Source organism: Geotrypetes seraphini, chromosome 4, assembly GCF_902459505.1.
Source record: "Geotrypetes seraphini chromosome 4, aGeoSer1.1, whole genome shotgun sequence".
Classification (NCBI taxonomy): Eukaryota; Metazoa; Chordata; class Amphibia; order Gymnophiona; family Dermophiidae; genus Geotrypetes; species Geotrypetes seraphini.
In genome coordinates, this window is record NC_047087.1 from 57,643,022 (window position 1) to 58,796,454 (window position 1,153,433).

The following is a 1,153,433-nucleotide window of genomic DNA, read 5'->3' on the forward strand; positions in this document are numbered from 1 at the left end:
AGTTATTTATATACAGGTCAGTGTTACAACTAAACATGAATACACGAGTGATTAAAAAGTATTAACAGCGGGATCTGGACATGTCCGCAGTTGCCCTATAACCCAACTCCTTGATTCTCCCCCCCCCCCCCTTTCCCCCATACCCCATGGATTACTCCAATAACACTCAGACAACACTTGTTGGTAATTAACCGCAGCTCAATTTATTAATCATAACAATTAGCATAACAATTAGCATAATATAATTTCCAATATACATAATAACATTATAACATTATAACATGAGTTCACCTAAACTCCCAGAGCTCCTCCCGAGCTACCCATAAACTTTAGTGCCCTCGACCCTGCCACCACAGCAAGGGTCAGAGGGGTGGCATGGCCCTCATGCCCCATTGTCAGGTCACCTGACCCACCAGGCACGGCACCCCGCCGGCCCACCGCTCATCACCGGATGAGCCCCAATGACCCAGTAGCTCGGGAGATCCGCCCCCGAGCTACTCACCACTATCTGAAAAATATATGGGGTGGGAGGGAGGGAAATTCGCCTCAGGAGGACCCACGACGGTTGAGTCCTCCACACCTCCCCCTTTTATCAGGTCACTCGCCCCCCCCCCCACCGCGCGCTCCCGTTTCTGCCAATCCCTTTGAATCCCCTGCACTAATCCCCTCCAATCCGACCGCCCCTCCACTATCACCGCCCCTCCTACCGCCCCGGCCGATGGGCAACACGCAGGCCAGCCAGCCCCGTGTTATTCTACGCCCATCGACACGGGGTCTCGGGCTACTCTTAACAGCGGGATCTGGACATGTCCGCAGTTGCCCTATAACCCAACTCCTTGATTCTCCCCCCCCCCCCTTTCCCCCATACCCCATGGATTACTCCAATAACACTCAGACAACACTTGTTGGTAATTAACCGCAGCTCAATTTATTAATCATAACAATTAGCATAACAATTAGCATAATATAATTTCCAATATACATAATAACATTATAACATTATAACATGAGTTCACCTAAACTCCCAGAGCTCCTCCCGAGCTACCCATAAACTTTAGTGCCCTCGACCCTGCCACCACAGCAAGGGTCAGAGGGGTGGCATGGCCCTCATGCCCCATTGTCAGGTCACCTGACCCACCAGGCACGGCACCCCGCCGGCCCACCGCTCATCACCGGATGAGCCCCAATGACCCAGTAGCTCGGGAGATCCGCCACAGGCCTGTGATCCCACAGGCCACCCCCCAAGCAACCAAGCTACGGCTAACATAAACCCAGCACACTCTCGCAACACACTGCAAAGTCATCTAACAGCAAGTCCCACCCCACATCAGACAAATGCACCTTATCCTTATGAAAGAGCCCCGCACAACCGACTTCAACCCACCCGTGCAAAATCTGCTGACCTCCCCTGGACACAACCCACTTGCCTATCTGCCGATTAAATTTGGCCAAACCTCGCGTCCAGCGTCGAGACGCCAAACACCGAGGCCGCGGAATAACATCCGACCAAACAACCCGCGTACTCGGGAACCAGTCAAAAATAACCCGCAAGTCATCCTTAATGATGTTGAGCAACCGCCTAGCCGGCAATGTATCAACATCATTACCCCCTAAATGGAGGATCATCACGTCCGGACGACGAGGACAGGACCGCAAACGCGACAAAAACGGCAACAGCTGATGCCACCGCATACCCCGTTGCCCCCACCAGGATACCCGGATGCCCAAATGTCCCAACCCAAGATGTCGTCCTCCCGAGCGCAACAAGGCCCTCTCGCCGGCCCAGTGGATGAAGGAATGGCCAATGATCCACACCGCCGTACTTTTCCGCTCGGCATCTGCAAAGCAAACAACAAAATTCAACAGACCAAAAGCTAGGACTCCACCCCCAATACCACTGAACAATCCCCAAATTACAAAGTCTCCCTTCTCCCCCCCCGCCCTCTGCCCCAACTCAGCCGGTCTAATGTAAGAACGAAAGGCTCCTGAGGCCCAACGCCCCAACTGCCGGATACCGGCTTCCGGCATCCCAGCCGCACTAGCACTAGTGGCCGCACCTATCCGAAAAGAATGCGTGCCATAGCGACTAGGATCCTCCCCGCAACGGGCTAGCGCCAGGCGCAAGACCGCCAGAAACTGAAACCGGGACAGAGGCGCCCCATCCGCATGAACGAACAAAATCGGGGACTCTACCGTCCGCATCAACAAAAACTCTCGTAAACAAGACACCGGGCAAGAAATACAACCCTCAATCCCATGGAGAACCAACCATTGACCGCGTCCCGCCTGATCTGTCTTGGAGCTAACCACATGAATCTCCACCCTGCTGTCACCTAACCGCACATGGTGCACACACAAACCACGCCCCCTGGCCCTGTCAGCTGCACTCACCAACAACTCCCCCACTCTCAACGCACCGAAGAAAGCAAGGGAAAATGTCGCCCGGAACATGCTAGCTTCGTAAGGAGAGCGGGCCAAATCCGGCAAGACTGCCAACAACCGTACCAACAGGGCATGCCGAATAGGTAAACGAGTATCCGGTCTGCAAGGCACCACTCTCCCCAAAGCTCGAAGCAGGCGACGGACCAGGAAACCCGAAGCAGGACAGGACCAACCCAACGCCCGACAGAAAAAGGCAAACCCGGCCAAACGCCCTTGAACCACCCGCCGAGACAACTGGGACCTGTAGGAATCCAACACGAAATCCTCTAGCAAGGATTCGGCCACATCCCCAGGTGCCCAGCCCCTGCCGAACAGAAAAGTAGCCACCCAACGAAATCCCGCTAAATAATGAGACCAAGTAGCCGGCGCTACCGACAGGCGGAGCATGTCCCACACTCCTTCTCGACCAGGCTCCACAAATGCACCGGCATCGAAGCACCTTCTTCGTGAGCCCCGGGCGCCAGCCGACGAAACTGCGAGAAATGGAAACGAGAAAGAGCGTCAGCAATGCCATTGTGCAAGCCAGGTACATGTCGTGCTCTAAGGAACAAATTAAGCCGCAGGCAACGTAAAACCAAGGCCCGCACCAACCCATTCACCGCTAGACAACGCGCCACCTGTCTATTAACCACCTCCACCACTCCCAGGTTATCGCACCAGAACACCACCCTCCTATCCCGCAATCTATCCGCCCATAAGTCACAGGCCACAATGAAAGGAAACAATTCCAGGAGCGTAATATTTCTCGTAATACCCCTCTCCACCCAAGCTTGTGGCCAGCGCTCCGCGCACCACGCCCCCTGACAGTACAGTCCAAAGCCAACACCACCAGCCGCATCCGAAAACAGCTCTAAGTCGCAGTTAGACACCTCGGGTGCCTGCATAGGTAAGTAGCCATTAAAATCGCGTAAAAAACAAGCCCACATACGCAGATCCGCTCGGACTCCCGCCGACAGCCGCAAAAAATGCCTCTTATCTTTAACCCCCGCCGTGGAAGCCGCTAATCTACGCGAAAAGGCCCGCCCCATGGGCAAAACCCGACAGGCAAAATTAAGAGAGCCTATCAAGGACTGAACTACCTGCAAAGTAGATTTACGCGCCGACAAAACCCGCTCGATCAGACCTAGCAGCTGTCTGACTTTGCCTACCGGAAGACGAGTTACCAAATTCTCAGTATCCAACTCAATTCCTAGGAACACCAAAGACGACACCGGACCCTCAGACTTGTCCTGCGCCAAAGGTATCCCAAACTCCGCAGCCATGGACTCAAAGGCACCCTTCAGACGCGAACAGTCATCTGAATCTGCCGGTCCAATGAACAGAAAATCATCGAGATAGTGAACGACCGCATCCAACCCAGCCCGCTGAACCACCACCCAGTGGAGGAAGGAGCTGAACATCTCAAAATAAGAACACGAGATAGAACATCCCATAGGAAAGCAACGATCGTAGAAATAAGCACCGTCAAAGCGAAAACCTAACAACGGATAAGACTGCGGATGAACTGGCAAAAGGCGGAAAGCAGATTCAATATCCACCTTGGCTAACAAAGCACCGCGGCCCGCCTTAAGAATGAGCCTCAAGGCACAATCAACGGAGGAATAACGAACCGTGCAAAGATCCCTCGGAATCCCATCGTTCACAGAAGACCCGACAGGCCGGGATAAATTGTGGATGAGCCGGAACTAGGAATCACCGCCAGAGGAGATACCATCATAACCGGAAAAGGCCGCTCCCGAAAAGGACCCGCAATCCGGCCCAGCCGCAATTCCTCCTCCAATTTGCGACGGACCACATCACTCAAATGAGTAACCGAGGATGAATTACGCGCCCGAACCCCCAACAACTCCCCCCGAAATGGAATCTCAAAGCCCACAGAAAACCCCCGCTCCAAAATAAGAGCAACACGACCCGGCCTATAACCGCGAAGCCAAGGGAGCAGCACGCTAACCAGAACCGGGGTAGGTACCGCACTCGACCCATCCCTACTCGACCCACCTCTACTTGCCAACCCCCGGAGGACCCCCCGCTGGCTTCTTAGGGCACTTAAGGAGGGGATGCGGCAGCCCACAGTGCGAGCACGCATGTCGAAATCTACAGTCTGTGAAGGAACAGCTAGATTTGTTGAATCTCCAACACACATCACTGAGTCCCCCTCCGCCACTCCCCCCTCCCATCCTGGGCCGAAAGGGCCGCCCACCGCCCGGAGTAACTGCCGACGCACGACCCACGCCCAAAGGGGGCCCCACAGCTTTTGAGGACATATGGGCGAGCCAAAGATTAACATCCTGCGTGCCCCACGACATATGCGTGTTCTCTTCCATCTTATCCCTGAAAGCCTCGTCGTAGTTCAACCACGTCCAGCCACCAAATCGCTGATACGCATCAAGCACCGACTCGGCGTACGCTAACAATAAACCATAATCCTCGGGACGGTACCTCCCCCAAACACTAGCCAACCGCATGAAGGCCCGTATCCAGTTAAGGATGGACCGCGGGACTGGCAAAGGTTTAACTGCACTCCCCGCTCGTTTAGATTTTTTCCTACTACGCCGATGTGCCCTGCCTTCCAGGAGACGAAAAATGTCGATACAGTCACGGCGCCGAATCTTGCGCCGTAAATCGCGCGGTACTCGCTCCCATAATTCCGTCAAAGCAACCAACGCAGGCACTCCTCTACCATCCCCTTGGTGCACCCCTCCCCCCGTTCCCACCGGACCACCCTCCTTAACCGGCCCAGCCCGAGGGGAAGAAGACGCCGATGAAGAAGACGAGGACGAAGAGGAAGACCGGCTCGAAGAGGACGAATCCCTTCTGCGCCGCCGCTTCCCCTTACCCTTCCTACCCCCGGGTTTTACCCCAGAATCCCCAGCAGGCGCGACAGTACCTGACGTGGAAGGTCCAGCCTCAGCCAAGGAGAGGCCACTAGCAGCAGCCTCAGCAGACGCCACCGGACGTTGCTCCTCCACAGTGACGCCACGGCCAGCAACCACCACTCCCGACACGGGACCAGCGACGCCTCCGTCAACAGCCGCCGCCTCCGACGCTGACGACACCGATGCTCCCACGCCGCGCTGCCGATCAGGGACGCCATCCATGCTGCCAAGAAAGGGACCCGGAGCAGCTCCCGCCGCACTCCACTGGTGTTCCGGAACCATTGATGGACTCTGCGAAAAGAAACCACAGCCAGAAACAGAGCCCGGAACGCCACCCCCCGGCATACCCCAACCAGGACCTCCCACACCAAAAGGTAAGGAGCCACCCAACCAACCAGGATTCACACCACCCCCCCAGGACGGGGGGAAAACACCTGAACCCCAACCCTGCTGCCCGGAACACCAAGGAATCATGCCATAGGGAGACCCCCAAGGACCCATGTGACCCCCACCCCAACCACCAGACCCCCAACTAGCAGAAGGCTGAGGAGAGGGTTGAGACTGTCCCCGGTCCCCCTGGGATAACCTATCCGCCCCCAACCCTGGTGTAGCATGCAATATTTCTGCACTAGGCGCAGAAGCTGCTCCCAGCAACCCCGGCTGCACCAACCCTGTGGAAGGGGCTGGTCCTGCACCGTGTGCCTCCTCTACCGACTCCTGAGCAAAGCCAGGAGCCGCCCCGCTGCGGTCCACAGGCCGGGCCGACGCCTGCCTGCCCGACTTCGTCTTCCCCAAGCACTTTTTGGGCCCAGCCCCCTTCGCCGTCGCTGACCCAGAAGCCCGCCCACTCCCCACTCCCGCCGAGCAAGCCGAAGCGATCACCGAAAGCGCAGCAGATTTAGAGCGTCGCTTCGGCCTGCTCCGGTCTTGCTCGCCCACGACACCCACCTGCTCCGCCGGGTCCTCCACCAGCGAGTCTCCCGCCCGAAACGAAATTTCGGCCTCGTCGCGCTCCCGCTCCCTCGCCACCGCCGATCGATCCGCCATTACACCAGCCAGAAAAAGGGGGGCCCGGAACGCAACGCCACGTGAAATTCGCCTCAGGAGGACCCACGACGGTTGAGTCCTCCACACCTCCCCCTTTTATCAGGTCACTCGCCCCCCCCCCCACCGCGCGCTCCCGTTTCTGCCAATCCCTTTGAATCCCCTGCACTAATCCCCTCCAATCCGACCGCCCCTCCACTATCACCGCCCCTCCTACCGCCCCGGCCGATGGGCAACACGCAGGCCAGCCAGCCCCGTGTTATTCTACGCCCATCGACACGGGGTCTCGGGCTACTCTAGACAGTTACAAATAGCTCTGGAAAGTAAATGACACATATTCTTATCAGAAGATTAGGCAAAGTTTATGCAGGCAAAAGCTAGCTAGGCCCTGAAATTAAGGGCTGCTACTGGCACAGAGATGGCATACAGTTTTGTGATGATGTCTTCTCCTGTAGCAAGGAAGCTGGATACAGAAGACAGGACAGGCAGGCAGGAGCTTCAGCAGATCAAAGTGCAAAACAGGCAGCTGGTGGAAAGCTGAACGATGGCAGCTCAGGTTGAATGGAATAAACAGCACACATATTGGCTCCCAGGGCTCCTTTTATAGGATTCAGGGAGGCATTGTCCTTGAAGATAAGCAGGTTTCTCCCCCATGTTCTGACCCCTGAAGAAAAGACTGGAATTCAGGAATGTCCCCAAATTCAGATTATTTATTTATTTATATACCACTTCTATCCTAAGTGGTTTACATTCAAGTATTTTATCATATTTCCCTATCTGTCCCAGTAGGCTCAAACTCTATCTAGTGTTCCTGAGGCAATGAAAGGATTAAGTAACTTGCCCAGGGTCACAAGGAGCAGCGAGGGATTTTAACCCACAACCTCAGGGTGCTAAGGCTGTAACTTCAACCATTGTGCCAAAGTGGCCTGATCACTCTGACCTCTACCAAAGGCATAGGCAGTGGAATCCTTTTTTGTTTGGGGGGGTTCACAAGCTCTGCCCCAGACCCCACCCAAGCTCCGCCCCATAATAGTACTAATTGTAATACCATTTTTCCATTCATTTTTCATATATACACACACACAATATATAATCTTATTAACAATACATAATGGTTAACCACAAAATTAAACTACGCAAAGCACACTGTATGTTTCTCAACATTCATTTCTACCAGAACACCTGGCCTTGGTCACACATGCAGAACACAGATAATCCCTATGCAAATACAGAACCAGAAACTAAAGTACTAATATATACAAACAAAACCCTAAGATGCAAGACTCTGCATGCAGTCCTCCAGAGAAATAGAAACAAATGCATTTCTTCCTGAACAGTGCAAAATATAGACAGCAGATGTAATTTCTAAAAACTGACACAATTCAATCACTAAATTGAAAATAAAATCATTTCCCTTACCTTTGTTGCCTGGTGATTTTGGTTTTCAAACCATCTTTCCCAGTCTCTGGCTGCACTTCCTTCTTTCTGTCCTCATAACTGTGTATCCAGGGCCACCTTATCCATTTGCTGTTTTTCTCTCCTTCACTTTCTGCCATACATCCATCTTTCAAAATAGAACAAAACACAAAAGACCCCCCTCTCATCAGTACTGGCAAGTTTCTCAAATAATATCATCATATAACATTTATAGGCTTTTATTTATTTATTTAGATTTTTATCCCGTCCTCCCAGTAGCTCAGAACGGTTTACAAGTAAACATTCACAATGGAGTGAATTGGACATACAACATTATACAGTAGATTTAAATACTTGGACATACGAGACTGTGCAGCAGTGTAAATATAGGGACTATACAGCAAATTAAGAACAGTAGTTTAAATATAAGTAGTTTAGTTTAGATACAAGTTATTTGAGTATAGAAATTTAGGCAGAAGATTAGAATGGAGAAAGAAGAGTAGAGGTGGGTTTAAGGGGTTGGGTGTAGACTGAGGATGACCTTTATTTGAAGAGGAGGGTCTTTACCATTTTTCAGAATGTCGTTAGTGAGTTCTGTAGTCTGAGTTGAGAGGGGAGTTGGTTCCAGAGTTGGGGAATGAAGTGGCTGTAGGAACGTTTGCGGGCAGTTTCTGAGAGGAGGGACCTTCCGGGGGATTGCATAGGCGTATCTCCGTTTCTGAGCGGAGGGTGCGGGTGGGGATGTAGATGAGTAGCTTGGATTTTATGTAGAAGGGGGTGGTGGTATAAATTCTTTTGTGTGCTATTGCCAGGGCCTTCAATGCACAGCGTTGGCTAATTGGGAGCTAGTGTTCAGCGCGGAGTGCTGGGGAGATGGGATCATGGTAGTTGAGGCTGTGTAGGAGGCGGATAGCTGCATTTTGGACCCGTTGGAGGCGCTTAAGATCTTTTTTGGTTATTCCATTAAATAGGGAGTTGCAGTAATCCATTCTGGAGAGGACATATGCCTAGAGGAGTTGGGCTAGTTCAGAAGTGGAGATGTAGGGTTTGATCCTTCTCAGTTGGCAGAGGTAGTAGAAGGAGGTAGAGACTACTTGGGATATGTGGATGGATAGGGATAGGTGTCCGTCTAAGGTTACTCCTAGGCTGCGTACTTGATCTGTTGCCGTTAGTAGAGTGGAGTCCCATGATAGTGTTGGGCATGTGTATTTGGTGTTTTTGTTCTTGATCCGTAAGAGTTCGGTCTTAGAGGCGTTCAGTTGTAGTTTGTTGTTTGTCATCCAGGTTTTCATGTCAGAGAGGCAGTGTTGGAGGTTAGCAATTTGGGATGATCGGTTTTCGCCTAGTGGGAGGAGCAGCTGGATGTCATCGGCATAGGAGTGGATTTTAATGTTGTACTTTTGCGCTATATCAATGACAGGTCTGATGTAGAGGTTGAATAGGAGGAGGGATAGAAGGGCGCCTTGGGGTACGCCATATTTGATAGGCTTGGGGTTAAATTTGTGCGTCCCTAGTAGGACAGTTTGGGTCCTTTGGTGGAGGAACGAGATGAACCATTGGAGGGCAGAGTCCTTGATTCCAAGGTCATAGAGTCTGGATATAAGGAGGTGGTGGTCGACCGTGTCAAAGGCAGCACTGAGGTCAAGTAAGACTAGTAGGGCATCGCTGCCTTTGTCGAGTATTGACCAGCTGTCATCGATGATATCTAGGAGTACTGACTCTGTGCTGTGGCCTGTTCGGAAGCTGGATTGAGCAGGGGATAGAGCAGCTTGTTCTTCTATGAAAGGGTGTAGTCGACGAAGCACAATTCGTTCTAGGAGTTTGGAGTCAAATGGGAGGTTGGAGACCGGGCGATAGTTGCTGGGTTCATTAGGGTCAAGGGTGGTTTTTTTGAGAGTGGGTTTGATAATAGCTGATTTCCAGCTGAGGGGAACTGTCCCTGTGGAGAGGAAGGTGTTAATGATGGGGAGGATGATTCTGCCATGGCGTCTTCTGTGGACAGCAGGAGGCTGGATGGGCAGGGATCGAGGATGGTGTTGGAGGGATTGAGTTCTCTCAAGGTTTCGAGACCTCGGCATGGGTGGCCATATCAAATTGGGGGAGAGTGGTAGAGGATGGGGTATTTGGGTTAGGCTGCGGGTATGCAGGAGTGGGGTTGGTGTTGATGTCAAGATTATTGTGGATGGTTTGTACTTTGGACTGGAAGAAGTTCGAGAGAGTCTCACTATCAAGTTCATAGAAACATAGAAAGATGACGGCAGATAAGGGCCATAGCCCATCAAGTCTGCCCACACTATTTACCCACCCTCTTAAATCTACTGACCCCCTAAAGAATAATTGTAATTATACTGTCATTCTACTGACCCGCTCATTCAGTCCTAGTGACCCTAACCCTTGGCATGACCTCGTAGGGATCCCACATAGGTATCCCATTTGTTCTTGAAGTCTGAGATGCTGCGTGCCTCGACCACCTGCACTGGAAGCTCGTTCCAATGCTCAATCACTCTCTCCGTGAAGAAGTATTTCCTGGTGTCTCCACGAAACTTCCCTCCCCTGAGCTTGAGCGGATGTCCTCTTGTGGTCGAGGGTCCCCTGAGAAGAAAGATATCATCTTCCACCTCTACCCGTCCCGTGATGTACTTAAATGTCTCAATCATGTCTCCCCTCTCCCTACGCTCCTCGAGAGTGTAGAGCTGCAATTTGCTCAGTCTTTCTTCGTACGGGAGACCCTTTAGCCCCGAGACCATCCTGGTGGCCATCCGCTGAACCGATTCAACTCTGAGCACATCCTTACGGTAATGTGGCCTCCAGAATTGAACACAGTATTCCAGATGCGGTCTCACCATGGCTCTGTACAGTGGCATCATGACTTCAGGTTTCCTGTTGACGAAGCTTCTCTTGATACAGCCTATCATTTGCCGTGCTTTAGATGAAGCCTTCTCCACTTGAGTGGCTGCTTTCATGTCAGCACTGATGATTACTCCTAAGTCTCGTTCTGCCGTAGTCTTAGTTAAAGTTTCTCCATTCAGGGTGTAAGTTCTGCAAGGATTTCCGTTGCCGAGATGCATGACCTTACATTTCTTGGCGTTGAAGCCCAGCTGCCAGATCAAGGACCAACTTTCTAAAGTACGCAGGTCTTGCTCCATAGCATCCTGAAGATTATAGCCGTTTACTACATTGCATAGTTTGGCGTCATCAGCGAATAAGGTTACCTTGCCTTGGAGCCCTTGAGTCAGATCCCTAATGAATATGTTGAAGAGGAGTGGGCCCAGGACCGAACCCTGTGGTACTCCGCTGGTCACCTCTGACATTTTAGAAAGGGTACCGTTGACCACCACCCTCTGAAGTCTGCCACTAAGCCAATCTTTAACCCATGCAGTTAGAGTCTCTCCTAATCCCATAGAATTCATCTTGTTCAGCAGCTGTTTGGTTGGTGTGGCTTTTTCCTTGGGCGCTGGTGAAGAGTTGGTTTGTGAGGGTGAATAGTTGTTTGGATCTAGCAGGGGCTAATTGTAGGAGGCGAGAGTAGTAGGCTTTCTTCGCTTCTAGGATGGCAGCTTTGTAGGTGATGGATGTGCTTTTCCAGTGGGCTTTGGTTTCTGAATTTGGGTGTTTGATCCAATTCCTTTCTGCTTTCCTCAGAGATCGTTTTCTGGATCGGAGGTCACTGGTGTACCAGGGAGCAGGTGTTTTATTGGTGGTTATTCGAGTTGTTTTTGTCTGGGCAAGGCTGTTATAGAGGGATTGGATGTTGGAGTGCCATGTGGAGGCTGCTAGGTCGATGGAGTGGGGATGTTTCATTCAGGGTGCAAATGCCTGCGGCCATGGCTGGAGGGCTGACCGAGTTAGGGAGTTGGCGTAGGGTGTGCTCATAAGCTCTTCAGCAAAGCACCACAGCGCAGTACAACATCGCTGGAAAGGTGCTTAAATTTTAATCATAACACATTGCATGGAGCAAGGATTCTTGCTTCGACTGGAGTGACAAATGTTATGGCTCTACAAAAGCTGTTTAACAGTAAACCACTTATCTGAAAAGGTCAGTTCATGGCTCCAACACAGTCTGTGTTTCGCTACGCTACATCAGGAAGCCGGAAGGATAAGCTTTTTATATTGATTTTATTTGCAGTGTGCAGTGCCCGAGTCCTTTGGTCTGCACACTTAATGTTGAAAAAAGACGCCCTGTTATACGAAGATATTATTTGAGAAACTTGCCCAGTATTGTTTTGTTCTATTTTGAAAGTCTTGTCCCCTCAAATGGACTGTAATTTAAATCCCCAGTCTGTTTGGATACATCTATCTTTAGCATTAACTTTTAACATTCAACTTTCTTCCATTTTTCTGCTTTCTTCTCAAAATCTACTTTTCCATGTCTTCCCTGCCGCACCCATTGCTGTGCACCATCTCCTCTCACTGTCTCCCCTTCCCCTCTATCCCTATGCACCATCTCATTCCTCTCCCATGGTCAGACATCTCTATTTTCCCCCTTCCCCCCTCATATGGTCTGGCATCTTTCTCCTTTCCTTCCCTCCCTCTTCCCGAGGTCCAACATCTCTCTCCTCTCCTTTCTGCAGTCTGGTATCTCTCTCTCCCCTCCTTCCCTTCCATTCTGTGGTCTGGCATCTCTCTCTCTTTCTCCTTTCTATTCCAGTGGTCTGACATCTCTCCCTTCTTTGAGTCATCTCTCCTTCCTCCCAGTGTAACATTTATCTCTCCCTCCTCTCTACCACTATCATGTCCAACAATTCTCCCTCTTTCTTCCATTCCCCATATACATCATCTCCCTTTCCCTCTCATACCACACACCTTTGTCCAACAATTTTCCGCTCCTTTTCCCTCCCTCACCAGCAGCATTTCTTTCTCTCCCTTCCCACTACTCCACCTGTGCAGCATCTCTATTTTCCTCCTTTCCTAACACCCCCCCATGCATTTGTCCTTCCCAACCCTTTGCCAGTATGTGCAGTGTCTGTCTTTCCCAAACCCCCGAGCATATATCCTCCCTTCCTTCCCAACTCCCTACCCAATGCACCCAGCCTCTCCCTGCCAGGCTCTGCACCCAGCCCCCTTCTCCCCTTCCCTCCCTCCCCCCATAAGGCACTGCACCTAGCCCCTTTCCTTCCTCCTCCTCCCCTGTCATACTCTGCACACAGCCTCCCCCATCAGACTCTACTCCCTCCCTCCCCTGACTCTGCACCAATCCCTCTTCCTTCCCCTCCCCTCCTCTTCTCCTGTCAGACTCTGCTCCCTCCCTCAACTCTGTGCCCAGCCTACTTACCTACTTACCTCGCTTGCTCTGCACTCTGCCCCGTCCTCCTACCTCCTCTGGCCTGGTGGTCTAGAGATGCAATGGGCAGGAGCAAGATTTCCAGCTCCTGTCTCACTACCCAGTCGGTCACAGCTTGTTTTTCTGCCGCTGATCGGTAATGAGCAGGAATGCGCTCCTACTCGATGCTCAACAGCTTCTTTGAATGGCTCCTGCAAGTTCTCATGATTCACAAGAATTCACAGGAGCCAGTCAAAGAAGCTGTTAAGTGCCAAGCAAGAGTGTCAAAGCATGCTCCCACTCATTGCCAGTCAGCAGCAGAAGAAGACTGCCGTGACCGGCCGGGTAGCAGCGGGAAAGGAGCCAGAAAGCTCGCTCCTGCCCGCTGTACCTCTGGACCACCAGGGATGATGAAAGTGGCAATTTTGGGGGAGGCCACAGCCCCTGTGGTCCCCCCTGTTCCAACGCCTATGACCAAAAGTACGGAGCAAGGTCATGCACATGACATCAGCTCAGTGGTTCAGTTCCAGCTAATGAGCACATTTTAGGTGATAATTCATCACTGATGCAACACAAATTTAGCTACACAGCACTTCTCATTGCTGGCACAAATTATCTTGCACAATTTCAAATAGGCAGGCAAAGGTTAGGAGTTCAGTTTTACAAGATTGTCTGATCAATGTATTACAAAAGATTGCGGCCACACTCGTAATTTGTTATCTAGGCAGAGCCTATACTCCTACAAGTACTCCTAAATATTACAACAGCCCTAGCCTTTTCCAACACTGCCAGTTTCCAGTTCTGGCTATCAGCTTGGGACTAAGCTTGAGAGGCACTGCTCTACATACAACACAGCTCAAGACATGAGCAACCATGAATTCTTTCCTGTCTCTAACTATACCAAGCAGGTGATTCAAGATGCATGTACCACAAAATGTGGTAGAGCTGATGGCTATAGGCTGCAACCTATCCACATTATGGGTATTCTGTGGCCCTATCCTATCACATACACTTACATGGCCACTGATCAGCTACCCCATCTTTAACCAAGAATCTGGAGGTTGGGGGGTTGAGGTCCACAGGGTGTTTGGGGGTGGCAGCATGAGGGAGTGGGCATCCCACCTGCCGGGGTACATCAGGAGGGGAATGTTAGGGGTTCCAGGGGGATGTTGAGGTCCCCTGCCATAGCCGACTCAGCTGATCATCAACTGAGCCTTGGCTTTATGGAGGCCTGCCGGCTCAGCTGATTGAGGATTCCCTTGCAGTGATCAGCTGATGGCAATGGCAGGCATAATTCTGTAACAAGTGATGGTGACATGGGCACCAGTTAGAAAATCGGGGGGAGGGGGGGATAAGGCATCTATTTCTATTAAGATAGATACAATTCTGTATAGGACTCTGGTGTGTGATTCTTGGCTGCTTTGTAGGCAGCTGCTGAGATTGGTGTTCTATACAGAATCAGCCCCACAATGTAGATCTTTCCAATACTTCCAATGATGAATCTTTTAATAAAGCTTTTAAGTGGGGAATTCATCAATGTGTGCTTCTGTTAAAATGAGTTATTTTACCATAAGGCATGCTATTATAGCACAAGGTCCCATTTTATCTGATACCTTGTGCTAAAATAGCACAATTTTTTGTAAAATAACCCATTTTAACAGAAGCACAAATTGATGTAGTCCCTCTTAAATTGTTTAAATCTAAACCATTTTTTTTGTTCTTGTTCACATTTAGAAGAGTATTTCAAAATGTGTACCAAATATTTTTTAAAGCTATTTCTGGGGTATGACCTAATATCTTAGGAAAATTGAGCTAATATAGGTTCAGTCTTCAACTTGTAATTATCCAACTGTTCAATTTTCTTTAACTACTAACAATTTTATCTTTAACCAAGGCCAGTTACATTTTGAGAAGTTTTAACTTCATCTTTAAACATGCTAGACTTGGTTAAAACATTCTGTTTTCTTTGACAATAACAAAGTAAAAGGAACAGAAACCCCATGTAAAATCCAACAAAGAGAGAACAAGTGGAGAGTGGGACAGAACACATCAACCTTGGAACAAAAATTTTTATTTATATAAATTCAAAATACAAGAGCATATGAATAAAAACACATGTTTAAAAAGTTCTATGGATCCAGCCAATGACCCGACATGGTCTGCGTTTTGGCCCCCAGCGGAGGCCTTTTGGCGGGAGACCACCCTGTTTGTTTTTTTAATTTATTTATTCAATTTTAATTGAACATATAGCACTTACATGCATTAGGAAACAGAAATCAAATAGCTATATCCGTAATGTTCCAGACCATAAAACAATCTTCACAGAATATACTGTTAGGTAAATTAAACAGCAGATTCCTCTATAAGTCCTCAAAAATTAAGGGAAGAGAGAATAAGGGGGGAAAAGGCTCTTACATCAAGAAAAAGTTCTCATAATATGACTTAAAATTTCATCAGTTGTGACCAGGCGTGGCCAAAGCTAGAGCCTTGCCTGGAGCACACAGACTTCGGCAAAGCAGTTAGGTGAGGCTTGGAGTGTGGAATAGGGAATGTAGTAAACACAGACAGGTTTTAAAGTGGAAAAGAAAATGTGCTTTATTGCATAAATCAGTTCAGCACTTGGTATGGCTGTACACTAGTTTAACTGATGGTGCAAAACAAAGAAAAAAACATATCAAACTCAGTTCAACTTCACCTTTCTTCTACTGCTTCTGGTTTAGTTACACTATGCAAAACCAGGTAAGTCACACAAACGTTCCAAAACAAAACACAAGTTGTTTGTAGCTCAAGTTCTTTACCCAGTACTTAATTGCCAGTGCTTGGGAGGAAAACAGGAATAACACTTCCCCAAGCTTGGGATTTTACCTCCCATAAAGGAGCCCAATGTTTAGGTTCTCCACCCACAGAAATCCACAAAAATAAACTGGCTGCCTCACAAGTTCTCATGCAGGCAAAAGAAAAAACAAAACAAAACACAATTCAAAAATGTCTGGGTCTTAGCAGTCTACTTCAGCAGAAGGTGAGATAAACAAAATTATGCCAAACAATTCCTTGTGGGCCTCTAGGTTCTGGAAAGGTCTTGGATAGTGCTGCTGCCTTGCCCTCAAACCCTCTTCCTGCAGCACATCCCTGAAAGATCCAGGTGCAGGGCACATTGGCTTCAAATTACATTTTCTTCTTTATCAGCAAAGCTTCTAACTCAGCTCCATACCTTCCACATCAGCCCCTCCCCCCCACACTCTACAGACTCCATGCCCCAGGCATTTGCTTCTGCCAGAGCATCTTACTCCATTTCAATGCTCTCAAAATCAGTAGCTAATTTAGCATCAGAGGTTTTTACCTGGGCAATTGGAGAGTGGACTGCTTGCTGCTTTCCAGCCCTGTGCTAGAGTAAACTCTATTCCATGTCAATCAGTCTTGCTGTGGGAGATGGTGTAGGCTTCCTAGCAGCCACTCCCTTTTCTCCCACACTGTGCTAATTAGCACTCAACCCAACTACCTTCTGGGTTGTTCTCAGCTGAATACATCTCTGGGCTGGTTGTTCTAACAGGTCCAGCCCGGGTTGTATTCTTCCCATCCTAGGGCATGCTGGGACTGGTAGTTAATGACCTTTCCCTCATTTTAGTTTCTTTGGAAAATCTGAACAGGTTCTAGGCAACTTGTCAGTTTTAGAACTGGCATTTAAAGGAAGTTGTTGGTGTTGCAGTGCTCTGGAGCTATCTTTAGGGACAAGTATTTCATTCCTCAAAGTCTGACCCATATCTCTGTCCCTACTTTCTGGGCACTGCAGCATTTCCTTTAAAGGCACAGGGGTAACACTGTGACACAGCGTATCTTAAATCTTCACCTTGAGGAACTAATTTCCATTTTCTTCCCTGGGACCTATAATCTGGACCTGTATTTTATGCTTATTTTCAAGAAAAGCCTTTAGTTGTTTGGGGTCAAGGAAAAGATACCTATTAGACTCATAAAGAATTAAACATTTACAGGGAAAACACAAAAAAGAAATGTGCTCCTAGGGATAACACCTGAGGATGTAAAAGCAAAAACTGCTTCCTTTTTTCCTGTGTATCTACACAGACATCAGGAAATACCCATACTTTTCCACCCACAAATAACTTGTCAGAGTTATGAAAATACATCCTTTTCACCCAGTCTTTATCAGACTCAAATACAAATGAGACTAGGAGTGTTATTCTAATACGCTCTTCTTCTAAAGAAGTTTCTAACAACTGAGTAACATTCAAACTGTCCATAGAGAGTTCTTCCTGGGCAGGAGTCTATCGTTTATTCCCCTGCCAAAAAATAGACACGGGAAAACGGAGGCACAGCTTTTTTTGGAACCCCCAGAATTTCCATCAGATATTTCTTAAGCAATTCAATGGGGGCTAAGTTCGTAGATTGAGGAAAGTTAACAAAATGTAGATTCAACCTACGGGTATAATTCTACATTTTCTCCACTTTATTTCTCAATTCTATTAATCCTTGGCCATATGTCAAGGTGTTAGATTTAATCTTTCTCAGATCTTGTTGAGCTTCCTTCATTTTTTTCTCTATCTCTAAATTTTTTGCTTCCTGGGTGATAATTTGTGTTTTACAGACTTGTAAAGAATTATCCCCAAAGTTTTATTTTCTAAGAAAATCTTTTCCAAGCGAGCCATAGCATCCCAGCTAGAGTCTAATGTGACATGAGTAGGTTTAATTAAGGGAGTAAAGAAGTGCTCACCAACATTCTGTTGCTGACCAAATCCCTCGGTCTTGTAATTCTCTTGTGGATATCCCTCTACACCTCTCACTGCACCTTCAAGATCCAAGAGGAGCTCAAAATCTGCTCCCATGTCGGTGTTCAACACTCTTGTAACTCCCTCTATGTTCCGGTTACTCCCCTCTAATGATGACAGAGCCACAAAGAAGCTTGCTTCCTGCAGGGTCATTGATTGCTCCAGGTGCGTCATCATGCCTTGGTCAGAGGGTGGAAGTCTCTCCTCCAGGCTCAGCATTACATTGAGCTTGGGTAGGTCCGCCTCTTCACCTGCACCCGCTCCGTACGGTTGCACTGTTCAAACCACAAACCCCACCGACCCTCCCACCATATTATACCTATCTCTCCCTCCCATCTGTTGTTCACCAGAACCCCACCAACCCTCCCACCCTGTTATATCTATCCCTCCCTCCCATCCCTTTGTGCACCGGAACACCACCAACCACCATACATACCTCCGAAGCTTCAGAACCGGTGGCAGTGCTCTGAACGGGCTGCTTTGCAGCCTTCCCCGCCAGGGTCTTCCCTCTGCTGCATCACTGATGATATCATCAGTCCTTGCTCAAAAGAGCTTTCTTTTTTTTTTTAATTCTTTATTGATTTTTAATCAAAAACAGTGTCATACAAATGAAAGAACAAAAGATAGTCCACATATTACACTATTATCTATACAGGTAACATAAATATCATTCAATAATTTCATTTTCCTGCATATAATAATATCATAATATATCCTAATATACAATACAAATAAAGAATAAAGTTACCCAAATATCACTATCAATATTTATTCCCATCCCTCCAACCCCCCACCCCCCTGGATGTGTAAAGATAAATAAACCAAAGAAAAGAAGAGATATGATGAAAATACATTATTATGTTTTTACAAATTTAATCAATGGGCTCCAAATTTTATTAAATACCTCACTAAAACCCCTACAATCTGTGTTAATTTGTTCGTATCTGTATGTAGTATACACTAGAGCACAGTTCTTCAACCGCCGGTCCGCGGACCGGTGCCGGTCCGCGCAGGGCCGGCAAGATTGACTCACTTCAACTTCCTGCCGGTCCGCGCAGGGCTGGCAAGATCAACATCTGAAGCCTGCGCTGGGCCGGAGAGATCTTGGGGAGCCTCTGACAGTGGCTTTCTCCCCTTTCTGCAGCTCTCCTTTACTTCCCAGCGCAGCGATTCACGAAGGCAGCCTCGGGGCTTTTGCTAAGTCGCGGCTGCCTCTGATGATGCAACTTCCTCTTTCCTCAGAGGCGGCGCGACCCAACAAAGGACCCGAGGCTGCCTTCGTGAATCGCTGCCTTGGGAAGTAAGAAGAGCTGCTGGGAGGGGAGAAAACCACTATCAGAGTATGGGAATTTGCTGGGCAGGGAAAAAAAGGGACAGCTGCTACTGGAGAGGGAGAAGGAGAGATGCTTCTGGGAGGAGAGGAGGGAAAGGAATCTGGGAAGCTGCTGGGCAAGGAAAAAAAAGGGACAGCTGCTACTGGAGAGGGAGAAGGAGAGATGCTTCTGGGAGGGGAGGAGGGAAATGAATCTGGGAAGCTGTTGGGCAAGGGAAAAAAGGGACAGCTGCTACTGAAGAGGGAGAAGGAGAGATGCTTCTGGGAGGGGAGGAGGGAAATGAATCTGGGAAGCTGCTGGGCAAGGAAAAAAAGGGGCAGCTGCTACAGGAGAGGGAGAAGGAGAGATGCTTCTGGGAGGGGAGGAGGGAAAGTAATCTGGGAAGCTGCTGGGCAAGGAAAAAAAGGACAGCTGCTACTGGAGAGGGAGAAGGAGAGATGCTGCTGGGAGGGGAGGAAGGGAAGAGAGTTACTGCTGGACAGGAGGAGGAGGGAAGGGAGAAGGAAAAAAGGAAGGAAACAGCTGGCAGAGAGATTAGAGGAGGGGAAGGGAAGACACAGGCATGAGAAAGTAGAGAGATTGATGATAGGAACGGGTCAGCAGAAAAATAAGCAGAGAGAGACAACGATGATAGATCTGGTGTAGGAGAGATAAAAATGAAGAGAGCAGTGAAGCTGGATTGAATCATGTAAAAAGGAGAGAGGGGGCACAAGCTGGATGGAAAGGGGAGAGGGGCATAGAAAGAAGAGAGATACCATATGGAAGGGGGAGAGGACAGACAGTGGATGGAAGGGGCAGATGCTGGATTGAAGAGACAGAGAGGGCAGACGCTAGAAGGAAGAGAGTGAAAAGAAGATTGAAAGCAGAAACCAGAGACGACAAAAGGTAGAAAAAAATAATTTTATTTCTATTTTGTGATTAGAATATATCAGATTTGAAATATATATCCTGCTAGAGCTGGTGTTAGACATAACTGGGGACTGCAAAACCCAGGCAGTGCTTCTTTAGCTTCCAGCTGGCTTAGGGTGCTCTCTGACCAGGGGGCAGTTGCCCTAGTTGCACTCCCCTAAAACTATTCCTGTCATGTGTGACTGCAGTATTCTGTTAGCATGATATTTCTGTCTAGCATTCTGTAATAATTTGGCTTGTTCAGTTTTCTTGATAGTAGAGGGGATATATGTAAAGAGGAGGGGAGACAGGGGTTTTGTTGATCCTGCTCTGAATTATTTGTATTTATAAAATGACAATTGTACAGAATATTGTTTCTTTTTATACTTTAATAAAATACATTCAATATAAAATCATAACTGAGGCTTGTGTGGATGGGATCAGATGATTTGTGGGGACCGAGCTCGCGGAGATGGGGCGGAAACGGGGTTTTTAAATTTTAGTCCTAGTAGTTTGCCGGTCCACAAAATAGTTCTTTTTTTTCTGCCGGTCCACGGGTGTAAAATGGTTGAAGAACACTGCACTAGAGAATGACACGGGAAAAAACCTGTCCCCGTCACTGCCCCGTCCCCGTCCCACCGTCCCCTTCACCGCCCCGTCACCGCCATTCCCTTCACTGCCCCGTCACCATCACCACCATCCCCTTCACCGCCCCGTCACCGTCACTGTTATCCCATTCACCACCCCGTCACCATCCCAGCAGCACTGCAATATTTATCTTATACCTTCCTTATAAATCAAAGTTCTGGCTGCTGAACTAGAGAAAGAGATGTTCAGCTGGCAAGGCTTTGTTTATAAATTTTTATCAACACAACTAATATACTACTTTATCCTAAAGAAAAAAAAAAAGAAAATAAATAGAATTTTTTTTCTACCTTTGTTGCTGGTTTCTGCTTTCCTCATCTTCTCATTCAATTCCTTCCATCCACTGTGTGTCTGCTTTCAGCATCTTCCATTTGCTTGGTTACTGTGTCCCCCCCCCCCCAATTGGTTTGGCACCCATCTTCTTCCCTCCGCTCCCCCAGAGTCTGGCATCTGTCTTCTTCTCTTCCTGCATCTTCTCCTCACTCTGTCTTCCACAGTTCCCTTCAGGGTCTGTTCCTCTCCACCCTCCTTCAATGTCTGTTCTATTCCTTTCTACCACCATACTTCCCTCCCTTCTTCACCATCTGTTCCTTTCTACCACCCTTCAGCTCCTCTCATGCAGCCTATCTATCTATCTCCCTCCCTCCCTCCCTCTTACTTTCATGGCAAGTTACAATGTAATTTGTGCAAGCCGCTGGAGCCTGCGAGCTCGGTCTCCAAACAATCTCGCTTCTGTGTTCCTATTTTCCCCATTTCTAATATCTACCCTATGTATCTGGCATTGCCCCCCCTCCCCCCCCGTGTCCATGGCATGTATGTCCCCTTTATGTCTCTGTCCCTATGCCTCCATGCACATAATTTCCCTTGTTTATGTTACCTTCCTGTGTTCAGATTTCCCCTCTCTTCCTCTTCCACACCAATGTGTCTCTTCTCTTCAACCCCATCTAGCATTTTTCCCTCTTTCTTCCCCCCCCCCCCTGATTCCAGCATCTGGCTCACCTGCCTGTCCTCCCCTTTCTTTCCTGCTGTGGGTTTCTTTCTCTCCCTCTTCATCCCCTTGGCCCAGAATCTCTTTCCCTTTCACTCCCTCCTTCCTAATGTGAGCCGGGAACACGTGCGGTCCAGCAGCCTCCTCCCGCCCGAATGCAGCATTCTGTCATCTCCCTCCACCTCACCTTAGATGCTGAGTTTGCCGGCTTTCTTTTTCACCCAGCTGCACGCTTTCAAAGAGCCGTGCACGCGTGGCTGCTCTGTTGTTCAATCTTCTCCTCTGATGCAACCGAAAACAGGAAGTTGCAGGAGTGGAGAAGATTGATCAACTCCAGGAGCCGCGCTTGCGCAGCTTTTTGAAAGTGTGCGGCTGGGCGAAAAAGAAAGCCGGTAAACTCTGCATATAAGGTGAGTTGGAGGGAGGGAAATGGTGAAATGCTGCGACCAGGCGGGTGGGGCTGATGGACTGCGTGATCCGTGATTGCCTCACTGCAGAGACAAGACCATTCACCACTCCATGGGGCGGTGAATGGCTTTGTCCCCGTCCCCGCAGAGACCACTATTTTTTCTTCCCCGTTTCGGCGGGTTACCCGCGGCTAGCCGCGGGTAACAACCACCGTGTCATTCTCTAGTACACACATTCACCCACCAAAATGTATAATTAATTCTATCATGGTTTTTCCAATTACTTGTAATCAATTGAATCACTATACCTGTTAGGATCATAAATAGACAAATTATAGCCTCATATGACATTGGAACATTTGAATCTAGTACTAAATTTATTTGTCCCCAAATTGACTTCCAATATATTAATATAAACGGACAAAAATACAACAGATGATCCAAAGTCCCTATACCAGTATGACAATGCCAGCATCTATTAGACTTAGAACTATCTATTTTATTTAATCGAACTGGGGTCCAGAAAATCCTATGTAACAAAAATAACCATGTTTATCTCATAGATGCTGATGCTGTACATTTCAGTATCCAAGTCCAAATTCGTGGCCAATGAAACACAGAAATATACTGTTTTATCTTGATGCTCCAGATATCTCTAAGACTATTTTTTGGCTTTTTATTCAAAAATCCAGAAATCAATTTGTACCACTGAGCAGCCTGATGACCTACTAAATCAGTTTGGTAGCAAAGGATTTGCAGGCTAAAATATGTTTTAAAATTTTTCCATTCAGGGAACCCACTCTGAATAGCCTGCTTCAACTGCAACCACCTATATTGTTGAGATTTTAAAATTCCAAATGACTGTTGCAATTGTGAAAAATCAAGCAGATTTCCATTAGACATAACGTCAACTAATGTCTGAATACCTGCCTGCATCCAATTCTTCCAAGCGATTCCAGCACCGCCTATTTGTATCTTGGAGTTTAACCATAAGGACTGCAAAGTAGACTTTATTATGGGAACATCTGTTAACTTATCAATAAATTTAATTGTTTTCCATGTGTCCAATAAAATCACATTATCCTTAGCGTACCTAGGTATTTTAATACTTAATATATGAGACAGTCTCATCGGGGACATGATTTTCCACTCAAGATATAGCCAGTCTGGGTAATGTTCTAAGAGCTCAGGGAGGATCCAATACATACCTTGATGCAATATATAGGCTTGATGATACCTATAAAAATTGGAAAAATTTACCCTACCCTCCGCAATTGGTTTTTGTAGAGATACTAAAGCAATTCTTGCTTTCTTCCCTAGCCAAATAAATTTTGTCAATATAATATTTATCTTTTTGTAAAATGACCCTTGAAAATAAATTGGTAACATACCCAGTTGGAAACAAATTACCGGCAAGATCATCATTTTGACCGTTTGAATTCTCTCCCACCAAGACAAGTGTAAAGGGTTCCATTGCTCACACATCTCCGTGACCTTTAATAATAATGATTTTTCATTTATTTTCATCGTTTCTTCCAATGTATTTTTAATCAATATACCTAAGTATTTAATACCATCCTTCAAGACAGACAAATTGGACAAGAAGATGCATCTATACACAGTGCTCAGGTAGGGGGAACTACAGAGGGAATGATAAGACAGATATTGGTGCTTATTTTTTTTTTTTATTTTTTTTATTCAATTTTCTATACCGTTCTCCCAAGGGAGCTCAGAACGGTTTACATGCATATATTCAGGTACTCAAGCAGTTTTCCCTCTCTGTCCCGGGGGGCTCACAATCTATCTAATGTTCCTGGGGCAAAGGGGGGATTGAGTGACTTGCCCAGGGTCACAAGGAGCAGCGTGGGTTTGAACCCACAACCTCAGGGTGCTGAGGTCGGAGCTTTAACCACTGCGCCACACTCTCCCCCAGAAGGTAGGTTGGAGTTTGGAATTGAAAGCAGCTTCAAAGAAGTGGGCTTTGAGTCTGGATTTGAATACTGCCAGAAACAGAGCCTGAGGAACTGAGTCAGGCAGTTTGTTCCAGACATACAGCGCAATTATGCAACATTAAAACATAAAATTACTCCTATCACTCTATATCCTTATAAAAAAAGAAAAATATCAACAGGATCAAGATTACCCACTAAAATAAAACCAAACCTTCATTTTCAGTGGAGCCACTGAAGCAATTGCAGAAGCTAGAATGAACGGGAGACTTTTTCCATGATTCAGCTGTAAGCAAGACATGAATTAATGTTGGAATGAAATGTCTCTAGGGAGCTAAGGCTTTTCTTCAAATGTAACATGAGCTAAGTCTGCATTTTTAAGTCATGCATAAAAGCAATAACTTGCTACAATTGATGTGAAGTTTGCTGGAGATTGACTATAAACATTTATTTTGGACGTGATGACGAAGTTGGGTGATTTTCCTTCTCCTTTAGATTTTTGCATCCTGAAAACTGTACCTCTGAGGGTCAATTATTTCATTTGAAGTCTTTTCTTAAAAAAATATTTTAATAGCTATAATTTTATAATGCTTAATATTCTAAACACTTACTTGCTTAATGCATGCATATTGATTAGTACCTAGGGTATAGAATCTGTAAATCTTAGGTGCAATGATACCAGCTTACTCTAATATTCTTTCACAAAATCTGATGCCCAGGTGCCATTATAGAATAGGCTGACACCAAGTGGCATCAGCCGTGCCTAAACGGAGGCTCCTACTTAAAAAATTACCCCCTTAGGGCCTAGAATTAGCCATACATCTACTGTATTACCAATGTCTTGATTTTCTTGGTAGATGTATATTAAAACTGAAAAGGGCCTAACAAAGTCGTCATCTGTATAAAACACTAGCTTCCTCAATCTTCTTAACATTTCCTTTCAAAGATGATTCATTATTTCTTTAGCCGGAATAGTCTTTTCAAACTAACAGTACTTACTGTTAAAGTAGTTTTAACATTGTTAGGATACCATTACATTTCATTATGTTTTATGTGGGAACCTGAGAGGAAATCATTTCCAATACATTTCTTCCAGAATTAAAACCACAAGATGTAAAACTAATCCTAGAAGTGTCAGATGTAATGTAATGTAATCTCAGTCTTCATAAAGTTCCTCTTTATTAACTGCTACTGGAGGGAGCTACAGCTTTAAAACTAGAGACAGGATAGAATAAGAATGCAATAAATTATTCAAGGCTACTTACCCATCTGTGCTTCTGGTTAGTACTTTTCTTATTGAATGAACTAACTGCAAGTGTATTATAAGCAGAAATGGATCAACCATTGTCTATTAGTTATCAGCATTATACAATACCACAAAGGAGAAAATATTCATATAGATAGGTAATGACAAAGAACAAGAAGAAGAAGAATCTTTCTCCTTTTCTGACCCTTTAATTCTGATCATACTTAGGAAGTAAAGTGGGATGACCTTCAGAGAGGTCAGTAATGCTCCAAACCGGCATTTTCCACATAAGCTGCTTAAGATGTGAATTAGCACCTCATTTTCAGCACACAGCAATTTCTGCACTAAACAGCTAGATAAAATGACTTCATAAATAGGGTTCTAAATCTATAAAATTAAAATTTCAAATCTGCAGAAACCTTTGCCACCAAGTATCCATATAATAAAATTTTCAACAGAACTATTTATGAAAAATGCTTACCTGGTTTAAGGTGCAAAATTTCTAATGGACTATGGGGTTCATTTTCAAAAAAGAAAGACATCCAAAAGACGGCATAAACTAGCACTTAGTCATTTTTATCGCCAAAATGTCTACATGCCGATTTTCCTGTATGTCTTGCTAGGCTTTTTGTCGCAGTTCTTCCCAAATTCAAAGGAGCGTGTTGGAGGCATTTTATGGGTGAGCTTAGGGCGTGCTTAGTGCTCAGACATCTTGCAGCGATAATCGACATTTACCAAGGTATCCAGGATGCCATTTATACTTCTGGAGCTAGACCAGTTTTAAAGCATCTAAGGACCAAAAAGGTACCCCAAACTGACCAGATGACCACTAGTATGGGAAATCCTAGTACAGCAGCTCTACATTTATGGTGGAAAGTATGAGCCCACCAATACCCACAAAATTCCTACTGTACTGCCATATAGATGACACCTGCAGCCATAAGAGCTATTGGGCTAGTAGTCAAGTGAGAACAGTAGGTTTGGGAGGGCTCCCCATACATTATAAGGGGCTATGGTGAGATCTACATCTGGCACCCTCTAAGTGAAGTTTGCAGCAGTGTCCTCTAAGGTGCCCCACTACTCTGTTGGGATGTCTATGTGACCAGTGTAGTATAAATGGTGCCCCCACCTACATCCAAATGGCTTGGTTTTTGACTTTTTTTTAATAGCCAAAAAAATTAGATATCCAAGAAAAACAAAACAAAAGATAAAACATCTAGCTGTTTCAAAAAATAAATGTTTTCTCCAACCGATTTTTGGACACACTTCTCCAGACTTCCAAATTAGACGCACTAACAAAAATGCCCCTCCACATACTTAGGTAGTATGGTTACCAGATATCCTCAATTTTTGAGCATTGTCCCTTACTTCGGCTGGATGTCCTTGACTCTATTGAGAAGAAATACCTCCTGTCCTCAATTTATGTTCTTACCCCTTTCACCACAGTTTCCCTCCCTTAGTGCCTTATCTCCCCTCAAAGCTTCCTTCATTAAGTGACAATGAACAGCACAGCACCAAGAGAACCATTAATATGCCCCATGGAAGCATACAGTACCTGTGCTCAGTGGGCTTTACCAGTATCCCAAACCCATGGTGACAGGAAAGTGTAAGGAGGAAGGAAGCCAGATGCTAAGAGACTCTGCAGGACACCTTAATATTTCTCTGAGTATTGTGCATCATGCTGCACTGGCCTAGCTAGGTAAAGGAGCCACCAGTGCTTGGTTAACTTCTGCATGACTGCACTCAGCCAGATATTAAATGCCAGAGCTTGAATACAGCCCAACATTGACTATCTGGGCCTAATTCAAACTCAGTTAAACAGGCTTGGGCAGGCAAGCAGGAGGCAGGAAAAGAGAAGGAGAGAAAAGCAGAGCAGAGAACGGGAGAGGGGAAGAAGGAGCAATAGAAGCAGAAGAGAGCAAAGGGCATCGGCGAGAGGTAGCTCTGCCCATCCCCTGACATCATCCACTGGAGCTCCTCCTTAAAAGGGGAGGGGCCAATGGCGCTCAGCCATTCGGTGTACATCGAAGGTGAGCGTTAAAGGCACTCGCCTTAGCGAGAGCGCCTTTGTGAAAGGACCTTGAGAAGGGGCTTTAGAAGGGACGAGCCACGGCTAAAGGAGAGCAGAAGGCAACCACAGCAGGTGCAGAGGACACACAACCAGGCAGACACAGAGGACACAGCAGGTGCAGAGGACAGCCACAGCAGGTGCAGAGGACACAGCAGGCGCAGAGGACACACAGCCAGGCAGACACAGAGGAGAAAGTATCATGCTGATATACCAGGCCATGGTGCACCCTCACCTGGAGTACTGCGTCCAGCACTGGTCGCCATACATGAAGAAGGACACAGTACTACTCGAAACAGAGGACACAGCAGGCACAGAGGACACACAAACAGGCAGACACAGAGGACACACAACCAGTCAGACACAGCAGGCGCAGAGGATACACAACCAGACAGACAAAGAGGACACAGCAGGCACAGAGGTCAGCCACAGCAGACACAGAAGACATCCACAGCAGACTGGTAAGCGGGCAGCAATGGAAGCAGGATGTTGAGCTACCCAGTTTTCTACACCGTCTGCCATATGTATGACTACCTCCCCTCTGGGAGGCGGTCTTACATATGCTCTCGATACGGAGAACTGGAGAGCATGAAGAAACAAGTCAGACTCCTGGAGGGCAGAATACTGGAACTGGAAGCACTTCAAGAAATGGAGGAGGAAGACAGAGATGCAGAAAACATCAAGACAGAGGACACCATCGAGGAAGAAGTCTGAAAGCTGGAGAAGTTCATAGAGGAGGCATACAGGGAGGCCATGGAAAATCACCAGCAATAGTGGAACTGTCGAGATACACCTACAGAGAGTGTGGACCACCCAATGGACAACCACCAGGAAGAAATGGGTGACACAGCAGCGAGATCTGGAAACAGCTGAGGGAACCCACAAGAAGACGAGTCCGGTGCAAGCCGATGCCAGGATGAGATAAAATGGATGGGAACAAAGAACACGGACCTACAGCTGGAGAGATGGACATACACCAGGACATGAACCTAAGGCTGGAGAATCAAGAGAAGATAGAGAGGACAGCAATCGGCATGGGGGACTCCATCATCAGACAAGTCAACAGCCACATAGCGGGAAGAAGACTGCCTACTGGGAGCCAAGGTAGAAGACACAGTGAGCCGCATTGACAGGATCATCGACACTGTGGAAGAAGAAGTTATAGCAGTGGTGATCCATGTGGTGACAAACAACGTGAGCAACAGGAACTACAATAGGGAAGTACTGAAGGACCAGTTCTGGATGCTAGGAAGGAAGCTGAAGGCCAGAATGCAGAGGATAGCATTCTTGGAGATCCTGCCGGTACCCAGGGCCAACGAGAAGAGGCAGATGGAGCTGCAAGCAGTCAACACATGGATGCGGCGCTGGTGTGAGGAAGAAGGATTCCACTTTGTGCGCAACTGGATGATGTTCTGGGGGAAGAGCAAGCTATTCAGAAAGGATGGACTCCACCTCAGCAGAGACGGAATGAGGCTACTTGCAAGCAACATCAAGAGAGAAGTTGAGAAGTTTTTAAACTAGGAAGAAGGGGAAAGCCAACAGTTGACCAAGAGAATCGATGGTTCGGGAACCGATATACCCGAAGGATACCATGCAGGAAGATAGAGGGGAAGACTCACCGGATCACAGGCAAGACAGATCGAAAGAGACACAAGAGGGAAAGAAATGCAAGAAAGGAACAGGCCATAAACTCAAGTGTATGTACACGAACACAAGAAGCCTAAGGAATAAGATGGGTGAATTAGAAGCTATGGCACAAAAAGATAACATGGACATTATCAGCATCATGGAAACATGGTGGACTAAGGAAAACATCTGGGACACTGTGCTACTGGGATACAAACTATACCGCAGAGACAGAGTGGCTCAAAAACTCCTACTCTGTCCCCTAAATGTCTCTAATTCCATACCACTTTATACACACAGCTTGTGTCATATATCAGTTATATAGGCTGGAATTCAAAAACAAAAGACTTGCTGTGTAACTTTGAACGTACACAGGGAAGCCCTCTTGAATACTGACTTGGAAATTTTGCAATAAATTACAATTAGTATACTAATTCAGGATATATAACTCAAAATAAAATTTTTTAAAAAAGTAGCCTAGTGCTAGAATATACCAGGTCAGCTCTGTAGGAACAAGAATAATGGGGAATATCTCCACAGCAATTTTCAAACAAAGGGAGCCATCTTCACAATTTTCAAGAATAGCTATACAGCTAATTTCCAAAAATATTTGGGAAGAAAAGTAGTCTGTATTTGTCAACCATGTGTAATTGTCTCCCATCAACTTCTAAGTGCAGCATGCAAAGCATGCAATGCGCAAAGTGGCCATTAATTAGTTCACGCCAAGTAGAAAATGACAAACTAATCAAAGCAGGCGTCATGCAAGACATATGAAAGGCTTTTAGAAATTATATATGATTAACAGATTAAATACATGCGTAGGAGACTGCAATGCATTTCTGCTTTGATTTTCACAAAAAAGAATGTCAGGTCCAGACTGCTCATTTTTGACCTGATGAATAAATTATTTTTGCCCTGCTCAATGCACCTGCTGCTTGCAAAAGACCCCACCCCAGAAAAAAAATAAACTGTGAAATACCACACAATGTTTCCATTGCAGCTGATTACTGCCAGAGAAAATTACCATACTTCAACCAAGATAAACATCATATTACTTCATTACCCTTTTAAAACATATGCAAATGAAATCCATTATTCTCTTTTCTCACAGAAATGAAGTTTTGTTTGGCTGGAATTCAGCAGTTCCTTTTGTAATGTTTTGACCATGAATGGATGAACTACCTAAAGAGAATGCTCTGTTTATCATCTTTAAATCAAAATATTAATATCATTTGACAGTAATAAATAACTTTTATCACAATGGAGATATAATAAAGAATTTGCTACTACACTGGCTCATCAGAGTCTATCAACTGACAACTATATAAGTAAGATTAGCATAACAGCTGCCTATGACAAATGTATCTAAATCATTTTAATGCCAGTCAGTTCTTTGATCTGCCTTATTGTTGATGCCAAAATGAAACCCATGTTTCCAAGATACATGTTTATGATACAAATGTTCATACATTCATTTGTATTCTACACATTTGGAATAATGACATTTAAAACATCAAATACTGACTAGAAACATAGAAATATGATGGCAGATAAAGGCCAAATGGCCCATCCAGACTGTCCATCCACAGCATCCACTATCTCTTCCTCTCCCTAAGAGATCCCACATGCCTGTCCCATGCTTTCTTGAATTCAGACACAGTCTTTGTCTCCGTCACCTTTACCGGGAGCCTAATCCACGCATCTACCACCCTTTCTATAAAAAAGTATTTTCTTAGATCACTCCTGAGCCTGTCTCCTAACTTCTTCCCATGCCCCCTCATTCCGGAGCTTTTTTTCAAATGAAAGAGACTCGCCTCATGCACATTTATGTCATGTAGGTTGTTGTTTTTTTGGTTTTGTTTTTTTTTTGCTTAATCATTTTTATTAGAAAGGGTTCAACAAGATAACAGGAACAACACTGATACTGTTTGTATTTGCATTTTTGTATTTGCACTTTTGGTAGGTATTTAAACATGCCTATCACATTTCCCCTCTCCTGCCTTTCCTCCAAAGTATACATATTGAGATCTTTAAGTCTGTCCCAACACACCTTATGATGAAGACCATTGACCATTTTAGTAGCCTTAAATAGATTGTGAGCCCACTCAGACAGACAGGGAAAAATTCTTGAGTACCTAAATAAACTCTTGTAAACCATTCTGAGCTTCTCTGGGAGAACAGTATAGAAAATTGAATAAATAAATAAAAGAGAAAATGATTACAAAAGGAAAGTTTTGTGTAGAGAAATTTTCCTGCTGTCAGACTGGAGACTGGCTGCTGCCCAGCCAGTAGGCCAGGGGCCTGGGACTGAGGGTTCCTTTAAAATGCAGGAGTTTTGAATTGAAGTTCCTTATACTGTGAAAATACCATTATTCCTGTCATGAACTGCAAATATATAATGGCGCCTTGATCTGTGTTGTATCATAAAAGGAGACAATGCCTTCGATCTTTTGATGAAAAGGAAAAGTTAAATAATTTTGGTTTTTTGTGTGTTTAATAAAACTCAGAGACTCTTTTTTTTTTTTTTTTAGTTCAATCATTTTATTGACATTTTAAAGTATACAACAATCAGGCAGGAATGACTAACAATCTAGGTCGGTGGTATCAGCAATAGTTCATTCTGTCAATCCTGCCTCAAAAACTGGTTTCCATTTTAAAAGTGCTAAACAATTCGCTTGTGACCTGGGCGGGGCCTTGCCCAACTGGAAGGTCTGGTTCCTGGCCACACCTGTCTTTCTTTTCTTTTTTTTTAAGTTCAATAAATTTTTTATTAATTTTTTCAAGTATGAACAAATCATAACAAAAAAAGTTCACTGAAATAATTAGCAAAACAGATTTGATTACAAGAATCAGTATACAAATAATGACAGCACTAAAACTTAACATACGTTAACACAAGAAAACTAACAGCATGGATGTACATTACCATAAAGAAAAAAATGATATTCATTTTAAATGTGATATGTCACTATATTTTATGAGAGGATTCCAAATTTTTTGAAAATGTGCAAACATCCCTCTTTTTCCGCTCTTTCAAACTTAGCAGTTAGACTTACTAAATTCCACCATTCCATGTATTCAACTCTTGAAAAGTCATTCCAGTAAGCAAGAATTATTTTAATTGCTAAGTTGAGCAAAATTCGTACAAATTTGGCCTGTTCATCTGTAATTGATGTATTCATGCAAAGTCAACCCAACAAAATTATATTTAGGTCAACGGCTCTTTAACATTAATCAATGAACATATGGAATCCCAAACTTTTTGATTAAATTTTTTGATTGGAGAGATGGATCGAGGACATATGCTAGATGTAATTTACTTAGATTTCAGCAAAGCCTTTGATACAGTTCCTCATAGGAGGCTGTTGAACAAACTTGAAGGGCTGAAGTTAGGACCCAAAGTGGTGAACTGGATTAGAAACTGGCTGTCGGACAGACGCCAGAGGGTGGTGGTTAATGGAAGTCGCTTGGAGAAAGGAAAGGTAAGTAGTGGAGTCCCTCAGGGTTCGGTGCTGGGGCCGATCCTGTTCAATATGTTTGTGAATGACATTGCTGAAGGGTTAGAAGGAAAAGTGTGCCTTTTTGCAGATGATACCAAGATTTGTAACAGAGTAGACACCAAAGAGGGAGTGGAAAATATGAAAAAGGATCTGCAAAAGTTAGAGGAATGGTCTAATGCCTGGCAACTAAAATTCAATGCAAAGAAATGCATAGTAGTGCATTTGGGGATTAATAATCGGAAGGAACCGTATATACTGGGAGGTGAGAAGCTGATAAGCACGGACGGGGAGAGGGATCTTGGGGTGATAGTGTCCGAAGATCTAAAGGCAAAAAAATAGTGTGACAAGGCAGTGGCTGCTGCCAGAAGGATGCTGGGCTGTATAAAGAGAGGCGTAGCCAGTAGAAGGAAGAAGGTGTTGATGCCCCTGTACAGGTCATTGGTAAGACCCCACTTGGAGTATTGTGTTCAGTTTTGGAGACCGTATCTGGTGAAGGACATAAGACGACTAGAAACGGTCCAGAGGAGGGCAACGAAAATGATAGGAGGCTTGTGCCAGAAGACATATGAGGAGACTGGAAGCCCTGAATATGTATACCCTAGAGGAAAGGAGGGACAGGGGAGATATGATTCAGACGTTCAAATACTTGAAAAGTATTAACGTAGAACAAAATATTTTCCAGAAAAAGGAAAATGGTAAAACCAGAGGACATAATTTGAGGTTGAGGGATGGTAGATTCAAGAGCAATGTTAGGAAATTCTACTTTACGGAGAGGGTGGTGGATGCCTGGAATGCGCTCCCGAGAGAGGTGGTGGAGAGGAAAATGGTGACTGAGTTCAAAGAAGCGTGGGATGAATACAGAGGATCTAGAATCAGAAAATAATATTAAATATTGAACTAAAGGCCAGTACTGGGCAGACTTGCACGGTCTGTGTCTGTATATGGCCATTTGGGAGAGGATGGGCTGGAGAGGACTTCAATGGCTGGGAGGGTTTAGATGGGATGGAGTAGGTTTTAACGGAGATTACGGCAGTTGGAACCCAAGCACAGTACCGGGTAGAGCTTTGGATTCTTGCCCAGAAATAGCTAAGAAGAAAAAATTAAAAAATTTAAATTGAATCTGGTTGGTCTCTATCTGCCGTCATCTACTATGTTACTATGTTACCACAGAGCTCTGTGTATTTCAGTATAGAGCCCAAGCACTGTAACACCTCACAACTCCTTATGATAACATCTTTACACACTGTTCTTTGTAGACCGTTCCGAATTGACTCACCAGTCATTAGTAGCGGTATATAAGCTCTCAATAATCATAATTATAATATCTTGGACTTTCGCACCAGGCAGATAGCATACCTCCCAGGACATCATGTCTGGTCTGCAGATGGACACCTCTGTACCCCTCAGGAGGGAATCACCAACCACCTAGTGGTCACGCATCCAGCAACTTTGGGGATTTCAAGCTTTGGTCCTTCCTCTGCCTGACATGCTCTCATCTCCTCCACTTCCAGTGCTGCATACCGGTTCTTCAGTTCAATGGCAGTTGGAGTCACAGTATCGGTCCTGCAGGGTTCCGTAATCTGAGTCCAGCTTTCCTCCCTCAGCATGGCTTCATCTTCCCCACTGCTGGAAATCTTTGATGCATCAAGGAGCACAATCAATATAAGTTGGCACAGCTCTATACTTCAGTATACTTTTCTATATAATGACTTTAAAACTGTTTATTTAAAGGATTACATATTCTGCTCAGCCCCCACAACTTCTCAGGACACATTCCAACATATTTGGGAATTATCTAGGACCTCTCTATGGTTTAGGTCCTAGATATATTTTATGTGAATTATCCAATTGTACATTTTTGAATAAAGCCTGCATCTTGAACATCACCATCTCCACAGATTTTTTTTGTTCCCCACCCCCCCCCCCCCAACACACACACCTATCTGTACACCCTCTTGCATAGAAACAGTATAGGCTCACTATTACAGTACCTAGACACCCTACTGGAACTGTTCCAGATTCTAGACATTTATGCAAGCAATGGCTGCAAAAATGCAGGCACTTAGATTATAGAATTGCCTTTTAAAACTTTCTATAAGTGTTAAGTTAATTCAGCATGCACTCAGAAAAGAGACAGGAGACAGAAAAGAACAGAAATGGAAGAGAGGAAAAGAGTAAGAGATGGAGAAGTGAGTGCATTAGCCAGAAGGAGGACAACAAAATAACAGAGGGAAGCATGGAAGCAATTACAACCACAGGTGTTTATATTTTCTTTTTCAGATGTTCATTTTAAGGATCAACTTTTTAGTCTAGCTTAAAACTTGCAGATTTGCTGATATGCTGTTAGGGGCATTTTCATAAAAACAAAGATGTCCAAAAAACATCATAAGTCGGCACTTGAATGTTATAATTGCCAGGATGTCCAAGTGCTGATTTTTGAAACCTAATTTGTGGACATCTTGAGAGGCATTCTACCTGCTGTGTGTCAAAAACTAAAGGAATATGTTGGAGACGTGTTCTGGGCAGGCTTTAGGTGTTTAGACTTCAATGTCTTACAGTGATAATCGAACGTTTCCCAAGACATCATGGATGGAACTTAGACAGCTGAGGCTAGACCTGTTTTAAAAGTGTACAAAAAAGTACCCAAACTGACCATATGGTCACTGGATGGATAAAGTAATGACCCCCCCCAACCCACATACTCACAATGATCATTGCCCCTTCCCACCCACAAAAAATCTGAATGAAATAGTACATACCTCTCTGTAGAACAGCAGCATCTGGCATAGGAAAACCTAGTAGTGCATACAGGTGTCTTAAGTAGCCTGGTGAGTTGACTAGTGAGCCTTAGAGAGGAGGACCCAGGCCCATAAGCCACTCTAACCATTACATTTATGGTAGAAAGTGTGAGGCCGCCAAAATCCTACTATACTACCATATAGTTGCCATATACTTGAGTACCTGATTGTAAAACCGCTTAGATAGTCTTGATAGGCGGTATATAAAAACCTAATAAACTTGAAACTTGAAACCTGCAGCTATAAGGACTATTGGAGTGGTAGACAGATAGGTATAGTAGGTTTTAGGGGAGTTTTGGAGGACTCGCCATACATTATAAGGGGGGTTTGGTGAGATGTACATCTGGTACCCTTTATGTGACATTTGCAGCAATGCCCTCTAAGGTGCCCCACGACTCTGTTGGGATGTCTTTGTGGCCATTACAATGCTGGCCCCTTCCAAGTCCAAATGGTTTGGTTTGGACGTTTTGCACTTGGATGTTTCTGTGGTTGAAAATGGCGAATAAAGTTAGGCATCCTAAGGTTGGACAGGCATCCCTGTCAGCCAAGATGTCTAAATAGGCAATTAAAAAAAAAATAATAATAAAAAATTTGTAGACGTCAACTGGTTTTTCCAGTTTTGAAAATGGCCATTTCTTCGTCTCTGGCTTTGAACGTCTTGCAGTAAATGTCCAAAGTCAGACTTAGAGGTCTTATCGAAAATTCCCCTCCATATGAGATAAGCTTCAAGTTCATATTTTTTATTTAACTCATTGAGGAACCATCTGGGTGGTTTACAAAATTCCATTTAAGGTTAGAGAGTGAAAGAGATGAAGCACAGTTGGGTGAATGAGCCGATTACCATTCTTCATACAAAAGGCTAGATAAACAGGCCAAAAAAGGAATTCATTGATAGGAAAGATACAGCAAAGCACAAAATAAGGGGTGGGGGGGGGGGGTAGTGCAAACCCAGGCCGATCATATAACATCAAAGAACCTGTAGTTGGCCCAGTGGGATGCTAGAGGAAGCATTGCTAAGAAAAAGTGTCATTTAAAAAGGAGTGTTTTCAGATTAGCTTTAAATTTCAGAAGAGAAATCTCCAGATATAAGTGGAGATGCAGTACGTAAACTGAGGCCAGTAGCAGTGAAAATAGAGTGTCATGCTGTATCATACAGGTATGTGATCTGTCTGAAAGTGGAGATTACGGAATGGGATTACGGGTTGGGGATTATGGGTTGGGAAATTGGAAATCAACAATCATGAGAGAAAGTGGAAATCCTGAGTAGTGATGTTATATACTAGGACACAAATTATACACTTATCTTATGAGAGAGGGATAACCAATCTGCTGCTTTAAGTAAAGGAGTAAGTAACGTGGTCAAATTTTCTGGATCCATTAACAAGGTTAATAGCTGTGCTCTGTACAACATGAAAGCACTGTAAGTTCTTGACTAAGAGTGATTCAAAATGTGGAGTACCAATTATTAAAGCACTTGTTTAATGGAGCATATCATCCATAGTTTAAAGAAACATCAATTAACTGAGAAGATCTGGGACTGAAAATTGAGGGCACAGTCCAACGTGACACCTAGGATTTTAAGTGAAGCTATTATCAAAACCTTGGTTTACAAAGAAGAATTGGTGCCGGAAAGGGTCAAACTTCCTTGTTCTGACATCAAAAGGGCTCTTGATTTATCTGGGTTAAGTTTCATCCTATTGTCACTTAGCCAGTCAGTAAGGGACTAAATCTCAATAGGTCACCTAAAATTGGGTGTTGGGATGGTGACACTAAGGGCCCGAGTCTATTTTCAAAGAGAAACTATTAATGTAAATTCCCTCTGAAAATCTGCTAGCCTGAACATTATGGGTACAAATTGTGCCTGCAAACCTTTTACATGTATTGCAGCAAGTCCAAAGCACATCCTGGAAAGTGCAGTATGCACAGTTATTGAAAATCTGGATCTTTTTCCATACCAGTAGAAATAACTATATCCTTCCTTATAATGGGATGGGGAGGGATAAAATTCAAAAAGCAGTTTTACGCAGCTTAAACACTTCTCTGTTGGTATAAATACCATTAAAATGGTTGTAGAGCAGGGACGCAAAAGTTTAACCCTCAAGAGCCACAAACAGGTCAGTCTCTAGACCAGGGGTGCCCACACTTTTTTGGCTTGCAAGCTACTTTTAAAATGAGCACATCAAAATGATCTACTAACAATAAAATTTTTAAAAACACAAAGCACACTGTACGCAGAGAAAATGTTAATTATCATTTATATTCGGAGGGGTTTTCAAAGAGGTCGAGGCAGATGACTTTAAAATATGCAATGTTACCTCAGTAACAACTATACAAAAATAGACAAATATATCCCCTCCTTTTACTAAACCGCAATAGCGTTTTTTAGCACAGGGAGCTGCGCTAAATGTCGCGTGCTGTTCTCGACATTCATAGGCTCCTTGCACTAAAATCCGCTACTGCGGTTTAGTAAAAGGGGGCCATAGCGCAAAATATAGACAGCAGATATAAATTCTCATAACGGACACGTTTTGATCACTAAATTGAAAATAAAATTATTTTTCCTACCTTTGTTGTCTGGTGATTTCATGAGTCTCTGGTTGCACTTTCTTCTTCTGACCGTGCATCCAATATTTATTCCCTTCTTTCTGCCTCCTGCATGCTTCGTCTCCTCCAGATCGCATTCCATTCCCCAACCGAGATCTCTGTCCTTCCATGAGTCCAACTTTTTCTTCCTCTTTCCCTGCCTACCCCCTGCCACCCTACACACTCCTTTCCCTCCCCCAACTTTTTCTTCCTCTCTCCCTGCCCCCTCCCCTTTCTTTCTTTCTGTCTCACTGTCTCCCCTTTCTTTCTCCCCAAGCCACCGCCGAGGTTGTCATCTGGGAACAGGTCCCCAAGCCAACGCTGCCGCTGCCATTGCCGCTGAGTTCTCCCTGTTTCCCGATGCTGTAACAGGCCAGCAGCCTTCTCCCTGACGTCAATTCTGTCGTTAGAGAGGAAGTTTGGCTGGTCCAGAACTTCCTTTCCGATGTCAGAATTGATGGGGGGGGAAGGCTGGCGTGCCTGGCGCTTCTGTAGTTGCTGCTGGCTTGTTGAGGCATCAGGGAACAGGGAGAATGCTTTTCTGATCAACCTTTTGGGCACCCCTGGTCTAGACTTTCCTTTATGCACCACTATACTTTTCCTTCTCATTTATTCTTGAAGTAATTTTTTAAGTGGCATTATCCTCCTCATTCTATGACAGGTTGCCTAAATGTAAATGCTTTTTGGGCACTTAAATTTATACAAGTTAATATTCAAAGTGATTTAAGCAGGTAGGAGAGGCTCCTGCCTACTTAAATGGTCCATCACCACTCACACTCCCCGTGGTGTTTGGCGGCACTAAGGTGGGCAGTGCCACTGAATATTGCCTCTGTCCGCTGCCAAAAAAAAAAAAAGAGCAGATCAGGAATAGTATAGGGGGCAGTGCTAAGGAGGAGCCCAGGATTAAGCAGATGCCGACGATAGTCAGTGCCAGCAGTAGTCAGTGCAAGAACCCACATTGCTAAACAGCCTAATTAAAGATAGCTTTTGAACTGTCCTATATTAGGCTGCTTAGCTATGCATTTGCTGGCACTGAATATTGGCCAGGACCCACATAACCTTTTGTAGCTTAAAAAACATTCCCCTTCCAAACCCCTGCTGGAAAAACGTCCCATCCTCTTCCCCCAGCTTATGCCATGAAGAGGTCAGGGCAGCCATTTGGTATGAGCATATGGAAGAGGCAGGGTTGAGGGTGCTTTGCTCCTGCCCCACCAACCCCTTTGGACCACCAGGGAGCAAAACTAAACCCAGTGGGTCTAACTACTCTAGACTATGGGAGGAGGTTGAGGATCTTCTTCATGGCATGGGCTAGGGGAAAGGGGGGGGAACAAGAAGGATTTTCAGGGGTCTGGAATGGGAATCGGAGGATTTTCTTTTTTAAGCTACAAAGGTTATGAAGGTCCTAGCTGATATTTAGCGAGAGCCTGAAAAACTGTCTTATGCAGGCTCTGGCTGAATATTGGCTGGGTCTGCATAAACTCTAGTGACCAACCTGCCCAAAATTAACATTTGATATTTAATGCCCAATATTTAGTATTGATAACACTCCAAGGGTTTAGGATATGTTAATTTTATAGAAGAACATCTAGGCAGGGAAGGCACATAATTGCACAAGCTGTACCTGTTTAATAAAGGCACAATACACTTCCCCCTCCCCATTCACGGTTTCCCTACTCGCGATTTCACATAATCACAATTTTTTTTGTGGGGGGGAGGAGGAAAAAAAACAATCATATTTTTGTCTTCCCCCCGGCATCCTGGCCTTACCTGGTGGTCTAGCTGGTTTTCGGGGCAGGAGCAATCTTCCTACGCTCCTGCCCCATGCAGATAGCCATTAGGAAATGGCTGTGGAGAGTTCCTGTAGTCTCGAGAGACTACGCGAACTCCCCACAGCCATTTCCTAATGGCTATCTGCACGGGGCAGGAGCGTAGGAAGATCGCTCCTGCCCCGAAAACCAGCTAGACTACCAGGTAAGGCCAGGATGCCGGGGGAAGGCGGAAGGGAGGCGGGGTGGGTCAGAGCCGGATATTTGAGGTTTTTTGCCATTCGCGGTCCGGCTCTGCCCGTATCCCCCACGAATAAGGAGGGAGAAGTGTACTTCTAATTCTATAAAGTTGCACGCACAAATTTTGTGACTAGCTATGTTTGGTGCTAATTGGCAATTACATGTACAAGTCAGTATTCTGCAAATCGCATGCTCAAATTCCAGACTGCACAACTTCAAGATGTGCATGGACTTGAGAGAGGCATGTGTGGGTCAGGAGCATGGCAGGCAGTTAGACGTGTAGGTTATGGAATGCTCAAAATACAAAAGCAAAATACATTCAAATTATATAGCTGATGAGCGGGACAGTTACAATAAGTGGAGAAAAAGACCTCAGTGTCACACAGGATAAAACTAAATAGCATATCCTGGAGACAACCTAGCTTCAAAAAGATTTTGAAGTAGGGGACACACCCCTGGTCATAAAAAAACTCCACTTTACACTGGCATATTCATAATTCCAAAAACTGCAGGATTAGTCATTCCAAGAACTCATACTACAGTTAAATTGAATTAAACAAACAGCACTTATCTTCATATATGTGGTTCACTCAACACACAGCTCAAGGCAGAAAAGCATATAGGTACACTGGATGCTCTCAATGTCAGTATTCCTTACATTACATTACATTACATTACATTAGTGATTTCTATTCCGCTTGTGCCTTGCGGTTCTAAGCGGATTACATTAGAAGATGGCTGGACATTTCCATGTTGTACACAGTGTAGCTAAAATTCCACACATCCATCTAACGGATTCCCATGGAATGCTAGCATTAACGCACCTAACTACCTACAATTAGGAACTAGCATTTACACCAACCATTGAGTTAGAATAAGTGCTTATGGAAACAGTTAGGTGTGTAAATGAGGACTTAACGTTAGTATTCTAGAATGGCAGTTGTATGCATAATTGCCATTATAGAATCTGCACTTGGGCCCCAATGTCTATAAATGATGCCTAAAAGTTAGGAGTCAAGTATTATTTATTTCAAAAATTTATTTTAAAAATTTATATGCTATCTACAATTAGGCGGTTTACAGAGTACGAACATAAAAACTTAGGAATAAACATCACAAAGCAAAATCTTAAAAACAACTACCGTATATATATTTGAATATATGTCTATCCGAATATAAGTCGAGACCCCCCTTTCCCCAAAAAATATATGATATTGCGTAGATAACAAATCCCAATAAAACTTGAAACTTGACTCGAATATAAGTCGAGTGATTTAATATTCAAAAGTGTCCTGCTCTGCACCCAGCCCCTTTCCCTCCATCCCTCCCCTGACAGGCACTGCATCCAGCCCCTTGCCCTCCATTCCTCCCCTGTCAGGCTCAGCACCCTTCCATCCTTCCCATGTCAGACTTTGCACTCTCCCTTCCAGACTCTTCCCTCTGTCCCCCTCCCCCCTCCCTGCCCTATCTTCATACCTCTGCCGATTTTGTGGAGGTGCAGCGGGTCCTCTGCTGATCACTGGTGGAGGTGCAGCAGGTAGGAGCAAGCTTTACAAACTCCTGCCCCGCTGCTAACCGTCTGCGCAATCCAACTTTGCCATCTGAGCTGCACGAGCAGCAGCGCAATTTGGCACTGCTTCTTGGCACTGAGCGGCTTCCCTACTGGCTCCCGCAAATTCTCGCGAGAATTTGCGGGAGCCAGTAAGGAAGCTGGCTCAGCACCGAGAAGCAGTGTCAAATCACGCTGCTGCTCGTGCAGCTCATATGAAGGAATTGGATTGCGCAGCCAGTTAGCAGCGGGGCAGGAGTTTGGAAAGCTTGCTTCTGCCCGCTGCCAGATCGGCAGAGGTATGATAGGGCAGGGAGAAGGAGGGGGGCAGAGGCTGGCAGTGGCGGCCTTAAAAAATTCTGGGAGGGGGCATTGACCCGAATATAAACCGGGACCCCCATTTTTGGGCCAATTTTTTGGCTCAAAAATCACGGTTTATATTCGAGTATACTGTATATGGTACTCTTAAAATAACCTCATTGTGCCACTGAAAACTTTGGACATTTCACAAAATTGCTGTAACAATTGCGTTTTCAATAATTTTTTTAAATCTTAACCGGTCAAAACACAGCCATAACTGTCCCACCAATGCGTTCCATAGCTTAATAACTGCAATACAAAAAGAAGCTCTGGTTTCAGTATATCTACCTCGCATCATCAGTTCCAACAACTTTTGAGTTTCAAATCGCAAAGCTCTATTAGACTGATAAGGTATCACTACACTAGTAAAATACCATGGTGCTTGGTGGTAGACAGTTTGATGAATTACAGAAATCACTTTATGTTGGACTTGAAATGCAATCAGTAGCCAATGCAATTTCTTCAATACAGGTGTAATATAGGCTCTTCTTTCAATACCCATTACCAACCTTGCCACTGCATTTTGTACTTTATAAACACTGAGGTCAAGAACATTACAGTAGTCCAATTGTGATAATACCATCCCTAGCACAACAGTTCTGAAATTAAAATGAGGGACTAGCAACCTCAAACAGTATAACATGTGAAGTTGACCAAAACATCTCTTTACAGTCTTAACAATTTGCTATTTCATAGTCAAACCTGGGCCCAATACAGCCCCTAGCACTGTCATCTCTTTCTTCACTGGTAATTGCTCCCCCCCCTCCCCAAATGCATTTATTGTATCAGGTCATTTTTCTTCTTCACTCCGTCCACTTTATAGAATCGTGCTTAGTGGTGCCTAAAGTGGGCTTAAGCATTGATAGGCACCCTAACCTTAGGCGCACCCTATATATGCCAGGGTTGTCTAAATGAATGCACCTAATTTAGGTGCCTACCAGTGCCTAAATCCAAAATAGGTGACTACATGAAAAACATGCCCACAATCTGTCCCCTAACCATACCTACTTTCTGGTAGGCACTTTGAACAAGGCGTCTGCCTTAAAGTGGTAGGCGCCTACCAAGTTAGGCATCCATCTGTTTAAGTGCAATTAACGTGAATTGTTAATTGCCAACAATGGTGCCAACAACAATTAAGTTAGGCACCTAGATCAGCTAGGCATGCCGATCTGGGTGCCTAACTTACTAGGCATCATTTATAGAATCTGGGTCTGAATGCGCATTATCCCTGCACCTTACTTTAGGTGATCTATAGAGAATTACACCTAACTCCAAACCATACAGATCAAATTGTCTAGAAATATGCTACCTGTAAACTCCAACACAAAGTTCTCTTGCACGGAGGCAAAAGTAAGTTTGAATGAATATGCACATGTCTGTGTATTTTAAAAAGTGCCAATCCTATTCCCTCTGCATCCATTTTCTTTTCTTGGGACAGTCTACATATATTGCATAAAAACAGGTGCTGTATTTTCTGAGCACTTCCCTTTAGGAGTGTGTAGCCCAAAATAATGTTATAAGCACCTATAGTATTTCATTATGTAAAACACAATAGTGTAGCCAGAGCTCAATTTCTGGGTGGGCCTGGAGGTGGACTGGGAGGACATAGCCCTCACATTTCCTCTCTACCTGCTTTACTACTCCCCCCTTCCAAAGTGGTAAAAAAAATAATTTGGAAGATGGAGATTTCAAAGTCCCACCAGCTAAAGTCCTCTCTGGAGTTTCCCCCCAAACTGTCTCAGGCCCGGGGTAGTCAACAGTGTGCTTGCATATGCTGACACCAGCAACCCCCTGAGCATGCTCAGTTCATGTGCAAGGACTGTCTGGAGGCATAACACCAACTACCCTGAAGACAGTTTGGAGAGGCTCTGGGAAGAACTTTTCAGCAGGTGAGGCTTTGGGATCCCTGCCAGCTACACTGACCATGTGCATTGCCGCTGGGTGGCCCTGAATCGAAACTGAGTGGTCCTCTGCCTACCTGTGGCTTTGCCACTGGTTCTAAGATACTCTATTTATTTATTAAATTACCCTATTTGTGGTTAAATTGGCAAAATCCTTGGGGCCTAATCAAGACATAAGTTCTCACCCACAAAGAGTGGGCTTCACTTGCTTGAAAAATATAAATAAAGCAGTTATATTATTTGAGGGTTCACCCAGCTATGGATATCAATTTCTGATGTGAACCTTTCACACAGAGGCTTTTCAGTTCATTGATGAATGTTACATTCTGGATTTTAAGACTATGAATACTCAAGGTTTCCTATCTATGCTGTGAATGGGGATCACAAAATATGAACTTTGCTTTCCTCATTGACCATACTGCTTTGTGGCCTAGCTCATTTTTCTTTCATGAGCCTGCATTAAAATCGTTCAGTTTTGACAGTAGTTCTTGTCATTCCATCCAGTTATCGTTGTCACCTTTCATTATTTAATTCCAAAGTACAAGAAAATCCTATTCATATCCATAATGCATAATTAGAGACAGATGGCAAGTTTGGAAAACAGAAATATTGAATTTGCTGATAGTACTAAGTACCTGAATGCTTCCTGCTAGGCATGCTTTTGTCAGCAGGAAAAATAATTATTTTAATGTAATGCAACTCTATATCATACATTATGGAAGGCACAGAATTACAGAAATTGGATTTACTGTAGAAAGTGACTGCGGGAGAATTTACCTGTACTGGTGGAGTAAAGGGTTTGTTTCCTACTGCTGTGTAGCTCAGCGCTTTCATTATCAGCTTGGAAGGTGGCAACTTTGAGAGCTGATTACCAACAGGCACCTGCAGAGGCAATCGGCCCATATCATCGGGGCCTTTCACTTTTTAGTGAAAACGACGCCGAAACAGCAGCTGCAGGGCATGGCCCTATGGCGTGGCCAAAGGGGTGTGCCCTAAGGGGCATGCTAGGCCCCTTGGGAGCCTCTTGGAGCCATGAGGAGCCAGAGTTGCCAATAAGATCTGAGGAGACCCTTCATTGAACTGGGTGAGACTAATAATTTTTCCTAAAAGTGATTATGGGAAAAAGGAAGGTGAAGTCAAAAAATTTGATGTCAGTACCAGCTGGCCCTATAGATCATTACATTACATTAGGGATTTCTATTCCGCCTGTGCCTTGCGGTTCTAGGCGGATTACAATATAGAAAATATCTGGGATATTCCAGTAGAGTTACATTTCAGGGTAAGAGTAAGTTACAGGAACAGTGATGAGTTATGATACTACAATTTCACAGAAGATAATACTTATTACAGAAGATAATACATATAACAGAAGATCACCACCTATTGCCTATTAATGTGATTTCAGGACAGAGTGTAAATGTTGATGTCTTATCAGAGGCATCTTTGAGCCCTTTAGACTGAACTCCTCCTCCACCTCTAATAATATCTAATGGTTTGGGCTCTGAACAAGGACCCAATATGTCTCCTTCAGATTCCCTTGGTTTACATACATGTTCCTTGATTGTTTTCAAGGAGATGCCTAAGGCTATCTCCTTTCAAGAGGGAGTCTTAGTTACCCAGGGTATGCAGGAGATTCCGAATGATTTATCCCTTAAAGATTTATGGTAAGAGCGGATAGCGTAGCTGGTTTTAAGAAAGGTTTGGACAAGTTCCTGGAGGAAAAGTCCATAGTCTGTTATTGAGAAAAACATGAGGGAAGCCATTGCTTGCCCTGGATCGGTAGCATGGAATATTGCTACTCCTTGGGTTTGAGCCAGGTATTAGTGACCTGGATTGGCCACCGTGAGAACGGGCTACTGAGCTTGATGGACAATTGGTCTGACTCACTAAGGCTATACTTTTGTTCTTATGTTCTTATGGTTAATAAATTCAAGAGTAGAAGGGTTGCTAAAGTCAGTAGCTACTCAAACTGTTAATTTTTCTCAAAGTGTTGTACAAAAGCTGGAAAATGTTGATTCCAGTTTAAAAATATTGAATAAACATTTATCAGCAACTGAGTCTCAGGTTTCTACTATTCAAGTGGTTTCAATATCAGCTGTTAAGGATTCTCATATTATACATTCTAGACTTGAAATGATGGAAAATATGTCACAGGCCAAGAATTTGCATTTAGTCAATTTTCCTAAGACACATTTAATATGACTGGTGCCTAGAAGTTAGGTACGGTTAAGCGCTGTTTATAGAATCAGGCCCTCTGGATATCTTTATGTCTCAACAAGTAGTTACCTCTTCCCCTGTTGAGATTGCACTTATTGTGGGATCAGTGGAAAATCTTTTCTCATCCTTGGAAGTAGTTACATTGTCTTCCAGAGCAGCTGACAGCAGAATCACCAAAGCTACTGAGTGTGTCAGTACTTTCTGATGATATTGGGGTGCAAGTTGGATGGAGGAGGCTGCAAGACAGGTGGTGTTGCAGAGGGAGGATGCTGACATTGAGTGCTCCAAGATGGAAAGTGGAGTCCCAATTATTCTGGAACACAGAGCAGGCTGGTAGTATGGCAATAATACAAGGCTTTGCCTAAGATGAATGCTCCTTTACTTATTTTCTTGTATTTATTTTATTTATTTTATTTAAAATATTTATATCCCGCGCATCTAACAATACTAAAATAATAATAATAAAATAAAACATATAGTAAACACTAACATACCATCAAAAGACAACATTCAAGCCCATATAAAACAACACAGGAATCAAAAATAACATATGCTGTAGTTGCTAAGATGAAGCGTCCTATTGTTTTTAACATAGAGTTGATGTGGGAGGCAGTGCAACTATTACAGTATTTTCTATCAGGTCAGGCTTCAAGTTTGGCTCATCAGATCTGAGATCTCAGGAGATTCGTCTCAATTTAGACAAGAATTGACTGAAATTGATAGAAGGCTTTTGAAAGATAAGAAGAAAATAAAACAGCTTGATACTAATGACTCTTTACTGATGAAGGGCAAATTGAAACTTCATAGGAAGCTAGAAAATATGGAAAACAAAGCACACAGAAGATATCTGTGTCATAAATTTCCCCAGAATGTTTACACTGTATGTTAAGTTCTCTCTTTCCTCTATCATTTGAACCTGAGACTGCATCTTTTTGATGTCAAAGTTGTTTGTTTATTGAGAATTTCATATACAGTCCTTTGCAAGATAACAGAGCAGTTAATCAAGGATTTACCTCGTATAATCCAAATATGAATGATCAGATCCATTTATAGCTAAAGCACAAATAATGCAAGCACAAAAATAATGAAACCGACTTTGGCTGACAGACATTTCACCAAATGTTGGTCAAATGTCCATTCGGTGAAATGTCCAAGATCAGCTAAAGGGATAGAAGGAAAAGTATTTGCTTTTCTGCAATTGACACAATGGTTTGCAACCACTGTTCCCTCTTAGCTGATCAGAAGTCCTTCACCTACAGTCCTATCAGTGGAGGGTGATTCCTCCTTCGCCTAAAAGCTCTTGTTTTGGGCGTTTGGGAGTTAGGCTTTTTTTTAGGTTCATTATATGGTGTTAGTGTAGACGTAGTGGTGGTCTGGGCGTTTAAACAGCTGAACGTAGAGGCAGGCCATTATTTTTTTTAAAAACTCCTTTTGGACGTTTTTTTTTATAATGGACATTTTCCCTGCTTCTACTTTCAACGTTTAAGGCCTTAGGCCAAAAGGGGACTTAGATGGGTTTTTTTGATTATGCCCCTCCACCTATTTTTTTCTGAGACCCTCCAAGTACCTACAAATCCAAAATGTGGCCCTGCAAAGGGTTTGAGTTTGAGACCACTTCCCTAGAGGTAGCAATGCAGTTGGAGGACACCTGCTCACCTTAGAGGGAACAGTGTTTGCAACACAGTACATACCCCAGAGGGAATGGACAATATGAGAAGTGATCTATAAGCGCTAGTGTTTAGCAGATAAAATTTAGTGTGAAGAATTGCAGAGTGATACACCTGGGATGTACATAGAAATTCATAGAAGCTGTTATATGTGAGATGCTGTTATGCATGGACCAGGAGAGAAATTTGAGGCATTGAAACAATGTGGCAAGGCAGTGGATATAGCTAGAATATGCTAGGCAGCATGGAGAAAGGCATAACCAGCAGAAAAAAGAAATTGTTAATGCCCCTGCTAAATTCATTGGTGAGGACCTACTTAGCATATTCTGTTCAGGCTGTACAAGGGACATTCAATAATTTATCTTCCTATGAAAGAACGTAGCAAGTGTGTTAAAACAAGATTGTGCATGTTGTGACATGTCTCGAGGTTACTTATGCACATTTGCGGCTCAGTATGAGTCTAACATTCCAAGAGGCAGGATGTCAGGAGAGTCCTCATGCAAATCAAGTAAGAAATTGCTAGATATAGAGCACTGGTCAGTGATAAAATTTCTCACATAAGAAAGGAAAAAAACAGAGGAGATTCATGAGCAAATGACTGCAGTTTATGGTGAGTCTAGCTCATCATCCTACAAAGTAAAATTTTGGAGCAAGCAGTTTAAGTAGGGTAGAGAGTCCATTGAATATGACCCTCACACAGGATGGCCTGTGGAATCATTTTCCACAGAAATGTGCAAGAAAGTCAAGGATTTAATTTTCTCAGACAGATGAATTAAGGATTCACGAATAGCTGAAGAAATGAGCATCTTGGCAGGTACAGTTTAGAAAATAATGAAAAGTTGGACATGTCCAAAGTTAGTGCAAGATGGGTTCCAAGAATGCTGACACTGTGGCAGAAGGCCACGAGGTTCCAGTGCTGCCAGGAGAACTTGGAGATGCTCTGTGAAGACCAAGTGATTTTTTTTTTCCATCATTTGGTGCTTGGAGATGCGACTTGGGTCTATCACAGAGATCCTGAGTCCAAAATAGAGTCAATGCAGTAGAAGCAAAAGTCATCTCCCACCCCATGAAATCTGCAGGCAAAGTCATGACAACTGTCTTCTGGGATGATGGAATTCTACTTCTGCTGTTCATGCCACACAAGACAACCATAACCGGGAAGAATAACACCAACACAATGATCGCTTTGTAGGAGTCAATCAAGGAGAAAAAGACAAGGAAAACTCATAGCAAATGTGCTGCTTCTTCACAACAATGCACCAGTGCACATGTCACAACAATCACAGGCTGCCATTCGAGAATGTGGGTTTCAGCAGCTAAACCATCTACCCTACAATCCTGACTTGGCTCCCTCAGATTATTTCTTGTTCTGAGTTTTGAAGAAATCTCTCTATGGACAGTGGTTTTCAAGTGATAAAGATGTCAAGGAAGTTGTGATGTCCTGGTTTGAAGATCAAACAGAAGAATTCTTTTCAAAGGGGTTAAAGTCATTGCAAGAAAAGTGGATGAAGTGTATGGTGCTATCAGGAGACTATATTGCAAAGAAAACAAAAACTTTTTGAAAACCACTTTTCTTTCCTACTGAGGTAGATAAATTATTGAACGCCCAAGTGTAAAGAAACAACAAGGCAAATGGTCCACCAGAGAATCCAACGTGGAACAAAAGAAGATCAGCAGACAATATGGAGATTAAAGTCAGATTTATTCAAGGTGCTCCCAGGAACACTGCCCAACGTGTTTCGCTAAACAAGGTTGCCTCAGGGGCATATATCTATGATAGCAAAAAAATATATATGTATACAAATTTAATCATAATTGTTAAAACCATCAATAAAAACCTCAGTTAAAAATATCTGGTTCAAAGTAATTCTACTACTATTATCCATTCAGTCGTGTCCTACCCTTGGATACTCTGTAGGCCAGTCCTTTTCATGCTTCCCTGTTTTCCATGGCTTCTTTCAATTGATTGATGTTCATTCCCACGTCATTCTTGATGGTATCCAGCCTTTGGTCTCCCCTGCTTCCTTTTACCACTGACCAATCCAAGTAGCACCTCCTTTTCTAATGAATTGACCCTCATCACATGTCCAAATTAGGTCCATGTCTGTCTGATAATCTTGCCTTCCGGGGGCAACTCTGGGTTTATATGTTCAAGAACATCTTTGTTGGTGATCCTAGCTGTCCATGGGATTTGTAAAAGTCTTCTCCAGCACTACAGCTCGAAGGCATGAAAGCTATTCAAAACATATAAAAGGATGGCTTACCTAGCTGGGATAAGGAACAGCTTCTAGCAACATTAAAAAATAACTGGTGTAAAATATCAGCTTCCTGCAACATTGGAATCGCCTCAAAAGAAATAAGTTATGAAGTGCACCACTAAAACAGGCATGTCAAACAATGCTAAAAGAGTAAAAAGAACTTTTAGAGAAGTAATCAGAGATTTTAAAAAAACTGAGTAGGAACCACATGATTCCAAAGCAGATTATAAATGTGTTCCAAATTCACATCTAGAACCCCCCCCCCAAAAAAAAAATAAAAATAATAATAATAATACAGTATCTTGGGTCTGTGATAACTGACAAACAGGTGTATATGATGGAAGCCTGATGTCATGAACAAGACTGATGTAAAAAGCTATAAAAAATAAAACAAACCTTACCATGGATTATTACCCAGCACAAATTGATCTATATGCAACAGGTCATTAAAAAATACATCTCCTCCTTTTAACATGCTACCAGGTATTTACAGAGTTATTTCAAAAAGAAAGTAGCCCCCAATGCCAAAACATGCAACTTTCATGTGAAATTGTTTCTATCACTATTGGATAAAGCAGGAAACACTTTGGGGCCATCTGAATATGCTGACCACAGAATTCTTGCTCTATAACTTTGAAAATACACTTTCAGCCCATCGACTTATCCTTCTCAGCCACAAATAAGGCTAAAATGGTAGCCTGACAGATAATAATTGTATCTTGTGTGTCCTTCAAAAGTGCAGTAAGATCCTCTGCCAGAGAGCGATCCCCTGTAGCACCCTCATCTGTCTTCTTAAGATGAGAAGAAAATTTGGTCAGAAACATTTTTCAGAGGCAATATTGTTAGAATTCACACACAACCTCCCCCCCCCAAAAAAAAACAACAAAAAAAAAAAAAACATTCTTTCCTTAATATTTTTTTTTCCAACAAGGTTTCTGGAGCAACAAATATGTCATATGGAAATTTAGATACTGTATCTGAAATTCTTAATCAAAAAATTTCTAACAGGTCGACTTTATGATGTACACTAACGGTTATCCTTAATTGCAGAAGGGTGTGCTACCTTTAAAAACTGTCTGGCTGATATTCAAAGCAATTCAATTGGGCAAATCCTTAACAGATTTATTTGAACTTTTGGGGAATAAACTGGCTGCAAGAAGAAAAATTCAAAGACATATGTAAAACTGAATTGTCCCTTGGAATAGCACCATATTAGATGCTACAGAATTCCTAATCTCTCTTATTCGATCAAGGGGACTACCAGAGGCAAGGGAAGTATTCTTCCCCTGAACTTAGGGTGGCCCCTTCAGATGAAACTGAAGACACTGTCCCTTCAACTGCCCAAATTCAATCACAAGCTTATCCACCGGACCAAAAAGCACAGGAGTGGAAGCAGCAGGAATCTAACTTACTACTTATCATTTCTCTAGCACTATTAGATGTACATAGCACTGTACAGAAACTTCCATTCCATTTTATCCATCTCATTGAAGAAAATGAACATAAAATAAAAATTCAGTACTCACAAAGCAGGGGGAGAAAAGACAAGCCTGCAAAGAGCTCATCCCAGTAACAAATAGCTCCAATTTCACATCAAAATTGATCCAAAAGGGCTCCATAGGGACCAAATGAGCTCCTTTGCTCATATCCCTATGGGGACACCCCAGTGTCAGTATGCCATATTGCTTATTCCCTTAAATGCACATAGTATGTGGCTTCTCTAATGTCACACAGCATTTCAATTGGTCAGTGGGCTGGACTCACTACAGGTCTTTTCCAACTCCTCAATGCATTGGGCAACTAGCTCTCAGGGTTCTCTTTCTTCCAGATGTTTCCATTCTAACAAATTGACCGATAAAGGACATTTTGGCAGCAGATGCAAGTATAACAAGTTGAACAACTGTATTGATGACAGACCTTATACAAAGCAAATAACACCAGAAGATGACAGACTACATGATTGTAAAGTGTGACATTCATAAAATGAAATGAACTTAAGCAGCATTGACAGTGGCATGCAATAGACAAGGCATTGAAGCAGTGCTGTAGAGAAAAAACACTCATCTGTAAGCTGCTAAGCTGAAGCAACTGACAGAGCAACAAAGCATTTCCAAAATGCTGCTGTTATAGTGGACTAATAGAAGTGACATTTTCCCACCACAAATCCATTCAGCAAGCAAGTGCTACATAACAAGTGAAATGAGAATCTTTCATAGTAAAATGCCTACAAATGAATCCTTGATTATCACTACTGCTTTCACAGGTTTCCAGCCTAATTTTGAGTTGGACCTCAAATAGAAACATAGACAATGGTGGCACATAGATACCACATGGCCCACCCAGTCTGCCCATCCACATCATCCGCTATCTCATTCTTCCCCTAAGAGATCCGACATGCCTGTCTCATGCTTTCTTGAATTCAAGTACAGACCTTGTCTTGACTACCTCCACCAGGAGATAATTCCACATATCCACCACCCTTTTCATGAAGAAGTATTTCCTTAGATTACTTCTGAGTTTATCCCCTTCAACTTTCTCTTATGCCCTCTCATTCCAGAGCTTCCTTGCAGTTAGAAGAGACTCGACTCCTGTGCATTTATGTCAGGGACATATTTACAAGTAAATGGCTTCTCAACCAAATGGCTTCTCTCTCATCGTTCTTCTAAAGTGTATATATATATATATATATTGAGGTCTATGAATCTGTCTCTATATGCTTCATAGAAACATAGAAACAGAAACATAGAAATATGATAGCAGATAAAGGCCAAATGGCCTATCTAGTCTGCTGATCAGCAGTAATCATTATCTCTTCCTCTCTCTAAGAGATCCCACATGCCTATCCCATGCCTTCTTGAATTCAAACACAGTCTCTGTCACCATCACTTCTTCTGGGAGACTGTTCCACACATCTACAACCCTTTCTGTAGAAAAGTATTTCCTTACATTATGCCTGAGCCTATCATCTCTTAGCTTTATCCTATGCCCTCTCATTCCAGAGCTTCCTTTCAAATGAGACTTGACTCATGCACATTTATGTCACGTAGGTATTTAAATGTCTCTATCATATCTCCCCTCTCCTGCAAGAGAATGCAAGAGACTGCAATTGCAACACAAAGCGGTCTATGGCAAGAACTCTGAGGGACTAACTGCTAGCATTAAAGTTCCTTCCTCAACTCACATACATGCAAAGCTACAAACCATCCTCTCCATCTCCTCAACAAGTATGGTGAAAAAAGACATTTGAAACTACCTTTGAATACCAAGGATCTCTCATTTGGAACAAACTGCCAATAAGCCTAAGAAAACCTAACAGCTACCTTGAATTCCAGAAGAAACCAAAGACATACCTATTTTCACTATAGACACTTTCTTACACTTGTTCTTCCTAAATCAATATTTCTGTGAACAATGTAACTGATGGACATGTTTTAAATCTTTTGTAAAATGCATACATTCATTGCAGAAAATTGTAGTATATAAGACACTGTATTATATAATATTGTATTGTATTGTATTATATGCAAATATGTCTCATTCATATTCATAGTTATGATCCTGAAAAACTAATTGGTAAGGTTGTCTCCAGGAGAGGGTTGAGTATTACTAGAGTAAGGCATGATAGGATTCTTTTTAGTATGTATTAGGCATTGATTTATCATGCTATTGGTTGTGTTAATACATTTATAAAAACAAAAGGAATTGACCCCAAAATATCCACAAAGAAGAAAATCCAGAGAAAACAAAAAAAAACTCTGGAGTGATGATGTTCCTAAATGGACTTTATTTGAAAGTGTCAAAGTACCAAAGGTACACTGAAATCATCCACATAAAATAATTCCATCCACATAAAAGTAAATCATCCACATAAGAGCCTTAAAGGACCTAGTCCGCTAGGGATACAGGACCCAACATGGTCTGTGTTTCGCAAACAGTCTTCTTCAGGTGTCCCTAGGGGTCCTATAAAGGTGAGTATGTGGGAAACAATTGTGTGGTGAGCTGGAAGTGAGACACTGCTTGCATCGTCACTCCACAGAGTATTTTTTGGTTAATACATTTATATCAGTTTATGCGTTTTACTTGATAACATTTCATTTAAAAATGTTCAAAATAAACATTTTAGAATATTTACACCCTCTTTTACTAAGGCGTGCTAGCTGATTTAGCGCACACTAAACGCTAATGCATCCATAGAATATAATGGACACGTTAGCATTTAGCACACGCTAAATCAGCTAGCGTGCCTTAGTAAAAAGACCCCTTAGTTCATAGCTAATAAATGGCTGTACGAGTTGGCAAGCTTCCAAATATATTTTATATAGGGCATTGAGTTGAGGAATTTAGATGTCCAGATCAGGATATGCTCAGTTACCCCAATAATCTATGAAAGGCTCTGCGAAGCATTAAGCCTTTTATGAAATATGTATATAGATACCAATAAATATACATGTATTTGCCAGGCTATCCAACAGTAGCAACAATTTTAGAAATCGTCACATGTAGGAAAAGAGCAGAGTCACATGATGCTTTCAATATGTCAGTGCCATTACGTACACTTATAGGTGCAACATCCATGTTTACGTCATGGCAATTACATGTTCAAGTGCTCTATTTTACCAATTTTTTTTCATTATCAGTCGGACACTACATAGCAGCAGGACAGAACTCTACAGCACTTGTTGTTCCCACAAATCAGACCCCTGAGGAAGGAGTGTTTCTCCGAAACACAGACCATGTCGGGTCCTGTATCTTCACATATGAGAACCACCATTGGGATTACCATATTGTTTTTACTTCAATAAAGAATCCTGTGCTTTGTACATCGACTCTGCAGTTTTCTCTTTTTGTTGTCCATTGCTTGACTTTTAACTGCAGATCAGTTGGAATTTTTTTTTTTTTTTTTTTTTGCTTTGGCTATTTTACAAAGCTCCGGGTACAAGAGGATCCAATGAGTGAAACAAGTGAATATTTGAGCACAGTGCTGGTGTAACTAGAGTCTACATAGGAAATAAAGGTCATGTGCTGTGGCAAGGCTGGGGTCCGAGGACCCAATTTCCACCACAGGCAAAAGGAAAGTAGCAAACAGCTGGATCTTCAGAGGAGCTGCTGGTTCCAGATAGATGGCAGGACATCAACTCAATGGTACCCAACACAAGAAAGCGGTGATACCAGTAAAAACAGGGGTTTTTTGAATACTTTAATTTTGTGTGTGCAGATACACTTTTTGTATTTTATTGAACTTTGGGACTAACACTCTGGTTTTTAAAGCGTCACCTAGTCAAATATCTGTGGTTTTGGATATCCTGGAACAATGTTTGTATTAAGTTGAAAGGCATGACATGTTTGTTTGAGGTTTGAATATTATCCCTAACTTAAATATAATCAATATAAATTTGATCACTCATGAATGGTAAATTGGCTTTGCTATTCATTTATATTTTAATTTAATTTACCTTGTTTAAACTACATTTGTTAACAATTGTTGAATATACCTATTTAGTTTTTATTCTTTCACCCTCAATTGTTGTTTTTTTTAGTTGCAATAAATAAAAACAAATATTTAAATGTTTAATCTCCGTGTTGGTATGAATTGAAGGGAAAACCTATTAAAATATCTGACTGTGATTGTAACACCTCATACTTTTAATTCTAATAATTAAATTGTAATGTAATTGCATCACATTCACATCACAACTAGGGGGTTCTACATATGCTCCATATAACAAGCATGCAAGTTTGTCAGGAGCCTTAGGAAGTCAATAATCACAATTCAGAATTCAGTCATTTATACACCACACACAGAAACCCAATATGCCAAGGAGGGAAAGGAGTAAAATTAAAGAAAACTGTACTTTACAAAAACTTCATTTCTGATGGCCCTAGAGAATATAAAACAGTGACCTAAAACAAAGATATCACTTTATTTGTTTGGAATGGTTTATCTGACTAAAACATTTATAACAGATTTTGCTGTGGAAAATTTCAGAATTATTCCCATTAATGTTTATAAGATTAATAACAGAAAGTCTTGTTTACATATTCATCAATAACAGCATGTTCTCAGAATCAGAATACTCTCATTACATAAGAAATCTCAGTGATTATGAACTAGGTAAACAAGGCATAATAAGTGTCTCGCCATAGAGAAGAATTATTATTATTTATTTTGGTTTTCAACATTAATGACAAACTTTTTTCTGTGAACAACAAATATTGGACTCAATTTTATGCTATTCTACAAACGGTGTTCAGAGTTGGGCACTATTTATAGAATAGTATTTGCCCCCAGGATCAGTGCCCAACTATAATCTGTTGTAAATTAGAACATAAGAATAGCTGTACTGGGTCAGACCAGTGATCCATCAAGCCCAGTAACCCGTTCTCAAGGTGGCCAGTCCAGGTCCCTAGTACCTGCCCAAAACCCAAGGAGTAGCAACATTCCATGCTACCGATCCAGGGCAAGCAGTGGCTTCCCCCATGTCTTTCTCAATAACAGAGTATAGATTTTTCCTCCAGGAACTTGTCCAAACCTTTTTTGAAAACCAGCTACGCTATCCACTCTTACCACAACCTCTGACAATGTGTTCCAGAGCTTAACTATTCTCTGAGTGAAAAATTATTTCCTCCTATTGGTTTCAAAAGTATTTCCCTGTAACTTCATCGAGTGTTCCCTAGTCTTTGTAATTTTTTTTTTACTTCAAAATTTTTTATTGAGTTTATTTTTGACGGAGTGAAAAATTGATCCATTTGTACCCGTTCTACTCTACTCAGGATTTTGTAGACTTCAGTCATATCTCCCCTCAGCCATCTCTTTTCCAAGATGAAGAGCCCTAACCTTTTTAGTCTTTCCTCATATGAGAGGCGTTTCATCCCCTTTATCATCTTGGTCTCTCTTCTACATTAGGCATGGATCTCTCTTATTCAGTAAATCTATGTGCAAATTCCAAGAACATCCCTGATCTGCCCATGCCTCTCTCAGGGCTGCACCCCCTTTTGGGTTACACATGGATCCTGGCATCGAAATATGTGTGCTCAAATTTAAATGAATATGAATTATCCCTGATAATTGAGTGCCCAATTATTGGTGCTAATTGGGTCATTTATCAATTATATTGCATGCACAAATTAGGTGTGTAATAGATATGTGTTCCATTGTAAAATGAGAAATACATGTCTATTTTTAGACACCAGCCAAGCCACACTCAAGATATATCCTCACCATACCTCTTTTAAATTTCTGCTTCCCAGGAAATTTATTTGTGGAAATAGCAACTTTCTAAGGGGCCGATGCACAAAATTAAGACCAGCCGTCCAACTAATACCAGCTGTAAAATGCAATTAGCATCGATGTGAACACATTCTAATGTGCACTGAATGAACAGAGGGCTCAAGCATGGGTATGGATATATGCATAGAGGGCTCAAGCATGGGTGTTAACATCTGTGCTAAAGATGGATGCAAATTGTATTGAAATTTATTGAAATGGTTGGATATCCATGAGGTAAGTATTATTTTGTAATGCACAGATGGCAGCCCTGCAATGAACAGAATGATATGGCCTCTAACACTAAAAAAGTAATGCCAGATATGGGGCAGCATTATGGGTTTTGAGGAGAGGATTACTCATCAACGTTTCAGACTGAACTTCTGGTTTTGTCCTTTTCTTACAATCCAAAGAAGCCCATGCAAGTTTTAAGCAATGAAGTGAGAAGCATGCATATGTGCGAGTCCAGGCAAAGCCAAAAGTGAAGACACACATCCATGTTTGTTTACTTGTGCTTAAGTATGAACCTTTCAAAAATTTAAAGTGTAAACAATTTTTGAAAAGCTCATATTTTAAAAGCACAGAAAACCAGTACTGGTACATGCTTCCACTTCCAGTTTTATCTGGAAAGTGCCACACTTACCACAGAACCCTTGCGTTTGGTTTCTTAGAGCAATGTAACTACACATAAAATTTAAATTTTAGCTTTGAGCATCCCTTAGCTATTCTTTAGCTATTGAGCATCCCTTAGCTATTTGTTGCCTTGTGTACTGTTGCATTGTGGGTTTTAGTGCCCGGCTTTGAACATCTGCCCCTAAAATTGCTAGTTGCAAGTGTATGTGATAAAGACTTATAAATGTTATTATTCATAAATCTAAATAATTCTAAAATAGGTTATTGTAATGGTTTCTATTGCCTTGTTTCTACTATCAGCTGTCCAGTTTGTGAATTGCTCAAAATACTGCTGTTATGTTGAGTTTTAGATTAAAAAGATCAGATCATGTGACAGCTACCTTGATGAGACTCATTGGCTTCCAATGAGGGCTTGGTTCATTTTTAAATTGTGCCGGATTTATAACATGTTTGCTAGAAATTGTCCAGAATACATAATTTCTTTGTTTTCATTTCCTCAATCTCCATTAACTTATCATGCTAATGATTCTCATTTAAGGTATTTTCTGTCTTTTGTTAATGTTAAGTATAAAAAAATATATGATTACTTCATTTCTTTATCAAGCAATTAGTTTGGTGCTCTTTGCCAATTGAATTGAGGACCATTCCACCTTATTTATTATTCCGTATATCTTTCAAAAAATGTGCATCCCAATTGGTTGCCTACCACCGCCTACAACTGAGATGCCCATTTATAAAATTGGCCCCTTTTAGCGTAACAGGCACATCATTCCTGAATCTTCAGGTAGTCAATTTATTCCCGCAAGAATTTGTGTAGAAAGACTCATTAGAATTTTTGTTCTGCCTCTCATCTCTCTGGGCTGTGCTCCATTTCCTCAGATTGTCTCTCTACATGTGAGATGGCAGGAGCCTGTCTCATCTGTTTGTGTTTATTTTTCCTTTATTGTGGCCGGGGAGGGGGGGGGGGTTCTATCCGATCATGAGGATTTAGGTGCTGCAGAGGCTCCCACTTCTGGGCCATCTCAGGCTGCAGGAGAGTTCAGACTGAGGTCAGAAGCCTGCAGCCATGTCATGCCCCCTTGAACATCTGCAATTTGCACATCTAAATCCCAGCTTTCTTAAGTCAGCTCTTCTAGTGTGTACAAGGTACATATGTAAAGGCAAGGATTTGCATGTTTAAATCATGACTTGCACTTCTAAAATAACCACGATCATTTCCCTTCTAAAGCTGCCGATTATACATGTATCCAGTAGTAGAAGATGTGTGTATATATGTACATCCATAGCAGCCAGCTCTGTAGGTGCTGTGGGTGCTTGAGCACCTCCAATATTGAACAAACTCATTGACTGTGTCCAGGGAGATGTAATTTTCATTTGGTTTAACACCCCAAAGTGTACATCTATTACAGCAATAAGTGTATCTATGTATGTCTGCACATCTATGAATGTATATTTATGTATCTTGCAAAATAAACATGAAAAACCCTAGACTCAGCCCTTGCCCCCACGAATGCCTACTTCATACTCCATATGAATATATCTATATGATTGCTCCCTACATATACTTTAATATGTGCATATGATAGTAAATGTTGCATAGCTGGCATCATAAAAACCGGGTTTTACACATACAGTGCTTTCTAAAATTGTCCTCATAGCTACTAAGGGTAAAGCTGAGAGCACTAGGACCATAAAAGAAAAGATTCACTATATAATCATATCTTAATTTAAGCCATCCAAGTTCAAAGAGATAAGAAATGTATTAAGCCCAGTTACTGTTATCCTAAATTTCACTTACAACAAATTTCATGAAAAAAGTTAAACTACAGATAACCATAAATGCCAACAAATGTATATAAAACTGTATTGCTTTGGGAGACTTTTGCACTGTAATAAACAGCTTTACTTCAAATGAAAACATATTAAAGCAATATGTCAACAAGAGAAGAGCGAGAAGCCTACTATACTGGCCTATTTGAGTGAATTGTATTAGAGCAAAGAGCTGGCCAAATTCACGCTCTCCCAGGGATCATGACAACCAGTAATCCTGCTTCAAGGAGGTTATTATTTGATTTTTATATTTTCTCGTTGACAACTATGTTTTATGTTTTCAATAAAAGACAATAAATTTTAGATTTTAGATTATTTCTTTTCCTCATCCCCCTCCCTAAAAAAACACAAATTTGAACTTCCAATCTGTTGCTGCACACTTATGCGAACACTTTATACTTAGTGACTGAAAGACATCTAAGGCAAATTGTTGTTCTTAACCATTTTACAGATATATATTGAATTATTATTATTATAGTGCTACTAGATGAATGAGGTGCTGTTCAATAGCCTCTGATCCATGAATCCGTCATCTAGTTAAGACAAAGAGCCAAGGCAAAAAGAGTGTTTGGGGAAAGATGTTTAGAACTGAAAAGGGGGGGTAAATGGATCATTTATTTAATTAGGTAAAGATGCAGGAAATCAGTTTCTGCCTCACTAACAATCTATTTAAAGTGTAACCTCATTGCCCTCTTCTGCTACTGCAAAAGGGTATTGACTAGCTTGCTGCAGCCCTTGTGCTTCTCTCGTGGGTGAAACAATAGCTTCAAGGTCCAAAGGGTAAAGACACATGCACTACACAGGAAAATATATATTGCTCCTGTTAGCCAGGGTTGTTCCAAAAGTCGGACCATTTACTGAAGCGAAAAACAGATGTTACATATTCTGATATATAATCAATAACCCCAAAAATGTATGAAAAATCAAGAAAACCAAAATAAATAATATTAAGGCTGTGAACTAAATATCATCACACACCGCAAATATATTGACCAAATTATTAAGCAAAAATAGGTGTGACAAATATCTTGGGTGGCGGAAAAGACCTCAAGAGCCCAATGAAACAAAACCGCAAAGCCCAGAAGGCATTCATGTAATGTTCCCAAATATTGAGCAGTCATTGGTCAGAAAAACCTCCCCTGGTTTTTAAATGAAACACCCTTTGCAAATATTTTCACTATTTTGTTATTGTTTTTTTTGTCTTTAATTTTTAGTCAGTGTTTTTAATCAATAAATCCCATTCAAAGTCATTCCCATATGGAGAAAAGAATCACAAAATTTCAAAACCACTTAGCTGAATATTGTGGTTAGTCCGGTAGCTCAAGCAATTTCATGTACCACACAGATCTTTTCAAGTAGCCAATTCAGTACTCTACAGAGCTCCTCCATTTCACTCTGGAAGCCAAGCTTCATCAGGAGCAAGGCATCCTTAATGATCATGCGATATGCAAACTTAAAAGCTGGTCCAAAAGAAGCCAGACCAAAGTTTGAAATAGCAGCACAGGGAGGCACTTGGTTTCTTCCTCTCTCTAAGTGCAAATGCTGGGTAAGAAGTTCTGATATGCCAAATTACATTCACAGAAAAAAAAATTCCAGTCTCCTGAGAATTTTCTAGTATGAATAGACAGACTGTATAGGCCATAAGGTCTTTATCCCCTTTCATTTTCTCTGTTTCTACCCATTTTTTGCCCAAGCTCTTTCCCTATGCATGCCTACTATAAAAGCACGCACCATTAGGCTACTCCTCCATGCCAAAGAAAGATTATGATCAGGTATTCCATTCATTGTTGATTTAATCATAAATTGATAATGAGTATGACTGTTGGGCAGACAGGATGGATCAATCAGCCTTGTTCCTTTTAATCTAAGCAGGAGTGCCATTGCGGGGTGCTGTTTCACTGTCTCATTTTCAATAGTGAGGGACAGACAAGTTCTGTAGGACTCCGAGAAGCTTGCCTGTCCCCAGTGATTGAACACAATATTACAGCAATGAGAGCAATGCAGTTGGAGGACACCCACTCAACTTAGAGGGGGAATCTAGGACGATTCATCATGGCTGCTTCATCGCAGCCATTACAATGCGATAAACTGGCTATGATGAATCGAATCAGGGTCCTATTCAGCATTTGACGGGGGTGATGCCCCCCACACACACCAAAATTATACCATCTCCCTGTCTGTGAGGTTGCTGCATCTTTTATTTTTTTACTGTAGGAAAAGGCAATCATAAATCATCGTCCCATTCCACTCCTCCTACTCCAATTCAGTCCAGCATTTCTCCCTGATGCATCTTATTCAGGCCTCGATTCAAAGGGACGATTGGGCCCCCACCTCTCCTTGAAGTGGTTTATTCAGGCCCCGATTCAAGGGGAAGATTCAGTCTGGCACTTCTCCTGGAAAGGGATGATTTATCACGACTATTTCATCGCAGCCACGCTGAAACATCCCACGATGAAACAGCCGCAATGAATTGCCCCATTTGGCTTAGAGGGAACAGTGCCATTCAAATCTTTATCCACCATCATTTACTATGCTACTATTGATAATGACTTTAGTAAGAGCGCGGGTATTTTTGTAACTGAGTACCTATTTGAGAGCATTTTCAAACAAAAAACTATGCTCTAATGCAGCCCTGCACAACCCAGAAATGATTCAGGGCCTCAACGAAAGTCGGAAAATGTAGCGCGGGTCGCAGGTCGCATTAAATTTACAAAAAATAAATGAAGGTGGCTAACCTTAATATTTTCAAGAGAGCACCAAATAAAAACATGTTTAAAAAGTATTAGATAACTAAGGGCTCCTTTTACTAAGCTGCGGTAGTGTTTTTAGCTCGCGCTGCAGATTAGTGCACGCTAACCCCCGCGCTATGCAGAAAAACTAACGCCAGCTCAATGTAGGCAGCGTCTAGCGCACGCAGCATTGTAGAACGCGCTAAGCCTGCTAGCACAGCTTAGTAAAAGGAGCCCTAAATTTAATAGTGTTAACTTACTCATGCAGCTTAGTACTTATGCAAGTTCCTGTTCTGATGTCCCTACAAGAAAGCTTTGGGCTCTAGCTGCCAGTATACAGTAGATGGGTGGAACAAGTCAGCTTCCTTCACTGAATGGTGTCAAACCCTGGGCTTGTCTTATTTGGGCTCTGTACCCTGGACAGGGTTAAAGATTCAAGCAGAGATGTCGGAACGCTGCATAGTTTGGGGAGGCCCAGGAGCTCCGCACTAGCCCCGGTGGAGCCCTACAGCGTAGGTGCAGCTTCTCTCCAGCTCCCGACTCCCTACCTGCCTCCTCCCAGTGTTGCATTTGTAAGTCTTCAGGCAGCCACTGCAGTGAGCAAGCCTGCCCCGAAAGTAGAATGAAGTGCTCCGGGACAGGCTTGATCATTGACGCAGCATCTGCCTGAAGATTTAAAATTAGAACACCAGGAAGCGGGTGGGTGGGCAGTCAGTACGAGTTCACAATTCACGCGGGCCGCAGTGAGAGCCGCATGTTGTGCAGGGATACCCTAATGTATTTTGAGAATTCTCTTATCAGGTCAGTGGATACAAATCTAACTTTAGATTTTTTTCTGTGACGTAGGCAACTGAAAATTGCCCCAATGATATGTTTAGGAATCAATGTGATATTTGAAAACAAATAGCAGCAGGTTTATACATGGACCACATCCTCCAAAATTCATGCGGTACGGGATATTTTGAAAGCAGACTCTTAAATATAGAGAAATCTGTGTCTTAATCATTTCCATTAAAATAACCATTCTATGTGCTTTAATTCTGTTTCAAGGTTATGTTAATTAAATAAGTGCATATATACTCATTACCATAATTAGTATGTGATTTAAATGCAAATTCAAGTGTAATGAATAATTATAATACTGTGTTTTCAGCTGCTGTCTGCAGAAATTTCATTTCCTAAGTTCATCTGCAGGGGAAAAAAAAAGCAAAAAGACGATGAAGATGGCTTCAAGTATTCCCCAAACATCTTTGATAGACTGATTCGAGATGTAATTTGTGTGGTGCAACTCAGATACAGCCAATATAGGACTTTATATATGATGTCCAAACCAAACAAGCTTAGTGTAAATTACAATATAAGATAGCTAATAAATTCTAGCAAAGTACAAATCACCAATCGCTTACAAAAATATATTAAAATTGACTAAATTTACATTAATAATTTCTGAAAAGGATAAACTTTTAATAGTTTTCTGTTTTAAGTAACATTGGAGTCCTTTTACTAAGGCGCGCTAGCCATTTTAGCTGGCGCTAAACGCTAATGCATCCATTATAGTCTATGGATTCATTAGCGTTTAGTGCGTGTCAATATTTAGCATGCGCTAAAATGGCTAGCGCATCTTAGTAAAAGGACCCCATAGCTCAGATCTAATACTTAACCCCCCCTTCTACTAAACCGCGATAATGGTTATTAGAGCAGGGAGCTATGAGCATCAGGAGCAGCGCGGAGCATTCAGCGCAGCTCCCTGCGCTAAAAACTGCTATCTTGGTTTAGTAAAAGGAGGGGTTAAAGAAGGCGTATTTCTTCTAACATATCACAGCTTTCTATGTAAATGTAGCAACATGAAGTCTCGTAGGGCCCCTTTTTTACAAAGCCGAGGCAATGATGATGCACCAAAGCTCACAGGAATTGAATGGGCTTCAGTTCATTAACTGCAGCAACATTGATACCGCGGCTTTGTAAAAGGGGCCCTTAAATTTATCTTGTTTTATTGAGGGACATTGAAGACGCAAATTATCTTTTCAAAGCAAAGGCTTTTTGGACAAGAGAAATACAATCAGCTAGGTCAGATATGCCGGTACCTGACCTTGAGAAATCCTAAAAACTAAAATACAGAATTTAAAATAACATCATCCTTCTCCAATTGGGTGCCAATGAAGATCAATCAGAAATAGGGTGTTTCTATCAGATATACATTTCCAGCAGATTAATTTAGCTGCAGTGTTTTGCATCAACTGCAGCTGTTTCATTGCTGTATTAGTGCACCCTAAGTATAGCCAATTACAGTAATCTATCTGTAATAATTTAGTTGCATGGATACAAATTGAATATATTCTTGCAGGAAATACTTCTTAATACTTTGAAGTTGATGTAATTTAATAAATATATTTTTGATGACCTTTTTTTATTTGTAACATCACTGTCAAGTCTAATATAACTCCCAGTGTCTTCAATGAAGATTTCAGCATGAATTCCTTATTTTGGATTAAAAGCCTATGACAACCCAATTTAATAGAGGGCAGTGTGAACCATAAAATGTTATCGGCTGATATTCAGCCAGTGGCAGCCAATGGATTTTTTAAACATTGATCATTGATGGCTAAATTAGCTCTGGATATTCAGGGATAGGCCATGTCCAAACACCGATATTGAATATTCAGTTTTTAATTAAAATTGTGCTGGCCACCAGTACTTATGCGAGTTCTGGCTGATATTCAGCCAGGATCCACACTTGTACTTATACAGGTACCAGCTGTCTTGTCATTTCACAACCTTTGCTGATTCCGGCATCTCCCTTCTGAGTCCCCTCCTTGTTGATTACTATCTGCCTCTCCCCAAAAAATGATCCTACCTCAAGATGCCTTCCAAGGACCAGCCCCGAGAAAGGCAATTTATATGGCAGGCTGACCTCTAGAGGTAGTACTGTGATACTACGAATAGATGTTGCAGCCATCATTTTTATACATGCAGCCACTAGGGGCAGGAGAAAATGGTAATCACTCCTGCCTGGATGATCACCCTCTGGACTACCACATAAACCCCAAAGGAAGGGATCCATTTCAAGGGCACGTTTCTTATGGCTGGACCTATAGGGGGGATATCTCAGGGAGGGGGATGCTCATTTCAGGAGGCCATGTCACAGGGGGCAATCGTGGGAGAGTTGTTTGGACCACAATGGGAAGGAGAGCAACGAAACTGGTAAGAGGGCTGGAACACTGCCCATACGCCGAGAGGTTGGATAGGCTGGGGCTCTTCTCTCTGGAAAAAAGGAGGCTCAGGGGAGATATGATAGAGACCTTCAAGTTCATGAGGGGCATAGAGAGGGTGGATAGGGACAGATTCTTCAGGCTGAAGGGGACAACAGGTACGAGGGGGCATTCGGAGAAACTGATGGGAGTTAGGTTCAAAACAAATGCAAGGATTCCTGAGGGATAAAGGGATCGTGGGATACTGAGAGAGGTGCTGGGATGTAACACAGGTATAGAAAGCTAACCAGGTAATAAGTATAGAAACCCAACCAGGTCGTGCATGTGCAAGACCGGAGGGTTAGGACTTCGATGGGAAGATAGGACTCAATGGGAAACCAAGGTGGCAAGGGGGCCCCTTCTGGTGATTCAGACAGGTCGTGACCTGTTTGGGCCGCCGCAGGAGCGGACTGCTGGGCAGGATGGACCTATGGTCTGACCCGGCGGAGGCACTGCTTATGTTCTTATGTTCTTATGAAGGAAGGAATCATGTGTGATATTGGCTGCTACCCAGAAGCTATGTAGATGTCAGCCAATATTCAGTTCCAGCATCCAGATAACTCAATGACCAAATATAGATCTGCTATTTATATGGTCCTAATTGGTTTAGCTTTGCAGGCACTGGCACTGAGTTTTGCCAGCTAGAATACCCTTCTACCAGTCATAACTGATATTCAGCAGTACTGCCTGGTTAGGTGCTGGTGATATCAAGGGCCGTCCCTCTGATGGCAATTTAAGCAGCAGGAGCTTCTTCTGCCCTCTTAAATTGTTTTGAATATTGGTCTGTTCAATTTTTTTCAAAGTTAAGTTTTAAACCATATTGAATAGCCCAACATTTCATCTTCTGAAAGCACAAGTAGAGTAGGACATGACATCATCCTCATAAGATGTCAGCTTAGAACCAGAGTCACACTCGAGCATCAGAGATAACATGACCTTGTTTCTATTATACTTAACTTTTTTGGCTGGGTTTAGTGATATTCTATTGCCTGGAGAAATATTCTCTTGAATAAAATCTCTTTCTCCCAGAGGGAAATAACTGCAGGTAAAAGCCAGAAAGTGCCACACAAAGAGAACCATATGGCACCACCTGAATTGGAGGATGAGGACGACAGCATGGGATTGAACACTGACAGCATTCGCCAAACTATCAGTAGGGGCGAGATGCATAAAAGGCTTCCAGAACTTTAATCCTAGATCAAACTAGTGTGCCAGGACTTTCATAAAAACCACTCTAGATGATCTTATGAAAGATGTTGGACAAAAAGGAGGGACAAATGGAAAATCTCTGATCCTTATATGAAGCTTTATGGGACCAGGTGGAGGACCTTGAAAATGACAAAATATTCATATCTAAGAAGCCCAAGTAAGTGGCTTACTCTAATTGTTCAGCAGTAGTACTATTTATTTATTTATTTGTTTGTTTTTAGTACAGTATTTATATACCACTTATAGTCTAAGTCAGTGTATCGTAAACTGTGTGCCTCCTGAGATTTCAGGTGTGCCGCGGCACACTTGGGATGAGAAGAGGCCTCCTGAGATTTCAGGTGTGCCGTGGCACACTTGGGATGAGAAGAGGCCTCCTGAGATTTCAGGTGTGCCGCGGCACACTGGGGATGAGAAGAGGCCTCCTGAGATTTCAGGTGTGCCGCGGCACACTGGGGATGAGAAGAAGCCTCCTGAGATTTCAGGTGTGCCGCGGCACACTTGGGATGAGAAGAGGCCTCCTGAGATTTCAGGTGTGCCGTGGCACACTTGGGATGAGAAGAGGCCTCCTGAGATTTCAGGTGTGCCGCGGCACACTGGGGATGAGAAGAGGCCTCCTGAGATTTCAGGTGTGCCGCGGCACACTGGGGATGAGAAGAAGCCTCCTGATATTTCAGGTGTGCCGCGGCACACTTGGGATGAGAAGAGGCCTCCTGAGATTTCAGGTGTGCCGTGGCACACTTGGGATGAGAAGAGGCCTCCTGAGATTTCAGGTGTGCCGCGGCACACTGGGGATGAGAAGAGGCCTCCTGAGATTTCAGGTGTGCCACGGCACACTGAGGATGAGAAGAGGCCTCCTGAGATTTCAGGTGTGCCGCGGCACACTTGGGATGAGAAGAGGCCTCCTGAGATTTCAGGTGTGCCGCGGCACACTGGGGATGAGAAGAGGCCTCCTGAGATTTCAGGTGTGCCGCGGCACACTGGGGATGAGAAGAGGCCTCCTGAGATTTCAGGTGTGCCGCGGCACACTGGGGATGAGAAGAGGCCTCCTGAGATTTCAGGTGAGCCGCGGCACACTGGGGATGAGAAGAGGCCTCCTGAGATTTCAGGTGTGCCGCGGCACACTGGGGATGAGAAGAGGCCTCCTGAGATTTAATGTGTGCCGTGGCACACTGGGGATGAGGAGAGGCGCCAGCACCGGCTGACTGCTTACAGGACGTGCCTCTCACAGTGAGAGGCATATCCTGTAGGCAATCAGCCGGCACCAGCGTCTCGCCTTCTCTCTGGCCCTCTTCCATGCTGGCACCCCCACTGGCATCTCAGGGCCCATCTGGAGGATCTTCGTGTATGCACAGATGTCGACGAGATGATGTCATGCATGCGTATGATCTTATTTTGTTTGGGATCTTTGTTTATGCTGTACAGCATTCACACTGTATCCATCAATATAGAATGCTGTTATGCTTCTTATTGCTGTTTACTATTTTTTTGATATTTTTTTATGCTTTCTTAATGCTCTATATCTGGGCACATTGTAAAGAGTCTTTCACTCAATAAATGTTGTAGATATAGAGCATTAAGAAAGCATATAAAAAATATCAAAAAAATAGTAAAAAGCAATAAGAAGCATAACAGCATTCTATATTGACGCAAGCGTATGATGTCATCATGTCCATGTCCACACGTTTCTGAATGCCTCGCGCCGCGGCCACCGCGTTTAGTTTGCGGGACACTGGTCTAAGTGGTTTACATGCAGGTACTCAAGCATTGTTCCTTATCTGTCCCGGTGGGCTCCTGCACTGGGAGACTGAGCTGCCTAGAGTCACAAGGAGCAGCATGGAATCCGAACCTAGAACCCCAGGGTGCTGAGACTGCAGCTCCAACCAATGCACCACACGCTCCCAGTAGTAACCTAAATTTAGGTGCCATATATAGTATGTACAGTATATATAATCTGGGGCATATATTTTCCATTAAACTATACAATACTGCATAGGCAAGTTCCTTCAATGGTGTGATTTATCAAGATCTTTTCTTATATACATAGAACAGGATAAAAAGCCTGGTAAATCACTCCCAGAATGGAAGAAATTCCTGAATAAATCAAGCTCGATTGTTTATATGCAAAAATTGTTTGCTACATCTGGACGAATTCCTGCCATATACACTCTATTCATTGCACGTACTATTATATATATTTTTTTCTACTTGTAGTGAAAAAAAATGCTACAAACCCTGAACAATACAAAGATTTGTCAAAAGCTGTTATATTTATTTCTCTTCCAAGATGTTGTCATCTGTTACAACTAGCTTTCTTTATTTTTTTTCCCTGCTCCAAAGCACATATTAGATTTCACAGATTTCTTACAAATTGTTTCACAAGAGAAGAAAGTATTCCTTAGGGGAATGTTTCACAATTTATCATCTCATGATGTTTTCTCATCAATACTGCAGATTCAAAATAAATGGCATATGCCCCTGTACATGGGTCTGAGCACCATAAATCTAACAACATTAGGTTTGTATTTTATCCACAGAGTATTTAGGAATAGATCCTTGAAAAGCATATGGAGGTGTATTACTAAATCCAGTTCCTAAATGACTTGATTAGTCCAAAATGAATTTGGAGTCTGAAGAATGACAATCCCGCCTACAAAGACATCTTTTCCAAATATATGTGTGCCATTTGGTTCCCATCCAGAATCCTCAGACCCAAACACATTTTTTTCTGCCCAAGGGCAAATAATCCAGTTAGACTCTTGCTACTACCTTAAAACATTCATTCATTTCTACTAGCATTTTACGGCCTTTTTAAATCTTCATTCTGTTGGCTCAATACTCCTTTCAGTAATGCAACAATTCAGTAGCTTCTTACTAACATGGTAACATTGTAAATGATGGCAGATAAAGACCTAAATGGTCCATACAATCTGCCCAGCAGTCATACTCTCATCATCTAGTAAATATTCATTTTACTTGTTAAGTTCCTCTATAAGATGTCCTCCCCTCCCCCGATGATAAGCAAGACCTGCACTCAGATGATGTGAATGTGATATAAAATATGCATACTTCTTCCTGATCTGTCTTGCCATATATATAGGTCACTGACCGTAGAAGTCTGTCTGGCATTGGCCACATTGCCCCAGTGCCAGAGTCGCCGTCAAAGCTAACTCCAACTCGTCCTGATCTGTCTTGCCATGTATGGGATAAAGACCTTAGAGGTCCGTCCAGAACCATCTTCACTTCCCCTGTGCTGGGGCTGCATTTTAGCATCACTCCTGTGCATCAGAAACCAAATTATAGTTGTTAATCTGATGATTTTTTGTGTCGATACTATCCTCCTTTTTAGGGATCCTTGGTGTCTATCTAAATGGACTACGAGGACTGGCACAAGGTGTAGAGGTAGAAGGGACGCTGGGAAGCAGTGATCACAATATGATCCAGTTCAACCTGGACACAGGGGCAAAACATTGATCCAGAATGTCGGCCATGGCACTGAACTTCCGAAAAGGGAATTATGAAGGAATGAGACTCATGGTGGAAAAGAAGATAAGCACTGTAAAAACGCTAAAGCAAGCCTGGTCCCTTTTTAAGGACACGGTCACCGAGGCGCAAAATCTATATATACTGCGTATCAACAAGGGATCCAAGAGGAAAAAGAACAAGGAACCGAAATGGTTCACTGTAGCGGTGAAAAAAGCGATCAGAGACAAGAAGACTTTGTTTAAGGAATGGAAAAGGTCAAAAACGAATGAAAACTGGAAAAAGCACAAACATCAAAGCAGGTGCCACAAGGCAGTAAGAGGGGCAAAAGAGACTACGAGGAAAAAATAGCTAAAGAGTCAAAAAACTTCAAGCTGTTCTTTCATTATATTAAGGGGAAACGACATGTGAAGGAAGTGGTGGTGCCATTGGATGACCATGGAATAAATGAGTGCTAAAGGAGAACAAAGCCATCGCCAACAAACTGAACACATTTTTTGTGTCTGTATGTACCAAAGAGGATATACACAACATACCGGAAGCCGACAGGCTATATGCAGGATACGAAGACGGGAAACTGAAAGGGTTGACGGTCAGTCTAGAAGAGGTATGCAGGCAGATTGATAGACTTAAAAATGATAAATCCCTAGGACCAGATGGCATCCATCCGAGAGTAATCAAGGAACTGAAAGGGGTTATAGCTGAATTAATAGCCAATCTGTCGATCAAATCAGGAAGGATTCCGGAAGACTGAAAAGTGGCAAATGTTACACTGATCTTCAAGAAAGGTTCGTGGGTAGGTCCGAGAAACTACAGACCAGTGAGTCTGACATCGGTACCGGGAAAAATGGGAGAGGCGCTGATAAAGGACCACATCATGGACACAATCTGTTAAGGACCAGCCAGCACGGCTTCAGCAATGGAAGATCTTGCTTGACGAACGTGCTGTACTTCTTCGAGGTCGTACACAGGCAGATAGACAAGGGCGACCCGGTTGACATTGTATATCTGGATTTTCAGAAGACGTTCGACAAGGTCCTGCATGAACGACTACTTTGACAAATTGCAAGCCATGGAATCAAGGGTGAAATACTCATATGGATTAAAAACTGGTTGGAGCATAGGAAACAGAGAGTAGGGTAAATGGACAATACTCAGACTGGAAAAGCGTCACCGGTGGAGTGCCGCAGGGTTCGGTGCTTGGGCCTGTGCTCTTCAACATATTTATAAACGACCTGGAAATTGGTACGATGACCGAAGTGATTAAATTTGTGGATGATACAAAGTTATTCAGAGTAGTAAAGATGCAGAAGTATTGCAAAGTCCTGCAACGTGACATAACCACACTCAAGAAATGGGCTGCAACGTGGCAAATGAGGTTTAATGTGGATAAATATAAGGTGATGCATGTCGGTAACAAAAATCGTGTACACGAATACAGGATGTCCGGTGCGGTACTCAGAGAGACCCCTCCCCCCAGGAAATATACTTGGGAGTACTGGTCAACAAGTCAATGAAGCTGTCCGCGCAATGTGTGGTGGCTGCGAAAAGGGCAAACAGAATGCTAGGAGTGATTAAGAAGGGGATCACGAACAGATCGGAGAATGTTATCATGCTGCTGTACCGGGCCATGGTACGCCATGTACCGGGCCACCTGGAATATTGCGTCCACCACTGGTCGCCATACATGAAGAAGGACACGGTACTACTCAAAAGGGTCCAGAGAAGAGTGACTAAAATGGGTAAGGGGCTGGAGGAGTTGCCGTACAGTGAGAGATTAGAGAAACTGGGTCTCTTCTCCCTTGAAAAGAGGAGACTGAAAGGGAACATGATCAAAACATTCAAGATAATGAAGAGAATAGACTTAGTAGATAGAGAGAACAAGGTAGAGAAAACAAGAGGGCACTCTATAAAGTTGAAAGGGGATAGATTCCGTACAAACGTAAGGAAGTTCTTCTTCACCCAGAGGGTGATACAAAACTGGAACGCTCTTTCGGAGTCTGTTATAGAGGAAAACACCCTCCAGCGATTAAAGACAAAGTTAGACAAGTTCATTCTGAACCAGAAAGTACGTAGGTAAGGCTACTCTCAGTTAGGGCACTGGTCTTTGACCTAAGGGCCACCGCTGGAGCGAACTGCTGGGCACGATGGACCACTGGTCTGACCCAGCAGCGGCAATTCTTATGTTCTTATATCCCAAGCGTTTTTGAACTCGGTACTCTACACAAAACATTGGGGTCTTTTTACTAAGCTGTAGTAAACACTAACTGAAGTATCCCATGGTAAATTTGCCAATTTGCACATGCACACTATATACTAAAAAAATCATTTTTATTATCTAGGAAAAGGATGTGTTTGGAGATATAGTATAACTCAAGGGTGCTACCTACTGTAACGCAGATGCTATACTATCAAGCGTGTTTAGGCCTGTAATGTTATGTCTGTAACAGAGATGCTGCATTATCAAACATGCTAGGTCCATCAAAAACTGTATAATCATTTATGTCATGCCCTGACCTATATTGTGAATGTATTCTAGTAACCTGCTCTGGGCTCCTTTGGGAGGATGGGCTAAATAAATAAATAAAACAAAGCCTGGCATAAATAGGGTACGCCTAAGGCTCAGATGCCTACTGACTCCTAAGTCCATTTTAGGTGCAGCTAGGTGCAATTCTATAAACAGCAGCTAACTTACGATTGACATTGCATTCTTGGAGCCTATGTTTTAGGTGCTGCTTATAGAACCTAGGCCTTAGCACCTACATAATGGGTGGCGGTAAGGGCTCACGCAGTAATATTTTTAATGAGTGTGAACTCTTTGGGCATTTAGCATGTGGCCATTGTTCTGGAGATAGGAAAATCAGCCTATTTCCAGCTGCAGCAAAAGTAGCCTTGGCACAGTGGCATAGGGGGAGTGGAGGGGAGGACCACCCCGGTGAAGAGCCGCTGCCAAGCTCCTCACTAATTGACTCCAAGAACCATGTAGTTGTGTAATGTATTACCCAAAATCAGACAATATTTTATTTAAGCAGAATATGAAAATGTAACAGCACAAAATGTATTGTCTCAATTGGTATACATTGGAGGGATTGGTACAGGTAGATGCCAAGGCAAAAAATATTTAGCTGCGAGTGATCATCCCTAGATTACACAAAGGCATGCATCGATTTTTATAACCTTCTCTCAAGGTTACACCTTGTACTCTTATGCCAATCAAGACTTGTCTTGTCATATTGCAAATTTGCTCCTATATACCATATCCTATCATTTCCCAGTAACTTATCTATAACTGGCCAATCCTTACACACTTCCATAGTATTTTCTGTAGCTCTGTCTTGTCCTTATTTGGCAAATTAAAGTTGGGTTTTTTTGTGTTAGCTAGTGTCAGGTCCGGCCTAGGTAAAAAGTTCAGTACATTCCTAAGACCTGACACCTATATCTTTATATACAGGCTTGTTTTGCTGTGCTTCTCTGTACCAGGAACCATATATCTTCTTGCTCACATGATCCAAGTTCAAATACATGACAGGCCTGTGTTCTTACAGCAAAAGATTGGTGTCCTAAAGGGCCTCAGCCTGCTTCTTTAATAAATGAAACTTAAGCAGGTTGAAAATGAAATGCAGGGCAAACCTGCATATAAAGTCTTGACATCAGTTAGTTAATAAGAATTCCACTTCATGGGGGACAGAGGGCCCTTGGGGGACACAGGCCCTTCTTCACCGGGCACCGTCTTCATGGGGGCATTGGCAGCTTTCCAACTCCTCCCCCCTGCCACGCTTACACCCTTTTATTGAGAAAGACATGGGGAAAGCCACTACTTGCCCTGTATCGGTAGCATGGAATGTTGGTACTCCTAGGTTTTTGGCCAGGTACTAAGGACCTGGATTGGCCACTGTGAGAACAGGGTACTGGGCTTGATGGACCATTGGTCTGACCCAGTAAGGCTATTCCTATGTTCTCATGTTCTTCCTTCCCTGCTCCCCTGTACCTCTTTAAAATCTTTGCCAGTGTGAGCAACTACTCTAGCATGCTGCTTGCGACAGCCTGGCTCCCTCAGAAATCACTTCTGGGTCACAAGGCTTGGAAGTGACGTCAGAGGGAAACCCAGTGCGGGCAGCAGGCTAGAGAAACTGCTCGCACTGATGAAGATTTTAAGAGGTACGGGGTAGGAAGGGAGGGTAAGAGTGTGGTGTGGAAGGAGCAGGGGAGGCAGAGAGGAGGGCATAAGGCGGTTGGTGCAGAAGGAGCTGGGTGATGCCATTGCCCCGAGTGCCACTGCCTTGGCACATGGAAAAGACCCACGGTAAGGGCACACTGCAGCCACTTTTGTCATGTCTTTAGTATAAGAACCCCATTGATTTTTCTCAATTACTTGAATGGAAATAATTGTTAGAATGTCCTGTATTCTCCTATAATGGGATCTGTCTATTTGATGATTTCATTCTACCTGGCTAGCTTACATGAAAATCCACCTTTGTTCTATATCAAACAATTTCATCAAGCAGGTGTAGAAGTCAAACTGCTCTTCAAAATAAGAAAAAAAAAAAAAAAAACCAAACAAACTATTATCTCCAAAGGGATATATATATTCAGCAAATCCAGCTGCCCATCACCTTTACAAATCTTTGGATTACATATTTCTGGTTGCACTGATACATGTATCATCCTTACTTGAAGAAATTTTTCAAAGATGCTACATCTGACCCAAGAAACAGCATGCAAACTTCTTTGCACTGATGCACCATGGAAATCATTTTAGTAGCAAGCTATGGATGTGATAAATTATGTAGCCTGCTACTTTGTTTACAACAATTTACTGTTAAGGACAGCCACGAGAAAATAGGATGTCAGTTCATAATTCAAACACACCTTCTGAGAGATTTAAGGCCCCATTTTAAATACAGTAGAATTTGGAGAGGGAAATTGAGACATACTGTTAGAATGCGCTAAATTTCTCCAGTATTTTATAAAGAAATCTAATGAGCATGGATCCTTTTGTAAAACTCCAAGAAAAAAGCATGCAGGAACACATGCCATGTTACTACCATGTCCAGCTGGCAGCTATGATTTTACAAAAAAAAAAAAAGTTAAAAATTAAACATCCCAAATGACAGACATTATGGGGCTCATAATCGAAAGAGAAAAAACAGCCTGTCGGCACTTGGACGATCATAAACGAAAGGCATCCAAGTGCCGATAATTGAAACGGGTTTTGGACATGTTTGCAAACGACCTAGGCCTTCATAGTGCCGCTGAACAACTATAGCTAAATGGGGCATATCAGGAGGAGTGTCGAGGGCAGGATTTGGGTGGGACGTTGGCAGGCTTAGACTTAGTCTTAGGCTTAGACTTAATGCATGTATAACCGAAAGTTATAAAGCACAGGATCGACGGAACTTGGGCGTTGTGACTTAGACCATTTAAAACATGGTCTAAGTCACAAATAACCACCTAAAGTGACCAGATAAGCACTGCAAACACATAATACAGACCCCTACACACTACCCCAGTGATCACCGACCCCCCCTAACCCCATAAAAATCGTAATCATACCTTTAAAATTCAGCCTCCAGACCATCATCACTTGGCAGTCTGGCATAGGAAAGCCTAGTCGTCCTGCACAGAGGCGTCTTAAGCTGTTTTTGGGGTGGGTTAGGGACCCATGGAGAGGAGGCCCCATGCCCATAAGCCCCTGTAATCACTACATTGATACTGAAACATGTGCACTCCCCTATACACCCCCAAAACCCTTTTGTACTGGCATATAAGTGGCTCCTGCAACCATAAGGGCTATTAGGGTAGTAGACAAGTGGATCAAGGGGATTCTGGAGGTGGTTTGGGGGGCTCACCATGACCTATAAGGGAGCTGTAGTGAGATGATGACATGGCACCCTTTTTGTGAAGTTCACAGCAGTGCCCTGTAAGGTACCCCCTATTTAGATGCCATGTCTGGGTGTTCAGTCCATCACTTTGCAGACCCCTCCCACGTCCAGCAGGGCTTGTTCTAGGCGTTTTTGACTTGGACGAAAAGTTGGACTAAAATGTGGTATAAAGATGGACGATCAGATCGGCAGGACGTATACTTTTCGAAAGGGAAAAAAATTTGGACATATTTTTCGAAAATGTGTCCTATGCTGTTTTTTACTTTGGATGACTTGCGAGTCGCGACTTAGACGAAAACGGACTTAGACGTTCCTTTCGATTATGCCCCTCCAAGCATTGCTTCAGGCAGGAATATTCAGGAGTCTAGTTGCAGGAAAATAGATTGTGGGCCCCAAGTGAGGCCCACTCTCTAGTAAAGTGAATGAATAGCCTAATGGTTAATGCAGTGGCCTGAAAACCAGAGGAACTGAGTTTGATACCCACTATAGTTCATTGTGATCCTGGGCAAGTCACCTACTACCCCCACCCCCATTACCCTGGATGTAAAAAAAAAAAAAAAAATGACCCGAATGTTTGTGAGGCAGAAAAAGTACCAGTATATAATAATATGTTAAACTGCTTTCCTAAAGGAAACATTTATTAGACTTGAAATCCATTACCACCCTGATCCTCCTGGCACAAAAGTCACCCTATTCCTGATTCTGTTTACACAAAAGTAACATCCTTTTGAATCCCCTTCCTGTCTCCTACCATGAGGTCTTCCTGGATCTAGTAGCAGCACAGGTAGGGTTACCATATAGTTGCAGAAAAAAGAGGATGGATTGAGATAGCCATGTTTTACTTCCAGTGAAAGCAATTGAACTAAGGAGAATGGATATAGATATCTGGATTCTACTTCCATTGAAAGCAATGGAAGTAAAACCCAGATGTCTCGATCCATCCTCGTTTTTCTGAAGCCATATGGTAACCTTAAGCGCAGGGGATAGGGAAGGCCTGGAGTGACTGATCATCCCCTTTCTGCATTGCGGGATCAAATGTCCTCTGTTGCATTGCAGTATTTACTGAAGAAAATAGTGATGCTCATATTAGACTCTATGGTAAGCCCTTCAACTACTAGACAACCCCATTCAAGTTACAACTTCATATCTTTCTGCTAAATTTGATAATGTAAGTTCAAAGTTGTTGGGACAGATTTTAGTGCGAGGACAACAGACAACTCATTTGGATCTGCTGGAGGGACAAATTGCAAATTAATGAGAGAGAAATGTTTCAAAGAAAATTGTAATATAGTCGTATAGAATAAAACCTTCAACTTTACATGGTCTGCTTTTCTCTTGCTAATCATATTGGATCTTGTAAACCATTGGCGTTGCTGTTTCCTTGTACACCTTGTACATAGTGTACTGCAGTGGTTCTCAACCCTGTCCTGGGGGACCACCAGCCAGTCAGGTTTTCAAGATATCCCTAATGAATATGCATGAGAGAGATTTGCATATAATGGAAGTGACAGGTATGCAAATCTCTTTCATGCATATTCATTAGGGATATCCTGAAAACCTGACCGGTTGGTGGTCCTCCAGGACAGGGTTGAGAATCACTAGTGTACTGTATGTGTGCGCATATTTTTCTCCTTTATGAAATCATTCTTAGCGCAATCCCTGTTTGGGTATCTATCTGATTATTCTAGTCATTTTTGCTTTCTATCTTTTATAGAAGTACTTCCTAAATGGTTAAAGCTATGGTATACTAGGCAGAGTACATTTAAATGGAAAGTGGCAAAATTCAGCCACCATCCATATAACCTTGTGTGCTTAAGCAAACACATAAACAGTAGACATAATATGAAACAGATAAGTTATTGGATAGGTTCATGTATCAGTAATCTTGTATGTTTAGGAGCACTGATAATTCACATAACTTTAAATGGATAACATATCCTCATTTAAACTTGTGTAGCCCCTGTGTGGTTGAAAATTGAAATCTCTATCTTGGTATTCAATATCAATTTGCTGCTGAATAGCCAAGGAGAAATCTCAGTTAGCTACAGCTCAACTCTTGGACAAGTATAGACCTTTGAAACAAAAGAAAGAAGGCAGATATTTATTTATTTGTTCATTTTTATAGCCGTCCTCCCCAGAAGCTCAGAACGGGTTACGATAAAATAAAATAAAAATGAGGTACTTGGAAGTTTCCTAACTGTCCCGAAGGCTCACAATCTAACTAAAGTACTTGAGAAAACAATTATTAAATAGTAAAGATATAATAATTAAAATAAGAAAAATAAAATCCATTAAACATATTCAGATAGAGATTATATGGCCTATCTAATCTGGAATGGGACCATACATTGTGGTCCTTTAAGAGCCACCAGTTCAGTGTGGCCCTTTAAGAGCTGCCAGTTTAGCACGGCCACTTCAGTGCTGCCCTTTCATCATGGGACTGTTCAGCGCCACCCTTCATGCTGGATCGAGGTGAGGTGGACTGTTGTATCAGGAGGGTTACTGGATCGAGGTGAAGTGCTGGGGGCATGGGGGGGCTTAGGTGAGGTGGAGTGTTGGATTGGAGGGGTTGCCCCCCATCACATATGCCACAAGACATGTTAGATCGGAGGGGTGAGGGGCATCACCCACCACCACCACATGGACCATGAGATGCTGGTTCATGCTGGAGCCACGCTGAACAGTCCCGTGATGAAAGGGCCACGCTGAAATACCGGCTCTTAAACAGCTGCAATGTATCATCCTAAACCCTATCTAGTCTACCTATACATGCCATCTACTATTCCTTCCTCTCTCTTAGAGATCCAAAGTACTTGCAATAGTTAAGATAAGTTATTTAATTTCCTTACCTATTTTAACTATTACACCACATGGAATCTATAGATATTTCAGGGGAGGTTTTTTATGCCAATGAAGTTTGCGCTCGACCACCTTGAGACACTTTTGTGGGGTGGGAGGGTTTGTTTCTGAGGCTTTTCCCTCTGAATTTATTTTTGGCCAGTGTGTGTGTGTGTTTGCTTTCACCTTGCACTGCTCTTGTGAATGTGTTATATATTATTATGGCTGGCAAAATGATCACAGCTAAATATTAGGTGCATAAATACTCAGCTATGCTAGTTTTCAAGTTTTAAGTTTCAAGTTTTATTCAATATTTGATTAATCGCTTATCGTAACTACTAAGCGATTTACATTTACAAAAAATACATAATAAAAAAATAAATAAAATCTAAACATCAATTTAAAAACAAACTAGACAAATAGTCTTATATATAAAAGAATGTAGTCATTTATGTTCCTTTATAGAATAGGCTCCTTAACATGCGCACTCTAGGGGACCTGATCCTGTAAACAGCACCTAGGTTAGGTGCCATTAGGCACCCTATTCATAGATGCCTAATGGCGATGCCTAACTTAATTCCATGTGGAACTAAATTGTTTTGATTGGTTTAAATGGTGTGGTAATTGACCATGCCATTAAAAACTGATTTAAAAAATTATTCTAATGATCAATTTAGGTTTTTCGCAGAGTGCCTTGGAACGCCTAAGTTGAGGTACCCTGTGATGCCTACCAAAGCCTACCTGAAAGGTAGGCATAGTTAGAGGTGAAGAATAGGTGTGGTAGATTTAGGCGTCACTAGTAGTTAGGTGCCGGTAAATTAGGCCAACTGCTCCATCACAAATTTATCCACCGCAGTTTTTCCCATCTCTGACCATCAACTGATAATGTTCACAATGTATCACTGTTTCCCCCAGACCCAGCCAATCCCTACCAAAACATTTAGGAATCTTCAGGCTATTAACCTGATGTCAACAAGAAAGTCTGAAAAAATGGACCAATGAAGAGTAGAGTGAGTGATCTATATCATTTGAAATCCGCTCACATTCTTGAAGGTCCACAAAAATGTCTTGATAAGCCTTGTGAGCTTTATAGAGTTTAATTAGTCCATGATAAACTGGTAACAAGTAGTAGATTGTGAATTTTAATGGCATAAGTTTATGAAGGCAATTCCACATAACAAATGTTTTTAAATCATCAGCTGAGAGCTTATCCTCGTTATTAATAGTTCCATAGTTAGAACATAAGAATTGCCGCTGCTGCCACTATTACAAAAGCTGTATTATTTGAACATTCCTAAAGAGGATAAAGGAAAAGTAACAGTAGCAGGAGATTTGGATCTCCCTGGAATGTTGAAACATCTCAAGAAGAAGAAACACTTACTAGAGCTACCTTATTGATAACCTTTGTTTTTCTCCAGGATAAGGAGGCAACTCTTCGTCTATTCTACAGAACTGATAACGTGGAATTTCATGAATTCAAAATTTAAATGTTTCCGGAGGTTTCAAAATGGACGCAAGCCAGACGGAAGAAATTCCTGGCTTACAGTCAGTCAACGTTGAGTATGGCAGCAACTTTTCCGTTACGTTTTCCTTGTAAATGCTGCATTACCTATCAGAGTATTAGATAGATATATATAAGAAATGCCGCTGCTGGGTCAGACCAGTGGTCCAACGTGCCCAGCAGTCCGCTCAAGCAGTGGCGTACCAAGGGGGGGGCGGGGGGGGCGGTCCGCCCCGGGTACCAAGCCCTGAGGGGGTGCTCCCGGTCCGGTCCAGTTACCCCCCCCTGCGCCGGGTGTCGCGTCTGGAAACAGCCTGCAGCAAGATCGCGATGCCAGAGATCTTTGCCTGCTTCGACTGTTTCCTCCGCCACGGTCCTGCCCCTCCTCTGATGTCAGAGGAGGGGCGGGACCGCGGCGGAGGAAACAGCCGAAGCAGGCAAAAATCTCTGGCATCGCGCGATCTTGTTGCAGGCTGTTTCCCCAGGGCAGTAGCGTACCAAGGAGGGCGAGGGGGAGGTCCATCCCGGGTGCCGCCTTAGGGGGGGGGTGCACAGCTGGCCCGGTCCCTATCGCGCTCCTACCCTCCCAGCGAAAGCAGCATCGGCGCCATTATCGAAAAAGGTAATGGCGCCAGGCCTTGGAGCACCAAGGCAGACCGCTTCTCCCCCCCTCCCAGCCGAAACCCCGCTGACCATCCTATCTCTCTCCCCCCCCCCCCCAGTGAACCTTTCTGACCCTCCCAGCGAAAGCAGCAAACCTCCCTCCAGTAGCGTCGGCTTTATCCTCCCTCTGCCGCATCACTGATGACGTCATCAGTAACGCGGCAGAGGAAGGAGAAAGCCGCGAAGGAGGTTTGCTGCTCTCGCTGGGAAGGTCGGAAAGGTTCACGGGGGGGGGGAGATAGGAGGGTCAGCGGGGGTTCGGCTGGGAGGGGGGAGAAGCGGACTGCCTCGGTGCTCCATTACCTTCTTCGGGCAGCAGCAGCGTTTACAATTCGCTGCTGTTGCCGGCTTCAGGCCTTGTTCTCTGCCGGGTCCTGCCTACTTCCAGTTTTCATGAAGACAGGACCCGACAGAGAGGAAGGCCTGAAGCGGGCAACATCAGTGAATTGTGAATGCTGCTGCTGCCCGATGAAGTTCAGGACATCGGGGAAGGAGCAGGGAGAAATCGGCTGCTGGCTTGGGGGTGAGGGTAGGGAAAGAATCGTGGAAGTGGAGAAATCGGCACGATGGCTTTGTGCAGGCTAGGGGGAGAGAGAAAGAAAGGAAAAAATAAAGAGGGGGGGCCAGGGGGAGAGAGAAAGAAAGGCAGAAAGAAAGAGGGGGACCAAGGGGAGAGAAAGAAAGGCAGAAATAAAGAGGGGGACCAAGGGGAGAGAAAGAAAGGCAGAAATAAAGAGGGGGTCAAGGGGGAGAGAAAGAAAGGCAGAAAGAAAGAGGAGGGCCAGGGGGAGAGAGAAAGAAAGGCAGAAAGAAAGAGGGGGACCAAGGGGAGAGAAAGAAAGGCAGAAATAAAGAGGGGGGTCAAGGGGGAGAGAAAGAAAGGCAGAAAGAAAGAGGGGGGCCAGGAGGAGAGAGAAAGAAAGGCAGAAATAAAGAGGGGAGCCAGGGGGAGAGAGAAAGAAGAAGGATCAGAAGAAGGACCAGAGACTCATGAAATCACCAGACAAAAAAGTAGGAAAAATGATTTTATTTTCAACTTAGTGATCAAAATGTGTCCGTTTTGAAAATTTATATCTGCTGTCTATATTTTGCACTATGGCCCCCTTTTACTAAACCGCAATAGAGTTTTTTAGCGCAGGGAGCCTATGAGCGTCGAGAGCAGCGTGGGGCATTCAGCGCAGCTCCCTACGCTAAAAACCGCTATCGCAGTTTAGTAAAAAGGGAGGGGGAATATTTGTCTATTTTTGTATAGTTGTTACTGAGGTGACATTGCATAAAGTCATCTGCCTTGACCTCTTTGAAAACCCGCGGAATATAAATGATAATTAACATTTTCTCTGCGTACAGCGTGCTTTGTGTTTTTAAAATTTTATTGTTGGTAGATCATTTTGACTTGGCCACAAAGGTAAGGGGGAGGGAGGGAGGGGAACTGCTGAAAGACATCTAATAATCCTTGCAGGCTTGACTGCAGGGAATTATTTTTGTAAAATCATGTTTTGTTATGTGACTGGCATTATCTAGACTTTAATTTCTATGAATGAATAGAATGAAAATGATATAAAATTACTTGCTTGTTTTTATGTGCGTGCGCTGAAGGAAAGTGGAGAGAGAGTGGGCTGAGGATGCTGAAGGGAAATGGGGAAGAGAGTGGGGAGAAGACGCTGATTTATAAATTGACAATTGTACAGAATATTGTTTCTTTTTATACTTTAATATAAACAATTCAAGGCTTGTGTGGATGGAATCAGGTGGTTTGCGGGGATGGGGACCGAGCTTACGGGGATTAGTCCAATAAAATTGTATTTTTTTATATCTCATTATTTGTTTTATTTTTATTTGTTAATTTATAAAGTGGTGATTGTTATGTATCAGTTTTTTCAAATTTACATCTACTGTCTTTATATTTTGCACTGTATTAGAGGACATGTGTTACTGTTTTTTGTGGTGTTGCATTGTATCCAGGGTCTGGTTTCTTGGCGGATCAGTTTAACTTTTGTCTACATATTTCTATTTTTAGTTTGTGATTATTCCATATTGGGCGAGGGTGTATCTCTGTTCTGTGTGTATGAAAAGGACACAGTTTTCAGATGGCATTGACTACAGGACCAATTGACTGTGCGGGATCTGGCTTGTTTAGTTTTACAATGTATGTGTTGGTGTTCTAGTGCTCACTGCAGTGTTTAAGATGCAGCCTTTTCCTAGGTACACTCTTGTGGTGCGATATGTAGATTGGTACTAAAAATCATATTTTTCATATAGATGGGGGGGGTGTCAAAAAATGATGGGCCCTGGGTGCCACATACCCTAAGTACGCCACTGCCTGCAACTACTCCATATGTACTTCTAATGTCATGACAATTTAGACATAATTTATGTTATGTTATGTTTGGAATAATGGTTACATATATGAGGTTCAATAAAAGAAAATTTTCACTGCCTGTTTCTATTCTGACCATTTATTCCATTTCATGGTTATTGAAAAAAAAAAAAAAAAAAAAAAAAATTTTACATGGGGGGGGGGGTGTCAAAAAATGATGGGCCCCGGGTGCCACATACCCTAGGTACGCCACTGCGCTCAAGCAGCGGCCCTTAAATCAAAGACCAGTTCTCTAAATGAGACCAGCCTCACCTCACCAGTTTAGCAGGAACTTGTCCAACTTTGTCTTGAATCCCTGGAGGGTGTTTTCCCCTATAACAGACTCCGGAAGAGTGTTCTCGCTTTCTACCACTCTGGGTGAAGAAGTACTTCCTTATGTCTGTACGGAATCTATCCCCTTTCAACTTTAGAGAGTGCCCTCTCATTCTCCCTAACTTGGAGAGGGTGAACAACCTGTCTATATCTACAAAATCTATTCCCTTCAGTATCTTGAATGTTTCGATCATGTCCCCTCTCAGTCTCCTCTTTTCAAGGGAGAAAAGGCCCAGGTTCTCTAATCTCTCGCTGTACGGCAACTCCTCCAGCCCCTTAACCATTTTAGTCGCTCTTCTCTGGACCCTTTCGAGTAGTACCGTGTCCTTCTTCATGTACGGTGACCAGTGCTGGACGCAGTACTCCAGGTGAGGGCGCACCATGGCCCAGTACAGCAGCATAATAACCTTCTCCGATCTGTTCATGATCCCCTTCTTTATCATTCTTAACATTCTGTTCACCCTTTTCAGCACCGCTGCACATTGCATGGACGGCTTCATCGACTTGTCAATCAGAACTCCCAAGTCTCTTTCCTGGGAGGTCTCTCCAAGTACCGCCCCGGACATCCTGTATTTGTGCATGAAATTTTTGTTACTGACATGCATCACTTTACACTTATCCACGTTGAACCTCATTTGCCATGTTGATGCCCATTTCTTGAGCTTGATTATGTCACGTTGCAGATCTTCGCAGTCCCCCTGTATTTTCACTACTCTGAATAACTTTGTATTGTCCGCAAATTTAATCACCTCACTCGTCGTACCAATGTCCAGATCATTTATAAAGATATTGAAGAGCACGGGTCCAAGCATCGAGCCCTGCGGCACTCCACTGGTGACACTCTTCCAGTCCAAGTATTGTCCATTTACTCCCACTCTCTGTTTCCTATGCTCCAGCCAGTTTTTAATCCACGTGAGTATTTCACCCTCGACTCCATGGCTTGCAATTTTCCAAAGTAGTCGTTCATGTGGAACCTTGTCGAATGCCTTCTGAAAATCCAGATATTCAATGTCGACTGGCTCTCCCTTGTCTATCTGCCTGTTTACGCCCTTGAAGAAGTGCAGCAAGTTCATCAAACAAGATCTGCCTTTGCTGAAACCGTGCAGTTTGATTCTGCTGTCTGAATACTTCTGTTCCATCTGCAGTGCAAGCTTGTAAGCAAATTATTTGTGACAGAAGCCTAGATGCACTAAGAAGATCAGTAAGACCATGTGGGTCTGCACCAATCAGATTTTTTGGCCGATTTAAAAAGAGTATTGATGCACTAAAACGTTTGCATGCAAATGATTCACGTGGATGTTCATCATAATTACTCCGATTGATCACTGTTAGAGCGACTCACACATGCGCAGAGCCGGTAAGGAAAGCCTGCTGCCACTCAGCTGTTCGGGGCAGGAAACCTTTTTTTTTCTTTTCTTTTTTTAATGGGCACAGATGCACACACGCACAATATCTGCCCCATTAAAACATAAGAATTGCCGCTGCTGGGTCAGACCAATGGTCCATCCTGCACAGCAGTCTGCTCACACGTCGGCCCTTAGGTAAAAAACCTCACCTGCATATGTTCCAGTTTAGCAGGAACCTGTCCAACTTTGTCTTGAATCCCTGGAGGGTGTTTTCCCCTATAATAGACTCTGGAAGAGCGTTCCAGTTGTCTACCACTCTCTGGGTGAAGCACCCACTCCTCGCCGATAACAGCCCTCCAAACAAACCGGCATCATGAACCGACCCCCATCCCCCCTGGCAGTGAAAACAGCAGGTGGCATGCCAACCCCCTCCTGCCATGCCAACCCCACCCCTCCGTGAAAGAAACGTGAAAGAAAATTGGCAGGAGGAATGCCCATTTCCTCCTGCCATGCTGACTCCATTCCCACAAAAGGATATTGGCAAGAGGGAAGCCCACTCCCTCCTGCCAACAGAGACTCCCCCAAACCATCCCCTATACTACCCTTCCCCCCCCCAAAAAAAAAGAGCAGGAAAGATACCCATTCCCTCCTGCCACCAGATGCTCCCCCCCATAACTTTTAGCATTGGAAGGAGGAGGTAAGCAAGATCCCTCCTCCTTCAAGGTCTGTCGATCATAAATAGTGAGCCTTCCCTCCTCGGTGCATCATGTGATACATGAGGAGAGGACTAAGGCGCTGATTGGCTCAGATGCCTAAAACCCCTCCCAGGTGGAGGGGCCTTAGGTGTCTGAGCCAATAAGGGCCTTGGGTTCATCCCTATGCATCACATGGGAGGGGTCTTAGGTGTCCGAGCCTTAGGCCCCTCTTCATGCATCACATGATGCACTGAGGAGGGAAGGTCCACCATTTAAAATCAGTGGATGTTGAAGGAGGATGGACTGTACTTCCCTCCTCCTTCCAATATTAAAAGTTATAGGGGGTGGTTCAGGGGAGCATCCAGTTACAGGAGGGAATGGGCATCCCTCCTACCTTTTTTGGGGGGGAAGGGGGAGGGTAGGATATGGTTGGGGGGCTCCATTGGAAGGAGGGAGTGGGCATACCTACTGCCAATTTTCTTTTGTGGGGAGTGGAGTTGGCATAGCAGGAGGAAGTGGGCATTGCTCCTGCTGTTTTTACTGCCATGGTGCGGGTGTCGGTTCACAGTGCCGGTTCATGGGGAGGGCCGTCATCATTGATGGGATGATTTTTCTTTTTTTTTTCTAATGGGGCAGATATTGTGCATGTGTAACATGCAGAGCATCTGTGCCCTTTAAAAAAAAAAGGTTAGACAAGTAAGCAATGGTCTTGACCAGTTGCTTTTTTTTGGATCACTAAAAGCGATCACTTTTTTTAGTGCATTGATAAGCCATATTAGAGCATCAATCACTCTACTAGTATACATGGCATTTTAATATTAATTAGCTTATTTGCATGGTTGGATCGGGGAATGAGCGATTGTGCAGGCAACCAGGTAGTAAGCCATTTTCTGCATTCGGTCGGCAAATGCGATCATCGCTAAAGCTGTTAAAATAGGTTTAACAATGATCACTGGCTTTAGTGCATCTGGGCCTAAAAAGTATTTGTATTCTGTATATGAAACTCACTGCCAAATTCAATTAGATCTATTGCAGATTTGTTGGCATTTTGGAAGCAGGTTAAGATGTTTCTCTTTACACAGGTCTATGGAAGAAAATATTTATATAATATTTTTGTTTTGTTTTTTTTCCCTGTCATTAATAGTGTGTTTTATTGATGACATTGTAGCAAAACCAAAAATTTTCAACCTGAATAAATAAAAAAAATCCCATAAAATGACAAATGAAACTAACCAAGATGAAATTTTGGGGTTTACAAACACCTAGAGCTCAGTAAATTCACTTCAGATCATACTGGGCTCCCTTGTAGATTTGAATTACTTAAGGCTGAAATTCTCTCTACTTTCTCTCATATGGAAGTATCAAACCTGTTCAAAAGATTTTTATTCTTCTCCTCTTCCTCCTTCCTGTTCCAGGGGAATATATTAGGCTGCTTCTAGAAAAGGCTCCAACACCTCCTCACTTTCCTATAGGAAGCTTTCCTTGAATATCTCTTTTCATTCAAGACACTCAGGCAAAACTTCCTCTTCCTGGGCAAGCTCCAAATTCAAAACTGAATGTTCTACAATGTTTATGTATAGGTCTTTTGGGGACAGATGATTAGATGAACCAAACTTTATTTGATATGGCTGGCAGTGATAATATCCCATCATATTCATAATGTTTCATTGAAGGGTTTTGAATATAAGTATACTGTATAATGATGAATATAATAGTTTGTATATTCATGAAATGTATTTACAGCAGTCTGAGAGGAAATTAACTTGTTATATCAAGTGAAGAATTGCAACTTCATTATTCTTTATTCTGGTGTGCAGCATTGCTAAATGGGAGGATAGATTTTTTTTTTTCTTCTTTTTTTTTTTTTTTTTTGTTTCTTCCCGTGAGTTAATAACAAGGTTGTACTATTGTGTGTGCAAAAAAAAAAAATGAAGCAATGAAGCCATACTTTTATTAAAGCAAGAGAGCATTACATTCATTTTAAATTCTACATTTATTTTCAGATATATTGTATTTTCCTCTCTTTCTCACATGGTTGTAGCCTACTAATAGCTTTTTCCACAATACTCTAATTCAATACAAGTATAACCTTCCAGTACTAAGAAAATAGTGTAGAAAGCATACAAATATATATAGACAATTACAGAGTATTTCTAATGATGTTAAGAACATAAGAATTGCAACTGGGACAGACCAAAGGTCCATCAAGCCCAGTATCCTGTTTCCAACAGTGGCCAACCCAGGTCCCAAGTACCTAGCTAGATCCAAGTAGTAAAACAGATTTTATGTTGTTTATCCTAAGAATAAGTCAGTGGATTTCCCCAAGCCATCTCAAGAATGGCCTATAGACTTCTCTTTTAGGAAATTATCTAAAACATCTTAAAACCCCACTAAACTGATTTCACCACATTCTCTGGCAATGAATTCCAGAGTTTAATTACATGTTATGTGAAGAAATATTTTCTATAGTTTGTTTTAAATCTACTACTTAGTAGCTTCATCGCTTACCCCCTAATTCTAGTACTTTTGGAGAGAGTAGTCAAGCGATTCATATCTACCCTTTCCACTCCACTCATTATTTTATAGGCTCCTGATCCAGTTAATCACATCACCCCTGAGCCGTCTCTTCTCCAAGCTGAAGAGCCCTAGCAGCATTAGCCTTTTCTCTTAGGGAAGTCGTCCCATCCCTTTTCTTATTTTTGTTGCCCTTCTCTGTACCTTTTCTAATTCTTCTATATCTTTTTTGAGATATGGTGACCAGAACTGCACACAACGATACACAGGCATTATAACATTATCATCTTTCTTTTCCATTCCTTTCCTGATAATTCCTAACATTCTGTTTGCTTTCTTTGCCCCTTTTTCCAAGCTGTAGTAGAGGTTTTTAGTGCAAGCCAGCGCGGAAAATGCTCTGATGCTCATAGAATGCCTGATCTCTAACCTTGCAGGCCCATGTTAAAAAACCTCTAGCACAGCTTGATAAAAGGGGGGGATAGTAAATATGCACTGGGGGCCCCTTTTATAAAACTGCAATAGCAATTCTACCATGGTTTTGTAAAAGGGGCCTTATATCTTGCAATAGCTAATTCTAAAGTTCACACATTGCAAGTAATTCAGAACCTTGCTGCTAAGATGACTGCAGGAGTTTCAAGGTTTTGAACATGTGATGCCTTTGTTGAAATAATTGTATTGGCTAAAAAGAACATATCGAGTGCAGTGTAAAATTTTGTCAATAATTCATAGAGTTATGTATGAGAAATCACCAAGGTAGTTTTCGCAGGTTTTGACAATGTATCGACCAGACAGGCAATTAAGATCTGAAACAGCAATGAGATTATCTACAGAAAGAACGATAGGAGCAAAATATGCAGAAACTTGGTGACAGCATTCTCAGTGGCAGGCCCACAATTGTGAAACGCATTACCAGGGGACATTGAAGCTATGTGTGAGATAGCTTAAGAAGGTTTTTTTTTTAGCTCACTTTTTTGTCCAAGCATTTTATTGTTGAATAATATTATTAGAGACAGAAGGAGGAATATGAGATGGTGCTGATCCAGCAGATAAGTAGGCTTTTGTGTTGTTTTATTTGTTATGATCTATTATGTATGTTATTTGATTTGACACTCCTTGTAGGTTTTAGACGGAATAGAAATTTTTAAATAAATAAATTTTGTCTGCCAAGTAAGGTGGTTAGTGTTGGAATTGCTCTGTGCAAGGATGCCTTTGTTTTTAGGATAGTCCAATATTACTGCTTCAAATGTACTCTACACACAATCTTCCAAGACCTCAGCAAAACTAAGGTGGGTGGAATTGCAGAGTTCTCGAAAGATTGTGTGTAGAGTGAGTTTGAGGTCGTAATATTGGACTATGTGATTGCATGCACTGCTTGTAAGTTTGTCTAAAGAGCTGGCAGAGTGGATTTGTTTTTAGGGTTGTTTTTAGGAGTTATGTGCGCATCTGCCCTGCACCCTATTCTATAACATTCATGCCTAAATTTCATAGCACGCAACTCAAAAGGGGCATAATTATGGATGAGTATGGGAGGATCATGAGCATTCTCAGAAATTTGGCACAATGTTATAGAATAGTGTTATATCTGCGCCTATGTTAGGTGCCGACTTTATACCAGGTTTCACCAGGCATAAATTCAGCACCCATTGTCAGTCGTGAAATTCATGCTAAACTAGTATTTCGCCCTTTGCAGAATACTAGCTTAGCACAGACCTTTTTGGCACCTAACTTTGAGTATAATTTACTGAATCTGGCTCTCAATGCTTGGTTTGCATTCTCTTGTCTTGCGGGTATCTATTGTGTATACAAGTACTTCATTCACACTTTTTCAACAAATAGGGAAAAAGAACTTCTAATTAACAAATAGGAGAGAAACAGCCCAAGTTACCAACTAACTCTGAATGGCAACACCATAAAATCATCCATGGAGGGAGTGCCAAACCTATGAGTATGGCTAGACCTAAACCTGGACATGACAATATACATCCAACACATCATGTCAAACACTTATGGCAAACTCTAATTAATCCCTGCTAAAACCCTATCTAATCCATCAAGCAATATCCAAGGTAATAATATCACTGATACTCTCAATCTTTGACTATTGCAATGCAATCCTGCTGGGCGTTCCAAAGTGCATGATCAGACAGATTCAAATAGAACAAAATGCAGCAGCTAGATCTCTGCTGGGACAATAAAAGCAGACGAGTGCCACCGGCTCCCAATTGAAAGCAGAGTGAAATTCAAGATCATGTTGCTGACACACAAAATAATTCATCTGTCAGAACTGCAATACCTAGCAACTAGACTAGACAACCATACACCAACACGTGCCCTACGCATGAGCCAAGCATGCCTACTGGAAATCCCCTCCTTCAAAGACATCAAATACAAAAGCGTCAGGAAAGGAATGATCTCAGTGATGGTGGAACTCCCTTCTGAAGGAATTAAAACTTGAAAAGGACACCAAAAAGTTCAAGAAAGGAATAAAGACGATACTTTTCACAGAACACTTCAGCAAATAAAGAAACATTTAGGGGGAATAGCAACATGGAGAAAACAGCAGACTACCCCCCACTTGGAACGTGAAAGGGTGAACTCACAAATAATACAAAGAAAGGCAAGTATACAGAAACAATAATTATAGTATATGGATATGGATGGTATAAATAGGTAAGATTCACATATATTTAACATGTCATAAAAATATGTAATGAAAAAAAGTGGAAAATCACTGGACTAAAGGCTCCTTTTACTAAGCTGCATTAGGGCATTAACGCACGGAATAGCACACGCTACAATGCCACGCGCACTAGATTGAGCTGGCATTAGTTCTAGCTGTGTAGCGCGCGATTAGCGTGCGCTAATCTGCTGCAAGCGCTAAAAACGCTAGCACACCTTAGTAAAAGGAGCCCTAAGTGTATAGACCTCGATGGAGACTGCCCCAACTTTCTGGTTGGGCTGTCTCATACAGAAGAGTGCTTAGGTACCCTGCTGGCAGTTTCACCATTAAGTGTACACTTAACATGTGTAAGTGATAGTATTCTTTATATTTACCTGTATGATGGGTCACCTAAATGCAGGTGCAAGTTATATAATTGCCCTTTTGGCATCTACATCACTCTATGGATCTCTTCGGTGTTCAGCAATTTACATTCTGAAAGCCAGGGTGGCCAGAAATACAATAAGATCTTTCTGAGTCTTCTGCTGAAGTCTTTTATTCAGTGTGCCTTAGGAGGTTGAAGATGCTATTCTTTTTCAATACAATGACTGACTGACCATTCAGTTGCTCAGGTCCTTGTTAAGCACTGCTATATATTTGTGATCTATTTTCCTTCTTTATGTAACCCCAAACTGTTCTTTCAAATACAGTGTCTTTTGCAATGTTGCTTTAGCTAAGACGCTTTCAATTTCCTTCTTTCATTCAGTCTCGGTATTATGGAACGCTCCCTTGGGCACAATAGTTAGTTCTTCACTGTATTGTCATTGACTGTTGTCTTATATTTAACACCATATCTTCAATTTCTACTTTAGTTTATGCTAGTACATCTTAAAAGGCACAATGCTCTGCCGATCATAGGACTATAGCTAGTAAGCTCTTTATCGACTTCTGTCTTTTATTCATCTCTTTTTTTTTAACAGTGACCAAGACTCAAAGAGGTCCAGTGATAAAGAAATCAATGTAAAAAAAAAAAAAAAGAAAGAAAGAAAGCTTTCTGGTTTAACCTATATTCAGCAAAGGCCTAAAGTGTTTTAAATGCATTTTTTTTAAAAACCCTTTAACACTAAACTAAATTAAACAGGGTTTTTCGTGAAATTATAGCTACTACTCTTTATAATCTTGTCATCTAGTGACATTTTAATATTCTTCTCTAATATGCCCCAAACAAAACTTAAACTGGTGTTATGTCAGTCATCAAAATGGTTTCCTTTGATGCTCCCTGTTGTAATTCTTCATCAAAGTTCCTAATTTCTTCCTTTACCACCTTCTTAGACTGAGATTTCTACCGGGCTGTCTCAATTTACGTTCATGTAAATTAATTTGCCAGTCAGATCCAGTTAAAGAAAGCATTTGCTGGGCGTCTCTGTATAATTATATGTAACATTATGAGAAATTCAACAGGGTAAATCTGCCTGAATTCTCACTGTTGTTCCCTAAAATTCCACTTGGTGTCAGTATTCTCACTGCTGGCTGTGGTAGCAAGGACAGATCATAACATTACATTAGTACATTAGTGATTTCTATTCCGCCATTACCTTGCGGTTCAAGGCGGATTACATCCAAACTAAAACAAGAATTACATTCAAAATTTGAAGGAATAAAATAAGCGATGACATAAAATTTTTAAGGTAATAAAAATGTCGGGTAAAAAAGTTACCAACGGGAAGTAGAAGTCTTTAGGAGATAGGAATAGGGTGAATTATGGGGTTTTAGATAACGTTTGGTAAATATAAGAATATTAGAGAGTATTAAGGGTTTAGAGAGTGTTGGATATTGGGTTGGGATTGGTCGTGCTGGATAGGTTTTATGTATTTTTTGAAGAGTATGGTTTTAGTATCTCTCTTGAAGGTTTTGTAGTTTGTAGTTGAAGATAATAGAGTGGTGATTTGTCTGTCCAGTTTAGCTGCTTTGGAGGCTATTAGGTTGTCATAAAGTTTTTTTCGTTTGACATTTTTGGATGATGGGTGGGAGACTAGTGAGTGGGTTCTTCTGTGTCTGGTTGAGGAGGATTGATTTAGTCGGTTGTTCCAGTAGGTTGGGCTTTCTCCGTTGATAGCCTTGTAAAGTAAGCAGTAGAATTTGAAGTGCACTCTCGCTTCTATTGGAAGCCAGTGCGAGTCATGGAATGCCTCTGTGATATGGTCATATTTTTTTAGTGAATAGACAAGTCTTAGGGCTGTATTCTGTACTGTCAGCCAATAGGAGAGAGGGGCCTGCAAATTATTTCTATGCTCAGTGGCCTAGCAAGGGGGGCAGACTGCCCCAGGTGCCATCTTGGCAAGAGCACTGTCACCTCTCTTCCTACCCACCCACCCACCTACCTCTTCAATTGAAATTTTTCATCACACTTGGAAAACGGTTAATTTTCCATTTTCCAAATGAATGGCCATACACTAATGTTTACAATCACACAAAAACAACTCTCTTCTACTCTAGGAAGAGGTTGGTGAGTTATCAAAACTTTCAAAAGAGGAGAAAAAAGACCTCAAAACCACACAGCTAAAGTTGCATCAAAGTAAACCCACTGTCATCATAGGTCAAAAAAACTCCACAAGATAATGTAACCTACCAGTTCTCTCTTGAGTAGGTATATAAAGAACTCTGGCTGTGAGAAAGTCCACAATAAGCGGGAGGCAATACCCCAGAAGAGATTTTTTTCAATTCAATAGCCACCCTCAATATTCAATACAAAACAGCACAAATAAACCAGTCCAAAAAATTCACTTATCTGTGATCCCTTCCACCGCTAATAGTCCAAATTTGTAAGATCCCAACGGAAGACCCCGTTTCGCCAGAGCATCGTCAGGGGGTAACAATTCCACAGCGTCTCAGGCACAGATCCCCATTGTTAGGTAATACTGTGTGCATCTTTAGTGAATGTCTCTGACCTGCAAATACCCCTCCCATCACCATATCTCGTTTTGAATTGCACGCTATAAGATTTGTGTGTGGATTTTTATAGTATAGAGTAGATGCCAGCCAATGCTTCTTTTCTTTCAGTTTCAGCCAAAACTGAAACTGTCTAACCACTTTCGACCAAAACCGAAATTCCAACCGAAAGGAGGACGGATTGAGCCGTCTAGGTTTTACTTCCATTTCTTTCAATGGAAGTAAAACCCGGATGGCTCAATATGTCCTCCTTTTTCTGGAAACTGATATGAACTAATGTGCACACAGGTGATAACACACACTTTCTAACACTTCTCAGTGCTCAAAGAACCGTTTTTAGCTTATGAGACCCCTGGGTAAGCAAAATTTTTTAGCCCACTACTGATACGGCTCAATTCTCAATCATTGCACTGGTCCCTGTAGTATCTATAAGTAAAAACAGACATGGTGGAAGCAGAATTAAGTTCGTGTTGATGCGGGTTCTCTGAGGCAGCATGGTGAAACGCGTCAGAACCCGTTGAATCCCTGCATTAAAAGCTAAGTCTGTTTTGAAGTTGAGCATTTAAAAAGACAAAAAGTAATTTAAAAAGATCAAAAAAAAGTGAGAGAGTGTTATACTTATAGATACTACAGGAACCAGTGCAATGATTGAGAATTGAGCCGTATCAGTAGTGGGCTAAAAAATTTTGCTTACCCAGGGGTCTCATAAGCTAAAAACGGTTCTCTGAACACTGAGAAGTGTTAGAAACTGTGTGTTATAATCATCTGTGTGCACATTAGTTCAAATCTGTTTGCAGTTTAGTGCACTTGGGGCAATTAATTATTCCTGAATATGTATTTGGGTCTCATTTTTCTGGAGCCATATGGTAGCCCTAGTTATGCCAAAACCGAAACTGAAAACTAAAGTTTGTGTGAATATGATTTGATGAGGCCTAAAGGAGATTGTTGAAGTTTACAGTTGTCAGCCAACTCACAGGAGATTATTACTCTCCAGACTCAGGAACTGCAAGCAAAGGCTCACAACTCGGACAGTCATTTCAACAAAGACTTTTCCACAAGTCTGTCATATTTAGGTTCCCAAGTCAATGCAGATATAGTTATCCTCTGTGACAGGAACTGTGTGAGAAAACGTTTAAAAAAATCATGATTACCAGCTTTTTATGCTTAGCCAAACTAGGCCTAAGTAACAAGAGGAAGTAGCATTGATTAAGGACAAGCCTGATATAGATTCTTACTAAAATAAGATAAAGGAATCCAGACACTGGTCTACACTGCAGACACTCTACCAGCCTGATACACAATCTAGAATAAAAAAAAAAAAGCATATTGATGTCACTGGATGAGAGGACTCTATGCTCTGAAAAATTATAATCAAGAGCAATACATTTCTCAAATTATTTTCTAATATACGGTATAAACTTCATTTCCATGTAATATAATTTGCCTGCTAACACTATAAACTGACCAGGACTTGTGCTTGAAAACAATCACTGCAGGTTCCTTTCTCAAAGAATCTAGTTTCTGCCCACCATAAGTTCATTTAAAATGCTGCATCTTCATCATACCTTAGAAATTCTTTAGAATCACCCGAAAGCATCCAAAAAAGAATATACAGGAGCTCATTTTCAAAGTACGTAGACTACATAGTAATACAGTATATATGTAATTTTGTAATTTTTTGTGCTTTGAAAATGAGCCTCATAATAATTAATGTAATGAAAGAAAATATTTTACCTCCAAGCAAAATATCCTCTGCACACATGGGTCTCAGCTACTGAAAACTAAAACTAAAAGTATCAGTGCTTTTAACATGGCTGACTTGGCGCCATATTTGGAGTGGCAGATGTCATATCTCCACAGAGAGACTAATTCATAAGGAGGTTATCATCCCAAATTTAGGTCTTAAATTCCTGCTAAACCTTTGTATCACAAGCATTTATTTGGAGCAATCTATTTACCATATCAATTACTATGCAAGATTATAAATGCACTACTTGCAAACGCAGTACAAAAATAAATGCAAAGATTACCCCCGCACACACAGACCACCGTACAACCTCCCTCATTCTAAGGTTTATAGTCAGGGCAGGTGTGATCCTCAGTTGTTCTTGCCCGTGTCAGCTCTACTCTCAAAATGGCTGTTGAGTTCTCTTGCTGTAGTCTCTTGAGATTGCCACTAGAGGTCAGGGCAGCTATTTTGACAGCAGAGCTAGCAGAGCAGAGCTGGGGTTGCCAGATTTTGCCTTCAAAAAAAGAGGCTGTATGGCCTCGCCCTTGTCTATCTCTAATCCCGCCCCATTCCACTAATAGCCCAACCCCGTTTCACCCCCCCCCCCCCCTAACTCCAGCCCCACACAAACCCTATCTCTTTGGGACCGTGTTTAGAGGGCATCTGCGCATGCGCTGATGCGGCTATGAATATAAGAGCATAAGAATTGCTGCTGCTGGGTCAGACCAGTGGTCCATCATGCCCAGCAGTCCGCTCACGCGGCGGCCCTTAGGTCAATGACCAGTGCCCTGAGTCTAGCCTTACATGCATACAGTATCATATCACAACAGCTCAGATTCCTTCCAAATGTGGCCCTGAGTGAAATGGTTTTCAAAACCTGGACAAAGTGCCAGGTTTTGAAAACCCATTCAGATGCCTGGACAGTCCTCTGAAAAGAGGAAATGTCCGGTTAAATCGTACGTCTGATAACTCTAGCATGGGGCGAGAGTAACAAAGAATCACTCCTGTCATGACTACACCCCAACCGCCAGAGACTGCAATACCAGGGGGACATCAACAGGTAGGCAGAGGGGAAGAGGCAACTCCTTTTCGAAGGGAAAGGGAATGTAGGGAGACAAATCGGACAAAGCACAAATTTTCAGCTTCCACCGAAAGCACACAGTCAGTTTAGGCTGAAATAAAAACCACAGTAATAGCCTAATGACTGAAAATAGGCAACAACAACAAAAAAAAAGGATATTGGGCCAATTTCGGCACCATTACCAAAACCAAAACCAAAATTCAATCAGCCTGTAGAATAGCAAGATGCACATGCAAATCCAGATTGTTGCCAATTAACGCCTACAACTGATTGTTAGCACCCAATATTCGTATTGGTGCTTATTGGCTCATTAGCGGATTTAATTACACATGCATCTCAGAGTTGTGCACAATTTTATATGTGGACATTTCCATGCTGTTTATAGAAGTGATCTAATGAAAAGAAGGCGAACAGAATGTTGGGCATTATCAAAAAAGGTATCACTACCAGAACGAAGGAAGTTATCCTGCTGCTGTATCGGGCAATGGTGCGCCCACATCTGGAGTACTGCGTTCAATACTGGTCGCCGTACCTTAATAAGGATATGGTGATACTCGAGAGGGTCCAGAGAAGAACAACAAAAATGATTAAGGGCATGGAAAACCTTTCATATGATGAGAGGCTAAAGAAGCTGGGGCTCTTTTCCCTGGAAAAGCGGAGGCTTAGAGGGGACATGATAGAAACTTACAAGATCATGAAGGGTAGAGAGAAAGTAGAGAGGGACAGATTCTTCAGACTGGTGGGGGCAACAAAAACAAGAGGGCACTCAAAAAAATTGAAGGGATACAGATTCAGAACAAATGCTAGGAAGTTCTTCTTCACTCAGAGGGTGGTGGACACCTGGAATGCGCTTCCAGAGGAGGTGGTAGAGCAGAGTATGTTATTGGGTTTCAAAAAGGGATTGGACGTGTTTCTGAAGGAAAAGGGGATTGAAGGGTACAATTAGAGGGATATTAAACAGGACAATGTTAAGTAAAAGATCACTTACAGGTCATTGACCTGGGGGGCCGCCACGGGAGCAGACTGCTGGGCACGATGGACCTATGGTCTGACTCAGCAGAGGCGATGCTTATGTGCTTAAGAAAAAAAAAAAAATACAGTAATGCTCAAAGTAATGTGTACGAAGAAAAGGAACATCTCAATCAAAACATTTTAATGATCTGGCTGAACAATTACTTGACGAGGAGAAAACCTCATCACAACAATGGGAAAATGAAATCCTCAATGAGATGCGAAATAATGAAAATCAATTGAGTTAGAAGGATTGGGAACAGAATTGTGATATCAGAGCATGATTTACTTTTTAGTGAAGTGGGTGGCAATGGTTGAATAAATAAATGTAACTGTAAGAGACAAAACATAATGGAAAATTCTAGCCATGCTACATATTAAAGTGTGATGTGGAAAATGAGAAATTTAACATACTTGTTCTAAAAACAGATGACTGCTAAATTGGTGAAGATGAAAACAAGGCTATCACATTAGCTCAGTGGCATGCTGCAAGTGAGAGGTCAGAGCCTGAGAAATGGGTCCTTGGTCTCTATGCGCTAGCTGAATTTGGGGATTCTCTGTTGGAACCATTTACAGCAGAGCAGGGGTGTAGCTAGAAGTGTATGTGGGGGGGGGGAAGGTGAAGTGAGGGGGCCAGAGTTTCTTTCCCTCCCCTGCCATTGCAACTGCAATATTGAGGCATACCTTTGCAGGTGAGAATGCCAAGCCCCACCAGCTAAAAAGGTCTCATCCGTGAGTTCCATCTGTACTGCCACAGCAGCACTCAAGTCGGCAGTGCACTTCAACGGCTGACATCGGCACTCCTGCGCACACTCATTTCAGTCATTGAACTCTGAATGTGCAAGAGAGCTGAGCTGGCATTGGGGGCCGAAGTGCACCTACTAACTTAAGTGCTTCTTGGGACAGCACAGGGGGTGAGTCACAGAAGAGATCTCTTCAGCTGGCAGGGCCTGGCATACCCACTAGCCATTAAAGGAAGCCTGAGCCAAAGGGAAGGGGGCCCAGGCCCCCATGTTTATGCCACTGCAACAGAGGTGTCAAACTGCAATCCTAGAGGACTGCAAACCAATCTGTTTTTCAGGATAATGAGTAAGTATGAGAAATGTCTACATATCCTCTCCACTCCACCTCACAATCACATACGAATGCAGGAAAGCGCTTGCGTGAGGTTACAGCAGTGAGACAGGCAACGTTCCAGAACAATGGTAACATACCGAGAACCTCAAAATAGTACCTGGCGGGCTGCATGTGGCCCCTGGGCCGCCAGTTTGAGACCACTGCTCTAACTCATGTTATAGTATAGGGGGAAGAGGAAATAGTCAGAGCAGATTATGCAGCAGATGGGGAGCCTTGGCTCATAGCATTCCGTTTCAGCTGATGTAGGTCCCATTCCTCTTCTTCCTCTTCACTGTCCATAGATGGAAGATGCAACCTTATTTGATGCACATAATTAGGAAATCATGCCACACATGCTCACCCTATGGTCAACAAGAAGGTGAGGGGGTTCAGACATACAGGAGGAGGCTTAAAGTGGAGGCCAGAGCAGCATGTTTGATGCTTTCTTTTTATTTGGAAAGAGGAAAAAGAGGCCAAATATGTTATTAGAAGTGCAGCTAAAAAGGAAGGGTAAAAGAGGTTAACTAAAGGAGTATCGCACACTAGCTGTATTCAAGGCACTTAACAGCCAACCCTCTCAAAAGGTGGGACTTTGCTTTCTTGATGAATGACTTCTTAAACTTGATGGCAATACTTGATAGTGCTCCCTCTTGTAGTGTCCTGATTGTTGTCCTCTTATTTCATTTTATTTTATTTTAGAGTATCGCTGTATTTAATATGTGTTTAGTTTATTCTTTTAGTACCCCTGATGCAGGTGTGTTTCCTACACCGAAACACAGTACTGTGTTGGGTTTGTCTTATTTAACTTGGACATTAATAAACATCTTCGCAGCATCCTGTTGGCTTTGATCAACCGTTCGAAGGTCCATTGTCCCATCCCACATTCTTCTCATTTTTCTGTTTTGCCTGTGTGGGTTTGCATTCTGCTGGACTTTTGGTGGCTCTTTGTTTCCGCTTCCAGGCCAGACTCTGATACAGCATACCTTGTCTACTACCACAACCCACCTGCTACCACGCAATTCATCTGCCTATGCTCAAACTGACTTCAGTAGACAAGAAAAAGAAGCATAAAAACAATTGTGCTGTGACTGAGAACAAGAGGCGCTTCTACAGTAGGTGGTTTGCTCGCATAATAGACTCATTAGCCAGTGTATCTCTGAGCACAAATGAATGTAGCAGTATAAGGCTTGTAAGTTGACTTATCTGGTGTATATTTGGTTTTTCTTATATAGCCTATAAAAAGGGTGCCAGCTGTGTGTCAATAACACATGCGCCATTTACAGAATCATGCCTAAGAACGCTTAACAAAAAATTAGGCACCAGTAATGTAGGCCAGGGTTTTACTGGCACTCTACTCCTAATCACACCTGCTTAAGTATTAGGCACACTAGATAGATCTGATACTCAAGATGTTTTTTCTTGTGGCTATTACTTCAGCGAGAAGAGTCTCAGAGCTACAGGCTCTTTCTTGCAGTGAGCCTTTCCTCAAGTTCACAGAAGCCAGAGTTTCTCTGCACACCATTCTGTCCTTTTTGCCAAAGGTTGTTTCAGCTTCCATGTCAATCAAGTTAGATTGCTGGTGTTCTAGTCCACAGGTTCTAAGAAGTTGGATCTGAGAAGAGTGTTTCTACATATCTTGAGGTCACCAATGAGTTCAGGCTATCTGACCATCTTTTTGTGTTCACTAGGCTTCCATGGCCACAATATCCAGATGGATCCATAGGGCCATTTCGTCAGCATATATTGCCTGTGGAAAACAGTCTCTGTAAAAGTGCATGTAACTAGAAGCAAGACTTCTCCGTGGAGATTTGTAGGACAGAGACCTGTTCACTCTGTATACATTTTCCAAATTTTACAGAATGGATGTAATAGCAAGAGAGGACTTCACCTTTGGGTCCTTAGTGTTACGAGCCAGTGCAGTGGTCACACCCTAGATTTCTGAGACTGCTTTTGTACGTCCCATCCATCCAGAATGGCACAAGTATTGAACTAAAAAAAAAGAGATTAGGTTCTTACCTTATTAAAATCTTTTCAAGTAAATAGGTGTGTCATTCTGGAACCCCGTCCTGTCAGTTATCTCCTGCACCTGCCTACATCTCAATCAGAAAGTTCGAGTCTAAACTGAAATTTGGATGTCAGTCAGATCTTAGGAGTATAAAGAATTGCTTTAGCACATTGAGATATATATGAGCTCCATAAATGTTTCTGTTTGGCATGATTATTTCACTATTTTGATTGTTCAATGACAATGTTTAACATGTTTGTTATGATTTCAGAGTTTGTTATGATTTCAGAGTAGAACAGATTTGTAGTACAGGGAGTTTCCCTGTACCCCTCCTTCACATGTGTTTATGGGGCTATAGCTTACTTTGGTACAAACTGAAGGGGATAGCAGAGACCTCTAGTGAAGGAGAAGGATTCAAAAGCTGGAGTGGATTCCCTTTGCATGGTTTGTGAGCATGGGGATATTACCTGGTTGTCCAGAATGACACACCTATCTACTAGAAAAGATATTTGCAAGGTAAGAACTTAATCTCTTTTTAGAGACTTGTCAGCTTTACTCAGTCCATCATAAAAATCCAGTATGGTTTCATTGCCAAATCACTGTTTTTGAAGCCTGGCAGATGAATGGGACTGTATATTTTGTTGAAAATAGAGTTTATTTTAAGCCTCAGGGCTTTTTAGTAAAAGAAAAGACAACATGAGTTCAAAAAAAGAAAATCAATTTGTGGTAGATTTTTCCTTATGCTTCCCAGCTGGTTCCAGGACTGATTAATTGCACTGTCATGTTTTCATAAAATCCACATATGGAAAACCATTAAATCTTTAAGTTAAAAATGTCTGCTTTGAGATATTTAATGCAAATGTTTATATTTGCTGCATTTTCATCTTTAAGCCATAGCAGCATCACCTATAATAAATCTTTTAGGGCTCCTTTTACTAAGCTGCGATAGCGTTTTTAGTGCGCACAGAATTGCTGCGTGTGCTAAACCCGCGCTATGCAGCTAGAACTAATGTCAGCTCAATGCTGGCATTAGCGTCTAGTGCATGCAGCAATTTAGTGCGCACTAAGCGTGAGCTAAAACCGCTATCGCAGCTTAGTAAAAGGAGCCCTTACTAAGGCTTGCGCACTAGCATTGAAACTCCATGCATCCGTGCCTCCGCATGTGCAGTACAACAGAACCGCCAAACTTGCCTAGAAAAATGGCTGTGAAGATCCTCACGTCCACCGCAGAAACCGGAGCACTGCCAACATCCCAGGAGCCCAAAGAAATCCTGCAAGAGAGCCCTCCATGGAAGTCACTGACAGCTGACTCCTCCAGCCCCCAAACGAGGCTCCTGCAGTCCAGAACCAAAACTCACTGCACACACTTACCCGATGCCTCTGCTTACCACCACGGAGCGGCGAACCGCACAACACGGTCCAAAGGAAACACAAATACCAGCAAGCAGGTAACTCGGCCACAAGACAGGCACTCACCTCAAATCCCCCGACGAAACAACACCACACCACCCCTGCTATATCAAATCAAAAGCCAAAACCAATAAATTTAACAACTGATTGCATTGGACCAGAGTCCAAGCCACACTTCAGAGGCGAAAGGGGTCAAATAGGAGAAGAGAACTAGGGGCTGAAAAAAAAGGGGTAGGTGGGAGAAGGGGGCTGGAGCTGGGGTCGGTATTGTAAAAAGGGAACATGTTAGAGAAAGGAGCTGGGAGCTGACAATGGGGATGCGTGTGAGAAGGGGGCTGGGGGCAGAAAAGGGGATATGTGTGAGAAGGAGGCTGCAAAAGGGACATGTGAGAAAAGTGGGCTGGAGTCTGAAAGGGAAAAGATGGGAGAAGGGGGCTGGGGGACTAAAAATGGGTTTGGAGCTGGGGCTGAAAAAAGGGGACGTGAGGGAAGGAGGCTTTAAAGGAGGGTTCTTGGGGGGAAAAAAGAGACCTGGTGTAGGAAGATGTTAAAAGAAGACAGTTCAGAGAAGAGAGCTAGAGCTTGGGACTGCAAAAGGTGAGTTGTGAGAGAAGGGATCTGGATCTGAATTTGGGGGCTGAAAAGGAAGACAGGTGTGATAAGGAAACTGGGCCTAGAACTGAGGGCTGGAAGAGCAGGTATGAGAAGGGGGTTAGGATTGGAGGCTATAAAAAGGGAATGTGTGAGAGAAAAGGACTGGGACTGAAGCTTGAGACTGCAAAAGATGAGTTGTGAGAGAAGGGGTCTGGGTGTGGATTTGGAGGCTGAAAAGGAGACTGGGCCTAGAACTGAGGGCTGGAAGAGCAAGTATGAGAAGGGCGTTAGGATTGGGGGCTATAAAAAGGGAATGTGTGAGAGAAGGGAGCTGGGGATGGAAAAAATGGGGAGGTGGGAGAAGGGGGCTACAAAAGGGGACATGTGAGAGAAAAGGACTGGGACTGAAGCTGGGGGCTAAAAAGGGGGCATGTGAGAGAAAGGGGCTGAAGATAGGAGCTGGAAGAATAATTGTAGATGCAGAAGCAAAGGTTGATGGGGAATGGGGAAATGAAGAGGGAGTTCTATGGAGGTGAAGGACAGAGAAAGGGGACAGATTTTTAAGTTGGTGAAAAAAGGTAGAAATAGGGAATGTAAAAGGGGAAATGAGAGCCTGAATATGGGGGTAAGACATAAAAAGAATAGCCATACTGGATCAGACTAATCTATTCTAGCACCCGTTAATGTAACGGGCTAAAACAGTAGTGTATGTATATATATATATATATATATATATATATCTAGGAAATTATAGTGCAAATTTGTACTGTCAGGTCACTGCACATAGTACAGTATAAGAGTATACATGATTATCATAATAACTGCCAAACTGGGTCAAACTAAAGATTCATCAAGCCTCATTTCCATTAATGGAATACCCAGGTCAAAAAACCTGACAGGATTCAAAGTAGCAGCTTGATTCCATGTTGCTTACCCCCAGGGATAGAATATGGCACGGGAGTTAAGTCCGTCACAAGCACACCAGCTATTGTGTCATATTCAGCCATTTTTATAGACAGCATCTTCCCCTAACGAAGCTGTTTGGATGAAATGGAGCAAACTCCGTAGGGAATTAAGATAAGTGCTGTACTGTTATACATTTACAATTTTTTGTTGACACGTGATTCTTGGAGGTTTTTTGGCCAATGATTGAGGTGTTTCTCTGGGGGCCCGCTATATTTATTATTTTATTTATTTATTTTAAAAATTTCTATACCATTTTTTTCCAAAACAGTTTACAGAGAATTACATACATAAAATATTAAAAGTCATTACAAAATAAGAACGAAAACAGGCAGGTTCAATCTTACATAAAGTCAATTGCTCAAAGAAATGCATCTACAAATAGTTGAGTCTTTAACATTTTCCTAAATGAGTTCCTCTCTCCACATTTTCGAATCTGGCCAACCAGGCTATTCCACAGCTTGTCTCCTGCACATGTAAAAGTCATGGCATTCGTTTTCACATATTTAGGGTTAGCCTTTGTTTTCAGCAATGCAGTATTGTCTTGGCGGTCCTCCATTTGTGCTGAGGTCTTTTTCCTCCTTATAAACAAAAAAACAAGTAGAAAAATATTATTTGGGCATGCTATATCATATAGCTTTATTAAGACATAGGATCCATTAAGTTCCAATTGGTTCCACCCTGTAGTAATTTAATTTTAATGCTTGTTAATATTTACTACGCATTAAAACGGCTAGCACGCCTTAGTAAAAGGACCCCTAAATCTTTTTAAAACCCAACTATGCTAACTTTTTACCATACCCTCCAGCAATGAATTTCAGTGCTTAATTATGCACATGCATATTTGGGTGTTGGTGCAAATAGATATGAGGGACATTCAATAATTTATCTACCTCAGTAGGAAAGAAAAGTTTTCAAAATAGTTTTATTTTACAATATAGTCCCCTAATAGCTCCACACGCTTCATCCACTTTTCCTGCAATGACTTTAATCCCTTTAAAAAGAATTCTTCTGTTTAACCTTCAAACCAGGACTTCAGAGCTTCCTTGACATCTTTATCACTTGAAAACCGCTGTCAACAGAAAGCTGTAGGGTCAGGACTGTAGGGAGGACAGTTCAGCTGCTGAAACCCATATTCTTGGATGGCAACCTGTGATTGTCGTGACATGTGCATCGGCACATTGTCGTGACGAAGCAACATGCCTGCTGTGAGTTTTCTTCATCTTTACTCCTTGATTGACTCCCACAAAGCAATCATTGTGCTGGCGTAACTCTCCCTGAACTCCAGAAGCAAACGTCCTTCATCATCCCAGAAGACAGTTGTCATGACTTTGCCTGCAGATATTTCTGTCAAACATTTTTAGGGTGGGGATGACTTGAGCTTTCACTGCATCGACTTCATAGGTAGATAGAGATGTATGTATAATTTACACTTATACAAATTTGTATATGGTGAAGGCATAGGCATAGAAAACATTTATGCTTCCTAGTATGTCAACACCCAACCATCACCTGTATTCTACATGCCCACACAAGCACTCTCTACTGGCAACATATGCATACCGTCCAATCAGAATTCATTTTTCTTCCAGTGCAATATACCCATGAACATTTTCAGCTGAATTTTCTAATGGCAAAACTAGAACAAGCCTGGAGCTGGAATTGTGAGTACGAGCTCATGAGTTTTTCTTTAGTTCTTAGCTTCTCAGCAGTAAACCAACTAAAAGATCAGACTATATATAGAGAGATATAGATATAGATATGCAATAGCAAAATCACAGGGACATCTGTTCTGCTACTACTGTTTACAAATTTGGGGCCACAAACAGATCTGGTTTTTAAAGTAACCAAACTTTGCAAATTAGTCTTCTTAATATGTACATTTGATGAATATTCATTGTGACAGCCAGTAGTATAGTAATCGGCGGGGTGGGGGGCGCCTAAAGGCTCGGCACACCTCTTCTTCTCTGCCGCCCCCCCCTCTCTTTGCCATGCGTGCACACGCCCCTTGCCTTCCCTCGTACATTTTTTACTTCCCTGGCACAAGGTTGCTGCCCATGTCGACATCAGTGATTTCTCTGATGTCACTTCCTGGACCCATGCCTAGGAAGTAATGTCAAAGGGCGAGATGACACCAACATGGGCAGGCTGCTCAAGCCGGACAAGATAAAAAGGTACAGGGAAAGAGAAGGGGGCTTGCTTGCGCACAGCAGGGGGGGACAGGGTAGAGGATGGGGGAGGGGAGCGCCATTGCCCCAGGTGTCAATTACCCTTATTACACAACTGGTGATAGCCTGAAATCAAGACTTATCTAAAGCCTTCTTTCAGAACCTTTGGCCAGACTAACTGTAGATTGTAGTAGAGTTCTTTGTTCTTAGGCCTGTTCATGATCATAACATGGGCCCAGGAATATACATTTGTGTCAGAGGAAGAAAACCATGAATGTACAGTACTCCCCTGAAATTCACGGGGGTTACGTTCTCGGAGTGACTGCGAACATTGAAAACCGGGAATATCGGATGAGTACTGTAATCAGTGCAGGAGCTGGGAAAGAACAGCAACAGGTGAGAGGGGGGCACGTGAACACAGACCCAACGGCTCCCTCGGTCCTAGCTTACCACGCAAATTCTTCTCTGACCCAAGCATGCCCCCACAGTGTCTGGAGCGGAACAGTCCCAGTCAGAAAATGTGCTGTAACTTCAGACATCTGAAGTGAGGGAAAAACTGCAAATTAGTGAGTCCGCGAATTCATTACATTACATTACATTACATTAGTGATTTATATTCCGCTTGTGCCTTGCGGTTCTAAGCGGATTACAATTTATGAGACTGGACATTTCCAGTAGCGGTGCAGTACATAGATTCAAGAATGTGTCAAGATACAATTGTTAATCTGGGTTTTTCGGAAGATCTTGAAAGCTAATAGTAGATTGTGGTAAGTAGTTGTGATGAGTAGATATAATAAAGTCAGGATTCTGGTAGGTTGTTGTGATGAACAGAAATAATAAAAGTCAGGGTTCTGATGTATTGCTATGGTGGTGATGGTGGTGGTCATGAGAGTATTTTCTATTGTTGTTGAGGGGTTATGATGATGGAAAGTGTTTTTTGAAGAGATGAGTTTTGATTTCTTTTCGGAATATTTTGATGTCTGTTGAATTTATCAGTAGATTGTTGATGGTGGGATCAATCTTTGCTGCTTGTGTTGCTAAAAGGCTGTCGTATATTTTCTTTCGTCTTGTTCTGTTGAGAGGGGGGTGAATGAATAGGCTCCGAGTTCTCCTTAATCTATGAGATAGGTTACGGTGTAGTCTGTTATTTAGGTATATGGGTGCTGTTCCGTGTGTTACTTTGTATAGTAGACAGTAGAATTTGAACTGGGATCTTGCTTTTATTGGTAGCCAGTGTGAGTCTAGGTATGCGTTGGTGATGTGGTCATATTTGCCAAGGGAGTAGATGAGTCTGAGGGCCGTGTTCTGAACCGACTGCAGTTGTCTTAACATATAGTTTGGGCAAGACAAGTAGAGGCTGTTGCAATAATCTAACATACTTAGTACCAGGGATTGTACCAATAACTTATATTGATCTTTGTTGAAGTATTTTCTTATTTTTCTCAGATTACGCATAGTGAAGAATGCTCTTTGGATGATTTTGTGGATATGAGTCTGCATTGTGCAATTTCTGTCAAGTTGTATTCCCAGGATTTTGAGTGTGTTTTGCATTGGGTACTTGATTGTATTTAATTCTAGTTCAGTGAAAGATGGTTTTTTTTCCATCTCTAGAAGGAGGAATTTGGTTTTTTCCGTATTCAGTTTTAGTTTATGACTTGACATCCATTTTTCTACCGTTTCCATTATTATTTTCAAGTGGTTTGTGGGTAAGGGGTCTTGACTGTTAAATGGGAGGATGTAATTCAGAACCGCGAATTCGCAAGGGTTTCCTATACATTCAATTTTCAAATGTATGTGTACTATTTTACCTCCATTTGGCTGCTCATATATATGGCACAAAACATGCATGCTTTCTGCACACACATACTTTACCATTGCATGCACTATTTAAAATTTTAAGAGAAACCACAAAAAAGTAGCTCTATGAGGCTCATGGATTTATATGCCACCTTTCTTTGATACAATTAAAGCGATTTTTGTATTTTATATGCAGGTACCTTCTCTGTCTCTAAGGGGCTCACACAGTCTAACTTTTGTACCTGGGGCAAAGGAGGCTTAAGTGACTTGCCCAGGCTCCCAAAGAGGCACAGTCTGTGTCCCTCCAGATCTCAGACCATTGCACTAACCATTAGGCTACTCCTCCATGTGCACTTTGCAAGTAAGTAATCCATTAAAACTTATGCCCAAAAAGGGAAAAATCATTTAACATATGTGACTCAAAATATACTTCATTTGTACTCTATAAAATTTAAATTATTTTGCTTTGTCACTTTCATTCTCTATTCCCTCTTGAAAATGTATTGACTCCATCTGCTGGTTAATTATATTCTTTCTGCAATTACCAAATAATATTAGGCCCTGATGTTTCATAAAAAGGAGTTTGGAATCAAGTTATGGCAGAATCTGTGGGAGAAATGCTAGTGGGAATTTAGTAAAATTGGTTTGTACTGACATTGCAAATTAGCTACAGCTTGGCACCATGACTAAAAGATTCTACCTCATCTGCCTTTTATTCCAGTCTATGAACTCGTTTTGTAGTTTCTGAGAAAAAACTGAACCTATAAGTTCACAGATGCAATAGAGTAAAATCAGGTCTGGCTTAGTCGGCACACATGACATGGAGTTGGCTGGTAAATGTACAGTAGTTGGCAATAGATATATCTCCTGAATCATCTATATAGAAAATATTTATATTCTAGATTATGTCCATGTCAAATGCATGCTATTTGTATTAAAAGAACAAATAAAATAATAATATTTTAGGCTATAAGTAGAAGATAAACCTCAGAAAGATCTGGGTGAAAGTGCCATTCTGTATTTGGACTTAGCAATGATTTATTTCAACTTAGTGATGATTTATTTTGAGTAAAGAATTTATTTTCATTTGCTTTCAAAATTTTTACAGGATCCTCAAAGGCAAATGCATATGAATGTCACTCTTACACTCACTGAGGACTATTTACTAAGCCATGATAGCTGTTGGTGCAACAATTAACACTCACTGAGAATTCATGTGGGTCCCAGGTGTAAATGAGCACTTATAGGTCACACTTCAAGTTTAAGCAATTCAAGCCAATGTGTACTTGTAGAATTTGGTAAATGACGGCAGATAAAGACCCGGATGGTCCATCCAGTCTGCCCAACCATACATGCTCTATAAATTAATGATTTAATTTAAATGGTCCTTTTTGGTAGATATTTCTGGGCCAGAAACCCAGAGCCCTGACCGGTAGTGTGCTTAGGTTTTTTCTGCTGGAGTCTCCATCAAAGCTCACTCCAGCCCATCTTAACCATTCCAGCCATCGAAGCCCTCCCCAGCCCGTCCTCAACTGAATATCCATATATGGAACACAGACCGTGTAAGACTACCCAGTACTGGCCTTAGTTCCTTCAATATGGCATGGTAGTGGCAGTAGCCAGAAGGATGCTAGGCTGCAAAGAGAGAGGTGTAACCAATAAAAAAAAGGACAAGTTGTAGATGAGGCCCCATTTGCAGTATTTTGGTCACTTTTAGAGGCCATATCTCACTAAGGACATCAAAAGACTCAAGGCAGTTTAGAGGAAGGTGACAAAAATTCTATGGGGCTTGTGCCGAAAGACATATGAGGAAAGACTTGAAGACCTCAATATGTTTATCCTAGAGGAAAAAAAGGGATAAGGATGATAAGATACATTTAAAATTTTTAAAGGAATTAAACTTGTCACAAACACTCCTCAGAGCGAAGCTACCCTGTGACAAACCTTCTGTTCTGGCATGTCCCCTATAACCAGGGGAATCTTCAGGACTTTTGTTTGGCCCTAGATAACTGTCTAGGCCTGGGAGAAAACAAGCTAAGTACTGGTTTCAAATTACCACAACTCAGACCAAGTTCTTCAAGAAAGAATTGCGTATTTATTCTGACCTTAGAGGTCAAAAAGGTATAACACCAGGGCAAATATCTGTAGTATTTCATTCAAAACAAATTCAGTTGCAAAGGAAAAATAAAAGTACAAAAGCAAAAATCACATACAGATTGTCTTGCCTGAATTCTTACATTCTGCTTCAGCAATGAATTTCTAGGATTGTTCAAAACATATTCCAAACTTCCTCTCAGCAGTATTTGTCTTGGAGGAGAGAAACCTAGATTCTCAGCATTCATATAAAGTTCAAACCAAACTCTTATAACAGCCAAGGTTAGATACCCTGTTTCCACAATAGCAGGGACTGTGTAACAATAGAGTCAGAAAAAGTGTAAAATGGCAAAATACAGACTGACTCAATCAATATAGCCAACATATGAGGAGGACAAGCACTGCTATCTTCAGAGCTCAGAGACTTGTAACTCTGAAGAGGGGAAATAAATCCTCTCTTAAGGTAAGAGTTTTTCATCCAATCATAGCTAGACATGCAGTAAGCAGGTCCAACTCAAGAAGGCAATAGGTTTGTGATGTTTGCAATACTAATATCTGAGATAATTCTTTGTTCAATTATTCTTTTTCAAAAATTGGAAGATTGCATTCAGGTTGTACAGAAAATGAACTTATCTTGTAAGCATAAAGCTATATTCAGGGTCCCGACGCGGCCCCGTTTCGGCGTCTGCTTCAGGAGACCCCGCCACACACACAAAATGCTTGCAAAAAAGACACACTGATAATGGAGTTCAAACTGCGGTCTGAAATACAAAAACCAAAAGGCAAAATGAAATGCTACAGATACAGCCTCTGACTCTCAAAAAGCTACTGGACCTGTGCAATTTTCATAAAAGTAAACGGCTGAAGTACATGAAAGGCACATAAAGCATACATACCAGTCAAACAATAGAAAACTTCTGTGCAACAAGGAACGCCACCTCCCGCTCCAGTATTTAAAAACAGGAGGGGGAGGGGTACCCCGTGCGCACGAACGTGATGACGTCATCGAATCACAGCTGATACAAAAGAGAACTGTCAAACGTACTGCACGGGCAGCTGAAGTCAAAGAAAAGCAGCCCATTCGATTTCGCCATTAAGGCCATGAGGGTGCAACGTATTTAGATTGAAGATCCACTTCTGTTCTCTCCTCCACAACAGTCGAGCAATGTCACCACCCCTAGGACACTCCATGCTGTCCAAAACTGTAAAAGTCAGATCTTCCAATACATGGTGTGCTTGTTGCCAGTGTTGAACCAGAGGGGCTTCCTGCACCCCTGTACGAATGCGACTCATATGCTCCCCAATCCGTAATTTCAGTTGACGTGTGGTACATCCCACATACACCAGATGACACGGACATGAAATTGCATACACTACATGGTGTGATTTACAATTAGTGCTGAGACGAGTGTACTTCAATTGAGGAGGTAATGACATTTGATGAATTGGTACACTGAACAAACAAACCTTGCAATGTCCACACGGAGAGTGATGTCCCAGAGGAGATAGCTGGGAGGGTTGACTCAAAAATTGAGAATGGGTCAATCTCTGTTTAAGGTTCATGGTTTTAGAAAATGCAAACATGGGAATCTCATGAAAGGCATCATGAAACTGCAAAATGGGCCAATGACTTTTGATAATCTTTTTAATATGGAACGCATGTATAGAATATGGTAAGACACACACCAAAGGACGTGATATAGGAGCAGGATGCGACTGTAACAGTAGAGAACGGTTGGCATATAAACCTCGCTTGTAGGCCTTCTTAAGGACTGATGATGGATAACCCTTCTGAAAAAATCTGTTCCTTACTTCCTCAGCCCTGTACACATATTCTTCCACTGATGAGCATAATCTCCTAAGACGCAAGAACTGTCCAGTGGGAATGTTGTCTCTTAAGTGCTTAGGATGGAAACTGTCATACTGTAGTAAATTGTTTCTGTCCGTAGGTTTACGGTAGATAGATGTCTGAAAAATACCCTGATGTAGGGTGACAGTAATATCCAAAAAAGCAACCTGAAAACAGTCCCTGGTCATAGTGAACTGGAGATTCGAGTCACATTTGTTAAGCCAATCAACAAAAGATGATAATTCAAGCTCTGTACCAGTCCAAACCGCAAAGATGTCATCGATGTACCTTTTCCACAATAACAGGTGCTGCCAATGCTCTGAAGGGTACAAAAAACGATGTTCAAATTGTGACACATACAAACATGCTATGGAAGGAGCCATTTTTGACCCCATAGCAGTGCCTTTGACCTGTTTGTAAAAATCCTGGTCAAATTGGAAATAATTAAAACTTAGTGCCACATGCGCCACATCAAGCAAAAATGAAATCCTGGATGCTGAAAAATCCATCTGCTGTAGCTCTGCACGGATTACTTCAATGGCTTCTCGTTGTGGAATGTTGGTGTAAAGAGCTGCTATATCAAAGGTAAGTAATACAGCATCATGAGGCACATCCTGAAAAGCTGACAAAAACTGGATCATGCTGGTGGAATCCAAAACATAGGAGGGAGCCAGAGGCACCCTTTCTTTGAGATGAAAATCTATAAAAGCAGATAAAGGTTCAAGAAGAGACCCAATGCCAGAAACAATGGGTCTACCAGGAGGATGGGACACAGATTTGTGAATTTTTGGGACGAAATAGATTACTGGTATCCTAGGGTGAGGACAGCTCAAAAATCTGAATTCTCTCTCCGTAATTACCCCAGTTTCTAATGCTTGCAACAATAGCTGAGAAATGATATCCTGTATGGATTGTGTTGGATCCTGCTGTAAAAGTTCATAATATGTGGGGTCACTAAGTTGACGCTGTGCTTCAACAACATAATCCTGAGTATCTTGAATGACCACCCCCCCTCCCTTATCAGCTGAACGTATAACTATACTCGCATCCGTAGCGAGTGCAGAGACTGCCAAAAATTGTTGTTTAGATAAGTTGAACCGGGTAGATGGGGGCATCTGCTCCAAAGTACTAATATCCCTCAAAACCAAATCTTCAAATGTTTGAATGTGTGGGTCAACAGTGCCTGGAGGGCACCAAGAAGATTTAATCTGTAGGGTATGTGAGCTGTCATAAGGCTGTGAAGGTGTACCTTCATCTGTGTAAAAATATTTTTTGAGTTTGCAGGAGCGAATGAATTTGAACAGAGCTACTCTGGTATCAAACGGGACGTACAGACTTGTAGGTACAAAAGATAAGCCTTTATTTAATACTGAAGTCTCAACAAGAGACAACGGACGATGGGATAAATTGAAAATATTGGAAATTATGGAGGTGCTTTCGTGGGTCGGGCCCTTACTGGTCTTTTGCTGGTGATTTTGGTGCCCCCTTGAAAATGGCCTCTGGCTCCCTCCTATGTTTTGGATTCCACCAGCATGATCCAGTTTTTGTCAGCTTTTCAGGATGTGCCTCATGATGCTGTATTACTTACCTTTGATATAGCAGCTCTTTACACCAACATTCCACAACGAGAAGCCATTGAAGTAATCCGTGCAGAGCTACAGCAGATGGATTTTTCAGCATCCAGGATTTCATTTTTGCTTGATGTGGCGCATGTGGCACTAAGTTTTAATTATTTCCAATTTGACCAGGATTTTTACAAACAGGTCAAAGGCACTGCTATGGGGTCAAAAATGGCTCCTTCCATAGCATGTTTGTATGTGTCACAATTTGAACATCGTTTTTTGTACCCTTCAGAGCATTGGCAGCACCTGTTATTGTGGAAAAGGTACATCGATGACATCTTTGCGGTTTGGACTGGTACAGAGCTTGAATTATCATCTTTTGTTGATTGGCTTAACAAATGTGACTCGAATCTCCAGTTCACTATGACCAGGGACTGTTTTCAGGTTGCTTTTTTGGATATTACTGTCACCCTACATCAGGGTATTTTTCAGACATCTATCTACCGTAAACCTACGGACAGAAACAATTTACTACAGTATGACAGTTTCCATCCTAAGCACTTAAGAGACAACATTCCCACTGGACAGTTCTTGCGTCTTAGGAGATTATGCTCATCAGTGGAAGAATATGTGTACAGGGCTGAGGAAGTAAGGAACAGATTTTTTCAGAAGGGTTATCCATCATCAGTCCTTAAGAAGGCCTACAAGCGAGGTTTATATGCCAACCGTTCTCTACTGTTACAGTCGCATCCTGCTCCTATATCACGTCCTTTGGTGTGTGTCTTACCATATTCTATACATGCGTTCCATATTAAAAAGATTATCAAAAGTCATTGGCCCATTTTGCAGTTTCATGATGCCTTTCATGAGATTCCCATGTTTGCATTTTCTAAAACCATGAACCTTAAACAGAGATTGACCCATTCTCAATTTTTGAGTCAACCCTCCCAGCTATCTCCTCTGGGACATCACTCTCCGTGTGGACATTGCAAGGTTTGTTTGTTCAGTGTACCAATTCATCAAATGTCATTACCTCCTCAATTGAAGTACACTCGTCTCAGCACTAATTGTAAATCACACCATGTAGTGTATGCAATTTCATGTCCGTGTCATCTGGTGTATGTGGGATGTACCACACGTCAACTGAAATTACGGATTGGGGAGCATATGAGTCGCATTCGTACAGGGGTGCAGGAAGCCCCTCTGGTTCAACACTGGCAACAAGCACACCATGTATTGGAAGATCTGACTTTTACAGTTTTGGACAGCATGGAGTGTCCTAGGGGTGGTGACATTGCTCGACTGTTGTGGAGGAGAGAACAGAAGTGGATCTTCAATCTAAATACGTTGCACCCTCATGGCCTTAATGGCGAAATCGAATGGGCTGCTTTTCTTTGACTTCAGCTGCCCGTGCAGTACGTTTGACAGTTCTCTTTTGTATCAGCTGTGATTCGATGACGTCATCACGTTCGTGCGCACGGGGGTACCCCTCCCCCTCCTGTTTTTAAATACTGGAGCGGGAGGTGGCGTTCCTTGTTGCACAGAAGTTTTCTATTGTTTGACTGGTATGTATGCTTTATGTGCCTTTCATGTACTTCAGCCGTTTACTTTTATGAAAATTGCACAGGTCCAGTAGCTTTTTGAGAGTCAGAGGCTGTATCTGTAGCATTTCATTTTGCCTTTTGGTTTTTGTATTTCAGACCGCAGTTTGAACTCCATTATCAGTGTGTCTTTTTTGCAAGCATTTTGTGTGTGTGGCGGGGTCTCCTGAAGCAGACGCCGAAACGGGGCCGCGTCGGGACCCTGAATATAGCTTTATGCTTACAAGATAAGTTCATTTTCTGTACAACCTGAATGCAATCTTCCAATTTTTGAAAAAGAATAATTGAACAAAGAATTATCTCAGATATTAGTATTGCAAACATCACAAACCTATTGCCTTCTTGAGTTGGACCTGCTTACTGCATGTCTAGCTATGATTGGATGAAAAACTCTTACCTTAAGAGAGGATTTATTTCCCCTCTTCAGAGTTACAAGTCTCTGAGCTCTGAAGATAGCAGTGCTTGTCCTCCTCATATGTTGGCTATATTGATTGAGTCAGTCTGTATTTTGCCAAGGTTAGATACCCTGCTAGTCAGCAAGCAATAGCCACAGCTTTGCAAAAGGGCTCCCAATACCTGCAGCTACCTCTTGGAAGACTCTGCAGCTGTGGGAGATTAGGTACCGTAATTATGTTACCAGCAAACGGCAGTCACAGTAAGGTTTTTCAAACAGGAAAAAAAAAACCCATTCATCCAGTTCCTAAGTTTCTTAGCCACAAACTTCCCTTTAGGAAAACAAGCTATCCACATGCAGGTAAGTACACTTCTTGTACCCAAAATAATAGATAGCTCAAAGGCAGCAAAAATATTTAAAGCTTTTCTGGCTTAGAAAGGAACAAAACACCACCAGTTTTCCAGCTACTCACTGACTCTTAGTTTGTGTCCATGAGATCTGCCTGGCTCTCTGGTATAGGGCCAGTGTCTTGCACTTCCATTCCTTCTACACCTTCAGGAATCTGGAAGTCAGAAGTGGGGAGGCTTTCTTCCACCTCCTGCATTGGCCAATCTGAAAACTCTGCCTCTGCTGCTTGATCCCAAGGCTCTGGCCCTGCCTTGGGCTGCTGGAGTGACTCACGCTAGTCACTCGCTCCTCCCCCTGCTATTTGCTTCAGCCTGCTTTTAATCAGTCCACAGCCAATCCCCTTCAGCCTGTAGAGGGGGATGGGCTTTGGTGCTACTGCAGGCTTTCCTTGTTTGTACTGCCTGGGTTTCCTAGGCTCACCTAGTTTATCTCTGGCTGCCCTAGCTGACTTATGAACAGCCTGCTGTTGCTGCCAGTCTGCCTGACCCTGATCCAGATCACCACTGCTCTGGTCATATGGGCAATGGAAGTCAGCCTCAAGTTGGTCACCAGAATTAACCTGGTCAGCTCTTCTGCACTGGATCCTATTAGGGGCAAAACTAGTGCTGGTGCTAGGTTTGTCACAATATGCAAACAAATCTTTTCCAGAGATGGGAAAGCAGTAGAACTAGAATTCATGAGTTGAAGATGCAAAGTGGGAGATTCAGGGGGTCTTTTACTAAGGCACGCTAACCAATTTAGCGCATGATAAATGCTAATGCATCCTTAGAATATAATGGGTGCGTTAGCATTTAGGGCGCACTAATCTTTAACACAAGCCAAATCGGCTAGCACGCCTTAGTAAAAGATCCCCTTAAGTAGCAAGGTCAGGAAATACTTTTTTTTACAGAAAGGGTGGTGGATGCCTGGAATGCCTTCTAGTGGGATGCTGTGATGAGAAAAATGGTGACAGAATTCAAGAATGTGTGGGATAAAACCATTGGAACACTATATATAAAATGGATGGAATCCAATTAAAGCAAAACTGATATGACCATATAATTGGAGTGAGCTTTGACGGCAACTTCAGAGGCTAAAAATTAAGACCAATGCTGAACAGACTTGTATAGTCTAGGTTTTGTAAAACAGCAAAAACAGATCAGGATCAAAGCTGGAGTGGGTTTCAACAAATCCAACTCACACTTACCTCTAGCAGCTTCATGAAGTCAAGGTGGTAATTTTTATTATGAAACTGCTAGTAGTAGGAGTGAGTAGGGTTTGCTCTCTTTCTCCTTGTCAATTTTAGGCACAGACTGTAGGGTCCTGATTCTATAAAGGGTGCCTAAATCACGCCTAACGCTGAGCCTGACTTAGGGCTCCTTTTACGAAGGTGTGCTAGCGGTTTTATCACACGCACCGGATTAGCGCATGCGCTAGCCGAAAATCTACTGCCTGCTCAAAAGGAGGCGGTAGCAGCTAGTGCATGCGGCAATTTAGCGCACGCTATTCTGTGCGTTAAGCCCCTAGCGCACCTTCGTTAAAGGAGACATTAGGTATCCAAATGAACTGGATGAGCCATTTAAGAGCCTTAACGAGCAATAATTGGCACTTAGGCTTTCCTTGCTTTCAGTAATGAGCTGATTGGAGCACTATTTAGTCAGAAAAAAAGGGTAGTTTTTTAGCAAGAAACCTAAAGCTCTGGGTTTTTTTCATATGCTCTGCTTCAGTTAATGGATGTTTTCCTCTAATTAGCAAATAACATTAATGTTTGTCCACAAAAATAGAAAGTTTTGCATACAATATATCTGTTTTGATGTGCCATGTTTATGTGGTGCCTTATTAAATGTATTTTGAGCTTAATAAAGCAAAAATAAAAACTCAGAGAGCTATTTAGCAGATTGCATTAAGGACATCTAAACTGTGCCTAAGTTTCGTCCATGGAACTCAGGCCTATCTGAAGCCCAAACTATGCTCAAAAGTAGACTTCCTTTACAATGCCTATAGGACCTAGTTTTACAATTGCTATGCAACTTGCTAGCTCAATGGGTAGCACACTGGTTAAACCTACAGCCTTCTACCCTAATGTTGCTGGCTTGAATCACTCTGTGATGGAAGAGAAATTACTCTCTGATGGAAGAGAAATAAATAAAAGCATTAAACAGATCCAACTCCCAGTATTACAATTATAATGAAAAACACCATAAAATTGCCATTCTAATAATGTCATAATAATAAAATATTATAATATTAAGGATATATTAAGGATATTGTTTGGACATCTAACTCTCACCTAAAACCTGATTCTCTATAGGACGCCTAAAAAAATTAGACATCTAAACAGTGCTGAGCATCGCTGAGCGCGATGCTACAAGGGACGCCTATCTCGGACGGCTAATTAGCATCTAACTGTAGATGCGTTTTGCAGAATCAGGGCCTAGAAGTCTATCTGGCATCAGTCCTGCTTCCCAAGTACTGTACTTGCTGTTGAAGCCCACTCCAGTCTTGATTCCGATCTGTTTTTGCCATTTACAGGATCCAGACTACAGAACTCTTACTTCCCAACCTCTGAAGCTACCATCAAAATCTAGGGGCTGGAGTGAGAAGGGTTCCCTCCTGTCTCCATTTCACTCTTAGAAAACCAGAAAGTTTAGGTAGGCCTGAAAGGGCCTATTCTGACTGGAGGGGGGGAGGTCTTTGGTTATCAGGAGGTGGGAATGGGGTGTTTAGAAGGGTAGGAAGGGGCACATAGAGTACTTTGTCATCTTTTCCTGTTGGTTTTTTTCATTGATAAAAAAAACTGTATAGAAAAAAGCCATGTTGCAAGAGTGGAAGTTCTGGACTGTTAGGACCTGCCCAGAAGCAGAATACAACGAAACATATATGTCCGCTATGGTCCGGTTACTTCTGACAATACAAGATAAATGGTTGCATTTTTATAATTTAAAGTTTGGAATTAAATAATAATAATAATAATAATTTTATTTTTTATATACCGCCAAAGCCAAAGTAGTTTGAGGCGGTTTACAATAAGAAGAGCTGGACAGTCAGCGAAGACATAATAATGAAGTCCTTGATTCAATAAATTTTTATTGGGTATTTTGAAAAATACAGGGAGCAATTCAGATACATAAAATAATATAACTTTTTGTATATATATGGTCTATAAATGTAAAATTAACTATAAAGGATTATAGTATTAAGAAAAGCTCAGAGTAATGAAGTTGTTTATGAAGACTGTATGAGAAAAAGGTGAGAGAGAACAGAATAAAAATTAAAAGAGAAAAGAAAGAAAGAGAAAGAGTGAAGAAAAGAAAGGGAAGACAGGAGTGTCTACAAAGCAGAGCGTACATATGAATCTAAGAATGACCAGGGAGATTTCTTGCTTTTCAAATTCCTGGAGATTCGGAGTGTGAATTTATTCTCATATGCGTATGATTCAAATCTATGATACATACATAGTGAGTTCCACCAAAACGTATAATCTAATAACGAAAAAGATTTCCAATTTTTCAGAATGTGCATGAGAGCAGTCACAAACATGGTATCAATAAGTTTTGGAGGACATTTTGATTGCGCGAAGCAGGGATGTTGAGATCGAAGGATTATAATGTCCATAGAAATCTCTCCTCTTTCAAACAATTCCAGCAAACAGAGTCTAGTTTTAGGTTGGCTTTCCACATGCGGAATGGAGTCCATATTGCATTCCACATAATAAAGAACATTGATTGTGAAACTCTAGAAGATAAAAGCAGGCGGTTTGTTGAAGACCAAAAGAGTTCCCAGTCAATGTCAGAAAGCGGAGTGGTGAGTATATTATCCCAGTGTTTCATAGATTGATATGAAAAAGTGAAGAAATGATCTCTCAGAATATTATAGAAAAAAGATATAGCTTTTCCTTTTGATAGAGACCATAAAGACCAATGGCAGATAGTATTTTTGGACGACATGAAGTCATACCGTATATTCACAGAGGACAGCACTTCAATGAGTGAGATCCATTGTGAATAAGCAGAGGAAGGCAATAGGTATGTGGAGCAGAGTGTATCAAAAGGAATTGATTTATTGAGAGTAGATAATTGATGAGCAAACCATATACCCGCTCGCTGCCACCGTTTCCATGAAAGGGATTTGCCTTGGTTTTGGATTTTGGGATTATTCCAAAGAGACATGAGTGGGCTAACACTAACTGAGATCTCAGCTATATTATCTAAATGATGGAGAGCATGCTGCGTTGAATTCAACAGAGAATACTTTCTCAGATGTCTAGGTATTGATACCGTTAGTAAGCAGGAGATGTGTAGAGATTTGCATAGAAAACACTCTATTTCAAACCAAGTAGGAGGGTCTTGAGAAAAGGAGTCATTAACCCAGTAAGCTCCATATTTAGCTAATGAAGCAATATAATAATGGTAGAAATCCGGGAAGTTAAGACCACCGTTAATTCTAGAGGCCTTCAGCTTGGCTAGAGCAATTCGAGGTTTTTTCTTGTTCCATATAAATTCAGATAGCTTCCTATTTAGCCAATGGAAAAATGATTTCTGGCATAAAAGAGAAAGTATAGAGAGAATGTAATTAATTTGGGGTGCTAAGGTCATTTTGATGGATGCTATCCTACCCCACCAAGACAAATAAAGTGGAGACCACCGAGATGTAGTGTTAAGAACTAAATTTTTGATTTTAGATATATTAAGATCTTGAGCAAGGATCGGATCCTTGTGTATTAAAATCCCCAAGTATTTCACAGCTTCATTAGACCATGTAAATGGAAAGTTAGCCAAATCTAATTGAAGAATGTTATTGTTCAGAGGAAAGATTTCTGATTTTTCCCAATTGACAGAATATCCAGAAAATCGGGAGTATTGTTTGATGATATGTATAAGATGAGGAAGAGAAGATTGAGGGTTCCTAAGAAAAATTAAGACATCATCAGCATAGGCTGCTAATTTTAAATTTCGATCAGAAGAGGGAATTCCGTTAATTAAGGGGCATTGTCGAATAGCAGAGAGAAGAGGCTCCAACACTAAATTGAACAGTAGTGGTGAGAGAGGACACCCCTGTCTAGTGCCTCTGTGAAGGGGAAATTTATTGGATAGAGAATTGTTAATTAGAATGCGAGCGGTGGGACTGTGATATAATGTTTCTATCCATTTCGTGAAAAATGAACCAAAATTATACCATTTCAGGACGCAGAAAAGAAAAGGCCATTCCACTCGATCAAAGGCTTTTTCAGCGTCTATAGCTAGGCCTATTATTGGGTCTGTCAATGTTTTAGCGTGAGTATTAATATGGTGAAAGAGGCGCAGGTTATCTCCTATATATCTTTGTTTGTTAAACCCCGTTTGATCTTTATGTATAAGATGTGGAATCACTTTGGTAAGTCTTAATGCAAGTAATTTTGCCATTATTTTGTAATCTAAATTAAGGAGAGAGATAGGACGGAAGTTTTTGACCAAAGTGGCGTCCCTGTCAGGCTTAGGAATTACTGCAATGGTGGCTTCAGTGAAATTAAATTGTTTATCTGGAGTGGAATGGAGGAAATCATAGTATGTAAGGAGATGAGGAGCTAAGATGTTTCGGAATTGTTTAAAAAATTCGTTAGTGAAACCGTCTGGACCAGGGGCTTTCCCAGTCGGTAGGGAAGATATGGCAGCTTCTATTTCTGTTATGGTTATCGGAGAATCTAGTTCCAATTTAAGAGAGTCCGATATGGTTGGATGAGATAAGGAGGAAAGAAAGGAGTCTATGTTTGATTCAGAAGTCGCAAGTTCAGATTGGTATAATGAAGCATAAAAATTTTCAAATTGAGAAGAAATTAAAGATCTGGTTTTGACTAATTGTCCTAATGAATTTTGGATAGATGTGATATGTAGTCTTTTGGATTTAATTTTAAGGTATCTGGCCAAGGGGCGACCCATAAGATTATCTCCCATATAATGGCCAGATTTGGAGATGAAGATATCCCGTCTGGCTGTGCATGAAATTAAAGTATTATATTCATATTTAAGTTTTTGGATACTTTGGAGAATATTTGGGTCATGTAAGTGATTAGACATATGCTGTAGTTCTAATGTTTTAATAGAGTTTTCTAATTCTTTTTCCTTTATCATGGACTGTTTTTTTTTTCCAAGAGGCAATTTTTATCAATTCACCTCTAAGGGTTGCTTTGTAAGCTTCCCAGACTATGGAAGGACAAATTTCAGGGTCTTTAGAGTTATTTTCAAAAAATTATTTTCAACAGTTTCTTCATCTAAGAGTAGGGCGTTGTTCAGTCTCCAAGAAGGAGATTCTTTACGCGAAGCTGAGATAGAAATATATAAAGAAATGGCAGCATGATCCGTAAGAGAGATTGGATGTATAATAGCATTGGTAAGATCCTGAATTAGAGAAGAGGATATGAGAAAAAAATCAATTCTCGAGTAGGTATTATGTGGTGGTGAAAAATGTGAGTATTCTCTACCTTTCGGGTGAAATAATCGCCAGGGATCCACAAGTGAGAAGGCATCATTTAGAGCCTGAAGAGCTGTGAAAGACTTGGATTTGGAGGGTTTACAAGAAGAAGATCTATCAATATACAAGTTTTGGATTTGATTAAAGTCCCCTCCCAATATTAGAGAACAAGAACCGAATTCAATTAGCGCTAGCTGAATATCTCTAAAAAAATCCGGGTGATCTTTAACCGGGCCATTTATAGTGAGAAAGACAAAATCCACTGAGTGCAACGCAGCATGTACCAGACACCATCTTCCCTCCGTGTCTGTTTTAATTGAATGAATAATGGGAGAGAGTTTATCTTTAAGAAATATTGAAACACCATTTTTCTTTTGATGAGTTGCAGGGGAGTATAAAATGAGTAGAATATCCCTTTAGTTGGAATTTCGTGGCAGCAGCGGGTGGGAGATGGGTTTCTTGTAAGAAAATTATATCTGGATGTTTGTTGAACACATAATTAGATATCTTTTTTCTTTTAATGGGATGATTCAGGCCATTCATATTAAAGGAAAAGACATGTAGGTCAGCCATAATATATAATATGTAGTGGTGAAATATGAAGTATATCCCCTTTTTCAAGAAAAGATAACTGATATATTTGTATGGTTGGGTAGACACTCCTGTCTAAGGAAAAAAATAGAAAGAGCATTAAAATAAGAAAGAAGAAATCAGGATTGTCAGCATAATATATGATCAGAAGAGAGATAAACCATACTATCATGCATATCTTAAAATATTTTAAGGGTGCTCCTATGAGCACAGAAGAATAACACATGTGAAGCAACTAACAAAATCCACAACTAATCAGTAATATAAAATGTGAGATTAGTGTGCTTAACTTAGTAGACTATACAAAGTATGTATTTCATTACATAGCACAATGAGATAAAAGCTTTTAGGCACAGTCTGAAATATCAAAACTGGAATTGATTTTATCAGATAGAGACCTCAAAGGAAACTGCACGGTTGATGTCAAGTAGAATTGAATAATCTAATAACGAGTGTGCATGAGATAAGAGCTTATTGGCCCAATCTGAAATATCAAAACTGGAAATGATTTAATCAGACAGAGACCTCAAAGTAAACTGCTTGGCTGATGTCAAGTAGAGTTAAATCGTTGGGGTATTATTGATCATAGTCTCAGACATAGAGTCTATAAATAGTTGTGCGGCTACTTTGTCTGTGAATGTATGTGGTTTCCCATCTCTCCATATGCGTAAAGTCGCCGGGTACATAAGTGCAAACCTCACTCCCCAACGATGAAGCGTGGAGCATAGCGGCACCATAGCCTTGTGAAGGGTGGATACATGTAAGGAGTAGTCGTTAAATAATAGTAATTTTTGACTTTCATATTCAAGTCGACCATATTTCCGAAAGGCTTGCATGATGAGCTCTTTGTCTTTCCAGTTAATATATCTAGCAATTACTGTTCGCGAGCGGTTGTTATCCTCCGTACGTTGGCCCAAGCGGTGTGCTCGCTCGCATAGAAAGCCAGTCTCAGGGGTCACCAGGCCAAGTTGTTTTGGGAGCCAAATCTGAAAAAAATGGTAGAGATCTTGATCAGCACGGAGATCAGGTAGCCCCATTACTCATAGATTATTGCGGCGTTGACGGTTCTCTTGGTCATCCAAACGTATTGTCAATGTTGCCACTTGATTTTGCAAGGCAATCACGTTTTCGCGATCTTGCAATGTTGCATCTTCATTTTCAGACACCCTTTGTTCCACTGCTGCAATCCGCCCAGCATGTGATTCAAAATGATCGTTAATACAGTCTACAGCCAACTGTAATTTAAGAAATTTATCTTCCAGGGCCGCGGTGACCATTTTCGAGATTTCTTGGGCCCAATCACCCCATTGTGTCGAGGTTAGAATTGGAGTCGGTGACGTCGCCATTTTAAGCTCTGAGCAGGATGATTTATGTTTAGGCGTTTTCGCCGATCTTACCGGCATTTCTATCTGACGCGTACTTTAAAACTGCTACACATATATAAGAAAGCTCTGTAGGTGAGTCAGAAATATTTTGAATAAGATTTATTCTTAGGTACACTTTCTTTTACCCACAGCCGCTGGTGATATACAGGTTCAAAGGAATGCAGCAAGCTCCCTGCAGGGGAGAAAAATCTCTGGTAACCACTTCAATAAAGTCAAATTCACAGGTAATTTGGATAAACACAGTTCGTGTAGGCTGATTCAAAGTCACCTAAGTGAAGCTAATCTGGATGAGATATGGTGCTGAGCACTTCTGAAAATGAACTCATACTTCTGAGTAGCTCCAATAACTCCTGTATTTGAAGGGATGTTCGTGACCTCAGGCTTCTTAATGCTAAGCAGCGCTGAAGAAATTTTCCTTTCCCTTTTTTTTTTTTTTTTTTTTTAAGCTTCCAGGAGGTGTGAAGATGAAGGTCTCACATCTCTGGCGCACTTACGACTCAGCCATGACACAAGACTTGAACAACATGTTCATCCGGGACATCAGGTGTCTGGGTTACCACTGGCGCACTTGCGGTCTCGGCATGGCCCAAGATATGAGCGGCACCTTCATCCGTGACATCGGGTGTCTGGGTTGCTCGTCTGAAAGGAGTTGAGGGTTCCGGCAGCAAAAATATAACAGGCTATATAAAAAAACAAAAACAAATATAAAGCACAGTTTTATTTGAATTAGGCGTGTGCAGGAGGAGCCGTTACGCCATCCGTGTGTTCTCCGTGGCGATCAGGCCACGCCCCCCAACAATGAAGTCCTTGAATACAATGAATATTTAGAATAACAGTGATGATATCAAAATAAAGAAAGGATGAAAATGATGAATTAAGGATGAAAATTATGTTGTAAAAAATCAAATATGATGGTCATTTGGGCAAAATATATATTGTTCTAGAGGAGAGCCGATTATGAAGGTCCCAAAAATATTTTAAAACATTCATGAAAAATAATGAATTTACCCCCTTTTTACAAAACCGTAGCACATTTTTTAGCCCTGGCCATGGTGGGAACAGCTCTGATGCTCATAGAATACCTATGAGTGTCAGAGCTGTTACTGCCATGGATGGCACTAAAAACAATACTACGGTTTTGTAAAAGCGGGGGTTATTGAGAAATGCAATTGTAGATATTTTGACTCTCAACTTAGAACAGTCTGGTATGGATATGTTATTTATTTATTTTAAAATTTTCTTTCCCGCAGAACATGCAAAATTCATCAACAGACAAAACAGATAAAAACAGTATCAGACATCATCCCTCTCTTCTATTATCAATAACTCAACAGTAGAACTCGTGCACAAACAGATGAGTTTAAAGTAATCACCTAAATTGCTCAGTATTTTTACATAATTGTAATCTACCTGGCAAATGAGTTTCACAGTCTTGAGTCTCCCACTGAGAATGAAGCTTGGTCTGTTGACACGTGGAGGGGCATAATCAAAACTGTGCCTAAGTCTGAAATTGGATGTTTTATGCAAAACATCCACAAACGCAGCAGGAAAAACGTCCATTTTCAAAGCTGCCAAAAGTCTGTCTTTTATTTTTGAAAATGAGCAAGATATAAGTTTTGGTCCTTAGGACGTCTACCTTTTTTGCCCATTTTCAAAAATAAAAATATCCACGTGAAAAACATACAAAATAGTTTTATAGACGTACCCACCAACTATCTTGTCTGATCGCAGCAGAAGGAATCTCCATCAGCTGAGCCAATTTCGGGGGATTCCTGATGGCTCAGTTGATGGGGATTCCTCCTGCCAGGATCAGCTGAGCCACAGAGCCCAATACCCCTCCCCCTGACATCTCACACACATCCCAACATCCCCCTGAAATCCTGTACCTCCCCCGATATCTCTTCTCCCTCCATATCCCCCAACATTCCTGGGGCCCCTCCCATATCCCAGGAACCCCCCGTACCTTGGAAGAGCAAATGGTAAGAGGGAAGCTCACTCACTCCTGCCTACAGGGTCGCCTGCTGCAATAACTGGGGCTTTCCCCTCCCACTGCATCTAGACCAGGGGTGTCAAAGTCCCTCCTCGAGGGCCGTAATCCAGTCGGGTTTTCAGGATTTCCCCAATGAATATGCATTGAAAGCAGTGCATGCACATAGATCTCATGCATATTCATTGGGGAAATCCTGAAAACCCGACTGGATTCCGGCCCTCGAGGACCGACTTTGACACCTGTGATCTAGACTCTGAAAGTCATATTGTGAAACTAGTGGTTTTAACCTCTTCAGCATATGTAATTTAAAAAAGAATGACTGCACCATCTGTGCTACTTGAACACTCATAGTCAAATAATAGTCTAATATCACTCTCAACAGCTGCAACTCTCTCTGCATAGGGACTGCAAAATCTCCCAATTTCTAGGCCAAACCTCTTCATCCTTCGTTCCTACAAGCATAACTTGTGTTTTAGCAACATTAAAAACCAGTTTGTTCTCATTCATCCATCGACCAACTTCATTCATACATTCATTTAACCTCTTAACATACATTAATATGACTTACTATATTATTCAGGCTCTATGAATTACTGAACCTAGATAAGATACAAAATTAGGTGCAGTTTATAGAATAAGCTCAGTTATTGTTAGTTATCACCAATTAATGCAATTTGTTTACATGTATAGTTGACTCTATTCTATAACTATGTGCCTAAATTTGGGTGCCATTCAGAGAATTTGGGGGTGAGCTAGTATTCTATGATGAAACCTGGGTGCCCAGGTGCCAATATAGAACAGCCTCCTATCAAGCATTTCTGGGGTACCTAAATGGAGGTGCCCTGTTGAAGACTTGCCCCGTTTAATGTGATGTCTTAATAGTTAATATTTTATCTGCTGCCATTAATGGGACAAAGAATGAACAGGCACTGTACCTTACACTTACTATGAATGTAGTTACTACCCTGTTAACTTTAATGTGGCAGGTAGCCACCTCTATCAAAATGGCATTAAATTCTTCAAATTCAGATCCATCAAAGTGTCCTTGGAACACAGTAAGCCAGTCTGATTTTCAAGATATCCACATTGAATATGCTATAATTTACATACACTGTCTCTACTGTATGCAAATCAATCTCATACATATTCATGGTAGATGTCCTGAAAACCTGATTGGTTGGGTGTATTTTGAAGACTGGGTTGAGAACATCTGCTCTGGATTTACTTCCAATGAGTTGACTGGAACAGATTGTGCAGAAAACTTTTACAAAAGGAAATCCTTTAACTGGGATGTATCAAAGAATACATAACAAATAGTATCAATTTTTATGAAATATTTATAAGAACATAAGAATTGCCGCTGCTGGATCAGACCAGTGGTCCATCGTGCCCAGCAGTCCGCTCCCGCGGCGGCCCCTAGGTCAGAGACCAGTGCCCTGAGACCAGCCCTATCTGTGTACGCTCCGGTTCAGCAATAACTTGTCAAACTTTGTCTTGAATCCCTGGAGGGTGTTTTCCCCTATAACAGCCTCCGGAAGCGCGTTCCAGTTTTCCACCACTCTCTGGGTGAAGAACTTCCTTACGTTTGTATGGAATCTATCCCTTCAGACAAATTTATCATCACAACTCAAAACCTCATACTAACATTCCAGAAATAACTTTCTCCTCTTCTTTGTCTCCTTATGTAAGTCCTTATGTACTGACCTGAAAATGAAGCATTTCTACTTCAAAAGAATAAATGTAAAATAGAATATTTATTATTCTCAAAGACAGAAGATACTTTCAATTTTAAGAAGAGATACCACAAACTTATCAAGTACAATGAGCCTGTAAAAAGAAAACTGAAACATGGTACTCACAAGTGCAGCACCAATATAGTAAAACCTTGGTTCGCGAGCTTAATTCGTTCCGAAAACATGCTTGTAATCCAAAACATTCATATATCAAAGCAAATTTCCTCATAAGAAATAATGGAAACTCCACAACCCATAACCTTTAATACAAAATACTGTATGTACTCGTATTGCAAGATCTTGCTTGTTTAGAACAGTCACTACACTCTTGCAGTGTCAGAGAGAGAAGAACCATCAGCTCAGTTGTGATGATGTGATGTGTGTACAGTATACCCCCGTGAATTTGCAGTTCGCGAATTGCACACTCAGCCTTTTGCGGTATTTTCTGACCGCCTCTTCCAGGAACTAAAGTCAGGTTACACCAATCAGGAGCTGCTTTGACACGCCAGATAGCATGTCAAAGCAGCTCCTGATTGATGTAGCCTGACTTTAGTTCCCGGAAGAGGCGGTCAGAAAATACTAAGAATGATCCTGCACCTGCAGCCCTCTCCTGCCTCTGATCTGCTCCTAAACCACATTCATGTTTTTTTGAAATTCGCGGGTGCTCCTGGAACGGAACTACCATGAATTTTGGGGAATACTGTATACTGTATGTACTTGTATTGCAAGACCTTGCTTGTATATCAAGTTAAAATTTAATAAAATATTTTGCTCTTGCAAAACACTTGCATACCAAGTTACTTGCAATCCAAGGTTTTACTGTATATTTATTTATTCATTTATTCAATTTTCTATACCGTCCTCCCAGGGGAGCTCAGAACGGTTTACTTGCATTTATTCAGGTACTCAAGCAGTTTTCCATCTTTGTCCCAGCGGGCTCACAATCTATCTAACGTACCTGGGGCAGTGGGGGGATTAAGTGACTTGCCCAGGGTTACAAGGAGCAGCGTGGGTTTGAACCCACAACCTCACGGTGCTTCACAGGTTTTTATACGTTGTATTCAACCAACATAAGAATTATCCGAAGATTCTGAGCAGAAACTTCCAGGATCATTTAGGTCCCAGTCATCGGCAACATATTTGAATGACATTTATGTTGGACCACTTCATAGAATCCAGTTTTCTCCAGAATAAATACAGAGATAGAAGGACACTAGACTCAATAACATAGAATCTACATTAAGCGAGGAAGGCACCTCTCTAAGCACACTGTAACTAACTAACCTTATGATGTCGTGGTCCTGGTCATATGCAACGTATTTGAATAACACTTATGTTGAACCACAGTGAGATACCACTGTCTGCATAGAATCCAGTTTTCTGCAGAATCAATATAGAGGTATTAGGAAACCCGACTCAATAATGTAGAATCTAAATTAAGTGAAGAAGGCACTAACCGTGTGATGTCATGGGACAGCAGCTTTTAACAATACAAAAAGACTAAGCTCCTAAGCTTTGATTTGTAAAGGCTAAAAAAAGCACAATATGTACATTCTTGAGATCACTGAGCAAATCCAAGGTTACTTCTATTCTAACATAAAGCTTTAGAAAACAAAATTATTCTTTGCTCCCTAAAGCAGGATGGCAAAGTCTAGTCGAAATAGAGTAAATTTAATTTTCTTTAAGGATATTTCACTAGTAAAAGAGGCACATTTACAGCCTTAAAGAATTCTCAAAATTAATATTCCAATCACAGCCAACATTAAGCCATCTTTTGTTTTCTGTTTAATAAAGGATTTTCTTAAACTTAGGAACTGGTTAGACATTTAAACACAGCTTCATTTCTGATAACCAATGTAGATCCCAACAAAAAGTGTATTGTTATGTTAGCAACAGTTATTGTTTGTTCCTCCCAAGCAAAATAATACAAAAAGGTTGAGGAAAGCTAGCAATCTAATTATTATCACATGCTTTGTTTAATAACAGTGAATAAAATGCTTTGTAGGAAGAGTAAAAATCTATTCAGCTCCAAGCAATTGCTAGTTCAATATTTATCCATGACATGCTGTAGCTCTGAGTGGCTCCAAGGTTCTTCATAATTTAGACTATACTTTAAACGCCAGACTATAAGCAGCTATTTAGCATAAGCTGTTAGCAATCATTAAAACCACTGTTAGTAAAGCTCTGTGGCATGAATTTTACTCAGAAGATTAATTATTTCTGATAACTATACAGGAAAAGTAAAATCATTTCTGACTACTTAAGAGTTATATCTCAATACATTAAGGAAATATGCCTTCAGCAATAACCTAATGTTAAATGTGTTCATCAGTTAAACGGAGGCACCTTCCAGTTGGAAGTGCAAAATTAATTGAACTTATGTTTAAAAAATACATAAATAGGCGTGCATTTGTTTCCATTCGCATTGCTTTTCTAACAGTTATACCAGCAAATTCCTTCCCCTTAGCAAATGTTCTTCATGATCAGCAGGATTCAAATCCTCACAAGTTAGTGATATCTTCTGATGGAGTCCAGAGCATTAAGAAACACTTCCACATACTTTCCCAGGAAATTAAGGGGGTTAATGTGATATCAGAATTAAGGCCCCCTTTTATCAAACCGCGCTAGGGGTTTTTTTTATTGTGAGTTGCTGTGGTAAAAGCTCCAACACTCATAGTATAACCCCTGTGGGGTTAAAAACATTTTCTGAAGCTGCGGGGGCTCTGGTCTCATGAGGAAATTAATGACTGCATAATTATGAGAGATATAGCACAGGCATACTCTTGCCTGCTGGTTGCCTTGGTAACCAGGGTAAACATTCTGGTTGGTGCTATTGCCTGACATTGGCAGTTGGGACTGGTCTCAAAGAAAGTAGATGTTGCTGAGTGAGTGGGTATGAGAGAGAGTTGTTTTGGGTTAATTTAAAATAGAAAAGGGTTAGATTTAAGAAGTTTCAGGAGATTGATTAGAGAAAAGTGAATGTGGCTAAAGGGAAGATGTTTTAATTTTATTTTCCTCAGGGTTATCAGTTTTCCCTTAAGGACCTGAGAAGGATTATCTGAGTAACTTTGGGATTGTAGACTAAAGTGAAAGCTGGGATCTGTAGTTTTAAAATATTCTACTGAACTTATTTTGGTCAGTTTTTTTCAGAGAAGTTAGGAAAATTAGATAATAAAAGAAAAACTGGATAGAAAAAAAGCCATGTTGCAAGAGTGGAAATTCTGGACTGTTAGGACCTGCCCAGAAGCAGAATACAATGAATCATATATGTCCGCTATGGTTCGGTTACTTCTGACAATACAAGATAAGTGGTTGTATTTTTTATAATTTAAAGGAGCCCTGGTTTACCTGAAAAGAAAAACAGGGTCAAGCAATTTATTCACAAAGCAATTTATTCTTCTTTTAATAACACAACACTCATTGATTAATGAAGGAGTGAAAAATACTTAGCTGATAAGTCCTCTAGGAGGTTCACTGAGGTAACCAAATATACCCCCTCCTTTACAAAGCCACGCTAGCATTTTTAGCGCCGGCCGCAGCAGTAACAGCTCAGACGCTCAGATGCTCAGAATTCTGTGATCATCAGAGCTGTTACCGTGGCAGCTGGCGCTAAAAACGTTATTGCAGCTTTGTAAAGGAGGGATAGTGAAATATTTCTGTTGAGAAGAACAAAAAACTTTAGTTAATTGGTTAATTTTCATAGGCTTCATTGTCTTTGGAAAAAAAAAAAGAAACAATTTTATGTTAAACCATTTTATTAAAAAAAGAAATTTAAATTTGGCTTATATATTTCAGTGCAAATAAAATTGTGTTAATTGCTGATACTTATCTGACAGAGGTCTGATTCTTTAATTTATTTCATCTTTATAAGCAATTATTTGGGTGAAGTAAATCTTGATGTTAACCTGTTCTTCTCATAAGGGGAATTCTCACTGAAGAACCCTCGGTGTTATCACGACTACCTAGATAAAGGGCTCCTTTTACTAAGCTGCACTAGCGGCTTTAGCATGCGCTACAATGCCGCACACACTAGATGCTAACGCCTCCATAGAGCTGGTGTTAGTTTTTCCATGTAGCACAGGGATTAGCGTGCGCTAATCTGCAGCACGCGCTAAAAACGCTACTGTAGCTTAGTAAAAGGAGCCCAAAGTGTCAGAGAAGTTCTACTGAAAGAGATACCAGGTTTATATTAAGAATTCTATGAGCAATGGAGCTTTTACCGCAGCAGACGTCAATTAAAAACCCTAACATGGCTTGATAAAAGGGGACCTAAATTGGTGGGAAGTATAGGCAATACCCTTAAGAGAAGGGTTAGTATAGAACATAGCCCAAATGATGAAGATCTTTAAAACTTTATACAGTAGAATTTGGTTGTTCATCCTATCTATGTTCTATGTTTTCAGACAGACTCTAATGAAGCCAACATGGAGAAGGACATTATTTTTGGAAAGATCAAAGGAACCAGGCAAAGAGGGCAACCTGCAATCAGATGGCTGGACATGTTGAAAACAACCATAGGGATGACACTGGAGGACCTTACCGGACCAGCATAAAACCAATCTCTTTTTAGATCTATATTTCATCAAGTTGCTAGGACTCGAGCACGAGTTGATGGCAACTAACTATCATTTGATAACATTGGAAATCAGTCTTTTCTCCCAGTTTTCCTTTAATTGCTATTGATTAGGATGAAGGTGAATTTGTATAATATGTTTAATTTCTGGATTATTTTTATTTCCTTTGGAATTCATTCTTATTGACTTGGATTGTATTTTGTAATTATTAAAAAATTATAATAAATAAAACTAGAAACACTTTCACAGCTCAGGGCCTCTTCTACCAAACTGCGCTAGCAGTTTTTAGCACAGAGAGTCGCGCTGAATGGTCCGCGCTGCTCCCGACGCTACAAACTGCTAGCGCAGTTTGATAGAAGAAGCCCTCAGAATAACTTCTGAAAGCTTTTTGAGACTTCACCAGGCATATGTAACACTTCCTATGCTGAGCTTCCTCCTCATTTCCCATATGACTTATTTCAGGAGAAAATTTTATAGGAGAGGGTAGAGGGTATGCAAGGATTTGAATCCTACGCTCCACAGAAGATACCTCTTACAAGTAAGTAACTTGGATGTCCTTTGACCAAGTAGTACTAAAAAAAAAAAAAAAAATGGCCTGCGTCTTTCCTGTGCACTGAGGCCACTTTTAATGTGGCAATAAAATAGCCCTATTTTCATTTTTCCTATTAATGGCCACATGCTAATTTCTCCATTAGCACAAGGGTAGCACGTATCAATTTCAAAACTACTGTGAGATGTCTGAACATGCCCTGTGGTGGTGGTGCTTTTCAGTGTGCAGTAAGCATGCATTAATGTCTATCACAGCTTAGTTAAAGGATCACTAAATTAAATGCTCAAATATAGCAAAATACAAATCCAAGAAATATTAATAAATCTTTGTTAAATTAATCCTGTTTTCTGGCTATTCCCTATAACAGGGGTGCCCACACTTTTTTGGCTTGCGAGCTACTTTTAAAATGACCAAGTCAAAATGATCTACCAACAATAAAATTTAAAAAAAACACAAAGCACACTGTACACAGAGAAAATGTTAATTATCATTTGTATTCGGGGTTTTTATCAGAGGTCAAGGCAGATGACTTTAAAATATGCAATGCCACCTCAGTAACAACTATACAAAAATAGACAAATATACCCCCTCCCCTTTACTAAACTGTGATAGTGTTTTTTAACGCAGGAAGCTGCGCTGAATGCCCTGCACTGCTCTCGATGCTCATAGGCTCCCTGCGCTAAAATTGCTATTGCGATTTAGTAAAAGGGGGCCATAATGCAAAATATAGACAGCAGATATAAATTCTCAAAACGGACATATTTTGATCACTAAATTGAAAATAAAATCATTTTTCCTACCTTTTTGTCTGGTGATTTCATGAGTCTCTGGTTGCACTTCCTTCTTCTGTAAAGCCAATATTTATTTCTTTCAGCCTTTCTTTCTCTCTCCCCCTGCCCCCCTCTTTATTTCTACCTTTCTTTCTCTCTCCCCCTGGCCCCCCAGCCTCTTTCTTTCTGTCTTTCTTTCTTTCTTCCCCTGCCCTCAAACCATCGTGCCAATTTCTCCACTTCCCGATTCTTTACATACCCCCATCCCCAAGCCACCAATGCGATTTTTCCCTGCTGCTTCTCTGAGCCAGGCCTGGCGCATACAAGCACCGGACTGACAAAACTTAACTTCTGGCGTAAATTCTAACGTCGGGGAGGAAGTTCCAGGCCAGTCAGAATTGACGTCGGAGGTGAAGTTTTGTGAGTCCGGCACTTGTACGTGCCAGGCCTGGCTTGGGGAAACAGCAGGGAGAAAATGATCACAAAGGCAATGCGATCAACTTACATTGCCTTTGCGATCAACTCGTCGATCACTTTCAACCATTTGGGCACTCCTACCCTATAACATGACCAGACATCCTAAATACACAAATCTGTATAGAGAGAAATTCCATAAATCCAATTATTACAGAGGGATTTGTGTCAACGGAAACATCAGCAAATTTTTCTACAAATATACTCAAATGAATACTAAAATTACTAATGAACCACTAATCAATCACCATGTAAAAAATACTGCCTCCGAAGTATTTAAAAATAGTTGGACCATTAGATAGCAAACATGGTTGCCAAACACAACTTCAGATGGCACTGGTACATCTCCCAATTGCCATTGGTCCAAATAAGTACAGTGGGGCTGATATTTAGACCACAGGATGCAGTCCAGCTAAGTTCCATTTTAGGCGTTGAACCCGGATATTCAATTCCAGGCCGTTTCTGGTGACCAGCATTGAATATCAGAGTTTTAATGGGATGGCACTAACTTAACCAGCTAAACCCCCCTTTTACTAAGCCACAGTAGAGGATTCTACCATGGCCTGGAGCACTAAATGCTCCAACTCAGCTCTGGCACTCATAGAATTCCTTTGAGTGTTGGAGCATTTAGTGCCCTGAACCACAATAGAAACCTCTACCGTGGCTTAGTAAAAGAGGACCTTGTACGGTCTGTGTCTGTGCATGGCCGTTTGGAGGAGGATGGGCTGGAGTAAGTCTTAACAGAGATTTTGGCAGTTGGAACTCAAGCACAGTACCGGGTAAAGCTTTGGATTCTCGCCCAGAAATAGCTAAAAAGAAAAAAAAAAAAAAAAAATAAGTTAATATTCAGCGCTGGCCAGTTAATAATAGCTCCATTAACAACCTACATCCTAGATTTGCGCTTATCTGCATATTTCTCTGTAGGTGATATACAGTTTTTAATAGTCCATGATACAGGAGATCAATCATTTTGGGATAACCCTACATGGAGGAGAGTGTGATGCAGTGGTTAGAGCTACAACCTTAGCACCCTGAGATTGTGGGTTCAACCCCATGCTGCTCCTTGTGACCCTGGGCAAGTCACTTAATCTTCCATTGCCCCAGGTACATTAGATAGACTATGAACCCACCAGGACAGATAGGGAAAATGCTTGAAGTATCTGTATGTAAACCACTTCGAGTGTGGCTGTAAAAGCTACAAAAAAAAAAAGGCAGTATACATGCGCCAATCCCACCCTCAAATCTTGATAGAATTACATTTTGCATTTTAAATCCTATAAAGTCTGAAGCAGTATGGTTATGTAGCAATAATCACTATTATACCAACCAGATATAAATCATACTCCAACTCCTCCCCTAGGGGTCAAGCTGCCATATAAGGACTTTCGTAAGTTCTTATGCCTAAAATATAAGTGTATATTTGATCTGTTTTGCTAGTCTAAACCTAAACAAGAGTTTTGGGTTTTTTCCAGTCATTTGGCTACAGTACAGTGGTATTCATGCAAAGTTTGAGGCCCACTGACCCTAAAGTGAATAAGAAGGTGTGTGTTCTTTGCCATTAAGTATAGTATTTGGTAAGACATTGGGTTTATAGGCAAGCAGTCTTGTTAATTGTTATGTTTGTATTTTAATTGTTTATTGGTTATGTATATGTTATAATCCACCTTGTATAAAGGCAGGCTAGAAATAACAATAAACTAAACTAAAGAATATGTATGAGAGGGATTTTCATACAATGAAGGTAGAAGGCATGCAAATCTTACTCATGTCTATTCATTCAAGATATGCTGAAAACCTAACCCACTGACCGTCCTTGAAAATTAGAAATTAATGTTATTTCCTTAGTGGTTCATCCAGCTCTATCACTGCCATTCCCATAGCTACTTGCCTTTCACCGTCTGCTTAAATACTAGGGTCAAGAGAAAATGGATTTCTACAAGCTGACATTGACATCCTCTCTTGTTTGTCTGTGTGTCCTTTCATTGAACTATTTCTTCATCTCTGTTGGTTGGGGGGGGGAGTTTCTGTGCTATTGCTCTTCACTTGATATTTCTGTGACAAGATAGTTCACCTTTGCTGGAAGAAATGAGATATACTCTGAAGCCGAAGCATGTGAGCACACATACATCTTTCACTCAAGGAAGTAGACCAGATCCCGAGGTCTCAGTGGTGCTCATTTTCAAAAGAGAAAAACATCCATAAAGTGTTTTGTTTGCTAAAACATCGAAATTGCCATTTTCAAAACACATTTTTTAGACGGTTTTCTGTTTGCCTGCATATAATCTCAAGGAGGTGTGTTGGGGGCATGTTTTGGGCAGGCTTATGATTTGGATGTTTTTCTACAATAATCCAACATTGCAGAAAATATCCAGGACAAAAATTAGACATTTGAGGCTAGACCTGTTTCAGTAACAAATAAATACCACAAAGGTGGTCAATTTGACCAGATGACCACTGGATGCAAGAAGGAATGTGCCCCCCCCCCCTTTACTCCCTCAGTGGTCTCTGACCCTCTCCTACTAGCCAGAGATGTGAATGAATCAGTTCCTACCAGGCTGTATGACAGCGTCAGATGTTTTGGCCAGCCTTCATAAAGCAGCAAGCAGGTCTCTGGAGTAGCCTTGTGGTCAATACAGTGGACTACAGAGAAGAGGACCCAGGCCCCTATCCCAGTCTAACTACTAGACTTGTTTCCAGTTTTCCTGCTCTTTAATGCTGTTATAATTCTTTTTTTTATATATTTCTTTTTTTCTTTTTATTTATTTATTTGTTTATTTAAAAAAATGTGTTATCCGCCTATTCCTAGTCGATTTGCAAAATACAATCATAATATTAAAACAGACAGATAAGCATATACACTAATTTCTTGCGATAGAAACTGTGAGCCCACCAAAAACCTGACATATAGACATAAAGGCTATTGAGGTATACAGTTGGGTACGGTAGGTTTGGGGTGAGTTTTGGAGGACTCGCCGTACAATGTAAGGAGGTTATGGTGAGATGTGTACATGGGAACTTTTATGCAATGTTCACTGAAGTGCCCCCTAGAATACCCCACTGTTTGTATGACCAATCTTCTAAGAAAGCTGGCCCCTCTTACTTCCCCCTGGCTGTTTTTTCGTGTTTTTCATTAGATTTTTTTTTTTTTTAAGGTTCAAAAGATAGACACACTGAAGACATTTTCAGAACAGAAAGATAGATGTTTTTCTGTTTTGAAAATGGTTATTTTCTTTACTGGATTTTTGGGCATTTTCTGCAAAACATTTAAACTCTGATTTAGATAGCATATAGAAATTGCCCACGTAAATGTAATAATTGACACATCTTTCTTAAGAAATTGAAGAAGCTGGCTTTTATTAGTGGGTTCTGCTAGATATAGGACATCTCAGTCAACACTTTTCCCAATGTTTACATTTCTTCTTATCCGGAGTTTTAGAAGGTGAGGTACGGGAGTGAGCAGTAGCATGCAATCAGGGCCTTCGTGGGATTCACCGAATCTCCTGAAGGACTCCCCTTGTTAATGCAGTGCAGCAGTAGACTATCAGGCTGAGAGCTTGCTCCCAGCTCTATCCATCTTCCTGAGGACATTGTGCCATCAGAGATTCAGCATTAGAGAAGAGGCAGGTCTAATTTGTCCCCATCCCTACAGGATCTAATCTCCACTCCTGGCCTGTCCCTGTTAGTTCTGTCCCTGCCCCATCCTTGCAAGCTATAACCTCATCTGCACAAGCCTCAAACACTTTAAAATCATGTGTTCGAGGATTGTGCAGATGAGGACAGCACTAGCAGGGATGGGGCAGGGACAGGGACAAAACTCAGGGGGATGGGACGCTGATGGAGATATATCTCGTGGGAACGGGGACAAACTTGTCCCCATGTCATTCTCTATTTAGCATCTTTAGTGAACCCCCCTGATGCCTGCATACAGCACAGCAATCAGGTTCCTCCTCCATAGCAACCTCCTGCTATCTCAGCACAGGAGTGCATCATGCAATCAGGGGATTCAGAGCCTTTTAGTGAATCCCTGGAGGCTTTTTTTTTGGTTTTGTTTTTTATTTGATTGGTTGTGGGGCAGAACTTCCGAGCCTACCCAACCAATAAAATTAAAGCAAAGCAAAAAAATAAAGCCTCTGTGGATTCACTAAAGTGCTCTGAATCCTCAGACGGCGCGATGCACTCCTGTGCTAAGATATTTCAAAATGTTGGGAGAGCTGAAAAGCACCAGGCGTGAGCATATCTGATTTTTATTTTGAGCTAGCAGGTGAATTTACATGTTGTCTTAACATTAATTAAACATGTTCCTGTTTTCTCTTCTTCAGGTTTCCACTTTAATTAACATGGATTGGTTTCTTTTACTGGACAATGCCCGAGATCATTTTAATTGAAACTCTTGTTTGCATTTCTTTCCTCCTCCCTTCAGTTTTGCAGGGGCTTCTGGCCGATTCTTACAGTTGCCCTATAGATCACTATATTGAAAGGTCTGATGAGTTAATCAGCTTCAGGTTACTATATCTGATTCCTGTGAGCTGAATTAATTCGGGTAATCGGTTAAAAAAAAAGTATACTAATCTGTATTTCACTAGTATCAAGATTCTTTATGTGGAGATGTATCACAGATTTCTATGCCTATATATAGAAATTAAACTTTTGTACTGAAATATAGCATAATTTAATATTTTCAGTGGTTGAGCATGTTAAAAGACTGAGTGCTGGGTTTTTGTTCTAATTAAAACAAACACCTTCGCTTGCTGTTTCTGGATTTGTTTTATAGGTACTGCTAGTGATTTGTTTCCAGTTTTCCTGCTCTTTAATGCTGTTATAATTATTTATATTTTTATTTATTTAAAAAAATTTCTTACCTGCCTATTCCTAGGCAGTTTACAAAATACAAGCATAATATTAAAACAGATAGATAAGCATAAACAGTAATTTCTTCCAAAGAAAAACACTTCTCTTGAGCATCTACATATGGCGGTGCCAATATCCTCATGAATTTCCAGTAGTTAGTCATTTAAATGCTTCCACAAATAACGTAGTTTTTAATACTTTCTTAAATTTTTGTAGATCTAAAAGAGCTCTTAGTAGCCCTGTTAGTTTGTTCCATAATGTCACTCCAGCTAAAGAGATTGTAGATGTCCTTGTACTTTCATAATGTACTTGTGAAAATTCTGTCAGTGACAGTCGTATCGCCCCGTCAGACCTTAAAGTTCTCAACGATATCTTTACCTGTGTCAGATACCAAGGGATGTTTTGATGAATAACTCGAAACACCAGCACTAATATTTTAAAGGTGATTCGAAATCTTACAGGCAGTCATATTAGACGTGCCGTAGCATTTTAGATCATCTGTAAGGCCATACTTTGTGCTGACACTATCCTCAATTAAAGGGCAATACAATAATCTAACTTCGCGCCTTTCATTCTCAACCAGTAAAATGGCCCTTTAATTCTCAGGCAGTGCTGTCTGACAGCAGAAAGGTTATGAAAAGAGGAGGGACAAGCAAAGCTGACGTGCACGGGACACAGCAACTCATTGCTAAGAGAGCCAGAGCAGTGCAGGAACCTGATGGGAATAAATTACCCACAGCTGACAACTCTAATGAGCAGCTCAGATCTCTAAGGCAGAGAGACCTCAGAGAGACGGTAGAACGCTGTGGGGAGAAGCTGACTCTTTTACCTTTGCCCCGTAGAGTGTCTTTGCTGAAAGGAAATGGGAAAGGCAGAAATAAAACTTCCAGTCAGAAATTTTCCTGGAGGGAGTATGGTATATATTTGTTCCCACAGGTAGGGGTGGAACAGTGGTCCGAGGAAGAAAGTTACATGGAGGTAGAAGGAATTGAACCTGACCTGAGGAAAAGAGAATATGATAGGGAATGGTGTTCAGAGGCAGAACAGAATGCACTAGATGATTGCATGTATGAGTGAGTTGCTTTAATATAAAGCTTAAGTTTTGTTTTTGCAATATGATGATCCTAAAGAGAATGACCATAGAATTAAATCCTGTACAGAAATTTGAATGAAACCATGCAGTGCTTTGGTGGGGATGGGTGAATGAGTTAGCCTGCCCTGTGGAAGGAGGAATCCTAGCTTAAAGAAGAGAATTAAATCCCCTTTGAAACCCAAAGTCTGCCCATACCTGAAGCCTTAGATAATGAGAACATGGGTGGTAAGATTTCCTTACCTTCTGACCAGAGGGTTAGTGATAGGTCAGTAATGTGAAGGTATTATAGGAATACAGGGAAAGTTTGCTAAAGAGTGCTTGAACCATACTATGAAGTTCCAGCAGAACCTGTGAAAGAGGCACATGGAGGCAAGGGGCAGCCCAGCCCAGCCCCAGTCTACTGGCAAATATGCCCAGTCTAGGAACCAAGCTTTAAAAGCTGCAAGAACGGAGTCTAAGAAGCAGCTGTACTGTGCACTGATCACAGGTACCTTTTTTTCTTATTGTGGAACATTTTGATGAACATTTGAGAGTGGCCTAGCTATGAACTGAGAGGCTGAAAGTAGCTATTTGACCAGAGAATCATTTAACCTTTTTCAGTACCATTACTGGTGTGCTGGAAAGCAGAATAAATATTGTTCTTTTTTGTGGAAACTGATAAGAGGCTCAGAGTTTAATTACATCCCCTCAGCGTGCATCCAATGGCACTCTGGAGAGCGCTGGTCTATGCGCTAGTGGTGGAAGTCGGGCAATGAAATTGTCCATGGACTGATGCTACATGAGGATAAAAGGAAACATCTATTTTGTTTAAAATATGTGAATGTTGATAATTGTTAAATAGATTGCATATGAGCAAAGTACATTGTTAAAGTACTGAAATAGAATCATAGAAAACATGGTCCTCACTGGCATTCCTATTTAGCAAAATGTGTTAACATGTGTTAGTAAATAGGCCTCATTAATCTTAAAAGGACCTAAGTACTAACAATATACAATAAATGTTAACACATTAGCCTATTTTTATAACTAGACTCCTAGATTAGCAGCCTTGCATTAATTTCTGTCATGTGGATTTAGTTGTGAATGCAAAAATTGAAGCCACCATGAATCAGAAGAACCAAAACATCAAAGCAAAAGGAAAAAAAAGAAAAAGCATCTCCCTAAATTCCAGTCCATGGCACCATCGGTAGCCAATTTGTTAATCCTGGATTTTGAGAAACAGTGGATACTCAACAATCCATTTTCTTCTTCATCAAGTTGTGGGTTAGATATATAGACGATGTATTTCGCCTCTGGATAGACACTGATGAGAAACTGCAAGTTTTTTGATTGGCTAAATACACATCATTTGAGATTCTAATTCACTATAACTAAAGATCTCTGAAATTTGTTTGGACATTAAAATTGTAAAAAGAGAAGATTCTCCTTTTTTTTTTTTACTACAGTCTTCCGGAAAAGCACAGATAGAAATGCATTTCTTGATTTCAGCAGTTGTCATCCCTATGTAGTTAAGAAAAGCTTACCTTTCTCCCAATTTATTATTTATTTAATTAATTCGATTTCTATCCCATCCTCCCGGGAGCTCAGAACGGGTTACAAACCAACATCCACAGTATTTTTGCGGTATAGGAAGATTTGTTCTGACACAAATGAATATAAAAGTCAAGCTTATGTTTTGAACTCCTATCTAGTTGGACATGGGTACATAAGAACATAAGAAACATAAGAATAGCCTAACTGGATCAGATCAATGGTCAGTCTAGCCCAGTAGCCCATCCTCATGGAAGTCAATCCAGGTCACTAGTAGAAACCCAAAGAGTAGCAATATTCCATGCTACCAATCCAGGGCAAGCAGTGGATTCCCCCAAGTCTGTCTCAATAACAGACTATTAACTTTTCCTCCAGGAAATTGCCCAAACCTTAAAACTAGCTACGCTATCCGCTCTTACCATCCTGATAGTATCCTAATACTGTTGTATATGCAGCATGAACAAGTGCAAGGTTCATTGATAGAAAGCTTTTGTTTGAGCAACTGGTGATGTCAAACAATAAGTGGACCCCCTACTTGCATTCTGGCATCAACAGGTTTATTACTGTTTAAAAAAAACAATGGCACACTGCCCAGCTTCACTACTCACTTGTTTCTAAACCTCTACATATCGCATACAGTCATTTGCTCAATTTAAAAGATTTTCTCTGTCCTTCAGACTTCATGAGTCCAGCACAATTTAGTTCAATATGTGGTGGATATGTAAAATGTTTGAGATGTAAGACTTGTGAATTTACAGTTGAAATATCCTGCCCACCCAACAGGATATAGATTTAATCACGTTACTGATTGTAACTCTGACTGTCGTTTATGTGATTATCTGTCCATGTCCTAAATTATACATGGGACAAATGTCCCATCACTGTAGGACATGGTTTGGAGAATATCAAAGCAGTATCATTCATACTGATTGATGAGCCCACCATGGACCACTGGGTGAAGGCTAACCATATGCTTGAACATTTAGGGGTAGATTCTGTAAAGGATGCTTAACTGTAGGCGTCCACGAGTTGGATGTCCCACCGGTTTACACGTCCAAATAAAGTGGATAATAAGCCCAATTAATGACTTTAACAAGCATTAATTGGAACATAGACATACAAACACTAGACGCTATTCTACAAATAGATGTCCACAATTTTGTGGACGCCCATCGGAAAAAGCTGCACCTAAAAAGTAAGCATGGGCGTGGCATGGAAGAGGTTTTGATGTGGATGTCTCTAGTGCAATTAGCATATTTCTGAGCACCCGAGTGCGTCTACCTAACGCTACCTAACGCCTACATTGTAGGCGATTGAAAAACAGGTCTACTTTTGAGCATAACTTAGGTGTGAGTTAGGTGGAAAGGACTTAGGCAGGCTTTGGGCATCTCCAATGCATTCTGCTAAATAGGTTTATAGGGTTTTATTTTTGCTTTATTAAGCTCAAAATAAATGTAATAATGCACCACATAAACAGGGCACATGAACACAGATATATTGCATGCAAAATCTTCTATTTTTGTGGGCAAATAGCAATGGTACAAACATAATATCGGATTTTACCCATTCATGTCAATGGAAAAAATGTAAAAAGCTGCCATTCTCACAGTAATTCACAAACGGCTTGACCGATTTGAACGAAACTTGGTATGCAGATCCCTCACTACCTGGGGTGATATGTTCTGGGGGTCTCGCGGCCCACAACTCTATGTTGCTTGCTCAAGGGTGGGTTCACCCAAGAATTTATATGTTCTTGCTCCTGGAGGTGAAACTAAAATTGTTGTTTATAATCAAGTTTTGCGTTAGTTGTATTGTATTCATTTTGTCAAATATTTCACATTATAATTTGAATATATGTGTGTGTGTGTGTGTATGTATGTATGTTCCAGCATAACTCTTCAATGCATGGACAGATTTCAACCAAATTGACATACACATTACTTACTATCTGAGGACAAACACTGTGGGGGTGGGAAGGGGGGGATATGTAAAAATGATTGAAAATGACAGATTTTAGTATCTACCCCATAGTGTTTTCGGGCTCACACATGAATACTCAGCTTAACTCTGAAACGCATGGAGAGATTTCAACCAAACTTGGTACACATATGACTTACTATCTGGGGAAAAATATTGTGCAGGTGAGATGGGGTAAAATATTGTGGGGGTGGGAAGGGGGTGATATGTTAAAATTATCAAAAGCGACAGATATTAATGTCCAACCCATAGTTTTCGGGCTCGCAGAGATGAATACCGACACTCCCGATGCCGTTTAAGTCTAAGTTCAGCCCCATAGAGAGAGACATTCCTTTGGGACATGTGGAGGGTAGGGGGTTGGGACATGGGGGTGGGGCATATGGGACATGTGGGGGGGGGGGGTAACGTGGGGGGTGGGACATGTAGGGGGTTGGACATTTTGGGATAAATAAATATCCGGGCAACGCCGGGTTATCAGCTAGTTTTTAATATGTTCAAACAGACAAGAATGTTGATGTCTTGCCTTGATAAATATGTGCTATTTATATCCTTAAGAGTACCTGATTATTTTTCAATGTATTACAAACCATTTTGGGCAAATCTCTTCATGAAAAAGGCAGTTAATAAATCCCGATGCATAAATAAATATCCAATATTACAATTATTGCTGCAAAAAAAATTGTTCTAACTCATACACAAGATACTAATAAATACAGTACATAGCAATGATATTAACAACTAAGTACAGGTCAACCCCAAATGATACATGTCACCCTTTCTCCTATACTGTACATAGTGCACATCCCAGGAAACAGGTTGGTAAACAGTCCGCTAGTTTTATTTATTTATATTCGTATTTTAAGATTTTTATTTTTATTATTTATGTTTTTATTTATTATTTCTAGTATCTATGTATGTTTTTTCTAGACTATATGTACTCCCGAAGTAGGCTCTTGCAGCTGAAATACAGATTGTGTTGGGCCTAACTAATTTACATCAATAAATTACATTTAGAAGAGGAGAGAAATCCAAGATGGTGGATGCCATTTAGCTGAGCTCGGACAGCTTAGCTTTTTTTGTTACAAAAGTTTACTACTAAAAGTCTGGAAAAACTGCCATTTACCTTTTTCAATATGCCTCATACCAAGAGGAAGGAGAATGTGAGAGCAACACAGGTGCCACTGCTCACAGTCTCCAGGTCAGCAAACGATCCAGCGTTTCTTCAAGCTGCGAAGCTCAGCTGACACCTGGTTATCCCCACAGCGGCAGAGTTCCGTATTGGACACAAGTGAGGGAGCACTCGAGTTCATGGACTTACATTCATCGTTATCGCCACCAGTTCTATCTGCGCCTCCTTGTCCAGTGGGAGCACAGAGCGGTGAATTTGACTCTGAGACAGAGGAGCAGGAGATCCCGAAGCAGGCAATGGGAGGAGCTACAGCCTCAGCTGGAAAGCAGGGCCAAAAGACTGCTGAGGGAGAGGGAGTTTCAGCAACATGCCCAGCAGTGACACTGAAGGTACTTTTGGAGGCTATAAAGAAGATAGATGAGAAGGTGGAGAAGATTGCTTCAGATATGGAGGTATTAGTACAGAAAATAGATACCTTTTCGGTTAAAGTTGATAAAGTGAAGCAGGAATAATAATAATAATAATAACTTTATTTTTTCTATACTGCCATAATCTTGCGACTTCTAGGCAGTTTACAGTGAAAGAGAGCTGTACAATCAGCGAATTACAAGGTGAGAAAAGGTAGGAAGTCACTGAGTAATCAGTGTTTACAGGTTACAAATAGGTTACAGTATAATCTTATGCATTTTACATCAAAGGGGCTGGATGGTCAGCGAGTTACAGAATACAGGTGGTGAGGAAGACACTGAATAGTCAAGAGAAGAACAGAATACATTTGTGAAGAAGTGAAGTATCAGCATAAAGAGAAAGGTTTTAGGATGGGGGGGTTATCTGGCTGGGAAATAAATCTATTGAATAGAGTGGTCTTGATTTCTTTCCGAAAGGCGCCATAGGTCTGCCTGGCTTTGTCGGTGAAGTTGCCTAGCCAGGTTTGCTGTCTGGCAGCTTGAAACTTAAAAGTTCTATCCAGAAAGGTTCTGTATTTGCAACCTATGATCTTCGGGTAGGCAAAGAGGTTGCGATTTCTGGTTATCCTTGTGTGTACAATTATTTTTAAAACTTTATATAATAAGACCCCAGCATTTTTATTTAGATTACTTATCCCTTATTCTGCAAAGAGAACCTTGAGATCTAGCGAACAAAATCTTTTATCTGTTCCCTCTCTAAAAATTATCAATACAAGGAGACAATTTATTTTCTCTTGTACGGCACCGCAGACATGGAACGCCCTCCCAATGTTTTTAAGGGAGGAGAAAGAGTTTATAAAATTTAAAAACGAATTAAAAACTTTCCTTTTTAGAGATGCATTTGCAAGTTAATCTTTTATCTTATTGTTCTGCTTATTTTATTCCCCTCAATTGTCTTATTACCCTTTTGTATTTTTCCCTTAATGTCTCCTCTGTACTTTATAAATTGTATTTCATCCCTCCTTACCTTGTGTTTAACAATGTTAATTTTAGCATATTAAGTTTATTTATTAATTGTATGGACTGTTTTGTTACCCAATCAATGTAACTTTTTAAATGTACACCGCTTAGAAACTTTGTTTAAGGCGGTTAATCAAGCCATTAAATAAACTTGAAACTTGAAACTTGGGGTGTAAAGTTCGAAGTGAGGTAATAGGTAAATTGGGGCCATTCCCCACACCAGTTTATAGCAAAAGCAGGAAAACTTGAATAAAGTGCATGCCTCAATTGGCAACCAGTGCAGCAGTTTATAGTAGGGGCTAATGTGGTCACTTTTCTTTAGTCCGAATATTAGTCGGACGGCCATGTTTTGCACTATCCTTAATTTTCTCAAGGTTTTTTTGGGTGTACCCACATAGATGATATTGCAGTAGTCTAAGGTGGATAGGATCAGTGACTGAACCAGTAGTCTAAAAGATGGAGGGTCGAAATATTTTTTGATGGTTTTTAATTTCCAAAGTGTGTGGAAGCATTTTTTTGTCACCGAGTTTGTGTGTTCGATCAAGGTCAGGTGGGTGTCTAGGGTGACTCCTAGTATTTTTATAGTTTTGGATATTGGATGATCATGACCATTTAAGTGAATTGTTGTTGTGTTGATTTTGTCTTTTGGGCTTGCCATGAAGATTTTTGTCTTTTCTGAGTTGAGTTCAGTTTAAAATTAATAGACCATTGTTCTATTTCGGTCATGATGTGGGAGAGTTTTTTGAGGTGTCATTGGTCACTTTGGTCACTGGGATTAGGATAGAGATGTCATCGACGTATATATAGTACTAGTCTTTAAGCCCGTTACATTAACGGGTGCTAGAATAGATGTATGTGTCTGTCTTTCTTTCTTTCTCTCTCTCCCCTTGGCCACTGTCTGTCTGTCTATGTTTATTTGTTTTTCTCTCCTTGGACACTGGCTGTCTCTCCTTAGACGCTGGCTGTCTCTCCTTGGACGCTGCCTGAATGTCTTCCTTTCTGTCTGTCTCACTGGCCCCCTGTGTGTCATTGTTTGTGTCTGTGTCCTTGTGTCATTCCCCCCCCAGAGCAAAGATGTCTGGCCCCAACATACCCCTTCCCCCAAAGCAGCCCCCTTTCCCTCTCCCTGACCCCCTTGTGTCTTCCCCCTCCCCCCCCCCAGCAAAGCCGTCTACCCCCCAGCACACCTCTCCAACAAAAGCATCCCCCTGTACCTGCAGCACTGGCACGACACCCTTCAGCCAATTGTGAGTGCTGAGAGCGCGAGAGGGAGCGGGGCCTGCAGCTTCTTCGGCATCGGTGAGGAAGGAGAGGTTGGCCCAACTCTCCGCAGGGGCTTTGGGGACAGTCTTCTGCGTCTCGAAGCCCTCCTCCCAGCAGCCACTTCCAGCAGCACTCCGTACTGCCTTCCTTCCGCTGCCCAGAGTAGATGTCTGTACGTCTAGGTTTTTTAAATTTGTCTCTCTCTCTTTGGACGCTGTCTGTCTGTCATTCTTTGTGTCTGTGTCTCTCCCTGGTCCCCTGTCTGTCCGTCTTTCTTTCTGTCTGTCTCCCTGGCCCCCCTGCTTGCCAAAGCAGCTCCCTTTCCCTCTCCCCCTGTTCTGCAATGCCTACCTGCTCCATGGCCCCCTTTTGTTCCTCCCCCCCATGATTGCTGTCTGCACTCAGCACAACCCTCCCACCAAAACAGCCCCCTTTCCTGCCTGCTCCATGGCCCTTCTTTTTCCTCTTCCCCTCCAGCACACCCCTCCCCCCAAAGCAGCCCCCTTTCCTGCCTGCTCCATGGCCCTTCTTTTTCCTCTTCCCCTCCAGTTCTTCCCCTCCAGCACACCCCTCCCCCCAAAGCAGCCCCCTTTCCTGCCTGTTCCATGGCCCTTCTTTTTCCTCTTCCCCTCCAGCACACCCCTCCCTCCAAAGCAGCCCCCTTTCCTGCCTGCTCCATGGCCCTTCTTTTTCCTCTTCCCCTCCCTCCATCCATGGTTCCTGTCACCGCTGCCATTCCTATTTAAAACGGCCTGCTGAGGTTCGCGGCCGGCTGTAGTGAACCTCGCAGGCCGCTGTCCACCTCAGTAGCATGTTCCCTCTGACGCGATCGCGTCAGAGGGAACGTGCTACCATGTGGAGAGCGGCCTGCGAGGTTCGCTACAGCCGGCCGCGAACCTCAGCAGGCCGTTTTAAATAGGAATGGCAGCGGTGACTGGAGGGAGGGGAAGAACAGGAGCGGTAGTGGTTTTTGCGGGAGCGGGGGAGTCGGCGACGTGCAGGCCGCTGTGAACAGGAGCAGCAGCGGCGGCAGGACTATGAGCCCTCCTCCCGCCATCCGCCACTCCTGTCGGCCGCCTCAAGCCGCGGTCAAGGCTGGGGACTCACGCATGCACACTCCTGCGGCCACAGACCTACAGCGCACAGAACACGCAAAAAGGAGTGCGCATGCGCGGCTAGCTCTTTATTATATAGGATATTAGGTTTAACTTTTGTAGAAGATGGCCTAAGGAAGAAGTATAGATGTTAAATAAGGTGGGAGATAGAGGTAACCCTGGGGAACTCCCGATGGACTTTTCCAAGAATTAGAATATTTCCCGTCATAGACCACTTGATACGATCGTTTCGTTAAGAAGCCCTGGAACCAGGATTGTTTCCAATAAGCAGCTATGAGACATTTAATCACTGCTAACCCCATGCGTAATAGACGTGTTTGCCATCTTGTCATACAAATAGTAGATAGCCCCAATAAGCAACATTGAGGAGTGTTGGGGACCGGAAGCCCCAATAAGTGGGACAAAGAATTCACTACAATGGTCCAACAAGGTATTAACACAGGACAGTCCCACCATATATGAAGAAAACTACCTTCAGCATTGTGACAACGTCAACAACAGGCTGAGATCTGAGGGTACATCTTGTGTAGTTGTTCTGGGGTATAATATCAGCGACTCAACACTTTATAAGCATTTTCCTAGATTAATTCACAAACAGATACTCTACCCACCTCAGCACAAATAATATCCCACTCTAACAATAAAAATGCAATGTAAATCCCTCTCCCAGTGTTGTCGGTAAATCAAATTAGGAATTTCTCTCCCCCGTAGGTATTTATATATAACAGAGATGGTCCTGGGCACCTTCTGCAATGTCACCCATAATTGTTCTAAATGTTCAGTTTCAAAACACGATGTTTTATCCCAACCCTGAGCCCCCAAGTAATGTTTCACTTGCAAGTATGCCAGATAATCCCCCAGTTTTACCCCTGGAATGCGTAATAAGGCTTCAAATGAAATCAAAGTCCCAGTATGTAGAAAATCTCAAAAGGTGGTCAACCCAATCTGTCCCCATCTTTCAAATACTAGATTAGTTTTACCCACCAAAAATTGGGGTTCATCCCTCAAGGAAGCCAAGGTAGATAGGGCCACCCCATGGTTACATTCCTTCCTCAAATTACCCTCACAATGTAAGTAAGTGCAATATATAGGGATTATCAGTTTCCAATTTCCACTGTCGAATCATCTGCCCAAAGACCAAAGCCCAGTAGATAATCTATGTTGAGGTATCAGAGACTGCTCTAACAACACTGCCCACTTATGTGGATTCAATTCCTATTCCAATAACATCCATAGTTGCGCTGCATGATAATACCATCTAAGATTGGGAACCCCTTTACCGCCCCGAGCTCTATCTGCCCACATCACCCTCTGAGAGATTCTAGGCATTTTATTTGCCCAAATAAACTTTCTATACTCTGCCTGTAAAATCTTAAACATTCGAGTGGGCAAAGGGATAGGAAGAGTCTGAAACAAAAATAATAACCGGGGTAACACATTCATCTGGAGCTCAGCAATACGTCCCCCCCTGAAAGCCACAGCCCATTCCAACGTTATAAGTCCACCCGAATTTTCCGAAAGATCGGCCCATAATTAGCCTCTTATAAAGTATCCAAGTCCATTGATAAATAGATACCCAAGTACTTAATACCCTTGGATGTCCATTTAAATGGAAATAGGCGCTGAAAATCAGCAACCTGTATTGGCCTTAGAGTAAGATTCATTATTTCAGTCTTATCTAAGTTAATCTTAAACCCCGACACTTCTCCATATTCCTCGAAGATTTGCAACAAGGGTCCCACAGAACGATCTGGGTCTCCCATGTACAAAAGGATATCGTCAGCAAATAAGGCTACACGATGTTCAATGCCGTCTACCTGAATCCCCTTCAGTCGAGGGTGATTCCGAATAAGTACCGCCAATGGTTCTATGGATAAAGCAAAAAGTAATGGGGAAAGTGGGCAGCCCTGTCGAGTACCCCACGCAATGGAAAAAAATTCAGTATAAGTCTGATTGCGCGGGATACTCGACATATTACTGTTTTTTATAACTGTACATTTTTTTCTGGATTCTTCATTGCTAATATTTGTAGGAGTCATGTCTTCACTTTTAAAGCAAAATGCAATATTTGAATAGCATCTCCATCAACAGCATGAGTAATAGATTCTCTCCAATTCTTACTACAATACCTACAATAAAGGACAGATTTTTACTAGTTCATTTGAGCAGCTGGAAAATATTTTTTTCCTGATAATTACCAATTCACTGCCTCCTACCATAAAATATCAGTACTTGTTCAGTAAAAACAGCATGAAGCATCTACATTTCTATCACATTTTTAATTGACACAGTATTTAAAAATTATCCTGGAAATTCACATGGCTATTGGGTGCAGTAGCAGATAGAAAAGGTTAGCAACAGCAGTGTGCGTTTGCATGCATATAAGCATCACAAATCAGAACCCTTGAGGAATTATATTACCTATGATTCATTTATAATTCATGAATTTTATTATCTTTCTACCACATTTGGTGTGTGATAAAATTTATGACTTCATTTACATTGTTATATGACTAACAGAAATATACAGCTGCTTTTCTTGTGATCTTCAAGATCACTGATACGGCTTCGTGGAATTTCAAAGTAGGAAAATTGTGTAAGTTCCTTGTTGAGTTCTTTAACCAAAGTGCAGAATTGTTTTCTAGGTATACTCAATATTATCTCTAGTTTTATGGTAATTAGATATTATTACTGAACAGCTATCTGGTAAGGTTCACCTCTTTGTGGATGATACCAGAATCTGCAATAGACAACCCTGATGGTAGGACAATATGAAGAAGAACCCAGCAAAGCTTGAAGAATGGTCCAGAATTTGGCAGCTATAATTTAATGCTAAGAAATGCAGTATAATGCATTTGGTTTGCAAAAATCTGAGGGAATGGTATAGTTTAGGGGGTGAAGAACTTTTAGGCATAAAAGAGGAGTGTGCTTGTATGCGATGATTTTAAGGTGGTCAAAACAGGTTGGAAAAGTGACAACAAAAGCTAGAAGGAAGCTTGGGTGCATAGTGAGAGGAATGGCCAGTACAATAAAGGAGGTACTGATGCCCCTGTATAAGATTTTGGTGAGCTCTCATTTGGAATATTGTATACAATTCTGGAGACCGCACCTTCAAAAAGATATAAACAGAATGGAGTCCGTCCAGATGAAGACTATTAAAATAGTTAGAAGCACTGGTAGAGCTGCTGCCTCTGCACCCAGAGGTTGTGAGATCAAATCCCAGTACTGCTCCTTGTGACCCTGGGCAAGTCACTTAATCCTCCAGTGCTCACAGCCACAGTGCCAAAGCCACAAAAAGGCCGTCTACAAGTTCCCATTCCAATAACATTATAGTTAGCAAATGTAAAAGAATGCCGACTACAGAGTTCAATTATCAGGAAAATTATAAAGATGTCCTGTTAAAAGTCTATATGACTTTTGGAAGTCATTTCCCACATAAGAGTTCTTTGTAGCTGATATTTAAAATGCAGCTTTTCATTCACACACACACAACCACAGATGCCATTATAGAATAGGCTCTCATTGTGCAGCATCAGGACACCTAAAGGAGGCATCCAACATAAGAACATAAAAATTGCCACTGCTGCGTTAGACCAGTGGTTCATCACACCCAGCAGTCCGCTCCCGCGGCGGCCCCCCAGGTCAAAGACCAGAGCCCTAACTGAGATCAACCCTACTTGCTTACGTTCCAGTTCAGCAGGAACTTGTCCAACCTTGTCTTGAATCCCTGGATGGTGTTTTCCCCTATAACAACCTCCAGAAAAGCGTTCCAGTTTTCCACCACTCTCTGGTTGAAGGAAAACTGGAACGCTCTTCCGGAGGTTGTTATAGGGGAAAACACCCCTACTGGGTCAGACCAATGGTCCATCAAACCCAGTAGTCCATTCTCATGTTGACCAATCCAGGTCCCTAGTACCTGGCCAAAACCCAAGGAGTAGCAACATTCCATGCTACCATGCAAGCAGTGGCTTCCCCCATGTCCCCCATCCACTTATAGAACTGCCTCTACTAGGGTAAGTATATAATGAAAGTGCCAACACTATGCATATAAAACTAGAATACTGTCAAGGTGAAGAAAGGACGATGGAGAAGGTATATTCAGCATCTTCTACTCAGAAAAAGGCAGGAGTGGTACTATTAGTGCAAAAGGAGCTTACAGGTAGGGTTACTAGAAGACACACTGATTAGGAGGGAAAGTAGAGATGCAACTTTATGTGAGTCAACTTATACATGAATATATATGATACTTGTATTTCCAAAATCTTAACTCTGGTTCATGAGGTATATTACATTAATGTGTTTATCTATCTCACCTAATCATACATTACTCATCTTCTAGGACCCTTTGCTCATCTTAAGCAAATCTACTAGTGGTTCTGTCATTTATCATTTTGTAATTTATCATACTATCCATCACTCAGTTTTCATTGTTGTAGGCTTTTCCCTTTAGAACAACATTTCTTTTTATATAGACAAAAATCCTCTCATTAGGTTTAGAAAGGGACCTTATCTCAAAAGGCTCCTGAAGCCTAGCACTTCCTTTTATTAGGGGACCTGGTGATAGGGATTTGAGGGGAGGGGATTTTGGATTCAGCTTTCTAAATCGCTCTCTCTTTTATGATCTGCCTTTATATTTAATCAATTTTGTTGTACTTTCTATTTTATTTTTATTCTAGTATAATCGTAAACTACTTGGCACTGTTAAATAAGCAGTATATTAATTGTTATTGTTTAAACCACTTATGCTGGCTTTTACTAAACCACGATAGGGCTTTTTACTATGGGCCAATGAGGTAAAAGCTCTGCTACTCATAGGAATTGAATAAGCATTGGAACATTTACCTTGCCGGTCTGTGGTATAAAGCTCTACTGTGGTTTAGTAAAAGGAGCCTTTAGATATTATGCTAAATCATCAATATATCAAAAATAAACAAATGAATTTGAAACTTGAATTTAATATTTACATCTATTTTCAAACAGGCATAATACCCACATCTCATATGTAGGAATTGTTTTTACTTGTATTATATAAAGTCATGTAGAGGGCCATTTTCAATAGGCCGTCTAAGTCTGAGTTTGGACATTTTGGGAAAGACGTTCAGAAATCCAGTAGAGAAAATAAGAACATAAGAACATAAGCAATGACTCCAATGGGTCAGATCTGAGGTCCATCGTGCCCAGCAGTCCGCTCACGCGGCAGCCCAACAGGTCCAGGACCTGTGCAGTAATCCTCTATCTATACCCCTCTATCCCCTTTTCCAGCAGTCAAAAGCATTTTTAAAAAGAAAGCATTTCAACTGGCTCTTAAATCTATCAATATTTCTTTCTTCCCTCAAATAAATTGGCAAGGAATTCCACAATTGGGGAGCCACAACCCCCAAAATATATTGTCTCCATGTATTAATAGTTTTAAGTGTAGGAACAGTTAGTAGATGTTGGTCATTAGACCGAAGTATTCAAGTGGAAGCATAGGGAATTAGAATCCTATCGCTGAAAGCTGGGGACTTATAGAGCTGAGCCTTAAGCGATAACAAACTTAAGTGGTGAAACATGATCAAATTTCTTTGCTTTCAAGATGATTTTAATAGAAGCATTTTGAATTAGCTGTAAACGCCTGATCTTTTTTTGAGCAATACCCTTAAATAGGGCTCACAATCTAAGTTATATACCTGGAGGAATGGAGAGTTAAGTAGCTTGCTTAGCGTCTCAGTTCCCAAACCTACCACATTGACCATTAGATTGCTACTTCATTCTATCAGTTTAGAGCGCTAAATGCTAAGATACCCATTATATTCCTATGCGCTAATCATTAACAACACTAAAGCAGTTAACAGTCCTTCATGTTTTAAAGAGTGCTAACTCAGGAAGAGGTGACACATGGCCATATTGGACTACTGTCTATTATAACTGTAGCTTATTAATAAATATTTTTTGAAAGGACCTTCTCATCTGATCAGAGAAGAGCGACTAAAATGGTTAAGGGGCTGGAGGAGTTGTCATACAGTGAGAGATTAGAGAAACTGGGCCTCTTCTCCCTTGAAAAGAGGAGACTGAGAGGGGACATGATTGAAACATTCAAGATAATGAAGGGAATAGATTTAGTAGATAAAGACAGGTTGTTCATCCTCTCCAAGGCAGAGAGAATGAGAGGGCACTCTCTAAAGTTAAAAGGGGATAGATTCCGTACAAACGTAAGGAAGTTCTTTTTCACTCAGAGAATGGTAGAAAACTGGAACACTCTTCCAGAGACTGTAATAATAATAATAATAATAATAATTTTATTCTTGTATACCGCCATACCCGTAAAGTTCTAGGCGGTTTACATCCATTAATTAAGGTCCGTGATAACACTCGGATTTACAAAATTTTGACAAAGATACAGGCAATGAAGTGGGGGGGGGGGAACTCTTTGAAGAGATTAGGTCGAGGTAACGGTAATACAGGAGGACGGGTTGTAACTTGCAGTGTTCCCTCTAAGCTGAGCAGGTGTCCTCCAGCTGCATTGCTACCACTAGGGGGTGGAATATTTTCAGTCGCTAAGGACAGGTATGTTCCCTGGAGTCCTGCAGAACTTGCATGTCCCTCACAATTGAAAAATGTGACAGTAAAACAGCACCCTCTATTGGTGAGACTGTGGGTGGAGGACTCCTGCTCAGCTTAGACAGCCGAAGGGGCGGGGTAGAGAGGGAAAGGGGAGAAAATAGGGGGCAAGGGGGATTAAAAGGCCTGTTCACGGAAAAGGTGCGTTTTGAGAAGTTTTCTGAAGCTAAGGTAAGAGGGGGCCTCGAGTATCATTTGGGCAAGCCAAGGGTTCAGCTTGGCTGCCTGGTAAGCAAAGGTTTTGTCGAGAAATCTTTTGAAATGACATAATTTTAGGGATGGGAAGACAAACAGCTGTATTCTGCGGGATTTCTTGTTGGTGTGGTTCAGAGTGAAATGGTGATTGAGGTATCTAGGTAATAGGCCAAAAACAGTTTTGTAACAGAAGCAGGCGAATTTGAACAGGACTCTGGATTCGAAGGGGAGCCAATGCAGTTGGTGGTAGAAAGGTGTGATGTGGTCCCATTTGTTCAGGCCGAATATGAGGCGGACGGCAGTGTTCTGGATCAATTTTAGTCTCCTAAGGGTTTTCTTTGTGGAGCTCAGATAAATGACATTGCAATAGTCTAGTACGCTCAGGACAGAGGACTGTACCAGAAGGCGGAAAGAGGAGTCGTCAAAGTATTTTTTTATGATGCGCAGTTTCCAGAGCACCGAGAAGAGGGGAAAACACCCTCCTAAGGGTTTTCTTTGTGGAGCTCAGATAAATGACATTGCAATAGTCTAGTACGCTCAGGACAGAGGACTGTACCAGAAGGCGGAAAGAGGAGTCGTCAAAGTATTTTTTTATGATGCGCAGTTTCCAGAGCACCGAGAAGAGGGGAAAACACCCTCCAGGGATTCAAGATAAAGTTAGACAAGTTCCTGCTGAACCAGAACATATGCAGGTAAGGGCACGGGTCTTTGACCTAAGGGCTAACCCAGCAATGGCAATTCTTATGTTCTTATGTTTTCTCTAACTTCCTCTTTTAATCTGGGATCTAAGGTTATCTCTATTATTTTCAGAGGCATCACAATAGGGATCCAAGTTCCATTAATCAAAAGAGGACAGGAGAGGGCTGGAGTATCATTTTCAGAGAATAGGATGCCATTAGTTAGCATGTACTTTACATGCATGCACATGGAATTTATAAAGTGCGCACATAAATGGACACTCCACCCATACTCCATCCCAAACACAACTACTATAAAAAGTGCTCACTCCTTGAACTGTGTGAAATTTTAGATTGCCAACATTTGCCCCTCCCCACTTTTACAAAAGCACAGCACAGGTTTTAGTGCAAGCCGCGGTGGTAACAGCTCCGACGCTCATAGAATTCCTATGAGTGTAGGAGTTGTTACCACCGTGGTCGGCGCTAAAAACCATGCTACACTTTGGTAAAAGGGGGGTGGGGTTATATAGCTAGGTTTAGATAAAAAAAATTTGAGACAAACAAATCAAGCTAGTTACCATAGATTTTGCTTAAATAGACCCTAAAATTTTTGATTATAGAAATATACTTCCCTCTACAATTCTATCAAAATATATAGAAAATAAAGTCATAGCTATACAAAAGGTGCTGAGGAAGTCTAATTTTTCTTTCAGGCATTTTTTGTGTTTTGTGATCAAGTTCACAGTTTATAGCTAACATAAAAATAAAGAGAACCTCTCCACATCAAACAAGCATGGTTGTATGTCTCAATAACTTGGCAGAGTTCAACAGTAGAATGACCTTTGAGATTTGTTGTTATGTGCAGTTTGATGTAGCCAATAAAGGGCAGATCTTACAATCTTGTATATTTGTCATTCCATTTTTTTTTTTTTATAACTTGTACTTGTACTTTGTACTATGAGACTTTTTTTTCTTTTTCTATTTTTAAAAACTCTTGCTTGTATAATATTGAGTAAATAAGAACGTAAGAATTGCCGCTGCTGGGTCTGCTCACGTGGCGGCCCTTAGGTCAAAGACCAGTGCCCTAATTGAGTCTAGCCTTACCTGTGTACGTTCTGGTTCAGGAGGAACTTGTCTAACCTGGTCTTGAATCCCTGGAGGGTACTTTGTTCACAGCCCCCCCCCCCTGTATTAGCGGTTATTAATACAGGGAGCCACTCTGAATGCTCTGCACTGCTCCTGATGCTCATAGGAACTCTATGAGCGTCTGGAGCAGCGCAGAGTATTCAGCACGGCTCCCTGCGCTAATAACCAGGAAGGAAGGTTGCAATAATGGATTCAAAAAGTGAGTGGTGTGGTGATGAGGAGTTCAGTGGTTTGGGGTGAAGGGAAAGGTTAGGGAAAGTCAGTATCAGGAGAAGGGTACAGAAGCCATTGTGGAAAGGGAAAGAGGAACAATAGAAAGACTATGAGAAGATACATAGGAAGGTACAGGAATTTATCAGAAGGATTTACGCACAAAAGGCATGGATATGTCATTGTCTTAGGAAAGCTGCAGAGTTTAGATATGGGTCAAAATAAATCTGCGTGCACCTTTGGGCAGTGATGTGTTTCTTTTTAAATTATCTTGTCATGTGATCACTTAAGCACAGTGCCCAGAAAAGGAGGAGGGAGAATTAAGCAATTCAGTGCTAGATACACAAAACTGTCCGATTGTATACGGATGGTCGCTAAACCAGTTTGACTGGTTTAGTGACCAATGGAATTTGCTGACCCAATGCTCAAAATGGCTCACCTCGTTGTTCTCCATACAATCATATATTCTCCAATTCTGGCATGCAAATGAGGCCATTAATATTAAAATGAGTCATCTGATCGCTGGCCTAATGAGCCTTCTGATCATTGCATGCCATAATTGGATCGCTAAGACCGACCCAAAAAAACGACAGGTCTGCCGGTTTTCTCTTTTTTTTTCTATGGGCACAGATGTTATGTGAATGTAAAACATGCAATATCTGACCCATAAAAAAAAGTTGAGCCATCCCCCCTGATGACAGCCCTCCCCCCCTGACGACCCCTGGAAAAAGAATAGAGGTTGGAGGGATGCCGACTCCCTCTTGCCACAGTGAACCCCCACCCCCCATGCAAAGCCAAACCGCAATGTCCCCACCACACGAACCCCCTCTCCCGTACTTGAATACAAATTGGCAGGAGGGATGCCCACTTCCTCCTGCTGCCGTGAACTCCTCCCTGAACCAACCCCCCCAGGGGAGGGGCCTTAAGTGTCTGAGCCAATCAGGGCCTTAGGCCCCTCCCGGGTGCATCCCAGGATGCACCCGGAAGAAGGCCTGTCATATTAGAGTGGCGGGCCTGCGAACAGGGGGGACTGGGCATCCTTCCTGCTGTCTAATTCTTGAACAGGTATGGGGGTGTGAGGGGGCCGGGGGTATCCGATGGCAGGAGGGAGTGGGCATCCCTCCTGCTGTCTACTTCTTGAACAGGTACGGCAGTGGTTTGTGGGCCAGGTGGTATCCGATGGCAGGAGGGAGTGGGTATCCATCCTGCTGAATGTTTTTAGGAATGGGAGTGGGGAAGATTAGGGGAGGTGTTGGTGAGGGGGGGGTTCCTGGTGAGGGGGAGTTTGTGGCACAACATCTGTGCCATTAACAAAAATAAAAAAAAGCCCCATTTGCCGTTCAGCTCTTTGAGCTTCCCCAAACCGGCTCTGCGCATGTGTCAAAGTTGCTCTCACAGAGACCGATTGGATGGGATTACAGCAAACCTCCATACAAATCATTTGCATGCAAACTTGTTGGAGCATTGATTGCTGTTACAGAATCAGCCAACAATTGGACCACCAGTAACCCGCAGTGTCTTAGCAATCGTGTTTTGTGCATCTAGCCCTCAGTTCAGTTGGGCTGTTTAGGATAGGGGAATAAGCCCTTAAAATCCTTGTCATGTGATCACTTAAGCACAATGTCCAAGAAAGTAGGAAGGAGAATCCTCCAGTGCATCCTATTGGTCTACACGTGACTCTTTACTGGAATGCACATGTAAATGCACTAATATCTGTCTCCAGCTATGTTTAGCTAGTGTAAAATTTTATCTCAAAGACACCACTCATTTTTTTTTTTTCTCAGATCTTTCACTCCCTGAATAATACCATAACCAGTTCTGGCTATTTAGTCACATTGGATTTGTACGTTATTGTACACTAATATTCCTCAGTCATAGGCCTTGGCGGTCATTCATGAGTGTTTGGAGTGTTGCCTCAGCCTCATTTGGTTCGTACCTAATTTTTGGTTAAGTTAAAGTTGCTTTGACTCAGAATTCTTTCCTTTTTAATGCCTGTTTCTTCCAACAAATTTTGGGACTTGCCATGAGTGTGGCATTTGCCCCCACGATAGCCAATATTTATATGCCGATGTTTGAAGAAAAATGGATATAACCCTCTAAGTTTTGGGCCCATGTTAAATGTTGGGTATATTATATTGATAACATCTTTTTTTGCTGACAGGATTCAGCAGAAAGGTTATTGGAATTTTTGGATTATTTTTGGATTATTCTACAAATAAATTTGATATAACTTATCATTAACAAGTGAATGTTTTGGGATGTGCAAATAGAAAAGAGATAGAGTGAATTTTTTACCACAATTTTTTTCCAGACTGACTGGAATATGCTGGAATATGCTGTTACATTTTTCCAGTATGCATCCTCAGCATACCAGGATGAACATTCTATTTTCTCAATTTTTGAGGTACAGGAAATATGTGCTTCAGGTATGGAACACAAAGAGCTGACTAAGTTGCTCTATCAAAAATTGTGTGCTAGAGGATACCCATCTGGGGTAGTGAAAAGAGCTACAATTATGTCTTTTTATAATCCCCATGATGATTTATTGACTTGACTTATAAGTGCAAACAGGAAGCAGATGTCATCTATTTTGTAACTAAATATACTACTTAATTGGTTGAGTTGAAGAAAATAGTTCAGCGATTACAAATTCACTCTTGTTTTGCTAACACAAAATTTTTGTTTTCTTTTGAGAGGAATTGTAATCTAAGTGATAGGCTGAGTCAAAATGATGTGTGGTCTGTTAAAAATACAGATCCCATTGTCATCCCGGGATTTCATATATGTGGACAGTGGACACTGTTCTCTGTGTTCTGTCATGATAGAAGCATGTTTTATGTTTATCAATTAACAGGCAAGAAACGTGAGATATGTTGTTCTATCAAATGTTTATCTATGGGAGTTATTGTATATATCTGATAGAGTACCAATGTGGTTTAATACGAGTATTGGACAAACTTCCAGGTATCTGACAACTACCCTGTTTCCCCAAAAATAAGACCTATCCCGTAAATAAGCCCTAGCATGATTTTTAAAGATGCTCCTAATATAAGACCTACCCCAAAAATAAGCCCTAGTTAAGATCGACCCCTGAAGCCCCCCCCTGAATGTCCCCGACACTCCCCGACTCCATCTCTCAGATTAGTGCTGCCCGATTTGCTGTAAAAAATCGGACTTGTCAATTCAGCAACCTCCACCCCGATGAGACCTGATATACCTCTGCTCTGAGGCCTCCTAAAGCAGCAGCAGTGGCAGCGCTCTAAATGGGCTGCTTCGTGGTCTTCCCTGTTGGGGCTTTCCCTCTGCTGCATCACAGTGGAAGGGTTAGTGGGTTTCTGCTGCACAGGGGGATGGGAGGGATAGAAAGATGTTGCACAAGGGGATGGGTGAGAGGGGAGGAAAGATGCTGCACATGAGGGGGGGAGAAAGGAAAGAGGAAGAATTGTGGTGGAGGAGATGAAGGGAGAAATGATTGATGTACATGTGAGAAAAATAAGACATCCCCGGAAAATAAGCCTTAATGCATTTTTTGGACCCAAAATTAATATAAGACACGGTCTTATTTTTGGGGAAACACAGATTAATTGAGCACCGGTCTTGCATACAGATTGAATAAAGGAAGTATCCATGGTGGTGCAATGCAAGTTGAAAGGGCATAATTTCCTTACTTTACACTGTAATATACTGGAGCAGATACAACCTATCCAACATTTAGGCAATTTGTGAAGGAACAATTATAGATCTATTATTATAGTTCAATAGAACCATATGGATTGAATGCTCACCTGAAATGATCAGCATTATTATTATTTTTTTTTTTATTTCATTGATTCCCTCTTAAAGAAGGGGAGGAGTTGGATGACATAGCTGACTTTTTAAATCATGGCATCTTAGGGTGCCCGGTGCCATTGTGGAAGTTATCAGAGTGGATTCCCCTGAAGCAGTGGAAGTGAAACAGGGATTCCCTGTCAGGTAGTCAAGTTTGCTGTCAGTTAATGGCTTATGGATCATTGAAAGAGTGGCTGCGAGATGCCAGATACCGTATTTTTTGCTCCATAAGACGCACCTCACCTCGCCCCCCCTCCTAAACTTCCCCTCCCTTCTACCCTCCCTTCTCCATTCTGATCCCCTACTTAAATTACCATATAGTCCATTCTTAACCTGTACTTAAATTGCTGTATAGTCCATTCTTAACCTGTACTTGAATTGCCGTATAGTCCTTGTACTTAAACTACTATATAGTCTTTGTATTGTCCAAATGTACTCCACTGTGAATGTTTGCTTGTAGGCCGTTCTGAGCTAATGGGAGGACGGGATAAAAATCTAAATAAATAAATAAGACGCACCCCAGATTTAGAGGAGAAAAATAAGAAAAAAAACATTTTGAATCAAATTCTATACCAATATATACCCGGCACCTTTAAATTCTGTCCCAGCCACCCCTCCCCCCATCAATCATAATGTTTACTTACCCCCCAGCACCTATAAATTCTGTCCCAGCCCCCCAGCACCTTTTGTAAACTGCATAGAACCAAAAGGCTTTGTGGTATATAAATTAAAATTTATGTTATGTTATTTGTGCTGAGAATTTTTCAGAGTAGCAGTTTGTGGTCATGAATTTCCATGAGTTCTTGTGATGTGTAGATTCTCCTAAATTTGAATAATAATAATAATAATAACATTTTATATACCGCAGGACCGTGAAGATCAATGCGGTTTACAATTTTTAGAAATGTTACAGATTAAATGGAATAAACAAAGTACAGACTTAATTATTGGCAGTTCTAGCGATCATTTGTTGAGGATTGAGATTGTATTGGCGTTTATTCAGAACCCGCACAATAACTGTGCGGGCTCATTTCCTCCTCTGCCGGTGCAGGGCCCTGGCAATTTGCTCTATCACTCAAGATTTTACCATTACAGCCCACTAAGTTAAACTGATCAGGCAGTATCAGAGAATGCCATCAAATCTTTGCCTGTTATAGATTCTGGCAGTTCAACAATTCACATGTTGTTCCTGCAATTTCTGTTCTTTTGGTCTTTCAAATTCTGTCCTAGTCCCCCGCCCCCCGCGGTACCTTTACATTGTGCTGGTCGGTGGACGGCTGCCTTCTGATTATGTCGAGGTCAGTGACACACAAGCGCAGTAATGTCTGGGCCCGCGCACCTTCTTAATTGTGGTGTTCGCTGGTGCTTCGCTGGACTGTTGCCTGCTGATTGCCGGTATGTTGGGGCCAGCGGCGCACAAGCGCGCTGCTTCGTGGGGGCGCGCCACTTCCTGAATGGCTGCCAGCAGTTCTCATGGGACTGCCAGCAGCCATTCAGGAAGTGATACACGCCCATGCAGCAGCGTGCTTGTGCACCACTGGCCCTGACATATCGGCAATCAGCAGGCAGCAGTCTTATGTCTAGTATGAAAATATGAGGAGACCGCAGCAGTAAAACATTGCTGCCTACAGCATTTTAAGAAAATCTGGTATTTACTGGATTCTTGTTTTTTAAGTGATTAATGTTTAATATTGATACGTAAATGGAAATTCAGCAGATATTCATGAGTTTTAAGAGAGATATATTATACTATGATACTCTATACTGTATTGTTAAATATATTCAATAAAAATATTTTACCTAGGAATTGACCAGCTATTCAGCTTTCTTTTTTATAGCACCTTCAAAGTAGAATTCCCTCCCTGCTGAGCTTTCCTATTCCTGATTTCAGTCTTTCTTGAAGGCGCATTATTTTCTATAGTCTTTTCTGGTAATAATTAATTGAGCTGAAGTAGCTATGCTGTGGCTTGTTGGGGGGGGGGGGGTTTCTGTCCTTTCAATGTATTGTAGTTCCTTTCTTTCCTTAAATTATATTTCTTTTTAAGATTGTAAAACTGCTTTGATTTTACCTGAAAGGTGGTATATCAAGTCTAAATTAAACAATAAACCTACTTGTGTCAATGTCCTCTTACGGAATATAGATTAGTGGAAAATTATGCACCATGATTGACGGCATGCACTGATATAAGTGATCACACTTTAATCTGCATGCATTTTTGACCATTTGATCTAGCATTCTGCAAAGAAAACAAGGCACCTACTTGTCCTTATAGTACAAGCAGTCCCCGAGTTATGAACGAGTTATGTTTTTAAAACTGTTCTTACATCAGATTTGTATGCATCTCAGAACTTGTGGATTTTAAGATTCTTGCTGCTTAACTCTACTCCAACTGCCCCTACTAGTGTTCCCTCTAAGGTACAGCATTCACAATCACACGCTGTTCTTAATGTGGCCATGCATCATTCTTGAATCTGCTGCAGGAGAAGCGTAGGAAGCCACTGGAAAGACTGCTCAGTGAAATCAAATGAAGCCACGACCACTTTCTTAAGTATGAGTCATGCTTCAGTCAAGCATCTGTAAATTGGGGACTGCCTGTAATGGCTTAAAATATGTGCCATAATCAGAGCTTATAGTGGACACCTTAATATAGAATTGTCTTCTCAATACTGAAACAACACAATATTCAGCAGAAAATAGAAGCTTAAAAATGCTGACATTTTAAAAAGAAATCTGGCATACTCTTACACTTCATGATTATGGCTATTTTACTGGTATGAACTTAATATACCCCTCCTTTATAAAGCCGTGCCAACGTTTTTAGCACCAGTCCCCACAGCAACAGCTCCGACCCTCATAGAATTCCTAAGTGCCTGAGCTGTTACTGCCATGGCTGGCGCTAAAAACGCTGGCGCAGCTTTGTAAAGGAGGGGGATAGTGAGACAATTGTGTTAATCAAACATGAAGGAATCTGTAAACAAAAGACAATTATAGCATATGATTAAATTCATGCAACAGTATAAATTACAGCACAATGTGTCTCTTATGCTATCAGGGATTTGAGAAAAAGCACATTTTATTAGTATTGATAAGTAACTAGAAAGAATAACACCAATTGTTTCACTTGTTACAGAGGTAACATATCTAAATTCATCTTGTCAGACTGCTATATAAATAGATGAGGTAGAGTACAATAACATGGCATTTCTTGTACTGCAATTACTTTCTTGTATAATGTCATGAGGTAAAAGCCAACAAACCATAACTTTTCGTGACATTTTTCCTCTAGTGACCAATGATGGATTTGCCTTGAAACTGCATTCATCATTTTGAAAAACAACATAGACATTAGAGATTTTAGGAGTAATATTTCTACTGGAACATTTTCTCTCATATCTACAGATAGACTAATCTGGTCCCCATAAGTTTGGATACTTTTGAATACAAAGGTAAAAGAGTGTTAGAATCATAGGAGATAGTACAAAAAAAACCCACTAGATAATATCATTCTTTAATTTATTATAAGACCATGCTTATGATAACACTTGTGTAGTACTACAAGACTTGCCACAAGAGGACACAGTAGCCATTTTCCAATGTCATCCACAAGGAGCAGAAACGAGTGGGCTTTGCCCCTGCTCACATCTCCCCAACTAGGACCACCAGAGCTATCATGTAGGCCCGGGATAGAAGTCGAAGGGGGCAATGAGGAAGATTTTGAGTCTCATGGGCAGGAGGAAGAAGGAGGAAGGAATAGGCTTTTGGGAGGTTGGGACATGGATTGGCAGCACTCAGAAATTGAATCCCAGTTATGCGGACCCTAGCTGATTATTGGACGAGAGTCGCATAAGTTCTGGTAGGCATCCCCACCAGATTTAGCTCCCAATATTCAGTGCCAGTGCCCAGATATCTAGCAGCAATGGTTAGCATTTTAGAAAAATGCTGACCACTGCCAGATGAATCAGCCAGTTACTGTTTATGTTATGTTAATCAGTTTCTATTCCACCTTTACCTATTCAGTTCAAGGTCAGATTACGTTACAAGAAGTTGGGTCAGTTACCAAGGAAGTTACAATGGATAGTTTGACTCATTAAATATGGTTGCTGGTACAGGTAGATCAGTAGAAGTATTAATATAATTAGATTGTAGTTATAAATACACAGTTACAAGTACAAGAAGGTCATCGTTGGCTCTTCGTATTGTCCCAGGAGTTGCATTAGTCAGTTTTGAAATGGGTTTTTACAATTGCCATTCAGTTACTTTAGGGTTGGCTCCCTGTCCTGGTAGAGAAAAGTTTTCTGAACCTGAGATATTGGTCACAATATCATATTGTAAGCGGTAGTTGGTTCCAGCATTTTGCTAATTGATATTGAATGGATAAGATAATTTGCCTGGTAGACTTTATATTGTTGCATGCTGGGAATTTAAAGTGGAAAAGATTTCTGGTGGAATATCTGTTGGAGGCACCCTGGAGTATGAAGGTGAACTCTTTTAGGTAGGTGAGGGCATTCCCTCTTAGGATCTTAAAGGCAGTGATACCTAATTTAAATATGATCCATGCAGTTATGAGCAACCAATGTAGTTTCATATAGTAGGGCTGTAGGTATTCTAATTTCCATAATCCGTATATGAGTCTTCCCCCTTCATTTTGAGCATAGAACTAGTGTTACATTAGAGCATAGAGCATAGAACTAGTGTTACATTACAGTAATCTAGTCAAGATAGGATTAGGGATTGCACTAAGATTCAGAAGGCCTCCGTTTCGAAGTATTTTCTGATGAATCTTAGCTTTCTCGCAGCAAGAAAAGATTTTTTTTATTATCGATTGTACGTAGCTTTTCATGAATTTTAGGTGATTATCAATTTCTATTCCTAAGATTCGGGATTGTAATTCTAGTGGAAAGTCTGAATTGTCTGATGTAATTCTTTGAGTGTAGCATGAGTCACTCAAGGGTCCTAGCCAAAGGGATTTGTTTTTGTTCTTATTTATTGAGGTGGTGAGTTGAGGTCCAGTTTTCTATCATATGGACACATTTCTTGGCTTTGGTGAGGGTATTGACTGATGCAGCCATTACACATAGTATGATTATTATGTCATCTGCATAGGTGAAATGCTTTATTTGTGCAAGATTTAGGTCGACTCCCAAGGATTGTATTAGGAGGTTGAACACTGGGGTCACGTGATGAGGCTGGCTTGATAGGTCATGTATTTCTGAGCTCTCTGACCTCGAGTCTCTTAAAATCAGCTTAACTTCCTTTAAAGCACTGACTGGCTGTCTTTGTTCCCACCGGACCTCGTGCTAAGGTTGTGGGCGCGTGGGGGGTATCTTGCGCGTTTGATCGGACCCGGAATGCCGGTGAGATTGGCGAAGACTCCTAAGCACAAGTCGGCCTTGCCTGGATCTAAGATGGTGGCGTCCCCGACTCCTAGTTCGGCACCGGCACAGTGGGGGGAATGGGCCCAGGAGATCTCGCACATGATAACCGCGGCCCTGGAAGATCGCCTGCATAACTTGCAATCTGCTGTGGAGGGCATCACGGAGAGATTCGAGTCCCAATCCGCTCGTATTGTAGCGGTTGAACAGCGAGTATCGGATGGGGAGGATGCAGCGATACAAGATCGCAATAGGGTGCAGGCCTTGCAGGCTCAGGTGGCCACCCTGACCAGCCGACTGGATGACCAGGAAAATCGCCAGCGACGCAACAACTTACGGGTGGTGGGTCTTCCGGAGCTCCGGGCTGAGCAGGACCTGTATCATTTCTTCCAAGTCTGGCTCCCGACGCAGCTGGGTCTCGAGCCACCGACGGCTGGCTTCCTGTGTGAAAGAGCACACCGCCTGGGGCAACGCTCGGGGGATAACAACCGTCCCCGAGCAGCGATAGTGAAATTCCTTAACTGGAGGGAGAAAGAGCTGATTCTCCAGGCTTACAGGAAGACAGGTTGGCTGGACTACAAAGGAAGGAAACTGCTGCTGTTTAATGATTTTTCTCCCCACGTGGCTTCCCTCCGCAGAGAAATGGTGCCCCTGTGTACAGCATTTCATTGGCGTGGAGTGCGCTTCGCCCTTGTTTATCCGGCATCCCTGCGGGTCTGGAGGGAGGGGAAACCCCATACATTCCCGGATCGAGCGATGGCTCAGCAATATCTGGACTCATTGCCTGCGTGTATCGACGGAGGAGCCCCTGCAGCGGACCCGGAGGGTTGATTTGCTCGGCTGTGGCAGTCTGCTATCAGCACTTGGTCTTTCTGGCCTTATCGTCATGTGAGTACTGTTAGATACCGGCAGCTGGGATTTCTGGCGTTCAGAGTTGTGCTGTCTGGTTCCTGCTGGCCGGCGAGAGGGTGCTCTGCGGATCCAGGGATCTGGGGGGCCTGGTGTTTGGCTGTGACATTTCTGCTGTCTGGACTGTTTTCCCTGGATCCCTGGTTCCATTCATCCCTATGGTGGTTGTTGCCTTCACAGCCTGGACTGCCTGAGAACTGTTGTCTCTTCAGTGGGGGTTGACTTTCTTCGCTGTCTCCTTGCCAGTTTGTTTATTCCGGGAGACTCTGGGGAAGGTGAGAGCTCAGTAGGTACTTTTAGGTTGCTCCAGTTTTTGGGAGCGCAGTTTCTTGTTGTTTTATTTTTATTTCTCCTTTTTTGTTTGGGGTTGGGTTTTTTGGGGGGGCTTCTGGAGATGGTTTGCTCTGGGGGAGGGGGAGGGGTTGTTCTTCCCTCTATTCATCTGTATTGGGGGGCCATGGGGACAGCTCTGGGGCCGTTTCTCTCAGCGGAGAAGGTTTGGGGGGAGGGGGGAGGGGGAGCGGCGGGGGTGGGGGGTTGGGGAGTGCCTGTTGTGTTTGCTTGTGGGTTGGGGTGGCAGTTGGTTGGATGGGTTGTTGAGTGGGATGAGTGTGGGGGGGTGCAGCGTTCTGGGGGGGTGGATTACCTGGTTCCTTGTTCTGTGCTCTTTCTTAGAAGGTTTGGGTTCCTGAGTTCTTGGATGGGAGGCCTAGCTGGGGGGCTGCCCGTCTTTTGTATTTCACTGTTTTCTGTGGTCTCATCTGGGGAAGTTTTGCCTAATGACTAAGTTGACTGTCTCTACCCTAAATGTGGATAGGATTCATTCTCCCATTAAGAGGAAAAAAATCTTGACCTGGTTCTGATGTAGGGGGACTGATATAGCCTTTGTGCAAGAAACCCATCTCTCCGCTGCGGAACACCTCAAGCTGCGGCGGGATTGGGTGGGTGAGGTCTGCTCATCTTCCTTTGGTACCCGGAAGCGAGGGGTGGCCATTCTTATTCATAAACAATTGCCTTTTCATACTCATAAAGTTCTTCAGGACCAGGATGGCCGCTATGTTATCGTCTTGGGGGAACTGTGGGGGCATAAGTGGTTGTTGTGTAATCTGTATGCTCCTAATGTGTATAATCATAAATTCTTTTCAGCTTTGCTTGCCAAGATAGCCATGTATCCTGATTACCAACCGTTGGTGGGGGGAGACTTCAACATCACTGCGGATCCTGCCCTGGACTGCAGTCCGGCAAAGACAGGGACCAGGGATCATGGAGCCAAGGGGGTAAATTTTCTGCTTAGCCAACTGCAGTTGTTAGACATTTGGAGGATTCTGCATCCCACGGAACGCACTTATACCTTTTATTCCCATCCTCAAAATGTATATGCTACCTCTGGATTATCTGTTGCTCCCGCCCTCTCTGCTCCCCCGGGTGTCTGGGATCGCTATAGAGGAAGTTCCCTTGTCGGATCATGCGCCGGTCGTCCTGGAGCTTCGGTTTACGCCGGAACCCGAGGAGCGCCATTGGAAATTTCCGTGTTACCTTTATAGAGATCTTGATTTTCATAAATACCTTCGAGAGCAGTGGTTGGAGTATAGTTCTCATAATTCTACTGACGATGTTCATCCGGTGACCTTCTGGGAGGCTTCTAAGGCGGTTCGGCGGGGGTTCATTATTGCCTATCTTTCCCGCAAGCGGAAGGCACTGGATGCGGAGTTACTAACTTTATCGGGGGAGCTTCGACAGTTGAGGGCCCGTCACAGTGCCTCTCTTTCGGCGGCTGACAAAACTCGCTTGCTGACCGTCTGGCGGCAGATAGATACCATCTTGACGCAGCGGGCCTCTCGGGATATTTATTTCCAAAGGTATAAGTTGTACGCCTGGGGGGGTAAGACGGGAAGACTGTTGGCTAATTTGGTCCGGCCTCCGCGCACACTTCAGGTTATCTTGTCTATCCAGGACCTGAAGGGCACTTGTTACACGCAGGAACGGCAGATTCAACAGCAATTCGTTCTTTTTTATGAATCTCTGTACGCCAACCGCTCGTTCTCGGAAGCTGATAGGGATGCTTTCTTTCAGGGGCTCCAGCTTCCTCGGCTGACTGAGGCTCAGTTGGAGCAACTGAATGCCCCTTTTAGTTCAGAAGAAGTACAGCTTGGTATTAAGAAGCTTAAATTGACTAAGGCCCCGGGACCGGATGGGTTTGGCTCTGAATATTACAAGATTCTGTTGGATCAGATCTCTCCTGCTTTGGCTGGGGCATTTAATGCGCTCTCCGAGAATCGGGGTTTGGGGACTCCTAACATGGCCCACATTGTGCTGTTGCCTAAGCCTGGCAAGGACCCGGCCCAGGTGGGTTCGTATCGGCCTATTTCTCTCCTTAATCAGGATGCTAAACTTTTTGCTGCTCTCTTGGCGAGTAGATTGAATGCCTTTTTGCCGCTTTTGATCCATGAAGATCAGGCCAGCTTTGTGCCGGGCCGTTATGCGTCCATGAATCTGGTAAGGGCTCTGATGGCCCTTCATTCCAGGCGTGGTTTGGAGGGCAACTTGGCTATTGTAGGCCTGGACATGGAGAAGGCATTTGATAGTATCTCGTGGCAGTATCTTTTCTGGGTTCTGCGTCAATTTGGCATAGAGGGGTCTATTCATCATTGGATGAGTAGCTTGTATATACAGCCGCAGGCCAAACTTTTGGTCAATGGTTAGTTTACTGCACCGTTTGCTTTGGGACGGGGGACGCAACAGGGCTGCCTGTTGTCCTCGTTACTTTTTGTGTTAGCTATTGAACCGTTGGTTGCTCGGGTTCGGGGGGATCGGACTATTCAGGGCATTCGCATTAGGGGTCTGGAGAGTCGCATTAACCTATTTGCTGATGATATTCTTCTTTATCTGGATCAGCCCCGTCGGGATCTGGGACGGGTCCTTGCTTTGGTCCGCTCCTTTGGAGATCTTTCATGGTTGCGGGTTAACTGTGATAAGTCTGAACTTCTTCCCTTGCGGTCCACTCGGGTGGAGCCCTGGCATGTGAGTCTTGAGATTCCACCGGTGAAGGGGCCGATGCGTTACCTTGGTGTATACTTAAGTCTGGACCTTAAGCTTCTGTACCGCTATAATGTGACCCGTCATTTGGAGGCGATTCAGAAATTGTGTGATAAATGGAGAGACCTTCCGCTGGGTCTCTCGGGTCGGGTGGCGTTGACAAAGATGGTCCTTCTCCCCAAAATTTTGTATCCGTTGCAGGCGGTGCCGCTATGGGTTACTGCTAAAGATGTGCGCCTGTTTCGTTCGATCATCTCCTCCTTCATTTGGCGTCACAAGAGGGCCAGGATTAGCTATGCCACTTTGGCGTTGGATAAATGTAGGGTGGTTTGAATCTTCCCGATCTTCGATATTATAATGTCGCCGCTTTGTTTCGCTTCATTCATGAAGGATGGTCGGGTTGTTACAAATTCTCGTCTCAGGACAAGGGTGGAGTCCTGGTGTGCTCCGCACTCGGTCCTGTCCCTTCTGCACACTCCGTTGTCGGCTGTCCCGGGAGGAGGGGCTAAGTTTGCGTATCTTCTACCTGTGCGGCGAGCGTGGCGGTGGTGGAGGCGGCGGCAGGGGAAGACTCCAGCTGCTTCCCTCTTACTACAGTTGTTTGGTAATGCTGACTTTCCCCCGGGAATGGGTCATGCTTGGTTTCAGCAGTGGGAGCAGAGAGGGGGTAGAACTCTTCAGGATATCCTTATGGTGGGGGGGGGGGTCATTTGCCCAGTTGCAGTCGTATTGGCACCTGCCTCGGACTCACTTCTGGGCTTACCTGCAGGCGAGGCACTATTACTTGTCCCTTGACCGTCGTTGGGGGAATGCTTGGCTCTGTGGTCCCTTGGATGTCCAGTTTTTTCAGGTTTCTCCTGCCTCTAACAAATTAGCCACCTGGTATCGGATTCTGAAGAACGTCTCGGATCTGGGACCTATTGATAGACTGGTGTCCCAGTGGCAATCCGAGCTTGGCACTACTCTGGATCGTAAGGCCTTTCTTGATCTCTTTGCCAATGTGCACGCTATGGGGGGGATCCACGGATTTCAGGGAAATGCAATTTAAAATTTTGCATCGGGCTTATATTTCTCGGGTTCAGGGTGCTCGTATGGGCCTTTGGGAGGCAGCAGTTTGCACCAAATGCAATCGTTTCTTAGGTACCCTAACCCACCATTTTTTGGAATGCCCTTCGTCTGAATTATGGCTGCAAGTTCTTCCTTTTTTGGAGCGCCTTCTCCGGAGGGCTGTGCCCTGGTCTTATGGGTTTCTGCTCTTGTGAGATCAGCGTGCATTGATTGAGGGGGGGCTCAAACTTTCCCAACACAGGGTTCTCTACATGGCTGTCTTGGTGGTAAAAAAGCGCCTGCTGCAGCATTGGGTGGATATTTCTGTGGCATCCTTTCCGCAATGGAAAGCTCGTTTGGAGGAGGTGGGACGGTACGAGCTTCTACGGGTCCCTAGATCTGGGACTCTGACCCATCGATGCTATCGAGACCTGTGGCAGCGGGCGTTGAAGGTCTGTTCCAGCATGGAGACAGTGGGTACGGAATCCTCCCCATGAGTTTTTCTACTAGAGGGGGCTGTTGCTCTCTTTTTCGTTCCTTTTGGATTTCTGTTTTTGCTTTTCCTGGGTAGCTGCATCGGTGTGTGTGAGGGCATGGATTTTTGGGGGTGTGGATGTCCGGAGATTCGAATGCGGAGAGTTTGTTGTGGTCTGTGGTGCGGGTTTGGGGTTTGGATGTGTCTGTTTGGAGGGGTTTGATATCTCAAAATGCCAATTGTGATGGGCATCCACCCATGGGGGATTTGTATTGAGCACCATTTGTTGTCATTATCTCTTGTGCTGTTTTGGATGCTTTGTTTTCTGCTTGTTCTGCTCATGGTTGTATGTTCCATTGCAATTGTTAATAAAGATAATTGAAAAAAAAAAAAAAGAGGAGGTTGAACACTGATGGTAAGAGTGGGGATCCTTGAGGGACCCCACTGGGAAGGTGGCAACTTTCAGATAGTTCACCACACTTTCGTACAGCATAGTGCCAAGTGGTTAGAAAGCCTTGGAACCAGAAGAGGACCAGGTCATTAAATCCAAAATCACTGAAGGTCTCGCATACATGTGACATCATCACATTGACATCCGTTCATGCATGGAGGCCCTCTAGATGGGGTCCTGAGCCCCCAGTTTTGGAGAGGCTAGAAGAGGAGAGGTGCCAAAGAGGAGGAAAGGCACTGGCTGACTGCCTTCAGGAAAGGCACATCCTGTAGGTAGTCAGCCAGTGCCTCTCCTCCTCTCCAGCATCTCATGGCACACTGGGAATCTCACCACAGCACACAATTTGTGATATACTGCTATAAATGATGCCTTAACTTGCCCTACTGGTGCCTAAGTTAAGTCCAAAATGCCGTTTAAAACTGGACTTAAAAGAAAATTCAAGGTGCCTACTGGTACCTAAAAAATTGCTGGAATCGAACCTCCAGAGGTATTTTATGGCACCTAATGCTACTGTAGGTGTGGCTAATGCCAAAAGTGATGTTAGGCACCTTAAAGCACCAATGTAAGCACAGTTCTTGTAAAGGTAGGTGCTGGAAACATGGCCTTTGAAAGCCCTGGCCTACATTTCTGGTGTCCACTTTTGCTGGAGGTAGAGAATGACACGGTGACGGTTTACCCGCGGCCACCGAATTTAGACCGCGGGTCACCGCCGAAAACGGGGAAGAAAAATAGTAGTCGCTGCGGTGACGGGGACAAGGTCATTCACCGACCGCGGAAACGGTGAATGACTTTGTCCCCGCAGGCCAATGTCCCCCCTTCTAAGAACCGCTATTCACCCGTGTTTCACCGTGTTCGTGAACAGACACAAAATGGGACATATAGTTTAAGAACTCCCTTTCCCTTTCTTTCTCTCGCTCTTCCTCCCCCCCCCCATAGCACCACATCCCCCCCTCCATCTCAACCCCCACCAGCCCTACCTCCGAACTTGTTTTCGAGATCACCGGCCTGCGACGGCCCCGGAGCTTTCCCTCTGCCGCGCCTGCCCTCCCGGAAACAGGAAGTTCCGTCAGAGGGGGGGGGGAGGGCGGGAGGCGAAGCTGCGTCAGAGGAGGGCGGGACGTCGGTGCGGGACGTCTTCAAGGTTGGGTTTTAGGCGAGGTGTAGGAGTTTCGGCGACCCGCACGCTATCAAAGAGCCGCTGCTGCTCAGTTTCGGTGACAGCGAAGAGTACGAAGGTAGGATGTGGGGAGTTTGATAGTATGGAAACGTTTAGAGGCTGGGGATTAAGAGGGCGAGAGAAAGTTAATTTCCGGACTGTCCAGCTTTATTTTACTGTTTGGGGGTTGGTTTGTTTTTGCAATTTAGAATGCACAATTATGTACTATGGGTTTTAAGGAGGGAGGGTGGGAGGCAGTCCGTCTCCCCCTTACAGAACCATTGGTGCTAACTATTTAGGGCAGCTATAGCGCTGCATACTAACAGATAGGTGTGTGCGTAGCCCTTTCCACCTACAGGCAGTAAGATAAATTCAAAATTATTCTTAAACCATTTCTATTTAATGTATGCTATTGGAAAGAGTAGCTAAGCTAGTCTCTTTTAGTAAGCCATATTAGAGGTTTCAATTAGGACTGTTTTTGTGAAAGGAGAACTAGACTGAATCCAGAGATTGTGGATGATTTGTTGTTCATCCACGGGTTAAAAAATAAGAACTATTAAAAGTACATGTCGTGTTTTGTTTTTGTATAGTTTTTAAGTAATATTAAACAAAGTTTTAAAGTTTTAAAGTTTTTAAGTAATATTAAACAAAGTTTTAAAGTTTTAAAGTTTTACTGAATGTTTCCTTTAAACGTAAATAAAGAAAATTATATAAAATCGTACCCTTTTGAGGCTTTTATGTATGCGACGGTGACGGTGACGGGGCGGTGAATGGGGTTGCAGTGGCGGTGACGGGGCGGTGAATGGGATGGCAGTGGCGGTGACGGGGCGGTGAATGGAATGGCGGTGACGGGGCGGTGCAGAGGATGGTGAGACGGTGACGGGGCGGTGACGGGGACCAATTTTTTCACCGTGTCATTCTCTAGCTGGAGGTGCAGTTCTCTAAACAGTGCCGTCACATAATTGAAATGCGATTGGCGGCCACTTTTATGGCAGTCACTGACAACAGTGCCATTTATAGAATCTGGACCTTTATGTGTATATGACGTCACACAATTTTCTGAAAGCTCTTTCCTGCATGTAAACCAGGCTCTGCATAGGGAAAAAGCCTTTTTAAAATCCCTCCCCACCACCACCACCATACTGACTGTGGATACCTGGTATAGCAATGTATTTTTGTTATTAGGTATAAAATAGCAATAAAAGAATTACTTTACTGCACAACTGCTTCCTTTTTCTTACAGTACCTTGCTGCAGTGGCGTACCAAGGGGGGGGGCGGGAGGGGAGGTCCGCCCCGGGTACCAAGCCCTGAGGGGGTGCTCCCGGTCCGGTCCAGTTTCCCCCCCCTGCGCCGGGTGTCGCGTCTGGAAACAGCCTGCAGCAAGATCGCGATGCCAGAGATCTTTGCCTGCTTCGACTGTTTCCTCCGCCACGGTCCTGCCCCTCCTCTGATGTCAGAGGAGGGGCGGGACCGCGGCGGAGGAAACAGCCGAAGCAGGCAAAGATCTCTGGCATCGCGCGATCTTGTTGCAGGCTGTTTCCCCAGGGCAGTAGCGTACCAAGGGGGGCGAGGGGGAGGTCCATCCCGGGTGCCGCCTTAGGGGGGGGTGCACAGCTGGCCCGGTCCCTATCGCGCTCCTACCCTCCCAGCGAAAGCAGCATCGGCGCCATTATCGAAAAAGGTAATGGCGCCAGGCCTTGGAGCACCAAGGCAGACCGCTTCTCCCCCCTCCCAGCCGAAACCCCGCTGACCATCTTATCTCTCCCCCCCAAGTGAACCTTTCCGACCCTCCCAGCGAAAGCAGCAAACCTCCCTCCAGTAGCGTCGGCTTTATCCTCCCTCTGCCGCATCACTGATGACGTCATCGGTAACGCGGCAGAGGGAGGAGAAAGCCGCGAAGGAGGTTTGCTGCTCTCGCTGGGAAGGTTGGAAAGGTTCACGGGGGGGGGAGATAGGAGGGTCAGCGGGGGTTCGGCTGGGAGGGGGGAGAAGCGGACTGCCTCGGTGCTCCATTACCTTCTTCGGGCAGCAGCAGCGTTTACAATTCGCTGCTGTTGCCGGCTTCAGGCCTTGTTCTCTGCCGGGTCCTGCCTACTTCCAGTTTTCATGAAGACAGGACCCGACAGAGAGGAAGGCCTGAAGCGGGCAACAGCAGTGAATTGTGAATGCTGCTGCTGCCCGATGAAGTTCAGGACATCAGGACATCGGGGAAGGAGCAGGGAGAAATCGGCTTCTGGCTTGGGGGTGAGGGTAGGGAAAGAATCGTGGAAGTGGAGAAATCGGCACGATGGCTTTGTGCGGGCTAGGGGGAGAGAGAAAGAAAGGAAAAAATAAAGAGGGGGGGCCAGGGGGAGAGAGAAAGAAAGGCAGAAATAAAGAGGGGGACCAAGGGGAGAGAAAGAAAGGCAGAAATAAAGAGGGGGACAAAGGGGAGAGAAAGAAAGGCAGAAATAAAGAGGGGGGCCAAGGGGGAGAGAAAGAAAGGCAGAAAGAAAGAGGGGGGCCAGGAGGAGAGAGAAAGAAAGGCAGAAATAAAGAGGGGAGCCAGGGGGAGAGAGAAAGAAGAAGGACCAGAAGAAGGACCAGAGACTCATGAAATCACCAGACAAAAAAGTAGGAAAAATGATTTTATTTTCAACTTAGTGATCAAAATGTGTCCGTTTTGAAAATTTATATCTGCTGTCTATATTTTGCACTATGGCCCCCCTTTTACTAAACCGCAATAGAGTTTTTTAGCGCAGGGAACCTATGAGCGTCGAGAGCAGCGTGGGGCATTCAGCGCAGCTCCCTACGCTAAAAACCGCTATCGCAGTTTAGTAAAAAGGGAGGGGGAATATTTGTCTATTTTTGTATAGTTGTTACTGAGGTGACATTGCATAAAGTCATCTGCCTTGACCTCTTTGAAAACCCGCGGAATATAAATGATAATTAACATTTTCTCTGCGTACAGCGTGCTTTGTGTTTTTAAAATTTTATTGTTGGTAGATCATTTTGACTTGGCCACAAAGGTAAGGGGGAGGGAGGGAGGGGAACTGCTGAAAGACATCTAGTTATCCTTGCAGGCTTGACTGCAGGGAATTATTTTTGTAAAATCATGTTTTGTTATGTGACTGGCATTATCTAGACTTTAATTTCTATGAATGAATAGAATGAAAATGATATAAAATTACTTGCTTGTTTTTATGTGCGTGCGCTGAAGGAAAGTGGAGAGAGAGTGGGCTGAGGATGCTGAAGGGAAATGGGGAAGAGAGTGGGGAGAAGACGCTGATTTATAAATTGACAATTGTACAGAATATTGTTTCTTTTTATACTTTAATATAAACAATTCAAGGCTTGTGTGGATGGAATCAGGTGGTTTGCGGGGATGGGGACCGAGCTTACGGGGATTAGTCCAATAAAATGGTATTTTTTTATTTCTCATTATTTGTTTTATTTTTATTTGTTAATTTATAAAGTGGTGATTGTTATGTATCAGTTTTTTCAAATTTACATCTACTGTCTTTATATTTTGCACTGTATTAGAGGACATGTGTTACTGTTTTTTGTGGTGTTGCATTGTATCCAGGGTCTGGTTTCTTGGCGGATCAGTTTAACTTTTGTCTACATATTTCTATTTTTAGTTTGTGATTATTCCATTTTGGGCGAGGGTGTATCTCTGTTCTGTGTGTTCTGAAAAAGACATAGTTTTCAGTTGGCATTGACTACAGGACCAATTGACTGTGCGGGATCTGGCTTGTTTAGTTTTACAATGTATGTGTTGGTGTTCTAGTGCTCACTGCAGTGTTTAAGATGCAGCCTTTTCCTAGGTACACTCTTGTGGTGCGATATGTAGATTGGTACTAAAAATCATATTTTTCATATAGATGGGGGGGGGGGGTGTCAAAAAATGATGGGCCCCGGGTGCCACATACCCTAGGTACGCCACTGCCTTGCTGGTTACTTTGACAGCTTTTGAGAGACTAGCATCATATTGACTGTAACAGGAGAAAAGAAAACTTCTAAAATATCAGAATACACATTTTTGAATGTTGATCACTGCTGATAGTTTTCAGATATGAACCAAGTTAAACTTAACATGCTTAGGGCCTGATATGAGGAATTGTTTCCCCATTAAAGTGTCATTAATATTTTTTTTTCCTGTTTCTTCACTGGATTCTTTGTGACATTTTAAGGAGAAAAGCTTGTCAGTCTGTCGTGCCTTTTGATTTGCCCCATGCAACTGTTGCAGTGCCTTTGAGGTCAGTAAGGGAAGAAACTGTTTGTGAGAGAATAAAGGCATTTTAAAGCAGTATGTAATCAGCATTTGCACACTGCAACATAGGGAGAAAATAGTGAGGCAATTCCATTTGGCATTTGGAATCAATTACAATTCTGTCAAATGTTTGGCAGCTTTGTTGATGGGAAATTGGGTAGTTTTGGCAGGCAGTGATAACACTTATTGTCTCATCAAGCCTTATGCCAAATTAAAGTGTAGTAACATAATTAGGGCTTATGGTAATCATCCATTCCCTACCACTTCAAATCAGCAATTTGGATCTGACCATTCAATTGCCTTCTGAGATGTGACGAAGCTGTGATAAATACAGTATAGACTTCATTGGATTGTATGTGGCTTTGGCAGAAATGTAGGAAAACAGGTGCCAACAGATCAGCAAGGAATTTTACAGCGCTTGTAGATCTGAAGTAGAATAGGAAATGCTTGGCCATAAGCTGTAAAAAGAATCTATACATACACTAAGGGGCAATTCCATAACTGGGCACCATTCATTAGGTGCCCTAATGGCACATATTGACCCCCGAATTCTATAAAGTGTGCCTAAAGTTAAGCACCTAGATCAGCACACCGAGTCGATGTAGGTTCCTAATCTAATTGAGTAATAGGCTAAATCAGGGTTGATAATCGGCACTCAACGCCTCTTAATTTGCACTAATTGGAGTTAATTGAAAGTTATTTGCCTAACATGGTAAACGTGATTCTACCGCCTAGTGCAAAGTGCAACGTGATTCTAGGCGCCTAGTGCAAAGTGCATAATTAAAGTGAGCGTGATTACGGTAGATCGTGGGCGTGTTTTTCAGTTAGGCACATTTTTTGAGTTAGGAGCTGTTGGGTGCCTAACTTAGGCGCAGGCATTTAGGGCCCCCCAAAAAAAAACCCTGGCATAAATAGGGTGCACCTAAATGTTAGAATGTTTAGTACCACCTAAGCACACTTAGGCAGTACTAAGTGTAATTCTATCATGGGTGACTAACTTTTATGGAATCACACTTAGCACTGCGCAAGTCTGTGCTAATTTTTAAGTAACATGTATAGAATTGAGCCCTAAATGTCCACTCTATAATGGCAGGTGCATGCACAGATGTAGAATATAGACCTAAACCTGTTGTAGAATATAGACATAAACCTGCATTCACGTACACAAGGTTAAACATACTCATTTGTGCCAAGTCAATGGCAGGTATAACTTGGCACGCATAAGTGGTAGTGGTCACATGCAAAACTTAAACATGTAAATGGAAGACATGCCAAGTTCTGCACATTCTCTGCCCACATGTATGCTCTCAGTGCATTTACACTGTAATGCACTTTTGTGCAACTTTAAAGAATAGTGCGCAGGAAATATTCTGTAAAGGGTGCTCTGTGAGAAACAACATTTACTAGCTTAGCACCCATTTCATTCCGAGCTTTGGGTGCGAGCATTTACACTTGCTAAAGGCTGGTGTAAATGCTCACACTCAGCCGATGGCAGGCATGCAAATGCAAGTATTCTATAAAATTCTGCCTAATTTCTAGGAAAGCCATTGACCTGCCCCCTTTGGAGTTGCACACTATGAAATTTAGGCATGCATGTTAGGACATAGGGCAAATCCGCACGTAACTCAATTACTGCCAACTAAGTGATTGTTAATGGCAATAATTGATTTTTGTTACCTAGGTTGCTAATTAGTTTCTACAAGAATCTGTGATCCATGCCCAAAATTGCATTCCCAACTTTGGACAACCTATACAGAATCCAGGACATTGTGCACATACATGTGTAACTACCGCTAATCTCAGACGTTACGCACACATGGCACACATAACTAAAGAAATGAAGTTATAAAATCCCCCTTTTTAGCATTTCAGCTTTTCTGTAAAAGGGTGTCCAAGTTGGAATTTAGACCTCCACTTTGGGACATCTGAAGTTCTACTAGTATCTTAGAACAAGATCTGCTGACGGAAAGCCTGCTCTAAAATATGGTGATATGGACCATCAGGTACTGGTGATGTATAGTATGAACATCATTTTAGAAAAATTCATGTCGAAAATATCAATATGGAACAATAGATCGGCAGACAATATGTCTGTGAGAGTACACCAGAGGGGAATTTTGTTTAACATTACTTTAACATTTCAAGAGTTTCATTGTTGATGCCCCTGTACAGGTCGTTGGTGAGGCCCCACTTGGAATAATGTGTTCGGTTTTGGAGACCGTATCTGGCGAAGGTCACAAGAAGACTTGAAGCGGTCCAGAGGAGGGCGACAAAAATAATAGGAGGATTGCGCCAGAAGACATATGAGGAGAGACTGGAAGCCCTGAATATGTACACCCTAAAAGACAGGGGGAGATATGATTCAGTGCTGCTCAATGGGAGCACTGTTCTGAAACCTGGACACCCAAGGTAGCAGGTCTAACTCCTGATATCCATGGGGGGGGGGAGCATAGATGTTAATTCCCATTCTGAAATGAAGGAGATTTATTTATTTATTCAATTTTATATACCGTTCTCCCAGGACAGCTTAGAACGGTTTACATGAGTTTATTCAGGTACGCAAGCATTTTTCCCTGTCTGTCCCAGCGGGCTCACAATCTATTTAATATACCCGGGGCAATGGGGGGATTAAGTGACTTGCCCAGGGTCACAAAGAATAGTGTGCGTTTGAACCTACAACCTTAGGGTGCTGAGGCAGTAGCTTTAACCACTGTGCCACTCTAGAAATCAAAATGTAAGTCAAGTATAGGACAATCAAGCCATTGTGACATCACTGAGGAGGCTGGCTCTTAGGCATTATGATGTCATAATACCAGCTCTGGTAATCAGAGGCTGAAACTTTTCACAATATTCAATTTTCTATGCTGTTCTCCCAGGTGAGCTCAGAACATTTTACATTAATTTATTCAGGCACTCATTTTTCCCAGTCTGTCCCAGCAGGCTCACAATCTATCTAATGTACCTGGGGCAATTGTGAGATTAAGTTACTTGCCCAGGGTCACAAGGAGCAGCGTGGGTTTGAACCTACAACCCCAGGGTGCTGAGGCTGTAGCTTTAACCACAGCACCACACATCTACTGCTTGATATTCAGCACTATTTAACTGGCCAGGAATGACTTCTGGCTGTTAAAATAGTGCTAAGCTGGCTAACTGCGACTATTCAACAAGAGATAGTTGGCTTTCTCCACTGAATATTTGCAGTAAGTGGCTAGTCCAGTCACCTGCTATGTTGCACGGCATGGACAACACCAATATTCAATGGCTGACTGACTAAAAGCCTGCTTTACAAAGCCACGCGGCAACAGCCCCGAATCCCTTTACATCTCTATGGGCTTCGGGGCCGTTACCGAGCAGCAGCTGCTAGTGCAGCTTTGTAAAATAGGCCCTAAGTTTAACAGCCAGATAGATCCATATAAATAGCAGGTCCATCTTTGGCAGCCAAAACTTAACCAGTCAGCCAATGAATATCAGCTTAACCAGTTATGTTTCTGGCAGCTAAAAAAAAAACCCCAGAAATTCAAAGCTGGTTGCCAGACACAGGTCAACATTGAATTTCCGGGTTTTCCACTGACTGCAGGAGATAGCTAGGCTGCCTCCCACAGTCTGAATATCGAGCCTCTATTATTTAGCCTGCCCTTTTCCCAGCCAAAATACACCCACAAGCTGCTACCTTACCATTTGGACTTTCAGTTTTAGAAGTTCATATCCTGGCTTAAGACCTAATACCTTGGGATATAAATTTATAAGCAGACTTGCCCAACAAAAATTCCCTCCTGGAACAGTGTAAATTGGCAGCGGTACAGTATAAAAGTTTGTTGTTTTATTGAAATGCAGAGAACATAACAAAAGTAAGGTTGTAAAACACATAGAGGAGCAAAACAATCAAAATCTGCAGAAACATGATGAATACATTCTATTTTCCTTGTTTTAACTAAAGAAAAGATGTCATTTCCATCCCATTAAGTACCATTTTCACATATACAAGAACACAGTACATGTATAGTTATTTTTCTGTACTGTAAATGGTGGTAAAAAATCAGGTCACAAAGCAATATAGTCTTTCCTTACTATCTTCAATTATTTCTATCTGCACTGACAGGTTCCTAGAATTGTTTTGGTATTACAAAGCTATTATTCAGACACAGAGAAAAATGAAGGAAACTCATTTTTCTTTCTCTCCCTTCTTAGAAGAAAGATGAACATTATTAAAATAGCTCCAAATTGCTTTAACAGGACACAATCAAGTACACTTTTCCTGCTGATCAAAAAACCCCACATAGGAAACATTTCCTAAGCAAAACAAAGATTCAAGCAATTGGTTGAGCTGGATTGCTTCGTAGCTCAGCTATTTACATAGACAAGTCATTTTATTATGACCACCGCCTACTTCTGACGTCAGGGACGTACAGCCAATGAACAAATGCATATGCCACGTGCAGACTTCATGGGTTTATAAGGTGGGATATCAGCAAGTTGCCAATATAGCAACCGTGGCAGTCATGGGGAAAAAGCATAATTTATCAGACATTGAAAAAGGCATGATTGTTGGCTACTGGGCCAAGGGCAGTAGCATTTCAGAAACGGTGGAGTTTGTGAACTGTTCATGGGCAGCTATGATTAAAGTGTACCATGAGTGGATGAAAGGAACCTTTTCAATGGCCCGACATATAACTGTGGGGCAGCACGAGCCATCGATGTGAGAGGTGAATGTCAGCTGTGTAGGTTGGTGCGGGCCAATCGGCACAATTCCATGAAGCAACTCACTGTCCAAACGAACCAGGGGGATTCCAGATGTGTGTCCAAAATGACTTTGTAGTGAACCCTGTTGCAAATGGGACTCCGGAGCAGATGGTTGGTGATGCACCCATGCTCACGATGGTTCATCGCAAAAAACGGCTGCAGTTTGCACCAGAGTACCAACATTGGACTAGTATTGACTGGCAGAGGGTTGCCTTCTCCGATGAGTCATATTTTGAGCTCCACTGGATGGATAGACATTGGTGTGTCAAGCATGAAATCACTGAGAACACCCAGCAACCATTGTTGGACGTACACAAGCTGGTGGCAGCAACATTATGGTCTGGGGAATGTTATCTTGGTATGGTCTGGGTCCCTTCATACCTGTGGAAGGCACTCTTAATCAATGTGGGTATCTCTCCATCCTTGCTGATCAAGTACACCCATACATGTTGACGGTCTTCCCTATGGCCAATGGGATCTTTCAACAGGACAATGCAACATGTCATACTGCCAGAATTGTTTGTGAATGGTTCATACAGCATGACCGAGACTTCCAGCTACTTCCCTGACCTCCATATTCTCCAGACCTTAACCTAATCGAGCGCATGTGGGACCACCTCAATCAACATGTTTGATGACTGGATCCATCACTACGCACCCATCAGCAACTGTCAGACACACTGCAATCTGCATGGTTCCAGATACCCCTAGCAACTATCCAGCAATGAGTCACTCCCATGGCATCTGGCTGCCGTTCGTGCTGTCAGAGGCAGTTATTCTAGATATTAGCTGGTGGTCATCGTGTATATACTAATTTGTTCTTAAGAGTGCAATTTTATTAATGATGAGCAATAATGGTAGCATATCATATTTCTTTTTTCAGGTGGGACAACAAAATTAGAAAATAGAGGTTGTTTCATGCCTTATATGTTGGTCCTCTAGTTGTCAACTAGTGATAGATGTATATGGTTTGTCAAATATCTATCATAACAGGGATATTCGGGATCAGTCAACCAGTTATACATGTAGGAAAGAAAAACCCAAACTATAGCCATTTGATGCAGGGTTCCACGTTGGGACTCACTGAATAGGAAAAGGATCTAGGAGTTATGGTTGAGGATACTTTGAAACTTTCAGCTCAGTGTGTGGCAGCAGCTAAGAAAGCAAATAGAATTTTAGGAATTATCAGGAAAAGAATGGAAAACAAAGATGAGAATGTTATTATTGTATTGCTCAATGATGAGGTTGCATCTCGAATACTGTGTGCAATATAGCAGAATGAGATATAGCAGAATTAGAAAAGATACAGCAAAGTACAACAAAAATGATACGAGATGAGACAACTTCCCTATGAGGAAAGGCTAAAGTGGTTAGGGATCTTCAGCCTGGAGAAGAGATAGCTCAGGGGAGGTATGATAGAGGTGTATAGAATACTGAGTGGAGTGGAACGGACATGTGATGAAGATATTAAGTAGTTGATTTGAAACAAACCAGAGAAAATATTTCTTCACTCAACATGTAATTGAACTCTGGAATTTGTTGCCAGAAAATGTGGTAAAAGCCATTGGTTTAGCAGGGTTTAAAAAAGATTTTGAAAACTTCCTAAAAGAAAAATCCATAAGCCATTTTTAAGGTGGACTCAGGGAAATCCACTGCTTATTCCTAGGATAAGCAGCATAAAATCTGTTTTACTCTTTGAGATCTTGCCAGATACTTGTGACCTGGGTTGGCCACTATTGGAAACAGGATACTGGACTTAATGGACTTTCTGTCTGTCCCAGTATGGCAACTCTTGTGTTATGTTCTTATCGGTTTGACATGGCTTAGAAAAATAAAATTGAGTTCTCAGAGGGAAAAGTCATCATAGAATTTCTACTCTGCTATGCTTCTGAAATATCTTGGCAGGGGTAGACACCAAAACATAGTTCTGTGAAATTTAGCTAGAAATACAAACTGAGCTCTTGACTCATTTACATCAATAACTAAATTAGTATGAGTATTTTCAGGTCATAGCCAGAAGCTTCACATGTTCGAGATTGTGGCAACTCTTTTTTTAAAAAAAAATTCCCTACAAAATTAATTAAAAGATACACTGGCCTGAATGGGAGGGATCCTGGAACTCCTCCTCCAAAGGGACCTCTGAGCCCTAGTGGTTCAGTGAGTCCCATGCCCCCACCCCCAGCCCAGATGACCCTTTTTCCTAAAGCCCTGTCCTTTCTCAAAGTAAAGTGCTCATCCACATGCCTCCACACCTCCATCCCCTCCCTATCAGCCCACCCTGGAATCCTGACTCACCCCAAGAGGTCTGGAGAATGATAAAATCTTATCTGTTCCTTATAATGCCAAGGAAGTTTCATATAGTGAAAACTCTAACATCTGCTACTATTGTCTTGAGCTCTTCTTGATCTGGTGGAATTTTCTCTCAAAGGTTTGGTGAATCATTTCAAAATAAAGCCACATTTATCATATACTCTTTTGATTTTATCTTATATCCTATTATTGATTCTTTGTTAATGCCATAAAATGCATGTTGAGACAGATATATTTTGGTTTCAGCTAAACAAGTTTAAGGAATAGTTTCTTCTTTAAACTTGATATTGCTCGACATCTGTTCTTAAGGCTCTCAGAAATGATATACGTGTTCCTCTGACTTCATTAATCAACAAATCTTTAGTGGGATGTAATTTTCCAGATTGAAAAAGGCAGCAGTGTATTTGTTGTTAAAGATAAACCATCACCCTATTTCTGTTTCTAAAGTGATTGAGAAGTTGATTTGTTCATACCAATGAGATAATGAATCAGGATGTCCAAATTAAGCACATCATCTAATATAATAAAACGGTAAGCCGCGCATGCGCACTTCCTATGCGTGCGTCCATTTTCCGTGAGCTGTAGCACACATAGGAAGTGCGCATTTGCGGCTTACAGTCTGGCCTCACGCGAGGCAAGACAAGTGGCATGCGCGCTCTTCCCTGATCTCCACCGCTGCCGGCCGCTAGCACCCCCTGCCCTCCAACGGACTCTTCTCGGCCTTTGTAAGCGGTATAGGAAATGTATAGGCAGACCTACCGCTCCCCCAATTCCCCTTATCTCGGCGGCAGCAGCAACGGTGGCCCGGGCGGTTTTCACAGCCCTCCATCACCCTATGCGGGACGGGGTTTCGGGAGCCCTGTCATGCCGCCATATGGACAGAGACCTAGGCAATTAGGCGGAAGTGGCAGCCAGTCTCCCCGTTCTCAGGGTTTTCGAGGAGGCAGTGGTTGGGTAGAGAACCAGCTCCCAAGTCAGACGCCGATGCCGCACGGATCAAGGCCGAGGTATACGTCCCCTTATTCTAAATCCCCCGGACTCCAGCAGCAGCAGCACCAGCTCCAGCGGCGTAGGCAGCACTATAAACACGCTGCTTCGCGCCCTTCTCTGCCGATTTCCTCTGCCGCGTCTCTGATGACATCATCAGAGACAGACGTGGCAGAGGAAATCGCCAGTAGAAGGCCGCGAAGCAGCGTGTTTATAGTGCTGCCTACGCGGCTGGAGCCCCGAGGTTTCTCGGCGGTGGGAGGGTCAGGAGCAGGCCGGATCGACAACGGCAGTAAAAGAAGGGGGAGGGGCAGAACGGAGCAGGGTCAGGAGCAGGCCGGATCGACAACGGCAGTAAAAGAAGGGGGAGGGGCCGAACGGAGCAGGGAAGATAAGGTAGGGAAAGGGGGAGTGGGGGAAAATGCTGCTACTGCTTCTACACAGGAAAGGGGGGGATAGGAGGGAAATGCTGTTGCTGCTGCATAGTGAACTGGGATGGAAATGCTGCTGCACAGGGAAATGGGGAAAAATGACAGACAGACATCGGGAGGGAGGGAGACAGAAAGAAAGAAAGACACAGGGGCAGTGAGAGGGACAGAAAGACAGACAGAGAAAGGGGGCCAGAGAGAGAGTCAGCGGGAGAGGGAAAGGGGGCTGCTTTGGGGGGAGGGGTGTGCTTGGGGCAAACAGCTTTGCTCTTGGGGGGAAGACAGAAGGGGCCATGGAGAGACAAGGAGAGGGATAGGGGGGAGACAGAAGGGGCCATGGAGAGATAGGGAAAGGGGACAGACAGCTTTGCTCTGGGGGGGAGGACAGAAGAGGGCCATGGAGAGACATTTGGGGGGGAGGTTGGTGCTGGGGGCACACAGCTTTGCTCGGGGGGGAGGGGGAGACAGAAGGATACAGACAGCTGCCAAGGAGAGAGAGATAAAGAAACACAGACAGACAGACACATCTATTCTAGCACCCGTTAATGTAATGGGCTTAAAGACTAGTCCTTTATATTATCTCTGTTGTCTTTAATCTTCACTCAATACCACATACAGTCCAATCACACAGAAAAACATTTAAAGTGCCAGTGGTATATCAGATTACCTTCCAAGCAGCATAGCTCTAAAGGGTTACTTCCTCATATTTCCCAAATTCCTTTTCTTCACTTTTTTTGTTAATCTTTCATTTTTGTATAAATATTTTCTTTTAATAAATAGTTTCTTTCAATAAATATTCACTTAGATTAGCTTTCAGCCATTACTGGAAATCCCCTCAGCCAAAGCATTTCGTTCTCTTTCTCAAGGCAGTGGGAAGGCTGAAAATCAAAAACAACTCATATTAAGATTAAGATTAAACCATACAATCCTTGCCCTTCACTCACTAACGGCAGGAGCTTCTCTCACCTATTTTCTTTCATCTCACTCATACAGCCGTCGGCTCTCCAAAAGATGGCCGCGGTGTTCTGACTCTGGACTGAAATACTTTCACCCCAATGACGTCAAATCCAGACACCCAGGAATTTCAAAATCTATCAAATATTGATGTTCAGTCTATTCAATTCTTTAAGTTTGTAAAAACTCCCCCCACTTCAAAATCATAACTACTCTGGCTAAAGATCTACCTGAGATATCCAATCGGACGTTTCATTAAGTCCTCCCAGGGCCATAGAGTTCAATTTGAACATCCATCTTAGTTCTCGCAGGTTAAGCCAACGTTCAGTAAGAAGTAATCCTTTAGAGCTATGCTGCTTGGAGAGTAATCTGATATCCCAATGGCACTTTAAATGTTTTTCTGTCAAATTAAGCACACCCATAACACGCCTCCCAACACTTCCCCTGGAACTCTGGATGCACAACAGGCAAAACACCTCACTAATCCAGAAAAATGGCTTCAAAAATCGGCAATTGGACATCCCAGCAATTAGGACATCCAAGTGCCAATTTATGATGGTTTTTGGACGTTTTTAATTTTTATGAGTCCCATTATATACAGGTATTTTCTCTGCCCCTAGTGGGCTCACAGTCTAAGATGTTTTTTTTTACCTGGTGCAATGATGTCAGGTCAAAACCGCGGAAGACAAAGGCGCACACCGACAATTAAGCGCAGCGCAGAGGCGCGCGCCGAAGAAAATAACTGTTTTTAGGGGCTCCGACGGGGTGTGTGGGGGGAACCCCCCACTTTACTTTATACAGATCGCGCCGCGTTGTGGGGGCATTGGGGGGTTGTAACCCCCCACATTTTACTGAAAACTTCACTTTTTCCCTAAAAACAGGGAAAAAGTTAAGTTTACAGTATAAAGAGGGGGGTTACAACCCCCCAAACCAACCACAACGCCACCGCGATCTGTATTAAGTAAAGTGGGGGGGCTCCCCAACAAACCCCCCCGTCAGAGCCCCTAAAAACTGTCATTTTCTTCGGCGCACACCTCCTTCTTGTGCTCAGTTGGCACGCGCCTTTGTCTTCCGCGGTTTTGTCTATGAACCGGTGCAATAGAGGGTTAAGTGACATCACCAGGACCTCACTTTGCTGCATTAATAGGCTACTCCTCCACTCAGGTCTAAGTGACCTTTATAGAATAGTGTTTAGCGTGGATTCCCACTGCCAATTTTAGGTGTGAGGACTTACACCTGATGAAACCTGGTGTAAATCCTTGCACCCGGTGTAAATCCAAGTATTCTATAACATCGCTGCTAATTTTTGTGAACTCTCCTGACCTGCCTATGCCCCTTCCATGGTCATGAGCCCTTTTGAGTTGTACATTATTAAATTTAGGCACAAATGTTATAGAATAGGGCGCACGGCAGAAGCATGCAAAACTCCTAATTACTGTCAATTAACTAACAATCAAGTCCAATTAATTTCAATAATTGTTAGTGCCTAATTGACTAATTAGTTTACACACACATCTAGGATTTGCCCCCAATTTTGGGCACTCAACTTTGGGTGACCTAGATAGAATCAGGGAAAAAGTTCCAGAGAATTTCCCATCGGCATTTCCGCCTCCTATAATAAGAACCTGGCAAAGCCTGGGTACATTTTGGTCAGTGTTTGAAAGAAGTAACTGAAAGGACTATTGTTCTTAACCCTCTCCCTCCCAACCCAGTAGTTTTTTAGCCTTTAAAAATGTAAACATACCATATTTTTCGCTCCATAAGATGCACTTTTTCCCCCCAAAAGTGGGTGGAAATAAGGGTGCATCGTATGGAACGAATATAACCCCACCCATCGCCGGTACCTTTTTGAAAATCTGTCGGTCCAGCACTGAAAGCTCCTGCCCCTCTCTTGCTGGACAGCTGCCTCCATCTGTTGCGGCAGACTCAGAGCAGCGCAGAAGGCAGGCGTGAGCTTTTCACGATCCTGCTTGGGACCGCGCTGTTCCCTGAATGGCTGCTGTCAGTTCTCGCAACTCGCAAGAATTGACGGCAGCTATTCAGGGAGCAACGCGGGACCAAGCAGTACCGCAAAAAGCTTGCACCGCCCTTCTGTGCTGCTCTGAGTATGTCGCAACAGATGGAGGCAATCATCTAGTGAGGGAGGGGCAGGAGCTTTCAGCGCTGGACCGACAGATTTTAAAAAAGGTACTGGGGAGTTGGGGGGCTGGCTTGGAGCTGGCTGGCTGGCTGGCTGCCACTACATGTGCCTAACATTAGACTTGCCCACCACTAGACATGCCCTGGACCCTGTCTTGGCCTACCAGAGGGAAGACAGGGTACAGGGCACACCATTTGGTTCAGAATTTTTTTTTCTTGGTTTTTCCTCCTCTACAGCTAGGTGCGCCTTATGGTCAGGTGCATCTTATAGAGCGAAAAATATGGTATATATATTTCAGGGCATTGCTGCTTAATTGATTGTGCTTTTATAAAAGTGTCTCGAATATGGTTCTTAAATGTATTAATTGTCAATTCTTACACATGAAAGTAGTCATGTAGTGAAAGTCAGTACTCAGAAAAAACACATAGAGTAGTTTCATGTCTATATATGGGTTCATGACATTGTATGGCGTCTTTTAAAAAGAAATGGGATATGCATGTGGGATCTCTAGCGGGGTGAAGTTCGGAGGGTGGGCCATTAGCGTGGCAGACTTGATGGGCTATGGCCCTTTTCTGCCGTCATATTCTATTCTATGTTTCTATGTTTTTAATTTTGGCATCTTTTGTTGGTGTAATTGCCCAACCTCTATGCCTCCAGGAAAGATTTAAAGGCTATTTTTTGGATATGTGAATGTTTAAGTGTTTTTCTACTTTGTTATTGATTTTGACTGCTGGATTTTTTTTTTTTCTTATTTGTTATTTTTTTTCCACATAAAACTTGATTTTTTATTTTTATTTTTTGCAATTCCCCTGATTTGTGAATCATGGAACCATGTCAGGTATTTGAGTATTCTGATTAGCCAACAGTAGAAAGAGCAATTGCCTGCTTTGCATTTATTTATAAACTGGAGCATTTTGGAAGATTCAACGCAATACAGGATTTATCACAATAAGTGTTCTTCTGTCTGCAGGGCCTCCACAGACTGTTTATAATGTGTGCTGATAGAAAAGGTGTTGCCCTTGGCATATACAGTACATATTTCACTGTGGCACATTTTTGCTTTTTCTGAGCACATTTCAACATACAAAAATTTATTTTTATATGTATTTTTATTTTGTAAAGTACTTTTACTAAATCATTGTTTGGTTTTAAGATTATAGGGATTCACTTTAAAGTCATTTACTCCTGTTACATTTTTTTGTGAAAGTCAGTATTTCCAAGAGCTACCGGTAATACATGGAAGATGCCAAGGGATGCTGGTCTTTTTCTGCACATGTAGTTTCATAAAATCACTGCTCTCACAGTTCATGCCAGCAAATTCATGGGTAATTGGCAACATTCTTATACAATCTTTTACAAACATCTCTGCATTTGGCAGAGCCTTATGTAAAATCCTGATAGAACTGTGAATGCCCTGACTTGGGCATCCCAGTTTCTACTTCAATGTCCTGTACAAAATGAGATTTTCAATTTAAAATCCAAATCCAAGCTAATTTTATTTTTTACCTACAGGCATCTACCACAAATATATATCTTCTTTTAAGCTTCCTACTTTTCCTCATTTTAGCTCTTATTATCTTCTATAAGAAGAAAAATGTAAAATTCTATTTTCCTACCATGGAAAATCATGTAAGTGAGATCAAATTGCTTTTTCATGTTCCATTTGCATAAAATATAACAAGAGCTAGAAGACTGATCTTAGAAAAGTCACTTGTAAGCATTTCTCACTGACTCTACAAAAGACAATGGGGCTCAATTAAAAAAAAAAAGATGTCCAAAAAGTGACATAAAGGGGCAGATGGATGTTTTTCTCACCAAACCCTTCAAATTAGTTATTTTTGAAACGAATTTTCTAGACAGATATCTATGCTGTTCATCAGTAGTTCATCAGTAGTTAGTCCAAATCTCAAGGGAGCATGTTGTAGACAAGACTAGGGTGGGATTATGGGGAAAGGGAATGGTACGCCCCCACCTGGAATACTGCGTCCAGCACTGGTCACCGTACAAGAAGGACACGGTACTACTCGAAAGTGTCCAGAGAAGAGCGACTAAAATGGTTAAGGGGCTGGAGGAGTTGTCATACAGTGAGAGGTTAGAGAAAGTGGGCCTCTTTTCCCTTAAAAAGAGGAGACTGAGAGGGGACATGATCAAAACAGGTTGTTCACCCTCTCCATGGTAGAGAGAATGAGAGGGCACTCTCTAAAGTTAAAAGGGGATAGATTCCGTACAAACGTTAGGAAGTTCTTCTTCACGCAGAGAGTGGTGGAAAGCTGGAATGCTCTTCCTGAGGCTGTTATAGGGGGAAACACCCTCCAGGGATTCAAGACAAAGTTAGACAAGTTCCTGCTGAACCCGAACATACGCAGATAGGGCTGGTCTCAATTAGGGCATCGGTCTTTGACCTAGGGGCTGCCGTGGGAGCAGACTGCTAGGCATGATAGACCACAGGTCTGACCTAGCAGTGGCAATTCTTATGTTCTTATGGGACTTGTATACTGCTTTTGGCATTTCAAAGCGGTGGGCATGGAGGATTAAGTATCCAGGATCACAAGGAGCAGTACTGGGATTTAATCTCGCAACCTCTGGGTGCAGAGCTAGCAGCTCAATCAGTGAGCCACAGCCCTTCCTCCTGAAAATTTTTCTGCAATAATGAAACATTAAAGCATACTTTCAGGGCACAGTTTAGACGGCTGGGGCTAGACCTGTTTTAACAACAAATAAGTGCCAAAAAGATGTCCAAACTGGCCAAATGACCACTGGAGAGATAAGCATGGTGAGAACTCTGCAAATGTTAAAAAGCAGATACTTTTGACTCTGTTTGCTATAAGGTGATGTGCTTTTGTTAGTGAAAATGAACAAAATACTCATGAAGCAACAATAATCAAAACTGCCCACATATTACTTTTACTCGTGCATATTTTTACACTAACAATCAAAGAATCTGTAATGGCCTTTGCATTATTCTCCCTGAGAAAAAATACAGTTTCTGCCAACTTTCTCTGACGTAGGCCCTGTTTTACTGAGCCGTGGTAGAGGTTTCTACCGTGGCCCGGGAGTGCTAAATGATCCAACGCTGCTCTGACATTCTGATAGCATCAGAGCAGCTGCGGAGCATTTAGTGCTCCGAGCCGCTGAAGAATCCTCTACCGCAGCTTAGTAAAAGAGGGGGAAAATTTATACCTCCTAAATTCATGTGTAGTGTTGATTATAAACTACTGGTCTATGCCTTCCCCTGCTCAAGACCCAACTCTGCTATTCATGGGTAAGGGAATATACACTCTTGAACAATACAGCGACTTTCTACCTGTGGACAGCTTATGCAAAAATCAAAGCCCTGATTTCCATGCATGAAACAATGTTTTATCAGGCCAAAAGGTTTCATTATTGTCCTTCTCTTTCTCAAACACCACAACTAAGAGTATTCTTGCTGTAGTTTTTAATATAACCCTTTTTAATTTGAATATTATTCATAAATCCACAAGTTTTATCTTTACTTATCAATGTAATCATTCTTCCTTTCATTGTCATTATACCATTTTTAGCCAGAAGATCTAAGCAAGAGCAGAATTACTGGATTTTTCAATAACATTGTCAGTATCAAAGAACAATACACTGGCATGCATGAAAAAATTACAATTTATATTGCTGTGTAAGTAAAACCAATAAAACACAGGCCATTCAATAACTAACACTACGGTGTGGGAAGAAAATTCAAGAGAAGATTATTCATTTCTTTAGAATCCAATATTACTATAAAGGGGTTTGTTTAAATATATATTTTTGTATACTTAACCATTTTAATTCCTCAGCAACTTAAACCTTGTATGGGGTTTACATTTGACAAGTCATTTTCCCGGAAACACTAATGTTGGTTGTTTGCTATCCTAGACTACTGCAATTTCATGTACCTGGGCCTTCCAGACAAACAGTTAAAGAAACTTCAGATTGTGCAGAACTCAGCAGCCAGATTAATAAGAGTTTCCAAGCTTATTTATTTCTTGTTATACCGTCTATTCCAAATATCTAGACGGTTTACAATATGTTAATAGAAAAAAAGAATAGAATATTATCTAAAACATTGATGAGGGAAGACAGACAGACAAACATGACTGACAGAAGTCCAAGAGGGATTTTGGGGGAAGTAGGTAAAGATACAATAAAATTAGCTTTGGAAAAGGGTATCAGATAAGAAAAGAAGAGTAGGTGAGGAAATCTCTTTGTCAGAAAGGTATGAGATGGTTAACCTGCATAGAAAGTGTCTCGAAATAGGAAATTTTTTAATTTAGATTTGAATACCAGTAAGGAAGATTCAAGTCTTAGTTCGTTGGGCATTGCATTCCATAGTGTCGCTGCCATAACGGAAAAGATATATTTGCAGGTATGATCATAGAAAATTTCATGAATAAGGGGTATGCTGCAAGGATCATGTGCCTGGTAGGATCATGTGGCTCCATTCCTGGTAAGGTTGCATTGGCTGCCATGCAAAGCCAGAATAGAATCTAAACTTTTAACGATGACTTTTAAAAGTCTCTATGGGATAGCCCCCACACTATCTTCAAATTTTGTACAAATCTGTCAACCAAAAAGGGCCCTAAGATCGCTGACAGACATTAGGTTGGTACTACCGAGCCACAAAAATAGTTGACTACAAAAGACTTAATTCAACTTTCTTAGGTAAGGGGGGCTGAATTATGGAGCTCCCTACCATTAGAGCACAGAATGACTTTGGATTATATGCATTTCCACTTAAATTCTAGCTCTGTAAGAAATATTTCTAAGGAAGGATCTGATTTGGAAAATATTACCCATGTAAGGCACAATCCTAATAAAGACAAAGGGGGCAGGAGCCTAGAAACCAACAACGAACTATATCATGTTTGAATTCCTTACAGTTCTACAGTAATCCTATGGCATAAAACTCTCACTGCTTCAGGGGTACACACCCTGTAGATTCAGGTGGGTCAAACTCATTAGGGACAAATTCTATAAGAAGCGCCTAAAAGTTAGGCGCTGAAATAGGCACCATTCAGCGTGATTCAAGTAAAATTGGGTGCTATTTAGTGAATCACGCTGAATGGCATCTATTATGGAGGTGCCCAATAAATAGGCCAGGTCTAGGCATGACTAAAAGTTAGGCGGCCATGTGAACGCTGAAGCACGCTTAAGAGCAGCGATTCTGTAACAAGGCACCTAACACGAAGCCATGCCCACACCTAACATGCATAGCACCTATTTGTTTGAAGGCTGCCTAAATTTTTAGAGTCATCTTGTTACAGAATCGCTCTTTCTTGATAGGCACCTAAGTTTCAATTATTGCTGATTAAAAAGCTTAATTGAGCTTGTTAGTCAATTTAGATAGGTGCTTACCTAGTTGGGCGCCTCCAAAATAGATGCCTAACATTAGGTGTCGGTTCCAGAATTTAGGCCCCAATATCAACAGTTCATGGGGCTTTCATCCTATCAGCTTAAATTGCTGGGTTCCCTTCTAACATCATAACTGACTGTAATCATCTTTTATGTATGCTACTGAGTTTTATATAAATGTTTTTTTATGGCAGTTTTTTAAATGCTGTTTTTCAAATGCTGTTTCTAAATGCTGCCATTGCAAATATATCTTTTAATTATATTTAACTTGTAAGATTGTTTGCCTAGAACTTGATGTTTAAGTGGATTATAAATGCCAAAATTTAATTAAAATGTAATTAAATTATACAATACAGGGACATATGGGGTGGCAGTAGGGGTCATTTCCCCTGTTCTAGATTCACTAACCTGCCCGATCGTATCTGATCCATGTGCGATCCGTGGCAGGCTGACTGATCCACAACAGGTCCTTATTCAAATGAGGGCGATCGGAGGAATGCCCCCCACCGACCACACAGATCACTGGAGAGTGATCCTGATGCATGCGCAGACCATCTTCTTTCCTGTAGATGGTCTGTACATGCGCTGGCCCTCCATGCCTGGCAGAGCTAGAAACTTTTTTTTTATTTCACGAGCCTGTGGTTTTAACCCACAGGTTAAAACCATGGGCTCGCACTGCAGAGGTGAGCAGGAAAGTCGAGGCAGAGAGCAGGGCGGCCGAGAGCAGGAGAGTCGGGGCAGAGAGTGAGGCAGCAGACAGCAGGATAATCAAGGCAGAAAGCAGGGTGGCCGAGAACAGGAGAGTCGGGGCAGAGAACAGGGCGGCAGAGAATAGGATAATTGGGGCAGAGAGCAGGGCAGCCGAGAGCAGGAGTCGGGGCAGAGAGCGAGGTGGCAGATAGCAAAATAATCAGGGCAGAGAGCAGGGTCCTCAGCAGTCGCTTGTTTTTTGATTGAGCAGCCCAGTCGGTGTTCCTGAAATTGTTTTATGAATCACGTCCTTCATTTGCATGCGCGGATCGGATTGGGCGCGGATCGAGAGTACGGTTAATGAATCAGGTCGGGGTCAGAAAGTGGTTGCAAACTGGTCGGGACACGATCCTTAGTAAATCTAGCCCATAGTATATGCAGATGTTTGGGTTTCTGTCTTCATTAATCTTACTAAGGCACACTTTTATCAAACTGCGTAAGGGTTTTTTATCGCAAATCATTGTGATAAAAGTTCCAACACTCATAGAATTCCTATGAGCATTGGAGCTTTTACCTCAGCGATCTGTGATTTAAAAAAATTCCTTAAACAGCTTGATAAAAGGGGGCCTAAATGCAGGAAAGAAATCTAAAAATATGATTTATATCCTGATTTCAAAATTTATGACAATATGTATTGTCACAGGGTAGGCCCTGCGACGGAGCAGGGTAGTGAAAGGACGCCTATGCCTAGGGCTAGGCAAGGAAAAATACTCGCCCAAAGAGATAAAACACTACCCACACCAACACCTCAGCCCAGAACTACAGCCAGGCAGGGAAGGTTCAGTGAAGAGCAAAGAAGTACCTATTTGTTTTCGCCGGAGTTAGAGAAGGGAGAACAATGGGTGAAGGGAACTAAAGGTACTCGGGATAATGTTCCTAGGGGGAGGATGCACCACACATCACCTGACCTTCATGGGGAACACAATTCCAGGCAACACCAGGAACATTCCAGTACTCCAGTTAGGCAGGAACAAGCTACACTTGTTGTTCATTATCCTGAGGCTTAAAAGGGACCAGCAGCAGTGCTCAGAAAGGAGGCTGTCACTGAACCAACCTACGCTGTACCAGAATGGAAGGCCTGGGGACAGGAGACCCATTCCAAGAGCCCAGAGCAATGTACCTCAGCCTAACACACAGGTCAGATCTAATTGTTTAGAAGCTGAAATGTTAGAGGAGTGCATGAGAGAAGCTTCAGACAGTGAAGACTTTGTAGACCTGGAAGAAGCCATGGACCAGTGGCGTACCAAGGGGGGGCAGGGGGGGCGAGGCCACCCACTGGGGAATAGACTGCCGCCGGGGAAAGGCTTCCACTGCCGTCATCGGGAACAAGCCGGCCAAGTTCTCCCTTCTTTTCTTCCCTGCAGGGCCGACCAACTCTCGCCGCTCGACGTTAATTCTGACGTCGGAGAGGACGTTCTGGGCCAGCCAATCGCTGCCTGGCTTGCCCGGAACGTCCTCTCTGATGTTAGAATTGACGTCGGGCAGCAAAGAGTTGGTTGGCCCCGCGGGAAAGAGAAGCAGGGCGAACTCGAAGCTGGCATGTTCCCGATGGCAGCAGTGGCAACCTATTCCCCAGCGGTGATGGCAGCATTTTCCCAATGGCGGTGGCATAGGGGAGGGGAAGGAGAAAGAAAGAAATGGGGGGGGACAAGGATCCAGAAAGAAAGGGAGCAGGGTGAAACAAAGAAAAAGAAAAAATGGGGCACAGAGAGAGAGAGAGAGAAAGACAGACAGAGAGAAAGAAAGAGGGCATGGAGAGAGAAAGAAAGAAGGGGGTAGGGTGAAACAAAGAAAGAAATGGGGCATGAAGAGAGAGAGAGAAAGACAGACATACAGAAAGAAAGGAGGCATGGAGAGAGAGAGAAAGAAAGAAGAGGACAGGATGAAAGAAAGAAAAAGTTGGGGGAGGGAATGAGATCTGGAGGAGAGAAAGCATACAGGAGGCTGAAAGAAGGGAAGAAATATTGGATGCACAGTCAGAAGAATAAATTGCAACCAGAGACTGATGAAATTACCAAAGGTAGGAAAAATTTTCAATTTAGTGATCAAAATGTGTCCATTTTGAGAATTTATATCTGCTGTCTATATTTTGCACTATGGCCCCCTTTTACTAAACTGCAATAGTGGTTTTTAGTGCAGGGAGCCTATGAGCATCGAGAGCAGCGCAGGGCATTCAGCGCAGCTCCCTGTGCTATAAACCATTATCGCGGTGTAGTAAAAAAGGAGGTGGTATATTTGCCTATTTTTGTATAGTTCTTACTGAAGTGATATTGCATAAAGTCATCTGCCTTGACCTCTGGAAGCCCACAGAATATAAATGATAATTAACATTTTCTCTGCATACAGTGTGCTTTGTGTTTTTAAAATTTTATTGTTGGTAGATCATTTTGACTTGGCCACAAAGGTAAAGGGGAAGGAGGAATGAATAGAATGAAAATGATATAAAATTACTTGCTTATTTTTATGTGCGTGCGCTGAAGGAAAGTGGAGAGAGAGAGTGGGCTGAGGACGCTGAAGGGAAATGGGGAAGAGAGAGTGGGGAGAAGATGCTGATTTATAAATTGACAATTGTACAGAATATTGTTTCTTTTTATACTTTAATATAATAAGTTCAATATAAAACAATTCAAGACTTGTGTGGATGGAATCAGGTGGTTTGCTGGGATGGGGACCGAGCTTACGGGGATTAGTGCAATAAAATGGTATTTTCTTATTTCTCATTATTTGTTTTATTTTTATTTCTTAATTTGTAAAGTGGTGATTGTTATGTATCAGTTTTTTCAAATTTACATCTACTGTCTTTATATTTTGCACAGTATTAGAGAACATGTATTACTGTTTTTGTGGTGTTGTAGTGTTGCATTGTATGCAGAGTCTGGTTTCATGGTGGTTCAGTTTAAATTTTGTCTACATATTTCTATTTTTAGTTTGTGATTATTACATATTGGGTGAGGGTGTATCTGTCTGTGTGTATGAAAGGGACATGGCTTTCTGATAGCATTGACTGTACAGGATCAATTGATTGTACAGGATCTGGCTTGTTTATTTTTACAATGTATGTGTTGGTGTTTTAGTGCTCACTGCAGTGTTTAAGATGCTGCCTTTTCGTAGGTACACTCTTGTGCGATATGTGGATTGTTACTAAAAATCATATTTTTCATATAGAAGGGGGGGTCAAAAATGATGGGCCCCAGGTGTCACATATGCTAGGTACACCACTGCCTTGGACTATAAAGAAGGAAGTGATGATTCTGACCAGTGGGCTATGGAAACCAATGGGGTTTAAAAAAGTTAGGCTGAATTTGGGTTGTGCTAGTTAATGGGCTGGCTGTCTCTTTAACCTTCAAGCCAGAAGACAGGTTACTGAAAGTCTTAGTAGTTTGAGAGGGTTCCTTGCATTCTATTGAGCAAGAACCACAGAGTTTATAGGCTGAGGCACTTAGCACTGCCCAGCCTTGGCAATAGTGGGAGACCTTTTTCCTTTTGAAGTTTTGGCTTAGACTGGATTGTGAGCCCTAGTTGGGAGGGACCACAGCCAATGGTCATTGTGGGAGGAGGTCCCTTCTGCCCTGAGCTCTGCATCCAGAGAGCTCAGAGGCGGGTCCAGTCTAAAGCCGCCAGAAGTGATTGCCGGCAGAGACTGTATCCAACTAGGAGATAGTATTTGGAAAGTAGTTGGAATCCATGGATTATTATAGCCTTGATGCAAGGAAGAGTCAATTTGGACTATTATTGAGAAACACAAGTTTATTTTTCTTTTGGAATTGTGGAGGCAAATTGTAGATTTTGAAAGCTGAAGTTCCTAATGGAATAAAGAATTTTGTTTTGGAAGCAGAACTGGGTGTTTTTTCATTTGATCCACCAACTCCAATTAGTACTGATAATCCACTCAGTCAGCACCGGGTGCCCTGGGCTCTTTCGGTCACTCCCATTTGGGCGCTGCCCGGCCTAGGTGATATACGGAGACAGTATCCATGAAATTACTCTCAAAAGTAACTAGGGACAAGTAGTGCAAATTTTAAAAGGCTAGTGCCAGCTACTGGCATCAGAAGATAATGGGTACCAATTCAATGCTTATAGCATCATAGTTTTATTAATTTATTTATTATTTAAAAACTATATTTAGCACTATACTGCAACTCTGGGAGAATAACAATACCACATACATACATTTAAAAAAAACCCAAAATGGACTCTTAATCTGTTCAAATGCAGTGATAAAGAGCTAAGTGGGTTGTGATTATAAACCCTGTAACACCCTTGCTGAAAAATTTGGTGCAGTTGTAATGTCTGTAGCATAATCTGAGTTAATATCAAGTATTTCCATAATCAAGAAGTGGAATGATGAGTGTTTGAATTAGGCTGGCTAAATCAGTTAATCCAGTGAGCTACCACAGGCTCCTACTAAAACTGCAGTTGTTTTCTCTATTGCCCACAGGGCCATGGCTGTCTCCTCGGGGCAGCGAGGATTTTGCCACCTTTTTCCAGCTCCAGCTGCCTTTCTCCATTTTGCTGTGCAGCCACCAGTGGCTCCTTCTTCTGGTGCACAGGGTAAACAAGGCACTGTAGCTCCATAGATGTCCTTGATCACATCATTATCAAAGGCCATTTGGTGATGATAGGTGAGCAGCTGTATAGCTAAGAAATAGTGAGCCAGTAAACCACTTTGTTCACTGGAAGAATTTTTTTTATGATGGTTGGACTACATTAAAAAGTCTCTTGGATCAAAAGGGCTCTTGAGGGTTCTTTCTAGATCTGAAGCAAGGTTAATGCAAACTCTGTGCCACATTTTATTCAGTAATTGCATCTAGGTTCTGTAATTTATTACTAAATGAGGTATAGTCACAGTCCAATTATTTTAATTTTAGAAAAGGGATTTAAAGTTGGCTTGTCTAGCAGTATTAAAAGTGTTTTGTTATTTTGAAATAAATTGCATATCTTTGTCATAGAATGAAAATAAATATATTGGAGGTTTTGTGCTCCATTGTTTTTTTTTGTGTGTGTGTGTGTTGGGGGGTTAGTGCCTTATTTTTTTTAAAAAGATGTAAAATTAATTGTTTTATTTTATTTTACTTGTGTATGGTATTGCATTTTTATATTATTGTACATCAACTTGGACTTTTTAGTAAATACAATTTATAGATTTTGTCTGCATTTACCCCCTCCCCCTTTTACTAAGCCGCAGTAGAGGTTTCTAATACAGCCCGGAGCGCTAAATGCTCAGACACTGCTCACCGCGGTAGAGGTTTCTAATGCAGCCTGGAGAGCTAAATGCTCAGACACTGCTCCTATGTTCATAGAATTCTGTTAAGCATTGGAACAACGTTGAAGCATTTAGCAGCCCAGGCCACGGTAGAAACCTTAGTAAAAGAGGGTATTAATGCATTGTAGGGTTCTTTTATTAACGTGCGCTAACTGATTTAGTGTGTGCTAAAGATAGCACAGGCTAAATGCTAAGGCGCCCATAGAATATAATGGATGCCTTAGCATTTAGCGTAGATGCTATAAATTATGAAGCACATTTATATTCTGATGCCTCAGATATGTCTGGCACTTTTGCCTTTTGCCCATCGGAAAGCAAATTTCTTTTCTTTTCTTTCTTTTTTATTTATCTATTTAAAAATAATCATGACAAACTTACAGCATATGAAAAGAATTCAGAAAACAGTACTATCATTAAACTCAGGAAATAAAGTTCACAAACTGTGCAGGGCTTTGCAGGTGGTACAGAATGCTGTGGCTAAATTGATAACTGGAACATCAAGATATGAGCATATTACTCCATATCTCCGACAATTGCATTGGCTGCCAATTGCATTCAGAATTCAATACAAAGCAATTATGATATGTCACCAATTTTTATATGGTATGATCCCTGAATTATTTAAAGGTTTGATGTCTGAGTATCAACCATTAAGATCCTTGTGCTCTGAAAGTTAAGCATTGCTAAAAACGAAGGCTAACCCTAAATATGTGGAAACGGATGCCATGACTTCTACATGTGCAGGGGTTAAGTTGTGGAATAGCCTGGTTGGTCAAATCCGAAAATGTAGAGATAAGAGTTCATTTAGGAAGCTGAAAACACAATTATTTTTAGATGCGTTTCTCTGAGAAATTGATTTTATGTAAGGATTGAATCTGTTTGTTTTGTTCTAACATTGTTCTGAATTTTATAATATTTTATGTATGTAACTATTTGTAAACCATTTTGGAATAAAACGCTATATAAATTTTAAAAATAAATAAATCTATAATAATAAAATGCTAAGCGCGCATGTGCACTATCGCCGTGTGTTCCCTGAGATCTGATCTGTCGAGATGTGACCACAAGAGTGCGCATGCGCGCCAGACAAGCCTCCCTGCTCTCCACCTTGCGCCTGCAAGGATTCCGAGGAAGGCGCGATGGTGAGGGAAGCCGCCGTGGCAAATTCAAAATTAAATTGGCACCACACTCGCACCAGGCGGGGATCAACAGAGGAGCCGCGGAGTCTGCCGCCGCTGCACCTTTTCAAACCCTCCCCCAGCACTGCCGCCATCATTGGTAAGTTTTTAAAGTCCTGAAAAGCTGTCGGCCGTGAAGTATGCAGGTGGCATACTTCACGGCCGATGGCTTTTCAAACCCCCCCAGCACCGCCGCCGCTGTACCTTTTAAAACCCTCCACCTCCCCCCCCCCACGCACTGCCGCCATCGTTGGTAAGCTGTTTTTTTTAAAAAAAAAAAACCTGGTGGTCCAGCAGTATCCCTACCTTGCTAGAAGGCTCTCACGGCTGCTAACGCTGGAGGGAGCTTTGTTGTTAAGGCCTGGCTTCTTTGGGCAGCAGCAGCGTTTAAAATTTGCTGCTGTTGCCAGCTTCAGGCCTTCTCCTCTGGCGGGTCCTGCCTACTTCCTGTTTTCATGAAGACAGGACCCGCCAGAGAGGAAGACCTGAAGCTGGCCACAGCAATTAATTGTGAATGCTGCTGCTGCTGCCCGATGAAGTTAAAGGAGGAAAGGGAGCAGAGGGGGAGAGAATGGTAGGGCATGGAGGCATGCCAGACCAAGGGAAAAGGAAGGGGGAAAGGAAGGAGTACATGTCATATGGAAAAGAGAGAAAGAGAGAGGGCAGACACTGGATAGAAAGAGAAGAGAGGGTAGTGAATAGAAGGGGCAAGTCAGAGGGTGAACAGTAGATAAAAGGGTTAGAGAGAGGGAGACAGACACTGAATGAAAGTGTGGGGGAGAGGAGGGACAGCTGCTGAATGGAAGTTTGAGGGACAGGGGGAGCAGACGTTGGAAAGAAGTGGGGAGGAGAAAGAAAAAAGAGCACATGTGAGGGAAGAGGATAGAGTTAGAAATAAAGATAGACAGACAGGGGGCCAGGGAGAAGCACAAACAGAAAGAATGACAGACAGCATCCAAGGAGAGAAAGACAAATTAAAAAAAAAATCAGACAGACAGACATCTACTCTAGCACCCGTTAATGTAACGGGCTAACACACACAGAAAACAAACAAACACCAAAACAAACAGAGAGACCACAGGGAAGTTGGGGGGGGAGGGAAATGCTACTGCACAGGGAAGTGGAGTGGGGGAGAGAAATTGTGCTGCATAGGGGGCAGGGAGAGAGACAAATAGAAAGAAAGACAGATAGTGGGAGGGAGGGAGACAGAAAGAAAAGAAGAAAGAGACAGGGGCAGGGAGAGAGACAAAGAAAGAAAGACAGCGGCAGAGAGAGACAGAAATAAAGAAAGACAGACAAACATATATTCTAGCACCCGTTAATGTAACGGGCTTAAAGACTAGTAAAATTATAAAGAGAGAAAGGCAGAATAGGCAGAAAAAACGCAAATCAAGAAAAGATAAAGGAACCAAAAGATGTTGCCTGAAGATGGCCCAAGTAATTCAAGTTGTGGAGATCAGGAGGGCATTCATTGCGGAATACTAGAAGGCTCCACAGTTTTATTCAATACAAATGTTGTAAACTACACTGGATCAAAGAAACATACCGCACTCCCTGGAGAGTGATCACACATTTACAGGGGAAACGAAGGACAAAAGTTGTTCCCAACTGTAACAACTTGCAGTCTCAAAAGTTAAACTTGCATTTTCTTCTTTTGTGTCACTCTTAATGCATCAGGGTATATTTACTCCAGGTACCGTAGTTAAATTGTGAGCACACCGGTACAGATATGGAGAAATACTTAAGCCACTTTGAATAAAAGCGTCACCAGTGGAGTGCCGCAGGGTTCGGTGCTTGGGCCTGTGCTCTTCAACATATTTATAAACGACTTGGAAATTGGAACGACGAGCGAGGTGATTAAATTTGAAGATGATATGAAGTTATTCAGAGTAGTAAAGACACAGGAGGACTGCGAAGACCTGCAACAGGACATAAACACGCTCGAGAAATGGACTGAGATATGGCAAATGAAGTTTAACCTGGACAAGTGTAAGGTGATGCATGTTGGTAACAAAAATCTTGTACATAAATACAGGATGTCTGGTGCAGTACTCGGAGAGACAACTCAGGAAAGAGACTTGGAAGTACTGGTCGACAAGTCAATGAAGCCATCTGCGCAATGCGTGGAAGCGGTGAAAAAGGCAAACAGAATGCTTGGAATGATTAAGAAGGGGATCACGAACAGATCGGAGAAGGTTATCATGCCACTGTACTGGGCCATGGTATGCCCCTACCTGGAATACTGCGTCCAGCACTGGTCGCCGTACTTGAAGAAGGACACAGTACTACTCGAAAGGGTCCAGAGAAGAGCGACTAAAATGGTTAAGGGGCTGGAGGAGTTTTCGTACAGTGAGAGATTAGAGAAACTGGGCCTCTTCTCCCTTGAAAAGAGGAGACTGAGAGGGGACATGATCAAAACCTTCAAGATAATGAAGGGAATAGACTTAGTAGATAAAGACAGGTTGTTCACCCTCTCCAAGGTAGGGAGAATGAGAGGGCACTCTCTAAAGTTAAAAGGGGATAGATTCCGTACAAACATAAGGAAGTTCTTTTTCACCCAGAGAGTGGTGGAAAACTGGAACGCTCTTCCGGAGGCTGTCATAGGGGAAAACACAATCCAGGGATTCAAGACAAAGTTAGACAAGTTCCTGTGGAACTAGAACATACGCAGGTAGGGCTGGTCTCGGTTAGGGTGCTGGCCTTTGACCTGGGGGCCACCGCAGGAGTGGATTGCTTGGCACGATGGACACTGGTCTGACCCAGCAGCGGCAGTTATGTTCTTATAATAAATATAAATAAATAAATAGCTTCAAAAGCCATTCTCTTTCAGAGTCTAATGTCAACTGAACCAATAATGTGGCTGATACCAGAACCTCTGTATCCGATCACTCTAAAAAAAATTGGTCAAATCTAAACCATTCATAAATAAAATCTGTTGGTTAGGCCCAAACCACTTCTTTCCAACAGACAGGTAATACATTTTTGAGATTGGCAGATAAGGCTTCTGGAACCTTAAAAACTTCAAAGAGATATCTCTTGAAGAAATCTTTAGGAGAAATAGAATAAGCTTTAGGAAAATTAATTAGTCTAAGATTTTGATGCCCGACAGCATTTTCCATATTCTCAATTTTAGAGCATAAATTCACATTGTCCTTCAGCTAAGTCTCTCCTTGGGTTTTCAATGCCTCAAGCCTTATCCCATAAGATTCACATTTATTTTTCAAATCAGACACTTTTCTTTTCAAAGCTGACAATTCAGATACCATCAGATCAAAGTGTGAAGATAAGTTTTGCATTTGAGTTCCCAGAGAAGTCTGAAGGATAGAAATTGCTTCCTAAATGGTCTCTAAATTGAAAACTTGTAGTCTCAGTAAAAGGGTCACTTCTGCCCTAGTCCATGGTTTTAATAAGAAAAAAGTTTCAATATCTGCAGCTCCAGTAGGTTGAGAAGTTTTCCTTGAGTGCTCCATTCCAGAACACACTGATCTTTCCTGCTTCCCCTAAGCTGCAAGTTCTTCTCTCTCCTTGAGGTTCTGGCATGGATTTGCTAAGCTATTCATCTAGGCTTCATCCTCAGACAACGTTAGAGGTAGTGGCTCTGCCAGTGGATTCTGATTCTCAAAAGATAAGCTCATTGCTTCAAAGGGGGTAGAGCATGACTCTACCATGTTGCCTCCCCCAGCTGAATATTGCAGCAAGGAATCCACACTTAGGCCCCAAATCATAAAGGCATCTATCAGTCCAGGCAAAACAAAAGCTACTCTGAGATCCACAGGGAAAACCCAGGTCTTGGATATCCTGTTCACCACAAGGAAAAGAGGTAGTGCTTTGTGTTGCGATTAAGCAGGCAGCCACCATGGGGAAGCTTCTCACAGGGTAAAAAAAATTTCTTCAGAAAGCTATTTTGAAATTACCCATGTCATTATATACCTAAAGCAAATTTTCAAAGGGAAGCCATACATGATGCTTCTCTTTGAAAATTAGCAAAAGGCAATATACACAGGTTTAAAGCATCCAGCAATTTTGCATGTTGCATGGGCAGCTACAGGAAGTCAAAATAGCATGCCTAGTTTTTAAAACTGAATACACACATGCTGTTTTCCTCCCTGGTTAAAACAGGAAACTTTTTTTAATGTAACTATAATTAAACATATGATATAATTTGTGCTTACCTTTGCTGTACTTAAAGAGGGTAATTTTCAGTCAGACTATTTTACTTGGGGACTTATTTACCCAGGTAAATGCTTTTGAAATTGTCTTCTGAATATATTTATTTATATTCCATTGACAGACTTTTTTGCACAGGGCCATTTTTTTAATAACTCTCCTCCAATCTCTGTTACTTAAAGTTTATCACTGCTAACATCCATCAGCCTAACTTGCATCCATGAACATAACAACATAAAAAGAACTGCCACACTGGAACAAACCAAAGGTCCATCAAGCCCAGTATTCTGTTTCCAACAATGGCAAATCCGGGCCTGGTTAGATGCCAAAAGAGTTTGGTTTTGTTTCAATCAATAGAAATAGCAGAAATGTTAATGAAACCACCCAGAGGTTTATATAAAACACTGTAATACCTTCACCATCAGCTTTCTAACAGGAGAAAAGCTTGGAATTACTGTCATTGTCAAACTGTCATGAACATATGGCACAATCTATGATCCACAGCTTATATTCTAGTTTATCCAGTCATGTCCCAGTTTTGTTAGCCAATTGAGTCAGATATCTCAGTGTCTAAAGGATTTCTATTCCCTTATATTCTGATCCTCAGCTCTTACCTCACAAGAGTCCAGCTGTCACTGTAGTAGGCAAACAGGTTCTGTTCTTGTGGCTTATCCTTACCTATATTGCTTTCACAAGGTGGTGTAGATTCAACAGTTATGCGGAAAAAAAGAGTGCTAAGCATGTATTCTCTAACAGCATGGTTAGATGCTGAAGGCATTATAACAGTGTCTCAACCTTTTTTAGCTCTGGCATACTAAACGGACTAGATGATTTTCATGGCACATTATAACTGAAATTATAAAATTGCAAAACTAACAAAAAATTAAATTTGAGAATTATTTATTTAAAGTTTTATAAGCTATGTATGGGTGAAAGTAAAGCAGATAGAATTGCTAATCAATGCGAAGGATGTGCTTGTTTTGAGGTGCAAATTAACTCAAAACGCAGCTCACTAGTCGACAAGCAAACACGCATTTCATCATCCATCTGTATTCGTTCTTTTTTTCGATGTAATTTCTGTCATCTGTAAATCCAAGTTTGCAAAGATAAGAAGATCCAAACTGTAACAAAACGTTGATTGCTTTGTTGCTCGTTAGGATAACTACTGCATAAAAAATAAAAATAAAATTACTTGCCGTTAGTTTTCAAGAACCAATCGCATCAAAGAATGATGCTTGTCTGGTTGGTTGTATCCATATGCACACAGATGCTCATAACATTGACAGACTCTTGCGTATGCAATGTACATGTCATCTATTCTAGTGTATACTTATGAAGGGAATTTTAAAAAATAAAGTAAAATTCTGGAATCTCTCGTGGCATATCTGGTATCTCTTCAGGGCAAGAAAAACCAAGAAAACACTGTGGAACGACGATAATCCTGTATTAGACTTTAATGAGAGACTCAAAGTTCCATAATAGAGTTTTCTTCTTGTTATTTACATAATACTTCTTCGTACCCTATTATCCATAGGACCCCTGAAGAAGACTTTTGTAGAAACGCGGACCGTGTTGGGTCCTGCGCTATCAGCGGACTAGGTCCTTTAGGTTTTTATGTGGATTATTTTATCTTTATGTGGATTGTTTTATTGTGCATTTGGAACTTTTGAGTCTCTCATTAAAGTCAAATACAAGATCATCATTGCTCCATAGTGTTTTCTTGGACTTTCTTCTCTGTGGATTCCCTGGGGTCAATTTTCTCTGGTTTGTTTGGTCTCTTCAGGGCACACAACTGTGCCATGGCACAGTTTTACTAAGCTGCGTTAGGGCATTAATGCACAGAATAGCACATAGAAACATAGAAATTGATGGCAGAAAAGGGCCACAGCCCATCGAGTCTGCCCATACCAATGACCTACTTCCTGACTTTTACTCTCCTATAGATCCCACGTGAATATCCCATTTTCTCTTAAAATCTGATACGCTGTTGGCCTCAATCACCTGCTGGGGCAGCTCGTTCCAATGATCGACCACCCTTTCGGTGAAGAAGTACTTCCTAGTATCACCTTGAAATTTCCCTCCCCTGATTTTCAGTGAGTGTCCTCTGGTTACCAAGGGCCCTGTAAGACTGAAGATATCATCTTTCACCTCTATACGCCCCGTGATATACTTAAAGGTCTCAATCATGTCTCCCCTCTCTCTTCGCTCCTCCAGTGAGTACATCCGCAGTTTTTTTAGCCTTTCTTCATACGTGAGATCCCTGAGCCCCAAGACCATCCTGGTAGCCATTCGCTGGACCGACTCAATTCTCAACACGTCTTTCCGGTAGTGTGGTCTCCAGAACTGAACACAATACTCGAGATGAGGTCTCACCATGGATCTGTACAGTGGCATTATGACTTCAGGTCTTCTGCTGACAAAACCCCTACGGATGCAGCCCATCATTTGTCTTGCCCTGGACGAAGCCTTCTCTACATGATTTGCAGCCTTCATTTCATTGCTAATGATCACTCCTAAATCACGTTCCACCGCGGTCCTGGACAAGGTTTCACCATTTAGTGTGTAAGTTCTGTGTGGATTTTTTTTGCCTAGGTGCATTACTTTACATTTTTTAGCATTGAAGCCTAGCTGCCAAGTTGATGACCACTGCTCCAGCTGCCGTAGGTCCTGTGTCATAGAGTCAGGCACACTGCTTTTGCCTACTATGTTGCACAGTTTGGCGGCGTCGGCAAACAGTGATACTTTTCCTCTAAGCCCTTGGGTCAAATCTCCTATGAATAAATTGAATAGAATCGGCCCTAAGACGGAGCCCTGAGGTACTCCACTCGTCACTGCCGACGTTTTGGAGGGGGTACCGTTTACCATCACCTTTTGAAGCCTACCATCTAGCCAATCCCTTACCCATGTAGTGAATGTATCCCCTAATCCCATCGATTTTAGTTTGTTCAACAGCCTGCGGTGTGGGACGCTATCAAAAGCTTTGCTGAAGTCCAAATATATCACATCCAGGGACTCCCCGGCATCTAGATGAATGGTCACCCAGTCAAAGAAGTCAATCAGATTAGATTGGCAGGACCTTCCCCTGGTAAATCCGTGTTGGTGTGGATCACGTAAATTTTCCTCGTCTAGAATTTTGTCGAGTTTCTGTTTGATCAGTGTTTCCATGAGTTTGCACACTATGGATGTAAGACTCACCGGTCTGTAATTTTCTATCTCTGTTCTGCAGCCCTTTTTGTGGAGTGGAATTACGTTAGCTGTTTTCCAGTCTAGGGGTAATTTTCCCATGCGCATAGAAAGATTGAAGAGAACGGACAGTGGTTCAGCCAGAACTTCACTCAGCTCCCTGAGTACCCTGGGGTATAGATTGTCAGGTCCCATGGCTTTGTCTACTTTGAGTCTTGAAAGTTCGTGGTAGACGCCACTGGGTGTAAACTCATAATCATGAAACAGGTCATTTTGGCTGTCTCTTATCTGTAGTTGTGGACCAGCTCCCGGTGCTTCACAGGTGAATACTGAGCAGAAGTATTCGTTTAGCAGTTCTGCCTTGGTATTATCAGATTCTGCATAGTTTCCATCTGATTGCCTAAGGCGTTCTATCCCATCTTTGTTTCTCTTCCTGTCGCTAATGTACCTGAAGAAGGATTTGTCCCCTTTTTTAATATTCTGTGCTAGATCTTCCTCTGTTCGAAGTTTGGCTTCCTTGACTGCCTTTTTGACAGCCTTAGATCTGGCCAGATAGTCTTCTTTTGCCTCCCTTTTCCCAAGATGTTTGTAAGTGATAAATGCTTCTTTTTTCTTTTTAATGAGGTCCGAAATTTCCTTGCTGAACCATTGTGGTTTTTTGTTTCTCCGGCGTTTGCTTACTGTATTTATGCAGCGGCTAGATGCTTCGTTCAGGATGGATTTTAGATTTGACCACATAGTTTCTGGATTGTCAGTTTCTGCATGGTTTTGTAGCTCCTGATGGACAAAGTCTCTCATGTGGTCGAAATCTGCACCCCTAAAGTTGAGGACCCTCGTTGCTGTGTTTGATTTAGAGAAGCCTTTCCTGAGGTTGAGCCATACCATGTTGTGGTCACTGGAGGCCAGCGTGTCTCCCACCGATACTTCCGAGACACTGTCTCCATTTGTGAGTACCAGGTCCAGTATTGCCTTTTCCCTAGTGGGCTCTAATACCATTTGTTTGAGTTGTGCACCCTTAATGGAGGTTAGTATTCTTCTGCTACCACTTGTAGTCGCGGTGAGGGTGTTCCATCTGCATCTGGCATGTTGAAGTCCCCTAACAGTACTGTGTCACCACGCAAAGTGATGTTCTCTATGTCCTCAATCAATTCCTTGTCTTTGTCTTCCTGTTGTCTCGGAGGCCTGTATATCACACCGAGGTAAAGGCATTTTTCTTTCCCTCTGGCCAGGTTTACCCAAAGTGATTCCCCTGTGTATCTAACCTCTGTGATCCTGGTAGTTTTGATATTATCCTTAGTGTATAGTGCTACCCCCCCCTCCTAATTTGCCCTCTCTGTCTCGATGAAGTAGATTGTAGCCCGGTATAACCATATCCCACCCATGTGAGTCTGTGAACCAGGTCTCGGATATCGCTACTATGTCAAGGTCAGCATTCCTTATCTCTGTTTCTAGTTCCAGGATCTTGTTGCCCAAGCTATGTGCATTAACATACATTGCTCTCCAAATTTGTGATGAGATGCCTATCCCCGTTAGTGTGACTCCTGTTTTTTTGTGTATACTATGGGCACTTATCTTAGGCTCAGAAGTGTGGGTTTTACTTGTTTCCCCAGGGTGGATTCTTCCTGCTCTGGTATGTATGTGAACCCTCCCCCAACTTACCTAGTTTAAAGCCTTCCGAAGTAGGCGTGCTAGTCGATGTCCAAAAACTTTCTTGCCTCTCTTTGTTAGGTGTAGTCCGTCAGGTCCCTGTAGTCCTTGCAGCGCCTCTCCGTGGTCTAGGAATCCACAGTTCATCTCTAAACACCATTCGCGAAGCCACTTGTTGGTCCGATGGATACGCTCTTCTCTGTCTCTGCCTTTGTCTCTTACCGGGAGAATGGATGAGAAGACCACCTGTGCCCCTGTCTGTTTCAGCTTTCTTCCCAGGGCCTCGAAGTCTTCAGGGATGCTGTCTGATGTGTTTTTGGCAGTATCGTTAGTACCTACATGAATGAGAAACATAGGGAAATGGTCAGTAGGTTTCAGAAGTTTGTCTATACTGGTGGTGATGTCCCGGATCCTGGCTCCAGGGAGACAGCAGACCTCCCTCGCCTGCAAATCTGGTCTGCAAATTTGTCCTTCAGTGCCTCGTAGCATGGAGTCTCCGATGACCACCACTCTACGCTCCTTCCGAGGGAGGGGGGGTCGAGCAGCGAGAGCTGTAGTCGATGTTCTGTGTTCAGAATCCTCCTGAGCCCCCTCTGTTTCATCCTCGACAGTTCCTTCTTGAAGGACATGAAATCTGTTCTTCAGGGAAAGTTGTGGGGTTGGTGTAGAACTGCCCTGTTTGAGAGAAAGAGAAGAAGAATGTGAGAATGGGGGTGGGTTTCTTTGCTTGCCAGTAGAAGAGGTTACCAGCTGCCAGGGACCGGCATCTCCAATTATTTCCTGTATTCCGATCGTTGAATTTAGAGCTGTAGGTTTGGGAGTGCCAAGGATGGTCTTGTCGAGGCTTCGTTCTGTGATATGAGACAGTTCCTGGATGGCATCGTCGATGAAGGCCTCATCCTCCCTGATGCTCCTCAGGCGTTTCACCTCCTCCCTGAGGCTCCGCAGTTCCTGCATAATCTCCTCGTCCGCTTCTACCTGTCTCATCTCCTCTGTCTGCGTAGAGACCGAAGCATACTGTGGGAGGGGGGTGGCCTCGGTCAGCACTGAGACATCTGTTCCCCGCTCAGTGGCACTCTCTGCCTTCTGTGTAGAGTCCTTGGCCATCCCCCGGTCTCTCCAGATGCTGGAGTGTTGAAATTGATAGTAGTCTTGGCGCTCCTAGTTCTCCCTGCCATTTCAAAAAGAAAAAGAAAAATAAATAAATAAAGGAATGTGAGTCAAGGAAAGAGTGTGTTTGCCTGAGTGCTTGCTTGCGTGTAATAAAGGGGAATATCTGCTTTCGTGTGTGGGAAGAGAGGGGTGTTTCTGGCTCAAAAATGGAAGGGCTCTGTTTAGAGAGGAGTGTGTCTGGATGAATGTGGAAGGGCTCTGTTTAGAGGCCCTTCTTGAGGCCCTTCGCAAAGGCGCTCTCGCTAAGGCGAGCGCCTTTGCCACTCGGCTGCGCGCCATTGGCCCACCTCCTTTTATGGAGGGGCCCGGCGCCTACTGCTGATGCGTTGGGGGGGGGCGGAGCTACTCTCGCTGCTTCCCCGATGCTAAAAAGAAAAGAAAAAAAAAATCCAAGGCTTTTGCCGCTCGCCTCGCCTGCTCAGCACGCCTGCTGGGACTCTCCGCCTGTCCCTCTCAGCCCCTCGCCTGGCGTTTTGTGCAGTGGCGGACCGTCAGCTCGCCTCCTTTTATGGAAGGGCCCGGCGCCTACTGCTGATGCATTGGGGGGGCGGAGCTAGACGCATGTGCTAGACGCTAACGCCAGCATTGAGCTGGCATTAGTTCTAGCCGCATAGTGCGGGGTTAGCAAGCGCTAATCTGCTGCGTGCATTAAAAATGCTAGCGTACCTTAGTAAAAGGAGCCCTGTATTATAAAATAGTAGCATAAATCGGTATCTGAGTTCCTAACTTTAGGCACATTCATGCCACATCAAAGGCCAGGGTAAATGTTTGCACCTAAACACTGTCAATTGTGCACATAACCAACAGTATTCTTTCAACTTCATCAGTAATTGCGTGGAGCACCTTTGACCTTTGATGTAGCAGCGGGGGCGTTGCGAAACAGAGTACTTACTGTTGGGAGGATTCTGTTTGTGGCATCTGAAGAAGAAACTGTTTTCCGTCACGGACTCAGATAAGTGTTATTTTCACGCCGCTTGTGTGTTTGTTAAAACAGTGGACTTTATGTTTAAATGATTTTTATTATTCCAGCAGTAAGAAGCAAATACAAACAGTAGTACCATTCAGGAAATAACGTTTTCAACAATAAAAGCAGTTCCCCTCCCATCCCCCCCTCCCCAAGAATCCATGGCCAGTCCAACAGCTGAGAGTGGGAATAAAATCTTAACGATTCAAAAGTCTACTGCGAGCACGCGGTGTGAGGTCCTGCCAGAAGTGCTCCCACACCTGACAAAATTTGCCAAGAGTCAAGAGTCAAGTCTCCCACCATGAAACAGTGGACTTTAAACTAGACTGTGATTTACTCAGCTGTAGCTGTTTGTTGAAAGTGTTTTGCAGCGAACACATTTATTCATCCGGTTTTGGAAGCACACATTTTGAAAGTAAAAGTTTATGAATGTATGAGAAATCTAGAGCTTATCTATGTATGGAGATTTTTTTCAGACCAATGATGATACAGGCTGCATAGGGTACTATGTAGTCCCAACGGTCTGTGTATTAGGTCTGTTTTTCTCCACGTTTTTGTGCTCATGATTTTGTGATGTGTCCTGTTATGACTGGATGATTGCAAGAACAAATCAACAGTGTGTGTATTTATTTTTTGTTTTTTTTGTGAGGCACCTTTGATCCACCCATGCCCCTCCCACATTAATACCACTTTGCAGTAGGCACTAAGGACTAAATTCCATAAATGGTTCCCAAATTTGGATGCCAATAAAAATGACAGTTAAGCACTATTCTGTATACGGTGCTCAGAGTTGGCATCACTTGCAGAATAGCATTTGGCACTGGGATCCATACCCAGTATTGGGCTTGAGGATTCACACCAACTGAAAACTCAACTGGATTTTGGCCACCAAGGACTGTGGTTGCCCACCCCTGCTTTATATGGTGTGACAGAATCTCAATATAAACCCATCACTCCCAGGTCTGTAATACACTGTATATTCCCCAGTAATAAAACATACAAATATATATACATATATATATCAATATTAAAACCGTAGAATCATCTTGGGAACACACTCATTTATATTCATACATTGAATATATGATAATGCGTTTTAATCAAATTTATTATTAGTCTTCCGGTGGTGAGCTTTTACAAAGGTGTGCTGCCGAGCCACCCATAGGAATAGAATGGGTAGCACTGGAAGTTACAGGGAAATACTTTTAAAACAAATAGGAGGAATTATTTTTTCACTCAGAGAATAGTTAAGCTCTGGAAAGTGTCACCAGAGGTTGTGGTAAGATCGGTTAAAGTAGCTGGTTTTAAGAAAGGTTTGGACAATATCCTGGAGGAAAAGTCTGTTATTGAGACAGAAAGGGGGAAGCCACTGCTTGCCCTGGATTGATAGAATGGAATGTTGCTATTTGGGGTGGGGCAGGTACTAGTGACCTGGATTGGCCACCCTGAGGACAGGCTATTGGGTTAGATGGACCATTAGTCTGACCCAGTAAGGCTATTCTTATACACTGCTTGACACCGCATCTTTGTAAAATGATCCATTTGTGAAGCACAACAAAATCCTGCAAAAAAATAAAAAAAAAACCCCACTCAGAGTCTTTATAGCGAACACCATACCACTAATTTCCACAGCAACCCTAACTGTGGAAAGTTAATACTGTAAATATTGAACCAGGCCCTAGAACATCAGTACTCCTACTGAGGAGGTTCAACAGATCAAACAGTTAGAGATCCCTACATAGAAGTACACACTAGCTGAATCATTCAGCTTGATCACACATGCAGAAATACCCTCATCTGATACAGAATGGGGGATCACAAATTAGAAATAGAAACATGTAGAGAAAAACTTTAATAGAAACTCCTCAAAAAACTAGACTGAGACGTGCAGTACTGGAAAAATAAAAATTGAAATGCATTTCAACCTGTACCTTGCAAACATACAAAAAAATAGATGTGCACAAATCCCAGGCTGTCTAGCCATCTTATTTTTCTAACTGGATTGCCAGAGTATGTCCTCTTCTTCTGTTTTATTCTTCCAGCATCAATCTTTTTCTCCCACTGCCACCCACCAGTATCTTCACCCTTCTAGAATCTTCTTCTCTCAACGCAATCCCCAGTCCATGTATAAACCCTCAGTCCTTTCTCCATAAATCATCCCCAAACCCCAGATTCTCCCTCAGCCCCATCATCACACACCTTTTCTCTAAATGATTCCCTTTTATCCTATCTCAACCTCCAACCCCAGCATATGCCCTTACTCCCATTCCCAGCATTTGCCAGTCCCCAAGTCAGACCCTTCTCCCACCACAAAATGATCCCAGAATTTTTATTCTCTCCTCCCACCAATAGTTCAGCATCTATCCCCCTCTCTCTCTCCCTTCCCAGAATCATCCCTTCTTACCACCACCACCACCCTCCCCCCAAAAAAAACTTGCCTTCTTCCCATGGCTCCTTCCTGCTCTTAGGAATATCAGCAGAAAAAAAAGTGCAAACAAATGAAACTGCAGCCAGCACAGAGCCTCATGCTGAAGCTGTCCATCAGGCTCTGCCGGTCCTGCTTCCTCAAACACACAGTTCCAGATATTATGGGAGCTGGGCCAGCAGAGCCTGATTAATGAACCTCACCATAAGGCTCTGTTTGTTTGTTTTACTGTTGGCAGTCCTAGGAACAGGAAGGAGCTACAGGGGTAAAGCAAGTTTAAGGGTGAGGAAGGGTGATACTGGGAGGAAAGAGGAGAGAGGCTGAACCATGTGGGAAAGAGGAAAAAGAAGGGGAAGGAGAGGGAGGCACTTCATCCTGTAGTTGCTGGGAGGACAATATCCCCAACCCAAACTACATCCATGTTGTATCAGTGGACAGTCCAGCCTGCCCGCTCTCAGAACTTGCACTGAACAGCAGAAGCAGCATGTTCCACGGAAATGCAGAGAAAAAAATTGGGCCTGCCAAGAGAGCTACCTGGAGGCCCTACTTCTACATGTTCAGTGTAAGTTTAATATGAACAGGCAGGCCGGGTTGTCTGCGGGCTTGAATGTGCAATGCAAGGAGTAAAGCCCTAGGGTAGTTATTGCTTTAATAAAAAGCCTTTAGTTAGGGGTAGAAAGCCATATTTATGGGGTATAATTTGCCACCATATAGTGATGCCTATGTTCCTATATTACCCCTCCTGCTTCTCAGGATCAGGAGATCCTGTTGTTCTTTGTGTCTGATTACCTTCAAATAGTGGTGGGGTAATTCCCTTTTCCACCTCTGAGCAAATGCAGAAACCTCAGCAACCCTCTCACTGCTCACAACTTCTGTTCTTCTCTTGGCACTATGGCTAGGCTAACTAAAGTCCTTGACCCCTTCCAGAATTTGGTAAAATGGCCAGGAAATCTAAGACAAAAACTCCCCCCCCCCCCAACCTCCATCTTCCATTGGATGACCAGGGAAACCAGGCCAAATATAAAGAATTCAAATAAGGCCCAGGTTTTAAACTAATCACAGTTTTCTCCACAAGGGGCCTCCACCCACCATTACTTCACAGGTCAGGAGAGTCCTCCCATTCATCTAGAAACTGTGGGGGAAGAGAAGTATCCAGAAGTCCAGTATTTTAGTAGTCCCACTAGAGGACTCTGCTGGCTTCACAATGCTGAACCTTAAAAGGTTTCTACAATAGTGATGTGTATTTGAATAATTTGATAAGCAACTCTAATTTTGCAGTCTAACAGACTGATTTACAAAGTGTTATGTCAAAGAATTAGGTATAAAAGCTGCAGTAAAACAAACCCAGAAGGCATATACTCGTTATTCTGATCTGAAACCCTTATAAATTTGAGAGGTTTTATTAAAAAAAAAAAAAAAAATACATATATGGCATGATGGAAATGTACTGTAAATGTCAGCTGTATGTTTCATCATGCCAGAATGACCTTAAAATGCCATCTTATCCACTTTAATTCAGCAAGGATCATTCTCAAAAATATCAAATATTTGGTATGAAAGAATATATATTGACCTACTGGAAAAAATGCAGCTGTAAAATGTTTCAGTTGTCGTACTTAACGAAAACTGGATTTATGAAAGAAAGGAAAGGATTTTTTTTCCATCTTGAGCTTTGTTCACAAAGTTCTCCCAATTACACTTTCCTATGAAGGCTGTGCTGTCAGAATCCTAGTCAGGTTATTTTAACTAATGTAAGGGAGATTTATAGTAACTGCATTGGTCCTGGGGTAAACAAAATGGAGACATTTTGCAAAGAATCTCATTTAAGCACAGACTTTCAAAGCAGTAAAAAACAGATTGTTAGAGAATCGTTTCAGCAGGAAATTGAGACAGCATCTTCTGTTTCAGAAAATAATTCCTTACAATTTGGGCCAAATTCTCTAAAAGGCGCCTAAAGTTAGGTGCCTTGTACACACCTAACTTAGGGCCAGATTCTTAAAATTCACTGGTAAAATCTGGCCATAGTAGGAACAATTTTTATTTTATGGGCGATTCTCAGCATAATAGCATGCAAATTATATGCATGCTATTTGTGCGGAGAATCACTGGTAAAGAGTGGGCGGAACTGTGCCTGGCACATGCTCAGAAGAGCAATCAATAAACACAGCTCCTCCCTTCTGCTAAAGCTGTTCTCTCTACTCCAATCAACTGAGCTGCAGGTCTCCCTGATTCCTAATGGCTCGGCTAATTGACTGGCTGGGAGAGTAGCAGAGGGAAATGCTGCCCCCTCCTACTGACACACACACACCTCCCTCCTTGTCTGCCACTGCCCAGCCCATTTCCCCCCTACACACACACACACACACACCATGTACAAGATTGGCAGAAGGGATGTCCACTCTCTCCTGCAGCCAGGATCCACCATCCTCACTGACAATCCCCCAACAACCACCGATACCCCCACACCTTTAGCTTCAAGGACAGCAGGAGGGATGCCCACTGCCTCTTACCGCTGGGGTAACCTGCCCCCCCCCCCCCAACAACCCCCGCTCCACCCCAACCCCTGTACCTTTACAATAAAGGCCGGCCGGAGGGAAGCTTATTCCCTCCAGTCAGCAGGCCTGCCCCTTCAAAATGGTGGGCCTTCCACTTCTCAGTGCATCCTATTACACCTAAGGCTCCACCTATGGGATAGGCCTTAGGTGCTTGGGCCAAGCAGAACCTTAGGAACCAGCCTGGTGCATCCCAGGATACACCAGGAAAGGGAAGGCCCACCATTTTGAAGAGGCGGGTCTGCCAGCTGGAAGAAGTAGACATCCCTACGGCCAGCCTACATTGTACAGGTACAGGGTGAGGGGAGGCATCAGGAAAAGGGGACCCCAATGGCATGGGTGGATCTGAACTGTCAAGCCTTACATTCCTGTCAGTGCCTGAGCCAATCAGCGCTCTGGCACTGACCAGAAGGTAAGGCTATGACAGCTCAGACCCTGCCAGAAAATTTTGCCTACAAAGGTGGCACAACAAGATTAGGGAATCACCTGGCAATAATAGAGAATTGCCTGAAGTAATCCTTTAAATATTAATGAGTCTATTTTACTACTATTTTAATATTAATGACCTTGTTATACGACATGTGCATGACAGAGTCGGAGACTGCTAAATGCTCGATAAAAACCACACTGAGCCGTTCTGATAATCATCCAGTAAAATTCTGGCATGGAACTGGTATAGTAACCATCGTTATGGGCACAGAAAGTTTTGAGAATCTGGCCGTTAATTTGCAAAATCCCCTTAATAGCTTCAATAATTGAAAAAAATTAATTTAATTGGGCAAAAGGTGCCTACACAATGCTATAAAAGGTAGGCGCTTATTACATGGCGCTTAACAGCACCTAACAACTAAGTGCGCATTTTTAAGGGTGGAGCATGACTTTGGTACTGCTAAATGTGATTCCCCAAAAACATAGGTACCTGAAATGTAGGACTTCAAAACCCTGACCTACATTTCTGGCACCTACATTTTTACATCGGTGCTGCTAGGCATGATTCTGTTACTGGCGCCCGAGCATGATTGGTATACAGCTGGCGCCATTTTTCTAGCCACTGGCTGATTTAGTCACTGTTTACAGAATCCAAGCCATAGTATTTTCAGAAAACCATATTTGATGAATTAGCATTTACATTTATTATATCAAATATCATGTTTCCATATAAGGGCATCTACTGCCCATATAAGAAAATATGAACCTAGAGATAGTACCATGAGACTACCGCTGATTGCTGGTGCCATTTTGGGTGAAGACACCAGTGAGGGCAGGAGCAACTGGGAACCAGCTCAAATAGCAAATGTCGACTCACACATATATTTCTGCTCTGCAGTTGATGTAAATATGTTTATATGCACTCTACATATGTACCCATTTGTTTTATACAATACATATGTACATCACAACTCCTCTCTGCTCAAAATATACTTTCTCAAATAACATAGTAAATGTTGGCAAATAAAGACCTGTGAGGTCCATCTATCCAGTCTGCCCAACAGTCGTACTCATTATCAAGGCAATGTTGAACCAACAATCTACTATATTATTACATTTTACTTGCCAAGTTCCACTATAAGATGTCTTCTGCTCTCCCTGAAATATGTAAGACCTGTACTCATACAAGCTCCTGATTCATCCTCGCCATTTTCAGGGCTCAGGGCAAGAAGCACAAACACTCTCAACACCACAGTATAAAATACCGTGGTGGGAGCAATTTGTTTTTACCGGATTTGATGGACCATTGGTCTGATCCAGTAAGGCTATTCTTATGTTCTTATTATCCCAAGGTCCCTCTCCTGAACTGTGCATATCAGTCTCTCTCCTCTTAACTTATATATCTCCTTTGGGTTTCTGTACTTCTTTGCATTAAATTTTAACTGCCTGACCTTTGATCATTCTTTTAATTTTTGGAGATCTTTTCTCATGGTTTCTACTCCCTCTAAAGTATACAGTCTATTGGCTATTTTCTTGTCATCTACATAAAGACAGACTTTTCCTTCTAACCCTTCAACAATGTCTCTCACAAAGATATTAAACAGAATTGGACCTGGTACTGATCCCTGAGGCACACCACTATTCACCTTCCTTTCATCTGAGCAAGTTCCATTTACAATACTACCACCCTCTGTTGCCTGTTGGTCAATCATTTTCCAATCCAGTTTCAGCTCTCTCAGCTTATTCAAGAGTCTTCTGTGAGAAACCATGTAAAAGGCATTGCTGAAATCCAAGTAGAATTTCAAAAAAAGACCTAAAGACCTATCTATTTCAAGAATTTGTTACTAATAATTCCTAAATGTTGTAATATTTGTTTTAATTTGTATCACCATAATTACTTATGTAAACCGCTGTGAACTTCATGGAGGTATTGGCAGTATACAAATAAAAATAGTATTGTATTGTAATTTTAGGTGTAGCTATTTACACCATATAAAACATTAGGTGCAGATCTCCCTTATTCTATAACTGCATGCAAAAATTGCAGGAATGCCTCTGATCTGCCCATCACCCTCTATGTAGAGGCATGTTTTCTTTTTGGTACCACACACAAAATATACTCATGAATCCCACGCCTAAATTTATGTGTGTAAATTTCAATTAGAACCAATAATTTCTTGTTAAGATCTCAATTATCAGCATTAATTGGCTTATTATTCAACTACAGTAAATTGCACATGCAAATTGAGCGCACATCCAAATTTGCAAGCATAATTTTTAGCACTTTTTATAGAATTAGACTATTGATCTCAAGCAGGGAGGGAATATTGCTGCTGCTGATGATGATGATAATGATGTTGGAGAAGAGGCACAAAGAACATGTCTTCTCTAAGACTTTCTCCAAGCCTCCTGGCTAACTATGCTACTGTGGTAAGAGTAAAAAACAGGAGCTTTTGAGAAAAATGAGATTAAATTATGCTATAGTATAAGCAGAATAAACCTATTTAGAAATGCATCTCCCTCAACATTTTCTAGAACAAGGTTGGGACAGTATTCTGAATAAAATCATGTGCTAAACATCTCTCTGTTCAGTGACATATAATGTTAAAAACATATTTTAATTCTTGTGGTGATTTTTTTTCTTCACTGTAATTCAAAAAAATATATATATATATAAAATGTTACTCAACAAAAGCTATTTTAAATGGAGAAAATTAGCTTAGTTTATAAAAGAGCAAAGAGTACATTGACAAAAAGCAGCAGTGCTACGAGTTGTAGCGAGTGATTGTTATGAAAATGTATTGCTCTGTTCTGTTGTCATGGCAGCTGAAGACCAAAGGATGAATGCCACAGAATGTTTCCAGATTTAAAACCATGAAAAATCAACTGAAAACTTTCCAGTGATACACTCAACACAAGGAAAGTTCAAGTCAAACGCAAAGCAGTGTCTTGCCTTGCCTAGGGCAGAAGGCTATGAGGCTTTCAAGGGGCAATCAAAGTCTGGCACTGATATATGTAGGAAAGATCATGTATACAAGGGGCAACTGCTCCTGGGAACCAGTAAAAAGGTTTACCATAGCTTAACAGTGCTCATTATCACATGAAAGAAACCTTTGAATCTATTTTGCAACCCAATGCAAGAAACTGCAGTAAAAAAAGGAAAACTAAAGAGGTATGTAAAGAGGTGTACAGTTGTAAAGGAACTGGTTGTGGCACTGGGGGAGTAAAGGTGGTTATGGGAGACTGGAGATGAAGAAGTTGTGCGGATAGGAGAGATAAAGATGAGTAAAAACATTTTCAATATAGGGAATCATTTATTACAGAGAAACATAGAAACATGATGGCAATTAAAGGCCAAATGGTCAATCCAGTCTGCCCATCCACAGCATCCATTATCTTCTCCTCTCCCTAAGAGATCCCAAGTGCCTGTCCCGCACTTTCATGAATTCAGACACAGTGCTTGTCTCCACCACCTCTACTGGGAAACTATTCCAAGCATCTACTACTCTTTCTGTAAAAAAGTATTTGCTTAGATTAATCCTAAGCCAATCACTTCTTAACTTCATCCTATGCCCCCTCTTTCCAGAGCTTCCTTTCAAATGAGACTCACCTCATGCACATTTATGCCACATAGGTATTTATAAGAATAATCCAAAATTGGCTAATACGCCTAATCCCTGGGGAAGAAAAAGTCTGAGGAAATGAGGCAAAACTGCAAATAAATGAAATAAATGAATAAATATATAAATAAATAAATAATGGACATCAGTATGAGCCCTTCATAACTAGATGAACGTAGACCTCTGGCTCAGGCAATATCTCAAAAGGTGACCAGCACCAGACCGAAGTCTAAATGAGAATAGCCTCATACATCATGTAGTCCATATATACCAAAGACATGTATGTACAAAATTTCACACCCTCTCAAAACCAAAAAGACTTTTTTAACACCAGGGAGAAGGGGTTAAAAGGACATAACATATACCCTATGCCTGTGGGCACACCATGTAACCTTTACTAAAACATACAACCATACATATAATAAATACTATAAATGTGCATATAAAATGTAATGTATAATATATAATAGTGTCTGTGTGTGAATGTGCAAATGAGCAAAATAAATACCTAATAAATAATTAAAGAAAAAATATATATAAAGTGCAAGGTGCTTCATGAAATGCAAAATTTGTGGCAAGAATGAGGCCTAAAGTGCAATTGCAAAATTTATGGCACGAATACAGCTTAAAGTGCAAATGCAAAATCTATGGCAGAAATGAAGCATAAAGTGCAAATGCAAAAGAATCCCACTGCAGGTTCCTGGTAGAAATCAAATTTAAACTAAACTGCAAGAGAGATTGAAACCTAAAACACCATAATAACAATATAAGTATACATAAAAAATATCAGAAGAAAGTGCAAATGCAGGTCATTACTGACCTTTGAAAGTCCTATCATTCAAAGTATAAGTGCCATTCCTTACTAACCGTGCCTCATGTACTAACAATGAAAGGTTTGTGAGCTGAAAAGCTCCCCAAACACACACACATACGCACCAAGCTGAAATAATACGAAATAAATACTAAACATTCACACATATACAGACACACAAGAGGCACACATAGGTATTTAAACATCTATCATATCTCCCCTCTCCCACCCTTCCTCCAAAGTATACATAGTGAGATTTTAAGTCTGTCCAAATGTGCTTTATGATGAAGACCACCTACCATTTTAGCAACCTTCCTCTGGACCAACTCCATCCTTTTTATATCTTTTTGAAGGTGCAGTCTCCAGAATTGTACAGAATATTTTAAATTATGTCTCACCATAGTTTTATATAGTATAGAGGCATCAATTCCACCTTTTTCCTACTTGCCATATTTCTCCCTATGCACCCTTGCATCCTTCTAGCTTTTGCCATCACCTTTTCAACCTTTTTGGCCACCTTAAGATCATCACATACTATCATACCCAAATCCCACTACTCTTTCATGCACAAAAGTTATTCACCCCCTAATCTGTACTGCTCCTTCAGGTTTTTGAAGCCCAAATGCATGACCTTGCATTTCTTAGCATTAATTCTTAGCTGCCAAATTTTAGACTATTCTTCAAGCTTTGCTATGTCCTCTCTCAGATTATTCACAAATTCAGGGGTGTCTACCATTGTTCCCTCTAATTTTTCATAGGCTGTGTGCGCAAAAAATTTCATCTGTGCACATTTTAAAGAAAAACTAAATTTGTGTGCGCTATAAAAATGATTGCCAGAAGGCCCAGAGTTCAGTTATGGGCATTTATGGGCAGGTCTTTGAGTTTAGTCTGAATTAACGAAAACACGATGTAATTTTAGTTACACTTTATGTTAGTTACACTTTATGTAACATAAAGTCTCATTTCAATAAACATAAATTATGTTTCATTGAAATGTTTCATTGAGCGCTACCTATAAATAAGGTATCATTGTACTTTATACTTAAAATTTAGAAAATAACAGCAATTTAGTTTTCAAAGTTTTTCCCTGCGATCTTTTATATTTATCCAGTCCAAATAAATTATGTCAAGATCTGTTGAGCCTCCATCTTGAAAGTGACTCTTAACACACATCAGCATTTCCAAATGCTCTAAATGTAAACGATTCCTTTGTTTAGTCTTCAAATTGTTCATTAGAGTAAAACCACGCTCACAATCTGAACTAGATGCTAAGAATGTGACATCAATGTCCATCAATTTTGCTAAATCTGCAAATTGATCATTCTGAAATGCAAATTTCCTCATATCTGGAAAGCTGTTTATCAGATTGCTTTTGATTTTTTCTGCAACAAGGAATTTAAAGTCATTGCATTGCTGAATAATAACACTTTCCTCCAGAAGAAATTGTTTATACTTTAAACAAAGAGATCTGATATGTCCATTTCCGAAGTCAAAGTCGCATTGTGATATTGCTGTACAGTCAAAAGAAGACCATTCTTCAACTTCATTTTCAGGAAATCTTTCACCCAGATGCAAACATAGGATGTTGATGAAGATTAATATGGAATTAGTATCCACTGAAACTTTTTCTCCAGACCTCATCCTGTTGTCAAGAAGACTGTTGACTTTATCACTCCACTTAACCATGTCGTCTAAGTATTGCATTCAAAGTTTTTTCAATTTACCCTGTGCAAGATGATAAGCTTCCAATGGTGTCAAAACCATGTTTTTGAAATGCCATGGTTAAGGAAGCCAGTTCTGATAAGACATCATTCAAAACTTCAAGTATAATATGAAATTGTTCACTGTTCAGCTTCTTATAGCAGTACTTTGCAATAGGATCATTATCTTTGTCTTCTTTAAAATATTTTAACAGGGAATCATAATTTTGAATAATTGCTTTAAGTGCAAAGTGTCTAGATCAGTGTTCTTCAACCTTTTTACACATATGGACCGGCAGAAATAAAATAATTATTCTGTGGACCGGCATCGGTCCATGGACCGGCGGTTGAAGAACACTGGGCTAAGTCGTGGGCCAGACCCCGCCCATCTCTACCCAATCTCCACCCCCATAATAGTACTAATTGCACCTTGCATGTCCCGTGCTTCATCTGGAAGCCTTCCCTCTGATGTTGCAACGTCAGAGAGAAGGCTTCCGGTTCAGGCGCAGGATGCCCGTAGGAGCCGCTGCCCTTGGCTTTGTGCACTGAATCAGTTAGGAAGAGGAAGCTGGCTTGAAGATAACGCCGCATCGATTGCACTGTGGACCGGTGGTTGAAGAACACTGTTTTGGGCCTGATGCACGTGCTGGCCCTGTGGACCGGCAGGAAATTTCTGTGGACCGGCACTGGTTCATGGACCGGTGGTTGAAGAACACTGGTCTAGATAACCAGCGCACTTCATTCAGAGGTCTGAAAGCAATTGATTCACATTCAGTTGCATCTGCTATTTCTTGAAATTTGCATCGTTTAGTAGAAGACCGACAGAACACCGTGCACACAGTTCTCATTACAGTTTCTACTTATTTCATCAATTTTACTTCTTTCTATGAATCAGAAAGTCCCAAATCTTCCCGATGTGCAACACAATGTTGCTGCACTAAATGTGGAATGTCTTTTCTCAGCTGTGCTGCAACACCATCTATTTTGCCCAACATAATAGAGGCACCATCAGAGGTGAACATAACCATTTTATTCAGGTCAAGTTCATGTTTCCTATAGAATTCCCTAATTGCTGTTACTATTGATGTAGCATCACATGCTTCCAACTGTAACATCCCACCAAATGATGTCCTATACTCATTTGAATTGACTGGCCGATACTTAGAATATTAAGTACTTGCTGACAGAAATGTCTGTGCTTTCATCAACAGTTAACGTATGATACGTTGCTAATTTAATGTCTGCCAGATGATCATCTTGCACGATGCCATTGATAATTCCAAGAAATTCAAACGCATAGTTTTTGCTTCTCCAGCTATCAGGTATACTAACATACTTCGCCATGTGCTCATTGATATCTTAAACAGAGAGCATTGAGATATTCATCTTAATGGCAAGCACAACACTGTCGACAAGAACCTTAATTTCATCAGGACTGGACGCTTTCGTTCATTACTAATTTGCCTGTTTTCTTTTTTGGTTGGGCTTTCAAGCAACATGTTAACCAGTCCCCCTCTTAAATTTGGATTTTTATTTCTGAGTTTTTTAATACTGTGGGTATGAGACTTACTTGATAGATGGCGTTTCAGAAAGTCCAGTTTCCAAACATCATCCCATATTTTTCCAGTAGAGAATTTTCCATTTACTTTGGCATCTTGACAATAACAACACACAACTCCATCATCTTCGTCATAGGTAAATATTTCACACAGTCGAACACGCATTGTATTTTGAGATTCCGATGTCTCCGTTTCAACAATTTCTTCAAGCCATTCAGACCTAAAAGCTGTTGCAGCTCTCTTGTGTTTTACACTTTTCACCATTCATGGTTTAGACATTTTAAGAGTTATATCTGGTTGCAATTTAATAAATGAATACAGTTATTTAACCGCAGTACCACGCTGCACACTATGATTCCTCGAAATAAACAATATGGCAGAACGTCAAGTTCAACTGCCAAAGATAACGGAATCACGTGAATGACTTAAAATTTATATTATAGCGCTTCAATAAATGTGATAAATGGGAAATCGGAACAGCTGGTCTTCTGCAACATTTCATTTTAGCAGTGAAAATCATTAGGCAAAAATTTATTTTTTGTGCGCGCTATTTTGTGTGCACGGGTTCGGCAAGTTGTGTGCGCACGCACAACTACACAGCTTAGAGGGAACAGTGGTGTCTACTCTATTGCAGATTTTGGTATCATCTGCAAAGAGGCAAATCTTACCTGACAGCCCTTTAGCAATATCGCTTACAAAAATATTTAAAAAACAGGACCAAGAATAGAACCTTAAGGCAGAGTGATCTCCATTGACCACCTCCCTCTGTTGCCTTCTACTCAACCAGTTCCTGACCCAGTTCATCACTCTGGGACCCATCCCGAGGGCACTGTTTATTTATTAGACACCTGCGTGGAACAATGTCAAAGGCTTTGCTAAAATCTAAATATACCACATCTAACACACTCCCTCTATCCAATTCTCTGGTCACTTAATCAAAGAAATTGATCAGATTTGTCTGAGAAGACTTGCCTCTAGTGAGTCTATGTTGCCTTGGGTCCTGTAATCCACAGGATTCCAGAAACATCACTATTCTGTTTTTAAAAGTGTTTCTATTAATTTACCATAGAAGTCAGACCTACAAGCCTGAAGTTCCCTACTTCTTCCTTACTTCCACTTTTGTGGAGAGGGACTACATCCGCCCTTCTCCAGTCCTCCAGTACCACTCCTGATTCTAAAGAAGAAATGAAAAGGTCAGCCAGCGGAGCCACCAGAACTTCCCTAAGTTCCTTCGGTACCCTCGGATGTACACCATCCGGCTCATCCCTTTGTCCACCTTTAGTTTAGCTAGCCCCTCATGGCATCTGGAAGTTTTGCCCCCACATTTTGCCCTCAGGATCTTTCACCCACACACATTTCACCCCAACATTCTGTAACCACACCCCTCAGAGTGTAAGCCCTGCCTTACTTTACCTTTAATTGTTGTAGTCGCTAAACAGGCAGTACTTCACTCTAAGTAGCGTGGGCACAATTAAATATGGAAGGGGAATGGAAAACTCAATAAGTTTTTTTAAACAATGAGTTAGATGATGAAATCTTACTTTAATATATAATTAATAACATATAATAAATAAATAACTGTACAATTAGTTTGGTTTTATAATTATATTTTTATCTAAAAAAATAGCCCTAACTGGATCCAGCTCACATTTCTAGGATAAATACATTTTTAAAAAATTGATAAATTCTTTAAAAAAGAATTAAATTGAATGTTCCATATATATGTGCACAAAAATTAAAACTTATCTTCAAGTTTATTTTCTTTGTGTTGGCTGGCTTGCTTTTTCCTCCTTGTTCAGGCTCTCGGGCATTTTATCTGTCTTCTTTGTCTTCAGAGTTTCAGCTGCATAAAGGAAACTTACAGACCTAAATCAACTCAGGCTTCAACCATGATCAGCCTGCTAACCAAGAATTATCAACTTTCAGGCTTCCCTTTAAATAAGCCACAACTCTCAGGCTCAGCCCTTCCGTCCCTGTCTATGTTTAATCTATCTTACTTCTCAGATTGTTGTTCAGCTATACTATTCCTAATCCACTTACAACTTGCTCAGATATCTATCAGCGGTTTTAATCTACTCAGGCTATATATTAATTCAGCCTGTACTTACGTATTCCTTACCTAAATTCTATTATAAATACCCTTTTCCTTTTCTCTGTCAAAAGGAAATATCTTACAATACCAGCTTTCACACCTCTTATCTGTCTTTCATCTAACTCCTCAACTGACTTGGAATTTTCTTTATCCCTATAGTAACATCTTGGCTTGCCACCTAGTATCCAATCAGAATGAGTGATACAAAAATTGCAGTTGATGGAATCTCTACTTGCAAAGTTCTAGGCTCCATTTTGCCCCATTGACTATAATGGAGGGAAACTTTTTTTTTTTTTTTTGCAATTGTTTATTTATAACAAAAAACCTCAGACCACCACAGCAGTACAACACAAGAACAGTACAATCAGTCAAATTACAAAACAGCAAAACCCATTGAGGTCATCCCCCCCATCCTCCCAACCCCCACCCCCCTGGAGGTGGAGGGATTGGAAGTGGGGAGTTCTAATGTCAGTTGAATTGCTGGTCCTGGATTGGATTGGGGCACTGAGGGTTTGTCATATTCTGGTTCTGTGATCTTATTTGTTCGATTCTATGGAGGGAAACATTTTAATGATAATTTGGTCAAATTTTAAAGAAAACACTTCCCAGTTGATAAGATGATCAAGCACATCTTTCCCTATAGTCCTGTGCTTTCAAATTTTAAAATGGTGCATTCAAATGGGTGCTGGGCAATTTTCTCACAAAATAACACTTTTAAAATTATCCAATTAACTAAATGGTTCAAAAAACACCTTAACTAAGTCTGATAAAGCTTTTCAGGTGAACCCCAACTGTTGGAACTGTTGAAATCGACCTCCTGCAACCCAAAAATGTTCAATGAAACGTTCTGGAAGTCTGGACCAGATACCTCAAAAATCAAGACCCAGGTTTCATTTGTGGCCTACTGGAGGTCATTTCACTTACTGAGCATGTGCGAACTTTTGCACATGCTCACAGCTTCCCAGGAGCTCCGAAGAACCCCCAACAGACAGCAACCTAAAGGTGTTCCCAGAAGCCTCTCCCCTCCCCAAAGGAGATATGAATTAATTTTAACACTGGGTTACAATTCACTGCTGTACTAAATTGCAATATCATAATTATTACTGACCCAGCATTGACCTCTCATTTTGCAAATGTTTGTTCATCTGAACATGCTATTGTAATCTTTGTTCATTTGACCCAGAATTTTGACCCATTCATAATAAGGCCACAAGGAAATTTTATTTTTCATTTCTTGGGAGCATGAGAAGCATTAACCCCCATCACAATGAAATTTTATTTTTCATATCTTGGGGAGTGTGTGAGGTGTTGTGCTACTGTGGATGTTTCCAGTTTATCTCACTTCATCATCTTATGTACTTTGTTAGTGAGCATTGATCCCCCCCCCCCCCCCCACACACACATATACACATGACTGGGAGGGGTGCACCAGTGATGCTGCAATGGGGAGGGCAGGATGGAGAATCGCATTTATCATGGACAGCTGAAACAGCCACAATGAAACTGTTATAGACCCTAGATTTGAAATGCACACAATGAAAAAAGCTGTGTAGCCATAAAAATTTAGTTGAGTGGCATATTTAATGGCATATTCAAATGAGCGAAGCCAACAAAAATTGTAACGATGATAGTGCTTAATGATTATAATATTGAAATTTATTCCTGCAGTGAATGTTGGGAGCGAAAGTTCCTCGGGGGGGGGTGAAATGTGTGGGGGTGAAAGATCCCAAAAGCGAAATGTGTGGGGGCAAAAATTCCATAGGCAAAATGTGGGGAACAAAACTTCCTACAACCATTCCTTATGAATACAATCCTCTGAAAATCAATCAGGATCTGCCACAACTCCCGGTGCTACAGCTGTGAACACAATAGAAATATTTGTTAAGCAATTTAGCTTTGTCATTATTAGCTTCTATATATTTCGCCCTTTCACCTTTGAGTCTCACAATGCCACTTTCGCACTTTTTCCTATCACTAGTGTACCTTAAAAAATACCGTATATACTTGAATATAAATCAAGGTAACCTTTTTTCCTCCAAAAAAGGAGGAAAAAAGGTTGACTCAAATATAAATCAGGTTTGGGGGGGTTAATATTTAAGTGCAGTGCCTTGCTTTGCCCTGCCCAGCTCTGCACCCTGTTCCCCCTCCCTCACTGCTCTGCAAGGTTAGAAACATAGAAACAAAGAAAATGATGGCAGAAAAGGGCTATAGCCCATCAAGTCTGCCCATTCCAAGTATCCGCCCCCCTGAATTCACTCCCTTAAAGATCCCACGTGAGCATCCCATTTGCTCTTAAAATCCATCACGCTGTTGGCCTCAATCACCTGCAGTGGGAGCCTGTTCCACTGATCCACCACTCTTTCGGTGAAGAAGTACTTTCTGGAGTCTCCATGAAACTTCCCTCCCCTGATTTTCAGCGGATGTCCTCTGGTGGTTGAGGGTCCCCTGAGACAGAAGATATCATCATCTGACTCGATGCGACCCGTGATGTACTTAAACGTTTCAATCATGTCTCCCCTCTCTCTTCGTTCCTCAAGTGAGTACAGCCGCAACTTCTTCAGTCTTTCTTCATACGTTAGGTCCTTTAGCCCCAAGACCATCCTGGTGGCCATTCGCTGAACCGACTCGATCCTCAGCACATCCTTACGGTAGTGTGGTCTCCAGAATTGAACACAGTACTCCATGTGAGGCCTCACCATGGATCTGTACAGCGGCATAATGACTTCAGGTCTCCTGCTGACAAAACCTCTACGGATACAACCCATCATTTGTCTTGCCTTGGAGGAAGCCTTCTCCACTTGATTGGCAGCCTTCATGTCTTCACTAATGATCACCCCTAGATCACATTCCGCCGTGGTCCTAACCAAGGTCTCACCATTTAGTGTATAAGTTCTGCGTGGGTTTCTTTTACCCAGGTGCATTACCTTGCATTTTTTAGCATTGAAACCTAGCTGCCAAGTCGTTGACCATCGTTTCAGCAGCATCAGGTCCTGTGTCATATTATCAGGTAACAAGCTTTTGCTTACTATATTGCAAATTTTGGCGTCGTCGGCGAACAGTGATACCTTTCCCCTAAGTCCTTGCGTCATGTCTCTTATGAATAAGTTGAAAAGAATCGGGCCCAAGACTGAGCCCTGCGGCACTCCACTAAGCATGCTCGATGCTTCTGATGGGGTACCGTTCACCACCACCCTCTGTAGTCTACCGTTCAGCCAGTCTCCAACCCATGTATTTAGAGTGTCTCCCAATCCTATTGATTTCAGCTTGTTCAATAACCTTCGGTGTGGGACACTATCAAAGGCTTTACTGAAGTCCAAATACACCACGTCCAGTGACTCTCCGGCATCCAGTTGTCTAGTAACCCAGTCAAAAAAGCTAATAAGATTGGATTGGCAGGATCTGCCCTGGGTGAACCCGTGTTGGTGGGGATCACGTAGATTTTCCTCATCTAGGAATGTTTCAAGATTCCGTTTGATTAGTGTTTCTATGAGCTTACACACTATAGACGTGAGACTCACTGGTCTGTAGTTTGCTGTCTCTGTCCTGCAGCCCTTTTTGTGGAGTGGGATTACGTTGGCGGTTTTCCAGTCCAAGGGGACTCTTCCTGTGCGTAGGGAAAGATTGAAAAGCACAGATAATGGTTCTGCCAGGACCTCCCTTAGCTCCCTGAGCATCCTGGGGTGTAGGTTGTCTGGTCACATGGCTTTGTTTACCTTGAGTCTTGTTAGTTCGTTGTAGACGTCACTGGGCGTAAATTCGAAATCCTGAAACGGGTCTTTTTGGTTATCTCCCGTCTGAAGCTGTGGACCATCTCCCGGTGCTTCACATGTGAAGACTGAGCAGAAATATTTGTTTAGTAGTTTTGCCTTGGCAGAATCTGATTCTACAAAGTTACCGTCTGATTGCTTCAGGCGTTCAATCCCATCTTTGTTTCTTTTCCTGTCAATAATATAGCTGAAGAAAGATTTATCCCCTTTCTTAATGTTCCGTGCTAGAGTTACCTCCATTTGTGTTTTGGCCTCTCTGACTACTTTTTTGACAGCTCTAGATCTGTCTAGATAGTCCTCTTTCGCCTCTTGTTTTCCTAAATGTTTGTAGGTGTTGAATGCTTCTTTTTTCTTTTTGACTAGGTCTGAAATTTCTTTGCTAAACCATTGGGTTTTTTTGTTTCTCCTGCGTTTACTTATTGTTCTTATGTAGCGGGTTGTTGCTTCCTGTAGGATGGACTTCAGAGTCAACCACATATCCTCCACATTGTCAGCTTTTGCCTGTTTATGTAGCTCTTGATGGACAAAATCTCCCATGCGGTTGAAGTCTGTGCCTCTAAAGTTGAGAACCCTTGTTGCTGTGTTTGACTTAGAAAAACCTTTCTTGAGGTTGAGCCATACCATATTATGGTCGCTGGAGGCCAATGTATCACCTACTGAGACTTCTGAGACGCTATCTCCGTTGGTGAGTACTAGGTCTAGTATCGCCTGGTCCCTGGTTGGCTCCAATACCATTTTCTTGAGACGTGCACCTTTTATGGAGGTTAAAATTCTTTTGCTGCCACATGTAGTCACGGAGAGTGTGTTCCAATCTGCATCAGGCATGTTGAAGTCTCCTAGTATTACTGTGTCCCCGCGCAATGTGATGTTCTCTATGTCCTCTATTAAACCCATGTCTTGATATTCCTGTTGCCTGGGAGGTCTGTATATCACACCAAGGTATAGGCATTTTTCAAACCCTCTGGCTAGGTTCACCCAGAGGGATTCCCCGGTGTATCTAACATCTGTGATTCTGGTAGTTTTGATGCTTTCCTTAGTGTACAGTGCTACCCCTCCTCCCAATTTACCCTCTCTGTCGCAACAAAGCAAGTTGTAGCCTGGTATTACCATATCCCACCCATGCGAGTCCGTGAACCAGGTTTCGGATATCGCTATCACGTCCAAATCGGTGTTTATTATTTCAGTCTCTAATTCTAGAATTTTATTGCCCAAGCTGTGTGCATTAACATACATAGCCCTCCATATCTGTGAAGAGATTCCCTTATTTGATTGTCTACCTCTTAAATTATCATTGATAATATTCCCCGACTTATTGTGGATATCATTTGTACCTACTTTAGACCCAGAAGTGTGGGTGTGACCTGCCTCCTCAGGGTGGTTTCTTACTGCTCTGGGATATAAGTATGTACCCTCCCCCAACTTACCTAGTTTAAAGCCCTATGGAGTAGGCGGGCTAGTCGATGTCCAAATACGTTCTTACCTCTCCTGGTTAGGTGGAGTCCGTCTGGTCCTTGTAGTCCCTGGAGCGTCTCGCCGTGGTCTAGGAATCCAAAGTTCATTTCTGTGCACCATACGCGGAGCCATTCGTTGGTCTGTTGGATACGCTCTTCTCTAGCTCTGCCTTTGTTTCTTACTGGGAGAATTGATGAGAAGACCACCTGTGCTCCTATCTGCTTCAATTTCTTTCCCAGTGCTCCAAAGTCTCTGGGAATGTTCTCCGTGGTTCTCCTAGCAGTGTCATTTGTGCCTACATGGATAAGAAACATAGGAAAATGATCGTTAGGTTTTAGAAGTTTGTCTAAGCTGGTGGTGATATCCTGGATCCTGGCTCCAGGGAGACAGCAGACCTCTCTTGACTGTAAGTTAGGTCTGCATATTGGTCCCTCGGTGCCCCTTAGCATGGAGTCTCCAATGACTACCACTCTCCGTTCCTTCCGGGGGGGCCGGTCTGCAAGCCCAGGGTTCGAGGTTGTGAGCTGGGTATCCTCCTGAGCCCCTTCTGCTATTTCGTCGGAGGTTCCTTCTTGTAAGATCTGAAATCTATTGTTGAGAGTGAGTTGAGGTATTGTTATAGAAGTACCCTGTTGAAGAGAAAAAGAAGAAGAAGAAAGTGAGAATGCGGAAGGTTTTCTTTGCTTGCCCGTAGAGGAGGTTACCAGTTGCCAAGGGCCGGCATCTCCAATTATCTCCTGTACTCCATTTGTTGTATTTAGGGCTGTAGGTTTGGGTGTGTCGAGGATGGATCTGTCGTGGGTTCTCTCTGTGATGTTCGACAGTTCCAGGATGGCACCGTCGATGAAGGCCTCGTCGTCCCTGATGCTCCTCAGGCGCTTTACCTCCTCCCTGAGATTTAGCAGTTCCTGTAAGATATCTTCGTCTAAGTTTCCTTGTCCCAGTTCCTCTGTCTGTGTATAGACTGCATCCAGCCCCCTCACTCACTCCCTCCTCTGCCCTGCCAGTCTCTGCACCCAGCCCTACTTCCTCCCTGCCAGGTTCTGTACCCTTTCCCCTCCCCCTCCCTCCCAATGACTTGCAGGCCTCCAGCGGGCCTGCCATGAGATCTGGTGGTCCAGTGGTGGCCGGGACAGGAGGGATCCCTCCTGCCTCCTGTCCCAGACGATTCTAAGAATTTTTACCTCCCTCCCGCCTCCACTGTGCACCTTTAGTATCCCTGTTGGTCCAGCGGTGAATCGTGGCAGGAGCGAACTTCCTTTGTTCCTGCCTGTTCAGAGCCACAAGCTGATTGGCTGCCATGAGTTCACATCTTAACAAAGCTTTTTAAATAATAAAAGGACATCAAGTTTATAGGACTTTTTATACATGTGTTTTTATTCATCTGTTTCTTTATTTTAAGTTTATAGAAATAAAAGATTTGTTTGTCCCAAAGTTGATGTGTTCAAATCCACTCCCCACTAGTTCTTTCTTTAATATTAAACCACACCATGCGGTGATCACTGGATGTCAGATGTTCACCCACTGTAAACTATTAAACATTTTTGCCATTTGTAAGCACTAAGTCCAGTATGGCCCCTTTCCATTGTTTTCTATTAGCAACTGCTTGAACAGTTCTCCTCGTAGGGAAGCAAGAATCTCCCTGCTTCTAGAAGACCCTGCAAGAGGGATACCCCAATCAGCATCTGGCATGTTAAAATTGCCTATTAGTAATACTTCCCTTTTTACAGCTATATTCTGAATGTCTACTATTAAAATCTTTGTCTGTGAAGGAGGCCTTTATATCACACCATGTACATTTTCCATTTCCTCTTTCCAGGTTGACCATAGTGCTTTTCTTACCCTGCAGATCCTGCAATTGTGTGGCTTTAATATGATCTTTAACATATAACACTACTCCCCCTCCTGTCTTTCCTGAACAGATTATAGCCTGGTATAACTATATCCTAGTTATGGTTCTCCATGAACCACGTCTCTGTGATTGCCACTAAATCCAACTCTGCCTCTTCCATCACAGCCTCCAGATCCAGAACCTTATTTCCCATACTACAAGCATTAGTATATACTGCTTTCCAGGCTTTGCCACCTTTGCCCCCTTTTCAATTAACAGTGTTAGTGTGTACAAATGTGATTGTACACTTTTTTTTTTTTAATAGTAAAGATAGCCTCTGAATTATAGCCTGGAGCAATTCTGAAACCTAAGAGTCTTCTGTGAAGAGTAATTTTGAATTTTACACTACTGAAAGTATATTTCTTGCTGACATGAAACTATTAAGACCCAGAAACAGATGAAAGGCCTGGAATTTTGGACACAAAATAGATGAAAGTATGAAAACTGGTGCAGGGGGTGCTTCTCTTATTATATGCCTCTTTCATAGATAAAAGTACTTCCACATTTACATCAGGTCTATGGCTGGGTAGTAATGTGAACAAAGGCGGGCCTAGAATCTGGATAAAACAGAACCTCACAGCAGGTTCAGGGGAACAAAAAACAATACTTTATTAACAGTGCTAGGCACGACAGGGACCACTGACAGGTAAGGGAAAATTAACATAAGTTAGTCCTATGCAACAAAATCTTCCTGTGATCCTGTTCCTGCACTCCAGTCTCTTGTCAACAATATTCACTAACATGACAGTTAGATCAAGAATATCTTCCTTCAAGGTCCTAAGTTTAACTTTGCCTACCCGGCAGTCACAGTTATAGTTCTCAGACACAGGGTAGAAGCATATGCAGTGGGTCTTTTCTGCTTTACTCTGGGCCCCCTTAACCTACTTGTGCACTAGAGGTGTGTATGAGGACATATTCTGGTCCCCATCCCCGGTCAATTCTTTTACATCCCCATCCCATCCCTGTCATATTGGCACCATCCCCGCACCATTTCCGTAGTTTTGTTTCCGCATTTAACAGGTCTTGTAATGTCTTCATTTCTCCTTCATCCAGATCCAACTCTCTCCCCCTCCCGCTATCCTCAGGTCCAACTCTCTCTCCCCCCACCCTCCCTCCTTTACAAAGTCATGTTAGCATTTTTAGCGCTGGATACTACATTAACAATTCCGATGCTCATAAAATTCCTGCGAGTGTCCGAGCTGTTACCGCCACAGCTGGCACTGAAAACGCTGGCACAGCTTTGTAAAGGAAGGGGCAAGTTAGGGAAATGAATGGCAGGCCTACATTTAGGAACATAACCATTAATTTCCTAAATTTGGATGAATTTTCAGCAGAAACCAAGGCAGCAATTCAAAGGGGGTTTAATAAGACATAGAAAACACTGGCACCTGTTTTATGATTTCCCCAGTTTAATAAGACATGTTTGTATACTGCAGATAGGCTTCCAGTGGAAATGCATCTTTACTTGTTCTTCTTAGCATCCTCACTTCAGTGTGTGTGTGCTACAAGAGAAGGGTTCCAGCCATATACAAATTACTGAACTTACTGTGTGAAAAGGCTTTACTAACTGTGTCACAGAAGCCCCTCCCACTGGAACCCAACCCAACCCCTCCTCCACCTCTGGGAAATCCCAGAGGTAAAACCTTGGGGTCCAGTGACATGGAAAAGGAGTGGGCCCCCGCCACTCCTACTCCATAGGGCACTGGGTTCAAAATGGCACTGCAGTCCCTAGCAATACTTTTCTGGTACTACCGTAGGGGTCAGTCTTCCCTATAAGTGCATAGTTAATAAATAAACTCCACTACTCATTTAATGCAACTTAACACATAAACTGATTAGTGCATGTTAGTAAGTGGAACCCTAAGGGCTGCTTTTACAAAGCCGTTGTAGCGATTCCCCCCACGACAAATGCATCGAAGCCAATAGGAATTAAATGGGCTTAGGTGCATTTGCCATGGGGGAATCACTACCATGGCTTTGTATAAGGGGCCCTAAATTTTGTAACAACAGACAAAGGCAATTCAAATGTGTCTGAAAGTAAGGTTTAATATTGTAGGAAATTGGTTTTTCAAACCATGCACATAATTTATTTTAGTCAATATTTTTTATATATACAGTAGGTTCTCCGAGTTGTCTCAGATCCCAGGATAATAGCGGTGTAATTATTCATGCGCTCTGAAATGTATTCTTTTTAATCTTTATTTTGGCCTCTTGCCAGCTGAATCCATATTCTGGTCTACATGAATAAGAGAACAGCAATGCTTGTTCGTTGTTCATTTCATTTTAGTGTTACTTTAAGGTTGAATTAATTTTGTGGTGACCTAAAATGATTTAGAGTATGAAGAAATACAAAATTATTTTACCTCTGAAGAAAGAACAGTTCTAATTTATCATTTCCACTAGAATAACACTTTTTTAATTTATTTAGAAACAAAAGAAAATCTTTTCAGTTAGAGGGGCTTATTAACATGGCTATCCAAGTACAGAAAAGACATTTGATTTCTTTTAGCAGTGTTGTTTTACTAAATGGCCTACAGCAATCCTTGCAATACCCCCATACCCATCCCACCTTAACATATACCCCTTTTCTGACACATACACATAACCCCCCAACAGAGCTAATTTGAGGCCTTGCCACTTTTTCAAACTCTGCCACATCTAATTGAAAGTATTCAGCTCCTCTAAAGCCTCCTTCCTAATCCTGTTTATACAAGGATAGGCCAAGATCTTCAAGGACGAGCAATAGCCAATTTATTCCTATTTCACCAGCGCTGAAATCCAAAATTGAACTGGTTAATACACAGATCTACTTCACCCCTCACATAGGGGGCAAAAGTGAGCCTCAGGTCAGCCAGTGTCTATGGTCTTTTTAAAAAAAAAAAATGTATTATTTTATAAACTACAACAGTGTAATACATTTGATTGAATACAGAAAAATATTACAGAGATTACACCATTTTATACAATTAGTATATAGAACCACAGTGTCTATGGTCTAAAAAAATGGGAACACGTTACCCCTTACTATCAAAAACTTCATTGGTTGCCAGTGGAGTCTAGAGTTCTATTCAAATTTTCCTGCATCAGTTACAAAGCAGTTTTTGGGATGCTACCTGAGTATCTTGCCTCTCAGTTTTCTTTGAATAGTTCTAACAAAAGTACTCACAGAATAAACCTATTCCATTACCCTTCTTTTAAATCATGCCAATACAATAAGTTTTTTGATAAAATTCTATCATTCCAGGCCGCTAAACTGAATACATGGCTTGGAAAATGAATACTAGAGGCCTCTTCTTATTTTGATTTTAGAAAATCACTAAAAACACGCTTGTTTGACATATTTTCCTCCTTTTATCAAGCCACACTAGCGGGGTTAGCATGTCGGACATTTCATCATACGCTAACCCCCGCAGTAGAGAGTTGCGCGTGGACAGAAATCCCACCCGTCCCCGCCAAAGTCCCACCCGTCCCCGTGAGGAATCCCACACGTCCCCGCGAGGAATTCCCCCCATCTTCCCCATGTCCTGTCAGCGTCCTTCTCCCCCCTCTGTCTTCCCCATGTGCTTTCAGTGTTCTTCTCTGCCCTCTATCTTCCCCATGTGCTTTCAGTGTTCTTCTCCCCCTCTGTCTTCCCCATGTCCTTTCAGCGTCCTTCCCCCGTCTTCCCCATGTCCTTTCAGCGTCCTTCTCCCCCCCCTGTCTTCCCCATGTCCTTTCAGCGTCCTTCTCCACCCCTTTGTCTTCCCCATGTGCTTTCAGCGTCCTTCTCTCCCCCGTCTTCCCCATGTTCTTTCAGCGTCCTTCTTCCCCCATCTTCCCCATGTCCTTTCAGCATCCTTCTCCACCCCTTTGTCTTCCCCAGTGCTTTCAGCGTCCTTCTCCCCCCTCAGTTTTACCTTAAGCGTCTTTTCCTCTCCACTCCACCTTTCCTCCCTTTCTCCCTCCCTGCCCCTTACCTTTGTGGTGCTTACCCGCACGACTGACAACAGAACAGGCCCGGTCCGACAAACCTCCCTACCCTATAGCCGCAAATCTAAATTACCTTCTTACAGCAGCTGGAGTATTGAAGCTGCTGTAAGAAAGTAATTTAGATTCACGGCTACAGGGCAGGCAGGTTTGTCGGACCGGGCCTGTTGTCGGTCGGTCGGGGGACCTGGCCGGCTGTGCTGCACCCGGGGCGGACCGCACTCCCCGCCCCCCCCCCCCTTGGTACGCCACTGCCTTTTCCCTACCTTCCCTGCTGCAGCACACAGCCGACAGGGCTATTGGGGTGGTAGATAGGTGAGTCTTGTAGATTCTGGGTGTGTTTGGGGGGGCTCACCATGACCTATAAGGGATCTGTAGTGAGATGTTTATGTGGGACCCTTTTTGTGAAGTTCACAGCAGTGCCCTGTAAGGTACCCCACTACTCTGGTGCCATGTCTGGGTATCCAGTCCATCACTTTTCTGGCCCCTCCCATGCCTTTTTCTAGGTGTTTGTGACTTGGATGAATTTTGGGATGAAAATGGGGTATAAAGATGGACGACTTAGTGATCTGGGCAATCAGAAGGCTGGACATACAGCTGGACTATTTTTGAAAAAAAAAAAATGTTGGATGTATTTTTTGAAAATGGACCTTTTCCCATGTCCAACTTTGGGTGACTTAAGACTTAAGCCCAAAACTGACTTAGACGTTTCTTTTGATTATGCGCCTCCATCTGTTTTATTATGATAATTTTCTGTTTTGTTTTTGTTTTCTAGTTTTATTAACCCCTGATGCAGCCCTTAATGTGGGCAAAATACAGCCTGTGTCAGGTTTTATATGAGTCTTATCTGACATCTGCACAATAAAATTGAATTTTGTTTCTACACATCTTTTTGGCTGTGCTGCTTTTCATTGACTACCATTTTGGATTTTGCAGACCGCCTGCCCTGTTGTTTTCTAGGACCTTCCAGGTGTTGTCTGGGCAGGAGAGGTTGATGAATGTTGGACTGTCTCATGCAAGTGCACCCACAAAATGTGTCCGGTTGCCTTGTGGACTGGCTCCTAGGATAATATTTGTTTCCCTGGAGATTCAACCTCAAGTTCAGGGTTAAGAAATAGGGACACTACAAAGATGCATCATACCAAAATATATTATGACTCATATTTCTATAATGTAATCTAAAAAAAAAAAAAGATACATCTGGTGCTGTGACAGATTGCAGACCTTTTGGTCTTATGTTGGACTTCATCTACAGATGATCATGCAGAGGCGAGCTCCTCTGCGGGCAGATGTTATGCTCTTTTCTCAAAGTGTAGTGCAGTGGTTAAAGCTACAGCCTCTGCACCCTGAGGTTGTGAGTTCAAACCCACAATGCTCCTTGTGACCCTGGGCAAGTCACTTAATCCCCCCATTGCCCCAGGTACATTAGATAGATTGTGAGCCCGCCGGGACAGAGAGGGAAAACTGCTTGAGTACCTGAATAAATGCATGTAAACCGTTCTGAGCTCCCCTGGGAGAACGGCATAGAAAATTGAATGAATGAATTTCATCTTTAGGATTTTCTAAGAGTAATTTTATGTTATTGCAAAAAGCTTCTTTGTTGGCTAGGAAATGCATACTTTTACTATGGTGGCAAAAATGAACTGTTTACTTTGTTAAAAATTGAATATTTGGACATTAAACATTGTGGCCCTGGGCGTTGGAGAAAATTCCAGGCTATTTGGGCTCCTGTTTTGGACAGTTTGTCCCATAGAGCCCGAAGTGCTCTTTTGAATTTTTGACACTGGAGTGCTTGGGAGGGTGGGGGTGGATTTTGGTTTGTTCTTGTTGGGTTGTTTTAGTGTCCGCGAAGAAACCACACGGCAGACTTTCTTATCATTTAATTTTCTTTTCGATTGTGTTTTGTTTTCAGATTGTTGTATCTCTTGTATTGTACAAAAATTTCTAATTAAAAATTATAAATTAAAAAAATGATACATAAATGGTATGTAAGGAAATATCAAATTCTTAAAGATGTGACCACATTTGTTAAAATAAATAGCCCTTTTAACCCACAAAACATGAGTTGGTGGCCTTCTCAACCATTAATATTATATGCTTGAGAGATTATGCTTGTGAGTTGTATATTGACAACAAACATTAAGGGCCACTTGGCAAGTTTTGATGCTGATCAACATTAGCTCTCATGGCTGAGGGTGTGGAAGCTAGGATAGGGAAGCTAAGAGATTTGCCTCAAGGTGCCTCATGGTCTCATTGTGAGCACATATCTCAGACTACATTCCCTCCATAGCAAGAGTTTAGTGGATGTATGTGAATACAGCAGCAGGTCTCCCCCAGAGAGAGTCAAACTGCTACTGGACTACTGACACCTCCTTGTCTCTGGTGTCTCATGGTCATCACCATGTGCATCTGTATCGGGTGCTACCAGATCTAAGAGGGCATCAGCTGCAGAGGCACACCAAGACTAAAAGGTCTATGGATTGGCCCTTGGAGCTGATATTCTCCTGGATCCCCTGCAGGTACAGGTGTGATGGGTATACTCTCCAAGATTAGCCCCATAGCACTCCTCAACCCTTCCTTCCCTCCTCTCCCCTCCCCTCCTCACTTCCCTCCAACTCCAACTCTGGGGTGGAGGGGAGTAGCTTAATTGGGGGTCCTGACCCTTCATGCTGAAGTTGGGGTGCTGCAGTTCCCATTCTGTTACTTCTCTCCTCCTCCTTCTTGCTGCACTGCAACATTAGCTCTAGGGGTAAAAGGGGGTCAATGGGTGTTGAGTGTGGAATTCTGGGCCTTCAAGGTAGTGTTGGGGTGCTGCAGTTCCTAGCCCTGTCCTCTTCTTCCCACCTCCTCTTTTCCCTTCTCCTTATCTTCTTCTTCCTCATGTGGCTCATCCACAGGCATGCTTTCTACATGAGGATAGAACTGCCACCCCACATATTGCCAATATGTGGGATGGAAGAAACCTTTGTTCACTAAATTTTGTCCATCTTACCCTCCCATGCCTCATCCGAGAATTTGCGGAAGCCAGTAAGGAAGCCGCTGAGCACCGAGAAGCAGCGCCAAATCACGCTGCTGCTCGTGCCGCTCAGATGAGGAAATTTGATTGTGCAGCGGGGCAGGAGTTTGAAAAGCTTGCTCCTGCCTGCTGTACCTCCACCACAGATCGGCAGAGGTATGAAGATAGGGCAGGGAGGGGGGACAGAGGGCAGAGCCTGGGAAGAAGAGAGCAGAGTCTGGCAGGCGAAGGAAGGAAAGGTGGTGGTGCAAAGCCTGGCAGGGGAGGGGAGGAAGGAAGGGTGCTGGTGCAGAGCCTGACAGAGGAGGGGAGGAAGGAAGGGTGCTAGGTGCAGAGCCTAACCAGGGAGGGATGGAGGGAAGAGGGCTGGGTGCAAAGCTTGGCAGGCTCACTGTAGCGGTGAAGGAAGCGATCAGAGACAAGAAAACTTTGTTTAAGGAATGGAAAAGGTCAAGAATGGACGAAAACTGGAATAAGCACAAACAACATCAATGCAGGTGCCAAAAGAGACTACAAGGAAAAATAGCCAAGGAGGCAAAAAACTTCAAGCCATTCTTTAATATATTAAGGGGAAACGACCCGCGAAGGAAGCAGTGGGACCGTTGTATGACCATGGAATAAAGGGAGTGCTAAAGGAGGACAAAGCAATCACCGACAAACTGAACACATTTTTTGCATCTGTATTTACTGAAAAGGATATACACAGCATACCGGAACCCATCAGGCTATATGCTGGAAATGAAGATGGGAAACTGACAGAGTTGACGGTCAGTCTAGAAGTGACTATAGCTGAACTGCTTCAACTAATAGCCAATCTGTCGATCAAATTGTGAAAAATTCGGAAGACTGGAAGGTGGCGAATGGTATGCCGATCTTCAAAAAAGGTTCGAGGGGAGATCCGGGAAACTACAGACTGGTGAGTCTGATCTCGGTACCGAGAAAGATGGTAGAAGTGCTAATAAAGAACTGCATCATTGATCACCTTGACAGACATAGTCTGATGAGGACCAGCCAGCATGGTTGCAGCAAAGGCAGATCTTGTTTGATGAACTTGCTGCACTTCTTTGAGAGAGTAAACAGGCAGATAGACAAGGGCAACCCGGTCGACATTGTATATCTGAATTTTCAGAAGGCGTTCGACAAGGTTCCATATGAACGACTACTTTGAAAATTATGAGCCATGGAATCGAGGGTGAAATACTCATTTGGATTAAAAAATGGCTGGAGCATAGGAAACAGAGAGTGTGGGTAAATGGGCAATACTCGGACTGGAAGAGCTTCACTAGTGGGGTGCCGCAGGGCTCGGTGCTTGGACCCGTGCTCTTTAACATCCTTATAAATGATCTGGACATTGGTATGATGAGTGAAGTGATTAAATTTGCAGAAAATATGAATTTATTCAGAGTAGTGAAGACACAGGGGGATTGAGAAGATCTTCAACGTGACATAATCAAACTCGAGAAATGGGCATCGACATGGCAAATGAGGTTCAACGTGGATAAGTGTAAAGTGATGCATGTCGATAACAAAAATCTCATGCACAAATTCAGGATGTCCAGAGCAGTACTTGGAGAGACCTCCCAGGAAAGAGACTTGGGAGTTCTGATCGACAAGTTGATTAAGCCATCCGCGCAATGCGCAGCAGCAGTGAAAAGGGCAAACAGAATGCTAGAAATAATAAAGAAGGGGATCATGAACAGATCGCTGTAGCAGGCCATGATGCACCCTCACCTGGAGTACTGCGTCCAGCACTCGTCGCTATACATGAATAAGGACACAGTACTACTCAAAAGGGTCCAGAGAAGAGCGACTAAAATGATTAAGGGGCTGGAGGAGTTACCATATAGTGAGAGATTAGAGAAACTGGGCCTCTTCTCCATTGAAAAGAAGAGACTAAGAGGAGGCATGATCAAAGCATTCAAGATAATGAAGGGAATAGACTTAGTAGATAGAGACAGGTTGTTCACCCTCTCCAAGGAAACGAGAGGGCACTCTCTAAAGTTAAAAGGGAATAGATTCCGTACAAACATAAGGAAGTTCTTCACCCAGAGAGTGGTAGAAAACTGGAGCGCACTTCTGGAGGCTGTTATAGGGGAAAACACCTCCAGGGATTCAAGACAAAGTTGGACTAGTTCCTGCTAAACTGGAACGTACGTAGGTGAGGCTGGACTCATTTAGAGCACTGGTCTTTGAATTGTGCAGGATCACAAGGAGCTGCAGTGAAAATCTAACCCAGTTCCCCTGTTTCTCAGGCCACCGCACCCAATAGGTTCTGATTTCATCACACAGAATTTATCCAGACCCCTCCCAATAGTGTAGTAAGGATAGGAGATGCCAGGGGAGGGGGTACTCCCCTCCCCCGCACCCTTCTCTCTACACTCCCACTCCTTCCTGACCCCCACTCCCCACTCGCACTTTCCCTCCCCCCGTACCACTAAATCTTTGCCAGCGTGAGTGGCTTCTCCAGCATGCTCCTCGTGCCAGCGTTGGATCTCCCTCTGATGTCACTTTCTGGCCCCATGACTCAGAAGTGATTCAGAGGGGAACCAGGCTGGAGCAAGCAATAGGCAGAAGTTGCCTGTGCTAGCGAACATCTTCAGAGGTATGGGGGGAGAAAGATAGCAAGAGTGTGGTGGGGCGGGGCAGAGAGATACAGGCACCTCCACCGACATTGCCCGGGATGGTCCACCCCCTGCACCCTCTTACCATGCCACTGACCCCTGAGTGAATCACACACCCCTTTTATTCAGTGTGTAAATACGCTAACATTATTTATAGTTGTAAGCCTCATTTTTGCTGGTCTTTGAAACCTCTAATAAAAAGACTTATTCTTCAGCTAACAGCATGATCACATAAATTTCTTCCAATAATATTCTCATTATGAATTAAGAATTGTTAATGGCAAAGCACCATTTAAATTTGAAAATAATCATTTTATTCTAAATAAATGTCTTTTAAATGATGAGCTTTGTGATGAACAGCTCTTGAATTTTAAACACATAAAGTGATGTAATCATTAAAATATTTAATGGGCTTAATTAAACTTATGGCTGGCTTTCATGTCACATTTTTCATTTCAATTAACTGAACTGTTAAAATTATTTTCAAATTAAAAGTGAAATATCACAGCCAAGATTTACTTTCTCCGTGTTTACAAAGTCCCATGCAATGCCGAGATTAATCATATTATGAATATGCCATCAATATAACTGAATCATGTGTAACCATGTGTAACCACTTACCCTGGTAGGTTCCAGTAAATCCCATGCAGCGACAGCTAACACTCCAGACCATGGCTGATCCAGGCATCCTCCAGAGAGATCAGAGTGCTAATATTACAGTGTTACAGATAGAATGCTGAGTATAAGGGGGTTGGAAAGGAACTGACATGAAATAACAATTTAGCTTCTTTGCTAAGAGACCTAATGCTCGTGGGAAGAAAAATGTAGAACACCCACCATGGGGACTATGGGGCTCATTTTCATAAAAGATAGAGGTCCAAATGAAAACATAAACTGGCACTTGGACGTCATACTAATCAAAATGTCCAAGTGGGCATTTTCAAAACTGACTTTCCAGATATCTTTCTGGTTGTTTTGTCTCCAACGTATCTAAATCTTAAGGAGGCATATTAGAGGCCTGTATTGGGCGGGCTTAGGACGTTCTGCAGGGATAATTAAACCTTTAACAAAACCCACCCAAAATCTACTGTACCTACAGAAAGATGACACCTGCAGGCATAAGGGCTATTTTTTGTGGTGAAAGGTGGGTACAGTCAGTTTTGGGTGGTTTTTGGAGGGCTCACCATACAATATAAGCAGGTTATAGTGACATGTGTTCCTGGGACTTTTTAATGTGAGGTTCACTGCAGTACCCCCTAGAGTGCTCCTCTGCTCTGGCCAGTTTGCTAAGAATGCTGACTGCTTGGACATCCCAATAGCTTGTGTTTGTGCATTTTTCATGTGGACATATTTATATTCGAGACAGTATAAGGACCAAAACATGTAGACAGGTCTTATGATTTAGCATTTATCTTCAGGCAACATCCAGGGAAAACATGGCCGTTTGAGGCTAGACCTGTTTCACTATTGAACAAGTGCCAAAAATGTGCCCAAACTGACCAAGACATGCCCCCCTTTACTCCCCCAGTGATCACTGACTCCCTCCCAACCACCAAAGATGTGAATGAAACAGTACATACCAGTCTGTATTACAGTTTCAGATGTTATGGCCAGCACTGTGCTCTTTGGGGACGATGGAATATAAAACCAAATAAATAAATAAATACATATTATTAGAGCAGCAAACAGGTTTCTAGAGTAGCCTGGTGGGCAGTGCAGTGGACTGCAGTAAAGGGGACCCAGGTTCATATGCCACCCTAATTAGTACACTTGTGGTGGAAAGTGTGAGCCCACCAAAACCACCAAAATCCCACTGTACCTACATATAGGTGACACCTGCAGGCATAAGGGCTACAGTTGAATACAGTAATTTTTAATAAAGGCTTATATACCACCCTTCGTTTTATAATGCGCCTCCCGTGCACCCTCCCACAACACAGCGAGAGGGGAAAGCAGGACTACAAATTCCCTCTTCCCACCACCAACATGGCGATTGCATCACTCCCGATGTCAGCCTCTTCTCACGGAAATCTGGAGCGCGCGTCCCGTTCTGGGTTGTGCAGGAGGAGGAGGAGGTTGAGTACGCAGGAACTGGCAACGATAAAGCTGAGATGCCTCTGACTAAGGTGACCAGGTAAGCGCGCAGCTCAGACCGGAGCAAGAGAGGAGGAGGGGGAGTGCCAATTACAGTACTCTCCCGATATTCACGGTTTTTCAACAACATTCACAGTCACTCTGTGAACGTAACCCCTGTGAATTTCAGGAGAATACTGTGCATGTATATAGGTACATATATACTTCCAGAATGAGTGAATAGAAACAGGAGTCACATAAGGCTGAGGAGAAAGGACAAAGTTTTTGTTAAAGAATTGCTATACTGTATACATTTTTCTTTTATGCTGTCATATCAGTTCATAGCACTGAAGATCAAGGTAGCAAATCTTTATTATAATTTTAAAACAATCATCTGAAATTCCAAATGAAAAATTGAGATTATCTGTCATTAAACCCCGGTCTACCCAGAACTGTGAAGAGAAATAGTTTCAATTTAGTGTGAAGAGCTGGCTAGATTTGTGAATAATGCAGTATCTCTAAATCAAATTAATCATGTTATAGCACACAGATTTTGAAAGACAGATTTGAAAGAAAGACAAAATATTAATATTGTAAAATACATGTATTTTATATTATAAATGTACTGTGATGCAGTTCTGTTTTATCTACTGCCTACTGCACTGGATCATCATTGATGCAATTCTGCATGTCATATATGTTAACAGTACTTTTTTTTTTCCAAATAAATAAGAATATTGGTTGCATGCCAGTATTGTAAGGATTATTTTTTCTGTTAATATGAGACATTTCAACCTAAGAACAAATAACTTATACAGTACTATATATGTACTGTGCTTGATGTCCCCATATATCGACATAAAAAAGCTTTTGGGAATACAATCTATTATTCTGATTGTGTGTAGCAATCAGTCTGTAGCTGTTAAGTTTATAGATTTATGAGATTTTCACATGTTTGCACATTTTGGTCAAGGACAGAGTCAATTCTGTCTTACTTGATATCCAGCTTTGCGTGGCAAAACTAAGGTTGTTTATTTTAGAAGTTCTATCCTTGTTTTAGACATCTGAAAACTAGTATTTAGATGTGCACATTGCATGGATATCCAAATTTCAATTTCACAAAGGCATGTTTATTATGGGTTTGTTTTTTTATTTTTTTATAAATCGCTTTATCCAGGGCATGGACCAAAGCAGTAAAATATGAAAAGGAAAGAAATTCCATTCAATAATAGTAAAGAAAACCAATCACATAAGACAAAATTTTAAAAACTGCAGTACTGTACATCCATATAGGTATGTCTTGGGTTGGACTGGGGAAGTCCCAAAGTAAGGGTACCCATCTCTGACCACAGAGTCTAAAAGATGGACATTCATATTTAGGGCTAGATTCACTAAGCTCATCAATCAAGTTCCAACTACTTAGCGACCCCTGTGCAATCCAATTTCCCTCTGACCCGATTCACTAACCTCTATCCCTCCGATCTGCGCATGCAAATGAGGGGGAATGACATTCAAATGTAGGCAGGCAGCAATTCACAAAAAAAAAAAAGCAACACCGATTGGGCTGGCCAATCAGCAAACAAGTGACTGCTGGGGACCAGTCATTCAGTGGTTTCCAACTTCATATCCTGCTCTCTTCTCCAACTCAAGCCACAATTCTCCTGCCATACTGCTCTACCCCGAATCTCCTGCCCGATTCTCCCTGACTCTCCTGCCCTTCCCCGCTGTGCAAGCCCATGGTTTTAACTCATGGGTTTAAAGCAGTTTAAAACCACAGGCTCGTGAAAAAGTTTTTAAAAAGTAAAATTTAGCTCTGCCGGGCACGGAGGGCCAGCACATGCGCAGACCATCTACAGATGGACTGTGCATGCATTGTATAGAGCAATCCGAGCAGGCAGTTGGGGGTGTGATTCCAATTGCACTCATTTGCATAAGAGCAATTTGTGAATCAGCCCTCCAGACAAGGATCATATCGGATCCCTCATGGATCAGATCAGATCCGTGCCCTTAGTGAATCTAGCCCTTAGATCTGGTACTAAGCAAATCCAGGTTAAGCAAAAGTGCTCTGCTTGAGCAGCTCCACTGAAGGAATTAAGGCACAACACCTCCTTAATCCCCTAATGGTTTCTCCTCCCCTTCCTCTACCCTGAATGTGAAACCAGCAAGGGTTACCAGGCTGTTTGACAGCTTCAGGTATTATAATCATTCTTAACAGAGCTGCCTACAAGTTTGAGGAGTAGCCTAATGGTTAGTGCAATAGACTGGGAGTCAAGAGACCTATCATCAGCTCTTTTTTTTCTTTTAATTGTGAACCTTCTAGGGACAGAAAAATACTAACTGTACCTGAATATAACAGACATGTTGGAGCCTGAAGTCTATTGAAGTGGTATATATTTATGTATGCGCAGATAAACAGTCGAGATGTCCAAAGAAAACTGGTGCTCTTTATTAACTCAATGACTCGACATGTATGTGTCATGGCCTACAAGGCCTGCCTCAGGAGTCTGATAATGTGTCACATCAAATCATATAACACACTGTATGTCACTAGATGGGAACACAACTTCTATAACAAAAAACACCATTCCATGAGACACAGAAATGCAACATACGGAATGAGCCCAATGCAACAAGATGATTCACTATATGCAATATAACTAACTGTTTAGGTACAGTAGGTATTGTTCTGTTCCTATAGGGCTCACAGTTTATAAAAAAAAAATCACAAACAGCTGAAGTGGAACTTGAAACTGGGTACCCTTATTCTCGACTCACTGCATTAACTAGTGGGCTAACCCTCTACTCTGCATGGGCCTCTGTGTGACCATCCTATACAATGGATGTTCCTAACCTATCACACAGACTTCAGTGTAGAAACATGACTGCGAATAAAGGCCAAATGGCTCATCTAGTCAGAGTAGACACAGAGGAGGGAGTGGAAAACATGAAAAAGGATCTACAAAAGTTAGAGGAATGGTCTAATATCTGGCAACTAAAATTCAATGCAAAGAAATGCAGAGTAATGCATTTGGGGATTAGAAATCGGAAGGAGCTGTATGTGCTGGGAGATGAGAGGCTGATATGCACGGATGGGGAGAGGGACCTTGGGGTAATAGTGTCTGAAGATCTAAAGGCGAAGAAACAGTGTAACAAGGCAGTGGCTGTTGCCAGAAGGATGCTAGGCTATAAAGAGAGAGGCGTGACCAGTAGAAGAAAGAGGTGTTGAAGCCCCTGTACAGGTCGATGGTGAGGCCCCACTTGGAGTATTGTGTTCAGTTTTGGAGACCATATCTGGCGAAGGACATAAAAAGACTTGAAGCAGACCAGAAGAAGGCGATGAAAATGGTGGGAGGTTTGCGCCAGAAGATGTAAGAAGAGAGACTGGAAGCCCTGAATATGTATACCCTAGAGCAGGGATCTCAAAGTCCCTCCTTGAGGGCCGCAATCCATTCGGGTTTTCGGGATTTCCCCAATGAATATGCATTGAAAGTAGTGCATGCACATAAATTTCATGCATATTCATTGGGGAAATCATGAAAACCCAACTGGATTGCAGCCCTCAAGGAGGGACTCTGAGACCCCTGCCCTAGAGGAAAGGAGGGACAGGGGAGATATGATTCAGTCGTTCAAATACTTGAAAGGTATTAACGTAGAAAAAAATCCATTCCAGAGAAAGGAAAATGGTAAAACCGAGGGCATAATTTGAGGTTGAGGGGTGGTAGATTCAAGAGAAATGTTAGGAAATTCTTCTTTACAGAGAGGGTGGTTGATACGTGGAATTCTCTCCTGAGGGAAGTGGTGGAGAAGAAAATGGTAACAGAGTTCAAACAAGTATGGGATGAACACAGAGGATCGCTAATAAGAAAATAATGGGTATACATTAAAGAAACTAAGGCTAGTACTGGGCAGGCTTGCATGGCCTGTGTCCCATATATGACATTCAGTTGAGGATGGACTGGGGAAGGCTTCCATGGCTGGGATGGTTAAGATGGGCTGGAATGGAACCTAAGCACACTACTGCTTGCCAGCTTCATTTTTCCTCCCTCCCCCCTCAAGACGTAATTTCCGGTTTCGAGGAAAAGAGTCAGGAAACTGGCAAGCACAATGTTAGAGCCCAGAGCTTGGGTGAAGTCGCACATACACAGAACTCTCCGGACATTCAACTTAAGCAACTGCCTCTACTCCGAAGAACCGTCAAGATCTCCCAGTATCGGAAGGGAGACAGTCTGATTAATGTGAAAAGGCCACCTTGGGAAGGAAAGAAAGAGCAGAACTATGCATTCTTTTGAAAACTCTAGGAAGGGAGGTCAAGAAGAAAGGGCTTGCAATTCCAAACGCGCCTTGCTGATGTGATAGCCACTAAAAACACTGCCTTCAAAGTGAGGTCCTTAAGCGTCCATGAGCCCAAGGGCTCAAAAGAAGTAGCAACCAATATCGACAATACAAGATTAAGGCTATGGCTATGGCAGGAGATAGGGCAGCTGCCCCGTTTGCTTCCCCCTAATGCCCCGTTCAGACACCTATGCTTATATACCTTACAGGTTTCTCAGCAACTGATAGTCTCTCTATCTCTTCAAACAGTAATCCAGTCCCTCTATGTACTGGTGGATTACCCCACTCCAGAAAACCTGCTGAGATCTGAACATATGGTACATCAGTTAATATGATCCAAAACTGTGCTACACGTTTATGGAAGTGGTACATGATCTCTGAAAATGGAAATATTTCTATTTTTCACTCTTATTAGGCCTGAATAGTTAAAATAAACTTATGATGTTGACAAATATATGTAGCACTCACAGAGAAATGTAATCAAAAAGTTTTTGTTCATGGCAGCTCAGTCCTTAGAGGGGGGGATTGGGAAGGAATGGAAAGCCAGAGAAGAGAACAGGTGCCGGCACCCCCATCAAGACCGCACCCCCTTCCCCTCCCTCCCCCCCCCCCGATACTATGCCACTGCTCAGGTCCACACAATCTAGTGACCCATAAGGCCCCAGAATACCTCATTAGGGTGCCTTACTTTCCTCTCTCCCTCTCCATCCGTGGCCCAGCATTTGTCCATGTGTTTCTGAACCCACCCCAGTCTACCTCTTATGAATTGCACCCAGCAACATCTTTAAGCAACCTGTGCCAGTTCTGCAGGTGTCCCTCTACTATGTCCACACTCTCGATGATGTCACTTTCTGATTCTTCATGGGTGGGAAGACAGTAGAGGGAAGTCTACAGAGTCAGCGCAGGTTGCCTATAGGAATAGCCACCGGTGGCATCTCTGAGATACACCCGGAGAGGGAGCCTTAGAAAGAGATGGACAGATGCCAAGCCACAGACCCCTGGAGGAGCAAATGCCAATTTGAAGCAGAGGAGATGGAAGAGGAGTGGTAGATGCAGGGGCTGAAGGGAAGATTTTAAAAATTGCATGTATATGTGGGGGCGAGGGTGAGAAGGGCCCACCCAAAATGGCAGGTCTGGCTATTCCCCTGCCACAGATATTCAAGAGGAGATAGCTGGTTATCTCTGGTGGATTATCCACAGTTAGGTGCTAAAATGCTATTTAACCGGCCAGGAGCCATTCCTGCCTGGTTAAGTAGCTTTGAATATCAGCCTGAATCTGTTTTCAAGAGTCATCAATGTCTAAATCTTTACGGTGTGCAACACAGTATTGCTCTATGAGATGAGGAATGGATTGACACAAAATTGCTGCCACATCATTATGCTTCCATGCACCGTCTGATGTGATCATCACCGTTCTTTTCATATCAAAATCATTATCACAATAAAACTGCTTAATTGCTGAAACTATTGCAGTACTGTCACAAGCTACTAACTTAATAATTCCAGCAAAAACAGTGGCATGTGCAGGATCACCAGCTTTCCTAAATTTAATATACAAATCGGCATTTCAGAAACAGAATTATTTGTGCTATCCTCAGCTACTGTATGAGCTTGTGGAGAGCTAATTACCTGTTTGCATTGAACACTTCAGATATCAGAATCAGTGGCATAGCTAGGGAGGTTGGTGCCTAGGGCAGTGATGCTGGACATCGCCATGCAATGGACCCCCCTGCTCTTCCCACCTATTGCATACCTCTTGAGATGTTCATCATTACCCTGCTGCTCCCGCTGGCCTCAACTCCCTTCTGACATCACGTCCTGGTCCTGCCAGGACGTCCTAATGCCAATAATCAAAACTGTCTTTCTGTATGCCTAGTATTCCAGCCTCTGTACATTCTGAACATGAGGTGTGCTATGGGTGGGCTTTGGGTATGCCTAAGGGTGGGTTAGACATGGACATCTTGCAGCGATAATCAAACATTTTGCATGACATCCTGGACAGAACTTATATGTTTGGAACTAGACCTGTTTTAGAAGGGTCTAAGTGCCACAAAAGTGCCCAAAACTGACCAGATGACCACTGCATCAAGGTAAGACACCCAGTGCTCGCCGATCCCCTTCCACCATACAAAAATGAGAAGAGAAAGGTACACACCTGTCTCTAAAACAGCAGCATCTGGTATGGGGAAACCTAGTTGAGCTGCACACAGGTGACTTAAGTAGCCTGGGGGGTGGACTAGTGAACCATAGAGAGGAGGACCCAGGCCCATAAGCCACTCTAACCACTACATTTATGGTAGAATATGTGAGCCCATTCAAAACCTACTATACTGCCATATAGGTGCCACCTGCAGCCATAAGTTCTATTGGGGTGGTACACAGAAGAGTATAGTAGGCTTTGGTGGGGATTTAGGGACTCACCCTGAATTATAAGGGGGTTATGGTAAGATATACAGCTGGCACCCTTTTTTATGTATTTTTTTGTATTATTTTTTTCAATTATTAACAGTGCAATACAGTGCCCTCTAAGGTGTCCCATTGCTCTGTTGGGATGTCTATATGGCCAGTCCATTACTATGCTGGTCCCACACACATCCAAATGGTCAGGATTAGGACATTTTCAACATCCTGGATGTTTTTCTGATCGAAGCTGGGGTATAAATTTAGATATTCTGGTGAACTAGCGTCTCAGCAGATGATTTTCAAAAATAAGTATATTTGGACATCCAGCAATTTGCCATTTGAAAATGGCCATTTTTGTGCCTCCAACTTTGGACATTCAGCTGGAAACGTCCAAGTTGGACTTAAACATTTTTTTTTTTTTTTATATTGCCCCTCTATGGCTGATATTCAGTATTGTGTCGGGACTTCTGACCAGACATTACTAGGGCTACGTTATATGCAGTCCAACATGCCCAGTTAATTTCCCAGGCACAACGGGCTAGATTCACTAAACCTTCCGATCCCGTACCGACGATCGCAAAATCAGTTTTATTGGTTTTTCAATTGTTCCCCAACCCCGACCCAATTCACTAAACTGCTGTCCTATCAATCTGCGATCCGATCTGATCCTGCCATGCAAATGAGTAAAACCCCATGCAAAATAGCCAACTGATTGATTCACTAACAATTGCTTGGCTATTTTGAATCGGGTTTTACTATAGTAAAAACTGACTGCTGCAAACCTGTCGGTAACTGTGTTGCCGACAAGTTTGCCTGGGTTTTTTTTTCTTTTTCTTTTAATGGCACTGATATTTTGCGTATATTACACATGCAAAATATCAGCCCCCGATTAAAAAAAAAATAAGGACTCCCCCCCCCCCCGACAAAGTGCCCGACTCCCTCATGCCAACAGCCGCCCCTCCCCTAAGGAAGTACTGAGCGATTGAGTCGGGAGTTTGCATGCAAATGATTTGCATGCAATAAAGATAGTGAATCAATCGCTGTTTTAAAATTGGCCAGGAATCGGCCAACAGCGATTGAATCACTATCTTTTGTGAATCTGAGCCTACGTAGTATCAAATATCTGAAGTACCTGAAAAATTTCTGGGTTCAACCTTTTGAAGAAATAGAGTACGTTGTTACTTTTTGGACGTTTTTCTCTTTTTGAAAATTAGCTGCATAGTGTGCAGTTTTGTACTGCCTTTAGAGTTTCCATATGAACATTCAGGCTTGGGGGGGGAAATATGGTATTTTGCAACTATGTATTTTACACCTGCTTTTAAGTATTTATGAAAATAAAACCTTGCCTGTACGTTCACTCATGACCTAACTCCACCCCCTTTAGCATCTGCACCAACATTTCAGAATGATAAGGGCTGCCAGAAACAATGCAAATCACCCTTCCCTGGACACAGTGAAGGAGAATGCTTAATACTGAGAAAGATCAACTCCCACTGGCACAAAGTTTGCTCTTGTGACCTATGGGTAAAAGTGTGCTTGGTGTCAACAGCATATTTACTTCTACCTGTACAGAGAGAGGAAGGTGGTTTTCAAATATACTATATAACTTTCTGTTTACCCTTATAAAAAGTTGTGAAAATTACCTTCAAAATGAACAAGCTGTTAATGTACATCGCCTAGAAATTTTGTAATAGGCGATTCATCAAATATTCAATAAACTTGAAACTTGAACTTGAACAAAGCACTCCATAATGAGACCCAACAAATTGTTGTTTATCAGACACTATTTCATGACATTAAATAAATATTTCATTTCTTTGCATTATGAGTGCCTAGGGTTTTTTTTTAATTTTTGCTCAGCTAAAAGATGAAATAATGCAATATGACGATTATGTAATGCTCCAGCATAGGCGGCTTCTAGCAGAAAAACAAATGTGCGGTATATTTTACTATGAACACACTTCTCTAACCCTGTGTTATATGAACACATGTTCAGAAGATAGCTTCCTTTTCACGGCTGCTTAATTATTATTACACGGAAGACAATAATACTAAATTAAAGTGAAATCTAATTGCTCTTCTGGTTCCAACATCTGGTATAAGTATTCAACAGATAAAAACGATGTTCTGTGACTTGCTCCAAGCTGGAATTTGTTATTGCAGACAAACAAAATTCTTGTACATGTGAGCCCCGAAGCTAGAATAGCTAATAATAAAACCACCATAACAGCAAACTCCAAATTTGTATAAATGTGCAAGTTGAAGAGAAAACATATTTCTCACAATACATTATGCCCCTTGACACAATTTGGTTTCAATGAAACATTTGGCTGACTGGATCGTTTTAAAGTTTATTAAAGGTAATGAATTTTCTGTAGGGTTTTTCTTCTGTGAAATCACATTAAAGTTAATCATCAATTGAAGCCAAAAATTATATTGGAAAAATCATTCTTATACAAACGGAAACTATTATGATTTGAAAGGGTGCAAATAAAACCATACATTTGCAGAAGATCAATGAAAAGCACTTTATTAGAAAATATAAATCACTTTTTAATTTCAAATGCAGTAAGGGAAAAACCCATTCTTTTGGTTTCATTGAAATTGATTGGTCCACCTGCAGACAAAAGCACCTTTCTCATCTCATTATCAGTCAATTAATATGCAGGTCTAAATGTGAACACTATTCCAGTTAACTATAAATGGATGATTTTTATTGAAGTCTTAATAGACCAGGGAAAGCTGGGTTCCAGCTAGCTAAATGAGGCCATCTTAAAAAAAAAAAACCTGAAGTTAGTATATAATTTGCAGGATATTTGCAACTTGAAATGATTGTGTGTGCTCTCAAAGAGCTTAATTGATCCGCAATGAAATGTTTTTGTGTTGGACGTTTTAAAGAACAAACAAACCCAATGTGGTAATACATGAGATTTCAAGGCCTCGAAAGCCCATCGTCAGAGCTGAATGAAACTCCTGGCATACCAGACCACTTTTGTTGATCCTTTAAAAAACTATCATGGCTTACAAACACTACTGTTTTCTGTAGCATCATGCAAAACCAGAATTCTAACAGCACAATTCTATAAAGACAGCACAATTCTATAAAGCATGCAAAATCACTTAGCGACTGAGTCGGGAGCTTGCATGCAAATCATTTGCATGCAATAAAGATAGTGAATCAATCGCTGTTTTAAAATCGTCCAGGAATCGGCCAACATCGATTGAATCGTGTGAATCTGGGCCTATGTAGTATCAAATATCTGAAGTACCTGAAAAATTTCTGGGTTCAGCCTTTTGAAGAAATAGAGCAGATTGCTATTTTTGGATGTTTTTCTCTTTTTGAAAATTCGCTCCATAGTGTGTAGTTTTGTACTGTCATTTATGCTCCTCTTTTGTGCATAAATGGAATATTGGCAGTAAAGCATAAAGAAAGTAATTCTACAACTGATACCTGCACTCATACAAGTAAGTATACACTTAGGGCCTTATTCTATAAATAGTGCCTCAACTTAGATGCCAGTTGATATCCTACCAGCGTCTAAGTTAAGAGGAAAATACTGTTCAAAAGTACTTTTAAAAGATATTTCTAGGTGCCGGAATCACACTTACATAGCTGCTTTAAGATGCCTAATGCCACCTTAGGCATGGCTAATGCCAGAAGTGGCGATAGGTGCCATAAAGCGTCTACATAGATGCAATTCACATCAAAGGTAGGCGCTGGAAACGTAGGCCTTGAAAACCCTGGCCTACATTTCCAGTGCCTACCTTTGTTAGAGGCGTGATTCTCTAAATTTCTTTTATTTTTATTTATTTATTTTATTTTATTTTCTACACTGTTCTCCTAGGGGAGTTCAGAATGGTTTAATTAATTTATTCCGGTACTCAAGCAGTATTCCCTGTCTGTCTCAGTGGGCTCACAGTCTATCTAATGTACCTGGGGCAATAGGGGAGCAAGTGACTTGCCCAGAGTCACAAGGGGCAGCATGGGCCTGCACCCACAACCTCAGCTCCAGCTCTAACCACGGTGCTGCATTCTCGTATGTAAAAGATAGCATGGCAAACATTGACAAAGATGGCAAAAACATAGCTAACAAAGCATGGTAAAACATAATACAATAAAACATGACATAGCATAACGAGTATAGTTCAGCAAAACATAGCACAGCAAACATAATATTATAAAGCATAGTTAATATAGTATGACACACCTTGGCAAAAATGGTAAGGCAAGCATGCATGATGGTACATAGCATAGAAGACATGAAACGGAAAACATTGTGTGGCAAACATGGCATGAGAGATCGTGGCATGGCAAACATTTCCCCTCTTTTACTAAGGTGCGCTATGTTTTCTAACGCGTGATAAATATTAGCGCACACTAATCACACGCTGAACGCTAACACATGCATGTTATCCTATGGATGCATTAGCGGTTAGTGCACGCGTTGATTTAGCGTGCTAAAATGCGTAGTGCACTTTAGTAAAAGAGGGCCATAGTGTGGCAGACACAGTATGGTAAATATGGCGTATAGTATAGTAGTCTTATCTATAAGAGAGAAAAAGATCTCAGATGCATGCATTGATCAGTGTCAGTAATGACAGTCTGTCTTTATAGCAGGTCAAGCTCTCTTTCATCGATCCAAAACCTCTCATGGTGTGAATTCTTAGTGCTGTTGTGTTAAATTAAACTCATAAGTGATTGACACAAAATCATATAAAGTGATAAAACACCCGCACTTGTATATTCAGGTACTTTATCATATTTCCCTATCTGTCCTGGTGGGCTCAAACTCTATCTAGCGTACCTGGGGCAATGAGGGGATTAAGTGACTTGCCCAGGGTCACAAGGAGCAGCAAGGGATTTGAACTCACAGCCTCAGTGTACTGAGGCTGTAGCTTTAACTCCTGTGGCACACAACTTTAAGATATTTGGGTTTTTTAGATTAACCCTTTAATTGGCAGATGGTGAAATGGCTGCTTTATACAACTTGATGCTGAACGAGAGTAACAGTGCCAAGTAGCAGGCATTTGGAGATGTAGATTTCCCATAAGATATACACTACTAGGGATATAATAAGTAATATTCTGTGATGAATTACTATAAATATTTTATTATATCACAGCTCTCATTCACATTTTACAAAACATTGCATTAAAAACAAAATTATCCTTGCATATGCTGATTCAGTGTTCATAACATGCTGGAGACACTCTTGGGGCTAGTATATATTATTAGCCATATCTTCCTAATACCCCTGCCACAGTCCAAAAAATGGCAGGGAAATATCGCTATAAGAGTCCAGCGGAAAATAAAATCTAGTGCAAAATGTGCAATTTGTGCAAAAAAGCATATGGTGCAAGTAGTGCATTAAAGTGCCAAATATCACATTTGTTCAATGCCTGGCCCCCCGACCCGAGTTTCGTGTTCTTCTTCAGGAGGGGTCTGTGTTAAAGATAAGAACTAAGATTAAAAATACTAATTAAAACCTATAAAAAACTAAATATCTGAATCATACTAATACTAATATTAACTTAATGATACTATCATATAACACTAAACCTCAACCATAGGAGCCATAGAAGACACATGTTGCTTCTAAGCAACAATGCCAAATAAAGTGTTAAAGTTAATCAATCTGCAAGCCTCATTTTTAACTTCCAAAGTTGACTAAAGGAATGACACCAAATAAAGACCCTATGTTTTCAAGAATTCACATTTAATCCACTAAGGTTCACAGAGTGTCCCCTAGTAAACTACTATTCCCTAGCAACTTGTTCTATACAATTCACTATAATTTTATAAATTTTAATTCTGTCTTTTCTCAGTCATCTTTACAAAACCCTAATCTGTTGAGCTGTTATTGATAAGGGAGTCTTTCTTTCCCTTTAATAATTTCAGTTGGTCTTATTTCACCTTTTTTGATACAGGGGGCAATTTTACAACTGGACACCTCTATTTAGGTGTCCTGAGGATACAGAACTGCACACAATATTCCAAGTGCCATCTTACCAAGAATCAATACAGGGGCATTATGTATATATTCTCTTTCTACCAGAATATCCTTGAACTATTGATAAATTCCAGCACTTTAAAAACCCACCTCTTTGAGTGCTTTCAGCTCCTAACTCCTCTCACCTTGGATTCTGCATCTCCAACCCTATATGTCATGTCTGTCTGTCCAAGTTAGATTGTAAGCTCTTCTGAGCAGCGACTGTCTATAAATGTCAAAATGTACAGCGCTGCATACGCCTTTCAGCGCTATATAGAAGCAAGGCAACCACCCCCCCTTCCTTCTCCCTCCCCCATCCCCTACTCTATTCGTACCTTCAAGCCCAAACCCCCCTCAACCCTTAACAAGGCTACCTTCGATACCCAAGACCCTACACCGTCAGAGATCCCTATCCTAACTACATTCCACAGACCTTCCAGACCCTATAACAAAAAAAACCAGAGTACTAAAAAACATTGCTCCCTCCCATCCCCCCCCTCTACCCCTCTAATCTACTCAAACCTCAGAGGTTCCTACCTAAACATAAGATCTATGAGGAACAAATCCCAATTAATCCACAACTGGCTCACCGACACCAACCCTGACTTCGTCCTACTAACAAAGACTTGGTTACTCTCAGATGAAGACATTATCATCCAAGAATGCCTCCCCCCTAACTTCAAAATTCTTTCCTTAGCAAGAGAAAGAGGCAGGGGTGGGGGTCTGGCTGTAATCTTCAAAGACAACTTAAACTGCTCCATGCTCAGTTCTAAATCCTCCCCCACCTTGGAAATTCTCTCTCTAAAGCTTCAATCAGAACTGCTAACCGATTCCCTTACTATCACTCTGACATAAATTCCACCCAGAAAATGGTCAGCAGCCAAAGAAGAATTTCAGGAGTTCCTGTTAACCAATTCACTTTCGGGCCCTTACAACCTCTTATGCGGCGACCTTAACCTACATTTAGAGAATCCAGATTTACCGGAATCCATCGAATGCTGGTCCTTTCTAACCTCCCTAAACTTCCCTCACTCCCCTCCAATATCAACCCACACTAAAGGCCACCAACTGGACATTGTATCAATGACCAAATCACATTCAACAAACCCTACGATCCGATGGATATCAGAAACCTGGTCAGACTCACTTTGGTCTGACCACAAAATATGCAACTTTGAGTTGGAATGGCAACAGATGTCAACCACGACGAAAGCTAAACACAAACCCACACTATTTAAAACAAGCAGAGGCAAACTCAACCCCGTAGAATTCTGGTCTCACAATGACATTTCCCACAACCACGACGAGGACCCTAACCTCTTCATGAACTCCTGGATCTCCACCAGCACCTAAATCCTAAACATACTGGCCCCACTGAAGAAAAGAAGGTTCAGACCTAAAAATCTATCGGGCTGGTTTGACCCAGAGCTCCTTGGGATAAAGAGAGAACTTAGAAGATTAGAAAGGAAATGGACAAAGTTAGGAACACCAGAATCCAGAGACGCCTGGCGCCAAAAACTAGCTACCTACAAAAACACCATCTCTAAAAAGAAAAAAACCTTCTATGCCAACATTATAGGCAACATCTCCTCAAACAGCAACAAACTATTCAAACTAATCAACGACTTGTTCGACACCCACCCCTACACAAACCTAGCAGAAGATTCCACGATCACAGCAGACATCCTGGGCAATTTTTTCAACTCAAAAATATCTAAATCAAGACTTGCTCTTCCAAGCACACAAGACTCCCACTGGAACTACACCATCCTCCAGGACCCTGACCCCTCCTCTAAAGCCGACATGAGCTAGCCCTACTTCAAGGAAACTGACTGGCAAACATTCGTCAAGTACTACAACAAATATGCGAAATCTTACTGCAAATTAGACCCCTGCCCCCCAAACGTGATGAAATCTGCCCCCATTATCTTCAAAACCAAACTTCTAAACTGGATTAATCTACAATTATCCGCTGGGAAGTTCCCAGAAGACCTGGGCCAAATTATTATTACTCCTATAAAAAAGAACAAAAAAGAAGCAGCCAACAACATCTCCAACTACAGACCTGTTGCAAACATCCCTCTGGCTGTCAAATTAATGGAAGGCCTGGTAAATTCTGACCTAAACAACTACCTAGACAAATTCAACTTACTGCATACCAACCAATCTGTTTTCAGACCCGGCTTCAGCACCGAAACTGTAATGGCCTCCCTTCTAAACTTTCTACACTCCCTTCTAAGTCAAGGCTCCAATGCTTTGATCCTCCAACTGGATCTAAGTAGTGCCTTTGACCTAGTTGACCACTCCATCATGCTGAACTGTTTGGAATCAATAGGCATCTCAGGAAACACCCATACCTGGTTCCGGGGATTCCTTGAATTCAGATCCTATCAAGTACTCAAAGAAGATAAACTCTCCTTCAGCTGGAACAACAACTGCGGACTTCCCCAAGGCTCCCCGCTATCACCGACCCTCTTCAACATCTACTTCATCTCATTGGGTCACCTACTACAGAGCTTAAATCTCACCTTCCACATTTACGCTGACGATATCACCGTCGTACTCCCACTATCCAATATTTCGCCGAATTTCATCATTCACCTATCCAATATCCTAAACCAAATAGAACTTTGGATGAAGGCCTTCAAACTCAAACTGAACACAGAAAAAACCAAATTTTTCCTAGCCTCCCCCAACGAGCAGATAAAAGACAACAAGATCCACGTGAACGGCAAAGATTACGAAATTGCTCAATCTATTAAAATACTAGGGATTACCCTTGACAGACACCTAACACTAGAAAAACACACTGATCTAATGTTCAAAAAATGCATCTTTACTGTTTGGAAACTTCGCACCATCAAAAAATTCTTCGACGAATCATCCTTTCGTCTACTAGTACAAGCCTCCATCTTGAATACTCTGGACTACTGCAACATCATATTTTTGGGAGCATACAAAAAGTCACTCCACAAGCTAAGATTAATCCAGAACACCGCAGTCCGCCTCATCTTTGGACTAAAAAAATGGGAACATATCTCCCCTTATCTCCAAATTCTTCACTGGCTGCCAGTAGAATCCAGAATACTTTTCAAGTTCGCCTGCATCTGTTTTAAAGCGATCTTCAGAATGCTACCAACTTACCTAGCTTCCCAAATCCCCACCAACTGCCCAAAAAAGATCTCCCGCAGAGCAAACCTCTTTACTTACCCATTCCTGAAATCATGTCACTACAAGAAGTACCTAAACAGAATGCTTTCATTCCAGGCAACCAAACTGAACACATGGCTAGCAAAACCAATACTCGAGGCCACATCATATGCTGACTTCAGAAAGTCTCTGAAGACCCGTCTCTTCAACACCACCTAAGCTTTTCCCCCTCTACCAGTTATATTCCCCCCGAATGCCCACCCCCTACCTTTCCTTCCACCTCCAATGCTTATTGCTGTGTTCCTCTCTTACTCATATTGTATATCCTCCTGTAAACAGCATTGATCTCTTGTATCCTGTTCATATTGTAATATCCCGTACCTTGTTGTAAACATCCTGTACTGGTTCACTCCGTAATTTACTGTATCTTATTGTAAACATCCCCGGTACCTGCTTACTTTGTATTCCTGTATTGTATTGTAAACATCTCCTGTTCCTGTTCACTTTGTAATATCCTCTTCTTACTGTAAACATCCCCCAATATCACATGCACATTGTAATTTCCTATATCTTATTCATTGTAATATCCTACTTCTCATTCACATTCTCATTCACAAAGCTTATGTATCTCAAATTCCTGGTTCCAAGACCTAGCTTATATCTTGTTCCAGACATATGTATCTTGTTGTAAACATATGTCTCCTGCTGTAAACACTGCACTCTCTCTCGGCACGACCCTCATTGTAAACCGCTTCGAACTTAGGGTATAGCGGTATATAAGAAATAAAATTATTATTATTATTATATAAGTGATAAGTAGTAATAGTAGTATTTATCCAGCATAAGGCTCTGTTCTCAGCAACTCTCTCAATTAATCTGTGGATCTTTGTCACAAGATCTTGTTGTTTAGACTTTCATTATTTTTAAGATATCAGGTATAAGAAATTAATGATGCTACCTCTGAGGGCAGTTTTTAGAGCTTTCCATATAATTAAATCATATTCTCTAGCAGAATTGCATTCATTGTAATCAGTTAAAGCTTTCATAAGTATATTCTCAAAAGCATTATCCACAACAGGAAAATTAAATTTCCATGGCATTGTCTAAATGATCAGGTTAAAGTAAGATAGGCCAGTATCAGAAATAAATGAGATCAGAAGAACATATTTTATAAAATCAGTCCTCCTGTGGTAAATCATCCATGCCTAGATGCATAGCCTCACCAAGGGCTCCTTTTACGAAGCCGCGCTAGCGGTTTAATGCGCACTAAATTGTTGCCCGCACTAGCCACTACCGCCTCCTCTTGAGCAGGTGGTAGTTTTTCAGCTAGCGTGGGGGTTAGCGCGCGCTAAAAATGTATGTGCGATAAAGCTGCTAACGCGGCTTCGTAAAAGGAGCCCCGAGTGTATCTCCCAGCAGAGGGCAATTTTTCTCTCCATATTCCACAAAAATTATAAAATCTAGGTGGTTATTTCAGGAGGCATCTTCATGTGCAAATAGCTCCGTACTGGGTTTGACATTAAGAGCATAAGAATTTCCATACTGAGACAGTCCAGTATCCTGTTTCCAAAATTGGCCAACCCAGGTGTCAAGTACCTAACTAGATCCCAAGTAATAAAATAGATTCTATGCTGTCTATCCTAGGAATAAGCAGTGGATTTTCCCAAGCCATCTCAATAATGGCCTATGGACTTCCCTTTCAGGAATTTATCCAAACCTTTTTTTAAGTCCCACTAAGCTAACTGATTTCACCACATTGTCCGGCAATGAATTCCAGAGTTTAATTACATGTTATGTGAAGAAATATTTCCTTCAGTTTGTTTTAAATCTACTACTTAGTAGCTTCGTTGCATGTCTCCTTGTCCTAGTATTTATGGAAAGAGTGAACAAGTGATTCACGTCTACCCTTTCCACTCCACTCAGTTTTATAGTTGCTGAAGCTGAGCCGAGTGAAACAGTGGTGAGGCTTTGATCCTGGTGACTCAGGTCATTCCTCTCCCTATGGTACACTGCAGCATGAGGGACACTTTAGAATGAACCACTATAGCACAGTGCTTATAGGGGGCAATTCTACAACTTGACCCCTCTATTGAGATGCCCCAAGAATGCATGGTGGGAGTCTATGCCACAATGGCATCTCGTATGTGCCCAGACCATTAAAGAATATTAGCATAACCCAATATTGGTGTGCCATCATTTACATGCTCTGCACCCAGAGGTTGTGGGATCAAATCCCAGTGCTGCTGCTTGTGACCCTGGGAAAGTCACTTAATCCTCCAGTGCCCAACACTTTGAATGTATAATCACAAAAAGGTAATATGCAAGTCCCTTCCCCTTATATCAGTACTTTGGCACCCAGATGCTGTTATAGAACAGAGTTTCTCAACATAGTCCTGGATCACCCACTTGCTAGTCAGGTTTTCAGGATATCCACAATGAATATGCATGAAACAATTTGCATATAATGAAGGTATTGTATGCAGATCACATTTATGTATATTTAGGGTTACCAGACATCTGGATTTTGCCGGATGGCTTTTCAAAACCCTGCACTTTGGGTTTTGAAAAGCTTCTATCAAATCACCATTGGGCAGGAGGGCAACTGGGATATGGTGGGGCAGAGATGGGTGGAACTGGACGGGCCTGGGAGTGGTTCTAGGGGGGGTCCAGATTTTTTGAACAGAAAATCTGGTAACCCTATGCATATTAATTGTGGATATCCTGAAAACTTGACTGGAAAGGGGGTATGCCATCTCCAACCTGCTGATAACAAGCGATTTCAAATATTTTCGCAAAGAAATCAAAACTATTCAAAAAATTTATACAGATGTCATAACTCCAACCTGGATTCCCCTCAGTGTAACTCCCCCTTCCTCCCTCCTTCACCAGTTACCCTTCCCCTCAAAGCCCAAGCTTGTCAACTGCTTCCCTAACTGTATATATACTGAAACTGCACTATCTCCTATCTGTACAGCATCCCAAATTGTATATCCACTGGAATAGCCCAATCTTCCTTGCCGTATCCCATTCCCTAAACTATACTACACCATTCTTCTTGTAACTCTTCTGGAAATGTTCCTCTTCATGTAACTCTTTTGGAAATGTCCAGATGTCTCTTTTGTAATCCGCCCAGAACTGCAAGGTTGATGCGGAATAGAAATCAGTAATGTAATGTAATGTAAGGTATTCTAGGACCAAGTTAAGAAACACTGTTATAAAATACTAGCATAATCCACTATCAGGGTGCCTTCAGACTAAAGCTTAATTCAGAAAAACAATATTTTTTGTAGCTTCGCCACACCCGCTTGACACTAAAACATCAATGTACATCAATAATCTTAGCTATCCTATTCAATCTACTATGAAGGTATTGGGTGTAACATTGGGCCAGAGCCTGACCATGAAAGACCAGGTGGACTCCTTGGTTAGAAAGAGTTTTCTCATCCTCTGGAAGCTTCGGTCCATTAGAGCATATTTTGATGTTTCACCATGTAGAATTCTGGTACAATCCCTTATACTGAGCCAATTTGATTACTGTAATATCGCCTATTTGGCAATTTCTCAGAAGAATATGCGGCGATTGTAATTGGTACAAAATGCGGCGGGCAGGCTACTTTGTGGGTTGAAGAAGTTCGATCATGGAACACCTTCCTACCGACTTCTACACTGGCTGCCGATGGAGACGCGTGTGAAGTTCAAGTTTGGATGTTTTTGCTTTAAGGTACTATTGGGTTTAGCCCCTAAATATATAACTGACCTTTTCTCTATCACAACCAACAGACATAAAAGAAGTTCACATCTGAATTTTATTTCTCCACCGGTTAGAGAATGTAAATTTAAAAGACATCAACATCTTTTCTCACATCAAGCAGCATTATGGATTAAAGATCTGGAACAATTGCTTATGCCTACTATTTATGGGGAATTTAGGAAACACCTAAAAACACATCTGTTCCTGAAGTATTTAGGTAACTGACCTATACAATCCTAGTCCACAACAACTGATCCCTAGAGCTGTTAATCACTAACCCTTAACTTTGTTAATTCTACTCAATCTGTAACATCTTTTACTCATTGTAAACCGCATAGAACTTCACGGTCCTTGAATTTATAGACTGGGTCATCTTCATATAATAAAGCTTGACTCGATTTACAGCAGATTAAAAAGTTAAAGAAGTCAACAGAACTTACAATTTTGAAAATAGCCAAGTTTAAGTTTTTATGAAAGATTTGAAGTGAACCTAATTCTCTTAAGCTTAGGGAAATATTTGTTCCATATTTCCGTTAGTTTAAATGAATAGGATTTCCCTAGTTTACCAATGGAAAAATACCTTTAAGGGCATGAACAGACAGTTTAAGTTTTTGCATAGTTCTGACCAGACCCAGTGTTTGAGAGTTCCATGAAAGAGGTACAAGTAAAGAGCATATGCCAAATAGAATCTTAAAAGTTAAAAAGGCACATTTAAAGTGTATCCTGGAAAATATCAGAAGCCAATGAAGTTTGGCCAATGGCGAAGATACGTGCTCAAATTTACCCTTGCTAAAAATCAACCTAGCTGCAGTGTTCTGAATTAACTAGAGCCTCTGCAGGCTATTCTTGGTTAAATTTAGATTGAGTTACAATAATCTAACCGAGAAAGGATGATAGATTGAACAAGAACAGAAAAATACTGCTGATGAAAACAGGACCTGACTCTCCTCAACATGTGAAGGCTGAAAAAACATTTTTTTACTAGAGAGTTAATTTGTTCTTAGAATGAAAGGGATGACTCTACGATGACACCCAAGATCTTAGAGAAGAACTCAATCTGTAAGGATGTTCTTGAGGGCAAGGAAACAGTAGAAGGGAGATTATCCAGTTTTGGGCCAAGCCATATATTTTACTGTAATATCACTCCTCACTGTGGTAGCTGTCTCCCAAACCCTCCCCCAAACTGAATTCTCAGTACTGCTCTAAAAAACAACAGGGCAGGCAGTCTGCAAAATCCAAAATGGTGGTCAAAACAGCAGCTCAGTCAAAATGTAGTAACCAAGGACAATTTATTGTAGTACAACACAGGCTGTATTTCGCCCACACTAAGGGCTGCATCAGAACTATAAAGCAATAACAGAGTAAAATTATTAAAATCATAATAATAAAAAAGAACATAATTTAAATCAAATCAAAATTAAATGCAATTGTTCAAACCAAAATAATACAGATCATTCGTAAGTAAAAGAAACATAGGGACTACACATAAAAGACTAAATAATGTGTAAAATATGCATATAAAACCCACAACTAAAACATATTCAGAATAGAGGAGCAGGCATCTAAACATATTGAAAGGTTAGCTGTGACAAAAAAAAGATTCTTAATCAGGCAAGCTGTTATCTGGGATTAAAAAAGACAAAGGGCTCCTTTTACTAAGCTGCAGTAGTATTTTTAGCGCGCGCTAACCCCGCGCTATGCGCCAAAAACTAACGCCAGCTCAATGGAGGCATTAGCGTCTAGCACGCAGGCGTGCGCTAAAACCGCTAGCGCAGCTTAGGAAAAGGAGCCCAAAATAAGGGTACATACCCAGGTAGTGTATAAAAACTGCATCACCAACTAGGTAAAAGCTATAAGAAAATAAATGTTAAAAATAAAACCAGAGACAATGTTCTAATATGAAACAATATGAAAGGAATGTGAATAGCACATAAGTCCTCCTTACCAGCATAAAATCTAAAGAAGGCAGCACTCAATAGTCTGTCTCTGCAGCAACCAGCAGCATAAGTGCCTGACCACAGATGCAGCTCTTTTGAGATGATTAGCAGAGGTCAAAGGTCAGAACAACAAATACTAAACTAAAACCTATTAAAATCTTACAAAAACCAATTAGAATCTTAATTGATGAGTAAGATTGACTTTAAAATGCCTTTAGGTGTTACAAAGTGCACACAAAAAAATGACCCACGGAAACCCGAAAATATCATGAAAAACTGTGATAGAAAATAGGCTCAAAATCAAATATAAACCATATCTTCTGATAGAGTATGCTCTGGGGAGTGAGAGTATCTAATTTTTAGCTTAAGAATAACTCAGGAACATTGAAAAAAATGTTTAAACTTGCAATTAAAAACCATGAAATCATCACCTAATTTGCATATGATAAGACCTCGGGTGGACCCAAAGGCCCAAAATAAACTACAGTATTTAAAAACAGCAACTGAGTCAAGGAGGCAAAAAAGCTAATGCTGCCTCGTTAAATAAATAACCCCCCTTTTACAAAAGCGCGCTAGCGTTTTTAGCTCTGGCCGTGGCAGTAACAGCTCTGACGCTTATAGGAATTCTATGAGCATCAGTGCTGTTTCCGCCACGACTGGCGTTAAAAAAAACTAGTGCAGCTTTGTAAAGGAGGGGGTAAATGAATAAATAAATACTGCCTAATGAATAACCACCCCCCTTTCCTTTTACAAAACCATGAAAGCGGTTTTTAGCACTGGACGGCGTGCTGAATGCTCTGCACTGCTCCCAACGCTCATAAATTTCCTATGAGCATTGGGAGCAGCGCAGAGCATTCAGTGCGCCGGCCTGTGCTGAAAAGGACAGGGGTATATAAATATGCATACAACTGGACCAAGAAAAGTGAATCAATAAATAAATACATATGCAAATAAATAATCCATACATATTCAAATGGAAAGGGACAACCTGAAAATGATTAAGGGTACCCTCATTTTAGCTCAATAATCAAATCAATCATTTTAAAAAAAGACCCGAAAAACCAATCTCATTGTTGAGGTCATCTGGAGGAAATGTTCCACACTGAAAAATAAACCTCTGTTCCATCTTCACTAGAAGATCATCTACAGCAATGGTTCCCAACCCTGTCCTGGAGGACCACCAGGCTAATATGAATACCCATGCAGCAGATTTGCATGCCTCTCACTTCCATTATATGCAAATCTCTCTCATGCATATTCATTAGGACTAGCCTGAAAACCCGATTGGCCTGGTTGTCCTCCAGGACAGGGTTGGGGACCACTGATCTACAGTATGTAACCACCTCTCCAGGACCTCTTTGGTACAGCAATAGCACAGAATCTACGATCTTCAAAGATATAACCAACTTCCAAGTTATGTTCCACAAACAGTTTCTATACGGCATGACGTTTCAGAGCACTCTTATGCCCAGTCTCCATTTTGTAACATTTTTCTAAAGGGGGAAATTCTGTTATTTTCTGAGACCTCTGTGATAATCCAGTAGAATGAAGGATATTTCTGTGGACAGTGTTTAACTCAAGAAACAGTCTCAGTTAAATCTAGTGCAAATGCAATTATTTTGCCACAGTACTGAAGGGCAACAACTCATTATTGTTTAATCATTCCATCAATATTATACTAGTTTATGACTGAAGATAACAAATGTAAATAAGGCATATCTGTGATCAGAATAATACAGTGATTTTACTTCTAATTAAAGGAGAATACATTCAATTTGATTTTCATCAAAAATGAATTTGTGAATGTACATTTGTGTTTCAAAAGGAAAGGAAACTAGTTTTTCAAAATCTTAACAGCTCATTTCCAGCTTCAGCTTATGTCAATTGCATTTATTTCTTTTCTTTCAAATGTATGACTCATGGCACTGTGGACATATGTCTTGCATTGTAGAATGAATCAAATGTGTTATTCCTATTTCTTGAGCTGGAATCACCATATTCAGGCAAACAAAAAGAATTCTCTCTCCTGGGCTGAACCAATATTATAAAAATAGCTAAATACCCTCTACTCAGATCATTACAAAGCTAGCTAGAACCTCAGTGGTACTACTCTGCCAGCTCAAAATATCATAGCTACCAAACTTGATGTACCAAATCCTCATCAGTTCACCAATCATAAAATTATCTAGTTGGGTTTTTTTTGGGGGGAGGGGCCTGACCAAGAAAGAGGAAGATTAGCATACAATTCTATAACTGTTCAACAGATGGCATTCCCAAAAGTCCATGGCTAGATTTTTAAGTCAGTCTGACATCTAGTTTTGTCGTGTCAGCCTTTTAAAGTGAATAACTGCTCCACTTAATGAAAATGGACAAAATTGGGTATAATGCCATCATAAAATTCCTTTATTTGAAGGGGGAATCGCCTACTGAAATTAAATCTGAGTTAGACATGGTGAAGCATGGACTGTTGAGTTTAAACATGGCTGGACAAGTATTGTTGATGAAGAATGCTCCAGACATCCAAAAACACAACTGATGAAATGGTTGATGAAGTTCAATAAATCATGATGGAAGATTGCCAATTGACCCTAAATGAAATTGCAGAGGCTGCTGGCATTTCATCAGAATGTATTCACACCATCCTACATGAAAATTTAGCCATGAGGAAGTTGAGTGTGTGATGGGTGCCACATTTGCTAACCGTCAACCAAAAACAAGTTCGATTGGACATTTCAAAAACGTGTCTTGAACATTTTAAACGCAATGGGAATGACTTTTTGCAGCATTTTGTGACTGTGGATGAGACTTAGATTCATCTCATACTCCTGAGACAAAAGAACACTCCAAACAATGATAAACCAACTCTGAAGAAAGCGAAAACAGCTCTGTCAGCCAGGAAAGTGATGGCAACCGTCTTATGGGATGTCCATAGGATAATTTTTATTGATTATCTGGAAAAGGGGAAAAACATTAATGGTGAATACTATGCTGGCTTATTACAATATCTAAGTGCCAAAATCAAGATGAAATGTCCTCATGTGGCCAAGAAGAAAGTTCTCTTCCACCAGGACAATGCACTGGTTCACACATTAACAATCGTGATGGCAAACTTTATTGAATTGCAGTTTGAATTAATTCCCCATCGACTGTACTCTCCAGGTTTGGCCCCATGCAAATTCTTTCTGCTTCTGAGCATGAAGAAATGACTGTCTAGGAAAAAACCTTATAGAATTCTGTGGTAATAGATGCTGTAAATAGCTATTTTTCCAATTTAGATGAAGGCATGAAAGGTCTGAAAAATAAATTTAATTTCCCCCCCCCAAATAAATGTTGCTTTCTTGATTAGGCCAGAAACTTTTCAACTGACCCTCAACAAATATATCATATTTTTTGCTCCATAAGATGTACTTTCCTCCCCCCCCCCAAAAAAAAAAGGGGGTGGAAATAAGGGTGCGAATACCCCCTGTAGGCAGCAAAGGCACCCCTCATAGGCAGGCACCCTCCCCCCACACACACACCTTTTTTAAATCCGTTGGAGCATTCTGAGCTCCTGCCTGTCTCCCTCACTTGATGGCTATTTTTCTGTTCGGGCAGAGCAACGCAGAAGGCAGGGAGGTGCAGTTTGCATTCCTGCCTAGTCCTGTGCCGCTCCCCGATTGGCTGCCGTCAGTTCTCACAAGTCACGAGAACTGACGGCAGCCAATCGGGGGAGCGGTGCCAGACCAGACCAACTGTTGTGAAGTGGATCAATCGACGCTCATTTCCCTGAAGAAGTGGAAAGCGAAACAGGGGGTCCTGTTGGAAATGGATATTTGAGAAGACGCTGCGGTTTGTGACAAATCTAGCTCTCCTCCTAGCTTTGTCACAGGAGTAACTAGGAAGAGCAGGAAGCCCCTATGCAGGAGAGCTGACCAGGTTGGCTCTACTAAGTGTGAGAGCGCTGACCTCCCTTGCACCGAGATTGTTGAGTCAGACAGTGACTGCCAGGGAGAGTACAGACCAGCTGCAGGTTACTCTTCCAAGCCTGCTGTTAGAGCTAATAAGACCTCAGGGAACAGGAAACTACATCTCCCAGAAAGGCAGAGACCTAGTAGGAAGCTGTCATGTGACCAGTCACAGCTGCAGAGGGAGCTTTCTCCCTTCCCCCTCTTTAGAGCAGGGAGGGGTGATTTGGAGCCTGTTAAAACGAGGCAGATGAGACCCAGAGGGGGAAGGAGCAGAGAAGCTGGGAACATGAGCCTGCAAGGCAGCACAACTCCACTCCCCAGCTGAATGCTAAAGAGCTGGGATGAGACTGATATGGTGGACATGTCAGAGGTGTCTGAACCCACCAGAGAGAGACAGTCAGAGAGTTGGGAACCCATGGACACTGATATGCCAAGTATTCCTAGTGAGAAGTTTGAAGTCATGGACACCAGCTAAGAGGTTGGAAGTGTTATGATACTTTGTTGATGCTTACCTGTTTTTGTGAAGTTTTGGGACTAAGTTTATTTAGTGGGCAGAATTGTCTCACTTTCCAGAGCTAGGCTCTGAGGTATTCTCTCACACTGTTTAGTGCTTTAAACTGCTGGGACATTTGCAAACCGACAGAGCATTTTTGCTTGCTCTCATCTCCTCACAGCTGGAAGCTAATTAACTACTGATAAGCTACTGCAGGGAACATCAGCCACGGAGGAGCTCTGTTTTGTATAGTTCCTAGCTGCAGTCAGCCTGTGCGAGAGTTCCAGCTTTAAGCAGTATTCTTTTTGATTTTGGAAAAGTTTTATTTTCATATAACCAGAGCCTTGTGAATTTTTCTTTACTGCTCCTCCATAGAAAGAGAGCACTGCTAAACCTACCTTTGTCTTTTAAGGCTGGTGAAGAGGACTGAGTCGCAGAGATTGAAGTCCAGCCATAATTCTGGTTTTGTGTTCTTCTTTGCTTTTGATTTTTGTTATAACATTCAGTCTAGTGTTTGTGAAGCCAGTGTGACCAGGTTGGCCCTGTTTTGCATGTTTTGGTTTCTGAACATCTGTACTGGAAAATATCACAACTTACTGACAACATCAGAGCAACCCGACTCAGGGTCAGGAATAAAAGGTTACCTTTATTGTTGATTTTCCTGGGTGTGTGTGATTTCCTTGCCTGCTTTTACTGTGATCATTTTACCTGTTGGTTTCCACCCTAGACCGGTGCCTAGGGAGCCTGAAGGATTCCCTAGCTGGAGGAAACGCGCTGGGAGAAGTATCAGTCACTGGGAACCAGGCTCGTTGCGCTTATCAGGAGCCCGGGTTGTGACAGGTTCTGGTTTAACCGCTTTTTTATATTAAGCATTGGCTTCATTTTGGTGATTTTTTTCTGCTTCAAAATAAGTCCAGCACTAGGAAACTTCTAAAAGATAAGTGGGCATCTGTCATAACTTATTGTGGAAAACTGCACTTTAGACACTTTATGAGACTATGAACTATGCACTTTATATGATTAAATGTTTTGTTTAGACAGTTGCCCTTTGGAGTTTCAGACCGAGGATTTGTCTCCCTGCTTCAAAATTTATGCAATATTGAAGCAGGAAAGTCTATGTGGAGAGATTGGTTTATTTCAACCCCTATTAGACACTGAGGTCTTTTCTCCAATTTTTCTGCCATTTGGATATAGTACATAGTGCTGTGAATAATATTGGATGTTTTTTGTTATTGAACGACTATTAGCATCTGTACTTGAGTTTTTTGGTTTTTTTAATAGAAATATGATGACAGATAAAGGCCAAATGGCCCATCTAGTCTGCCCATCTGCAGTAATTATTATCTCTTCCTCTCTCTAAGAGATCCCAAATGCCTATCCCACGCTTTCTTGAATTCAGACAGAGGAGAGGAAGGAGGAGAGAATTCTATACATTATAGTCACACCATTTCCTTTGTTATATTTAGGGGGCACTGCTCTCATGCTCCCCCAAAATATACCCATATGAGAATGCTCCAGTTTACCTGCAAAAGCAGGTCAAATCTATGTGCACAGAGGGTCAGCAGCAACTGTGTATTCCTCCTCCTAATGTGATCTACCTGATAGAAACTCATTCTAAAGCATTTTCAGTGGTTGCCCTTAAACATTAGAATGCATTCTTCGCAGGACCTATGAAGTGAAAAGAATTGCTTGGCTTAGCAGACAGCATTAAAACTTACCTGCCTCAACAAGCATATGCACTTACATAGCAGTGGGTTAAGCTTTTTGAATGTGTGGTCATGACCTGCTAGATGTATATATGATACCAAATACAGGTCCCCTTTAATCAAGCCATGTTAGGGTTTTTTTTTTATCACCGGTTGCTGCGGTAAAATCTTTGACACTCATAGAATTCTTATGAGCGTCAGAGCTTTAATCGCAGCGGTTGGTGATTAAAAAAAACTCTAACGCAGCTTGATAAAAGGGGGCCTTAACTCTCAGGGGGTGTTTGTTTGTTTTCTTATGTATATTTTCATATATAAGGGTTCTTCAAAAAGTTTCCGCAATTTCATATTTTCGCGCTCAACCAAAAAACATTCTTTTCTGATGGCATTAAGAAGTTAGATATGCAATAAATAATGTTTTAAAGAAATAAAAGTGCAAAAGCTTTTTGAATATCCCTCGTATTTTGTTTGTTTTCTTAGGTTTTGTTTTTATTTTTAATTTGTTTTATTGAATTGTGTTGTGTTTCGTATAACATAGTAACATAGTAAATGACAGCAGATAAAGACCTGAACGGTCCATCCAGTCTGCCCAATAGTCACACTCATTATAAAGTATTTTCATGGTTAAATTGTCTTTTCTTTAATATTTCTGGGCAATAGACCATAGAAGTCCACCCGGTACCGTCTTTAAGTTCCCACTGCTGGAGTTGCCATTGAAGCCCAATCCAGATTATCCTAATCATCCTGTTACTGGAGCTTCTATCAAAGTCCTCCCCAACTCATCCTAAACCAGACAGTGTAGGATTGCCCAACATCGGCCTTAGTTTGTTTCATACCATTCATTTTCTAATTAGAGATGCTCTGTGTTCATCCCACGCTTTTTTGAATTCTGTCACCATTTTCATCTCCACCACCTCCCTCAGGAGGGCATTTCAGGCATCTATCACCCTCTCCTCTCAAAAAGAATTTCTTAGCATTACTCCTAAGTCTGTCACCCCGCAACCTCAATTCATGCCCTCTAGACTATTTTGGAGTCCTTTCACTAAGCTGCAGTCCAAAAGTGGCCTTACCAAGCCCTTAGGTTGGTTTTTCCCAGGTGCTAAAGTTGTTCTTATCACAGCAGGAAAATGGCCAGTTTTCCATTTTCCGATTTAATGGCCATCTACTAATGCTGCAATTAGCACTTGAACTCAGAAAAATAGTGCACCAAGGTTCAAAGACTAATCAATAAAGATTAATAAAGTTTAAATTAGCCACAAATTTTTGAAGATATATAGAAAACTAACCACTAGTTCCTCAGTTTGCCACACTATGATAACGTATGGTAGCTGTCCTCATAGGAACTTTATAACGTGTATAGTTTTCATTATTTTTATACTTTTCATTTCCTTTATTTTATATTTTATTTGCTTATGAGATACTTGTGCCTAGTATAATAGCATTTATAGCAGAAGTGATGATAATAACAGTCACTTAGCTTTTATCTAGCTCTGGGTCTAGCTCAATCCCCACCGACGCGTTTCACGATTTCATCAGGGTCGGGGAAGGAGAACGCTGAAAAAAACAACAACATCAAATACATTAAAAAGGAGAGCTTTGAAAGTAGAAAAGGGGTCACGTGATGCTGCCTATCTGAGCGGTCGCACGCCGGAGAGCTCCTGCCTCACCCTCACTCAACCCTGCAAAAACCGGCAAAACTACCGACTCCTTTGTGTCCCCACGGCAGAAACGAGCAGGCGGGACAGGGATTGACACCCCGCTTTTCTTTTTTTTCCTCTCTTTGATCATCGGGAGTGATTGCAGCGGCGGGGGGGTCACGTGGTGCTGCATGCCTGGACGGCCGCGTGGCGGTGAACTCCGGCCTCATCCCCTCTAAACCCGGCACCCATACCGATAATCCCGAGTCCCCGCGGCAGAAACGAGCAGGCGGACCGGGGACTGATATCTCGCCTTTATATCCCTGACCCTCGGGGGCGACTGCAGCGGCGGGGGGGTCACGTGGTGCTGCCTGCCTAGACGGCCGCGTGGCGGATAGCTCCGGCCTCACCCCCGCTAAACCCGGCACGCATATTGCCTGTTTTAAGATCCCACGGCAGAAACGAGCAGGGAGGAAGGGGACTACCACCCAGTTTCTTATTCCTCATCGGGGGAGACTGCAGAGGCGGGGGGGGGGTCACGTGGTGCGGCCTGCCCGGGCAGTCGAGCGCCGGAGAGCTCCTACCCTGCCCCCGCTGACAGTGCCGGACGCTGCAGGCCTTTCTGCGCCCTCAAGGCAGAACAGAGCAGGCGGGACGGGGATCAACAGCCCGCTTTTCTTTACCTGGTCCTCGGGGGCGACTGCTGCGGCACGGGGCATGCCCATAAAATCGGCGAAAGGCGCCCGGGACAGACCCTCCCTTACCCCCTCCAAGATGGCGACGGAGCAGGCCACATTCACTATCCCCGCTGGCGACTGGATCACAGACATCACGCGGTCGGTCACGGCGGCGCTGGCAGACAAACTGAATAAAATTCAATCAGCGGTGGATGAAATGCACGAGAAGTTCGATTCCCACAGCCAGCGCCTAACAGAGGTAGAGCAGCGCGTGTCCGATCAGGAGGACACGTGTGTGACGCTGACGGCACAGGTAGAAGAACTCACGCGAACGTCTCGGGAGTTGCAGGCGGCCCTGGAGGAGCAGGAGAACAGGAGCCGTCGAAACAACCTGCGGCTGGTCGGACTTCCGGAGACGGTGAGTGACCAGGACCTCTATATGATTTTCAGCAAGTGGCTTCCTGAGACCTTAAATCTGACGGGGGGAGCGGAGGCCTTCGCCTGCGAACGGGCGCACCGCATTGGAAACCGACCTCTGGAGGGGGGTAGGGCGAGGACCGCCATAGCCCGCTACTCTAACTGGAGGGAAAAAGAACTCATACTCCGGGCCTTCCGAAAGGCGGGCACCTTGGATTACAAAGGATCCCGAGTGCTTCTATTCAATGACTACTCTGTGCGGGTGGCGGCCCAACGCAAACTTATGGCGCCCTCCTGCACTGACCTTCACAACAGAGGAGTCAAGTTCGCGCTGGTTTATCCGGCGAAGCTCCGAGTCTGGCATGAGGGCAAAACTCTCACCTTCAACAGCGGAGACGAGGCCAAGGCGTTTCTGGCAACTTTACCCGCCTAATGCTACCCTAAACCGGAGGTTGCTGCTTTGAGGCTCACCTGCAGATGCGGCTTAGTACTCCTGGGAGCTGTGTTGGAGTCCTTTTGAAACTATCCTCTGCGCGTTCAGCGGAATCGTGAGACCAAACCGCTATTGCGGTGGTGGGGCTACCTTCCTTGACTTGGATTTGATTCCCGAACCCGAGCGGCTGGTGTGACCTGAGTGATACGCGCTTGGCGTTGAGGGGCTGCGGTGCTTTCGACTTTCCAGTGGACTCCTGTATCTCCGCCGGCTACACCAACCCTTGAATGACTCTCTTGGATCTTGGTGCGGGCCGCCCTGGCTGGAGGGGATCCCTTTCGATGCAGCATGCGGCAGCTCTGGAGTACTTTCTTGGACTTCTTGGTATCACCTATTCACGGTTCACTGTTTGTGTTTCACTTCCTGTTTTTGCATTAACTACGGGGACTATATGTTAGGGGTATTGTTCAGTGGGGGGGGGGGGGGGGGGGGCTCCGGGTAGGTTGGGGGAACTTTATGGGTTTGTATGCTGATGGAATGGGGTCAGCTTGGGGGGCAAGAATGGGGGGGGGAGGGTGGAGGGAGAGTTTAGGGGGGGGGAATGATTGGGAGCGTGTGGTTGTGTATGGGATGAGTGAGCAGGGGGGAAGGGAGGGGGCCTGGGGGGGGGGAACTGGAGGGCCCAGAGATATCAGGGCCAGCGGAGCTTAGCTGGGAGGCTTCGCCTGGGCCCACCTATTCTTTCTGTATTGGACGAATGCGTATCTGGCTGGTGGAGAATGGATGAGTTCACATACTTTGGGAGGGGTGTTTCCTTCTGGATTGCTGTGCTGCATAGAGCTACTCTCTCACTGTTATGGCTGATTTAAGAGTTGTAACCTTTAATGTCGATGGCATCAGGTCCCCGGTAAAGAGATCCCGTATTCTTACCAGCTTGCGACACCTGAAAGCGGAAGTAGCGTTCTTGCAAGAAACTCACCTCACTCAGACCGAACACTCTAAGTTGCGGAGAAATTGGGTTGGGGATGTTTATTCCTCCTCCTCCGGGGGCAGGAAACGCGGGGTGGCGATACTGTTGCACAAGAGTCTACCTTTTACCTTGCATAAACAATTGACCGATCGGGAGGGGAGATATGTACTTGTGCTGGGGGAGCTTTGGGGTTTAAAACTGTTACTCTGTAATTTGTACGCCCCCAACTCTTACTGTCATAAATTTTTCTCCTCTGTTCTCTCCCTAATTTCGGCTTACCCGGATTATCAGGTGGTCCTGGGGGGGGACATGAACATCACTGCAGACCCGGGGGTGGATTGCAGACCTCCCAGGAGCAGTCTGAAGGATCATGATAATAAGGGGGTGGGCTTCCTGATGCAACACTTAGGTCTGGTGGATGTATGGCGGACACTACACCCATATGACTCGGAGTTTACTTTTTACTCTCATGTACACAAGGTATATGCCCGCCTGGATTATATACTATTAGACCAACGGCTGTTCTCTAGGGCTACTAGATCGGAGATAGTAGATTCCACGATCTCGGATCATGCTACTGTGGATCTCACACTGACCCTGGCAGCTGGCAGGAAGGCCTCCTCTTGGAAAATGGCATTACACCTGTACCAAGACCGGGAATTCCGGACGTTTCTTCGGGCACGATGGGCGGACTACCAGGCCACAAATGACACCCCGGATATTGGACCAATATCATACTGGTATGCTTCCAAGGCAGTCCTGAGGGGGCATGTGATCGCATACACTGCGGCTAAACGCAGGGCCCGGGGCGCTGAACTCCTCTCACTCACGAGACAGCTGCATGGTTTTCGCAGGGCCCACATCTCCTCTCTCTCAGATAAGGAGAGACAGGAATACAAGACTATACGTGATCGTATTGAGACTCTACTTCATCAAAGAGCGGAGCAGACCCTTGCGTTTCAACGGTATAACCTGCATAGATGGGGTGGGAAAACGGGGAGACTTCTGGCGAACCTAGTGCGACCTTATAAGAAACGTCAAATTATTACGGCAATACGCGATAGTGGGGGCACTCGACATGAAGGGGAGGGACGAATTGCGGAACAATTTGTTAAGTACTATGAAACTCTATACGGTAGGAGACCTCTGGATGAGATGGCCCTTCAGGATTTTTTCAGGGGGTTATCGCTACCCTGCCTGGAAGAGGATCAGGCGGCATCTTTGAGCCAGCCGATTACCGAGGCTGAACTCCGTGTCACCATTCGGTCCCTTAAATTGGCAAAGGCGCCTGGCCCGGATGGGTTTGGGCCCGAATACTACCGCATTCTAGAAGATCTGGTGGCGAAGCCCCTGAGTGCAATGTATAACGAAGTGGCGACATCAAGGGGCTCCTTTCCGGATAATATGGCTCATATAGTTCTACTCCCTAAGCCGGGCAAGGACCCGGACCTGGTGGGGTCGTTCCGCCCAATCTCCCTACTAGATCAGGATATTAAGCTTCTGGCTGCGACTTTGGCGAGACGTTTGAATGGCCTTCTTCCCGATCTCATTCACCCAGATCAGGTTGGGTTTGTGCCGGGACGATACGCCTCCATGAATTTAATGAGGGTCTTGGGAGCGATCCATGACAGGGTAGGCAGGGGTGGACAAGAGGCGGTGGCGGGACTGGATATGGAGAAAGCATTCGATAGCATCTCTTGGGATTATCTCTTTTGGGTCTTACGTCGGGGCGGATTTCAGGGTGACTTTCTGGCCTGGGCTTCTGCCCTATATCACAATCCCAGGGCGCGCCTAATGATCAATGGGGGTTTGACGGATGATTTCGGCCTGCAGAGAGGAACTAGACAGGGGTGCCCGCTCTCACCGCTCCTCTTCCTCCTGGCTATCGAACCCCTTGCGGCGAAAATCAGGCAGGATGTGACAATTCAGGGAGTTGCGGTACGGGGACAGGAATGCAAAATCAGCTTGTTTGCTGATGACATTTTACTCTACTTGGATCATGTTTCCGTACATCTGCCTAGAGCTCTGGAGGTGATCCGAGCCTTTGGAGTACTGTCGGGATTACAAGTTAATTGTAGTAAATCGGAGCTTCTGCTACTGGCTGGGGGCCGGGCGGAGACCTGGCACGCGGGGTTGCCTATCGCACCCACGACTAAACCAATGAGATACCTCGGCATATACCTCAGCACTGATCTTCCCACGCTTTACATCGCGAATATCCGCCGGCCCCTTGAGGCCATCGCAAAACTGTGCCAAGCTTGGCAGGACCTGCCGCTGGGGATTCTGGGTCGAGTGGCCTTAGTGAAAATGTGTCTGGTACCGAAGCTCTTGTATCCCTTGCAGGCCATGCCACTTTGGCTCACCAGGAGGGATGAATTTGTCTTTAAATCTACTATCTCTCGATTTGTTTGGAGGTCTCGCACTCCTCGGATAGCGATGTCCAAGCTTATCTTGGATAAATCACTGGGGGGACTCAATGTCCCGGATATTCGGCTTTATAATGTTGCCTCTCTCCTCCGTTGGATTCACGAGGGCTATAGTGAGTGCCCCCGCTACTCCCCTCGGGGATGGTTGGCGAGTTGGAGTGCCCCCTTTCAATTTATGAACCTCCTACATCGACATGATGATCCTGGGAGGCGCTATACGGTTTGTTCTCGTTTGCTGCGCCCGTTCAGACTGGCATGGCGCTGGTGGAGGCGACGACAGCAACTACCACCGGATATATCCCCTTTTGTGAGCCTGGAGGGCAACTCCAGGTTCCCCCCAGGCAGGGGTAGATCTGTATTTCAGCATTGGTCGGCCCAGGGTTGTAGGTTGATGGAAAACGTTCTTGACCTGTCTCCGTCTGGATTTCCCTCCTTCCAGCAGGTCCGGGACGCGTGGGGCCTTCCCTCGAGCTATATGTTTTCTTATTTTCAGGTTCGTCACTACTGGGAGACGGAACGTAGGGGAGTGGCGGGGGCCTGGGTCAGGGGCCCACTGGACATCTTGTTCTCGGCCACCCAGCCCGCGCTAAATTCCCTGGCGCGCTGGTATCGCGTCCTTAAGTTGTCTCTCGTCACGTCGGTACTTACACCGGTGCGTACATCCTGGGAACGAGACCTGGGGCAGGATATTTCTGAATCACAGTTCACTGCCTGCTTTACGACACTATATTCCTACACTAAATCAGCTGACCTACAGGAACTCCAGTATAAGATCCTTCATAGGGCATACTTTACGGCACAGAGGGGAGCGCGACTGGGAATATGGGAGAGCGGTCTTTGTATTAAATGCAAGAGCAGTGCTGGTACATATATACATTCCTTTTTGGAGTGCCCACGGCTGGATGTGTGGAAGGAAGCCCTCCCCTTGCTGGAACGGGTGGTGCAGCGCACTGTGGAATGGGACTATGGGTTCATACTCCTGGGTCTGCAGTCATCCCTCCAGGACCAGGGATTCACCACACCCCAATGCAGGTTTCTATACAATGCTATTTTAGTAGTAAAGAAACTGATCTTGACATACTGGATGTCTGAGGAGCCCCCTCCGCTGCCGCACTGGAGGTGTCGGCTTCGAGAGGTAGCTCTGTTTGAAATTCGATCCCAAGCGAGAACAACGAGCGTATTTAAGCAACATTACGCTGGCTTATGGGCGAGACTGCGGGACCTGGTGCCGTCGATCGCACGAGAGGGGGACCAGGGGCCTTCTTAGCAGGGGACTGATTTTCTGTTTCTTGGCCGGCCCTCGGGGGTTTGCCTTCTTTAACTGACTCTTAATAGCCTTCTTTTTCTCTCTTTTTCTTTTTCTTTCTCTCTCTCCATACTTTAGTGCCCTGGGAGGGGGGGGGGGGGGGGCTTCCTGGGATATGAATGAATGGTTTGCATGAATGGATGATGATGAGTGTGCTTGATGATCTGAGTGTTGCGTGGGTTTTTGGGGGTTCTTCTCATGGAAAAATGGCGGGAGCTCACTGCTCCAGACGGGCGACCTACCTTTCCGAATGTTCCTCTCAGCTTATGCCCTCAATGCTCTTTTTTGTCTTGCTCTGTTTTTTGTCTATTACATGCATGAGGGGGTACCCTGGGGGATGTATTGCTATTGTTGATGCCTGTTCAGAGTGTTGGACTGTTATTTGTCTTTTCAATGGTTATTGTTGCGCCCTGCTGGGCGGTGTATTCTCTCTCGCTGTCAATAAAAATATGTTTAAAAAAAAAAAAAAAAAAAAAAAAGAAAGTAGAAAAGACCCAGCAATAAAAAACAACTTGTAATAAATGCTACTAAGTTTACCAGAGCAGAATCTTTTCCTAGCAAAACGCTAGATCCATAATTAGAAAGCCGGAAGTGTAACCATCCCGATTTAAGGGGGCTAATAAACTAAAAAAAACCCGGTCACATGACCCAACCTTAACCTATGAAATCACCCCAAATCGATCTTAGAAAACTAAACCCAGTCTGTCCTGAAATCACAGTCATATGCTCGCTGTTAACCAATCACTAGATTGGTTCAATCCATGAGGATACATAGTGTTGAGATTATGCATCCATCGAAGTTCTTTAATATTTAAACTATGCTCATGAGTTTCTCGGAGGAACAGAGAACTACATTAACTAACAGACCTGTCTTGTATAATATACAAGAAAATACCTCCTCTTCGTCGTGGAGTGAATTGGAAACGTTGCACCAGAGACTAATCAGAGCAGAATTACATGCCAACACCTTAGCTCAGTATGTGACTTCATCGATGATTCCTAGAGGTCTGCGCATACAGAAAGCCCCCACACTGTTCGCTTACGATCCTGACTTTTTGGACAAATGGTGTGCTATACTGAACAAGTGCAGTATTGATTTGATGTTGCTGATCATCGAGCAAACAACTAAGTTAGAAACTGAGCTTAAAGAGAATATAAACCAATCAATATTCAAGATAAAGAATTCTGGTATCTCTGAACCTGATGCTACTAAACAAGAGGAGGATTTAAATTCGTCTTTGGAATTATACAAGAATAAGATCAAACAAACAAAGATAAAAAAATATAAACGAGATGAAAGGGATTATTTTACTAACAAAGTATATCTTTGGATGTTTAAATCTACTAACGGTACACGTCCTCAACAACCTTATGCTGATGATCAGGGGTCTTCAAGTTCTACGTCTGGTAGTGACAGCTCGGGGTCTACCTCAGTTTCAAAAAACTACTACCCACAAGGCAGTCGGGGCCGTCCAAGATATCGCGGCAATCGAGGAAAAAGGGTAGCATTTCAGTCACAAGGCCATCCAGGTCCCCAGACCAGGTCCCAGAAGAACTTTCAGCCATAATCAATTTATCTGATTTTCAAATTACTCCTGAATGTTCTTCTTTATTGGAATTGGGTTTAGGATTTGTTCCTTCCAAGTACTATGATTCCTTTGAAACACGTCTGGCTTTATATAAATTCTTACGTAAATTGCACATCAAGTATTACTTTTTGGATAAGGAACCTACTATAGATTCTTCCTTGATATCCAGTAAATCTAATTGGCATCCTCCCTTACCTCTCCATCCGAATTTGACCACATGGATGGATTTAGTACTCCACGATGTGGAAATTCTGGAAGAAAATCAGATTCATCCGCCTGACAATCTTACCAAACGACAAAGACAAGCTTTGAGGGAAATACGTCATCATCAGGATATAGTAATATCCCGCGCAGATAAAGGAGGGGCGATAGTATTACAATCCCTCTCTGATTATTCAAGGGAAGTTGCCAAACAAGTTGATGACATCCGTTTTTATAGGAAATTACAGGAGGATCCAGTACATGAACTCAAGCAATGTATTTCTCGTTTAATCTCAGGTGCTCTAAAAGAAAAAATGATTACAACTAAAGAGGCTGCTTTTCTCCGTCCTCCATTTCATAATACACCACGGATAAGATTTTTACCGAAAATTCACAAATCTTTATCTCATCCCCCTGGACGACCAATCGTATCTATGAACCACTCTGTATTAGAACCTCTGTCCAAATTCCTAGATTTATTCCTACAGAAGGAAGTTTTGAAAATAAAATCTCATGTCAAGGACAGTACGCATATGATCAACATTCTGAATACCATTCCGCATATGCACACTGAAGGGTTACTAATAACTCTAGATGTCAAGTCATTGTATACCATGATACCGACACAAGGTGCCTTAAATTTACTGCAAAAGATATTTGAAAATCAAACTTTTTGCCATCGAATTTCTCCATCCTTTTTGATGGAACTAGCAACACTGGTTCTCACCAAGAGTTACTTCTGGTGCAACGGGGAGTTCTATTTACAGACTCACGGTATTGCCATGGGGGCATCCCTGGCCCCCGCAGTTGCTACCTTATACATGGCGCAACTGGAGGAAGAATATCTTTACACGTCTCATTGGTTTCAACACATCACAGTATGAAGACTTTATTTGGATGACGTTTTTTGCATCTGGAATTCCGACATTCATTCCTTCAATTCATTTCTCAATTGGTTAAATCTAGTGGATCCAAACATTCAGTTCTCAGCTACCACCAACCATCAAGAGATACCATTTTTGGACATGATTATTTTCAAATCCCAGGGTTTATTATTAACAACCATTTTTCGTAAACCCACTGACCGAAACAGTATGCTCCGTTACCACAGCTTTCACCCAGTACAACTCAAAAACAGTCTACCTCATAGTCAATTTCTACGTTTAAGGCGATTATGTTACTCTAAGGCTGAATATAAGATTCAAGCCCGAATACTCAAAAATCGATTCAAACAACGTGGATATCCTAGACACATAGTACAGCAGGCATATACCAGAGCAAAATATGCTCACAGATCATTACTCCTTCAATATAAACAAGATTCTGAAGAAATAAAATCAATGGTTTGTGTTCAGCAATTTTCTCACCTGGCTGTCGACATTAAGAGGATTATTCTCAAACACTGGCATATTATTCAACTCACCATGGGAGCACAATGTGACCCCCCCATTTTTGCATTTAAAAGAGCTAAAAATTTAGGGGAACTCATTGGGCTTAGTCACCATAAACATATTGATTCCTCTATTACCAACGGCCACTATATATGTGGCCACTGTCAATGGTGTGAATATGCTCTTGAGGGGGAATCTTGGTGTCACCCTCAAACAGGCCAAATATACACTGCTAAATCTAGGACCAATTGCAAAACGGATCATGTTATTTACATGATCGTCTGCCCATGTCCAAAAATCTATGTTGGGCGCACTAGCAGACCCATGAACATTAGACTAAACGAACATAAATCACGTGTTAATACGGGAACTGAAACGGCCCCATTAGTTCGCCATTGGGCCCTAATGAAACATAAAATCTCGGACCTCAAGTGGCGTATTATTGACACAGTTCATGTTGGGTGGGAGGGTGGAAATCATGAGCATAGTTTAAATATTAAAGAACTTCGATGGATGCATAATCTCAACACTATGTATCCTCATGGATTGAACCAATCTAGTGATTGGTTAACAGCGAGCATATGACTGTGATTTCAGGACAGACTGGGTTTAGTTTTCTAAGATCGATTTGGGGTGATTTCATAGGTTAAGGTTGGGTCATGTGACCGGGGTTTTTTTAGTTTATTAGCCCCCTTAAATCGGGATGGTTACACTTCCGGCTTTCTAATTATGGATCTAGCGTTTTGCTAGGAAAAGATTCTGCTCTGGTAAACTTAGTAGCATTTATTACAAGTTGTTTTTTATTGCTGGGTCTTTTCTACTTTCAAAGCTCTCCTTTTTAATGTATTTGATGTTGTTGTTTTTTTCAGCGTTCTCCTTCCCCGACCCTGATGAAATCGTGAAACGCGTCGGTGGGGATTGAGCTAGACCCAGAGCTAGATAAAAGCTAAGTGACTGTTATTATCATCACTTCTGCTATAAATGCTATTATACTAGGCACAAGTATCTCATAAGCAAATAAAATATAAAATAAAGGAAATGAAAAGTATAAAAATAATGAAAACTATACACGTTATAAAGTTCCTATGAGGACAGCTACCATACGTTATCATAGTGTGGCAAACTGAGGAACTAGTGGTTAGTTTTCTATATATCTTCAAAAATTTGTGGCTAATTTAAACTTTATTAATCTTTAGCAATTAGCACTTGGCCATTAGCAAAAATTAGTGTGTGAACCCTTACTGCCACATATATTTAGATGATAAGGGCTCATGTGCTAGTCAATTAGCACATAGCAATGTGGCTATGCCAGCAGATTCACACTGTCATGCCCACTCTATGCTCCCAGACATGGCCCTCTAAGAAAAATATTTTATTGCGTGGTTATCATGTGCACACTGGGCTCAGCGCCTCCCGCAGTAAACCTTTTATTTTGGCCCATGCTAGAAAAGAATATTTGTTTAGATGGACAATAGAGACATTTCCATTAATAAATACATTTGTGTATTCTAGTTGTTTCTGGAAATGCAATCTGTGAAAATAGTAGCATAGGAGCAGTTAATCAGAAATCTCCCTTGTCACAGTATTTTTTAAATCAGATTCATTACCATTCAAGTATGTGTAAGATCAATAGTGTTAAAATTAAGTATTATCTTGATGGTATTATAGATATCCACATTCAGAAGACTGTAATACAATTTTGAAACCCTGAAGACATAAAATTTTTAAAAATGCTTCCTTACATGAGAACCGATTCCAAATTCTGCACTGATGTGCCAGCCCGGTAATAACTGTATATCCTTATTTATAATTAGCTGACACTATTCCAAGAAATGCTGTAGATTGAACAAGAACTTAAAAATTAAAAGCTACTGGAATGTTGTGATTTGAATTATGAATTTTCATGGGCTGCTACAGAAGGCTTATCTACTGTGAAAGTCTGTTAATATAGCATTTATCTTATGGCGTACAGCACATAGACAAAATGCAGCATGAAGGTAATTTTTTAAGGCATTTTTTGTGCACATATTCCAAAATGAAAAACTCGGATGAAATTTTCTCATGCACCCATGTGTAGGTCCATAAATGCCTAAAGTGAGGAATAGCCCAGTGGTTAGTGTAGTGGCCCAGGGAACTGGGTTCAATTCCCAGTGCAGTTTCTTGTGACTCTGGGCAGGTTACATAACCTTCCATTGCCCCAGGTACAAAACAAGTACCTGTATATAATATGTAAATTGCTTTGATTGTACAGTACTCCCCCGAAATTCGCAGGGGTTCTGTTCCGAGACCACCCGTGAATTTTGAAAATCCGCAAATGATAATAATGTATTTTCATCATATCTCTTCTTTTCTTTGGTTTATTTATCTTTACACATCCAGGAGGGTGGGGGGTTGGAGGGAGAGGAATAAATATGGATAGTGATATTTGGGTAACTTTATTCTTTATTTGTATTGTATATTAGGATATATTATGATATATGCAGGAAAATGAAATTATTTAATGATATTTATGTTACATGTTGTGACCACCACTGTGGTCTAACCGGGACTCCACAGCACCTCTAGTGGTTACAATAACGGAACAGCCATAGCATGTGACCCGGCCTGGAGTCACCCTGCAGGCCTGGACTGACACCAATAGAAAATCAAAAACAGAAAAAACCCACAATCTATTCAAAAGGTTATAAATCAGGATGTCTTGGTTTTATTCCTCCAAACAAAGAAATAATCCGGAAAATCATGGATTCTAACAATAGGTAAGTGGGTCATAAATCTTTAAGCAGTCCAAACTTCAAAAGAAAGCACAGCAAATAGTTCAAAATATAAAGTATCAACTGCTTTCTTCTTATTTCCTGGAACTATCCCACCACTGAGGTTTGGCTCACCTCAGGGTTTAAGGCAGCCTGCTCCCAAGTAGGTTATTCAGTTCCTCTATGCAATAGGGTTCAAGACACTGGATACCCTATTCTCAGTGCTTCAAAGTGAAGCCTCTGGCAGCCTTTCACTAAACTGCCAGGCAATGGAGAGTGCCTTAGGTTTGCTTTCATTTAGCTACAATATAGCCTACAAAATGCCCTCTCAGGTAACAGCAAACCTCTCCCAAACAGACACTATCAGCTTCACAGAAAATGCAAAACAGTAAAGAAAAGAAAAGCAAAATCCCAAAAAGGTTCAGCTTCAGCAAACAGTCTTTCTCAAACAAAGCAAGCTGAAAACACACTCACTGTTTCAATCCAGTTGGGACTTGCAGCTGGTGGAAAGACCAACCTCCATGGCTTCTTCAGCAGTACTTATTTCCTCAGGCAGGTTGTCCAGTTCCATATGAAGATCAGAATCAGGAAAGACTTCCTCCAGCATTTCGCCGGCCTCCTTCACCTCCATAGGTGAGGCTGTATCACCCTTGCTTGGCCCGAGGAGACTCTCAGGGAGGAAAGGTCTGAACCTTCTCCCTAGCCTGCCTGTCTGTTTGCTCTCAGCTGCTGGTTTTTGTACTCTAGGGGCACGCTCTATTCTACATGAGTCAGCAGACCTGCCTGAGGCTCTTGGGCTCCTCCTGTGGTGACCCAGATACTGTTCATCCAGGAGGTCCTTGGAGATTTCAGGCTCCCCCTGGTGGTCAACCTGAAAATCATCCCTATTTCCCTTAGGACACTCTTTATACAATCCCATCCGGGTTTTCCTATTAACTTTTTCTCCGGGCTTAGCTGGGACCTTGGCATGCTTCGTGTCTGCCTGGTCACAATGTATAGATCAGTGATTCCCAACCCTGTCCTGGAGGAACACCAGGCCAATCGGGTTTTCAGGCTAGCCCTAATGAATATGCATGAGAGAGATTTGCATATGATGGAAGTGATAGGCATGCAAATTTGCTTCATGCATATTCATTAGGGCTAGCCTGAAAACCCAATTGGCCTGGTGTTCCTCCAGGACAGGGTTGGGAATCACTGGTATAGATAATAGTAGAATATGTGGAATATCTTTTGTTCTTTCATTTGTATGACACTGTTTTTGATTAAAAATCAATAAAGAATAAAAAAAAAAGAAAGAAAATCCGCAAATATCGGAAGTGGTGCTAAAATGGCTAAATATGCCCTCCAAATCAAATTTAAATAGAGTAGAATGTGTGTTCTCACCAATAATGATGAAGATATGGACAGGAAAGCAGCAAAGCAGAGGATTTACAGCTCCTCGGGTGGCGTCTCTTCTTCGGGCGCATCAGAAGGAGTCATATCTTCTGGCGGGTCTTCTTCTGGTGTGGTTTTGTGCTGGCTTTCCTTCATAGGTTTGAGGAACATTGTGATGGGAAGTTGCTGTCGTTGTTTCTTCATGGTGGTAAAGAGGATCTTATATATCTGAATGGAAGCATCGATGCCATTATTAACTTTGAGAGCCCGAACCATATAGGGATCATATGCTTCAATCATCCCTTGCAGCTCCCTTGCTGTCCTAATAATCTGGGACAAATGTTCTAATGTCAGACCATGCTCCTCCTCCTCCTCATGATCAGTCGCTTCCCCCTCATCTTCGCTGGCAGACTTTGTTAACTAGAACAAATCCTCATCCATCAGGGGCTCAGAGTGGGCATCAGTGAGATTGCTGAACTCATCTTGAGTGATGTCATCAAAACCTTCGCCACCTAGTATTCTTGCTAGTCCCACAGCCTTATCGACAGCCTCATGCTGAATTTCTTCTGGTGATAAGCCATTGTAGTCATGGACACACTCTGGCACAGCTTTTTCCAGCATGCGTTGAGGGTTTCTTTTTCATCTCCTTAAGAGCAGCTTGGATGACTGACAGGCATGTTGCAATTGTAAAGTTACACCAATAACTCTTTAATGTAAAATTATCATCTGTGTCCATTGCATCCACAAGGTGTTGGAGAGAATTTCTTGTATAAAGAGCCTTGAAGGCACGGATCACACCTTGGTCCAGAGATTAGATTAGGGAGGTAGTGTTGGCAGGAAGGAACTCAATCTGGACTCCCTCATAATACAAATCCAAAGGGTGTCCGCCAGCATTATCCAATGAACAACACTTGGAAGTCCATGCCTAAGTCGTGGAGGTAATCCTTGGCTTGAAGGATGAAGCACTGGTGAAACAAGTTTGAAGCTAGGATTTTGGTAATCCAGGCCTTTGGGTTATGCATCCAGTGGACTGGCAGCAGGTTTTGTTTTGTTTTTTTGAGGGCTCTAGGGTTTACTATATTTTGCACTATGGCCCCCTTTTACTAAATCGCAATAGCATTTTTAAGCACAGGGAGCCTAAAGCTATTGCGGTTTAGTAAAAGGGGAGAGGGTATTTGTCTATTTTTGTATAGTTGTTACTGAGGTGACAGTGCATAGAGTCATCTGCCTTGACCTCTTTGAAAAAAACCCCGAATATAAATGGTAATTAACATTTTCTCTGCGTACAGTGTGCTTTGTGTTTTTTTTTAAAATTTTATTGTTGGTAGATCATTTTGACTTGGTCATTTTAAAAGTAGCTTGCAAGCCCAAAAAGTGTGGGCACCCCTGCTGTAAACAGTGGTGTCTGCGTCCCAGCTTGTGCTCCCTCCGGTGGTTGTTTCACTTCTGGCCGGCTCCCCTGCTCAAAGCCGTGTGCGTCGGCTCCTTGCGCAATCTGCAGCTGCGTCGGAAGCATTCCCTCTGATGTCACGACGTCAGAGAGAAGGCTTCTGACGCAGACGCAGATCGTGTGAGGTGTAGACCACCGTGGCTTTGAGCAGGGGATCCAGCCAGACATGCTGGGCAGGGAAGAGATGTTGCTGCTGCACAGGGAAGGGGGGAAGAAATGCTGCTGCTGCAAAAGGAAGGGGGGAGAAATGCTACACAGGGAAGGGGGGAGAAATGCTGCTGCTGCAGCACCCAATTGGGAAGAGAGAGAGGGAAAGAGGGAGAAGGAAGACAAGGTAGAGGAACCAGAAATGCCAAGTCCATGGGAGGGAAGGAAAGGAAAAAAGGAAAGGAAATACCAGACCATGGAGAGGGAGGAAGAGATGCCATGGCATGGGGGGAGGGAAGGGAAGGAGATAGAGATAGAGATACCACACCATGGTGTGGAGTAGGAAGGAAAGAAGAAGAAAAAGAGAGAGATGCCAAAGCATAGGGGAGGGGGTGGAGATAGAAAAATGGAGAGGGGGTGAAGCTGAAATGAATCATATGCAAAGGAGAGAAGGGACCCCAGATATACAGTTTATTGAAGGGACATAGAAAGAGGGAAGATGTCATATGGAAGAGAGAGAGGGTGGACAGTAAATGGAAGGGGCAGAGAGAGTGTGGGCAGTAGATGGAAGGGGTAGAGAGAGGGCAGAAGTTGTGTGGAAGGGGCAAATAGAGGGCAGATGTTGCATGGAAGGGAGAGAGGACAAACGCTGTATAGAAAGAAGAGAGCAAAGAGAAGATGATTAAAGCAGAAACGACAAAAGGTAGAAAGATTTTTTTGTTGCTTTACTTAGAATCAAGTAGTACTGTAACTGTATTGATAAAAGTTTATAAATAGGAAATGGAAATAAGGCAATTTTTTGGACTAAACCCTTTTCCTCAGGTCAGAACAGGATACCATAACAGTATTGTTGTGAAGAAAGATTTGGCCTCTGAAAGCTAATTGAAAAGTGGATTAGTCCAATAAAATGGTATTTTATTATTTCTCATTATTTGCTATATTTTTATTTGTTAATTTGTAAAGTGGTGATTGTTATGTATCAGTTTTTTCAAATTTACATCTACTGTCTTTATATTTTGCACAGTATTAGGGGACATGTCTCTGTTTTTGTGGTGTTGTGGTGTTGCATTGTATGCAGAGTCTGGTTTCTTGACAGTTGTTTAACTTATATCTACATATTTCTATTTTTAGTTTGTGATTATTCCATATTGAACGAGGGTATATCTCTGTTCTGTATGTATGAAAAGGACATAGTTTTCAGTTGGCATTGACTACAGCAGGGGTAGGGAACTCCGGTCCTCGAGAGCCATATTCCAGTCGGGATTTCAGGATTTCCCCAATGAATATGCATTGAAAGCAGTGCATGCAAATAGATCTCATACATATTCATTGGGGAAAACCTGACTGGAATATGGCTCTCGAGGACCGGAGTTCCTTACCCCTGGACTACAGGATCAATTGACTGTGCGGGATCTGGCTTGTTTAGTTTTACAATGTATGTGTTGGTGTTCTAGTGCTCACTGCAGTGTTTAAGATGCTGCCTTTTCTTCTTGTTGTGCGATATGTGGATTGTTACTAAAAATCATATTTTTGATATAGATGGGGGGTGTCAAGAAATGATGGGCCCCGGGTGTCACATTTGCTAGGTACACCACTGCATCACTCTGCCCTTATGTGCCTTAAACCCTGGAGCTTTGGCTTCGTCCATCATGATGTAAGTTCTGGACGGCATATTCTTCCAGAACAAGCCTGTCTCATCCATGTTGAAAACTTGATCTGGCTTATAGCCCTTCTCCTCTATGATGTTCCTGAATGTCTTGGGGTACTTTTCAGCGGCTTCTTTGTCAGTAGATGCTGCCTCTCCATGTAGAGAAATACTTTTAATATTGAATCTTTTTTGAAAATGATCAAACCATCCTTTGCTGGCTTGAAAATCTTCAGGCTCTTGTGTTGTAGATGATCCGGGTTGCTGTTCTATGGCATCAGTTGCAAATTGCTGGTACACTTTCCTAGCTTTTTCATGGATGATGTTACCGTCCAAGGGGCTGTTCTTTTTCCTGCAGTCAGTGATCCGCAATGCCAAGGCAGATTCCATCCTAACAATAGTCTTATTTCTTACTGTCGTTACCTTTTTGGCAACATCAGAGAAACTTACTGGTACGGTGCTCCTGATTGCTGCCTCGTTCTTCTTTATGTAGTGTTCGGTGCTTTCATTAATGCCATAATGGTGCACTACCGCAGCATAACTTTTTTGTTCTCGGAGCATATCCAGCAGTTCAACTTTCTCCCGGAGTGTCTTACACTTCTTCTGGCGCTTTGGTTCATTGCCATAGGCCTTTGAAGGTACAGGGCGTTTGAGTGGCATCTTAGGGCTTTCACTGGTTCGTGAAACACTCAACTGGCTACACTCTGACTGGCTACTTTCAAAAGTCCCGCCAAACATTTTCAATCATCCTGATTGGCCACTGTGCTTCCAGACATTTTGTATATATAAATTTAGCTCGCAATGGATGATTGAAGCATGGGATCCCTAGACAGTATGGTTCGGACTCTCAAAGTTAATAGAAATGGCATTGATGCTGCAATTCAGACATGTACGGTAAAACCTTCCTTGCTACCATGCAGAAACAATGACCGTACGGTACATGAGGAAGAACGAGGTAGCGGGAGTACAGTATCAGTAAGTTTCTGTAACGACAATAAGAAATAAGAATTACTGTTCAGTATATGGTTCTAAATTAATTCTCATCAGGAAAATACAAGAAAAACCACGATTAAGTGAGGGAAATTTGCAGATGAAAAACCGCGAATGACTGGGGGCGTGAAATCTGAAACGCAAATAAGTGTGGGAGTACTGTATATCAAAACCCATCCCCTTTCCCTAAATGACTTTAGTGTAGGTTTAGTGTAGGTTCTGGGTTGATGTTTGGGCAGATCTCAGACAGGGTTGCTAGATTTTGTTTTAAAAAAAAGTTGGACATATGAATAGCTTTACTGGATCAGAGCATTGGTCCATCTAATTCAGTAGCCCGTCTTCACTGTGACCAATCCAGGTCACTAGTACCTGGCAAATACCCAAATAGTAGCAACATTCCTGATCCAGGGCAAGCAATAGCTTCCCTCATGTCTTTCTTAGAGGAAAAGTCCATAGTCTGTTATTGAGACACTATCCAAACCTTTCTTAAAACCAGCCACGTTAACTGCTCTTACCCCAATCTTTGGCAACACGTTCCAGATCTTATCTATTCTCTTAGTGAAAAAAATATTTCCTCCTATTGGTTTTAAAAGTATTTCCTTGTAACTTCATTGAGTGTCCCCTAGTCTTTGTAATTTTTTATTTATTTATGTATAATTTTCAAGTTAATACAAAGCATAAACTTTAAAAGAAAAAATATATATAATACAATAAACCCAATTTTTCATTGGGTATTAAAATATAATTAACCAAAAAAAAGAAAAATATGATACATAACCTAGTACTCAAGCTGACTGGAGGCAAGTTACAAATCCTCCAGGGAGAGAAATACAAAAAAAGAAAAACTTTCAACTAAAGAAATTGAGCAAAAACCTTTCAACTTTCATAACTGACTTGGTCCTTACACCATTTTCCTTCTAAGCTGCAAACGAAATCCCCTTTCCCTCTAAAAAGAAACAGAGCTGAACTGGATCATAAAAAATATATCTAACATCCTGGTAGGAAATAAAAAATTTACATAGAAATCTCAATTGAAATGAAGCACCCAAAGAAAGAACTTTATCTCAATAAACTAAAAATTCCTTTCTCCTAGCTTGGGTCCACTTAGAGGCATCCGGGAAAATGTATATTCTTTCACCTAAGTAGGAAATTTGCTTCAGGTTATAGTACAACTTCAAAACCATATTTTTATCATGGTGAAAGACAAAAGTAACCAACAACATAGCATGACCAGATAATTCAATATTTGATGATCCCATTAAAGCTTTAACATCTTGGTCTTCCCCAGCTTCATTCTTTGAATGTCCCAACTAAAATTGCAGAACTTGTCTTTGTAATTTTTGATGGAGTAAAAAAATCGATCCACTTGTACCCATTCTACATCACTCAGGATTTTGTAGACTTCAATCATATCGCCCCTCAGCCATTTCTTTTCCAGCTGAAGAGCCCTAACCTTTTTAGTCTTTCCTCATATGAAAGGATTTTCATCCCCTTTATCATCTTGGTTGTTCTTCTTTTTCTAGTTTCGCTACACTTCTCCCTCTGGATTCGCGGGGGATAGGGGCAGAGCTGGACCGCGAATGGTGAAATATCATGAATATCTTCTGGTCCGGCTCTGAGCCACCACCGCCTCCTTCCTGCCTTCCCCCTGGCATCCCGGCTTTACCTGGTGGTCTAGCGGGCTTTCGGGACAGGAGCGATCTTTCTACGCTCCTGCCCCATGCAGATCGCCAATAGGAAATAGCTGCCGTGAGTTCCCATAGTCTCTCGAGAAGGCTAAACTGTGGGGGGGGTTCTTTTTTTACCCCTACCCAATAAATCACGAATATGTGATATTGCGGTTGCTGAAACCGCGAATGGGGAGGGGGAAGTGTATATCTTTCTTGAGATAAGGGGACCAGAATTGAACACATCCTCAATTGGGTCTCTACACCATCATATATATTGTCTGTTATCAGTCATGTTCATCAAATTATGATAGAACAGCAGACAGTGGCTCGCTGAGAGTGATTTGTTGATGGCATTCGCCCAGTCTCAGGGATGCTTTTCTCATCTCCAAATTGCCCAGAATGGGGTGCAAGTCTCAAAAGAGTCTTGAACAGCATAAATAGTACTCCTTCCACCAAGGAGGAATTAAGGAAAGTCACCCCCTTAATCCTCTGGTGATTACTGCTACCCCTCCCCCACACACATACATATCTTTCTCCTGAATGTGAAACTGGTAGGGGAAACCGGGCTATGTGACAGCTTCAGGAATTATTAGATCTTCATGGTAGTAAAATTTTATTTTAAATTAACTTCCTAATAAAAGTCCATGGAGAGTGGAAGAGTAACTTAATGATTAGAACAATGAGCTGAGAACCAGGGGACCCTGGTTCAATTTGTACTTCAGCTTTTGTAATTTTTTTATTTTAATTTTAATTGTGATCCCTCTATAGGGTGCCTATGAAGCAGTTTAAGCTCCATTTCTAGAATTTCCCCCTTACTATCTCTGAATGTATATGAGGGGCCTCTGAAAAGTTTTCAGCCCAACCTAGAAGAGAATGATGTGGAGCCCTGAAACTTACACATTATTTCACACATTTTCTTGACACTTTTCTTTTCAATGATATGAAATGAAACAAAAAGGGTCAAGAAAAAAGTGTGGAATAACATATAAGTTTCAGGGCTCCACATCATTCTCGTCTTGGCTGGGCTGAGAACTTTTCAGCAGCCCCTCATGCTACTTCGATAGCCTTTGAGCTTATGGGTTTAATAATGCACCACCTGCAAACCTAAAGGCTATTGAAGAAGTGTACATTCAGGGACAATAGGTATTTTTCTATCCCTGGAAGGCTCACAATTTAATAAAAACTAAACTGCAAAGACTGGAGGCAGTATTTGAACCAGAGTCCCTTTGTTTTACTGCTCTAGCCATTAGGCTATTCCACATGGAGGTCTATGTATCCATTTGATAACATGAATGTTCCTAGCCTGCCACAATAATGTCTATGTCCCTTGTTTTGCCTCGTTCATAATTTGCTCATTTCATTTTAAAAAAAGGATGTTTATCCTAGATGTTACCAGCACATGAACATCCATTTCTCTTGCATTTTAGAATAGGCTATAAGCAGATCCTGATCAAAAATAATAGTATCAACAGCAACATACCAACCTGGACATCTTTATTCTAAGTTGCATGTCCATTCTAAGGTGCCATTTCACCTCCATCATATGCAGAAACCTATACAATGTCAGAATATGACTCACTGTCATCAGGGCATAATAACCTGTAACAAGAAGCCATGAGTTCAGACAGTCTGCCCATGGCCTTCAGAGAATCCGACATTTACATTTTCTTACAGAGGGTGCTGTGATTGTTTGGAGGTTTGCTATCCTTTATTTTAATTTCAAAAAAGGGGGCTGTAGTAAAGGTTCTAGGTGAGGGCCAGCAGGTGGCAGTGGAAACAGCAGGAGGAAGGAAAGGAAATTGTTTTCCAGCTCATTAATGGTGTCCTGGTCTCTCTGATAACATCACATAAAGGATTTGGACAAAAAAAGGATGAAAGGAAATCAGGGAGAAAGGAATGGAAAGAATATGTCCTAAAAAGCACACAATAAAATATTCAAAAACAATTTTTAAAAGGAATACTTTTAAAAAACTAATCTTCCTCCCCCCCCCCCTTTTTTTTTTTTTTTTACAAAACAGTGCGGTTTTTAGTGCCTGCCATGGCAGTAACAGCTCTGATACTTATAGGAATTCTATAAGCATCTGAGCTATTACTACCTTGGCTGGCGCTAAAAACCACGTTATGGTTTGAAAAAGTGTAAAGAACTCCTTATAACCATATTTGATCTGGTGAAGTATCAAATGGAAAACCAGCCCGTTTTTTGTTTAGTATAATTTTTTATTTTTATTTTTTGGCTTAAGAATGAAAGTCACAGAAATGTACTTTAGCAATTGACATGGAATCTAAACCAGAAGGGTAAATCTTGATTGTAAGTGAAAAGTTTTGTTTTTGTAGTTTATATTGAAAGGTTACACTTTAGCAATCCTGTCATAAAATATTAAGGTGAGTTTGAGGTTAAACCCGTGACTTGGCTCTATTTGGTGTTCCTCTGTTTTTCAAAGAAAATCTGATGTAACATCCAATGGATTGTTCCAGAAAAATTGGGGTTTCAGAGTGTTATCATGATGATCAGATGTGTTCTAATACTAGAGCTACTGTAAGAAAACAAGAATGAGGATCATCTGTCCTAAATAAAGGACCCTGGACCCAGCTTGCTTGCTGGGGAAGATAAATATTTTTATGTTTCACGATTTTTCAATGTTATGCATGTTATGTTTTTTATTTTAAACCTATACTATACTATATGCCAAGCTCACTGTAGTATCATTTTATGGGACACACACAGCTATTCCAGTTCCTATCCTTTATCTAAATAGATCTCTAAATGACACAGAAAACTTTATGTTACAGTAGCATCATTGAAAAGTGATACAGAAAATTCTTCAGGGTGCTAAAGAAGATTGAACAAGCTTTAAACAAAATGTCTTTCTATGTTTCAATGCAAGCTGCCCTCTCATTCTTTTACAGCAGTGCCCTCTAGTGTTCACTTGGGTTTCTTTCCTAAATCTTATCCTAATAAATAACTGCTGCTAAGTCTCAGGTTCTATATTTGGTGTTATAAATATAATATACAGTAATTAATAATTTATTTCTCTCCTTTTGATTATTGAAGTATAAGGGGGGAGGGGGGAGGATTTTATATGTATAAAATTATATGATTATATTGGAAGAAGGATGGGAGGGCGAAGTTATAGTTTGATTTCAGTGAATGTATGATCAATAAGTATTATTATAGTGTATATGATTGTATAATGAATTACTTGTTGAAAGTTTTAAAATGAATAAAGAAATTTTAAATATATATATATATACAGATTAATGGGGTAACTTTATAATTGAGAGCATCTATGAGTAAGATACAGATACTTTTTCCTTAGGAGATACTAGCAAACGTTCAAAATGGTTTTTTTTACCACTTCTGTTACATAATGTTTATGTAGTGCATTTTTCAAAGGTCTATGCATAAGTGCTAACCCACCTCTCACCCCATCCTTGGGAAAACCTTCACTCTGTTCTGGTAAATTTATATACATATAGGCTGAACACAAGTAGCTTTATGTGTGTATCAGGAGCACAATTTTAATAAACACCTATTTCTGCACCTGCAGAAATTATTTTTTTAAATATCCTCTAAAACGGCACTTATTGGATATGCACTAAATTATAGGGTGAAAATGAAATAAATTACTTTCATATCATGCATGGTAAGGCAAAAGTACTGGTTGAGTGATTTAAAAACTTGAGAATCTTAACAGCATGTGTATGCTAAGCAAAGTAGCAACTTGCTTACATAAAGATATATATATGTAAACAAGTAGCCATGTTAAACTGATCATTCTCATTTCTGACTCCTTCTGTTTCTTTCTGAATTTTAGGAAGGTAAGCCTGGCTTGTGCTGCTTTTTATCAGTACATAAGAATCGCCATACTGGAACAGACCAAAGGTTTATCAAGCCCAGTATCGTGTTTCCAACAGTGGCCCACCCAGGTCCCAAGTACCTAGCAAGATCCCAACTATATAAACAGATTTTATGCTGCTTATAATAGGAATAAGCAGTGGATTTCCCCCAAGCCATCTCAATAATGGCCTATAAACTTCTCTTTTAGGAAGTTATCCAAACCTTTTTTTAAACCCCACTAAACTAATTGGTTTTTCACCACAATCTCCAGCAACAAATTCCAGAGTTTAATTACACATTGTGTGAAGAAATATTTTCTCCAGTTTGTTTTAAATCTACTACTTAGTAGCTTCATCACATGTCCCCTAGTTCTAGTACTTTTGGAGAGAGTAAACAAGTAATTCATACCTACCCTTTCCACTCCACTCAAGATTTTGTAGACCTGTATCATATCAAGTTTCAAGTATATTAAAGTTTTGATTTGAACACAATATCAAGTAATTTCAATGCGTATAACAATAATAATTTGGGGGGGACAAATAAAAACCATTTAAAACAATAAACGTACAATCTTATCCACAATTATTTAAAGATACATAAGGAATACAAGGATAAACTACATTTCTTTAAAATTTAAAAAAAACCAAAAAGAAAAACATTTAGAGAAGCACAATATCAGGAGGGGTATTAAAAGATTTTTGTTGAAACTTGGTCTAAAAGTAATTGGGGGGGGTTATATAAAAAGACTTAATTTAAAGGAGAATAGAAAAAATCAAGAAAGATTGTCTGATCTAAACTTCATATGCATCTTTATAAAGATGGCTTTTTAGATTGCTTTTAAATTTTTCTAAGGAAGTTTCAGCGCGCAGAAAAGTAGGAAGTTTGTTCCAAAGCTGGGGTCCCAAGACAGAAAAAGTTGTGGTTCTTCTAGTGCCAATTACTTTCAATGATGGAATGGTCAGCAAATACTGATCTGCTGATCTGAGAGATCTAGCTGGGGAATATGGTATTAAATATTGATATAAGAATATAGGAGTATTGGTTTTCACCCCTGAGCTGTCTCTTCTTCAAGCTGAAGAGCCCTAGCCACTTTAGTCATTCCTCGTAGGGAAGTCATCCCAACCCTTTTATCATTTTTGTCACCTTTCTCTGTATCTTTTCTAATTCTGCTGTATCTTTTTTGAAGTACAGTGAACAGAATTGCACACAGTTTTCGAGGTGCAGCTGTACCATACAATAAAAGGGCTGGAACACTGCCCATACGCCGAGAGGTTGGATAGGCTGGGGCTCTTCTCTCTGGAAAAAAGGAGGCTCAGGGGAGATATGATAGAGGCCTTCAAGATCATGAGGGGCATAGAGAGGGTGGATAGGGACAGATTCTTCAGACTGAAGGGGACAACAAGTACGAGGGGGCATTCGGAGAAACTGAAGGGAGATAGGTTCAAAACAAATGCAAGGAAGTTTTTTTTCACCCAAAGGGTTGTGGACACTTGGAATGCGCTACCGGAGGAAGTGATCAGGCAGAGTACGGTACAGGGATTGGACGGATTCCTGAGGGATAAAGGGATTGTGGGATACTGAGAGAGGTGCTGGGATGTAACACAGGTATAGAAAGCTAACCAGGTAATAAGTATAGAAACCCAACAGGTCGTGCATGTGCAAGACCGGAGGATTAGGACTACGATGGGAAGATAGGACTTCAATGAGAAACCAAGGTGGCAAGGGAGCCCCTTCTGGTGATTCAGACAGGTCGTGACCTGTTTGGGCCACCGCGGGAGCAGACTGCCGGGCAGGATGGACCTATGGTCTGACCCGGCGGAGGCACTGCTTATGTTCTTATGTTCTTATAGTGCAATATAAGGGCATTATATAATTTTCTTCTTTGTTTTCCATTGCTTTCTTAGCCGCTGCCACACATTAAGCTGAGGGTTTCAACATATCCTCAATGATGACACCTAAATCCTTTTCCTGGGCAGTGACTCTTAACACAGAACCCAGCATCACATAGCTATAGTTTGGGTTCCTCTTTCCCACATGCATCACTTTGCACTTGCCACATTAAACATAATCTACCATTTTGATGCCCCGTCTCCCAGTTTCACAAGGTCTTCTTGCAATTTTGCACAATTCTCTTATGGTTTAACAACTTTGAACAACTTTATGTCATCAGCAAATTTAATTATCTCACTAGTCATTCCCATCTCTAGATCATTAATAAATATGTCAAAAAGCAATGGTCCCAGCACAAATCCCTAGAGAACCCCATTATTTACCCTTCTCCATTGAGAATATTGACCATTTAAACCTACTTTCTGTTTTCTGTCTTTCAACTAGTTCTTAATCCATATTTGTATATTACCTTCTATCCCATGACTTTCTAATTTCCTCAAAAGTCTTTCATGAGGTACTTTGTCAAATGCTTTTTGAAAATCCGAATGCACAATATCAATCGGCTCACCTTTATCCACTTGTTCATTCATCCCTTCAAAGAAATGCAATAGACTGATGAGGCAAGATTTCCCTTGACTAAATCCATGTTGGCTTTCTTTCATTAATCCATGCTTATGTATATGTTCTATCATTTTGATCTTTATAATAGTCTCTACAATTTTACCTGGCACAGACATCAGATTCACCAGTCTATAATTTCCTGGATCACCTCTGAAACCCTTTTTTATATCAGCATGACATTGACCACCCTCCAGTCTTCCGGTACTATGCTGGATTTTAAAGAAAAATTACAAATCCCCACAATTCCATGGACTCTTGCACTCCCTTTTCTCTATCTTAATTACCACCTTATCCTTCCAAGTACATCATTGTGTTGGACTAGAGGATGATACTCCCTTTCATCCATGGCTCACTCAGGGTAGACAACATATCCTTTTTTATGAGGGGTTTCAAACTTTTTTGCACTTCCTGCTGCAAGGAGTATGTCAGTACCAACATCTTTGATGTCAATACTTCTCACTGCTGAAAACCCTCTAACTCAGTGGTCTCAAACTCATGGCCCGGGACCACATACAGCCTGCCAGGTACTATTTTGAGGCCCTTGGTATGTTTATCATCACAAAAGTAAAATAAAAGTTTCATATGTCTCTTTAGCTATAAATTACAATATTATTATTAAGACAGCCAAAAGGAAAGATTTATAAACTATAGAGTTTTACTTCATGCAAAATTGTCATTTCTTTAATAAGACATTAAATATTTTTTTTCTGAGTACCTACAAATCCAAAATGTGGCCCTGCAAAGGGTTTGAGTTTGAGATCACTGCTCTAACAAAACCTCCATGATATTCACTATTGGGATGACAATACCCAGAGTGGTTCTTCTTGAATTAAAAGTTCCTCTATGGGATCCTTAAATGGCTTCAGGACTTAATAAACCTGAGCCATATTTATCCAACTCTTATGCCACAGGAAGCTTTCAAAATTGATCTCAATATCAAATGATATCTGCTCCACTAACGTTATCAGTATCAGAGGGGTGGAATTCCACCAGGTGCCAGCATCATGAGTAAGAAAGTAAACAGATATCCCTGCTGCTTTCTGCTTCTGACAACTAATGCCCACCTCTCATATTCTGATGGATATAGCCTGTTATTTTTCTACATGAAAAGGGTGCATCAGATATAGTACTTTAGTCACTGAACTTTATTTTCATGCCACACTTCAGATACAGGACACATGGCACAACGGAGTCATCGTGAGGATAAGATGTCAATAATTCAGCCACGGGTATACAGCTTATTATACTTTATTGGTAGTAGCACTGCGAAGACTCAAAGGCTCAGTGTTGACATTTCAGATAAAGCCAGAAGCCCAACTTAGGCAACTTCAAAACTGAAAAGAATTATAAAGAAACGTGATGAAAACACATTGAATGAACACAGAATACGGGAGAGCTTTGTTTTGCACCCTGAGTAGGCCAAGTAGGAAAAACAAAATTGATTATCTTTATTTATTTAAAAGACTTTTATCCGAACTCTCCTACCATGCTAGTTGGGTTATAGTCAAAAAATATATACTAAAAAGTACAATTTTAAAATACTCGAGCTCAAGAGAATTAAGAGCTAAGCAGACTACAGCACATGGAGAGAGCCACACATATACTAAGTGCTGAGCTCTGGGAGTGCACTTTCAGTCCCATGGCATCCCATAAATCACCCAGGTCTAACTCAATCCTGTTTCTCAATGAATAATGAAAGTTCCATCAGGCTACAAATGAAACTTCAAAGGAAAACCAATATATCAGAAGTTCCATTAGGCCACTCCCATGAAGATGCTCCACACTGAAGCAGACTACTGCACCAACACAATGAGATCACCTAAGTCCCCACCTACTACCGACTTTCACTCTTTGAAGTTCACAGTCCTCAGCGTCTTAAAAAAAAAAAAAAAAAAAACACCTTTCATTGCTATCTACACAGGTTGGTGTATTACTATGGGCCTGATTCACTGAGAATTTTTCCAATTATATGTCCATAAGAAAAAAGCATAAGGGTCAGTTTGAAAAGGGTTTATGTGCCTAATTTTGGGAATCAAACACCTAAATCATTCCCTTTCAAAACTGAATAGAGCTGTGCACCTAAACATAGATGTCTATGTTGTGAATGACTAAATGCGTGAAGTAAAGATATGAAAATAAAATTAGGGATTCAGCACAGATTTTTGAAACCTAAGTTCAGGACCTAAATGTGGGCAAATTAACTGCATGCCTAAATCTAGCATCCTAAAATTTTAGAAGAGTACATTTCTGTGGATTTGCAGTCAAAAACTTTGGGCTCCTTTTACTAAGGTGCACTAACGTTTTTAGCGCACGCAAGATTTTAGCATGTGCTAAACCCATGCTACGCTTCTAGAACTAACGCCAGCTCAATGCTGGCGTTAAGGTCTAGCGTGCGTGGCAATTTAGCGCGCTATTCCACGCGTTAAGGCCCTAACGCACCTTTGTAAAAGGAGCCCTTTGTTGCCTAAGTATGCCTAAACATTTCCCTAAATTCAGGTTCTTAAAACTTAGGAAACCAAACTGAAGTCCTGAACATGTTGAAAATTGATCCTTGAGTGAATCAGGACCTAGGGTGTATCTGCTTTAAACAGTTTCTCTCCTACTGTCTGCTTCCTCTAGCAATATCAACCCCTCATTATACCATCAGATTTGAACACAGTGAACCAAGATAATGGGGCATGTGTCATGTTCAGCTTCTCCTAAGTAGCAATTGGAGAAAAGTGGAGGAAAAATAGAACCATTAGAAAAGTAACTGACACTGTAGTGCCAAAGCAATGCAAATATAGTACTAGATATTTTTTTTAAGAGACCTCCGCAACTGAAATGGTAATGCCTAAAATAAATGAAGTTTGCAGCGATATTTTATTCTTAATCAAACCTACATTCTAATCTACTCATACTTCTTGATCCAGCAAAGCTCACCTGACTAGGCATGACTGAACTGAAACTGATGAAAACAAAAACTGTGGATACAGATGTTCTGGAGATAATTTATTAAACACTGACATATAAAACCATGAAAATTCAATTAAAAAAGTACAATGATAAAAAATACTGTGATAAAATTCCAACCAGACCCTACACGGTCCGTGTTTCGGCGAACACGCCTTCCTCAGGGGTCCAATGGTTTGCAACCTCACATATAAAGAATTGGACTGCATTTTTTTTGCTACTTCAGCTTGTCTGCGGTGTTCTTTGCTCACATGTTTAAAGACAATAGACTGTTTTCAGTCCAATTCTTTATATGTGAGGTTGCAAACCATTGGACCCCTGAGGAAGGCGCGTTCGCCGAAACACGGACCGTGTAGGGTCCGGTTAGATTTTTATCACTGTATTTTTTATCATTGTACTTTTTAAATTGAATTTTCATGGTTTTATATGTCAGTGTTTAATAAATTATCTCCAGAACATCTGTATCCACAGTTTTTGTTTTTGTTTTCATCGGTGGGTTGTTTTCACTGTGGATCATTGGGTCTCTCCATTTTTCTTTGTTGAACTGAAACTGATGCAGGTCACAGAGGCTAAAAGGGGAAATAAAGTGAAGCCATGTTAAAATACGGTATATGTGCTGTATTTTTTTTTTTTTTTTTAATCTTTGTAGATACATCTTATTTAGGGGCAACCCATACACTAAAAAATATTTAGCTTTTTGGGGGAGGTGTATGTCAGGAGGTCGAAAGTTGCCATTTCTGCACTAAACAGTTATAGCATCAACATTACTATATGCTAACTGGTTAGCACCAGAATACGTACCACATGAATCTTTAGGCCAAGGGTGTCCAACCCACAGCCCTGTGAAGTATTTTGTGCGGCCCCGCTCTAGGGTGATGCAATGTTTTCCTCTGCTGCCCTTGGGTGTTTACCATCTTGCGAAAGGGTCCAGAGAACAGCGACTAAAATGGTTAAGTGGCTGGAGGAGTTGCCGTACAGTGAGAGATTGGAGACTTGAAAAGAGGATACTGAGAGGGGACATGATCGAAACATTCAAAATACTGAAGGGAATAGACTTAGCAGATAAAGACAGATTGTTCACCCTCTCCAAGGTAGGGAGAACGAGAGGGCAATCTCTAAAGTTGAAAGGGGATAGATTCCGTACAAACATAAGGAAGTTCTTCTTTGCCTAGAGAGTGATAGAAAACTGGAACGCTCTTCCAGAGTCTGTTATAGGGGAAAACACCCTCCAGAGATTCAAGACAAAGTTGGACAAGTTCCTGCTAAACTGGAACGTATGCAAGTGAGGCTGGACTCATTTAGAGCACTGGTCTTTGACCTGGGGGCCGCCACGTGAGCAGACTGCTGGGCACAATGGACAATTGGTCTGACCCAGCAGCAGCAATTCGTATGTTCTTATGTTCCCTCCTCCGTCTTGCTGCAGTGTTTGCTCAAAACTGCGGGCAGCGGATCCTATGTGCCTCTTGTGGCTGGCCCGGAAGTGTTCCCTCTGACATCGCGACATCAGAGGGAATGCTTCCAGGAGGCGCATGGAAGCCACTGCCCACAGCTTTGAGTGAACGCTGCAGCAAGATGGAGGAGGGAACAGGCAAGACAGTAAAGACCCGCGGCACAGAAGGGAGGGAGAAGGGTGTGTTGGGACTTGAGAGGAAGGCGCTGCCTGCGGCTTTCAGCAAAAAATGACTAGCAGTGAGGAGGGAGCCGGCCTGAAGGTAAACACCTGGGGCACAGAAGGGAGGGAGGGAGAAGGGCGTGTTGGGACTTGAGAGGAAGGTGCTGCCCACGGCTTTCAGCAAAAAAATACCACTAGCAGTGAGAAGGGAGCCGGGCTGAAGGTAAACACCCGGGGAACAGAAGGGAGGGAAGGAGAAGGGTGTGAGAATTGAGAGGACTTGAGAGGGAGGGAGCACAAACTTAGGAAAAATGATGGAAAGAAGGAGGGAGGGGCATGAACTTAGGACACAGAATGAAGGGAAAGATAGAGGGGAGATTGAGCCATAAGATGGAAGAATGGAGGGAATGTTGGAAAGAGATGCAGAGGTGAGGGAGATAATAGAAAGGGAGAATTGGGTGTCTGAGAGGGAAAGAAATGGCGCAATTGGGGAGTTAAAGAAAGAGAAGAACTGTTGGGGCAGAGAGAGGAGGGACGGACACAGAGAGAGAATTATTGGACATGGTGGTGGGAGAGGAGTGAGGTAGAGATGCATGGGCGCAGAGAGAAGGGGAAAACATGCTGGGCCGAGGAAACCTGGACTTTTTTTTGGGGAGAAGGATATTAAAAGAAGTGCCAGATTGGGCCTGGGGGGAGAGCTTATGGGACCAGAAACAGAGGACAGAGAGAGAGATGGTGGGCAATGGTCTGAAAGGAGAGAAGTTGGACCTGGGGGTGGTATGGAGGAAGAGGGAAAGAGATACTTGATGGGAGAACTGTTGAGAAGAGAAAGAAAGAAATGGTGGACCTGGGGAAGGGAGGCAGGCAGACAGGGGGAGAGATGGGATGGGGCAGTTGGGAAGAGAAAGGGAGAGAAGTTGGATCTGGAGATGGGAGGGAGGGAGGGAGAAATGTTAGGCCCGTGGATGGAAGGCAGAGAGATGCAGCATCTCTCTTTTTTTTCTCCATTTCATTGTTCAGCCTCAAGGGGGGAGGGAAGAAGAAAAACAGAAAAGAGAGGGAGCAAAATGTTGGACCATGGAGATAGAGGAGGAGAGATGGAACCATGGAAGGGCAGGAGGGAAGAGATCAGGGATAAGATGATGCTAGGGGATGGAAAGAAAGGGACAGGGAAGAGAGGGAGGGGGATTCTAAAAGTGGTGAGCCATGTGGATGAGTTCAAAAGGGAAATGACAAGATGAATGAGAGAGCAGCGAGTACAGTGGTAGAAATGTGGGAATGGGGAGTAGACAGAAGGGAATAGGAGGCTGGGAAAGGAGTGAGATGGGAAATGGGAGCGCTAGGGACTGACAGAAGATGGAGAATTGAGAGGTAGCTGAACATTTAAAAAGAAAAACAAAACATCCAGACACAAGGTAGAAAAAATTGTTTTATTTTGAATTTATTAACTGGATATTGAATTTATTAGTTTTAGGATATGTGCATCACAATTATTTTGTATTCAGTGGCATAGTCATATACAGCTGATTTGGGTGGGGACTGGAGCTCAAAATTAGTGGTGGGCACCAAAGTTTCTCCCTGCCTGAGTGCAATTTATAAATACTTGAGTTAGTGGGGATTCCCAAACCCTGCCAACTGAGGACATCTTCCTCCAGCCAATTGCAATATCCTCAAGCTGCCCCTGCTTTCATGCATGCATGAAAGCCAAGGGGGGGGCAGGGAGGAGGGAAGGCAGCAGCTCTGCAATATTGCTGCCAGCTGCAGAACTTGGGAAGTTGGAGGGGGAGGAGGTGGCTGTCAGTTGGTGAGGCTTGGGGATCCCTACTAGCTACAACAGGGGAGATATTAATTTTGAGGAAGTCTAAGCTCAAAGTCGGAGGCCCAAAAAAGCAGTAATATTTATCCTGATTAAACGATCATCCACGTGCTCTGCTGACAGCTGATTCAGCATCACCGCTGTGATGAGGCTCACCTCTGAAGCGGCTCACCATAGCTGTAATAGAAGTGAATGGGAGAACCAGGAGCACTCATCCCTGCTCATCAGAATGGGGATGCGGAAGCCTGTGGCTGCTCCCACTGTCAGCGGTGCATGTGGAAGATCACTCAGACAGGGTAAGCATTACTTCTTTTTTGGGTTCCTCTCCACAGTGTCCCTTTAATGAAGGTTTATTATTAGATACATACATCTTCTATATTACAGTATAATCCCATTATACCGGACTCGCTGGTCCCGGCTAAGCACTATTATAAACATACAGAAAATCATCGGATATAGTGGACTTGCATATAACGGACTTTCAGATATACCGGACAACTATTTTGGTCCCCTGAGCCGCTTTTAGCTGTAGTTGTATTAGCCTATAACAGACATGCATTGTATTATTATTTGTATAAATGATAATGTTTAAAATCATATAAATAAAAAAAATAAATAAATAAAAAAAACAGACATGCAAGCTCTGCCTACAAGGCACGTGGCATGCCGGTGATATAGTATCATAATGCAGCCCAGAAAAAAAATGACATGAGTATTTTTCTTTCCAGTACAGTGTTCTGGTTTGCAATCATTTCGTGCCATACCAATATTTTGTTGAGTTTTGATATTGATGTTGCTGATATGTTTGTGCAGTGACTGTTGTTCATCGATTTACGTTGTTTCAAGTTGCCCTAAATAAAGTTTTTTTTTAAATGCAACTCTGGATATAACAGACTCTTTTTCCAGGTCCCTTGAAGTCCGTTATAATGGAATTATACTGTAGTGATTGCAAATTTGGGACCTGCTCAACCTTTTATTTTTTTGCTCATCAGCTAGTTTTAGTGTTTGTGCGGCCCCAGAAAAAAAATTTTCGGCCAATGCGGCCCAGGGAAGTCAAAAGGTTGGACGCCCCTGCTTTAAGCCCTGATTCTATAAAGTCTGCCTAAAGTTAGGTTTAATTGGTGCTAATATTAGCACTCAACACCTCACAATTGGCTTTATTGAAAAGTAGGCGCCTAACTTAAAGAAGTTGATTCTATAAAACGTAGGTGCCTTTCCCAAAGTGCCTACACTAAAAGTGGGCATGGTTAGGGGCAGATAATAAGCATGTTTTCAAGTTAGGTGCCTCTTTGTGAATTAGGTGCCATTAGGTTCTGCTAGCGGTGCCTAACTTTAGTCAAAGAAAACCCTAAATTGGGGATGCTTAAATGTTAGGATGCTGAGCACTTCCTAAGCACACTTAGATGATGCTAAGCGTGATTCTATAATGGGCACCTAAGGGGTCCTCTTATCAAGCCGCAGTAGGGGTTTAACACGCGTAATACCATGCATTAAACCGCCTGCCGCGCTGGCCGCTAATGCCTGCATTGAGCAGATGTTAGTTTTTTAGCCGGCCGCGGGGGTTAGCGCATGATGAAATGTCCGACGCGCTAACCCCGCTAGCGAGGCTTGATAAAAGGACCCCTAAGTTTTATAGAATCAGTGCTGAAATTGGTGAAATAGGTGGACTTTACAGAGCCAGGGCCCTACTGCCTACAAATAGTAGCAGTACGTGCACACCTAGTAATTTCCAAATCTGGTCGCATGCTAACGGCAACATTAGTGCATGGCCATTAATACAAAAAAAGAGAAAATTGGCATTTTATGGCTGTGATAAAACTGGCCTTAAAGGAAAAAGGGTTCATAGACAACGGCGCGAAAGACAAAAGCGTGCGCCGACAATTGAGTGCAGCGCGCACTGCCGCGCCGCTCTAAATTACAGTTTTTAGGGGCTCCGACGGGGGGTTTTGTTTGGGGAACCCCTCCCAGTTTACTTAATAGACATCGTGCCGGCGTTATGGGGGGCTTCGGGGGTTGTAACCCTCCACATTTTACTGTAAACTGAACTTTTTCCCTAAAAACAGGGAAAAAGTGAAGTTTTCAGTAAAATGTGGGGGGTTACAACCCCCCATGCCCCCCACAACGCCCCCACAACGCGGCGCGATGTCTATTAAGTAAAGTGGGGGGTTCCCCCCATGCCCCCCCCCATCGGAGCGCTAAAAACAGTAATTTAGAGCGGCACGGCGGCGCGCACTGCGCTCAATTGTCTGGGCGCGCCTTTGTCCCGGCGCGCTTTTGACCTGACACCAGGAAAAAGCCACATAAGGACAAACTAGGGCCACTTTTTACTGCAGCTTTGTAAAATGATTCATTAGTAAGTCCCTACATGTCTATGTGAAATTTTTTTTTTTTTTAATTTATAATTTTCAGTTTACATAATCAAGTATAAACTTGTACAGAAAGCAAATTTGAGCATTACACAAAAATAAGAAATAATATTCCAATCTAGATATTATTTTATGCTTAAATTCAGCTCAAGTCCTCAATCTTGTAGGATCCAGGATTACAAAGCGAGATTATATCATAAAGAAAAAGGAAAGCACATACTGGCTAACTGAGCTCAGGAAAACCTCATAACATTCCAATTAGGCTAGTTCTTATCTATTTTCCTTTCTCCAGTCGCGAAAGTGATAAGACGGTAGTCTATGTGAATTTTTAATTGGTAAAATAAAAAGGCTTAATGGACTTCAGACAGTTATTCTATCCGTTGATTAATTTCTTCAGGAATTAAGTATATGATTTTCTTTTTAACTTTTAGGGCTCCTTTAACTAAGGTGCGCAAGTATTTTTAGTGCACGCTAACCCCGCGCTACGCGCCAAGAACTAACACCAGCTCAATGCTGGCATTAGCGTCCAGTGTGCACTAAAACCGCCAGCGCAGCTTAGTAAAAGGAGCCCTTAGTTTCCCTTTAAAGATAGCATAGAATAGTAAAATGCTTTTCCCAGCTTGACAGATTTTTATTTACAAAGGTAATAACAGAATTGCTGTTTTGTTTTTATTTCACTTAATATAACACACTATGGAAAACTCACCACAGTGATTTACAATATAATTTTATTAAAAAAATAATATATGAGATTCTTACAAAGTACTGGAATCAACTGCCTCTACACATCAAATCCCGCAAAGGACTTTTGAACTTTAGGAAAGCAATAAAAACCTACCTCTTCTCCTAATTCCCTTAGCCATATATCCTCCCAATCCCTCCTGCCACGATCACCTGCTACCTTCCCCAGCAAGAGGGATGCCCAGTCCCTCCTGCCGGATACCCCGAACCTCTCTGCCAAGGTAGGCCACCTGGCCCCCCATCCCCTAGCCCAGCAGGACCCCCTACCCGAACACACACCCCACACACACCTTTTGTAGTTGGCTGGCCGGAGGAACCACTAGGAGTCAGGCCTAAGATTCCGTTCTTTGTGCAAATTAGAGAACCAGGAGTAGGTCTTTTGTGATAGTATATTCTGTTTTGACCCCTCTGAATTTTGTTAGGCTATATATATTTTTGAGGAGAAAGAGATGCCAGAGCATGGAAGGAGAGGGGGAGATGGAAGGAGATCCTAGGGCATGGGGGAAAGGAAGCAGATGCCAGACTATGGGGTGAGTGGGGGTGGGAAGGAGGAAAGGAAAGGAGAAGGGAGAGATGCCAGAGTAGAGGCAGAAAGAGAAAAATGGAAGGGACAGAGAAAGAGGATGGATGCTGGATGGAATGGAGAGCGAAGAGAAGATGAGGAAAGCAGAAACCAGAGATGATAAAAGGTAGAAAAAAGATTTTGTTGTTGCTTTAGAATAAAGTAGTATTGTAGCTGTATTGATACACCTTTTATAAATAGAAAATGGAAATAAGGTAATCTTTTTATTGGACTAAATGTTATATATATTTTACTAACTGTACCCTTTAAGCCAGCAATTGAAAAGTTGTATTTTTTTCCTTTGCGGCACAGTAGTCCTCAGGGGCAAACTGAAGCAGAGGGTCCCATGCTTCCTACTTTCTTCCCTCTCTTCCCCCCATTCTGTGATCCCAGTTTACCTTAAAGGTGTCTTCTATGAGGTCCCGGCAGCTAGAACAATTCAGAAAGACTGCTGGTGGCATTTATCTGGGGGGATGAAGAGATGGTAAAAAAGTAAAATGATGGATAGGGGGGGTGGCAGAGTCCAGTTCATGTTTTCCTGGCACACAAGCAGCTTGGACACTCTTGCAGGTATAATAATTGTTTTTTTCATTAAGTACAGACCTGAGCCTGCTACTTCACAGGCTCTGGTAAGGCAAAACCATTTCTCAGCTTAAAGATAAACAGTTTTTCTTAAGCACAGTTCAAGGGCTGTCCTAGTCAGAGCTACACAATCCTCAGAATAACAAGGTTGGCTTACCTTGGCCAGCCAAGTACCAAAAGTCTCGCACTATCAGCTGTTCTAACAGTCCTTGCCAGGTTTCTTGACTTCCCAAGGATTTTCCTCAGCCCATGGTTAGGGAAGGGTTCTCTCTCTCTCTGTCTCAAAAATCCCTCTGCTTCCCAGGATTCTTCTCAACCCACAGTCTCTTTCTCAGGACCTTGTCACACTTGTGCCCCAAAGAGCATGGCGGGCAGTCAGGTAGTGACATGCTGCTTAACTCTGGCGTGGTCCCCCTTGAACAAGGTGAGCCTTTCAGGATGGTTATCCCTAGGCAACAGCCTAGAATTGCTCTTTCATTGGTCTTTCAAAGAACACCACTTAGTCAAAATGGCCATAAAGAAAAAACTATAAACTTTATTTGGCCAAAGGCCTCAAAATCATAGTCCATAATAGGTTTCAATGCAAGCATGTAAACATAACCAAAAGAAAAGGTTCCTCAAAACAAACTTAAACTTTAGCTCTGTTGCCAGCTCTGGACTTTAGTAAGTAAATTATACACAGTCCTCTTCACCAGAGTCTAAGGTTAGGCATACTTTATGCAGGCAAAAGAATACAATGATTCCGCTTAAATGTGTCACTGTCTTCTCCGTTTCTGAGCTGCAGGATGGGAGCTTATGGTAGTGATTAATAAGCCAGCAATACTGAGCTACTGGCACAGGTAGCCATGGAAAGAGACAGAATAATTTATACTTCTGTGAAGCCAGTTCTTTAGCAAGGCACACAGACAGCTTTATAGTATTTAGGCAGTAGACAGTAAAACACAGGCTCTTAAAGATGAACTCAATCAGAACTAAGATAAAGTTTAACAGAGAAAACATAACAGTTTTAAATTCAGAGATTTTCCCTACGTTTCTGAGAAGTATGTAGGATCAATGCTATGGTAACAGCTAACAGCTGGTGTCCCCACACGGAGTTCTGATAACAGTGAATCAGAAAAACAAACAGTCTAAGTTTCCTGCCCAGCGTTTGACTTAATTTAGTCACAGTTTTATACCATGAAGGATACTGTCCCTTTGCCTAAAGCACAGTGAAAAATATGCAGCAAACTGCAGTCCAAAAATCTCTTCTCTTGCAGCACACACAGTCTGCATACCAGGAAAAAACAGCCAAGAAAAACATCCCATAAACTCATGTTTGTTTCAAGCCACATCCATTTGCTCTGGCCAAACTTCAGCTGTGGCACCGTTGTCCTCCACTATCATAGCCTCACCTGGCTCTGAGGAAAAGAATCCTGAAGGTAGGTCCCCTTCAGCCTACTCCTCGCTCATTTCCCAATCAGGGTTGTGTAGCTGAACTGCCTGGTCTGGGTTAAGCTCAGTCCCATTCTGAGCATCCTGTCTCTCCTCCCTCTGCTCTATACTGAGCCTTCCTTTAAGCTAAGGAAAACCACACACACCCTTGGCTTCATTGGGGAGAAGGGCTTCCCTTCCTCAGCTTGTGCCATTTCTCTGAGGGAAAACCATCTCTCTGCTTTCTGCCATACAGGAACTGGGTAATAGTAGGGCAGAGATTTCCTGCTTTGCTTTGGCACTGCCTCAGGTAAGGTAAACCTTTCCTGTTCTGTCTCAGTCTCTTCTTCACTGCTCATAGGGTAGTCAGCTAAATTACTGTCATGAGCTCTGACCTGGTCTGCCCTTCTGCACCGGAGTTTGTGTGATTTTCTATATTTTCCTGTGATAAACCTTGGAATTGCAGTAAATTTGTCACAACCTCCTCTTTCAGGGACCTCTTTTGAATAACTCTGAGCTAGGCATATATCTTTCTTCCTTCCTGAGACCCACCCAGCAGGGCTGTATTACTTTTTTAATGGGTTTCAGCACTGAGCTGCAAAGTTCAGTATATTCTGGGACAGGTAGTTTCACCAGATTTGTATAATGCCCCCTGCTGCCCAGGGGTATAATGGCAGCTTCATTGAGGGGAAAACCCCTGAATCTCTCACAGAGGGTGAAGGAAGAAGAAAGAGAAATGATGAACCCTTGGGAGGGAAAAGAGAAGAGGGGAGGGAAGAAAGAAAGAAGTGATGGAGGGAAAATAGAAATGATGGACCGAGGAGGAGGGAAGTAAAAGAAAATGATAGATCAGGAGGGGGAGGGAAGAAAGAGAGAAATGATAGATTTGGGGTAGAAGGGAGGGAATAAGAGAGAAATAATGGAGGGGAAGGAGGAAAGAAAAATAATTGGTAGACCTAGGTGAGGGAAGAGAGAGAGAAAAGGATTCTGAAGGGGGTGAAGAGGGAAGGAAGAAATAGAGAGAAATGTTGGACCCAAGGGGGAGAGGAAGGAGGAAAAAAAGGAGGGAAATGATGGATCCAAGGATGAAGGGAAAGAAGGGAAGAAAGAGAGAGAAATGGTTGACTCAGAAGTGGGTGGAGAAGAGGGAGGGAGGGAAGAAATAGAAATGATGGACCTGAGGGGGAGGGGAGGGAGGAAAAGATGCCTTTTGTTGTCTGGCACCAGCAGTGTAAGTTGGACTGGTTGAGATAAACACTAAAGAATGACACAGGATGGTTTCTTGTGGTTATCTGGGGGGACGGGGACAAATTCTGTCCCTGTGTCATTCTCTATGTGGACTTTGAAGAGGAGGGGCTGAGGAAGTGGCATAGTTTAAAAAAAAAAGTTGTTGTTGTTGTTGTATTATACATAATGTGATACTCTTATGTTGTTTGTGATATTGTATGCATCAATAAAAATTGTTTGAATCTAAAAAAAGTGCTATTTGCAAATAAATGTTTAATTCCACAGGAAGAAGCAGTTTTTTCTTCAAAGATGGTAACCCTAGTGTGAACAATTAGTTGAAAAGGAGTAGGGTGGGCAAAGGATGAAACAGTAGGTGTAGCAAGAGATGGTATGGAGTCTGGGACAGAGCATGGGCAGAACAAGGGAGCTGTTGGGTTTTTCTCTGTTAAAAATTTGGCATCCCTATGGTGGGCAGATCTGGTTGGGAGCAGGGGCACTGCCTGAAGGAGCATATGAGCAACAGGACAGCACTAGAAAAGAGAACTTGATAGTGCATGTATGTTTCTGTGTCTCTAGAAAGGACAGTCTCACAAAAGCTTCCCTTTGAAAATCTGGGCTGGAATGGGGAGGTTCATTGGTACCTGGTACATACTAAATGGAGGGAAGTTTTCTGCCCAAGGAATTTACCCTGTTAACTATTAAATTACTTGGGCAAATCCCTTGAACACTGTGCTAATACCACTTCTACTTTGACTATATCCTTTCAGAAGTATTAATTGAGCTGGGAGCCCAAAGGATGTTTAAGAAACAGCTGAGCCAAAAAATAACAATGTATACCTAATAAGCTATATATAAATGTTATAAGGCACTGTATAATATATTTCATACTCAGATTTACTGAACAGTCCATGTTAATGAATGGCTCTGTTATTCTGCAGAAGTTGTTAATGTACTCAACCAAGAATTTATATGCACAATCTGTGTCCTCTTAGTTACAAGGTAACTTCAGGACTTGTTGGAACATGCAGAAAGGGATTAAGCAGACTGCAAATATGAAGATAATTAAAATGTTACTTCTGTCTTTATCAATAAAATGACAAAAGAGGGTGTTAGCCTTGTGCTGTGTACTGACATGCAAAGAGACCTGGGTTTCTTTTCCAGATCAGACCTTCCCCAGGTCAGAATGGGGATGTTGCAAAAGTAACATTCACTGCCTCTGTAAAGAAGAAAAGTTACAGTAATCGAGCAATGGTGATATCTAGTAAATTGTATTTAGTAGGGATGAGCTGTCTTTGAAAAGAATGTCATTCGCTAATAAGACTACAATGATCCCCTGAATTCTATAAACTTCTGCATCCAACTTTATGCTTAGGGCCAAATTCTATTAACGGTGCCAAAAATTTGATGCTCAATGCTATTCTATAATGTGCACTTAGGGATGAGCACACTATAATATAGTGTTGAGTGCTGAATTCAGCACTCAACTTTGGGAGAGATGAAGTCAGTGCTCAGATTTGGGCCCGCTGTTCCATTTAAGCTGAGCAGGAGCCTCCACCTACAGTCCTGCCAGAGAGTGCTGTTTTACTATCACATTTTAAATAGTGAGGGATAAAGTTATTAAAAGGCATGCCGACTGTGAAAAATTGCAGGAAGACATTAGGACAGGGGTAGGGAACTCCGGTCTTCGAGAGCCATATTCCAGTCGGGTTTTCAGGATTTCCCCAATGAATATGCATTGAAAGCAGTGCATGCAAATAGATCTCTTGCATATTCATTGGGGAAATCCTGAAAACCCGTCTGGAGTACGGCTCTCGAGGACCGGAGTTCCCTACCCCTGCATTAGGAAATTGGAAGACTGGGCGTCCAAATGGCAGATGAAATTTAATGTGGACAAATGCAAAGTGATGCATATTGGGAAGAATAATCCAAATCATAGTTACTGGATACTAGGGTCCACCTGGGGGGGGGGGAGGGTCAGCACTCAAGAAAAAAGATCTGGGTGTTATCGTGGACAATACGCTGAAACCTTCTGCCCAATGTGCAGGGATAGCCAAGAAAGCAAATAAGATGCTAGGAATTATAAGAAAAGGGATGGTAAACAAGACTAAGAATGTTATAATGTCTCTGTTTTGCTTAATAGTTCGACCTCACCTTGAGTATTGCATTCAGTTCTGGTCTAATCTCAAAAAAGATGTAGTGACGCTAGAAAAGATTCAAAGAAGAGCAACCAAGATGAGAAAGTGAATGGAACTCCACTCATAGGAGGAAAGACTAAAGAGGTTAGGGCTCTTCAGCTTGAAAAAGAGACAGCTGAGGGGAGATATGATTGAAGTCTACAAAATCCTGAGTGGTGTAGAATGGATACAAGTGGATCAATTTTTTTTTATTATTATTATTTATTTATTGGAATTTATACATATTTCGCAAGATAAGCTCTTGTTTTAAGAAATATAGTAAAAATAATAATACAAATCAGCAATCAGCTAAGCCAGAAAATAATATACACTCTTTCTTAGACCACTAAATTAGAGAAAGGTAGAGGAGAAAAGAAAAAGGAGTGAAGAGGAACTCCAATAGAAGAAAAGATAAAAAATATCAACACAAAGGCATAATCTTAATATCCCAGTCCCACAAGTGGATCAATTTTTGACTGCATCAAGATTTACAACGACTAGGGGACACTCAATGAAGTTACAGAATAATAGTTTTAAAACCAATAGGAGGACTTATTTTTTTCACTCGGAAAATAGTTAAGCTCTGGAACGCATTGTTGAAGGATGCGGTAAGAGTGGTTAATGTATCTGATTTAAAAAAAAAATATTTGGCCAAGTTTTTTGAGGAAAGTCCATGGTCTGCTGTTGAGGCACTGCTTGCCCTGGATCTGTAGCATTGAATGCTGCTATTATTTGGGTTTATGCAAGGTACTTGTGATTTGGATTGGCCTCCGTGAAGACGGGATACTGGGCTTGATGGACCATTGGTCTGACCCAGTAAGGCTATTCTTATGTTCTTATGACAGATAAGATCTGTAGGACTCCAGGGAACCTGCCTGCCCTAGCAATTAAAAACACAATATTGAAGCAGTACTCCCCACCCCCACCCCACCCCAACAGGCAGTAATGCACTTGGAGAACTCCTGCTCAACTTAGAGGGAACAGTGCTTTTGCCAGATAAAACCTGGTGTAAAGCCTGGTGCGCAAATTGGGTGCAGATCTGCTATTCTGTAGGACACGTCTTTTGTGAACACTCCTGACTCACCCATGCCCCTCTCGTAGTCATGCCCCTTTTTGAATTCTGAGAAATCCAATTTAGGCACCCATTGTTACAGAATAGCACATAGCCAGATCAATACCCATATCATAGTTAGTGACAATTAAATCATTGGAGCTCCTTAACTAATTACGGGCACCAATCTGGGATCCGCACCCAATTTGGTGACCTTTATAGAATCCAGGGATTAGCATGCAAAATTGTGCACTCAAGTTATAGAATTAGGTCTGTTGTGTACAAAACGTAATATAATGATGACTGATAATGTATGTTCAGTAGCAATAATTGGCATTTATTGGTAATTAGCACTAATTGGAATCAATTATCAGTATTCTACAAAATGTGCCTATAAAATCCATAATGTACAGCTACAAGGGGGTTCATGGATGGATCAGGGAAATGCTCAGGACTTGCACCTTTGAGATGGCATATGTGCACTCAAATGTTAAAATGTTTATTTTATTTTTATTTTTCCTCTAACTCTACTTTTCACTTCTCTATTACCCTCCAGGTACTTTAGTTAGATTGTGAGCCTTCGGGACAGTAAGGGAATTTTTCAAGTACCTTTCTTATTTCTAATCTTAATGTATATTTTCTGTAAACCGCTTAGAACCTAACGGATGTAGCGGTATATAAGAAATAAATTACATTACATTACTTTATGGACACACACTTAGCACCATCTTAGGTGTTGCTAGGCTTCCTAATTTTAGGCACACCCTATTGATGCCAGAGTTCTCTTGGCCTAAATGCATGCATCTAGGTTGGTGCCTACATGCAAAACACGTCCACGATCCGCCTCCTGACCAGGCCTACTTTGTAATAAGCACCTTGATGCCTACCTCAAAGTGGTAGGAACCTCCCAAGTTAGGTGTCTGATATTCAATTAAGTGCAATTTATGTCCATTACAAGGTGCTACTTGTCAATTATCAGTACCAATTAAGTCAATTAAACAAGTTAGGTGCCTACATTGACACATCTAGCCAATGTAGGCACCTGACTTTAGGCGGACTATATAGAAGTTGCCTGTATATGCACAAAATGAGCACTTTAAAAGTTTACATTTGCATAATACTTCACACTTATGTGCACTATTGGGAGAGTGTACACTGTTTAAGAGAAGTAAGCAAATAGGTCCTGATTCTAGAAATGACCCCTAGCAATGTCTAACTCCCAGGCACCGGCCAGGGCATTTGCCAATAGAATTATGCCTAGCAGTGCCTAACGCAACTTAAGTGCCTTAGGCATCTTAATGTAAGTCACCGGTATATTAGGCCTGGCCTAATTTACCAGTGCCTAACACAGATGCCTACTGATGCTTAAGTCATACCACGCCTATTCTCCACCCCTAACTTTGCGGTTAGGCATGGGTAGGCACCTCATTGTAGGTATCAGTAGGCACTGTGCTGAGTTTTGAACGGAACTCTTTTCATTTTTAAATTTTTTTAAATAGTTTTTAATGGTGTGGTCAATTACCAGACCATTAAGTGATTAAACAATTCCCTCCCCTCTATACCAAGCTGCTGTAGAGGTTTCTACCATGGCCCGGAGAACTACATGCTCCAATGCTACTCCAACGGTCATAGAATTCCTGAGCTCATAGAGTGTCTGAGCTGCATCGGAACATTTAGGGCCTCTTCCATCAAACTGTGCTAGCAGTTTGTAGCGCGGTGAGCCGCGCTGAATGGCCCGCGCGGCTCCCGACGCTCATAGAGCTCCTATGAGTGTCAGGAGCAGCGTAGGCCATCAGCACAGCTCTCTGCGCTAAAAACTGCTAGCACAGTTTGATAGAAGAGGCCCTTAGTGCTCCAGGCCATGGTAGAAACCTCTACTGTGGCTTAGTAAAAGGCGATTTATAAAAGCAGGGCCTTAGCACACACGATTAACAACATTTGTTTTGACAAAAAAAAGCAATACAAAATAATTTTTGCTTCCCAAACCTAGTATTTAGGTCTTCTGATTCTTGAAGGAGCACTAACTATTGCCCCTACCCAAGGAATGTCATTGCATGTCTAGCCTAAAGTAATCCATAATAAGGAGGGGGGGAGGGCGGAAATCACACGGTAGTGATGAATAAAAGCACAACATGGTGCAATGCCCTGGATCCAACTCCGCTGGAAGTAGGAAAAAACTGCCAAGTCAATAAAAAATGATTTTTTTAAAAAAAAAACAAAACCTGCAGGATCCTTCCAAATATTTTCAATAGATAAAATGTGCCCCCTTTAACTCATTGGCTTATGCCCCATTTTCTCTGTCTTCAAAATTTCCAGTCAAGGAGTGAACTGGTAATAAAATGGCTATTCACATAACTGGGTATGCAGATATTTATTTCAGTTGCTTACTTATCTCCCTGCTTTCAAATGGAAGGAGGCAGCAAAAATGTGCAGGCCTGAGCATGGAGACATGAAGAAACAAGCCTGCACTCTTCTTCCAAAGAAGTCTTAGCACTGACTGCAGAGGTTACTAAAGGTTGTCATGAAGGATTTGTGATAAAAGTATTTTCCTAGGGAGTCTTACAAATTGACTTACAGATTTGACATTCACAGTTGCAATGATGAACACTGTCAGATCTTCAATAATGAGAAATATTAATGCAGGGCTCTTAATCATCTTTAATTATTTGGAAACCAGTTAATTTCAAATACAATGAAATGCAGCAGGAGCCTGGTATTGATAGATATTAGTGAAATTATTGATATTCAACAGGTAGAACAAAATGAAAATAAATCTGTTGAATTAAAGAGCATATAATATTATTTTGCAGAATGTCTACACATTTCTATAAGCAATCTTAGTAACTGATTAACTTTTTCAAACACAAATAAATGAACAATGTAACTTGACTCACGCTACCAGAATATAGCCATGGAACAAATTGTTGCAATAACTAATGTCTCTACAATCATTTTTCAAAAATGTCATGTCATCAGCAAGCAACAGTTTTATTCCCTTCAAAATCTATATAAGATTTTCAAAGTAACTAACTAGAAGTGTACTGTGGCAAAAATAAAGAGTTCCTTCTTATTATTACTAAAGTATTGCATTGAAAGGGAGGTTTCTTGAGTGTAAATTTAGTTTCAAGCCCAGAGGAATTTATACATTCAGCAAAACTGCTTTAGTAATTCATTGTAAAGTGTACATATTTTGCTACTTAAGGGATGTGAAGCAGGAAGGATGTTTTTCCTTCATTTAACTGCATGCAAAGAAATGAAACTACATAAATACACTGAATGGCAAAATGCATAAAAACTCTAGATTATTTTTAATTATCAGCAACTTTCAAATACAAATGATTGGAGGATAAGATGGGTGCATTTCTGAGCTGGAAAACCATTTTTCTTAAAATAATTCCAGGAACTAGAAAGTTGGTATCTAGTTTTGCTTTGGAACACCCTCTTCATCAATATCAACTTAGACAGATTAGCATTTTTATAGAATTCAGATCTGTTTTACTATTTAAAGTTCTTTGTTATCTCTGGTAACTTCTATGTTGATATTCAGTGGCTTAAAGAAAACACACCAAAAAGCCGCTTTTCATATCTTGATCATGCCACAACCAGATTATCTAGATTTTTTATAATTGTTACCTAAGCAGACAGTATAATAAAAGTATGGTGTTATAGATTAATACATTTCTCTAAATTTGATTTAAATGCACAGGATTCAGTTTTGTAACAACATGGAGCTTCAATTAGTTTTAAAGCTGTTGTGAAGGAGTCAGTGGCCACTGTCCAATCCTAATATTTTATAGCCAATTCCAAATGTGTAAGGTCTGTGGTACAGACGTATTTGATTTGTTGAACTGACTTTTCCAAAGCCCTTTATTTAGAGTTTCAAACGACAGTGAAGACAGCATAGTTTCCAGAAAGTCAAACTTGATCAGATCAGTGATCTTTCAACCAGCAGCAGTTCATTTTCAGAATTTTTTTCCCTAGGGATAAAAACCTTGTAAGATGAGTCACCATCATTTCTTCCTTTTTCACCCATTGCTTGAGTCATTTGGTCGGATGACAGAACCTCATGTCCCATTTAGCAGATGGAAACCAACCAATAACAATGCAGAGGACATATCTGGTTCTGAGCGTGTCATTTTCTCTAATGCTTCAGCTTTTTCTGTTCTCAGCATCATCCTTAGCCGGGACATGAGTTGTTTCAGTCTCCGGGTCCTTATTTTGATGGTCATTTTCAGGTTGCTCTTCTGGCTTCTGTGATGGGTCCACAGCAGTTGTACTCTTGCTTGAATTGCAGCCCATCTTAATTTTTCAATTAATCCAAATGGAGCGGCAAGAAAAATTCTTGACTTTGAAGTCCAGCTATAAGCAGAAACACCATAGGATCGCAGTGATGGAGGACTCTGTGCTCTTTTCCTCCTGCAGAGCTAAATAAACCTTTGTACTGTATTGTTAACTCTGAGAATGTTTTGGTTACTATGACAACTTGCAGCTGCTGCCAATCAACCATGGCCTAATAAAGACATGTTAGTTCCTACAGCTAGCTGAAGGCCAGTTTGTAAGCTAAGAGGCTTTTTTTTTTTTATTAGCACTTGTTCTAATCCACTGAGTCACTTTTATCGCACCTAAAGAATTCAGTTTAGTTTTAACTTCTTAAATATCCTGGAATGTGGTTACCAATAAACAGTGACTAGGTGAAGGGGAAAAAAAAACTTTATTGTCATAGCAACTAGGATTTCCTTACATTGAAAAAGGTATAGCACAAAAGTTTTTCCAATATATATATATATGTTATGTATCAATGTTTGTTTTAAAATGTTGATTATTTTAATTCTATGCATTGCAAATAAAGAAAACAAAAGAACATAAGATATTCCCTGTAGATCAGGGGTCTCAAAGTCCCTCCTTGAGGGCCGCAATCCAGTCAGGTTTTCAGGATTTCCCCAATGAATTTTATTTATTTATTTTTTTTATTTATTCAATTTTTCTATACCGTTCTCCCAGGGGAGTTCAGAACGGTTTACATGAATTTATTCAGGTACTCAAGCATTTTTCCCTGTCTGTCCCTGCGGGCTCACAATCTACCTAATGTACCTGGGACAATGGGGGGATTAAGTGACTTGCCCAGGGTCACAAGGAGCAGCGTGGGTTTGAACCCACAACCCCAGGGTGCTGAGGCTGTAGATCCAACCACTGTGCCACACACTGTTACTGGAGCTTCTATCAAAGTCCTCCCCCAACTCATCCTAAACCAGACAGTGTAGGATTGCCCAACATCGGCCTTAGTTTGTTTCATACCATTCATTTTCTAATTAGAGATGCTCTGTGTTCATCCCACGCTTTTTTGAATTCTGTCACCATTTTCATCTCCACCACCTCCCTCAGGAGGGCATTTCAGGCATCTATCACCCTCTCCGTCAAAAAGAATTTCTTAGCATTACTCCTAAGTCTGTCACCCCGCAACCTCAATTCATGCCCTCTAGACTATTTTGGAGTCCTTTCACTAAGCTGCAGTCCAAAAGTGGCCTTACCAAGCCCTTAGGTTGGTTTTTCCCAGGTGCTAAAGTTGTTCTTATCACAGCAGGAAAATGGCCAGTTTTCCATTTTCCGATTTAATGGCCACTGTGCCACACATGAGATCTATGTGTATGCACCGCTTTCAATGCATATTCATTGGGGAAATCCTGAAAACCCGACTGGATTGCGGCCCTCAAGGAGGGACTTTGAGATCCCTGCTGTAGATGAAACCGAATGCTCATCAAGCACAGCATCCTATTTCCAAGAGTGGCCACTGCAGATCACTAGTGGAATACACCCAGTAAATCCAAAATAGTAGATCCATTCATTGTTGCTCACTCCCGTAGAAATGCAGTATTTTACGCAAGTCTACCATGCTAATAGTTTTTTTTATACAAAATTTATACCAACTACTTATACAAAACTTATACAAACTACTTTTAATGACAACCATGCTACCATCAATGAATTACTGGTTACACAGTGTGATTGTGCTTTTAGGGAATAAATACTGCCTCCAATTTGTTCTAAATGTGTTACCTTGGGAGTGTCCCATAGTGTTATTGTTCCCTGTTTAACTACTCTACCCTATCCATGAATTTATAAAACTCTATGATATCCTTTTTCTCATGGATTTTTTCCAAACTCAGTAACCCTAACCTGTTTAGCCATTTTTCTTAAGGAAGACAATCCATCACCTTTATTATTTTTGTTGCCCTTCTTTGTACCTTTTGTAGTTCCACTATGGGCTCCTTTTACTAAGCTGTGCTAATGGTTTTAGCGCGCGCTTAGCATGCACTACAATGCCACATACACTAGACGCTAACGCCTCCTTAGAGCTGGCGTTAGTTTTTCCATGTAGCATGGAGGTTAGTGTGCGCTAATCTTCAGTGTGCACCAGTGGCGTACCTTGCACATGTGACAGCTGAGGCCCATCATTTTTTTGACACACCCCCCCCCCATCTATATGAAAAATATGATTTTTAGTAACAATCCATATATCGCACAAGAGTGTACCTAGGAAGAGGCAGCATCTTAAACACTGCAGTGAACATTAGAACACCATCACATACAATGTAAAACTAAACAAGCCAGATCCCGCACAGTCAATTGATCCTGCAGTCAATGCCAACTGAAAACTACGTCCTTTTCATACACACAGAACAGAGATACACCCTCGCCCAATATGGAATAATCACAAACTAAAAATAGAAATATATAGACAAGTTAAACTGAACCGGCAAGAAACCAGACTCTGCATACAATGCAACACCACAACACCACAAAAACAGTGACATATGTCCCCTAATACTGTGCAAAATATAAAGACAGTAGATGTAAATTTGAAAAAACTGATACATAACAATCACCACTTTACAAATTAACAAATAAAAATAAAAGAAATAATGAGAAATAAGAAAATACCATTTTATTGGACTAATCCATTTTTCAATTAGCTTTCAGAGGCCAAATCTTTCTTCAGAACAGTACAGTATATTGCTGTTATGGTATCCTGGCCTGACCTGAGGAAAGGGGTTTAGTCCAAAAAATTGCCTTATTTCCTATTTATAAACTTTTATCAATACAGTTACAATATAAAAAATCTTTCTACATTTTGTTGTTTCTGCTTTAATCATTTTCTCTTTGCTCTCTTTTTTCCATACAGCATTTGTCCTCTCTCCCTTCCATGCAACATCTGCCCTCTTTTTGCCCCTTCCACCCAGCTTCTGGTACCCCTTCCATCTACTGCCCACACTCTCTCTGCCCCTTCCATCTACTGTCCACCCTCTCTCTCTTCCATATGGCATCTTCACTCTTTCTATGTCCCTTCAGTAAACTTTATATCCTGTGTCCCTTCTCTCCTTTGCACATGATTCATTTCAGCTTCACCCCTCTCCATTTTTCTGTCTCCTCCCCCTCCCCTATGCTTTGGCATCTCTCTCTTTCTCTTCTCCTTTCCTACAATATTTAGATTGAAAAAAAACAGATAATGGGAAAAACGAAAGGAGGGGAAAACGAAGAGAAAGGCCAAAATGGCTAAGCTAGCATAAGCTTAAAATATCCTTAAAAGGACGATCAAAAGCATATGTTTATCTCAACACACGCTGTACCACCCCCATCTTGTCTCCATCTAATATCTGTATTTGACCCCCTTGGCTATAGGATAAGCTGTATTATATAAAAGCATTAGTGTCATATCTATGTTATTTAAATGTTTTGACTTGTGCTTATTAGATACTTCAAAAGTATTATGTCTCCCTTTTAGTATGTATTATATCTCCCTGATTTGAATTTTAGAGCTGTTAAGTATATTTTTGAACTGTTTCACGGTAGTTTCAATGTACTCATTTTAACTTTACCTCATTCATTGTATTTATGCTTATATCAGTTGTCCAAGAGAGCTCATCCTCAGGTTCAGAGGGTTTCCAGGAGTCCAAGAGGGTTTTCCTGGAAATATGACCCCTAGAGGTAGTCACACAAAATTACTACTAAGGGCACCATTTTGAAGGTTCCACAGCACACAGGACCCCCCCCCACCCCCACCCCGGACAATCCCTTCAGATCCCAGATGCTTCCCTGGACCCCAGGACAACTCCCTTAGATGATTCCCAGACTCCTGAATGCTCTCTGGATCCCAGGATGATTCCTATGGACCCCTAGATGATCCCCTGTATTTCAGGAGAACCCCTTTGGATGTTACCATGGACCCCAGGACAACCCTCTTGGACCCCCAGATGCCTCTTTGATCCCATGATGAACTCCCAGACCCTTCCCCCCTCCCCCCCAGACCACCAATGATTTGTAAAGGTAGCCCTTATGGGGAAGTGGGAGGGAGGTGGGCCTTGTGGGGGGTAGCTTAAGGAAGCTGTGCAGGCAGGAATATCTGCAGGCCCAGGAGCACTGGGCCATAGTTTTGCAGCCTGATGTTCCTGGGCCACGGGAATAATGCAACTTGCAATATGACTTGCAAGCAAAGTTATTCCTCTAAAATGGGATTCAACAACCTGCAGTACTGGGATCTCACAAAGCATTAAGGCGCAATAAAGGGCAAACTTTTATCACACCTTAATGAATTCCCCCCAGGTCTGTTCTAAAATATTCCTTGAAACACTAAGGGCTAGATTTACTAAAGTATGCCAATTACAATAGCCTGCAATATTTACCATAGTTCCCATTGTATGTAATGGAACCTGTTTCCCAATGACATGCCCTAATGTGTCTGCTTCAGATTCCAAAAGAAAAGCTGAGGAAAATGCATATTTCTTTCAAAAACTGCCAAACAAGCGCAGTGTAGCATGCTGTTACATACCACCTCCAAGTCATGAAGGTTAATACAATTTGCCGTGCTGAGGTGTTAAATAACGCCACATTTCCTTGGCTACAGAGTTTTTTTAGGCTAGTGTTCTGTTGTGCTCCTGAGTTCCTTATTATGCTTTGCTTGGTAAGGGTGACAGCTTCAAAGAAGAAGATTATTTGCAATTGTCCTTCCTTATTTTCCACTAACCTTATCATGCTCTCTTTAATGCTTTTTCTAAATGAAATTTAATGAACCATTTATAGTGATTAAACAAATTAAGTCTCTATTTGACACAGATAAATATTGCCTGAATAAAACTTATTCAGTCTCTGTTTGCATATCTATAGAATATAAAGCAAGGAGGATCAGTGAGTTCACAACAAAGCACATTAATTCCTTACTCTTCACAAATGTATGCTCAAAAATCCACCACTTCTGAGTGTTGCCTACAAATGTTGCAATACCAGTAATTCTTGGCAGAAGAAATATTTTGTGTTTATAGTATCTTCATAGCTACCGCAGTACCTCATACATTTGGTTCATTAGTTCAAGAACAGAAGTTAGTTTAGTGTAGTCACTCAGATGAAATTAGAAAATATGAATATATTTACATCTAGTTAACAAATATGCACAAACATAACTGCTACAGCAGAAATAAATGCCAATAATGATATTATTACTAATATATATTATTTTTGATTCGAATATAATCTCCATTCATGCATTTTCCTCAGTTACTTACCCACCCACCCACCCCTTTTTTACAAAACCGCGAAAGTGGGTTTTTTTGCAGGCAGGCGTGCTGAATGCTCTGCAGTGCTCCCAACACTCATAGGAACTCCACGGCGATTACTAAGATCTCTAGATGATACAGAGTAGCTTTACTTCATATAACTAAAGCATTGACTTGAAATTGTGCTTTTTTCTATCTAGTACCGGCTCTATGAAATAGCTTGCCGTTAGAATTAAGGAAAGAAGAATCCTTAGGGCTCCTTTTACAAAGCTGCGCTAGTGGTTTTAGCGCGCACTTAGCGTGCGCTAAATTGCTGCGTGTGCTAGACGCTAATGCCAGTATTGAGTTGGCATTAGTTCTAGCCATATAGCGTGGGTTTAGTGCGCACTAAAATTCTGCGTGCGCTAAAAATACTATCGCAGCTTAATAAAAGGAGCCCTTATTAAGGTTTAAAAAATGTTTAAAGTCACATTAGTTTACATTAGTGTTCTTCAACCGCCAGCCCACGGACCGGTGCCGGTTTGCAGAAATTTATTGCTGGTTCGCAGAGCCGGCACGTGCATCGGGCCCGAGACAGTGTTCTTCAACCGCTGGTCCGCAGTGCAATCGATGTAGTGTTATCTTCAGGCCGGCTCCCTCTTCCTCACTGCCGCACTGCACAAAGCCGCGGGCAGCGGCTCCTACGCACGTCCTGCGCTTGAACCGGAAGCCTTCTCTCTGACATCACAACATCAGAGGAAAGGCTTCCAGATGAGGCATGGGACGCGCAAGGAGCCGCTGCCCGCGGCTATGTGCACTGTGTCCTTGAGGAAGAGGGAGCCAGCCTGAAGATAACACTGGGAGCGGCATAAAATGGCCAGGAGGAAGCAGGCCAGAAGGTAAGGCACAGTATGGTGGGAGACAACAAAGGTAGGGGGAATGATTTTATTTTTTAATTTAGTGATTGAATTGTGTCAGTTTTGAGAATTTACAACTGCTCACTGTATTTTGCACTGTTCAGGAAGAAATGCATTTGTTTCTATTTCTCTGGGGTTGTACTGCATGCAGAGTATTGCATCTTAGGGTTTGTTTGTATATATTAGTACTTTTAGTTTTTGGTCCCGTATTTGCATAGGGATTATCTGTTCTGGTAGGAATGAATGTTGAGAAGAATGCAGTGTGCTTTGTGTAGTTTAATTTTGTGGTTAACCATTATGTGTTGTTAATAAGATTATATTGTGTGTGTATATGAAAAATGAATGGAAAAAAATAGTGTTACAATTAGTACTATTCTGGGGGCGGGGACAGAGATGGGCGGGGTCTGGCCCACGATTTAGCCCAGTGTTCAACCACCGGTCCGCAGACTGGTGCCAGTCCACAAATAATTATTTTATTTCCGCCAGTCCATAGGTGTAAAAAGGTTGAAGAACACTGCTTTACATTACCATTCTCTTTAGACTGGATAGTCTGAATTCCTGTGTATTGTCTGCATGTGAACTTATCTGCACTTTATTATGGCTGAATGATTTTTCCTATTTTTATGGAATTCTTTTATTACTATATTATATTATTTTGTAAACCGCTTTGTTCTTATTTGTAGTTTAAGCGGTATAGCAAGAGTTTTAATAAACATAAACATGAGTGTCGGGAGCAGCACAAAGGATTCAGCACGCCAACCAGTGTTAAAAAACCACTTTTGGGTTTTGTAAAAGGGGGGTTATTTATTCATATGAATGCTTCAAGCAAACTAACACACACACACCCTCCCCCATTTAAAAAACTGCACTAACATTTATAGTGCTGGCCGCAGCGGTAACACTCCGACTCTTGGGTTAGAGTAGACGCGGCCGCTACACTTATCGCGACAAGGGATCTCCCTGCCGCGATAGATATAGAGGCCGTGGCTGCCTGTCCCCCCTCCCCCGACAATCGCCTGCAGGAGGGTGCCCAACCCCTCCTGACAGAGGATGCCCCCGCAATCGCCGGCAGGAGGGTGCCCAACCCCTCCTGCCGGAAGGCCACCCACCCGCACGATAGCCGGCAGGAAGGTGCCCAAATCCTCCTGCCGAAAAGCCACCCACCTGTAAGATCACTAGCATGGTTTTGTGAAAGGGTAGGTAAAATATCAATTAAAATAAATATAACATAAAAATATCCATAGCGGTCAGTGTTTAAGCAAACTGCTAGCTACCACTGGCTGGTACTAAATATCTAGTTTCAGCACTGACCCAGCAGTGCTATCCAGTTAGCGAATATTTTTTTTTCTTTGCAGTAGCAACATCTCAGGAAAAATAACTATACCTTCAGAAGTGCAGAGTTTTTAGTGAAAAAATGCCCTCAGAGCCTTTTATGAGTGAAAACAAGCTCTCAGAGCATCGGAGCACTTACCTCCTTTACCTTGCTAAAAACCTCTAGCGTAGCTTGATAAAAGGGGAAGGGGGTGTTCTGAAATCATATGACACTTTAATACAAGAAGCCCTAAAGGCTAGATTTATTAAAATATGCTATTGTGTTACCATGCCCTCACATATTAATGTGCTATTTTTCACAAATCCCACTTAATGCAAAAGGACCTATTTACTAATAGCATGTGTTAATGGTGTTGAGTGAACTAATGCTGTACCACACTTTCATAAATCAAGCCTTCAGAGCTCTGTTTATTAACATGAATTAATCAATTAACATGTTAAATAATGCAAGCCACATTATTCTCAATGGTACCAGTTTACTAGCTATAGGCTCTTTTACGAGAAAGCATTAAGAAATAGGCCTAGTACAATTTAATGCAGAGTTTTTCTTCCACTAAGCCCATTTCTAACATGGCTCAAAAATAAGGCTTTTTAGAAACATGATGCCAGATAAAGGCCAAATGGCCCATCCAGTCTTCCGATCCGCAGCATTCACTATCTCCTCCTTTCCCTAAGAGAATCCCTAAGAGAATCCGACGCTTTCTTGAATTCAGACACAGTCTTTGTCTCCACTATCTCTCCTGAGAGACTAGTCCATGCATCTAACATCCTTTTTATTTTATTATTTTACTTTCATTAGCATGAGACCCTAAGAAAATATTCATGTGGAAGCACTCACCACCTACTATTTATCAGCTCCTAAGTTAAGTCTGCATTATCCAGTTAGCATGCTCTAATGCAGTGGTCTCAAACTCGCGGCCCGCCAGGTACTATTTTGAGGCCCTCAGTATGTTTATCATAATCACAAAAGTAAAATAAAACAGTTTCTTGGTCATATGTCTCTTTAGCTATAAATTACAATATTATTATTAAGACTTAGCCAAAAGGAAAGATTTATAAACTATAAAGTCATTTCTTTAATAAGACATTAACTATTTTTTTTCTGAGGCCCTCCAAGTACCTACAAATCCAAAATGTGGCTCTGCAGAGGGTTTGAGTTTGAGACCACTGCTCTAATACAAATACTACATATGGCAACACTGATTGGTTTCCAATAAAATGTGGCATCAGGCAAGGATGCATATTGTCACCCTATCTCTTCAATCTTAACGGCGAAGCCATCTTCAGAAAAGCAAATTTGGAAGAAGACAGCATTGGTTTCAAAGTTGGTGGCCAAAATATAAACCTGTGCTACTCATCACCAGCATCAAAGAAGACATGTAGGCCCGGATTCTGTATAGGACACCCGGGAGGGGCATCCTATACAGAATCCGGGCCTACATTAACCCCGATTCTATAACCAACATCCATGTTACAGACGCCGGTTACAAAATCGGGTTAGAGTAGATGCGGCCGCTACACTTATCGCAGCAAGGGATCTCCCTGCCAAGATAGATATAGCGGCCACGGCCGCCTGTCCCTCCTCCCTGACGATTGCCAGCAGAAGGGTGCCCAACCCCTCCTGACGGAGGATGCCCCCTCATGCCCCCAATCACCGACAGGAGGGTGCCCAACCCCTCCTGTCGGAGGATGCCCCCTGACACCCTGATTGCCGGCAGGAGGATGCCCAACCCCTCCTTCCAGAGAATGCCCCCCAATCGCCATCAGGAGGATGCCCAACCCCTCCTGCTGGAAGGCTACCCACCCTCAAGATCGCCGGCAGAAGGGTGCCCAACCCCTCCTGCCGCAAAGCTGCCCACCCACACAATCGTTGCCAGAGGACGCCCTCCCTCCAGACCCCCCAGTGCTAACACCCCCCTCACGGACCTCCCCTCCAAACTAACCTCTAATTGTTGGCCGGCCTGACGGGTCTTGCTACCAGCCAGCTAGCAAGACCGCCTCATCGAAATGAGGCGGGCCCGCCCCTTTCCAGCCCATCCCCGCTAAGCCGGAAAGGGGCAGGCCTGCCAGCCAGACAGTAACAAAACCCAGCTAGCCGGCTAACAATTAGAGGTTAGTTGGGGGATAGGTCTGTGGGGGGTGTTAGCACCAGGGGGGGCATAGGGGGGGCGTTCTCTGGCAGCAGGGGTTGGGCACCCTCTTGCCAGCGATCTTGTGAGTGGGCAGCCTTCTAGCAGGAGGGGTTGGGCACTCTCCTGCCGGCGATCAGGGGGGCATCCTCCAGCAGGAGGGGATGGGCACCCTCCTGCCGGCGATCGGGGGTGTTGGGGGGTATCCTCCGGCAGAGGGCTTGGGCACTCTCCTGCCAGTGATCATCGGGGGGAGGGACAGGTGGCCGCTGCTGCAATACCTATCGTGGCAGAGAGATCCTTTGCTGCGATAAGTATAGCGGCCACATCTACTTACAATGTAAGCCAGTATTTTGCTGGCCTACATTGTAAGCATCTCTTGCTCTACTAGGGAGATGTGTAGGGCTGCTTAGGTTTACCTAAGGCCCTTAGGTGAGCTTAGGAGGTGTTGCGGGCCTCCCTAGGCTCCCGGAGGCGCCTTCAATATAGGCAGGCTGCCTGGGGAGCATTTTTTTTAAAAACGTGCGTCCCGATTGGCTGGATTAGACAGCTTTAGGATGCCTACAGCTGCCTAAAATCAGGATGCACTTTGCAGAATCTGGGCTGTTGTATCTACTGAGAAAAATTCAAGCCGAAAGTCATAACATAGAATTAGAACTGAACATAAACAAGATGAAGATCATGAACACAAAAAATGATGAAGAATTTGAGCTTGAAGGCGATAGAATAGAAGTTGTAAAGGATTTCAATCTCCTGGGCTCTTTTGTAAACAAAGAAGCAACTAGCAGAGAAGAAATACTCTGCAGAATAGCACTTGGTCACTCTTCAATGAAGGCTCTCGACAAAGTATTCAAAGGCAGTAAAGGAAGAAAAGGCAGAAATCCTGACTAACACTACCACAGAAGAATGAGCTAAGGGCCATATCTATATAAGACGCCCAAAACATCAGCACCAACTAGAACAGTGCTTAGCATGAGACTTTAAAAGGTACACACAGTGGCACACCAAGGGCATGACGGGAGGGGCAGACCGCCCCGGGTGCAAGCATGAGGGGGGGGGTCATGCTCCGGGAACTTCCCCTTCTCACGGCCTTTCTCTCCTGTCCAATGTCCCTTTACCTTCCATCAAGCTGAAAATGCTGCCAGCCTCAGCAGTGATTCAGCTATGTTGCCACAGCTCCCCCTCCTGCTTTCCGCATCTGCTGATGATACAACTTCCTGTGTCCTCCCGGGTGGACCGCAGCAAACGGAAAGCAGGAAGGGGATCCATTGGCAACGTCACTGAATCACTGCCGAGGCCGGCAGTGTTTTCAGCTTGACTGAAGGTAAAGGGGCATTGGACTGGACAGGAGAGAAGGGCCGTGAGAAGGGGAAGTTCCTAGATCATGACTCCAAGACTTTAGCACACTGCTATAATACTACTGCTACTACTTATCGATTCTATAGCGATGCTAGACATACACAGCACTGTACATTAAACATTTATGAGACAATCCCTGCTTAGTAGAGTTTACTATTTAATTAAAACAGACATATAGGACAAAAAGGGCTAAGGAATTTCTTACAGAGGGAATGATAAGACAGATATTGATGCTTAGCAGGTGGGTTGGAGTTTGGAATTGAAAGTAGCTTCAAAGAAGTGGGCTTTGAGTTTGGATTTGAATACTGCCAGAGATGGAACTTCATGTACCAAATCAGGCAGTTTGTTCCAGGCATAGAGTGCAGCAAAGTAGAAGGGACGGAGTCTTGAGTTGGCCATAGAGGAGAAATGTACAGATAAGAGAGACTTACCCTATGAGTGGAGTGCACGGGTAGGGGGGGGGGACTCTGGGGAGAGAGGAGAGATACTGAGGAGCTGCGGAGCAAATACACTTGTAGGTCATTAAGAGGAGTTTGAACTGTAGAAGGAAACAGATAGGGAGCTAATGAAGTGACTTGAGGAGAGGGGTAACGTGGGCATAGTGACATTGGCGGAATATGAGACATGCAGCAGAGTTCTAAACAGATTGAAAGGGAGAAAGATGATTTAGCAGAAGGTCAGTTTGATTTTAGCAAAATTGTACAGAAAGAAACAAAATTTTAAAATTCTGCACAGTCATAAAAAAGAATTGCCATACTGAGACTGACCGAAGGTCCATCAAGCCCAGAATCCTGTTTTCACAGTGGCCAATCCAATCAAAAACAATGTTTGACTGAGACAGTTGTTCCCCGCAGAGCAGAAATCTAGTATATGCTGGATAAAATCTAAATGTGACTCCTGAATTCATCCACTTTGCATAAGCCTATTTGTGCTGGAGAAACATACTGGAATACAAATTCATATCACAGTAAACAAGTATGTGGGTAAATCAAAAGTTCAATACAGCAACATTGCTATCAGTCAGACATAAAACCCCATCTAATATAATAAAATGATAGGCCGCGCATGCGCACTAAAAAAACGTGTTCCCTGATCCGTCGCGGAAAAACGAGTGCGCATGCGCGCCCCTGGCTCTCACTGTGCACTATGCTCAAGCTGCCGCCATGGCTCCTCTCTCGAACTGCAGCAGGATCGAGAGAGGAGCTGCGGCGGGAGCTTTCAGGACAGAATATGATTACCATGTTTCTTTAGGCAGCCCCGGTTGTTTACTTGGATTCAATGTCAGCATTAGGGTTCGCCGGCCGCAAGCCGTGAGAGCCGGGTGAGGAAGGCCGCCGCAGTCTCGCGGCTAGGTAGGGGGACAACAATCGCGCTTATGCTCAAACCGCCGCCACGACTCCTCTCTCGAACCGCACCAGGATCGAGAGAGGAGCTGCGGCAGGGGCTTGAGCATAAGCGCCATTGTTGTCCCCCTAACTAGCCGCGAGGCTGCGGCGGCCTTCCTCACCCGGCTCACATTGAATCCAAGTAAACAACCGGGGCTGCCTAAAGAAACAAAGTTTCACGGTGCTTGGCCCGCCAAACAATTCCTGCCGTTGCCGAAATTTGCCCCACCGTTCCTTCCCTTCCTCCATCAGGTACAGTTCAGCTCCGCCTATGTTAAAAGGAGCTGCTTTGAAATTGGAGCCCTGCCGCCACCGTAACACGTTCCCTCTGCCGCGGTCCCATATGTCAGAGAAGGGGCGGGACCAAGGCAGAGGGGAACGTGCTACGGCAGTGGCAGGCCTCCGATTTCGACGCGGCTCCTTTTAACATTGGTGGATTCACTGCACCTGATGTAGGGAGGGAAGGAAAGGTGGTTGTGCGCTATTGAGCCCCTCTTTGCCCTCAGACCCTCTCCTAACTGCACCCTCCTGTCTCAGACCATTGGGGGGAGGTGCCTGTCTTCAGCTGCAGGGATGGAGGGAGGGAAGAAGAAAGAAGGGGCCCTGGCAAGCGAGTTATCAAAAGCCAACCATAGCCTGGGACCCCTACATGGTATGACTAATGACCAGACAACAAAAGGTAAGAAAAATAATTTTATTTTCTGTTTTGTGATTACAATATGTCAGATTTCAAATGTGTCTTGAGGGAGGCTGCTGCCGCGGCTTTGGACAGAGGGGTACCATTTTCGTGGGAGCCGGCCTTCGGAGAGGCTTGGGACGCGGGGACGGATGCGGGAGGGGCTGCCGCTGCGAAGGGCTTTGCTGGGGGAGCCAGCCAGACTGCGAGTGTGGGGCCGTTGTAAGCGCGGATTGGTCAAGGAGCCGCTGTTGCCGAGGCTTTGAAATTGCTCTCCCACCGTCACACCCTCCCGCCCCGGCTCTGCCTCTGCCCCTGCCCAGGTTCAAAAGTAGGAGAGGCGGTCATCTAACACCCGTTAATCTAATGGGCTTAAACACTAGTTATACATAAAAGGTTAAGACTGGAATCATGACATGCTCAGGTCCCCCTATATTTTACAAAGAACTTGCAGAACACAGAGCCTTTTGCAAAAATACATATAAGTATGTGTAGAAGAGCAAGTGTATTTACCAGCACACACAGTAGGATCAGTGTACACAAAGGCCCAGATTCTGTATAGGACTCCCGGTCTCAGAAGCCGCCTAAGCGGCTTTTGAGAATCGCATACATGCGTCCTATACAGAATCAGGCCAAAGCCCGCCTTTAAAAAAACCTATTCTCTATTCGATGTCCATGTTACAGACGCCAGTTAGAGAATCGGGTTGCTGCTGAGTTTATCACAGCAAGGGATCTCCCTGCCACGATAAGTTTAGCAGCAACCCGTCCCTACTTCCCCCCCCCCATGAAGACTATAAGCAGGAGGGATGCCCAATCCCGTCTGCCAGATACAACCACACACCCCTACCGGACCACCCAGCCCAATAGGCCTAACTAATATTATACCCCATACTATGCCATAGCATAAACTGTTCCGGATAAACTACCAGACATGTGGTAGGCATAGCATGAGTGTACTAAGTAGGTAGGCATAGCATGTGGTAGGCATAGCATGTGGCATGCCAAGTTTACACTTAAATTTCTGCCAGAAATTGATTTTATTTTAATTTTTATTTAAAGTATTACAGTATTTCTTAGATTTTTTTTTTCTGATTGCTTGAGAGTTCTGGTTGCTTGAGTTCCATTTAATAGAGAGTCTACTGTATAAATAAACAGGGGATTATAGAGAATTACTCCCAAATACTTTTAAAAATTTGTGCATGCCTATGAGCTAATGCAATTCAACAGGGCATTTTTTTATATATACACAGACATGTATTCACTTTTTAAGATAGGGGAATGTATAGGAGGATTTTGAAGTAAAGGCCACTGTGGTCCAATTTCCCTATTTATTCCCCTGCAGCTAAACAGCAACACAACTGCTCTACAGGCAGACAGGTAACCATGAATCTATTCGGTAACTAGGATTACACAGTATAATTACATGCTACTGTGATACATGTTCCAACATGTTAGCCAGAAAGTGTGAAACACTAAGTACTATGCAGTACTTTCCTCTTTGATTAACAGACAACTCACACTATGACAGAGTAAAGCTTTTACTATCTTTTCATGGTTTGGCTGTTGAGTGGCTTTCCTATAGTTTAGGATGAATTAACCTATTTTTAACTTGTTCCTACCATCTTCTTTTCCATATTAAGGTGCATATTTTTACTTATTTATTTAAAAGCACTTATTCCTAACCAGCCCCTCTCCCCTTTTACAAAACCCTAGCATGGGTTTTAGTGCCAGCCACGGTGGTAACAGCTCCGACGGTCATAGAATTCTTCTGTCACAGCTGTTTACTGCCACAGCCGGCGCTAAAACCTGTGATACAGTTTTGTAAAAGAGGGGGGGCAAATATTCTAAGTTGATAACAGGCAAATATCAGACAATATCAAATATAAGCATCAAAATAACATAACTAAATATAATAACATAAAAAAACAAACAGAGGAACTGGAGTGATAAAATAAAATTCAAACATACTAAAACCTCCAGTGATAAACACTGAGCATAATTACCAAAATAGTTCTAATTAAAGGAGGAAAAAAGGCCTCAGAAGCTATGAAGAATATATTTCTTCAATGGCTATGGAAAAAGGGTTGCGTATAGCCAGGGCAGGATTAATTCATCGAGGGCCCCTAGGCACACAAGTACACTGGGCCCCCTGCCCCGCCCCACTCCACCATGCGCCCAGGCGGAAACAGGAAGCTGCGTCAGAGGGAAGCTTTGAGCAAGCAGCACCGCTTGCACAATTACAGTTCCCGTTGCCTTTCTTACCTATGTTGCTTGCTTGTCTTACTTTCCGTCAATTGGGGAGGGGGGCACGTTGCCGATCGATGCTGGAGGGGCCCTTCGCCATTTGGAAAAAAACAATGTTGATGCCCTCTTTCATCGGGGGCCCCCTGACCATTTCGGGCCCTAGGCATGTGCCTACTTGGCCTATTGGTTAATCTCTTCCAACCTTCTATCATGGGCCCAAAAAACCTATTAACAGAACATGCAATTCACATTTACTTAATATTGTCACAAAACTTGTTAAACGTGAAATTGTAATGTGAAATAAATGCTTATCTGAGCAATGTGCTGCAGATCAATCCAACACAACCCAGAGTTTCAGTTCTTCCGATCCAAGAGTAAATCTTGCAGGCTATTTCTCAACATCTGTCACCCGCAGTGACAGCAAACATTTCTACACACAAAAACTGCATAACAACGAGACAGAGGAATGGAGGTTATTACAGAAGAATCTCCAGGTGTGAATAGTGACATTCGCATGTGTAGATTACAAAAAAGTAAGCTCCGACTGGGGGAGGACTGCCGGGAGGGGGATTGGGTGATTATGATTGGGGTGTTGTTTTGAAAAAATTGAGCTTGTCTATATCAGGTTAAATTTTCTGTATTTTTCATGTGCTGAGCTCAGTAAAAATTATTTAACAATAAAAAGTAAGCTCCATTATCTCTAACTGGGCCTTCGCATTTTATTAATTTCTCAATAGAAAAATTTGCATCTATGTACTCTCTCTCTAGAAAGTGATAAAAAAAAATCCCTAACTCCCTATATGTCCTATCTGTCTGTCCAATTAGATTGTAAGCTCTTCTGAACAGGGACAGTCTATTGTGTGTTGATTGTACAACACTGCATATGCTTTTCAGCGCTACAGAAATGATAAACAGTAGTAGCAGTAGTACATAATGTGGCTATAAAAAAAGGAAGATCAAAGGGCTGTAAAGTACCATATCTGCATAAAGATCAGATACCATAATAAAATAAATCCTATGTTGTATTATCAAAGCTTTAGAAACCATGGGAAACCTACTTGCCAACAAATTTTCACTGACAGAGATCAAACAATAAACTTTGCATAACCCCATCTACTGACATGAAATGAGGAATATATGGAAGAAATTCTGGCATGCTTTTATTTTTAATTCTGACTTCCTTCTGGGAGGGAAAAAAAAAAAGAAATCATTAATCAATAATGCACCACTTCAAATGGACCATAAAAACAAATATCTATAAAAGACTACTTGCTAAAGAATGATTTCGTTAAGGAACAGTTCATTTTTTGAGATGAATTGCCAAATACTACACTGTATACTATGAGTACTGGAGAAAAGAGATTTGAAAAGTCGAGAGCAGCTTGTAATTAGATTGTAGTAGAGGGATGATAATGAACCAGTCAGTGCAAACTAATTACACACTAGTAATACCTTTTAAATATAGAAAAATATTTTTGGTTTGTTCCAGGTGTAAAGGCAACCTTTTTAATCTTTGTTACTTTTAAAATATATACTCCAAGTTTTCAAAACTCCATCAACTAGGATATTATAAAACAGAAGTCCTATAGAGTATAGACCTTCAAATATAAGAAGTTGAATCTATAGAGCAGGGGTGTCAAAGTCTCTCCTCGAGGGCCGCAATCCAATCGGGTTTTCAGGATTTCTCCAATGAATATGCATGAGATCTATTTGCATGCACTGCTTTCATTGTATGCTAATAGATCTCATGCATATTCATTGGGGAAATCCTGAAAACCCCGACTGGATTGTGGCCCTCAAGGAGGGACTTAACATCCCTGCTATAGAGTATGTGTTGCCAGGCTATTAATATCAGATTTAGATATACTATATACTCCAGTGTGTATTGAGTATTACATATTACAGCATTATTAGAGGAATACCAGGTACTCAGATAATTTTAGCACATTTGTCAAAAATATTGATTGTACATCCCCTACTGTTGGAAGCTGTAGTGATACAGTGTTTCACTGTTTATTAATGAAGTTTAGACCAGATTCTGTATAGCCAACCTACATTGTAATCCATGTGCAACTTTTTTTTTTTTTTTTTTGCTTAATTGGCTTGGTAATTGATCATGCCGGTTTTCAGTCAATAAAATAAATTAAATTACCAGTTCTATGTAGAAAACTTAGGACACCTAGCAATGTCTAAGTCGAGGCATTTTCCGATGCCAAACGACACCTACCTGAAGGGGCAGAGAATAGGTGTGGTTGACTTAGGCTTCATTAGGCATCCAAGTAAATTAGGCCATGTAAAACCTGACCTGATGTACCAATGCCTACCTCTAGGTCTAGGACAGGGGTAGGGAACTCCGGTCCTCGAGAGCCATATTCCATTCTGGTTTTCAGGATGTCCCCAATGAATATGCATTGAAAGCAGTGCATGCAAATAGATCTCATGCATATTCATTGAGGACATCCTGAAAACCCAACTGGATTGTGGCCCTCGAGGACCGGAGTTGCCCAACCCCCTGGCCTAGGCGTTGCTAGGTAGGATTCTATAAAGCAGTGGTTCCCAACCCTGTCCTGGAGGAACACCAGGCCAATTGGGTTTTCAGGCTAGCCCTAATGAATATGCATGAAGCAAATTTGCATGCCTATCACGTCCATCATATGCAAATCTCTCTCATGCATATTCATTAGGGCTAGCCTGAAAACCCGATTGGCCTGGTGTTCCTCCAGGACAGGGTTGGGAATTACTGCTATAAAGGACACCTAGCGGTTGATTGACAACCATAAGGAGTAACACCTTGTGAACAGGCCGAATGGTCTTCTCCCGTCATTTTACCAGCACCTGAATTGTTCCTGGCCAGGTTTTCTAATAACACTCTGTGTATTTACAAACATAAACACTTCTAGACTCTCTAGGAATGAATAATGAACACTTTTATTTGTGTACAGCAGTGGTTCCCAACCCTGTCCTGGAGGAACACCAGGCCAATTGGGTTTTCAGGCTAGCCCTAATGAATATGCATGAAGCAAATTTGCATGCCTATCACTTCCATCATATGCAAATCTCTCTCATGCATATTCATTAGGGCTAGCCTGAAAACCCGATTGGCCTGGTGTTCCTCCAGGACAGGGTTGGGAATCACTGGTGTACAGGACCTGAGTCTGTTCCTTCAGAGATCAGGGAGGAAAATCACTCTTAGTTCAATTCAGCAGTCTGGTTCAATAACATAATTCTTCACATCTCATAAGGTTCATACTTACAGGACCTGAGTCTGTTCCTTCACAGACCAGCAAGAAGAATCACTCAGTTCAATTCCTTTGATCCATAAACATATTCCACAGTTCTCAGAATACGTTGGCCAAGCACAACACTCACAATACCAGCTCTTCTAAGCAATCCTTTCCAGACTTAAACTAAACTAAAACTTGACTTTATATACCGGGTATTCAACCAGAGGAAGCTCGACGCAGTTAACAATAAGTTAAAAATATAAGCTAAAATACAAGAAGATTAATTTTCAAAATGTTTAGCAAATACAAAAGTTTTTCAAGATTTATGGAAAGATTGGAAAGAGCTGGGATACCTCAAAATTAAAGGAAGTTCATTCCATAATTGGGGAAATTTAAAAGCCAGAGAAAGGCTAAATTTCTTGACTCCTTGAATTCCTTTCCTAGAAGGGAGGGAAAGTTTAAATCGTTGAGTGCCTTTCGCATATGAAAATCTATTAGTATTCCATAGAAGAGGAACAAGAGGAATAAAGGTACCATATAAAATTTTAGAAAAATAATACATAAACATTTAAACTGGATTCTGAGATAAACCGGGAGCTAGAGAGTTGAACGGGGACAGAAATCCCACCCATCCCCACCCGTCCCCGCCAGGATCCTCTCTGTCCCCACCTGTCCACATCAGGATCCTCTCCGTCCCCACCCGTCCCCGTCAAGATCCTCTCCATCACTACCCATCCCTGCAAGGAATTACCTCCATCCCCGCCCGTCCCCATAAAAAGCAGCAATTACTTCTGACAAGATCATCAATTCCAGTTTCTTTTGTGTTTGCGCTGCTGTTTTCCTTGTGGAATCTCTTTGGTGGAACCCTTTTTTTGTTTTCTGTTCAGGTAATTAACTTATAAACCCCCTCTTTCACTAAGGCTGACGTGTCCATTATATTTTATGGACGAATCCTGCTTCCAAAGCCTTCCATCCCTGTGGGAGTCCTGTTGGCTGGAGGGGGGTCCCCATGGGAGTCCCATGGGCCAGAGGGGGGTCTCCGTGGGAGTCCCTTGGGTTAAGGGGGGATTCCTGCGATCCCCGTTCCCATGCAGACCTCTACCGGGAGCCAATGGAGACGCAAAGAAATCACGTGGTCGAATTTGCTTCTTCCATAAATCAACTTCGCAGCGGTATTCTCCCCCATGACCTTCCCACCATTACTACCATACATAATGCAACTTTAATTTAAACCCCCACCTCCCTTTTACAAAATCATAGCATGGTTTTTAGCACTGGATGTGGCAATAACAGTTCCAACACTCATAAGAATTCTCCGAGTGTTGGAGCTGTTACCACCGCATCTGACGTTAAAAACTGCGCTGCGGTTTTATAAAACGGGGAGGTAGCATCTAGGATCTAGGATCATCATGGTCGCTCTTCTTTGAACCAGGGGACTAGAACCTCCTTTTAGTGAGTCCCTCACACTAAAATTTTAGGTGACTCACAAAAAGAACACATGAAATATAACACATGGAGGGAAAGTCAGAATTGGACATCCTGATCATAACATCTAAAAGAAGCACCATCTCACAGCATTTCTCAAACAGGAAAGAAGTCCAGATTTCCTGTTCAAAAATACATGAGAAGGACATCCTTATACTGTAGACATCCATCCTGAGCAACTATTTTACAAGTAGAAACATTTAGGGGTGTGATACAAATGAGAAACGAATGGAATGTGAGGAATATTAATATTGAGTGAGATTGCCTTGAATACGTGGCAGTGGTTACAGGGAAAACACAAGTACTCTGACACATACTGATTGGTGATCACAAAAGCACATCAGCCCAGCATGCACGAGCAGGCTAAGGTGTTTTTAACACATACTGATTGGTAAACATCAGATCATCACGCGTTCAGCATGCATCTGAATATCCAATCCACAAGGAGGGGATGGGTACTCAGCTATCCAATCCACAATGAGGGGATGGGTACTCAGCTCACGAGCCAGGCTAGGTGTTTCCAACACATACTGATTGGTAAACATCAGTTCAGCATGCAGGTAGCATGTGTTGGATTATCCAATCCACAATGAGGGGATGGGTACATCAGTGTTCCCGCTAAGCTGCGCTGACGTGCGCACGCGCACAAAATATTACCTCGCAGCGCACAAGTTTCTCGTCACAGCGCACACAGTGTAGAGCACAGTTCTTCAACCGCCGGTCCGCAAACAAAATCTTGCCGGTCCGCGAAGGATTCGGTCCCCGCCGCAACGAAAGGCCGGCGTCAGCTGACTTGCAACTTCCTGTTGCAGTCGCTATGCCGGGACTCCTGCCTTCGCCGGGACTCCTGCCTTCCACCGCGTTTGCCTCCTGCCTTGTCTCCGCACCTCCAGACCAGCAGCGGCAGCTGTGTATGCTTTTAACTTCGGCACAGAGCTGCCCCTAATCAATAGTTTAGCGCGGTTTCATAAGGTAGCCTCGGGGCCTTTGCTAGGCCGGCCCACATCGCATCATCGAAGCGGGCCGGCTATCAAAGGCCCCGAGGCTGCCTCATGAAACCGCGCTAAACTATTGATTAGGGGCAGCTCTGTGCCGAAGTTAAAAGCATACAGAGCTGCCGCTGCTGGTCTGAACTCTTGGGCCGCTGAAGGAGGGCAAAAAGCAGCTGTCCTGGAGGTTTCCCTTCCTCTCGCCTTTACAGGTTCCTTTTTTCCACCTTTTTTTTTTTCCTTCAAACGGCAACGGGCCCCAGCATCGACATCAATCAAGTAAGTTCCACTGTCAATCAAGCGGTTCTGCTCGGCCAAAGCTTCCCCTGTGACATGAGCCACCCTCAGGGGAAAGAAAGTGACCCACAAAGGTGAGGGGAAGGGGGGCAGAGGATGGAAGTTGGGGGGGGGGGAGAGAGAGAGAGAGAGAGAGAAGGGGCAGATGATGGAATGGAGGAGATGAGAGAGAGAGAGAAGGGGACAGATGATGGAAGTGAGAAGAAGGGAGAGAGAGCAGAAGGCAGATGGATGTCAGTTGAGAAGGGAGAGCAGATGCTGAATGGAAGTGGGGAAAGAACACATACTGGATGGAAGGAGGAGATAAATAAAGGGGGAAGAAAATAGTAAGATAATGGAGGGGTGAGGGAAAGGGGTGACAAGCTGTGTGTAGACACAGTGAAAAGAGGGAAACGGGACTAAATAGTAAGAAAGAATTTAATTTAGATGGAGGCAGAAAATAGAGAAGGAAGACCAGAGAAGAAAAGGGAAGAGAGAGCAGAGAATGATCAGATCTGAGTGGAGGAAATGAGAAGAGAGATATGCTAAAAACCACAGGGGGGAGGGAAGGATAGAGATGCCAGACCATGAGGGGAACAGAAGGAAGATGATGGATGCTAGACCAAATTGGGGGGTGGGGGGGGGGCAGGAGGAGAGATGGCAGGGAAAGACAGACAGTGAATGGAAGGGGCAGATGCTGGACTGAAGAGACAGAGAAGGTTATCATGCTGCTGTACCGGGCCATGGTACGCCCTCACCTGGAGTACTGCGTCCAGCACTGGTACTTTAAGAAGGACACGGTACTACTCGAAAGGATCCAGAGAAGAGCAACTAAAATGGTTAAGGGGCTGGAGGAGTTGCCGTACAGCGAAAGATTAGAGAAACTGGGCCTCTTCTCCCTTGAGCAGAGGAGATTGAGAGGGGACATGATAGAAACATTCAAGGTACTGAAGGGAATAGACTTAGTAGCTAAGGCAGGGAGAACGAGAGGGCACTCTCTAAAGTTGAAAGGGGATAGATTCCATACAAACGTAAGGAAGTTCTGTGGTAGAAAGCAACATATTTATTTGGCTCATAACTTGCTGGCGCCCGATATTTTTAGCTCACAGTGAAAAAAGTTTGCTCACAACACCCGCCCGCTTAGAGGGAACACTGGTACTCAGTACAATATAAATAGTGCTTCCCCAGAAAGAAAGGTAGGGACGTTTCCACTGCTGACGAGCTGTGTGATGACATATTGATTAAGCCTCTTGTTCGTGGTCCCCCGACAGAGTGATGATGCAATAACCGGTAATGTATTGATTCAAACTCTGTACTTAATCAATGATTATGGCTAGAAATACTATATTTATGTAATAAAACTTAATTTGTATACTATTTCGAACTCCTGATATTCTTCTCAGTGAGGAAAAGTGACTGAAGGTTTTTTTTTTTAAAACCCCTTTTAAATAGTAATACAAGGGGTCCTTTTATCAAGGCGCAGTAGGGGTTTAACACGCGGAATACCCCACATTAAACCGCTTGTCACGCTAGTCGCTAACACCTCCATTGACCAGGTGTTAGTTTTTTTGCTTGCTGTGGGGGTTAGCACGTGATGAAATGCCCCTTAAATTATAAACAAGTGTGGGGGCAAATCTATCTGGCAGCATTCTTATTAAAATGGCTACACAGACACTTTTGCAGAACAGAGGAACAGCCTAGTGAACAATTCCACTGTAGGGTTATTTTTGTTTTTCTTGGGGGGGGGGAGTTTGTAAATCTCTTCAGTACAGAAAAATATTTGAATGTACACCACTTCAATACCTTCAGGCTTGCAGGTGTCTTATAACTTTAAGTACAGTAAGTATTTCTCTGTTCCCAGAGGGAACCCCAGAAAAAAAAAAAAAAAACCTAATAGTTACAATGGAAGTTGAATCTACACTCCTTGGTTTAGTCAAAATCTTTTTATTTGGTTTCCAAACAAATATCATACAAGAAGTCTCATAAACAGATTAACACAAGACATCGACTCATGACCCCAAATTCCCCAAACTCCCTGTTCCCCTTGCACCCCCTTCGCCCCCACCCATCCAACAGCAGTAAAAAAAAAAATCATATCAAAAGATAATGGTTATAAACATGAAGACCCCCCTCTTACCTTGCCCCCCTTAGAAGCTCCACCCTGTACAAGATTATCCAACCCCTTCAGAAAGTGGAAAAGAATTTAGCACTGCGCTTCGGGCCCTAGGGGACAATCCTTGAATATATGATTCCCAGATTTTCCAAAATAATCTAATTTGTTTATATGTATGGGATGTAGCCCGGACTTCAAATAACAGAAGGCTATGGAAAGCCGCCATCCAATACCAGTAAGACGGCGGGGTATCGGAAACCCAGGATTGTAATATACATTTCTGACCTACTATTAAGGCCCTCCAAATCAGACTCCTAAGCCCATGACTATATATACCTCCCCATTGTAGAAATAAAACCGCCTGGCAAAAGAGGGGCACTAAAATACGGAGCAGGGTACCCAGATAAACCAAAATTGCCCGCCAAAAATCTTGAATAAGGAGACACAACCAAAACGCATGTCCTACCATATTCCTCCCTTGTTTACATTTAAGACAAATGTCCATACTAATCAACCCACAGTGGAATGCCTGAACCTGGGATACATATGTCCGGAGGCCACCCAAAATGCACTGGAGGTCGTAGCGACGATAAGATCAAACACCTTTTCAACTTGGGCAGTCGCAACCGGGGACTCAAGATCCTGCTCCCATCTGGACACAATCTGATCATAACTCCGGTTTAAAGTCCACTGCACCAACTACTATACAACTCCGCTGAGCTGTTTGCTACCTTATTCACAATGGTCATAATAACTGTAACTGACATAGATCTTGGTTTTTCTTTCCAGTTTCACTTTCAGGGGAGCAGGAGGGGAACAGCAACCACTGGGGAATTAAGGAGTCATGCCTTAATCCCGCCAGTGATCAGCTGCTCAATTAGAGTACCTTTTTGTAATTTGGAAATGGCTGAAACAGGTCTAGATAAAAGCATCCTGCTTTTTAGACATGGGTGCTTCTTCCCATTTGACAATCACAATTGGACGTCCTACTTTTGGGCCCTTCCTAGTTCTGTCCAAAACACGCCCCCTTGCTATTTGGAGAAACTGCGGTGTGAAACATCCAAATTCTGACTTCCCAAAATCGTGATTTAGTTGTTTTTAGCAGATGGACCCTTTTTTAGGCATTTGAGGCATCCATCGGCTTTGCAAATGAGCACCTTAGACAAAAACACAGCACACAACAGTACATGTTACAAAAACACAGGTATATGCATCTCCAGCAGCAAATTATCAAAACAGACCATGAAAGTGGTCATTTTTATTGTGTAGCCTCTTTTACTTTTTAGAACTACTAATGTCGATTTGTTTTATATGAAAAGTACTTGAGACATTTCACTGTTAGGATTACTGAAGTAGGTCAGTTGCATCCAGGCAGGAGTTGCTATATTATGTTCTTAGTATGGATTGCATCATGTCCAGTTTCCCTATACATTGATTACAGTATCATTTAGATGCAAAAAAAAACAGGCATATGCATCTAAATATATGCAGAAAAAGCTTTGACCTGTCTCTGAGCAGGTATAACTCTGCATGGAAGCCTACAGGGAGAAAACTTTATCAAGGCATATAGGCACATATGTTCCATTATAAAATAGGTACAAAATATGTGTCAATTCTCCCTCCCAGCCTAAGTGCCCACTGCCCTGTTACAAAATTGCACTTCACATAACGGGGGGGATAAAACAGTCTGACCTACCTTCTATCGCCCCCCCCCCCCCTCTTTTACAAAGCCATGTTAGGCTTCTTAAAAGGGGGGGGGAATAGAGGCTTCGTAAAAGGGGGGGGTAATGTTCTCTAATATCTTAGAGCCGTGTCTCATAACAGGGCACCAAAAAAATGTAAATATAACTTTCTTAACCGTCAATACTGAGGTCAAAAATCCTAAAAACGAAGAAACAAGGCAAGAATGCAAAGCAACCATTAGCCAAAGAAACATAGGGCTCCTTTTACGAAGGTACGCCAGCGTTTTTAGCGCACGCACCGGATTAGCGCGCGTTAGCCGAAAATCTACTGCCTGTTCAAAAGGAGGCGGTAGTGGCTAGCACGCGCAATTCCGCGCGTTAAGGCCCTAGCGCACCTTCATAAAAGGAGCCCATAGTCATTGAAGGCTACATTGGAAACAATTATCTGCCATTGGTATTAATTTTTTATACAGTCCACTATGCAAATTATCCAATTTCTGCATTAGGACAAATCTTTTATAATACTAATCAAAAATGTCTTTGTTGTTTTCTTTAGACACTGTCATTTTGAGGACTTCAGAAATAAAAAGAGTGAACCTGCGCATTTTATTATTATAAGTCTAGATGGTTAATAAAGAACAAAACAAATCTGTGAAATTTTGCTTTAGATCTTACTGTCACATTTCATATTTCGAAAAATGCTCCAGGCATGAAAATAGCTTGCTCAGAAAAATATTTTATTCCAAAATGTCAGTTTTGGAATCCTCAGAGGAAAGCAGACAAATTGTGAACCTCATGACAATATCTGCAGGACTGGCAACACTCCGACATGATGCTTATCCAAAGGGAAGGGTGTTTTGATATGAAATGATAAAACATGCAAATACCAAAGAGAGGCATTGCTGCCAGCTTGATTTCACACAATTGATCTGAAGCTGCAAGGAAACCTCCAAGTTTGACCTATCTGGATTTTCTAAGGGCATCTATCTGGATTTCACAAACACTGCACATGAGGCCCCAGAGTAGAGAATGACACGGTGACAAAATTCATCACCGTTCCCGTCCCCGCGGATAACCATGGGAAATAATCCCATGTCATTTTCTAGTGTCTATTTCAACCTCAGTCCTTCTACACCAGCATTCTTCAAAGCAAAGCTTGCAGGGCAGTGGTTGTGGCCATTCATGCTCTGATTCTTATGGGAGCCAAGGATAATGAAGCCATTGTGACATCACTGATGTGATTGGCTCTTAGGCACTGGTGGAATGAGGCATTATGACATCACAATATCTGCTCTGGATACCAGAGACTGTCATTCTGTAGTGTCTGTTTCAACCTCAGTCCTTCTACACCAGCATTCTTCAAAGCAAAGCTTGCGGGTCAGTGGTTGTGCCCAATTCTACTCTGATTCTTCCCTCTTTCCTTAAAGAATGACATGAAGATGGTTTCCCGCGGTTATCTGCGGGGACAGGAACGGTGATGAATTTTGTCACCGTGTCATTCTCTACCCCAGAGCACCTGAAATATAACGTGCCCCTTTTTTATCTTCCAACCTACTGCATTCATAGTTATTAAAGAACTAAAACTCTCCCTTCATGTGATGTCTAATATGAAGAGCCAAAGAGCTGGGGATCCCCCACCCCACCCACAACAAATTGGCTACAGTGGCGCCACTTTGAACTTTCTGCACTGGACCAATCATACAACCCTAAAACCAGCTCTGGCTGTTTTGCCTCTGATTTTATCTTAGGTCCTCTTTTACTAAGCAGCAGAGGTTTCTACCATGGCCCAGGGCGCTAAATGCTCCAGCGCTGCTCCAACACTCATAGGAATTCTATGAGTGTTGAAGCATTTAGCGCTCCAGGCCATGCGGTAGAAACTGCAACTGCTACTTAGGGCTCCTTTTACTAAGCTGCAGTAGCATTTTTAACACGCGCTGCAGATTAGCGCACGCTAACCCCACGCTATGCACCAAAAAGTAACGCCAGCTCAATGGTGGCATTAGCATCTAATGCGCGTGGCAATGCAGCATGCGCTAAGAGCACGCTAAAACCGCTAGCGCAGCATAGTAAAAAGAGCCCTTAGTAACAGAGGGCCTTATTTTTTGAGTTAAATTTTCATACTATTTTCCTGATACAAATATCATTCATATTGGTTTACAAATCACATAAAAATAAGAAAACAAAAATAGAAAAGCAGGAACAAAAACCTAATCATATTCTACAGATGATATTGAATAAAAAACGCCAAATTACAGGGAAACAAATGTGCATTTAGGGCTCCTTTTACTAAGCTGCGTTAGGGCTTTAACGCGCAGAATAGCGCACGCTACAATGCCATGCGCGCTAGACGCTAATGCCAGCATTGAGCTTTATTTGTGAAACAACATACATACGTGAGGGAAGCTCTCCCCCCCATGCTTGCGCATAAACTGAGCATGTGCAAGGAGGCGGGCCTCCCTTCTGCACGCTCTGTTTCACAGAAAGCAAGTTTGTGTGGGATGAGTGGGGGTTGGCCAGTGCAGCAGTAGGAACCCCGCAAGCCCAAGCAACAAGCTGCACCTTATTTGTGGGGGAGGAGCCTGAACCCAAATTGAAGGTGTCCAGGTCTCCAAGTTTGCCACCCACCCTCTGTGGCTATGTCACTGCCTGGCGTTGGCCCACCAATTTCCCACCTTCTGTTATTTCTTGCACCAAACCCTGTTTTCCACTGACCATCTATAATTCCCCTTCCCCTTCTATGAAATGGTTATTTATTTCATCTAGAAACATTACCTCCCTAGCATTTTCTGATGTGACCTTTACCCAGTTGATATGGGCCAAATTTGTTAGCTTCCACATTTTGTTTGGCACTGCATCATATGTTCATTTTGGCCAGACAGATGACAATATACTTGGCACCACTATACTCTTCAAAAGATCTGCAAATAAAGGTCAACTACAGCAAATAGGGTTCCTTTTATCAAGCCACGCTAGCGGTTTAACGCACGTAATAGCACGCGTTAAATCGCCGGCCGTGCTAGCTGCTAATGCCTGCCTTGAGCAGGCGGTAGTTTTTTGGCCAGGGCGGGGGTTAGCGCGTGATTAAAAGTCACGCACGCTAACCCCGCTAGCGCAGCTTGATAAAAGGAGCCTATAGTGACCGAAGTGAAGGAAAGATCTCAGAAGTAGCACACCGAGGATCATATAGAGTTCTCCTCTATTTGCAAGGTGGTAGTGAAAACCTTCAGTTATTTTGGCCAAAAATTAGCCAGCCTTATTTATCAGAAAACATTTTCTTGTTTTTTTTTCTTTTTTTGAACTTTATTTTGTTTTTAATGCCAACAAAAAGTGCAATACAATTCATATACAAATAATGATAATCAACCAAGCACTTATAATCAATCAGTATCTATACAAAAGATAAAAATTCCCTCCCCCATCCATCATTACCATCAGGAATAATACCAAAACAAAAGATATACCCCCACCTCCTGCTCCCACCCCCCTGGATGTGTGGGTACAATACAACAGAAAATAAAAATAAAGATAAAGAGCAATTATAACAAATCTACAAAAGACATCAATGGACCCCAAACTAATTTGAACATCTTATTATGCCCCAGCATGTCAGCATTCATTTTCTCATATTTATAAGTTAAACATAAGCTCGACCACCAAAAAGGAAAACTAAGGTGATCCCAATTCTTCCAATTGCGAGTAATCATTTGCAAGGCCTTTATTTGCGGATCTTTTGTATGTAATAGATTCACACAAACAATTTCCACTTATTTGTTTGATTCTTCAACCACTATACTTTTCCCCATCCCTCTATCCATAAGGATTCCACCAAGTCTCTAAGTTGCCCCTTCTGTCTGTCCCTTTCATTCAGTGCTATATACACTCTAACTTTCCCATTTTATTTCTTTTAGACTTCTAGTATTTGCATACAGACATTTCAATGTACTGTATGTTTTTGATTGCATTTTCATCCTGCCTAACAGTTGACAGGAGTAATTTGAAACCTTTTAACTCTGTTCTCTACTAAAAGGCATTTAGGCTACTTTTATCTTTATTGCAACCTCTCTATTGGATTGTCCTAATTTCCCTGCAATATTGTTTTGAAGACACCTTGCACCAAAATATGCATTGTGACTGCTGATTTCTCAAACATGAAATTGCTGATCATACCTGAAGATTGGAGGGTGGCCAATGTTACGATTTTTAAAAAGGGTTCCAGGGAGATTCATTAAATTACATAGTGGTAAGCTTGACTTCAGTGCCTAGCAATAGTGGAAACCATAGGCGTCGGAACATGGAGGACCACAGGGGCCATGGCTTCACCAAAAATTGGCACTGCCCCAACTCCCTTCCCTCCCTCCCTCCCGCAGCTGAGCTTCACAGACTGTGGACCAGGCTTGAGGCTGTCTTCCTTGGCTTCCCCCTCAGCGTCCTCCAGATTCCCCCCTTTAAAGCTAATTACTGCAGCCTGCAGAGTGAACCTAGTAGGCTGCTATCAGTCTCTGCAGCACGTTCCCTCTGCTGCGGTCCCACCCCGGACATCAGAGGAGGGGCAGGTCCGCGGCAGAGGGAACGTGCTGCAGAGACTGATGGCAGCCTGCTAGGTTCGCTCTGCAGGTTGCCATAATTAACTTTAAATGTTTGCGGCGGCGGTCACAGCACGGGAAGCAGAGAACGTAAGGCCCCGCCCATCACGAGGGCCCTAGGAGGATGGGGATTGCCAGAGATGCTAAATCTGGACACCAGGGACAGGAACAGAAAAGGACTTTGAGGAAGGGTGGGAAAGCAGACTTGAACGGAAGACAGGGCAGATGCTGGACTAGAGGCATTAGAGAGGGGAAACACCCTGAACTGAAGGGAGAGATGCCAGGCCCTGGGGAGGTGGAAGACAAAGAGAGTGAGAGAGACAGAAAGACCAGGTTCAAAGGTGGGAGGACTCAAAATGTTAGCAGAAGGAAGATATAGAGATGTAGAAACCTGAAAAAAGGGAAGGCAGAAGAGAGGGGGCAGATGTTGGACTTGGGGGTGTATAGAGGGAAGAGAGAGAAAGAGACTGCAGAGAGGTGGAAAGATTATGGACCATGGAGGGAGAAAGGAAGGAGAGAGAAAGACGCAGAGAAAGACATGGAAGAAAGGAGAACAAATGCTGGTGGGGGGAGTGTTTGTAAGCAGAAGAAAGACAGAGAGAGAGAGGCGTAGACCAAAGGGGAAAGACAGGAGGTAGATGCTGGACTATGGGCGGTGCAGACAGAAGGGGAGAGACCCTGAGGAAGAACAGAGAGATGCAAGATCATAACAGAGGAGGGAGGAGAGGGAGACATGTTGCAAATAGGGGTGGAGGAGAGAGGAAGAAAAATTGAACTCAGGTAGGGACAGAGAGAGATGTTGGTTGGGGAAGGGAATGAGGTCCGGAGGAGAGGAAGCATGCAGGAGGCAGAATGAAAAAAATGTTGGATGCACAGTCAGAAGGAAGTCCAACTAGAAACTAATTAAATCACCAGACAACAAAGGTAGAGGAAATGATTTTATTTTCAATTTAGTGATTGAATTGTGCCAATTTGGGGAATTTACAGCTGCTGTCTATATTTTGTACTGTTAAAGAAGAAATGCATTTGTTTCTGTTTCTCTGGGGTTGTACTGCATGCAGTCTTGAATCTTAGGGTTTCGTTTATATATATTAGTACTTTTTGTTTGTGGTCCCGTATTTGCATAGGGGTTATCTGTGTTGTGGTAGAAATTAATGTTGAGAAGCATATGTACAGTGTGCTTAATTGAAACTAATATAAAAAATAAAATTACAGAATACATAATTTAATGGGACAGAGTCAGCATGGGTTCAGCCAAAGGAGCTCCTGCCTTACCAATTTGCTTCATTTCTTTGAAGGTGTGAATAAACGTGGATAAAGGTGAGCCAGTTGATGTAGTGTATCTAGATTTTCAGAAAGATTTTGACAAAGTTCCTCATGAGAGACTCCTGAGAAAATGAGTCATAGGATAGGAGACAATGTTCTGCTGTGGATTAGGAATTGCTTTTTGGACAGAAAACAGAAGGTAAAGTTAAATAGCAATTTTTCTCAATGGAGGAGGATTAATAGTGGAGTGCTGCAGGAGTCTGTACTGGGACCAGTGCTATATAACTTATTTATAAATGATCTAGAAATTGGAAAAACAAGTGAGGTAATTAACCCCCTTTTTTACAGTAACTACCTGAAGCTCATAGGGATTTAAAGGGCTTCGGGGGGCGCAGCTTTGTAAAAGGGGGAGTAAATTTGCAGATGACAAAAAATTATTCAAAGCTGTCAAAACACATAAGGACTACAATATGGAACCATGCTGATGCTGTTTTTCCTATTGCTGTTCTATCATTCCTTTCGCTGCTACCTGTTTTTGGCTACTATTGGCATGATGTTCACTTTTCATTAGCCATGATTTTGTCTAGTAGCTGTTTTGCTAACCTGGTTATCACTCATATATTGTGGTTCTATATTACTGTATGACATACTGCTCTGTTTGTCTTTCTGTATGTCTTTTCTTTTGTATTTTGTTCCAAAACTTAATAAAATGATTGAACCTAAAAAAACAACAACACATAAGGACTGTGGAAAATTGCAAGAAGACCTTAAAAGGTTTTCACGCTCTATCTTAAATTTTAATGCCAGTAGCTTAGTTCCATCCTTGCTCCTCCTTCCCCAAAGTGTTGCTCAGTTTCTTACAAATCTAAAACCTTCTCTGTACCGTTTCATCTACGCTTTGAGGCTCTAGGACTCTGCTTTGATCTGGAGTCTCGTGTGTGGAACAACTGAGAATTCACTTCAAAAATGCTGCTCTGGATTTCAACTTTCTACCTCAAATAACATGGGAGTATTTTACTAAAGAACTTCCCTACCATATCTTTCTATGTCATTCATAACCACCTGTACCAAAATAGCCACTAGCCAGCTCCTCTCCATCACTGTCTAAAATCCTCTTTAGGTGGTGCATGAGGTCTGCTATCTTCACAACAGGCAGGTCAGTTGCCAAGTGGTCCTCATGTCTACCAGCTACCCAGCTATCTACTATACTGTATATTCCTAATGATCTAATCACTAAATAGAATGGCCATCTTAATCCTTCTTGATGACCCATCCTGGGCAGAAAAGGATATTTCCTTGTCTGTAGGGCAGATCCTAGCTATAGGATTACAAAGGGAGGAGCCTAAGGCCCTAATTGGCTCAGAGGCCTAAGACCCCTCCCCTTGGGAAGCACCAGGGAAGGGAAGGCCTTAGACGTCTGAGCCAATGAGGTCAGTAGGCTCTTCCCCATGCATTATCATGGACTGAACTATCAGCGTAGTAAAACACTCCACGCTCCAGGCATAGGCCAAAAAACCTGGAATCTATAAAGTTTTTTAACTAAATATTAATTTTTATAAACTTTTTTTCTTTTTCTTTTTTCTGCACTAAACCCTAAAGGTCCATATTAAAATGTTCATATCAAAAATGTTCTATTAAATAAAGTTTTAAATAAACCTTAGAGAATGTTTGGTAGCTGACATGCACGCAATGCCCTAATGTACTTTGGCTATTAGCCCTGAAGCAGTGGACTCACATTACTGTCCACGAAACGCTGCCGCGTCGGCGGCATAGCCAGTGCATAGGCATTAGACTGCGACTTGTCTCCTAAAGCTACAAATGAACATCGTTTAAGATAAGTGAATTGTAAAATCATTATGAGACTTGTTGACCATCTGCTACTATGTTGCCTTTCATTTCTCTAACTTTAAGAAATTGCAACGCTCATATTTAGTTAGAGTGAGGTTACGTTTATTAAGTAACTGCAGAATATACACCCTGAAGGTTTATTTAAAACTTTATTTAATAGAACATTTTTGATATGAACATTTTAATATGGACCTTTAGGGTTTAGTGCAGAAAAAAGAAAAAGAAAAAAAAGTTTATAAAAATTAATATTTAGTTAAAAAACTTTATAGATTCCAGGTTTTTTTGCCTATGACTGGAGCGTGGAGTGTTTTACTACGCTGATAGTTCAGTCCATGATAGGACTATGCGTAGGCTCCAATTCTGAGGCCTTTTCCTGGATTAGGATTTAAGTTTGTGTTGCACTTTCTATATTTAGTGGGTTATATTCTTTATACATGATTACTCACACTTACACAGCCATACATTTGGAATTAAATAAATATAATGAAGTCTACCAGTTGTTTTGGAACTATTCAAATGTATCTGAATTGGATAGACAGACCTAAGAAGGCAGTATTTCTCCCTCTGCTGATCAATTGGCTGAATGCCATGTTAGTATAACAATCTGAATTCTTTGCATTTTTAAAATTCTTATGAAATAAACTGTCCTTATGCCTCACATCTATTTAATGAATATTCCCAGATTTGTATAAATCTTGAAGCCGAACTTGTTTTATGTATTATCTTTAAATGCCATCCATGATTTGTAGTACCAACAAAAATAAAGATCTCCATAAATCTTAAGAATATTTAATTCTCTGCATACTAAACTAAAGTGCAAATTAAGCAACATCAGGCTGGTTTGTGGCTTGGTGAGAGATACTCTCTGCTATGTAGAGGATCAGGGTATGAGTCGTAAATCAGGTCAGTGGCATAGTAATGGGTTGTGGGGGGGTCCGCCCTGGGTGCGGTCTTTGTAAGGGGCGCAGGTACCCATCCTCCTTTCTGCCCCTGCTCCTTCTTGCCCCCCTGTTGTGCGTCTCTTCCCTTCCCTTGTACCTCTTTAATTTTCCCTGCACAAGCAGCATTACGAACTTGCTGCCCGTCACTTCCGGGACCTGCACCTAGGAAATGATGTCACAAGGCTGGAAGCAAGTTCATGCTGTTGCTGGCACCTGGAAAATTAAAGGGAAAGTGGGGTGGGGGAGGGCCACCACTACCCCGGGCACCACTCACCCTCGCTACGCCACTGGATCAAGTTTCCCTTTCCAGATGAACCAGGGCTGAAGATCCATTGACAGCTGTGCTCACAGCTCCTACTGGCTAGATTTAAGGTCCATCAGGATCAGCTGGGCCCTCATGTCACAGGAGCTCCATGCCTCCTCCCTGAAGTTGAAGGAGGTACAGCCTGCAGGTAAGATTTCCCTCCCTGGTTTCTGCCTTGGGCCCCATCATGTCCAACACCAGACCTGGGTTCCATGGCCACAGGACTCTGGAGCAGGGCAGGATTACCCAATAGGCCAAGTAGGCACGTGCCTAGGGCCCAAAGTTGTCAGGGGGGCCCAGTGAAACAGAGCACTCATTTGTTTGGGGGGGTTTTCCTTGGCAACGGGGGCCCCCAGGGAAAAATCGGCAGCGCTGGGCCCCCCCCCAGGAAAGATTTGCAATGCTGGCCCCTCCCCCCAGGAGATCAACAACACTGCCCTCCCCCGGCATCGCCATCAACCAACCTGAATAAGTGACGTCGGAGGGGGTGGACCGGCATATGCAAAGAGTTGCTGTGTCTGCCGGCTCTGCTCAGGGAAGAGGTAAGTGACATCGGAGGGAGGAGAGGTTAGTTTGTGATTACTTATTCCATACTAGGCGAAGGTGTTTTCTATGTTCTGTTTGTATGAAAGACATGGTTTTTTGTTAGGGTTGACTAGCCTTGTTTGGTGAAATGCATCAGGCGTGGTTCTTGGGAGCACCTTGAATTAACCTGATTTGAATTTCCTTATTTTCTGCCAATCTTCTTTTGTTTCACGTTGGATTCTTTGGTGGACTGCTTGCCTTGTTGTTTCGTTGCAAATTAACATATATGGAGTGGAACGTACTAGAGGAGTTACAGATTTGGTTGTTTATACATACATATCGGTTACAGTTGGTTGATGTAGAGTGAGGCAGTTGAGAGGCGTTGTAAACTTGGTTATTAATATAGACTTATATTTCGGATAGTATTACTGCTTTACAAATATTTGAACACTTTCATATATGCATGGAAAGGGTTCAGAGTTAAATTCCTGGGAAAGTAGGTGGGAAGAGAAGGAAGGGGGATTTGTTCAGAGATGTTTGGGGGTTGCATAGAAGAAAAACTGTGCACTGGTATACAAGTGGAAATAAAGAAGTAAAGAAGAAAAGCAGATAAATGGGGGTGGGACATGGGCGGGATAGGGGTGGGGTATGGGCGGGGTGGGGGCGGGGGCGGGCAGGGCCAGGGGGGCCCAGTGTACTTGTGTGCCTAGGGACCCTCGAAGAATTAATCCTGCCCTGCTCTTGAGTCTCCTAGACAGATATGTTTGCTTTAGAGAATATTCAAAGCAAAACAAATGCCTCAGCTGTATCTTTGAGGTCCTCAAACAGGATATGATTGTCTCCATTGCTTAGGCTCAGATAGTACTAATAAGTAAATCCAAGTTGCATGAAAGTATTGTGGTGCAACTTATACTTTTATATACTTGTATGGACCTTCAGACTACCTATAGGGTACATACCCCAGGTAATAATGCTCTTCGTCAGTCCAATTTTATTTATTCATATTTAAGGTCATTTTAAAACCAACAACACATCACTTAGCTGTAGCTTATAGTGATGCTCTTCAATCTTCAAGTTTACTTTTTCCAAAAATACTAGGCCTATGTGGTATGCAATAAAACTACAGTTCTCCCTCCGAATCTTCGGTTTCAGTATCCGCGGATTCGGTTATTCGCAATTTAATTTTTTTTAGAAACAATTTCCTTTTTGGGCTATTTTTTAGCCGTCTGAGCCTCTCTGGAACCTTACCTGGTGATCTAGCGGTGAAGTGGGGCAGCAGCGATCTTCCTATGCTCCTGCCCCGTGCAGAGCCATCACCAAAATGGCTGCCATGAGTTCCCGTTGTAGTCTTGAGACGGGGCAGGAGCATAGGAAGATAGCTCCTGCCCCACTTCACCGCTAGACCACCAGGTAAGGTTCCGGGGACGCAGGAGAGAGGCAGGGATGGGTCAGAGCCGGCCAAAAAGTTATTTGCGGTTTTTCACACTTCGCAGTCCAGCTCTGCACCTAACCCCGGCGGAGGGAGAAGTATACTAAGTGGTAGATTGAAAACAAACCAGAGAAAATATTTTTTTCATTCAATGTGAAATTAAACTCCAGCATTCGTTGCCAGAGAAAGTGATGGAAGCAGTTACCTTAGCAGGGTTTTAAAAAGGTTTGGATATTTTCCTAAGCCATTATTAAAAAATGGACTTGGGAAAATTCACTACTTATTCCTAGGATAAGTAGCATAAAAATCAGTTTTACTCTTTGGGTTCTTGTTAGGTACTTGTGACCTGGGCTGGCCACTGTTGGAAACAGGATACTGGGCTTGATGGACGTTTAGTCTGTCCCTTTATGGCGACTCTTATGTCTTTAGGTTCTCATACCTAATTAGTAGACTAGGATAAGATTTTCTGCTAATCAGCTCCTTTGAACACATGACACACTACCATTTGATGATAATGTGTGTGCAAATACACTGCATTATCATGCAGTAACAGCCATTAGCATGCATTATGCATGAACATTAATCTTTGAGTCAATCAGTATATAAACACCACATGTATACTTCAGCTTTACCTCCATTATTTAAACAGTTTTCAAAGTTCAAAGATAGGGATTATTTTAACATCTAGAGCCAGGTAGAAGGGTTGAACAAAACACCTACATCACAATTTATTTGTCTATCAGGGAGTAATTTTATCACTGAATATACAGGAAATAAGTACCCACACACAATTTCCCTATGCAGGCTTTGGCAAATTTTGAAAATTATCCAAATGTGCTAACATTTATACCTGCTCTTTATCAAATACAAATCTTCATGGTTATTTTACATACAGTGTATATACAACCACATTTTTTAAAGTATGGCCTTGATTTTATAACAGAACACTAATGTGAGAAGTCCAGAAAGAGATTTATTTTAATCCTATTTTGTAAAAGCAACAGAAGCACCTATGTGTCTTTTTAAAACAGACACCTAAAACCAGCTCTAATAATGCACCTACAACTGCTCCAAAAATAAACAAGGTGTAAAATGTATGCATTTTCTCTACATGTGTACCTGCTTATTTTAAACAACACATGGGTTCACTGCATTTCTGCATCTGTTCCCAGGAACACCTATGTGCAGATCACATAAAAGGAGGTATACACTTTCTATAGGTGTATGACAATGTCTCTCAAACTATTTTAGCTCTGACACACTAAACAGAGCAAATGTTTTTTGAGGCACATTATAATTGAAATTATAAAATTGCAAAACCATCAAGAAATTAAATTTGAGAGCTATTTATTATAGTTCTTTAAGCTACGTATGTGTAATTGTAACAACGGTGAAACTAAAGTAGATAGAATAGAGTTGGTAACCAATGCGAAGGATGTGCTTGTTTTTGAGTGCAAATTAACTCAAAACGCAGCTCGATAGTCGACAAGCAAACATGCATTTCATCATCTACCATCTGTAGTCGTTCTCTTTTTTATTTATTTATTTAATTTCTATCAGATCTGAAAATCCAAGTTCACAAAGATAAGAAGAAACAAACAGTAACAAAGTCTTGATTGCTTTGTTGCTCATTAGGATAACTACCGTATTTTCACGCATATAACGCGCGCGTTATACGCGTTTTTACCTACCGCGCATACCCCTCGCGCGTTATATGCGTGAGCGCGGTATACAAAAGTTTTAAAACATAGTTCCCACCCCGCCCGACGCCCGATTCACCCCCCCAGCAGGACCGCTCGCACCCCCCACCCCGAACGACCGCTCGCACGCGCTCCCACCCGCACCCGCATCCACGATCGGAGCAAGAGGGAGCCCAAGCCCTCTTGCCCGGCCGACTCCCCGACGTCCGATACATCCCCCCCCCCCGGCAGGACCACTCGCACCCCCACCCCGAAGGACCGCCGACTTCCCGACAATATCGGGCCAGAAGGGAGCCCAAACCCTCCTGGCCACGGCGACCCCCTAACCCCCCCCCGCACTACATTACGGGCAGGAGGGATCCCAGGCCCTCCTGCCCTCGATGCAAACCCCCCTCCCCCCCAACGACCGCCCCCCCCCAAGAACCTCCGACCGCCCCCCCAGCTGACCCGCGATCCCCCTGGCGGCCCCCACGACCCCCCCACCCCCCTTCCCCGTACCTTTGGTAGTTGGCCGGACAGACGGGAGTCAAACCCGCCTGTCCGGCAGGCAGCCAACGAAGGAATGAGGCCGGATTGGCCCATCCATCCTAAAGCTCCGCCTACTGGTGGGGCCTAAGGCGGGTGGGCCAATCAGAATAGGCCCTGGAGCCTTAGGTCCCACCTGGGGGCGCGGCCTGAGGCACATGGGCCCAACCCGACCATGTGCCTCAGGCCGCGTCCCCAGGTGGGACCTAAGGCTCCAGGGCCTATTCTGATTGGCCCACGCGCCTTAGGCCCCACCAGTAGGCGGAGCTTTAGGATGGATGGGCCAATCCGGCCTCATTCCTTCGTTGGCTGCCTGCCGGACAGGCGGGTTTGGCTCCCGTCTGTCCGGCCAACTACCAAAGGTACGGGGAAGTGGGGTGAGGGGATCGTGGGGGTCGCCAGGGGGGTCGCGGGTCGGCTGGGGGGGCGGTCGTTGTGGGGGGCGGTCGTTGGGGGGAGGGGGGTTTGCGTCGAGGACAGGAGGGCCTGGGATCCCTCCTGCCCGTAATGTAGTGCGGGGTGGGGTTAGGGGGTCGCCGTGGCCAGGAGGATTTGGGCTCCCTCCTGGCCCGATATTGTTGGGGAGTCGGCGGTCCTTCGGGGGGAGGGATGTATCAGACGTCGGGGGGGGGCATCAGGCTTTCAGGATGGGGACAGACCTTCAAGGGGGGACAGTGCACGGAAGTCAGGGGGGTGAACGGAGAGTCGGGACAGCGCACGGAAAGTCAGGGCGGGCGAAAGGAGCGTCGGGCAGCATGCGCGGTATACCCGTGAGCGCGGTATACCAAAGTTTTTGTACATATCATCGTGATTTCTGCGCGCTATACCCGTGTGCGCGTTTTATACGGGTGCGCGTTATTTGCGTGAAAATACGGTACTGCATAAAAATCTAAAATAAAACTAAAATTACTTGCCGTTAATTTTCAGGGACCAATCACTTCAAAGAATGATGCTTGTCTGGGCGGTTATATCTTTACGCACACAGACACTCATAACATTGACAGACTCATGCGTACACGATGTACACAAGGGAATTTTTTAAAATAAAGTTAAATTTTGGAATCTCTTATGGCACACTGTTTAAGAGACACTGGTGTATGAGATCATGTAATGTTATTAGTCATTTTCCGTATGTGAAATAGGTTTTACATGCAGAAAACGCTTTATAAAATTATCCCTTATGAGTAAATTCAAGTACCTCCTTCACTCCATTCATACAAACACCTCTAGGATCCCTAACAAAAGCAGATCACACCATTGACCTGGCAGCATACCAAACTTTTAACCATCCCAGGCATTGATATGGGACAAAGCTAGAAATTACTGACTCCTGCTCCCTCTCCTCCCCCCCCCCCCCCAACACCAGTGTCCACATTTATTAAAGCAATAATGCCAACCAGAAAGATATAAATTCAATTGGCACGTTACGTAAGCTTAGTGTTCTTGCCAGTAGAGGGCGCACAATCACTACATATTTAGATTGGGTGAATGGATGAAGAGGAAAAAAGAGAAACTGAATCGGGAAAATATGATTGTGTAATAATGCAAAATACTTAAACTGTGTTTCCTCAATCAAATGATATCATCAGGTGTAGAACATTCTTATTTATTTTTGAGGAACTGGGAACTTGGTGTGCAATTTTAATATTCTCCAGGAGAGAGATGCTTTTGAAATAATATGAAAAGATAATAAATAGGCAGAAAGGAATGTTGAATAAAAATATGTAAATACATTAAACAGGGTTTCTCTTTCAAGTCTGTTGAAATATTTGGGTGCCCGGTGATTATTACTTCTACATTTTGAACTATCGCTTCTTACCCTTCCTATTATTCCACTGCAAGGATGTCGCCAACATTAATTGCTTTTCTCATTTCCTAAATCCTGTATTATTCATGTTAGTTTGGTAATTGTAAAAAAGATAATAAAATAAAAATTACAATTGTGCTAACAGATTCATTGAGACAAAGAGATGCCTTATGTACAGAAATTCTTTCAGGCAGGTTTTGGGATATATTTTCAGTAGTTAGCAAATGTCAGATACAACCTTTAGTTCAGACTTCAGATGTCAGATACAACCTTCTTTCTGTCTTTGAGACAGTTGTTTCAAGTTTAATTAGAAGTTTGATTAAATCACTGTTTCTAATTTCAAAAAATGTACAGTTAAAAATTAGGGAAACGGACAACATTTAATACATTAAGACGTGTGCCAAAACATACAAGTACAAAAGGAGAAAAGGGTGGAACTACAATTAAATTTAAAGAAAAGAAAGACAAACAGGAAAAACAAGAGAAAGGGGATCATTTTATTCATTAAAATTAAGACAAAGATTAAGTTAGCCTCATAGAAAGTTTAAGTTTTGAATGCATCTCTGTAGAGCCAACATTTTAATGCTCCTTTAAATGTGTTAAGAATCCTTTCTTCCAGAATATAACCTGGTAAAGAATTTCATATTTGTGGAGCTGTGACCAAAAAGATAGTATCACGTCTTGTATAAATTATTCTCAAAGTCGGAATAAAAACATAGTAACATAGTAGATGACGGCAGATAAAGACCCAAATGATCCATGCAGTCTGCCCAACCTGATTCAATTTAAAAAAATTTTAAAAAATTTTCTTCTTAGCTATTTTTGGGCAAGAATCCAAAGCTCTACTGTGCTTGGGTTCCAACTGCTGAAGTCTCCGTCAAAGCTCACTCCAGCCCATCTACACCCTCCCAGCCATTGAAGCCCTCCTAGCCCATACTCAACCAAAAGGCCATATACAGACACAGACCGTGCAAGTCTGCCCAGTACTGGCCTTAGTTCAATATTTACTATTATTTTCTGATTCTAGATCCTCTGTGTTCATCCCACGCTTCTTTGATATAAAAAGAAGATTTTTGTCCTCCGGTCTTAAAGTTCTTATGGGAGTATAAGGTATTGGGTATCTCTCTAGGAATATTGGTGCTTTATCTGTTAATATTTTGAATGTTAACAATGCTATCTTGTACATGATTCTATGTATTACAGGTAGCCAATGAGCTTTCTGGAAGAGAGGTGTTACATGATCATATTTTTTCTATTAGTGATTACTTTTATTGAGGTGTTTTGGATTATCTGTAAACATCAAAGTTCTTTTAGAGTAATTCCTTTATATAAAGAGTTGCAATAATCCAGCTTGGATATTATCAAAGAATGTATTAATGTGTTCAATGAAGCCGTGTCAAAAAAGGGGCTAAAGATCTAATCATACTCTATTAAAACAACTCCTAACCACTACACTAATTTGTTCATGATAGTTGAGTTTTTGATCTAGTATGACCCCTAATATTTTAATCTTAGGGACTTCTTGAATGGGAATGTTATTAATGATGATCGGCGAATTTTGTCCTGCATTTCTGATGGCTAACCCTCCTTCGCATATAATTGCCTGGCTTACTTTCTTGGTAAGCAACCTAATGAAAATTTGAGCTGGTCCTAAAACTTTAGGTGGCATCCTCTGGATACCCATCCCTAAAAAGGTGGGCCTTGAGCTGAGCTGGCCCTCAAGTTTCAGGCCCATTGCTCGTATATATTTTCTAGTTAAAATATCAGCGGCAATAATGGCAAAAGAATTAGCTGAATACAAATATGAAAATAATTATTTGAGACAGACTTAGGCCCCCTTTTATTAAACTGAGCTAGCGATTTTTAGCGCAGGGAGACGCAGGCAGATGCATTCAGCGCGGCTCCTAACACTAAAAACCACTAGCGCGGTTTAGTAAAAGGGGGGCTTAGGGTTCCTTTTACAAGGCCATGGTAGTGATTCCCCCCCCCCCCAGCAAATGCACTGAAGCCCATTCAATTCCATGGGCTTCAGTGCATTTGCCATGGGAGAATTGCTACCGCAGCTTTATAAAAGGGGCTCTTAATTTGGATTTAGATCTTCATATAGCACTGAATCTGTACTTCTCTCTTTAGTATCATATGCCATGAACCTTCTATCAAAAAGCAAAGAAATTAATCTTCCTTAGTTTGACTTAACTGCAGCATTTCACTACATGATATATTATTGTTTAATCTGAGTCGTTTGTGCATTACTGGAAGTATTTTGAATTGGTGTAGGGAATTCTTATGTCTATAATTTTGTGTGCATGTGTTTACACATACTTCCTAATTATACACACTTGAGTGTAAGAAGGATATAACCCTGCTGGAAAGGGTGCAGAGGCGAGCCACGAAGCTAGTAAAAGGCATCGAGAATTTGAGCTACAAAGAACGCCTCGGAAAACTAGGATTGTTCACCCTCGAGAAGAGAAGATTGCGAGGGGATATGATAGAGACTTTCAAAATACTAAAAGGATTCGACAAAATAGAGCAAGAAACATCGTTATTCACATTGTCAAATGTGACTCGGACAAGGGGTCATGGACTGAAACTGAGGGGCAACAGGCCCAGGACAAATATCAGGAAGTTCTGTTTCACACAGCGAGTGGTGGACACTTGGAATGCTCTCCCGGAGGAGGTTGTGTCGGAGACCACCATTCCAGGATTCAAGGGCATCTTCTAATGTAATCCGCTTAGAACCGCAAGGCACAAGCGGAATAGAAATCACTAATGTAATGTAATGTAATGGATGCACACCTTCTTGCAAAACACATTGAGGGATACGGGTAAACAAGGTCTTCAGCAGGGATCACCTGGATTGGCCTCCGCGTGTGCGGGTCGCCGGACTAGATGGACCTAGGGTCTGATCCGGTGAAGGCATTTCTTATGTTCTTATGTACACAATTGCACAAACAATTAGTAGAATAGTGTCTAATGTAATTGTTTAAGTGGGTGCTAATTGGCTAATGAACCTTAACCGTGCTTAGGCACTATTCTATAAATTTACTCCACCCTCCCTCCCCCCCAATATTCAGCCGGTGGCAGGCAGTGCTTTGACTGCCCACTGTCAGCATTCATCTCAGATATTCAATGCTGGTCCATTTCTGACGACCCTCATTGAATATCATTTTTTCAATGCTGACTAGCACATGCCTAGTTTAGTCAATATTAGTGCTGATGGTTGGGTGCTATCAATCAATTGATGCTAATTGGAAATAATTAGAATTTGCACAGCATCTTTATAGTCACTATTTTATAAAGATGTGATTTAAATATTTCCGCTTGAATCTGTAAAGGGATATGGGCAGGAGGTGTATGGGTGGGTCATGATCATTACGAGGATTTGCACACAATGTTATGGAATTCAGGGAATCCATCTTTAATTTAGGTGTGGGGATTTACAGCAGGGTTCAATTGGTGTAAATCTTCACGCCAAAATCGAGTGCGGATCCCAGCACTAAGCGCCCAGAAGAACATTCAACGGTTGCAAATAGTGCAATATGCGGTGGTCAGGTTGAAATACGATCACGTAACACCCTCCTCTCGAGTGCTGCATTGGCTGCGAGTGAAGTTTAAGGGCTCCTTGTACTAAGCTGGGGTAGCGGTTTTAGCGCGTGCTAGACGCTAACGCCACCATTGAGCTGGCGTTAGTTTTTGGCGCATAGCGCGGGGGCAGCACGCGCTAATGCACAGTGCGTGCTAAAAACGTTGCCGCAGCTTAGTGAAAGGAGTCTCTAAAATAGGTGCCTAACATTAGGTGCTGGTTACAGAATTTGGGCCTCAATCCCCTATTGCCCCAGGTACATTAGATAGACTGTGAGCCCACAGGACAGACAGCGAAAACTGCTTGAGTACCTGAACGTAAACCATTTAAGCTATACATGGTACACAAATACTTAAATAAAAGAAATAAATAACTCAAGTGTGCAAATTAGAAAGATCTATGACATTCATAAGAAGGAACATTCATACTAAAATAGGAAAGCAGTCCTCTTCTACATTGCAGATTCATCAATGAATATTCACTGCTTTCTCTTCGTAAACATCAAATGCCTGAGGAAAAAAAAAAGAAACATTTAAGCTGTAGCATGATATGATTAATTTTGCTGGAGTTAAAGTATAAATTTATTGCCTGAACCAAAAAAGTCATTCATTTTGATGGATTTAAAATAAAGTGTATTTCTAACTTGGGGCTGGATTCACTAAGCCCACGGATCCGATCCAATCCGTGGGTGGGGGGCTGATTCACGAAGGCCTCGGATAGGCACGTGGGATCTCTCGGAGAGAGAAAGAGATAATGGTTACTGTGGATGGGCGGACTAGAAGGGCCATTTCGCCTTTATCTGCCATCATGTTTCTATGTTTCTACATTTTATTGGTAAAAAAGTAGTCTTATAATTCAATCATAATAATAATCATAATAAAGCCACACACATAACATTACCTCTCAAGGTGTAACTAGTTGAGTGTTGTATTTTACAATAAGTTTGCAAAACCTAAAGTAGATAAAGCAAGAGGAGCCCAGAGAAGAAAGAAGTTGGGAAGAATAAACAAACTAGAGGAGCTATGTATTTCTTGTTGAAGGGCCTGACCTACTAATTCTTTGGAATTATATATGATTAAACATTTTTTACATTTATTAAACCCCCCCCCCCATCCCCTTTTACAAAACCGTAGCACAGTTTTTAGTGCTGGCTGCAGCGGTAATAACTCCAATGCTCATAGGAATTCTACGAGCATCTGAGCTATTACCATCGCTGCCGGCGCTAAAAACTATCAAGTTTTTTCAAGTTTTCAAGTTTTATTAGGATTTTATATACGCCTATCAAGGTTATCTAAGTGGTTTTTACAATCAGGTACTCAAGCATTTTTGTAAATGGGGGGTGATTGTTTTGCCCTACTTTTTCAAAATATATACTTTTTGGGATAAAAAATAAAAATTATTTTATCATATAGTGCCAGTATTATTTTCTTTTAATATTTTCTTTTAATATTCCAAACCTTTGCTCTGTTCTCATTTCAGCCTAGGCCTTGAGGCTGTGCCTCTTCCATCCATCCTTGACTTCTGGAAGAAAATAAAGACATATCTATTCTCTCTATAGCCAACCTCCTATCCTTCACCTCTTCCCTTTAACAACCGCTAGATCTGACTTAAAAAAATGTAACTTCAAGAACTTGATTTAATTCTTATTGTACACCACATAGATTCCTTGTAGAGAATTGCAGTATCTCTCTGTCTTGCCCCATGCCACGCTCACAATCCTCCCCCCGATACCTCTTTAAATCTTCTCCAGCACGAGCACTTTCTCAGGCCTACCTGCTGCTCGCACCAGCCTGGCTCCCCTCTGAAATCACTGGCATGGGCTTTCCCTCTGATGTCACTTCCTGGCCCCAGAAGTGATATCAGAGGGAAAGCCCATGCCAGTTTGAGCAGCAGGCAGGAGAAGCTGCTCATGCTGGTGAAGAAGGGGGTAGGGAAGGAGCAGGAGGTGGAGAGGAGGGCACAGAGGCACCTTCTGCCTTCGTTATGCCACTGCCTCAATCCATGTGCACCATTTCTTCCCTCTCTTCTCCACCCTTCCATCCATGTGCACCATCTCTTCCCCTTCTCTCTATCCATATGTACCATCTATTCCCTCCTCTTCCCCTCCCATCCACCCATGTGTACCATCTCTTTCCTCTTCTTCATCCATGTGCACCATATCTTCCCTTTCTTCTCTTTCCCTCCCTCCATGAGAACCTTATCTTCCCTCTCTTCCCCTTCCCTCTCTCCATGAGTACCATCTCTTCCCTTCCCCTCTATCCATGTGCACCATCTCATTTCCTTCTCCTTTTGCCTTCCCTCCCCTCCATCCATGTGCCACCATCTCCTTACCCTCCCCTCCATTCCTTTCTACCCCTCCCATTCAGCATCTCTCCCTTGTTCCTCCCTTTCTTCCCCCTGGTTCCATCCAATGACCTCTCCACCTAGTTCTGAAACACCCTTCACCACAAAAACTACAAAAAGCCACTGGCATGGCAGTGATTTGCTAGTGCTGCTCGTGGCCTCCTCTGCACAGGTTCCTTTGCTGCAGTCCACACAACCGGAAACAGGAAGTTGCTTCACAGGGGGTGGACCGCAGCAGAACAACAGTGCAGAGGAGGATCTCGGCAGTGCTGAAGAATTACTGATGCACCAGCACCCTCCTTGTAGTTTTTGAGGTAAGGGGAGCTTTGGAATCTGGTGGGGAGCTGTGAGCTGCACAAGAGTTCCTACTGCCAAATTTATGTTGGGGGGGGGGGGGATATGGACCTTATGGCTCCCCTGTTCCAAAGCCTATGTTAGGGTTTACACCTAACACACAGTAAGTGCAAAAACATACCATACTTTAATAAAAAGGCCCTTAATTTCTCTGGCATTACCTTACTCTTTATGAGCACTTCTTTTGCCCTAATGGTTGTCTAGCAGTTCAACCGAATTTATCATGAGTTTTTGCTGTGGATGTACTTGGAAAGGGTTTTAGTATTATTTCTTGTCTGTATAACAAGATTCTTGCCCTTCCTTATTAAATTTTGCATCTAACTTGCAGCACTTGTGCTCATCCTGATTTTTTTTCATTAGAATCTTCTTTACATTTTCTGAAAGTTGCCTTTTTGGTCTTCACCTTTTCTTCCAACAAACACTTGTTATTGTTTGACCTTTGTTCAATGTTTTCTTAATCTATGGAAATATATATTATATGTGTTTCCAAACTGGTCTTTTAAAATAATGTCACACGTCATCCAAACCTTTTAACCTGGCAATGCTCCTTTTAGTTTTTCTCAAATTTTCTTATTTTATCATAGCGTTCCTTTTCAAATTTAAGTGTTTACAGCGGTATATTTATTATTTATTTTTTAATTTAGGCACTACAGCATCTTCCTTTCATTCAGGGCAGGATTAACCCTTCGATGGGCTCTAGACACACAAGTAAACTAGGCCCCCTGGCTTCTCCCCATCCCTGCCCAGACTCAAGCTACTCTCCAAGTTTTAGCCCCTTTTTCTTTTTCATCATACCTTGGATTACCAGGCTTCCGGATTTCCCCGGACATGTCCTCCTTTTAAGGACATGTTCGGGGGTCCAGACAGCTTTTCAAAACCCGGCACTTTGTCCGTGTTTTGGAAAAGCTTCCCCCATAATTGTGTCAAGCAAGAAGGCATCCGTGCATGGCAGTGGGGGGCGTGGCTAGGGCAGGACTAGGGCATAAAGGGGTGGGGATGGGTGGGCTTGTGGGCGGGTCTATTGGGGGTCCGGATTTTACGAATCCAAGATTCCCCCCCCCCACCAGACTCAAGCCACTCTCCAAGTTTTAGCCCCTTTTTCCTTTTTCATCATATACCTGCTACCTCCTGGCTTCTAAAGGCTGCAGCAACTTTTCTCCTTCAGGTCGGTCACTCCCACATGGCTTGGCCATATGCACAGGCCCAGTGCAATGAAATCCTCACTTCTCTTTTCTCCTGAGGCAGGCCAAATCTGCAACACAGCAGCATCTCTCTGTTCTGCTGCTCTAGCAATGCAGCAGCCATGGCACCAGATGGAACTTGGAAGCCAACGTCCTGCTGATGTCCAAGCAATGCATTGCAGCAAAAGCAGGACATAACATAGACGCAACATCATTGGATCAGTGCACCGGGCCCCCTGAACCTTTCAGGCCCGAGGCACATGCCTACTTTGCTTATGTGTTAAACCAGCCCTGCTCTGAGTGATGAAAAATTGAATCCAATTGTGATCACAACTACATAGCTGCCCCACCACCATTATCCCTTGGCCTATATCCTGTGTACGGTGTACCTGTAATGATTGTATCTAAAGTAATTTGCCCTCTGGTCAATTCCTGGAACAACTGCTCCCCGAAGCAGAAACTCTACCTATAGCATGTCCCAATGAAATGTTTACCTAATTGATACTGTGGTAACTGAAATCTCCCATTACTACTGTGCTCTAGGGACATAGCCAGAAGTTGATTGGGGAGGGGGGCAGAGGTGGATGTGGGGGCAAGCAATTCCTCTACTGGTAGTCTTTGTAAGTGCATGAGCTTTGTGAAAATCGATAACACTTTTTCCTCAATTGCTGAAACTGCAAAAAAATCAGGAATCACCCAAGTATGAGCTATGTATCTCCACAGTTGAATGCTACCTTGTGAAATATGTTTTGAATCACAGAATAATCAAATCCCAATAAATATATAAAACACAGATCTGGTAATCAACTAACAGCTACTGATTATTCATTGTTCTAGGACCAGGTAAACTGAAAGTTATTTGGTTCAAAAAGGCCTTATAAAATTAATTGCAAGTAGCAAATTTTAAAGGGGAGGTGAAACTTTTCAAGAAATCTATTATCTCCTAAGAATCACAGGTCAGGGAATCCAACCCATTTTTTTAAAAAGTAAATTCAGTAATCATTAGTCTTATAGAGAATACCACTTGGCCAGATTAACCTGTACAAAAACAAGCTATCAAAACATTTTCTAAAACATGTATTTTTATTGCATCTGGTAGACTGGTGGAATGTTAAGATTCACATCCCTAAGTCCCTGTTAGAGTTTGTTCTGGGAACTGGTGAAATATGTAAATTTCCCACTAGGTGGCACTTAAATGCTAGCTTTTCACAAAGATCTTTAAGAGCAAGATGGAGATTGGCATTAAACACAAATTGCAGGTCAGTGCATGCAGGAACTGCAATGTTGGGTTATCATATGGCTCCAGAAAAAAATACAGAGTGAGACATCCGAGTTTTACTTCCATTGAAAACAATGGAAGTAAGGAGGTTGGATTGAGACATTTGGGTTTTACTTCCATTGCTTGCTGTGGCTGTTACCCTGAGAGGGGATGGGTTAGAAGTACTGAAACCTCTTCAGTAGGGGCTGAGCGGAAATCATCCAGCTTTGGAATCAATTCTATCTCCATTTGCTCTAACCTGAATCATTATCTGATAAAGCCAGTAAGGACTAGTGCTGTGCACAAAGCCTAAGAAGGATTTGGACAATGAAGCTTTGTTTGTTTTGAAGGATAAACATTAACACCTGTCCAGGGAAGAAACCTGAAAGAGTGAAAGCACCTGGGGCCAAGCCCTACTATTAGCAAGGAAGAGACACACCTCTGTTAAACTTCCAGTTTGCCATAGAGAGGCTGGTTTTTTTTCTGCACAAAGGGCTAGATTCACAAAGAAACCGATCGGTTTGCGACCAGATTTCCCTCGGGCCCCATTCACTAACCTCTCCTGCGATCCAATTTGAATCCGTGCATGCAAATGAGGAGAAATGCATGCAAAGTAGGCAGGGACGCGATTCACAACACAAATTTTCCAAAACGAATGGGCTGGCTGATCATCCGAAGAAGCGACTGCTGGGGACCAGTCAAAAATATCTTTCTGACTCTCCAGCTCCATAGAAGCCGTGCTCTGCCCCGATCTGTCTCCTGCCTGCTCTCTCCAAATGTCGCCCTGCTCTGCCCCGATGTCTACTGTGTGCTTGCCCCAAATGCCGCCCTGCTCTGCCCTGATCGCCGCCCTGCTCTGCCCTGATCACCGACCTGCTCTTCCCCATCTTTCCTGCCTGCTCCTGCTCTTCCCTGCACTGCGAGCCCATGGTTTTAACCTGCGGGTTTAAAGCAGGTTAAAACCACGGGCTCGCTGGTCTACAAAAGTTTTTAAAAAGTTAATAGAAAAAAAAAAAGTCACAGCCCCGAACCTGCCTGCCCCGATCGCCTGCCTGCCCCAACTCTCCCATCCTTCCCCGCATTGCACGGGCTCCTTAAAAAATGAAAAAAAAAAATCTATGCTGGGCCCGGAAGTCCAACGCATGCGTAGACCATCTACAGATGGTCTGCGCATGCACTGGGATCGCTATCGAGCAATCCGGGCAGGCAGATGGGGGCGTTCCTCCAATTGCCCCCATCTGCATATTAGGGCTTCCTGAATTCATCAGACCTGCCCGGATCGGGCCTGATCGGGCAGGTTTGGGAATCTAGCCCAAACTGGGTTTAAAAGTGATTATTTTGCCCTGTGTGAAGTTGAAGATGATTATTGCGGATTGTAAATGAATACGGGCAATCCCCACAGCACTGTTTGTGGTTAAGTTATGGGGGGGGGGGGGGGTTTGCAAGAGAAATAAAGAAATTGTTGAATATAGGCCTTGGACCGTTCTGACCATTATTTTGAGGCTCATGGGAATGAATAGCCACATGCCTGCCCAGCCATCCAGAAGTGTGCGCAACAGCTGGCAGCATAGTTTATATATATTAGTACTTTTAGTTTGTAGACCTGTACTTGCATAGGGGTTATCTATGTTCTGCATGTGTGACTAAGGCCAGATGTTCTGGTAGGAATGAATGTTGAGAAGCATACAGTGCTAAACTTGCAGGCTACTGCAAATATATCCTGAATTACCACCACATTCTCCGACAACAAAGATACACCCACCTGCTAGGAAAGTTATGTCACCTCCATGTTACATCAACACTGTACATGCTGTAATTTAATCTACCCTATGCCTACTAAGTCTGTATTTTTAAATCTGTATGTTATGTCGTCACTGTAAATGCTGTAATCTAAACCCCCTTGTCTATACTGTATTTCTCACAAAAATTGTCCTACCCATATTATTAATGTTCTCCTGTAACCCGTTCTGGGCTCCTTTGGGAGGACGGGCTAAATAAATTAATGAATGAATAAATAAATAAATTTTGTGGTTAACCATTATGTGTTGTTAATAAGATTATATTGTGTGTGTATATATGAAAAATGAATGGAAAAAATGTAATTACAATTAGTATTATTACTGGGGCAGGTCTGGGGTGGAGCTTAGGCAGGGTATGGAGTAGAGATTGGGCGAGGTATGACGCAGAGATTTTACCCCCATTCATCCCAAACAAAAAAGCATTCCACTACCTATGAGCCATATGGTAACCCTACTTGCAATATGCAGACTTTAGGATACTATGGAGGCAGTGATGAGTAATAAGCTGGTTGATGCTATGGTGCTTTTTTTTCCCAAACATCTTAGAGATTTCTCTTAAAAGTTAGCTGGATAATTTTAAGACAGTACTTTCGTCTATTCATTGAAAAAACATGATCACATTACTGAGGCATTCATCAATTCTCATTGGCTTCCAATCCAGGAAAGAATACAATTTAAATTCTACTGTATACTATTTAAAACTATAAATGGAGACAGCCCAACCTACCTAAACGACTGCCTCATCCAAACCACCTCTACCAGGCATAGAAAAACACACACCCCATTCACTTACCCCCCAATCAAAGAAGTAAAACGGAAAAAACTATACAACGGACTACTGGCCACTCAGGCAGCGAAGATAGACAACCAAGTCTCCAACCTATTGACATCAACCTCAGACTACAAGATGTTCAGAAAGGAAATAAAAACTATACTCTTCAAGAAATCCCTTAATAAAGCTTAATACCATGATAAAGCTTAACCCCCCTCTTACCATCCTCTCCCTAACCCCAGATCCTACTTTTCCCTCTCTTGGAAACCTTCTCTGATCTAACATAAGAACATAAGAAGTTGCCTCCGCTGAGGCAGACCAGAGGTCCATCCTCTCGCGGCGGCCCATCAGGCCTAATTGCCTGAACAGTGTCCCTGACTAATTTTGTAACTGCCTCTAATCCTCTAATCCTATCCCTATTTCCTACCTCTACTCCCATCTGTACCCCTCAATCCCTTTGTCCTCCAGGTACCTGTCCAGACCCTCTTTGAAGCCCTGTAGCGTGCTCCTGCTTATCACATCCTCCGGTAGCGCGTTCCATGTATCTACCACCCTCTGAGTGAAAAAGAACTTCCTGGCGTTTGTTCTAAACCTTTCCCCTTTCAATTTCTCCGAGTGCCCCCTTGTACTTGTGGTTCCCCGTAATTTGAAAACATTGTAACCCTTCTTCCATAACTCTTTTTGTAATCCGCTTTGAAACGAAAGGTAATGGCGGAATAGAAATCTGTAATGTAATGTAATAACTTTAGTCAGCCAGCAGAGATCAGCTAGATTTATCACACCGTGAAAGTGCATCTAGCCCCATATAATTTAATTGCAGGTAAATTTTATGTGGGAAATGATTTCCCCTGAAAGAAAAATATTCTTTCAGCATGGCAGGAATTTAAACCCTGAAGATTAGGCCAGCTAACTTCCCAAAGTTAATAGGGCAAATCTTTTGAATGTGGACATCAAAGAATTCATGGAATGCTACAAAACGTTTTGTATATTCTACGTTATTGCATTAATTTTGTGCAATCTGCACATGCATTCTTTATTTAGTAGTTTGACCCCTAGCAATAGTACTATGAGTCTAACCAAGAAGTTAGAAGCCTAGGGTCACCAAACGTCTGAATTTACCAGGACATGTCCTCTTTTTAGAGGACTGTCCAGGCATCTGGATGGCTTTTCAAAACTCAGCACTATGTCTGGATTTTAAAGAGCTTTGTTATGCACGCATGTGTGTGATGTCACCACATCGTATCTGTGCATGCGCAGATGCCCTCCTGGCGCAGCCCCGAAGAGATAAGGTTTGTATGAGGCCGGGATTGGGGGACGGAACGAGGCAAGACTTTGGGCGGAGCAGGGTAGGGTCTGGGTAGAAAAAACAGGGCAGGGGGAGGAATGGGGCCATATGCACTTTATATGTCAAAATGTGGTAACCCTATAGAAGCCCCATTTTGAGCCCAGTATCCAGTGATCACTCCAGCCTCCCATTAGAAACCAGGTAATCCCAAATAGAAGCTGGGGAAGGGGGAGAGGAATGTTAAAAGGATGGGGGGGGTCTAATAGAGGGGAATGTACTTGAAAGCTTGTGATCACAGATAGTGTGCATGCACTTACCACCTACTCTAGACTCATTTCAGGGACTCAGGTCCATATGTTCAAAAGATAAAGTGGAACTAAAAAAGGTACAGAGAAGGGTGATGAAAATTATAAAAGGAATGGGATGACTTCTCTATGAGGAAAGGCTAAAACAGCTAGGGCTCTTCAGCTTGGAGAGGAGATGGCTCAAGTGTGATATAATAGAGGTTTATAAAATACTGAGTGGAGTGGAAAGGGTAGATGTGAATCACTTGTTTATTCTTTCCAAAAATACTAGGACTAGGGGACATACGATGAAGCTACTAAGTAGTAGATTTAAAACAAGCCAGAGAAAATATTTCTTTACACAATGTGTAATTAAACCCTGGAATTAATTGCCGGAGAATGTGGTGAAATCAGTTACCTTAGCAGGGTTTTAAAAAGGTTTGGATATTTTCATAAAAGAGAAGTCCATAGGCCACTAGAAAAAGTTCAAAGAAGAGCGACCAAGATGATAAAGGAGATGGAACTCCTCTCGTATGAGGAAAGACTAAAATGTTTAGGGCTGTTCAGTTTGGAAAAGAGACAGCTGAGGAGAGATATGATTGAAGTCCACAAAATCCTGAGTGGAGTAGAACGGGTACAAGTGGATCAATTTTTCACTCCATCAAAAATTACAAAGACTAGAGGACATTCAATGAAGTTACCAATAGGAGGAAATACTTTTTCACTCAGAGAATAGTTAAGCTCTGGGATGCGTTGCCAGAGGTTACGGTAAGAGCAGTTATTGTAGCTGGTTTTAAGATAGGTTTGGACAATTTCCTGGAGGAAAAGTCCTTATTCTGTTATTGAGACAGAAATGGGGGAAGCCACTGCTTGCCCTGGATCATTGCATAGAATGTTGTTACTCTTTGGGCTTTTGCCAGGTACTAGTGACCTTGATTGGCCACCATGAGGACGGACTACTGGGTAGATGGACCATTGGTCTGACCCAGTAAGGCTATTCTTATGTTCATTATTGAAATGGCTTGGGGGAAACCCACTGCTTGTTTCTAGGATAAACAGCATAAAATCTGTTTTACTACTTGGTATCTAGCTAAGTACTTGGGACCTGGGTTGGAAACAGGATACTGTGCTTGATGGACCTTTGGTCTGTCCCAGTATGGCAGCTCTTATGTTCTTACGTAAGCCAAGTACAGTATAGGATAATTAAGCTATTATGGGACCACTGATGAGGTTGGCTCTTAGGCATTGGAGGAATGAGGCATTATGACATAACAATCTTAGCTCTGGAATGTTGCTACTCTTTGGGTTTCTGCCAGGTACTTCGGACCGGGCTTGGCCACTGCCAGAAACAGGATAATGGGCTCGATGGACTTTCAGTCTGTCCCAGTATGGCAATTTGTATGTTCTTATGCATCCCAGCATACCAATGGCTCTAGCCACCACTTTGTCACACTGTTTTGCTATTAGAAATCAGACTATCACTCCTGAAATCTCTTTCCTGGTCTTTGCACATCAGCTTCTCAAAACCTTCCTCTTCCTACCACTGTATACTGTACCTTTAGATTTCTGCACCTTAAATATATAACATTGCATGTTTTGACAATGAATTTTGATTGCCATGCATTTGACCACTCCCCAAGCTTTCTCAGAATACACCTCATCAAGGCCAGATTTATGTGTAAGCAAGACAAGTCTCACACTTCACTAGCATGGAAAATTATTGAACCTAAAATTTACTTCTTACTTAATGAACGGGGGCCTCTTAGATGTTACAGCTTATGGTTCACAATATATATAAATTCAACCTTGCATCTCATGTTGTCTGCTTCCTCACTGAGTAAACTTATGTAAATCTACTATATCTATTTCTATATCCTATGTTCGCAAACAGTCAAATTGTTCATTCTAGACTATCCACAGGAGGATTTTTTTTCGCATTATATATGTTTTTCTTCATTTTACATATTTTCAGTTTCACCTTTTTTGTGCATGTATTTGGTTATAATTTACGCCCCCACCCCTTTTTTTTACAAAACCGCAAAAGTGTTTTTGTATCACAGGCAGGCGCACTGAATGCTCTGTACTGATCCCGACGCTCATAGGAACTCTAGTTATAAATTTAAAAAAGAAGAAATGAATTAAATTCAGCTTGACATTATGGAGCTCATAATCAAAACTTAAATATGTCTAAAAGCCCACCCAAGTTGGCACTTGGTCATCCAAGTGCTGGTAATTGAAATGGCTTTTGTGACGTATCCAGGGACATTTTAGGCCTCTGAATCCCACTGTGCATCCAGAGCTGAAAGGGGTGTTTTGGGAGGAGTGATTAGGGCGGGATGTGGGCCAACCTAGACTTAGTCATCCTGCAGGGATAATCAAAGATTTGACAAGACTGCCTGGATGAAACTTATGATTTAGACGATGTAAAGACAGGTATAAGTGCCCAAAAGGTATTCAGAGTGATCAGATAACCACTGCGGAGACAGAGTAAAGATCTCCACATACTCCCCCCGTGTTCACTGACTCCGTCGCTCTCCCATAAAGTTCAGAATAAAACACACATACCTGCCTCCAGAACATCAGCACCTGCCATAGGAAAGCCTAGCACACAAAGCATAGAGAGCTGCATAAAGGTGGCTTAAGTAGTCTGAAGGGGTGGGCTAGTGAACCATAGAGAGGAAGACCCAGGCCCATAAGCCACTCTAACCAATACATTCATGGTGGAAAATGTGAGTCCACCAAAACCCCACAAAACCTCATTCTATTGCCATATAGGTGGCACCTGCAGTCATAAGGACTATTGGGGTTGTAGACGGGTGGGTATAGTGGGTTTTGGGGGTGTTTTAGAGACTCACCATAACTTATAAGGAAGTTCTGGTGACATGTTTATCTGGCACCCGTTTTGTGAAATTTACAGCAGTGCCCTGTAAGGTGCCCTACTACTCTGTTGCCATGTCTGGGTGGCCAGTCCATCACAGTGCGGGCCACTCCCACATCCAAATGGTCTTGTCCTGGGCGTATGGGACTTAGGTGAAATTTTTGTCGAGAATGTGATATAAAGATAGATGTAGTGGCGGTCTGGACGATCAAATACCTGGACCTAAAGATAGATGATTTTTTTTGGAGGGGAAAACCCATATTTTAGATGTATTTTTTGAGAATGGACATTTGCCGCTGCTGACTTTGGGCAAATAGCGCCCTACATCCAAATCGGACTTAGGTGTATTTTTTATTATGGTCCTCCACCTATCTCTGTGATCAGACTTTGTACTATTAGCCCATGTGGCATTGTCCTTTCTGCTCCAGAACATGAGGTCAAATCCTTCTGACATCTCAGTGGTAAAGAAAAGAAAGTGCACAATGCATGGGAAGTCAGGAAGAGTATAGCCTAATATTGCCCTTTAGGGCAAATTGTTATTCTCACAGCAAGGAACAATGATAACAGACTGTCAGGGACAGGGTAGTCTACTTTCCCTCATCTGATAACAAGAATGCTGAGAATTTTCTGAGGTTGCAGGGTTTGTACAGTATTTATTTTATTTGTGGGGAGGGAAAATGAGGTTTTGGGATTTCTTTACAAACTCTGAATATTTGTAGTGCTTGCTATTCTGCAATCTCGTTCCTCATCATATTTGCATTATTTTTTTTTTTCCAGTTCTACTCTAGCTGCCTTGTCTCTTAGGTCACTGGAAATCTGCAAAAAAAAAAAAAAAAAAGTTTTCATAAGCGTTCAAGAAAATTTCCATTCCTTTTCTGGAAAAAAAATGTATAGTGTCTTCTGTTCTTCTTTTTTTAAAAAAATTTCCGTGTACTTTAGGGTCAAGACTCATTCAGGAAACCTTGCTTCTTAATGATATCACATGCTACCCCAAGGGAAGAAATGCCTGCTTGAGATATTTGCCCAACTGACTGGCAACTAAAACACTTGACAATGCCTTTTAAAAACCATGATTTAAAAAAAAAAAAAAAGGCAGAGGCTGATGGTACGTTAAAGATTAACCAATTTATTGAGGCACAGTATGGTTCAGGATGCGAGTAAACAAACATGAAGATGGATGGGAGGGATATAGAGAATAGAGGAAACATTGGCAGGGTGTGGAGAGGGACTGGAAATTACAGCTAACAACTGTAGTGAGAGACCCTGTGAACTTAAGTCTGCTTGTACCTTTAGTGGGTCTTTTTATTTTTATTATTATTGTGCTCTGAGTCTGGACTAACGCAGCTGCTCTTCTGAATCTTTTATTCCAAACTGGTGTTTGATGTGCAAATTTCAGTCTTCCTAGAGAGTAATCCACTCAGTTTTTAAGGTATCCCTAATGAATACTTATGAGATAGCTTGGCAGAAAATTGTAGTGTCCATACAAATATCTCTCTAAGCCGATTGATATCTACAAGGATACCTATCTTTGATTGTCAAAATGCTATATGAAGTTTTAGAGTGTGTGTTACTTATTGGGCGCCATTTTCAGTCTCTGCCTCTGATGTGTATCCTCAAAAATGCTCATTAGCTTCTGTGCCTCTCAGAATTTCATCTGCAGCACTCGTAGTTGAACTATATGCATCACTAAGTTTTATTTTCAAAATGTTGCAGAAAATACTGAACGAGGGAACCCCTACTGAAAAAGGAATCTTCAATTTATGTTGTAAAACATATGAACGCATAACTATATGACTTTAAAGTAACTTGTAGTCATAGGTGTAGTTTACCTGTTTAGTTTGTGGGGACAAGGAATAGGGAGGTCATCATGGTAGCTGGAGAATGACCCAATTCATTATTATTAACTTCTAATTTAATGGCAATAGACCAAAAATACTTTTGGAAAAACTAGCTAAATAACTAAACAGATTTTCTAAAGGCAACAGTAATACAGATTAGATTTTCACCATTTATCCATCTTCTAACTCAGTTTTCTCTCATCTTTATGCCTATCCTGGATATGATTATCATATGTAAGTATGGTAACTGAGTATACTTGTGTAAATCTATATCTATTTTTAGTCCTCAGTTCCACACACAAAAAAAATCTGCTCTCATGCAAACAAAATGTGAAAACAATGTAGCCCAACTGTAATCCTTATTTCATGAGTCAAGCCAGCAAAAATACTGGTAATTGTAATCCCACTGTGCACCCAGAGCTGAAAGGGGCATTTTCCCCCTGCCAGTTTATCACACTGCATTAATCCTCTACAAAAAATATTTTAAAAATATATACCCCCTCCCCCTTTGACTAAGCCATGATAGAGGTTTCTACTGCAGCCCGGAACACTAAATGCTCCAACGCTCATAGAATTCCTATGAGCGACGGAGCAGCATCGGAGCATTTAGCGCTCTGTAGAAATCTCTACCATGGCTAGAGTAAAAGAGGGGAATAGTTAGCAACTGCTTAGCCATGAAAACAGGCAAAACACTGCAAAATAATTTGATTGAAGCAACCTGTTTTCTTCCACTAATAGCATACTAAGGGCCCCTTAGTTTTCAGGATTACCAGTGCATGCTTCCAGATTTAAATTGTATTCAAATTAATATTATTTATATAAATAAATCTCATGTATATTATGTGATTTTCTGAAAGCCTAGACCATTTATAGGTCTTAAGGCCCGGATTCTGTTAACGATGCCTAAATCAGCTGGTGCCTACAAAAAATGGTACCAGCCGCGTGTCAATCACGCTTAGGTGCCGTTACCAGAATCGCGGCTACTGGCACCTAAGAAAAAACTTACCCCCTCTTCTACGACACCGCACTAGCGGTTTTTAACATAGAGAGCCGCGCTGAATGGTCCATGCTGCTCCCGGCACTCATAGGAACTCAGTGAGCGTCAGGAGCAGCGCAGGCCTTTCAGCGCGGGTCTCTGCACTAAAAAACGCTAGCGCGGTTTCGTAGAAGAGGGGGTTAGGCACTGGTAATGTAGGCCAGGGTTTCAAAGGCCTACATTGGCAGCACCTACGTTGGGGGGGAGAATCAGACCTAGTGATGCCTAAGGTCAATTCCGCCCCTAACCACACCTGCTAGCTGCCATTCTGTAGGTGTAATTCAACTGCCTACCCCAGGAGGCATCTTGCGGCACCCATTTTTTAATAATGGGTTTTTAATTGGTTTTAAATGATGAGGTCAGTTGCCACATCAATTAAAGCAATTAAGTTAAATGCCTAACTTACGGTGCTATTTTTAGAATATGGCCCTAATTGCCCAAATTGGCTAAAATCAGTGACATACCTAGGGTATGTGACACTTGGGGCCAATCATTTTATAACACACCCCCTATATAAAAAATTATTTTTAGTTATTTTATTTATATCCTGTCCTGCACAGAGAGCTCAGAACGGGTTACAATATAACATTACATAGGGTTACAACCTCTCCAACCCCACACTGGCACTGTGGTATAAACAAAAAAGATTTTTCCCCTCTCTGTTAGGTCTTAGCTCAGGCTTGCTGTCTAACAACAACTCTGACAGGAAATACAATTCAAATCTGACATATTGTAATCACAAAATAGAAAATAAAATTATTTTTTCTACCTTTTGTTGTCTGGTCATTTTATTATTCAAATCACATTGGTCCCAAGCTCTGGTTTGTCTTCTGTTAACACACTCACCAGGGTCTCCTGTCTATTTGACATTTTCTTCTTTCTCTGTGCTCACCATCCATCTTTCATCTCTGTACCTTCCCTTCCACTGCTATATCCAACATTTCTATTTCTTTCCTACTGTCTACCATATCTCTCTCCCTGCCTTGCGCCTTTGGTCAAATCTCTTTATTCTCCTCCATGCAGCATCTCTCCCTTCCTCCCCTCCATTAAAATGTGAAATATTTCTTTCTCTCTCCCTGCCTTCTACCCTATGTCCAGCATTTCTCCTTCTCTCTTCTCCATGTATGTCTCCCTCCCCTCCACCATATGCATGATTTCTCACTCTCCCCCCTTTCTACCTCTTTGTTGTATTTCCCTTCCTCTTCTCCAGCCCATGTCCAACAATTCTTCTTCTCACCTCCCATGTACAGCAGCTTGCTATCCCTCCCTCCTATCCCCCTGTGTAACAGTTTTCTATTCTTCCGACCCATCCCCCTGTGCAGCACCTCCAAACCTGATCAACTTCCCTACCCCATCCCACAATTAGATTTTTTGCAGCCTGATCTGCCAGAGTTTCTCTCTGCTGCGTCATCAGTGACGCGGCAGAGGGAAGACCCCAGCGGGCCATATGAAGCCTTGTTCAGAGTGTTCTCCCATTGTCAACAGCCTTAACTCACTGTTCTGCTGGCATTGGATCTTTCTCCTGCTTCTGTGAAGGCAGGACCCAGCAAAGAGGGAGGCCCAATGCCAGCAGAGCAGTGAAGTTTCCGGATCATGACCTGGGAGCACCCCCTTATTGTCTGCACCCGTGGCAGACCCCCCCACTTCCCCCCCCCCCGGTACACCACTGGCTAAAATATACCCGTCCTGTGCTCTTAGTGCCCCCAGTGCCTCTGTCCTGTGTCCATAGAGCATGGAAAGCAATGTTTATTTATAAAATTGTCTGTTTATAAGAGGATTACATTAAAAATTGCAGTTTCTAAAAGATCAAGATAGGTGCAGCAGTTCTTGCAAGAGAACAGTTCATTACTGCATGTGCAGAGCTTAAGTCATGTTAGGAAAGATAGATACCTAGGATGTGTTCAATTTGCTACCAATTAGATTTCTAATTATTTCTTCTACAATTAACTTTCATGATGCAAGGAATTTTGAATAGAACAGAATGGTTATATAATTATGCAGTGATTACAGCTGACACCAAACCGTGTCACTCAGTAAATACATTGCAGGGGCTTGCTGATTCTACAAAGGAATATTAGGTATATCAAACAAACTTGCAGAAAAAAAGCTAATAAGATTTAATAGGATAGTTCTCTTGTAGCACTCACATACAAAAGGTACAAAATACTTTCTGTGGGGCATACCTGTTAATACCGCCACCCTCCTAGGCAGCTGCCTAGGGCATATTGGAATATGTGTAGTGCCCCCAAGTGGAACAGTGTGTCCAGTACATAGAATTTCCAGAGAGCTAACTCCCACAGATGGTTTAGCTCTAAAGTCAAGGGGATTTCTTTCCTGCTTCCCCCAGTCAGATGGTTCAACAAGCCAGAGTCAGACCACGATGACTTAAACTTAGTACTGTTCAGCTTTTTATTTCAGTTCCTTGTTGTAGGCATAGCAATGGAATCACATACTGGTCTTATCAAAGAATCTCATTCACAAAACAAGGATGCAGTCTGTAAACCAAGCCCAGCAAAAGTTCATGCTCACTAGGTTTTCTTTCCGTCCATTGCTTAAGGTCTCTCAGGCACTACAGTCCAATCAGAATGGCCCTTCTTCTCCCTTCTAGGCAATTAGCCTCCCAAACAAAATTTTCAAACAGCGATTCCCATAGCACAAAAAAAAAAAATGTTTCCCCAAAATGGAACATGGGCTATAGTTTAATTCTTGCAGTCTGTTTAGCTAACTTAAGTCATATTCAAACACATGACACAGCAAGTCTGTTAGATCTGAAACAATTACTCATGCTTACGAATACCTATGGGGAATTAAGGAAACACCTAAAAACATATATGTTCCTAAAGTACGTAGGCATCTGCACTGCACAATCCTTCCCCACAACTGATTGCTAAACTTCAACTCTGTTAATACTACTCAATCTGTAACATTTTTAATCATTGTAAACTGCATAGAACTTTACGGTCCTGCGGTATATAAACTATTATTATTATTATTTTAAAAATCTACTCTAGTGGTATTCAAAACCAGACTAAAAACCCACTTGTTTGAAGCTGCGTTTAAACACTGTTATTCCCTTAATAGTACCTTACCACCTTTTAGCCCCCTCTGTGTGTCTGTCATAATTAGATTATAAGCTCTTCTGAGAAGGGACCGTCTCATGTATGTACAATGTACAGTGCTGTGTGCGCCTGGTAGCGCTATAGAAATAATAAAAGTGTTGTGTCTGTATTTAACTTCAGGACAAAGCATTGTTCAATAAATACTTTTGAGCAGAGTGTTTAGGCTTTATTTCATTTATTTATATACCACTTATATCCTAAGTGGTTTACATTCAGGTACTTTATCATATTTCCCATAGATCCCAATGTGTGCAGCCGAAGGAGCAGTCGTCCTGCCTGAGAACTGACCTGTTCACTGGAGAGACCCCGAGATCTTTGGGAGAGGCCGTCGGGTCTGGTGATGGTGGCGGTTGGCCGTTTGATGCAGCTGATGATAGTGGCGGTTGTCTGGCTCATGCAGAGTGCATCTGATCTAAATCAAGTTTCAAGTTCAAGTTTTATTTTGATTTGATGAATCGCTTATTCAAATTTGCTAGCCTGCATTTTGGGAAACCTCATGGCTGACATATTGTATGGTGGCTTCATACTTCAGGGCTCAATGAGCATACCAGCTTCGCTCCTTGGCATGTTATCTTTACAAACTTCTAACAACAGACCCTATTGTCTGATTGGATTTTATTTTATTTTCTATATTTTATTTTTAATTCTAATTTTTAATTTTAATTTAATATACTCACTGAATACTTGTTGGGATGTACATATGTAGTCTCCGTCTCTGTCTTTCCTATCTGAATATGTTTAATGGATTTTAGTTTTATTATTTGAATTATTATATCTCTACTATTTAATAATTGTTTTCTCAGGTACTTTAGCTAGATTGTGAGGCTTTGGGACAGTTAGGGAACTTCCAAGTACCTAATTTTTATTTTTATCTTATTGTAACCTGTTCTGAGCTTCTGGGGAAGACGGGCTATATAAATGAACAAATAAATAAATATCTGTCCCGGTGGGCTCAAACTCTAGTGTACCTGGGGGAATGAGGGAATTAAGGGACTTGCCCAGGGTCACAAGAAGCAGCGAGGCATTTGAACCCACAGCCTCAGGGTGCTGAGGCTGTAGCTCTAACCCCCTGCACCACACACTCAGGTCAGTTTCTGTTCTCAGCATGCAGGGCCATGTCAACTTGGCTCCCTTGTACTTTTCATTAGGTGCTCTCAGCTTGCAGGGCCAGGTCAGCTTGACTCTTCTGCACCTCTTAAGCCAGTGCTTCTCCCCCTCTCTTATTCTTCTCCAGTCTGCAGAGCAATTGCGTTAAACAGCTTCTCTCTGCCCGTTTGCATTGCTGTTAATCATCCCTAGTTGGGTAGGCTTGCTGTTCACTCAGACCCTCCCTAGGTCTCTCAGTACTGAGCTGCAGAACCTAGTGCATTCTAGGACCAGTAGTTCACTCAAATAAACCCCTCTTTTACCTTTTTAAAAGTGCTAAGGAGGGTTAATATTTCCTTGCGCATCATTATCTTTACTGCAGCAATCTGCCCCTTGACTGGCTTGCCACATATCCCCACCTTCCTGATCTCTTAGGCTCCAGTTATAGTGAGGGACAGCAGCTCCTTTTCCCTTTCTCCCCCCCCCCCAAATGTCAGGCAATTCAGCTTCCCCAGAGCAATTACCCACTCCTTACTTTAAGCTAACTCTGCATAAATTTGGGGTTTAACAGGGAAAAGTCTCACCCAGCTCCTCCTGACAATACTGATGACACCTCAAGGGGTCACAATACTGAATAAGACTATTAATCTTGGAGCCACTTTCTTTTTGCCTTACCCCTGTAAAGTAAATATATTTTTTATGCCCCTGAACATTGGAATTAAGTTGTAGAAAGTATGTGTCATGTTAATGGCTTATCTGTTAATACTTGGGGCTCCTTTTACTAAACGAAGGTAGAGCCAGTGAGGTAAATGTTTTGACGCTCCTAGGAATTTTGTAAGTGTCGGAGCACTTACCTCTCCGGACCATGGTAGAAACCTCTACTGCTGTTTAGTAAAAACTAGCATTAATGTTTCTCCTGAATTTACCTTTCTTGGTTTAACCCCCTCTTCTACAAAGCCGTGCCAGCGGCTGCCGCACGGCAACAGCCCCGAAGCCCTTTAAATCTCTATGGGCTTCAGGGCCGTTACTGCGCGGCTTTGTAGAAGAGGGGGTAAATCTCTCCTCTTATACTGGTTTAAAGAAGACTGAATTTGTTTCTTTAGGGAAGAGCCCTAGTGTTCTTTGTCCCTTTATTAATTTGCTTATTGTTATTTTCTTTTTGTGTTTCTTGAAACAAGAATTTGTCTTGTGATTTAATTCTAAATTTCAATAAAAACTAAAATAAAAAAATATCTGGGCATGTTAGTTGATAATAACTGCAAGGGAGCAGATGACTTGTTTCACAGTCTGTTATGTTCCTTCAAAATTTTTCCCTCCCCTTCTGCCAGGATGTCGATGGTACTATTGGTACAGGGTGTTGAGGCACTGGTGACCTGTAATGATGCTGCTGGCACCGTTTGGCATGCATCAACTTAATGCTAGATATGCCAGAGTTATGTGGTGAGGTGAGGCATCAGTATCCTTCGTAGCCTATTTACTAGATGGTGTCGGTGCCTGTTGACTAGATGGTACCAAGAAAGTCGGTACTGAACGATGCAGAAATGGTGGTTCCGACTTCAACACTTCTTTTTCAACATCAAACGTGGTGGACATCTTCGATGGATCTTGGGATTCAAAAAGTTTCTTCTGATGTAGATGTTGAGCCTTCAAAGAGTGTTTTTGTGACTTTGAAGAGTGATGACAAGAGTCTACTTGGTGCTCAGGACCAAGGCACTGAAGACGCCAATTGTGTGAATAAGTGACTGATATGGCCCTGTTGCACTGAGAGTATCTCTTGAAGCTGCTAGAAGGCTTCAACATTGCTGGAAAAACCACCAATGCAAGATCGAAGAAATCAATATTGGTCGAGTAATTTAGTGACCAAAAAAGATTCGATGCTGCTAGTCGGGAATCCAGCTGAAGGAAGACCAAAGGCCTAAAAACTAAAAATTTTGAGAAATTCCCAAGAAAGTAAACTAGTACTACAGAAAATAAAAAAGAATGAAGAAAAAACAATCCAGGAAAGCACAAAAAGAGGGGAAAAAATAGCACAATTAGAGAGACTCAAATGACACACGTCTTGTTAGTTCAGTAAAAAACTAAGAATTGATGGTCCTACGGGCCTAAGTCAGGCAGGAAGGCACTTGTGCATGTGCTGTTCAGCAGTGGCGTACCTAGCATATGTGACACCCAGGGCTCATCATTTTTTGACATCCCCCCATCTGTACGAAAAACATGATTTTTAGTAACAAGCCACATGTTGTTACACATGAGTACCTAGGAAAAGGCAGCATCATACATACTGCAGTGAGCAGTACAACAGCAATACACCCATTGTAAAACTAAACAAGCCAGACTAGTACAGATCAATCCTGCAGTCAATCCTAACAAAAAAAATGTCTTTCGAACACACAGAACACAGAAAACACCTTCGCCTAGTATGGAATATGTCATCACAAACTAACCCCTCCCCCTTTTACAAAACTGTAGTGTGAATTTTAGCCATGGTGGTAACAGCTCTGATGCTCATAGAATTCTGAGCATAAGAGCTGCTACCACCATGGCTGGTGCTAAAAAACGCTCCACAGTTTTGTAAAAGGGGGGATAAAATAGAAATACATAGACAAAGGTTAAATTGAACCAGTAAGAAGCTGGACTCTGCATACAGTGCACCACAGATACAGTGACACATGTCTCCTAAAGCAGTGATTCCCAACCCTGTACTGGAGGAACACCAGGCCAATCGTGTTTTCAGGCTAGCCCTAATGAATATGCATGAGAGAGATTTGCATATGATGGAAGTGATAGGCATGCAAATTTGCTTCATGCATATTCATTAGGGCTAGCCTGAAAACCCAATTGGCCTGGTGTTCTTCCAGGACAGGGTTGGGAACCACTGTCCTAAAGCAATAAATAAATAGAAAATTTTTTCTACCTTTGTCTACCTGTGGTTTCTGCTTTCCTCATCTTCTTGTAACTCTCTTCCTTCCATCCACTGTCTGCCGTTTCTCTTCCCCTATATGGCATCTTCTCTCCTTCTATGCCCCTTCCAGAAACTGTATGCCCCCCCTTCTATCTCTCCTTTCATCCCCATTGGTCTGGCATCTCTCTCCTCTTCTTCCCTCTCCCACAACTCTCCTCTGCAATCCCTTTCCCTTTTTTACCTCATTTTCCTTTTCAATTTATTTTCTGCCTCTGTCTAGATTACGTTCTTACTACCCTCTCATCAATGTCCTTTTTTACTGTCTACCTAAAGCTTACCACCTCTTTCCCTCACCCCTCCAGTGTTTCCCTAACTCAATCCTTTTCTCCCCATCATGTGCCCTCCTTTTATTTAGCCCCTCCTTCCATCATGTACCCTCTTTCTCCAACCCTTCCATCTAGTACCTTCTCCTCTCTCTGTCCACTTCCATCCAGTGTCTGTTCCCCTCTTTCTCCTCCCATTTCCTTCCTGCATTTGCTCCCTTATCTCTCCCATCTGCACTTCCATCCAGCATAGGCTCCCCACTACCATCCAATGTCTGCCCTTTCTCTTGCCATCCACCCCACTTCAATTAGCATCTGCCCCCTTTATCTCCCTCCAATCTCCTTCCCCCTTATGTCTCTCCCCTTTCTCTGTAAATCAATTCTATCAGCACCACCCTTCCATACCACCCTGCCTCCTTTCTTTCCCTCCACCACTCTTCCATTCCAGCAATCCTGCTCCTTTCTCTCCCTTCATGCAGCAAGGTCCCACGATGATTGTAGCTGCCAGTCCACCCCACTCCGACGTACTTGCTCTGGAGCGGACTCAGCAGCCGCATGCTGTAAGGTCCCGCAATGACTCGTCTGCTGACTCTGCTCCAGAAGTAAGTTACGTCGGAGCGGGTGGACCCGGCAGACACAGGGAGTTGTGGCAAAGTCTCACAATGACTGCGTCTGCCGGGTCCACCCCGTCCGATGTAACTTACTTCTTCCGGAGCAGAGCCAGCAGACGAGTCAGCGTGGGACCTTCCTGCACCTCAGCACGGCTGCCGACTCTACTGCAGAGAAAGTAAGTCAGAGGTAACGTGACCATTTATTTTTTTTCATCTATTAATTGACTGTGTATCCTTTCTTCCATTTATTTCTTTATGCACTCAGGCCCAACAATTGTCCCTTTCTATTCCCTCCCTCCTTCCTTCCCATGTCCTTAGTGCCCCCCAGTTCCTCCGTCCTGTGTCCTTAGTGCCTCCAGTGCCTCCGTCCCGTTTCCATGGTGCCCTCGGTGCCTCCATCCCGTGTCCATGGTGCCCCCAGTGCCTCCTTCCTGTGTCCATGGTGCCCCCAGTGCCTCCGTCTTGTGTCCTTAGTGCCCCCAGTGCCTCCATCCTGTGTCAGTGTCCATAGTGCCCCCAATGCCTCCGTCCTGTGTCCATGGTGCCCCCAGTGCCTCCGTCCCGTGTCCATGGTGCCCCCAGTGCCTCCTTCCTGTGTCCATGGTGCCCCCAGGGCCTCTGTCTTGTGTCCTTAGTGCCCCCAGTGCCTCCATCCTGTGTCAGTGTCCATAGTGTCCCCAATGCCTCCGTCCTGTGTCCATGGTGCCCCCAGTGCCTCCGTCCTGTGTCCATGGTGCCCCCAGTGCCTCCGTCCCGTGTCCATGGTGCCCCCAGTGCCTCCTTCCTGTGTCCATGGTGCCCCAGTGCCTCCGTCTTGTGTCCATAGTGCCCCCGTCCTGTGTCCTTAGTGCCCCCAGTGCCTCCGTCCTGTGTCCATAGTGACCCCTGCCAATTACTGCCTGGCTGGCCCGGAACGTCCTCTCCGACGTCAGAATTGATGTCGGAAAGACTTCTTGCCTGCAGGGGGAGGTAGGATTGTAGCGGCGCGGCTGGGGGAAAGGAAGGGCAGGAGGACCCGGATCTGGCCGGCTGTGCACCCCCCCAAGCCATGCACCTGGGGCGGCCCCCCTTGGTACGCCACTGCTGTTCAGGCAGTCTTGAAACTTCTTAAAAAGCTACAGTGACAGTATACTTTTGCTCTGTCCATACTGAGCTCCGTGGGTGATGTCACCAATCTGTGAGAATATGCTGCCTGCTTGTCCTGGGATAAAGTAATACATACTGGGGCTCGTAATCGAAAGAGAAAAAGAGAAAAGAGAAAGAAGGGCTTCGAGGTAAAATAACATTATTCGCCGATGACGCCAAACTGAGTAATGTAGTGGGCAAATGCACAACAGACGAAGATTCAGTGCCCGACAACATGATGCACGACCTACTCCTACTGGAGCGATGGTCTAGGACATGGCAATTCAACTTCAATGCCAAAAAATGCAAAGTTATGCACCTGGGCAGCCAGAATCCATGCAAGTCTTATACCCTTAATGGCGAGATCCTAGCAAAAACGGTATCAGAACAAGACTTGGGGGTAATCGTCAGTGAGGACATGAAGTCTGCCAATCAAGTGGAGCAGGCTTCGTCCAAGGCAAGACAAATCATGGGCTGCATACGAAGGGGTTTCGTCAGTCGTAAGGCGGAAGTCATTATGCCATTTTATAGATCCATGGTGAGGCCCCACCTGGAATACTGTGTGCAATTCTGGAGGCCGCATTATCGCAAGGATGTGCTGAGACTGGAGTCGGTGCAAAGAATGGCCACCCGGATGGTCTCGGGACTCAAGGATCTACCATACGAAAAACGGCTTGACAAATTACAGCTATACTCGCTCGAGGAGCGCAGAGAGAGGGGGGACATGATCGAGACGTTCAAGTATCTTACGGGCCGCATTGAGGCGGAGGAAGATATCTTCTTTTTCAAGGGTCCCACGACAACAAGAGAGCATCCGTTGAAAATCAGGGGTGGGAAACTACGAGGTGACACCAGGAAATTCTTTTTCACTGAAAGAGTGGTTGATCGCTGGAATAGTCTTCCACTACAGGTGATTGAGGCCAGCAGTGTGCCTGATTTTAAGGCCAAATGGGATCGGCACATGGCATCTATTCACAGGGCAAAGGTAGGGGAGGGACATTAAGGTGGGCAGACTAGATGGGCCGTGGGCCCTTATCTGTCGTCTATTTCTATGTTTCTATGTTTCTATTCAGCATTATACAAGGGGTAAATGCTGTTGTTTGCATGTGCCATTCACTTTTAAAGTCTTACTGTTAAAAAGGTTCACACATAAAGCTGATGATGAACAGTTTGGCATTCTTACAATGAAAAAATGCTTAACATTCAAGAAAGAATGGTTGAATGATTATTGAGCGTTCAGAATAATATGCCAAGTGTGACAACAGATTTTCACAACATGCACCTCACAGAATGTTTCCAATACCTAGAATTTGGCGAATATGCTTGAATACAGGAGTTAATGGGGAGTAGAGTTCAGGCAAAAAAATGGACTGAATGGAAATTTGATTATCTAAAATGTCATGTCAGACATAAAACCCACTTCAAAATAAGAACCATGAGCTTTTGAAAAAATTATTGACAGAAATCACTCACAATTCAAAATACAAAAAAATCTGATATAAAACAAAATCAACTGCGAATGAAATAAAGATTTCATTGATAATGTCTTGCAAGCTATGAAGCTAAATTCATCCATACTTTATATGCACAAAATCCATGATGACTTAGCAAAATATACAAAAATTCCAGACTGCAGGAGAAGAAAAAAGTGTTTGGATTAATCAAATATGTAAATAGCATAATGAAATCAGAAGTAGTCAGTGCAATCTTGACAATCAACTTTCCATACACTCTCCCCCCTCTTCTATTAATTTGCGCTAGCAGTTTTTAGTGCAGAGACCCGTGCTGAATGCCCAGCGCTGTTTCTGACGCTCATAGAGTTCCTATGAATGTCGGGAGCAGCGCGGGCCATTAGCGCAGCTCTCTGCACTAAAAACTGCTAGCGCAATTTAATAGAAGAGGCCCTCAGTTGATGAAAATACAAATATTTATATTTCATAAATATTGATTTTTATATATTAAATTTACCCTCTCCTTTCCAAAACCGTGCTAGTGTTTGTAGCCCCGGCTGCAGCAGTAACAGCTCGGACGCTCATAGGAATTCTAAAAATGCTAGCAAGGCTTTGTAAAGGAGGGGGTTAGGAAAGCTGGTGATTCAACACATACCACTGTTTGTTGGAATTAAGGAGCCCTTTTACTGAAGGGTGTTAAGTCCCATCAAGCACTTAGAGGTCCTTGTATAAAACTGCTGTAGAAAGTGGCCTTAGCATTCCCTTAAACAGGTCCTTCTCACTCACCATTTTTTACTGCTGCCAGAAAATAGCTGATTCTCTATTTTCCAAATTAATGACCATGCATTAATGTTGCCATTAGTGTGTGATATATAATATATAAAACTTCACATTGATAGATTCCTTATATTGATTGTAAGATATCTTCTTGTTCCAATGTCTCCTCTCTTCTAAAGTCACAAAAAACAGATTTCATCCAATATTCTTTATCATTCTAGTGGGGGCAGACCTCAGCGGCTACACTTGGACACAATATTTCATTCAAGTCCAAGATTACTATAGTTAACCTCCTCATCGGAAAGCAAGAAGAGGAACTGTGGACAATGTTTCTGAATTGTTGCCAAGGCTGGTGGAATTTTCAGCGAGACAGAAAGTGAGGGCAACATCAGACCTGGGTGGAGAGAAGGGGGAAGACATGCTGGGCCCAGGACAATTGCCTTGTTTGTTCACCCCTAATGTCAACCTGATGGCAAATGTTACTTAAAGGTTTAAAATATATGTTTGTCCCAGCTACATCTTATCCTGGTGACAGTTTAGAGGAAATGCCATGTTTAATTATCTAAGTCCTAGAACAGGGAACATGTCACTGGACTTTAAGCTAAGTTATGAGATTTCAATGCACTGAAATAGAAGATGATCTCAGATAATCTAGATGTGTGTGATTAATTAAGTTGTCATTATTATAATTGATAATGTTAGGGAAAATTACTAATGAAATAAGATTGATAAGAAATCATATGACCAATTAACTAAATATGGACCTAGTGGCAGAATGCAGTCATATTTATCCAGTCTCTCCCCCAAATTAGCTGTATGACTATGCCACTGAGCATAACACAAAAATAATTGTGATGCACAAATCCCAAAGCTAACATATTCCAGTTAATAAATTCAAAATAAAACAATTTGTTCTACCTTGTTGTCTGGATGTTATGGTTTTCTATCATCTTGGTCTCAGTTTCTTTTTCTGTTTTTTGTCTATCTTTTACTAATTCTCTTTCTAGTGTCTGCTGTCCATTTTTTATCCTCTTCTCTTGTTCCATTCCCTCCTTATGCCTATCTCCAACATATTGATTTTTCCCTTTCAACTTTCCTAACTTTTTCTTTCCTGCCTCTGTCCACTCAAATCTTGCCCTCTTTCTCACCCTTCTTTTTAAATTTTGAACTACTTCTCAATTCTCCATCTCCTCTCAGTCCCTCGCTCTCCCATTTCCCATCTCACTCCTATCCCAGCCTCCTATTTCCTTCTATTTACTCCCCATTACCACATTTCTACCACTGTACTCACTGTTCTCTCATTCATCTTGTCATCTCCCTTTTGACCTCATCCAAATGGTTCACCACTTTCAGAATACCCCTCCCTCTCTCCATTGGTCAGGCTATATCTCCCTTTCCCTTTCTCTCTATCCCCTAGCATCATCTTAACCTAGCTCTCTTCCCTTCTGCCCTCCCAAGGGGCCATCTCTCCTCCTCCCCACCCCCATAGTCTATTTGCTCCCTCTGTTTTCTGTTGTTCTTCTTCCCCCTTTGATGCTTAACAATGAGATGGAGGGAAATAAAGAGATGCTGCATCTCTCTCTCCCTTCCATCCCAGGTCCAACTTCTCTCCCTTTTTCTTCCCAACTGCCCCCCATTCCATATCTCTCCCTACCTGTCTCCCTTCCTCAGGTCCACCATCTCTCCCTTTCTCTTCTCAACAGTCCTCCCTTCAAGTATCTCTTTCCCAAGGTCCAACTTATCTCCCTTCAGACCATTGCCCACCATCTCTCTCTCCTCTGTTTCCATCCCCATAAGCTCCCCCCCCCCATGCCAAGTCTGGCACATCTTTTAATTTTCTTCCACTTAATACTTTAAAAGAAAAAATTAGTCCAGGGGGCTTCCTGGGCCCCAGCATGTCTAAAAGTGGCTCTGCTTGCCATAACTCTTAAAGCATTTTCTCTTTCAGCTTCATCATTTATTTATCTTTACTGATATCTTTCTTCAGGTATTCCAGGCAAACAGTGTCTAACACATATTGGGGTATGCCCCCACCCCTTATATCCTTCTTAATACTATTATTTCCATCAGCATCTTCCTTCTGATTCTGTGAGGAGCACTGATTTGCCCTAAGTGTATCAATACTCTTCAAGAGTGGTACAGGATGCTATGGCATCATATTTAATTGTTGAGTGAGGCTATCCTACAATATCTGATTACATTAATATAGATGAAATAATTTCTTATTCAAATTTCTTATCCATATAAAATATTGTTCTTATACATTTGTACATTTAAATATATTTTAAAGTTTCATCCTGTCAAGAGCTTACTTCACCTAAGGAAACAAGCTAAAACTCTTCACTTTAAGAAAGACTATTCCTGTGCTTTCCTACGAAAGCTGTGACCAGTGCAGACCAGATTAACAATAAAGTTAGTACATCTTCTGATTACGATGCAATTAGTTCATTAAGATCCAATGATAAATTGCATATGAGTGCATTTTACTACTAACCCATGGCCTGGCTGCCCTGGGCAGGCCTGCTCTTGCTATTGGAAACTAAGCAGGTTCAGTCCTGGCTCCTACCTAGATAGGGGACCACTGGGGAATACTAGGTGCTGTGGACAGCAGCAACATAGTGGAGCCACACATTGTGTGGGAGAAATATCACAGGGTTGATTCCTCATTGTTCATGCAGCTATGAGTCAGTGGTCAACTTGGAGGCATATCAGCAGCAGCATTTTGCCAATAGCAATATCCTCATATCATTGGTCATATGAGTTCTTATCAATATTCATTAGTAATTTTCCCTAACATTAGCAAATCTATAATGACTTAGGGCTCCTTTTAAAAAGCCACGGTAGATGATTCTACTGTGGGCTGGTGAGGTGAATGCTCCAAAGCTCATAGGAATTCTATGAGCGTCAGAGCATTTACCTCACCAGCTCACAGTAGAAACCTCTACTGCACCTTTGTAAAAGCCAGCATTAATCACGCACAATTATTTTCGCTCCTGTCAGCAATAGAGGGGGATATATAGACTATCTGAGATCACCTTCTATTTGAATGCATTGGACATCTTATAACAACGTATTAGCTTATAGTTCAGTGACTTGTTCCCTGTTCTAGGACTTAGATCTTAGGTCAGTAAACATGGCACTTCCTCTATTCTGTCACTGGGACAGGATGTAGCAGAGACAAACATCTATTTTAAACTTTTACATAACACTTGCCAGTAACCCTTAAAGTATTGTCTTTTTCAGCTTCATCTGTTATTTATCTATATTGGTGTCTTTCTTCAGGTATACCAGGAAAAGGGTGTTTCACAGATATTGGGGTAAACCCCCCCTCCTCCTCATATCCTGCTTAATAGTATTATTCCCATCATCCTCACCTTGAGTATTGTGTTCAATTTTTGTCAATGTATCTCAAAAAAAGATATGCAGGGGCATTTTTGATAGGATGTCTAAATTCAACTTTGGATGTTCTGAGAAAAACATCCAGAAATTAGGTAGAAAAAAATGTCCATTTTCAAACTTGCAAGAAATGTATCTTTTTATTTTTTTTTTCAAAAATAGTTCAGCTAGATATTTTGTCCAGACATCTACTTTTTTTGTTGTTGCCATTTTTGAAAAAGAAACATCCAAATTAAAATGTTCAAAACAAGCCATTTGTATGTAGGAGGGGGGCCAGCATTTTTAATGGACTTGCCACACAGACATGCTAGCAGAGCAGTGGGGCACCCTAGGGGGGCACTGTTGTGAACTTCACATTAAGGGTGCCAGGTACACATCTCACCATAACCCCTGTACATTATATAGTGGGCCCTCTAAGACTCCCCCCAAATTTACTGCACCCACTTGTCTACCACTCCAATAGCTCTTATGCCTGAAGGTATCACCTATACGGCAGTACAGTGAGTTTTTGGTGGGTTTTGGTGAGCTCATACTTTCCACCACAAGTGTTCTAGTTAGTGTGGCATATGGGCATTGGTCCCCTTCTCTGCAGTCCACTGCACTGCCCACCAGCCTACTCTAAAGACCTGCTTGCAGCTCTACTAGGACTGGCCATAGTATCTGCAGGTCATTGAGACAGAAATGTATTGTTTCATGCAGATACTTCTGGGGTGGTAGGGGGGTCATGGACCACTTGAGGAGCATGTGGGAGACATATTTTCATCCCTCCAGTGGTCATCTGCTCAGTTTATGTACCTTTTGGGCCCTTAATCATTTAAAAAAAAAAAAAAAGTCTAGCCCAAAATGTCCAAACTGTGCCCCATCTTTGGAGGAGGTCCTGAGCTAGGGATACAGCAAGGGTCAAACCAGTGTTATACATGTTAGGGCTCAGGTCAGAAAATAAAGGAGGGTCCCCCTCCCTGATCTCTCTCCTCCCTGTCTCCCCTTAAATTTCCCCACCTACCATTAGTATCACACCGATGGACCCTCACCAAATACAGAATAAGGGATCATAAATTAGAAATAAAAATATTTAGACAAAAAATGAATTGGGAACCCCAATTAGTTAAGCTTAGCATGTACAGCAACATGAGAAATTAAAACAGAAATTGATTTCCATTTCTATTGAATGCAACACGGATATTTGCAATGCACATTTCCCAAAGCTAACATATTCCATTTAAAGCATTCAAACTGAAATGCTTTTTTCTAACTTTGCTATCTGGGCTTTCTCCCCCCCCCCCCCCCCCCCCCCCCCCCTCATCACATTGGTTCCAGTTTTCTTTTCTGCTTTCCTCTCTGTCATCTGCTAATTCTCTTTCAGGTGGCTGCTGTCATTTGTCTTTTCTCGGTATACACCTGCCTTCTTTTTAGCTCTTTCCTCTTTTATTTTTTTCTTTTCTGCCTGTCAATTCAAATTTCACCCTTTCTCACCCTTCTTTTCCTTTTTAATTTTCAGCTACCTATAAAATTACTCTCTTTTCTCACCCACTAGCTCTCCCATTTCCCATCTCATTCCTTCCCAATGCCATCTATTCCCTTTCATCTTTCATCTATTCTCCATTACTATATTTCTACCCTCCGTGATCACTATCCTCTCATTCATTTCCATGTTACCCCCTCCTCCTGGCCTCTCCCACATAGGGCTCCTCTTCCCACTCCATGCAACTTATTTCTCTTCATTCCCTCCACCATCATGTTCAATATTATTTATTTAGTTAGTTTTTCTATCCCCTCCTCCACAAATAGCTTTCTCCCTCTCTCCCCACGTACTATCTCTTCCTCCCCTCCAGCCTCATATTGAACATGTTCTCCCTCTCTTGACCCTCCCCCACTCCTGTTGTCATTCCCATCCCCATTTACAAAATGTATTCCTTTCTGGCTCCTCTCCCTTTGCTACAAATCTCTCTTCCTCCCCAGTCCTCTCCACCCCATATCCAGCAATTCTTCCTCTATCACCCCTCTCTCTCACTCAGCATCTCCTCTTCTCTCTCTCAATCTACTTTACCCGCAACTCTCCTTTTTCCAATGTGAAGGGAACAGGCTGGGCTCCCGCAGTCCAGGCTGTGTCCCTCTCTTTATAAGTTGGTGGCAGCAGCAGCAATTTCCACATGCTACCTGCTGCTAACCCGGAAGCCTCCCCTCTGCCACATCCCACCCAGGTAGAGAAACAGGAAGTTGTAACAGAGGGGGAGGGTTGCTGCAGAAGGTAGGCTTCCATGTTGGCAGCAGACAGCGTATGGAAATAACTGCCATTGACCCATGAACAGAAGGATGCAGCCAGGACTGTGGAAGCCTAGCCTGTTCCTTCCATGCCAGCACTGGTTTAAGGTGCACTACTGCTTGGTGAGCCTGAGCCCAAACTGTGTTGGTCCAGGCCCACCCAGGCCCACCCATGACTATGTCCCTGTGTTGAACAATCTCCTACTGTCTATGTCCTGCACATGGCAAAAGGTAGGTGGATTAGGGAAAAAGGACAGTGTTGGATGGACTTCTCTAGTTTGTGCCCCACAGATGGCAAAAAATAGGTGAAGATCATGAGTGCATAATGTATATAATTTTATTATATATACCATGAGTGAAAGTGCTGTGCAGCTCAAGGGGGAAGGGGAAACATCTTAATGTTGAAATGAACAAGTTAAATACTGTTAGCAATACTTTTGGTTATAAAATATTGTCCCAAGACTGCATCATATTTAACTACCTGTATGTGGTTGGTATGATGGCAAATTGCCAGCCAGTGTTTAAGCATGAATGACTATAACCCGCATAGAGTGGCAGATGCAGCTTTATCTTTGTAGGTCAGACTGGATGGACAATGTGGGTCTTTTTCTGCCATCGTTTACTGTGTTACTATTGCTTGACTGAAATCATATTAACTCTCCTAGTGACCCTGGGCTAGTCATTCAATTATCCAGTGCTCACTGCTTTGAATGTCAGCTTTGAATGCCAAAGCCACAAAAAGGTGGTATACAAGTCCCCATTCCCTTTCCCTTATGAATTGGAGGTGCTCAAACTCTTTTAGTCCTGGAAGATTCTCTGAGCTGAGAGTTAACTTTCTGCAGAAACACATAATCAATTACTATAAAACAGCAGCCTGCCTCTTCTTAAGCAATAATTAAATGCTAGATCTATATAGTTTGCCAGCTCCTTCCCATACCTCCTTTATCAATAATTAATAAAACATTGTGCAGTGGGTTTTAATCAGGATTCCTTTGTGCTTTGAATATTTAATTCTTCAGATTGTGTTAACAGTTGGTGTCAATTTGATGGCAGTTTTGTTTAAAGCTAAATAACAACATCTCCAATTTACTATTGCTACTATTTAATTTCATAGATGTGGGTTTACTCAGTGGCTTAGTAAGGGGGGTGGAAGGCGGTCCGCCCAGGCGTCATGTTGGTGGTGGTGATCCTGCCTCCCTTTCTCCTCTCTGCCTCTCACCTCTTCCCACTCCTCCCCTGCCCTGTACCTCTAGTTGTTCACCGTCGCGAGCTACAACTTCAACGTGCTTTTCGCGACTGCATCATCTCTCATGCTGATGCCACTTACGGGTGCCGCACATAGGAAGTGATGTCAGAGGGACAGCTGACTGGGTCACAAGGAGTATGTTGAAGTTTTTGTTGCTAGAGGTACGGGGGAAGGAAAGGGGGCGCACACACAGCAGGGGGGATTGGGGAAGGAGCAGGGGGGTTGGATACAAGGGTGGGGGAGGGGCGGCGGAAAAAAGGAGTGGGCAACCCTCCTGGTGCTGGGGGTTTGCATATTGTGGTGGTGGTGGTGGTGGTGGTGGTGGTGGTGGGAGGGAGTAGACATCCCTCCTACTGCTGGGGGGGTGTTGGGGGGTTGCTTTGTGGTGGTGGCAGGAGGGAGTGGGCATTCCTTCTGCTGCTTGGTGGGGTGTGTGCTGGGGGGGTTGCTTTATGGCGGAGGCGGGAGGGAGTGGGCATTCCTTCTGCTGGTCTTCAATTTGTGGGTCTTTTTTTAAATCTGTGCATGTGCCGATTGCTATCACCAGCGATTGGCACATGAAAAATCTAGTGACCCTCCGCAACAATCAGTGAACCTCATTTGCATGTGCATTTTTTAAAGAATTGCTCACCTTTTTGAAATCGTTACAATAGCGGCCCATGGATTATACCATGAACATTACAGAATCTTCCTCTTAGTCCAGCGATTTTCCACTTTTTTCATTCTGTATTTTTCCAACAGAATTTTAAAAAGTGGAAAACCACTGGACTAAGCGGTCTCAATGGAGACTGTCTCAACTTTGTTGATTGGGCTGAAAACTTTTCAGTGGCCCCACGTAAGATGGTCACTTCCTTTTTTTTCTGGATGCCAACACAGTGGTTAGAAAGAAGGTTTAATAAAGTGGAATGTGACTTCAAGCATGCTTTAATGTGCATAATGAGGGTATATATTTATTTTAATTGCAGGTGAACTGTAATAGGGTTTGTTATAGACATGGACCAATGTATTTAGATTGATGTAGATAAATTAAAATATATTGCAGCTCAGCTTCCAATGTTTGATTATAGTAATTTGCTGCTGAATTTAAATTAGTTTTCTTAATCTGTGCTGACAGTGATAAGATACTAAAACTCAATGAGGCAAAGATACTGAGATTTTACAAGTTTTGATGGTTTTTCTGAAACAAAGCTAAAATGTGACATTGTAGGGCTGCAAATATCTGAATTCAGTTCAACTGGGCAATTCTTTGATGATAAATTGTGATAACTTTGCTGAGCTGGGCAGGGTAGTGCAAGGATATTAAGAGTGTAATGATGTCTCCCTGAGGATTATCAACAGTTTACGAGTGGTCCACCAAACTGGAAACAGAAAATGTGCCAGAGGGGGTGGTCCACAGCAGAGGAACAGTACTGAAGAGGCCAAGGACAACACTGGAAAATCGCTGCCACGCTGGCGACCCCTTTACATTTTAAAAAGAGGGGGAGTAGGCTTTGGTATGGGGAGAAGGTGAGAACATCCCTCTGGAGCTGTGGAGTCCAGGGTAGCTACCCTGTTTCCCCTCCCCCCTCCCCCAATGCTGGCCCTGCCTCCCTGGAGTCAGAATTATGCACTAATGGATCTTTAAATTTTGTATGACTGTAGCTACCCTTTGCTATCCCCCAGAAGCTGTCACTGCAGGCAACTGTTTAGTCTGATAAATGGTTAATTTGGCTCTGGAGCTAAATCACAGCCTATAATTCTTCTGATAAGGCTACAGAAGCTGTTAGGGTTGCCACCTTAAGCCAAATCAAATGAATAGAGTGATCAAGTTCTGGTTTTGCCTAATTTGATGCATGGTTCCGATTGTCTCATTTATGTTTGTAAAAAATAATAATTGCAAATCCATACATACGAAACAAGAAATGAATCAACAGTGTAAGGTGGGTAATAAAATTGGCAGGTGGTGTTTGATGATGAAACATCATGAGATACTATACCTAAAGTTAAAGCAATGGTTCTCTACCCAATAAATGCAATTTATCTCATACATATTTATTAATACACAATTAACTCTAGGGGCTCCTTTTACAAAGGTGCGCTAGCATTTTTAGCGCATGCACAAGATTAGCGTGCGCTAGCCAAAAAATTACCACCTGCTTAAAAGGAGGCAGTAGCGGCTAGCGTGTGCAGCATTTTAGTGCACGCTAAGCGCACGATAAAACTGCTAGAGCACCTTTGTAAAATGAGCCCTAGGACTTATCAGTTCTATTCAATAGTTTTGCTAATCAAAATTGATTAGATAATACACATCTTGAAAAAAACTATTCACATACTAAATATAAGATATAATCTTTTTATTATATAATAATTAATTCATCAATGTATCACATAAATACCTAAATTAAACACATTCCATTCATCTAACAACATACAAAGCCCCCCAATCCATTTAAAGTTTAAAAAAACTTTTGCAGTTCCACCTATCAGCAGAAAAATACTTGAAGTTTCCACATTGCCAGTCAAATCATTCAGCTTTCAGCGTGTTCTTGTCATGAATCCAATTGATTTGTACTATATGATTACTTCCACAATCTGTTCAAATTGTGTATGATGATATCGCTCAACACGAGACCATGTTTCACCGCTAAGGCGTCTTCAGGAGCTTGTTGGGTTAAGGCTCCGTCTGCTTTAAACATACATAACAATATATTTATAACCTATTAATATTATCACACCATATAGTAACACATTGTTACATCTATACTTATTACTATCATACCTGTTTTTTCATCATACTTTAATCTCAAAAGCAGCTATACTGGATAGGCAGAGACCTCACATATCACAGCTACATTACCGTTTGTTCCCCCAATTTCCTGTTTCCTGTTAAATAGAGTGAAATAATTTTCACCAAACGCTAAATCAGGTGCCACTCAATCTCCTTATTTAACCCATTGGGTTATACCGTATTCCATGAATATATTAAGTGTTGTTCTTTCTTTATCCATAATTCTGAGATATTACCCCCCCCCATGTAATTGAATTGTCATTAATATTACAAATTTTAAATCATCAACTCCATATATATGCTGGACCCAATGGGCTACTAAGGGCATATCACTCGTCACTAAACATCAGTTTCTATGGGTTAAGCGTCTCCTGTGAAATGCATTTTTCCCTATCTTAGTGCAGCATAGTGGTTAGAGCTACAGCCTCAGCACCCTGAGGTTCTGGGTTCAAACCCTATGCTGCTCCTTGTGACCCTGGGCAAGTCACTTAATCCTCCACTGCCTCAGGTACATTAGATTGTGAGCCTACCGGGACAAATAGGGAAAATACATGTAGAGGTGTTTCCTTATTTGCACCTGAAGGTTAGACCTCTATGACATCATCAAGCCTGAACCATTATTTGCAAGAAATCTTTCCAGCCTGAACCTTGCAAGAAGAGAAAGAACACATCTTTGCTGTTTCTGCCTGATGCATTCTGGGTATGTACCAGAATGGTATTCTAGTCAAGGACATCCATCTATGTCTTCATGAATGATCGTGAATCTTGGGGGAGTTATACTCCTATGCTGTGCTTATCTCTCAAAAGGCACCTGTGTCTCCCAGCCTGTATGAGACTTTATACAGAAAGGCTATTCATCTAAGTTCTGTTTCTGGATTGGTCCAAGGAAGTCATCTGACGTGATCCAAGTGAAAAGGATAATCATAATTAGTCTGTGCCGGGATGGAAGTGAATTGACATCTCATCACAGGTGTTCTGTACGCATCTTTTTCATAATAATTAAGACCTGAACAGTTACCTCATGTGACTCTCTGCCAGAGAGAGTGAATCGGACCTTAAACAGATCTGAATTCCATCACTTCAAGGAAACTTTTGCTGCCAATAAATTACAGCTTTACCAGTGGCTGACGAACACTTGTTCCTGTAACCAAAGGATTTCTACATCTGCTAATCTGAGGAAACGTCTTCCATTTCACCTAATTTTGTGCTGAGGCCTAATTAGATGGTGAGATAAGGAACTTATTATCTTTAAGCTGGGGTTAGATAAGTGCATCCGATTGTGATATAGGTGCATCCGATTGTGATAAAGCTACTCTCCGTGATAATCTGTAATAGGTTGCTGCTAATCAGGGATTATTATTATTACTAGTCTTTAAGCCCGTTACATTAACGGGTGCTAGAATAGATGTGTCTGTCTGTCTTTCTCTATCTCTCTCTCCTTGGCCGCTGTCTGTATCCTTCTGTCTCCCCCTCCCCCCCCCCCCCGAGCAAAGCTGTCTGCCCCCAGCACCCATCTCCCCCCAAATGTCTCTCCATGGCCCTCTTCTGTCTTCCCCCCAGAGCAAAGCTGTCTGTCCCCAGCACACCTCCCCCCAAAGCAGCCCCCTTTCCTATCTCTCCATGGCCCCTCCTGTCTCCCCCAGCACACCCCTCCCCCCAAAGCAGCCCCCTTTCCCTCTCCTTGTCTCTCCATGGCCCCTTCTGTCTTTCCCCCCAGAGCAAAGCTGTTTGCCCCAAGCACACCCCTCCCCCCAAAGCAGCCCCCTTTCCCTCTCCCGCTGACTCTCTCTCTGGCCCCCTTTCTCTGTCTGTCTTTCTGTCCCTCTCCCTACCCCTGTGTCTTTCTTTCTTTCTGTCTCCCTCCCTCCCGCTGTCTGTCTGTCATTTTTCCCCATTTCCCTGTGCAGCAGCATTTCCATCCCAGTTCCCTATGCAGCAGCAACAGCATTTCCCTCCTATCCCCCCCTTTCCTGTGCAGAAGCAGTAGCAGCATTTTCCCCCACCCCCCTTTCCCTTCTCTTACCTTCTCTTCCCTGCTCCGTTCGGCCCCTCCCCCTTCTTTTACTGCCATTGTCCTGCTCAATCTGGCCTGCTCCTGACCCTCCCACCGCCGACAAACCTCGGGGCTCCAGCCGCATAGGCAGCACTTTAAACATGCTGCTTCGCGGCCTTCTACTGCCGCATCTGTCTCCGATGATGTCATCAGAGATGCGGCAGAGGAACTCGGCAGAGAAGGGCGCGAAGCAGTGTGTTTATAGTGCTGCCTACGCCGCTGGAGCCGGGAGGTTTGTGGAGGGTCAACGGCCGGAGCGGGACTGCTGTCCACCACTCGTTTGCTGGGCAGACTTGCACGGTCTGTGTCTGTATATGGCCGTTTGGTGGAGGATGGGCTGGGGAGGGCTTCAATGGCTGGGAGGGTGTAGATGGGCTGGAGTAAGTCTTAACAGAGATTTCAGCAGTTGGAACCCAAGCACAGTACAGGGTAAAGCATAGCTAAGAAGAAAAAATTAAAAAATTTAAATTGAATCAGGTTGGGCAGACTGGATGGACCATTCGGGTCTTTATCTGCCGTCATCTACTATGTTACTATGTTACTGGTGCTGCCTACTCCGCTGGAGCCGGGAGGTTTGTAGAGAGCACAGTCGGGCGCATGCGCCTCCAGCCCCTGCAAGCGCTGTGAGGTGTCAATTAGAATGTTGCCACAGAAGCACACCTCACGGCGCCAGGACTCACGAATTTTTGAGAGCGCATGTGCGCTCTAGCGTTTTATTATTATTGATAAGGAATTGTTTAGTGTGTGTAAGAAGTAATTTTACTTAGTTATCTAGAAGTGTGTTGTGATAATTATATACTGAGTTTCATATATGTAATCAGATATTTTGGTGAACAATATTTAGATATTGCTGCTGGCTTGTGAATTATATTTTTCTATTTTCATAATAAAAGTATTTCTCATTAGCCTGGGTCTTGTGTCGTATAAATAGACAAAGAAATTTGGACCTGGCAGAGATATTATAGTATTCCCTAGAAAAACTAACAGGCACGTAACTTGTTTATGTAACTGATTAGTGTACCATAAATCTTGCTACATACATAAAGTACTGTACCTGTATGTAAACCACTTTAAGTGTGGTTATCTATAATAATAAAATGCTAAGCGCGCATGCGCACTCTTACAGCATGCTTCCCTGATCCCTGATCTGTCGGGCTGTGGCAGGTAAGCGTGCGCATGCACGCTTACCACGCATCTTACACTTCACGGACTCCCCTAGATGACTTTGAACTTCTCCTCGGCCAGCTCTCGCAGCAGACTCCTCAGGCTGCCCTTGCATCGCTCCAGCTCCACTTTCATGTCTCGCATGGAGAGCAGCTGCATCGCAGGAGCCTCCTCACCCGGGAACTTCGCTAGCCAGTGCTGGGCCAACTCCTCCAAGTCCCACATGCCGCTCCGCGCCGGGCAACGGCAGAGGGGATCCCTCCGCCTGCACCGGCTACTCCGATACCCGCTGAAAACTTTTAGCTATTCGGCGCTGGCGCTTCTGCTTTCGAGCCCGTTGTCAGCACCTGCAGGCTGCGGAGGCTGTCGGTGCCTGCATGCTGCCGCGGCTTGAGGCACCTGCAGGCCGTGGCAGCTTGAGGCAGATGTCAGTGGAGGGTAGACAAAAAAGAACGGAAGTAAGGGTTGCTGCTGGACAGGGGAAGAGATGCTGATGGACAGGGGGGGCAGAAAAAGGAAGGGAGGCCTACTGCTGGACAGTGGGAGCAGGAAAGAGGTGCTGCTGGCCAGGGGGGGAGATAAAACAAAGGGAGAAGGGCTGCTGCTGGATAAGGGGAGCAGTGAAGGGGTGGTGGTGGACACAGGGGAGGTAAAAGAAGGGAGAATGGACAGGGGGAGCAGGCAAGGGGTGATGGTGGACAGCCGAGGAAAAAGAAAGAAAGACAGGCTAAGGAGAGAGAGAGAAAGAAATAAAGACAGGCACACACACACATATTCTAGCACCCGTTAATGTAACGGGCTATAAGACTAGTAAAACTATAAAAAGGTGGTATATAAATCTCAATCCCTTTCTTTCCTTACCTCCTGCTATTTCAGTCTCATTCAACATAAGAATAGCCCTATTAGGTCAGACCAATGGTCCATATGGCCCAGTATCCTACTTCCAACAAAGTCAATTCAGGTCACAAGTACCTGGCAGAATCACAAATAGTAGCAAGATTCCATGTTCAGAGCAGGATTAATTCATCGAGGGCCCCTAGGCACACAAGTACACTGGGCCCCCCTGCCCCGCCCCACCCCACTATGTCCTGCCCCACCCCACCATGCCCCACCCCTGCCCTACCCCCCATGTATTTACTTCTTTATTTCTACTTTATTTATTTTATTTTAAAATTCAAAACAAACAAACAAAGATTACCATACCAGTGCCAGTGTACAGTTGTTCTTCTATGCACCCTCCCAACAAAACTCCCCTTCCTTCCTAGAGGAAGAGATCTTCAGCTGACAGGGTTTTGGGAAGCCCACCAATTTATATTTTGCATTTGGGTAGAAGGCATGGGGCATAGCGGGAAGAAAATTTAGTGCCCATCATTTTATTGGATTAATACATTTCTTACTTAGCTTTCAGAGGTTAAAACCTCTTTCTTCAGATCAGTAAACTGTACTGCTGTTACAGTATCCCTATCCTGACCTGAGGAAAGGAGTTATGGTCTCTGAATTTGTAAAAAATTGTATTAAAATTAGTTCAATAAACAGTATCATCTTATTTCCATTTTCTATTAATAAACGATTATCAACACAGCTACAATAATACCTTATCCTAAAGCAAAAATAAATAAATAAAAAAATTGAATTTTTTTTTTACCTTTGTTGTCTGGTTTCTGCTTTCCTCATCTTCTCATCATTCTCTTCCTTCCATCTACTGTCTGCTCCTTCCAGAAAATGTTTGTCTCCCTCTGCCATCTCTGCTCCTGCACCTTACCCCCTTGTCCTGGCATCCATCACCTTCCCTCTGTTCCCCTCATAGTCTGGCATCTCTCTCCTTCCATCTGTCCTTCTCTCCCCCCCCTGTAGTTTTTAGCACCTCTCTTCTCATTTCCTTCATTCGGATGTGATATCTCTGTGTTCTTTCCCGTTCTTTGGCATCTCTCTCCTCTCTCTTCCCTTTCCTTTTCTTCTCTGGTCTTCCTTCTCTATTTTCTGCCTCTGTCTAAATTAAATTCTTTCTTACTATTCAGCCCTCAGTTTCCTTCTTTTCACTGTGTCTACTCACAACTTGCTACCTCTTTCCTTCACCCCTCCACTATCTCACTAACTATCTTCTTCCCCTCATCCAGCATGTGGGAAAGCTGTAGCAGTGGTGAGGAGGTAAAGGCTGGTCATGAGTTCTCCCCACTTCCATCATCTGCCCTGCCCCTTTCTTCCCACATCCATCATTTGCCCTGCTCCCTTCTGTTTCCCTTCTCCCCACTTCCATCATCTGTCCTGCCGTGCCCCTTTCTTCCCACATCCATCATCTGCCCTGTTCTGCCTTGCCCCCTTCTCTCTCTCCCTCCACCCCAGGCCAATCTCACCACTCACCTTTCACTGATTTTTTTTTTTTTTTAAGAACGGCGACGCCCACCTTCCCATGCATCGATCGGCAACGCGGGCCCCTCAATAGGCAACGCAACCCCCTCAATCGACGGAAAGTAAGACAAACAAGCAACACGGGTAAGAAAGGCAATGGGAACTCTAATTTTGCAAGCGGTACTGCTTGCCCTAAGCTTCCCTCTGACACGCCCAGGTGGAAACAGGAAGCTGTGTCAGAGGGAAGCATTGGGCAAGCAACACCGCTTGCAAAATTACAATTCCCATTGCCTTTCTTACTTGCGTTGCTTGCTTGTCTTACTTTCCGTCAATGGGGGGGCCACGTTGCCGATCGGGAGGGGGGGCCCACGTTGCCAATCGATGCTGGAGGGGGCCCATCGCCGTTTGGAATAACAATGTTGATGCCCTCCTTCATCGGGCCCCCCTGACCATTTCGGGCCCTAGGCACGTGCCTACTAGGCCTATTGTCCATGTTACTGTTCCCAGGGAATGCAGTGGCTTCCCCCAGGTCTATCTCAATATCAGATTATGAACTTTAAAAAAAAAATCCAGATAGGCTAATGGCTATCCTGTGGCAATGAGTTCCAAAGTTTAACTATTCATTGAGTGAAGAAATTATTTCCTCCTATTTGTTTTAAAAAATATTACCATATAGCTTTATTGAGTGTCCCCTAGCCTTTGTACTTTTCGAAAGATTAAAAAAAATGATTGACCTTTACACTTTCTATACTACTTTGCATTTTGTAGACTTCTATCATACCTCCTTCAGTCATTTCTTTTCCAACCTCTTTAGCCTTTCCTTATATGAGAGAGTTCCATCCCCTTTTTCATTTTGGTTGCCCTTCTTTGAACCTTTTCTAATTCTGCCATACGTATGGCCTGCCATGGAATACCAGCTACGGACAATAGAATTAAACTTTACTTAAATCAACATTTGAAGCTATGGTTTTGGTCAGTGGCATAGTATGGAGGGTGGAAGGGGGAGGTCCACCCCGGGCACCCATCCTCTTCTCCGCCTCTTCCCACTCCTCCCCCTGCTGCATACGCTTTCACTTCACCCCCCCCCCCCCCGATACCTCTAGCTCTTCATTGGCATGAGCAGCAACTCCAACCTGCTTCTCGCGCCAGTGTTGACTCTCCCTCTGATGTCACTTTTGGGTCCCATCTACAGACTTCTGACAGTAGAGTCTGTGTCTTTTCCCAGGCAGAGCTGCTCCAGTGAAACTTAAGACCTCTGAAGCACTGAAGCACCTCAAATTCAAGATAAAAACCCAAAAATAGCAAGCCAAAATCAGAGCAGATCAGACAGATACCTTCAACTTGCATGTAGAAGGTAAGACTGAGGAACTGCAGTACAGCCCACTGATACAGGAGGTGGAGCAGAAAAGAACGTGAATGATGTCTTCTACACAACTCATGAGTAGAGGTGAATAACTCATTGGTTCAAGACTCAAGTACCTTTAGCACTAGAAGTATTTTTCTGTTCTGTTCCTGGAGGGTTCACAATTTTAAAAACAATACAAACAGTTGAAGTGGGATTTCAGCCTGGGTTATTTGGTTCCCTATTCACTCCACTAACCAATAGACCACTCCTCAGATTTGTATGCTGTTTTGTTAAGAATATCCACAATAGCTGAAGCTTTCATACAGCCTGGTATCCCTTGCTGGTTTCACATATCAGGGGAGAGGGAGGAGGAGAACAACTAGAGCTGATTTGCCTTAATTCTACCAGTGGATAGCTATCAATTAGAGCAGGGGTGCCCACACTTTTTGGGCTTGCGAGCTACTTTTAAAATGACCAAGTCAAAATGATCTACCAACAATAAAATTTTAATAAAACACAACGCACACTGTACGCATAGAAAATGTTAATTATCATTCCTATTCCAGGGTTTTTCAAAGAGGTCAAAGCAGATGACTCTATGCACTATCACCTCAGTAACAACCATACAAAAATAGACAAATATACCCCCCTCCCTTTTTACTAAACCACGATAGCAGTTTTTAGAGCGCAGGGAGCTGCGCTGAATGCCCAGCGCTGCTCTCGACACTCATAGGCTCCCTGCGCTAAAAAACTCTATTGCGGTTTAGTAAAAGGGGACCTTAGTGTAAAATATAGACAGCAGATATAAATTGAGACACATTTCGATCACTAAATTTAAAATAAAATCATTTTTCCTACCTTGTCTGGTGATTTCATGAGTCTCTGGTTTCACTTTCTTCTTCTGACTGTGCATCCAGTCTTTCTTCCCTTCTTTCAGCCTGTATGCTTCCTCTCCTCCACACCTCATTCCCTCCCCCAACTTTTCCTTCCTCTCTCCCTGCCCTTTCTTTCTCTCTGCCTCCCTTTCCTTTTTTTCTGTTTCTCTTCTTTCCTTCTGTCTCCCTGCCTGCCCTTTTTCTTTCTTTCTCCCTGCCCTCCCCCAAGACACTGCCACTGCCATCGGGGACCCAAACAGCCATCGGGGACCAGGACCCAAACCGCCACCAATAACAGGCCCGAAAGCCGACGCCAATAACACGCCCAAAAGCTGACGCCGCCCCAACCTCTCCCTGCTTCGGCCGACCAGCATCGCGAGGAACTGTTGGGGGAAATGCTGCCGGTCCTGCCTTCGCGGAAACAGAAAGTAGGCAGGACCCGGCAGCAAGAAGAGGAAATGCTTCACTAACCTGTCTCCCGCCTTAGCCCGTAGCGAATGCTTGCTTCAGGGCTCTCAACATGTGCGTGCAGGCTTCCCTTCTTCCCCCCTCCCCCTCCCCGGGCATAACTTCCGGTTTCGGAGGGAAGAGAAGAGAAGCCTGCACGCACACGTTAGAGCCCGGAGCATAAGTTCGCTAGGGGCTGAAATCTCCAAGCCGGTTTTTTTTGGGGTTTTTTTTAATGTTCAGCAGCGGCAGATGACAGCTGGGCGGACCGCCCAGCTAAAAGGCCCTAGGGAGAACACTGAAGAGGAAAGCTGATCGGCCCGTAGATCAGGACGGCAACACGAGTGCGATCGACTCGAGTTGCCTTCCTGAGCTACTGGTCGATCGCGATCGACGCGTTGGGCACCCCTGAATTAGAGCATCTTTCTGTATCCTCAAGTACCAGATCTAAATAATAACATTTATCTTTTCAGACATCCCTTGTACTGCAGTGTTAGACATCCAAATCCTGACTTTGTAAAATTGAGATTTAGATATCCATGCAATATGGATATTGAAATATCAGTTTTCAGATGTCCAAAACAAGAATAGAGCTTCCAAAATAACCAACAATGTGTCATGCTGCAACAGTCTAGGTACTAACATTTGAGTTTTGGATTTTTAATTAACGGTACCTGGCTGTTTGTTTTTTTGTAAAGCATCCCCCATTGCCCCAGGTACATCAGAAAGTGTGTGCCCACTAGAACAGACAGGGAAAAATGCTTGAGTACCTGAATGTACACCACATAGTCTATAAGTGGTATATAAATAGATAAAAATACAATAAATTTCTCATACCTCATATATTAAGGGGCTCATAATTGAAACTGAAATATATCTAAAAACCCGACCTAAAAGACAGGTTGTCCAAGTGCTGATAATCGAAACGGATTTTTAAACGTATGGGAAGTTTAGGCCTCTGAATGCCACTGTGTGCCCAGAGCTGAAAGGGGCGATTTTGGAGGAGTGGTTAGGGCGGAATTTGGGCCACCCTAGACTTAGTCATCCTGCAGGGATAATCAAAGGTTTGACAAGACTGCCTAGATGGAACTTATAAGTTGTGACTTAGACAATGTGAACAAAAGCAAGAAAACACTGTGGAATAACGATGATCCTGAAATGGACTTTAATATAGAGTCAAAGTTCCAATTATACAGTAAATTGCTCCATATAAAAAAATAGTAAATAATCCACATACAAATCATAAGAACATAAGAATTGCCACTATTGGGTTAGACCAGTAGGTCCATCGTGCCAAGCAGTCCACTCACGCAGCGGCCCTCTGGTCAAAGACCAGCGCCCTGAGTCTAACCCAGCAGGAACTTGTCTAACTTTGTCTTGAATCCCTGGAGGGTGTTTTCCCCTATGACAGACTCCGGAAGAGCATTCCAGTTTCCTACCACTCTCTGGGTGAAGAAGAACTTCCTTATGTTCGTTTGTGGGTGATCTAGTAGCGCAGGATCCAACACGGTCCGCGTTTCGACAAGATTTCTTCTTCAGGGGTCCTATGGATGATAAGTTACAAAGGAGTGATATGAAAACTGTAAGGGAGATTCTATGGTAGTAAAACCGAAATTGTGTGTAACATGCACAAAAAGTGATATGGTACAAAGAAAAAGTAAAGAATAATTTAGACAGATGAAGTTAATAAACCAAAAAACAAGATAAATGAATAGAAAGAAAATAACTAGTGACTATTGAAAAGTTGCAACACAAGTGAATAAGTGAATAAAATTAATACAGACCACCAAGTGACCACATTGTAATGCATATGCAAAAACTATATAGTGAAATGAATATACAACAACACAGAAGACAATGTGAAGACACATATAAGTGCCCATAAGATATCCAAAGTGACCAGATAACCACTGCAGGGAGAAAGTAGACCCACCCCCAAGTTCACTGACCCTGTCGCATCCCCACAAAGTTCAGAATCAAAACGTACATACCTGCCTCCGGAACATCACCACCTGGTATAGGAAAACCTAGTAGAGGTGAACCCAGGTGGCTTAAGTAGTCTGGGGGATGGGCTAGTGAACCATAGAGAGGAGGACCCAGGCCTATAAGCTACACTAATCACTAAATCAATGGTGGAAACCCTACTATACTGCCATATAGGTGCCACCTTGAGCCATAAGGGCTATTGGGGTTGTAGACAGGTGGGTATAGTGGGCTTTAAGGGTGTTTTGGGGGGCTCACCATGACCTATAAGGGAGTTGTGATGAGATGTTTATGTGGCACCCTTTTGTGAAGTTCACAGCAGTGCCATCTAAGGTGCCCTACTATTCTGTTGCCATGTCTGGGTGGCCAGTTCATCACAATGCTGGCTCCTCCCATGTCTAAAAGGTCTTCTTCTGAATGTTTCAGACTTGGAGAAATTTTTGGTCGAAAATGTGGTATAAAGATAGATGTACTGGCGGTCTAGATGATCAAATGCCTGGACGTCCAGATAGACGATTTTACCCCCCAAAAAAAATTTTGGACATACTTTTCAAGAATAGACATTTTGCCGCTGCTGACTGTGGGTGACTAGCACCCTATGTCCAAATCTGACTTAGATATTTCTTTTGATTATGCCCCTCCACGGATTTAATGACCATAAAGATATTTGTCTATGTAGAAATAATATGGTAAGAATAGTCAAATTATAATTTCAATGCACAAATTAATTTAGATAGCTAAGGGAGCTGTTTGACGAGAGCATCCAGCTTTTGGACTTAGGTGTCCTAAAGAGCCCCCCTCCCCCATCCCACACCACTCAACCAAAAGGGTGGTGTGCTTGGTCATCTCTGTGACCAAAGAAACCACTACTGGGGAAGGGAACAGCTAACTCCAGTTCGTCCCGATCTGCGTTGCCATATACGGGACAAAGACCATAGAAGTCTGTCTGGCATCAGCTTCACTTCCCCAATGCTGGGGCTGCATTTAAGCATCTCTCCTGCTCATCATAAAAATTGAACGTGGACAAAGCGATGGGACAGGACAGGATCCGTCCCAGGATATTGAGGGAGCTCAGAGAGGTTCTGGCAGGTCCTATTAAAGATTTGTTCAACAAATCTTTGGAGACAGGAGTGGTTCCTGGGGATTGGAGAAGAGCGAATGTGGTCCCTATTCACATAAGTGGTCGCAGAGATAAAGCAGGAAACTACAGGCCGGTAAGCCTAACTTCAGTTATTGGAAAAAATAATGGAAGCGTTGCTGAAAGAAAGGATAGTGAAATTCCTAGAATCAAATGCGTTACAGGATCTGAGGCAGCATGGTTTTACTAAAGGTAAATCGTGTCAGATGAATCTGATTGAATTTTTTGATTGGGTGACTGGAGAATTGGATCAAGGGCATATGCTATATGTAATTTACTTAGATTTCAGCAAAGCCTTTGACACGGTTTCTCATAGAAGGCTCTTAAACAAACTTGATGGGCTGAAGTTAGGACCCAAAGTGGTGAAATGGATTAGACACTGGTTGACAGACAGAAGCCAGAGGGTGGTAGTTAATGGAATTTGCTCGGAGGAGGGACAGATGAGTGTTGGAGTCCCTCAGGGATTGATGCTGGGGCCGATCCTGTTCAATATTTTTGTGAGTGACATTGCCGAAGGGTTAGAAGGAAAAGTTTGTAACAGAGTAGACACTGAGGAGGGAGTGGAAAACATGAAAAAGGATCTGCAAAAGTTAGAAGAATGGTCTAATATTTGGCAACTAAAATTCAATGCACAGAAGTGCAGAGTAATGCATTTGGGATTAGAAATCAGAAGGAACCAAATGTGCTGGGAGGTGAGAGGTGATATGCCCGGATGGGGCGAGGGACCTTGGGGTGATAATGTCTGAAGATCTAAAGGTGAAAAAACTGTGCGACAAGGCGGTGGCTGTTGCCAGAAGGATGCTAGGCTGTTTAGAGAGAGGCATGACCAGTAGAAGAAAGAAGGTGTTGATGCCCCTGTACAGGTCGATGGTGAGGCCCCACTTGGAGTATTGCGTTCAATTTTGGAGACCGTATCTGGCGAAGGACATAAAAAGACTTGAAGCGGTCCAGAGGAAGGTGAGGAAAATGGTAGGAGGTTTGCGCCAGAAGACGTATGAGGAGAGAATGGAAGCCCTGAATATGTCTACCCTAAAGGAAAGGAGGGACAGGGGAGATATGATTCAGACATTCAAATACTTGAAAGGTATTAGCTTAGAACAAAATCTATTCCAGAGAAAGGAAAATGGTAAAACTAGAGGGCATAATTTGATGTTGAGGAATAGTAGATTCAAGAGTAATGTTAGCAAACTCTTCTTTACGGAGAGGGTGGTTGATGGATGGAATGCGTTCCCGAGGGAGGTGGTGAAGAAAATGGTGACAGAATTCAAAAAGCATGGGATGAACACAGAGGATCTCTAATCAAAAAATAATGAGTATACATTGAAGGAACTAAGGCTAGTACTGGGTAGGCTGGCACGGCCTGTTCCGCATATATGAACATTCAGTTGAGGACGGGCTGGGGAGGGTTTTGATGGCTGGGATGGTTAAGAGGGGCTGAAGTGAGCTTTGATGGAGACTTCAGTAGATGGAACCTAAGCACACTACTGGGCAGGGTTCTAGGTTTCTGGCCCAGAAATATCTAAGAAAAGGACCATTTAAACTAAATAATTAATTTATGGAGCATGTATGGCTGGGCAGACTGGACGGACCACTCGGGTCTTTATCTGCCATCATTTACTATGTTACTAAGTTATAGTTGTTTATCTGATGAATTTTGTGTCGATACTATCCTCTTTGGGTTCCTTTGTGCCTATCCCATGCATTTTTGAACTCAGTCACTGTTTTTGCCTCCACCACCTCTACAGGGTGGGCTTACCAGGCATTCACTATTCTCTCCATGAAAAAGTATTTCTAGGCATTACTCCTGTCTACCACCCCACAACCTCATGTTATGTTCTTTAGTTTTACTGCTTCTCTATCTCTGGAAAAGATTTGTTTGTAGATTAATACCATTCATGTATTTAAATATCTGTATCAAATCTCCTCTATCCCTTCTTTCAGGATTTCCCCAATGAATATGCATTGAAAGCAGTGCATACAAACAGATCTCATGCATATTCATTGGGGAAATCCTGAAAACCCGACTGGAATACGGCTCTCAAGTACAGGAGTTCCCTACCCCTGCTTTAAGGCATGCATATTTAGATATTTGAGCCTCTTCTCGTATGTCTTTCAGCGCAATCCTGATATAATTTTTGTCACTTTCCTCTGGACCAGTTCATGTCTTCTCACATCCTTAGCAAGATACGGCCTCCAGAACTTAACACAATATTCTGAGTGGGGACTTACCAGCAACATGTTGCATGAAAAAAACTCCTCCTCTAAGTCCTTCCTAGCAGTTTACATTCTATTTTTGGTTTATTTTGTGATTATGTTTTACTCTTGGTGGAATTCTGTGCATAAAAATTGATAATTCTGTGCAAAATTTTAAAACTTCTTCACGTAATATTTTAAAATTCTACTAAGTTTATTTGTAGTGTTTTGCATAGAATTTCCCCACCATAAAGACTGAAATCCCTTCCTACCTTTTCCTTTCTCAGGCAAAAAATGTTGAAACTTAATAACAATGGAAATAACCCTATTATTTAGGGGTTAATTTTCATTCCAAAATAGTAGGAATAATCTCCTCCTTTTATGAAGCCACATTACGCTTTTTTATCGCTGACTGCAGTGGTAAAAGTGCCGATGCTCATAGACTTCCTATGAGTGTTGGAGTTAATACTGCCTTGGCTGGTGATAAAAAAAAGCCTAATGCTGCTTCATAAAAGGGGGCCTATATGAACTGGGCACTTTAGCTAGTAGGTTAATTATATAATTTGTTTACCTGTTGGTTATTTTCCTAATTCTATATATGTATGTTTTACATATATTAGATTTTTGCCAGCTTTTATCAAGCAGCGGTAGAGTTTTACCACGGGCTGGTGAGATAAATGCTCCAACGCATCTTCAACGCTGGCAACATGGTAAAACTCTCTACTGCTGCTTGATAACAAGAATCCTTGTTTTGGCAGAATTTATGTCTGTTTTGTAACTTATGACTAGCTTTGCTTTAAAAGTTTTGATCACTTGAATTATAGTTTAAAAATACTATAAACAAAAATTTTAAAAAGGAAAGAAAATATATGAACTGATAAGAGAAATATCAAATATATGTATCAAAATATATGTATATAAATATAAATATCAAAATATATGTATCAAATGGCAAAAATCTAATATATGTAAAACATACATATATAGAATTAGGAAAATAACCAACAGGTAAACAAATTATATAATTAACCTACTAGCTAAAGTGCCCAGTTCATATAGGCCCCCTTTTATGAAGCAGCATTAGGCTTTTTTCCATGTCATGTCAAATGACTGCACATCCCTACCACTAAAGGGGAAGCTGATACAGGGAATTAGGGAAGAAGGATGGACGATGTGGACAGACTGTTCTCTCCAGGGCTGTGATTAAAGTTGGTAATTCTGAAGGGAAACCAATTCTACCATATGCATGTTTTATCACCTACAGCTTTATTATTTCTCAGTAGCAGAAACAGACCAATATATGTTAGAATAGAACTCAGATTCACCAACCATCTAAAATTTTTTTAAACCTTTGAAGTGAAATACAATGTAGATAGTGGGAGACAAATCTCAAACAAATTATATATGGCAAAAAATCTGCAGATACTTGTTTTAAAGGGAACAATTTATTTTGACAACTGACTCAGGAAATGTATGGACAGAAGCAGCTCTGCTCATTCTCTCATCCAGTCCTCCGCTGAACTCCTGTGGCAAGGAGAAAATGATCTGATGCATAACAGGTCACTTCCTACTCCTGTGCTGACTTAGATCCAACTGTTTGTGTGAAACTGAAAGTGACCTGCTCTATGTTGGTTTACTATATATACTCGAATATAAACCAAGATTTTTGGGCTTGGTGAGGTAGGTTGAGACAGAAGGGATCTCTCCTGTCTCCTGTCCCAGCCGACTGCCAATTTATTTTTTTACCTCCCTTTTTAAATCTCTGATGGTCCAGCAGTGTACTGGAAAGGAGCAAGTTTTCTGTGCTCCTGTCCCACACTAAGACCCTCCCTCAATGGCTGCCTCAAGTTCTTGTGGCCAAGCGGTGTACCGGGCATGATTGAGCTATCCTCACTCCTGCTTGATGCTGAGCTACTCGCTGAATGGCTACCCTGAGTTTTTGCAGGTTTGGTCGTGACAGATGTCCTGTTCCGGCCCATCAGGTCATACGGCAGGCCCAGTGGAGGTCTGCAGGACATTGGGAGAGAGGGGGGATAGGGGACAGGGCAGGGAGGGGGGGCTGTGTTCAGAGCCTGGCAGGAAGGGAGAGGGAACAGGATGGAGAGCCTGGTGGGGCAGGGTGCAGAGCCTGGCAAGGGAGGAAGAGCATATGAATATTCGAGTCAATATTTTTTCTTTTTTTGGATCGACTTATATTAGAGTATATACGGTACTTCCTCCTCTTAGCATTGGAGAGGAAAAAAGTGACCAGAGCTGCTGCTGCTGCCATGTCTGCACTGAATTCTGCATGTTCTGTGGGGGATGGTCTCTGTCTCTCTCCTGAAATGTGCCTACTTTGTAAAATGTACCTTTTTTTCTGGGTTGATTTTTTTTTTTAATTTTGCAGAGAGCTATAGAAAATGAATTTGTTTCTTTTACCAGTATTTTCATAGGTTATAGTGTGTGGCTTTCTTGGGGGGCTTCCATTTCAGTTTTTATCTGCATGATTTTTGTGATTCCTTATTTTGTATCATATAAGATTCTGTTGACGTTCTGCATGTGTATGTAAGATGAAGGATTCTACTGATGATGGTGTATGTTATTTTTGCTGATTTTTTTTTTTTTAAGTTGTATTCTTTGTGTATTATGTATGTTGATTGTTACCTGCATAGAATTGTTGTATATAAATTTTTATTTTGCAGGGTTTTGTGTTATTTCGTAATGTATCTTTCCCTATTGGAAAGAAGGCCAAAGGTAGCCCATCACCCAAAATAAAGATATTAACCACCAGTGGTCTTCACATCTTGTATGTAGAGTCATCGCACAAACAAAAACTTGTCTGCTTTAAACAAAGTGTCTGGCAGTGGAAAGAATGTGTGCTGCCCCTGAAGTGATGATCACAATTTGAATATCTTTGTATGGTGAGTTGTAAGAGGGATAAAGCACTTAACTATGCAGTTCATTCTAGCCAGTGCTGAATATCACACTAGCTATGTTTTATCTGATCAGTGTGTGGCACAGTGGTTAGAGCCTTAGCACTCTGAGGTTGTAGGTTCAAATCCCTCACTGCTCCTTGTGATCCTGGGCAAGTCACTTAATCTCCCATTGCCCCAGGTACATTAGATAGAGTGTGAGCCCAACAGGACAGATGGGAAATATGATAAAGTACCTGAATGTAAACCACTTAGGATATAAGTGGTATATACAAATAAATAAATAAATCTGGTTATTCAATGCTGGTGTCTGGACATGGCCTGGCATTGAATATGCAAGAATAAAGCTGACGGTGGTCTGCTATTGGAGGATTATGTTACAAATACTGAGATGAAACCAGAATCTTTTTTTTTTTTTGGTATGATGAATTCTATGGGGAAATGTTCTAGTTTAGCTCTGCACTCATTGTTGCATAAGGAAGGTTCCTTTGGATGCAGAACAGAAACAGAGAAAAACTAAACAAAAACAAATAAAAAAACCATATGACCTATCTAGTCTGCCTAATCATGCCATCTACTATCCCTGCCTCTCCCTTAGAGAACCAATGTACAGTGGAACCTTGGTTTACGAGCATAATTCATTCCAGAAGAATGCTCGTAAACCAAATTGCTCATATATCAAAGCGAGTTTCCCCATAGAAAGTAAGGGAAACTCGCTTGATTCGTTCCCACCCACCCCCCGAGGCCAACAGCACTGCTCTATCCCCCCCGAGAACCGGCATTGCTCCCTCCGCTCAAGAAGGCCCCCCGCGTGGTTTGGAATCCCCCTGCCACGATCCGGAACCCCCCACCCACCCAAACACTTCGCTTACCCTCCATCTGGCACCCGGCACTGGCACCAACGCACAGGACATGCTGGTGCCCGAAGATCTGCAGTCCTTTTTGCTGGGCCTTGAGCATCTGCGCATGCTCAAGGCCTTCGAGTTCCCGGTTTCTCCGAGATTCTCGGAGATCCGAGAATCTCGGACAGAGCGGGAACTCAAAGGCCTTCTATGCAAAGAAGCGAGATCATGTGTCCCCTTGTTTACATAGAACATGGCAACTTGGTTTGAATGAGGACTACTTGCTGGAAGAGTTGGTCCTGGAATGTTTTGAAAGCATTCCGTATTGCTCAGAGCTTGAGATTTACATGGAGAGTTTTCTCATGAGGACACCAGACTCCTTGAGCATGGAGGCCATCAATATGAGCATCCCAGCCTAAAATCAAAGTACCTGTGGCGAGGAGTTTTTGTGGTGAAGGGGTTGAAAGGGTGAAGTTGGAAGGAATCATCCACCACAAAGGAGTGACAGAGATCCAAGGTGACTTGAACAGGAGCAGACAGAGATTCTGTGGCCTGAAACCACTGGGTTGATAGAGTCCATTGTGGGATTCTGAGGTGGAGACATGCAGAGGGTGGAGACTGTCTGGCACTGTGCTGTGGTAGAAAAGCTTGACCTTGAGCAGTGGAAAAGAGAACTCAAACATCTCTAAAAATGGAAATAGCATGTAAGCGCTCGTACAGCCACTTTATCCCTCTACTTTGGAACCAGCTGCCTGCACAGATAAGATCCCAGGACTCGCTGATGAACTTCTGAAAAGCAGTGACGATCCTCCTCTTCAACTGAACACCAACCAACATGCAGACCCCTCTTCTTCCCCCCTTCTCTATGAACTCTTGCACTACAGCATGCCTCTCTTAATCTTCTGTGACCTCTTTTTTTGCTGTGGTTCTACTTCATCTTCATCCAAGTACTTATGATGATCTTGAAATGTCCTTGTAATGAATTGTTATATATTGTGACTGTCCTTTCATACCTGTTCTGAGCTCCCAAGAGGACGGGTTAGAACTTGAAGCAAATAAGTAAATAATCAAAGTCAGGTGCAGATGTGATTTTTGGTAGTTTATGGAAAACCCTGTTATGGAGATGAACAGTTGCATTGATGACACGTTTAGCTAGTAGCAATGATGATGCCTTGATCAACCAGTTGTCTAAATAGGGGAAGATGTGAACCCCACCCATTAGCGAAGAGTTGATGTCACTACCAAAAGGCGTTTTGTGAAAACTCATGGAGCTGAAGCCAGACCAAAGTGTAGGACTTTGTAGTGGAAGTGGTGAGATCCAATGCAAAAGCAGATACTTTCTATGAGCAGGTAGGATGAATATATGAGTGTAGGTTTCCTTAAGATCTAGAGAGCAAAGCCAATTGTCCTTTTCCAATAGGAGTAGAAGGGTTCCCAGAGAGACCATGTGAAATTTCTCCTTCAACAAGTTATTTATTGAGGCCCCAGAGGTCTTGAATTAGTCTTTAAGAACTCCAGTCTTTTTTGGGGAAGAATGAAATACTTAACAGTAGAACCCCCAGCCACTCTCCTTCAGGAGAACGGGCTCTATTAGTGAAGGAGTGTTTTCTGGATGGAGTCAAAAAGAGACTCTTTTGGTGGGTGGTTTGGAGGTCTTCTTAACATGTGTAAGGTGCAACCTTGAGCTACTATTTGACATACCCATTGGTCTGATGTGATTAGATCACAATGCTTGTGTAAGTCTGCCTCCTATGGATAAAGAGCGATGGAAATGTTGGCAATGCTCTTTAGAAGAGAGTCTGAAGAATGACTGCTGTTTGGACTGAAACCGAGGTTGAGATTTCTGTGTCTTGAGCGGGACTGTTGAATGGAGAGCCTAGAAGAGGAGGAAGGTTGATTGTAATATTCTACTATTTCCAGAAGATCATATCTCAGACGATGAGGAGGTTGAGAGGTGATAAACTTTTCATAGTATCTGTGCGTTTTTTAAATTTTATTTGCAGCCTTTTCAATGTTTTCTCCAAACAGGTCATCTCCCTTGCAGGATACATTAGACAGGTAATCTTGAACTGAAGTTTCCAGATCTGAGACTCAAAGCCAGGCCAGTCTGTGCATTGCAAAGGACACTGCAGATATGCTGGAAGAAACATCAAATACTTAAAAAACTGCTCTAACCATGAACTTTCTAGCAGTTTTTGGAATTGCTTCAACTGTTCCAGAAGAAGATATTGGCCAAAGCCTGACAACTGTTTCAGCAAAGATTAAAATAAATAGTGAATGTAAACTTGGTAGTCCATAATTCTGTTAAGAAGCATTGAATATGCATTTGCCAAAAAGAGCCCAATTTTCTGGCTTCTCTGCTTGGAGGAGCAAAAGTGTACAATCGTGAACACTTGACGGCAGATTCTATGGCTAGTGAATGGTGCTAAAGTTGAGCTCTGTTAAATCCTGGATGTTTGTATTCTAAATACTGTATCTGTTTTTTTAGCAGCTATTTGTACTAATAAGGAAGTCTTCCAGTTTTTAAATAAGATGTCCTTCAAGACTGTGTAAAAGTATTTTAATGCACTGATTTGATGGTATTTCAAAGTCAAGGAGTTCAAACAGTTCAGACCGAGGTTCCTCCTGTGTTTCAATTTTGATGGGCAATGCCTACTTCATCCGTCTTCTGAAGCCACTAAAAGAAACACTCTCAGGTAAAAATGTGTGTCGTGGAGGAGATAGGGGCGAAGGATCAGAAGGTATATACTGTGGCAACTTCTAATTTGAGTGGATGAACATGTCTGAGTCAGATTCCTCAAAGTACCCTTTCCTAGATGTATCAGGGAGTGTCTGTCGAGGAAAGCATAGACCCTGCATTGAGGTGCGTTGAAGTGAAACAGAAGATAATTCTTCCATTGATGATGATGAATATGTCAAGTGGGTCTGCCTGGGCTCCGATGCTCAACATCAAGCAGGAGTGAATGAGCTTGTCCTCCACTGATGCTTCAGTGTATACTTGGGCTGGGCTGAGGCAGACAGTAGCCCCAAAAGCTGGTACCAAAACAGAAAGTGGCATGGAAGCAATCTACTGTACCGGTTGGTGTGGCATGGGAGACCTCTAAGTTCAGGTACACTTCTGTGGAGATATCATCTGTATGGATGGAGAACAGTCATCTGGGCATCGATGCTTACTATACATCGATGAAGTCAATGATTGGTAGCATGCCATGGTATGCCTAGAAGGGGAAGAGTGTTTGTGCATTTTAGCTTTCTTATGTGCAACATCCTTCGACAATCAAGGAATATAAGATGAAGAAATGGTGTCTCAGTGCTGCAAAAAGCCTGATGCTCTAAGCTCGTGATGTGGTGTTGATGCAGTTGGATCCGATGTTGATGCTGGGGGCAATTGAGGCTGAGCATCAGGTTTCTAGTCCTCAGCAATGTTTGATTTTGATGCAGTACCAAACTGAAGTTTGTGGGCTTTAAGTGATCTCTTTTGTATATGGGAAGAGGGCAAAGGAAATGTCTTGATGATCAGGACCCAGGCACGGGATGTACCAATTATGTAGATCAGAATCTGAAATTGTCACATTGCACCGAGAGCATTTCTTAAAGCCATCATGCTGTGGCTTTCTTCAGAATATGCTGTGAAGTCTGCAGTTTGTCTTTAAAGTGGGTCCTCAAACCTGATTGGTTGTGGCTTAAACCACAACCAATAAGGTTTGAGGACCCACTAAATATAAAGAAAAACTGCAGATGCAGCGAGACCTGGACACATTTTTGTTATAAAAATAAATATACAACACAAAGTTAAGATTAAGTTAAAATTCTAACAGTGGGTTAAATGTCGCATAGTGGGAGTTGGTGGCGTAGTGGTTGTGGGTTCAAATCCCTTGCTGCTCCTTGTGATCCTGTGTAAGTCACTTAATCCCCTCATTGCCCCAGGTACACTTGGTTGAGTTTGAGCCCACCGGGACAGATAGTGAAATATGATAAAGTATCTGAATGTAAACCACTTAGGATATAAATAAATAAATAGTAAGAGAAATAATGATGGGAAGGCACCAAAATATCAAAAAGTTTGACACTATGAAGAGAACACTGAAGACAGCTTCTCAGCTCCACTGGCAGGAAGGCATCTGCATGCACATGATACGGGCACTACCTTAAAAAAAATTATATATATATAATGATAATGCACTTGGTAGTGTCTGTACCAGGTTCCATGGATGAACACCCTTTACATATTGAGGTAACATAGTCCCTTAACAGCAGAAAGTAATTTTACAATAGACAATAAAAAAAAAAATCACACCACGCTTTTATAAAGACAAGTTGTTTAGCTGCCTTTATACAAGAGGCTCCTATAATAATCCGCATCAGTGCATAAATGTTCCCCAGCAGCAAACAAATAATTTCACACAAAGCTACAGGCCTCACACACAGAAAAGACTTTAAGAAATTGGTCAAAAAGGAAAATTATTTTTCAAAATCGCAACAGTAAAATAAAGTTTCAGAGCTCAGTGGACTCGTACAGTGCATGTTCAGGTCCACGCATGCGTGCGTAAACGAGTGCAATGCAGGAGACGTTTGGCAGGCTCGTGATGCTTTTTTCCGGACACGCGCAAGGCCGATCTCAAACTGCGATTTCGCGTTAACTGGACGGGACGAGAGTTCTCTCTCTCCTCAGGGATTTCCAAGGACGGATTCTGCACACTTCCTTCACGCAGTTATCATAACCCTCAACATAGGGATGTAAGTGAGGTCTTCGCTGTCCCAAGATATAAACGCCTCCAAGTGTGGCGAGAGGCAAAGCGGAAGAAGCAGTCTCTCAACAAATCACACGCGACCCCCTCTCCCGTTTGGTACTCCTTCCTCTTTCTGTCTCTCAGACCCAAGACCCCAGCCCAGGTCTGGTATCTTTCCCTCATTCTGAAACGTCTCACCCCCTCCCATGCGTCCTACCGTCAAGCTTAACTTTCAGGTTGCCCGCAACCTGCCCCACAGTTTCCTTCCCCGGTTGTCCTCAGACGCTACGTCTTTCTATCGGGCCGCGTCCCGCCACCTCTGATGCGACTTCCTGTTTCCGGCAGGGCGGGACGGGCCCGACAGAAAGACGTTGCGTCAGAGGTGGCTGGATACCGGAGAAGGAGCACTGTGGAGCTGGTCACGGGTGATTTCATACCCAATTTGGAAGGTGGGATGGGAGGATGGGTAGTTTGAGAATGAGGGATGGGTGCCAGGAAGGGAAGAGGGGGAGACATGCTGGACAGGAGAGAGCGGAAGAGAGGGAGAGATGGTAGACCGCGGGGGAGGGGAGAAGAGGGGTTCCCGGTTCCCGAATGCACGTGAAGAGTAGTGCTCATCGTGTAAGAGTGTGAGGGCCATCAAATGCATGTGGCTTGGCTTCTCTGCTTTTCCTCCGCGAATTAGAGGTTTCGTAGTACAGTGAGCGTGGGAGCTGGGAGGGGGATGGGTGTTGCATTAAGGCCTGAATAGGACGCTGCTACTGTAGATTGTCATTATCAGTGAAGGGTAGAGTCGTTTTTTAATCCGCTGATGTGTTTGGTATCAGCGTTTTGTCTGCTACAAGAAAAGCTGAATGTTCCTGAAGTTCTAAGCATAGGCTTGCTATAGCCATAACATTTACGAAGAATCTTAAATGTTCTGCAACCCCCCCTAATAAAAAACAACAACCCTATCCCCCCCCCAAAAAAAAAACTCTTTAACAATGGCTAATTTGGGAAAACTAACAGAAAAGTGGTTAATTAATTTGTCAGACTGCAGAGAGTAACATAAAAGCTGACATTTATTTGATGGTATATTATATCGGCGTTTATGGGGCCTGCCGAACATTGTCCTTTCCAAAAGTTAATACAAACAGGAGTCAACTTTTCAAAATGATTGGGGTTCCTAATTCAACACAAATATTTGCTCCCTGATCAGAGTATTTGAGTTTTCTTAATATTAGGGGTGCTCAAGCACCCAGAGAGCTAGCACGTATGAATATAAATATAATTTGGTTTATTATTTTGAATGTCTCATATGCAGACTCAAAGAAGCATGCTATAACAGATTTCAGAATCCTGGTACTACCATTCTGATCAAAAACATGGTTTAAAGCAGTGGTTCCCAACCCTGTCCTGGAGGACCACCAGCCAGTCAGGTTTTCAGGATAGCCCTAATGAATATGTATGGAGCAGAGATGCACACCTGCCACCTCCATTATATGCAAATCTCTCTCATGCATATTCATCAGAGCTATCCCAAAAACCCGACTGGTTGGTGGTCCTCCAGGACAGGGTTGGGACCACTGGTTTAAAGGACCTATATTACCCTAGTTGAAAATATTCATTTTACACACTGAGTGGGATTGCAAAAAGAGTAATAGCTGAACATATACTGTACTGCTTAGAGACAAAATAGGACAAAGCCTTCTGTAAGATAAGCCTCTTATTTAACTAAACTAAATTAAACCTTAAGTTTTTATGCCGCATCATCTCCACGGATGTGGAGCTCGGCATGGTTTACAAGAACTTAAAATATAGGAAGAGAAGGAAAAAAAGGTTTACATGAACTTATATATAGAAGAGAAGAGTAAGGGGGGATAGAATTACATTTTAGTGAAAAGCCAGGTTTTCAGTTGCTTGCGGAATAATTTATAAATACTTTTTAAAACTTGAGACTAACGCATTTAACATTCAGCTTAATGAATTTAATTTTGTATTATTCTGTAGTGTTTTGAACTTAATATGCACTATCAAAGCTTACATGATGGCCATATCTGTGTGTACTGCAATCTTGGAGCTATATTCTGGCAATAGGGATAATCTGAATTTAAAGTATGATATCTGAGTTTGATAATATCTTGATTTAGGTATTGAAAAGGTTGGGTTTTTATATAGTTTAATCATAGCATTATTATGGTGTGTGTTTTACTGCATGTACAGCTTACTATAACAGTGAAAATTTAAAAAGGAATTCATTTTCTGGCTAGTTTTTTTTTTTTTTTCTTATTTTTTGAAAACAAGTTGTAGAATGTAAGTTGACATTTTTTGCTTTTGTTCCATAGGATATGTTTGCAAACTGTGAAGCATGCATTTTTCTGCTTGTGTTGATGATCGCTAGCATGCCTTGGATCCTCTAGTGATCCATCAAAGCAGTTGGTTACTTTTTATTACAGAACAGCAATACTGGATTAAATCAATCTAGAACAAAGTATCAAAATGACTGATCCTATGATGGACTTTTTTGATGACACCCACCTTTTTGATGAGACTTTAGGTTTGTCTGATGATACTTTCGTACAACCGGGGCCTGTCTCACTTGTTGATGAATTGAATTTGGGTGCTGAATTTGAGCCTTTGCATGTAGACACATTGAACCATGTGCAAGACTCTCAAACACATCAAAAGATTAATGATTTTGACCAGTTAAATCAGTTTGATTCACTCAAACTTCATCAAGTTGTTCCTCATCACCAGGGATTCAACAGCTCGACTACAAATGTGTTGTCTCCACACTCACAGTTCAATTGCTCTCCTATCCATGCACAAACTCAGGCCAACGGGATGTTTCCAGATGTGGCCGATGGCAGCCCTATGTGGGGTCACCAAACTGCTAACAGTGTGCCAAATCAAAATGGATCTCCTTTCCACCAAGGACATGCTCAGTCTGTGCGACAGAACAAAAGTTTTGTAGGACATCACGACTTTAGTTTATTTCAGGCTAGTGAACCACAACAGCAATGTGCCTCACTGCACTCGCCGCAGAGTAAGAACAGCATTAATCCTGGACAAGAAGCACTTAGTCAGCCAAAAAACTTTCTGGAAGCTAGTATTTCAGCTACACACAGAGTCAGTGTTTCCCAGCAGCCTCAAGCTAGTAACCCATCAACTCCACAGCAGTCCCTTTCTGTGCAACAGTTTTCTCAACCTGCAGGTCCATCAGTGCAATTTTGTAGGAATCATCATGGTGGTCAGCAAGAAGGTAGCTTTGATGGACAAACTTCAGGTTTGACTTCTTGCTCTGTCAATTCTACACAGCCCTTTTCTTCTCATTATTCCTACCCAAGCAGTCATATTTCTGCTAATGGTCTTTTGCAGTCATCCTCAGCTCTTAGCACCAGCCAATCAACTCACTCTCTAGCAGATTTTCCTATAAGTGATGCCTTTTCAGCTGCAACGGGGACCAAGGAAGAAACTACCCAGCATATTCTTAACCCCAGTGCAACACTGAATTCAAACCGTTTCCAAATGCTGCATTCAGCACATCCTCAGGGCAGCTTTAGCAGTTCCAAATTGTCCTCTGTGGACATGAACTTTCCTGCATCAGCTGGCTCTCCTCAGATGAGTCATTTCAGTGATCATATAGAAAGCAATGGATTTTCTTCGTTAGATGACAATTTACTTCACCAAGATGAATCTCAGACTGAACCATTTTCGGGACTTGATCCAGCAGATCTTCTTGAGGAGGAGCTCCTAATCCAATTTCATGACTCTTCATATGGCCAAAATAACTCAAGTCAAGCTATGCTAGCACATCAAGACATAGAGCAGCATATAAATTTACAACAAATAAAACAAGTTCCTGACAATGCTCTTATCCAACCCCAAAGCCAAGTTCATCGTTGGAATGCATCTGTTTCTAATCATCAACACCTGCAAGAAAGAAATCATTCTAGTGCACGAGAGAGGGTATGTACTGCTTAAATGAACTTGAGTTTTAAGTGTATAGACCAGGGGTGCCCAAAAGGTTGATCGCGATTGACCAGTCGATCGCAAAGGCAACGCCAGTTGATTGTGGAGCCCATCCCGGGCTCCGCGATAGACTTGCGTTGCCTTTGCGTTCTCCCTGTTCCCTGACGCCACAACAGGCCAGCAGTGACTTCAGAAGCGCTGGGCAAGCCAGCTTCCCCCTTCCCCCCGACATCAATTCTGACATCGGAGAGGAAGTTCCGGGCCAGCCAATCGCTGCCTGGCTGGCCCGGAACTTCCTCTCCGACGTCAGAATTGACGTCAGGGGAGGGGGGGAAAGGCTGTTGGCTGTTGCGGCGTCAGGAAACAGGGAAAACTTGGTGGCAACGGTGGTGGTGGTTTGGGGGCCTGTTTCCAGACAACAACCCCGTGGTGGCTTGGGGAGACAGAAAGACAGGGAGACAGAATGGGGAGTCAGGGAGAAAGAACAGGGAGACAGAAAGAATGAAAGAGGGGGCATGGAGACAGAAAGAAAGAAAGGGGGCAGGGAGACAGAAAGAAAGAGGAGGCAGGGAGAGAGGAAGAAAAAGGGGGAGGGAATGGAGTGTGTCGGGTGGCAGGGGGCAGGCAGGGTGAGAGGAAGAAAAAGTTGGATTCATGGAAGGACAGAGATGTTGGTTGAGGAATGGAGTGAGGTATGGAGGAGACAAAGCATGCAGGAGGCATGCAGGAGGAAGGAAGAAATATTACATATACAGTCAGAAGAAGAAAGTGCAACCAGAGGCTCATGAAATCACCAGACAACAAAGGTAGGAAAAATGATTTTATTTTAAAAGTGATCAAAATGTGTCCATTTGTCTATATTTTGCAATATGGCCTCCTTTTACTAGACCGCAGTAGCGGATTTTAGCACAGGGAGCCTATGAGTGTCGAGAGCAGCATGGGGCATTCAGCGCAGCTCGCTGCGCTAAAAACTGCAATTGCGGTTTAGTGAAAAGGGAGGGGGTATAGCTGTCTATTTTTATATAGTTGTTACTGAGGTGACATTGCATATTTTAAAGTCATCTTCCTTGACCTTTGAACCCCCCCTGAATATAAATGATAATTAATATTTTCTCTGTGTACAGTGTGCTTTGTGTTTTTTTAAATTTTATTGTTGGTAGATCATTTCAACTTGGTCATTTTAAAAGCAGCTCGCAAGCCAAAAAAGTGTGGGCACCCCTGGTATAGACTAACATGCTTGTATGGTTCCTCTTATGATTGAGGCCAGTTTCTGATAAGTAATTTAAAATACTAAGTAGCATCATTTTGTTGCCAAATTGAACTGTTTGTTTTGAAATTACTAATTTTTATGCTTCTTTGGTTTATTGTGTGACTGTTGATAAATGGTCAAAAAATTTCCTCTTTTTCTTTTAACTGTGGTTTCTGAATACCTGTATTATGTCCACAAACAGCCTGTTATCTTTTAGGGTAGATGTTTGTGATGTGAAAGTTTTGGACTTCTCCATAAATAGCTTGTATTTAGCTGGTTGCAACCTTTAAGTTGTCATCGTGGACCTGCCTCCTGATCTGCTTATGACCTTCTCCTATCTTCAATTTAGGAAGGTGCTAAAAACGCATCTGTTTTCATTATAGTCTTGCTATGATTCATATTATCTATACTGCTAATCTTGGTTATTAATCTTATGTAAACTGCATTGATTCCCAGTTGACATTTGCGGGGTAAAAGAAACAATATGGTATGGTATCGTTGTTACAAATTGTGTGTCTGATATCAGATTAGAGGAGTACTGTCTATACGTATGAGGAGCTAGCAGTAGCTAAGTATCATATATCCAATTTACTGCCCATCTTACCAAAGCAATGACAGCTGGAATTTATTTCACTGTATTTATGGAAACCTAAAAGGTGTATGTCTGAGAACTGAGATGTACCATTTTGAAAACAGTGTTCACTTTTGATGTAGACTTATCATAAGTGTGTCTTATCAGTTATGACTATTGGAAGTTAACACATAGGAGGGCGTGCTGAAAAGTTCTCAGCCCAACCAACTTCCTAAATTCTGAGTGTTATTTTGCCACTGTAGCTGAAAAGAGTGTTATTTTATTTTGCAAAGTGCTAATTTGCAGAAATGTAATTCTATGTTTTGACATTATTTCAGATCATTGATTGAACCATGTCAACAAAAAGTGTGGAATTTTCAAGTGTGAAACTCAGAGCGGTCATGAAGTTTCTATTCCTGCAAAAAAAAACTCCAAAAGAAATCTATGAATGTATGATGCAAACTTTGAATGACAAACGTCAATCATATTCCACAGTGAAGAAGTGGTGTGCAAACTCAGCATGGAGATTTCGAGACCGAAGATGTAGCAAAATCTGGGCGGCCTCAAACGGTGTCAACTCCTGAAATTGTTGACCATTTTTCCATAACCTGATTTTGGCATATTGGAGAATATCGGCTGAAACAATTGCTGAGACATTACAGATATTCAGGGAACATGGGTGTATAATCCATGAGCACCTGGATATGCAGAAACTGTCAGTCAAGTGGGTGCCCAAGTTGATTTTGCAGCATTTTCAGCAAGCGGGTGCCAACTTTTTGGAACGATTAGTTAACCGTTGATGAAACATGGTTACACCACTATGATCCTGAAACAAAACAACAGTCCATGCAATGGCGACAGGTTCTTTAAGGCCAAGGAAATTCAGGACCCAAAAAGTCAGCAGGTCATAGCCACAGTGTTTTGAAATCAGGAAGATGTTGTAGAGACTATCTTCCAAAGGGGCCAGTTAATGCAAAATACTACTGTAACTTGCTGGGTTGATTAAAGATGGCATTGAAAGAAAAAAGGAGAGGGAAGCAGCAGAAAGAAGTTCTCTTCTTGCAAGACAATGCACCTGTTCACATGGCTGGTAAAATGTTGGATGTATTGACACAGTTGGAATTTCAGTTCCTAGACCATCCACCTTACTCAACAGATCCTGTTCCATCTATTTTCTGTTTCCAAACCTTAAATTGAGTTTGAAAAGGCAACAATTTTTGAGTGGCTCAGAGGTTATTGCAGCAGTGGAGCAGCATTTCAGTGACCAGATCAGAGTATTTTTTTGGATGGGTTACAGAAACTTCAGACACAATGTGCCAAGTGTGTTAAACCTAGGGGTGAATAACTTGTAAGTTTCATGGCTCCACGTTATTCCCTTCTTGGTCGGGCTGAGAACTTTTCAGCACACCCTTCTATGCCATATGAATGAGGCGAGGGGAGCAGTACACATTCTTTTTGCATCTAGGTGGTTGAATACGGGTTTGAAAAAGGGAGTATGGACTATATTTAGCAGAACAAAGAAATAAATATTAAAAAGCTGCAGTCCCAGCCAGTGTTCCCTCTAAGCGGGCGGGTGTTGTGAGCAAACTTTTTTCACCGTGAGCCAAAAATATCGGGCGCCAGCAAGTTATGAGCCAACTCGCCCGATTCTCCTCTCGCCGCCCTGCCATCTGCCGTACGCCTCTTCCGATCGTGCGCTGTGACGAGAAACGTGTGCGCTGCGATGTAATATTTTGTGCGCCAGCGCACGCCAGCGCAGCTTAGCGGGAACACTGGTTCAAATGGTTTTATTTATTTCCCCAAATTTATTTTTGTTATACGCATTGAAAATATTTGATATTGCGTTTAAATCAAAATCTCAATAAACTTGAAACGAGTGCCCGTGAGATTGTGGGAGGGTTAAATACTCAAAACTTAGAAGTTTTTGCTACGCCAGCTTTCTGGTATCTTTACATACAGTGGCGTACCTAGCATATGTAACATCCGGGGCCCATCATTTTTTGGCACCCCCCCCCCATCTGTAAGAAAAACATGATTTTTAGTAACAAACCACACGTCACACATGAGTACCTAGGAAAAGGCAGCATCTTACATATTGCAGTGAGCAGTACATCAATACACCCATTGTAAAACTAAACAAGCCAGACCAGCACAGATCAATCCTACACCGTCAATCCTAACAGAAAACCATGTCTTTCGAACACACAGAACACAGAAAACACCTTCGCCTAGTAAGGAATATGTAATCACAAACTAACCCCTCCCTCTTTTACAAAACTGTAGTGTGGATTTTAGCTACGGAGGTAACAGCTCTGATGCTCATAAAATTCTGAGCATCAGAGCTGCTACCACCAAGGCTGGTGCTAAAAACGCTTCACAGTTTTGTAAAAGGGGGGATAAAATAAAAATACATAGACAAAGGTTAAATTGAACCAGCAAGAAGCTGGACTCTGCATACAATGCTTCACAGAAACAGTGACACATGTCTCCTAAAGCAATAAATAAATAGAAATTTTTTTCTACCTTTGTCTTCTGTGGTTTCTCCTTTCCTCATCTTCTTGTAACTCTCTTCCTTCCATTCACTGTCTGCCGTCTCTCTTCCCCTATATGGCATCTTCTCTCCTTCTATGCCCCTTCCAGAAACTGTATGCCTCCCCCTTCCATCTCTCCTTTCACCCCATTGGTCTGGCATCTCTCTCCTCGCCTTCCCTCTCCCACACCTCTCCTCATAGTCTGGTATCTCCCCTTCCCTGATTCTCTGGCATCTCTCTCCTTTCCTTTTCTTCCATCTTTCGTTCCCCCTCCATGCTCTCACATCTCCCCCTTCCTTTTCCCTTAGACTGGCATACCTTCCTCCTATGCTCCAAGCCCTGGCATCTCCTTTAATTCCCTCCCTCATCTTCCTTCTCCCTCCAGCTGGGTACCGCAACACTCTTCCCTGCAGCTCTGCACTTCCCCACAATTGCCATGCTTCGGTTCCTCTTCTTCCTTCCTTCCTCCCCCCCCCCGCGGGACCCTGCGGCACCATCAACTCTTACTCCCTCTAATGTCGGCCCTGCAGCTCCAGACTTCCTCGCACCTTCTCCCCTCCCCCTTTGGATCGCTATTATTTTAAATGTTATAGCCGCGGAGCTGTATCCATCAGTGGAGATGTCTAACCTCGGCCTGCCCCGGAACTCTTACTGCAACAGTGACTTCCTGTTCCTGCCTAGACGGGCGGCTGCTGCAGTAAGAGTTCCGGGGCAGGCCGAGGTTAGACATCTCCACTGATGGATACAGCTCCGCGGCTATAACATTTAAAATAATAGCGATCCAAAGGGGCAGGGGAGAAGGTGCGAGGAAGTCTGGAGCTGCAGGGCCGACATTAGAGGGAGTAAGAGTTGATGGTGCCGCAGGGTCCCGCGGGGGGGGGGGGGGGGAGGAAGGAAGGAAGAAGAGGAACCGAAGCATGGCAATTGTGGGGAAGTGCAATCCCCCCAATGCGTCCCCTTACCTTACCTCCCCTTACCTTTGCGACGCGTGTGTGCGCTGTGAAGAGAAACTTTGCGCTGCGATGTAATATTTTGTGCGCGCGCGCAGGCCAGCGCACCTTAGCGGGAACACTGGTCCCAGCACAGACCCTTGGGGAACTCCACTATGTACCCAGTGTTCTCCACCCGGCTAATTTAGGTGAGCGCCCGGCTGCCTTCCTCCAATGACGCGCTTCCCCTCAGGAGTAAGAAACTTCCCCCCCCCTCCCACAATGCAGACTTTTGGGACGAGGAAACTGCATGCATTTTTGTTTGTTTTTAACCCTTCTCTGCAGTCCGGCTAAAGATGGGGATGCCACGAGGATGGGTAATTTGCTTAACAGAGCTCACGTTGCCTTCCCTATACCCAACTCTTGTTGCTGCGCACACCTCGCCGGCTGATTTCTGACTAGACCAGACATGTCAAACGCTGGCCCGTGGTGCACCAAAACCTGGCCTACCAGACGACCACAAAACCCCACCAAGCTGGCCCCCTGGCAGATAGGCACAAGCACCGAGCGGCCTAACTACAGCCTACTGTCCCGACGTTGCCAGTGGCGACAGGGTGAGCAACGGATTGTGACTTCCGCCTCCCAATGCAGGAGAGGTGCCGGTGTGCTAGGCTAATACCGCCACCCTCCAAAGCCTTGGCCGCTTTAGAAGACAAGCCAAGAAGCGTGGGACCATGTGCAAGGCACCCGAAGGCACAAGCACTTCACAATGGTGGGCTAAGTGATCCACAAAAGCAGAGTGACCGGGCACATGATCTGCTAGGAAGGATGTCCGGGGCCGTGCTTCCGGACCTCTACAAGGCTGAGGGCCGCATAAGAGGCCAGAGCGCTCCCCCATCCCTCATTCCCAAAAGTAGGGCCCTACTGTTTCTCCACAGGTAGTCCTCCTTTTCCTTTGTTCAAAAGATTTCCAGAGATACAAACGTCCCACAAACTGTGTCAGTAATGCACGTTGGCTCATCCTAGCATTGACACATCTCTTCCATCCATTTTGTCTACATTACAGAGCCAGTGCAGGGCTGGAGAGGCCACAACCCGACACTTCTACCAAGACTAAGGGGTCCTTTTATTAAGGTGCACATTTAACGCGCACTAAATTGGTTAGCGTACCTCAATAAAAGAACCCCAATAAAAAATTCGGCCCACGACCCAGCCCATGCCCCAGATTTCGGCCCCCTATGTGATTGAGTTTGACACCCCTGGACTAGACAGACTATGCAGAAAGGAATCCTCCAGCACACTCAAACCTGTGGATATTCTATAACCAACCATCCGCCTCTTCCCCTACCTCATCAGCCACACAAAGAGAGAAAGAAAGCTCTGTGTCCTGCCACCCCCTACAAAAAATAAACAAAAAACAATCTGCTCTCTCATCTAGCTGCTACAGCTTCCTTGCCTGCTCGAACCTCCAGGGACCTAACAAAGCCTCCGAGAGAAGGGTGCGCCACTGTCGGTGCGTGAATTACTGACGTGGTTTTGACGTGCCACCCCGAGAGAAACAGTAAGGAAACTTAAAAGCCACGCTCTCTTCTTGAGATAGATGTACAAACCGTACAGCCTGAAGAATGTCTACATATACCTGTAAATAAAATGTCGAAAAGCGTGGTTTTTCTTAGCAATTTCTTCAAAACAAAAATAGAAATTCTAAGAAACAGTTCACTTTGGCGCCGCAGATGCTATTCTAAACTAGTAAAATTGTTTGGCCTTTTAGATTAGAGAAAGAAGCATCTGGTGCGCTTGATGAGAAGAGACCTCAAGATGCTTCCTGCAATCACCTTTTCTTGCCCTGCCCTTTCCCTCTTCCCCACACATCTGCCGTGATAGAACCTGGCAACTGCCTTCCCCCTTTTTCACTGCAGCAGCAGATGCTGCAGGTGCCCTTCAACGCTGATGGAGGGTGAGGGTTCTCTCTAGGAGTAATTAACGTTTTGAAAAAAGTTCCATGCCAGCATTTTCTCTTATGTTACTTCTCCTTCTCTCAGGTGGTCTCTCTCACACTCCCTTTGCAACACAACCAAGAGCCCTGCTTCAGGGTCTGTATGGCTGACTTGCCTACACGGTACAGCACCAGCACTGCCCAATTTGCCAAAGCCCTGAATGTTTCCCCCTGGTCTCAACTTTAAAAGGTAATTACGGCAGCCTGCAGAGGATCTCCGGTGCTTTAGCGAACCTAGCAGGCTGCTGGTGGCCTCCGCAGCACATTCCATCTGCCGTGGACCTGCCCCCTTATGTCAGAGGAAGGGCAGGACTGCGGCAGAGGGAACGTGCTGCGGAGGCTGCCGGCAGTCCGCTGGATTCACTACAGCACCGGCGATCTTCTGCAGGCTGCTGTAATTACTTTTAAAGATTGGTCCTCAACAAGCGGCTGTCACAACGCGGAAGATGACCTCTCTCGCTGGGTGCAGGAGATATAGAGATGTAGAAACCTGAAAAAAGGAAAGGCAGAAGAGAGGGGGCAGATGTTGGACTTGGGGGTGTATAGAGGGAAGAGAGAGAAAGAGACTGCAGAGAGGTGGAAAGATTCTGGACCAGGGAGGGAGGAAGGAAGGAGAGAGAGAGGGGCAGAGAAAAACCTGGAAGAAAGGAGAACAAATGCTGGACATGGGGAGGGGGGTTGTAAGCAGAAGACAGAGAGGGACCTGGACCAAATGGTAAAGACAGAAAGCAGATGCTGGACTATGGGAGGCACAGACAGAAGAGACAGAGGGGTAGAGACCCAGAGGAAGAACAGAGAGATGTAAGATCATAACAGAGGAGGGAGAGAGAGGGGTGAAGGAGAGAAGAAGAAAAGTTGGACTCATGGAGGTACAGAGAGATGTTGGTTGGGGAAGGGAATGCGATCCAGAGGAGAGGAAGCATGCAGGAGGCAGGAAGAAAAAAAATGTTGGATGCACAGTCAGAAGGAAGTCCAACCAGAATCTAATTAAATCACCAGACAACAAAAGTAGGAATATGATTTTATTTTCAATTTAGTGATCAAAATATGTCAGTTTTGAGAATTTATAATCTGCTGTCTATATTTTCCACTATATTTGTCTATTTTTCTTTAGTTGTTACTGAGGTGACATTGCATATTTTAAAGTCATCTGCCTTGACCTCTTTGAAAAATAAAACAAATATAAATGGTAATTAACATTTTCTCTGCATACAGTGTGCTTTGTGTGTTTTTTTTAATTTTGTGGTTACCATTATGAATAAGATATTGTGTGTACATGAAAAGTGAACGGCAGAAATTGCATTACAATTAGTACTATTATAATGGGGGTGAGGTCAGGGGCGGAGCTTGGGCTGGGGTACTTGGTTGGTATTTGTTAAACTTAGGGGGTACTTGGCTTGAAAATGTTGAGAAACACTGATCTAGGTGACTGGAGTTCACTCTGTAAGGGCCCCTTTTACAAACCACAGTAGTGATTCTCCCATTGCAAATGCACCAAAGTCCATTCAATTCCTATGAGCTTCAGTGCATTTGCTCTGGCAGAATTGCTATCGCATCTTTGTATAAGGACCCCTAAGGCAGGAATTACAGTCTCTGTGCTATGTCTTAAACAAAAATCAGATTGCTGGGGATGCAAAGCATAACTGATTCAACATGAGTTTGAAGTTGGTTGAATACCACTCTCTCAAGTACGGTAATTTTGAAAGAAATGGAAGGTTTGATACTGGTCAATAGTTAGTCGGAATAAGAGGATCTGCATTCCTTTTTTCAGGGGTGGCTTAAATGCTACTGGAACACTGCCTAAGTGTCAAATCTTAAAAAAAGGAATTCATATTAAGCATTGGAAAATAATAATAATTAACTAATAAAAATAACACACATTTAAATTTATCCCACCACCAAATTTCCTCGTCCCACTCGGCTGAAAAAAATTTCTGGGGAGAACACTGATTTACCCTTTTCTTATCATGGCTTTTATACATATTTATCAATGATCTAGAGATGGGAAATCAAAGTTGTTCAATTGCAAGAGGTTTGTGAAGAATTACAAAAGGACCTTTTGAGACTGGGAGACTGAGATGACATTTAATGTGAGCAAATGCAAAGGGATGCATATGGGAAGGAAGAACTTGAATGTGATGCAGGGTTCTACGTTAGGAGTCACTGCCCAGGAAAAGGATCTAGGTGTCATTGTTGAGGATATGTTGAAACCCTCAGCCCAATGTGTGGTGGTGGCTAAGAAAGCAAATGGATTGTTAGGGAATTATCAGGAAAGGAATGGAAAACAAAAGGTTAAGAACATAAAAATTGCTGCTGCTAGGTCAGACCAGTGGTCCATCATGCCCAGCAATCCGCTCACGTGGCGGCCTTTAGGTCAAAGACCAGTGCCCTGAGTCTAGCTTTACCTGTGTACATTCTGGTTCAGCAGGAACTTGTCTAACTTTGTCTTGAATCCTTTGTATTGCTCTATGGAATGGCCACATCTCAAATATTGTGAGCAGTTCTGGTCTACGTTGATGGGCAGACTGAATGGGCCATTTGGCATTTATCTGCCATCATATTTATTTATTTATGTAGTTATTTAATGAGCCCAGAGAAGGGTGACAAAAATGATAAAAGGGATGGGACGACTTCCCTATGAGGAAAGGCTGAAGTGGCTAGGGCTCTTCAGCTTGAAGAAGAGATGGCTCCGGGATGATATGATGGAGGTCTATAAAATACTGAGTGGAAAGGGTAGATGTGAATCACTTGTTTATTCTTTCCAAAAATACTAGGGGGCATGTGATGAAGTTACTAAGTAGAAGATTTAAAACAAACCGGAGATATTTCTTCACACAACATGTAATTAAACTCTGGAATTTGTTGCCGGAGAATGTGGTGATATCTGTTAACTTAGCAGGGTTTAAAAAAGGTTTGGATAATTTTCTAAAAGAGAAGTCCAAAGGCCATTATTGAGATGGCTTGGGGGAAATCCACTGCTTATTCCTAGGATAAGCAGCAAAGAATCTGTTTTGCTATTTGGGATCTAGCTAGGTATTTGGGACCTGGGTTGGCCACTGTTGAAAACAGGATACTGGGTTTGATGGACCTTTGGTCTATCCCAGTATGGCAATTCTTCATGTACTAATGAAGTAGTGAAAATAGTGTAAAGGTTTGTAGGGAAAAGACTAAGTTGGTTGTTGATCAGTTATATTGGCAATAAGTTCAGTGTTCTCCCTAGAAATTTTTTCCAGCCGGGTAGCATGAAAAAATAGCCGGGTGGGGTGGGACGGGGAAATTTGGTGGTGAAAATTTGGTGCTCTGCAAATTACCCCTCCCTGCTTATGGTGAAGGAGTAGGAGCGGGAAAGAGGGCTGGTGCGCGGCGTGAAGCGCTATGAAAATTACCCCTCCCTGCTCACGGTGAAGGAGTAGGGCAGGGGTGTCCAACCTTTTGGCTTCCCTGAGCTGCATTGGCCGAAAATTTTTTTTTCTGGGGCCGCACAAACACTAACGCTAGCTGATGAGCAAAAAAAAAAAAAAAAGGCTGAGCAGGTCCTAAAGTTGCAATTATTAATATAGAAGATGTACGTATCTAATAATAAATCTTCATTAAAGGGACACTGTGGAGAGGAACCCAAAAAAGCAGTAATGCTTACCCTGACTGAGTGATCCTCAACGTGCACTGCTGATAGTGGGAGCAGCCACATTCTTCCGCATCCCCACTCTGATGAGCAGGGATGCGCGCTCCTGGTTTTCCCATTCACTTCTATTACAGCTACGGTGAGCCTCATCAGAACGGGAATGCTGCATCAGCTGTTATCGATGCACGTGGAGGATCGTTCAGTCAGGGTAAATATTACTGCTTTTTTGGGCCTCCTACTTTGAGCTTAGGCTCCCTCAAAATGAACATCTCCCCTGCTGTAGCTAGTAGGGATCCCCAAGCCTCACCAACTGACGGCCACCTCCTCCCCTCCAACTTCCCAAGTTCTGCAGCTGGCAGCAATATTGCAGAGCTGCTGCCTTCCCTTTTCCCTGCTCCCCCCCCCCCACCTTGGCTTTCATGCATGCATGAAAGCAGTGGCAGCTTGAGGATATTGCCATTGGCTGCCATTGGAGATTTTGGGTTGCCAGACTGGAGGAAGATGTTTTCAGGTGGCAGGGCTTGGGAATCTCCAATAGCTCAAGTATTTGTAAATTGCACTAAGGCGGGGAGAAATTTTGGTGCCCATCCACTAATTTTGGGCTCCAGTTCCTCCCCTAAATCAGCTGTATATGACTGCGCCACTGAATACAAAAATAATTATGATGCAGATATCCCAAAGCTAACATATTCTAGTTAATAAATTCAAAATAAAAGTTTTTTCTACCTTGTTGTCTGGATGTTTTTCCATCATCTTGGTCCCAGTTTCTCTTTCTGATTTTTGTCTATCTTCAACTAATTATCTTTCCAGTGTCTGCTGTCTATTTTTTTCTCCTCTTCTCTTTTGTTCCATTTCCTCCTTATGCCTGTCTCCAACGTATTGAATTTTCCCTTTCAGCTTTCTTAATTTTGTCTTTTTTTGCCTCTGTCTACTCAAATCTTGCCTTCTTTCTCATCCTTCTTTTTAAATGTTCAGCTACCTCTCAATTCTCCATCTTCTCTCAGTCCCTAGCTCTCCCATTTCCCATCTCACTCCTTTCCCAGCCTCCTATTTCCTTCTATCTACTCCCCATTACCACATTTCTACCACTGTACTCACTGCTCTCTCACTCATCTTGTCATCTCCCTTTTGACCTCATCCACATGGCTCACCACTTTCAGAATCCCCTCCCTCTCTCCACTGGTCAGGCTATAACTCCCTGTCCCTTTCTTTCCATCTCCTGCCTGTCATCTTCCTATCCCAGCTCTCTTCCCTCTTGCCCTCCCATGGGTCCATCTCTCCTCTTCTATCTCTATGGTCTAACATTTTGCTCTTTCTCTTTTTTGTTTTCTCTTTCTCCCTTGCTGCTGTTGTCTATGGGCGGTGTCAGCTTCTCGCGCGTGATTCACGGCTGATTCGAAAGCCTTCTTTCTGACGTTGTGACGTCAGAGGGAATGCCTCTGACACAGCCGCAGATCGCGCATGAGGAGCCGACGCAGCCCGCTGGCTAGAAAACTACCCGCCGGAGGGAGGGAGAAGCTGGGCTGCATAAAACTCCTTGTTGGGCCGCGTGTTGGACATCCCTGGAGTAGAGGCAGGGAAGAGGATTGGTGCGCGGCTTCGATGCTGGTGGTGCGAATGCAAGATGACAGCCAGGCGCCCGGCTAAAACACGCTAGGGAGAACACTGAAGTTATAATTACATTGTACTTATCATTTGAACCTTTAAAATAAGAAGTATATGATTCTTATGGTATAGAGCAGTTTCTCTCAATACGAGGTATGCATACTCTTAGGGGTATACGGGCCGCTTGTTGGTGGTACATGGCCTGGCCGCTACGGAGGATATTCCCTGCCCGTCAGTAGAAGCTGCTGCCACTGGGGATCCTTCCCTGCCTGCCTGCCCACACCCTCCCCCTGAAGCTGTCCCAGTTACTTGATGGAGCTGCACTTATTCCATCCCCCTCAGCGAACTCCATGCAGGGATGCGACGCACATGCTGACCCGGAAATCTCTTCTTCGACATCAGAGGGAAGGCTTGTGGGCCAGCCATGTGCAGCTTGTGAATCGCTGCTTGTGCCGTCCCTGCACAGAATTCGCTGGGGGAGGAGGGAGGAAGTGTGGCTCCAACAAGCAACTGGGTCGGCTTTGGGTGGTGGGGTGCAGGGAAGGAGAGATACCTGGCAGCAGCTTCAGTGGGGGTGGGCGGGCATGCAGGGATCCTCAGCATATAACTTAATTTTGGGATAAAGGCGGGAGGGAGGGGGCATGAACTTGACACAGAAGGAAGGGAGGAGGGGGACACTAACTTGGGACATAAGAAGGAGGGAATAGAAAGGGAAAATTGTTGGGCATGAGTGTGTGAGTGAGAGATAGTGCACTGTGCTGGAGAGGGGTAATAAAAGGAGAAATGGGCATGGGGTTGGTGGGTAGTGGTGAAAAATGCTGCACATGATCCGGGAGATGAGATAGTAAGAAATGTTGGATGTGCAGTAGAGCGGGTGGGAGAGATGCCTGGATCTCTCAAGACAGATGGACAGTGAGAAAAAGAGAGGGAGACTTGTGGCTAAGGGGTGGAAGAGAGAAGAAGAAAAGTTGGATTCATGGAGGGAAAGAGAGAGATGTTGGTTGGGGGAGGAAATGAGGTCCGGAGGAGAGGAAGCATGCAGGAGGCAGACAATGTTGGACTCATAGGGTGAGAGAGATGGATGGGGAGGGAAGGAAGGAGAAATGTCACAGGGGAATGGGGAGAGGGCAAAGAGTAAAAAATTGAACTTATGGAAGAAGAGAGAGAGATATTGGTTGGAGAAGCGAATGAGGACTGGAAGAGAAGAAGTGTGCAGGGGCAGAGAGAAAAGATGTTGAACTGGTGGAAAGGAGGGAGAAATGTTGGATGTGGCAGTAGAGGGAATGTGAGATGCACCCTGGATCTCTCTTTCTCTCTGTCCCCACTCCCTTTGCAGCAGGGGAGGGAATGAGAGAGAGAGGGAGATGTTGCCAATGGGAGTGGAGGAGAGAGGAAGAAAATTTGGACTCGTGGAGAGACAGAGAGAGATATTGGTTGGGTAATGATATGAGGTCTGGAGGAAAGGACACATGCAGGAAGCAGAAAGAAAGAAAATTTGGATGTACAGTCAGAAGGAAGTGCAATAAAAGACTTATGAAATCAACAGACAGCAAAGGTAGGAAAAAATGATTTTATTTTCAATTTAGTGATCGCAATGTCAGTTTTGAGAATTTATATTTTCTGTCTGTATTTTGCACTATTTGTCTTTCTTTTTCTACAGTTGGTACTGATGTGAAATTGCATATTTTAAGGTCATCTGCCTTGACCTCTTTGAAAAAACTCAATTATAAATGATAATTAACATTTTCTCTGCGTACAGTGTTTTTTAATTTTGTGGTTACCATTATGTATTAAGATTATATTGTGTGTATATGAAAAATGGATGGAAGATATTGGATTATAATTAGTACTATTATTATGGGGTGGAGTAAGGGGCAGAGCTTGGGCAAGAGTACTCGGTTGGTATATGTTAGGCTTAGGGGTTACTTGGCTTGAAGAAGTTGAGAAACACTGGTATAGAACAGTGTTCTTCAACTGCCGGTCCGCAAAAATTTTCTGCCGGTCCGTGAAGGATTCAGGTCCCCTCCACAAATTGCACACTGGGCAAGAAGAGAGGCTCTGGTGCCAACGTCAGCTGATTTGCAACTTCCTGTTGCCGTCGCGTATGCTGGGACTCCTGCTGTGTATGCCTCCTGCCTTTATCTTGTCTCCGCACCCCCGGACCAGTAGTGGCAGCTCTGTGTGCTTTTAACTTTGCCACACAGCTGCCCCTAGCAGTAGTTTAGATGCGGTTTCATCAGGCAGCCTCGGGGCCTTTGCTGGAGAGAGGAAAAATTTGCTGGAGAGGGAAGGGGGGAAGGGAAGAGAGTTACTATTGGATAAGGGGAGGAGGAAAGGGAGAAGAGGTACTGCTGGACAGGGGAGGAAGAAAATAGGTAGGAAACAGCTGGCAGGGAGATTAGAGGAGGGGAAGGGGTCAGAATGGAATGGAGAGATCAGATGAGGGAAAGGGGAGAGACAGGAATGAGAAAGTAAAGATAGATTGATGCTGGGAAGGGGGTCAGCAGAGAAATGAGAGAAGGACAAAGATGCTAGATCTGATGTAGGAGAGATAAAAATGATGAAGAGAGCAGTGAAGCTGGAATGAGGGAGCGCAGGCTGGATGGAAAGGGGAGAGGGGCATAGAAAGAAGGCAGATATCATATGGAAGGGGGAGAGGGCAAACAGTGGATGGAAGGGGCAGTTGCTGGATTTTAGAGACAGAGGGCAGACGCTGGAAGGAAGAGAGTGAAAAGAAGATGAAAGCAGAAACCAGAGGTGACAAAACGTAGAAAAACATAATTTTGTTTCTATTTTGTTATTCTGTTCCAATTTTTGGGAAGTCACAGAATCTATTTTCGAATTCCTGGATAACAGAACAGGGGGGTCACGTGAGACGCAGAGCTAAGCGGTGGCTCCTTGCGTCAGCTCTGAGCCTCTCGCGCCTAATTTCTTGCTTTTTTGTCTTTCAATCTACCTGTTCCCACTCCCAAATAACCACCGCGACGTGCCTCCTACCTTCTGGGTGCAGCGGGCTGCTCCGCGAATCATTTTGGTGGAGTTTGGCTGAGTTATGCCAATAAAGACCCCACGACCAGCCAGGGCTCAGCAACTGCACGGGGCACCCAATATGGCATCTACATCTTTCTCCCCGCCAAAAGTGCTACTCTAAGAGGACGCGGTAAAAGAACTTACCAAGAACATCTCGGCATCAATCAATGACTGGCTAACTAAGCTCCAAGCCACGGTTGAAGATATCTGCAACTGCCTGGATGCATGGTCATTGTCTTCAAACCACGGAGACCAGAATTGCTGCGCAAGAGGGCCGCACCTCCACCATGGAGGCGCAGCTGCGGGCCATGGAAGCATGCTGCACTACTCTGCATGAACATCTTGAAGACCAACGAAACAACATCTGGATAGTTGGGCTGGCAGAGACTACCAAAGAAGATGAGCTGCGGACCTTTGTGGAGAAGTGGCTCATGGAGGTTTAGGGTTTTTCACCTGTGGGCGCCCAGATTTCGGTGGAGCGTGTCCATCGCCTGGGTCCCCGCAGAGAGGGAGAGGGCCGACCCCGGCCTGTTATTGCCCAGATCCTAAACTTCGCTGATAAAGTTCAACTGATGTCGCTCTATCGGAAGAAGGGCCTGTTAGAATATAATAGCAAGAAGGTACTTTTGTTCAATGACTATTCTGCGGAGGTCGCTGCATGGTGGCATGCTTTGGTGTCATATTGCTCCGAGCTCCGAAATCGGGGCCATCTGGTTTGTGGTCCAGTTCCCTGCTCAGGTGTGCATCATGGAAGCTGGGGGTCCAAAGCTGTGTGACACCATGGAAGAATCTTCAGGCCTATGTCTGGGCCCTGACTCCCCTGGTGCCAGCACCTTAATTCTAGGACTGCGCTTGGGAGACTGTCTTGCCTTAGGGGTTGGTGTCCAGCCCGGCTGGAAGCGCTTGCTGCAGTTGAGAGCCCTTGGGACCCGGGCCTCCACTGATATACTTTTCAGGACACAGTCCCCAGATGGACTTTTCAGGTCCAAACCTCCTGACACCTCTGGGCCGCCTGATCCCCGCTTGCTATCTTTTTGGCGTGCGGTGCTCCTTCTGGCTCATTTATCTCCCTTAGGTGGTGGTGGTGGTGGGGGGGTGTCCTGGGGTCCTTCTCCTCTGTTTGTTTTGTTTTTTGTTGCTCCTGCAGTTTTGGCCCAGAGAGGGGGCCTACTGGTTTGGCTTTTTTCTGTTTTTTGCTCTTTACACCTTGTGGGAGTTGGACTGCATTTGCTTGGCGAATCCCTGACCTTTTTGAGACGGGGAGGGGGGTTTATGCCTTGATTGAGTTGTTGGTTATTGTTCATTTGGTTTATTTTTCTTGCTCCTTGCATTCTCTGTTTAGCTTGTCTGGATGCTCTTGGGGTGCCTTGCCCATGGGGGGCGGGAGTGAGTATATAAGCTGATTTCTTTATGGGCAGGAGGGGGTTGGGAGTGGGGTTCTTGTTTGTTTTTATGTGGTGGTGGTGGGGTGGGCTAGGGGGGTGTCAGCTTGAGACTGGGGGTGGCGGGTTGGGTGGTGTTTGCTGTGCGTTTCTTTAGTGTGATGGGATATGTGTGGGGTGGATGATTGGGGTGGCAGAGTGCGTGGGGGAGGGAGGGGGAGGGGGGATGCTTTGATGAGTGATTGGCTCTATAGTGCCTGTCCTTGAGGGTCCAGCTGGGAGGCCCCTGGGGATCAAATAGTGGACTGATGTTTCTGGACATTAGTTGTTTGTACTTCCCATGGCTATGGCTGATTTTACGTATGTTATCTTGAATGTGCTGGTATCAATTCACCTGTAAAGCAGAAAAAGGTTCTATCTTTCATGAAGACGAAAAGAGCCTCTGTGGCCTTTTTGCAGGAGACCCACCTTACCGTGACTGTGCATAAAGAGTTAGCAAGGGACTGGGTGGGTGAGGTTGCCTTTTCATCCTACAACTCTAAACAACGGGGAGTAACGACTCTCATCCATAAAGGGGTTACTGAGGTCACGCACAAGGTTCTCCAAGACCCTCGGGCCATTACGTAATCTGGGCAGGAACCCTGTCTTAAAAACCTGTGGTGTTGTGCAATTTATATGCGTCTAATATCTATTCACACTCCTTCTTTTCTAGCATAATGGCTCACCTGGTGGCGCTGCCTAATTACAAACTTATTGTGAGCGGTGATTTCAGTGTCACTAGTGACCCTTCCCTAGATTGTAAACCACCTAGGGTGGTGAAGAAAGACAGTGAACGGATTGAGGTGAACTTTTTGATGGGAGAGCTAGATCTCCAGGATGTGTGGCACATATATCATCCTGGAGAGGTAGATTTCACTTTCTTTTCTAGGGTGCACCATTGTCACTCTTGCTTGGACTATATTCTGGTCCCATCTCGGTCTATCGGCCGGATGGTGTGCACACACATCCTGGACGTCCCTTTCAGCGACCATGCAGCAGTCTCTCTCATGTTGAAGTGGTATGGGCTCTCCCCTGACCAAATCTGGAGATTTAGCCCCACCCTGTATTTAGATAAAGCTTTCCATACTTACTTAATTGAGGAATGGACCAAGTATTATCAGTCCAATGTGGGTGGAGAGGTTTCTCATACTGTGTTCTGGGAAGCTGCAAAAGCTTACCTTCGGGGTTGTATTATAGCATACACAGTTAGAAAGCGGGAACAGAGGAATGCTGAACTGATTTCGCTTCTAAGCAATTGCGAACAAGTAAATCTCATCACATACAGCAGAACACCGCAGAGGCCAATCAGTCCTAACTCAGTTTGCGTAAACGCATTGCTACAATCCTGACGGATAGGACTTTAACCCATATTGATGTATACAAGTTTAAACTTTATAAATGGGGCAACAAGGCGGGGAAGCTGTTGACCAACCTTGCTAGGCCTTTCCGGAAGGCCACGCATATTTCGCGCATTCGGGGGAGTCCTACCGTCTTGCATACAGATGATCAAGCCATCCAGGACCAATTTGTGTGTTTTTATAATGATTTGTATAGTTCGGGTCCTTATGATACCGCTGCCAGGGATTTGTTCTTCCAGGATTTAGCTCTTCCTCAGATTACTGAGGCCCACCAGAGTTTGTTGAATGCCCCTATTACCTGTAGGGAGATCCATGATGCTATTGGTAAATTGAAACTAGCCAGGGCCGCTGGACTGGACGGGATGGGGCCAGAGTGCTACAAAATATTGAAACCCTATGTTGGGCCGGCCCTGAGTGCCATGTATGCGGACATGCAGGCCACTAGACGGCTTTTCCCTGAACAGACCCATGCTCATGTGGTGGTACTTCCCAAGCCGGGGAAGGACCCTGAACTAGTAGGCTCTTACATATCTTTGCTTAACCGCAAACACCTGAAAACTTGGCTCTTTTCAAAAATCTAACACCTCCCGCTCTCTGGTACTCTGCCCCCTCTCTACCCTCTTAGTTCATTTCCTATAATCCCTCTTCTTCTGGAGTTCTTTTCTATCCTAATTCTGTAAACCATGCCGAGCTCTACACTTATGGAGATGGCGCGGTATACAAACCTAAGGTTTAGTTTAGTTTATATGAAGCTTCTCTCGGCCATTCTGGCAGGACAGTTGGCCCAAGTGGTCCCTCATCTTATCCATCCTAACCAGGTGTGGTTCGTCTCTGGGCGATTCTCCTCCTCCTCTAATATTCTGAAGGCTCTGGTGGCGCTTCGAGAGGGCAGATTCTGAGTGGGGATGACTTGCTGGCCGTTTAGATGTCGAAAAGGCCTTCGATAAGGTTATATGGCCTTATCTTTTTTGGATTATACGGCAGTATGGAATTACCGGACCGTTTCATAACTGGTTTGTTAGTTTTTACACAGCCCCGACTGCACAGTTGCTCATCAACAAGTGACATATGGCCTCCTTTCCTCTGCAGAGGGGGACGAGGCGGGGATGCTCCTTATCCCCACTTCTATTCATTCTCTTGTTGGAACTCTTGGCTATTAAGATCCGGGCCTCCCCTGCGAGCACAGGCATTAGAGTTGGGCTGGAGGACTGTAAGATCACCATGTTTGCAGATGACATGCTGTTATTTGTAAGCAACGCCCGAGTGTCCATCCCTCTCTTGACTAATCTTATTGCCCTTTACAGATCCTTCTTGGGCCTTTGTATTAATTTTAATAAATCTGAGGCATTCCAGTGACCTCTTCCTGTGCTTCGCACCTTTTGCTTGATTTCCCTTTTCGTTGGGCTGCAGGGGAACTTAAATATTTAGAGATTTTCCTTAGCGCAGATTGGGCCTGTGTGTATCATCGTAATATCTCAGATAAACTTAAGCAGCTTCGCGATTACTGTATCCGCTGGGGCAAGCTCCCTCTGTCTCTATCGGGCAGGGTTGCACTTTGTCAAAATGATTCTGCTACCTAAGATACTTTGCCCTCTGCAGATGATCTCTCTATGACTCAAGGGGGCAGATGAATGGGCCTACAAATCTTTTATTGGTTCATTTCATTGGCACAATCGCAGGGTACGCATAAGTTTTTGGAAGCTCACTCAGAGTTGGGGGGGGGGGGGGGTTGGCATTGCCGGACCTCCAGCTCTACAATGTGGCTGCCTTGATGCACTGGGTCCATGAGCTTTACACATCTAGTTTCCGTTTTGCCCTGGCGGGTCTACTTGACTTGTGGGTTGCCCCATATAGAGCATTGGCGTGTTTGGACCTCCCTCAATTGCAGAGACCTCGGGTGGGCTTTAACTCAGTGTGGCTGGACCCTTTGTGGCGGGCCCTGCTATGGTAGATTTGGAGAATTGGTCAGGGGCAGGTAAATTGGGCTCTTTGGTCCATATGTGGTAATCCTGAGTTTTCCCTGGGGGTGGGGGGCTCGCGGGTTGGAGGTGTGTTTCGGTACTGACATTTGTTTGGGGCACCTCAGCTCGACTGACCTGAGTGCCACTGCGTTCCCCTGCTATGACAATCTCTGCAGCCGCTGGTCCTTACCATGTATGCCATTCTTTGCCTATCTCAAATTGTGTCACTATTTTGAGGAACACCATAGGAGGAACCCTATGGGTTCCTGTTTTTTAAAGGTGGATCAGCTTTTTCTCTCCCTTCCCTCCTCTTTAAACTCCCTTTCCACCTGGTGTGGGTTGGCCCGTGAAGAGAGAGCAGACTCTTAGCTACACATATTGGCGTCTTAAGTGGTCTACAGAGTTGGGGGAACCTATTAGTGTCATAGTTTTGGCTGCATGCTTTTCCAACATAACTCGTGGGGGGGGGGGGGAGCTATAAATGCTCAACTGCAGGACCTACATTTCAAGCTGCTACATCGCACTTATTATACTAGGTCCAGGGGCTCACGGGTGGGCCTCTGGGACTCTGATGAGTGTGTCAGGTGTAAGCGCATGAAGGGGATCTTACTGCGTATGCTAATTGAATACCCGGAGCTGAGTGCTTACTGAAATGGGGTCTTGGATTTCCTGGTTAGGATTGTGGGGGTGCCCGATACTCATTTTGAGATGTGAGGAGGGGGGTGGTGCTGGACCAGAGATTGGTGGCTGAGCATTGGCACTTTCTTTATACCGCCCTCCTGGTAGCCAAATGGGGGCTATGGATGGACGAAACTGGCCGCTGTTTCGTGTCCTTACACTGATAGGGACCCGTCTTGAAGGGGGAGCATAAGGCTTCGGCCTCTATATTATTGGCCAGGCAGTTTTGTATATATACTGTATATTTCCCTCATGTCTTTGCTATGGTTTCTTGTTCTGTATGTTCATATTTTCTTACTAATAAAAATTATTTCAAACAAACAAAAAAAAAAAACAGAACAGATTTCTGTCATATCTCGTTCTGAAAAACAAAATTTGGATATTGTTCCAGATGGTTCAGCATATTAGGAAAATGATCCTAGTATAATAAGTGCGATAATTAAGTAAAGTTCACGATTGGCTAAATTCCAATAAACTTTCATTAAGCATCTCAAAAACTAATACTCTTCTGTTCCCCGGTAAAGAGGGAGCTAAATTAATTTCCCCAATTATCATCGACAACATACCACTCATAACAACTTCAACTATAAAAATCTTAGGGGTCCTTATAGATAACAAGCTTACTTTCCGACCGCAAATAAGTGCTCTGGTTAAAAACTGTTTTTACAAACTAAGAATGATTCGATCATTGACCCCTTTTCTTGAAACCAGTTCTCTCAACATTTTGATCCATTCACTCATAATTTCAAAAATAGATTATTGCAATTCGCTTTTAAAAGGTATATATCACAAAGATTTGAAACGTCTGCAACTAATTCAAAATACGGCAATTAAGTTAATCTACAGAGCAACAAAGTATGACCACGTTACTCCTCTGTTAAAAGATGCCCACTGGTTACCTATCTCACACAGGATAACTTACAAAATTGCCCTTTTGACATTTAAAACTATGCAGACTAATTCCCCAGCTTTTATTGATCGAATATTGATTCCCTATGATCCACCAAGATCTTTAAGATCCATAACCCAATCCAATTTAAATATCCCCTCCTTAAAAATAATCGGTACACGTCGAACCTCTATTTTCTCTGTAACAGCTCCTACTATTTGGAATGCTCTTCCGCTTTATCTAAAAACAGAAAATAATTTAAAAACGTTTAAAAGTAGCTTAAAATGTTTCCTTTTTAAAGATGCTTTTAATTGAAGTTGTTATTTCATTATTTTTTTTTTTTTTTTCTCTTCTTTTCTTTTCTCTTTTCTCTCCTTCTTTTTTCTCCATTAAGTCCTGCCCTTTTGTTTTTTTCCCTTAATGTCTCTCTCATTTACTATAATTATTGTATTTCCTCCCTTTTTCCTTCATGTATCGTTTGTTAGTGCGTCCATATTTAACCTAGTACGTGTTGTAGTTCGTCTAATAATTTTGTATTTTCGTTTTTTTTAAAAAAGTTTGTTTTAATGGTAATTCTGTTTGTTACAATGTTATTTTATCAAGTGCTTTGTACAACGCTTTGCAGAATCGATAAAGCGTTTAATCAAGAAACTAATTAAACAATAAACAATAAACAATCAAAAGTGTTGTTTGTAAGGTCAGTCATCATTAGCTCAAATTTACTCTTGTAGGATGAAATTGTACTCATCTCGCCAATGCATTTGTTTTTACCTTGTAGTTCAAGGTTCATATCACTTAGTTTGCCTGTAAAGTTAGCGAGAAATGCCAGATCACATAACCACTCCTCATCTTCCAACTCTGCTTGGTCATCTCCCCTGTCCTTCAAAAAACTTCTTATTTCATTCAGCAAATCACGAAATCTTTGCAGAAATTTGTGCCTGCTTAGCCACCTTACATCTGTGTGCAAAATGATTTCTGCTTCCCCTTCATCAAGCGTAAGATTGAAAAGCCATCTTTGAAGTGATCTTCCACGAACTGAATTTACAATTTTGAAAGTGATGTCCATGATAGTCTTTGTATGGAGTCACTTGCTTGCCAAAACTTGCTGGTGAATGATGTAGTGGTAAGAAAGGAAATCTGGGAAGTCATCATGCTTTATACAGAGAGCTATGAAACCCTTAACCTTAACCTCTAGCTCCATCAGTAGTAATGGAAACAAGTCTATGTAATGGAAGATTACACTTTGTCACAAAAGAATGGAAAGAACTGAATATTTCCTGACCGGTAGTTCTTCCTTTTAAATAAATCATTCCAAGTAATTCTTCTTTAACACTGCAGTCTTCAAAAACCATCCAGATAAAGACTAGTAACTGGGCTATGTCTCTTATGTCTGTAGATTCATCCACTTGGAGTGAGAAAGCAACACAATTTGAAACATCCTTCAACAGTTGTTCAGTTGTGACTCCACACATCTTTTCTATTCACTGCACAACAGTGTTTTTTGACAATTGTACATCTTGAATAGCAGCTATGATCTCTTTCTTATTTTTAAAACCTTCAAAAAGATTGTCAAGTGCTTTAAGAAAACAATCTTTTACAAATTCCCCTTCAGTGAAAGGTTTGCATTTCTTTGCGATCAGGTTGCTGACCTTGAAGGATACTATGGTTGCATTGACCAAATGTGACCTTGGCTTCGCCATCAACTATTGCTGAGTAGCCAATTTTGATTTAAGTTCTTTGAGCTTTAGTTTATGAATTTCACTTTTGGGTGGAAAATCAGCATCAAACTTATTGCTATGCAGAGCCTTATAGTGACGTTCCAGATTACCCTTTTTGGGCAAGGATACTGGGGTGTTACAAATTGTCTTTCACCATGATGAAGTAGTCCATTTCCCATTCATCATGAAAGTGGTAGGTTTAGCTCTTCTTTGGAACACATATCTTCGTTATTTGGGGTGGCTGGATGTAAGAAGGTCAAATCTGCTAAATTAGTATAAACACTGGTTCAATCTGGTCCAAAACTGTCACTGTCCCAAAGTATTAAAGATCAACAGGAACTGAAGACCTCTGGATGATGTGCAGTACAAGGACTGGAGATGCCAAAACCACACATTCTAAAAGTACCACAGTTCTAAAAGTAAAAATAAGAATTCATCATACTGGCACCAATAATCAAATACAGTGGTGCCTCGCATAACGGACGCCTCGCACAGCGAACGCTGCGCACAACGAACTTTATGTCTTGATCCGTACAACGAACTTCGTTTCACACAACGAAGTCGCCCGAGCTGCATCCTTCCGCGCAGGCACTGCGCTTAACTGCCCTCTCTCCGCCTGGTTCCCTCTTGCCCCCCCGACTCCCCGACACGATCGGGGCAAGAGGGAGCTCAAGCCCTCTTGCCCCCCCCCGACTCCCCGACACGATCGGGGCAAGAGGGAGCTCAAGCCCTCTTGCCCCCCCGACTCCCCGACACGATCGGGGCAAGAGGGAGCTCAAGCCCTCTTGCCCCCCCGACTCCCCGACACGATCGGGGCAAAAGGGAGCCCAAGCCCTCTTGCCCCCCCGACTCCCCGACACGATCGGGGCAAAAGGGAGCCCAAGCCCTCTTGCCCCGCCGATTCCCCGACACGATCGGGGCAAAAGGGAGCCCAAGCCCTCTTGCCCCGCCGATTCCCCAACTCCCCGACAATATCGGGCCAGGAGGGAGCCCAAGTCCTCCTGGCCACGGCGACCCCCTACCCCCACCCTGCACTACATTACGGGCAGGAGGGATCCCAGGCCCTCCTGCCCTCGACGCAAACCCCCCCTCCCCCCAACGACCGCCCCCCCCCCAAGAACCTCCGACCGCCCCCCCAGCCGACCCGCGACCCCCCTGGCCGACCCCCACGACACCCCCAACCCCCTTCCCCGTACCTTTCTGTAGTTGGCCGGACAGACGGGAGCCAAACCCGCCTGTCCGGCAGGCAGCCATCGACGGAATGAGGCCGGATTGGCCCATCCGTCCCAAAGCTCCGCCTACTGGTGGGGCCTAAGGCGCCTGGGCCAATCAGAATAGGCCCGGGAGCCTTAGGTCCCTCCTGGGGGCGGGGCCTGAGGCACATGGGCCCAACCCGACCATGTGCCTCAGGCCCTGCCCCCAGGAGGGACCTAAGGCTCCCGGGCCTATTCTGATTGGCCCAGGCGCCTTAGGCCCCACCAGTAGGCGGAGCTTTGGGACGGATGGGCCAATCCGGCCTCATTCCGTCGATGGCTGCCTGCCGGACAGGCGGGTTTGGCTCCCGTCTGTCCGGCCAACTACAGAAAGGTACGGGGAAGGGGGTTGGGGGTGTCGTGGGGGTCGGCCAGGGGGGTCGCGGGTCGGCTGGGGGTCGGTCGGAGGTTCTTGGGGGGGGGCGGTCGTTGGGGGGAGGGGGGGTTTGCGTCGAGGGCAGGAGGGCCTGGGATCCCTCCTGCCCGTAATGTAGTGCAGGGTGGGGTTAGGGGGTCGCCGTGGCCAGGAGGACTTGGGCTCCCTCCTGGCCCGATATTGTCGGGGAGTTGGGGAATCGGCGGGGCAAGAGGGCTTGGGCTCCCTTTTGCCCCGATCGTGTCGGGGAGTCGGGGGGGCAAGAGGGCTTGAGCTCCCTTTTGCCCCGATCGTGTCGGGGAGTCGGGGGGGCAAGAGGGCTTGAGCTCCCTCTTGCCCCGATCGTGTCGGGGAGTCGGGGGGGCAAGAGGGCTTGAGCTCCCTCTTGCCCCGATCGTGTCGAGGAGTCGGGGGGGGCAAGAGGGCTTGAGCTCCCTCTTGCCCCGATCGTGTCGGGGAGTCGGGGGGGCAAGAGGGCTTGAGCTCCCTCTTGCCCCGATCGTGTCGGGGGTGCCAGGGACTACACGGAGTCACCCACCGTACCACCCGATTTGGGTAAGCACAGGTATCGGTGGGTGGCTTATTTGCGGGGGGGTGCCTTATTTTACATTTTTTTCTAAAAAGGGGGGGCTGTCTTATTTGATGGCCCTGCCTTATCATCGGGGAAACACGGTAGAAAAAAAAAAAAAATGAACAGTTAAGTCCCAGTTTTTGCCGCTGAGACTCTGCCCTCTCACTGTAAAATTAGACTCTACTTAGTCTGTCTTTAAATTTAAAAAATGTGTGTTGTTTTAAAAAACAATTATGTTTTTAGATGTATCTAAATAAAAATAATAACCAAAAATTTATCTTTTTTTATGTCATCTTAGCATATTTTATGCTACAGAACGAATTATTTTTTTTAACATGTATTGTTATGGGAAAACGCGTTTCACACAACGAACGTTTCACATAACAAACTTGCTCCTGGAACGGATTAAGTTCGTTGTGTGAGGCACCACTGTACCACCAAACAATCGTCAAAAAAACCCTCAAACACCTGTCCAGCAAACCAGATAAAATCAAATACATTCTAGGATGTTGCCCGAGTAAGACCTGGGCTTCAGTATCTCTCTCTTATATTTTTAAGTTTTTAGTTTGATTTAGCTTTATTTTGTTTGTTTCTACTTTATTTTATTCCTTTCATCTACCTTATTCATAATTTTACAGGGTTCTGTACTTTTTTTCTTTTAATTTTCACTCGGGTGAGTCAGAAAACATCTTGGATAGGAGGATTTTGACAGTTATAGAATCACAGCCTAACTGTCTACTAACCTAAAGGCCTGGAATGGTTAATTTTCAGCAGAGACCCTTCCTACCTGCGTGTGGTGACTGGAGATCGCTGCGGGGAGATCGTTGCTGGAGGCGGGACCAGTGGAGGCATGGTTGATCTCAGCTGGTTGTTGCCTAGGATTGCTGCTGGTTGTTGCCTAGGATGGAGCGGCGTCTGCTATCTCATTGGGGAGGGGCTGATGGTGTCTCCGAATCCGTGGAGTGGGGCTGTGCCATGGATTCCTCCTCCCTGTTGTCCGCTGATGGAGGCAGAGTGCTGTATTCTTTGGGATCTGCCCATGAGCATCTGCCGCCCACCGAGAGCAGTGCGGCCCAGCGCTGGATTGTTTTATCTCTGTGCATCTTCTGCCTGGAAGTGATGAGTTGGGGCTGCAGCAACTGGAAAGCCCGATCTGATATCTGTGTAGTCTGGACTTTTTTACCATTGGGATTATTTAAAATATGCTGAGGCAACAGAGCTACTTCAGGAAACTGAACTTCTGTCAGACTTATTTGATTTTGAGTTTTTTTTCCCCAGTTTATGGAGAGCGGTCGGTGGGGTATTTGATTATGATTGCCCTCATTTGCATGAGGGTTCTTCGTGAATCAGCCCCCACGGATCGGATCGGATCGGATCACTCACGGATTGGATCGGATCCGTGACCTTAGTGAATCTAGCCTTTGGTCTTTGTCATTTTCACACATAGGTCTGGACCGTTTGAGGCTTTTCGGTACTGCAGAGGATCCAAATCATGGGACATCTCTGGCTGTGGGAGAGCACAGACTCTGAGGTTGAGGGTCTGCATCCAAGGGGCAGACTGCTTTGAAGTGCACCCTCTTGTACAGCCAATACTACCAGTTCGGGAGCTCAGAGACTGTTCCTTGGAAGCAATGCTCACCCCAGGTTCATCTGCAGAGGGCTTGAGTGCAGGCTGAGTGGCTCCATGGCAGTTTTTACAGGATTGAGGCTGACTGCTTTCCTCTCCTGGTTTGCATGCGTGGGGGTTGAGGTCTCTGAACAGTTCGTTGGGCCTGAGAGGCAGTTGAAAACACATGCATTCCCGATTTCAGGCTTGTTGAGGCAGAAGTTCTCCCTGTAAGCTGTTTGCAGCTTAAGTACTTGCAGCTCCCAGCAGACAGCATGGCACAGTGAGTAACAGGCTGACAGTCTGAAAAACAAAATTGGGGAGTGGGAGATTCTTAAAATCATTTTATTCCTTATCATCAACAGAAGATATGAATCTAGACAAGTGGGTTAAGTCCATCTACCAGCAGGCGGAGTTAGAGAGCACAAAGTTGAGCTCTGGAATACAGTATATGTGATGGGCTGCTCACTGGGACTCCAGTATTCTCTATCTCCACAGGTGGATGGAAGGTCCTTACCCTGCTCCTGGTTTCTACTGTTTATTCTGCTTCTGATAGAAGTGGCCAGGTCCAGCTTCTGCTGCAGCTCAGCTTCTGTTTTAGCTCTGCTATTTCTGTTGAGCTTGGGAATCAGTCCTCCTGGGTGCCTGTTTTGGGTATGGCTGGTAGTGCCAGTTCCCTACCCGTCCCTGATGCCCCCGTGTCCTTTCCTATGGCTCACACTCCTTGCTCCCTCCTCGCTTACCAACCCCCCCAAAACAGTTATAATATTGAGCACACTTACACCCAGAGGGAGTGCAGTGTATTGAGGGCAAATGGCATCAAACCAACAGTGAGTAATGCATGTTTTTTCAGGAAAACAAACAAAAAATGAACAGTGAGTACCTGTTTTTTCTTATTTCTTTCCCCCTCTATGGTAGCTATGGGTTGCCTTATGTTCTTGTGGTCATAATAACATAAGAATTGCTGCTGCTGGGTCAGACCAGTGGTCCATCGTGCCCAGCAGTCTGCTCACGCGGTGGCCCCCAGGTCAAAGACCAGTGCTAATAAGTCCAGCCTCACCTGCGTACGTTCCAGTTTAGCAGGAACTTGTCCAACTTTGTCTTGAATCCCTGGAGGGTGTTTTCCCCTATAACAGACTCCGGAAGAGCGTTCCAGTGTTCTACCACTCTCTGGGTGAAGAAGAACTTCCTTACATTTGTACAGAATCTATTCCCTTTCAACTTTAGAGAGTGCCTTCTCGTTCTCCATACCTTGGAGAGGGTGAACAATCTGTCTTTATCTGCTAAGTCTATTCTCTTCAGTATTTTGAATGTTTCGATCATGTCCCCTCTCAGTCTCCTCTTTTCAAGGGAGAAGAGGCCCAGTTTCTCCAATCTCTCACTGTACGGCAGCTCCTTCAGCCACTTAACTATTTTAGTCGTTCTTCTCTGGACCATTTTGAGTAGTACCATGTCCTTCGCAATGTATGGCGATTAGTGCTGGACGCAGTACTCCAGGTGAGGGCGTACCATGGCCAGGTACAGCGGCATGATAACCTTCTCTAATCTGTTCGTGATTCCCTTTTTTATCATTCCTAGAATTCTGTTCGCCCTTTTTGCCACCATCGCACATTCCTTGGACGGCTTCATCGACTTGTCAGTCAGAGCTCCAAAGTCTCTTTCCTGGGAGGTCTCTCCCAGTAGCGCCCTGGACATCCTTTATTCATACATGAGATTTTTGTTACCGACATGCATCACTTTACACTTATCCACGTTGAAATCTCATTTGCCATGTCGATGCCCATTTCTCGAGCTTGATTATGTCACGTTGCAGATCTTCGCAATCCCCCTGTGTCTTCACTACTCTGAATAACTATGTATCGTCTGCAAATTTAATCACCTCACTTGTCATACCTATGTCCAGATTGTTTATAAAGATGTTAAAGAGCATGGGTCCAAGCACCGAGCCCTGTGGGACCCCACTGGTCCGCTCTTCCAGTCCGAGTATTGTCCATTTACCCCCACTCTCTGTTTCCTATGCTCCAGCCAGTTTTTAATCCACATGAGTATTTCCCCCTCGATTCCATGGCAATTTTCCGAAGTAGTCGTTCATGTGGAACCTTATTGAATGCATTCTGAAAATCCAGATATACAATGTTGAACAGGTCACCCTTGTCTATCTGCTTGTTTACTCCCTCGAAGAAGTGCAGCAGGTTCGTCAAACAAGATCTGCCTTTGCTGAAATGTGCTGGCTGGTCCTCATCAGACCGTGTCCGTCAAGGTGATCAATGATGCGGTCCTTTATCAGCGCCTCTACCATCTTTCGCCGGTCTGTAGCTTTCCGGATCTTCCTTTGAACCTTTTTTTGAAGATCGGCGTAACATTCGTCACCTTCCAGTCTTCCAGAATCTTTCCTGATTTGAGTGCTGCTTTCATGCCTCTGGGTTCCTTTTATGCCGTTCCCATGGGGAGGGGAAGGGCAATTGCCCACAGTTTTCTAGGGCAAGTTAGTCTCTGGACAGTTGCTGCCATTCTGCTCGTTCCTGCCCTGGATGGCAGTGCAGACCGACTTGCTTTCTATTTTGAGGGTTTACTCTGGTCTGGTGCCTTTTCTATTCCTGTGGTAGCAACCAGCTTCCCTGCCTGACTCTCAGCCATTACGTTGGAACAACACAATGGTGGTAGCCTATGTCAATCGGTAGGGGTCACCAAGAGTGCTGCTCTGTATTTGGAAGACAAATGCTGTTTCAATGGGCAGAGGCCCCCATCTCTTGGTGCTCTCAGCAGCACATGTGGCAGGAGTGGACAGTGTGGAAACGGATTTCCTCAGTTGAAAGACCCTGGATCCCAGGAAGTGGCCACTGCCTCAGGAAGCCTTCACCTGCATTGTGAATCGGTGGGGGTGCTTGACATTTGATCTGATGGCATCGGCAGCCAACAAGATATAAAAGGGATGTAGTTGGTCCAGAGGCGTATGGGGACAGACTTAAAGATCTCAATCTATATACGTTGGAGGAAAGGCGGGAGAGGAGAGATATGATAGAGAAGTTTAAATACCTACGTAATGTAAATGCACATGAGTCGAGTCTCTTTCATTTGAAAGGAAGCTCTGGAATGAGAGGGCATAGGATAAAGTTAAGATAGGCTCTGGAGTAATCTAAGGAAATACTTTTTTTACAGAAAAGGTGGTAGTCTCTCAGAAGAGGTGGTGGAGACAGAGACTGTGTCTGAATTCAAGACAGCCTGGGGATAGGCACATGGGATCTCTTAGAGAGAGAAAGAGATAATGGTTAGTGCGGATGGGCAGACTGGACTGGATGGGCCATTTGGCCTTTATCTGCCATCATGTTCTATGATAGACTTCTGTGCAGGGTCATGGCAAACCAGAGATTGGTGATTCTAGTAGTACCAGACTGTCCGAGATAACTGTGGTGTGCAGACCTGGTCCATCTACGAAGAGATAAAGGTCTCAAATTTCCATGTTATCCCCAGCTGATCACTCAAGGTCAAATTGCCCTGTAGGATCAATTACTCATGCTTTGGTCTTACGGTATAGCTCTTGAGCGCGTGGTTGTAGCATTTAAAGGCTATTTGGATAGAGTGATCTCTATCTTTCTAAGATTTAGGAAGAAGGTGTCTATAACAGCATATGCAAAAGCCTGGAAGTACTTCTAAGGTTGGTATGCTCAGAGGAGTGAGGACCTGAGCTCGGCACCGTTCTCTGCGGTGCTTGCCTCTCTGCAGGAAGGTCTGGGAAAAGGCCTAGTGGTTGGTTCCCTGAAAATTCAGATTGCTGGGCTCTCGTTTTTTGAGCCTAGGATAATAAGAGCATCATAGATGCACATCCAAATGTGGCCAAGTTTTTGAAGGGTGCCTTACACCTCCGGTGCAATAGTGCCCGCAAGACCAAATTAGCACTCCATGCCGGAAAAAACTATCTAGAGCACCTTATGAACCTCTGGAGCAAACTTCTTTGATGGACTTTTATCAGGATGATGTTTTTGTGGCGATTGCTCAGCTCAACGAGTATGGAACTACAGGCTTCCTCAGAATTTCAGATTCAGGTGTGGTTCTAAACAGTCTTATCTTTTCTTACCAACTTCCACATCAGCCAAGATGTACTCATGTGTGCCTTCATTCCCTTGGGATTGAGAAAGAGTGATCAGGTGTTGAAAATGTTAGATGTACGCAGACTCTTACTGTGGTATTTAGAAGTTATGAATGAATTTTGACTGATCATTTGTTCATATTGGCAAGGACTGCCCATAAAGGTCGACAAGCCTCAAAAAATGTCTATTTTTAGATGGATCTGTATGACCAGTTATTCAGCCAATTTTGGAAGTGAAAAGCATCCATCTATATCTGTGAAGGCGCACTCTGCTAGAAGTGTTGCTTCCTTATGGGCGGAATCGTTAGTGGAAGAAATCTGTAGAGAGGCCACTTGGTCCTTTTCTCCATATGTTCACAAAGCAGGCTCATTTGTCCCACCCTAAACTCGAGGGACTGTTTGATATGTCCCACAGGTTCAGGAATAATAATAATAATTTTAGAGTGTCTATTAGAAGATTTTTGAGGTAAGAATCTAATCTTTATTTGTATGTAAGTATAAAATGATAACTTACCATGGAGTTGGAGCTGGTACATTTTTTTTGACTCTGAATCCACTCAGAATTGCTTTGGAATAGGAGAAAACTGCTAGGCCCAAAAGTAACTTCTCTATGTGTTGCTTTACAGAACTTGTTTGCAAAATAAGCAGGGCAAACATTAACCATGAAGTCAGTATTGTATTTCTGTTTCTGAATTATTTGTTTGAAGCAAGTGAGCTTCCAGAGTTATCTGTACTAACACAAGATTTGCAGAAAGAATGCTGTGACATTCACATGATTCAGTTTTCTAAAAACCATACACCAAAATGAATACAGAAAATAATTGTATTTTGATATCAATTGCAAGGGTAAAAAAGGCCTCAAATGTCCCATTGCCCTAAGCTCATGGCTTGTTTGAAAGGACACAGTGGGGGCAAGGGTATTATCATAGGTCAGAAAGTAAGAAAACTCTTGTGTTTAAATATTTAGCTAGTGCACTAAAACATAAAAAAATCCATAAACCATAACAAAAGCGGTCTAGATGTCCAGGTAAGTTGCAAAATCTAAAGGTTTCTAAAAAGACATCTAGGAGTGCTTGATGCCCTGCGAAAGATGTCCAAGATGTGGGTGTTAACATTGGTGTACTTCCTTCATTATGTCACTGTACCACAAGCCTACTGACCGCAGTAATCTCTGCCACATCTCCCTAGCACTGCTTTTGTACTGGTGGAGATAGGGGAAGAAGATTATTTCAATTGGAGCAGAGCTGGATCTACCGATTAAAATGCCTTCAACTGCTCAATCTGTTTTTGCTACGGTGACTAATATTTTTCGTAAGGACAAGTTGGGATAGTTCAATAAAGTTTGTTGCATCCTTAAATGTGCAGACATCAATAGTGTATAATTTTACATAATCTATATAAAATTGTCATGGCACTATTTATAAACACATGCAGGAAAGCTAGGATGTTAGAAAACTGGGCTGACCAAGGGAAAAGCTGATGATCTGTACATATCTTGAAAAAGGTCAACATCCTCACATAAAACAGGAATGTGCACTTCCATGAGGTCTGCAGAAGTGTGGAGACAACCTGAGGAGAATAACCCTAAGGCTTCAAGCGATGCTTCTCAAGGGTCAGGCCAAAAACCAGATGGGCTCTTGATCTTCCATCAGAACTAGGCCTTACTGAAGTCCCCCCTCAACCTTGCGAAAGGAGGAGCAGGGGGGTTGCTAGGAGGCATATCAGTTAGTGTACACAGATAGTAAGACCAGTCTAGAGCCAGAAGAATTACTAGAAACAGATAGCTGGATAACTGTAGGAGGCCTCAACCAACCAATGGCCCAGAAAGGATCGCAAAGCAGCTTTTGTCTGAGCCAGGACTTCACAATTGTGTCCAAACCATCTAAGTAGAATTTTCTGCCCCAGCTATAGAAATTAGTGTATTTTGTATTATCCCAGGACAAGCAGGCAGCATATTCTCACGTATGGGTGATGTCACTGATGGAGCCCCGGTATGGACCACTTTAAAAGTGCATTGCCACTTTAAGAGTTTAGAAAGTTCGCGATAGCCCGCACCGCGCATGCACGAGTGCCTTCCCGCCCGACGTAGGTGTGCGGTCCCCTAAGTTTCTGCGGAGCTAAGAAGTCGCTTATCAACGGCCGTTGGTATTTTTTCACTGCCTTCCCGCTCACGTGGCTTTTTTTTCTGAATTTTTTTGTCAGCTTTCTTTTTCTTTTCCTTTTGTGTCAAAGTAAAAAAAAAAAATAAAATTTTTTTTTACTTTTTCCCTTTCGTGGTTGCGGCCCGGTGGGGCCTGTTCCATGCCCCAAGCCTCGACTTTGATTTTGCCGAGGCCATTTTTCCATCAATGTCCCATCTGCAAACAGGTTTTAAAAAGTATGAACAGTGTGCTGACCCTATTTCTCTTACTGATCCGCATCACTGGTGCAGTGTTTGGGGCCAGACCACAGGGCTGATTTGTGCACCTGTTGTTCTTCTCTTCAAAAAAGGACCCTCAAGAACCGACAGATTCAACAACATATGCTTTTCTGTTCCGCTATGGAGGGAGATTTGGCACCGGTATCAGAGTCCGCACCGAAGTCGACTTTGCATCACTCGACGTTGCTGGAATCTGTCCCGGTGTCGCGTCCAGTGGGTAAGCCGTCTAAGAAGCCTTCCCTCACCCCTTCGGGTTCTCAGGTCACTTCAGCAGTGAGTCAAGTCCTGAAGACCTCGAGGCGCTCTTAAGAAACGCTTGGTTCCGATTGAGGTGAGTGCCTCGTCATCGGCCTCCTCATCTCCGGAGCGCAGAGCGGCACCAAAGGTACCAGTGAAAAAGCCAGCGGTACCGGTGCAGACTCTTAAGCAGCAAATTCAAGAACAGTGTTCTCCCCAGAAATTTTTTCAAGCCGGGTGGCATGAAAAAGTAGCTGGGTGGGGCGGGACAGGGAAATTTGGTGGTGGAGAAAATTAAGGGCTCCTTTTACTAAGCTGCAATAGCGTTTTTAGCGCGTGCAGAATTGCCACGCTACACGGCTAGAACTAACGCCAGCTCAATGTTGGTGTTAGCGTCTAGCATGTGCGGCAATTCTGTGCGAGCTAAGCGCGCGGTAAAACCGCTATCGCAGCTTAGTAAAAGGAGCCCTAAATGTGTACTATTTATTAGTTAATTATTATTAGTTATTTTCCAATGCTCAATATGACTGCCTTTCTTAAGGTTTGACACTTGTTCCATAAAATATATATTAAATTTAAGAAGGTATCCAATTCTAGAAGTGAATAATTAGATATTTGCCCTCTTTCAAATGGTATAGAGCAGTGTCTCGCAAACTTTTTTAACTCCGGCACACTAAATGGAGCAAATGTTTTTTGTGGCACACTAAATGCAGCAAATGTTTTTCATGGCTGGAAAAATTTCTGGGGAGAACACTGATGCCTTTAGTTTTCAAGGTCCAAACACGTCAAAGAATGATGCTTATCTGGGCAGTTGTATAATAAAAAGAATGGATAAGATAACATGAGAAGTGAAATTGTCATGAATCAGAGGGATACATACCCTGTAGGTCCTAAAAGCAGGCTTGTGGATTAGATATAAACTATGAAGGCAGTGGCATACCTAGCATATGTGACACCCGAGGCCCATCATTTTTGACACCCCCCATCTGTATGAAAAACATGATTTTTAGTAACATCCACACATCACACAAGAGTGTACCTAGGAAAAGGCAGCATCTTACATATTGCAGTGAGCAGTACATCAATACACCCATTGTAAAACTAAACAAGCCAGACTAGTACAGATCAATCCTACACAGTCAATCCTAACTGAAAACCATGTCTTTCGAACCCACCTTCCCCTAGTATGGAATATGTAATCACAAACTAACCCCTCTCCCTTTTACAAAACTGTAATGTGGTTTTTAGCCATGGTGGTAACAGTTCAGACTCTCATAGAATTCTGAGCAATTACCACCATGGCCAGTGCTAAAAAAAACGCTCTACAGTTTTGTAAAAGGGGGGATAAAATAGAAAAACGTAGACAAAGGTTAAATTGAACTACCAAGAAGCTGGACTCTGCATGCAATGCAACACCACAGAAACAGCGATGCATCTCCCCTAAAGCAAAAAAATAAATAAATATAATTTTTTTCTACATTGTCTTCTCTGGTTTCTGCTTTCCTCATAGTCTTGACATTCTCTTCCTTTCATCCACTGTCTACCCTCTCTCTGCCCCTTCTATATGGCATCTTCTCTCCTTGTATTCCCCTTCCATCTCTCCCTTCACCCCTATTATTCCGGCATCCATCTTCTTCCCTTCCCTCCTTCAATGATCTGGCATCTCTCTCCTCTTCTTCCCTTCCCTCTCCCACACCCTCATGGTCTGGCATTTCACTCTCTCCTCTCCCTTCCCCCCACTTACAACAGCATCTGCCCCCTTTCTTTCCCTCCAACCCAATTCCATCCAGTATCCTTCCCCCTTATGTCTCTCTCTCCTTTACCTGCACACCAATTCCATCAGCATCTGCCCCCTTTCTCTCCCTCAACCACTCTTCCATACCACCCTGACCTCCTTTTTCTCCCTCCACCACCCTTCTATACTCCTCTCTCTCTCCAAACCAGCAAGGTCCCATGATGACTGCTTCTGTTGCCTCTGGAAGATGTATGTGAAGTAAGAGGGCAGGAAGAGAAACAGAAAAAAAGAAAGGGGACATGAAGAGAGAAAGAAAGGGCAGGAAGAGAGGAAGAAAAAGTTGGGGGGAGGGGAATGAGGTCAGGAGGAGAGGAAGCATACAGGCTCAAAGAAGGGAAGAAAGATTGGATGCACAGTCAGAAGAAGAAAGTGCAACCAGAGACTCATGAAATCACCAGACAATAAGGTAGGAAAAATGATTTTATTTTAAATTTACTGATCAAAATATGTCTGAATTTATATCTGCTGTCTACATTTTACACTATGGTCTCCTTTTACTAAACCGCAATAGCGGTTTTTAGCGCAGGGAGCCTATGAGCGTCAAGAGCAGCACTGGGCATTCAGCGCAGCTCCCTGCGCTAAAAACTGCTATCGTGGTTTAGTAAAAAGGGAGGGGGTATATTTGTCTATTTTTGTATGGTTGTTAGTGAGGTGACAGTGCATAGAGTCATCTGCTTTGACCTCTTTGAGAAAACCCCGGAATAGAAATGATTATTAACATTTTCTCTACGTACAGTGTGCTTTGTGGTTTTTAAAAAAAAATTTATTGTTGGTAGATCATTTTTACTTGGTCATTTTAAAAGTAGCTCACAAGCCCAAAAAATAGCCAATGGTAGACTTCAGAGGGTGGTAGTTAACGGTACCCTCTTTAAAACATCAGAAGTGACAAGTGGAGTACCGCAGGGCTCAGTCTTGGGCCCGCTGCTTTTCAACTTATTCATAGGGGATCTGACTCAGGGGCTTCAAGGTAAAATAACACTATTCGCCGACAACGTCAAATTATTTAACATAGTGAGCGGCTCCGATTTACACGATAGTATGACGCAGGACCTGTTTATGTTGGAACATTAGTCATCTACCTGGCAGCTGGGCTAATGCAAGGTATCCATATTCAAGTTTCATCACGGTGCTCTGGTTTTGGCTCTAGTATTTGTCACTTCTGTTCACCAGGTCTGGCTATCCGTTACCGTCTCATATTTTAAAGACTCACTCGTTATAATTAGCGGTGATCCACACGTCTCTACGTAATGGACATGTCCGATTTTAGCATTTAGATCTTAGTACTATGGGTTTGGTCTTTTCTGGTTTCCTTTCTATAGTATGCTTTTCGTCTGGAGTCTTTTGAGTTTAGAATTACATTTTATGACGTATTTTTGTGGTTATAATTGTATGACATGTCTAAATCGGTCAAGTTATCCATTCTTTCTATTATTTTTTGTCCCCTCATACAGTGGCAGACTGCCCCGGGTGCCAGCCCTAGGGGGGTACACAGCCGGCTGGATCCAGAACCTTCCAAGCTGCTCTAAATGGCACCTGCACCTCAGCACGGCTGCTGTACTTATTCTGAAGCAGAGTCGGCAGCCGCACTGAAGTGCAGGAAGGTCCCATGATGACCGCATTTGCTGCCTCTGCCTCCGGAAGACGTAAATGACGTCGGAAGGGGAGGACCGGCAGCTGCAGTCATTGCAGAACCTTGCTGCAATTCCCTGTGTCCGTAGCGAATTTATGCTTCGGGGATCTAACATGTGCGTGCCGGCTTCCCTTCCCCTCCCCCCCGGACATAACTTCCGGTTTCGGAGGGAAAGGAAGCCGGCACACATACGTTAAAGCCCAGAGCATAAGTTTGCTACGGGCTAAGGTGAAATCTTCAAGCCCGCTTTTTTTTTTTTTTAATGTTGAGCAGCAGCGGAGGCAGCAGAATTTAGCTGTGCGGTCATCTAAATTACCTGGGCGGACCACCCAGCTGAAAGGCCCTAGGGAGAACACTGCAAGAAGTATTGCGAACAGAGTTACGGGAGCAGTTATAACTCTTACTCCCTGTCATGGCGACACTGGCTCCTCTGGTGCTGGTCTGGTCTGAGCCTTTGTTATCGGCATCGACCCTTACGGCACCGGTCTCTGCTGTCTCGGCACCAGATTTCCGAAAGCCTTCATCGGGCTTGGTTCAGGGTTCGATGTCGGATGCAGTTCGACATCGTTCTTCTTCACACACATCTCCCGAGACGATGTCGGTCAAATCGGGTAAATCCTTGAAGATGAAACATCTTGAACCATCCACACCCAGTTCTTGACATCGTCTTCCACCGACACGGGACTCTTATCTCTGGGAAGATTCTGAAGAGCCTGTTCTGACTGATGATGATGCCTCTTCTAATGAAGACTCTCAAGTTCTTTCTTCTCAAGAGCCTACTCAAAAACCAGATAAGGCTTCTTTTTCCAAGTTTTTGAGGGAAATGTCAGAGACTCTTTCTATATCTCTGGAGGCTGACTCAAAGAAATCTAAAGATTTTTTGAATGCATTAGATTATGAGCAACTCTCCAATGTTTTACCCAACCTCCAAAATATCAGCGTTCCCCTCCGTAGAATTACAAATTGTTAAACATACTCTCGTATATTTCAAATATAACAAAATGTGGCCTCAGGTACACCTCCTCCACCCTTAGTGTTCAATATCGGTGGGAATACCAGTGTTTTCATTCCTCATTGGCTCACATTATTTTTTTGCCATTATTTAAGTAAACTTTTTTTTAAACTTTTTAACTTTATTCACCATGCTCTTTTTAGAAATTTCTTTCAGATTATGAGCAGCCACCTAAGGAGTTTCTTAAGCTCCCACTCCATGATATTCTAGGGGAGACTTTTAATAAAAATCTTGAAACTCCTTTGACCATCCCTGGGGCTCCTTGTAAGCTTCATTCCCTTTATAGGGTGGTTTCATTTCCGGGTTTTGACAAGTCTCAGCTTCCTCATGAATCTCTCTTGGTGGAGTCTACATTTAAAAAATCTGCAGGGGTTAGTGTTTATGCTTCTGTTCCTCCTGGCAGAGAGGGAAAGACCATGGACCGCTTTGGCAAGCGTTTATATCAAAATGCCATGCTTGCCAACCGGTCCGGAAATTATGCTTTCCATTTTTCTTTTTATCTTAAATACTCAAGCATCTATACTACAGAAATATTTACCTGAGTGTAAGATACCTCTTTTCCAACAGTACATTTCTAGTTTGCTGCTGCTGCAAAAATTTTTAGTACGCTCTATTTATGACACTTTTGAGCTCACTTCTTGAGCTATAGTTATGTCTGTGGCTATGCAGCGCTTAGAGTGTCGGAGCTGGATGTCAACCACCAGGATCGTCTGGCCAATGCTCCTTGTTTGGGGGATGAACTTTTTGGAAATTCCACCACCCAAAAGTTATCATCTCATGAAACCAGGTGGGAGGTTCTAGTGAAAAACAGGAAAAAATCTCCCCTGACTTGTCCTTTCAGACCACAGTCTTCATATGAGCGTTGTTTTGCTGCTAAGCCTCTGCAGCCGCCTCAATCTCAACCTCGCAGACAAAGGCAGCAACAGCTACGTTAGCAACAGCAAAAACAACTGGCTGCACCACCTAAGTCTACACAGCCTTTTTGACCTGTTTCTCCGGAGCATAGCCAGTCTCATCACTTCTCAACCTTTACCATCGGAGGTCATCTTCAGTTCTTCATCAGTTGTTGGGAACTCATAAAATTGGATCTTCGGGTCCACAACATCATTCGTCAGGGTTACTCTCTAAATTTCCAGACTCTTCCACAAGGCAATCCTCCAAGAGAGTCTGCTTTGGATCCTGCTCAGTCTTCCCTTTTTCTGCAGGAAGTGCAATCCCTTCTTCTGCTGAATGCCATTGAGGAAGTTCCCCTCGATCAGCAGACCCGGGGATTCTACTCCCATTACTTCTTGGTCCCCAAGAAAACCGGGGGCCTCAGATCCATCCTGGATCTCAGAGCTCTCAACAAATTTCTTGTCAAGGAGAAATTCAGGATGTAATCCCTCGCCCTGCTATATCCTCTCCTCAATCAGAACGACTGGCTATGCTCCCTAGATATCAAGGAAGCCTATACACATATACCAATTCATCCGGCTTCCAGGAAGTATCTGCGTTTTCAAATCAATCAATGTCATTACCAATACAAGGTGCTTTCCTTCAGTCTGGCATCTTCTCCCACAGTATTCACGAAGTGCCTGATTGTAGTGGCTGCATCTCTCTGATCACACGGCCTTCAAGTCTTTCCTTACTTGGACAACTGGTTGATCAAGGCTGTTTTATTTCAGGAAGTGGTACAAGCAACATCTCGGACATTTCTTTTCTTCAGATTCTGGGATTCGAAGTCAATTTCCCCAAATCTTGGCAGGTTGAGATGTGACACATTCTTTAAATCATCAATTACTCTCTCCAGCAAACAAATAATAATTTAAGAAACTATCTATAAAACTTGCTACACTCTTGTTAGCTTTCAAAACAGAACTAGAGAAACAGGTTATTTTGAAGTTGTACTTTACTAAGAAACAAGCTCTGTTTTGAGGCCGAGTGTTAATATTTCCTGATGTTTCTAAACAGACTCAGATAAAGAGGAAGAAATTTCTATTGCTTAGGCCTAAGGCCTTAGCAGTGGGCACAACCTTCTTCTTAAAATTTCCTTGTAAATGCCTTATTTCATTTGCAAGTAACAAATGTGTGTTTCTGGATCCAGTCCAGTTAGAAGATTTTCTTAGAAATAAACCTTTGTGATAGTTTCTTAAATTATTATTTGTTACGGTAAGTAACTGTGCTTTTTCCCTTGAAGCCATTAGTTTGAAGCAGTGGATACACCAATTTTCAACTACTTTTTGAAATGCCTTCAGGCTCAGCTCCCATTCCTCTGGGTCCCAGGGAATGCCAGCCCAAGAAATTCATCTGAATGTTGTCAGTCTTAGCCATATAAGCTGTTGAGATAGCTTTCAGGTGGCACTCTGCCTACCAGCACAGGCAGGCTGCCTTCACTATCACTACTACTACCACTACTACCAAGACTGAATAAACTACGGCTGTACTCACTTGAGGAACGAAGAGAGAGGGGAGACATGATTGAAACATTTAAGTATATCACGGGCCGTATCGAGTCGGAAGAAGATATCTTCTACCTCAAGGGATCATCGACCACCAGGGGGCATCCGTTAAAAATCAGGGGAGGGAAGTTCCATAGCGACTACAGAAAATACTTCTTCACTGAAAGAGTGGTGGATCATTGGAACAAACTCCCACTGCAGGTGATTGAGGCCAAGAGCGTGTCAGATTTTAAGAGACAATGGGATGTTCACGTGGGATCTCTAGGGGAATAAAATCAGGGGGGCGGGAATTTGGAATGGGCAGACTTGGTGGGCTATAGCCCTTTTCTGCCGTCTTTTCTATGTTTCTATGTTACTTATCACTTATATAGCGCTAAAAGGCATACACAGTGCTGAACATTTAGACTTTTATAGATGGTCCCTTTTCGGAAGAGCTTACAATCTAACTTGGACAGACAGACATGACATAGACGGTAGGGGATACAGAACCCAAGGTAAAAGGAGTTAGGCGTCAAAAAAACTCTCAAAAAGGTGGGCTTTTAAATGGGCTTTGAACACTGCCAGAGACAGAGTTCACCGTAGGGATTCGGGCAGCCTGTTCCCAGCATACGGTGCAGCAAGGCAGAAGGAATGGAGTCTGAAGTTGGCAGTTGAAGAGAAGGGCACAGATAGGAGGGACTTACCAACTGAGTTCAAAGCAGCCTGCTGAGGTTCGCGGCCGGCTGTAGCGAACCTCGCAGGCCGCTCTCCACATGGTAGCACGTTTTTCATGATCGCGATCGCAATCGCGTCAGAGGGAACATGCTACTGAGGTGGACAGCGGCCTGCGAGGTTCGCTATAGCCGGACGCGAACCTCAGCAGGCTGCTTTGAACAGGAGTGGCAGCAACGGCAGGAACCATGGATGGAGGGAGGGTAAGAGGAAAAAGAAGGGCCATGGAGCAGGCAGGAAAGGGGGCTGTTTTGGTGGGAGGGTTGTGCTGAGTGCAGACAGCAATCATGGGGGGGGGGAGAAGAAAGGGGCTACGGAGCAGGTAGGCATTGCATAACAGGGGGAGAGGGAAAGGGGGCTACTTTGGGGATGGGGTGTGCTGGGGGCAGACAGCAATCAGGTGGGGGAGAAACAGAAGGGGGCCATTGAGCAGGTAGGCATTGCAGAACAGGGGGAGAGGGAAAGGGGGCTGGTTTGGCAAGCAGGGGGGCCAGGGAGACAGACAGACAGAAAGAAAAACAGACGGACAGACAGGGGACCAGGGAGAGACACACACAAAGAATGACTGACAGACAAACAGCGTCCAAGGAAAGAGAGACAAATAAAAAAAAAAACCCAGACATACAGACATCTACTCTGGGCAGCGGGAGGAAGGCAGTGCGGAGCGCTGCTGGCAGTGGCTGCTGGGAGGACGGCTTCGAGCCACAGAAGACTGTCCCCAAAGCCCCTGCGGAGAGTCAGGCCAACCTCTCCTTCCTCATCGACGCCGAAGAAGCTGCAGCTGGGGCAGTCGGGGCCACCCCGCCGCGCCCAATACACCCAGGCCTTGCTCCCTCTCGCACTCTGAGCATCCACGATTGGCTGAAGGGTGTCATGCCAGTGCTGCAGGTACAGGGGGCTGCTTTTGTTGGAGAGGTGTGTTGGGGGGCAGACAGCTTTGCTCGGGGGGGGGGGGAAGACATAAGGGGGCCATGGAAAGACGGTCAGGGAGAGGGAAAGGGGGCTACTTTGGGGGGAGAGGTGTGCTGGGGGGCAGACAGCTTTGCTCTGCGGGGGAAGACAGAAGGGGGCCATGGAGAGACAGAGAGAGGGAAAGGGAGCTGCTTTGGAGTGAGGGGTGTGCTGGGGGGCAGACAGCTTTGATCTGGGGAAGAGGGGGGGCGGGGGAATGACACAAGGACACAGACACAAAGAATGACACACAGGGGGCCAGAGAGACAGACAGAAAGGAAGACAGACAGCCAGTGTCCAAGGAGAGAGAAACAAATAAACATAGACAGACAGACAGCGGCCAAGGAGAGGGAGAGAAAGAAAGAAAGACAGACACACACATCTATTCTAGTACCCGTTAATGTAACGGGCTTAAAGACTAGTATTCTGTATCATTGTCATTTTAAAAACACAAATAACATAGAGCAAGGATCAACAAAATCCCTGTCTCCCCTCCCTTTCACAAATATCCCCTCCATTATTGTGAAAACTGAACAAACTAAATTACTACAGAATGCTACATAGAAAAATCAAGCAAACATGGCAAATCAGTCACTCATGGCAGGAATAGTGTTAGGGAAGTGCAACTAATGAGCCCTAAGCCAGCTGGAAGCTAAAGAAGCACAGCCTGGGCTTTGTGGTCCCCAGTTATGTCTAATACCAGCTCTAGCAGGATACATATTTCAAATCTGAAATATTCTAATCACAAAATATAAAATAAATTAATTTTTTCTACCTTTTGTTGTCTGGTAATTTTATTCTTCAAATCACATTGGTCTCAGGCTTTGGTTTTGGGTTCCTTCTGTCTTCATCGTGGCGTGGCTGGCTACTGAAGGTAAAAAAGAGGTGCAAGAGGAGCTGCCGAGTCTGACATGGGTGCAATTATTTTTACCACAGGAGTAAGACTTTTCACTGCTCCCACGGGGCAGTGAAAGGTCTTGTCCCCGTTCCTGCGGGGCGGTGAAAGGTCTTGTCCCCTTTCCTGCAGTAAACCAGTTGCAAATGTTTCCATTCCTGTGGATTTACTGCGGTGACCACAGTTTACTGTGGTAAACAATCCCTGTGTCATTCTCTAATTTGAAGTGTGTATCCTGCCAGAGTTGGTGTTAGACCGCGAACGTGAGCTAGGATTTAACAGAGAGAGAGAGAGAGAGAGAGGAAAAGTCTTTTTTGTTTACACTACAGTGCCAGTGTGGGTAGGAGAGGGCAAAGGGGGTGAAGAGGCTGTAAAAGAGGTGAAGAGGCTATAAAATAAACCCACCAGGATGGGCATGTCTCTAACAAGGGGTCTCTGGCTGAGCTGTTTCTTGTAGGTCTTCAGGACTTTCTCAAATGGGGGTACTCTGTGCAAGAGACCTAGCACCACTTGATTGTCCTGAGGGCCATCACAACTTGGTCCAGTTGCCTCTGTCAGCTGTGGAGGATGCTTGGGGTGCAAGGTCTTCCTTTTGAAGGATCCTTCTTGATGGTTTCTTTGCTGGATCCAAGAATATCTACCATACACGATCAAGAGTTTCCTGTCTTCCTGTGTTTCTGTCTTGCCATTCCCAGGGTTTTCAACCCCTCTGCATTTTTAGTATGTGATATTTTTCCATGGTGCAGGGAATAGGTACAGTGCTAGGCTCCTTTCTTGGCATGGGGTAGGTATTGATTTGTTAAGGGCTTCAAGCTCTTGGGTTCTGTCAGTTACTATTTGATGTATGCAGCTGTATTCTGGCAGTCCTCCATAGATTTACTGGGCTTGCCATTTTGTGAGCTGCAAATAGAAGAAGAAAAGATGAGTGCACAAGTTCAAGTGCTGGCCTCCTATTTATTTGACAGCCTGTTTTTGGATAGTCTCCCTTATAGGTGGTTGGAAAGGAACCATTTATTTAGTTTATTTAGAAGTTTATATCCTGCATATCCAACAATTCTTTGTGGGTAATAAAGAAACATACACAATAAAACATAAAAATACACTTTAAAATCATGCTAAAAACACTACTACACAACATCATACAAACTCTTAAAAACAATCCTGACATGACAAAATATTACAACTCAAACACAAGCACCCCTCCTGCCCAAAAAAAGTCAACTGATTGCATTAAAAAAAGAGAGTTCAGCACCCAAACTCATTTAGCATAAGAACGTGCAAATAACACTGTTCAACATTTTCCTGAACTACAAAATACCTGGTGCTTGTCTCACTTCCAGTGGCAACATATTCCAACATACCGGTCCCTGCACTGTGAACATAGTCTTCCGAATCCTTGATAACCTCATCATATTGAAAGGCGGCACATCCAGATACAACTTATCCACCGACCGTAACACACATGTTGGCTGATAAAAATGCAAAAAAGAACGCAGGACAATCATCCTTTAACAACCTAAAAATAACACACAGAACCTTAAATTCGATCCGCACACTAATAGGTAACCAGTGCAGCTCCTGCAGAATTGGTGTGATATGGTCAGACTTAGATGCCCGTACAGTAGTACGTGTAGTGGTATTCTGTGAGAGTTGAAGGGCCTGTACAGCATACTTTGGTAACCCCAAATATAATGCATTAAAATAATCAAACACGAGGGTAAGAATCATTGTAATGATAGTCCTAAAATTACTCACAGACAGATAATCTCTTAAACCATGCAACAAACACAGTTTTAAAAAGTAAGGGATTCCACCGACTTAACCTGTAGCTTAAATGACAGTAAGGAATCCAAGATTAACCCTAGATGTCTACATTGCCAAAGTACAGAGACCTCCATATTATCCAGTAAAACTTCAGAAGGAAAAAGCAATAAATGCATCTCCTGACCTACACACAAACCCTCTGTTTTAGCTACATTCAATTTTAGCTGATTAAAATGCATCCTGTCTTGAATAATTTGAAAACAATTCTGAAGATGGTCCAAAGCAACAGCCATAGATTTGTCAACTGTAATCAAAAACTGAATGTCATCCGCATAAAAAATGAAAATTAGGGGAGTGGCTTAATGAAGAAGGCGGGCTGCCTTTTACCTTTTCATTGGTCAAACACAAATCCAAGCTCCGAGTCTTCCCGGACGAATCTTCGGCAGCAGCAGCGGGGCCCGATGGACGCCTTTCTCCAATGAGGGACGTGAACGAGTGAGCCGGAGTTTTCCTCTGCTGTGAGAGGCACGCAAGCTGAAGTGTCAGCACTCTCCCTCGAGGCAACATCGTTATCTCCAGAGGAGCGGAGTTCTCTGAGTCGCCCTGGGGCTTTAGAGTAGCAGTTGGTGGAAGGAACGTCCCGGGGTGTTCTCTCTCCTGACCAGCTGAGTGCAGGAGTCGACTCAGCAGGAGGAATTGTGAAGCAAATTCAGCCATCGGAGCACTCGGAGGAGTTGAAACAGCGGATCCTTCAGGATTTCCTTAAACTGAATCCATCTCCAGCTGAGGTCTCAGGTAGAGAATGACACGGTGGCGGTTTACCCGCGGCCACCGCATTTTAGCCGCGGGTCACCCGCCGAAAACGCGGAAGAAAACTAGCAGTCGCTGCGGCGACGGGGACAAGGCCATTCACCGCCCGCGGGGCGGTGAATGGTCTTGTCCCCCGCAGTGAGGCATGAAGGATCGCGCGGTCCCCGCAGCTCACACCCGCCTGCCCAATCGATTCTAGTGTTTAGCCAGCTCTCTCCCTTCTCCTCACCTTAGTTTGTAGATTTTCTTTTTCGGCGACCTGCACGCTATCAGAGAGCCGCGCACGCGCGGCTGCTCAGTGTTCAATCTTCTGCTCTGACGCAACCGGAAACAGGAAGTTGCAGCAGAGCAGAAGATTGAACACTGAGCAGCCGCGCGTGCGGGTTGCCAAAAAAGAAAACCTATAAACTAAGGTGAGGAGAAGGGAGAGAGCTGGCTAAACACTAGGATCGATTGGGCAGGCAGGTAGTGGCTGCGGGGACCGTGTGATCGCTAGTGTTCCCGGCTCAAATTGGAAGGAGGGAGTGAAAGGGAAAAGGATTCTGGGCCAAGGGGATGAAAACGGAAGAAAAATCCACAGCAGGAAAGAAAGGGAAGGACAGGCAGGTGAGCCAGATGCTAGAAGCAGGGGGGGGGGGGGAAGAAAGAGGGAAAAAAGCTAGATGGGGTTGAAAAGAAGAGACACAATGGTATGGAAGAGGAAGATAGGGGAAATCTGGACACAGGAAGGTAACAGAAAGAGGGGAAATTATGTGCATGGGGCATAGGGACAGAGACATAAAGGGGACATGCCATGGGGATGGTATATGGACACAGGGGGGGGGGCAATGGCAGATACATAGGGGAGATATTAGAAATGGGGAAAATAGGTGCACAGAAGCGAGATGGTTTGTGGGGATGGGACAGGGACCGAGCTCGCAGGCTCCAGTGGCTTGCACAAATTACATTGAAACGTGCCATGAAAATAAGAGGGAGGAAGGTAGATAGATAGGCCACGCGAGAGGAGCTGAAGGGTGGTAGAAAGGAACAGATGGTAAAGGAGGGAGGGAAGGGTGGTGGTGGAAAGGAATAGGACAGACATTGAAGGAGGGTGGAGAGGAACAGACCCTGAAGGGAAATGTGGAAGACAGAATGGGAAGAAGACAGATGCCAGACTATGGGGGAGCGGAGGGAAGAAGATGGGTGCTAGACCAATTGGGGGGGGGGGGGAGTGAAGGGAGAGGCACAGTAACAGCAAATGGAAGACGCAGAGAGAAGACACACAGTGGATGGAAGGAATTGAATGAGAAGATGTGGAAAGCAGAAACCAGACAACAAAGGTAGAAAAAAAATTCTATTTATTTTTTGCTTTAGTTGTGTTGATAAAAATTTATAAACAAAGCCCTGCCAGCTGAACATCTCTTTCTCTAGTTCAGCAGCAGGAACTTTGATTTATAAGAAAGGAATAAGCTAAATATTACAGTACTAAGGCTTATATGGATGCAGCGGGGACGGTGACGGGGCGGTGAATGGGATGGCAGTGGCGGTGACGGGGCGGTGAAAGGGATGGCGGTGACGGTGACGGGGCGGTGAAGGGAACGGCGGTGACGGGGCGGTGCAGAGGATGGTGGGCCGGTGACGGGGCGGTGACGGGGACAGATTTTTTCCCTGTGTCATTCTCTACAGCAGAGTCAGTCCTGACAAACCCCCCTCCCTCCCTTCCTCGCCCTGAAGCAGTAGTGGCAGCCGATGAACAAAAGCAGTGCTATAAACAGGCTGCTTCCAGCCAGCCCTGGCAGGGCATTTTCTCTGCCACGTCGGAAGTGATGTGGCAGAGGAAAGGTCCTGCCGGGGCTGGCTGGAAGCAGCCTTTTTATGGCACTGCTTTTGTTCATCGGCTACCGCTACTGCTTTGGTAAGGGGGGGGGGGGTTGTCAGGACTGCTGCTTTGATACTGAGGGAGGGAGAGGGATTTGCCAGGATTGGCTGCTGCTGCTGCTTCGGGGCTTGGGGTGGGTGGGGTGGTTGTTAGGATTGGCTGCCTCTGGCCTCAGGCCTGGCGGGAGGGGAGGGGTGGTTTTCAGGATGACTGCTGCTGCTTCGCAGGAGGGAGGGAGATTTGTGGCTGCCTGTTGCTTTGGGGGGTTGGCGTTGTTTGGAGGTTGTCTGAGGAGCACAAGAGACTTTTTTTGGCTGGCAGTTTTTTTGCCAATTGATTGAGAATGCACATTAATTGAATGCCGGCTAGCTGAAATTTTACTGTATACTGTATATTATTGGCTATTGACAGGGAAAAATGCTCGAGTACCCGAATAAATTCATGTAAACCATTCTGAGTTCCCTTGGGAGAATGGTATAGAAAATTGAATAAATAAATATTAATATGTGTTGAATTGAGTAGTATTGGCCAGTTTTGAGTATTCGACTAAGTTAAAAGGATTAGCAAATTTCTAAAGCACTTTGAGGTTAGAAAGGGTAACTTTTACTGAGTTAGATAATTTTGAAAACATAGGTACAGGAAGATAGAGGTAATAGTACAATTTGTACTAAGTAATAGGATTCTTGGCTCAAATTTTCTAGTTTCAGTAGTTCACTACCAATTATTTCTTTCTTCTGCCACTTGTTTTATAGTGTAAATTACAATTCTCCAATTCATACTTCGCATGGATAGCTTGATTATTCCTTATTGCTTCTGCTAGAACACTTAGATCTAGTAACCAACATATCTTAAATACGGATTCCAACCTTACGTCATCTATTCTATTACACCACACACAAAAAGATCTTCTCAGTGACTATGCCAGCCTTATGGAACTTGCTATTATCGAACCTCCGGGAAGAAATCTCCATAGACAAATTCAAATCTAATTTAAAAACATTCCTATTTAAAGATGCTTACGATTTGTAATACCTAAAACTCTTAAGCTACAACATCAAATGAAGATCACACCCCCTCTTATTGTACTTACCATTTACATAAGAACATAAGAACATCTTATCCTATCATGGACTGTATTTCACCCCCCCTTTCCACATGTGTTCGAATGTTTTGTCTGTCTATGTTTCAATATGTGATACCCTGGAATTTTAAATTTTTATATTTTTGAACACCGCTTAGATACTTATTAAGCGATATATCAAATTTTAAATAAACTTGGAAACTGAAACTTAGCACTGGCGTTAGTTCTAGCCATATAGCGCAGGTTTAATACACGCGGCAATTCAGCACACGCTAAAAACGCTATCACTGCTTAGTAAAAGGAGCCTTTAGTGTTTAGTTTTGACAAGGTACTACTATTATGCATCAGAAATATAAATAAATATAGAATATCACTTTCATAGGTGTTACCTTTCCTATATAAAAGGCAAAATCTCATCTTACCGTGTGCAGTACAGCTGTATTGTTGAGGTGTAGGTAGGTGGTTATTTACACAATACAGTGCTGCACAAATGGTGATGGTTGTCAATCTAGTAGATTGAATAGGCTTTTTATTATAATTCTTTGTGGTATGTCAAAGACCTGTGGTATTTGGGGAGTTTTCCCCAATGCAAAACTTGTTTATTTTTCCTATTGAGAGTTTGTGAAATAAAGGTTGATCTAGCTTTCCTGGTTGCTGCAGGATGTAATGCAAGAGTTAAGCATTGTACCAAATCTAAGAGAGAACAGCCTGTTGAGGGTTAAATTGTAGTGTCTAATGGAATAATAACTGGTAGCACCATCTGGTGGCCTACTTCTGCAGGAGTCAGTATTTTTAACGGCATCTCTAATATTCATGCTGATGCATTTTGATGCTTTGTGCATTCATTTCTTTTTGCTTTGTTAGAATCTGACTACTTACAGCTGTTGTAGAAATTCTGCTCTTTGGAGAGCTTAGCAGTCTGTCACACTTGAATACGATGATCGGTGAACGTGTACTTGTCAAGGAGGAAATGTGTTGATATATCACAATGTGTATTTGTGGAGGGCTGTGCATGTCTTGGCTGCAGCTTGCTAAATAGGCTGTTTAGCAGTTATCATCTTTCAATGCTTTTCTCTTGAGTACTGCCTGTAGTGGTGAAAAAGCAAGGGCGAGCCTTTGTCTAACGCCAAAAATGTCTTCAGTGAAGAGGCCAAGAGGAAGGGTAAGTGAAAGTCTGAATGAGTGGGAGGAGGAGGGGTTCTTTGGGCTAAAAGGCTAATGGGATTGAATAACCTTCCTTATTACTGGCTGCTGCTGCTGCAGGAGTCGTGCTGCATCGCCATCTTGAGCTTGTTGCTGTTTTCTCAAGTCTTGGTTATTTGTTATAGCCTGTAGGCCTTAAGGTGGCATTTTAGTTAGCGATCCTGAACCCTGCCTGCCTTTTAGTGCTGCAGCACGGCTGGAAAGCATTTGAGGAAGTGCATATAGAAAATGTATCCAATGAAGCATACTGAATTTACCCTGAAAAGATATTTGGAAATTCCTGATGGCTTTTCTCTGTGCCATAATCAGAAGCACATTTACGGGTGAGAGCATAACGTGATATTCTTTGTGTTTGTGTGTGTGTAAGAAATACTTTCCATTCCTTGGATTAACTGGAAACCTCCTCCTCCCCCCCCAAGCACCTCCTTGCCATTTAGGTGTTTTCAGAAATATCAGAAATTGTAAGTTAAATTCCAGATTTTCTTCTGAGAACCTTGTGTACAGCAAGTACGATGATCCTGAATAAAATCTCAAGTGCTAACTTTTGGCTCCAGCTCAAGATAAGAGAGAAATAGTTCTTTATTAATGTGGTGAATTTATGTATAAAATAGACATTATTTTCCTCTGCAAGGCTTGGATCTAGTAAAATGTTTATCTGTAGAACCTAATGCTATGAAATTTGTGTCTTGCCATCAGCTAGTATATGGCCATAGAAAAGTGAAAAAATGTATTTTCAGTGTATCCTTAAGTTTTGCTTTCTTCTAGTTTAAACAGTCAAAACTACAAGAGCTATCTGCAGCCTGTTAGTAAGGTAGTCAGAAATGCTTTGTGGACTAAAGTGAATTAGTTTTTCTTACCGTTCTTCCATTTCCATTTTTTATAAATTGTTAAATATCTAATCATTTCACTGTTGTTAACTGATTCTAATGTTGTGTTATGAAATGTATATGGTTTTGATTGTTTAAGGGTTTCAGCTAGAGGTGATTATATCAAGTCTAATAAAACTTTTATAAATAAAATACATTTATTTATGCAATTTTTTAAAATAAGAGATTTTAAAATTTGTTACTGTGTAAATCAAAGTTGAACATGTTTTATAAATTGTTTCTGCATATTAAAAAATGTGCTTACCTCTAAGTGAAATGATCATATTTATTTTTCTAGCCTCCTTTATCCAAGAAGATGGATGGTTCAGGTACTTATTCAAAGTTGCAGAATTCCCAGGTGAAAGCTTTTTCTGAAAAGAGACAGAAAAAGAAAGTTGAACTGGAAAGCAAGCAAGAGAAGGCAAATCGCATCATCTCGGAGGCAATAGCAAAGGCAAAAGAGCGAGGAGAACGAAACATTCCACGGGTAATGAGCCCTGAAACTTTTCCCAGTGTTTCATCAGAAGTAAGACAACAGAAGAAAGGGCGGAAGATGAAATGCAAACCCAAGGATAAGGAGAGCAAAAAAATGAAAACTGTTTTATCTGCTAAGCTGAAGGAAAAGACAAAAATTGGGTGAGTTTTCTAGAGTATATCTTTAATTATTTTATTATTCTAAATACCTTTTGGCAGTAAGGTAATGTGCTTATTAATGACAAAACTTTAAGATGATCATTTATATTCTGTTTACTTATTAAGGTTTTCAGTTTTGAATCCTTTCTGTCAGCCTAAAACCATATTTTGATTTTATAGCACAAAGAAAGGAGACCTGATTTTGTATTGTAATTCAGTTTTTATATGAGTACTGAAACTGAACTCTTTATTTTAAGCAAACACAAGATAAAATATTGCATTTAGAAGGTGATAATTATTGTAGTCTTATCCTCTGTCTTTTTGCAAGAAGTCATATGTGATCCTTGAGAAAGATTGTTCTTCAAATTATCTCCCCTTTTACAAAACCGCGCAAAAGGTCTTTAGCATTGGCCATCACGCTGAATGTTCTGCGCTGCTCAGACACTCATAGGAACTCTATGAGCTTCGGAGCAACACAGAGCATTCAGCGTACCGGCTGGCGCTAAAAACCTCTTGGGTGGTTTTGAAAAAGGAGGGTGTATATTAGGACTTCGTAATTCATTGTCTTGGTTCAGAGTTCAATGCAATAAATGTAGTACTAAGTGAAAGTATTGTTTTCCTTCATATACTGTAGTTAAAGTGAAAAAGTCTCTTAACCCTTTCAGGACCATAAGGATCGTAGGCCAATTTTTGTGGTTTTGACGACATTTTTATGGTAAAAAGGGCTTGCAGATGCCAAAAAATTGATTTTTTTTGTGAAATATCATTATTTTTATTTAAAAAAATCACACTTCTGGCTTATGGACAGTGTGGCAAGTGAATCTTCTCGTCAATCTAGCAACGACGCTAATGAATGAATGTCGGAACCAGTTTGTTTACATAAAGGCAGTATCATATGGAATCCGTACATATCAAATTTAGAACTGTAGACTATCCCAATCAAAATTTATAGGATTTTAAAGTTATGGGACAAATATGTCCCTTGGTCCTGAAAGGGTTAAAGTAGTTTCTATCTGTGTGCGTGCTTGAGGTATAAAACTAATAATAACCAAACAGAACTCATCTGCATGAAAATGCAAAGCACCTACTGTCAAAGGTTGTCTTATTTGTGCTGCAGTGAAGATTTGTGTCCTCTTTTTTGAAATTTCCTGCCTTGAGATTATATTTCTTGTTGCTTTTAGATAATGGTATTACTATAGAAAAGTACAGTATAAAGGTAGATAAGGACCATAGAGCCAATCTGCAATTGCATGCCTTGGGCTTCAGTTGATCTTGGTTTTTTGATGTTTACATCATCTTCCTTAAACTCTGTTAATATTAACTATTTCACCACTTTCTTTAGAAAGCCATTTCATGTATTTACTAAAAGCTTACAGCTTTCAGGAAACAACAATGCTTAAGCTCACAGTGAAGGGATTGGCAAAGGAATAAGAATTTTAATAAATTGAACTCCTCTTGTTATAACTTGTTCATGGATTAATTAGAACTATGAGATGATATTCTGCAAGTAGGTTAAATGCAAATTTGTGTCTGTTTAGACTTTTATTTTATAGTGGTTGTTCAGGAGAAATGTCCAACTTTTCCAGTATGTACAATATTGTCAAATAATGTCCAATATGTCCAATATTTCTTTTGACTCAAGAAAGGCAGTATATAAAAATGTTTATCTTCAGCCTCTAGTAGTGAAAGGTTTTTCCTATTTGAGAGATTCTGCTCATTTTTTGATCAGACTGAGTGAAATCACAGATGTGCTAATTATCTGCCATCACATTTCTTGTCACACTTGATGTAAAATCTTTATATACGGTCATTCCCCAAGAAGAAGTCATTTCCATCATAGAGGAATTTTTGAACATATTAAGTGAGACACGGAGGGTTCCTACCAACTTCCTAATTGAACGTCTAGCCTTGGCAGTGCAAAAGAACTATCTCCATTTTGGAAATAGATTTTTTCATCAAGTTTCAGGAGTAGCTATGGGGGCCACTATGGCCCCCTCTGTAGCCAATTTATTTATGCAGAAGTTTGAGGATTTGTGGATTAAATTGAATTCATTTTCTCAATATATGGTGGCCCTTTAGCTTAGATTCATTGCCAATATTTTTATGGTGTGGACAAGTTCGAGTGAGTCATTGAGTGAGTTTTACAATTGATTGAATTCTAGGCATAGTAACATCCAAGAAATATTTTCTCACCCAGACTCAGTTTCTTTTTTTGGATGTCCGGGTTCACAAAAGTGGAGATCGTTTTGAGACGACTATATTTTGCAAAAATTTAGACAGGCATACTTTTCTAGAGTTCTCAAGTAATCATCCTCAAATCTCAAACTTAGTTTGCCTGTTTCCTAGTTTATTAGGTACCGGAGGATTTGCTCTGACCTAGCAGAATACAAGAGACAAAGCGTTGCTCTTGACACTTGAACCAGCGAGGGTATATTTCCTTGGACATCAAAAAAGCCTATAATAGAGCCAGAAATATAGACAGAGATCTTTTGTTTATCTCCAGTGAGTGGGAATCAGATCCCCAAGCCATTACAAGTATCTTGCCAGTGCTTATGGGGATGATCACAGAATCCCTCTAAGAATTGAAGCTAGAGGCTTCTCAGTACTCTGCCATACAGTGCTCACTTATTAGCATCAAGACTTTACAAAAATGCTTTTAGGCCATTGGGAGGTACTTTTTGGATGGTCAAAGCTATGTCAAAGCTCTAACCGATGGATGCCACTTTTTGCTCCCCCAAAGGTAGATTCACTGGTTGCACAAATTACTAAAAGTATTCCCTGCCCAGTGAAGGTGGTGTGGAATTGAAGGATGCCCAGGACCACAGATTAGATTTTGTGTATCAAAGGCTCTTTGAGACTCTTAGGTTTGAAAGCAGCCGCAGTGCAGTCTTTTGTCATCTGAACTTGCCACTCTAAGTTGCACCACAATTCGGACACTATCATGGACAAAGATCTCCAGTTTTTAATGACTGGGGGTGGATTACATGGCTGATGCTCTGTATGACCTTTTCAGAGTCATGAGGAAAATGTCAGCTTACTCCATTTCCGTCGCAGGATGCTATTGATCAGACAGTGGATGGGGGTTCCTCCTCACAGTTGACCCTGAGTAATCTGCCATTCAAGGGACAGTTACTTTTTGGGAATAGCCTGGATAATATGGCCAGTGTACAGGATCATAAGCCAATATCCTTGCGAGATAGCAGAACCCAAGCCCCTTGGGCAGGGGGCCCACAATTTTTGGGCTTGCAAGCTACTTTTAAAATGACCAAGTCAAAATGATCTACCAACAATAAAATTAAAAAAAACACAAAGCACACTGTACGCATAGAAAATGTTAATTATTATTTATATTCTGGGTTTTTTTTTTTGAAAGAGATCAAGACAGATGACTTTATGCAATGCCACTTCAGTAACAACTATACAAAAATAGACAAATATACCCCCTCCCTTTTTACTAAACCGCGATAGCGGTTTTTAGCGCAGGGAGTTGCGCTGAATGCCCTGTGTTGCCCTTGATGCTCATAGGCTCCCTGCGCTAAAAAACACTTGCGGTTTAGTAAAAGGGGCCCATAGTGCAAAATATAGACAGCAGATATAAATTCTCAAAACGGCCACATTTTGATCACTAAATGGAAAATAAAATCAGTTTTTCTACTTTTGTTGTCTGGTCATTATTCAAATCTTGTTTGTCTCCGGCTCTGGTTGTCTTCTGATAACTTGCTTGCCAGGGTCTCCTTCTTTCTTCTTTCTCCATGCTAACCATCCATCTTCTATCTCTGTCCTCCCCTTCCGTTTCCCTTCCCTCCCCTGGAAGTCTGGCATCTTTCCTTTTTTTCGTCTCCATCCACAGATCCACCTTTTATCCCAGGACAAGCAGGCAGGTATTCTCACTAGTGGGTGATGTCATCAGACAGAGCCCCGGTACGGACGTCTCACAAGCACGTGTTGCTTGTAGAAACTTAAAAGTTTCTAGATGCCCGCACCGCGCATGCGCCGGTGCCTTCCCGCCCGGAGGTCCGGGCGTGTCTCCTCAGTTCTTTTCTTTCCGCGGAGCTGAGAAGTTCAACTTCATCATGCGCTAGCTGAATTCAGTTAAATTTGCCTTCCTTGTCCGCGTTTTCGCTTTCTTTTAATTACAGTTAACAGTACTTTTCTTTTTCAGTAAAAAAAAAAAAAAAAAAGAAGATTATTTCCTCCGGCGGGTCGAACGGGCCGGCCACGTGGCTCAGGCCCACTGGCTTCGACCTCGCGGCGGAGATTTTCCGGCCTATGTCCCGGCCAATCACCGGGTTTAAAAAGTGCAGCAAGTGCCAACGCGCGATTTCACTCACGGACCCTCACCGGCGCTGTTTGCAGTGTTTGGGCCCTGACCACATTCCGAAATCGTGCAGGCCTTGCTCTACCCTTACGGCACGCTCATTCAAGCGGCGTTGCCTATTGTGGGAATCGATGTTCAAGATGGACGCAGCTAAGGATACCTCAGCCTCCACTTCATCTGATACCTCCCCGGTTCGGGCGAAACCGGTATCGACCCCTCCTGCATCGAGTGTGGTGAAACCGGCATCGTTCATCCCGACACCATCCACGAGCTCGACGTCGGTGCCTGCCCCGGTCTCCTCGGTTCAGGTACCTCTTCCTTCCACAGTGCCACCAGTGGTCATCAAAGTGCCGAAAGCTACTAAGCAGAAGCACTCGGCCTCGAAGGAGCGCGATGACCGTGCAGGAGGACCCCCTTTCGGTGCGGATCCCTCCTTATCGGCTTCGCTACGGTCCATGCTGGAAGCTCAATTCGTTGAGCTCATGCAGACCATCGGACCCGGGCTCATCGCTGCCATACAGGGTGACCTCCCGGTACCGGCCCAAAGGGGCGGTCCGCCCCCTCCCCCTCCTCCACACCGTTCGACCTCGAAAACCAACGAGGACGAACGGGGGAGGGCGGCGATGCCCATGCGGCAAGCCTCGCTTACCGATATGCCGCCATTAGAACCCATTACGCCTCCGCGCCAACATGGGACCAGACCTCCGATCGATACTCAAAGCCCTGGGCATAGTCAGGAAGAGTTCTTCCGTACTCCTTACCAGACTTGGGTAGCATCGCAAGAATCCGCATCGCAACCCCAGTTGCGATCCACCGCTTCCAGCCCTATCCACCACTTGGGGGCCTCAGGAGACCATGCGATGCACAGACGATCCCGATCCCCGTCCCGCCACCGAGACGGGCACCGATCAAGACACTCATCCTGGCACTCTTCACGCCACTCGGAGGTGTCACCGCAGAAAAAACTGCAACGTATGGGATACTCCTCCTCGGAGGTGTCCCCTCCGGAGGGACCGGAGTACGAGGAGACACCCGTACCCGATTCTCCTTGCCACTCCCCGATGTCCATGGATCCGGAGGCCTCTTCCTCCTCCAGCCCGTCCCACAGACCGACGCTGGCGGATCAATTGTCTTTCTCATCATTCCTCCGACAAATGGCGGATGATCTGGATGTGACCCTTGACACGGGCTCCCGATACTCCAAAGAGTACCTGGACACCATGCATTTACCTAACCCTCCAACGGAGTCGCTTCGGCTCCCCCTGCATAAATTGCTGGATCAGACCTTCATGCAGTGTTTCGAAACACCGTACTCCATACCGGCGATTCCCAGCAAACTCGATGCTCGATACCGCATCGTGCACCATAAAGGGTTTGAGGGCCCTCAACTCTCCCACCAATCCCTACTGGTCGAGTCCTCTCTTAAACGCTCTCATCCCTCCCAGGTCTACGCCTCTGTACCGCCGGGCCGAGAGGGGAGAACGATGGACAAATTTGGTAGAAAATTCTATCAAAACTCCATGATGGCGTCACGGGTACTGAACTACAATTTCTTTTTCTCTTCCTATCTGGAGTTCTTCTTGCCGGTGCTCCGCAAGTTCACTCCGTTCATAGACAACCAAGCTCGATTCGAGTTCGAGGAAGTGATAGCCTCCCTCTCCCAATTACGCCTCCAGCTGATGCAATCCTCCTTCGATGCATTCGAACTCTCGGCACGTGCTGCCGCAAGCGCGGTAGCCATGCGTCGCCTGGCATGGCTCCGTACAATCGATATGGATCCCAACCTCCAGGACAGACTCGCCAACGTACCATGTGCTGGAGCTGACCTGTTTCGATGAGTCTATCGAAACTGTTACCAAGAAGCTGTCGGATCATGAAAAATCTTTTCAATCCATCCTGCGGCCCAAACCCAAACCTCAACAGTCTCGACCTTCCAGGCCACCCCTGATTTACCAGCGGCGTTACATGCCCAGACAAGCGCCTGCTGCGAGACAACCTGCGAAGAGACAACCTCCCCAGAAGTCTCAGCAAAAACCTCAGCCACCGGCTGCACCTAAGGCTCCCCAGCCCTTTTGACTCCCCTCCCGGGAGCATAACCGACACCGTTCTGCACTCAGCCTATCCCATAGGGGGCCGCCTCCATCTTTTTTACCATCGATGGGAGGCCATAACCACGGACCTATGGGTCCTTACCATCATAAGAGAAGGATACTCCCTTCAATTCCATCGGGTCCCCCCGGACCATCCTCCAAGAGAGTATCCTTCAAGCTCGACGCAGACCGCCCTTCTTCTTCAGGAAGTCCAAACCTTACTTCAGCTTCGGGCTGTCGAGCCGGTCCCGTCAGACCAATTGAACCGAGGGTTTTACTCCCGGTACTTCCTCGTCCCGAAGAAAACGGGCGACCTGCGACCCATTTTAGACCTTCGGGCCCTCAACAAGTTCCTGGTCAAAGAGAAGTTTCGCATGTTGACTTTGGCTTCTCTATACCCCCTCCTCGAGCAGAACGACTGGTTATGCTCCCTGGATCTCAAGGAGGCCTACACTCACATCCCCATTCACCCGGCCTCCCGAAAGTTCCTCAGATTTCGGGTGGGAAATCTGCACCTACAATATCGAGTGCTACCATTCGGCCTATCTTCGTCCCCCAGAGTCTTCACAAAGTGCCTGGTGGTAGTGGCCGCGGCACTCCGGGACAGGGGTCTACAGGTGTTCCCATACCTCGACGACTGGCTCATCAAGGCCCCGTCAGCCCCAGAGGTCACTTCGGCGGCCTTGGCTACAACCTACTTCCTCCAGAATTTGGGCTTCGAGATCAACTTTTCCAAGTCTCATCTACAACCCACCCAGTCCCTCCCCTTCATCGGAGCGGTCCTGGACACCACCCGACTCCGAGCATTCCTGCCTCTGCAACGCATGGAGTCTCTTCTTCACCTCTGCCAGTCGGTGTCTACTCGCCAAACCCTACCGGCGAGACAACTGATGGTGTTCCTGGGCCATATGGCCTCCACAGTACATGTGACACCCTTTGCCAGACTCCATCTCAGGATCCCCCAGTGGACCCTGGCATCACAGTGGAATCAGACGTCCGATCCACTATCCAAACACATCTTAGTCACACCTGCTCTTCGGCAGTCTCTACTTTGGTGGATGACCTCTTCGAATCTATCCAGAGGTTTGCTGATGCACTCTCCCCCCCATCAGAAAGTTCTCACAACCGATTCGTCGAATTATGCATGGGGGGCCCACCTGGATGGTCTCCGCACCCAAGGATTCTGGACCAGTGCGGAAAGACTACACCAAATCAATCTACTGGAACTCAGAGCCATCTTCAATGCGCTCCAAGCTTTCCAACACCTACTTCACGACATGGTAATCCTCATTCGCACAGACAATCAGGCCGCCATGTATTATATCAACAAGCAAGGAGGCACGGGCTCGGCCCTCCTTTGCCAGGAAGCTCTACGAGTCTGGGACTGGGCGGTGCGCCACAACGCCCTCCTCAGAGCAGTCTACATTCAGGGGGAGAACAACGTCTTAGCAGACAAACTGAGTCGTCTACTACAACCGCACGAATGGACTCTCCATTCCAGCCCCCTTCACCAAATCTTCACACAGTGGGGGACGCCTCAGATAGACCTCTTTGCGGCTCCCCACAACTCCAAACTGCCTCAGTTTTGCTCCAGGATCTACACCCCTCATCGCCTCGAGGCAGATGCTTTTCTACTGAACTGGGGGAAACGATTTCTATATGCGTTCCCACCATTCCCGCTGATCCAGAAGACTCTGGTCAAGCTGAAACTCGAACAGGCCACCATGATCCTAATAGCTCCTCGGTGGCCCAGACAACCTTGGTTCCCCCTCCTACTTCAACTCAGCAGCAGGGAACCATTACCACTTCCAGTGTTTCCTTCACTACTTACTCAACATCAAGGATCACTGCTTCATCCCAACCTGCAGTCTCTCCACCTGACAGCTTGGTTCCTCTCAACGTAACCCCTCACCACTTCTCTCAAGAAGTGAGGGAGGTCTTGGAAGCTTCCAGGAAGCCCGCCACTCGACAATGCTACTCCCAGAAATGGACTAGATTCTCCTCATGGTGTGTTTCTAAATCAAAGGAACCTCAGCGAGCTTCCTTATCCTCCGTGCTGGACTATCTCCTACACCTATCTCAATCCGGGCTCAAGTCTACATCCATACGAGTCCACCTGAGCGCTATTGCGGCGTTCCACCAGCCCCTACAAGGGAAACCCCTCTCGGCCCATCCGGTGGTCGCCAGATTTATGAAAGGACTCTTCCATGTTAACCCTCCTCTCAAACCACCCCCAGTAGTTTGGGACCTCAATGTAGTCCTTTCCCGTCTCATGAAGCCCCCGTTTGAACCACTCAACAGGGCCCCTCTTAAGTATCTCACCTGGAAAGTGCTTTTCCTGGTAGCCCTTACGTCCGCTCGCAGAGTCAGCGAACTCCAGGCACTGATGGCGGATCCACCATTCACAGTATTCCATCATGACAAGGTGGTCCTCCGCACTCACCCGAAATTCCTGCCTAAGGTGGTCTCAGAATTTCATCTCAACCAATCCATTGTACTTCCAGTATTCTTCCCTAAGCCCCATTCTCACCACGGAGAATCGGCCCTTCACACTCTAGACTGTAAACGTGCGCTGGCTTTCTACCTGGATCGCACCAAGCCACACAGAACCACTCCTCAACTTTTTATCTCCTTCGACCCTAATAAGTTGGGAAGATCCGTATCAAAGCGCACCATCTCTAATTGGATGGCGGCTTGTATCTCTTTCTGCTATGCCCAGGCTGGATTATCACTTCCTTGTAAGGTCACAGCCCATAAGGTCAGAGCAATGGCAGCCTCAGTAGCATTCCTTAGATCAACACCAATCGAGGAAATTTGTAAGGCTGCCACCTGGTCCTCGGTTCACACATTCACCTCACATTATTGTCTGGATACTCTCTCCAGACGGGATGGACAGTTTGGCCAAACAGTATTGAAAAATTTATTCTCTTAAGTCGCCAACTCCCCCTCCATCCCACTGAGGTTAGCTTGGAGGTCACCCACTAGTGAGAATACCTGCCTGCTTGTCCTGGGATAAAGCAATGTTACTTACCGTAACAGTTGTTATCCAGGGACAGCAGGCAGCTATTCTCACGTCCCACCCACCTCCCCTGGGTTGGCTTCTCAGGCTAGCTACCTGAACTGAGGAGACACGCCCGGACCTCCGGGCGGGAAGGCACCGGCGCATGCGCGGTGCGGGCATCTAGAAACTTTTAAGTTTCTACAAGCAACACGTGCTTGTGAGACGTCCGTACCGGGGCTCTGTCTGATGACATCACCCACTAGTGAGAATAGTTGCCTGCTGTCCCTGGATAACAACTGTTACGGTAAGTAACATTGCTTTCTCAACTACCCTTTCATCCAGCATCTCTCCCTCTTTCCCCACCGTCCCAGGGTCCACCATCTCTCCCTTTCTTTTCCCAACCGCCCTCCTATCCAGTATCTCTATCCCCCCTTCCACACTATCCCTTGTGTCCAACTTGTCTCCCTTTCTGTTCCTTCCCTTCCTAAATCCCATTATCCACCATCTCTCTCCCACTCCTCTGTTTTTAAGACCCATTATTTCTTCCCCCCAAAGTCCGGCATATGCACGTCTCTTTGAACCCCCCTTCCCTCCCTCCCTCCCTTTTCTACACCAGGGCCGTCTTCCCCCGAAGGCCTGTCCCCCCCTGAAGGCCTGCACCTCACCCCTGAAGGCCTGCACTATCCCTTGAAGGCCTGCACTACACCTTGAAGGCCTGCCTGTCCCCCCCCGAAGGTCTGCACCCCCCTAAAAACCTGCCCCCCCCTGCATGTTCCTCCCTGCCCTCCCACATCCATTTACCTAATTCCTGCAGGGAGCAGCCTGCAGAGAGGATCGCTGGTACTTTAGTGATCCTTGCAGGTTGCCATAGGCCTCAGGAGCTATCTTTCCTCTGCCCTGATCCTGCCTTTGACTCAGAGGAGGGGCAGGACCGCAGCAGAGGGAAGACAGCTCCTGAGGCCTATGGCAACCTGCAAGAATTGCTAAAGTACCGGAAGACCAGGGAGAAAGCCGGACACCACAGTTGACTTCCTGACTGACCCTCCCCCCTTGCCTTCTAAAGCAGGAGCAGCAGCAGCCAGCCAGTAAGAGGCAGTACTGCCGATCCTGCTTTAGGAAGAGATGGGGGGAGGGTCAATCACAGAATTAGGAGGCCGATTTTTTTTTTTTTTTTTTTGGGGGGGGGGGGTGTGTGTGTGTGTGTGTTTAAAAATCGTATCGATTCACCCGATGTGAATCGATTCAAATCGGGCAGCACTAAGAAGTCCTTTGTCTCTTACCTCAACAGGCTTCTTTCTCCTGTAGTGCGCTACCGACCTTCACCCCACCCTGCCAGCACTCTGATTGGCCGGCATTCTTCAAGAGGCGGACCAGTCAGGAGGGAGAAAAAAGAGTAGGGAACCCGGCTCTGCGATCGATTGGGGTTGCCTGAGCAATTGACTGGTTGATCGCGATCGACGTATTGGGTACCCCTGCCCTAGGGGGTCTGGTCAGAGTAATTTTTGGACCTCCAAGCGCTACCGCTAGTTCTCATGGGAGGCCGTGAGGTCAGAGATTACTTCAGAACTGTAAACAAAGATTTGGAGGGGCTAGTCACCCTCGGTCTTCAGGTTCTCACTCCACCACAGCTCCAAAGAAACAGTTAAGACACCAAGCCATGAACCAAGCCTCTATACATTGGAGGGAGGTTGTCTGCCTATTTGGGAGTTTGGGTTTAGATCACAGATCATTGGGTGCTGGAACTTTAATGGGAGGGTACAAGCTCAACAACTTTCATCCCCTCCTGAACCTTTTTATAGACTCCCCGACAGGGAAGCCAGAAAAGTGACCAAAGTCAGTGCAAAGATTGCTCCAGCAGATATTTGATATACAGTCAAACCTCGGTTTGCGAGTAACCCGGTTGCGAGTGTTTTGCAAGACGAGCAAAACATTCTCGCAAAACGTGTCTCGCAAACCGAGTGTTGACTCGATTTGCGAGCACCCCCCGATAACCGGCATCACTCCCTCCCGCTCACAAAGGGCCCCCTCCCGCTCAAATCGGCACCCCCCCCCCGCGAGAACAGGAACCCCATGCCCGACCAACTTTAACTCACCCCCCCTTTGGCACCTGCACGCAGCCCACAAGTGCCGGTGCCGCTTGAAGATCTTCTTCCCAGTCTCTGCCGGCTTTGAGCATGCATCTGCGCATGCTCAAGTCCTTCTAATTCTCCCTCTTGCCGAGAATCTCTTCAAGAAGATCTTCAAGCGGCACCGGTGCTTGTGGGCTGCGTGCCGGTGCCAAAGGGGGGGTGAGTTAAAGTTGGTCGGGCGGGGGGTTCCTGTTGTCGCGGGGGGGGGGGGGTGCCGATTCGAGAGGGGGGGAGCGGTTCTCGTGCCGGTGCCAGACGGGGGGGGGGTGGTGAGTTAAAGTTGGTCGGGTGGGAGGTGTCTGTTCTCACGGGGGGTGCCGGATCACGCGGGAAGGGGACTTTGCGAGCAGGGGGGGAGCAGCGCCCTGGTCTCGGAGGGGGGTGGGGGGGTGGGAACGTATCAAAGCGAGTTTCCATTATTTCCTATGGGGAAACTCGCTTTGATAAACGAGCATTTTGGATTATGAGCATGCTCCTGGAACGGATTATGCTTGTAATCCAAGGTACCACTGTACTTCATTGTGCCCAAAAGAGGCTCCAAAGACTGGAGACTGATTCTAGACCTCAAAGCTGTGAATGCGGCCCTCAAGATTCTAAGTTTCTGAATGGAGATGGTTAGGTCGGTGGTTGCATCAGTGGTGCCAGGGGAATTTCTTGCCGCCCTGGATTTCACGGAGGCATATCTGCACATTCCCATCTTTCCGCACATCAGGAAGTATTTGCCGTTCCATATGTTAGAGCAGGGGTGTCAAAGTCCCTCCTCGAGGGCCGCAATCCATCGGGTTTTTTCAGGATTTCCCCAATGAATATGCATGAGATCTATTTGCATGCACTGCTTTCATTGTATGCTAATAGATCTCATGCATATTCATTGGGGAAATCCTGAAAACTCAACAGGATTGTGGGTATCAAGGAGGGACTTTGAAACCCCTGTGTTAGAGCAGCACTTCCAGTTCGCAGCTTTGCCCTTTAGGCTGATCACGGCGCCACAGACCTTCACCAGGTTGATGGTGGTTTCAGCTCACCTACCCAGGATGGACATACAAGTCCATCCGTACTTGGACAATTGGCTAATCAAAGATCTCGGTCCAAATCAGAGGGCAGACTAGCGTTCACGGGGTAATCCAGTTGCTGAAGAAGCTCGGCTGGGTGGTTAGCCTCTGGAAGAACCACCTAGAACTGAAGCAGAGACTGGAATATGTTCTTATGTTCTTATGCCAGCCTTTACGGCTGGGGAGCACATTGCGAGGGCTGCCCCTTCCAAGAGAAAGTGGTCGATCAACTGCTTTGGGCCAACCAACTGGCGCTCCAGGAGTTGAAGAGCACCTTAAAGAACAAAGCAGTTTGGATTTTCTTGGACAATGCAACGGCAGTGGCCTGTGTCAATTGCCAAGGGGGCACCAAGAGTTCCCCTCTGTTTGGAAGCCCAAATGCTGTTTCAATGGGCGGAGTTCCATCTTTTGGCACTCTCAATGGTACATGCAACAGAAGTGGACAATATGCAAGTGGATTTCCTTAACTGGAAAATCCTGGATCCAGGGGAGTGGTCCTTGTCCTAGGAAGTCTGCACCTGTATAGTGAATCATTGGGGGCGACCAACATTCAACCTGATGGGATCGACTACCAACAAAAAGGTGGATTGATTCTTCAGGCAAAGATGCAAGCTGTGAAGTGAAGGTCTGGATGCCCTGGTTCGAAGATGTGAACTTGGAAGCGAAAGTCTGAATGCCCTGGTTCAACCCTGGCCAAAGGCAGGTCTTCTGTATGCCTTCCTTCCATGGCCCATGATAGCCTGACTTCTGCACAGGATGATGGTGCACCAGGGAAGGGTGATTCTAGTGGCACCAGACTGGCTGAGATGCCTGTAGTATGCAGATCTGGTCCATCTGTAATAGGATCAAAGTCTCAAACTTCCCTGTCATCTCTGGCTATTCATGCAGGGCCTTTTTTGCTATTCAAGATCTGGAACGCTTTGGTCGTACAGCGTGGCTTGTGAGCACACAAAGGCTACTTGAATGCAGTGGTCTCTATCATTTTAAGATGTAGGAAAAAGTCGACTGTAGCAGCGTGTGTTAAGGCCTAGAAATGTTTTCAGACTTGGTGCATTCAGAGGAACGAAGACCTGAGCTCAACTTCAATCTTGGTGATGCCTTTCTCCAGGAAGATCTAGAAAAGGGCCTAGCGATCGATTCCCTCAGAGTTCAGATAGCTGAGCTCTTCTCCTTTGGACTCAGGATCAATAAGAGCACCCTTGCTGCATATCCTGATGTAGCTAGATTTCTGAAGGGCATGTTATAGCTCCGCCCTTCATTGGCCTTTTCCAACGTGTAATCTTAATCTGGTTTTCAGAGCGTTTGGACCAAGCTTCCTAGATGGATCTTACCATCAAGAAGGTTTTTTTGGTGGTAGTCACCTCTGCCCGGAGAGTGTTGGAACTGCAGAGATCCTTTCTTTTTTGCCTAAAGTGATTTCCAGCTTCCATATCAACCAGGAAGTACACTTGCCTACCTTCACACCTTCTGGTTTGCGAAAACATGATTGGGTTTTGATGTGCACAGATTCTTATTGTAGTATCTAGAAGTTATGAATGAATTTTGATTGGCAGATCATTTATTTGTGCTGGCTGGAGCAGCTTGTAAAGGTCGGCCAGCATCGAAAGCAACGATTTCAAGGTGGATCCATATGGGCATGTCTTCTGCCTATATCAGAAGCGGAACGATTTGTGAAGGTGCATTCCACGAGAGGCGTTGCTTCCTTGACAGAATCCTCTTCGGTTTCCCCAGAAGAGATGTATAATTATATAGTTCTCCCCTTTCCTTACGTGCCAGTTAGTCAATGTCTGTATTGTAAGTATTGTTCTTTCCCCTTATATGATGATTTTATGTATTATTTTTTATCTTTGTAAATCCGCTTTGAATATTAATAAAGCGGAATATCAAATTTTAATAAACGTGAAACTTGATACCTGTTTTTGGAGCCCAGGGTAGTCCCCACTTTCCTCAGCTACTGCTTTGCTATCGGGCATCCGTAGGAGGATAAGCGGTATCTTGAAGGGTGCCAGCTACATTATTTTGTTCCCCCCCCCTTTCTGGTAGTGCATCTGTTGGTCCATGGAATTGAGGGATTAATTAGTGATTTTAGGACATGAAAATTGTGATGGAAGCCATCTTGGATTTTTAGTGATGTTTTTTCAAAAAGATCCCTGCACTTCCAAAACGCCAGTTTTTTTGTTTGTTTTTTTAAACCTCAAAACCTGTTTGGATGGAGTCTTTGGGCTCTTCTACCTCAAATTCATGCCAGGATTGCACAAAATTTGCACTTCAGGAGCATCCTTGTGCCAGCTTAACCTCTCCTCTGCATACTAAGGTGCCAAGAAAGGGCACCTTTATTTTTAGGGCCTGGAAATAGTAACTTGTCCATGCTTAAGGATGCAGATGCCCTGCAGCCCAAGAAATGCAAAGTAGAGACATCACAGGGCGACTCAATGCTCCCTAGTTTGGATGCCTTCTCTGGCTTTTGACATTTTTTGTGGAAAGCCTTTCATGAGAGTCGTACTTCTTCTGCACAGTTCTGCTGCACTTCAGAGTTGTCTCCTCATGGCATAGTCTCTCAAGGCATGTCTTCCACAGAGTGTGCCACTGTTCAGGACTTGAGAGAGAGCTTTCCAGGAGATACTGATGATGTTGCTCAGTTTGCTGATCCCCTAATTTGGGGGGATGCTCCTTCCATGGCAGGGGGCCCAGGAACAGACATCAGCTCTATAGATCATGATTTGGCTTTAGAACCAGGGGACAATCCCATGGTTCTGCGTTTATTTAAGTCTTCTGCTTTGCTGGATCTTATTTCGGAGTCTTCAGGAGTTGGATTTAGTCAATCAGCAGACTCCTTCTTCTTCCTCCTCCCTTATATGTGGAATGAAAGTTCAGTTCTCAGCATTTCCTTACATCCTGGTATTAACTCTTGATTTCAGAGCTTTGGGATTCTCCAGATGGGGGGGGGGGGGGGGGCTCAAAGTAGCGAGAACCATGTTCTGTCTGTATCCTATGGCACAGGAGTGTCAGCAGCTTTAGTCAGCCTCCAGTGGATTTCTAAGTTGCCAGGGTCTCTAAGCACACCTCCCTTCTGAGCACAGGCGACGTGGTGCGCAAGGACATGCAGGACTGCCTAGTGGAGGTAGTTCTCAGGAGGCTCTTTGGGTGGTAGGTTTGGGAGTCAAAGCTGCCTCAGCGGTGTCCTTTGGCACATTTGTTTGTCTGTCCAGATTGCACATGTTAGAGAATGAGGGTGATGAACCTCCTCAGCTTCCTTTATCTGGTGTGGATTATGTAGCTAACACCCGGTATGACATTCCTGTTCTGGGTAAAGTGTCAGCTTATTTGATTTCTGCTCGCAGAATGCTCCGGATCAGACATTGGACTGGTGATTCCATCCCTAAAGCTATTCTTGCCAGACTCCCTTTTAAGGGACGCCTATTCCTTGGTAAAGACCCTGCCTGATAGTAGATCCAGAACCACTAGAAACTCAGGACACTTTTATTTTCGTGGCTCCAGATGATTGCAACTTTATTCTAGTTCCACATCACAGAGATTCTTCCAGGCATAACAAAACCTCAGCTCCCGTGCTGTTCCATCTACCAAGACATCAAAAATGACGCCAGGCCGAGGGAGGCCCCTCTATGTATTGGGGCAGGCTGTCAATGTTTCTGCTGGCCTGAGGCCATATTTTGTCTGACTGTTGAGTTCTGGACTTCATTTGGTCTGGCTACTAGCTGGAATTTGTCGTATCTACTGGACTCTCCTGGAGTCTCTACTGGACTCTCCCGCAGGGTGCCCAGAAAAGGAGGATAAGGTCAAGCCACTGTGAGAATGTTTCTCAACATTCTGGACATAGAGCTGGTGCTGCTGAATTCTCAGGTTCAGACAGATTCTCCAAATACTTTATCATGTCAAAGAAAAGCTCTGATGATTGAAGACCCATTCTGGATTTGCTCATGTCAATGCAGCGCTCAAGGTTCTGCACTTTAGTATGGAGATGGTTCAATCTGTCATAGTGGCGGTGACCCCTGGGGAGTTCCTTGCCTCTTTGCATTTAACATAGACCTACTTTCATATTGCTAATTACCCAGACCGCAGGAAATTTCTCATATTTCATGTTCTGGAAAATCATTATCAGTTTTCAGCTCTTCCCTTTGGACTGGCAACATTTCCAGGCACCTTCACCAAAGTGATGGTTGTGGTAGCAGCTCACCTGTGCAAGATGTGACTGCAGGTGCATCCCTGACTGGATGACTGGCTGATCAGAGCCCCCTAGTTGTCCGAGTTTTGGCTCATAGTGGATTAGGTGCTCTGACTCCTGGTGAATCTGGGCTGGATTGTAAATTTCAGAAAGAGCAATTTGACGCTGACTCAATCCCTGGAGTATCTGGGAACTTTGTTCGATACGGCTGCCGGCTGCATCTTTCTATCAGAGGCACACAGACAGAAGCTTTGCTTCCAAATTTGTTGTCTCTTGGCCAAGTCTGCTCTGTCAGCATTGGGTTATCTTCAAATCCTGGGGTCCATGGTGGCTACAATAGATGTGGTGTCATGTTCGAGAGCCCACTTGCGTCCTCTTTAGACAGCTTTGCTTTCCTGCTGGTCTCCACATGCGGATGCCTTACAGAAGCCTCTCCCCTGGACATTGGACACTCGTGACAACATGGATTGGTGGCTCCATCCTCAGTCCCTCTCTAGGGACATACCTCTTCGGATTGCTTCCTGGGTAGCTGTAACGATAGATGGCAGTCTACTGGGCTGGGGAGCCCATTGTATCTGCTGTCCAATTCAGGGGCATTGCATGCCCTCTCAAAAAAGGTGGTCGATCAACAAGCTAGAACTATGTTCCATCCGATTGGTGAAATTGCAGCGGTCAAAGGTCCAGCGGTCAGTCTTCTCTGACATTGCAACAGTGGTGGCATATGTCAATCGACAGGGAGGCACCAAGAGTACAGCTCAATGTCAGGAAGCCCGCATGCTATTTCACTGGGCAGGGCATCATCTTGAGGCGGTGTTGACAGCACATGTTGCAGGCGTAGACAATGTATAGTCCGGTTTCCTTAGCAGACAGACTTTGGATCTGGGCAAGTGGACACTGTTAATGGCAGCATTTCAGGCCATTGTTCAGTGCTGGGGTCATCCACGCTTCGTTCTCATAGCGACGGCAAAAACATGGAAGCAGACTTTCTTCAGTCAAAGATTTGAGCCCGGCAGTGAGAGCCTAGAAGCTCTAGTCAAGCTGTGGCTTCAGGCCATCCTGTTGTGCATCTTTTCTCCCTGGCCCATGATAGGCCGAGTCATTCAACAGATTGGAACTCATCAGGGAAGAGTCATTCTGGTGGCTCCAGATTGGCCTCTCAGGCCATGGTGCCCAGATCTTCTGCGTCTTCAAACAGTCCATGGTCTCTGATTACAGGTGCTTTCACAGGGTCCAGTATGCATGGAGGATCCGGATCACTTGGCTTTTACCGCGTGGCTATTGAATGCAGTGTTAGAATACAAAGGATCTTCAGATGTGGTCCCTGCCACATTTCTCAAGTCTCAAAAGTCAACAACATTTTCTGCCTACACTAAGTCGTGGAGAACTTTCCAGCACTGGTGCGCCCAAGAATGTGTGGAGCCATTTCCAGCTCTGGTTTTGGTGGTATTAGTTTTTCTCCAAGCAAGCCTTACCAAGGGTCTCATCATGGCTTTACTTTGGGTCCTGGTAGCTTGGCTCTTTTGTTTCAGAGCACGGGACCATAGACCTACAGTAGCTATCATCCAGACATTACCAGATTTCTGAAGGTTGCTCTCCACATTAAACTTCCAATTAAACCACGTTCCGTTTGTGAGACCTTAACGTGGTTCTCAAGGGCCTCACCAAAACTCCGTTCAAGCCTCTGGAAGAAGCATTCTTCTTGGACTTGATGCTAAAAGCATTTTTTTCTGATTTTTTCAGAGTGGCAAGTCTTGGAGTTCCAGGCTCTTTCTTGTTGAGAACCTGCAGTGTTCCGAAGGTGTTTTTGGCATTTCATGTTAATCCGTTTGCCTGTATTGCAACCTACAAAACCACATTTTGAAGAAGTTAGATGTGAAAAGAGTGCTGCTTCGCTATCTAGAGGCCACCAATGAGTTTAGACTCTGACCATCTGTTTGTGCTGACTCTTATTTGTCTAAGCATGCCATGCCTGCTTCCAAGGCCACAATCTCCAGATAAATCCTTAAGGCCATTTTGTCAGCCTATGTTATCTATGGGAAACAGTCCCCTACTTCAATTATGACGCATTCATCTAAAGTGTTGCTGTCATGCGCAGAAGCTTAAGGCAGTCTCTCCAGAGGAGATTTGTAGCTTGGTGACTTTGTCCACTCTTTACAGGCTGAACGTTGAGGCATGAGAGGACTCTGCTTTGGGTCCTCCATATTATGAGCCGGCGCAGTCAGCCTGCCCTAGTTTCTTGGGACTGCTTTTGTATGTCTAGAATGACACACTTATTGTACTGGAAAAAGAGATTATGTCCTTACCTTGTTAATATCTTTTCCATTAGATAGGTGTGTCATTCTAGACTCCCAACCTGTCCTTCCTGCACCTGCCTACTGTCTCATTCCGTTTATGCTTCTCCAAATTGTATCTTGGATACCAGTCAGCCCTTTGGGCCCTGAAGCATACTGTAGAACAGTGGTTTCAAACTTGTGGCCTTGGGGCCACATGTGGCCCGCCAGGTACTATTTTGAGGCCCTCGGTATGTTTATTATAATAACAGTTTCTTGATCATATGTCTTTTTAGCTATAAATTACAATATTTATATTAAGACTTAGCCAAAAGGAAAGATTTATAAACTATAAAGTTTTACCTCATGCAAAATTGTCATTTCTTTAATAAGACATTAACTATTTTTTCTGAGGCCATCCAAGCCCCTCCAAATCCAAAATGTGGCCCTGCAAAGGGTTTGAGTTTGAGACCACTGCTGTAGAATATGTTTTAACATCTACAGGGGTACTTCTGAGCTCCTTTGATGCTTCTGTTGGTTGTTACTTGTTCATTGAGTGTTCAAGAGTTAGTGTGTTTGAGCAGAACAGTTGATTTTTTTGGGAAATTTCCCATTGTTGTCCTTATTTCACATAATCTCGAGGGAGCTCTTGTTTGCTTGGGTACTAACTGCAGGTGGTATTAAAGCTCTCAGTTAAGTAGGAGGGACACAGAAAAAATTTGGAGTGGATTCTTTCTACATATGGCTCACAGCCATGGGGAGATAACCCGCTTGTCTAGAATGCCACACCTATCTACTGGAAAACTTATTATCAAGTTTCAAGTTTATTAAAAATTTGATATACCACCTTATCATGAATTTCAAGGTGGTTGTACAATTAAAAATTAGGGTAGTACAAATAGTATATGAAAACAATTAACAACAAACTAATCATCTGGACAATTTTTTTAAAGACTTAATGAACAGGTACAAAAGGGAATAGGGAGAACTACAATGTAATGTTAGGAAAGAGAAGTGGTAGGGAAAAAGCCCCAAGAGGGCTGGGTAACAGCATGTAAGTCCAAAAGAAATGGACCAAGAAAAGTTTAGAAATCCTTATCAAGGTAAGGACATAATCTCTTTTTTTCCTCACAAGATCGAGAACGTATTTTAAAACTTTATTTTCGGCACAGACATAAGAAATTTATGGGTCATAAAATATGGATTTTTCCTGATTTGACTAAAGTAACACAGGAATGGGGAAAAGTTTTTGGATATCTTTGGGACAGTGCTGTGAACAAGGCTGCCCTGTGAACTTCAATAAGATAAGTTGCTCTGCATTTCATATTCTGCTCTTTTCACTGGTTTTCAGCATTATATCTGCTTAATTTCTCTTCTCATCCCTGTTTCTTACTAAAAAAAAAATAAAAAAAGCACAAAAAAAACCCCTTCTCTTTCCTCTGTTAAATCTTATTTCCTCTTCCTCTTCATAGGAAAAAGGGTAAGACTTTGTTAACTCTAATTAAATCTTGGTGCCTGTGGCTCAGGGTGACTAAAGTAGGGAAAATCCTGTTATAAATCGTGTGTTTTAGGGTAGCACTGATAGAACCTGCATTTTTGTTTAAAATACTGTGTTTTAGGTGGTATAGAGCCTACATTTCTGTCTTACTAGTATTCAGCCATTGTTTTCTGCAGATTAGGTGGAGAAGGGAGGGGCTCTGTTTTACTTCTAAGGTTAAGTGCATTATCTTTGGGACAGTGCTGTGAACAAGGCTGCCCTGTGAACTTCAATAAGATAAGTTGTTCTGCATTTCATATTCTGCTCTTTTCACTGGTTTTCAGCATATCTGCTTAATTTCTCTTGTCCTCCCTGTTTCTTACTTTAAAAAAAAAAAAAAAAGCACAAAAAAATAAACCCTTCTCTTTCCTCTGTTAAATCTTATTTCCTCTTTCTCTTTCCCTTCATAGGAATAAGGGTAAGACTTATAGTCCCACCAACCCCAGGGACCACTATTCATATTTAGAGACCCATATAATCAGGACTACTCAAATCAAGTCACTTCACAATCAATCAAGATGACCTTTATTCTATGCAATCACTGTGGTGCTTTAATTCCAAGACATACTATTTGGAGGCTTAAGGCTTGCCGCATCTGTCTTCAACTTGCTAGTATTAAGGAGGAGCTCTGCAAACTTAAAACAGGAATTGAATACAATTAAAGCAGCTTCCATCACTCTACAAAATCATACCAACTTACCACCTCTACCTCAAAGAATAAAACAGCCCAGGAATAAATGGGTCACAGTAGGCTCAGGAAGACTGCGACATGTAACATAGAAACATCCACCTTCACTAATATTCCCTCTACAGAATTCCTTCGCTCCACTAGTGCACTGCGGTACTCAAGAAAACAGAAGGGAGGTGGGATTGGAACCAATGAAGGTAACTCAAGAGAACAAGCGCACCCTAAGCACAAATAAAAAAGCCAAAAACAGAAAACTATTACTGTTGGGGGATTCCATCATCAGAGGCATTAACCTTGGAACACAGGGCGAGAGACCAAAATAGTGAAATGTCTTCCAGAATCCTCAGCTACCAGGAGTTCCAGGCAAATACTGACTATAATTAAGGAAGAAACTAAGGATTTTAACACTGATATTGTTATCCATCTGGGAACAAATGACCTGGCCAACAACTCCACACTTGCAGCACAGAAAGCTTTTCGGGAGCTTGGTAAGAGCGTGAAACCTTTTGTAAAGACTTTAGCTTTTTCTGAAATACTGCCTGCATATGGAAAGGGAGAGCAAAGAGTGAAAAACACAGAGGACTTTAATAGATGGCTCAAAGCCTGGTGTCATCAAGAAGGCTTCAGGTACATAGGAGGATGGGGAAATACATGAAAGGACAAGAAGCTATATTGCACTGATGGGCTACATATTACTACAGCAGGAAAAAGAAACCTTGCAGAGAAATTTAGACAATATTTTTCTAGGCATTTAAACTGGAAGGTGGGGGTGATGTATGTATGAAGGACAATTATAGAGACCACCCCCGGCAAAAGAAAAGATGTGTTAGTAGTAAAGACTGCAACATAAGCAATATCAGCAACTCATTTCTTAGTATTGAAACAGAAAGTGAAACGACACAAAAATCCATTCGAAAAAGGAGATTATTACTGAAAAATAGCTGGAAAGCGATGACCACAAATGCTCACAGTCTAACAAAGTTCATGATCTGCAAGCCCTGATGTTAGAGGCAGATCTAGATATTGTCGCTATCACAGAGACATGGTTCAGTGAATCACATGGATGGGATGCAAACATACGGGATATAATCTTTTTAGGAAGGATAGAGATGGTCATAAAGGTGGAGGAGTAGCTCTCTATATAAAGATCAATATCCAAGCGACCGAAATGCAAGGGACAGGAAGAAGCGATATGGATTGCTCTGAAAAGAGAAGATGGAACTTCTATCTACGTGGGTGTAGTCTACAGATCTCCGACTCAATCGCAGCAAATTGATAAGGATCTGATTGTGGATATCCAAAAGTTTGGAAGGAAAGAGGAGGTTCTGCTGTTGGGAGATTTCAACCTGCCGGATGCAGACTGTAATGTTCCGTCTGCGGAATCGGAAAGAAGTAGGGAGATAGTGGATGCCTTTCGAGAGGCTCTGCTCAGACAAATGGTGACGGAACCCACAAGGGAAAAAGCGAGTATCTCTAATGTTCGAGTGGGTGCTCACCTGGGAAGTAGCGATCATCAAACGGTTTGGTTTGATATAACGGCTAAAGTGGAGAGCAGCTGCACGATACTTAAAGTCCTAGATTTCAAACGTACGGACTTTAATGCAATGGGAAAGTACCTGAAGAAAGAGCTGTTAGGATGGGAAGACATAAGAGAAGTGGAAAGACAGTGGTCTAAGCTGAAAGGAGCAATAAAAATGGCTACGGACCTTTATGTGAAGAAAATCAATAAAAACAAGAGAAAAAGTAAGCCAATATGGTTCTCCAACCTAGTGGCTGAGAAAATAAAGGCGAAAGAGTTGGCGTTCATGAAATATAAAAAAACCCAAGAAGAGGAGAGCAGAAAGGACTACAGGGTGAAACTGAAAGAAGCCAAGAGAGAGATACATTTGGTGAAGGCACAGGCGGAAGAACAAATGGCTAAAAATGTAAAAAAGGGAGCTAAAATTTTTTTCAGATATATTAGTGAAAGGAGGAAGATAAAAAATAGAATTGCTAGGCTAAAAGATGCTGGGAACCAATATGTGGAGAGTGATGAGGAGAAAGCAAATATGCTAAACAAATACTTCTGTTCTGTGTTCACAGAAGAAAATCCTGGAGAAGGACCGAGATTGTCTGGCAAAGTTACACGAGAAAATGGAGTAGATTCTGCGCCGTTCACGGAGGAGGGTGTTTATGAGCAACTTGAAAAACTGAAGGTGGACAAAGCGATGGGACCAGACGGGATCCATCCCAGGATACTAAGGAAGCTCAGAGAGGTTCTGGCGAGTCCTTTCAAAGACTTGTTCAACAAATCTCTGGAGACGGGAGTGATTCCTGGGGATTGGAGGAGAGCGGATGTGGTCCCTATTCATAAAAGTGGTCACAGGGATGAAGCAGGAAACTACAGGCCGGTGAGCCTCATTTCAGTTGTTGGAAAAATAATGGAAGTGTTGCTGAAAGAAAGGATAGTGTACTTCCTTGAATCTAATGGGTTACAGGATCTGAGGCAACATGACTTTACAAAAGGTAAATCGTGCCAAACGAACCTGATTGAATTTTTTGATTGGGTGACCAGAGAGCTGGATCGAGGACATATGCTAGATGTAATTTACTTGGATTTCAGCAAAGCCTTTGATACAGTTCCTCATAGGAGGCTGTTGAACAAACTTGAAGGGCTGAAGTTAGGACCCAAAGTGGTGAACTGGGTCAGAAACTGGCTGCCGGACAGACGCCAGAGGGTGGTGGTTAATGGAAGTTGCTCGAAGGAAGGAAAGGTGACTAGTGGAGTCCCTCAGGGTTCGGTGCTGGGGCCAATCCTGTTCAATATGTTTGTGAGTGACATTGCTGAAGGGTTAGAAGGAAAAGTGTGCCTTTTTGCAGATGATACCAAGATTTGTAACAGAGTAGACACCGAAGAGGGAGTGGAAAATATGAAAAAGGATCTGCAAAAGTTAGAGGAATGGTCTAATGCCTGGCAACTAAAATTCAATGCAAAGAAATGCAGAGTAATGCATTTGGGGATTAATAATAGGAAGGAACTGTATATGCTGGGAGGAGAGAAGCTGATATGCACGGACGGGGAGAGGGACCTTGGGGTTATAGTGTCCGAAGATCTAAAGACGAAAAAACAGTGTGACAAGGCAGTGGCTGCTGCCAGAAGGATGCTGGGCTGTATTAAGAGAGGCGTAGTCAGTAGAAGGAAGAAGGTGTTGATGCCCCTGTACAGGTCATTGGTGAGGCCCCACTTGGAGTAATGTGTTCAGTTTTGGAGACCGTATCTGGCAAAAGACGTAAAAAGACTTGAGGCAGTCCAGAGGAGGGCGACGAAAATGATAGGAGGCTTGCGCCAGAAGACGTATGAGGAGAGACTGGAAGCCTTGAATATGTATACCCTAGAGCACAGGTGTCAAAGTCGGTCCTCGAGGGCCAGAATCCAGTCGGGTTTTCAGGATTTCCCCAATGAATCTGCATGAGATCTATTTGCATGCACTGCTTTCAATGCATATTCATTGGGGAAATCCAGAAAACCCGACTGGATTCCGGCCCTCGAGGAGGGACTTTGACACCCCTGCCCTAGAGGAAAGGAGAGACAGGGGAGATATGATTCAGACGTTCAAATACTTGAAGGGTATTAACGTAGAACAAAATCTTTTCCAGAGAAAGGAAAATGGTAAAACCAGAGGACATAATTTGAGGTTGAGGGGTGGTAGATTCAGGGGCAATGTTAGGAAATTCTACTTTACTGAGAGGGTAGTGGATGCCTGGAATGCGCTACCGAGAGAGGTGGTGGAGAGTAAAACTGTGACTGAGTTCAAAGAAGCGTGGGATGAACACAGAAGATTTAGAATCAGAAAATAATATAAAATATTGAAATAGGCCAGTACTGGGCAGACTTGCACGGTCTGTGTCTGTGTATGGCCGTATGGTGGAGGATGGGCTGGGGAGGGCTTCAATGACTGGGAGGGTGTAGATGGGCTGGAGTAAGTCTTAACAGAGATTTCGGCAGTTGGAACCCAAGCACAGTACCGGGTAAAGCTTTGGATTCTTGCCCAGAAATAGCTAAGAAGAAAAAAAAAAAAAAAAAAAATTAAATTGAATCAGGTTGGGCAGACTGGATGGACCATTCGGGTCTTTATCTGCCGTCATCTACTATGTTACTATGTGGCAACAAGTAACTGTGCTTGGTGCCAAATTTATGTTAAAGTTTTCTTGTAAATGTTGTATAACATATTAGGAAATTATATCATTTCTCCTAAGGCAAGATTTTGCATATTTTCATTTTGAATACCTTGTATCAAGGTTTTATATTCCTGTTTCCCCTCCCCCATCTAGTGGTCTGAGAAAATCTGAGATTTTCATGTTTTTAGGTTCATTAGTTACGAAGTTTTCCATATTATAATTTTTGAAAGTGTTTTCCTTATGTGGCGTGTTGTTTTTATATAATTTTGAAATGATAAGAAAAGAAAATAGGTTTTGAAAATACTGAATTGGAAGGATTTGGCAACAAAAATATCTATCTGCCCCTTTGCTATGTTTTGGATACATTTCTTTTTTGAAAATGAGCTGCTTAGATTCATTTTATAATAGCTTGAAATAAATATTAATTATTCAGTGATTACACGGAGAGTTTGTTGTATTTTATAAAATCAGCATAGGTACTTCCTTCTCTTGGCATAAAGTCGGAGCTCTAATGCCAACTTCTTCATTTCCTGGTCTTTCTCTTACTGTTCCTTATCAATTGGCTTCAAGACCTGCCTTATATTATGGTTCCTCTCCTAAGCTATGCTTTCAGCTCTTGCCAGTAACTTGTTACCGCCTAATTGTGCTTGATGTTTCTTCATCTTATTTACCTGTACCTGTACCTCCTCTTTTTTTTCTTTATTTCAGAAGCCCTCATTTGTTTTAAAATGCTATTTTTTTTTCTTTGATTTTTAAAACTAGGGATGTTAAATTTGCCTCAATTGCCGTTTTCAGATTTTCCTGTGGTAATATTCTTCTGAATTTAAATATAGAGAGTCAGTATTCAGCCCATGGCTTGTAAGCCACTCACAGCTGTGGACTGAACTAATCCTGGATATTCAATGCCAGGACAAGTGTGGCTTCTGTCTTTGAATATCTGGATATATATGCTGACCTGGAAAGTAGCCAGTGCCTGGGTAACTCTGTGTGTAAAGTAAGAACTTCTTTTTTGCTGATTTATCTTTTTGAACTTGTATGTAGCTGGTTAGTGGAACTTGCTAAGTTGTGGTTTTGCCCAAATTCTGGCCCAGTACTGAACATAAGATTAGCCACTGCTGGGTCAGACCAGTGGCCCATCATGCCCAGCAGTCCGCTCACGCGGTGGCCCTCTGGTCAAAGACCAGCGCCCTAACTGAGACTAGCCCTATCAGCGTACGTTCTTGTTCAGCAGGAACTTGTCTAACTTTGTCTTGAATCCCAGGAGGGTGTTTTCCCCTATGACAGAGCGTTCCAGTTTTCTACCACTCTCTGGGTGAAGAAGAATTTCCTTACGTTTGGACGGAATCTATCCCCTTTCAACTTTAGAGAGTGCCCTCTCGTTCTCCCTACCTTGGAGAGGGTGAACAACCTATCCTTATCCACTAAGTCTATCTCCTTCAGTATCTTGAATGTTTCGATCATGTCCCCTCTCAATCTCCTCTGTTCGAGGGAGAAGAGGCCCAGTTTCTCTAATCTTTTGCTGTACGGCTATATGGCAGCTCCTCTAACCCCTTAACCATCTAGCCGGTCATTGGTGATATTCAGCGGCATTACCTGGTTAGTGCTACTGAATATTGGTGGCTAGCAAACTCAGTGGGGTTTTATCAGGCATGAGCTTTTCCTGGCCTGTTAAATTCCTTTGAATATCTGGCTCAGGGATTTTAGTATAAAAGTAGCTTCTCTCTTCTGCAGGAAACCTCATAATTTACCGTATTTTTCGCTCCATAAGACACACCTGACCATAAGATGCACCCTAGATTTACAGGAGGAAAACAAGAAAAAAACATATTCTGTAACAAATTCTCCCTGCCAGGCTCTGTACCCAATCCCATACTCCTTGTCAGGCTCTGCACCCTGTCCCCCTCTTTGCCAGGCTCTGTACCCTGTCCCCTCTCTGGTGGTCTAGTGGTAGGCTGGGGCAGGGACAGGGCACAGGGCAGGCAGGTCTAGTGGCAGGAAAGCAGGCCTAGTGATAGGCAGGCTGGCCTAGTGGCCTAGTGATAGGCAGGCTGGCCTAGTGACAGGCAGGCCCCATACCCCCACGCACCCTAAATCACCCCCCCATGTACCCCCCAGTACCTTTTTAAATCATAACCCCCCTCGGTACCTTTTAAAATCCCTCCCTAGATGGCTGTCTTGCTATTTTAAACATTCCCCCACCCCCGGTACCTTTTAAGATCCCTCCCTAGAGAGCTTATTTTGTATTTTAAACATCACCCCCACCCCCCGGTACCTTTTAAAATTCTTCCCTCCCTAGACCGTCTGTCTTGCTATTTTAAATATCTCCCCCACCCCCCGGTACCTTTTAAGATCCCTTCCTAGAGAGCTTTTTATGTACGGTATTTTAAACATTCCCCCACCCCCGGTACCTTTTCAAATCCCTTCCTCGCTTGCTAGCTGTCTCCTCTTCTTATATCCCAGCCAGCGGCGCGGTGATCAGAAGAGCGCGGCGGTCAGGAGCAAAGCTTTCTGCGCTCCCGCTTGGGCCTGCGCTGTTGTCTGAATGGCTGCGATCAAAACTTGTGGGACTTGTGAGAACTGATCGCAGCCATTCAGACAACAGCGCGGGCCCAAGCGGGAGCACGGAAAGCTTTGTTCCTGACTGCCGCGCCTTCTGTCCTCCGTGCCGCTGGTTGGGATATAAGAAGAGGAGACAGCGAGGGAGGGCTCATGCTGGACCACCAGGTTATTTGTAAGCTGGCAGGCGGGCTGGGGGAAGGGTCGTTGGGGTTTTAAAAAGGTGCGGTAGGCGTGCAGGGGGGTGAGGTGTTTTAAAAAAGGTACGGCGGTGGGAGGGGTGTTTTTAAATGGTACGGGGGGGGGTGTAATTTTTGGTATCTTTGCTACATAAGACACACCGAGATTTCCACCCACGTTTGGGTGGGAAAAAAGTGCATCTTATGGAGCGAAATATACGGTAAGTTACATTTTGAGTCTGTTTAAAAGATTACTAACTGCTGCAGTGAGTCCATGAATAAGTTTATTTTGTTATATCGTCATAGAAACATAACATGATAGCAAATAAGAACTAGTCAACCTATCCAGTTAATTCAGCCACACTAACTACTAAGCCCTACAATCCTTTTCTTCTTCCTCAGAGGTTCTGTGTGCTCGTTCTATGATTCAGATAATGTGCTTGTCTCAACTACCTCCACCAGAAATATTCCATTAGATTACTCCTGATTCTTTAGACTTTCAGCCTAATCCTGTGACCTTGTGTTCCAGAGCTTCCTTTTGATTGAGAAAGTCCTGTTTCCTACACATTTGTATGTTGGATGTATTTTTCCCTCATCTTGTTTATTAAAAACCAAGAATTAACAATAAGAATACCAAATCATCTTTTTTATCTTTACAGTCTTAACTATATCCTCATTCCCACTCACTCCAAACCTCCAGATTTGGTGTATTCTTATCAAAGTCTTGTAATGAATATAATCACAATGGGCATGAAGCTATAAGTCATTAATTTAAGGTCCAATTTTGCACTCCATAGTGATCCCATATTTGCTGAGACTACTTACAGCGATTTTGGACATATTTAAATATCTCCACTACTGTGCCTTTCTTACAAAGTAACTTATGGATCGAATCCGCGCTAAAGCAATTTAAAGCAAAACTAAAAACATTCTTATTCCAAGATGCTTTTGGATAACAACTGTCCTTTTAAGGACTAAAACAAAACAAATTATAGTTTTTACCCTCACCTATTGTTTTTTCCCCTAAGTGTGCTTTTTTCTCAAAGACTGTAGTTCTACCCTTCTTTCCTAACTGTGTGTTGTTAGTATATATGTTTTTGTATGTGTCTACTACCCAACCCAGTTCTGTTGAGTATTTTCATTCTAACTTGTTTTGTTTCTTTTGTAAGACACATTTTATTTCTGTACACCGCCTAGAAATTTGATTAAACGGTATAAAATTTTTTTAAATAAACTTGAATTCCAGTTTGGTACCAAAAATCCTATAAGTAAGAGGTTAAAGTCAACATAATTCAATCATACCTCTTAGAATTATTAAGATATAAATGAAATTTTGATTGTGAAATATAAATATCTTAGTGTGCAGGTTTGATATATATGTTTGGACTGACCATCTCTGTGAGGAGGGATGGGAGGGAGGGGGGTATGTGTGCAGGTGATTGTTTGCACTCTTCGTTCTGACCTGTGAGGAATTTTGCATTTATACTGTTTTATTTGTGCATTTGCTAAGTCTGTACGTTTACTAGATATTATAGAATCAATAAAAATTATTATACAAAAAAAAAATAAAAATCTTAGTGTCTGGTGCTGATGATGATTCAGGTGAAATAACTCAGAGTAAGTTTTTTGGGATTCCTGAGTATCACTGCTGAGAACCCCTTTGGCACTATAATTACTATTGCTAAAGTTATGATTGAATTGTGGGGTGGTTTGTTTTTTTTAAACAAAGTATAGATTATGTATTAGAAAACTAACTAACCAACCAACTATCTCGTTGTCCCCAAAGAGTTCAGAATGGGTTACAGGTTAAATATACATATTATATAGTTAACAGGTTGCAATTTGACATACCGTATTTTCCCATGTATAGGCAGCAGCCTATACATAGATTTTGCAAACCGGCCTAGTGGGCATGGCTTGCTTAAATGGGGTGGCCTATACATGGAGCAATACATCATCTGGTTCCAAGGGTTCCAAGGGTTCCTACGAAACAGATCCTACAGGGTACACAAAAATGACAACTTCTCCTACAGCTGGGTGAACTCCTGCGGTGTACCACAAGGCTCCCCCTTATCCCCCACCCTGTTCAATATCTACCTCGCCTCCCTCAGTAACCTCCTTCACAAACTTAAGCTCAAATTCTTCATCTATGCAGATGACATCACAATTGTCATCCCTCTAACCAATCTATCCCAGGATCTTCTCAACTACATAACTAGCATACTCAGCCAGATAGAACTCTGGATGCTCTCCTTCAAACTAAAGCTCAACCCAGACAAAACAAAATTCTTTCTAGCCACCCCCAAAGACAAAATCAAAGACACCACAATCCAGGTGAAAGGATTGGTTTTCCCACTCGAACAAACATTAAAAATACTAGGAGTCACGCTTGACAAACATCTATCCCTAGAAAATCACACCGACCTCATTGTCAAGAAAGGCCTTTCAGCACTCTGGAAACTCCGTACCATAAAGAAATACTTCGATGACACTGCATTTCGACTATTAGTTCAATCCTCTATCCTCAGCATACTGGATTATTGCAATATCATTTACCTAAGCTCCACAAAGAAAATCACCAGAAGACTAAAACTGATTCAAAACACAGCTGTCCGCCTCATTTTCGGCCTGAACAAATGGGAACACATCACCCCCTTCTACCACCAACTGCACTGGCTACCCTTCGAATCCCGAGTCCTCTTCAAGTTCGCCTGCATCTGTTACAAGACAGTATTTGGTCTCTCACCAAAATACCTCTCCCCACATTTCAATATGTATTGCACCAACAAGAAATCCCGCAGAATCCAGTTGTTTACCTTCCCCTCCATAAAATCATGCCAGCTCAAAAGATTCATCGACAAAACCTTCGCCTTCCAGGCGGCCAAGCTGAACCCTTGGCTAGCCCAAATGATGCTAGAGGCCCCGACCTACCTAGACTTCAGAAAACTTCTCAAAACACACCTCTTCCGCGAACAAGACCCTTAGTCCTTACTCCCCGCATACACTCCAACCCCCCCCCACCCCCACCTCCCTCTCCCCCCCTCTTCTGGTTTCCCACTCCCTCCATTTTATCTTCTAACCCAACTATGATAAACCTGTGCCTCCTTCCGCGCTACCTGCAATTCCGACAAAATTTTTGTAAATCCGGGTTCAGACCGGATCCTAATGTAACGGATGTAAACCGCCTAGAACTCTTTGGGTATGGCGGGATATAAGAACCTAATAATAATAATAATAATCTCCCCCCTTAAATAACTTCCTCGCCGGTAAGCCTCCTGGATGGCTGCGCCTACCTCCTCCAAACATGCTGTGCGGAGCAGGAGTGATGTTTGCGATCTCAAGCCTCGCCCCGCGCCCTTCCTGATTGGCTGCCATTGGGAGAACTGATGGCAGCCAATCAGGAAGGGCGCGGTGCGAGTCTTGAGATTGCAAACATCGCTCCTGCCCTGCACAGCGTGTTTGGAGGAGGCAGGCGCGGCCATCCAGGATTACTGGTGAGGGAGGATTTAAGGGGGGGTTGATATATAGGCTGCCCCATTGTATAGGCCAATTTAAGTTTTAAAACTCTTAGATAAGCCACGGCTAGTAACATGGAGCGGCTTATCTAAGAGTTTTAAAACTTAAATCAGCGTTTCCTGCATCCTATACAAAGGGGCAGCCTATACATGGGGAAATACGGTAATTGTACAGACATTTCTTTCCCTAAAGGCTATAAAATGATCATTAACTATTTTAGTCACTATTCAGTAAAATTTGGTCTATATCTTTTTGAAGATACAGTCTTCAGAATTGCCACTTTTCCAAATAAGGACTCTCCAGAGACTTTTTTTTAGACATAGGCAATATTGCCTCCATTTTTTTATGTTATCTGTTTTTCTTCTTGTACATTAAAATTTCCTTATCTACCTGTTTGACCACCTCTATCAGATACAAAAGGTAAATGAAAAGTAAAGCCTCTACCTGCTTAACTTTTGTTTAAATGACGATATTGTAATGGATAAATAATGAAATAATACTTGAAACTTTCTCTTTTATTATACATTTTTCTGTATACCGTATTTTTTGTTCCATAAGATGCACCGGACTATAAGACGCACCCTAGATTTAGAGTAGGAAAACAATAAAAAAACCATTCTGAACCAAATTGTGCACCCAGCCTCCCTCACTCCCTGCCAGGCTCTGCACTCAACCCCACAGTGTTTGCCAGGCTCTGCACCCTGCCCCCCCTTTCTGCCAGGCTCTACACCTTGTCCCCCCTTCCCTGCCCTGTAACCTGCCACCCCCTCACCTCTGGTGGTCTAGTGGTAGGCTGGGACGGGTGGGATCCGTCCCAGCCAACTAACAATCCTCCTCCCTCCTGGTATCCTTTAATAACATGGCCCGCCGGCTGGCCCTTCCTTTTAAAAAACCTCTGCCCTCTTTCCCTTACTTTTAAAACACCCCAACCCGCCCATTCAGAAAGTGGGGCAGGCCCAGGCAGCAGCGCAGACAGTGTGCTCCTGCCGGCCCATACACCACTGGACCACCAAGCTTAAGGGGGCATTTAAAAAGGTACTGCAGGGAGGATGTTTTAAAAGGAAGGGCGGGTGGGGGTGTTTTAAAAGGAAGGTCTGGCTGGTGGGCCGTGTTATTAAAGGGTACCAGGAGGGAGGGGGGTCGTCTTTGCTCCATAAGACGAACCTACTTTTCCACTCCATTTTTGCTACCACTTTCACACATTTCTGTTAATGATGGATAAGTTTTTGAACGCTATCATGAAAGACCAGCACATCTTGTCTCTTTAACTAGTTTTTCACAATCCTTTCTGCCTCTTCATTTGAGTTGAACAGATGTCCCTGGAGGTATTCCATCAATTTTGAAAAAAGATGGAAACGCATAGCAGTAAGAATGTGAGATCATCTTTGCAATTGGCTCTGTGGTATTTCATTCTGTGTGAGGCCTAGTGGTGTTTTATTGCCACAAAATTTCTGTTCTTCTGAACTCTTAAGTCATTTTTTCAAAGTTTTCATGGTTGCATTCTGGTAGACTGGAAACCTCAATCCAAAAAAAGAACAAAAAAATGTCTCAGGAAAAGGAAAATGTACAAATCCATTCAAAAAGAAGGGACAGAAAGATGCTTCCACTTGTGAGGTAAAATAACATGAATGGCAAAGAATAGTTACAGTGAAAACTAGAGAATTACACTGGGAAAGAATTTGTCTCCGTCCTTGTGAGCTCGGTCCCCGTCCCGTCCCAGTGAGCTGGGTCCATGTCCTATCCCCTTCCCTATCACCGCAAACCATCTGATCCCATCTGCACAAGCCTCGAATAATTTTATACTGAACTTATTTTATTAAAGTATAAAAAGAAATAATATTCTGTACAATTGTCATTTTATAAATCAAACTAGAAGGCTGCCGAACTAGAGGAAGAGATCTTCAGCTGACAGGGCTTTGTTTATGAATGTTTATCAACACAACTACAATACTACTTTATCCTAAAGCAAAAAAAAGAAATGAAATAGAAATTTTTTTTACCTTTGTTGTCTGGTTTCTGCTTTCCTCATCTTCTCGTCATTCTATTCCTTCCATTCACTGTCTGTCTTCTCTCTGCCTCTTCCATTTGGCATCTGCTCTGTTTGTATGCTTCTACCAGAAACTATCTGCCTCTTCCTTCCATCTCTCCCTTCACCCTTCCTGCCAATTGGTCTGGCACCTATCTTCTTCCCTCTGCTCCCCCCATAGTCTGGCATTTCTGTCTTCTTCCCTTCCCTCACCCAAGGTGGTTTTTAGCATCTCTCTCCTCTTTCCTCCCCTCATATCTGGTATCTGTCTTCCCAATCCAGCATCTGCACTTTTTTCTTTATCCCCTCCTTCCATCCAGTATGTGCTCCACTCTCCTCCCCACTTCACTTCAGTGTCTGTTCCACTATCTCCCCTCCCCATTTTCCTTCAGCGTCTTCTCCCCTTTCTCTCCTACCCACTAAAATGCAGCGTCTGCTCCTCCCTCCCTTCCTTCTCTCTCTCCACTTCCTTCCAGCGTCTTCTCCCCTTCTCTCCTAACCACTAACATGCAGCGTCTGTTTCTATCTCCACTTCCCCTCAGTGCCTTTCGCATGGTCCAGCAGCCCCTTCCCTCCTGATTGCCGGGGTTTGGGCATCTCCCTCCTTCATTCCCCTCACTGTCCCTGGCGATTTTCACTGTTCTGTCTCCAAGGGATCATAGCCTTTTCTCAAGTCACGTGCGGCTGTTCTGAAACTTCTCCTCTGATGCAACTTCTTGTTTCCAGTTGTGTTAGAGGAGAAGTTTCCGGCAGCTGCGTGCGACTTGTGAAAATGCTCGTGTCACTCGGAGATACAACAATGAAAATCACCAGAGAACGGAGGGAGATGCCCAGACTGCGGTGATCGGGAGGGAAGGGGCTGCTGGAATGTGCAAAGGGCGCTGAAGGGAAGTGGAGAGAGAGGGGGAGGGGAGAGAGGAACAGACGCTGCATGTTAGTGTGTGCAAAATAGTTAACTATGGCAACAAGGCCATTCACCACTCCACGGGACGGTGAATGGCTTTGTCCCCATAGCTACGACAGCCATTTTTTTCTCCTTCCTGTTGTGGCGGGTTACCCGTGGCTAACGGTCACCATGTCATTCACTAGTGAGAACATTAGCATTAACTAATATGGGAGGATACCAAAACTTGTTTTCATGAGATACACCAGTCAGTTTTTAGTTAATGTGTGTGTTGTAAATTTTGAGTTGTGTTTAGTAGCTGACTGGATAATTAGCGTTCCACTATATATCGTAGGGGTGTCAAATGTCGATCCTTGAGGGCCGCAATCCAGTTGGATTTTCAGGATTTCCCCAATGAATATGCATGAGATCTATTTGCATGTACTGCTTTCATTGTATGCTAATAAATATCATGCATATTCATTGGGGAAATCTTGAAAACCCGATTGGATTGTGGCCCTCAAGGACTGACATTTGACACCCCTGATATATTGTTTCCAAATTCCAATTATCCAGATGTACAGTTATCCAGACCAGTGCTGGAATCTGTTTAAATTCAAAAGTTCAAGTAGTGTATGTTGTACTGTACTGTGCATACTAGAGTCAGGCTTTTAAAGAAACAAACAGTATAATACAATAAACAGCACAAAATTAAGTAGAAAAATTTACAAAAAAACCCTGTATGCTATGTATTACAGTATACAGTACATTACCAGTACTGCAGTGGTGTAGCTACAGGTGGGCTTGGATTGGCACAAGCCCACTCAGCAACAGTGACTCACTCTCCTGTATCCCTCCTCTCCGCCAGTGACCCGTCATCCTCCCCAGTGTACCTTGGAGGCTCCCGGCAGCTGCAGCGATTCATCCTTTCAGCCTGAGCTAGCCTGAACCTGAGCCTGAGCCTGAGCTAGCCTGAACCTGAGCATGAGCCTGAGCTAGCCTCTGCAGGTTCCCCAGGAACCTGCAGTGAGAACAGGAACGTGATAGAGGGAAAGCCGTGCCTTTTCCTCCCAACTCTCATGGGGAAAGTTTTCTATGGGACAGTGCTGTGCTTTTTTCTAAAAACAAGAAAATTAAAATGCTGGCAAAGCGAAAAATTGTTGTTTTGTCATTAAAAGACAAAACAGACATTGTGGAGAAATTAAAAAAGGGAGTGACAGAAAAAAAAATAGCAGAAGAATATGGGTTAGGAACATCAACAAAATCTGACATGAAAAGACAAAGGAAACTCTGCAATGAGAGTGCATAGAATGAAGTTAAGAGGTGAAATACTTTTTTACAGAAAGCGGGGGTAGATGCATGGAACAGTCTCCCAGAAGAAGTGGTGGAGAGAGAAAGAGCTAATTGGTTACTGTGGATGGGCAGACTAGATGGACATTTGGCCTTTATCTGCCATCATATTTCTATGTCAACTACGTTTTAGTTCTTCAAAAAGAGGAAGGGAGTTGTTCTAGAAAAACCATAAAAAGGTCAACTAATGAACAGGTAGATAAAGCTCTATATCTATAGTTTTCACAAAACAATCATTGTACTATCCAATTTCTAGGCCAATATTAGCTGAAAAGGCAATGTTTTTCAATCAGCAACTTCATGGAGATTCTGAATTAAAAGCCTGTTGGCTTTAAAACTTTAAACGCCGCCATGGAATCAAGAAGATTGAAATTCATGGTGAAAAACTTTCTGAAAATTACCAATAGCTAATGACTTTCTTGTCCAGTGTAATGACATCATCAAAAACTGTGATCCTGGTTGTGTCTATAATGCAGATGAAACGGGTTTGAATTGGAAATCACTAGATAGTCGTAAGGGGCAATCGGCTCCTGGGTTTAAGTCATCCAAAGATCATGTCACACAATTGTTGGGGGAAATGTAACCGGAAGTTGGAGTTATTGCTAATTGGTAAATCTGAAAACCCTCGTGCTTTCAAAAATGTACATAAGCTACCACTGTTATACAGAAGCCCAAAGAAAGCCTGGATGAATTGTGAAATTTTCCTCAACTGATTTGACAACTGCTTCATTCCAGAAGTGAAAAGATTTTAGCATCATACAGGAAAAGAAGGAAATGTAATTTTATTGTTGGACAATGCACCATCACGTTCTACGTCTGAATGCTTAGAGTGAGCGGAAGGTAGATTCAAAGTGCTTTTTCTTCCTCCAAATGTAACATCTGTAATGCAGCCAATCGATCACGGAGTTATCGTTTCCTTGAAACGACTTTACAGGAAATAATTGTACAGAAGCTTCTATTGGCTGATATTGATGATGAATGTGGTATGATCCAATTCCTAAAATAATTGAATATAAGAGATTGTTCATACATGGTTGCTGATGCATGGAAATCAGTTAAAAATCAAACCCTAAAAAATGCATGGAACATATTCTAAACAAATCAGAAAGACATAATGATGGAGAAGAACATGATATCCTTAAAAACATCACAAAGGATGTTCTACAGGTTCCTGGCTGCTCTGCGATGTAGAAAATATCAGTGAATGGATATGCAGTGATGCTAATGATTCAGGGTTAGAGAATGACATGGAGAAAAAATTTATCACCGTTCACGTCCCCGTCCCTGTGAGCTTGTCCCCTTCCCTGCCCCGTCCCCGTGAGCTCAGTTCCTGCCCCATGAGTTCAGTCCCCGTCCCCACCATCCCTGCGAGCTCAGACCCCGTCCCCATCCCGCAAGTTCCGTCCCTGTCCTGCAAACTGTCAGATCGTATCCGCACAAACCTCAAATAGTTATGATTTTATACTGAACTTATTTTATTAAAGTATAAAAAGAGACTATTCTGTACAATTGTCATTTTATAAACACAAATAATACCGAGCAAGGATCAACAACACCCCTGTCTCCCCCTCCATTTCACAAATATCCCCTCCATTATTGTGAAAACTGAACAAACCAAATTACTACAGAATGCTAAATAGAAAAATCAAGCTAACAGAATACTTCAGTCACACATGGCAGGAATAGTGTTAGGGGAGAGCAACTATGGCAACTGCCCCCTGGTCAGAGAGAGAGCCCTAAACCAGCTGGAAGCTAAAGAAGGAAATCCTGGGCTTTGCGGTCCCCAGTTATGTCTAATACCTGCTCTAACAGGATACATATTTCAAATCTGAAATATTCTAATCATAAAATATAAAATAAATTAATTTTTTCCTACCTTTCGTTGTCTGGTAGTTTTATTCTTCAAAACACATTGGTCTCGGGATTTGGTTTTGGGTTCCTTCTGTCTTCATTGTGGCATGGCTGACTCCTGAAGGTAAAATAGGTGCAAGAGGAGCTGGGGAGGAGATGCCGAGTCTGACACAGGCGCAACTTTTTTTTTAACCACAGGAGCAAGACTTTTCACTGCTTCCACAGGGCGGTGAAAGGTCTTGTCCCCATTCCCGCAGGGCGGTGAAAGGTCTTGTCACCATTCCTGCGGTAAACCAGTTGCAAATGACCCCCAATACTGCGGATTTACTGCGGTGACCATGGTTTACTGCGGTAAATAGTCCCTGTGTCATTCTCTATTCAGGGTATCAGGTCATAACAGATGATGAAATTGTGGAATCGGTACAATTCAAGGAACAGGAGGAATCAGGAACTGATGACAACCAGCCGGTTACTAGTGATGTGGGACCAACACATGCAGAAGCCTTTACATGTTTAAATAAAGCAATGACTTGGTTAGAAAATCAGGAAGAGAACAGTGTGACCCAGCTCCTTTGTCTGAAAAGTCTACATGATCTTGCAGCACAAAAACGAAAATCAGCACTGAAGCAATTAAGAATTACTTCCTTTTTAACATAGAAATACAGTAGTATATGTACTACAAATACAGTACGGTATTATTTTACCCTTGTTGAAAATAAACAATAATGGGTAACATGCAATGCTCAGAATGTATCCTCTGTTCAAAAAGGTATGTCTAATCATTTGAATTGCCCGTGGCAGAGGAGAAAGCTCCAGGGCTGGCCTGGGAATCCCTGAGAGGTGGGGGGGGAAGGAGGCTGACTGAGTGACTGGTGCCGTTCCGTGCAGGTAGTGAGTAGAGCTGCCGGGTGCCCGAGGACTGCCAGGATGTTTCGGGTCCATCTGGTTCTTGGGAAACAAGTAGAATGCGAAGGCAACGCGATCGACATGTGTTGCCTTCGCGATCTACCGGTCGATCGCGATCGACCTTTTGGGCACCCCTGGTTTGGAACATTGTCCTCTTTTTGGATTATAAAATAAATGGCATTTTCTTCCCTACCTTGTTCCTGCCAATTACTATATTTTTTGCTCCATAAGACATACTTTTTTTCACCCAAAAGTGTGTGAAATTGTCTGTGCATCTTTTATGCAGCCGCCCGCCTGCCTGCCTGTTGTCGCCGCTCCCTGCTCGCTACCGCTGCGCCGCAACTCCAGGAAGAGAAGGGAAGGGCCAGTGTGCAGTGATTGCATGTTACTGGCCCACAAGCCTTCCCCCGACGTCAGTTCTGACGTAGGGGGCCGGCGATGTGCAGTCGCTGCATGCTGGCCCTTCCCTTCCTAGAGTTGTGGCGAGTGGCGGCGGACCGGGGGCAGAGAAAGAATCGATGGCAGGGAAGGAGGAAGGCAGGCTTCGGCGTGGCAGGGAGGGAGGGAGGACAAAGGACAAAGGCTGGAAGGCAGAGAGGGGGAGGGGGCACGAACTCAGGACATGGGAGGGAGGATGAAGGACAAAGGCTGGAAGGCTGGAAGGCAATGAGGGGGAGGGGGCACAAACTTGCGACATGGGAGGGAGGACGAAGGACAAAGGCTGGAAGGCAGAGAGGGGGAGGGGGCACGAACTCAGGACATGGGAGGGAGGATGAAGGACAAAGGCTGGAAGGCTGGAAGGCAATGAGGGGGAGGGGGCACAAACTTGCGACATGGGAGGGAGGACGAAGGACAAAGGCTGGAAGGCAGTGAGGGGGAGGGGGCACAAACTTCGACATGGGAGGGAGGGAGGACGAATGGCAAAAGCTGGAAGGCAGTGAGGGGGAGGGGGCATGAACTTCGGACATGGGAGGGAGGGAATAGAAAGGGACAATTGTTGGGCCTAAGTAAAGGAAGGAAGGAGACTCATGAAATCACCAGACAACAAAGGTAGGGAAAATGATTTTATTTTCAATTTAGTGATCAAAATGTGTCAGTTTTGAGAATTTATATCTGTTGTGTGTATTGTGTGTATATAAAAAATTAAAGGAACAGGGTGCAGAGCCTGGCAGGGAAGGGGAGACAGGGTGCAGAGCTTGGCAGAGAAGGGGAGACAGGGTGCAGAGCCTGGCAGGGAGGGGTGACAGGGTGCAGAGCCTGGCAAGGAGTGTGAGGTTGGGTGCAGAACCTGGTAGGGATTGAGAGAGGGGCTGGGTGCAGAGCCTGGTATATATTAGTACACATTGGTTCAGAATGTTTTTTTTCCCTTGTTTTCCTACTCTAAATCTAGGGTGCGTCTTATGGAGCAAAAAATACGGTAACCAGCTTGTTTGCTCCTAACTGGAACAGTTGCCGTAGTGTATCGTTAATAGCTCTTGACAGCCATCCTTTTGAGAGCCAAACTGCACAGTGATACCATAAAAGTATATGAAATGGGCTCTAGGCAGTTGGAGGTAACAAGGATTCACTCACAATGGAAGAGGTGAGCTGATTGCCTACCTGCATTTCCATGTAAAGGAACTGCCATACTTCATTGGGGCCATTGGAATAGAAAGAAGAACCTTTCCCATCCTTTGCTCTTTGAGCTCTATCAAAGGGCTGCCTCTTCTGAGACTTCATTGATTAGAAAGATGAACCTCTTCTCCTAGTAAAACGAAAATAACCCCACTTCTTTATCTTCAAGAAGACACTGTGGCATGGCCTAGTCCAATTTCATCAGGTCCTTTTTGAACAGCAGCTGCCTCTGTAGGGAAGCTTGCTCTGGTGAGTCTTAGAAGTTGAATCCACAGCCTGCATACCACCACCACTACAGAAGCTACAGACCAAGTCTTAGAGCACATTTGCCAAGAAGATGTCTCCTGACTCCAGTCTTTGGACTTTGGCAACTGCTGGATCTGGCACTATATGACTCTCAAAATCATAAAAAGCCTCAAATGTCAGAGGAGGTTAGAATAAATAGTTGATAAGAGAAGCTTGCTCTTACATTCTCAACTCTGAGAGCACAATCAGCAGTTGGTAATGAAAAGAATAGCAATAAAGCCAATAGATCATAATTTTTCAATAAACAAATAACAGAGAAGAAGGCCGTACGCCCGCAAAGCAGTGAAGATCCCCGGATCATGATGCCGACCCCAGGAACACCCCCTTATGGTCTGCACCCAGGGTGGACCGCCACTCTTCCACCCTAGGTACGCCACTGTAGAAGACCTCTTAGCAGTTAGACATGATAGAGAGCTATAGTTGACAATAGACTTCAGAAAGAACAGTAACCTATAAAAAGACTTTAACAATCAAAATTTTAAATGCTGCCATTCTCTCAAAAGTTGAGAAAACAGAGTGGACATCAGCAGCTGGAGGAGTGAAAATGCCATGTAAGAAATGAGCAAAGTGGAGGACAAATGACAGATAAACTAGCTTTACAGTACACCCTCCAGGACACATTTCTCGCTAATAGTTACAGCAGAAGAGTTACTTCTCAAGCCCTAAAACTTCTGGAGAACCCAACCCATGAAATCAGCAACCACCACTAACCGTTAAGAGGTTGTGTGACAGAACACAAATTGGTAGTGCTCTTTTATGTCGAAAGGGTGACAGGTCACATAGGAAAACTGTTAAAGAATAACATCACTAAATCAGCCTACAGTGCACCACAAAAACTTGTTTTAGTATATGACCTTAGAAAATCATCCTTCCTAACCCCCATCAAAACTGCTAGTGGACCCTGAAGAAAACCACAGTATGATGGCTGAAATGTCGGTTTTACCTATCCAGACTCGGTGAAATCCGGACAACTGCAACAATCATGGCACTAGCTATGGAAGCCTAAGAAAACATACACAGCACAGGTTTCTTAGATACAAGATGAGAGAAGTTAGGGAAAGCAGTAAAAAAATGTCCACTAAACACACATCATGAATTGAATGTAGACATACTTGTAAAAGACTATAGGTACATCGGGACATATTCATTTCCTACTTGTTAAAATAGGCTTTAGTATTAAGCTATACCCTTACAGCGTAATAGGTATCTTAGTACTTTTTATATTTAGTTAAACATAAATGGAGTCTATAGTGATCATCTGTTTCTCTGGTTATATGCAGCCAATTCTTTCACTCATCTGCTAGTTAGTAAAGAGGTGCTTTTAAGAATAACTTTTGAGGATTCACATAATATGGCCAGCAGCACATTTTTTATCATTTCTCCACTTTAGCTAGCTATCTATGCTTCTTGTGTTATATAGAATGAGATTTTATTGGATGAGCAAGAAGGGGTGGGCCTTTAGTCAAATATTTTGGTTCTCCATTTTAATGTAATTGCATTATTAAACTCCAAGAAATGTGAGACTACCTCTCCATTAGCCTATCCCTGATGCCTGGCATAAATCCCCACATTTCTCATATTAACCCTTAGGGCTTATTTGATTGCTTTCAGATGGCAGGAGTCAGGAAGGAGCACATACTGCTGTTGTTTCTCTCCTCTGCTAATTTTTCTGATCAGGCTGGGTTGGTGAGTCTTGTAGTCTACAGGGTGTGCATAGGTCCAATTACAGAGAAAAAACTGGAATAGGAAGATGGACAGTTAACAAGTTCTTGCCATTGCACACCTGTAGCTCCTGCCAGCTTCAGGAGAATGCACAGAGGAAGGCGAGAACAAGTTTGCAGGTAGCTGTAGCTCTGGCATGTCTAGCAGGTGATTTACCAGGGCAAAAATGTACCTTGGAACTGCTGAATTGTCCTTAGTAATCATTAGGGCCTTGAGTGTGTATCTAGTTTGCCTGTGTCTTAATCTTGCCCAGTCTAATGTTGTTGTAGATGCCTTGGTTGGAAACCTGTTGACTCCAGACCTCAGTTTGGCATTAAAATAGGAAAACGGCTGTAAATTTAAATAATGGATAAAAAATATAGGTTAGGAAAATGTTGATCGTAATAATGGCCTTCTTAAAGGTATGCCAAAACTATTCAATTTCTCCATTCTTTTTAAGTAATCTCAAATTTTCACTCAGCTTTTCCCTTTTCTTCTTTTTAGAACTATTTGTCTCTCACTCTGACAAGGAAAAAGTTCTGCCACACATTGTCTGAGTCAGCTAGGGTAGAACTTTAAATATAATTTTTGGTGCTTTGTGTAGGAGTTGCATTTCTTTCAATGTGATTTAAAAAAATTATGCCTGTAGCTCTTCAGGTGCTAATTGCATAATACTGTACAAGACGTGTAGCTACAGGCAGTGGAATCATTTGATTTTTCTTTAGTGATTTCAAAACCTCGTTGTAAAAAAATGTTGGTATTTTTTTTTTTTATCTTACTGTCTATAAAAGTAAAAATGTTCAAATTAATAAATTGAAAATGGCAAGCCTGAACAATTTGCTGATATTTACCAGCAATTGTGTGTGTGTGTTTTTTGATAGGACACAGGACTTAACGTTATAAACTAACATTTATGTTTACCATTTTATGAGTTGAATAAGAATTTCAGTTTACTTGATATATGATTATCATGTATTTATGTAGCACATTTCATTCCAACCAGATTCCAACTTTATTTTTTGTTTTATTAAATCATTACTCTTTAAAACATGCTTGTAGCCACTTTGGAGGTAGAGATTTTATTCTTTCCAACCCAATGGAATTTTGAAAGAATTGTAGAAAAGGGGTTGATTACTATAATTGCTGGTTTATAATTTAATTTTTTGATAGTTCATTTCCATTAACATTTTCTTTGTCTTTGATGCCATCCTCAATTTTATTTGCCTTTTTTAAAGCCAAATTTGATTATCATCTCACTTATTCTTATGATGCCTGGCAGTGAAATGGCCGCATATTTTACCAGTTTGATCTCCAATTACCAAGGCTTCCGCAAATGGGATTAATGATATCCAAAAACAATAAAATTACATCTTTAACCTATTTTTCATAGTTGGTTACTGAGTGTACTGGTATATGAATTTTAACAATATTGTTATCACAATGTATAAGTTACCCAGTACAGTATTTCAAAAGACTATATTGTACATAAAAGCATGAAATATACCATACTAGTACTGTATGTCTACCATCAGGGTATTATTATCCAGAAGAAACATCATCACATGTGGTACAGCAATTCCATCAGTTTGGTTGGTGATATACCGGCACCTTGTGACACAGGCATAAAAACCTTGAGCTTCATATTGGTAAGAATCACCCTCGTATACAGTACAGTATACTGGTTTTTAAAGTTGGATTACCAGTATCATAATTTTCATAGATCTTTTGTAGTATTATTCATGCACTACAAGCCAGATGTTTTTCTTGAGACTTCATCCTTCTTACAATTCTTAACCCATTTATCATGGAAATGCTGTATTTCCTTAGCTACAAAATCATTAACATACTTAACTTCTAATGGCAACATTGTTACCAAACAGGTCACCTATAAAACTATGCCTATTTGGATATGAAAACATTAAAGCATAACAAAATATATGTATACAGTGGTACCTTGGATTACGAGTATAATCCGTTCGAGGAGCATGCTCGTAATCCAAAATGCTCGTTTATCAAAGCAAAGTTCTCCTTAGAAAATAGTGGCAACACCGAAGATTTGTTCCAGAACCCGGGGTCTGTATCTGTCGGGTGCCGGATGCTGCAGCGCCGCCTCCTCCGTCCGTCATCCGAAGAAGAACCCCACAGTGCTGCTTCGGGGGGGGATGCCTCTAATGTCCGCCAGCCGCCGGAGAACCCTGCAGTGCCGCTTCAAAGGGATGCCTCCTCCATCTGCCGGCCAGCCCTCCACGTCGGATGCCCCCTGCATGCTGGAGAGCTCCCTCCCGAGCCCACACAGCCGAGCGCCGCCCCACCCGCACGCCGCGCACGACATGTACAATGCCGATGATTGACGCTGTGCGCGTCACACGCAATTCGCAGGCGGGACGGCACCCTGCTGTGCAGGCCCAGACAGAGGTCCTCCAACCTGCGGAAGCCACCCGACATGGAAGGCTGGCCAGAAGATGGAAGAGGAATCCCCCGAAGCGGCGCTTCCTAGACTGTAAGTGCTTGTTTATCGGGGTAGTGCTCGGTTTGCGAGTCAAAAGTTTGCTGAGTGTTTTGCTCGTCTTGCAAAACACTCGCAAACTGGGTTACTCGCAAACCGAGGTTCCACTGTGTGTATGTGTGTGTGTGTGTGTGTATATATATATATATATATATATATATATATATATATATATATATATATATATATATATACTAATCTTTAAGCCCGTTACATTAACGGGTGTTAGAGTAGATGTCTGTCTGTCTGTTTTTGGGTTTTTTTCTTTGTCTCTCTGTCCTTGCATGCTGCCTGTCTGTCTGTCATTTTTTCTGTCTGTGTCTCTCCCTATATCCTTAGTGCCCTCAGTGCCTCCTTCCTATTTCCTTAGTGCCCCTTGTGCCTCCTTCCCATGTCCTTAGTACCCCTTCCTAAGTCCTTACCTTAGTGCCCCAGTGCCTGCGTACTGTGTCCTTAGTGCCCCAGTACTGTGTCCTTAATGCCCCCAGTGCTTCCTTCCTATGTCCTTAGTGCCCCCAGTGCCTCCTTCCCGTGTCCTTAGTGCCCCCAGTGCCTCTGTCTTGCTTAGTGCCCTCAGTGCATCCTATGTCCTTAGTGCCCCTTTCTATGTCCTTAGTGCCCCCAGTCCTCCTTCCTATGTCCCCATCATTATCTTCCAGACTTTGTCCCACCCCCACCCCCGATGCCTCCCTGCCTGCCTGCCTCCCATCCCCCTGAGCAGCATGTTTCCATTTAAACCCCCCACCCCCCTGATGCCAGCCTGCCTTCCTCCCATCCCCTTAAGCAGCATTTAACCCCCCCCCCGCACCGACCCTACCCAGCACACCCGAAACCCCCGTAGATCCTCCCAGCTGACCCTCCCACCGCTAGACAGCCGACAAACCTCCCAGCTCCAGCAGCGTCCGAGGCAGAGTAAACACGCTGCTTCACGGTCTTCTACTGCCCTAATTTCCTCTGCTGCGTCTCTGATGATGTCATCAGGTACGCGGCAGAGGAAATTAGGCCAGTATAAGGTTTGTGTTCGTCTCGCGGTGGGTCGGCTGGGAGGGTCAACGGGGGTCTCTGGTGTGCCGGGTAGGGTCAGCGGCCGGGGGGAGTGAGTTGTGGCGTGTTACTGGTGTGCCGGGTAGGGTCAGCGGGAGGGGGGGAGTTGCGACGTGTTACCTGTCGCCAGTGCTTAGATGCGCGCATGCGTACTCTTACCTGCCACAGCCCGACAGATCAGGGATCAGGGAACAAGGGGTAAGAGTGCGTATGCGCGCTTAGCATTTTATTATATAGGATATATAAAATTTTTTTTAAACAGGAAAAAGGTGGTGGTCTATGTGAGCAACAGGGAAGTACTGTAGGACCAGTTCCGGATGCTAGGAAGGTGAAGATCAGAATGCAGAGGATAGCATTCTCGGAGATCCTGCCGGTACCCAGGACTGATGAGAAGAGGCAGATGGATCTGCAAGCAGTCAATGCGTGGATGCGGCGCTGGTATGAGGAAGAAGGATTCCACTTCGTGCGCAACTGGACGACGTTCTGGGGGAAGAGCAAACTATACAGGAAGGACGAACTCCACCTCAGCAGAGACGAAACGAGGCTACTTGCAAGCAACATCAAGAAAGAAGTTGAGAAGTTTTTAAACTAGGAAGAAGGGGAAAGCCGACAATCGACCGAGAGAGAGAGTCGATGGTTCGGAAACCGGTATACCCGGAGGATACCGTGCAAGAAGATAGAGGGAAAGACTCACTGGATCACAGGCAAGACAGATCGAAAAGGACACAAGAGGGAAGGAAATGCAAGAAAGGAACAGGTCACAAACTCAAGTGTATGTACACGAAGGCAAGGAGCCTTAGGAATAAGATGGGTAAATTAGAAGCTATGGCACAAAAAGATAACGTTGACATCATAAGCATCACAGAAACATGGTGGACTGAGTAAAATTTCTGGGCCATGGTGCTACTGGGATACATAAGTACATAAGTACATAAGTAGTCGCCTCCGCCGGGGCAGACCAGAGGTCCATCCAGCCCAGCGGTCCGCTCACGCGGCGGCCCATCAGGCATATTGCCTGGTCAGCGGTCCCTGACTAATTTTATGCCTACCTCTACACTTATCTCTAAACCTTCCACTGCTCTTATCTGTACCCCTCAATCCCTTTGTCTTCCAGGAACCTATCCAGGTCATCCTTGAAACCCTGTACTGTGCTATTTCTTATCACGGCCTCCGGAAGGGTGTTCCATGTGTCCACCACCCTCTGTGTGAAAAAGAACTTCCTTGCGTTTGTTTTAAATCTGTCCCCCTTCAATTTCATCGAGTGACCCCTTGTTCTTGTGGTTTCTTTCAAATTGAAAAATCTGTCTTTGTCAACCTTTTCGATGCCCCTCAGGATCTTGAAGGTCTCTACCATATCTCCTCTGAGTCTCCGCTTTTCCAGGGAGAACAACCCCAGCTTCTTCAGTCTGTCAGTGTATGTAAGGTTTTCCATACCCTTAATCAGTTTAGTTGCTCTTCTCTGGACTCCCTCAAGCATTGCCATGTCCTTTTTGAGGTACGGTGACCAGTACTGTACACAGTATTCCAGATGCGGGCGCACCATAGCCCGGTACAGTGGCAGGATGACTTCCTTCGTTCTGGTCGAGATACCCTTCTTAATGATACCTAACATTTGGTTTGCTTTCCTCGAGGCTGTGGCGCATTGTGCCGACGCCTTCAATGTCGTGTCTACCATCACTCCCAAGTCTCTTTCCAGATTTCTGACCCCTAGCATTGATCCCCCCATTTTGTAAGTGAACATCGGGTTCCTTCTCCCTATATGCATGACCTTGCATTTCCCTACATTGAAGCTCATTTGCCACTTTTTCGCCCATTCTTCCAATGTCGTAAGATCCCTTTGGAGATTCTCGCAGTCAACCGTGGTTTCAACCTTGCTGAATAGTTTGGTGTCATCTGCGAATTTGATGACCTCGCATTTTGTTCCCGCCTCCAGGTCGTCAATGAATACAAACTATACTGCAGAGACAGAGTGGCTCAAAAAGGTGGGGGCATTGCCATATACGTCAAAGAGGGAATTGAATCTACTGGAGAGAACATGCCACAACTGATGGATAAGTTAGAGTCTCTATGGGTCAAAATTCCGGGAACAAATGGCCTGGAAACGAAGATCGGCATCTATTTCCGACCCCCAGGGCAGTCCAAAGAAATTGACGGAGAAATGACGGATGAGATTAAGCGCAACTGCAAGGGAGGCAATGCAGTTATCATGGGTGACTTCAACTATCTGGGAATAGGCTGTAACCTAGGCACCTCCGGCTGCGTTAGGGAGACCAAGTTCTTGGATGCTGTAGGCGATTGCTTCCTGGAACAACTTGTCAAGGAAAATACTAGAGGAAATGCAATTCTGGACTTTATTCTAAAAGGCCTGCGAGGACCGGCACAAGATGTAGAAGTAGAAGGGAAACAGTGATCACAATATGATCCGCTTTGATCTGGATGCAGGGGAGAAACATCGGTCCAAAACGACAGCCACGGTGCTGAGCTTCCGAAAAGGGAATTATGAATGGATGAGACTCATGGTAGGGAAGAAGATTAAGAAGAGGATAAGCACTGTAAAAACGCTAGAGCAATCTTGGTCTCAAGGACACAGTCACCAAGGCACAAAATCTATATTTACCGCATATCAACAAAGGATCCAAGAGAAAAAAGAACAAAGAACTGGCGTAGCTCACTGTAGAGGTGAAGGAAGCGATCAGAGATAAGAAAACTTCGTTTAAGGAATGGAAAAGGTAAAAAACAGATGAAAACTGGAACAAGCACAAACAACATCAACGCAGGTGCTATAAGGCGGTAAAAGGGGCCAAAAGAGACTACAAGGAAAAAATAGCCAAGGAGGCGAAGAACTTCAAGCCGTTCTTTCGATATATTAAGGGGAAATGATCTGCGAAGGAAGCGGTGGGACCGTTGGATGACCATGGAATAAAGGGAGTGCTAAAGGAGGACAAAGCAATTGCTGACAAACTGAACACATTTTTTTGCGTCTGTATTTACCGAAGAAGATTACACAGCATACTATATGCTGGAAATTGAGATGGAAAGCTGTCAGGATTGACGGTCAGTCTAGAGGAGGTGTGTAGGCAGATTGATAGGCTTAAGAGCGATAAATCCCTGGGACCGGATGGCATCCATCTGAGGGTCATCAAGGAACTGCAAGGGACCATAGCTGAACTACTTCAACTAATAGCCAATCTTTCGATTAAAATTGGGAAAGATTCCAGAAGACTGGAAGCTGGCAAATGTTAAGCCGATCTTCAAGAAGGGTTCAAGGGGAGATCTGGGAAACTACAGACCGGTGAGTCTGACCTCGGTACCGGGAAAGATGGAAGAGTCGCTGATAAAGGACCGCATCTTTGATCACCTGGATCAAAACGGGCTGATGAAGACCAGCCAGCACGGGTTTAGCAAAGACAGATCGTGTTTGACGAACTTGCTGCACTTCTTTGAGGGAGTAAACAGACAAATAGACAAGGGTGACCCGGTCGACATTGTGTATCTGGATTTTCAGATACACAATGAACGACTACTTCGGAAAATTGCAAGCCATGGAATCGATGGTGAACTACTCACGTGGTTTAAAAACTGGCTGGAGCATAGGAAACAGAGAGTGGGGGTAAATGGACAATACTCAGACTGGAAGAGCATCACCAGTGGAGTGCCGCAGTGCTTGGTGCTTGGACCCGTGCTCTTCAACATCTTTATAAATGATCTGGACATTGGTACGAGTGAAGTGATTAAATTTGCGGAAGATACGAAGTTATTCAGAGTAGTGAAGACACAGGGGAATTGCAAAGATCTGCAATGCAATATAATCAAGCTCGAAGAATGGGCATTGACATGGCAGATGAGGTTCAACGTAGGTAAGTATAAAGTGATGCATGTAGGTAACAAAAATCTCATGCACGAATACAGGATGTATGGGGCGGTACTTGGAGAGACCTCCCAGGAAAGAGACTTGAGAGTTCTGATCGACAAGTCGATGAAGCCGTCCGTGTAATGTGTGGCGACGAAAAGGGCAAACAGAATGCTAGAAGTGATAAAGAAGGGGTTCACAAACAGATCGGAGAGGGTTATCATGCCGCTGTACCGGGCCATGGTGCGCGTCCAGCACTGGTTGCCGTACATGAAGAAGGACATTCGAAAGGGTCCAGAGAAGAGCGACTAAGATGGTTAAGAGGCTGGAGGAGTTGCCGTACAGTGAAAGATTAGAGAAACTGGGCCTCTTCTCCCTCGAACAGAGGAGATAGAGAGGGGATATGATCGAAACATTCAAGGTACTGAAGGGAATAGATTTAGTAAATAAGGACAGGTTGTTCACCCTCTCCAAGGTAGGGAGAACGAGAGGGCACTTTCTAAAATTGAAAGGGGATAGATTCCGTACGAACGTAAGGAAGTTCTTCTTCACCAAGAGAGTGGTAGAGAACTGGAACGCTCTTCCGGAGTCTGACATAGGGGAAAACACCCTCCAGGGATTCAAGTCAAAGTTGGACAAGTTCCTGCTGAACCAGAACGTACGCAGGTAGGGCTACTCTCAGTTAGGGCGCTGGTCTTTGACCAGAGGGCCATCGCATGAGCGGAGTACTGGGCACGATGGGCCACTGGTCTGACCCAGCAGCTGCAATTCTTATGTTCTTATGTACCAAATGATGAACAATTGATTCTGTACAGCCGTTCTACTGGCTCAGTCTTCAGTAGAATTTCCCTACGCTTTATGCCAAACTCTGTGAGAAAAATACTTATGGAGGTCTGGCGCGGGTTCCCCTGTAAAATTCCATAAGACAAATAACATTGGCGCACCCATGAACATTCCAAGACTGAATGCGGAGATAAAGCAAAACTTTTCCAATAGCTCTCTAATGCCCTCTGGTGGATCACATCAGGGTCACCACTGAAGAACTGGTTGCTCAAGCCCTTCACTGGGAATGACTAGCAACGCCCTGTTATAGTTTTTTGAATCCAAACGGTTTATTGTATCAATAAAAATCAATGCATTCAAAAAATATACAAAACAAAAACTAATTCAATGATTAGTAATCCAATAAACTATAACAGGGGAGTGAGTTTTATGACCTCATGCTAGCAAATGAGGGATAGAATGTTTCACTCTACCTTTTCCCCTTATGCTTTACCTTTTATACCCTCCCCTTGCATATATTATTTCTATAAGCCTATAATTTTCTGCCAAGCTTTGGGTTTTAGCAAATCTGCTTAAGATAACACATTTCCCCTTTGATTTTTGGTTTGCATAGCCATACCCCTAGACAGACCACCTCACCCCCTCCCAACCTGAACTGTCTGGTTACTTTTCAGCTTACTTTGGTTTGGGGAACTGACCTTGTCCATGTCTGCTGTTCTTGATAAGCTGTCTTTTGCTGAAAAGTTACATGCTGGTTTTTTCATATTTGCAGTTACTGCTTGTTCAAGGCCATACCTGATCCACATACTGTGCTGGACACAAAATACTACATTCTTGCTGTGTCTGCAAGAATGTAGTGGCTCAGACAGCTAGCAACACAAACAAAAAAGGAAGAACCAACAGGGTCTGCAGTAAAGGGTCGAAGACAAAACAAGGAAAACTGCAGTCACACATACAATGATACAGGCAAAGTTTATTAAATTGATTGCAGTTAAAAACACCTTAAACATCTAGCAGCCTATGCATAAATTGTCCTTTGGTGTTTGTTTTCACACAGGTTTTAGTTTGTTTTTCTGTTCTATTTGTTCCCTTTCCAACCTGGGACACCTGAAGAAAGCGTGTACCAAAACACTGACTGTGCTGGGTCCAGTGGTTTAGTTTTAAGGTGTTGTTTTTAACCGCAATTAATTTAATAAACTTTGCCTGTATCATTGTATGTGTGACTGCAGTTTTCCAATCGCCCACATAGCAGGCCATACACTTGACCTAGTCTTTATACAAAAAGATCAACCCTGCAACCCTCTCATCCAGCACTACAACTCTGAGCCAGTACTCTGGTCCGACCACTACCGTAAGACATTTCATCTCACAAACTCAGCTACAGAACCCCGGAGCAAGGATACCAACCCACTCAAAAAGATCTAACTCATCCGGCATCATCAAAATAGCCGAAACAACAGGAACCGAACTGACATCCCTCAAAAAAGCTGCTGTATCAAACTGGCATGCGCAATTCAAGACCCTGTATGAAAGCCTAGCAGAAACCAAGGAAATACAACCTAATGCTCATTGCTTCTCCTCCCCCTGGTTTATAGATGACCTCAGGAAAAAGAAGAGAGAAATTGGTGCAAATCCAAAGACAAAGCCTACTGGAAAAACCTGCTAGATGAGTACAAACTAGCCATCAATGATGCAAAAAGGACTTCCTATACTAATTTTCTACAGAAAAGCTTTGAACAGATTAAGGAACCTCTTCATGCTGACAAAAAACTTGCTCAAAGAAACAACTCCTCCCCCCCTCCCAAAAACAGACCTGGACAGTGAAACCCTGTCTGTCTACTTCCAAGAAAAAAATCAATCACATACATGCAAACACCTGAAATAATCCTCCCCCTCTCTATGAGAGAACCCAGAAACAAAACTCTCGATCACTTTGAACCAGCATCTCATGACGACCTAGCAAAAAGAATCGCTGTGCTGTGACCTTCTGGATCCATTCTCAACCTGTGCCTACTGAATCTCCTGATGGCCAGAAAAGATGCCTTTGTTGAATTGATCCTACCTCTAATAAATTCCTCCCTGCAATCGGGAATGGTACTGCAAAGCTGGAAATCGGCAATCAGGCCAATCCTAAAAAAAAAGCCAATCCTGGATCCAAACGAACCCAGAAACTACAGACCGGGAGTGGCAGTTACATACGATAGTAGATGAAGCAGTTGTGGATACACTGGTCTACTCGGTGGGTAGATGCCGCGAGAAACTAAAAAACTAGCAGACTCAACAGGCAAGAAGAGCAAGCTCCCGACGTTTGAACGCTGCCTGACACCTTTTCCTCCGGCAGCAGCATTGATTTCACCTTAAGGTGGATATAGTCGGGACCAAGCTGCAGCTCTGGGAGAGGCTGCCACGTGATAGCTGGATGCTGAGACGAGCAACTCTCTGGAGGATTATGGATATATTCGATTTTTTTCAGGGACTGGGACCTGAATCAACCGTGAACTTTTATTATGTGCGACACCTCATCCCCTACATTCCTGCCAGCGCTCTCAAGTTATTAAGTCAAAATAAACTTGGGGAGGAATTATCTGAGCTCTAGATGGCGACTGTGCCTTAGAGAGCACACCAAGCTCCCTAGCTTCTCCCAACACTTGGCACAACTTTTCGTAACTTTCCAGCAGCCCCAGGGGCCCACCCGACCCCCCTCCCGACCGCCGCAGGGACTCCTCCGAGGGCCCTGAATTCCGAATTTGCTCGGGAAAGAAGGGTTTTTGGGTCCGTTTTCGTGGCTGAGAGGGAGGAAGAAATTGGAGATGGAACCCGGATCGCTGTTTTTTCTTCCAGCTAGAAGCCATGGCGAACCTCCATTTTGGCTGATTTTTTTTTTTTTTTCCCCTCGCCGGTCATCTTTTTTTCATTACTTTTTTTCCTATTCTTATTCATTGTTTCAAGTCTATTTTCGTAGCTATTTATATTTTGTGAGGGAGGAAAGCAATTCTTTAATGTTTTTCTTGTAATTTGCAAAAAACAAAAGGAATTGACCCCAAAATATCCACAAAGAAGAAAATCCAGAGAAAACCAAAAAAACTCTGTGGAGTGACGATGTTCCCAAAAGGACTTTATTTGAAAGTATCAAGGTTCCAAAGGTACACTAAAATCATCCACATAAAATAATTCCATTCACATAAAAGTAAATCATCCACATAAGAACCTTAAAGGACCTAGTCCGCTAGGGATACAGGACCCAACATGGTCCGCGTTTCGACAAAAAGTCTTCTTCAGGGGTCCCTGGGGGTCCTATAAAGGTGAATACGTGGGAAACAATTGTGTTGTGAACCGGAAGTGAGACACTGCTTGCATTTGCAATGGAAAGTCAGAGTGATTTTCAGTCTGGCTGTACTTGAATCAGCATCATGATTTGCTTACAGTGAAAGCAAACCATAGCAGCTTAGGACCTTACCTTTCTTTCAACTTTGATAGTAAATACCTGGATGCAAGACATCAAAGCCAAGTAGAACCCTCAAACCAAATAACAAATTAAAAGATGATGAAAACTAAGGACAAAACACCAGAAGAGAACTGTTCAGTCCACAGTACTGCTTTGAGCCTTTAAGACTTTTTTAAATAAAGGAAATCGCTAAACTGAGGATTCCCTCGGGCGTGGGAGGGCACTCCACCCCTCACCGATGCTCCAGCCACTGAACCAGTTGGAGGGCTCAGCGGGAAACCTTGCTTGTTTAAAAGTTCCCCTTTCCTTGGCTCAGCCATTTTGTTCTTCTCGGAGCAACTGAGGATCCCATCGGGCGTGGGAGAGTACTCCGCCCATCACCAACGCTCCGGCCACTGAGCCAGTTAAAAAACTCAGCACCTAACGGTGTACAGCCGTTCGACACACCGTCTAAGGCACAAGTCTCAATTACTTGCTACCAACAAACACCTAGAGAAAGATCAACTCTCTAACTCCCCAGGAAATCACCTACAACCTCATGCCCACCAATCCCTTACCTCATATCTTTCACAATGAAAGCTATACTACAAACACAAACTACCCTACTGATGATCATCTTGCTCCTAACCAACGGGAAGGCTGCAGCAAACAACATCTCCCCAATACCAATTATTTCAACTACAAATAGAATTCACCACCCAGCCAGGAGAACCATTACAGATAGATTCATAAACTCCCAGACCTGCATACACCACATCATCAACACCAACATGGAGGAGAAGACCAACAAATCCTTCCAGGACTAAACCAACCCCCCAACCAAGAGCACTTGTCTACCCAAAAGCAACAAATAGTGTGCAAACAGAATACACTGCACTAACATGTGCCTACATAAATATCAGAGCTCTAGGCCCAAAGACAGAACACATAAAAGACTGGATAAAAACCGAAAATCTAGACTTCCTCTTCCTCACTGAAACCTGGCTAACCTCAGATTCGGACCACAGGATAACGGAAGTTTGCCTGAAGGGATACAAGATAACAGTGGTCTGCAAGGAATAAAAAAAAGGAGGAGGTCTAGCCATCTTAGTCAGAAACTCCCTAAACTTAAACATACTAGACAAAACGTCCACCCAATATATGGATCTACTAGCCTGCCAACTTTCATGCAACACACTAAAAGGATCCATAACTAAGGTGAGCATACATCCCGTTTTGAATGGGACTGTCCTGTTATTAGATCTCCTGTCCCATTGTCCCCAAACACAGCTTCGATATGCCGAAATGTCCCGTTTTCAGAGACAGCGTCCCGAAGCTGTGCAAGGGGACAACGGGACAGGTGATCGCTTCCCCTCCATCCCTGCCGCGTCAAAGCCAGCCTCCCTCCTTCCCTACCTCCAGCGCCTGATTTAACCTTCCCCCCCCCCCCAGTCCGCTGCCGTTGCTTTCCAGCCTCTCTCCTTCCCCTCCACCCCAGCGGTTGGATGAAGATGTTAAAGAGCATGGGTGACATAGTTGATCCCTGCGGTACACCTATGCCTGTTATTTTCCAGGTGCTTATATTCCCCTGCCATTCTACCCTCGTTAGTCTTTTTGTAAGAAAAGATTCTATTCAAGCCATGCCATTTCCTTTAAGGCCCAGGACCATACATCTCGATTTTAGTAATGGGTTTTGGACAAGGTCAAAAGCTGCTGAGAGGTCCAGGAATCCCAGTAGCACATCCTCTCCTTTAGCATGGCACTTAAGAACCGAATACCTTGTACTGCTGTTAGCACGGTTTCTGTGCTCAGGTGTCTTCTGAACCCTGGCCAAGTTTTGGCCTGTTTGGGCCTGGCCAAGTTTTGACCTGTTTTCTAGGAAAACTGATATTTGTTGGCAGGCTAGTTTATCCTCCCTATTTTCTGATAACATTTCAGCATCTGTCTGCTCATCCTGGCCAGGCAGACGATAATGCTTCTATCACTATCCTTTTTCCCTTTACATATGTGATTTCTGTCCATAGGGATTCCAAGGTGTCTTAAGGGCCTGTAGAATTTTTAATCTATTAATTCAAGGTTCTCTTTAATGTATAATTACATTAATGTAAAACAATTACAGACAGTTCAGAACACAGCCCTCAGAATCATCTACTCACTAGGCAAATACGACCACATCACCAAAGCATACTTAGACTCACACTGGCTACCAATAAAAGCAAGATCTCAGTTCAAATTCTACTGTCTACTATACAAGGTAATACATGGAACAGCACCCAGCTACCTAAACAACAGACTACACCGTAACCTCTCACACAGATCAAGGAGAACCCAGAGCCTATTCACTCACCCCCCTCTCAAAGGAACACGACGAAAGAAACTATATGACAGCCTTTTAGCGACACAGGCAGCAAAGATCGATACTACCATCACCAATCTACTGACCAAATCAATAGACATTAAAGCATTCCGAAAAGAAATCAAAACTCATCTCTTCAAAAAACACTTCCCATCATCATAACCTCACAAAAGTTTAAGATAATGCTCTCATGACTACCCAAACACCACCACCAGCAACACCCGAATCCGAACAGTATTATCTCTACTCGTCTAAACAACAGAATCCGGACAATATTATCTCTATTCGTCTAAACAACCTATCACTATCTACTATCTACTACCAATTTATCCTGGAAAAGTCCAGAACAACAATTGTAACTTAACGCATTCTTGTTTATATGTACTGCAATGCTACTGGAAATGTCCAGTCTTCTAACATGTAATCCGCTTAGAACCGCAAGGCACAAGCGGAATAGAAATCACTTATGTAATGTAATGTAATGTAATATAATGCTATGCCTCCAGCAATATAATTTGTACCCTGGTATGACAGTGTACCATTGGCTATCTGAGTCTCCCACCCCGCTACTTCAATTCATGACCTCTAGTTCTGCTTCCCTGTCTCTGAAAAAGATTCAGTTGCTGCTGCCATTTTGGGATTGGAACTAGATTGGGCAGGAACAATCTCCAGTCACTTCTGCTCATGCCATATACATATTTTAAAGTTCTAGCAATCTAACCAAATTGTGACATTTTCATTCCGTTAACTATAAGATTTTGATTCATTCCAATGAAATCAAACAAATAAATGATAAACCTTTGAGTATAGTTCCTGGTATGCAGATCTTAAGTATGAGTTTTTCTGAGGTTATGCATGCATTACTGTTTTTCTCAGTGTGAGTCCCCAATATATGTATTTAATTGCTGGTGTTCCCAGTATTTCTTTGATGGATTTCAAAGGTTGTGCTGTATTCAGAACAAGTCTACAAACTATTCTTAGACTATCAGATTCATCCTCAAACCAATAAAGACTTGCTTTTAGGTCTTGAGAAAATTATCTCTATGAAAGGGACCTTGTTTTTATTCACAGTGTATAAGGTAGAGCAGAGAGAATTAGATGACAACATTATGTTATTCTATCTGCTATGTATGACTAGTTGCTCATATTCCATATTCCTTTAGGTGCTTCTCTTGTCTTTCTTTGACATATTTAAAAAATAATCCAGAGGATATCCATAAGACTAAGAATGTAATAATGCCCCTATATCGCTCCATGGTGTGACCTCACCTGGAGTATTGCATTAAATTCTGGTCTCCTTATCTCAAGAACGATATAGTGGCACTAGAAAAGGTTCAAAGAAGAGCGACCAAGATGATAAAGGGGATGGAGCTCCTCTCGTATGAGGAAAAACAAAAAAAGTTGGGGCTCTTCAGCTTGGAAAAGAGATGGCTGAGAGGAGATATGATTGAAGTCTACAAAATCCTGAGTGGAGTAGAACGGGTACAAGTGGATTGATTTTTCACTCCATCAAAAATTACAAAGACTAGGGGACACTCAATGAAGTTATAGGGAAATGCTTTTAAAGCCAATAGGAGGAAATATTTTTTCACTCAGTTAAGCTCTGAAAAGCATTGATAGAGGTTGTGGTAAGAGCAGATAGCATAGCTGGTTTTAAAAAGGGTTTGGACAATTTCCTGTAGGAAAAGTCCTTAGTCTGTTATTGAGAAAGACATGGGGGAAGCCACTGCTTGCCCTGGGTCGGTAGCATGGAATATTGCTACTCTTTGGGTTTTGGCCAGGTACTAGTGACCTCGATTGGCCACCGTGAAAATGGGTTACTGGACTTGATGAACCTTTGGTCTGACCCAGTAAGGCTATTCTTATGTTAACATTTTTGTTTATAAGATTATTACAGTAGAATCCCAGTTAACCAGCACTCAACCAACTGGCACTCTGAAGCAACCGGCAGACCTACCAGAGACTACCTTCACTGGTACCCTCCACTCCAAACCCTCCCCTCAAGGCCACTAGCGCTGCTATCCTCCAATCCAAATCCCCTCGTCCTGAGGCTACTGGCGCTGCTAATTTCCACTGCAAAGCACCCCACCCTCCAAGGCCACCAGTTCTGCTCTCCTTCCTTTGCGTCCCTGATAATCGGCGCTGCTGTCCACCTCCTTTCCCCACTGACTGACAGTGTGTTTACCATAAGCATGCCAGGGCTGAAAGAGCCTGATGTACGCTGGGCTGCTGGAGGTCCTTGAGCATCTATGAAGTGTAGCAGTGCTGGTGGCCTTGGGGTGTTTGGAGTGGAGGACAGCAGAGACAGTGATCTTCATTGGGGCTAGAATATAAACAAAGCCCCCCCATTTTATTGGGCCAGAAATCTTGGTTTATATTTGAATACTGTATATATGGTAGTTAGGCCTATTTTTAATAATAACTCTCAAGCAACTAGAAGCTACATTTATCCAGCATCTACTAATCCCTATGGGTGCCGGTTAGCTGAGAGTCTAGTGTATTTGTGTAAAATATATGATTGCTTAATTGGAATTTTATATGTATGTTTCAATAATTTTTTGATCGTAATTGGTAGTGTGTAGAAAACATGATAAGAGTTAAAATTTGGCATGACACCTTTCGGTGTTAGTTGCAGAATTCCTTTTAGCCTAGGAGATCAGTGTTTTATGAGAGTTCAGCTGTTTGCAGATGCCATTGTAGATACCGGGTTCAGTTAATATGATTCTTGATCAGCAAGAATGAATGCAAAACTAGACATAATGAATTTGTATTGTAGTATGCTGGTTATTTTATTTGCTGCTATTTAATGCATTTGGGAAACTGTTTTCTAAATATATTTTAATGTGGTGTCAGAATTATGTAATATTTTGTAGTTTCCTAATTGCTATTTGTGGTTTTGTAACAGTAAACTCATCATTACGTTGGGTAGAAAACAGAAGAGAAAGAATGAATCCTCAGATGAAATGTCAGATGCAGAACAGACCCCTCAGCGTTCATTAAAAGATGAGAATTCCCAGGTGAGTATCCAAATGCAAATATTAAAAGAAATGATAAGAACATAAGAATAGCCATACTGGGTCAGACCATTGGTCTATCTAGCCCAGTATCCTGTTTCCACAGTGGTCAATCCAGGTCATGAGCACCCGGCAGAAACCCAAACTGTAGTAACATTCCATGCTACTGATCCCCCATGTCTGATTTCACTGCTTGTGTGTTAGTTTGCAAGCAGTTATTTTATTGGGTATTTTCTACAGAGTCAGCTGTTTAATCTGGAGAGTGAAGTAGGCTTTCACATGTTTAGTAAATATGATTGGCTCATAAAGACTTACAGTCATGTGAAAAAATTAGGACACCCCATGAAATATTCAGTTCTTTCTTAAGAAATGTTCACATATCAATGTCAAATCTTTTTTTATTTATCTCTGGAAAAGAAAGTGATGTAATTGCAGGTAAACAAAAATTTCCTTTAATTTACTCATGAAATAGAAGATATCCACAAAAATGTGTATTTTAACTAAGGAATAAATTAGGACCCCCCTCCCCACATATCTTCTCATTTAAAGTGGCTCAAATCATACATAGGTGTATCACATCAGATGCACATGATTAGAACATTGTTACTCAACATTTTGAAGGAGGTTTGCCCTACTTAAACCTCAGACATTTAGTTTAGTTCTCATGACTTCTGCAGTGAGGGTGAACACAATGGTGAGATCAAAAGAGCTGTCTGAGGCCTTCAGAAAGAAGATTGTAACAGCTTATAAGTTTGGTAAGGGATTTAAAAAGATCTCGAAAGAATATGATATTAGCCATTCCACAGTCCGGAAAATAGTGTACAAGTGGAGGACTTCCAAACAACTGCCAACATACCCAGGTCTTGCCTTACAAGCAAGTTGACCCCCAGAGTAGACCGCAAGATGCTAAAAGAAATCTCCAAAACCCCTAAAATGTCGTCATGGGGCCTAGAGCAGGCTCTTGCTACTGTTGCTGTGAAAGTGCATGCCTCTACAATCAGAAAGAGACTGCGCAAATTTAACTTGCTTGGGAGGTATGCAAGGAGGAAACCTTTGCTCTCTAAGAGAAACATCAAGGCCAGACTGAAGTTTGCCAGACAACACGTAGACAAACACCAGGACTTCTGGAATAGTGTTCTATGGACAAATGAGTCTAAAATTGAATTATTTGGACACCAGAAAAGAGGACATGTTTGGCGTACACCAAATACAGCATTCCAAGAAAAGAACCTCATACCAACTGTGAAGCATGGGGTGGAAGTGTCATGGTTTGGGGATGCTTTGTTGCAGCAGGACCTAGCCAGCTCAGCATCATAGAATCTACCATGCATTCTACCGTGTATCAGACGGTGCTTGAGGAACATGTGAGACCATCTGTAAGAAAATGAAAGCTGAAGCGGAACTGGACCCTGCAGCATGACAATGACCCAAAACATATCAGTAAATCCACCAAGGACAGGCTGAAAACTAAGAAATGGAAAGTCCTGGAGTGGCCAAGTCAAAGCCCTGATCTTAATCCCATTGAAATGACCCACAAAGGAAGCAGTGGGACCATTGGATGACCAGGGAATAAAGGGAGCGCTAAAGGAGGACAAAGCAATTGCCGACAAACTGAACACATTTTTTGCGTCTCTATATACCGAAGAAGATCTACACAGCATACCGGAACCCATCAGGCTATATGCTGGAAACAAAGACGGAAAGCTGACAGGATTGACGGTCAGTCTAGAGGAGGTGTGTAGGCAGATGTGTAGGCTTAAGAGCGATAAATCCCCGGGACTGGATGGCATCCATCCGAGGGTCATCAATTCTGACGTCGGAGAGGATGTTCTGGGCCAGCCAGGCAGCGATTGGCTTGCCCAGAACGTCCTCTCCGACGTCAGAATTGACGTCAGAAAGAAGACTTCCTGTTGGCTTTAGCAGTAGCGGCAGGGCGGTAAGAGAAGGGGACCCGGGTAAAAGAAGGCGGGAGGGACAGGAAATGATCTCCTGTCCCGTTGTCCCCGAGCACAGCTTCGGGACAACGGGACAGGAGGTCTGAAAACGGACCTATGGTCATTTTAATCTTGGCGGCCCTGCGCGGACCGGCAGAAATTTCCTGTGGACCGGCAGTTTAAAAACTGTTTTAAAATATTTTATTTTGAGGGTATATAAATATCTAATATAAGTATTTTCTCCTTAACTTAAAATTTAACCTTTTTTTTGTTGGGAGGGGGGTTTTCTTCATGACTAAACTAAACTAAACCTTAAGTTTGTATACTGCATCATCTCCACAGAAGTAGAGCTTGGCACGGTTTTCAGTAATTGGTATAGAAAGAAACTACAATGAAAAGTAGAAGGGCTTAGAAAGAGAGGTTTAGAGGGAATTAGTAAATTGATGAGGGAGAGGTCATTGTAGCCTGATTTGTATAAATGGCATGCCTCACATCTATAATCTTTTTGGAATATTTCATTTCTTTAGACATAGCAAGAAAGCAGATTGATAATACACTTCTCCCTCTGTATCCACGGGGGTTAGGGGCAGAGCTGGCCTGCGAATATTAAAAAAAACACAAATAATATTCGGGTCAGCTCTGACCCACCCCCCGCTTCCCCCCGGCATCCCTTAAGCCTTACCTGGTGGTCTCAAGAGACTACGGGAGCTCATGGCAGCCATTTCCTATGAGTGATCTGCACGGGGCAGGAGCGTAGCAAGATTGCTCCTGCCCCGAAAACCCGCTAGACCACCAGGTGAGGGTTAAGGGATAGCGGGGGTGGGTGGGAGGGGGGGTCAGCGTTGCACATGGCCAGAGTAGTCTACATTCAGGCAGATCTATTCAGTCATCAGACTGTGGGTTAGTGGTTCCTGTTCCAAGGGGCATTCGATTGCATAGCAGAACAATGGGAGTGTTCCCCATTTGACCTCTTGGCCTTGGCAGCTCACCAGTATGTGATGTCAATGTCGTGAGTCAATGTCGTGAGGCCAGCAGCAAGGACCTGAATACTCTGGACTGCCTTGGCCATGGGAAAACCTTCTGTATGTCTTCCCCTGTGGTCCATGATTGGTCATCTGTTGAGATGGATAGCATCCCACAGGGGCCCAGTGATCTTTGTTGTGCCCAATTGGCCAAGGTGCCTGTAGTGTACAACCTTGTTTGATTCCAGCGAGGTAAGGGGCTTTGGCCTCCTTGTCATTCTTGCTGTCTATGGCAGGGCCCAATTGTGATGTGGGATTCGGACCTCTTTGATCTTATGGCCTAGCCCTTAAGTATTCCACTCTAGCAGGCAAGAGCTCCTCTTCGGCAGTGGTTGCCTCTCTGCTCCTCAGCAAGATGATGTCCACAGTGGCTACCTATGTGAAGGCTTGGAGATGTTATCGGGTGTGTTGTGTCTGGCAACAGGAGGACCCATTCCTTCCATTGGGTCCTCGTATTCTGGAGTTCCTACAGACTGGCCTCTCGAAAGGCCTGGCGGTGGCTTCTCTCCGAAACCAGATTGCTGGGTTTTCTTGTATGGGACCTACTCTCCTGAGAGGCTCCGTAGCCACTCAACTGGATGTCTGCTTCCTGCGGGGCACCCTGAGGCTTCCGCCTCTGTGGCTCCCCTGTCTGCCTTGGATTCTCATTCCAGTTCTCCACTCTGTGTTTTGTCTGCCTTATGAGCCTCTGGAGTGTGCATCTTTACTGGATCTTATAATCCAAACTGACTTTGTTTTTTTTAAAAAAAAAATTTTTTTTTTTTTTTTTAAAATATTTAAATATTTATTGGTTTTCAAACAGAAGAAACAAAACAGTGAACTCAAATGATACAACATCAATTCGAATACAAGATCCAAGGCAATATATATCAATATAAACAGACAATCACCGCAGCATACCCTCCAAAGATCCCCCCCCCGCAAAGAACACACTTCAGAATCGAACAGTCACCAATGTTTTAAATATGCAATTTCTGAATAATAATAGACCAGGTTTTCACAGATTGTATATAATATCCCCTACATTTGGACACATATAATTCCATTTTCCCCATCAAAGCCAATTTCACTGTCCATTCATGTAAAGTGGGAATCAAAGGCTTTTCCAATAGGCAGCAATGAGGCACTTGATCGCTGCCAAACCCATACGCAAAATACGGGTCTGCCATCGAGTTTCACAGATATTGGACATCCCAAGCAAACATGTTTGTGGAGGGACAGGAACAATATTCCCCAACAGCCTAGATAAAGACCCCATCACTGTCACCCAACAGGGGACTAGCACTGGGCACTCCCATCAGATATGCATAAAGGTGCTCACAGTGGCATGACACCTCCAGCATGTATCCGATGACTGAGGATACATCCGATGGAGTCTCTCTGGGGTATAGTACCACCTACTCAATACCTTATAAGCATTTTCCTGAATAAGAGCACAAGTGGATGCCTTACCCACCTCTCCACATATATGCTCCCACTCTTTAGTCGTGAAGGAACAATGGAAGTCTTTCTCCCATTGATACTGAAAGCCAAATTTCAAAGACACCCGTCCCCGTAAGTATTGGTAAATTACAGATATAGGCCTGGGCACTCTCTGCAAAGTACCCCACAGTTGTTCTAAATGTTCATCTGCAAAAGGAGAAACCTTAACCCAACCACGAACAGACATGAAGTGCTTCACCTGAAGGTAGGCTAAGTAGTCCCCAGGCCTCACCCCTGAGAAAAGTTGTAATGCCTCAAAAGATATCATCTTCCCTGTGCGTAGAAAATCACGAAAGCGAACCAGCCCTATTCGTTCCCACCTCTCAAAAACTGGATTAACTTTACCTATAGCAAAGCTGGGTTCCTCCCTCAAACATGCTAAAGTGGAAGTCACTCGCCCATTATTGCATTCTTGCTTAGCACGGACCCATATATTAACCAAATGTAAAATATAAGGATTACTAGTCTCCCTCGCCCACTTGTTGAACAGACTGAGAAGACCATAGCTTGGCTGCCAGACTTCCTGGGGTAACCATACAGCACTCCAATCTAACTCCCCACTTGTGAGCCTCCCACTCCAGTAACATCCGCAGTTGTGCCGCCTGATAGTACCAATGAAGATTCGGAACTCCCGTTCCCCCTTTCGCTCTCTTTGCCCACAACACCCGCTGGGAAAGTCTGGGGGCTCTGTTTTGCCAAATGAATTTCCGAAATTCAGCTTGTAACATCTTAAACATCCGGGGTGGGATGGGGATTATCAAAGTTTGAAACAAAAATAACAACCGGGGTAAAATATTCATCTGAAGAGCAGCAATCCTGCCCCCCCACGAAAGCCAGAACCCCTGCCAGCGTTGAAGATCCAATCTGATCTGACAAAGAAGCAGTCCATAATTAGCTTCATAGAGGTCAGACATATCACGAGTCAAATAAATCCCCAGATATTGAAGTCTCCTAGTCATCCATTTAAAGGGAAACTGTCGTTGAAGCGCTAAAACTCGGACTTCCCCCAAAGTAAAGTCCATCAACTCAGTTTTATCTAAATTGATCTGAAAGCCAGATGCTTTCCCATAGTCCTCAAAAATACCAAGCAAAAGGGGTATAGTGCGTTCCGGATTCGTCAAATACAAAAGAATGTCATCTGCAAATAATGTGATACGGTGATCCATATCCCCTACCCTAATCCCAATCAAAAGGGGATGATTTCGAATCATAGCTGCCAGGGGTTTCTTATACAGTGCAAAGAGTAGCGGGGATAACAGGCAGCCCTGTCTAATGCCCTGAGCGATGGGAAAAAATTCTGTATAGGTTTGATTAATTCTGAGACAGGCTCTAGAAGCAGTATATAAAGCTCGGACCCACTCACCGAACAACCCACCAATCCCTATTTTCCGCGTCATTGCCCATAGAAAAGTCCACAAAACCCAGTCAAATGCCTTCTCAGCATCTACCGCCATTACTGCCGCAGGGTCCCCTCCTTGCTGCACCTTCAACAACAAATGCAGGGTACGCCTAATGTTATCCCCCACTTGTCTTCTTTGGATAAACCCTGACTGATCCTTATGGATCACTGTAGGGAGCAACCTACCCAGCAGTAAAGCCAGAACTTTTGCTATAAGTTTCGCATCTACGTTCAACAGGGAGATAGGTCGATACGACCCACAAAGTGTTAGATCTCTACCTGGTTTCAATAAAACCATTATCCCCCCATCTCCCATAGACCAGGCAATAAGCCCCCTTGCTGGACCCTATTTATCAATCGCACTAGCAAAGGTCCTACTGCTACTACTCGTGCAATCCGGGTGATTTCCCCAGCTTAGCTCCCCTAATGACCTCCAAAACCTCCCGCAACGCCACTGGCTCATCTAGCCAAGCTTGATCAGCAGCTGATAAAACCGGCAACTCCACCCTTTCCAAAAAGCTCTCCACCTCCCCTGCGATCTCCTCCCCTCCAGAACCATATAGTTGGCGATAGAATTCCAGAAAGGATTTTCCAATAATCCTATCTGTAACCTGCACATTCCCGTTCCTGTCCTTAATAACCGCAATAGTAGCTCGAGCTTGTTTTAGTTTAATATATCGAGCTAATTGAACACTGCATTTGTTGCTATGTTCGTAAAGACAGGACTGGAAGCGCCCCCTTATATAATTGTAATCTTCCATCTGGAGCTGCAGCAAGTCCCCCCAAATTTGGCGCAATTGTGTCAACGTCCGAGGATCTGGACAGTGCTTATGTGCCAATTCCAACGCAATCAATCTTTCACGTAAGCCCAAGTGCACTCGAGCTCTGTTCATTTTAAAGCGAGTACCCTATTTAATAAACACTCCCCTCAGTACTGCTTTAAGTGCATCCCATAAAATTCCATCGGACACCTCACCCGTATCGTTAACCTGCAAATAGGTAGTGATGGTATTAAGAACCTCTGTCACAACCTCAGGTGCGTGAAGCAGTGAGTCATTCAGTCTCCAGTACCGGATACCCCCCTCTGGCAGTATACCCATACAATCCATTGGTCGGGGCATGAGCAGAAACTTGGATCCCACCAATCTCAGCCTCCCTTACTGCGCTCCATTGGTTCCGAGAAACCCAAATCCCATCGATTTGTGTATATATATTCTGAGCATGGGAATAATAAGTATAATTACGCTGAGTCCCATGAAGAAGACGCCAACAGTCTACCAGCCCCGGAGTGTGCATAAATGCTCTAAATACCCGAGAATGCCCCCTATGAGATCCCCTACCTCCCTTGGAGTGATCCACCCTCCCATCCGGAAACACATTGAATTCCCCCCCCCCCCCAAAACCACCACCCCCTGGAGAAACAGCAATAAATCATCCTTCAAGCCTTGATAGAACCTCCCCTGGTCCACATTGGGGTCTTAGAACAGTAATCCGTTGCCCCTGCAAGGACCCTTTCAAAGCTAAGCATCTCCCCTGTACATCCCTATAGACGTGATCAATGACCAAAAGTGCAATCCCACCCTGTTACTTGTTGGGGTGTGGGCCCTGATGCATCCAAACCTGGTCATAGGCCGGATGCTGCAGTAACCCAGCATCCCTGGGTCTCAAATGAGTCTCCTGCAATATGCATATGACCCAACCCATTCTCTTCAATTCTCTATAAACAATACTCCTTTTCCCTGGGCTGTTCAACCCATTAACATTCCATGACCCGATCCTGAGTATCTTCCCGACCTTTCGACTCCCTTTATTTCCTCCCTTCAAATTCTGAAATGTCCCCAACTTTCCCCCTTCCCCCCAACACTTGCCAATCCAATATTTTCCAGACCAGCCAATGAGAAAAGATGAAGTCTCTCCCAAAAGGCACCTGACTCCGTATTCTCCCCACTATAGTACTGAACAAATCTAGAACAAATCTAGAACTCCCAAACTAAAAAACCCCAATCACTATGCCCACAAACCTCCAACAGCACACCAAACATCCTAGTGCCCACAAAACGTCCCTTAAGAAAACCCAAAGGTAGTGTGCTGAAACACCCCATGCAGCTCCCCCTAGCCACCCCAACTAACTAGGCAGAAACACCCATTCCAGCAAGCGCCCCCCACACATCCTCATATCCAACCCACACACATTCCCCCAGACAGTCCACTCCACCCAAGTAGTTATACAAAGTCATTAGATTACAAGAGGTGGATAGAAACTGCACTTCTCAGCACCCAAAAGATCCGCTATAGGGTCCCCCGGAATCTTCCAGTTTCATTTCTCAGTCAAGGTCGATTTTTTAGTGGTGCGAGTGGCCGTGCGCCAAGTCTCCTCAGATCTGCCTCCCTTCATCGGGGTCCCCTCAGCTGGCACCACCGGCAGGTTGTTGTATCCCAAATCTTTCAATGCCAGCCAGGCATCTCCTACCGTATCCACCCTCCGGGACTTGTCGTTCACTGTCATCCACACTCCAAACGGGAACAGCCATCTGTATCGGTGTCCCTCCGCTCGCAACACTCGAGTCACTTCACGGAAAGCTCGACGTTTTTGTAGGGTGGATAAAGCCAAATCCTGAAAGACCCCTACTGTTAAACCACACCATTGAAATTGTGGTCTTCGCCTGGCAGCTTGTAATATTTTTTCCTTCACCAAGTAGTCCCCAAAGCACGCAATAATGTCCTTAGGTGTTCCGGATCTACCTGCACCCAGACCACGATGTGCCCGCAGTAAAGTTATATTTCCAGCGTCGATCTGTTCCTCAGGTCCCAGCAATTGGCTACAAAAGTCCTGCACCACTGATTTACAATCCTTGTGCCGCTCATCTTCCGGTATGCCCTTGAACCGTAAATTGCAGCGTCGAGATCTATTTTCAAGATCTTTGATTTGCGCTTGCAGGGCAGCCAGCTCTTTCACCTGTGTCAGTGCAGTCTTATTTTCCGTTACCGACAACTCCAGTCTGGTGACATGCTGTTCCGAAGCCTCCACTCTGCCTCCCAAGTCCCCGACCTCGGTCTGAAGTTCTGCCATTGCTGTTTTTATGTCCTCTCGGACCCCCTGCATTTCAGCTTTCAGGGCGTGAAACCAGGTCTCCAATTGCTGGTGCAGGGCCGAAGCGCCATTTCCAGACAGGGCCGAGCTTGGGGATTGCTGATGAGGGCTCGGTAACTCTGCCATCTTTGTTTTCACTGCTGGAGATGCCGGAGTTTTCACAGACCATTTTCCGCTCGTAGATTCACTAAATCTGAATTTCTCCAGCTTCCTTCGACTCGCCATGCACTCACTCCGCCGTGACTCCTGCGCTCGGAAGTTAAACCATAGTCGGGAAGCTATGTATGCTCGTGTAAGTATAAGCCCCGCCAGAGCTCAAATTTTATCCTGCCTTTCGGTCTAGTAACGTCACTTCCTCCAAAATTTGTTATTTTTATTAAGATTTCTTCATATAACAATCAGAAATCAACAAGTATTACAGAAAATAAACAACAATGTCACATCTTAAATACTTATTTAAGAAAATATTATAAATTCAAATATAATCTCATATACCAATTTTTCAAGGAAATTAACACAATTCAAGCCCACATTTTGGGGAGAAAGAGAAACCATCTCAGCAGCAGGAAAATCTATTTATACTCTCTAACCCAATAACAGATATAATCAGTGGAGACATAGCTTACAGATTAACTCTAAGGGCTAGATTCACTAAGCAAACCGATCGTGTACCGATCGGTTTGCAACCCCTTTGCAACCCGATTTTAATCCAGCTCGATTCACTTACCTCTGTACCGATTTGATTCTGATCCGTGCATGCAAATGAGGGGAACGGCATGCAAAGTAGGCAGGGACGCGATTCACTAAAGAAATCTTGGAAGCCGACTGGGCTGGCCGATCAACTCAAGTGACTGCTGGGGACTAGTCGCAAACATCCTTTTGGACTGTCCTTGGCCTGAAATCCCAGCCCTGCAGCCCATCTCTACTCTCTGCCCCTTCCAGCCGAGCCCTGCTCTTGCTGCCCCAACTCTCCTGCTCTCTGCTGCCCTTCTCCGCAGTGCGAGCTTGTGGTTTTAATTCCGCCAGAGATTGTCCTTCCCTGGGAGAGCAGGAGCCAGTAAATAAATCAACAACCCAGCAGACAGCAAACGCATGCGCAGACCATTTACAGCATAGGTGTCAAAGTCAGACCTCGAGGGCTGCAATCCAGACGGGTTTTCAGGATTTCCCCAATGAATATGCATGAGATCTATTAGCATACAATGAAAGCAGTGCATGCAAATAGATCTCATGCATATTCATTGGGGAAATCCTGAAAACCCGACAGGATTGCGACGCTCAAGGACCGACTTTGACACCCCTGCTCTACAGGGAAAGCAGATGGTCTGCGCATGCGTCAGGATTGCACACTAGTGATCACCGCAGTTGGAGGGGGGTGATTCATGAATTGGTCGGGCCTACATGGATTGGCCACCGATCGGGCACGGAGAGTCAGGTTAGTGAATCTAGCCCTTAGTCTTGTCAGAAAGGAAGACTTCTAAATGCATAGATTCCAAAAATACATAAGATTTAGTTTCCCAGGTGATAGACACTTGCAGGGATATTTCAAAAATAAAATGCCCCCTTCCTGCCAAGACTCTAGGTCTTGTGATGAAGCTAATAGGGTATTTGGAAATTTTATTATTAATTCATATAGTAATAATATTTGGCATCTATATGCCTACCAATCAATTTATCTATTTATTTAATCACTCCATATCTTATCCTTTCTCTGCTTTTTATCAGAAACCATATTATTATATGTTTTATTATTATTATAGGATTTTTTGGATCCCAGTTCGTTTGCAAACGTTAGACAGTTCTAAATCTAATAGATGCTGGCATTGTCATATTGATGATATAGGGACTTTGGATCGTCTGTTGTTTTATTGTCCTTTGATACTTAATTTTTGGACGTCGATATGGGGCCAAATTAATGTTGTACTTGGGTCATAAATACCATTGACTTATGAAGCCATAATTTGTGGTACTTTAGCTGGCTTTTCTTAATAATGACGGGAATAGCAATGCAGATGATTAAATGCAATTCGAAGAGTTATGATAGACTTAATTATACTTTTTGGTGGGCGAACTTATGTTGCAGTTACAAATATGAAAGAATGAACAATGAATTTTTGGGATATAGTAATGCATTTAGAAGGGTGTGGAGCCCGTTGACGACATTTGTTGAATCACATTAGTTGTCATGTACCTTTTCTTTTTAGTTAATTTCCTTGCACATCTAGGGTGGGAGGGAGGTGGGAAGGCATCATTATTTCTTGTATTTAGTTTATTGAGATTCTATATGTGATTATACTTTTATTGATGAATGGGAGGAAGGGGGGAGAAAATGATTGTTTCAGAATGTTTGTATATTTAAAGTGCTTTTCCTGATTCGTTTATGTTAAAATTTTTACAATGCACTGTTAATATTTGAAAATTAATAAAGATTTTTTTTTTAAAAGAAGAAACCATATTATTATATCTTAGGAGGAGGGTTTATCATACCTTGTTGTTGGTTTTCAGTGCATAGGACCTCACATAACTTATGTTATCCCAAGTCCACATCCTGTCCACATTAAATAATCATCTATACCATGTCTTCCACCCCTTCTCTTAATGTATTTGTGTAAAAAACGTATTATTATTCTCAATTTAAAAATTTTTTTATTATTTAGTTGATTTTTATGTATGTAACTAACTCATTAAAATTATTAAATTCATATATGCCACTACTCGATGTCTTGCAATTTCATTATTTGGTTACCCCAAAAATTAATTGTAGATTTGATACTGTTTTTTAGAGATCTTCTACTAAAATGTTGTGCATATATAAGAACATAAGAAATGCCTCTACTGGGTCAGACCTGAGGTCCATCGTGCCCAGCAGTCCGCTCACGCGGCGGTCCAACAGGTCTAGGACCTGTGCAGTAATCCTCTATCTATACCCCTCTATCCCCTTTTCCAGCAGGAAATTGTCCAATTCCTTCTTGAACCCCAGTACCGTACTCTGCTCTATTACGCCCTTTGGAAGCGCATTCCAGGTGTCCACCACACGCTGGGTAAAGAAGAACTTCCTAGCATTCGTTTTGAATCTGTCCCCTTTCAACTTTTCCGAATGTCCTCTTGTTCTTTTATTATTTGAAAGTTTGAAGAATCTGTCCCTCTCTACTCTCTCTATGCCCTTCATGATCTTGTAAGTCTCTTATCATATTCCCTCTAAGTCTTCTCTTCTCCAGGGAAAAGAGTCCCAGTTTTTCCAATCTCTCAGCGTATGAAAGGTTTTCCATCCCTTTTATCAGACGCGTCGCTCTCCTCTGAACCCTCTCGAGTATCGCCATATCCTTCTTAAGGTACGGCGACCAATATTGGACGCAGTACTCCAGATGCGGACGCACCATAGATACAATGGCAAGATAACTTCTTTAGTTCTGGTTGTAATACCCTTTTTGATGATGCCTAGCATTCTATTTGCCTTCTTAGCAGCCGCTGCGCACTGTGCCATCAGCTTCATTGTCAAGTCCACCATTACCCCAAGTCCCTTTCTTGGGTACTCTCATTTAAAAACATCCCTCCCATCGTATAGTTGTTCCTCGGGTTTCTGTTTCCCACATGTAATACTTTACATTTCTCAACATTGAACTTCATCTGCCATCTCGTCGCCCATTCCCCTAGTTTGTTCAAGTCCCTTTGCAGTTCTTCACGTCCCTTTGCAGTTCTTCACAGTCTTCTTTAGTCCGAGCTCTACTAAATAGTTTGGTGTCATCCGCAAATTTTATTATCTCACACTTCGTCCCTGTTTCTAGATCATTTATGAATATATTAAATAGCAGTGGCCCTAGTACTGAGCCCTGCGGGACCCCACTCGTGACCCTCCTCCAGTCTGAGTAGTGGCCCTTCACTCCTACCCTCTGTTTCCTACTCGCCAACCAGCTTCTGATCCATCTATGTACATCTCCTTCCACCCCATGGTTCTTCAGTTTCCGGAGTAGGCGTTCATGGGGCACCTTGTCAGAGGCTTTTTGGAAATCTAGATATATGATGTCTATGGGGTCTCCTTTATCCATCCGTTTGTTAATTCCTTCGAAGAAGTGCAATAAGTTCATTAGGCAAGATCTTCCCTTGCAGAAACCGTGTTGGCTGGTTATCAGAAGTTCGTTTCTTTCAAAATGTTCATCGATTTTTTCTTTTATCAGTGTTTCTGCCATTTTCCCCGGAACGAGGTCAGACTCACCGGTCTGTAATTTCCTGGGTCCCCTCTTGATCCCTTTTTAAAGATGGGCGTAACGTTGGCTATCTTCCAGTCCTCCGGGATCATGCCTGTTTTCAGGGATAGATTGCAAATTTGCTGCAGTAGTTCCGCTATCTCCTCCTTTAATTCCTCTCCTCCTTTAATTCCTTCAGAGCCCTTGGATGGATTCCGTCCGGACCCGGGGATTTGTCTGTTTTTAATCTATCTATCTGCCTGTGTACATCTTCAAGGCTCACTTCCATGGTTGTTAATTTTTCTGCCTGATTTCCATTGAAGAATTGCTCAGGTTCCGGTATGTTGGATGTGTCTTCGTTTGTAAATACAGATGAAAAGAACACGTTAAGTCTTTCTGCCACTTCTTTCTGCTCCTTCACCACTCCCTTCTTGTCACCGTCGTCCAGCTGTCCCACATCCTCCCTAGCCGGTTGCTTCTCTTTAACATATCTAAAGAACGGTTTGAAATTTTGTGCTTCCCTGGCTAGCCTCTCTTCATACTCTCTTTTGGCTTGGGGATATATAGATTTTGCACCTCGCTCACTGTGTTCTTGAGAGAAGACCAGGCAAGTTCTACCGTTTGCCATTTTTTTGAAGTGTTCCTAAGTTTCTTCCTTACCATTTCCCTCATTGCTTCGTAGTTTCCTTTCCTGAAGTTTAAAGTTGTCGCTATGGTTCTTTTTCTTTTCGGTATTCCTACCTCAACCTTGAACTTGATCACATTATGATCGCTGTTTCCCAACGGTCCCACTACCTCTACTTCTTTAGCAGGTCCCCTTAACCCATTTAGGATTAGATCCAGAGTGGCATTTCCTCTTGTCAGTTCTCTGACAAGCTGCTCCATGAAACAATCTTGTATAGCCTCTAAGAATTCTGTCTCCCTAGTGCAATTTGAGCTTCCAAGACTCCAGTCTATCCCGGGGTAGTTGAAGTCTCCCATAATAACCGTGTTACCGCTTTTGGATTCTCGCTTCATCTCGGCTTCCATTTCTTCATCAATATCTCCGGTTTGCCCGGGCAGACAATAGTATAAGCCCATCTTTATTTCAGGCCCTTTCCTTCCAGGTATTTTAACCCATAGCGATTCTAGCTTGTTGGTCGTTTCTGCTGTGTCCATTTTTGTCGATTGTATGCTTTCTTTTATGTAAAGGGCTATTCCACCTCCTTTTTGTCCTGACCTATCCTGGCGATAGAGCTTGTACCCCGGCAGTGGTGTATCCCATTTGTTTTCTTCATTCCACCACGTTTCAGAGACTCCAATGATGTCTATGTCCTCTGCATTGGCCATGGCTTCTAATTCCCCCATTTTGTTTCTTAGGCTCCTTGCATTAGTATATATGCAATTTAGATCCTGGTATATCCTTGTCTTTATTTCCTTTCCCTGTGCTTCGGTCTTTAGTTTCTTCTCTGTTGTTACAATCCTTATAACCTCCTCTTCTGGGTTTGTCGACTCCTGTGATTTGTCCATTGTTTCTTCCTAGCCTTTTTTCCCCTCGGTATCTTCACGAAATTATAGCAACACTTATCTTGTTCAGCAGTGTGCTGATCCAACGTTGGTCTTGATACTATTACTCTGCAGAATAATATCAATAATAATACCAACATGGTATGATATATCCTCCTCCTAGTTTACCACCTAAGATATAATAATATGGTTTCTGATAAAAAGCATAGAAAGGAATAAGATATGGAGTAATTAAATAGATAAATTGATTGTTAGGCATATAGATGCCAAAAATTATTACTATATGAATTAAACTAAACTAAACTAAACCTTAGGTTTGTATACCGCATCATCTCCACATTCGTAGAGCTCGGCACGGTTTACAGGAGATGGGATAGAAAGGAACTACAATGAAAGGTAGAGGTTTACAGGAGAAGGGATAGAAAGGAACTACAATGAAAGGTAGAGGTTTACAGGAGAAGGGATAGAAAGGAACTACAATGAAGGGTTAGAGGTCCAGGTATTAAATTTCCAAATACCCTATTAGCTTCATCATAATTATCTACTGGGTTGGATTTTGAATATAAAGATCCGCCGTCTGTTGTTTGAAGACTCTAGGTCAGGGGTGTCAAAGTCCCTCCTCAAGGGCCGCAATCCAGTTGGATTTTCAGGATTTCCCCAATGACTATGCAAGAGAGCTATTAGCATACAATGAAAGCAGTGCATTCAAATAGATTGCATGCATGTTCATTGGGGAAATCCTGAAAACCCGACTGGATTGCAGCCCTCGAGGAGGGACTTTGACACTCCTACTCTAGGTCTTAGCTGGAGGAAGGCTTTACAATGAGATTGAGTTTGTATTAATTTTTTTGGGAACACTAATACAGTAAAACCATAAAACAAAATTGCTTTCTTTGGAAAGTATGCCTTCATAATCCTCCTTTTTTTCTTCCATAGAGGACATTGTAACTAGGAAATTTGTAAGATCCAAATTATCAGGAGTATTTAAATTATCCATTTCCCCTTCTTGCCTTACTTCTTCTTTCGAAGCCTGTGGTACATAATATGCATTTAAGATCTCCTTATCTTCAGCTTTAATTTGCAAGATATCTTTCAGATATAACTTGAAGAATTCCTTAGGAGAAAGGAAATGTGTTTGTGGAAAGTTCAATAGCCTTAAATTTGCTGCCCTTGAAATATTTTCAAAGGTTTCTGGCTTGGAATGAAGTATCAAATTATCTTAGCTGAAGCCTGTGCAGACTGGCAAACCTTTATCTAATTTTCCATTTTACCTTCCAGAGCCAATAATCTATTATATTGCTCAGAATGTTTAACTGAAGTTTTTTCAGTAAACTTACTGAAGCTTTGAAGATTTTCATGCAGTGTTTTATCCATTTTATTAATGTCTTTCATTATATCTTTCAATATCTCCTTATTTTCATTTAATGAATCTTCTAACAAGGACTCTGAATTTCTGAAACAGCAATCAGGGGAGGAATTGGAGAAACTTGAGACTCCATGGCCTGAGAAGACAAGACTAAATCATCAGTATCCTGAACTTTCAGAAAACTACCAAGAATATCATCACAGTTCAAAATAGAAAGTTAACTTCTGTCATTCATGGGTTGGGGGGAGGAGTAGGCCACCCTAATGATAGGGAAGTTTCCAGGGGACTTACCGGAGGACTTACCGGAGAACCTTTGGTCTCATTTGGTCAATGCTCAGAAGGTGCTCCAAAGGTGCGTGCCTCTTTGGACACGCGCCCACGGGCACAGGTCATACTATAGACTCGGTATTAGTTCCTCTCTCAGAAAAGAATAATTTTACGTTAAATCATTGCCTTCCAGTTCCATGGTCAGACCACTTTCTGATCTCTCTAACATATAATGCTCATAACATTGACCAGAAAATTAAACGCCAAACAATTAGTTATAGAGATTTTAAGGATCTTTCATCCGAATCTCTACAAGCCGCATGGGATCTTGACCTCTCCGAATCTTCCACTAACGCAATAGATGATCTAACCAATAAATGGAATATGGCTATTCAAACCACATTAGATAATTTGATTCCGATTCAAACTAAAACCATCTCTGCCCGTAAATTTTGTAATCCATGGTTCTCTGCAGAACTTTTACTTCTTAAAAGACAATTGAGAACCCTTGAACGAAGATGGAGGAATAATAAAACACAAACTAATCTTACATCTTTTAAAGAACATTCAGAATTCTATAAAGCGAAAATAAATCAAACGAAAATGAAATATTATTCTGAGAAAATAGTTAAAGCTAAAAACCCTTCTATTTTATATTCCATTCTCAATAATATCACACCAAACAATAAAAAACAATTTGATTTAAATAGTAAAATTCCCACTGCTCAGGAACTTTCTGACTATTTTAATGAAAAAATTTCTAACATAAGAAAAACTTTCAAAAATGCTAATATTCAAATTGAATTAGATCAGATTAACCAAGATGTATTATTTTCAAAATGTTCAAAATTTAAAATACCGAGCCTTAAGGAGATTGAAATTACTCTTCAAACTCTGAATATCAAAAGCTCAAAAGCAGATCAAATACCACCATTTCTTCTTAAAAAATACTTTGACATCTTTGGACCTTGGATTCATGTATTAGTAACAGAAAGTTTAAAACAACAAACAGTTCCACTAGATTGGAAAAAATCCTTTATTCGACCTATTCTTAAAGATAAAAATGCTAATCATGATGATTTGTCTAATTTTAGACCAATATCCAACATTCCATTTTTAGCAAAGTTAACAGAAAAAATTGTCTTTAACCAGATTTCAGAGTTTGTTGAGCAAACAAATGTGTTACATCCCAATCAAACTGGTTTTAGACAACACCATAGTACAGAACATTCACTAATTGGTATGACAACTTCAATTCAATATTTCTTGGATCATCATCAATCGGTGCTTTTAACATCTCTTGATCTCTCAGCAGCGTTTGATACGATTGATCACCAATTACTCCTTGCTAGACTTCAAACTATTGGGGTTACAGATGATGTTCTAGCATGGTTTACATCTTACTTCAGTAATCGCACATCTACAGTAATTTTTAATGATTCTTCTTCTTCAACTTCACCAATATCACATGGGGTTCCTCAAGGATCAATTCTTTCACCTTTACTTTTTAATATATTTCTGGCACCTCTTTTGACATTATGTCAATCTATAGGATTTCATGTTTTTGCCTATGCTGATGATATACAGTTATTGTACCCCCTAAATAATAACAACATAAATTAAATTTTGACAATTAATGGAAAACTTGAGCAAATTCATCATTGGCTGGACAAAAACAGGTTGGCCCTCAATATCAAAAAAACAAATGTTTCCTTGTAAGGAAAATTTTTCTTTAGTTGCTCCTATTTTGATTCAAAATATTCCTCTTCAATTAGTTAAAAATACTAAAATTCTAGGAGTAATTTTTGATAATAAACTTAATTATCATGATCACATTAGTAGTATTGTTAAAACCACCTTCTATAGATTGCGGAAAATTCGATCCATTTCTAAATTCCTCTGTCCCAGAGCACTTAATATTCTTATTCACTCTCTGGTGATGTCTAAAATCGATTATTGCAACTCATTATTTACAGGAATTGCGTTACAAGAAATTAAACGTTTACAAATTATTCAAAATGCTTCTATTAAATTAATAACAAAATCTAAAAAATTTGATCATGTGACACCACTCCTTAAAAAGGCTCATTGGCTTCCAGTCATACATAGAATTACACATAAATTATGTACAATTATTTTTAAAACATTAGAAAATAAGACTCCAGCATTTTTATTCAGATTACTTATCCCATATTCAGTTAAAAGAACTTTAAGATCTAGTGAACGGAACCTTTTATCAATTCCTTCGTTAAAAGTTATTAGCACAAGAAGACAATTTATCTTCTCATGTACAGCTCCCCAGATCTGGAATGCGCTTCCCATGTTTTTACGGGAGGAGAAGGTGTTTGGGAAATTTAAAAGCGAATTAAAAACCTTTTTGTTCAAAGACGCATTTGCAAATTAATTAAATTTTATTATAAAGTGTTATTCTAGTGAATTATTTTTCTCTCTTTTGTTTTTTTAATTTCCTTATGTATTTTCCCTGTATGTTCTTTCTTTACTATAAAAAATGTATTTCACCCCCTCTTACCTTTTGTTTACGTTATAATTAATTAACTGTATGTAATGTTTTCGTTTCCTTACATGTATATTTTATTGTACATCGCTTAGAAATCCGATTAAGCGATTCAACAAGCCAATTAATAAACTTGAAACTTGAACTTGAAACTTGAAACTTGGGGTGGGCGGTTGATGTAGAGGCTGGTAAGGTCCCTCCGTGTCAGACAGGGACGTCTAGGAAGATGCCTGCTGCTCAAATGGCTCCTGCTCCTGCTAACACAGCGGGGTGGGCGGCTGATGTAGAACCTGGTAAGGTCCCTCTGTGTCAGGCAGGAACGCCCAGGAAGATGCCTGTTGCTCAAATGGCTCCCGCTAACACCGCGGGGTGGGCGGCTGATGTAGAGCCTAGTAAGGTCTCCCCATGTCAGGCAGGGATACCCAGGAAGATGCCTTTTGCTCAAATGGCTCCCGCTCCCACTGACACCGTGGGTTGGGCAGCTGATGTAGAGGCTGGTAAGGTCCCTCTGCATCAGGCAGGGACGCCCAGGAAAATGCCTTCTGCTCATATGGCTCCTACTCCCGCTAACACCGCGGGGTGGGCGGCTGATGTAGAGCATGTTAAGATCCCTCTGTGTCAGGCTAGGTTGCCCAGGAAGATGCCTGCTGCACAAATGGCTCCCGCTCCCCCTGTTTTTCTAATGGCCATCATCTCCGCCGTAGGGATGCGGAGCTTTAAGCTCTTTCCGGCTGGGATTCCTTTCTGCGTATTACAGATTTTGGCGTTGTGCTGCGCACTATTCCTTTTTCCACCAGTGGTATCTGTTTTCCATATTAATCTGGAATTCCTGCTTTTGCTTCCTGAGGTTCGAGGGAGCAGGATCGGGTGCTGTGAATAATAATAATAATAAAAATAACAGTTTATATACCGCAATATCGTGAAGTTCTATGCGGTTTATAAAAGATTACAAGAGGTACAAAATGAGTAAACTTAAGAAAGAAGAGAGTGAGAATAGGTCAAGAAAACCGTTATTGAGAGAGGTGTATGGGTCAGTTGTCTAGGTACTTCAGGAATAGGTATGTTTTTAGGCGCTTCCTGAAGTCCTTGGACATGCACATTCCTTGGACATGCGCTTCCTGTGGTCCTTGGACATGCACATTATCCTGTTACGGTGCCTAGAGGTTACGAATGATTTTCATTTCTTTGGTCATCTTTTTGTGCTGGCAGGTCCTGCTCACAAGAGCAGACCGGTTTTTATTTCTACCATTTCCAAATGGATCCATATGGCCATTTCTTCTGCTTATGTAGCGGCTGGTAAGAAGCGCCCTCTTGAGGTAAGGGCTCTTCTACTAAAGGCATCTTGTCCTCTTTGGCAGGGTCATTGGCAATCTCTTTGTAAGAACTTTGAAGGGCCTCTACCTGGTCCTCTTTTTCTACGTTCACCAGATTTATGGGATTGCAGTGGCAGCTAAGCAGGATGCTACTTTTGGCTCCTCTGTTTTGGCAGCAGGCTCATTAGTCCCACCCTATATCTCTGGGACTGCTCTGTTACATCCCAATGGTCCCAGAATAGAGTGGGATTGTACAAGAACGAAAGATAGGTTCATACATTTTCTAATCTTCTTTTTTGTAAATCCACCCTCTATTCCGGGAACCCACCCTGTGCGCTGCTGATTCACCGATTGTCTGCCTTTACTGGTACTGGTAAGCTGACTATCCGACCAGCCTTTATAGATATATCGGTATGTGTTTGGCACTTGGTTATGGGGAGACCCTAGTTCAGATGCTCTTTCTGACAGTGCAGGCTGTGTTTTATTATAGCACTGTTTCTGTCGTTCAGGTTCCTAATGCCTAATGACCTGTTTCAATTGTTGCTGTTTGTTATACATTTCTCCTTCTTTAGCAACTCTCCAGACTGGTATAGGTATCTTACAAGCGAGTATATATCTCATCATGACCAGCAGGTGGCAAACGTCAATTTCCCAAACTATTTGGGCCACATCCTCATCTTGTCCATTGTAAAGAACCACAACAACCCCATATCTACAACATCCAACTACAGACCAGTAGCCAACATCCCCTTCTTCACCAAACTGATGGAAGGTCTGATTAACGATGCCCTCATGAACTACCTAGATAAATTCTCAATCCTTCATGAATACCTGTCAGGAATCTGATCACACCACAGCACCGAAACAGCCTTAGCTTCCATCATAGATCACATCACACAACTACTCAGCTGAGGAAAAAATGCACTAATACTCCAATTTGACCTTATTAGCGCCTTCGACCTGGTGGACCATGACATCCTACTAAGCTGTCTAGACACCATAGGTATCTTGGGCCACGTTCTCAACTGGTTTAAAGGCTTTCTAAAATACCGATCCTACCAAGTCACCAGCGAGCAAAACTACTCCCAGGCCTGGATCAAACCCTGTGGTGTCCCCCAAGGCTCCCTGCTATCCTCCACCCTATTTAACCTATATTTGTTCTCCCTAGGCCAGGAACCTTCCAATCTGAACCTTCAACCTTCTATGCAGATGACATTACAATCATTGTCCCCATCTCTACATTGTCAACCGAAACCAGACACTTCAACTCATCTATCATCAACCAAGTAGAAAAATGGTCAACAAACTCCAAACTAAAGCTAAACCTGGAAAAGACCAAAATATTTATGGCCTCCCCAACCAACAAGCCAACTGAATCGTCTATCAACCTAAATGGAAGAAACCTCCCAATTAACCCTACCATAAAAATCCTAGGAGTCACCCTAGACCAGTAACTGACACTCGATGCTCAAACCAACATCCTAATTAAAAAATGCTTCCACTTACTATGGAAACTACGAACGCTAAAACCATACTTCAATTTTGCATCATTCAGACTGTTGGTCCAGTCTCTGGTTCTAAGCTCGCTGGACTACTGCAACATAATATACCTAGGAGCTCACAAAAAAATCCATTAAAAAACTGAGACTTATCCAGAACACAGCCGTTCGACTAATCTTCGACTTTAAAAAAAATCTGACCACCTCACCCTATACTACAAGAAATTTCACTGGCTACCTATCGAAGCCAGAATAATCTTCAAATTTAATTGCTTCTGCTTCAAAACCCTTTCTGGCACTGCTTCCTCCTACCTCCTGAAACACCTCACCCTATGGGACAAACTCCACTTGTCCCGCAGAACAGTTCTGTTCACATTTCCTTCTCCCAAAAGATGCAAATTCAAAAGATTTCTCAACAGGATACTCTCCTTTCAAGCAGGGATCTGGAACAACACCTTAAGTGACCTAATCCTGACTCACTAACTTACCACTCATTCAGAAAATCATTAAAAACCCATCTATTTGACAAATTTATCTGACTCTTCAATTCGGCTCTACTCCTATCTTGTCTCACACGTTCCCCCCCCACCAATTTTGCCCTGTCTCATAACTGTCCATCTACCCCTATCCAAATCTAACTGATATTACCCCGCTGTTCTTACAGCACCTCTAGTTGTACACCATCTTGAACTGAAAAGGTATGTTGGGATATAAATAAAGCTGCTATTATTATGAGCAGATTTACCTTATTTGTTGGGGAGTATCCCCGTTCCCCTTCCTATTGTTTTTGTCCTCTACAGATGTTCCTGGCTGCTTTGCAACAAACTGGTTCTTGAGGGGGACAGTGCTGAGGTTAGAGGGGTGGAGCTTAAGTCTCTGAAATATGAGACTTCCTACAAGTCCTGGCGAGCATAGGAAAATAACCCAATGGTCCCAAAATAGAGTGTGGATGTACAAGAAAGAAGATTAGCAAAGATAAGAACCTTATCTGCCGTCTATTTCTATGTTTCTAATCAGCCCTTCCCCGTTCTGCAAAGCTGGTGAACAGTTATGATTTGATATAGCTTGATTCTATATGCATCCTGTATGTCCATATATAATGTAGCTCCTTGTTAAATTGGGTATTTTGAGTCCCTTTCTCATATTGCACCTCTTGGTAGAGACGGAAGATAGGGGACAGGTATGGTTCTATCAACTATATTTGTATATCTGCGTGACAAGTATGATTTCTCTTTGATTATTTTCCTCTTATGTATTCTTCTTTTTTCTCCAGTTTGAACTTTCATGCTCACTCATATTAATTTTAACATTATAAATGAGTATGGGTAGCTCCCTGAAAGGCCTTGAGAATTGTCATCTTTCCCTTTCCAGGGAAAATGGTAGAGAAGAGACATCTCTGGGTAACCAGAGAATTAGAGGGAGAGGTCTAGATGTGGTATATTCAGATTATAGCAGAGCCTTTAACAGTATTCCACATAGGCATCTAATAAATAAACTGAGTGCCCTTGGTATGGGCCACAAAGTGATAGACTGGGTGAGGAACTGGTTGAGTGTAAGGCAACAGAAGGTAGTGTTCAATGGAGGTCGCTCTGAGGAAAGAAAGGTTACCAGTGGTGTGCCTCAAGGTTCAGTTTTTGGGCCTGTTCTTTTAAACATTTTTTGTAAGCGATATTGCTGAAGGGCTGTCAGGTAAGAGTTGCCTCTTTGTGGATGATGCAAAAATCTGCAATAGAGAAAATACCCCTGATTATGTGGATAACATGGGGAAGGACCTAGTGAAGCTTGAGCAATGGTCTGAAATTTGGCAGCTAAGATTTAATGCTAAGAAATGCAAGGTCATGCATTTAAGCTGCATAAACCCAAGGGAACAGTATAGTTTAGGTCATGGGTGTCAAACTCAATCATATTAAGGGGCCAAAATCTAAAACACAGGCTAAGTCGTGGGCCAGACCCCACCCCCATAATAGTACTAATTGTAATACCATTTTTTCCATTCATTGTTCATATATACCAGGGATCTCAAAGTCCCTCCTTGAGGGCCGCAATCCAGTCGGGTTTTCAGGATTTCCCCAATGAATATGCATTGAAAGCAGTGCATGCACATAGATCTCATGCATATTCATTGGGGAAATCCTAACAACACGACTGAATTGCGGCCCTCAAGGAGGGACTTTGAGACCCCTGATATATACACACACAATATAATCTTATTAACAACACATAATGGTTAACCACAAAATTAAACTATACAAAGCACACTGTATGCTTCTCAACATTCATTCCTACCACAACACAGATAACCCCTAAGCAAATACGGGACCACAAATTAAAAGTACTAATATATACAAACGAAACCCTAAGATTCAAGACTCTGCATGCAGTACAACCTCAGAAAAACAGAAACAAATGCATTTCTTCCTGAACAGTGCAAAATTTAGACAGCAGATTTAAATTCTCAAAATTGACACAATTCATTCACTAAATTGAAAATAAAATTATTTCCCCTACCTTTGTTGTCTGGTGATTTTGTTTTTCAATCCCTCTTTTCCCAGTCTGTGGCTGTGCTTCCTTCTGGTCTGTGTTCTTAACTATGTATCCAGGGCCACCTTATCCATTTGCTATTTTTCTCTCCTTCATTTTCTGCCATACATCCATCTTTGATCCAAACAGACCGGGGATTTTGAATTGCAGTCCACTCGAGGGGGGCAATACTTTTAAAATAGAACAAAACACAAAAGACCCCCCCTCTCATCAATACTGGGCAAGTTTCTCAAATAATATCATCATATAACATTTAAAGCTCTTCAGCAAGCTGCCACTGCAGCGGTACAACGTCGCTGGAAAGGTGCTTGAATTTTAATCATAACACATTGCATGGAGCAAGGATTCTTGCTTCTACTGGAGTGGCAAATGTTATGGCTCTACAAAAGCTGTTTAACAGTAGACCACTTATTTGAAAAGGTCAGTTCACGGCCATAGAAACAAGAATCTTTGCTCCATACAATGTGTTATGATTAAAATTCAAGCACCTTTCCAGCGACAACGTACCGCTGCTGTGATGCCTTGTTGAAGAGCTTATGAGCACATTTAAATATTTAAAAGCCTTTAAATGTTATATGATGATTTTGAGAAACTTGCCCAGTATTGATGAGAGGGGGTCTTTTGTATTTTGTTCTATACATCCATCTTTAGTATTAACTTTTAACATTCAACTGTCTTCCTTTTTTCTGCTTTCTTTTCAAAATCTCTACTTTTCCATGTCTTCCCTTCCCATCTATCCATGTGTACCACCTCCTCCCTTTTTCTTATTCCCTATTCCCATCTATCCATAAGAAGCATTTCTTCTTATTTCTTCCCTGCTGCACCCATTGTTGTGCACCATCTCCTCCCGCTTTCTCCTTCTTTCTCCCCTTCCCCTGTGCACTATCTCATCCCTCTCCCATGGTCGGCAAACTCTGTCTTCCCCCTACCCCCATCATATGATTTGGCATCTTTCTCCTCTCCTTCCCATAGCCTGGCGTCTCTCTCCTCTTCCATGATCTAGCACAGTGTTTCTCAACCAGCGGTACATGGGCTGCCTGTTGGGGGTACGTGGGCTGACCGCCGATTCCTCCCTGCCGCCGCCTGCCAGCTTCTTTTAATTATCTCCCGCCGGCCCACAAGCCTTCCCCCAAGTCAATTCTGACGTCGGAAAGAAGGTTCCAGGCCAGTGAATCGTTGCTTGGCTGGCCTGGACCCTCTCTCCAATGTTAGAATTGACATAGGGGGTGTTGGGGAGGCTTGTGGGCCGACGGCGTGCAATTGCATGCGCCTAGCCCAGAGTTGCAGCGGGGGATAATTAAATGGAGTTGGCGGGGGGCGGACCAGGGGGAGGAGGGATCGGCAGCTGGTCGGCTTGGGATCAGGCAGGCATTGGCACAGGTCAACTTTGGGGAAAGGAGGAAGGGGGTGGGGCAAAGGCTGGAAGGCAGTGAGGGGGAGGGGGCACGAATCCGGGACACAGAAGGAAGGGAGGGAGGAAGTGGCACTAATTTGGGACATAGGAAGGAGGGAGGGAGGGAATAGAAAAGGACAATTGTTGGGCCTGAGTGTGTGAGTGAGAGGGAAAGAGATGTGCACATGGGGAAAGGAAGAGGAAAATTGGGCATAGAAAGGAATGAGGTAGAGATGCATGGGGAATAAAAAGATGAGAGGGAAAAATGTTGGAAATGGTGATGTAGAAGGAACAGAGGGACAGATTGAAGGGGATGCAAGGGGGAGGAATGTTGGGCATAGTGATGGAGGGAGAGATGTGGCAAGGTGTTGGAGAGGGGTGATAGAAGAAGAAATGGGCAATGGGGGTGGTGGGTAGTGGCGAAAAATGATCTGGAGGATGAGAGAGGAAGAAAAGTTGGACTCATGGAGGGACAGATGGAGATGTTGGTTGGGGAATGGAATGAGGTCTGGAGGAGAGGAAACATGCAGGAGGCAGAAAGAAAGAGAGAAATATTGGATGCACAGTTAGAAGGAAGTGCAACCAGTGACTCGTAAAATCATCAGACAACGGAGGTAGGAAAAATTTATTTATTTTAAAAATTTCTATACCGTTTAAAACTAAATGGTTTGTATAATTTATATCAAGTTTCAAGTTTATTGTATATTTGATTAATCGCTTACTCAAATTTCTAAGCGATGCACATATCATTAAAATTGTATACAATTAAAAGGGCATCAACACAGACAGATTAAACAGTCTGTACATGCATAACATGATAAGGACTACCAGTATGAATATGTTAAAACGAAAGGAAAGGATGGGTAAGAAATACATATCGCTGATAGAAAAGAAAACAATTATGGTAAAAAACAATAGGGAGGGAATAAACAATGAACCTTAAAGAGGTTATAAAGATGAAATGGAACTCCCAATTAGGCTGTTTTAGGTATCAAAGGCATCCCTGAAAAGAAAACTTTTTAGTTTGCTCTTAAATTTATTTAAATTGTTTTCTTCTCTTAAGTAAATGGGGAGGGAGTTCCATGTTTGCGGAGCCGTAACAGAGAAAATAAAATGCTGCCGTGTATTAATAATTTTGAGTGAAGGAATAACTAATAAATGTTGATCAATAGACATCTGATAAAACAAGTAATAAAATAGATGTGATAAAATAAACTTGCAAAAACCCATCAACTTTACCATAAATATCTAAAAAAGGCATCTACAAATAACTGCGTCTTAAGTAGTTTTCTAAACTTGCCCTTTTCACAGCAATTTCGTATCTGACCCATCAAGAAGTTCTATAACTTAACTCCTGCACAACAGAAATTCATTTTATCTGTCTCGACAAGTCTTGACTTCACAGACATCTTCAGTAAAACTAAATTCTCAGTTTTGAGAATTTATATCTGCTGCCCATATTTTACACTATATTTGTCTATTTTTCTATAGTTGTTACTGAGGTGACATTGCATATTTTAAAGTCATCTGCCTTGATCTCTTTGAAAACTCCCCAAATATAAATGATAATTAACATTTTCTCTGTGTACAGTGTGCTTTGTGTTTTTATAATTTTGTGGTTACCATTATGTATTAATAAGATTATATTGTGTGTATATTATATTGTGTGAAAAATGGATGGAAGAATTTGCATTACAATTAATATTATTATTATGGGGTGGAGTCAGGGGCGGAGTTTGGGTGGGTCTGGGGCAGTGCTTGGGAGGGGGTACTCAGCTGGTATTTGTTAGGCTTAGGGAGTACTTGGCTTGAAAAGGTTGAGAAACACTAGTCTAGCATCTCTCTCTCCTTCCCTTCCTTCTTTCCGAGGACTAACATCTCTCTCCTCTCCTTTCTGCCATCTGGCATCTCCTCCCTGCAGTCTGGCATCTCTCTCTCCCCCTCCTTCCCTCCCATTCCATGGTCTGGCATCTCCCTCTCTCTCCTTCCCGTTTCAGTGGACTGACATTTCTCTCGTCCCCATGCATCTCTACCTTACTCCTCTCCCACCACCATGTCAAATAATTTTCTCTCCCTGCCCAACAATTCTCCTCTTTCTTCATCTCCCCATGTGCACCATCTGTATTTCTCTCTGACACCTAATTCTCCCTTTCTGTTCCCTCCCTCAGTTCAGCATCTCTTTCCATCACTCTCCATTCTTCCATCCTATGGCTCATACTCTCCTCCCTTCTTCCCTTCATTCTATTTCCCAAGTTCATTACTCCTTCCCTCCTTCCTTCCATCATTTGTCCGAAGTTTGTGCTCTCTTTTTCTCAAGTCCTAAGATGTCCCTCTCCCTGCCTCCCTCCATTCTATGCCTCAAGTACTTGCCTCCCTCTGGCAATTGTTTACCTTCTGGCTGGCTCCCTCCTCACTGCCGCAGTCGTTTCTGTGCACAGAGCCGCAGGCAGCGGCTCCTAAGTACCTTCCATGCCTGAATCGGAAGCCTTCTCTGATGTCGCAATGTCAGAAGGAAGGCTTCTGGGTGAGCTGCCGCCTGCAGCTTTGTCCACAAAAATGACTACAGCAGTGAGGAGGAGGGAGCTGGCCAGAAGGTAAACACCCGGGGGTGGCAATTAGCAAAATGCCATATCGCCCTCAAGCCGGCTGCCTGCGGGTGGGCACCCCTTGTGTAGTGTAAGGCATAGGGTCACCATGGGTCGCATAAAATGACCAGGTGGGCCTTGTGTTTGACACGTGTTTTAGGTGGTAAAGAACTTTTGTGTGTGAAAGAGGAGCAGAACTTGCGTGTGTGATAGTATGTGATGATCTTAAGGTGGCCATTTAAATAGGTTGAAAAAGTGACGGCGAAAGCTAGAAGGATGCTTTGATGCACAGGGAGAAGAATGGCCAGTGGGAAAATAAAAGGGGTATTGATTAATGGCCATCATATAGAACTGTATGTGCAATAAACAGAGTTACACAGAAGATTACATATAAAATCCAACAGTAAAGAGTAGTCAGTCATAGGCACACAGTACATGTAATTTTTATTCACTGTTAATATAAAACTAATAAAAATATTAAACTTGAAAAGGGGTATTGATTTATAAGTCTCTGGTGAGACCTCATTTAGAATTTTATGTACAATTCTGGAAACCGCACCTTCAAAAAGATATAAACAGGATGGAGTTGGTCCAGAGGAAGGCTACTTAAATTGTATATCTGCGTTACAAGATGATAGGCTCAGGAATAATCTAAGGAAATATGTTTTTACAGAAAGGATGATAGATGCATGGAATAGTCTGGTAAAGGTGATAGAAACAAAGACTGTGTTTGAATTCAAGAAAATGTGGGAATTTGGGATCTCTTAGGGAGAGGAGAAGATTGTGAATGCTACATATGGACAAACTGGATGGGTTGGCCTTTATCTGCCATCATGTTTCTATCGATCACTGTACATGCTTCAGTATTGATAGCTGCACAGAAGCTGAAGTATGAGTAGCAATAGCAATAATTGGAGCTGCCAGTTCACCATCTCTCCCTTGCATCAGGAGCAGAGGAGGGAGCAATGATGGCCATGGAGCCAGGCTGGGCATAACGGCTACTGCAGCAGGCAAAATGGGAAATATGGGATAGCAATGGGGGAAAGTAGAGGAGACAGAGGCATACTGTAGTAGTGTGGTATCAGTAAAAGAACAAGCACAGATAGCCCATAAACTTCCACTGGCAGGACATTACACTTGACCTTCAGTGGGTTGTTTGAAAGACAGCTGAAGGGAACTTGTTAAGCTGAAAATTGCTTAGTGGCTTTATGTTTGACACCTCAGACTTTAGAGCCTGTTGAGTATTATATTTTTGATTAAGAGATTGAAGACATTTGCAAACAATTTAGATGACTGTAGATTTTATAGTAACCATTCACTATTTGACTAAATATTATTTTTGAACACCACTAATGAACAATTTTTGTGAGCACTCTTAAACATAAGTTATAAAATTACCAATCTTTTTGAACCTCATTATACAGGAAATAAGACATTAATTTTTTTTTTTAAGCAAAGTAAAAATAAAGGAGAATATTTTAGCAAATACAGTCAAACCTTGATTTACGAGTGCTGCGATTTGCGAGTGTTTTGCAAGACGAGCAAAACATTCTTACAAATCGTGACTTGCAAACCGAGCATCGACTCGATTTGCGAGTCCCCCCGCCCGCGAACCGGCATCGCCCCCCTTTGCGAATACTCACCCCCTCCCCCCGCGTGAACCGGCATCCCCTGCCGGCCCAAACTGAATACTTACCCCCAATGTGGCACTGGCACCAACCCACAGGAGGTGCCGGTGCCTGAAGATCGTACCTCTCCCCCAACTGGCCTTGAGCATCTGTGCATGCTCAAGGCCTTCTAGCTCCTGCCTCTCTTCGAGATTCTCGAAGAGAACGAGAGCCAGAAGGCCTTGAGCATGCACAGATGCTCAAGGCCCAGTCGGGGGAGATCTTCGGGCACTGGCACCTCCTGTGGGTTGGTGCTGCATGCCGGTGCCACATTGGGGGTAAGCATTCAGTTTGGGTGAGCGGGGGATGCCGGTTCACACAGGGGTGGGGGCGATGCCAGTTCACGGGTTGGAAGCGATGCCGGTTCGTGGGGGGGGGATGTGGAAGTGCACCAGTGGCCTTGGGGGTGGGGGGGTCTTTTGGGGATGTAGGGAGGGGGAAGAGGAGGTGGAACCAATCAAGCGAGTTTCCCTTATTTCCTATGGGGAAACTCGCTTTGATATATGAGTATTTTGGTTTATGAGCATGCTTCTGGAACGAATTATGCTCATAAACCAAGGTTCCACTGTACTGTATTTTTTGCTCCATAAGACACACTTTTTTTTCTCCCCAAAAGTGGGTGGAAATGTCGGTGCATCTTATGCAACGAAGATACAAATTTTTACACACACACACACACATATCCCCATACCTTTTTTACAAACACACACACACCTCCCGTACCTTTTTAAAACATCCTCCCCCTCCTCTTCCTCGTTACCTGAGCTCGCCCACCATCAAATCCCGCCGCCTTTCTTCTTCGGTCCCCCGACCACATCGGCCACAACTTCTTTCCCTCACAAGCGTCCCCCCCACATGTGCCGGAAACATGAAGCTGCGTCAAAAGAGGGTGGAACTTGTTGTGGGTGATCTCCAGTAGGAAACCAGAGCTGGGGGATGGGAGCAGTTCCTACAGCGCTCACGTACGAGCGTAAGAGCCTCTCTGTGAGCGCCTTCGTACCCAGGGTCTGCCTCCCATTCGCTTCATTAAAACATTCAGCGCAACCGCTCTTGTTGTCTTTCTGGGCTGATGCAGTTAATGCCCTCACCGACACATGCACAGGCCGGCAGCATGAATTTCCGTGTATGACAGTACATAAATCTAATGCTATTGGAGGATTTCTGTGTATGACAGTGAGTAAATCTAAAGCTATTGGAGGTGGACATTTGTCATTTGTTTTATGTTGACTCTAGAAAAAGTGAATAAAATAAGGAAGATGATTATTGAACAGACAGGCAAACAGGAGGACACCTTGCCTTAGAGTATACGTAGATAACAAGAAGACACGGGCGAGGGAGGGGGGTTGTTTTAAAAGGTACTGGATTTAGAGGAGGAAAACAAGAAACATCCCCCCCTCCCTGCCAGACTCTGTCCCCTTTCCCCACTCTGGTGGTCTAATGGTAGGCTGGGACAGTGTACAGAGCCTAGCAGGGAGGGGGAAGGGTGCAGAATGTTTTTTTTCTTGTTTTCCTCCTCTAAATCTAGAGTGTGTCTTATGGAGCGAAAAATATGGTAAGTGTATGCTACTAAATGATAAATAGGTGCCATAAATATTTTGGTTTTGGTGCTTTGCAGAAGAGAAGATCAAATAGACAAATCAAAAGAAAGAAGTATGCTGAGGATACTGAAGGAAAAAATTCAGAGGATGAAACTAAAGTTTCTGTCAAGCTCAAAAAGAATTCAGCTCCACTACCTGCTGAGCAGCCCTTGCAGTTATTTGTAGTAAGTAAAAGTAATCATAGGTCTTTGTGTACAGGCATTGTTACACCAATAAAATAGCGAAAAGCATTGGTTATAGCCAGTGGCGTACCAAGGGGATGGCGGAGGGGGGGGGTCTGCCCCGGGTGCACGCTCCAAGGGGGGTGCACAGCCGGCCGGATCTGGAACCTCCTGCGCTGCTTCAAACCGCACTTCAGCGCGGCTGCCCCACTTAGAGCAGAGTCGGCAGCCGCACTGAAATGAAGAAGGTCCCGCAATGACTAGGAAGAGGTAAGTGACGTCGGGGGGGGGACCGGCAGCCGCAGTCATCGCGGGATCTTGCCGCAACTAACTGCGTCTGCCGGCCCAGCCCCCTCCGACGTCACTTACCTCTTCCATCGGAGCAGAAGCAGTCATCGCGGGATCTTTGGGACGAGAAAGAAAGGAGGTCAGAGGGTGGCATGAAAGGGTGTGGAGGGTGACAAAGGGGGGTCAGGGTACTATGGAAACATGGTGAAGGGTGACAAAAGGGGGTCAGGGTGCTATGGAAACATGGTAAAGGGTGACAAAAGGGGGTCAGGATGCTATGGAAACATGGTAAATGGTGACAAAAGGGGGTCAGGGTGCTATGGAAACATGGTGAAGGGTGACAAAGGGGGGGTCAGGGTGCTATGGAAGCATGGTAAAGGGTGACAAAGGGGGGTCAGGGTGCTATGGAAACATGGTAAAGGGTGACAAAAGGGGGTCAGGGTGCTATGGAAACATGGTGAAGGGTGACAAAGGGGGATCAGGATTCTATGGAAACATGGTAAAGGGTGACAAAGGGGGGTCGGGTGCTATGGAAACATGGTGAAGGGTGACAAAGGGGGGTCAGGGTGCTATGGAAACATGGTAAAGGGTGACAAAGGGGGGTCAGGATGCTATGGAAACATGGTGAAGGGTGACATAGGGGGGTCAGGGTGCTATGGAAACATGCTGAAGGGTGACAAAGGGGGTCAGGGTGGTATGGCTGCTTGGTGGAGGAAGAGAAAGGGGCAGATGCTGAAGGAATTGCAGGGAAAGAGACATAAGGGGGAACGATACTGCATGGAATTGGGTTGTAGGGAGCGAAAGGGGGCAGATGCTGATGGAAGTGGGGGAAAAGAGAGAGACGGGGCAGATGATGGAAGTGGGGAGAAGGGGCAGATGATGGAAGGAGGGGGAAAGAGAGAAGGGGGCAGATGATGGAAGTGGAGAGAAGGAGAGAGAAGAGGGCAGATGATGGAAGGAGGGGGGAAAGAGAGAAGGGGGCAGATGATGGAAGTGGAGAGAAGGAGAGAGAAGAGGGCAGATGATGGAAGTGGGGGGAAAGAGAAAGAAGGGGCAGATGATGGAAGTGGGGGGAAAGAGAAAGAAGGGGCAGATGATGGAAGTGGGGAGAGAGAAGAGGGCAGATGATGGAAGGAGGGGATAAATAAAAGGAGGGCACATGATGGGGGTAAGGATTGAGTTAGGGAAATACTGGAGGGGGTGAGGGAAAGAGGTGGTGAGCTGTAGGTAGACAGTAAAAAAGGAAATTGATGAGAGGGTAGTAAGAACGTAATCTAGATGGATGCAGAAAATAAATTGAAAAGGAAAATGAGGGAAGAAAGGGATTGCAGAAGAGAGGTGTGGGAGAGGGAAGGAGAGGAGAGAGATGCCAGACCAATGGGGGTGCAAGGAGAGATGAAAGGGGGAGGCATACAGTTTCTGGAAGGGGCATTGAAGGAGAGAAGGCAGAGAGACGGCAGACAGTGGATGGAAGGAAGAGAGTAACAAGAAGATGAGGAAAGCAGAAACCAGAGAAGACAAAGGTAGAAAATAATTTTCTATTTATTTATTGCTTTAGGAGACATGTGCCACTGTCACTACTGTCCAGCTTCTTGCTGGTTCAATTTAACCTTTGTCTATGTATTTCTATTTTATCCCCCCTTTTACAAAACTATAGAGCATTTTTTAGCGCCAGCCGTAGTGGTAGCAGCTCTGATGCCCAGAATTCTATGAGCGTCAGAGCTGTTACCACTGTGGCTAAAATCCACACTACAGTTTTGTAAAAAGGAGAGGGGTTAGTTTGTGATTACATATTCCATACTAGGCAAAGGTGTTTTCTGTGTTCTGTGTATTCGAAAGACATGGTTTTCTGTTAGGATTGACGGTGTAGGATTGATCTGTACTAGTCTGGCTTGTTTAGTTTTACAATGGGTGTATTGATGTACTGCTCACTGCAATATGTAAGATGCTGCCTTTTCCTAGGTACTCATGTGTGACGTGTGGATTGTTATTCAAAATCATGTTTTTCGTACAGATGGGGGAGGGGGGGTGCCAAAAAATGATGGGCCCCGGGTGTCACATATGCTAGTTACGCCACTGGTTATAGCAAGACAGTATATTGCTTTCTCATTTTTGTGGGTTTTTTTTGTTGTTGCTAGTTACTGCACTGACGTAAATATAAAGTATCTTCTAGCATAGATAAGCCCTGTTCCAATTCTAATATTTCTCATCTCACATCATATCACTGTCGTGATGTCTGTTTCTGACAGGGATGGAAGGGGATAGCAGAAGGCTTATTTTATTATAATTACTTTTTCCCATGTGCTTGGACCTACTCCATTTCGTTTAGCCTGTTCATGTGCTCAGACCCACCTGAGCCACTCGATTTATTATGATGTATTCATCTCTACTTGACCTACTCTGCTACATATGGCCCAGTCTACTCAGGTTGCTGAATTTGTTTTCCTTTCTTCATCCTGCTCAGGTTACTGCCCTAGAAGTGGGTTTGCTTTTTAACTGTCTTAGGCTTGCAGGATGCTACTCCTTTATTCTCACAGAACTTCCGGGTGCCTGTAGAAAGAGCAAATGAATGTTAAGAGCTGTAAGATGGCTTAGATTTTTCTGTGAACATTTAACCATAAAAATCTTGTTTTCTGTTCCAGCTAATGTGATAGCATACAAGAAAATAATTTGGTGTACTTAGACATCTGTCTCTGAAGCCAGATTATCTTCATTGTAATTTGTGTAATTTAAAAACAAATTTAAAGGTGAGGAGAAAGATAATGAACACCTTGAGCTCCAGCAACTTAGGTTAAAAATACACACTTTGTTTATTTATGGTTCTAATTTTTACATACTTTTACTCAGTTTGTGTATAAAATAGCCAAAACATTAGGCAGAAAATGTGTAAGCTTAATGTGTAGTGTCAAGGGAAGTCATTACAATGTAATGATGTCGCTCTAACCGACAGCATTATATCAGTAGGTGCCTTTATAGTCTAATTTTGTATTTTCTATAGCTTTATCAACTGATACTTTGGGAACCCCATACATATAGTGTTATAGCGATCTGGGGGACATAAAGCTATATTTTGCGCTCTGTTCTTCAGCTAAGAGGAAGGAGCAGAGGAAAAAGATGTGTGGTTTTCCGGTTCGCAGGTTGAGATAAAACACCTATTATATTGACTCCATCAGGGACTAACAGAAAGAAGATTACCAAAGGTAAGAACCGAATTTTCCATTCAGCCCCAAAGCAAACATTGGAGTTTGGCTTACCCAAAAACATAACTATAAATTTCTAAAGAAAAGAATTTACTGATTCATTCAATAATCTATATTGAAAAAATTAATATGATAGTGACCACAATATGAAATGATTGTCGTCATTTTTTATCATGCTTCTCTTTTATTCAGGAAAATCCTAGTGAAGAAGATGGTGCAATTGTGGACAAAATTTTGTCTTCTAGGACAGTAAAGAAAGAGGTAAGTAGTTACTTTATGGTTTATTGTCTTATATCCCGCTTTATACAAAGCAGGTTACAACTAGTACATACATAATTAAAACAACTTCACATACAATACAAACAAATCAGACAATCAGAACTTATCAGCGACCAGCACTTATTATTAATCATAAAAGCTTAATTCCCATATTTCATCTTATAAAAGAGGAACAATAATTTCTTAAATTATACAAATTTCCCTGCTCACCTATACGGTATATTTAGGGATCTCATTCCATGCCTGTGGACCTATGCAGGAGAACACACTTGACCTAGACACTTTCAAGTGCAATTGTTTAACAGGTGGAACAAACAACTCAGCAAGTGCCACAGAATGGAGTTGAGGGAGTGGAACATATGGCAGAATACTGTCGACCAGATACCTTAGCGCTAGCCTGTGTACACACAAGTATACCATAACCAGCAGTTTGTAACATATCTGGTAATCTAATTTCAACCAATACAGTTTGATGTACTATTCTGATGATTTGATGTTCATGCTTTCCCAGTTTAAAGAGCGTCCAAATTCTGAGCAACCTGCTGAGCACATAAAGTCAAGGCTGCTATTCCTAAGAGCACAAGGTTACAATAATTATTATTTGATTATAATCAAACTAGGACAAAACAACAGTTCGCAGTATAGTCTTAAAAATATTACCTGAGAGTTATGACCTAAGAACACTCATAAATCTTTCTTTCTTGTACAATAAACTTTGGAAACTTCACCAGCAGGATACCTCTCTAGCTCTGAGCTGCAGGTACTTCAAAACAAACCTTTAGCCCCCCCCTCCCTAGGTATATACATCCTGTCATGTGCCTTAGAATTCCAGTTTGTTCCTGCAGCTTTGACTGCTGGTTTGTCTTTTCTGCTCATGCTTCATTTTACATTTCTAGTTCTTTTTAATTCGTCTTTTGGTGCGGGTTTTGCCCTTGTGCTGTGAATTCACCCTTGGGGAACATCCTTTGGCAAGAGACTTTGGTATTTACATCGTCTGCTTCTGGGGGGGGGGGGGGAAGGGGCACTGTTAGCAGACCTGCAGTAAATCCCTCAGATAGCCTGCAGGTCAGATTGGGTCTTCGGGATTGGGAGCCACCTCACACTGGGTTCGTCCGCGATAGGGTAGAGCACAGGCTGCTCTGGTTCCGTGGAGGTACGCCGGGATCGGAACAGGACCATGTGTCTTCCCTAATTTTCCTGTGAGGTCCTGAGAGTCCCTGTCTGGGCTGACTGGGAAGGTGAGGCGGTCAGAAAATCTGAAATCCAGTTTTAATCAGCTCCTGAGGTATTATCTCTCTGCTTGCTCTTTGTTAGCTGGCTGCCATTGATTTCTATTGCAGCACAAGCCTCTGTGTCTGTCTGTATACACTTCTCCCTCTGTATTCGCTGTGGTAGGGGATTAACAGACCCATGAATACAGAAAAACCGTGAATAACTTTTTCATATGTTATTCACTGTTTTTTATTAAAAACCATCGTGAATATGGTGAAACCACAAATAACATGGTGGGAGACCTGGCCTGTTCCTGAAGGAGAGGCAAAACACGGTGAAGAAAGTGCTGGGAATCAATTATTATCTCTGTAAATGCTTGGAATCAGAGATTTCTATATGCAAGCTGATGTAATTGGGGGGGAGGAGTCACAAAGCTAGAAACCGCAAATGCTGAAACTGCGAATATGGAGGGAGAAGTGTACTCCCAAGTTTGGTGATTTTGGGGAGTCATGGAAGGGGTTTTTTGGGTGCTTTTCCTGCATGTCCTAGCCCCCCATCTGTAAAGTTTAAAAATTGCCATTTTTCTGGGTTTCCTGTGATTTTCCCGGCCCGTTTTAAGGCAAAATCGGCACATGGGGCAGCCATCTTGGATTTTCTTTAAAACTTTTAAACGTATATTTTTTGCCCTTACAAGCTTCGTTTTTGCTCCAAACTTCACAGATGGCCACCTTAGGACAGGATGGCATGGATTCATGCCTCAACTACGGTGGATGGCATATTCACATCCGCAGTTCACATGCACTGCAGCCTGCGTAGGGGGTGAAACGTGCACAGATTCTGTGTTTTCCTCCTTCAGAGAGTCCCCCTTTGCCTCCACTTTTACCTGAGACGCTTTTGATATATCCGGTCCCCCTCAAACGGGTGTAAAGCGTGCTGCATGAAAACGGAAGCGCAGCTTGGGGGAGAATGTCTCATTCTTTGGCTAAGAATACTGATACTGCGGCACGCAGAGTGGCTTTCGCCACCGGTGCTTATTTCCCACCTGCAAGTGTCAGATAATGTGTCAGGCTTTTCTGGTTGAAAGAGGCTGTGCCTTCTTCCACGTTGAATCCAGTGCTGCAGATGGGATCTGCCCTTCTTCTGGATGCCAGCATGTCTTTGTGTTTACTTTCAGTGATACTGGAGAGCAGACTGGCGGTTTGGCCATCGCTTCTGCCCCGGTCTCTGTCCCTTTGCTGATGCAAGTTTTTTCTATAGCTTCCACTAGTGTGGCTTTTCTGGTGGAACTTGGGGTTGTCCTGGCTGTGCGCAGATTCTTCTGGTCTGTCCGGTGACCTGCCCTCCTTTCTGAGTCCTCAGATTCCTGAACCTGATTTCAGACCTCCGGCTGCTAGCAGAATGTTCCTTCTTGAGTGATCAGCGCCCCGCTGCCTGCTTCCTATCCGGACTGGGATGGGATGCCTTTAGTGACTTGGGAGTACCAGGAGGGTCCCCTTAATTGGGGGATGCCTCTCAGCCTACCTGACAGAGTGGCAGAGGATAATTTCGGACCTGTGGATCCTCAAAGTGCTCAGACTGGGTCTCTGCTTTAAATTTTTTTTCCGACCTCTGTTGGATTTCTCCCTGTTCTCGCCAAGGAAAATTTGGATCATGCACGGCATTTGCGGGCTGCTGTTCAAAGATTTCTGGATCTGGCAGCGATGGACCCAGTTCCACAAGAAGATTTGGGCTCTGGGAGATACTTGATATACTTCATCATTCCAAAGAAAGGCTCCGAAGATTGGAGGCCTATTTTGGAACTCGAGTCCGTGCATACCTTTCTGCATGTACAATACTCCCCCGATATTCAAAGGGGTTCCATTCCAGGAACCCCCACGAATGCTGAAAAACCACGAATCCGGTTTTTAGCGGGGGAGATAGGAGAGGGCAGCTGGAGCGCCGGCAAGTGAAAGAAATCACTCGCAGTATGCTCCGACCGCCTCTTCCTGTACTAAAGTCGGGCATCACTAATCAGGAGCTGTGTGTCAAAGCAGCTCCTGATTGGTAAGGCCTGACTTTAGTACAGGAAGAGGTGGTCGGAGCATACTATGAGTGATTTCCTTCACTCGCCTGCCTCTCCAGCTGCCCTCTCTGGCTGCCCTCTCCTGCCTGGTCATTCGCAGTTGGAAAATACCACAAATTTGCAGGTGAGCACTGTACCCCATTTCTGGATGGGAATGGTGCATTCAGTTTTGGCAGCGGTAGCACCTGAGGAATTCTTGGCTTCTGTGGATCTCATGGAAGCTTATCTCCTCATCCTGATTTTTCAGGAATACAGGAGGGTTCTGCGGGTTCCTGTACTCAGTTGGCATTTTCGATTCGCGGCTCTGCCTTCGGGCTGACAACGGAGCCATGTTCTTCCACGACAATCATGGTGGTGGTGGCGTGCTAGGCCTTCAGTCCCTAGACAACTGGTTGTTTAGAGCCCCTTCAATGGAGTAGGGCCGCTGGACGGTTCACCAGGTGGTGCAGTTGCTGCAGCATTTCGGGTGCTCAACTTGCAGTAGAGCCCTCGAGTACCAATGCAGGCATTGGAATATCTGGGAGTCCGGGCACGAACCAGGTGTTTCTTCCGGACTACAGGACGCTCACGCTACGGAGTATCATTCAGGCCCTGTTGCAGGTTCCGGCGCTGACATCCTGGCTGTACCTGCAAGTCCTGGGTCTCATGGTTGCGACCATGGATGTGTTTCTGTGGACCAGAGCGCGACTTCAACCTCTTCAGCTGTCTCCTTGATTGATGGAACTCTCAATGGCATGACTCTTCACTGGGTGTGAAGCTGCCTGGGTTGGCAGCAGCCTTCAACAACATATCGGGATAGCTACGTCCTGTGATGCTAGACAGAGGGCTTCCTCTGAGAGTCCTGGCTTGGATGACCCTGATGACGGATGTGAGCCTGTCTGGTTGGAGGCAGTTTGCAAAACTGTCCCAGTGCAAGGCTGGTGTACGGCAATGCAGCACAGATGGACCATCAATCACCTGGAACTTCGAGTGATCCGGCTTGCAAAATTGCAGTTTCAACTCTGTCTACATTGGAAGGCAGTTTGGATGTTCTCTGACAACGAGACAGAGATAGCTTTTGTCATCCATCTGGGGGGGCGCAATGAGTCCCCTGCTGAGTCTGGGGGATCGGATGCTGTTTTCCTGGGGGGCAAAAGCATCTTGTGACTTTGTCCGCAGCCCACATGGCCAGTGTAAGCAACACTCAGGCAGACTTTTTCAGTTATCAGATTCTGGCCCAGGGGTCCTTATCCGAGATGGCGTTCAAGGCCATCATTCAGTGGTGGGGCCATCCAACCTTCGATCTGTTAGCCAGATTCTTCAGCCAACGCAGAGAGGTCAGCAGTGAGGGGCTGGATGCTCTGGTCTAGCCTTGGCCCCAGAGGGGGGAGGGGAGAAATGTCTGTATGTGTTTTCCTCCGTGGCCCATTCGGCTCAAGTAGGCCTGGTGATCCTGGTGGCCCCAAGCTGGCCTCGGGGAACGTGGTACACAGATCTGATGCGGTTGTGCAGGAACTGGGGGGCTGCAGCTTCCCTGTCTCCGAAGGTTACTTACGCAGGTCCCCATAGTGCTCCAAGTTTTGGACCGCTTTGGTCTTACAGCTTGGTTCTTGAGCATGCGGCTTTGATAGCTCAGAGTTATTCACCTGTGGTCATCACTACTTTGCTTCAGTGAGTGAAACTCTACGGTGTCTGCCTATGCCAAGGCCTGGAGGTGTTTCCAGGTTTGGTGTGTGTGGGCTTGGGTGGATCTCTCGTCCTCTCAGTGGCTCATGTCCTCGACTTCCTGCAGGCTGAGCTCAAGGAGGGTCTGGCCATGTCTTTGCTCTGTGTCTAGTTGCGGGACTTTCGTGTTTGGGTCTCGCTGTTCTCAGGGGTTCTCTGACGTCTTTTCCGGATGTTGTCTGCTTCTTGTGGGAGGTGGGGAGGCTGAAGCCTCCTTTAAGGTAGGGGAGGGTCATTGGGGTGGGCAGACTAGATGGGCCGTGGCCCTTATCTGCTGTCTATTTCTATGTTTCTATGTTTTTATGTTTAAGGTACCTTGTCCCCCTGGAATTTGACTCTGGTTCTGCTTTCACTGGCTAGTCCACCCTATGAACCCTTGGATCAGATCTCTCTGAAAGATCTTTCCATCAGGGCCATATTATTGTAGCAGTCCCGTCCGCATGTAGAGTTTTGGCATTTCAGACTCTTTCGTGCAGATCCTTCTCCTCATCTGTGGTTTTCTTGCAGACGATGTCTTCCTTTCTTCCGAAAGTGGTTTCTCTGTTCCATGTCCATCTTTGCTTGCCTTTGTTCCTTCAGGCTCCAAGTCCAAGGACCGGGTATAACAGTCCCTGGATGTCCAGTGTCTCCTTTTGAGATGCCTGGAGGCCATATATGGCTTCCCCCTTTTGGGACCGTTTGTTTGTTTTGGCAGATCCAGCTCACAGGGGCCGACCTGCTTCCATGGCTACCATCTCTAGATGGAGCAGTGCGGCCATTTCCGCTGTTAAGTATTGGTGGGAGCGCCGCCTCCTCTTGGGGTGGAGGCTCGTTCTGAAAGAAGATTCCTCTTGGGCCAAGTCGCCCTATGGTTCTCCGATGGAGATTTGCAGAGCGGCTTCTTGGGTCTTGCTTCATACCTTTTCCCATGTTTTCCCGACTTAATGGGGCAGCTAAACAATATACTGCTTGTGGAGTTTGTCCTGGCGACGGGCTCATTAGGTCCCCCCTGATGTGTTGGGACTGCTTTGGTATGTCCCGTTGGTGAACATTCCAGAATTTATTGTACAAGAACGAAAGATTAGGTTACTTACCTCTGCTAATCTTCTTTCTTGTAAATAGACTCTGGAATCTTCACACCCGCCCATCTATTCTGTCCGATTCGCAGATCACCCTGACATTACCTGGTAAGTGGATTTCTGTCTTGACCAGCCTCCATGAGACTCCCATCTGGTCCCTTCTATGTTGGGTAGGGGGCTGAGAGGGGTCCTGGGTTGGTGGCCCCATCTTCGCCCTCAGGCTGTGTGTCTTTTTCAATGTTATGCTGTTCTTTGCCATTGTTTCAATTTAAAGTTATGCAAAGTTTGGCCATTTACCACTAATAGTTCTGTTTTGTTTCTCCTGAGCAGAATTGATGTGTTGTGGGGAGTCCCCGCACCCCTCTCTTTCCTTTCTGGTGTTTCCTGATTTTCTTTGGTCTCCCTGGCTTGTGTACAGACTGGAATTCTAAGGCACATGACAGGATGTATATACCTAGGGAGGGGTAAAGGTTTGTTTTAGAGTACCTGCAGCTCAGAGCTAGAGAGGATACACAAACCCGCTGGTAAAGATTCCAAAGTCTATTTACAAGAAAGAAGATTAGCAGAGGTAAGTAACCTAATCTTTCGATGTTTTCTATTTTAGCAATGCATAAGTAAATTTAGTTATTCAGTGCTGGAAAGTTTAATGGTTTGCAAACTTCTAAATGCTTTGCCCTTGCTTCTTTTAGACTCCTTCTGGAATAGTGACAGAAATTGAAGAATTTTATGTGAAATACAAAAACTAGTGAGTATTGCTCAGAAGTCTTTGGTTTAAGATACAATTTTTTTTTAATCTGAAGATGTCCTCATATTGTAAACTGGAAAGCTGGTAAAGCCTATGCTTTTAAGATCATAGTTTAAATGCTTTGGCTTGAAAATGATATTTTAAAAAATTGCATGTCATCAGAATCTTTTTTCATTTTAGCCAGAATAAATTTTTTGGCCATTAGTAATTTATATTTTGTAGCTCAGTTTAGTCAAGATCTAAGATTGGAATCCAGCACCATGAGCTTTCGTTCACAATCGCCCAAGGTTTATGTCCCTGATCCTTGTCCTGCTAGACTAGTCTTAACAATTGGGTGTGGCCCTGGGGGAGCAGAGAAATGTGAATAGTCAGTGACATCACCACTGTAAGGAATGTACTGTCTGGACTAGTGCTGCTCGATTCAGGAAAACTATTTCAATTCAATTCAGCCTATTGAATCAATTTTTTTATTTGATTTGATTTTCCTGCCCAATTGGGTGTTTTTCCCAAACATCTGGTGGTTTATTTTATAGCCTCTTTACCCACTCCATCCCCTTTGCCCTCTCCTACCCATATTGGCGTTGTGGTGTAAACAAAACAAACAAGTATTTTCCTCTCTCTGTTAAATCCTAGCTCACATTCACGGTCTAATACCTGACACATTGTAATCACAAAAAAGAAAATAAAATTATTTTTTCTACCTTTTGTTGTCTGATCATTATTCAAATCATGTTGATCCCAGGCTCTGCAACAAACTTCTTCTGATAACTCGCTTGCCAGGATCTCTTGCCCATTTGTTGTTTTCTTCTTTCTCTGTGGTAACCATCCATCTTCCATCTCTGTCCTCCCCTCCCCTTTCATTTCTCTTCCCTCCCCCTGAGGTCTGGCATCTTTCCTTTCTTTCGTCTCTATTCCCGTAGCTGCAGCGACGGACCCCACCATCCCCAGATCCACCATTTCTCCTTTTCTCAAGTACCCTTTCATCCAGCATCTATCCCTCCTTCCCCACCACCCCAGATTCCACCAGCTCTCCCTTTCTCATCCCAACTACTCTCCTATCCAGTATCTCTATGGCGCAGATACAAAAATTGGCCTTTACTATCGTCCCCCAGGACAGGCGGTAGACACTGACTCAGAAATGATGGAGGAAATCAAACAAGTATGCAGGACAGGCAATGTAGTTATATTGGGAGACTTCAATCTCCCAGGAATAGACTGGAAACTAGGAGCCTCCAACTGCGGCAAGGAGGCCAAGTTCCTGGAGGTGCTAGGGGATTGCTTCCTGGAGCAAATGGTAAAAGAGCCGACAAGAGGCGACGCCATCTTGGACTTAGTCTTAAATGGTCTCAAGGGACCGATAACAGAAGTAGAAGTCAGGGCTCCATTGGGAACGAGTGATCACAATGTAATCAACTTTAAACTGGACATCGGGAAAAGGAAACATGCCAAAACCTTAACCACCACCTTAAAACTTTAAAAAGGGTAAATACGATTGCATGAGAGCCATGGTAACAAAACGACTCGAGAAGATGGTGGACAAACTTGAAACAGTAGATCAGGCATGGTGCCTATTGAAAAATACTATTGCAGAAGCACAAGATCTCTACATTCCGAGGATTTCTAAAGATCGGAGAACTAAAGGCAAAGGAGAACCGGCATGGCTTACCATACAGGTGAAGGAAGCCATAAAAGAAAAGAAGGACTCTTTCAAAATATGGAAATGCAGAAGACAACCGAAGCCTGGAACAAACATAAAGATGATCAGAAGAAATGTCACAAAGCGGTGAGGGATGCAAAACAGGACTATGAGGAAAAAATAGCCCGGGAGGCCAAAAACTTCAAGCCCTTTTTTAGATACGTGAAGGGGAAAAAACCTGCAAAAGAGGCAGTGGGACCCCTGGACGACAAGGGAATAAAAGGGTACATCAAGGAAGATAAACAAATCGCAGACAAACTAAATTCCTTCTTTGCCTCCGTCTTTACGAAGGAGGACACCTCAACAATACCTGAAGCGGAGAAACTGTTTACAGGAGAAATAGAGGACAGCCTCACCACAGTTGAAGTGAACTTGGATCAGATATACTACCAGATCGACAAACTTAAAAGTGACAAATCCCCTGGACCGGATGAAATTCACCCGAGAGTCTTGAAGGAATTGAAGGTTGAAATCGGAGAGTTATTGCAAAAACTTGCAAACCTGTCAATCAGAACTGGACAGATACCAGACGACTGGAAGAAAGCAAACGTCACACCAATTTTCAAAAAAGGATCGAGAGGAGAACCGGGCAACTATAGACCTGTGAGTCTTACGTCTGTCCCCGGCAAGATGATTGAATCACTGATCAAGGATAGCATAGTTCAGCACTTGGACACACACGACTTGATGAAACCCAGTCAACATGGATTCAGGAAAGGGAAATCGTGTTTGACGAATTTACTCCAATTCTTTGAGACCGTGAACGAGCAAATTGATAGTGGAAAGCCGGTGGACATAATATACTTGGATTTCCAGAAAGCGTTCGACAAAGTTCCACATGAAAGACTTCTTAGGAAACTACAAAGCCATGGCATAGAGGGAGATATACAAAGATGGATAGGCAAATGGCTGGAAAACAGGAAGCAGAGAGTGGGCATAAATGGGAAGTTCTCCGACTGGGAGAAAGTGACTAGTGGTGTACCCCAGGGCTCGGTACTTGGGCCGATCCTTTTTAATATTTATATCAATGACTTGGAAAACGGAACATCCAGTGAGATCATCAAGTTTGCAGACGACACAAAACTCTGCCGGGCAATCAGATCGCAGGAGGATAGTGAGGAACTCCAGAGCGATTTGTGTCGGTTAGAAAAATGGGCGGAGAAATGGCAAATGAGGTTCAACGTGGAGAAATGCAAGGTAATGCATTTAGGCAGTAAGAATAAGGAATACGAGTACAAAATGACAGGTGCAACTCTGGGAAAAAAGTGAACAAGAAAGAGACCTGGGTGTACTGATAGATAGGACCCTGAAGCCGTCGGCACAATGCGCGGCAGCGGCAAAGAAGGCAAATAGAATGTTGGGCATGATAAAGAAAGGAATCTCGAGTAGATCGGAGAAAGTAATAATGCCGCTTTATAGGGCAATGGTCAGACCTCACTTGGAATACTGCGTCCAACATTGGTCTCCCTACCTAAAGAAGGATATAAAACTGCTGGAGAGGGTGCAGAGACGAGCAACTAAACTAGTGAAGGGTATGGAGAAACTGGTATATGAGGATCGACTTAAAACACTGGGATTGTTCTCCCTTGAGAAAAGGAGACTGCGGGGGGATATGATCGAGACCTTCAAAATACTGAAAGGAATCGACAAAATAGAGCAGAGAAGATTATTTACATTGTCCAATTTGACACGGACAAGAGGACATGAAATGAAGCTAAGGGGGGACAAGTTCAGGACTAATGTCAGGAAGTTCTGCTTCACACAGAGAGTGGTGGACATCTGGAATACTCTCCCAGGGGAGATTATTGCGGAATCGACAGTCCCAGGCTTCAAAAGCAAACTAGATGCATATCTCCTTGAGAAAGGCATATAAAGATATGGTGGCTATAAATAAACCAGGTGTATACCTGGCGGGGCCTCCGCGTGTGCGGATCGCCGGACTTGATGGACCGAAGGTCTGATCCGGAGATGGCGCTTCTTATGTTCTTATGTTCTCTATCCCCCCTACACCATCCCTTGTGTACAGATTCTATCCCTTTCTGCTCCTTCCCTCCCTGAATCCCATTGTCCACCATCTCTCTCCCTCTCCTGTTTTTAGATCCATTATTTCTTCTATCCGTCCCCATCTCACTCATCTCTCCCTCCCCCCTCTTCATGATCTCCCCGTCCATCTCCCCTCTACCAAGTTCATCTCTCCCATCCATCTTCTCCCCGTCTCTCCCTCTCCAGTCCACCAACTCCCCCAAGTCCATCTTCCCCCTTCCCACCAAGTTTCTCTCTCCCATCCATCTTCTCCAGTCCACCAACTACAACAAGTCCCTCTTCCCCCAGTTCTGACTCCCAACACAGAAGCCCAGTATTTGGCTGGCATAGGGCAACACTCGTGCATTGTGGCACCTACCAAGAGCTCCGGGCACTTCGCACAGTGCACAAAACGCTTTTCCCCGTGAGCTGCAAAAGATGCGGCCTTGCAAAAGCTGAGTGAGAAGCGTCTCCATAGCACTTTCAATGCACTCGTGCCACTCCTCACAAACCCCCGCGTGCCACCACGTCGTCCCGCGCTTGTAGGTGCATGGGGCTCTGGCCGTCATGTGGCGGCCAATGAAAGGCCAGCCGCTGGCAGGGCCCGGGAGAGCAGCCGTGCGCCACTGAGCAGCAACAGCAAGAGCGGTGCATGCAGGTGGCGGATTGGGGGTGTTTGCCGGGCTCCGGGGGAAGCATGAGCGTGCATGCGGGAAAATGAGGCGCATGCATCTGCTGCTAGCCAACCAATTAAAAATCACCTTGCTGCCGTCTATCTGCACGCAGAGGTCCGCTTGGCTTTCCTTCTGCCACCAGAGTCCTTGCTTCTGATGTAACTTCTGATTTCGCAAAACCAGAAGTTACATTAGATGGAAGGATTCCGGTGGCAGAGGGGAAAGCCCGAACGGGTCTCTAGCAAGGGGGCTGACGAATCAGTGAGTTTGATATTTTGCAAAATGTTCCCTGATCTGTCGGGTTTTTTTTAGTGCGCATGCGCTGGTTGTACGTTACCAAACTCGGCAACGCAAGCCATGTCCGCCGTCGGCCTCGAGCTCCTGGGGGCCGGCGGCTCGAGTTGCCCAGCCGGTGCTGAGTCCCCCCCACTCCCACTTCGCTGGCACGGACGGTTTGAGAATGAGGGAGAGACAACGCAGCCAGACGGACCGCGGGAAGGGAAAGGGGGGGGAGGGTTTCGAGGGAGCCGGCTGGCCGCATAAATTATTTTAATTTGAAATCTGCCGCCGTCGCCGCGGCTCCTCTCTCATCTTCCGACATAATATAAGTGCAGCTCATGAGAGGAGCCGCGGCGGCGGCTTTGAAAACGGCTCACTTAGTTCGCTGCATTTTTTTTTTTAAGTTTAAAACTGCCGCCGTGGCTCCTCTCACGATCCCGGCCTGTGTCAGAGAAGGCTTCCGACGCAGGCCGGATTGTGAGAGGAGCCGCGTAGGCATCTTTAAACTTAAAAAAAAATCCAGCAAAGAACTAAGGGAGCCGTTTTATCTCCATGCTGCTACGAAGGAACAGGTGAGGGGGGAGGGAAATGCTGATGCTGATGCACAGGGAGCAGGCAGGCATGGCAGGCAAGCAGGGGAAGAGGGAAAGGGGCTGCTTTGGGGGTAGGGGTGTGCTGGGGGCACATAGCAGTCATGGGCAGGGGATCACAGAACAGGCAGGCATGGCTCAACAAGGGGAGAGGGAAAGGGGGCTACTTTGGGGTGAGGGGTTTCCTGGGCCAGACAGCAATCATAGGGGGGGAAACAGAAAGGGGCCACGGAGCAGGCAGGCATGGCACAAAAGGGGGCAGGGGCATTGGGAAACGGGGCTGCTTTGGGGGGAAGGGTGTTCTGGGGGCACACACCAATCATGCCGGGGAAGAGAAGGGGGCCACAGAGAGATAGGCAGGCATGGCGCAAGACAGAGACACAGACAGAAAGAATGACAGACAGACAGACAGCATCCAAGCACAGAGAGAGAAAGGAAAAAAAAAACAGTTGTCTACTCTAGCACCTGTTGCACAGGGGGAGAACGAAAGAGATGCTGATGGACAGGGGGTTGAAGGAAAAGGAACGGAGGACTAATGTTGGACAGGGGGAGAAGGAAAGAGGTGCTGCTGGACAGGGGGGAGGTAAAACAAAGGGAGAAGGGCTTCTGCTGCATAAGGAGAGCAGTGAAGGGGTGGTGGTGGACACAGGGGAGGTAAAAGGAAGGGAAAATGGACAGGGGGAGCAGGCAAGGGGTGGTGATGGACAGCCAAGGAAAAAGAAAGGCAGAAAGAAAAAAAGTGGCTAAGGAGAGAGAGAGAAAGAAATAAAGACAGACACACACACATATGTTCTAGCACCCGTTAATGTAACGGGCTTAAAGACTAGTATAATTATAAACATGAATATTAGAATTTGGATGTAGATTCCAGTTTGGCTGCACTATTAAAAAGAAACCTCTAAATTTGGAGCCCATAACCAACGGAAAATGATTTTTCCATTGGTTATGGGTTCCAAATTTAGAGTAAAATAAACTCCTCAAACTAGTATAGGAAAATTGTAGCCAAACTGTGTAAAATCTTGACTATAAAGCAGTAAAGCTTAAAATCAATCCTAGCTTCCGTAGGAAGTCAATAAAAATGTACAGCAAAATTCTCTTCAGAAGTTCAAGAAACATCTCAAATTACATAGTAACATAGTAAATGACGGCAGATAAATACCCGTGTGGTCCATCCAGTCTGCCCAACCATACATGCTCCATAAATTGATTATTTAGTTTAAATGATCTTTTTACTTAGATATTTCTGGGCCAGAAACCTTATATGTTTAAACTTTAGAGCAGGGGTGCCAACATTTTTTGGCTTGCGAGCTACTTTTAAAATGACCAAGTCAAAATGATCTATCATCAATAAAATTTTAAAAAAACACGAAGCACACTGTATGCAGAGAAAATGTTAATTATCATTTATATTTGGGTTCTTTCTTCAAAGAGGTCAAGGCAGATTACTTTAAAATATGCAATGTCACCTCAGTAAAAACTATACAAAAATAGACAAATATACCCCCTACCTTTTTACTAAATCGCAATAGCAGTTTTTAGCGCAGGGAGCTGCGCTGAATGCCCTGCGCTGCTCTCGATGCTCATAGGCTCCCTGCGCTAAAATCCGCTACTGCGGTTTAGTAAAAGGGGGACATAGTGCAAAATATAGACAGCAGATATAAATTCTCAAAATGGACACATTTTGATCACTAAATTTAAAATAAAATCATTTTTCCTACCTTTGTTGTCTGGTGATTTCAAGAGTCTCTGTTTGCACTTTCTTCTTCTGACTCTGCATGCAATATTTCTTCCCTCCTTTCTGCCTCCTGCATGCTTCGTCTCCTCCAGACCTCATTCCATCCCCCAACCAACATTTCTGTCCTTCCATGAGTCCAACTTTTTCTTCCTCTCTTCCTGCCTGCCCCCTGCCACACTCCATTACCTCCCCCTTTTCCTTCCTCTCTCCCTGCCCCCTCCCCTTTCTTTCTTTCTTTCTTTCTTTCTTTCTGTCTCCCTGCCCCCCTTTCTTACTTTCTTTCTTTCTTTCTCTCTGCCATCTTTCTTTCTGATTCCCTACCCCCATTTCATTCTTTATGTATCCATGCCCCCCTTTCTTTCTGTCTCCGTGTGTCTTTCTGTCTCCCTGTTCTGCCTCCCTGTCTTTCTGTCTCCCCAAGCCACCACCGGGGCTGTCGTCTGGAAACAGGCCCCTAAACTACCGCTGACGTCTGGGAACAGGCACCCAAACCACTGCTGCCATTGCCGCTGAGTTCTCCCTGTTTACTGATGCCGCAAATGACCAGCAGCCTTCCCCCCGATGTCAATTCTGACATCGGAGAGGAAGTTCCGGGCCAGCCAGGCAGCGATTGTGGTTGGGGAGGCTGGCTTGCCCGGCGCTTCTGTAGTCGCTGCTGGCCTGTTGTGGCATCGGGGAACAGGGAGAACACAATCGACCTTTTGGGCACCCCTGCTTTAGAGAATCAGATGTTTGATAAATTAAAGAGAACTGTACAACATTTTCACACAAAGAACTTTAAGATATTTTTGATACTGCTAAAAAAAGTTGGTGTATAAATAAAATATGGTAGAAGCATACCATTAAAACCTCAGAAGTGGGTCTGTCCATGCCATCATGTCACATCTCTAAAACATCATATAACTGATTTCTTAAAAAGTTCATCTAAATAAAAGCATATCACATAAAAAGAGAACAGTCATAGACCCATATGCTCAAAACTCACTGTGCCTTTAACTATCAATGCTAAACCACCTGTTTAATGTCAAAAGTATTTCAGCTGTTGATTCCTAAAGAGGCAAATCACAGTGTTTTCCTTGGTTGGTAGCAGCCTCCGATAATGGTATGTAAATATATTACATCGAGCTCATCATTATTAAAATGAGCTCTCCGATTGATGCCCAGATGATGCACAAAATGAAACACCGGTTTTTAATGCTCCAGAATCTCCAAATGGTTTGGAGGTGCCAGTAGAGAAAAATAGTACACTGAACAGCAGCTTTTTTTATTTTTAAAGGGCACAGATGATGTACATGTGTAACACATGCACAATATATGTCCCTGTTAAAAATAATAATAATAATAAAAGTCTTGCTGGGGACCCCCTCCCCCGAACACCCCCCCCCAAACTTTACTTGAACTTAAAAAAAAATAAATCAGCAGGAGTGAAGCCCATTCCCTTATGCCTTAGCCACCCAGACTTACTCACACCCCTGAAATTGAAGATTGGCAGGAGGGATGCTCACTCCATTGTGCTGCAAACCCTCAACGCCCCCCCCCCCCCCCCCACATCATGTACCTTTAAATTGAAGAGTGGTAGGAGAAATGCCCTCTCTGTCCTGCCCCTGATGCCCTGCCATAAATCCTTCAACTTCCCCCATGACTCCCCCATGTACCTCTAAATTGAAAATTGTCAGGAGAAATGCTCATTCCCTCCTGTCACCGGGACCCGCCATGAACACAATTCAAAAACTAGTGGTCCATCAATCCCAGTAGCCTGTTCTCACGGTTGCCAATCCAGGTCCCTTGGCCAAAACCCAGAGAGTAGCAACATGCCACGCTACCAATCCAGGGCAAGCAGTGGCTTCCTCCATGTCTTTCTCAATAACAGACTATGGACTTTTCCTCTAGGATATTGTCCAAACCTTTCTTAAAACCAGCTATGCTATCTGCTCTTACCACAACCTCTGGCAATGAGCATATGGCCACCAGGTCCTGTGGTACCACAACTGGCACCCCGGTGCAACATTGACAGGGATATTCCTCCAGTCACCGTAGGTCTTCTCGATGCTCAACATCGATCATCTCATTGGAGGTACAGCTCTATATCAAGACACCAAACCGTTTCATTGAGACATCAATTCTCCTCTTCTTCACCTTGACATTTAAAGTCCAGAAAGCACCAGTCTTCATCACATACTTCTAAACAGAAGAGGGCTTCACGTCATTTGGCTTCCTTGTCTTCGGATTGGTACTGGAGTTGTCGAAAGCATCACCATCAACAAAGCCTATTTATGACTCTGACTTAGTCTGAATCGGATGGGGACTTTTCTGTTTCTGCAACTGAGGCTTATGATACTCTTTCAGACAAGTCTCCTCAGAAATCCCTATCTAAAACAAGATCCCCTTTTGAAAGGATCTCTTTTACAAAATTTATAAGACAGTTAGGCAAAGACTTGCCTGTCAAACTTGAAGCTGATTCTGCCTACAGCGCTAAATGTCTAGAGGCCTTATATCAGGGCTGCCCAATTTTGGTCCTTAAGATCTACTGGCAGGCCAGGTTTTCAAGATATCCACAATGAACATGCATGAGAGAGATTTGCATACCAAGAAGGCAGTGCAGGCAAATCTCTCTCTTGCATATTCATAATGGATATCCTGAAAAACCTAGCCTGCCAGTAGATCTCGACCGTAATTGGGCAGCCCTGCCCCAGATTATGATGAGCCTCCTAAGGAACTTCTCAAACTACCATTGCATGGTATTCTCAGACTCTTTACAAGAATTGGGAAACTGTGTTGACCATTACAGTGGCTACCAGAAAACTTGATTTTCTGTATAAAATTATATCTTTTCCAGGTTTTGATAAGCCACAACTTCAACACCAATCCTTGTTTGTGGAGTCAACTCTGAATAAATCATTTCCATCAAAGGTCTACACCTCAGTCCTGCCGGGACGTGAAGGGCGCACTATGGACAAATTTGAGCATCACTTTTATCAGAATTCCATGTTGGCAAATAGGGTCCTTAATTACAATTTTTATATCTTCTGCTATGTAAAGCATCTTGTTAAAAAATTGCTTTATTTTAATAAATGTATTCCTTCTCAACATCTACAGGAATTTTACAATATCTTCCATACGCTCTCCCTTTCTAGACGATATATAGTAAGATCTGCTTATGATGCTTTTGAATTATCATCTAGAGTTTCAGCTATGTCAGTGGCAATAAGACGTCTGGCATGGCTGAGAGTCTCAGATATGGACATTAATCTTCAAGACAAATTGGCTAATATTCCCTGTTTGGGAGATGAGCTTTTTAGTAATTCTACTGAAAATGCTACACAAAAACTCACGGATCATAAAAAAACAAGTCTAAACCATCAACCTCTAGACTTTTCAAGCCTCCTTCTCTTATCAGAGGCGTTGCTCAACAAAACCTGCTGCACCCTCATATGCCTCAGCAGAAGAAGCAAAAGCAACAGCGTCCATAAAAGACTCAACCAGCAGCTTCTCAGAAACCTGCTCAGTCTTTGATTAGATCATGGAGAGCATAACCGCTGTTTCTCTTTCTCAGCCTCTTCCCCAGCCAATGGAGGACGACTCCAGTTTTATTATCCATAATGGTAATTAATAACAACAGACCTCTATGTATTCTCTTCATTTCGATACCTCCAGATCATCCTCCAAGAGAGTCCTCTTTCAACCATTAGCAGATGTTCCTTCTTCTTTGGGAGATAGTCTTTATTTCTTCTGAATGCAATAGAAAAAGTTCTACCTGCTCAGAGGAATCGGGTTTTACTCCCAATGTTTTCTTATCCCGAAGAAGACGGGAGGTCTACGTCCAATTTTAGATCTCAGGGGCCTGAACAAATTTCTGATAAAGGAAAAGTTTTGCATGTTGTCTTTAGCGACTCACTATCCCCTCTTAGATCGGAACAACTGGCTATGCTCTCTGGATCTAAAAGAAGCCTACACTCACATTCCATTTCATCCGGCCTACAGGAAGTATTTCAGGTTTCAAGTGGTACAGTGCCATTTTCAGTACAAAGTCTTACTATTCGGCCTTATATCCTCTCCCAGCATATTCACTAAGTGCCTGGTAGTAGTGGCAGCATTGTTACGAGCCAAAGGTCTTCAAGTGTTTCCTTATCTTGATGATTGGTTGATAAAGGATGCCATGTCTCAAGGGGTGTTTGCAGACACACAATCCATAATTCTCTTGCTTTTAGCAGTTGGGGTTTGAAGTCAATTTTCCCAAATCTCAACTTCAAGCCTCTCAGACACTGCAGTTCATAGGAGCTCTGTTCGACACCATTCATCTCAAAGTGTTTCTTCCTCAGCAAACACAAAACAATTTGATGCACCTTTGCACTCAGGTTTGTCACCGTCAAGTTTAAAGTTTTATTAAAATTTGTTATACCACCAAATCAAATTTCAAGGCGGTGTACCTTTCATCAATCTTGGCCAGTCGGTTGATAGTGCAACTGGGCCACATGGCTTCCACGGTTCACGCAATTCCTTTTGCAAGACTGAATCTCAGGACTGCTCAGTGGTCTCTTGCATCCCAACGGTTTCAAGCTTTTGACCCATTGTCTCAGCAGATTACACTCGCATTGTCTTTTTGTCAATCTCTACAGTGGTGGATGAATTCTTCAAATCTCTCCAGAGGGTTGTTGTTTCATACTCCTCAACATCAAAAAATTCTGACCATGGACTCATCTAACTTCACTTGGGGAGCTCATCTGGACGGTCTTCATACTCAGGGTCACTGGTCTACTCAGAAACAACAGCTCCACATCAATCTCTTAGAGCTCAGAGCCATACACAGTGCTCTCAAGACTTTTCAGCACATTGTAATCATGTTCTCTTGATACGTACAGACAATCCGGTAGCAATGTATTATATAAACAAGTAAGAGGAACAGATTCTCTCATTCTCTTTCAGGAGTCCCAGAAGATTTAGCACTGGGCAAGTGCTTGCAACATATTTCTCCAAGCAATCTACATTCAAGGAGAAAAGACCACTCTCGCAGACAAGCTCAGCAAGTTCCTCCGACATCACGAGTGGACGTTCAACTCTGCAATATTACATCAAATATTCTCTCTCTGGGGGGACTCCTCAGATAGACCTGTTTCTGTCTCCTCTGAATCACAAGCTGCCTCAATTTTGCTCCAAACAGTACTCTCCTTAGCATCTGGAGGCAGATGCCTTTTTCCTGGATTGGACGCACAAGTTCCTCTATGTGTTTCCTCCCATTCCTCTCATTCTCAAGACGCTTGTCAAACTCAGACAAGAGTTGGCCACCATAGCTCATCAGTGGCCCAGGCAACTCTGGTTCTCCCTTCTACTTCAGCTCAATATCAAGGAACCAATCCCTCTTCAGTTTTTTTCCATCTCTTCTCATGCAGAGTCAAGGATGTTTTCTGCATCCCAATCTTCAGTCTTTACACCTGACAGCCTGGTACCTTTCGGGATGACATTGGTTGACAGTCATCTTTCCGATTCTGTCAGAGTGATCTTGGGAGCCTCAAGAAAACCATCCAAACGGCAGTGCTACCAACAAAAATGGACACAGTTTTCCACCTGGTGTACTCTTCATCATCATGATGCTCCATCCACCTTTATATCTTTGATACTGGATTATCTTCTACATATATCCAACTGAGTTCATCTCAGTGCTATTAATGCTTTTCACAGACCAGTCGAGGGTAAACCTCTCACTGCTCATCCTCTTATAGCCAGATTTATGAAAAGGACTTTTCAGTGTCAAGCCACTTCTCAAACCGCCTCCAGTGGTTTGGGATCTGAATGTGGTTCTCTCTAAACTCATGAAGCCTCCTTTTGAACCAGTGTCTTCGGCTCATCTTAAATATCTCACTTGGAAAGTGTTTTTTTCTTATTTCTCTTACTCTTGCTTGTCACTTGAGTGAGCTCCAAGCATTGATGGCAAACCCACCATGACAAAGTAGTACTCCATACACATCCAAAGTTTCTTCCAAAAGTAGTCACTGAATTTCATCTCAATCTATTATACTACCAGTATTCTTTCCCAAGCCTCACTCTCATCCTTTAGAAACAGCTCTTCATACTTTGGACTGCAAACAAGCTTTGGTTTACTATTTGTAAAGAACTCAATCTCACAGAATATCTCCTAAATTGTCTCTTTTGACCCTAACAAGTTGGGCCAATTGGTATCCAAGAGAACTATTTCTAACTGGTTGGTAGCTTGTATCATCTTTTGTTATACTCAGGCTGGGCTGAAACTGGGGAGTCGTGTCACAGCACATAAAGTCTGTGCTTTGAGAGCTTCAGTTGCTTTCCTTCATTCCACTCCTATTGATGAAATCTGTAAAGCTGCTGTTTCGACCTCGGTTCATACATTCACATCTTGCTACTGTCTAGAATCTTTTTCCAGATGGGACGATCACTTCGGCCAAGCAGAATTGCAAAATTTATTTTCTTAAATGGTCAACAATCCCTCCATCCCATTCTAGTAAGTTCCACAAGTGAGAATATGCTGCCTATGTGGATTTACAAGAAAGAAGATTAGTAAAGATAAGAACCTAATATTTTGCTCTTACAGTTTGGATGTTGAAAGAGAAGTACTGGATTTCTTTAGCTTGCCTGATAGTGTATCTCAGTTTCTCTTGGCTTCTAGAAGAATTTCCATTAGGAGGTTGTAATAGTGTGAGCAGGATTTGGGTGTGGACCAGTATAAATACAGCCAGACACATTCATAGAAGATAAAACAGAAACTCTTCATTAACTCAATACTCTGGGTCCTGTTACTTCACAGGGCCCGTTATGCAAGAAAACAGTCTCTTCATACCATAAGCAAAAGTTATGAGATGGGCTTGTGGCTGACAGGCCCCAAATAGTCTTATACAATTACTTCTCAGTCTGGTAACGAGGTTTGGCTCCAGCCAGACCTCATAATAAGGCTCACAGGTATTCAGCACAATGTAGTTAGCTTACGTCAGACAAGCAGAATATCTAGCTGTTGCAGTCAAGGCATATACCGGGGGGACACTTCTTAGGCTCCCTTAACCTAGCTCTGGCCTTGCCTCTTATACTTACTTACACTACCCTTCTCGTGTTGCTTCCCGCTAGGGAGGAGCTACGTAAGTTAAGGTGGCTCTAGCAATGTGAGGGCGTATCCAGCAGAGTGAGTGATGTTATAGACTCCCACATAGAGGCCTTATTGGTTAAAATGGAAGAGGTTTTCTATGCACTGGATCAATTCCTGACCTATGTCTAAGTTGGTTGAATACCTTCTACATCTGTCAGTCAGGTCTCAGCCTTTAGTTGTAGGGCCTTGATTCTCTTGAAGCCACCAATAAAGCCTCTTGCAGTGTAATTGCACCTCAAAAACAAGGGAAAGACTGTAGAATGGAATGTACAAGGTGCAGGAATCTTTATTAAAAAATTATACAAAATTGTAATCCTTAAAAAATGGCTCTTATTTACATGGAATACGGACCCAACATGGTCCGTGTTTTGGAGAAACACTCTTTCCTCAGGAGTCTGGGGTGTCCAATATATCACATGTAGAGATAAGGGCAGAAAACAACGTTGTGATAAACTCATCAAATTTTTAGAATCGGAGGCAAGAAATTCTCCTTCTGAGATGATGCACAGGGTGAGTTCAGCTGCCGAAAGGGTTTGTGTCCGTATTCCACGTAAATGAGAGCCATTTTTTAAGGATTACAATTTTATATAATTTTTTAATAAAGATTCCTGCACCTTGTACATTCCGTTCTGCATGCTTTTCCTTGTTTTTGGTGTTTGCCTTTCACTGCAGACCTGTTGGATTTTTCTTTGTTTTGTTGTAATTGGACCTCAACATCATTTTAACTTAGCTGATGAAAGCTCCTATTGAGCCATTAGATACATGCTGCTTGAAATATATGCCCTGGAATGTCCTGTTTTTGGTGGCAGTCAGTTACACTGGCAGGGTTAGTAAGCTCCAAGCCCTAGTAGGTGATCCATCTTACGCAGGTGTATTTTTTTTTTTTTACAGTAGAAGGTTGTACATACTAATCTTAAGTTCCTTCCTAAGGTAATAATAATAATAGCTGTATTTATATCCTGTCATACCTTTTCAGTTCAAGACGGTATACAACAAGAACAACAAGAGATGCTGTAAGGACAGCGAGGTTACATCAGTTAGATTTGGGAAGGCGTGGAAGACAGTTGAGTGAACAGGGTGGTAGAGTAGGAAGAGAGCATATTAAAAGAGGTAAAAGATGAGCGGAATAGAAGGATCAGATAAATTTGTCGAATAAGTGGGTTTTTAGTGATTTTCTGAATGAATGGTATGTTGATGCGTTCAGGATTAGGTTGCTTAAGGTGTTGTTCCAGATCCCTGCTTGAAAGAAGAGTGTCCTGTTGAGAAATCTTTTGAATTTGCATCCTTTGGGAGAAGGAACTGTGAACAGTAATGTTCTGTGAGAGAGGTGGGGGTTTGTTCTGTAGGGTGAGGTGTTTCAGGCGGTAGGTGGGTGCAGTGCCGAGGAAGGTCTTGAAGCAAAGGGAACCAAATTTGAAGATTATTGTGGCCTCGATAGATAACCAGTAAAGTTTCTTGTAGTATGGGGTGATGTGGTTGGATTTTTTCAAGCCAAAGATTAGTCGGATGGTTGTGTTCTGGATGAGTCTCAGTTTCTTGATGTTTTTTTGTGAGATCCTAGGTAGATTGTTGCAGTAGTCCAGTGAGCTCAGTATTAGAGACTGGACCAACAGTCTGAATGATGTGAAATCGAAGTATGGTTTTTGCTCTGCATATCTTGGACTGTAAGAGAACCTTGGCCTTCTGTCTGTAGCAGGCTAAAGCCCATAGAAAGCCCACTCAGTTTTTTTTTTTCTTTGAATCCAATAGGATGGTGAATGCCATCAGCAAACATACTCCTATTTGACTATTTTACACTTTCAGTTATGCCCAAGCTGGCCTGTCTCTAGATCAGGCTTGTCTAAGCTTATTCCTTGAGGACTGCAAGTAGACCAGGGTTTCAGGATATCCCTAATGAATATGCATGAGAGAATTCCATGCCCATTATATCTTTTGTATGCAGATCTCTTTCATGCGTCCTTTAGTGCTATTCAGACTAATTATCCAGTCTTATTTTTTTTTTAGTTTATTTTTTATTTGTACTATCACTATTCATATTTGTAATAAACTTAGATTCACTAGGGAACAGAAAGAGCACAAATATACTGTTGCCCCCCAATACTTTCTATAATCCACAACCAACAGTTTTATATCAATGATCTCAATTTTACTTATATTGAATGGAAGAAAAAGCCTCATAAAGAACGTAGAGCTTGGGAGCTTCCCAGTGCTGGTTTTTCAAATCACAGGCAAAAAACCTCCAGACATGATGTATTTATCAAACCTTAAGACAAAATGTCAGTTATTGAAAAAAAGGAAATTATTCAAGAAAATTATCTTGGTTATTGGTTGTCTTTTTTCAAATATTGTTACTGACTGAAGGTTTGAATACAGCAAAACAACAAAATTTTATGGGGGTATTTTTGCCTGTTTATTTGAAAAATCACAGTTATTTATAGTCACAACCTATTTTTTAGTAGATAATACACAAAGTTTAGAGTTCATATGCATGTTCTGTTTATGTCCGCTATCTGTGTCATTTCAGCCTTTACCACAACCTTACTAGTAGTATACTCTGACTTCCTTGTAAGTAGCCTTTAAAGCAGTGGTCTCAAACTCATGGCCCGGGTGGGCCACATGCGGCCTGTCAGGTACTATTTTGAGGCCCTCAGTATGTTTATCATTATCACAACAGTAAAATAAAACAGTTTCTTGATCATATGTCTCTTTAGTTAGAAATTACAATATTATTATTAGGACTTAGCCAAAAGGAAAATTTATAAACTATAAAGAGTTTTACCTCATGCAAAATTGTCATTTCTTTAATAAGACATTAACTATTTTTTCTGAGGCTCTCCAAGTACCTACAAATCCAAAATGTGGCCCTGCAAAGGATTTGAGTTTGAAACCACTGCTTTAAATATATTTCACTATGACTATGTGCTTCTGAGTGACCATCAACTTTCTTTCATTTTCTAGTTTAAGAATTGCGCTTTGTCTCTTTCTCTCTCTCTCAACTTTGTACTAGCAGCTTGGTCCCACCGACAGAACAGGCTCCCCCTTTGCCAGAATGTTCTCTAGTTCTTAACTAATCTAAAACCCCTGTACTATCATTTTATCTATGCACTAGTCTTTAAGCCCGTTACATTAACGGGTGCTAGAATAGATGTGTGTCTGTCTGTCTGTCTTTCTTTCTTTCTTTCTTTCTTTCTTTCTCTCTCTCTCCTTGGCTGCTATCTGTCTTTTTTTCTTTGTCTCTCTCTCCTTGGACGCTGTCTGTCTTTCTTTTTTTCTTTGTCTCTCTCCCCTTGGACGCTGTCTGTCTCTGTCTTCCTTTCTGTCTGTCTCTCTGGCTCCCTGTCTGTCTGTCATTCTTTCTGTCTGTGTCTCTCCCTAGCCCCCTGTCTGTGTGTCATTCCCCTTTTCCCCTGGCCCCCTGTTGTGCCATACCTGCCTGCTCCGTGGCCCCCTTCTGTCCCCCCCTCCCATTTTTAAAGACGCATATGGTGTATAATAGTCCTTTTAAGGACATTAATGGAATTTTATTACTTGCCATCTTTTAACCTTCTAGCTTATTTTTACATAATTCTAGACCTTTTATACTTGTTCCCCTTCCTATTGTTTTGATCCCTCTTCCCCCTCTATTTCTCTTCATACAAATTGTATTTCTCCCCCTCTCCATCTTGTATCGGTAAGTTTATGTTCGTCAGTGAGTTTGATTGTTTGTAACACTGTTTGTAGTTTGTTTTTAATGTATGTTTTTACTAACTGTTTTTATATTATGTAAAACCGCTTTGAATTTTTAATAAGGCGGTATATCAAATTTTTAAGAAACCTGAAACCTGATTGCTGTCTGCCCCCAGCACACCCCTACCCCCAAAGCAGTCCCCTTTCCCTCTCCCCCTGTTGTGCCATGCCTACCTGCTCCGTGGCCCCCTTCTGTTCCACTCCCCAGAGCAAAGCATGATTGCTGTCTGCCCCCCGGCACATCCCTCCCCCAAAAGCAGCCCCCTTTCCTTTTCGCCCTGGCTGCCTGCCTGCCTTTATTGCTCCCAAACCCAGCTTCCTGCTCTCTTCTGGCCCACTGGCACGAACTGCTGGCGCTGCCACTGCTCCTCTTCAAAGCAGCCTGCTGAGGATCGCCGGCCAGCTGTAGCGAACCTCGCAGGCTGCTCTCCACCTTGGTAGCACATTCCCTCTGACATGATCCCGCCCCTCCTCTGATGTACGGGATCGCGTATAAATACACACACAATATAATCTTATTAACACATAATGGTAATGGTTAACCACAAAATTAAACTATACAAAACACATTGTATGCTTCTCAACATTCATTCTACTAGAACACAGATAAACCCCTATACAAATACTGGACCAAAACCTAAAAGTACTAATATATTTTTAAAAACACCTTAAGATTCAAGATTCTGCATGCAGTACAACCCCCAGAGAAAAAGAAACAAATGTATTTCTTCCTGAGCAATGCAAATGATAGACAGCAGATTAAAATACTCAAAACTCAATTCAAATGCTAACTTGAAAATAAAACCATTCCCCCTACCTTTGTTGTCTCCCTCCATGCTGTGCCTTCCTCCAGCGGGTGACTAACCTTCTGACTGGCTCCAACCTGGCCGTTTTATTTGTAATTCTGATCAATTTTATAATTTGTAATTCTGATCTGTTTTATTTGTAATTCTGATCAATTGTAATTACTTGTTAAATCTTGTTTATTTGTTGTGAAAACTCCCCTCCTCATGCTCACCTTAATATCTTTATTACTTGTAAATCTGGTTAATTGTAATTTCTTATTAAATTTTGTTTAATTGATGTGAACTGCCTAGAACTCCCTGGGTATCGCGGTATACAAAAATAAAGTTATTATTATTATTATTATTATTTATGCGGCCCGCGGTCCAATGCCCCCCGGTGTCATCTTATGACCGGCTCCCTCCTCCTCACAGCTGTAGTGTGTACGGAGCTGTGTGCAGTGGCTCCTCGTGCGTCCTGCACCTGAACCGGAATCCTTCTCTCTGACGTCGCAACATCAGAGGGAATGCTTCTGGATGAAGTGTGGGACGTGCGAGGAGCCACTGCACGCTATGGCTGTAAGGAGGAGGGTGCCAGCCACAAGGTAAAACTGGGGGTATCGGACCGTGGGCCACATAAAACGGCCAGGCGGGCCGGATTTGCCCCACGGGCCTTTAGTGTGACACCTGTGATCTAGAGAAAAGCTGTGGTCTCCTTCCAAGTAACTTTGCTTTTCTAAAGCAATGCAGAATCTCCAGAATATTTTTGGTCATCTCCCCCAACCGTGCTATATGTGTGATAAATTGTACTATGAGCTTTGCGGCTAAGAACAACATCCCCTGTGCTGTATTATAATCAGGGATTTCTGAGAATAAAATAATTAACCTTATCAGTTTATTCCAGCAGCCATATTGTTTAGGTCATTCTTAATGAGAAACAGCTGCTGTAAGCTACATCCAGGGCTTAGGTTTTGCACTTCCTAGCACTCTCCACTGGGCTTTGGGACACTGACTTTAATATATTTTTCTTGTAGTTCATATCTCCATTGTGAGTGGGCCACAGAGCAGCAACTGTTAAAGGATAAAAGAATCCAGCAGAAAATTAAACGATTTAAACTTAAGCAAGCACAGAGGGCCCACTTCTTTGCAGATGTAAGTAAAATAACCAGAGTAAAGTGAATTGCATTTTTCTCATCTCTTATTTTCTGAGATTGCATAATCTTTGATATTTTATTTTATTGTGTTTGAAAGTGATACAAATAGTGCTTGGACCAGGGCATAGTTCTCTTTTGACTGGCAAAATTTGGTTATATGAAAATTGTTTGGTCACTTGTTCTTTTAAAACAAACTAAGGCCCCCTTTTATCAAGCCTTGTTAGGGTTTTTTTTATTGCTGGCTGCTGCGGTAAAAGCTCTGATGCTCATAGAATTCCTATGAGCTTCAGAGCTTTTGCTGCAGCGGCTGGCTATAAAAGAAACACCTAACATGGTTTGATAAAAGGGGGCCTAAAATCAAAGTGGAATCTCTTAGGGCAGTGTTTTTCAACCTTTTTTGGGCAAAGGCACACTTGTTTCATGAAAAAAATCACGAGGCACACCACAATTAGAAAATGTTAAAAAATTTAACTCTGTGCCTATATTGACTATATATAAAGTAATTCTCTTGAATAGGAATCAAATAAACACAAAGAAAGTATTTTATAATTACTTTATTATGAAATATTAAGTAAACAGAATAGTGAAAAATTATAAAATACTTTATTCAGTGCGAAACCTGGGCCTGTTTGGCTGAACACAAAGCTGATATTCTGGCTGGAATCGAAGAAAGACACACACGTAGCTCTTCGTCAACAGCTCTCAGTCTCTCTCTGTATTTGGTTTTTATAGCATACAAAAATAGACAAATATACCCTCCATCCTTTTTATTAAACTACAATAGCAGTTTTTAGCGCAGGGAGCTGCGCTGAATGCCCAGCGCTGTTCTTGACGCTCATAGGCTCCCTGCGCTAAAAACCACTATTGCGGTTTAGTAAAAGGTGACCATATTGTAAAATATAGACAGCAGATATAAATTCAGAACTGTGCATAGTAAGTGAAGGGAAGTTTTCATCTCTGGGAATTTACCCAGTTAACTATTAAGTTATTTGGGCAAATTCCTTTGAAAACTGTGGTAATACTGCCTCCACTTTGCTAAATTTAAAATAAAATCATTTTTCCTACCTTGTCTGGTGATTTCTGGTTGCATTTTCTTCTTCTGACTGTGCATCCAATCTTTCTTCCCTTCTATCAGCCTGTATGCTTTCTCTCCTCCACACCTCATTCCCTCCCCCAACTTTTTCTTCCTCTCTCCCTGACTTTCTTTCTTTTTTTCTGTTTCTCTTCTTTCCTTCTGTTTCCCTGCCTGCCCCCTTTCTTTCTTTCTCCCTGCCGTTCCCCAAGCCACTGCCACTGCCGCTGCCATCGGGGAACAGGACCCACCAATGGATAACAGGCCCCAAAGCCGACGCCGACGCATGCTCTCCCTGACGTCAATTCTGCAATCGGAGAGGAAGTTCCGCCCAGCCAGGCAGCGATTGGCTGGCCCGAACTTCCTCTCCGACTGCAGAATTGACGTCGGGGAGAAGAAGACTTATCGGCTCGATAGATTAGATAGCCAAGACAAAGTGAGTCCTTGGTGATCGACTCACTTTGCCTTGGCGAGCTACTGGCGCCCCTGCCTCGGGCCCCCTGTCAGCTCCGGGCCCCTGAATGCAGGACTGGTAGTACTGCCCTGATGGCGGCCCTGCGGCACACCAGGCAACATCTCGCGGCACACTAGTGTGCCGCGGAACAGCGGTTGAAAAACACTGTCTTAGGGAGAGCAGGAGATAGTGGATGGGCAGACTAGATCATGGGCCATTTGGCCTTTTCTGTCTTCTTGTTTCTCTGTTTCTATTTTATTTTAGAAATAGTTATAAAATGACTATGGAAGGTGAATTATCAGATTCATAATTAATATATCTGTCCTGACTTGTAGATGGAAGAAGAACTTTTTAACCCAGACTACGTGGAAGTAGACAGAGTGTTAGATGTCTCATATTGTGAAGATAAAGATACTGGGGAGGTAAGCGATGGCATAATATATTTCAAACAAAACAAAAATTTGGCAAGACTTCAAGTCCTCTTTCAAGACAAACACAGCAATGATTAAAAAGTTAATTAATAAAGGGACAAATCAGTGCGGGCCAAAAAGTTACATAACTAATTAGTAAATACTTTTAAAGCCCAGGCAAGCCAGTTAATCAGGTTTTCTATTTTGCCTTTACCTATTCAGTTCAAAGTCAGATTATGTTACAAGAGGTTGGGTCAGTTACCCACGAAATTACAATGAACAGTGTGACACGGACATTCAATAGAGTTGCTTGTACAAGTAGATCAGTACAGTTACTAATATATAGTTACAAGTTCAAGTAGATCATCGTTGACGCATCGTTATGTCCCAGGAGTTGCATTTAGACAGTTTAGAAATGGACTTTTACAAAATTACCTTTTCAGTTACTTCAGGGCTGGCTCCCTGTCTTGGTTTAGAAATTCTTTTAAAAGTTTTCTGAATCTGAGATAGTGGTCACAAGATCGTAGTGTAAGCAGTAGCTGGTTCCAGTGTTTTGCGATGTAGACATTATATTGTATGTTTCAACCATCAATGCCATTATTTCAGTATCAAATAGTATTAAAAGCAGATGTACTAGTCTACTATCCTTTCAAACTTGAATAAGGGGGCTAATGTCATATCACATAAATTACCTAGAGATGAGGAAATTTTTTGGTGGTCATATAATTTTTGCCAATTTGTTGTGTTAATCCAAACTGACAACAAAGGAGGTGACTGTAAAGCCTGTGTTTGTTAAAACTACAGTGCATTTTGCAGTTGATACAATGTCTTGCAAAATCTTCACATCCTTGTACATTTTTCATATTTTACTGTTAAAAAAATACATAGAAACATGAGTGGGAGTTTGTTTCACTGATCTACATAGTATATATTCTTTCGTCGCTGAAGAACTATTGTAGAAACTTTCAAAAAGTGAATAAAGAGGTTTTTTGTTTCTTATCCTTGATTACATAAATCTTCACGACTTTTTCACAGCAAACCAAGCTTAGATTTGATTCCAAAAATTTGACTTAACAATGCCCACTATAAGTTAAAGAGAACTTACCTGTTTGTAGTATTTAGACTGATTGAATAATCCTGAATGAAAAATCAAGTTGTATCTTGTATAAAGTGAATTAGAAGCAAAGGTCTAAACACCAAGAAAAGAGCTGACAAAAGAACTCTAGGATAAAGTTATTCAAAGGTACAAATAGAGAGAGGCTATAAGAGAATTTCTATGTGCTTGACTTTCCATTAGGACACTGTCTGGTCCATCACGGTAAACTTGGCACCACTAAAATACTGCCTCAGTCAGGCCAACCCTCCAAAATCAATGACTGGTGTTGAGGAAACTGCTGAGGTAGGTCGCAGTAAGGTATATGATTCGTTTAAAAGAGCTACAGCTAACTCTGGCTGTGACAGGGAAAATTTTGGACTTGTTGAACAACATCAAGATTACTTCACAAACATGGCTTATATGGGAAGATGGCAAAAATAATTTCACTGCTGAAGAAGAGCAATATAATGTGCCATGTAACATTTTCAAAGAAATCCTGAAGGGACACTTCATAAATGTGGGAGGTTTTCTGCTTTGAGACCAGAGTGTAACTTTTCTTGTATGAATGCTAAGCCCTATGTGTATCATAAAACAAATACAGCATTAACACTCTCTGCACAATAAAGCATGGTGATAGCAGCGTTATGTTGTAGGGATGTTTTACAGCAGCAAGGTCAGGAAACTTATTGAAGATCTGTATAAGGATAGATAGTGAAAGTAGAGGCAGATTTTGAAGGAAAAACTACTCCAGTTTGTGATACACCTGGAACTAGGGAGAAGATTCTCATCTTTCAATAGGACATTGATCAGCCCAAAGACAGCAGGGTGGCCTAGCAAGAAGGAAGTAAATAAGTGTTTCTGTCATAGCCCAGACCTGAATCCAATATAAAATTTGTGGCAAGACTTGAAAAATGCAGTCCACAGATGATCCTCAAACCTTCATGAAAAGCCTGAACTTTTCAGTCAGGAAGCATGGGCAAAAACTGCACCATTCCATTGTGCAAAGTTGTTAGACACTGTAAATGGCTCATGGGTGTTGGTGCTGCAAAATGGGCTTCTAGTGTTGAGGGATGTAAAGACATATTTAGGTAAGACTTGGGTTTCTTACTTGTATTTACTTAATGAGAATTTCTTTAATTGTTCTTCCACTTTGAAAGTATATAATATATTTCATAGATCAGTGAACAACTCCTTTAAAACATTTTGAATTTGTTAATTTTAGTTTTTTATGACTAAGGCAAAAAAATACACAAGGGTGTTAATACACTCAGACTATGTCTGAGTTCAAGAAGACGTTACAGGCACATGGGATCTTTTAGGGAGAAGTGGAGATAGTGGATACTGTAGATGGGCATACTGGATGGGCCATTTGGCCTTTATTTGCCTTCATGTTTCTAATACTTTTAGAAGGTTCGGTAAGTCTAAAAAATGTTCACTAACTCAAAATGCTAATATAAGTAATATACAGCCAAGAAATGAGAGAGCTAAGTTTTGAAGCAACTATAATTTCCCATATATGTGTTAAACAAATTTTCAGTGTAATTACCGTACTTTAAAGAACACATCACTTAGAATAATGTTTTTTCTACAGCCTATTATTTACTACTTAGTAAAATGGTGCTCATTGCCCTATGAGGACAGCACTTGGGAACTAAAAGAAGATGTAGACCAAACAAAAATAGAAGAATTTGAACAGTTGCAGAACTGCAGAGCTGATCAAAGGCGAGTGGTAAGAACACATTACATTTTCCTTCAATCTGTTAGGTTATTCAGAGTAGAGTGATTTTAGAGGAAGTGCATGTCAAATAAATCTGATCAATTTCTGTGGGCAACCATAAAATTATATCAAAATTAAGACTGGATATTATTTATTTCAGTGTCACTAAGACTTGATATTTTCCCACATAGGAGGATCATAACTGGAGTGAATGAAGGAATTTGATACTGTTTAGGGAAGCAGGCTGAGAACCAGGGAAGATAGTTTAAATTCTGCTTTTTAATGGATGTGACTCAGATGCAAACTTAGATTGCAAATACTCTGGAGACAGAATATTCCTACTGTACCTTAATGCAGTGTTTCTCAACCTTTTCAAGCCAAGTACCCCCCTAAGCCAGCGGTCTCAAACAAGCGGCCCGCGGGTCGCATGTGGCTCTCCAGGTTTTATTTGCGGCCCGCGGTCTGGAGGCCATCATTCTCTTCCTTTTGGAGCAGCAGCCGGCTCGTTCGCTCAAAGCCGCGGGTTGGCGGCTTCTTGCGCTATCCACTCCTGCATCGGAAGCCTCTCTGATGTCACAACATCAGAGAGGCTTCAGACGCAGGCGCGGATCTCGCAAGGAGCCGCCACCTGCGACTTTGAGCGAACAAGCCGGCCAGACACGCTGCTGCTCCAGTGGCGTACCAAAGGGGGGGCGGTCCACTGTTCTCTTCCCTGCAGGGCCGACCAACTCTGGCATCCCAACGTCAATTCTGACGTCGAGAGGACGTTCTGGCTAGCCAATTGCTGCCTGGCTGCCCAGAACGTCCTTTCCGACGTTAGAATTGACATCGGGCAGCGAGAGTTGGTCGGCCCCTTGCAGAAGAGAAGCAGGGAGATGGCCTGTTCCTGATAGCGGCAGCAGCAGCAGCCTATTCCGCGGCGGCGGTGGCATGGGGGAGGGCAGGAAGGAAGGAAGAAAGAAGGTGGGGTGGGGACAGGGAGCCAGATAAAAAAGCAAAAAATGGGGCAAGGAGGAAGGAAGAAAGAAGGAGGGGGGACAGGGAAGCAGAAACAAAGCAAAAAATGGGGCACGGAATCAGAGAAAGACAGACAGAGAAAGAAAGAAAAAATTGGGGGAGGGAATGAGGTCTGGAGGAGGCTGAAAGAAGGGAAGAAGTATTGGATGCACAGTCAGAAGAATAAAGTGCAACCAGAGACTGATGAAATTACCAAACAAAGGTAGGAAAATGATTTTATTTTCAATTTAGTGATTGAAATGTGCCAGTTCTGAGAAAGAAAATATATTGAACTTTAAATGAGAGTGCTGCAGAAAAAAATAGAGTACTTGGAGGGCCGCAGAAAAAATAGTTAATGTCTTATTAAAGAAATGACAATTTTGCATGAGGTAAAACTCTTTATAGTTTATATATCTTTCCTTTTAACTGTTAAAGGAAAGTTTTATAAACTATAAAGAGTTTTACCTCATGCAAAATTGTCATTTCTTTAATAAGGCATTAACTATTTTTTCTGCGGCCCTCCAAGTACCTACAAATCCAAAATGTGGCCCCGCAAAGGGTTTGAGTTTGAGACCACTGCCCTAAGCCTAACAAATACCAACCGAGTACCCCCGCTCAAGTTCCACCCCAGACCCACCCAAACTCTGTCCAGACTCACCCCCATAATAATAATACTAATTGTAATGCAATTTCTTCCAACCATTTTTCATATACACACAATACGATCTTATTAATATATAATGGTAACCACAACATTGAAAAAACACAAAGCACACTGTATGCAGAAAAAAATGTTAATTATCATTTAAATTTGGATTTTTTTCAAAGAGGTCAAAGCAGATGACTTTAAATTATGCAATGTCACCTCAGTAACAACTATAGAAAAATATACATATATAGTGCAAAATATAGACAGCAGATATAAATTCTCAAAACTGACACATTTTGATCACTAAACTGAAAATAAAATCATTTTTCCTACTTTCTCTTTCTTTCTCTCTCTCGCTTTCTCTTTTTTACTCTCTTTCTGTTTTTACTTTTTCTCTTTCTTTTTTTCTCTTTCTCTCTCTTTTTCTTTCTTTCTTTCTTTCTCTCTCTTTCTCTCTTTCTTATCTTAGGTAATCTAGTCTTCGGTTTATATATTGGGTCATCTCTCGTGGGAACTCGACTCAGTTTACAAATATTTTACAAATAGTCAGGAGACTAGAGTGTACATAAATGAGGTAGAATAGAGTAGAGTAGGGATACCCACACTTTTTTGGCTTGTGAGCTGCTTTTAAAATGACCAAGTCAAAATGATCTACCAACAGTAAAATTTAAAAAAACACAAAGCACACTGTACGCAGAGAAAATGTTAATTATAATTTATATTTGGGTTTTTTTTCAGACGTCAAGGCAGATGACTTTAAAATATGCAGTGTCACCTCAGTAACAACTATACAAAAATAGACAAATATACCCCCCTCCCCTTTTACTAAAACGCGATAGCAGTTTTTAGCGTAGGGAGCTGCGCTGAATGCCCCGCGCTACTCCTGACGCTCATAGGCTCCCTGAGTTTAAAATCGCTATTGCGGTTTAGAAAAAGGGGGCCATAGTGCAAAATATAGACAAAAGGTATAAATTCTCAAAATGGACACATTTTGATCACTAAATTGAAAATAAAATCATTTTTTCCTACCTTTGTTATCTGGTGATTTCATGAGTCTCTGGTTGCACTTCCTTCTGACTGCATCCAATATTTCTTCCCTTCTTTCTGCCTCTTGCAAGCTTCTTCTCCAGACCTCTTCCTCCTGCATGCTTCCTCTCCTCCAGACCTCATTCCAACCAACATCTCTCTCTATTCCTCCATGAATCCAACTTTTTCTTCCTCTCTTCCTGCCTGCCCCCTGCCATCCGATACACTCCATTCCCTCCCCCAACCTTTTCTTCCCCCTCTCCTTTCTTTCTTTTTCTCTCTCTTTCTCCCTGCCCCCTTTCTTTTTCTCTCCCTGTCCCCCATATACCTCCACCATTGCCAAATGCCCTCAGCAAACACTTCCTCCTGTCTGCTCTTACTCTTATTTACGAAATTATGTATTTTTCCCTGTCCCCTTCCCCCATTACATCACATGCTCCCTCTCTGAGTTCCTGTCACCCTCACAGCCTATTTTTTCTCCACTTCCACAGCTCCACTGCTAGTTTCTGTCTCCATCACTCTGTCACTCTTCCCTTTAGAACTTTCAGACACTTCTGGTTGTTCATAGCAACATTCTCTGTCTCAGCTATTAAACCTTTTAATTCACTTCATCCCTTCATAGTCCCCTCTATTCCATCCCATGACTTCACTCCCAACCGTGCGCCGGGCCCACAAGCCTCCCCTCGCCCATGTCAATTTTGACGTTGTAGAGGAAGTTCCGGGCTAGCCAGGCAGTGATTGGCTGGCCTGGAACTTCCTCTCTGACATCAGAATTGACGTCGGGGGAGGGGGGAAGAAGAATGCTTGTGGGCCCGGCGCGGGTCTGGCTTTTGCGGTGTTGGAAAAGCAGGGAGAACGCAAAAGCAATGCGAGCCTATCGTGGAACCCAGGATTGGCTCCGCGATCAAGTCGCGTTGCCCTTGTGATCTACTGGTCGATCGCGATCGACCTTATGGCACCCCTGTAGTAGAGTGTTTAAATTAAAAACGATCATAAAATAGAGCTTGCATTGTTATTGGTTAGTGGATTCTGCAGGTAAACATTTAAATATTGTGAAAAAAGCAAAGTGGTTTTCTGAAATAATTGTAGTTGGCCTATCGTTCTAATAGGACCCGGTAGTCTGTTCCAAATCTCTACCAACTTGAAAGTATAGGACTGACAAAGTTTCCCAGTTTCTTTCTTTCTCTTTCTCTCTTCCAGACCTCATTCCATTCCCCAGCCAACATCTCTCTCTATCCCTCTATCTCTATCCCCCCATGAGTCCAACTTTCTTCTTCTCTCATCCCCCAGATCATGTGCAGCACTTTTCACCACTGCCCACCAGCCCCATGTCCATTTCTCCTTCTATCACCCCTCTCCAACACCATGCCACATCTCTCCCTCCATCACTATGCCCAACATTCTTCCCCCTTGCATCCCCTTCAATCTGTCCCTCTGGTTTTATTTTTCAATTTGTCCCTCTGGTCACTCTCACCACTATATCCAACATTTCTCCCTCTCATCCTTCTATTTCCCATGCATCTCTACCTCACTCTTCTCTCTCCATGCCCAATTTTCCTTTCTTCCTTTCCCCATGTGCACCATCTCTCACTCACACACTCATGCTCAACAATTCTCCCTTTCTTTTCCCTCCACACCTATGTCCCAAGTTAGTGCACCCTTCCTCTCTCCATTCTGTGTCCAATGTTTATACCCCCCTTTCTTTCTCTGTCGAGTTTGTGCCCCCTCACTGCCTTCCTGCCTTTGTCCCACCCCCTTCCTCCTTCCCCCAAAGCCGACCTGTGCTGAAGCCTGCCTGTCCCCTGCTGAACCTGCTGCCGATTCCTCCCTGCCACCCGACATGCTCCATTCCCTCCCCACAGCAGCCGCTGCCACCCGACACGCTCCATCCATCCATTCCCCGCCGCAACTCTGGACAAGGAAGGGCCAGGCACATGTAACGATTGCATGCGGCCTGCCCACAAGCCTTCCCCCAACATTAATTCTGACGTCTGAGAGAAAGTTCCGGGCCAGCCAAGCAGCGATTGGCTGGCCAGGAACCTTCTCTCTAATGTCAGATTTGAGGGATGGTGTGGAGAGGGGATAGAGATGCTGGATAGGAGGGTAGTTGGGAAGAGAAAGGGAGAGATGGTGGACCCTGGGGGGTGGGGACAGAGAGAAAGATGCTGGATAAATGGGTAGTTGAGAGATGGGGATGGCGGGGTCCATCGCTGCAACTGTGGGGATGGAGACAAAGAAAGGAAAGATGCCAGACCTCCGGGGGAGGGAAGGGAAACAGAAGGGGAAGACAGAGATGGAAGATGGATGGTTAGCACAGAGAAAGAAGAAAACGACAAATGGGCAGGAGACCCTGGCAAGTGAGTTATCAAAAGACAAGATCCTGGGACCAACATGATTTGAATAATGACCAGACAACAAAAGGTAGAAAAATTAATTTTATTTTCTGTCTTGTGATTACAGTATGTTAGATTTGAAATGTGTATCGTTCCAGATCTGGTGTTAGATAGCAAGTGTGAACTAGGAACTAAAAGAGAAAGGAAAAGTATTTTTTATTTATTTTGTTTGCATCACAGAGCTGGCGTGGGGTTGGAGAGGTTGTTCCCCTATACTTCTACTAAGACTAAGGGGTCTTTTTATTAAGGTACACATTTAGTGCACGCTAAATTGGTTAGCATACCTTAATAAAAGGCCCCCTAAGTATCTTAATAAAAAATTTGGCCCGTGACTTAGCCTATGTTTTAGATTTCGGCCCCTTATGTGATTAAGTTTGACACCCCTGCCTCTTAGATTGTGAGCCCTTTGGGAACAAGGACATACTTAAGATACCTGAATACAAATTGCCTTGAGCTACCAATGAAAAACTGTATATTAAATCAAAAAAATATCTAAACATGTATGTACAAAAATAAATAAAATAGATTTGTTAAGCAACTTTTGTGTCTTTACCTTAAAGGATCGGCCACCTTTCAACTCCTGGAAGAAGATAGAACAGTCTAGGGATTACAAAAATGGCAACCAGCTCAGAGAATACCAGTTGGAGGGACTTAACTGGCTCCTTTTCAACTGGTACAATAGGTATGTACATCAGTCATACAAGTTGAACTATTTTATTATCTTTTATACATGGATAAATAATTGGGGTGTGGCATTAATGATATAGTTTTTCTAGTGCAGACTCAGAATTTCCGTAGTTAGTTACAAAATAAAAGTAGGCTTTATAACAAGGGACACTGTAAATGTGCAGAGTATATTCCATTTTGTGCAAATGTACAGACGTTTGAAGAATATTTGATAATCTTTAATGTCTTAACAGCTGTCATAAGAAGAGCACTTTGTTAGAATTCAGAACTAAAATGTAAAATAGAACCAGCCAGGTTCATGATAACTGGAAGATTTATAGCTACCCATAGATGCAGTTCTCAGGACTACTATAGTACTAGTGGTTAGCTGGAAAAGGGAAGGGAATGGGGATTTGTATACCGCCTTTTTGTTGCTTTGGCATTTCAAAGCTGACATTCAAAGCTTAAGTGACTTAACCAGGGTCACAAGGAGCAGCACCAAGATTTGATCTTACAACCTTTGGACGCAGTCCTAAAAATATTTGTAGAGGTAACCTGAGTGATGTTTACATAGAGAGCCGTAATTTCCAGCTAATTATGTTTTAAGCATATGCACAGTGAATATCAATGAACTAGATTTTCATTCAGTGTCTGTCATACAGGCATTGTGGATATTCTGAAAACCTGACTTACTTGAGGGTTCCCCGGGATAGGTTTGGGAACCACTGTTACAGAGGAATGGGACGCCTAAAGAGTCAACAACTTATATTTTTAAAAATGTCTCAGTTGGATAAAGATATCTGCTGAACTTATTTTGTCCTCATCAGACTAATTGTTTTGTCTGTTTCTTAGAAGGCAGCACAGTTTATCTAATCCTACATTTGGTCAGGTGACCATGCTTGACCCTGACTGGATGAATTCCTTTGAAAACGCATTTGAAAAGGCAAAAGCCATTCATTTGCCGTGCACAGTAATTCCAGTGCTATTTTAGCTACATTCCTTTCCTTTACATGTTTGGGCTAGATTCACTAAGCAAACCGATCGTGTACCGACCAGTTTTCCATCCGGCCTGATTCACTAAAGCCTGTAGCGATCCTCCCATGCAAATTAGTAAAACCTCATGCAAAATAGCCAAACGATTGATTCACTAACAATTGTTTGGCTATTTTGGGTTGGGTTTTACGATTGCCAAACCTGACTGCTGCAGACCTGTCGGTAACTGAGTTACCGTCAGGTCTGCAGGCTTTTTGACAGGCCTGTCTGTCTTTTTTTATTCTTTTTTTTTTTGATGGGGCAGATATTTTGCACGTGTTACACACGCAAAATATCTGCCCCATTAAAAAAAAAAGAATAAAAAAGACAGGCAGGCCTGTTAAAAAAAAGAAAAAGTTAAAAAAAAAAAAAGTCTCTTCCCCCACCCCCACCCCGCGCCAACACCCCACAAAAGGCAGGAGTGTTGCCAACTCCCTCCTGCTATGTTACTCCCCCTGATCTTGTTTGGTCGGGCCTGGCCTGAGCCACCTCCCTCCCTGTTTCTAAATTAAAAGTCATGCTGCCGGGCTTGAAGATCTTTGTAAGAGCTTCCGAGTGCTGCACTGCATCCTTCGGGTGGGATACTCACTAAACTTTCTTCAGGTGCCTCCAGATCGCCCTCCAAGAGAGTGTCCTTCAACTTTGTCGCAACTTCCCCTTCTTCTTCAGGAAGGTCAGGCTCTTCTTCGCCTTCGAGCTGTCGAGGAAGTTGCCTTAAACCAACGGGACATGGGCTTTTATTCCCGTTATTTTCTCGTCCCAAAGAAGACGGGAGATTTGAGACCTCAGATCTCAGAGTCCTCAACAAATTTCTAGTCAAAGAGAAGTTTCGGATGCTTTCTTTACCAACTCTGTATTCCCTGATGAATCATGGAGATTGGCTATGCTCTCTGGATCTAAAAGACTCTTACATTCATATCCCGATTCATCCAGCCTCTCACAAGTATTTAAGATTTTGGGTGGGGAATCTTCATCTCCAATACAGAGTTCTTCCATTCTGACTCGCCTCATTCCCCCAGAGTCTTCACGAAGTATCTAGTGGTGGTGGCTGCAGCCCTCCGTACCCAGGGTCTTCAAGTTTTTCCTTACCTGGACGATTGGCTCATCAAAGCCCCCTCTCAACAAGGGGTTATTGCAGCGACCCAACAGACTATTACGTTCCTCCAAAGTCTGGAGTTAGAAGTCAACTTTCCAAAATCCCAATTGACCCCATCTCAGTCTCTCCAGTTCATTGGGGCCACTCTAGACATGGTCCAGCTCAGAGCGTTTCTACCTCCACCACGTCAGGATACCCTCATTCGCCTTTGCCATCAAGTGTCTCATCTCGCATCAATTTCAGCAAGACAAATGATGGTTCTGCTCAGTCACATGGCTTCCACAGTTCACGTGACACCTTTTGCTAGACTTCATCTTCACATACCTCAATGGACCCTGGCATCTCAATGGCAACAAGCTACCGACCCGCTTTCTCAACAAATTACAGTAACTCCTTTGTTGAAGCAGTCTCTCCACTGGTGGATGCTTTCTTCCAGTCTTTCCAGAGGTTTGCTGTTCCACAATCTCCCTCATCAGAAGGTTCTCACAACAGACTCTTCAACCTACGCATGGGGAGCCCATCTAGACGGTCTCCGTACCCAAGGTCATTGGTCTCCTGTGGACCGTCTTTGTCATATCAATCTGTTGAAACTCAGAGCGATTTTCAATGCTCTCAAAGCTTTTCAACACCTTCTTCATGACAAAGTAGTCCTTGTCTGGATGGACAACCAAGTCGCCATGTACCATGGCAACAAACAGGGAGGAACCGGATCTCATTCTTTGTCATGAAGCTCTGAAGCTGTGGGATTGGGCAATCCATCACAACATCTTTCTCAGAGCTGTCTACATTCAAGGTCAGCACAACTGTCTGGCGGACAAATTGAGTCGTCTTCTGCAACCACATGAATAGACACTCAATTCTTCGCCTCTACATCAAGTGTTTGCTCGATGGGGGACTCCTCAAATAGACCTCTTTGCCTCTCCCCTCAACAACAAGCTGCCTCAATTCTGCTCCCAAATATACTCTCCCCAGCATCTCGAGGCAGACGCTTTCCTACTGGATTGGACGGGTCAGTTTCTCTATGCCTAACCTCCATTTCCTCTGATTCTCAAGACTCTTGTCAAACTCAAGACAGAACATGCCACCATGATTCTGATAGCTCCTCGGTGGCCCAGACAACCGTGGTACTCCCTTATACTTCAACTCAGCACCAGGGAGCCTCTGCTTCTACCGAGTTTTCCTTCTCTGCTTACTCAGGGTTCCTTGCTACATCCCAAACTACAGTCTCTACACTTAACAGCTTGGTACCTTTCCACCTAACAGACTCTCTACAATTTTTCCAGTCTGTACAAGATGTTTTGGTAGCTTCCAGAAAGCCGTCCACTGGGCAATGTTACGACCAGAAATGGACTAGATTTTCTGCTTGGTGTTCCATTCGCCATATGGAGCCAATATCTACCTCCTTGGCTTCTGTTTTGGACTATTTACTTCACTTATCACAATCTGGACTCCAGTCTACATCTATCTGAGTCCATCTCAGTGCGATTGCTGCTTTTCATCAGCCTCTTGATGGGAAACCTCTGTCTGCACACCCTGTGGTTTCCCGCTTTATGAAAGGACTTTTTAATGTTCACCCACCACTCAAGCCACCTCCAATGGTCTGGGATCTCAATGTTGTCTTGGCTCAATTGATGAAACCTCCATTTGAACCAATTGATACGACTCATCTCAAGTACCTTACTTGGAAAGTAGCTTTCCTGATTGCCCTCACCTCATGATTCCTCAGTGGACCTGGCGTCTCAATGGTCGCAGATCTCCGACCCTCTGACTCGACACATTCTGGTCACTCCTGCTCTGCTACAGTCGCTTCGCTGGTGGATGCTCTCTTCCAATCTCTCCAGAGGTTTGCTGTTTCACATGCCTCCCCATAAGAAGGTCCTCACGACCGACTCCTCGAACTATGCTTGGGGGGGGCTCATCTGGACGGTCTCCGCACCCAGGGCTATTGGATGAGTGAGGATCGTCTGTGCCATATCAATCTACTGGAACTCAAGGGCGATTTTCAATGCTCTCACTGCTTTTCAGCATCTGCTTCACGACATGGTGGTCCTCATTCGCACGGACAATCAGGTCGCCATGTATTAGGTCAACAAACAGGGAGGCACGGGATCGGCCTCCCTCTGTCAGGAAGCTCTGAAAGTTTGGGATTGGGCGATTCGCCATAACACCTTCCTCAAAGCTGTCGACATTCAGGGGGTGGACAATGCCTTGGCGGACAACTTGAGTTGTCTTCTGCAGCCTCACGTATGGACTCTCCATTCCACGCCCCTTCATCACATCTTCTCCCTGTGGGGCACGCCGCATATAGACCTCTTTGCAGCTCCCCACAACTTCAAACTGCCTCAGTTCTGCTCCAGGATCTACACTCCTCATCGTCTCGAGGCAGATGCTTTTCTTCTGGACTGGGGGAATCTCTTTCTGTATGCGTTTCCTCCGTTTTCTCTCATTCAAAAGACTCTGGTCAAGCTCAAGTCCGACCGGGCCACCATGATTCTGATTGCTCCTCGGTGGCCCAGGCAACCTTGGTACTCCCTTCTTCTGCAACTCAGCAGAAGGGAGCCTTTCCTTCTGCCAGTGTTTCCATTTTCAAGTTTTCAAGTTTTAATTTATTTGATGTATCGCTTATTACAAACTAAGCGATTAACAAAATATAACAAACATTGTTGAATTATATATTATTGAACATTGAAGGGATTAAAATTAACAATATATTAATACTACTTTAACAGAAAGGGCATTGGACACACAAAACAATATAAACATACTATGACACATATGGAATAAACATGAGGGCAAAAAGTTACAAAAATATTGTTTCCCTAAAGGGAGAGAAAGTGGTCTGAGAGGGGAGGGAGGAAACATTTAGGAATAACTTATAAAATCTGTTTACTTACATTTAAAACACTATTATATAAGACTCCTGCTTTTATTCATAAACTTTTAATACCTTACCATCCTACTAGAACATTAAGATCTACTGATCAAAATTTATTAACAATACCTTCATTGAAATTGATCAACACAAGGCGACAATTTATATTTTCCATAACAGCCCCTCAAACCTGGAATGCTCTTCCAATTTTTATACGGAACGAACAAGATTTAGTAAAATTTAAATCATTATTAAAAACATTTCTTTTTAATGATGCTTTTAATTCCTGATTTAATGATGCTTTTAATTCCTGATTTAATGATGCTTTTAATTCCTGACTTTTTAGTTATTATTTTTCCTAATGTGTTTTCCTATGTTTAATCTTTTATATAACGAATGTATTTCACAACCCTATTTTTACCCAATGTAGTTTAATAAGTTTTAACCCCTGTAAGAATTGTAAATCCCTATGTTTGGTTTGTCTGTTTGTTTGCTCTCTTTTAACTAAATTTGGATTTGTACATCGCTTTGAATTAGAGAAAGCGATTAATCAAGAATAAATAAAAAACTTGAAACTTGAAACTTGAAGGGATTGAAAGTTCAAAAATAGAAATTAGCAATGAAGTGAATTTAGAGGTCAAAAGAGATTTTAAAAAGAAATGATTTTAAATTAGTTTTGAATTGATTTAAATTTTTATTATTTCTGATATATAGAGGAAGAGTATTCCAAGTAAGAGGAGCCACTACAGAGAAAATGTCATGGCGTTTTGTCCTTACGCAGCATCAGGGATCTCTGCTTCATCCCAACCTGCAGTCACTACACCTGACAGCTTGGTTCCTCTCAGCATAACTCCCCTTCAGTTTTCACCAGCTGTGCGGGATGTTTTGGAAGCTTCCAGGAAGCCTGCTACTAGACAATGCTATTCCCAGAAATGGACTAGATTCTCTACTTGGTGTTTTTCTCATCACAAGGAACCTCAACATGCCTCCTTGTCCTTTGTTTTGGACTACCTTTTGCACCTATCTCATTCTGGCCTCAAGTCTACATCAATCAGAGTCCATCTTAGTGCAATTGCTGCTTTCCATCAGCCTCTAATGGGGAAACCTCTTTCTGCACATCCTGTGGTTCCAGATTCATGAAAGGACTTTTCCATGTCAATCCTCCCCTCAAACCGCCTCCAGTGGTTTGGGACCTCAATGTTGTTCTTTCCCAGCTTATGAAGCCTCCATTTGAACCTCTTAACAAGGCTCCTCTGAAATATCTCACTTGGAAAGTGGTGTTTCTCATTGGCCTCACTTCTGCTCATCGAGTGAGTGAGCTTCAAGCATTGGTTGCGGATCCACCCTTTACAGTGTTTCATCATGACAAGGTGGTCCTTCGTACTCATCCCAAATTCCTTCCCAAGGTGGTCTCGGAATTTCATCTGAATCAATCCATTATTCTTCCTGTGTTTTTTCCAAAGCCTCATTCTTACCCTGGAGAATCAGCTCTTCATACTCTGGACTGTAAGCGTGCTTTGGCTTTCTACCTGGAACGCACCAAGCCACACAGAACTGTTCCTCAACTTTTCATCTCCTTTGATCCAAACAAGTTGGGACGCCCTATCTCTAAGCGCACCATCTCCAACTGGATGGTGGCTTGTATCTCTTTCTGCTATGCCCAGGCTGGATTACCCCTTTCCCGTAAAGTCACAGCCCATAAGATCAGAGCAATGGTAGCCTCTGTAGCCTTCCTCAGATCGACGCCTATTGAGGAGATTTGTAAGGCTGCTACTTGGTCCTCGGTTCATACCTTCACTTCTCATTATTGTCTGGATACTTTCTCCAGATGGGATGGACAGTTTGGCCAAACAGTATTACAAAATTTATTCTCCTAAGTTTCCAACTCTCCCACCATCCCATTGTGGTTAGCTTGGAGGTCACCCATTAGTGAGAATACCTGCCTGCTTGTCCTGGGATAAAGCAATGTTACTTACCATAACAGTTGTTATCCAGGGACAGCAGGCAGCTATTCTCACGTCCCACCCACCTCCCCTGGGTTGGCTTCTCTGCTAGCTATCTGAACTGAGGAGACGCGCCTGGTGCATCGGGCAGGAAGGCACTCGCGCATGCGCGGTGTGGGCAACTTGAAACTTCTGAAAGTTTCTACAAGCAAGTATGCTTGTGAGATGTCCACATCGGGGCTCCGTTGGATGACGTCACCCACTAGTGAGAATAGCTGCCTGCTGTCCCTGGATAACAACTGTTACGGTAAGTAACATTGCTTTATCCAGGGACAGCAGGCAGATATTCTCACAACCCACCCTCCTCCCCTGGTTGGCTTCTTAGCTAGTTATCTGAACTGAGGTACCTCACAGGAGATGCACGCCCTAACTCGGGCGGGAAGGCACTCGCACATGCGCAGTGCAGCACTCGGAAGCTCTTACAAAGATCTTCAAGCAAGTCTGCTTTTGAGGCTGTCCGCTCCGGGGCTCCGTTGGTGATATCACCCACTGTTGAGAATATCTGCCTGCTGTCCCCGGATAACAACTGTTATGGTAAGTAACTGTGCTTTTTGCGCCTTGCACACCGTGTCCTTGAATAGAGACCAGGCTTGCTCTACAGTCTGCCAATTTGAGCTGTTCCTAAGTTTCTTCCTTACCATTACCCTTATCGCTTCGTAGTTTCCTTTCTTGAAGTTGAAAGTTTTCCCTGTGGTTCTCTTTCCCTTCGATATTCCTACTTCAACTTTGAACTTGATCATATTGCGATTGCTGTTTCCCAACGGTCCCACTACTTCCACTTCCTTTGCAGGTCCTCTTAGCCCATTAAGGATTAGATCTAGAGTGGCATTCCCTCTCGTCGGTTCTCTGACAAGCTGATCCATGAAGCAGTCCTGTATAGCTTCCAGGAATCCGGTCTCCCTTGCACATTTTGAGTTTCCAAAACTCCAGTCTATCCCGGGATAGTTGAAGTCTCCCATAATAATCGTGTTGCTGCTTTTGCATTCTTGTTTCATCTCGGCTTCCATTTCTTCATCGGTAGCTTCGGTTTGTCCAGGTGGACGATAATACAGGCCTATCTTTATCTCGGGCCCTTTCCTTCCCAGTATTTTAACCCATAGCGATTCCAGTTTGTTGGTCATCGCTGCTGTGTCCACTCTGGTCGAGTGTATGCATTCTTTTATGTATAGGGCTATTCCTCCTTCTTTCTGACCTGACCTATCTTCGCGATAGAGTTTGTACCCCGGCAATGCTATGTCCCTTTTGTTTTCTTCATTCCACCATGTTTTGGATACTCCAATGATGTCTAGGTTCTCAATTTTGGCCACGACTTCTAATTTCCCCATTTTGTTCCTTAGGCTCCTTGCATTAGTATATAAGCAATTTAAGTCCTGGTATTTTTTCGTCTTCATTTCCTTTCCCTGTGCTTTGATCTTTATTTTCTTTTCCTGTGCTACTATCCTCTTATCCTCCTCTTCTGGATTAGTCATCTCCTGTGTTTTGCCAGTTGTTTCTTCCCAGCATTTTACCCACTTGGTATCTTCATGGGAAACCTTCTTCCGAATCGTCGACTCTTGGTCGATTGTCGACTTTTCCCTTCTTCTTAGTTTAAAGCCTGCTCCATTCCTCTGCCGCGCTCAGGTGCAGTCCATCTCTCCTGAAGAGCTTGCTCTTGCCTCAAAACGTTGTCCAGTTCCTCATGAAGTAGAACCCCTCTTCCTCACAACATCTCCTCATCCATGCATTTATTGATTGTAGTTCCGTTTGCCTCTTCACATCTGCTCTCGGTACTGGTAGGATCTCTGAAAATGCAATCTTCTGCGTCCTCATCTTCAACTTCCTTCCCAGAATCTTGAACTGTTCTATCAGTGCACTTCTACTGTAATCCCTCCTGCTGAAATCATTTGTCCCGATGTGGATCATTACTGTAGTGTCTTCCGTCTCTGCTCTGTCTAGGATCTTTCTGATTTTGTCAACGATATCCTTTGTTCTCACTCCTGGGAGGCAGGTCACCAGTCGATCCTCTCTCCCACCTGCTATGTGACTGTCTACTTGCCTTAGGACTGAGTCTCCCACTAGGATCACAGACTTTCACTTCTTCAGTTTTTGCTCCGGTCATAGGTCTGTGTCCTCAGAGTGCTTCGCTGCTTCTTCTTCTATGTCCTCGGTGTGCTTCGCTGCTTCTTCTGGGTATCAACTAGACCTTTCCTCTCCTTCCTGCGGGATTCCTCTGTGGGTTTCTTCCTTGGAGTCATCTTCCCCTTGTTCTCCCTTCCATGTTGGTGTGTCTTCATCTTTCTTCTGATGTTCGTGTTCTTCCACTCTCCTCCTGTAGGCATCCTCAATGAATTCCTCGAGTTCTCTGACTTCTTCCTCAATGTGCCTCCCTCTCGTGAAGTCCTCCGCTGTCCTGACAGGGTCTTCTGTGATGTAAAGTCCTTCCAATTCTTGTATCCTGTCCTTTAGTTGCCTGACTTCCCTCTTCAAGCTTTTCAGCTCCTGACACCGACCGCACACATATGACTGCCTCCCCGAGGGGAGGTAGTCATACATGTGACAGATTGCAGAACACTGGAAAGCTCATCTTCTGGAATTCCTCTGCAGTGTTCTCCCTAGAGCCTTTTAGCGGGGCGCTCTGCCCGGTTAATTTAGATGACCTCCCAGCTGTCATCTCAGTCCCAAATCCTGCTACTGCTGCTGCTTCTCAAACATTAAAAAAATCCCACAAAAAAAACCAAACCCCACCCTCTCACAGGTTTGGGAATTCCCCGGGCTGACTCGGCACAGCCTGAAGAGTCGTCAGAAGTTCAACGTTTGACTCCTGCCTCAGCCTGACTTTTTAATACTGCAGAGCGGTGCACAGACGGTGTACTGTGGCTTTGATCCCACAGCTGACTCCTTACATCTGGGCGCTTTCAGTGCGCAGGCCCCCACACCAGTGTGCTCATCGGCGGGGCCACCGCACACATTGGAGACCCCAGCGGACAGATAGGCTTACATGAGCCACTTAAGCAAATGGTGCAGAGCATGCGCAGGCTGCGTGAGAGTGCAGCGTGTGCGCGCCAACGGGTAGCTTTTGTGTGGGGGAAAGGTGCTTGGCAGTCTGAGTATCCTGAACAACTCCACCTGATATGAGGAGCGTAGAGCCGTGTAGTTTCAGGCCTCGGTGGGTCGCCATTTTCGCATGGGCATGCTGCTAAACCGGCATAGTGTGCAGAGCCCCGAGGGCACGAGCCTACAGCGGGAGATAGTGAAGTGAGGAGGGAAGCTTACAACTTGCTGCTTTTACTTGCTCTGGGCCTTCCTCGCTGTTGGGTCCTGCCTACTGTTTCCGCGAAGGCAGGACCCGGCAGCGAGAAAGGCCCGAAGCAAGCAAGAGCAGCTAGTTGTAAACTTCCCTCTTCACTGCCCTATCTCTCGCCTTAGCCTTTAGCAAATTGTGAATGCTGCGCTGCGGGGGGGGGGGGGGGAGGGGAGGGGAGGAGAAATGTTGCACTCAGTGCACTGTGGCCAATTGGAGGGGGGGGAGAAAGAGAAATGCTGCTGCTGGCACTGCAGGGGGGGGAAAGAAATGCTGGTATTGCGGGGGAGGGGGGAAGAAATGCTGCAGTGTGGCCAAGTGGAGAGGGGGAGAGAAATGCTGCTGCAGCACCCAATGGAGGGGGGAGAGAAATGCTGCTGCTTTTGCACCCAATTGGGGGGAGAGAGGGAAGGAGGGAGGGATGGAGAAGGAAGAGGAGAGGAAAGGAAAGAGATTCCAAGACCATGGGAGGGAAAGGAAAGGAGATACTAGACCATGGAGGGGGAGGGAGAGATGTCAGGGCATATAAGGAGGGGGGGGAAGAGACAGATGCCAGACCAGGTGAAAGGATGGAAGGAAAAGAGAGAGATGTCAGGGCATGGGGGGAGGGAAGGGAAACTAAGGAGACAAATGCAAGACCACAGGGAAAGGAAGGAAAGGAGGTGCCAGAGCAAAGAGAGAGATGCCAGGGCATGGGGGTTGGGAAGGGAATGAGATAGAGATGCCAGGGCATAGGGGAGGGGGTGGAGACAAAAATGGAGATGGGGTGAAGCTGAAATGAATCATGTACAAAGGAGAAAGGGCACAGGATATACAGTTTATTGAAGGACATAAAAAGAGGGAACATGCCATATAGAAGAGAGAGAGGGTGGACAGTAGAAGGAAGGGATGGGTAGAGAGAGGGCAGAGGCTGGGTGGAAGGGGCAAAGAGAGAGGGCAGATGTTGCTTGGAAGGGATAAAGGACAAATGCTGTATAGTAAGAAGAGTGAAGAGAAGATGAAGCAGAAACGACAAAAGATAGAAATTTTTTTTTGTTGCTTTACTATTGATAAAAATTTATAAATAGGAAATGGAAATAAGGCAATTTTTATGGGGACTAAACCCCTTTTCCTCAGGTCAGGACACGATACCATAATAGCAGTATACTGTACTGTCTTGAAGAAAGATTTGGCTTCTGAAAGCTAATTGGAAGATGGATTAGTCCAATAAAATGGTATTTTCTTATTTCTCGTTATTTGTTTTACTTCTGTTTGTTAAGTGGTGATTATAATGTATCAGTTTTTTCAAATTTACATCAACTGTCTTTATATTTTGCACAGTATTAGGGGACATGTGTCACTGTTTCTGTGGTGTTGCAGAGTCTGGTTTCTTGGCGGTTTAATTTAACTTTTGTCTACATATTTCTATTTTAGTTTGTGATTATTCCATATTGGGCGAGGGTGTATCTGTGTGTGTATGAAAAGGACATGGCTTTTTGTTAGCATCGACTGTACAGGATTAATTGATTGTGCAGGATCTGGCTTGTTTAGTTTTACAATGCGTGTATTGGTATTCTAGTGCTCACTGCAGTGTTTAAGATGCTGCCTTTTCCTAGGTGCACCCTTGTTGTGTGATTCATGGATTATTACTAAAAATAACTTTTTTATATAGAGGAGGGGGTTGTTAAAAATGATCAGCACTGGCTGTCATATATACTAGGTACACCACTGGATTTAATGACCCTATTCTAACCACCAAATTTCCTTGTCCCCCCCCCCCCGACTACTTTATCATGCCACCCATGGGGAGAGATGGGGTGGGGGGCAGTTGGGAAGAGAAAGGAAAGAAGTTGGATCTGGGGATGGAAGGGAGGTAGGGAGAAATTTTAGGCCTGTGGATGGAAGGCAGAGAGATGCAGCATCTCTCTTTTTTTTCCCTCCATTTCATTGTTCAGTATCAAAGGGGGAGGGAAGAAGAAAAACAGAAAAGAGAGGGAGCAAAATATTGGACCATGGGAATAGAGGAGGAGAGATGGACCCATTGGAGGGCAGGAGGGATGAGATCTGGGATAAGAAAGGGGATGGAAAGAAAGGGACAGGGAGATATAGCCTGACCAGTGGAGAGAGGGATGGGATTCTGAAAGTGGTAAGCCTTGTGGATAAGGTCAAAATGGAGATGACAAGATGAGAGAGAGCAGTGACTGGTAGAAATGTGGTAAAGGGGAGTAGATAGAAGGGAATAGGAGGCTGGGAAAGGAGTGAGATGGGAAATGGGAGAGCTAGGGACTGAGAGAAGATGGAGAACTGAAAGGTAGCTGAACATTTAAAAAGAAGAAGGGTGAGAAAGAAGGCAAGATTTGAGTGGACAGAGGCAGAAAAGAAAAAGTTAAGAAAGCTGAAAAGGAAAAATCAATAAGTTGGAGATAGGCATAAGAAATAAATGGAACGACAGAAGAGGAGAAAAAAATGGACAGCTGACACTGGAAAGAGAATTAGTTGAAGATAGAGAAAAAGCAGAAAGAGAAACTGGGACCAAAATAATGGAAAAACAAAACATCCATATAACAAGGTAGAAAAAGTAGTTTTATTTTGAATTTATTAACTGGAATATGTTAGCTTTGGGATATGTGCATCACAATTATTTTTGTATTCAGTGGTGTAGTCATATACAACTGATTTGGGGGAGGGACTGGAGCCCAAATTAGTGGATGGACACCAAAGTTTTTCCCCGCCTGAGTACAATTTACAAATACTAGAGCTATTGGGGATCCCCAAGCCCTGTCACCTGAAGACATCTTCCTCAAGTCTGACAACCCAAAATCTCCAAGCTTTGCAGCCAATGACAATATCCTTAAGCTGTCACTGCTTTCAAGCATGCATGAAAGCCAAGGTGGGGGGGGGGGGCAGTGGAGAGGGAAGGCAGCAGCTCTGCAATATTGCTGCCAGCTCCAGAACTTGGGAAGTTGGAGGGGGGAGGAAGTGGCCGTCAGTTGGTGAGGCTTGGGGATCCCTACTAGCTACAGCAGAGGAGATGTTCATTTTGAGGGAGCCTAAGCTCAAAGTGGGAGGCCCAAAAAAGCAGTAATATTTACCCTGACTGAACGATCCTCCACGTGCGTCAATGACAGCTGATGCAGCATCCTCGCTCTGATGAGGCTCACCTCTGAAGAGGCTCACTGTAGCTGTAATAGAAGTGAATGGGAAAACCAGGAGAGCACATCCCTGCTCATCAGAGTGGGGATGCGGAAATCTGTGGCTGCTCCCACTGTCAGTGGTGTACGTGGAGGGATCACTCAGTCAGGGTAAGTATTACTGCTTTTTTTGGGTTCCTCTCCACAGTGTCCCTTTAAATGAAGGATTATTATTAGATACTTACATCCTCTATATTAGTGATTGCAAATTTGGGACCTGCTCGGCCTTTTTTTTTTGCTCATCAGCCAGTGTGCGGCCCCAGAAAATTTTTTTTCGGCCAATGTGGCCCAGGGAAGCCAAAACGTTGGACACACCTGCCCTGCTCCTTCACCGTGAGCAGGGAGGGGTAATTTGCATAGCACCAAATTTGCACCACCAAATTTCTCCATCCTGCCCCACCCGGCTACTTTTTTGTGCCACCCGGCTGGAAAAAATTTCTGGGGAGAACACTGCTCTGCTTCCATTGCTGTCCGCTTTTTTGGAGTACTCTCTTTTATTTCACTGGTTACTTTTTGCTTCTGTGTGTGTGTTCTCTTCTGTGCTTGTTTCTTGCTACGTCCCTATTCCTTGGTTATATGTTTTTCCCTGTATCCACTTCTAATGTGCCGCGTTTGTCTAGTGTTGTTGCGTTCAGTGTAGACTAGTGTTGTGGTGTTCTGTGTTGGTTGGATTTCCTAACTTTAGGATAGCAGTTTGCGTGTGTCCTGCTGTTGTTACTTATGTATGTGCCCTCTGTCTGCTTTGTTTTTGCTTTTATGTACTTATTTGGGTATTTTAGCTGTGTTATTTGTTGACTTCCTTACCTTGTTGCCCTTCCTTGGTGTCCTTGGGTGTGGTGATTCTGCCCTTCTTGAGGCCCTTCGCAAAGGCGCTCTCGCTAAGGCAAGCACCTTTGCTGTTCGCCTTCGCCACGCTCCGAATGGCTGTGTGACGTTGGCTCCTCCCCTTTTATGGAGGAGTTCGGCTCTGGCGTGCTGCTGACGTTGGAGGGGTGGGCGGAGCTATCTCTCGCCTCTGCCCCTCACTATGTCCTGCCTGCCTGCTGCCTCTCTCCCACTTGCTGTTCCTCTCTTCTGCCTGCCTGCCTGCCTCTCACTCCGCTCTCCTCAGCCACCTCCCGACTCTCTTCGGCCGCTTCCTTCGCTATTTACAGCGTTCTCCATGCCGAAAATAGTCATAGAAATCCGCGCTATCAGATCAGTAGAATGTTGCATCTATCCCATGCCATCCTGAAGACCGGATACAAAACGCTGTCCTCGTGCCTGTTTAGTTAAGCAGGCCAACAATTTTCCCGAACGGTTCCCATAACAATGGTATTGAAACTTCTGATAAAACAGCATCTTGATTGTATGCTCATGTACATGGGAATTAAGAGCTGTCTCCACAGAAATTAGATGCTCCTTAAGGGCTCAGGATGGCTGTTGAGTATACAGTCGTTTTGCTGCTGCCAATTCTCATTCTAAACGGACGATTCCTCTAGACAAGTGTCTATTGCGAGCTATAACATACGCAATACAATCCCCTCTTAAGCATCACCATAGCAGTACTCCAGAACAGAATGGGGTCCTGATGATGTAAACTGTAAAAATTCTTCCCATTTAGCTGTCAAGTATGTTTTAAAATGCTCATCCCGAAACAAGAAATCGCCAACGGCCGGGCCCCGCAAACCAGAGCCCACATTCACATCTATCCAAACCAATACGTGATCTGATATCACTGCGGGTCCAATAACCGCAGAGTCAATGTTAAGAAAGGCCCGGCTCGTGGTGAGAATGTAATCTATTCTAGAGAGTGTTCCATGTGCCTGCGATCTATGTGTATAGTCCCTTTTTGTCGGATGTAGTAAGCGCCACGGGTCAATCAAGTCCAAGGCGGCACAAAGATATGGAATACCTCATTTCTGCGCTCCCCCTATAGATGGTCCCGGAGAGGAGTGGTGACAGTTCAAATCCAATATTTGATTATAGTCGCCAACCAGAAATACCGGGTCTGTCACCCGCTCTAACAACAGGGCTGTAATACGTTCAAAAAATGAGTGATCATATATGTTTGGAGCATAAGCATTTAAAAGGTAGAACGAGTTTGTTCCCACCATCAGGTAAAGCAATGTAGGAATGCCCCACAAAGGAAACACACACACACGCAATCATAGAATCGGGAGGAGGTGCTAGAAAGGGCTAACTCTGAGTCCCTATTTATTATGCTTCTAAGGTAATGACATCATAGTAACTCCCTCGTTTACACATCTCATGATTGGTGGGTACAAAGGTACATGGTTTTACATTGGTGGATACAAAGATAGGTACATGCTTTTTACCTCTTGATTACCTCGTGCTTTTACCTCGTGATCATCCTCCAACTCATCTCTTAGACAAGGGCCTGATTAACACATGGACAGGGCCTGAGTCTTTGCACATATGCAATGCCTGTCAGCTGATGTCCTTACCAAATAAGGACAGCTCAAATAAGATAAGTATGTGACAGTCCAAAGGTTATAATGCATGCTCCTTAGCCTTAAGCTGTAGGCAAAGTCTGATTGTTGCCCATATAAGTGATGCTTAAACAAGATAAGAGATAAGATAAGGGTAAACCTGTGTCAGGTTAATATGTGGCAAAAGTCTCGTGACAAGATGCTAGTATTTTCCCTTTACTTAGAATGGTTGCATGGCAAGAAGGGAGAGGGAATGAAAAACAGGGCCTCAGATCCAAACACATGCCTAGATCCACACACAGGCCTAGATCCGCACACAGGGCCTAGGTCAGTGTGCCGACCTGGCCTGCGTTCAGAACTGCCTGTGTGCTGACCCTGCTTGTGTTCTGATGCCCTGGATCAGAACTTATCAGATCTCCATCCCTACAAAGCAATAAGTAACTTCCCTGTGGATTGCTTTCTACAACTCGGGCTGTATAGGGCAAGGATTTATGAATTAAGATCGCTATACCCGCTTGCTTTTGTGGAAAGGACGCATAAACCGCATCCACCCAGGCTCTCCCCAACTTGGAATTTTCTAGATCAGTCAGGTGGGTTTCCTGCAGGCAGACTATGTCGGCCTTATGACGTTTCAACTGGGTCAAAATTTTTGTTCTCTTAATAGGGGAAGTAATACCCGATACATTCCAGGAGATAATTCTCAATGTAGTGGCCATAGCCTAATTAGGGTATCAAATACCTAGGCAAACAGTAGCAACTGAAACAATGTCGAGCCATCCCGGGTTCCCAGCCCAACCCAGATAGCAAAGGTAATAACGGGGCCCTCACCTTCCTGACCTCCAGGTCATCAGTAAAGACCACCAAACATCGTTATCAGGACCCACCAGCCCACATATCCTAAAGAAGGTCACAAACCGCCACATGGTCAAAATGCTATTACCCACTCCCACCCAAATCCCAATCCCTACTCCCCCCCTCCCTCCCTGTCCCCGATCCCACATTCCTATGCTATCACAGCTATAGACCCACACCAGAGTGGTTCTAGAGGTGTGAAAGATCACGAAGAGGTGCCTCCCCTAGCCCCGAGTCCCCATCAAGACCAAGTACAAGATCCCCTCATGTACCTGCAACTTCTCAACCAGAGTAATAAATAGGTGCTGAACTAAACCTCATCAGCCAAAACAGTACAAATACAGTAATAACAAAATATACACAGAATTGAACAAAAACAATAGAACCAGTTGTAATAACAGACGTAATAAGGAAAGCAGTGCGGCTGTAGACCCCTCAAAAACAGGGAGTCACAAAATTGAGGTTTGAACAACAGCAAAAAGTAATATCAAAACATGTCACCCAACACAGTCAAGAGAGATCCTGTGAGTGAAGCACATGGGTGTTCAGTTAGTTAGCCACCTCCAAAGAAGAATCAAATGTATGCCACTGTCCTTGCTGATGTATGCGCAGAACAGCTGGGTAGGCAAACACAAACGGCATTTTTTTTTTCCGACAAGGTGGAACAAATCGGGTAAAACAATTTTCTTTTTTCGGTCAGCGTCGCCGAATAATCCTGAAAAATTTGCACTTCCAAGTCCTCATATTTCAGAGTCCCGAATCTGCTTATACTTCAGCAGTATTTCTGCTTTATGGTTATAATTAAGCAATTTGACATTAACCATCCTCGGGTGTGCCTCCCGGGTGTACTCCCTGCCCAAACGATGTGCCGTTCCAGGCATAGGGGGACCAGTCCCTCCCACATGAGGAAGGTAGCAGCCAACCATGTTTGCATGGCCTGCAATAAGGCAGATCCTGACACTGTCTCTGGAATGCCAAGAAAATGGAGATTAGACCTGCGGGAACACATAATTAGTGTCTTCAATGTTTAAGCCCTGATCTCCAAATTAAATTGTGTGTTAAGTGTTCCACCTTGCAAAAGCGTTCCATTAAAGCCCATCATATTCAATGGGAGAAGCTGTTCGAGCTATGGACATCAGAAAAACTGCAAAGCCATCATCTTTGTAAAACTCCTACATCGATATAGGGAAATCTCCTAGGATCAGGGAAGACAGTTTCTGAACCATTCTCTTCCCAGTAAGCATTGCAGGTCTCTATAGAATTGAGACTCTTGATGCAGACCACGCATCGACACCATTGATCTAAAGATCTGCAGGTTAAGAATAGTCTTACTAGGCCGGACCAATGATCCATCAAGCCCAGTAGCCCGTTCTCACGGTGGCCAAGCCAGGTCATTAGTACCTGGCCAAAGCCCAAGGAGTAGCAATATGACATGCTACCGATCCAGGTCAAGCAGTGGCTTCCCCCATATCTTTCTCAATAACAGACTATGGACTTTTCCTCCAGGAACTTGTCCAAGCCTTTCTTAAGACCAACTACACTATCCGCTCTTGCCACAACCTCTGGCAATGCATTCCAGAGCTTAACTATTTTCTGAGTGAAAAAAAATTCCTCCTTTTGGTTTTAAAAGTATTTCTTTGTAACTTTGAGTGTTCCCTAGTCTGTAATTTTTGACAGAGTGAAGAATTGATCCACTTGTACCCGTTCTATTCCACTCAGGATTTTGTAGACTTCAGTCATATCTCCCCTCTTTTCCAAGCTGAAGAGCCCTAATCTTACAGACTTTGCCGTTGTGCTTATTGAAGAAGGATTTACGTATCTTTTATAAAAAAAAGTTACTCATTTTTGTTGGGGGGCTAAAAAACCTAAATTAAAGTTGATATATTTGCTGGGGAATTGGAATAAAGGGGGGTTAGGTCTACCGGATATGTGGATTTATAATTATGCATATCTGCTTCATCATTTGGGAGATTGGATTAATGAGAGAAGTATTTACACTCCTCTTCGGATGGAACGGGAGTTTTATGCTCCTTGTGATGTGTTTGCATTATTACATAGTGCACGGAAGGCATTGCCTTCTCATATTTGTTCAAGTTTATTATTCAACACATTACGGATGGCATGGTGTTGGCTTGTGTGACTCTTAGGTGGGAATCCGATGATAACTGATCTTTTGCCTTTGCAGGGTAATCTGGCCTTTCCTCCAGGACGAGACTCTAGAGAGTATAGGTTATGGGGACTAAGAGGAGTTAAAAATTTGGAACATAGTTTAGGGGATGAAGGAAAAATGTTAACCCATGCTGAATTATTAGCTAAGGTGGGGGTGACCTGGGGAGTGTGTGTGAGAGGGAAAGGAAAAAAAAAGAAAATTGGGCATAGAGAGAAAGAGGAGAGACGTAGAGATGCATGGAGAGAGAAGGATGAGAGGAGAAATGTTGGGATATGGTGATGGAGAGGGAACAGAGGGACAGATTGAAGGGGATGCAAGGGGGAGGAACGTTGGATATAGTGATGGGGGAGAGATATGGCATGTAGCTGCAGAGGGGTGATAGAAGGAGAAATGGACATGGGGCTGGTGGGCAGTAGTGAAAAATGCTGTACATGATCCGGGGGATGAGAGAGGGAGAAATGTTGGATGTGACAGTAGAGAGGGTGGGAGAGATGCTTGGATCTCTCAAGACAGAGGGACAGTGAATGAGAGAGAGGGAGATTTGTTGCCAATAGGGGTGGAGAAGAGAGGAAGAAAAGTTGGACTCATTATATATTATTAAGATCATATTGTGTATGTATATGAAAAATGGATGGAAGAAATTGGATTACAATTAGTACTACTGTTATGGGGTGGAATCAGGGGCAGAGCTTGGGTGGTCTGGGGCAGAGCTTGGGGTGGGGGGTTATTCGGTTGATATTTGTTAGGCTTAGGGGGTAGTTGGCTTGAAGAAGTTGAGAAACACTGCTCTACAACACTGGAGAAGGAGGCGGAGCTGAACAATGTAGATTTCATCCTTCTGCAATCAACTCGTGAGTATGGGAATATCACTTATCAGGACTCCTAGACACATCTACCAGAAAGAAAATCATTGAGGTAAGAACCTAATCTTCCATTAGCAATCCTGTAAATGACATTAGTGCTCTTTTAAAATTTGAGTTCATTAATGTATTAACTAAGGGCTCGTTTTATTAAGGTGTGCTAGCGTTTTTAGTGCACGCAGCAGATTAGCATGCGCTAACCCCTTGCTACACGGCTAGATCTAATGCCAGCTCAATGCTAGTGTTAACGTCTAGCGCGCACGGCATTGTAGCGCACGCTATTCCGCACGTTAATGCCCTAACGCAGCTTAGTAAAAGGAGCCCTAAGTGTGCATGGCCACAGAGTTTGATGTGCACAATGTCTCATTTGTGCCTTTTGTAGAGAATGAAGTTCAAAATGTCCTAAAAAAATAAATTTGTTTTGTGAAGCACTTGAAGCAGGCTAATGTGAGTTGGATGAAACTACAGTTTTATCTATATTGAAGAATTGTCTTGATTTCTTGAAACACATGAAAAATATTCAGAGCTATGCTTTTTTGATGTTTGCTTTACTGCAGCATATTAGTTGTGTTTTAATCTGACTTTTATTCCAAACTGTTATTGGATCAGGAAGGTAATATAGAGTAGTCAGAAAACAAAGGGTGCTGTAGTAATGTGCAGTATATTATTTTTGTTTCAGACAGAAATGCATTTTAGCAGACGAAATGGGACTGGGCAAGACTATTCAGTCTATTACATTCCTTCATGAAATTCTCTTGACTGGAATACGAGGACCTTTCTTAATCATTGCCCCACTTTCCACTATTGCAAACTGGGAGAGAGAGTTCCACACATGGACTGATCTTAATGTTGTGGTATACCATGGCAGCATGATTAGCAGACAGATGATACAACAGTATGAGATGTACTGTCGGGATTCTCAGGTATTTTCTTTCTATCTTTATTTCTGCACTATTTGACGCATGTGTTCTCTTTGCTGTTTTCCCTTCAGTGTTAACTATTTTATATCTTAAGGGGAAAATTGTTTTCTATAAATGTATAATTTCCAGTGCAATAGGTATGTCATACTCAACAAGTGGATTATCCCCCCATGGTGTCAAGCCATTTGCAGGAGGAATCCACTCCGGATTTTTTCTGTGATTCTCCAACTTCACTGGGAGCTCTACTGCCACCTACAGTTTTTCCCTTCTGAATGTGAGCCGGATGGAGTGTTTCTCTTCTAGTCTCCCTTTTTCTTATTTTCTTAAGTGTTTTCAACCTTTATTCTGTGTTTTTTGTGCTTGGAGCTTTCACTCTGGGCTGCAGCTGACAGGCCAAACCCTGGTGGTACCTGTTAGCCAGCCTACACAACTATTTTTGGAGCTTGGGTCTATCCGTGCTTAGCAGACTGTTAGGCATCTGTACGAGGCTTAGTGGTGTCTTGTAGGGTGCTGGCTGCATTTTCACCTCCCCCCTTCTGCTTTCGCATCTATTGGTATGTGAGAATATGGTCAGACACCGTGTCTGACTGGCAGCCCGAAGATCAGGGTTGAAGATGCATTTCTAGCATGAAGTACACTATACCCTCCGTATCCACGGGAGTTAGTGGCAGAGCCGACCCGCAAATATTAAAAAAACGCAAATAATATTCAGGCCGGTTCTGCCCCAACCCCCACTTCCCCCCGGCTATTTTAAAGCCCTGTAAGCCCCCCCTTAAGCCTTACCTGGTGGTCAAGCTAGTTTTTGGGGTAGGAGCGATCTTCCCATGCTTTTGCCCTGTGCAGATCACTCACAGGAAATGGCTGCCTTGAGCTCCCATAGTCTCTCGAGACTGCGATGGGAGCTCAAGGCAGCCATTACCTATGAGCGATCTGCACTGGGCAGGAGCGTGGGAAGATCACTCCTGCCCCGAAAACCCGCCCACCGTAGCTGCACCATTTTAAAACTCCCTGCAGCCATACAGTTTAAAACACCCACCATCCTGCACCTTTTAAAATAGGTACCCGCCCTCTGATGCCGCCTCCATTGTCATCGCTGCAGTCCCTGGTGATCCAGCGTGTGTCCCTCCCTTGTTAACGGCGCACAGGTCAGGAGCGCAGACGTCAGCAGCAAGCTTTACGCACTTCCGCTTGCGCCTGCACTGTTTTCTAAATGGCTTCGTCAGTTCTTGCGGGACTTGCGCAAGCAGGAGCGCTGAAAGCTTGCTGCTGACGTCCGCGCTCCTGACCTGTGTGCGGCTAGCGAGGGAGGGCTACACGCTGGACCACCAGGTACGGGGGATGATTTAAAAATACTGGGGGGATATATCTAGAAGTACTGGGAGGGGATGATTGATCTAAAAATACTAGGGGGATGGATTATCTAAAAGTACTGGGGAGGATGATTGATCTAAAAATACTGGGGGGGATGATTTAAAAAGGTATGGGGGAGGCTGTGGGGCGGGCTGGCTGCCATTACGTTTGTCTACCATTAGACGTGCTCACCCCTAGATGTGCCCTGTACCTTGTCCTGACCTACCACTAGACCACCAGAGGGGGGACACAGTACAGGGCACACCATATGGTTCAAAATTATTTTTTCTTGGTTTTTCCTCCTCTACAGGTGGGTGCATCTTAAGGTGAGGTGCGTCTTATGGAGCGAAAAATACAGCAGATCTGCTTAATTTCTCTTCTACTCCCTGTTTCTTATTTTAAAAAAAAAAAACTTAAAAAAACTCCTCTATATTGTACTGATGGGCTTCATATTACTACAGCAGGAAAAATAATCCATGCGGAGAAGTTTAATCAATATGTTTCTAGACATTTAAACTAGAAGGTGGGGGGGGGGGTGTATGTATGAAGGACAATTATAGAGATCACCCCGTCAAAAGACAAGATGTGATGGTAGTAAAGATTGCAACATAAACAATATCAGCAACTCTCTTAGCATTGGAACGGAAAGTGAAACAGAACAAAAAACTATACGAAAAAGGAGATTACCGCTGAAAAATAGCTGGAAAGCGATGACCACAAATGCTCGCAGTCTAAGCAACAAAGTTCATGATCTATAAGCCCTGATGTTAGAGGCAGATCTGGATATTGTCGCTATCACAGAGACATGATTCAGTGAATCCCATGGATGGGATGCAAACATACTGGGATATAATCTTTTTAGGAAGGACAGAGATGGTCAAAAAGGTAGAGTAGCAGCTCTCTATGTAAAGATTGATATCCAAGCGACTAAAATGCAAGGGACCTGGGGAGAGGAATACATGCTATGGATCACTCTGAAAAGAGAAGATGGAACTTCTATCTTCATGGGTGTAGTCTACAGACCTTCGACTCAATCGCAGCAAATTGATAAGGATCTGATTGTGGATATCCAAAAGTTTGGAAGGAAAGAGAAGGTGCTACTGTTGGGAGATTTTAACCTGCCGGATGTGGACTGGAAGGTTCCGTCTGCGGAATCAAAAAGAAGTAGGGAGATTTGTGAATGCCTTTCAAGAGGCTCTGCTCAGGCAAATGGTGAGGGAACCCATAAGGGAAAAAGTGATATTGAATCTGGTCCTCAAAAATGGAGAGAGTATCTCTAATGTTCGAGTGGGTGTTCATCTGGGAAGTAGCGATCATCAAACGGTTTGGTTTGATATAACAGCTAAAGTGGAGAGCGGCCGCACGATACTTAAAGTCCTAGATTTCAAACATACGAACTTTAATAAAATGAGAGAGTACCTGAAGAAAGAACTTTTAGAATGGGAGGACATGAGAAGTGGAAAAACAGTGGTCTAAGCTGAAAAGAGCGATAAAAATGGCTATGGACCTTTATGTGAAGAAAATCAATAAAAACAAGAGAAAAAGGAAACCGATATGGTTCTCCAAACTAGTGGCGGAGAAAATAAAGGTGAAAGAGTTGACATTCCTGAAATATTTAAAAACCCAAGAAGAGGAATACAGAAAGTACTACCGGGAGAAACTGAAAGAAGCCAAGAGAGAGATACGTCTGGCGAAAGCGCAGGCGGAAGAACAAATGACTAAAAATGTAAAAAAGGGAAACAAAATTTTTTTCAGATATATTAGTAAAAGGAAGATGATGAAAAATGGAATTGCTAAACTAAAAGATGCTGGGAACCGATATGTGGAGAGTGATGAGGAAAAAGCAAATGTGCTAAAGAAATACTTCTGTTCTGTATTCACGGAAGAAAATCCTGGAGAACGACCGAGTTTGTCTGGCAAAGTAACACGAGAAAATGGAGTAGATTCTGCGCTGTTCATGGAGGAAAGTGCTTATGAACAACTTGAAAAACTGAACATAAGAATTGCCGCTGCTGGGTCAAACCAGTGGTCCATCGTGCCCAGCAGTCCGCTCACACGGCAGCCCCCAGGTCAAAGACCAGTGCTCTAAATGAGTGCAGCCTCACCTGCGTACATTCCAGTTTAGCAGGAACTTGTTCAACTTTGTCTTGAATCCCTGGAGGGTGTTTTCCCCTATAACAGACTCCGGAAGAGCATTCAAGTTTTCTACCATTCTCTGGGTGAAGAAGAACTTCTTTACGTTTGTACGGAATCTATCCCAGGATACTGAGGGAGCTCAGAGGGGTTCTGGAGGGTCCTATTAAAGACTTATTCAACAAATCTCTGGAGACGGGAGTGGTTCCTGGGGATTGGAGGAGAGCGGATGTGGTCCCTATTCATAAAAGTGGTCACAGAGATGAAGCAGGAAACTACAGGCCTTTTTGCAGATGATACCAAGATTTCTAACAGAGTAGACACCGAAGAGGGAGCTGAAAATATGAAAAAGGATTTGCAAAAGTTAGAGGAATGGTGTAATGTCTGGCAACTAAAATTCAATGCGAAGAAATGCAGAGTAATGCATTTGGGGATTAATAATAAGAAGGGGATTAATAATAAGAAGGATCCGTATATGCTGGGAGGTGATAGGCTGATATGCATGGACAGAAAAGGGATCTTGGGGTGATAGTGATCTAAAGGCAAAAATACAGTGTGACAAGGTAGTGGCTGCTGCCGGAAGGATACTGAGCTGTATAAAGAGAGGCATACCCAGTAGAAGGAAGAAGGTGTTGATGCCCCTGTACAGGTCGTTGGTGAGTCCCCACTTGGAGTATTGTGTTCAGTTTTGGAGACCGTATCTGGCGAAGGTCGTAAGAGGATTTGAAGCGGTCCAGAGGAGGGCGACGAAAATGATAGGAGGTTTGCACCAGAAGACCTATGAAGAAAGACTGGTAGCCCTGAATATGTATACCCTAGAGGAAGGAGGGACAGGGGAGATATGATTCAGACGTTCAAATACTTGAAAGGTATTAACGTAGAACAAAATCTTTTCCAGAGAAAGGAAAATGGTAAAACCAGAGGACATAATTTGAGGTTGAGGGGTGGTAGATTCAAAAGCAATGTTAGGAAATTCTACTTTACGGAGAGGGTGGTGGATGCTTGGAATGCGCTCCCGAGGGAGGTGGTCGAGAGGAAAATGGTGACGGAGTTCAAAGAAGTGTGGGATGAACACAGAGGATCTAGAATCTGAAAATAATAGTATATATTGAACTAAGGCCAGTACTATGACCTTTTGGTTGAGGATGGGCTGGGGAGGGCTTCAATGGCTGGGAGGGTGTAGATGGGCTGGAGTGAGCTTTGACGGAGACTTCAGCAGTTGGAACTCAAGCACAATACTGGGTAGAGCTTTGAATTCTTGCCCAGAAATAGCTAAGAAGAAAAAAATTAAAACAAAAAATTAAATTAAAATAAGTTTGGGTAGACTGGATGGACCATTCGGGTCTTTATCTGCCATCATCTAATATGTTACTATCCTATAGACTAGGAATATCAGCAGATGTTTGCTCTGATTAAAATGGGCTCTCAGGTGAGCAAGCGCAGTGTTCTCCCCAGAAATTTTTTTCAGCCGGGTGGCATGAAAAAGTAGCCGGGTGGGGCAGGATGGGGAAATTTGGTGGTGGGAAATTTAACTCCCTCTTTTACTAAGGTACGCTAACATTTTTAGTTTGCGCAAACTCCCGTGCTACTTGGGAAAACTAACGCCAACTTAATCCTGGCATTAGCGTCTAGCGTGCGTGGTAATTCTGCGCGCGTTAAGCACAGGCTAAAACCATTTTCGCAACTTAGTAAAAGGAGTCCTAAATGTGTACTATTTTTATTAGTTAATTATTATTATTTTCCAATGCTCAATATGACTTCCTTTTTTAAGGTTTGACACTTGTGCCAGAATATTTTTACTAAATTTAAGAAGCATCCAATGCTAGAAGGGAATAATTAGAAATTTGCCCTTTTTCAAATGGTATAGAGGTTTAAAAAAGGAAAAGGCGTTAATGAAGTCATTAGGTTCAATCTAGCCATTTATTTCTGCATGAATTTAAACAACTAAAAAAAAAGATAAATACAGTGGTACCTTGGTTTACGATCATAATTTGTTCCAGAAGCATGCTCGTAAACCAAAATACTCGTATATCAAAGCGAATTTCCCCATAGGAAATAATGGAAACTCGCTTTGATACGTTCCCCCCGAAGGCCCCCCCTGCGATCCGGCACCCTCCCCCCCCGCGATTCGCCCCCCACCCCCCGCCGCTTCTTACTGTCATCTGGGCCTCGGCACTGGCATGTTTCTGTAAAGGAAGATCATGCCAAACTAACCTACTGCATTTCTTTGAGTGGATAAGTGAGCAATTGGACAAGGGTGACCCCCCTAGACATCGTATATCTTTATTTCCAAAAAGCCTTTGACAAGGTACCCCATGAGCGCCTACTGAGGAAACTGTGGAGCCACGGGGTGGTAAGGGACGTGCACAGATGGATCAGAAGTTGGCTGGCGGATAGGAAACAGAGGGTAGGTGTAAAGGGACACTACTCGGACTGGATAGGGGTCACAAGTGGGGTCCCACAGGGGTCAGTGTTGCGACCACTGCTGTTCAATATATTCATAAACGACCTGGAAACAGGGACGAAGTGCGAAGTCATAAAATTTACGGACAACACAAAACTCTCCAGTAGAGTCAGAAGCATGGAGGATTGCCAAGAATTACAAGGAAACCTAAACAAACTGAGTGAGTGGGCAATAAGAAGGCAGATGAGCTTCAATGTAGAAAAATGTAAGGTCTTGCATGTGGGGAAGAGGAACCCAATGTACAGCTATATGATGGGAGGGAGGGTACTGGGGGAAGGCAGCCTTGAAAAAGACTTGGGGGTTTTGGTGGATAAAACGATGAAGCCAGTGGCGCAATGTGCAGCAGCCTCAAAGAAAGCGAACAGAATGTTGGGCATAATCAAAAAGGGTATCACTACCAGAACGAAGGAGGTTATTCTACCATTGTATCGAGCGATGGTTCGCCCACATCTGGAGTACTGTGTCCAGTATTTGTCGCCGTACCTTAAGAAGGATATGGCGATACTCAAGAGGGTCCAGAGAAGAGCGACACGGATGATAAAGGGCATGGAGAACCTTTCGTATGCTGAAAGGTTGGAGAAGCTGGGGCTCTTTACCCTGGAGAAGCGGAGACTTAGAGGGGATATGATAGATTCTTATAAGATCATAAAAGGCATAGAGAAGGTTGAAAAGAACAGATTCTTCAGGCTAGCCGGGCCCACAAAAACAAGAGAGCATTCAGAAAAATTGAAAGGAGACAGATTCAGAACAAATGCTAGGAAGTTCTTCTTCACTCAGAGGATGGTGGACACCTGGAATGCGCTTCCAGAGGAGGTGGTAGGACAGAGTACGATTTTTTGGTTTCAAAAAGGGATTGGATGACTTCCTGAAGGTTAAGGGGATTGAAGGGTATAGGTACAGGTATTAAATGAATAGGGGATGAAAGACTTAGGTAAGGTCCAATGACTGGTCACGGACCTGGGGGGCCGCCGCGAGTGCGGACTGCTTGACACAATAGACTCCTGGTCTGACCCGGCAGAGGCAATGCTTATGTGCGTTGGTGCCGGTGCCCGAAGATCGGCCTCCTCTTTTTGCTGGGCCTTGAGCATCTGCACATGCTCAAGGCCTGCAAGTTCACGTTCTCTCCGAGATCTCCGAGAATCTCGGAGAGAGCGTGAACTTGCAGGTTTTGAGCGTGCGCAGATGCTCAAGGCCCAGCAAAAAGAGGAGGCCGATCTTCGGGCACCGGCACCAACGCACAGGACATGCCGGTGCCGAGGCCCAGATGACAGTAAGAAGCGGCGGGGGTGGGGGGGGGTGTGTGTGTGCCGAATCGCGGCAGGGGGGGGCGCAGATCACGGGGGGAGGGTGCTGGATCGCGAGGGGCGCCGCTCGCAAATCGAGGCACGCTCGTTTTCCGTGGCGTCGATTTTGCGAATGTTTTGCTCATCTTGCAAAACAGTCGCAAATCGGTGCACTCGTAAACCGAGGTACCACTGTATAGCTTATCCAGTCATACAAGAATGGCTCTACAGCAGGAGTGCCCACAATTTTTGGCCTTGCGAGCTACTTTTTAAATGACCAAGTCAAAATGATTTACCAACAATAAAATTTTAAAAAACACAAAGCACACTGTACGCAGAGAAAATGTTAATTATCATTTATATTCCGCGGGTTTTCAAAGAGGTCAAGGCAGATGACTTTATGCAATGTGACCTCAGGAACAACTATACAAAAATAGACAGATATACCCCCTCCCTTTTTACTAAACCACAATAGCATTTTTTAGCGCAGGGAAATGCGCTGAATGCCCTGCCCTGCTCTCGATGCTCATAGGCTTCCTGCGGTAAAAACCGCTATTGCGATTTAGTAAAAGGGGGCTATAGTGCAAAATATAGACAGCAGATATAAATTCTCAAAACAGACACATTTTGATCACTAAATTGAAAATAAAATCTTTTTTCCTACCTTTTTGTCTGGTGATTTCATGAGTCTATGGTTACACTTCCTTCTTCTGATTGTAAATCCAATATTTCTTTTTTTCTGCCACTTCCCTTTTCATTCTGTCTCTCTCCCCCCTGACTGCCTGTTTCTCTCTCCCCCTGCCCCCTCTTTATTTCTGCCTTTCTTTTTCTCTCTCGCTCCCCCTGCCTGTCTTTCTTTCTCTCTCCCCTGTCCCCCCAAGCCATTGCGCCGATTTCTCCATTTCCCCGATTCTTTCCCTACCCCTTAAGCCACCACGCCAATTTCTCCCTGCTGCTTCCCTGAGCTAGGCCAGGCACGTACAAGCGCTGGACTCACAAAACTTCACCTCTGACGTCAATTCTTACATCGGAGAGGAAGTTCCAGGCCAGCCAGGCAGCGATTGGCTGGCAAAGAACAACCTCTCCGACATCAGAATTGACGTCAGAGGTGAAGTCTTGTGAATCTGGCATGTGTACGCGCATGGCCTGGCTCGGGGAGGCAGGATGAAAAAGATTGCAAAGGCAACGCAATCGACTCACATTGCCTTTGCGATCTACTGGTCGTTCTCGATTGACCATTTTGGCACCCCTGCAGTTATGGTATCCTGTCCTGACCTGAGGAAAGGGGTTTAGTCCCCCAAAAACTGCCTTATTTCAATTTCCTATTTATAAACTTTAATTAATACAGTTACAATACTACTTGATTCTACGTAATGCAACAACAAAAAAAGGTTTTCTACCTTTTGTCATTTCTGATTTAATCATCTTCTCTTCACTCTTCTTTCTATTCAGCGTTTGTCCTCGCTCCCTTCCTTGCAATATCTGTCTTCTCTTTGCCTCTTTCACCCAACCTCTGCCCTCTCTCTCTACCCCTTATATCTACTGTCCACCCTCTCTCTGCCCCTTGCATCCACTGTCCACCCTCTCTGCCATTTCCATCCAGTGTCTGTCCTTTCTGTGTTCCATATGGCATCTTCCCTCTTTCTATGTCCCTTCAATAAACTGTATATCCTGTGCCCTTTCTCTCCTTTGTACATGATTCATTTCAGCTTCACCCCTTCCCCTATGCTCTGGCATCTCTCTCTTCTCCTTTCTTTCCTTCCTTCCCACTCCACCCCATGATCTGGCATCTCTATCTCCTTCCCTTCTTTCCCTCCATGCCCTGGCATCTCTCTCCTCCCCCTCCCCCCATATGCGCTGACATCTTTCCCCCCCTCCATGGTCTGGTAGCTCATTTCCTTTCCCTCCTTCCCATAGTCTTGGTGTCTCTTGCCTTTCCTCTCCCTTCCCTGGTCTTCCTTCTCTCCTCTCTATCTCCCCAATTGGGTGCTGCAGCAGCACTTTTCTTCCCCTCCCTCCTCCCCAATTGGGTGCAGCAGCAGCAGCACTTTTCTTCCCCTCCCCAATTGGATGCAGCAGCAGCTTTTCTCTTCTCCTCCCCCCAAAAAAATTGGTGCATCAGCAACATTTCTCTTCCCTTCCCCCCAAAATGGGTGCAGCAGCAGAATATTTCTCTTCCCCCTCCCCTATTCGGTAACAGCAGCAGCATTTCTCTTCCCATCCCTCCCAGCTCACAAACCCGTCGGTAGAGTCGCTAGGGAAGTTGTAAGCTTCCCTCCATTGCTGACCTATCTTTCATACGTCAGCGACGAAGGGAAGCTTACAACTTGCTGCTTTTACTTGCTTCGGGCCTTCCTCGTTGCCGGGTCCTGCCTATGTTGTTTCCGCGAAGGCAGGACCCAGCAGCGAGGAAGGCCCGAAGGAAGTAAAAGCAGTAAGTTGTAAGCTTCCCTCCATGGCTCTATTGTGTGCGTGCCGGCTTCCCTTCTCTTCTCTCCAAAACCGGAAGTTGCATCCCGTGGGGGGGAGGGAAGATAGCACGTACACAATAGAGCCCCGGAGGGAAGCGTACAACTTACTGCTTTTACTTCCTTCGGGCCTTCCTCAATGCTGGGTCCTGCCTTCACAGAAACAAAGTAGGCAGGACCCAGCAATGAGGAAGGCCCGAAGCAAGTAAAAGCATGCTGGTAAAAAAAAAAAATGGCTGGCATCAAACAAAATTTTCGGCGGAGATTCAGCCCGGGAAGGAGCAGTGGTGAAAGCAGAAGGATTTGCCGGGCGGTAATCTAAATTAGCTGGGCGGTGCGCCCGGCTAAAAGGCCCTGGGGAGAACACTGAAGCGCAAATCGTTTCCCAGTGAGGGAGGCGTAGTGCTTAAGGATCCACAGGATCATAGACTGGCCCTGCTGTTCAAGAGGCAGTTTGAGGCCTTGTCTCTGGCAGTGTAGGCTGCTATGGCAGCCTCATTTGTAACTCGAGCGTACCATTCTAAGCTGTGTGTCCAAAGCGGTATGCATTCGGATCACCCTTCCCAGCTATTGCTGATGAGAATGGACTATGTGACTGATGCTTTGTATAGTTTGATACTTGTAGTGGACAAAGTCTCAGTTTATTCTGAATCTGCTCGCAGAATTCTGTGGATCAGACTTCGGGCTGGGGATTCCACCTCCAAAGTCATCAGAGCTGATGACAGAGGGAAGGCTTCTGGATCAGCAGCATTCAGGAATTGCCGCCCACAGCCCTGCAATGAAGGAAGTGCAGCTGGAAGGCAGGAAGGAGGCGGCCCACTTGGATGGGTTCAGGAGAGTTTGCGAGGGGGAGAGGGGCAAGAAGTAGTTGGGCCACAGAAGGGAAGGTGGGAAGGAGCGAGCAAGTGCATTGGGACAAGGAAGGGAGAGAGAGGGGGTATGAACGTGGGACAAAGGAGGGAATGCTTTGGAACATGGGAGGGGCACGAATTTGGGACCAAGGAAGGAGGGAGAGGGCACAAACATGAAACATGGAATGGAGCATGTTTGGACACAAGGAAGGGAGGGGAAATGAACTTTGAACATAGGATGGAGGGAGGGTGGGAGGAAAGAGATGCTGAGGTAAGGGAGGGAATAGAAAGGGAGAATTGTTGGGCATAGGTGTGTGAGTAAGAAGGAAATAATGATGGTGTACATGGGAATGGAAGAAAGGAAAATTGTTGAGCATAGGGAGGTAGAGGAGTGAGGTTGAGATGCATGGGGAAAAGAAAGATGAAAGGGAGAAATGTTGGGTATGGTGGTGGAGAGGGAACAGTGGGACAGATTTAAAGGGTTGCAAGAGAGGCATGTTGGAATGGAGGGAGAGATATGGCATGGTGCTGATAAGGGGTGATAGAAGGAGAAATGTTGGGCATGGGGCTGGTGGACAAGGGTGAAAGATGCTGCACATGGTCCAGGGGATATGAGAGGGAGAAATATTGGTTGTGGTGGTAGAAGGGGTGGGATAGATGCACTTTCAATCCCTTTCTCTCTACTTCCTTTGCAGCAAGGGAGGGAATGAGAGAAAGAGAATTGGTGGACAGTGAGAGAGAACTGGAGACATGTTTTACATGGGGGTGGAGGAGAGAGAAGAAATGTTGTGTAGGAGTGTGGAGGGGGAAAAGAGGGAAAATAATCCAGGATAGAAGGGCTTGAGGATGCTTTCCAATGAGTAGGGGGTGGGGGAGATACAAATGCTGGGCCATGGTAGGAACCAATGGACAAAAACTGCTTGAAGAAGAATTTGCAGAAGACAAGAAAGCAGAGAAAAGAGAAACTGGAGTCAACTTATTGGAAAAATAACTCTCCAAGTACCAAAGGTAAAAAAAAAAAAAAGGAATTTATTGATTGAAATATGTTGGCTTTGAAAAATGTATATAAGAACATAAGAATTGCCATCTCCGGATCAGACCCTGGGTCCATCAAGCCGGTGATCCGCACATGCGGAGGCCCCACCAGGTGTACCCTGGCATAGTTTTAGTCCCCATATCACTGTATGCTTCTCAAGGGAGATGTGCATCTAATATATATAACAAATGTTTTTGTATTTTGTTCAAAAGAAAAGGAAATGCATTTCTGGTTTTATTTCTTCAATGTTGAAGTACTTGCTGATCCTTGCTGTGGCTGATGGGGATCCCCAAGCACCGCTGGCTGAGGACCTCCTCCAAAGGCAGCCAGAACTCCTCTCCACTAAACGTAGCAGTCACTGGCAGCAACCTTGAGCCACTGAGGTGCCTGCCAAGCTTGGCAATAGGGACCTCTGGCCACCTTCAGAGGAAGTCCTCAGCTAACAAAGCTTGAGGGTCCTAATCAGCTGGAGTATTTTTATATTTAAATTAGAGGCTTTGGTAGAGACCCATTTACAAAGTATGTGTTCTTCCTAATTAATATTTCTAAATTAATAAGTGTCTACACTTATTTGTAAGTGGGTCTCTACCAGAGCCTTTAGTTCAGTTTCATAATTAAATGAAATAACTTCTTCTGACAGATTTGAGGACAGATTTGGGGGACAGATTTGATTTTCAGTGGGGACGGGTTTGATTTCTGTCCCCATGCAACTCTCTATCATGAACTCGCCTGCTGATAAACCGGAGAAAGCGGTTCTGGTCCAGGCGACTGTCCAAAGGTTGCTGGACATTCAGGCGATCAAGCGGGTTCCAGCTGTAGATGTGGACTCTGGCAAATATTCCATATAAATGATTGTGCCCAAGAAAGGCTCAGAGGATTAGAGGCCCATCCTGGACCTCAAGTACGTGAATGTGGGTCTCATTTTTGTATAGAGACTCTCCAATTGGTCATTTCTTCTGTTCAGCTGGATGAGTTCCTGGTGGCGCTGGACTTAACGGAGGCATATTTCCACATCCCGATATTTCTGGATCACAGGCGCTTCCTTTGGTTTCAAGCCCTGGAATAGCATTTTAAATTCAAGGCTCTCCCGCTCGGTCTGGCTACAGCCCCCGCACCCCCTCCCTCCCCCCGGACCTTCACCAAGGTGATGATTGTAGTGGCAGTTCATCTCTGTAAACTGGTTTGGCTTGTCCACCCTTATTTGGATGACTGGCTCAGCAGGGCATCCTTGCAGGAGGAGGCAGAGAGAGCGGTCCAGACCGTCTTTGATGACCCTGATAGATTGTCAATCTGAAAAAGAGCCAGTTGCAACCTGTTCAGTTCCTGGAGTTTCTGGGTGACCAATTTGACACAGAGAAAGGCTGGGGGAGTTTTCCTGAGGCATGCAGATTGAAACTTGGGAACCAAATTTCTGCTCTCCTAGTGCAGCAGTCTTAGTTGGCCTGGGATTATCTTCATGTCCTGGACTCAATGGCGGCAACGATAGAAGTGGTTCCTTGGGCAAGAATACATATGCACCTCTTGCAGCACTCCCATCTCTCTCGTTGTTCTCCGCAGACAGACCCCCTACATCACAGGTGTCAAAGTCCCTCCTTAAGGGCCGCAATCCAGTAGGGTTTTCAGGATTTCCCCAATGAATATGCATGAGATCTATTTGCATGCACTGCTTTCATGCACATGCTTTCGAGGAGGGACTTTGACACTCCTGCTCTACATGTTCAGCTGCCCTCGACGACGGAGGCCTGCTGCAGCATGTCCTGGTGGCTCGCCCTCAGTCGCTGTTCTCAGGGATGCCTCTTAAGGATCAATTCCTGGACCATGCTGACAACAGATGCCAGCCTTTTGGACTGGGGAGCACATTGCGAGGATTGACCAGTGCAGGGGCAATGTTCTCCATCGCAGCGCCATTGGTCCATCAAGAGACTGGCGCTCTGAGCCATCTGGTTGGTGCTGATTCAGTTTAAACCCTCATTGTTGAACAAGACGGTCAGAGTGTTTTCCCGACAACGTGACAGCAGTTGATTATGTGTACAAGTAAGGAGGCACCAGGCATATCGGCTTCCAGAAGGAGGCGAAAGCGCTCTTCTGTTGGGCAGAGACTCAGCTTCTGGCCATCACTGCGGCTCATGTCATCAGAGTGCAAAACGTGCAAGCAGACTTTCTCAGCAGGCAGCCTCTGGACCCAGGAGAGTGGACCCTCTCGCCTTGGGCATTTCAGAGCATTGTTGATTGTTGGGGTAGTCCTATGTTCGATCTCATGGTGATGGTGAGCATCAAGAAAGTGGTGTGATTCTTCGGCCACAGATACGAGTGCAGAAACATTGGAATCAGCATGCTGGTTCAATTTTGGCCGGTAGACAAACTTCTGTACATGTTCCCTCCCTGGCCCATGGAAGGGAGAGTCCTGAGAAGAGTGGTCAGGCATCAGGGATGGGTTATCCTAGTGGCCCCGGATTTTTCTGGGCACTTCTTGTATGTGGACTTAGTGCTCCTTCAGATTGTCCACCCTCTGAGACTTTAGCCATTCCTGGGACACCTTTCTCAAGATCCAATCATCCTGCAAGATCTGGAGCACTTTGGTCTCACTATATGGCTTTTGAGGACTCAGCTTTGAGCCAGAAAGGATACTCAGATCTATTTGTATGCACACTTTTGAAAGCTAAGAAGCCTGCCACATTTGCGGCATATGCCAAGGCATGTGATACCTTCCAATGTTGGTGCCTCAAGGAGCAGCTGGATCCTGCCATGATTTCAGCAACAGCTATCCTGTCCTTTCTTTAAGGTCTGGATATGGGGCTGGCAGTTTCCTTAGTGAAAGTTCAAGTGGCTGAAGTTTTCTATTTCAGGTCCCAGAGTGCCAGATGTTCTCTCTGCACATCTGGATATTATCAGGTTCTTCAAAGATGCTCTGAGGCTGCTGCCCTGAGTTCACCAGCCCAGTACGTCCTGGATTCTGAACTTCATGTTGGAAGGGCTCTCGAGGGCTCCATTTGAGTACTTGAAGGATGCCACCCTCATGAACTTGACTATCAAGAAGGTATTTCTGGTGGCCATAGCTTCTGCAAGGTGTGTTTCTGAACTGCAAGCGTTGTCATGAAGAGAGCCTTACTTGTGTATCATGGAGGCCGAGGTCTTGAGGACCATTCCCTGTTTCTTGCCAATGGTGGTTTCAGTATTTCACATCAACCAAGAAGATAGCAAGTTTACCTTCCAGCTTTCCAGGCCTCAGGATCTAAGTCGGACAGTCTTGAAGGTGCTGGATATCTGGAGGGCTATTTTGTGTTACCTGGAGGTTATGAATGACTTCTTTCTCTCTGCCCACCTCTTCATGTTGACAAATTCAGCTAAGAAAGGGAGGCAGGCTTCCAAGGCTACCATTTCAAGATAGATCAGGTCAGCTATTTTGTTCTGCTACATTGTCTTTGGTAGACAGCCTCCCTTCATGCTTTGAACACATTTAATAAGAGGGATTGCCCCTTCCTAGGCTGAAGCCAGAACGATTCCATGGATGAGATTTGCCGGTCGGTTTCTTGGTTGTCCCTTCACACTTAAGAACAACATAAGAACATAAGAAATGCCGCTGCTGGGTCAGACCAGTGGTCCATCATGCCCAGCAGTCCGCTCACACGGCGGCCCATTGGTCAAAGACCAGCGCCCTAACTGAGACTAGCCCTACCAGTGCATGTCCTTGTTCAGCAGGAACTTGTCTAACTTTGTCTTGAATCCCTGGAGGGTGTTTTCCCCTATGACAGACTCCGGGAGAGCGTTCCAGTTTTCCACCACTCTGGGTGAAGAAGAACTTCCTTACGTTTGTACGGAATCTATCCCCTTTCAACTTTAAAGAGTGCCCTCTCGTTCTCCATACCTTGGAGAGGGTGAACAACCTGTGTGGCGCAGTGGTTAAAGCTACAACCTCAGCACCCTGGGGTTGTGGGTTCAAACCCACGCTGCACCTTGTGACCCTGGGCAAGTCACTTAATCCCCCCCATTGCTCCAGGTACACTAGATAGATTATGAGCCCACCGGGACAGACAGGGATAAATGCTTGAGTACCTGAATAAATTCATGTAAACCGTTCTGAGCTCTCCTGGGAGAACGGTATAGAAAATGGAATAAATAAAAATAAAAAAATACTAAGTCTATCCCCTTCAGTACCTTGAATGTTTTGATCAAGTCCCTTCTCAGTCTCCTCTGTTTGAGGGAGAAGAGGCCCAGTTTTTCTAATCTTTCGCTGTACGGCAGCTCCTCCAACCCCTTAACCATCTTAGTCACTCTTCTCTGGACCCTTTCGAGTAGTACCGTGTCCTTCTTCATGTACGGTGACCGGTGCTGTACGCAGTACTCAAGGTGAGGGCGCACCATGGCCCGATACAACGGTATGATAACCTTCTCTGATCTGTTCGTGATCCCCTTCTTTATCATTCCTAGCATTCTGTTTGCCTTTTTTGCCGCCGCCGCACATTGTGTAGACAGCTTCGTCAACTTGTCGATCAGAACTCCCAAGTTCCTTTCCTGGGAGGTCTCTCCAAGTACCACCCCGGACATCCTGTATTCGTGCATGAGATTTTTCTTACCGATATGCATCACTTTACACTTATCCATGTTGAACCTCATCTGCCATGTCGATGCCCATTCCTCGAGCCTGATTAAGTCACGTTGCAGATCTTCACAATCCCCCTACATCTTCACTACTCTAAATAACTTCGTATCGTCCGCAAATTTAATCACCTTGTTTGTCGTACCTATGTCCAGATCATTTATAAAGATGTTGAAAAGCACGGGTCGAAGCATCGAGCCCTGCGGCACCCCACTGGTGACGCTCTTCCAGTCCGAGTATTGTCCATTTACCCCACTCTCTGTTTCCTATGCTCCAGCCAGTTTATAATCCATGTGAGTATTTCACCCTCGATTCCATGGCTCGCAATTTTCCGAAGTAGTCGTTCATGTGGAATATTGTCGAACGCCTTCTGAAAGTCCAGATATACAATGTCGACTGGGTCACCCTTATCTATCTGCCTGTTTACTCCCTCGTAAAAGTGCAGCAAGTTTGTCAAACAAGATCTGCCTTTGCTGAAACTGTGCTGGCTGGTCCTCATCAGACTGTGTCCGTCCAGGTGATCAAGTCCTTTATGAGCGCCTCTACCATCTTTCCCGGTACCGAGGTTAGACTCACCGGTCTGTAGTTTCCCGGGTCTCCCCTCGAACCTTTTTTGAAGATTGGTGTAACATTTTCTACCTTCCAATCCTCTGGAATCTTTCCCATTTTGATTGACAGATTGACTATTAGTTGAAGCAGTTCAGCTCAGGAGGCCATCTCTTTTGGAGCCTTAATTTTGAAGGCAGATTTCTCTCCCACCCAGGATTTCTTGGACTGTTTAGGTACGTCCCTTGGTTCAGCATACCATCCCTATTGCACAGGAAAAAGAGATGTTCTTACCTTGATAATATCTTTTCCATTAGATAGGGATGTATGCTGAAGCCCCACCCATCATTCTCAATGCGCTTTATGCTACTTTGAAAGCTCCATTTCTGACCTTTTTTGCCAGCTATCATAAATTGGAAGATGCTTTGTTGTCTGTATATAGTTACTTGGGGTTTCCGTAGAGTTTTTTATGGTCTTTTCCTCATAAAGATTATTTGTTACTTTCCTTTTCACGGCATATTTTTAAGCAGATCAAAGTCTTGTTGGAAGGTTTCCCCGTTCTCCTCCTCCTGTTCTCTCCTATAGGCCTGTCGCTGGTGTTGAAACTAATTGACTGGGGACAGCAGAGAACAGGGAAGATGAGGTACTGAAAACAGTAATCAGTATCTCCTGCAAAGGTCTCGCAGGAGCAGATGCAAGACCCATGGTTTATTCCATCCCTATCTATTGGAAAAGATACTATCAAGGTAAGAACCTAATCTCTTTTTGTAGCTGTACTGATAAACATTTATAAATAGAAAATGGAAATAAAGCAACCTTTTTTCAGAGTAATTTTAATACTTTTTTACCACCCTTTGGAGACTAAAATCCTGTTTCGCAGGTCAGGACAGGATACCATAACAGCAGTGTACCGTACTGACCTGAGGAAGGAGGTTTGGCCTCCGGTCTTAGTAAAACACAAAGTTTTAAATGGTTGCAATTGAAGCAGGCCATTCAGGTTGGGTTCCCTGAATGGAAAACATTGAATAATCAATATAGTTTAAAGTTCTTATGTTTTCAAGAAGACTTCCTAGGACATCAAGCCGCATTGTGGTATAAATTAATATCTGGATATTTGAATAAAAAACCAAAAAATGGTCTAAGAGACATTTGGAGCATTGAGATTAAGCATCAAATTACTGCATCTCAATGGCCACTAATTTGGTCTTGGAGAATGAGATGTACAGTATCAGCATCTATGAGACAAACTTGGTTCTTTTTATTACATTGAGCTTTTTGGACCCCTACACGTTTACAAAAATTAGATAGCTCTAAGTCTAATAAATGCTGGCACTGTAATCTGGAACCAGGGACGTTGGATCATTTAATGTATCATTGTCCCTACATTAAAAGTTTTTGGAATACAATTTGGCCACAAATTAATAAATTGATGGAAAATCATATAGCAATATCATATGATACAGTGTTATTTGGAATGATGATGAGAAAAAAAAGTCAAATTTCACCAGAAAATAACAAGCTTTTATTAATCATGACAGGGGTTGCCATTCAGCATATAACCAACAATTGGAAGAATTATAATAACCTAAATTATACATTTTGGTGGAATACAATATGTCATATATTCAAAATGGAAAGAGCAATAGCAATACAAAGAGGGACATATACTAAATTTATGAAAATATGGGGGCCATTGACAAAATATTGTAATGAATAAATAGTAGGATTTTCTTCTTCTTTTCTTCTTTTCAATATCTTCTTTGTGACACACATGAAGGGGAGGGTAATGAAAATAATTTTTACATAATATGATATAATATGAAATATAATATGTAATGTATGATTGGAAAGTATTAGAAGGGTGGGGGGAGGGAGAAGGGATAAAAATATATTTAAAATATGATGTATTAGATGTAAAAGTGATATTGTGTATTCATCAATTGTATTTTAATATTTTGTACACTTTATGTAAAATTTGAAAACGAATAAAAATTATAAACCTGAAAAATGGATTAGTCCAATAAAATGGTATTTTCTTATTTTTTATTTTTTTGTTTTATTTCTATAGCATTTGTTAATTTGTAAAGTGGTGATTGGTATTTTTCAGTTTTTTCAAATTTACATCTTTATATTTTGCACAGTTTTAGGGAACATATCACAGTTTCTATTATGTGGTGTTGCATTGCATGCAGAGTCTGACTTCTTGGGGGTTCAGTTTAACTTCTGTTTACATACCGCATATACTCAAATATAAACCGAGGTAATCTCCCCCCCCAAAAAAAAGGAGTTAAAAAGGTTGACTCGAATATATATCCGGGGGTGGGGGGTGTTAGCATTCAAGTGCAATGCCTTGCCCTGCAGCCTGTTCCACCCTCCCTCACTGCTCTGCATCCAGTCCCCGCACCCAGCCCCCTTCTCTCCCTGCCAGGTTCTGTACCCTTTCCCACCTCACTGCCAATGCCTTGCAGGCCTCCACTGGGCCTTCTGTGAGACTTGAAGGTCCAGCAGTGGTCAGGATAGGAGGGATCCCTCCCGCTTCCTGTCCCAGCTGATTCTAATTATTTTATCTCCCTCCCGCCTCCCCCACGTACCTTAGGTATCTCTGGTGGTCCAGTAGTGAATCGCAGCAGGAGCGACTTTCCTTCACTCCTGCCCATGTAGAACCGCTAGCTAATTGACTGCTGCAAGTTCTTGCTGCTGTAAGAACTTATGGCAGCCAATTAGCTAGTGGTTCTGGAGTGAAGGAGTGAAGGTCGCTCCTGCCACGATTCATCGCTTGGCCACCAGGGATACTTAAGGTACGCTGGGGAGGCAGGAGTGAGATAAAAATTATTAGAATCAGCTGGGACAGGAAATGGGAGGGATCCCTCCTGACCCGGCCACTGCTGGACCTCCAGGTCTCATGACAGGCCCGGCAGAGGCCTGCAAACAGGTTTGGGAGGGGGACGGGTCAGTGCTGACCTGAATAAAAACAGAGACTCCCATTTTTTGAGCCCCAAAATCTCAGTGTATATTCAAGTATATATGGTATTTCTATTTTTAGTTTGATTATTTATTCCATACTGGGTAAGGGCATATCTGTGTTCTGTGTGTATGAAAAAGACATGGTTTTCTGTTAGCATTGACTGCACAGGATCGATTAATCTGGTCGGTATATTTATGTTCTTAAACACTGCATTGAGCACTGCAGTGAGATGCTGCCTTTTCCTAGGTGCACCCTTGTCATGTGACTCGTAGATTATTACTAAAAATATATATTTTTTATATAGTGGAAGGCGTGTTAAAAATGATCAGCCTTGGGTGTCAAATATACTAGATATGCCACTGTCAGAATTAACAACTCTGCACCATTATTTTCTCATATTCATCTTAACCCCTCAAACTTGCTTTTCCCTTCATTCCCAGGCTCATTAATTAAGCAAGCCTCAGTGGTATGGTAAATGTTTCTGCATATTTGTGTAGAAAGGGATATTACAATAGATTGATAGTTAAGAATAGAGGTAGTCAAAGATATTTTGAAAAATTGTGCTTTTCATACTTACATATTTATATTTCTTAATAAATCTCCAGGGTAGAATCTTTCGAGGAGTCTACAAATTCCAAGCTATCATCACCACTTTTGAAATGATTCTTGGGGGCTGTCCAGAACTTAGTGCCATAGAATGGCGCTGTGTTATCATTGATGAAGCACACAGGTTAAAAAATAAAAACTGCAAACTACTTGAAGGGCTGAAGCTCATGAATCTGGTGAGTAACTTAGTTTCCAAAAAATCAATTTATGTAAGTTTGAATGGAAAAAATAATCACTTTATACAAACCACCCAAAATACAGCACACCACAAAATGGAAAAAAAAAATCAAATAAATTAAATCATCAATTTCACACACAAAAAAAGGAGAAAAGACCTGTGTGTCCTTAGGGATACCATAAAAACTGATACCCCACAGACAAACTTGTTTCAACTCAGCTTTGAAACAAGAAGACACATCCTTGGTCAGAAAAACTCCATCAAGTCTCAGTCATTCAGTAACATTGCAATATCTTTCTTTAAATTCTCCAGAATACTAAATTTCAAATTCAAAAGATGAAAGAGACAAAAACTTATCTGTTTAAAGTCAATACACTGTGGCGCTGAACAAAAGGAAAGCAGAGTTTTTAAAGCTTGGAGCGTGCACCAGAATCTTTGCTGTAAGAAAACAGTCCCTTCTCGAAAGAGCTTACTATCTAAACAGGCAAGACAGACAAACAGGATGTCATGGATACAGTTAAGGGGAATGGTTACTCAGCTGGCTGGGTTGGAGGGCAGAGGAGTACGGTTAAGGATTGAAAACATATCAAAAAGGTGGATTTTCAGTCTGCTTTTAAACAAGGGAAGGGGCTTGACAGGCAAACTCGGGTAATTTATTCCAGGCATAGGGGGCAGCTAGATGAAAGGAACGAAGTCTGGAATTGGCTGTGGAGAAGAAGGGTAACGCTTAGAGTGACTTATCTGAGGAATGGAATTCTCTGGGAGGTGTATGAGGAGAGATATTGAGGGGCAGCAGAATGAATACACTTGTAGATCAACAATAAGATCTTGAACTGTATGCAATGGCAGATAGGGAGAGGGGTGACATGAGCGTAGTGGAGAAGTGGAGTCACGCAGCAGAGTTTTTCACATATTGCAAGGGGGAGAAGCAACATTGAATGATACCATTTAGGAGTAGATTGCAGTAATCTAAGCGTGAGGTTACAAGAGCTTGAACAAGGGTCCGGGTAGTGTGCTCAGAGAGGAAGGAGTGAATTTTGGTGATATTGAAGACATAGAAGCGACAGGTCTTATCAGCTTGTTGGATATACGTAGAAAATGAGAGGTCAGAATTGAAGACCACTCCAAGGTTGCAAGCAGAGAAGTCTGGAACAATGACAGTATTATTTACAGAGAGGGAGAAAGGAGGAGGAGGAGCAGAAGGTTTAGGAGGAAACAGGAGCAGCTCAGTCTTGGACATATTTAGTTTCAAATGACGGCAGGACATCCAGGCAGCAATGTCAGTCAAACAAGCAGAGACTTTTTCTTGGACTTTTAAGTGAAATTTCAGGTGTAGATAGATAGATCTAGGAGTCATCAGCATATAGGTGATACTGGAAGCCATGAGAAGAGATCAGGACACCGAGGGAAGAGGTGTAGAGAGAGGTGAAAAGAGGACATAAGACAGAACCCTGGGGTATACCAACTACTAGCGGGGTAGCAGCAGAAGAGGACTCACCAACACATACATTAAAGGTGCGTTGGGAAAGGTAGGAGGCAAATCTGGAGGGGACAGATTCACGGAATCAAAACAAGGACATCATATCAAGGAGTAAACTGGTTTACAGTATGAAAGGCATCCAACAGGTCAAGAAGGATAAGGATAGAGTAGAGGCCCTTAGATCTGGCCATGAACAAATCACTGCACGCTCTAAGCTTTAAAAACTCTGCTTTCCCCTGTGCAGTGCCACGGTGTATTGGACTTTAAAAAGGTAAGTTTTTTTGTCTCTTTCATCTTTTGAATTTGAAACATAGTATTCTGGAGAATTTAAAGAAAGATATTGCAATGTTATTGAATGATTGAGACTTGATGAAGTTTTTCTGATCATGGATATGTCGTCTTGTTTTAACGCTGAATTGAAACAAGTTTGTCTGTGGGGTATCAGTTTTTATGGTATCCCTAAGGACACTTAGGTCTTTTCTCCATTTTTTTGTGAATTTGATGATTTAACTTATCTGACTTTTTCGATTTCGTGGTGTGCTGTATTTTGGGTGGTTTGTAGAAAGTGAGTAACTTAGTTTGCCATATGCTTAATGTAGCATTCTTTGGTACCTTCTTTTTTAATCAGTCTGAATGTTGATTTATCTTTTATCAGTTTTGGAAAAACAAATGCAGGAAATCTGGGCAAACATTAAGAAGGTAATTTTAAGAAGAGTTGTGGCATTTACACATGTAAATAATTATAGAAAGCTCTTTCCTTATTCCTAAGTCCAGACACTTGGGCTTGTGCTATCCTGCCAGCAGGTGAGATTGAATTACTGAACTGTGATATCATCACTTAAGAACCCCTGACCAATCAGTATTTCTTAATCTCCAGCAGGTAATAGACTTCCCATGTAACTTCTGGTGGTCTGGTAGGACTTTTTCCCAATTTTTTAATCGGTCATACTTAAATAAAAGCAAAGTTACTGAAGCTAGGAGGTGGGTGGTGTTCTGGCTTTGTAAACACCTGCAGAACCCCTGAACAACTCCTTTCTTAAGGAGTTTAGGGTTTTTTGTGCGTTATACCTTTCCATTGGGGAAACTCAAGTGCCCAAACTTATTTCTCCTCTTCAGACAGTTTGACTAGCAATTTTCTGTATCAGTGCTGCTTTGGTCTTTATTTACCCACTGTGCTTTACCAGAAAAAAAAGGGTGCTTTGGAAAGGCTTTTGTTTTTCACTTCATTGGTTTTCTTTGTCAGACCAACCTTCTTGTAAAGTGCTGGCTTGTTTTTAATATGGCAGTGCTTCATGATGAAAACAGTTGATTTTCCGTTTGTGGGATGTGGTTAGCTATCACAGAGGCAGGAGAATGCTGATTCTATAAGGAGGAAACTTGTGGTTTCCTGTGCTCTTCCATTCCAAAGGACCATTGGCTGGACAACGCTACTGTTCTTTGGCTGAGCATAGCCAACAATTAAATATGGCTGAAGTCAGGCCAAATTGTAGTAGGTCTCTCTACCATATTTGGAGTGCCTGTGGCATTTGCCTGCAGAGATGAGCCACTTCAGTTGACTCCTTTCCCATTGGCTGATGGATCTTTTCTTGTGAGTAAGTTGCAGGGCTTAGGCTTTGCTCAAACTTTTCTTGCCTGAATTCTTTCTTTTGTCCCACAGAGCATTTTGAATGGACAGAGTTATCCTCAACTAATTTTACCTAATGCTCTTGCTTCTTTTTCCTAATGATCAGGATGATAGGCTTTCTGTAGTTTCTGGATGGAGGAGGTATTAGATTTAAATTTGACAGAGCAGCAGTTTGAGCTAGGGAAAGATATCCTCTCTGATGGGGATGAAGTTCTGCTGAAAGAAGTTGCATCTGTAGTCCATATTTTTGGTAATGATGACTGTCCTGCTTTATTTATTTTATCAGATTTTATCCAGTCTTAAATTTTGGTGGATATGCCCAGTTCTAGTTCTGATTTCCAGGATCTCCTTTTGATTGGTATCAGAAAGACTTCTAAGTTGATCCCTATTCTTCAGGTGATAGGTGATAAAATTGTAAAATTGGAGGTTCAACAGTTTTTTTTTTGTTATGGTCTTTGGTTAGATTTTACATTGTAGCTTCACAGTAATCTGATAGATTTAAGCTGCCTAAGGTATATGCAATGATTTTGGCTGTAACATAGAAGAGTTATCCTAGTTGAAAAATCCCCAAGACTGTAGGATGGGACATGGCCTGCCGTTCCCTTCTTGATAAAATTGCCCCTGTTTCAACCTGCATCATCTCTTCAAAAAAAACCCTTGGTTCAATTCATCACTTCTTCTTAAGCGTCAGTTACGCTCGTATCTGCCGGATACACGAAGGTAGGAGTCCAGGCATACAATATGGCAGCAGGCAGTTGCAAGTCAGATGATGCCGATGCCGGAGCTTCTCTTCCTGCCCAGTGTGCGAGATCATGCCGGCATCAGCTGACTTGCAGCTGCCTGCTGCTGTCACGTATGTTGGGACTCCTGCCTTCGCGTATCCGGCAGATATGCGAAGGCAGGAGTCCAGGCATACGCGATGGTAGCAGGCAGTTGCAAGTCAGCCGACGCCGGCACCTCTCTTCCTGCCCAGAGTTCGGGATCGGGTACTAGACTGCAGGCCGCAAAATAGCACCCGGGGGGCTGCATGTGGCCTGTAGGCCGTGAGTTTGAGACCGCTGTGATAGACCATTCATTACTTCTCCATAGACTTGCCGGAGTTGGAATTTCTGAGCAAATCTTTGACTGGTTCTCTTCTTATTTTTCAAATCATACCTCCGTAGTATTTTTTAATAACAAATCATCAACTGTTTTCAAAAATAACTTTGGCATCCCACGAGGATCAATACTCTTCTCCTCTACTCTTCAATATCTACCTGGCCCCTTTACTTACTTTATGCCAATCTATCGGTCTTATCGCTTACACGGATGATATTCAGATTATCAAGTTTCAAGTTTATTAAAAGTTTGTTGTACACGCAATATCAAATACTTCAATGTGTATGACAATTTAAAATTAGAAGACAAAAATAAAACAATTTATACAAATAAACATACAATGTTGTACACAAGTAATTAGCGATACAAAAGGGAAGAGGGGTGAACTACAATCATTGACGCATTAATCTCATCAACTCAAAATTAGATAAGATCAGCCAATGGCTCTGTGATAATATGCTGTCGTTAAGTACCTCCAAAACCAACTATCTTCTCTTTCCATGAAAAGAAAATATTCACTTAACATCTATTACTTATCAATGGCACGCCAGCATACTCAGTCAGTTCAGTTAAAATCCTTGGTGTAATGATCGACAGTAAACTGTTCTACTGCCTTCAGATTAGTGCAGTTGTTAAGAACAGTTTTTTCAAGCTCAGAATGATCAGATCCTTAGCAAACATTCTTGACCCTCAGTCTCTCAATATTCTAATTCACTCCATTATTATTTCCAAGCTCGACTATTGTAATTCCTTATATAAAGGTGTCTGTCAAAAAGACATCCGACGTCTGCAATTAATACAAAACACTGCCATAAAAATTATAACAAGAAGAAATTTGATCATGTTACCGCCCTTGATAAAGAGTGCACACTGGTTACCAATCCCTCATCGAATTACATATAAAATTGCTTTCATTTCCTTTAAAACCATGAACACCAAAGTACCTGCCTTTATTCATAAGCTCCTCATCCCTCATGATCCTTTGAGAACCTTAAGATCAGCATCACAGCACTTTCTTCACATCCCATCTTTAAAAATCATTAGTACTCGTAGTGCTTCTTCATTCGCAATTATAGCCCCTTCAATTTGGAATTTGTGACCTTCACATTTAAGGTCTGAGCAAAATTTAGATAAATTGAAGGGAAACCTTAAAAGTTTTCTCTTTAAAGATGCATAGGAATGCTAAATGATCGCTGGGTCCACTCTTGCCAATTTCTGTTTTAATCACATTCAACACTGATATGATTTCTCTCATTGCCCTCTTGTTTTTAACCTTAATTTTACTCTTTTCTTTTTAAAATTGAATTTCGCCTACTATCCTTTTGTTTTCATGTAAGTTACGTCTTGTCATTAACAAGTATGTTAATTGTTCCCCATTTTAATTTTTTAATTGTTAAACGCTTAGAATTTATAATTAGCATTTCATCAAATTTTAAAAAACTTGAAACTTATGAAGCAAGCACTTGAAGCCTCTGTGTTAGCCTTGCAGGCTATATAGTTGTGGAGGCTATATAGCTCAGGTATGTGTTATGTGGTCAGTGCAATTGGTGGAAAAAGCTATACAGTTGTCAATGGGTTTCCACCTTTTTAGATTTGGATGCAACCTGTTTGGTAGATGCTTTGCATGATTTAATTAAAGCTTTAGAAAAAAAAAATTCTCTCTCCTTATAGCTGTTCGGTATACTGTGTTGCTGATGTTATTCTAAAGTTAGTGTTCGTAAATTACCTTTTAAAGGAGGTTTGCTTTTTTGGTGAAGATTTAGAAAAAAATTAGGTGAGCCAGTTTCCTAGATTCTAGAAGATTGATCCAAACTTTTTTTTTTTTTTAAAAGAGGTATTTCATCTAAAGGATGCTTTTGAAGTCCAGGAGACTGGGAAGAGTGAGAGCTACTCAGCTCGGTAGATTGCCTTTCAGAAGTTAGTCCTTTTGAGGTGGCTGTAGCCAAGATCAAAATTTTTGTACAAGAATGTTTTTTTACTGCCAAAAGTTTTCAGTGAAGATATGTAGGCCTGATGTCTGGTGTCTTAGGTAGGAGTTGTTGAAAGTTATTTTACCAGAGGTCTGCCCAGATAATCACAAATATATTTAGAAGTTATTGGATATGATTACGCTTGGTTTCTTCCTGGAATTGCCTCTCAGTCTTGTCTAACAGTGGTGGAACTCCAGCAGACTTATTCAGGACTTCAGTTAGAAGCGGTGTTTCCAGTTTTGCCTTCGGAAGAAAGAACAATTTATTTTGTAGCTCCAGAGAAAGAAGGTTTTTCCATCTGATTCCTCATCAGTGTTCTCTCTAGGGCCTTTTAGCCGGACGCTCCGTCCAGCTAATTTAGATGACTGCCCGGCGAATCCTGTTGCTACCGCCAATGCTCCTTCCTGGGCTGATTCGTCGCCAAAAATTGTTTGACTCCTTCCTTTTTTTTTTTGCCACCATGCGAATTGAACCCACGCTCCGGGGCTCTAGCATGTGTGTGCCAGCTTCTCTTCTTTTCCCTCTGAAACCAGAAGTTATGTCCCGTGGGGGGAGAGAAGAAAAGGGATGCCGGCATGCACACGTTAGAGCCCCGGAGGGAAGCTTACAACTTGCTGCTTTTACTTGCTTCAGGTCTTCCTTGCTACCATGTCCTGCCTACTTTCTGTTTCCGTGAAGGCAGGAACCGGCAACGAGGAAGGCCTGAAGCAAGCAAGAGCAGCAGGTTGTAAGCTTCCCTCCGTCGCTGACCTATGGAAGATAGGTCAGTGATGGAGGGAAGCTTGTGACTCTGCCGATAGGAAGGATGGGAAGAGAAATGCTGCTGCTGCATCGAAGGGGGAAGAGAAATGCTGCTGCTGCACCCAATTTGGGGGGGGAGAGAAATGCTGCTGCTGCACTCAATGGGGGGAGGGGAAAGAGAAATGTTCTGCTGCAGCTATTTTTGGGGGGATGAGGAAGAGAAATGCTGCTGCTGCACCCAATTTTTTTTTTTGTGGGGGAGGGGGGAAGAGGAAGGAAGAACAGGGAAGGGGAGAGGAGAAGAAAGAGATGCCAAGACCATGGGAGGGAGGGAAAGGAAAGGAGCTACCAGACCATGGAGTGGGGGGAGAGATGTCAGGGTATATGGGGGGAGGGGGAGGAGACAGATGCCAGACCAGGAGGAAGGAAAGAGTGAAAGGAAGAAGAGATGCCAGGACATGGGGGTAGATGGAAGGAGAGGAGAGAGATGCCAGGGCATGGGGGGAGGAGGGAAGGGAAACTAAGGAGACATAAAATGCCAGACAAGAGGGAAAGAAAGGAGAGGAGGTGCCAGAGAGGGAGAGATATGCCAGGGCATGGGGGAAGAGAAGGGAAGGAGATAGAGATGTCAGACCATGGGGTGGAATGGGAAGGAAGGAAGGAAAGGAGAAGAGAGAGATGCCAGAACATAGTGGAGGGGGGTGGAGACAAAAAAATGGAGAGGGGGTGAAGCTGAAATGAATCATGTACAAAGGAGAGAAAGGGCATAAGATATACGGTTTATTGAAAGGACATAGAAAGAGGGAAGCGAGGACAAACACTGGATGGAAAGGGCAGAGAGGGTGGACAGTGAATGCAAGGGGCAGAGAGAGGGTGGACAGTAGATGGAAGGGGTAGAGAGAGGGCAGAGACTGGATGGAAGGGACAAAGAGAGAAGACAGATGTTGCATGGAAGGGAGCGAGGACAAACGCTGAATAGAAAGAAGAGAGTGAAGAGAAGATGATTAAAGCAGAAATGACAAAAGGTAGAAAAACTTTTTTTGTTGTTGCTTTATGTAGAATCAAGTAGTATTGTAACTGTATTGATTAAAGTTTATAAATAGGAAATGGAAATAAGGCAATTTTTTTGGGACTAAACCCCTTTCCTCAGGTCAGGACAGGATACCATAACAGCAGTATACTGTACTGTCTTGAAGAAAGATTTGGCCTCTGAAAGCTAATTGAAAAATGGATTAGTCCAATAAAATGGTATTTTCTTATTTCTCATTATTTGTTTTATTTCTGTTTGTTAATTTGTAAAGTGGTGATTGTTATGTAGCAGTTTTTTCAAATTTACATCTACTGTCTTTATATTTTGTACAGTATTAGGGGACGTGTCACTGTTTCTGTGGTGTTGCATTGTATGCAGAGTCTGGTTTCTTGGTTCAGTTTAACTTTTGTCTACATATTTCTATTTTTAGTTTATGATTATTCCATATTGGGCGAGGGTGTATCTGTGTTCTATGTGTATGATAAGGACATGGCTTTTTGTTAGCATCAACTGTACAGGCTCAATTGACTGTGTAGGATCTGGCTTGTTTAGTTTTATAATGCGTGTGTTGGTGTTCTAGTGCTCACTACAGTGTTTAAGATGCTGCCTTTTCTTAGGTGCACCCTTATTGTGTGACTCATGGATTATTACTAAAAATATTTTTTTAGATAGATGAGGGGGTTGTTAAAAAAAAGATCAGCACTGGTTGTCATATATACTAGGTATGCCACTGGATTTAATGACCCTATTCTAACTTTACTGTTGACGTAGGGGTTGTCCCTCCCAGACACACTATAAAGAATTAAATTAAAGTTGTATTAACATCAAGCAGCTTTCAAATGACATTATTTTCAGTTCATGAAATTTTTATTGAGTTTTCAAATGACATTATAAGCAAATAAAAATAAAATATTTTTAATACGTTGCTAATTATTACCTGCATTATTACCTAAGCTGTTTTGCCCTAGTTCGCACTATGATCTTTATCTGCTACTTTTTTATTTTGCTGTAGTGCAATCACACAGGTCTCCTTCAAGGCTCAGTAACACCTCTTTATAAATTATGTGGAAGAGGTCTGGAAGTGGGAATCACATCTATTTCATATCCTCAGTGAGACCTTAAGAAGGAACCTAGTGATCAAAACATTATTAGAGGTGCTGTAGATGTAGAGCCATTTCTTTTGTGACTGGATGAGCTATATTTATCCTTTTTTTTTTTAGTTGTTTAAATTCATGCAGAAATAAATGGCTAGATTGAACCTAATGTCTTCATTAACGCATTTCCCCTTTTTAAACCTCTATACCATTTGAAATAAGGCGTACATATCTAATTATTCACTTCTAGAATTGGATACTTCTTAAATTTAGTAAAAATATTCTGGCACAAGTATCAAACCTTAAAAAGGAAGTCATATTGAGCATTGGAAAATAATAAGAATTAACTAATAAAAATAGTACATATTTAATTTTCCCCACCATCAAATTTCCCTGTCCTGCCCCACCCGGCTACTTTTTCATGTGACCCGGCTGGAAAATATTTCTGGGGAGAACACTGCTCATCTTAAAGCAGCCAACAAATTCTCAAGGTTCCAAGTTTTCAATTGTGGTGATTTAGATTTAATGGAATCTTATTTGCATATCTCCATAAGGAAGTCTCAATATTACTAGAAGTTCATGGCTTCAGTGGCTGGGATGGTGTAGATGGGCTGGAGTGAGCTTTGATGGAGACTTCAGTAGTTGGAACCTAAGAACATTACCGGGCAGAGCTTTGGATTCTTGCCCAGAAAAAGCTAAGGAACCCCCCCCCCCCAAACAAATTTTTAGATTGAATCAGGTTGAACAGACTGGATGGACCATTCGAGTCTTTATCTGCCATCATCTACTATGTTACTATGTTAGATAGTATGTATAATTTTGCGCTCTATTTTTTTGGGCTAGCTATGGCACCATATACATTTACAAAGCTGGCAGCTGCCTTAATGCAAAGAAGTAATTTTGTTCCACCTTTGTTTAAATGAAAACATTTCCCTTTTATTAGCCTGTCAGGAAAGAAACTTTCACAATCATTAGAAACCAATGGTTTATCACTACCTTTAAGTGTTGGCAACAATGTCTGCAACCTTAAAGTTAGTGCCATGAGCCAAGATTCACATGAGATCTCCACAGAGGTGTCTGTTCTCTGTATGGTCTCCATAAGATCAAAAGTTCCACCTTGTACTTCCACTAACATCACTTTCTGCTGGTTGCTATGCAGCAACAATCTGTACAAAGGAAAGAGTTTGAAACCCTCAAATTAGATTCTTGTGACAATGGACACAAATCTCATAGGTTGAAAGGCACATTGTCTCAACAAATGGGCACAAAGTTGTTGATCCTCAGTAGAAATTTGGTGATCAATCAACTATCTGTAAATATGGACAATCCACTTAGCTTTCATGGAGTTTTTAGTTGGCTACTTCAAAACAAAGCAGTAAGGACTCTCTGACAATGTGATGACAGTAACCTATATCAACACACAAGGGGAAACAAGAAATTTGCAAGTGAAAGAAGAGGGAAATATCAAATGTTAGATGTTCCACAAGTGACAGAAGAGGTGCAGAATTTTATGGATTGGACAGAGGAGACATCTCGGCAGCCCTTGTGGCTTGAAGACAAAATATCTAGGTCAGGGTTGTCAAACTCAGGCCCGCAGGCCAAATTTGACCCGCCGTTCCTTCCCTTCCTCCATCCCAGCTTCCCGGTCTCATCTTCAAAGCAGCCTGCAGAGGATTGCCGGTTGTCTGTAGTGAACATTGCAGGCTACCGTCGACCTCCGCAGCACGTTCCCTCTGCCGCGATCCCGTACATCAGAGGAGGGGCGGGACCACGGCAGAGGGATCGTGCTGCCGAGGCAGCCTTCAAGGCTCGCTACAGCTGACCAGTGATCCTCTTCAGGCTGCTTTGAAGATGAGACCGGGAAGCCGGGATGGAGGGAGGGAAGGAACGGTGGGCCAAATCTCGAAGGTGAAATTGGGAAGAAGGAGGAAACATGCAGGCCTTCGAGGCGGGGGCGGGCCCTGGTATAAAAGTGCAAGGAGGGAGGGAAAGAGGGGTCCTAAGAGACGTGCATATGCCGGACTGAGTGTGTGTGTGGGGGGGAGGGAGAGGGAGATGAAATAATGGGTCTAAAAACAGAGGTGAGGGAGAGAGATGGTGGACAATGGTATGGAGGGAGGGAAGGAACAGAAAGGGAGAGAAGTTGGACACAACAGATGGTGTGGAAGGGGGGATAGAGATACCAGATAGGAGGGTAGTTGAGAAGAGAAAGGGAAAGATGGTGGACACTGGGGTGGTGGGGAAGGAGGGAGAGATGCTGGATGAAAAGGGTAGTTGAGAAAAAGAGAGATGGTGGATCTGGGGATGGTGAGGTCCATCGCTGCAGCTGCGGGGATAGAGACAAAAAAAGGAACGATGCCAGACCTCCAGGGGAGGAAAGTGAAATGAAACGGAAGGGGAGGACAGAGCTGGAAGATGGATGGTTAGCACGGAGAAAGAAGAAAACAAAAAATGGGCAGGAGAACTTGGCAAGCAAGTTATCAGAAGACAACCAGAACCTGGGACCAACATGATTTGAATAATGACCAGACAACAAAAAGTAGAAAAATTAATTTTATTTTCTGTTTTGTGATAATAACATGTCAGATTTGAAATGTGTATCCTGCCAGAGCTGGTGTTAGACAGCAAGCGTGAACTAGGACCTAAAAGAGAAAAGAAAAGTCTTTTTTATTTATTTTGTTTACATCACAGAGCCGGTGTGGGGATGGAGAAGTTGTAACCCTATACTTCTACTAAGACTAAGGGGTCCTTTTATTAAGGTACGCATTTAGCACGCGCTAAATCGGTTTGCATACCTTAATAAAAGGCCCCCTAAGTATCTTAATAAAAAATTAAGCTGTGACTAAGCCTATGTTTTAGATTTTGGCCCCTTATGTGATTGAATTTTGACACCCCTGATCTAGGTGGATTACCTTAGCAGGAATTATATAGATCCAGGAGAATGGAGTCTAGCAGAAGATACTGTCTTGGAAATGGTACACTGTTGGGATTATCTGATCATGGAGCTGATGGCAAAAGACCAAAATGTGAACATTCTAGCATTTTTCAGTTTGCGAAAGGATTGAAACTCAAAAGGAAATAGATACCTGAATTCAACCATGGCCATAGTTGGGTTTTCTGTACTGTATTTATTATCGCCATGGCTGCTTATAGGCATGGCTGCTTGAGGTGTAGTATTGTTGATTGATCTGAATTGGCTGAGAAAACCCTGCAGCAGGGACTTTTATATCTGAAAGTAGAGGATTCTTTATCGCTGGCAAGCATGGAGTGTCTCTTGGTTCGAGGCCCAATCAGCATGTTACCCTGTTACATTTTATAAAAAAGGTCTACCTTTTTAGCATACTTAATCGTTTGGAGGAGTTTTGAAAACTGGTATGAAGATAAGCGTGAGCCGTCTCTGCTTTCTTTTGTGCAAAATATTTTGGACAAATGGCATTGAAGGGGACAACAGGCTGATTTGACTTGTTTTAGAGGTCCATTGAAGGGAAAGAGCTTGGCATTGCAAACAGATGTGGTGTGGTTTACTAATCCATGTTGTTGTCTATTGATTCTTTCCTGGGATTTAAAGTTGGTTTTGTCTAGCTTAGTTCAGCATCAATTCGAAGTGCTTTATTCTGCAATCTTAAGATACCACTTTGTGACTCTGAGCAAGTCACTTAACCCTCCGTTGTCCCAGGTGTTGGGCAAAATGGAAGAGACTATTATAAAGAACAAAATTACTGAGCATGTACATAGCTTTGTCTTATTAATCCATGTCTAACATGGCATAGTCAAGGGACATCTTGCCTCACCAATCTAGTATGTTACTTTGAAGTGATGAATAAACATATGAATAAAGGTGAGCCAGTTGATACTGTGTATCTGGATTTTCAAAAGGCATTTGACAAAGTACCTCATGTTTGATTGAAATTAAAATTTGGAATGATAATATTTCTGGATCATCTTCTAATACCATATTCTCCATTTAGGACACTTAGATCAACAGAACAGCATTTGCTGATTATCCCTTCTTTAAAAGTAATAGGTACTAGGAGATCTTCTATTTTTTCAGTTATAGCACCCCAGCCCTGGAACAACCTGCCAATTTACTTACATGATGAATCCTCACTAGAAAAATTCAAAAGTTCTTTAAAATGTTTCTTGTATAAGGACGCATTTGAGACATAGATAGGATAATTCGTTTATCATTAATGCTTATGCTCTAATACCTAATATTAATCAGACCTTATGTATAGGTCGAAATCTTCTTTACCTTCATGATTATTCTTTGTTATCCTCCAGATGTTCTTTCTCTAAATGTTTCTTTATTTTCTTTAAAGATTGTATTCATCCCCCCTCTCCTTTTGTATCAGTAATTATTTGTACGTACATAGAAACATAGAAACATAGAAATAGACGGCAGATAAGGGCCCACGGCCCATCTAGTCTGCCCACCTTAATGTCCCTTCCCTTCCCTTTGCCCTGTGAATAGATCCCATGTGCCGATCCCATTTGGCCTTAAAATCAGGCACTGTATACTGTATGTTTATTTGTATAAAATTGTTTTATTTTGTCTCCTATTTTTAAATTGAAATATTTGACATTGCGTGTACAACAAATTTTTAATAAACTTAAAACTTGAAAGTATGGACTCCTCAATTATCTTATTTCTGTTAATATATACCCTGCGTGAACTTTTGATTCACCTGATTTCTGCTTCGGTTGTTGCCAGTGTCTATCTCGAGACCTCTATTCTACTGTATCTAGGATTAGGCAGTGACATTGCTACTAGAACGGGGTGAGGCCCCCCTTTCCCTTTATTTTGGGGAGTTCTCTAGTCCCTACTAGTTGCACTTAGGTTGGTTCCTAGCCACTCCTCTGCATTATTTGTTGTTTAATGTGCATTGTTAATGTTTGTTGATTTTGTTCTATTGCATAAGTTTCAGAGCAGAACAGAATACGTTTGTTGCCTAGGATGCTCACCTGTGCCCCTCCTTAACTTTTCTTCTATTTTAGTGGAGTTCTATTGCTTTGGTACCAACTGAAGAGGGAGCTGTTCTCCACTGCAGAAAGGGAGGAGTTCAGTATCTTAAAGTGACACCCTTCTGCAGATTTGCGGAGAAGTGGGAATCAACAGCTAAGTATGGACCCCTGTGTATATTAACAGAAACAAAACTATCGAAGTAAGAACCTAATCTTTCGTTGTACTTCCTGGATATAGCCAATTCTCTTTTAATTGCAAATGGCATTGAATTCCTATTGGGGCATAATAGTAATCCATAAATATTTATGCTATTATGTGGGCAGATCTGAAAAGCATTGGCACTTGTACTCTTTTATGGGACATGTGTCATGGAACTACCTGTTTGGACCTGGGATTTGCAGAAGTGGTGAAAACAGCAAGATGAAAACAGCAATTATTCTTGCTTCACTAGTGCTTAAAATCACCTCTTAAATGCAAAGTTTGGAGCTTTTTAGCTTAGCTCCTTAATTGGTTCCCTTTGGAGGTCCAGTTATGCAGAATTGCTGCTTACACATCCAAGTACCATCATTTGCATATTCAAAATTTGAGTGATAATGTATTTTTTAAACATGTTCTTTCCAAATGGTGTTCCTGCTGTATGTGGTGCAAACTACATGTGTATTTCACACATCCTTTATAAAATACTTGGTAAACTATGCACATCCAGACTTGGATGTTCATTTTCCTACCTAGGCAACCTTTGTGGGGAGGAGAAGTAGCCTAATGGTTAGAGCAATAGGCTGAGAACCAGGGAAACCTAGTTTAAATCCCACTGAGTTCCTTGTAGTCTTGGGCAAGTCACCGTACCCTCCATTATCTTGGGTACAAACTTAGATTGTAAGCCCTGTAAGGCAGGAAAATGCGTACTCTACCCGATTGTAACTTGCCTTAAAAAAAGGCATGAGTTCAATCTAAAATCTATTTCTCTTTCTCTTCCCCCTGTGTAAAAATGGGCTTCACACAAGCTAGGTTAAACTACTTCCACAGTGGTGGCTTTTGCTAAAGTTCTATAGTACTGTTTCTTACCCTCTTGGAAAGAAAAAAAAATGCTTCTCCAGGAATATGAGCATCTCTTAGACCTGGCAGATTGTGTTTCTACTTCCACTGATTGTTGTAAACTCCTTTGTCGTTACCCAAATGAAAGGTGGTATATTAAAACTAATCTTAATAAACTATAAAATATGCCCAAAGACCTGTTTTGTCATACACATGTGTGTTTATGTGTGTGTGTATGGATGGATAGATATATAGATATAGATATATAGACCTGGACAAGCTGGAAGACTGGGCAAACAAATGGCAAATGCGCTTTAACGTGGAAAAATGCAAGGTCATTCATATAGGGAAAAAGAACCCGTTGTTCAACTACAAATTGGGGGGGGCATTGTTGGGAGACAGCAGACTTGAGAGAGACTTGGGTGTGCTGGTGGATGCATCACTGAAGCCATCTGCACAGTGCGCAGCAGCCTCGAAAAAAGCCAACAGGATGCTGGGCATCATAAAGAGGGGCATAACAACCAGGACGCGGGAAGTCATCATGCCATTGTATCGAGCGATGGTGCGTCCACATATGGAATACTGCGTTCAGTATTGGTCGCCACACCTCAAGAAGGACATGGCGGTACTTGAGAGAGTCCAAAGGAGAGCAACGAAACTGGTAAAAGGGCTGGAACACTGCCCATACGCCGAGAGGTTGGATAGGCTGGGGCTCTTCTCTCTGGAAAAGAGGAGGCTCAGGGGAGATATGATAGAGACCTTCAAGATCATGAGGGGCATAGAGAGGGTGGATAGGGATAGATTCTTCAGACTGAAGGGGACAACAGGTACGAGGGGGCATTCGGAGAAACTGAAGGGAGATAGGTTCAAAACAAATGCAAGGAAGTTTTTTTTCACCCAAAGGGTCGTGGACACTTGGAATGCGCTACCGGAGGAAGTGATCAGGCAGAGTACAGTACAGGGATTCAAACAGGGATTGGATGGATTCCTGAGGGATAAAGGGATCGTGGGATACTGAGAGAGGTGCTGGGATGTAATACAAGTATAGAAAACTAACCAGGTAATAAGTATGGAAACCCAACCAAGTCGTGAATGTGCAAGACCGGAGGATTAGGACTTCGATGGGAAGATAGGACTTCAATGGGAAACCAAGGTGGCAAGGGGGCCCCTTCTGGTTATTCAGACAGGTCGTGACCTGTTTGGGCCGCCGCGAGAGCGGACTGCTGGGCAGGATGGACCTATGGTCTGACCCGGCGGAGGCACTGCTTATGTTCTTATGTTCTTATATACAGGAGGGGTCTAAAAGTTCCTCCTTGAGGGCTGCAATCCAGTTGGGTTTTCAGGATTTCCCTAATGAATATACATGAGATCTTTGTGCATGCACTGCTTTCAATGCGTATTTATTGGGGAAATCCTGAAAACCAACTGGATTGCGACCCTCAAGGAGGGACTTTGAGATCCCTGATATACAGTATATGGATGTATAGAACTTTAGAAAAAACCCTCTAGATAGCCAACTTTTATGTAAGTAAAAATGCTGCTTTAATATGTTATGAAAACCTTCCAATCTTTTATTGATATACTGTTAAAAATTATAATTTTGCAAAAGATTTCATTGCAATAAAGTTTCTCAGAGGACAAGCAGGGTAGTAAATCTTGATATATGAGTGATGTCATCTTATGGAGCTTAATATGGTGAATGATATTCTAAAGCTCTGTGTTTCAAGGGCTTTCCAAAGTAGTTTACCATTTGTGGGCTAGTGCCATAATGTGGGACCACTTCAATTTCATTTTTTTCACAGGCCTAAAGGATATGTGCCTCTCTGCTCCTGTGTTGAGGTATTTTCTTTTTATTTGTTCTGAAAAGTCTGTCATTCCCTCTTAGTAAATCCTAGTTAGTTTTTTGTTATTCATGTTTGGAACTTTGGTTAAAAAAACCCCCAAAACCAAGCAAAAAAATCTATATGGACATTAGTTTTTCCAGCAAGTTTTTTTATTTTTATACTACAAAATTTTTGGCTGACGACGTTACCAGGGAAAAAAAAGCAGCTCCCAACAGCTTCAAAGGAAAGGGCAGGCACAAAATAATACTGGTTACAAAGACCATGATTTATATCTAGTTATCTTGGGCCTTCTCATGAGATTCTTGTGTCTCATATTCTAAAAGGTGACATCTAGACGTCTCCTAGAATATAAACTTGTAAAAAATAGCTATTTGGCACTTCTTCATCTGACCTAGGTGAATTAAAATCATAGAATCTGCACTGGCCATTGGGAAGGCATCAGGAGAGCATTACCTCAATTGAAGTTGTACATCGAGGCCACTGGAACCAGCTATGTTGAAGATCTATAAGCAGACATCGAAAGATACAGTTCTCAATACTGGGAACAAGGACAAATGGACATCATCCATTCCTTTCAAGTATCCTTGTAGAGAGGATCTCTTCTGCCTCAAATGTGCAAATCTCCAACAGTTCAAAACAAGTCATCTCCCGATAGGGGGAAGTCACCAAGATGGCGGCAGGTGGTAAGCACTAGTCAGGAGTGTTCCTTCAATCTTTAGCTTTTTGCTAGATTTTCCTGCTGTGATGCCTCATGCGAAGCGCAAAGGCGCAGACCGGTTGGGACCCTCACCAATGGACACATTGACGCCATTGCGCCAGATGACTCTTAACTTTGCCGCCAGGACTCCTACAAATGCTGGAAGGCGAGGCTTGCTTGTGTTGGTACCTGGGGTCATGGCTGCTGTGCTAGAGCCAGACGTTTCTCTATCGCCTCCAGATCCCTTCATCCCTCCCTGTCCTGCGGGTGATATGCCTGGGCTGCATAGCAACCCCGATACTAATGTTGCGGGGCTGTCCTTTGTGGAGGGGAGTTGGGCAGAGAAAGGCCTCGCAGAGAAGGCAAATCTGACAGGAGCCACAGGTCTTCTGGCAGCCCCGCCGGAGGTAACTTTATTAGACGTCTGGCAAATGTTTCAAAAAAAATGGATGGGACAGTTCTGAAGTCTGCCCAAGAAACTACTGACTTGGTAAGGAAAGTAGACTCTAGCCAAGATTGTTGAAGACTCCTAAATCGGAGAATGATGTTAAATTTACCACAGTAAATGAAGATATATCTACTTTGAAATTAGCACTGGACACTCTGATTAAGGACAAAATTATGACCCGCAGGAAAATAGAACAGTTAGAAAATTTCAACAGGCGCTTAATTTGCGCTTATTAATTTTCCCGAGGTCATTGGAATTTTCAGCATTTGAATTGTTTAGAAAATATTTAATACAAAATCTTGGATATGCTCCGGAAGCTATACCTCTTTTAAACAAGATTTATTATTTACCTGTGGCTAAAAAAAAGACAGGGAATGATCCAGCAGTAACAGAGAATCAAATACAAGTGCAAACTACAATGGACTTGGGAAATATTTCAGAGATGTTGGAATCAACAGTGTCAACAATTGAAGAAAGAGCCACTTTGCTTGTTCCTTTATTTTTCAGGAAAATTTAAATTCTCTTTTGAAGATGTATTTCTGTAAATTACAGGTCCCTTTCTTGGGCAGCGACTATGGATATTCCCTGATGTGAATAAGGAAACCCAGGAGAGAAGGAAACTTTTCTTAGTAATGAGGCAAGAGACAAAAGAGGGGCTACCTTTCAATTAATGTACCCAAGCAAATGCCTCATTAAATTGCAGGGATAAAGTACACCTCTTTTGTTCCCGACCATCTGCGGACTTTTCTAGACTTAAAAAAGATCTCAAGAGGATAAAAGGATGTAATTATAGATGTAGGAGCCACCGTTTAAGCCTTTAAGTTTTTTCACTTTGTTTTCTTCAGTAATCTAAGTCCCATGTAGTATGGCTTCTCCCCCACTAGATTGTTGAGGTCTAAGAAGAGAATAATTTTGTTTCCTATAACACTTAGTTAATTCTGTTTGTCAAATGTTTTCTTTCATTTTTCCCTGCTCAAGTTGTATGGCTTGTATATTATTTCAAATTACAATAAATAAAGAATTATAAAAACAACAACAAAAAACCCGCCCAAGTCATCTTCCACCTCAAGACATCCAAGATGATAGTATCTCTTTGCCAACTGCTGTGGCACCAGCATGTTTATTTTAGGAGCTGGACTTCATTGTTTTAGAGAGATTAAATAACCTGCTATCTCAAGAGCCTATTTTGGCACCAACTGTATTAATGTTGCAGAAAGAGAATCACAGTATTGAGGCCAAGGCATTGAAGAGCCTTGGATTCAATGCAAGTGATTCCAGCATCTTGTCTAGTATATCATGTGAAGAAGAACCAGAGCACTGGTCAGCATCGGAGTCTACAGTAGATTCTTTAGAAGGCAAGTGAAATATTCAGAGGCCTTGTTTTTAACTGAAATCGGATTCTGCTTGAAATGTCCTTGGGTTGTGACTAGAGATCAGAAGACTATGCTGATGAGGAATTTGTTTGCCTCCCTTCAAATACCTCAACAAGAAGGCAGAAAGACTCTTCTGGATGACTTGTCCATCACTGATTTGGTGGTGGAATTGGCAGAAACCATTCCTTTTCAGTAAAAGAAAGGTAAAAAACACAGAGCATGGATATTAAGTGTTCCTAAGTTTGTGAACCTAAAGGAAGGCATGATGGTGCTCATTCACAAGAGTCCTTGCTCTCTGTTCAGCCTGTTAATATTAAAAAAAAAACCCAGGCTCTCTGGGTAGAGTTCAAAAGGCTTTCAAATTATATACAAATTGGTCAAACCAAATATGCATCCAAACTGGGGGGAGGGGGGAGTGCACAAGTGGAAGAGCTATGCACTTAACCCTATGATAAGCTCAGGAAAAACTAAATCTGTTAAACTACCCAAAGAAATGTAGAATACTCTGAAGGTTTTTAAAGATTGGTTACCCAATCAAATTATCCTAGTTCAAAAAGTAAATCAAGTAGCAATGTACTTCTAAAACAAATAGGGATAAACAAAATCCTACCTCCTGTTTTAGACAACTTGTCAGGATATGTAAATGGGCTGCCACTTATGGGATAACTCTCAGGAACTGTCAGGATAACTGTCAAACAGGAAAATAGTGTTCTCACAGACAAGCTGAGTTGAGTCTTGCAGCTGTGTGAATGGTCCATGGATGAAGGGATACTGCATATGATATTCCATGAGTGAAAAACACTGTCTGTATCTCCTCAGTTCAGCTTGCGGATGTAAAGTATGGTAAACTAACCTCAGATGCTTTTTTTTTTTTTCCTCTAGATTTGGGGAAGAAGATTTTGTACACACCTTTTCATATCTCTAGCAGCAAAGGTTGCCTTCTAAAACTCAAACAGTGCAAAATTTGGTGGTTCTTCCTCTGGGAACCAATCAGGTTGGGATTTTCACTGACATTAGTAGCAGAGAATTAGGGAATGCTGCAACATTCCAGTTTCAGGCCTCACAGCCTGGATTTGGAGAAGGAAACATTGAACTTGCTGAATCCACTTGATAAATCATTCTTCTGACTTCTAGGTGGGACTTCATTGGAAAATCTTTTCCAGTTTTGAGTGAAAGCGATTTGCCATCTGTTGTGATGAAAATACAATAGATTTTTTTTTTCTTGTCATATACACAGACTGCTTGAATATCTTCTACATCCATCAGTCAGGTCTGAAAACCATCTCTGTTAGGATTCATCTTAGTGTAGTTGGCATTTATCACTTTACATCTCTAATAAAAACAAATGCTGCGTAACTTGAATAGCTAAGCTACTGAAAAGGCCATAAAGTCTTTCTGCTGTGTTTTGAGATTTAAACATGGTACTCTGGCTAAGCTTATGAAAGCTCTTTGAACTATGACTCATCTGACCTACAAGGCCTTAATTTTAATGATGGTCCTATTTTATTATGTTCGGGTGCCTTTCTTTAAAAAACAAAACAGTAATGGCTTATTGCCTGCAAGAACATATTGGTAGATTTGAAGCTGGTATGGTGACCAGCTTAAATTAAATCCCAGTGCTGGCATTTAACTTAATGTGGATATTCAGTGCAAATACCGGTATATGCATAAGCAGCAGCATTAAATATCTGGACAATGCAGTCAGTGTTGGCTCAGAATCCACTTCTGTGTTATTGTTGGCAACAGGCCATTATTGTGTGCAATTTTTTTGTGTTGTGTATGTGTTTGTTTTTCTAAGTGGTCCCTGGATATAACATGGACCCTAAGTTGCGTCAGGAATTCCTTGCCAAACAGTAGTGAAATATGAATATGTGAACTGAAGACTACATCTGATCTGAGGTGGGTCACCAACACTGCCATGGCATTGACATGTCAAATTGTCAAGAGACTCCTCAAAACAGATGTCACCCATAGGTAAAGACTTCTATCCTGCTGTCCTTGGAAAACACCTTATACAGGTAAGTAAATTTGCTGAATAGCAAAATAAGACCATTATCTCCCAGGATGGTGGAAGATATTTGGCAAAAAAGAACATACAGTGGCTTGTAGATGTTCAATTGCAGTAGCTATATAGTGGATATAAATGTAGTGATAATTATGTATGATTTTGCTGTTTGTCATTTCTTATATTGACTTTGGTTTAGCTTTTCTTGTGAGCATAGAAGCTTAATAGTAAAATATGAGAATTAAATTATCATTGAAGTAGATATGAAATATTAGTTTTAGGGAAATATAATATGTTGTACATCATTGTAACTTATAATAGAATCTCATTAGAATTCAGTTTGATATGAGCTTCCTTTTTTAACCTCAGGAACACAAGGTGCTGTTAACAGGTACACCGCTCCAGAACACGGTAGAAGAGCTTTTTAGCCTTCTTCATTTCCTTGAACCTTTGCGCTTTCCTTCTGAATCAATGTTCATGCAAGAATTTGGAGACCTTAAAACAGAAGAGCAGGTATGTCAATAGCATTATTCTGTAACATAAAGACAAACTCACGTTGTCATGTGATGTTTTTACTTTCTGCCTCTGTGTACAGAATGAGGATCTTAATTACATGTATACTACTCTTTTCATTATCAGATCAACAAATGCATTTTTCCCTCAGTGACAAATTATAGAAAAATGTTTTTTATTTTTGATTGCAATCAGTTGTTTTTAACACCATATATGCCTGTTCTCAAGCAATTTTGTTTCCCTCCCTTATATGAAGGGGTGCTGAAAGTTCTCAGCTCAACCACCTTCCTAAATTCTGAGTGTTATTTTGCCACTGTAGCTGAAATGTGTTATTTTATTTTGCAAAGTGCCAATTTTCAGAATCGTAATGTGTTTTGACGTTGTTTCAGATCACTGATTGAACCACATCAACGAAAAGTAGAAATTTCAAGTGTGGAACTCTGAGCCATACTACTACTACTATTTATTATTTCTATAGTGCTGAAAGGCGTACATTTTAACATACAATAGATAGTCCCTGCTCAGAAGAGCTTACAATCTAATTTAGATAGGACATTTAGGCCTCGATTCTGTAAAGTGTGTCCCGATTGTAGGCAGCTGTAGGCCTGATTGGCCCAGGCGCTTAAGGCCCCCACCTATGGCGGGAGGGGCATTAGGCGCCTGGGCCAATCCAGCCCTAGGTTCCTGTGGGTTGGGCAGGGGAGGGTGGGTCGGCTGGTGCGAGGACCCGTCCAACTAACTTGCGGGTAAGCCTGAGAGGGGGGGGGGGGTGTTCCGGGGTGGGGGATTCTTTGGAGGGGGGTTTGGGGAGGGGGTCGGATGGGGTGTTTTGATAGAGGGGGTCATTGGGGGGGTCCGGCAAGAGGGGTTGGATGCCCTCCTGCCGACAATCTTCGGTGGTGGAGTGGGGGGGGTCTACCGGCAGGAAGGGTTGAGCACCTCCCTGCCGGCGATCATGGGGCCCTGTGGGCAGGAGGGGTTGGGCACCCTCCTGCCATGATGGTTGGGGGGGGGGAGAGGGGGAGACTGGCGGCCACTATACTAATCGCGGCAGGGAGATCCCTTGCTGCAATTAATTATAGCGGCCGCGTCTAATGTAACCCGATTCTGTAACTGGTGTCTGCAACATTGATGTTGGCTACAGAATCTTGTTTAGTTTAGGCAGGTGCAGGACCGATTCTGTATAAGCGTCCTATACAGAATCCGGGCCTTAGGGTTGGGGAGATTATGGTAGAGGAAATGATACAGTGGGTCTAGGTATCTGACAACAGTGAGTGGGAGTTAAGAGTTGAAAGCAGTTTCAAAATAATGGGCTTTTAGCTTAGATTTGAATACTGCTAGAGATGGGGCACAACGTATTGATTCAGGCAACCTGTTCTTTAACACCATGTATGTCTATTCTCAAGCAATTTTGCTTCCCTCCCTTATATGAGGGGGTGCTAAAAAGTTCTCAGCGCTAACCAACTTCCTAAATTCTGAGCGTTATTTTGCTACTGAAGCTGAAATGTGTTATTTTATTTTGCAAAGTGCCAATTTACGGAATCGTAATGTAGTGTTTTGACATTGTTTCAGATCATTGATTGAACCACGTCAACGAAAAGTGTAGAAATTTCAAGTGTGGAACTCCAAGCCATCATGAAGTTCCTGTTCCTGCATAAGAAAACTCCAAAAGAAATCCATGAATGTATGATGCAAACATTGAGTGACAAATGTCCATCATACTCCAGTGAAGAAGTGGTGTGCAAACCTTCAGCATGGAGATTTCGAGACTGAAGTTGCAGCAAAGTCTGGAAGGCCTTAAATGGTGTCAACTCCTGAAAATGTTTACCATGTCAATGACCTAATTTTTGCAGATCGGTGAAGGTCAGTTAAAACAATTGCTGAGACACTACAGATATCCAAGGAACGCTTTGGGTGTATAATCCACGAGCAGCTGGGTATGCAGAAGCTGTCAGCCAAGTGGATGCTCAAATGTTTGAATGGTGACGAGAAAAGATGTCGAGTGGGCATATCCAAGTTGATTTGCAGCGAGCTGGTGCTAGCTTTTTGGAACAACTAATTATCCCAGTACAAGCAGGCAGAATGTTCTCACATGTGGGTGACATCCATGGAGCCCGGTATTTTCTAAATTGTACTGAAAAATTGAAAAATTTTGAAGTCCTGAGACTGCCCATACTGTGCATGCACCGATATCTTCTCGCCCAACGTTGGCTCGCAGAACCATCGGTTCTTAATCTTCTGTGGAGTGAAGAAACTGTGTTATTTGGAGTTCTTCCAAAGTGCCAAAACTTCCAATTTCTGCCTTTCCAGTTTATTTTTTATCGTAGATTTCCCTTTTATTTCATTTCTATTTATTTGAAATTTTTTTCTTTTCTTCAAAGAGCCATATTTCAGCTCACTTTGAACCTTCTTTCATGCTGAGGGCATCAAAAGTTTTTCAGCTTTGGTATTAATCAACCCTCCTGGACCATTGAGCCCTTCAATCTTGCATCAGCGGTCTTCCCCTCCATGTCAAAGCCTTCTAGTGGTTTTAAGTGGTACGCATAGTGTGACAGGGCCATTTCAGTCGTTAACCCATATAATTGGTGTGTTCTTGTACAATCCCACTTTATTCCAGGACCGGTGGGTTATTTCCATCCACCCGCCAGGGTCTGTAGGAAGCCTCAAAACTTTAGAGGCTTTTTCCCCCCCTCCCTTACATACCTTCTCTCTCAGCATGCTCACCAGTCTTTTCTTCCTACAAAGCCAGGCTGTAGGAGCTCATCTTTTCTGCTCATGTTTTATTTTGTGATCTTTCAGTATTTTTTGTTCATGGTTTTCGCCCTCGTGCTGTGGAGGTTCCCTGGACTTCCTTGACTGCGGGAGATCGCAGACTGTTGGAGAACATCTGCTTCTGGGGGGGGGGGGGTTCCCTGCTTAGAAGTAAGCCCCCTGGACAGCCTGCACATCAGATCAGGGCTCCAGGAGCTCACCCCAGTTTTGTCTGCTAGTGGGTGTAGAGCATGCTGAGACGGTTCAGTGGAGACGCAACTGGGATTGGAATCAGACTGCGTCCCTCTGCCAGGCGTTTGCGCGGCATGTCCATGGGTGGTGGAGGTCTCTGGCTGTGGTGTTCAGGCTGGTGGGGCAGTCAGAAGACATGAAATCCAGATTTCCAGTTCACTGAGGCAAAGAATCTCCCTGCAAACTGTTCAGCTGCGTGCAGTTTCTCTCATTCAGCACAGTGAGTAAAAGGTTTCAGTTTCTCCTGTGAGCACATGGTTATGTGAGAGAAAGCTAACAGCTTGAATCAGAGATTTGAAGGGGGTCTTTAAAAAGGTTTTTTTTAGATGGTTTCCCTGCATGAACTATTCCCCTCCTCCCCTAAGTCCTAAAATCTCTATTTTCGAGGGTTCTCTGTGGTTTTCCTGGGCCATTTTTAGTCAAAACAGAGCCTCAGTGGCCATTTTGGATTTTTCCAGATTTGATTTCAGTTATTTTTCATACTTGCCAGCTTCATTTTGAAAGAAAACCACATAGATGACCTCCCCAGGGCAGGATGGGATGGATTCATGCCTCATTTATGGGGGATGACTGTCAGTTGTGCAGCCATGTTCAACGTGCACTGCGGCCCGCGAGGGGGGTGAGATTTGCTTAAATGCGGTGCCTTTGACCTCCGGGGAAGATCTTCAAGCGCCTTATGCCCCCAACTCCTGCAAAATTGGCATCAGGAGCCCTGGGAAGTGCGCTAGCGACGTTTTGGTGAACTGTAAGCGCAGCTCCAGCAAAAAGCCTTATAAATCTTTCAAACATTCCAAATCTGAGGTGCAGAGGATGGTTTTCCCCCAGAATTTGTGCACATGCTTTATCAGGCATACTTAGTTAAAAAGTCCTTGCCTGTTTCCCTTCTACCGGCTTCTGTGCTGGCCCAAGGGACCAGGGTCTTTCTTCTTGTCTTTCTGTGAGTGTACCAGCCAATAGTTGTGCCACACACTCTTTCCATTCTTATGCTTTCATAAGGTGGTTCTGCAGCGGCCACAGGCATGTCGAATTTGGCAGATCTCCAGGATCCGGGCCTGTGATTTGGGAGAGGACACCTCTGTGCACAGATTCTTCAAACCCACATACCTTGTGGATTTAATCTCTGATTCTCTGCAGGAATTGAAGCTACAGATGGAACAGCCAGTCTTTGCTGAATGTTCCCTTATGAGTGACCAGAGGCCACAATCTGACTCTTTTCCTGATCATCTTGATGTTGTCTAGATTCTTACAGGTATCTGGGAGACTTCTGAGGGTCCTTTGAAATGAACTCGAACCATGGCGCAGCTTTATCCCATTGCGGATGGCTTTAACAAGTGCTTTACTTCTCCGAAGATGGATTCTTTGGTGGCACATTTCGCCAAGCGCACATCTCTTCCTAGCGATTGGGAGTGTGTGGTCCTGAAGGATTTCCAGGACCAAGGCATGGCTTTTATCCTTACGCGTCTGTTTGATTCGGCCGCGGCTGGAGTCAAGATAGAGATGGCCTCCTCACGAGTAGATCGGAGAAAGTAATACTGCCGCTTTATAAAGCGATGGTCAGACCACTCTTGGAATACTGTGTCCAACATTGGTCTCCCAACCTAAAGAAGGATATAAAACTGCTGGAGAGGGTGCAGAGACAAGCAACAAAGCTAATAAAAGGTATGGAGAACTTGGAATATGAGGAACGACTTAAAAGACTGGGATTGTTCTCCCTTGAGAAAAGGAAACTGTGAGGGGATATGATCGAGACTTTCAAAATACTGAAAGGAATCGACAAAATAGAGCAGGAAAAAAATTATTTACAATGTCCAATGTGACATGGACAAGAGGACATGGACTGAAGCTAAGGGGGGACAAGTCCAGGACAAATATCAGGAAGCTCTGCTTCACACAATGAATGGTGGACACCTGGAATGCTCTCCCAGAGGAGGTTATTGCGGAATCCACCGTTCTAGGATTTAAAAGCAAACTAGATGCACATCACCTTACGAGAGGCATAGAGGGATATGGGTGACTAAAATTACGCCAGGTGTACACTTGGCTGGGCCTCTGCTTGTGCGGATCGCCGGACTTGATGGACCGAAGGTCTGATCCGGAGATGGCAGTTCTTATGGTCTTATGTCTAGCAGTAGCTTTGCTCTGGGTACAGATTGTTGGGCTTTTGGGTATGGGCCCTTCTTCCCTGAGGGACTCATTGGCAGTCCATCCAGATGTGGTTCGTTTTCTGTGGGGAGCGTTGCAGCTCAGGCCTCCCTTGTGCTTTCCCTGTCCAACTTGGAACCTTAATCTGGTTCTTTTCTCTCTTGCTCGCCTTCAGTATGTGCCTCTAGGGCAGGTGTCTCTGATGGATCTCACACTCAGGACTGTCTTCCTGGTGGCTGTTTCCTCAACCCGCAGGGTTTCAGAGCTGCAGGTCCTCTCCTGCAGGGTTCCTTTTCTGCAGATTATGAATTCCACGGTGATGATGCGTACTGTTCCTTCCTTTCTTCTGAAAATAGTTTCAGCTTTCCATGTTAATCAGGAAGTCCGGCTTCCTGCTTTTGCTTCCTCTGGTTCATGGGAGCAGGACTGGATGTTGCAGTCCTTGGAATTGCACAGAAATTTATGTGGTATCTGGGGGTCACAAATGAATTTCGCCTCTCTGACCACCTATTTGTCTTGGCGGATATTGCCCGCAGAGGGAAGCCATCTTCTACGGCTACCATTAACAGGTGGATTCACATGGCCGTTTCCACAGCTTATGTGGCGGTGAGAAAGAGGCCCCCTCTTGGGGTCCTGGCTCCTTCAATCAGAGGGGTTTTCCTCCTCTTGGACAGAGTCATCGGTTGTTTCTCTGGATGAGATTTGCAGGGCCACTACCTGGTCCTCCTTGCATATATTCAGCAAGTTTTACAGGATCGATGTGGTGGCCAAGCAGGATGCTGCTTTTGGTGCTTCTGTGTTGGCAGGGGGCTCATCAGTCCCACCATGAATTTTCAGGACTGTTCTGTTATGCCCCACTGGTCCCAGAATAAAGTGGAATTGTACAAGAACAAAAGATTAGGTTCTTACCTCTGCTAATCTTCTTTCTTATAAATCCACACTTTATTGATTCGCCAATTGTCTGACTTACAAATACTGGTAAGCTGTGTTTCTGTCCAGTTTTTATTAGATTGCTATCAGAATGGGGTTATCACTCAGTTTGGGGGGTCACCAGTTGAGGTGCCCTCTTCTGTCAGTGCATTTTGTTTCTACATCTAGCACTGTTATTGCCATTCAAGTTACTGATGTTTGTTATCCTGATTTTATTATGTTCCCTTGTTGCTGTTTTGCATTTATAATTGTGAGCAGAATATACTTACTTGTTGAGGAGTGTCCCTGTACCCCTCTCTCTCTTGTTCTTATCCTTTACAGATATTCCTGGTTGCTTTCAGAGTGACTGGTGAGCATGGTCAGAGAGGAGGTTTGTAAGGGAGGAGGGAAAAAGCATCTGAAGTTTTGAGGCTTCCTACAGGACCCTAAAGACATATGAGAACAAGACCTACAAACATGACCTCTAAAACACTCCTGCAGTTTACAAATTTATTTAAAATTTGATAAATCGCCTATATATGGTTTCTAGGCAGCTTACATCTAAAAATTAGGGTAAGTTTACAATAACCAATACATTTAAGGACACTGGACAAGACAAATAAAAAACAAAACAACTTAAACATTAGGGTAAGAGGGGAGAACTACAATGCTGAATTGTAAAGAAATAAGGCAAGAACAAAAGGTAGGTTGAATAAAAGGAAAAACATTCTCCTGAAAAAAAAAAAAAAAGATCTCTAGGAAAAAATAAAACAAAGTTGCTGATTTCGTCCTAACAAGGATATTCAAGGTCATATGCTTCTGTTTCTCCAGGAAGGGAAGCCAGAACATTAGATTCTTATGATAAACACAGGCGGCATATTCTCACATGTGGGTGATGTCATCCATGGAACCTGGTAAGGACAGTGCAAAAGTGTACTGTCATTTTAAAAGACTGAAAAGTCTCAAGACAGTACCGCACATGCACAGGTGCCTTCCTATCCAACGTCAGCTCAGGACCAGCAGTTCTCAGTTTCTGAGAAGCTGTGTTTTTTTTCTAGCACATCAAGCTATTCTTTGTAGTGCTTTCCTGTTTGTTTTTTATCTTAGTTTTCTCCATAATTTCCTCCATAATTTCATTTTCTTTTCTTTTTTTTTGACTTCGGAAAATTTTTCAAATTTTTACAGATTTTTAAAAATTTGGGGCCTTTGGACTCACCTCAGCCTGTTAGGCCGGGTGCATCAACCCTTTTCCGCATTACATCTACTAGACCTCCCCGGACAATTGAGCACTTTAATTTTGCGTTGTTTTTTCTCTCAATGTCCAAGCCTTCCAGTGGCTTCAAGCTGTTCACTTGGTGCAACAGGACCATTTCGGTTATTGACCCACAAAACTGGTATGTCAAGTGCCTAGGTCCTTAACAGTGGCCTGATTCTTGCCTGTGCTGCTCTAAACTGTTGGAGAGGTCACTTAAGGTTTATCAGCTCCAATTTGAAAACTATTGGGAGAAATTTTGGGAGCATCGAGGATGTTTGCTGACTCTAATTACCCATAGGCTAGGTTCAGCATTGGTACTGGTGCTGGCATCGACACTGCATTAAACAACTGCATTATTGGTGTTACCTCCATTAGGGGAATCGGCTAAAAAGGCTAAGAAGCATGAAGGCTATTCTAATGCAATAGGTGAGACATTCTAGCCAATAGGGTTATTTCCCCATACTCATATACACTGCAGAAGCAATCCACTCCGGATTTTTCACTCTGCCTCTGTAGTACTTCACCGATCGGTTTAGTGCTCTCTACAGTCTTTCCTTCTGCATGCATGGCTGCGGCTGTGTGGGTTCTGCTCTTCTTATTTTATTGTTTTATATTCGATTTAGTTTCATCCCTTTTGTGGGTAATTTCTCATTTAAAGTAAATTTGGAGCTCTACCTGCTTGAGAATTCACAGACTTCGGTCTGTAGCTGACAGGCCAATCCCTTCTGGGTACCTGTTAGCCAGTCTACATAGTTTTCACTTTAGCTCAGGGCCGTCCCTGACTTACTCACCTTGCGTTAAGGGGGGGGGGGGGGGTCGAGCACAGACTGATAGGTGAGCTTAGGGAGCTCAGCAGTGTTCCACAGCGTGCCAGCTGCATTTTGCGCCTCCACCTGTCCTGGTGCACATCTGGTGGTCCACAGGGGTGGAGGTTTGGTCAGACAGTGGAGTCTGACCAGCAGCCGAAAGATCAGCTTGGAGAGAACTTTGCCAGCATTGTGGCAATGAATTCTTTCCGCGACTTCTGCAGGGAGCTGGAAGCAGGTTCAGCCCAGTATCTTTGGTCACAGCGAGTACAAGGAGCTGACAGACTCTCAGACAGTTCTGGGAAAGTTGGAATTGAGGTATTTTCTGGGTTTCTGAGGGTTCCCCTCCTGAAAAATCCTAAATTTGCCGTTTTTAGACTTTTGGTAGTGTGTAAAACAAACATATCAAACTCAAAGGCTGACACGGGCCAAATAAACAAGGTTTAAGTTTGTGGGCAGCAAAAATGTCATTTTTCACAGAAATAGGTTTATTTCGAAAAGTATAGTATAAAAAAAGAACAAGAGTAATAAAGTTAATGTTTTCTTCCTGACTCTTGCCATCTCTTCTCTGCTACTATTTTTCCTATTTCAGGGGAAATCTTGTCTACAGTGATTACTTTTAAAACTGATCCAAGGTGAATATCAGTAATTCTGGATCTGATAGGAGACTTATTTCCTTTCATAAGTGTAAATAACTGCTCGCACTGATAAGTACTTCCAAACGTGGACATAATTTCATATGCAAATTTTTGAGTATTTTCAAACCTGGCTGGCAAATATTTGTAAAATTAAAGCAAGCCAACTTCACTGTATTTTGTCTTCAAATCTAGTTGAGTGTCATGGTGTGGTCCTGGCCAGTCCAAACATAGTCTACAATCCTCAGTATAACAAGCTTGGCTTATTTTAGCCAGCCATGTACCAAATGTCTCGCACTGTCAGCTCTTCTAACAGTTCTTGCCAGGTTTCTTGATTTCCCAGATAAACTAACAGATGTATGTTCCTATTGATAAACTAACAGATGTTCCTATAATGAAATCTACTTTGCAGTCCTTATGGTTAAACTCCAAGATTCAAGTAGGCGATGCTGGGATCGCCTGGAAGAATTGGTTGCAGGCAGGTATTCGGACATTGGATGATTTTATATCTAATGAGAAACTGCTTGATTTTTCACGGCTGCATTCTAAAGTCTCAACAGTATAGGTGGTTGCAGTTGAAGCAGGCTATTCAGAGTGGGTTCCCTGAATGGAAAAACTTAAAAACTTATTACAGCTTGCAGATCCTTTGCTACCAGACAGATCTAGTAGGGCATCAGGCCGCCCAGTGGTACAAATTGATTTCTGAATTTTTAAATAGAGATATTTGGAGCATCGAGATAAAACAGTATATTTCTGTGTCTTGTTGGCCACAAATTTGGACTTGGAAGTTGAAATGTACAGCGTCAGCATCTATGAGACAAACATGGTTATTTTTATTACATAGGAGTTTTTGGACTCCAGTTCGATTACAAAACATAGATAATTCTAAATCTAATAGATGCTGGAATTGTCATATTAATATAGGGACTTTGGATCATCTGTTATATTTTTGTTCATTGATACTTAGTTTCTGGAAGTTAATTTGGGGACAAATAAATCTTATTCTTGAGTCACCTATTCCCTTAACCTATGAAGCTGTAATTTGTGGTACGTTACTACGTTAAGCCTACTTTAGATAAGTATAAAAGTCGCCTTTTCCTGATCATGACGGGAATAACTGTTCAACTGATCACACATAATTGGAAGAACCATGACAGGATTAATTACACTTTTTGGTGGGTAAATGTGTGTATCACATATAAGTATGAAAGAATGATGGTGGAACATTTGGGGACTAGTAAGTCCTTTAATGATGTATGGAGTCCATTGACTACTTTTGTTGCATTACAGTAAGGGTCATTTTTCTTCCCTTTTCATTAGATTTCTTTACACATCCAGGGAGGGTGGGGAAATGTACTTTGAGGAGTTAAATTATTTAATTATAATATTGAAATCACATCATATGTTTTATTGTATTAATAATTAAGATGAGGATGGGAGTAAATGACTGTTTACTGTAATTGTATAGTTATTAGTGCGTTCTATGCAATATTTTATGATTTACCAATTGTATTGCACTATCAAAGTTTGAAAATCAATAAAGATTTAAACAACAATGACTTCCCAGGGCTTTTCCTCAGCCCATTGCTACTTTGGGGCAGAAACACTACTTCCTGCCTGAGTGTCGCCCTTCTGACTCAGTAGGGTTGAATTCTACAATGTCTCTCAGCACTGAGCTGCAAAAGCTTCAGTTAATTTTGGGACTGGTAGTTTCCTCACATTCTTCTAGTGCCCTCTGCTGCTCAGTGGCGAAACTGTAACATTGGTGAAGGAAAATCAGTTAATCCCTCACAATTGTTTTTGATGAGCCTTGTAGCTAGGAATTCCCACATTTGAGTATCCTATATCCTCTTTGTCTTGGAGAAAGCATTGATATTTACCTTAGTAGGTGTTCTCCAAGGACAAAAGGATAGGATTCTTACAAACTTTCCCTCCTCCCCTGGAAGTTGTGTTTTTTATGCCTTTTGATCCAACTGTGGGTCCAGTGCAACTTTAGCAGACCGGAGGGCATTTGCGTATGTGAGGTGCAGGCCTGCAAAAAGCTTCTAGAAGTTTATTTGAAACTAGTGTTTCAGCCCGTTACATTAACGGGTGCTAGTAAAGCCTCCTTCCCTCACATGTCCCCTATTTTCAGCCTCAGCTCCAGCTCCAAACCCATTTTTACCCCCCAGCCCCCTTCTCCCATCTTTTCCCTTTCAGCCCCAGCCCCCTTTTCTCACCAGCAGCATTTCCCTCCCCACTCCACTTCCCTGTGCAGTAGCAGCAGAAGCATACCCTCCCCCTCCATTTTCCTGTGCAGCAGCAACAGCATTTTCATTGCCAGCTTCCCTTCTCTTCCCTCCCCCCCATGGGAGACAACTTCCGGTTCCAAAGAGAAGGGAAGCTGGCACACACACAATAGAGCCCCGGAGGGAAGCTTACAATTTACTGCTTTTACTTACTTCGGGCCTTCCTCGCTGCCGGGTCCTGCCTTCGCAGAAACAGAAAGTAGGCAGGACCCGGCAACAAGGAAGGCCCAAAGCAAATAAAAGCAGCAAGTTGTAAGCTTTCCTCCGTCGCTGACCTATGAAAAATAGCTTACAACTTGCCTAACGACTCTATCGACGGGTTTGTGAGCTGGGAGGGATGGGAAGAGAAATGCTGCTGCTGTACCGAATAGGGGAAGGGACGGGAGGGGGAAGAGAAATATTCTGCTGCTGCACCATTTTGGGGGGAAGGGAAGAGAAATGTTGCTACTGCACCCAATTTTTTTGGGGGGAGGGGGAAGAGAAAAGCTGGTGCACCCAAGGGGGGGAAGTGAAGTGCTGCTGCTGCACCCAATTGGGGAGGGGAAGGGGAAGAGAAGTGAAGTGCTGCTTCTGCACCCAATTGGGGAGGGGAAGAAAAGTGCAGCAGCAGCACCCAATTGGGGAGGGGGGAGGGAAAGAGATGTGCTGCAGCAGCACCCAATTGGGGAGAGAGAGGGGAGAAGGAAGACCAGGGAGGGGAGAGGAGAGGCAAGAGATTTCAAGACCATGGGAGGGAGGGAAGGAAAGGAAAGGAGCTACCAGACCATGGAGGGGGGGGAGAGATGTCAGCGCATATGGGGGGAGGGGGAGGAGGGAGATGCCAGGGCATGGGGGGAGAGAAGGGAAGGAGATAGAGATGCCAGACCATGGGGTGGAGTGGGAAGGAAGGAAGGAAAGGAGAAGAGAGATATGCCAGATCATAGGGGAGGGGGTGAAACTGAAATGAATCATGTACAAAGGAGAGAAAGGGCACAGGATATGCAGTTTATTGAAGGGACATAGAAAGAGGGAAGATGCTATATGGAACAGAGAAAGGGCGGACACTGGATGGAAAGGGCAGAGAGGATGGACAGTGGATGCAAGGGGCAGAGAGAGGGTGGACAGTAGATGGAAGGGGTAGAGAGAGAGAGGGCAGAGGCTGGGTGGAAGGGGCAAAGAGAGGACATGTTGCATGGAAGGGAGCGAGGTCAAACGCTGAATAGAAAGAAGAGAGTGAAGAGAAGATGATTAAAGCAGAAACGACAAAAGGTAGAAAAAATTTTTTGGTTGCTTTACGTCAAATTTAGTATTGTAACTGTATTAATTAAAGTTTATAAATAGGAAATTGAAATAAGGCAGTTTTTTGGAACTAAACCCCTTTCCTCAGGTCAGGACAGGATACCATAACAGCAGGGGTACCCAAATAGTCGATTGCGATCAACCAATAGATCGCAAAGGCAGTGTGAGTCGATTGTGTTGCCTTTGCAATCTTTTTCTTCCTGCCTCCCTGAGCCAGGCCAGGTGCGTACAAGTGCCAGACTAACAAGACTTTATCTCTGACATCAATTCTGACGTCGGAGAGGTAGTTCTGGACCAGCCAATCGCTGGCTGGCTGGCCTGGAACTTCCTCTTCGACGTTAGAATTGACGTCAGAGATGAAGTCTTGTGAATCCGGCGCTTGTACTTGCCTGGTCTAGCTCAGGGAAGCAGCAAGGAGAAATCGGCGTGGTGGCTTGGGGGTAGGGAAAGAATCGGGGAAGTGGAGAAATTGACGCAATGGCTTGAGGGGAGCAGGGGGAGAGAGAAAGAAAGACAGGCAGGGGGAGAGAGAGAGAGAAAGAAAGGCAGAAATAGAGGGGGCAGGGGTAGAGAGAAACAGGCGGTCAGGGGGGAGAGAGACAGAATGAAAAGGGAAGTGGCAGAAAGAAAAAAATATTGGATTTACAGTCAGAAGAAGGAAGTGCAACCATAGACTCATGAAATCACCAGACAAAAAGGTAGGAAAAATGATTTTATTTTCAATTTAGTGATCAAAATGTGTCCGTTTTAAGAATTTATATCTGCTGTCTATATTTTGCATTATGGCCCCCTTTTACTAAACCGCAATAGCGGTTTTTAGCGCAGGGAACCTATGAGCATCGAGAGCAGCGCAGGGCATTCAGCGCATCTCCCTGCGCTAAAAACCGCTATTGTGGTTTAGTAAAAAGGGAGGGGATATATTTGTCTATTTTTGTATAGTTGTTCCTGAGGTGACATTGCATAAAGTCATCTGCCTTGACCTCTTTGAAAACCCGCGGAATATAAATGATAATTAACATTTTCTCTGCGTACAGTGTGCTTTGTGTTTTTAAAAATTTTATTGTTGGTAGATCATTTTGACCTGGTCAATTTAAAAGTAGCTCGCAAGGCCAAAAATTGTGGGCACTCCTGCTGTAGAGCCATTCTTGTATGACTGGATGAGCTATATTTATCTTTTTTTTTTTAGTTGTTTAAATTCACTAAACTAAACCTTAGGTTTGTATACCACGCCATCTCTGCAAGCGTAGAGCTCGGCACGGTTTACAGAGTTAGGATATAAAGGAACTCCAATGAAGGGTTAAAGGGAAGGAACTAAGAGGGTAGAGAGGGGCCAGGGTACGAGAGAGCGGGAGGTATTAGATTTTTGAGAAGAGCCAAGTTTTCAAGTGTTTGCGGAAAAGTTGGAGGGAGCTGTAATTTCTGCAGAAATAAATGGCTAGATTGAACCTAATGACTTCATTAATGCCTTTCCCTTTTTTAAACCTCTATATCATTTGAAAGAGGGCAAATATCTAATTATTTCCTTCTAGCATTGGATGCTTCTTAAATTTAGTAAAAATATTCTGGCACAAGTGTCAAACCTTAAAAAAGGAAGTCTTATTGAGCATTGGAAAATAATAATAATTAACTAATAAAAATAGTACACATTTAGGGCTCCTTTTACTAAATTGCAAAAATGGTTTTAGCGTGTGCTTAGCGCTCGCAGAATTACCACACGCATTGAGCTGGCGTTAGTTTTCCAACGTAGCGCGGGAGTTTGCGCGTGCTAAAAATGTTAGCGCACCTTAATAAAAGAGGGGGTTAATTTTCCTCACCACCAAATTTCCCCATCCCACCCCACCCGGCTATTTTTTCATGCCACCCGGCTGGAAAATATTTCTGGGGAGAACACTGTCTTGCTCGCTTGACACTTTTAGAAAAATTTGGATGTTTTTAAAATTTGCTTGTTACTATTGCTAGTTATAGAGGAGATTGTGTTTCAGTTTTTCCCTCTAGGTTAGTTACATCTGGTTCTTTTACATCTTTTTCAACAGAAAGTAGGTTTTACACCAATGCAAATCACAAAATTTACAATGAGCATTAATTCACTGTCTGATTGTCAATTCCATATCATTCAATTTCTTAGAATAATTTTTTACTTTAGTTGCACATTTGCATATATCTTCTGTCTTTTATCAGTGTTTTATGTTACCAGTTGGTTTATGTTCAGTCACTAATTATATATTTTGCTTTTACATATGGACCAACTTTATTTTTGCCCACATTATTCTGCTGCTCTCCATGACTGCCTCTTCTGTCACAATTTCCCATACTGTGTGCATTAGTATACACAGTTTTCCAGATATTTATTGCTCCTTTTCCCATTTCTGAAGGGATATTTGTTTTATTTACTTAAGGGCTTTTACTTCTTGTTCTAGGTGCAGAAACTGCAAGCTATGTTAAAACCAATGATGTTGAGACGCTTGAAGGAAGATGTAGAAAAGAAGTTGGCTCCGAAGGAAGAAACAATCATTGAAGTAGAACTCACTAATATTCAAAAGAAATATTACCGGGCAATCTTAGAAAAAAACTTTGCATTTTTGTCCAAAGGAGCAGGGCAGGCCAATGTACCCAACTTGGTTAACACTATGATGGAACTCCGAAAATGCTGTAATCATCCTTATCTTATCAAAGGTGAACAAGAAAAAAATTAAGTTTTGGGATTTTTTTTTTGTTTGTTTTTTTGCGATATATGTTCAAGAGCAACAATTTTTTGCCAGCCAAATACTTGATTAAAAGAAATAAATAGCAAAAAATAAATGATTTAAGTTTCAGTTAGGAGTTTGTACGCCATCTTTAATTACTTCCCCCAGCCCGCTGTTATTCGTTTAGACGCTTCTACTAAAATTGGCTTAGTTTCAGTAAGTGCTCTGGAGTGTTATAACTTAGTATAATTTAATTTTGAGGTATTAAACTGACATAGTGATATTGATTAACTGACTTCACTACATTGTTGTCAAGTATATAGATTCACTTTTATGCAGTAATACTGAAACTCTTCTATGAATAAAAGCCCAGATTCACTAAAGATAGCGATTCAGTCGCTGTTGGCCGATTTGCTGGCTGTTTTTGTAAAAGCGATTGATTTACTATCTTGTTTGCGTGCAAATCATTTGCATGCTGACTCGTTGACTCAATCACTCAGTGAGTTTTTGAGTCGGGGCAGAGCCGTGACAGTAGTGACAGGAGAAGCAGCTTCCTGTCACTGCTGTCAGGGCTTCTGTTGCCTGCCCGCCACCGAGCGTATGGCAGGAGGGATGCCCGGTCCCTCCTGCTATCGTCACCATCAGCTCTCTCCTCCCCAGGCTGCCTATCCGCCAAACATCCGCTTAAAAATATGGCAGAAGGGATGCCGATTCCATCCTGCCATCGGGCCCACTCCTTCCCCCCTCCCCAAACAAATGGCAGGAGGGATGCCCACTCCCTCCTGCCACTGGACAGCAGATGCGGAGGCCACCTCCCCCCCTCTCCCCGTCCCTGTACCTTTAACAAGTTGGGAGCAGGAGGGGTACTCAGTCCCTCCTACTCCTGCAGCCTCCTCCGATGCAATGTTGGCCTTAGGCTGTGCCCTGGTGCATCATGTGATGCACGGGGAGGGGCCTAAAGATCTGATTGGCTCAGGTGCCTTGGGCTCCTCCCTTGTGGAAGGGCTTGAGGCGCCTGAGACATTCGAACTTCCTTAGGTGGATGTCCCTGATTGGCTCAGGCCCCTCCCAAGGGAGGAGCCCGAGGCACCTGAGGCAATCACATGATGGGGCGGGTTCTAAGGCCCACATTGCATTGGAGGAGGCTGTAGGAGGGACTGAGCACACCTCTTGCTCCCAACTTGTTAATGGGATGGGGGGAAGTGGCCTCCATGTCTGCTGTCCCCAGTGGCAGGAGGGAGTGGGAATCTCTTCTGCCATTTGTTCTTTGGGGGGGAGAGGAAGGAGTCGGCCTGATGGCAGGAGGGCATCGGCATCCCTCCTGCCATATTTTTGATTGCGGTGGGAGGAGCGCCGATGGCAGGAGGGAGTTGGCTTCCCTCCTGCCATTTTGGGGGGTTTGGGGAGAGGGGAGGGAGGAGCGCTTTGTCAGGGGAGAGGGGGAGGCTTTTTTCTTTTCATTATTATTATTATTTTTTTTTAATTGTCCAGATATTTTGCCTGTGCAGTGCATGCAAAATATCAGTGCCATTAAAAAAAAACCAAAAAACAGGCAAACCTGTCAGTAACACAGTTACCAACAGGTCTGCAGCAGTTGGGTTTTAGGATAGTAAAACCCGATTCAAAATAGCCAAGCAATTGTTAGTGAATCAATTGCTTGGCTATTTTGTATGGGGTTTTACTAATTTGCATGGGTGGATCGGATCGGAGAGAAGATTCATCGGACAGCAGTTTAGTGAATCGGGTCGGGGAACACGAATGATCGCAAAACCAGTAAAATTGATTTTGTGACCATTGTTATAGGATTGGTAAGTTTAGTGAATCTAGGCCAAAGTGTCTTGTCTGCTTTCTTCCAGGTTGGTCTCTTAATATGTGTTGATAAATTTGCACTATAAGATAAAGTTCAGTGCCAGTTACCAAAATTGCTGAAAACCACAAATATATTAAAAAAATTAATAGTAATTGATTCTGTAGCAGCTACACAGGAGTCCATCATATTTGAGCTGTTGATTGTCATTTCGCGCAAACTGCAGAAGGATATCCCTTTAAGAACTTGAAAACTCCTTCCCTTCTGCAGTGGAGCACAGCACCCTCCTCAGTTATTCTTTTGCAAACAAACTCAGGTATGTTTTGCTCTGCTGTGTTTTTTCTTTATTGTCTTCAGTGGTTTTTTTGCCAGATTTTTGAAGTTGATCGTGGCTTTGGTTCTCTGAGATTTCCTGCTTGGGCATACTCTGCTGGGGAAAGGATACAGTCCCACGTGGAGGGACTGCTGCTCCCAGGCTAATTTTGAGTTCCTGCGAAGCCAGCCAGTATAACTTCTGGAGCTAATGGAATGTTTTTTAAGATTTTTTTTGAACAATTGGTGACTATGAATTGAGTGCTTGATTCTCCAGCTAAAGATAAGTATTTTTCTACCTTTCCTGGGCGCAGTGGTTTGGACCTTTCTGAGATATGAAGCAAGTTCTCTGTGGAGTTATTTTTAATGCGAGTGATAAAATTGAAGGCAGCTAGAAATTTCCGTATTTATGCTGCTACTTAGGCTTTTTCTCTACATGTTTGTGTGACTACTAGATACTCTGTAGATTTCTTCTACTGCCTTGCTTGGTAACATCAGAAAAAACTTCACCATAAATGTCCCACATAGATAGGAACCAGTTTAACTTCTTATTTTCATTGTTCTATACTTCCAGGAAGAAGTATACTTACTTCTGTTTACTATTCACTATATTTACAATATACACTTTCCTCTCACGGTCAACAAATTGTAAAATCCCAGGGTTTATAATTCATTGTCGAGAGCAAACACAAGCATCTAAACTAAACTAAACTAAGCCTTAAGTTTATATACCATATCATCTCCACGGAAGTGGAGCTCGACAAGGTTTACAAAGCTTAAAAATATAGGAAGAGAGAGGAAAAAGATTTACAAGAGCATATGAAAAGAGGGATGTAAACAGGGGAATAGATGTTATATATTAGAGAAAAGCCAGGTTTTCAGTTGTTTTCGGAATAGTTGGAGGGAACCCAGGAAAGCATCGGCATTCACTATCAAATATCGTATTTTTCACTCCATAAGGCACACTTTTCCCCCCAAAAAAAGTGGGTGGAAATAAGAATGCGTCTTATGGAGCGAATACCACAACCCCCTCGGTACATGTTTTTAATCACAGCAGGACCCCCCACGCACCTGTTTTTAATCCTGGTGCTTCCCTTGTTGGACGGCTGCGGTAGCGAGAAGCAGAGGGCAAACAAGGCAGGTACGAGCTTCTCGCGCGCCTGTCTGGTCCTTCACCGCTGCCTGGTCTTAAGGTGGTACTTTAAAGATCATAACAAAAATCCTCTGCGCTACCCAACACGTTCTTCATATACCACGCCCCGTTCATCCCATCTCGCCCCTCCGCTTTGCATTGGTCAGCAGACAAAGTGAAAGGGGGTTGGTGGGTGGGAGCTGGCTGTCATCACTTGAGGATATCATAGAAGAGCCTCCCAATTATTGGACAAGAAATGATAGATCAGCTGTTTCGGCCAATTGCAGGGTAGGACTGAATGTAAATGCCCGCCACCACTGATATAGAGGAGGTGGATAGTTCGTTATCAGCGAATGTGAAGGGTTGTATTTGTGTCTTTGAATATGGACTGTTCCACGATCTTTGTGGTATAGGGTCTTTTAGTTCTTTCATTACGTCCAAAATCTACTCGATGGTGTAGTGGTATACAGTATATTTGACTCTGCTAAGTAGGAAGGTAGGGCTTGTTTTCCTGATCAGTTGCTATTGTTCATATTGGCTATTTTTTTTTTTTGGGATGACATATTGTAAGCAGCGTGAGAAAGTGAATGAATGAAATGTAGTTGTTAAGACACTTCTCCCGTCCTGAGGAAGATACGAAATGCGTTGGTGGGGCGTAGTGTAACAGCGACATTGCACTAACAAAGCTAAGTTATCTAGGGGATAAGAAATGTTTAGTATATTACTTGAAAATGAATCAGAAAGAATGATAAATTATTGAATGAAATGACTAAGAAGAGATAAAATTCAATGAATGGAGATTCTGGAAATGACTCTAAAGATATTAGCATATTTATTTATTTATTTATTAAAGAGCACAGAAACAGTATGAAAAATTAGAATTAGAAACAGTGTGAAGAATATAAAAAAGAAATAAAGAGATTAGAATAGAGGGCACATTTGGGTGAGCCAGTGACGAGTGCTGCCACATTGTACTGCAGGAATCAACAAGCAGACAAGTGGCATTCTGAGATTCCCCTTGTGTCTTTTAAAAGTATTATAAGCTGCTTCATAAAGCATGATATATATTTAAACAATAGTTTGAAAAATCTTTGAGTGGATTGATATTATAGAGTGCCTAATAGGATTGTGATTCTCATATTGGATACGAGCATAAGCCTTTCCTGAGGCCTTGTTCCTAGAAAACAGCTGCTGCAGGTAGGCTGTAAGGTAACGCTTTCCAAAACCTGATTTGGTGAGCTTAGTCCAGATCATGTTTTAAGATATCTATACAGAGTTGCCAGACTTAAGACTTTTTCTAGACCAAACAGCTATTTTTTTTTTATTGGGGGGGAGGGGGTGCTCTACCCCAGGCTAAGACCCCAGGCTCCCCTTTCTCTTCGTTCCTCAAGTGACTGTACTCACTTGAGGAACGAAGAGAAAGGGGAGACATGATTGAAACGTTTAAGTACATCACGGGTCGCATTGAGTCGGAAGATGATATCTTCTGTCTTATGGGTCCCTCGACCACCAGAGGGCATCCGCTGAAGATCAGAGGAGGGAAGTTTCAAGGAGACTCCAGAAAGTACTTCTTCACCGAAAGAGTGGTGGATCAGTGGAACAAACTCCCACTGCAGGTTGTTGAAGCCAGCAGCGTGAAAGATTTTAAGAGTAAATGGGATGCTCACGTGGGATCTTTAAGGGAGTAAATTCGGGAGCGAATACTTTGGAATGGGCAGACTTGGTGGGCTATAGCCCTTTTCTGCCTCTATGTTTCTATGTTTCTATGTTTCTAAGACGAATAAAGCTGTAATACTTTATGAAAGAGTCTGAGTAAAACCAGGATCTCCACGATCTAGGGCAGACCACCTTAAGAATGGCATGCTCTTCTTTTATGACTCCCTGCTATTATCTTTCAATGGGGAATCCCCATGCTCTATCACCCTTCTCTGTAAGGTCCCGCCCCCCTATGATGCAGTTCTTTTCTTCAGTGGGTGGGATTGACAGAGAAGGACCAATGATGTTAACAAAGGGGGGGGAAGGTCTCCTTTTGAACCTCTGAGGAATGCTTTTCTCCTGGATTTAACACTCTAGACTGTTTTTCTGGTCGCCCTCACTTGGGTCCATAGGGTTTCTGATTGGCAGGCATTGTCATGTTGACACCCTCTGCTCCAAGTTGCTGAGACCAGTTTCACTGCAGACAGTTCCTTTCTTTTTGCCAAAGGTGGATTCAGCTTTCCATGTGCATTTGAACATATGTTTGCCAGTTGTTTAGCTGATGGGTTCCAATCACTAGGATTATCTGCTAAAGAACTTGGATATGCGCAGGGTGCTCCTGCATTATTGACAGGTCTCTAACGAGTTTTGCTTTCTGACCTCCTCTTTGGGATGGCTCATTTTAGTATGTGAGGTTCTCCCGCTTCTAAGGCTACGATCTCCAGGTGGATCCGTAGAGCCATTTAGTCCACTTACATTCTTGTGGAGCAACTGTCCCCTATTTCTGTTAAGGTGCTTTCTGCCAGGAGTGTAGCTTCTTCATGGATGGAAGCTAGATCTATTTCTCTTGAAGAGATTTGCAGGGCGGTGACATGGTCATCTCTTCACACGTTTGCCAAGTTCTACGGAGTGGTTGTTGCTGCCAGACAGGACTCTGCCTTTGGGTCTTCGGTCTTAAGGCCGGCGCAGCAAGCCCACCCTTGTGAGACTGGAAGACTGGGCGTCGAAATGGCAGTTGGCTTAATTTTAGCAAGTGTAAAGTGATGCATGAAGGAAAGAGGAACCCGAACTGTAGCTACGTGATGCAAGGTTCTATGTTAGAAGTCATTGCCCAGGAAAAGGATCTAGGTGTCATTCTTGAGGATACATTAAAACTCTCAGTTCATTGGAAGTGGAAAAATAATGGTCTAAGCTGAAAGGAGCAATAAAAATGGCTACTTTATGTGAGGAAAATAAATAAAAACGAGCAGTCAGGATGTTTTCAGACAATTCCACCATGGTGTTTTACATAAATAGACAGGGGGTTATCAGAAGCGCTGCCCTCTGCTTGAAAGCGCTGTCCTCTGCTTGAAAGCCCCTTAACCATTTTAATCGCTCTTCTCTGGACCCTTTCGAAGGACACGGTACTATTTGAAAGAGTCCAGAGAAGAGCAACTAAAATGGTTAAGGGGCTGGAGGAGTTGCCATACAGTGAGAGATTGGAAAAACTGGGCCTCTTCTCCCATGAAAAGAGGAGACTGAGAGGGAACATGATCGAAACATTCAAAATACTGAAGGGAATAGACTTAGTAGATAAAGATAGATTGTTCACCCTCTCCAAGGTAGGGAGAACAAGAGAGCACTCTCTAAAGTTGAAAGGGTTAGATTCCGTAGAAACGTAAGGAAGTTCTTCTTCACCAGAGAGTGGTAGAAAACTGGAATGTTCTTCCGGAGTCTGTTATAGGGGAAAACACCCTTCAGAGATTCAAGACAAAGTTGGACAAGTTCCTGCTAAACTGGAATGTACGCTGGTGAAGCTGGACTCATTTAGAGCACTGGTCTTTGACCTGGGGGCCTTCGTGTGAGCAGATTGCTGGTCACGATGGACCACTGGTCTGACCCAGCGGCAGCAATTCTTATGTTCTAGTGGACAGAATTTCATTTGCAAGCCCTCTCAGTGGCTCACATGGCAGGAGTAGAGAATGTCCAAGCCGACTTTCTCAGCTGGCAGACCCTGGATCCCAGAGAGTGGTCTCTGTCTCAAAGGATGTTTTCCCTCATAGTTCAGACTTACATCAAATTGGGCATAGATCTCATGGCCATAGCCAAGAATGTGAAAACAACCGGCTTCTACAGCCACAGAGTTGAGCAGGGAAGTGCAGTGCTGGACACCCTGATCCTGCCTTGGCCTACAGATCTTTTCTATATGTTTCCACCGTGGGCCATGGTGGGTCAGATCATCCATAGGATAGCCACCCATTTGGGGTCTGGAGATCTTAGTATTGCTGGACTGGCCCCAAAGACCTTGGTACAGAGACTTGGTATGTCCACAGAGAGGACAGACCCCTGAAGCTGCCTGTTCACCTGGGGCTTCTCAGTCAAGACCCAGTTCCGATGGAGAAGCTTTGGTCTTTTGGCATGACTCTTGAGGATATTTGGAGGTTGTGATTATGACGCTCTTTAAGGCAAAGAAGCCTGTGGTGGTTGCAGTTTATGGAAGATCTTTTAGTTAAGCTATGCCAAGGAACAGGTAGAGCCAGAGAGGACTCTCATGCTGGTGATTCTTGCCTTCCTGTAAGCTGGTCTCAAAAATGGACTTGTGGTTTTGTTCACAAATTGAAGATAGCCAGTTTCCCTAGCAACAGCAGCAGATGAATCCAGAGACCAATGGGATAGCTCACATCTACCAGCAGGCGGAGATAGAGAAACTGATTAACAGGTGGTCCTATTGGCTGGCACTCCTCCTGTTTATCTAGTATTCTCTATCTCCCAGCAGGAAAAAGTCGCTGTTCAACTAGCTCCTGAATTCTGGCTGTGGCTGGAACTTTATTTTCTCCTGTTGAGGTTTCTCTTCAGCGAGACTGCCATTCTGTTTCTCCTGTTGAGGTTTCTCTTCAGTGAGACTGCCATTCTGTTTCTCCTGTTGAGATTTTCTCTTCAGTGAGCTGGCAATGCTATTTCTCCTGTTGAGATTTTTCTCTTCAGTGAGACAGGGGTGTCCGGCTGAACGGTGCCGGCTTTAGAGGTTACACTTGGGCCCCCCCTTGTCCCTCCCTCCATTGCTAGAGGGTCTGACTGGGTCTCAATTTTTTTCTTCTTTCCCTTCTCTGTGTAAAAAAAAAAAAAAAAAAAGAGACCACAGTTGTTACATTCTGCCATGCTTTTGCTGCAAACTGGCTTCAACCAGCCCTAACAACTAGCTTGTGAGTATGTCTGGCTTTTACAGTTGTTTGAACTTCAGGTTCTGTTTTGGAGTCTTAGTACTGTGGGTTCGGTCATCGTACATTTAAGGCATGGATATTTTATTGAGGCTAAGTTTTATGACTAGAAATCCGTGGAGGGAGCCGGGACTTCCCGCCCTTTGCATGCACGCGCTTGGTTTCCATTGTTTGTTACAGTGCAGCAGTAGCGGTGCGATTTCTTGCTCGCACTTGTTCTCATTGTTGGGTTCAGTGCAGCAGTAGTCCTGTTTATTCTGAGGCTCTCTTTCATTGGTGTTTGTCACGACCATGTGCAGTTTATTGTGCAGGTGCCGGTTTATAGCAGCATGAGATGGGACATGTTTTTTCCGGCGCTGTGGGCCGTTCTTCTGGTTATTCCCTGAGTCTGATTTTATTTCTATGCAAGCCGCGGCAGGGTAAATTTTGCGGGGCTTGAATCCAACTATGTTTCTAGGAGCGTTGATGCAGCGGCCATGTGTCAGTGAGAATCCGGCGTGCGCTTGGGTCTCTGGCGATGGCGGGAGAGCTGCAGTGTTCCGGTAGTTTGTTTCCAGCTGACTTTGGTCAGGGTATGCCGGGGCTTCTCTCCTTTCCGGTTCAGACAAGTTGTATGTGTGTCACCAGCTTTGGGACAAGCTTGGGCAGTTTTATATGTCTATGTCTGTGTTCCTGCTGTACTCCCTTGAAGGAAGCTGCTTGTTTAATCGGACTCTGGGGTTAGCACTCAAGGGGTTTACCAGAGAGACTCTGCCCTGTGCTAGGTCACCCAGTCTCGGTTTGTCTCCGGACTGGGGCGACATACGGCAACTCACGGCACGGTGAGATCAGCAGTAAGATTGTGCCCTGTATTTCACACAGGTATCTCATTGTCTCTCTTGGGGTCCCTGCAGATTGAGCCTTTGTCTGTTGGTAATTGTCCTTATTTGGGCCTCTGTGCTGAGCTGCATGTGTCTAGTAGTGGCACAGGATATATATGCCTAAAGGTAGTACAAACAGTTCGGGCTGTCTCTATGGGCATAATGACACTGCTCATCTTCCTGCGGCCAGGACTCTCTTTCTCTATTTCTGAGGGGGCCTGGATTTCAGATTTCCATGCTTATCACGCTGGTTTCTCCTGTCACCATTTTCTCATGGCACATGCTAGACGGGCCCCCCGTCCAGACAGGAAGGGCTGTACAGTTCCTTTTAACCAGGAGCCAGTTACCTGTTCTATCAAACCCGCGGAGGATCACGCGCTATGTGGCTGTTAGCCTCATCCCTGAAGCTCTCATAAGCGATGTGAGCTTTGTCTGATACCTGTAAGGATGCTGTTGTTTTCCACGGGGCGGTAGATGCAGCATCTTGATGAGTGTAGTATGTATTCACTTTAAAGGACATACGTATTTCGCTCATGTTACATGGGGTTAGTACTGTTTTCATGGTTCCAGTATATTCCTCTTTACATTGTGAAACTTGAATTTTCCTAGGAGAATCTTCTTGCAGATCCTACAGTCTCATCCTGCCATTCACTGACCTTCTGCACTTCATTCTGAGGGGATCTTGACTTCTTTCAATGACTCTTCAGGCTTTCTCATGAGGGAGAAGACGCTATAATGTCAGGTCAGGGAGCTGTGAAGATTTTTCAGGATGCTTGCATCTTTGCATCCTCCTCAGGTTTCCAGTTCGTTCTTGGAGTCTCTATGTTTTGTGTTTCCCTTTTCAGTGTTACTGGTCCTCAGGACAGTTCTTGTAGTTCTTCGGGAACTAAGGGACGTTGTTCCACTTACTGCATGGTGCCCGAGAAGGGGGCATTGGGCAGGCTGGATCCCATTCTTCTGAATTAGTTTCTCGGGGTTACACATTTCTGCAGACAACATGGTAGTATATTTACATTTTCTCTATGGACTCCGAATTGGCACTGGGTTTGCCTGCCTCCCTTGGAGCAGCGCTTTCGGTTTTGGCACATGCCAAAGCCTACCCAAGGCTTCACGAACATTTTAGGTGATGTGGGCGGTGGTACCGTTTTGGCGCTACCAGGCAATTCATCTAATTTCTTCTTGACTGCCTGCTTGATTCGGACGACTTCCAGTCGGGCCATTTGACTGACACGAAAAGGGTGGTATCTTTTCCTTAGTTCTTTACACGTGCATCTTCGAATTTGCACAGCGCTCTTTTCTCCTGTACTATTTATAGGTATATCGGGGTAATGTTTTTATTCATATAGGAGAGACATGTGTTTCTTTCCGGAGACTTGGGCGTGAGGTCTCGGTCTCAGTCTCAGATTGGTATTCTTCTTCGCTTACCATGACCAAGAGTATGGGATTCTGTACAGTTTCTGTGATCCATATTGCTGACTCCACTGGGAACTTCGGCTTGCTTTCCCCTTCTTACGCTACAGCAGTCGCTTTTGTTCCGGTGGTTCCCGGTATCTCAGGGCTCCAATTATTTGGTATGCTCCTCCTGCATCGCTCTGTATGATTTGGTGGCTCAGCGCGATTTCTCTTTTCAAGGCATGCCTCGTTCTTTGCTGGACTAGCTCATGACCACCGACCATCCCGGGCTGTCGGGTTAGGGAGCTCGGTGGCTTCCATCCTCAGCTCCAGGAGTCTGGTCTTCAGAGGCGACTCAGTACTTGTTCATTCTTCTACTCTTGAGCAGGGTCAGGCTAACTTTCTGGAGCTTCAGATCATTCTTCCGGATTGCCGCTGAGGGTCCTTTTGGTCAGTATTAGGATGGGGGTATTTCTCTACAGCTTGGGCAGTAGGTGTTGTACTCAGTTGGCAGGTGAAGTTGGTCTGCTTCAATGGGTGGACTCTCATCTTTGTCTTCTGTTGGCAGATCCTTTTATGGATCAGGATAAGAGTTTGGATAGACTTTCTCTCCGCGGAATCTGAGCATGGCCCATTTCTTATATTTTACAGTGTACAGCGCTGTGTACGCTCTGGAAAGTGTGCATGTTAGTAATAGTGTAATCTTCTGCATCCTGGATATTGAGATTTGTGGCTCAGGCATTCTAGCTCTTTTTATGGACATGAGATCTCCTTGACCTAGACCTCATGGCCTCGTCTCTCAATTCTAAGCTTCCTAGCTTCTTCGGCGGGCCCAGGAAGTGGGAGTTAGAGGGGGTAGCTGCATGGCTCCTTTCTCGCCTCTGCCTTCTCTTTTTTCAGTGTTTTCCGCTGGCTGATGATGGCTTGGATTTGCCATCTCGAGCTCGCTTTCCGGGCACAGTATTTGTAGAATCTCTGGATTGGCGGCGCCATCCTTACTATGCGGATTTGATGAGTCTTTCGACAGCCTAGGGTCCGATCAACATGGATATTTGTACTACTTTAGTATTACGACCTAGTTTTTTGAAAAATCTTGGTTGACTTGTAAGGGTTATGCGAACCAGGTTGTTTCTTCTCTTATCCAGGTGCTACAGACGTCTTCTCCTGTGGCTTCTGCTTCCTTTTGGAGGTTTTTCCTTTCTTGGGTGCTTCTTGACGTTTGAAACACTCCAGAGTTCCTTTTTGGCACAAGTGTATTGCCGAGGGCTTAGCTTTCAATTCACTTCAGCTTCTAGTGCCATTCTTGGCTTGTAACAAGGGCTAGGTATATTGCTCTTCGCTTACTTCTCAGCTTCATGTAGTTCAGTTCCTAAACAGAGTGCGGTATATTCATGCGCCTCTTAGAAAGCCCGGTTTGGAGTACAATCTTCACGTACTTCTTCTCAGTTTACGGAAAGCTTTATTTCATCCTTGTCTTTTGGGACTCTAAAGGGCTGTGCCGTTGAACATGGGGTTTCTTGTGGCCATGGCTTCAGCTCTGCAGTTTTCTATGTTGCAGACCTTGTTTAACGGGGATTCCTATTTCTGATTTCCGAAATATGGGGTATCAGTTCGGATGGTACCACTATTTCTTTCTAGGGGGGTGTCATCCTTTCTTTTATGTCATGCTCGCTTTTCCTTCCTTCTTCCTGGGAGGAGAAATTGGGAGCAGTGCTTTTATTCACTACATTTTTTGATACGTACGTAGCGTTCTCCGCGAGCTCGGTTTCTAACGACTTTTAGTTGTTTATATCTCCTTTTTTGTATTCTTCAAGGGACGCTTCAAACGTATGGCGGCGTCCGAAGCCTCCATCGCTCAATGGGTCCAGGAGGACATTCTTTATGCTTGCTTGCTAGCAGGGAAGCGGTTGGAGAAAGAACTTTATGACCATTCCGCCGGAGCGATGGCTACTTCTTGGGCTCGGCCCAAATCTCCTTGGAGGAGATTTGTCTCACGGCTAATTGGTCTTCCGAGAGTGCTTTCTCTCCGCATTTCTGCTTGGATGTGGGGGTGCATGCGGTAGGGGCGTTTTGTGCTTCGGTTGTTGCGGAGGCGGCGTTTGCTTCCCACCCAGATTGAGGATTGCTTTGCTACATCCCATTGGTCTCTGGATTCATCTGCTGCTGTTGCTAGGGAAGGAAAAATTATGTTCTTACCTGTTAATTTTCTTTCCCTTAGATGCAGCAGATGAATCCAGAGCCCCACCCTTTCTGGATATTGTCTCTCGGTTTTTTCTTTTGCAACTTTCGCAGTTTGTTATTATGGCAGGTTGTTTTCTGTATTATTGCATTTTGAGATTTGTTATGGGAAAGAAGTTTTTTACATGCTATGCCTATTGATGGTTACGGATGCTTGGGCAAGGAGCTATACTAGATAAACAGGAGGAGTGCCAGCCAATAGAACCACCTGTAATCAGTTTCTCTATCTCCGCCTGCTGGTAGATGTGAGATATCCCATTGGTCTCTGGATTCATCTGCTGCATCTAAGGGAAAGAAAATTAACAGGTAAGAACATAATTTTTCCATCTTGTGCTTTCGGGCTCTGAGGTCCTTCAGTCTCTGGCTTCTCACCTGGATGTCATTTGTTTTTTACAGGGGGCTCTCAGGCTAAGACCCCCATTGCACAGACAGTTCCTGTCTTGGGATCTCAATGTAGACTTGGAGGACTTGGCCCATGCTCCGTAAAAACCTCTTTCTGAGCCTTACAGTCAAGACAGTGTTTTCAGTTGCCATACTCTCGACAAGAAGGCTCTTGAATTTGCAAGCCCTCTCCTGCACGAAACCATTTTTCAGTTTCTCGGAGTCAGGTGTTTCTCTGTGTACAGTTCCCGCCTTTCTTCCAATGGTGGTCTCCGTCTCCCATATTAATCAGGAACTTCATCTGCCCTGTTTTCAGCCTATGGGTTCAGCCAAACAGGATAAACTTCTGCGCAAGCTGAATGTCCACAGGGCCCTATTCATCTACCTGGAGAGGACTAATGACTCCAGGCTTTCTGATCATCTTTTTGAACTGACCAGTCACTCAAGGCAGGACAGGCTAGTTTCCAAAGCTTCCATTGCCAAATGGATCCACATGACGATTTCCTTTTTTTACCTTTCTGCTGGGAACCAGCAGCTTATTTCTCTTGCAGCACATTCCACGGGAGTTTTAGCAACCTCCTGGGTGGAATCTGAAGCTGTTTCACCTGATGAAGTCTGCAGAGCTGCTACTTGGGCTACTCTGCACACCTTTACAAAGTTCTACAGAGTGGATGTGGTGACTTGAGGGGATGCCATCTTTAGGTGCTTGGTGACTCCTGTGTATCCGCAACAGAACGACAGATTAAGTTCTTACCTCGGTAAACTGGGTTTTGTTATGATACACAAGAGTCTATACAACCCTCCCTGTGTGGACTTGGTTTTGATTTACCTTATTTTTGCCTCAGATATTGCCAGTGTCTGTCTCGGGACCTCTGCTAGTCTACCTAAGATAAAGAAAATATGTGTTTCAGGTATTGGGAGGGGGGAGGGTTCCTTTCTCTTTCCTCTTGGGAGGGTCCCATAGCTCCTGTATTTGTTACACTTTAGTTGGATCTGAGTTACTCATGCAAGCATTTGCTGTTTTCTGTTTATTTGTTAAATGTTTATTGATCATTGTTCTATTTTTACATTTTAGAGCAGAGCAAAATGTGTTTCTTGCCGGGGAAATTCCCTGTGCCTCTCCTTCTCTTTTCTTATGTTTCAGTGGAGTTCAATTTTTTTGGGTACCAACTGTGGAGGGTAGTGTGCTCCATTGTAAACTAAACTAAACTAAATCTTGGGTTTATATACTGCGCCATCTCCACATTTGTGGAGCTCGGCACGGTTTACAGGAATTGTAATGAGAAAGGAACTCCAAGGAAGGGATGGGTGAAGATCAGAGAGGGAAGAGTGTTAGCCGGCTGGGATGGCAGAAGAGGAGGGAGTGTTAGGTTTTTGAGAAAAGCCAGGTTTTCAGATGTTTACGGAAGGGTTGGAGGGCATTGTAGGGGAGGAGTTTTCAGGTTCTTAAAGGGATATCCTTCCGCAATTCGCAAGAAATGGGAATCAGAAGCTCAAGTATGGATTTGTGTATCCTAACAGATTACCAAGGTAAGAACCTAATCTGTTGATGTATTTGAGGGAATTTCAGAAAACTTTGCAAAGCTCTCATACAACCAAATATTGCTTATTAGGGTAGCTGATTTTCAATCCAGAAGTGTAAGTTGGAAAAAAATATAAATGTCCTTTGTCATATTTAACAATCTCATTTCTTTGTATAACAGTATCCAGTATTTTAACTAAGCCTTTTGTCAGTTGAAAATAGGAAATCTGTTATCTCAAAAAATGAGCAAACAAGACCAGCAGTTAGTTGTTTTTTTCAATATGGAGGGAGCATGACTAGCAGAGGAGGCTTAATTGTTGGCCTTGTTTGCTTGATTTTGGAGATAAGTGATAGATATTTTTTTTAATTTGCTGTTGACAAAAGGCATTGTTGAAAACATTATTTGTAAATGATGTGAAGTACTGCAGTGAACTTTAATGATGGACATTATGTGGATTACAGATATTTATTGCACTAACAGAAGAGGATGCCAATGATTGAAAATCAGCGTCCCTAATAAACAACATTTACCGTATTTTTTGATCTATAAGATGCACTTTATCCACCCCCAAAAAGGGGGTGGAAATAAGGGTGTGTCTTATGGAGCGAATACCCCTCCCCCCACCCCGTTACCTTTTTATTCATTCTGGTGCCCTCTCTCACTGGACGCGGCTGCCTGCCTGGTCTCCGTGAGTAGTGACTGCTGCCGCTGAGTCATCTTCTTTTTCTTTACAACAGAGCGGGGCACAAGGCTGCCTGCCTGTTCACGCGCCACTTCCCGTGAGAACTGAGTTCTCGCGGGAAGCGGCACAGAACCAGGCAGGCAGCTTTGTGTGCCACTCTGCTGCATGGAAAAAGAAGAGGACTCAGTGGCCATTGTGGCAGCGGTCACTGCTTGCGGGGACCAGGCAGCCGCGTCCGTCGAGGGAAGGCGCCAGAATGATAAAAAAGGTAAGGAGGGTGGGGCCGAGGAGAACGAACCTTTTTATTTTTAGGAAAAAGTTGACGGAACAATTCATGACCGTTCAAAACTGACTTTAAAGAGTTCATTCTTGAAAGAGGCAGCAAGTATGGCTGTGTTGTTTTAGACCAGGGGTGCCCACACTTTTTGGGCTTGCGAGCTACTTTTAAAATGACCAAGTCAAAATGATCTACCAATAATGAAATAAAAAAAACAAACCACAAAGCACACTGAAAGGCAGAGAAAATATTAATTATCATTCATATTCTGAGGTTTTTTCAAAGAGGTCACGGCAGATGAATCTATGCAATGTCACCTCAGTAACAACCATACAAAAATAGACAAATATACCCCCTCCCTTTTTACTAAACTGTAATAGTGGTTTTTAGCACAGGGAGTTGCGCTGAATGCCCCGCGCTTCTCTCAATGCTCATAGGTTCCCTGCGCTAAAAAATGCTATTGTGGTTTAGTAAAAGGGAGCCATAGTGCAAAATATAGACAGCAGATATAAATTCTCAAAACGGACACATTTTGATCACTAAATTGAAAATAAAATCATTTTTCCTACCTTTGTTGTTTGGTGATTTCATGAGTCTCTGGTTGCACTTTCTTCTTCTGACTGTGCATCCAGTCTTTCTTCCCTACTTTCAGCCTCCTGTATGTTTCCTCTCCTCCTTCTGTCTCCCAACTTTTTCTTTCTGTTTCCTTGCCTCCCTTTCTTTCTGTCTCCCTGTTCCCCCTTCTTTCTGACTCCCTGCCTGCCCCCTTTCTTTCCTTCTCCCTCCCCTCCCCCCAAGCCACTCGGTTTGCCGCCATCAGGGAACAGCCCCCAAGCCACTGCCGCCCCAAGCTCTCCCTGCAAAAGCATTGTGCTGACCAGCATTCCGCTCCCCGACGTCAATTATGACATAGGAGAGGAAGTTCCGGGCCAACCAGGCATTTCTCCCCATTCCATCCAGCCTGAGCCCCATTTCTCCTTGATCCAGCCTTTCCCTTCTGTGTCTGTCAGAATTACCATTCCACCTATTTTCCAGCATCACCCTTCTTTGTGTCCATCTCACCTTTATCCCTATCTCACCACTTTTTCAGAATCTTCATTTGTCTCTGTCCTTGTCTTTACCCCATGTTCACCATTTGCCCTTTCAATGTCTTTATCTCCCCCCCCCCTTTTTCATCATTACTTCTATGTCTCTATTTCACCTCCTCTTCATTTCCCCTCTGTATTTCTATCCTTATTCAGTAGGTCCTGCTTACCCTTTCTCTTCTTTGTGTCACTATCTCCATTTTCAGCTTTCCACCCTTTTCTTGTAGCCAGAATTTTTCCACCCTCCCTCCACTCCGGCCCAGCCCGGTATGAAATATTTCCTTTTCTTTCCCTCCCCTCTCTCTTTCTCTCTCTTGTTCTCCTCCCTCACCCACGAGTCCTGCATCTGGCCCTCTCCCTTTCACCTACATTCAACCACACACCCTGCCCTGCGGCCCTCTTCAGCAACTCGTCAGCAATGGTGATCAAGACAGGCTGCCGACATTGAGGCCATCCCTCTGCGAGTCCCGCTTTTGTAGAAAAAGGAAGTTGAAACAAGCGGGACTTGCAGAGGGTAGGCTCCGACGTCAGAAGCTTGTGTCGATCACTGCTGTTGAGTTGCCGAAGAGAGCCGCGGAGCAGGGGGTGTGGCCGGATGCAAGTAGAAGGGAGAGGGCCAGATAGGAAGGCTGTAGAAGCTCCGGAGCATGACACCGACCCCAGCCAGGGTGATTTCTTTTTCATGCTGCTGCCGCTGCCACCGTCCCCCCACCCTGAAATGACAGACTAAACTGGATGCCCGGCATCGGCGTCTTTGACGTCGGGGAGAGGATGGCTGATCGGCCGGTAGATCGAGACGGCAACACGAGTCTATCACGGGATGGGCTCCGTGATCGACTCACGTTGCCTTCTCGATCTACCGGTTGATCGCGATTGACGTATTGGGCAACCCTGTTTTAGACAGTCATGCTGTTTTCTCAAAAGTACATAAAAATCAGTGCCGTTCTGAATTAAAAATAGGGAGGGAGTAGGGAGAGGCCGGGCCTGCCTACGGGGAGGCCTGGGAGGAGGGGGCTGCCTGCCTGGGAGGGGGGAGGCCTGTCTACCTGCCTGGGGGGCTGCCTGAGAAGGGGGAGGCCTGCCTGTCTGCCTGGGGGGACTGCCTGGGAGAGGAAAGTCCTGCATGGGGGGGCTGACTGAGAAGGGGGAGGCCTGCCTGGGAGGGGAGAGGCCTGCCTGCATGCCCTGTTCCTACCTGCCTGCCATTCACTAGGCCTGTCTGCCCTGTGCCTTGTCCCGGCCTACCAATAGACCACCAGAGGGAGGATGGGGTACAGAGCATGGCAGGGAGGGGGGACAGGGTGCAGAGCTTGGCAAGGAGTGTGAGGTTGGGTGCAGAGCCTGGCAGGGAGAATTTTGGTTCGGAATGTTGTTTTTCTTATTTTCCTCCTCTAAATCTAGGGTGTGTTTTATGGTCAGGTGCGTCTTATGGAGTGAAAAATACAGTACTTGGGTTGCAAAATTTTCTGAAGGGCCTCTCACAAATGTGTGATTGTTATTTTTTAATTTTTTTTTTTTTTTTAACTCTCTGTGGTTCTCAGCAATAGTGGTAATTAATACTGGGCTTTGTCTTACTGGTGTTTGTTTTAATTCATCCAGTTTCTTTGAGATTATTTTTGTGATTATTAAAAATGCATGCTTTTGACAGGTGCTGAAGAGAAAATTCTAGGGGAATTCAGAGAGACTTATAGCCCAACTGCTCTTGACATGCATCTACAAGCAATGATCCAGTCGGCTGGCAAATTGGTTCTCATTGATAAACTTCTTCCCAAGATGAAAGCAGGCGGACACAAAGTTCTAATTTTCTCTCAGATGGTGCGCTGTCTTGATATTCTGGAGGACTATCTCATTCAAAAGAGGTAGGCTCCTATAAGTTTTATGGGCAAATACATTCTGGTTTCCTGAGTAGCATAAAATGGATGTAAAATGAACTGTAGATTCACCAAACACTTTTCTAGTGCAATAGGTGTGCCATTTGGACAAGCAAATAATTTCCCTGTAACCACAAACCTTGCAGAAGGTATGTTTTCTGAATCCCTCCTGCTTCACAGAGGGCTCTCTACCTTTACATTTTTTCTTTGTGCACTTGAGCCTGAAGGAGTGTTTCTATTCTACTTTGCTTATTGTTTTATTTTAGTCTGGTTTTTCTCAGGTTTACGGTGCTAAGAGCTCCACTGTTCAAGGGTTCAGCTCTGGCTGCATGGAGAAGCAGCAGATTGTGGTCTGCAGCTGACAGTCCAGTCCCTTGTGGTACCTGTTAGCCACCTGCTGAAGCATTTCTGGATTTCAGGGCCATCCCTTTGTAGTTTGCTCACCTATTGCTTTCAGGGGGTCGAGCACAGGCTGTTAGGCATCTGTAGGAGGCTCAGCATTGTCTCGCAGGAGCCAGACACCAGACTCAGCAGTGTCACACAATTGCGTTTTGCCTACCCCCTTAGTTTTTGCTTGTCCACAGTGGTGGACGCTCATTGAGATGCCAGTCAGACTGGCAGCCTGAAGATTCAGTGAAGGAAGAACGTTTACTTTGAGGCAGTGATTTCTTCTCCCTGGTCCAGCTTACCTTTGGAGCTGAGGCAGGCTGCAGCACATTACCAGCACCGGTCAAAGTGAGTAAGGCTGTTACAGCTTATGATGAGAATCAGGGTGAAAGGGGGGGGGTCTGTTAAAGTGAATTTTCAAGGTTGCTGCATGTTCCCACGTGTTCCCACACTTCTAAAATCGTTAATTTTGGTTTAGGCGTAATTTAAGCAATTTTTGACGCCAAAACGCTTCCACTGGCCATTTTGGATTTTTCCTAATCTTTTTTCAAAGTTCTCCAGAAGCTTCAAAACACCTCGTTTTGCCTGAAAACTGGCAGAGATGGAGTCCTCAGGCTCCTTTGTTCCTAATTCATTCCAGGATTAGGAAGAGCATTCTTGAACCACGTGCTGTGCAGTGTAGGGTGGGGTGGAAGTTTACGGCTTAGTCTCCCCTTTGCGCTTTAGGCTGAGGAATGGGCGGAAAGCCATTGGTTCTGGCCATTTTTTTTTGGTCCCTAGAACAGCAGTCATCCGGCACAGAGGCCATGGAGTCCAAGAGATATAAGATGGAGTCATCCATTGGATACTCAGTGCTGCCTAGTACATCTTTTTCCCCAGAATTTATTAATTTGATGTGGAAAGCCTTTCAGGAGAGCCGTCCTTTCAAGGAGAAGTTTGGCAGCGTTTCGGACACCGCAGGTCCCAGGTTGCATCTACCTAACTGCTTCTAGTGAGGGTCTAGGAGACCTTTCAGAGGGAGATTCGGATGATAATTGATCTCTTACTATACCATTGTTGTGTGAGGACGCATCCTCCCTGTCGGGGGATACAGGGTCACTTATAATGACTTTTGATCCTAGGGATGATTCCACGGTTCTGTGCTTATTTAAACCCTCGGCTCTCTTGGACCTCATCATTGATTCGCTTCCAAAGTTAAACTTGTACTCTCAGCAGGTCCTTTCTCCTTCCTCCTTTATTTATCATGGGTGGAATGAGAGCTCAGTCTTCTATGTTCTCTGGCATTCTGCCAATAAAGTTTTGGTCACGGAGTATTGGAATGCTCCAGAGGGGTCCCTTAAAGTGGCAAGGACTATGTCTCGGCTGTACTCTATATGGCACAGGTGTGTCACCTGATGTTCGCTCAGCCCAAGAGTTACTAAGCGCAAATCCCTTCCAAGCAAGGGTGGAGTGTTGTTGAGAGATATGCAGGATCACCAAGTGGATGTGGTTCTCAAGAGGCTCTGGCTTTGGGAATCAAATCTGCCACTGCAACATCCTTTGTGACCAGTGCCTGCCATAGCAAGTTATGGACTCTTGAGTACGAAAAGCTACGAGCCTGTACCCCAGTTCCTTCTGTCAGGAGTGGATTATGTGGCTGATTCTCTATACACCAAAAAAGTGGCCCAAAAATGGGGTTCCCAGTTTATATTCAAGCCAGCGCCCCCCTCCCAGACTTATTGCAGGTTGCCGCCAAGCTCTGCCCCCTACCCCCTCCCTGCTCTGTTCGTTGTACCTGCTCTGATAATCCCTGGTACTCCAGAGGTGCAGCAGGAAGGAGCGCGCTTTCTGCACTCCTGCTCCGCTGCTATCCCGGTCAGTGGGTGGCTGCCATGAGTTCTGGTTTTTTCAGCCACTGAGCGGCACCGAGCAGGAGCCGCTTTGGCGTTGAGCAGCTTCTTGTCTGGCTCCTGTGAATTCTCATGGCTCCTGCTTGGTGCCGCTCAGCGGCTGAAGAAACCAGAACTTGCAGCAGCCACCCACCCACTCGCTTCTGCCCGCTGCACCTCTGGACCACCAGGGATTGGCGGAGGAGGTACAATGGATAGGGGAGGGTGCTGAGCCTGATGAGGGAGGGAAGGGGGCTAGGTGATGAGCTTCACAGGGAGGGAAGGGAGAGGAGGGAGGGAAGGAAGGGGCATGGGTGCAGAGCATGAAAAGGGATGGAGGTAAGGGAGCTGGGTGCAGAGCCTTACAGGGGATGGAGGGAAGGGAGCTAGGTGCAGTGTCTGGCAGGGAGGAGGCTGGGTGCAGAGCCTGACAGGGGATGGAGGGAAGTGGGCTGAGGGCAGATACTGGCAGAGCACTTGAATATTAAGCCGCCTGACTTTATATTCAAGTCACCCATTTTTCCTCCTTTTTGGGGGGAAATGGAAGTCTCGACTTATATTCAAATCGACTTAGTCAAGTATACAGTATATGGTAAATTTTCCCCATAGTATTATTGGGCATTACTACTACTACTACTATTTTTTATTTCTGTAGCACTTCCAGACATACGCAGCGATGTACGTTAAATACGCAAAAGATGCTTACAATCTAATTATGAAAGGCAGTGGACAAAATAGTGAATCAATATAAGCTGTTCATGTAAAGAAATAACAAAGGGATGAAGGGGTAGAGGACTACAGCAGGAATGATAAATATGGTGCTTTACTAGTTGGTAGTGTTAGGACAGGCAGGTTGTTCAGGCATACGGTGCAATAAGGCAGACGAAATGGAGTCGAGAATTGGCCATAGAGAAGAGGGGTACAGACACGTTCCTGGGGCGGAGTATAGGGAGAGATAAGATAGGAGAAATCTTGAGGAGCCGCAGAGTGAATATACTTGTAAGTCAGTAAGAAGAGTTTGAATTGTATGCAGAAGTGGACAGGGAGACAAAGAAGTGACTTGACAAGTAGGGTAACATGAGCATAACAACACTGGTGGAATATGAGGTATGCAGCAGAATTCTGAACAGATTGATGGGCAAAGAGATGGCTTAGCGAAAGAGAAGCAAGAAGCAAGTTGCAGTAATCCAGACGAAGGCATGGATGAAGGTCTTGGCAGCATGCTCAGAAAGGAAATTCCAGATTTTAGCGGCATTGTATAGAAAGAAATAACAAGTTTTGGCAGTCTGCTGTATATAAGAAAAGGAAAGAGTTGATTCAAAGATAATAATAATAATAACTTTATTCTTCTATACTGCCATAATTGTGTGACTTCTAGGCGGTTTACAACAGAAAAGAGCTGGACAATCAACGAGTTACAATATGCAGATAGTTAGTGAAATTACAATATACAGAATCTTAAAATGCAGCAATTACAATATACAGTTTGAATAGAATTTCAGAGGGGTCCTTTTAGATAAAGTGGCAAATTACATAATACAGTTTGTTTAGAATTTTTTTAGGGGGGACATATTAGGAAAATAGAAATGGAAATAGTATTTGGTGTAGTTGATGTTTAGGTGACATATCTGTCGAATAAGGCAGTTTTTATGGTTTTTCTAAAGGTGATGTAGGTCAGTCTAGCTCTATTTATGTAGTTGTCCAGCCAGTGTTGTTTGTTTGCTTGGTACATAAAAGTTCTATCCAGGAAGGTTTTGAATTTACAGCTGGTAATGCTTGGATATACGAATAGATTGCAATTTCTGGTTTGCCTCAATAGGAATGTAGTTTTCATAATTCTAGAGGAAGACCATTCCACGTAATTGGGCCAACATGAGAATACACGTGTGAATGATTGTCCTCCAGACAAACCTGGTAAAAAAGGGAACCTTCAACATATGTTTTATTTGAGAGCTTTAGAAGGACAATAAACTTAGAGGGACATTACCATATAATGCACTTTAAACAACATCTTAAACTGAGGGCTCCTTTTACGAAGCCACGTTAGTGGTTTAATGCGCGTAATAGCACGTGCTAATTTGCCGGCCGTGCTAGCCGCTACCTCCTCCTCTTGAGCAGGCGATAGTTTTTCGGCTAGCGCGGGGGTTAGCGCGCGCTAAAAAGTCACGTGCAATAAAGCCGCTAACGTAGCTTCGTAAAAGGAGCCCTGAATTTGCCAAACAGGTAACCAATGAAATTTAATAAACTGAAACATAATATGATCAATCCTAGTCAATCCTCCAAGTATACATGCAGCAGATTTTTGAACTACTTATAAAGTCTGTAATGAAGTTTGATGCAAGCCACAGAAAAGGGCATTACAGTAGTCCAAAAAATGCAGCATAACCAAACTTTACATAATATGCTACAAGTTGTCCACGAATAGAAGTTTCATTATATTTTGTCATTAAAGCAGAAAATCAATGCAGTATGAAATATATTAAAAACGCCAAGGGAAAGCTGTACCTGCTAAGCAGGGGCAGATGGATACAATCAACCGTGAAACTTTAGTTGGCAAAACCAGTGCATGTTACAATTATAGAAGCCTTACAAGAAAAAAATTAAGACCACTTAAAAAACAAAACTCTCTCTTATAGAGCATTGAATTCCCTAACAGTAAAAGTCCCATTTTCAGTTTGGGATTCTAGGCTCTAATATGTCAAGACTGGCTGTGAACCCATACCACAAGCATATGGCAACAGCATCCAACTGCCTACAAACTATTTACACTGCTTATGAAGCTGGGTTTTTTTTTAAAACATTTGGAGCATAAACTCCACTGAGCCAATGAGACTGGGAGGCTGAGAGCATTATCTACCGAAATAGAGAACAGAGGAAAGGGAGAGGCAGGTTTAGGAGGAAAGATAAGAAGTTCAATCATGGCATGTTTAATTTTAGATGGTGGTGTGACATCCATGTAGTAATGTCAGCCAGGGTTGCTGAGACTTGACCTAAATGCCGCTGAACTGGGCCATGGTGCGCTCTCACTTGGAGTACTGCGTCCAGCACTGGTCGCCGTACATGAAGAAGGACACGGTACTACTACAAAGGGTCCAGAGAAGAGCAACTAAGATGGTTAAGGGGCTGGAGGAGTTGCTGTACAGCGAAAGATTAGAGAAACTGGGCCTCTTCTCTCTCGAACAGAGGAGATTGAGAGGAGACATGATCGAAACATTCAAGGTACTGAAGGGAATAGACTTAGTAGGTAAGGACAAGTTGTTCACCCTCTCCAAGGTAGGGAGAACTAGAGGGCACTCTCTAAAATTGAAAGGGGATAGATTCCGTACGAACATAAGGAAGTTCTTCTTCACCCAGAGAGAGGTAGAAAACTGGAACCCTCTTCCGGAGTCTGTCATAGAGGAAAACACCCTCCAGGGATTCAAGACAAAGTTAGACAAGTTCCTGCTGAACCAGAATGTACGTAGGTAGGGCTAGTCTCAGGGCATTGGTCTTTGATTCAGAGGGCTGCCACACGAGCGGATTGCTGGGCATGATGGACCCAGCAGCAGCAATTCTTATGTTCTTATGTAGATTCCCATAGAAATTTTGAGCATAGAGAGGTAAATTTGTGAGTCATCAGCCTAGAAATGGTACTGGAAGCCGTGGGAGGAGATTAGAGCACCAAGGGAAGAAATGTAGATGGGGAAAAAAGATGTCCTAGGACAAAGCCCTGAGGTATGCCAACTGATAGCGGAATGGCTGCAGATGAGGATCTTCCTGTTAACACTTTGCTTGTGTTACTTGTTTTTAAACTTTTATTTACCAAAGAATACTAGTTTGTTCTAGTGCAGGGGTAGGCAATTCTGGTCCTCAAGAGCCTGAGCCAAGTCAGGTTTTGAGGTATCCACAATGAATATATACGAGATGGATTTTTTACCATAATTGTCTTCTATTTTATCAATTAATTTGTATTTCTTTTCCCATCCTTTCCTCGTGTTTTATTATGTTTATAAGTTTGTTTTCAACATGTTTCGTAAGGTTTAGATCTCTGTTTGTTTTGTTGCCCTCTTAATTTTGTAATTTTACTGAGATGTTTATCGCTTAGAATTTTGAATAAGCAATCAATCAAATTTATAATAAACTTGAAACTTGATTTGCATGCACTACCTCCTTGAGATGCAAATCTATCTCATGCATATTTATTGTGGATATCCTGAAAACCTAACCTGGCTCCGGCTTTCGAGTACCGGAATTGCCTACCCCTGTTCTAGTGTAATCGATTTGTAAGCGGAAATGGCTAATAATAAGGAAGCAGAATCTTCTGTGTAGAAGGTATCTGTTCACACATGTTTTTGACACACGCATTCTTTTTTACCCTTTACAGGTATTTGTATGAGCGAATTGATGGAAGAGTGAGAGGAAACCTGCGGCAAGCTGCTATAGATCGGTTTAGTAAGCCTGATTCTGACCGATTTGTGTTTCTTCTGTGTACAAGGGCAGGTGGCTTGGGCATCAATTTAACTGCAGCAGATACCTGCATCATTTTTGACTCTGACTGGAATCCCCAGAATGATCTGCAGGTAAGTATGTAGAATGAAAATCTAGCAAAGTCTGATTAGCTACATAAGATGTTATTCTTCTGTATACATCCCAGTTCTGATGGCAGCATTGTGACCTCTTTGAAGGATGCAGTGTATATGTATAAAAATACCTTGTTTCCTTTAAAACTGTAGTAAATGGTGTGGATTTCTGCAAGACCCGGTTTGCAGGTTGAGGTGAAATACCGTTAGTATTGATTCCATAAGGGACTTAGAGAAAGAGGATTATCGAAGGTAAGAACCTAATCTTTCATTCAGTTTTGGAAATCTTTACCTTTGAATTCTTATACTATCTTTTAATGTTTGCTTTGTATGAAAAATATTGTAATTTTTTCTTAGCAGTGACCATTATGAATTTTTAGCTTTCTTGTTTTCAAAAGTTCCCTGCATCTCCAGAACTGCAATTTTTGCCTCTAAACTTGTTGGGATGGAGTCCTCGGGCTCTCCTAATGTGGAGTTTTGCTAGGATTGCACAAATTGAGTGCTTTTGGAGCATTTTTGCGCCACATGTCACGGCAGGGCAAAGCTTAGCCTTTCCTCTGATTGAGCAGATGACCAAATGCTCAGGTAGCCCAGTGGAGGAGCTTATTTTGTTTGCGGGGCTCAGAGCGACTGGGTCTGCAGCCTCAGAATCTCATTCTTCCGTCATTTCAGGGTGATTCTGCGCCCCAGGAATTGGAGGCCTTTGCAGACTGGCATATTTGTGGAATGCATTTCGCAGCAGGCGTTCTTCCCCTGTTCAGGCCTACTTAGCCTCTGATCTGTCTCTAAGCGTTGTTGCTTCTATGGGCACATTTTCTCTCAGTCCACCACTGTTCTAGTGCTGCTTGATCCTGATCTGCGTGATCCTTCAGATGATGACCAGCTCGCTGGTCCTTTATTCTCCAGCGCAGCACTTCAGGCACGGGAGATCAGAGACTGTATTCTGGCTCTTCGGAGTTCTCAGGAGCAGCTTTGCCAGTTCTTATGTCTGAGTCTCTGCAGGAGTTGATTTGGTCACTCAGCCGGCTCTGTCCACTTTTTCCTCCTGGCTTTGTGGAGTGCACTCCCAGTCTTCTGCCTATCCCTGGCACCCTGATATGAGCATTTTAATATCATAACAGTATCTATCTCTGGCAGGAGCTCTTAAGATAGGGTGGGCCATATCTCGCTTTTATCCACCAGCACAGGAGTGCCAGCAGCTTCTGGGTCAGCCTAGGGTGGATTTTTGAGTTGCATAGATGTCTTCCAGCACCTCTTTTCCCAGAGCAGGTGGTGTGGTGCTTTCAGATTTGTAGGACCACTAGGTGGATGGTGTCCTCTGGGGCTTTTTGTTGCAGCTGCTTTAGGCATTAAGGCTGCTTTGGCGGCATCCTTTGTCGCTCACACCTGTCTGACTCAGCTGAGATGCTCTGGAGACTGAGACTGTGGAGCTTCCTCCTCACCTTCTTTTAGCTTATTATGTGAGTAGTGGCTAAGGTGCCGGCGTACTCCGTTCTGCTGGATGCTCTGGGTCTGCCACTGAGTAGCTCATTCCATTTACAAGGCTCCTTTGGCTAAATGGAGTGGTTTTGGTTTGGCAAGGGACTGGACAACTTCATGATTACTGTGGTGAACCATCACCCTATTTCCCCTGCCTGATAGCAGACCCAGATTTTTTAGAGGTTCTGGTCACTCTTATTGTTCGTGGCTCTGGCAATCCCGCCTATATATGACTGCTACTTCTTCGGGGATTTTCCCAGAGTTCCTGGCAGCGGTGCTAGTAGTGGCAGCTTATTTACAGAAATAATGGCTGCCGTGAGTTCCTGTGAGACCACTGGAACTCAAGGCAGCCCTTTTTGTTCCCAGTTCTGCACAGGGCAGGAGCTTAGGAAGATTGTTCCTGTCCTGCTTCACTGCTAGATCACCAGGTTTTAAAAAGTAAGTAAGTGGAGAGGTCTGGGAGGTAGGGGGGTGGTTCACCCATACAAAAAACGTAAATAACCGAAGTTGCAAGTTCCAAACCCACGAATATGGAGGGGGATGTGTATATATCTCTTATGATTATGGTCTTGATGCATGTTTTCATTTTACCGATATATAAAAAGCCACACGGTATTGCATTTGCAGTATTGCAGTCAGAGTTATGTCTCAAGGCATATTGGTGGTTCTATATTTTTTTATGTCTAGCTATTTTTCCTGCTTTTCTGTTTTTCCATATTTTTTTTTTATTACTGCTTCGTTTTGGCCCTGAGATTTATTTTTCATTCTTGAAATGGCCTTTCACAGCGGCCATTATTTACCATGAAATAGAGAATAACGTGTGGAAAAACATTGTCCCTGTCCCCACCCCGTCCCCGTGAGCTCGGCCCCATCCTCACCAGCTCAATTCCCGTCCCCACCCCGTTCCTGCAAGCCATCTGATTCCATCTGCACAAGCCTCAATTTTATACTGATTTTATTAAAATATAAAAAGAAACAATATTCTGTACAATTGTCATTTTATAAACACAAATAACACACAGCAAGTATCAACAAAACCCCTCTCTCCCCTCCCCACCCCTTCAGAAATATCTCCTCCACTATCGAAAATAAGCCAAATTATTACAGAATGCTACACAGAAAAATCATGCAAATAGAATACCGCAGTCGCACATGACAGGAATAATGTTAGAGGAGTGCAACTAGGGCAACTGCCCCCTGGTCATAGAGAGCCCTAAGCCAGCTGGAAGTTAAAGAAACATGGTCTGGACTTTGTGGTCTCCAGTTATGTCTAACACCAGCTCCAGCAGGACACATATTTCAAATCTGATATATTCTAATCACAAAATAGAAAATAAAATTATTTTTTTCTATCTTTTGTTGCTCCGTCATTTTATTCTTCACATCATGTTTGTCTCGGGGGGTTTTGTCTTCTCTTAACTCGACAGGGTTCCCCAACCATTTGACATTTCTTCTTTCTCCTTGCTCACCATCCATCATCTATCTCTGTGTATGTATTGTTCCCCATGTTCAGCATCTCCCTTCTCTATGTCTTCTATACATCCCTTTCTAGTATTTCCCCTGTGCCCATATGTCTGCCTTTATCATCTCACCATTCCATAGTTCCCTCCCCCTGTGTACAGGGAGTGGTGAAAGAGAGAAAGAGATCCAGGATTCATCTCTCCCACTCCCTCTACTGCAACATCTCTCTCATGCCCCGGATCATGTGCAGCATTTTTCACCACTGCCCACCAGCCCCATGCCCAACATTTCTCCCTGTTTCACACCTTTCCAGCTCCATGACACATTTCTCCTTCCATGACTATGTCCAACATTCTTCCCCCTTGCATCCCCTTCAATCTGTCCCTCTGTTCCCTCTCCAGTACCACAATATCAAACATTTCTCCCTCTCATCCTTCTCTTCCCCATGTATCTCTACCTCACTCCTCTCTCTATGCCCAACAATTTTCCTCTTTCTTCCTTTCCCCATGTTCACAGTCTCTTTCCCTCTCACTTACACACTCATGCCCAACAATTCTCCCTTTTTATTCCCTCCCTCCCTTCCTTCTGTGTTCCGAGTTCATACCCCCCTCCCTGCCTTCCAGCCTTTATCCCAAATTCTTGCTCCTCCCATGTCTCAATGCGCTCCTTCCCCTCCTTTATACCTTTGTCTCACGTTGATATCCTCTCTCTTCTTTTCTTGTTCCCTTCATATTTCACAAATCTTAAAGCAAAGATTCTTTGTTTTATATGGACCATTCGCTCATTCTTAGATGTTCCACAATTATACAAAATAATTCACTCTTGCTTGATATAAAAAATTGATTATTTCAACTATGTTTATGCAGGCATTATATCTGCTCAGACAAAATTACTTCAAACCCTTCATAATACTGCAGCAAGAATCCTTTGTATAGCAAATTGATTTGATCATGTTATACCTTCTGCATCTCCACTGGCTTCCATTCCCATTTTATGTGTTTTTCAAAATCCTTTGTTTGACTGAAAAGCTTTTCACTCTGGATCTCCATTTTACCTAACTTCTGTCATCATCCCATATACCCCTTCAAGATCATTACTATCCTTGGACTCTAACGGCATAGTTTTCCATTCACCTACAAAGACATACCTAGAATCCATAAGACATTTGACTTTTTAGTTTATAGCCCCAAAATTATACAATGTCCTCCCCCAAAATTATACAATGTTTACAGATTGAGTCATCTTTTACAAAATTTGCTATTGAAAACATACTATTTTAATTTAGCATTTGGTGCAGAAACATTGGAGGGAGGGTTTTTTTGCCTATACTGTATGACCTCACTCTCCTCTATCAGTTGGTAACAGAGGAAGTGAAACATTACTCTTTCTGTAGGTGTGCATTTTACCCTGGCCAGATTCTGCTTATGTAATCACTTGGGCTGGGTAGAGCAGAGGTATAACTGCACTATTATAGATGAGAACTTTGAAGCTCCCTCCTTCCCTCTTTACATAGTCGCAATCTCTGCAGGTAAGATTCTTCATTTATCGCCTTCCCAAGCATGGGAATTTAGAGACTGCTAAGAATATTGTCCATCTGAAACCAGAAGCTTTGTGAGCTGAATATTCTGCTTATGGCATCATATTAAAGATATTTATTGTATCCTAGTTTATAGATCATGCATATTTATCATCCGAAAATACAAAAGAACCCACAGGTACAATCTAGACCAGGGATGCCCAATAGGTCTATCGCGATCATCCGGTAGATCGCCAAGGCTCCGTGATAGACTCACTTTGTCTTGGCGATCTACCGGGCCAATCAGCCTTCCTCTCCCCGAAGTCAATTCTGCCGTCGAAGAGGAGGTTCTGGCCAGCCAATCACTGCCTGGCTGGGCCAGAACTTCCTCTCCGATGGCAGAATTGATGTCAAGGAGAGGAATGCTGGTCGGCCCGACGCAGGGAAGCAGGGAGAGCTTGGGATGGCAGCGGCTTTGGGGCCTGTTCCCCGATGGCAGTGGCTTGGGGGAGGGCAGAAAGAAAGAGGGCAGACAGGGAGACAGAAGGAAAGAAGAGAAACAGAAAAAAAGAAAGGGGGCATGAAGAGAGAAAAAAAGAAAGGGAGGCAGGGAGAGAGGAAGAAAAAGTTGGAGGAAGGAATGAGGTCTGGAGGAGAGGAAGCAAAAAGGCTGAAAGAAGGGAAGAAAGATTGAATGATGGTCAGAAGAAGAAAGTGCAACCAGAGACTCATGAAATCACGAGACAACAAAGGTAGGAAAAATGATTTTATTTTCAATTTAGTGATCAAAATGTGTCTGAATTTATATCTGCTGTCTATATTTTACACTATGGTCCCCTTTTACTAAACCGCAATAGCGGTTTTTAGCACAGGGAGCCTATGAACTTCGAGAGCAGCGCTGGGCATTCAGCGTAGATCCCTGCACTAAAAACTGCTATCGTGGTTTAGTAAAAAGGGAGGGGGGTATTTGTCTATGTTTGTATGGTTGTTACTGAGGTGACAGTGCATAGAGTCATCTGCTTTGACCTCTTTGAAAAAATCCCGGAATAGAAATGATAATTAACATTTTCTATGCATACAATGTGCTTTGTGGTTTTTTAAAAATTTTATTGTTAGTAGATCATTTTGACTTGGTCATTTTAAAAGTAGCTCGCAAGCCCAAAAAGTGTGGGCACCCCTTATCTAGATAATCATGTTCCCCAGGCTTAGGTGTAAGTCCTAACCAGAGGACATTTACTTTTGTGTAGAGAATGACTATGGCCATTCTCTTTAATTTGGAGGTAGAGAATGTACCTAAATCCCTCTTGTTTAGCTTACTGAAATACCTTAATACCCTTAAAAGGGAATGTGACTTGACATACTGCCTTTATATAGCTACAGTACAATCAAAATGGTTTATATATTGTTTGCAGGTACTTTTGTACCTGGGGCAATGGAGGGTTAAGTGACTTGCCCACAGTTACAAAGAACTGTATTTTTTGCAAAGTTAATTAATACAGTTGAAATTTTTAAAAAATGAAATTCTCTATTTATTAGGCAACCAGTGAAGCCTGTATGGAATGTGAGTTACATGATCATGTGCTTTGGTTCCAATTAGAGTTGCAGCTGCTGTACCTGTATTCTAAAGGAGCTAGACTCCTTAACAAGACCCTTAGTGATTCCTAAATACAATCGATCATACTCAACATAAGTGGCTAAAATCTACAAATCATTTGGGTTCACAAATAGTCACAACATGTGACAAAATATTACCAAAGATTGCACTGGCTGCCAATTGAGGCAAGAATATTGTTTAAGTTTGGTTGTATATGGTCTTTTATCTAGTTATTTTCTTGACCACTTTGAATTTGTTATTAGAAAACGCCCTACACAGGATTCGTGGATATTTGGCTTTTCATCTATTAAGGGATGTGTTTACAAACAATTCTTTGGCAGAATTCTATCTTGTCAGGCCGGTATATGGGATAAACATCTTGGTAATTTTATATCAAGTTCCAACACCTATCTGGCATTTAGAAAATCTTTAAAAACTAATGGATTGTAATTCACTGTGAATGCCCAGTATCTTTACTTTGTAAACTACACAGAAATGAGAAGTAGCTGTGGTATACAAGCATATTGTTATGTTATGTTACAACTTCCTAATTTAACAAAACTAATTAAAAAATACCACTAAATTGTTGCTAAAGAATGTATCTTTGTTGATAAAAAAGCAGAATACAGATGTGCATTTCACACAGATGCAGTCTTGCTAATCACTGTTTCTGACTGTATTAATGGTATATATAAACCACTGTTGTATTTTCAATCAAATCATGTCTTTGTTACTGTCACTTTTAAGGTTAACAATAGATACTTTGGTACATTCACTTATAGTTTTTATTCTCAATTGTATGGACCTTCAGATAGCAACCGGGCATACAGTTGTCGGTTGCTTTGCTCTTCGTCGGTCCAGCCTTTATTAATTATTCATATAAGACTCATTTTGAAATTTTTTTGTTTTTGTTTTTTACTTAGACTTTTCTTTATGTTAGTATTGAAGGAACGTCACTTAGCTTATAGTGCTCTTGTCCTATATTCATCTCTCCCAACATGCATGTTTCATCGTGAAACTTTTCTTCAGGGTCAGGGAAACTACAATAAAATATCCAATATCCATGCCTTACTTTCTTATAATTAAAAGACAAATTAACAACAGATAGTGCCTCTACTGAATAGTAAAGTATTTAAAAGCAGAGAGAACCAGCCGCTTACTGTTTGAGGGAGCTAACTCAGACTTGTAACATGGCCGCGGTTTGCAATTAGGGCCATAAAATACAGCTGGCCTGACGCACATCAAGACATATGCTTTCATCATCATACCAGTGCGAGGCTCAGCAGGACCAGAGCTATTCACTAAAGCACTCATAGGATCGATAGCCACTCGATCTCCTCATTTAATCCTATGGGAGCCAGGGATTTACGTTTAAATATCCATTTCTGCTCTTTAACTGCCAAAGCCTTCTGAATATTGCCTCCTTCCCACCCTACTGTAACAGAATCCATAATTCTCCATTTAATGTCAGACCACTCATGCCCCATAAGCTGCCAATGCCTAACCAAAGGGGCCGTATCCTGTTCTGTCCGGACCCGGGATTTGTGTTCATTTAAACGGGTCTTGATAGAGCGCATAGTGTGCCCAATATAGATTTTGTTACAAGTACATTGGATTAAATACACCACACACGTGGAATCACAATTGGTAGAAGCATAAGTGTAGTATTTAATCCCAGTGTCCAGGTGCACCCAGCATTGACCTGTCATAGTCAGGTTGCACCATTGACATCTGCCACATCCCGTATGAGTCCCCCCTACTGTGAGGCACCATCACAGGCTTGCTTTTGAAAAGCTCCCCAATATTTCTGGTGCATTTATACGAAAATATGGGTCTCTCGGGGCAGTCGGGGACAGCTAACTGAGCTATGTGCCAGTGTTTGAGTATCACCTTCTTGATTTTAGGGGAGAGGGGGTAAATCTTTGTACAAAAACTAATCCCAAATCTTCCTTGTCCTCATTGTAAGTGAGTAGTAGTTTGCGTTGTGCAAATTTTGCCCTGGTGTACGCTTGTTGTATGATCCCCCTTGGGTATCCACGTTGGTAAAATCTATCTTTCATCTCTTTAGCCTGAATTTTGAAATCTTCAAATGACGAACAAATCCGTCGTAGGCGAAGGAATTGACTAATGAGAAGGCTGTTCTTCAACCGATCAGGATGAAAACTGTGGTAGCGAAGTAAACTATTCCTATCAGTAATTTTTTGATACAGAGATGTTTTAAATCCTTTCGCTTCCTTCTGGATGTTGATATCTAGAAATGCAATTTCCCTGGTATTAATCATTGCAGTGAATTTGATGTTAGGCAACAGACCATTGGGCGATATTATGAAGATATCAAGTTCTTGTATAGAGGCTGTCCAGATAAAAAAGATAATCATTGAGGAATCTTTTCATATGATGACATTTTTGAACCCCTCAGAATTATAGATGTATTTCTGTTCCATATTAGCCATATATAGATTTGCAATAGATGGCGCTACCGAGGCACCCATTGCAATTCCATGAATCTGTTCAAAAAATTATTCATTGAACCAGAAATAGCTTCTGGTGAGAACCAATTTAGCTAATTTCATGAGGAAGTCAGCGGAGATTCTAGGACACAACTCCCCTCTTCATGCTCACCTGAATATCTACATTACTTGTAATTCTAGTTTATTGTAATTTCTTATTAAACTTTGTTTAATTGATGTGAACCGCCTAGAACTCCCTGGGTATAGCGGTATACAAGAATAAAGTTATTATTATTTTTATTATTATTATGATTGAAAACTACCTGCATCATCCCTAATGCTTCATCAGCTGGGATTATTGTGTATAGTGATGCCACATTAAGTGTGACTAGTATCCAGTCTTCCGTCACTGTAGTTATAGAAGCCAATATTGAAAGCATGTGAGTGGTGTCCTTGATATATGATCGTATCTTATTCACTTCTTCTCTCAAAAAGATGTCAATAAATTTTGGTAAAGGTTCTAGGATAGAATTTCTCATTGAAACGATTAAATGAGGAAATCGAGTGGCTATTGATCCTATGAGTGCTTTAGTGAATAGCTCCGGTCCTGCTGAGCCTCGCACTGGTATGATGATGACAGCATACGTCTTGATCTGCGTCAGGCCAGCTATATTTAATGGCCCTAATTGCAAACCACAGCCATGTTACAAGTATGAGTTAGCTCCCTCAAACGGTAAGCGGCTGGTTCTCTCTGCTTTTAAATACTTTACTGTTCAGTAGAGCAGGGATCTCAAAGTCCCTCCTTGAGGGCTGCAATCCAGTTGGGTTTTTAGGATTTCCCCAATGAATATGCATGAGATCTATGTGCATGCACTGCTTTCAATGCATATTCATTGGGGAAATCCTGAAAACCAGACTGGATTGCGGCCCTCAAGGAGGGACTTTGAGATCCCTGCAGTAGAGGCACTATCTGTTGTTAATTTGTCTTTTAGTTATAAGAAAGTAAGGCATGGATATTGGATATTTTATTGTAGTTTCCCTCAACCCTGAAGAAAAGTTTTGTGATGAAACATGTATGTTGGGATAGGTGAATATAGGACAAGAGCACTATAAGCTAAGTGACGTTCCTTTAATACTAACATATAGAAAAGTCTAAGTAAAAAACAAAAAATTACAAAATGAGTCTTTTATGAATAATTAATAAAGGCTGGACTGACGAAGAGCAAAGCAATCGACCACTGTATGCCCGGTTACTATCTGAAGGTCCATACAATTGAGAATAAAAACTATAAGTGAATGTACCAAAGTATCTTTTGCTAACCTTAAAAGTGACAGTAACAAAGACAAAATAGTACATGATCTGACTGTATTAAGGCAGTATCATTAGGGTAATTACTTGACTATGCTGCATTTTAACGGGGGAGGGGGGTAATGACTGTGTTTTATTGATATCACAGATGGAATGGCAATGTGTAGAGTAAGAATGTGCTTTGCATACAATACTCATGGAGTGTCATTAAAGAAAAATCTACACTGCCAATAATGGGAAACTCGAACTATAAATAATTTAGCTGTATGAAGAAGGTATATTGATATGCATTAATATTTCTAAAACATTTTAGACCTTGGGCACCTTATAACTTAATTCAAGAATCATTTACTTTGTGATGACATCACCAAAATATCTCAATAATTGTTTTCCCTTATCCTCTCTTATAACAGTTACATCTGTGGTCTTTAATATATCCATAACACTTAATTTTAATTTTTCTTGTTTGCTTGGTCAGTTGAGCACTGAGGTTCTTGCATGTGAAACAATGTTTGACTAATTATCCTTCTGAAAATCCTTTTATTTTTAAAAATGTTGTCTCATAATTACTGTTAAGAATAGTAAATATTAAGACACTCCAAAGTAGCATAAAAAGTACATTTGCTTTGACTGTCACTGCACTTTTTAAGAAATCTAGCTCCAAAGCATAATTATTTTCCATTCCTATTAAAGGCCCAAGCTCGTTGTCACAGGATTGGTCAAAACAAAGCAGTAAAAGTTTACAGATTGATAACGCGAAACTCATATGAAAGAGAGATGTTTGACAGAGCAAGTCTGAAACTGGGTTTAGATAAGGCTGTCCTTCAGAGCATGAGTGGACGAGAAAACAGTGTGGGTGGGGTAAGTAGACGTCTTTAACTTTATCTCTTTAGCTGTATTCCATTTTTGTATGTAGATTTATAAGGATACATGTTAAACTGAATCACTATTTTTCACTTAAGGCAGTTTGTTTCCTTTTTCATGGACATTCCATATTTTCTTATGTGTAAGCATTTTCATAGGAGCATAGAGGTAAACATGAAAATTTATTTCTACTGCTGGGGCCAATTCATTATGCTGTTAGTTTGATTCTCAATTCTAGTCCAAGCTTTAGTTGCTTTTATCATTTTTGAATCTATTATCTTGTGTATACTCATTTGAAGCAATAAAAAGCACATCCTAATTAGAACTACAGCCTCTGCACCCTGAGGTTGTGGGTTCCAACCCTATGCTTCTCCTTGTGACCCTGGGCAAGTCACCTAATCTTCCACAGTCCCAGGTACATAGATAGATTGTGAGCTCACCTGGACAGTCGGAAGAAATCGACCAGGATCTGGAGGCTGAACTGAGGCAGGTATGCAAAAGCGGAAGTGTGGTGGTGATGGGGGACTTCAACTACCCTGGGATTGACTGGAGTATCGGACACTCTAACTACACAAGGGAGACCAATTCCTGGAGGCCACGAGGGACTGTTTCATGGAACAGCTGGTCACGGAACCAACTCGGGGAGATGCCACTCTTGACCTAATCTTCAACGGGCTAGGGGGACCCGCAAAGGAGGTGACGGTACTAGCCCCACTAGGAAACAGCGATCACAACACGATCCAGTGCAGGCTAGAAATTGGATCATCAAAGGTGAAGAGAACCACAACGACAGCACTCAACTTCAAAAAAGGGAATTATGATGCCATGTGGAAAATGGTGGGGAAGAAACTCAACGGCAACACAAGGAGGATGGAGTCCATAGAAAAAGCCTGGACCCTACTCAAGGGCACGGTGCATGAAGCACAGAACCTGTGCGTCCCCGAGTTCAGGAAAGGGTGCAAAAAAATAGAACCAAAAACCCAGTGTAGATAACAAATGCAGTAAAAAAGGCGATAAGTGACAAGAAAGCATCGTTCAAAAAATGGAAAAAGGACAACCAAAAGGAGCACAAAGAACACCAAAGGGAGTGTCACAGAGTGGTTAGGAAAGCAAAAAGAGAATTTGAAGAGAAGCTGGCGGGGGTAGCAACAAACTTCAAATCATTCTTGAGGTACGTTAAGGGGAAGCAACCAGCAAGGGAGGAAGTGGGACCCTTGGATGATGGAGACAGAAAGGGAGTGGTAAAAGAGGAAAAAGATAGCTGACAAGTTAAATCAGTTCTTCACGTCAGTCTTCACGAGGGAGGACACAACCAACATTCCGGAACCCGAAGAGATCGTAAATGGAGATCAGGATGATAAGCTGGTCCAGCTAGAGGTAAGCCAAGAGGATGTCCTCAGGCAGATAGACAGGCTAAAGAGTGACAAATCGCCAGGTCTGGACGGCATTCACCCAAGGGTACTCAAGGAACTAAGGAATGAAATAGCAGAGCCACTTCGACAAATATGCAACCTATCCTTAAAAACTGGAGAGATACCGGAGGACTGGAAAATAGCAAATGTCACTCCCATCTTCAAGAAGGGTTCAAGGGGTGACGCAGGAAACTACAGGCCGGTGAGCTTGACCTCGGTCCCGGGAAAGATGATGGAAGCGCTGATTAAGGACAGCATCTATGAACACATCGAAAACAATGGACAGCTAAAGTCGAGTCAGCATGGCTTCTGCAAGAGTAGGTCATGCCTCACAAACCTATTGCATTTCTTTGAGGGGGTAAACAGCGAGGTGGATAAAGGGGAATCCATAGACATCATTTACCTTGACTTCCAAAAAGCCTTCGACAAGGTGCCACACGAAAGACTGCTTATGAAGCTATGGAATCACGGGGTGCAAGGGGAGGTCCACCGATGGATCAAAAACTGGCTGGCAGACAGGAAACAGAGGGTTGGAGTAAAGGGACATTACTCAGACTGGCAAGGGGTCACGAGCGAAGTTCCGCAGGGGTCGATGCTGGGACCGCTTCTGTTCAATATATTTATTAACGACCTGGAGGCGGGAACAAAATGTGAGGTCATTAAATTTGCAGATGACACCAAACTATACAGCAGGGTTAAAACCACGGAAGACTGCGAAGATCTCCAAAAGGATCTGACAACACTGGAAGAGTAGGCCAAAAAGTGGCAAATGAGCTTCAACATAGGGAAATGCTAGGTCATGCATGCAGGGAAAAAGAACCCAATGTACACTTACAAAATGGGGGGATCACTGCTAGGGGTAAGTAACCTTGAAAGAGACCTGGGAGTAATGGTAGACACAACATTAAAGGCGTCGGTACAGTGCACCTCAGCCTCAAGGAAAGCAAACAAAATGTTGGGTATCATCAAAAAGGGTATCACGGCCAGGACGAAGGAAGTCATCCTGCCACTGTATCGCGCAATGGTGCGCCCCCATCTGGAGTACTGTGTCCAGTACTGGTCACTGTACCTCAAAAAGGACATGGCGGTACTTGAGGGAGTCCAGAGAAGAGCAACAAAGCTGATAAAGGGTATGGAAAACCTCTCATACACTGACAGACTGAAAAAACTGGGGCTGAGACATGATAGAAACCTTCAAGATCCTGAAAGGCATAGAAAAAGTAGACAGGGACAGATTTTTCAAATTATGGGGAACCACAAGTACAAGGGGGCACTCGGAGAAATTGAAAGGGGACAGATTTAGAACAAACGCTAGGAAGTTCTTTTTCACCCAGAAGGTGGTGGATACATGGAACGCGCTCCCGGAGGCTGTGATAGGCAGGAGCACGTTACAGGGCTTCAAAGAAGGTTTGGATAGGTTCCTAGAGGACAAAGGGATTGAGGGGTACAGATAAGAATAGATGTGGGTTATAGGGATAGGAGTAGAGGTAGGTTATAGAAATAGTCAGGGACCACTGCTCAGGCAATAGGCCTGATGGGCTGCCATGGGAGCGGACCGCTGGGCGAGATGGACCTCTGGTCTGCCTCAGCGGAGGCAACTTCTTATGTTCTTATGTTCTTAATGCAGAACATGTTTATATTTAATAAATAAGAACTGAGGCAGTGAATCAGACCAAGGGTCATGTATGAATATTGTCATAGGTATGAGGATTATCACAGGTATGTATCTTTACAAAAGCCAATTTCAGAAGGAGAGGGTAAATTTTCCCAATTTATATAGGTACCATCAATCCTATATTTTGTGCCAGGGTATGTATTGGGTCCTTCCAGAGCTCATGGAAAAACTTCCAGATTGGTTGTGGTTAGAATGGCAACTCATGTCTCCTATACGTCTATGCCATGTTCTCATTATCAAAATGCCTAGATACTATAAAGATAACAGAATATTAGTTGATACTTGGAAAACACTGCGATATGTAAATAATTTAACAACTGTTCCACTTCACAAATATACAAATCAATCTATATGGCTGAACGCCAAGATTCAAATTGGTGGAGAAAAGGTCGCCTGGAAGCATTGGATGATAGCAGGAATTCGTTTATTGGATGATGTTACCTCTAATGGTAAATTGCTTGAGTTTTCACAGTTGCAACATAAATATGGCCTCAATAAATTAGAAAGTTTTAGTTGGTTGTAACTGAAGCAGGCCATTCAGGCTGGGTTCCCTGAGTGGAAAAATCTTAATAATCAATATAGTATGGAGTTCTTATGCTTTTAGGGGGACTTCCTGGGTCACCAGGCTGCCCAGTGGTATAAATTGTTAACTGGATTTATTAAAAAGAAACCAAACAATGGTTTGCAAGTTTCAAGTTTATTAGGTTTTTATATACCGCCTATCAAGGTTATCTAAGTGGTGTTTACAATCAGGTACTCAAGCATTTTCCCTATCTGTCCCGGTGGGCTCACAATCTATCTAACGTACCTGGGGCTATGGAGGATTAAGTGACTTGCCCAGAGTCACAAGGAGCAGCGCGGGGTTTGAACCCACAACCCCAGGGTGCTGAGGGTGTAGCTTCAACCACTGCACCACACACTCCTCCTTTGAGAGACATTTGGAGCATTGAGATTAAGCATAAAATTTCTGCGCCTCAATGGACACAAATTTGGACTTGGAGGATGAGATGTACAGTGTCGGCATCTATGAGACAAACATGTTTTTTCTGTTACATAGAGCATTATGGACCCCTGTTTAGTTACAAAAATTAGATAGCTCTAAGTCTAATAGATGTTGGCACTGTCATCTTGAAGCAGGGACTTTGGATCATTTATTATTCTGTTGCCCATTTATTTTGAATTTTTGGAAATCAATTTGGGACCAAATTAATTGTTTATTAGACAACTCAGTGGCATTATCATATGATACTGTGCTGTTTGGTATGGCAATGATAGCAAAAAGTCAGATTTCTTCAAATAATAACAAATTATTACTTATAATGACTGGGGTTGCCATTCAACAAATTACCTATAATTGGAAAAACTGGAGTAGATTAAATGATAATTTCTGGTGGAATTCCTTGTGTCATATTTATGAAATGGAAAGATTTATTGCAATACAGTGAGAATGTTTTAGGAAATTTCAAGATGTGTGGGAGCCGTTAACAAAATATTGTACTGATTAAATGACATTTTTTCCCTTAAATTTACAGGTTCAGTTATGAAGGGGGTGGGAGTATAATTCTATTATTATATATTGTACAAGGTGGGAAGGGTGGGAGATAAGAGCATATCATTTGTATTATTGATGATTATTAAGTGATATATTTATTGTTAATCTGTTTTAACATATTGACACACTTATTGTAAGTTTGAAAATGAATAAAGATTTTTTTTAAAAAAAGAATGTCATACAAATATTATAATGCTTAAATATTTCACAGATAATTTGATTAATCCATTTTTTCAGTATATGTTTTACTTTTAAAATATATTTTGATATCAAGTTCTTTGATAATTACTAAATGTAGTATATTTTATGATATTTATATTAGTGAAATTGACACCTAGAGAATGACACGAATAAGTTTTGTCCTCGCCCCATCCCAAAGACCTCTGTCCTCGCAAACTCTGTCTGATCCCATTCGCAGAAGCCTCGAATGGTTATGATTTTATATTTGCACTCAAATTCTAGGGAGGTATTAATAAATACTCTGTGATAATATAAGTAATTTCAATCAAATATCACAACTCTAAATTTATAAATAATTAAATTAATTAATGGTATAAAGTGCTCAGACACTACAACCAAAACTGTTCAGTGTAATCACCAAACTATGGTTGCCAATGGGACCATCATTGCCTTTACAGTCCCTTTGTCTCCCAATGTTACCATATTACTTTCCAATACTGACGCCACTAGATAAAGGTAACTTATCTGAAATCGTGATCTGGAGGTCTCTTATTGGATGTAATGGCAGCCATAGATTAAAACCGTGCTCTAAAAGTGCTTATATATGAAAACAGCTGAATGCCATAATGAGAAACTGAGCCCCAATTCAGCTGCTTTCATATATAAGCACTTTTAGAGCACCAGCACTTTCATAGTTTTACTCTATGGCTGCCGTTACATCCAATAAGAGGCCTTCAGATCACAATTTCAGTCAGATAAGTTACCTTTATCTAGTGACATCAGTATTGGAAAGTAATGTAACATTGGGAGGCAAAGGGACTGTAAAAGCAATGATGGTCCCATTGGCAACCATAGCTTGGTGATTACACTGAAAAGTTTTGGTTGTAGGGTCTGAGCACTTTACACCATTAATTAATTAAATTAATTATTTATAAATTTAGAGCTATGATATTTGATTAATAAAATGATTTCAATATAAAATCATATTTCAAAGTATAAACCAAATAATAACTGTCATTTTATAAATCACAGATACAGAACAAGGATCAACAAAACTCCTGTCTCCCCCTCCTCCCACAAATATCCCCTCCACTAACGAGACAACATAACAAGCCAAATTACTACAAAATGCTGTATAGAAAAATCATGCTAACAGAATATTGCTAATAATAATAATTTCTATAGTCCTACTAGACATACACAGCACTGTACATTAAAACATAAGAAGAGACCGTCCCTGCTCAAAAGAGCTTATAATCTAGTTAAAATAGACAAACTGGACAAGAAGCTGCATCAATACATAGTGCTCAGGTGGGGGAATTACAGAGGGAACAAGACAGCATTGATGTTTCGAAGGTGGATTGGAATTTAGAATTGAAAGCATCTTCAAATAAGTGGGCTTTGAGTCTGGATTTGAATACTGCCAGAAATGGAGCCTAAAGTACCAAGTCAGGCAGTTTGTTCCAGGCATACAGTACAGCAAAGTAGAAGGAATTGGCCATAGAGGAGAAATAAGAGAGACATTTGATGATTGGAGTACCCGGGGGTAGTGTGGGAAGAGAGGAGAGATTCTGCGGAGCAGCTGAGCGAATACATTTGTAGGTCAATTAGAGGAGTTTGAACTGTATGCAGAAATGGATAGGGAGCCAATAAAGTGACTTAAAGAGAAGGGTAATGTGGGCATAGCGACATTGGCAGAATATAAAGCGTGCAGCAGAGTTCTGAACAGATTGAAGGGAAGAGAGATGGTTTAACAGAAGGCCAGTGAGAAGCAGGTTGCAGTAGTCTAGGCGAGAGGTGATGAAGGTCTTGGTAGTGCGCTCAAATGCCAAATCCATAATAGCTGACCAAAAATGATAAACATAAATTAAACCAAAATCCCCAAAAGCCACACCTTGCATGTAGTACAAGACATATATAGATTTCTTGTGCAACAGGATTGGTAGTCTTGACCATCAGGTTAAACTTGCAAGGGTTGTAGAGAGCCCATTGTTTGTTTTCATGCTCCTACTCCCATCGCTCTGGGATGAACTCCATCTACTCAGTCTTACTCTACAAACGAGGAGTAGGGAACCTGTCTGTTCTGCTCAAGTTTAATCTTTATTATTTTTGATTTTTAAAATTATCTGCTCAAAGACTTTTGGTGCTGCAGAGGAATCCCGGTCACCTCGGGGCATCTCTGGCTGGCGAGAAGATATAGACTCAGGGCTAAGGCTCGCATAATTCCTGTGTGGCCAGTCTGCTTCAGTGGTTCTCAGAGCTCAGGGTCCATACCCTTGAGAGCAATCTCACCTCAAGTTTGTCCCCAAGTTACTTTGGCTTGGCCCAAAATTAGAGCAGCTACCTTCGTCCATTTTGCTGCCTTCAGGATCCTCACTGCAGATTGAATTATCAAGTAAAGTTCTGGGTGTCATTATAGATTCAACACTTTCATTTAACGACCATCTTAATTCTCTGGTAAAAAAAAATGTTTTTTTTTAGCCTCCATATGTTGAGGAAAGTGAGATCCTGTTTCCATCATCAACACTTTGCTGTCCTTGTTCAATCAATCATCCTTTCAAGGCTGGATTATTGTAATTCGGTCTATTTAAGCTTGACCAAGAAAAGCTTTCAAAGACTTCAACTGATCCAGAATATTACTGCTAGGCTGATCTTTGCAAAAAGTAAATTTGATCACATCTTTCCGTTCCTGCAAAAACTTCATTGGCTTCCAATAATTTCCAGGGTTTATTTTAAATGAGCCTGCTTAACATTTAAGATATTGCATGGCATCCTGCCTACTTTAATTCCCATGTCTTGTAATTCTGTAAGATCTGACATTACCAGATCTACTCAAAAATTTAAATTGTCCTTTCCTGTGTTGAAAGGCGTTACATACATTGACAAATTAGAGAAGTCTCTACTTTTCCAAATTACTGAGCTGTGGAATAATTTTTCTATTCAACTGCGCAATCTGGGCTCTTTCCAACCATCTGAAAACTTGGCTATTTTCAAAGTTGTAAATTCCACTCCTCTCCATACTATTCCAAATCCTTATTGTATCTGTTCTCCTTTCTAATTTCTTGTAAACCGTGCTGAGCTCTACTATTATAGAGAAGATGCGTTATATAAGCCTAAGGTTTGGTTTAATTTAGTTTGAGCACAGACTGAGTGAGTCCCATGGCAATTTATCCAGGATTGGGGATGACTGCATTTCTCCACCCCTCCCCCTCCTGATGTCACGCAGCTCTGGTGGGGTGGGGGTCTGAGATCCAGTTCCATGTCGGGGACTGGACAGCAGTCTGAAGAAGTAAGCCATCTGTTGGACTCCAGGCTTGTCTGAAACAGAAATCTTCCCTAACCTCTGATCTGAGGTTTCTCTATGCAGCTCCAGCACAGCAGCATGGCACAGTGAATAAGGCTATTGCAGCCTATAGGAAAAATTAAAGGGATCCTTTAAAAGTTATTTTTGAAGGTTTCTGAGGTTAGGTATCGGGTCCCCCACCTCTCAAAACCTCTTCCCTGTATTTTTTTGTGTTGCCATTTTTCTCCACGGGACAATCAGTTCTCCATCTTGGATTTCCCAATTTTATTTTAAAAGCCTCCATCTGCCTCAGTACCCCTTGTTTTTGACAGAAAACAGTATAGATGGACTTCTCAGGTGGAGGTTGGATCCATGTTAGATTTGCGGTGGATGCCTATCTGAAGAAAATTAAACTCTGGTTGGTTGGACTCACACATGTTAATCCTTAAACGTTGATAAGTCTAAAGTCATGACCTTCCCATTCAAAGATGGATTATCCTTACAGGCCCCTTTGAAACTTGATTCTTCACCCATCAAATCTGTACCTTCTTTAAAACTGTTAGGGATCACTTTAGATATCAAATTTTCTTATCATCTTCATATTAGTATGGTTGTCCAGCAATGTTTTCATCGGCTAAGAATGATTAGATAAATTTCTAAACTTTTGGATACTGCATCTTTGAACATCCTAATTCATTCCCTTGTTATTTCATTTATAGATTACTGTAACGCCCTCTTTAAAGGAATAACAAAAAAAGAACTTATGTGACTTCAGATTGTGCAGAATACAGCAGTAAAAATTATTTATAACGCAAAGAAATATGACCACGTTTCCCTTCTTCTGTATAAGGCACATTGGCTACCTATCGAGCACCGAATCAGTTACAAACTTCTTTTAACCTTCAAAACCCAATTATACAATCATCTAGAATTTATTGATAAACTACTTATTCCAGATCTCTCCGTTCTGCAGCTCACAATCTCCTTAACATTCCATCCTTAAAATATATTAGTACTTTAAGATCCAATAATTTTGCCATGACAGCACCTTCCCTTTGGAATTCCATTCCTAACTATATAAGGGAAGAAACTTCCGTAGGCCCTTTCAAGATTAAGTTGAAGACTTTCCTATTCATAGACACTTTTGAGACATAACTGCCCTCATTAGGGCAACAATTTCTTCGTTAATATTCAAGTCTACCCTTTCCTTATTGTTCTTCCCTTATTTATTCTTTTCTTTACTGATTGTAGTTCTCCCCTTCTTCCTCTTGTTACTTTTGTTTGTCTGGTGTTTGTATGTTTGTTTTTACTGACATATCCCCCGTAATGGTATGTTCTGTTTTTAATCAATTGTTTTTATGTCATTGTATGCTGATAATGAATTTTATTGTTTTATGTCATTGTATGCTGACAATGAATTTTATTGTACACCGCTTTGAATTTCAGATTAAGCGGTATAACAATTTTAAGAAACCTTGAAGGTGGTTGTTCACATGCCGTGTAGTACATGAGGAGAACCGGGAGCTTTGGGCTTCACCTCTTCTTCTGCTTCTGGTGGCTTATTTGCTTAAATGGAGTGTTTTCTGGTCTAGAAATTCTGATAGCCAGAGAAAGTAGACTTAGTGTTCCTGGCAAAGCGCAGCTGCGTACTGGACAAACACCAGAACCAGTGTGGGAGTCTCTGCTCGGACAAACTGGGCAGTGGTTCGCTCCTGAATTCATACACACGATGTATGAAGCCTTTTTAGATTTTAAAAGCCGACCTAACCCTACTGGGGCCTCAGTGGAGATAGCGCCAGCAGGTTTAGTGAAAGATGCAGGGTCCACCCCAAGGATCCTTGCATATTTCATGGGGACCAAGCTCTGGTGGACTCAAAGGACAAATGTTCAGAGTCATAAGAACATAAACAGTGCCTCTGCTGGGTCAGACCAGAGGTCCATCACGCCCAGCAGTCCACTCACGCGGCGGCCCATCAGGTCAAGGACCTGCATAGTAATCCTCTTATCTATACCCTTCAGTCCCCTTTTCCTTCAGGAAATCATCCAATCCTCTATCTATACCCTTCAATCCCCTTTTCCTTCAGGAAATCATCCAAACCCAATAGTGTACTCTGTCGTATCACACCCTCTGGAAGCACATTCCAGGTGTCCACCACCCTTTGAGTGAAGAAGAGCTTCCTAGCATTGGTTCTGAATCTGTCCCCTCTCAATTTTTCCGAATGCCCTCTCGTTCTTGTAGTTTTCGAAAGTTTGAAAAATCTGTCCCTCTCCACTTTCTCTGTGCCCTTCATGATCTTGTAAGTCTCTATCATGTCCCCTCTAAGCCTCCGCTTCTCCAGGGAAAAGAGGCCCAGTTTTTCTAATCTTTCAGCATATGAAAGGTTTTCCATACCCTTTATCAGTCGCATCGCTCTCCTCTGAACCCTGTCGAGTATCGCCATATCCTTTTTTAGGTACGGTGACCAATATTGGATGCAGTACTCTAGATGCGGGTGCACTATCGCCCGATACAACGGCAGGATAACGTCCTTCATTCTGGTTGTAATACCTTTCTTGATAATACCTAGCATTCTGTTCGCCTTCTTAGAGGCCGCTGTGCACTGTGCCGATGGCTTCATTGTTTTGTCCACCAGTACCAATGAAGCCTATAATTTCTCATTCAAGGTCCTCAGCTCTGGGAGATTCAGCATCTCACCTGGGAGGGTGACCATGATCATGTGGCAGCCCTGTATCTCAGAAAGGATCCGAGAGTGCGAAGGTTATTCAAACCATCTAGCCTGAAAGGTTTGATTGCGGAGCTGCTTCAAGCCTCCACAGCTCAGTGATAGCTTATGAGCAGCATCAAAGAACAGAATGCCTGTATTCCCTCGCATCCACAGATTGCTAAGATGTTAACAGATCACTAGAATGTTCCCGAGGGACCCTTAGGGGTAGCTAAGTCCATGGCTAATCTCTAACCATTGGATGCTGAGCTTCAGCAGCGAATGGCTACACTAAAGTGGATTCACTGGTAACGCAGGTTAAGAAGTACACTTCATTGTTTAGTGAAGGGTATATAGTCCTCAACAACTCAAAGGATCACAATAGATTTTGTCCTCAAAAGGCAATTCGAAGCTGCTGTGCTGGGACTGAAAGCAGCAGTGGCGGTGTCTCGTATTGCCTGGGCTAACCCGGTCTCCAGATTTGGACAGTAAAGCTAACTCTCAGTTTCTCTTGGAGGGGGTTGATTATGTTGCAAATGCTCTATATGACCTTTTCAAGGTCTTGAGCAAGGTCTCTACCTGCAGAATGCTCTGGATCAGGCAATGGCGGGAAACTCGGTCTCCAAGGTGACCCTGATCAAACAATTTAATTGCTAATTTGGTGGATCAAAAGCTGAAATCCTTACCATATAGCAGACCTTGGAATGCAAGGGGATCCAGTAGGGGTTTCACCAGTATTTGAGAGCATCCTCCAATCAGAGGACATTCCAGGGCCAGAGACAAAGGTTTGGGAGCACCAGGTGACCATAAGGGTCTGGATCCCATTCCTCTGTGGCTTCCAAGAAGGTAGCGGGGAGGCTTAGATACAGATCTCTTCAGATCAGTGGGTGTTGAAGGTCATTTGGGAGGAGTACAATCTAGATTTCTAGCGGCCCCTCCCGGACCTCATTCTCACTTTTCTGGCAGAGCAGCTGAAAATGACAGCCTAGGTACGGGTAACGGTTTAGAGACTCACTGCTCTAGCAGCCATAGTTCCCATACCATAAGGAGAATGGGGCTTAGACAGATACTCCATATATTTCATCGTTCCCAAAAGAGACTCGGAAGACTGGAGACTGATTCAGGATCTAAAGTCAGTCAACACAACCCTCAAGATTCCCTGCTTCCACATGGAAATAGTGCAGTCGATTATTGCCTCGGTTGTGCTGGGGAAATGCCTTGCCTCTCTGGATCTAATAGAGACATACTTGCTTATTCCCATTTTTCCAGCTGACAAAAAGTTCTTGAGGGTCCATATTCTGGACAAGCATTTTCAATTCTCTGCTCTTCTCTTTGGCCTAGTTGTAGCACTATGAAACTTTACCAAGGTGATGGTTGTTGCACTTCCATTAGGCAGAAATTCAGGTGCATTCTTACATGGATGATTGGTAGACTAGGGGACTCTCAATGAAGTTACAGGGAAATACTTTTAAAACCAATAGGAGGAAATATTTTTTCACTCAGAGAATAGTTAAGCCCTGGAATGCTTTGCCAGAAGTTGTGGTAAGAGCGGATAGCATAGCTGATTTTAAGAAAGGTTTAGACAATTTTCTGGAGGAAAAGTCCATAGTCTGTTATTGAGAAAGACATGGAGGAAGCCATTGCTTGCCCTGGATCGGTAGCATGGAATGTTGCTACTCCCTGGGTTTTGGTCAGGTACTAGAACAGGCTACTGGGTTTGATAGACCACTGGTCTGACCCAGTATGGCTATTCTTATGTTAATGTAGGTACTCTTAGTTCAAAAATCATCCCCAAAAGAATTTGTTAAATGTTTCCTCTGCTCAATACTAATGACTGATAACATATTAAGTATAACAACTGCCTTAGTTAGGTTAGCCTGGCTCAATATGCCAACTTATATTTTGGATTTACTTCATGCCTTTTTCAATAGTAGCTCAAAGCAAGTCATTTTCAGTTACAATCTAGGAAGGCAGGGAAAAGTTAAGTGGCTTGCCCAAGATCACAAGGGGTAGCATTGGGATATAGACTCTGGCTTTCCTTGTTCTTAGCCTGCTGCTCTTTTATTGGGGTTCTCTTTTTGGCAGAATGTGATAGGATCTTCTTTTGTTATTTTGATATATGCTAAATGTTCTTTGCATTTTCTTGCTTTTTTTAAGTATTGAACATAAGTTTGACATTCAATTTGTAGATAACATGGGCCTTGTTAGAAATGTTTAAATGTGTGAAAGAATGGTTTCTTTTCATAGATTCAACAACTTTCTAAAAAGGAAATAGAAGATTTGCTTCGAAGAGGTGCCTATGGTGCTATTATGGATGAAGAGGATGAGGGGTCTAAATTTTGTGAAGAAGATATTGATCAAATTTTGCAGCGTCGTACAAAGACAATCACCATAGAATCTGAAGGAAGAGGTTCAACGTTTGCAAAGGTAACAAATAAACATCAACAATGCTAAGTTTATGTGCTGCTTGAAAAGATATGGTACTGAACTGTTGAATCAGTTAAACACCATTTGCCTTGGTGTATAATCATCTTCTCAGTATGTTTTAAAACTTATTTTCTTTTAAAATATTTAAAAACATTTTACGTCTAACATTTTTTTTTTTTTTTTTGGGGTGGGGGGTTCAGAGATGACCTCTTCCAGCAAGTCAGTAAATCATAGGGATCCAAATAACCAAAATAGCCAAATAGCCAAAATAACTTAGGATCAGTAGTATGATGAAGCTGGCAAGAAAAAAACACGTTCAGGGTTTCAGTAGCCTAACTAGACAATACCGTATTTTTCGCTCCATAAGACACAGTTTTTTCTGCCTAAAAGTGGGTGGAAATGTTGGTGCATCTTATGCAGTGAAGATAACTTTTTTAAACACCCCCACCCACTCTGTCGTACTTTTTTTAAATGTCCCGCTCGTATTGGAGGAGTGTTACTGTTGATTGTTTCTTTTCTTCTCTTGTATGGCATTTATTTCAATAAAAATGTTTTAACACTAAATGTCCCGCTTATTGGGGGTATGCGAGTAACTGCCGCTCCCTGCTCACCGCCGCTGCGCCGCAACTCTAGGAAGGTAAGGTAAGGGCCAGCGTGCAGCGATTGCACGTCACTGGCCCACAAGTCTTCCCCTGACATCAGTTCTGTCGTCGAAGAGAAGATCCGGGCCAGCTGTAAGCTAAAGAAACACAGCCTGGGCTTTGCAGAACCCAGTTATATCTTAACACCAGCTCTAGCAAGATACATATTTCAAATGTGATATATTCCAATCACAAAATAGAAAATTATAATTTTCTACCTTTTGTTGTCTGGTTATTTTATTCTTCACATCACGTTGGTCTCAGGCTCTGTTTTCTGTTTCCGTCTGTCTACTCTTAACTCACTTGACATATCTTCTTTCTCCATGCTCACCATTCATCTTCCATATATGTGTATGTTTTCCCGCATATTCCGTAAGCACCTCCCTTCTCTGTCTCCAATACTTCCCTTTCTAGTATTTCCCCTGTGCCTTCATCATCTCACCATTCTATGATCCCCATCTCCTGGGAGAATTGGAAGCAATAGCAAAGAACGAAGAACTGGAAATCATTGGCATAACAGAAACCTGGTGGAATGACGAAAACAAATGGGATACAGTACTTCAGGGATACAAACTGTACAGAAGAGATAGAGTGGGGCAGAAAGGTGGAGGTGTTGCACTATATGTTCGTGAAGAAATAGAATCTGTGAGAGAGACTATGACAGAAGAGAAAGAGAAGCTGGAATCCCTCTGGATAAAGATTCCCAGACACAACGGAGCTGACACAAAGATTGGCCTTTACTATCGACCGCCAGGACAAATGGAAGAAACAGACGTGGAAATGATAGAGGAAATTAAACACGAATGTAAGACAGGTAATGTCATAATCTTGGGGGATTTCAATTTTTCTGGAATAGACTGGAACCTGGGAATTTCAAATTGTGGCAAGGAGGCAATGTTCCTGGAAGTGCTAGGGGACTGCTTTCTGGAACAATTGGTGGGAGAGCCGACAAGAGGAAACGTCACCTTGGACTTGGTCCTAAACGGCATTACGGGGCCAGCAAAGGAAGTAGAAGTCACGGTCCCGCTGGGGACAAGCGATCACAACATGATCAACTTCAGACTCGATGTCGGGAAGGGGAAAAGTACCAAAACCTCAACCACAACTTTAAACTTCAAAAGGGGAAGATATGATAGCATGATTGCCATGGTGAAACAATGGATCAAGAAAAAAATGGGCAAAGTCAAAACGGTAGAACAGGCATGGTCCCTTCTGAAAAATACTATCACGGAAGCACAAAGCCTCTACATTCCGAGGATATCCAAAGCAAAGAAAACCAAAGGCAAAAGAGAGCCGGCGTGGCTTACTAAAGAGGTGAAGGAAGCCATAAAAGAAAAGAAGGACTCCTTCAAAGCATGGAAACGCACAAAAACAATCAAAACTTGGAACAAACACAAGGGTGATCAGAAGAAGTGTCACAGAGCGATGAGGGATGCCAAAAAGGACTATGAGGAGAAAATAGCGCAGGAGGCCAAAAACTTCAAGCCCTTTTCAAGTACGTGAAAGGGAGAAAACCCGCAAATGAGGCGGTGGGACCGCTGGACGACCAGGGAAGGAAAGGGTACATCAAGGAAGACAAACAAATCGCAGACAGACTAAATTCATTCTTTGCGTCTGTCTTTACAAAGGAAGACACTGCAACAATTCCAGAAGCAGTGAAAGTGTTCAAAGGAGTAACAGAGGACAGCCTTGCCACAGTAGACGTGGACTTGGACCAGATATACCGCCAGATCGACAAACTCAAAAGCGACAAATCCCCTGGACCGGATGGAATTCATCTGAGAGTCTTGAAAGAGCTAAAAGTGGAAATCGGAGAACTATTCCAAAAACTTGCCAATTTGTCAATCAAAACAGGGCAGATACCAGACGACTGGAAGATAGCAAACGTCATGCCAATATTCAAAAAAGGATCAAGAGGATTACCGGGCAACTATAGACCTGTGAGTCTCACGTCGGTCCCTGGGAAGATGGTTGAGGCGCTGATCAAGGAAAGCATAACCCGGCACCTAGACACACACGACCTGATGAAAGCCAGCCAACATGGATTCAGGAAAGGGAAGTCATGCTTGACGAACCTACTTCAATTTTTTGAGACAGTGAACAGACAAATTGATAATGGAGAACCGGTGGATATTATATACTTGGATTTTCAGAAAGCGTTCGACAAAGTTCCACATGTAAGACTCCTCAGGAAACTGCAGGGCCATGGAATAGAAGGAGATATACTAAGATGGATAGGCAAATGGCTGGAGAACAGAAGGCAGAGAGTGGGCATAAATGGGAAGTTCTCGGACTGGGAAAATGTGACTAGCGGTGTGCCCCAGGGCTCGGTACTTGGGCCCATCTTATTTAATATCTTCATCAATGACCTAGAGAATGGAACATCCAGTGAGATCATCAAGTTTGCAGATGACACAAAGCTATGCCGGGCCATCAAATCGCAGAAGGACAGTGAAGAACTCCAGAGTGACTTGAGCCGATTGGAGAATTGGGCAGATAAATGGCAGATGAAGTTTAATGTAGAAAAATACAAAGTGATGCACTTAGGCAGAAAAAATAAAGAACACAAGTATAGTATGTCAGGTGCAACTCTGGGAAAATCTGAACAGGAAAAGGACCTGGGAGTATTAATCGATAGGACACTGAAGCCGTCGGTGCAATGTGCGGCGGCAGCGAAGAACGCAAATAGAATGCTAGGCATGATAAAGAAGGGAATCACGAGTAGATCGGAGAAAGTCATAATGCCGCTTTATAGAGCGATGGTCAGACCACACTTGGAATACTGCGTCCAGCATTGGTCTCCATACCTAAAGAAGGATATCATACTGCTAGAGAGGATGCAGAGACGAGCAACAAAGCTGGTGAAAGGTATGGAGAACCTGGATTACGAGGAAAGACTTAAGAGACTGGGGTTGTTCTCCCTTGAGAAAAGGAGACTACGAAGGGATATGATCGAGACATTCAAAATACTGAAAGGAATCGACAAGATAGAGCAGAAAAAAACGTTATTTACAATGTCCAATGTGGCACGGACAAGAGGACATGGGCTGAAGCTAAGGGGGGGACAAGTTCAAGACAAATATCAGGAAGTTCTGCTTCACACAACGAGTGGTGGACACCTGGAATGCTCTCCCAGAAGAGGTAATTGCGGAATCCACCATTCTAGGATTTAAGGGTAAGTTAGATGTACATCTCCTTATGAGTGGCATGAAGTGACATGGGTAGGGGTAGGCTAGATGCACTTCTCTTTACGAGAAGCTTGGAGCGATATGGGGACCAAAACTATGCCAGGGTACACCTGGCGGGGCCTCCGCATGTGCGGATCGCTGGACTTGATGGACCTAGGGTCTGTTCCGGAGATGGCGCTTCTTATGTTCTTATGTTCTTATTCCTTTATATCCCTATGCCCCTCCCCGGTCCAGCATCTTCCTTCTGCGTTCTTATTCTCTCCCATGCCTAGCCATCTTCTCTGTGTGTCTATAGTATATACCCTCCCATGTCTATCATTACCCCTTTTTGTCCGTATACCACCCCCATACAGATACAACATTCCCCTTTGGTCCCTGTTCCTATGTTCACATCCATTCCCCCCATCTCCCCTCTTTTTGTGTCCAGCTTCTCCCCTGTGGTGAATGGCCTTGTCCTTTTACCCTGTACCTTGTCCCTGTACTAGTCTTTTTTTTTCCTCTGTTCCTGTGGGTTACCCGCAGCTAGCAGCAGGTAACAAGTCACCATGTCATTTTCTAATAGAGACCAACCCCCCCCCCCCCCCTATTCCCACATGTTCAAGAAGGCTATCTAGTACATGGTACCCCAAGCCCAGGCATAGAAAGACCCTGAAACTGTAACACCTGCATGGACCAAAAATACCTGTTTACTCCCAAAGAAAGATCTAGTGGCATCCTCATGTACTGCTATGGCAAAATAGTGATGCCTGACCTCTAGTAGTATATCAGAATGTACTAGACCAGTGTTTTTCAACCTTTTTACACCCGTGGACCAGCAGAAATAAAATAATTATTTTGTGGACTGGCAAACTACTAGAACTAAAATTAAAAAACCCCGTTTATGCCCCATCTCCGCGAGCTTGGTCCCCGCAAACCATCTGATCCCATCTGCACAAGCCGCAGTTATGATTTTATATTGAACGTGTTTTATTAAAGTATAAAAAGAAACAATATTCTGAACAATTGTGATTTTATAAATACAAATATACAGAGCACAGACCAACAAAACCCCTGTCTCCCCCTCCCCTTCACATATATCCCCTCTACTATCAAGAAAACTGAACAAACCAAGTTATTATAGAATGCTACATAGAAATATCATGCTAACAGAATACTGCAGTCCTCAGTTATGTCTCTAGCAGGATATATATTTCAAATCTGATATATTCTAATGACAAAATAGAAATAAAAATTTTTTTTCTACCTTTTGTTGTCTCTGGTTTCTGCTTTCATCTTCTTTTCACTCTTTTCCTTCCAGCATCTGCGCATTCCATCCAATGTCTGCCCTCTCCCCCTTCCATATGTATCTGACTTCTTTCTATGCCCCTCTCCCCTGTCCATCCAGTCTGTGCCTCCTCTCTCCTTTTTACATCATTCATTCCAGCTTCACTGCCTTCTTCATTTTTATCTCTCCTACACCAGATCTAGCATCTTTATCCCTCTCTCATTTCTCTGCTGATCCCCTTTCCAGCATCAATGTCTCTCTACTTTCTCATTCCTCTCTCTCCCCTTTCCCTCATCTGATCTCTCCATTCCACACTGACTCCCTTCCTCTCCTGTAATCTCCCTGCCAGCTGTTTCTTTCCTTTTTTCTTTCTCCCTTCCCTCCTTCCTTTTTTCCTTCTCCCTTCCCTCTATCCAATATTAACTCTCTTCCCATCCTTTTCCCTCCTCCCCTCCCAGCAGAATATCTCCTTCTTCTCCCTTCCCTCCTCCTCTATCCAACATTAACTCTCTTCCCATCCCTTTCCCTCCTCCCCTCCCAGCAGCATCTCTCCTTCTAACTCCCTCCAAGTCCAGTAACAGCTCTCCCTTTATCCAGCAGCTTCCCAGCCTCCTACAGTGGCTTCCTCCCCTTCCAGCAGCTCTCAGTACTTGCCTGCAGGAAGTTGCCGGTAAATCACTGCCCTGGCAAGTAGGAGAGCTGGTGGGAGGGGAGACAGCCACTATGAAGGCTCCCCAGGATCTTGCTCGCACACACTGACCATCTCCCTCCACCTGCACCTGTATCTGCAGCTCTCTCCGTTCTACTTGCAACTTCTCCGCGGCCCTCTTCAGCAACTCGGCAGGGGCGGCGATCAAGATAGGCTGCCGACATCGGGACCTTCACTCTCTGAGTCCCGCCTATTTTGTTTCAACTTCCTGTTTCCTAACAGGCGAGACTCACAGAGGGAAGGCCCCGACGTCGGCAGCCTGTCTTAATCTCCTGAGGCTGGGAGTAACAGCAGTCGGCAGGAACTGCAGTCGGCAGGAAATTTAACTGCTGACTTGATCTCGCCGGCCCTGTGTACTAGACTATGCTTATTCTAAATGTAGGTTGGAGAGATGGAGAAAGGGGGCTCTTTGAGGCAAAAGGGTCTGTCTAGACCAGCCAGAGACTTTTTGGCAATGGCTGGCTTTGAGGACCTTTAGGACTATCAAGAATGTGTTTTGTTGCACATCACTTCAGGTGACCTTTAACTCCCAAACTAGAATCATCATTATAGCTCCAGGCTGTAGTTAATATTCAGTAATAGAGTAAAAGGTGAGAGAGCATGCCAAAGCTTTAATTTTTTTTATTTTATTTTAACACTAGCTGCAATTACCAGTTCTCTGTTTGCGTCTATTTTGCATGCTGACAGGGTTATTCTATAGTGAGTAGGTTTTATTATGGACTTCCAATATAATACAGTTTCCAGTGCAATAGGGATGATGGCTCTGCACAGGGCAGGAGCGTAGGAAGATCATTTCTGCCCCACGTCACCGCTAGACCACCAGGTAAGGTTGCGGACACAGGAGGGAGGTGGGGGTGGGTCAGAGCCAGCCCAAAAACTTATTTGCGATTTTCCCCTCTGCACCTAACCCCTACGAATATTGAGAACCTTCTGTACTTAGAACTGGTCAATGTATAAACAATATTGCTGAAGTATTGTCGGGTAAGATTTGCCTCTTTGCGGATGATACTAAATTCTGCAATAGAGTAGACAAGTTGGATGGTGTGAATAATATGAAGAAAGACCTGGCGAAGCTTGAAATTTGGCTGCTAAAATTTAATGCTAAGAAATGCAAGGTAATGCATTTGGGCTGCAAAAACCAGAGGGAATGGTACAGTTTAGGGAGTGAAAAACTTATGTGCACGACAGAAGAGTGGGACTTGGGTGTGATGATCTTAAGGTGGCCAAACAGGTTGAAAAGGTGACGGTGAAAGCTAGAAGGATGCTAGGTTGCATGGGGAGAGGTATGGCCAGTAGGAAAAAGGAGGTATTGATGCCCCTGTATAAGACTTTGGTGAAACCTCATTTAAAATATTGTGTACAATTCTGGAGGCCGCACCTTCAAAAAGATATAAAAAGGATAGAATCAGTCCAGAGGAAGGCTACTAAAATGGTATGTGGTCTTCATTATAAGGCGTATGGGGACAGACTTAAAGATCTCAATCTGTATACTGTGGAGGAAAGGCGGGAGAGGGGAGATATGATAGAGATATTTAAATACCTATGTAATGTAAATGTGCATGAGTTGAGTCTCTTTAATTTGAAAGGAAACTCTACAATGAGAGGGCATAGGATGAAGTTAAGGGGTGATGAGCTCCAGAGTAATCTAGGGAAATACTTTTTTACAGAAAGGGTGGTAGATACATGGAACAGTTTCCCAGAGGAGGTGGTGGAGACAGAGACTGAATTCAAAAAGGGCCTGGGATAGGCAGATGGGCAGACTAGATGGGCCATTTGGCCTTTATCTACCATCATGTTTTGTGTATTTACTCTGTCCTAGAGAATGACATGGGGACAGCAATAAAAAACCCAAATGCAGCTTGATAAAATGTAGCCCAAAAATAAAAAACTTTATTATGCCTGCATTTCTGCTTGATACTTTGAATGTGTAAGGGATGTCTTTCATAATAGTCTATACTCTCTGCTTGTCCTCCAGTTGGATAGGAAGGCATGCTACTGCAGTACACAAGGCTGATGTAGGTTTACAGAGATTTTAATATATTTTATGAAATAATGTGGTATTTATATAGGAATCAGGTGATATGCAGACATCTCTTAATACTATTGATAATTAAATTTATTTATTTATTACAGGCTAGTTTTGTTGCATCTGGAAACAGGACAGATATTTCATTGGATGATCCTAATTTCTGGCAAAAATGGGCCAAAAAAGCTGAAATAGATATTGATGCTATCAGTGGCAGAGTAAGTATTTTTATTGTATGAATTAGAGTATTGTGTTATTTAAACCCCATCGTTGAACTTGAACTGCCTTTGCACGTAATTTCTTACTAGTCCCAGAGTGATACATGTTTGTCTTTTTATATTTGGTTTTATTTTATGATGATTTGAAATATATTTCTAAGCAGCTTTAAGAAATTGGTTAGCTTTTTATTTTTCTATTAACAATACAAAACATAACATTTGTTTTATTAGACTTAGGTTTGTAGATAGTAAACCTGTAGAAATGTAATTTTACAATATATAACTCAAGCACAGAATTAGTGCTATTCCTAATAAACTATTTTTGTATCTGAGATCAAATTTATTTAGAGGGCTAGCTAAGTAAAACTTCTGATTAATTATATGTGATACCCAAAATGAAGTGGGACATTTGGATTGTGGCCCAACTAACCTTTTGTTCTATACAATATCACCAATCAGAGAGCTTCATTAGCAGACAGTGATTACCCTTATCCTGCAGTAAGCAACACCCCTTTTTAAACATAGTTTTAGCTGTTTTTGAGTGTAAAGTAGGCAAAGTTACGTGTTGAATCATAATTGAAAAAAATATGTAGCAGCAGTTCTGCAAACTGCATAAGTGCTTTTTAATATTAACCTCTCTATTTCTGGATATAGCTGATAGTACTTATTTATTTAAAACATTTATAACCCGCATATCCAGTATCTATGCAGGTAACAATAATACATGCATAATTAAAACAAAACTCAACAGAACATATAAAATACAGCATACAACTTACAACCTGAAACCAGTGCCCTAAAAATAAGGCCAAATAACTGCCAAATTACACATTGTCCAGTCTTGAAAAGGCCAATCGGAAAAAATAAGCTTTCAAACTTCTCCGGAATACCAAGAAATCAGAAATTAGATGAATGTAATCTGGAATTGAATTCCATAATGAAGGTCCAGCCACCTGAAATATTCAGGATCGATTTACAACTTTAGTTATCGAATGAAGTGGGGGAACAACCAAGAGGTCTCTAACTTGTGATCTCAAAGGGCAACCAGGTATGTATGTCTGCAATAAGGAGGCAATCACTTTAGGCAACAGATCACGAACAGATTTAAATATCAAGGTCAATATCTTGAATTGCATTCGCCATGTAACTGGCAACTAATGGAGTTCAACTAGTATAGGTGTGACATGTGAATGGTGAGGCAATCTGGCTATTATCCTGGCAGTAGTATTCTGAGCCACTTACAGAACTCTTAAAGAGTTCTTTGGCAATAGTCTAGGTGTAGCAAAACATAGCTTTGTATAACCAGCCTAAAGTTGCAAATGACAACAGATCTCGTAATTTTAGGACCATCCTGATCTTGAAAAATACAGTCTTAACAATTGAAGAGATACGTCTATGGAATTTTAAAGATGTATCTAGAATGACTCCCAGACTTTCAATCTCCTGCTGAATTTGAATTGTAACCCCTGTATACACAAAATTTGGCAGGGCTCCTTCAACACCAGTGGAAGAAAGCCACAAGATTTTTGTCTTTGAGTCATTTAGGCTAAGATAATTCGTCCTCATTCACAATTGGATCTCATTCATATAATGTGACAACAACTGGAAACCCTGAGTCCTGTCTGCTGTAAATTAAAAAAAGAATTGCAGATCATCTGCATAAATTTTTATATTGTAGCCCAAGATCTGAAAACAACTTCCCAATTGGTGCCAAAAATGAATTGAATAACATTTCAGATAATGAAGAGCCCTGTGGAACTCCACATCGCAAGGAAAAAAACACAGATTGCTCATTTCCATTAGCCACACAGAAAGCTCTATCACTCAAAAAAGATTGAAACAATTTTAATACATTACCTGCAATCCCAAATCCACTTAATTTATCCAATAGTACATTGTGATCCATGGTATCAAAAGCAGCCGCAACATCAAGAGATACCATCAAATAATGCTTTCCCTTATCAAATACTTTATAGACCTCATCATATAATGACAACAAGAACAACTCAGTACTATGATCCTTCCAGAAGTCAAATTGAAAATCATCTAGACAGCCTTGCTCTACAACATAATCTTCCATTTGTTGTAATACCATTCTTTCTAACACCTTCAACATAAATCTCAAATTCGACATTGGTAAAAAGATTTCCTTCTTGGTAATATCCAAGGTAGAACTTTTCAAAAACAGAGACAGCTTGTTTAAGCTTTTCCAGTACTTCACCTAACTTCAATGACTGTGTTGTTATATGTTTCATTGAAGGGGCAACCTCAGACTTAAGTGCCTTAAGCACTACAGGGTTACAATGGTTCAAAGGACAATTAGATGAGCTCTAACATATTCTGTTGCTTCAACCACCTGATCTAATTCTACCACTAGAAATTAGTCCACACTTCAGTTCCACCTGTACAAGAAGAATCATCCATTGATTGAGCCACAGTTAATGTAGCATTTTGTTTAGACAAAAAGTAATCAGAAAACTCCTCACATGTTGGAAATTTACTCCTATCAGCTACAGGTGTGTTAACATGTTCATAATGTGGAATACTGTATCTCCTTAGATACTGAAGGAGCTATTTGCTCATCAAAGTATGCTTTCTTAGAACATAGCACAGCCATTTTATAATCAGACATAGCTATTTGCTCATCAAAGTATGCTTTCTTAGAACATAGCACAGCCACTTTATAATCAGACATAGTATTGGCATAGATCTCCCGGTTATTAGAATCAGGACATTTCCTCCAACACCATTCCAGAAGCTATATTTTCCTCGGCTCCTATGTACAATTTGAAAAGGTGTCAAATCATCAAGCGTGGAGTGTCAAGATTCCTCTGAATCCATTACTGACTTGGCATTATCAATCTGCAATTTAGGTATCCATAATGTCTTTAAACCTGCAAGGTCATATTGAGAGTGTTATCATTCATTTAGGCAGATACCTTTTCAAGTTTTTATAAGAGGCAATTGTCATAAAGACAAATTTATGGTTTGTGCAGGGCAACACTACTGCAATTGGTTCTAACAAAATGTTGAATGAGTGATTTTGTATAAAAATCAGATCACTTGTATGGTTCTCTACATGTGTTGGTTCAGCAACCAGCTGAAGCCAGCCTGCACTAGACATCACTAACTCAGTCAATCTCGAAAATCTCCTGGCTTACCCTATCAAAATGGACATTGAAATCGCCTAATCATTACCTATCGTCGGACAAGCCATTAAGGCTTCAGTCAAAAATGAAAAATCCTCACTTAAAACTTTAGGAGGGCAATAAAATAATAATTTCATGGCTGAAGAAGTCAAAAATAAACACTCTACTTTGTCCCTGATGACAAAATCGAGCGAGTGAGTCAATGCCAGAGAGTCTCACATAATTATTAACATCCCACCCCCTCTCTTACCAGACCTTGATTGAGAAAAAGAAATATAAGAAGGGGGGAGGGGAGGGGAAGGGGAGATAATCTGATATAAAATTGTCATATCAGAATCCAATAACCAACCTTCAGTGATGAAAGAACACCTATGGCATGATCTACAACAAAATCATAAATAAGCTGTATCTTATTGGGTACTAACCTTGCATTCAGCAGAACTAAATGAATAGGGCCTTCCCTACATGTACAGGGTTAGATGCATGGATGCAATTATACCTTTTGATGTCCCATTTTTGAAAATATAAAATCAAAGGAGCATATACAATGCCAAATTCTGTTGTGTCTCTTCTGGATTCAGTAAGCAAGATGTTCAATCCCTTCCTGCAATCCGGGAGTTGCAGAAATACAAACACTTTTCTGAGTAAATGCTCCTCCCACCTCAGAGAAAGAGCAAGAGCCCCCTGTAGTTTTCAAATTCTGCAAGCAATCCATGCAGAAGTCTTTTGGATTGTCTCTGCACCTTTTTTTTTTTTCGTTTAAAGTTTGTCTTTTTGGTGGCTTGAGTGCCTCAAAACCCTTTTGCGGTGGTCCTCTGTCGGAGAAAAGGACACAGTCCCGCGGAGTCGAATTGCTGCTTCACTGAGAAACTTCAATTGATCTGTGGAGCCAGTCTGCTTTGTGCCACCCTTCCTAGATTCTGGGTCCATTCCCCTGGGTCCTCTGACCTTGTTAGGGGTTTAAGCACAGGCTGTATGTGTCCTGAGTAAAACTCCTCCGGGTTTCAGGATGCAGGCTCATTTCCTGCCCGTGCACACAGTCATTGCTGCTGTCTCTCCTGGGGAGTTTCTAGTGTCCTTGGATCTTACGGAGGCTTTTCTCCTTAATCCACTATTTCCGGAGCATTGAATGTTTCTGCATTTCCATTTTCTGCAACAGCATTTCCAGTCTGCGGTTCTTCCCTGTGGGCTTGCGACAGCTCCTCACATTTTAACTTGTAGTGGTTTTTCTCCACAGGCAGATTGTCCAGGTCCATCCTTTCTTGGACAACTTCATCTCGACATGAGTATGCTTGTTTGGTGGTGACAGTGGTCTCTCTTCTACAGAGCTTGGGTTGAATTGTTAATTTCAAAAAGAGACGATGCCATCTCAGACCTTTGAGTATCTGGGCCTTCTCTCCAACACCTGGCAGGTAGTTTGTTTCTTCCTGAGCCAAGTAGTCTGAAACTTCAGCTGATCAAAGATCTCTTGAACCTTCCAGCTTCCACGCCCTGGCATTATCTGCAGGTGCCTGGGGTCCATGGCAGCCTCCTTGGAAGCAGACTTCTGGGCCATTGCGCGCATGTGCCCTCTACAGGAGTCCTTTCTCTTTGCTGGTCTCCACAATGTCATCACTTTCAGATACCACTCCCCTGGACAAAGCTAGCATGCAGAAATCTGCGTTGGTGGCTTCAGGGAGAGGCTCTCCACCAGAGCAAGTTTCTTCAGATCTTAGAGTGGTTAACTCTTATGACAGATCCCAGCTTGTTAGGTTGGGGTAATCACTGTGGGGATTGCTCCAATCAGGGACAATGGTCTCCTCCTCAATGGTGTTAGTCAATCCTTTCTCTTTGTGAAATCTTATCATTATTCTACAGGGCCTTGTGGAAACTCATTCGAGCCACTTGAAGGCTGCTTTTCTTCTGGATCTGATACTCAGACTGTCTTTATGGTCGTCTTTGTCTCGGACATCGTATTTCGGAGCTTCAAGCTTTTTCGTGCATAAACCTTTTCTCTGTATTTATCCTTACTGTACCTTTCTACTGACAGTAGTTTCTGCTTTCCATGTCAAAACCAAAAAACTCTGTGGAGATGGTGATGTTCAAGATTTAGGCTTTATTAAAAATAACAAATTAATAATCCACATAAAATATATCTAGGACCCAAAGTGTTGGAGACTATGGACCCAACACATCCCGTGTTTTGACAATGCTGTCTTCCTCAGGGGTCCCTAAAGATCCAAATATAAAAGCTCATTGATAAATAACTGAAAACAAACTGAGTCGTAACTCTGTGCAAGTGAGGAATTCTCAAAAGCGGGAGGTTTGTTTGCCGGCGTTTCATTCCACAGACTTGCAGCACAAGGATCAGATCTTACGCAAGTTGGATGTCAAGTGAGTCTTGCTCCATTTTTGGAGAGGCCTACTGATTTTTGGATATCTTATCTCATCTTTGTCCTTACTGCTCCACCTCGGCATAGTTGGCTGGTATCTGTGACCTCGATTGGCCAGTGAATTCGTATGGCCATTTCCGTGGTTTTATATCACCCGTGGTAAGCTATCGCTGGTTTCCTTTTGGGCCCACTCTACTAGCAGTGTTGCTGCTTCATGGGCATAGTCTTGTGCATTTTCTCCAAATGAAATTTGCAGGGCTGCTCCTTGGTCCTCTCTTCCTACCCTTACTCAGTTTTTTCCAGGTAGATGTGGCGGCTCACTATGATGCTGCTTTTGGGACCTTGGTGTTATGGGCAGGCTCTTCTGTTCCTCCTTAGACGCTGCCATCGCTGTGGTACATCACCTAGCATACTGAATCTGGAAGGGACGTAACAGAATGGAAGATTAGCGATGATCTTCTTTCTATTAGTTCCTGGAGGATTCAGTACGGCCCAACCTCTCTGTTGTTCTGCATCGCCTACTTTCTTTGGTCTCGGTTATTCTCCTTACAAGCTTGAGGATCTTCCAGCCAGTAGATGCGTTCTGTGGGGAGTTTGCTCTTCTGTGAGTCTGCATATTACCAAAGGCTGCTTCATGTGGGTGCTCTTTGCACACTGCAATTAGTTTTACATTATTCTTCAATATTTTTCTGTGTTGCCTTTGTGCCTGTTATTGCTTGTTGTCATATTTTGCAGAGCAGACCAGTTTACAAATTGTTTATGTTGCTGTGGATTTGTTCAGGGATGTTGCTTGGCTTTGGGACTGAACTATACAGGGGGCTCTAACTCTCTCTGAGGTGGAAAGAGCATGTGCTCAGAAAAATTTTGGATTTCTGCAACTCCCAGATTGCAGGATGGGATTAAACATCTAGCGCAGTGAATCCTCCAGGGACTAACAAAAAGATTATCAAAGGGGAAAACCTAATCTTCCATTTGTGAAAAAAATCTTCCTAAAAGTGCTTGGATTGGTTTCGTGTTCAGGCACCTTGATACATTGTACTGATTGGAAGAATGTACTGAAAAGTTGTCTCCCAGCTTGAAGATAGGTGGGGATTCCAGACTGGGGAAAATTTGATTCTTTAGATTTTTTTTTTTTTTTTTTTTAACATTACAGAACAGCTTGGTTATTGACACACCAAGGATCAGAAAACAAACCCGTCCATTCAGTGCCACAAAGGATGAACTGGCTGAGCTGTCGGAAGCAGAGAGTGAAGGGGATGATAAGCCAAAGCTGCGTAGACCTTATGATCGTTCCAATGGATATGGAAGGACAGAATGTTTTCGAGTGGAAAAAAACTTGCTTGTTTATGGGTAAATTGACAAGTCCATTTGTGCCAATGTAAATTTTAAAGCAACTGCTGCAGTGGCCACTTATCGTATAATATTAATCCAGCCTTGTAAACATCAATAAAACTGCACTTACATAAGTGGTCTGGATATTATATTGTTAATCGTGTCATATATAGTATTAGAAAGGACGCCTCAGCCCCACCACTCCACCGCAAAAAGAAGTTTAAATCGCGGGAAGCCTTGTGTGGTGCTTCATCATTGGCTGTCTTTTCCAACTTTAGTGTTTTTACTTTGTTTTTATATTTTTAATCTAGTTTTCTAAGAATACATCGTTATTCTGTTGCACTTATTAATAGTAATCCAAAGTTTGAGTGGTACTTATCTCAGCCAAACCTGGGGAGCCAGACCCGACATGTTTCGCACATAAAACGTGCTTTCTCAAGGGTCTCCCGAGGTCGCCGCCGTCATCCGACTCCAAAAATCTTTTGCTCATTTAAATATTTGGAGTCGGATGACGGCGGCGACCTTGGGAGACCCTTGAGAAAGCACGTTTTATGTGCGAAACATGTCGGGTCTGGCTCCCCAGGTTTGGCTGAGATAAGTACCACTCAAACTTTGGATTACTATTAATAAGTGCAACAGAATAACGATGTATTCTTAGAAAACTAGATTAAAAATATAAAAACAAAGTAAAAACACTAAAGTTGGAAAAGACAGCCAATGATGAAGCACCACACAAGGCTTCCCGCGATTTAAACTTCTTTTTGCGGTGGAGTGGTGGGGCTGAGGCGTCCTTTCTAATACTATATATGACACGATTAACAATATAATATCCAGACCACTTATGTAAGTGCAATGTAAATTTTAAAAGCATAATCTGTTTCACGCTTTATTCCATAAAGATTGAGTGCAATAAAAAGTAAAATTATTTTTAAGCAATTTTTTCATGAAATGTTAGATTGGAAATTACTGAAAATATCTATTTTTCTAAAAATAACAGATTCACTTTAGTCATACACATGAATAATAGCTTCCTGTTGGTACAGCACAATTTCCACAGCTGTCTAGAGCAGCAGTTAACTAAACTGTGAGCTGCAGCTCCCTGGGGAGGCCTGACTGATGTACAGAGGAGCCGTGGTTTATTCTTATATTAGATGAGCTGATAGCATAGCTGGTTTTAAGAAAGGTTTGGACAAGTTCCTGGAGGAAAAGTTCATAGTCTGTTATAGAGAGAGACATGGGGGAAGCTACTGCTTGCCCTGTATTGGTAGCATGGAATATTGCTACATCTTGGGTTTTGGCCAGGTACTAGTGACCTGGATTGGCCACCGTGAGAACGGGCTACTGGGCTTGATGGACCATTGGTCTGACCCAGTAAGGCTATTCTTGTGTTCTTATATCTTTTACAATAGTGTTTATGAACATGTGCTACCGAGCCGCTTGTTGGGGGTACGTGGTAGTGCTGCCTGATTCATTCAAATTGATTCACCAATTCACTTTGGTGAATTGATTTGAATGGATTCATTTCCTCCAGGTCGAAGCAGCAGCGGTGCTGCTACTGATCTGCCCGCTTGGACCTTCCCTCTGCCTCGTTACTGATGACATCACTGATGTGACAGAGGGAAGCCCTGGCGGGCAGGCTACTGAGCAACCTGTATATTGCTACTGTTTAGGGGAGGGGGCGAATCAGCGACAAATTGGCATTGAATTGGAGGCGGGGGTGGGGGAATCAGCATCGAATCTCATTGCATTATCGGCAGAAATTCCTGCATGCTGCCTGCACTGACTTGGAAGTCTGTTCGCAGCAGAGTGGAGACTTCTGGGTTAGCGGTAGGCAGCAAGTGATAGTAACTGCCGATACCACGACCCAAAGAAGCAAGCCTTGGAGTACAGGGAAGGAAAAGAAGGATATCTAATGGCACAGCGGGAGGGAAAAGGTAAAAGAAAGAAAATCTGGTGACACAGGGGGAGGAGAGGGGAGAGTGAGAAAATGGGGGAGTAGATGGAGACATGCATGGTGAGTGGAGAAGATGAAATTGCAAATAATGGAGAGGAATGGAGAGATGGTGCATGGAGGGGCATAGAGAGATTTGACATAGGGCACAAAGAAGGGAGAGAGAGAGGTGTTTGACATGGGGGTAGATGAGAAGGTAGAGAGATCACAGGAGGTCGAAAGGGAAAAGGAGGGAGATGTTGGATCTAGGAGCAGAATGAAGTGATGGAGAGATGCACAGAATTCTGCCAGGAGAAAACAAAGAGGTAGAAAGGAGTGAGAGGGAGACATGTTGGATATGGTGGTGGAGAGGGAACAGAAGGGACTGATTGAAGGGGATGCAAGGGGGAGGAGGAATGTTGGACATAGTGATGGAGAGAGAGATGCGGCATTGTGATGAAGAATGGTAATAGAAGGAGAAATGGGCATGGGGCTGGTAGGCAATGGTCATAAATGATGCACATGATCCAGGGGATGGGAGAGGGTAAAATGTTGGATGTGGTAGTAGAGGGAGTGGGAGAGATGCATCCTGGATGTCTCTCTCTCTCTTTCCCAACTCTCTTTGCAGTAAGGGAGGGAGACATGTTGCCAATGGGAGTGAAGGAGAGAGGAAGAAAAGTTGGACTTGTGGCGGGATAGAGAGAGCTGTTGGTTGGGGAATGGAATGAGGTCCAGAGGAGAGGAAGCATGCAGGAGACAGAAAGAATGAAATATTGAATGTACAGTCAGAAGGAAGTGCAACCAGAGACTTATGAAATCACCAGACAATGATAGGAAAAATGATTTTATTTTCAATTTAGTGATCAAAATACATCAGTTTTGAGAATTTATATCTGCTGTCTATATTTTGCACTATAATTTTCCGTTTTTCTATAGTTGTTACTGAGGTGGCATTGCATATTTTAAAGTCATCTGCCTTGACCTCGGGAATATAAATAATAATTAATATTTTCTCTGCGTACAGTGTGCTACACTATGTCCAACATTCCTCCTCCCTCTTGCATCCCCTTCAATCAATCCCTTCTGTTCCCTCTCCACCACCATATCCAACATTTCTCCCTCTCACTCCTTTCTACCTCTTTGTTTTCTCCCTTCAAGAGGGCATTTGTCAGCCGAAACCAGCGGCCACATCGGCGGGGCTCAAGAGCACTGCTCCGCCCATCCCCCGAGCCAGCAGGGGAAACTTTTCCAATTGCTAAGTAAAGTTTAATTGCTAGCTCTCAAAAAAAAAAAAATATAAATAAATAAATATAAAAGGCAAAAGCAAACAAAAAATTGTGTTAAATACTTGTTGAATCTTATAATTTGTTAAATGCTTGCTATTTTTTAATATTTGATAACTGTTGCCGATTCTTAAATGTTTTATTAATTGCCTATTGTATCTAACAGTCTATGCTAATTTGAGTACCGAATTGATAGCCGGATTATCTTCATTCCCCTTTCACTAGATCTACTTCAGAATAACTCCAATTTAGAAACGCTCTACTAGATTTGTTCCAATATCGTTTGTGCTGATACCTAGTACGTTTATTGCCTAGCCGCTCCTCTATCCTTACCTCAAACAGGCCCGTCTAGCCCAAAGATCCCCCAACTCTCATCATGAAGCCACCTTCACGGCTCCTTCTTCTCCTACTCTGCTCTTCTCTCAAACTCACCCCCTGCCTGAAACCCCCTTCCCCCAACCTCCTCGACCCCGCAAATGTCCGCAGTACCTGCCCTGGCCTCAGAATTCCCACACTGATACGCCACAAACACCACCCATCCTATAAAAACCCCTGTAAAGTCAACCATGCCTCTCTAAAACCTGTCCCCGCCTCCACTCTCCCAGACCTTACCTCTGATTCTCTCACCCCAGTCCCGACATTTTATTGCAATGCCAGATCCGCTTGTAATAAGATTCAAATCTTAAAGGACCTACTCGAGGACTCAGACCCCGGATTCCTATTCATCACAGAATCTTGGATCACAAAAGATAACCAATTTACTCAAAACGAACTTTGCTCCCATGGCTACCAAGGCTTCTTCTCTCCCAGACCTAACCGAAAAGGAGGCGGCCTGGCTCTCCTTTTCAAATCATTCCTCGATGTCCAGCTCCTTGAAAAGGGCAGCCTCTCCTCATTAGAATACATGTTAGCCTCAGTTAACGATGAACTCCACCCTCATCCACTGGGTATCCTGCTCTTATACCGCTCACCTACCCCTTGGAACAATTCCTCCGAACTCGTCTTTGAAACATAACAAACGCCTTTCTCAAATTTCAAAGATTATTGATCATCGGAGACATCAATCTCCACCTTGACGATGTCACCAGCAAGGATGCAATTGAATTTAATAGCTTCCTCTCCTCTTTAGGCTTTCCCCCACCACACTCCCTCCAACCCACGAAAAAGGCCACACACTAGACTTCATCAATTTTCTAGATCTCACTAACCACAAAACCTCAACCGACGACATTCGCTGGGAAATCGTCCCCTGGTCCGACCACTTCCTAGGGGCTTTCTGTCTCCCAATCTTCATGTCACATTTTGGGCCCCCATCCCGCACCTCAAATTCTATTACCTTCCAAAAAAAAATCTCGAGCAATCTGTTCTGGACCAATTTTCTTGACAAATTTTCCCCCATCCCTAAACCAGCAGAACCAGAAACTAACTGGCAAAACTGGGTCGCCCTCTCCGAGTCCATTCCCTCGCCCCTCTCTCCACTAAAACCATCTCCTATTCCCGTAAGGCCCCTTGGTACCTCCCATACCACAGAGAACTGAAACCGAAATGCCGAGCTCTGGAACGAAAATGGAAAAAATCTAAATCCCCTACAGACAGACACTCCTGGAGGGTCAATATTAAATTCTACAATACTGTTCTAAAAAAAGCAAGGAAAAACTTCTACGGTGACAAAATCTCCAAATCCAACAACCAGAGTAGCACATTATGTAACATTTGGCGTTCCTTAACCTCCAAAAATGACTCCATCCTCCCCTCCTCCCCCTCAGCCGATTCTCTAGCAAAGTTCTTCAGTGATAAGGTCTCCACCTTGAGGCGCTCCTTCCCACCTGCAATCTCCTACAAATCTTTGATTCCAATCGACCCCAACCCTATCCCAATAGACTCCTACCCCATCCCATCCGACAGATCCTGGTCTTCCTTCGAACTAGTTTATGAATCCCTGGTCCATAATCTCTGCCTCAAATTGAAATCCTGCAACTGTACCTTGGATCCATTCCCCGCCTACCTTTACGAGAATACTCCCCCTCAGGCCATCTCATCTCTTACCATTCTCATAAATTCCGCTCTCCATTCTCCCCAGAAATGGGCCATATCTCCTTAACCCCACTACTGAAAAAACCTGATCTAGACCCCTCCACACCATCCAGCTACCGTCCAATAGCAAACATTCCTCTCCTTACCAAGATGCTAGAATCCATCATATCCACTCAACTATCTTCCTACCTTGAAAAATTCACCATTCTTCTACCCTACCAATACGGCTTCCATCCCAACTTCAGCACCGAATCCCTTCTGACCTCCTTAATCTCAAAAGTTCAACATCTCCATTCTCGCAACAAGTTTGCCGTCCTTCTTCAATTCGACCTCTCTGCAGCTTTTGATGTCGTCCATCATGATATCCTAATTTAGCAACTCACCAAGATAGGCATTAACTCCACAGTCCTTGACTGGTTCTCGAAGTTCTTACACTCCCGCTCTTACACAGTCAACATGAAGGGCACTTCTTCCTCCCCTTGGAACCCAATATGTGGAGTCCAGAAGGCTCACCTCTCTCTCCTATCCTCTTCAACATTTACATGTCCTCCCTTAAACTTCTCCATCTCTCCCCACTTGAAACACTTTACACTTACGCAGATGGCATCTTTGTTCTCCTCGAGACCGACTGGAACCTCACTAACCTCTCTGCGAACATATCCTCATGTATATCGAACCTTCAATTAGAGAATGACACGGTGGCGGTTTACCCGCGGCTACCGCTTATAGCCGCGGGTAACCCGCCAAAAACGGGGAATGAAAATTAGCAGCCTCTGCGGGGATGGGGACAAGGCCATCACCGCCCCGTGGAGCGGTGAATGGTCTTGTCACCGCAGTGAAGCATAAAGGATCGTGCGGTCCCCGAAGCCCCCACCCGCACACCGGCTCGATTGTTTAACTAGCTTCCTCTCTCCACCTCACCTTAGTTTGCCGGCTTTCTTTTTCGGCGACCGGAACGCTTTCAAAAGAGCCGCGCATGCGCGGCTGCTCAGTATTCAATCTTCTGCTCTGACCCAACCGGAAACAGGAAGTTGCAGCAGAGCAGAAGATTGAACTTTGAGCAGCCGCGCGTGCGTGGCTCTTTGAAAGTATGCCGGTCGCCGAAAAAGAAAGCCGGCAAACTAAGGAGAGCTGTAGAGAGGAAGCTGGTTAAACGATCGAGCCGGCGTGCGGGTGGGGGCTGCGGGGACCGCGTGTTCTAGCTCACACAAGGAAGGAGGAGGTGAAAGGGAAAAGTTTCTCTTCCTTGGAAATGTGGAAGGCAGAGTGGGGAGAAGATGCTGGAAGGGAAGAAGAAGACAGATGCCAGACTATGGGGGAGCGGAGGGAAGAAGATGGGTGCTAGACCAATTGTGGGAGGGGGTGAAGGGAGAGGCACAGTAACAGCAAATGGAAGACGCAGAGAGAAGACACACAGTGGATGGAAGGAATTGAATGAGAAAATGTGGAAAGCAGAAACCAGACAACAAAGGTAGAAAAAAATTCTATTATTTCTTTATTTTTTGCTTTAGGATAAAGTAGTATATTAGTTGTGTTGATAAAAATTTATAAACAAAGCCCTGCCAGCTGAACATCTCTTTCTCTAGTTCAGCAGCAGGAACTTTGATTTATAAGAAAGGAATAAGCTAAATATTGCAGTACTAAGGGTTATATGAATGCTGCGGAGACGGTGACGGGGCGGTGAAGGGAACGGCGGTGACAGGGCGGTGCAGAGGATGGTGGGCCGGGGACGGTGCAGTGACGGGGACAGATTTTTTCCCCGTGTCATTCTCTACCTTCAATCCTGGGCCCACACTGTGCAGATGAAACTGAACGAATACAAAACAAAACTTCTCTGGCTCGGCCCAAAACTGGACCAACTGCCCACCTCCATCCCACTGTCCTCTGGCCCCACCCTGCATTTTGAATACTCAAGTAAAATTCTGGGAGTCATCATTGACTCTACACTTTCCTTCAACGATCACCTCAACTCCCTAATAAAAAAATGTTTCTTCAGCCTTCACATGCTAAGGAAAGTGAGAACCTGTTTCCATCAAAAACACTTTGCCGTCCTTGTCCAATCCACTATCCTTTCCAGACTGGACTATTGCAACTCTATCTACCTAAGCCTAACAAAGAAATACCTTCAAAGACTCCAGCGGATTCAAAATGCTGCTACTAAGCTTATCTTCGCAAAAAGCAAATTCGACCACGTCTCACCACTTTTGTCCAAGCTCCACTGGCTCCCGATAATCTCCAGAGTCCACTTCAGATGTGCCTGCCTTACTTTCAAGATCCTACATGGCATTCTCCCCCCCCCCCTTTTATTCCTCTTTCTTGGAATTCCTCTAACCCCAATTCCACCAGATCTACCCAAAAACTGAAACTTTCCTTTCCCTCTCGAAAAGGCGTTTCCCTTGTAGGAAAACTAGGTTCCTCCCTCCCTTTCAGAATCACTGAGCTCTGGAACAATCTTACCTCCTCTCTTAGGAATCTGAGCTCCCTCCAACACTTCCGTAAACATCTGAAAACCTGGTTATTTTCAAAAATGTAACTCTTCATCTCTCTGGTTACTCTGTCTTAAATTTTCTCTTCATTTACTCTTTTCCTTTCACTGGAGTTCCTTTCTACCCTAACCCTTGTTAACCGTGTCGAGCTTTGCGAATATAGAGATGATGCGGTATACAAATCCAAGGTTTAGTTTAGTTTGTGTTTTTTTTTAAATTTTGTAGTTATATTATGTATTAAGATTATATTGCGTGTATATGAAAAATGGATGGAATAAATTGCATTCCAATTAGTACTACTATTATGGGGTGGGGTCTGGACAGGGGTATTCAGTTTATATTTATTAGACTTGGGGGGTACTTGGGTTGATGAAGTTGAGAAACTCTGTATTAGATTACAGAGCTATCATTTGACCTGGGGAGCAGTGGAAAATTTTTGAAACATTAAGTGAGCCGTGAACAGAAAACATTTGAAGACCACTGGCCTAGAGCAGTGATTCCCAACCATGTCCTGGAGGAACACCAGGCCAATCGGGTTTTCAGGCTAGCCCTAATGAATATGCATGAGAGAGATTTGTATATGATGGACGTGATAGGCATGCAAATTTGCTTCATGCATATTCATTAGGGCTAGCCTGAAAACCCAATTGGCCTGGTGTTCCTCCAGGACAGGGTTGGGAACCACTGGTCTAGAGCAAATTACTGTGGTTACCATGTCAATCCACTTGATTATATCTTGGTGGAATCCTGCCACTTAAGGATATCAGAATCATGTTCATGTACCTGTTGAAGCTTGGAGATGTCTTGATGGACCTTCCATTCCAACCCAATGTGTTTATTCTAAACTGAGGTGATTCTAACTAGAATTGGGAGAGGAGACCAGCCAAGTAGTAGAGTCTACTTATCAACCTTCTGATTTAGGGACAATCTGTTAATTTCTTAGTGTTTTTAGAAACCAATTTGCCCCAATTCACACAGACATCAGATAGCCTATGTTTTGCTTGCGCAAGTAGAGATGGACATAATTTTTCCTCCAGTGCAAGGAAGCTGCCAAGCTAAGGCTCTGAACCATCTCAGTTGAGATTATTCTAAGAGACACTTGTTAGGAATTGCCAGGTAGAATAGCAAATATAGACTTCTCCTGGTAGTGAGTTCCCAAGATAGATCAGTTTATTACACATTAGAAAAAGATACTAGTACTGTGCCGCAGAAAATCACAAAGTAATGTGATATCAGATGCTTTTTTCCCTTTGTTGGAGGAAAGGGCTTCTGTACATGTATTCTCTAATATCTCAGGAGGCAAAAATTTAGTAGGGATCTAGGATGTATTATTTCATAGCTCCATCTTAACATATATTTGATTTCTAGTCCTTCAAGATTTATCCATTAAGAAAGCTAAACATTTGCCAACTCAATGTCACAGAACTATTACTTTCCCTTATCCTTATGGGAAGGAACTGTCCACAGGGAAACTCCATTCTCAGAAATTCAGAGCAAAGGATGTCAACACGACAACACCTGCCATTTGGAAACCCAATGGGGCCAAAGTGAGGGAGACCAGAAAAAACAGCCTTGAGTGTTAAATCCAGGAGAGAAGCATCCCTCAGAGGTTCAAAAGGAGCTCTGGCAAAGCCAGACAGCACCGCGTTAAGGTCCAAGGCTGGGAATGGATTCTTAATGGGCAACTGGACCTAAAGATCCTCCTTCAAAAACAGAGCAACATCCGGATGCAACACCAAAGAGAACAGACAATCCTGGGATCTAAAACCGGACAGACTGGCCACCTGGAACTGCAGAGATGCCACCATGAGGCCTTTATCCAGACCAGCTTGGAGAAAAACAAGGATCCATGACACCGGAGCCAAATAAGGGTCCACCTGTTCCTGGTCATACCAGTGCTGGAAGGTCTTCTACACCTTATCGTAAGCCAAGACCGTGGACGACCTCTTAGACCTGAGAAGTGTAGCTATCACAAGCTCAGAAAAGCCTTTATATTCTAAGGCTGTGTGCTCAAAAGCTAAGCCATGAGCAAAATGACCCAGTTCCTCAATGGCTACCCGGCCTGAGTGAGAAGGTCAGGATAGACACTCAGGTGCAGACTGTATTCCACCGCTTCAGATCTGCATAACACAGCCTTCAAGGCCAATCGGGCACCACTAGAATGACACGGCCAGGGTGAGTCGTAATCCACCGAAGGACCTGGTCAATCAGCGGCCAAGGTGGAAACACAGAAGAATCGTTTGGAGGTCACATTTGTTCTAGAGCACAGTTCTTCAACCGCCGGTCCGCGGACCGGTGCCGGTCCGCAGAAAATTCCTGCCGGTCCGCGCAGGGCCGGCGAGATGGACGCTGTTAAATTTCCTGCCCTGGTGGTGTTCGGGGAAATCTTCTGTTCCGCCCAGCCTCGGGCGATCAAGACAGGCTGCTGACGTCGGGCATTCCCTCTGAGTCTCGCCTATGCGGAAACAGGAAGTTGAAAAAAATAGGCGGGACTCAGAGAGGGAAGGTCCCGACGTCGGAAGCCTGTCTTGATCGCTGCCCCTGCCGAGTCGCCGAAGAGGGCCGCGGGGAAGCGGCAAGTAGAAGGGAGATGCGCGGTGGTCAGCGTGCGCGGTGGGGGCAGCGTGTAGATTGGGGCCATCAGCAGCGTCTGTGCTGAGAGTCTGCCCACGTGCAGGATGCGGCGGATAGGGGCCTCCGGCTCGTCTTGGGCGGCAGGGCCTGCGGTGCAAAGTTTTTGCCGGCTTGGGGGGGGGGGGGGTCGCGAATGTGCAGGGAGCCTTCAACAGTGGCTGTCTCCTCTCCTAGCAGCTCTATACTTACCAGGGCAGTGATTCACTTTGGCAACTTTACCTTCCTCAGAGGCAGCAACGACTTAAGGCTGCCTAAGGAAATCACTGCTGCAGGCAAGTACTGAGAGCTGCTGGATGGAGAGGAAGCCACTGTTGGAAGCTGGGAAGCTGCTGGATAAAGGGAGAGCTGCCACTGCACCTGGAGGTAGAAAGAGAGATGCTGCTGGGAGGGGAAGAGGGAAAGGGATGGTTAGAGAGTTACTGTTGGATAGGGGGGAGGAGGGAAGGGAGAAGGAAAAAAGGAAGGAAACAGCTGGCAGGGAGATTAGAGGAGGGAAAGGGGAGAGACAGGAATGAGAAAGTAGAGAGAGATTGATGCTGGAAATGGGGTCAGCAGAGAAAAGAGAGAGGGATAAATATGCTAGATCTGGTGTAGGAGAGATAAAAATGAAGAAAGCAGTGAAGCTGGAATGAATGATGTAAAAAGGAGAGAGGAGGCACAGGCTGGATGGAAAGGAGAGAGGGGCATAGAAAGAAGTCAGATACATAATGGAAGGAGGAGAGGCCAGACAGTGGATGGAACGGGCAGACGCTGGAAGGAAGAGTGGAAAGAAGATGAAAGCAGAGACCACAAAAGGTAGAAAAAAAATCATTTTATTTCTATTTTGTCATTACAATATATCAGATTTGAAATATATATCCTGCTACTGCTAGAGACATAACTGGGGACTGCAAAGCCTAACACTATTTCTATCATGTGTGACTGCAGTATTCTGTTAGCATGATATTTCTGTGTAGCATTCTGTAATAATTTGGCTTGTTCAGTTTTTCTTGATAGTAGAGGGGATATATGTGAAGGGGAGGGGAGACAGGGGTTTTGTTGGTCCTTGCTCTGAATATTTATATTTATAAAATGACAATTGTACAGAATATTGTTTCTTTTTATACTTTAATAAAATACGTTCAATATAAAATCATAACTGAGGCTTGTGCAGATGGGATCAGATGGTTTGTGGGGACCGAGCTTGCGGAGACGGGCGAAAATGTGTTTTTTATTTCGGTCTTAGTAGTTTTGCCGGTCCACAAAAATAATTCTTTTATTTCTGCCGGTCCACGGGTGTAAAAAGGTTGAAGAACACTGTTCTAGAGCATCGAGTCTCTCGCTTCTGGGCTGAATCTGCAACTGAAGAAGCATGGTGCCTTCTTGTTTTGCGCCGTGGCAATGAGGTCGAGGCGGGGCTTCCACAGCGCCACACAATTGCCCGAAATTCCTGCTGCGCTAGGGTCCACTCTCCCGGATCCTGAGTCTGACGACTGAGGAAGTATGCTTGAACGTTGGCCACTCCGGCCACATGCCGGCAGATGACGTTCTGCCCAAAGGAAAAGAAGGCGAGCCTCCTGAGCCAAGGGAGAGCTCTTGGTTCCTCCCTGATGATTAACATAGACCACTGCTGTCGTTGATCGACCACTTCTTTGATGACAATGTACAACAGCCCTGAGAAGGATGACTAGAGAGTTGTGCGGGGACAGAAATCCCATCCGTCCCCACCCGTCCCTGTGAGGAATCCCTACATCCCCACCCGTCCCCGCGATGAATCCCCTCCGTCCCCGCCCGTCCCTATAAACTTCAGAAATTGTTATTTCATTTAATTATGCTGCTGAATTAAAATCTCTGGTAGAAACCCATTTACAAATAAGCAAAGAGACTTTATTAATTTGGAAATATTAATTGGGAAGAATACATACTTTATAAACGGGTTTCTACCGTTTATAAAGCGCTGACGTCGGAGGGAGGGAGGGCTTTGCTTAAGCCCTCCCTCCGACATCAGCACTGACATCGTGGAAGACTTCCGGTCGGCTGTGTGCTGCGGCAGGGCAGGTAGGGAAAAGAAGACGAACCTCGCAGCTCGAGTGCATCCAACCCCGCAGGAACCCGCGACCCTAGGGGGCGTCCCCACAGGATCCCCGTGACCCAAAGGGGGAACCCGTGGGATCCCCGCGGGATTCCCGTCGTCCCCATTCCCGTGCAGCTCTCTATGACGAACGCAGTGAGCCCCCCCCAACAGCCACGAAGGCCAGCACTGTGGATACTACAATCCAGGAGGCAATGCTTAATGGAATGCCCTGGCAGAGTGATTTAGAACGAAGTCACCAGGTCTTACTCACTCTGGCTGCTAGAGTCCATGGCAGACTCAGCTCTAAGTCATCTTGTTGGAGCGCACAGCGAGAGAGCAAGACATTCTGAAGATGACGCATGTGCACCCTCGCCTAGGGAACCACAGCTAGCTTGGCAACCCAGGAACCCAGAACCTTAGGACATCTCACGCAGAAGGGACCATCATCTTTAATATCTCCAAAATCTGTGCCCAGAGTTTCTTTTTTCCGAGCCGCGGGCATGTAAACATGGCCCGCCACCGTATTGAAAAGAACTTCCAGGTATTCCAGCGACAAACCAGCCCAGGTCTTCTAGTACAAGGGTGGCTAAAAGGTCGATCGCGATCAACCAGTAGATTGCAAGGGCAACGCGAGTCGATCGCGGAGCCCTTCCCGAGCTCCACGATAGACTCACATTGCCTTTGAATTTTCTCTGCTTCCCTGACACGCAAAATCCAGGCCCATGCAGCCACTACACAAGCATTCCACCCGACATCAATTCTGATGTTGGAGAGGAAGTTCTGGGCCAGCCAATCGCTGCCTGGCTGGCCCGGAACTTTCTCTCTGATGTCAGAATTTATGGCGGGGGGGGGGGGTAAGCTTGTATAATGGCTGCACGGCCTGGCTTTTGCGCATTGTGGAATCAGGGAGAAGTCGGCAGTCACAGCTTGGGGGGGCAGGGAGAGAGAAAGACGGTGGCTTGGAGGGGGGGGGGCAGGGAGAGAGAAAGAAAGACAGAGCTTCATGCTTCCTGGAACTAAACAGGCTGCTGTTCCTCCATTGACCAACTAATAGTGCTGCCTTCTCCGGAGAGAGACAGAGTGAGAAAAAGAAAGAAAGGGGGCATGGAGAGAGAAAGAAAGAGAGAAGGGGCAGAGAGAGAAAGAAAGGGGAGGGGGCAGGGAGAGAGGAAGAAAAAGTTGGACTCATGGAGGGACAGTGAGAGATGTTGGTTGGGATGAGAGGAAGCATGCAGGAGGAAGAAAAAAAGAAAGATTGGGTGCACAGACAGAAGGAAGTGCAACCAGAGACTCATAAAATCACCAGACAACAAAGGTAGGAAAAATTATTTTATTTTCAATTTAGTGATCAAAATGTGTCCGTTTTATTTTAAATTTAGAGATCAAAAATGTGTCCGAATTTATATCTGCTGTCTATATTTTACACTATGGCCCCCTTTTACTAAACCGCGATAACCGTTTTTTAGTATAGGGATCCTATGAGCATCAGGAGCAACATGGGGCATTCAGTGCAGCTCCCTGTGCAAAAATTGTTATCATGGTTTAGTAAAAGGGGAGGGGGATATATTAATCTATTTCTGTATAGTTGTTACTGAGGTGACATTGCACATTTAAAGTCATCTGCCTTGACCTCTTTGGAAAAAAAATAAAAATAAAACAAATATAAATTATAATTAACATTTCTTTGCGTACAGTGTGCTTTGTGCTTTTTAAATTTTATTGTTGGTAGATCATTGACTTGGTCATTTTAAAAGTAGCTAAAAAACAAAAAAGTATGGGCACCCCTTTTCTAGTATATGTAGTATTGTCTCTACCGTAGTGCACCTCTTTTCCAAGGGTGCTCTGAGCAACCAGTCAGCCCGATATAGGTGATCCTAGAACTCCATCGTCCTCAGATGAGCTGGTACTACCACCATCACTTTGGTGAAGGTCCGGGATGTGGCCCCAGCCCAAAGGGCAGGGCCGAAAACTGATAATTCTGATCCAGCACATGAAACCGCAGAAATTTGTGATGATCTGGAAAAGTGGGAATATGCAAATTTGCCTCTATAAGATCCAAGGAGGCCAGAAACTCCCTCGGAGCCACTGCTGTAAGGACCAACCACACGGTCTCCATCTAGAACTGAGGAAGCTTGAAAGCCGAATGGACGTGCTGCAAAACCAGAATCGGTCTCTAATCTATCAATCCTCTCTCAGGAGCGACAAAGCAAACAGCTTATCTGCCCAAACTTGAATATTCACTTGGCACCGGCTCTACTGCTCGAATATCCAGCAAGTGCTGAATAGCAGCCTGGACAACGCACTGTGTCTGGTCTGGTCTCCCGACAGTAGAAGATACGCACCAGTCTGACAAGGGTTGGGCAAATTCCAGCTTGTAGCCTGACTGAATAATTTCCACGACCCACTGGACTGTCATAATGCGCATCCAGGCAGACCGAAACTCCGAGAGCTGATCCCCTATCTAGAGGGACCCTTGGGTCCCTGGCGTCATTGGGTCATACAGGCAGATCAGGCAGGACGGGTGGCGGCAGGCAGAACGTGCCTGTAGCCTGGAACCTTAAGAAAATCTCTGCGATGAGGAAGGAGAATCTTGTCTGTAGTTATGAAAATTTCATCAGGAGTCATGCAAAGCAAGATGCCCAGAACCCTTGGACTATGCTCTACTATCCGGCAAGGTCTTCGGGTGACGGTCCATTACCGAATTCTTGAGGTCATTCGTACCCTTGCCAAACAACAACTGCCTCTTAAAAGACAGTCATGCCAGAGTTGCCTTGGAGGTGGAACACAGAGGCATTCAGCAGACCGAAATACAATATGCTGACAACCTTTGCCAGCATTTTCAAAAGATCATATAAGCCATCCACCATGTAGTCCATCCCAGCCAACAGAAGCTGAGGAAAAGGCATTCGCAGCTGAGCTAGACAGGCGCATGCCACATAGGATCTAGTCACTAGCAGCTTAATGCCTAAATTAGCCGGTTCAAAAACTTTTTGGAGAACCACATCCACCCGGCTGTCTTGTCATAGCTTTCAAATAACTCTCTCGTCACTAGGGAGAGAGGTGCGCTAGGTCACCTGAGCCACCAGAGAATCCCCCTTGGCTGCCACAAAAGCTGCTGACACATCCTGCGCCATAGAATACAAACTGGATATAGCCCAAGCATTCCGTAAAGGACCCTCCTGAGAGTCAAAACTGCTCCATAACTATGAACTCATATCTAGATGCCAGGAAAGGTTGTAGATTTGGATTCTACTGCATATTATTTAAAACCCTACACGGAGACAGCCCATCATACCTGAACAATCGCCTCATCCAAGCACCCACTACCAGACACAGAAAAACGCACTCCCCATTCATACCCCCCCCAATCAAGGAAGTAAAAAGAACAAAACTACACGACGGCCTCCTAGCCACTCAAGCCGCAAGGCTGGACAACCAGATCTCCAACCTTCTGATGACCACCCCAGACTATAGGACGTTCAGAAAAGAAATAAAAACCACACTTTTCAAGAAATTCCTGAAGCAGCAATAACACCACGACCTCTTAGTAACTTTAAAACTGACATTTGATCTACCCATTACTGCACTAATAATAACAAAAGAATCTCCAATATGACCACCTATTAACTCTCTTACAAACCACCCCACCCTCAACAACCCGCTAAATGTTCATAAGATCTACAACTTACCTCTCTAGCTAATCATTGTAACTCTGTTTTTTTAAATTAACCTTTTGTAATCCGCCTTGAACCGCAAGGTAATGGCGGAATAGAAATCCCTAATGTAATGTAATGTAATGTAATTGTGAACAAATGCTGCAGAGCCAGGGAGAAGAATTTGAAGAAATGGAAGGAGCGGGCTGGGTATCCAACTCAACTCCTATAAAAATGCAACAATTAGATCTGGCGGCGCCTCAAACTTAAACAAGTGCCTGACAGTCGGATCATCTCCAGGATCCTGAGCCCCAAAGGCATCTGTAGATCCAGCACCCAATGCCAGATCCCCAAATCCAGTAAGTGCAGCACTGGCCAACAAAGGATCCGGGAGATCCAGATCAGTCACTGGAACCCCTGAAACAGTCTGGGAAGGAGGAACCGATTGTATAGGCGGAGGCGTAGAGAACCCCAAGGACATTCAGCCGCCAAGATACATAGCAGGGGGAACATAAGAGCATCCAGCAGCCAGACTCCTGGATTGAAATTCAGACCAGAAAAATCTCATGAATTCTGAGAAGGTATCTGGATCCTGGGGCATAGAGTCACTCATAGATGACTTAGACTTGTACTTCTTAGGCTGCGAAGGATCTGTCTCGTGGATGACAGACGAAGCCACAGAACCAATTCCCAAAAACAAAGGTGGCCACCCCAACACTAGCTAAGTGGTTAATCACCTACTTCTGTGAAGGGGAGGCTGAACCAGTAGTTAACGCCTCCCCCCTCCTCCGACCATACCACGTGGTACAAAAACGCTCTAAAGGTGGCACTTTTGCACAAATTTTGTATGAATCCATATTAGGAGACCCTAAGGACTCTATTCCAGCAGTTTTGCTGGCAAAAAATCTAATTTTAAAGAAGCAGGGGCGAAATAAAAAAAAGATCATTGAAAATTGCAAGATGGCTGCTGGACCCAAATTCGCACTATAAATGGCACTTCCCGAAATAAAAAAATTACAAGAATAAGCATTTTTCAGGTGGGGGAACACAGAGGAACACTAGGAAACCTTCAAACCCTCTCAAAATTAACTTTTGAAAATCATCCTTGGAGCCTGACAGCGCCTCTGTAATCACAGATACCAGAGAGAGCTGCTGCACATGCTTCCCGCCTTTTCAATGGCCGGTTCAGAATTCACTGCCACACTGCTGGAAATGCATCCTCCAAGCTGATCTTCAGGCTGCCAGTCAGACTCCATTGTCTGACTATGTGTCCACCCCTGCGGACCCTGGATATGCATCTGGATGGGCGGAGGCATGAAAACGCAGACCGCTGAGCCCCCTAAGCGCGCTACACAGTCCTGTGCTCAATTCCCCGCTTAACAGAGAGTGAGACTAGGTCAGGGACGGCCCTGAGCTTCAAGAAGACTAAGCAGACTGGATAACAGGTACACCCCGAAGTGATCGGCCTGTCAGCTATAGACCAAAGTCTGTGAATTCTCAAGCAGGCAGAGCTTCAAATCTACTTCAAACATGAAAATATCCGTGATGGACAAAACTACGTTGAATTAAAAATAATAAAATGGGGAGAGCAGAATCCACACAGCTGCAGTCATGCGTGCAGAATTAAAGACTGCTAGAGGGCACTAAACTAGCCTGTGATGTACTCTGGAGTCAGAATGAAAAACCTGGAATGGATTTCTTCTGCAGCTCATGGGAGTAAGGTGGAAATAATCCTATGGTCTAGAACAGTGGTCCCCAACCCTGTCCTGGAGGACCACCAGGCCAATCGGGTTTTCAGGATAGCCCTAAAGAATATGCATGGAGCTGATTTGCATGCCTGTCACTTCCATTATATGCAAATCTCTCTCATGCATATTCATTAGTGCTAGCCTGGAAAACCCGATTGGCCTGGTGGTCCTCCTGGACAGGGTTGGGGACCACTGGTCTAGAATGTTTCACCTATTGCACTAGAAAATACCATAATTAACTTTTAAAGTTCTGCAAACAGATGAGCCTCCTTACTTGGCATGTCTTTTGAATTTATATGTGCCCTCAAGATCTCTTAGATCAGAAAATCTAGCAGTTTCTTACTTGATTCGCACAATGACACTTTCTGACATCCATGTTTTTTGGAATGTTATGTTTCCACTGAGCCACAACTATGCAAGAGTAATCTTTAGATGTCACAACACTCACAGACGTGTTTCAACATGCTTGCTACTTGCTTTCATACTCAGGTAGATAAAATTATTGAACATCCTTTGTATTAAGTGTAGACTTTTCCATGGTTTCTGCTCTGCAGATTGCTTGTAATTTGTAGTATTTGTGTCTTGATTTAAAAAAAGATGATATATTCATTTTCAATCTAGATGGGGACGATGGAGAGAAAATTTTGGCCCACAGTCGTTTCAAGAGACAACTGAACGAACAGGATGTGGAGATTATTTGTCGTACCTTGCTGGCCTACTGCCTTGTTCACTACAAAGGAGATGAGAAGATCAAAAGCTTTATATGGGACCTTATCACTCCAACAGAAGATGGACAGACACGGGAATTGCAGAACCACCTGGGTAAAGAAATGATTGCTATAATCCAAACTCAAGGGGTATGAGTGAAATGAATTTATTAAATTTTTTATTTAAGTTATTTGTATACCGCCTATCGATGGAGATTGTCTAAATGGTTTACATTCAGGTACTCAAATGTTTTTCCTATCTGTCCCAGTGGGCTCCTCAATATGTCTAATGTATCTGGAGCAATGGAAGATTAAGTAACTTGCCCAGGGTCACAAGGAGCAGTATGGGACTTGAACCCACAACCTCAGGATGCTGAGGCTGTAGTTTCTAACCAGATCCAGGTACTATCTGTTAAAAAGTGATTCATTAAAATATCAGATTCCATCAATATCCTTTTGTAGAATTAAAGTACTACTCTGGTACACTGTGACTAAAAGGATGATTTTAAATAACTACCAATATTTTCCTGGTTTCATTGTGCATTCCAGTCAAGTTCTACAACAGATTTCTGTGACTAGGTAGGATGATGGTCTAACAGTACATTCTCAGAGTGCAGGGTTAGAATTGAGTAGTCAAAAACAGCTTTCCCTCCTGGTAAAATAAAGTAGGAGGCAACTAATTTGGTTGTTATAAATAGTGCATCTTGTCTGAAATACTGTAAGCATGAGATCTTCTTGCTGATTTTGTGTGTAAGATCCATGAGTGGAGTGAGGCAAACACACTTAAGCAAGATAATGTATTCTGTGCAAAATTCAGAACCTTTTAAGATATTAAAAACCTGCCTTACTGTTCTGTGTTCTTATCTCATCATAGCAACACCCAATATGCAGATAGTTATTTTATCTGATTGATCATCCCATTCTGCTTTCTAACTTTGAATTCCCTTTTTTAATGATAAAAAGAAAATATAATTTATATATTTCCAAATCATACATAGTTCTTACCAGCAATACTTTCCATCAGATTTATTTTATCTGGCTCTTATCCCATGCAGGTTTGTCTGCCCCTGTACCCCGAGGTAGGAAAGGAAAAAAAGCAAAGACCCAGGCAAGCACATTTGATATACACAAAGCTGAATGGCTTCAGAAGAACAATCCAGAGCACCTGCTACAAGACGAGGTTATAAAAAAACAATCTAAAGCACCACTGCAATAAGTAAGTCACAATACAGAAAATGTTATGGTTAGAAAGAGTATGATCTTAAAGCTAATTATAGTTTAAGAAAAAAAAGTTTGTCGATTTCTCTTAAATAATCTTATGGTCAACTATTGTAGTAGGGTCCAATCTGGATAATCTATAACATTCCTTGCCATTCAAACCAGACCAGTCCACCTACTGGTTATTTACATCAACCAGTAAATAGAGACAGGAACAAAGTTGTTCTGTGTAATTCACCCCTTAATGGTGCAGTGCAGCCTTTGAGTGCTCAGTATTTCTCTGTCTCTAGTGGATTGGATGGATGAATGAATGGATGAACTGACCATGCAGCTCCTGGACTGTTTCTGAGAATAAAATGAACCAGTTGGAGAACTGGAAATCAGTTGAGCAAGGGTTCCATCTGGACTGGTTACTGAGGCAGCTTCGGACCCAGTTAAATAACTGGGTGTAAGTTAAGCAGTTATACCTCAATTGAGGTTATAAGAACCATTAAGAAAAATAAACCAACAACCCTGGACTTGGAACAGAAATGATATTCAGAGGAGTCCAAATTCTTCACTTTCCTCACTCCCCTTCCTTTGTTTCTTCTGTTATCTTCTGTTCCTCTGGAAGGAGTTTAAATGATTGAATGGGAAGTTGTTTACTCACCTCAGAACATTAGAAGAGCTTCAGACTTTGTTCCAAGCTTCAATACTGGTTAATGGAAACAGTTGTGAGTTGGTACCTGCACCATGGGAATGATCGTTTTCCTATTTTGTAGATAGTTCTAAGAGAGATTATGTGAGAGGTCAAATATTTGAGCCAGCAGCAAAACTTATTTCAGAGTGACTAAGCCAAAGCACCAGTGTTTCCTGCCAGCTCAGCCCTCATGTCTGAGATAATTTTCAGAAGATGTAAATTATTTAGTCAAGAAAGTCTATTTAGATGGGAAATATGTATCAACAGAAATTATGAAAGGTTGGTCAATGTTGAGACCTCCTTGTAATTTTCCCAACTATTCTTATTTATATACAATATCTTTTAACAGACCCTCAGAAATGCCACCAGCCGCTCAAATGCATATCATAGTGGTTGGATTTATACATTAATTCCTCACCGGGACAATCCAACTATTTTTTTAAAAATTTTTTATATTGATGATTTTCAAAAAGTGCATCAGTGCATAGATAAAACTTTTTATAAATAGCTTAGCTTAGGTGGTCCATTCTAAGGGATCCTGTCACCGACATGTTTCACCCTGCTCGGATTCATCAGGGTTGTAATCCCTAGAACATTAAAACCCATATTAAAACACTAAATCTGTGTAAGGACTAAACTCATTCAAATTATGAAAACCATTTACTTCAAGTTAGTAAAAATATTACCTCAGTTAGTAGTTGGTTTCCCACAACGCGACCACTCCCAAGAATTCAAAATGGCCGCAGTGTGTTACAGCCAAGATTTAAATACCTCCCCTTCCAGGAAGTCAGGTGACGTCCGGACCGCCTCCAAGCTGGTCAGCAGAGTCTATGCTGACATCAGCAAGAGGGCGGGCTGACAGCCCTACTAGGAAGGGAAACTTTTATGTTTATATCAAATCTCCCTAAAGGAGGCTTCTACAAATTTTTTAAAACACTCCCTACTTATCCATTAGATCACTAGGGGATGAAAATGAATCAGACAAAACCTCATATAAGTGTAAGCCACTCATAATTCCAGATTTAAAACCCAGAGGGATAACAGTGTTCAGCGATATATCTACCTCTGTTCCAAGAAAATACAGTTTAGCCTCCAGATCCCCCTCCACCACCTTGCACTTATTAGTTATCTATTATTCGCCACCTAATCTGATCCATCCTATGTTTTTTATGCTATCCAATGTTGGTACAAGGGGGGCTGACAGAGATTCAGTATTGATCCGTGACTTATGTTCATTCAAGCGTAAATGGACCGGACGTTTAGTCCGGCCCACATATACTAAGGAACATGGGCACACTATTATGTAAATCACCCAATCAGATTTACAGTTTGTATTTTCTCGAGTTTAATAATTCTACCTGTTTTGGGGATCCTGCCAACGGTCTCCTTCGATGGTATTAGGACAACCATTGGCAACGAGAGCATTTTGTATGTGTACCAACCATGTTTCAAGAAAACCTCGTCCTTCTAACACCTAGTCCAATAGTTTTTCCCCTTAGTGTAAGCTATCATAGGTGGCTCTTCCAGGCCCCTTAACGTTTGTAAAATGGGCCAGTGGGATTTAATGGAGCTCACCACTCCCTTAGTAACATCTGAATAAGGGAGAACACATACAAGTCTAGAAGGTTTATCATCAGGATAATCAACTCTCTCCTTCTCCTGTAGCAACAACTCTCGGTTTGCGAACCTTGCTCGCAAATATGCATTTTAATAGATTTTTAGAGGGTACCCTCTCAAACGGAAACGTTCCTTCATATCTGCAGCAACCTTTTTAAACTCATTCAGATCAGAACAGGTTCTCCTGGCTCTTAAAAACTGGCTCACCGGAAGACTAAACTTTAGCCTATAGGGTGGAAACTGGAGAAATGCAGCAGGGTGTTACGAGCAACTGGCTTTCTAAATAATTTAGTGTTTAATTTATTATCTTGCCTGGATATTAGAATGTCAAGGAACTCAATTTTAGTAGTGCTGTACGTAACTGTAAACTGTAAGTTTTCATTAATAGTGTTTAACCATATGTTAGAAGATCCATGATTGTACCCTTCCAAAGGAAGAATATATCATCTAAAAACCATTTCTAGTATAGGGATATTGGCAGAATATTGTAAAAAGAGGGGTATACTTCTTCTTCCTCAAACTTTCACCACATATAGGTAGCAACCGATGGGGCCAACGTGGCTCCCATAGCCACCCCTTGAACCTGTTGTAATAGGTGCCTTCATACTCAAAAGAAGTAATCCTCTGAGGGGCTGGTCTTGCTAGTAGGGTATCTCTAATGAATGTCAAGAGCACCTTGTTGCGGAATTTTAGTGTACAAAGATACAGCGTCCAAAGTGACCATAAGACAATTTTCAGGAACATTCCGGATTTTACTTAGAGACCATCAAAAAAATGAGAAGAAATCCTTCAAATAAGAACGCACTTTGATGGCTGCCCTATTTCAAGAAAAATATCTAAAAACTTAGAAAGAGGTTCCAGAAGGCTATCTCTAGTGTTCACTATAGGCCCACTGGAGGAGGCTTTCAGGTCCTTATGAATCTTCGGAACAAATTGATCTTAGTTGTCTTAGGAAATTTCTCTATTAAAAATTTATATTCACTTTTGGTAAGTTGACCTTCTTCATACGTCATAGTAATGAAGTTAAATATATCTGTCATCAATATCTCGCCTGGATGTTGACTACATATATTATAAGATGTTACATCACCTAACTGGCGACTAGCTTCAGCCCTATAGTTGGAACGGTTCTGGACTACAAGCGCCCCTCCTTTATCTGCTTTCTTTATAACAATATCATCCCTATCTGCTAAATCTTTTAAAAATTTTCAGGCATAATTCTAGATGCAGGTATCTCAAAGGAGTCTGAGATCTCCCCCTCCCCCTGTTTCTTTTTCTTCTGGAAAGCAGGAGGCCAGAAGGGGCTGACGCAATGTAGGTTTAGCACCCAGCAAAGATGGAGAGATTACCCAGATTTAGGCTGTGGTCTTTGTAGCGTATTTAGAGTAAGCCTGGCATTAAAAAAGCTAAGTGTGCCAGGCCCTTTATCTCCCTCTCCCCTCTCTCTGTTTCTTTGGAGAAATGAGAAAATTAATGAATGCAACATATCGTCATTCAGTCACGGCAGAGCCTGTACATTTCCAGTTCTCTGAATTATTACTTCAGTAGGTGGTGCTACATACATATCAGCTTCTCTCTCCTCCCCACTCCTTCCTGATCAGGGGAGCAATAGTGGGAACAGCCTGCAAAACTGGCTGTCTGCACCTCTACACAAGTGAAGCTTCCCAGAGTCTAAGCCCAGATTAGACTTGTGATGCTTGAAAAATTTTCTCCACACTGCAGGGTCAGTTTAGACAATAGTGTAGAGAATCTGTTAGGGTATTTATATAAAAAGTGTTTTAGTCTAGTATTTTAAGTTAAATTTCGGATTATAAGTGTAATGGGGGACACTGGCTGAGAGAAAGCTGCATGGAGAACCTCTATGCTAAAACCTGTTGATTTTTAGCATAGGGCTTCTCCCTTTGCTTCACAGCAGGCCAAGTGAACAGATCTCACTACAAGAGAAACAAGAGCTTACAGACAAGTCCCAGAGCTCAGAAAGACAAGTGAGAGAGAGTTCCTGTGTAGAGAATGACACGGGGAAAAAATCTGTCCCCGTCACCGCCCCGTCCCCGGCCCACCATCCTCTGCACCGCCCCGTCACCCGCCATTCCATTCACCGCCCCATCACCGTCACTGCCATCCCTTTCACCGCCCCGTCACCGCCACTGCCATCCCATTCACCGCCCGTCACCGGTCCCCGCAGCATCCATATAAGCCTTAGTACTCTAATATTTAGCGTATTCCATTCTTATAAATCAAAGTTCCTGCTGCTGAACTAGAGAAAGAGATGTTCAGCTGGCAGGGCTTTGTTTATAAATTTTATTAACACAACTAATATACCACCATAATGTTTGCGACAGAGGACAAGTATGCAATAAATGCATTTTGCTGTTTCAATGCCAGTGCTCAGCAGAACAACAGACAGCAATATGGACATTCACCTTATGTAGTACTTTTTTAATATATAAAAATAGGCAAAATTAGTTGCTGTTTTATCATTAATATTTTCTTGCCATTATAGTATTCTTCATTGATCATTTTTCTTTTTAAATTCAAAACAAATTCAACCTATCTTGTGTCCCAGCAATGAATTCATGTTTCACTCAATTGGCTGTTTCAAGGGAATTAACCCTCCAACTTCCATTTGCAAAAATACCCAATGTTGTTCCTTCTATGAGCAATATTTAAATTATGAGGAACAACATTGGGTATTTTTGCTGAATTGTGTGACACCATTTGGGCATGAACATGAAGATTGAAAATTGCCTGGTTAGCCCTGGACAGATGATTTGAACAGCCAGGAGCCTGTCCTGGCCATTTAAATCATTTTGAATATCTAGTCCAATGATAACAGGAATTAGGGTGATTATAGAAACATAGAACTTTGTTGATCAGCTAAAAACAGTGGAGACTAAGGGTCTATCAAGCTCAGCATCCTGTCTTTGACACTGGCCAGTCTTGGTCTTTGGAACTGCCCATTGTGTCAGAAGCAATAGGGATTAAGTGACTTGCCCAGGGTCACAAGGAGTGTAGTGTAGCTCTAACCACTGGATTTAGAAGTTGGCTTCTTTTGGGATCTTAAACTCATCATCGCTAGGACTCGAATCTGAGTCCGTGGCACCTAACATAGAATGAATTAGTATGGCAAAGTAATGAAGAATGCTCCAGCAGCCCCCACCCTCCCTCCACCTCACCCTATATATTCGTTCGAGTTTGCCGGCTTCCTTTTTCCCTAGCCGCACGCGTTCAAAAAGCCGTGCATTTAGCCAGCTCCCTCCCTCCACCTCACCTTAAATTTCGAGTTTTCCGCTTCCTTTTTCCTTCCGAGCCGCACGTGTTCAAAAATCCTTGCACGCGCGGCTGTCGCGAGTCAATCAAACTTCTCCTCTCCTGCAACTTCCTGTGCGTCAGAGGAGAAGATTGATTGACCTCGCGCAGCCGCGCAAGCACGGATTTTTGAACACGTGCGGCTCGGAAAAAAGGAAGCCGGAAAACTCGAAATTTAAGGTGAGGTGGAGGGAGGGAGCTGGCTAAATGCTACGGGCGGGCGGGCGGTGGCTGCGGGGACCACGCGATCCTTGATACCTCACTGCGGAGACAAGACCATTCACCGCCCCGCGGGCGGTGAAATGGCCTTGTCCCCGATCGCCGCAGCGACTGCTAGTTTTCTTCCCCGTTTTCGGCGGGTGACCCGCGGCTTAAAATGCGGTGGCCGCGGGGTAAACCGCCACCGTGTCATTCTCTATTCCTGTGGATCCTTGGGGGGGATGCTTGCTGGCACCCATCTAACCCCAGGTAAGCTCAAACCTAAATTTACTGGTGACCAGTGGGTCCACGGGGACCAAGGTACCAGGAGAGCCGAGTGACCGAAGTGACTGGTGGTGACCTGAAGAGGCATAAGAATTGCCATACTGGGACAGACCGAAGGTCCATAAAGCCCAGTAGCCTGTTTCCCACAGTGGCTAAATCAGGTCCCAAATACCTAGCTAGATCCCAAGTTGTAAAACAAATCTTATAGCTGCTTATTCTAGGAATAGGCAGTGGATCTCCCCAAGCCATCTCAATAATGGCCTATGGATTTCTCATTAGGATAATTATTCAAGCCTTTTTTTTAAACCCTGATAAGCTAACTGATTTTGCCATAATCTCCAGCAACAAATTCCATAGTTTATTTCTTGATTTATAAATTTTTATTCGTTTTTTACAACTTACATCAAATTGTAACAAGAAATAACATTTGAATTGGAAAACATCACTTGATATTTGCTATAATATCATCTGAAAATCATAAAATTTAACCACCCTTCCCCTCCCTATCACATCAAAAATATTCAATTATTATATTATACAATATACATTTTAATAAAATATATAAAAAAAATTACCATCCCACCCACCCATCCCCTCATATTCAATTATTAAGGGAAAATGTTTATATTCCTCATTACAAAAGTCTGTTAATGGTCCCCAAATCTCTCAAAATTTACCAAAATATCCTCTCTGTGTGGCTAATGCTCTTTCCATTTTATATATATGACATACAGAACTCCACCGAAAACTGTAATTTAATCTGCTCTGATTTTTTCCAATGAATGTAATCTGTTGAATGGCTACTTCCAGTCATAATAAGTAAAAGCTTATTGTTTTTTGAAGAAATCTGACTTTTCGCTCTCATTGACATGCCCAATAAAATAGCATCATATGTCAAGGCTACCGGGTTTTCTAACAACCTATTTATTTGGCCCCAAATTGATTTCCAAAAAGCCAAAATAAATGGACAATAGAACAGTAGATGATCTAAAGTCCCAGCCTCAAGAATGACAGTGCCAACATCTATTTGACTTAGAGCTATCTAATTTTTGTAAACGAACAGGGGTCCAGAAAGCTTTATGTAAGAGAAAAAAACCAAGTTTGTCTCATAGATGCAGACATTGTACATCTCATCCTCCAAGACTAAATTCGTTGCCCATTGAGATGCAGTAATTTGATGCTTTATCTCAATGCTCCAAATGTCCCGAAGACCAGTTTTTTGGTTTTTTATTCACAAATCCAGATATTAATTTATACCACTGTGCAGCCTGGTGTCCCAGGAAATCTACCTGAAAGCATAAGAATTTCCAAGCTGTATTGATTATTGAGATTATCTCCATTCAGGGAACCCAGCCTGAATGCCTAAAACTTGTGATTTACTAAGACCAAATTATGTTGCAACTGTGAAAACTCAAGCAGCTTACCATTAGATAATACATCTTCCAATGTACGTAAACCTGCCATCATCCAATGCTTCCAAATGATTTTAAAACCGCCAATTTGAATCTTGGAGTTTAGCCAAATAGTTTGATTTGTTGATTTATGTATTGGAATAGGTGTTAGATTATTTACATTATCTTAAGGTTAGATTATTTACATATCTTAAGGTGTTAGATTATTTTACATATCTTAAGGTTTCAACTAATATTCTGTTTTCTTTATATATCCTAGGCATCTTGATACTAAGAACATGGCAAAGTCGCAGAAGAAACATGAGTCGCCATTCCAACCATATCCAATCCAGGATATTTTCAATGGGCTCTGGGAGGACCCAATACATACCTTGGCGCATAATATAGGCTTGGCGCATAATATAGGCTAAGGGTTTCGATGTATGCTCAATAATGATACCTAGATCCTTTTCCTGGGCAGTGACTCCTAACATAGAACCCAGCTTCACATAGCTATAGTTTAGGTTTCTTTTCCCCCACATGTATCACTTTGCACTTGCTCACATTAAATGTAATTTGCCATTTTGATGCCCAGTCTTCAGTCTCACAAGGTTCTCTTGCGATTTAACAACTTTGTGTCATCAGCAAATTTAATTATCTCACTAGTTATTCCCATCTCTAGATCATTCATAAATATGTAAAAATATATAAAAAAAAATATACCATCCTACCTTAGAGAGGGTGAACAATCTGTCTTTATCTGCTAAGTCTATTCCTTTCAGTATTTTGAATGTTTCGATTATGTCCCCTCTGTCTCCTCTTTTCAAGGAGAATAGGCCCAGTTTCTCTAATCTCTCACTGTATGGCAACTCCTCCAGACCCTTAAACCATTTTAGTCGCTTTTTCTCTGGACCCTTTGTAGTAGTACAGTGTCCTTCTTCATGTATGGCGACCAATGCTGGACTCCTGGTGAGGGCGCATCATGGCCCGGTACAGTGGCATGATAACCTTCTCCAATCTGTTCGTCGATCCCTTTCTTAAACATTCCTAGCATTCTGTTCTCCCTTTTCGCCGCCGCCACAATGCACAGATGGCTTCATCGACTTGTCGATCAGAACTCCCAAGTCTCTTTCTTGGGAGGTCTCTCCAAGTACCGCCCCAAACATCCTGTATTCATGCATGAGATTTTTGTTACCGACATGCATCACTTTACACTTATCCATGTAGAACCTCATTTGCCATGTCGATGCCCATTTCTCGAGCTTGATTAAGAGTATACCATCGTTGCAGATCTTCGCAATTCCCCTGTGTCTTCACTACTCTGAATAACTTGTATCGTCCGCAAATTTAATCACCTCACTCATCATACCAATGTCCAGATCATTTATAAAGATGTTGAAAAGCACGGATCCAAGCACCGAGCCCTGCGACACCTCACTGGTGACGCTGTTCCAGTCCGAGTATTGTCCATTTACCCCCACTCTCTTTTCTATGCTCCAGCAGGTTTTTTAATCCACATGATTATTTCACCCTCGATTCATGGCTTGCAATTTTCCAAAGTAGTCCGTACATGTGGAACCTTGTTCAACGCCTTCTGAAAGTCCAAGATACAATGTCGACCGGTTGCCCTTGTCTATCTGCCTGTTTAATCCCTTGAATAAGTGCAGCAAGTTTGTCAAACAAGATCTGCCTTTGCTGAAAACCGTTCTGGCAGATCCTCATCAGACCGTGTCCGTCAAGGTGATCAATGATGCGGTCCTTTATCAGAGCCTCTACCATCTTTCCCGGTACTGAAGTCAGTACTCATCGGTCTGTATGTTTCCCGGATCTCCGCTCGAACCTTTTTTGAAGATCGGCGTAACATTCGCCCAACTTCCAGTCTTCCGGAATCTTTCCCGATTTGATCGACAGATTGGCTATTTGTTGAAGCAGTTCAGCTATAGTTTCTTGATGACCCTCAAGATGGATGCCATCCGGTCCCGGGGGATTTATCGCTCTTGAGCCTATCAATCTGCCTGCTCTGACCATACACCCTGTCAGTTTCCCATCTTCGTTTCCAGCATATAGCCTGATGGTTCCGGTATGCTGTGTATATGCTCTTAGGTAAATACAGATGCAAAAAATGTGTTCAGTTAGTTGTGATTGCTTTATCCTCCTTTAGCACTCCCTTTATTCCACGGTCATCCAACTGTCCCACCGCTTCCTTCGTGGGTTGTTCTGCCACATGTTTATCTAGCAAGGGTATGTAGAAGTCACCTCCAACAAGGCTTCTGAGTAATATGATTCTTTATTGCATAAACATCAGATAATACCAAATAATGCAGATAGACATCAGATAATATACAAGATAGAAGCAAAAGATTATCTATATACACCAAAATGAAATACTTCACCATGTCTGCCACGCCCCTTTCCTGATACTGATCGGGAATCTGAGCGATCAATAGAAAGGTACAGCACATGGTTCTCCCAAGGTTGCAGCAAGATTCAAAGTCCATTCTGTAACTCAGTCTTTTATAGCACAGAAAGTGCTGAATTTCTCACACACACAGACACTGCTGTTTCTGCAGTAACAACAGTGTCTCCCTTATCTCCTAACTCTCACAGATGGAATGTGTTCAGGCCCTTCCTAATTGTAGTACCATGAGAAACCTCCTCGGCAAGATATGAAACAGTATAAGAGATATGATAACAAGTTGATAAAACAACTTGCTCTCAATGAAAATAAGTTGTAAGGCTGCCTAAATGTCTGGCACAGATAAAAGACAAGGATTGCAGCTAAAAAGCAAGCAGACATGAAGATTCACACCTATAGCCAAAGTGGCCACATATGCCATGCCCTGGCCAACCATGGTAGAACACGGGGTGCGTTTCCCCTTTAATATCAAAAGAACGGCTTGAAGTTTTTCACCTCCTTGCTAGTTTTTCCTCGTAGTCTCTTTTGCCCCTTTTAACACTTTATGGCACCTGCGTTGATGCTGTTTGTGCGGTTTGTCCAGTTTTCATCGTTTTTGACCTTTTCCATTCCTTAAACAAAGTTTCTGGTCTCTGATCCCTTCCTTCACCGCTACAGTGAGCCACCCGGTTCCTTGTTTCGTTGTGGGTTTTTTAAATGTTAAAATGTATTTATTTATTCCAGTTTTAACATGTTTATAGTTGAAGTATTTCATCTATCGATGCCCAAAAATGGCTAATCACTGTCTTTTCTGTGTTTGTAGCAGCCTCCAATAATCATATCTAAATAGATTACAACAATGATCAACAAAGTATTTTCTGATCTGTTTCACGCTGAAGTGCCAGGAGCAGGACCGCAGAAGATAAACACGAATAAGGATGGAGTAGTGGTAGTCCATGATCTATTTTCAAAGGATTGTTTTCGTGAGGAGCTAGCTAAATTAAAGGTAGACAAAGCGATGGGGCCAGATGGTGTACATCCGAGGGTACTGAAGGAACTTAGGGAAGTTCGGTGGCTTCTCTGACTGACCTTTTTAATGCATCTCTAGAGTTGGGACTGATACCAGAAGACTGGAGAAGGGGCAAATATGGTCCCTCTGCACAAAAGTGGAAGTAAGGAAGTAGTAGGAAATTACAGGCCAGTTAAGTCTGACTTCTGTGGTAAGCAAATTAATGGAAACGCTTTTAAAACAGAGAACTGTGAAGCTTCTGGAATCTGTGGATTACAGGACCGAGGCAACATGAATTCACTAGAGATAGGTCTTGTCAGACAAATCTTGATCAATTTCTTTGACTAGGTGACCATAGAATTTGGATAGAGGGAGTGCTCTAGATGGAGTGTATTTAGATTTTAGCAAAGCCTTTGACAGTGGTTCCACACAGATGTCAAATAAACTGAGTGCCCTTGGGATGAGCCCCAAAGTGCCAGGCTGGATCAAAAAATTGGTTGAGTGGAAGATGACAGAACTCATTGATGACCTTCTGGAAAGCGGTAAAGACCCTCCTCTTCAACTAAAATTCAACCACAGTCTACGTCTCACCCCCCCTAAATTCCCCCTCCCCTCTAACCTCTCTTTCCCCATTCGAAACTTCTACATAAATTGGTGTACAGTCCATTTTTAACCTGTACTTAAATTACTGTATTGTCCTTGTATTTAAACTACTGTATAGTTTTTTGCATTGTCCAGATGTATTTAAAAATACTATATAGTCTTTGTATTGTCCAAATGTACTCCACTGTGAATGTTTGCTTGTATACCGTTCTGAGCTACTGGGAGGACGGGATAAAAATCGAAATAAATAAATAAATAGTGGCCTATGAAGATTGTTCCGAGGAAAGGATGTTAACAGTGGTGTGCCTCAAGGTTCTGTTCTTGGGCCTGTTCTTTAACATTTTTATAAGCGATATAGCTAAAGGGCTGTCAGGTAAGATTTGCATTTTTGCGGATGATACCAAAATCTGCAATAGTGTGGCCATCCCAGATGGTGTGAATAACATGAAGAAAGACCTAGCAAAGCTTGAAGAATGGTCTGACATTTGGCAACTAAAATTATAATGCTAAGAAATGCAAGGTAATGCATTTTGGCTGCAAAAACCAAAGGAAAGGTGCAGTTTACGGGGTGAATAATTTATATGCTTGACAGAAGAGCGTGACTTGGGTGTGATTGTATGTGATAATCTTAAGGTGGCCAAACAGGTTGAAAAGGTGATGATGAAAGCTAGAAGGATGCTAGGGTGCATAGGAAGAGGTATGTCCAGTAGGAAAAAAGAAGTATTGATGCCCATGTATAAGACTCTGGTGAGACCTCATTTAGAACATTGTGTAGAATTCTGGAGACCACACCTTCAAAAAGATATAAAAAGAATGGAGTCTGTCCAGAGGAAAAGCTACTAAAATGTACGTGGTCTTCATCATAAGGCATATGGAGACAGACTTAAAGATCTGAATATGTTGTACTTTGGAAGTGTTGCTGAAAGAAAGGATATGTGTACTTCCTTGAATCTAATGGTTACAGGATCCGAGGCAACATGGCCTTTACAAAAGGTAAATCATGCAAAACGAACCTGATTGAATTTTTTGATTGGGTGACCAGAGAGCTGGATCGAGGACATATGCTAGATGTAATTTACTTAGATTTCAAAAAAGCCTTTGATACAGTTCCTCATAGGAGGCTGTTGAACAAACTTGAAGGGCTGAAGTTAGGACCCAAAGTGGTGAACTGGGTTAGAAACTGGCTGTCAGACAGACGCCAGAGAGTGGTGGTTAATGGAAGTCGTTCGGAGGAAGGAAAGGTGAGTAGTTGGAGTCCCTCAGGGTTCGATGCTGGGGCCAAATCCTGTTCAATATGTTTGTGAGTGACATTGCTGAAGGGTTAGAAGGAGAAAGTGTGCCTTTCTGCAGATGATACCAAAATTTGTAACAGAGTAGACACCAAAGAGGGAGTGGAAAATTTGAAAAAGGATCTGCAAAAGTTAGAGGAATGGTCATAATGCCTGGCAACTAAAATTCAATGCAAAGAAATGCAGAGTAATGCATTTGGGGATTAATAATGGGAAGGAACTGTATATGGTAGGAGGAGAGAAGCTGATATGCACGGACGGGGAGAGGTACCCTGGGGTGATAGTGTCCGAAGATCTAAAGGCAAAAAAAACAGTGTGAAAAGGCAGTGGCTGCTGCCAGAAGGATCTGGGCTATAGAAAGAGAGGCTAGCCAGTAGAAGGAAGAAGGTGTTGATGCCCCTATACAGGTCATTGGTAAGGCCCCACTTGGAGTATTGTGTTAAGTTTTGGAGACCGTATTTGGCGAAGGATGTAAAGAAGACTTGAAGCGGTCCAGAGGAGGGCAACGAAAATGATAGGAGGCTTGCGCCAGAAGACGTATGAGGAGAGACTGGAAGCCCTGAATATGTATACCCTAGAGCATGATGGCTAACCTTTTTGAGCCCGAGTGCCCAAACTGCCCGCACAAAACCAAAGAATTTCCCCAAAGTGCCAGCACGTCAATTAAACCTTAATAACAAGATTTAGTATCTAAAAAACTCTTATAAAGTTGCCTGAACTATTGTAAACATCATTTTTAAAGGTTGGAATCTTTGTATTGTCAGAGAATCAATTTGATTCACAATCCTTTGGTTTTCATTCAATTTATTGGCAATTTATAATGTTTTAATGAGATTTCATTCAGATTTAATGAATTTAGGAAGAATTTGATTCAGTTACACAATATATTTTAAATGTATTATTCACATAACATGTCAAATGTATCCCGAGTAAAAAAAAAGATAAACTTCTTAAAACTGTTAACCGTGTCAAGACTCTGTGTGTATCCCAAAGAGTACTATACATGGTTTTTTGTAAAATTACAATCAAATTAGAAAAATAGTTAAATCATTACATTTCTAATAATATGATGTAAAGTAAAACAAAAGAGCTTTCAATTAAACCAACCGTTTTTATTGGAAATTCCAGATTGGAATACAACAGGGCCATGTAAAGTCCCTTTTTTAAATAACAGCTTTAAATAATATTTAAATAACTTAGAAGTGTCTTAACTGCAAACTGAAAACACTGCTTCAAGCATTGGGCATGCTCTGAAAAAAATTAATGTGATTTTTGTTGTTGCATGCATGCTGATAACTTGTCAATCCTTGCTCATAAATGCTATAATTTCAGAGCAAACACATGCAGCACTCATGTCATCCGTTAATCTGTTTCTAGCATCAGATTTTATATGATTCAAAGCCGAAAACAGCTGCTCACCAAGCATAGGATGACCCAAACAAAGTAAAAAGAGCAATCCCAAGTGCTTTCATGACTTAAAATTGTCTGGCAGAGAATTCCAACGGCTTTTAGGATTTCATTTTCAGAACTGCTAGCAGTGATTTCATTTGTCATCCTTTCACACTCAATACGTTCAAGAGCCGCACGCAAGTCATTGAATTTACTTTTCCAGATAGAGCTTTCTTGAAATTCCAGTAGCTCCATTTTCCAAATTTTGAATATCCAACCACTGTAAGCAGGAAGAATCAGAATCTTCAAATGTGGACTTTTCTGGGGAAGTTATAAATGAAAGGGTTGTCTCCATCTTACGGAACTGAGAAAATCTTTTACTAAAATTCTCCTTTGCTTCGCTTACAATGGTGGAATATGCTTTGTTGGATTTTCCTGGTGTTTTTTATGACTGCCCACAAATGTTGTAGAATTATCCAAATGTATTTTTAGGTTGGGAAAATATTTTAGCTGTCCACTCTCAAGGTCTTTTTCAAAAACATGCAATTTTCTCTCAAAAGCTTTGATGTCACTAAACAGGCTTTCTGCTGTTTTTCCCATGCCTTGTAATTTTTTGTTTAGTACATTAAAGTGGTTAGTAAAATCTGTAAAGAACATGAGGTTGGTAAGCCAGGCCAGTTGGTGAGTTGAGGATAGTCTTCCCCCTTTTCGTTCATAAATAGCCTAACTTCTTCCAAGCAGAGCCACAAATCTCTCTAACACTCGTCCTCTGCTCAGCCACCGGACATTATTGTACATCAGTAAAGTGTTATATTGTGCCTGAGACCTCATCAAGAAGGGCTTGAAATTGTCGAAAATTAAGAGCACAGCGCCATGATGAAGTTCACCATTTTTGTTACATCTTTGAGGGACATCGTCAAGTTTTTTGCTCTTTCTTTGGCGCAGAGAGCCTCTTGATGTATTATGCAGTGAAATTGAATCAGTGGATGTTTTGCTTCCTTAGCAAAGAAATGAATGAATCCTGATGTTGTCCCCCACCATGCTAGGTGCTCCATCGCTAGTAACTGAAACACTTTTTCTGGACTTATGTCTAGTGATGAAAAAGCCTCCATCACAGCATTGTGGATATCTATCCTTTGTGTTCTTCCAGGCAAAGACAGCAGTTTTACCAGCTCTTCCTCTCATTGATGTCACCAGTAGCATAACGCAAAATGAGCGCTAGTACTTGCATGGGTTAGTAAATATCTGTACTTTCATCCAAGCACATGGAGTAAAAGGGTGCTTTTTGTAAGTCGCAAGTAAGCTGTTGACTAACAGCAGCAGCCATTCGCAGAACCCTATCTTTTGCAGTATTTCTGCTTAGCAGCATCTCAGAGATGCGCTGCACAATTTTATCCTTGTTTTTGGAAATCATGGAAGAGTGAATTACTCCAGCCAAAATTGCCTTTTTGATAAAATCTCCATCATGAGAGGGGCTTACCATTTTTTGCCATGCACAGTGAAATTTGAAAGCTGGCAACTGTAAGATGATTCGTTTTTGAAAGATAGTTGCTAAAACTAAGAGACTGGGAGTGATATTCTTTAATTTTCCTACAATGAAACTCTTTTCTTTGAGCTAAACCAAGTTCAGCAACACATGTTATGGTTGGTCTCAAAAGTGATGTTTGACACTTGATGTGCGAGACACAACACTTTCATTACACATAAATACACAATGCTTTCCCACTGCGTTCAATCACTCCATATGTCTCTGTCCAGGCCTCTTGGAATGGTCTTCCACTATCTGTTTTTGCTTTTTTTGCTGTACTCATTTTCTTTCTTCAAGACTTCAAGTCTACAAAAAGAATAAAATTTGTATAATAAAAAAAATCTAATGAAGTGCTGTATACAAAATCCATCCCCATAAAAAAATATGTGATTGGGGAATTTTACTAATTGTAGACATCCGTTTTGGTCAAAAAATATACTGTCCGGGTGAAAACCGTACTTGTGCAACCTGAGTGTATAGGAAAAGGACTTTTATTTTTCATTATTGGAGCCTTTGTTATTTTATTATGATGTTTACAAAAGCACTGTAAAAGGGCCACATATACACTTTACTGTTTTTTGCTATATTGAGTTTTCCAAAAGGTACAGCGCAGAGGATTAGTGTGTTGGTTGTTCACAGAGAGCTCAGCCCTCCTCTCAGCTTACTGAACTTCTCTATGCAATCATCATAAGCAGCTTTTTTATTTCCTCGAATTTAGCATGTCCCCCATGGAAGATACAGAGGTTTTTACAGAGGAGCACATTATTAGAAACATTAACATCCCCACATATCCTCACCTCTCTAGCATGGGAAGTACTAGGAACTGTTCCTGATTACAGATGTCACATGTGGCGTCGCACTACAGCCTCACTGAGTTCCTGTGACAGACTCAGTGTGAAGCTTCTCTTCCTCCCCCCACTTCCCCCTCACACACTGCCTGGCTCATAGGATACTAAGGGGAAGACAGGCAGGCTAAACATCCACTCACAGGACTGCAGCCAGCACAGGAGGATGGGCCGCGGGCCCACCGGGACAATGCCTGGTCCTCCCAATGGCCAGTCCGGGCCCTGTTGCCAGGTGAGCTGCAAAGCAGACACCGGCACACTCGGCCTCCCCGCCGTGCCGCATATCTTAATTGCGGACTAGAGAGTTTGCGCGGGGACAGAAATCCCACCCGTCCCCGCCAAAGTTTCACCCATCCCCGTGAGGAATCCCACCCATTCCCCGTGAGGAATCCCTCCATCCCCACCTGTCCCCCGCGAGGAATCCCCTCCGTCCCCCGCCCGTCCCCGTGAGAATCCCCTCCGTCCCCGCCCGTCCCTATAAACTTCAGAAATCAGTTTATTTCAATTTAATTATGCTACTGATATTAAAGGCTCTGGTAGAAACCCATTTACAAATAAGCAAAAAGACTTTATTAATTTGGAAATATTAATTGGGAAGAATACACACGTTTGTAAACGGGTTTCTACCAGAGCCTCTTTTGTTTATAAATTTTTATCAACACAACTAATATACTACTTTATCCTGAAGCAAAAAAAAGAAATAGAATTCTTTTTCCTACCTTTGTTGCCTGGTTTCTGCTTTCCTCATGTTCTCATTCAGTTCCTTCCATCCACTGTCTCTCTTCCTTCTGCGTCTTCCATTTGCTCTGTTACTGTGCCTCTCCCTTTCTCCCCCCTTCCAAATTGGTCTGGCACCCATCTTCTTCCCTCCCCTCCCCCCCATAGTCTGGCATCTCTGTCTTCTTCCCTGCCGAGCGTCTTCTCCCCACTCTCTCTTCCCCATTTCCTTTCAGCATTCTTCTCCCCCCCATCTTCCCCATGTCCTGTGCAGCGTCCTTCTCTCCCCCCCTCTGTCTTCCCCATTGGCCTTTCAGCGTCCTTCTCCACCCCCCCCCCGTCTTCCCCATGGCCTTTCAGCGTCCTTCTCCACTTCCCCATGTCCTTTCAGCGTCCTCTTCTCCACCCCTTTGTCTTCCCCATGTGCTTATCAGCGTCCTTCTCCCCCCCCTCCCCGTCTTTCCCCATGTCCTGTCAGCATCCTTCTCCCCCTTCTGTCTTCCACAAATGCTTTCAGTGTCCTTCTCTTCCCCCCCCCCGTTCTTCCCCATGGCCTTTCAGCATCCTTCTCCACCCCTTGTCTTCCCCAGTGCTTTCAGCGTCCTTCTCCCCCATCCTTCTCTCCCACCCCGTGTGCAGCACAGCCGGCCAGGTCCCCTTACTTTTGTGGCACTAACCCGACCGACCAACAAGAGCCCCGGTCTGACAAACCTCCCTGCCCTTAACCGCGAATCTAAATTTCCTTCTTACAGAGCTGTAAGAAGGAAATTTAGATTTGCGGTTAAGGGCAGGGAGGTTTGTCAGACTGGGGCTGTTGTCGGTCGGTCGGGGTTAGCGCCACAAAAGTAAGGGGACCTTGCCGGCTGTGCTGAACACGGGCAGGGGCGGACCGCCCCCTCCCTTGGTAGCCACTCGAGCCGCGAGGCTACTCCTCCTTACCTACCCTGCCTGCAGCACAGAGCCGAACGGAAGTCTTCCCGACGTCAGCGCTGACGTCGGAGTGAGGGAGGGCTTTGTTTAAGCCCTCCCTCCCCTCCGACGTCAGCGCTGATATCGGGAAGACTTCCGTTCGGCTCTGTGCTGCAAGGCAGAGCAGGTAGGGAGAAAAGCCGCGCGACTTAGTACATCGACCCTAGGGGCGTCCCGTGCAGCTCTCTATTGCGGACCTTTCCGCGTTGCCAGCTGCAAGGCCTTTGCGTGCCACAGGTTCGCCATCGCTGCCCTAGAGGAAAGGAGAAGACAGGGGAGATATGATTCAGACGTCAAATACTTGAAGGGTATTATGTAGAACATAATCTTTTCCAGAGAAAGGAAAATGGTAAAAAACCAGAGGACATAATTTGAGGTTGAGGGGTGTAGATTCAAAGGCAATGTTAGGAAATTCTACTTTACGCAGAGGGTGGTGATGCCTGGAATGTGCTGCCGAGAGGAGGTGGTGGAGAGTAAAACTGTGACTGAGTTCAAAAAAGCGTGGGAATGAAACACAGAGGATCTAGAATCAGAAAAATAATATTAAAAATTGAACTAAGGCCATTACTGGGCAGACTGTGTCTGTATTAGAGAGCTGCACGGGAACGGGGATGACGGAATCCCGCGGGACCCGCGGGGATCCCGCGGGTTCCCCCTTTGGGTCACGGGGATCCCGTGGGGACGCCCCTTAGGGTCGCGGGGATCCCGTGGGGACGCCTCCGAGGGTTCGCGGGGTTCCTGCGGGGTTGGATCGCAGTGGGGTTGGTCCGAGCCGCGAGGGTAGTCTCCTTCTCCTTACCTGCCCTGTCGCAGCACACATCCGAACGGAAATCTTCCCGATGTCAGCGCTGACGTCGGAGGGAGGGCTTAAGCAAAGCCCTCCCTTCCTCCGACTTCAGCGCTGACATCAGGAAGACTTCCGGTCGGCTGTGTGCGGCCAGGGCAGGTAGGAAGAAGGCAATGGCGTACGAAAGAGGGGGGAGGGGGCGGTCCGCCCCGGAGAATGTGCACAGCCGGTCAGGTCCCCCGATCGACCGACAACAGGCCCGGCCGACAAATCTCCCTGCCCTGTAGCCGCGAATCTAAATTACCTCTTACAGCAGCTTCACTACTCCAGCTGCTGTAAGAAGGTAATTTAGATTCGCGGCTACAGGACAGGGAGATTTGTCCGACCGGGTCTGTTCTGTTGTCGGTCGGGTGCAAAAGCGCCACAAAGGTGGAGGCAGGGAGGGAGGAAAGGTGGAGTGGAGAAGAAAAGACGCTTAAGGTGGGAGAAGGCCGCTGAAAGTACTTGGGAAGACAAAGGGGTGGAAAAGAACGCTGAAAGGACATGGGGTAAACGGGAGGAAGGGGGGGGAAGGACCCTGAAAGCACTGGGGAAGACAAAGGGGTGGAGAATGCCACTGAAAGGACATGGGGAAGGCAGAGAGGGGAGAAGGATGCTGCCTGACAGGACATGGGAAAGAGGGTGGGGGAGAAGGACACTGAAAGGAAATGGGGAAGAGGGAATGGGAAGAAGACGCTGGCAGAGAAGAAGACAGAGGTGCCAGACTATGGGGGGAGCGGAGGGAAAAAGATGGGTGCCAGACCAATTTGGGAGGGGGGAGAAAGGGAGAGGCACAGTAACAGAGCAAATAGAAGACACAGAGAGAAGAGAGGCAGTGGATGGAAGGAATTGAATGAGAACATGAAGAAAGCAGAAACCAGGCAATAAAGGTAGGAAAAAAAATTATTATTATTTTTTTTTTTGCTTAAGGATAAAGTAGTATATTAGTTGTGTTGATAAAAATTTATAAACATTAGAGGCTCTGGTAGAAACCCGTTTACAAAGTACGTATTCTTCCCAATTAATATTTCCAAATTAATAAAGTCTTTTTGCTTATTTTTAAATGGGTTTCTACCAGAGCCTTTAATTCAGTAGCATAATTAAATGAAATAACTATTTCTGTAGTTTATAGGGACGGGCGGGGACGTAGGGGATTCCTCGCGGGGATGGGCGGGGACGGAGGGGATTCCTCACGGGGACGGGTGGGGACGGAGGGATTCCTCGCGGGGACGGGTGGGGACGGGTGGGACTTTGGCGGGGACGGGTGGGGACGGGTGGGATTTCTGTCCCCGCGCAACTCTCTAGTCTGTATATGGCCATTTGGTGGAGGATGGGCTGGGGAGGGCTTCAGTGGCTGGGATGGTGTAGATGGGCTGGAGTAGGTTTTAATGGAGATTTCGGCAATAGGAACCCAAGCACAGTACCGGGTATAGCTTTGGATTCTTGCCCAGAAATAGCTAAGGAAGAAAAAAATAAAAAATTTAAATTGAATCAGGTTGGGCAGACTGGATGGACCATTCGGGTCTTTATCTTCCGTCATCTACTATGTTACCATGAAAGAAAGAGGAGATATGATAGAGACTTTAAATACATAAGTTGTGTAAATGTGCATGAGTCGGTCTCTTTCATTTTAAAGAAAGCTCTGCAATGAGAGTGCATAGGATGAAGTTAAGAGTTGAGAGGCTCTGGAATAATCTAAGGAAATACTTTTATACAGAAAGGATGGTAGATGCGTGGAACAGTCTCCTGGAAGAGATGGTGGAAACTGTCTGGATTCAACTGTTAGAGAGAGGAAGAGATAATGGTTATTGCGGATGAGCAGACTGGATGGGCCATTTGGCCTTTATCTGCCATCATGTTTCTAATATTAAAATAATTAATGCCCAGATGATGCACAAAATGAAGTGTCAGTTTTTAGCGCTCTGAAATTTCCAACAGGTCTGGAAGTGCTGGTAGTGTTAAAAAAAAAAAAAGTGTTGTACAGAAGTTTTTATTTATTAATGGGCACAAATGTGCGTGTGTTACACACACACACACACACTCGATATTTGTCCCTATTTTAAAAAAATTAAAAATTAATGCCAGGGACTGACCTCTGCCTCCCCCCCTTGGAACTTTAGGAAAAAAAGTTATCATGAGGGAAGCCCAATCCTTCCTGTCTCATCCACCCAGATCCCCCAACACCCCTTCCCCCATCTTTAACTTGAAGATTGGCATGAAGGATGTTCACTCTTTCTTGTCACTAGGTCCCCCCATCATACCACTAAAATTGGAGATTGGCAGGAGGGATGTCCACTCCTCCTGCCAGTAGGCCCGCCTCTTCCAATGGCAGGCCTTTCCTTTCCTGGTGCATCCTAGGATATACTGAGAAGGGCCTAAGACTCTGATTGACCCAGGCAAAAAGGGTATGATAAATTTACTGAGTTACAGAGGAGCAGAAAGAGACTGTGATAGAAAAAATAAGTGATTCATGCTTACGATGGAAGCCAGTGTTCAGATTTAAGCAAAGGGGTAACATGGTCAAAGCAGTGGGCTGAGTGAATAAGTTTGACTGCTTTAGATTGAATAACATGTAATTCTTTTGAGTGAGTTTAGAGGTAATCCAGCATATAAAGAATTACAGAAATCTATGAGGGAAATCACCAAAGCATGAACGAGCGTAAGACTCGGAGATGTAGCATAGGACTCCCCCCAGGCCTACCTTAATCACTTGTGGTCCATCGGAGTGAATTGGAGTGGAAACAATCTCACTCAAAAATGGCTGTTGCGAGTTCTCGCAGCAATTCATGAAACTGCTTCAAATCTCACAAATTGTCACAGGAATTTGTGGCAGCCAATTTTTCATCGAGACTGCTCGGGCAGGAGTGTAAGAGAATCGCTCCTGCCCTGACTCACCCCATTGGACCACCAGTGATTAATGTAGACTTGGGAGGAGGCCTTCTCTGCTTCTCCAAGGGAGGGGGCACATGGTGATTCTACAGTCACCTGACAGCCGGGACATGACCCAACAACTCACCTCAGGGGAGGGAGGGAGGGATTGCTCCCATCCTGATTTGGCTCACCACATCATTGGACAACCAGGATTTAAGGTGGACCCTGGGAGAGGCCAGGGCTAGGTTCGGAAGGTTGGGTGGGCACACAGCTGGGTGGCATTTGAATATAAATCCTTGGTTTATATTCGAGTTAACATTTTTCCCCTAAAAGAGGGGAAATGTTATCTCGGTTTATATTTGAGTATATACGGCATATAAGCTGCATATAGTATAGTGTTTCCCTTTGTAGGATATAAATCAAGAGTTCTTATAAGATTGCCTTCATCTCTTTGGCCTATCATGAGCTAGAGTTTTTGTTCCCTAATAATTTCATTTTGTATACTTGTGGTCTCCATTGTGCATTAATCTTGTGGCATTGTTCTCCTTTTGGAGAGAATGTTTTGGTAATTCTTTACTTGGGGGGGAGGGTCATTTTCTTTCTGGAATCATTCAGTAACATTCCAAAATAATCTTACTTCAATTTTAACCAAAAATATAATGTACAGTCATGTGAAAAAAATTAGGACACCCCATGAAATATTCAGTTCTTTCTTAACAAATGTTCACATATCGATGTCAAATCTTTTTTTTATTTATCTCTGGAAAAAAAAGGTGATGTAATTGCAGGTAAACAAAATTTTTCCTTGATTTTCTCATTAAACAAAACATATCTACATAGAAATGATTTGTGTGCTTTTGGGGCATGGGGGATTTTCTCTGGACCCCCTGATGTGACCCATTTTCAACGATGTGGGTTCCCTGGATTTTCCTACTTGCCAAATTTCTTTCATTTAATTAATTTTAGAATTATTATTTCCCAAAGACATACAGACTGACAAATGTTCTAAATCCCTCTGGTATAATGCTTTCCAACTTTGTCTTAAAATGAATGAAAAGATATCTTAATGACTTGTTCACTTCTTGTATATGATAAATTATTTGTTTGGTAGCATTGCTGCTTTAAATAGAATGATTTTGATTCTAAGTTGTCTGGTTGGGACGTGGGCATGAATTCCTCTTTGACCTACCAAGGTGTTCATTCTAGTAAAAAAAAAAAAAAAATTAATAATAATAATAATGAAAATGAAATATAAAGCCTCAAATGTTTTTTGTTGTGGTTTATTGATTTATTGAGACTCAAATGTTTTCTGTTGGGTTTTATTGATTCATTAGTCATGGGAGTTTTCTCTTGATTCTTGCCAGGGTTTTGCTTCGAGTTCGAATGCTTTATTACTTAAAGCAGGAAGTCATTGGTAGCCAGTGCCAAAAGGCTTTTGATGGAGTTGATTCCAGGTAAATAATGTCTTCCTATGTCATTGTATATAATTTTATAGTTGCTATTTTCAGCTGATACATGTTAGAACTTACAGCTTATTTTGTTTACTTTAAAATAGAATGGTAGCCATGTTAGTCTACTTTTTTAGGATAATATATAGAAATTTTTTAGCGTCCTTCCAGACCAGCACAGATGGGTGGGTTTACACTCCTCTATCAGCAGGTGGAGACTGAGAACACACTGAATTTTTGTCAGCAGTACAAGTGGGCTGTGCAGTCCCTCTTAGAATCAGTCTGTTCTTAGTCTCTAGCAGAGGAGGTGGTAAGCCTGTGCAGTCCTGTTAGGCCTTTAGGTAGTGGCTGTTGGAGGGGATAGGCAGTGGCCTTTGCTGACCCTTTTCTTGTCTGGACGGAGGTTGGATTCTACCGGGGACCCTTTAGTCCTCAGGGGTGTTACATTTAGGCAGCCGAGTCCCATCCATTCCTTACAAACAATGATCACTGCATGATACGGTTTAATATTAAGATGGGTATAGAGAGGGTATAGAGAGGGCTCATTCAAAAGTAAAGGCACTAGACTTCTAAAGTCGGACAAGCGTTGTTGAATAGACTGCTGGGCCCCACCACTGGCGGACTCAGCAGGGACCTCAATCCCTTCTTTAACAAGCAGGTTCCCGGGCTTCTCCAATAGTAGTTACTCACTTAGGGACTCCATTCAAAGTGATCAGCAACCCAAATGGGAATGTTCAGCAGTACCGTACATTGGCTTGTGTCAAACGCCCAGGTCACCTCTCGAAACATTCTTTTTATCCGCAGTGTACTAGAGGCAAGGTCCTAGTAGAGTTCCACATGGTGCCCCGTTTTACATCATTTTCAAATCACTTATCTTCAACCAACACATTAGTTACCAAATCTTCTTCTAATATAGGTTTATCTTTCAGAAATAACGCCAAGTGAGTAGAGTCCAAAAATTATGTACCTGTTATTCCCATAGGAAATTAAACACTTACAGGGAAATCTTAGGAAGAAAGTAGCTCGCACAGCCCAGACCCTAGGCTTAAGCTGAAGGAACTGTTTCCTCCTAGACCGTGTCTGTTTGGCTACATCAGGAAAAACCTGAAGTAGTTGACCACAAAAGATTTCCTGTTTCTTAGAAAAATACAATTTAAGAATATCCTGTTTTTCTAACTCTGTCCTAAACGTAACCACCAATGTAGCATGTTTTGCAATATAATCCTTAGAGGATTCCAGGAATTGAGATATGTTTAAACTGTCAAGGGAAACCAACTGATCCATTTGACCTTCCTCTGCTGAAGTTTTAGAGCTCCTAGGAATGTAATAAAAATTGTCAGGTGTAAATGAATCCACCTGTGGATATTGAAAAACATCTTTTAAGCACATTCTCAGGAGCTCAAGTGGAGCCAAATAATGATAAATTGGAAAATTAAGAAACCTAAGGTTTCTAGTTCTCATCAAGTTTTACATCTTCTCCAATTGAGAATGTAATAAGACACTGTCCTTATTATTTGACTTTGCAACTGACTGTAGAGTAGTAACAGAAGTATCAATTTTATCCACACTTTTTTAAATTAAATTCAGTTGGGTCTCATGATCGGATACCCTCACAGTAATTTCAGAGGAAAACTGACAGAGCTTGTGAAACAGTACCTTGTAGGGAAGTTTCAATTCTATTTACCACCAACCAAACATCTTGTAAAGTAATTGTTTTATCCTTTGGGAAAGACTCAATGTTTGGGCCTGATTCCATCTGGACAGGAACAAACATTGTGCACTTGCTAACACTGCGCTTTGCCTTAATGGCTCCATACTTGGGACACCAACCAATGATTGTGAAGGGGGTGATTCTATCCCATCTTTGGCGATTGAATCCAGACTCCCCTCTGATCTTAAAAGTGGTTGAAGAGGTGGTATGGATTCCCCAGATGATAGGAAAGCTGATTCAGATATATTAACCTTATCATTGTTAGATACCACTGAAGTGGGCTAAAGAAAACAATCAATAGATCCAACTGCTGAGGGAATTATTTTGCTTTTCTTTTTCCCATTCTTCAGTAAGAAAAATACTAATCAAAAAATCAAATATATATCAAAAGAAAAAAATTGTAAAAGCCTACCCCCTTCTCCTCTGGGCTCCGAAGGCCACGCCCCTTCGGACTCTACATCCACAAGCTGCGTTCCGCTGTGGGAAGATCTTTTTCAAGAGGCCGATTAGGACCTCTCCATCTGCGCTGCTGTCAGCAGATGGCCACAGGGGTGCCTGCTCCAAACTCCTGGAAAGCAGTCCTCCAGATCAGTAACAGCTCTTGTGTACATGTGTTTTAATATTAAACTGATTATTTACTTTGATTTATATGTATAGTTTTAGACAACTATTTTAATGTCAAGTTCAGACTGTAGTAAATAAGCAATTTTAGAGTTATGAGTTTGCAGCTGAACCATTATTGTAAACTATCTAGGTTAGTACTAGATGAGAGGTATATCAAGAAGCATAAATAATTTAATATATGGTCTTTTTTCAGTGATAAATGTTTTGTTTACACAAGTACAGTACCGTATTTCTCCATGTGTAGGCCGCAGGAAATTCCGATTTAGGGTTTTAAAAACTCTTAGATAAGCTGCCCCATGTTAGTAACCCTGGTTGCTTATCTAAGAGCTTTAAAAATCTAAATCGGCCTATACAATGGGGCGGCCTATACCGGCAATGCCATGTCACTGAGCATAAAGGCAATGCCATGTCACTGAGCAGGAACAGAGCGGGACACGGAGGCGGCCTTCAGCAGTGGGTCATCCCTTGGTGGATAGAAAAATGTGATGGGGAGAGCGGGAAGCACCCAGTGCAGGAGTGTAAGGTGCCTTCACACTCTCAAAGCCCAGCCCACCCGGGGCATCATCTCCTCCTCCCCCCCCCAAATACCTCCTCCACGTTGGCTGCCTCCGCCAAACATGCTGTGCAGGGAAGCGATGTTTGCAATCTCAAGCTTTGCCCCCACACCCTTTTTGATTGGCTATCATCAGTTCTTGCGACAACAGCAAATCAGGAAGGGTGCAGGGCAAGGCTTGAGATTGCAAACATCACTCCTGCCCTGCACAGTGTGTTTGAAGGAGGCAGGCACGGCAGTCCACAAGGTAATTTCCAGCGAGGGAGCTATTTAAGGGGGGATGTCATATTGTTCCATGTATAGACCGTTCCATTTAAGCAAGCCGCGCCCACTAGGCCAGCTTGCAAAATCTATGTATAGGCCACGGCCTATACATGGGGAAATACGGTAGACAGTTGCTTTCCTAACTTTAACTTCATTAACTTTTCCTCCTTACTAAATATAAAAGTAGAATATTACAGCTGTAGAAATTTTGAACTCTAATAGTCTTAAGGGTTATGTTTTCATTATTCCATGTTTATTTGTAAAGAACATACTTTGTGATTTTTTTCCAGTGAAATTGACATTTGGGTCCCTGAGCCAGATCATTCTGAAGTTCCTGTGGACTGGTGGGATGCAGATGCAGACAAGTCGCTCCTGCTTGGGGTTTTTAAGCATGGTAAGAAAGAAACATAGCTTTACAGATTGTTTTAGTTTATTTAAATCTGAAAGTTTAGTCATATTCATATTGAGTTGGGTGACACCCCTTCTTCAAATATTTTCTAGGTTCTCAACCTCCGCCAAAGGGCAAAGAGGACTATTTAATATCATATCAGACTCCACACTTGAATCTTAACAGTTCAGACTGATAATATTCTGAACCATTTTATGTGTGTTGTACTTACTTTTCTATTTATTTGTATTTTTTTTAATATTCCAGGTTACGAAAAATACAATACAATTCAGGGCAGACCCAGCACTGTGTTTCTTGGAGAGAGTAGGCAAACCAGATGAGAAAGCTGTGGCTGCAGAGCAGAGAGCTAATGACTATATCGATGGGTATGAAGATTTAGAAGCATTTAAAAAAAAAAAAAAAATTTAATAGGGATAATGATGTATATAGTATATAATGCTATTTGATTGTATATGTAGATAGCTTTCATACATTTGTTTCATTTGTATTTCATTTGTTATACAGTATAATCTTGATATAACGGACTTCAAGGGACCTGGAAAAACGGTCCGTTATATCCAGAGTTGCATTTTTTAAAAAACTTTATGTAGGTCAACTTGAAACAACGTTCAATCAATGAACAACAGTCACTGCACATCCATATCAGCAACACCAAAAACAAAACTCAGCAAAACATTGGTATGATTGCAAAACAAGAACACTAAAAGTTGTTCTAAAGCATTATGTCATACTGCTCTGGAAAGAAAAATACTCTGCCATTTTCTTCTGGTCTACATTTTGATACTATATCACCAGCATGCCACGTGCCTTGTAGGCGAAGCCTGCATGTTCATTATAACCGAAGAAAAGTACATCTAAAATCGGCTCTGGGGACCATATTGGTTGTCTGATATATCCGAAAGTCCGTTATATGCAAGTCCGCTCTATGTGATGATTTTCTGTATGTTTATAATGGGGCACGACCGGGACCAGTGGACCTCGTCCGCTATAGGCGAGGTTCCGTTATAATGAGATTATACTGTACTGTGTACTGCACTTATTTTAATACTAGTGTTTAAGCCCGTTACATTAATGTCTTTCTGTCTCTCTCCTTGCCCCCCTGTCTCTTTCTTCCTTTCTTTCTGTCTCTCTCCCTCCCGCTGTCTCTTTCTTTCTTTCTATCTTTGTTTCGTTCTGTCTCCCTTCCCCTTCTATCTTTCCTTTTTTCTATTTTTCTTTGTCTCTCTCCCTGTCCCATCTATCTTTTTTCTTTCTTTCTCTCTCCCTGCCCCGTCTATCTTTTTTTCTTTCTTTCTCTCTCCCTGCCCGTCTATTTTTTTTTTCTTTCTTTTCTCTCTCCCTGCCACCATTTTCTTTTTTTTTTTCTGTCTCTCCCTGCCACCGTCTATATTTTTTTTTTCTTTTTCTCTCCCTGGCCCGGTCTATGTTTTTTCTTTCTCTCTCCCTGCCCCGTCTATCTTTTTTTCTTTCTGTCTCTCTCCATGCCCCGTCTTTCTTTTTTTCTTTCTGTCTCTCTCCCTGCCCCGTCTTTCTTTTTTTCTGTCTTTATTTTTCTGTCTCTCCCTGCCACCGTCTATCTTTTTTTTTCTTTTACTCTCCCTCTCCCTGCTCCGTCTATCTTTTTTTCTTTATTTTTCTGTCTCTCCCTGCCCCATCTATCTTTTTTCTTTCTTTATTTTTCTGTCTCTCTCCCTCCTGCTCTTTCTTTCTTTCTTTCCTTCTTTCCTTCCTTCCTTCCTTCCTCTCTTCCTTCCTTCCTTCCTTCCTCTCTTCCTTCCTTCCTTCCTTCCTCTCTTCCTTCCTTCCTTCCTTCCTCTCTTCCTTCCTCTCTTCCTTCCTCCCTTCCTCTCTTTCTCTCCCTCCCCAGACCCTCACTGAAGCTGCCTTCCAGCTGTGCCAGCTAAAGAATCCCTTGCCCTTTCCTCAATCCAGCTGTGGCCAACTGCCCGCACACACCTGCCCAACTACAGAATGGACAAACGCGTCCCGTTTCCCCTCCGGACCATGTTCGCTCACCCTTGCTGCTGGATCGCCGCCTGATGCTTGCGAACTGCTGGGCCATGGTGAGCCAAACCGAGCCCCAGCGCGCACTTCCACACTCCTCCACGCTTTCACTTTCTCCAGGGGTGGGGGAGCTCCTTTAGCCCTCGCTCGCCGAGGTGATGGTGGCCCACCCCATCCGTGTACTCTCTCTCTCTCCTACCTGACCTCCAAATGCCTGTTTCTCTCACCCACCCAAAGCCTCTCTTTCTAGTGGCTATCTCATGTCTCTTCTCCTCACCAACCCAGGCCCCAACTCCCAATCAGGCATCTCGATTCCCTTGCTCCTGCCCCCAGGTGACCGTCTAACCTGCCGTTTCCTTCTTCGTGGTGTCAGCAATTGAAGCAGGGCACTGAAAGCTGGCTCCTCTCGTGCACTGAGACGCTTCCCTCCTCGGTGGTGTACTGCGCATACAGAGGCACAGAGTTTCAAGTGCGAATGCGCTCAGGGTTTTATTATAGTAGATGTTAACCACTTTGAGTAGTTCTTTGAGACTAGTAAAGCCCACAGCACTAAATGTAAGATTAGGTTGAGAGCTGTGTTCATCCTGTTGACCACTTGAATCTTTGCAAGTGTTAATAATGCCTGTTAGACAAGCATAAGAATAATCCAGAAATGTGATGAGCATGAACTTTTGAGGGTATAAAAGTCCCTTTAAAAATAAATGTCATGTGTCTATCATCTTTGAATAATTCTTGCATTGGTCCAATAAATGGTAGACTAGGGATCAACATGGGGCAGCAGCGATATGGCAGGGCTGAGCACAGCAGCACTTTTAAAGCATCTTATGTGGAGTGGGGCCTTTCAGCACCTGCCTGTATTCAAGTTTTGCCATGTCCTACCCCCTCTGACAGGAGGTTTGTGTTAGAGGGAACTGGATCCAGCAGGCCTCCATTGTGGTCATGTGCTGAAATGCCATGTGCCCTGTTTTGAAATATTAAGCCTACAGTGAAGTCCAGGAAGAGCAGAGGTAGGATGGCGTCAATATTGATGAAAACAAAAGTGGAGGAAGAGAAGAATGTAGGCCAGCAAGGGAAAGGGAAGAGAGAAAAGATGCTGGACACATTGGAGAAGGAGGGAACAAAAGGAAGGAATGATGCTGGAGATGGGTAGTGAGAGGAAAGAAGGGTGCTGTATGGGAGAAAGGACAGTAGGGAAGGGGAGTTAAGATGCTAGACAGCTTGGGGGAGGGAAGGGAAAGGTTAGAGTGACGCTAGATACTCGCAGACAGGGAAATGAAGGAGAGATATTGGACATCTGGTGGGAGAGGAGGTAAGGAAGGAGAGATGTAATGAGATGCTGGACATCTGAGGAAGAGAAAGGAAGGATTGATGCTGGACATTGGTGTAAAACCCTTGAGCAGCCCTGGTTGCAGAGCTTAGGATATAAGGCTGGCCATGTTTTAGAGGGATATGACAAATGATTTACAGGTTGTGATTGTACAGGCATTATAGTTGGTACATATATTATCCCAGGACAAGCAGGCATGATATTCTCACATGTGGGTGACGTCATCTACGGAGCCCCAGCGCGGACAGCTTTTCAAGCAAACTTGATTAAAGTTTCAAGTTTGCTATGCTGCACCACGCATGTGCATGCCTTCTTGCCCACTAGAGGGCGCATTCCCCACCTCGTGGTCCTCAGTTCAGTTTTTTCCGCGGAGCCAGAAGCCCTGTGGAATTTTTGCTCTTTAGTGTTTGCCTTCTGACACGCGTCTGAGTCATTTTTCTCGGATCGCTGTGCTTGCTTTCTTTTTTTTATTCGTTCGTGTGTTCGGTAATCGTCAAAAAAAAAACAAAGAACTTTTTTCGTCGGCTCCGGGGGCTCCCGGTAGCCGCGGCCGCGGGACCTCGTTACGTTCCCGGACGTTTTTCGATTTCATGTCCCGTCCTTTGACGGGCTTTAAAAAGTGCACCCGGTGCGATCGGCTGCTTTCAATCACCGATCCCCACCGGTGGTGCTTACTTTGCCTGGGTCCCGAGCACCCCACCGACTCCTGTCCTCGGTGCTCGACTTTTCAGCCGAGACCTCTCCGCCGCCGTCGCGCCAGAATGGCGGAGCTCTTTGCGGTGGACCCCGCGGCGGGGCAGGCCTCGACGTCGGCCTTGGCTTCGGCCCCGGCCTTGACCTCGGCCTCGACTCCCTTGACCTCGACCTCGGCCTCGACTCCCTTGACCTCGACCTCGCCGCGACATCCTGCTTCGTCGAAGCCTGCGTCCTCGACTTCGAAGTCGACGGGGGGTAAGTCCTCACTTTCTTCTTCAGTTCCAGCCTCGAAGAAGCCATCCTCAGGATCCTCGACGGGGGCGGGTGGGTCGTCTTCGGCCCCGCCCTGAGCGTCGAAGTCGGGTGCCCCGCGGGAATACTCGAGACTGAGGTCGCCCTCGAGGGAGCACCCGCCGGCCCCGGATCTACCAGCCATGATGGGGTTCCTGTTTTTCAGGACTTGCTCCGGGCCCTCATTGCCTCGGAGCTGTCCTGCGCCCTTGCGCATCTGCAGCCGGCTTCGGTCTCGAGTGCCCCGTCTTCGGCAGCCTCGGTCTCGGTGCCCTCGACTTCGGCCCCCGGGGTGGCTCCGGCCTCGACCCCGACCTTGCCCTCAACCTCAGTTGACCAGCCGGAGCGGAGTGTGCGGCCTCGGGACAGGGTGCGGCGAGTTCGGAGGATCTCTTCCACTTCTTCCTCGTCGAGGTCCTCCCGGGGCTCCTCGCCCTCGGGTCGGCCTCGGGCGAAGCGCCGGCCGAGGAAGCCCAAGCGTTCTAGGGGTTCTCCCTGGAGGCGCGGTCGCTCCTCGCCGACCGGGGCTGAGATGCTGCGTGTCTCGGAGCTCCGCCTCGATAATCCGAGGCTTATTCCGTTCCTCCGAGGGAGGGTTATCGAGAGACTCCTCGCCGAAACGGAAGGGGCAGGCCTTCGGTACCTGTCTCGTTCCCGGGGAACTTCCCAAAGGGGTTCCTCGGGGCATAGGCGGTCCCCCGACCCCCTCGAGGTTGCTCGGGGCGTCGTCGTGGGGTTCGGGGTCTGGTACTGGTAGGGAACCTTGGTATTCCCGTGAGGCTTCCCCTTCCTTTTTTGGCGACGCGGGCCTCTCGGTCTCCCTCCCCGCCGTCCAAGCCCTCCTCCTTTTCGAGATTTGTGCTTGATATGGGGAGGCCTTGGACCTTGATCTGGTGTCCGGTTCTCAATACACCAAGGAGTTTTTGGAGGAGCAGGATTTACCTTCTCCCCCGAGGGAGACTCCTCGTCTGCCTCTTAATAAGGTCCTCCATCAGACCTTCTTGAGGAACTTGGACTCCCCTCTTACAGTCACAGCGGTTCCATCAAAATGGAGTCGAAGTACCGTACCATCCCATGCAAGGGCTTCGAGAAAGCACAACTGTCTCACCAGTCGTTGCTGGTGGAGTCGGCGTTAAAGAAGTCCCAGCCTTCTAGGATCTAGGCTTCGGTCCCTCCCGGGCGGGAAGGGCGGACCCTGGACAAGTTTGGTCGCCGCCTCTACTCCAATTCCATGAATGGCGGCCAGGGTCCTTAATTATGCTTTCACTTTTTCATCTTATCTGAGGCAGATGGTGAAGGCATTACCCCGTTATCATGGGGTCATGCCGGATTCCCATAAGGGGGACTTTGATAAATTTATGGGCCAATTTGTCACAGCTGCGTCTATACCTTTTTCATGCTGTTTACGACGCATTTGAGTTGGCCTCCAGAGTCTCCGCCTTATGCAGTAGCGATGCGCCGTCTCGCATGGCTCCGAATGGTTGACATGGACCCGAACTTGCAGGAGCGCCTAGCCAATCTGCCATGTGTTGGATCGGAATTGTTCGATGAGTCCTTGGAGGCGGCGACCAAACGCCTGTCCGAACATGAGCGCTCCATCGCCTCCTTGGTCCGTCCTAAGCCACGGGTTACCGCCACAGAAGCCATTTAGACCTCCACCGCGGGCGATACCCTCAAAAGTCTACAACCAGCATTCTCGAGGCCTCCACCCCGGCGCCCCCCGCAGCAGGGCAGAGGGGCCCAGCCGAAACCTCAGACGCAAGGGGCGTCTAAGCCGGCGCCGTCTTTTTGATGTGATGAGCGGATGGGGGCGGGCCCCCTCCGCACTCTCGCCGGACCCCCTGCCCATCGGGGGCCGGCTGCGGGCCTTTCATTCGGCCTGGGCTATGATCACGTCAGACGCTTGGGTGCTCCGTCTCATCTCCGAGGGTTACTCGCTGAACTTCTCAGCCACGCCGCCGGAACAACCGCCAGGGGCATCTCTTTGCAATCGAGCCCAGCTTCCTCTTCTACTCTCGGAAGCCAGGGCCTTGTTGAGCCTTCGGGCGGTGGAGCCGGTCCCCCCAAACCAACGGGGGCGGGGGTTCTACTCCTGTTACTTTTTGGTCCCAAAGAAGACCGGGGACTTACGCCCCATTTTGGACCTCCGGAAGCTCAACAAGTTCCTGGTCCGGGAGAAGTTCCGTATGTTGTCGCTTCCGGTTCTCTACCCTCTGTTGGAGGAAGGGGACTGGATGTGCTCCCTAGACTTGAAGGAAGCGTATACACATGTTCCGGTGCATCCCGCCTTCCGCAAGTTCTTACGGTTCCAGGTGGGGGAGTTGCACCTTCAGTATCGGGTCCTCCCTTTCGGGCTGGCGTCGTCTCCATCGAGTCTTCACGAAGTGTATGGTGGTAGTCGTGGCTGCCCTGAGATCTCAGGGGCTGCAGGTCTTCCCCTACCTGGACGATTGGCTGATCAAGGCATCATCCAGGGAGGGGGTTATCTCAGCGACCCAACAGACTATCATCTTCCTTCAACGTCTGGGGTTCGAGGTGAACTTTCCCAAATCGCAGCTGTGCCCTGCTCAATCCCTTCAGTTTATCGGGGCTGTGCTGGACACGGTTCGCCTTCGTGCGTTCCTCCCCCCTCCGAGGCTGGAGGCTCTGCTTCGACTGTGCCGTCAGATTTCGCTGCAGCGCTCCGTCTCAGCGCACCATCTGATGATTCTACTTGGCCACATGGCGTCGAAGGTTCATGTCACACCGTTCGCCCGATTGCACCTGAAGACTCCCTCAGTGGACCTTGGCCTCCCAGTGGCGTCAGGATCGAGACTCGCTCTCCTTTCCAGTAACAGTGACTCCTTCCTTGAGACGCTCGCTCCGTTGGTGGACCAACTCTTCCAATCTTTCCGGGGGTTTTGCTCTTTCTCGTCCCTCCGCATTGCAAGGTCCTGACTCTTCGGAGTACGCGTGGGGGGCTCATCTCGACGGTCTGCGGACTCAAGGTCTATGGTCAGCGGAGGACCGTCTTTGTCACATCAATGTGTTGGAGCTTCGTGCCATTTTTCTGGCAGCTCGAGCGTTCTGCCACCTGCTGCGCGATCAGGTAGTCCTCGTATGGACGGACAACCAAGTGGCAATGTATTATGTAAACAAGCAAGGGGGGACGGGCTCTTGGTCCCTGTGCCGGGAAGCCCTGTGCCTTTGGGAATGGGCGGTCTCCCAGAACATCTTCCTGCGGGCGGTTTACATTCAGGGAGAGAAGAATTGTCTGGCCGACAAACTCAGTCGTCTTCTCCAGCCGCACGAGTGGTCACTAAACTCCCGAGTTCTGCAAGAGGTCTTCGACCGCTGGGGGACTCCTCAGGTGGATCTATTTGCCTCCCCGGAGACTCACAAACTGCCCCTCTATTGTTCTCGGATGTACTCCCCGGACCGTCTCGAGGCCGATGCCTTTCTTCTCGACTGGGGAGGGAGGTTCCTTTATGCGTTTCCTCCTTTCCCTCTGATTTTGAGGATGTTGGTTCATCTCAAGTCGTCCAGAGCCACTATGATTCTCATTGCGCCTCGTTGGCCTCGTCAGCACTGGTTCTCCCTGTTCCTTCAACTCAGTGTCAGGGAGCCTCTACTTCTGCCTGTTTTTTCCCTCTCTGCTGTCTCAGAGTCGGGGTTCGCTGTTGCATCCCAATCTTCAGTCCTTACATCTGACGGCTTGGGTTCCTTTCCCCTTGACTTCGGTTTCTGTTTCTCAGTCGGTCAGGGAGGTGTTGGAAGCCTCGCGCAAGGTCTCGACTCGGCTTTGTTATTCCCAGAAGTGGACCAGATTTTCATCCTGGTGTTCTTCGCACCATCTGGATCCGAGTTCGGTTCCGGTGTCCTCGGTTCTGGAGTATTTGTTGCATTTGTCCAAGTCTGGGCTGAAGACGACTTCTATTCGGGTGCATCTTAGTGCTATTGCTGCTTTCCATCGGCATCTCGAGGGTCGATCTCTCTCTCTTCATCTTCTGGTGATTCGTTTCATGAGGGGTCTAGTGAATGTTAATCCTCCTCTGAAACCTCCTCCTGTGGTTTGGGATCTTAATGTGGTCTTGGCTCAGCTGATGAAGCCTCCTTTTGAGCCTATGGACAAATCTCATCTTAAGTTTCTCACTTGGAAGGTGATCTTTTTACTTGCACTCACGTCCGCGCGTCGGATTAGTGAGTTGCAGGCTTTGGTTGCGGACCCGCCTTTTACTGTGTTCCATCATGACAAGGTGGTTCTTCGCACCCATCCAAAGTTTTTACCTAAGGTTGTGTCTGATTTCCACCTCAATCAGTCCATTGTTCTTCCGGTGTTCTTCCTGAAGCCCCACTCTCATCCTGGGGAGGCGGCGCTTCACACGCTTGACTGTAAGAGGGCGTTGGCTTTTTATCTTCAACGCACTGAGTCTCATCGGAAGGTTCCTCAATTATTTTTGTCCTTTGATCCTAATCGTTTGGGACGTCCTGTTTCCAAGCGCACCTTGTCCAACTGGTTGGCTGCTTGTATTTCTTTTTGCTACGCTCAGGCTGGTCTCGAGCTGCATGGTCGGGTCACGGGACATAAGGTCCGAGCGATGGCAGCTTTTGTTGCTTTCCTCCGGTCTACTCCGGTGGAGGACATTTGCAAGGCTGCCACTTGGTCTTCGGTTCATACTTTCACCTCCCACTACTGCCTGGATACGTTATCCAGGAGGGACGGCCGGTTTGGCCAGTCAGTTTTTGCGAAATCTGTTTTCCTAAAATTGCCATCCTCCCACCTGCCCTTTTTTGGGTTGGCTTGGAGGTCACCCACATGTGAGAATATCATGCCTGCTTGTCCTGGGATAAAGCACAGTTACTTACCGTAACAGGTGTTATCCAGGGACAGCAGGCATATATTCTCACAACCCGCCCTCCTCCCCGGGGATGGCTTCTTTGCTGGCTATGGAACTGAGGACCACGAGGTGGGGATGCGCCCTCTAGTGGGCAAGAAGGCATGCACATGCGTGGTGCAGCATAGCAAACTTGAAACTTTAATCAAGTTTGCTTGAAAAGCTGTCCACGCTGGGGCTCCGTAGATGACGTCACCCACATGTGAGAATATATGCCTGCTGTCCCTGGATAACACCTGTTACGGTAAGTGCTATACAGTCTGCTAAGTATTCCAAAGTAAGAGGGTGTAGTTGAAAATTTAATTTTTGTAAAAAAAAAAAAAATGCAAAATGTAAAAATACCCTGCTTATTTTATCTAATCTAATATTTGTGAGTCGCACAAACCTAAACAGGCTCTAGGCAACTTGAAAAGGAAAAGGGAAGAAAGGGTAAGAGGGGGAAGTGAGGAGGAAACCTAATCGTGCTAAGCAAACAGAACGGGTGCATATGGGATCTTATAAAATTAATTGTCGAAGAGAAGAGTTTTCAGTTTTTTTTCCAGATATTTCTGGATATTTAGGTATTACCTGACACACCTTTCCAATTTTCAGAAGTACTTTAACTGAAATCTAACATTTCTGTTGTTTTATAAATGTGCTTCTTAGTAGGACCAACTGTCCAAATAGGACAGTTTGAGAATAGGATCTTTATTAAAATTAGTGGAGGTTAGCTTTAGGAAAAAAAAATTTGTAAGATACCATTTGGACTAAGTATTTTCTTTACACTGCTGCTGTGCCTTGCCTTTTTCAGCAGGACATTATTTTTAATGTGGTTGTTTATTATAAAGAAGACATTGATATCATTTACTACTACTACTAATCATTTATATAGCGCTGAAAGGCTGCATGGTTATAAGAGTGAGAATGCTGGGGAACTTTTCTTATCCTTACTGGGGCCTTGCTAGTGTAGAAATGATTCTGGATAAACACAACACCTATTCTGGTTCTATAGGCGAGGTATTCTAGACAAGTGGGTTATCTCCCAATGCCTGCGAGCCATCTGCAGAAGGAATTCACTCCTGTGTTTTTTCTCTGACCCTTGTGTACTTCACTGAGAGCTCTACTGCCACCTGTAGTTTTTCCCTTGTACACGCAAGCCTGAAGAAGTGCTTCTGTTCTGCTTTACCCTTTTTCTTACCCCTTTCCAGAGTTTTGGTCTGTCATAGCATCGGTGACCCCAGGAGAGTTCCTTACCTCTCTGTATCTTGCAGAGGCTTACTTATATATTACCATTTATCAGACGCGCCAGAAATTCCTCTGGTTTCATGTTCTGGAAATTCATTCCCAGTTCTCAACTCTGCCTTTTGGCCTGGCAATGGCACCTCGTACCTTCACCAAGTAATAGGCTTGATAGTTTTTTTCTGGTTGTTTGCTCTGGTTTGTCCTTATTCAGGCTGGATTGAGGCCTATCCCTGCACTAGAGACAGCAGGAGAAGTGGCAAAGGTATTATTAAATGAAACATTTTGTAGCTAGATATGCTAATGTAAGTAATTGATAGGTGTGTGCTCAGCTTCCTCACCATTCTGGCAGGTTACCTTTTATACTTGTTTCATGGAACTTTTCTGATTTTTGTTATTATTCTATCTATCTTATGGCACACAGCAAATTGGTTTCACCTCAATTTAGTCACAAGGGAAATTGTTCCTCCTTTGTTAGGTATTCTTTTTTCCAGGCACTCTCCAATAAACCTCCAGCCCCTATTTTAGCTAGACCCTCTCCAAGGTTTCTTTGTTATCATTCTAGAACAGCTAAGACCAATTGATATGCTGGAAATAGTTCATGTCAACATTTTATTTCCTCTACTAGTCCAAATATTTCTCTTTCTTTGGGTAACATTACTATTTCCTCATATTTTATTGATATAGAGCAATCTTTCTGGCTTAACAGTGATCAAAATTATTTGTTACCTTCCTATGCTAACTGTTGATGGATCTGTGGCCCCTATGCTTAATGGTGGCTACATGAGGGATGGTATGGGACTTGTTATATTGGTTTTTGTCACCCCCCCATGAGGATCTCTGAGACGGGCATATCTGTTTTCCTTTCCTTTCTTTCTGTTTCCCTGTTCTGTTAGCCCGTTTTTCTTTCATTTTCCTTTGTTTACCCCCTAACTGTCCAAAGCGAAGTGCTCCCCCTTGTTTCTGAAGGGGAGTGGTTTGGGATGATACTTCTACCTTCTTATGGAGTTGGTAAGCTCACACAAAATGCACAATTTATACAGGCTACATACAAAAACAAGATTATACGGTGACGGGACAAAAGCGCACGAGACAAACGCGCACCGACAATTCAGCGCAAGACTTCAGTGCACAACAGGAAAACCTTTTAAAGGGCTCCGACAGGGGTGTGTGGATCTACTTAATAGGGATCGTGCTGCCTCGTTGGGGGGGTGTAAACCCCCCCCCCCATTATACTGAAAACTTAACTTTTTCCCTAAAAAATAGGGAAAAATTACATTTCCAGTATAATGTGGGGTTGCAACCCCCCAACCCCCCCCAACGCCAGCGCGATCCCCACCAATACCCCCCATCGGAGCCCTTTAAAAGAAGGTTTTCCTGTGGCGCGCTGAAGTCTTGCGCTGAATTGTCGGTGCTCGTTTGTCTCGCGTGCTTAAGACTATGAACTAGATTATACTACCATTAGATAATATTTTTCCTTGCATAGCTTTACAGTTAGCAAATTAATATCATTTAATAAAATAAAGCATGCTTATTTAAAGGATTCATACTTACAGTTGGCCAGCCATGCCCTCCATAAAAGCATACTTACTCCATTGCAACTTCGCTATCTCTCGCTCTGGGTTCAAGGTGATAGTGTTTGTGGCACATCACTTAAGGAAGATGGTGCACAGGTACACCCATTCTTGGACGATTGACTGATAAGAGCCCCCTCATTGGCCGGGGGTCGGCACACAATGAATCAGGTGATCCAGGTCCTGGAAGGCCTGGGTTGAATTGTGAATTACAGGAGAAACAATTTGACCATGACATAGTCCCTGGAATATCTAGAGGTCTTGTTCGACATGGCACTTGCTGAGTTTATCTTCCAGAGACATGCAGACAGAAGTTATACTCTCAGGTTTCTTGTCTTCTGGACAAAGTAGTTCCACCTGTGTGGGACTATCTCCAGGTTCTGGGGTCCATCGCGGCCTCCATAGATGTGGTCCCTTGAGGGTGCATATGTGTCCTAGAATGTGTTGCTCTCTCGCTGAGCTTCGCAAACAGAAGTGTTGTACATAGCTCTTCCTTTGACTCTGGAGGCTCAGGCCAGCATAGATTAGTGGCTCCTTCCTTAGTCCCTCTTCAGGGTCATGCTGTGGCGGATTGCATCTTGGGTTGTTGTGATGACAGATGCCAGTCTCTGTGGCTGGGGAGCCCATTGCAACGGTCATCCTATTCAGGGTCAATCAACCAGTTGGAACTGTGGACCATTAGCTTGGCTCTGGGGAAATTGCAGATTACTGTGGAGGCAGGGCAGGATTAATTCTTCGAGGGCCCCTAGGCACACAAGTACACTAGGCCCCCTAGCCCGACTCCCACCCACGCCCAACCTACAAACTAAACCCCTTTTTTTACAAAAGCACGAAAGAGGTTTTTAGCCCTGCTGGCAGGCTGAATGTTCTGTTCTGACGATCATAAGAATTCTATGACCATCGGAGCAGTGCAGAGCATTCAGCATGCTGGCTTGTGCTACAAACCAAAGGAACGGTACAGTTTAGGAGGTGAAGAAACAATGGTGCATATCCCCCAATACTGTACAAAACATAAAGATAGCAGATGTAAATTTGAAAAAAGAGAAATAACAAATCACTTTACAAATTAACAAATAAAACTAAAATAAAAATGGAAAACAAGTGATACCATTTTATTGAACTAATACATTTTTTTAATTAGCTTTCAGAGGTCTAAACCTCTTTCCTTGGGTCAGTAAAGTATACTGCTGTTACAGTATCCTGTCCTGAGGAAGAATTTGGTCTCTGAAAGTTAATCAAAATATATAAAATTAGTCCAATAAAAGGATCACTATTTCTATTTCTAAACATTTATCAACACAGCTACAATTATCCTAAAGCAAAAAAATAAAAAATATAATTTTTTTTCTACCTTTGCCATGTGGTTTCTGCTTTCCTCATCTTCTTGTCATTCTCTTCCTTCCATCCATTGTCTGCCACTTCCAGAAAATGTCTGTCTCCCTTTGCCATCTCTGCTCCTGCGCCCTCCCCCCCACCCCCCTTGGTCTGGCAACCATCACCTTCCCTCTGTTCCCCTTATAGTCTGGCATCTCTCTCCTTCCATCTCTCCTTTCCTCCCCCCCTGTGGTTTTTAGCATCTCTCTCTCTTCTCATTTCCTTCACTCGGATCTGATATCTGTGTCCTTCCCCTTTATTTGACTTCTCTATCCTCTCTCTTCCCTTTCCTTTTCTTCTCTAGTCTTCTTTCTCTATTTTCTGCCTCTGTCTAAATTAAATTATTTCTTACTATTCAGCCCTTAGTTTCCCTCTTTTCACTGTGTCTACTCACAGCTCGCCACCCCTTTCCTTCACCCCTCCACTATTTCACTAACTATCTTCTTCCCCCCCCCCAATCCAGCATGTGGGAAAGCAGAAGCAGTGGTGAGGAGGTGAGGGCTGGGCACAAATTCTCCCCACTTCCATCATCTGTCCTGCCCTGCCCCTTTCTTCCCACATCCATCATCTGCCCTGCTCCCTTCTGTCTCCCTTCTCCCCACTTCCATCATCTGTCCTGCCGTGCCCCTTTCTTCCACATCCATCATCTGCCCTGCTCCCTTCTGTCTCCCTTCTCCCCACTTCCATCATCTGTCCTGCCCTGCCCCTTTCTTCCCACATCCATCATCTGCCCTGCTCCTTTCTGTCTCCCTTTTCCCCACTTCCATCATCTGCACTGCCCCCTTCTCTCTTTTCCTCCACCCCAGGCTCATCTCACCACTCACCTTTCACTCCGAATTTTATTTTATTTTTTTAGAATGGTAGGCGACGCCCCCCCCCCCCAAAGCATCGATCGGCAATGTGGGATCCCCCATCGACGGACTGATCGGCGACTGACCACCTCCTCCCCATCGACAGAAAGTATGACAAGCAAGCAACGCGGGTAAGAAAGGCAACAGGATCTGTAAATTTGCAAGCGGTGCTGCTTGCCCAAAGCTTCCCTCTGATGCGCCCAGGCAGAAACAAGAAGCTGCGTCAGAGGGAAGCTTTGAGCAAGCAGCACTGCTTGCAGATTTACAATTCCTGTTGCCTTTCTTACCCGCGTTGCTTGCTTTTCTTACTTTCTGTCGATGGGGGGGTGATGCTGGAGGGGCCCATTGCCGTTTGGAAAAAAACCAATGTTGATGCCCCCCTGACCATTTTGCGCCCTAGGCACATGACTACTGGGCCTATTGGTTAATCTGGCCCTGTGTGGAGGGCCAAGTGGGCCAAATCTTCTCCGATAATGCAACAACGGTGGCATATGTCAAATTGCCAGGAGGCACCAAGAGTGCTTCTTTGGCTCGGGAAACCTTTCTCTGGGCAGAGCATCATTTCCAAGCCCTTTCTGCAGCACATATGGAGTTGACAGTGGAGTTGACAGTGTTCAAGCAGACTTCCTCAGCAAACAGACCTTGGATCCTGGCGAGTGGGTGCTGTCCTCGGCAGCATTTCAGACCATTGTGTGGCACTGGGGTCAGCCTCACTTCAACCTAATGGCAACAGCAAAGAACTCAAAAGCCGCCTAATTCTTCAGTTGAAAATTTGAACCCGGAAGTGAGAGCTAGACGCTCTAGTACAGCCATGGCCACAGGGAGTTCTACTGTATGTTTTTCCTCCCTTGCCCACGATAAGTCTAGTCCTTCGGCAGATTGCGACTTATCATGAAAGTGTTATTCTAGTAGCTCCAGACTGGCCTCGAAGACTGTAGTACGCAGATCTGATGCGTCTTTGCATAGGTTGCGGCCTTCGGTTGTGAGCTCTTCTAGACCTACTCTCTCAGGGTCCAGTCTGCATGGAGTATCCAGATTGCTTTGCTCTTAAGGCATGGCTATTGAATGCAAAACTTTGAAGCGCAGAGGATGTTTGATTTAGTCATTTCTACTCTTCTGTACTCTAAGACGTCAACTGCTGTGTTTGTCTATGTTAAGGCATGAAAGTCTTTCCAAAACTGGTGTGACCAGGCCAGTGTGGAGCTGTATTCTCCAGTTTCAGTGGTGCTAGCCTTTCTCCAGAAGGGCTTCACCATAGCTTCCCTTCAGTTCCAAGTCGCTGGACTCGCTTGGACATAGTCCTTCGCTTTCGTCTCACCCTGATATGGCCAGATTTGAAAGGTGCTCTTCACATTAGACTTCCAATCAAATCACTGTTCCTTTCGTGGGACCTTAACTTGGTTTTGTCTGACCTTACCATAGCTCTGTTTGAGCCTCTGAAAGACACTTCTCTCGTGGACCTGATGCTAAAGGCAGTTTCTGGTCACTTTTATTTCAGCAAGACGTGTCTTGGAACTCTAAGCTCTGTCTCGTAGAGAACCTTTCCTGAGGATCTCTGAGATGGGTATATCTCTCCGTACAGTTCCTTCATTTCTGCTGATGCTGGTGTCGTCTTTCCATGTTAATCAGGAAGTGTCTTTGCTTGTTTTTCAGCCTACTGCTTTTAAGAAACGGGACCAAATTTTGCAGAAATTGGATGTCTGCAGAGTTCTTCTGTACTATCTAGAGCAGTGGTTCCCAACCCTGTCCTGGAGGAACACCAGGCCAATTGGGTTTTCAGGCTAGCCCTAATGAATATGCATGAAGCAAATTTGCATGCCTATCACTTCCATCATATGCAAATCTCTCTCATGCATATTCATTAGGGCTAGCCTGAAAACCCGATTGGCCTGGTGTTCCTCCAGGACAGGGTTGGGAATCACTGATCTAGAGGTCACAAATGAGTTTTGCCTCCTTGAACAAATTTATGTGCTGACTCATTCTTCTGAGTGGAGTGCTCCTGCTTCCAAGACCCTAATTTCCAGATGGATCCGTAGGCCATTTCATCAGCCTGCTTTCTTTGTGGTAAACAGTCTCCTGTTTCTGTTAAGATGCATTCTACCAGGAGTATGGCCTCCTCATGGTCCGATGCTAAGGCGATCTTCCGTGAGGAGATTTGTTGAGCAGTTCCTTGGTCCACTCTGCTTATGTTTGCCAAATTTACAGAGTAGATGTGGTGGCAAGACAGGACTCTGGTTTTTGGTACTCGATCGTGAAGGTCGGCACAGTCACTCCACCCTAATTTTTTGGGATTGCTTTTGTACGTCCCACTTGTCTAGAATTTCTCATCTATTTCACAGGAGAAAGAGATTATGCCCTTACCTTGATAATATCTTTGCCAGTAGATAGGTGAGACTTTCTAGATTCCCATACTGTCCTTCCTGTGCCTGCCTGCTGTCTCATTCTGCTTATGCTTCTCCAAGTTTGATTCTTGGATGCCAGTTAGTCCTTTGGGACCTTGAAGAATTCTGTATATATGTTCAAGGTGCATGCAGGGGTACTTGTGATTCTTTGATGCCTCTGTTGGCTGTTTATTGTTCTGATGTTTCCTGTTTGAGTAGAACAATTGATTCTTGAGAATGTTTCCATTGGTGACCCTACTTCACATACTGTCGACGGAGCTCTTTGTACTTGGGTACTAACTGCAGGTTGCAGCAGAGCTCTCAACGAATTACAGGAGGGTCAGAGAAAAAATCTGAAGTGGAGTCCTTCTCCAGATGGCTCGTGGCCATTGAACGATAACCCATTTGTCTAGAATGTCTCACCATGCCTTTGTTAACTGTTTGTTGTTCTGATGTTTTCTTTTTGAGCAGAACAGTTGATTCTTGAGAAAGGGTCACCAATGGGAACAACTTCACTTACTGTTGATGGAGCTCTTTGTACTTGGGTACTAACTACAGGTGGTAGCAGGGCTCTCAACGAAGTACAGGAGGGTCAGAGAAAAAATCCAAAGGGGATTCCTTCTGTAGATGGCTCGTGGGCATTGGGAGATAACCATTTGTGTAGAATGTCTCACCTATCTAATGGAAAATATATTATCAAGGTAAGGACATAATCACTTAAAAGTTAAAGGATTAGCATCCTGTTTAAGGTGCTGACAATTTTTAATTATGTGCATTCCTAATTTCTAAATATTATGAAACAATTCATATTCTTCAAAAACAAGCGGTATAATATTCTCACATGTAGGTTACTTCCAAGGAACCAGATACTGAGTCAAAAAATGTACTATCACTGTAAATATTTTGGGATTGCTGGTACCATGCATGAGCTAGTGCCTTCCCACCCAATATCAGCTCACCTGACCTGCAGTCCTTTGTTTTCCACGAAGCCGAGTAACTGTTCTCAGAGTTCTCCTCAGTGCATAAAATTTTTGTCTTTTCGGTACCTACTCTTTGTGTTTTTTCCTTCAGTTTTCTCATCACCCCCTTCCTGCCTGTTTCCATTGCAAGAGCATCAAGTATTTTGGGGGTTTTTAAATTCAAGCTCCTCAAGCCATTGATCCCTTTGACTATGTTGGTGGTTTTCTTCTCAATGTCCCGAGTGCATAACGGCTTCAAGCAGTGCACTTAATGTAATAGGACCATCTTGGGCACTGATCTGCACAACTGTTGTGTGCTGTGTCTTGGTCCTGACCATCGAGACATTTCATGTACCCTCTGTTTTCATATGCAGAAGAGGTTGCTTAAAGCTCCCAAACTTCAGTTTGAGAAGCTCTTCAGTAGAACTTCAGGGCTGTTGAGTATGGATGAAGACTCCAACATCCAACCTTGACCTTCGCCAGCATATGCAACTGGACCGACTACGTCGACAATGCAGGGCAGGGACTCTACAGCTTCATAGTCACTGCTACCAGCATCAGGGGAGCCTCAAAACTAAGAAGCACAAACATGCCACCTCTACCACACATGCATTGACATCTTCTAAAGGATCCACACCCTCAACACAATCCAAGTGTTAACGAACGGACGATTGTTCACCATCCCTTCAGCTGATGTCTCCTCATAGGTGTGCCTGGATGCACAGCAAACCTGCATCTACTGTACCCTTGCCAATATTGGTACCGGTGCTATCGTTCAAGGAGCAGGTTTGAGCCTTGCTCCAACAAGAGCTTGCTGAAGCACAATCATGCCACCTCTACCACACATGCATTGGCATCTTCTCAGGGGTCCATACCCTCAACGCAATCCAAGCATTGACAAATGGATGATAGTTCACCATCCCTTCGGCTGATGTCTCCTCATTAGCATGCCTCAATGCACAGCAAACCTGCATCTACTGTGCCCTTGCCAATATCGGTACTGGTGCCATTGTTCAAGGAGCAGGTTTGAGCCTTGCTCCAACAAGAGCTTGCTGTGCTACTGCAGTCACTGCTTGCACAGACCTCCTGCATCTACTTTACCAGCCTTAGTCCAGTCTGAAGATGTGTCTTGGCATCACTCCAAGCAATGCTCTCAACGTCGAGCATTGACACGTGGAAGACCGTGTATGCATGCATCATTCTCCAGAGAGCGTAGTCCGCCTAATTCTCTACAGATTCATTCTCCACTCGACAGTTTAATTCACAAATTTCCAGAAGAGATTACATTGATGAATGTGATTCTAATCTGAAACTACACTCTAGTTATAACCTCCCTGAGCTCTCTGCAGACAAATCTTAACAGGATACCATCTTACCCTTCTCCACCTCCTCCACGCCACAGATCTCCACCTGAAAGCTTACTTTTTACCAACTTTATGCAACAAATGGAACAACCACTCCCTATCAACAGGGAGTCTGATGAGGAGCCTATGGAAGCCTTAGACTATGAAAAATGGCGTAAGGACTTTATTAAAGTTTTACTCTATAAGCTTCTGAAAGAAGCACGCTTTAAGAACTGGGAGACTCCTCTAACCATTCCAGTGGCTCCTCATAAGCTAGATACCCTTTAGAGAATACAAACTTGTTGTGGCTTTGATAAGCCTCAGCTTCAACACCAGTCTCTAATGGTTGAGCCTGCCCTAAAGCATGCTAATAGCTCTCGCACATATGCTAGCACTCTACCAGGTAGAGAGGGCAGAACCTTGGATAAATATGACAGGCGTGTATTCCAGACATCTATGCTTGCTCCTAGAATACTGGACTACAATTTCTACATGACCTTTTATTTGAAATCTTTAATAAAAACAATTACCAAATTTTGAACAACATCTGTCAGACCAGCATAAACCTTTAAAACATCTGGTTAAAGGTTTGCGGGAAACCAGAAAATATATGGTTAGAGCTACTTTTGATGCCACCTCAAGCTGTACTGCAGGCTTGGCTCTGAATCTCTGACTTTGGACACTTCAGTCCAGGACTTACTATCCAACATTCCCTGTATAGGTGATGACTTCTTTGGGAATTGAATCAAGAGGCTACAGAAAAAATTAAGAAAACATAATGACTGCATGACAACTTTATTGAAATTTCAATCATCACAGACATCTCACTCATCTAGAAGATACTCAAACACTTCTAGACATTCTTCTTACTACAGCTCCAAGTGTTTATACCACCAGCCTTCCACGCATGCACACTCCGCTACCTAGAGATATCCAAGACAACAAAAATCACAGTCTTAATCTCATTCTAAACAACAGTTGTCTTTTTGACTCCCTTCTAGAGAGCATTGCAATGTCCCACTCATTCTCTGTCCAGATCTTCCAATAGGGGGTACTCCTTCACTTTTGCCATCATTGGACTCATAACATTGAACCAATGGGTACTCCAAGTAGTAATGCAAGGTTATGCTCTGTGCTTACTGCAAAAGCCTCCATTCTACCCCCCAAGAGAGTCTCTCTTTATTTCCCTCCAGACGACCCTCCTTCACCACAAGCTCTCAGCCTGTCTTCAGATAAATGCAATTGAAAAAGTTTCCCTGCAAGATAGGGGCCGAGAGTTCTATTCCAAGTATTTCTTGAAACCCAAAAAAGACTTGAGGTCTCTGCCCAATTCTAGACCTCCATGCTCTCAACAAATACTTAATGAAGGAAAAGTTTCACATGGTCTCTTGGGAAGCCTTCTTAACTACTATTGGAGAAAAACGATTGGCTCTGCTTTCTAGACCTCAGAGAAGCATACATTTGCATACTAGTCTTACCTGCCAACAGAAAATAACTCTCGCCATTTTCACTACAAGGTCTTACCCTTCAACCTGGCATCAGCGCCGAGAGTATTCACGAAATGTCTGGTAGTAGTAATTGCAATCCTTCACTCATAGGGGGGGGGGGGGGTTTCATGTGTTTCCTTATCTAGAGGACTGATTGATCAAGGTTTCATCGCAGCAAACTCAGCATGCCATCAACTTGACAGTTTGTCTGCTGGAACTCTTGGGATTTGCAGTGAGCTACCAGAAATTGCATCTCCAACCAACGTAGGCCTTAAAATTTATGGGAGCTTTTTTGGACATCACACAAGCTCGAGCTTTTCTGTCTCAACAGTGTGTCAAAAATCTTATCCACCTGGGTTGAAAAGTGTCCTCCCTACCATACACTACTACACGTTAGATGTTGCATCTTCTGGGTCACATGGCTTTGACTGTTCACATCACTCATCTACATCTCAGAGTACCCCAATGGACCCTCTCCTTTCAGTGGACACAGTCCACCAGGTCTCTTTCTCAACTAATACAGGTGTCCTCAGACCTTGATCACTCCCTACAGTGGTGGATCTTTCCAGAGGCCGCCTCTTCCAGCCTCCCCCTCCAAAAGCTTCTTGCCACAGACACTTCCATGTTAGAAACTAACTTGATGGCCTATACATGCAAGGTGTCTGGAATCCTCTCGAACAAGCTCTCTACATCAATTTCCTAGAACTCCAAGTAATTTGCAGTGCCTTCTGCACTTTTTTAAAATCATTTGCAGAATCAATAGTCCTCATTTGCTCCAATAATCAAATCGCCATGTTCTGCATGAACAAACAAAGCAAAATGATCTCACCCACTCTGCCAAGAAACAATAGAAATATGGACCTGGGCGATTGCCCGCAGTATACCTTGAAGGGAAACAGAACATCTTAGTAAACAAACTGAGCAGACTCCTTCAACCTCATGAGTGGTCTCTCAACATATCTGTCTTGCATCAGATATTACTAGATCAAGAGGACGGACCCCTGAAATTGAACTCTTTACAACCTCTTCCACTTTATTGCTCCAGACTCTACACTCCTAATCATCTAAAGTCGGATGCTTTTCTCCTTGACTGGCGAGAGATAATCCTCTATGCATTCCCTCCAATACTTCTCATTGGGAAAATTCTACTCAAACTTTGCCAAGATCGTGGCACAAAGATTATCATCATGCCCCATTGACCACCTCAACCACGGCACCTTCTCTTTCTACAGCTCAGTGTTTTGGAACCCATCACACATCATTTGTTTCTAGTATTACTCACACAGAACAAAGGCTTTCTTTCTCTCTCATTCCAATCTTTGCTCATTAGCAGTCACAGCATGGTATCTCTTCAAGGAGTAGATGCTTTCACCCTATCTGTACTAGTGTCTGCTATCATTGAAGCTTCCAGAAAACCTTCTACACAACAATTGTATTGTTTCAAATGGACTCAATTCATTGTCTGGTGTAATCACTAGATCCAATCACATGTCCTCTGCAATCAGTTCTTAATGATCTCCTTAACTTTTCTAATTCTCGGCTCAAGACTACTTCAGTGTGTGTTCATCTCAGTGCTGTTAGTGCCTTTCATTCACCATTGGACAAGAAACCATTGTCTGTATATCTTTTGGTCTCCAGATTCATGAAGGGCTTTTACCATACCAAGCTATGAGAAAGACCACTTTTGAACCTCTCTCAACTTCTTCCCTCATACATCTGTCTTGAAAAGTGGTCTTTCTCATAACCCTGACTTTTGCATGCTGGGTCAGTGAACAGACACTTACTGTATTTCAGATCCACCCTATACAGGATTCCGTCATGACAGGTTTGTTCTCCAAACACATCCAAAGTTTCTCCCAAAGGTTGTCTCCAAATTTCATCTCAACCAGTTCATAGTTCTACCTGTTTTCTTCCCAAGATCCCATTTTCACCTTTGTGAGGCAGCTCTTCGTACTTTGGACTGTAAATGTGCACTTGTGTACTACATGGATCGAACTGAGCCTCACAGAACTACTAGTCAACTCTTTTTGTCATTCAACCCTAACAGAACCAAGAGAACTTGGTTATCATACTGTATCCCTTCACATATGCTTAGGCTGAACTGATACTAGAGGGCCATGTCACAGCTCATAAGGATGAGATATGAAAACTTCAGTAGCCTATTTGCACTCTGCTTCTATTGAGGATGTTTGTAAAGCAGCCACTTGGTCCTCAGTCCATACTTTCACTTCTATTGCTGTTGGAGACTCATTCCAAATGGGATAGTTGGTTTGGGCAGGTAGTTCTGCAAAATTTATTCTCTTCATAAATGCCAACTTTCCCTCCAACCTTTTGGGTTTTGCCAGCTCAAGTTTGTTAATTGTAACTTTTCTTAGAGGCATGATCCTGACAGCTTGGGAGTCCAATATGTGAGAATATTATACCTGCTTGTCCTTGGAGAAAGCAAAGTTACTCACTTGTAGCAGATGTTCTCCAAAGACAGCAAGTATATATTCTCACAACTCGCCCACTTCCCCTAGTTGACTTCTTAACTTTCTTACTGAACTGCAGGTCCAGCGAGCCAACATCAGGCAGGAAGGTACTAACACATGCGTGGTATGGGCAGTCCTACCAGGTTCCATGGATTACATCACCCACATGTGAGAATAGATACCTGCTGTCCTCTGAAAATATCTGCTATAGGAGAGTAATTTTGCTGTATAGCTGTTTCAGGGTGAATTGAGATCAGTAGGAAAGTTGAATGCTATATATTTTTAACTTGTTGTTGACATTTTAATAGGGATGTGGAGGACCCTGAATATAAGCCGGCTCCAGCACTCTTTAAAGATGATTTGGAGGTACTGTTTACACCATTTATATTTAACCTCATTAACCATTCTAAAAACTGTTGATTTGAATGATGAAAATCCACTCTCCTTGCCTTGGCCTAAACTTTTCAGTGTCAAAGTACAACAAGCAGCAACCCTGTGGCAAATTCAAGTAAATCTCCCCAAGCCTCTGAATTATCTTGTCTTTAGAAATCAATTAATGTTTTAAGTGGCCTGTGTTTTAATTGAAGTAGCTAATAGATATTTTCTATACTACACGTTCCTAAATTGTAAAAAAACAAAACTATAGAACAGCACCTTTTACAACAAGATGATGGCAAGCCTAATAAGACCCATATTACCTACACAAATTACATACTATTTTGTGAGCAGTCACTACAAAATTTTGTTGAACTATCCCATTTACCAGACTGCCTTATCTGTTGTTTGCTGCAATTTTTAACACATTTTGAAAAGATTCAATAAAGTAGCATGTAAAATATATGGGTGACGTCATCCACGGAGCTTGGTATAGACAGTCCACAAGTGCAGTGTCACTTTAAAACTTGAAGACTGCCTGCCGCAGGCTCGTGAGACCATCAGTTCTTAGATTTCCGTGGAGCTGAAAAGCCATTTCTTTCCATTTCTCTCAGCGTACATATTATATGTACCTATTTAGGCGTAGTTTTTCTATGTACTTTTTGTGCATATGTTCTCGATTAATACTTTTGTGCCTTCCCGTTAATCCAGTTTCATTATTTTTTATCGAGTTTTTAGTTTGGGCCCTCAGTCCTTCTTAAGCCTGTCCTCAGGACAGGATCATCAAGACTTTATCGGTTTACAATCTACTCAATCTTCCCAAACCACTCAGTTCTGACCTTGCGTCAGTGGTTTTTCCTCTGATGTCCAAGGCTTTTAGTGGATTTAAGCGGTGTTCACAGGGCCATTTCTCTTACTAATCCACCTAGCTGTTGCATTCAGTGCCTAGGTTCTGATTACCATGATTTTTCTTGTCTGCTCTGTTTAAATTACAGAAAGATCACTAAAAGCCAGAAAATTACAGTTTGAAAAATTCACTATGTCTTTTTCTATATTAGAAATGGCAGGAATCTCCGATGCCAATCCTCAGCATCTGATAACTCCGGTACTGATGGCATCAACATGTCTATGTCAGTGGTTCCCAACCCTGTCCTGGAGGACCACCATGCCAGTCGGATTTTTGGGATAGCCCTAATGAATATGCATGAGAGAGATTTGCATATAATGGAGGTGACAGGAATGCAAATCTGCCCCATGCATATTCATTAGGGCTATACCAAAAACCCGACTGGCCTGGTGGTCCTCCAGGACAGGGTTGGGAACCACTGGTCTACGTCATCGGTGCTGCTTGCATCAGAGAAACCTGTAAAAAGGCTAAGAAGCATAAACACACTTCCCCCTCCAGGAATGTTTCAGTATCATCTCAAGCATCTTCACCATCGACGTGCACCAAGGAACCCACAGAACCCCCAGCCCCTCCAATCCCCCAGCTAGAAACACCGCCCCCCCCCCGCCTCAACCCATCTCCCCCATCCATACCAGCCAGCCATACAGAGAAAACAAGCCCATACCATCCATCTAACACACACATCCGTACCTACCCCCAAAGCCCCTGTACTGAAACCCCCCCTTCTGTAACAACCCCATGACTGTAATATCCCCCTCCCAGCACCCACAAGTCAAAAGGTACACACTGTTGCTTATCCCATAAGTCAATAACAAACCGCTTGCTTCGGGAGAGCAGTAAAAACGCACTTCACTAAAAATTGGCAGATTAAACACAGTACAAAATGTCTGAAGTGTAGCAGAAGAGAGGGGAATAAAGGTGCCATTCACCACCCCATCACACTATAACACCTCTAATCCCCACAGCTGAGGAACAGTCTCATAATACAGAACTCCCTACCGGCACACTCCGCAGACAGGACAAAACCACAGGTCCCCAGCCAGGCATGCTTCTCCCCTCGACCCAGGCACAACTAGGAAATCGGATCGTGCCAAGGGAGCTGGAATAAACCGTTAAAATGCTCTGGTTTGCTTACTTGCATTGGTCCAAGAAAAACTTCACCTTGGCCGGGGAGTCCATAAACAAAGTCTTATTGTCATGAACCACCCTCACCCGAGCCGGATTCTGCAAGGCAAATTTTATCCCCTGTTCAATTAACAGTGCAATATGGGGCCAACAAACATCTTGCTCCAAACACACGTGGCAAGAAGTCCTGAAAAAGGAGAAGCTTCTGCCCTTTGTACTCCAAACTTTCGCTGCCGGTAACGGGCCATATGGGAAGCTTTTTCAGCATAGTTAAAGATGCGGGTGATAACTGGCTGAGCCTTTACATTTGCCTCTCATAGTACTCCAATCCGATGCACCTGCTCCGCTTTAAGGCATGTACCCTCTACTTCCAGGCCCTGCTCTTTCGGCAGCCATGATTCCACCAGGTCCTAGAGTTCCTAATCCTTGACAGCCTCTGGGAGACCAATAATCCTGATATTATTCCTCCGTCTCCGGTTCTCCTGGTCATCTACACGATCAGCCAATACCTGCACTTGTTTTTCCAGAGACGCCATTTTCATGTTAAGAACTTCCATCAGATCTTCTGTCTAGAGACATGTTCCGCTTGCCCCGCCACACTCTCCTTTAAATCATCCAGAGCGGCATGCACTTTCAAGAGTTTATCATCAAGGATAGCAGTAAGAGTATGAGTTATTTCCTTGATAGTCGCCTCCTGCAGCTGAACAACTGGGCTAGGAGATGCCATTTTGCTTGCGAAAGCACTGCTGTGAGGTTTGGTGGGCTGCAGAGTTTTTGCAGGCATACCACCAAGCCAGAGGCAGAACAATGGTCGCTAGATCCCTCCAAGCAAGCAGGGGATCCCCACACCTCCTCCTGAGGCACAGGAAAGGTCGGAGAAGCAAGTTGGTGGGATATAGTAGCAGATATAAACGCAGACACTGAGGAGAGATGGTGACGGGCGTCCTCTCAGGTAGCTGCTATCACGTAACCCCTCACTTTTTACAACATTCTACCATGACAGGGTAGTTCTCCATACTCATCTGAAGTTCCTCCCTAAAGTCATCTTGGAATTCCATCTGAATCAAACTATAGTTCTACCTGTCTTCTTTCCAAGACTACATGCTCATCTTAGTGAAGCTGTACTCCACACATTGGACTGTACGCGAGCCCTCATTTATTACTTAGATTAGATTAAATCTCACAGAACTATTCAGCTTTTCCTGTCATTCAATCCAAACAGAATTGGAGCTCCTTTTACCAAGAGAACCATCTCAACATGGCTGGTGGATTGTATATCCTTTTGCTATGCTTGGGTGGGGTTGACACTCGAGGGCTGTGTCACTGCACACAAAATGTGAGCAATGGTGACTTTAGCTCACCTACATTATACTTCCATTGAAGACATCTGCAAGGCAGCCAACTGATCCTCAATCCATACTTTCACATCTCATTACTGTTTGCAGAATCATTCCAGAAGAGATAGTCTGTTTGGCTAAACAGTTTTGAGAAATTTATTTTCCATTTAGAAGTGAACTTCCCTCCAGTTCTATTGGGTTTTGTCATACTCATGTATATATCCATTATTCTCATCCAGACTCATGACCTTGCAGCTAGGGAGTCCATTTGTAAGAATATGCTGTCTGCTTGTGTTGGGATAAAGCACAGTTACAACCCTCTCTCCTCCCCTAGTTGATTTCTTAACTTTTTTACTGAACTGATGGTCCTGCGAGCCAGCGGCGGGCAGGAAGGCACGTGCATGGTGTGGGCAATCTTCAAGTTTTAAAGTGACACTGCATTTGCAGCTTCCATGGATGACGTCACCCTTATGTAAGAATATCTGCATTCTGTCCCTGGATAACATCTGTTACAGATAAGTAACTGTGCTTTATGTTCATATATACTTTACTGTTGTGTGTTTGATTAGGTCTTTCCTGTACATTATGGAGATCCTTTCTTTTTCAATTTTGTTTTCTTTTAATGTTAGCCGCTGAGAACTGTTGTAAGCTTCAGTGGGATATCAATTTTTAATCAACATAAACATAGTTCATAGCATAAACACTTTGCATTATTGAACTTGTTGTCCCTATTTATTTATGTTTAATTTTGACATGAGGCAAATAATATTTGAAAAATAAAAGGTTATTTAACTACATTGTCAACAAACATACCAGATCCTGAATATACTTTTAAGGTACAAGGTATTCAGATTTAAGCAATTTGTCATAGCTTACCCAAAATATTGTGTCATCTGTTTTTTGTTAACATTTAAAAATCTTCTTTCCCAGCAGTCCCATTCTAATACATTTGTTTTATCTTATATGTTTTTAATTAGGATGATGTATCTTCACCAGGTGATCTTATAATAGCAGATGGAGGTAAATGAGTATTGACATTCCATTTCTGTATTGTGCAATAGGCCATTAAAGTATCAAATATTCAGATAAGTAGGGATGTCAAAGAGGCAATGTTCACAAATCCCAGATGTAAAGGATTCTTAGTTATTGTACAGTGATGATGCTTAGTCTCCAGCCTTGAGTTATATGTATTTTAAGTTCTGGAAGTATCTATGATGGCTAGACTTAATGGGACCATAGATTATGAAATTTGGGAAAATGTAGAAAGGATGTAAAGGCTAGCTCCAGTTGAGATGGAAGCCCAAAATGCCAGATACTCATTAAATACTTTGAACTATGTCAGAATCCTTTTTTTCCTACTTTTTAAACTAGAGTCTTACGAGCAATGCCTAAAAACATTAATTGAAACTAGTCTTATGAGCAATGCCTAGAAACATTATCTTTATTTTTTCATTAGCATAAAATAGAAAGAAATTTCATAAATCAGGCCAAATTATTCTTGGTGGTCAACTATTGATAAAATTCTGGTCGGAGGCAGTTGCTTTTTTTAGCACAGTAAATCTATTATATGATGTAACTTGAGGGGTTTTAATGAATAATGGTTTCTGTTAATTTTACAAGAATGTGTACTTTGAATTTAATGTTAGTTTTCTCAACATGTTTTAGCAGAATTGAAGGGTGATAGGTAGCATTGGTAACTGAAGTCTTTCATTTATCCGCAGAGCAGTTACAGTATGATAGTGCACATCATTACATTGCCCTGCTTATAGGCTTTAGCACTTCTGCAGAGGTGAGGTTCTGCCTATAAGAGTGGAAGGAAAATTCAGCTCTGCTGATTCAGGGGCAGATTCTTAAATCAAAAATGTACATTTTTTAAATTTATTTATTTATATTTTAACACTTTATCAAGAGATACACTTCTTGTACAGAACTGAATAAGCTATACAATTGCTATCAAAGGAAATTAAATTTTTAAAAAAAGTAAAATTATTCACTTAATCAATATTTAAAGTCCCATATTGACAAGATCCAAGATTCTAATGAATGAATTTCAATAAAGAAAAAAAGGAAAACACATCCTATTCACAAAATAGGCGGTCAACTGTTAGTGAATACAGAAACAATTTCTTATTAAGTTGTTGTTAAATTTCCCCCTTCAAGACGCTTCATAGTTAAGAATCCTGACAGCTGAGAAGGTTCAAAAAATATATAGGTATTAGACTTGTATTTTTATAACACATTTACATGGGTATCGCAGAAGAAAAACAGCCCCCATTGCAGTCACCCCTGGTTTTAACAACAAAAATTGTTTTCTACGTCTCTGGGTTTCTTTTGTCACATCTGGAAACACTTGAATTTTTTGACCCAGAAATTCCTTATGTCTATTCTTGAAGAATAATTTCAAGATCCAATTCTTGTTAGGCAACAATACTACTGTGACCAACAAAGTAGCTGGTTTAACTAATTCTTTCAAAGAGGTATCCAACAAAGTTGATACCGTATTTTCGCGGATATAACGCGCACCGTTGTAAAACGCGCACAGGGGTATAGCGCGCATAAATCACGAAGATATGTAAAAAAACTTTTCTATACCGCGCTCAGGCATATAACGCGCATGCTGCCCGACTCTCCTCTGGCCACCCCGACTCTCCTTTCGCTCTTCCCGACTCTCCTCTGGCCACCCCGACTCTCCTTTCGCCCTCCCCGACTCTCCTCTGGTTGCCCCGACTCACCCTGACTTTCGGTGCACTGCCCCGCCTCTCCGTGCGCTGTCCCGACTCTCGTTCACCTGCCCTGACTTTCCGTGCACTGCCCCGCCTCTCCGTGCGCTGTCCCGACTCTCGTTCACCTGCCCTGACTTTCCGTGCACTGCCCCGCCTCTCCGTGCGCTGTCCCGACTCTCGTTCACCTGCCTTGACTTTCGGTGCACTGCCCCGCCTCTCCGTGCCTGTCCCCCTTGAAGTCCTGTCCCCCCTTGAAGGTCTGCCTGTCCCCCCCTTGAAGGTCTGCCTGTCCCCCCTTGAAGTCCTGTCCCCCTTGAAGGTCTGCCTGTCCCCCTTGAAGATCTGCCTGTCCCCCCTTGAAGTCCTGTCCCCATCCTGAAAGCCTGATGCCCCCCCTCGACGTCCGATTCTTCTCCCCCCTCGGCAGGACCACTCGCACCCCCACCCCGAAGGACCGCAGACTCCCCGACAATATTGGGCCAGGAGGGAGCCCAAACCCTCCTGGCCACGGCGACCCCCTAACCCCACCCCGCACTACATTACGGGCAGGAGGGATCCCAGGCCCTCCTGCCCTCGACGCAAACCCCCCTCCCCCCCAGCCGACCCGCGACCCCCCTGGCCGACCCCCACGACCCCCCCCACCCCCCTTCCCCGTACCTTTGGAAGTTGGCCGGACAGACGGGAGCCAAACCCGCCTGTCCGGCAGGCAGCCAACGAAGGGATGAGGCCGGATTGGCCCATCCGTCCTAAAGCTCCGCCTACTGGTGGGGCCTAAGGCGCGTGGGCCAATCAGAATAGGCCCTGGAGCCTTAGGTCCCACCTGGGGGCGCGGCCTGAGGCACATGGGCCAAACCCGAGCATGTGTCTCAGGCCGCGCCCCCAGGTGGGACCTAAGGCTCCAGGGCCTATTCTGATTGGCCCACGCGACTTAGGCCCCACCAGTAGGCGGAGCTTTAGGACGGATGGGCCAATCCGGCCTCATTCCTTCGTTGGCTGCCTGCCGGACAGGCGGGTTTGGCTCCCGTCTGTCCGGCCAACTTCCAAAGGTACGGGGAAGGGGGGTGGGGGGGTCGTGGGGGTCGGCCAGGGGGGTCGCGGGTCGGCTGGGGGGGAGGGGGGTTTGCGTCGAGGGCAGGAGGGCCTGGGATCCCTCCTGCCCGTAATGTAGTGCGGGGTGGGGTTAGGGGGTCGCCGTGGCCAGGAGGGTTTGGGCTCCCTCCTGGCCCGATATTGTTGGGGAGTCGGCGGTCCTTCGGGGTGAGGGTGCGAGTGGTCCTGCCGGGGGGGGGATGGATCGGACGTCGGGGAGTCGGCCGGGCAAGAGGGCTTGGGCTCCCTCTTGCTCCGATCGTGGATGCGGGTGCGGGTGGGAGCGCGTGCGAGCGGTCGTTCGGGGTGGGGGTGCGAGCGGTCCTGCTGGGGGGGTGAATCGGGCGTCGGGCGGGGTGGGAACTGTTTAAAAACTTTTGTATACCGCGCTCAGGCATATAACGCGCGAGGGGTATGCGCGGTACGTAAAAACCACGTATAACGCGCGCGTTATATCCGCGAAAATACGGTAAGTCCATCTGTTGATTCTGATCTTGATGTGGATGTTGTTGCCCCTCTTGATCTTTTATTGGAAGATAATACATTTTTGATAAAGGAGGAAACAGTTTTTCTGATATATCGAGAATTTCATGAAAATATTTTTTTTAACATTTCTTTAGCTGATATTGAGTAAATTTTAGGAAAATTTAAAATTCTAAGATTATGTACTCGACTATTATTTTCCAATATTTCCATCTTTCTTCTCAAATTCAAATTATCTCTAATCATAGTGGATTGTATCTGATTAACTTACTCAGTTGACACCCATCTTTTTGAGAGTATATGAATATATGATATTTTTATGTATACACAGATGGTCAAATGGTGGAAGGAGACAAGATTTATTGGCCAACTCAATCTGCATTAACAACACGTTTGCGACGGCTTATTACTGCCTTTCAACGTACCAGCAAGAATCGACAGACCCAACAGGCATTTCCTGTGCAGGCCAGTGTCATGCAGCCCCTGTATGAAAAATCAACTCTGAATTCCAAAGTGGCTGCCAAAATTGAGAGACAGCAAAGGTATTTCTTAATTTGTTCTGTATATTTTGTGGTTGATGAGAACTGTCCTCTGATTTCCACTTGTCTTCCTACAAATGAGAGAGTAGGAGCTAGTCTTTTTTGCTTGTGTTTGTTTTTTCTCTAACTTCAGTATTTTTGCAGCTTCAAGTGTTCATGCTGCAGAGGTTCCCCGCGGGGACAGCTCTGGCTGCAGGAGATCGCAGACTTTACTAACAAAGTCTGCTTTCAGAGGGTTGGCTGCAGTGCTCCAACCTGGATAGCCTGTGTTCATAAATTGGGGCTCAGGGACCATTCTTTTGGTAGCGTTGCTCTTCCGCTACTGGGTGTGAGCGCAGAATGCATGGGTTTGTGATGGTTTTTCCAGGATTGGGGCCTTTGTATAAATTAATTATACAAGTTGGCTGCAGTGATCTAACCTGGATAGCCTGTATTCACAAATCAGGGCTTAGGGACCATTCTTTTGGGAGCGTTGCTCACCCCCAGGCTCTTCCGTTAGTGGGTGTGAGCACAGGCTGCATGGCTCCATGGTGGTTTATCCAGGATCAGGGCTGACTTAGTTCCTCCACCCATTTGCGTACACGGATTTGCGTATCCAGGTGAGGTGGAGATCTCTGGCCGGTGCGTTTGGGCCTGAGAGGCAGTCAGAAGAATGGCAGTCCAGGTCTCAGGGCTTAGAGGCAGAGATCTCCCTGTAAATTGTTTCAGCTTCTGTCTTGCAGCTCCCAGCACACAGCACGGCACAGTGAGTAACAGGCCTACAGCCTACAGATTTTGGGGTGTCTCTAAATTGGAATTTTAAGTGGTTTGGGTGGGACATAGCCCTAGGTCTTCCCACCTCAAAAATCCTAAAATTGCTGTGTTTTAGGGGTCGTTGTAGTTTCCTGGGCAGTTTTATTAGTAAAATTGCTCCCACAGTGGCCATCTTGGATTTTCCAGATCTGAATTTAAAGCTTCTTTCTGTCTCTACAAGCTTCGTTTTCGTAAGAAAACACATCAGATGTACTCAGGGCAGGATACTTCAGATTCATGCCTTGTTTGTAGTGGATGGTTGATAGACGAGCATCCATGTACCACATGCCACGTGGCACGTGAGGAGGGGTGTAGTGGTGTCTTCTTTTGCCTTGTCTTCCCCTTCGGGGGGAGTGGTTCTACTGCTCAGTCCATCAGAAGCCAATCCAATCTTTCCAGAGGTTTGCTTTTTCAAACACCCCCCTCACCAGAAGATTCTCACGACATATTCGACAACCTATGCTTGGGGAGCTCACCTAGATGGTCTCCTTACTCAAGGTCATTGGTCTGCCACAGATCGTCGTCATCACATAAATCTTTTGGAACTCAGAGTGATTTTCAATGCTCTCAAAGCTTTTCAACATCTTCTTCAAAATCATCATTGTCATCCGTATAGCCAATCAAGTAGCTATGTACTACCTGAACAAGCAAGAAGAACAGGGTCTCTGGGTCTCTTCTCCTTTGCAAAGAAGCTCAAAAGATTTGGAATTGGGCAATTTTTCTAAAAGTTGTGTTCATTCATGGAGAGAAAAATTCACTGGCTGACAAATTAAACCGCATTCTGCAACCTCACGAATGGACGCTGAACTCAGCAGCTCTCCATCAAATTTTTTCTCAGTGGGGAACCCCTCAAGTAGACCTTTTTTGTGTTTCCCCACAACAACAAGCTGGCCCAGTTCTGTTCCAGACTATACTCTCCTCATCGCCTGAAGACATATGCTTTTCTCCTGAACTGGGCGAACAAGTTCCTCTATGCATTCCCTCCATTTCCACTTATTCTCAAGACACTTGTCAAACTCAAACAGGAATCTGCCATCATGATTCTGATAGCTCCTCGGTGGCCCTGACAACCTTAGTTCTCCCTTCTACTTCAACTCAGCATCAAGGAGCCACTTCATCTGCCAGTATTTTCTTCTCTTCTAACACAGAGTCATGATTCTCTTCTTCATCTCAACCTGTAGTCTTTGCACCTGACAGCTTGGTACCTCTCGGGATGTCAGAGAGATTTTAGATGCTTCCAGAAAATGAGCCAAAAGACAAAATTATATTAAAAAATGGACTAGGGTTTCTGCTTGATGAAATCTTCATCACCAGGAGCCACAGTCTACCTCCTTGTCTTTGATTCCGGTATCTATTCCATTTATCTCAATCTGGCCTCAAATCCACCTCCATTAGAGTCCATCTCAGTACGATTGTTGCTTTTCATCAACCATTAGATGGAAAACCTCTCTGCTCATTCTGTGGTTTCCAGATTTATGAAAGGACTTTTCAGTGTCAAACCGCCTTTCAAACCAAGTCCAGAAGTTTGAGATCTCAGTGTTGTTCAACTGATGAAGCCTCCATTTGAACCAATGTCTATGGCTCATCTTAAGTATCTCTCTTGGAAAGTAGTTTTCCTCATTTCTTTCATGTCTGTTCGCAGAGTAAGTGAACTTCAAGCATTGGTATCGGACCCACCATTTACAGTATTCCATCATGATAAGGTGGTACTCCGCACCCATCCAAAATTCTTACCCAAAGTTGTTACTGAATTTCATATCAATCAATCGATTGTTCTCCCAATGTTTTTTCCCAAGCCTCATTCTCAACTTGGAAAAACAGCTTTTCATTCTCTGGGCTGCAAAAGAGCATTGGCATACTATTTGCAATGAACTAAATCGCACAACTTTTTATCTCCTTTTGAAAGGTCACTTGGACACACAAAGTCAGAGGCGTGAAGAAAGTACAAGAGGTTTATTACAGAATGCATGCTGGACCCCTGAGCTCCAAGCTGGCTCAGAAGTGCCGAAACCAGGAAGTTACAGAGATATTTATTCATTTTTCTGGCTATACAACTGAATTCTAGAAAAAGCTTTTCACGTGTTACTTTTCTTAACACTCATTGGTTCTAAGCTCACACTAGCAGGTCACTAGCAGGACACTTACCTAACTCTTACAGTTCTAAATGTTAAATGTACAGAAGGGCAGGGTACATCATGGCTCAAACTCTTATCTATTTAGCTTACAATGTGGTAAGGTAGGGACATACATTTTAGGCAGATGAGGTCAATAGATTGTACACTGTTTTCAGCTATGTAGGCCAGAGCAATATTTTAAACAACAGTTAACCATTTCATGACCCTACACTTTGATCCAAACAAATTGGGGCATTCTGTTTCCAAAAGGATGATTTCCAACTGGTTGGCTGCTTTTTGTTATGCTCAGGCTGGGCTGCAACTTGAAGATAAAGTCATGGCCCACAAGCTTTTCTCCGCTCTACTTCAAGTGATGAAATATGCAAAGCTGCTACTTGGTCCTCGGTTCATACCTTCACTTCTCATTACTGTCTGGACTCCTATTCCAGACAGGATGGACATTTCGGCCAAGCAGTATTACAAAATTTTTTTCCTAATAGCCAATTCTTCCACCATTCCATCTCTGGTTAGCTTGGAGGTCACACATATGTGAGAATATGTTGCCTGCTTATCCTGGGATAAAGCATAGTTACTCACTGTAACAGGTGTTATCCAGGGATACCAGGCAGATATTCTCACAACTTACCCCCCTCCACTGGTTGGCTTCCTAGCTGGCTATCTGAACTGTGGAGACGCGTGCCTATGTCAGACGGGAAGACACTTGTGCATGCGCAATGCAGTCAGTCATGAACTTTCTTAAGTTCTTAAAGTGCAAGAGCGCTTTAGCAGCTGTCTGTACCAGGGTTCTGTGGATGACGTCACCCATATGTGAGAATAATTGCCTGCTGTCCCTGGATAACACCGGTTACGGTAAGTAACTGTGCTATTTCTGCTTCGGACTTTGCCGGTGTCTATTTTGGGACCTCTTCTTCTGTATGTAAGATTAAGTAGAGATGTTATTACAGGAGCGGTCGTTTCCTTTTCTCTTTCCCCTTGGGAGGGTTCCCTTGCCCTTTCTTGTTAAACTTAGTAGATTGGCTCTTAGTTACTCATGTGACTGATTTATTGTTTACGGTTTGCTTGTTAATTGTTCATTAATTATTATTCTATTCCCTAAGTTTCAGAGCAGAATGTTTGTTGCCAGGGAAGTTCCTCGTGCCTCTCCTTCTCCTTATTTTTCATTGAAGTTCAATTGCTTTGGTACCAGCTGAGAAAGGAGCTGTTCTCCATTGCAGAAGAGGAGGATTTCACGTTCTTAAATGTGCTAGCCTTCTGCAGTTTCACGGGAAGTAGGAATTAGCTAAATTATTGACTCCTGTGTATCTTAACAGAAACCAGATTATCGAGGTAAGAACCTAATCTGTCAATCTGGTTGCCAAGCCACATGTTTTCTTCCTCTTTTTTTCTGTTGAAGACAGCCTAGGGCAGGGGTAGGCAATTTCGGTCCTCGAGATCCGGAGCCAGGTCCGGTTTTCAGGATATCCACAATGAATATTGTAACCCGCAGGCTCCGGGCAATGTGTCCAGGACTGTGGGAACAAGGATTATCCCCTTGTGAGCCGTGAAAGGCCACACAAGGAAGGAAAAAGCAAACCACTTTAGAATAAGGATTTTGCCCACAAGTCAGGTAAGTCTTTCATGAAAAACCAGGACTGGATTTATTAAAGTTGCCAAACAGTGAAACCAAAACATAAATAATTTGTCAGGACTTTTCACCAAGCAATCCAGTCTTTTCAAAAAACAAAACTCAATTTCAAAATCATACACAATAAAGTTTCAAACTCAAATAGCAAAAGGGCTCTGTATTTATCAATGAGCCTTAGCTTCAAAGTTCTTTCAAAAAGAAAAACTAACAAAAAGAAAACAGTCTCTTCCCTTTGATAGTAAACTTGGACTACTGTCAGTGACACAGCACTGCACTCCTTCAGCAATTGAAAATGCTAACCAGGTGATGTGCTCCACGAGTTGTAATACTGCTACAAAATAGAGCCCTCTATCCCACCTCAAAACGTGGGGCTAAATCCCCCACCACACTGGCTGGATAAAGTGTAACACCAAAAGATTAACAAATGTCAGTTTTACAGTCTCATCCTCCTGTGCTTCTCTGCTTCAGTTTTCAGCAGGGAAAAAAACACAGCCTCAAAAGAAAAAAACAAAACCCCAAAACAGTTCACTGTCCAAAGCATAAGTAATTGAGATACTCTTTAGGCAGATTTTGTACTTGCCTTGGAGAGACACACTTCCATGGGTTGATAATCTGATTGAACCTCTGTGCCTGGTTCTAATCCCAACTCCATAGCTTGTGAAACTTCAGAGAGGGCAGGAGTCATCTCAGTCCCAGCTTCAACAATCTCCATGCATTCCGGGGTTTGTTGGTCCTGCAGAGCTCTTAGTCCTGAGCTAGGCTGCCAGTACTTTTCTTGTGACTGTTCTCCACCTCTCCAATTCTCCCTCTGCCTTTCCAACCTCTCAGACCTGAGATTAAGGAACTTGCAACCCCGCCCAGCCTTCCCAGGTGCAAAGCATTTCCGGTCACCAGACCTGGGAAGTTGAGGGGGAGGGGAAGTCTGTAGCTCAACCCCTAAGCTCCCTCTGCTGGCTTTAGTAGGAATAGCAGGCAAAAAGGGAAACTGCTCTTTAGCTTGAGCAGAATGGGCACTAACTGCTCCAGGCATAGGCCTTATTCTAGGGCCAGTCCTAGCAGGCCTACCTCGCATACCACAATATGTATGAGATGGATTTGCATGCACTGCCTACTTCAGATGCAAATCTATCTCATGCATATTTATTGTGGATATCCTGAAAACCTGACCTGGCTCAGGCTCTCGAGGACCGGAATTGCCTATCCCTGGCCTAGGGGATCTGTGAATGAGGATTCACAATCCTGGTTTGTCCCTGGAGAAAGTAGTTACTTAAACCTGTAACAGGTGTTCTCCAAGGTCAGTAGAACTTGAATCATCACCACCCTCCTCAAAGAGTTGTATTCCCTTTTCCTTTAGCTATTAATAGACCAAGGAGATCCTGCATGACAACAGTGGGGAGGAATGGGTGTGCCCAAATGCTCCTAGAAAACATCATTAGGTTACTGTTTCCTAAGCAGGGCTCCATCAGTGATATCCCTCATGGTGAGAATTAAAGTCCTATTGTCCTCAGAGTGTGCCAGCTACAGGATAGTAACTTTGTTGTTTTGCTTATTTAGCAGAAAGTCAATAAGTGTCTTTGTGTAAAAAAGTATGTGAACTCTTCATTCAGTAGCTGGTGGCACCTTCTTGAGCAGCAATATTGCAACTAAATTTCCTGTAACTGCTGATTAGTGTTCCATACAGAATTGTTTCAGCTATGTAATATTTGAGGATTTCCTTGCATGAACAGTGGCCACAGTGGGATTAATTTAAGAATAACTATTTTAAGATTTTGATTTGTGATGTTTTTCCTAATGTTTTATATTTGTATTTTTGTAAACCACCTTGTTGTAGATGGTATATAAAATAAACAAACTCACTTTTGTCTAGCTACTGGATTTCAATAGGGTTTAAGTCAGGACTTTGTCTTGGACAATCCAACATACAAAATCTCTTCAGCCATTTGTTACTAGTTGAACAGTGACTCCTGACATTACAGTAGGGTTGACAAAAAGCTAGGAGTTCCCACTTGCATTGCTAATGAATTCTGCTTGTCTTTGGAACAAGCAGAGTAGCTTACAAATTATAGGTATTTTCCAAGGAGCAGGATCATCAAGTACACATTTCCACCTTCTTCCCTTTGGAGTTGGTGGTCTGAGTTTTTAAATAAGAGTGAGAGGGTGGTTTGAGAATTTCTTTACATATTTGGAAAGGTTTCCAGGGCCTTTTCAAGATTATCAGAAAGCCTAATTTTTTTCTGTCCTTGCATTAATGCCTTTTGGAAATCAATTTGGTCCCAAATTAATTCTTTGTTAGAGAATTATGTTGCCTTAACTTATGATACCATTTTATTTGGAACATCAATGAGATTAAAGAGCCAAATTTCAGCAACTAATAATAAATTATTATTAATACTAGTCGTTAAGCCCGTTACATTAACGGGTGCTAGAATTTATGTCTGTCTATATTTTTCTTTCTGTCTCTTTCCTCCCTCCATTTCCCTGTGTAGCGCTGTCTCTGCTTTCTTCCTCAGTCTGCACTCTCAAGCTGTAACATTACTGCTTAGCTTTTTCTCCCTGCAAGCATCTCTGCTCTCTTTCTCATCCCCAGTCTCTTTGCTATTTTTCTCTTCTTGCAGGGGTCTCTGCTCTCCTTTCTCTATATGTTCCTGATTCCTGCAAACTTCTGTTTTCTCTGTATGCTCTTGATCCTGTGTTTCCCTGTAGGTGTCTTTTCCCTTTTTTTTATTCCTTCTTCATGTATGGTTGATTTATTAAAAGTTTTTTTATTTTTCCTATTTGTTGCATACCTGTCTCCTTGGCCGCTGTATGTTTCTATTTTTTTTGCTTTGTGTGTTTGTTTGTGTTTTTTTTGCTGATTGTCTACTTGGTCGCTGTCAGTCTGTCTGTCTCATTGGCTGCTGTATGTCTGTATGCCTTTTTTTCAGTCTAACTCCTTGGCCACTGTATGTCTGGAAGGTTTTTTTTTCCTGAATTTATCCTTGGGCATTGTATTTTTTATTTTTTTCTGTTTGTCTCCTTGGCTGTTTGTATTTTTTTGCTGTCTCTCTGTCTGTCTACTTGGACGCTGTATGTAAGTATGTCTGTCTCCTTGGCTGCTGTATGTCTGTTTGTCATTTTTTTTCCTGTGTCTCTCTCTCCTTGTCCTCTGTGTTTTGTTATTTTTTCAATCTGTCTCTTTAGCCCCCTGTCCTTCTGTGAGTGTCTGTGTGTCTCTCTCTCTCTCCTTGTCCTCTGTGTTTTGTTATTTTTTCAATCTGTGTCTTTAGCCCCCTGTCCTTCTGTGACTGTCTGTGTGTCTCTCTCTACTTGTGCACTGTTGTTTGTTTGTTTTTTTTCAATCTCTCTTTAGCTCCTGATCCCCTCTCACTGACCCTTGCGCGACTGCATGTAATTCTGGTTAGGTTTCCATGGTAACCCTGCTCGCGGGTCTGTGAGTGTAGGGCCGTTTTGTCGGGTCTGGCGGCGCCGGGTGGGGAAGAGTCCTGGCTCCTTTTTTGGTTTGGGCCCGTGCAGAGGGGCTCAACAGCGCACAACCACCTTTCCTTCCCTCCCTCCATCAGGTGCAGTGCAGCTCCACCAATGTTAAAAGCAGCCGCGTCGAAATCGGAGCCCTGCCACTGCCGTAGCACTTTCCTCTCTGCCTTGGTCCCGCCCCTTCTCTGACATATGGGACCGCGGCAGAGGGAACGTGTTACGGTGGCGGCAGGGCTCCAATTTCAAAGCAGCTGCTTTTAACATAGGCGAAGCTGAACTGTACCTGATGGAGGAAGGGAAGGAACGGTGGGGCAAATTTCAGCAACGGCAGGAATTGTTTGGCGGACCAAGCACCGGTTGTTGCGGGAGGGGAGGGGGGGTGGAGTCGGCGACGTGCAGGCTGCTGTGAACAGGAGCGGCAGCAGCGGCAGGACCATGAGGCGGGAGTGAGTTGTTCGCCTTCCCCTATCTGGGGAAAGCGCCGTGCCGAGCAGAGGCGTGAAGGCGGGAGTGAGCTGTTCGGCTTCCCCTATCTGGGGAAACCGCCGTTGCGAAAATGGAGGGAAGTGCCGCGTTGTTAAATTTGTCAGCTTTGCGTGGGGCCGTAGTAAGAGCGGGGCATGCTGCACTCTTGGCGGCCACGGACATACGGATCATGGAAGCATGCGGATAAGAGTGCGCATGCGCCGCCTACGGTTTTATTATATAGATTGACAGGAGTTGCCATTCAGCACATTACCAGAAATTGGAAGGATTATACAAGACTTAATTATACCTTTTGGTGGAATTCTGTATGTCATATATATAAGATGGAAAGAACCATTGCTTTACACAATGGAAATTATACTAATTTTAAAAATATTTGGAGACCATTGATTGTATATTTGAATGATTAGACACCTTTATCTATAAAAGTATTATTAATGAAGGGTGGGGATATATAGTATGTGACTTGATTAAGTTCATTGTTATTGTTGGGTGGGATGGGAGGGGAGAGGGGGGTATTTATGTATTTAAGACATTATTGGTTAAGATTTTCAAGTGATTCATATGAATTATTTGTTATAATATTGTTGAATGATTTGAAAATGAATAAAGAATTGGAAAAAAAAAAAAATAGAAAGCCTGTCTGTGTTGGCACTTTTGAATGACATCAAAATGCTTGATAGGAAATCAGGATTTCTAGATAGGTAGATGCAGTTGAAGGGGTTAATGACCCAGTTCAACCGAAACCAGTTCCAGCGAGGACTGTTAAGTTCAGAGAAGCAAAGGAAAACTGCCAAATAAAAGAAAACTATCATAATTTTGCTGCTGTTTTTCAATTTAACCTTTTTTTTATTTTTCCTCTCCAGATGGACAAGGAGAGAAGAAGCTGATTTTTATAGAGTGGTATCCACTTTTGGAGTAGTGTTTGATCCTGATAGGGGACAGTTTGACTGGACAAAATTCCGAGCTATGGCAAGGCTCCATAAGAAAACGGATGAAAGCTTAGAGAAGTATTTATATGCATTTATGTCCATGTGCCGAAGAGTCTGCCGTCTTCCTTTCAAAGAAGGTTTGTAGGGTCTTGGTGTCCATTTTTGTTTCACTTTCACTGTTTTAGTCTCATTCTCTGCTAAATGTCTTTATGTTTGACACATAGACTAGAGTAGAATGTTATGTCTAAAGTGCAGAAAATAGGTAAACATCCAAGTTTGATATGTTGTAGTTCTTATTTACATTTGCCACCTTCTTCAGCTATGATGCCCTTTCCTGTTAATAATAAGAATAAAAGGGGCATTTCTTAAAAGGCCTCATTGTTCTACACCTGTGTTTCGTGATCCTGTTGTTAAGTTTCAGTTACCTATGTTTGGCAGCACTTTTACTAATTTTACTGTGCCAGCTAACCTCCCAGCATCCCTAAAACAGTGCAGCAGCAGTCAATGCCAGTTGGAGGAGGAGGGAGAGCTGGTGCTGAAGTGTCTGAGGAAGAGATTGAAAGGAGTGGATGAGAGAGGAGATAGTCTTGGGAATGGCTTGAGAAGTGGGAGAACCTGAGAGATACCACCATTTATTTTCTTCTTTATTCCATAGTCAGGATATCGACCTTTTATATAGCCTTTCTATAGGACCAGCAAAATATAAAATGTTTATATTTGATTTTAAGTTTACCATTACTAAGGTAGGATTAAAGCATAGGTAGACTAGGTGCAGTCTTTTGGCCCAAACATTAGTGGCACCTTCTTAGATAAGTAATTGATTTTCAATGAGAATTTTTATCTTGGTTAGTCATCTGCAAGTAGAAAGCAGTGGCATACCAGAGGTACCACCACCTGCAGAAGTCTAATCTACATAGCTGCTGTGCAGTTGTTTTCTAGTTGGCAGGCAAACTTGCTTACCTGCTTCTCTTCCTCTGCTGGTTTTTCTGCAGTTGGAACCACAGAGGGGCCCGTAATCTTGCAAAACCTGCCAGTTCTGCCTGCAGAAGATGCAGATGGAAAGGCAGAAGCAGGTATGGAGTACTGCTTGCTGATTCTTGCTGCCTGTAAGGAATCAAGCAGGGCAATGGGGGAGAGGGGATGATGGTGATTACTCTATTTTTGTATATATACCCAACATTTTCTGCCCATAACTCGCATTAAACCCATACCCATGTACAACCTGCAGGTAAGCACCAATTTTTGTAGGTAAAACTTTAGATAGCCCATGTCTTTGTATACCCTGCAGCCATATATTACCCACAATTCCAATAAATTTTGATATTTGATTCTGATATATAAACCTTGAACACTTGGTTAGTTAAGGTGTTCTTAACCACTGTTTTATATGTTAAATTGTGTATTGCCCATGAGGTATATATGTGAATATACGGAATGCCTGGGGGTGGAAGGATATGGTCATGATGTAAATTATGCCAGGAAGTTTGTAAGACTCTAATTTACTGGTGTTGGTTTAAAAATGTATACCTTGGCAATTGTTTAAAAATTATCATCAGTAATGTAGAGCTAATTTTACAATATAGTGGCTTATGCCTTTCTACAAACCCTAGATATGTTTCTAGACTCCCTGTTGCTGAGACTAAAAGTATTTGAAGCTGCTGCATTGCATAGCAGGCAAACATTGCTTTCACTATTAAATGCAGGCCTTTATTTTGGACAGGTCTTAAAGAATGGAATTAAAGTATCCAGTTCAGGATGTATTCAATTGCTCCTGTATTTTATAAAAAGCTTGGCCAAATGTGAAGCCTTTTGTAAAATAAGTATATGCACAGTCGTGTAAAATAAGTTGTGAAATAAGTATATGTGCAGTAGTTGTATGTTTACCAACACATACAACAGGACAAGCTCTCTATTTTTTTTTTTTAAACAAATTTGTACACGCACAAAAAGAGTGCCATCAACTCTGCATTTTCCTCACATAACGGCTAGCATTCACATTAAAACAATTATACAGCTTCCACGCGTTAAATGCCAGTACACATATATACATATGTAGCTAGCACATCTACAAATCTTTATTTTTTTTCTGTTTTGTTTCTTTCATTTTTGGAGGCAGTAATAAGGGATTAAGGGAAGTTACTCCCTTAATTCCTTCTATCAAGTCTTGCATGAAATGAGCACTTTTTAAATAACTATGCCTCTGAGCTGGTGCATAGCTTAACAGGAAGTTTTGGGGTTTTTTAAATATAAACAATATTTCCTGCATAGGATGGCGATTACTTGTATAGGTTTTTGACCATCCCAAACCATACCTCTTAATCTCTGTGATCTCCATGTGTATTAATAGTGGCTTTCTGAAATTACCATTTACATGTGTTTGTGATCTCCATGTGCAAATGCCACTATTTACATGTGGGGATGTTTCTAAAATAAAGGTCTTAGTGTTTCTTCCAGTACTGTACTGGAATTAGCTCTTAGAAGAGTTTCATTTTGCTCTCACCCTCAGTGGTTCGTAGAGGTAGCTAACCAGTATGTCAAGAGGATATTGATTTAAAAAGTGAGAAAAGAATCTTTATTGTAAATCAGGAGTGTGGAAGTAGAATATCTGCTACAGAAGTATTAACTGACAAATGTGGACATAATACTCAATTTGTTTTGTTTTTGAACACAGAATTAGTAGACCCAAGCATTTCCATTCAACCAATAACAGAAGAGCGAGCCTCAAGGACTTTGTATCGTATTGAACTTCTTAGAAAGGTGCGGGAGCAGGCTCTTCGACATCCACAGCTGTTTGAACGCTTGAAACTTTGTCAACCAAATCCAGATTTGCCAGTGTGGTGGGAATGTGGGACTCATGATAGGGATTTGCTCATTGGTGCTGGTAAACATGGAGTTAGTAGGACGGACTACCACATTCTCCGTGATCCTGAGCTCTCTTTTATGGTTGCCCAAAGGAACTATAGTCAGAATAAAGTGGCACATTCAAGAGCTCCTACTCCACTTTTACATCCTCAGTATCAGGTGGCATTGGCACCTTCTCCCCTCACACCTCAGTCAGCTACAAGACTGCAAGATATGAAAGGAAACAATGAGGAGACAAAAGTGAAACATGAAAACCTCAAAAATGAGTCTCAGTCTTCAGAGGAAGAGTCTATGTCTATAGAGGAAACTAGGACAGGACTGAAGTCTGAACCTATGAGTCCCAAGAATGTCACAATGTCACAAGCTGAGGAGCAGAAATCGATCATTAAGGTAGAAACAGATAGGCGCATGGTAGCAGCAAGGACAGAGCCCTTAACGCCAAACCTGGCTTCCAAGAAACAGCGAGGGAGGAAAAGAGGGTCTGAATCAAGTTCAGATTCTGATTCTGATTCCAACCAATCATCCTGTTCATCAAGGTCCTCTTCTTCCTCCTCCTCATCTTCCTCTTCGTGCTCCCACTCTCGATCAGGGTCTAGTTCTTCATCATCTTCATCCTGTTCTTCAACAACCTCATCTTCCTCCTCTTCCTCCTCTTCTTCTTCCTCTTCATCTGGAGAGAGCGACAGTGATGAGGAAGAGGTACAAAAACGAGGTATGTTATCGCTAATAGCTTTTTTTTTTTTTTTTTACAAGCTACCTTTTTATTTAACAACTGTAGAGGTGACACACAAATGAATTGTGAAGAACAGGTGAAGAGAAGGCTAAACATCAAAGCAACAGCAATGACTGAAGTATTAGGAGGCGCGCAAGATTTGAGCACAGCTTTATTTATTCAAGTATTTAGCCCGCTTTACCAATTACGCCCAGGGCAAATTACATATATAGTAATATTACAAAGCAAAAAAAAAACAAACAAACCAATGCAAACAAAATAATACATAAAACCATATATTATTGTCAATCCTGTCCCATAGAACAGTTGTACCCATATAAATAAAAAAAAATGAGCAATCTATCTAAAAATTAGTGTTAACACTTATATGAAATTCTAAAAAAATCATCATTATTCCTGATATACGAAGGGATACTGTTCCATAGAAAAGCCAGAGAACAAGAGTGTGCCTGCCTTTGGGCACATTCAAGCATAAAAGAGTTAACGGATGGAAGAGAAAAATCTGTTTCATTTTGCGAATATAAAGAACATAAACAGGTTATTCAAAAATATTTTGGCACTATTCATTGAAAAACTTTAAAAATCAAAATCAGCAATTTAAAGGAACAATGCTTTTCAACAGATAACCAATGCAAAGAAAAGGATAGGAGTAATGTGTCAAGACATGGCTGCACTTTGTATCTGTTGAAGTCTTTTAAGACTTTCCCATTATAATAATTTATCTAGGACTAGTTCAATGGTTGTATTCTGCATTGCCATGTGGAAGTTCCTAGGTTCTGTTTCTAAAGTCTTCTATATCCCAGCTTGACTGGGTGCAGGAATGCTGTGGAGGCAGCATTCATAGCCCCTTGGGGGAAAGAAGTCATCATTAAAGGACACCTTTTGGCTGGACTTAGAGGGTTTCAGAATGAGCCCTAGTACATGGTTCTTGGCTGCAGAACTGGTGCTACAATGACTTCACTAAGAGAAATGGGAGAGCATTTCTATTAAATAGAAGGAAAATCTCTGGTAGTTGTGAATAAGGGCTCATGTTGCTAGGAACCCAGTAGCTGCCCGATTTTCGATTCGAATCGATTCACTTGCTGCTGATCTATTTTTGCAAACCCATTCAGGCTTTCCCTCTGCCAGAGTCCTTCCATCTAATGTAACTTCCTGTTTTGCGAAACTAGAAAGGACTTCGGCAAAGGGAGCGCCGAGTGGACCTCTGTGCACGGATCGGCGGCAGCAAGGTAATTTTTACATTGGTTGGCTGGCTCTCCTTCCTGAAAGCATTTCTCCTCTCCTCCCCGCATCTGCTTTTTAATTACAGGCAAAAGCAGCAGTAGCGAATGCGATTAACTACCCTGCTCTCTAGTCTGGGCGTCTTCTCTCTATTCGGCCGCCCAAGCGGAAACAGGAAGTTTTCACTGAGGGCGGGCCACAGTGGAGAGAAGACGCAAGGAGTGGTGGCAGGAGAACTCTCTGGATCACTGAATCACTACCCCCCACCGGCAACAAGTTTTAACATCAAAATAAAGGTAGATGGGGGAAGAGGGGAGATGGACTTGGGGGAGTTGGTGGACTGGAGAGGGAGAGATGGATTTGGGGGAGAAGATGGGAGAGATGAATTGGATTGGGGGGAAGATGGATGGTGAGGGGGAGATGGACTTGAGGGAGATCATGGAGAGGGGAGAGAGGGAAGAAATAATCAATCTAAAAACAGAGAAGAGGGAGAGAGATGGTGGACAATGGGATTTAGAGAGGGAAGGAGCAGAAAGGGAGAGAAGTTGGACACAAGAGATGATGTAGGGAGGGGGATAGAGATACTGGATAGGAGGGAGAGCTGGTGGACCCTGGGGTGGTGGGGAAGGAGGGAGAGATGCTGGATGAAAGGGTAGTTGAGAAAAGGAGAGGTGATGGATCTGGGGATGGTGGGGTCCATCGCTGCAGCTGTGGGGATGGAGATAAAAAAAGGAAAGATGGCAGACCTCCGGGAGAGGGAAGGAAAACGGAAGGGGAGGACAGAGAAAGAAAAAAATGACAAATGGGCAGGAGACCCTGGCAAGCGAGTTATCAGAAGACGTTTGTCGCAGAGCCTAGGACCAACATGATTTGAATAATGACCAGACAACAAAAGGTAGAAAAAATAATTTTATTTTCTGTTTTGTGATTACAGTGTGTCAGATTTGAAATGTGTATCCTGCCAGAGCTACTGTTAGACCGCAAACGTGAGCTAGGATTTAACAGAGAGAGGAAAAGTCTTTTTTGTTTGTTTATTTTGTTTACACTGCAGCACCAGTGTGGGTAGGAGAGGGCAAAGGGGGTCAATGAAAGGAAGGCAAGAGAGCTAGCAAAGCCAATGATCCAGCTTTGGCTCATCTCATTGCCTATTCTTTAAATGCAGCTTGCTTGTCTGTTGCTGTATTTCTTACTATTCCTTTTCAAAAACAAATACTAATGAGGAAGGACGCTGAAGAAGAGCTCCTTTATGAACCCTTAAAAAAGCCCTTGTGGGCGAAACGGGTCCCGTCGGGGCATGCTAGAGACACTGCATTAAAAGGATAAGTAAAAAAAGAATTGCTGCTGTTTAGTATTTGTTTTTGAAAAGGAATAGTAAGAAATACAGCAACAGACAAGCAAGCTGCCATTTAAAGAGAAGGCAATGAGATGAGCCAAAGCTGGCTCATTGGCTTTGCTAGCTCTCTTTCCATCCTGTCATTGACCCAAATAAGTGAGGGTTGTGATTGCTGTGGTTCTTTCCAGTTTGCTTCACTTTTTCATTTTCTACATCCTTCTAGTATAAAATAAACCCACCAGGATGTTTGAAAAAATAAATAAATAAATAAAATACCCAATTGGGCAGGAAAATCAAATTTAATTAAATCAAAATTTTTTTTCCTGAATTGGGCAACACTAGTACTGATTGAGTTGGAAGAAAGGACTGCTGACCTGACTTCCCCTTTTTCTATCTCCCATTCCCAATGAAATTTAAATAAGCATTAGGGTGAGCAGATTCAGCTTCTGTTTTTCTGGATTCCTAGGAAGGGACCAAAACTAACGAAGTGCTATTTTATATGGAGCATTACTAGAACATCCCCTGATCTATTTGTGTCAAAGTTTGATCATATGTACTGTATAAGCTTAGGCCCTCTTTTACTAAGGTGCGCTAAGCGTTTTAGCGCTCGTTTAGCAAGCACTAAATCAACGCGTGTACTAACTGCTAACGTGTCCATAGGGTAACGTATGTATGCGTTAGTGTTTAGTGCACGCTAATATTTATCGCTCGCTAAAAAGCATAGCTCATCCTAGTAAAAGAGGGGTTTAGTTTGTGTTTTACTTTTAAAATTAAACAAACAATGATGGCTCTTTTGGGCTCCAGCATGTGCCTCCACTTTACAACGTAGTAGAGTCCTGTGCTTCAGGCTGGAAATTTGAGAGCTCTCAAGAACCTATGAATCAAGCAATTAATGTACATATAACCATTCTATCTGGATAAAAAATGCCTCAAACATTCAAGAAAGTTTCATTATTTGAGCCCAGTCTGTTTTCTACTAGTACTCTAGCCTCTTGTGCTCGTTCCCCTCAGATTCAGTGAATTAAAAAAAATGGAAAGTTAAAATATTCTGTGTTGCTAAATATAAATGTCAAATATAGTTTTTCAGTTTTGGATTTTCTTAATATGATGATGAAAGAGTAAAAATACCAGTTTTGATATAGAATTGAACATTTTGTAAGCAGCATTTACGATATCAATATTACAAGCTGTTCTCCCTTTCACTCTGAAAGGTTTTACTACCTGACTATGCAATAGTGGCATAGCCAGAAGACAATATCTCTGAGGACAAACAGGACATTGTTTCTCAAATATGGATGATGTCATCCAACAGAGTCCTGGTGCAAATGCAACCCAGCATTCTCTTATCTTTAAGAAGCTTTTGGCAGTATCGCACTGTGAATTTGTGAGTGTATTCACTCCTGTTGCAAGTACACAGGGCCAGCAATCTTCATTTTTCTGCAGAGCAGAGAGGTCATGCTTGGTGAACTCTCCTCAGCACCTTGTTCATTTTCTATTTTTTTTAGAATTCCTTCCTCCGTGATAAGTGGGGGGTGTTCTCATTTTAATTTTCTAAGTAATTTTTCCTTACCACTTTGTTTGTTGTTTTGGGATTTTTTTTGCCAGGGATGGGGTCAGGTTCAAATTTCCTTAGATTTTTTTTTTGTGTCTTCTGAGGCCCACTTAGGCTCAATCACTGGCTGGATTCGTTTTTTCTCTTTCTGAAGAGATTTCTTCATTTTTCATAATTGAGTTTTATTTCATATTGGCTATTTTCCCCTTGATGTCATAGAAAACCTCCAGTTGTTTTAAACAGTGCTCTAGGTAAAACAAAATCATTTCTGGGACTGACCCCTATAACTGGTGCTTGATGTGCCTAGGCCCTGATCACAAAGCCTCTAATTGTGTTCTGTGTTTAAAAATGCAGAAACGGACTCAAAAGAGCAGAGAAATCTAGTATGAGAGAGTTTTTGGTGCTTCTAAGACCGATCCATTGGACACTGGGATATGCAGGCATTGAGGACATCTCCCCTTGTCTCGACATTGACCACTGGTAGGTCCCTGTAGGATCAATTTGTATCAGTCCCAAAACCAAGGACACGTCTGGATTTGACATCGGTCTCATTGGCACTGAGGGACCCCGATGTCATATGTCGAGCAAAGGCAAAGAAGCACCGACATCAGTCCATTTCGAAGCACAGTGCCAGGAGGCCTGGGCCATTATCACTACTGATACCCAAAAAGTGTTTGTGCCACGAGGGTGGTTCCCCCTACGTGGAGTTGGTGCAGATGCATCAGTCTCCTAATCGACAGGACCAACTTTCCAATTCAGCACTGGCATCTACAATGGTTGTTACCAAACCAACACTGGCCCCATTTTTACTGATGTCTGTCTCTGAGGAATAACTAAAGACCATACTACAAAAGAGTTGGAGCGGATCTTGGCCCTGTACAATGCTAAGGCCTCAAGGATATCGATATTAGCCATTAGTCCACCCCAGCCAATCCTATAGGCCCATGCCTTGTCTATCGCCTGTGCATCAGCACCATTGCCTTAATAGGGGGCTGTTGTTGGCCTTGAAATAAGCAGTGATTCCCTCCAACCTATCAGAGGAAAAAGCCCCTCAGCTGTTCAGATCAGGACCTGCCCCTCAGTGCTCATGTCCTGAGTCTAGAAGCTGGTATAGTCCTCTAAGGTAGACACAGACATGACATGGTTATATGTGTATATCCCACAACTACATTTGTGTAGTTACAGCAACTCTTTGGATGGCATTTGTGCATAGACCCAGCAATACTAGGATTATATATAGGAAAGTAGGCACTTATAGGTACCCAGTTACAGAATTACCTCTGTATCTTCTCTTCTCACTGCAGGTGCCTCCATCCCAAAGTTGAGAAACTGCACTCCTGATGAAGGCAGGAAAGCTGAAACACAGCTTGTATTATGTTCTTATATGAATTAGATTAATAAAAGTGTTTTGAAAGAACTATTTACTCCATCACTCTCCATTGTGCCTTTGTTTCAACTCCCACTTTTTTTGGACACCTGTTGTTTTTTTGTGGGTTCCTTATATCTTCTTTGCTCTATGTGTGTATAGACCCAGCTAGGATTATATATAGGAAAGTAGGCACTTATAGGTGCCCAGTTTACAGAATTACCCCTATACCTTCTCTGCCAGCCCTAAATTTTCAGAATGAAATACCATGAGAAGTTTTCTTTGGAAAATTAGCTTGCAGATCCACAGGTATTTACCGAGTTATCTACCGAGTTACAATAGCATCTGCAGATGCTATTATTAAGGATATGTAAGGTGACATGGGCTGTGTGAGCTGTTGGGATGCATATTATGGGCTGTGTGAGCTGTTGAGAAGGGTATTATGCTCTCTGTTATGGAGGAGGTCTTGAAGGAAAGCTCCTTTGCCTTCATACCTCTCCCCACCATAGGAGATGAGAGAAGTCTCTACCAGAGGAACTCTTCTTCTTGGACTTTTTGAGGAAAATGAATAGGGTCATTCCATTTCATTTGGCGATTAAGGATGAGCCCAGGGCTGCTATTTCGGGCATCCTTGAGGAAGTTGTGAAAGTGCATGACATCCTTCAGCAGATGCAAATGAAGAATTAGGGGACTCCTCTCTGTGCAGTCAGTTTCCAAGAAGGTGGACTTCATGTATAGAGTCCAGAAGGCTTCAAGATTTGCGAAGCCTCAGCTGTCTCACCACTCTGGTTGTTGAATATGCTCTCAAAAGAGCTAAGAGTTCTAGGGTCCATGCCTCAACACCCACAGGGTGAGATATCAGGACCTTAGAGTTCCTTTTTACCAAGCCTCCATGCTTGTATCTTTGTGGCATCTAGGCTGTCCACATTGGGTACTGGTATACACAGGCTCTCTTGGATGCAGCTGTACATCCCCTGCCAAAGAGATAATCTTTGGGGAATAAGGTGGAGGAGGTCACTGACCCTATCAAGAAGAGAACTGACACCATGAAAATCCTCTCTCGGTCCACTCCTTCCGTGGCCTCCATTTCTTGGAGGTTTTCAGGTGGGAACCAGAAGAGGTCCTAATACTCTCAAAGGCATAGATCCAGTCCTTTGGCCCAGCCTTCCCAGGAGTCCTAGTGGGCTCACTCTAGACCTCAACAGAAAGCAGGAGAGCATAGCCACAGTAAAAGTTGACCATAACAGTTGGAGGGAGGCTCAATTTTTCCATCAAAGATAGCCTTTTATAACCTTCAAATGGTAGATTCTCAAAATAGTCTGAGGTAGGGAGGGTTATGCCCTTAGATGGCATTATAATTTTCTAAACTATCTACCAAAGGCATGCTTTTACATCCCTCAGCACCAGGCAGTAGTTGCAGAAGAATTCTTCCTTCTGCAGGCCCACATGGTCAAGCCTGTACCACCAAGGGAAGAAGAGATGGGATTCTATTCCAAGTACTTCCTAGTGCCTGAAAAGATGGGAACATTTTGTTCCATCCTAGATCTGAGGGCCCTGAACAAATGTCTGATAAAAAGAAAAGTTCTGAGTGGTTTCCTTGGGCCACACTTCTTCCTATGATCCAGGGAAACAATTGGGAATGCTCTTTTGGAGTTAAAGGATACTTACACTCTCATCTATATATTTCCTGGACACAGATAATATCTCAGATTTTGGGTAGGGAAACACCATTACCAGTATCCGTATACTGGCCTTTTGGCCTGCATCTGCCTGTCGAGTTTTTACAATGTGTCTTGCTGTGGTTGCAGCATGCCTATGCAGGCTGGGGATTCATGTGTTTTCTTATCTAGACAATTGGCTGGTCAAGAAGTCATCCAAGGAAGGAGCTTAGGTTTCCATGCAGAGAACCATTCAAGTACTGAGGTTCCTTCATTCACAGAGATTGGAGTTCATAGGAGCCCTGCTGGACACAGTTAAAGCCCAAACTTCCTCCCAGGGCTAAGGCTTTACAGACCATCACCCTGAAAGTCTGACAAAATCAGCAGGTATTGGCTCAGCAGAGGTTGAGGTTGTTGAGCCATGTGGCCTCCCATAGCATTGTCTCCATTTCAGAGAAGATCAGTGAATCCATCTTCCCTGTGGCCTTAGGGAACCTAGCAGATGTAGTCTTAGTCACTGCCGATCTTTGGGAGTCACTTTTGTGTTGGATGGTTCAGGCCAATCTGACCTTGGAACTTACAGTTCAACCCCTCTACACACACACACATACACTTTACAAAAGAGACCAACAGATGCATTCAACCTGGAATGGGGAGCCCATATAGATGGGCTTCACACTCAGGGACAAAGGTTCACTCAGGAGACTTCCCTTTACATAGATCTGGAGATGCCAGCCATTTGGAACACACTAAAGGTTGTCAAACTAGATTGTTCTTATCCAAGCAGACAATCGGGCCGTGATGCACTATGTCGTCAAACAGGGAGACACAAGATCATAGCTCTTGTGTCAGGAAGCTGTTAGGATATGGCACTGGGACTCTGTCCATGGCATAATGCTCAGATCCACACATCTGACAGGGAAAGACGACAGCAGGGTGATACAACCTCATGAGTGAATTCTGAATATGGCTACTGCCAGATAGGTCTTCCGAGTATGGGGCACTTTTTGCCACTCACTGCAACAACAAGGTTCCTCAGCTTTGCTATAGGCTCAGGTCATATAACGGACTAGGATCAGATGCCTTCCTCCTTTAGGGGAGGGCTGTCCTCTATGCATGTCCTCCAATACTCCTTATGAGGAAGACTTTGCTGAATCTCAAGCAGGATCAAGGAATCATGATTCTCATTGCACCCTTTTGACTGAGGTAGGTGTGATTTCCTCTACTTCTGGAGTTAGCCTCCAAAGGACCATGGAGACTAGAATCTAACCTACATCATTCATAACAAGAGGTTTCTTCTCTATCTCAATATCATCCCTAACCTTCACAGTTTGGACATTGAGAGCAAAGAACAAGCATTCTTTCATCTGCATGAAGATATCTCCCTGATCCTGATTGCTTCCAGAAAAAGATTCCATAAAAAGATCATATAATTTTATGTTCAAATCTTTTTATTGTTGAACAAAGAAATAACTTGTGGCATAGCGGAATCCATCCAAGCCAAAGGTTCAACAAATTTAACATTTTCATGTTCTCCCCCCCCCCCCCCCCATTACCCTCCCTCTACTACCAGAACCCCACTATTCCCTGTGAAGAAAGGAAAATAATTCTCAGCCAGTATAAAATTAGAGAATGAGGACAAAATTTTCTCCATCCCTGTGAGAACTCATTTTCCCATCCCGGCAAGTTTATTTTCCTGTCCCTGCCCCATTCCTGCAAGCTCTGTCCTCATCTGCACAAGCCTCAAACACTTTAATCATAAGTATTCGAGGTTTGTGCAGTTAAGACATAGCTTACAGGAATGGGAACAAGGACAATGACAAAACTCAAATGTATGGGGAAATTGAGTTCCTGCAGGGACGGGGCCAAATTTATCCCTGTGTCATTCTCTTAAGTAAAATATCCTGATTTTTTAATGGACAAGCAGAGTGAGTGGTATATGGCACATGTTCTGTATTTCAAAAACTAGAGCCGATAGAAGAAAACTGGTACCATTTTTGGAATCAGCAGGTCAAATATACCCTGAAACAGGTCTAACATTTGAGGCACCAAAATGAGTGTTGGCCAGTGTTGTTATAGGAGGTTTTTTAATGCCAATGAGGAGGCACACTTTTTAGGCTTGTGAGGACAGTACCAAGCCATGCCCTGAGGCTTTTTCTTCCTATGATAACAGCTATAAGCCATAATTATTGTTACTGAGTTTTATGTTTAGTAGTTTAGTATATCGGTTCAAATCCCACTGTTCCTCCTTTTGATCTTGGACAAATCTCTTAATCTTCCGTTGCCTCGGGTACAAACCTAGATTATAAGCCCTCTGTGGACAGGAAAATACCTTCTGTACTTGAATGTATCACGTACAATATCTTGAGTTATTACAGAAAATGGTGTAAGCTAAATCCTAATCAGCTATAACTAGGGAGTTCTATGCATGTGTGTTTACCATTCTCCTTGTCCTTTGAGGAAACCAGATTACTTACCTGAACCAGATGTTCTCAATAGACGAAAGGATAGAAAATTTTTATATAACACATCCACTTTCTATTTAAGTTTCATGGGAGCATATTACTCCTTATTACCAAAAGCTACATTGGTTGCCGATTGAGGCCAGAGTTTTATTTAAATTTGCATATATTTGCTTTAAAAACAATTTTTGGTATGTCTCTATATTACCTGTTTCCCATTTCTCTTTAAACCACTCTAAGAATCCCACATGTAGAGTCCATTTATTTTCTTACCTTACCATCAAATCGTGTCGTTTTAAGAGATTTCTTGAGAGGACCCTCTCATATCAGACAGCCAAAATGAATGACTGGTTTGGTAATTTCATTCCAGGAGTCCCGTCTTATTACTCTTTCAGAAAATTATTAAAGACACAACTATTTGATAAACTTGTAACCTAATCTTCTTAAATTTCTTTTAAAATACAATTATGTACTGTTTATACTTTTTAATGAAACTGATGTACTTTTATGAATTTTATATTTCCTGAATGTTCAGCTTACTTGTGAACCGCCTAGAACCATTCGTGGTCTGGTGGTATATAAGAATAAATTTATTATTAAAAGCTTTGTAATGCAAAAACTCATGGGTATGTGCAGTAAAGCAAAAGCATTGCTTCTTGTACAACCCCACTCGATTCCTGAATAAACAGGTGATCAATCCCATCTTGCAAGATCTCTTGTAGGAAGCTTTATTTGCATAGTTTTACTCCTCATCTCTTACCTCTTTACTGCCCTCCAACATCCAGTTGTTTCTTATAAGCGAGACAGTAGGAACTAGTTTTTTTCTGCTTGTTTTTATTTATGGCAGTATTTTTTCCGCTACTTTGCATGATTTCTTTCTCATCCTGCAGAGGAACCCTTGAAGGGACAGCTTTGGCTGTGAGAGATCGCAGGCTCTGAGGGGCAGATCCTGCTTTAAGGGGATTGCTGCTTTGCAGTGCATCTACTTGGACAGCTTGAATTCACAGTTTGGGGCTCGGGGATCATTCCCTTGGGAGCATAGCTCACCCCAAGTTCATCCACTAATGGGTTCGAGTACAGGCTCTGTGGTGGTTTATTCAAGATCAGGGCTGACTGCATTCCTCCACCTATTAGTGTGCGCAGGTTCTGGGAGGGGTGGAGGTCTTCAGCCAGTTCAGTGGGTCTGAGAGGCAGTCAGAAGACATAGGCAATCCAGATTCCAGGCTTCTTGTGGCAGAGGATTTCCCTGTAAGCTGTTTCAGCTTTCATCTTGCAGCTCCGAGCACACAGCATGGCACAATTGGCTGACAGTCTATGAGATCGATTTTTTTTTTTTGGGGGGGTCTCCAAATTCAGGTTTTGGGTGATTTGGAGGTTAGTCCTAGGTCTTCCCACTCTATATCCCCTCTTGGCCCACAACGATTGGCTATGCTCTCTGGATATCAAGGAAGCCTACACTCATATTCCAATTTACCCGGCTTTCAGGAAATATGTCAGATTTCAAATGGCACATCACCACTACCAATACAAGGTCCTACCATTTGGCTGGCATCTTCTCCAAGAGCCTTCACAAAGTGCCTGGTGATGGTAGCAGCGGCCTTGAGGTCTCAGGGTCTTCAAGTCTTTCCCTATCTGGATGACTGGTTCATCAAAGATCCTTCATATCACAATGTCATTCTAGCAACAAATCGCACCATGTTATTTCTTCAGAACTTGTGATTCGAGATCAACTTCCCCTAGTCACAGCTTCATCCATTTCAAAGGCTTCAATTCATTGGGGCTCTTCTCGACACCACTCAGTTGAGGGCGTTCCTTCTGCAGGATCGTCAGATCACTTTACTTCAACTTTGTCATCAACTGTGCCGGCTTCAGTCAATCTTGGCCAGGCGAATGATGGTTCTTCTGGGCCACATGGCTGCTACAATCCACGTGATGACTCCTTTCGAGGCTCCATCTCAGAACACCTCAATGGGCTCTAGTCTTGCAGTGGTCTCAGGAAACCGATCTTCTCACAACACATTTCTGTAACCTCGTCTCTTCGACGGTTGCTGCAGTGGTGGATGATATCTTCCAATCTCTCCAGAGGTCTTCTGTTTCACACCCCTCCTCATCAAAAAATTTTGACTATGGATGCATCAACTTATGCCTGGGGGGGCACATCTAGATGGCCTTCAGACTCAAGGTCCTTGGTCCACCAAAGAGCAGAACTTCCATATCAATCTTATGGAACTCAGAGCGATCTATTATGACCTCAAAGCTTTTCAACATCTCTTAGCCAACCAAGTCATCTTGCTTCGCATGGACAATCAAGTAGCCATGTACTATATAAACAAGCAAGAAAGCATAGGATCCCTCCTTCTTTGTCAGGAGGCTCAGAAAATCTAGCTTTGGGTGACTGCTCGCAGTATCTATCTTAAAGCAGTCTACATTCAGGGAGAACAGAATTACTTAGCAGACAAGCTCAGCAGAATTCTTCAACCTCACGAATGAACACTCAACTCTGTAACTCCCCATCCCATCTTATTGTAATGGGGCACTCCTCAAGTGAATTTGTTTGCATCTCCCCACAACAACAAGTTGCCCCAGTTCTATTCCAGACTTTAATCGCCTCACCGTCTGGAGGTGGATGCATTTCTACTGGATTGAACTTGGAAGTTTCTCTATGTGTTTCCATCCACTCCTCTCAATCTGAAGACTCTTGTCAAAGCCAAGCAGGAGTCATCCACCATGATTCCCATAGCTGCTAGGTGGCCCAGGCAACCTTGGTTCTCCCTTCTGCTTCAACTCAGTGTCTAGGAGCCAGTCCCTCTGCCAATATTTCCATCTCTTCTTACGCAGAGTCAAGATTCTCTTCTACATCCAAACCTTCAATCTCTTCACCTGACAGCTTGGTATCTCTCGGGGAGAATGCAGCTGAACTTCATCTTTCTCAGCCTGTACGACTTATTTTAGAAGCCTCCAGAAAACCAGCCACTCAGCAATGTTATCAGCAGAAGTGGACCAGTTTTTCTACCTGGTTGTCTTCATCACTAAGATCCAACATCCCTTTCAGTTTCTCTGGTCTTGGATTATCTTCTCCATTCGTCTGACTCGGGACTCAAATCTACATCTATTAGAGTCCTTCTCAGCACTATCACAGCTTTCATCAACCAGTTGATGGTAAACTTCTAACTGCTCATCCTCTGGTCTCTAGATTCATGAAAGGCCTTTTCAATGTTAAACTACCTCTAAAGCCACCTCCAGTGGTCTGGGATCTCAATGTGGTTCTTGCTAAGTTGATGAAGCCTCCATTTGAGCCAATGTCTACAGCTCACTTTAAGTACCTTACGTGGAAAGTTATCTTTCTCATCTCACTCACTTCTGCCGGAAGAGTGAATGAACTTCAAGCATTAGTGGCAGATCCACCATTCACAGTGTTCCACCGTGACAAAGTGGTACTTCGCACACATCCAAAGTTTCCTCCGAAAGTCGTCACCGAATTTCATCTCAGTCAATTGTGCTTCCAGTATTTTTTCCTAAGCCTCATTCTCATTCAGGAGAAATGGCACTTCACACTCTGGATTGCAAACGAACTTTGGCCTATTATCTCCTCAACTTTTTGTCTTCTTTGATCCTAACAAGTTGGGGCATCCTGTCTCCAAAGGAACAATTTCTAACTGGTTGGCTTCCTTTTTTTATTATTATTATTAATTTATTTGCATTTCAAATTTATATACAAGAATCCTCTTGATACAGCAATACAGAGCATAATTATTAAAGAATATTATATGATTATCATCAAAAGTTCACAAGAAAAAAGCAAACATAATAAACTATAAATCATATAAAGATTATAACATTATAAGTCTTCCTTAGACCACACCATACACTGGAGAAACAAGTAAGAAAGATAGAGAGATCTATTATAAAAGAAAATAAAAATACTAATAAGGCTTAATGCGGTTTAAACCGGCCCTCATTTCTTTACAGCTCTATTACTTTTGCATTAATTTTTTTGCATCCAAAAAGGTTCGAAGCTGCTCTGGCTCAACAAATACATATTTTATACCAGCATATTTTATCTGACATTTACATGCAGATTGTTGAGCAAAATGACTTCGATGGGATTGGGAGTGATATTGACGACATAGGTCAATGACTGGTTAAGCGGTAGAATCCAGAGGGTAGTGCTTAACGGTACCCCCTCCAATACATCGGAGGTGACCAGTGGAGTGCCACAGGGATCGGTCTTGGGACCGATCCTTTTCAACATATACATAAGAGACCTGACTCAAGGGCTTCAAGGTAAAATAACACTATTCGCCGACGACGCCAAACTATGCAACATAGTAGATGACAGCACCTTGCCCGACAGTATGGAACAGGACCTGCTCTTATTGGAACATTGGTCCTCGACTTGGCAGCTAGGCTTTAATGCCAAAAAATGTAAGGTCATGCACCTTGGCAGCAAAAACCCGTGCAGAAATTACACTCTGAATGGTGAGACCTTAGCTAGGACTAGGGCAGAACGTGATTTGGGAGTAATCATTAGTGAAGACATGAAAACTACCAAGCAGGTGGAGAAAGCTGCATCCAAGGCTAGACAAATGGTGGGATGCATCCGTAGAGGTTTCGTCAGCCGGAGGCCCGAAGTCATAATGCCCCTGTACAGATCCATGGTGAGACCTCATCTTGAATATTGTGTTCAATTCTGGAGACCACATTATGAAAAAGATGTGCGGAGAATCGAGTCGGTTCAGCGAATGACCACCAGGATGGTCTCGGGACTCAAGAACCTCCCATATGAGGAAAGACTGAATAAACTGCAACTATACTCGCTCGAGGAACGTAGAGAGAGGGGGGACATGATTGAGACTTTTAAATATATCACGGGCCGTATCGAGGTGGAAGACGATATCTTCTTTCTTAAAGGACCTTCAACCACAAGAGGTTATCCGCTGAAAATCAAAGGTGGGCAATTTCATGGCGACGCCAGGAAGTATTTCTTCACCGAAAGGGTAGTCGATCATTGGAATGAACTTCCATTGCAGGTGATTAACGCCAGCAGCGTGCTCGATTTCAAAAAGAAATGGGATATGTATGTGGGATCTCTAGCCGGGTGAAGTCTGGGGGTGGGTCATTAGCGTGGGCAGACTTGATGGGCTACAGCCCTTTTCTGCCGTCATATTCTATGTTTCTATGTTTCTACATGGATAGGATAACAAGAAATTTGCTCCCATTTTTACAGCTTCTTCCCTCAAAGTTAGATACAGCTTTCTGCGGTCCTGTGTTATTTTAGTAACATCTGGGAAAATTCTAAGTTTTTGTCCCATAAAAAAAACTATGGGGAAATCGAGAAAAGGCCTTCATAATTAAATTCAGGTCCTGTTCAAAAACCAATGAAATAACCAATGTTCCACAATATTCAATTTTCTCCTGAGAATTTTCTAGTAGTCAGTCAGGTTATTCAAATCAATTCATTGTTCCATTTCTTGTTGATTTCCTTGTAAGTTTTCTCTTTTTTTGGTAGATAGTACAGTCTATTTATTGGCGGAATCATTTTGGAGGTAAATTGAAGATTTTCCATCAAATATTTTCTAAACAAGTCTGAGGGATTAGTTAATTGTATTTTTGGAAAATTTAATATACGAAGATTAAGCCTTCTGTGATTCTCCAATTGTTCAATTTTCTTCTGAAAGAAGACTCTATCTTTGACAACAGTAGATGAAATTTTCTGAAGAGACAAAATTTCCTTAGTTATCTGGTCAAACCTAGAGTCTGTTTCAGTCTTAATAGTTCATCCAGTTTACTTACAATTTTTGAGAATTGTCCAGCTGATTGAGTTGCAGCAGTTTCCAATTTTTGGAGCGTTCTCCGAATATTAGGCAAAGTTGCCTGTGAGGAGTCAATTCAATCCGCTCCTCCATTCGATGTCATCTCAGCTCCATGGGCTGCATGAGGTCCTCCTCCGGTTAGCGTTGGACATGTCAGGTCCTCAGCGTTCCCGCCCTCATAGCAACTCTGAGCTGGGTTAGGCGGTGAATGAGCTGCAGGAGGGGAAAGAGATGTTTCCAACCCCAAGGCTCCAATATCTCCCTCCACCGGAGCAACCGTGGGGATATTCCCCCCTCTCTCTCTGGCCGGTGAGCTTGTTAGGAACCAGTCCAACAAAGACTGCCTGGTTGTAGGAGGATCCAGTCGGACGGACCCCTTGCGCTTTGTGTGAGGCATAGTCGCTAGAGGAAAAAAAAAAAATGCTGGCAAGCAATTGCTCAGCCTGAAGAATTGCAAGGTAGGTGGAGCTCAGGTTCCTAGCTGCCTGGTTGACTAGCCGCCACCATCTTGTTTTCTCCAGCTGCCTGGTTGACTTCCTTTATATTCTGTTATGCTCAGGCTGGGCAGCAACTGGAGAGTCGTGTCACAGCCCATAAGGTTCGAGCTATAGCATCTTCGGTAGTCTTCCTTCGATCTACCACTATTGATGAAATATGCAAAGCTGCTACTTGGTCCTGGATAACACCTGTTACAATAAGTAACTGTGCTTTCTAGTGGGTCCTGCCAGAGAGAGAGCCTTTGGAGCTGGCCGGCAGTGCCCTGCTTCAATCACTGACATCACAAAGAAGGAATTGGCAGGTTAGAGGTCCGCAAAGGGTTGGAGCAAGAGAATTGTGAGGTGAGGATGGAGGATAAGGGGGAGTATGCTGCCTCCGGGGAACAAGGTGGGGGGAGAGGAAACAGATGCCTCACAGGGAGGTAGGGTCTGGGGTAGTAAGGAGAAAAGAGACATGAGTGGGCCGCTACTGAGAGAGAGAGGCTTTGGGCAGGTGAGAAAAGCAGGTAGGAGAGTAAGAAAATATGGACAGGTTGGGGGGGGGGGGCAAAGGTTCAAAAGCATATGAAGAGGTGCAAGAAATAGAGGATGGAAAAACAAGGAAGATGTTGGCCATGGATGGAGGGGAGGGGAGAAATTGTGACAGTGGTGAGGAGAGAGAAGGGAAGAAATGGTGGACCATAGAAGGAAGAGAAGAGAATGGTGCCCATGGAGGGGGGAGGGTGATGGAAGTAGATGAGAGGAAAGAGGGAGAAGAGAGACTGGAGGAGATGATGTTCATAGAGAAGATGGTGCCCATGAATGGAGGAGAAGGGAATGGAAGAAATGAAAACTAGATAGATTTGAGATGGAGGAAGGAAAATGGAAGAAAGTTTATTGTGAAAGATTGGAAGGGAAGGAGGAGAAAAAAAAAAGAACTAGTGAGTAGAGGAGACCCTAAAAACAGAGTTGATAGCACAGAACTGTGCTACATGTATAAAGAAGCAGCACCAGAATCAGAGAATGAAAAATTAGAAAGAGAAAATCACCAAACAACACTAAGATAAATGATTTTATTTTTAGTTTAGTAATTGAAATACTGTATGTCAATTTTGAGAATTTACATCTTCTTTCTCTATATTGCACCATACAGGGAGTGCTTTTATACAATTAATCATGCGCTTAATCAATATACCGCCCTAATAGAAATATAAATTTATCATTTAATGCAGTGGTTCCCAAACCTGTCCTGGAGGATCCCCAGGCCAGTCGGGTTTTCAGGATAGTCCTAATGAATATGCATGAGAGAGATGTGCATATAATGGAGATGCCAGGCATGCAAATCTGCTCCATGCATATTCATTAGGGCTAACCTGAAAACCCGACCGGCCTGGGGGTCCTCCAGGACAGGTTTGGGAACCACTGATTTAATGTGTTTATTTTGAAGCTGGAGTCAAAGTTGAAACATTTTTTTACCAGTTCCACCCAAAATTGCTTCCATCTTCGATACCACAGTATCGCCACAAAGTCTAGGAAGCAGGAGCCTCAGTTGAGGTACAGAAGCATGGTTTTCTACTTAACATCAAAAGCAATGTTAACTAGTCTATCCAGTTGACTAACTTGTCTCTGTTGTTTTAGTTTTTTGTCTACTGATTTCATATTATTACATTGTGGTACTATTTAATTCCCTTTTCAATTGATGTATATATATTTAGAAACTAAAAATAATTCAGATTTTCTTAAAACCATGGAAACAGAGAAAATTATGGCAGATAAGGACTATATGGCCCATCCATTACCCTTTCCTTTCCCTTAGAGATTCTATATTCTTATAATTTGAAAATCTTAGATAACTTGATGTTTAGTTATTCATTCTGTGGCTTGAAGCAACTTTTAATGATATCACTTTTGATTCATGTTCAGCATTAAAATTAGTTTTAATCAGTTTTATCAAATTTCCCTTTCAAAAGCTCTGATGCATACACAAAGGTTTTAGAATTTCTAAAATAAATCACCACCTACGATTTCACTTTGTATCGGAAGACTTATACAACTCGTTTTTGGCCTTCAGCAGAAAGAGTTCCTCACGTGAAAGGATATGATGAAGAAAGTATAGCCTCTGTAAGTACCACACAAGATGAAACCCAAGACAGCTTCCAAATGGACAATGGGACAACAAATTCTAGTTATCTTCTACAAGGTGGATACATGTTGGCTGCTTCTTATTGGCCAAAGGTAAGAGTGAATGAAATACTTTGCCAAAAGGATCCTAATATGGTATTTGAGATCACTGAGTCTCAGCCCAGTCTTTGGACTGTTTACAGATATCCACTGTATGTATGAAATTGTGTACATTGCCTCTTGGACCATTTCTCTGTCATTAGAAGCTTGATTAGTGTCTTGTCCTTAGTAGTCAAAACAATTATATCTGAATTTGAAAAATTTTCTTATGTAAATTTAAATGACCCTAATAAACTGTAATAGAGTTCACTTCTCCAGTAGAGATAGTGTGTTTGGGTGGTGAAGGGAGGGCAAGGGCTAATGATGGCACAAGCAAAGTTTTATACAAGAACTAGTAATAAGCTGTTCTTAGAACATCCAACTTTTTTTCTCCCTATTTTGTATGTTCTCCAAATTTGCTTTAATCCAGTTGTTGCAATGACACTTCTCAACCGGGGGTAATGTGCCAGGGCTCCTACCAGATCTTTCCAATCAAGGATCCTAAACCTAGCCACTAGGTATCATCATTGCATAATGACTGCCACTCTCCCTACAGGAGCTTACTATAAATTAGACTTTTTTTGTAATTTGGGTCTCGGCTTGTACCATGAGAACTGTTAACCATTTCCGTAGTACATTCTGGCCTTTTTCTGGATCTTTTGAGGAAGCACATGTTCTTGAAGGGAAATGAAAGAGATGGGCTTAAGAGGATAAATATACAAAGGCTGTGGTCAGCAAGACTCCAAAATTACTCTTTCCATGAGGAAACATTTTACTTAAGGTTATCTAGGCTGATTTGATTCTTCAAGAAGAAAGATGACATGGGACTATACAGATCAGTAACAAACAAGAGGAGTCAAGGATGACAATTGCTCATTAGTTCATATTTTGGTGACTTGCCCACTAGCTAGTGTAGGAGCAAAATGGCCTCAGTAATCAAAGTCTTTTTAGTTGAGGAAGCATAACAAGAGACTCCCATTTCTTCCTTAGCCAAAATTCAAGTCCTGCCAATGATGTTAAAAGAACATGTTGTGCTTTTTTTTCCTCAGGATCGAGTGATGATTAACCGGTTAGACAGCATTTGTCAAGCAGTCCTTAAAGGAAAATGGCCCTCAGCACGAAAAAGTTATGATAACAATGCTGTTGCATGTTTCTATACAACCAAACTTCTGGACAGCCCTGGAGCTGCTGCAGACTGTAGTGAGCCTGGGGTACTGACACCAGCCAGTACTGCTGTAAAAGAAGAACATGATGTATTATCACAGATGTCAAAGGTGAAGAAGCATATACGAGAAAAGGAGTTTACAGTGAAAATCAATGACGTATGTTTAATTTTTATTGCCTTAGGACCTGACTGCAATTGCGGTGTGCAGCATGCTTTACCTGCAAGTAGCTGCCTGCTCTCACTTTTGGTTATTTCCTTTGCACACTTATTTTTCGGGTTCTTAGATATGTCACTTTTTAGTCATTTGAGAATCAAATTTTCATAATTACCTAAGAGTTATATTAACTATATATTCCCTGCCCTATCCCCCTCCCAAACTTCTGAATCCCCTCTGATAAATATGCTTTCTAAAAAGTCTGTCTTGTGCTGGTTCTAACAATTCGGTATCTTTTTGACATATAAATGTGTTTTAGTACATTTGGCTGTTGGAGTATTTTAGCATGCCGTGTGCCAATTAGCACTGTGCTTTAACGAGGTATGAGGCTGCATAGTTAAACCACATGTTGATAGCTATGAATTCCTCCTTGGTGATATTTCAGATAAAAGTACTAGATATAGGAAATACACACATGAATATTTATATGGAAGCTTTTCAGCTTAGCTGCCTAGAAGTCAGCTAGTCTGAAAAGTATTACTTGGGCTTAAACATAGAAACATTCTTGTAAAAGAAAATAACTTTTAAATAAAAATGGGAGGGGGGAGGATGGGGGTCTGTTAGATTAATAAATTTAGATATATTGGGGTTCATTATAGAAATTTTATATGATTGCATCGTGATTGTTCAGGAGGGAGGGGAGACTAATTCTGTAATGAATATTAAGTGTGTGTTATTGATGTATAAAAATATGGTATTTATGGTTACACTTAACTGTAAGTTTTGAAAATAATAAAGATTTGGAAAAAAAAATAAAATAAAATAAAAATGGGTTTACTTCATTGTTTGGAGTACTCTATGATTACTTCCCTAGGAGTTCTTTAACTCAGTTGCTGTGCCTTGAGTGTGTTTTGTTAGCTGTGGCCTATTATGACTATCTTGGAGGTAATCATCTGACAGACACTTTACAAGATATGCATATGTATTTTTCCCCTCTAAGTGTTATAGTCAAGTAATTCAACATAGCTGACTTTAAGTTACTTTGGTTAAAAAAAGCTGCATTAAGAAATTTTAACAAATTTTTACTTAAAGGATAGATATACTGTATACACTCAAATATAAACAGAGATTTTTGAATGGGGATCTTGGTTTTTATTTGGGTCCACCTTTAATCCTGGTGGTGTAGTGAGCCACACCAGGATGGGAGTGATCCCTCCCTCTCCCGAAGTGAGGTATCGGGTCCTGTCTCAGTTGTCCCTTTTCCTTCCTCCCTCCCTCCCTCCCTCCCTGCTATAGAATCAATATGTACCCCCTTCCTCTCTCCTGGCTGTAGAATCATTGCGCATCTCCTCCCTCCTTCCCTGCTGTAGAATCAATGTGTGCCCCCTTCCTCCCTCACTGCTGTAGAATCAACACACTTCCCCTCCCAGGCCTACCATAATCACTAATGGTCTAGTGAGGTGAGTTTGGGCAGGAGCAATCAGGAACTTGTGACAGCCATTTTTTCAGCAAGACTGTGCGGGCAGAAAAATAAGAGGATAACTCCTGCCCCGTTTCACCCCACTGGACCACCAGTGATTAAGGTAGACCTGAGGGGAGCCCTTCTCCGGGGGCACATGGTGATTCCACAGCAGGGAGGGAGAGGACACGCATTGATTCTGCATCAGTGAGGGAAGGAAGGGGCGCACAGTGATTCTACAGCCATCAGACAGCCAGCACAGGACCTGACACCTCACCTTGGGGGAGGAAGGGATCGTTCCCATCCTGGTTTGGCTCATCACACCACTGGACCATCAGGATTTAAAGTAGACCCAGGGTGAGTCCAGCGCTAGGTTCAGAAGGGTTGGGTGTATAGCTGGGCAGCATTTGAATATAAACCCTCGATTATATTCGAGTTAACATTTTTCCTCTTAAAAAGGGGGTGTCATCTCGGTTTATATTCAAGTATATATGGTAACTATGAAATTTAAACTCATGTTGGTATTGTATATTAGTGATATATAAAAGCCCAACATAAGTGCTCCCGATTCCTCCCCTGGAATATTCATTTTGACATGAAAATCCAGAATCACTGAGGCCCGGATGCACATAACTCTCCAGTCATATGCCAATGGTCGCTAAACCAGTTTGAGTGGTTTAGCAACCAATGGAATTTGCCGAACCACTATTGATAACGGCTCACCGCATGGTTTTCCATGCGGTCATACATTTTCTGATTCTGACATACAAATGACCTCATTACTATTAATATTAAAATAAGCCATCTGATGGCCTAACATTGTATGCCATAATTGGGTCGCTAATGCCAGCCTGAAAAAACAAACAGGTCTACTTGCTTTTTCATTTTTTTTCTATGGGCACAGGTGTTATGTGTGTGCAGCACACACACAATATCTGCCCCATTAAAAAAGTTGAGCTGCCCCCTCCCCTTGATGACGGCCCTCCCTCCAGCGACCCTTGGTAGAAAATTAGAGACAGGACGGGATGACCTTAGGGGCGTCTGAGTCAATCAAGGACTTAGACCCTTTCACGTACATCCCAGTATGCACTGGAAAGGAGAAGGCCTACCATTTTGGACTGGCGGGCCTGCAAGCAGGAGGGATGGGCATCCCCCCTGCAGTCATCTTGTGTACAAGTATGGGGTGGTTCGAGGGGACATTCAATAACAGGAGGAAGTAGGCATCCCTCCTGCCAATTCTTTTTAAAGTTTGGGAAGGGGGATCCTGTGAGGGGAGGGGTTCAGTCAGTTTGTTAGGGGTGGGGTTCACAGAGGCAGGAGGGAGTGAGCATCCGTCCTGTTGATTTTTATTTAAGTCTGTGGAGGGGGCGTTCGGCCCTGCAGGGGAAGTGTTTGTGGAGGCAGGAAGGAGTGGGCATCCTTCCTGCTTCTTTATTTTTCTTCCAGGGGTTTTTCAAAGGGGGGCACCATGGGTGGGTGGCGTCTCACTTTTTTTAAATGGGGCAGATATTGTGCATGTGTAACAAATGCACAATATCTGGACCATTAAAAGAAAAAGCCCCAACAGCTAAGTGGTAGGAAGCTGCTTTGGGGCTTCCTCTGCCACTCAGCTGTTCGGGCTTTCCTAAACCGGCTCTGCATGTGTGTGAGAGCTGGTTTCTAAGCAAACGATCAGATGGGATTACAACTGCCCTCTGTAAAACTCATTTGCATGGGCAGTTGTTTGAACATCAATCACTGTTAAGACACCAGTCAAAAAATCAGCCCACAGTGACCCTGAGTGAATAAGCTGATTCCTTTTCAAGACTCTCCTAATTTTGACATTATTTTAACAGGAAAGTGGTTTGAAGTTGACTTTTCAAAAGCAGGGACTGTGTCAGAAAAGGCCACTTGAGATTGAAGAAGGTGCCTTAGGACAGCAACAGTACCTGGCACGACTGCATGAGCTACAAAATGCTTCAGAGACCAGTCTGGTAAACTTTCCCAAATCCATTCCAGTTTCAGGTAAATATCTGGACTCATGTTTTTTAACGGAATGTTTGGCCTTACTAACAGTTCATACTTTGTGTGAATATTTGTCATTTTGATTCTATTTTCTTTAAAACTAACTCAAAACAACTTAGAACATAAAAGTTGCCATACTGGGACAGACCGAAGGTCAATCAAGCCCAGTATCCTATTTCCAGTAGTGGCCAACTCAGGTCACAAGTACCTGGCAAGAATAAAACAGACTATATGCTGCTTATCCTAGGAATAAGCAGTGGATTTCCCCAAGTCCATCTTAATAATGGTTTATAGATTTCTATTAGGAAATTATCCAAACTTTTTTTAAACCACATTCTCTGGCAACAAATTCCAGAGTTTAATTACATGTTGAGAGAAGAAATATTTTCTCCAGTTTATTTTAATATATTACTTAGTAGCTTCAGTGCATGCTCCCTAGTCCTAGTATTTTTGGAGAGAGTATATAAGCGATTCAAATCTGCCTATTATTCCACTCTACTCAGTATTTTATAGACCTCTATCATATCTCCCCTGAGCCATCTCTTTGCCAGGCTGAAGATCCCTAGCCGCTTTAACTTTTCCTCATAAGATAGTCGCCCATCCCTTTTATAATTTTTGTCACCCTTCTCTGTACCTTTTAATTTCACTATATGCTTTTTTGAGATAGGGCGATCATTAGAAGACCTCAATATGTATACTCTGGAGGTTAGGAGGAACAGGGGTGATATGATACAGACAGTTAAATATTTGAAAGGTATTGATATAGGACCAAATCTTTTACAGAGAAGGGAATTGGTAAAATTAGAGCAGTGTATGTGGCACTGGCTGCCGCCTAGGATATTGCCTGCCCCCCTCTGCCAAAGCCGCTGCCAGGGATCCCTCCTTCCTGCCCCCCTCCACCAAACCCAACCCAGAAAGTTTCCCACTGATGTCAGAGGAAATCCTTTGGAGAAGTTGGAGATCCCAGTTACCTCCTTCCTGCCTTCAGCAGCACTTGTTGGAGGGATTCATCAGCGGCTCTTTCATGTTGCATGTAGCTGACCCAGAAACCTTCTCTCTGACATCAGAGGGAAGGCTTTTGTGGGTCAGCCACATGCAGCATGTGAACCGCTGCCCACGCGTCCCTGCAACAACTGCCACTGAAAGCAGAAGGAGCAGTCCAGCTAGATGGCCCTGAAGAGTGCAGCTTGAGCAAGTAAAGGAGAGAGGAGAAATGATCTGGGACAAACGGAGAAAGGAGAGGAGGAAGGAGCACTTTGGGACATGGGAGGCGCATGATTTTGGGACAAAGGCAGAGGGGGGCATGAACTCAGGACGCAGAAGGAAGGCGGGGGCATGAGCATGGGACACAGGAGGGAGGAAGGGGCACTAGTGAGGTAATAGAAAGGCAGAATTGTTGGGAATGAGTGTGTGAGTGAGAGGGAAAGAGTGCACATGGGGAAAGGAAGAAAGAGGAAAATTGGGCAGAGAGAGAGAGAGAGGAGTGAGGTAGAAATGCATAGGGAAGAGAAAAATGACAGGGAGAAATGTTGGATATGGTGGTGGAGAGAAAACAGAGGGACAGATTGAAGGGGATGCAAGAGGGAGGAATGCTGGACAATATTTTATGTATGTAACTATTTGTAAACCACTTTTGGAATATATTTTAAAAATAAATAAAATAGTGATGGAGGGAGAGATGTGACATTGTGCTAGAGAGGGTTGATAGAAGGAGAAATGGGCATGAGGCTGATGGGCAATGGTCAAAATGCTGCACATGATCCAGGGGATCAGAGAGGAAGAAATGTTGGATGTGGCAGTAGAGGGAGTGGGAGAGATGCACCCTGGATCTCTCTCTTTCCCCACTCCCTTTGCAGCAAGAGAGGGAATGAGAGAAGGACAGTGAGAGAGAGAGGGAGACATGTTGCCAATAGAGGTGGAGGAGAGAGGAAGAAAAATTGGACTCATGGAGGACAGAGAGATGTTGGTTGAGGAAGGGAATGAGGCCTGGAGGAGAGGAAGCATGCAGGAGGCAGAAATAAAGAAATATTGGATATATAGTCAGAAGGAGGTGCAACCAGAGATTCATTAAATCACCAGACAACAAAGGTAGGAAATATTATTTTATTTTATTTTTTTTAATTCTTTATTCATTTTTAAGCTTTCATCAAGTGTACAAAATTAATATTAACAATATTAAATAGACCACTTGAACATCTTATCAGTATACTTTATAAACATAAAAGCAACCCTCCCCCACCCTCCCAGTGGACAATTTAGTGATCGAAATGTGTCAGTTTTGAGAATTTATATCTGCTGTCTATATTTTGCACTATATTTGTCTGTATTTCTATATTGTTACTGAGGTGACATTGTATATTTTAAAGTCATCTGTCTTGACCTCTTTGGAAAAAAAAAAAGAATATAAATGATAATTAACATTTTCTCTGTGTTCAGTGTGCTTTGTGGGTTTTTTTATTTTATTTTATAATTACCATTATGTATTAATAAGATTATATTGTGTGTATATGAAAAATGGATGAAAGAAATTGCATTACAATTAGGAAGGGTTAAGTGACTTAATTATCTTAAGAAGGAATGAAAAAAAAGGGAAGTTGAAAGAAGACCAGGAGGAGGAAGAGTGAACGAAGGAAGGGGAACACTACCGGATATTGTATATTTTTTTCAGGGGAGTGAAATTGCAGACACATCTCTTAATTTAGTTTTGTCAGACTTGTGCTCCTTTAGGACCTATTCAGTTGTCACATCCACCCAGCATGATCCAGCAGCATCAGGCCACAGCCAGCTCCATGAAATTCGTACACACTAGTTTTATGGAATGAGCAACATTGGTTATTGTAACGTAGGATGAATGGATACAAACTGCTCTGTGTCAAATATTTTTTGAGAGCTACAGAAAATGTAGCTGATTGCAGAAATCTTCATAAATGTATAAGTGCTCCTCCGCGAATTTGCAGTCCGCGATTCGCGGTCCCGGTCATTCGTGGTATTTTTTGACCGCGAATGACCGGGCAGGAGAGGGCAGCCAGAACGCCAGCAAGTGAAGGAAATCACTCACGGTATGCTCCGTCCACCTCTTCTTGTACTAAGGTTGGGCCTCACCAGTCAGGAGCTACGTGTCAAAGCAGCTCCTGATTGATGAGGCCCGACTTTAGTAAAGGAAGAGGCGGTCGGAGCATACCGCGAATGATTTCCTTCACTCACCGATGCTCTGGCTGCCCTCTCCTGCCTCTCCGGCTGCACTCCCCTTTCTCCCCTGCTAAAAAACGTATTCGTGGTTTTTCAATATTCGCGGGGGGTCCCTGGAAAGGAACCCCTACGAATATCGGGGGAGTACTGTATAGTTCAAAGATCTTTATGTAATATAAATGCTTTAATTAAATGCTTTGTCTTATTAATTGTAATTGTATCATTAATTTGATTAGGTGCCTCCAGCCAGTTAACAGCTAATGGAGTGATACTAGATAGCCAGCCTACAGTTAAAAAAAGACGGGGACGAAGGAAAAATGTGGAAGGAGTCGACATCCTTTTTATGAACAGAAATAAGGTACCCAGTCATGTAAGTGCTTAGGATTCCTCTAGCCATATGAAATGTTTGTTTTGGTTTTGAATTTTTAACTCAGCAGAAAAGGGGAAGGTACCTTGCCTCAACGTACAACAAACAAAACACAAAAGACAAGTGAGATGTCCAAAATAACCAATAGTATAGTTTATTGGGACTAAAAAATGTTTATACTAATAAACTATACTATTGGTTGTTTTGGACATCTCGCTTGCTTTTTGTGTATGTTTGTGGGTTTTGAATCTTTAAATTACTTTTTTTTTTTTTGTACACAAATTAGATTTTTTTCCCCCAACTTTAAAATGAAAATGCAATTCATAGTTACAAAAATATAACTCTTTCTACCAAAGCATATGTTGGCTTCTAGTATACACTTAAATGTTTTGTCGATCTTTGGTAGAAATTAGCAGGAACTCAGTCAGCAGTCACACAGACTGCCAGTGCAGAGAAAATGCTTAAAAAAAGAAGTTTGTGTGACTGCCGCTAATTTATGTCAAAAATCAAGGATCACCTATCCATCCATCAACTGTATTAAGCACATTTTTAAGAAAGTTGAAAACATACCCCTGATGCGGGCAACTGCTGAAACATGGCCATGTGCAATCTACGTTCTTTCAATCAAATATGTCAGTCATTCACGAAACAGCAAATAATTCAATCCAAAGTCAGTCACAATCTTTTTCAATCAACAAGCAAAATACTTGTAACAAACATACAGGTGGCAGCACCTCTTCAGTAATCAAAGACTGTTACTGGATTGAATTATTTACTGTTTTTTTTGTGTATGACTGACGTCTTTGCCCCGATGTAGCCCGTTGACAGGGCAAAACATGGTCCATGCTGGGCTATTTATATGTGCAAATTTTTCAGCAAATAAGATTTTTTATCATCTGAAGTTAGTTCTGCTCCATTTGCCCATGCCTGTTATGATCTGCACACCACAAATTCATCTGTTGTCTACCTGCAATTTTGGTTGGGCCTGAGACCAAAGTGGGGGGGACCTAGGTTCACCTAGTCCACCCATGCCTATGCCACTAAACAGGACAAGAAATTTACGGTAGGTTTCTAGTTTTTGTACAAGTACAGTCGCTGGATGCCAACAGTCCTGCCATCAAAAGACAGTTTCATTTGCTGCTGTAGCTTTTTAGGGCATATCATCTCTACCAATTGGACAAAACTAGTTTCCATTTCCTTATGTATTTATATTCTCCATGGATGGACAAGAAGGATATTAATCAGCAACATTCATGGGTGTCGTCATCTCTAATAGTGCCAGTTTGGTTCTGCCCTTCCAAAACCCAGAAGAGCTTGCTAAAATCTGGGCATGATCCAGTGTTCCTTCCCACCCAGGTGTAGTTCCTCCCCCTTAGTCTTTCTCATACATCTGCAAGACAGGAACCCATCTTCTTTTTCTTTTACAATTTTGGAAACCAAAGCCTGCAAGAATCTATCTTTATCCCATGACAATCAGGCAGCATAACCTCACAAATGTGTGACGTCATCCACGGATCCCGGTACAGACAATGCTAAAATGTACTGTCACTTTAAGATTTAGAAAGTTTCAAGACTGCCTGCTCTGCGCATGCGTGAGTGCCTTCCCACCCAATGCCAGCTCGCAAGGTCGTCAGTTTTTTGTTTTACGTGGCGTGAAGAAGACGTATCTGGATTTTGTTCAATCAAGTTTGCCTTCCCACTTCATTTTTCATTATTTTTATTCTTTTCTTCGTCTTAGTATTTTTTTAGGTTTAGGTTTTTTTCTGTTACTACTACTATTTATCACTTATATAGCGCTGAAATGCATACACTGCACTGTACATTTTGACATTTAATTGGCTGTCCCTGCTCAGAAGAGTTGACAATCTAACTTGGACAGACAGATATGACATATAGGGTTGGGGATGCAGAACCTAAGGTGAGAGGAGTTAGGAGTTGAAAGCACTCTCGGAGAATTGGAGTGATTCACTAGGGTTATACAGTCTTTTTAAAGTTCTGTAAATCAGAGGGTTTCATCATGGGTGTAGAGCCTATTAAAGATGAAACACCTCTTCTGTTTCTTACTGCCAGAGCTGTTCCATAGAGGAATCCATCATGGGTATAGAACCTGTTAAAGATGGATCACTTCTGTCCATCACCATCAACTCTACTTATCAGTAGAAAGCAAACAAGATTCTGAATAGAGGGATGAGCAGGAATCCACTCTGGGTGTTGAACTTATCAAGTTTGGATAGCCTCATTTACTTCTCATAGTCTCATGTGACATTTGCCTTCAACTTCTGCAGCAACACTATTTTTAACCAAAGGGATCCACTATGGGTGTAGAGCAGGGGGTCTCAAAGTCCCTCCTTGAAGGCCGCAATCCAGTTGGGTTTTCAGGATTTCCGCAATGAACATGCGTGAGATCTATGTGCATGCACTGCTTTCAATGCATATTCATTGGGGAAAATCCTGAAAACCCAACTGGATTGCGGCCCTCAATGAGGGACTTTGAGACCCCTGGTGCAGAGCCTTTAAAGTTGGATTGCCTACTTATGGAAGGGAGAGGAAAGAGTACAAAATACAGAGAACTTCAATAGGTGGCTCAAAGCCTGGTGTCATCAAGAAGGTTTTAGGTACATAGGAGGATGGGGTAATACATGGAAAAACAAGAAACTATATTGCACTAATGGGTTACATCTTACTATAGCAGGAAAAAGAATCTTTGCTGAGAAATTCAGGCAATATGTTTCTAGGCGTTTAAATTAGAATGGGGGGTGGCGTATATATGCAGGGTAATTTTGGTGGCCTCCCCCAGCAAAAGCCAAGATGTGACAGTAGTAAAGGTAGCAATGTAAACAACAATCATAGCAAATCACTACTTAGAAATGAATTAGGAAGTGAAATTAATTAAAAAAAACTATAGAAAACAAATTAGATTACTGTTGAAAGGTAGCTGTAAAGCAGTGACCACAAACGCTCACACTCTAAGCAACAAAGTTCATGATCTGCAAGCCCTGATATTAGGGGCAGATTTGGATATTGTTGCTATCACAGAGACTTGGTTCAGTGATTCCCATGGATGGGACACACACATACCAGACTATAATCTTTTTAGCAAAGACAGATGGGTAAAAAGGTGGAGGAGTAGCTCTCTATTTAAAGACCAATATCCAAGCGACTGAAATGCAAAGTAACTGTGAAAAGGAAGAAGTGATATGGATTGCTCTGAAAAGAGAAGATGGATCTTCTATCTTAAGTGGGTGTTGTCTACAGACCTCCAGCTTAATCACAGAAAATTAATAAAGATCTAGTGGCAGATATACAAAAGTTGGGAAAGAAAGTGGAGGTGCTGTTGTTGGGTTACTTCAACCTCCCAGATGTGAACTGGATTCGGACAGCAATCTTCTCTACCTACTTTGTCTGCTACAAGCAACCGCCTGGTTTAGTGTAGGGCTGTTGGATTTTGGTTATTGGCCTTCTGGTTCCTGGTTGAGGTGCCAGATTGAGCTTGGGGGACACTTTCAGGGGGGGTCCGTCTGACCTCAGGGGTGTCACACTCGACTGGTTGAGTCCCTCCCCCCATTTCCCCCACCTCTCCAAATTTTTATCTTTAGAGGTACTTCAGCTGTAAGCCTACCATCATCTACCAGCAAGACATATAGCTTAGAGAGCCAGTGGGGTCTATTCAATTGTAATTTAAAGTTATATTGGGAAAAAAAAAGTCCTGAGGCAGTGCCGGTTTGAAGGGAAGCCTTCAATTAAGGTTAATTTTTATTACTAACCGGCACTTTTTTCCCCTAGGAACAGTTTTCGCAATGAGCACTTTTAAGCTGAAAAAGTGCTCATTGTTCTCCAGGCGCGAGGTCGATGCAGCCGGCGTATGTACGAAGTACACCAGCCACCGCAAAGGGGAATCCTCATCAGCTTCGGATGCCGGCAAGCAGGGTTCCCCTTCGCATGTGCACTGCAAATCAGCAGCAGGCAGTGGTTAAGCATGGGCTTCCCCTACTGTCCACACAGGGATTTCCCCAGCTTCCGACAGTCAGGAAAAGGAGGTTTCCCTTACTGCCGATAGTGCTGGGGACTTCCTTTTTGTTGCTGGATCTGTTCAGGTCTCTTTGCTGCCTCTGGCCTTGAGGGAGTTTTTCAGAGGGTTTTGGTGGGAAGCGCCACCAACTTGCCTGTGGCATCAGATGACCTTCCCCCTGTCTTAGAGAGATAAGAACAGGTTTGTACTGGGTCTCCTGATGTGACAGTAAGTCTTGCTTTGCCGCCAGGGGGGGTTTGCCTCAGATTTTGTTTTAGCCATGTACAAGACTTACTTGCAGGAGGTTGGGAATCTCTGGTTGTCCTGGGGGCCTTTTGTCTTCCGCATCCTCCCCTGTTTGCCGCCCCCCCCCCCCCCCCTCGGCATTAGCTCCAGTCCAATCCCCCCTGTCTTTGTCCAAGTGGCCGCGGGTCTCATGGGATGAGGATTTTCTGTTTGCAGATGTGTTTTCGCCTAGTGAGTACTTGGACTCCTTGTTGGATCCCCAAGATCCTCTCGAGGGGGCAGATAACATAGACATGTGTTTTGCGGAGGCGCCAGCTGGCAAGGATGTGTTGGTGGTGTGCATTTTTCAAAGGAAGAGCTACAGGAGCATATTCTTCAGCTTTTGTCGTTTTTTTGCTTAAGACGACATGAAGGAGCCCCCGCATGTGATGGACCCCCTGCTTCGGGGATCTGTTCGGCCTCCTATTCTTTTCCTATGCATCAGGATATTCGGGATGTACTGCACATGCAATGGAAGGCGCCGGAAACTCCTTTTCATTTGGCGCAGTCCATGGCTCGGCTGTATCCCATTACTGATGGGGGATAGGGATACCTTGAAGTTCCTGTGGTTGATGCGGTGGTCTTTGAATATCGCACATCAGCATATGGTGCTGGTTGAAGGTGGCTCAGCCTTGTGGGACTCTCAGGATTGCAGGTTGGAGTCTTTTCTTAATCAAAGTTTTGACATGGTGGTCCAGGCAGCGATGTGTGGCAATCTGGTGGCCCTGGCTTGTTTCCGGTGGTCCAAGCATGTTCTTGACTGGGAGTCAGATCCTTGGTGGATCAGGAGGTTGCTAAAATTGAGCTGGGTGCTTCTCTCTCGGATGCCATGCATGATCTGCTGCGGGCTTTGGCCAAGTCCATGGTTCTTGGAGTGGCTCCTCGCCATACCTTGTGGCTCTGGGATTGGTTGGCAGATGCGGCATCTAAGGCTAAGCTTAATAAATTTCTGTTTCAGGGTTCTTTCTTGTTTGGCAAGGATTTGGACAAGTTGGTTCAGGCCTTGACTGTCTCTAAGGTGCCTTGTCTTCCTGAGGACCGTTCTTGCCTGCCTTTGCGGGTGGTGTTTGTGTGATTTTCGTCGATTCTGCCCTGTGCAGCGGGGTGATTACTTTTCCTTCTAGGGGCCATTTCTTTCAGAACATGCAGTCCTTTCAGGGTGCCCGCCGGGGATGGGGGGGGTCATGACTCCTTTGGAAGCCCCTCCGCCGCCCACCCCAATGACTCTTTGCAGGCCCTTCCCAAGGTGCCAGTGGGAGCCCGGTTGTGGGAGTTTTACCATGGCCATGATCACAACAGATCAGTGGGTCCTGGAAGTAATTTTGAACATTTATGCTCTGGAGTTTTCCCAGCCCTTACCAGATCACATCCTCTCTTCTCCTTGTCAGGCAGCTTGAAAGAAGCAGGCTTTTCGTCAAATGCTGCAAAGGTTGCTCAACCTCAAGACGGTAGTCCCAGTGCCTTCTTGGGAGAGTTGCACCAGCAGGTATTCCATTTATTTTAGGTGCCCAAGAAAGAGGTGTATTTTAGGCCCATTTTGGATTTGAAAGATGTCAACAGGATGCTCCGGGTTCCGTCTTTTTGCATGGCGACTTTGAGATCTGTCATTCTGGCAGTCTAGCCTGGAGAGTTCCTGACTTCCCTCGATCTGACAGAAGCCTATCTGCATGTTTCGATTTGGGCCTCCCATCAGCATTTCCTTCGTGTTACGATTTTGGGAAAACACTATCAGTTTTGTGTGCTTTCTTTTGATCTGGCCATGGCTCCACAGACTTTCACCAAAATTATGGTGGTGGTGGCAGCAGCCTTACGCAAGGAGGGCATCCTGGTTCATCCCTATCTTGACGACTGGTTGATTCGAGCAAAGTCCTTTCAGGAGAGCTCCCGGGTTACGACTCCTGCAGTTGCTGAAATGGGTGGTAAACTTGTCCAAGAGCCAGTTGGATCCATCTCAGCACCTGGAGATTCTCTTCGAGGCCTGAATGTGCAAGTTGCAGTTCCAGATTTGCTTCCTGATGGTGTCATCGGGTGCAGGATTTTCTGCAGGTCTTGGGGTTGATGGCAGCCTCCCTAGATATGGTCAGGTGGGCTCGGGCTCAAAAGCGCCCACTTCAGTATGCTCTTCTTCAGTAGTGGTCGCCTCAGATGCATGATCTGAATTCTCCTGTTCCACTTCAGGGGTTAGTTCGTCACAGCCTCCGCTGGTGGCTACAATCTTCCAATCTGACCCCGCCCTGTCGTTTTTATTCGGAGTTTTGCGCAAAGAGTACGGTTTTTCTGTGTTATCTTTTTGTCTTGGTTGTTAGGGGAGATTAAAAAACAGCGGCATTTGGTTCATCTGGCAATCTGTGGTGGATGTTTTTGAAGGTTCTTATTCTAATCATCCTCCAACAGTATTTTTCTCTGTTAGTTGCTATTCTCCTTCTGGGAGTTCTGTTGCTGTTTATAGTTCACAGTTCTTAGTTTCTTAGTTCTGCTTGGCTATTTGTCAGACTGATTGTACTTGGTACTGCACAGCCCACTTGTACTACAGCCAGAAGGTTGTGTCTGTCTCCACCTGCTGATCATAGTTAGCTATTACCCATCAGCTTCTGGGCCGATCTGGAGGGAGTAAAAGAAAGAAAATTAGCAGGTAAGAACCTAATTTCTCCTTATCCTCTCAAACCCTAGAAAGCAAAATGAGATGACCATTACATTTTAAAGAGAACATTGCTGTTGGAACCCTTTCTGTATCTTATTTTTTCTGCATTTCATACATGTTTGGAAGGAAAAGCCACTAATGTAAGCTTGAATGCTGTTCTATGGGGATAGTGTGGCACAGTGGTTAAAGCTACAGCCTCAGCACCCTGAGGTTGTGGGTTCAAACCCATGCTGCTCCTTGTGACGCTGGGAAAGTCACTTAATCCCCTCATTGCCCCAGGTACGTTAAATAGATTGTGAGCCCACCGGGACAGACAGGGAAAAATGCTTGAGTACCTGAATAAATGCCTGTAAACCATTCTGAGCTCCCCTGGGAGAACGGTATAGAAAGTGAATAAATTATATTATGTATCCTTTCTATTATTGTATTTCTACCCCCTAATCTATTGTATGATAATATATGTTTGTTGAGATCAACAGACATATATTTTACCTTTGTACGCTGCTTAGAAGCTTGATAAGTAGGATAACAAATTTTAAATACACTTCTCCCTCCGTATTCGCGGTTTCGTTATCTACGGTTTCAGTTATTCGCGGTTTTTCATGCACAGGCTCTACCCCCAAACTTACGTCAAAGGAAGCTCCCAGCGATGCACAGAGAAAATCGATCCTCCAAGCGATGCACAGAGAAAATCGATCTTCTCAGTGTTATACAAAGGAAATTGTGGCACTATCTTGACAGGAACAGGTAATTTTATTTGCGGTCTTGTATCTTTTTTTCAGGCTTTTTACAGAAAAACAGCGAATAACATACAAAAAGTTATTTGTGGTTTTTCTGTATTCGCGGCATGCAGATCCCTGTAGGTAGATTTATGGGTATAACTAATTAGTGCAACATAAAATGTTACATGCATCTATAGTTGCTAGGGAAACCATAAACACCTTATCCAGGGTTCGGATAATTGCCTACTTATACGAAAGAGACCAGGGCTATATGAAATATTTTATTATAGAAATACAAAAATATAATTCACAAGCCAGCAGTAAATAATAACTAATTATTTGTTCACAATATCTCTGAATACATACATATATCTCATTACATAATTATTAAACAATAATCCCTAAGTAAATGAGCAAATATAACTACTTCTTACACACTAGGTAATTCCTTATAATAATAATTCCTGAATAGCAGCAATCTAAAAAATAGCTTATCACCATGGAGCTTAACTTTCCTTATCCCAAAGACAATAGAATTTTATCTGACCCAGCTGATAAGATAGATAATTCCTTATTCTCACCACTTGAAGGCTATACCTCCTTAAAACAGGAAGAGGGAATTTGTCCTTTCCTCAGCGAAGCAGAAGTGAAAATTCCTCTGATCAGGAACAGTCCGTTAGTAACTGGAAAAGCTGTAAATTAGGTTTGCCTGTCAGTAACAGTTTCCTTATGTGAGGTGAAAACCAGATCTGTATAAAAAGTCTTGTTTCTTCACTTTTGGTAGAGCTAATCACAAGAGGTAACTTATCAGATTTTTATTATTATAGAAGGTGTGCAGAGAGACCTATCCTAAGATCCAAGCTCCCTTACACCTCAGCACAGACTGACCATTAATTAGGCACCTTCTCAACAGATGACCTCCCTCTGACCAATCCAGAAACAATCCCAGTTAGTAGCCTTTCCCCAATTAATAGCCTTTCTGTATATTCGTGTACCAGCCTTAAGAGAGAGGTGCCTCAATAGATAAGAGAGAGACACATACCGATCATGGATGCTCATTCTTCCTACAACTTTCTCAGGAACTGAGCCAGGCAGATGTCCTTGACTGAAGAAACACAGAGTTCTTGTAAACAAATCCAGAATGCACCTGGCAGGCAGCAGGCAATAAAGATGATTTCTTCTTTTCTTTTCTTGCAAAAGATGGTTCAGGCTTTGTGACTAGAGAGTTGCACGGGGACAGTAATCCCACCCGTCCCCGCGAGGAATCCCTCCGTCCCCACCCGTCCCCGCGAGGAATCCCTCTGTCCCCACGAGGAATCCCCTCTGTCCCCACCCGTCCCCGCGAGGAATCCCCTCCATCCCCGCCCATCCCTATAAACTTCAGAAATAGTTATTTCATTTAATTATGCTACTGAATTAAAGGCTCTGGTAGAAACCCATTTACAAATAAGCAAAGAGATTATTAATTTGGAAATATTAATTGGGAATAATACATACTTTGTAAAGGGGTTTCTACCAGAGCCTCTAATGTAAATATAAAATATAAATACTCAGCTGATGAGAACCCCCAAGCTGTCAGCTGAGGACTTCCTTTGCAGTTGGCTGGGGGTCCCTTTTGCCAAGCTTGGCAGGCAGCAGTAGTGTCCCTGAGTCACAGATGCTGGCACCTCAATGGCTCATGGATGTTGCCAGCGACTGCTGTGCTCGGTGGAGGGGAGTTCTGGCCGTCTCTAGAGGAGGTCCTCTGCTGGCGATGCTTGGGGATCCCCACCAGTCACAGCAAGGGTCAGCAAGCACTTCAACAATGTAGAAATAAAAGCTGAAATGCATTTCCTTTTCTTTTGAACACAATACAAAGACATCTGCTGTATACATTTCCCAAAGCTAACATATTTTAGTCAATAAATTCCGTTTTTTACCTTTGTTGTCTGGAGACTTATTTTTCCATAAAGTTGGTCCCAGTTTCTTTTTTCCGCTTTCCCATCTTCTGTAAATTCTTCTGTTGCTGTCCATTGGTTCCTCCTACCATGGTCCAGCATTTATCCCTTTCTCATCTTTCGCCCCTGCCCACCAGTCTCATGCCCAACATTTCTCCTTCTATCACCCCTCTCCAGCACCATGTCACATCTCTCCCTCCATTCCCTTCACCACTATGTCCAACATTCCTCCCTCTTGCATCCATTTCAATCTGTCCCTCTGTTCTCTTTCCACCACAATATTTCTCCCTCTCATCTGTACTTCACTCCCTCCCTATGACCAAAAATTTTCCTTTCTTCCATTCCTGTGTACACAACCATCTCTTTCCCTCCCTTCCTCTCTCCCAAGTTCATGCCTTGTTTCCAAAAACGCTCTCCCTCCCCCACTTCAGCATCTCTTTCCCAAGTTCATGCCTTGTTTCCAAAAATGCACTCCCTCCCCCACCTCAGCATCGCTTTCCCTCCCTTCCTCCATCCTCTTTCCCAAGGTCATGCCTTGTGTCCAAAACGCACTCCCTCCCTCCATCCTCTCTCCCAAGTTCATGCCTTGTTCCAAAAATGCACTCCCTCCCCCCTTTTGTGTTCTGCCTCCCAGCCCTCATCTACAAGCAAAATGGAGCTCGAGCCGCGAGGCTCGTCTTCTTTTCCCTACCTGCCCTGCCGCAGCACACAGCCGACCGGAAGTTTTCCCGATGTCAGCGCTGACGTCGGAGGGAGGGAGGGCTTTGCTTAAGCCCTCCCTCCGATGTCAGTGCTGACATCGTGGAAGACTTCCGGTCAGCTGTGTGCTGTGGCAGGGCAGGTAGGGAAAAGAAGACAAGCCTCGCAGCTCGAGTGCATCGAACCCCGCAGGATCCCTGCGACCCTAGGGGGCGTCCCCATGGGATCCCTGTGACCCGAAGGGGGAACCCGCGGGATTCCCGTCGTTCCCGTTCCCGTGCAGCTCTCTATTTGTGACATCATAGAGGCCTAACCCCAGGTGTGAGAAGAAGGAACAACCCCTACATCCCCTATCTCCACGAATATGGAGGGAGAAGTGTAACTTGTAACTATAGGTAGCATACAAGATCATTTGTGTCTTAAAACATTTTTTCTTGTCTGATATAATAGTGTTTATAAAATGTATTGTGGTCCAAACCCAAAACATATTCAAATATTCTAAAATGTATATTTATTTTTAGGTCATTGGTGGCATTTCAGCTCCACAGATTCCTTCAGGGATTAATCCATTGCTAACTTGTGCTCAGTCCCAAAGGCTACTTGATGCAGAGAATCCTGTTCCAGTTATTAACCTGAAGGATGGAACACGACTTGCTGGGGACGATGCACCAAAAAGAAAAGATTTAGAGAAATGGCTTCAGGAACACCCAGGTTATGTAGAAGACTTGGGTGCATTTATTCCTGTGAGTATCTTTACTAAATACAATATAGCTATAGACAGACTCATAGATAGCTACATATTTTAGAATATATATCTATATTTCTATTTTATTAGGTTTTTTCATTCATATATCTATATTTCTATTTTATTAGGTTTTTTGCATTTTACCATGAAACTTAATCACTGAAGAATAACTGCTTGAAAAGTGGACGCGACCCATTTTGAAATAAACAATCAGAAAATCGCATGTGGAACCGTCTCAGTTTGAAAAAATGGCGTCTCATGTGAGACAGTTCCACATGCGATTTTCTCAGATTGTTTATTTCAAAACAGGTCGCGTCCACTTTTCAAGCAGTTATTCTTCTGTTTTATGATTCTAAAGACTCCTGAGGCAGGCCTGTTGGCCGAAACATGTACATGTCGAGCCATTGAGTCATTGATTGTACCATGATGACATTGGAAGAATAAAAAGATTTGTACATCTACAGATGTTTGTGGACACTATTTTAGTGCACACCTGTCTTTTTGGACAATTCCATTCTTCTTTTCTTTGGCATTTTTGCTTGTGGCTTTGTTGTTCCCCCGTTTTGTGTACTTAATCACTGAACCATTTAGCTTTCTTAATGGTCGCTATTTACAGCGACATCTAGGGGGTAATTTAGGTACCAAAAACACACATAAATTACTAGAATACCATCATATACGCACGTGTGTGCACATAGTTGCAAATACTCTATCTATACACTATTCCAATGGTCTAATTTTTAAGCAAAGGCTGTTTTGGGTACAAAAGAGGTGAAGAAGAACCATGTTCCTACTTTAGGCCATGACACCAATAATGCTTCTTGACCTTCATTCCTACCAGAACAGTTGGCCTTGATCACATATGCAAACACAGGACTAAAAACTAAAAATCATAATATATACAAATTAAACGCTAAGATGCCAGAGTCTGCATGCAGAGAAATAAAAACAACTTCATTTCATCCTGAGCAGTGCAAAATATAGACAGCAGATGTAAATTCTCAAAACTGACTTATTTCAGTCACTAAATTAAAAATAAAATCAATTTTCTTACCTTTGTTGTCTGATGATTTTATTTTTCTAATCATCTTTTCTCAGTCTTCTTGCACTTCCTTCTGTCTGTGCTCTTAACTCTGTTTCCAGGGCCGCCTTATCCATTTGCTGATTTTCTCTCCTTCACTTTCTGTCCTACATCCATCTTTCACACACTATCAAAATACCCAAAGAGGAATATCAAAACATCCATCTTTGACATTAACTTTTAATATTCAACTTTATTCAATTTTTCTGCTTCCTTCTCAAATCTACTTTTCAGTGTCTTCCCTTCCGATCTATCCACATGCACCATCTCCTTCCCTCTCTCTGCCCTTCACGTCTCCTCTAACCATATGTACCATGTCCTTCCTCTTTCTTCTCCTCCATTCCCATCTTTTCTAAAACATTTTTCCATCTTTCTTCCCTTCCCCACCCCTCCCTGTGCACCATCTCCTCCCTTTCTCCCCCTTCCTTTCCATCCCTGTGCACCATATCCTCCTCCTCCCTCCCCTTCTGGTTGTCAGACATCTCTCTCCCCTCCTTCCCACAGTCTGGCATCTCTCTCCCCTCCTTCCCATCCATCCTCCCCCTTTTTGGTCTGGCATATCTCTGTCCTTCTCTTAACCCTTTCCCCTACCTTTGTCTGGAATCTCTCTCTCTCTCTCTCTCTCTCTCCTCCTTCCTTTCCCCAGTCTGGCTTTTCTCTCTCTCCTTCCCTCTCCTCTCCAGTAGTCCAACATCCATCTCCTCCTTCCCATCCCTGGTATCTTTCTCTCCTCCTCCTCCTCCCCTTCCCTGGTCTGGCATCGTTCTCTCTCCTTCCCCCCTCCAGTGGTCCAACATATTTCTCTCAGAGGGTGGTGGATACATGGAACGTGCTACCAGAGGATGTGATAAACAGGAGCATGCTACAGGGGTTCAAAGAAGCTTTGGATAGGTACTTGGAAGACAAAGGGATTGAGGGGTACAGATAAGAGTTAAGGTAGATTATAGGGATGGGATTAGAGGTAAGTTACAAAATTAATCAGAGACCACTGTTCAGGCACTAGGCCTGATGGGCCGCCGCGGGAGCGGACCGCTGAGCAAGATGGACCTCTGGTCTGACTCAGCGGGGGCAACTTCTTATGTTCTTACGTTCTTCCCTTTTCTTTCTTTTTTTTCCTCCCCATCCCAGCAGTCCAGCATCTCTTTTGTAGCCACCCCCTGTGATTTCCCCCCCCCCACGGGATCCAGTAGTTCCGCCCTTCTCCTTCCCGGCAGCTCCTTTCGCAGGAGCCAATCAGGAAGCCACTCAGCGCTGAGCAGGGGCACCAAAGTGAACTCCTGCTCGGTGCCGCTCAGTGGTTCAAGAGAACTCATACAGCCACCGACAACCGGGTTAGCAGCGGGGCAGGAGCGCGGAAAGCTTGCTCCTGCTCGCACTACTGGACCACCAGGGATTCCAGCGACAGTGGAGGTAGGACAGACAGGGCAGGGAGGGGGAACAGGGTGGAAAGCCTGGGAGGGAAGGGGGCTTTGAGCAGTGCCTTGCAGGGAAGGGGCTGGATGCAGTCAGATCCTGACAGGGGAGGGGGCACTGTACAGGTGCTTAAGTATTTTTTTTTCTTAAAAACTGTTTTAAAAAAGGAGTACATCTTATATGCCAGTGCGTCCTATACACCGTCAAATACGGTAATTATTTTTAATTGCCTCTTTGAGTTTCAAAATTTTACAACAGAACAAATATATCCTCGAATGTGTACAAAGATTCTTGAACAAATAAGGCATTACACTAAATAGAATTCCAAAGAATAGTCATACACATGTAAAAATGTCTTTCCCTCATTCCTGTAAGAGAATCCATGAAAGGAAAAGAGAAACCAAAATGTTTGTATGAAAAGGTAGTGCAAATTGCTGCAAAGCTGATGGAAGTAAATGCAGGATCATAATAAGTAATTAATGCATTAATATAATCATAGCCTGGGGATTAAAACAGGAGATTAATTAGTTTTCAGAAATCACTGAAGTTCTTTAGTTGGTTTATTCATAATATTTGGAATTTGTTCAATAAAGTGTAGAAAATATATTTTCATAATCACCTATCTTCATAATATGTGTCAAATGATATCTTAAATTCAATTCATATGCTACATTTTTCAAATGAAGGCTTGAAATTGTAATGCAGATGTACGTCCCAACTTCTCATCTCTCCTCTTCTATTAACATTAGAGAATGCAGCTGCATGATGGGAGGCCCAAACAAAAAAGACATCGTTGCAGAAATCCTAATAAACTGAATGTCAATAGTCTTACTGGAGAAGAAAGAGTTCAGCTGATAAATCGAAGAAATGCCAGAAAGGTAGTATTAGTGTTGCATCAGTAGATGTCATGGATGCATTTGTCTATGATGTAGAACGCAATAGAGAACAGTCATGCACTGCCTCCAAGCATTTGGAGAACAATTTTATAAAGCATTTTCCTTGTGTAAAGCACATTCTGTAGCGCCTGGTAGACTGGTATAGTCCTTACGAATGGGTTATATACCTCACTGTTACCTGCAGGTGGAGACTGAGAACAAACTTGTGTATTAGGATAGACCCGCCCCCCCTTGCAATCCAGTCTATCTCAATCTCCAGCAGCAGGTGGTAAGACTAATTTGGTTCCCCTTGTAGAACTGTTGGAATTTGTTTTGGACTTCTGGGTTCCCCTTTTGTGCCGGACAGAGCTTCGATGGGTCCTGTTTGGAGATCCGTCTAACCTTGGGGGGAGTTAAACCCGGCGGGTCTCATGCTGGGTCCCTTCCTCCACCTCCCCAAATTTTTGTAGAGGTGCCTCAGCTGGCAGCCTGTCCCCCATGGTTGGTCAGCCTTCTAGCTTTGAGAGCCGTGGAGTCTGTTCTGAGTGAAAAAAAAATCCTGAGGCTGTGCAGGTCTAAAGGGCTCATTTCCCTTTAAAACTGCCTTTTTTACTGTATTTTTTCATCTAACCAGCATTTTTTTTGCAGCTAGGGCGGTTTTCAGCTCTAGACGCAAGGTACTCGCAGCCGGCCTGTGCAGGCCAGAGTGGTGGGGGGAGCCTCCTCGGCAGTGGATGCCGGCGGCCAGGGCACCCCGCTGCATGTACCTGGTGAGTTGGCTTCGGATCGTGGGGAAGCCCAGGCTTCCCCCGCCATCCATGCGGAAGGTTCCCCAGCTGCTGACGATCAGAATGCAAAGGATTCCCTTACTGCCAGAGCGGCTGGGGATTCCCTTTTCGCGTTGGTTGGTTCATTGGCCTCAGCGTCAGGAAAGTCCCAGGCTTTTCAAATGCGGAAGGCCACAGGAACTCCAATTTTGGTGGTTTCAGGTCCAATTTCGGCGGGAACCTCCTCCTTCATTTCTGTGTCCTCAGGTGACCTTCCCCCTCTTCTACCAATCAGTGCTCGCATTAGATTCAAAATATCATGTATTATGTACCACATCTTGTATGCAAGCTCAGCTATACCTCTCATAAACCTCTTCACCAATTCCCTATCCAATTCAACCAGAAATATCAAAAATTCCTTCTTATACTTCCTCCCCTAAAAGAATAAAATACAAGCGCACATTTAGCACACTTATCACCTACCTTGGTGCAAAAACTTAGAACATCCTCCCTACAACAATCAAAACCGAATCCAGCTATCTCAAATTTAAGAAAAAATACTGAAGACTTCTCTTCAGGGCAACACATTCCATTGACACAGATTGAGATTTTGATTCTTCAATGAAAAATGTTCTGCTAATTTCTTCTCTTTAACTCATTTTTAGAAAACCTTCCACCTTTCCTCTCCTCTCCCCCCTGTCCTCTGCGTTTCTCGAATTGTACATCGCCTTGAACCTACTTAGGCATAGAGCAACTCACAAATTGTAGATTAGATTACTGTATTTTTCGCTCCATAAAACGCACTTTTTTCCCATCCAAAAGTGGGTGGAAATCTCGGTGCATCTTATGTAACAGAGGTACAAAAAAATGTGCCACCCCCTGTACCGTTTAAAAACACCCCTCCTGCCGCCATACCTTTTTAAAACACCCCGCCCGCTGCGCCGCCACACGCCTGCTGCACCTTTATTAAACACCACCCTTGCACGTCCGCCACCGCAACTCACAGCAATTTGTTGCAAATAACCTCGTGGTCGCGGTATGAGCGGCGACGGGAGTTTGTGGCTTTTTGAGTGCGCGAATAAAACATCTACGAGTTGACTGAAGTTTTCATAATTTTTTTGTGGGGGAGATTTAAGTTGGGGTGTTCCATCATATTTTTTGATCCCGGGGTGATTGGGGGGTGGGATGCAGCTCTTAAGTCTTCTCCTCATGCTTCTGTTTTGGTGCTTGTGCGCGTGAGAGAGAGAGTGCGTGATGGGAACTGAGCTTCGGTGAAAAGTTTCGCTCGGCGCTCGCACTGTTTCATGGCTCATCAACCTCCACGAGCCTGGGGTCATTTTTGGGGGTGTTCCCCCCTTCCTCCGACGGGAGAATCCCAGGAGCTTGGGAGAGGGGGGAGGACGTCAGCCTCACGGGCGGCGTTGACCTTGGGCCAGTTGCGGAGTTCTCGTCAGCGAGTTTCTGGGATGTTTTGTCCGGGGAAGGGGAGAGGGGTCCGAGTCAGCCTAAGGCCCCTCTCGCCCCACTTGTCATTCTCTTGTCTATGCAGGCTCTTAAGGCATCACCTCGTCCCCCACCCTGCTGTAATGTCTGCGGTGGTGCGCAGCCTGAGCCTGAGCCTGAGCCGCTGCCTGCTGCCCGCCGAAGCCAGCCGCGAGCCTTTTAAGGTCCCAATTTCCACAGTCCTTTCATTTCTTCAGGATGGTCTCAAAAAGACCCTGTTGGTTAGCTCGTTCAAGGTACAGGTAGCAAGTCTCTCGGGCCTTATGGCTCGAGTAGAGAAAGGGTCTTTGGCCTCCCATCCAGATGTGTACAGGTTTCTGAAGGGAGCGCTGAATTTTCACTCTCCCATATGACAACTATTTCCAACGTGTAATCTTAACTTTGTGGTACGGGCCTTCAGTAGAGCCCCATACGAGCCCTTGCAAGAAGTATCACTGATGGATCAAACCATCAAGATGGTTTTCCGGGTAGCTATTGCCTCAACAAGAAGGGTTTCAAAACTTCAGACTCTATCATGTAGAGAGCCATTCCTCAGAGTTACAGAGGCAGGTGTGTCTCTACATACATTGCCTTCCTTTCTGTCAAAGGTGGTGTCAGTGTTACATGTCAGTCAGGAAGTCCAATTGCCTCCGTTCCATGTGTAAAGAAAAAGGTCACTGTTTGGGAGTTACTGCTATGAGGAGAGTTCTTCTCTATTATTAGAGGTTTTGAATGATTTTCGCCTTTCAGATCATCTTTTAGGATCACCAGTCCTGGCAGACCAAGGAAAGACCAAGGCTTTTTTTTTTTATTTTTTATTTATCAATTTTCAAATAAACAATCAATTATACACTTGTACAGAAAGGAGAGGCATTAAAGAACACATTCCAAGCAAATCAATAATTATAATCTTAGCAAAAATAATCTTAATCTCCTCCTCAAGTCCTCATATCAATGGATCCAAGATGTAAAACAGTGAGCCTTACAAAAATCTTAGTAATATATCAATAAGAAGAAAAACAGGAACACAGTTAGCTGAAGGAAGTGACCTATTAGGATTTTTTTTTATATACCGCCTATCAAGGTTATCTAAGCGGATTTTACAATCAGGTACTCAAGCATTTTCCCTATCTGTCCCGGTGGGCTCACAATCTATCTAACGTACCTAATCAAACAATGAACACTCATGTATTAATCCCAGCTTTCAGGTGTGCAGCTGACAGAAAGGTTGTCAGTTGTATAGGATCAAAGAAAACATATGTGTGGTATATTATCACACATTTACATGGGTGTCTTAAGAAGAAAGAGGCTCCAAGAGCGTTAACTCCCGGCTTCAAAATCAGAAATTCACGACGACGCCTTTGGGTATCTCGAGCCAGATCCAGAAATATTTGTATTTTAAATCCCAAAAATTATTTTGACTTATTTTTGAAGTAAAGTCTCAGCAACCAGTTTTTATCCGGTGCTAAGGCAACAGTGAGAAGTAAAGTTGCAGGTGTCGCAATTTCCTTGTCCGACTGTTCTAATATCAGTGAAACATTTAAATTCTGTTGGACCTCTGTAGGTAGTTGTAGTTCTTGATGTTGTTGATGTTGTCCTTCAATTTTCCGAATAGGCAAATAATAAGCCTGAGTTAAAGATGGAAGCAATTCTTCTGATATATCCAAGATTTCTATCATATATCTTTTTATCATCTCTCTCGGAGATATTGTTGCCACTTTGGGAAAATTAATCAGCCTGAGATTGTTATTACGAGAAAGATTATCTAAAGCTTCCAATTTTCTTCTCATATTTATATTGTCTTTCATTAGCATTTCATTAAGTTGTTTGGTGGCAACATTTGAATCGTTAAGGTCCTGAATATCTGTTTGTAAACCTTTAATATTTGTTTCATGGATATTTAACTTTAATTCAATTTGGGAAACTTGAGGTTTTATAGATTTTGCCAAATCTGCCACCAGATCCCATATCGCCTCAAGAGTTATTTCTCTAGGTTTCTCTATTTCAACAAATTGTTCTTTTTGAATAGGAAAATTAACTATAGCTGACCTTTCTTCCTGCATGCTGATCTCCTGGAAGCTGCATTCCTTCTTGTTGCTCTGAGCCTCAACCGTTACCGGACTCACAACATAGGAGTCCAAATCCATTCTCCCCTGTCCGGTGACCAAAGCGTCACTGGGCAGGAGCTCACCGACCTCCGATGGCTCTACTGTCCGAGGGGAGCTGGTATGCTGAGGAAGAGGGGGTGGAGTTCTGGCGTCGGGGCTTAACGATATCTCCAAGCCCGGGGAGACCAAATCCTGCTCACCACCAAGTGCTCCCAACGGGGAAGCCGACGCCGACACTTCCTGCATCCGGCGTATTAGGTCTTCGATGTTGCCGAATCTAGCGGGGTCAGAGCGCCGCGAGGCTACAGCGGCACTTCGTCCCCTTCTCTTCGGCATTACAGGATGGGGGTAAACACCGCAGAAAAAGAAAAAACAGCCAGGTACTCGATCTCGGATCTAAACGGGACGCTCAGCTAGCTGTCCCGTCGGCCATCTTGGATCCTGTCAGGCTTCTATGATTTCTAGATGGATCCGCATAGCTATTTCATCTGACTACATTGGCTGTGGTAGATAGCTGCCAATCTGAAGGCACATTCCACCAGAATTGTGGCTTCTTCAAGGCAAAATCATAGGCAGTTCCACCTGACGAGAGTTGTAGGGCAACTACATGGTCCACTATCCATACTTTCACAAAGTTTTACAGAATGGACGTGAAGATACAACTGGACAACGCTTTGGGTCCTCGGTGCTAGCAGCAGGCTCATCTGCCCTGCCGTAGATTCAGGGGACAGCTTTGGTATGTCCCACTGGTCAAGATCCGTGCTCCTTTTGCATTGGAAGGCAAGATTAGGTTCTTACCTCGATAATCTTCTTTCCAGTTATAATGAGGACAAGATTTAGGATAAGGGGAGTCCCAAGCGTAATCCTATGAACTCCCCAAATCCATTCAACCCACAATTTCCAGGTTCTGGAAATGAGGCAGAAATCCATTTGAGGCTCCTGACTTCTTAGAAAATATACCTTTACCCAGGACCCAAGGAAAACAAGATATTAGGTAAGAAGGAAGATAAGAGTCATAGTGAATTACCTAAGAAACAGGAGGAGATAGTGTGGAAAGAGCATGGGGGGCGGGGAGAATATTTCTATGGAGCTGTCTGAGAATAGAGAGGTAGAAGAAGATATGGAACTAGAGGTTTAAGGAAGGATGAGGACAATTCAGGGAGGGGAACCCCCAATAGTGTTCCATGTGAGTGGTGAATTCCTCTCCTTACACTATGACCATTTAGATAGGGAAGTTCCCATATAGGGATCCAGGAAGACTTGAATAATTATCATTTTTCTTTAAAGAAAGTTTTGGTTTATATGACTCTTATATAACTCAAGAATGACATCAAGAGGAAATTTGCATATGGACTAATTTGCACATATGATAGTTTATCCCAGGACAAGCATGCAGCATATTCTTACATATGGGTGATGTCATCCACGGAGCCTCAATGCGGACAGCCTCACAAGCAGACTTGCTTGAAGAACTTTAGAATATTTGCAACTGCCGCACCGCACACGCACGAGTGCCCTCCCGCCCAACGTAGAGCGCGTGTCTCTTCAGCGTCTCCTCAGTTCTAAGTTTTCTGCGGAGCTGAGAAGCCCTTGTTTCAAAGCTCTGCACGACAGTTAGTTTTAAACTCGTGTCTTCTTTCACCACGGCTCCTACTGGAACAACTGACTAACTCAATCAGACACAGGAGAACCCACACACTATTCACACACCCACCTACCAAAAATGTCAAACGAAGAAAAATGTACGACAACCTACTAGCCACCAGAGCAGCAAAGCTGGACAGACAACTCACAAAACTGCTATCCTCGACCACAGACTACAAAACCTTCAAAAAAGAAACAAAAAACCTACTCTTCAAAAAATACATTAAACCTCTATAACAGAACCAGACCCACCCCAAGCTTCAACCAAAACACTATCTACATAGCAAATCAAAAAATATTCAAATCACTCATTAGGCATTTATTAGTATCTTGACAATTCTCATGTAATCCACCAAATGTATTTCATAGCATCATAACAATTCTTATGTAATCCACCTTGAACCGTAAGGTAATGGCGGAATAGAAATCACTAATGTAATGTATTTTATTTGCAGGGTTGCTGTGTTATTTACATGTTTGTTTTTTTAAAAAAAAGTTTTTTTTTTTCCGTTCGTGTCACATTGGGGCCTACACCGCAGCCTCAGCCTGCGGGCTTCGATTTTGCCATGGCCGTGTTTCATTCCATGTCCCGGAAGGTTACAGGGTCAAGAAGTGTAGCCGGTGTCAACGCGTGATCTCCATCACTGACCCACATAAGTGCTGTATACAGTGTTTAGAGCCTGATCATCGTCTGGAGTCGTGCGACCGCTGTGCTACACTTCAAAATCGAGCCCTTAAACGTTGTCGAGTTCAGATTGAAAAAATATTCGGGGGAATGAATCGGCCTCTACCTAAGGCCTTGACCTTGATTCTGGCCCTGACATCGACACCAGCAAAGTCTTCTAAGGGGCAAAAATCTTTATCCTCTATCTTGCTTAAACTTTCCTCGATGGGGAAGTCCTCGTCTTCAGGGAAATCTACTAAATCTCCTGAGGTGCCGTTATCCTCACTGTTTCCCTCAGGTAAGACAGCTCATCCAACTCCTCCGGACATGCCACCCTTAGAACAGGTGGGTCAAAGGCTGCCCAGGAAATGTGTCTCAAAATCGAGGCACCACTCTTCCTTGAGATCATCTTCCTTGGAGACTGTAACCACACCAAATGTACCAGATTCAGTGGTCTCGATGCCAACTTTGCAGAATATGTTGGAAACTATTCTGCATCAGGAGTTTGGTAACATGCTTGCCAAATTAACTCCTGCTTTGACTCTGCTTCCTGCAGTCCAGCCTGAGCACTTAGCAGTATTACAAGGAGTCGAGTCCTTGAGAGTGCTTCGAGCTCAGTCTACACACTCTAAACAAGGAGTTGAATCCTTAAGAGTGCCTCGAGATACCCCTATACAATGAGCTGAGTCCTTTTCGTTATCTCGACGTTGTTCTCTAACTTCCAGTCCTACCTCTTCAAATAAGGTGTTGCCCTTTTCGAGGCACAGGACAAGGACTCCTCGACATTCATCTTCGAGGCTGGATCCAACTCAATCATGGGACTGTGATTCGAGGCATATTTCTCCACATCGTCTGTCGAGGCATTCATCAAGGCCCAGGTCTTCTTCTCGAGACCGGTCTCGTTTATCGAGGCATCGAGACTCTTTGAGATCACCAACTCCTTCATCGAGGAGATCTGTTGTAGAGCCTCACCACTCTCGTCAGTCGAGTTCTTCTCCTGCAAGGTTCTCTTCACATTCCAGAAGTGGGTCATCTTTGCCAGTGGTCTCAGATCTCAGGTATCAATACTCAGGAGAGGCTTCACCTTCGTTCTCTGCTATGAGAGGTCTCTCGAGGGGTTCCCAATCACCTTCTCCTCAACGAGGTCATATCTCTTCAGAAACGGTATCCTTTACCAAGTTTCTATGCCAAATGAGTAAAGATCTTAACATCACTTTGGAATCTGACTCAAAATACACTGAGTATTTGGAAGAACTGGGTATGCCTCAACCTCCTAGATAGTCTCTCAAATTACCCATGAATGCCATTCTTTCTCAAACTTTCAAAAGAAATCTTGATACACTATATTCTGTTCCTGCTGTGCCAGCAAAGTTGGAATCTTGATACAAGATGGTCCATTGTAAGGGATTTGAGAAGTCTCAATTATCCCATCAGTCTCTTCTCATAGAGTCTTCTTTAAAAAGAACCAATCCTGCCAAGGTTTATGCCACCGTCCCTCATGGCCGAGAGGGCAGGACTATGGACAAGTTTGGTCGTCTGCTGTATCAAAATTCAATGATGACAAACTGAATTTTGAACTACAACTTACCTGAAGCATTTGGTCAATGCCATGCCTGGTTTTTTTTTTTTTTTCAAATATCTTCCTCAACTTTGATTTCCAGAGTTTCAACACATGCATCACACTCTGGGTCAACTTCATATGCATATGGTTCAAGCTGAATATGATGTGTTTGAAATGTCCTCTAGAGTCACTGCATTCTCGGTTGCGATGCGTCGGCTGGCCTGGCTCCACATCATAGATATGGACCCGAATCTACAAAATCGACTGACTCATTGCCAGGGCAATGAGTTGTTTTGATGACTCTATTGAGGCAACTACAATGCGCTTATCTGAGTATGAGAAGTTGTTTGCTTCCATAATCAAGCCAAAGCCTTCCACCCCTAGGGATTTTAGGCCTACTCCATCTTAGAGGCATTTTCCTCAGAAGGCAGCACCTTATTCAAGGCCGCCTCCTAAGAAACAACAGCAGCAACAGTAATGGTGGCAAAAACCTCAGACTCCTGCAGCACCCAAAGCCTCTCAGTCTTTTTGACCATCTAACACAGAGCATAACCTCAATCGTTCTGCCTCTGTTACTCTCCTCTCTCCATTGGGGGGGTCGTCTCCATAATTTTTACCAATGATGGGAGCTCATTACATCCAACCTCTGGGTCCTCACTATTATCAGGGAAGGTTAAACTCTTCACTTCATCCAGATTCTACCAGATCTTCCCCCAAGAGAGTATCCTTCCAATCCGTCGCAGACCACCCTTCTTCTTCAGGAAGCTCAAGCTCTGCTTCGTCTCCGTACCATCAAGGAAGTTTTACTCACGTTACTTCCTTGTCCCGAAGAAGATGGGAGATCTGCGACCTATATTGGATCTCAGAGCTCTCAACAAATTTCTTGTCAGAGAAAAATTCCGGATGCTGTTTCTAGCATCCTTGTATCCCCTTCTAGATCACAATGATTGGTCATGCTCTCTAGATTAGAGAGTTGCGTGGGGACAGAAATCCCACCCGTCCCTGTGAGGAATCCCACCATCCCCATCCGTCCCCGCAAGAATCCCCTCCGTCCCCACCCGTCCCTGCGAGGAATCCCCTCCGTCCCCGCCCGTCCCTATAAACTTCAGAAATAGTTATTTCATTTAATTATGCTACTGAATTAAAGGGTTTGGTAGAAACCCATTTACAAATAAGCAAAGAGACTTTATTAATTTGGAAATATTAATTGGGAAGAATACATACTTTGTAAACGGGTTTCTACCAGAGCCTCTAATGTTTATAAATTTTTATCAACTGAAGTAGTTGATAGAAACGTAATTAAGTGTCCAGGTTATGAATACAAAGATTAACGAATAATATGGAACACTCAGTTTTACATATAATGTAAACTTAAAACAGAGGAAAAAAGACCTCAAAAAACCCCTGGACTATAATCAAACAGATCATAACCAATTGGGGTTGGTTTTCATCACTGGTCAAAAACCCCTGTGTAATTTTTTAATTTTTGTATAAATTTATTTTTCATTAAATATGTGTTGTAATCGTATATAAATATAGTGATAGAATATCAAAATTTTTCATATCAAAATCTCTCTTGTTATAATTGAGCATAACAAAACCAGCAGCTCTATGTTGAAATTCACAAATAAAATTGCAAATAGCTTCAAGGCATCAAGCACTTATCTTAATAACCCAACGGAGGTCCCATCCGTTTCGCTTCAACAGGCTTCTTCGGGGGTATCAATAGTGCTTGTTGTAATGCCGGTGAAAGTTAAATATTGCTCACAAATTCTAAAAATAAGAGAGAAAAAACATTATATGAATATTTTAACGGCAAATCAAGACCCATAAATTTTAATGATGAAATAATGTGGTAAAGCGGTGATTCCTGCACCCATGATAAAACGTACTAATATGTACCACAACTATCCGATCATATATTGATGACTCACTGATTCTAAAGTTATCTATTTAATGAAAACCCATGTGATGTTATCAACAACCACAGAACTGGCCGGATCAAATGTCGTTTGACCCAAAACGGAAATGGCATTAGCCTATGACTACATGGTCGACAATGAAAAATATATTTAAAATATATTTAAACAAACTTGCCTGTAACCTAGCTGCATATTCGATGTTTTCATAAAGTAGAATACAAAATGGCGCCCGGATTTAAACAGGACGCCTGGAAAATTTGACCAATCAAAGCACTACTGACATCACAAATAGTGACGTATGTGGGTATAACAAAGGTACACATAACAATATAAAGTGTATTCAATAATCAAAACAAGTAAAATGTTTATGGTACATTGTAACTTTAAGGTGTTATCAACAACCACAAAACTGGTTGAATCAAATGTTACTTTGGCCTAAAGCAGAAATAGCATTGGCCGATGGCTACATGGTCAATACGCCTGTATTTATAACAGGACGCCAAGAAAGTTTAACCAATTGAAACACTACTAACATCACAATTAGTGACATGTATGGGTCATATGGGTATAGCAAAGGTACAAATGGTGATATGGAGTCCAAAACCTTTCAAAAATGATCTGGACAATTAAATATTTAGTGGTAAGTTATGACTTTTAGAAAACTAGGTTCTTTAGAACTTGAAAGAACAGTATTTAAATATGTATGTGTGAAAAAATTAAACATAGAAAAACAAAACTAAGTCATATAGATACAACGGGTGTCAAAGAAGGACATATATATTGAAAATCAATGACTGTCACAAGACAAAATTAATAAACTAGAGAGCTACTAAAACAACATGATGACTTTGAGGATGCCATGTGGAACAAAAGTGAATATGAGAAGAAAAACTGATATGAATAGTATTGTCATCCATAATGCAATCAAATAATAAAAAAATGTAAAACCGATGAATGAAAAATAATAAATAAAAAATGTTTTAAAAAACGCATGCCATTCAATTTGATTATTGAGTCCATGAGGTTCAAGGGAATGTAATCTGGAGATCCAACGTTGTTCACATCTCAACAATAACTGGTTACGGTCCCCACCTCTTATGGATTTTGGTATATGATCAATAACCCAGCACTTTAGATGTTGAAACTTATGTTGCGATTCAAAACAATAAGCTACCAACGATGCTTCTTTTTTATTGCGTTTGAGATTAGAACGATGTTCGTTTAGTCTGATTTTCAAACTTCTAATTGTCTTACCAACATAAAGTTTACTGCATGGGCATATAGAAGATAAACAATATATGTGCTATTACAATTACTGAAAAAATTGATATGATATTGCTTGTTGTCGAATGGATTGGTGAATTTGTCAGATTGTATCATGATGTCACAGTTTAAACAACGTCCACATTTATAATGACCTTTTAATATAGGTTTCGTGACTGACATGGATTTTATCTCTGATGGACTTAATAATTCTTTAAGGTTTTTGCCACGGGAATATGAACTTCGAAGGGTGGTATCTTTAAATATGTCCAATGTTTGCATAATACTCCAATGCTTCTTGATGGTACGTGTAATTCTTGGACTGGCGTTGGTATATTTTGAAACAAAAGTAAAAATATTGTCCTTGTGATGATCCTTAGGTTGTGGATTGAGTAATAATTTGGAAATATTAATTGGAAAGAACACATAGTTTGTAAACGGGTTTCTACCAGAGCCTCTAATGTTTATAAATTTTTATCAACACAAAAAATATACTACTTTATCCTGAAGCAAAAAAAAAAAAAAAAAGATAATTTTGTTTCCTACCTTTTGTTGCCTGGTTTCTGCTTTCCTCATGTTCTCATTCAATTCCTTCCATCCACTATCTCTCTTCTCTCTGTATCTTCCATTTGCTTTGTTACTGTGCCTCTCCCTTTCTCCGTCCTTCCAAATTGTTCTGGCACCCATCTTCTTCCCTCCGCTCCCCCCATAGTCTGGCATCTCTGTCTTCTTCCCTGCCAGTGTTTTCGCCCCTCTCTCTCTTCCCCATTTCCCTTCAGCATCTTCTCCCCACTCTCTCTTCCCCATTTCCCTTCAGCATCTTCTCCCCACTCTCTCTTCCCCATTTCCTTTCAGCGTCCTTCTCCTCCCTCTGTCTTCCCCATTTCCTTTCAGCGTCCTTCTCCTCCTTCTGTCTTCCCCATGTCCTGTCAGCGTCCTTCTCCTCCCTCTGTCTACCCCATGTGCTTTCAGTATCCTTCTCCCCCCTTTGTCTTCCCCATGTCCTTTCAGTGTCCTTCTCCCTCTCTGTCTTCCCCATGTCCTTTCAGCATCCTTCTCCCCCCTGTCTTCCCCATGTCCTTTCAGTGTCCTTCTCCCCCTCTGTCTTCCCCATGTCCTTTCAGTGTCCTCCCCCTCTGTCTTCCCCCTGTCCTTTCAGTGTCCTCCCCCTCTGTCTTCCCCATGTCCTTTCAGCGTCCTTCTCCCCCCTCTGTCTTCCCCATGTCCTTTCAGCGTCCTTCTCCCCCTCTGTCTTCCCCATGTCCTTTCAGCATCCTTCTCCCCCTCTGTCTTCCCCATGTCCTTTCAGCGTCCTTCTCCCCTCTCGTCTTCCCCATGTCCTTTCAGCGTCCTTCTCCACCCCTTTGTCTTCCCCATGTGCTTTCAGCGTCCTTCTCCCCCTCAGTCTTCCCCAGTTCTTTCAGCGTCCTGCTCCCCCCTCAGTTTTACCCATTTCCCTTAAGCGTCTTTTCCTCTCCACTCCACCTTTCCTCCCTTTCTCCCTCCCTGCCCCTTAACTTCGTGGCGCTCCCCCGCCCGCCCGATAACAGAACAGGCCCGGTCCGACAAACCTGCCCTGAATCCAGCTGCTGTAAGAAGATAATTTAGATTTGCGGCTACAGGGCAGGGAGTCGGACCGGGCCTGTTGTCGGTCGATCGGTCAGGGGAAAGCGCCACGAAGGAAAGGAGATCTGGCCGGCTCTGCACCCCCCCTAAGGCTGCCCTGGAACGGACCTCCCCCTCCCGCCCCCCCCCCCCCTTGGTACGCCACTGCCTTGAATTTATCCTACCTGCCCTGCCACAGCACACAGCCGACCGGAAGTCTTCCTGATGTCAGCGCTGACGTCGGAGGGAGGGAGGGCTTTGATTAAGCCCTCCCTCCGACGTCAGCACTAACATCGTGGAAGACTTCCAGGTCGACTGTGTGCTGCGGCAGGGCAGGTAAGGAAAAGAAGATGAGCCTTGCGGCTCGAGTGTATCCAACCCCGCAGGAACCCTGCGACCCTAGGTGGCGTCCCCATGGGATCCCCACGACCCTAGGGGGTGTCCCCACGGGATCCCTGCGACCCTAGGGGGTGTCCCCACAGGATCCCCGTGACCCAAAGGGGGAACCTGCGGGATTCCCGTCGTCCCTATTCCTGTGCCTCTCTCCACTCTAGATCTCAAAGAGGCTTACACACATCCCCATTCATCCAACCTCGCAAGTTTCTCAGATTTCAGGTGGGAAATTATCATTTTCAATACAGAGTGCTACCCTTTGGCCTGGCATCATCTCCCAGAGTTTTCACCAAGTGCCTAGTAGTAGTAGCAGCAGCTCTGCGCAACCATGGTCTTCATGTTTTCCTGGACGATTGGCTCATCAAAGATTCAACATCTCAAGGGGTTATTGTAGCGACCCAATGGACTACTTGGTTCCTCCAAAGTTTGGGGTTCGAAATCAACTTTACAAAATCCCTATAGCCCTCTCACTCTACAGTTCATTGGAGCTGTACTGGACACTGTGCAACTCAGAGCATTCCTTCCTCAGCAATGTCAGGATGCTCTCATTCAACTTTGTCAAAAAGTCTCATCCCTCACTTCACTCTCAGTGAGACACATGATGGTTCTCCTAGGCCACATGGCCTCTACAGTTCACGTAACTCCTTTTGCCAGACTTCACCTCAGAATTCCTCAGTGGACCCTGGCATCTCAGTGGGCGCAGGCTTTTGACCCACTCTCTCAGCACATTACAGTCATTCCTTCGTTGAGACAGTCTCTCCACTGGTGGATGTTCTGTTCCAATATCTTCAGAGGTTTACTGTTTCACACGCCCCCTCATCAGAAGGTCCTTACAACAGATTTCTCGACCTACACTTTGGGGGCTCAACTCGATGGTTTCTGTACTCAAGGGCATTGGTCCAGCACAGATCTTTGGTGTCACATCAATCTGTTGGAACTCAGAGCGATCTTTAATGCTCTCAAAGCTTTTCAGCATGTTCTTCACGATCAAGTAGTCCTCATTCGTACAGACAATCAAGTAGCCATGTACTATGTCAACAAGCAGGGAGGAACAGGATCTCTCCCTCTTTGCCAGGAAGCTCAGAAGGATTAGAATTGGGCAATTCTTCACAACACTTTTCTGAAAGCGGTATACATTCAAGGAGAGAAAAATTGTCTGGCAGACAAATTGAGTCATCTGCAACCTCACGAATGGACGCTCAACTCGTCACCTCTCAATCACATTTTATCTCAGTGGGGAACCCCTCAAGTAGATCTCTTTGCGTCTCCCCACAACAACAAACTGCCTCAGTTCTGCTCCAGGATGTACTCTCCTCACCGTCTGGAGGCAGATGCTTTTCTTCTGGAATGGACAAATCAATTTCTGTACGCATTTCCTCTATTTCCTCTGATTCTCAAGACACTCGTCAAACTCAAACACGAACATGCCACCATGATTCTCATAGCTCCTCGGTGGCTCAGACAACTGTGGTTCTCCCTTCTACTTCAACTCAGCAGCAGGGAGCCAGTTCTTCTATCAGTTTTTCCATCTCTGCTTACACAGAGTCAGGGGCCTTTACTTCATCCCAACCTGCAATCTCTACACCTGACAGCTTGGTATCTTTCATCGTAACTGCCAATTTCCAGTTTTCTCAATCTGTCAAGGACATTTTATTTTCTGCTTGGTGCACCATTCATCACAAGGAACCTCAATCTACCTCCTTGTCTTCAGTTCTGGATTACCTTTTACATTTATGTCAATCAGGCCTCAAATCCACATCTATTCGAGTTCATCTCAGTGCAATTGCTGCTTTCCATCAGCCTGTAGAAGGGAAACCCCTCTCTGCTCATCCTGTGGTTTCCAGATTTATGAAAAGACTTTTCAACGTCAAGCCACCTCTCAAACCGCCTCCAGTGGCTTGGGATTTCAATGTGGTTCTTGCTCTGTTGATGAAGCCTCCATTTGAATCAATGTCTTCGGCTCATCTCAAATATCTCACTTGGAAAGTGGTCTTCCTCATTGCTCTCATGTCTGCTCGCAGAGTCAGTGAGCTACAACCTTTAGTAGCGGATCCACCTTTCATAGTATTCCATCACGACAAGGTGGTCCTCCGTACTCATCCTAAATTCTTACCTAAAGTGGTTTCAGAAATTCACCTTAATCAATCCATTGTTCTTCCAGTGTTTTTTGCCAAAGCCTCATTCGCATCCTGGAGAAAGAGCTCTTCATACTCTGACTGTAAACGTGTTTTGGCTTTCTACTTGCAAAAGACTAAGCCACAGAGATCTTCTCAACTTTTTGTCTCCTTTGATCCAAACAAGTTGGGTCATCCATTTTCCAAGCACACTGTCTCCAACTGGTTGGCTGCTTCCCTCTCTTTCTGCTATGCTCAGGCTGGACTGCATCTAGAGGGTTGAGTCATAGCCCATAAAGTTAGAGCCATGGCGGCATCTGTAGCTTTTCTTAGATCTACTCCTATTGAAATCTGCAAAGCTGCCACTTGGTCCTCGGTTCATACATTCACTTCTCATTATTGTCTGGATTCTTTTTCCAGACGGGATGGCCACTTTGGCCAGGCAGTTTTAGAAAATTTATTCTCCTGAATTGCCAACACTCCCACCATCCCATTCTGGTTAGCTCGGAGGTCACCCATATGTGAGAATATGCTGCCTGTTTGTCCTGGGATAAAACACAGTTACTTACCATAACAGGTGTTATATAGGGACAGCAGGCAGATATTCTCACAACCCACCCACCTCCCCTATTTGGCTTCTTGGCTAGCTGAGGATACGAGCACCCTACATTGGGCGGGAGGGCACTCGCGTGTGCGCGTTGTGGCAGTCGCGAACTTCTAAAGTTCTTCAAGCAAGTCTGCTTGCGAGGCTGTCCGCATCGAGGCTTCTTGGAAGATGTCACCCATATGTGAGAATATCTGCCTGCTGTCCCTGGATAACACCTGTTAACGGTAAGTAATTGTGCTTTATGCAAGATCAAAAGGGGACTAAATTGAGGACTTTTGAATTAAGAATTGGACTTGAATATTGGATGTGATGACATCTATGATTTGGACCTATTAAGGCACTAACCAATTTCTGCCTCACCTTAACCCTTATAGTGTTGTATGGGATTGACCTCTGAAGTTTTGATGGGTAGAGGGAGAGGCAATCCTTGGGGGATTAAATGCTGGCTGTTGTCCAAACCCTGGTAAGCCTCTCCAAAGTCCTGGGACTGTTATTGTGAGCTGAAAACACCCAACAGACCTAAGAAATCTTTGGGCTGTGGTGGGTCAGAAGTGTCAAGTCCAGTTTGTCTGGAGGATCTAAAAGGAGAGTTGTGACACAATATAAAGGAGCATGAGTCACCGCCCTGTCAAATATCAATTTAGCCTGCTCCCTGTCTCGGACATGTATGTGTATCTCCAAATGTATGTCTTGGAGCAGCCAAGAGAGAAAGAGAATGTAGATGATTGTTTTACGACTGTCCAGCAAAAACAATATGTGATGCAATAACTCGCTATGGCAAAGTCTGTGGGAAAGCCTATAATAGCTGCATAAATGTGAGCGCTAGTTGTGCTCAGGTAGGTGGCTTGTTTGGGTCCACCTTGGTTGTATTGAGTTTCAGGGGTTAATTAATTGTCTTTGTTGCAGAGCAGAAAAGACCTGGTTTAGGATTTCCCCAAGCCTTACTTATTTCTTCTATTTTAGGGGTGATCAGCTGCTTTGGTATGAACTGAAGAGATATGGACCACCCACTGATACTAGGAGGAGGATCTGAAAAGCTGTAGATGATTATTTCTGCAAAATCTCATGGGTAGAGGTGAATAACCCTCTGGTCAAGACTCATGTTCCTTTATATTGGAAAGAAGATTATCAAGGTAAGAACCTAATCTTCCCTTACACTAAAAATTGAGCTGACCAACAGTCCAGCTAAGTTAGATATAGTTTTCTGAAATTCTAATATAAACAAGAGTTGCCAGGAAGTGATTAATTGAGGCCAGAGATCATTTTATTTTATTGGGTAAAACTGCAAAAATTGTGGTTATTAGCCCACAAAGTAGTATACATAAAAATAAATCTTTATAGCACTAAACTCTTAGATAAATCTTCTTGTCCAGTTTGTCTGTCTTGATTAGATTGTAAGCTCTTTTGAATAGGGACTGTCTCTTCTATGTTTTGATGTACAGCACTATATTGATGTGTATGTCTAGTAGCACTATAGAAATGATTAGTAGTAGTAATAGCAGATATAATTGTCTGGCTTAGAATATTTTACATTGTGGAACAAACACATAAGGTGAAATTTTAATAACTTTTAATTTCCTCTCATTGAATTTTGCTAGACCAGTCGAGACAAATGAATTGAGTCTCCCTATCAGCATATGGAGGTAGATATTCTGAATATTCCAGTGACATCACCGGTATAAGATCTGATGCAGCCTGGAATAGGTTCAGTGCAGCATACACCATTCCAAGCCCCATCAACACTGATGCAACATAAACAAATTCTTAAATTCAAACTATATATAAATTCAGGGAAATGGCATATAAAACCTAAAAGATATCCCAAAAGTGCAGTCTTCCAGGGTAAATCCTAGATTGGTCAATTAAGCATCCCAACTCTTCATACTTAAATATTTATACAACCAGGAAGTCGTCTTTTGACACCTGAGTGTTCAGTCAGTGGAAGTCCTTTGGACTCCGCTTCAAAACCCCAGGCATCCAGTGTTGGGAAGGAGTCTAGAAAGAGGGCTCCATTGGGCTCAAATTCTCTGCCTGTATCTCATAGTCATGGGAGGGGGGTCCTGGGGCCCTCTGCAATAAACTTTGTGCACCTGGAAAAGGGGATGCACTTGATAAAGCCCTAACCCTCTCCAGTATCTGCCAAACTTCATACTCATGGGGTTAGATTCACTAAAGATAGTGATTCAATCGCTGTTGGCCAATTCCTTGCTGATTTTTAAATAACGGAGGTGCAAATCATTTGCATGCAAAGTCCCTGACTCAATCGCTCAGTGAGCGATTGAGTCAGGGCAGCCCTAACAGTAGTGACAGTAGAAGCAGCCTCCTGTCACTGCTGTCAGTGGCTTTATTTCTTTTTTTTTTTTTTTTTTAATGGGCCAGATATCTTGCGTTTATTAAACAAGCAAAATATTTGGCCAATTTTTTAAAAAAGCCCCCTTCCCCCTCCGACAAAAGCGACCGACCCCCTGAACCCCTCAAAGAAAAAGGCAGGAGGGATGCCCATTCCCTCCTGCCATTGGCCAGCTTCCCGAAAAAAAAAAAAAAAAAAAACCCACCAAAATGGCAGGAGGGATGCCGACTCCCTCCTGCAGCATAATACCTCCCCAACTCTTGAAAAAAACCCGACAGGATGGATGCCCACTCCCTCCTGCCATTAATCCCGAACCCCTGCTCCCCAACCATCTTCCACGTACTTCAAAAAGTTGGGAGCAGGAGGAGCTCAGTCTCTCCTGTTCCATAGGCCTCCTGTGCTGCAATGTGAGAGGGAGAATAGAAGGCCTTGAGCATGCGCAGATGCATGCTCAAGGCTCAGCAGAGGCAGGAAGTTCTTCAAGCAGCACGTCCTATGGGCTGCGTGCCGGTGCCAGACGGGAGTAAGTTTCAAGTTGTTGGGGCAGGGGGTGCCGGTTCGCGCAGGGGGGAGCAGCGCCGCTGGCCTGGGGGGGGGGGGTGAGAAAGTATCAAGCGAGGTTCCATTATTTCCTATGGGAAAACTCGCTTTGATATACGAGTATTTTGGTTTACGAGCATGCTTCTGGAATGAATTATGCTCGTAAACCAAGGTTCCACTGTAATTTTATAGGGTGTTTAGGAGAGCTTTTGTTTGGAGGGGGGAGGATGGGACACTACACATACCTCGCTAATAGGGGCTCCACAGGAATTGCTGCTGGAACCTTACCAAATTTAAGACAGTTGAGTTGAAACTTTGGGGGTGCAGAGTGCAAAATACTTCCACATTCCACTAGGTTGGGGAGCATAGTCCAAACTCTCAGGCCACTTGACTCAACTGCAGACCATGGACTGCATTTTGGGGAGTCAGATCTACATCCAGGACCTGCTGCACCAGAACAAACCTTTCCATTTGCTGGATTTAGAGAGAAACTAGAGAATTCTAGGCTGTACAAGACCACATAACCGGTGAGGTTCTTGTACAATCCCACTCTATTCCTGGACTAGTGGTTATTTTCCTATGGTCGCCAGACAGTTTGTAGGGAGCCTCATTATACACAGTCTTGAGCTCCTCCCCTCTTACCGCAGGATTGCCTCCTAGGAATCCAGTTTCTTTCCCACAAGCCAGACTATAGGAGCTCAGATTTTCTTCTTGTATTTATTTGTCTTTAAACCCAGTTTGTTTTGTTTGCGTTTGCCGCTTTTGTGCTGCAGAGGTTCCTCATGGGGACAGCTCTGCCTGTGGGAGATCACAGACTTTGTGGAAAGTCTATTTCCAGGGGGGTTGGCTGCCTGTCAGTGCACCCTTTGGACAACCTGTGGATTGGGGCTCAGGGACTGTTCCCTTGGGAGCTTGTTCACCCCAGATTCATCCGCTAGTGGGTCGAGTGCAGGCTGCGTGGCTCCGTGGAGGTGCGCCTAGGTTTGGAGCTGATTGCCAGGTCGTGTGTATGGTGTATCTGAAAGTGGCAGAGGTCCTGGCCTTGGGTGATGGGCCGTTAGAGCAGTCAGAAGACAGGCAGTCCAGTTTATGTGCTTGTTGAAGCAGAAGATCTCCCTGTAAGCAGTTTCAGCTTCCATTTCAGTAGTCCACAGTAGCACATGATAGTGAGTACTGGGCTCACATCCTGAATCAGCGATTTGGGAGGTCTCCAAAAGTGGGTCTTGGAATGTTTGGGAGCATGCTCTAGCCCCTCCATCCCTAAAATCCCAAAATCACTAGGTTTTTTTAGCATTCCTGTGCCTTTTCCGGGCTGTTTTATGTTAAAAATTGCACTCGCAGCAGCCAACTTAGATTTTCTGATTTCAATATAAAAGTTATTTTTAGCCTCTACAAGCTTCATTTTCCCAAGAAAACTGCTCAGATGGACTTCCCAGGGCAGGATTTTGTAGATTCATGTCTTATTTGCAATGTATGGCTATCCGGCATGCAGCCGTGTTCCATGTGTTCTGTAACACAGGAAGGGGACATTTCCTTGGCCCAAGTACCCTCAACCTCTGAAGGGGATTCTATTGCTGTTCCTGCCCAGGGGCATACAAAACAGGCGAAAGCGGGCCCCAATGAGTTCACAGGTGCCACTCCAGAAAAATGCAGCTGCTATTTGGCAGCCAAAGCTCAGCAGCCCGACAGATTCCATCGGTGCCTCAGATCTTTGAATTCCTTCAGGACAGTCTGTGTAAGGGCCTAGCTGTGGCTTCTCTCCGAGTCCAGCTTGCTGGTCTCTCCTGTCTTGACCCTAAACCCCTGAGGGTCTTGGCCTCTCATCCAGGTGTCATCTGTTTTCTAAAGCTTGGAATCTCAATCTGATTCTTCGATATTTGGCTCGCCCACCTTTTAAACCTCTGGAACATGCATCCTTAATGGATCTCTCTTTTAAGATGGTCTTCCTGGTGGCCATTACCTTTGCCCGCAAGGTTTCTGAACTTCAGGCTCTTTTCTGTTAGGATCCCTTTCTGTTTATCTCGGATTCTAGCATGGTTCTATTCATGGTTCCCTCCTTTCTTCCAAAGGTGAACTGTGCCTTCCAGTTAATTAGGATGTCAGGCTTCCTTCCTTTTTTCTCTCTGGTTCAAGGGAGTGGGACCGGGTATTTTGATCACAGGATGTGCACATGCTCCTGTTGCGGTACCTGGAGGTCATGAACAAGTTTTGTCTCTCTGTCCACCTTGCGGGCCTGCTTCCAAGGCTACCATTTTCAGATGGATCTGTTTGGCTATTTCCTTTGCTTACATAGCGGCCAGTAAGAAGCCTCCCCCCCCCCCCTTTTTAAGTGCAGGCTAATTCTACCAGAGGCATTTCTTCCTCATGGCCGAGTCTTCAGCGATCTCATTGGAGGAGATTTACAGAGCTGCTTGCTACCTTGTTCTCCTTGTATACTTTCACCTAGTTTTTCTGGATCGATATGGTGGTCAAGCAGGATACTGCTTTTGGTACTTCCATTTTGGCATCAGGCTCATCAGTCTCATCCTAGCTCTATGGGACTGCTCTATTACGTCCCACTAGTCCTTACCTTTGCCAATCTTCTTTCTTGTAATCCACACTTTATTCCTGGAAACTACCCTGGGAGTTGCTGATTCTCCTATTGTCTACCTTTACTAGTACTGGTAAGCTGGTTTTCTGGTCAGCCTTTATAAGAGTACCATCTACATGTATTTAGCACTTTGTCCTGGGGGGGGTCCCTCGTCCTGGTGCCCCCTTCTGTCAGTGCAGGCTATGTCTCCTTAGAGCACTGTTTTTTTGTTCAGGTTCCTAATGTTTTAATGACCTGTTTCTATTGTTCATGATTGTTCTGATTTTGTGTGATAAGCAGATATGACTTATTTGTCATGGAGTATCCCTGTACACCTCTCTTTTGCTTTTGTCCTCTACAGGTGTTTCAGGCTGCTTTGTCATTGATTTCTGGGGGGCAGTCCTGAAGTAAGAGGGGAGGAGCTCAAGACTGTATAATGAGGCTCCCTACAAGCTATCTGGTAACCATAGGAAAATAACCCACTAGTCCAGGAATAGAGTAAGAATCTACAAGAAAAAAGATTAGCAAAGGTAAGAACCTGATCTTTCCTCACTGGAATAACTATCTCCATATGCGGGTAGGCGGATTCAGTCTACTTGTCTGTACCGGTCTAGCAGCATAAAAAGGAAATCAAAATTGCAATGCATACTTGCAGTATTAGCAGCTTAACACTGCTTAAATTGCCTACAACTTAGTTTCAGTACTGTGTGATGAGGTATGACTTACCAAAACTGTTAGGTTTACAGTTTTGAACTAAATACTTTTTTGACATGTTTTAGGTGGGTGGTGCTTTTGCTCCACCTTTGAAGGACCTGTGTAGATTCTTGAAAGAAAATCCTGAATATGGAGTAGCTCCTGAATGGGGAGATGTTGTGAAACAATCTGTAAGTATTTAATGTAACGTGTACTATTTTACCTAGAGTATTAATGCACCTTAATATTTATTTATGTATTTATTTATTGGGATTTATTAACTGCTTTTATGAAGATATTCACCCAAGGCAGCATACAGCAAGTAAAATTCAATATAAAGCTTAAAAAACCCTACAATTCTGTTAACAACTTAACAGTAGTAAAAAGTCCAAATATAAACATAAATACAGTGAATTAAGTAAACTCAAAATCAACAAATCTAAACTTTATAATAGGACTACTATGAAACAAGTTTCAAAAATATACTCAACAACACTGAAATTCAAATGAGAGAGATAAAATACAATTGATGTTAACCAGAATAAAGGAAACAAAACCTCATGGAAAACTAATAAAAGTCAATGAAAAAAAAAGTGGAGAAGAAACTGTACACATGAATCAGAGATAATCTATTAAAATTTATTGAAACAAATAAAACAATCTGTATTTCCAGTGCAATAGGTGAGACATTCTAGACCACAGTTCTTCAACTGCCGGTCCGCGGACCGGTGTCGGTCCGCAAAAAAATCTTGCCGGTCCGCAAAAGATTCGGTCCCCGCCGCAACTTCCTGTTGCAGTCGCTGTGCCAGGACTCCTGCCTTCGCCAGGACTCCTGCCTTCCACCGCGTTTGCCTCCTGCCTTGTCTCCGCACCTCCAGACCACCAGCGGCAGCTCTGTGTGCTTTTAACTTCGGCACAGAGCTGCCCCTAAACAGTAGTTTAGCGCGGTTTCATGAGGCAGCCTTGGGGCCTTTGCTAGGCCGGCCCAAATCGCATCATTGAAGTGGGCCGGCCTAGCAAAGGCCCCGAGGCTGCCTCATGAAACCGCGCTAAACTACTGCTTAGGGGCAGCTCTGTGCCGAAATTAAAAGCACACAGAGCTGCCGCTGTTGGTCTGGACTCTTGGGCCGCTGAAGGAGGGCAAAGAGCAGCTGTCCTGGAGGTTTCCCTTCCTCTCACCTTTGCAGGTCCCTTTTTTTTTCCTTCAAATGGCAACGGGCCCCAGCATCGACATCAATCAAGTAAGTTCCACTGTTCCTTGCAAGCAGTTCTGCTCGGCCAAAGCTTCCCCTCTGACATGAGCCACCCTCCAGGGCAAGAAAGTGATCCGCAAAGGTGAGGGGAAGGGGGGCAGATGATGGAAGTTGGGGGGGAGAGAGAAGGGGCAGATGATGGAATGGAGGAGATGAGAGAGAGAAGGGGACAGATCATGGAAGTGAGAAGAAGGGAGAGAGAGCAGAAGGCAGATGGATGTCAGTTGAGAGGGAAGAGCAGATGCTGAATGGAAGTGGGGAAAGAACACATACTGGTTGGAAGGAGGAGATAAATAAAGGGGGAAGAAAATAGTAAGATAATGGAGGGGTGAGGGAAAGGGGTGATAAGCTGTGGGTAGACACAGTGAAAAGAGGGAAACGGGACTAAATAGTAAGAAAGAATTTAATTTAGATGGAGGCAGAAAATAGAGAAGGAAGACCAGAGAAGAAAAGGGAAGAGAGCAGAGAATGATATCAGATCCGAGTGGAGGAAATGAGAAGAGAGAAATGCTAAAAACCACAGGGGGGAGGGAAGGACAGAGATGCCAGACCATGAGGGAAACAGAAGGAAGATGATGGATGCCAGACCAAATTGGGGGGGGGGGGGGCAGGAGGAGAGATGGCAGGGAAAGACAGACAGTGAATGGAAGGGGCAGATGCTGGACTGAAGAGACAGAGAAGGTTATCATGCCGCTGTACTGGGCCATGGTACGCCCTCACCTGGAGTACTGCGTCCAGCACTGGTCACCGTACATGAAGAAGGACACGGTACTACTCGAAAGGGTCCAGAGAAGAGCGACTAAAATGGTTAAGGGGCTGGAGGAGTTGCCGTACAGCGAAAGATTAGAGAAACTGGGCCACTTCTCCCTTGAGCAGCGGAGATTGAGAGGGGACATGATAGAAACATTCAAGGTACTGAAGGGAATAGACTTAGTAGCTAAGGACAGGTTGTTCACCCTCTGCAAGGCAGAGAAAACGAGAGGGCACTCTCTAAAGTTGAAAGGGGATAGATTCCGTACAAACGTAAGGAAGTTCTGTGGTAGAAGGCTGGAACGCTCTTCCAGAGGCTGTTATAGGGGAAAACACCCTCCAAGGATTCAAGACAAAGTTAGACAAGTTCCTGCTGAACAAGAACGTGGTAGGGCTAGTCTCAGTTAGGGTGCTGGTCTTAGACCAGATGGCCGCCGCGTGAGCGGACTGCTGGTCATGATGGACCTCTGGTCTGACCCAGCAGTGGCAATTCTTAAGTTCTTAGGGCAGACACTGGCTGGAAGAGAGTGAAAAGGCAATGAAAGCAGAAACCAGAGACGACAAAAGGTAGAAAAAATAATTTTATTTCTATCTTGTGATTCAAATATATCAGATTTGAAATATGTATCTTGCTAGACATAACTTGGGAGTGCAAAGCCCAGGCAGTGCTTCTTTAGGTTCCAGCTGGCTTAGGGCTCTCTCTGACCAGGGGGCAGTTGCCCTAGTTCCACTCCCCTAACACCATTCCTGTCATGTGTGACTGTGGTATTCTGTTACATGATATTTGTGTAGTATTCTGTAATAATTTGGCTTATTCAGTTTTCTTGATAGTAGAGGGGATATATGTGAAGGGGAGGGGAGATAGGGATTTTGTTGATCCTTGCTCTGCATTATTTGTATCTATAAAATGACAATTGTGCAGAACATTGTTTCTTTTTATACTTTAATAAAATATGTTCAATATAAAATCATAACTATTTGAGGCTTGTGCGGATGGGATCAGATGGTTTGTGGGACCGAGCTCGCAGGGACGGAGCGGCGATGGTTTTTTTTAAAAAAATTTCAGTCTTAGTAGTTTGCCGGTCCACAAAATAATTATTTTATTTCCGCCGGTCCATAGGTGTAAAAAGGTTGAAGAACACTGTTCTAGACCATAGAGTTATTTCCCCTTACTCGCATGATCTGCAGAAGAAATCCATTTCAGGTATTTCACTCTGCCTCTAGTGTACTTCACAGGCTAGTTTAGCGCCCTCTAGCAGTCTTCTGCACACGCATGACTTCAGCAGTGTGGATTCCGCTCTCCCCATTTTATTATTTGACATAGTTTCATCCCTTTCACAGGTATTTTCACATTTAAAATGAATTTGAAGCTCTGCCTGCTTGAGAATTTACAGACTTCGGTCTATAGCTGACAGGCCGATCCCTTCGGGGTACCTGTTAGCCAGTCTGCTTAGTCTTCCTTGGAGCTCAGGGCCTACCCTTACCTAGTCTCACTCCTTGTTAGGGGGGAGGGTTGTCGAGGGCAGACTGTGTAGCATAGGGGGCTCAGCAGTGTTCTGCAGCGTGCCTTTCTGCCTTGCATCCATTTTTGGCATTAACTTAACATTCAATATTTCCATTTTTCTGCTTTTTTCTCAAAATCTACTTTTCCATGTCTTAACTTCCCTTCCTATCTTTCCCTCCTTCCCTCCCTAGTTCCATGGTCTGACATCTCCCTCCTTCCTCCCCAGTGGTCTGACAGCTCTCTCCTTCCTTTCCCCCCTTCCCAGTCTGGCATCTCTCTCTCCTCTCCTTCCCATAATCTGGCATCTCTCTCTACTACTACTATTATTATTATTATTATTATTTCTATAGCGCTACCAGACTCCCCTCCTTTCCTTCCATTCCCTGGTCTGATTTCTCTCCCTTCCTTTAGTTATCACTCCTCCCCCCCCCCCCCCCAGTGTAACATTTCTCGTTCCCTTCCTCCTTTCTGCCCCATGCAGTCTATCTCCCTTCCTCCTTACTGGGCCGCCTCCCAGTCCAACATTTCTCCTTCCTTTCCACCAGTCCAACATTTTTTCCTCTCTTCCTCCTGCATGCTTCTCCTCTGGTCCTCCTTCCCTCCCCCAGCCATCTTTCTCTCACTCCATGAGTCCAACTTTTCACACTCTTCCCTTTCCCCCTTTCCCAGAGTATAACATTTCTCCTCCCCTCCTTTCTGTTCACCCCATCCATCTCACCCTCTCCATGAGTCCAACACTTTCTGCCTCCTGCACGCTTTTTTCTCTGTCCTTGCCTCTTCCCTCGAGTGGCATCCCTCCTTCCCACCCCCCAACCCAACATGCTCTCTCCCCATGTATCATCTCACCCTCCCCTCCATTATGTAGCACCTTTCCCGTCAGGTCCAGCAGCACCTCTTCTCTATTCCTTTTACCTCCCCTCTGTCCAGTAGTACCCCTTCTCCCTTCCCTCCCCCCCTAGCATTACACAGTCTCCCTTCCCTCCTACCCCTCCCGGTCCAGTATTACCCATTCTCCCTTCCCTCCTTCCCTCTCCAGCAAAACCTCTCCTCTCTCTAGCCTAGCGGCAGCTCACTGTGTGCTTTTAACTTTGTCACACAGCTGCCGCTAGCAGTAGTTTAGTCACAGTTTCATCAGGCAGCCTTGGGGCCTTTGCTAGAAAGAACCGCTTCAATAATGCGAAGCCACTCCCTCCGCCACCAAGAAGATCTGAGGGGGCCGATGCTCACAAGCTTATCATGGAAGTAATACTGGTTGTAGCCAGTCTTGCCAAGGTAGCACAGCCTCCAGTGCACAAAAGGTTTCTTGGGGGTTTTTACCGATCACAGTAGCGGCTACCAAGAATCCTATGCAAATGCATTGCAAGGAGCTTATTAGTATTAAATTGAGTACTCTTTGTAATGCACAGCAAGGAACACCCACCTCTTGCCATGCAAAATTTTCCAGTAGGTCTACAGCTGTTTGTAGCTTGAATAGGAGCTGTTTGTGGTTGTTTTATGTGCATGTATGTCCTGCGCCTAACACCTGTGTCCTGACCATAGGCATGGGGCACACAAAATGCGCACTACAGCTGCATCCAAATTGCACAAAACTAAAAAAAATAAAATAAAGACTTGCACTGCGATCACAGCCCTACACTGTACAGATCCTGCACACAAGAACTGTGTCTAACTCTCAGTTCTGTTGTAGATACACAGGAGTCTGTACAGTAGCTAGTTTATTCCCATTTCCTGCAAACTGCAGAAGGATATCACTTATAAGAACTTGAAACTCCTCCCCTTCTGCAGTGGAGCATAGCACCCTACAAAATTATTCCTTCTGAGAAGGTAAGGAATAAGAGGTTAGCTTTCATAAACTACAAAAGATCGCAGAAAAAGGAAGACGGGCATAAATATCTTGAAAAGTTAAGAGAGGCTGATCAAGTAGTCAGGAAAGCAAAGATACAAATGGAAGAAAAAATAGCTGACATGGTAAAACGGGGAGACAAGACATTTTTTTAGATAACAGTTATGTGAAAAAATTAGGACACCCCATGAAATATTCAGTTCTTTCTTAAAAAATGTTCACCATATCGATGTCAAATCTTTTTTTTATTTATCTCTGGAAAAGAAAGTGATGTAATTGCAGGTAAACAACAAGTATTTTCCTTGATTTACTCATGAAACAAAAGATATCCACAAAAATTCTAACTGAGGAATAAATTAAGACACCCTACACCCTAATAGTTAATGTTTACCCCCTTTGCCTGAAATAACTGCAGTGAACGCTTCTTGTAGCCATCTACCAGTCTCCAACATCAGTCTGAGAAAAGTTTGGCCACTCCTCAATGAAGAATTCTTTCAGCTGTGAGATGTTTGAGTGGTTTCTTGCATGTACAGCCCATTTCAAATCACTCCACAGCATCCCAATGGGATTAAAATCAGGGCTTTGACTCTGCCACTCCAGGACTCTCCATTTCTTAGTTTTCAGCCAGTCTTTGGCGGATTTACTGGGATGTTTTGGGTCGTTGTGTTGCAGAGTCCAGTTCTACTTCAGCTTTAATTTTCTTACAGATGGTCTCACATGTTCCTCAAACACCCTCTGATGCATGGTAGAATTCATGGTGGATTCTATGATGGTGAGCTGGCCAGGTCCTGCTGCAGCAAAGCATACCCAAACCATGACACTTCCACCTCCATACTTCAAAGTTGGTATGAGGTTCTTTTCTTGGAATGCTGTATTTGGTGTACGCCAAGCATCCTCTTTTCTGGTGTCCAAATAATTCAATTTTAGACTCATCTGTCCATAGAACACTATTCCAGAAGTCCTGGTGTTTGTCTATGTTCTCTGGCAAACTTCAGTCTGGCCTTGATGTTTCTCTTAGAAAGCAAAGATTTCCTTCTTGAACACCTCCAATGCAAGTTAAATTTGTGCAGTCTCTTTCTAATTGTAGAGGCATGTACTTTCACAGCAACAGTAGCAAGAGCCTGCTGTAGGCCCCGTGATGACATTTAAGGGTTTTGGAGACTTCTTTTAGCATCTTGCAGTCTACTCTGAGGGTCAGCTTGCTTGGATGGCTAGACCTGGCAATTAATTGAAAAGCCCTCCACTTGTATACTATTTTCCGGACTGTGTAATGGCTAATAAATTCTTTTGAGATCTTTTTAAATCCCTTACCAGACTTATAAGCTGCTACAATCTTTTTTCTGAAAGCCTCAGACACTTCTTTTGATCTCACCATGGTGTTCACTCTCACGACAGCATTCATGACACACCAAACTAAATGTCTGAGGTTTAAGTAGGACAATTTTTTCAATCATAGCACCCCAGCTTTGGAACAAGTTACCAATTTATCTACATGGTGAAACCTCTTTAGAAAAATTTAAAAGCACATTAAAAACTACCTATTCAAAGATGCATTTGAGTCACAGACAATCTTGGGCTCAAATACTTAAATTTAACCAGATCTATATACAGATCACAACCTCTCCCTTTCACTTTTTTAGGCCTAGCCTTATTTGTAAAACATTTTCAATTACCCTCCTAATGCTTTTCTCTCCTTCTCTTTTCCTGCCTCCTGCTTGCCTGCCCAAGCCTTAGTGTTCAAGATAATATGCTGTGATTAAAAACCTATGCAGTATTAGCAACTTCGTATCGCTGTATGGTGCTCTGTTGAAGTATCTATGAGCACGCTAAAACTTAAGAACAATCTTTGCGTGTTTTGTAACACTTTTCAAGCTTGATGACTTAAGATTTTTTTTGACGGGTGAAGAATTTTGTGTTTAACTACATCCATCTTTGGCATTAACTTTTAATATTCAACTTTCTTCTGTTTTTCTGCTTCCTCCTCTGTCTACTTTTCCACATCTTCTCTTCCCATATATCTATGCACACTATCTCCTTCCTCTCTCTGCCCTTCCATGTATGCCATCTCCTCCCTCTTTCTTCTCCCCTATTCCCATCTATCCATAAACAGCATTTTTTCATATCTTCACTTCCCCACCCCTCCCATTCCTGTCTTCCCATCCATCCCTGTGTACCCTCTCCTCCCTCTGCTATGGTCTGACATCTGTCTTCCCCCTTTCCCCCTCCTATGTTCTGGGATCTTTATCCTCTCCTTCCTACAGTCTGGCATCGCTCTCCCCTCTTTCCTTTCCCTCCTCTCTCCTTGGTGATCTGGCATCTCTCTCTTTCTCTTCCCCTCCCCCTTCCTTAGTCTAGAATCTCTCCCTACTTCCTTTCCCTGGTCTGACATCCTCTCTCCTTTCCCCTTTGCTTCCGGATTGGTTCCAAAGACCTTGGTACACAGAATTGGTGCGTCTGCAGAGAGACAGCCCCCTGAAGCTGCCTGTTCATCTGTGGCTTCTCAGTCAAAGCATTCCAATGGAGGAGCCGGAATGCTTTGGTCTTACAGCATGGCTCTTGAGCTTGTGGCCTTGATTCGGAAAGGCTAGTCGGAGGTTGTGGTTACAACTCTCCTTAGGGCTAAGGAGCCTGCAATGGTTGCGGCTTATGCTAAGACCTGGAAGACCTTTAAGTTATGGTGCGCCAAGGAGCAGGTAGAGCAAAGAGGCTCCTGATCTGGTGATCCTTGCCTTCCTGCAAGCTGCTTTCAAAAGGGCTTTACGGTTTCATTCCTAAAATTGCAGATAGCCAGTATCTCGTGCTTTCAGACTCAGAGCAGCCTTTGATCTCTGGCTTCTCACCCAGATGTCACTCGGGTTTTGAGGGCTGAGACCTCTGTTACGCAGCCTGTTCCCATCTTTCAGAGGCTACTCTGCTAGACCTTACAGTCAAGACGGTGTTTTTGGTTGCCATAGTATCGACAAAAATAATCTCAGAATTGCAAGCCCTATCCCACAGGAAGCCTTTTCTCTGTTTCATGGAGTTGGATATTTCTCTGCACATGGTTCCTTCCTATCTTCCAGAAGTGGACTCTTTTTCATGTTAATTAGGACTTCATCTACTGTAGCAACCTTCTGGACAGAATTTCAGACTGTTTTGGCTGATGAAATCAGAAGAGCTACTACTTGGGCTACTCTGCACAACTTTACAAAGTTCTGCAGAGTGGATGTGGCGGCTCAAAAGGATGCCACTTTTGGGTCCTCGATTCTGTGGGCAGCTCATCTGTCCCTCCCTTGCCCTATGTTACTGCTTTGGTACACCAGCTACAGTACAGACTCCATTGTATTTGCTGAGTGACAGATTAGATTCTTACCTCATTAATCTTGGTTTCTTTAGGATACACAGGAGTCTGTACTACCCTCCCTGTTCAGATTTGCTTGCATTCGCCTAATTTCCGCCTCTGACATTGCCAGTGCCCATCTCGAGACCCCTGCTACTGTACCTAGAATTTTTTTTAAAAAAGTTGTGTTTACAATATTGAGGGTTTCTCTTTACTCTTGGTGGGGGGGTCCTTTGGCCTTTGCTTGTTAACCTTAGCAGATAGGTTGTAAGTTACTCATGTGATTTATTGTTAAGAATATAAGAATAGCCTTACTGGATCAGACCAATGGTCCATCTAGCCCAGTAGCCCATTTTCATGGTGGCCAATCCAGGGCACTAGTACCTGACAAAATACCAAATAATAAGAACATTCCATGCTACCAATCCAGGGCAAGCAGTGACTTCCCCCATGTCTGTCTCAATAATAGACTATGGACTTTTCCTTCAAGAAATTGTCCAAACCTTTATTAAGGATTGTTAAATGTTTATTGATAATTGTTCTATTTTCTAAATTTCAGAGCAGAGCAGAATGTTTCTTATCGGGGAAGTTCCCTGTGCCTCTCCTCTTTTCTTATATTTCAGTTGAGTTTGATTGCTTTGGTAGCAACTGAGGAGGGTGCTATGCTCAACTTCAGAAAGGGAGGAGTTTCAGGTTCTTAAAGTGATAACCTTCTGCAGTTCATGGGAAATGAGAATCAACTAGCTACATAACTCAGATTAACAAGGTAAGAACCTAATCCTGTTATTCTTGTGCAGAGGCTTCAGGCACAGTTCTGTCCCCCTTTCATCGAAGTACTCAGCACAAATAGTGTGCATATAATTTGCATACTATTTGTGCTGAGCATAGCCTGGCAAATGAAAATCACTCCCAAACCAGTGTTTTCTGTCTTGCATCCTGCCCTGAGGCCCTAACTTGCTGGTACAATCTCTTAACTCTTTACCCATTTAACTATCTCAGCCCATCTACCTGTTGGGGCTATTTTGTACCTAAATTGTGTATGGAGTTTTTGTTTATGACCAATAGTAAGTACTCTGTTTACTTTCTGGGGAAAACAAGCTCACTGAATACTTGTAGATTATTTTTATTCCTACAAAGTATTATATTTCCATGATTCATTGCAAATGGTCCCTTAGTCCAATAATACGGCAAATTTTCAACAATTTTTATCATAAGTTCAGAAAGGCAAAATCTTGGCCATATGGGCTTATAACATTATTGTCTCCTATATTGGCTTTCAGAGACTATAAATCTATTATTTAAAAGAAAATTAGATTGCAAACTGAGGAGAATAACAAGTGACCTGTATGAATTTTAACTAGAATATTGAAAACAGGAAATGAAATGCTCACTCATTTGTTGAGCATAAGGTATGCAAGAATGAAAGGGGAATATTTATTCATAATTAATGAAACTTTAAACTGCAGCCAGTTCATATGAGTGGGTGGTGGGGATTGCTTCTGAGATCACCAGTAAGTATAGCACCTTATTTTCACATCAAGACTGGCTTGTCAGGTTCCAGATCCCAAAATAGTATCTATTATTGACTTATTTAGTTTATTTTCTGTACAGTAATTATCTACTGAAATGGACAACATGCAAAAGTCATCACAGTGTGTTACTGTAAGGAAGCATAGAATATAGGATGCATTCATTTTACACAGTAATGAAGTGATTCAGCTACTTTGAGTGCTATATAGGTATAAGCAAGTTGATCAGTACATATAATAAATAGAAGCTTGAATAATAAAAATGTTGACAATTTCTTAACAAATATGTTTTTTAGAACAGTATTCAAATGCCTTTATAGTTTCTAAATTTGATATGAGAGATGATATTTGGTACAATTCAGCTAACAACTGTTTATCTAATGGTCAATTGGTCTAAGGATATAATCCATCTAAAGACCAATTTGTCCAAAGAGAATTAATCTAAACATTAATTCATTTAACAAACAATTGGTCTAAAATTGAAATAATCAATATAAAAATCTGAACTGATATGTTTGTCATGTTGCAGATTGCTTTTTTTTAAGTCAGTAATGAGAATACCTCACATGCTCCTACAGAATTTCCCACCAGCGAAGTGACAGGCTCAGGATCGCAGCCAGAGGGCCTCAGCACATGCGCAGATGTTGGTGCAATGACATCACGCATGCATGTGATGTTATCATGTTGACATCTACGTACTTATGGATGCCTTCCGACCGCGGCACCTGGTTTGCAGGCCACTGCATTAAGCCAGTAGTCTTTTAGACCAATTGTCAGGAACCGAAGAGAGACAGGGTTGTTATTGCACTCAACAAAGCTTTCTACCACTATCCCAGAATACCTGTAGTTTCATAATATGCTATTAGTTGTTTAAACTCGTATATAGTACAGGATTAATCTTTTACTGGTCATGACCCCATTATCATGGTCAAATAAAATTGTGTGATCACCCAGGGAGATACAGAATAATGATGCATCTATGGAGAGTCCACCTAGTTTGCAACCCCAAATGCAGATTTTGTTAACCCATTTGGGGTACTGACTGACAGTATATAATATGTATGTAATTAGACACACATAGTAGTATGATTGTACCATATGTTGTCAGTCATTGGTTATGTCGCTACCTCCAAGTATATTGCAGCTGATTTTTTTACACAGTTTTCTACCTTACCTTCCATTTTGTTTTATTTTCCCAAATACTCAATTGTGATGTTATATTTATTATAGGGATTCCTCCCTGAAAGCATGTTTGACCGCATTCTCACTGGACCGGTTGTAAGAGAAGAAGTAAGCAGAAGAGGAAGGCGGCCAAAGAGTGAGATTGCAAAAGCAACAGCTGCAGCCATAGCTGTATCCGCAGGCTCCACAACTATGAACCCCTTGCTAGCCAATGGATTGCTTCCAGGTGTAGATCTTTCAGCTCTTCAGACCTTACAGCAGAACTTGCAAAGCTTACAATCCCTTCAGTTGACTGCAGGATTAATGGGAATGCCAGCTGGCCTAAATGCTGGAGGAGAAGCTAAAAACATGGCTACTATGTTCCCCATGCTGCTTTCAGGAATGGCTGGATTACCCAATCTAATGGGAATGGGAGGCCTTTTAACTAAGCCTTTGGAAACTAGTTCTGAGGAAAAAGTGAGAAACGGCACTAATGACTCCAAGGAAACAGACAGGAAAAAAGAAAGGATAGAAACTTCAAGTGTAGATAGCACTGGAGAAAATTCAGTGTCAAGTTCGCCTTCCACATCCTCTGCTACTGCACTTAATGCTGCCGTTGCCAGCCCCTTAGCCCTTAACCCATTACTCCTGTCCAATATACTTTATCCAGGGATGCTACTCACTCCAGGCCTTAATCTTCAACTCCCAGCTTTGTCCCAGTCCAACAATAAAACAACAATAAACAAAAGCAGTGACATAAGCTCCTCCAAGTCTGCAGAGGAAAAAGGGCAAGAATCCTGGGTTACAAACCAAGAACAGAACAAGAAAGGGGGAACAGAACCAATCTTGTCCAATGAAAACAGCACAGATGAGGGTACAGAGAAAGCTGATGCTTCATCTGAATCCGACAGTATGTCGTCGTCATCATCTGAGGATTCTGATTCTTCAGGTGAAGACTGACTTCACAGAGACCCTGCACTTAAATTATAAAGAGACTAATTTTTGGATTCCTTTAATTATTTCTTTGTAAATATCCCCTTTTTCCTCAAAAGTGTTGAGCGCATCGATGATTTTACTGACAGAGCATTTCAGTATTTGTTTAGAAGTGCAAACTGCTTTCAGAGACGTCTTGCATGTAAAATTTCTTAAGTCTTGAGTTACAGAACTTGTATGTACTATCAAATACACCATGGTGTAAAATCACAACAAAAGGCATTATAATTTTGTTGGGGATGGGAAAGGGGGTAATTTTATGAAAAAGAAAAAAAAAATCCAAAAGGCAAATTTTGTTCTGTAAGAGCTGTATATAATAATATATTTGCAGTGAACACAAAGTACTTTATGCATAATATAGTGATTTAATTTTGAGTATATAGTTTTACAGCCTCCTTGACACTTATAATTTACAGATGCAAAATTCAGCAATAATTTGGGCAGCTAATGAATGTCATGAAAGCTGTAGATTTCCATCACCATCGTTTTGTTTCAGTTACCTAAAAATGCTCTTGTGGTGCACTGCTGATTTTTTGAATTCATCCATGTGTGTGTGTTTAAAAATGAAATTAAAAAGGCACAAAAATAATCCCAGTAAGCCAGTTAAATTTGGCTTACCTGTTACCTCAGCTGAGTTGGTCTAGAAAGTTTACAGTGATTTATAAATTATTTTCTTTGTTAAACACACATACATTCCCACATATCCTATATAAAATGATGCTTACCTAGTCCAAGAGAACTTTTGTTCATTGTAAGCTCCACATGGGATCCCAGAAAGCAACAAGTTGCTGACATTATAAAATCAAAAATAGTAGGTTCTATCTGATCTGGACACCATATTGAAGTTATTTTAATATAAAGCAAAGCCCAACATATTGTTCATAAGACAGCATTTTTTAAAATTTCACTAGGGAGATGATGCAAACATGTTATTTGGCCAATGTGTAGTTGTATGTTGTAAGGTTATTTCCCTAGTCAAGTTTCTGTCATGAAAAAAAAAATCCCAATGTATATGGCTGCATATGAATTGTTGCCCCTATGCTAACGGAATTCTAAATGTCCCTTTCAAATTAGTTTTGAAATTCTTTAATACCTTACCATTAGAGGGATTAGGGAGGAAATCAAATTATTTTTGGATGATATCTAAAAAAAAAATCCTCATTATTGAATGCATCTTTTGAAAGCTGGGAGGAGCAGTTCCTTCAGCTTTCCACTGATATATGACATTTATATTTTGACTAAGTTGTCCTTTTGAGATCACCTTGTAAAAAATGTTACTTAAAAAACTGCGTCCAAAGTAACCCTTTAACAGCTTTTGTTGAGTTATGCACCAGTTGTTTCTTCCAGTATACATAATTATCATATCATAGCAATTTTTATTCCCAAGGAAACAGCAGAGAAAGCTGATTAAAAGTTTCAAAATTAATAGTTTAATACAGTAAAAACTGTCATTTACTATTATTGCTTTTCAAATATTGCACAGTAGGATGGTTGAACAATTATTTTGAAATTCACTGCTAACCTATAGGATTTTTTTCTATATTGTGACAGATTGTGAAAGAGATGTCAATACATTTATTTAAAACTCTCTTTACGCATTTTTTTTGAACTTTTAATAGCTACTCACTATGGATTTGGAAGGTACTAATATATATAAAAATAATCTCTTGAATGCAAATTCATTTGCCCCTTTTTTCAAAAAAAATGATTGTGTTTGGGTGTTAATATCATCATTCTAAATGAAATCCTTAGCCAACAATATAAAAATTACATTTAAAAAGATATTAAAAATTAAAGCTAAATTGGTAATATATGAGATACTAGTTTCATAAGCTGTCATAAAATGAAAAAAATTGTCATAACAATTACCTTACAAAAAGGTTTGGAATGCTTTCTGGAAATGAATTAAAGTACAAGTTAATAATTATGTTCCCTGTGCTCAAAATAAGGCTAACTTACCATAAAATGCTAGGTTTAAGAATCTAGAGCAATGCATACTTTGTGTAAAAGAGAAGTTTGTCTTAGGATGCTGTGTGTATTTTATCATAAGACTTTCCTGAACTTAATAGATAACAGTAGTAAAAAGAAGTCTTCTACACATGATCAAATTCAGATTAGGTTGCAATGTGTATACCGGGTTGATAAAGCATAAATCTCCCAACCAAAAAGAAAAAATAGTGGTGGGCTATCAGTTCATATAATATACTGAGATGTCCATTTTAAAAATGCACTTTGAATAATAAACACAGTGTCCCCCACTGAATACAGTCTTGGGGTATAAAGCAAAATCCTTTAGTCTGATTTATGATATGGTTTCTCCAGCTGAAGCTGCTATTATTGTGACATAGTAGAGGCCCAGATTTATTCTATTTTATTAAAACTGATTATGATTGAGCTGAAGTAGTTCATTTATGGTCAAACAACTAGTCAGGTATTGGTGGAAGGATGTAGAAAAGCACTAGGTCAAGTTATTGATGAAAAGATTTTCAGAGTGAATTTGAAAGTGTATTAATTATAGCTCTGTTGACTGCTTGTACAGTAAGCTACTTTTTTTTTTTTAACCAAGAAACTTACTGATAGCATCTATTTCTATATGCAGAGTAATTGACCCCCTAATTAGATTCAGTATTACACATAATTTACAGAATCATCCAGATACAATTGGGATCATGTTGTTTACTGGCGTTTTCATGTTGGTAAAATTTCACCTTTTTTCAGTGTCTTAGCAATAGTAGCCATAATAGTAGCCTCCTAGTAAGAGGAGTTAGAAATTCATCATGAAAGGAAATATTACTTATGTAAATTCTGTTCTTTGTAAGATAGTAATTTTTATTTGACTACATTGCATTTTTGAAGCAGCCAAAGTTTTTCAGATGAGCTATTAACTTGTCAATAGTATTTCAACCTCATTTCCAGTTGTACACCCAAAAATGAACAGCTCTTAAGGACTTGAGCTAAAAAAATTGTTTATATCAATTTCTGATAAAAGAAAAAGTATTTTCCTAATTATGTTCTAGAGGGTTTGGTTGGCATAGTGATTCTCTTTCTATTTAAAAAGGCAAATACAGTTTCACACCATTACTGTTGATAAGAGTTTTGCTAATTATTTCAGTTTCACAATTTTTTCTTATCAGTAAAACACAAAAATCTGTCTGGCAACATGAGCACATTTTACATATCCCTCCAATAATAAGTCATTGTGTAAAATTGGATCCCCCTAGAGCCTACATTCAGTTCTTGATTGACTTCCAGTTTATATCATATTTGTTCTATGTATTGGTGAAAACTGGGATTGCCTCTTTTTATACATTGAGCCACTGCATAATGAGAATGTAATTTGAATCTCAGGATGTGTTCTTTTATACAGCTGATTCTGTAAAGCAGTAGGTAAGTTATATATATGTCAGCTAATTATTTTATAGTGTAAAAAGAAACAAAAGCTACTTTTTAGTAAAATGAGCAGAAGCTATACAGCTGCCAGAAATGGGCATACTTGAAAGTCTTATTTTCATCAAGTGACTTATCACTGGAGGGATCCCGTTAAGGGTTATAAGAGAAATTAAATAGAATTACACTAACTCTGAAGTTGCAGTTCCAGCTTGATAGAAAGTATGTGTGTGGGGTAATTACTAAAAGGACTTTAGCTGTTTTTGCCTTGTATTTATATCCCTTGTTTCAGGCTTCATGATACAATTCTTAGTCCAGTTTCCTTTGGACATTTGCAATATTTGCCAGTTGTGTTCTGTGTAGTCTGAACTTGCTTTCTGTAGGTGAACAAGTGTCTTAAAGTCATTTGTAATTTATTGAATTACTTTCTATGATGTTCTATAGAGCAAATGGAAGTTTAATTATTTTTTATTAAACATATTCTTTGACTACCCATGATGTCAGCCTTTATACATAGATACATTGAAGTGTTTCTTAATTTTAGACACATTAATGTTTTTCAATTCTTCACTTTATTTCTGAGAAGTCACTACTGCTAATGGAATTATGAAAGTCTAACCTAGTTCTGCCGATTATACTTTTGTCTTGAAAGCCCAGGTTAATTCTTCAGCTTAAGATTACTCAGTTTGAATGGTACATTACTACTAATGTCTTGGCATATGTTTGGATCTGGCCAGGAAGACCTGATTGAAAAAAATGGGCAGTAAAATGTGTGGGGTGTTTTTTGTTTTTTTTTAATTCAATGACTGGAAAGCATGTATGGATGGAATACCGTATGCGAGTTCATTTGTGGAAGAAAAAAAAAGCATTCACTTTTATCTTGTTGCTTTCTCAAAGAGCCTCTACAAAAAGTCTTGTCACTATAGAAAATCTCTATAGGACAATTGCAGCCTAATGTAACATATACAAGAATTAACATTAATAGTAAGAAATTTGTTATGCTAAACTGAAAGCCTATAAACATTGCAACATACTTGGCTATTACACTAGAAATGACCAGTTGGGTTTCTTATTTCATGTATGTTTGTGTTAAAATATCCCTATGTGCAAATTATGCATGGGCTGATAGTATCCTCCTGCCACGGTGTAATGGCTTTTGGAGCTCATGTGGGTAAATGACACAGCAGAAAGAAAAGCCAGGCTCCACCAGTAGAGAAGATCATGACGCTTACATCAGAATCCATGCTGTTGACAGGGAGGCAGGTCAGTTCCCTCCAGCAGAATAAACTACAGCACTAGAAAAACAGCTGCATCGCTGGCAGGAAAGTTAGGCCCATCAGTGGAAAGAGAAATACAGCAGTTGATTCTAAAATAAAGATTGGAGAAGGGTAATGGTCTACAATAGTGAGTAAAAGTGGAAGAGAAGATACGTGGAGGATAGAATAGGCTGCCTCATAGATCCTGCACCTACTCAGCCTCTTAAATACAAACTTGTTCACCCATATAGTCAGATCCACTCTACTCACAGAGATATAACCAGTTCATACTCACCCTGCCTACCACCTACCTGAGCCCCCAGGTTGAACTTTATGAGAAGCTGGGGAGAATTCATCATGGGAGGATGACTTACAGGAAGGAGAGAGTTGTAAATGGGAGACTGAGTTCATACATCACCACCATCGAATTGGTTTCTTATAATTTTAAAATAGAAGTCACGGTATTTCAATATTTTTTTATTTTTTTTAGTATTTTGAAATATGGTGGAAGAGGAAAAGGAAGACTTGAAATTGGCACATGCCAAAGAGCCAGTCTCTAATTTTGGATTGAAAAATACCTAGTATATTTTTTTTAGTTGAGATTGAACGAAATAGAATCCAATCACCAGTTTACAGTAGATCCTTTATTGAAAACTATGCTATGCAAAGTACTTTACATTAGAGATTTCTATTCCGCCATTACCTTGCGGTTCAAGACAGATTACAAAAGAGTTATAAACTGTGGGTTACAAAGGAAGATCATTGGTCATTTCTAGAGAAGATAGAGAGTAGATCAGGTAGTATCTGTGCGGCAGGAAGAAAGTGGGAGGAAGGAGGTATTTGTGATGTTAAATCTGTTTCTGGGATTTCTTGAGTATAGTTTTTTTCTGAACATCTTGTAGTCTGGGGTGGTTATCAGTAGATTGGAGATTTGGTTATCTAGTTTTGCTGCTTGAGTGGCTAGGAGGCCATCGTATAGTATTTTTCCGTTTAACTTCTTTGATTGGAGGGTGTCTGAATGGGGTGTGAATTTTTCTACAAAGAGATGTTATTCCCAACAGTCTTTTTGCACGATGGACTCCTATTATTAAGGTGCACTAATGGATTTAGCATGTTCTAAAAGCTAAGAAGCCCATAAGAATAAAATGGGCTTCTTGATATTTAGCACATACTAAATGTGTGAACTTTAGTAAAAGGATCTTTATGGTTTTATTTTCCAGATTAATAAACAAGAAAAGAAAGACATAAGTTGAAAACCCTGTTTTTTAATTAGACTTAACAATACATTTTTTGAGTAGCTTTTTAAGGCCAGGCCTATCTTTCTTAGCTTGAGAGAGACAATTCTGCTTTTTGAAAGATACGAAGGTAAATCAAAAAGTAAAGGCAAATTCTGTTACGTCTCTTCTGGATTCAGTATGCTAGGTGATCAATCCCTTCCTGCAATCTGGGAGTTGCAGAAATCCAAATACTTTTCTGAGCTCCTCCCACCTTAGAGAGTTAGAGCCCACTATAGTTTTCAATTTCTACAAGCAATCTGTGCATTAGTCTTTTGGATTTGCTCTGCATCTTTTTCTTTTTTTTGCTTAAAGTTTGTTTTTTTTTTGATGGCTTGAATGCCTTGTTTTATGGTAGTCCTCTGTCAGAGGAAAGGACACAGTCCCATGGAGCCAGACTGCTGCTTCAATGAGAAACTTCAGTGGATCTGTGGAACCAGCCTGCTGTGTGCCACCCTTCCTGGACTGGGAGTCCATTCCCCTGGAAGCTTGCTTGCCCTCTGACCTTGTCTGGGGTTTAAACGCAGGCTGTATGCATCTCCGGGTTTCAAGGTGCAGGCTGCATTTCCTGCCCCCAGTCATGTGGAGAGGATCCATGGAGCGGAGGTTACAGTTGGTGTCCGTTCGATTGACAGTCTGAAGATCTTCAAGTCTGGTCCTTTTGGAACTTTTCTGAGGCATTTTCCGCCATTCATTTTCCTCCATTCAGCTGCAGTGAAAAGAGCTAACAGGCAGGCATATCACAGACTGTAGGTACAACTCCATTATTTCTTATGGGAACTTGAGGGTAGGATTCAGGTCTCCCACCACCCCAAATCACAATTTTTAAATTTTGAATTGTGTTTATTTTTGCCATTTTTGGTGCAAATTCACTGGCAGTGGTCATCTTGGATTTTTATCGCTTTTTTTCAAAGTTTTATTTCTGCCTCAAAACCCTTCAATTTGATTAAAAATTGCTTGGGCTGGACTCCCCAGCCCCTAATCTGTCATATGTGTGCATTGATGCCAGATCTGTGACCATATATAGCGTGCTAAAGCTTGCTGAGGGAGGGGGCGTGAGCTTCAGGCTTTGCCTCCTCCAGGGCTGGGGAGCTGGCCTAGGTCTGTGATTTTGGGAAAATATCTAACCCAGAGGCTGTTACGTTTGGTGCCGAATGCCTGCATGCCAAGTCTGGGGACTCTTTTGGTATGGTGTGGGTGCCTCAGCAAGGTCCTACAGTGGACAAGGTGTGAATTTTCACAGGATTTTTTTTTCGGCTCCTTTGGAAAGTTTATTCTTCGGACCCAGCTCATTGGACGTAGCCGGAAGGCACGATGGTTTCTTCTGAACCAGTTGCACCAGTGGCAGAGATCCTTTTTCAGGACTCCTCTCGTCCAACTATGGCTGAGCTTGATAGCATTATGCCATGAGGATATTATGCAGCTTTATTTGGATCTGGCTGTTACCCTTGCTGGGACTAGTCAACACTGTCGCCCTGAGAGTCTGGATTTGGGTGAGGAGTGAGGACCCCTCCATCAGCAGACCTTTTAAGCATGGCTTTGTCCACCATTTTATTGCTGAGGTTCAGAAAGAGCAAACAAATCTCCTCTTTCCACGTCAGTATTCGATCATGGATCTTTTTAATGTGCTGTCCTCTTTTTTCCATCCCAGCTACAGGTTCTTGGTCTGGTTATAGAACAATAGGATACCCAGGCTACTCTTTCCGGCTCTCTCAACTAAGTCTAATCTTTATCCGCTGGCTCCTGCTTTTCAGCAGTTTTGAACAACCTAAGGTAGATTCTGCCATGGTGCAGGTTATCCAGCACATGGACCTCCTTGGTGATGGAGCAGTGTTTAAGAACTCCCAGAATCACAGAGTGGATATTAAAAGAAGAAAAAAATGAATAATTTTTTTGAAGTGGCTTCTTCAGGTGGTAACAGCCTCTTTTATGGTGTGTGCCTGTCACAAGATATTGCACAGGGTGCCCTCTGCAGAAGTGGATGTCTGTCCTCAGCTCGTGATGGCCGGTATGGATTATATGGCGTACGCCCTTTATCTCATTCGAGTTCTTACTGCTTATGCTGAACTCTGAGGATTTTTTTTGGAGAATGAATTCTTAGATTTTTCTTTTAGAAATCAGACTCCACAGGTGACCCTTGAAGTTAATTTCTACCTACCTACCCCAAGGTGGAACTTTTTTGGCTCTTCAGCCAACCAGGAACAGGGCATTACTTTGGTAGGATTTTTCTGTTCTTTCTTTTTTCTTCCAGGTGTAAGTAACTTCTGCAACCATATTAGGCTGGGAAACATCGTGCCACCAAAGCTACTGTTCAGGTTACAGCTTCTGTCTCTATGTAGACAGAAAATATAACCCAGGCAGAGGGAGTGGTTTCATGTGCAAGCTGTCTTGAATCCATTATTAAAGAAGTAAAGGAACTGAGAGAGGAGGTGGCAAGACTGAGAAGCATCCATGAAAATGAGAGGTACATCGATGAAAAGGTTCATGAGGCATCAAAGATTTCCAGCAGTGGAGAAGAAGAGGCTGTGCTGAGGAAAGACAGCTGGACTCGGATTACGGAACCCTGCAAGATTGGTACTGTGACTCCACCTGCCCTTGAACTGAAGAACCGGTATGCTGTCCTGGAAGTGGAGGAGATGAGAACACCCGAGGGTGGGGAAGGACCAAATCTTGAAATCCCTAAAATTGCTGGATCCATGACCACTAGGAATGGTGGTTGGTGATTCCTTTCTGAGGAGTACAGAAGCAACCATATGCAGACCAGACATGATGTCCCGAGAGGTATACTGTCTACCTGGTGCTAAAATACAAGATGTTACAGAGGGATTGCCAAGACTCATCAAGCCTGATGACTATTATCCGATGCTGCTTGTCCACATTAGCACTAATGATACTGCCACGTAAGGACCAGGTCAGAGAAGCACGCATCCTGGAGATGAATGAATACGTGGCTACATGGATGATGTTGTCAAGAGCATTTTGGCTTCCTGTACCATGGGATGATTTTCCAAGGGCAGCTGAGCACGGATGGTATACATCTACGAAAGATGGGAAGAAGTGTCTTTGGTGGCAGGCTGGCTAATCTACTGAAGAGAACTTTAAACTAGAAGTGATGGGGCCATCATAGCTACCAGGTGAGTATAAGGCCTCAGATAAGTAAATCACTGAATACTTCTACATGGATGGGAAAAGGGGGCAATGTCTGGAAAGCAGTAGGTAGATTCTGGATTCTTTACATGGAGAACTGTTACAAGAGTTGGTAATGGAACCCACACGGGATGGGGGTCATACTGGAATTAGTGCTTAAAAACGGGGAAAGTGTTTCTGATGTTACAGTGGGTGATCATCTGGCATCCAGTGATCACTGCATGGTACGGTTTAATATTAAGATGTATATAGAGAGGGCTCATTCAAAAACAAAGGTTCTAGACTTTAAAAAACTAACTTTGTTCAGATGGGGGTTTACATCAAGGAATTATTGTCTGGAAGGAGTGGAAATGCGGTGGGCAAAACTGAAAGCGATTGTAAGGGCGACAAACCTTTTTGTGAGGCAAGTAAGTAAAAGTAAGAGGAAAAGAAGGCCACTTTGGTTCTCAAAAGTAGTAGCTGAGAAGGTAAGGAATTAGAGGTTAACTTTCATAAACTACAAAAGATTGCGAAAAGAGGAAGACAGGCAAAAATATCTGGAAAAGTTAAGAGGCTGGCCTTGTAGTCAGGATAGCAAACATGAAATTGGAAGAAAAAATAGCTGACACAGTAAAATGGGGAGCCAAGACATTTTTTAGATATATTAGTGATAGGAAGAAGTGCAAAAGTGGCATTGTGAGACTCAAAGATGAAGGGGAGGAATATGTAGAAGCTGATAAAGAAAAGGCCGAATCGCTTAACATATATTTCTGTTCTGTGTTCACGGCTGAAGCGCCGGGAGCCGGGACCACAGAAGACAAACGTGAATAGGGATGGAAGAATAATAGACCCTGATCGATTCTCAGAGGGTTGTGTTCGTGAGGAGCTAGCTAAAATAAAGATAGACAAAGCAATGGGGCCGGATGGTGTACATCCTAGGGTGCTGAAGAAACTTAGGGAAGTTCTGGTAGCTCCGCTGACTGACTTTTTCAACGAGTCTCTAGAGTCAGGAGTGGTACCGGAGGACTGGCAAAGGGCAGATGTGATCCCTCTCCACAAAAGTGGAAATAAGGAAGAAGTAGGGAATTACAGGCCGGTAAGTCTGACTTCTGTGGTAAGCAAATTAATGGAAACACTTTTAAAACAGAGAATGTTTCTGGAATCCTGTGGATTACAGGACCGGAGGCAACATGGATTCACTAGAGGTAGGTCTTGTCAGACAAATCTAATCAATTTCTTTGACTGGGTGACCAGAGAATTGGATAGAGGATGTGCACTAGATGTGGTGTATTTAGATTTTAGCAAAGCCTTTGACAGTGTTCCACATAGATGTCTAATAAATAAACTGAGTGCCCTCGGGATGGGTCTCAAAGTGACGGACTAGGTCAAGTCTGGTTGAGTGGAAGGCGACAGAGGGTAGTATCAATGGAGATCGCTCTGAGGAAAGGGATGTTACCATTGGTGTGCCTCAAGGTTCTGTTCTTGGGCCTGTTCTTTTTAACATTTTTATAAATGATATTGCTGAAGGGTTGTCAGGTAAGATTTTCATCTTTGCGGATGATACGAAATTCTGCATTAGAATAGACACACCAGATGGTGTGAATAACATGAAGAAAGACCTGGCGAAGCTTGAAGAATGGTCTGAAATTTGGCAGCTAAAATTTAATGCTAAGAAATGCAAGGTCATACATTTGGGCTGCAAAAACCCGAGGGAACGGTACAGATTGGGGAGTGAAGAGCTTATGTGTACGACAGAAGAGCAGGACTTGAGTGTGATTGTATGTGATAATCTTAAGGTGACCAAACAGGTTGAAAAGGTGACTGTGAAAGCTAGAAGGATGCTAGGTTGCATAGGGGGAGGTATGGCTAGTAGGAAAAAGGAGGTATTGATGTCCCTGTATAAGACTTTGGTGAGACCTCATTTAGAATATTGTGTACAATTCTGGAGGCCGCACCTTCAAAAAGATATAAAAAGGATGGAGTCTGTCCAGAGGAAGTCTACTAAAATGGTATGTGGTCTTCATCATAAGTTTTATGGGGACAGACTTAAAGATCTCAATCTGTATACTTTGGAGGAAAGATGGGAGAGGGGAGATATGATAGAGATGTTTAAATACCTATGTAATGTAAATGTGCATGAGTCGAGTCTAATTTGGAAGGAAACTCTGCAATGAGAGGGCATAGGATGAAGTTAAGAGGTGATAGGCTCCGGAGTAATCTACAGAAAGGATGGTTGATACGTGGAACAGTCTCCCAGAAGAAGTGGTGGAGACAGAGACTGTGTCTGAATTCAAAAGGGCCTGGGATAGGCAAGTGGGATCTCTCGGAGAGAGAAAGAGATAATGGTTACTGCGGATGGGCAGACTAGATGGGCCATTTGGCATTTATCTGCCATCATGTTTCTGTGTTTCAGTATATACTAATGTTCATATGGGAAACAAGATTCTAGATCTAGAAACAGTGATAGAAGAAGATGAGTTGGATATAGTGGCAATCACAGAGACATGGTTCATAGCATTTCCAGCCCACAGCTCTTCCCTTTGGGCTCACGACAGTCCCCACACTTTCACCAAAGTTTTTCTCCACAGGGCCATCCATTCTTAGATGACTAGTTGATCCGGGCTTCGTCTCAACATGAGTGTGTCAATAGTTTCCTTTGAGGCTCACTCCACTAGAAGTGTTGCTGCTTTGTGGGTGGAGTCTTGTACATTTTCTACAAATGAAATTTGCAAGGTGGCTCCCTGGTCCTCGCTTCCTACCTTTACCCAGTTTTTTCCGGGTGGATGTGGCGGCTCACTCTGATGTCGCTTTTAGGACCTTAATGTTGAAGTCAGGCTCTTCTGTCCCTCCCTAGATGCTGCCATTGCTTTGGTACGTCACCTAGCATACTGAATCCGGAATGGACATAACAGAATGGAAGATTAGGTTTTCACCTTGGAAGATGTTCTTTCTATTAGTCCCTGGAGGATTCAGTATGGCCTGCCCTCTCACTTGTTCTGAATTGCCTGCTTTCTGTCTCGTTTATTCTCCTTCCAGGCTTCAGGATCTTCCAGCCCGTAGACGGTTCTTGTGGAACATTTTCCACTTCTTTGAGTATGCATTTCTGAAGGCTGTCTGGTTAGTGATTGATGCACACAGCAGGTTAGTTCTACATTGTTGCTCAATGGTTTTCTGTGTTGCCTTTGTGCCAGTTTATTGCTTGTTCAAATGTTTTGCCGAGCAGACCAGTTCACAAATTGTTTATGTCGCTGGGGAGCTTCCACAGTACCCCCGTTCTTGTCATGGATTTGTTCAGGTATGTCGCTTAGCTTTGGGACTGAACTATAGGAGGCTCTAACTCTCTCTCTAAGGTGGGAGGAGCATGTGCTCAGAAAAGTGTTTGGATTTCTGGAACTCCCAGATTGCAGGAAGGGATTGAGCTAACATATTGAATCCTCCAGGTACTAATAGAAAGAAGATTATCGAAGGTGAAAACCTAATCTTCCAATACATTGAACTTAAAGGCTAATGCAGTATATAAATAAATATTTATGTTTTATGTTATTTAATGGCTTTAATAGAAATAACTGTGAGCAACTGAACATATCACTTTCCACATAGTCTCCATACAAGACAATACATTTGTTGTAGCATTCAACTAGCTTTTGCATTCCTGCAGAGAAAAAGATTTTCGGCTGCTTCCAAAACCAGGTGAGCATTGCTTCCTTTACTTCATTATCAGAGGTAAATCTGTGACCTTGCAGCATCTTGTTCAGTGAACCAAAGATATAATAATCGCTAGGCGCCAGATCCAGGCTGTAAGGAGGATGTGGAAGATGTTTGAACCTAAGCTGTTGCACTGTCTCTTCTGTCACTGCAGCTGTTTGAGGACGTGCATTGTCATGGTACAGCAAGACTGTTTTGGACAACATTCCTCTTTTGCTGCGAATTGAAGATTCATTTTGCAGCATTGCACAGTAATTTCACCGTTTGCCTGTATGCTTGGAATTGTGCCAGAATAGGCCCCTTCATGTCCCAAAGAAGGTTAACGTGATTTTCTTGGAGGAGAACTGATGTTTAATATCTTCTTCATTGGAGAAGACGGACGTCTCCACTCCATGCTTTGTCTTTTGCTCTCCGGGTTGTAGTGATGCACCCATGTCTCGTCACCAATGACAATTCTCTCCAGAATACCATCTCAGGAACTGGGTCCCAACCTCCACATGCTGTCACTTTGCAGATCAGTAAGCTGTTTTGGAATCCATCGTGCACAGATTTTCCTGTATCCCAAGTCATGCATCATGACAAATGCAGATCCATACCTGATATCCAAATTTGCAGCCAATTGAGATATCATTATTCATCAGTCTTCTCTAAGCAAGGCATCCACCTTGTCAATGTGCTCTTGTGTGCACGATGATGATGGGCGACCAGAACAAACTTCGTCAGTTACACCTGTTCTTTTCGCTTTAAACCTTTTTACCCACTCATAAAGCTTTTTTTGATTCATGGTGCTATATTCATACTGAGTCAATATCCGACGGTGAATTTCCACAGGTTTCATTCCCTCTGCCCAAAGAAAGTGCACTATTGCACATTGTTCGATGGTACAATCTTGCAATGAAGCATCCATATTTCTGACCTTGTGGCTGCCACACGACTACAGGCCGAGCACTGCACTGTGTATGGACAAACTATCCAACAGGCAATGTACGAGTACATATGTTGCATTTCACTAGCTCTGTTCTGGTTATTGCCAATTGCCTATATATAATAAAAATGTTAGTCCAGTTAAAAAAAGTAATATTTTTATTTTACATTTTTTGTCATCAGTGAAGATGATTTTATCTTAATGACTTCAGCAATTATATTTGTCCAAATTTCTTCATCGTTAGTACTCATCAAGTTAACATTAAATATGGAACTTATAAAAGCTATTTGTGCTGCCATTACCATTGGGTCCCCTATTTCAGGGAAGTCAAGAAGGAATAGGGCTTTCCCTTTTCTACAGGGAGTATACCGGTTGCCCATTTCAGCTAGGATAAAGTTGAAACTGTTAACTTCCTCCCTCATTGCCTTAAAAGTTAGTATTTATCAAGCTGTGTTACGGCAGTAATCTGCATTATTTGCCCCTTAACTTGTTAAGGTAGATTACAGTGTCGTGAAAAAACAGGCAAACTGCATAAAATTGCAGAAGGACCCTAGATTACTGGACCTCCAAATGGCAGATGAAATTTAAAAATTGCAGAAGGACCCTAGATGACTGGGCCTCCAAATGGCAGATGAAATTTAATGTGAGAGTGCAAAGTGAATTTATAGCTATATGACCCTAAGTTCCACATCTGGAGTCACCACTGAGGAAACGGAATTAGGGATCATTGTGGAATATAAGTTAAAATTTGCTCAGTGTGCCATGATGGCCTAAAAATCAACCAGAATGTTTAGAATTTTTAGGAAAGGGATGGAAAATAAATCAAAGAATATCTTAATGCTTCTGTATCACTCCATAGTGAAACCACGCTTTTTGAGTATTATGTGCAATTTTGATAATTGTTTCTCCAAAAATACAAAGGGGTGCTGAAAAGTTCTCAGCCCAACCAACTTCTTCAATTCTGAGCGTTATTTTGTCACTGTAGCTGAAAACTGTTATTGGCTGGCCCGGAATGTCCTCTCCAACGTCAGAATTGATGTCTAGAAGAAGGCTTCTGGGCGGTGATTAGCAGTAGGGAGGTAAGGAGAGCAGCAGCAGTGGCGGTCCAGGGGGGTTTTAAATTGGGCGCTGGAGAGAGGCTTTTTTTGCGTGGCAGGGAGAGAAAGAAGTAGGCAGGCAGGCTGGCTTCGGGGATGTGGATGGGACAAAGTCTGGAAGGCAGTGAGGGGGACATGGGAAGGAGGCACTGGGGGCACTAAGGACATAGGAAGGAGGCACTGAGGGCACTAAGGACATAGGAAGGAGGCACTGGGGGCACTAAGGACATAAGAAGGAAGGAGGGAGGGAATAGAAAGGGACAATTGTTGGGCCTGAGTGCAGAAAGAAAGAAATGAAAGAAAGGATACAGTCAGAAGGAACCAGAGACTCATGAAATCACCAGACAGCAAAGGTAGGAAAAATGATTTTATTTTCAATGTAGTGATCAAAATGTGTCAGCTTTGAGAATTTATATCTGCTGTCTATATTTTGCACTATATTTGTCTATTTTTCTATAGTTACTGAGGTAACATTGCATATTTTAAAGTCATCTACCTTGACATCTTTGAAACCCCCCAAATATAAATGATAATTAACATTTTCTCTGCCTTTAGTGTGCTTTGTAATTTTTTAAAAATTTTTTATGGTTACCATTATGAATTAATAAGATATGTGTACAAGAAAAATGAATGGAAGAAATTGGGCCAAGCGGTCATTGCCCTTACCCTTAACCTCACCACTCCCAGGTGCTTCTGGTCTTCCAGGCACTTTTCTTACACCTCTGTTCTTCACACAATCTTACTGGTCTCATGGGCCTCCAAAGATTATTCTAGCCATTGCCGGTCCCTCTGGTTACCACCAGTCTCTCACACTGGTCTCTCTACCAGCCACTGTCAGCTCGAACTTCCCCGGTACACTGGTCTCTCCATAGACCCTCTGGTCACCAGTCACTCCCTGAGGACCCTTCCCCTCCTTATGCTCCCCGATGCACTCCACTGAGGACTCTCTCTGGTCCCTTAGGCACTCTCTCTCTCAGCATTCTCCAGATCACTCAAATGCCTTCGCACTGGCCCTCCTCTGGTCATCAAGCTTGAGGGCTCTCCAGTCCCTCCAATCTCTACCAGGTAGGCAATACAAGGCCGGGTCTCTCTCTTTCTCTCTGCTGCATTGTGCTCCCTGTCAGCACTGGACAGCACCTCTACTGCACTGGGCCCCCTGTAAGCACTGGCCAGAACTGGGCGTACTGGGAGTTAGGCTGAAGCCAGCATTCCTCCTCCTGAGGTTCACCTGGCTCTTGATGGAGCTCTTGGTTTTCTCTGCTTGGAACCTGTCCTTTTCAGCACCACTGTTCCCTCAGGGTGAGCGGACAGCTCTCAGCAGCCCTTGCAGGATGGTATGCAGATTAGCTCTTTCTTTCAACTGTTCAGGCTCCCTTCACTGGCCTAAGACAGGAACTTCACCCTGTCACAGTCAGACCAATGGTTCATCCAGCCCAGTATCCTCTTTCCACAAGTAGTCAATCCAGGTCACATGTACCAGGCAGAAACCCAAATTCCAATCTTCTGATTTCCAGGGCAAGCAGTGGCTTCTCCTTTGTCTGGTCTCAATAGCAGACTATGGATTTTTCCTCCAGGAACTTGTCCAAACCTTTTTTAAACCCTTCTATGTTGCTGTTCCAGAGCTTAACTATTCCTTGAGTGAAAAAATATTTGCTCCTATTGGTTTTAAAAGTATTTCCCTGTAACTTCATTGAGTGTCCCCTAGTCTGTAATTTTTGATGGAAAAAAAATCAATTCACTTGTATCTGTTCTACACACCACTCAGGATCTTGTAGCTTAGTTATATCTCTCCTCATTCTTCTCTTTTCCAAGCTGAAGAGCCCTAACCTCTTTAGTCTTCATTCAAAAGTTCTATCTCCTTTGTCATCTTGGCCGCTCTTCTTTGAACCTTTTCTAATTCTACTATCTTTTTTGAGCTAGGGTGACTGTTGGAAACAGGACACTAGGCTAGATGGATCCTTGGTCTGATCCAGTATGGCAACTTATATGTTTTTATATTCAGTACTTTAGTGCAGTATTAGGTTACCCTGTAAAACATAATAATGAGATACAAAACATGCAAATGCATGTAAAACAGCTGATTACTATGTAAATGCAATAATGCAGCTTGTGGGTACTAGTGCTGCCCGATTCACGATTCAAATTGATTCATTTTGGGTGAATCGATTTGAATCGATTCAAACACCCCCCCCCCCCCAAAAAAAAATCAGCCTCCCGATTCACCATCTGACCTTCTCCCCTCACCTCCTAAAACAGGATCAGCAGTGCTGCCTCTTGCTGGCTGGCGCTGCTGCTCCTGCTTTAGAGGGCAAGGGGGAGGGTCAGTCAGGAAGTGCTGCAGTGGACGGCTTCCCCTCTGGCCTCCAGCGCCTCCCTTTACCCGATTGCAGCAGAAAGCATCCTGCAGAAAGGATCGCGGGTACTTTAGCGATCCTTGCAGGTTGCCATAGGCCTCTGGAGCTGTCATCCCTCTGCCACGATCCTGCCTCTGACATCAGAGGAGGGGCGGGACTGCGGCAGAAGGACAACAGCTCCTGAGGCCTTTGGCAACCTGCAAGAATTGCTAAAGTACCCGCGATCCTTTTTGCAGGCTGCTTTCTGCTGCAATCAAGTAAAGGGAGGCGCGGGAGACCAGAGGGAACACACAGGCCTTCCAGGGGGGGGGGGACAGTCCTTCGGGGGGAGGTACAGTCCTTCGGGGGGGACAGGCCTTCAGGTGGGGGTGCAGGCCTTCAGGGGTGGGATGTAGTCCTTCAGGGCGGGTGCAGGCCTTCAGGGGGGACAGTCCTTCGGGGGGGAGGACAGGCCTTCGGAGGGGACAGACCTTCAGGGGACGGGGTCCTGGTGTAGAAGTACATGGAGCGAGGGAGGGAAGGGGGGTTCAAAGATACGTGCATATGCCGAACTTTGGGGGGAAGAAATAATGGGTCTAAAAACAGAGGAGTGGGAGAGAGATGGTGGATAATGGGATTTAGGGAGGGAAGGAACAGAAAGGGAGAGAAGTTGGACACAAGGGATGGTGTGGAGGGGGGATAGAGATACTGGATAGGAGGGTAGTTGGGAAGAGAAAGGGAGAGATGGTGGACCCTGGGATGGTGGGGAAGGAGGGAGAGATGCTGGATGAAAGGGTAGTTAAGAAAAGGTGGATCTGTGGATGGAGATGAAAAAAAGGATTGATGCCAGACCTCCAGGGGAGGGGAGGGAAGGGGAACAGAAGGGGAGGGCAGAGATGGCAGATGGATGGTTAGCACGAAGAAAGAAGGAGACCCTGGCAAGCAAGACAACCAGAGCCTGGGACCAACAAGATTTGAATACTGACCAGACAACAAAATAATTTTATTTTCTGTTTTGTGATTACAATATGTCAGATTTGGAAAGTGTATCCTGCCAGAGCTGGTGTTAGACCGCAAACATGAGCTAGGATTTAACAGAGAGAGGAAAAGTCCTTTTTGTTTCTTTATTTTGTTTACACCACAGCGCCAGTGTGGTTAGAAGCCAAAAGGGGTGAAAAAGCTATAAAATAAACCCACCAGGATGTTTGAAAAAAACACCCAACTGGGCAGCTGAATCGAATCGAATTTTTTTTTTTTTCCTGAATTGGGCAGTACTGGGTACACACTGTAAACTGTGTTATAGCCAGTAAAATAATCCCAGCAAAAAGCTGGAGTTATTTTAATGCCAGGAGTATTGGGCCATGTCTTAAAGGGGCCAATATCCCTATAATATAGCTGTGGCCAGAACAAATCTTCCCCCCCCCACAACACAACCTCCCGTTTTGTCACCTCCCTCCCAAACCAAGCTCTTTACCAATAGTGCACCCCCAAGCTCCCTTGAAAATTTTGTCTAGCACTGACAGACACATCCCAGTCACTAAGCACCCCTCTTCCTGGTGCATATATTCATAAAATCCCTGGTTCCTAGTTTTCTGGGCATAAGCAATCCCTGGTGATAGTCTTGCATTAATACCACTAGGGGGCATGTTTTCTCTCAGAGGCAATTTATCCAAGTGGGTTAATATTGCACATACTATGACAGGAATGTTAACATGTATAGGTGTGCTTTGAAGTTCTTTTGATCAAGCCTTTAGCACCCGCTTTTTGATCATGTTTTTGTATAAGGGAAAAGATGCCCTTTTTATATGCATTCACCAATCTGCAGTATTGAGATACCAAAGCTTGGTGACTCCTGTGATAACTACCCCCTAAGAAAGGCAAAGGGGAGCATACCTGCAGGATAGATTAATGTAGTATAAACCCTCTCCAGATTTGATCTAACTAGAACTCTTTAGCAGTACTGTTTTTCAAGGCTCTCAGGCATGTGATGAAGAAAACAGCTTTTACATCAGCAGTTCCTCTTCTGTGGACTCAGCTTCTTCAAATTGTGTGGGTATTATAAAGGGATGATACATGGCCGCCTAATGCTACTTAAGAATGATTAGGCTTAGGTCTGTGCATTTTGTTACCATAGGTTTGTGAGTTTGTATTAAAATAATTTTGCTTTGTTTTTGTTTTATTTCTACATACTAACTTGTAGACCGGTAAGAGGAATTTGAATTGTATGCAGAAACTGTATGCAGGGAGTCAGAGAAATGACTTGAGGAGAGAGGTATAGCAACATTGGTTAAGTATGAGGTATGCAGCAGAGTTTTGAACAGATTGAAGGGGGAGAGATGGTTTAGCGGAAGGCCAGTGAGAAGCAGGATACAGTACAGTAGTCTAGATGAGAGATAAGAACATAACAAAAGCTTTACTGGGTCAGACCAATGGTCTATCAAGCCCAATAGCCTGTTCTCACGGTGGCCAATCCAGGTCCCTAGTACCTGGCCAAAACCCAAGGAGTAGCAACATTCCATGCTACCGATCCAGGGCATGCAGTGGCCCCCATGTTTTTCTCAATAACATACTCTAGACTTTTCCTCCAGGAAGTTGTCCGAACCCTTCTTAAAACCAGCTATGCTATCCGCTCTTACCACAACCTCTGGCAATGCGTTCCAGAGCTTAACTATTCTCTGAGTGAAAAAATATTTTCTCCTATTGGTTTTGAAAGTATTTCCCTTTAACTTCATCGAGTGTCCCCTAGTCTATGTAATTTTTGATGTAACACCTTGGCCTCAATGTAGCCATTGAATGGAAAACGAGCAAGGTCCACAGTGAATGTAGTGACAGCAAACACAAAAAGGAAACTGCAGAACAGATGTACTTGATGCAAGCGCTTTATTCAGTCAATAGAATATTGTGTAGTAGCATTCAACAGTACAAATCCACATATGCTTTAGACCAATGGTCTCAAACTCACGGTCCGCCAGGTACTATTTAGAGGCCCTTGGTATGTTTATCATAATCACAAAAGTAAAAAATCGTTTCTTGATCATATCTTTCTTTATAAATTAAAATATTATTATTAAGACTTAGCCAAAAAGAAAGATTTATAAACTATAAAGAGTTTTACCTCAAGCAAAATTGTAATTTTTTTAGTAAGACATTGACTATTTTTTCTGAGGTTCTTCATGTACCTACAAATTCAAAATGTGGCCCTGCAAAGGGTTTGAGTTTGAGACCACTGCTTTAGACAATAAGGATCCAACACGATCCATGTTTTGACTAAAACATTTTCCTCAGGGGTCCTAAAACCAGCTTAGGCCTTTCCCCTGCTTCTAAATGCACAGAGAGAAAAGAGGCATTTTTAGAGGAGGGGAAAGGGCGGGCGGTGGGCCGACCTAGACCTAGGCGTGCAGCAGGTATAACCAAAACTTTAGGCAGGTTGCCTAGTCGGCACTTATATGTTTTGACTTAGACCAAGTCAAAACAGGTATAAGTGCCGAAAAGGGACCACTGAGCTGATCGTGGCTGCTGCGATCAGCTCAGTGGCCCCATCAACCTGCCTACCCCCTACAGCAATGATCGCAGCAGGAGAGATGGCTCATCTCCCCTGCCGCGATACACTTCCCCCCCCCCCCCAAACGATCAGGGCAGGAGGGAGCCCAAGCCCTCCTGGCCTGCGGCACCCCGACTATGTTCAGGGCAAGAGGGAACCCAAGCCCTCTTGCCCCAGCAGCACCCCGACTATGTTCAGCGCAGGAGGGAACCCAAGACCTCCTGCCCCGCGATCCCCAAACCACCCCCGGGCCGAATCCGTTGGGGCCAGGAGGGAGCCCAAGCCCTCCTGGCCCGGCGATCTCCCCCCACCACACGATCCGGCTAGGAGGGAGCCCAAGCCCTCCTGGCCCGCGACCTCCTTTAACCCCCACTAAAATACGCAACCCCCCCCGAACCCCTGATCATCCCCCTGCCGACCCCATGACCCCCCGCCGATCCCCCCACCCCCCTTCCCCGTACCTAAAAAAATGTTGGACGGACGGACGGGTGCCAAGCCCGCCCGTCTGGCAGGCCAGCCAGAGCAGGAATGGGGCCGGATTGGCCCAGGCGGCTCAAACCCCGCCCACAGGTGGGGCCTGAGGTGCCTGGGCCAACCAGAATAGGCCCACGGGCCTTAGGCTCCTCCTGTGGGCGGGGCCTTAAGCACATGGGCCGGATGGGATATTCTTTGAACTGTCATAAGTGCTGAAAGGTTTTTTGAAAAGTTCAGGCAAGAAGAGTAGTTTTTTTAATCTAAGAGTTGTCCGTTGTTTAATCTCTGACGCCAGGACATTCATAAGAACATATGAATTGTCACTGCTGAGTCAGACCAGTGGTCCATCAAACCCAGCAGTCCGCTCACGCGGCGGCCCTCTGGTCTAAAACCAGCACCCTAACCGTAGCCCTACCAGCGCACGTTCTTGTTCAGCAGAAACTTGTCTAACTTTGTCTTGAATCCTTGGAGGGTGTTTTCTCCTATAACAGCCTCTGTCATGTCAGTAAGGCTTGTAGTAAGGCTTGCCATGTCAGTAAGGCTTGTAGTATTTGAGCATTCCAAACTGAAAGTGCTATGGTTTGGGTACTTTTAGCCACTGAAGAACTAAGGAAGGCATTTTGGGCTCTTTCCCCTGATGCAGCGGGTGGACCTGCGAAATGGGAACCCCGTCGTAAGTTTTGAGCAGCAGTTATCACTAGGTGAAAGCGCCATTTGAATGATAAGTACTGTTTTTTTTATTTTGGATAAATATGTGGGGATTTACTGTGATTTTTGATAAATGTATGGCAATTCCTAGTGGATATTTTTTATTGTTTTGCCCTGTGCTTTCAAGACTGTATGTAGATTTTAGGAACCTTATTACTGGAATGCCTGCTCTACACCCACTAGCAGACGAACCTGGGCTAGCTTCTAAGGGAAAGGTCCTGGAGCTCTAATCTGATGTGCAGGCTGTCCAGGGGGCTTAATGCTGAGCAGGGAATAATCCCCCCCCCCCCCCCCAAGAAGCAGACGTTCTCCAACAGACTGCAATCTCCCGCAGTCAATGATGTCCCCACAGGGAGCCTCCACAGCATGAGGGCAAAAGCCGCAAACAAAAAATACTGAAAGATCACAAAATAAAATACGAGCAGTAATGATGAGCTCCTACAGCCTGGCTTGTAGGAAGAAAAGACTGGTGAGCATGCTCAGTGAAGAGGTATGTAAGGGAGGGGGGAAAAGCCTCTGAAGTTTTGAGGCTTCCTACAGTCCCTGGCAAGAGGAGGGAAATAACGCACTGGTCCTGGAATAAAGTGGGATTTTACAAGAAGTTAAGCAATTGACTGATCCTGGGGGAAGGGTTTAGCACTTTAATTGTTTCTATTTTTCATATGTGTTTACATGTGTTATACCTTATCTATATAATAAAACCGTAGGCAGCGCATGCGCACTCTAATCCGCGTGCTTCCGTGATCCATGTGGCCGGCAAGAGTGCACATGCAAACTTACAACAGCTCGCACTCACGGTCTGGCTGGCTCTTTAAAGTTTTTTTCGGTGCCGGCTCACCTGCTCCGCCTTCCTCTTCCTGCCAGTCTCAGCCGGACTCACTCCTCCCCCCCTGGCAGCCCTGAACCTGTTCCTCCGTTCCCCGCCCGACGGGCCGGTGAGTGCTGCGCCAGGGGCAATGCAGGTGGAGACTATCGGCGGCGGAGCCGGAGGGAAGGGGGGATGGGAGGCACGCGAAGCTGCAAGTCGCCGACTCCACACCCCCCCCCTCTCTCGAACCGCACAAGGACTGCCGTTGACGAAATTTGCCCCACCATTCCTTCCCTTCCTCCATCAGGTACAGTTCAGCTACGCCTATGTTAAAAGCAGCTGCTTTGAAATTGGAGTCCTGCCGCCACCGTAACACGTTCCCTCTGCCGCGGTCCCATATGTCAGAGAAGGGGCGGGACCAAGGCAGAGGGGAACGTGCTACGGCAGTGGCAGGCCTCTGATTTCGATGCGGCTGCTTTTAACATTGGTGGAGCTGCACTGCACCTGATGGAAGGAGGGAAGGAAAGGTGGTTGTGCGCTGTTGAGCCCCTCTGCACGGGCCCAAACCAAAAAAGGAGCCAGGACTCTTCCCCACCCGGCGCCGGCAGACCCGAAAAAACGGCCCTACCGAACAGACCCGCGAGCAGGGTTGCCATGGAAACCTAACCGGAATTACATGCAGTCGGCAAGGGTCAGTGAGAGGGGATCAGGAGCTAAAGAGAGATTGAAAAAAACAAACAAACAGTGCACAAGTAGAGAGAGACACACAGACAGTCACAGAAGGACAGGGGGCTAGAGCAGAGATGCTTGCAGGGAGAAAAAGCTAAGCAGTAATGTTACAGCTTGAGAGTGCAGACTGAGGAAGAAAGCAGAGACAGCGCTACACAGGGAAATGGAGGGAGGAAAGAGACAGAAAGAAAAATACAGACAGACATAAATTCTAGCACCCGTTAATGTAACGGGCTTAACGACTAGTAAAGTAATATTTGCCAGGAGTTTGTAAGCTAGTTTGCTGTTTAGGTGGAGTTTTTTCAGCTAATGATTGAAGGTGAGCTAACCTGTTTTACATACTCCTTTGGGGGTTCAACAGGCTTTTTCTCCACCTCAGTGAGAGTGTTGAGTAGTGTATGGTTCTGTTTTGATTGGATATTTTTGGTTATAGTGTGAGTATTCATCCAATATCCTCCTGTGGTGTAGTGTGGGTAATTGAAATCACCCATTATACTGTTGCCCAATTTGCCAGCTCTCCTAATCTGAAAATAATTCCTAGCATTCTGTTTTGGCTGTTGCTGCCCACTTAGCAGAAGATTCCGATGTATTGTCTATGGTGATATCTAGATAACTTTCTTGTTTAATAATAATAATAATTTATTTGCTTATATACCGCCCCTCCAACAGTTCTGGGCAGTTCACAACAAGGAATAAAACTGAGCAATTCAGCGAAGAAAATGCAATATCACTAGGACAATACATCATGAGCAATCAAATACAGCAAAGAATAATATTATATTTAAAAATTTCCTAAAAACTAATAAAAAGAAGGCATATTAAAAAAGCAATATCTTCAGAAATCTAGTTCAGCTTTAGTTAAAATACAATTTAAAATCATCATTCTTATTTATCAAAAAGATGTTTTTAAAGATTTCCTGAATGAAATATAAGAATAATTTTGAGTGATCAGTTGCTGTAACCAGGAATTCTTCCCAGCCTGATACTCCAATGTCCTGTCTAGAAAAGTTTTATAACGGCAGGACCTTGGGGTAGGGAAGACAAAAATACCTGAATTTCTGGTATCTTTTGCTGAACAAGACGGCTTCTAAGTAAGAGACCAAATAGGATGGCAGTAATCCAAAAAATGCCTTATAACATATACACCCAAACTTGAAGAACATTCTGGCCCCGAATGGTAGCCAATGTAATTTGGCATATAAAGGGCTGACATGGTCATATTTCTTAAGTCCGAAAATCAGGCGTACAGCAGCATTCTGGACCAATCTAAGTCTTTGTAGAGTCTTCTTCGGTAGCCCTAAATAAACTAAAGTGGAACCTAGCACCAAGTAACTATAATTTGGATTATTCTTCTCAATGTGTATCACTTTGTACTTGGCTTCATTAAATTTAATCTGCCCTTTGAATGCCTAGTCTTCTAATTTCCTAAGATATTCCTTACATTTCTCACAGTGCCTCACCTGATCCATACCTGTTTATTGGTGCTGTTACGAAATGATAGAACAAATCTATAGGTCCTGAATGACTTTGTAGGATTATGTAATTAATTCATAATATACTCACTACTGGAGAGAGGTTATGTTGCTCTTAATGAAATTAATCCAGAATCTGACCTTTTTGTATGGTAAATTCTATGGGAAACTGCCCTAGTTCTGTCTTGTACCCATGCCTGTGTAAGGAAGGATTCTTAAATGTCTCACCTATAGGAACCCCCTCATACTCCTATTGTTCTAGCTACTGTTTTCAGATTTTGTGTACTGTCCTTCCCTATATACAAACCACTACACAAGCCTACCTCTGATATTTACCCTGTACTGCAGACATGCCTGTTTCCAACACCTCCTGCTGTTCCCTGACTAGAGCACTGAAGGGGACCCCCCTCATGCCCCCCCTACCTTGAGAAATATAGTGTTATAATGACCCCTCTTAATTTTCCTAGCTCAGGCTCATTCAATCCTAGCTATTTCTGAATAGCAATATTTAGTTTGGGGTTTGTTTGTTTTTCTTTCTTTCTGTTATTTCATGAACTATCTGATACCAGAGCCAGTTTCTTTGAGAGGTAAAACATAAGTACATTTTTAAAATTACTATCATATTTCCCTGAAAATAAGCCCTAGCCTGATTTTTAAATATGCTCCTACTATAAACCCTATCCCAAAAATAAGCCCTAGTCAGCTTGTCCCCCGAAGGCCCCTGACATTCCACGACTCCATCCCTGACTATTGCTGCCCGATTCACCGAAAAAATCAAATTCAGCATCAATTCAGTGACCCTCTACCCCAGTGAGACCTGACATCTCTCTGCTCCGAGGCCTCCTAAAGCAGCAGTGGCAGCGACGCTCTGAACGGGCTGCTTTGTGGCCTTCCCTGTGTCACTGATGACATCATCAGTGATGTGGCAGAGGGAAGGCCCAGCGGGGAAGGCCATGAAACAGATAATTCAGAACGCTGCTGTTTTGGGGGGCCTCTGAGGTACGGTATGTCAGTCTCACGGTGGGGTACTGCTATACAGGGAAATGGAAGGGATATATGCTGCACAAGGGAGGGGAGGGGGAGAAAGAGGAAGAATTGGGGTGGAGGAGAGGAAGACAGAGATGATTGTTGTACATGGAAAAAAAAAAAGCCTTAATGTGTTTTTTTGAGCCAAAAATATAACACCTGGTCTTATTTTTGGGAATACACGGTATATGGTTTAAAGCCTGCCAGGGGGACTGGGTAAAACGAGGATCCCGCAGACCTTGTGGATCTACTGCACAACCTTAAAGTGGCTGAGGCATGAGGTCTCCAGAGATGCTTATTATAACTTCTGCGGACCTCACAGATCCCGCTCATCCCTTGGGATCTGTGAGGTTCACAGGAGTTAAAACGAGGATGTGAGCAGTGAGCAAGATCCGTGAGGTCTGCAGTAGTGCTGCCCGAGTCACAATTCGAATCGATTAAATTTTTTAAAAAAGTTGGCCTCTCGATTCAATGGCTGACCTTTCCCCCGTGCCTTCCTATAGCAGGAGCTGCAGCACTGCCTCTTGCTGGCCAGCCGCTGCTGCTCCTGCTTGAGGGGGGAGGGTCAGAAAGGCCTCCACCAGCTTGCCCGCTCTTGCCTCCCCCAGCTTGCCCGCTCTTGCCTCCCCCAGCTTGCCCGCTCTTACCTCCTTTATACTAATAGGGCAGCTTGCAGGCTTGCTGGTGTTATAGCGATCCCTGCAGCTGCCCGTGGTCCTCAGCGGCACGTTCTTTCTGCTACGTCCTGCCCCTGCTCTGACGTCAGGAGCAGGATCGCGGCAGAGAGAACGTGCCGCTGAGGACCACGGGCAGCTGCAGGGATCGCTATAACACCAGCAAGCCTGCAAGCTGCCCTATTAGCGTTAAGGAGGTAAGAGCGGAGAAGCTGCAGGCTGCGGGGGGAGCAGGCGTTCATTCGCGGTGGGGGCAGGAGAAAATGTGCCTTTGCGGTGGGGGGGAGCAGGCGTTTGCGGGGGAGAAACAGGCCTTCGCAGCGGGAGCAGTCCTTTGCAGCGGGGAGGGGGGGGGGGAAGGCCTTCACACAGGGAGGAAGAGAGAAAGTGCCTTCCTGGGGAGAACAGGTCTTCATGGCGGGGAGCAGACCTTCAGGGCAGAGAGGCAGGCCTGTGCAGAGGGAGGAGGAGGAAGAGTTCCTTTGGCGGTGGGGAGGAAGGCCTGTGCAGAGGAAGGAGTAAGAGAGGGGAGGAGAGATGCCAGACCTGGGGTGAAGTGAAGGGAAGAGAGAGACCAAAAAGAGGGGGAGGAAAGCAGAGGAGAGGTGCTGAACTAATAAGGAGAGAGAAATGCAAGACCACAAGGGGAAGGGTACAAGAGGGACAGATACTGCTCTAGAGTAGGTAGGCAAGGTGCAGGATGGCAGGAGCGATAGTAGGAGAAAGCCTATACCCGGGGAAGGGGACACAGGAGGTAAAGAAGAGAGAAAGAAGAAGCTGGATATGGGGAGAGATAAGATGCTGGGCATGGAAGGAGCATAGGAACAGGGACACAGAAGAGAGATGCTGGATGAAAGGGTAGATGAGATGAGATGGTGGGGTCCATTGTTGCAGCTGCGGGGGGATGGAAATGAAAAAAAGGGAAAGATGCTAGACCTCCGGGGGAGGAAAGGGAAACAGAAGGGGAGGACAGAGATGGAAGATGGATGGTTAGCACGAAGAAAGAAGGAGAGCCTGATCAGAAGACAACCAAACCAACATGGGACCAACAAGATTTGAAAAATGACCAGACAACAAAAGGTAGGAAAAATAATTTTATTTTCTGTTTTGTGATTACAATATGCTTTATCGGAATCTGATTCTGCGCAGTTCCCATCTGGTTTTCTAAGGCGTACTATCCCGTCTGTGTTCTTTTCCCTATCACTAATATACCTGAAAAAGGGGACAAATCCTTCAGGTATAAAAGAACACAGACGGGATAGTACGTCTTAGAAAACCAGATGGGAACTGCACAGATTCAGATTCCGATAAAGCAGAACTACTGAATGAATACTTCTGCTCGGTCTTCACCTGCGAGGCACCGGGGCACGGTCCGCAGTTGCAGGCAAGGCCCAGCGTGGAAGACCCGTTTCAGAATATTGAGTTCACACCTGGCGACGTCTACTACGAATTGGCAAGACTCAAGGTGAACAAAGCCATGGGACCGGACAATCTACACCCCAGGGTGCTCAGTGAGCTGCGTGATGTCCTGGCAGAACCGCTATCAGGACTCTTCAATCTCTCCCTAAGTTCGGGGAGAGTCTCCATAGACTGGAAAACAGCTAACGTCGTTCCACTGCACAAAAAGGGTTGCAGGGCAGAGGCTGCAAACTACAGACCGGTGAGTCTCACATCAATAGTATGCAAACTCATGGAAACACTAATCAAACATAAATTAGACACAATCTTGGATGAGGAGAATCTACGGGATCCCAGTCAACACGGATTCACCAAGGGTAGGTCCTGCCAATCCAATCTCATCAGCTTCTTTGACTGGGTAACAAAACAGTTAGACTTGGGAGAATCCGTGGACGTCATATACCTAGACTTCAGCAAAGCTTTCGATAGTATCCCGCATTGCAGGCTGTTGAGCAAGATGAAATCAATGGGGCTGGGAGAAACACTAACTACATGGGACAATGACTGGCTGAGTGGCAGACTTCAGAGGGTGGTAGTTAACGGTACCCTCTCTAAAACATCGGAGGTGACCAGTGGAGTACCGCAGGGCTCAGTCTTGGGCCCGCTCCTTTTCAACATATTCATAGGTGACCTAACTCAGGGGCTTCAAGGTAAGGTAACGTTATTCGCTGACGACGCCAAACTATGCAATATAGTAAGAGATGGCAATTCACCCGATAGTATGACACAGGACCTACATTTGTTAGAGCTTTGGTCCTCGACCTGGCAGCTGGGCTTCAACGCTAAGAAATGCAAGATCATGCACCTCGGCAGCAGAAATCCGTGCAGAACTTACACCTTGAATGGTGAGACCTTAGCTAGAACTTCAACAGAACGAGACTTGGGAGTGATCATCAGCGCAGACATGAAAACTGCTGATCATGTGGAGAAGGCTTCATCTAAGGTAAGACAGTTGTTAGGTTGCATCCGCAGGAGTTTCGTCAGCCGGAAGCCTGAAGTCATAATGCCATTATACAGAACCATGGTGAGGCCTCATTTGGAATACTGTGTGCAATTCTAGAGGCCACACTATCGAAAAGATGTGCTGAGAGTAGAGTCGGTGCAACGGATGGCCACCAGGATGGTCTTGGGGCTCAAGGATCTATCGTATGAGGAAAGGCTGAAAAATTTGCGGCTGTACTCACTCGAGGAACGTAGGGAGAGAGGAGACATGATCGAGACGTTTTAGTATATTATCGGCCATATCGAGATGGAAGAAGAGATTCTCGTTCTCAAAGGACTCTCAGCCACAAGAGGGCATCCGCTCAAATTCAGGGGCGTGAAATTTCATGGTGACACCAGGAAATATTTCTTCACCAAGAGAGTGGTTGATCCTTGGAACGAGCTCCCGGTGCAGGTGATCGAGGCAAACAGTGTGCAAGAATTTAAGAGCAAATGGGATGCCCATGTGGGATCCCTTAGAGGGTTAAGCCAAAGGAACCTGTCACCAGGAGTGGGATCCCTAGGATAGTAGACTTGGGGGTGGGTCAGTAGAGTGGGCAGACCTGATAGGCTATGGCCCTTATCTGCCGTCATCTTCTATGTTTCTATATGTCAGATTTGAAATGTGTATACTTCCAGAGCTGGTGTTGGACCGCAAATGTGAGGTAGGATTTAATAGAGGAAAAGTATTTTTTGTTTGTTTATTTTGTTTACACCACAGGACCATTGTGGGTAGGAGAGGGTGAAGAGGCTATAAAATAAACCCACCAGGATGTTTGGGGAAAAAAAACCCACCCAATTGGGCAGGAAAATCGAATGAAACGAGATTTTTTTTTCCCTGAATCGGGCAGACTCTGCAGGCATTAAAGTCTAGGATCCCTGCCGATCCCAGCCACAGCCGCTTTCTTTGTAAGGCCATGTGCTTTTTAACTTCTACCTTTGCTGGTACGGAATAGTGGAGTCTCACCTTAGTTCTATTTGTTGTGCGCAGCCTTTCTGCACCCGTGTTCCAAATCCCTTCTACCTGGACTGAAGGCCCCACAGCTACAGGTAGACAGCGGAGCTAAAGTGCACAGCCTTAAAAAGAAAGCGGCCGTCATATGTGAGGTCCGCAGACATTCTTGTTATAATTCCAGCTGACCTTACGGGTGCCGGTGAGCATATTTTTTTAAGGGCTGCAGTTATGATCCGCGAGGTCTGCGTTTTACCCAGTCCTGCCTGCTAGTCCACTTAGCTATTAAAGAGGTTATTTTCAGCTGATGCTGTATGAGTTTCTTTTAATTTACTAGAAAGTTTATGATTTTTGTATAATTTTTATTTAAAATGTAAAATTTAGATGATCTTTACCAGATCCAGTTGCGGTGGGCTTTTTTTTTAATTGTGGGTCTGTATCCTTTTCGCTTGCATGTATGGCTAGTGGGTAAACAGAGGGCTGATTGCTTAGCTCCGGCTCCTTGATGCACAAGCTGTACACCCACAACTACTAAAGTAACCGAATGTTAAGTTTCTCTTAGGGAAAGAGAAGAGGGATGAGGCTATGTGTGCAATAAACTACAACTTTGTAAACGTCACTGTAAGACACAGGTCCTAATGAATGTCCACGATGAATAATTTTTTTTTTTTTTTAGTTCAATAGTTTTTTATTGAGTATTTTTAGAAAATACAGGAAGCAGTTCAAATACATGAAGTCAAAATGAATTTAAGGGCAGAAAAACTAATCTAACCATTTTTTATCTCCTTAACTCTAAGTCAACAAACTACCTCGTAGGAGGACGGAAGTGCGACCTTCTGACTGACAGTTCTACCCTCCAGTGGGCTTGGAAGGCGGGCCTAAGCGTATGGGGCGTGGGAGGCGGCGATTATTTGTATTTGGAAAACCACAGCGCGCTGGTTCCTTTGCTTAACTGCGTCACAAAGCGCGGCGTTTACGCCAGACGGCTGCCGTAAGTGCAGCTGTGACTCGCGGTGCTCTTACCTGTCAGACGCAGGCGATTTAAAAATGGCTCCGGGAGCCTCGGCCGTCAGGTAATTTAACGGGGCCTGAAAGGGAGTGGACCGTACTGTCTGCTAGTAGCAGAATCCTGGGGAGAGTTTTCTTTTTTGACGGTTGCCCTAGTGGTTGCGAGCATGACAAGAGAGGAAGAAGAGGAGGAGGAAGAGGAAGGCACGGGTCGACAGGGGACTTGGGAGCGCTTCGAGGAGCTTTGCAACAACCTGAATATGGACGAGCGGGCCCGGGGCGAAGCGTGGGAAAGCTACGAGAATATGAGCAAGAATTATACTTTGGAGGTGAGTACGATACCAAGACCTACCTTTCTTACCTGTTCTGCTGTCGTATGTGATTGATTTTTTTTTTCGCGTCTGTCTGGAGGGAGGGGATTGTTGGTCATTATCTTTGTATGCATCAAACCTAGTGGTGTTTAGAATGAAGAGGTCTGGGTACCTAGTTTGCCCGAATTGGGGTGCAGGGTCGATTGAGTAAACAAGATATCATTAGGAATTAAAGGGCGGGTACAGAAGAGGTGCTGCCATGGGGACCGCCAAACACATTAGAAGATCTGACAGAAAAGCACTCACTCCCCTTGGGATAGAGCTATTTATTCTCTGGCTTGAACAGATGACTACCCTAGCTGCATCCAGCTGTTAGTTTAAATTGATTTTTGCAAACAAAATCTAATGTTAGTGAGTTAAAATATCTGATCTTTTGCTGTGAATGTGGCTATGAGTGCAAAAAAAAAAAAATCATACTGACAAAATATTTTTTGTAGATTGTAAGCTGACACACAGTTCCTGTTTAAAAATTAATATTTGTTTAATTTATTTTTTTTAGTAGTACAGTTAAACTTATGGAAGGAATCTGTCAAGATGGGTATCGATCTTTGGTAGTTACCATGCTTTAGAGGACTATAGGGGTATCCCTGCATTACCCTTTGGATACTTGAGGCCTTGCTAGGACATTAACCAGCTTTTCTGAACAAAGACATTATGGACCTTATCTGCAACTGATAAACAAGCTGTTTTGTTCACAGTCAAGGTCACCCACCTGTGGTGGGTCCCAAACTAGCTCCTGAGAAACTGTAATAGTGCTGCCCGATTTGTCGATTCACCGATTAGTTATCTGAGAAAATCAGACTAACCAATTCAGTGACCAATACCCCACCCCCAGTAAGACCTGACCTACCTCCACCACCGGGGCCTTTCCTCTGCTACGTTGCTGATGATGCAGCGCAGGGAAGGCTGTGAGTAGCCCATTCAGAGCATTGCTGATGCTGACCGTTCACCCATCACCGCTGCTGCTGCTTCTTTATGAGGCCTTGGACATATGTCAGGTCTCTTGGTGGGAGAGTCGGTGGGATGATGCTGTACAGGGAATGGGAGAAAGGGATGGGAAACTACTGCATATGGGAATGGAAAGCTGCTACATAGGGGAATGGGTGGGAGGGGAGGAAAGGTGCACATGGGGGGAGAGAAGAGGGAGAAATCCTGCATTTGGTGGAGCGGAGGGAGACCTGCATGGAGAAAAGAGATGGAGAAATGTTGGACATAGGAGGGAGGGCAGGGAGCGATTGTGCATGGGAAGAGAGAAAGAAATGTTGCATATCACAATGGAGGGGAGGAAGGCAAAGATGCTGCATGGAGAATAAAGAAGTAGGTTGTGCCAGGGCACAAAGCAGGGGAAGAGAGAGAGAAGATGGTAGACAATGGGAAAAAAAAACCAAATGTTGGATATGGCAGTGGAAGATAGAAAATAAATTTATTTTCTAATTTGTGATTGCAATATGTTAGATTTGAAATTTGTATCCTGCCAGAGCTAGTGTTAAACAGTGAGCTTGAGCTAGAACCTAACGGAAAGAGGAAAAGTCTTTCTTTTTTTTTTTTTTACTTCACAGCACCAGCGTGGGGTTGGAGAGGGAAAAGGGGGAGGGGGGTGGAAAGGCTACAAAATAAACCCACCAGGATGTTTGGGGAAAAAAAACCCCAAAACCCCAAATTACCTGATTGGGCAGGAATATCAAATTGAAAAATCAATTCAATAGGCTGAATCGAATCAAAAATTTTTTTCCCTTAATCGGGTAGCACTACTGTGTAAGGCAGCGGTCTCAAACACACGGCCCATGGGCCGCATGTGGCTCTCCAGATTTTATTTGCGGCCCGCGGTCTGGACTGGATCATTCTCTTCCTTTTGGAGCAGCAGCGTGTCTGGCCGGCTCGTTCCATTCAAAGCTGCAGGTTGGAAGCTCCTTGCGCTATTCACTCCTGCATCGGAAGCCTCTCTGACATCACAACATCAGAGAGGCTTCAGACGCAGGCGCGGATCTCGCAAGGAGCCGCCACCCGCGGCTTTGAACGGAACGAGTCGGCCAGACACGCTGCTGTTCCAGTGGCGTACCAAGGGGAGGGGCGGTCCGCACAGCTGGCCACCCTCCACTGTTCTCCCTAGAATGCCCAACCTGCTTCCCTTCCTTTCTCACCGCTGCCATCGGGGAACAGGCCGGCACCGTGTTCTTTGATCTCCCTGCTTCTCTCACCACCCGACGTCAATTCTGACGTCGAGAGGACGTTCTGGCTAGCAAATCGCTGCCTGGCTGCCCGGAACGTCCTTTCCGACGTTAGAATTGATGTCGGGCGGTCGTCCCCGTGGAGAAACATGGAGATCTCAGCCTGTTCCCGATGGCAGCAGCAGCAGCCTATTCCCCGGCGGCGGTGGCATGGGGGAGGGCAGGAAGGAAGAAAGAAAGAAGGGGGGGAGAACAGGGAGCCAGAAACAAAGCAAAAAATGGAACCCAGATTCAAAGAAAGACAGACATAGAGAAAGAAAGAAAAAGTTGGGGGAGGGAATGAGGTCTGGAGGAGAGGAAGCATACAGGAGGCTGAAAGAAGGGAATAAATATTGGATGCACAGTCAGAAGAATAAAGTGCAACCAGAGACTCATGAAATTACCAAACAAAGGTAGGAAAATTATTTTATTTTCAATTTAGTGATTGAAATGTGTCAGTTTTGAGAAAGAAAAGATATTAAACTTTAAATGTGAGTGCTGCAGAAAAAAAGAGTACTTGGAGGGCTGCAGAAAAAATAGTTAATGTCTTATTAAAGAAATGACAATTTGCATAAGGTAAAACTCTTTATAGTTTATATATCTTTCCTTTTAACTGTTAAAGGAAAGTTTTATAAACTATAAAGAGTTTAACCTCACGCAAAATTGTCATTTCTTTAATAAGACATTAACTATTTTTTTTCTGCGGCCCTCCAAGTACCTACAAATCCAAAATGTGGCCCCGTAAAGGGTTTGAGTTTGAGACCACTGGTGTAAGGAGTGATCTTCACAGTCGTTGCAATGCAGTCTGTCTCATTTTGTTATCTTGGCAGGCATTCTGTATCAGCCCTGATAAGAGAATCCATCTAGAAGCCCATTCACCCTCCTTATATGTGTGACCTACCATAACTTCCTGGACAAGTTCTGATTGGCCCATGTTGTCACCTGGGCACGACTGGAGATAATCTACACCAGACTGAACGTATTCCCCTTTTACAAAACCATGGTGCAGTTTTTAGCAACGGTCACATTAGTAACAGATCCAATGCTCATAGTTCACAACCCACCTACAAATTGTGAAAATCAGAATTCAAACAGACAAGGAAATCAGCAGATTCCCTGCAGGCAAGCTTCCAATAACCACATGGATGGAAATGCAAATCAAATGGAAATAGTAAACCTCTCCAACTACCAATTATCACAGCAGGAGACCTCTACTTTTGAAAGGACACTTTTTATGCCCTACCAGCAAAATACACAACATCCAGCTTTACTCCGGTCTTGAAATTCTTCAGGAAACTCCGTTTAAAAGCACAGTTCCACAATAAGGAGTCTCCCAACAAACTGGAATACAATAAAACAAACAAACCAAACCCCCTGGATGGACAAAACAAAAAAACTAGTAAATTACATAGAAAGTTTTAGACATAGGGTAAAATCATAGCAAACAAAGGAAAATTCTGTACAGCCTTTCCCCACCAGAACGATCTACCATAAAAAGCTTACAAAATAATCAAAACATTGTAATCAAATCTTCAGACAAAGGAGATGCCAAAGTAATAATTGTGGACACATACAACTTTATTGAAGTAGTACACAAACAACTCTCAAATAACACAAAGATTATACTAAACAGCTAAAAAGCCTCATCAAAATACTTTCAAAGCAGGTACAGCCACATTTAATGACACTGATACTTAACCATCCTTCTATGGCACATTCTATATGTTAAAAATCACTTCAAAAACTTGTGAAACACACTGAAATCCTCAAAAAAATAGGCTATAACTTGAGTCCTTACAACCTATATAACAACCTGATTAAAGGTCCACCACTTGGCTATGCAGTGCCGACGAAATAAATAGGTACGCTCGGAGTACTTTAAATCAGGTCCGCCATTTGACTATGCAGTGCCGATGAAATAAACAGTGCCGATAATCTGCACTGTTCCTGATGAAGCTCTTCCAAGGTTAGTGAGAGCGAAACGGAGATCTTCTATCGTTCTGTTTTGGTTTCCAGCTGGCTGGGTTAAGAATCTACACCCGAGCTAAGTATCTGAATAACTATAAATACAATAGTATAATAAAGTAGTATAACAAATTGCACAATAAGATTAAAATAACTGGAATTAAATAACACAAGAGTTTAAAGGACCGATGATAACTCACAAGTTAGTTATTTGCCTAGACTTGGTCAATTGGCATATAACTGTGAGCACTTGAGATCCTAATAATCTCTTAATTCAACCTTTGGTTGTTATATAGCTTGTGTTTGGACTCACATGCTGCCAAAAGATTATACTAAACAGCTAAAAAGCCTCATCAAAATACTTTCAAAGCAGGTACAACCATATTTAATGACACTGATACTTAACCATCCTTCTATGGGCACATTCTGAATGCTGCCAAAAATCCATAAACCTGGCAACCCTGGCAGACTAATCATATCTGGTATTGGTATACTCACAGAAGAAATATCTGGATTTATAGAATGGATTCTTAAACCTTTAGTGCTGAAGACAAAGCTTCATACAAGACATCACAGACTTCCTGAAATAAACAATATCAAGCAATTGCCACCTGACACATTTCTAGTCACATGCTATACAGCAACATTCCCCATGCAGATGGCACTGCTGCATGTGAAAAACTCCTCTAATAAGAACATAATATAGTCTTACTGGGTCAGACCAATGGTCCATCAAGCCCAGTAGCCCATTCTCACGGTGGCCAATCCAGGTCACTAGTACTTGGCCAAAATCCAAGGTGTAGCAATATTCCATGCTACCGATCCAGGGCATGCAGGGGCTTCCCCCATGTCTTTCTCAATAACAGACTATGGATTTTTCCTCCAGGAACTTGTCCAAGCCTTTCTTAAAACCAGCTACATTCCAGAGCTTAACTTTTCTCTAAGTGAAAAAAAATTTCCTCCTATTAGTTTTAAAAGTATTTCCCTGTAACTTCGAGTGTCCCCTAGTCTTTGTAATTTTTGACAGAGTGGAAAATTGTCCACTTGTACCCGTTCTACTCCACTCAGGATTTTGTAGACTTCACCAGCGCTCACCAGAAACTATTACAGCATTAATCAAATTCATTCTAACTCACAATTGTTTCCGCTTTAATGATGAGATATTTGCAAATCATAGGCATATCTATGGGCATGATGATGGCACCACAATATGCAAACCTCTTCATGGCAGGACTAAAGGAGGCATTTCTAAATGCATATCAGCCAAACCTCCTGAAATACTACCTGTATATTGATGACATTTTTATGATTTGGACTGAGGGAGAAGACTCAAACAATTCTATAATACATACCATCCTACAATCAAATTCAAAATTGACTATTCAGTTTTCTATACACCACAGTCTATCAACAATGGTTACATACAAGCATCTATATAGCTCACAAACAGATGCAGCTACCTCCACTATTCCAGCTTTCATCATTCTCCTATAAAAAAAAAAAATCCATTATACACAGCAAGCCACTTGATACCACCGCATCTTCCCTGACCCCAAAGACAGAGATAAACACCTAAAGACCCTGAGGGATGCCCACTCTCTCCTGCCATAAAGGACCTCCCCTCCAAAAAAATAAAGAAAAAAAATAAGGCAGGAGGGATGCTTACTCCCCACTGGCATAAAGGTACCCGTTCTCTCCCCCCCCCCAAAAAAAAAACAAAAACATAAGGAGGGATGCCCACTTCCTCCTTTTCCAGAAGCCCCCTTCTCCCATACCTTGAAGTTGGGAGTAGGAAGTACTAAAAACACCTCCTTCTCCGTGATGACACTGGGCCTTAAGCCTCTCCCGGGTCTTAAGCCTCTCCCTCAGCCTGAGGTGTCTGAACCAATCAGGGGCCTAACCTTAGGCCCCTCCCCATGCATCACATGTTGCACCGGGGAGGGGTCTAAGACCCAGTGTTGTTGCAGAGGAGCAGGAGCATGGGGTGTTTTCAGTACCTTCTGTTCTCAATGTCAAGGTACGGGGGCCTGGAGGGGAAGGGGGGGCCTCCAGTGGCAGGAGGGAGTGGGCATCCCTCCTGCCATCTTTTGGGGATTCGGGAGGGGGACGGTGGCTCAGGAGTGCTTGCGTGGGGTGGGGTTGGGGGGGCTTTTTTAATGGGACAGATGGCACACAGATCATCTGTTCCATTAAAGAAAAAAAAAGCAGAAGTCCTGACAGCAGTGACAGGAGATTTCTTCCCCTGTCACTACTGTTAGGGCTCTGCATTGTCAATCGCTCACTGAGCAATTGAGTCGGTGGGTTTGCATGCAAATGATTTGGACCTCCGTGCAAATCATTTTCATGCAAACTTAATAGTGAATCAATCACTGTTGGAAAATCGGCTAGAGAATTGGCTAACAGTGATTGTTGCTATCGTTAGTGAATCTAGCCCATAGTGCCACATGATGCGTAAATTTAAAACGTTCCTAGGAATATATATGGCGCCATTGTGAGAGTAAGGTTATCACTCACAGACAAGATAACCCGTAAACTTGTTCACATTTGTTTCTTAGCGTTTTTAGTACAATCTCCATGCTTCTTTTTGATGGTATTCCCAGCATTTCCACAAATCATCACCCGGAACATAGCACCTGCACACTGGGTCACATTTTCCGCATTTGAAATATGGTATTTTATATTTTATTTTTAGCGTTTTATGGTGGATGTCGGGTCCTCTGTCCCACATAGCTTCAGTTACTGTTAGGTTATCCAATTTTATTTTTAGTGCATAAAAAATGCCTTTTTAGAAACGCTCACCATGCTTTTATTTTGCCCATTTGCTCCCTGACTTGCCCATTGCATATGTCAGATGTTTTTAATATAGTTACTTAGCTTGCAGCCTATTAGGGGGGAGCCTTTATATTACATTTTATCATCATCAATTGTTGATGTCTCTTTTCAATCTCTCCCAGATTGGGCACTTTAATGTTCAAGCGTTCACATACTCAATCTCCTCCTTTTACATTTAATTTGGCTTTTTTATGACACAAGTAAGGCACGTGCTCTTTGAATTTAGCTTTCTTTATATATTACTAGCTGATGCCCCGGCGTTGCACGGGTATTTAATTATAGCAATAACACTGTAAATGGATTCAAATAAAGATACTTTATAGTGGTGAATGAATGCAAGTCTCACTGGAATTAGCAATCTCTTAAACTGAAAAGGAAGATCTGTTGGAATAAGTGGCAGCCAAAAGTTTCAGTATTGATTTAAACAACTCAATATGTGGAAACTCGGGTTGAAAAGAAACTCCATGCAGTTTTTTCCCGGTTCAGAATGGAACCTGTGTGCCTAGTTCAGCATATGTGAGTTCTCATGTAATGTAATAACATTATGAACTGGGGTGCATGAAGGAAACAGTTACAAACACAGTTAGAACATACAAACTCTATATGTATGGTGTCCGTGGTAGAATAGAAAAGATGTCCCTAGTGGTTATAGTGTCATATAAAGTGTTTTATAGTTGGAATTACTGTGAGAATGGCAGCTTTTTACATCCTTTCCATTGACATGAATGGGTGAAATAAGATTTTCTGTTTGTAGCTCCACCCACGTGTGCAGGTGGGCCGCGAGACCCCCAGAACATATCACCCCAGGTAGTGAGGGATCTGCATACCAAGTTTCGTTCAAAGCGGTCAAGCCGGATTTGAATTAGTGTGAGAATGGCAGCTTTTTACATTTTTTCCATTGACATGAATGGGTGAAATCTGATGTTCTGTTTGTAGCTCCGCCCACGTGTACAGGTGGGCCGCGAGACCCCCAGAACATATCACCCCAGGTAGTTGGAATTACTGTGAGAATGGCAGCTTTTTACATTTTTTCCATTGACATGAATGGGTGAAATCTGATTTTATGTTTGTAGCTCCGCCCACGTGTGCAGGTGGGCCGCGAGACCCCCAGAACATATCATCCCAGGTAGTGAGGGATCTGCATACCAAGTTTCGTTCAAATCGGTCAAGCCGTTTTTGCGTGATCGCGGCACATACACACATACACACACACATACATACACACATACATACCTCCGATTTTATGTATATATAGATTTATCTGTCCAATATGTCTTTGTGCATTGGTCGTTTTTATCCTAAACACCTCAATCTATCATTTTATTATCCTTGTTATAAGGTTCATTTGCACATTTTTTTGTGGACCACATTAGGGACCTTTCGGTATGTATGGTAGCTGTATGCCTACTCCATTTTATGGTTGGTCGTATGTAACTTCTTCAGGATTTGATATGGTCTCCGTAATCACCTTTTATCTGTTTACAAACCTTTCACACTAGTGATATCTTTCACTATCCTCCACACTAGTTAATCTAACTTCACTTTTATGTACCATGGTAGCACACATTACACAGTAGTCTGTCTTATTTTGACGTACTATACTCTCACACCACATTTTTATGCTACACTTTGCATCACATCGCTTCACAACAGGTTGATGTTCGTCTCCACCTTCACTTATCTCACGTCCATCATCATACTTTGACACATTTATAGGAAGATGTGCTAATCGAAACACAGACCGTGTCGGGTCCTTGCTCCTTTATCCCAAAGGTGGACCACATTAAAACGTTTATTACATTACATTACATTAGGGATTTCTATTCCGCCATTACCTTGCAGTTCAAGGCGGATTACAAAAGAATTATCCAAGATGTATTACAACAAGAGCTTACAAAAAAAAAAAAAATTGGTCATTTTCAAAAAGAGTAAGAAATGGGTAAGGTTATTTGTTTGGGGTAGTTGGCTTTAGTGAGAGGTGGAGTTTGAGACTTGCAGTATTATTTCTTTTTTCAGAGTTTTCTTGAAGAGTATGGTCTTTATTTGTTTTCTAAAAGTCTTGTAGTCGAGGGATGCTATCAGTAGATTGGCGATTTGGCTGTCTAGTTTGGCTGCTTGAGTGGCCAGGAGGCCATCATATAGTTTTTTCCGTTTGCCCTCCTTAATTGGGGGGGGTATGAGAATGGGGTGTGAGTTTCACTATGTCTGGTTGCGGTGTTGTGGATGAGGTGGTTATTCAGGTAGTTTGGACTGTCTCCGTATAAAGTCTTAAATAGTAGGCAGTAGAATTTAAATTGTATTCTTGCTGGGATCGGAAGCCAGTGCGATTGGAGATATGCTTCTGTAATGTGATCATGTTTCTTTAATGAGTAGATGAGTCTTAGTGCTGTGCTTTGGATAGTTTGTAGTTGTTTTGTTATGGTTTTAGGGCATGGGAGGTAGAGGATATTACAGTAGTCAAGTAGGCCTAGTATTAAGGACTGAACTATGAGCTGGAATTTAGTTTTCTCGAAGAATTTCTGAACTTGTCTTAAGTTTCTCATGACTAAGAATGACTTTTGTATTGTTTTATTGATTTGCGGTTGCATGGTGCAGCATCTGTCGATAGTTATTCCTAGCAGTTTTAGGGTGGTTTGTATGGGGTAGTTGATTGCTTTGATTTCAATGTTGGTTATGGTTGGTATTTTGTTGTTTTCTAGGAGGATGAATTTCGTTTTATCTGGGTTCAATTTCAGTTTGATCTTTCATCCAGGTTGCTATTGACTTTAGTGTTTGGTATATTGTGTTCGTCATGGAGAGTTCAGGTTGATCGAAGGGTATGAGAATGGTAATGTCATCGGCATAGCTGTAGGAGGTTATGCCTTGTTTGTCCAGGTGAGAGCTGTATAGAGATTGAAGAGAGTCGGGGATAGAGGGGATCCTTGGGGAACTCCGCAGAGGTTTGACCAAGGTTCAGATTTTTGTTTGTCTGATTTTACTCTATAGGTTCTTGATTTAAGGAATCCTTCAAACCATGTGTAGACTTTATCTGTGATATCTATTGTATCCAGGATTTGTAGTAGAATGTTATGGTCCACCAAGTCGAATGCAGCGGTAAGGTCTAGTTGTATGAGCATAATTTTTTTACCTGTGCTGAGATGTTGTCTGGCTGTGTCCAAGAGAGATCCTAGTAGTGTTTCCGTGCTGAAGTTGTTTCTGAAGCCGGATTGTGTGGGATGGAGTATGTTATAGTTTTCTAGGTAATTGGAGAGGAATTTGGCAACTAGTCCTTCTATTATTTTGACGTAGAATGGAATAGAGGCAATGGGTCTGTAGTTGGCTGTTTGGTCTATCAGTCCTTTGGGGTCTTTGAGGATCGGGGTGATGATGATTTCGCTGAGGTTGGTAGGGTAGTGGCGTTTATTAGCGAGATTTGCATCCAGTTTAGAAGAAGAGCGCAGAATTTTGTGCTGGATGTTTTTAGGAGATATGGTGGACAGTTGTTGAGATCACAGGATGCATGGCTGTATTTTTTTGTAGTATTTGTTGAATTCGTGCCATTGTATGTTGGGGAATTGAGACCATATTCTATCTGCTGCAGTAGAATTTCTATCTATGGGGAGAATTGTGAATTAGTTAGGATGGGTAGAGGTGTCGTTGAGGGTAGCTTTTGCATTGGTAATTTTATTTTGCAAGTGTTCTGCTAATAGAGTGGCTGAAGGGGGTAGTATTGTTAGTGGTCAGGTAGGGTTTGGTGTCGGTTAGGGTTTTTAGAATTTGGAATAATTTTTTGGTGTCTTGGGTTTCAGTGCCTATTAGGTTGGTGTAGTGTGCTTTTCTCTTGTCCTTTAATTGTGATTTGTATTGTTTGTTGATTTTTTTTCCAGGCGGATTTTGTATGATCCGAGTTCGATTTTCTCCATTTTCTCTCTAGTCGTCTACATTGTCTTTTGAGTTGTAGCAGTTCGGAGTCGAACCATTTATCTGATCTCCTGCTGGGTTTGGATTTGGTTTGCAGTGGGGCTAAATCATCAAGGGTGTTGGAGCAAAGTCTTTCCCAATGTAAGATGAAGTCCTCGGGGTTGTTTTCTAGAATAGTTTCATCTATTTTAGACCAGAATATTGATTGCAATAAAGATTTGGCATCAAGTACATCGTCTCTGCAGTATTTCTCTTTGGTTCTCTGTTTCTCGACGTCTACTGCAGTCCTTTTGAATTATTTTCTTTGAGCTCTGTCCACTACTTTCACATTAGTAGTCTGTGATGATATTCAGTGACGCTAATGGCCTCTTTTACAAAACCACGCAACAACAGACCCGAAGCCCTTTTAAATCTCTATGGGCTTTGGGGCCGTTAGTGCAGCCACTAGCGCGGCTTTGTAAAAGAGGCCGTAAGTGAATAAGTATCGCTGAATATCAAGATAGTCCCATAGGAGTTACTTAACTGATCAGAAGCCATTTCTGGCTGGTTAAATATCTTTGTTTCCTCAGCAACAGCAGTAGATTAATCTAGAGACTAGTGGGATAGTACACATCTACTTAATCCCAATCAACATCCTATATAATAAAACCCTAGCCGCGCATGTGCACTTACCTGCGTGCTTCCGTGATCTCTGATCTGTGATCAGTAGATCCGTGGCCAGCAGGAGTGCGGATGCGGTGGCCAGACAACGTGGAGAAACACAGTACAGCCGGCGACTCCCCCCCTCCCACCCTCACTAACCACCAAAACCACCACCGCCAAAGCCTCCTCCTTCTGGCCGGCTCATCCGCGTTTAAATTAAGAGAAAAGCGCTGCACCGCGCTAACGCTGGCCTCGCCGTCTTCTGTCCACTGTGGCCCGCCCTCTCTGACTACTTCCTGTTTCTGCTAGGGTTGGCTGCAGTGGCGCGGTGCAGCTTTTCTCTCAATTTAAACGCGGCGGCTGGGAAGGGGGCAGCGGGAAATACTGCTGCTGCACAGGGAAGGCCGGGAAATGCTGCTGCTGTACAGGAAAGGCCTGGAAATGCTGCTGTTGCACAGGGAAGTGTGTGTGGTAAATGCTGATGCTTCAAAGGGAAGTGTGTGTGTGGTGGGGAAATGTTGCTTCTGCACAGGGAAGGCCGGGAAATACTGCTGCTGCTGCTGCACAGGGAAGTGTGTGTGGGGGGGAAATGCTGCTGCTGCACAGGGAAGGGTGGGAAATGCTGCTACTGCACAGGGAAGTGTGTGTGGGGGGGGAAATGTTGCTTCTGCACAGGGAAGGCCGGGAAATGCTGCTGCTGCACAGGGAAGGGTGGGAGGGAAATGCTGCTGCTGCACAGGAAAGTGGAGGGGACAGAGAGAGAAAGGGGGCCTGGGAAATCTTGGTTTGCTTTGGGGGAGGGGAGACAGAAGGGGGGCCATGGAGAGACAGAAAGACAGGATATATTCTAGCACCCGTTAATGTAACGGGCTTAAACACTAGTACAATATATTGGTCAAAAAGTCAAGTTTTAAACTTTTTCCCCCAAAAAACCATAGTCCTGAATCACCTTTAACTCTTCTAGCAATTTATTCCACAATTTACTTCAGGGGAGAGTACCTAATTCAGTCCCCTGTAGGAAGGACTCTTGTGTTGTTAATGTGATAGGTGGCTACAGTTTTAATAAGAGTATTCTTGAGCAATGCTATAGGTCTTGGTTTTTAGATGTGAATAAGACACTATTCTATTTACTTTATTAGTTGCCCAGTCCCTAAAAGCTAGTTCTAAGTGACATATTATTCTTTAATTAAAGCTGGTGCATATAGCAGGAATTACAAAATGAAATGGATTAAAATCTTAAAAAAGAAGTACTTATTTATCATTGACATATAACACTTACCAGTACAATTTTTTTTTTAAATGATGGTTTTGTCAAGTTCGTTAATCGAGTTTTTGGCACTGCATTGAGTATTGTTACTGAATCTCAAATTGGTCTATGACCTCTTTTTTTTTTTTTTTTTCTTTTTCTTGTACCACAGGTATAAATTCTTCCAGCTCTAGTACTATGGTTTTCATTTTAAAATCAAAACTTTCTGTGATTTGTTGCTTGTCTGTTAATCCATTATTTGCTTAAATACAACATTATGCATGTATTATATGGTTGTCTAGCCCTTGACTAGAAGTAAATTTTCCAGAAGGTCACAAGACACTCTTATCTCTTTAAGTCTTCTAATGTGTGTCTAGATGGTTTTGGTGTGTGTGCCACCTTCTATAATAGTTATTTTATTCTTAATAAAATACTTCAGCATGTTTCATTGATTTCTTTAATTTCACAGGGGAATGATATGCACTGGTTAGCATGTGCTTTATATGTGGCTTGCAGAAAGGCAGTACCAACTGTGAGCAGAGGAATAACTGAAGGGAACTATGTGTCCTTAACCAGAATTTTGAAGTGCTCGGAACAGAGGTACGGTAATCTATTCTCCTTTGCAAATGTCTTCATATTATAATGCAAAAATATATCCTGCAGCATACATGAGAGCACCTATAATGTTCTTAGCATTTTTGGATATTATTTTACTGTATATACTCGAATATAAACCAACCCAATTATAAACCAAGGTAAAAAAAAGGAGGAAAAATGGTTGACTCGAATATAAATTAGGGGGTGGGGATGTTAATATTTAAATGCAGTGCCTTGCCTTGCCAGGCTTTTCACCCTGTTCCCCCTCCCTCACTGCTCTGCATCCAACCACTTCACTTACTCCCTCCCCTGTCATGCTCTGAACCAAACCACACTCCTTCCCTGCCAAGTTCTGTACCCTGCCTTCCCTTCCCGATGACTTGCAGGCCTTCACCGGGTCTATCGTGAGACCTGGTGGTCCAACGGTGGCTGGGACAGGAGGGATTCCTTCCACCTCCTCCAGTCCCTTAACCCTTTTTGTTACTCTTATCTGGATCCTTTCGAGCAGTACTATGTCCTTTTCCATGTACGACGACCAGTGTTGGACGCAGTATTTCAGGTGGGGGTGCACCATGGCCCAGTACAGCGACATGATAACCTTCTCCGATCTGTTTGTGATCCCCTTCTTAATTATTCCTAGCATTCTGTTCGTCCTTTTTGCCGCCGCCATGCATTGCGCGACGGTTTCATTGACTTGTCTACAAGTACTCCCAGGTCTCTTTCCTGGGGGGTCTCTCTTGAGTACTGCACCTGCATCCTATATAAGATTTTTGTTACCAACATGCATCACTTTGCTACGTTGAACCTCATTTACTATTTCGCAGACCATTCCTCGAGTGTGTATATGTCTCGTTGTAGGTCTTCGCAATCCTTCTGTGTCCTCACCACTCTAAATAACTTTGTATCGTCCACAAATTTAATCACCTCGCTCGTTGCACCAATTTCCAGCTAATTTATAAATATGTTGAAGAGCACGGGCCCAAGCATCGATCCCTGTGGCACTCCACTCATGATGCTTTTCCAGTCTGAGTATTGTCCATTTACCCCCACTCTCTGTTCCTATCCACCAACCAGTTTTTAATCCAGGTGAGTATATCATCCTCGATTCCATGGCTCAAAATTTTTCGAAGTAGTCTTTCATATGGGACCTTGTCAAACGCCTTCTGAAAATCCAGATATACAATGTCGACCGGGTCACCCTTGTCTATCTGCTTGTTTACTCCCTCAAAGAACTGCAGTAAGTTTGTCAAGCAAGACCTTCCTTTGCTGAAGCCATGTTGGCTGGTCCTCATCAGATTGTGTCCGTCAAGGTGATCAGTGATGCGGTACTTTATCGGCGCCTCTACCATCTTTCCTGGTACCGAAGTCAGGCTCACTGGTCTGTAGTTTCCCGGATCTCCCCTCGAACCTTTCTTGAAGATCGGTGTAACATTCGCCACTTTCCAGTCTTCCGGAATCCTTCCTGATTCGATAAGACATATTGGCTATTAGTTGAAGCAGTTCCTTGATTAACCTCAGTTCCTTCCTCCTCCCCGTTCTCCCCCCTTAGGTTTCCAGCTTTTATTTTCATTCTCTCCCACCCTCAACCTAGCATCATTTAGATTCCCCTTCTTTCCCTACCCTATTTCCAGGAGCTTCCCTCCTCCCTGGTCCCCAGCACAAACAGCATAATTATCTTACATCCATCAACTCTCCTAGGGACACTGCATGTGCTTCCTTTTCTTGTCCATCAACTCTCCTAGGGACACTGCATGTGCTTCCTTTTCTTGTCCAATTCTTCTCTTTCCTCTCACCTCAAGCTGGCTCTTGCAGTTCTTAACAAGTTGAGACAAGTCTGTCAGAAGTCTTATGCTCTACTGGCTCCAGCTGCCTTAAGCTGGAGGAAATTGTTCCTTCCTTTGCTATCTTAGATTTTCTCTTGAATAGGGTTACCATACATCTGGAAGAACCCGGACATGTCCTCTTTTTTAGAGGACTGTACAGGTGTCTAGATGTGTTTTTTAAACTGTGTGAGTCTGGGTTTGGCAGGGCTGGCTTATAGGAGTTCAGTGGCTCTCCCCCTTTAACCTCAGCACTGCAGTTCAATTTTCTTCTGGCCGCCAACAGCTCAATGAAGTAAGCCTGCTGCCGTCAGCCTGGGAAGCCCCCTTCTCTGCAGCGACTTCCCTTTCCCACTTAGGCAGGACCTACAGAGAAGTAGCTTCGGGACAGGCTGGTAGCAGCAGGCTCACCTCATTGACCTGTCAGCAGCCTAAAGAAAATTGAATTGTAGCACTGAGGTAAGAGGGGGAAAACTATTGTTGTTGTTTTTTTAAATTCTTTATTCATTTTTAAACTTCCAACAAGTGTACAATATAAGTAATACATAAATTTACTAACAACACTTGATAAATCTATCAAGATAATAACAAATGTATATGTATCTAAACCCTTCTTCCCCTCCTCCCTTTCCACACTATTTTCTTAATTGAATCAATCTTTTTCATAGTTCTTTTTACCTTTTTTTCCTTTATTTACTATTGGATTCTGAGTAAGCAGGCCCTGCCAAGCTGCAGGGAAGGTGCTGATGTTTAATTTTCAAAATTAGATTCTGGGAGGGGGTATGCAGGGTGAGAGTAGGGTGGGGGGGATCAAGTGTCCTCTTTTTCATTTCAAAAATATGATAACCCTACTCTTGAGCAAACAATGCAACTTCTATGACCTGTCCCTTTTGACAGGTAGCAGGATGATTTGGGGGGGGGGGGGGTGAAATGAAGAGAGCTTCTCTTTCTTCAGTTTTCCTGTGACTTCTGGCATCCTAACATAGGAATAGCCTTACTGGGTGAGACCAATGGTCCATCAAGCCCAGTAGCCGTTCTCAGGTGGCCAATTCCAGTCACTAGTACCTGGCTAAAACTCAAAGAGTAGCAACACTCCATACTACCAAGCCAGGGCAAGCAGTGGCTTTCCCCATGTCTCTCAATAACAGACTAGGGACTTTTCCTCCAGGAAGTTGTCCGAACCCTTCTTAAAACCAGCTACGCTATCCGCTCTTACCACAACCTCTGGCAAATGCGTTCCAAAGCTTAACTATTCTCTGAGTTAAAAAATATTTCCTCCTATTGGTTTTAAAAGTATTTCCCTGTAACTTCGAGTGTCCCCTACTCTTTGCTATTTTTGTCGGAGTGAAAAATCGATCCACTTGTACTCATTCTACTCCACTCAGGATTTTATAGACTTCAATCATATCTCCCCTCAGCCCTCTCTTTTCCAAGCTTAAGAGCCCTAACCTTTTTAGTCTTTCCTCATATGAAAGGCATTCCATCCCCTTTATCATCTTGGTCACTCTTCTTTGAACCTTTTCTAGTCCGCTATATCTTCCTTGAGATAAGGAGACAAGAATTGAACACAATACTCTATGGAGCAATACAGGGGCATTATAACATTCTTAGTCTTGTTAACCATCCCTTTTTAAATAATTCCTAGCATCTTGTTTGCTTTTTTGGCTGCCGCTACACATTGGGTGGAAGGTGTCATCATATTGTCTACAATAACACCCAGATCCTTTTCTTGGGTGCTAACCCCCAAGGTGGACCCTAGCATCCAGTAACTGTGATTTGGGTTATTCTTCCCAATGTGCATCACTTTGCATTTGTCCACATTGAATTTCATCTGCCACTTGGGTGCCCAAGCTTCCAATTTTCTAAGGTCTGCCAGCAATTTTCCACAATCCACATGCATTTTAACAACTTTGAACAGTTTAGTGTCATCTGCAAATTTAATCATCTCGTTCCAATTTCCATATAATTTCCATATAATTTATAAATAAGTTAAATAGCACCAATTCCTAATCCACAACTGAACTTTGCCACTTTATCTCATGACTCTTTCATTTTCTCAGGATCCTCTCATAAGGAACTTTGTCAAAAGCTTTCTGAAAATCTAGATACACTATATCAACTGGCTCACCTTTATCCACATGTTTATTCATATCTTCAAAGAAATCAAGCAAATTGGTGAGGCAAGATCTCCCTCGTCTGAATCCATGCTGACCGTGTCTCATTAAACCATGTATGTCTACGTGTTCCACAATTTTATTTTTTATACTTGTTTCCACCATTTTACCCAGCACGGAAGTCAGGCTTACAGATCTGTAATTTCCCAGATCTCCTTTAGAACCCTTTTAAAAAATTGCCATATCATTGGCCACCCTCCAATCTTCAGGTACTACAGATGATTTTAGTGACAGGTTACAGATCACTAACAGCAGGTCAGCAATTTCATGTTTGAGTTCTTTTAGTACCCATTCGTTGCAAGACATGCAAGGCAGGTGGAAGCAGCCTGTCCTGCTACTGCTGCCCTCCAAAGCACAAGCATTATTTTTGACTTGATTTTTTTTTTAATTTTGTGCTTCTGCTAGCCCTGGTAGAGTGGTTAATTGTGGGAATGTATCCTGAGCTTTGAATTCTGCAGAAATAGAGTTAAGTCTAATCAGATTCTTTATACAAGTCATCCCAGAAATTGTCTTATTCCAGGACAAGCAGGCAGCATATTCTCTACATGTGGGTGACGTCATCCACGGAGCCCCGTCGCGGACAGCTTTTCAAGCAAACTTGGTTGAAGATCTTAAAGTTTTCATGTGCCTTCCCGCTCAGCTAGGGGGTGTGTCTCCTCAACGTGGTCCTCAGTTTTCCGCGGAGCCAGACAGCCCTGTCTCTCTTCTCTGCGTCGATTTTAAGTGCCTTTCTTGCACCGCGGCTTCTTTTATTGTTTTTTTTATGATCGAAAGTCGCTGTGCCCTGCGTCTTTATTGTTTTTGTTTCAAAAAATAAACCTCGATCGCGACCGGGGGACCCCGGTTTTTTCCTTGGCCGCCCGGCCTCTCGTGATCATGGCCTTTTTTCCTACCTTTTGTCGCGGCCTGTTACTGGGCTCAAAAAGTGCACGCAGTGCGACTGGGTGCTCTCAATCACTGACCCGCACCGTTGGTGTATACTTTGTCTCAGTGTTGATCACCCTACAGCTTCCTGCCCACGTTGTGCCACTCTTCAACCTCGGGCTCTTTGTCGACGGCGGGCCAAGATTGCGGAGCTCTTCGCCATGGACCAGCCAGCGGATAGGACCTCGACCCAGGTCTCGACGTCGGCCTCGAAGACCTTGGTCCCGAGTAAGTCTCCCTTGACTTTGAAGACCTCGGCAACTCTGGCTTCGAAGGCCTCTCGGGTAAATCTCCTCTTCCTCCTTCAGGTTCAGCTCAGCTACCGAAGAAGCCTTCCTCGGAGTCTCTGGCCACCCAGGCAGTGAGTGTAGTCCTGCCGGCCTCTAAGAGACCTCCTCCGAAGCATGCCTCCATTTTCAGGGAATACTCTACATCGAGGTCGCCCTCGTTGGAGCGCAGTGCTGCACCAGTCCGTCCAAATCCTTTGGTCTCGGTGCCGATGTTCGAGGATATGCTTAAGGCTATCTTAACCTCGCAGATCTCCTCTGCTTTGGCTCAGCTTGCCCCGGCCTCGACCCCGCTTGTTGTTGACCAGCCTGAGCGTCACGCCGAGGGCTCTTGAGGTAAGGTGCGTCGGTCCCGCCGCTTCTCCTCGAGTGACTCCTCGCCTACTCCCTCAAGTCGGACTTCTATTGCCGCCTGACCTCGTTCAAAGCATCGGTCTAAGCGTACCTCTTCTTCGAGGCAGCGGTCCGCGAAACAGTCCAGGGACTCTTCCCCCAAGGCGGGGTAGGTCGCCCGGTCCTCGCACTACAGGTGCCATCGAGCCGTCGGACCTCGTGCTGTCTGACCCTCGTCCTCGACGACCTCCCGTGCCTTCTCGATCTCCGAGCCAAGGAGCTTCGAGGTCGAAGACTCCCGCCTCGCTGCCGCGTTGGAAGGTCTCTTCTTCCCTGGGCTCACCGGGGTGGGCTCCCCGGGTCTCCGTCTCTCGGACCCCCGGTTCCTCACCTTCCAGGCATTCTAAACGCAAGCAGTCATCGACTCCCCCTCGTTCTCTAAGCGGGGCTTTCTCGACATCCATGCTTGTGGACACTGACGTGCTGGCGCAGTACTTGAGGGAAGCTTCCCCCTCGTTCTCTGCTGTCCCGAAGTCCCGCTCGGCTTCGCCTTTCGAAGGGCATTCTGCGGGCAGGGCTTCTTCGAAGACTTCACAAGGTTCGTGATGGATATGGGCAAGGCGCTGCAACTGGACCTCCAGTCCGAATCCAGGCATACCTGGGAATATTTGAAGGAGATGGAGCTTCCTCACCCACCTAAGGAATCCCTTCACCTCCCCTTAAATCCGGTTTTGCAGCAGACTTTCTTCCGGAATTTGGAGATGCCATACGCAATTCCTGCCATTCCGTCCAAGATGAAATCCCGATACAGGACGGTCCTGTGTAAGGGCTTTGAAAAGGCTCAGCTCTCCCACCAGTCTTTGATTGTGGAGTCTTCCTTGAAGAAGTCTAATCCTTCCAGGGTCTACGCGGCTGTCCCGGTGGGCCGGAAAAGTCGGACTATGGACAAGTTTAGTAGGGTTCTGAATTACAATTTCAATTTTACATCCTATCTCAAACATTGCATCAAATCCCTGCCATCATTTCAGAATGATTTGGCTGTCCATCACCGGGCTGATTTTCTCCAGCTTCTGGATACGCTGTCACAAATTCGCCTTTATATGTTTCAGGCGACCTATGATGCCTTTGAACTTTCCTCGAGGGTCTCCGCTTTTGCGATAGCCATGTGCCGCCTAGCTTGGCTCCGCATTGTTGACATGGACCCTAATCTACAGGACGTCTGGCGAATCTCCCGTGCTTGGGCAACAAGCTCTTTGATGACTCCATCGAGGAGGCCACCAAACGCCTCTCCGAACATGAACGCTCCTTCGCCTCCTTGGTCAGAACCAAGGCGAAGCCCACTCCTCCTAAGTCATACAGGTTGCCCCCCCCCCTTGGCGGTATCCCCAGAAATCCACGCTGGCTTTTTCCAGACCGCCACCCAGGCGTCAGCAGCAGCAGAGAGCCCCTCAAAAGCCTCAGACCCCTGCGGCGGCTAAGCCGGTGCTGTCCTTTTAACTATCCCAGTTTGAGCAGGCCACCCCCCTTGTCCTCGAGCCTTCTCCTCTACTTATTAGGGGCCGTCTCAGTTCCTTTTGTCACCACTGGGAATGATTACTTCGGTAACACTGGGTCCTCTCCGTCATCAGGGAGGGGTATTCCCTTCATTTCCGGACGGAGCCTCCGTACCTGCCCCCAACAGAGTGTCTTTCCAGCAGATCACAACTCCCCCTTCTTCTCCAGGAGGCTCATGCCCTCCTTCACCTCCGGGCAGTGGAGGAGGTCCCTTTGTGTCAGCAGGGCACCGGATTCTACTCCCGGTACTTTCTAGTCCCCAAAAAGACTGGGGACCTGTGCCCTATCCTGGACTTCAGAGTGTTGAACAAGTTCCTGGTCAAGGAGAAGTTCTGTATGTTCTCTCTTCCCATGTTGTACCCCCTGATGAACGAAGGGGATGGTTGTGTTCGCTGGATCTGAAAGAGGCCTACACTTACATCCCGATTCATCCGGCTTCTCGCAGGTTTCTTCATTTTCAGGTGGGAAATCTTCACCTGCAGTATCGAGCCCTCCCAATCGGGCTCACATCCTCCCCGCGAGTCTTCACGAAGTGCCTCGTGGTGGTGGCGGCCCTGCAGTCGCAGGGTCTGCAAGTGTTCCCGTATGTCGACGACCTGCTCATCAAAGCACCGTCATGGCGGGAGGTTATTTCAGTGACCCAATGGACTATTACATTCCTTCAGCATCTGGGCTTCGAGGTCAACTTCCCCAAGTCCTAGTTGTGTCCCTCTCAGTCTCTGCAGTTCATAGGAGCGGTGCTGGACACGGTTCACCTCCACTCGTTTCTGCCTCAGCAGGCCGCCCTCATTCACCTGTGCCAGCAGGTCTCCCTTCAGTCCATGGTTTCGGCCAAGCAGATGATGATTCTGTTGGGACACATGGCCTCCACCGTTCATGTGACTCCTTTTGCCAGACTTCATCTCCGAGTGCCTCAGTGGACCCTGGCATCCCAGTGGAGACAGGACCGGGATCCCGCCTCTCAACACATTGCGGTGACTCCCTCCTTGAAGCGTTCACTCCGCTGGTGGACGCTCTCTTCCAATCTTTCCAGAGGTTTTCTTTTTCTCGCGGGGTTTCCCCAAATAGGAGGAAGACTCTCCGAATACAAAGAGACCTGTATGAAAATCTGTTCAGACAAATGGGCTCTGGACATCATTCGAGAGGGTTACAAGCTTGAATTTTTCACCTTCTTTAGTGATACTGACGACTGATGCCAGTCTGTATGGCTGGGGAGGTCATGGCAAGAGTTGCCCAGTTCAGGGCTGCTGGTTACCCTCTCAGAGAAACTGATCCATCAATAGATTGGAAGTGAGCCATTTGGCTAGCACTGCAGGCCTTTAAATAGTCTCTGGGAGGCAAAGCAGTTGGAGTTTTCTCAGAGAAGACCACAGCACTGCCATACATCAATAGATGAGGTACCAAGAGTGCTCAGTTAAAACTCAGTTGTTGTTTCATTTGGCAGAAGCCCACCTAGAAGCCATATCAGTGGCCCATGTAGCAGGAGTGAACAATGTACAAGCTGACTCTCAGTCACCAGATCTGGGATCCGGGAGAGTGGTCTCTGTTCCAGAGTGCTTTCAACAAAATTGTGAAGTGCTGGGGAAGACTGACAATCGACCTGATGGCATCAGCAGACAACAAGAAAATCTCTTGGTATTCTAGCTGGTGAGATGAGCCGGGGAGTATTGGTGTAGATGCCCTAGTCCAGCTGTGGCCAATAGAATAGCTATTGTACGTCTCTCCCCTGAGGCCAATGGTTAGAGTTACCATATGGCTTCAGGAAAAAGGAGAAGGGAGTTAAGATATCTGAGTTTTACTTCCATTGAAAACAGTGGCAGTAAGGACAGATTGAGACATTTGGGTTTTACTTCCATTGAAAACTTGAACATGCAGCCTTAGCACAGAAAGGATATTCAGATGTAGTCATAACTACCCTTCTAAGATCCAAGAAGTCGTTGACTGTCTCAGCTTATGCTAAGCACTGGAAGATTTTTCAGCACTGGAATACTGTTCAGAAGGTGGAGCCATACGTGGCTCTCATGTCCTTATTACTTTCTTTCCTTCATGACAGTCTTGAAAAGGGGCCTGGTGGATGATTCTTGCAAGATGCAGGTGATGAGACTCTTGTGCTTTAGAGCTCGCATGGAGATAGGGTCCTTAGCTTCCAATCCTGACATAACCAGATTTCTGAAGGGAGTGTTGTGACTGTAAGGATTGTTAGTGGCCCCCACAATATATGGTTGGTGGGGGTCACTTGAGAGGCGCCCTTACAAACGCCAGGTCCCAGGTTCAGTTCCCTCACTGAAGATTCACACACCTTTTAGCTAATCATGATTTAATCAGGGCTACTTAAAACAGTCTCCCTGCCCTCAGGGTCTATCTGCATTCACATGCCAGAGTCAGATTGATATAATTTCCCATAGGCCTTCGCTGACATTAGTAATGCCAACTAAAAATGCTGAATGCAAGCAATAGCTATGCTGACAGTGACGGCTTTCTTTCATGCGACAACCATCCCCTATGTGGAATCATAATATTGTTTTACAGGCCCTCTATAAGACCTTGTATGCACCCTTATAGTAAGTATCACTTATGGATATTAGTCTAAACAGTTTTCCTTGTGACTGTTGCTTCAGCGAGAAGAATTTGGGAGCTCCAGGCTCTATCATGCAGGGAGCCTTTTCTCAGATTTAGGGAGGCGGGAGTGTCCCTACAAACTATGCCTGCCTTTCTACCAAAAGTGGTTTTGGCTTTCTATGTAAATCAGGAAGTTCAAAGTCTTGGCGCTACTGCACGTGAGGAGAGTTCTCCATTATCTTGAGGTGATGGATGAATGAATTTCATCTTTCAGATCAGCTTTTTGTGTTAGCCAGCCTTAGCAGAAGGGGGAAGCCTGACTTGAAGGTGCCCATTTCCAAATGGATTCACATGGCTATTTCATCTGTGTGCATTGGCTATGATATACAACCTAGAAATAAAGGATCTCCAAGGGTGTATTTAAATTGAAATGTTAGTCACTTAACTTTCATAGTGAAATTCGTATACACTCAGAAATGTGTAATTCAGCCAAGAGCCTAAGCTCCTATAGCCAAACCCACCACCCAATCACTGTGTATGGAATAACAGTTTGTATAGTAGAAAGTGTGATTTGCTTATTCACATAAATTATTTTAAAATGTTCAGAAATGGCAAAAAAGAAAGAAGACATAGTTTCATAGTTTATTAAAAATTAGATAAAACGCTTCTCCTGGAATACAACGCATTGTACATTTTAAATATAAATAGGGACCAACAACTAATAATAAACATAGACCTTCCAAGACAGACATACTTGGTTGGAGTTGCGACATGAAAACATTTGGAAAAGAAAAGGGAGGAACTACAATTTATTAAGAAAGAGTACATAAAAGGGAGGACAATGGGGAAAATGTGAGAGGTTAAGCGATAATAAAGTAAATATATATAAGTGATAAATCAATTGTAGGCATCTTTAAAAAGAAAGCATTTTAAACTACTTTTGAATTTATCCAAGTTTTATTCAGCTCTGAGGTGTAAGGGGAGAGAGTTGCAATTTGATGGGGCAGTAATTGAGAAAATTAGAGTACGACGGATACCAATTATTTTTAAGGATGGGACATTTAGAGAGTGTTGTGAAGCTGATCTTAAAGTTCGGGGGGGGGGGGGGGTCATATGGTATCGATAATCTATCTATAAATGCAGGAGCAATTTTATAGGCGATCAGGTATGGGATAGGCAACCAATGAGCTTTCTTTAACAAAGGGGTGACATGATCGAATTTTTGGGAACCTGAGATGATTTTGATGGCTGTATTTTGTATGAGTTGAAGGCGCCTAATATCTTTTTGAAACAACCCTTTATATAATGAGCTGCAACAATTGATTTTGGATATTATGAAGGAGTAAATTATGATATTAAGAGAATTTGAATCAAAAAGAGGGACCAAAGATCTTACCATCCTAAGTTTATAGAAACAGTTTTTGACCAGAGCAATGATTTGGGGACGAAATGAAAGTTTATCATCAATGGCACCTAATATTTTAGTAGCTGAAGTAGATTCGAGAGGGATATTGTCAATGGAAACCGGTGCGACTAACTGTAAACCTTCTTTCCATGGGAAAAGAATGGTATTTGTTTTTGAGATGCTTAAAGAAAGCTTATTTGAATTTAGCCAATCATGAATTTTAGCTAATTTAAGGTTAATAGTGACAATATCATTTAGGTTAGTGGAGTCAATGGTATGAAGAAGTTGAAGGTTGTTGGCATAAGCATAGACAGAAAAACCGATCGATTGACTGAGGGTTAATAGAGGGGCCAAATAAATATTAAAGAGTAGAGGGGACAATATGGAACCTTGTGGAATGCCAAAGTTGGTATTAAAAGACTTAGAGACTGAGTTATTGAAATGAACAGTGGAAACCCTGTGAGAAAAATAGGATTTAAACCATTCAAGAACCTGATTTGAGACTCCAATAGAGGAGTAGGAGCTGGTGGTTTATAGTATCGAATGTTGCGGCAAGGTCTAAGGAGATAAGAAGCACGGACTTATGTTGGTCAAGATAATAACTTAACTTTTGGGGTATTAACAGGAATGCAGCTAAGCATATTTCAACTCAAAAGATCTACATATGACAGGAACCCACTCTTTGTTGCCTTAAAATTTGTTTGTTAGTTGCATGTTTTGTATGATATGGTTGCACAAACAAGGTTTAAATTTTGGTCTTAGATATCTTTTGTTTGACAGAATAGAACGCCCTTGATCTCACAGCACCTAATTAGCGTGGCAATTTAAGTTACCAACTTTTACTTTTGGGTTCCTTGATAGACTTTCGAAACATGGCCCATGTCGGGACCTGTTAACACATCCCCAAAAGTTTAAAGTCTTTATGCCATTTCTGAACATTTTTAAATAATTTGTGAATAAGCAAGTCACACTTTCTACTATACAAACTGTTATTCCATACACAGTGATTGGGTGGTGGTTGTGGCTATAGGAGCTTAGGCTCTAGTCTGAATTACACATTTCTGAGTATATGCGAATTTCACTATGAAAGTAAAATGACTGTAACGTTTCAATTTAAATACACCCTTGGAGATCCTTTCTTTCTATGTTCAATTCAATTCGATCTGTTTTTTTAATATTCAGTTTAAATACACAGCTTTGCCTACTCAATTTTTTGACTTAGTATGATATACAATCACCAAGTTCTTTGAAAGCGCATTCCACCAGAGGTGCGGCCTCTTTGTGGGCAGAATTCCAGGCAATTCTGCCTGAGATTTGTAGAGCTGCTAAGTGATCCACCCTCCATACTTTTACAAAGTTTTACAGAGTGGAGGTGGAGGCACAAATGTGGATCCTCAGTGCTCACAACAGGCTCATCTGTCCCGCTCTAGACTCGGGGGACTGCTTTGGTACGTCTCACTTGTCAAGACTACTGTACTCTTTACACTGGAAGGGAAGATTATCTTCTTTCTAGTAGAAGGGTACAGTAGTCTTGACAGCCCGCCCTGTCAGATTTTAAGTTAGCCTGCTTTCTACCTCAGACACATATGGGTGTCTCCCAGATGTTTGTCTGAACAACCAACAGAGAGTGAAGATGTTCAGTGTTCTTCTTTTAAACAAGTATGAAGAGTATCCATTAGTTCTATTGTGAAAACTTTAGGAGAGGCTATATAGGAGCTTCATAGTTGTTGCTGCTGGTCACATTCTGGTAGGTGGCTTGTTTGGTTCCACCTTGTTTATGCTATGTGTCCATTGGTTTAATTAATTGTTCTTGTTGCAAAAAAGACTTGAATTGTCAGGGAGTTCCCCTTTCCTTTCTTATTTCTCCTCCTTAGGGGTTTTCCATTGCTGTGGTACAAACTGAGGAGCTGAGGCACTGTCCAGTGACACAAGGACGGACGAGGCTAGAGGCGGAACCGGGCAGAATGGGTTTGGGCTAGAGGTGGGGGTGGGATGGGGTCAAGTGTCCTGGGTTTTCTTTTTTAATTATGGTAACCCTACCATGGGAGGACTTTTTCCCTTTGCCTGTGAAGTCAATAGAACCTCCCATACCTATCACCTTTAATAAAGTAGTATTTTGCTGACTTTGACCATTGTGTGGCTCCAGTCTATCCAGACTCCAGAGCCCTTCCTCATTCATGTTACCAAACTTCCCCTTTTATAAACTGACTTTCAAAGTTCCAACCCTTGTGCACGAGGTTCACCGCACTAGCTTACCTTTATTTTTGTCCCATTTATTGATTCCATATCAGCCAAAAAAACAAGCTATTAGTGCCCAACTATCATCAGATAACTCTGAATTGATTAGAAGTACCATTCCCAGCGTCACAGGGCCAACATTTTGGAATGTTCTCTTCATTTTCTTACAGCTTGAGAACATTTAAATTGAGTCTAAAGATCTATCTCTTCCAGGATGCTTTTGGATCATAGCTTGGCTGCATCTGGATAGTCTCCCTCAGCCTTTCTCCCTGGAGGTTCCAGCATAGGAGATGGTGTTAGGATTTGCAGACACTGCTCCTCTATTTTTGTTCTAATCTTTCCTTTGGAAGCATTTTGTTTCCCTTATTCCTCCCTTTTTCTATTCCTCTATGCTGCTTAGAAAGCTAACTGAGCAGGATAACAAAGATATAATAAACTTGGTAAGGGTTTTTTTTTAAATTTCATTTCCAGCACATCATTTAACTTAAGACCTGCAGGCTTCACTGAAGCTGTAAGATTTCCTGATAATGTCAGTTATGTTTTACAATTAAAGAGGCAAACAACTATAGTGATTTATAACTTTTACATAGCTTATGAATAGCTAACCTCTGTTTTCTTTTTATATCTGAAGATTAGAGGCTCCTTTTACTAAGCTGCGGTAGCGTTTTTAGCGCGTGCTGCAGATTAGCACGCGCTAACCCTCGCGCTACGTGGAAAAACTAGCGCCAGCTCTATGGAGGCGTTAAGCATCTAGTGCACGCGGCATTGTAGCACGTGCTAAGCGTGTGCTTAAACCGCTAGCGCAGTTTAGTAAAAGGAGCCCTAAAAGTTAATAAATTAATGTTATGGAAAATATGATAATAATAATAATAACTTTATTCTTGTATACCGCAATACCATGGAAGTTCAATGCGGTTAACAATAGAAGAGACTGTACATTTACAGCGATGATACATATTATAGTGTTGTTACATTTACAGAGATGTTACATAAATAGCAGTAATAAAAAGGCATATACTAATGATGACTGCTTTTCCCAAATTTTTCCAGTTTAATTGAGTTTTTTAACAAGATGAAAAAATGGGAAGACATGGCAAACCTGCCTCCAGAGTTTAGAGAACGTACAGAGAAACTAGAGAGAAATTTCACAGTTTCTGCTGTTATTTTTAAAAAGTATGGACCAATTTTCCGGGAAATTTTCAAGGATCCTCAAGAAGAGCCACCCCGTCAACAGAGAGGAAGAAAACAGAGGTATGTTCTTAAGCAGGTGACTTTTTTTTTTTTCTCTCTCTCTCTAGTTGTTTACCCTGTGATCTGTTGTATATCTGCTGAAAATTCTTAAAGAATTGCTAAATGTGGAATTCAATGTTTAAAGGGGCAAGGGGTCTTGAATGAAGTCTTCTCCAAGAGAACCAGTGAATCGGTTAATAACAAGTCAACACATTAACCCCAACACAGAAATGCATTGCACCAAAAAAAGCTTCTTCAGGGGAAATCCTTAATAATCTTCTACAAAAAATGAACACAAAAAGCAGGGCATATTATTGTCAAAATTATTTCTCCTACCCAATTAATATTAAAAATGTATAAAGCCTAACTTTTTTTTATAATATTCATAATCAGCCCTCATGAATATATAGCTGCTTCATGGTAGGAGCTACCAGTTCAGCCACTCTACAGGTTTAACTGGCAAAAAAAACACCAGTTTTGTAGTGTGCATGGCACTTCTCTTTTCTGTCACTGGGACCTTCCATTACCCAATCTACAGGAGATAGCAGCTGGGACAAACACTTATTTTCAAGTTTAAAATACATAATTTGCCAGTAATATTAAGCCTAGCAAATTATTCTTTTACTTTAACTTTAGAATATTTCTCTATCTTTAAGCTTCATCTTCTGTTTAGATGTTTTCTCCTTTTCTTTAGGTGTCCCAGGCAAGTGGTATCTCACACACATTAGGGTATGTCCGTCCCTCCCCCTCAAAATCCTGCTTAAGACTATTCTCAGCCCCAAAATAGCTTAATAACAGGGCCCCTTAGCTTGTTATATGTTTAGTAAGGCATATTATTTATACATTCTGATTTATTATGAGCTGATAATTTTAAAACTTTAAATTTAAAAAGTATAGCAGAGATTGTTGAGCAGGAATATTAATGTTTTATAAATTTTTAAATGAAATTTGTAATAATGCCCAATGTTCTTTAAATTGTGCTGTTCTCATAAAGGCGTCAACCTTGTACAGTTGCCGAAGTTTTTCAGTTTTGCTGGGTGCTGTTTGTTCATGCAAAAGGTAAGCATGAGTGCCTTTATTATATATTTCTTCTCTGCATGCCATTTCCCAAAATAAATAAGAAAATTAGCCTTACTTAACAGTATGCTAATCTACTGTTACATTTCAGATATTTGTTTGTGACAGTTGTCTGAGTTCTTTTGTTCATATTTTAATTTGTCCTCCCCTAATTTTATTTTGTACTTCGCTTAGAAATTTTTATAAACATTTTTATCAAATTTTAAATAAACTTGAAACAAGCAAGATGAATCAGACACACAAGTAGAGTGTTGTCATCTGACAGCATCAATACAGATGATTTTCACAGAGCTCAGTAAAGAAACAAGTTTTTGTTAGCTTGCATGAACTTCTGATACAGCTGCTAATTTATGGCTCCCCTCAGTCTGATTTCTAGAGATGTGCATTCATCATTTGGTGTTTAGCATACCTTAAATTTTTTTAAGGCACACTATTGTATGAATTAATTCAGTGCATGATAAAATACTGTCATACTTACATATTCAGTATATTAAATCTTATTTAATATACAGTGGTACCTTGCTTTACGAGCAAAATTCGTTCCAGAAGCATGCTCGTAATCCAAAATATTCATATATCAAAACAAAGTTCCCCATAGAAAAAAATGGCAACGCAGATGATTTGTTCTACAACCCAAAAGGTGCTAAGGAACTGGGAGGAAGTGATGAGGGATGGCCCAGAGGTGGGTACCTGTCGGTTGCTGGGTACTGCAGTTTGTAGGTGGCCAGCCGCACGCATCCATCGGAGTCCCTGTACAACTACAGGCAACGCGCACTTCAGGGAGATGCCTCTTCCATCTGCCAGCCTTCTGCACCATGTTGAAGAACCCCCTAGCCCACGTAGTCGAGCGCCGTCACACATGCATGTTACATATAAACATGCACAATGTCGATGAGCGAGTCATTGATGTGCGTGTTTATACGTAACACGTATGTGGGATGCCCTTCAGATGTGGCCTTGAGCTTAGGGCTTTCCAAACCCTGGACAAACTAAATTGAGGACATGTCCAGGTTTTCCTAGACATTTGGTAATCCTAGGCGAGTATATGGTTGAATGCTTCCAGAATTGCAAGGTCTTTTCAGAAGATCTCTCTCTCCAGGAAAAAATGTAAACTCTTAAACCATCTCAATCAATGCTGAAAATGTGGAAAGCGAAGGGGATTGCAGGGTATAGATAGAAGGTTACTCTACAGGACAAAAGCGAAAAGCGTATGTGAGTTTTAGGGTAGGAGCACTATCAGGTCCTGGACCTGAGGGGCCGCTACGTGAGCGGACTGCCGGGCACGATGGACCTCCGGTCTGACCCGACAGAGGCAAGTCTTATGTTCTTATGTACCGCTTATGAAGATTTCACACTTCAGCATTTATCTCTTCATTGGGCACTGGAACAAGTTTATTTCTTAGAGCATCTGGTCTGCATGAAGACATTTATAGCAGATTGGTTGTTCCCTGCACAAGAGTAACCCTTTTTGGAAATGAGGTGAAATATATGATTAACCTAGTTTGGAGAGTAAAACAGCAATCTTTCTCAGTCTGCATTTCTCATTATCAGGGTTACCAGATTTCTTCTTTAAAACAAGAGGACATGGGCCCTGCCCCCACATGAACATCATGTCTCCTTCCCCAAACTCTGGGCTGTGTCTAGAGGGCCTCCACGCATGCATGGACGTTGACATGATGACATCACGCTCATGCATGCGTGTGTGTGATGTCATCACATAGATGTCTGTGCATGCGCAGAGGCCCTCGAGATGCTGCCCTGAGCTCAGGGCCTTCCAAAGCCCATAACAAACTGCCAACAAATACCTTCCTATTTGGGCCCATGACATCGATAATGCTTCATGACATTCATCCCTATCAGAAATCCTGGCCTTGGTCACATGTGCAGAATACTATGCAAATACAGGGCCACAAACTAAAAGTCCTAATATACACAAACAAAACCCTAAGATGCCAGACTCTACATGCAGTACAGGACCAGAGAAATAGAAAGAAATTCATTTCTTCCTGAACAGTACAAAATATAGACAGCAGATGTAAATTCAGAAAACTGACACATTTCAATCACTAAACTGAAAATAAAATCACTTTTCCTACATTTGTTGTTTGGTGATTTTTATTTTACTACTCATCTTTTCCCAGTCATTGGTTGTACTTCCTTCTGTCTGTTCTCTTAACTCTGTTTCCAGGGCTGCCTTATCCATTTGCTATTTTTCTCTCCTCACTTTCTGTCCTACATCCATCTTTGGCATTAACTTTTAACATTCAGTGTTCTTCCATTTTTCTGCGTCTTCCTCAAATCTATCTACTTGTCTATGTTTTCCCTTCCCATCTATCCATGCATACTATTTCATCCCTCTCTCTGACCTTCCCCACCATCCATATATGCCATCTCTTCCCTCTTTCTTCTCCCCTATTCCCATCCATCCATAAACAGTATTTCTCAGCGAGAGGGAGAATAGAAGTCCTTGAGCATGCACAGATGCATGCTAAAGGCAGGCAGGCAGAAGCCGGAGGTGTCAGGTCAAAAGCGCGCCAGGACAAAGGCGCGCTTTGTCTATGAACCGAAGCCGGAAGCCGGAAGATCTTCTAGGCACACGAGCTGTGCCTGCATGACGGTGCCGGTGCTGGTGCTAGACGGGGAGGTGGGTAAATTTAAGTTGTACTGGTGGGGGGGCCGATTCGTGTGGTGGGGGGGTGCCGGTTGGAGCGAGGGGGCCTTTGCGAGCGGGAGAAGAGTGATGCCGGTTATCGGGGGTGGGAACGTATCAAAGCGAGTTTCCATTATTTCCTATGGGGAAACTCGCTTTGATAAACGAGCATTTTGGATTACGAGCATGCTCCTGGAACGGATTATGCTCGTAATCCAAGGTACCACTGTAGTTCTATTTACAGAGGCTTTGCTTTAAATCCATGGAGACCCCTCTCTTCTCCCAGAACGTCAAATGACAGTGAATGGGGTGAGCTGGGAATTCCTATCCCAATTCTGTTCTATGCATGAAACTTGCTAGGAGAAAACTATAGCGCTTCTTGGTTTCTGCTGCCTGAGAGTTGAATATCTAAGATTATTTATTGCATGCTTGGCTCCACCGTTTTAGCAAGGGACCAAGGAGATGAAGCAAAAAAAGAGAGCCTGGGAGTCTTGGAAAAATCTAGGAAACTGGGGCTGTCTGTTATACTATTGTATTCAGCTTTAATAGGTACATTAGCATTGCAAACCATAGAAGTCTTTCTCTTCAAAACTGTTTACTCTTAAATCCGCTTATTAGCTTCTGTCTCTTATCATAGCAACCACACATAGACAAGCCTAAACTTGTTCTTTGTGTAACGTGACCCGAAGCTCAGAGACCAGTGAAATAACATTTTTTTCTAGAGAAAGCAATAGAACAGGTTGCTTATGAATCATTTCCTTCCTTTAGGGTATGTAAGTTTGTTTCTCTTATATTTGCTTTCCATGTTTAGCTTATTTCTGACATTTTACATTAATTTCTTTCACACAAAAAAAGTTTGAAAGTTGCTATTTATTTATTTGGGACGTGTTTCAAATGTTATGAAGTAGGTAATTCTTTATCCTGATATGCCATAGAATATGCAAGTGTTTTGAGACTTTGTATTGTATTACAACATATTTTAGTTAAAAATATTTATTTGAAAATTGCAGATTTGAAAATGAAATATAAACGGCTATATTTTTTTGGTTAGTTTCCCCTTTGTAGTTTGAACTTAATTTGAAAGTTGTGATCTTTAAAATGGAAATAGAGTTATTTTGGTAACCTTAAAACACAATGCAGAAATGTACTTATTTGTTAACACTTTTAATGTGTTATATACCATAGGGTTCTGCAGCAAATAATGCATATTAACTTTTAATAAATGACAACAGATTCTAAGTAGCATTGAATTTAGGATTTAATTGCTGTAATTGTTGTGATGGTGGAGGTTGTGTTAACTGAAAGCTGGTGAATTTGTTTACAGCTGATAATCCAAGTTTCTATTATGGACTTCATGGAGAATAAGATAGTGAAGAAGCAAAAATTAGTTGTACCAAAAACAATTACTAATATAAAATAAAAACAGTACATGCCAAACAGAAAAGAGCATAGTGATGGCTCTGCTCATGCTGACGCGAAGGATGTACAAACTCCAACAAGGGCTACTAACTAAAGTGCATTGCTGTGCTAGTACAGTTTAGTAAACTAACCTAAGAGTGCTGTCATTTTGTTTGATGGATCTGCTTAAAATTATTGGGTTTCATGAGCCAGTTCTAGAAAGCCCTTTGTACATTTTTAAAATTGTTGAAATATGATTAGATTTTGGAAAAAAATCCAAAGTGAGATTTAATTGACTGGATATCCCAGGTTTTTTCCTTTTTATTAGTCATTTGGGATTTTAGTTTGATCTAAGTCATGCTATTTTTATTGAAAAGTTTTTAATATACAAAGAGATCATAACATATAAGGTTTCTAGATCAGCTAATTAAAATCTGACAACTTTTTTTTCCCAGCAAATGTGCCTGAATATAGTTTGGTTCAAGCTGAATCTCAAGTTAACACACATTCCTATCATGTGTTAGTTATTAAACCTAAAATATGAAAAAGCTGTCTTCACAACACCCACATAACTGTAGAGTATGGGGGCATTTGTACCTATGTATTTGCACAAATTTTCAAAGTAAACATATTCTTGTATTTGAGCAATTTTCAAAGAAAAAGTACCTGTATACACACCGTTTTGGTTTGGGGTTTTTTTTGAGTGTGTACTATATGTATTTCATCTTTTTAAAAAAATGCATATTTGTCAAATTCTGTTCCTTCCAATTATCCTCTCATAGAAACATAGAATATGACGGCAGAAAAGGGCTGTAGCCTATCAAGTCTGCCCACGCTAATGACCACCCCCAGACTTCACCCCACTAGAGATCCCACATACATATCCCATTTCTTTTTAAAATCGAGCATGCTGCTGGCGTTAATCACATGCAATGGAAGTTCATTCCAATGATCGACTACCCTTTCGGTGAAGAAATACTTCCTGGCGTTGCCATGAAATTGCCCGCCTTTGATTTTCAGCAGATGACCTCTTGTGGTCGAAGGTCCTTTAAGAAAGAAGATATCGTCTTCCACCTCGATGCGGCCCGTGATATATTTAAAAGTCTCAATCATGTCCCCCCTCTCTCTATGTTCCTCGAGCGAGTATAGCTGCAGTTTATTCAGTCTTTCCTCATATGGGAGGTTCTTGAGTCCCGAGACCATCCTGGTGGTCATTCGCTGAATCGACTCGATTCTCCGCACATCTTTTTGATAATGTGGTCTCCAGAATTGAACACAATATTCAAGATGAGGTCTCACCATGGATCTGTACAGGGGCATTATGACTTCTGGCCTCCGGCTGACGAAACCTCTACGGATGCATCCCACCATTTGTCTAGCCTTGGATGCAGCTTTCTCCACCTGCTTGGCAGTTTTCATGTCTTCACTAATGATTACTCTCATACTCACTCTTCTATTAAAACATCTGTTCTACTCTTTTCTTCCTTTCGCTTGTCTTACTCTTATTACTTATCACTTATATAGCGCTGAAAGACGCACGCAGTGCTGTACATTTTGACATTTATAGACGGTCCCTGCTAGGAAGGGCTTACAATCTAACTTGGACAGACAGACATGGCATATAGGGTTAGGGATGCAGAACCCAAGGTGAGAGGAGTTAGGAGTCAAAAGAACTCTCAAAGAGGTGGGCTTTTAACTGGAGCCTGTCGTAGGGATTCGAGCAGTTTGTGCATATGGCACAGCAAGGCAGAAGGGATGGAGTCTGGAGTTGGCAGTTGACCAGAAAGGCACAGATAGGAGGGACTTAACAGCTGAACGGAGCTCACGGGGGATCATATGGGGAGATATATGAAGAGATATAGGAGGGACAGCTGAGTGAGTGCATTTGTAGGTCAGCAACAGGAGTTTGAATTGTATTCAGAAATGGATGGGAAGCCAATGAAGTGACTTTAGGAGAGGGGTAATGTGAGTAAAGCAGCTCTCCCGGAATATGAGTCATGCAACCAAATTCTGGATGGATTAGAGGGGAGCGAGATGGCTAAATGGAAGGCCTGAGAGTAGTGAGTTGAAGTAGTCTAAGCGCAAGGTGATGAGAGAGTGGATAAGTTGTTTTGGTAGTATGCTCAGAGAGGAAGGTCCGATTTTGGTAATATTATAGAAGAAGAAGCGGCAGGTTTTAGCTATATGTTGTATCTGGGCGGTGAAGCAGAGAGAGGAGTCAAAGATGACCCCGAGATTACAAGCAGACAAACAGGGAGGATAAGTCTCTCATGAAGAACTTTGTCAAAAGCCTTCTGAAAATCCAAATACTACATCAACTGGCCCACCCCCCATCCAAAGAAGTCAAGCGAACCGGTGAGGCAAGATCTCCCTCAGCTGAACCCATGCCAACTCTGTCCATTAAATCTTGTTTGCAAAGGCTGCTAGACATTCAAGCTATAGAACCAGTCCCCAATGAAGAGTCGGACTCTGGCAGATACTCCATCTACTTCATAGTGTCCAAGAAAGGTATTTAAGACTGGAAACCAGTTCTGGATCTGAAATCTGTAAATGCATCCCTGAAAGTACTATGCTTCTACATGGAGTCAGTTGAGTCAGTAATTGTGGCGGTGGCACCAGGCAAATTCCTAACCTCCCTAGATCTGATGGAGATGTACCTTCATATTCCCATTTTCCCCATCCCATAGGAGATAACTTGAGACTTCATGCCTTGCAAAGGCCCATGATAGGCAGACTTCCGAGCAGGATCATGGCATACCAGAAGCTGGTGATTCTACTAGCACCAGACTGGCCGAGATTACTCTGGTATGCAGACCTGGTTTGTCTACGAACAGATCAAGGTCTCAAACTTCCATGTTTATCCCTAGCTGATCACACAGGATCCAATTATCCTGAAGGACCAAGAACACTTTGGTCTTAAAGCATAGCTCTTGAGCATGTAGTGCTAGCACATAAAGGCTATACAGATGGAGTAGTCTCCACCCTTTTAAGATGTAGGAAGAAGGCAACTATAGCAGCAAATTGAAAAGCTTGGAAGTGGTTTCAAGCTTGATGTGCTTAGAGGAGCGAGGACCTGAGCTCAGCACCGATCTCTGTGGTGCTCACCTCTCTGCAGGAAGGTCTGGAAAAAGACCTAGCAGTTGGCTCCCTGAAAATTCAGATTCCAGGACCCTCATGTTTTGGGCCTAGGGTTAATAAGAAACCTATCCAGATATGGCCAGATTTTTGAAGGCTGCCTCCTTCAGTGCAACAGCCTTTTCTGGCATGGAGTCTTAATTTGGTCCTCAGGGAGCTAGCTAGAGCGCCCTACGAACCTCTGGAGCATACTTCTCTGATGAACCTTACCATCAAGATGATATTTTTGATGGTGATTGCCTCAGCTTGACGAGTGTTGGAACTATAGGTTTTGTCATGCAGAGATCCCTTCCTCAGAATTTCGGATTTAGACATGGTCTTAAGCATAATCCCATCTTTCTTACCTAAAGTAATTTTCAGCTTCCATATCAACCAAGAAGTACGCTTGCCTGCCTTTGCTCCCTCGGTGTCAAGAAAGAGGGGATTGGGTGTTGAAATTGTTGAATGTGCACAGACTTACTGCAGTATCTAGAGCAGGGGTGGGCAACTCCGGTCCTCAAGGGCCATAATCCAATCAGGTTTTCAGGATTTCCCCAATTAATATGCATTTGAAAGCAGTGCATGCAAATAGATCTCATGCATATTCATTGGGGAAATCCTGTATACCCGGTTGGATTCTGGCCCTCGAGGACCGCAGTTGCAAAGTCTGATATAAAGGTTACAAATGAATTTTGACACTTGGATCATTTGTTCATATTGACCGGATTTGCCCATAAAGGCTGACCAGCCTTGAAAGTGTCCCTTTCCGAATGGATCTGTATGGCCATTTCTTCACCCAATATCTGAAGTGAAAAGCGTCCACCTATATCCATGAAGGCACACTCCACTAGAAGTGCTGCTTCCTCATGGGTGGAATCTTTGGCAGAAGAAATCTGTAGAAAGGCTGCTTAGTCTTCTCTCCATAAGTTCATGACGTTTTACAGGGTGCAAACGCGACTGATTCAATCGCTCAGTGAGCGATTGAAACATGCGCACAGCCCTAACAGCAGTGACAGGAAAAACAGCCTCCTGTCACTGCTGTTAGGATGTGCCCCCTCTCCCGAACCCCAAAAAAATATGGCAGGAGGGATGCCCACTCCCTCCTGCCACCAGGTGTTCCCCCGCCAAACTTAAATATATCAGGAGGGATGGCCACTCCCTCCTGCCAGCAGAGGCCACCTTTCATTGGCCCTCCCTCAGCCCCCTTTCTCCCTGGTACCTTTAGTCAGTCCCTCCTGCTCCTCTGCCGACCACTATCTGCAAAGCGGGCCTTAGGCCATGATTGGCTCAGATGCATCAAGCCCCTCCCCTTGGGTGGGGTATTAGGTGTTTGAGCCAAACAGGGACTCCCATAGACTCCCTCTGAATCCCAGAGGGCTGAGGGGAGGGCGATGGAGGGTGGCCTCCACTGGCAGGAGTTAGTGGGTATCCCTCCTGCCATTTTTTATTGATTCGGGGAGAGAAGGAGGGGGGCGCTTTGATGTGATTCGTTGGGGAGGGCTGTCAGGAGACTTTTTTTTTTTTTTTGGGCAGATATTTTGTGTGTAATACATGCAAAATATCTGTGCCATTGCAAAAAAAAAAGAAAATAAAACCCCAGGAAGACCTGTCGGTAACTATATCAATCGGGTTTTAGGATCGGTAAAACCCAATACTAAATAGCCAAGCGATGTAAGTGAATCAATCGCTTGGCTATTTTGTATGGGGTTTTACTAATTTACATTGCCGGATCGGAAAATGGGCGATCAAGGGGAAAAACACGCGGTGGGCTGTTTTGTGAATCGGGTTGGTTAGCTGACTTTAGTGATTAGTGAATCTAGCCCCTAATCTTTCCTTAACACTATATAAAGGTACTATAGAGGTTTTGCACCTCACACATCTTAACTTTTGGCCTTTAAATGTTTTTGGGTTTTTTCTGAATGTGAAAGAGGGCGGGGGGGATTGCTGAAATTCTACCAGTACAAGAGAACTATCTCTATTTGAACCATCATAACACACTAACATTTTGACTAACCATAAAATTAAAATGTTGTGTAATTGATTACTTACTTGTATTGTGTATATGCATTTCAATTCTTCTAGGTAATTTTCCCATGATTAGTGATGACTTGGTCAACTCCTACCATCTTTTGCTTTGTGCTCTGGATTTGGTGTATGGAAATGCCCTTCATTGTGTTAACCACAAGGAACTACTGAATTCTGATTTTAAAGGTATGTATGAACAAGTATGTTCTATTCCAATAGACCAATGCTTCCCAACTCAGTCCTCAAGACACATCTAGTCAGTCAGATTTTCAGGATATCCACAATGACTATGTATAAGAGATCTGCATGTACTGCTGCCTTGGTATTCAAATCTATCCTGAAAACCTGACTGGCTGAGTATGCATTGAGGACTAGGGCATGAAGCATTGCTTTAGATACTGAATGAGACAGAGTTGGTGCAAAGGTATTAAGTGCTTCAGGCAGCATACTTCATGTTTTGCTAATATCCCTCGCCCCCAATTAACTGTCAAATCTCTAATCCCTCTACTCCTGAAGTTTTGATAATTTAATAAATTCAACAATCATAATTACCCCAGAACAATTGTGCACAAAACAAATATCATAGTTTGTTTTTGGGTATCTTTACATAATGAGAACATTTTCCCAAAACCATTTTTCCAGATAAATGGGCTGTTGAAAATTGCCCATCCTTCCTGTAGGTAAAAGTACATGCTGATGATTCTTTGTATTTGTATGGTGTCAGGACCTATTGTTTGCTTTAAATGCAGTTGCTACTTGTTCTCCCTTGGAAGCTGCTAGTTTGTCTGATGCTTAAGTTGGTCCTGGAATGAGCCTATGCTGCTGAAATAGCATCTGAAAATGTAAAGTGTGTGTAATTTTTTTGATGCCCAAACAAAACTTTACACGCAAGTAGAATGAAGAGCTTACTGTCTAATTTGACACCTGTGATTCTCAACCCCAATCCTTGTGATTCACAAGGATAATGCATGAGAGACGTCTAAATACACTGCCTCCCTTGTATGTAAATCTATCAAGCATAGGTTGGAAAGACTGTGATGTATCTAAATTGTAAAAAGCTCGAATTCCATGATGATATTCTAATAATACAAATGTATTGCTTTTAAAGAAAATAGCATGGGAGAAAGTTGTAGTCCGCATTTCAGTCATGCAGCAGAGCATTTAAAACCTTTTTTATAAGCTTCAATGCTTTATGGAGGAACATATTGTAATAGTTTTAGAGTTCCAATTTCATTTGCAGAAATGTTTAAAGCGGGGGTGGGGGGGGAGGGTTTCTAATCAGGCTTTAGCTGCAGTTTTTTGAGTGACCGTTGACTGATAAAGTAGCCACTGTTCTCTAGCTTACGTTGAATAATACGAGCTGAAAAATGACCAGAGAAAGACATGTGCAAGTATTTAAAATAAGGAAAAGTTTCCACTGAGTCAGCAGCATATTTTGTTTTTTTAAAAAACAAATCTGCCTTTTTTTTTTTTGTAATTTTTAAGGCTTTTGAAATCTCAGTCTGCTTTTAAAAACAATGTTTTTCCCACAGTGATTTGCTGTTTGGTAAGGAATAGTTTAGTATTGATTTACAATACTGCACTTACAAGACACATACAGATCATGTTGTAAAGTACCTTGTCCGAGGACAAGCAGGCATAATCTCACATGTCAGTGATGTCATCCACAAAACCTGATATTTACACTAACTAGTGCACTGTCATTTAAAAATTTTTGTCAGTGCCGGTGCCTTCCCGCCCGATGGCCAGCTCCCAGCGATTTGTGGTGATCTCTGCCCATGATCCCCAATAGGCTGATAACCTTCAGATGCAAGGAGTTTGGCTGATGGCTTGACTTACTTAACTGCTTCTTGGGAAGTATAGCAGAGTGGAATCCTAAAGATTCAGGGCGCCTGGCCTCTCCAAATCTTTGTTTGGAGTCTTGAAAAGATCTCTGGCCCGAAGGCCATATTGCACACGTGCTGGTGCCTTCCCACCTGAAGTCGGTTTGCAGGACCATCACTTCTTCATTTTCTACAGAGCTGAGAAGCTGTGCCTTCAGTTCTCTCTTAAATGCGTCAAATTTTTACCCTTATTTTATGCCTTCCTGTACTTTTCATCATTTTCCTCATAGTTCATTGTTCTTATTTTGTTCCAGTATTTTATCCAACTTTAGTTCATTTTCATCAATTTTTTTTTCCCGGCCTTCAGGGCACTCTAGGCCTCCCCCCCCTCCCCCAGGAGCATCAATTGTTTTCGGCATTCTAGTTACTTGAGCTCTCTTGAGCCAATAAACCCTTTATTTTGCATTGACCGTTTTCCCATCCATGTCAAAGAGAGGGTACCGAGTGGCTTTAAGAAATGTTCTTGATTTGGCTCTGACTCACATAATTGGTATGTCCAGTGTCTGGGTCCTGAACAACAGGACCAAAGATGTGTTCTCTGCCTTTGTATGCAAAATAGGTCACTGAAAGCCCAAAAACTTCAGTTTGAAAAACTTTTTGGTGTCATATCAGTATCGATATCAAGCATAGTGTGGGACTCAGAACCTGACACTCAGCCTTCTATGACTTGGTCATCAGCTTTGGTCCCGAGTTGATCGACACCACATCCAGAGTGTCTGGCTCCTTATAGATTCTACATCATCTTCATCTATTCTTTGAGCATCGAGGGATGCAGTACTTTAAAAAGCTAGGAAGCTCTCTATTTCCAATACAAAGTCTTGCCCTTTGGACTAGTGGTAGTATCCCTTTTCACATGAGGGTTTCATGTATTTCTATACTTAAACATTACTAGTTCATCAAGGCTTCATCGTCATAAACAGCTCAGAATGCCATCAGCTCAACAATTCATCTTCTGGAAATCCTCAGGAAGAATAATCCAAATTATAGTTAACTTTATGATAGGGTCTACTTTTAGGAGTCAGCAACCAAGAAAAAGATCTGGGTGTCATTGTAGACATTACATTGAAATCTGCCCAGTGTGCAGGTGAAGCAAAAAAAGCAAACAGAATGCTAGGAATTATTAGGAAAGAGATAGTAAATAAACAAGAATATTATTTGCATTATCTCCTTGAATATTGCACACATTTCTGGTGCCCGTATCTCAAAAATGATATAGCAGAATTAGAAAAGGTTCAAAGAGTGACCAAAATAATAAAGGGGATGGAACTCCTCTCATTTGAGGAAAACCTAAAGAGGTTAGGGCTTTTCAGCTTGGAAAAGAGAAAATTGAGGTGTGATATGATTGAGTTCTACAAATCTTTAGTGGTGTAGAACAGGTAAAAGGAAATCAATTTTTCATCCTTTCAAAAAGTGCAAAAACCAGGGGACACTTAACAAAATTAAGTGGGAATGCTTTTAAAACACGAGGAAATAGTTTTTCCTGATGTTTCTAGACAGAAGCAGTTTCAGAGGAAGCAATTCCTATGCCTTAAACCTCAGGTTTTGGCAATAGGAGCTAGCTTCTTCCTCAAACTTCCATGTAAATGTTAGATATCTTATGGAAATGATAGATACAGTGATACCTTGGTTTGCGAGCATAATTTGTTCCAGAAGCATGCTCTTAATCCAAAGCACTTGTATATCAAAGCGAGTTTCCCCATAGGAAGTTATGGAAACTCAGATGATTCGTTCCACTGACTTAATATATTTCTCTGACATCCCCCCCCCCCGACCCTTATCCCTTCTTATGTCTTCTTGGGGTCCAACACTTCTCCCACTGCTGTCCTCCACTTTGGACCCCCACTCCTCCAAGGCCACAGGTGCTGCTCGCTTCCACTGCAAATCCCCTCTCCCCTGAGGCCACCGGCGCTGCTCATCTCCGAGAATCTCAGAGAGGGTGAGAGCCAGAAAGCCTTGAGCATGTGAAGATGCTCAAGGTTCTGTAGCAGCCCAGCATAGAACATCTGCGGCAGGCACTTTCAGCACCAGCGCACATATGGTAAGCACAGCACCGGTCAGTGGGGGGAGGAGGTGGACAGCAGCACTGATCTTGGTCGCGAAGGGAGGAAGCAGCGCCAGTGATTTTGGGGGAGAGGGGATTTACAGTGGAAGCAAGCAGCAATAGGCAGGGAAGCAAAATATCCTGGCAGACAAATTAAGCAGACTTCTTCAGATGCGTGAAAAGTCTTTTAGCAAAATCATTTTAATTCAGATTTTCTCCACATGAAGAACACCAGACATAGATCTCTTTGCTTCCCCTCACAGCAACAAACTTGCTCCAAACTCTATACCCCCCATAACATTGCATCAAATTCCTTTGTCATTCACTGGAGTGACAAATTCCTCTATACATTTCCCCTAATACCTCTCAAATCATCTCAGTCCACAACAGCAACCCGCCCCACTCCATAATACCACGGGAAATGTCCAGATAACTCCTTATGTAATCTGCCTTGAACCGCAAGGTAATGGAATAGAAATCACTAATGTAATATAATTGTGGAAAACTCTACTCAAACTTCTCTGAGATTGAGGCACCATGATCCTCATAGCCATAATTAGCTGTTATCGAAGCATCTAGAAAACCTTACTCTTAGTGCTCTCTTCAAATAGGGCAGATTTTCTTCCTGGTGTGCATTGTATTCTTTGGAACCAGTCACATGTCCTATCTATACTGGACTACCTTCTTCACTTCTCCAACTCTGTTCTAAAACCCAGTTCAGTTTGAGTATATCTCGGTGCTATCAGTGCATTTCATTCTCTGTTGGACAAGAAACTTCTATCTGTTCATCACCTGGTAGCTCATTTCATGGATGGAGGTTGTCCAGAAAAACCTAAAGTCGGATAAACTATGCAAATTGAAGTTTTTCAGAAAATAATTTTTAAAAAAAATTTAAAGTTCATCATGGGGTCCCTCAAAGCCACTGATTACATAAAGCTCAGTTTTTCTTAAAATTTACTATTTTTGCTTAATGGAGCAAATTTTTTGGTTTTATAGCTATAACTTTTATGTTTTCACAATCAGCATTGATTAAACGATATTTTACGTTGAGTGTATTTTATTGAAAAAGAACAATAAATTACATAAATAACACTTGCTTATTACAGCAAGTAAGGTTGAATTCCTTAGAACCCCACTAATGCAGTGTTACAACCACAAAAACATTCTCTTGTCATCAAATAATGATAAAAATAAATTTTATACCAAAAATATAGCAGAAGGTTCATTTATTAAAATACTGTTTTAGGTTTTTCTGGACAGCCCTAATTGACAAATTCCACATGAAAACACCTATCAAGCCTCCTCTTGAGATCTTAACATGGTACTATCTGCTCTTATGAGGTCTTCCTTTGAGCCGCTTACTCTTGCTCTCTCAAACTTCGCACTTGGAAAGTCGTTTTCCTCATTGTCCTTGCGTCTGCATACCGTTTGCTTGAACTTCAGGCTCATGTTGAATTCTCCCTACACAAGGTTCTACCTCAACAGAGTAGTACTTTATACTCATTCAAAATTCCTACCCAAGGTCATCTCAGAATTTCACCTCAACAAATCCATAGTACTCCCTGTTTTCTTTCCAAAGCCGCATTTGCATCCTGAAGAGGCAGCTCTGCAACCTGGACTGCAAATTTGCTCTGTAATACTATCCGCAATGCACTAAACCTCATATATGATCATTGCAGCTCTTTGTGGCTTTTCACCCTAACATTTCCAAGAGAACCATCTCCATCTGCCTTGCAGACTGTATCTCCTTCGCATATACTCAGGCTGGCTGATGCTGCAGAGCCATATAACAGCCCACAGTGTCCAAGCTATGGCTGCTTTGTTAGCTCATTTCTGCTCTACATCCATTGAGGACATTGCAAAGCGGCCACTTGGTCCTCAATCCATACCTTTACTTCTCAATACTATTTGGAACAAAACTCCAGAAAAGACAGTCTGTTTGGACAATTAGTTCTGTAGAGTGTCAACTTTCCCTCCAACCAACATGGGTTTCACTAGGCTCATGTTTATATATCCATAATCCTTGCCCAGAGCCAAGATTCTGGCAGGTTGGGAGCCCGATGTGTGAATATTATGCCTGCTTGTCAATGGAGAAAGCAAAGATACTTACCTGCAAGAAGTATTCTCTGAGTACAAAAGGCATACAGTATATTCTCACATGTGGGTGATGTCATCCATGAAACCTGGTGCAACTGTCAATTTAAATTTTTTGGCAGTGCCTATACTGTGCGCGTTCTGGTGCCTTCATGCTTGATGTTGCCTTGTGGGACCATCAGTTCAGTAAAAACACTAAGAAGCCAAATAGGGGTGATAGGTGAGTTGTGAAAATATTACGCCAGCTGTCCTCGGAGCGCCCATATCCGTTCTACCTGGCTTCCTGTTTAGCAGTGTAGAAGTCGTTTGGATACTCTTTTTGCTGTAAAGAATTCCAATTTTTTCCCCTGATGTAGCAGTGAAATCTGCAAAACAGTAGTACTTGCTGTTTGGACTAATCAGCTTGTGGCATGCTAAGATTGACGCAACATAGTGCCACCGACTCAGATAAGTTTTTCACGCCTTCTAACCTGTATTGAAAACAGCTCTCTTTTAAAATGAACTGTGTGTTTCCCAGCTGTAGTTTTGTTTTTGAAGTTTCTTGCAGTTTATTTTTATTTATCCAGTCTGCAACTACATTGAAACTGAAAGTTTTCCATACATGAAAGATTTGTACCCTATTGATGTGTGGAGTTTTTTTCAGACCCATGATGATTCAGACCACTTAGGGTACAGTGTAGTCCCGATGGTCTGTATATGAGGTCTGGTTTTCTCCACATTTTTTGTATTTATTATTTATGATTTTTCTTGAGTTTTTGATTTGTCTGGGTGTATGATTGATTCTGCAAAAACAAGTCAAAAGTCTGTAATTTTATTATTTTTTCTGCTGTCCTCGGAGAATATTTGCTTTCTCCAAGGACAAGCAGACATAATATTCTCACAACTCACTCATCACTCCTAGATGGCTTCTTAGTGTTTTTACTGAACTGATGGTCCCACGAGCCATCTTCTTGCATGAAGGCACTGGCTCATACGCAGTATGGGCACTGCCAAAAATGTAAAGTGACAGTTGTATTTGGTAGTGTCCATATCGTGTTTCAAGGATGACATCACCCACATGGGATAATTTATGCCTCATGTCCTCAAAGAACACTTGCTATAGGTAAGTATCTTTGCTTTTTCCACTTCAAGTTGGACTTTTTCGTGTTGACAGTTTCCTAAGTACAGTGGTACCTCGGTTTACGAGTGCACCGGTTTGCGAGTGTTTTGCAAGACGAGCAAAACATTCGCAAAATCAGCGCCTCGGAAACCAAGCGCGCCTCGATTTGTGAGCGCCACCCCCCGTGATCCGGCAACCTGAAGTCCCCCAGAGCCCTCTTCTTACTTTAATGTAGCACCGGCATGTCGGCCTCCTATTCTGAGCTGTCGACACCGGCATGTCGGCTTCCTCTTCTCCGAGATTCTCGGAGAGAACGTGAACTCGCAGGCCTTGAGCATGCGCACATGCTCAAGGCCAGCACAGAAGAGGAGGCCGACATGCCGTTGCTACATTAAAGTAAGAAGAGGGCTCTGGGGGACTTCAGGTTGCGGCGAGGGGGGGTGCCCGATGGCGGTGAGGGGGGTGCCCGATGGCAGCGAGGGATGCCGGATCGCGTGGGGGAGGGTGTCGGATCGCGGGGCCTTCGGGGGGGAGCAATGCTGGTTCTCGTGGGAGTGGGAGCAGCGCTGCTGGCCTCGGTGGGGGGGGGGGGGGAACGTATCAAAGCGAGTTTCCATTATTTCCTATGGGGAAACTCGCTTTGATAAACGAGCATTTTGGATTACGAGCATGCTCCTGGAACGGAGTATGCTAGTAATTCAAGGTACCACTGTACTGATGTTTCAAAAATAGCAATAAATATGGAATTTTCTACCATGCATTCATTCACTAAGCTCTACAGCAGCATTATTAGAGAGATGAATCTCCTAATAGGTACACTTGAGACATGCTGTTATTGACTGGGCCTTTACTTTAAGCATATGTTGATTTGTAACTTGAGGTGCCGCCTTTAAAACTTTTTTAAAAAATTTAATTGCAGGTGTTCCTGAAGAATTTAATATTAAAGATTCTAGGACATGCTCGGATCCTCCCTGCATCATTGAAAAGCTCTGCAGTTTGCATGATGGTGTACTCCTAGAGGCCAAGGGCATTAAAGAACACTTCTGGAAGCCATATATTAGGAAACTTTTTGACAAAAAGGTTTGACTTGTAGACTTGAAGATTTCTTGTATGTTTCTATCAAGTCTGAGTTATGTTTAAGAGGCTGCAAGTTAGTTTGTTTCTGATCAGGTTTTTACTTCTCTTATAGCTTCTGAAAGGGAAAGAGGAAAATCTCACTGGCTTTCTTGATCCAGGGAGCTTTGGAGACAGTTTGTAAGTTTTTTGTATATTTCTTCCTTTAGCTGTTTCAGAAAGTGAAATTAAATAAAATAAAAATCTTATAAGCTGCATTATCCCAGGACAAGCAGGCAGCATATTCTCTACATGTGGGTGATGTCACCGACGGAGCCCCCTAGCAGACGTTTTCGCAAGCAGACTTGCTTAGGATTAGTAGGGAGGGGCGGACCCGCTATGCCTAAGGCCTGATTGGTTCAGGTTTCTAGAGCCTGGCCAATCAGGCCTTAGATTTAGCGGAGATGGGCTGGGAAGGGGCGGGCCCGTCTCATTTCCACGAGGCGGGCCTGTCGGCTGGACGGCAGCAAGACCCGTCCAGCCAACCAACATTTAAAGGTTAGTTGTGGGGGGGGCGTTAGCATGGGGGGTCCGGAGGGGGTCCGGCTTTCCGGCAGGAGGAGTTGGGCATCCTCCTGCCGGCAATTACGAGTTTGGGGGGGGGGGGGGTTCGGGGTTCCGGCAGGAGGAGTTGGGCATCCTCCTGCCGGTGATGGGACAGGCAGCCCCCTAGCAGACGTTTTCGCAAGCAGACTTGCTTAGGATTAGTAGGGAGGAGCGGACCCGCTATGCCTAAGGCCTGATTGGTTCAGGTTTCTAGAGCCTGGCCAATCAGGCCTTAGATTTAGCGGAGATGGGCCGGGAAGGGGCGGGCCCGTCTCATTTCCACGAGGCGGGCCTGTCGGCTGGACGGCAGCAAGACCCGTCCAGCCAACCAACATTTAAAGGTTAGTTGTGGGGGGGCGTTAGCATGGGGGATCCGGAGGGGGTCCGGCTTTCCGGCAGGAGGAGTTGGGCATCCTCCTGCCGGCGATTACGAGTTTGGAGGGGAGGGGGGGTTCGGGGTTCCAGCAGGAGGAGTTGGGCATCCTCCTGCCGGTGATGGGACAGGCAGCCGCAGCCGCTATACTTATTGGAGCAGGGAGATCTCTTGCCGCGATAAGTATTGCGGCCGCGTCTACTTACAATGTAGACCAGCATTTTGCTGGCCTACATTTTAAGCGTCTCTTCCTCTACTAGGGAGACGCGTAGGGCTGCCTAGGTTCGCCTAAGGCCCTTAGGCGAGCTTAGGCGTCTTGCAGCCCTCCCTAGGCTCCCGGAGGCGCCTTCAATATAGGCGGCCTGCCTGGGGAGCATTTTTTTAAAAAACGTGCATCCCAATTGGTTGATTAGACAGCTGTAGGACGCCTACAGCTGCCTAAAATCGGGACGGCACTTTTCAGAATCAGGGCCTAAGTCTGGAAAGAAAATTTCAGCCAGCAGGAAAAAAAAATGAATAAAAATCAAGAGTCTGCTGTGTAGATTTCATCTATGATATGATATTGGAACATGAGAATGCAATAAGAACTACCATGACTGAAATCCTATGAGAAGACACAAGAAAACTGAATTGAAACTAATAATAATTGAGCTAAAATTGCAAATTTTTAAATATGAAATTATATAGGGAAAGAAATCCAAGAGTATTGCTTAAGTAGTTTGAAACAATTCACTCTGACATAAGCATTTCTTATACAAATATTTCTTATACAAATAGTTAGATTAAAGGTTTTAAAATAAAATTATACAGGTAAACTTTGATCTATAGAGTTTGAGTATCAGCAACTAAAGTGCTTACTTTGGGTGATTTGAAAGAAACACAAAGGGCTCCTTTTACGAAGGTGTGCTATGGGTTTTACTGCACTGGATTAGCGCACGCTAGCGAAAAATCTACCGCCTGCTCAAAAGGAAGCGGTAACAGCTAGCGCATGCAACATTTTAGCGCGTGCTATTCCGTGTGTTAAGGCCCTAGCGCACCTTTGTAAAAGGAGCCCAAAGGCTTGTAAGTTATTGATTTTAAGCCATGACATCTTTAGGGAACATTAAAATTGTTAGGCAGTGGGAAGATATTAAGGTAATTAGCATGATTTCAATTTTTTTAAACCAATGTATTTAGAATTTTATATTTGGTAGGTCTCACATTGTGTCTTGAATCTAAGATTCAAAGTTTGTAAGTTTCTTCCTTAAAAAATAAAACACATACTAGGTAAAGTTTGTGCCTAAAAAAGACATGGAAGTAATGACTTAATCTTTTGTGGAAGTTTATATGATGTTCTACAGAGGGAGGGGTTTACTTAAAATCTTTTGTTTCTGTTTTTATAGCAAAGCTATCAACAAGGCTTACGAGGAGTATATCTTATCTGTTGGAAATTTAGATGAAAGGATATTTCTTGGGGATGATGCAGATGAGGAGATTGGAACTCTTACAAAGTGCCTAAGCAATGTTTCAGCAATGGACACAGCTGAACGAGTACAAGTGAGATACAGTCTGCAGCAGCACTATGACAGAGTGAGTATAGAAGTTGGACTCTGGGTTTTGCAAGTCCTCTGCTGTATCTCTGACATATGTGGCACTTATGAAAAATAGTGATGTGTTGAGGGGGGGAAGAGATGCAGTTTGAACTTGAAACATTTTGAATATGGATTGCGGATCAAGCTCATGTGGAACTTTATCAATGAAGATTGCTTTTTCAATAGTTGAGAAGTGTTTTTAGCCCACATAGAGAAGCTAAGTGGCATGGTATGTCTTCAAATAAGTATCTGTGCATAGTATTTTTTCTTAGAACTCGTATAATATATTTAAGATTTAAAAACTTAATTAGGGAGAGCATGCTCCATGAAACTGTGCTTTGGGTTTTGTATGGGATGTTTTGGACACAGATTTTTTTTTTCTCCTGTATAGGGAGTTTTTACTACGGGTCTTTTTTGGGGGGACATTGAATTAAAGGTGGCATGAAAATTGGAATATGCACCTAGCGGCGGAGCTTTGAGATTTCAGTTATTTAAGATTGTAATTTAAGTGACAAACTCTTGGGCATTCTCTCTAAGGTTGTAAGAAATCAGTTATATATATACAGCAGCTGTAAGAAGGAAATTTAGATTCGCGGTTAAGGGCAGGGAGGTTTGTCAGACCGGGGCTGTTGTCGGTCGGTCGGTCAGGAAAGCGCCACAAAAGTAAGGGGACCTGGCCGGCTGTGCTGCACCCGGGGGCGGGAGAGAAGGAGGGGGGAGAAGGACGCTGAAAGCACTGGGGAAGACAAAGGGGTGGAGAAGGACGCTGAAAGGGGAGGGGGGAAGACACTGAAAGCATTTGTGGAAGACAGAGAGGGAGAAGGACGCTGAAAGGACATGGGGAAGACAGAGGGGGAGAAGGACACTGAAAGGACATGGGGAAGACAGAGGGGGGAGAAGGACACTGAAAGGACATGGGGAAGATGGGGGGGAGAAGGACGCTGAAAGGAAATGGGGAAGAGAGAGTGGGGAGAAGACGCTAGCAGGGTAGAAGACAGAGATGCCAGACTATGGGGGAAGCAGAGGGAAGAAGATGGGTGCCAGACCAATTTGGAAGGGGGGAGAAAGGGAGAGGCACAGTAACAGAGCAAATGGAAGACGCAGAAGGAAGAGAGACAGTGGATGGAAGGAACTGAATGAGAACATGAGGAAAGCAGAAACCAGGCAACAAAGGTAGGAAAAGAATTCTATTTCTTTTTTTTTTTTTTTTTGCTTCAGGATAAAGTAGTATATTAGTTGTGTTGATAAAAATTTATAAACAAAAGAGGCTCTGGTAGAAACCCGTTTACAAAGTATGTATTCTTCCCAATTAATATTTCCAAATTAATAAATTATTTTTGTTTATTTGTAAATGGGTTTCTACCAGAGCCTTTAATTCAGTAGCATAATTAAATGAAATAATTATTTCTGAAGTTTAAAGGGACGGGCGGGGACGGAGGGGATTCTTCACGGGGACGGGCGGGAACGGAGGGGATTCCTCGCGGGGACGGGTGGGGACGGAGGGATTCCTCACGGGGACGGGTGGGGATGGGTGGGATTCCTCACGGGGACGGGTGAGACTTTGGCGGGGACGGGTGGGATTTCTGTCCCCGCGCAACTCTCTAACGTAGACCATAGAAGTCCACCCGACACTGTCCTTGGATTCCAACTTCTGAAGTTGCTATCGAAGCCCACTCCAGCCTATCTGAACCATCTTGTCATTTGCTGGACTATCTTGTCATTAAGGAGTAGAGGAGTAGCCTATTGGTTAGTGCAGTGACTTGAGAAGGAGGGGAACTGGGTTTGATTCTCACTCTAGCTCCTTGCGACTCTGGGCAAGTAATTTAACCCTCCATTACCCAAAGTACAAAATAAATACCTGTGTATATAATATATAAACCACTTTGATTGTAACCATAGAAAGGTTGTACAATACAGTGGAACCTTGGTTTGCGAGCATAATTTGTTCCAGAACCATGCTCATAAACCAAAGTGCTCATATATCAAAGCAACTTTCCCCATAGGAGTTAATGGAAACACGGGCAATTTGTTCCACATCCCAAAAAGACACCCCCCCCCCTCCAAGGCCACTGGCATGCTTCCACCCCACCCCTGAGAACCAGCATTGCCCGCCCGCCCAAACCCTTACCGTGATCTGGCACGCAGCACCAACCTACAGGACATGCCGGAGTCGAAAGAGCCTGCCAGTCATCTCTGCTGGGCCTTGAGTATCTGCACATGCTTAAAGCCTTCTGGCTCCTGCTCTCTCTGAGATTAGAATCTCAGAGAGAGTGGGAGCCAGAAGGCCTTGAGCATGCGCAGATGCTCAAAACCCAGCAGAGGGCAGTCGGCAGGCTCTTTCGGCAATGGCACGTCCTGTGGGTTGGTGCTGCGTGCCAGTGCCCGATCGCGGTAAGGGTTTGAGGGGGTGGGGAGGCGATGCCAGTTCTCGGGGGTGGGGGTTTGCATATCAAGTCAAAGCTCGGTTTGCGAGGCAAGATTTGCGAGAGTGTTTTGCTCGTCTTGCAAAATACTTGCAAACAGAGGGTTTAACTGTATATCAAATCCAATCGCCTCTCCCCTTTCCCTCTATATAAATATGGATTTATTAACTAAGTAAGACACTACATTTATGAATGATAATAAAGGAGATTAATAAGACATTTGGGGCCCTGCTTATTGCCAAAGTGATAATAGTTGTATAGTACCCTTGGAGTGTTGTTCCTGGTAAGGGTGTCCATGCTGATACAACAGCTATACAAATGAAAAATCTAAGAAGCTTTCATTCATTTTATTAGCTTTAAATAGTGGCACATCGTTCTCTAGTTTCTTGCTATGAAATGAAGAGAGCATACATTTGTGGCATCCAGGTTCATTGTGCAGTAAAGTAAGAAAACAGAATTTATTATTTATTTATTTAAAAATTTATATACCGCAATTTGATTGAGATTTAAAGGATCTTTAAGGAAACTTACTGGGGCATAAAAGGCATAAGCATTAGTAACCAAAAAATTTGTTCGTGTTTTTTTTCCAAGTTCAAAACACTTCGAATTTCAACTCCACTTACTGGGCAAAAGTACATTAAAGAGGATAATCCCTATGTGACCCCTGTTTCCACAGCAACACACAATGTGAGCCGACTTCATACCATGTTGACAGGACTTAAGAATGCACCTAGTGAAAACCTTGTGCAAATACTGAGGTTAGTGATGACATTAGTAAGTATACCTACTTATTACTGTATGGCAATGTGCATTGTTTATGGGCCAGACTTGCCTCAAAAAAGAACCTCGTTTGTGAAAATACCCTCCCCCCCCAAATTAGAATTTATATGTACTGTATATATATGTGAGAGTTTCAGTATACAGGAACTCAGAATAACTCATGGAAATTTGCCTACAAGCAAATAATGTCCAGAGTCCATGCTACATCTTTAACTCTCTTTGTATATTTTTATAAATATTAATATGTGTATAATTGTTAATATTTGATAAAACACTTCTCAAAAAAATAATCCCAGAGCAATTAAAACAACACCATGATAGTATGACAGTTTTAAATTACTTAGCTGGGTGCTAGATGCGGTCCCAATAGCTAAGTTCGTAACGTCTAGCATTCAGCTAAGTAATTTAAAATTGTTGTATTGTCATGTTCTGGGTATTGTTTGAATTGCCCTGGGATTATTCATGTAGCAAATAAATGTGTTAAATTGTCTTATCCCAGGACAAGCAGGCAGCATATTCTCTACATATGGGTGACATCACCGACGGAGCCCCCTAGCAGACATTTTCGCAAGCAGACTTGCTTGAAGACCTTCAAACTTGCGATTGGCCCGCACATGCACGCGAGCCCCTCCCGCCCAGTCTAGGGCATGCGTCTCCTCAGCGGGTCCTCAGTTCTCTGTTTTCCGCGGAGCCAGAAGCACTGCTCCCTTGCTTCACGCAATATCATTGTCCCTCTTGCACCACGGCTTGTTTGGTAAGTTTCTTTTGAGTCACTGTGCTCGTGTCTATGGTTTTTTTCGTCTTTTTCTTTGTTTTTCGGTTTGTACCTTTTTGATCGTGTTCCCGGTCTTACTCTGGCCACCTGGCCTCGCGGGGCCGCGGCCATCTTTTTTCTTATGTCCCGGTCTCGTTCCAGGTTTAAAAACTGTACTAAGTACAACCGGGTTATCTCCATCACCAACCCTCATCGTTGATGTGTGGAGTGCCTGGGTGCAGAGCACCGCACTGAGTCATGCCCCCATTGTGTGACTTTGCAACCGCGGGCTCTTCGTCGGAGGGTGGCCAAGATTCTCCAACTCTTTGGTCCCATGGATCCTGCGGGACAGGCCTCGAGCTCAGCCTTGGCGCCCTCATTGGGCGCTTCAGCCTTGAAGTCCTCGGCGCCCTCGTTGGACTCTTCGGCCTTGAAGTCCTCGGCCTCAAAGTCCCCGTCAGCCTTGAAGGCTCCAGCCTCGGCCCCTCCTGTTACTCCGGCCTCGGGTAAGTCTCCTCTTTCCTCCTCAGGTGTGCCGGCAAAGAAGCCTACCTCCGAGTCTCATGCCAGTGCCCCCTCGTCGGCATCTTCGAGACATCACTCTAAGCGTGCCTCCTCACGTAGGGAATAATCTTCCTCGAGGTCGCCCCCGAAGGAGCGCACGCCTGCACCTAAGACCCAACCACCTTTGGTCTCGGTGTCTATGTTCGAGGACATGCTTAAGGCTATTCTTACCATGCAGCTTTCCTCGGTGGTGAGCCAACTGGTCCTGACTTCGAAGTCTCAACCCAGTCTCGGTCTGACCAGCCTGAGCGTCCCCTCGTTTCTCGAGGCCCTGCCCGCAAAACTCACCGGGTTCCCTCGAGTGATTCTTCATCCCCCGAGTCACCTGTAACTTTTCGGGGTTCCAGACCAGGGGGTTGTTTTTCCCCCGCTACTTTGTCGAGGTTTGCCCCTCCTAAGAAGCCCGGGCTTCTCTGCCCCTTTGGGGCAGGTCTCTGCCCGCAAAATCTTCTAGATACACGCTTGTCCTCGAGTTGGACTCGGGGTTGTCCTCCCCATCAAGGCAGCTACCAGCCTCTAAGGGGCCTTCTTCGAAACCAGTAGAGGACTTCTCCTTTACCCAGTCTTCCCCGAAACGTCACCAGTTACTTCCTCAGACCCCGGATCTTCCCCAGCCCACCTTGCACGGGGTCGTTCCTCCAAGCCCCCCAGACACTTTAGTAGGGCCTCTTCAGTCTCCCATTCGCGGGACTCCGAGGCCCCGGCTTACTATTCGAGGGAAATTTCCCCCTCTTTCTCGGCTGCCCCCAGATCTCGCTCGGGGTCTCCTCAGGAGGATGAGTCTTCTTCTCGACACTCCTCCTTTACTCGTTTCATCTCTGACATGGGTAGAGCCTTGAAACTGGACCTACAGTCTGAGTCCCGTTATACCCAGGAATATCTGGAGGAGATGGGTGTTGATCTGCCCCATGAGGCGTTACGCTTGCCTTGGCACCAGGTTCTCCAGCAAACCTTTCTCCGGAACCTTGAGACCCCCCTATGCGGCACGGCCATTCCCTCCAAGTTGGAGTTCCGTTACCGGACGATCCCGGTTAAGGGGTTTTAGAGTTCTCAGCTTTCTCATCAGTCCTTGATGGTTGAGTCTTCCTTGAAGAAGTCCAACTCCTCTAAGGTTTACGCTGCCGTCCATCCAGGCTGAGAGGGCCGTACAATGGACAAGTTTGGTCGTCGTCTTTACCAAAACTAAATGATGGCGAATCGTGTCCTCAACTATAACTTTCTCTTCACGTCCTTCCTCCGGTTCTGTGTGGACACGTTCCGGGAGGACGTTCCAGAGTCTCGGTGTCGGGAGTTTCGCCTCCTAGAGGAGACCCTCTCCCAGCTCCGCCTCTATATGTTCCAGGCGGCCTACAACACATTCGAGTTGTCCTCGAGGGTCACGGCCTTTGTGGTCGCCATGCATCGCCTCGCTTGGCTTCGTCTTTTGGATGTGGATCCGAATCTACAGGATCTTCTTGCCAATCTCCCATGTGTGGGTCATGAGCTCTTTGATGAATCTATCAAAGTGGCCACCAAGCGCCTTTCGGACCACGAACGGTCCTTTGACTCTCTGGTGAAACTTAAACCGAAGGCCCCCACGGCTCAGCAATACAAAATTCCTCTCCGGAGGTATCCGCAGAAATCTACTCCTGCGTTCTCCCGGCCTACCCCGAAGTGGACTCAACAACAGCAGCCACGTCAAACTAAGGCCCAGCCGCCGTCTTCGGCGAACCCTGGGCCGTTTTTTGATAATTCCAGTCCGAGCCTTCGGGCTCCCTTCCTCATGGAGCCTTCCCCCCCTCCCCATCGGGGGTCATCTCCATCATTTCTAAGCCCAGTGGGAAGGTCTTACCACTGACAGTTGGGTGCTTTCCATCATCCAGGACGGGTACTCCCTTCACTTCAGTCACGTACCCCCAGACCTGCCTCCAAGAGAGTTTCCTTCTGCTCGGTCTCAGTTGCCTCTCCTTTTGGAGGATGCTCAGGCCCTTCTTTGCCTTCGGGCAGTCGAGGAGATTCCCCCAGACCACTGGAACACTTAACGGCTTAGTTCCTCAAGACTTAATGCCCTCGTTCCCGTTCTCACAGCCTGTGCTGGACGTCCTGGGAGCATCTCGGAAGGAATCCACTCGCCAATGTTACCATCAGAAGTGGACCCGTTTCTCTTCCTGGTGTGCTACTCGACAGCAGGAGCCACTGTCTGCCTCCTTATCTGCTGTCCTGGATTATCTGTTACACTTGTCTGGCGCTGGACTCAAGTCCTCTTCGGTTCGAATCCATCTTAGTGCAATTGCTGCTTTTCACCAGCCGATTGACAGGAAGCCTATCTCTGTTCATCCTGTGGTTTCCCGATTCATGAAAGGCCTTTTCCACGTTCATCCGCCCCTTAAACTTCCTCCTGTGGTTTGGGATCTTAACGTGGTCCTTGCTCAATTAATGAAACCCCCGTTTGAGCCGCTATCGCAGGCTCACTTGAAGTATCTTACTTTGAAGATTGTGTTTCTTATTGCTCTCACTTCTGCCCGTCGGGTCGGTGAGCTTCAAGCCTTGGTAGCGGACCCTCCTTTCACTGTCTTCCATCATGATAAGGTGGTGCTCCGTACCCATCCTAAGTTCTTGCCTAAGGTTGTTTCTGAGTTTCACATCAACCAATCCATTGTTCTCCCTGTGTTTTTTCCGAAACCCCATTCTCACCCTGGAGAGGTGGCTCTGCATTCTCTTAATTGTAAGCGTGTGCTGGCCTTTTACTTGAAGTGCACTGCTCCTCTTCGTACTGCTCCCCAGCTGTTCATCTCTTTCGATCCTAATCACTTGGGTCATTCTGTTTCTAAGCGGATCATTTCTAACTGGTTGGCCGCATGTATCTCTTTTTGTTGCGCTCAGGCTGGTCTCTGCCTCCCGAGTCGAGTCACTGGCCACAAGGTCAGAGCGATGGCGGCATCTTTTGCTTTCCTCCGCTCGACTTCACTTGAGGAATTCTGTAAGGCTGCCACTTGGTCCTCGGTTCATACGTTTACCTGGCACTACTGTCTGGATACTTTCTCCAGGCGTGATGGCCATTTTGGCCAGTCCGTTTTGCAGAATCTGTTCTCCTAAATTGCCAACTCTCCCTCCATCCCATTCTAGTTAGCTTGGAGGTCTCCCACATGTAGAGAATATGCTGCCTGCTTGTCCTGGGATAAAGCACAGTTGGTGATATTTCCTTCTTTGGTGCTCTTATGTTTTTATTAGGTGTGTCTGAATAGACTCTCTGTGTGTAACATACACATTATACCTATTCCTCTTTGAAAGCTACAATGAGAGTACCCTTTCCATTCCACTCAGTATTTTATAGACTTCTATCATATCACCTCTGAGCCATCTCTTCTCCAAGCTGAAGAGACCTAGCCACTTTGGCCTTTCCTCTTAGGGAAGTCGTCCCATCCCTTTTATCATCTCTGTACCTTTTTGTAATTCTGAAATACAGCGACCAGAATTGCATACAGTATTCGAGGTGCTGCCATACCATAGAGCGAAACAAGGGCATTATAATATTTCCTAACATGGTATTTGCTTTCTTAGCCGCTACCACAGATTAAGCTGAGGGTTTCAATCTATCCTCAACAATGGCACCTAGATCATTTTACTGGGCAGTGACTCCTAACTTGGAACCGTGTATAACATTACTATAGTTTGGGTTCCTCTTTCTCACATGCATCACTTTGCACTTGCACTGTCACATATTGTCCTTTTGGTTTTTTGTATTCCAGGTATCTAGCATTTTTTTTATTTCTTAAATTTGAATTTCAAAATAATAAACAAGACATATTAACTTATTAAAAAAAAAAATCAGAACAAAGTTTCACATTCAGAATTGCCATAAAGAGTCAACCAAGCAAAAAAAAAAAAATAGAAAAGGAGTGAGGACCAAAGAAATACCAGAGATCTCGGAAAGAATTGGGAAAAAGAAGAAAAAGTCGCAAAAGTATGTAGATCACAAACTAGTCTATCAAGCCTAATTGCTTAACTGTACTGTAATTCGGCCATTAATTGCCTGGTTCATTGTGCAGTGAGTCTTCCTAAAATCTAAAAAGAAATACTATTGAGAGGGGTAAAACATATGTGAAACATTAGACAATTTCACTATACATTTACAAGGAAATCTGAGCAGAAAACTTGCACCAAGATGAAATAGATTCTTAATGTGTAACGAGATGTTGTATTTTTATATTGGCAGGATGTGTTCCAGGGATCCTTCTCAATCAATTTCTAACAGGTTGAAAGAAATGTATGAAACATTTTGTCAACATACAAACATTGATGGAGAATACAGTAGTCATGCCAAAGGTTAGGTTTATTAGTTTGTATAAAATATGATAACATGCAGGTCTTTGGTGTGCTCAATGTGTCAAAAACCGAACGTCTATGGATACACAAGGATTCCTGCACATACTCCTGCCCATCCCTTTCCTGGGGAAATGACACCCTTACAGCCAAATACAACATCCATAGCCTGGGAGTGATTCTCAACTCAAACCTGTTGCTCTCAGATCATGTATCAAAATTAGTGTCTTCATGTTTCTATTACCTATGCCAGCTAAAGTGCATCCGTGCTTACTTTTCAGAGAACGTTTTTTTCCAGCTACTATATGCATTTGTTTTATCCTGCTTAGATTACTGCAACGCACCATCTCCCATCTCTAAGGCATGCAAAGCGCTGCAATCCGATTCATGAAAAACCTGGGCTTTCACAACCACGTCACCCCTGCACTAATATCCATGCACTGACTGCCTATCCTAAAACAATGTGCCTTTAAAGCCCTGGTTCTAGCCTTCAAGACATTCCACAAAATGGCACCAAGCTAAATAGCATCAAAACTAGAAATTTATGTCCCAAACTGATCACTGAGATCCCAAGCAGAAAAACGGCTAGTCCTTCCATGTCTGAAACAGCCCGGAAACGCTCTTATTCACATTTCATACCCAGATTATGGCACATCATCCCCCCCATCTATCAGATCATTAAACAGTCTATGGAACTTCAGGAAGGCTGTGAAAACCTTCCTCTTTACAAACCCAACTCCATAGCTTACGTCTGCACCCCTGACTGACGGATCTCAAAAACATTGCCTAATACACCAAACGGACTCTAACCAAAACCTGTAACCACCCCAAGCATCACCTGATCTACCAATCACTCCAAACAATATCAAATGTACTATATTCTAAAAAAACAATCCTCATTCCCAGTAAAACTTATCACTGATACCCACCGGATCAAAAACCCACCATATTTTCAACAATGCACAAACCTGCAAAGCAATTTTACCTTTATGTTAGGCTATGTCCATACGGAAATGATGTAATATAAATCACTCTATCTACTTGGAAAATGCTGCAATTTTAAAACATCCTATGTCCACTAAATCTGTATTTCCAAATCTATATGTTATACTGTAAAAGCTGAAATTTATACCCCTATGTCCACCAAGTCTATTTCCCACCAAAGTTTATCCTGTTTATACTGTGAATGTACCCTTGTGACCCATTGTGGGCTCCTTTGGGAGGACGGACTAAATAAACTAATGAATAAATAAAATAAAAATAAATTTAATAGCGTAGTTTTTAATGATGGTGCTTGCAGGATTTTAAGTGATTCCTGAAAATTTCTTTATCCCTCAGAAACTGTTTTCTTTTACCTTAAAATCACTTAAAGTCTCTGAAAATTTCCAAATTTACACAAACATATGTTTTGGGGCTTATGAAGATAATGTTACAGATCCCCTTTGTGTCACTGTAATTTTGATAGTCCACAATATTAGCAATAAAACTCTTAATATTTAAATATTTAAACAGCACTACTATTCAATAAATCTCTGTCACACATAATTATTTGAAATATCGTCACAAAATACTATTTAGTTAATGAGAAGCTGGATTTTCAGAAGTGCTTCTGATTGGAATTATTTGCACCATTCAGGCCTGCAGAATCAGTCATCATCAATCCACTTTGTCTTTATCCATAATAAAAACAACTTAGCTGATCAGTTCTCAATTTTGTCAGCTGGGAACAAAATCCAACATGTTTTGCCTGCTGGCTGTATTGGGATGTCCCCTGCAGATTAAAAAATTTTTAATCTTCATTGCATCCTTCCATGTTTTTAAATATAATCGTATGTTATTTACTATCAATTACAGCCTCTCAAAATAAAAAAAAACCTCTAATACCCTTTTTTGCCCTTACCTACACATTGTCCTGCCGTTCCATCCTGAACCTACTCCTCATTGTCAAGATGGCGGCAGCAGTGTCTTGTTTCATTGTATTTCCACCAACATTACAGGATCCAGTGATGTAATTTCCTCATACAAGCATCACCCATTTAATCTCTAAATTTAAACCCATCGGAGCTCCTGTCTTTAATTTAAAACTCCATTGCTCTTCTTTCAAATTAAAGAGCTTTTCAGGATCACTACCCTCCCACTCAGCCAATTAAGGAGCTTTTCCGGATTACCACCCTCCTACTCAGCTTTTCCTTGATCAGTTATTCTCCTTTCATATCATTCACTGAATGTTTCTGCTCCAGCCAGTAATGCACCAATAAGGTCTGTGTATTTTTTGTGGCAATCCTAGATTTGTGATCATTCAGTCAAATGTGTACTGGTCTTGTGCTCCATCCAACATAAATCAATTCACATGGGCATATAATTACCTATAAATTAAAGAGAACCTGGTGGTTACCTATCAGTTAAATACAACATAAACAAACCACTGATGTAAGTCAAAATGACACTGCAGGTAATTTTTCTTTTGTTATTATATAAACAGGAACAAGCCTCAGATTATGGAGTTACATCCATTCAGGGTTTTTTCAAAGAGAAAGAAAATTATTTTCTCTTACTCCTGCTTACATCACCGACTTGAACCCATCCTCCCTACCTTAATTCAAACAACTAATTTATTCTTTCTTCAATTATGTAATCTGTTTAAAACATGTATAAATTGATTACTACTAATTTATGTTAGACTCAATTATTTTAAATACTTAATCCTTAAAAGACCTCACAATTCATTAATATTTAAGAAACCTCACAGTTCATTTCAAGACTGAAAACTGACAGGAAAACTATTTTACTTCACTGAAAAGTGCACAGGGAAAAGTCTTTAGCAGCACTTATCTGGGCTATACGACATCGGAGGGAACGCTTCCAGGTCAGCTGCAGGAGCAAACACTGCAGCAAGATGGAGAAGGGAGCCGGCAAGAAGGTAAACACCGGGGCTGCACGAAATCCCTCACAGGGCCGCATGTGGCCCGCAGGTTCAACACCCCTGCCTTAGCATTTAGTGTGCACTAAATCGATTAGCACACCTTAATAAAAGAACCCCAATATGGCAATACACAAACTAACTTCTTCTCGTATTCTTTTTTGAATCAGCAGCTGCCTTTAGGCATATTTTGTCCTTTTTAACCATATCACTAATCTCAGATAACCCCTTTTCAAGAACTGCTGTTGCTATTTGACCAATTATTCCTTAAAGTATTCTATATTTGAACATAAACATCTTGCCCAATGAAATTGGCTCACCGGTAGGTTATATTTTAAAGAATAAAGATGAAATTATGATATTTCAACAAAGTGTTCCTTTCCCATGATTTCCTAGTCCAGTTCATATTTGACTGAATGAGCACAAATCTAGGATTGCCACAAGTTTCGCTGGTGAATCACTGGCTGGAGCAGAAACATTCAGTGAATGATATGAAATGAAGAATAAATGATCAAGTAAAAGTGGGGTGGAAGGGTAGTAATCAGGAAAAGCTCCTTAATTTGGAGAGAACAGCAATGGATATTTAAATTAATGACAGTAGCTCTGTTGGGTTTAAATTTAGAGAAACAAAATGACACTACTGCGATTTTGACAATGAGGGGTAGGCTCAGGATGGAACGGTAGGGGACAATATTTAGGTAAGGGCAAAAAGGGTGTTATATGTATTTTATTTTGAGAGGCTATTATTGAAAGTAAATAATACTGTATATGATTATATTTGAAAACATGGAAGGATGCAATGTTAATAGTTTGAAAAATGTTTTTAATTTGCAGGGAACATCTTTGATGCAGCCAGCAAGCAAAATATATTGGATTTAATCCCCAACTGACAAAATTGAGAACTGATCAGATAAGTTGCTTTTATTATGAAAATATAAAATTAATAAATCATAATAAATTAATACATTAAAAATCATAGAACAATAACCATGGATAAAGACAAAGTGGATTGATTGTTTCTGCAGTCCAAAATGGTGCAAATAATACCCGTCAGAAGCATATCTGAAAATCCAGCTTCTCATTAAAAAGCATTTTGTGAAGATAATTAATCAAAATATATATGACATGGAGATTTATTGAATGGCAGTACTGTAATTTTGATATGCTTACAGTAATTGTAAACATTAATAACTGGGAAAACATTAGCTGCATTCATTCTGACACATCTGTTAATTCCTTAACAGCAACTTTTAGGACTTTTATGTTACCAGTATTTTGTTTTTCATATATCATTTCTTCAAAAAGCTGCAAAATGGTTTGCATTAAAACATAATTCCAGGATCACGTGATGCCGTCTCGGTGAGCCGACGTGCGTGAGAAGAGCTCCCGGGCCCGCTTGTTTCTTCGATCTCGGCCGGCGTTGCTATCGGCGCAGTCTGCTCTCCCCGACTTCCGGTTTCGGAGGGGAAGTCCCGGCAGCGTTTTACACTCGGTTTGGGGCACTATGGCTGCAAAAGTGACCCGCAAGGAGCGGGAGAAGCCTCGGGCTGCAGATCTCAAGATGGCGGAGCCGGCCCTCGTGTCTCCCTCTTCCCCACGGTCTGAGTGGGTGGCGGATGTTATAACGGAGGTGCGAGCAGCGATACAGGACACCCTTACCTCTCAGCTTCAAAAGCTCTCCGACAAACTGGATGGCTTGGATGCTTCTGTGAGCCATATTAGAGCGGAGTTTGGCTCTTTTCAACAAAGGGTATCTGATTTGGAGGACTCGGCCGGGCAGTCTAGGGAGGCTCAGACAGCGGCGGACTCCAAAATTCGCCAGCTGGAGCTTAAGGTGGAGGATCTGGAGAATCGCTCCAGGCGCAGCAATTTGCGACTTGTTGGCGTTCCCGAGTCGGTGTTGGATGGGCAGCTGCACTCCTTTCTGGAATCCTGGCTGGTGCAGTCTCTTCAGCTTCCTTCGACTGCGGGGCCCCTGCGGATTGAAAGAGCGCACCGTCTGGGAGTTCGCCGCCAAGATGCTACCCGTCCGAGGGTGGTAATCTTCAAGGTGTTGAATTATGCCCACAAGGTGGAGATCCTGCGGGCTATTCGGGCGAAAGGCCCCCTCACCTATGAAAATCAGAAGATTTTGTGCTTCCAGGACTTCTCGGTTCAATTGGCTGCCCGGAGAAAGGAGTTTGCTGCTGTCTGTCGTCAACTCCATGAGCGGCGTATCCAGTTCGCGCTTCTCTATCCTGCACGCCTCAAAGTTCAACATGAGGGTCGCTCTCACTTTTTTGACTCTGCGGCTGATGCCTTGGCTTATGTGCAACGTCTGGCGGGAGCGGCGCCTAGCCCCTGATCGTCCTCTGTTTCCTAGTTTCTGGTTTCTGGACTGTACTGGGCTGGCTCTCTTGCTGTTTTGCTGCTGCTAGCAAGCTGCCTTGGACTTTGCCATGGACTGTCGGTGGGGCGGTGGTGCTGGAGATTAGGGAGCTGCTGCCATTTTCTCTGCCTGACCCATGTCCGAGGACTCCAGCCCTTTGGTTTTGTTCCTGCTGTTCTTGTTTGCCTGTGTATTGGATTATAGGGCGCTATTCCTCCGTGGGGGATGGCGTGCTTTTCTGCCATGGTGCCACCATCTGCTTTTGACATAATTCTCGTTTTGTTTTCTCTCAGCATAAGGGGGATTATTTTATTTTATTTACTGATATGTTGTCTTCTTTGCGACTTATATTGGGAAAGTTTCCCCGCATAACTGCCTGTTCCTCCGCAGTACTTGTGCATTCTTGTTTTATTTGTTGAGATATGTCTTTAGTCTAATTTCCAGTACTTCTTCTTCGTGGGTTTGTGTTTAGTTTCTATGGAGGTTGGGGGGTGGGCTCGGGAGGGCTTTTCAGCGTGATTGGTATCTGGGTTTCTCCCAGATCTGTGCATGAGAATTTGGGGGTTGGAGTTTGGGAGGTTGTTGGGGGGGGGGGAGGGCTGCTGGGTGGTTGGGGGCTGGGCTTGGGAGGGGGGTTTGTATGTGTGGAATGTTTGGAAGGGTGTGTTTGGGTGTGACTGGAGGTGGTTGTGTGACCCGGGGTATTGGTGTTTGGCTGTGTTTGTGTTTTTTTTTGGACTATGGGTGACTTTTTGCTCTGGGAAGGAGCCGCTGGCTGGGACGGTTCCCCCGGTAGTCTATTCAGCTATCTTTCTTTTTATCTTAGCTTTTCCTACTCATGGTAATTAAGTTTATCTCCTGGAATGTCCATGGTATCACATCTCCTGTTAAACGCCAAAAAATTCTTAGTGCATTGAATCGACAAAAGGTGGATATAGCATTTTTGCAGGAGACCCACCTCTCTTCTGCGGAACATGCTAAACTCTGCCGGTGGTGGGTTGGTGAGATCTTGGAGTCTTCGGGTCTGCACCGGAAGGCGGAGGTGGTCATTTTATGTCGTAAGGGTCTGCATTTGACTACCCATAAGGTATGGTCTGACCCGCAGGGGCGTTATCTGGTAGCTAAAGTGACACTTAATAGGCAGGATTTGCTCTTGTGTAATATATATGCTCCTAACACTTGGGATGGGTCCTTTATGCGTTCCCTTACCAGACTTCTTCATCAGGACCTTCCAGTGGTGTTGGGTGGGGATTTTAATCAAGCTTTTGATCCCACTATTGACAAATCTAATCCCCTTCCTCACGACAGGTATGCCCCGAATAGAGGCCTTCCCTTGTTTGCCTCTTCTATGTCTTTGATTGATGTGTGGCGGGTGTTACATCCTGGAGACCGCGACTACACTCATACATCTAGTGCCCATGCAACGCAGTCCCGTATTGATTATTGGTTGCTCACGGATTCCCTGTTTTCGCAGGTGAGCTCGGCGGAGATTGGGGGATATGATGTTTCGGATCATGCTATGATTGTTCTTATTTTAGAGTTTCCTGGAGATACCCCTGGGGGCTTTCATTGGCGGTTTCCTCTCTCGCTCTATTCTGATCAGGAGTTTCATGCTTTCCTGGTAGATAAATGGAAGGACTATGCTTTTCACAATGCGTCTCATAGGGGTGACTCATTTCTTTACTGGGAGGCTGCTAAAGTGGTGTTGCGGGGTGAGATCATTGCTTACTCTAGCCGAAAGAAAAAAAGGCGCGACCGTCAGGTGCTCCGGCTGGAGCGCCAGGTTCAGGATGATCGTCGACGCTATGGGGCTCACCCCACCGGAATCAATAGAGCGTTATTATTGGCTTCGCAGTTGTCGTTGCGGGAACTATTACATGATCGGGCTATGAAGTCTTTGACATACTATAAATTTCAACTGTATTTGCATGCTAATAAGAGCGGTAAGCTTCTGGCAAATTTGATTCGACGTGCTAAGGGGTTTTCCCCAATTCTCCATCTCCGCCGGGCAGATGGTGGTTTGGTCCACAAAGATGAGGATATGGCGGCGGTGTTTCACCATTATTTCCAGGAGTTGTATGCTGCTCCATCGGTTTCTTCGTTGGCGGGTGATCTTTATTTGGATCAGGTCTCTCATCCGGTGGTGACAGAAGCTCAGAATGCACGTTTGCAAGCTCCTTTTACAGTTGAAGAGCTATCGCTGGTTCTTGGTAGTTCTCCGCTGCAGAAGGCGGCGGGGCCCGATGGCTTTCGCAGTGAATTCTATAGACTTCTACTTGCGGACGTGGCCCCAGTTCTGGTTGATGTGTTTAACACTGCGGTACGCGAGGGGGCTCTTCCGCCTTCTCTTCGGGTTGCTCAGATTGTGGTTCTGCTTAAGCCCGGCAAGGACCCATTAAAGGCCTCCTCGTATCGCCCCATATCCCTGTTGAATGCTGAAGCTAAATTCTTTGCTAAATTGTTGGCCAACCGGTTGGCGGGTATTTTGCCCTCACTGGTGGCGGAGCCTCAAGTTGGGTTCGTCAAAGGTCGGTCGTCCACTCGCAATTTACGTACTATATTGGCTTCGCTGGAGTGGGTGGAGCGGGAGCAGGTTTCTTCTTTGCTGGTCAGTTTTGATGCCCATAAGGCCTTTGATAGGGTTTTGTGGGATTTTTTGTTTTGTACTCTTCAACATTATGGTATGGGAGGTTTCTTTAGTGATGCGGTGGCTGCGTTATATCATGATCCGCTGGCCAGGGTGCTGGTTAATGGAGTTTCTTCGGCGGTGTTTCCAATTCAGCGGGGTACTAGACAGGGTTGCCCCTTGTCTCCTCTTCTTTTCGTGCTCACCTTGGATCCCTTAATTCGCGAAATCTCTGCTAATCCGGCGGTTCGGGGTGTTTCTCTTGGCGGCCGAGAGTTTAAGATTTCGGCATTTGCAGACGATTTGTTGGTTCATTTGACCTCCCCGTGGGAATCCTTTCCTGCTCTTATGTCGCTTTTTACGGAGTATGGCGATTTTTCGGGCTTCCAATTGAATTATGATAAATCTTTGGCATTAGCTACGGCCGAGGCGGTGCGCTTGGAGTGGCCGGGGCAGTTTCCTTTACGGTGGGCGGATGGCGTATTCAAATATTTGGGAGTGCAGCTCACGAGCAGTGTGGGACGGTTATATCGTGCTAATGTAGATGTTTTGTTGGCCGCTACGGAGGGTTGTTTTGCAAAGTGGATGTCTCTACCTCTCTCTTTTTATGGTAGGGGTCAGTTGTATAAGATGGTTATTTTTCCCCGCTGGTTGTATGTACTCCAGTTGCTGCCTCTTTGTCTGCGTCGTAGCGATCTTCAACGGCTTCATAGGCAGCTGACCCGATTCCTCTGGCAAGGCAAGAAGTCTCAGATATCGATCTCTTATCTGTTCGGCTCGGGAGGGATCGGTGGAGTGGGGCTCCCGGATATTGGCCTCTATAATCTGGCTTGCTTGTTGCGATTTTTGGGAGACTGGTGCTTACAGAGTGATGACTATCTTTTTCGGGACTTTGAACATGCTCTTTTCTCTCCTTGGCACTTGTTTTCGCTGTCTCAGTTACCTGTTCGCCTCTTGCCTCCCGCGTTCCGATCTAGTTTCATCCTTAGGTCGTGGCGTTTTTCTTGGAAGGCATTGGTAGGGTTACTGGGGGGGGACCATCAAGTTTCGGATCAGTTGTCTATACGGGGGAATCCGCAGTTTCTGCCTGGCTGTGATAACTCGGTCTTTGTGCGATGGACTGGAGAGGGGTTTCTTCTTCTTGAGCATTTATTGGATGAGGATGGGGCGATGAGACCTTGGGGAGATTTTCCCATGCTTCATTCTTTGGGTGTGGGAGGTCTGTTTGCGTACCGGCAAATTCATCATTATGTGGGATCCTTGGCGCGCCCGGGCTTACGGTTTCGATTGGGTAACCAATTTCGTCTATTTTTTGCCCAATTTTATGCTTGTGGCTTGACGGTGTCTGCGTTGCATGGGGCTTTGCGGCGGCTTACTCCTCAGAAGTCTTATACGGCTCTGGAGAGCTGCTGGGGTAGAGATCTGGGCATACCTGGTGAGTCCTTGAACTTTCCTTCCCTTATTGGTCGTATCTCTTCTATTTCTATTAGTGCAGAACTGAGGGAATGCCAATTTCGAGTGGTGTATAGGGCGTATTTTTCCCAAGAGCGGGTCCACAAGGTTGGGGGCATTTCTTCTCCAATCTGCCCTAAGTGTACACTGGGTTGCAACTCCTTTTTTCATGCATTTTGGGGATGCCCTCGAGTGAAAGTCTTTTGGAGAGCCATACTCCGCTTTTTGGAGCGGCTGGTTGGTCACGCTATTCCGATGTCTCCGGTAGGCTTGCTTTTAGATAGATATGAATCTTTGCGAGTGCCTGCTCGGAGACATCGGTTGCTGATCCGGAAGGGTGCTGTTATAGGAAAGAAGATCATTCTTAGCGTTTGGACGCAAGACATAGCGCCTGCTTACTGGGCTTGGAGGAATCGTTTTCATAATTTGATGCTCTTGGAGCAGCGCCATGCTCGATTATCTGTCCGGCGGTCGAAGCTTTTCCTGCAGACCTGGGACCCCTACATTTCCTCGCTTTCCCCTAGGGCCAGAAGTCTGGTCTTGAATTCACTCTGTTGTTGATACCTTATGCTCTCAGCTGTTTTCCCCGGGTTGGTGGGTGGATGTTTGGGAGAGTGTGAAAGGTGGGTATGAGTGGTTGGACGTATGTGGAGTTCAGGGGGTAGGGTGGGAGTACACATTGTGGGTGGGAGGATGGGAATTGGTTCTCTTGTTTTGTTTGATCTGTGCTGAGCGGCATAAGCAAACAGCTTGCTCAGCATAATCCTTTCTTGCTGGGGGGGTTTTTTTTTTTTTTTTTTTTTTTTGGGTATGGATTGGGTCTCATGGTGTGGGTTTGGGTTGGGGTGGGGGTTTGGGATTTGGAGTGGGTGGGGTTTGGGGGGATCCTTTGGTTGGGGTGAAAATGTGTTTGATGGTACATTTGATGTTCGCGACCTTGTTGTATGGTCGTGTTGTCTTGTGTATTTACTGATGATGTGCCAATAAAACATGATTTATACTAAAACATAATTCCATGCAAGTATGAGGAAATAATACATAACAAATCATATTCCATAGACTGACTGAAATAATCAGGCCTTATAGTGTTTATGAAAATATAGGACATCAGTAATATCCATATTAGTAAATTTATTCCACAAAACAGAGCCCATAAAGGAGAAGACATGCTTCTGCATTTTATTCAGTTATACCCTCTGATCTTTCCAACAAACTCTTTTGAGATAAGTATAATCCTTGATACAAGCCACTAGTGTGTCTGGAGCCAATCCTTGTAAAATCTTAGACTAAAATTGAAATAGTAAAATCGATCCTTTTGTTCTATATGTAGCTAATTAAGTTCCCATAAAACTGTAGAAACGTTATTTTGTACCTGCAATCACTCTTGTAGCAATATTTTGAGTTAACTGCAATTTTGCAGCTGATATTTAAGCAATTCTGCATATAAAGCATTGCATTAATCGTGCTGAGTAATAATCCAAGCATTGACCAAAGTTTGTTTAATAAAACTGTTTTCTAATGTGTATTTATTTCTGTAACATCTCTCAGATATTGCTAGCAAATATTTTCGTCTTGCGGAGATTCTTTACTACAAGGTGTTGGATTCTATCATTGAGCAAGAGAGGAAACATTTAGGAGGCATAGACTTATCTGTAAGTAGCTTTAAAAAATGCATTAATTACTATGTTTGCACTGAAGTTGAATATATTTTAAAAATACGAGTGTTGTGCAAACAGCAAGTAGAATTATTTTAACAGAGACTGTTTTTATGTGCATATAAATTTGAACTTCTCACTAAATAGATAGATGGTATATCATCAAGTATCTGTCAACGAAGAAATAGAAAAAGCCTTAGAGGTGGAGCCAGCCCCTATATAGGTGTTAAGTATGGAGTAACCAACCGCATTTGCTCACATTCAGTCATCGTCAAAACACCTTCCCTGTTTTTAAAGAATCATAAGTATACAAGTAAAAATAATTTTTTTTCTTAAAGTGTGAATTATTCCAAAAACTCAGTATCAAAATTAGAATATCACACAGTCATCAAAGAGGCAGTTTTTCTCTGATGTTTAGGTTAAGAAAATGAAAGATTTCACTTTTTCTGAAAAGAAATATTTAATAATATAAGCTTATGTTCAGTTTAGTGCTGCTTTATAACTTGCCCTGATGCAGTAGTGTACTTTTTTGATCACTGAGAAACGCTGGCTGCATCGGGTTTATGTAGTGATGGCTACTAGTTATCCTAGGACAAGCAGGCAGCAAATTCTCACATGTGCGTGACATCATCCACAGAGCCTGGTACGGATAGTATGAAAAGTGTACTGTCACTTTGTTTTAAGAAACTTTGTGACTGCCCGCACCATGCATGCATGAGTGCCTTCCTGCCCAATGTAGATTTGCGGTACCTCAGTTCTTCAATTTCTGCGGAGTGAAATAGTACTTTTTTGACTGGACTCCATTCAGAATTTATTGCCTTCCCAATATTGCTTTATTTTCTCTTCTTTTTAATAATTTCTTTTCCTTATAATATCTTTTATTTTGTTCGTGTTAAAAAAAAAAGAAGTATATTTTACTTTTTTCTTTTCGTTCTATCTCGGGCTTCGGCTTCAGGGGTTTTTTCCTCGGTGGGTCTCTCTCGTTCATGTCTTTCAAAATTGAGTTTAATCTTGCCAACAAAAATTGCAGCTCTACACTCTCGAGGAACGTAGGGAGAGGGGAAACATGATCGAAACATTTAAGTACCTCACGGGACGTGTCGAAGTGGAAGATGATATTTTCTTTCTCAAGGGACCCTCGACCACAAGAGGGCACCCGCTCAAACTCGGGGGCGGAAAATTTCATGGCGACACCAGAAAGTATTTCTTCACAGAGAGAGTGGTTGATCATTGAAACAAGCTTCCAGTGCAGGTGATCAAGGCAAACAGCGTGCCAGACTTTAAGAATAAATGGGATACCCATGTGGGATCCCTACAAGGGTCAAGATAAGGAAATTGGGTCATTAGGGCATAGACAGGGGGTGGATAAGCAGAGTGGGCAGACTTGATGGGCTGTAGCCCTTTTCTGCCATCATCTTCTATGTTTCTATGTACCCCAGGGCTCCCCGTTATCGCCAACCCTATTCAACATCTACTTCATTGGGACACCTGCTACAAAGCCTAAATCTCAACTTCCACATTTATGCTGACGATATCACTGTTGTGCTACCACTATCCGGTCTGTCGCCAGACTTCATTAATCTCCTAATCAATACCCTAAATGAAATAGAGCTTTGGATGAAGGCCTTCAAGCTAAAACTGAACACAGAAAAAAACAAATTTTTCCTGGCATCTCCCAATGAAAAGATAAAAGACAACACGATTCACGTGAATGGCCGAGATTACGAAATTGACCAAACTGTAAAAATACTAGGAGTTACCCTTGAAAGACACCTGTTTTTTTGTGTTTTTTTTTTTTTTCTGTTTTATAAATCTTTATTCATTTTCTTATGTTACAACAAGTGTTTCAAATAAATTCATTATAAACTTGAATAATCACACTTGATTAACTTACAGATTAATATCAAATTTAAAATTTCTTTAGAAAATCAATATTTTATAAAGTTATAATATTATGTAAGAAATCTAAATTAATATAATTATTATTGAATATAATAATCTCCCCTCCCTCTCTCCCTCCCTATCAATATTGAATGAGAAATCTTTATTCATTTTCATGTTACATCAACAATATAAATTCATACTAATATTTCAGAAAACTAAATTTATATAATTCTTAGTTAATATAATAATATCCCATCCCCTCCCCCCTCCCTTCTATTCAGTAATACATGAATAAAATTTTTAAATGTTATTTTATCCATATTTCATATTATAAATCTAGTATTAATATATTATATAATATTTAGAGATATGATCTCTTTTTCTTCTAATCAAATTCTATACATGGGAAAATTAATCATTCTTTACAATATTCAGTTAATGGTCTCCATATTTTTTGAAATTTATCTACATGTCCTTTTTGTGTTGCTGTAGTGAGTTCCATTTTGTATATATGACATACAGAATTCCACCAGAATGTATAATTTAATCTGTCATGTTTTTTCCAATTGAATGTGATTTGTTGTATTGCTATTCCAGTTAAAATAAAAAGAAGTTTGTTATTACTTGATGATATTTGACTTTTTGCTCTCATAGTTGTTCCAAATAATATAGTATCATATGTCAAGGCTACCGGATTTTCTAACATCCTATTTATTTGGGGCCAGATTGATTTCCAGAATGTTAAGATGAATGGACAATAGAATAAAAGATGATCTAATGTCCCAATTTCAACATGACAGTGCCAGCATCTATTTGACCTAGAGCTATCTATTTTTTGTAATCGAACAGGGGTCCAGAAAGTTCTATGTAAAAGAAAAAACCAAGTTTGTCTCATAGATGCTGATACCGTACATTATCCCAGGACAAGCAGGCAGCATATTCTTAACACATGGGTGACGTCACCGACGGAGCCCTCGGTACGGACCTTTTTAACTAGAAGTTTCTAGTTGGCCGCACCGCGCGTGCGCGAGTGCCTTCCCGCCCGACGGAGGAGTGCGTGGTCCCCAGTTTCTTCGTTTCCGCGGAGCGAAGAAGACGCGTGTGTTTTTTCAACGGCCGTTGAAACCACTTTTTTGCCTTCCCGCTCGCGCTTTTTTCCTTATTTTTCCTCTCTTTACCTTCGGGTTTATTTTTCTTTGATTTGCAAAAAAAAAAAACTTTGCTTTTTTCCCTTTTTTCTTTCGTTTTTGCCCCGGCGGGGCCTGTTGCCAGTATACAGGCCTCGGGCTTCGATTTTGCGGAGGCTATCTTCCCCTTCATGCCCCCGCAGGTCGGTTTTAAGAAGTGCCAGCGGTGTGCACGCCCGATCTCCATAACTGACCCACACAATTGGTGTTTGCAGTGTCTGGGTCCGGAGCATCGGGCGGACTCCTGCACCCGCTGTGCCACTCTTCAAAAGAGAACCCTTAAAAACCGAAGAATTCAACAAACTCTTCTCTTCGGCACCGAGTCGGCGATGGACTCCTCACCTTCAACGGCGGTACCTCAAAAATCGGCACCGTCGACCTCGACACCGGCCGACCCCACATCGGCGTCGCTGGCGCCAGGTAAGCCGGCTAAGAAGCCTTCCTCTTCCCTCGAGCGCCCTCCAGCTACGGTGGCGACACCGTCCCTACCGGCATCGCACCGGTCCCGCAAACGCTCCGCCCCGATCTCGGTGAGTGCCTCGTCATCGGCCTCCTCATCGCCGGGGCGTGGAGCGGCATCCAAGGAACCGAAGAAAAAAGAAAGCGGTTCCGATGCCACCCCTAGATGACCGTATCTCGGCCATCTTAAAGGCTCAACTCCAGGAGCAGTTGAAGAAACAACTTGAACAACTGTTGCCCACTATCCTGGCACCGCTCCTTCCGGTACCAGACCGGCCCGAGCCCCGTACCGAGCCCCCGGTGTCCACCCCTTCGGTACCGGTGAACACCTCCATGCCGATCCTTTCGGCCCAACAACTTCATGGCGATCCGGTGGTTCATTCTCAGGCCACACTGGATCCTCCCCGGCACCAGGCGGTACGGCATTCTTCTCGGGACCGAGATCGACGCCGGTCGTCCTCCCCTGGTGCCGTTTCGGTGCGCTCTGGAAAGTCTTTGTCCAAGACTCGCCATACCGCGCCCTCCACCCCGGTGTCTCGACATGCACCAGAGGTCCGGGACCCTGACTTATGGGAGGAAACTCCTCTCGGTACCGAGGAGGATCCCTCCTCATCTGATGAGGAACCATCGGCACCCAATGTCACCTCTAAACCAGAGCAGTCCTCATTTTCTAAATTTCTAAGAGAAATGTCTGCTGCCCTGTCCCTTCCACTAGAATCGGACTCAAAGAAGTCTCAAGCCTTTCTAGAGGCTTTAGACTTTGAGCAGCCTCCTAAGGAGTTCCTCAAGCTTCCCGTGCATGACATCCTGCGGGAAACATTTTACAAAAACTTGGAAAGCCCCCTCACGGTACCGGGAGCCCCCCGTAAGCTGGACAACCTTTACCGTGTCATCCCTATTCCTGGATTCGACAAATCTCAATTGCCCCATGAGTCCCTTCTGGTCGAATCCACCTTAAAAAAGACTCAGGGCTCCAGTGTCTATGCCTCTACCCCTCCTGGCAGAGAAGGTAAGACCATGGACAAGTTTGGCAAGAGGCTTTACCAGAATGCCATGCTTGCAAACAGGGCAAACAACTATTCCTTCCATTTTTCCTTCTATCTGAAACATTTGGTCCAACAACTGTCTGCCCTCCAGAAGTACCTTCCTGAGCGCAAGGCCCCGCTATTCCAACAACACATCTCTGGCCTTCTCCAAATGCGCAAGTATATGGTCCGCTCGATATACGACTCCTTCGAGCTCACCTCTCGGGCCTCTGCCATGGCCGTAGCCATGCGTCGCTTGGCCTGGCTCAGAGTCTCCGACCTGGACATCAACCACCAGGATCGTCTGGCCAACGCTCCCTGTCTCGGGGATGAACTTTTTGGAGAGTCGCTGGACTCCACCACCCAGAAACTCTCTGCCCATGAGACCAGGTGGGACACCCTGATCAAGCCGAAAAAGAAGGCTCCGCCTGCCCGACCCTATCGGCCTCAAACATCTTATCAACGGAGGTTCTCAGCCAGACCACTCAACCCGCCTCCCCAGCAATCTCGGCGACCCCGTCAACAGCAACATCATGCCCAGGCTAGATCTCAGGCCACTCAACCCTCTAAGCCTCCTCAGCCTGCTAAACAATCTCAGCCCTTTTGACTCTTCTCTCCAGGGCATAGCCAGTCATCCACCCTTGCTACCTCTTCCACAGCCCATCGGAGGTCGTCTCACCATTTTCTCCAGCCGTTGGGAAGTCATCACGTCGGACCAGTGGGTCCTCAACATCATCCGCCACGGCTACTCTCTCAACTTCCAGACTCTGCCTCCGGACAACCTTCCCGTAGAGTCTGCTTCACACTCATCTCAAACCCCCCTCCTCCTGAGGGAGGTTCAATCCCTCCTCCTTCTCAATGCCATCGAAGAAGTACCTCCAGATCAAAGGGGTCAGGGATTCTACTCCCGCTACTTCCTGGTTCCCAAAAAGACGGGAGACCTCCGTCCCATTCTCGATCTAAGGGACCTCAACAAGTGTCTGGTCAAGGAGAAGTTCAGAATGCTCTCCCTTGCCACGCTTTACCCTCTTCTTTCTCAACACGACTGGCTATGTTCCCTGGACCTCAAAGAGGCCTACACTCACATCTCCATCAATCAGAATTCTCGCCGCTACCTACGGTTCCAGGTACTGCACCACCACTATCAGTACAAGGTGCTACCGTTCGGCCTAGCTTCCTCACCCAGGGTCTTCACCAAGTGCCTTATAGTGGTAGCGGCCTTCCTCAGGTCTCACAACCTCCAGGTATTCCCCTACTTGGACGATTGGTTGGTGAAAGCACCTTCATCTCAACTCGTGCTACAAGCCACTCATCACACCATCTCTCTCCTCCACCTCCTGGGGTTCGAGATCAACTACCCCAAATCGCATCTGCTTCCAACCCAGCGACTTCAATTCATTGGAGCAGTTCTGGACACCACACTAATGAGGGCTTTTCTCCCCTCCGATCGTCAGCGGACCCTGCTCCACCTCTGTCGTCAGGTGCTCATGCATCCCTCCATTCCTGCCCGACAGATGATGGTCCTCCTAGGTCACATGGCCTCGACGGTGCATGTCCTTCCTCTGGCACGTCTCCACCTTCGCACGCCTCAGTGGACTCTCGCCAACCAATGGTCACAGACTACGGATCTTCTTTCTCATCCCATCTCTGTGACATCATCTCTTCAGCAATCTCTCCAATGGTGGTTGAACTCCTCAAATCTTTCCAGGGGTCTACTTTTCCATCTACCCCCTCACTCTATGATCATCACCACGGATGCGTCCCCCTATGCGTGGGGAGCTCACCTAGGAGATCTACGCACCCAGGGACTTTGGACCCCACAGGAGCGTCGTCATCACATCAATTTCCTGGAACTCAGAGCCATGTTCTATGCCCTCAAGGCTTTCCAACATCTTCTCTGCCCTCAAGTCCTCCTCCTGTGCACAGACAATCAAGTCGCCATGTACTACATAAACAAGCAAGGCGGCACCGGATCTCGCCCCCTTTGTTTGGAGGCTCTGCGCATCTGGACCTGGGCCACGGACCGCAATCTCTTTCTCAGGGCGGTCTATATCCAGGGCGAACAGAACTCTCTGGCCGACAATCTCAGCCGCATCCTTCAACCTCACGAGTGGACGTTGGACCCTCCGACTCTGCTCTCCATCTTTGCTCGATGGGGCACTCCGCAGGTGGACCTCTTTGCAGCACCTCACAATCATCAGCTGCCCCAATTCTGCTCCAGACTCTTCTCTCCTCACCGTCTGGCCCCGGATGCATTCCTGCTCGATTGGAGGGATCGGTTCCTGTATGCCTTCCCTCCACTTCCTCTGATGTTGCGGTCCTTGTCCAAACTCCGCAAAGACCACGCCACCATGATTCTTATCGCACCTCGGTGGCCTCGCCAACACTGGTTCTCACTCCTGCTCCAGCTCAGCTCCAGGGAACCCATTCTACTTCCTGTGTTTCCTACTCTACTTACGCAACAGCATCAGTCTCTACTACATCCCAATCTGTCTTCGCTCCACCTGACAGCTTGGTTTCTCTCGGGCTGACCTCTCCGGAGAATCTATCTCAACCGGTCCCGCCTCATTTTGGACGCTTCCAGGAAACCGGCCACTCTCCAATGTTACCATCAGAAGTGGACCAGATTTTCCTCCTGGTGTCTCCGGCATCATCAGGAACCCACCTCCTTAGCGGTGGAAACTGTCTTGGAATATTTGCTCTCACTGTCCAATGCTGGCCTCAAAACTACCTCCATCAGAGTCCACCTCAGTGCCATCACTGCGTTTCATGAGCCTATTCTCGGAAAACCCCTCACGGCTCATCCTCTGGTTTCCAGATTCATGAGAGGACTCTTCAATATCAAACCGCCTCTCAAGCCTCCTCCTGTCGTCTGGGACCTGAATGTGGTTCTCTCAGCTCTCATGAAACCTCCGTTTGAGCCTCTTGCCACAACTTCGCTCAGACTTCTTACCTGGAAGGTGCTTTTCTAATTGCCATCACCTCTGCCAGGAGGGTTAGCGAACTGCATGCACTGGTTGCCGACCCACCTTTCACTGTTTTTCACCATGACAAGGTTGTTCTGCGTACCCACCCTAAATTCCTTCCCAAGGTGGTCTCAGCTTTTCACCTCAACCAGTCCATTGTGCTGCCCGTCTTCTTCCCTAAGCCTCACTCGCATCCTGGGGAACAGGCGTTGCACACGCTGGATTGTAAGCGTGCCCTTGCTTACTACCTTGATCGTACCAGAGCTCACCGAACAGCCCCTCAGCTCTTTTTGTCTTTCGACCCCAACCGTTTGGGTCGTCCTGTCTCCAAACGGACACTTTCAAATTGGCTTGCTGCCTGTATTGCTTTCTGCTACGCTCGGGCCGGTCTCTCACTGGAAGGAACTGTCACGGCCCACAGAGTCCGAGCTATGGCTGCTTCTGTAGCTTTCCTCCGCTCCACGCCCATCGAGAAAATCTGCAAGGCGGCCACTTGGTCCTCAGTTCACATGTTCACTACTCACTACTGTCTGGATGCGTTCTCCAGACGGGATGGACACTTCGGCCAATCTGTGTTACAAAATTTATTTTCCTAATGGCCAACCATCCCACCTCCCTCTTTGTTAGCTTGGAGGTCACCCATGTGTTAAGAATATGCTGCCTGCTTGTCCTGGGATAAAGCACAGTTACTTACCGTAACAGGTGTTATCCAGGGACAGCAGGCAGATATTCTTACGTCCCACCCACCTCCCCGGGTTGGCTTCTTAGCTGGCTTATACTAACTGGGGACCACGCACTCCTCCGTCAGGCGGGAAGGCACTCGCGCACACGCGGTGCGGCCAACTAGAAACTTCTAGTTAAAAAGGTCCGTACCGAGGGCTCCGTCGGTGACGTCACCCATGTGTTAAGAATATCTGCCTGCTGTCCCTGGATAACACCTGTTACGGTAAGTAACTGTGCTTTTTAGCCTCCAAGACCAAAGTCGTGGCCATTGAGATGCACTAATTTGGTGCTTTATCTCAATGCTCCAAATGTCTCTAAGACCATTTTTTAGTTTTTTATTTATATATTCGGATATTAATTTATACCACTGTGCAGCTTCATGACCTGTTGAATTAATCTGGAAACACAGGAATTCCAAACTGTGATAATTAGTAAGATTTTTCCATTCAGGGAACCCTACCTGAATGGATTGCTTCAATTGCAACCATTTAAAATATTGTGTTTTTTTAAGATCAAATTTATGTTGCAATTGTGAAAACTCCAGCAACTTTCCATTTTTTATTATATCATCTAAAATACGAATACCTGCTGTCATCCAGTTTTTCCAGATTATTTTGAAACCGCCTATTTTGATCTTGGGGTTTAACCAAATCGTTTGAGTTGTTGATTTACTAATTGGAATAGGAGTTAGATTTGAAAGACACCTAACCCTGGAAAAGCATACAGATCTAATGTTCAAAAAAAGTATTTCAGCCCTATGGAAGCTCCGCACCATCAAAAAATTCTTCGATGAATCATCCTTCCGATTACATGTACAATCATCCATCTTGAGTACGCTGGACTACTGCAACATCATATATCTGGGAGCTTATAAAAAGACACTTCACAAGCTACGATTAATCCAAAACATTGCAGTCCGACTCATCTTTGGATTAAAAAAATGGGAACATACCACCCCATACTTCCAAATACTCCGCTGGTTGCCGGTGGAATCCAGAATACTCTTCAAGCTCGCCTGCATCAGCTACAAAGTGGTCTTTGGGATGCTACCAACTTACCTCGCCTCCCAATTCTTCATCAACTGCCCAAATAAGAGCTCTCGTAGAATAAACCTCTTTAATTACCCATCTCTGAAATCATGTCACTACAAGAAGTTCCTGGACAGAATGCTATCATTCCAGGTAGCTAAACTGAACACATGGCTCGCAAAACCCATACCTATACTTGAGGCCGTGTCATACGCTGACTTCAGAAAATCACTGAAGACTCGTCTCTTTAATGCAATTTGAGTTCCCTTCCTCTGGCAATTTTGTATCCCTGAAAGTCCTTTCTCTTCCCATTACTCCTCTTACCCCTATTGCATGTATATTGCTGTAAATCTCTCTTATTCTCATTGCATGTATCTTCTTGTAAACTGCTTCGAACTCATGTATCCTATTGTAAACCGCTATGTACTTCTGTATCCTGTTCCAAACATTTGTTTCTTGTTGCAAACATCTCGTATTCTCATTGCATGTATCTTCTTGCAAACCGCTCTGAACTTATGTATCTTGTTGTAAACGTATGTTTCTTGTTGTAAACATCGCATACTCTCATTGCATGAATCTTGTTGTAAACCGTTTTGAACTTATGGTATAGTGGTATATAAGAAATAAAATTATTATTATCCTGAACCAAGAGAACTATTTCTACCTGGTTAGCGGCCTGTATTTCCTTCTGCTATACTCAGGCTGGGCTACAACTCGGCAGTCAAGTAACAGCACATAAGGTCCGAGCTATGGCAGCTTCAGTTGGCGCTCTTACATTCCACTCAAGTTCAAGTTCAAGTTTATTTGATAAATCGCCTATATAAAATATTCTAAGCGATGTACACTCCTATAGATGAAATCTGCAAAGCTGCTACTTGGTCCTCAGTTCACATGTTCACGTCTCACTACTGTCTGGAATGGGATGGTCACTTCAACCAAGCAGTATTACAAAATTTATTCGCTTAATGGTCAACTCTCCCTCCATCCCATTGCAGTAAACTAGGGAGTCCCACATATGAGAATATGCTGCCTGATCTTCCTAGGATAAAGCACATTACTTTCCATAACGGGTGATATCCGGGTGATATCCAGGGACAGCAGGCAGATATTCTCACATCCCACCTACCTCCCCTGTTGGCTTCTTAGCTTGCTTAAGGAACTGAGGTACCGCGATCCTATGTCAGGAAGAAGGCACATGCAGGGTGCGGGCAGTCGCAAAGTTTTTCTTAAAACTTAGTGATAGTACACTTTTCATACTGTCCGTTCTGGGCTCCATGGATGACATCACCCACATGTGAGAATATCTGCCTGCTGTCCCCGGATAACACCCATTACGGTAAGTGCTATATGAGCAATAAGAAGGAATAATATATCCTGGCCAAAAGAATTACTTCTTTACAGAAGTACCAAACTTCATTTGGTACCTGAGATAAGGTACTGTTTAATACATTTTTGCTGCCTCTTTCATGACTGTGTGGTATTCTAATTTTGATAATGAGTTTTTGGTATTATTCACACTTAGACTAAGTAAAGAAGAAAAAATATTTTTCACCTGTATGATTATATGAGTCTTTAAAAATAGGGAAGGTTCTTTGTCGATGATTGAATGTGAGCAAATGTGGTTACTCCATAATAAACACCTATATAGGTGCTTTCTCCACTTCTGAGGCTTTTTGTACCCCTTAGCTGACAGATTCTTGATGATAAATCACTTATCTATTTAGTGGGAATTTCATTGAATTGTATTGTTTGACCACTAGTCCACATATATTGGTTTGGTTTTACAAAGCAAAATGGTGTTACACATCAAGAGGGCTATTCTGCACCAGTGCACCACTATTTAAGCACCTGCTTTCCTTTATAGAATACTAGCATGACAGGTGAAATATGCCTGTAATTTAGGAGCGAGCACTTGATGGTAGCCTTAGAGTCATTGAAATACCCATTTTTCAGCCATGAACTATGGCATTGAGGCTCTTATTTATAGAATACACTTCCCCCTCCCCATTCGCACTTCAACACTCGCAATTTCACATATTTGTGATTTTTTTGGGGGGAGGGGGAATAAAACACATAATATAGCACGTTCCCACCTCTCTCCAGCCTTTACCCCCCGGCATCCTGGCCTTACCTGGTAGTCTAGCGGGCTTTTGGGGCAGGAGCCCCAAATTTATAGAATTCTTCCCCCAAATTTGTACATAAGGCTGGTACAGGAGAGAATATGAGAATCACAATTGCAGATATAATTTGGGGCAGTGCATATGATTTTCAGTGCTATAAAGATTACATGGATACCTTTTTCCATAGGCTATTGAGAGGATTGGACATGACAGATGGAAGTATTGTAGTTTAAGAAGACTTTGACAAATGAATGGTAATTGACACTTCAGCTGTTTCACCTTTTGCCACTTAGGCCTCGATGTGCAGAAGGTTTTCTTGCAAGTAAGACTGGTTTTATCCAATCTGTCTTGCAGGGAAACTCTCCTCCCGATGCTCAAAATGGTTCTCTGTGGCTGCTACCAATTGTCATAACAGCCACTGAGAATCCGCTGCAAATACATTACAAGGAACTCATTAGTATTATAATGAGCACTCTCTGTAATGCTCTAAACTTTTGCCCACTTTTTACAGGCAAAATTTTCCAGCAGAGTCTGAGCTGTCATAGCCTTACTTTCCTGTCGGTGCCTGAGCGCTGATTGCACCAGGCATAGGCCTAAGGCCCTGATTGGCTCAGGCACCTAAAACCCTGCCCAGTGGATGGGCCTTTGTGTCTTAGCCAATCAAGGTCATAGGCCCCTCCTAGTGCATCCCAGGATATACCAGAAAGGGGAAGACCTGACATTTTGAAGAGACAGACCTGCCGGTAGGAGGGAGCAGACATCCCTCCTGCCGGTCTTCAATTTTAAGGTGGGGGGTTAGGGCATGGCCCACCAGGTCTTCAATTTTAAGATAGGGAGGTCAGGGCTTCATTTCTGCCCCCCCCCCAATGGCAGGAGGGAGTGGGCATACCTCCTGCCAATTTATTTTTTTTTTAAGTATGGGGGTCAGGGAGCAGGGTCCTATGACCTTTTTTAAAAAATTTTTTAGTTGGCATAGATGTTGCGCATGAATAACACATGCACAAAAGCTGCACTCATTAAAAAAAAAAAAAAAAAGCAACCCTTGGTCTCGCTGCCTGCCAGATCAGCTGACTGGGGCAAGGAAATCCCCAATCAGCTGAACCAGCAGGCAGGAGAACAAGGACTACTTTTTTTTTTTGACTGGACAGGCAAGAGGAGGAGCTATGTTGGCGATTATTCTTCTGAGCAAGCACAAGGAACAGATCCTCTCCTCTTTTACTGGCAATTCTCCACACAAATAGCATGCATATAATTTGTATACTATTGTGCTGAGCATGCTAGTAAAAGAAAGACGGTATTTTTTACCATGGTATTAGAGCTTTGTGCATCTGGGCCATAATTACATTACATTACATTACATTAGGGATTTCTATTCCGCCTGTGCCTTGCGGTTCTGTCACAAAGACACTTTCAGATAGACATCTGAAGGGGTCAGAAGACCCCTATGGAAGAGTATGCTTTTACTACTCATAGTGCAATACTTTCCATGCTAATTGTAGTAAAGAAATTTTTTAAAAATACTTTTATTGGAACCTCACCTCCTCTAGTACATGTACGCTGCTTTCAGTGTACACAGCCAGTTCCATAGTGTAATATGCATGTTGATGTTGATTAAAAATGTTTGTTGAAACAATGCACTCAAAAAAAAAAAAGACAAATTATGTTTTAGAATAGAAGGATAATGTACAGTGCCGGGGTTTTCATATTTGCTGCATTTGAACTGTGATCTTGGCTACAGCCAGTTGTATATGTGTACTTTTGTATTGCAGGGAATATTGGAACAGGACTTGTTTCACAGATCACTCTTATCATGTTGCCTTGAGATAATTATTTTTTCATATAAGCCTCCAGGGAACTTTCCATTCATCATTGAGATTTTTGATGTACCACCATATCACTTTTACAAGGTAAAGCCTTCAAGCAGCACAGTCCTTAGTATACTGGTGAAGAAAACACAAGGTGCACTTGATTGGTTTAATTGGAGCTTACCTAAATGTATATTTATTATGTGTTTCAATAGAACTTGGTTGAGTTTTGATTTTTTTCTCAGTAGGTTGAGGGCTTTTTTTTAATGGTCTTTAATCCAAGGAAGGAAGTTAACAAATTTTTGTAGATGTGCCAGAACTGTAGAATTTGCACACATCTTGTTTAAGTTTTCTCATTTTATAAACAAAATTTATGCAACTGCTGAGATATTAAATCTTATTTATATATGAGGAAAACTTACTCTAGCGCTCTTCCTTTTGAAAAAAATTGGAACATGCTGCACATAGTTCTCTCTCTCAAACCTGGAAATGATCCAGTAAATTTCTAAATTAAAAGGCAATTGTATTTTATTATATTGTACCTTCACACCCTTGTATATTTTTCACATTCTTCTAGACTTCAAAATGCATTAAAGCAGGGGTAATGAGGGTTGATATACCATTTTTCTGTGGTACAGTCAAAGTGGTTTGCATTTAATTATATGCAGGTGCTTTCTTCTGATTAGGAAAAGAAAGTACCTGCATATAATTAAATGCAAACCACTTGTGACTTGTCCAGAGTCACAAGGAGCTGCATTGAGAACTGAACCCAGTTCCTCAGGTTCTCAGCCCACTGTACTAAGTACTAATCATTAAGCTACTCAAAGTAAGAGTTTATTATATAGACCATTAAAACAAACATACTCTACACTTCGCAGCATGATAGAACAATTAAAGAAATATTAAAATATAATTAAGAATAAGAAATCAAAAAGTCTTGATTGTGAGTCTTCAGACCCTTTCTCAAACAAATTTAAATTGGCTCTGGCTTCAAAAACTGCCTTAGCTAAGTCCATAATAAATTAAAGAGACAACTAGTGTCCAACATAGGAACCAGCTCTGTAAGTGCTTGAGCAACCCCAATATTGAGTGAACTCATTTCATTTCCTGTGTCCAGGATGATTTCCATTGGGTTTAGCACCCCCAATAATTTTGAAAAGTTGGCTCCTATGATGTCTGTCTTTAGTGAATGAGGTGATTGGATGCTTCTGAACAGAGAATCAAGCTGCTTGGTGATTGATGTAAATTTGAAGCAAAAGTCTAAATGTGTTGAATATGGAGCTTCTGAAAAATGGATCCTAATTATGAAGACAGCTTTCAAAGCTTTTTCCATGGGCAAACTGTGATTACCCATGAGCAAAAGTCTCACTTAAAAATTGCCCCTCTCCTCCCCCCCAGTTACAAGTAAAAATATCTAATAGCAAACAATCCCTATAGTGTATCTAATGGTAATTGGAAAAAAATGATTAAATTGTGTTCATAAAATGAGAGATAACCAGCATGATCAGGTGTCATAACTGTTAATTCTCACAATTTTTAATCTTAGTACATGTCTCTGAAAGTGTTCAGAAAAGTAAATAGTAATTTTTTAATTGTGCCTTCAATCAAAAATATAAATGTCTCCAAAATGCAGACAATTCCAGATTGAAAAGTTATAGCAGAATATAGTCACTACTATAGTTAGTGTAAAAAAAAAAATCTGGTGCTGTTCACAGAATGGGAACTTTTACAACATTCAAAGAGAGTTGAGAAAGAGGCAGAGAAATTGGGAGAGGCAAAGTCCATATGGGTCTTGCTTTCTGTACCTCGACTAGCTGGATTTTCAAAGTCCTTGAAAAATATGTTTGTAGAGCCAGAGGAATCTTGAAGAAAAGGGGGCATGATAAAAAAATATAAAATCATATGTGATGTGGAACAATTAAAAAACAATGATTTACCATTTCAAATACTACAGCTAGGAGAAACTCCATTGAACTAGTGGCATAGTCATGAGTAGTGCTGCACGATTCGAATCGATTTACCGATTCATTTCAGGTGAATCGGTTCGAATCGATTCAAACGCCAAAAAAATCGGCCTCCTGATTTGACCCTCCCCCCTCGCTCCCTGAAGCAGGATCGGCATTGCTGCCTCTTGCTGGCCAGCCGCTGCCGCTCCTGCTTTAGAGGGCGAGTGGGGAGTGTCAGTGCTTCTGTCCAGCTTCCCCCCTGGCCTCCCGGCACAGATTTACCTCATTTAATCAGCCTGCATAAGATCGCTAGTGTTAGCAATCTTTGCAAGCTGCCGTCGGGTCTTCCGAGCTGTCTTCTCTCTGCCACGGTCCCGCCCCTCCTCTGACATCTCCCGCCGCCCAACCTCGGTCGAAGCACCAGCTTAAATGTACTTCTTCCTCGAGGCAGCGGTCTGCCAAACGACTTAGGGATTCTCCCCCGAAGCGGGGTAAGTCGCCGGGCCCTCGCACTACGGGGTCTATCAAGCCCTCGGACCTAGTGCTGTCTGACCCTCATCTTCATCGCTCTCCCATGCCGCCTGGGTCTCTGAACTGAGGGGCTTTGAGGTCGAAGACTCCAACCTTCCTGCCACGTCGGAAGGTCTCTTCTTCCCGAGGCTCGCCGGAGCGGGCTCCCCGGATCTCCGTTCTTCAGATCCCTGGGTTCTCACATTCCAGGTTTTCTCAGCGCAGGCTGTCGTTGACTCCCCCTCGTTCTCTCAGTGGGGCTTCCTCGACGTCCATGCTTGTGGACACTGACATGCCGGTGTAGTATTCGAGGGAGGCTTCCCCCTTGTTCTCTGCTGCTCCGAAGTCCCGCTCGGCTTCGCCCCTTGAGGGGGCGTCCTGCAGGAAAGCCGTTCTCCTTCACCAGGTTCATGATGGACATGGGCAAAGCGCTGCAACTGGACCTCCAGTTGGAATCCAGGTATACCCAGGAATATTTGGAGGAGATGGAGCTTCCTTATCCACCGAAGGAATCCCTTCGCCTCCCCTTGAATCCAGTTTTGCAGCAAACTTTCTTCCGGAATTTGGAGACACCTTATGCTATTCCGGCCATTCCGTCCAAGATGGAGTCCAGGTACTGGATGGTCCCCTGTAAAGGGTTTGAAAAGGCTCAGCTCTCCCACCAATCCTTGTTGGTGGAGTCTTCCTTGAAGAAGTCTAATCCTTACAAGGTCTACGCGGCTGTCCCGCCGGGCCGGGAAGGCCGGACTATGATGGCACACAGAGTTCTGAACTACAATTTTACTTTTACATCATATCTGAAGCAGTGCATCAAATCCATGCCCTCTTTTCAGGGTGATTTGCCTGTCCATCGCCGGACGGAATTTCGCCGGCTACTGGATACGCTGTCGCAAATTCGACTTTATATGTTTTAGGCGACGTATGATGCCTTTGAACTCTCCTCGAGGGTCTCTGCCTTTGCGGTAGCCATGCGCCGCCTAGCTTGGCTCCACATCGTTGACATAGATCCGAACCTGAAGGACCGGCTGGCAAATCTTCCATGTTTAGGCAGTGAACTCTTTGACGACTCCATCGAGGCAACTACTAAATGCCTCTCCGAGCATGAACGATCCTTTGCCTCCTTGGTCAGACCCAAGGCAAAGCCCACTCCTCCTAAGTCATACAAGTTGCCTCCCCGGCGTTATCCCCAGAAGTCCACGCCGGCTTTTTCCAGGCCACCTCCTCGGCATCTGCAGCAGCAAAGGGCCCCTCATAAGCCTCAGGCCCCTGCGTCGGTTAAGCCTGCGCTGTCCTTTTGACTATCCCTGTTGGAGCAGGCTGGCTCCCTCCGCCCTCGAGCCTTCTCCTCTGCCTATAGGGGGCTGCCTCAGTGCCTTTTATCACTGCTGGGAACTGATTACTACAGACATCTGGGTCCTCTCCATCATCAGAGAGGGGTATTCCCTACACTTCCAGACGCCTCCTCCAGACCTGCCCGCAAGAGAGTGTCCTTCCAACAGAGCGCAACTCCCCCCTTCTTCTCCGGTAGGCTCATTCCCTCCTTTGCCTCCGGGCGGTGGAGGAGGTCCCTTTGTGTCAGCAGGGCACCGGGTTCTACTCCCGGTACTTACTCCCTGCGCCCTATCCTGGACCTCCGGGTGCTGAACAAGTCCTGGTCAAGGAGAAGTTCCGTATGCTCTCTCTTCCCACATTTTATCCCCTGATAGACGAGGGGGACTGGTTATGTTCCCTGGCCCTGAAAGAGGCTTACACTCACATTCCGATCCACCCAGCCTCTCGCAGGTTCCTTCACTTTCAGGTGGGAGACCTTCACCTGCAGTATCGAGTCCTCCCGTTCGGTCTCGCTTCTTCCCCACGAGTCTTCATGAAGTGCCTCGTGGTGGTGGCAGAGGCCCTGCGGTCGCAGGGTCTTCAAGTGTTCCCGTACTTCAACGACTGGCTCATCAAGGCACCGTCACGGCAGGAGGTTATTTCAGCGACCCAACAGAATATTATGTTCCTTCAGCATCTAGGCTTCGAAGTCAACTTCCCCAAGTCCCAGTTGTGCCCCTCTCAGTCTCTGTAGTTCATAGGGGTGGTGCTGGATACGGTTCCCCTTCGCTTGTTTCTGCCTCGGCAGGCCGCCCTCATTCACCTGTGCCAGCAGGTCTCCTTTCAGTCCACAGCCTCGGCCAAACAGATGATGATCCTGTTGGGACACATGGCCCCCACCGTTCTTGTGACTCCTTTTGCCAGACTTCACCTCCGAGTGCCTCAGTAGACCCTGGTGTCCCAGTGGAGACAGGATCGGGATCCCGCATCTCAGCACATTGCGGTGACTCCCTCCTTGAAGCGTTTGCTCCGCTGGTTGGCGCTCTCTTCCAATCTTTCCAGAGGTTTTCTCTTTCTTACGCCCCCACCGCAGAAGGTCCTAACAACGGACTCCTCCGTGTATGCCTGGGGGGCTCACCTCGATGGCCTCCGGATTCAGGGTCTTTGGTCAAGCGCCGACCGTCGCTGCCACATCAACCTGCTGAAGTTTCAGGCCATTTACAATGCTTTGGTTGCCTTTCGGCATTTGCTTCAGGATCACATGGTCCTGGTGCGCATGGACAACCAGGTGGCAATGTATTATGTGAACAAGCAGGGGGTTCCCTGTCCCTTTGCTGGGAGGCTCTTCGGCTCTGGAAGTGGGCAATACGCCACAACATCTTTCTTCGAGCAGTCTACATCCAAGGCGAGCAAAACTGCCTGGCAGACAGGTTGAGTCGCCTTCTCCAGCCGCACGAATGGTCGCTCCATTCCTCGACTCTGCATCAGGTGTTTGCTCAATGGGAGACGCCGCAGATAGATCTGTTCACCTCGCCCCTCAGCCACAAGTTGCCTCGCTTCTGCTCCAGGATTTACTCCCCGGATTGTCTCGAGGCAGATGCTTTCCTTCTAGATTGGACGGGATAGTTCATCTATGCATTCCCTCTATTTCCTCTCATTCTGAAGACTCGTTCAACTCAAGTTGGTCCACACCACCATGATTTTGATAGCTCCTCGGTGGCCCAGACAGCCGTGGTTCTCCCTTCTCCTCCAACTCAGTGCCAGGGAGCCTCTGCTTCTGCCTGTATTTCCTTCTCTGCTGTCTCAGAGCCAGGGTTTGCTGCTGCATCCCAATCTGCAGTCTCTACACTTAACAGCGTGGTTCCTTTTCACCTAACTCCCTCCTTCAGTTTTTCTCAGTCGGTGCGAGATGTCCTGAGGCCTCTCGGAAGCGTTCCACTAGACAATGCTACTCCCAAAAATAGACTAGGTTTGCTGCGTGGTGTGCTACGCATCGCGTGGAGCCACTGTCTGCCTCTTTGTCCTCTGTGCTGGACTATCTGCTGCACTTGTCTTGGTCTGGTCTCAAATCGACTTCTGTTCGAGTCCACCTCAGTGCGATTGCTGCCTTTCATCAGCCGATTGATGGGAATTCGCTCTCGGTCCATCCGGTGGTTTCCTGATTTATGAAGGGCCTTTTCAATGTCCATCATCCACTCAAGCCCCCCCCCCCTGTGGTTTGGGATCTTAATGTGGTTCTGGCACAATTGATGAAACCTCTGTTTGAACCCATTGATAAGACTCATCTGAAGTATCTCACTTGGAAGGTGGTGTTCCTGATTGCCCTCACGTCTGCTCGCAGAATCAGTGAGCTGCAAGCTCAGGTTGCGGACCCGCCTTTTACTGTTTTTCATCATGACAAGGTAGTCCTTCATACTTATCCTAAGTTCTTGCCTAAGGTGGTTTCGTATTTCCACCTCAACCAGTCCATTGTTCTTCCGGTGTTTTTCCCTAAGCCCCATTCTCATCCTGGAGAGATGGCGCTTCACACTCTTGACTGTAAGAGGGCGTTGGCTTTTTACCTCCAACGCACCCAGTCTCATCGGACGGCTCCTCAACTCTTCATATCTTTTGATCCTAATCGGTTGGGGCGTCCTGTTTCCAAGCGTACCTTGTCCAACTAATTGGCTGCTTGTATTTCCTTCTGCTACGCTCAGGCTGGTCTCCCGCTGCAGGGTCTGGTCATGGGGCATAAAGTCAGAGCGATGGTGGCGTCTGTCGCTTTCCACATCCACACCTATTGAGGAGATCTGCAAGGCCGCCACTTGCTCCTTGGAGGATACTTTCTCCAGGCGCGATGGCCAGTTCGTCTAGTCGGTTTCACGTAATCTGTTCTCCTAAATTGCCAACTCTCCCACCGTCCCATCCTGGTTAGCTTGGAGGTCACCCACATGTAGAGAATATGCTGCCTGCTTGTCCTGGGATAAAGCACAGTTACTTACTGTAACAGGTGTTATCCAGGGACAGCAGGCAGATATTCTCGCAACCCTCCCACCTCCCCGGGTTGGCTTCTTTGCTAGCTATCTGAACTGAGGACCACATTGAGGAGACGCGCCCTCTAGCTGAGTAGGAAGGCACATGCATGCGCGGTGCAGCACTAGCAAACTTTAAGATCTTCAATCAAGTTTGCTTGAAAAGCTGTCCGCGACGGGGCTCCTTGGATGACGTCACCCCCACATGTAGAGAATATCTGCCTGCTGTCCCTGGATAACACCTGTTACGGTAAGTAACTGTGCTTTTTGGGAACATAGTAGAATATAAGTGTTGTATTATGTTCTCTAATACTTGCACTTGAAGTCTTGGCATTAACAATCTTTTTATTCCCATTCTATAGATGATATGCTACAGAAATGTTTTAACCAGGTAACTAGCTTGATTTGTGCTTTTTGCCATTGTCTAGGTGATAGAGGTATTCATCAGAGCAGAAACTGGTCTCTGCAGAGAGGCAGTGAAACACCTCAATCATATTGAAGAGTTGATCTTAGAATCTATGGCCTGGAAACAAAACTCTCCTCTCTGGGACAGGATTAGAGATAATGGAAAGAAGGTTCCAACCTGTGAGGAGGTAATTGTTTGAAACTAATTTCTATTTTTCATTATTTTATGTGAAACATTTGCATAAAGATTCTCCATTTCTATATAATTATAGAAAGGAATAATGAAAAGTTACTGGGATATTTTGGTCTGCTGTGGTATTGTCTAGATTTGTTCTAGTGAAAAGTTACCACTGAAAAATTAGTGCTAGTTTTCTAACTTTTCTCTGAGTTAGTATAAAATAGAGAATGACACGGGGACAAATTTTTCCCATCCCTGCAAGAACTCAATTTCCCCATCCCATCCCAAGTTTTGTCGCTATCCCTATCTCTGCCCCATTCCTATAAGCTCTGCCTTAACCGCACAAGCCTCAAATGCTTATGATTTTGAAGTGTTTGAGGCTTGTGCAGATGAGAACAAAGCAAGCATGAATGGGGCAGGGACAGGAAAAGAACTTGCCAGGACAGGAAAATGAGTTCCCGCGGGGATGGGGAAAAATTTGTCCTCATGTCATTCTCTAGTGTAAAGCAATTTTTATTGAACAAATTAAATTACTATACAAAGGATCAAACAGTCAAAATGTTCATGTTTAACAGTTTCAAACTTCTCCTCTACATCCCTTCTGTCCTCATCCCCATCCAAAATATGTCCTATGCCATCCAACCCAAGTCCCTCCCTCCCTCCCATAAATAAAATCTGAAGGCGCAAGATTCTCCATCTAATTCACAAGAGATCTTGTTTGTTTTCTCTCTGATTTAATGCTGCCGGAATTGTTCAGCTAAAATTAATTATTCAGCACTGGTAAATTTTAAGTTTTTGTTTTAGCTAAATTAGGAACATAACTATCAATGTGGACTATTGTGACATGTTGTTTTACCACAGGTCCCATATTATGCAATGAGACCTAGTTACTAATAACTAGGGTTAACAGTAAAATAGCACATCTTAAGAGTAGCTCAAATTGATAACTATCCTCTCCCCCCCCTCCCACAGTCTTTAACTACAGTGTTTCCCCGAAAATAAAACAGTGTCTTATATTCATTTGGGGCCCAAAATAGGCACTAGGTCTTATTTTCGGGTAGGGCTTATTTTTTTTCATGTACATGATCATCTCTCCCTTCCTCTCCTTTACCCCAATTCTTCCTCTTTGCTTTCCCCCCCTCTTCTGATAACTTGCTTACCAGGGTCTCCTTCTTTCTTCTTTCTCCCTGCTAACAATCTTCCATCTCTGGCCTCCCCTTCCGTTTCTCTTCTCTCCCCAGGAGGTCTGGCATCTTTCCTTTTTTTGTCTCCCTCCACAGATCCACCTTTTCTTAACTACCCTTTCATCCAGCATCTCTCCTTCCTTCCCCACCACCCCAGGGTCCACCATCTCTCCCTTTCTTTTCCCAACTACCCTCCTATCCAGTATCTCTATCCCCCCCTCCACACCATCCCTTGCGTCCAACTTCTTTCCCTTTCTGTTCCTTCCCTCCCTAAATCCCATTGTCCATCATCTCTATCCCTCTCACCATCTTTCCTCCCCTCTCACCCACCCCCTTGTGCCTTCCCTCTGCAGCATCTTTCTATCCCTCCATCCCTCCCATCTCCCTATGCAGCAGAGCCCTTGCCCAGCTTCCATCCTTCCTTCCCTCACTCCCATCCCTGGTGCAACAGAACCCTTTGCCCAGCTTCCATCCTTCTCATCCCTCATGCAGCAGAACTGTTTGCCCAGCTTTCATCCTTCCCTCCCATCCCTCGTGCAGCAGAACCCTTTGCCCAGCTTCCATTATTCTCTCCCTCCCATCCCTCGTGCAGCAGAACCCTTTGCCTAGCTTCCATCCTTCCCTCCCTCCCATCCTCCTGTACAGCTGAACTCTTGAGCACCCACCGCTGCTCGCAGCTGAACTGCCGATAACCTTCCATCCTTCTTTCCCAACCAAACCCCATCGACCGCAATCATAAATCAGTACACAGATGGCCCCAGCGAGAAGGCCACAAAGCAGCCTGTGAGTGCTGCTGGCCCGATGCTCCTCTGCAGCAAGGTATTTATGGTCGTGGTCAACAGGGATTGTTGGGAGGGAAGGCAGGATGGAGGGTCAGTGGGGGTTCGGCTGCGAGGCGGGGGCGGGAGGAAGCACGTCTGCCTACGACTAGGGCTTATTTTTGGAGGTAGAGCTTATATTAAGACCTACCCTGAAAATCATGCTAGGGCTTATTTTTGGGGTAGGTCTTATTTTTGGGGAAACATGATAGATCCCTCTGAAAATGCACCCCGTTTCGTTTTTGAGGTTTATTTATAACCCTGCTTGGACTATTTAAGTTTATTTAGGTTTGCTAATAAGAACAAGAGTGGTGTGGGGAGATTCTCCATAATAATCAGACCTACAGTAATCTTAGCTATACATTCTGGTGGAATTCGTTATGCCACATTTACAAAATGGAAAGAATAATTGCTTTGCAGACAGGGAATTATAATAATTTTAAAAAGATCTGGGGGCCATTGGCAAATTATTGTAATGATTAGACATCATTTTCCACTGACAGTATATTTATACATGGGGGGAGGGGGGGATGGTATAAAGTTCTATTTAAAGGTTAATCAATAGATAAGAACACAATATTTATATGATATTTTTGATTGAAATATTTGAGGGAAGGGTGGGTAGGGAGGGAATAAATTTATGTATTTACGATGACAATAGAAAGAAATTCAAGTGATGTGTAAAAGTTTTAATGATGTAATATTGTATACTTGTTGTAAGATGAAAAATGAATAAAGAATTTGGAAAAAAAAAAAAAGACAAACATCCCTCCCCCTCCCAAAAAAAAATAATCAGACCTAAAAGCGATATAAGATAATGGAATTTTGAAGAGTATGAACCCCTGAGGAAACTTGACGGTGAAACGGCAGGGTAGCCGTTGCACTATAAGCTAAGTGCTTTTCTCAAAATTTAATTATAGCACCACATTGGTTAATTTGGGTCTTACCTGCAGTGAAATAAACATAACCAGACCAATGATGAACACGTCACCCCAGTAAGTACATGAAATGAAAAAAGAGCCTAAGAGCTTGTCTCGATGGGCGACTCTAACAATGGGCTGGATGGCCCAAGTAGTCGCCCATGCTGAGACAATTTGCAAGGGCATGGGTAAAGTAGTAGGGTAAGAGAGGATAGGAGGAAGAAAGGAGGGACTTGGTCTCCCGCAAGGAAGGGACAGGTTGAGCAAGGTGAAGCAGGGCATGATGGGAGGTGGGGTTAGAGGATGCATACCTCCGGGGAACAGCGTGCATCCCTGTCCCTCGAAGGCAACTTTCCCGCCCACCCTCCCCATTGGAAATAGGGTTCGCTTCGGTGAGTTGCGGGGTTTAGGATTGTTGCAATGGCGGTAACCCGAGCTACAAGGTTTTGGCTCATCGGAAGATGAGCGGGTATTTGGCAGTCAGCTCAGTTGAGTGATGATGCTGCGGGTCAGGTGACCCTATAAGGGGGGGGCATGGCAGTCCATGCCTACACCCCTAGGCTCATCAAAGGAGTGAGCGAATATGTCTTGAGCAATGTTCCCTCTAAGGATTGATGAGGTGTGTGCAAAAAAAAATATGCATGAGCGACAAGTTACATACTCCACAAATTTATGAGCAGGCGCGGAGGACGCATTTTTAAACAAATGTAGTTTATCCTTGCACTCCTTATGTATTTTTAATCATCTATGGCTATGTTTATTGTTCAAATGGTTTTATTTATTTCCCCAAATTTATTTTTGTTATACGCATTGAAAATATTTGATATTGCGTTTAAATCAAAATCTCAATAAACTTGAAACGAGTGCCCGTGAGATTGTGGGAGGGTTAATACTCAAAACTTAGAAGAATAACAATTTACTTAAAGTTTTTGCTTCGCCAGCTTTCTGGTATCTTTACATACAGTGGCGTACCTAGCATATGTAACACCCGGCGCCCATCATTTTTTGGCACCCCCCCCCATTGTAAGAAAAACATGATTTTTAGTAACAAGCCACACATCACACATGAGTACCTAGGAAAAGGCAGCATCTTACATATTGCAGTAAGCAATACATCAATACACCCATTGTAAAACTAAACAAGCCAGATCAATCCTACACCATCAATCCTAATAGAAAACCATGTCTTTCGAACACACAGAACACAGAAAACACCTTTGCCTAGTATGGAATATGTCATCACAAACTAACCCCTCCTCTTACAAAACTGTAGTGTGGATTTTAGCCATGGTGGTAATAGCTCTTGACGCTCATAGAATTCTGAGCATCAGAGCTGCTACCACCACGGCTGGCGCTAAAAAACGCTCCACAGTTTTGTAAAAGGGGGGATAAAATAGAAATACACAGCTTCAACGCTCTAGCTCAGGGGTGCCCAAACTTTTTGGGCTTGCGAGCTACTTTAAAATGACCAAGTCAAAATGATCTACCATCAATAAAATTAAAAAACATAAAGCACACTATACGCTGAGAAAATGTTAATTATCATTCCTATTCTGGGGTTTTTTCAAAGAGGTTATATGCATTGTCACCTCAGTAACAACCATACAAAAACAGACAAATATACCCCCCTTCCTTTTTATTAAACCACAATAGCAGTTTTTAGCGCAGGGAACTGTGCTAAATGCCCAGCGCTGCTCTCGACTCTCATAGGCTCCCTGCGCTAAAAAACACTAGTGCGGTTTAGTAAAAGGGGGCCATAGTGCAAAATATAGACAGCATATATAAATTCAGACACATTTTGATCACTAAATTTAAAATAAAATCATTTTTCCTAGCTTGTCTGGTGATTTCATGAGTCTCTGGTTGCATTTTCATCTTCTGACTGTGCATCGAATCTTTCTTCCCTTCTTTCAGCCTGTATGCTTCCTCTCCTCCAGACCTCATTCCCTCCCTCAACTTTTTCTTCCTCTCTCCCTGCCCTTTCTTTCTTTTTTCTCTCTTGATGCCTTCTTTCTTTTTTTCTGTTTCCCTTCTGTCTCCCTGCCTGCCCTCTTTCTTGCTCCCTACCCTCCATAAAGCCACTGCTGCCACCATCGGGGGAAACAGGCCCCAAAGCCACCGCCGCGGCTGCCCCAAGCTCTCTCTGCTTCCCACCAGGCCGACCAGCAATCCCCCGACATCAATTCTGCCCAGCCAGGCAGCAATTGGCTGGCCCGAACTTCCTCTCCGACTGCAGCCTTAGGGCGGGTGCACAGCCAGGGCGGACCACTCCCCCCCAACCCCCCCCCCCGGGTATGACACTGAAGACATGGCAGCGGCTCCTCTCACGAATCACCACCTGCGTCGGAAGTCCGATGCAGTCGGGGATCTTAAGAGGAGTCGCCACTGCATATTTAAACTTTAAAATACAGGCCGCCGCCACTTCCTCTCACCTCGCCCTCGAGTGAGCGACAGGAGAAAGCGTATGATGCGCTCACCTTAGAGGGAACACTGTTGAGGCCCGTGGCACGGAATAGGGGCATGGAGACCCATGCCACCCCTAGGCCCTTGCTGATATGGCAGGGTCAGGGAAATACAATTGTGAGTTTTGTAAATTGCAATATCTTGTAACTCGGGGTGAAGCAATTGTTCATTGCTTATTGGTAGTCCCAATAAACAAAGCTGCGGCCTGATTATTACCATCAAGTTTCAAGTTTAATAATTATTTTGATTAATCGCTTAATCATATTTCAAAGCGATGAACAAATTAAAATTACAATTTCTGGGAAACAATACATGACAGAACAATACATATTAACATACAAAATCAAAAAAATTACCATTACAAACTTATAAACATAAGGAAGGGGGGGAGATGAAATACAAAATCATTATAGAAAAGTAGAACAAAAAAAGGAAAAATACAAAATGAGTAACAAAAAAACCCAGTATAATATAGTACAATAAAATAATCTGAGCTGCGGTGAGTTTCGTTAATTATCAAAAGCGTCTTTAAAAAGACATGTTTTTAAGTTACTTTTGAATTTCTCAAGATTCTGCTCTTCCCTTAAATAAATTGGAAGGGCGTTCCATAGTTGAGGTGCAGTAACGGAGAAAATGAATTGTCGTCTTGTATTGATGACCTTAAGGGATGGAATAGTTAGTAAATTCTGTTCACTGGATCTCAGGGTTCTGATTGGAGAATATGGAATCAATAATTTGTAAATAAATGCTGGGGTTTTATTAAGAAGGGTTTTGAAGGTGAGTATGCATAGTTTGTATGTTATCCGATGGGAGACTGGAAGCCAGTGCGCGTCTTTTAAGAGGGGTGTTACGTGATCAAATTTTTTAGTTTTAGTTATAAGTTTAATGGAGGCGTTTTGAATGATCTGTAAGCGTTTTATTTCACTTAAAGAGATTCCTTTAAAAAGAGCATTGCAATAGTCAATCCTGGAGATCACCAAAGAGTGAATTAGAATATTAAGTGATTTAGAACATAAAAATTTTGAGACTGATCGAATTTGTCTTAATCTGTAAAAGGTTGTTTTAATAATGTTACTAATGTGATCATGAAAATTCAGTTTGTGATCAAAGATCACCCCTAAAATTTTGGTATTACTTACTATTTGTAGGGGAACATTTTTTATAGAAATGGGAGCAATAAGGGAAGAATTGTCTTTCCAGGGGAAAAGCATCGCATTAGTTTTTTTTATATTGAGTGCTAGTCTGTTTAAGTCTAGCCAATGGTAGATTTGATTGAGTTTCTCATTGATCGCTATGATATCAGAAGTTTTGTTAGCGTCTAATGGATGTAAAAGCTGGATGTCGTCAGCGTAGGCAAAGACCTGGAAACCCACAGATTGGCATAAAGTAAGCAGAGGGGCAAGAAAAATATTAAATAATAAAGGGGAAAGGATAGACCCTTGAGGGACACCATATGTCGGCCAAGTCTCTTCCCTGAAGAAGCCCTTTCTGGAAACGTCAATCGCTCCTCCTAAACTTACTTGCTCCACTTCATCACTGACGCTGAAACCGTGGATTGAAGACAAAGTTTTATTTTATTTTTCTTTCCAGCTTATGATTTATCTTTAATCTTATCTATTGTTTTGCCTTTTGTCTTTGTTTTGTTCTATTTCTATCATTTAAATTTCTCCAGAATTCTACTGTTCAACGGCTCCCCCTTCTGCTTCTATTCCTTTCTCTCCTCTCTTCTACCTTCCAAAGTATTTAGATCAATGCTGTCTTGTTAAAATGTTTATTTTATTTTTATTTTTCCTCTAACTCTACTTTTCACTTCTCTATTACCCTCCAGGTACTTTAGTTAGATTGTGAGCCTTCGGGACAGTAAGGGAATTTTTCAAGTACCTTTCTTATTTCTAATCTTAATGTATATTTTCTGTAAACCGCTTAGGAACCTAACGGATGTAGCGGTATATAAGAAATAAATTACATTACATATGTAGACTGTGAAGATTTGGATATTGAATCTTTAAAAGAAACATAGGAAGTACGATTTGTAAAATATGACAAAAACCAGGAAAGTACTTGGTCTGTAATACCTATGGATTGGAGTCTATCCAGAAGAAGTTGGTGGTCGATCGTGTCGAAGGCTGCTGAGAGATCAATGGAAATCAATAGAACTGACTGATGGTGATCTAGAAAATATTGGATGGAAGTTGTCATACCAATCAAAGAATGTTCAGTACTATGGTGATGTCTAAAACCGGTTTGGTTCGGATGTAGGACGTTAGTTTTTTCCACAAACTCTGAAACTTGATTAAAGACAACTTTTTCTATCAGTTTTGCCAGAAAAGGAATGTTTGCTATTGGTCTGAAGTTAGATAGATCTCCTGAGCTAATTTTCTTATCTTTAATAATAGGACGGATGATTGATTTCTTCCATGCTGTTGGTACAATGTTTTGACTTAGACTTTCATTAATTAGCTTATGGATGAAAGGACCAAAAATATTAAAGTAACGTTTGAGAATGAAAGGAGGAATTAGATCAGCTTTTGAGCCCTTGATGTTTATGCATTTGAAAATGGTCTCAATTTCATATAGACTTGGCATGTTAAATTTCGAACATTTTGAATATAATGAATCTGAATCGGTTTGTTGAAAAGCAAACGTTTTGTATTGATTCACTGTAAAAGTGTTTCTGATTTTACTAATTTTTTCAATAAAATGGTCAGCGAGTTCCTGGGCAGTGGGTGAAGATGTAACAGCTTCTGATTGTTGTTTATTTAAACTTGTTATTGAATTAAGTATAGTATAGAGAATTGATGGATTTTTAGCTTTCAAAATTTTATCAGAATAAAATTTCATTTTTGCTTGGTTTATTTTTTGTTTGTAGAATTTGGATTGCTCAGTGAATGTTTGAAAGTTTATTTTAGTTTTTGCTTTTCTCCACTTACGTTCTGAAGACCTTAGTTGTTTTTTAATGAGAGAAAGTTCAGCCGTGAACCATGGGTTCTGAATTTTGCAAGCAGAAATAACCTTTGCTTGTACTGGGGCTAGTTTATCTAATACTGATTTAATGGCAGTGTTCCAGTGGTTGATTAAGTCATCTATAGAATGAGTTCTAGATTCGGAGAAATCTAATTTAAATGTTGAACGAATTGAATCTGAAGAGAGATCATTGAAATTTCTAAAATTTACTGATTGTTGTTTAATGTGAGGTAGGTTATGTAAGATAGTATGCGAGATTGTTATTAAAAAGTGGTCTGACCATGGGACTGGTAGACAACAGTTTACTGAAAAATTGTTTCTTGCGGATGTAGTTATTAGGGCCATATCAATTGTGTGTCCTGCTTGATGGGTTGGCATTGTTAGTAGTGGATAAAAGTCTAATTGATTTATATAAGAAAGAATAGTTTTAGTGAAATTGTTGTTGGGATCATCAAAATGAATACTGAAATCACCCAGAATTAATGGATTTAAGTAGAGCTACCAAAATCAAAAATTAAGGATTGGAGTTGAGTAAGATTATCAGTGTTAATTGGGGGTGGCAAATATATTAAAAGTACATCAGTTTTTGGTTTGTTAATAATGAAAACTGTAAAATTCAATAGAGATAATTTACTGTGTTTTATTTATTGTTGACATTATTGTTGAGATATAAGTGTGATCTGTGTTTTATTTATTGTTGACATTTTGTTGAGAATATAAGTGTGTGAGTACAGCGAGGGGGGTTTTTGTAATCAGGGGGTTGTGATGGGTTAGAGGGGGTGTGAGGGGACAGACCAACTTGCCATTCCAGATCCATATGTTAATAAGTGTTCTTGGGTGTTTGAGGGTCTGGGAATAGAAGTATAATCTGCATCAGTTTGTTCATATGCAGTTGTCTGTTTGAGTTTAGTTGAACAAACTGTTATTCCATTGGACTATTACTGAGATGACATGAGAATTTTAAAAAAAATTGCATGAGAATAAAAAAAAAATATTGTATGATGGCCTCCATGGAGAAAATGTGCTAGTTATAATCTATACTTGTTGATATGCAATAGGATCTTTGTTAATGCAGAACATGTTTATAGTTAATAAATAAGAACTGAGGCAGTGAATCAGACCAAGGGTCATGTATGAGTATTGTCATAGGTATAAGGATTATCACAGGTATGAGCATCGTCCAACTAAACTCAGTGGAGAAATTTACAACTGCTTTGTGATAATCAGGAGTTATATTTTCTCAGAATGTTAGTGCTGCATTTTATGTGCCTAAGGTTTATGGGAGGGTGCCAGAAAACAACAGCTCTAAAATATCTTCTGAAATGGCTCAAAACAAGATGGAAGCATTTGTCAGCCTTAAGGTGGTATATCAAGCACATAAGGGATTAATGCTTTCTATAGCATAGACAGTGTTTGTCTTTATGCTCTTAAACATGAAAATAATTCAAGATGTAAACAATAATGCAATATTAATTTCAGGTACACGCCACCTCAGTAATTTTGAAAGACCTAATGGAAGCAGTTTAGCAAGTTCTCCCCTGACTCCGAGAAGAGTAAATGAAGTCCGTGTAGACACTGCAGGACTTGGAAAGAGTAAGTAAAGTCATTTAAAAATGTAAAAAAATATATATATTAAAAAGCATAGAATGCATACATAGAAGTACAATGTTCATTTTGAAAAATGTGCATCCTTTTCTTGCCCGTCAGATGTAAATGTAAGTTACCCATATCTTCCTTTTTTGGCTTGGGCAATTGGTTGGAGACAAAATGGTGTCACCCTATCCCCCTCACACTGTACTAATCAATAGATGACTCCTTTGATAAATAGCTTTCTATGTTAGTATAAGGTCTTAGAACTGATATCCTAATGGCTAATTCCATAAATGTGGTAGAACATGAAACTGGATTATACATTTGAACAAAAATAGGTAAGAAATAATACTTGGTAGATACTGAAATATTGTAAATGGCTTTGTAGTTTTTCTTTTGAGTACCTTAGATCACCAGAATCTTTGTGTGGATTATCATCATCTGGACTTGTGTGTCACTTGTTGTAAATCATTTCACTACATAATTAAAATCTGTAGTGGGGAGATAAGAGATAGGTGCATGATTTATTGAAAATAAAAAAAGAAACCAAATTGTATTTCTGTTGTATAGCAGGAATACATGAAATTGCAGGTCTCTCTTAAGGCGAGTAGAATCACCAGTCATGCAGGTGGGTGACATTATCATTGCTTGTTCTTGTCACACTCCTAGAGATTACTGGGAAATGTATAGAACCACCTTTTGGCATACATGGCAGTTTTACACTTATTTTCCTCCAGCACACCATAGTTCATCTTTTTTTTTTTTTCTACAAAGTAGCAGACAATGTGTTTGGCAGAGCAGCTAATTCCTTCCAACGGCTTTTTGTTTGCATTTATTTGTGTTATTGTTCTTCACACTGTGTCACTGTCATTTCCCTAGACCAGTGTTTCTCAATTCAGTCCTGGAGTACCCCCTTGCCAGTCAGGTTTTCAGGATATCCACAGTGAATGTGCATAAACTTTTGAATTTGCATACACTGCCTCCATTATATGCAAATTTCTTTCATACATATTCATTGTGGATATCCTGAAAACCTGACTGGCAAGGGGATAATCCAAAACCGAGTTGAGAAACGCTGCCCTAGACAAGTGTTTATATTAAGCAATTTAGATTTAAAGGCATTGATCCTGGAACAAAAGTCCATATAAAATTATTAGCCAGGTCGGTGGTGTAATAAGGGGGGGTTTCCTGGACACTGATTTGGTGGGGGTGCCGACACCCATCATCCTTTCTGCCCCTCTTGCTCCTTCCCACCTCCCACTGCCACGCGTTTGCCCCATCCCTTCCCTCGTACCTCTTTAATTTTCTAGGCGCGAGCAGCATCACGAACATGCTATCGGTGTCGGGTCTCGCACCTAGGAAGTGATGTCAGAGGGAGAGCCAACACCGACACGGGCAACAAGTTCATGATGCTGCTTGCGCCAAGAAAATTTCAGGTATGGGGGAAGGGGCGCATGCAGAGTGGAGAAAAGGGCAGGGGAGGGGCACCACTGCCCCAGGTGCCTCTCACCCTTGCTACGCTACTGCAGATATTGTTGGTAAAGCCATTGCTAATCCTAGGATCAGTCAAGTATTTGTGACCAGACTGTCTACAGACATAGCCAACTTTTGAAAATGACTGGGGGTGCTCAACTCATAACTCGCAACAAATTTTCTCCTCACCCAACAATGGGAAAGAAACCTCAGAAGTTGCATCAGAGACGACCTTTCCTACAGCCACATGTGATTTCAATGCTCCGGCTGCTTGTAGGAAGCAAATTTAGAAATTGACTGCCGCGAAGGTAAGGGGCAGGGAGGGAGAAAAGGAGGGAAAGGTGGGGTGGAGTTGGACAGACGCTGAAGAAACCTGGGGAAGGTGGGCTGGAGAGAAACAGACGCTGAAGGGAACTGGGGAAGGTGGGGAGGAACAGACGCTGAACGGAACTGGGGAAGGTGGGGTGGGGAGTAACAGACACTGAAGGAAACTGGGGAAGGTTGGGTGGGGAGGAACAGATGCTGAAGGAAACTGGGGAAGGTGGGGTGTAGAGGAACATATGCTGAAGGGAACTGGGGAAGGTGGGGTGAAGAGGAACAGACGCTATGGGGAAGGTGGGGTGGAGAGGAACAGACGCTGAAGGAAACTGGGGAAGCTGGGGTGGAGAGGAACAGATGCTGAAGGGAAATGGGGAAGAGAGAAATTCCAGACTATGGGGGGAGCGGAGGGAAGAAGATGGGTGCCATACCAATTGTATGGGGGGAGCGGAGGGAGAGATGGAAGGAAGAGGCACAGTAATAGTAACAGAGCATATGGAAGAGACAGAGAAGGCAGACAGTGGATGGAAGGAAATGAATGAGGGGAAGATGAGGAAAGCAGAAACCAGACAACAAAGGTAGAAAAAAAAATTATATTTATTTTATTTTATTTTTTTTGCTTTAGGATAAAGTAGTATATTAGTTGTGTTGATAAAAATTTATAAACAAAGCCCTGCCAGCTGAACATCTCTTTCTCTAGTTCAGCAGCCAGAATTTTGATTTATAAGGAAGGAATAAGCTAAATATTGCTGAGGCTTGTATGGATGCTGCGGGGACAGTGGTTGTGGGGACAGGGTCGGTGGTCGCGGTGACAGGGACAAATTTTTCCCCAGGTTGGACCTTCTCAAATAGGATGATTCTGAAATAATTTAAAATGGAAACAACACTGTTGGACACGCTGAACTGAGGTAGTAGTCATTTTGTCATCATTACAAATATATTTCTTCTGTGGAGTACTCCTAAGGTAGGCCTCCTATGATTTTTCAAATTCAAAGGTCAAAGATGGATCTGTGCTGTTTAACTTATTCATAAATGATCTAGAGATAGGAACAATAAAGTGATCAAATCTGTGAATGACACAAAATTATCCAAAGATGTTTAAAATAAGTTTGTGAGGATTTACAGAAGGAGTTTGTGAAACTGGAAGACTGAGTATTCTTAACTACCGTGTTTCCCCGAAAATAAGACCTAGCATGATTTTTGGGGTAGGTCTTAATATAAGCCCTAACCTGAAAATAAGCTCTAGTTAGATCACCCCCGAAGCCTGTCCCGCCGCGCAGCCGATCCCCGCTGACCCTCCCACCACAAGACCGACATACCTCCTTCCAAACAGCAGTGTTGGCAGCACTTTAAACAGGCTGCTTCATGGTCTTCTCCCGCCGGGTCCTACTCTCTGCCACATCACTGATTATGTCATCAGCAACACGGCACAGGGAAGGCCCCAGCGGGAGAAGGCCACAAAGCAGTCTGTTTAGAGTGCTTCTGATGCTGCTTTTTGGAGGGAGGTATGTCGGTCTCATGGTGGGAGGGTCGGCGGGGTTCTGCTGCGCAGGAGAGATGGGAGGGAGGGATAGAAGCTGTGCAAAGGTTTGCACGGGGGATGGGAGGAAGGGATAGAAATATTCTGTGCAAGGGTTCTGCATGGGAGGATGGGAGAGATAGAAAGATGCTGCAGAGGGAAGGCACAAGGGGATTGGTGAGAAGGGAGGAAAGATGCACATGTGGGGAAGAGAAAGGAAAGAGAAAGAATTGGGGTGGAGGAGAGGAAGGGAGAGACGATCATTGTACATGAAAAAAATCCCTCAAAAATAAGCCCTAGTGCATTTTATGGACCCCAAATTAATATGACAGTGTCTTATTTTCATGGAAACACGGTAGCAGATGAAATTTAATGTGTTCAAGCACAAAATGATGCACAGAGGGAAAATAATCCCAAATAATCCCTGGAGCCCGACTACCCCATGTTCTCCTACAAATGGACCTTGAGCTTGTTTGGAGGTTCTAGCAGGAGAGCGCAGCTACTGGTATACCCTTGACCAAAGAACGGTACTTCTGTTGGGAGGTCATCTTCGACCGAGCGCACAACTTCGGGAGGGACAAGCATGGAGCGGTGAGGGAGGAAGGGGACATTCATCTATCCAGCCAGATCAGCCGAATCAACCCTAGCGATCAATGGGGTGACAGATGTCGCAGCCAGATCTCCCTCACATCCAAAACATCCAAATTCTGACTTTTCAAAATTAGGATTTGGACATTTTTGGCAGATGGATGTTTGGGTTTTTTTTAAGCATTTTAAGATGCCCATATGCTTTGAAAAAGAACACATAGACTCTCATTTTGACAGCAGGTTTGGACAGGCCATTTCCCAAAGCCTCACTGAGGGTTAGAGCTTAACTCTAGTTCCTCTAGGGTTCATTTTATTGTCCCATCTATGTGATTGTTGATTCTGTTTGTCTTTTAAAGGCAGTAAATGAGCTTAAGTATAGCAAGTGTTATCCCAGGACAAGCAGGCAGCCTATTCTCAAACATGGGTGACGTCATCCACGGAGTCCGGATGCGGACAGCCTCGCAAGCAGAGTTGCTTGTAGAAACTTAGACATTTCGAGTCAGCCATACCGCGCATGCGCGAGTGCCTTCCTGCCCAGTGCAGGGCAAGTCTCCTCAGTTCTCAGTTTTCTGCGGAGCCGAGAAGTTCATCTTTGACTCTCTGCATTTAACTTTGTTACTTTGTGCCTTCTCTCACTGTGGTTTGTGTTTATTTTTTTCACGAACCGCTGTGTTTCTTTCTTTTCTTCCTTTCAGTTTAAAAAAAAAATCTTATTTTATTTTCTTCTGTTCGACTGGCGGGTCAGGCCGCTCAATTGCTGCCCGCGGGCTTCGACTTCGCTGCGGCTATTTTTCCTCCTATGTCCTGGCCAGCAACGGGCTTCAAGAAGTGCCAGCGTGCAATTTCCCTCACAGACCCACACTGTTGGTGCTTCAAGTGCCTTGGACCGGACCATCAACTGAAGTCATGCGAGCACTGTGCTCTTCAACCTCGAGCCCTTAAATGTCATCGGATTTTAGTGGAGAAACTTTTTGGGATGGACTCTTCAGTCACACCCTTGACTTCGAAAGCAGCCTCGGTTCCACCTTCTACCGAAGGTCCTCCTGCCTCCACGACTTCGACCTCGAGCCTCATCAGACCTTCCTCGTTTGCAACGGCTCTTACCTCGAGTACAACTGCTGTATCTTCCCCTGTAGCCTCAGGTCAGATAACTCAGCAGAAAGTTCCAGCGGTGGTCCTCAAGCTTTCTAAGACTTCCAAGTCAAAGCACATTTCCACTGCCACTTTGAAACCTATAGCCTTAGCAGGTGGTCCAGTTTCAGACGCGGATCCATTCTTGCCAGCTTCCTTCCAGACCATGTTAGAGTAGCAATTTGTTCAGTTCCTAACTAAAATGGGACCAAAGCTGGCTACTCTAATCCAGCCTGGGCATTCTGTAGACTCCCGTGAGGTCGAGCCTCTTCCTATGCCTCGGGCTGAAACTGCACACTCTATGTAAGGAGCAGAGTCTTTGCAAGTGTCTCGTCTTGCATCTATGCACTCAAAGCAAGGAGTAGATTCTTTGCAAGTGCCTCGACAGGTATCCTCACACTCCATACAAGGAGCAGAGTCTTTGGGAGTGCCTCGAGATTCCTCAATCAAACCTCCTGAGTGTCGATCTACAGCTTCTAGCCCTATCCATTCCCTGGTAGCAACGTCTGCTTCCATCTCTGGGGCGAAGCCTCCTTGAGACCTGCTTCTAAGCACCACTCTCGTCGTCAATCGAGGCATACCTCTAGGCATAGCTCTTCTTCCAAAGAGCGCCCTTCTTCAACTAAGCCTCGATCTACACCTTCTAGCTCTTTCAGACCACCGACTCCTCGATCGAGGTCTCCGCTTCCAGACCTCGAGGACTCGGTGGCTTCCATCGCCTCGTCGAAGTCTCCTTATTCTTTTGAAGACTATTTCCTCGCTGAGGCTTCATCTTTGACCCAGGCTGCTTCGAGGTCGAGTCCCTCTCGAGGTAAGGCATTGGCGGATCAGCTATCTTTCTCTTCTTTTCTTCGCCAGATGACATGGAACTTCATTTGGATGCTGGTTCTAAATACTCTAAGGAGTATCTCGAAGTCATGCATCTTCCTCAACCTCCTGCAGAGTCCCTTAAGCTTCCTCTTCATAAGCTTTTGTCGCAGACTTTCACATGATGCCTGGAGACTCCTTATGCAATTCCTGCTGTTCCAGGCAAATTGGACTCCAGGTATAGAATTATCCATTGCAAAGGATTTGAGAATTCACAGTTGTCTCATCAATCCCTGCTTGTGGAGTCCTCCTTAAAGAGATCTCATCCTTCCAGAGTTTATGCTACCGTTCCTCCTGGAAGGGAAGGGAAAACTATGGACAAGTTTGGACGTCGCCTTTACCAAAATGCCATGATGTCCTCCAGAGTCCTGAATTATAATTTTCATTTTGTAACTTATCTCAAGTTCCTCATTGATTTTCTTCCTAAATTTCTCAGCTATTTAGATACGCAGAAGCACTTCAAATTCCAAGAAGTCATTGCTACTGTCACAACTCAGATTACATCTTCAACAGTCTTCTTATGATGCCTTCGAGTTGTCAGCCAGGGTGACTGCTTGTTCCGTAGCAATGTGCCACTTGACCTGGCTTCGCACCATTGACATGGACCCTAATCTTCAGGATCGCTTGGCTAACATTCCTTGTGCAGGCATTGACCTCTTCGATGAATCTATTGAGGCAGTCACCAAGAAATTGTCTGAACACGAAAAATCTTTTGCTTCCATTGTCAGACCAAAGCCTAAGCCAGCTCCTGTCAAGCCTTCACTACCTCCTCCAATTTTCCAGAGGCGTTATGCTCCGAGGGCGGCTCCTTACAATCGTCTGCCTCCCAAGAAACAGCAGAATCAGAAGCAACAGAAATCTCAACCTTCTGCTGCACCTAAGGCTGCGCAGCCTTTTTGACTGTTTAAAACAGAGCATAACCTCCACCGTTCTGTCTCTGTCCTCTCTTCCCACCATTGGAGGTCATCTCCATCAACTTCAGCCATCTCAGAATCTACAATTAATTGGAGCTGTTCTGGACACTATCCAACTCGGAGCATTCCTTCCGCAGCAACGTTTGGAAGCTCTCCTACAACTCTGTCATGCAGTGTCTTCCCGCTCTTCAATCTCAGTGAGACACATGATGGTACTACTAGGTCACATTGCCTCCACAGTACACGTGACTCCTTTTGCCAAACTTCACCTCAGAATTCCTCAGTGGCATCTCAGTGGACACAGGCTTGCGACCCACTCTCTCGACACATTGCAGTCACTCCTTCCTTGAGACAGTCTCTCCGCTGGTTGATGCTCTCTTCCAATCTCTCCAGAGGCTTGCTATTTCAAACGCCCCCTCCCCCCATCAGAAGGTCCTCGCAACAGATTCCTCGACCTACACTTGGGGCACTCATCTCGATGGTCTCTGTACCCAAGGCCACTGGACCAGTACGGATCGTCAGTCTCGCATCAATCTGTTGGAACTCAGAGCGATTTTCAACGCTCTCAAAGCTTTTCAACATCTTCTTCACGACCAGGTAGTCCTCATTCGAACGGACAACCAAGTCGCCATGTACTATGTCAATAAATAGGGGGGAACGGGATCTCCCTCCCTTTGTCACGAAGCTCTGAAGGTTTGGGACTGGGCAATCCACCACTACACCTTCCCAAAAGCTGCCTACATCCAAGGGGCAAAAAATTGCTTGGCGGACAACTTGAGTCTTCTTCTGCAACCTCATGAATGGACACTCAATTCCTCACCTCTTCATCACATTTTTTTGCAGTGGGGAACACCTCAGAGAGATCTCTTTGCAGTTCCCCACAACCACAAACTGCCCCAGTTCTGCTCCAGGATATATTCTCTTCATCGCCTCGAGGCAGATGCTTTCTTACTGGAATGGACGAATCTCTTCCTGTATGCCTTCCCTCCATTCCCTCTCATTCTCAAGACTCTTGTCAAGTTGAAGAACGATCATGCCACCATGATTCTGATTGCTCCTCGGTGGCCGAGACAACCTTGGTACTCCCTTCTACTTCAACTCAGCAGCAGGGAGCCATATCTTCTACCAGTTTTTCCATCTCTGCTTACACAGAGTCAGGGATCTCTGCTTCATCACAACCTGCAGTCTCTACACCTGATAGCTTGGTACCTCTCAACATAACTCCTCTTCAGTTTTCTCAACCTGTAAGAGACATTTTAGAAGCTTCTAGGAAGCCTGCCACTAGACAATGCTACCATAAAAAATGGACTAGATTCCTCCTTATCTTCTGTTCTGGATTATCTTTTGCACTTTATCCACCTCTGGCCTCAAGTCTACATCGATCCGAGTCCATCTCAGTGCAATTGCTGCTTTCCATCAGCCTATTGAAGGGAAGCCCTTCTCTGCTCATCCGATGGTTTCCAGATTTATGAAAGGCCTTTTCAGTGTCAAACCTCCTCTCAAACCGCCTCCAGTGGTTTGGGATCTCAATGTTGTTCTTGCTCAATTGATGAAGCCTCCATTTGAACCAATATTTATGGCTCATCTGAAGTATCTCACTTGGAAAGTGGTGCTTCTCATTGTGCTCACTTCTGCTCAAAGAATCAGTGAACTGCAAGCTTTAGTTGCTGATCCACCTTTCACTGTGTTACATCATGACAAGGTGGTCCTTCGTACTCATCCTAAATTTCTACCTAAAGTGGTTTCAGAATTTCATCTCAACCAATCTATTGTACTTCCAGTGTTTTTTCCAAGGCCTCATTCTCATCCTGGAAAATCAGCTCTTCATACTCTGGACTGTAAGTGTGCTTTGGTCTACTTGGAACGCACCAAACCACACAGATCTGCTCTTCACCTTTTTGTCTCCTTCGATCCAAACAAGATGGGACATCCAATCTCTTAAGCGTACCATCTCTAACTGGATGGCTGCTTGTATCTCTTTCTGCTATGCCCAGGCTGGATTACAACTACATAGTTAAGTCAGAGCAATGCAGCTTCAGTGGCTTTCCTCAGATCTACACCTATTGAGGAAATTTGCAAAGCTGCTACCTGGTCCTCGGTTCATACATTCACCTCTCACTATTGTCTGGATGTTTTCTCCAGACGGGATGGCCATTTTGGCCAGAGAGTATTACAAAATTTATTCTCCTAAGTTGCCAACACTCCCACCATCCCATTCTGGTTAGCTTGGAGGTCACCCATGTGTGAGAATAGGCTGCCTACTTGTCCTGGGATAAAGCACAGCTACTTACCGTAACAGTTGTTATCCAAGGACAGCAGGCGGCTATTCTCACAACCTACTCACCTCCCCTGGTTGGCTTCTCTGCTAGCTATCTGAACTGAGGAGACTCGCCCTGCGCTGGGCGGCAAGGCACTCGCGCATACGCGGTGCGGCTGACTCAAACTTCTAAGTTTCTGCAAGCAAGTCTGCTTGCGAGGCTGTCTGCATCCGGGCTCCGTGAATGACGTCACCCAGGCTCCGTGAATGACGTCACCCATGTGTGAGAATAGCTGCCTGCTGTCCCTGGATAACAACTGTTACGGTAAGTAACTGTGCTTTCTGTGAAGACAAGTCACAATATATAGGTTCTGTACTTCATCTAGAGCTGTGCTTTCTGACTTTAGATATGCTGTGAGGGATTGTGTGTAAGAAATGCATCACATGTCAGGAAGTGATTTCTAGACATTTCTGCCAAGAGGTTTGTCAACAGTGATATCACCATCTGTGTGACTGATGATTTCCCTGTCTTGAAAGAACACCTCTTATAGGTAGACAGCTTTGCTTTCTCTGCTATTTTGGAGCCTAGGTCAAAAAAGGCAATCAAAGAAAAAAGAGGACACTAGCTACGGTGAGTAAGGAGATAGGCTTCCATTACAGAAGGTGAATTCTGTAACAGAGACTTGAGAACTGTGGCAATGAAGGGGGCATGTTTGTTATATAGTACATGAGGTCTGTTAAATAAGACTATTTTGATATAACTTAAATGATATTAAACCTTTATAAATCAGGTACATAGTCTATTTTCCAAATTAAACTAGTGTTCTCCAAGTTTTCAAGTTTTATTTAAAATTTTATTAAACGCTTATAAAAATTTCTAAGCGATATACATCAATTAAAATGAGGGACATGTAAAAATGTACATACCTGGACATTCACCAAAACTAGACTGACTTGAAAACAAGTTGGAAAAGAGGAAAGAACTACAATTTTATAGTAAAGGAGACATTTAAGGGATGAACAAAAAGGAGGGTTGAGTAAAAAACAAGGAAAAAATAAAAACTAAGGAGCCCTAATGGTTAGGTAAGTAACCTGAGTGTTGCTAATGCCCTAATCATAGTTTTCAAATGCATCCTTGAAAAGAAAACATTTGAGGGAGCCTTTAAATCTATTTAGAGCGGTCTCCCTGATGTAAATAGGCAGGGCGTTCCAGAGCTGGGGGGCTGTGACTGAGAAAATTGTAGTGCTTCTCGTGTTGATCATCCTCAGCGATGAAATGGAAAGAAGGTGTTGCTCATTTGATCTAAGAGCCCTTAGTGAGCAGTATGGATCAACTGCAACATTTCCCATTTCTTCCCAGGTTGTGTTTGGATCTATGAAATCGAAGATCTTTCTCCAGCAGACCTCTTGCATTTTCACCGATTGTTGTAACTTTCATACTAGCTGCCTTATTACTCCAAGCACACTAGTGTACAGGAAAGCATGGGTTTTTTTTCACTCCTTTCACTATAGATTAGGCTGCCAAATAGATCCAGATTCACAGGACAGGGTTGCTCTACTCTTGGGTTTACCCCAGTGCATGCTGGTACTTGTAATAATAATAACTTTATTCTTCTATACCGCTTGCAATGGGGAAATCATTCACAATGTTCTCTCTCAATAGCTTGAGCCAGTATTCTTGTTTCTGTTATGTAACATTTATATTTTGCATTTGATTTTAAAACTACAGTTTAACTTTTGCTTTTCTTTTTCATATATTTCAGCTTCTCCAACCACTCTATGTGACAGATACAATTCTCCTGCAACCGGCACTGCCAGGAGAAGATTGTTTGTTGATAATGAAAAAAACACAGACAGTGTAACTTCTGTGCGGACTTCCCAGCAGTCTGTGATCAACACCGTTTCAGCTGAGTCCTTGGGAGTGACTCCTGTACCAGGACAGACATTGGTAACCATGGCAACTGTAACAGCCAATAATGGGCAAACTGTAACCATACCTGTACAAGGTAAGAGAGCAAATGCAGTTCATAGCTGACCTAATAGGTTACTTGCTTTGCTTCATTATCTAATCTATTGAAAAATCAGTAAGAAAAAGTCTGAACAACTTTAGGTCTACATTATAAAAAAAAACCTGGCATCTCATCTTTGTGTTTTCCCACACACAAAAAATCTGTCCCAGAATTATAAAATGGACTTGACGTTTTCAAATGTAAATTGTCATAGATATATTGTTTTTACAAGAATGTTTTCTTACTGGCTTGGCTCACTGAAATATTGATATTTTGCCTTCACGTTCACTTTTAAGTTCTTAAAAATAGGAAAGAGTAGCATATGTCACTAGGAGGATAACAAGACAGCTGAGACTTAAATTAGTCCTTTTAAATAAAAAATTAAAAAGTAAAGTAACTTCTAGAATATTACTACATATATGTCATTGCAAGTGTTAAAATTTGAAAATGATCTGCAATGAATGTATAATAACTCGGGGGTAGATATTCAGCTGGAAGCAGCATTGTGCCTGGATATTCAGTGCCACGCCATGACCGGGCACCAGCATTGAATATCTGAGTGTATGCTGCTGGCTGTCTCTTGTAAGTATGATGATCACTATGTAACATGATTTTTATTCCTGCGCTGTAAGTATAATTTACTAATTGCTCATGCCTAAGAACTATAGAAAATGCCTGTTATTTCCATAAAATTTTCCTTTTGTGATCAGGATAAGTCAAATTTTGCAATTTACCTATTTAAAATGTAAAAATGCAGAATTTTCATCTTTTCATTCTTATAAAGTCATAAAAAGCAACATATGAATCACAATTAACATATACTGTATCTATATTGTAGTTATACTAAGATGACTACAGAAGATTTAGAAGTGAATAGTTTTTCGAGATTTGCAATTATATTTTAAGTCAGTGGTTTTTCAACTTGGTCTTGGAATACCCTCTTGCCAGTCAGGTTTTCAGGATATCTACAATAAATATGCATAGACTTTATTTGCATACACTGCATCCATTATATGCAAATTTCTTTTATGTATAAATGGCAGATTAAAGGGTGACTCATCCAGGAGCTGTTGCTGACGCTAGAGAATGATACGGGGGACAAATTTTTCCCCATTCCCATGGGAACTCATTTTTTCAGCCCGGCCCCATGAGTTCTTTCCCTGTCCCTGCCCTATTCCTGCAAGCTCCATCCTCATCTACACAAGCCTCAAACACAAATTATAAGTGTTCGAGGCTTGTGCAGTTAAGGCAGAGCTTGCAGGAATAGGACAGGAACAGCGACAAAACTCAAGGGGATGGGACGGGGAAATTGAGTTCCTGCAGGGCAGGGACAAATTTGTCCCCCATGTCATTCTCTAGTGTCAGCAACATCTCCTGGATGAGTCACCCTTTAATCTGCCATTTACTCATAAAAGAAATTTGCATATAATGTATGCAATGTATGCAAATAAAGTCTATGCATATTTATTGTAGATATCCTGAAAACCTGACTGGCAAGAGGGTACTCCAAGACCAAGTTGAGAAACACTGAGTTAAAATATAATTGCAAATCTCGAAAAACTATTCACTTCTAAATCTTCTGTAGTCATCTTTGCATAATTTGTCCCCGTGTCATTCTCTAGCTGACATTTCACTTCACTTTAGAAGCACAGCTAACAAATAAATAGCTAACCCAGATCAAACTGTGCTGAGGAGGAGCTGAGAGAGGATCTGCTAATAAGAAGAAAAACTCCATTGGAATAATTAACCTGCTAGCATTCACACTTGGGGGAAAAGGTAAAAATAGGGTCTCAGTATGTTGTTTCGTTGTCCTTCTCTTTTTTAGTTCAGTACTTTTGCTTTTTCAGCAAAGTCAGTTTAGGCAATAGGGTAGCTTTTAGAGTCTCTGTTAGGGTTTATATATAAAAAGTGTTTTAGTGTTCTGCAGGGCTCGGTGCTCGGGCCGCTGCTATTTAATATATTCATAAATGATCTAGAAACAGGGATGAAGTGTGAGATAATAAAATTTGCGGATGACACCAAACTATTTAGTGGAGCTCGGATTAAGGAGGACTGCGAAAAATTGCAAAGGGACTTGAACAAACTAGGGGAATGGGCGATGAGATGGCAGATGAAGTTCAACGTTGAGAAATGTAAAGTATTGCATGTGGGAAGCAAAAACCTGAGGTACAACTATACAATGGAAGGGATCTTATTGAAAGAGAGTACCCAAGAAAGGGACTTGAGGGTAATGGTGGACATGACAATGAAACCGACGGTGCAGTGCGCAGCGGCCGCTAAGAGAGCGAATAGAATGCTAGGTATAATCAAGAAGGGTATTACTACCAAAACAAAATAAGTTATCCTGCCATTGTATCGGGCGATGGTGCGACCGCATCTGGAGTACTGCATCCAATATTGGTCTCCGTACCTCAAGAAAGACATGGCGGGGTTGAGAGGGTTCAGAGGAGAGCGACATGTCTGATAAAAGGGATGGAAAACCTTTCATACGCTGAGAGATTGGAGAAACTGGGTCTCTTTTCCCTGGAGAAGAGGAGACTTAGAGGGGATATGATAGAGACTTTCATGAAGGGCGTAGAGAGGGACAGATTCTTCAAACTTTCAAATAATAAAAGAACAAGAGGGCATTCGGAAAAGCTGAAAGGGAACAGATTCAAAACAAATGCTAGGAAGTTGAATAGTATTTTAACTTTTTCCCATTTCTACTCCAGCAATTTTAACTTTTTCCCATCTCCTATTGTATTTTTCTTCTATGTATTCTTTCTATAAAAAAATGTCCCCTTTTCCATTGTTCATATTGTTCATATATGTCCAATAATTAGTTTAGGTATGTCTAATAAGTTGAAATGTTTATCTTCCAGCTATTTTTAAATATTTTGTACAACACTTTGTACTCCTGGATAAGCGTTTAATCAAAAACTTAAATAAAGATAAAGATTAGGGCACAGATAGCAGTTGAGGAAAGTCTTGTTTAGTGTTTAACTCCCGCCCACCCTCCCTTGGCCTGATCTCTGATTTTATAGTTCCTTGAACCAATTAAAAGATTATAAACATAATTAGCTCTTAAGAAATTGTCTGAGAAATCCTTAGAGGGTAACCTACCAATTACAACATTGCAAAATAATAATAAAAATTAGCATATAACTAGCAATCTTAGAGGAACTTAGAATACATATTCCAACTCCCATAGCAACTTAAGAAAGAAATCCCAGTTGGTGAAAGGTCTTATGTGTGTGCTCGGTGTAAAGAGCTCCTAGCACTCTGTGAACTCCTGAGGCTAGAGTAACAGACCTAGAGGAGTTAAGAGAGACAGAGAGGTGCATAGAGGAGACCTACAGGCAGGGCTGGATTTTCCTATAGGCTAACTAGGCTTCAGCCTAGGGCCTCAAGATCAAGATTGGCCTACATTCAAATTGTTAGCAAAATTAAAATTACACTATTCTAAAAACAGTGAACACTAAAACACTGAACCGAAAATAAGGAGAAATTCTATGCTTCGGGATCGGAACCGGCTCTGGCTGCAACGGGGCGCCAACTCGGCTTCTCCCTTTCTTTTTCTCGCCCTGGGAGGAGGATCGGGGAGGGAAAGACGTCAGTCCGGAAACAGCTGGGCAAAGCCCAGCCCCGCGGGGAGAGAGGCAAAACGTGGATCCGTCAGGACAGGGCAGCCCAGACTGGCTTCGGGAGGGGGTGGGTTGGGAATGGGGATGGGAGGCAGGCAGGCTGCCATCGGAGGGGGGATGGGGGGGTTTAATGGAAGGCAGGCAGGATAGCATTGGGGGTGTTCAATGGAAGGGGGATGGGAGGCAGGCGGGCATCGGAGGGGGGTGAGGTGAGGAATGACGCACTGGGGGCACTATGGACATAGGAAGGGGCAATGTTGTGTGTTAAGTTTGATTAGTTATTGTTACAAGTACTATATATGGTGCTGAGAATAAATGTCCAAATAAGTGTTCTCGACGTTTTTTTATTTATTATCCGTGTCACATTTTTTATAAAGGTTAGTACCAATAACAACATGTTTCATTTATCATATTGATATATATCACAGTAATGATGTATTTTATTATCTCTCATGTAATTTACAAACTTAAAAATGGGAGGTGAAAGGGCCTCATAAGTGGAATAGCCTAGGGCCTGGGGACAAATTTTTCCCCATTCCCACAGGAACTCATTGTCCAGTCCCGGAGAGTTCTTTTCCTGTCCCTGCCCCATTCCTGCAAGCTCTGTCCTCAAATGCTAAGATTCACCACTCACACTCCAATCAGCACAAACAAGTGACCGACTGGAGGCTTCTTTTTTTTTATTTCAAATATTTTATTGGAAAATTGGGGATGATAACAAACAGTGAAAGTACAATCAACGAGAAAAATGTTCCACTGCACAATTAGCCCCAAGTAACTAAACAGTTCAAGCTAGGTCATAAAATACAGAACACTCGAAACAGTAGCAACTTGGATGAAAGAACACAAACTAAAACTTAACCCTGATAAAACAAACTTCATCCTCCTAGAAAAGAGCAAAACCCCAACCTTGACTAACCTAGTAATAAACTCAGTCTCATACCCCATTCAACCCATGCTAAAACTCCTCGGAGTACTGATAAACAGAGGCTGTACCATGCAACCACAAATCAACAAAATAATAAAAACATCATTCGCAACCATGAGAAACCTAAAACAACTCCGAAAATTCTTCGACAGAAAACAGTTCCAACTAGTGGTTCAATCACTAATCTTTTTTTTTTTTTTAACTTGAAATCTTTATTAAAAGTTTTGTGTTATACAAGCAAAAGGTGGATACCAAAGCTCAATCACCCCATATTATGTAACAAAACAAAAAACAGCAAAATCAGCAATCGCCATAAAGCAAAAAAGAAAACATCATTGGCAGACAGATATCCCCTGCAATGAATCGCAAATCCCCCCACCCCTCCCAAACAAATTGAAATATTCAAAGTGGACCACTCCCTGTTGTTCCTTCAGGCAGTTATCCCCACCACAACAATCCCCCAATTCTCCTAGCCCCAGTAAACTTAAACCAAAGTATCAATCTTGTCCATAATAACAGTCCAAGTTCGAATAGATGAAAAATAGTGCCCATGCCATTTGGCAATGGAAAGTTCCATGGTACACATTTGATGAAATTTCAGGGACCATTGTAACATAGCAGGTGCCTCAGTTCTTTTCCAGTGACTAGCAATTAAACATTTAGCCGCAGCCAGACCCCAACAGCGGAGTTTAGTTTGCCAAGCATGTTCACACACATTATGTAAGCCCAATAAACAATCCGTTGGTACCAACGGAAGCACAAATTGTAACAATTGGGATAAACAACCAATAACACGTTTCCAAAAAATTTGTAAAGGAAAACAATCCCACCATATATGCAAAAATGTGCCCACAGCCCCCCCACACCTCCAACACATTGCTGAAGACCCCGGAAACATTTTTTGTAACCTAGTGGGCGTATAATACCACCTGGTAAACACTTTGTAGGCGTTCTCCTGTATAAGAACACAAGAGGAGGCCTTACCCACTTCAAGACAAAGTTGGTTCCATTCCCTCTCCGAAAAAGAACACCCCAAGTCCCGTTCCCAAACGTCTTTATATTTAGGAGGAAAGGCAACCGAGCCCCTGAAATATTGATAGAGAACTGAAATGGATTTGGGCAGATTACGAAGTGTAAGCCACGGGTGTTCCAAAGGAGCCAGTGACTTGATCGATTCCCCAGACCAGCCCTGTGATTGAATAAAATGGCGAGTTTGGGAGTAAGCCAAAAAATCCCCCTGAGGCAAATCAGTACTCTGCTGAAAGGCCTCAAAGGATACCAAAATCCCCTTATGGAGGACATCTGAAAATGTCCGGAGCCCGAGACGCTCCCATCGCAAAAAGACCGAGCTCTCCCTACCCGCTGGGAAAAAAGGTTCATCACACAACGCCCCTAAGAGTGAGGGCACCATCCCTGCCCCCCATTTCTTTCACGTCTCACACCAAATCCTCAAAAGATGATTCAAAATAGGATTGCTCAAAGTCCTAAATACCACTCGCGCTGACAAAGAAGACCAAATGAAGGATCGTAAAACCCGATTACCCAGTAGTTGCTGTTCCAATTGAACTACACGTTTTTGTTCAGCTATGTCCCAATCCAACATTAGTCTCAACTGCGCCGCCCTATAATATCAGAACAAATTGGGAAGCGCTTGCCCCCCAGACTCCCGAGGCAACCACATACACTGGCGAGAAATCCGAGGCGGTTTCCCCCTCCAAATAAATCTAAAGAATAAGGCATGAAGGTCTTTTAACACCACCGACGGGAGCGGTATAGGCAATGTTTGAAAAAGAAATAGTAAGCGAGGCAGGATGTTCATTTTAATAACCGCTATCCGTCCCCACCAAGACAACAACAACCTAGACCACCGCTGTAAATCCGCCCTAATCTGCCGTATTATGGGGGTGTAATTCAAATTATATAGCTGGGAAATATCTCGAGAAATATAAATCCCCAAATATTTAAGCGCCCCAGAAGCCCAACGAAACGCAAATCTCCCCGATGATCCCCGTTCATCATCAGCAGTCAAGGTGATTCCCAACAATTCTGACTTATCCGGATTAACAGAAAAACCAGACACCAAACCATATTCAGCAAAAAGGTCTAACAAGATAGGAAGGGAAACCCCTGGGTCACGCACATATAACAACACATCATCAGCAAATAACGCAAGCCGGTGTTCCTGAGTCCCAATCCATACTCCTCTCAAATCTGGATGCTCACGTATACGGATGGCCAAGGGTTCAATAGACAATGCGAACAAGAGCGGAGAGAGAGGGCAGCCCTGACGTGTACCTCGTTCAATTGAAAAAAACTCTGTGTAACCCCCATTTACTCTAATGGTCGCCCTCGGAAAGCGGTAGAACGCCCGCACCCATGCCAGAAAGAAATCCCCACACCCCGTCCGCTCCATGACCTGCCATAAAAATTCCCAGCCCACCTGATCAAAAGCTTTCTCCGCATCAACTGCTAAGAGAGCTACTTTATCCAAAGTTTGCTGCGCCTCCCAAATAAGATACAACGTTCTTCGAATATTGTCACTCACTTGACGGCGCTGAATAAACCCCGACTGATCCATATGAATCAGTTTAGGCAAACACTTCCCCAGCCGAAGTGCCAAAACTTTTGCTAAAATTTTTGCATCGGTGTTCAATAGTGAAATGGGCCGATACGCACCACAACTAGCAGGATCCCTCCCCGGTTTAAGCAATATAGAAATACCCCCGTCTCCCATCGATGGTGGCAGCATGGTACCTCCCCTCACCCCATTAATAACCCGTACCAATAAAGGAGCTAGAACCACTCGATACTGTTTGTAAAAACTATTGGTATACCCATCTAAACCCGGGGATTTTCCCAATTTCAATCTGGTAATGACCCCTAGTACCTCCCCCAAGGAGACAGGACTATTAAGATATGCTATATCAGAGTCTTCCAGGCGTGGCAATGTCACTTTATCTAAATATGCCGTGATAGATTCCACTTGTACCCCCTCCACTTTCCCATATAGTTTAGTGTAAAAGGAAAGAAAAACCTTCTTAATAGCCCCATCAGTACACTGCAGCTTCCCTTCCTTATCTTTAATCCGTGTGATAGCGGATCGGGCTTGTTTCAATTTAATGTACCGAGCGAGCCGCGAGCCAGCTTTATTACTATATTCATATATCGTTTGGCGTAATCGGAGTCTATAATAGTCAATATCTTCCATCTGTAAAAGAGAAAGCTCATGTCGCACTCTCAAAAGCTGTGCAAACACCTCTGGGTCAGGAGAACACTGGTGTTGTCTCCCCAGGGAAATCAAGCTCTCCCGAAGGGATAGTGCTCTATGCTCTCGCTGTCGTTTAAGGCGGGCCCCCCATTTAATAAAGACCCCTCGGATCATCGCCTTGAGAGCGTCCCACAACATGGAGTCCCCAACCGTGTCATTATCATTGTCGTGCAGATAGTTAGTAATAGCCTCCCCCACCTCTCTGTCCACCTCTGTACGCTTTAACAGTGATTCATTAAGCCTCCAAAAGGCCCGATGATGTCCCACATCCCAATAGCCTTCACAAGCTATCAGACAGGTGCATGATCAGAGATATGTATAGCTTCAATTTCAGCTGCCCGTATTCTCCCCCCCCACTGATTACGATGGGTCCAAAGACTATCAATCCTAGCATAGGAACTGTGAACAGATAAATAATGTGTATATGACCTCTGAGTAGGGTGGTGTAAACGCCAGCTATCAGTCAAGCCCAGGGAGGACATCAAGGCAAGAAAAGCTTTACGAGAGGCTTGGGAAAATGGCCGAGGTCCTCCCTGAGAGTGATCAAGCCCCACATCTGGCATTACATTGAAATCCCCACCCAAATATACTGACCCCCCAACAAAGTTGACCAAATCTTCTTTAAGAGAACCATAAAAGGCCGCTTGACCCCCGTTTGGACCATAAACATTAATCACAGTGATGTGGCGGCCCTGCAAGGTGCCCTGCAGAGCTAGACATCGTCCCCCTGATTCTCTATAGACCTTCAGAACTGTAAAACCCATTCAATCACTAATCTTAGGCCTAATAGACTACTGCAACATACTATATCTCCCCTGCCCAGCAACCACGATAAAACAACTTCAAACAATACAAAACACAGCCCTAAGACTTATCTATTCATTGAAAAAATACGACCACATCACAGAAGCATACCACGACTCACACTGGCTCCTAATACAAGCCAGAGTACACTTCAAATTCCACTGCCTACTATTCAAAGCTATAAACGGAGACAGCCCTTCCTACTGGAACAATCGACTTACTCAATCCATCTCAAGCAGATAAAGGAGAACCCACACAATATTAACACACCCGCCAACCAAAAATGTCAAAAAAGAAAAATGTATGATAACCTACTGGCGACCAGAGCAGAGAAACTGCTGACTTTGACCACAGACTACAAAACTTTCAAAAAAGAAACAAAAATCCTACTCTTCAAAAAATTCATAAAACCAATATAACACAACCAAACATGTTCCAAACACCTCCGGCAATTGCCAACTACTCCTTAGCAAATGAGAAAATGTTCTAACTATTCCTTAAGTACTTCTTAATATCTTAACAATATGTACTTCTTACTATCATAACAATTCTTATGTAATCTGCCTTGAACCGCAAGGTAAAGGCGGAATAGAAATCACTAATGTAATGTAATAAAAGATGAGGCTAAATATGGTATGTGAAGAGATGATGAGGCTTCTGTTCTAGGTTTAAACCCCACCCCCCCTATCCCTGAAGCAGCCACGAGGCAAAACGCTCTGACCACCGTTAGTTGGGGCTGGTATCCAGGGGCCCATACACGCTGCAAAAATAAGTTCTTTTCAAAACATTGACTGCCTATTTGCCTGCTGCGAATAGCTAACTGCTCTAACACTTTTGTTAACAGTTCATATCTGGTGTTATTTTACTGTGATTAATACTAACAGCACTAACGGGACATATAACTGATTAAGCGGGAATACCAGCTGTAACATCAGTTAGGAAATTTTTGTGCCAATGATGTAATTTACCCTCTCTAGTTAAGTGTCCTTCCCTAACGGGCTTCTGCGGCTTTTCCTCCTTTTGGCAAGATGTTACATGCTGCTTTTTCATCCATCTAGATTTTTTGCAGCTCACATTTGTTAATATTAGAATTCTAGCTGCTTTGGATTTTTTGTACAATTAAATAGTCCCAGGGGTCTATGCTGAGACTTCTGCTTTCTAACATATTTATCAATGATCTAGAGATGGGAATAACTAGTGAGATAATTAAATTTGCTAATGACACAAAGTTGTTCAATCACAAGAAGATTGTGAAAAATTACAAGAGGACCTTGGGAGACTGGGCGTCAAAATGGCAGATTAAAGTGATTCATCTAGGAAAGAGGAACCCGAACTGTATAGCTATGTGATGCTGGGTTCTGTATTAGGAGTCACTGCCCAGGAAAAGGATCTAGGTGTCATTGTTGAGGATACATTGAAACCTTCAGCTCAATGTGTGGCAGCTGCTAAGAAAGCAAATAGAATGTTGGGAATTATCAGGAAAGGGAATTATCAGGAAAGGAATGGAAAACAAAGATGAAAATGATATAGTGCCCTTGTATTGCTCTATGGTAAAGCCGCACCTCGAATACTTTGTACAGTTCTGGTTGCCATATCTCAAAAAAAGATATAGTGGAATTAGAAAAGGTACAGAGAAGGGCAACAAAAATGATAAAAGGGATAGGACGACTTCCCTATGAGGAAAGGCTTAAATAGCTAGTGCTCTTCAACTTGGAGAAGAGACGGCTTAGGGGTGATATGTTAGAGGTCTTTAAAATGATGAGTGAAGTGGAAAGGGTAGATATGAATTGCTTGTTCACTCCTTCCAAAAATATTGGGACTAGGGGACATGCGATGAAGCTACTAAGTAGTAGATTTAAAACAAACCGGAGAAAATATTTCTTCACACAACATGTAATTAAATTCTGGAATTTGTTGCCGGAGAATGTGGTGAAATCAGTAAGCTTAGCGGGGTTTTTAAAAAGCTTGGATAATTTCCTAAAAGAGAAAGTGATAGGCCATTATTGAGATGGCTTGAAGAAATAACATAAAATAGCCTTACTGGGTCAGACCAGTGGTCCATCAAGACCAGTAGCCCGTTCTCATGGTGTCCAACCCAGGTCCCCATTACCTGGCCAAAACCCAAGGAGTAGCAACAATCCATACTACCGATCCAGGGCAAGCTGTGGCTTTCCCCATGTCTTAATAACAGACTATGGACTTTTCCTCCACGAAATTGTCCAAACCTTTCTTAAAACCAGCTACACTATCCACTCTTACCACAACCTCTGGCAATGCGTTCCAGAGCTTAACTATTCTCTGAGTGAAAAAAAATTTCCTCCTATTGGTTTTAAAAGTATTTCCGTGTAACTTCGAGTGTCCCCTAGTCTTTGTAATTTTTGACGGAGTGAAAAATCAATCCACTTGTACCCGTTCTACTCCACTCAGGATTTTGTAGACTTCAATCATATCTCCCCTCAGCCATCTCTTTTTTCCAAGCTTATTCCTAGGAAAAGCAGCATAAAATCTGTTTTACTACTTGGGATCTAGCTAGGTACTTGGGACCTGGGTTGACTACTGTTGGAAACAGGATACTGGTCTTGATAGACCTTTGATCTATCCCAGAATGGCAATTCTTGTACAATAACCTCTGGAATCTACACCAGTGGGTCATTTACCTTTTCCAGCCTGGAAACTGTAGAGAACTTGAAACCAATTTCTAACCCCTCCCTCTGTAGGCATCTGCTCTTACTTACCCCTGGACTTTCAGTTTCGTTTCCTACAAGCCTAGGCTGTAGGGGCTTATTTTTTCTTGTCTACATCAAAGAGCTGTTCGGGTGTTCTCTGACAATGTGACAGCAGTGGCTTACGTCAACTGCCAGAGAGGCACGAAGAGTCCCTTGCTGTACCTGGAAGCTTGGATTCTATTTTCTTGGGCAGAAAAGCATCTGGTGGCCTTGTCCGTGGCTCACATGGCAGGCGTAGACAACATCCAGGCAGACGTTCTCAGTCGGCAGATTCTGGACCCGGGAGAATGGTCCCTGCCCAGGATGGCGTTGGAGGCCATAGTTCAGTGGTGAGGGACATCCGTCCTTCGATCTGATGGCTTTGGCCAAGAACAAGAAGGCAGCCAGGTTCTTCAGCCACCGCCAAGAGGTCAGCAGCGAAGAGCTGGACGCCCTGGTGCAACCTTGGCCACAGGGAGAACTCCTCTGTGTTTCTCCTGTGGCCTATGTTATGGCGTGTTCTGCCCTGTGTGTCTTTACATGAGGGCCAGGTGATCTTGGGGGCCCCTGACTGGCCCAGGAGACCGTTGTACATAGACCTGGTGCATTTGAGCATGGGGAGCAGTCTGCGCCTTACTTGCCATGCGCGGCTGCTCACGCAAGGCTCCATAGCACTACAAGATCCGGACCGCATTGGTCTTACGGCTTGGCTCTTGAGCGCGCTGCTTTAACAGCTAGGGGCTATTGTTCTGTAATCATAGCTACGCTCCTGTAGAGTAAGCGTAAATTCACTGTGTCAGCTTTTGCGAAAGCCTGGCGGTGCTTTCAGTGTTGGTGTGAGAAGGCTCAAGTGGATCCTTCGGCTCCTTCTGTGGCGCAGGTTCTGGATTTCTTGCGAGCAGGCCTTCAAAAGGGCCTTGCGGTATCGTTACTCCGTATTCAGAAAGCAGGCCTCACTTGTTTGGGTCCCACTTCTCTCAGGGGTTCTCTTGCATCTCACCTGGACATGACCTGCTTTTTGCAGGGGGTGGGGAGGCTGTAGCCTCCTTTGTGCTTGCCTTGTCCAACTTGGAATTTGAACCTGGTTCTCCACTGGCTGGCTCGTCCACCCTATGAGCCCCTGGATCAGATTTCTCTGAAGGATCTTACTATCAAGACTGTTTTCCTTGTGGCAATCACTTCGGCACTTAGAGTTTCGGAGCTACAAGCGCTTTTGTGCAGAGATCCCTTTCTTCATATCACCGATTCTGCAGAGGTAAGTAACCTAATCTTTCGTTCTTATGTTCTTATATCCTGAAAACCTGACTGGCAAAGGGTGCTCCGGGACCAAGTTGAGAAACATTGTTGTAAGTCACTTTCACAAATCAACCCCCAGATTTGGCCTCCTTATTATGTTCTAATTATATTGTCTTTGGTAGCAGCGTTCAAAGTACAGTATATCCTGGTGAAAGTGCTCACTTTTATCCTTTGAGTTTGCTCCCATGTTCTCCTTGAATGTCCCAAGATTAGCATCAAGGATCTGGAAGCCCCAAAAACTGTAACAAAGCTATTCCAAGGTGCTTTCTCCCTCCTAATTAGCTTCTTGGAAAATTCCTTGCATTCCAGGATCTTTTTTATCTGTGGTCCATCAAAGACACCAGCTTTGCCTCAGACAGATTAGGGAAGATGTCTTGAAGGTACTTGAAAGCTGCGGACTCCTTACCTAGAGCTCTGACAAATTGTTTCATTAGGCCCAATTTGATATGTAGTGGTGGCATCGCCATCTTCTGGGATCTACCAGTGGTTACCATTTGATGTTGCTTCTCCCCACAGAGAACTTGGCCTGCTGTTGCCAGTCCTACCTTTGGTAGAATACCTTTGTGTCTCTGCAGCCCCATAGGCAGAGATAGCATGGAAACTTGGTAAAACTGCCTTGGAGACACATAAGAAATGCTACCATTTTGAAATCTCCAATGACTTTCCAGTCGTACTCTTCATACTTCGAGGCACCTAGTAAAGTCTTGATGCTTTTGCTCTTTGAGGTGCACTGAGTGAGCCAGTGGAAGAGATATGTACTTGTTCCCTCATGGCTTTGATGCTACTAGATGAGCTGTCAATGAAGAGATGCCATTCTTTCAGATTACAGGCGATTCTAATTTTCTCAGACAGACTGGTCTCATTGTGGCAGATGCAGAGCCCATCTTGATGGGTGAAGAAGGTGGAAAAAGCTTGGTGATGTTTCCTCTGATCTGTGACTTGCATTCTTCCATCCAATAAGTTCCACTGCTTGAGCCTAGTTATTAAAAGTTCAGTATTGGACTTGGTGAGACCAGATTTCTGACCAAGACGTTGAGGTCTTTTTGGTTTGGATAGTATGGGTTTCTCTCATCAGCTGCACCATTGATATTGTAAACTGGATCTACAATATCTTCCTCATTCTCTGACTTGCTTCTCTCTCTCTCTCTCTCGGAAAGTTGGTATGGGGAACTCAGGCAATGTGGTACTGGGTCAGTGGATGAAGGAATGTCCGGATATGTGATTGTAGATGCATGCTTGCCATTTTGACATTTGGAAGGGTCCACTAGAGCTAGCAGTTGCTTGAGTTGTCAGTGGGGGTTCCTATCAAATTCTTGGGATAGCAAACTTCATGGCTCTTATTTCCCCTATGTACCATCCTGTCTTATAAAAAAGGCCCCTTTAAGTTTACTCAGCTTGGAATCGGTCTGAAATGTATTGCAAAAAAAAGGTGAATTTTAAAATATAAATGTCCTGGTCACAAAAGCAAAGTTTGAGAGGAATGATAGCCATTTTCTATACTTTTGTGGCATAGGCAATTAAGAAATAACACATATTACCCAGGAACAAAAAAAAATTTTTGTTACGTAATGTATTCAGCACTTAACCACCTAAGAGAAACCAGATACAGATAGGACTGTTTTTCATGTGTACCAATTTGTCTGGTTAACTTAGGTGGTTAAGTGCTGAATTTTGCCACTTAACTGCATAAGTGTACGCTTCATCTCAGAACCACCCACAAAATAATTGGTTTTCACTGTGGTAGTGCTGATATTTAGTGGCACTAACTGGTTAATTGGAGCTGAATATCAGTGGATAGTCCTGCATAAATGATTTAAATGGCTAGGAGCCTCCCCTGGCTGGTTAAATGGCTCTGTATATCAACCACTCTGCTTCTATTGTTAGAAAAATGGATCCTAAGCCCTACTCAGTAAGAGTATTTGCTACAGTTATAAAGAGAACAAGTTAGAAAATGTACACAGTCTATGGCATAATGGCATATTTCCATGTGCTCCTATGACTTCCCATAACAAGCAATAAACTCCAATATTCTTACTAAAGTTAGGGCTGGTCTACAACAAATGATGGCCCTGTACATCTTAACAAAATGGTACTTCTATCACAATCATTGGGTAATAAGCCAGTATATATTTTAAGATCTACAGACAAGCACACTGCCAGTCTTCCTTTTATTTATATAGTGGGGCTTAGGATTTTCATCATTCCTGTATTTCCTAGTTCCTGTTCACCTGCTCTTTGGGTTTGTCCAACTCTACATGTGCAAATGTGTGCATGCTGATAGAGAAATCTCTGAAAAATGTTCCTGCCTGTTGCAAATTGAACTTTTATTTTACACTTTTCTTTTTGTTAAGTTACAGGTATTGCCAATGAAAAGGGAGGGATAACTTTCTTCCCAGTGCAGGTGAATGTAAGCAACCAGGCTCAAGGAATGACTGGATCAGTTCAGCCTCTTACTGCTCAGAGCCTTGCTAGCCCTTTGAGCACTCAGCAGATGCAGGTAGCTGGACAGGTTGATGTCCAACATGTTTCTGCTTCTCCTGGACAAAGGCAAAGCCAGCAGTTATTGAGCCCCAGGAAGCTCAAGAAGTTCGACTCACTTTCCCTCTTCTTCAGAAAGGTACTGCTGCTTATGTGTACAAGACCACAGCAATCTGCTGTGGAAACAGCTTTAGAAGCATGAGCAAGGCAATGCATGGTTGACAAGGCAACATGAGCAGCTTAAAACATTTATTGGCAGTAATTTTCTCAATAATGCATCTCTTCCTCAGTATTAGTTCAGTGGATCTGAAAATTAGAATTTTGTTGGAGAGCACAGGAGATAACTATATATAAAAACTATATTCTTGTATTCATAATTTTTAATTTTTAATGAAGTAAATATTTTTCAGATTAACTGTATTTTTAAGGCACTTGTCTCAAAAAAATGACAATATTTGTTAAAGCTTCATCCATCAGTCCATGGTATTAGTAGGTGGCCATGCTGCATATAAGATAGTAAAAGAGAGCGGGAGCTTATGGTACTAGCAGCATTCTTTGATCTTTGCCAGGCCCTTTCCATCCTGCTGCTGTAAAAAAAACTATCTTTAATCAGGAGATAGTGGTGGTGCAGATTAGAGAATGACACGGTGACGGTTTACCCGCGGCCACCGCATTTAAGCCGCGGGTCACCGCCGAAAACGGGGAAGAAAACTAGCAGTCGCTGCGGTGACGGGGACAAGGCCATTCACCGACCGCGGAAACGGTGAACAGGTTTGTCCCCGCGGGCCAATGTACCCCCTTCTAGGAACCGCTATTTACCTGTGTTTCACCGCTCCTCGCTCGTCTGGCCAGCAGGCCTGCCTCCGTCCAAATGAGGCGGGCCCGCCCCTCCCCTCCCCTGCCTCCCAATGGCCTCCCCTAAGATCGCCGGCAGGAGGGTACCCAACCCCTCCTGCTGGACCCCCCCCCCCAACGAACCCTCCCACCCCGGAACCCCCTTAGTCTTACTTTTCAAGTTGGACCGGACAGCTCCTCGCTCGTCTGGCCAGCAGGCCTGCCTCCGTCCAAATGAGGCGGGCCCGCCCCTCCCCTCCCCTGCCTCCCCTAAGATCGCCGGCAGGAGGGTACCCAACCCCTCCTGCTGGACCCCCCCTCAACGAACCCTCCCACCCCAGAACCCCCTTAGTCTTACTTTTCAAGTTGGACCGGACAGCTCCTCGCTCGTCTGGCCAGCAGGCCTGCCTCCGTCCAAATGAGGCGGGCCCGCCCCTCCCCTCCCCTCCCCTGCCTAACCCACAGGATCCTAGGGCCTGATTGGCCCAAGCACCTAAGGCCCCTCCTATAGCGGGAGTGGCTTTAGGTGCCTAGACCAATCAGGCCCTAGGATCCTGTGGGTTGGGCAGGGTGGGGGCGGGCCCGCCTCATTTGGACGGAGGCAGGCCTGCTGGCCAGACGAGCGAGGAGCTGTCCGGTCCAACTTGAAAAGTAAGACTAAGGGGGTTCCGGGGTGGGAGGGTTCGTTGGGGGGGGTGTCCAGCAGGAGGGGTTGGGTACCCTCCTGCCGGCGATCTTAGGGGAGGCCATTGGGAGGACCGGCAGGAGGGGTTGGGTACCCTTCTGCTGCGATTGTCGGGAGGGCCGTTGGGGGGGTCTACATGAGGGGTTGGGTGCCCTCCTGCCGTGATCGCTGGGGGGAGGGGAGACTTGCAGCCGTAGCCGCGGTCACTATGCTAATCACGGCAGCATTTAAAGTACATGTCGTGTTTGTTTTTGCATTGCTAGCCCCAGGGGTGGTGGAAGATTAGTGATTGAAAAACTGTATGAAAAATAACTATTTTAAATTTAGTGATCAAAATGTGTCAGTTTTGAGAATTTTTATTAATTAATTTTTTCTCTGCGTGTTTTGTTTTTGTATAGTTATTAACTAATATTTAACTAAGTTTTAAAGTTTTAAAGAATGTTTCCTTTATACGTAAATAAAGAAAAGTGAATGGGATTGCAGTGGCGGTGACGGGGCGGTGAATGGGATGGCAGTGGCGGTGACGGGGCGGTGAAGAGGATGGTGAGACGGGGACGGGGCGGTGACGGGGTTGGTGAGACGGGGACGGGGCGGTGACGGGGATGGTGAGACGGGGACGGGGCGGTGACGGGGACCAATTTTTTCACCGTGTCATTCTCTAGTGCAGATCCTTTTTCCATTTTGCTGCTGGAAGCTGTATCTGTATTATGCTGTTGGTGCCAGATAGAAAGTTAAAGCATTGTGAAAGCAACTTTCAAACTGTGTGGACAGTTGTATGTATGTATTTATTTATTTATTTTTTACTCTCAGACTTCATAACAATTTCCATACAATTTTTGGGAAATTTTGAAAAGTTACTTTATATCCTTGTCAATTTTTTTAAAAGAATGTGCCCCTGACACCTGTTAGTTTGAATATTTTTTTCCAGGTAAAATTACCTGCATACTTTGGAAATGCAGAATCTGAAAAGTATACACTTAAGTGCAATCACAACCCCACCCACAGGAACTCCTCTTCTTTCTGTAGATAAAATTTTGCATATTCAGGCACTACATGTATCATTTTAGCCCCAGATATGGTAGTTAAAAAATTCCTAAACATAAACCCTTGCTTTAAGTGTGGAAATATCTTTGAAAATTTCCCTCAGCATGAGTAACTAGCTAAAGTATAAAACTGAAACAATAGGCAAAAAGCCCCGGAGGCATTACCAGAAAAGATAGAAATAAAATATATAGATCTGTGTGTGTTTTGTTTATAGATATACAGAGAGAGAGTGGGAGAAAAAAAAATACCTATTCTAAATGTTATGCTGTGGTTCGAATGAGTGTTCAACAGTTCTTGTCATACAGGTAGTTGTCGACTTACGACCGCAATTGGTTCCGACTGCTAGGTCATAAGTGGATCAGGATGTAAGTTGGCCTATGTTAAATTAAGGCAAGAATATTAGACTGGGTAATGATATTTTAATCATTTTAATCATCTTAAAGCAATCTGTTAACAACATTTTCTTTCTTTCTAAGTCAAACAACAATACAATTGTGGAAAAACAGGCAAAAATAAAAAATACAGTACAGTAAAGTACATTTAAGTCATGGCACCACTGGTGCTTGGCTGCGGACTGTCGATATCTCCTTCATCAGGTGAGGCTGCGGATCCAATGATGGATGGAGTTGCTCTTTTCATAAACGTCGTGAGCTTCGTCTGAATTGTTCACTTTTTTTTCTCTTCATAAATTTTGCAATAAGGATGAACTGTGTCGCGTGCCAACTGTTCAATCTTCGCAAATTGTTCATTGTTTGGGTCCATGTCTTTAAAATAGGTGTGGAGTTTATTCAGTAGAGATAACCCTTCTGACAATCCCTTTGTGGTGAACATTTGTTGTGGTGCCTCATCCTCTTGGTCTTTCTCTAATTCTCTTATTTTTCTTCCCCCACTCTTTCTTCTTCTAATTCTATCAGGTCTTCATTCGTAAGTTCCCCTGATTCCCAGTCTAGCAACTCCTCAACATCTTCCATTTCACATTCCAATGAAAGATCTTTTGACGGTTTCACTATTTCTTCACGAATCTCACCAAGTTCTTGTTCACTGTTAAATCCAACAAAGGTATTCACATAGCGCTTAACACACTTCTTCCACACACCATTCATACACTTTTCCATCACTGAGTTCCAAGCAGTAGCAAAATTTTTTTATACACCTAAGAATGTTATACTGTTTCCAATAGTCACATATAGAAACATAGAAATAGACGGCAGATAAGGGCCAAGGCCCATCCAGTCTGCCCACCTTAATGTCCCTCCCCTACCTTCGCTCTGTAAATAGATCCCTCCCCTACCTTCGCCCTGTGAATAGATCCCATGTGACGATCCCATTTGGCCTTAAAATCAGGCACACTGCTGGCCTCGATCACATGCAGTGGAAGACTATTCCAGCGATCAACCACCCTTTCTGTGAAAAAGAATTTCCTGGTGTCAGCTCGTAGTTTCCCTCCCCTAATTTTCCACGGATGCCCTCTTGTTGTCGTGGGACCTTTGAAAAGGAAGATATCTTCCTCCGTCTCTATGCGGCCCGAGAGATACTTGAACGTCTCGATCATGTCCCCCCTCTCTCTGCGCTCCTCGAGTGAGTATAGCTGCAATTTGTTTAGCCGTTCCTCGTATGGGAGATCCTTGAGTCCTGAGACCATCCGGATGGCCATTCTCTGAACCGACTCCAGTCTCAGCACATCCTTGCGATAATGCGGCCTCCAGAATTACACACAATATTCCAGATGGGGCCTCACCATGGATCTATACAATGGCCTAATGACTTCCGGCTTTCGGCTAACGAAACCCCTGCGTATGCAACCTATGACTTGTCTTGCTTTGGATGAAGCTTGCTCCACTTGATTGGCAGCCTTCATGTCCTCACTGACGATCACCCCTAGGTCACGTTCTGCTTCAGTTCTTGTTAGGATCTCGCCATTTAGGGTGTAAGTCTTACATGGATTTTGGCTGCCCAGGTGCATAACTTTGCATTTTTTGGCATTGAAGCTGAGTTGCCAGGACCTAGACCAGCGCTCCAGTAGGAGTAGGTCGTGCATCATGTTGTCGGGCATTGAAACATCATCTATTGTGCATTTGCCCACTACATTACTTAGTTTGGCGTCATCAGCGAATAATGTTATTTTACCCCGAAGCCCTTCTGCCAAGTCCCTTATAAAGATGTTGAATAGGATTGGGCCCAAGACCGAACCCTGTGGCACTCCACTGATCACCTCCGTCATTTCAGAGGGTGTGCCGTTCACCACCACCCTTTGAAGCCTACCTCCAAGCCAGTTCCCAACCTATTTCGTCAATGTGTCACCTAATCCTATAGAACTCATCTTGCTCAGCAACCTGCGGTGTGGTACGCTATCGAATGCTTTGCTAAAGTCCAGGTACACGATGTCCAGGGACTCCCCAATATCTAGCTTCCCCGTCACCCAGTCAAAGAAGCTGATCAGGTTGGATTGGCATGATCTCCCTTTTGTAAATCCATGTTGACGGGGATCCCGTAGATTCTCCTCATCCAGGATCTTATCCAATTGGTGTTTTATTAGAGTTTCCATTAGTTTGCTTACTATCGATGTTAGACTCACTGGTCTGTAGTTTGCTGTCTCCATCTTGGAGCCTTTCTTGTGGAGTGGAATGACGTTAGCCGTCCTCCAGTCCAACGGGACGCTGCCTTTCCTAAGGGAGAGGTTGAAGAGCTTGGACAGTGGCTCCGCCAGGACATCACACAGCTCCCTTAGCACCCTGGGGTGTAGGTTGTCAGGTCCCATTGCCTTGTTAACCTTGAGCCTTGATAGCTCACTGTAGACACTGCTGGGCGTAAACTCGAAGTTACTGAACGAGTCAACTGAGTCAACCCTTGTCTGTAGCTGAGGGCCAAGCTTCTCGGGTGAATACTGAGCTGAAGTATTCATTTAATAGTTGGGCTTTTTCTGAATCCTTTTCCACATAGTCTCCGTCTGGTTTCCTAAGACGTACAATCCCGCCTGAGTTTTTACTTCTGTCACTGATATACCTAAAGAAGGATTTATCTCCCTTCTTGATGTTTTTTGCCAGAGACTCCTCCATGTGAAACTTAGCCTCCCTGACTGCCGTTTTGACGGCTTTTGATTTGGTCAAGTATTCTTCTCTAGAGACCTGTTTCCCTGATTGTTTGTAAGAGATGAATGCTTTTTTCTTCTCCTTGATAAGGGCAGAGATCTCCGCAGTGAACCACTTCGGCTTATTGTTCCTTCGCCGTTTACTTACTAATTTAACATAGCGGTTTGTCGCTTCCTGTATGGTGGTTTTCAAAGTCGACCACATTTCTTCCACGCTATCGGTTTCTGCTTGTCCTTGTAGCGCCTGGTGAACAAAGTCTCCCATTTCATTGAAGTTTGTGTCCTTGAATTTGAGGACCTTGGTCAGTGTGGTAGATTTAGTGAAACCTTTCCTAAGATTGAACCATACCATGTTGTGGTCACTGGAGGCCAATGTGTCGCCCACCGAGACCTCTGTGACACTTTCTCCATTGGTGATAGTTCAGGGTTGGCATCTATAGCAGCTATGGCTTGGGCGAAAGTGGTTCTGAGATAGTTTGCCTTCAAAGTAGCAATTGCCCCTTGGTCCATCGGTTGAATAAGTGGTGTAGTGTTTAGGGGTAAAAATATCACATTGGGATAAAAATCAGCTAAGTGATGTGGATGTCCAGGCACATTTTCAAGCAACAGTAACATTTTGAAGGGGATTCTTTTCTCCAAACAGTACTCACGCACTTGAGGAATAAAACAATTACTGTACCAATCCTCAAATAAAGCCTGTTTCTTCCAGGCATTTCAGCTTGATCTATAATAAATTGGCAAAGTGTGCTTGTACACATTCTTAAATGAACGTGGATTTTCAGAATGGTAAATTAATAAGGGCTTCAGCTTGAACCCATTGATATTCCCTCCAAGCAGTAGAGTGAGTCTATCCTTGTGTGCTTTAAATCCTGGCATGCTTTTGACTTCTTTGTGGATGTAAGTGAGTCCTGGCATCCGCTTCCAATATAACCCTGTTTCATCCACATTAAAAATTTGCTCTGCCAGGTAACCCTCCACCTTGAGTTATTTCTTCTAAACTATCAACAAACTTTTTAGCTCCTTCCTCATCTGCACTCGCTGCTTCTCCAGTCACCCGAACATTATGTAACTGGAATCTATTTTTAAGCCTCTTAAACCAACCGATACTTGCCACAAATTCTTGACTGTAGTCTTCTCCATCGTGTTCCTTTATAGTCCCAAACAGACTTCTAGCCTTTGACTGTACTGTAAAGAGGCTTAAGGGCGTCCGCTTTTGAATCTGATCTTCCATCCAAATGTTTAACAATTTCTCCATTTCATGGATGGGCCCAGTACGTTGCTTTGTAATCACTGTTGACCGCAAAGGTGCAGAACCTTTCACAGCTTCGTGAATTCTATTTTTGTCCTTTATAATAGTCTACACAGTAGAGTGTGATATCACAGTAGAGTGTGATATCACATTCGATCACATTTACTTTCTTTCCTCCTTCATACTGTTTTATTATAATTTTGGTGTCCGGATCTATGGCCTTTCTTTCCTTTTTGGAAGGCTGAGGAGTGGAAAGAGACAATTTCCTCTTTGTTGTCATTTCTCCTGCATGAATTGCCAAAACAACAAGGCAAAAACTCATGTGGGGCAACACCCCTGCGTAGCGAGACTTCGGAAAGCAGAAGTCGCGTCGTAAGGTCGAACAGTCGTAACTTAGATAGGTCGTAAGTCAATGACTACCTGTATTAAGATAAGGAAGGACCTGGAAAAGGGATATAGTAGATGGGGGAGTAACATAGGAATTGTTAAGGGTTAGCAAATGCTACCTCAAGAAATTGGTTTCCTTCCTTTATCATTCCATTTCAAGTGGATATGGCTCCTCTGCTGTGCCACTTATGTTTCCTGTAGTTTATAACAGCAGCAGTAAAGTAGAGCCACAGGGTCTTTCATCATGTATGCGCTGCTAAAGCCTCTGTTTGTCCTGGCCCCACCCCTCCAAAACAGGAAGCGACTTTAGAGGGGTTGGGGTGGCAGAGTCTTAAGTAGAGCATGCTGAAAGGGAAGGTCCTGCAGCTTAACTCATTTAATTGCTGCAGCTGCACATTGCAGGAAACAACTGTGGCAGAGGCAGTGGACATGAGAGGTGACGTGTGTCATTTAATGGCTGCTTGACAAAGGCAGAGAGCAACAAAAAAGGAAGGAGAGGTCCAACCTTATCTGCAGAAAAAATCAACCAGGAACAAACAAAAACCAACTGCAGATGTGTACAAGATGCAGGCAGAATTTATTGTGACAAATATAAATTTATAAAAACCTTTTTCCCAAACAAGGGACCCGACACGGTCCGTGTTTCGGACAAACCTTCGTCAGGGGTCCAATATGCAAAAAGGTTTGAAAAATATGCCACAAAAATATGGAACTTTGTGAGACGCTTTACAGGAGTTGGCGATTCTCGGCACATTGGACCTTTTGGTTTATGATTTTTTATTCCATATTTTTGTGGCATATTTTTCAAACCTTTTTGCATATTGGACCCCTGACGAAGGTTTGTCCGAAACACGGACCGTGTCGGGTCCCTTGTTTGGGAAAAAGGTTTTTATAAATTTATATTTGTCACAATAAATTCTGCCTGCATCTTGTACACATCTGCAGTTGGTTTTTGTTTGTTCCTGCTTGACAAAGGCTGCACGTGCACACTTCCAAACAGAGTGCCCGCCCCTTGCATGTGGATGGATGAACATTCTGTACAACTAGCACTCTAGTGAAATGTGCCTATTGGTTTCATTTGAATTATATTGTTAATTTGTTTTTAGATGTCTGTTGTAATCCACTAAGAATATTGAGAGAGGCATCCAGCCCACTTATTTATATTATGATATTCTTTAAGAACATGTCCCTCTATGGTCATATTTACTTTTTTTATCCACTGTATGCAGTAGCAAGCAACCAATACATTATCACAGGACAAGCAGGCAGCATATTCTCACATATGGGTGACGTCAACCACGGAGCCCCGATGCGGACAGCTTCACAAGCAGACTTGCTTGAAGAACTTTTAGAAAATTCGCGACTGCCGCACTACGCATGCGTGAGTGCCTTCCCGTCCGACATAGGGTGCACGTCTCCTTTTCCGCGGAGCTGAGAAGACCTCATTTCGACGTTCTGCGCGAGATTTAGTTCGTACCATGCCTTCTCATCGCCGTGGCTCATGTTTATTTTTTCACAATCGTTGTGGTGCACGTGTTTGTTTTTTTTAAGTGATTTTTCAATTTTTTCCATCGTGTCACGGCAGGGCCTGTTCCGTGGTGTCAGCCTAAAGGTTTTGATTTGGATGCGGCCATTTTCCATTCCATGTCTCAGCCAGTTACAGGGTTCAAGAAGTGTAGCCAGTGTCAACGCGCGATCTCTATCACTGACCCACATAAGTGGTGTGTTCAGTGTTTAGGACCAGACCATCATCTGGAGTCGTGCGCCTGCTGTGCTACATTTCAAAATCAAGCCCTTAAATGCTGTCGAGTCCAGATTGAAAAAAATTTTCGGAGCCATGAAACTGCCTCCAAAACCCTCGACTCCGACCTCAATCTCGACTGTGGTGAAATCTGCTACAGGACTTAAATCTTCGACCTCGACTTCGGCCTCACTAAAGCCTCCATCTTCAGGGAAATTGGCAAAATCATCCCTGGAAGGGCCGCTCTCCTCAGTGTCTCCTTCAGGTAAGATATTGAAGCCAACCTTTCAGGAGTCACAACATACTCCAATGGCGAGCTTGGTAGGACCTGTTGCTTAGAGGCTTTCCAAGAAGTAGGTAGCCAAGTCGAGATCATCTTCCTTGGAGTCTATAGCCGCACCAGCTCCAGTGATCTCGGTGCCGCAGCTTTGCAGAATATGTTGGAGGCTATTCTGTATCAGGAGTCTGGTAATATGCTTGCCAAATTAACTCCTGCCTCGACCCTGCTTCCTGCAGTCCAGCCTGAGCATTCAGCAGTATCACAAGAAGTCAAGTCTTTGAGAGTGCCTCGAGGTCAATCTGAACACTCTATACAAGGAGCCGAGTCCTTGAAAGTGTCTTGACCTCGATCTTCAACTTCCAGTCCTCCACAGCAGGAGGCATTACCTTCTTCGAGGCACAAGACGAGGATACCTCGTCACTCCTCATCGAGGCTGGACTCAACTTGATCAATGCCTTGTCCTCCGAGGCATAGTTCATCTCCACACCATCTGTCCATGTATTCGTCTCGACCCAGGCCTCCAACTCCCTTGTCCAGGACATTGATTGCAGAAACTCATCAACAACATTCTCAACAGTCGAGCTCATCTCCTGTGAGATTTCTTCACCAGCTTATTCATCAAAAAGGAAACATTTTGTTTCTCTTGTTCATTCCAGGAGTGGACATTCCTCCATATCTTTACCTATGGATTTGGATCTTCGCTATCAATATTCCATGGAGGCTTCACCTTTTTTCTCTGCAATCAGGGAAACTTTGAGGGGGTCTCGTTCCACTTCACCTCTTCTGATCTTGTGTCCTTTACTAAATTCCTGTGTCAAATGAGTAAAGATCTCAGCATTGCCTTGGAGTCTGATTCAAAATACTCTAAGGAGTATTTAGAACTGGGTATGTCTGATCCTCCTAGGGATTCTTTAAAATTACCCATGAATGGCATTCTTTCTCAAACTTTCAAAAGGAATCTGGATACACCATACTTAATTCCTGCTGTGCCGGCAAAGCTAGAATCTCGACATAAGATGGTTCATTGCAAAGGATTTGAGAAGTCTCAACTATCCCATCAATATCTTCTCATGGAATCTTCTTTAAAAAGAACCAATCCTGCCAAGGCTTATGCCACAGTCCTGTCTGTCCGAGAGGGCAGGACCATGGACAAGTTTGTCTGTCTGCTGTATCAAAATTTGATGATGACAAATTGGATTTTAAACACTAACTTTGTCTTTACATCTTATCTCAAGCATTGGATCAATACTATGCCTGTTTTCTTCAAGTATTTCCCAAAAAAATCAGCTTTCAGAGTTCCAGCATATGTATTCTACTCTAGGTCAACTGCACATGCATATGGTTCAGGCTGCATATGATACTTTTGAGATGTCCTCCAGGGTCACTGTTCTCGGTGGCCATGGATCCAAACCTGCAAGATCGACTGGCCAACATCCCATGTCAGGGAAATGAGTTTGATGACTCCATTGAGGCAGCTAGAAAGCGCTTGTCGGAGCATGAGAAATCATTTGCCTTTATTGTAAGGCCAAAGCCTTCCACTGCTAAGAGCTATAGGCCCTCTCCATCTTATCAGAGGCGTTATCCACAGAAGTCAGCACCTTATTCAAGGCCGCCTCCTAAAAAACAACGGCAGCATAAACCTTAGACTCCTGCTGTGCCCAAGTCCACTTAGCCTTTTTGACCACCTAACGCAGAGCATAATCTCAATCGTTCTGCCTCTGTCTTCTCCTCTTCCCATCGGAGGTTATTTCCATCATTTTTATCAATGATGGGAACTCATTACATCTGGGTCCTCACAATAATCAGGGAGAGTTACTCTCTTCACTTTCTTCAGGTTCTACCAGATCTCCCCCCCCCCCCAAGAGAGTGTCCTTACAATTCGTCGCAGCTCACCCTTCTTTTTCAGGAAGCTCAAACTCTGCTTCATCTTTGTGCCATCGAGGAAGTTCCTCTGGAACAGCAGAGCATGGGGTTTTACTACCGTTACTTCCTTGTCCCAAAGAAGACGGGAGATCTGCGACCTATATTGGACCTCAGAGCTCTCAACAAATTTCTCATCAAAAATTCCGGATGCTATCACTGGCATCTTTGTATCCCCTTCTGGATCACAACGATTGGTTATGCTCTCTAGATCTCAAAGAGGCTTACACTCACATTCCCATTCACCCAGTCTCTCGCAAGTTCCTCAGATTTCATGGGGAATCATCACTATCAATACAGAGTGCTACCCTTCGGCCTGGCCTCATCTCCCAGAGTTTTCACCAAGTGCTTGGTGGTGGTAGCAGCAGCACCAGCTCTGCACAGCCATGGTCTTCAGATTTTCCCGTACCTGGATGACTGGCTCAAAGATTCAACATCTCAGGGGGTTATTGTAGTGACCCAACGGATTATTTGGTTCCTCCAAAGTTTGAGGTTCGAAGTAAACTTCCAAAATCTCAGCTACAATCCCCTCAAACCCTACAGTTCATTGGAGCTGTACTGGACACCGTGCAACTCAGAGCATTCCTTCCTCAACAACGTCAGGATACTCTCATACAACTTTGCCACAAAGTATTGCCCCTCACTTCACTCTCAGCGAGACACATGATGGTTCTCTTGGGTCACATGGCCTCTACAGTTCACGCGACTCCTTTTGCCAGACTGCACCTCAGAATTCCTCAGTGGACCCTGGCATCTCAGTGGGCGCAGGCTTCCGATCCACTCTCTCTCAGCGCATTACTGTGACTCCTTTGTTGAGACAGTCTCTCCAATGGTGGATGCTCTCTTCCAATCTATCCAGAGATTTACTGTTTCAAATGCCCCCTCATCAGAAGGTCCTCACGACAGATTCTTCGACCTACGCTTGGGGGGGCTCATCTCGATGGCCGCTGTACTCAAGGGCATTGGTCCAGCGCAGATTATCAGAGTTATATAAATTTGTTGGAACTTGGAGCGATTTTCAATGCTCTCAAAGCTTTTCAACATCTTCTTCACAATCAATTAGTCCTCATTCGTACAGTCATTCAAGTAGCCATGTACTGTGTCAACAAGCAGGGAGGAACAGGATCCCTCCCTTTTTGCAAAGAAGCTCAGAAGGTTTGGAATTGGGCAATTCTTCACAACATCTTTCTGAAAGCGGTCTACATTCAAGGAAAGAAAAACTTAATGGCAGACAAATTGAGTCGTCTTCTACAGCCTCACGAATGGACACTCAATTTGTTGCCTCTCCATCACATTTTTTCTCAGTGGGGAACCCCTCAAATATATCTCTTTTCGTTTCCCCACAACAACAAGCTGTCTCAGTTTTGCTCTTGGATCTACTCTCCTCAAGGCCTGGAGGCAGATGCTTTTCTCCTGGAATGGATGAGCAAAATCCTGTATACGTTCCTCCATTCCCTCTAATCCTCAAGACACTCGTCAAACTCAAACACGAACATGCCACCATGATTCTGATTGCTCCTCGGTGGCCCAGACAACCTTGGTTCTCCCTTCTACTTCAACTCAGCAGCAGGGAGTCACTACTTCTACCAGTTTTTCTGTCTCTGCTTACAGAGTCAGGGTTCTCTACTTCATCCCAACCTGCAGTCTCTGCATCTGACAGCTTGATACCTTTCAATGTAACTGTCAATCTACAGTTCTCTTAATCTGTCAAGGACATTTTAGAGGCTTCCAGGAAGCCTACCACTAGGCACTGTTACAACCAGAAATGGACTAGGTTTTCTGCTTGGTGCGCTCTTCATCACAAGGAGCCTCAGTCTACCTCCTTGTCTTCAGTTCTGGATTACCTTTTTCTTTTATCTCAATCAGGCCTCAAATCAACATCTATTAGAGTCCATCTCAGTGCAATTGCTGCTTTCCATCAGCCGTTGGAGGAGAAACCTTTATCTGCTCATCCTGTGGTTTCCAAATTTATGAAAGGACTTTTCAATGTCAAACCACCTCCAGTGGTTTGGGATCTCAATGTGGTCCTTGCTCAATTGATGAAGCCTCCATTTGAACCAATGTCTTGGTTCATCTCGGATATCTCACTTGGAAAGTGGTTTTTCTCATTGCTTTCATGTCTGCTCACAGAGTCAGTGAGCTACAAGTTTTAGTAGCAGACCCACCTTTCACAATATTCCATCATGGCAAGGTGGTCCTCCGTACTCATCCTAAATTCTTAGTAAAAGTTGTTTCAGAATTTCATCTCAATCAATCCATTGTACTTCCAGTGTTTTTTCCAAAGCCTCATTCTCACCATGAAGAAACAGCTCTTCATACTCTGGACTGCAAGCGTGCTTTGGCTTTCTACTTACAAAGGACTAAGCCACAAAGGTCTTCTCCTCAACTTTTTGTCTCCTTTGATCCAAACAAGTTGGGACATCCAGTTTCCAGGTGCACCATCTCCAACTGGTTGGCTGCTTACATCTCTTTCTGCTATGCTGAGGCTGGACTGCATCTAGAGGGTCGAGTCAGAGCTCATAAAGTTAGAGCCATGGCAGCATCTGTAGCTTTCCTTGTATCTACTCCTATTGAGGAAATCTGCAAAGCTGCCATTTGGTCCTCGGTTCATACATTCACCTCTCATTATTGTCTGGATTCTTTTTCCAGATTGGACGGCCACTTTGGCCAGGCAGTATTACAATATTTATTCTCCTTAATTGCCAACATTCCCACCATCCCATTCTGGTTAGCTTGGAGGTCACCCATATGTGAGAACATGCTGCCTGCTTGTCCTGGGATAAAGCACAGTTACTTACCGTAACAGGTGTTATCCAGGGACAACAGGCAGATATTCTCACAACCCACTCACCTCCCCTGGTTGGCTTCTTAGCTAGCTATCTGAACTGAGGAGACGCATGCTCTACGTCTGGCAGGAAGGCACTTGCGCATGCGTGGTGCGACAGTCGCAGACTTTCTAAAAGTTCTTCAAGCAAGTCTTCTTGTGAAGCTGGCCGCATCGGGATTCTGTGGTTGACGTCGCCCATATATGAGAATATCTGCCTGCTGTCCCTGGATAACACCTGTTATGGTAAGTAACTGTGCTATCTGGGCAGTAATGGCTGCTTTTCTTTAGAGCAGGTATCCTTAATCTCTCATTTTCCTCCAACAGGTGTATTACTTAGCAAGTGTTCGTTTGAGGGATCTCTGTATCAAGCTGGAGATTGCTGATGACCTGAGAAAGAAAATTTGGACTTGTTTTGAATTTTCCATGGTGCATTGCACAGAGCTGATGATGGACAGACATTTAGATCAGTTGATGATGTGTGCCATCTATGTAATGGCCAAGGTAAGTATAAATAAAAGGTTTCTTCAGCATTTCTGACATTCTGTTGACTTGATTTTGATAGCTAACATTTTGTACAAGTGGTCCGCAGAAGAATTACAGCAAGAAAAATAAAGCATAGAACAATGAGGGAGGATTGCTCCCATACTTTGGAAAATGTTATGTACTGGGTTTATGTAACATTTACCTTCAACCTAAACTCATCCAAAGCAATGCCCCTTTTAAATGTGTGTGTGTGTGTATGCCACGAACCCCTGCATGGGGGAGGGCACTTTGTAATCGGGCAAGTTTACCCAGGTAAATATTTTATTACCTGGGACTTTCAAAATGACAGTACATTTATTGGTTTAAGGAAGTCATTTTAAGACTTGTGTGGCCTTTATACACATACACAGGGTAGCAAATTGTGGATTTATAAAATTATTTACTTATCTAAAAACTGTGGCATGTATACTTTGATCAAGGGATGTTGTAATTGGGTTTCTGATTTTACAATATAAATATATGAACACATGGTGGAAGGAGGACAATCAATGGAACACTGTGTTACTATGGTACAAATTATATTTGCAAAGATAGAGTAGATCAAATTGTAGGGGGGTTAAGCTATATGTTAAGAGGGAACTGAATCGAACAAAATAAATATTCTGCCTGACATATGGCCTCTTTTACAAAGTCGCGCTAGCGGCTGTGCTGTACTAACAGCCCCGAAGCCAATAGAGATTTAAAGGGCTTCGGGTCTGTTGCCGTATGGCAGCCACTAGCGCGGCTTTGTTAAAGGAGGCCGATAGATAGAAGCATGGAATCCTTATGGATAGAAATTCCATGTATGAAAGGAAGGAGTATACAGGTGGAGCTTTATTATCGTTGCCCCAGACAAAAAGAGCAGACAGATAAAGAAATATTTACGGAGATTAGGAAAGCTGGCTAATTGGGCAACCATATAATGGTGATTTTAGTTACAAGGAGATATTAAAAATCTTCACGAATATAGAAACATAGAAACATAGAAACATAGAAATTGACGGCAGAAAAGGGCTATAGCCCATCGAGTCTGCCCATACCAATGACCCACTCCCTGATTCTTACTCTCCTAGAGATCCCACATGAATATCCCATTTTCTCTTGAAATCTAACACGCTGCTGGCCTCAATCACCCTCTGAGGCAGCTCGTTCCAATGATCTACCACCCTTTCAGTGAAGAAGTACTTCCTCGCATCACCCTGAAATTTCCCTCCCCTGATTTTCAGCGAGTGTCCTCTGGTTACTGAGGGCCCTATAAGACTGAAGATATCATCTTTCACCTCTATACGCCCAGTAATATACTTAAAGGTCTCAATCATGTCCCCTCTCTCCCTTCGCTCCTCCAGTGAGTACATCCGCAGTTTTTTTAACCTTTCTTCATACGTGAGTTCCCTGAGCCCCAAAACCATCCTGGTAGCCATTCGCTGAACCGACTCAATTCTCAACACATCTTTTCGGTAGTGTGGTCTCCAGAATTGAACACAATAGTGGTTAATGATAGACTACAATTGCAAAGGAAAATTGAACAGAGAGAACTTTAATAGGCAGCTTAATCTTCACATTTTGAATTTTCCTAGGGCTCCTTAGAAATGTTTGTGATACCTTTATAGAATTTTTAAAATTTTCCACTGAAGCTGTTCCTCCATTTAATAAAGTATATTCTGTTACGTCCCTTCTGGATTCAGTACACTAGGTGTTCAATCCCTTTCCTGCAATCTGGGAGTTGCAGAAATCCAAATACTTTTCAGAGCATGTGCTTCTCCTACTTTAGAGTTAGAGCCCCCTACAGTTTCAATTTGTGCAAGCAAACTGTGCATGTCTGCTCTGCTCTGTATTTTTTTTGTTTAAGGTTCATCTTTTTTGGTGGCTTCAGTGCCATGAGACCCCTTTGCAGTGGTCCTCTGTCAGAGGAATGAATGCAATCCCATGGAGCCAGACTGCTGCTTCACAGAGAAACTCTGTGGACCTGTGGAGCTAGCCTGCTGTGTGCTACCCTTCTTGGACTCTGGGTCCATTCCCCTGGGAGATCGCATACCTTCTGACCTTGTCAAAGGTTTATTAAGCGCAGGCTGTATGCATCCTGAGTAAAAGTCCCTCCGGATTTCAGGGCGCAGGCTGCATTTCCCGACCCCAGTCGCGTGGAGTTTGTTTCATGGAGGCGGAAGTTACAGTTTAAGTACGTCTGACTGGCAGTCCAAAGATCTTCAAGTTTGGTCATTTGGAGCAGTTTCTGAGGCAGAAAATCCTTTGCTCCATTCAGCTGCAGTGTTATAGAGCTGACAGGCAGGCACTGCACAGACTGTAAGTACACGTCCATTTTTTCCTATGAGAGCTTCGGGGGTGGTCTGTGGAATGTGGTAAAACTCATTTTTTAGAGTTTCTAAGGGGAAGGTTCAGGTCTCCCACCTCCCCAAACCACAAATCACTGTTTTTTATTTTCAGAATTTCTTTATTTTTGCCATTTATGTCGTGAATTAGCTAGTGGCGGCCATCTTAGGGTTTTATTTATTTATTTATTTTTTAAAGCTTTATTTCTGCCTCAAACCGCTTCCATTTTGTTCAGAATCATTTGGGATAGACTCTTCAGCCCCTAATCTGTTAAATTTGTGCACTGATTGTGCCAGATCAGCAACCGTGTACCACATGCCACAGTGCGATGAGGGAAGAGGGCAGGAGCTTTGGGCTTCGCCACCTCTGGATCCTCCAGGGCTGGGAAGTCGGCCTGGGTCCATGGTTTCAGAACAAAGTATCACCCAGAGGCCCATTCTGGAGTATGGCACCACACAGCTGCGTTCCGAGTCGGGGGACTCCTTTGGCATGATGTGGGTGCCTCAGGAGGGTCCGGCAGTGGCCACGGGGTGTGAATTTTCCCTAGAATTTATTCTAGAGAATGACACGGGAACAAATTTTTCCCTGTCCCCCAGGAACTCAATTTCCCCTTCCCATCCCCGTGAGTTTTGTTGCTGTCCCTGTGCCTGCCCCATTCCTGTAAGCTCTGCCTTAACCATATAAGCCTCGAACACTTATGATTTTAAAGTGTTTGAGGCTTGTGCAGATGAGGATGGAGCTTGCAGGAATGGGGTAGTGACAGAAAAAGAACTCTCCAGGACAGGAAAATAAGTTCCTGTGGGGATGGAGAAAAATTTGTCCCCTTGTCATTCTCTACTTTATTCAGCTCCTCTGGAAAGCATTTGCTTTCAACCCAGCTTGTATGATGTAGCTGACGGGTGAATAGGTTTCTTCTAAGCCGGTTTCGCCAGTGGCAGAGATCCCCGTTCAGGAGCTCTCTCGTCTGGCTATGACAGAGCTCCTTGGATCTCACGGATGCTTACCTCCATATTCCAGTCTTTCCAGAGCATAGCAGGTTTCTGCGTTTCCATGTTCTACAACAGCATTTCCAGTTTACGGCTCTTCCCTTTGGTCTCACAACAGCTCCCCGCACTTTGACCAAGGTGATGGTGGTTGTAGAGGCCTTTCTCTGCAGGCAGGGTGTCTAGGTCCATCCTTACTTGGACGACTGGTTGATCTGGGCTCCGTCTTGACACGAGTGCAAACATGTAGCGGAGATGGTGGTGTCTCTGCTGCAGCGCTTGGGTTGGATTGTCAATTTTAAGACAAGCCAGTTGACACCATCACAGACCTTGGAGTATCTGGGCCTTCTCTCTTTGACACCCGGCAGGGTTATATGTTTCTTCCCAGGCCATGCAGACAGAACTTTCAGCAGCAGATTGGCAGTCTCCTGGACCTTCTCACTTCCTGGCATTATCTGCAGATACTGGGGATCCCTGACGGCCTCCTTGGAGGCGGTCCCCTGGGCCAGAGTTAACATGTGCTCTCTACAGGAGTCCCTTCTCTCTTGGTGGTCTACGCAGCCTCATCCCCTTCAGATGCTGCTTCCCTGGTTGGAACCAGCTCACAGCAGTTTGCCTTCAGGGGGAGGCTCTCCGCTAGGTCAAGCGCCTTCAGATCTCAGAGTGGATCAATATTTTGACAAATGCCAGCCTGTCGAATTGGGATGTTCACTGCAGGGTCCTCTTCATTCAGGTGCAGTGGATTCCACATCAGAGACGTTGGTTGATCACTCGTCTGGAGCTTTGGGTGATTCAGCTGGCATTGCTTGCTCTCCAGCCCACTGGAAGGAAAACGGTACGAGTGTTCTCAGACACCATCACGCCTGTGGCGTATGTCACTTCTCAAGAGGGCACAAGAAGTGCTGCCTTGGGCCAGGAAGCTCACATGCTGTTTCGCTGGATGGAGTTGCATCTTCTGTCTCTCTCAGTGGTGAAGGTGGCCTGAGTCGACAACGTACAGGCAGACTTCCTCAGTCAATAAATCCTGGACACTGGAGCATGGTCCTTCTCACGGAAAGCATTCCATCTGATCATAAAGCACTGAGGTCAACCCCTAATGGACTTGAGGGCTTCAGCAGAGAACTTGTAGGTCAAGCGCTTCTTCATTCGAAGAACAGAGTGCAGAATCTTAGGGCTGAACACTTTGGTTCAACCTTGGCCGGCTCACGAGGTCCTCTCTGTGTTCCCTCCATGGCCTCTGTTTGGTTGGGTCATCCGCTGGATAGCAACGCATCCTGACCTCATGATTCTAGTTGCTCCGGACTGGCCTCATCATCTGTGGTATGCGGTTCTCTTCCATCTGCAGCAGGACAGGAAACTCACACTCCTCCTTCATCGCAACCTTCTCAGATAGGGTCCAGTACCCATGGAGAATCCACAGTGTTTTGGTCTTAGCAGCATGGCTCTTGTGCACTCAGCCTTGATGAGATGCGGTTATTCAGATGTTGTCATCTCGACACTTTTGATGTCCAAGAAATCCTCTACTATGGCTTCTTATTCCAAGCCCTGGAAGGCTTTCCAACAGTGTGCTAAGGACCGAGTGGAGGCTTAGCAATCTCTCATTTTGGTGGTCCTAGCTTTTCTTCAGGCAGACTTAGATAAGGTTTTAGTGGTGGCCTCCCCTTAAGATTCAGGTAGCAGGCCTTTTGTGCTACTGGACATGCAGGGGTTCTAGTTCACTTCCTGCTCATCCTGATGTGACCAGGTTTTTGAGAGGGGTGTTTTGCTTTCAACCTCCCTTGCGTCATCCTTTCCCTGCGTGGAATCTTGCCATCATTCTGCAGGGCCTTGTGGAAGCCCCATTCCAGCTACTGAAGGATGTTTCTTTTCTGGATCTGATGATCAAGGCTGTCTTTCTGGTCGCCATTGTTATGGCAAGGCATATTTTGGAGCTTCAGGCTCTTTTATGCAGGGTTCCCTTTCTCTGTATTACGGGGGCAGGAGTAGTTCTGTATCTTCCTTTATACTGAAGTTGGTTTCCACTTTTCCTTGTCAACCAGGAAGTTCGTTTGCCTGTGTTTCATTCCACAGGCTCAGAAAGAAAGAATCAGATTTTATGCACATTGGACGTCAAGAGAGTCTTGCTCTCTCTTTTTTTTTTTTTGAGAGGAGTAATGATTTTCAGCTGTCTGATCCCTCTTTGTCCTGATTGCCCCGCCTTGGCGTGGTAGGTCAGCATATAAGACCTGGATCACCCATTGGATTTATTTGGCTTTTTCCATGACAAATAAGGGGGCACAGGAGCATGGATCTGTTCTGGCTTTGGGACTGAACTGTAGGGGTCTAACTTTCTAAGGTTGGAGGAGCACATGTTCAGAAAAGTGTTTGGATTTCTGCAACTCCCGGATTGTGGGAAGGGATTGAACACCTAGTGTACTGAATCCTCCAGGAACTAACATAAAGATTATTATCTAAGGTGAAAACCTAATCTTCCATTATAAACCTGTTGACTCTAAGAAGACTCAGGGCCATGGAAATGTGGATCAAGTACAAGATGAGCAAATTGATATAAATAATTTGTCAGCTCTGGTGGAATTTTTGGGATTCCAGAGATGTTTATATGAAAAATTTGACATACTGTTATTATTTATGACAGTAAAAACGAGCACAGACACACACAATCAACCTGGAATTTGTTGAGCCTGAAAGGAGAAACCTTGTGACAAGAATTTTTCTTTCCAAAAGCTAACTAAAAAAATAAGCTTTTAAAAGTGTGTTAAATGCTTTAAAATTCAATTCCAATTCCAAAATACTTCTATAAAATTAATAACTGGGAAAAAGAAATTTGATTCCATATGATTCCATAATGCGGGTGCCAAATAAAAAAAAGCCTTAGATTGAGTGGTCTCCCATCTAGTCCTTCTAATTGAAAGAATAACTAGTCTTATCATCTTGAAGAGACCTTAAAGTTCGATTAGGTGCATAAGGGATAAAGAATTCAGATATCCTAGATGTGAAATATTTGAAGATTTACAGTGCTCCCCCGCAAATTTGCGGTCCCGGTCATTCGCAGTATTTTCCGATTGCGAAGGGGAGGCAGAAGAGGGCAGCTGGAGAAGCAGGAGAGGGCAGCCGGAGCGCCAGCTAGTGAAGGAAATCACTCACTGTATGCTCCGTCTGCCTCTTCCTGTACTAAAGTTGGGCCTCACCAATCAGGAGCTGCGTGTCAAAGCAGCTCCTGATTGGTGAGGCCCGACTTTAGTACAGGAAGAGGCGGTTGGAGCATACAGCGAATGATTTCCTTCACTTGCCAGCTGCCCTCGCCAGTCTCCCCTGCCTAAAAAACGTATTCGCGGTTTTTGGACATTCGTGGGAGTTCCTGGAATGGAACCCCTGTGAATATCAGGGTAGTACTGTATGCTTTAACATAAGTATTTTCAACTGAATTCTATAGGGTATTGGAAGCAAGTGATATTTCAAATAAAGAGGAGTGACATGATTGCATTTGCTTTTATGCCCTAAAAGTTTGATTGCTGTATTCTGTAAGGTCTTAAGTCATCTCATTAAATTGAGAGATACCGGTGTAAGCAATATTACAATAATCAAGTTTGACATGAAGAAAGTATGTAATAATATGTGCAAATTCTTATCAAAAATGTCTGATAGCCCAAATTTATCATAAAACATAAAATCCCTTTTTTAGATTTCAGAGATCTGATCATTGAAAGATAGAATGGAATCCATTATGATCCCTAAATACTTGAATTTACCAACCTTTGGAATTTGTTTTTCAATTCCATGTCCCACAATTTATTATTTACTAGTCTTTCAGCCCATTACATTAACGGGTGCCAGAATAGATGTGTGTGTCTGTCTTTCTTTCTCTCTTTTCTCGGCTGTCCACCACCACCCCTTGCCTGCTCCCCCTTTCCAGCAGCAGCCCTTCTCCCTTCATTTTACGTCTCCCCTGTCCAGCAGCACCCCTTCACTGCTCCTCCTGTCCAGCAGCAGCCCTTCTCCCTTCGTTTTATCCCCCCCTGTCCAGCAGCACCTCTTCCCTGCTCCCCATGTCCAGCAGTAGGTCTTCTCCCTTCCTTTTACCTCTCCATCTAGCAGCGCCTCTTCCCTGCTCCCTCTGTCCAGCAGTAGGCCTCCCTTCCTGTTACCTCCCCCCTCTCCAATAGCACCTCTTCCTTGCTCCCCATGTCCAGCAGTAGGCCTCCCTTCCTGTTACTTCCCCCCCTGACTCCCCTCAGAGTTCCTGCTCCTGCCGCCAGTGCTGCTGCTGCTGTTCCTCCTCCTCCTCCTCCGCCACCCATCGCCTCGAAGCAATTCTCCGGTCCCACGCCCCTCAGAGTTCCTGCTCCTGCCACCAGTGCCACTGCTTCTCCTCCGCCGCCACCCGTCGGCCCGTTCTGCCCCTCTGCGCTCCAGAGGCCCCAGACATTTCCTCCCAAGCTAATAAAACCCTAAGCGCACATGCGCACTCCTACCTGCCACGGATCAGGCAGGTAGGAGTGTGCATGCGCGCTTAGGGTTTTATTATTAGTGATTATTATTCAACCATGTATTTGTGAACAAAATATTTTGTTGTAAATCATTAAGACTTAGACTAATTGGATCTATTTTGGCTACCAGTAAGATATCATCCGCATAACAATACTGTATGCTAAAGTTCCATGCTCTTCAATAATAATTAACAAAGATGCCAAAAATATATTAAAACAGGAGACAGAGACGAATCTTGTGGTAACCACAGGTTAATTTGAATGTAGAGGATATAATATGACTTGCAATAACAGAGAAGTGGGACCCCTGGATGATGGAGACAGAAAGGGAGTGGTAAAAGAGGAAAAGGAGATAGCGGACAGGTTAAATGAGTTCTTCACGTCAGTTTTCACAAGGGAGGACACAACCAACATTCCGGAACCCGAGGAGATCGTTAAAGGAGATCAGGATGAAAATCTGGTCCAACTAGAGGTGAGCAAGGTGGATGTAATCAGGCAGATAGACAGGCTAAAGAGTGACAAATCGCCAGGTCCGAACGGCATTCACCCAAGGGTACTTAAGGAACTGAGGAACGAAATAGCTGAGCCACTTCGACAGATATGTAACCTATCCTTAAAAACTGGAGAGATTCCGGAGGACTGGAAAATAGCAAATGTCACGCCCATCTTCAAGAAAGGTTCAAGGGGAGACCCGGGAAACTACAGGCCGGTGAGTTTGACCTCGGTCCCGGGAATGATGATGGAAGCGCTGATTAAAGACAGCATCTGGGAACACATCGAAAACAATGGGCAGCTAAAGTCGAGTCAGCATGGCTTCTGCAAGGGCAGGTCATGCCTCACGAACTTATTATACTTCTTTGAGGGGGTAAACAGCCAGGTGGATAAAGGGGAATCCATAGACATCATTTACCTTGACTTCCAAAAAGCCTTTGACAAGATACCACACGAAAGACTGCTAAGGAAGCTATGGAACCATGGGGTGCAAAGGGTGGTCCACCGATGGATCAAAAACTGGCTGGCGGGCAGGAAACAGAGGGTTGGAGTAAAGGGCCATTACTCGGATTGGAAATGGGTCACGAGTGGAGTTCCACAGGGGTCGGTGCTGGGACCACTTCTGTTCAATATATTTATAAACGACCTAGAGGCGGGAACAAAATGTGAGGTTATTAAATTTGCGGATGACACTAAACTATACAGCAGGGTCAAAACCATGGAGGACTGAGAAGACCTCCAAAAAGATCTGACAACGCTGGAAGAGTGGGCCAAAAAGTGGCAAATGAGCTTCAACATAGGGAAATGCAAGGTCATGCATGTTGGGAAGAAGAATCTGATGTTCACTTACAAGATGGGGGGATCACCGCTAGGGGTGAGCAACCTTGAAAGAGACCTGGGAGTGATGGTGGACACAACATTGAAGGCTTCGGCGCAGTGCGCCACAGCCTCAAGGAAAGCAAACAGAATGTTGGGTATCATTAAGAAAGGTATCACGACCAGGACGAAGGAAGTCATCCTGCCATTGTATCGTGCAATGGTGCGCCCACACCTGGAGTACTGTGTCCAGTACTGGTCGTCGTACCTCAAGAAGGATATGGCGGTACTTGAGAGAGTCCAGAGAAGAGCAACTAAGCTAATAAAGGGTATGGGGGACCTCTCATATACTGACAGACTGAAAAAGCTGGGGCTTTTCTCGCTGGAAAAGCGACGACTTAGAGGAGACATGATAGAAACCTTCAAGATCATGAAGGGCATAGAAAAAGTGGACAGGGACAGATTTTTCAAACTATGGGGAACCACAAGTACAAGGGGGCACTCGGAGAAATTGAGAGGGGAAAGGTTTAGAACAAATGCCAGGAAGTTCTTTTTCACCCAGAGGGTGGTGGATACATGGAACGCGTTACCGGAGGATGTGATAAGCAGAAGCACGCTACAGGGCTTCAAAGAAGGTCTGGACAGGTATCTGTAGGACAAAGGGATTGAGGGGTACAGATAGGAGTAGAGGTAAGGTTATAGGGATAGGATTAGAGGAAATTTGTAAAATTAGTCAGAGACCACTGTTCAGGCAGTGGGCCTGATGGGCCGCCGCGAGAGCGGACCGCTGGGCGAGATGGACCTCTGGTCTGACTCAGCGGAGGCAACTTCTTATGTTCTTATGTACCCTCAAGAAAAGATGAAAATAAAGATAAAACTGTGGAACCTATACCAGTAGCTATTAGGGCAACTTTAATTGCCTTGTTTGTATTAGATCAACATCTGAATGCTCTCATGAAGTTTTACTTTTGTAATTCTCAGACCATGTTGGTAATTAGTACACTTGATTATTGTAATTCTCTATATTATGGCATCGGGTGTAAAGACATTCGTCATCTACAACTAATTCAAAATACTTCTATAAAATTAATAACTGGGAAAAAGAAATTTGATCATGTCACTCCATTCTTAAAGACTAGTATGTACAAGATGCAGGCTATGTTTATTATGTTTCGGAGAACACACCTTCTTCAGGGATCCATGGTTGACGAGGTTTGTAAAAAACCGCAATAAAATGGTATAAAACAATTGCCTGTTTAAAAGAAGGTCACCAGTCAGCAGTGCGGCGCTAAATAAAGCTAAAGCGAAAACGAAGGGTGTTCTCTGAAACACAGACCGTGTCGGGTCTCTTGGTTTGTAATAAGGTGGTAACATTTAACTGCATTAAATATTTGGTATAATAAACATAGCCTGCATCTTGTACATACCAATCTGCAGTTTTATTTTTGCTTCTCGCTTGCCATTTTTGCACTGCAGACCCTGTTGGACTTCTTTTGCTTTTTGACTCCATTCTTAAAATCTGCTTATTGGTTGCCTATTAATCATCATTCAACATATAAGATTTTGCTTTTGGTTTTAAGACTCGTTCTGCATGATCTCCGCCTTATCTTGATAATACCTGATATCATATATATCTTCTTGCATACTTCATTCACTTCAACAAAACCTTCTCACTATTCCGTCTAAGATGTCACATATGCTTCTGTCAGAGAGCGTATTTATTCAGTTAATGGTCAACAACTCTGGAATGCCCTCCCTGTTCACAATAGGTTTGAATCCAATTTAGAATGTTTCAGATCACTTTTAAAATCTTTTTTTTTTCCAGATGCATATAACTCACAGCTTCTATTCAATCAGCATATACTTATATTTCAGGCAGGACTCAGTGAGCATCAATATGGAATTAGAAGCACACATTTAAATGTTATCATATTTTATTTGTCTTTATCTGTCAAAAATGTAACCACATTTTTTATTGTATTTTTAAATGTAAACCACATTATCAATGCATCAAATACTAGATAAACTTGGAAAACTTGATTTTAGGTCAAAGAGTTTGGATTTATCCAGATGTTACCAAGGCAACTCAGGATAGTAGGAAAGATTTTTTAGCCTTGAAACAAGATATTTTGATTACTGAAGTATCTTTTTGTTAGTTTTTCCATGCAAAAAAAGTGAGGGAGGTAGGATGAGACAGGCGTGATTAAAACTTGGAGTCAGGATGTGGACCTGAAATAATATAAAGATTATAGGAGGTCCTATGATCTGATCACCCATAGTTATGATACGCCTGTCTCTTACTGAAAATAAATTTATTGTTTAGAAACAAAGATAGTGTCTTACAGTGACTTTGTATGGAAATTGATGATATTGAGGGTAGAAATACTGAAACTTGCCTGTGTCAGGCACTTTACAGATTTCCAAAAAATTCTTACGGAGATATCCATGTTGGATCCTATTTTGTGCGGGACTGGAAGCAGACAGCTTTTTGGAAGATAAGTACATAGTTAATATATCCCGTCAGTTTTGTGAATGAGGTGGGCTGTGCTTTCTGCTCTAAGATTCAGTGATGTTTTTTTCTAGACCTATGATGACATCTTACTATGTTACAGCAGATTGCTGAAGTATAAAGCTCCTTTCCTTTGATGAGATCTTTTATCTCCACTCCTATTGAGTATGGTGGCCAGTATCTGTCCTCTTCCAGTAGAAGAGAGTAGAATTGTTTGATGTCTTTGATTGCAGTCTACTCTACCCTGTCATTTGAGTTTGACTTCAATTACTCCAGTATTGATGGGATAAATATTACTTCAGGGAGTGCTAGGGAGATGAAATCCCTAAATGTAATAAATTGCTTCTTGGAGCAACTGGTCTAGGAACCAATAAAAAGGGGGAGCTACTTTAGATTTAGTCTATACTAGAATTCATGGTGTTATACAAGAGAATGGTGTTAGATCAGCTGGGAAACAGTGATCATAGCATGATCAAATTTGAGAAGATATCTAGAGTGAAGTTGCTAAAGAAATTTTCTGTAGCAGCATTTAATTTTTGAAAAGGTAACTACGATAAAATGAGGAAAATTGTTGAAAAGAAGCTAAAAGGACTTTAAATCAGGCATGGACATTATTATATGTTCTATTAACGCTTTTTAAACACAACTGATACATCTGATCCTGTTCCACAATTTTTGTTGTTTGTCTTCTGGACTTTGCACCACAACATAGCCTTTCCCTCCTAGGACAATGTACTCAGCTATCTGGAAGAACATTATGTGCACTCCTGCAATCAGCTTTCGATTGAAGATAACACTGCAACACCTTTGACAACATTAGACAGATGGAAAGAAGTCATTCATCTTAACAAAGATTTCATCAAGAATGATTTACCTTATGTCTTTCTCTTCAGAATATTGCCAACAGAGGGGAATTCCACGAGGCCTCAGGATAATGAAAGGAACCACCATTTATCAGGATGACCAGGACTTTTTAGATAAATGGTGCGTGATACTTAATAAACATTTAAATATACCATCATGGAAGCTTAGACCAGATGTGTTCCATGTATTAACAAAAGTGGAAAGAAGAACAAATAACAGCCAGCATGATTAAAAGGTTTAGTGAAAGAGGCTATTAGAGCCAAAAGATCATTCTTTAAAGCAGTGTCTCGCAAACTCTCCAGAACCGCAGCATACTAAACTTAGGGCCGCAGTTAGCATTAAACAGTTAGCAAGTTAAACATGTTAGCATAGTAATAAAACAAAAACTATGATTTTCCCTAACAAACACGGACTTTTGTTATCCAGTCCTATTCAATTAGATTCCATTCCTATACAAATTGTAAGTAGCATTAAACTACTAGGTGTTATCCTTGACGAAAGATTAACATATCATGAACAAATTAGTTCAGTAGTTCAGAAATGTTTTTGCCGACTGCGTATGATATGCTCTCTTTCAAAATTACTGGACTCTTCAGCTCTAAATATCTTAATCCACTCACTCGTGATCACTCGCCTCGATTTATGGTAATGCACTCTATAAGGGTATTACCCTCAAGGAATTAAGACACCTACAGATAGTGCAAAACACCTCCATTAAAATCAAAGCCCATGCAAGAAAATTGATCCCATTGCTGATCAAAGCCCATTGGCTCCCTATAGAACACCAATAACATTCAAAATCATATTACTAACTTTCAAAACTCTAATTTCTTGTCAACCAGATTTCATCAATAAAATATTGATATCTTACACTCCCAAAGAACTTTCCGTTCTGTATCACAAAACCTGCTTTCCATACCATCCTTAAGACACATAAATACCATGTGTAATAATAACTTTTCAGTTACTGCTCTTTCACTTTGGAACTCTGCTCCAGCCCACTTAAGAGACAAAACAACCCTAAATCACTTTAAATCAAAGCTGAAAACCTTTCTGATTCAAGATGCCTTTGGGCCATAACCGTCCTCTTAAGGACATCTCCCCCCTTCAGTTCTTTCAGTTTTCAATTTATGGTTTTCCCCTCCCTCTCGTAGCTTCCCTCCTCCTATCTGTACTTTAATACATGGTAGTTCTCCCCCTGTTCCTATTGTTTTCTGTATGTTTTCCTTCCTTGTTGTTTGTCTTTGTATTAATTTTGTATAAACTTATGCTTTGTTTTATGCCTTTTGTTATACTATGAATTATGTTATTTTGTAATATTTTAATTATTAGATGTACACCACCTTGAAGCTTGATTTGGCGGTATAACAAGCTTTTAATAAACTTGAAATTCACGGATGAAGACTGTGAAAAATTGCAGGAAGACCTTAGGAAATTGGAAGTCTGGGCATTCAAATGGCAACTGAAATTTAATGTGGACAAATGCAAAGTGATGCACATCGGGAAGAATATTCCAAATCATAGTTAACCTTATGCTAGGTTCCACGTTAGGGGTCAACACCAAAGGAAAAGATCTGGGTGTCATTGTAGATATTACTCTGCTTTTTTTGCTGCAGCCGCACACTGGCCAGAAAATTTCAAACAGGATGCTAGGAATTATTAGGAAAGGAATGGTAACTAAGACCAAGAATATTATAATACCTCTACTGCACCATGGTGTGACCTCACCTTGAGTATCGCACAGTTCTGGTCACTGCATCTCAAAAAATGATATACCGGAATTAGAAAAGATCATCAACCAAAATGATAAGAGGATGGAATTTCTCTCATATGAGGAAAGGCTAAAAAAGATTGTGGCGCTTCAGCTTGGAAAAGAGACGGCTGAAGGGGGATATGATTGAGGTCTGTGAAATCCTGAGTGGTCTAGATTGGGTAAGAGTGAATCAATTTTTTACCCTTTCAAAAAGTATAAAAACCAGGGAGCACTCATTGAAATTACACGGAAATACTTTTAAAACAAATAGGAGGAAATATTTTTGCACTCAAAGGATAGTTAAGTTCTGGAACTTGTTGCAAGAGGATGTAGTAACAGCAGTTGGAACAGCTGGGTATGAGAGAAGTTTGGACAAATTCTTGGAAGAAAAGTCCATAGTCTACTATTGAGGCAAAAGTGGGGGAAACCAGTGCTTGCCCTGAATCAGTAGCATGGAGTGTTGCTACTAATTGGTTTTCTTCCAGATGCTTGTGACCAGTGTTCCCTCTAAGCGGGCGGGTGTTGTGAGCAAACTTTTTTCACTGTGAGCTAAAAATATCGGGCGCCAGCAAGTTATGAGCCAAATAAATATGTTGTCAAAGTTGCTGATACATGAGGACGAGGTATTCAAAGGAATTTTAGGCCTACACGCTAAATTAAATAACGTTAAATAATATTTTTAAGAACACAGAAATTGTAGGGATGAAATGATATCTTAATAAATGTTTTACAACAAATGTAGTTATGTCTGTTACATCCATATGTGTAAACTGTAAATTAAAAACAGTCCAGAAGACAATACGTTTGATGCTTTCAATTTCTAGACCAGTGTTTTTCAACCTTTTTTGGGCAAAGGCACACTTGTTTCATGAAAAAAATCACGAGGCACACCACCATTAGAAAATGTTAAAAAATTTAACTCTCTGCCTATATTGACTATATATAAAGTAATTCTCTTGAATAGGAATCAAATAAACACAAAGAAAGTATTTTATAATTACTTTATTATGAAATAAAAATTATAAAAATTATAAAATACTTTATTCAGTGCGAAACCTGGGCCTGTTTGGCTGAACACAAAGCTGATATTCTGGCTGGAATGGAAGAAAGACACACACGTAGCTCTTCGTCAACAGCTCTCAGTCTCTCTCTGTATTTGGTTTTTATAGCATACAAAAATAGACAAATATACCCTCCATCCTTTTTATTAAACCACAATAGCAGTTTTTAGCGCAGGGAGCTGCGCTGAATGCCCAGCACTGCTCTTGACGCTCATAGGCTCCCTGCGCTAAAAACCACTATTGCGGTTTAGTAAAAGGGGACCATATTGTAAAATATAGACAGCAGATATAAATTCAGAACTGTGCATAGTAAGTGAAGGGAAGTTTTCATCTCTGGGAATTTACCCAGTTAACTATTAAGTTATTTGGGCAAATTCCTTTGAAAACTGTGGTAATACTGCCTCCACTTTGCTAAATTTAAAATAAAATCATTTTTCCTACCTTGTCTGGTGATTTCTGGTTGCACTTTCTTCTTCTGACTGTGCATCCAATCTTTCTTCCCTTCTATCAGCCTGTATGCTTTCTCTCCTCCACACCTCATTCCCTCCCCCAACTTTTTCTTCCTCTCTCCCTGACCTTTCTTTCTTTTTTTCTGTTTCTCTTCTTTCCTTCTGTTTCCCTGCCTGCCCCCTTTCTTTCTTTCTCCCAGCCTCCTGTCCAGCAGTAACTCTCTTCCCTTCCTCCCCTCCCAGCAGCATCTCTCCGTCTCCCTCTCCAGTAGCAGCTGTCCTTTTTTTTCCTGGCCCAGCAGCTTCCCAGATTCCTTTCCCTCCTCCCCTCCCAGAAGCATCTCTCCGTCTCCTTCTCCCTCTCCAGTAGCAGCTGTCCCTTTTTTTCCTAGCCCAGCAGCTTCCCAGATTCCTTTCCCTCCTCCCCTCCCAGAAGCATCTCTCCTTCTTCTCCCTCTCCAGTAGCAGCTGTCCTTTTTTTTCCTGGCCCAGCAGGTTCCCAGATTCCTTTCCCTCCTCCCCTCCCAGAAGCATCTCTCCTTCTCCCTTTCCAGTAGCAGCTGTCCCTTTTTTCCCCTGCCCAGCAGCTTCCCAGACTGATAGTGGTTTTCTCCCCTCCCAGCAGCTCTTCTTACTTCCCAGCGCAGCGATTCACGAAGGCAGCCTCGGGTCCTTTGTTGTGTCGCGCCGCCTCTGAGGAAAGAGGAAGTTGCATCATCAGAGGCAGCCGCGACTCAGCAAAAGCCCCGAGGCTGCCTTCGTGAATTGCTGCGCTGGGAAGTAAAGGAGAGCTGCAGAGAGGGGAGAAAGCCACTGTCGGAGGCTCCCCAAGATCTCTCCGGCCCAGCGCACGCTTCCGATGCTGATCTTGCAGAAGTTCAAATGAGTCAATCTTGCCGGTCCTGCGCTGTGACGAGAAACTTGTGCGCTGCGACCTAATATTTTGTGCGCCAGCGCAGCTTAGCGGGAACACTGCTTGTGACTGACCTGGATTGCCCACTGTTGGGAACAGGAAACGGGCTAGATAGATCATGGTCTGACCCAGTATGCCTATTCTTATTTAAAAAAAACAACAAACAAACTTGTGTTTGCATTTACATCTGCTGCTAGGCAGACATAAGCGTCAACTAATTGCTCGGTTGGACTAGTGGACACTGGTTATTGAAAATTTTAAAAATAAATAATTTGGTTCCTTAATTACCTATAATTTTTAAAATATGTAATTAATTACATATTTTAAAAATATGTTCTTAATTACCTATATGTAGAATTTTTAAAAAATGCTAATTAGACATTTATATGCAGACATTTACACATGTTTGCAAAATCTTCACCTATCTGTACAAAACTGAGTGATGCCACTCTCTTTGGACTTTTTTTTTTTAAATAAAATGGCTGTTCTGCTAGTCATGCTGTAATATAAACTCTTACTTCTGTGTGCCCATACATTATTTTACAAAAGGTTCCACATTCAGAGGGTCATGTATTTCTCCTGACAGTTGGGCCCAGTCCAAATACTCTAGTATATGCAAATATAAGCAAACCAAATACAGTCAAACCTCGGTTTGCGAGTAACCAGGTTTGCGAGTGTTTTGCAAGACGTGCAAAACACTCAGCAAACTTTTGACTCGCAAACCGAGTGTTGACTCGATTTGCGAGCACCCCCCCTGCGCGAACCGGCCCTCCCCGCCCGAACAACTTAAACTTACACCACCACCTCCCTGTCTGGCACCGGCACGCAGGCACAGATCGTGCCGGTGCCTAGAAGATCTTCCAGCTTCTGCCTGCCTTGAGCATGCATCTGCGCATGCTCAAGGACTTCTAATTCTCCCTCTTGACGAGATTCTCGGCGAGAGGGAGAATTAGAAGTCCTTGAGCATGCGCAGATGCATGCTCAAGGCAGGCAGAAGCCGGAAGATCTTCTAGGCACCGGCACGATCTGTGCCTGTGTGCCGGTGCCAGACGGGGGGGGGTTAAGTTTAAGTTGTTCGGGCGGGGGGGGGGGCGGTTCGTGCGGGGGGGGGGGTGCTGGTTGGAGCGAGGAGGCCTTTGTGAGCGGGGGGAGGGGGGATTGATGCCGGTTATCGGTGGGGGGGTGGGAACGCATCAAAGCGAGTTTCCATTATTTTCTATGGGGAAACTCGCTTTGATAAACGAGCATTTTGGATTACGAGCATGCTCCTGGAACGGATTATGCTCGTAATCCGAGGTACCACTGTACATAATTTCCTAGATGTTTTGTTTACAAAGTATTTCAGTGCTCATATTTTCATAAAGAATGTATGCATTCATTTGGAGATTTCCATTATCTCTTAGGTTACGCAGGAAGATCAGTCTTTTCAGAACATCATGCGCTGCTACAGAACTCAACCTCAAGCACAGAGTTATGTAAGTGTCTTTTATAGTAAATCTTCACTCTGAGCATATTGATACATCTTATATAACTTTTCTTTTCAAAGCTTCTTGCTCCTTAAACAAGATATAAATAACCAATACTTTTTCTGATCTCTTTCTGACATTGCTACATTGTGAAACTGTGGAGCGATATTTAATATCCTGCCTGAGGCAAATTTTAAATCTATGAATGTAGACACCTAACTCCATAGATAGATGCTTAGATCCTTTTTAAAAACATACAAAGTCCTATTTGTGTTTAAACCTGGGTAAGAGTGGTTAATGTAGCTGGTTTAAAAAAAGGTTTGGACAAGTTCCTGGAGGAAAAGTCCATAGCCTGCCGTTAAGATAGACATGGGGGAAGCCACATCTTGCCCTGGATCAGTGGCATGGAATGCTGTTAGTATTTGGGTTTTTGCCAGGTACTTGTGACTTGGATTGGCCTCCGTGAAGACAGGATACTGGGCTAGATGGACCATTGGCCCAGGTTGCTTAAGGCCAGTTGGAGCATTCCAGGATGCACCGGGAAGAGGAAGGCCTGCCATTTTGTAAGAGGTGGGCCTACCAGATGCAGTCAATCTCTCTGGCTGGACTCCCTGAATAAGGTAGGGAGGGGTGGGGAGGTCGTTGGGGGCATAGGGAGAATTGATGGGGGGCTGGACGACAGCGAGAGAGGGGGTAGAGCGAGCGTGGCAGGAGTGAGTGGGCATTGCTCCTGTAGGGGGGGGAGGGTAGGACGTGTCACGGGATTGTGCAAGCACAGCAGGAGAGAGTGGGCATCTCTACTACTGCCAGGGGTGGGTGTCCGGAGGTTGTGCAAACTCTCCTGCTGATCTTCGATTTTGGGGGATCTGTATTCTTTTATTTTAATTTGTGTGTTGGGAAGGCTTTCTGAGCTGCCAAACCTTACTTTTCTGTCAGTCCCTAAGCTAGTCAGTGCTCAGGCACTGATCAGAAAGTAAGGCTAAAATGGCTCAGACCTGTCAGCAAATTTAGGTCGCAAATGTGACACAACGAAGTTAGGGAATCGCTTGGCAATGATAGAGAATCGCTTGGAGTGCTCATTTTAATATTAATGACCTCACTGTACTAGAGTTACATGGCAGTATTGGAGACTGCTAGAGAACTCGGAAAAGACCATGGTAAGCCGTTTTGATAATCTGCTGCTAAAACACATGCACGCTAAACCAGCTGGAACTGGTTTAGGACTACATTAAAGGCAACCTTAAGTTTTGAGAATCTTGCCCCTAATCTTTCTATTTGAGAAGCCTTATAGTGGAAATGATTCCATAGTAATAGGAAATCACCAGAAAACTTGTCTGCAGCATATAATAGTCAGCTCACAAATCACTGATAAAGAACTCATAAGTCATCAGAGATCCAAAGCAATAAACCTAGGCCTTTTAAAACAGGAGCAAAAGAAAACTGTACAATAGAATACGATTCCTTCTCTAGTGAACTTCATATCCCCAAAATTATTGGATTACTAATATATGTGTCAACGAAAACCCATGTTTAAACACCTAATAGTCCAAATAACATTTTATAGTATAACAGTGGTTCACAACCCAACCAGTCAGGTTCTCAGGATACCCACAATGAATATGCATAAGAGAGATGAACATAACGGAGTACTGCATGCAAATTTCTCACGTGTATTCATTGTGGATATTCTGAAAACTTGACTGGCTGAGTGTGTCTTGAGGACTGGATTGAGAACCCTAGTGCAGTATAACAGCATACTGGATAGTAGACTTGTGAGATCTCTGTTATAATGCTTGAATCTATTTGTATGTTTTTTTGTTCTTCATTTCACTGTGAAGTGTTTTACCCAGGGTGCCATCTAAAAAGTGATAGAAATAAATTAGAAATACTGTATTCAAATCCATTAATTTCTTAGCCCAGTTTTGTAACAAGTCTGCTCACCCATTAGTGCTTTTTTTTCCCATAATTTGAAGGTGTACAGAAGTGTTTTGATAAAAGGTCGAAGGAAAAGAAGAAATTCAGGCAGCAGTGACAGCAGCATTCAGCAAGATTCTCCAACAGAGACCAACAAAGACCGAAGTAAGCAAAATCATTTCTACATTTTCACAAAATAACATTTTATTTACTAATCAGTAAGCTTAGCGGGGTTTAAAAAGGGTTTGGATAATTTCCTAAAAGAGAAGTCCATAGGCCATTATTAAGATGGCTTGGGAAAATCCACTGCTTATTCCTAGGATAAGCAGTGTAAAATCAGTTTTACTACTTAAGATCTAGCTAGGTACTTGGGACCTGGGTTGGCCACTGTTGGAAGCAGGGCACTGGGCTTGATGCACCTGCGGTGTGTCCCAGTATGGCATCTCTTATGTTCTTATGAAACGTCAAATTGAATCCCAACTGATACTATGAGCTGATATAGAGCTGATGCAATGAGACTAAAGAATATCTAATCTAATCTTCCATTTGTGAGTCACTCATACCTATACAGGCTCAAGGACAGATCAAAGAGGAGGGGGAAAATAAGGAGGGGAAGGAGGACATGGAGAGATAAGAGGAGGGACTTAGACGTAAGGGATGCTATACAGACACTGAGATAGTTAGTTGTCAAAAAGGTGAGTCTTCAGGTTTTTTCTGAATCTAGTGTAGTTTGTTTCTTTCCCGATAGCTTCTGGTAGGTCATTCCAGATTTTTTTACACCCAAATAGGTTAGGACAGAGTAGAAAATTTGTTTGTAGTGGAGGTATTTTGTGAATGGTAGGTTTAGTTGGACTCTGTGAAGCTGTGAACCTATTAGCTAATACCGTGAAACAAATAGGTGAAGATGTCATTCATACCATGAAGGAGGTGCACAATAGATACTGCAAATCTGGATCCCTGGTACTCCTGAGAATCTAAAACAGAGCTGTCATTGGGAAGCATAATCTAGGAGGCTAAGACACAGTTTATTCTGTGAGGTTAGCTGTTTATGCATGTGAAGCACAACTGATTCTGTGATGTAAAATACACAAGTGAGTATCTGATGTTTTGTGAAGTGAACCCAGCCAAATTTGTGAAATCTGTGAAGCTTTGTAAGGATAAACACAACTGGTTCTGAGTACTCTAGAGTGTCTCAAGGTGCTGTGTTGCTAGAGGCTTCCTGCTCTGCTCCAAAAGTTTCTGAAAAATACTGCCACTAATCTAGAATGAAGAGTCTCTTTGTATAATGTTTGGGCTAGCCAGGGATCCTTTTCCCCTTGCTGCATGGTACAATGACCAAGGAACAAAAGACAAGAGGGCCAGATTCTCTGATATTATCACTAGAATCCATCAGGTTTCTGTAGTGCCAGCAAATTGTCTGATTTAAAAAAACAGCGATCAATGTTGAAACAATTTTGCTTGCAAATGAGTTTCATGGTGATCCACCATAATCCCAGCTGGAAAAGTGACTAACATGTGCACAGCCAGCAGGGAAAGCCCCAGCTGTTTGAGACAGGAAGACTCTCTTTTTCTTGTTTTTTTAATAGGCACAGATGTTGTGCAACAATATCTGTCCTCAAAAAAAAAAAGTCATGCTGGCCCCCTCCTGATGATGGTCCCTGAACAAAACAAAAAATCAACAGGCCTCCCCTATTTTTTTGGAAATGTATATATGGGGGGGAAAAAAGTTTTGAAAATACATCTCTTGGTTTCAGTCTATTATTCTAACCTGCTTGCTTTTAGACCAGGGGTATCAAACTCAATCACATTAAGAGGCCGAAATCCAAAACACAGGCTAAGTCGTGGGCCAGACCCCGCCCAATCTCCGGGCCAGACCCCGCCCCATAATAGTACAAATTATAACACCATTTTTTCCATTCATTTTTAATATATATACACACACAATATAATCTTATTAACACATAATGGTTAACCAAAAAATTAAACTACACAAAGCACACTGTATGCTTCTCAACATTCATTCCTACCAGAACACAGATAACCCCTCTGCATATATGGGACCAAAAACTAAAAGTACTAATATATGAAAAAGAAGCCCTAAGATCAAGACTCTGCATGCAGTACAACCCCCAGAGAAAAAATAAATGCATTTCTTCCTGAGCAGTGCAAAAGATAGCAGACTAAAATTCTCAAAAATTACACGATTCAAACACTAAATTGAAAATGAAATCATTCCCCCTACCTTTGTCTCCCTCCCTCCATGTTGTGCCTCCCTCCGGCGGGTGTCTTACCTTCTGGTCGGTTCCAACCTGGCCGTTTTATGCGGCCCACAGTCCAACGCCCCAGTGTTATCATGTGGCTGGATCCCTCCTCCTCACAGCCGCAGTGTGCATGAAGCTGCATGCAGCGGCTCCTCGTGCATCCTGCGCCTGAACCGGAAGCCTTCTCTCTGACATCGCAATATGCAAACTGTGACTGTGAGGAGGAGGGAGCCGGCCACAAGATAACACTGGGGCCATTGGACTGCGGGCCACATAAACCGAGCAAGCGGGCCTTGAGTTTGACACCTGTGCTTTAGACAATGCACCTGCCTACTATAGCCAATCCTTGTGTTTTGCTCTAACTTTGTAAATCATTTAAAATGAAGATATAGATATTATAGAAGTAAGACAGTATTTATTATTCTAAGTTGCTGTATGATTGCTGTAATAGTCCCTTCTCATACTATGTATAGAAACTGTCCTACTACTGTAAGAAGTATGTGCCTATGTCATTAAAATAGTTTTAAACACAAATATAATGATCTCTAAGAGAAATTTTCACTGTGAATACTCAATACCAATAAAGATGTTATACATACACTCAAATGTATAATCTTGCCAAGGACCAAAGTCCCTATAGCTAGATCCACCATCCAGTCATTGTGTATGAGAAAATATTAGTGAAATTCTCAAAAACTTTTCATAAATATAGTGCATGTGCCTTTTATAACATACAAAATGGATTTAAACCAAAAAATAAACTTAGCTCTCAGGATTATGAGGGTCCCAATTATCATTAATTGTAATCCCTTCCCCAGCTATTTTATCACTAACTTATGTATATCTAATCCTTAGTAGAAGTCCTTACTCCAACTATCTTATTGCTAACTTCATTGTGAACTTCATTGTTCTGGGCTCTTTTGGGAGGATGGGCTAAAAAATTGAATGAATAAATAAATAAATAAAAATTATATGGCTGCTCTACTTCTAAACTGAAATTGGGCATCTTACTTTCATAAGTCTTACCACTTTAGGATGTCTGTGTTTTGTTGCTTTCCTAATGATATATCAAATATCTTTTCAGCCAGCAGAGACTCCAGCCCAGTTATAAGATCCAGTAGCACCTTGCCCGTACCACAGCCTAGCAGTGCACCTCCGACCCCAACACGTCTTACAGGTGCAAACAGCGACATAGAGGAGGAGGAAAGAGGAGACCTTATCTACTTCTACAACCACATTTACACTCAGAAAATTAAAACATTTGCAATGAAATACTCTCAGACCAATTCAGTAAGTTTTTGTTTAGATAATCTAAAATCCTGAGCAAAACATAAGGAGTAGGATGTTTATGCATAGGGTTAGTTTGTCTGCTTAACTTCAGTGGGCATAGAATAAGGAAGTCATGTTGGCATGATGAGGGAGGGGACCAATTTAGCATTAGTCCTTGCAGCATTTGAGGGGTGTATGCTGTTCCTCATGCCCTCCCAAAATTGTGTTAATGAAAGGTAGTCTGTTTTCAATCACAAGTATATCATCCAGAAATGTACCCTGTCATAGAATCGGTGTCAAGAACAGAGACAGGTGGCAGGCCCAGGCAGAGGTTGGTGAACTATCTGTGTTCCTTGGTGGATATTTGCCTCCTCTCCTATTATAATAGCATCAATGGTCTTACTGCCATCTCCTTTCAGTCTTTGGAAAATAGGTTCCACTACTAAACCTAGAAAAACTTTAGGCCTATGTCACTCATGCAGGTCATTCTGCTCTCAGTACTGCATGTATTTCTCAAGGCTTGGATCTGTGTTCATTTAAATTTAACTGTTTTTTATTGTGTGTGTTTTTTTTATTTAATCAAGCCAGTCAAATTACACAATATACATTTTAATAATACTAGTATAATAAACTTGTCAAAGTAGTTGCCTTGCTAAAATGAGGTAGAAAATGCAATACTTGGGTTCATGGAGTTCTCACCAGAATAATATCCATATCTACCATTGGCCAATATGTAAACCGGCGTGGCTCACTGTAGAGGTTAAGGAAGCGATCAGAGAGAAAAAAAAACCTTGTTTAAGGAATGGAAAAGATCAAAAACGGACAAAAACTGGAATTAGCACAAATGACATTAACACAGGTGTCACAAGGCAGTAAAAGGGGCCAAAAGAGCCAAGGAGGCGGCGAAAAACTTCAAGCCGTTCTTTCGATATATTAAAGGAAAACGACCCGCGAAGGAAGCGGTGGGACCATTGGATGATCAAGGAATAAAGGGAGCGCTAAAGGAGGACAAAGCAATCGCCGATAGACCGAATACATTTTTTGTGTCTGTATTTACCGAAGAAGATATATATATACACAGCACATCGGAACCCATCGGGCTATACGCTGGAAGGGAAAATGGGAAACTGACAGGGTTAACGGTCAGTCTAGAAGAGGTATGCAGGTAGATTGAAAGGCTTGAGAGCGATAAATCCCCGGGACCAGTGTTTTTTTCCAAAGCCTCATTCTCATCCTGGAGAAACAGCTCTTCATACTCTGGACTGTAAGTGTGCTTTGGCTTTCTATTTGCAAAGGACTAAGCCACACAGATCTGCTCCTCAACTATTTGTCTCCTTTGATCCAAACAAGTTGGGACATCCAATTTCCAAGTGCACTGTCTCTAACTATATAGCTGCTTGCATCTCTTTCTGCTATACTCAGGCTGGACTGCATCTACAGAGTCGAATCACAGCCCATAAAGTCAGAGCCATGGCGGCATCAGTAACTTTCCTTAGATCTACTCCTATTGAGGAAATCTGCAAAGCTGTCACTTGGTCCTCGGGTCATACTTTCACCTCTCATTATTGTCTGGATTCTTTTTTTACAAAATTTATTCTCCTAGATTGCCAACACTTCCACCATCCCATTCTGGTTAGCTTGGAGGTCACCCACATGTGAGAATATGCTGCCTGCTTGTCCTGGGATAAAGCACAGTTACTTACCGTAACGGGTGTTATCCAGGGACAGCAGGCAGATATTCTCACGACCCACCCACCTCCCCTGGTTGGCTTCTTAGCTAGCTATCTGAACTGAGGAGGCACGCACTACGTTGGGCAGGAAGGCGCATGCGCGGTGTGGCAGTCGTGAACTTTCTAAGTTTTACAAGCAAGTCTGCTTGCGAGGCTGTCCGCATCGGGGCTCCATGGATGACGTAACCAACATGTGAGAATATCTGCCTGCTGTCCCTGGATAACACTTGTTACGGTAAGTAACTGTGCTTTATCTGGATCCCTACCAACTAGGTTTTCAAAGCAAACCACAGTATGGGAACAGCTTTAGTGACTGTACAGTAGTTGATGGTATTAGTTTATTGAATTTATTTATTGCCCTTTGAACTAATAGAGGGTGATATTAGATCTTTCCTAATAGATCAGGGAAGAGCATAACAGATGACTACTACTCTACTCTATATCCAGCACTTTTTTGTAATTTTTATTTTTACCAATTTCAAGTTATAAATCAAGTAACAGTCTTGTACAGAAAAGCCATCCAGGTATGATGGCCTAAGGGAAAAACAGCGTCTGGAGAATCAGTGGCAGAGAATGGGATTTTCTTGGTGAAATGTTGCAGCTGGACTGAAGCCCTTTACCCACCAGGAACCTTAAAGGGCCCATAGCCCCTAAAAGAAAACAAGGTCATGTAACTGGGATATAAATTCTTGTGAAAACTCCAAAGACCACCACAGTTTCAATGAGTTTGTAAAAGCTGGTTGGCTGTCATGCTATAACACAATGGATTCATCAAAAAGTGTGAGTGACAATGATAACACTGAAAACCCAAAGATAATGATTACTGATAGTTCCAAAAAGATCAGTGACGGAAAAAAGTTGATCTTTTTGAACAAGTTTTTCGTTAATTCAGACTGAAACTGATTTTAATTGTGATGAAACAGAAAGTTACTTATAGTGACAATATCTTATGTATACTATAGTTGCTTTTAATAAAATGGATGTGTATCATTGATAAAATATATAAGTAATCTAAACAAGTCTCTAAACAGAGATAGAACATACTATAGAAGGGAAAAGAACTTGAGTAGAGAGAACAATGAAGAACTTATTGCACTTTTTCGAAGGAATTAACAAAATGGACAAAGAGGACCCCATAGACATCGTATACCTAGATTTCCAAAAAGCCTTTGACAAGGTACCCCATGAACGCCTACTACAGAAACTAAAGAACCATGGGGTGGAAGGAGACGTACATAGATGGATCAAAAATTGGTTGGTGGGTAGGAAGCAAAGGGTAGGAGTGAAGGGCCATTACTCTGACTGGAGGAGAGTCACGAATGGTGTTCCGCAGGGGTCGGTACGCGGACCGCTGCTGTTTATGTATTTATAAACGATCTAGAAGCAGGGTTGAAGTGTGACGTAATAAAATTTGCAGACGACACCAAACTATTTAGTGGAGTCGCGACAAAAGAGGATTGTGAAGACTTACAAAGGGACCTGAATAAACTAGAAGAGTGGGTGACGAGATGGCAGATGAAGTTTAATGTAGATAAATGTAAAGTCTTGCACGTAGGAAACAGAAACCCAAAGTACAGCTATATGATGGGAGGACTGGTAATGGGTGAAAGTACCCTAGAGAAGAACTTGGGGGTAATAGTGGACAAGACAATGAAATCGTTGACACAGTGCGCAGTGGCATCTAAGAAGGCGATTAGAATGCTAGGTATTATCAAGAAAGGTATTATAACCAGAACGAAATAAGTTATCCTGCCATTGTATCGGGTGATGGTGCGCCCACATCTGGAGTACTGCGTCCAATATTGGTCGCCATATCTTAAGAAGGATATGGTGTTACTCAAGAGGTTTCAGAAAAGAGCGACGCAATTGATAAGAGGTATGGAAAACCTTTCATATGCTGAAAGATTAGTGAAACTGGGGCTCTTTTCTCTGGAAAAGCGGAGGCTTAGAGGGGACATGATAAGAGACTTTCAAGATCATGAAGGGCATAGAGAAAGTGGAGAGGGACAGATTCTTCAAACTTTCGAAAACTACAAGAACAAGAGAGCATTCCGAAAAATTAAGAGGGGACAGATTCAGAACCAATGTTAGGAAGTTCTTCACCCAAAGGGTGGTGGACACCTGGAATGCGCTTCCAGAGGGTGTGATAGGACACAGTACGGTATTGGGGTTCAAGAAGGGACTGGATGATTTCCTGAAGGAAAAAGGAATAGAAGGGTATAGATAGAGGACTACTATACAGGTCCTGGACCTGATGGGCCACCGTGTGAGCGGACTGCTGGACACGATGGACCTCTGGTCTGACCCAGCAGAGGCACTACTTAAGTTAACCATGTTAAATGCTACCAAGATATATCTTGCTACAGATAGCATCTAAATCATCATTTTATATCCCAAAATATCTACCACATTCTAGGACAAATGGGCAAGTAGAATCTGAAATCTAAAACCTTCTTTGAAGGTGTAAATAAACATGTGAATAAAGGTGAGTTGGTTGATGTAGTGCAGTGTTTTTCAACTGCCGGTCCACAGAAATTTTCTGCCGGTCCACAGGGCCAGCACTTCCATCGGGCCCAAGACAGTGTTCTTCAGCCGCCAGTCCACAGTGCGATCAACACGGTATCTTCAGGCTGGCTCCCTGAGTGCACAAAGCCGTGGGAAAAGTCTCCTACGTGCGTCCTGCACCTGAACCGGAAGCATGTCAGAGGGAAGGCTTCCAGATGAGGTGCGGAATGCGCGCGAGGAGCCACTGCCCACAGCTTTGTGCATTGCAGCGCTCAGGGAGCCGGCCCGAAGATACCATGTTGATCGCACCATGGACCGGCCCGAAGAAAACACCGGGGAGCAGGCCACAAGGCAAGGCAAAGCATGGAGGGAGAGAGAGAACAACGGTAGGGGGGAATGCTTTTAATTTTTTTTATTTAGTGATTGATTTACATCAGCTGTCTGTTCAGGAAGAAACACATTTGTTTCTTTTCTTTTCCTCTAGGGTTGTACTGCTTGCCAGAGTCTTGCATCTTAGGGGTAGTTTGTAAATATTAGTACTTTTAGTTTTTGGTTCTGCATTTGCACGGGGTTATCTATTTTCTGGTAGGAATGAATGTTGAAAAGCATACAATGTGCTTTGTGTATTTTAATTTAACCATTATGTGTTGTTAATACGATTATATTTTGTGTGTATTTTTGTAAAATGAATCGAAAAAATGGTGTTATAATTAGTACTATTATGGGGGTGGAGTCTGGGGCGGAGATTGAGTGATGGGCATGACTTAGCCCAGTGTTCTTCAACTGCCAGTCTGCAAAATAATTATTTTATTTCTGCCGGTCCATAGATGTCAAAAGGTTGAAGAACACTGATGTAGTGTTTAAGTTCGGATGCTTTTGCTTTAAGGCACTATTCTGTTTAGCCCCTAAACATATAACTGACCTCTTCTCTTTCTCAAACAACAGACATAAGAGAAGCTCACACTCGAATTTTGTTTCCCCTCTGGTTAACAGATGTAAATTTAAAAAACACCATCAACATCTTCTCTCACATCAAGCGGCATTATGGGGCAAAGATCTGGAACAATTGCTCACGCATACTACTTATGGGGAATTTAGGAAACACCTAAAAACATACCTGTTCCTGAAGTATTTAGGCAACTAACCTGTACAATCCTACTCCACAATAACTGATCTCTAGCAATGTTAATAACTAGCTTCTAACCTTGTTAATTCTAATTAATTTGTAACATCTTTTAACCATTGTAAACCGCAAAACTTCATGGTCCTGCAGTATATAAACTGTTATTATTATTAGTGTATCTAGATTTTCAAAATGTTTTTGACAAAGTTCCTCATGAGAGGCTCCTGTGAAAATTAGAGTCATGGGATAAGTGGCAAAGTTAAACTGTGGATTAGGAATTGGTTACTGGATAGAAAACAAAGGGTAAGGTTAAAAGGGCGTTTTTCTCAGTGGAATGCCACAGGGATCTGTACTGGGATCAGTGCTATTTAACTTATTTATAAATGATATGGAAATTGGAATGAAGAGTGAGGTGATTAAATTTGCAGATGACACTAAACTGTTCAAAGTTGTTAAAACACATGCAGGCAGATGTTAGGAAATTGGAAGATTGGGCGTCTAAGTAGCAGATGAAATTTAATGTGGACAAATGCAAAGTGATGCACATGGGAAGAATAACCCAAATCACAGTTACCAGATGCTAGAGTCCACCTTGGGGGTTAGCACCTAAGAAAAGGATCTAGGTGTCATTGTACACAATATTATGAAACCTTCCGCCCAATGTGCGGCGGTGGTCAAAAAAACAAACAAGATGCTAGGGATGGTCAACAAGACTAAGAATGTTATAATGTCTCTGTATCGCTCCATGGTGCGACTTCACCTGGAGTATTGCTTTCAATTCTGGTCTCCTTGTCTCAAAGATATAGGAGCACTAGAAAAGTTTCAAAGAAGAGCAACCAAGATGATAAAGGGGATGGAACTCCTCTTGTATGAGGAAAGACTAAAATGGTTAGGGCTCTTCAGCTTGGAAAAGAGACGGCTGAGGGGAGATATGATTGAAGTCTACAAAATCCTGAGTGGAGTAGAACAGGTACAAGTGGATCGATTTTTTTTTTTTTTTTTTTTCCTCCATCAAAAATTACAAAGAGGGGACACTGGATGAAGTTACAGGGAAATACTTCTAAAACCAATAGGAGGAAAAAAAATTTCACTCGGAGAATAGTTAAGCTCTGGAACGCATTGCTAGAGGTTGTGGTAAGAGCAGATGACGTAGCTGGTTTTAAGAAGGGTTCGGACAATTTCCTGGAGGAAAAGTCCATAGCTTGTTATTGAGAAAGACATGGGGGAAGCCACTGCTTTTCCTGGATCAGTAGCATGGAATGTTGCTACTCCTTAGGTTTTGACCACATACTAGTGACCTGGATTGGCCACTGTGAGAACCGGTTAGGCCACTGTGAGAACCGGTTACTGGGCTTGATGGACCAATGGTCTGACCCAGTAAGGGTATTCTTTTGTTCTTATACCCACCCCTTAACATACAAGATATTCCTCAAAATGTAAAGGTTCAAAGAAGACATAATTCCCAGAATAAATAGTTAAGTATTTATAAGGGAACCTAAGATAAAAAGAGGTTTTAATAACACACAGGCTCTTACCTCATTTTAGTTGAACTTGCAATATCTGGGGAAAGCTGAATCTTCTGCTCATAGAAAGAAATATCTTTACATTCAAAGTAAAACTTCAAGCATAGGAGCCGGCTCTGTGGGTGCCTGAGTAAGAACATAAGAATTGTCATACTAGGACAGACTGAAGGTCCATCAAGCCCAGTATCCTGATTCAAACAGTGGCCAACCCAGGTCCAAGTACCCCCCCAATATTGAACAAACTCCCTTGTCCAAGGAGAAGCAATGTCCATTGGATTTAGCAACCCCGATAATTTTGGAAAATTGGTTCTGCGATAAAATGAGGAAAATGGTTAAAAAGAAGCTTAAAGGTTTGGTGGCAAAGGTTAGGACTGTAAACCAGGTGTGAATATTTTATAAAAATAGCATCGTGGAAGCTCAGACCAGATGTATTCCACATATTAATAAAGGTAGAAAGAAGAGAAAACAAAAGCCGGCATGGTTAAAAGGTGAAGTGAAAGGGACTATGGGAGTCTGGCATCTCTCTCTCCTCTTTCCCTCCCCCCCTTCCCACGGTCTGCTATCTTTCTCCTCTCCTCGCAGTCTATCATATCTCTCTATCCCTTCCATCCACTATATTTCTCTGTTTCCAGCGTCATAAGTTCTTCCCTTTATCCTCTCTCCCACCCCAGCCTCCCCCATTCTACTTAAGAAACTGGTCCAGGGGGCTTCCTCCCCTTTCTATCTGCACCGGTCCAACGACATCCTCGTCTTCAGTCTTGCAGACACATCCATTTTTGTTGCAGGGGACTGCCAACCTCGGCAGCAATTCTCAATCGCCGCATGCAGCCCCTTTCTTTGCGGCCCCCTTCTGCGGTCAATCCCCAATGACACAACTTCTGTTTCTCCTAGATGAACTGTGGCAAAAGGAAAGCACAGCAAGTAGAGGTTGAGAAAGACTGGCACGGAGATAAGGGGGTGGACAGCCTGACCCACGAGGGGCCTCCCGGGCAGCTGCACTGTTTGCTCCCCCCTAAAGCTGGCCCTGTGCTGCAGCACAGTCACCACGGGCCGGATTCAGCCCATGGGCCTTGTGTTTGACACACGTGTCCTAGAGGTATTTTAATCACCTGTGTATAATGAGGGCAAGAAGATAAAATTGAGGTCCTACAGGGGAGAGCAGTAATAGAAATTTACCATTGAGCATTCTTGTTTGTCCTGTATATATTAAAAATCCTCTTTACTTCATTTACCATAAATGGGGAAAGTTTCTGGTCCCTAAAGCAGTCGCTCCAAACATTGAACTTTGATTGCTCTGAGCAAAGGGGAGTGTTTGTAAGATTTAAATTGTTCAGTTTCTCTGTCCAAGTAATACTGGTAATCCCGGGTCGAGGGTTTGATGTTTTGGGGAAGCAGTTCTGTTAATTATTAGTAATCACTTCACAAAGGTTCGTCACAAGCTAGCAACAACCTGGGCAGGGACTGCCAAACTTCTTATTGTGACAGCTTTCAGCGCTTATTACACAAGTTAAGTAAAAATTTATCTCTTTTTTTGTGTGTGTGTGTATGTATTTGGCAGTATGGGACTATAAAGTGCAGTGATGGTGCTGGTGCTACCTTTGCTCAAACCTTTTTAGCAGATGGGTAAGGTCTGAGCACTTTATGCAGGAAAAATATTTTAATTTTTGATTTAGTTTTTATATTTTTGCTTATAGTCTCTGCAGTTTGGAATGCAATTTGATTCAAGTAATACTGGAAATATATTTGCTTACATTTTTCTACAGACGGATGTTCCTCCACTATCACCTTACCCCTTCTTAAGAACTAGTTCTCCTGGCAGAGTACAGCTGTCCCAGAATTACTCCATCTACATATCTCCACACAAGAATGATGTTACTCTCTCTCCTTGCGAAAAGATCCTCTACTATTTCAACAGCAGTCCATCCAAGGTCAGATCACACAACGAATAAACACCCAGTTGTAGACCCTGGCAATAAGACAAGTTTGGTATTAGAGTACTGTTTTATTTCTGCAAGAAAATGATTCCATAATTACAGAATGGTATAACAAAGCATGTTTTCAAACCTTTACCAAGGGCATTTTGTGTGCGTTTTTCTCTTTCATGATTATAGCTCAGTATCCATGTTTGTGGCTCCTGATTGCAAACTTTTGCCCTTGCCTCTGAGCCAGAACCGCCCATTTTTCTCCTTACTCATAGCAATGTTAAGTCTAGTTCTAAATGTATAAAATAACTTAAATAAAATGTTGTTGGTTTTTTTGCTGGGATCAAAATACAAGTTAAACAAAACTAAATTGTTCATAATCTTATGTCATGTGTTACATGTCCAGGTTGATAGACTGATTATTGATTAACTGAAGTGTGATAGCATCTTACTATTATGATGCAAGTTTCTTAGTGAATCGCCACATTGAAAAAGAACTGGTGGCAATTAACATGCATGGTAATCTGCAGTAATGGTAGTATAGATTGCCACGTTTCACTGGATCAACAACACAGTCTAATCTAAATTATATTCAAAAGCACTTAGGTGGTTGGTTTGGTCTTCATGTGCACAAGTGCTTTTTAAATAAAAAAAGAGAGGTTTTATATAACTAGGCCTAAGTTGCAGAACCGTCTCATGGGGGAGGGGAGGAATAACGGACAAAAAATGTTATACATTTTGCAACAAAATTTAGCTATTGAAAATATGTATCCAAGTGGCAACAAATAGCAAAAATAATTTTGAAGTTATGAAATCTGTTTAAACTTAAATGTGGCTTTTCATTGCCAGCACTTGTATATTTTCTGTTGGTGAAAATCTGCATAACATTTAAAGATATCTTATTTGCCTAAAGTTATATGGTTATTTCAATTAGAGAATGACATGGGGACAAATTTGTCCCAGATCTCAATATCCCTGCCCCATCCCTGTGAGTTCTGTCCCTGTCCCATTCCTGCAAGTTTGGCCTTAACCACACAAGCCTTGAACACTTATGATTAAAATTATGTGTTCGAGGCTTGTGCAGATGAGGACAGAGCTTGCGGGGACGGGATGGGGATAGAGAGATCCCATGGGGAATGGGAAAATTTGTCCCCGTGTCATTCTCTAATTTCAATTTCATATTTGGATACCTGCTACTCTTTGGTTATATCAAAAGTACAGGTTTTACTATAAACTGCTAGAGTATGTTCTCTCCTATTACCATCAAGGAAAGTAGCAGGAGTTTAATAAAGAAACGAAGGATCTGTAGTAATTTTGGTTCACTGATGCTTGAGATATTCATCCAGCTTTGTGCACCAAATGAATTTGACATCTTAGGTCGCTAGCCAGAAAAGTACTTGAATTTGAGAAGCTGAATTTTGAATCTTTACTCTTACCACAGAGGCTAAGAGAGATTAACAGCATGATCAGAACTGGGGAAACCCCAACAAAGAAAAGAGGCATTTTGCTGGAAGACGGAAGTGAATCTCCTGCCAAGAGAATCCGTCAGGAAAATTACACAGCATTAGTACGAAGATTACAGGATGTAGCTAATGACAGGGGTTCCCACTGAACTACATACAAAGCCAGACATCATGGACTAATAACAATGCATTGGAGTGCCTGGCTTTCTCTCCCCTTCCCCATGTACTTTTAGGGCCATGGCACCTGATTTGGATCAATTCCCCTGATGTGTCAATTATTATACTGGGATTTCTGCTTGAATTTATTGAAGCATCTCTATTGTTGGTGCTACATATACCATCTGTATCATGAAAAGCTTATGTCCTATGATTTGTTTTTTAATACTGTGTCAATTTTAGAGCTACATTTTAGTCCATCAAACAGTCTGTAAATCCTATTTGCCATTAGTATTGCTGAAAACTCATCTATTTTTCCAATTATCACCTGCAAATAGCGTCCTACATATTTTTGTAATACGACATGGCTTAAGTAATTGGTCGCTCCCTTTTTTTTACCATAGGTGTTCCCAGAAAATTAACGTGCTTTTATACATTAGAAATAAATTGTAAAACTTTGTTTTAAGAAAACCACCACTCTCCTGTTGGAGAATATTAGCAAGTTATATCCATACAAAGCCTTCAGATCAAATGCAGTCAATTTTTTTTGCTGTTTACAGATATGCAGCTTTTAAGTAACACCATAATATATATGATATTACCATAAGTAAATGTTGATGTTTCTAAAAGTATTTGATATTCTTAATATACTGCAATTCTGTTGGTTTTTAGCGTATTTTAGAATGCAAGGGTATGCTCAGTCTGACTTCCTTATCACAGGAACAGTGAGCCACGTTCTTCGGTACATGAAACTGTTAAGTTTTGATATTTAGTTGGACATGTTACTGCAACAAACTACGACGGGCAACATTACAGTATAGCAATGGTTTTGGTTCCTGTAAGTTTGAAGGTGTAACAAACTTACATAAATTGTATTGAAGCCCTCTTTTGGCAAAATCAGGCAACAGCACCATTGTCTTTTGTAGGCGAGAAAAATGAGTTAGATAAATACAGTATGAAATGGAGGGGTGAGCTCCATTATAGTATAACTAAAGCTTTGACATCTGAACTCATGTTCTCTGTTTTTAATGAAAAGCTAAGGTGCATCTAAGTAAATCAGGTAAAGCTCTATAATCCTGTTTCCATATTCTGCCAGCTGAGGGCATATATTACAGTCCCTATGCATTGGATATTTGAGGGCATTACTGCTCTTCCAGATGAGCTTCTCATACCCTCCTTTAGAGCAGTACAAGATTTTTTAAATATTTCAGTATGCTGAAATAGCAGATAGAGGTTAATGACTATTTAGCATACATAGCTTTAGCAATGAAAGGTTTTAAAGATAACGGGGGAAATATGGCATTTTAATAGTTTTTTTTATTTTTCAATATTCAGGATAAAACTTTTAAATATTTTTTACAAATGCAGTACTTTGGTATGATAGAATAGATGACACATGATATTGTTCCTTTTATAGTTTGATACTGCTTGGCATCTTTTAAAGCAAAAAGTGCATGTTTTCTAAGAAAACCTAAGAGAGTTTTCAAGCCTGGGGCCTCCTTTCCTGCATTCTAGTGCAGAACAGAAATGATGATTTCTTCATTTACTGCTGTGTATTATGTGCAAGTTTTGTTTATTTTCTAAGAAGACATGCTGTGACAGTACCTTAAAGATACACAATCATTTTGCATCATAATCCTTTAGAGTGGTCCAGAAGCAGCAGAGTACAGCTTTTATAAGAAAAAATGATTTTGTGTATGTATTGCTTGGGTTGAAAGTTGGGGATGAGGCAAGACTAAAATACCTCTAGTGGAATAAGGATGTATGTGCTGCTTTTTCGTTGACACATTGATCATCCTGCTTCTGTGAAAGTTCATCTGGCAGTAGGCATCCTACTGGATGAATATAACTACAACAGCCAGCAGGGCAAGATGGCTTTAAATAATAAGTTGCTGCTTCTCCCTTGGCTTCTAATTTACAAGAGAGCTGTTAGCAACTTTGTTTCTGAAACATTGGATGAGGTGTCTAGTAAAAAGTAGAATCATTGCTGCTTGGTTACCTTAAATTTGCCTTCTGAGACATCCCTGTAGCTAATGCAGATCAAGCTAAAGTCGTTCTATCAGATTTCCTAAACATCTTTTTACCAGTCAGTCATTCTCATTGTTCTAGAAAGGTCTCGTGTGTAATTTATCTGCTCCAATTGATCATCATTTTCCATTTTAATATGTCTTCCTTTGTTGGGTGAAATATACTTTCCTCTGCTTATTTAAAAAGAACATCTTTACGTCCTCTCCAAGAGTAGCATTATCAATGTACTGTAATGCAGTATTTAACAGTACCTCATGTATCATGTCACTAATCTATCTTGCACCTGAGAACTCTTTACCAGAACTACACAGTGGGGAGAGCACCAACGAGCTAATGCCCAGCTTGTGTTTTATAGCTCTGTACAAATTTGTCATCTCTGTTGATATTACTGGGGGGGTTTCCTCCTTTTTTACTTCATTTTAGTGTTTCATAGTTTCTATGAGTTAAATGAGTCTTTCATAAGCAAATAAAATGCATGAGGATGTCATTTTATGATGTACACAGTATAGGTCCTGCAATTTCAAAGTGCATAAATGAAAAAAATTCTGGATATTTTATAGCTCCTCAAAAAGTATGTCCATTTTGAATATAAAATTATACAATTAGATGTAGCTTTGGGGGGCATTTTACAAATCTATAACAGATCAATGTTTTCATGATTTAAAACTGCTAGAGCGAAAGCGATATAACTTTAGCAGATAATGTCAATCAAATCAGATGGAAAATGATGGCAAAAACCGCAGAAGGTTGAAATTCTGTTGTACATTTACATTGTCAGAAAAGCAAGTTACTGAGTAACTTTCATAATTGTAATAAGTGCATAACAATGAAATACTGAATTTTAAGACAAGTAAAAAGTATTCTATTTCTGCAAAGGTAAAAAAAATATTTATAATTAAAAATGTTATAAGATGCTTATTTGTTGCTATAATGTAATCTTTCTATGAAGATATATTGCAAATTGCCAATTTTTCAATAAACACCATTTATAAACTGAATTAGGGAAGCAATCTATTCTTTTCCTTGTATGTTCGCTGCTATAGCATTTGCTATAAAGTGTGCAGTTTTCTTATCACAATTTGCAAGTTTTCTAAAGGATTGATAGAACTATATAACCTTAAGTTTATATACCACATCCTCTCCATAGAGATGGATCCCGGCACGGTTTACAGGAACTTTAATATAAGGAAGGAAAAACATAAGGGTTAGTGATTATAAAAGAGGGTAGATTTAGAAATTTCTATTGCTATCCAATCCCTATTGTTACATTATATACTATGTCCATCCCGACCCATCTTAAACAATTTTCACTGCTTCAGGGTACAATAACAGCCATTCCTCCCATTCCATTTTTACTCATAAAGACATGGCTCTTTGGAACAATCCTGTCTTAAAGCACAAAAAAAAAGAACTTTGAATTGGAAAAAAATGGAGGGGCAGTGGAATCTGGCAAGTTAAACAGCTCCACCAGGGATCCAATTTCTTGCCTTTCATCAACTTTTGCAAGAAATTTCCCGAACTGACCTCTAAACATAATCAGTGGCAGATATTATATATACTACTCTCTTCTATACAATTCTCTAATATTCCCTGTCTTAGGAAATGGAGCACCACTATAACGTCAATGGGCAAAGCCATATCTTATTTTTATAAATTAAGAGATTCTCAATTCACACCATCTTCAGTTTTACAACATAAATGGTCCCAAGAACTAAACATAGAATGGTCTATATTCTTGTCTAAAATAAACAGACTTCTTTTGTCTGCCAGTATGTCACAATCCTTACTTTTCCTAATGTGGTATGTTGTATGGACTCCTTATATGATGAAAAAAGCTAATTTAGTAAAGGAAGATGATTGTTGGCACTGTTCTAACTCTTCAGGGGACACTTTCTCACATGGTTTTTGACTGCCCCCAGATCCAACCATTCTGGTTCCAAATATGGTCTTTCATTTGTGTTGTCTCAAACTGTACTGCTGATTTATTTGATATTATTATGCGTTCCTTAAATCCATGCTTTGTTAACAGCTCATGTGAGCCAAAACTAATTGATATTATATCATCCGTTGGATTACAAGTGTTGCAGTTCTGGAAATCCGCATCTTCATTAAACTTTCCTTTTTGGTGGAACTATTTATGCATGTTTAAGAGATTTGAACAACATGCTGCAGACAAATTGCACTCTCATCCCTTCTCTCACTCCAGAAATATTTGGAAACCCATTGACTTTCTTACAAAAGATACAACCGTCTTAACCTCTTATAGCCTATTGTTATTCTTCCTGATATGGGGATAGGATGTTCTTAACTTTCATGAACTGTTTACCTGAAATTTGTTTTCTGTTATTATTCAATAAAAAGATAGAACTAAACAAAAAAACAAAAAAAAAAATAGTGATTATAAAGAGGGTAGCGAGATTTACATTTTTGAGAATAGCCAAGTTTTCAGATGCTTTCGAAATAATTGGAAGGAGCCCAGATTCCACAGCAGGGCAGGAAGGTTATTCCAAAGTTCAGTGATATTGAAGAAAAGAGATTTCCCTAATTTTCCAGCATAGATCATGCCTTTTTGCGAGGGGAAAGATAGTTTAAGTTTTTGGATGGATCTGGTAGTGTCAGGTCTTGTAGAATTCCAAGATAGTGGAATTAGAGGAGGAAGAAAGGCAGGCACACTTAAAATGAACCCTAGAAATTACTGGAAGCCAGTGAAGTTTTGACAGAAGTGGGAAAACATGATCAAATTTACTTTTTGTGAAGATCAACCTAGCTGCAGTATTCTGGATCTGCTGAAGTTTTTGGAGACTTTTCTTGGTTAGACTTAGATAGATGGAGTTGCAGTAGTCCAGCCTGGAAAGGATGATTGATTGTACAAGGACAGCAAAATGTTGATGGTAGAAGCAGGATCTCACTTTTCTCAACATGTGGAGACTAAAACATATTTTTTACCAGTGTTGAGATGGTCGTTAAATGAAAGTATACAGTCAATAATGACACCCAAAACTTTGCTTGAGAATTCAATCTGCAGTGTAGGATCAGAAGGAAATGAAATGAGTGTGGGTAGCTGATCTAATTTCGGGCCAAGCCAATGTCATTTTGTTTTGGACTCATTCAGCTTCATTTGTACAATGAGGGCCCAGGATTGGAGTTTCGTTATGCATGCTGTTGTTATATTCTCAGTGAGGTTGGTAAAATTCAAATCAATCTCAAGAAGGACAAGGATGCTATCGGCATGTGTATAAATTTTCAAAGGGAGATAGTTGGAAAAGTTTCAAAGTAGACATATAGATGTTGAAAAGAATAGAGGACAGCGGTGATCCCTGCGGGACTCCACATAATGGCTTCCAAGGAACAGACATGGTACCATTCATATTAACAGTGTATGAGCGAGAACGTAAGAATTTTGAGAACCAGCCTAAGATTGTGGAATCAATGCCTATCTCAGAAAGTTGGTAAATTAGAATATCGTGGTGGACAACATCAAAGGCTGCAGATAGATCAAATTGTAATAGGATAGCGAATTTATTAAGAGTGTAGTTGTTGAAGTTTTGAAATTAATGAGGCCAGTAGGGCTTCAGTACTGAAGTTGGGGCTGAAGCCATATTACCAAGGTAAAAGAATGGAGAATCTCTCTAAATAAGATGAGAGAAATATTCACTATAGGACAATAGCTGGATGGTGAAGATGGGTCTAGATCGGCTTTTTTCAGTAATGGGGTTGGGGCAATGTGTCCCATTTCTACAAAAAATAGGCCTGATAGTAAGGCAGAGTTTATAAATCTGGTGAGAGATTAAATAGCCTGCTTGGGAATTTTCTTGTATAGGTAAGAAGGAAACGGGTCCAGGGCACATTTGCAAGATCTTAATTTGTGGCACTAGAACTAGCTAGATTTTCCATGGAGACTTTTTTTTAAAGTGTAAAAACACTGAAATAGGGGTTTAAGGTGGGGTCCTGAACCCTATTACCAGAAACCCTCAAACTTCTGATTTTCTGACCCACTGCAATTCTCCAATAGGAATTGGGGTTTACTCAGTTTTCATTTGTTGCCTGCTTGCAGCATTCTCAATGTAGCTGAATGGAGGAAAGGACTTTGCCTCAGATTCTTCCTGTAACTCTTCCAGATCACAGACTCTTCCGGCTGCAAGTCAGATAGACTAACTACCCACCCCTCCCCAAAGACTTCAGAGCACAACAGGAATAGGAAACATACAGCTGGTGTCCTGATACACTGAGGATTCCTACTTGAGTAGTGTGACCATATGGCTCCAGAAAAAAAGGGACAGATTGAAACATCTGGGTTTTACTTCCATTGAAAGCAATGGAAGTAAGGAGAACAGATTGAGACATCCTGGTTGCTTTCAATGGAAGTAAAACCCGGATGTCTCAATCCATCCCCTTTTTTCTGGAGCCATATGGTCACACTATTTAACTTGAGACACCCACAGCCTGTTTTCAAGCCACTGATAAACTCAGGAGGTGGGCCAGCTGCCACGGGAACAGAGCCTAAGGCCAAAAGAAAATGGCTTCCAGGTGCATCTTAAAGCTTTCATTGTAGAGCTGCAGACCAGCACAGTGGGTCTGTTTCCTTTCTGAGGCAGAGAATTACCAAAAATAGGGTCTCAAGGTACTGAAGCCTTTGAAAAAAAAACTTCAAGTGAAGGTCTCTGCAAGCCAGTTCACAGGAAGGATAAATCACCAGATGTACAGAATCCAATGTAAATGCACCTGAATGTAATTTAATGCATATTTATTTTTTTAGGTTACTGCAAGATACATAGTAATGAGATGCAATGCATGAAAATACATGCAAAACATTTAATTACTATGTAAGTTCTGTAACACAACTTGTGGTGAATACAAACCATGTTATAGCATTGTGGCCCAATTCTCCCTGCATCCCACAACAAAAAGGAAAAAAAAAAACCACACCCCACGTGTAGTAATATAGGGGAATGGACATGGTCAACCAACTGCAAGGATAACTAATTCATTGAAAATATATAAATACAGTGGCACCGCAGTTTGCGAGTGTTTTGCAAGATGAGCAAAACATTCAGTAAACTTTTGACGAGCACTGCCCCCTGATAAACGAGCACTTACAGCCCAGGAAGTGCTGCTTCAGGGGACTCCTCTTCCGTCTGCCGGCCAGCCTTCCATGTCGGGTGCCTTCTGCAAGTTGGAGAGCCTCTATCTGAGCCTACACAGCCAAGTGCCATCCCACCTGCACGTTGTGTATGACACGCACGTCAATCATCAACGTGAGTGTCATAAGCAACGTGCAGGTGGGATGGCACTTGGCTGCGTAGGCTCAGATAGAGGCTCTCCAACTTGCAGAAGGCACCTGACATGGAAGGCTGGCCGGTAGACGGAAGAGGAGTCCCTCCAAAGCGGTGCTGTAGCACCCGACAGGTACAGACACCGCATTCTAGAACTATTTTCTATGGGGCACTTTGTTTTGATATACGAGTACTTTGGATTATGAGCATGCTTCTGGAACTAATTATGCTCTTAAACCAAGGTACCACTGTAGTTAAAACATATATAACATATACACAAAAATAGCACACCTAACAATTTATATATTTTCAATAAATTAGTTATCCTTGCAGTTGGTTGACTGTGTCCCTTCCCCATTCCTTTTCTTGTTCGTTCTCTGCACCTCAAATATTAGTCACTACATCTAAAAAAAAGATATAAAAAGCAGACAAGAGCAATGAAGGGGATGGTACAAAGATTTCCCCTATGAAGAAAGGTTAAAGTGGATAGGGCTTTTCAGCCTGGAGAAGAGACAGCTCAGGGGAGATATGAAAGAGGTCTACAAATTTTTGGCGTGAAATTGGTAGCCGTGAATTGCTTTTTTTTTACTCTCCAAAAATACAAGGGTGGAGTAGTAAATTTTAGAACAAATTGGCAAAATATTTCTTCACTCAAAATGTAATTAAACTCAGGCTGTCATTGCCATAAGCCATTCTTAAGATGGACTTTGTAAAAATCCATTGCTTATTTCTAGGATAAGCAGACTAAGAACATAAGAGTTGCCATACTGGGACAGAACGCAGATCCATCAAGCCCAGTCTCCTCTTTTCAACAGTGGGCAACCCAAGTCACAAAAACCTGACACGATCTCAAAGAGCAAAACAGGTGTTTTACTCTCTTGGGGATCTTGACCGGGCACTGGGTGTGATGGACAATGGAACCAAGAACACATCAAACATTCATCAAGGAATGGCATGCAACCACCTCTAATAAAGGAATAGTTTAGCTACTACAATGGCAGATGAAAAATGACTTTACTCATGCTGCTTTAATCTTCCATCAGTGTTTGTAGGGTTAGTCCAGGGAACCAGGTTAATCAAAAGAGATAAATCCAGTTCAGATTCAGTTCCCACTGCATCTATAAGGCTTGTAGTTCAGATTTATTTAGAAAAAGTAAGAAACAATTAACAAATTTGTCCTCTATTATTTATATTATTAGTACACTAAGCTGTCCATATCCCCACTACATACATATACTGTATTATCTTGTGTGAAACTCACATACACAATCAGACAAAATTAGAACTGAATAATCTCTTGGGCTTAAGCTGAGCTGAAGGATATATCATCACCACCATTAAAACCCAGATCACCATGGTCAAGCAAGGTATTTTATATTCATAAGGCCCCGGCCCCACCCCTCCCTTATAAACTCAGCTGCTGCATTCTCATCCAGTGATGCCCAGCTTGCAACTGCAGAGGGGGAAAAACCCCCACATTTAACTTCTGTCTAGGCTTCAGGGATTAAAGTTAGGCCTGAGCTATTTCTCACCTTCCAAGAAATTAGATACTATCCATCCAGCCTTCTTGGGCTTCAGCAATGCACCAACTGTGAACAAGGTTGTCAAAGGAGGTACCAGCTTACTGCACAACAGCACGCACCAGTAGATCAAGTGACTGACCTGACACATGGGGTGCATTTGCAGCATGCTTCACATTGCCATAGGCCTGGACTCCAGAACCGATGACTTCTTTTGAGCAGGTTGCTGCCCACTATGCTCCCTCCCTGGACCACCAAAACGAGGACATTATTTGGGGAAACATGGTATATGGTAATCCTCACAAAAGAGAATTTGAGTACATTTTTTAAAAAACATGTACAAAAAAGTATAAACAAAATCTATATCTCTATATATCTATATATATAAAATCGGATGTATGTATGTATGTGCCGCGATCACGCAAAAACGGCTTGACCGATTTGAACGAAACTTGGTATGCAGATCCCTCACTACCCGGGATGATATGTTCTGGGGGTCTCGCGGCCCACCTGCACACGTGGGCGGAGCTACAAACAGATAATCGGATTTCACCCATTCATGTCAATGGAAAAAATGTAAAGAGCTGCCAACGCAAAAACGGCTTGCCCGATTTGAACGAAACTTGGTATGCCGATCCCTCACTACCTGGGGTGATATGTTCTGGGGGTCTCACGGCCCACCTGCACATGTGGGCGGAGCTACAAACATAAAATCAGATTTCACCCATTCATGTCAATGGAAAAAATGTAAAACAGCTGCCAACGCAAAAACGGCTTGCCCGATTTGAACGAAACTTGGTATGCAGATCCCTCACTACCTGGGGTGATATGTTCTGGGGGTATCGCGGCCAACCTGCACACCTGGGAGAAGCTACAAACAAAAAATCAGATTTCACCCATTCATGTCAATGGAAAAAATGTAAAAACTGCCTCCGCAAAACCGGCTTGCCCGATTTGAACGAAACTTGGTATGCGGATCCCTCACTACCCGGGATGATATGTTCTGGGGGTCTCGCGGCCCAACTGCACACGTGGGCGGAGCTACAAACAGAAAATCAGATTTCACCCATTCATGTCAATGGGAAAAATGTAAAAAGCTGTGGGACCGATTTGAACTAAACTTGGTATGCTGATCCCTCACTACCTGGGGTGATATGTTCTGGGGGTCTCACGGCCCACCTGCACACATGGGCGGAGCTACAAACAGAAAATCAGATTTCACCCATTCATGTCAATGGAAAAAATGTAAAAAGCTGCCATTCTCACAGTAATTCACAAACGGCTTGACCGATTTGAACGAAACTTGGTATACAGATCCCTCACTACCTGGGGTGATATGTTCTGGGGGTCTCGCGGCCCTCCTGCACACGTGGGCGGAGCTACAAACAGAAAATCACATTTCACCCATTCATGTCAATGGAAAAAATGTAAAAAGCTGCCATTCTCACAGTAATTCACAAACGGCTTGACCGATTTGAACGAAACTTGGTATACAGATCCCTCACTACCTGGGGTGATATGTTCTGGGGGTCTCGCGGCCCTCCTGCACACGTGGGCGGAGCTACAAACATAAAATCAGATTTCACCCATTCATGTCAATGGAAAAAATGTAAAAAGCTGCCATTCTCACAGTAATTCCAAATATCTGGGGTGATATGTTCTGGGAGTCTCTCGGCCCACCTGCACACGTGAGCGGAACTACTAACTGAAAATCAGATTTCACCCATTCATGTCAATGACAAAACTGTAAAAAGCTGCCAACGCATAAACGGCTTGCCCGATTTGACCGAAACTTGGTATGCAGATCCCTCACTACCTGGGGTGATATGTTCTGGGGGTCTCTCGGCCCACCTGCACACGTGGGCGGAGCATCAAACAGAAAATCAGCTTTCACCCATTCATGTCAATGGAAAGGATGTAAAAAGCTACCATTCTCACAGTAATTCCAACTATAAAACACTTTCTATGACACTATAACCACTAGGGACATCGTTTCTATTCTACCACGCACACCATACATATAGAGTTTGTATGTTCTAACTTTGTTTGTAACTGTTTCCTTCGTGCACCACAGTTCATAATGTTATTACATTACATGAGTACTCACATATGCTGAACTAGGAACACAGGTTCCATTCTGAACCGGGAAAAAACTGCATGGAGTTTCTTTTCAACCTGAGTTTCCACATATTGAGTTGTTTAAATCAATACTGAAACTTTTGGATGCCACTTATTCCAACAGATCTTCCTTTTCAGTTTAAGAGATTGCAAATTCCAGTGAGACTTGCATTCTCTATCACAATCAACAAATCACAGGGACAGACTATTACATACTGTGGAGTGGATTTAGGATCCCCCTGTTTTTCCCATGGACAACTCGATGTTGCTTGCTCAAGGGTGGGTTCACCCAAGAATTTATATGTTCTTGCTCCTGGAGGTGAAACTAAAAATGTTGTTTATAATCAAGTTTTGTGTTAGTTTTATTGTATTCATTTTGTCAAATATTTCACATTATAATTTGAATATTGTACTTTTTATAAAGCTGTTAAAAATAATTTCATTCACCACTATAAAGTATCTTTCTTTGAATCCATTTACAGTGTTATTGCTATAATTAAATACCCGTGCAACGCTGGGTCATCAGCTAGTAGTTAATATAAATGTGTGCTCAGTGAAATCAAAATCAAATATGCCATAGACAGGCTGATAGTCTGAAAAGATGGTAAAAGTATACATCATTGCACACGCCCTCCTTACCTCCACAAATGAATAAACAGAGTAAAAAGATAAGAATAGTACTTATCTCAGCTGTTTTCTCTGATATAATCTCCTGATCAGGAAGGCAATGATTGACGTGCCATGGCATTCTGTCTAATCTAGCAAACAAAACCTTGTGTTCCCCAATCCCCAAAAGTCTTCAGTGAAAATCAAAAACAAAACTGTATCAAAATATAATCCATACACACTCCACATCCATAGCGATAAAATCCAAATACTTATGAAACTCCCCTCTACTTCCTTGACACAGATCGTGTTTCAACTGTTCTTTTTCAAGAGGAAGAATCCAACGTGGGAGGGGGAAAAACACACCACCAACTGCCAAGCACAACAGTACTACACCCACAGGGTAATCCTACCTGTCACTTAAATTCCTACAATAAACACATTTTTCTACCAACTTCTATAGCACAAGAACTGAATTAAATTTGTATTAATATAAAAAGAAAGACAAAGATCAATTTAAATATTTTATTACCCTTATTCTAAGATGTCACTATTAAAAACAAATCAGCACAATGCAGTTTTTCCATAATTGCATAAAACTAAAGGAATCCCCTATCCACGTATGAAATTTTGGGGTCCTTTTACTAAGGCGTCCTGGCCATTTAGCGCGCCTTAGTAAAAGGACCCCTTTATTAAAGGAAAATAAAAGTCAGGGTTGCCTATTGGTCAGTACCACATCATATAGGCCCCTCCTAGTGAAACTGATGCATATTTCAGTGACAAATTTATTTACTGATCAGTCTTCAACTCCTTTCTGAAAAGTGCTAAACAAAATTATAGAACGATCTATTTACAATTTATAACTAAATATATTTACATATTAACCAATGCATTTAAAATCATTAAATACTGCTCAACTTTGCTATATGTAGTGTAAACTTATATAAAACTCTTATTAGGAAATCACAGCCCTATTTGCCCACTCCTAGTCTTCTCATCACATATTTAAGATGTTACCATGCCATTCCCCATATGAAAACTAAAACACATATTCCCTTAAAAGCTTCATGCATGTCCAAATAGTGAAATAATGACAACTGGTAAAACTTCTATAACAGAAGTGCCACAAATCTATAGAAAATGATGATCCAAGAGCTCCAGGGCTCAGCAACAGCATTTTGTTTTCAATTTTTAAAAAGTCTGTGTATTTTGGGACTTGTCCAATTTTTTTCAAGGGTTGCTCAGAAATCCACAACATTCCTAGAAAATCAGGTTCTTAAGATGTTAATGCATATTTGACCAGCAGGGATAGAAATTAAAACCAAAATAAAATGTGTCAAAGAATCCACTGGAGTCAGTTTACATTATTAAACTTGTACAGTCGCTGCCACAATTGTTAACTGCACCAGTCCAAAAGTCAAGGAGGACACTTTCATTCAACTTTCTTGCATCACATGGTGTGTGTACTACTGCATGCTGTTAGGTGTGCAGGTGCTTCTCTTCTTTACTAAAAGGCTGCACTGACCCGGGTTCCACCCAGGACAGCCCAGACACTTGAAGACCTTTCCCATGCTGATCCTCAGATTTTTTCTGCACATAAGAAGAAATTAGAAATTATCACATTTCACTATCACAGAAGACAAGATCAATTAAAAAACAATAATATAGTATGATCAGTCTTATTCATACAGCTTTGTAATACAGGTATACCACCGATTTTCCAGATGGTCCTTTAGTCAGGCGGCCAGCAGCATCTGCAACCTGCTGTTCACCCAGCCTCCACTCTCCCTCCAATATGACTACCTGGTCCTGCGACCAGGAAGTGACATTAGAGAGACGGCAGAGGCTGCTTGCTGCCAACGAAGATTTAAAGAGAGATGCCGGGGGACGGTGGAGGGGTGCCAGGATTAGAGCATGTTCTAAAGGTGATCATTGTTGGTTCAGAAAAATGGTTAATCTGGCAAGGAATGCCAGAAAATTGGTAGTGTACCTGTCCAGGGATGGGCCACAATTCAAGATTAAAAAACAAAACACAAACTGCAGATTATGTACAGGATGCAGGCGTTGTTTATTAACCCAATAAAAGTGCGGTAAATATACAACCTTATTACCAACCAAGGGACCCGACACGGTCCGTGTTTCGGATAACATGCCTTCCTCAGGGGTACTAATGAATATAAATATTAATCCTGAGATGAATATGATAAATGCTTAGAAGTACCAAAAAGGATCAAAATGGTGTGACATGGTGATAGTTTGTATGTGCCATGCAGAAACGTGCCGCTAAGAAGGCAAACAGAATGCTAGGCATAATCAAGAAGGGTATTACAACCAGAACGAATGAAGTTATCCTGCCATTGTATCGGGCGATGGTGCGTCCGCATCTGGAGTACTGCATCCAATATTGGTCGCCATACCTTAAGAAGGACATGGCATTACTCGAGAGGGTTCAGAGGAGAGCGACGTGTCTGATAAAGGGGATGGAAAACCTTTCATACGCTGAGAGATTAGAAAACTGGGTCTCTTTCCCTGGAGAAGAGGAGACTTAGAGGGGATATGATAGAGACTTACAAGACCATGAAGGGCATAGAGAGAGTAGAGAGGGACAGATTCTTCAAACTTTCCAATAATAAAAGAACAAGAGGGCATTCAGAAAAGTTGAAAGGGGACAGATTCAAAATGAATGCTAGGAAGTTCTTCTTTACCCAACGTGTGGTGGACACCTGGAATGCGCTTCCAGAGAGCATAATAGGGCAGAGTATGGTACTGGGGTTCAAGAAAGGATTGGACAATTTCCTGCTGGAAAAGGGGATAGAGGGGTTGGGCCGCCGCGTGAGCGGACTGCTGGGCACGATGGACCTCAGGTCTGATCCAGCAGAGGCATTGCTTATGTTCTTATGTTTCAAATGCGAAAATACCTGCAAAAAGAGACGAAACTACATTGAATTTTAAAAAAATAAAATGGGGAGATCAGAACACGCACAGTTGCAGACATGCTTGGAGATGGAAAGACTATAGAGGGTGCTAAACCGATCAGTGAAGTTCTACAAGCAGAATGAAAAATCCAGAGTGGATTCCTTCTGCAGAGTATGCGAGTATGGGGAAATAACCCTATTGTCTAGATTAGAAATGTCTCACCTATTGCACTGGAATAAAAATATAGCGATTTTAAAATTTTTGGAAGTGGGGGGGACCTAGCACTAACCCTAAAACCCACCAAAAATTAATTTTAGAGATTCCCCAACCTCTAAATTGATCTGCCAGGCTGTGCCACGCTATGTGCAGGGAGCTGCAAGATGGAAGCTATAACAGCTTACAGGAAGAACCTCTGCTTCAAGAATTATGGAATCATCTACCACAAGACATTAGATTAGAAGTAACCACACAGTCATTCAAAACTAGACTGAAGACGTTCTATTTTGACGGATCATTTGGGAAGTACAGTTTGTCATCTGAAACTCCTCATATCTATTGAAGAAAATTGGTTTAGCGCAATTATTTTTATTTCTTTCTTTATTCTCTATCTAGTACTTTTCTATCTCTAATGGAATTCCTTTCATATATTATTTGTATTATAATGTAAACCGCTTAGGTTTGTAATATGCTGATGCGATATAACAAATGCTAATAAAACAAACATAAGCCTGGAACCTAGACTGCCTGTTTCTGCCGACTGCCTCGCAGGCCAGAGACCTCAACCCCAGCCGGAACCTGCACACACAAATGGAGGGTGGGGAGGAAGGAACACAGCGGTTGGTCCTGATCACTGACAAACCATCATGGAGCCACGCAGCCTGTGCTGAAACCCATTAGCATACAAACCTGGGGTGAGCTATGCTCCCAAGGGAACATCTGAGCTCTCCTGAACTGGAAGTACAGGCTGTCCAGGTGGCTGCACTGCAATGTAGCCTACCCCCTGAACCTTCCTCCAAGAGTTCTCACGAGCAGTGATTTAATTACCCGAAGGTTCAGGAACAGAGTGGGGTTGCACAAGAAATCCCTTATGCTAAAAGGAATGTTTGGACTAATTTTTAAACAAATATTTTGTGCATTAAAAGGTATAATGTTTGCAGATGATCATTAATTTCATAACCATGACACCTCCTTAACCCTGCATTTGGCAACACAATTGCCTCACTTTTTCATTCCCATGAGGTTTGGGGGAGCGTTTTTGGCCTTCAGTTGTCCACCATTCTCTTCAATAAAAGAAAAACACTGATTAGTGCTGCCTGATTCAGGAAAAAAAAATTTGATTCAATTCCGCCTATTGAATCGATTTTTTGATTCGATTTTCCTGCCCAATTGGGTGTTTTTTTCAAACATCCTGGTGGGTTTATTATATAGCCTCTTCACCCACCCACCTCCTTTGCCCTCTCCTACCCACACTGGCGCTGTGGTGTAAACAAAATAAACAAAAAAGAAAGACTTTTCCTCTCTCTGTTAAATCCTAGTTCACGTTCGCGGTCTAACATCAGCTCTGGCAGGATACACATTTCAAATCTGACATATTGTAATCACAAAACAGAAAATAAAATGATTTTTTATACTTTTTGTTGTCTGGTCATTATTCAAATCATATTGGTCCCAGGCTCTGGTTGTCTTCTGATAACTCGCTTGCCAGGGTCTCCTTCTTTCTTCATAGGGATGGGACAACATGATGTTTCTAGCTCTAAACCCAATTGGGCTCCCTAAGCAGCTGCTGTTCTTACCCACCCCTTATCAGATATCAAGCATGCACAGGACATTTCTGCAGAAGCAAGTAGTGAGAAAGTAAGGTCGAAAGATTACCCATCTAAAGGAGGGGGCTGGTTGGAATGGGAGACAATTTGGAGATTTTTAGACCACCTTTCTAAGGAGCTGGGTTTGAATCCTACGGCAGCTATTTGTGACAGTGCGTCATTCTCAGCCGAGCAGCTGCTGCCACTGGTCGCCATCAGCTGGAAGGCTCCATCGCATGTGCGCGCTCTACCACTGCAACTGCCACCGATCTCTCTCTCTCTCCCCCCTCCCCAATCTCCCTTGCAGTAACCACGCTAATAATCGACAGGATGAGATGATGGTGTGTTCGTGGATCAAAAGGAGAAATAAGACCCCCCCCTCCGCAAATGACTGAGGCCACAAACACAGAATTACAAATTTGCGGAGGGGAGGGGGGTACTGTATTCCTATTTCTGAAAGCCTGTCTAGCTGGTGGTGCCATAAGGACGGGGTTGAGAAGCACTGATTTAAGAAAATAGAAACCAAAAGTATATTCTGCTTTTTCTGGTTAACGTTTTAAAGTTTTAATTTCATTTTAACAATACTCTGATAATTGTAAACCGTTTAGGTATGTTTTTGATAAATGGTGTATCAAAGAACAAATAAACTTGGAAACTTGGACTCTGGGCATTCATTGCTCCAGGCACATTTATTTAAATTATGAACCCACTGGGAACAGAGAACATGCCTCCATATAATGTCAACAGCTTTGATTGTACCACAGAAAGGCAGCAAATCAAAAACCATTATCCTTACTCTTTCTACATAAAACTCCATGGGTAGGTCGGGAGGAACACATTTACTAACAAACTACCATAATAATCTATGCACACAATAAATAAACTTTGCTGCTGTCTTAGCATGCTGTAAATAAACCCTTAGCTACTTCTCTTGCTCCTGCTTGATTAGTTGCAGACCGCCACGCCCCTCACCCGACTTTTGTTAACTTGCTTCTGTTCGGTCCAGTCCTTTCAGAGTCCCACCCCTCTCAGGCATGCTGGGGAAGCATGGACTCCTTCGATCTGTTCCATAAGATGGGAGCTGGCGCAAAGTTTGACGTGAAGTGCTTCAGTGAAGATGCCGAGAGGTTTCGGGTAAGGGATTCAAGAGGTGGCCGTCCCTTCTATGCTGCTAGGGGAGAGGCTTGACACCTCTATACTCTTGATCGAACAGGCTGATGTGTCCCACTGCATGCCAGATGTTGTAATTCTGCTGTTTTCAGATGCACCTACAAAGTACTGTGCTGGCTGCTGCTATTGCCACAAGTCCTGCCAGGACACTGCAGCACTTCCCGACTGACTCTCCCCCCTCACCCCCTACAGCAGGAGCAGCAGTGGACGGCCAGCAAGAGGCAGCGCTGCCGCTCCTGCTTTAGGAGACATGGGGTGGAGGGTTGGTTACCGAATCGGCCAGGCTGATTTTTTTTTTTTACAAAAAGAATTGATTTGAATCGATTCACCCGATTCGAATTGGAAATCAGGCACAGTTCTGCTGATAGTTCATGCTACCACAAAGCTTCACCCATGCTAGCCAGAGGAAAAGTAAGTTAGCCTTTTGCTCCACCTCAGACTACTCACTAACATCCCAGCATCATAAAAAGAGGTGCAAGTCTTCTGGTCAAATTCATATTCAGGTTTAATAGCTAATGGATACAAATGAACAGTGAATTGTCTATACCAGGGGTGCCCAATACTTCGATCACAGAGCCCATCCCGGGTTCCATGATAGACTCGTATTGCCATCCCAATCTACCGAGCCGATCAGCCTTCCTCTCCCCGACGTCCCTCACCGCCACCCCAAGCTCTCCCTGCAGAAGCGTCAGACCAACCAGCATTCCTCTCCCCGATGTCAATTCTGACATCGGAGAGGAAGTTCTGGGCCAGCCAATCACTGCCTGGCTGGCCCGGAACTTCCTCTCTGACGTCAGAATTGATGTCGGGGAGTGGAATGCTGGTCAGCGCGACGCTTCTGCAGAGAGAGCTTAGGGCGGCGGTGGTTTGAGGGAGGGCAGGGAGGGAGAAAGAAAGGGGCAGGCAGGGAGATAGAAAGAAGGAGGGACAGGGAGACAAAGAAAGAACGGAGACAGAAAGAAAGGGGGCATGGAGAGAGAGAGAAAGAAAGAAAGGGAGACAGGGAGAAAGAAAGAAAAAGTTGGGAGAGAGAATGAAGCCTAGAGGAGAGGAAGCATACAGGAGAAATATTGGAGGCACTGTCAGAAGAAGAAAGTGCAGGCACAGTCAGAAGAAGAAAGTGCAACCAAAGACTCATGAAATCACCAAACAACAAAAGGTAGGAAAAATGATTTAATTTTCAATTTAGTGATCAAAATGTGTCCGTTTTGAGAATTTATATCTGCTGTCTATATTTTGCACTATGGCTCCCTTTTACTAACCCGCAATAGAGGTTTTTAGAGCAGGGAGCCTATGAGCGTCGAGAGCAGCGTGGGGCATTCAGCGCAGCTCCCTGTGCTAAAAACAGCTATTGCGGTTTAGTAAAAAGGGAGGGGGTATATTTGTCTATTTTTGTATGGTTGTTACTGAGGTGACATTGCATAGAGTCATCTGCCTTGACCTCTTTGAAAAAACCCTGGAATATTAATAATAATTAACATTTTCTCTGCCTTTCAGTGTGCTTTGTGTTTTTTTTTAAATTTCATTGTTGGTAGATCATTTTGACTTGGTCATTTTAAAAGTAGCTCGCAAGCCCAAAAAGTGTAGGCACCCCTGGTCTATACAATCCTTTAGCCACAATTCCTTTTGTGTGCTAAGCTGAAATTCCCATCCATCATTTAAGACTGTATTCCATTGCCACATTTGTGCCCCCCAAACACAAAGTGAAGAGATCTTTCCTGGCTGATAAAATATAGTATGAAATCTAACTACTCTTCTATGACTGGTTAGCACCCAATTTCAAATAGGAGTCCGTATTCAGTAGGGCAAACCCTGAGTAAAATGTATCAACCTCATATCTGACATCATGTAATACTCATCTCCCATCTCTGTAAGATTCAAAAGGTTTAGGTCCTTAACTTTGGTAGTTTGGCTCCAAAAATGGCTTCTTTGAAAATTTACTAGGTCTAGGAGCATACATTTAGGAATTCAGTTTCATTCATGGGGTGGGTCATGGATCTATGGCCCAATCAAAATTTTACCCAACATAACATCAGCAACAGAAAGCTTGAGGGCAGGGCCAGAAATTGGTTTGATCCCTCTAACCAAGTAGTTCATTGCCCTAGTTTCACTAGGCTTCTATATTTAGGAATCTAAAATGCAGGTGGTAGAGAGGATGGATTTAGGGTTGGGGGAGGGGATTTAGCATTGTGTTTCAGCACTAGGGACCTAAATTAGGATCCTACAAGTAGGCAAATAAATGGCAGGATTACATTCAGGAGACTTTTCAGCTGAAAAGTTAGGTATTTAAGATTTGGCTGGAAATAGAGGACAAATTTAGCACCTAACTTACATTCCTAAATTTAGGTTCTCAGTTTTGTTAAGTAAATTGACCTCTTAATCTGTATACAAGGAATAATGCCACATTCACTAGGAAGATTGTGCATTAACCCTTTAAAAAGTCAGATATAGTATAGTGCTATATTTGATGGGAGTTCCCTCTTCTCTTTTATATTAGTACAGTCAAACCTCGGTTTGCGAGTAACCCGGTTTGCGAGTGTTTTGCAAGACGAGCAAAACATTCTCGCAAAACTTGTCTCGCAAACCGAGCACCCACCCCCAATAACCGGCATCACTCCCCCCCCCTTGCAAAGGCCCCCCCCGCTCGAACTGGCACCCCCCGCCCAAACAACTTGAACTTACCCCCCCCTCCCCGTCTGGCACTGGCACGCAGCCCACAGGATGTGCCGGTGCTGCTAGAAGATCTTCCTGCCTCTGCCGGCCTTGAGCATGCATCTGCGCATGCTCAAGGCCTTCCAATTCTAACTCTCGCTGAGCGGGATGGAGGAGCAGCACCGCTGGCCTCGGGGGGGGGGGAAGGGGAACGTATCAAAGCGAGTTTCCATTATTTCCTATGGGGAAACTCGCTTTGATATACGAGTATTTTGGTTTACAAGCATGCTTCTGGAACGAATTATGCTCGTAAACCAAAGTACCACTGTATTTGTAAACCGCTGTGATCCATGTGCTGGAAATGGCAATATATCAAGAAATAAACATAATAAACAAAACAAACAAGTATTCAAGTTTGGCAGACTTACTTTCTGGCTTAACATCTTCTCTCTAGCTTCTTCATGCACAGCTGGATTCCATGGAGAAAAACTAGGAGAAAAGTAAAAAAAAAAAATAATGGTAGCAATGATTCAGACTCACCTGAGAGAAACACCCTCTCAAGTTTTGGGACTACATATATATTAAGACACACTGGAGAATTAGTAATGCACAGGAAACATTCATTGTAGATATGCATGCTATTGCTAAAAATGTGCTTCATATAGAGGTATTTAAAGATAATGTTAACAAAATTATTGCATGAACAATTGTAGGGCCAACTTCTGCACTGGAGATTCCCAGTCACAGATGTACACATAAGGTCAATGGCCTGAGGTATGGGCGATACCTTCATGATTACAGTAATGTATGTGAATGTCAGCTCTTCAGCAAAAGAAAATGGTTTCCAAGTTTTCTTATCTACAAGGGTTAGGAAACCACAGCCTGTATTTTCTGTCATGGGATAAAATCTGATCACCAACATTACAGACAAGAACAAGAAGGTCATTTCTTTGCCATACTGCAATAAGAAAGAAGATTAGCAAGGTTAAGAATCTAATCTTTCATTGTGGTCTTTCGCACATACCTCATTAAAAATGTATAGTGTTTTGGTACATTATGCCTAATCCAAACCCAGATGTAGCTTCATGTAAAAATCTTGATTCTTTTAGAAGACATGAGATTCCGTACATTAGCTGTTGTTTCCCACTAGTCATGAATCTGCAGAAGGGTACCACTTTAAATTTCTGAACTCCTCCACTTCTGCAATGCAGAATTGCTCCCTCTTCAGTTGGTACCAAAGCAATCAAACTCCACTGAAATAGAAAAGAGGAGGGGCACAAACCATATTCTGCTCTGTTCTGTAACTTATGATAAAAGAATGGAAGATTATAAATGAAGCGGCCACTGCTGCTTCGATACCTAAAGACGCCATTACCAAAGGCTTGTATTGCTTTGTTTTTTAACACAATATCCACCCTGCTATCCTGAGAGTCCTTAAGCATCACTCCCCCATCACTACGGAGGACTGTGCGCCGAATAACCTGCGCCATGGCAGAATCTATCTTAACTGGTCAAACCTGCTGAAAATCAGAAGCCAGGGGATAAAGCTTAGACATAGCATTAGAAGGGCAGAAAGAGCTGTCTGGGGTATTGCATTGATCTGTAACCAGACCAAGGAGCTGGAGATGGGATAGAAAAAGGCACATGAGAACGATCCCTGACCGAAGCCTGAGAAGGTGGAGAATCCAAAATAAGCTCTTTCAGAACAGCAGCAATAGAAAGGAGCACAGAACCTTGCTTAGTCACACCCAACAACCATGGCAGGGCTCTGTCGAGGCACATGTACTGTGCCAAAAAGAAGTCTCCAGACTCGGAACACAGGTGTTTTGCACCAGACTCCAGAATGGCCTCTGGGTGAGATTTTTTCCCAAAGTCACAGATCCAGGTCAGCTCCCCAACCCTAGAGTACCCGCAGGAGGCGAAGTCTGAAGCTCCCACCCCCTCCCCCAGGATGCTATGGCACGCGCTATATGGTTGCTGATCTGGCGCCAATCTGGTGCAATCAATGCACATATCCAGCAGATTAGGGGCTGGGGAGTCCATTTCAAATGATTTTTGTTAATTATTTCTTTATTAATTTTCAATTTAAATCAAGCTTACCACTTGTACAGAAAGCAATAGTCATAATAACAAAAAAATCAAAAAAATAATTTAACATCCAATAAAGAAAACATTATTTAACTATTTATGCTCAAGTCCTCATACTAGATCCAAGTATTAGATTTAGCAAAAAATTAAAAATAACAAATTTTTAGCAAGATACTAAAAGCTGAAGCACTGAAATGAGATCTCATGATTATATTTAGGGTTCAAGATATTCCTCCATCCAGATGAGACATTGCTACAAAAGTTGTCAATTGAGATGGTTCAAAGAATACATATTTAACAGAACGGTAACACACTATACATTTACATGGATGTCTCAAATAAAAGGTAGGCCCCAGAGATATAACCCCAGGTTTCAAAAGAAGAAATTCACGGCGACACTTCTGAGTCTCCCTTGTAAGATCAGGAAACATCTGTACTTTACAACCAAGAAAAATGTTTTGACTATTTTTAAAGTAAAGTCTTAATAACCATGTTTTATCTAACGGAAGCGCCACAGTTAAAATCAAGGTTGCTGGTAATGCTAAGTCTTTATCAGATGTCTCCAATAATTCTGAAACATTTAAAGTTTGTTGACCCAATTCTTTTTGTTGATTTACAGAAACTTTCACCGGCAAATAATAAACACGTGAGAATGGTGGTAACATTTCTTCTGATACTTCTAGGATTTCCATTAAATATCTCTTAAGCATTTCTCTTGGATTTACCATCTCAAGTTTAGGAAAGTTAATTAACCTTAAGTTATTACTGCGAGAGTTTTTCTCAAGCATTTCAACTTTCCTTCTCAAATTGGTGTTGTCTTTAATTAAAGTCTCTTGAAGTTGTTTAGATGTAAGTATTTCCTTTTCAATTTTCTGTATAGATGCATCTGAGTCAGAAAATTCTTTTCTTAAATCTTTAAGTTCTTTTGTATGTTTTGTAATTTTTCCTTCCAGATATTGAAATTTAGGCATAGTAGACTTTACAAAACCAGCAATTAAGTCCCATAAGGAATCTAAGGTTACAACTTCAGGTTTAACCAAAGAAATTGAAGCCTCTAAGATAGTAGAGTGCTCACCATTCTATAGGGATTCTTCAAGGCCTGTCTCCTGGATATCACCCCCTTGTAAAGTTGGATTATCCTCAGGCATATTCGTTAGAGCTCCTTGAATATGAGCCCCAACCTTCAAACCTTCTCCCAGATCTAATCTTGCCTCTGAGGGAGAAAACACCACGAACTCCGGGGTTTCCCCACCCCTGGGAGAACTGGTAACCTGAGGTTGTGGGGGCGGCGCCCTAGCATCGGGGCTCAGCATGACATCATGCCCTGGAGGAACAGCAACGGGTTCGCCTCCCTGTGTCCTCAGCGGGCCTCCATCCGATGCCCGAGAGACCTCCTGCACTCGCCTCAAAAGCCATTCGATGTTGCCCAGAGAGGGAACCTCGGGACAACAGCAGCGAGACAGCAGCAGCGCTCCGTCCTCTTCTCTTAGGCATGCTTGTGAGTATCCATGAAACCCTTTCGGGGTTCAAAACTAAGAAATTTCTTAATTTGTGAACAAGCCCCGATGCGAGCAGCTCAGCGCGTCTAGCTTGAAGCAGCCATCTTGGATCTCAAATGATTTTTAAACAAATCAAGGGGTACTGAGGCAAAAATAAAACTGAAAAAAGATACATTAAAATCCAAGATGGCTGCCAGCAGCGAATTCACTCCAAAAACATCAAAAATAAAATCCAAAAATAAAAATAGCGATTTGGGGTCTGGAGAGGTGGGGGACCTGAAAACTACCATCAGAAACTGTGAAAAATGACTTTTTAGAAAGCCACCCCTTAGGTTCCCATAGGAAATAATGGAGGTTTACAATTCTGCAGTGCCATGCCTGTCAGCAGTTTTAACTGCAGCTGAGAGGCGGAAAAGGATTTTCTGCTTCAGAAACTTCTCCAAATGATTAGATCTTCAAACTGCCAGTTGGCCAGCCATAGACTATGACTTCCACCTCCACAGATCTCGGCACACGGTCAGGGGTCGAAAAGGTAACTTGCACCTTGAAACCCAGGTGAGTTTCCCTCCAGACGCATACAGCCTGCACTTAAAACCCATGGCAAGGTCACCGGGAAAGCAAACTCCCTGAAGAATGAGCCACGAGTTTAGGAAGAGTGGTACACAGCAGGCTGGCTCCAAAGATTCACCAGAGTTTCTCTGTGAAGCAGCAGTCCAGCACCACAGGACTACCAGGAAGGGGTCTCAAGGTACTGAAGCCACCAAGAAAGTGAACTTTAAGCAAAAAACAAGAAAAGAAGCAGAGCAACTGCAAGAGACTTCGCATGGATTGCTTGCAGAAATTATAACTGGATATGTTCTTTAGCTCTCAGGCTAACGGGATATAGAGCACGTGCTCAGAAAAGTGTTGGATTTCTGCAACTCCCGTATTGCAGGTAGGGATTGAACACCTAGTGTATGGAATCCAGAATGGATATAACAGAACAACGATTAGTAAACATGTTACAATGAAACAATGAATAACAATTACACACAAGAGCATAAGAACTGCCGCTGCTGGGTCAGACCAGTGGTCCGTCATGCCCAGCAGTCCGCTCACGTGGCGGCCCTCCAGTCAAAGACCAGCCCTACCTGCGCATGTTCTTGTTCAGCAGGAACTTGTCTAACTTTGTCTTGAATCTCTGGAGGGTATTTTCCCCTATGACAGATTCCGGAAGAGCGTTCCAGTTTTCTACCACTCTCTGGGTGAAGACCTTCCTTACATCTTTCTCCCTATCTTGGAGAGGGTGAACAACCTGTCCTTATCCACTAAGTCTATCCCCTTCAGTACCTTGAATGTTTCGATCATGTCCCCTCTAAATCTCCTCTGTTCAAGGGAGAAGAGGCCCAGTTTCTCTAATCTTTCGCTGTACGGCAGCTCCTCCAACCCCTTAACCATCTTAGTCGCTCTTCTCTGGACCTTTTGCACTGGAGGGACCTCCATGTTCCAGTAGTAAAATCTCTGCTTAATCTTAGATACAGGAAAAGAGGTACCAAGATGGCCAGTAGCAATGGCCGAGACAGAAATCAGGAAAATCAAAGTCCATACAAGGTGGCTCATACAGAATCCCATGTCTTTTAAAAGAAAGAAGATTAGCAATGTAAGAACCTAATCTTTCATTCTTTGGCAAACATTTGGAATTCTATAGGCTAACTGGCGTACCAAAGAAGTGCCTGACGTCTAGGGAGGGACAGATGAGCCTGCCCGTAGTACAGAGGACCCAAAAACGGCATCTCCTAACAAAAAGAAGCAGAGCAGAACACACTTTCTGAGTTTGCTTGCAAAAGGAAAAACTGAAGAGGAATCTCTTCTCCACTGCAGAAGTGGAGGAGTTCAGAGATTTAAAGTGATACCCTTCTGCAGATTTGTGACTAGTGGGAGGCAACAACTAACGTACAGAATCCCATGTCTTTGCTAAAGAACTCTTACTGTGCACAACATCCACAGGTTTGTGGGCTCTTCTACCACAATGCCTCTTTGTGATATATAAGACAACATAAGAACTGCCATCTCCGGATCAGACCCTAGGTCCATCAAGTCCGGTAATCCGCACACGCGGAGGCCCCGCCAGTTGTACCCTGGCATAGTTTTAGTCCCCATATCACTCTAAGCTTCTCATAAGGAGATGTGCATCTGGTTTACCCTTACCTGTATCACTTTATGCCACTCATAAGAGATATACATCTAGCTTATCCTTAAATCCTAGAACAGTGCTTCTCTTTATAGGAGGTAAGAGCCCCCAAAACAGGGCCAGATCTAGTACTATATTTTTAAAAGTCTCAACAGATTTGGGGGAATAGATGATTACTGGAGAGAAAGAGTGAGAATACCAAGGCTTGAGCATTGTAGAAGAGGACCACTAGGAGTCATAAAAAGATGGCAGGATAGCCAGTCTCCCTATCTTTAAATCTGAAAAAAATTACCATCTCAGCCCTCGCCATAACATGGAAGAGAAATACCCCAACCCTTTTCTGTGTGCAGTGTTTCATAAATTCAAGCACCATCACTCATACAGCAAAAGATTGTAACCCACTGCTGTTTATTATGCTTTTCAGTTATCTGGTTTATAAAAACTGAAAATAAAAGATGTAAAAATGGTTTCCTTCAAAATTCATGCATTCTCAAATACTATTCTTGGAGAACATTAGCAATTTAAAAAAAAATGCTGCAATACCTCCAGAACATTATAAACATTATTTTGTTTTAGTCTGTGTTCCAGGAACACAAAGTAGAGAACTCAGCTAGTTTAACTGAACACTTACCTAATTGCATAAGGATCATCTATTTTAGGTTGATCAAATAAGTGACTGTTGCATAGTCTGACACTGTCCACTACTTTACTTTTAAACAGCTGAATATCTTTTTCATACCTAAGTTGAAAAGCAAAACAAAGATTTAAGACTTCAATGCCCTTAATATTTCAATATTTAATTAATGACCAGTGGAGTTCATACTGGTGAGGAATCACCATATAGTATAATTGCACAAAAGAAAACAGAATAGGCTTACAGCACAGCAGCTTCTGGGTTCAATGGGCTGGTTGTGTCTATCTTGTAAAAGACTCGCCGGGCATACATGAGTACTTGCCAAATGTGATTATGGTTCCGCCTAATTAGAAAAAAACAAATCAACCATTAAGTAACAGATACATTTACTGGCTTTCAGATGCTTACCAATTTCTGGATTTCTCAAATGAAGCAGTATATCATCTGCATATGCCGAGACTTTATATTCCCGATCTGTATAAGGAATACCCTGTATCCCCTTAGCTTGTTGAATGGCTAATAACAAGGGTTCTAATACAATATCAAAAAGCAAAGGAGATAATGGACAGCCTTGACTAACCCCCCCTCTGCAAGTTAAAACACTCTGATAAATTATTATTAATATACAGTCTTGCAGCAGGGGAGTTATACAAATGTTTGAATCATTTGTATAAATCCTGAACCTATACCAAACCAATCTAATGCCCGATACATGAAGGTCCATTCCACACGATCAAAAGCTTTCTCTGCATCCAAAGATACAAGGAAAGCTGGATCATTCATGGATTTTGTTAAATTTAACATATGAAAAGCCAATCTGGTATTAT

General features: G+C 43.2%; 3 protein-coding genes across 5 annotated transcripts in view; 2 read left to right on the forward strand and 1 right to left on the reverse strand.

The window, feature by feature from the left end:
- The first annotated feature begins 425,073 nt into the window (after nucleotides 1–425,073).
- Nucleotides 425,074–924,725, forward strand: CHD9 (chromodomain helicase DNA binding protein 9). Its single transcript, XM_033940083.1, is given in 42 exon segments — nucleotides 425,074–425,213; nucleotides 427,089–428,712; nucleotides 480,135–480,472; nucleotides 539,652–539,763; nucleotides 571,140–571,286; nucleotides 574,964–575,032; nucleotides 581,776–581,831; nucleotides 601,478–601,595; nucleotides 603,459–603,545; nucleotides 606,221–606,358; nucleotides 611,971–612,092; nucleotides 632,523–632,766; nucleotides 653,062–653,238; nucleotides 675,012–675,155; nucleotides 689,889–690,144; nucleotides 708,385–708,595; nucleotides 715,226–715,421; nucleotides 725,924–726,091; nucleotides 739,146–739,325; nucleotides 747,261–747,371; nucleotides 754,046–754,242; nucleotides 772,667–772,685; nucleotides 772,687–772,867; nucleotides 773,808–773,944; nucleotides 773,946–773,968; nucleotides 797,255–797,344; nucleotides 800,781–800,884; nucleotides 801,146–801,168; nucleotides 801,170–801,264; nucleotides 824,058–824,115; nucleotides 828,471–828,513; nucleotides 832,120–832,330; nucleotides 841,705–841,907; nucleotides 844,442–845,344; nucleotides 863,318–863,481; nucleotides 864,516–864,740; nucleotides 868,080–868,248; nucleotides 871,674–871,807; nucleotides 882,619–882,840; nucleotides 886,086–886,214; nucleotides 908,580–908,684; nucleotides 919,922–924,725. Coding segments are annotated over 41 exon segments (8,670 nt in total). The 5' UTR covers nucleotides 425,074–425,213; nucleotides 427,089–427,242; the 3' UTR covers nucleotides 920,813–924,725.
- Nucleotides 924,726–951,657: 26,932 nt separating this feature from the next.
- RBL2 (RB transcriptional corepressor like 2) lies at nucleotides 951,658–1,129,005 on the forward strand. The gene is made up of 23 exons (XM_033942896.1): nucleotides 951,658–952,108; nucleotides 965,412–965,542; nucleotides 979,884–980,084; nucleotides 981,058–981,122; nucleotides 990,385–990,513; nucleotides 998,364–998,524; nucleotides 998,634–998,698; nucleotides 1,000,859–1,001,045; nucleotides 1,004,062–1,004,228; nucleotides 1,009,764–1,009,873; nucleotides 1,020,785–1,020,888; nucleotides 1,034,053–1,034,190; nucleotides 1,041,295–1,041,462; nucleotides 1,044,436–1,044,446; nucleotides 1,051,294–1,051,391; nucleotides 1,062,219–1,062,461; nucleotides 1,077,446–1,077,705; nucleotides 1,091,946–1,092,122; nucleotides 1,110,202–1,110,273; nucleotides 1,112,238–1,112,343; nucleotides 1,115,524–1,115,729; nucleotides 1,124,353–1,124,517; nucleotides 1,125,953–1,129,005. The coding sequence occupies exons 1-23, from the start codon at nucleotides 951,947–951,949 to the stop codon at nucleotides 1,126,121–1,126,123; spliced, it is 3,297 nt and encodes a 1,098-aa protein (XP_033798787.1). The 5' UTR covers nucleotides 951,658–951,946; the 3' UTR covers nucleotides 1,126,124–1,129,005.
- A 9,181-nt stretch (nucleotides 1,129,006–1,138,186) lies between these two features.
- AKTIP (AKT interacting protein) overlaps nucleotides 1,138,187–1,153,433 on the reverse strand; it is a 72,846-nt gene continuing 57,599 nt past the window's right edge. For all 3 annotated transcript variants that reach the window (XM_033942096.1, XM_033942097.1, XM_033942098.1), the window contains exons 8-11: nucleotides 1,152,851–1,152,949; nucleotides 1,152,604–1,152,711; nucleotides 1,146,644–1,146,704; nucleotides 1,138,187–1,139,265 (exon numbers count right to left, since the gene is read on the reverse strand). In XM_033942096.1, coding sequence (XP_033797987.1) covers nucleotides 1,139,155–1,139,265; nucleotides 1,146,644–1,146,704; nucleotides 1,152,604–1,152,711; nucleotides 1,152,851–1,152,949 — 379 coding nt within the window. In that variant the 3' untranslated portion in view covers nucleotides 1,138,187–1,139,154. The remainder of the gene's footprint in view (nucleotides 1,139,266–1,146,643; nucleotides 1,146,705–1,152,603; nucleotides 1,152,712–1,152,850; nucleotides 1,152,950–1,153,433) is intronic.

Coding starts and splice junctions, on each gene's coding strand:
- RBL2 (XM_033942896.1), top strand. CDS start 951,947: ATGACAAGAGAGGAAGAAGAGGAGGAGGAAGAGGAAGGCACGGGTCGA. Junction 1,092,123..1,110,201: donor CCATCTATGTAATGGCCAAG/GTAAGTATAAAT, acceptor ATTATCTCTTAG/GTTACGCAGGAAGATCAGTC. Junction 1,124,518..1,125,952: donor TCAACAGCAGTCCATCCAAG/GTCAGATCACAC, acceptor CTCTTACCACAG/AGGCTAAGAGAGATTAACAG.